The sequence below is a fragment of the Pinus tabuliformis genome, chromosome 3_1 (genome assembly GCF_031772625.1).
Source record: "Pinus tabuliformis cultivar Carrire ecotype Pingquan chromosome 3_1, CPIR1, whole genome shotgun sequence".
NCBI lineage: Eukaryota > Viridiplantae > Streptophyta > Pinopsida > Pinales > Pinaceae > Pinus > Pinus tabuliformis.
The window spans coordinates 440,076,933-441,230,365 of record NC_142301.1 but is presented as its reverse complement, the minus strand read 5'-3'; positions in this window follow the sequence as shown (position 1 = coordinate 441,230,365).

Here is a 1,153,433-nt window from a genome sequence, read left to right as displayed (position 1 = left end):
AACCACCTGCTGCAATCGTCTCTGTCTTCTTTTAATAAGAAAATTCTATTTACAGTTTTTGTACTGGTGCAGTCTTATACCAGTACGCAGGCTTCTACCTGCAGAAGGCTACAACCTTCTCTCATTCTCCAACTTCTACTGGAAGGGAGCTACAATCCCCTAGCTCTTGTATTAGCCGATGTGTTTATTAATATGTAGGTGCCGACCTACAGAAGGCTACGACCTTCTCCTTTTTCTTCCAGGAACCACATTTCATAAATGTTTAGATTGGATCCATCAATAACATCATATCAAATCAACAATCACCTTTCGAACCAACCACAACCGAATCAATCAATCACTTTGAACACCCATCAATCTGATGATTCAGAATACTGTCACCTGAATATAGTAAACAGAACCCAAGCTAGAACCCAGAATACCGCAACAACAAACAGAAGCAAATAAAACATATTTTATAAGGTATACACTACTTCCATATGTCGAACCTGCGTGTATACATGCTTTCCTCAAAGTGAACCTGCGTATAGATCTGCAAATCAAATTTATGATGTATACTCTACTTTGATATGCAGAACCAATGTGTATATGCTCCTTTTCTAAAGTGAACCTGTGTATAGATCTGTAAATGATGATTTAAGCATTACAACCATTCCAGACTTCAGTCATACCCAGATCATCATATTTACAGACTACAACATGCACCGATTATTCAGATACAAGATCAAATCACATAAAGATAATTCACTTCAAGTCTTAAGATCCTGATACATCATTAGATATTATCTTTCATCAAACGCTAAGGTTCCTCCTTGGTTCAGATCCAACAATGCACCATAACCCAATAACCTGCATACTAGATCTCACACTTCATCAAATATTCAATGCTTGTGTGTCCTGGCCTAATGATCTTATCCTCCTTTTATAGTTTTAGGCCTTTCTCAATACCATGGACCAAAACAACTTATGACCAATACCTTGGATCAAATACCTTGGGTCAATACCTCAGACCAAATACCATGGACCAATACCATGGATCAAAATACCATGGACCAAATACTTCGGACCAAAAACTTAGTTTTCCAAGGTATACGTGCTTTTCCTTTTGTGAAAGTGCGTGTGTACGTATACGCGACTTGTATATAGTGAACCCGCGTGTATACGTAGATTGGCCAATGGTGAAACTGCGTATACCTCTCTTTCTTCATTCTGTGTAGTCTGATCTGTAACTCTGTGCTGTTAACCTGGTATACTATGATCTTTCATCTGAGTGAGTTGCTTTCTGAATGGATTCCTTGAAGCTTCCCTACATTTCATCACATCTATAACCACTACTGTCATGCATTTTGTCACATCTGATATCTCTTCTGTAGATTCATCTAGTTACCATATACAAGTTAGTTTTTCTGCTATAAGTGGGTTGCCATCAAGTACAACACATACATCATACAATTCCAACACATACATCAAAATGCCAACAATTTACCCCTTTGGACTTGATGGCAACAACAACCACACCAAATCACTCTCCCCCTTTGTCATCAAGGGTAAAGGGTCATTCTCCCCTTGAGTGCATGCTGAAATCTCTGATATGATGAAGTGTGCTGATTGAGCTTCCATGATCGAGTCCATGCTCCCCCTGAGCATAAGCAGAATCTGCAAAAAGATGTTCTAAGAGAAGAACATGACTCTATTCATACATCACAAATGACCTTCCTATCACCAATGACTCACACATACATCCATCTCCCAACAAAGTGGGGATATACCAAATTTGACTCATCCACCCAACCAAGTGGGGATATACAATTGTTTATACATGTCAAAACACAAACATTACATCATCCATCCCATGAATAGTCGGGTTACAAATTAGGTCTTTTCATGACTGTTACATTAAAATATGTACATGACTTATACAACAGAGACCAAATATCTTAAACAAGACCATGATAGTCATCAACAACTATCATATGATCTGTACCATCAGCAACATCTGTCAATCAATATCCATACCATCAAACTGTATTAGTTCCCAAACTATCATCAACCACATTCTCCCCCTGAACCTATTCCACCTATTCATTGTCAGATCTGATCATTGCATATGTTAGTAAGAGATATCAAAGCATCATCATCAATCAGATATACATCAAGTTAAACAACTTTATGAGTACCAATATATTTCCATATATTATTAGCTGAGTGAAATCATCATCAAACAGAGTAGATAATTGACAGAACCATGGCAGACCCCTTTTTTTCTGAGTCTGGCCCAATGCTTTCCTTCAAACCAACATATACGCAACTGCGCCCACAAAAACTCGCGTATGTACGCGACTACGATTTATGAAACATGCGTATAACCACCTTTCTTTGAAGAAAAATAGATTTAACAACAGGATGATTCAACGACTACTCCTAGCTTTTGTCTGAGATATTCAAATGTCTCTTTGGGCACTGGTTTAGTGAATATATCAACAACCTGTTCTTTGGAGGGAACATATTCCAGTTTGAATTTTTGTTCAAGCACTTGTTCACATAAAAAATGATATTTGATGGGTATGTGCTTGGTCTTGGAGTGCATGAATGGATTCTTTTAAATACTGATGGCACTTGTATTATCACATAGAATGGAGATAGGTGGAGTACATGTGATCTGAATGTCTTGCAAGGTTTGCATCATTCAAAGTAGTTGTGTGCAGCAAGATGCAACAACCACGTATTCTGTTTCAGTTGTAGATAATGCAATTGAACTTTGTTTCTTGCTGAACCAAGAAACTAACCTAGAACCCATATAGAATGCACCACCACTAGTGCTTTTTCTGTCATCAACACTTCCTGCCCAATCTGCATCTGTATATGCATGAAGTGTAAGATCGATATCTCTAGGATACCATAAACCAAAGTTCTGTGTTCCTTGGAGATATTTGAAAATCGTTTTAACTGCTTGAATGTGTGTTTCCTTAGAATTGGCTTGGAATCTTCCAGTTATTCCCATTGCATGCATGATGTCCGGTCGGGTACCTGTTAGATAAAGCAGACTGCCAATCATGGATCTATAAGTTGGTTGATGTACTGCTGCTGATTCATCATTTGAGTTAAGATTGCATCCTGTTACCATTGGGGTACATATTGGTTTAGAATATTCCATGTTGTACTTTTTCAGGATCTGTTTGAGATATTTGGTTTGTGAGAGAAAAATACCATCTTTATTCTGCTGAACTTGTAGACCAAGAAAGTAGGTGAGCTCACCAAGCAAGGACATTTCAAATTCTTGCTGCATTACTGAGGCAAAATTTTGACTCATGGATTCTTCATTGCTACCAAAAATGATATCATCAACATACACAACAATTATTAGCAATTTATCAGTGTCCATCTTTGTATATAGATTGCTATCTGCTGACCCCTTTGAAAAACCTTGTTGGTGGAGATATTTGTCAAGACGGTAATACCATGCTCTTGGAGCCTGTTTTAGACCATAGAGAGCTTTTTTGAGTTTGCATACAAGTTTTGCATCATTTCCAAGAATGAATCCTTCTGGTTGTTCAATATAGACTTCTTCTAAGTCTCCATTAAGAAAGGCAGATTTTACATCCATTTGGTATACTTTGAATTTCTGAAAACTAGAAAGAGCAAGAAACATTCTTATGGCTTCAAGTCTAGCAACATGTGCAAAAGTTTCTTCAAAATCTATACCTTCTTGTTGAGCATATCCTTTGACAACAATTCTGGCCTTGCTTCTAATAACTTCTCCATTTTCATTGAGCTTGTTTTTGAATATCCATTTAGTTCCTATGATATTCTTATCATGAGGTCTAGGAACTAGATCCCAAGTATTATTCTTTTCAATTTGCTCAAGTTCTTCATTCATGGCCTTGACCCAACATTCATCTTTGCATGCTTCATTCACATTTTGAGGTTCAGTGGAAGATAGTAATGCTAGATAGCTTGAGGTTTCGACAATAGTTCTTCTTGTCTGCACACTTGCCCCTTCCCCCCCCAAAATTTGAGTTTCTGGATGATTTTTCTGAACATACCTGGACGAAGTCTTTTCTTCTATCGTTATCTCTTCTTCTGGTGCTTCATTGGTTTCTTCTTCAGAATCAGTGTGATTTGATGTGGGAAAATGATCCTCATCTTCTTCATTGTCATGATCTTCGGTTTTTATCTGTTTTGGATTTTTGCATGCTTCATCAACTACAACATCAATACTTTCAATAAATTTCCCTATTATTTTGTTATAACATTTATATCCTTTACTTTGGGAAGAGTAGCCAAGAAGAATACCTTCATCTGCTCTAGGTTCAAACTTACCAAGTTTTTCATCAGTCCTTTTGATGTAACATTTGCTTCCAAAAACTTTGAAGTACTTTACCGTAGGAGTTTTACCATACCAAAGTTCATGTGGAGTTTGAGTGCTGTTTACTCAAACATTTGCTTGGTTGAGAATAGTGACGGCGGCGAATGCAGCTTCACCCCAGAAGGTTGCAGGAGTTCCAGATTCATCTAGCATAGCACGAGCCATTTGTTGAATAGTTTTGTTCATCCTTTCTACCACTCCATTTTGCTGAGGAGTCCTTGTGGTGGAGAACTACCTTTTTATTCCATGTTGTTCACAGAAGTCAAAGAATTCATCCGAGGTAAATTCCCCTCCTCGATCAGATCTGAGGCATTTGATTTTGCGATCTGATTCATTTTCAACCAAAGCTTTGAAGGCTTTGAACTTTTCAAATGCTTCATGCTTATGCTTCAGAAGACCTATCCAACACATTCTGGAAAAATCATCAATGAACAATATAAAGTATTCTTCTCCACGAGGTGACTTTTTCCTTGATGGTCAACATAAATAAGTATGAACAAGTTCAAGAGGCTTACTAGCTGATCCTTCCTTTTCGATGAATTGAGATTTGTTTTGCTTACCGAATTAACATGATTTACATATAGTATTTTCAGGATGTTGATATTTGGAAGATCTCAAACAACCTGGAATTTGCATGCTTTTTTTATTTGAGAAAAGCTTAGATGTCCCAATCTTCTGTGCCATAGCCAGTTTTCATCATTTTTGCTTAGATAACACTGTTGTTGTCCTCCCTTGAGTATGTATAGGTTGTTTGGAGTTCTTGTAACTTTAATCACGGTTTCTCCTATATCAAGCTCATGAGCAACACATCCATTTGATCGAAACACTTCTTCATTTCCTTGATCACACATTTGACTTACACTCAACAGGTTATGTTTTAAGCTATAAACATACATAACATTTCCAGCTTTAACTTTTTCTTTCAAGAAAACAGATCCTTTACCTTTTATGACAATAGGAGTGTCATTTCCAAATGAGACACTCTTTTCCTTTTCTAAGGCATTATATGAGTGTAGTTTTTCTCTGTCACCTGTCATGTGTTTTGAGCATCCACTGTCGATGTACCACTGGTTTTCTTGTCCTTTTCATACAAGGCTATACCACATCTTTCTGTTTGCACTTCTTTCTTTCTCCATATTTTGGGATTTAATGGAGTTTTCTCCTTTTGAGATATTTGCCAAAATTTACTCCTACATTCAGATTCTTCATGGCAAAAGTTGTTACAGATTGAGAATTCTATTTCATTTTCAAGAAGAGAAAAGTTATTATAGGAAGAACTTTTCTTGACCCCTGTCACATTCCTTTGATTTCGTGCTTCCCTAGTCATTATGGTTTTGTAAGCAACACATTGAGCAGCTTTATGTCCAAAGTTATGACATGAGAAACATTGACCATTAAAGAAGTTCCTGCGATTATCGAATCTACTAACCTGATGATTGTAGTTTCTATTGATATTCATCTTTGAGGTAAATTGAGTACGATTTACCTGAGGTTGGTTGTGGCTTCTGTTCATCCTTGAAGTAAATTGAGCCTAATTTACCTGGTGGTCTGCTTTATGCCTTTGCTGACGATTGTCAAACTGTTCACTGCTCTTTGCTGCATCAAGATAGCTTTTCGTGGAGGTTGACAGCTTCTGTGATTGAGATGCTTCTTCAGTATACCGAAGACCTGTCTTTATCAGAGGAGAATGCTGCACTTTGATAATTTCATTTAAGGTTTCTGATCATTTAGCAAATCTAATATTGAGAGCTTTTGTTTTCTCAAGATCCTTTCTTAGACCCATAATTTCACATTCTAGTTTTTCATTATGTTTTTCTTTTTCTGCAAGTTGGTATGTCAATGTATCTATAACCATATTATTTTCTTCTAAACAGATTTTGAGTTTGGAGATTTCTTCATAAAGGTCATCTTCATCTAAAGCATCCAAAAAATCATCATCTTCATAAGCCATCAGAAGTCTATAGTCATTACTATTTTCATCTTCATCACTATTTGATAAACCATCGCTATCTTCATGAGTATAGTAGCTATTTTTACTTACACTTTGTTTTCTATTCCATTTTGCAAATTCATTCCCTTTATCATATTTATCTTTATGAGGACATTTGGCAGCATAATGACCAACTCTACGACAGGCAAAACATTTGAAAGGTAGTTTACCTCTAAATCTTTTGGAACCCCGTTGAAGGTTCTTGACAAAGTTTGCTTCTTCTTCTCCTTCTGAAATATGTCCTGATTCATTGAGTTCTTCTTTTCCTTTTGCTGAAGCTTTAAATGTGACTTCTCTCATATCTGATGGACCTCCTTTTCTCATCTCAAAAGCAGTTAAGATTCCGTGTAGCTGTGTCATAGTAATAGTCTGTAGATCTTGCTTTTCTTCTCTGGCAGATACTTTTGATTCAAACTTAGCAGATAAGGATCTTAAAACTTTTTAAACTAAAGTAACTTCCTTTATCTCTTCACCCAGATTCTTCATGCAATTAAAAATCTCATCTATACGTAAGAAGTAACTAGCTATACTTTCATAATTGTGCATCTTGAGAGTTTCATATTGAATTCTGAGAGTTTGCAGTTTAGCACGTTTTACCTGAGAGTCTCCTTTGTAGCTTAGAATGATTTTGTCCGATATTTCTTTGGCGATTTGAGCTGTATAACTTTGACAAAATCTAATTGTGATAGACTTCCCAATAATGTATTGACAACCGTATCTATAGGAATTGGTGATGGAAATGTATATCCTCCTTCCACGATTTCCCAGACATCTGTTCCAAGAGATTGAAGATAGGATGTGGTTCTTACCTTCCAATAAACAAAGTTTCTCTCGTCAAAGATTGACGGTCTGATGGATCCCTCACTTTCTTGATTACTCATGATGATGGACCTTCCTTCAAGCGATCAAGCTTCTTTTGAAGGACCTACTCTGATACCAATTGTTGGAAATAATACTGAGAGGGGGGGTGAATTAGTATTATTAGATCAATAATTTAATTTTCAAAACTGATTTGTATACGCTACTTCAGCTCAGTGAACTAGCGTGTATACGCAACTGTACTTAATGCAACCACCGTATATGTAGAGACCTTTTGATTAACCCAAATTATCATGCATTGAATTTTAATCAGTATATCAGGAGTTCATTAGACAATGCAGTAAAAACAGATTAACGCATCACACATAAGCAACACACATGAACACCAAGATATAAGGTGGAAACCCAATGTGGGTGAAAACCCAATGTGGGTGAAAACCACCTGCTGTAATCGTCTCTATCTTCTTTTAATAAGAAAATTCTGTTTACAGTTTTTGTACTGGTGCAGTCTTATACCAACACGCAGGCTTCTACCTGCAGAAGGCTACAACCTTCTCTCATTCTCCCGCTTCTACTGGAAGGGAGCTACAACCCCCTAGATATTGTACTAGCCGATGTGTTTACCAGTACGTAGGTGCCGACCTACAGAAGGCTACATCCTTCTCCTTTTTCTTCCAGGGACCACGTTTCATAAATTTTCAGACTGGATCCATTAATAACATCATATCAAATCAACAATCACATTTCGAACCAACCACAACCGAATCAATCAATCACTTTGAACACCCATCAATTTGATCATTCAGAATACTGTCACCTGAATACAGTAACCAGAACCCAAGCCAGAACCCAGAACACTGCAACAACAAACAGAAGCAACTAAAACATATTTTATAAGGTATATGCTACTTCCATATGTCGAACATGCATGTATACGCGCTTTCCTCAAAGTGAACCTACGTACAGATCTGCAAATCAAATTTATGATGTATACGCTGCTTTGATACGCAGAACCAGCATGTATACACTCCTTTTCTAAAGTGAACCTGCGTACAGATCTGTAAATGATGATTTAAACATTACAACCATTCCAGACTTCAGTCATACCCAGATCATCATATTTTCATACTACAACATGTGTCAGTTATTCAGATACAAGATCAAATCACATAAAGATAATTCACTTCAAGCCTTGAGATCGTGATACATCATTAGATCTTATCTTTCATCAAATGCTAAGGTTCCTCCTTGGTTCAGATCCAACAATGCAACATAACCTAATAACCTGCATACTAGATCTCACACTTCATTAGATATTCAATGCTTGTGTGTCCTGGCCTAATGATCTTCTCCTCCTTTTATAGTTTTAGGCCTTTCTCAATACCATGGACCAAAACCACTTATGATCAATACCTTGGATCAAATACCTCGGGTCAATACCTCAGACCAAATACCATGGACGATTACCATGGATCAAAATACCATGGACCAAATACTTCGGACCAAAAACTTAGTTTTCCAAGGTATACGTGCTTTTCCTTTTGTGAAAGTGCGTTTGTACGTATACGCGACTTGTATATAGTGAACCCGCGTGTATACGTAGCTTGGCCAATGGTGAACCTGCGTATACCTCTCTTTCTTCATTCTGTGCAGTCTAATCTGTAACTCTGTGTTGTTAACCTGGTATACTGTGATCTTTCATCTGAGTGAGTTGCCTTCTGAACTGATTCCTTGAAGCTGCCCTGCATTTCATCACATCTGTAACCACTACTGTCATGCATTTTGTCACATCTGATATCTCTTCTGTAGATTCATCTAGTTACCATATACAAGTGAGTTGTTCTGCTATAAGTGGGTTGCCATCAAGTACAACACATACATCATACAAGTACAACACATACATCAAAATGCCAACATTTCTCTCGATCTCGTAGGGATTGAAGTAGCAATGCAATGATGTGTTGCTCAGTTCTAGCTAATCGACTACCCATCTGCTCCATGTAGATTCTCATGTTCCACTGCTCTCTCTTAACATTTGCCAGGTTGGCCAAAATATTATGCTGATCTACTTGCCTCTTCATCAGGATGCTACCCATTAAAGACTTTATTTTCCAGTATAGAAAAAGGGCCTGAAGATATTGCTTCCTTCTGCCCCTAGTGTGTCTAGGGTCTAATACTAGTTGTCCAAGCTCCTCCACCAACTCCGAATCAGACATAGAATATCTATCTCTCGCTATGATCTCTTCCAAGTTATGTAGTTCATTGCAGACATCAACAAAAATAATTTCATAGAAAACTTCCACAACCTCACTAACTTGTACTTAGTCCTAATTACACCCTTGTAAGCCTTAGCGTCCTCCCTATCCCTTCACCACTACATAATAAAATATTTTTAAATAACATACTTTTATATATAAAATAATAATAAAAACACAATGTAAAATAATATTTAATATTTAATATAAAAGAAACATAATTATATAATCTACCATTATTATTATTTATTACAATTTAAAAAACCTTGACTTCACTGGATCATGGCGTAAAATAACGCATATATGGAGTGGTGTATAAGGATATGGCATTGCTCATTCGTAACATCTCCACATCTATATTCACCATCTATATTTTTGTCTTTTGAAATCATATTTATGAGTAGGTGTGTTTTTAAAATGTGATGAACACTGCCTCCCACAGCAAAATCATTTGTAAAGTTGGTAATATATACCTTATTAAACAAACAAGTTTAGTATCTAAGAGTAGGTGTGCTTTTCTTTAAATGTGATGAACAATGTGGTTCCTAGCAAAATAATATGTAAAGTTGGTAATTCTACCTTATTAAACCATTAAAGTTATTAGTATCTACCTAATTAAATAATTAAGGTACATGTTCGTTTAATTCATTAGGCTCCTATAAAGCTTTTAGGCACACGCATCATTGGATTAAAAAAAACAATAGGCTTATTTCTTAAGCAACTCGTTTTGGAATAGGTCAATGGTTTATGCTATCATCTTATTTGTTATGCTTTGATTTTTATAATGATTAAATTTATAATGGTCTCTCTGCGCTTATTTTTTTTTGGGAGGATATGGTCATAATAATGTGAAACATATGACTAACCAATTTATAATAAGCGTAAAGTGTGTAAAATAGTAATTATAATGATTACTTATTATACAATTTTTTAATTTTAATTAATTTTTAAACCGTACTTATGGGAGTTGTCTTTAAAGAGATTTTTTGGAAGCTTTTCCGGTGGGTTTTTCTGGTCAAAATCCGACATCAATTTATTGGAATTGCAAGTTTGATATCTAATTTCTGCACAATCAAAGCGTCCTAGGGGTTTTTCAGGGTGTTGAATCCAAATATGCAGATAAAAAACCATTTTAAATAATAATAATCAAGATTTAACCTCAATTTTTTCCGCCGGATTCCGTCACCGGAATCTCCAAAAAGTCGCACTAAAGACAACTCCGTACTTATGCAAAGAAAAGTACAAGAAATTATTGCATTGAAGAGTCGATGAAAGTTTATTATGAAGGTCGTCCATAAGGTAATGGAATCTTACTAGCTGAATTTCTCATATCATATATTATGGGATGGAAGTTTATTATGAAGGTTGTCCATAAGGTAATGGAATCTTACTAGTTGAATTTCTCATATCATATATTATGGATAAGTTGTTATGTGTGAAAATTTGAAATACCATAGCTTGTTAGGTTATTTTAGTTATTTGTATCTCATTAGTATTTGTGATTAAGATTAAAAGTAACATTTTGTTGTTGTTGTTGTTGTAAATTTTGTCAATAGATTTTTATTAATAAGAAAAGATATTACAATGAAAGCCTTTTATATATCAAAAGAGTAGTTTGGGAGATCTTAACTTCAACCAAGGATAACTATAGATATACCATTACTAACAGAGGTCAAAATTCACTAAGATGAGACTACCCTACGCTAATGCAAGAACAAGAAAACTACAATAGATAAGTTTACTATCCAACATTCACCTTAAGTATTTGAAATAGACCCATACAAAATACCAAAAACATGCTTCAGAAATACATATCATCTACCCACTGGCATTGCTGACAAACCATCATAAGACTTCTTACAAAAAACATATACTAACCAACAGTAAACACTAATACAATATACTTGGTGGACTTGTTAGTTCAAGATGATAACTGGCGAGAGAGGAGAAGAGTTTACGTGAGGAGAGGTCCCTGTTGGATCATTAATGACTGTGGGCACCTCCCATTGCTCATTAGAGTCAGAATCTGAATCATACACCAAAAATCGTTCTACTTGAGTCAGTCTAGCCACAATGTCATCCAAGTTGTACCAGATGTCCCTTAGGATTCTCTTTATCTCCTCCCAACCTGCAAATAACTTGTAATTGTCAACCTGCTTATCTTGAATGACCATACTTAGCAGTGTTTCCAATTGGTGGTGCAAATTGATAGAATGGAGGAAGTGAAGCCTTCGTTTTAGGAACTTCCCCGGATCAGGAACCCACTTGAGGCTACTTGATCCAATCTCTAAATCAAAGGAATATATGTGGTCACTGAACTCCTTGGCCTCTAAGTGAAGAATTTCCTTCCTCACTTTGAGAGGAGTAGACTCAAAATAGTTGGCCATAGACTCCCAACCGAACAAATGCTGACATTGCGAAGAGGATGACCCAGGTGTGGCACCCTAATGACTAGGAAATCTCTACCAAGGGACCATAGATGCATATAACCTCGAGATGGGAAGGGAAAGACAACTCTCGAACATGGAAGGACAAGGATACACAATGTCGAGGGAAGGTAACATCAGGGGAATTTTTAGGTCTAAAATGGGCCTCCTAAGGGAATTATAAAATAATAGTGGAAATAATAAAATGACATTAATTACATCATCAAATTTTAGAGGGAAAAAAGAAAAAAACTATTTTTTCAACTCGTATTTTCAACTTATCTCCTTATGGGTTAACTCAAATTTCGAGCGGAAACACTCGTTGAATGAAAAATTTGATTCCTCATCTAAGGAGTACCCATGTTGCATACTTTTGATCAACCCCGTTACACGAAAAATGATATATACATGAAAAACATGATTGTAATCACATTTTTTCATGTATTTATCATTTTTCATGTAGCGGGGTCCATCGAAAGTATGAAAAATGGGTACTCCTTGGATGAGGAATCAAATTCTACATCTTCCTCATCTAAGGAGTACCCATGTTGCATACTTTTGATGGACCCTGTTACACGAAAAATGAGAAATATATGAAAAACATGATTGTCATCACGTTTTTTCATATATTTATAATTTTTCATGTAGCAGGGTCCATTGAAAGTATATAAAATGGGTACTCCTTGGATGAGGAATTGATTTTTTCATCCAATGACTACTCCCACTCAAAATTTGAGTAAAACCTTAAGGAGATAAGTTGAAATATGTGTTGAAAAAGTAGTTTTATTATTTTACTATTTTTTAATATTTTTACTTTTTTACTCCAAAAATGGCGAATCATCCCCCATGGTTAACATCATCATCTTGAATCCTAATGGTTCTTATAAAGTTTATTTTGGTTGTACATTTTTCTTAGGAGGACCATTTTAGACCTCAAAATTCCCCTAATGGACCTCGACATGATGAAAACAATAGACCCTGTAGTGATAAGAGAGATAAAATTTTGAGGCTAAAGAAAATAGATTAGGAGCCCATGACGCTTGCAAACAGAAAGTGTCCCCAACTTCCTGAAACCCCGAAACTTGAGTGGACAGAGTAAAAGATAGTTTTGAACTTTTAGAGAAACTAAAACATCGACCAACTAAACGAAATTCCATCAGGGTTAGAGCTTTGAGGCAGCACAAAGGGTAACATGACCACCAATTCGAATGAAGGACTAGACCCAGAGTTGTGTAAAAAGAGCACGGAGAAGATTGACACTTCTAGTAACTAACTAAATGACCCAGAGGTAACCAGAGCACCTCGTGGTAAATGACGAAATGACCAAGAAATAACCAGACCACTAAGGGACTAAGATGCAACCACACGCTAATACTCAAAGTAGAGTAGCAAGAAAAATACCTCCCTGTAGTCCAAAATAGACCACCCTTGTCCACTTTGCACAACTTGACGACTGGGGTCTTTCACTAGAGGAAACCATGCCATGAACTTACCGCCACCCTTGGACCTTAACCATGCATATATAGTAGGGCGAGGACATGAGAGGCTGAAATCGTTGTGTGAAGTAAGCAACATGAATGATCGTCATGGCAAGATAGGTGTAGCACAAAGCACAATCCTTAGCCAACCCAAGAAACTTCATAATGATATGATCATGAATGAGATTTCCCCATATGTCAGGAAATTATCCAACTGCGACCAATCCACCATGAGGCAACCCATTTCAGGCATGAAGGGATGGATTATGTTGCCAAAACGAATTTTGTACCCAAATCCAAATACTCCCACTTGCATGTATTCAATTAGATAGGACTAGAGTTGGTGAAACATTGTTTGTAAATAGTGAGGATGCCACACAAGGGGCATGCAGATATAGGTGGAGAGTGTTATCCTCCACAATATCCCAAGGCTGAGAAAGGAGATCGAAGGAGGTAACCTCAAACCAAGCTTTTAGTTTGGAAGCTAGCCCTACCAAACTAGAGAGGGCTCTCTCTATGATCACAACCAAAAATGACTAGAGAAAGAATAGATTTTAGGCTAGATATTTCAACTCATGTAAGTTTTTGAAATTTAAGGTTTTGCTAGGTCAAGTGTAAAAATCAAGGAAATAGGTTAGGTATCAGGGGGCACTTGCAAGAGATAAAGAGGAGTAGGGTAGGTATTGTGATACTTTAGGGCTTTGTCGATGTAGTGTAGGGTGGAAAAGAAAAGGTTCAAAATGAGCATGGCAAGCATGAATTCATTTATCAGAAGATAGATAACACAAAGATGAAGTTCCTATCAAAACAAAGCTTAAACTTTAAGAATTATGTTCATCAAACTCATAGGAAAAATACTTGAAATCATAGATATGGAAAGAAGACACATTAAACATTCATTAAAGTGAATCACATAATAAAATCACTATCACAAACTCACACCACAAGAATTCCTAAATAATATCTGCAACTGGCCTTTGATTTCCTGTAAAAAGATAATGATTACAAGCTCCAAGCCTTTCACTCTCTAATATCCAACCTTTCACCCCTAATACTTCGAAATCTAAAGTACTTATACAATTTTACAACAAAAATACCTTGGAATATATTTCAAGATTTATTACATAAAAATAGATCAAAACTACTCAAATATCATGTGGCTGAATTCTGGTGTTATTCTAGGTGTTCTGGTGTAATTGAGGCCTGAAATAAATCTTTTTGTTAGTCATGTTGTTCGATGAATTGCCTGCTATTCCATTTTTTCTGCAATCAGTTCTAAGAATGGTTGGAACGAATGTGGAATGTTGGCGCCCTTGTTGTTGTTTTTTCTATTAAAAGTGAGCCAGAGGACCGATTCTTCCTCTACTGTTGACCCTCATCACAATCGCAATCGGATCGGGTCTCTATCGTATTGCAATTGCAATACATGACAAAGAACTGTAATACTGATTTTTTATTTTTTTCAACAAAGGCGGACTTGAAAATTTAAACATTGCGATATATTAAATATCGCATCCGGAGGGCACATTGCAATCAAAGGCCAGATGGAGTACTTTACCACATTCCAAAGCATTTACCGATGGAACGGACACAATAGCTGATTTAAGAAGAACCGTATGCTTTATCTTATTCGGGATGGGCTTTACCACAGACTCATACCCGAAATATTTCAAAATATAATTACATATCTCGAAGGGTCCGAAAAGGGGGCTTTCACCATATTGCAATTGCAATGCAGAGGACTTTCCCTGTTTTACAATGCATTCACCGATAGAGCGTACACGACACTTCATTTAAGAACATTTTATAGTATATTTTGTTTATTGAGGGACAATCACAATTGCAATCACATCAGGGGAAGGGGTACATGGGAGTGGGACCCTGAATTAGAGCGATTGTTGGGGGCCGGGATTTATAAATTGCCAGACTTAATACTACAGGATATCGGGAGTATCATCGGTGAGTGAGATACGAGACTGTTCACGGGTTTTAAACGCCGCAGGATGGGACTTGCGGGATAGGCCGATGCAGGATGGGTACCACAGTTGTAATGGAGAAGGGGTGGGGGTAGTCCTTTATGTTTCATGTTTTCCGATTGTAGGATATGAAATGGGAGGCAGGATTGTTATCACAATCTGTTGAGAATAACAACAAGAAATCCTAAAAATAGAAATGTTAAAAATAACATTCAAAATATTCCAATTTTGATTTGTCCTTGAATTAAATTTCGAATTTAGTCTCACCAGCTGCTTGAAAAATAATTAATTAATTCATCTTGAGTTAATTAGTTGGAGAAATTCAAGCTAGAAGCCTTTGTGAAGTCATGCAACAATTATCCCTTAATTAAGGAGATAAGGATGAGTTGTAATTAGTTAGCTCAGTTAACTGAGTTAAGTCCAGTTAAATTAGTTCCAAATAGTTTGAGGAACTAATTGTGAGTTCAGTCAGTTAATGCATGCATGCATGAAACTAGTATACTCCAGATAATTGAAGATTCTCTCATAAATAAATCATGCATGTCAATTTAGACAAAGACCCAATTGAGATTAAAGACAAGGACAATGTACTATCATTTGGAGGAATTTTCCTATAAAGGAAACTCATCCATGCAGAAGGAATAAGGTTCCTTGAGGATTGCGCAGTTCTGACAGTGTGTTGGAGTAGTGTGTGAGATCAGTGTTACACCGGGTAACAGCTGGATCTCCTAGGGAAAACTGCGCAAGGAAATAAGAGGCTTGGAGGGTAGAGGAGAAGGTTTGTGAGAAGCCTTGTTTGCCTGTGAGCATCCAGGAGGATTGTATTGAGAGCTGGCTAGTTGTGAGAGCTAAAGCTTTGTGTAATATTGATGTATTTACACCTTGTATGATAATACAGATAGCGGGGTTTTTAGCTGAGGCTTTCCCCAGAGTATTCTTCTGTGTTTCATGTGCATTGATTCTTCTTCTCTGTTATATGTGTTCTGTTTGAGCTTGCTCAAATCGATTAAGCTTCCGCAAGTTTGATTGTAGAAGTAGATTAAGTATTTTGATTTATTATATTGCATAATTAGGTTAATTTACAATGAGAATTTCTACATGGTATCAGAGCGAGCTGATTTATAGAGAGATTTCTACATGGTATTGGAGCAAAGGTGATCAAAGCTGTGAACAATATATAGAGAAGGAAATTCGAAGTTTGAAGTTCTTGGTTGCAGGTACAAATCAAATTCATCTCATACTTCAGGTTGGTCAATGGCGTTTTATGGCTTGAGACTCAAGTATGCCTTGGATGGAAACTCGAATTACATAGCATGGAAGGATCGCATGGAAGCGGTATTAGAAGATAATGGTTTGAAGGATTTCATTAATTAAGAAATACCCAAGCTAGTTGTAGCTAATGCACAAGAATTGGCTGAATGGAAGAAGTGTGTGGCGAGGGCGAGACGAATCATCCTTGAGGGAGTTTGAGACCATATTGTCTCAAGTCTCCATGGGAAGGATACTCCATATTCAATGTGGAAGACATTGAAGGACCTCTACCAGAATAGTAGCGACCAGAGGAAATTGGCGCTCAAGGACAAGCTTCAAAGAATCAATATGGAGAATGGTGATACTATTTCCACATATCTGAACAAGCTCACCACCTGTAGAGATGAGATTGGAAGTGTGGGAATAACTACTGCCGATGATGATATGGTGAGCCTCTCTCTCCTCGGTCTTCCAAAGAGCTGGCATAGCTACCAGGACTCTGTGAATGGAAGGGAGAAACTGCCAGATTGGGAACGACTGTGGTCAGATCTCATGTAGGAGGAGATTAGGAGGAGCACATGAGATGGTTCTTCATCCAAGGAGGATGAAGAAAATATGGCCTTAGCGAGTAAGGCAAGGAAAGGGAAGGAGAAGGATTCTCATCCCAAATTGAATTCTTCTCATGGAGGGAAGAAGGTTGAAAAGTCTAAAGTGAGATGCTTTAATTGTCACGAGATGGGTCATTATGCGACTAATTGCCCATTGAAGAAGTCCAAGAAGGGATCCTCGGATGGATCAGAAGGTGAGGCATTAGCCTCTCAGTTCGAGATGCACTTCACTCTCATCGCATGCATGGTGTCATAAATGATGGGTTGTGGTTGGTTTCTTGACAGTGGAGCCTCATTCGAATGACCGATGATAAAAGTTTATTCAGTACCTTGGAGGAGAAAGACCTCAAGATTCGCATAGAGATGGGTGACGATGAAAGGTATAGTGTTTCAGGAGTGGGCACGGTTGCTTTTGAGAGGGAGCATGGAACTTCTATCACCTTGACAGATGTGAAGTATGTGTCTGGACTGAAGAAGAACTTGGTATCAATCGCAATGTTGGAGGACAAAGGCTACGATGATGTCTTTAGTAAGGGAAAGGTTTTCCTTAGACACATCACCACGGGATAGGTGAAACTGTTATGCTCTTGACCTACAAGAAGATACCAAAATACCAAATATGTGAAGAAATATACCTAGAACACAGAACAATAAGAAATAACAACAAGTATTTTATTATTTAGAAAGGAAAGCAATGTTCACTTTCCTCTTCGAGGGGGCAACCTCCAATAGAGCTGGTCTCAATTACAAAATAAGACATGATGCTCCTCAAGGGGAGTCCCTATCCTTTATATAGGATTCATACATGCAATACCATGGGTCAATACCATGTTTCTTATTAATACCATCTATCTAATACCATGGCCCATTTGCAACTAACCGTGGTCCCTTCTTTAAATGTGGGTCAACCACTTACAATTATTAATATGGGCTTTATTGACTCTTTACTTAACTATAACTAGGACTCGATCCTATTACATAAATAAGGGGGTTAGTGTTGGACCCTAACATGCCCTCCCCCATAAGAATAGCCTTGTCCTCATGGCTGAAGCTACCAAAATTGCTGAAGGACAGTGGCTGGTTACCAGGTCGCATATTCTGTAGAGGTGTCTTTCCACTTGACGAGGACTTCCTTGATCGTGTGGCTGTGTAGGTGCCGTTCTCGTGTGTCAAGAACCTGTTTAGGTTGGAACCAGATTGACCCTTCTTCATCCAATTCAGGTAGACTGGTTTGAATTCGACAATGGTCCCCAATCACTTTCTTAAGGCGTGAGACATGGAAGACTGGATGGATTTTTGCAGTGGGTGGCAAAGCTAGCTTGTAGGCGACTTCTCCAATGCGCTAAAGTACTTGATACGGTTCGTAGAATTTTGGAGATAATTTCTGACAACCCTTGTCTTTGAGTGATGTTTGCTTATATGGTTGCAGCCTTAAAATACCTAATACCCTTCTTGAAATAGGCATTCTGAACGATGTTGATCTGCCTGTTGCTTCATGTGGTTTTGAGCTTGATGGAGGTTCTCTCTGAGGTGGGCTAGCATGGTTGTGCGGTTCTATAGGATTTGATCCACTGCTTGTACCTTTGAGAATCCCTTGATATAAGAAGCAGGTGAAGGAGGGAGTTGACCATAAACTGCTTCATATGTAGTCATTTTGGTGGTGGCATGATAGTTGGTGTTATACCACCATTCGGCTAGAGGTAACCACTGTATGCATAGATGTTGCTTTTCTGAAGTCAAACATCTAAGGTAGGTCTCCAGACATTTGTTGACTACTTCAGTTTGACCATCAGTTTGGGGATGGTAGGAAGTAATGAGTTGTAGTTGGGTACCTTGTAGCCTGAAGAGTTCCTGCCAAAAGTTACTGGTGAAGATCGGGTCATGATCAGACACACTGGAAGTGGGCATGCCATGCAATTTGAAGATCTGGTCCATGAAAGATTGAGCTACCAAAGTCGGTGTAAAAGGGTGGGGTAGGGCACAAAAATTAGCATATTTAGAAATTCTGTCCACAACCACCATTCCTGACTTTAGAAGACCCGTAATGAATTCCATAGAAACCTCCATCCAGATTGGGGCCGGGATGGGTAATGGCTGTAATGTGCCCGGGGAGTTGACTATTTCTCCTTTATGGCACTGACATACATTGCACTTAGCTACAAAAGTAAGAATGTCCTTTTTCATGCCTATCCAAAAGAATGAATGTCGAGTGCGAGCATAAGTCTTCTAAAAGCCTAAATGGCCTGCAGTGGGAGACGAGTGTAACTCTGCCAAAATGCGACTTTTGAGAGTGGATGTTGGTGATATCAAGATTCTGTCCTTGTAGTGAAGAATCTCATCCTGCCAAGAGTAGCCCGCCGTGGAATTTGGATCCGCCTGCAATTTATTAATGAGTTGGGAGAGCAAAGGATGTGAAAACCATTCCTTGTGAGCCTCTTCAATCCATTTTGGAATGGGAAGGGTGATTGTGAGCAGAGTGATTTCCTCCTCAAATTGGTGTGATAACGCATCTGCTATGACATTTTCACACAATTTCTTGTAAATTATCTCATAATCATATCCCATCATTTTGGCGAGCCATTTATTTTGTTGTGGCGAGGATAGGCATTGCTCCAAAAAATATTTAAGGCTTTGATGGTCTGTGCAGATTTGGAAACGCCGCCCCAATAAGTATGGTCGCCAAGTATCTATTGCATGTAAGATGGCCATCATCTCCTTCTCATAGGTAGATTGTCCCAGATTTGTCCCACTTAGTTGTTGGATAGTGAAGGCCAAGGGTCAACCTTCCTGCATTAAGACCGCCCCAATACTTGTACCTGAAGCATCACATTTAATCACAAAAGATTTGGTGAAGTCAGGTAGTGCTAATACGTGAGTGGAACACATGGCATGTTTGAGAGCTATAAATTCCTATTGTGATTCATCATTCCACATAAATGAATTTTTCTTGAGGAGGTGAGTGAGAGGTCTAGCAATGCGACCATAATTGCGGACAAATTTGTGATAGTGGCCCGTGAAACCCAAAAATCCTCTCAAGCTCTTCAAGGTCTTTGGTTGAGGCCAATCCTGCATTGCCTAGATCTTTTTGGGGTCCACCCTGACACCTTCATGCCCCACAATGTGGCCCAAATACTCAACTTCTTCCATGCCAAAAGAGCACTTGGACATCTTGACAAATAATTTATGCTTTAAGAGCAGTTGCAAGAGTAGATCTACATGCTGAAGATGTTTGGCCTAGGTGCGGCTGTAGATGAGGATTTCATCAAAGAAAACAAGGAAAAATTTCCTGAGATATGGTTTGAGTAGGTGGTTCACGAGGCTCTGAAAAGTGGATGGGGCATTACAAAGACCAAATGGCATGACCAGGAACTCATAATGGCCTTCATGAGTTTGGAAAGCAGTCTTTGGAATGTCTACTTCTTTCATGCGAATTTGGTGATAGCCCGAGTGAAGGTCGAGCTTAGTAAAGAATTCAGCCCCATTTAGTTCATCCAGCAAATCATTGACAACTAGGATGGGAAATTTATGTTTGACCGTCAACTTGTTGAGGGCCCTGAAGTCTGGACACATACGCCATTCCCCATCTTTCTTGAGCACCATGACCACAGGTGATGAATAAGGACTAACGCTAGGATGAATGACGCCTGCTTCCAAGAGTTCATTGATGATTTTTTCAATTTCATTCTTTTGGGCGAATGAATATCTATATGGGCACACATTTGGTGGTTGGGACCCTGGGACCAAAGTAATGCTGTGATCATGTTCCCCTCTCGAGGGTGGAAGCTCATGAGGCTGGTCAAAGACTGGCAGATGGTTGTTTAAGATCTGTTGCATCTTAGGATGAATATGAAGAGAAGTGGGTTCGAAGGCCTGGATGACATTAAATTGGGCTATAACTCCATGGTGGCCCTTTTTAAACAATTTTTCCATCCTATGTGAGCTGATGATAGAGGGATCACCCGCCTAGAGTCCGCGGAGGGTATGTGTGTGGTTGTTTTGCTTAAAGCTCATATATAACTCCTGGAAATCCATTGTGATTGGGCCGAATGTGCGGAGCCATTCAGCACCCAAGACAATGTCACACCCTCCCATGTGTATGGAAAACATGTGGGTCTTTAACTGGTAATCCCCCATTTGAAGTTTGACATTTTCATAGCGGCCTTCACATTTCATTGCCCCCCATCAAAAATTTGGACCTCGAAGTTAGAGACTGCTCTGACAAAACAATGCACTGCTTCCACGACTCTTTGATGGATAAAGTTCTGTGTACTGCCACTATCAATCAAGACTACTACAGGGTGATGCTTAATAAAACCTCTGATTTTGAGAGTTCAGGGAGAAGAAATTCCTACCAAAGCATGAAGCGAGATAACTGGTTATTCAGGTACATTTTCCAGCTAGTTGTCCTCATCTTCCTCCTCTGGTTCCTCAAGTGGTGGGGCTTCCTCTGATGAACTGTGATCAATAGCATCATTTTGAAAGAATTTGGGCTCCTTGCATTTATTCCTGGGGGAGTATTTCTCATCACAATAGTAACACAATCCTTGCTTTCTTCTTTCTGCCATTCTCGCTGGGTACACCTTTTGAGCTTGGGTGGGGCGACCCTTGGCTATGAAATTTGGGCAATTGGACTAGGCCACTAACACACGTTCTACTTCACGAGCTATCTTGCAAGCATCCAGCCATGAGGTTGGGTGTTGCAGTCAGATGTGGGCTTGTATGGCTTCTTTGAGACCACTAACGAAACATTCCAAGTAGAACTGATCCTGTAGACCTCCAGTGCGGAAGGCTAAGGCTTTAAAGGCTGTAATATATTCGTTCACTATTTCTGTTTGTCGGAGCTTAGTGAGACGACCCAAAAGGTTAGATTCATGGTCAAAGTGATCCGTAAGAGCTTTTTTGAATGTCTACCAAGTCATGGGCCTTCCATAGCAACGTTGATGCCGCTGCCACCATTACCATCTTTCATTGTCCAAGTACATGCTACCCACACTAAGCTGAGTCGCATCATCTCTGATGTGATTCAGTGTGAAATATTGCTCCATTTGTGCTAGTCATGTGGCCAGATGAGAGCCATCACATTTATACATGTCCAGCTGGGGTGGTCGCATCTGGGACTGTTGGTGGTTGCCAAAGAGGTGAAGAGAATGGCTAGACTCGCCCTCAATGTTTTCATTGAAAACATATGCCTCCGAGTGTTCCTCTGACTTCCCCTTTGCGAGTGTGTCAGCTAAGGTCTTGAGGGACGACAGTACTGTGTCCAACTTTGTCTCAAGGGTGTCGATCTTCTCATTGGCCATAGCTTGAGCTCTAGTTTGTACCATGCACGATCCGATGCACTTTAAAATTTGGGACCGCCCAAAATTTTTGATGCTAACAGGTGAATGGTACCACCTTGCTCAGCTCCTCGACCTGATTCTTATGGGATAAGTCTCCTATAAGCGCCCATGGAGGGTCTCAGACAATTTTTTTACTGTGAAAGGAGTTTTACTCCTCGCTTAGGCATACTGCAGTAGCCAAATCTTAGAAAAGTCAATTCTGCCCAATGTACTGCGAGAATCGCGCCCAAGTATAGGGGCCCACACAAATAATCTGATCTGTCGGCTCCCTCAACTGCAGAGTATGAGTAGGAATGTGGTAGTGATCGAACCCCTGCTGCTAGATCTAAATGGTGGATCTGATTGTGGCGACTGCTACTGAACCCAATGACTAGATCTCAATGGCAGATCTGATAAATTTGATTTGCGGATATAATAAATCTGAATGGCGGAACTGATTATTGCAGCTGTGATAGAACCCCACCTGCTAGATCTGATCTGGCAAAGATGATGCATGATCTAGAGAGAGACCCGGGAACTATGGTCTCAAGGAGTGTCAAGTGCTACAGAACGCAATATACATAAGGGTCTGACAGTAGTACTCGGCCCAATCTTTCAGGGCACTAACCAAGGAGGATCAACTATACCCACCCTTAGCCGTACAACCCGACTACTCTATCGTACGCGCAAGTAATCTCCCCGAGTGCTATTCTTGGTGTACTACAGCAGCGAGACGGCTGACAGTTTAACTATGGTGAGGTTTCAAGAGATCCTAGGGGGCTTCCGATATACCCAGAGGGTACTTGGAAGATAGTCCGTGCGCGATTCTGTCTAATGCACTACTACTCGAAGGGGTACCCATAAGGTTACAAGGGAGTCCAACAAGCGTGACCACCTCTTGTATTTCCTACGTGCATGCCTACCCAAATCCGCAGGTTTATGCGCTCAACGACAGATCCCGTGGTTTAAAGACGCCGAAACACGTCTCTAGCCAATTTTTTTTTTTGCTAAAACTGGAGATCCCATCGGCCTTGGAAAGTGCTCTGATACCACTTGTTATGCTCTTGACCTTCAAGAAGATACCAAAATACCAAATATGCGAAGAAATATACCCAGAACACAGAACAATAAGAAATAACAACAAGTATTTTATTATTCAAAAAGGAAAGCAATGTTCACTTGCCTCTTCGAGGGGGCAACCTCCAATAGAGTTGGGCTCAATTACAAAATAAGACATGATGCTCCTTGAGGGCAGTCTCTATCCTTTATATAGGATTCATACATGCAATACCATGGGTCAATACCATGGTTCTTATTAATACCATCTATCTAATACCATGGCCCATTTGCAACTAATTGTGGTCCCTTCTTTAAATGCGGGTCAACCACTTACCATTATTAGTATGGGCTTTATTGACTTTTTACTTAACTATAACTATGACTCGATCCTATTACATAAATAAGGGGGTTAGGGTTGGTCCCTAACAGAAACAGATCGGTTCACGGGTACAGAACCTGTATGCTCTTGAGGTTCAAGATGCATGCAAAGCCTTGAGGAGCAAGGCAACTGTTAGAGACTTGGTGGTTGAGAGGGAGAGTAAATTACCTCTCAACATGCAGCCATAGAAGAAGTCTCAGACAATTGTGGAGGAACCACAATTGGAGATGCTGAGAGGGGACTGGGTGGAGGCATCCACTCATGCAGAGACCTCCATTTGGGGGGGATTTCGAGCCAAGTGGGCAAAGGGAGCACATATAGCCATACCTCCAGGTGTGAGGTGGGGCAATGTGAAGTGATAGTCTCAAGAAGGCTAAAATTGGGCAGGGTTCTTTGAAAGGTTTTATCTCATGGATCATACCTTGCTACGGGAGCCCAAAGTACATAGTAGTGGGAGGAATCAATGGGATTGATGCAGTCAGAGATCAAAGTGACAGAGGCTAGAGCAGTCAGATACTGAAGAGCGCAGAGAAGGACTGACAACAGTGCAAAAAGGTTGAGTAAGCAAAAGCACAGAGTTTTCAGTTGACAGAGGCAATAGTATTCAGAGACTTTGATGATAGAGGTATCATTCTGATTCAGGTTGGATGTTTTTTTTGTTTCTGGAGTTGCTGGAGCAACAACACTAGAGAGAAGTGTTGCATGCAGAAAATTCCAAAGGTTCCCGATCGGGATCGAGTTGAAGTCCTTTCTTGTTGAGAGGGAGTGTTGAGAATAGCAACAAGAAATGCTAAAATAGCATTCAAAATATTCCAATTTTGAATTGTCCTTGAATTAAAATTCGAATTTAGTCTCACTAGTTGCTTGAAAAATAATTAATTAATTTATCTTGAGTTAATTAGTTGGAGAAATTCAAGCTAGAAGTCTTTGTGAAGTCATGCAACAATTATCCCTTAAATTAAGGAGATTATCCCTTAATTAAGGAGATAAGGATGAGTTGTAATTGAGTCATAATTAGTTAACACAATTAATTGTGTTAAGTTCAGTTAAATTAGTTCCAAACAGTTTGATGAACTAATTGTGAGTTCAGTCAGTTAATGCATGCATGCATGAAACTAGTGTACTCTAGATAACTAAAGATTCTCTCATAAATAACTCAAGCATGTCAGTTCAGACAAAGACTCAGTTGAGATTAAAGGCATGGATAATGTACTATCAATTGGAGGAATTTTCCTATAAAGGAAACTCATCCATGCAGAAGGAATAAGGTTCCTTGAGGATTGCACAGTTCTGATAGTGTGTTGGAGCAGTGTGTGAGATCAATGTTACACTGGGTAATAGCTGGATCACCCAGGGAAAATTGCGCAAGGAAATAGGAGGCTTGGAGGGCAGAGGAGAAGGTTTGTGAGAAGCCTTATTTGCCTGTGAGCATCCAGGAGGATTGTACCGAGAGATGGCTAGCTGTGAGAGCTAAAGCTTTGTGTAATATTGATGTATTTCCACCTTGTATGATAATACATATAACAGGGTTTTTAGCTGAGGCTTTCCCTAGAATATTCTTCTGTGTTTCATGTGCATTGATTCTTCTTCTCTGTTATATGTGTTCTGTTTGATCTTGAACAAATCGATTAAGCTTCTGCAAGTTTGATTGTAGAAATAGATTAAGTATTTTGATTTAGTATATCGCATAATCAGGTTAATCTACAGTGATAATTTCTACATGGTATCAGAGCTAGCTGATCTATAGATAAATTTCTACACAATCGACGGATAGGTAAAGAACTTTAACATATGGAAAACATGGACTTTTGTGAAATGCGATAGTAGGATAGTGCGAGCCCATTTTATATGCAATGTATTACATTGTAATACATTACAATATAAAGTATACAGACATGTTTTACGATATGGAAACAACTAGAGTTTATGTATGGAAATGCGGCTAGAGTTTATAACTTTTCAAAGGGATTTCACATAAATTTCAATGTATAACAAGAGAAATGTGACTTAATGAATATACAAAGGGTTTTTGGGTATGGCTAGAGTTTCGGGAATTAATTATGAAATAGGAGAATTTCCAAGGGAAAAAGTGTTTTGACTTAGGATTTAGGAATTTCTCAAGGAAAAAGGGATTTTAAAGGGAATGAGGGGATTTATGAGGGAAATTGAGGGAGATGGGGAGATGAATGAAATATGAAATGGGGATATTGAGAAAGGCTGAAATCTCCTTGAACATCATTATTTATCCTATTACTACTCCCATGATGATGACATCAAGTGATGACATGACTCTTTTGACCATTATGATGACTTGACCTATTGATGGCATCTAATGGAGTATGAGACTAACCATGAGATGAGACTGAGATGGTGACCAAGACATTTACTGATGACTCATCATAATGAGTAATGACACAACCATAATGGGATTGGACCATGAAATGGAGGGAGTAGTAACAAGCCTAGACAACCTAACCAGTGACCAAATTTTATTTGAAGATTTACTGAAACATAAAAATTTGACCCAAGACCCTAACAAAAACTTTTAAAGAGCACATGTGATCACTAGTGACTGGTAGGACTGACATACACTAACATTGGCTCCAGATGGGGATAGCATCTCCTTAAGGAGGTGTCAAGAACACCGTAGACCAAGTAGCCTGATCCATTGGGCATGGAGTCAAAAACAAAAAGACCAAACTCAAAAACTGAAAACTGACCAACAAACTGAACTGACTTGACACACTAAAAAAAACTAACTTAACTCTAAAACTAACTACTGAATGAACTTACTTATGTAAGAAGATCATTAAGATCTTAGGGCCTTCACTCCGGGCCTCAAATCCTGATGATAACTGCCCACCTTCTAAGTGTTGGGTTGTGTTATATTCTTTCCATGACTAGCCTACGTAGTTAACCAGGGGGTTAGAGGGGGGTGGGTAGCCCCCCTCTATGGGGTCTGGGGCAACGCCCCATATTTTTTTTTTGGACCCTATATTAGGTTGGGCGGACCTACCTATGGTTTTGGGCATGGTTTTCGCATATGGTTTTGGACGCGATGGTTTTCGATCCATAATTTTGGACGCGATGGTTTTCGGTCCATGGTTTTGGACGTGATGGTTTTCGGTCCATGGTATTGGATGCTTCAACATGTATAAATATGTATTGTAACATTGAAAGGAAAATAATGAAAAATCAATCTGGTAGTCCCGGTTTTGGGATCCAGGGGAAAATCTCTGTGTATATGTGTTTTATGTGTTATGCTCTCGCATTGTTTATTTTCTGTGTTTTAGAATTCGTATGCAAGTAATTTTTGTACGAGGTTAAAACCTACATTTGGTATCAGAGATGTTTTGGCTTCAAGGGGACACATTTGCCACTGAGGGGTTTCGATCGGGCCTGTGGTAGACCCTATTCAGTGGGAGATCTGTGGGATCGATTCTGGTGGTGAAAGAAGATGGTGAGCAGTGGAAAGATAGATATCGAGAAATTTAATGGTCAGAGTTTTGAGTTGTGGAAACTCAAGATGGAGGATCTATAGGTGGATAAAGATCAATGGATTGCGGTAGATCCGGGTACTAAACCAATGAGAGTGTCTGATGAAGAATGGAAGAAGTTGGATCAGAAGGCAAAGAGCACAATACAATTGTGTGTCTCAGATTCAGTATTGCTGAATGTATCAGGGGAAGCTACGACTAAGGCTTTGTGGGACAAGTTAGGGACTTTGTACCAATCTAAGTCTCTGGTGAATAAACTGTTCCTACAGAAAAAGATGTATAAATTGAGGATGAAAGATGGAGACTTAGTGATAGAGCATCTGAACGCATTTAATATTGTGGTAAGTCAGTTATTATCTATTGATATTAAAATTTCAGATGAAGATAAGTGCATCAGTTTGTTGTGTTCTCTACCAGATTCGTGGGATAGTCTGGTTATTGCAATAGTTAGCAATGCAACTGCCTTGCAGTTTGATGAAATAGTCTCATCCTTGCTAACAGAGGAGATGAGACGAAAAAATATGGAGAGCCAGAATGGTGATGCCTTGCCTGTACGAGAACAGTCCTAGAACAGAAACAAAAATAAGTCATCGAGTGAGAGATCAAAATCTAGAGGGAGATCTAAATCTCCAGGAAAACCTGTAAAGTTAGTTTGCTAAAAATGAGGAAAGGAAGCGCACTACAAAAAGGACTGTAAATCCAAAGCTCCTGACAAAGGAAAGGGATCTGATGATGATCCTTCTGCAGAGGCGAAAACCACCTCAGATGAAGGAGGGGATGTGTGCTTGGCTTCTTCAAGTACACATGTAGGTCATGAGGCATGGTTGATTAACTCAAGTGCATCCTTTCACTTCACTCCCCATAGAGAGTGGTTCTGCGAGTATGAGAAATAAGATGGTGGTGATGTCTTCTTAGGGGATGATAGGAAGGCTAGAATCGTTGGTCGCGAAAAAGGAAAGTTGAAGTTGCAAGGTGGAAGGGTTAGAACAATTCCAGGTGTTTTGCATATTCCTGCATTGGCCAGAAATATGTTTTCTGTAAGCAAGTTGGATAATGCAGGTGTAAAAACAGTGTTCAAGAAGGATACCTACAAGATGGTGCGAGGAGCACTGGTATTGATACAGGGAGTTTGGATTGGAACTCTATACAAGCTGCAAGGTAGCACTGTTGTTGATGGGTGCAATAGTTCTGCGGTTCCTGAAAGTGGAGCAGAAAATCTAGTGGTCTCTGGAGAGAAGACCATGCTGTGACATCAAAGTCTTGGACATATTGGAGAGAAGGAACTTCGAATACTTCATGGTAAAGGTATGGTAGAAGGTATGAGTAATAGCTCTATGGATTTTGATTTTTGTGAAAATTGTGTATATGGGAAGGAGAATCGGGTGAGTTTCCCCTCTGGTGGTAAGAGGGCCAAACAGATATTAGAGCTTGTGCACAGTGATGTGTTTGGACCTGTGAAGGTTCCATCACTGGGTAAGTCTGTGTACTATGTATCATTTATATATGACTTCTCAAGGAATACATGGATATATTTCCTTAAGAAGAAATATGAAGTCTTTGACAGGTTTAAAGAATTTAAGGCTCTGGTGGAAAACTAGATAGAGAAGAAGGTAAAGGTGTTGAGGTCAGATAACGGTGGAGAGTTTTGCAGCAAGGAATTTAAAGAATTCTGTAAGAAGTGTGGTATAGCATGGCAGAAGACTACTCCATACACACCTGAGCAAAATGGAGTTACAGAAAGAATGAACAAGAAATTGATGGAAAGGGCAAGAAGCATGCTTAGTGGTGCCGAGTTAGGACAGGAATTCTGGGCAAAGGCGATGGAGATAGCATGTTACCTGGTCATTAGATCACCTTCATCAATGTTGGAGGATAAGACTCCACAAGAGGTATGGACTGGTAAGAAACCCTGTCTTTCACATTTGAGGTTATTTGGATGTGATGCATATGTGCATATTCCAAAGGAGAAAAGAACCAAGTTGGATTATAAATATGAAAAGTGCATCTTTATTGGGTATAAGGATGGTTTAAAGGGTTATAAGCTTTGTAACCTAGTAACAAGGAAGGTTTTGTACATCCGAGATGTGGTGTTCAGAGAGGTGAAAGATGTTATTAAACATGAAGTCCAACCAAAGTAACCTAAGAAGATAGAGTTTGAGCTTAAGGAGGAAGAATTAGACTCTACAACAGAAGAGGAATCAGAAGATGAAGAGCCACAAACTCCGGGTGTGAGAAGATCAGTCGAGAAAGAAGGCAACCAGAAAGGTATAGTCCATTTGCTTTCTGTTCAAATTTTGCTTTATCTGTTACTGATGATGATCCCAGAACTGTAAAGGAAGCAGTAGATTTAGAGGATGGCAAACTCTAGAAAGAGGCCATGGTTGATGAAATGGCATATTTGCACAAAAATGAGGCTTGGGATCTGGTGGAGTTGCCGGTTGGAAGGAAACCCATTGGCAACAAATGGGTGTTCAAGAAGAAGACAAATGTAGAAGTAAAAGTGGAGAAATACAAATCTCAGTTGGTAGCAAAAGGTTATTCCCAGGTGTCGGGAATTTATTTTGGTGATATTTTTTCTCCTATTGCCAAGGTAGCTTCTATTAGATTACTTTTATCTGTTGCTGTTGCTTTTGATTTTGAGGTAGAACAGATGAATGTGAAGACAACATTTCTTCATGGGGATTTGGAAGAGGAGATCTACATGAAGCAACTTGAAGGCTTTGCAGTGAAGTGTAAGAAGGAACTGGTATGCAAGTTAAAGAAGTCCGTGTATGGGTTGAAATAGTCACCAAGGATGTGGTATCAGAAATTTGATACATTTATATGGGGATTTGGCTTCACCATAAGCAAATAAGATCACTGTGTGTATTTTAAATTAATTGGTGACCGTGTTATTTATCTGGTCTTGTATGTGGATGATATGCTGCTGGTTGGAAATGACAAAGAAATTATCTAGGATTTGAAGACCCAATTGTCCTCCAAATTCGACATGAAAGATCTTGGTGCTGCAAAATATATTTTGGGCATGCAAATTAAAAGAGATCGGGCAAAGAGGAAGATCTGGTTAAACCAGAGGAAGTATGTGGAGACAATATTGCAGAGGTTTAATATGCAGGATAGTAAACTGATGAAGGTTCCTATTCTTGTAGGTGTAAAGTTATCTGCTGAACAATGTCCCAAGACAAAAGAAGAGGAAGAGGACATGTCCTGTGTTCCATATGAAAGTGCAGTCGGTAGCCTGATGTATGTGATGGTCTGTACTAGACCAGACATTGCACATGCAGTGGGAGTATTGAGCAGGTTTATGTCAAAACCAGGGAAGGAGCACTGTACAACATTGAAGTGCGTTTTCAGGTATTTGTGTGGCACTAGTGATTATGGCTTGTGCTACCAAGGAAGGCCAAGATTGGATAGAGTGTTGGATATTCGTGGCTTTGTCGATGCAAACTGGGCTGGAGATCTTGATCAGAGAAGATCTAAAAGTGGGTATGTGTTTAACCTATTTGGAGGTGCAGTCAATTGGATGAGTAAGAAACAATTTGTAGTGGCACTATCAACTATAGAGGTAGAATACATGGTAGCCACTCATGCAAGCAAGGAAGCAGTTTGGTTGTAGAGATTGTGTTCAAGTATAGGGTTAGTACAGGGAGCTATAAGGATAGAATGTGACAACAAAGTGCAATTTTCTTGGCAAAGAACCCTACTTATCATTCAAAGACAAAGAACATTGATGTTTAGTATCACTTTGTGAGGGATATGATAGAAGACAAAAAGGTGTTGCTGGTAAAGGTGGACACTTTGAAGAATACTGTAGATGCATTGACAAAATCTGTGAGCTCTGAGAAGTTCTCTTGGTGTAGAGAAACAATGGGTATTGTAAGGTTGGATAAATGACTAAGCTCTCCTGTGACCCTCTGTGAAAGAAAACAACAAGTGGGAGAATTTTGGGTTGTGTTATATTCTTTCCACAACTATCCTATGTAGTTAACTGAGGGATTAGAGGGGGGGCTTCGCCCCCCCTTCGTTGCACCGATTGCGTAGTGGGGGGGTCACAGGGGGTTTGAGGGGGGTGAGTAGCCCCCCTCTATAGGGTCTAGGGCAGTGCCCTTGGAATTTTTTTTGGGACCCTATATTAGGTTGGGCGGACCTACCTATGGTTTTGTGCATGGTTTTCACACATGGTTTTGGATGTGATGGTTTTCGGTCCATGGTTTTGGATACGATGGTTTTCGGTCCATGGTATTGGATTCTTTGACATGTATAAATATGTATTGTAACATTAAAATGAAAATAATAAAAAATCAATCTGGTAGTCCTGGTTTTGGGATCCAGGGGAAAATCTTTGTGTATATGTGTTTTATGTGTTATGCTCTCGCATTGTTTATTTTCTGTGTTTTAGAATTCGTATGCAGGTAATTTCTATACGGGGTTAAAACCTACACTGAGGATGTATATACAATCATGTGAAATGATCCCTCTAATGTAACCAATCCAACAAATGGCTACTTACTTGAATCCTGCTCACACTTTCCTTGAGCAGGCAAAAAAAGAAGAAAGATAGGCCACTCCAAGTGTCCACTGAACATGTGTACATGATACATAAATACAAGAAAATTCATCTTCCCTACTAACTATAGCAAATCAGTGTACGAATCTTTAAAAAATTGAAATGTTACCTTGTCTTGAAATCTAGCAAAAATACAAGTACTCCCTTCATTTTGATATGAAAGAATACTTGGTTGTTGATCCATAGGAAGGCATAGGGAAGGATGACTTTTTGTTACCCGAGTGTTGGCTTTAAATTTCTCAAGCATGAGCAACTCTGATTCTATCTCTGGCATACTGTCTCTCTCAGACTCATACGCTTCCAATTCATAGTATAAATCATCCTTGAACAGAAAACATTCTTCAAGATGATTGAACATGTCAATCCTATCCTTTTCATGAAAGAAAACATCTCCTGTTAACTGATATCCTTGTAGGAAATATATATCACAAATCGGATTATTTACAACAACTTCCTCCATAGTTTCATCAGTCTCATGACTATCATCATTTAAACCCAAATTTTCATTTTCAATAATGGAAGAAATTTCACTCACACATTCTTGAATTTGTGAACACTGCGAACCTACCTTAACTTGGGTTGTAGCATAGATTTTCAAGAGTTGATCTATTTCATCTTCAGACAGAGGAGAACTTTGAGTTTGATAGAAATCAACATTGGCTTGGTGATTTTCATTTTCAAGATTAGGAATGAGCCTTTCTCTATTTTGATCCCAGTCTATTTCATCGAAGGAGGAAGCTGCTGATTCTTGTTGGGAGGAAAAACCATAAAAGGCTTCTAATATCTGTTCTTGAAAATAATAATGATTAAAAGAATATAAAATCTACCTTTTATCCATTAATTCCTCAGAAGAAACATAAAGCATTTGACTATCTATTTCTTCTTTTCCTTGCTGATTTAATAACTGTTGAACAATTTGATCATTAAGTTCTAGGAAACAAAGTTGTTGCTCATTAATTTCGAACTCAATGGATAAATGATGACTCTCAAGAATCTTAATGCAAACCAACTCATAATTAAAATCTTCATCAAGGAGTGGAGGGTAGTTGATATGGCCATTATCATATGTATCTTGTGCACTAAACAAAAGGCATGAATGCTGCAAATTATCACCTATTTTAGATAATGGAAGATCACTGTCATCGTTTGAAGAATGCTACTCAGGTTCACTATCATCCAGGGTAGAATCCATGATCTTCTCATGGTGGTGAAAAGGGTTTTCATTCAAAGCATCCAAGAGTTCATAATCCATAAACTCTTCATCGCCAAAAGAACTTTCCAGCTCTTGAATAAAATTCTCAAAGTGATCACAACAATCCTCAATAAAAAGAAAAGAAGGATAGGTTTCTTTATACCTCTCAAAAAATACTGAGTGAAAATCCTTAAGAGAATAAATACAAGCAGGAGGCAAGTTTTCATACTAAAACCGTGCTCTTTCTTCCAATGTGATCATGAACATTTTCATTAAACAATATTCATGAAAATTAATCCTTAGCTTACGCACATGCATATGAAGTCTTATTAAATGAAGTGTAGCATCATCACCTTTTCCATCTCTATATTTTGACAAGTATGTTTACCAATCTACATGAGGCATACAATTTGGAAAGCCTGGAACATGATCTCGATGCATAGGGGCATACCTTCTCAATTGAGAACTCATTTTGATTTCTGGATCCTGCTACCAGTGGAGTTTTTGGATCCATCTACCAATGTTACCAAACTCCAAAGACAAAATTTTGAGGTCAAGGTCCTGAGACGATGAGCTCCAGAGTGCTTCATTACTAACACTTCATGACAATGGTTGTGAGCATTGGCTTAAGATCTTCTTAAATCTTAGATTTCAAAGATATTTTCAACATCAAGCTCAAACCAAAAATAACGAGATTGAAGTTCTGAGATGATGAGCTCCCAAGCGCTTCATTTTTAAGCTCTTCGTGACTGATGGATGTGACCATGGTCTTGAGCTTCTTTGAGCTCAATATCTCGGGAAAGCCTTTCAAACTCCAAATTTCAAACTCTTAGATTGAATTCAAAAGATGGGGTCCACCACCACATCATCTACCATTGTGTTTGAAACACCATCTACTGATTTTAGTAAGAACTTTCCATGTGTCCACTTGCTCATGTGTAACTTTACAAGTATCCATTTAGCCTATGAAAATTGTCAGATTCGCCTGACACATGTCCTGCTCACAAAATTCCGGTTCACCACCAATCTATCATCTATGTGGAGGTTCCTCCTTTCTTACAATGTGTGTTGGGTTATTAGAGAGGTTTATTGATTATGAAATAAGGCTGATCATTGGATGGCTCGATAGGATCTTAGCCCGTGGGTTCTTACCACCAAGCTCCTTGCAACTAGGTGCTCTAACCAATGGATTGTCGGTTCACCACCCTTCAGCGGTCGATGCTCCCTTCTGAGATTATGTTTTGATTTCTTAGAATTGATTCAATGAGGGGCCTACATGTTTCATTTTAAGATCTCAAATCTCATGGTTGGGATTTTTAGTTGTGCCACCCTTTTGAGATTTGCTTCTATACTTCCCCGGACTCCTAAGCTTCCCTTTGGGGCTTTAGGTTTTCTCCTTGTTGACAACACTAAAAATATCCCCCTAAAATTGACATCAATCCCTGCACTTGAAATCAATGACAACACATTCAAAATTTTTCCAACACACTCAACAATATCTCCCTTTGGCATCGATGGAAACACCACCAAACATTATTGTTCATTGATGGAAATTCGAATGAATCCTACTATTAGTCTACTCATTCTCCATCTCAATGTTTTATTACTCTCCATCTTCAATGTGAAATGTCTCTTCTCACATTTCATCTCCAATGTTTTCTCACTCTCTCCCTTTGACATCAATGGCAAAGGGTTCTTGCTACTCAAACTACATTGTCTACCTACTCTCCTCCTTCCCACCTATTCTCTAAATACTGATACCAAAAATTTTGTTGGTGTACCAATTAAGTGATTTATACGACTATACCAATATACTACCACACCAATGGTTGGTCCAAAAACAAAATCTCTCACCTCTAATACTAATTTACTGAGTTATATTTCTCCTACTATACAACTGAACCGATGCAGACTAATAGTTGTTCCAAGAGCCAACTTTTCCCCCTAAACACATGTTGCTCCTGATAATTTTGTAGCTACTCCTAAGCTTATTCACTTCTCATCTCTTTGACATCCTAGTAGACAACTATTATTGACATAAGTGGACAACTTCCTTCATTCCTTTTTAATGAAACTATGGAAGAGATGAGGGAGACATCAATCCTAACTTCTGCCTCAAATAATTAAATGGCTCTTAGGAAAGAGGCTTGGTAAATATATCAAGTTTTTTTTCTTTTGTTGATATATACTCCAACCTTACAACCTGATCAACCACTTATTCTTTGAAAAAATGGTACTTTTTGGTATGCTTGACTTTTAAATGAAGAAAAGGATTATTGGATATGCTTATAGCACTGATATTATCATACACTATGGGAATTAGTGCATTGTACATAACCTTCATGTCTTGCAATGTTTGCTTCATCCACAAAATATGAGTGTAACACACAGCAACTATTATATACTTAGCTTCCTCTATGGAAAGTGAAATTGGTGTCCGATTTTTGCTTAACCATTCTACCAAATGATCTCCTAGAAATAAAGCACCACCACTTGCACTCTTTCGATCATCTACATTCCCAACCCAATCAACATGTGTGCATGCAGTTAAGAAAAAATCTCACCTTTTGGATACCAAAACTAAAGTCCATTGCGACCTTTAAATATCTAAAAATCCTTTTTATAGCTAATATATGACTCTTTTTGAGGTTTGATCAATACCTTGCTATTAAAACAACAAATTGCATTATACTTTTCCTTGAGGATGCTAGGTAAAGGAGGATTCCAATCATTGATCTAAACATCATTTTATTGACCTTAGGTGATTCATCATCTTTCTTCAACTTACAACTAGTGACCATGGGAATGCTAACAAGTGAACACTCTTCTATCCTAAACTATTTCAATATATCCTTGAGGTACTTGCTTTGGGAAATAAACATTCTTTTGGTTGATTTTTCTATCTGAAAACCAAGGAAGAAGGAGAGTTCTCCTATCATTGACATTTCAAACTCAACTTGCATTTCATTTGTAAATTTTTGGCTTAGGAAATCTACATCACTTATCACCTCTAATCTAGCAACAAGAGAAAGAGTTTCTTTAAAGTTTACTCCTTCAACCTGGACATACCCTTTGTAAACCAATATGTATTTATTATTCACTACTTGTACATCTTCATTCAAATTGTTTCTAAATACCCACTTAGCGCTAATGACATTTTCATTCATTGGTCTTGGAACTAATTCCCAAGTTTGATTTTTCTCAATCAAATGTAGTTCCTCATTCATTGCATTTATCCAATGCTAATAATTATTTTATTGAGAAAAATCTTTGGGTTCAATCATAGACAACATAATGGGATGTGTTTGAATAGAAGTATTTATTATCTTTCTTGTAATTTGAACTTTTTCTTCCTTATCACCAACAATTTTATTTCCAGGATGATTCTTTTGTACATACCCTAAAGGGGATTCCAGCATGCTATATCTTCTTCTTCTTCTTCTAAATATTCATGTTGTTCATCTTCATATTAATTGTTTATTTGATCAGTTGGGATGATATATCTTGGCTTCTTTATTTTGAGAGTTAAAGCTTCATCACCTTCACATCAATGCTGTCAACAATCCTGCACAATATTTTGTTATAGAATATATATCCTTTTTTCTCAGTTGAATATCCTAAAAATATGCCTTCATCAACTCTAGAATCAAGTTACCCATATTGTAATCATTAATATTGATGTAGCACATACTGCCAAAAACCTTGAAGTGCTATATTGAGGTTGGTTTTCCATACCACAACTCATAGGGAGTCTTGTCAATATTCAACTTGAAGTGTGTTTTTTTAAAATATGAACTGCTATATGAACAACTTCACCCCAAAAGGTGTTTAGAATATTTCTCTCACCAACATTGCTCTAGCCATTTGATGCATTGATTTATTTTTCCTTTCTGCTACATTTTTCTGTGGGGTGTTTGGAATTTACGATTATCTTCTTATTCCATGCATTCACAAAAATCATCAAAGTCACTTAAGGTAAACTCTACACCTATGTCAGACCTTAGAAAATTTTCTTTTAGAATAAACTTGGTTTTTAGTGAGGGATTTTAAAACTTTGAACTTATCAACAGTTTCAAATTTCTCTTTTAAAAATGCAACCCAAGTCAACCTAGTATAATCATCAATAATCAACATAAAATATCATTCTCCACTTGGGGTTTCAATTCTTGAGGGTCCACATAAGTTTGTATGAACTAGTTGTAGAGGCCTACTTGATGAGTTTTCCTTATTATTGAATGGTACTCAAATTTGTTTTCTAATTTGAAATGATTTGTAAATTGTATTGCTTGGATTTGAAATATTTGGCAAGTCCCTTATAGCTTGTTTTTCGCCGAGTTTCACCATATTATCAAAGTTTAAGTGTCCCAACCTTCCATGCCACATCTAGTTCTCGTAAATTTTCCCCGTGTAGCACTTCTTATTTTCCTCATTGAGTATTTTCACATTACTTGGATTTCTCACAACCTTTGCTACTACCTTCCCTATGTTTTTCGTCTTTATCTCACAACCTTTGGAGTGAAAAGTAACATAACACCCTTGGTCACACAATTCAAACTCAACAAATTGTGTTTGAGTCCATCCACAAAAAGAACATTCCGTGCCTTGCCTCTTCCATTGTTCAAGCAATTGTACATTTTCTCATGATTTTTCTTGGAGCATCATTACCAAATGTGACATTGCTTGTCTTATCTTCTATTAGTGACAAGAATTTACTCTTATCACCAACCATATGTTTGGAGCATTCGTTTTCCACATACCTGTTAGCACCCAGGTTGTTCCCTTTGACTCCCAAGGGAATACAGCCGGGGTAACCACTAACCAATCTTTGGATTGCAGTTTCTAGCCAAACTGTAATCAAAGAGGGCTCTCTCTTTGTAATTTGTCTCTGTTTGATAGTATTTTAGGCTAGCTATAATGTTCAGGGTTTTGTTTTATGTTTTGGTTGAGGGATGTCTTCTGCATCTGAGGTGTAAGTTTTCAGGCAGTATTAGTCCATTGGGCAATGGAGTCTGTGGCTACAGGTTGACTGAATATTGAGTTGAGTTACTGAAATTACAGGGCCGTTTAAGTACTTCATGAAACAAATTTGAAATTGTGATGGTGAAATGTGTTCGACCAGTGAAAGGCAATTAAGAATTTTCCACTAAGCTGGGTATGAGAAAGATATATGTTGCACAGGGGCAAACTTGAATTCCTGAAACAACAATCATTGTGAAAGTATATAGTTTGAAAGTGCAGCAATTAAGAATTACACCTTTATAACTGTAACTGAAGAAAACATTTATAATAGCATCGATTGAGTCTAGGGTAATATGTGATTAAATCCTATGACTATTCTTTTTCTTTGCCATTAACTGTAAAACACAGAACATGAATGAGCTATGAGAAGATGACAAAACACATAACTAAGACTTTGAAGAAAACTTATTGATTCATGAAACACGCAGGAATCCTGTAACATTCAGCAAAACACCACAATGACTCAGATAACACAGAGCTTTGGAAATTCCATCAGCTTTTGTATTAATAGTCTGGAAAATTTACAGCATAAGAAACTCTTGAAGAGAGATCAACAACAACCCCTGCAAGATTATGCGAGGGGGGAATATATACAATTGGTCATACGAAATATCTGGAGCCTTGAGTCATTCTAGAAATGAATACGTTCACCCACTTTTCAAGATAGTAGATAAGAAAGTTATTACATCATTGAATACAAATAAGTGCTCTTTATGTATGTCAGAAGATATTTTGACCTTTGGAGGCCACTGAGTCGGTCTGAACGTTCTGCTTTAACTCTGGAAAAATGTGCCTTTATGGCTGTCGTGTTGTAGTTTTTTGGCCCTGTCACCTGTAGCTGTCAATCTTGCTTTATTGGCCGATTAGCTCTGCTGAGTTGGCCCAGCCTTTTCCTTTTCATGCATGCTGATTTCATCAAATTTTCCTGTGCATGATCACTGATGTTTTTTGATGAAAAAACGTAGTGAATGGCTCCTGGTCTATAAGATCATCTGTATTGCCTTAGTCCACCATTCCTGTGTGGGCAATTGATGTCTCAAAATTGCATCCAAAGTCTCATCTGCCTCTGTATATTTATAGAAGTTTGGAGGCACTTCAAACAGATGTTTGATCTCATCCATGATAAAAAATAAGTTTTCTATCCTGTTGTAGAGACTTTGTCCTGTAGCTGGCCCTGTTTCCTCTGAGGTGCTGGGCCTTTCAGTGATCTGATTTGTGGCGAATGTGTTGACCCTCTTGGCATACTGCTCATGTGTAAGTAGCCTTCCTGCGCTGTTCAGTAAGCCAGGGAGACCTCTGTTTTGCAATGCCACATATTTGTCCATGAATCTATTGACCTCTGTCTGCATGTCCTGGGTCCTTCTTTCTAGTGTCTGCACCAGGCTTCTTAGTGTTAGGACCCTCTTTATTAACAAAATAGTCTCAGTCCTGTTGGAGATTCCCATAGTTGCTAATTGAGCACTTGTTCTATTATTAAGCACATTGATCATCCTGTTGGCAACTTCAGGCATATTGCCTAGAGAGGCCCTTGATCTCTGAATTTTCCTCTGTGCTTTTGCAATGAGCTCCAGCTGTTCATGAATTGTCTCAATATACTGCCATTGATCAGTGATGGATTGGCTAATATTGGCCCATAGCACTGTCTTGAGCTCGGCCACCACTTTATCCAGTTTGAGCTCCTTTTCTAGCTCCTTTATCCTGTCTTTGAGGGCCTTTATTTCCCTGCCCTTTTCTGCCACAGTCTGCTTGGATTTATCATATCTTTCATTTACCTTGGCTAAATTCTCCCTGGCCTCATTTAATTCTGTCATTTGAGCTTCCAGGGCCTGAATCTCACTTCTCAGCTTTTGCATGTCCAGGCTTGGGGCCTGCTCTGTTGTTGGTGGTGGTGCTGAGGTAGAAGGTGCTGCCTGTTCTGTTTGTTAAGTGAGGGGAGTAGTAGTTGGAGGAGCTTCCTCAAGGTTAATTATTTCTGGAGGAGGCTGAGATGTTTGACCTCCTTCCTTTTGCTGTAATGATGCTTGCAATGCTGCCTGTGCAGCCTCTGATTCTCCCAACTTTTCTTGAGTCTGGATCAGTTGTTTGTATAAAGACACCAGCAAAGCTGTGGCATCTTGATCATGTCTCAGCTGGGCAACTTCTTCCGTTTGATGGTGAATAGTTGCTGGGATTTTGACCTTTTTCCTCAAAGCTGCCATGTCTGCATCCCTTAATTTCAATATTTCTTGTATGCCCTTGATGTCCTTGGGGTCATGCCCAATCTCTATGATTATATATTCTAAGGCCCTGATCCTGTTGTCCTTTTCTTGAGAGGATGCTCTCTCCAACTCAAGTTGGGCAGCTGTATTATTTAGGCTATTTTCTAGCCTATAATTATCCAGTGTCTTATCTGCCAAGGAGGCATACACCATCTCGCCCGTTTGTTTATGCAATTCTATTTTGTCCATTGGGTGGATGTCCTTGGCAAGGACCTCAAGATTGGTCCTCAAGTAGTCTGAAGGGGACTGTGGTTGCAATGCAGTTGGCATGAAATGACTCATGATCATTTTTCCTTCATCAACATCATATGCAGACATCAGTCTTTGCTGGTTAGTGGGAGCCATTTTCAGCAAATGATTATATAGCTGTATTTTTATTGGCTCATTCCTCCTCTTTATGTCAATGAACTGCTGTTTGATGCTTAGTTCACCTTCTCTCTATTGACTTGAGGAGCTGACTTCTCCTCCCACTATCCTCTCTTGTTCCTGCTGGAAGGAACTTGCTGAGGCCTCCATGCTTGGTGGGCCCATGCCCAAAGATTGCCCCAAAGGCATTTCCTCTTCTGAAAGGGGATTCATTCTGTGTCTTTTCACCCCTTGAGTTGTTGTCATTGTGAGGGGAGTCTCTCTGTCCCTCTTTCTACTTATATCCTCCTTTTGTGGGGTTTGGAGGATTGAGGCTTCAACTGTTGTTTCCTGCCTAGGAGGCACAATTTGTGGTGGCTGTTGCTCAGTTAAAATTGGGGCCTCAGCTGCCTTTTCTTGCTGCAGTGGCTGCTCTTTCTCTTGCTGCCCCTCTTGTGGCTGTTGTACCTGTTGTTGTTGCTGATGTACCTCCTCATGAGGTGGGTGTTGCGGTTCCATATCCTTTTCCTTGCCTTTGGTGGAGGTTTGCTCAGTGGCTTTGGCTGCTTGCTGATTTGCTGTGGAGGAAGATGCAGCTGCTCCCACTTGAGTGCTTGGAAGGGTGAACACCTGTGCACAAAGCTCTAGGTCAGCCACCTTTTTCAGATTTCTTAGTGCTCTTTGATTTAACTCTTCTTGTGTGATAGGCTCCTCTCCTCCACTTTGTTTGATTTGCATATTTTTCTATATGAGGAAGCCTTACATGGTCATAACTAGCCAACCTATATTTGACCCTTCTTAGGCTTATGAAGTGATTGGGGTCATATGGTTTCCAAAGGAAACTGGTTTGCAAGCCAAGGGATTCTAACATTCTATCCGACTCTTGCCAACCTTCCTCCCTTTTTTTGTAGATAAAGTGGCCTAATTGGTTCTTGACCTTGAGCTGTGCTTTCTTGCCTCTGCCTGAAAAGTGTAGCACATTAGCATTCCCAAATTGCCTGAAGTATTCCAAGGCAAACAATCTCATGGGCACATATTTGGGCAATTTGTATGGGGGAAACTCACACCCATATATCCTTATAACTGTGTGGTTCTGGTAGAAGTACCAGTCCCAAATGCTGTAAGATTTAGACAACTGAAGTATCCTTTGCATCTTATCAGTTAGTCTTGGAGGAGGTGAGCTCATCATCAGAGACATGGCTGGGTGGATGAAGAGATCTATGAACTCACAGTAGGTATATGGAGAGTCAGGTCTGCAGTGGAAGACAGAGGACCAATAGACCACTGACCTTGGATTGCCTTGGGCATCCACTCTTTTCACATCAAAAGAAAACTTTTCATGTTGATAATATAGGATCAGGTGGTAGATGTAAGAGGTGTATCTGAACACCTTTTCTCTTGCCAAGTTCATGACTGCTCATGTATCTTATCAGAGATGTAGGTGGCATAATCATAGCAGACTGGAGACTTGCCAGGAGCGAACATGAGCATGATCACCAACACAGTTTCATCAACAAATTCAATTGAATTATACCCCAAAATGGGACTAATCATGTCTGCAAGATCTCTGCCCAATTGGTTGAGGTATACTTGGTTAATAGGAGGATACTTCACAGAGTCAGAGCCAATGTACAGCTGATTGAGTTTGGTGACCTGAACATCTGTCAATCTAGCTCCTTGATTTATCAAATCTATTAGTGATAAAGGAACTAGTTTCTTCTCAGTCTTGAAGTTCAACATCTCTTTGATAGCTTCAGGGGTGATAGAGAAAACAACTGAGCCTGAAGGGTCAAGCACATCCCTCTGAGTAGGGTCATAGCATTCGGCACATAGATGGATTAAATCAGGAAATTGATTGACCTGAGGGAGCTTGAAGATAGGGAGAGAAGAGTCCCATATTCCCAATACATCTGTTCCACTCTCATGTTTAGCCTTTAATTCATTTAGCAGGTGGATGTGGAACTTGGTCTTCATTAGCATTTCCTCTGATATTTGATAATCCAGGTCTGCTAAAGGTTGCCAGTCCAATTCTCTCTGAGGGGCATTTAAAGGGGCAACATTCAAGGCTACAGGTGCTACTGGAGGATCCATGGTCACCTTTAGGATTTCTGTTGTTTATAAACCGACGTTACTGTGCAGAGCAACACCAAAGAGTTTTTCTTTAAAAGAAAGGTGAATACTGATGAACAGAGAATGAATGGTTAATTACAGCAATTGAAATACTGCTCAAAGTATGGATAAGACAAATGCCTGGCTTTAGGCTCTCTTTCACAGCAAATTGGTGTGGTTTAGGCTGCCAGTCCACGATTGCACGAACTGAATGTAAATTTTATCAAACAGTGGTAATATAAAGCTCAGCTGGTGAATTTTGACCTTACAGTGCAAATGGGGACTAGGCACAGGGGATTCGCCAGTGAATTATGTGTTTTTTCACTGTTTTAAGCTAGTTTTGGCGATTCACAGACAAAACGAGGCACAAGAGGGATTTACAGGGATAAATACCTGGCAACTGTCAACAATGGTCACGAATGCAGGTGGAAATGGCGCGCCAGCGGTCTCCAGGTCGAATTCAGCAGGTTGGCGTGAGTTTGGATGTGAAAAACATGCAGAGAAAACGACAGCCGTTTTTGCAAATGTGCAAAAAACGCGAAATTTTGGCCAAAATATGGATTTCTTGGAACATTGGCGCTTTTTCTGGATGACATCAGCATGACGTCATCAGGTGGGGTCAAGGTCGGATGACGTCAGCATGACGTCATCGGGTGACGTGGCGGCATAAGAGAGGTCCACGGGGATGGTGAGGTGGCAGACAGGTGGAGCACAGGCGGACGGGGGTGGCGACGCGGTGATAACGCTAGCGGTGACGCTGGCAGGTGGGTTCACCGAAACCGGAAGTGGTTAGCGGTTTCATATCGCACCGCCTTCCATACGGAAGCAGAATTGTCAGAGGGGCCTCTAATACGATGTGGGGGTGACGCGTGGCAGAGGTCTGACGTCACCCTCTGACAAATTTCGGACGGTATCTTTCGGACGTCGGGGCCGGTCCGAAATGCACGAGGGCCGTCGGATGAAAAGGGCCCGATTCGACGGTCGACGGATCGTTGAGGTGGTCGGACGATACGGACGGTATCTTTCGGACGTTGGGGCCGGTCCGAAATGCACGAGGGCCGTCGGATGAAAAGGGCCCGATCCGACGGTCGACGGATCGTTGAGGTGGCCGAACGATACGGATGGGGCAGGATTAAAATAATAATTCTTTTGAGATTTGCGCCCGGCGGGAACCTTAGGATTTTTGGCAATTTACATGGTTTTTTCAATGTTTTTTATAAAAATGCGGATAACGGTTAAGACTTAGGGTAAATGGAAAAAATGGGTTTTTTGTATGTATTTTGCAAATGAAGCGGGTTAGGGGCAAAAAGGGGTTTATCACAAGGTTTCTTGGCAGATGAAGGGTTTAGTGGGTTAAATGACTTCTGAAGGGGAAAGAGGGGTAAGGCTTAGGGCTCTTAAATTGACCAGATGTCAATTTAATCCCTGATAGTGAACATAGGGCTATAATGCCAAGGGGAGGGATATTTATACAATGCTTGGGGTTTATACACCATAGTGTTATAATAGTAGGGAAAGGGTAACATAGGGGATTTAGATAATAGAAGTTAGGGGTTAATATGGATGGAAAATATGAATGAGGAGTGAAATCACTAAGTTTATGTGAAGATAAATTAGTTTAGGAAGTAGACCAAAATAAAAAGATTTTAAGACAAGAAATGTGGCTTTCAAAGGAATAAGAACCAGCATAAAACCTCAAATTCTTTCATAAACACAACTGATGAAGGGATGTTAGTAATGAAGGTGAAAAAAGGGGAAAAGGAAGTTAGTCATGCTTCTTTATTTTGCTGCAGCATGATGGAGAAGAAGACCTTCTCAATCCATTGATATTCCTTTGTGAATAGGTTAGCACACATTGAATTGTAAGGAATGACATTTCTGCAACCCCATCTACCTACCCATCTATTTGCCTAACATTTTTTGTTTCTTCATGGAGGGTGCACTTAGACTTGCAGACCCTTATGTGCCTTTTCTTTTCTTTGGCTTTTTCCTTTTGATTTTCTATCTAGAACTAACCTTATTGCTTCCAAGGTCCCAGATTAAGCAGTTGGGAACCTTACTTCTCTACCTAAGCTACTGGTCTGCCAAGATTAAACAGTTTGGACAGACTTCTTTCTATATTCTATGACAGCAAAATTGAAACATGGCCTGATCTAGATTAGGCTTTTGGACCATCCATCAAAACTTAGTCACCATAAAGCTATATACACACCTTGTCTCTTATTGGAAATATGGGATCTTTGTATCGCCAAAGCAGAGCATATTTGGAACTTTCTTTGCCAATCATGAAATATGAAACCTATTGATATAGGTAGCTAACAGTGGCTCCACATGGGGATGGCTTTTCCATTCGAAAAGCCAAGAACAACAGGTCAGAATGCCTGGGCCCTTGACTGCTTTTACTAAATCCTGAAGTATGCTGCTTTGACATGCCAAATTGTACTCTTCCTATCTTGGTAGATCTTTGAACTCATTTTCCTTTTGCTGATAACTAATGGAACTTGAGAAACTGCATTTTTACATTTTAACAGAAAGTAATATATACACCTGAATATGTACAAGGGAAAATTATGCTCTACTCATGGATAGTAGTCAAAATAGTGCTTCAACATCCTGCCATTCACAGGACCTTCATCCAAATCAGTTTCATTAAGACTTTTAAGGAAATAAGTATTGTTTCCTTGTACTGCTTGAACAACAAATGGTCCTCTCCAAAGGGAATCAAATTTTCCATGTTTTCCCTTATCTTCTCTTCTTGAGTCCCACTTGAGGACTTTGTCTCCAACATTAAATTCTTCTGCCTTGGTCCTTCTGTCAAAGGCTTTCTTTAACTTTTCTTGTAAAACTTGAACTTTGCTGTAAACTTGGTCTCTAGTTTGCTGCAAACATATTATTTGATTTATCCTTCTTTGCATATCATTTGGCTCAGCTTGACTCTCTTGAAGTAATTTCATGACAGGGATTGCCAGTGATGAAGGAAATTTGGCTTCTAATCCATAAACTAACTCATATGGGCTGATCCCAATTGATCTTTTGGTTGTTAGTCTATCTGCCCATAAGGCATTCACAAGCTTCTTATGCCAATTCTTCTTGTTTTCTTCCAATACCTTCTTTATGATGTTCATAAGGATTTTGTTTGATGATTCAGCAAGGCCATTTCCTTGGGGATAATATGTAGTAGAATGGCCCAAGGTAATGCAAAATTTGTGGTAGTAATTCACCATCTTCTTAGATCTGAAGGCAGCAGCATTGTCTGTTATTATTTTATCAGGACAACCAAATCTAGAAAGAATATTGGTCTCAAGGAACTGAATGATAGTGGAATCATTTGCTTGTCTGCATGGAACAACTTCAATCCATTTAGTAAAGTAGTCTGTAGCTGTTAGAATCCATCTATGTTGGCCTGAAGATGAAGGGTGAATTTCCCCAATGAAATCCAAGCCCCATTGTTGAAAAGGTCTCTTTGTTGCAATAAGCCTCAAAGGAAGTGGCAGTAACTTTCTCTTTCCCTCAAACACTTGACATTTATGACAAGAGGTGGTGAATTTCTTGATATCAGAGAAAACAGTGGGCCAATAATAACCAGCCCTCAAAATCTTATCCACAGTGGACTTCCAATACAAGTGTCCACCACAGTCACCTGCATGAAATTCTTTGGTGGTATTGTTAGCTTCATTTTCAATCAGGCAGTTTAACAGTATACCTTCATGGTTTTTCCAAAGCAAATTGCCTTCCATGACCCAAAATCTTGAAGCTTTCATTTTTAGGAACCTACACTTAGTTCTGGAAAATCCTGGTGGAGCACACAGGTTTTGTAACACATAACATATATCAGAGTACCAAGGGGATTGTTCAAAGGCTACATTGATCTTTGGAGTCTCCAGCTCCGGTTCATTGTCCAGCTGGTTTATGTCTAGGGCTTGGAAGTTTGCTTCTGTCATTAGTTTGGCCAAGCCTTGCCCTTTTATCAGTTTTGTTGGTTTTATCTCAATATCAAATTCCAAGATGTTGGCAATCCATTTTCCTCTTATACCTTCCAAGTTTTCTTGAGTGAGAATGTCTTTAACAATGGGACTTGGCACTGTTACACTAAAATTTGTCACCATGACTATTTGCAGTTAGTATGGCTCCATCCACTGTCATACTATCCTCCTTGGCAAGTCTCATGCCTCTGCATTCCATGTCAAACTCAAAGAAAGAGAGAAAAGTCATTTAAAGTCAAGTTATCTCTGGTACGCAATTTCTCTTAGCCTTACCTGCGGGTACGCAACCCAAGTTCACAAAACCTGCGTACATGTACGCTCTGTATGCAAAGGGATGGGTGCGTACTCCTGTAAAGGTCAAAAGGCGCAAGTTTCACTCCAAAAAAGTTACTTGTGGTCATTTCTAGAGTCTTCTAGAAGTATGTTTGACGTGTATGAAGCGCCTCCAGATGGTTCATGTATCCCTACCTAAGAGGAACTTATCCCATCAATAGGGGAGCTATCCCATCCAAAGAGGGGCTTATCCCATTGATGGTGGACCTGAATAACTTCCTCTAGAGCACTATAAATACATGCATTGGGCCAAAGGGAGGGGAGGTTGAAAGCTGAATATTCCTAAGGGTAGATGCTGCTGGAATTAGGACTTCCTTGTAGAAGCTTGTGAGGAGAGATTACCATCTTTACTTGTTTCCATTGGGAGGTGGGTGAGCTGATCAGAGTAAGGGAGAACTCTTGTGGACCCTGGGAGGAGCTTGCACAACACCAAGGCTCAGGTTGTAATGGTTCCTTTTGTTACCTTTTTAATACAAATTAGTCCATTCTTCTCAACAATTTGTTATTAATGAGTTGTTTCATGTACTCCTTGGTCTACATGTTAAATATGTTTTATTTCATGTGATATTCAGGTGCTATTTAATCGTTTGATTGTTGGTGAACCCAGGTTTCGAAGTGAAGGAGGAGCTCATCCGGATCAACGGAGCTGGACTACTACAACAGCGTTGGATTACAGGTAGGATCTAAACACTTGATTTCTCATATTGTAAAAGCATATTTAGGGAAGGATTGCTCTTATTTGTCTTGTTTGTCATTAGAGAGTCTTAGGCTTTCTAGGAAGGTCGGTTGTGTCCGCACTAACGACTCTTTCCGCGTGACAAAATGGCGACCATACTGGGGACTCCGTTAATGTGTTTGAGTTCTTGTTGATTTGATGTTTTGATCTGAGAAACATTGCTTGTTTTCTGATTTTTGGTTGTCTAACTGTGTATTTGGGTGGGTTAGCTTAGAGTCAATTTAGTTTTTATTTTTCTTAGCTTTGCCAGCAGTACGCAGTCTCTGGGTTTAACACAGTGCGTACTTGTACGCACTGCGTCTTTGTGCACAGTGCGTACCCGCGCCTGTGTAAACAGATGACCTGCGTACCCCTGTCAATTTTAAGAAAATTTCAATTTTTTGCTTTTTGCTCTTTAGATTTTGCTTTTCTTTTGTTTTTACTGCCCAGATCTATCAGTTTACTGTCAAAGATCTTCACCTGAACTTGTCCCGTTAGTGTCGAGGGTTTTGGTGGAATTCATAGGGATTTTGCCTTAGGGTTTGATTTTTAACTGGTCCTGTAGTGACTTTGGCGTTAGGGGTTGTCAAACTTTGGATCTCCCTGGTTTTGATCAGTCCTCTTAGAAGTCGGACCTGTCATAGAAGTCACCCAAGTGAGAGACCTACCTTTGTGTCTTCTCTTTGCGAATCTCGAAAAGTTTGTTTGTTAAAGCTTTGAATTCCATTCTTGAGAAAAAAGAACAAAAAGATTTCGATTTTGTTTTTTGGTTAGTTTATGATTCTGCATGGACTGATCCTTAGTTTCATTTTGACTAAGTAAAACATCCGGGAATCATCCTTGTAGGCTTTTGTCCTCTTTATTTTTGCTTTTAGGTAAATTGGCTTTTAATTTGCTTTTGAGTGAATTTGATTTGATTGTATTAGATTTGTTAAATTTGATTTGATAAAATAGTTTTTATATGCTTTATTAACATAGAAAAAATACAAAAATTCTTTTGGAAAAAGTTTGCTTTGGTAGCATTTGTAGATTTTGGAAGAAAAAGGAAATTTCGTAGAGTAATCAGTGGTCATGAGTTGTGTGTTTTGAAAAGATAAAGAGAATTGTTTCTTTGATTGTCTTTACTAAGAAATTTGTTTTCTATAAAAGTTGCATTTTCCAACTCTCTTAGTTAGGAGATTCATTGAAAAAAGAAAAGTAGTGTAAATCATCTTAGGTGCATCTTTGTAGTGGTTGCGAGTCGAGTCTACACATCACCAGTTTCATCTCCATCACCTTTTGTCTTTAAGAAAAACCATAAAATTAACGCTTAAAGTAAAATCAGCGTAGTAACTTTTATTTACTAGGGCTCTGAAACACCAATTTAGATCAGGCTAGTGTCTTGGAGTAGGAGAGTAATTAACTCTCCAAGACAACAAAACCAAACAAGTAGCTTATCTTGTGATAGAATAAATCCAATTGTCTCATTTGTACTATGGGAAAGCTCCTCTTAAAGGAGAAGCACGAGCTCGTGTCCGAACCAGTGAGGGGATCAATCCTCCCTCGTTGGGAACGACGCCAGACACGCACGTATTACAAACGGTAAACCTCGGATTAACCATTGTCGAGGAGCCAGGGGTCACTTGTCGGTAAACCTTGGATTATTGTCAAGGAATCGGCAAGGGGATTGAGCTTGATACTCTGCCCTTGCGTGCTGTCGGAGTGTAGACTGTTCCCCCAAGTGCATTTGTTGTGGTTGGTAACCTTAGTGACCATTATCTTTAGGATTCTACCGAGGTGACGGTGGAGGGAAGATCCCACTGTACCTGGAGCAGACGTCGGCTAGACTCACTTGGATTTTCCGGGGGGTTCACTTCACTCGAGACGGTTAAAGTGGAGGAACTTGTGCCGGTCTATTCATTAAGCAGGTTGCCGGGGTAAGTGTTCCACCCGCCACTTCTGTATTGAATCCGGCGATGTTGGGTTTCATCTCCAACTAGCGTTTTCGGTCTGGAAGGCTACTGTTTGTGTTTGGTTTGACGCCCTAGATTCTTTAGGCGTATGATTCAAATTTGTTTGGTTCTTTAGAGACTTTAGGTGGTTTGATTTGAGATTTTACTTTGTTTTCGTGTGTAGTAGTTAAAAGTTTTTAATTGTGGCGGAATTACCGAGACAGTCCCGTAGACTTCGGGGCAAGTCACCTGAGATTGTCACCAGAACCGATTTGTTGAGGAAACTCCGTAGATCACGGGGTGGACCTCCTGAAGATGTCCCGAGTCATTACGAAGGTTTAAAGGTCCTTGTAACTCCTCCTAGCAGCAGTAGAGTGGGTTCACCAGAAGAAGGAGAGTCTTCGTCGGTAGTCCATCAAGATTACCAAAGTCTAGAGACAGGTTATAATCCTGAAGCAGTTGAAGTTTCTGAGCTTGCTGGTAGTTTTTCATCTACTAGTGATATAGGCGAAGAACCTGAAATATCTGAACCTGTTACTCCAACTTCTAGTGTACCAGATTCACCTAGGGTAGAAAGAGTCATCACCGAAAATATTCCTACTGGTTTGATAGCGATTGAAGAACTTGCTCCAGAGGAAGAATTAGGCGTCTCTACCCTTGAAGATTAACTAACTCTTGATCTAAGAGAGCGTGAATCTATATTTTACAGTCCTCCTAAAAGTACTACTTGGTACCTTTCGTTAACCAATTATTTAGACAACTCAGGGGTAGGTCTTTCTCCACCTCGTACTCCTTTTCCACCTGGAGGTATTTATAATCCTGTAAATATGTCTGGTCAGTCATCCGTGTTTTCTCAATCTCCTGAATCTTTCTTACACGGCAGTCCTTCTGTTCCCACCGGGTATCAATCACTTTCTGGTACCTTTGCGGGGGCATCTCCTCAACCCATTGATCATGGGTTATTAGCTGGAAACAATGGTAACAAACCGTTGGGTATAGGGGACATTTATATGATGTCAGGTTCAGTTCCCGTTTCTCAACCTCAAGGTGGTCAATTACCGCCTGGGGGGCAACCTCAATTACCGCCTGGGGGGCAACCTCAAGGTACACAAATTGTGTCTGGGGGGAAAATTCAAGGTCAGTATGTACCTATGGTACAATACATGCCTCAAGGTCAACCCCAGCCTCAATATGTACCCCAGGGTCAACCTCAGTATCAATATTTACCTCAAGGGTAGCAACCCCAAGGGTATCAACCTCAAGGGTATCAACCTCAAGGTCAAGGTCAACCCCAGTATCAGTATTTACCCCAAGGTTATCAACCTCAAGGTCAATACTCGAGTCAAGGTTATCAACCACCTCAAGGTCAGTCATATGCTCAAGGTATGGGAACTATGCCTTTCAGTTATCAATCCTATCCTCAATCCGGTTATGGATCTCAGTATCCTGAACCTGTTACGGGTCAATACCCCGGAATGATAGTGTGGGATCCATCACAGGGTCAACAGGTGTTGTAGCCACGTATACAGTTGGTACCTCAAACTGGACAACCCGTAGTTTCTGGTCCACCCCAGCAACCGCAACCTGTCCAGTCAAATGTTCAAACTTCTGTAACTTCGGTAGTTACTCAGCCGCCAATTGAACCTAGTACTCCATCTCAAACGGCTGCTGTAACTACCGCAACATCTACCGCACTTACTTATGGAGTAACGACAGCTCTGGTTTCTACTGTCTCTGCAACCACTCCTCAGACATCTTTACCGTTGTCCGGATCTACGATTCAAACCACGGTCCAGATGCCTGTAGGGCAGCCTGGTTCAAGTACTGTTGTAACAACTCAACCTCAATTTACTCACCAACAGTACCAGGGACCGTACCAATTCGGTCCTGCTGTCCAACAACCGGTTTACCAGTATCAACCGTATCCTGGGTACACTTATCAACAACCTCAACAACCCCAGTACGGTCCGGTTAATACTGGTTTTCCAGGAGGATATAATATCCCTAATGCGACTCCTGTTCCTAGCTATCCTGGATATCCTCCTCCTGGGACTGGTCTTGTGACCCAGAGTTTTAGAGATCCTAACCAGCAGTTACCGTTTATCGCAACTTTGGATTTACCAGACTTGACGCGCCTAATGAACGATCCAATTCAATATCTTCCGTTCTGGCCGCCAATGCCAAATAAGTTGCCCAGTGATATACCCAAGTTCGAAGGTAAGTCTGGAGAGGATCCGTCCAATCACGTGATGACTTACCACCTCTGGTGTGCTTCAAATTCTATCTCGGATGATTCGATCCGCTTATGTCTTTTCCAGCGTACGCTCATTGGTCTCGCGGCCAAGTGGTACATTGAATTACCACGAGCCTCTTTTTACAATTTTAGCCAGTTAGCTACCTCGTTCCTAACTCATTTTCAGTTGCCGGTCAGATACGATAACGGCACGGAGCTATTAACTTCATTAAAACAGTCGACCTCCACTTATATTTCCGATCATATTCATGAATGGAGACGTCGAAGACGTTTAGTGAAAGTTTTTATCCCGGACCAAATCTTAGCTGAATAGTTTGTTAAATCATTATTACCGAAGATTATTGAAGATGTAGCTAAGGCCAGAGTAGTTACTGAGGAGCAAGTCATTGCTCAAGCCCAGTACCTTGAATTAGTTTACACTCAGTCGGGTACGTTGCACGAGAAGATCCCAGATCTTCCTAAGTCGAATCAAATTGCTGCTGCTCCTTCGGGGTCTCATGCTGCCGATGGCATGATTGGTACGGTGAATACAAAAAGTAAGAAGAAATCCTCAAAGAATTCTTCTCCAATAATAACCTTACCGGACTCCCCGACAGGAGAATCTTCTCCTGAAATTACTGCCGATATTCACGCTGTGGAGTCATCTACGGCTAAATAAAAAAACGGTGGTAAGAAGAAAGATAAAGCAGACAAGGCTCCAAAGGAGAAAAAAGAGAAGTCGGAATCTAACGACGAAAAGTGCAAACCTCGCTATCCTTGTTTAATTTGTGAAGAAGATCATTTCACAAGAGATTGCCTTCATCGGGCAGAGGTTGTGAAAATCGTTAAAGGTTCCCCAACTCCTGCTGTTTTGAAAGATCCATTTCCAAAGCAGGAGAGTAAGATGATAGGTTCTTCCTCGAGTGCCAATGAAGAACCCATATTGATGATGTCTCATGTACGGATTGCGACTCGATCGCAAGATTATGGTAGTAAGAATCCTGTTGATGGCAAAGAAGCAGAATCTTCTCATTCTAATCCATCAACCTCAGCTCCCGGTTCCGATCCACTACAGATCGAGAAACCTAACCCGGACTTGATAATTAAACCGCCCGCCAAGGGTATACTTCGAAAGTCTGCTTTCAATCCACATGCGAGAGCAGCTCAGAATTATAACGTTGTTGAGGATTTAGCTGTTTCACCCTCAGCAATGTCGGCTTTGGAAGTGCTGCAATCATGCCCAACACAACGAAAATTACTCTTGTCGGCTATAGGAGCTGTTGATATTCAGGACCCAAACCTGATAATCTTTGATCTAGAAAATAGTACACCGCGTCTCCCTCATCAAATGGCTTTCCAGATTCCAGTGATAGTAAAAAACAGGCCTATTCATCGGACTGTAATTGATGAAGGAGCTTCCACGTGTATTATGTCGATTCAGTGTTGGAGATCGCTTGGTTCTCCTTCACTGAACCAATCCCCGACGATTCTTAAGGCCTTTTATGGCCTTTGATGGCCTTTGATGGATGTGGAAGTGGTTGATGCCCCTCTAGACTACAACCTTCTTTTGGGTCGCAGTTGGTCTTACGCTATGACAGCAGTTGTGTCATCGGTCTTCAGAGTTATAAAGTTTCCACATAATGGTAAGATCATGACGATAGACCAGCTAGCTTACTTTTCATCCGACCCAGCCTCTTCAGAGAGTATCCAGCATGTCGGTAAAACGACTATCCCTTACAGGGATGTTGGTGTAGGATTGGTTAAAGATTCCGGTTTACTAGGAACTTTTCCCTTCCCTTCGATCAATGCAGATCCTTCATTCGCATCCATTCATATGATTACTTCAGACACTATTGTTTACGATGATCCTTGGATTGTCCCATCTGAATCTGAAATAGACTCCTTCGGTAATGCAATGCCTTTGAGTCCATATGAAATTGCTTATGAGGTCGTGCAGTCTTTTTCCGACTTTAGTTCAACCCAATTCGACCAAATGAATGTGGTCCGTGAGGAATCACTTTTCACATCAACCTCAGAACGAATAAATTTTCCTGAAGTCGTGTCATCTGATGAACAACTTCGCGAAATCCTAAGGGTAGACGATCTACCATGGGAAGATCTTCATCATAGATCTTCATTTTTACCTGAGGGTGATGACTTTGAAAATGATTTTTCATCAATTTTTACAGCTGAATATGTCAAGGACGCTCAGAATCCCATGAAACATCCTGATTCAGAGTTGAATTTGGGAAACATTTCCCAAACTATTGCCATCAACATTTCAGTCAAAACTGGAGTTATTGAAAACATTCATATAGGTGCCTCGTGTACAGATAACGAAATTCAAACATACAAGGTCCTATTTCAAGAATTCCGCGACGTGTTTGCCTGGTCCTATGAGGAAATGCCAGGAATTGATCCCTCCATTGTTGTTCATGAAATCAAGACCTACCCGGACGCTAAACCCGTTCGGCAACGTCTGCGTCAGATACACCCTAGGAAAGTGGCTGCGATTAAAGCAGAAGTCGAGAAGCTGTTGAAAGCAGGTTTCATTTATCCGATCCCGTTAACGGATTGGGTATCGAATATTGTTCCGGTTAACAAGAAACAAGGAACAATAAGAATATGTATCGACTATAGGGATATAAATCGTGCTTGTCCAAAAGACAACTATCCTACACCCTATATCGATCAAATAATTGATGATTGTGCCGGCAGTGAAATATTTTCCTTTATGGATGGTTTTTCCGGTTACAACCAAATCAATATTCTACCTGCCGATCAACCAAAAACGGCTTTCATTTGTCCTTGGGGAACATTCGCTTACTGCAAATTACCTTTCGGACTCAAGAATGCCGGAGCCACTTTCCAACGGGCAATGTCTTACGCGTTTCATGACATCAAGCACATTGTGCAACCGTATCTCGATGATTTTCCTGCTCATTCTTTACATCGAGTTGATCACCTTGTTCAGTTACGCGCTATCTTTATGAGGTGTCGGCATTATCGAATTCGGTTGAACCCACACAAATGTGTCTTCTGCATAGAAGTGGGACGATTGCTATGATTTGTCGTTTCAAAAGCCGGTATCCACGTCGATCCCTCGAAGGTCGAAGCTATCATCAAATTGCCTCCTCCTTCAAGTTTGCGCCAACTCCAAAGTTTGCAAGGGAAAGCAAACTTTTTACGTCGATTCATTCCTAACTACGCCAAGGTTACAAAGGGTTTCACCAGGTTGTTGAAACAAAACGCACAATTTTCTTGGGATGAGATAGATCAGAAATCTTTTGATGCACTTAAGCATGCGTTGACCCATGCACCGTTGCTGCATCCTCCCAACTACAACCAGGACTACTTTTTGTATCTCGCCGCCTCCCACTCCACCATTGGAATGGTCTTAGTTCAGGAAGATGAATTCGGAACAGAACATGTAATATATTATCTTAGTAGGACGTTAAATCCCACTGAGCTAAAATATTCGCATGTGGAGAAATTGGCCCTGGCAGCTGTTCAGGTTGTCCAGCGTTTTCGTCATTACATTCTTCTCCGTAAAACTACAGTGATTTCGGATTGCAACCCTATGATCTATATTTTGACAAAACAATTGCTAGGGGGCAAGTACTCCAAATGGATTGTTATCCTGCAGGAGTTCGATTTGGAGTTTGAGAAGTCCAAGTCTAAGAAATCCTTAGTTTTTGCGGAATTGATGTGTGACTTCCCGCGTGCTGACACGGAAACTGTGGCAGAGGAACCCATTGCGGACGAATCTCTGTTTCTTATCAGCACTTTAGATCCATGGTATGGGGATATAATCGTCTATCTCCAAACCCAATCCTTTCGGCCCGAAGCTTCAAAGTCGGAACGTCGGAAAATTCAATTCCAGTCCCAACAATACAGAATTATTGGAGATACTCTTTATCGTCGTGGGGCGGACTTGGTTTTTCATCGTTGCTTAACTCATGAAGAGGCAGAAAGGGTTTTGAATGACTCTCATTCTGGAGCATGTGGCGGTCATATGTCAGGGTATGCCACAGCTCAGAAGGTGTTGCGTGCTGGCTATTTCTAGCCGTCCATGTTTAAAGATTGTATCATTGCGGTCCGAAAATGCCACAACTGTCAAGTGTTTGATCGCAAGATGCGCGCACCACCTGCTCCTCTCCACCCTATAATTGCTGTTGGTCCTTTTGCTAAATGGGGTATCGATTTTATTACTTGTAACCCTCACTCGGCCGGGGGGCATGCGTATATCATCCTTGCGGTTGATTATTTTACTAAATGGGCCGAGGCGATGCCTACATTCGAGGCAAGCGGCAAAACAACAGCAATTTTCGTATTCAATCATATTATTGCTAGGTTTGGTGTCCCACAAGCGATCATCACTGACCATGGGCGCCATTTTCGAAACATTATGATGACAGAACTTACAAGCCAGCTTGGTTTACGCCATGATAGTTCTACTCCTTATTATCCTCAAGCAAACGGTTTGGTTGAATCCATCAACAAATTTCTTGTTATCATGATCCGACGAATGATTGGTATTCATCGATCGAATTGGCACAACATGTTATTTTCAGCGCTTTGGGCGTATCGAACCTCAGTAAAAACATCAACAGGGTTCACTCCTTTCCAGCTAGTTTATGGTTTGGAAGTAGTGTTACCCATTGAATGCGAAATCCCATCACTTCAAATGGCTATCGAATTACTCCCAGCTACTTCTGAAGAGGAGAAGCGTCTGTTATACTTAGCTAAATTAGATGAGACTCGACGTGACGCTGCTTTGGCAATCGAGACTCACGCAAAAAGGATGAAAGCTCAGTATGACCGTAACGTGACCCCTCGTAATTTTTCGGAAGGAGACCTAGTGCTATTATATGATCAAGCTAACGATAAATTAGGTGCTGGAAAATTCGTTCCCATGTGGCATGGGCCCTACATTGTCAAGCGAAAGCTGGCAAAAGGGGCCTATGATCTGGTAGATTTTGATGGGGACTCTTTGGGTAAGCCCAGAAATGGACTTTACCTAAAGAGTTATTATGCTTAAATGGTGGGTATGGAGATTTAGTTAGTCCTAGTTAGGTTAATTTTCTTTTAACTGGTATGTTTTCTTAGTTTAGGCTGTATGCTTAGTTTAAAAGAGTGTGTTTTTGTCGTTATTCTGGCTTATCTTGGTTTTACTCTTGATATTGCAGATGTCAACGCCTCTCCAAACGTACATTGGATTTGATGATGGTGCTTGTCGTAGTACACGAAATATCTCTTCCGCAGCTTGGGTTATCTATTCGCCCTCTGACGAGTTAGTTTCTATGCATGGGGTGAGCCTCGGTCAAACAACAAACAACATTGCAGAATACAGTGCAGTGATTGAATTATTATCAGAATCCATTTCATTTGGGATTCGGAGTTTGATAGTGAGGTTAGATTCTGAACTCGTTATATTACAGCTTAATAGAGTCTATGCCATTAGAAATCCAGTGTTATTAAGATTGTTCTTGAGGGTGCGTCTCTTGGAACGTGAATTTGATTACATTGAATATCAGCATATTCCAAGGTCTTTAAATACATTAGCAGATGCAATGGCGTCTCGAATGTTAAATAGACATTTGTAACAATCATAAATGTAAATTTATAAACATTTCATCACACATGTTTAACAAAATAAGCCGGTAATAATGATATATATAGATAGGAGTGTGTCAAAAATATACATCGTCTTCGATCATAGGTTGAAAAACACCTTATGATCGGCAAAAATGATAAGTACAAAAAACCAAAAATGTCATATGTGTCTACAAAAGTGACTAGCCAATCACTGGTGGTGCTCTCTATACGAGACCACTGCCCGCGCTACCCTACACAGGAACCTCCTGAAAGGTCCTGGGACTGCGACCACATAGCGCTGAAGTCGGATAGGAATGTCATCTATAGTGGTCTCTGGTATATCCGTCGTCAGACGCTCTAGATCCTGTTCCAACTCGGCTAAGGTCTCTGCGGCCGCATCCTGTGGGTCTGGTGCTGGTATAGCTGGTACTCTCCTCTCAAAAGCCCGGAGGTTGGCCGGACGCCGTGGACCTACATCTGCATTTTGAAAATTTGTGCTGTCAGTTTTGAGGCGATATATAAAAAACAAAAAATAGATAACTTAAAAACTTGTGAAAAATGAAATACCTCTGTCGTCCCATTATTCTCCCTGTGGAAGAACCATGTCCGGATCATTGCGAAAATCCATTCCGGCATATGGAAAATCCTGAATCGCAAAGACCTGGCCCTCTAGCCAGTGAAAGTAACCGTCAGGAAATCGAACAACTGCTGCTCCCTCGTCAGGATGTCGGGCCATTACCACGACCCATCTCATCAACTTAGGCTCCCGAGGAGCCCCAACTGGAACTGTAAGATGCTGGGGGATCAGCATTGGAACTCTCTCTAGGGCAAAGCTCACAACTAAAGGCCCATATCCAAAGGTCTTCAGTTGTCCTCTCTTTGCCCTGGTTAGTTGGCCCTTCATATTGGCCAACACAGCATCGCACCAGTTGAAAATGGTGCCTTGGAAGCAATCTATAGCCATCCGCATTTGGGACCCGGTGGCATGGTGAAAAGCGGCCGCGCCGCAAAGTCTGGTAACAGTAAAGGCTATCACCATAAGTTCAGGTCGGGATATGTATTTGATTTCTATCCCCTTCTCCTGGTTTTGATTGTTGCACCACTCTAGCCGAAGACTAGTAAGGGATTGGCCACCCGGCCTAGTCCCGAATAGAGAGAGTTGCTCGCCCCTATTAGGCAAGCCAGTGAGAAAATATATGTCGGAGGGCTCTATCTCGAGCTGGTGCTCTCCGATGTAGAAACACTGATCCTGAATGTTCCACCTTTCAACCAGCCACTCAAGGAATGGCACCTGGGCCCTCATGCCAGGTATGGCCCAGTACTTGTAGAAACCGCATGCCTTTTGTTAGTGTCAGTCTTCCCAACCTTCCTCCAGTGATCAAATATGCTCTTACAAAGTGGTCTCAGAGTGTCAAGGTCAAATTTTGTCATTTCAGTGAGTCTTCAAGCCAAAATTTGGTCACTAGGCATTAGGTCTAGGGTTAGCCCAAATGTCAGTCCATGTCATCATTCAGCTGAGCCTATCATCATTCAGAGGGTTGTCATTATCATGTCAGTGTCGAATGAGTCATTTTATACCTTATTCATGCTTCAGTTGCGCCTTGGCAAGGTCATTTCCCTTTCATAGGGTTTTGAAAGCCAATTTCTCTTGGACGGTCAAGTCATCGGCAAAACTTGTATCTAGATGTTCATACACCTTCCCCTATCCTTAAAATACCCTATCAAATGCTTCCCATCCCTTAGATCCCCCAAATTCCTCATTTTTGCACAAACCCTAGTTTCTAGCTTCAACGTGGCAATTTTCTAGGTTGGGCCTGTGTTTTGCCCTTTTGGACCCCTTCCCCTCACTCGATCTCCACGATTCCACTTTCCCTTGCTTCCTAACATCCCTCCCCACTCCCAAAAATTTCCCCAAGAATTTAGAAGCCCACTATCCCCTTCATTTCGCTTCATTTAGGCAAAATTCCTTGTTTCACACATCGGGACAAGTTTCACTCAAATGATGTTTCAGAGCAATAAAAGATGAATTTTTGGAAACTGAGAGATGTTTTTGTCCAAAACATGCCAAGGAAGAAAAAAATCCTTCACTTTTTTCACAGGTGTCATGGTTTGAGAGAAATGTCAAGAATATCGTTGCCTCAGGAGAATCAAAGACACCTCTGAAGTGACCTTGGGAAAATCAAGTTTTCTCCTAGCTTGGTTGGCCAAATGATTTGCTTGATGGGTAAAATGATAACTAGACACAAATATCTTTTCAATGAGCTATCATGAGCTCAATTTGGGGTTGAGGAAGACATTCAAAAGTTGACTGCAACAACACTCTTCCTTGAGGCAGCCTCATTTGGTACTTTTTGACCAGTCTTGGGAGATTTGATTTTTGATAGGTCAACTGAACTCCAAATTGACAAATTCTAGTTGGGTTGGAAAGTAGACTCAAAGATCTTTCCAGCGAGCTATCATGCGCCCAATTCTGACACCGGGAAGGCCTCCAAAATCCTCCTGCAAAAGCGCGACCCGTTGGGTGGTGCGCGACCCGTTGAGAGCCCTTTTGCAGTTCAAAAAATCAACGTGCGCGACCCGTTGGGGATTTCTCCACAGAAATTTGCTAGTAAGTTGCCAAATGACCCCAAATCTCTTCAAGGTTGCAGGTAGGCCTCTGATCATCAAAGTATTTTGCTTGATAGAGAAAAATGAGCATGGGAAATGTGTTTTAATGCCATCAAGTTGAAATGAGAAGTTCATGTATATTTGCTTTAAAAATGTCAAAATGCAAGTAGAGATAGGGTTTTGTTTTGCTGCTCTCAAGGTTATCCCTTTTACCCCCTGAGGTTGTTCATGAGGAGGGAAGGCCATCACAGTAGCATGATATTCTTGAGACCCGACATGTCAGCTCCACTCCTCTGGTCACTTATCAGATTGGCCCAAGGGCCTTATTTGCAGCAGCTAGGCGAGTACTATCTCCACATCAGGTGGAAGGGGTCTCGCCTTCATCTTCAGATCAGCGAGTGTTATCTCCACATCAGGTGGAAGGGACCTCACTTTCTTCACCAGCACAGGTACTGCAGAAGGGCAAAGAGCCCATGATTCATGAGGATCCGATGATTGATCTCGAGGCCAGTTCTCCTAGCCAAGAGGCAAAGGAGATCATTCAGCATCTCAGGGCCGAGAATGATGTTTTGCAGAGGAGACTTGAGGGTGCCCAATGGACCATCACCTACCTGGAGCAGCGGAACAAACAGCTAGAGGATGAGAAAGTTCTTGATGAGCTATGGAGGATTCGTAGCGACTGAGTCTTGAACCGTAGGAGGCCCGGTGATCTATTGCCTGCTGACAGAGAGTCAATGCTCATTCAGGAGAATGATCACTTGGAGAGGCTGTTGGCTAAGGCCAACCAAGAGAAAAGGCTGCTGAGAAACATGAAAAATCATTATTGGGCAAGGATGCATGTCTGCAAGGCTAAAATGAAAGTTTTTCAAAGGAGGTTGACCGAGGCACTAAAACGGAGAAGAAGGCCAAATCCACTCCGTATCTTGGCTGAGGCATCCCTCAAAGATCATGGCACTCACTAGCATCAGCTACAGCATAAATCCCAATTTTTTTTGAGAATTTTGGGTAATTTTGGTATTTTTTGGAAATTTACAGGTTTTGGCTTCTCAACGGGTCTCACCCCCGGTGAGACCCTTTGTCATCGTAGCTCCGTTTTGTGAAAACTCAACATTTCTAGATTTTTCATGCAAAGTTACACATGCCTATGGATGGAATTGATTTTTTATGGGGATTTGGGCCTCCAGAAGGTCAAAATACATGCAAAATTTGACTTTCTGCCCCTTTTTTGAGTTGCAAAAGCAGTCTTGGGAGAATTGACTTTTGACTAGGCAAATGACCTCCAAATCCAAAAATTATAGTTGGGTTGGAAAGTAGACTCAGAGACTTTCCAACGAGCTATCCTGCACCTTATTCTGACACCGGGAAGGCCTCCAAACAGAGCTCCAAAGTGCGCGACCCGTTGAGGAAATGTGCGCGACCCGTTGAGGAAACTTTGCCAGATTTGACCAGTTCAGCCCAGAAAACGCAGTTTGGCTCCAGTTTGACTTTTTGAGGTGGATGATGGTCCTCTTGGATGTAATTGTGACAATTTTTGGTTATTTTTACTCTTGTTTAACTCTTCTAGAAGATTCTTGCATGTAAAGGGTAAAAATTGAATGTATGAACTGGTTTCCAAGTTTATAGAGGCAAGTTGTTTTGACTGCCTATTTTCTAGTGCTTAGTTTAGAAGTGGTTCAAACAGCTCCTAGGATAGTGAGCTCGACCCATGGAGGCAGGGAAAGAGGTTAGATCATCTATATTATGTACTTTCTTGCTCATTTTCATGGTTGGACTCTTGAGGGAGAAGCTATCATTGTATTATTCACTTGTATCTCTGCAATTTTTGGCTAAGGAAGACCAGGGTTTTGCAGTCATCTTTGGGATTCTTGTGGACTCATGTGTTGATGGTGTGTTTCTTCATGTTATTGTAAGCTTTGTTATGTAATTCATTTCCTTTCTATACTGCTGCATATTAAACAAATGAAGCGATAAAGTTAGAATTCATGCTTGCCATGCTCTACTTTTAAATTTGTTTAATCACTATGTTTTCTACTGTCTAAAGAGAATTCAAATTCATTGTTTGCTCTCTTTAGCCTTCTTATCTTTCTTCCTAATCACCCACTTCAGCTAAAGACATCAATACAAGCTCCTACCTCGCCCGAAAGACCCCCCTGCAGAAACTGTGTCCAATCCCCGCACCCTAAATTGCAGCTCCTCAATTTGCCACCAAAACCCCAAAAACCCCCAAAATCACCTTTCTAATAAGTTTACTAGCCTAATATCAGTGTTACCGTGTTGGTCATCTCATCCCATTGAAGATCTACCGAGATTGACCGGAGAGAGCCTTCTCCTGCCCCGTAGGGCTAGCTACGAGGCTAAATGGTTTGATGTAGCCTTGAGGTTTACCTTTCTCAGCCTGAGGTGAAATTTCAAGCGCTAACACCTTTAACGCATCAATGGAAGGTTGATGACCTATTGCGGCCAAATCAACGTCCTCGTGTTCTCTTTCGCGCCAATCAAGCATGGTGTGCACCCTGCACATCATAAAACATCTGTTAGAATCCATAAAATTTTAAAATTTTGGTCCATTTTGGAGAAATGAGGGTTTCAAAATGCGTTTTGCGGGGTACGCACCCCAGATTTTAGGAACAAAGCGTCCAGACGCAACTTCCCTTAAGGCCGGGTGCATACGCCCGGTATTTTCCCCATTGAGAAAATATCGGGGTACGCAGGTCAGCAGTGCATGACCTGCGTACCCCGAAGGGCGCATCTTGAAACCCCAAGACCTCCAAAAAATCAAATAAAAACCTAAAAATGAATTTTAAACGGATGGAAAGCAAGAGAAGGATGTTGTAGAATACCTAATGAGACGGCGTTCGGTTCTGACGGTCGGATTCTCCACAATATCCACGGGAAGTTTCTTGTCAAAAGCCCTTTTCTCAACCTCAACAGTAAAATGGTAAAAATGACATGGTAAAAGATATTTTTATAGGTTTTTTGGATGAATGAATGCTAGGTTTTCTTATTTTTCACCATGAAAGGATATTTTTCAATGTATTTTTGCCCATCTTAAACAGGTATGAGTAATGTGTTGTTTTTGTGCAGGACAAAAGGACTTTAGAATAAAATCATCATTTTTCATGAACCAAAACATCAGAGTCATCTTTTAAGCTCTTTTCTGACTCATAAAATATGAAAAGATTGCCGAGCGTTTCTTTTACACTCGTTAAAACGGAACTAAAAGACGGTCCCCTTATAGCTCTTTTCTGACCGTAAAAACAGGAAAAGATCGCCGGGTTTTTGTCGTTTCAAACTCGATACGGAAATAAAACGACGTGTCCTTGATCGCTTTTTACTTTTCAGGTCAGAGACACTGATCATGAAAGTACTCCTTGGTCGCAAGATCAAGCGATTCTCTCAGGTATTATTTTATACTTTTTCGGGCTTGGGAGACACAAATTTATGAAAAAGTTCACCGTGGAGTCTTCTTTAGTTTTTTCAGACTCTCTAAAAATGAAAAAAGCTGAGTTTCTCCTATACTGGACTCGTTAAAATTTCACAGTAAAGGACCTGTTCGATTACAAACAGGAACGGACCACTCCTTCTTAGGGTCTGAATCTAAACTTAGTTGGACTCATCCGAAGGATGAGCTTATAATCAAGCATATGTTATCCTCCTCAAGCTTGTAAAAAATAAAGAGGTACTTGCCAGAAATGGTGGGGGAAAAGAGAGAAGAATGAACCGATTTGTCATCCTTTGTTACAGAAGAACCTTATCACCGCTCTTGAACACGACACTTTCCGTTCACCTGGGTTGGGAAATCCTTTGCCTTAAAAGTTGATCAAACCACTTTGAAAGTCTTAAACTGTTTCCGGGTATTAACTTTGGGTCAATCGTCACCAAACCATCTGTCGTGTCGTTATGTGTTCAAGAGGTCTCTGCAAATAAACCATTCATATGCAAAATACTTGTCATCCATTTGACCATCCCTGAGTCAGTCCTTACAGCAACATTTCTTCAACTTGAACAATGATTTCGTGTTGTGGGCTTTCCTGCAACGAGTCACTTTCTATCGACATCAGCACATTATCTAGAAAGATGACTTAGAAATCGTCAGTACCTTGAAGTCTGCATGCATCAATGGCAGGTTTCTCGCCTTTGACGACAGTTTACATCATTGACATTCGATCAGAGGATTTCGTGACGTGTTCGACATCAACTCATTCATTCAAATTTCATGGATTGTACTGGGTACTTTGAGAACCATTGACATCACTGGTGGTCTCTCTCACACTTGTTAACGGTTTACATCATTGACTGGTAATCAAGTGGTTTCTACCATGCTCGACATCAACTCATTTATTCGCATGGATAGAATCGTACCAATTCGGGAAGTAGAAATGAAGACCCTGGATCTAGTCTCCACCATCCAGGCTGCGAGGAGTTTTGTATTCATTATACAGTAGACTAATCATAAATAGATGGCTGCGTCCATACTGTGTCTACAAAATTCTATGATTGTGATGTACTGCAAAACCATTCTTGTATCAGAGCAGTAGTTAGATTGTTAGTTAAAATTTTCAATCTGAGTATGGGAATGCCTACCTCAGCGATGATATCATCTTATATATGTATTTTGTGTTGAATATTTGCAGGTTTTGACCGGGTCCTCCACAAGATACTCCTTGAAATGATAAAGTACTTCACCCTTCCTAGATCATAAAAACCCTAATCTACTACAGGCTTCGCACTTTAGGGGGCAATCTGTTACACTAAAATTTGTCACCATGACTATTTGCAGTTAATATGGCTCCATCCACTGTCATACTATCCTCCTTGGCAAGTCTCATGCCTCTGCCTTCCATGTCAAACTCAAAGAAAGAGAGAAAAGTCATTTAAAGTCAAGTTATCTTTGGTACGCAGTTTCTCTTAGCCTTACCTGCGGGTACGCAACCCAAGTTCACAAAACCTACGTACATGTACGCTCTGTATGTAAAGGGATGGGTGCGTACTCCTGTAAAGGTCAAAAGGCGCAAGTTTCACTCCAAAAAAGTCACTTGTGGTCATTTCTAGAGTCTTCTAGAAGTATGTTTGACGTGTATGGAGCGCCTCCAGATGGTTCATGTATCCCTACCTAAGAGGAACTTATCCCATCAATAGGGGAGCTATCCCATCCAAAGAGAGGCTTATCCCATTGATGGTGGACCTGAATAACTTCCTCTAGAGCACTATAAATACAGGCATTGGGCCAAAGGGAGGGGAGGTTGAAAGCTGAATATTCCTAAGGGTAGATGCTGCTGGAATTAGGACTTCCTTGTAGAAGCTTGTGAGGAGAGATTACCATCTTTACTTGTTTCCATTGGGAGGTGGGTGAGCTGATCAGAGTAAGGGAGAACTCTTGTGGACCCTGGGAGGAGCTTGCACAACACCAAGGCTCAGGTTGTAGTGGTTCCTTTTGTTACCTTTTTAATACAAATTAGTCCATTCTTCTCAAAAATTTGTTATTAATGAGTTGTTTCATGTACTCCTTGGTCTACATGTTAAATATGTTTTATTTCATGTGATATTCAGGTGCTATTTAATCGTTTGATTGTTGGTGAACGCAGGTTTCGAAGTGAAGGAGGAGCTCATCCGGATCAACGGAGCTGGACTACTACAACAGCGTTGGATTACAGGTAGGATCTAAACACTTGATTTCTCATATTGTAAAAGCATATTTAGGGAAGGATTGCTCTTATTTGTCTTGTTTGTCATTAGAGAGTCTTAGGCTTTCTAGGAAGGTCAGTTGTGTCCGCACTAACGACTCTTTCCGCGTGGCAAAATGGCGACCATACTGGGGACTCCATTAATGTGTTTGGGCACATAAGCTATAACATGGGAATAAAGGATGTAAATCCTAAAGTCTTTAATGGCCTTGACCAAAGCATAAGCTTGTTTCTCCATGATTTGATATTTCAGAGGTGCATCTCTAAGAGCTCTGCTAAAGAAAGCAATGGGTTTCTTATTTCCTTGGTCATCTTTCTGTAATAAAACAACAGCAATGGTATGCTGGGAGGCAAATGAGAAAATGATAAATTCTCTGTCAAATTGAGGATTTGTTAAGACTGGAGTTTGGGTAAGGGCTAATTTTATGCCTTCAAAGGCTTGATTTGCTTCAACCGTCCATTTCACTTTTGAGTCCTTCTTTAGCATGTTATTAAGTAATCTGATCAATTCTGCTAAGTTTGGGATAAACCTCCTCAAGAAGTTGATCTTACCCAAGAAGGCTTGTAATTCTTTGATGTTTCTTGGGTGGGGCATTTGTAAGATAGCTTGTATTCTGTCCGGGTCAATTCTTATGCCATTCTTTGAAATAATATGCCCTAATAACTTGCCTTCTTCCAGACCAAATAGAGACTTCTTGGGATTCAAGGAAATGCCATATTTCCTGCATGTTAGGAAAATCTGTCTCAAATGTTTCAAATGTTCTTGGTCTGATTTTGAGAAAGGTGTGAGGTCATCCAAATAAATGACAAGGAAGTCATGAATCTCTTTGGCAAAAGCAATATCCATTGCTCTTTGAAATGTTGCCCCTGCATTCTTCAACCCAAAAGGCATTTTTACATATTTGAAAGTTCCCCATGGGGTTGTGAATGCAGTTTTATCTTAATCATCAGGGTGCACTAGGATTTGATTAAAGCCTGAGAATCCATCAAGTAATGAGATCCTTGAGGCTCCTACCACTCTTTGGAGAATGTGGTCCATCTTAGGTAAAGGATAGTTGTCTTTGAGGGACACATGGTTTAGGTTTCTAAGATCAACACAAAGTCTTATCTCACCAGTTTTCTTTCTTGTAGGTACCAAATTAGAAATCCAATCAGAAAACCTGATTGGTGCTATGATACCAGCCTTAAACATTTTTTGTACCTCTTTCTCAATTGCAGGGAGGAGCATAGGGTTTATTCTTCTCAATTTTTGCTTGAATGGCTTTTGATTTGCTTTGAGAGGGATTGTGTGTTGGATAACAGAGGTGTCATAGGATTTTAAGTCCTCATAACTCCATGCAAAGACATCTTGAAACTCTTTGAAAAGGTCAATGTATTTGGGCTTTTGATCAGGGGGTAGGGATGCAGACAATTTTATTATCTTGGGATTTTCCATGGTTCCAATGTTGCATTCTTCAATGGCAGAGTTAAGGGGCTGCATTTTGGGTTTTCTAGGGACATCATTTGAATCAAAAATATCCTCTAGTGGAGTTAGGCCTGTTGGAAGAAAATTATCTTTCAATTGTATCACTTCAGCTTCAGCATCAGCCACTTCTTCACAATTGATTTTTTGAATTTCTTGTATGTTGTCTTTGTTGAAAATTGTTGGGTGTAGGATTTGGTGAGCTGTCTTAGGTGATAGTGGCTTATTATTCTGTTCACTCTGTATTTGTGATTGACTTGCTCCTTCAAGTATTTGTGATTGACTTGCTCCCTTAAGTATTTGTGATTGACTTGCTCCCTCAATGTCAATATTTAGTCCTGCAAATTCTTGTTGCAGGGTCAGGAAATTATTTATTTGTGCATCATCTTCAAATACTTGCCAGTCTTTGACATTGTTTGGGACAGAAGGTCTGTGTTTTACCTCAGCTGTAAAGCAATGATGGGGCTCAAAAGGTAACTTGCAGGTTCTTGCAAATGTGGCCAAGCTATGAGCATGCAGGTTATGGGTCCTGGGAATCTTGGTAATTTGAAATTCAGTGAAGGAATGTAGTAGTTCAGCAGCAGCAGATTTATAAGATCTCAGTCTTTTATCATTAGTAACAAAATTTCCCTTTACCTGTTGGATAATTAAGTCTGAATCTCCCATAATTGAAACTTTTATGGCTTGTAAGGATTTTACTAGCTTAAGGCCTAGCAAGAGAGCTTCATATTCTGCCATGTTATTAGTGCATCTGAAATTTATTCTATAGGCTCGACCTTCTGCATGATTGTTCTGCTTGTTATGTATCCAAACCCCAGCTCCTGCCCCTAATTTGTTAACTGACCCATCAAATTCTAGAAGCCATAGGTTCTCTTTTTCTAGGGGAGATTTAATAACTTCTCTGTGATCTGGGATCATAAGTTGAAGTTCTGGTTTTTCACCTGGTTTGTCTTCTAGGACAGTCTGATCACTTGATTGAATTAGCTTGATTTCTAGAGCAGCAGCTTGTTCATTAATGTCCTGGTCTTGTTCAAATGTTTTGGTTTCAACATCATTATTTGTAATACCTGTATTGTCATTGAAAAGAATATATGAGTCTATATCAGAATGAACAGCATATATGGGAAAATTTTGAGGTTTTTCTTCATTGCTGACCATGTATTTCATAAGTGTTTCTCTGTATAGTCTTTTTGGTTGCCCAAAGACAGAGATGGTTGCATATGACATGTCTAGTTGTAGGGAACCTTGGAGTTTAGCCCCCCATGATCTTGATAACAACATCCCATATTTAGGTGGGATATCAGCAACCACAACATCCATGAGAATTGTTTTATTTGGGTACTGAACAAGGGACAAACATAAGTCTTTTATTAAGCCTAGACACTTGACTTGGCTGGAGTCAAATGAGAATAGGTCCTTATATGGTCTTGTAATATCTAGATTCAATCTTTCCATGACTGATTTGGGCATTAAGTTGTGAGAGGCACCTGAATCAAACATTGCATTATGTAGTATCTTATCATGAACATGTAAACTGACATAAAAAGGTAAGATACCTGCAACAACTGTTTTTCCATCAACTTCTGGACCGAAAAGCAATTCTGGGGTGTCATCTAACACTTTTACATTATCTTTATTACGAATATAGCTGAAGGGACTTCTTGATTTGTTGTCTATAAGTGTCATGCTTGGCTAGTTCTGAAAGAGGAACAACTACCTTCAATTTTCCAATTTCAGCTTCTAAGTCAAAGGGTCTTTCAGATTGGATCTTGGTGTTGTGGGTGGCAGCCTTTTCCTTGTTCACTAGGTTTTCTTCTTGATTCTTATCTTGATCTTGAAGCTTGTCCTTGTTACTGACCTCTTGAGAAGTGTTACTTGGATTGGGCTGCAAGGGTGATGTAGCCATAGGCTGTTGTTCAGTTACTTCCTCAACTATTACCTCATCTGTGATTGGGCCAGTTTTGTCACTTGGTTCTGTGACAGTGGCTTTCTTAGGCTGCGGAGTGTCCTTTGTCTTGTCAGGTTGTGTCACATTTATAGTTCTGCTTCTTAGCTTGTATTGCTTATGAACTTCATAAACAGCTGTGTCATATCCTTGTTTAAAGTCAAATGACTCACCTGACCTGGTTTGGAATTGATGAATGTCATCATCTTTCTGATCCTCTTGACTCAAGAAAACTTGCTGCTCATCATTCAGGCCCATTAGGTTAATGTGGGTGTCATCTGTTTGCTCATTTGAAGTGGATGCCTCAGTATAGTTTTCTTGGAAAGGAGGCCTTATGTCTGGGTCAGAACCGGTCTTGCCAACGTTTGGGTTTTGATTTCTCCTAAAGTTTGGATTCCTGTTAGGGTTATTTTGTGGTGCTTTCCATGATGACTTTCTCTCAACTGATTCTACTCTATCACCCAATATCTTCATACCTGTGAGTATTGCATCCTGTTTTTGATCAAAGGCTGAGGGTTCTTCTTTGAAGGTGGTTCTCTTTTCTAATCTTGCCCTGTTTCTTTTGGCAATCAGGTTAGCCTCCACTGTGACAGCAACCTTTTGGGCTTCTTCAAGGGTTTCAGGCACCCTTTCTTTTAATTGATATGCCATATCAGGGTCAAAACCATCAAGAAATTTGTACAAGGCTAAATCAGGGGGAGGTCTCAAATTCTGTGGTATTGCGTTATATACATTATTGAATCTTGCACAATACTCCAAAACGGTCTCTTGAGGACCTCATTTGATTGTGTCATATTCACCAAGTATGTGCATGGGATCTTTCTTCTTCTCCCATCTATTAGTAAAGGCTTGATAAAGGTCATCAGGAGTTGTGATGGTATTTGCAGCTAGTGATCTAAACCAAGTTCTTACATCCCCTGTGAGGCTCTGAACAAAGACTCTCATTCTCACACTGTCATCATCTATTTCATAGTTCTCAAAGTGGTCTTGCATCCTTCTGGCATGCTGGATTGCTGTGAAAGGGCCAGTGGAGTCAAAGTATGAGATCTTGGATTGATAGTCCTGAGGTAGAGCTGGAGCATTGGCAGGTAACTGCAGGGGTGCATATCTATTAGCCATATTTGCAGGATTTATTGGGTTGACAGGGATAACTGGGATAGCATGAATGACTGGTGCAACAGGGGTGGTGGGAAAGGTGGAGACTAGAGTGTTGGTCAAGGAAATATGTGCAGTGGATGAAGGTGTAAAAGGAGGACTATGAGATGTGGATGGTAAACCGGGGGAATCAAGGCTAGACCGATATAGAACCTTGATTGGAGTTGGAACAGGGTTTGGATGAGCTATCTCAGGACTTGAGTCAGCAAGGGTCTCCTGTTCCCGCTGCTTCCTAATGATCTTGGGGATTGTATTAGGATTTTCAAAAATAGCTGGTGGATTGGGGTCAGGGTTTGACCTAGTATGTCTAGTTTCCCTTTTAGGAGCCAGATTCTGAACTTGCTTGTGATATTTTAGGATATTTTTAGAACTGTTTCAAGGGACTGCTTAAACCTTTTAGAACCACTGTCTATAGACAGACAACAGTTGAAAAATAAGACGTCCCCAGTGGAGTCACCAATTATGTTAGCACCCAGGTTGTTCCCTTTGACTCCCAAGGGAATACGGCCGGGGTAACCACTAACCAATCTTTGGATTGCAGTTTCTAGCCAAACTGTAATAAGAGAGGGCTCTCTCTTTGTAATTTGTCTCTGTTTGATAGTATTTTAGGCTAGCTATAATGTTCAGGGTTTTGTTTTATGTTTTGGTTGAGGGATGTCTTCTGCATCTGAGGTGTAAGTTTTCAGGCAGTATTAGTCCATTGGGCAATGGAGTCTGTGGCTGCAGGTTGACTGAATATTGAGTTGAGTTACTGAAATTACAGGGCCGTTTAAGTACTTCATGAAACAAATTTGAAATTGTGATGGTGAAATGTGTTCGACCAGTGAAAGGCAATTACGAATTTTCCACTAAGCTGGGTATGAGAAATAGATATGTTGCACAGGGGCAAACTTGAATTCCTGAAACAACAATCACTGTGAAAGTATATAGTCTGAAAGTGCAGCAATTAAGAATTACACCTTTATAACTGTAACTGAAGAAAACATTTATAATAGCATCGATTGAGTCTAGGGTAATCTGTGATAAAATCCTATGACTATTCTTTTTCTTTGCCATTAACTGTAAAACACAGAACATGAATGAGCTATGAGAAGATGACAAAACACATAACTAAGAGTTTGAAGAAAACTTATTGATTCATGAAACACGCAGGAATCCTGTAACATTCAGCAAAACACCACAATGACTCAGATAACGCAGAGCTTTGGAAATTCCATCAGCTTTTGTATTAATAGTCTGGAAAATTTGCAGCATAAGAAACTCTTGAAGAGAGATCAACAACAACCCCTGCAAGATTATGCGAGGGGGGAATATATACAATTGGTCATACGAAATATCTGGAGCCTTGAGTCATTCTAGAAATGAATACGTTCACCCACTTTTCAAGATAGTAGATAAGAAAGTTATTACATCATTGAATACAAATAAGTGCTCTTTATGTATGTCAGAAGATATTTTGACCTTTGGAGGCCACTGAGTCGGTCTGAACGTTCTGCTTTAACTTTGGAAAAATGTGCCTTTATGGCTGTCGTGCTGTAGTTTTTTGGCCCTGTCACCTGTAGCTGTCAATCTTGCTTTATTGGCCGATTAGCTCTGCTGAGTTGGCCTAGCCTTTTCCTTTTCATGCATGCTGATTTCATCAAATTTTCCTGTGCATGATCACTGATGTTTTTTGATGAAAAAACGTAGTGAATGGCTCCTGGTCTATAAGATCATCTGTATTGCCTTAGTCCACCATTCCTGTGTGGGCAATTGATGTCTCAAAATTGCATCCAAAGTCTCATCTGCCTCTGTATATTTATAGAAGTTTGGAGGCACTTCAAACAGATGTTTGATCTCATCCATGATAAAAAATAAGTTTTCTATCCTGTTGTAGAGACTTTGTCCTGTAGCTGGCCCTGTTTCCTCTGAGGTGCTGGGCCTTTCAGTGATATGATTTGTGGCGAATGTGTTGACCCTCTTGGCATACTGCTCATGTGTAAGTAGCCTTCCTGTGCTGTTCAGTAAGCCAGGGAGACCTCTGTTTTACAATGCCACATATTTGTCCATGAATCTATTGACCTCTGTCTGCATGTCCTGGGTCCTTCTTTCTAGTGTCTGCACCAGGCTTCTTAGTGTTAGGACCCTCTTTATTAACAAAATAGTCTCAGTCCTGTTGGAGATTCCCATAGTTGCTAACTGATCCCTTGTTCTATTATTAAGCACATTGATCATCCTGTTGGCAACTTCAGGCATATTGCCTAGAGAGGCCCTTGATCTCTGAATTTCCCTCTGTGCTTTTGCAATGAGCTCCAGCTGTTCATGAATTGTCTCAATATACTGCCATTGATCAGTGATGGATTGGCCAATATTGGCCCATAGCACTGTCTTGAGCTCGGCCACCACTTTATCCAGTTTGAGCTCCTTTTCTAGCTCCTTTATCCTGTCTTTGAGGGCCTTTATTTCCCTGCCCTTTTCTGCCACAGTTTGCTTGGATTTATCATATCTTTCATTTACCTTGGCTAAATTCTCCCTGGCCTCATTTAATTCTGTCATTTGAGCTTCCAGGGCCTGAATCTCACTTCTCAGCTTTTGCATGTCCAGGCTTGGGGCCTGCTCTGTTGTTGGTGGTGGTGCTGAGGTAGAAGGTGCTGCCTGTTCTGTTTGTTGAGTGAGGGGAGCAGTAGTTGGAGGAGCTTCCTCAAGGTTAATTATTTATGGAGGAGGCTGAGATGTTTGACCTCCTTCCTTTTGCTGTAATGATGCTTGCAATGCTGCCTGTGCAGCCTCTGATTCTCCCAACTTTTCTTGAGTCTGGATCAGCTGTTTGTATAAAGACACCAGCAAAGTTGTGGCATCTTGATCATGTCTCAGCTGGGCAATTTCTTCCGTTTGAGGGTGAATAGTTGCTGGGATTTTGACCTTTTTCCTCAAAGCTGCCATGTCTGCATCCCTTAATTTCAATATTTCTTGTATGCCCTTGATGTCCTTAGGGTCATGCCCAATTGAGAGGATGCTCTCTCCAACTCAAGTTGGGCAGCTGTATTATTTAGGCTATTTTCTAGCCTATAATTATCCAGTGTCTTATTTGCCAAGGAGGCATACACCATCTCACCCGTTTGTTTATGCAATTCTATTTTGTCCATTGGGTGGATGTCCTTGGCAAGGACCTCAAGATTGGTCCTCAAGTAGTCTGAAGGGGACTGTGGTTGCAATGCAGTTGGCATGAAATGACTCATGATCATTTTGCCTTCATTAACATCATATGCAGACATCAGTCTTTTTTGGTTAGTGGGAGCCATTTTCAGCAAATGATTATATAGCTGTATTTTTATTGGCTGATTCCTCCTCTTTATGTCAATGAACTGCTGTTTGATGCTCATTTCACCTTCTCTCTGCTGACTTGAGGAGCTGACTTATCCTCCCACTATCCTCTCTTGTTCCTGCTGGAAGGAACTTGCTGAGGCCTCCATGCTTGGTGGGCCCATGCCCAAAGATTGCCCCAAAGGCATTTCCTCTTCTGAAAGGGGATTCATTCTGTGTCTTTTCACCCCTTGAGTTGTTGTCGTTGTGAGGGGAGTCTCTTTGTCCCTCTTTCTACTTATATCCTCCTTTTGTGGGGTTTGGAGGATTGAGGCTTCAGCTGTTGTTTCCTGCCTAGGAGGTACAATTTGTGGTGGCTGTTGCTCAGTTAAAATTGGGGCCTCAGCTGCCTTTTCTTACTGCAGTGGCTGCTCTTTCTCTTGCTGCCCCTCTTGTGGCTGTTGTACCTGTTGTTGTTGCTGCTGTACCTCCTCATGAGGTGGCTGTTGCGGTTCCATATCCTTTTCCTTGCCTTTGGTGGAGGTTTGCTCAGTGGCTTTGGCTGCTTGCTGATTTGCTGTGGAGGAAGATGCAGCTGCTCCCACTTGAGTGCTTGGAAGGGTGAACACCTGTGCACAAAGCTCTAGGTCAGCCACCTTTTTCAGATTTCTTAGTGCTCTTTGATTTAACTCTTCTTGTGTGATAGGCTCCTCTAAGGTTCCTCTCCTCCACTTTGTTTGATTTGCATATTTTTCTATATGAGGAAGCCTTACGTGGTCATAACTGGCCAGCCTATATTTGACCCTTCTTAGGCTTATGAAGTGATTGGGGTCATATGGTTTCCAAAGGAAACTAGTTTGCAAGCCAAGGGATTCTAACATTCTATCCGCCTCTTGCCAACCTTCCTCCCTTTTGTTGTAGATAAAGTGGCCTAATTGGTTCCTGACCTTGAGCTGTGCTTTCTTGCCTCTGCCTGAAAAGTGTAGCACATCAGCATTCCCAAATTGCCTGAAGTATTCCAAGGCAAACAATCTCATGGGCACATATTTGGGCAATCTGTATGGGGGAAACTCACACCCATATATCCTTATAACTGTGTGGTTCTGGTAGAAGTACCAGTCCCCAATGCTGTAAGATTTAGACAACTGAAGTATCCTTTGCATCTCATCAGTTAGTCTTGGAGGAGGTGAGCTCATCATCAGAGACATGGCTGGGTGGATGAAGAGATCTATGAACTCACAGTAGGTATATGGAGAGTCAGGTCTGCAGTGGAAGACAGAGGACCAATAGACCACTGACCTTGGATTGCCTTGGGCATCCACTCTTTTCACAACAAAAGAAAACTTTTCATGTTGATAATATAGGATCAGGTGGTAGATGTAAGAGGTGTATCTGAACACCTTTTCTCTTGCCAAGTTCATGAACTGCTCATGTATCTTATTAGAGATGTAGGTGGCATAATCATAGCAGACTGGAGACTTGCCAGGAGCGAACATGAGCATGATCACCAGCACAGTTTCATCAACAAATTCAATTGAATTATACCCCAAAATGGGACTAATCATGTCTGCAAGATCTCTGCCCAATTGGTTGAGGTATACTTGGTTAATAGGAGGATACTTCACAGAGTCAGAGCCAATGTACAACTGATTGAGTTTGGTGACCTGAACATCTGTCAATCTAGCTCCTTGATTTATCAAATCTATTAGTGATAAAGGAACTAGTTTCTTCTCAGTCTTGAAGTTCAGCATCTCTTTGATAACTTCAGGGGTGATAAAGAAAACAACTGAGCCTGAAGGGTCAAGCACAACCCTCTGAGTAGGGTCATAGAATTCGGCACATAGATGGATTAAATCAGGAAATTGATTGACCTGAGGGAGCTTGAAGATAGGGAGAGAAGAGTCCCATATGCCCAATACATCTGTTCCACTCTCATGTTTAGCCTTTAATTCATTTAGCAGGTGGATGTGGAACTTGGTCTTCATCAGCATTTCCTCTGATATTTGATAATCCAGGTCTGCTAGAGGTTGCCAGTCCAATTCTCTCTGAGGGGCATTTAAAGGGGCAACATTCAAGGCTACAGGTGCTACTGGAGGATCCATGGTCACCTTTAGGATTTCTGTTGTTTATAAACCGGCGTTACTGTGCAGAGCAACACCAAAGAGTTTTTCTTTAAAAGAAAGGTGAATAATGATGAACAGAGAATGATTGGTTAATTACAGCAATTGAAATACTGCTCAAAGTATGGATAAGACAAATGCCTGGCTTTAGGCTCTCTTTCACAGCAAATTGGTGTGGTTTAGGTTACCAGTCCACGATTGCACGAACTGAATGTAAATTTTATCAAACAGTGGTAATATAAAGCTCACCTGGTGAATTTCAACCTTACAGTGCAAATGGGGACTAGGCACAGGGGATTCGCCGGTGAATTATGTGTTTTTTCTCTGTTTTAAGCTAGTTTTGGCGATTCACAGACAAAATGAGGCGCAAGAGGGATTTACAGGGATAAATACCTGGCAACTGTCAACAATGGTCACGAATGCAGGTGGAAATGGCGCGCCAGCGGTATCCAGGTCGAATTCAGCAGGTTGGCGTGAGTTTGGACGTGAAAAACATGTAGAGAAAACGACAGCAGTTTTTGCAAAAAGTGCAAAAAACGCGAAATTTTGGCCAAAATATGGATTTTTTGGAACATTGGCGCTTTTTTTGGATGACGTCAGCATGACGTCATCAGGTGGGGTCAAGGTCGGATGACGTCAGCATGACATCATCAGGTGACATGGCGGGATAAGATAGGTCCACGGGGATGGTGAGGTGGCAGACAGGTGGAGCACAGGCGGACGGGTGTGGCGACACGGTGATAACGCTGGCGGTGACGCTGGCAGGCGGGTTCACCGAAACCGGAAGTGGTTAGCGGTTTCATATCGCACCGCCTTCCATACGGAAGCAGAATTGTCAGAGGGGCCTCCGATACGATGTGGGGGTGACGCGTGGCAGAGGCCTGACGTCACCCTCTGACAAATTTCGGACGGTATCTTTCGGACGTCGGGGCCGGTCCGAAATGCACGAGGGCCGTCGGATGAAAAGGGCCCGATCCGATGGTCGACAGATCGTTGAGGTGGCCGGACGATACGGACGGTATCTTTCGGACGTTGGGGCCGGTCCAAAATGCACGAGGGCCGTCGGATGAAAAGGGCCCGATCCGACGGTCGACGGATCGTTGAGGTGGCCAGACGATACGGATGGGGGCGGGATTAAAATAATAATTCTTTTGAGATTTGCGCCCGACGGGAACCTTAGGATTTTTGGCAATTTACATGGTTTTTTCAATGTTTTTATAAAAATGCGGATAGCGCTTAAGACTTAGGGTAAATGGAAAAAATGGGTTTTTTGTATGTATTTTGCAAATGAAGCGGGTTAGGGGCAAAAAGGGGTTTATCACAAGGTTTCTTGGCAAATGAAGGGTTTAGTGGGTTAAATGACTTCTGAAGGGGAAAGAGGGGTAAGGCTTAGGGCTCTTAAACTGACCAGATGTCAATTTAATCCCTGATAGTGAACATAGGGCTATAATGCCAAGGGGAGGGATATTTATACAATGCTTGGGGTTTATACACCATAGTGTTATAATAGTAGGGAAAGGGTAACATAGGGGATTTAGATAATAGAATTTAGGGGTTAATATGGATGGAAAAGGTGAATGAGGAGTGAAATCACTAAGTTTATGTGAAGATAACTTAGTTTAGGAAGTAGACCAAAATAAAAAGATTTTTAGACAAGAAATGTGGCTTTCAAAGGAATAAGAACCAGCATAAAACCTCAAATTCTTTCATAAACACAACTGATGAAGGGATGTTAGTAATGAAGGTGAAAAAAGGGGAAAAGGAAGTTAGTCATGCTTCTTTATTTTGCTGCAGCATGATGGAGAAGAAGACCTTCTCAATCCATTGATATTCCTTTGAGAATAGGTTAGCACACATTGAATTGTAAGGAATGACATTTCTGCAACCCCATCTGCCTACCCATCTATTTGCCTAACATTTTTTGTTTCTTCATGGAGGGTGCACTTAGACTTGCAGACCCTTATGTGCCTTTTCTTTTCTTTGGCTTTTTCCTTTTGATTTTCTATCTAGAACTACCCTTATTGCTTCCAAGGTCCCAGATTAAGCAGTTGGGAACCTTACTTCTCTACCTAAGCTACTGGTCTGCCAAGATTAAACAGTTTGGACAGACTTCTTTCTCTATTCTATGACAGCAAAATTGAAACATGGCCTGATCCAGATTAGGCTTTTGGACCATCCATCAAAACTTAGTCACCATAAAGCTATATACACACCTTGTCTCTTATTGGAAATATGGGATCTTTGTATCGCCAAAGCAGAGCATATTTGGAACTTTCTTTGCCAATCATGAAATATGAAACCTATTGATATAGGTAGCTAACAATACCAATGGCTACCTTGATTTTTATCTTACAAGATAATGCCACATTCTTCTTTCCTTTCAACCTTTCTTTTTCCATGTTCTAGGTTATTGTATTTGCTTGGTCTAAGGGGCTGATATGAATTCTTTTTCTCTAATTTCAACTTCCTTATACACAAATTTATGACAATTATAACATTCAACATAATCTAGTAAAGGAGAAAAATGATTGTTGCTTCTTGGAGTATTCCTATTAGGATTTACATATTTGTTGTCTCTATTCTTCGAGGATTGATATAGTACATTTCTGACGTATTTATCTTAAAAATATGCTCTAGAATGGACGTCTTTATGACCAAAATTTGTGCAACCATAACAATATCCATAAAATACTTTATGATACCTAGAATTAAGTGGTCTTTGAGGGAAATACATTTGGATTCTTTGTTGGTTGTTTGGATGATGCCTCTGCTAATTTTTGAAGTCACTTTCATGGATATTTGAATTGTTGTAGGTTGCCTTCCTTTGTTGGTACTATTTTTCACTAATGTTGTCCTCAATTGCATTGCTTCCATCTACTGTTATTTGTTGTTGTTGTGGTTGATTGTTTTCATTTTCATGGATGTTATGTCATTTGAGCACTTCAAGATAATTGTTGGGTTCTTTGACATCAAATTTCTTAGTGCTTATCTCTCCTTCATAACTGAGACAAATTTTAATGAGGGGATATCTTTGAACACTCAAGTTTTCATCCAATTTCTCATATCCTTTAACAAATATTAGATTCTAGTTGGGATGAGCTTGGGTCTTTTCTAATAATGGGAACTTCTTCCTATAGCTTGTCACATTCCTTCCCTTTCGCTTTCAGCTTTATAAAAGAATGTATTTAATATTCTTGGCTTCCTCTAGCTCCACCTTTAGATGAAGAAAATATGAGTCTCCAATTTCATCCCTTTCTTTTTGAAATTTAATCAACAACTCTTTCTTCTTCTTTGTTTTTCTTCTTGAGCTTATGCATTTCTTATAATACACTTACTAGTTCTCCTTCCATATCTACTACAACTTCTTCTTCATCTAATTCATAATCATATTTCCCTTCATCTTGGGTTTCTATAGCCATGAGCATGAAATCATTTGTTCTCTCTTCATCAGAAGGCTGCTCAACCTCATCCTCTGAGGAGCTATTATCCTCTTGAGTATAGCAGATGTTCTTATTTATGTTCCTTTCCTTCTTGAATCTCATGTACTTATCCTTTTTTAATATTTTCATATTCATTATTTTCTTTCTTATGTGGGAGTTTAGATTCATGGTGACCAATTTTTTCACAATTGAAACATTTCAAAGGAAACTTACCTTTTTTTTCTAGACCCTCTCTTGAGTGTTCTGACAAATTTGGCTTATTATTCATCAAATACATAGCTTGAGTCTTCTTGATTTTCCTTGTTCTTCTTATAGTCTTTTAAAGCTGCTTCCTTTGATGTAGATTTTCCTTTTGCAGTTCCGATTTCATAGTAAGTTAATATTCCGTGTAGTTGATCCATTGTTAATGTGCTGAGATATTGCATCTCCTCAATAGTTGATACTTTGGCATTGAATCATGGAGGAAGAGGTCTTGACACCTTTTGAACTACTATGGAATCATTCATAGTTTCATCAAGACCTCTTATAGTGTTAACTCTTTGATTTACAGGAAGAAGGAATTTCACAATATTCTTGTCTTCATTCATCTTTAGTGATTCAAATTGCATTCTATAAAATTTGAGTTTACCATTCTTTACCTTGCTATCACCTTCATATAAATTCTTCAACTTATCCATATCTCCTAGGCTATGTCACAGTGCATTACTTTAACAAGTTTAGATTCAGATAATCCACTTAGGATTGCACTCATTGCTTTAGTATTATAAGAAACAATGAGCTTGTCATCTCTATTAATCAATGCTGATGGTTTTTCATAGACATCTAAAACTGCATCCCATAAATTTGTACCAAGTGACATTGTAAGTCCTCATCTTACCTTCTAAAATGCATAATTCGTTCCAGTGAGCATATGAGCTCTGTTAGTGAAATTTCCATCCTAGTAGGCCATGTTTCTAATCTAGATATATCTTCAAGTTGTTAGATTGCTATTGAAGGAACCTGATATGATATCAATTGTTGGAAAACATAAAAATACTGAGAGGTGGGGTGAATCTCTAATTTATAAATTTTAACAACTATCTATCCAATCAAACACATTCAACAATACAACAATGCACCAATCACACAAAGCTTGAACACATGATATCGTGGAAATCCATACGAGAGAAAACCACAAATATATATATTTTATAATGTAAATGAAAGAACCAACTTCAATTTACATTGGATTTTATAGGCACCAACCTACAAGATTCACCAACCCCTTTTTCTTTGCAGGCACCCACTTTCTAGAAGCACCAACTGTTATAAATTAGGATAATACTAGGGGGGGGGGGGTGTGAATCAATATTGTAAGAATTTTAAAATTTTCTTTAACAAAGTAAAGAATACTAAAACACCAACAATCTATTTAAAAACAATTAAGTAAGCATCAACACAAGAAGCATATATGCAACACATGAAGACTTCAATCTTTTTCTTAATTTGTTTTACACGAGTAAGCTTCAACTTGCTTTTACAATGTTCTATGGCACCCACCCGAAGGAAGCTACTGCTCCCTAACTTATCAAATACAACTAAGTGAACTACAACCCTTGGTTTATTAAATACCGCTAAAAGGAGCTACTACCTTTGATTTATCAGCTTCTATTAGAAGGAGCTCCAACCCCTGATTTTTTACCAATGGATACAGAAAAGAGCTACAACCATTGAAATGCAAGCTCTAAGTTGTTGTCCATGATGATCCCTATTTCATACAATTTTCAAACTTAGATCAACAAAATTTTTACACATAATAATACTGATTCAACTCTCTCACACCTTAATTCCTTTCTTACATAGATAAACTCTTTTCTTGCTCTCTTAACCACCTTGTTGCTTACATATCTCAACCACCTCAAATCACCAATATCACCATTAAAACAAATTCAACACTTTCTCTGATCTTAGATCCTCTGATCAATTCACCAATGACAAAAACAACTACAACCACCTTCTTGCTAATTCAATTTATGCCTATAAAGAATAGGAGTTGATATTTTTGGAATTAAAAATTTAGTTAAGTTCAACTCATAATTACACTTAATAGAGGTTTTGATCTCATTATATTCATGCTTTTCAATTTCTGTTAAGTTTTCTTGATGTAGTTTGGTAGTCTTCAACCTCTAATCTGTTGTCCCAAGAAGAAATTCAGAGTTAAAATATTTTTTTCTTCAACTCTAGAATTTGTACAGGATTTAACAAAGGTTTATTTGTAGTTCCAAATCTAGTGGATTGTTAGATTTGGCCAAAACTGCCAAATTTGTCACGAAATATCCCCATGCCACCAAATAGATACCAACCCGTTCATGTGTGTTATCCATTATTTTAGCACACTTCTAGTTTAGTTCCATGACACCAAATATGGCGCAAAGTGCCAAAGATGTGAACCCGTTCATGTTAATATGCCCATAGTGCTTTAAGTTAGGCCCTCACCCTTTGTTAAAGCCTGAAGGCCCAAGTTCTTCCATCAATTCTTAGCTTAAAATCATGACTATGGAACGTTTTATCCCTTGGTCACTTTACACTACAAAACCTTTGCATATTCAGGCTTAGGCATGCTTTCCAACATCTGGTAGGCCTGCATTTGACATAAGACTTTCTATATCCTAGTCCTGTTTCCTTGATAATTTCAAATGTGTTTCATTTCATAATCGCTGAGGTCAAACTGGTGGGTGACATCATCACCTCAATCCTTTGGGACAAAATTTTGTTTGTCATCAATTTTCATTTGTTGTGAATTTTTTTGTCTCCTTGACCATTTACAATGGAGCTCTTTTTGAAACAACTAGGGAAATACTTCTGGGATTACATGTCTATCCACCATGTCTTCCACCTGCACACAATCGCCACCTGTCACTCACTGATAGGTGCCATGTGGCACTAATTTTTAGTCCACTTTGGCACATAAAAATGCTAAATATGCATGCCACATTCCATCATCATAGAGTGCCACTTGTCCCAAGACTTTAAAATGCTAAGATCATGATGACATCATCCCAATCCTTTCATATGCATACGTCATGTTGATATCATTCAACCACTAAGGATCCATGTCAACTCTATTTTCCAATCATATTGTTCCATTTTCCTTATGTTGATTTGTCCATGCTATCAGTCGTATAAGTAATGATATGATAGAAGGGTGTCAAAGGCATTTGTTTTTCATTATTTCTATGTTATAAATTTTTAGGCTTGGATAGTAAGAGTGGTGATAATAGATGAGAATTTTCCCATTTCCCCAGTCTTGTCCCTTTGGAAATAAACTTTGAGATACAAAGGAAATAACTAGGGTTAAATCACCAGGGTTACATGTGCATGGGATCCTCCGCTCCAATGAATTGTGCCAATCACTACTTCCTCGAACCATGCCCTCCTGCCACTCCGTCAACCCAAAGGTTTTGTTCTTGGGCCTCCTTTGAAAATTTATGGGGAGAAACCCTCTAGGATTATGTGTCCCCTATGCGACCATGCGATTTCACTCTTTAGTTTTTTATTGGTCCATTCAGATTCCTTTTTCCACATGTATGTTGAATAATTTGCAGAGCCCATGGCTAAAACACCAAAATTTTGAATTTTGATCTTAAAATTTTGAGCTGCAATAAATTTTGGTCCAGGAACCCTTTTTCAGACTTCAAATTACCATTTAAAATATCATTATGATCACTATTCAGTTGCACCATTTCTAGGAGCTTCTAAGCTAATATCCTAAGATGAAAACTAATCTAAAGATGTGGCTCCAAAAAACATTGTTTCACTAATATGCCTACATACAACTGATCTTGACCAATCCATGACTTCCTTTGACATCCTTTGACATCAATGAAAACACATGTCTAACATTCTCCCCCCTTTGGAATTGATGGAAACACAAAAAAATTTGGAAACAATCATAAAATCATGGGTTATGTCAAACATGTCAAACAAGAAAAGAATATATATAGGTATACACATAATAATTATTTCAACACTTGTTCCTACACTAGTTAGCTGAATTGTCCATGCAATTGTTCGTATTTTACTTCTCCTCATAATTAGGCAATGTTTTTCTTAATTCTACCCCTTTGTTTACTTCTCCCCATTTGACATCAATAACAAAGAAAATAATATGCTCTCCCTACAACCAATCTCCCCTTGATTTATTGATCTTGTGGACTTGGCAACTCCCTTTTGATATGCTAAGTGATTTTTAACTGCGTTTCTTCCTCTTGGAGAAGATTTAGTGGAGGGAGGTAAGGGGAACTACTCCCAATATTTTCCTTAAGTACTCAAATTGATCTCTTTGGAGAGGTTTGGTGAATATATCAACTACCTGCTCTTTTGTAGATACATACTCCAACTTAATATGATTTTCAACTTGCTCTCATAGTGAATGGTACTTGATTGGAACATGCTTTGTCTTGGAATGAAAAACAATGTTCTTGGACATGTGATTGCACTTGTGTTATCACAAATGATTGGTATTGGTTGGCCATATATTACTTACACATCAAGTAAAGTCTGCTTCATCCATAATAGTTGAGTGCAACAAGAAGCCACTACAATATAGTTTGCTTCAACAATAGAGAGGGAAATTGAAGCTTGCTTCTTGGTCAACCATGAAATAAGACATTCACCATGAAGGAAAGCACCAACACTAGCACTTTTTTGGTCATCTGCATCACCTACCCAATCAACAATAGTAAAAATAGTTAGTGACAAATCTTCACCTTTCGGGTACCAAAGACCATAATCCAATGTGGCTCTTAGATATCCGAGGATCCTCTTTTCTGCAAGGAGTTAAATCTATTTGGGGGTTTCTTGAAATATTCCAACAATACTAACTTCTTGCATGATGTTTGGTCTAGAGGCTTTCAAGTATAAGAGGTTGCCAATAATAGATATATATAAAAGTCTAATCTACCTCTAGTGATTCACTAGTCTTGTTGAGTCTGCAACCTGTAAGCATTGGAGAGTTTACCAAAGAACATTCCTCCATGTCGAATTTCTTCAAAAATTCCTTGAGATACTTTCCCTATGAAATGAAAATTTCTTTTGAAGATTTTGCAGTCTACAAACCAAGGAAATAAGAAAGTACTCCAAGCATATACATCTCAAACGCGACCTTCATATTAGTTGAAAATTGGCAAGTTAGATGATCTAAATCACTATAAAAATAATATCATCAACATAGACAACCACTACAAATGATTTTCCATCATTGGATTTCACATACAAATTACTATTAGCTACACCTCTTTTAAAACCACACTTGAGCAAATAACTATCCAACTTGGAGTACCAAGCCCTTGGGGCTTGCTTAAGACCATACAAGGCCTTTTTCAGCTTGCAAACATAATTAGGTTTATCTGATAGTTGAAAATTGTTAGGATTCTCAATATAGACCTATTCTTGCAATTTTCCATTTAAAAAGGTAGATTTGACATCCCTTTGATACATATTAAATTTTTTAAGACTAGAAAAAGCCAAGAACATGCGAATTGCTTCTAATCATGCAATAAGAGAAAAAGTACCATCAAAATCCAAACCTTCACTTTTTGCATAGCACTTACAAACTATTCTTACTTTGTTTCTTACCACTTCACCATTTTCATTTAATTTATTCCTGAAGACCCACTTCATGCCAATAAAATTATTATTTGTTGCTCTTGGAACAAGCTCCCAATTTTTTTTTTCTCTATCTGATCAAGCTCTTCATTCATGACCTTTAGCCAACTATCATCTTATCTGGTCTAAACATCTGTTTTCAAGTTAGCAACAATTTGGTTAGTTGGGTGGTGTTTTTTCACATACCTTGCAGGATATTTGGATTGTGTACTAAATGAATTGTTGAGACTAGTTTTTCTTCTCCTTTTTCTGGAAAAATGATTATCGGACTAATAATTTCTTATTTGTGGAACAATTTGCCTGAACATTAGGTTAACCTTGCAATACACAATGTTATGCCCATAATTAGTGCAAGTAAAACAATATCTTGGAAATACATCCTCATACCTGGTAAAGACTAATTTATAAAGCTTGTATGTGCTGCTTCTTGAGGTAATCAAGCTTGTCTAAGGGTTGAATTTATTTGTTTATTTGTCTTCTCTGCATTGTTATTCTTTTGCTGAGCCAAATTCAACTTGATCCTTTTATCTTAGAATTTTTGAGTTTTTTTTTTTTTTTTTTTTTTTTTTTTTTTTTTCCTGAGAGTTGCCTGCACTAGTTGCTTTGTTCACATATTTAAAAAATGTAATAACCTTACCTTTCTCATTAATTGCTTAGCTTGAATCGGCCTCAAATCCAAGATATTTTATGTCATTAGAGACTCTATGTGTTTCAATAATTTCATTTAAACTTTCAGTCCCTTTTCCAATTTTTTCATTAAAGCTCAACTGGGTTTTTTCCTTTTTAATTTCTTTCCTTAGAGAAATAATTTCTCCTTCAAGCCTTTCACATGCTTGATTTTTCTCATTGAGTTGTTGATTCAGAGTTTCTTGGATCTTATTTCCTTCTTCAATTTGTAGGAGCAGGGGTTCTATTACTTCATATTTATCCTTGACCAACAATTCCTTTTGTGCTTTGTTTTTCTTAGAATTTTAATTTCCTCAAGAGCACTGATCAACTCTCCTTCGAAGTTGAATTCAAACTCTTAGATTCAATAAATTCTTTTTCCAGATTTTTTATTGCCATGCGCATAAATTCATTTGAGATTTCATGATTTATGTCCTAATCTGATGATTGGCTATGTTCACTCTCAGAGGAGATGGAGTTTTCGATGTAGAAACTTTTCTTCTTAGGCTTATTTTTGTCTGTTTGTTTTTTTCTAAACTTTATTCTAATGTCATATTCATTCTTATTCGTTTCTGGACATTTACAAGCATAATGACCTACTTTACCACATTTAAATCAATTAAAAAGTATCTTACCTTTGTGCTTTCCTGAGCATCTCTTGAGCTTTCTCACTAACTTAACCTCCTCTTCATATATTTCACAACATGACTCATTATGTTCTTCCTTGGGATTCTTGTCTGTTTTGATAGTTGACTCTTTTGCTATAGAATTTCCATTATAAATCCTCATCTCATAGATAGTAATAGTGCTAAGTAATTGATCTAATGTGAGAGACTTGAGATCTATCATCTCCTCAATGGATGAAACTTTATAATTAGATCTCTTAGGTAGATATCTCAACATATTTTGGACTACTACTGGCTCCTTTGGATCTTCATCAAGGCCTCTTATTGTATTCACAACTTCATCGAATCTAAAGAAATATTTTGCAATATCTTCATCATCATGCATATTCAAAGACTCAAATTTCATTCTAAAGCCCTGAATTTTGGCCTGATTTACCTTACTATCACCTTCATAGTAGTTGCTCATCTTGTCCCATATTTCTTTTTCAGTAGTGCAATCCATGAACTTGACTAGTTCTAATTCAGGTAGACCAACAAATATTCATAGCCTTGTAATTGAATGTAAATTCAATCTTCTTTTCTCAAGTAATCATGGTTGGAGTCTCTTGATACTCTTCTTCGATTATTTCCCATACATCTAGTTAGAAATCAATGCTAGTAGAGTTAGGGTTAGATTTCTGTTTCTTGATAATTACTTGGGAATTATGTTGGCTTATTTTACTTCTTTGTTATATTATCTTTCATCAAGCAATTACCAAATTGGGTGTGTATGAATATCACAAAAACACAATACACAAGACATGAGATGTAGGCATTCTTCCAGGGAAAAACCCCTATCTACAGGAAAACCCAGTCAAATATCTTCCTTCAATAGTTTTCTTGAGACTCTTCAACCTAGACAAAAACCTCCTCCAACTACCAAGTCAACGTCCTCTTCCAACAACTTTGACCCAAAACTTCGACCTTGAAGCAATAACACTTCGACCTAGTAAATGGTAGTAGCATCAAAAACACTTAGACCCAGTAAATGGTAGTAGCATCAACAACAAAAACTTTGACTTGATAAGAAAACTTCGATCTCCTAAAGAAACCCACACAAGAGAGAGATAAATAGCCCAAAATTTCGATCTTGTATTCTTCTTCCTTCTTCTCCAATTTCACACTTATTTTAGCCTTCTTTCCTACTTCGCATTTTTCCAGCTCTTTCTTCTGGATATCGAAATTTTTTGAGAGTGAGAGAATGCTCAAAATGAATTCAATCTGCTTGTATATATATGACTGAGGTGAGTTCCAATTTCCTTGTTTGATGCCAACTTGATCTCCTTGAGGCCGACTTGGTGTGGAGGTGTAAAATACCTAATTTTACTCAATAATAAATATTTTTACATGATTCAAAAGCCTAAGAAGGGTCTCATAAAATGTACAATGACACTAATGACTCAATATAAATCCTAGGAGTCCACAATGGGGACTTTGACTAATAAAAGATGACAAAAGCATGAAACCCATGCTTTAATAAGTGATTGTAACAATAATAAAATTTTTCTTTTTCATTCTTGTGACAATTACATTACACAATGACTCAAATACATTTATGAAGACCGAACCTAATTAGATTCTTAAAGACTCCCTCTTAACTAGGGAGGTATTCACAATAACAAGCACAAGGAAGATCCCAAAACATATGAACTATGAAGAGTTTAGGCATCACAATGCCATGGACTAGATTCCTGACCAGGGAAGCTTTCTAAGGTCCTCCAACAATTTAGTCACTCAGGATGCCATGGACTAGATTCTTGATTAGTGCAATATATTCAGGTGGGACTAAGATGGACTAAAGGTTTTAGCCTCTTTAGATACCATAAGGATTTACTTGCTAACCATAAACCCAGGGATCCATGTCTATATCTGAGGTCAGAGCTCCATGACCAATGCCACCCTCCCTACTTCGAGATCCAAACATCAACACATAGTACTGTCGACATGTCCTCCTAGACAATGTGTCTCACACACAAAGCCTCAACAAATCTCTTCGAAACTTTTATCATCAACAAGATCAACAATATCAACTAAACCAAGCATGCTTCTAGGATATTCAAACTTCTTATTAGGAAGAGACTTTGTTAGTATATCAACTACCTGATCGTCTGTTAAGACATACTGTAGCTTCACGATCCCATCCTGTACCAAGTTCTTAATGTAGTGGAGCTTATTGTTGATATGCTTCATCCTAGCATGAAACACGGGATCTTTAGACATTTTGATGCAACTTTTATTTTCACAATTGATCACAGTAGGACCCAAATACTTCTCGAACAAATATGTCAGAAGCTTCCTTAACCATACAACCTCCTTTCCTACTTCACATGCAACCACATAATTTGCTTCAGTATTACTCAAAGCAACGAGATATTTCTTTCTACTAATCCATGAGATCATGGTAGATCCCATACTAAAACATCCACTTGTAGTGCTTCTTCCACAGGTCTCACTAATGCCCGAATCAAAATCTGTGAAGCCAATCATCTTGACTTCCTTGCTATTGTACTTTAGGCAGTGATGTATAGTTCCACAAAGATATCTCAATATATTCTTGGCAGCTATCTAGTGATCATGATGAAGCTCCAACTAAAATTGACTAAGAATGTTAAGAACAAAGCACATATCCAACCTAGTATTTACCAAATACATCAGAAAACCCACCAACTTAAGATAGGAGGTAGGATATATGAAAATTGAGTTAGATCTCCTCAAATTATTGAGATTGGTGATCATAGGAGTAGTCATGGGCTTGGAATCCATCATCCCAAATTTCTGCAACAACTTGATGATATACATTCCTTGCCCCAAATAAATCTCCCTAGGCTTCTGCCATACTTCCATACCTAGGTAATAGTGCATCAGTCCCAGATCCTTCATCTCAAATTTGGCTTCCAACGTCTTCTTGCATTCTTGTATCCTTTGATCCACACCAGTAATGAATAGATCATCCACATATAGTAGAATAATGACTGGCTCATTATCCATGACCTTGATGTAGAGATTTGGATTAGTAGTGCTCTTCACAAACCCAATTCTTAGAATGTATGCATCCATTCTTGCATACCATGTCCTAGGAGCTTGATTCAAACCATATAGGGCCTTCTTGAGTCTACATACATGTGCATCTTTTCTATTTACTTCAAAGCCTTCTGGTTGTTCAATGTATACTACCTCATCGATGGTCCCATTCAGAAATGTTGTCTTCACATAAATTTGATGGATATTCCATTCCATTGTAGTAGATAATGAAACAAAATATCTAATGGTAGTAGACCTTACAGTGGGTGAAAATGCTTCTTCATAGTCTATGCCTTCATTCTGAGAGAAACCCCTTGCAACAAATCTAGCTTTGTATTTGTCTATACTTTTGTTGATGGTGCTAGACCTGCCAACATGTAAGGGGATATCCCCAGTAAGAAGTCCCAATTAGACCTCAGACCATTTGGTGTAGGAGTTCTAGCAGTGGGTCGTACAGTAATGCCTTGACCTCGATTTCACATAGAGGCAAGTAAGATGTCTCTATTGGTAGCAAGGATGTGATAGATGTAGCAAGCCAAGGAAGGTGCATGAGAGGTTCTAACACACTGAGGGTGAGGTGAGTGCACCCCTTAGAAACCTATAATAGTACGCGGTTTGGAAGGGAACACACGAGCGAAGATGCATCACAAGCTGGAAAGAAAGTTAGCGAGAAATCCAAAATGATGGTTAAACCAACAACACATTTCGGAAAGATTCATACATACTTATATAGAATAGTCCATACATGCATGTGTAAGAAAACAAATACATATATCATTTAGAGTAAACTAGATAGCATAGAATACAATACAACATATGCATGAAATGTGATGGCTCTGTTATATTAAGTGTAAGTTCCAGTCATACAATACATCCATGTCCAACCACTAGTTCCAATAGTGAAACGTTACAGCGAAAACCGCCTGCTCCTCCAAAGAGATGTACTAGCTCTGCGCAGTGGAGAAGCCAAGGCTCGTTACAATAATGTCCAAGCTCTTTCTAAGATAGTCTTATTAGAAGCTTGGCTGACCAAAAGCATTTACAATGAGTTATGAGTTTCTATTTATAGCAAAGGGTGGGGTGACCCTTGAAATTCCCCTTTGTGACAGTTCATCTACCTTCATGACTCTTCATCTACTCTATGAATGTTACATCCAAATATTGACACTTGAACTTCCACTTGACACAACATTACATTACAATGCACATGTGCTCATGTGAGATAAAATGGCTTGAGCAAGCCATGCAAGACATCAATGACACTCAGTCCATTGTGGTGAGACCAACTCTTTGACATGCTTGTGATGGTGAAGGTGGTGAGTTGATGCCAAGCTTGGTCATTCGTGATGGTGTGCATGCACTCCATTGTGACATCTTGTTGAAGCAAACTCTTGCCTTCGTTGCATCTGAGTGCATTGGTGTGGCTCCTTCATCAAACTCGTCTGCTAGCATGTGCATGGTCTTGTTGGTGCAACCAAACCGACAACACACTGATGCATAGTGTCTATGCTGATCTTCTAGTGTGTGTTGGTGGTCATGCGCATCAACTGTCAACAACATGCTCAGCTCTAGTCGGACTTGCTTCTTGTCTTCCCCTTGGTGAGTGTGTTGAATGGGTTGGATAGCATGCATGCGCACAATGACATGTATGCTAATGAATCCCTTGCATGTGATCAACAACACTGCTCACCATGTCTGCTCTGTTCCAGCTGTTGGGATGGATCTATAACTTGTACGGGTGCATTTTCATCTGTGAGTGCATGTTGTGCCTCCTGCTATTCTTGTTTCTATTGCAACTCATTTTCTTGTCTGTGCATCTCATGTTCTTCCTTGAGTTTCCGCTTCAGCACATGCAAGTCCTTCTTTGTTCCATTCTCTATCTTCGCGCGATCGCGTTGTAACCTCATACCCTTCAGCTGCTGTTCATAATGCTACTCGCTGTGATGCTACTACCCTCATATCTTGATGTCCATGTCTACGAACAACTTGATGTCTTCGTGGGTAAGCCAGTTCATAGACACTTGATTGAATGCATCCCCAAGTGTGCTTTGAACGGTGTCTTCATCTCTGCTCTCCTAGAAGCCATTGTATCTGCACTGCTGAGAGGCATATGAACACCTGTGATACCTAGAGACATGGAAACACTCATGGCAAGAAATCTGTTAGTCGAAAACCAAAATGAACTTGAGAACTGACTTACAACATACTTGTGTGACTGATCATGAAGGTTGCCTAATTTCCGTCGGGGAGGTTGGGAGATTGACTGAAAAGAATGCACAAGGCATATTATGGGCTGCTGGGAGGCTGACTGACTATTGGAACTACATAATACACAGTCCAGTTTGGCTACTGACTGTTGGAATTGCACAATGCGCAATTTCAGATGGGAGTGACTGCAAGCTCAAGGACTGCATTGCACAATTTTCTGGGCTAGTAGTCACTGTCCCTCAGAAATGCACAAAATAGTCCTAGAGGATAGTGCCTGGGTAGAAATGCACATTTTTGGAGAGGAAGACAGAGCCTTCCTTCCCCGGATTGCGCAATGCTATCTCAGTGAAGGCAGAGTCTGGGCCAAGGTTGTCTAGACTCGTCGACGAGCAACTGAAATCAAATGTGAATGCGAATGCATGGCGATACTGAGTGTAAGCATAAGTGAATGATCGTGCATGCAAGAGGTGAATGACAGATTGAGAAAATGGAACAACATGCATATGGGTGAGGCGAGTAGTCGAATGGGAGACCGTTCATGAAAAATAGTTTCATGCATGCGATGGGAGTGAGATGTTAATGAAAGTTGAAATGGTGCCAGTACAATCTAGGATGTATGAAAACGACAACAAGCACTCACTGAAATCAAGCAGACAACATTCATACAAAGCAAAACACAAAAAGTGCCAGAAATGTAACATAAGACATGGAAAGCGGGCTTACCCCAAAACAGCTGAGTTGAATGTGCCGACAACTCCTAGATACGATTTGGCATGTCAAAGATGCAAGGTTGATGTGAGGAATGAGCTCTTCAATGTCCGGCTCATGATTTTTGAAAAAATCGAGGTTGCGATGCACATGCCACAAATCTAGGGAAAGCGACACTTGGTGGGAGGTTTCTGAAATGATCCTTGCATGTAACCTTCAACTGCTAAAAATAGATCCCTAAAATAAGGGATTCCTTTGCAAGCTGCCTTGGGAGAAGCAGTCCATGCATGCAATTCTATTTTGCTCAGTCCAGGAGGGAACCGATCAACTCAGTTTCACATGCAAGAGGCAGCTCAATCGTTGGGAGAAAATGCACATTTCTGGCTGGGAGTTGGGCTGGCTGCTCAGAAGATTTACGCAATTTCTGGGCAGAGCAGCTGACTGCTGCCTAGATTTGTGCAAATTCTGGGCTGAGCAACCCAATTGGAAAGGATTGCGTAATTTTCTGGATGAAGCTTGCTCAACAGAATTGTGCAATTCTGGGGCCCAACAGGCTGCCAGCTAGGATTGCACAATTTTTGGAGGGAAGGCTGGTTGCCCTCCAGATTTGTGCAAATTCTAGAAGGAGCTACTCAGCCTGTTGCTGGACCAAGTCCGATGAATAGTCTGTGAGGGGAATGCATCAAGGTTTGATCGACATGCTGTCTCTTTGCAAGAAAATCACTGGAGCTTGTGTACTTGACGAAGCAAGACATGTTGCTGTGAAGGTTGGTAGGGAGGCTCCAAAACGAATCTAAGGCAAAATTTTGGAGGGTGGTTGTAGCCACTACAACACTTGGTGACACACTGGTAGAACTCCAGCTCTCTGAATGGACCTTTTTTGTGAAAAACAAGTCTAACACCTTTGGAAGTATTGTTCAGTTCTCAGTTCATCTTGGTTTCCACACTTGCTTGATTGTAAGATGTAGCATCTTCCACGCTCTTGGTCGATTTACACACATTCCAAGCCAAGTCAACATAGTTGTTTTGATTGGGGTTGAGGGGTATATTAGTGCACAAGCAGTATAGTCGTCAGAGTCTTAGTTTCATCTCTGGTGTTGCTTTGCTGCCAACAGGCCTGGACAGTACCTCGGCGGAGTCACATAGCAACACAAGCATGGCTCCACTACCAGTGAGCCTAGTCAGTACCTCAACGGAGCTACTTGCATCACCTCTCTACACAGGAAGCCTTTCTCTTCTTTCGCCTTGTTCATTTTTATTTTTTTCGAACGTTTTTTTTACTTTTGCATTTTTTCATTTTTCACCTTCATAAATGTGCATAACACTTAATTCATTTCAGAGGCGGAAGAGGGGTCCCGACTTGTTGAGAGTAGAAGAGGCTGTTCCTGCAGAGAAGTAGTTTATTATACCTCTGACATGCTTGTTAATGTTTTCCCCCTCACCTTACTCTACTTGATCGAGCTGACAAGGATTAACCCAAAAATGACCGACTAGAGTAAGTGATACTAGTGAGTGTGCAAGCGTTGTTTTTTCACCAAGGTTCACTTCGAACAGTATGTATTTTCCATTAATGTATCATAGAATGAAGACAAAAAGTTCATACATAAGAGAGCAGACAACAGATAACCAAATGTTGATAGTTGTACAAGTCCTCTCGTACTTTACCCAACTTGTTTCAAGAGTCATACATGGTTTCATGCAAAACTAACCTACAAACAAAGAAAGCAAACAAACAACAAAGAAAAGCAGAAGCAGAAGCAAAAGCGAAATCAAAGCGAGTAAGCAAACAAGCAAGCAAGTGAACAAACCAACAAAGCAAGTAAGCAAACAAGCATGCAAGCAAACAAACTGAAAGCAAACACTACTCCTACTCCTAAGCTAATGGTGCATGGGCCATCTCACGTGAAGTGATACTTCCAATGCAGCCACCGGCACATTGGTTGACCCATGTTGGTGAAGGCATGGTTCACGAACAAGACAGATATGCGAACTAGCAAACAAGAAAGATTTAACATTGAAGACAATCACACTCTGAGTTTACAAGCGACCACATAACAGAGATGAGTGAAAGCGCATGACATGCACTCTATGGAGCTGCCATGGTGCTGTGTTACACTACATGTAGATGTTTAGTGTGTGCATTCTCTTGACTGTGACATGCAAGAAAACGTGAGAAAGGTAGACCACTTATGTTGTGCATGTGTGCTTTCTGTGTAAGATTCCTCCAACGTATGAGTGATGGGATTGTGTAGTTCGAGTGGAGGAAGCGAAATATGGGTGTTTGGTTGATATTCAATGCAAAGCAAAGAGTGATGAGGAGCCTTGAGTTTTTAAAAAATTTCGTGACTGGAAGTGAAACCAACCTCAGGACAAAGAGGGCCTGACATAACCATAAGCTCGAGCTGAAGTGCCTCAACAGTCTGCAGGGTTTCGACTTCGTTGACAGATAGATCATTGTAGACCAGTGTCTTAGATGGATTATTAATGATTGAATCAACATCATGATCAGATGAAGAAGTAGAGAGATCACGACAGCCAAGATTAAAAAATTTAGGATGTTTGTTAGCATCGTCATCATTTGATGAATCGGGTAGAGGGGTAGATGAGAAGCAGAGATGTTCACCCTTTGTGTTTTCAGAAATGGTAGATGACAGATTGGACATATTTCTGGAGGAAGATGTGTCCTCTTCGCACTGTGATGATAAACTGACATCCGACGTGTCCTATGAATGATCGAAAGTAGAAACATTCGGAAATGGGTTTTCATAGGGGAAATCAGTAGTGGCAGAATCACAAGGGATGTCAGGATGAAGCAGATGAGGCACGACTGGAAGGGGGTCATCCTTCACCGTGGGTTCTTCTATAGAATCTCACACACACTCATCATGAATGATGGCGCAAGTTGGCTACATAACACCAACTCCATCGACAAATTGATCATCGTTCACAACAGGTGAGGAGTCTGGAATGGAAAAACACAAGAAAGTACAATCCAGAGGATCAACAGAATGCAATGACGGAGGTTGAGGGAACGAATCCACGTGACAACCAATAGGCTTGCAAGCCAACTCTGTGCAGATATCAAGAACAGGTGGGGTGGGAGGATGTGACAGTTCAACATAGGTATGTGCATGATCTCCCACATCACTCTGTGGTGGTGGCTGTTTGATGAGGTGAAGGCGGATAGTCACTTGTGACAACGACTATGCCTGCTCGTGATTGCACAGTTCCATCATTGGAGTATGAGTAGGATTCAAGTGATTTCAAGAATTGTGGATTTTCTGATATGTAAAGAAGATATTCAAATCTCCCATCAAGAAATTCCCAATAAATACCATCTTCGAGGAATCGGTATGCAAGATTACAAAAGCATTTGTGAAACTGTTCAACGGATTCATCAGGTGCTTTTCTTAATTTCAGAACTTCTTTGTTGAGTGCTTTATGGTCAAAGTGATTGAAAGCGCAGTCTATCTCTGTGACCAGATGAGCAAGAGAATGAATAGATTTCGGGCAACGTGGCACACTAGTGCATTGGGTGCCCTCAAAGCGTGTAGACAAACAACGCGCATCTCATGTATTGTTCAAATAATCTATGTCTTTTGCATGAGACTACAACACTGACCGCGTGCGTAACCAAGCTACGTGGCCTCCCACCATCATATGTTTTATGAGACAAGTTATCCTAGAGATTTTCTGAGATAATGAAGTCATTTCCAGAAGACATGCACTCCGGAAGAGCAACTCGGTAGTTAGTCATGATAGGTACGCAGAGATTCAAAACAGATGTGAGGACTCAGCTTGTCATCTGGCCCTCCTTCTAGCACCAAAATGTTGACAGTGCTGGACTTGCCAACATGTAAGGGGATATCCCCAATAAGAAGTCCCAATTAGACATCAGACCTTTGGTGTAGGAGTCCCAGTAGTGGGTCGTACGATAATGCCTTGACCACGATTTCGCATAGAGGCAAGTAAGATGTCTCTGTTGGTAGCAAGGGTGTGACAACTGCAACAAGCCAAGGAAGGTGCATGAGAGGTTCTAACACACTGAAGGTGAGGTGAGTGCGCCCCTTGGAAACCTGTAATAGTACGCGGCTTGGAAGGGAACACACGAGCGAAGATGCATCACAAGATGGAAGGCAAGTTAGCGAGCAATCCAAAGTGATGGTTAAACCAACAACACATTTCAGAAAGATTCATACATACTTATACAGAATAGTCCATACATGCATGCGTAAGCAAACAAATACATATATCATTTAGAGTAAATTAGATATCATAGAATAAAATACAACATATGCATGAAACATGCTGGCTCTGTTATATTAAGTGTAATTTCCAGTGATACAATACATCCATATCCAACCAATAGTTCCAATAGTGGAACGTTACAGCCACAACCACCTACTCCTCCAAAGAGATGTACTAGCTCTGCACAGTGGAGAAGCCAAGGCTCATTACAATACTATCCAAGCTCTTTCTAAGATAGTCTTATCAGAAGCTTGGATGAACAAAAGCCTTTACAATGAGTTATGAGGTTCTATTTATAACAAAGGGTGGGGTGACCCTTGATATTCCCCTTTGTGACAGTTCATATACCCTCATGAATCTTCATCTACTCTATGACTGTTACATCCAAATATTGACACTTGAACTTCCACTTGACACGACGTTACATTACAATGCACGTGCTCATGTGAGACAAAATGGCTTGAGCAAGCCATGCAAGAAATTGATGACACTCAGTCCATTGTGGTGAGACCAACTCTTTGATATGCTTGTGATGGTGAAGGTGGTGAGTTGATGCTAATCTTGGTCGTCCATGATGGTGTGCATGCACTCCATGGTGACATTTTGCTGAAGCGAACTCTGGCCTCCGTTGCATCTGGGTGCATTGGTGTGGCTCCTTCATCCAAATTGTCTACTAGCATATGCATGGTCTTCTTGGTGCAATCGAACCGACAATACACTGATGCATAGTGTCTATGATGATCTTCTAGTGTGCGCTGGTGGTGATGTGCATCAACTGTCAACTACATGCTCAGCTCCAATCGAACTTGCTTCTTGTCTTCACCTTGGTGAGTGTGCTAAATGGTTTGGATCACATGCATGCACACCATGACATGCATGCTCCTGAATCCCTTGCATGCGATAAAAAACACTGCTCACCATGTTGCTCTGTGCTAGCTGCTGGGATGGATCTATAACTTGTACGGGCATAATTTCATCGGTGAGTGCATGTTGCGCCCCCTTCTATTCCTGTTCTTACTGCAACTCATTCGCTTGTCTGTGCATATCATGTTCTTCCTTGAGTTTCTGCTTTAGCACATGCAACTCCTTCTTTGTTCCATTCTTTGTCTTCGCGCGATTGCGCCGTAACCTCATAGCCTGAGTCTCCAAAGTTGCTTTCATCATCAGTGGATCTGCTTGAGCTTGAAACTTTGTTTTGCATCCATGTTGTCAACAACCTTCCTCTTGCATTCATTGCATTCGGTATGCTGCCTTCAACTGTTGTTCATGATGCTGCTCGCTATGATGCTGCTACCGTCATATCTTGATGTCCTTGTCTAAGAACAACTTGATGTATTCATGGGTAGGTAATTTCATATAAATTTGATCGATTGCATCTCCAAGTGTGTTCTGAACGGTGCCTTCGTCTCTAAACAACGTAAACTTTGAAAGGGAACTAATACTGTTACCCATTTTGTAGAGATAGCAAAAAAGTGACCCGATTTTGAAAAGGGGTAATGCATAACACACATGTTTTTTTAGAGCATAGTTTTTGACACTTTAATTTTATTTATTTATTATTTATTATTTTATTTTATTTTATTTATTTATTATTATTATTATTTTTTTTATGTACATTGCGTTTTAGAATGGTAGTGATTTTCATGCTGATTTAAAAAAGTGGTTATTTTGCATCAGACCCTTTTTTTAAAAGACCTATTTTTTGACTTTAAATTTTCTAATGTATGAAATGTAAATAATTATTTTGGAAGTGGTCTTCTTCTTCATATTTTCTTGTTTTTATTTTTATTTTTATTTTTTTGGTAGTGAAGTTTTTATTGATTTGCATATTTAAAGAAGAAGGTCGATATTTTGCATTTTCGATATTCTACATATTTATACATCGTTAATTAAATTTTCAATCCACATGAAATAATTGTCTCTAAAAAACAAATATAAAAATATATATAAAAAAGACAAAAATAAAAAATAAAAAATGTTAAAAAAATTTATCTCATAAACCATAAAAGAATTTGGAAAAAAAAAAAAATATATATATATATATATATATATATATATATATATATATATATATATATATATATATATATATATAATTAAGTAAGTAAAAATTGAGAAATTGAAAAAAAAAACATTAGCAAAAACTGGAAAAAAAAATAAAAATAAAAACAAACTAGTTAAAAAAAAAGAAAAAGAAAATTAACGAAAAAAATTAAAAAACTAGTAAAATTAATATTAAAAAAAAAAAAAAAACCAAAAACCAAAAAAATGCGTATTTTTTATTAAAAAAAATGTAATTATTTTTTATTAAACATACATATATTTATTTATTTTTAAACAATTTTTATTTTTATTTAAAAATACAAATTATTAAACCTATATTTTATATTTAAAAAAAAATTAAACCTACATTTTATATTAAAAATAAAATAAAATTTACATTTTCTTTTTTTAAACAATTTTTTTTTTATTAAAAAAAATTATAATTTTTTTTAAACAATTTTATTTATTTTTTATTTAAAAATAGAAATCATAAAAAATATTTTAATTCTTTTTAAACAAATTTAATTTTTTAATTTAAAATTTAAAAAATTATTATTATTATTATTATTTACCATGGGCGGCTGCCCGTGGTGGAGTGGCGGTAGGCGGAGGGGCCTGCACGTATTCGCTCCGCCCACGGCCGCGCCACGCTGCCCGTGGTGGAGCGGCGGTGGGCGAAGGGGCCTGCATGTAGGCGCTCCGCCCACGGCTGCGCCACCACAGGCGGCCGGGGGGCCGAGGGCCACCGGTTTTTATTTTTATTTAATAAAAAAAATATTAACTTAATTTTAGTTTATTTTATTTTTAAAATAATTTTTTTAAATTTTAAATTAAAAATTAAATTCGTTAAAAAAAAAAAAAAAATTGTTTTAGAAAAAAAATTATAATTTTTTTTTAATAAAAAAAGATTGTTTAAAAAAAATATGTAAATTTTATTTTATTTTTATTTATTTATTTTTTAATATAAAAAGCAGTTTTTTTTTTTTATATAAAATGTAGGTTAATTTTTTTAATTTTTTTTAAATGTAGGTTTAATAATTTGTATTTTTAAATAAAAAAAATAAAAATAAAAATGGTTTAAAATCATATATATATTTTAATTAAAAAAAATTGTTAAAAAAAAATTATTATTTTTTTAAAAATAAAATATGTATATTTAATAAAAAATAATTACAATTTTTTTTTTGTTGTTGTTGTTCTTTTTTTTTTTAATGTTAATTTTACTAGTTTTTTAATTTTTTTTCGTTAATTATATATATATATATATATATATATATATATATATATATATATTATTTTTTAAAACTAGTTTTATTTTTGTTTTTGTTTTGTTTTGTTTTTTTTTTAATTTCTCTATTTTTACTTATATATATATATATATAATTTTGTTTTTGTTTTTGTTTGTTATTTGTTGTTTTTGTTTTTTCCAAATTCTTTTATGGTTTGTAAGATAATATATATATATGTTTGTTAAGTAATCAATATTTTAATCTTGATTTTAGTAGTTTTTAATTTTTTTTTTTTTAATTTTCTATTTTTTAAGATCTAGTTTGTTTTTAATTTTTAATTTTACTTTTAATTTTTGTTTTTTCTTAATTAATTTATTATTATTATTATTATTTTTACCTACTTTTTCTCCTTTTTTTTTCATGGTTTACAAGATAACTTCTTCTTTTTTTTTTTGCCAATTTTTTTTTTAATGGTTTACAAGATAACTTCTTATTCTTTTTTTTTTAAACTATTTATTTGTTTATATATATATATATATATTTCATTAAGTTTGTTTTTTTACATTTTTATGATTGATTTTTTAATTTTTATTTATTTATATATTTGATTTTTTTTTTAGTATATATTTTAATTTATGTTTTTTTTTTTTTTTTTTTTTTTTTTTATGTTTTTTGGGGTCATGGTAAAATATTTTACACCATTATTTCAAAATGTTGAAATTTTACTTTTGAAATAAAAAAGTGTTCTCCAGCATTAACACTTTTCGTTTTGAGAGTGTTTTTTCGATAATTTTTGCGCAAAAAATTTGTTTTCACAGCCATTTTTAAAACATGTTGAAAATTTACCCAAGAAAAAGAAAGGTGTTATTCCAGCATCAACACTTTTCATTTTTAGCACTGTTTTTTGATGTTTTTTCGGGGTTTTTTTGCTAGAGTTCTCATTTGATTTTATAGTTTCTGTTTCAAATTTTACATTGTTTCTAGTCTCCTAGAAACCATTGTACCTGTACTATTGAGAAGCAGATGAACACTTGCGATATCTGGAGACATGGCAGCACTCATGGCAAGAAATCTGTCAGTCGAAAACCAAAATGATCCTGAGAACTGACTTGCAACATACCTGTGTGATTGATCATGAAGATTGCACAAGGCATAGTCTGGGCTGCTGGGAGGCTGACTGACTGCTCATGGAATTATGCAATGCACAATCCAGTCTGGCTACTGGCCGTTGATTGCTGGAATTGCACAATGCGCAATTCCAGCTGGGAGTGACTGTAAGCTCAAGGATTGCATTGCACAATTTTCTGGGCCAGCAGGCACTGTCCCTTAGAAATGCGCAAAACAGTCATGGAGGACAATGCCTGGACTGAAATTCACATTTTTGGAGGGGAAGACAAAGCCTTTCTTCCCTAGATTTCCCAACGCTATCTCAGTGAAGGCAGAGTTTGGGCCAAGCTGGGCCAGACTCATCGACGGGAAACTGAAAGCGAATGTGAATGCGAATGCATGGCAATACTGAGTGTAAGCATAAGTGAATGAACATGCATTAAAACGGCGAATGACAGATTCAAAAAATGGAACAACATGCATATGGGTGAGGCAAGTTGTCAAATGGACGATCGTTCGTGAAAAACAATTTCATGCATGCGACAGTAGTGAGATGTTAATGAAAGATGCAACAATGTTAGTACAAGCTAGTATGTATCAAAACGACAACAAGACCTCACTAAAATCAAGCAGATAACATTCATATGAAGCAAAACATAAAAATTTCTAGATCTGCAACACAAGACATGGAAAGTAGGCTTACCCCGAAACAAATTAGCTGAATGTGCTGACAACTTCTAGATGCAATGTGGGATGTTAGAACTGCAAGGTTGATGTGAGGAATGAGCTCTTCAACGTCCAGCTCATGAGTTTTGATAAAATCAAGGTTGTGACGCGCATGCCACAAATCTAGGGAAAGCGACACTTGGTGGGAGGTTTCTGAAATGATCCTTGCATGTAACCTCCAACTGCTAAAAATAGATCCTTGAAACAAGGGATGCCTTTGCATGCTGCCTTGGGAGAAGTAGCCCATGCATGCAAGTCTGTTTTGCTCGGTCCCGAAGGGAACCGGTCAACTCAGCTGCACATGCAAGAGGCTGCTCAACTGCTGGGAGAAAATGCGCATTTCTGGCTGGGAGTTGGGCTGGCTGCTCAAAAGATTTGTGCAATTTCTGGGCAGAGCAGCTGACTGCTTCCCAGATTTTCACAAATTCTAGGCTGAGTAGCCCAATTGGAAAGGATTGCGCAATTTTTTGGGTGAATCTTGCTCAACAGAATTTCACAATTCTAGGGCCCAGTAGGCTGCCAACTAGGATTGTGCAATTTCTGGAGAGAAGGTTGGTTTCCCTCTAGATTTGCGCAAATTCTTGAAGGAGCTACTCAACCTATTGCTGGACCAAGTCCGGATGAACAGCGTGTGAGGGGAATACATCAAGGTTTGATCGACAAGCTATCTCTTTGCAAGAAAATCACTGGAGCTTGTGTACTTGACGAAGAAAGACATGCTACTCTGAAGGTTGGTAGGGAGGCTCCAAAATGAAGCTAAGGCAAAAGTTTGGATGGTGGTTGTAGTCGCTACAACACTTCCGTCAATAGCATGCTCAATCTTGTAGATCCATTTTGAGGTGAAAACCAATTTGTCACTAGGTCTAGGAATGATTTCCCAAAGCCCATTCATCATGATGGATTGATATTCTTCCTCGATTTCCTTCTTCCACACTCCTTGATGAGAAACTTATTCAAATGTAGATGGTTCATCTTCAATCAATTTTATCATATATACATCATATCCATAATATATTTTCGGCCTTTTACTTTCTCTAAAGGTTCCTTTCATAGCTCCATGTCCTTCAACGTCTTCAAGAGTAGCTTTTAACCAATTTGACCTCTTCCTTGTGTTTGGTATGATCACAGGTTGAATATTCTCACTTGGTCCTTCTACATCTTGTTCAATTGTGGATGGATTTTTGTATTGTACATCTTATTCTTTGAATATTGGCATATCTTCGTCATCAAAATCAATAGGAATGTCCTTGAATCTTTTGTAGGCATGGTTTTAATCAAATATAATGTCCCTTCTTACTTCAATATGTCTTCCTTCCTTGATGTAGATTCTATATGCTTTTGAGGAGAGACTATAGCCAACGAATATCCCTTTAATTATTATAGAATCTAACTCCTTTCATTTGTCCTTTAGAATGTGGATATAGGTAGGACTCCCAAAGATTCAGACATGGTCCACACTTGGCTTCTTCACTGTGAATTCTTCCTCAGGTGTGATATTCTAAAGAATACTATGAGGACTTCTATTTTGAATATATACCAATGTCATTTCTGCTTCTCCCCATAGAAATTTTGGTAAGTCTTGATCAACAAGCATTGTTCATATACCTTCTTCATTATCCTATTCTTTCTTTCAACCACTCCATTTTGTTCAGGATTGTAGAGAGCAATGAGCTCCCTCTTAATTCCCGCTTCTTTACAATATGTAATCAATTCTTTAGAAGTGTGTTCCCCACCATTGTCAGATCTCAAAGTATTTATTTTTCTTTCAGTTAGGGTTTCCACTTCAGATCTAAATTCCTTTTAAAATACTTCATATTTTTTCTTAAGAAGGTAGATCCATGTCTTTCTAGAGTGATAATCAATGAATGCTACATAGTAAATATGACCTCCAAGTTATTTGTCAGACATAGGCCCACACACATCAAAATGAATGAGGTCTAATATTTATCTAGACCTTGTTTCACTATTTGAAAATGTTTTTCTTGTATGTTTACCCAAATAACATACCTTGAAAAATCCTTCACGATATTTTTTGATATCAGGGATGCCATTAACTAGTTGATTAAGAGTGGGAATAACCTTATAGTGTAGATGACCATATCTTCTATTCCATAGCTCAATGGGATTGATTTCCATATGAACTAGGGCTTGAGGAGGTGGTGTAATGAATCTATATAAGCTTCCTGCAATATTGAATCCCATTATCATATAACTTATCATAGAGGGTGTAACCATTTCCTTTAAGCCAACAGAGTGACACTTAATCTTCCTTGACCTTAACTCTATTACCATGTTGAGAAATAAATGCTAGTAGAGTTAGGGTTATATTTCTCTTTCTTGATATTTACGTATTAATTATTTTGGCTTCTTCTACTTCTTTTTTATATTATCTTTCATCAAGAAATTACAAAACTATGTGTTTATGAAGATTAAAAAACCACAAGACACAGGATGTAGTCACTGTGCCAGGGAAAAAACCCTATCCAAGGGAAAACCCAGTCAAAATCGCTTCCTTCAATAGTTTTCTTAAGACTCTTCAACCTAGACACAAACCTCCTACAACTATCAAGTCAGCCTCCTCTTTCAACAACTTCAACCTATAAATTTGACCTTGAAGCATCAACACTTCGACCCAACAAATGGTAGAAACAACAGTAGCAACAACTTCAACTTGACAAGAAAGACTTTGATCTCCTTGAGGAACCCACATGAGAGAGAGATAGATAGCCCCAAATTCCGATATTCCTTCTTCCTTCTTCTCTGATTTCACACTTCTTTTAGCCTTCTTTCCTACTTCACACTTTTCCAACTTTTTCTTCTGGATACCAAACTTTTGTGAGAGTGAGAGAATGTTACAAATTATTTTTATCTACTTGTATATATAGGCTTGAGGTGAGGTCGAATTTCCCTGTTTGAGGCTGACTTGATCTCCTTGAGGCCAACTTGGTGTGGAGGTATCAAATACCTAATTTGACTCAATAATAAATCTTTTTACATGATTCAAAAGGCCAAGAAGGGTCTCATAAAATGTAGAATGACTCTAATGACTCAATATAAATTCTAGGAGTCCACAATGGGGACTTTGACTAATAAAATATGACCCAAGCATGAATCCCATGCTTTAATAAGTCATTGTAATAATAATAAAAGTTTTCTTTTTCATAATATTTTGACAAGTACATTACATAATGACTCAAATACATTTATGAATACTGGACCTAGTTACATTCTTCAACAACATCAACACCAAGAGTTCAAATGTAGGTTTTCATCCTTACCTTCCAAAAAACATAGTTTGTTCCATCGAACAGAGGCACCCTATTGGTGAATCCTTCTTCCTAGTTTTCCATAGTCCCTAATATTTCTTCCAACCATTAAATTGATTTCAAGCAACCTTGTGCTTTAATGCCAATTGTTAGAAACTAGGATAATACTGAGATGGGGGTGAATCAGTATTGTGAGAATTTTAAAACTTTCTTTCACAAAGTAAAGAATACTAAAACACCAACAATCTCTTTAACAACAATTAAGTAAGCATCATCACAAGAAGCATATTTGCAACACATAAATACTTCAATCTTTTCCTCCACTGATTTTACAAAGTAAATCTTCAACATGCTTTTACAATGTTCTCTAGCACCCATCAAAAGTAAGTATGTCCATGTTTGATGAGCTTTGTCATTTTGATCATCAAACTCTTACTTTTTCTTTTTTACTGGTTGGTTTACAAAAATCAAAACTTACAGGATGAGATTTATGGTTATTGTTTCTTACCCATGTAACCAATGACTTATATTGAACACAATAATACATTTGAGATTAATTCCTTAAACCATAGTTCTTAGGCATTGAATAACTTGGTGGGAGGATGCTATTAGTCAGGTCACTACGTTTTAAAAAAACTATGGGAGGAAACTTGTCATTTTCAAGAGAATGAAGCATAAATATATGTTAGAGGAATAAAATAACAATATAGGTAGTTATAACTTAACCCTTTTAAGGTAAAGTTGCTACAATAAGACATTTTATACAAGTATAAGAAATATACAAACCTCGGGGGCACAAATTTGATCAATATTGCACTAGATTGTGTTGGATAATACATGAATGAATGCCTATTGCAAAACACTATCATTGAATGAGACGACGAAACATACTAAAGGTCTCAAAATTCCCAAGGCACATGTGAAAAATCAATACGTTACTAAAAGAGAATTTGTAACCACTATAAAATGATTTTTTAATCGCAAGGGATAATGTGGGAGAGAAGCATGGCGTTGTAGATATGTATCAATTTAGTCCCATGTGTTGTTCCATCACCAAAGCATCAAAGAATTTGTGAGCAAGAGTTGGCTTTGGAAAATTTTACATCAACCTTGAAGGAGATGGTTGATGAAAATTAGTCCTTGTGTCTAAATGAATATGCATGTGAATTCTATAAGTCCACATGGGATTTTGATGGGATTGGATTTATACACATATATAGGGAGGTTATAAAAGGATAATGATTGGGAATTTCATTAACATAGGTCTTATTAGGTTAGTCCCAAAGGATTTAGACCCATAGTTGTTTAATAGTTAGCATTCAATAACATTTCTTAATTTCTTGTTCATTACTGAATATATAGGATACATTAAAGACCACTATATTTTAGAAAATTTCATCACCATTTATGAAAGGATGGAAAGGGATATACGCCTCTAATTAGATGCCATGTTCTTTAAGTATGATTTTTAAAATGAATATTAAGAATGGAATGGTTTTTCATCATTACTATGCTAATGGCCCTTGGCTTTGGTCCCCTCTTAATTAAGGATGTGGATACCCTAATTGTTGAGGTTGATATTTATTATCTATTAAATAGGTCATATTTGAAGAAATCAACCTCTCAAAGGTGTCTAGATCAAGATTATGATTAGCACCTACACTTCACGTGATGGTCATAGAAGTATTAAAATATTTTTTCAAGCATAATGGTTAAGAATTTTATAATATCTATAGTTTGGAAACCAAATTGTAGATGTAATTGTGCATATGATAACTAGGCTAGTGAGCTAGGTGAGGTCTGCAAAACTCTATGTGTATAAATGTGTTTTAAGGCTAGTGTGCTTGTGTACATATAATGTTTCAACTAGTTGGTTAGATTACTTATGATTATTAAGGCTCGAGTGCCAGTGTAATCGATCCAGTGAGCATGTATCGTAAAAGGCTAGTGAGCCTAATAGACAAAATATTTGTTGCAGATTTAGGGACAAAAAGAGTGTGTGGGGTTAGGACTCCACGAATGAAAAAACATATTGATAATATTGAAACATAAAGAAATGGGAATCTTTCCTATAAAATGGTGGTTCTTATTTTTAATTGGATATGGATAAGTAGGGACAAGTGTCCCTGTGTGAGGGCCTGTAGTGTGCCTATAGACCCCTAAGGGCTCTAGGAGTGTAGGAACTTTTGGAGCCATAAGACCAACCGAGTTAGTCACCCTGGAGGTAGTGGCACAACCCAAGGGATTGAGAGTACAAAGAAGGGGGTGCACTACTTGGGTACGAGGCTAATGGGGGATGTGAGCCTATTAGTTGGAGGCTACTAGGATTTGGTACTTTGACCTTGTTGTGTTTGGTACTGGATATGTACCTGGCTCGAGAAGCTAATGCCAAAGTGGAGTCACAACCCATATAAGGGGTGGCCAGTTGGTAAGAGAGCTATAACAGTGTGGTCTATAGTTGGGTGGCACATCTGAGGTATATAGCTAGTCGATGGATTTTAATAGATGATGCCTAAAATTTTATATGTCATTTATGGTTATTATGAATGTGGCTATGTTTTTTTTGGCATGTTATTTTATTATCCCGCTATGTTATATTTATTTGTATTATTATGATTACAATATTGGGGAAAGTAGTGGTGGCATCATCCTAGTTGGGATACCAGGGGATTTTATAAGTTTGATCAAATGTAGTCTTTATTGTGTCATGACATTACTATGATACGAGTTTGTAACATCAGATATTCACATTGCCACAACCAATTTTCCAATTTTCATTTTTTTTTTTAGCACACATCATGATTTTGTGACATGGAATCGTGTCAAAATTTCATTGAATTTTATGACAATGGAAGTATAAGAAAAACATGTTTTTGTTTTGTAGTATCCTTGTATCAATTAGTATCATATATATATATATATTGCATTGTGTTAGTGTCACTAATTTATTTTGCATTTTGTGGGTCATGTTTGTATTGAAATAGTGTATATAATGTCATATTAACATCCTAATATTGTATTATGTAAAAAAATACATGCTATCAAATTTCTCTTGCATTTGCATATGATTTCAATATGATACTTCTAGTTGGTTCCAATGAATCATTGACAAGAGTGCAATCTACATAACTAAAGTGAGAAATTGTAAGGTCACTAAGTAGGGATACAAAAATTAATTTAAATAATCAAAGATAAATATAAAAATAATAATATATAGGAAGAAGTTGCAACCATATATTTGTTTATTAAGGCAAGCACACATCTTGCATGTAACACATATCTTCTCTTTAAAATTTAGTTTATTACGCTACATTGAAGATGAAATGAAACCATTCAAGTCACTATTAAGAACTCAATATTGTCATATACTAGCTAGCTTAGATTCATGTTAAAACTATTCATTGGCAACTCTTTTGTGTTTGGTTGATGACAAGTGAAGATGTGGGCTACTATGCTCAACTAATTCATCCCCATTGTGTTATTTTTGTTGTGAAACGTGGTGATTGGAACCTTTGTTGTTACCTTTGAAATGCACCAAACCAACAACACAAATAATGACCTCAAAAGAAACCCATCTCTATAATACAAATAAAGCACCTTCAATTTATCTAGAGATGAGGTTGAGGAGATAGTTGAACTCAAAAACCAAAAAAAAGAAGAGAAAATGGAAAATAAGGTAGTAATAGAAGAAGATAAAACAAGGGTGATAATGGTAGAATAAAGGAAGCTAAAAGTTGAGGCCATATAATTCCTGGTACTTTTGTGTATATATAATGGCTCATAGTTGTTATTGTGATTAATTAATGGAAGGGTTGAATGTAAGGATTAGAGAGAGCTATATAAATTATGTTGTTTTGATAAACTAGGAGGAGATTTATAGCATTTGGAAGCGAAGCCTAGAAATAATTTCTCTTTATTACAGTCGAGATAGGGAGAGTTACAAAATATATACCTTATATACGGGTATGTGCTTATATGATTAATTGTTTCACTCCTGTTATACTATTTATGTTGTTGAATGTAATGATTGGAACCATTTTTGATATTTCTAACATGTGCTAAAAGACATGGATCTACATAGAGCCCCAAGGGTTAGCTCAGTTGGTCAAAATCAGTGCCTCGCCATCGAGAGGTCATAGGGTCCAATCTCCCCAAAGCCCTTAGGGTCAGGCCTTGCTAGTGGGCCGTGGGGCTCGATTCCCTTCGGGGTCGATCAGCCCAGATTTTTCTGTGGACGTAGCGCCACCTGTTGACCAAGGTGTCCGTGAACCACAACCTAAAAAAAAACATGGATCTACATAGGATCAAACTCTTGTCATTGTAGAATCTAAACTTGAAATTATCTACACACACATAGAACTGTTACATGTTGTATTCATTTAAAACAAAGCATCCAAGTTCTTGAATATCTTTCTTATGTTTTAGACATGATATATCATGGGTCCTCCCAACGTGAGTAGAAACTCCAAGATTGTGTAGAAGCATCCTCATAACAACACATAAGCCTTCAATTTTATGATATTGTTGTGTATCTCCACACCATTTTTATCAACATTATCATAGTCATTATTGTATTATCACTTGGCCATTTATAGAATCAAGAAAAACATGTTAAACTAATTTGAGCCACTAGTATGATAGATGTTAAAGATGCATGTAGGTATGTTCTTTTGAAATATTTTAATACTAATGTATGTATCATTTTGGATTATTATACCTTGTTGTGGTGAGTGGATGTTAACTATTACTTATTATGATAGAAAATTGTTTGAAACACTACTAAAATGTTTCATGAAGATAAATATTTTTGTAATTCAAGCATTATCAAGTAGTAAACAATTAATATTTTTAACATAGTATATTTAATATTGTAATAAATCAATTTCTATAGTTGAAAAATAAGGCAAACATACATCCTCTCTACAACCCATCTATTTTCTTTATAGTTTAGGTTAATACACTGCATTAAAGAAGAAAAACAACTACCATTCAAGATATTTCCAAGTATTTAGTGTTGTAATACATCACTTAACCTAAATTCACAGTAAATAATCATTCCCTTTCAGCTACCACATGTTAATTTTTCACCCCATAAAATTATTACATTATTCAGATTTACATCATTATTCATCAACATATGCAACTATGCAGAAAGAACAATATCATAATCATCAATGCAACAGAACATAAAGGAACAATAGAAGAAAACCATGCACACATAGAGACACCAGGATTGGTCAGAGACTAGGGCAAAATCCACTACAAGGAAAACCCTTGCAAATTCTTCTTCTTCTTAGATCGTCAAATGATTCAGCGAAAGAGAGTACAATGATCCATATATTCAATAATGAAAAAATAAAAATAAAGCATCCATGACATGACCCTAAACATGTTTGTACTCAAAACCCTGATTCTGAGAACTGTAATGCAATGTCACTGACTATAGTCAACAACTAAATATGGCTGTCATTGAGTAGAATCTTTAGAAAATTGATATTTCATATTCTGGTCCTAGACTCATGATGGGGCACTATGTGCATGAGTCTGAGACTAATATGGATGCTCCTTGGAGAATGGGATGCGTGTGTCTGGGGACCAAACTGGACTGTGAAAACCATAGCCTCCTAGAAGCATCCTAAGATATTGTGTGTGTTCTTATGAGACTTCCTAGACGCACCCTTGACCACTCTATATGTGCGTCTAGGGATGAAAAATTCTTAGTTATGAGTGTGCATCCAATAATAGAAACCCTTGACATGTGCGAGCTTCAACCCTGTAGTTTCAGACCCATTGCGTGAGCTTTCCTCCGTCAAACCTGTGCGAACCAAACAATAAAAGAGAGAAGAGAGTGCTTTATTATTGTGTCTGAAATGAGCTTGAGGTCCCTTATATTTATAGGTTGTCATGAGGGTCCATTTGATGTTGAGGCCAACCTATCTAGTTGTATATGTGCATAGTGTTGACCTTCAAAAACCAACTTCTATTTGTCCAAATAAGGTGATTTTTAGGTCAATTTTGGTCCTATCGAAAATATTATCTTCATCATATGAGCTTTCCAAATTGGAATTTGACCACAATTGCATAATTTTAACACTTCCTCTAAACTAGGGGAAATTCCACCTGCCAATATCTGTCCATCGGTCAATATGCCATCCTGGTATCTCAAGTGTCATCACGTATTTTCACTGATCATCTCTGTCATGTGATCGTCATGTCATGACCATCATCACAAATCATCAATGTACATATCAATCCATCCCTCACTTATCTCTTGATTTTCCCTGCTCATATCCTAAATATTCTCGAATCTAAACGAAGAAGAATTTGTTACCAGAGGGGAGATTAAGATACCACCCTCTATTCATCGGGATACTACCCAATATCTCTGCTAGAAGGCTACTACCTGGAATCTATGTCAGCGGGCCACTACCCAGAATATCAGTCAGTGGGCTATTACCCAGAATATCAGTCAACGGGCTACTACATGGAATGTATGTCGATGGGCTACTGCCTGGAACATTGGTCAATGGGATACTACCCAATATATCGGTCATCAGGCTACTATTCAGAATATTTGTCATTAGGTCACTACTTGGAATATGAGTCATTTGACTACTGCCTAGAATATCTGTCATTGTATCATCATTGGACAACATATAATCAGGGAGAACATCTCAAACTAGAATCAAATCAGGTAGCTACTACTCAACCCATAATATCATGGGGGAGCTACTACTACGACACCATATCGAGCAATAGGTAATATAGGGGAGCTATTACTCATCCTATCCTATCGCCTACTTCTCTTCCCAACAATGACCCTCAATAGTCATGTGGTAGAACACCTGCATCATAATCCTTGGTTGGGAAAGATAACCGACTTACCAAAGGTAAGGATCTCATGCCCCCAAGCCTCCTCACCTATTGGCCAAACAGAGAGGGATAATCCCAAAAAACCCAACTTGTGGGTATGATGCCAACTTGGGTATACTATACAAAGACCAAGACAGGGTGAGATACTACTCCAAACCTATGGGTAGCATATGGGGGTGATATCCTATTGTCTAGAGTTCCCTCAACCCCAGGAGCCCTCTATCTCAATTCCACACCTTGGGAGCTCAGACAGGGGAGGAAGAGTATGACTTAGTGTCCTTGATCAACGATTCTCTCTATCGTAACATATATCTGGTAATAATCATGTGTCAATAGCAGTTGTCTCCTGTTCATACATGACATCAAATCAAATATCATTTTAGAACATAAATAATCATATAAATCACAATCGGATACCATAATCATCCTCCCTCTCAAGGAGGTGTTGATTATAAGCCTAATCTTGTCTCTAATAGCAGCACTATTTCATTGAAAGCATCTAAACTATATATATGGTATTCATCCCATTCTTTATCACCACAATGTATCCAAAAAATTTCTCAAACATCTCTTCAAATGCTTCTTCATTTTGCCTCATAGCTAGTCATGCTAGCAACATCATTCTAAACCTTGGTCATGCTACGAACCTCTCATATCATGGAATATATCATACTAAGGAAGAACTCATATGTTCTCATCTCATCAACACATCCATACAGTCATATATCATAGGAATAATATCTCAAACCAAAAATAGATCATCCCATGCAAGTATCTCGAAGGGTGCTCGGTGGAAACTACATGTGAATGAATCGACCTAGGGTCTATTATTGTCTAAGGTTTGGTTTACCCAGGTTCAATATATACTGCACACCAACAAAACCCTTAATCATTGGCCCTTTTGGTAATGACCTGCAAGCACATCACAATCTCACCCGAAGTGACTATGGGAGGATACTAAACTAGGTTTCAACAGCCTAGAGGGATGAAGCGATGTGGTAATTTTATGTAATTTTATCTTTAACATACATAAATTACTTCACTATATTCATTCAATCACTCAAACATATCATATATACCCATAAACAATTACTATGCTGTAATAAAATGCAATTGTAATAAACTACTATACTACAACAGATAATAAGCAAATGAACACATGAAGACACAAGTTTTACCGTGATTCATCCTTATGTGGGATTACATCCATAAGAAATGTTGCTTAGAATGATAATTCTTTTACAACGAATAGTTCTTTGACCTGTGCATTGAGATGTAGACTCAGGCCTCTGAGCACTCAGCTACAAAGCCTCTTCCTTTGGCATAAACTACAAATCACAAAGATACAACCATAAACATAGATTTGGATCAATTCGATGATTTTCTTCTTTATTATTTGACCCTATTATATACTATTACATCAAGGGTACATCATTACAATACCATGGTCCATATACCATGGGCTCCCTAATAGAAGAAACTAAAACTTTATCCTTTACATTATCACATCCTTTTTACAAAAAGAGGAGGCTTCGCCCCATGTGAAGTCCTTATACTACATAGTATATTCCAACTGCTCTGCTGCGCGCTCCACTTCGCACTCCGCTGCGCGCTCCTCTGCGCACTCTGCTTCACAAAATGCGAAGTCTTTACAAAAAACTAGGCCAATTTGGGTTGCGCCCAACAAGCCCCCAACACTCAAATGTGACTCGTCCCTTGTCACTCAGCTGCTTTGCCTTTGATTTTTGCTATGATGCTATTGTAGGCTTGATTAAACTACTACAAAGTCTCTGTTACCTGCTTTTCCTTGTTGCGCACTCCCTCCAGCAGTGCCTTTGTCACATGTTCTTCAGCTTTCTATACGAATGTTATCTCTCTCTCTCGAATCTATTAAATCTTTTCATCTACTACCTACAATAGTTGGAGGGCCTCATCCTGCCAAGGCTGAGTCCTATCTGTTAAGACATGTTCTTACTTCTTTAGTTACTTAATTTTCTTTTGGAGGGCCTTTGACTCATTGATCTTCATGATCTTCTGCGATATTGGTAAGGTCTTCGTAGATTCCTGAATTTCTTCTAACTGCTACTGCTTATGCTACATTTCTTCGTGCAGTTTTTGTACATTTGGATCTTCCTGTAGTGAAGTCCAAATTTGCATACTTTCATCTAACAGTTTTCCACATCCTGCCACTACAGTGGATATGCTTTCCATTTGTTATCACCAAAAAATTGATCATCTAGCCTAATTTACTAGATGGATCAAAGTACACCATGTAAAGCCAATTTTACCATAGTAAAATTTCTTTGACTGTGAGAAATTACTTAATAAACCACCTTTTAAAAGTAATTTATAATCAAACCCATGAAGAATAATTAAATAAATCATTATTTATTTGATTTCTTCTAGGAATAATTAATTAAACCAATGTTTTATTATTATTCCTTGTTAAATTTGACCCAATCGTGAAAACTAAACAGATAAATCATTATTTATCTTATTTTTCTCTAAGAATAATTAATTAATCACTAATTAATTATTATTCTTTGTTAAATTTGACTAAATCCCTTAGGAATGAATAAATAAATCCTTATTTGTTTATTAATCCTTAACTAATTCCTTGAGATGATAAATAAATCATTTATTTATTTATTATTTCTAAATAAAAGTTTAATTACTTTTTCCCTCCTAAACAAATATAATAAAATATTCCAAGTGGATCAATAATATTTTATTATTGCTCATTATTCGAGAATAACTCAATATTTTATTATAAATAGGAGGTTTTTCCATTCATTATTCACTTTTGATTATTTTCATTGTTGCACTCACTATTGTAACTTTGATTATTTTCATTGTTGCACACCATATTTTTGCTGGGTTTATGCATTATAGAGGAGAGAGACTCTATAGAAGCTGAAAGCATTTGAGGATAGCCAAGAACCCATCCCATAAAGGGGGAATGGTAACATTTATCTGTTCTTTTCACATGTGTTATTATAAAATTATTCTTTACATATTTGGTTTCCATTAGATGTTTTGGGGTTATCACTCTTTCTTTCACTGTTTAACTATCATTGCAACATAGATCAAAATTTTGGCAGGTTTTGTTTCTATCAATAGCTGTGGATCTACAATGTTCAGCAGCCATTTCTATTGTTGAGATTGTTTTTCATCCACAATATTAAGTGGGTTCTTTTCGTACATCATTGAAAAGAAAACACTATAACGAATTGGTGATTCCACTAGGTTTTATACTTCAGATCCAGAAACCTGGGTGACCTTTGGTTTTCAGCTTATGGTTTCTTCTTTTTTCAATTCTATTAATGTTTCCTAGTGTTTTAACCCTAGATCTGATAAATTTATGACTTCTGCAAGCTTTCTGGTAGTTTTTGTAGGTCACAGGAACCAGCCACGATAAAGGAGACACTTTTTACTGAAATTTGTAGATCAGAAGTCTCAAATTAGAAATCACATTTTTTAGCCCAAAAGGTGCAAGATGGGCTCCAGAACGCATTTTTCTGCCGAAAGAGTGCGATTTCACGAAAAAATAGGTAAAAACCTGCGATTTCTGGGTTTTAGGGTTTTTCTCAGATCTGCTTCTGGGTTTTGCTGAGAGCCGTCTACTGGGTGTCTGACCTCTGTCTCATCCCACTTAGGTCTCGATTCATTCTATTTACCTCATTGAATTCGAATTTAGCCTTGCTTAGGGCTTCTAGTACACTTCCGCCTTTCTAGGAGATGTTTAGCTGAGTGAGAAGTTTGAGTTTCTGCAACACTTTCAGTCACATTTTCCAGATTTGTAACCTTTTGTTTTAGATCTGATAAGATAGGTTTCTACCATTCATAGTTTCACAGTCAAACTTGTTTGGTCTTTCCCTTAGGGTCCCATCGGTTGCCCTAGGTGTTTCACCCATATCCATTTCTTTTTACAGCGATATTCCCCTTTAGTCTTTTGCTGTTGCTGCAACACTTTCCAACAACTTAGAGTCACTTGATCCCAGTCACACCGACATTCAGATCTCTTGACTATTTCAATGTATTTTCCATTGGTTTAGCCACCTAGAAGTACAGTGTTTGCAAGCTCAGTTTGGGCGGGGTTTAGTTAATTGTTTTGTTGTTTATTTTCTATTATTTATTTCAGTTTATTTGCAGCAAGATTTTTTCTTTTTTACAAACACGATCTATGCTTAATCAATTAATACACTTGCACACACAAGCACACCTTAAGCGAAGGGCACTTGGTTTACACTGCCAAGAAAAGACTTAACATAATAAATTTATCTCACCGCATCAGAGACATGAAATATATTGTTGATCTCCATTCACCATTTCCATGTTCCATGTGTCCTTCCTTCATTGTGCCACCAAGGCGTGAGTTGCGGAGACTATTAGGCCTACACCCCCAGTTTCCGCTTCGGCATATTACTCCTCAATGTCGGGTTCAGGTTCATAGCCCTCCGAGTCCCCATACCAACTCTTCTCATGGTCCTTTTGATTCCTCATCTGATTCCGAACCTCCTTCACCACATATCGTCACCATGTCTGGACCCACATATGGTGTAGGAACCCAATCTGGTGGTGGCTCTGGTGCTATACCAGTGTTCACATCTGGCGGAATAGTCTTAGGAACTGTTCTGGAAGCCCCCATGCTCCCCGTTATGGTTGCGTTAAGACTATTGGATTTTAATCAGTTGATAAACGACCCCATACACCATGATGTTGGTTGGCCCTCTATGTCGACTAAGCTTCCCTCTGACATCCCAAAGTTTGAGGGTATTGCTGGGGAGGATCCTACCAACCATGTCCGATCATTCCACATGTGGTGTTGGTCTAACTCCATAACCGATGACTCCATTCATCTTTAACTCTTCCAATGCACGCTTAATAGAGATGCTACAAAATGGTATGTAGACTAGCCCTCTGCCTTGAATTCCATTTTCAAGATCCCTGCTAAAGCGTTCTTATCATATTTCTAATTACCTCTCTAGTATGACACTGGTACTGAGCATTTGACAACATTTCATTAATCCTCTGCTACTTGCCTTTCTAACCATGTTCAAGAGTGGCATCGAAGGAGGAGCACATGTCGTGCCTTGCCTTTCTAACATCATGTTTATGTAGATTGGTTTCTCAAGAGCCTTTTATCCCCCATCAGGAAAGATGTCGCGTCCCATTTTCCTCAGAACGAGGAAGAAGCTCTCTAGACTGCTTTGAGATATGATCTGATTTATGGTCAATTAGGTTATGTCTATACCATTATTCTAGACCTCCCTCGTTTTGCAAGTGCCAATGCACCTGGGGCATCTCACGTTGCTGACAGGATCGTTGGATCCATTTCCCACTCTCAACCATACACTCAACAAATTTATGGCTATCCACAGGGGGGCACTAGTTCCTCCAAAATTTATGCCCCCCTGCTAGCGACGTGTTTCCATGGCCTCAACCCATCTACCAAACTGTTGCTCCTTCTTGTGCACAGCCTGGCACTCCAGCCCCTCAAGCATTAGCACCGCAACATCCCGTGCATGCTCAGCCCCAGTAGCCACCGCCCCCTCAGGGTTAGGTGATTGCACAATAGAGTGATACCAATTCCCAGAACTCGAAGAAAAAGAATAAAAAGAAGGGTAACAAGGGTAACCATGGTAACCAAGGTAACCAACCTAGTGAACCCTAGGGGAGCCAGTCTAACACCAACAACCAACAACAAGGTGGCTCACCCAAGTAGAACAAGGCTATTCGTATGAACAAGCCTTGTGCATGTTGTGGTGTACATGACCACTATACACATGAGTGTCCCCTATTACCCTAGATGTGCCAAATGTGGGAAGCTCAAGCAGCTTCTCAAGGAAAACAATCACCTCAGAATCTTGCGCCACCTCAACCGACTGTGCTCACAAATCCTTTCCCTTAGCAAGGATTTGTTGCTGCTTAACCTCAACCAGCTCAAGCAACCCATCCCCCCCAACCTTCTGGTCCTGGTGACTACCAGATCCTCATGATGGATTATTATGAGGTCAATACCTCTGATCAACAACAAACTCCTCAACACTATGTTGTTACCATCTCAGCTGAGTCATTCGGATCCACCCACCTAGGATCTCCTCCATTTGTGGGTGCCTCTCCTGTGTTCCCACCAGGAATCGTTCCTCCAGGTCTTAACCATCCATGAGCTATTCCGCTGGGACATTACCTTGCAGGCTAGATACCTTTATTATTCCCTCCTTCGGGAGTATTTTCTGTCCCTGTCATGGATTCGTTGGTCCTTCCTAATGTGACTTTAGGGATCCCAGTATGGTACATTGATCCCCCAGCAAGCACTCTGCCTGTGATGAGACTCATCATTGGGTAACTATATAGACCTTAATTCAGCTCCTAGCTCAGTCAAATCAACTCTTCTCACAATTTATTACATGTTTTGATTATATTTTGTTTAATGAGATGAGTTAAAGTGAGATATTATGCCTAGTGGACTAATGTGCATTGAATGCAGGTTTGTGAGAGAAAATCAGGGAATTTTGGCAAGATTAAGGGTTGAAACTCGAATGGGACAAGGAAGAGAGATTGTAGGAGGTAAATCATCCTCATTTACTCCTCCCTTATTCGAATATTCATCCATCAATCACAACAGCTCAGAGTACAAGCAACCAAGTCATGAAGATCAAAAGGTAGCCGAGCAAGTGATATTCAAAGAGTTAGTTCATCTCGAGTTTGGGAGATAAGCCTCCCTAGATTTAAGGAATTATTTGGAGACTTTAGTTGTATAAATAAAGGGGCCTAGAGCCTCATTAGGATTCAAATTTTTGTTGTAAAAACACTAGTTATTTTGGAGCTCCAGACTTGTGGAAGACATTGCTATGTAATTTTCCGTTTTGATAATGAGAATGAGATTTTTCATGATCCAGTATTGAGTTAACTCAGAGGGATAAAGCTCTTGGGTTAGGGCCCAACCCTAGTAACAAAGGCTCCTCTTCTTGTATCTGTATGCTTATATTATTTTCATAGATTCATTGTTAAATTTTCCTTAGAATTTTTTTTCATTGCAAGTAGTGTAGATGTGATTAGTTTGTTTATTAGTTTGCTTCCATTTGTGCTTTACTTTAGTAGTAGGTTAGAAGGGATAAAATAACATTAAACTCTTGGCCTCACCTCTTCCTTCAGGGATCATGATTTGAGGAAAGGACCTCTATGCAGCCCCAAAAATACAGATTTCTACTTTGTCATAGAATTTAGAGTTCACTGTACTTGAACCAACATTTGATCAGTTTGCAAGTGTAGGATTTAATTACCATTCTTCCATTTTCAGTATTACAATATATCTCATCAATGAATTCATCTTATTCTGTAAATTTTCCTCATGCATGAAGTAGATAGCTAGCTCATTAAACTCTGTTTTTCTAGCTCATTGAAATTCTTCTTGTTTACATAATTTTTGGGAAAATATCATTGTTTGATGCAGTGCAGGTGTTTCAAAAGTAGAGAAATATTTCATAGCAAACAACCTCCTTCCAACTTCATCCATCCATAATCATTCCTTGCTTTCACTAATACCTTCACCAATTTCATGATTTTACATGGAAACTTCTCCAAGCATGCTGAGAAAACCCAACCATATCCCAACCTTGGTTTTGAGTTCTGAGTGATCCTAGGAATTTTCTCACTCCATTCCATCCACCAACCACCTTCCCTAAGCCTTCCATCACCTCCAACACCCATTGTTTTTCTCTCGGTTGTATCCTGTAGAAATACAGGGAATCTTGTAGGTTTTTAGGACATCTTGTAGGTTTTCCTATAGTGGCCTGTTTTGAGGCCGAATTGAGGGAAAAACTCCAAGAAGCCACACAAGGTCACCTAAGGGTCTCCCAAACCTTCCAACCTTCCACTAGAATCCCTAAGCCACCTGCCACACTACCAAAAGAGATTGGCTTTCACACTTGTTTTTCCATAAAAAGAATAAAAAGAAAAAAACAGATTTATTTCAGTCCTTTACATGCACAGTGGTGATGTTTGATGTTTTGAACTTTCATGCTTAGGACAATAGAATTCATACATGTTATCTTGGAATTCTTGTAAAGCATAGTTTCTCAATAGTTAGTTAGGAAATGGTGTGTTTTTAGCATTGGATTTCAGTCCTTTTCCTTATTGCAGTAGACAAGCTTTCTCCTAGAGTATATTTATATTTCTTTCATCAGTAATCAAGCTTCTTATGAATCCATAGAAGTCTGGTTCGAAAACCCTAGTGGTCTCTCACCAGCTGAATAGTGACAAAAGGCAGAACCATCACTTTTACTTGTGTATACAACATTGTCACCTCCAATTTTGTACCAACCCCGAGTTGATAAAGTAAACTTGGTAGCCCCAAGAGTTGCAACATTCTTGTTGCAATATTGGTGCTCATCACTTTTTGGCGCCATTGCCGGGGAGGTGTCTGAGTAATATGTGATTACCAATTTCTTTCTTCCATTTCTTGTTTCTGATATTCTGCTATTAGTTTCATTTCTGCAAAAGTAATTTAGTTTGCTTCCTTTTCCATTTTGCATTCTTTGCTTTCCTTTCCATTCTATAAGTAATATTTCAATCAAGTAGTTAATTTTTCATTCAGTCTACAATTTCAACTCTACAATTACTTTCAAAGTTTGAAAAAAACACAAAACACAACAAATTTTTTTTTTTTCATTCCTCGTAGGAATAGGGATAGCTTAGAGAAATTTTTCCAAATACCCCCACTTCTTCAAACAACTAACCTTCCTTCTTCTTTAGGGGCTGTGGACTGGAGGAACCCTTAGTTGAGAAACCAAACATATTTGAAGAACCTACAGGGGAAGAGGAAGAAGAAGAACCCATTCCTACTGAACCAATGGCTGAAAACAGAAATGACAGAGGGAATATGGAAAGAGTTGAGGGTGCCTTCCCCATCAGGGAAACCAATGGGGATACTAAGATGAAAAATATAAGCCCCTATGCCCTTCCTCATTTCCATGGCCCGACCTTAGAAGATCCAGACACTTTCTTATTCGAGTTTGCTGTCATGTGCCGAACCTTTGATTGCACCAATGATGAGTAGAAGTTGAAAGTATTTCCATCCACTCTCAAGGATGCAACTTTGCGTTGGTTAATGGGTTTACCTGTAGATAGCATCACAACTTGGGCTCATATGCAATAAACCTTCAAAAACAAGTATCGAGACTACTGTAGGTCTAAAGACACTAAAGAGGATTTTTTTAGGATGAACTTAGGCAATGTTGAATCCCTAGAAGATTATGAAGAAATATTCCAGCTTAGCTACAAAAGGGCCAGGTGCACACTTGACCCTGAGTCACTGAAGTTGGTATTGCTTAGAGGAGTAAGGGAAGATCTTCTAGATACCATGAACTTGTTAGCAGGAGGGGATATCTACTAGTTACCCTATGAGGATATCAATATTGTCTTTAGAAACCATTCTAGGGTAGCTAGGAAAAAGGGTAGGGGTAGTCAACCTATGGTCAGTCCATCCTCTTCCAATTCATCCATCAAGGGTGAAATTGGAAACATGCTGGAGGATTTCAAGAGTGAGATGTTGCAAAAACTTTCCCTACAGATGGACACTATGCACATTAAGAGAAAACAGGAGGAAGCAGAGAGAGCCTTAGCCATTTTCTGCCCTAGATGCAACCTAGGAATGAATGTCCATTGAATTCTTTTGAAATCTACTCAGTCTGTGAAGAAAATCACTCCACAAAAAAGTTCCCTTCTTTACCTAGACTAAAAGTTGTATATCAAGGAGCTGAAGGGGTAACTGAACAACTCTACTACATAAACCAAAGGAGACCTCATGGGCCTAGGCCATACCAGTAGGGCATGCAAGGGTCATCCCATGCATATTACAACCCCAACCAGACCACATTCATACCTTCTTGGCCCCCCTCTGCTCATTCTTCCTAGGCTACACCTCCTCCTTGGTCCTTTGCACCTCAGTATCATTCCCAGCCAGCAAGCCAATCATTTCAACCATATGCTCTACCACAACCTCAATGGAATACACTGCCCCAGGGGTGGAGGCCCCCATACAACAATGCTCTAGCTTTATTGCCTTCACCACCTACTCAACCACATATTTTACACTCCGCTCCACCTAAAAAACCCCCGATGCCTGCCCAACGAAATCCAAACCTGAACAACAAACAGGCACAACAAGTATACAATGGAGAGACATCCTATCTTGCTTATGTTGTGGAGATTCATGAAATCAACCTGAGATCTGGGAGAGTACTCCCAGACAACCAACCTCTAGCTCCACCTAGGGAGGTTGAGTAGGAAAGAGAGGAAAGCATTCCTAAAGTAAATCCACCACCCTTTCCTGAGAGGTTAACTCAACCATTCTAGCCTACCCCAGAAGAGATTGAACTTCTGGGAGAATTGAAAAACCTATGTGTCAAAATTACACTTCTCCAAGCTATTAAAGATGTACCTATTTACAACAAGTTGATTAAGGAGAAGTGCTTCAAGCATCCAGGGAGGTGAAGAAGAGATGCCCCTACCATTAATGTCATTGGAGAGCTGTATGACGTAATGCCAGGGCAGGTAATCTGTCCAAATTATTTGGACCCTGGAAGCCCTGTAGTAGATGTGCACATCAATGGCACCATTTTCCCACACACTTTGATCGATCTTGGGGCTGCCATTAATGTGATGACTAAGGACACCATGCTCAAGCTCAAACTCCAAGGTTCATTGAGAAAGACCACAACAGTTCCATAACTTGCAAATCGCTCCACAATGACCCTTGAGGGGATTGTGGAGGATGTGATGGTCTCCATTGACTCTTGGGAATACCCAGTAGATTTCCTAGTTCTCCAGCCTAAGGCTAAGCTCACTGGTTACCATTTCATCCTTGGGAGGCCCTGGTTAGCCACTGCCGATGCCTACATTAGCTGCAGGGCTGGAAATATGACAACAAAAAATGGGCATATGTCTAAGCAGTTAGTCCTATACCCTCCTTCTTAGCCATCTCTAGAACATGACTTACCTTTGTAGCTGGAAGATGAGGAGGAAGATGAAATTTATTCTGCCCAACTCTATACCTTAGAAACAACCATGGGAGGGAGACAATAGGATGAAGGTGATTTGATTGAACACATACTCCAAAGTCCAACTCCCAGTACATTGTCCTTAGAAGCAGTAGTAAAGGAAACCCAAAAAAACCATCAGATTGATCTATGCTGAGCCGATTCCAACCCTATATGAGTCAAAACCATTGAATTCAGCCTCAAGAGAACTTTGAAAATAAACCCATCTCTTTCTATTCAACAAGAAGAAAAGTTGTGTAAACTGCTAAAGGAACACCTGGATGCCTTTGCTTGGAGTTACAAAGAAATGAAGGGAGTGAACTCCTCAGTGTATACTCACTACATTTATATCAAATAAGGTTGCAAGCAAGTCCGACAACCCCAAAGGAGGATGAATCCAACTCTTAAAGACATAGTCAAAGAAGAACTGAAAAAGCTGCTAGATGCAAGATTCATTTACCCTATCTCAGATAGTAAGTGGGTCTCCCCTTTGGTGTTGGTTCCAAAGAAAAATGGTAAGTGGAGGATTTGTGTCAATTACAGGGAGTTAAAAAAAGCCACAAAGAAGGACCATTTCCGTCTACCTTTCATCGACCAAGTTCTAGATGGCCTCGCAGGGAAAAAGTTTTTCTCTTTCCTAGATGGATTCAGCGGGTACAATAAAATCTATATCAGCCTAGAAGAGTAGGATAAAACCATCTCCACTTGTCCTTGGGGTACTTTCACCTATAGGGTCCTTCATTTTGGCCTATGCAATGCTCCTCCCACTTTGTAGAGAGCAGTACTGAGTATCTTTGCCGAATTAGTCCATGATGCGGTAGAGATTTATATGGATGATTTTACACCTTATGGATGTGATTTCCAGGAGGCTCTAGCCAACTTGGGTAAGGTGTTGCACAAATGCATTAAGATGAACCTGACTCCCAGTCCCAAAAAATGTGAGTTCTTGATGACTACAGGGACCCTGCTAGGTGATTCAATATTTAGCAAGGATTGTAGGTGGACCCAAACAAAATTGCTATCATCCAAAGGGTCCCACCTCCACAAAAGTAGAGAGATTTCAGAAGTTTATAGGGTTAGCTAGATACTACCGAAGGTTTATAAAAGACTTCAGCAAATTGGCTTCTTCTTTATTTGGGTTTCTGGCCAAAGACTTTGAGTTTTTATGGTCAAAAAGCTATCAAAAGGCCCTAGACACCTTGAAGGACAAGTTAACCACTACACTGATTCTCAGAGGCCCAAATTGGGCCCTTCCTTTTCATATACATGTTGATGCCTCACACAAAGACATAGGAGAAGCCCTAGGCCAGATAGATAAAAATTTCCTTATGCCATTTGCTTTATCAATAAGAATCTGTCAAAGGCCGAACTAAAATACACAGTGACCGAAAAGGAGCTCCTAGCTGTTGTGCATTCATTGAACAAATTTAGGCATTATATTATAGGCTATCAAAATTTTGTACATACTGACCATGCTGCAATCAAATATTTAATGAATAAACCTGATGTGAATGCCCATATTATTAGATGGTTACTTTTATTACAAAAGTTTTCTCTAACTATTGTTGATAAGCCTAGCAAGGAAAATGTTGTTGCAGATTTTTTGTCCAGATTAACTTTGCCTATAGGTGAGGAGGGAATGGTTGATGATCAGTTACTGAATGAGCACCTATTTTCCATTTTAGTTCTCTCTCCATGGTTTGCTGACATAGCAAACTATTTGGTATCTGCACAATTCCCACCAAATTTGTCCTCCAAAGAGAAAAGCAAGATTGTGAGGAAGAGTTCCCCCTTCACTTGTATTGGGGGCAACCTCTTCAAACTAGGCCTGGATCAAATTATGAGAAGATGTTTCAGGGAGGAGGAAGTCTTTGACATCCTTCTGACCTGTCATGACGGGCCTTATGGAGGTCACTTTACAGCAAAGAGGATAACATTTAAAGTGTTACAAGCTGGTTATTATTGGCCCACTCTTCATCAAGATGTGAAATGATATACTAGTTAGTGTGATTAGTTCCAAAGGATGGGAAAGCCTACTACAAGAGATGAAATGCCTCTGCAAACTCAAGTGACTTTCGAGCCATTTGACAAGTGGGGCATGGACTTCATTGGACCTATTGACCCTCCTTCCAAGAAAAAACAATATATCATTGTATGCACTGACTATCTAAGTAAGTGGGTCGAAACCAAGGCAATCAAGGCAATAACAGAGGAGAAGGTGGCTGAGTTCTTAAGGGAGAATGTATTTTACAAGTTTGGGTACCCTAGAGAACTAGTCACTGATCAAGGCATCCAGTTTACCTCCAACATGATTGAAGACTTGCTAAGCTAGCACAAGATCAAGCATAAAACCTCCACTCCCTATGACCCACAAGCTAATGGATAAGTGGAGGTGACCAATAGAGTGCTGGAGGGCATCCTCCAAAGTGGTTAGTATCAACAGGAAAGATTGAGAAGATAGACTAGTTGAGGCCACCTGGGCCTATAATACCACCTGGAAGACCACCTCTAGATTCACACCCTATGAGCTGGTCTATGGGAAAAAGGCCCTGCTGCTCATTGAACTTGAGTATAATACATTGAGGATGGAAGCCCAACTAGATCTAGATCTCAGCAGTGCACAAAAAGAGAGATTGCTCGAGTTGAATGGTTTAGATGAGTTTAGAATGAAAGCCCTCCTACACACAGAGGTAACTCAAATTCAGAGGAAGATCTGGCATGATAAGAGCATCAAGGATAAGCAATTTCAAGAAGGTGATTAGGCTTTGTTATATGATTACATATATAAATACTTTAAGGGAAAGTTAAGGACAATATGGTTAGGGCCTTATGTTATAGAGAGATGTCATGATAATGGTTCAGTCTAGATCAGAACCATAGATGTAGAGGCCATTCCCTTACTTGTTAATGCGCAGATATTGTAAGTTTACAAAATTCCATTGTCAAAGCAAGAGTTCATTGATGGTATCAATAAAACAATGATGGTGGTGGAGCAAGCCTCAACTCCTACCTCATCAAGTCACTGAGAAAAAAAAAAGAAAAAAAAAAGAAAAAAAAGAGAAAAAATAAGGAGACTCAGGTGAAAACCTCGATGAGGCACCTGAGTCCCACTATTGGGTTGAAAATATCTTGGGGCGGCCCAATGGTGTTTAAAAAAAAAGAGAAAAAAATATCTCTGGGTGAAAACCTCTGCTGAGGTGCTCAGGGAAAGCAACTAGGATGAAAACCTCTTGGAGGTAGACTAGTTGTTTTCAGAAAAAAAATAGAAAAAAGAGAAAAGAAAAATATCATGAAAAATTGTTTGAAGGTCAGCAAGAGGATGATCAGAGATCAAAGGAGAATCAAAAGGGACCTATTAAATATATATTTTTTTCTCCATCCATTATCCTTCATCATTCCACCATTCCTGTCATTTTTTTTCACTCATTTGCCTCAGTTTGCAAGGGTACCGTGTTTTCTACAGGATTCCCTGTAAACCTACAGGATCCCCTAAAAACCTACAGGATGATCCTGTAGGAATTACAGTGGCTTGGGAATCCTAAAGGAAGTAACCCTAGGGCAAGTAAATGACCTACATATGTAAAAAAAAGTGTAATTCCTACATCGCCACTTCATTACCATAAATCTCTCCATCTTGATCACCCCTACATTCATAATTAAAAAAATCGGTTTTCAAAAAATTTACAGTCTTCAAGAAAAAACACAGAGAAAGAATGAGACAGAGAGCAAAGGGGAACAACACCTGAAGGTTATTTTTCATTATTCATGCACCCTTAGACCTCCTCTCTATCCATGTTCATTATCTTCAAGTCCCAACAGTAGAAATGATTAAAAATTCTGAGGGAGAACACTACAAGAAAAAAGGACATTGGTGAGGGGCGAAAAATGTCACCATAAGCTCATTGGTGATGATCAAAAGAGCATTTGTCACCAAAAACTGAACATCACCAAAGGTGGTGTCACCAAAAGTATAGGTGTTGTAGTGACATACAAAGTCTGTCACCAATAATGATTTATAATGACGGATAGCGACCGTCACCATTTCATATGAGCAATGGTGACAGACCATAGCCTTCGTCACCAAAAATTGAACGTCACCAAAAGTGGCATTGTCAAAAGTATAGGTGTTGTAGTGACATAAAAAGTCTGTCACCAATAATTATTTATAATGATGTATAGTGACAGTCACCATTTCATATGAGCAATGGTGACGGATCATAGCCTCCGTCACCAAAAATTGAATGTCACCAAAGGTGGCGTCGCCAAAAGTATAGGTGTTGTAGTGACATTCAAATTTCATCACCAATAATGATTTATAATGATGGATAGAGACCGTCACCATAACATATGAGAAATGGTGACAGACCATAGCCTCGGTCATCGAAAACTGAACGTCACCAAAGGTGGCGTTGCCAAAAGTATAGGTGTTATGGTGACATTCAAGGTTCGTTACGAATATTGATTATAATGACAAATAGTGACCTTCACCATTTCATATGAAAAACAATGATTTATTGTGATGAATATTTAATGGTCGTCACTATTGGTGCATATATATGGTGACATTTGTTGACCGTCACCAAAAATGCATTGCTAGAAGTACAGGTGTTGTGGTGACATTCAAGGTCTATCACAAATAATGATTATAATGATGGACAATGACCGTTACCATTTCATATCAACAACAACGATTTATGGTTACAGACCTTTGAGGGTCATCACTATTGATGTGTATATATGGTGGCGTTCATTGACTGTCACCATTTCATATTTTTGGTGAGGGTAGAAAAATTTCACCAAAGCTCATTGGTGATGGTCAAAAGATCCTCCATCACCAAAAAATGATCGTCGCCATTCCATATGGATGTCAAGGCACGATGGAATCGAACCACCAATCTCCTGCTTGTAAATTAGGTGCTCTTCCATTGAGCTAGCACCCTTTAAAGAATTATACTTTTAAAAACTAGACCTTGAAACTTCATAAATTGTAAATTCTACAACTTTCAATAAATTAAAGTCTCGGCAATATTTTACTAAACAAGCAAAACAACATCGAAGCTACAGGTCCCTACCTAATGGTTATTGAAGTTATGAAAAGTGGGTGGAGGGAAAAATATTTATGTATAAGAAAATCAATATGTTTAGTTGAATACTCAATTAGAAGTGAAACTTTGAAGACATTTATAACCTATAAATGACCTATAACTAGAAAATGCACCAAATATTGCAAAGGAAATGTCATAAGTGGATAACATATGGAAGAAGAGGAGGCAGGGACTTGGAACCCTTATACATCTTGGCATGCCTTAGCACTTGGCACATCTTAGCTTGTTTGACATGTCTTCGTACTATCTGGCACATGTTAGCATGCCCTAGCATTCCCCAACACACCTTGGCAGTCATGATCTCCCAACTAGAATTACATTTTTCCATGACTTGGGAACCTTACATTCACTAGAACACCTTGGCACTCCCTAGTTATCACTCCCTCTGTTATCCTCCACAATGTCCCAGGCTGATGAGGAGATCGATAGAGGTAACCACAAACCAAGCTTTTAGTTTGGTAGCTAGCCCTACCAAACCAGAGAGGGCTCTCTCTATGAAATCACAACCAAGAGATGACTGGAATGTAAAGGATTTTAGGCTAGATAACTAGGCTCAGGTGGGTTTTTGGAAAATTTAGGGACTTGGAACTTTGTCCACCAGTGTCTTGTCTAGCAGGGAATTTGTTAAGGAGGTAGGGACCTGGATCTCTGTCTAGGATAAAGCACCTAACATGCATGAAAAAAGCTCCCTAGAATAGAGTACCTCCTACCTAGAAGAGTGTCCCCTGCTCAAAATATATAATTCTTCTCTACTGTGCACTTTTCTTAAAGATAAATCTGTGCATAAAATAGTACTAAGAAAAACACCTAAATTAAGAAAAGTGAGCATCTAAGTCAAACTATAAAAGTATACTAAATATGGCTCTATATAAGTTTGGGAAACACTAGACAAGAATGCTTGCATACAAAAACCATAAGATGCCTAAAATTGATGTGCTTCTTTCATTGTTTCTATACCCTCATAGCAAAACTGGAATCTGTAGCATGTACTCCAAGGCTGTATGCATTTGTTGAAGGTGTATATTAAAAGGATCTACTGAGATGAAGTACTATTTAAGGAGAAAAACCTTCAAAACAACAGATAAAGTATACTGTGAATTCAACCCATTTGCACACAGACCAAGGCTGCTACTGGGTACACTTCTCTGCTGAATGGAAACTACAATGTATTGTAGTGTTGATGAAGAAAAAACACCTTTAGTGAAACATGGATAAAACTCGAACATATATTGTCACTATGGCCTCGGTTGTAGATGATCTCATCAATATATGTAACAACTTCGATAATTGAAAAACCAAAAGGTGAGCTGCATAGATAATTTGAAATGACATGTTTGGACATACTTTATTACTATTTAGGAGTGTTAGTATAGAAAATGCAAAGTAGCCTGTTGCGCCTCTATGTCACAGGCCAAGGATGTGAAGAAATACATAAAATATTGAATAACATGCTATAAGTCGATTGCAGGTTTTTTGAAACGGGAATGGAATTCTCCTTGTGCGGGTTCTAATCTAGTGCGTATAACTTTAAATAAGAAATTGATAATTATGGGGTTGGAATTGTCTCACAATTGATGAAAAGTCCCAAATTTGTTCACTATAAAGAAGAAAAGTGAGTCGTCAAGTTTATGGAAGGGAACACCCTATTCCTAGGAAGATAACTTGAAATTATTCAGGCATATTATTTCTCATCTTCTTATATGTGTGTGCTTTGAAAAGATAACCACATCCAAAGACTCAATAACAGTTCTGGTAAATTTTATAGATGTGAATCACTTCAATGCACTTTATTATATTGTTCAATGAATGAATTGCTTTTGAGGTTGTTGAATTCTGTGATAAGACATGGAAGTGTTCAGAGAATATGTCTAATGACAAGTTAATATTTTGATAGTTTATACTGACAAGGGAGCATGAACCACACCAATAAGAATAAACATACCAGTGACCCAACATGATCTCTTCCTTATTTTTGCTATTTCTTCTGATGCTTTCCTTTGATGCTCGAGATATGCCTTCAACAAAGGCATAAGTGGAAATTTTTCTACAAGTCCAAATGCAAAGACAAATTGTAAAGCATCCATTTGCCTTTGACTGCACACTTTTTCCACAACATCTGCAAGAAACAAGACCAAACATGTCATGCAGGACCACAATCAACCAATTAGAAGCCCATAAAGTCTTGAAACAACTTGTATAAGCCACAACTTTGTAAGCAATTTCAAAATAATTTAGAGCACAAGAGTCAGCAAGTTTAAGAAATCTTTTTGTTGAAGGCATATTAAGCATAATAATAATCTATGTCTGAAGAATTAAATCATCAACCAACTAGTAAACAAACCTTTCTGCATAGTTTGTTTTGCAACCCACAACTACATAGTTTGTTTTGCAACCAACAGTCACAGAAGAAGGCTAAAAAAATGGCATGTGCCCAAGAAATTTGTATTTTCTGGGTTCTTTTAAATGAGTAAATTTTAGGGCTTTGGTCCAATAATAATATAGAAAATTCTCATTTCAATCCTAAAAAATATAAAAATATAAAAGTTACAGAAAATTCGCACATATCAAATTTTTATGTGTTCAATTTGACAAGATTAATGGTGCAAGCCGAAAACAATAGTATCTGTCATAAGAAGGGACTAAAAACAAATATACTAAATGGGTCTAAAACATTTTATAGATAAGACACAAAGGAATGTCTCTTCATAACCAAATATCAATTTTGGATTTCTCAAAACAAAATAGAAAAATCGATATCTTTTATTTATTAATATTCAACCATGTTCCTTCACAATCTGAATGAACATAATCCACGTTCACGTCAACATTGACATCGACATCATTGATATGTTCTTCACTTACACATTTTGTTTCTTGAAAGTCTACAACCTGTGACAAATCTGCATACTCGGGTTCATATGATGTATTATTTCTCAATCCTTTTGGAGGACATGTTAACACTACATGCCAATCAGTCTCAACTGGATCTTGTAGATAAAATACTTGTTTAGCTTGCGATGCTAGAATAAATGGATCATCTTACCAATGATTTTGACTTAAGAATTTATTTATATTCACCATTGTAAAACCCAAATCATCAGTTTTGATCCCTCTCTTATTGTATACATCAATCCAATTACATTTGAACAATGTGTACTCCATACAAAAATAGTCCAATGTAATTATTTCTTCTACCACTCCATAAAATGTTTTGTTTTGAAGTACAAGGTTTGCATCTTTGGAACTTGACCTCATCGTTGTTTGAGCTTCCATACACACGCCACTATTTTGGGTGGTTCTCTCATTCTCTATGCTTTTTGTATGGAATCTACAACCATTGATTAGGAATCCCTTGTACTTATTCACGAATTTCCTGGGGCCACGTGCTAGCCATTTAAGTATACCAGACACCTTTCCATCTCCTTCCACCTGTATAGTTTTAGATTTTTAAATCTAGTTAGAATTCATACATCCAACCTATGAAAAATATTTATTTTCATACATGACAATATTCCCATATAATAATTTTTAAGTACACTTATAATATAAATAATATCGTTACCTGTTGTTTTAACCAACTAGTAAAATTATGGGTGTGGAGTTTCTGCAATAGAGCTTCATCTTTTTTCGTTTGGGTAATTGAGTTGGAAATCTCCATTTTGTGCATCCTAATTCAACAATTATGGACAATAGATATGGTGGTTAATGTGTTTTGATAAAATATGAATAAAATATTTTTAAAGGTCAAATATGTTAATCTATCCATGGATCTATGTTTTGTTAAACCATAAACAAACAAACAAAAAATTACAGGCCACATATGTTACTTACTCTATCCATGGATCAAATTCATTTGTGTGAAATAAAACCCACCTATGGGTTTGTTCCCAACTATTGTCATCCAATTCTGAAGGAATTGTAGCAGATAATGGCTTTCCATCAAGGATAAATTCTTCAACTTCCTCATCCCACACTTCATTTAGACCATGTGTGGATCCAATAACTTCCATAACTTTCAAGTATCCTCCACAAAACTTTATTGCTTCCTCCACAATATAGCTTTCATAAATGCATCCTTGAGGCCTATTTTGTTCTTAACATAACTCTTATATCCTTTCATGTTCCTACAAAATGAACAAAAGAGAATTAAGTAATGCCAAAAGCTTTCAAAAAAATTCATCTTGTTGTTGTGCTTGATAAAAAGTAAAGCTTCATGTACCTCTCAAAGGGGTACATCCGTCTATATGCAACTGAGCCACAATATCGAAGCTCACGTACTAAATGTACATTCAAATACAACATTATATCAAAGAATGAAGGAGTAAAGTACTTTTCAAGAAAGCACAATGTCTCCACAATATCATTTTCCAACTTGTCAAGGCACTCCACTGAAACTGATTTTGTACAGATTTGCCTATAAAGTAACAAAGCTTACAAAGCATATTTCAGGAAACAATTTGGAACACATGATGCAAAGCCACTGGGAGGAGTTATTGCATTAGAACATGGCAATCATGTGCTTTCATACCATGGAACTTAAGATCTTCCATATATATATATATATGCTTTTTTGGATTAGAACTGTAACCATCTGGAACCTTTAACATGAAAAGAACATGACATAGGGTCTATTTCTCTTTCTTTGAAAGAGTATGTGGTGCAGGTGGAAGGAATATTTTTTATCCTTTAACTTTTGGCCATAGTGATTTCCTCAAACCCGTTTTTTGCAAGTCATCACATGATTTTTTTTCCATCTATGGACTTCCCTTTTATATCCAAAAGAGTTCCAAAAATTCTTTCACACACATTCTTCTCCACATGCATTACATCTAAATTGTGGCGTATTAGGAGTTTTTGCATTCCAACACATCAATTAAATCATAACAATATTTAATATGGACAAATGGATAAACAATAAATTCAACCAAGAAATCTAATCACAATGAGGTCAACTAAGAAAGTTGCGTCCAATAATTAGGCATGGTTGATGGGTCTACATACCTCCCAATATGGTAGATTGAATAGAATTGATTGTTTCTTCCACACCACAACATCAGTCTTTTCACCTGTTTTATTGTTTCTTTTCCTTTTATTTGATTCAATCTTCCCCCAAATTGCTTCCTTTCCTTTTGTTTCCTTCAAAATATCTGATACTTTTACAATTGGAGGGGCATAACGATGCTCCTCCTTCCCATTAAACGATGCCTTTTGTGAGCGAAACTTATGATGTTGAGGAAGAAATCTCCTATGTCCCATGTACACACATTTCCTGCTACAACTGAGGTACTCTGATTCTGTGTTCCTCCCACATATGGGACATGCATTATAGCCTTTTGTTGTGCAACCAGCCATATTCCCATAAGCAGGAAAATCATGGATCACCCACATAAGAATTGCCTTCATGTTAAAGCATGTATTACTATAAGCATCATATGTCCATACCCCTTGGTCCCATAATTACTTTAGTTCATCTACCAAGGGTTCCAAATACACATCAATGTCATTGCCTAGTTACTTGGGACCAAGTATTAACAATGTTAGCATACAAAAATTCTTTTTTGTGCACAACCATGGTGGAAGGTTGTATGTAACTAACACTACAAGCCAAACACTGTATGTGCTGCTCAAGTCTCCAAAAGGATTAAATCCATCCACTGCCATTGCAAGTCGTTCATTGCGAGGTTCACTAGAAAAACTAGGCCATTTGTCATCATTAGTTTTCCATGTTGGGCTATCAACGGGGTGGCGCATTTGACCATCATTGCTTGCATTCTCATGATGCCAACTCATTTTTTATGACATGTTTATAGAGCTATAATGAATTTTTTTTTTCATTTATATAACATATTATCATATAATAGCACTACGACAAATGGTAAAGATAATACAAGAAGGGGTAAACTTGAATAAAATTATAGTGTTCAAGATCACACCTATACATTCTTTTTAGCCTTGGTGCTATGGGAAAATATCTTAACACCTTGGCTGGAACACCTTTCCGCGCATTTTGAGATTGAGCATCCAACTTCCATCGAGATTTTCCACATGTTGGGCATTGATATTTTCTTTCATAACTTCCTTGATATAAAATGCAATCATTTGGACATGCGTGTATCATATCATAGTTTAATCCCAATGATTTTATCAACTTTTTTGCAACATATGCAGAATTTAGGAAGAACATCTTTTTGAAATTTTAACATTTGGTCAAAACTTGTATCAAACCATCCACTCTTCACTTTCATATTGTAGAATTCTACAGTGTCTGATAGTTTTGTGAAGTCAACACAACCTGGGTACAATGGCCTCTTGGCATATTCAATAATCTTCTTATATTCATTAAGTTCATTTAGTACATTTGCTGATACCAAACCCTCATTATCACAACTCTCATTACTGTTTTGATTAAGACATCGATTGACATCATTCACCATTTCAAGAATTTGATCACCGACAATGGTTGCATCATCATCATCATTTAGCGGTCCACTATCGTTCTTAAACAATGTTTCATGCTCATCAACCTGATTATCATAATCATGTTCCACAACATGTTCATAGCCCTATTAATAAGAAAATTAAAATTTATCTTAATAAGTTTATGGTTTTTATGAAAATTAAAATCAATAGCATTTGGTCAACCTAGTCAAATAGGGCCCTTGACTAATATGAAATGGCTTACCAGTTGAGATGAAATATGCTCGAGAACTTCATGTGGCTCATTTTTAGAATGTTTCCTGTCCTTATCAATAAAAAGATGGAATCTAAAGGAGACAAAAAAAAAATTGGAGTTTGCACATATAAAAATAAGTGATATCTTTACTGTAAAACATATAAGGTTGAAACTAGATCAATTCAATTTTTTTTCAAGATACCTGACTAGGAATGCCCTCTCCATGAAAATACCAAATTTTATATTGTTCTATTATACCATCACAAATCAAGTGCTCTCGTACTTTATCAAATGTTTGTACTTTCACTATGCCACATTTATTACATGGACATTTTGTGGACATCTTATTCCTTGAATGCTCCTCAAAAAACTTTAAGAATTCCTCAACCCCATCTCTATATTCTTTTAGTGCCCTACACATAACTAGTTTCAAGTCATATAAATTTTATTGAGCAGAAGTTACCACTGATGCATTTTTTGCATATCACAATGAATAATCAAGTACACAAACTATACCTATTTTTCAATTTCATCCAATTTATTTTGTCCATTTGATAATATGTTCCAATCTCCTTTGAAATTTCATCTACAAAGAACTATATAAGTTAGTTGATACTAAAGATAGATCACAAGTAAGCTAAAGATAGATGTTGCTGAAAATAAGCCTAGATTTGTAACAAAAAATTAGCAGCCCTATATAATGAGACATCATATGTAATAGAACCTTCTAATGGTGTATTTATGTTGGTGCAATCCACTGTTTTGCTAGTATATGACTGCAAGGGCCATATTTATTCTAGACCTACTCAAGGTTATAATGTATTTTTGATCAGTTCTTTGGTACGATGCTGACCACTTATTAGATGAACCTGAAAATCTAGAGACAATCTAGTAAACCTTGAAGTTAAATTGTTTTTGTTTCCACACAAGTGAATGGATAGCTCCCCGAATGTGTGGTTTTGAGGGAAAAGTATATAAGAATTTGATTGAAGGTGAACATTAAAAAGGCATTGTTGAATTGTTGTAATGGACCTGAAAGAGGAATTGGCATTCACACTTAACCTTGGAAATTATGGGTTCACTTCAGGCAGCATTTTATTTCCTCAAAAGCAAGCCACATGCATCGCTATATTTGGCATCACTGTATTAGCAATGCTGTTGTGGGGAAAAATGCCTATGCAGGACGATCCTATCCACCTAAGGTGTGACAGTGCCTTAGAAACGAACGAGTACAGCTATACTGGTTTCTTCCTTTATGAAATGTGAAAGAAGAGAGATCAATAGACTTACCGGTGTCTTCCGTTAGTCCCTCGATCCGGTCTCTCTTCTCTTTGGGTGTTCACAGCTACTTGCCTTCTTGCTTATCCAGCTTCAACTTCCTGCAAGATCACAAGAGAACAGCTACTTACGACAAGAGAAGAACACTACACAAAGACAGATATCCACATTCATAACTAGTTTAGGATTAGAAATAAACCAAATACACTAATACATTCATACATCAAAATACATCAGCATATAGGAGAAACCAAGATAGCTTTATTGATGAATAACAAGGTTCAGGAAGAGATACAACCCAGAGGGCTCCAATCCAACATCTCCTTCCCAGCAAATGGAATTCCTATCTTCTCCCCCTTCAAAGCATTAAGCACCCAATGATTCCAGTCTCAAACCAACAACAATTCTTTGCAATAACAAAATTCCAGCCTCTAGATCTCATGGAGGAGAGATCCATATATAGATGTTTGGAGAGAGGATGAGTCAGCTTGAGATCTGACTAGTGTCCTCTCCCTCTGTCAGTTCTTGAGTCCACATGGAGGTTCTTGCTTCCACTTGGAGATTTGGAACCTCTTACTCATCACCAGTCGAATTCCCTGAGGCAAGTGTCATTTTGGAAGCTTCCTGGGTTTTGACACCTTGAGAAATGAGCCTGCCACTTGTCCACTCTCGTTCAGCGCAGGTAGCCTTTGTTCCAGTTGACATTCAACATAGGTAGCCAGTGTTGGCTTTGACATTCAGCGCAAACAGCTAGTGTAGCCACTGAAATGATCCTGATTTGACTTGTTTTGAGCAGTTTTTGGTGGAGAACTTCTGTGAATTGCTGTGGTTTGTTAGCCTTGTTTCTCTAGGGGTAGGAACAACATGTTTAGGGACTTTGGATCCCTTAGATTATGGACATTTCATGCTCAATGTTGTAAGGCACAAAAATGTCTATAACAGTTTCCCCCTAAAGTATGAGGCTGTTTATCGGGCGAAATGCTTTATCAGGGGGATCCGAAGTTCATCCAATGCTGAGAGGAGACCTGTAATACAATACAATACAATACATTATTTTTCATACTGCTTTCATGATCTAGCTGAGGCGGGCATTCCCATGCTCAGCTTTATAAATTCATTTTTCTGTACATAGAACAGACAATCGTCTGGTGGTAGACTGATAATTTTGATGAAATTATCATCCTTTGAGTAGGATGATTATCTGCTGCAATGATGTACATGTCAATGTCTTTATCTTTCCTGAATATATATCGCAGCCCGGATGGATGAAACTAGATCCGGGGTCTTCAAACTCGTTCGATCTTCACTCTAAGTACAAGTCGATCCATGTGAGAAATGTTCTGAAGTCGAACATGGAAAGACATCGCTTGATTACCGGTCAATGATGTAAACCGTTAACAAGCGCGAGAGGAATCACCGATAATGATAATGACCCTCAAGGTACTGCAGTACAATTCACGTGGTGTGAATAAAGGACTTGGCGTCGAACACCACGCAAAATCTTTCGGTCGAAGGTCATTGATGTATACCTGTCGCCGGAAGTGAGAAAATTGCCATTGTGGCATGCAAGCTTCAAAGTACTGAAGGGGTTGTTCCTAGATCAAATTCTTGGATAATGAGCTGATGTCGACAAGAAGTGATCCATCAAATGAGGGCCTTAATGAATCCCACATCAGTGACACAGAACGGAGCTAATGATTTTAATGGAGGTGAAAACGATCTGTGACATATGATTCAGGGTGGCGGTCATGAAAGGATGAAGGATAATGTATGGCAGTGGATGGGACACGGTTGACTTTTTGAACGACTTCTCTTGAACATATGGTGACACTGATGCGATGGATTGGTAGCATTACCCCAAATATGGATGGTATGGCGAGACCATGGATGTGACCGGTGAATGAAACAACCCAACCCGATTGTGGTACGGAGGAAAAGTGTCATGTTCAAGAGCGACTTGCTACCATCAAAGTTTTCTTTAGTTTCTCCCAATTTTTCCCCTGTCATTGCTGACCAGTACCTCTTTATTTTTGTCAAGCTTGAGGAGGATAACATATGCTTGTTCTATAACCTGCCCTTCGGGCAAGCCCATCGCTATGTTTTAACGAGCCTAGCGATAGTGAAACTCGTTCTCGTCTAAAGACAAGTTTGTCGCTATTTAATGGTTTTAACGAGTCTAACGACAAGGATAACTCGGTCCTTTTCATTTTTAGAGAGTCTGAAAAGGTACATAAAGTTAACTCCAAAAGTCCTTTTTCGTCATCTAATCCCTTAAGTCCGAAAAAGTATAAAACAATACAGAAGGGATGAGTTTTCGATAGTTTTAACGAGCCGAACAAAACAAGCGCTCGATCTTTTTGTGCAATAATCCCTCAGGTCCAAAAAGATTAAAATCTAGAGGAGGGATAGCTCTTTCGGTCGCTTTAACGAGCTGGAAGGCCAAAACTCGGCAATCTTTTCATATTTTACGAGTCAGTTGAAAAGAGCTTAAAGAAGACTCGTCTTTTTGAGGAACGAGTGATAAACAGGGATAGCAGCTGATTCCAGGTACAGGTTGGAATTTTCCAATCACGGCAGTGTCACAAGGATGGCTAGGTGAAATCACTCTTCGCAGTTGTTCCTCAAAATGGGTAAACAATCATGTGGAGGTGAACGATCGGCCAAATGAAAAGTGGAGGTGATGGTGCAAACATGACCAAGGCTTTAATGGCTGATAAGGTTACATTCACGGTGGTTATTTACCGGGTAGGTTCATTTTTTATTTTAAAATGAGCTTAAACGCTGGTGGAAACACTTGCTCATTGCTTATGTTTATTTTTTAACGAGCATGAATTCCGCATTAAAACTGCTCGGATCTTGCGTTTATTTTTTAACGAGCATGAGCTTTGTGCTAAAACTGCTCAATATTATATGGCCAATTTTTGATTTTTACCATGACTAGCTTTGCCCTTTTCAAAGATAGTACTGTATCCTCAATCGCTGCATCAAACTAGTTAGAAATGAATAACATTTGCTTGAAAATGAGATTATAACCCTAATATTTCGCTTTGAACTACGTAAAAAGCCATTAAAAGGTGTTTTTACCTCTCATTTTACCATTTCATTTGAACTTGGTTTGTTGGAGCTTTGGAGGTGCCTCTTCCCCCTTGATTTTCACCAGCTAATTCCGGGAGATTCTGCGGATGATTTTCGGCGCCGTCTGGACCAGGTAGGAGCTAAACTCTAACTCTTTCTTTTCATGGTTTCCTTTTTCCATTCTATTCCTGTTTTCCTGTTCCCATGAGCCCCTGGGGTTTTGCTAGGGCGCTCTGCCATCAGCGCAGGCAGTCCATTCGAAACCTGCGTTGAATGTCAAGTTGCATGAGGGCAGTTTGACCTTCAACGCAGGTAGGACACTAGCCATCTGCGTTGAGCATAGAAAAACAGTCCTGTTGCACAGTTTTTGATGAAATTTTGCCAGTTTATCATCAAATCCAGGATCTTACTCTTTCTCTTGTTTGTTTTGCAGGGACTTTTGAGAAAAATGACCCTCACATGGCGAGAACAAGAACATGAAGAAGATGACATGATTGCCCTCCATGACTCTGTCACGGTGAACGCGCTGCGGAACTGTGGCCTGCTGAAGTTCTTCTGTATCTCTAGTATGAGAGCACAGATCTCTTTACTGCAATATATGCTTGATGCTTGGGATCCTATTAACCAAGTATTTCAGATCAGGAGCAAATCCATCCCTTTGACCGTGATAGACATTTACTTCTTGACTGGTTTGTCGAGGCGGGGTGCCCCCATTTCTTTGTCTGGTTCGGCCCGAGGGAATGAATCCGTGAGAGATTATGTCCGCCAGTATTGCAGGGAGGGATCCCAGCCGAGCAGAGATGACAAGGTTGTTATCTGTGAGATTACTGACAGGTCTCTCAGGTCCATTCTGTATACTATTGGTAGGATGGCCGGTAGTGCATCTCTACATGTTGCCAACATATATTATGTGCAGCACGCCTTGGAGTGTCTCCAACCGAAAGTATTCAACTGGTGTGATGCAGTACTTCTTCAGATGAAAAGTCAGTTGAACAAGGTAAAGGATGGGAAGCTGAAGAACTTTGGATTTGGTTCTATTCTGACTGCCTTTGCCTTGGAGAAAATACCACTGATGCAGCCTCAGTATATCGCACTCGACTTGCCTTCTCCTACCGAGCCACGCATGCAGAGATGGGTTGATCACATGTCTAGGCATGCTGGTCAATCTCAGATTTCTTTCACTGATACCTTCTTCAGGTGGTTCGAGCGTCAGGAGATGGTCTATTCCGAGTATCCATATGTTGGTATGGATTTCCGAGGTGATCCGGACTTGGTACTGCCGGATGGCGAACAATGGGGCGCTATTGGTAAAATCTTCGACCATATTACTGTTTACTGTTCTTATTTATAATGTCCTTGTGCTTTATTCTATCAAGACTTTAATCAAACTCATGTGTGCATGCAGATGTTGGTCCTGTTCGTCCAGCAGTTCGCCCGAGAGCGCCAGTTGCTGCCCCAACAGGGGAGACTGTTGGGAGGGTTATTCTCCGCGACCTTGACGTGGCCGAGACCCTTACAACTGTGCAGGAGCAGGTTGAGAGCCTTACTCTCGGCATTCCCGATGTGAGGATTGATGAGTTACCTTTACAATTGCAGCGGCATACTACTGGTGTGCCTAGACGATGGACTCGTCTCTTGCGCATGATTTCATAGGCCGTGACGTGCTATCATGAGCATCACTAGGCTAGGGTGCCCCCTAGCATTTTTGAGTTTTTGGGTCATATGACCGATTTTGTCTTGGTTACAGAACATTATGTATGAATGATAAACAGCTTATATATATTTTGATTTTCGAGTTTTATTCTGGTTGAGTTATATGATCCATATGTACAACATTGATGATGTGTCTCCTTTTATAAATGTCGCAAATGTCTATCTAACACATAGTTTGCTAATGAGTCGGTTAATGTGTTTAAGTTTCTGGAAATATGCTGGTATTGAATTGAATCAAATTGTCTTTCCAAAATCTTAACCCTTAGGAACATGCGATAAATAGCTGGATTGCGAACGGAATATATACCATTGAGTTGTAGTATTACGAGTTGTGAGTCTAGCCTGACAGTTAGCCGGCATATACCATGGGTGATGGCATCAGAGAGTAGTTCTATCAACGCGCTATACTCAGCGATGTTATTCGTTGATTGCGCAATACACACACCTCTGAAACTTACTAACTCGCCGCTTGGATAAAAAATGGCCCAGGCTGCGGAGGACAGGTTCCGCGAACTACGACTTGCTCTGTCGGCATATCCAACACATGTCTCCAGAAGGTTTGACATCTGCAATAAATGTAAAAAGGTGGATCACTCGACCAAAACAAATACTTTAGCGAAAACAAAATACAACAAAAGCATACAGGTTACTATTTAAGCATAGTAACGCTTGAGGTACAACCCATTACGGGGTTGCGCCAGTGGAATTCCGTCATAATCCATTAACTCGTAGGCTCTTTTTGCTAACACTCGTTTAACAATATAGGGGCCCATCCATAAAGAATTAAATTTACCTGCTCCCAATTTATCAGATTCTTGGTCATAAAGCAAGACCAAGTCACCTTTTGAGAAGACACGGGGTTTGACATTTTTGTCAAACTGCGCCTTGACTCGTTTCTTATGGGCTTCGTTAGCCAAAGCGGCATCACGACGGGTTTCATCCAATTGGATTAATTCCAAGAAACGAGCCTCTTCTTCCGAAGTTCCGGGGAGGAGATCAATTGCGAGTTTAAGAGACGAAATTTCGCACTGGATTGGCAAGACTGCTTCCAGGCCATACACCAGTTGGAAAGGTGTGAACCCAGTCGCGTTCTTTACCGATGTTCGGTAAGCCCACAAGGCTGAGTACAGGATTAGGTTCCACCTTCTTTTGTGAACCCCGATCATCCTTTGCAACATACGCTTCAGGACTTTGTTGATTGCTTCAACTTGTCCGCTGGCTTGCGGATAATACGGGGTAGAGCTGTCGTGAGATAGCCCTAGCTTGGCAGCTAATTCAACCATCATGTGATTGCGAAAATGCGACCCATGATCTGTAACTATAGCCTGTGGTACGCAGAACCTGGCGACTACATGATTGAAAAAGAAAAGGGCAGCTGTTTCACCAGTGTTATCTAATGTAGGCATCGCCTCGGCCCATTTGGTAAAATAGTCAACAGCGACTATAATATACCCATGCCCCCCGGTCGAGGTGGGGTTACATTGCATGAAATCGATGCCCCATTTGGCGAAAGGCCCAACAACAACTATTGCCTGTAAAGGTGCGGGTGGTCTTCTGGTTTTGCTATCGAAAATTTGACAAGCATGGCAACTTCTGACTGCGGTTATGCAATCTTTGAACATGGTTGGCCAGAAGTATCCTGCTCGTAAGATTTTCTGTGCTGTAGCATATCGAGATTGATGCCCCCCACACGTGCCTGAATGACATTCATTCAGGGCTTTTTTGGCCTCTTCATGGGTGAGACACCTCCTCAGAATTGTATCGATACCACGACGGTAAAGCGTATCACCGACGATCATGTAGTCTTTCGCTTGGTATCGTATACGTTTTTGTTCTGAGTGAGAGGTGTCAGGCCTGAATTTTTGGGTTTGGAGATAAATTATTATATCCCCATACCACTCATTGCTTGCAGATATCAGAAACAAAATTTCGTCCACGATTGACTCTTCTGATGTTTCATCGTTGGACGACGATGGGAGATCACACAATAATTCCGCGAAAACTAAAGCTTTCTTTGATTTTGATTTTGCAAATTCCAGATCAAACTCTTGAAGGATCGCTATCCATTTTGAATACTTTCCCCCCAGCAACTGTCGCGACAATATATAATTCATGGGGTTGCAATCTGATAGAATGGTAATTTTCTGGAAGAGGACATAATGTCGAAATCTTTGTATCGCTTGAACAGCAGCGAGTGCTAGCTTTTCAACGTAAGAATATTTTCTTTCTGTATCATTCAAGTTTTTACTTAGATAATATATAGGATGTTCAATTCCATCGACTTCTTGAACTAAAACCATCGCAATGGTCGTATTTGCTGCAGCCAGATACAGGTTAAAATCTCTTTGATAGTCCGGGGCATACATTAATGATGCTTTTACTAGAGAATCTTTCAGAGCATCAAAAGAAGCTTGCGCCACCTGATCCCAGACAAAAGGTACATCCTTTTTTAAAATATGAGTATAACCTTTAGCAAGTTCTGCGTAATTTGGAATGAACCTCCTCAGAAAGTTTGCTTTCCCTTGGAGTTTCTGAATCTGAAGCAAATTTGAAGGTGGAGGCAAATTGATAATTGCCTGAACCTTGCAAGGGTCGAGACGAATCCCATCCTTGGAGACTACAAAGCCAAGTAGACGACTAGAACCGACGCAAAACACACATTTGTGCGGATTGAGTCTTATCTTGTAGTGTCGGCAACGTAGAAATATCGCCCTTAAATGCTGCAGATGATCAATCCGCTTTCGCGAATGAGCCAGAAGGTCGTCGAGATAAGGTTGAACGATGTTCTTGATGTCATGGAAGGCATAATTCATTGCCCTCTGAAACGTCGCCCCTGCGTTCTTTAAACCAAAGGGTAATTTTCGATAAGCGAATGTGCCCCACGGACAAATGAATGTAGTCTTTGACTGGTCCTGTGGGCGGATATTTATTTGATTATACCCGGAAAATCCATCCATAAATGAAAATATTTCACATCCGGCGCATTCATCAATTATCTGGTCGATGAAGGGTGTAGGGTAGTTGTCCTTCGGACAAGCTTGGTTTGCATCCCTATAATCGACGCACACTCTAATTGTCCCTTGTTTCTTCATAACAGGGACAATATTCGATACCCAATCGGTTAGAGGAACCGGGTAGATGAAACCAGCATGGAGGAGCTTTTCAACTTCTGCTTTAATGGCTGTGGCTTTCTTGGGGTGCACCTGCCGAAGCCGTTGTCTTATTGGTTTGACATCAGGATACATCTTAATTTCATGTTCAACGATACTCGAGTCAATGCCTGGCATTTCATCATATGACCAAGCAAAGACATCTCTGAACTCGCGAAAAAGAGCGTTATATATTTCCAGTTCTGAAGGGGAACAACCTTTGCCGACATAAATATTCTCTACAACATTTGTCTTAGTCGAGATATTTATGGCTATAGTCTCTTCAATATTGGATAAGTTTCACTCGGAATCCACCGTATTTATAGTATTTGATAGGAATTCAAAAACTGAAGGGTGGTAAAGGTCATGCTGAGTATCTTCTTCATATTTCGGAAGAAGGGAACGATGGTGGCATTCATTCCATGGTGCCCCCTCAATCAACATTGATTGTAGAATTCCTTCGTCAGTCCCATGCACTTTGGACCAAGGATCTAATGGGGTACCATATTCTCTAGACCTATCTACCCAAACGCTTGATGAGCGTTGATTTGGGTTCGCCTCCCATGCTCGAAATATTGATTGCTACAATATTTCAATGGGGCTTGGGGGCAAAACCATTGCATGATCCATGTCGATACTGTCTTTTGAGGTCTTCATGGAAGATATCATGTTGCAGGCTCTTACCAATGCTACTTATCCTATATATAATGGAGGTGGAAGTGCGAAAGTTCCCATTAATGTGGGGTCTTTCAGTAGGCCTACTCCGATGTCTTGAAGCAAATGGTTGCTTCCATGGATCATGGGAATGCTTCCTGTAACTTGTGAACAATTAGGGAGGAAGTTTTGTTGGTCGACGATCGTAATCCCTCCTTCAAACGGGAATGCAATCTTCCTAAAATAAGTCGACACAACAGCTGCCATGGCATAGATCCATGGTCTTCCTAGTAGGATGTTGTAGTCAAGATTCCCATCGATGACTTCAACATCTATTTCTACTGTTTTTCCTCCCAGTTCAACCTTCAAGTTATTAAGGATACCGTACGGGGTATAAGTCCTTCCGTTGAAAGCTTTTAATGTCGTCGAAGATCGCGACAAGGTTGGAGATCCTAATGTCCCCAGTGGAGTCGCCAATTTTTTGTGGGGAAAAATGCCTATGCAGGACGATCCTATCCACCTAAGGTGTGACAGTGCCTTAGCAACAAACGAGTACAGCTATACTGGTTTCTTCCTTTATGAAATGTGAAAGAAGAGAGATCAATAGACTTACCGGTGTCTTCCGTTAGTCCCTCGATCCGGTCTCTCTTCTCTTTGGGTGTTCACAGCTACTTGCCTCCTTGCTTATCCAGCTTCAACTTCCTGCAAGATCACAAGAGAAAAACTACTTGCGACAAGAGAAGAACACTACACAAAGACAGATATCCACATTCATAACTAGTTTAGGATTAGAAATAAACCAAATACACTAATACATTCATACATCAAAATACATCAGCATATAGGAGAAACCAAGATAGCTTTATTGATGAATAACAAGGTTCAGGAAGAGATACAACCCAGAGGGCTCCAATCCAGCATCTCCTTCCCAGCAAATGGAATTCCTATCTTCTCCCCCTTCAAAGCATTAAGCACCCAATGATTCCAGTCTCAAACCAACAGCAATTCTTTGCAATAACAAAATTCCAGCCTCTAGATCTCATGGAGGAGAGATCCATATATAGATGTTTGGAGAGAGGATGAGTCAGCTTGAGATCTGACTAGTGTCCTCTCCCTCTATCATTTCTTGAGTCCACTTGGAGGTTCTTGCTTCCACTTGGAGATTTGGAACCTCTTACTCATCACTAGTCGAATTCCCTGAGGCAAGTGTCATTTTGGAAGCTTCCTGGGTTTTGACACCTTGAGAAATGAGCCTGCCACTTGTCCACTCTCGTTCAGCGCAGGTAGCCTTTGTTCCAGTTGACATTCAACGTAGGTAGCCAGTGTTGGCTTTGACATTCAGCGCAAATAGCTAGTGTAGCCACTGAAATGATCCTGATTTGACTTGTTTTGAGCAGTTTTTGCTGGAGAACTTCTGTGAATTGCTGTGGTTTGTTAGCCTTGTTTCTCTAGGGGTAGGAACAACATGTTTAGGGACTTTGGATCCCTTAGATTATGGACATTTCATGCTCAATGTTGTAAGGCACAAAAATGTCTATAACAAATGCCTCGTTATACCTCTGTCCACGATATCTTCAGCATATTCATTCTTCTATGGTCTATGGCTCATCAAAATGGATCTATAATGGTGTGGCAGTAACTCACTATGACTACATATTGCCTCTATATGCACCTTCTCAAGAAGTCTGTTCAAACCCAGATGCAATTCTTTAAGGCTCATATTTTTCTAAGGTATGGCTTATCTAAGTCTTGTATGTATCCTCTAGACCTGCACTCTCGACTCTGTTAATGGAAATTCTTGGTCATCCTATATTAGCCATGACACAATGAACAAGGTATTAGCGATGTATATGTCATATAGATAGTAACACTCAACAAAACTCATAACAATGACTTAAATTCTGGACAATAATCTATTTTAACCTCATAAATTCTACTGTCAGTGGCTTTCCTAGATGAGGGCAGTAAGATATATGGATACTAATGCAGTGATAATAATGTGTGTTGATAGTATGAATCTTGCACTTCCTACAGTGACCTGATCAACACACACACACACACACACATATTCACAATTCAAATTGCTTATATCAGGTGAGTCAACCTGTGGAGATGTTGATTTACAATAGGTTCATTATGATCCCAGAAATGGACCTCAATAAATTTTTGGTCACAAGCAGTGGAAGCAATTGATTTTTGCAAAGACAATCCTTTCTCAATTTGAGGAGAATTAGTGTCCCTGAAATCTTCTATACCCAACATCAAGTAGCAGAATAAGAATTCTGCTAAAGTCATCTCTCAAGAAGAAGTGGTCCTCCTGGAAGTTTTCAAGATCTGAAGCTATCATAAAAGTAAAAAAAAAAATAGAATCCCGAGCAGTGATCTTTCTTGGTTCCCTCACAGTTATATGTACGTGGTACTGTTCTATGTATGTCACCTCAAGCTCACCACTATTTATGGTCTAGCATTATGTATGACATCGGTATTGCTTAGTAGCAATGGTGATACATTACTGTACCTATAAATTGATGACAACGTTATAGTCTTGTTCACAATCGAAGTTGTGAACAAGACATATATGAACTCTGGAAAGGTTGATTGCCATCCTTTCAAAGGTTATCTTCTTTAAATAAGTTACAGGGATCTCTCAGCTAATGAGTTAATAATTTGGCTAATGAGATATTGAAGCTTCCTTCTTCAACAAAGAACATGTGATCCTAAATTTAATATGGTATCAGAGCCAAGTTGAGGACAAGCCCAAGTAGTAGTGAACGTAATTATGACAAGTCTCTGCGGCCAAGTAATCATCCTGGAGATAGAGCTGCTGGCCCCCATGAAAGACTACACTACATGTGAAGCATCTCTATCAAGTATTCAATCTCTACAACCTTGTTGACATAGATATTCAATTGTTCTATAATTTCAATGCAATTCTGAAGTGGATAGGCCGAAGTGTTAATGACTATTTTGGGTTTATTGTTTTTCTTTGATTCGATCTGGTTTACTTGATGGACTATTTTAGACTTTTGGACATACACTTCTCTGGTCTCTGTGGTATGGCTCAGCCAGTTATCTAGGGAAGTCTACTGTGCAAAGGCAACTTAATTTTTGGAAGTTGGCCTGTATATAATGCCGCACTAATTTATAGACCGGTATGCTAATACTGCTACCTCCAATAATTGTTTGGCATACACACTAATTTGCAGACTTGAGTGCTAACATCCGTATTCAATCTTTGTTCCAAAACTCATATACTTTTGAACGATCTCGGGCACACTAGTTTCGTTCTTGTGAAGTCCTCTGTCATGACAATGTTTCGCTCAAGTGTTTTGATGCTTAAATTCTGATCTAAATTTTTGAGGCCAACACTATCTGAAGAATTTTTTGGAATTCACATACTTGACAAAGTGTTGAAAAGTGTTATGTTGAAAATAGACCTTGAGGATCTAGACACAAGCTTAGCTTTGTGGCATCAAATGCAAGAAACAGTTCGGTCCAATCTATGTATTGTGTACAAATCTGTGGTGTATTCTTGAATTAATACAACATGCCGGATCCCTTATATAGAGACCTATAACACAAGTTTGGTTGACTTGAGCGTATAACTTGCTTCCTATGAAATACATTTCAATGTAGAATTTGGAGAACATGTGTTTCCAGGAAAACTAGTGTCTTTTCGATCTGCTAGTCCCACTAGGACTGGCAGCTATCCTAGAAACAAACAACCAAAGCAATTTGTGATTTCCTTTATGTATTATAGATAAGAGAAGAGCAAAGGGACCAACTTGGATCTTTCGCTTGACTCCTTGCTTGATTTCTCTCTCCCTTGATAGAGTTTACACCTCTTCTCCTACTTATCCTTCTCAATGAATAACTGTAGAGACAAAGTAACAAAACACCATCAAAGAATCTCGATCTATTATATCATAAATAATGCAGAATCAGAAATACATTGATCATACAATGGCATTCACAAATAACAAAATTCACAAATACACGATTGTATGGAGGAAAACTCAAAGAACTTTATTAATAATAGAAGGGAGAGTTACAACCCAGCTGCCTGATCCAGCATCATCCTCCCAGCATCAAAGCCCTCTTCACCTCATGAAAATCAAGATCACCCAACAACACAATGCTCTTTCTCAAAGACAAACTATCAACACTTCCTTACAAATTACAAAATTCCAGCCTTTTGATATCTCAGATGAGGGATCCATTTATAGATGTCTGCAAGGGTGTGAGTCATCTCTGGATTTTTGATTAGTGTCATTCCCCTTGTTGTTCTTGGTTCCAATTGGAGATTTCTTGGATATTATACTCATCCCTGGGCGAATTCAGAGAGGTAAGTGTCATATGAGAAGTTTCTGGAAGATTCCATGAGCAACCACTTAGCAAACTATGTTAGGTCCCTATAATACTAGTGATGCCCCCATTAATATTGTAATTGTATCCCTTATTAATATTGTTGTGCCCCTATTTTCCCCATATTGTTATTACTGTGCACCATAGAATCCCTCTATTGTTATTTTTGTGCCCTTATATTATTATTGTTAGGTCGGCTTGGTTATATTGTGACCCCTTAGACTCCTATATATAGAAAGGAGGTTTTGTCATTTGAATCATGCAAGAATTGTTCATTTATGTAATGTAAAGGAGGTTGCCCCCTTGAAGAGGCTAAATTATAAGGCGTTGATCTATCTTTTCTATCTTTTTGTGACCTGGTTTCATAACATTTGATATCACAGCTTTGGATTCTAGGGTTTTGCTGCTCGAAATAGGTCATCGTGGCATTTTTGCTATAACTTTTTTTTCTGCAACGTTTCAGAAGCAACAGAAAAACCCATTTGATATGAAATCGTACTGAACCTCAGTTTCGAATTTCAGAGCTTTTCGCGCTATATTTGCGGAGATATGATCTAAGGAAGTTGGTATTTTTGCAGACTCCTGAATTACATTCCAAACAGGTGACCAAGGGAAAATCGTCATAAATTTCTCTCTGAGAATCGGATTGAAATTTTGTAAGAAGGTACAAAAAAAGGACGGACTATGGTTTCTTGTGTATATTTTTCAGAGCCAAGGGTCAAAACAGTGACACATGGCACTTCATACAAGTTCGCTCTTCTGGAAAGGTCTATAATCAGGTCATCTTGGGAGATTGTGCATAACTCTTCCTTGGAGAATACAATTTGGATGAGACTGGTGGATTTGGAAAGAGGACACAGAGGGCTACTACAGGTCACAATTTCAGAACTGGATGATCCAAAATTATATAGATACATCAGATTCAATATCAAGATCCTACAAAGTGAAAAAAGGTGTGTAGTTTTTTTTTAAATTTTTGCATAAGCTTGGTTTGAAAAATTAGTTTGAAGGAATTCAAAGGGAATAGTAAAGAATTATTATCGATAATTGATTCCTTGAGGAAAGAAAATGCAAACACCTAGTAAGCAACCTGAAAGCTCTAGCATGACTCATGAAGAAGAGGAAGAAATGCAACATGATATATCAAAATTACAAGACCAAGTGCAACAAGTGTCACTTGCACAAAAAGTAATAGAATATGGATGGTTTAAAGAAAGATGTAGAAGTTAAGATGAATGGTTTAAAGAAAGGTATATAAGCTAAGATGGATTGTTTAAAGAAAGGTGTAGAAGCTAAGATGGATGGCATGGAAGCTAAGATGAATGGCATGGACGCTAAAATAGATGGCATGGATGATAAGATGGAAGAATTGAAGATAAATATGAATAAGTTGCTACAAGAAATGGTCACCGATGGTGAAAGGGTAGTAAAGGAAACTCATGATGAAAACAAAAGAAATGTTAATCATGATTCCATAGACTCTAATGTTGGATCAAAGACCCACCATATTCCAAAAATCGATATGAAGAAGTTTGATGGCAAGGATCCCACAACATGGATATTACAGATGGAGCAATTTTTCGATCTTAAAAAATTGCAAAACACAAAAAAGGTATGTATTGCAACTTTAAATTTGGAACCAAATCAGTTTGTATGGTATCAATGGCTTTGCTCTCGTAGACAAATTATCACTTGGGCAATTTTACGGAAGAATTGACAGCAGATTATGAGGATTCAAAAAGCAACACTTTTTTTAGCCAATTGATAAGTCTCAAACAAAAGGGTTCAATAATGGAGCACATTGAGGAGTTCCAAAAATTGAACATAAGGGTAAAAAATATTCCAGATGAGCATAGGATTGATGTGTTCATAGGGACTTTAAAGGATAATATCCAACATGATGTTCGCCTTTGGGAACCTGATTCATTAGAGAAGGCATTCAGGTTAGCAAGAAAAATGGAAAGCAAAATTATGGCAACCAAGAAGCATACCACTCACAACTATAAAGATGGAAGTGTTGTTGCCCCTAGCCTTCCACAACCTATAAGGTTGACACTAGAAAAATTGGAAGAAAAAAGAGCAAAAGGGCTTTGTTATAGTTGTGATAGCAAATACACTAAAGGTCATAAGTGGGCTGAGAAGAAATTATTATACATAGATTGTGAAGAGGAAAAAGAAAAGGAGCAAGAAATGTCAAAATAAGAGGACATACTCTAGGAACAAAGCCTAGATAAAGAAGAAATGAATCCGACCATATCTTGTAATGCATTGGCTGGAATTACCACTCCTGTAACCATCAAGATAGAAGGACAAATCAAAAAGAAAAAGGTAATAGTGTTGATTGATTCAGGAAGTACCCACAATTTTATTCATTGTAAGATAGCAAAAGAATTGAATTGCTTCCTATATCTAGCAACAAAGTGTCAAGTGATGGTTGCAAATGGAGGAACGATAAATTGCTTTGGAAAGTGCCATAATATCAAGCTATCCATGGGAGAATATGTATTGAAAAGCCCAATGCTTTCCATTCCAATGGGAGGTGCTGATGTTGTACTAGGAGTCCAATGGCTACAATCCTTGGGTACAATAGCTTTTAACTTTCAAGAACTTTTCATGAAATTTTATGTGGAAGGAAAGGAAGTTCAATTAAGGGGTATTGAGGGAAACCAGGAAAGATAATCAGCTCTAACGGTATGACAAAGCTTCTAAAAAAGGAACAACGAGGTGTAATAGCACACCTATGTTCGCTAGATGTTTCCACATCGAATTCATCTATTGCTCCAGATCTCCAAAAAGTCTTGGAAAATCATTCCAAGGTATTTGAGACTCCCAAAGGTCTCCCACCTATTCGTGATCATGATCATGCTATTCATTTGATTCCAGGAAGTGTTCCTCCAAACATCAGGCCGTACAGATATCCCTATGCCCAAAAGAGTGAAGTGGAACGTATGGTTGCAGAAATGCTTGAGGTTGGTATAATTCAACCTAGCCAAAGTTCTTTCTCTGCTCCAGTAGTATTGGTGCACAAGAAGGATGGATCATGGCGCATGTGTCCGGATTATAGGGAGCTCAACAAGCTCACTATTAAAGATAAGTTTCCCATTCATGTCATTGATGAATTATTGGATGAATTGCATGGATCAATTTACTTCACCAAGTTAGATCTTCATTCAGGATATCATCAATTCAAAATGAAGACTCAAGACATTCTAAAAACAACGTTTAGAACTCATGAGGGTCACTATGAGTTTTTGGTAATGCCTTTTGGCCTTACCAATGCACCTTCTACATTTCAAGGTTTGATGAATTCCATTTTCAAACCCTTAGAAAATTTATGTTAGTAATTTTTGATGATATACTAATCTACAACAAGTCTTGGAAGGATCATGTTGAACACGTTGACAGGGTGCTATAACTATTGGAGGAGAAACAATTATATGAAAAAAGATCCAAATGTTTCTTTGGAGTACAAGAGGAGGAATATTTGGGTCATACTGTATCTCATGAAGGAGTTAAGGTAGACCCTAGCAAAATTAAATCCATTAAGGAATGGGAAATCCTGACATCCATAAAGCATTTGTGAGGATTTCTCAGGTTGACAGGGTATTATTGCAAGTTTCTTAAGAATTATGGGAAAATAACAGCACCTCTAACAACATTGTTGAAGAAAGATGCATTTTCATGGACTCCAGAATCGACAAAGGCTTTCGAACATCTTAAAGACGCAATGAGCCAAGCACCGGTCTTAGCTACACCAGACTTCACAAAAACCTTTATTGTGGAATGTGATGCTTCTGGAAATGGAATTGGTGTTGTTTTAATGCAAGATGAAAGACCCATTGCTTTCGAAAGTCGTCCAATCAAGGGAAAGTATTTACACAAAGCTATTTATGAGAAGGAAATTTTGGCAATACTACATGCACTTAAGAAATGGCGACCCTACCTAATGGGAAGACACTTCAAAGTAAAAACGGATCATGATAGCCTTAAATACTTTTTAGAACAAAGATTATCCTCTGAAGAACAACAAAAATGGGTCACAAAGATGTTGGGTTATGACTTTGAAATCATATACAAAAAAGGGAAGAAAAATGTTGTGGCAGATGCACTCTCAAGAAAGGATGAGGATGTGGAAGCATTGTTGTGCGCCATTTCTATTATCCAACCAGATTGGATAAACGAAGCAAGGGAGGAATGGAAGAATGATGAAGAAGTGTGGGAACTTATTCAAAAGTTACAACAAGATTCCAGTACATCTGATACATTTAGCTGGAAAAATGATTCGTTATGGTACAAAGATCGCTTATACCTCTGTAAGAATTCCCAACTCAAACAAAATATTCTTCTAGAATTGCATGCTTCTCCCTTAGGAGGGCACTCAGGATTTTTAAAAACTTACCATAGGGTTAAGAAGTAATTTTTTTGGGATGGCATTAAATCAGATATTCAAAAGTTTGTGGTGGAATGTTTGGTATGCCAACAAAATAAAGCTGAAACAATTAAGACACCAGGTCTATTACAACCTTTATCCATTCCAAGCCAATGTTGGGAGGAGGTTTCAATGGATTTTATCACAGGTTTACCCAAGTCTGAGGGAAAGAGTGTCATCATGGTGGTAGTTGACAGGCTTACCAAGTACGCACACTTTTGGCATTATCTCATCCATTTAAAGCCAGTACAGTTTCTACAGCATTTATGGAAACAATTCAAAAGCCACATGGAAACCCAAAAATTATTGTAAGTGACAGAGATCCCATTTTTACAGGAAATTTTTGGACAAAATTATTTTCTTGTCTTGGTACTAAGTTAGCTCATAGCTCATCTTATCATCCTCAATCTGATGGGCAAACGGAGATAGTAAACAAATGTTTGGAAGGATATCTTCGTTGCTTTGTATCTGATAAACAGACATAATGGGTCAAATGGTTGCCTTTGGCTAAATGGTGGTATAACACTTCCTTCCATACTGCAGCAAAAATGACCCCATTTATGGCACCTTATGGATATCAGCCACCATCCATCACATCATATTTAAGAGAAAATTCTAAGGTTCAAGCAGTGGAACATCACATCAAGCATCAACAACAAGTTCTCTCACTCTTAAAGGATAACCTCGTGTTTGTGCAGAATAGAATGAAACAATAGGCAGATCAACATCGCAGTGAAATAAGTTTTGATGTAGGTGATTAGGTATTCATACGACTACAGCCATATAAACAAATGTCCCTCAATCAAGCTAATAAGGATAACAAATTGTCACCAAAGTATTATGATTCATACAAGGTGTTGTAAAATATTGGTACTATGGTATACAGATTGGAGCTTCCTGCAGCTTCTTGAGTGCACCCAGTTTTCCATGTTTCATGTTTAAAGAAGGTTATAGGAGACAAGCTCCCAGTTCAAACAATATTGCCAGAACTTGACGAGGAAGGAAAAATTATATTGGATCCAGAAGCAGTCATAGAAACAAGAACTCGACAACTACGAAATCGATCCATTTTAGAGTATCTCATCAAGTGGAAGAACTTATCCGCTGAAGATTCCACATGGGAGGATGAGAATTTTATACAGAAGCATCCAGAACTACTCAAGCGTTGAGGACAAAACTTTTTTGAAGGAGAGGGGCATGTTATGTCCCTATAATACTAGTGATGCCCCCATTAATATTGTATTTGTATCCCTTATTAATATTGTTGTGCCCCTATTGTCCCCATATTGTTATTATTGTGCCCCATAGAATCCCTCTATTGTTATTTTTGTGCCCTTATATTATTATTGTTAGGTCGGCTTGGTTATATTGTGACCCCTTAGACTCCTATATATAGAAAGGAGGTTTTGTCATTTGAATCATCCAAGAATTGTTCATTTATGTAATGTAAATGAGGTTGCCCCCTCGAAGAGGCTGAATTCTAAGGCGTTGATCTATCTTTTCTATCTTTTTGTGAGTTGGTTTCATAACAAACTGTCTCAGACATTTGTCCATCCTCGCTCATCACACCCCACAGAAGGCCTCTTTAGTATGCATCGCACCTGGCTAGTGTAGAAGTCAGTATGCATCACACCTTGACAGTGGAGCAGTCAGTATGGTCCAGTTTTGCCCAGTTTTGAGTGGTTTTTTAGGTGGAACTTTTTGGGAATGATGTAATTAGTTGACCATGATCCTTTAGGGTATGAAACAACACTTTTAGGGGTTAAAGAGCCCTTGGTTTATCGACATATAAGATTGGGGTTGCAGTGACCAAATATGTCTATAACAGTTGCCCCCTAAAGCATGAAGTCGTAAATCTTTTGATGTCAGGTGAAATGCTTTATCATGAGGATCCGAGGTGTTTGAACTGGAAGGTGACCTGCGTAAGATACAATACAATAAATCATCATCATATTGTTTTCATGAGCTAGCTAAGGTGGGAATTCCCATGCTCAGCTTTATAAATTCTTTTTCATGTACATAGGACATATAATTCTCTGCAGTTGCAGATTGGTGATTCTTCATATGAAGAGTCATCTTCCCTGGCTTAGATGACTATCTGTGAAGCTTTTGTGTAGATTTGATGTCTTTATATTCCAGAATATATCGCAGCCCGGATGGATGAAACTAGATCCGGGGTCTTCAAAACTTGTTCAATCTTCGCTCAATGTACAAGTCAATCCATGTGAAAAGATGTTCTGAAATCGAACATGAAAGACATCGCCTCATTACCAGCCAATAATGTAAGCTGTTAACAGGCGCGAGAGGAATCATCGATAATGCTAATGACCCTCAAGGTACTATAGTACAATTCACATGGTGTGAATATATGATCTGATGTCAAACACCACGCAAAATCTTTCGGTCGAAGGCCATTGATGTAATCCTGTCGCCGAAAGTGAGAAACTGGCCATTGAGGCATGAAAGCTTCAAAGTACTGAAAGGGTTGTTTCTAAGTCAACTTCTTGGATAATGAGCTGATGTCAACAAGAAGTGACCCGTCGTAGGAGGGCCTTAATGCATCCCACATCTACGACATAAAACGAAGCAAATGATTTTCTGGAGGTGAAAACGATCTAATGATACAAGGTTCAGGAATGGCGGTCATGAAAAATGGAGGGTGAAGGTATTGCAGTGGATAACACATCAACTGGATGGTGAATCCTATGAATGACTTCTCTTGAACATATCGGCGACACTGAGATGGATTGGTAGTCTTAACCCCAAAAGATGGATGGTATGGAGGACCAATGGCAATATGATCAGTGAATGGAATGACCCAACCTGACTCAATCATGGTGATGGAGTGAAAGTGTCATGTTCAAGAGTGACCTGCTACCAATAAAATTCTTTAAGTTTTCTTCCCTTTTTCCCTAGTCATTGCTGACCAGTACCTCTTTATTTTTGTCAAGCTTGAGGAGGATAACATATGCTTGTTCTATAATTTTCCCTTCGGGCAAACCTGTCACTATGTTTTAGTGAGTCTAGTGACAGTGAAACTCGTTCTTGTCTGGGTGGACAATTTTAGAGAGTTTGAAAAGGGACGAAAAGAGAACTCTAGTAGTTTTTTTCGTAGCATAATCCCTTAAGTCCAAAAAAGATTAAAATAATACAAAAGGGATGACTTTTCAATCACTTTTAGTGAGTCGAAAAAGACAAGCGCTCGAACTTTTTCATGAGATGATCCCTAAGGTCTGAAAAGTTTAAAATACACAAGAGGGATGGTGCTTCCAATCACTTTAGCGAGCTGGAGAGACCAATTGCTCAACAATCTTTTCATATTTAGCGAGTCTGAAAAGGGTTTAAAGTGGACTTGTTTTGTGAGGAACGAGTGGTATTCGGGGTAGCAATTGGTTCGGGGTAATCTTGGAACTTCCCAAAACATGGTGATGTGAAGAGGGTGGCTAACAAGACCACTCATCGCAGCTGTTCCTAAAAATGGTAAATAATCAAGTGGAAGTGTATGATCGGTCAAACAGATGGAGGCGATGGAGGAAACACAACCAAGGTTCAAAAGGCTGATATAATTTGCGATCACAAAGGTTATTTTGTTAGGTCCCTATAATACTAGTGATTACTCCATTACTATTGTAGTTGTATCCCTTATTAATATTGTTGTGCCCCTATTGTCCCCATTTTGTTATTACTCTGCCCCATAGAATCCCTCTATTGTTATTTTTGTGGCTTTATATTATTATTGTTAGGTCAGCTGGGTTATATTGTGACTCCTTAGACTCCTATATATAGAAAGGAGGTTTTGTCATTTGAATCATCCAAGAATTGTTCATTTATGTAATGTAAAGGAGGCTTCTCCATCAAAGAGGCTGAATTCTAAGGCGTTGATCTATCTTTTCTATCTTTTGTGATCTGGTTTCATAACCTTTGGTATCAAAGCTTTGGATTCTAGGGTTTTGCTGCTCCAAATAGGTCATCGTGGCATTTTCATTATAACTTTTTTATGCGATGTTTCAGAAGCTAAAAAAAAACCCATTTTAGACGAAATCGTATTGAACCTCGGGTCCGAATTTTAGAGCTTTTCACGCTATATTTGCGGAGATATGATTTGAGGAAGTTGGTCTTTTTGCAGAATCCTGAATTTCATTCCAAACAGATGACCTGGGGAAAATCATCATAACTTTCTCCCTGAGCATCGGATTGAAATTTCGTAAGAAGGTATAGAAAGAGGATGGAATGCAGTTTCTTGTATATATATTTTTAGAGCCAAAGGTTGAAACAGTGACTCATGGCACGTCATACAAGTTCGCTCTACTGAACTAGTCTATAATCAAGTCACTGTGGAAGATTTGGCATAACTCTTCCCTGGAGAATCCAATTTAGATCAGACTGATGGCATTGGAAAGAAGACGTAGAGGTCTACTGCAGGTCGTAATTTAAAAACTAGATGATCCGAAATTACAGAGATACATCAGACTCTATATCAAGCTCCTACAAAGTGAAAATTGGTGTGTAGTTTTTTTTTAATTTTTGCATAAGCTTGGTTTGAAAAATTAGTTTGAAGGAATTAGAAGGGCATAGTAAAGCATTATTATTAGTAATTGATTCCCCGAGGAAAGAAAATGCAAACACCTAGTAAGAAACCTGAAATCTCTAGCATGACTCATGAGGAAGAGGAAGAAATACAACATGATATATCAAAATTACGAGACCAAGTGAAACAAGTGTCACTTGCACAAAAAGTAACAAAATCTAAGATGGATGGTTTAAAGAAAGATGTAGAAGCTAAGATGGATGGTTTAAATAAAGGCGTAGAAGCTAAGATGAACGCTGTGGAATCTAAGATGGACGATTTGAAGACAGGCATGGAGGATTTGAAGACAAGCATGGAATATTTGAAGACAGATTTGAAGACATATTTGACAAAGTTTCTACAAGAAATACTTACAAATGGTGAAAGGGTAGTAAAGGAAACTCATGATGAGAACAAAAGAAATTTTAATCATGATTTCATAGACTCTAATGTTGGATTGAAGACCCACCATATTCCAAAAATCGATATGAGGAAGTTTGATGGCAAGGATCCCACAACATGGATATTACAGATGGAGCAATTTTTCGATCTTAAAAAATTGCAAAACACACAAAAGGTATGTATTGCAACTTTAAATTTGGAACCAAATCAGTTTGTATGGTATCAATGGCTTTGCTCTCATAAACAAATTATCACTTGGGCAATTTTACGGAAGAATTGACAGCAGATTATGAGGATTCAAAAAGCAACAATTTTTTTAGCCAATTGATAAGTCTCAAACAAAAGGGTTCAAAAATGGAGCACATTGAGGAGTTCCAAAAAATGAACATAAGGGTAAAAAATATTCCAGAGAAGCATAGGATTGATGTGTTCATAGGGAATTTAAAGGATAATATCCAACATGATGTTCGCCTTTGGGAACTTGATTCATTAGAGAAGGCATTCAGGTTAGCAAGAAAAATGGAAAGCAAAATTATGGCAACCAGGAAGCATACCACTCACAACTATAAATATGGAAGTGTTGTTGCCCCTAGTCTTCCACAACCTATAATGTTGACACCAGAACAATTGGAAGAAAAAAGAGCAAAAGGGATTTGTTATAGTTGTGATAGAAAATACACTAAAGGTCATAAGTGTGCCGAGAAGAAATTATTCTACATAGATTGTGAAGAGGAAGAAGAAAAGGAGCAAGAAAGGTCAAAATAAGAGGATATACTCGAGGAAAAAAGCCTAGATAAAGAAGAAATGAATCCGACCATATATTGTAATGCATTGGCTGGAATTACCACTCCTCAAACCATCAAGATAGAAGGACAAATCGAGAAGAAAAAGGTAATAGTGTTGATTATTCAGGAAGTACCCATAATTTTATTCATTATAAGATAGTAAAAGAATTGAATTGCTTCCTATATCCAGGACTAGAGTGCCAAGTGATGGTTGCAAATGGAGGAATGATAAATTGCTCTGGAAAGTGCCATAATATCAAGCTATCCATGGGAGAATATGTATTGATTAGTCCAACGCTTTCCATTCCAATGTGAGGTGCTGATGTTGTACTAGGAGTCCAATGGCTACAATCCTTGGGTACAATAGCTTTTAATTTTCAAGAACGTTTCTTGAAATTTTTTGCGGAAGGAAAGGAAGTTGAATTAAGGGGTATTGCAGGGAAACTGGGAAAGATAATCAGCTCTAACGGTATGACAAAGCTTCTAAAAAAGGAACAATGAGGTGTAATTGCAAAACTATGTTCGCTAGATGTTTCCACATCAAATTCGTCTATTTATCCAGATCTCCAAAAATTCTTGGACAATCATTCCAAGGTATTTGAGACTCCCAAAGGTCTCCCACCTATTCATGATCATGATCATGCTATTCATTTGATTCCAGGAAGTGTTCCTCCAAACATCAGGTTGTACATATATCCCTATGCCCAAAAGAGTGAAATTGAATGTATGGTTGCAGAAATGCTAGAGGCTGGTATAATTAAAACTAGTCAAAGTTCTTTCTCTGCTCCAGTAGTATTGGTGCACAAGAAGGATGGATCATGGCGCATGTGTCCGGATTATAGGGAGCTCAACAAGCTCACTATTAAAGATAAGTTTCCCATTCTTGTCATTGATGAATTAATGGATGAATTGCATGGATCAATTTACTTCACCAAGTTGCATCTTCGTTCAGGATATCATCAAATCAGAATGAAGACTGAAGACATTCCGAAAACAACATTTAGAACTCTTGAGGGTCATTACAAATTATTGGTAATGCCTTTTGGCCTTACCAATGCACCTTCTACATTTCAAGATTTGATGAATTCCATTTTCAAACCCTTCCTTAGAAAATTTGTGTTAGTATTTTTTGATGACATACTAATCTACGACAAGTCTTGGAAGGATCATGTTGAACATTTTGACAAGGTGCTACAACTATTGGAGGAGAAACAATTATATGCAAAAAGATCCAAATGTTTCTTTGGAGTACAAGAGGTGGAATATCTGGGTCATATTGTATCTCATGAAGGAGTTAAGGTAGACCCTAGCAAAATTAAAGCCATTAAAGAGTGAAAAATCCCCACATCCATAAAGCTTCTGCGAGGATTTCACTGTTTGATAGGGTATTATCGCAAGTTTGTTAAGAATTATGGGAGAATAGCAACACCTCTAACAACATTATTGAAGAAAGATGCATTTTCATGGACTCTAGAAGCAATAAAGGCCTTCGAACATCTTATAGAGGCAATGTGCCAAGCATTGGTCTTAGGTACACTAGACTTCACAAAAACCTTTATTATGGAATGTGATGCTTCAGGAAATGGAATTGGTGTTGTTTTAATGCAAGATGAAAGACCCATTGCTTTTGAAAGTCGTTCCATCAAGGGAAAGTTTTTACACAAAACTATTTATGAGAAGGAATGTTGGCAATACTACATGCACTTAAGAAATGACAACCCTACCTAATGGGAAGACACTTCAAGGTAAAAACGGATCATGATAGCCTTAAATACTTTTTAGAACAAAGATTATCCTCTGATGAGAAACAAAAGTGGGTCACAAAGATGTTGGGTTATGACTTTGAAATCATATACAAAAAAGGGAAGCAAAATGTGGTGGTAGATGCACTCTCAAGAAAGGATGAGGATGTGGAAACATTGTTGTGCGCCATTTCTATTATCCAAACAGATTGGATAAACGAAGCAAGGGAGGAATGGAAGAATGATGAAGAAGTGTGGGCACTTATTATAAAGTTACAACTAGATTCCAGTACATCTGATACATTTAGCTGGCAAAATGATTCGTTATGGTAGAAAGATCGCTTATACCCCTGTAAGAATTTCCAACTCAAACAAAAGATTCTTATGGAATTGCACACTTCTCCCTTAGGAGGGCACTCAGGATTTTTAAAAACTTACCACAGGGTTAAGAAGGAATTTTTTTGGGATGGCCTTAAATCGGATATTCAAAAGTTTGTGGCGGAATGTTTGGTTTACTAACAAAATAAAGTTAAAACAATTAAGACCCTGGGTCTATTACAACCTTTATCCATTCCAAGCCAACGTTGGGAGGAGGTTTCAATGGATTTTATCACAGGTTTACCCAAGTCTGAAGGAAAGAGTGTCATCATGGTGGTAGTTGACAGACTTACCAAGTATGCACACTTTTGTGCATTATCGCATCCATTTAAAGCCAGTACAGTTTCTACTGCATTTATGGAAACAATTCAAAAGCTACATGGAAACCCAAAGATTATTGTAAGTGACAGAGATCCCATTTTCACTGGAAATTTTTGGACAAAATTATATTCTTGTCTTGGTACTTAGTTAGCTCATAGCTCATCTTATCATCCTCAATCTAATGGGAAAACTGAAATAGTAAAAAATGTTTGGAAGGATATCTTCGTTGCTTTGTATCTGATAAACAGACACAATGGGTCAAATGGTTGCCTCTAGCTGAATGGTGGTATAACACTTCCTTCCATACAACAACAAAAATGACCCCATTTATGGCACTTTATGGATATTAGCCACCATCCATCACATCATATTTAAGAGAAAATTCTAAGGTTCAAGCAGTGGAACATCACATCGAACATCAACAACAAGTCCTCCAACTCTTAAAGGATAACCTCGTGTTGGCACAGCATAGAATGAAACAACAGGTAGATCAACATCGCAGCGAAAGAAGTTTTGATGTAGGTGATTGGGTATTCCTACAGCTACAACCATATAAACAAATGTCCCTCAAGCAAGCTAAGAAGGATAATAAATTCTCACCATAGTATTATGGTCCGTACAAGGTGTTGCAAAAGATTGGTACTATGGCATACAAATTGGAGCTTCCTGCAGCTTCTCGAGTGCACCTAGTTTTCCATGTTTCATGTTTAAAGAAGGTTATAGGCGACAAGCTCCCAGTTCAAACAATATTTCCAGAACTCGATGAGGAAGGAAAAATTATATTGGAACCAGAAGCAGTCACAGAAACAAGAACTCGACAACTACAAAATCGATCAATTTCGGAGTATCTCAGCAAGTGGAAGAACTTATCCGCTGAAGATTTCACATGGGAGGATGAGAATTTTATACAGAAGCATCCAGAACTACTCAAGCATTGAGGACAACACTTTTTTGAAGGAGAGGGGCATGTTAGGTACCTATAATACTAGTGATTACCCCATTACTATTGTAGTTGTATCCCTTATTAATATTGTTGTGCCCCTATTGTCCCCATATTGTTATTACTGTGCCCCATAGAATCACTTTATTGTTATTTTTGTGGCTTTATATTATTATTGTTAGGTCGGCTGGGTTATATTGTGACTCCTTAGACTCCTATATATATAAAGGAGGTTTTGTCATTTGAATCATCCAAGAATTGTTCATTTATGTAATGTAAAGGAGGTTGCCCCCTCGAAGAGGCTGAATTCTAAGGCATTGATCTATCTTTTCTATCTTTTGTGAGTTGGTTTCATAACATATTTACTGAAGGTGGGTTCATTTTTTAACGAGCTTGAAATCTGGGGGAACATATGCTCATTAGTAGGATTATTTTTTAACGAGCTTGAACCATACGATAACATTGCTCATTGCGTTTTTACGTAGGCTAGAAACGACCAAACTAAAAAGCTAAAAAAACTCTAAAAAGCTAAGGAACTACTAAGGTTAGGTAGGATGCTTTCATCAGCTCGTTTAGACAAAACCCTTCCTTTTCTTTGTTTGTAGAATAGACAAAGGTGAATGGTGTGTTGGACCAATCACCTGACCTCAGGAGTTAAAAAACTAAAAAGCTAAAAAATGAAATTGGTCGTTTTTTGCTTGCCTAAAAAGGTTTGCATGCCCCTAGTCATCCAAAGAGAGTCTCCAGGTAACGATATGGAAAATTACTGTGGTTAAGCAGGATGATTTTCTGTCAGTGTTTAGACAAAACACTTCCTGCACTTTGTCCGTAGAATAGATGAAGGTGAAAGGTGTTAGAGACCAATCACATAACTCACAGGGAAACTTATTTTTTCGGCTGGGTTCATCTGCCAAATAGACAAGGGTGCATGCCCCCTAAGCTTTGTTTCATTCACCAGACTACTCGCGGTAATTAGGTGGATGAAATGAAGGTTGAAGAGACACTCTTGATGCAACAAGACCATTTAGAGATGATGTTTGACCTGAACCTATGTTTGAACCGAGGAATGAAAGCTGGTCAACATTGACAATTTTGCCTTCATGTGGGAAACACATCACTCGAAAGAGTGTTGAAACAATAGCTTCCATGTTGTAAACATAGTCACGTCTGAGGAGTAGATTGAAATCTAATGGTCCTTGGACTACCATGACATTCAAGTGAATGGTTTTCCTTCTCAAAATTATTGGCAACTTGGGAAGGATCCCTAGTGGTCAAGTGGTTCCTTTATTAAAGCCTAACAAATTCTGTGTAGCAGGCATAAGAGATGGAGAATCAAGTGCTTTCCAAGCAGTTGAGGAAAGGATACTCACTGAAGCTCCTTCATCTATGATAGTGCCAGACACAATCATTTTGTAAACTTGTACTATGATTCAGAATGGTACATTATAAGGAAGGTGAGATCTTGCTAGTCGATTCCAATCAAAGGAAGCGATTAGACTGCTTGGAGGGGGTACCGAATAAACGGGTGAAATAACCCCTTGAGTAGTGGGAACTGGGGGATTCTCTTCCTGTTGTGAAGGAATAGGTGGATTGCCCCCAAGTTCATCAGACTCTCAATTGAAAAAAAGAATTTGAACAATATCATTCTCACTCTCTTTAGGAATGATATCATTTGAAGGTGGATCTTCTGAAGGCAAGACTAGGTCGCCTGACATCTTGACCTATTGAATTTGGTCCGGTGTGGACTCAGAAGATTTACTTTACTTTCAACGATAGGTGTTTTGACCAACAGTTCAGTTAAGTCAGTCGGATTTTCAACTAGTAAAGGACTAGGGGAAAGTTTCTTGTATCTAGGTGGAAGTCGCTGTGGTGAAGCAGGACGGTTATGCAAGACTCTTTTGGCCTCATCCAAAAAAGGACAACGGGGAAGACGATGGTCCCCTTCACATATTCCACATGGAGTTTTGACCTTTCCTTTCTGTCCAGGAATTTCATTTTCACTAGTTGATGGTGTGTTGTCAACATGATCACCAGAGGTTGATGACACCGAACGGGGAGACCATTCTCTCAAGATCCGTGGAATGCAAGGAAAATCTCGATGAAAATGGTTCCTTCGAAAATTAGACAAGGATATTTTGGAGATTTAGTGTGCGGATTTTCACTAGATGATTCATGGTTTCCCCCTTGCTTAACTAACTTCTTCTTTTTCTCTTCCTTTCCTTTCTTCTTCTTCTCAAGCACTTGGCTACTAGCATCACTATTTTCACCAAGCGAAGATGAAGAAGGGGAGGGAGAAACAAATGAAGAGGAAGGTGAAGGGTCAACTTCAGTATCAACTGGATGCTGATTTGATTGTTGAGGAATCACGTTATTTTGAACCACAGAGGTTGAGAATAGCCACACTGGTAGGCCAATAGTCAGACCTGGTAGAGATAATGTGGCCATATGAGGTGCACCAATATTTCCCCAAGATGTAAAAGGGCTAGGAATCCCCTCAAGAGGGATTCCATGATTGGTAGACTCCATTAAATCAACCTAAGATCAACAAAGGAACAGGGATGTTATTCCGAATTTAATAAATTTTAATGACGCTTTGACACAACTTTGCTTTTTCAATTTTTAAGAGTCGAGAAAAAGCTAAAGATGACTCTAGTCCCCTTCGATTTTTAATGAGCCTGAAGTGACAAGTTCTCAGATGGACCTTTTCTTTTAAGGAGTCGAAAAGGAATGAAAGTGACTACTCTGGAAATCTAGACAGAGGGATTACCAAACCAATCGCAAAACTGCAAAATACACCTTGGTGATAAATTAAAGAGAAATTACCAAGGACTTATGTACGACATTCAATCTTCCCAAATGTTGTGTTCAATGCATTGTGATTGATAGGGCGGCAGACATGGCTCCCTATGGATAAAGGATATAAGCCTATTGTGGTCTCTCAATATATACTCGACAGTACGGGGAGCACAAGTCCATGCTAGCACTTTTTGTATCACCCAACCTTCGATGAAAATGATAGTTACTAGATTTTACGACGTCGGAATACGTCTCTAGCCTAGACCTCTAGATGTGTTGCGTTAGGTTCCAAAGGGTTGTTAAGTTCATTGAAATTGATTTTAGGGTTGATCTTGCTTAGAAGTTTTCCTTTCAAGGTTTACCGCGTGATGTATATGTAAATTCCTAAATATGAAATCTAAAATGATAAACAATCGTTGTTTATTTTTTTTAGCAATGAAAATCCTAGCTACTAAGGAAAGAAGATTACGATTCTTTCAAACAGAGAGCAAACATCACACACTAAATGAAATTTTCCTAAATCATTTTCTGCACACAGTCTAAATGCAAATGCAAATGCATGTATTTGTTTTTCGTTCCCTTAATGTGAGAATGCCAAAAGGAAAACTAAGTATAGATCTGAAATATTTTCTTCAAAGTGACACTTCGACAATTTCTTTTCAAAATGAAAGGAAGACTTAAATGACACTTTCGAATTTTGAATAGAAAATGCTTTCGACACTTCAAAATATCAACAAATCAAATCAAATACATGACAAAAATTTCAATCGACTATCCAAGGAAGGAAAACTCAATGAATTCACTTTTTGATACAAAACGACAGTTACAACACTTTTTTGCACCAAAAGGACAGTTCGATAAGGACAGTTCGATTTAAGAAACTTTTTGACAATGGATTGCAAATGATGGACAAATATATAAAAACATTTACTAATCCTAATGAATGGAGGCTGAACTATGCAAATCAAGGAGGCTTCAACAATGAGATACTGTTCATAAGCAGCAAAACAATTGAATAGAGCTGAAAACAAGGACAAAAGACCCAAATTTCAAGGAGAGAAATAAGACTACTCAGTCATCGCACCTGTGCTTCACAGAAACAGGGATGCATCTCACCTGCTACACTTGGGAAGTGTGATGCATATTGGTTTCCAATGGTAGACAGTGCAATGGGTCAGGGAGCGCAACTGAGATGGGTTTTGGCTCAAATTTGAAGCTGATTTCAGTGAGTTAAGTTGAGCTATTATGGACAGTAAAAGAAAAGTACAGGGATATGTTCTTGGGAGGTTATTGAGTTACCAACAGGGCATCTATAATGTTTGTAAGTCAAATGTTCAAATCATAAACTAAACCAGAGATTGACTGATGTGGCATTCATCTACTTCGCAATTCCAGAGCAAAAGCGGTTCGAAGGCTATTTGGCTAACTTCAGGCTCCATCTATAGTTTATAAAACAAACAATCAACAATAAACAAACAAACTATTCGATCCCCAGTGGAGTCGACATTTTGTTTCCGAGAAAACTAGTGACTTTTCGATCTGCTAGTCCCACTAGGATTGACAACTATCCTAGAAACAAACAATCAAAGCAATTTGCAATTTCCTTTATGCATGATAGATAAGAGAGGAGAAAAGGGACCAACTTGGATCTTCTGCTTGACTCCTTGCTTGATTTCTCTCTCCCTTGATAGAGCTTGCACCTCTTCTCCTTCTTATCCCGCCCAATGAATACATGTAGAGACAAAGTAACAAAACACCATCAAAGCATATCGATATATTATATCATAAACAATGCAGAATCAGAAATACATTGATCATACAATGGCATTCACAAATAACAACATTAAAAAATGCACGATTGTATGGAGGAAAACTCAAAGAAATTTATTAATAATAGAAGGGAGAATTACAACCCAGCTGTCTGATCCAACATCATCCTCCGAGCATCAAATCCCTCTTCACCTCATGAAAAGCAAGATCACCCAACAATACAATGCTCTTTCTCAAAGACAAACTATCAGCACTTCCTTACAAATTACAAAATTCCAGCCTTTTTATCTCTCAAATGAGGGATCCATTTATAGATGTCTGCAAGGGTGTGATTCATCTCTGGTTTTTTGATTAGTTTCATTCCCCTTGTTGTTCTTGGTTCCACTTGGAGATTTTTTGGATCTCTTACTCATCCTTGGGCGAATTCAGAGAGGCAAGTGTCATATGAGAAGTTTATGGAAGATTCCATGATCATCCACTTAGCAAACTGTCTCGAAAATTTTTCCATCCTCGCTCATCGCACCCCACAAAAGGCCTCTTCAGTATGCATCACACCTGGCTAGTGTAGAAGTCAGTATGCATCGCACCCTAACAGTGGAGTAGTTAGTATGGTCCAATTTTGGCCAATTTTGAGTGGTTTTTCAGGTGGAACTTTTGGGGAATGATGTAATCAGTTGACTATGATCCTTTAGGGTATGAAACAACACTCTTAGGGGTTAAACAACCCTTGGTTTATCAACATATAAGATTGGGGTTGCAGTGCCCAAATATGTCTATAACAACGTGTGGTAGAACATGTTATAAATCTGGACTGCAAAAATGCTACTTATTATGTGCTTCTATCCAACATCTACACAGAGGCTGGTAGGTGGGATGACATACAAAAGGTCAGGAAAGTGATTAAATATAGGTACAACAAAAAGATGACAAAGTGTAGCTCGATTGAGCTAAAAAGAAAGACCTATAATTTCCTCATTGGAGAAAAATCACACCCATAAACACCAAAAATATCTTCAGAGTGGGAGAAAAACATTTGATTAAGTCTCTTCTCCAACACCATTTGGAGGAATTTGCAAATAAATTCCCTAAAAAAAGGATAGTTGACAAGAGTGTTAAGAAATAGCAATGGAGCTGGCAAAGGAAGCCATGTAATAGATAAAAAGGATGGAAGCAAATGTGGTGAAAAGGCTTATCTAGACAACTCATTGGATTCTATAGCTAAGCAAATTGATAATATGATTACATATACACAAAAATAAGCTTCCTATCATATGCATGAGCATCACCAATAGGATAAAGAATTAGCAACCCTCAGTGCTAAAACAGGTGACCTGATATTTGAAAAGGAAAGCAAATACCTTGGGAACTACCCAATTGATAGACATATTGTCATAAACAATTTATTTTCATATAAGAGAACCATTTACATTTGTAATGGACAGAAGGTTGCTTTCTAAATAGATGCTTCGAATTCTATGGCAAAAATCATGTATGTAAGAGCAGGACAAAATTACAAGCTCAAAGCAGATGTTACATTGTCATAAGATCTTTGGATATTCAACGTGGCATAAACATCTTTGGTTGTAACGAGTATGGGAATGTTATTCCTAATCCCCGCATCAAGTAGTTTGCTGGTTGAGAGTATTCAGAGGAATCAAGTGACTCAAGCTATCAATATGTTGCGTAAGGATGATGTGGTTCTTTTTAGCAAGTTGTTTACATTTAAGAATGGTGACAAAGGTATATTTGGAAGTAGAGATGAAAAGGCCAAATTGCTTTATGATCTGGAGCCAAATGACAATGAGACTTTTTTGTGGCAATATTGAGATGATTTTTCCAGAATTGTATGAGAGATACCTAGTGTCATCAAGCCTTGAAGGAAGAGGATTCCAAACTTTAAAAAAGACAGGTTCATCTATTTGGCACATTTATATGGTAAATTAAAGGACTATGACTTATAAGTATTTTGTGGTCCAGCTAGAGAACCTTTGGATCATATGCTTAGAATGGGTTTGTCTCCAAATTGTGCCACATACATTATATAATATCTTGACTCATGGATATGTGAAAGGGACTAATATGCAACAAGTTTACAAGGTTCATGATGCATCGTTTGATAGGGGTGAAATTTTTAATGATGCTGGAATCACTGAAGAGATGGAGTCAAAGGATTATCAAGCAATATTAAGGTGCAAATGCATGTTGTTCCAGTACATATGCAAGATAGAAATAGAAAAATCATAATATCACTTAGCCTTTGGCTGCGGTATAAAATAACATTGGATTTTGATGGTTCTTGTCCATGGCATTCTTATCTTGAAAAATGGATTTTAGGTTAGGGTGTGCCTCGAGAAATGCATTGTTCTATATTAAAAATATATATATACCAAAACTTGGTTGGAAAATTTCCATATGGTGGGTTGAAAATATGTTACAATATTGATGGAGGTTGAGTTGAAATCACCAACCTATATTGTTTTAAAGCTGACAAATGAGACGATATACAAACAATTGGTTCGTAATTTGATTTATCTCACATCAACTAACCCAGGTATTTGTTACGCCATCAATTATGTCTAATGTTTCATGGCAAAGCCCAAAACTGATCACTGAAAGCCACAAATAGAAATATGAACTTGTTCCAACTATAGCAAAGATGGTCACCTTTAAAGTTCTTATTATTATGAAACTTGGCCTATTACAAACAAAGGATATTTACAATGGTTGCATTAGAAAGAGTTTTTCCTCTTGAAAAATTTCTAGCTACAACTTCTAAGGGAATCTTGGGAAAATAGTAGGTATTTCTGGAGTTCATGTTCGTACTACTGCAAAGATAATAGCTACACCAGAAAAACTTTGAGCTGCAATTCACGACATTATAGCAACCACTGAATGGTCGAGCTTGTCGGCTATGGGAATAGCCTTTTATTTCAACGTGGATAAAATACATGGAAATAAACAAGAGGTACTCCTTGGGTAACCTTGGGTGGCAACATTCTGGCTTATATAGGGTTTTTACTTTCTAGAGATGGAGTAGAGTGTGTTGTTGAATCTGCTCATGCAATGCCTACAATAGTAACTATATTTGATTACATATCATGTGCAAGAATTGACAATCATCTTGATATCCAAGCTAGGTATTTGGAGAGCTTTAGATTGAGACTAACTCAATACTCTGAGAAGTAGGATATTTCAGGTTGTTAGCAAGTTACTGCATGATGATATATCCCTCCTTCTCTCCTCCCTGGGTAGTGGATACGAGATCCTTGCCATATTCCTTTGAGAAAATCAGGGATTTATATCTTATATTCATGAGTCAGAGACAAAGATTTGTTGTAGTTGTTAGTGTCAGTCTTTCCAGCCTTTCTCCAGTGATCAAATATTCTCTTACAAAGTGGTCTCAGAGTGTCAAGGTCAAATTTTGTCATTTCAGTGAGTCTTCAAGCAAAATTTGGTCACTAGGCATTAGGTCTAGGGTTTGCTTTCACTCTTTTCAAAATTGCCCAAATGCCAATCTATGTCACTATTCAGCTGAGTCTATCATCATTCATAGGGTTTTCATTATCATTTCAGTGTCTAATGAGTCATTTTACACCTTGTTCATGCTTCGGTTGCGCCTAGGTAAGGTCATTTCCCTCTCCTAGGGTTTTGAAGGCAATTTCTCTTGGACGGTCAAATCATTAGCAAAAATTGTATCCAGATGTTCATACACCTTCCCCTATCTTTCATGTACCTTATCGAACACTTCCCATCACTGAGATCCCCCAAATTCCTCATTTTTGCACAAACCCTAGTTTCTTGCCACAACTTGGCAATTTTCTAGGCTAGGCCTGTGTTTTTCCCTTTTGGACCCCTTCCCCTCGCTTGATCTCTGAGATTCCACTTTCCCCTACTTCCTAACATCCCTCCCTACTTCCAAAAATTTCCCCAAGAATTTAGAAGCCCCTTATCCCCTTCATTTCGCTTCATTTCGACAAAATCCCTTGTTCCACACATCGGGATAAGTTTCACTCAAAAGATGTTTCAGAGCAATAAAAGATGAATTTTGGAAAACTGAGAGAGGTTTTTGTCCACAACATGCCAAAGAAGAAAAAACTCCTTCAATTTTTACACAGGTGTCATGGTTTTAGAGAAATGTCAAAAATACCGTTGCCTCAGGAGAATCGAATGCACCTCTTGAGTGACTTTGGGAAAATCAAGTTTTCTCCTATCTTGGTTGGCCAAATGACTTTATTGATGAGTCAAATGATAACTAGACACAAAGAGCTTTCCAATAAGCTATCATGAACTCAATTTGGAGTTGAGGAAGGCATTCAAAAGTTGACTGCAAAAGCACTCTGCCTTGAGGCAGCCTCATTTGGCACATTTTGACCAGTCTTAGGAGATTTGACTTTTGACAGGGGAAATGAACTCAAAATTGAAAACTACTAGTTGTGTTGGAAAGTAGACTCAAAGACCTTTCCAACTAGCTACCCTGCTCCTACTTTGGACACCACAAAGGCCTCCAAACATCATCTTAAAGGCGCGCTACACGTCAGGGAGGGCGCGCTACGCGTCAGCGGTGCGCTACGCGTCAGGGGCGCGCTACACGTCAGGGAACCTTTCTCAGTGTTATTTTGCACGTGCGCTATGCGTCAGAGGGGCGCTACGTGTTGGGAAAGGTGCACTATGCGTTGGGTTTTCAGCTCAATGAACTTCCAGCAAGCTATCAAATCGACTTTTCTCTCAAGCAAATTGCAGGTAGGCCTCTCCTCCATGGCTAGATTTGGTTTTGCAAGATGAATGAGAAATTAATATGTTAAAATGCCATGAAAATGAAAAGTCAAAACCCTACTTTGCTGTGGAAGATTTAAAAACTTAATGGTGCTAGGGTTTCAAAATATTTTTCTGTCCAAGGTTGCCCATTTTTGATCCCTCTTTTCCTCATCTCAATCCACATTCTCCTTCAAAGTTTCCCATAAAATTTCGTAATTTTCCTCTCTTAATCCCAAAACCTACTTCACCCCAAAACCCTACAATATCAAGATTTCCATATCCCTTCCCTTCCCTAAATTCCTTGTTTTATTTCCATTATTCCCTAATTCCCTGATATTCTCCCCTTCCTAATATTCCTTTGTTACATTTGTTTTCCCCTTGGTCACAACATTGTTTAGATCAGAAGAGCAGTTCACATTCAGTTGTATACAACAGTTTCACATATCAGCATTCATCCAAGGCAGTCGTGCAACAACAGTTATGTCATACGGTCATTCATCCGATTATGAAGTGGAAACCCAAAGTGACTCACCCTTGGAAGGACATGCACTCATGAGGCGTCATAGAGGTGGCAGAAATATCATTACTTGTCCCGGAACTTGGTGTACAAAGCGAGAATTAGAAGTTTGAAAGCAAAGGTAAAGAGAGCTTCAAGGAGGAAAAAAGTGGATGAAGGAATCTAGATATTGGCTGAGGCATCCTTGGCTCATCATTGCCCTTGATGAAGAACCTACAGTCCAAATTTCAAGAAATTTGGAGAAATTTTTGACATTTTGGAATTTTTGCACTAAAAAACAGGTTTTTGCCCTCAACGCGTAGCGCGCCGCGCGCTACCCTTAAGTTGGGGAGGTCCATTTCACAAAAAATCAGCATTTTTGGATTTTTCATGACAAATTACACTTGCTCAGCCACTGCCAAGAAGTTTCATGGAGATTTGAGCCCCCAAAAGGTCAAAAAACAAGCAAAAAATGACCTTCTGCCACTTTTTGGACACACAGGAAGTAGTCTTGGGAGATTGCAATTTTGGAGGGGAAAATGGCCACCAAATTGCAAAATTCTACTTGGGCTAGAGAGTAGACATTCAGAACTTTCCAACAAGCCCACTTGTGCCTCATTTGGATGCCAGGAAGTGCCCCAAAAGTGGGCTGAAAGGAACGCTACGTGTCAGGGAAATTTGCCATTTTTGCACCTTCAGCTCAGGAATTCGCCCAACTTTGACTAGTTTTGACTTTTGGTGGGATTTTTCACCCTCCTTGATGTAATTGATGTAATTTCATGTTGAAATAACACTTTTTTACCTATTCTAGAAGATTCATTCATAAAATAGCAAACATTTAATGAATGAATTGGTTTCCTAGCTTATAGAGGCAAGTTGTTTTGACTGCCTAGATTATAGTGCTTTGTTTAGAATTGGTTCAAACGGCTCCTAGGATGATGAGCTCGACCCCAAGAGGCTAGGGAATGGGTTGGCATGGTCTATATTATGTATTTTCTAAATCATTTCCATGGTTGGAGAGGTTGGACTCTTGAGGGATAAGCTTAGACTGTTTTACACTTTGTATCTCTGCAATTTTGGCAAAGGAAAGACCAAGGTTTTGCAGCACTATTTGGGATTCCTGTGGTTATTTGTGTTGATGGTGTGTTTCTCTCATGTACTTGTAAGTTTGTTATGTGCATCATTTCCTACTCTTCTCTTCTGCCATTTAAGTAAATGAAGTGTTAAGGTAGAATTCATGGTTTCTATGCTTTGCCTTTAAGTTTGCTTAATATCTATGTTTTTATCTGTCTAAGGAGAACTCTCGATGGTTTCTTGCTCTCCTTAGCTCCTCACTGGTCATATCCATCCATTCACTTATTTCAAAGGCATCAAGACAATCTCCTACCTTGCCCCAAAAAGACCTCTACAAAAACTGTGTCTCATCCTCGCACCCAAAATTGCCGTGCTCCGTTTTCCAACAAAACCCTAAAAATTTGAAATCAAACTTTCCCTATCAGTTTACTAGCCTAAAATCAGTGTTCTTTATTGGTCATCTCAGCCCTTTGAAGACCTTTTGCCGAGATAGACCCGGAGAGAGCCCTCTCTTGTCCTCGTAGGGCTAGATACAAGGCTAAGTGGTTTGATGTTGCCTTGAATTTTGTCTTCTTCAGCCTGAGGCCAAATTCGAGCGCTAACAGTAGTATCAGGAACATAAATGAGGCATTCCTATAGTCAGATCGTTAACCTTTCCATTATCCCCATTAATGAGGAATGCGGGCTTAATATTGCAACGGATTAATTTTCCTAGAAAAGAAAATGCAACCTCTATGAGTATTTGAGGGGGGATAAGAGTGGTTCTGCTAAGAGTCAAGAGGTACTCTATGCATATCTTTCTACTATTTGTACTAAGGAGGAGATCCAACCACTTTATGCTTAACTTCTACATGATTTAGACAACTGCATTCTTAGCTACCTTGCATTTCATTGGGAGCCTTCTAAATATATTATTGACTAGGTTCTACATGGTAATTGCAATTCACAGAAGCTCTGGTCTATCATGTTTTCTGCCACTGGGTAAAATCCTTTATGAAAATATGCATTATTTCTATTAAGCTTTTATGGTCAACGAGATTTTAGAATGTTAAGCAGCGTTCCAAATAATCAAGATTGGGGGATTATGGTTATCAAGCATTCTAAAAGCTGCTTTCTTGAACTAGTTCAATATTGTTAAAAAAACAACATTTTAAATTGGCTATAAAGACTCAAGATATATATGTGATTTTATACTTTGTTGGACATAATGAAATCCATTGTGAATCATTAAAGGATTACTTTTAAGGTGAATGTAGCAGTGTTGGTGGATGCCCATGGTGAGAAGATTTGTGATTCTTCTCACTAGGAGTGGAATGGGTTTTGGAAAAAGTATTATAGTCAAAGATATTCTTAAAGGCTATTTTGGTCAAGAAATGCAGTGGTAATAGAGGCAGATGCATTCAATAAGAAATATATTGTCTATCAAGCTTTGAATTCTTATGGGCATGATGATTTGCTGGAAACCTATAAAATAGCATGTAAGTGTCCACTGGTGCAACAACATCTCTTTTGGTCACCACCTTGAGAGAAGGTCATGGTGTAATACTTGATGGAACTATGTCCTGGGAACCAATTTTATTACAGACAATTTTCATGGCTCGAGATGTTCATGGTATTAATATCACATGAGTCAAAGGTTTCAAGTAAATAGATCTAACCTTAAATAGCAAGACGGTGCACTTTTCAGGACATATGTCAGCATTTTCAACAGCTGTTGGAAGATGCTACCATGAAATACACAACATAAAAGATACCAATAAACGGGCATTGTGAAGAGGTGGATTTTAGTAGAAAAGAGGTGCTTCATTGACGAGATGAAACCAACATCTTGAGTGCTTTTCCCAATGCTATTATGCGCATTTGTATGCTATTATGTGCATTAGTTACAACAATATGAGGACACTATATCTTATCTAATCATAGCAACATCTAAGGCACTAAGAACCACTATATTATGACCTCCTATGGTAGATATGACAACATCCTATTTTGAAACTTGCCCAACATTAAAACCCTGACATGATAGAAAGTGGATATATGGTGGATTATCTATTCCAGAAGGAATAACGACATGGCACTTATATGAAGAATGTTCCTTGCTCATTAACTAAAATTTTACCTTGAGCATTACATGGTTCTTTTTCTCTTTTGAAGTAGAATATGTTTGTGATTTAATTATTCCAGTAATTAATCCTATTTTATTTGATGTCTTATCAGGTATGTTGGCAATTGTGTTGGATTGCACACCCGTTAATGCGGGACATGATGAAGACCTCTGGATCCTGTTAATGCGCAAGGAATTGAGGATGCCCTGAAATAAAGACATCACTGTAGGATATGAACAATAGTCTTGCAATGAATGAGAGTCATCATCCTCCAGACTAACAACAGTCAGAATCCATCAATTAGATGGATCATACTGAACACTATTAGTTCAGTATTTAGGATGCTTTTCCTTTGTTGATGCAGTAGCAACAGTAGTTTGAGAAGGATGCAGTGCAGATGCAGTGTTGGTAGAGGTAGGGCCAACAGTAGCACAAATGAAAAATTTCAGAGGGAGTTGTAGTACGGATGCAGTGTTGGTAGTGGCAGGGTCAGCAACAGTACAGATGCAACATTTGCACAGTAGTTGGTGGACAGGATGTTAGACATCAGCAATGCAGAAGGAGATGTTATAGAACAAGATGATGCTCTAGTAGGGTGCATTGCTATAGCACATTCCTCGCTATATGGAGTGTTGATTTCTGGTAGCATCAATTGTGCTCTAAGTCTCAAAATTTGCAGTGAGGGGCTTAGACACATGCATTCTCCAATACACATAAATTGCTTTGGGAAATTCAACCCAGAGATAGTTTTGTTAAAATAATTAATTATTTTTAATGGGTCCCTAAGTCTAAACTTAAGAAATTAAAATAATTAATGCGTATTAATCTAAACTGTGGGTGAATCTTCTAGAAGAAGGGAGAGATAAAGTCAATATTATCTTAGCCATTGATTAGAATATAATCTAGGTCATTCATTGATCAACAAGAGGATTATAAGAGGAGGCTTGATGGGCACTTAGAGAACACATTGAGTAGAGTTCAAAAGATCGAATTTCTGAAGCAGAGCAGTTGCTGAAGAGAATTTCGAAGTGAGCTTTTTGTAGTGAGGGGTAGGGATATTAATCGAAGGGATATCTTTCCTAGTCGTAGAATACTCAGCAGAGAAGGTAGAGAAAGATACAATAGAGGCATCACAGAGCTAGTGAGGTTGATGCAGGGCCAAGCAGGACCACAGAGAGGTAACGCAGAAGCCTAGATGGAATCCATAAATTTGCTGGAGAGTTCAATTTCAGAAGCTAGAACCCAAGGTGTGCATCTGGGAGAGAAAACACTTGAATCTCAGAGGAAAACCGATTAGTCGGGAAAAGTGCTGCAGTCGATAGATAGTGTGATGCTGGGCTAACGCAGAGGCAACCAGGGTTTGTTCATTCAAGCACTGAATCAGCCGAGATTTCTAGTATAGTGTGAGGTAATCTCACAATTCTCTCTGTCAGTGATATTCTTTGTAACTGGATTGTCAAGAAAGCATCCAGATATTGTATTAAAAAATCACTATTGCTTGATAATAAAAACCTTCAGAGCTGTTGCTCCAGTTTTCCTGCATTGGGTTTTTCCAAGGACATTTATCCAAAAATAACAATGTCATTGTGTAGTATTTTCTTTCTTACTCAGTTTCTTGTTTATGCATATAATTTAATTAAGGGAAGGTTGTAGTGTATTAGTTTCGATATTTGTTGTAGGAAGCAGTGAATAATTTGTTCAGTAATTAACAAATAGGAGAAGCTTAATTATTTGTTGTAGTAGGGATTTTGAGTTTAGGAATTTTCACATTGCACCCATCGTTGTTTGGGCCAAAACCATGGAGACATTTCGACATGTGATGGATGAGGATAATAGTACTCATTGAGATGAATTTGACGCATAAAAAATCATCTCATTATGAGTTGTAGAAATGGAGTTATGAATTTTTGAAAGTTATGTGTGGGCATGGTGGCACAAGGTCAAGGTCGACTTGATGTTAATAAGCCTTATGACAACTTTTCTAGCCCTATGATGAAATTTTGTTGGATTCCTCATATTGGATATAAATATTAGGTGATTAGAGTGTCATTTATCTCATCCAAAGTGAGAAACACAACACAAGAAGAGCTCATTGAAGGAAGGAGACCTATTGTGTCTTGGCCACAGGAAAAGGAGGGAAACCAACAAGGATTTGAGGGCCTATTAGGGTTGTTTTGGTGACCAAATTGCAATCCAGGAGTGCCGAGGAGTAGGTGTCAAGGTCTGGAGTGATTTGCGGCTTGTTTATGGGTGGACTTTCCTCAAACAAGGTTGTCGCAAGCCTGTGGAGCCATTCTAAAAGGGTGTAGGGAATGTTACACCCTATCCCATAAAGGGTGTAGGGAATGTTACCCTTCAATTGAATCACGGTAACATAATTCATTTACACGAAGTTTTATATGTACCTGATCTCAAGAAGAACTTGGTGTCCATTTCGGCAATGGAAGACAAAGGTTACAAGGTGGCATTCATCGATGGAAAGGTACGTCTTTGGAAAAGGAATTTTAAAAATGCTTTTACTCTTGGGTTCAGGGTTGGAACTTTGTATCAAGTTGCAGGAAGTCCATTGGGGACCATGTCGTGTGCCACATCTGTTCAGTGTCACCGAAGGTATGCCCATCTTCATTGTAAGGCCCTACCTGATATGAGACACATGGTGACAGGGATGTCTGAATTCAAAGTAGAGCATGAAGGTACATGTTTGAGATGTATCGAAGGAAATCTTACAAGGGGACCATTCCCCTCATGTAATAGCAAGACCGTGAATGTGCAACAACCCGAGCGGTTCGAGATTCATGATTGGGAATCTCGTGTATGTAGGTTGAAGAAAGCTCTCTATAGTTTGAAGCAAGCACCTCGGGTTTGGAATGAGAGGATTGATAGATATCTGATGAATCTGAGATTCATTAGGAGTGAAGTCGATCCAAACTATTGCTTTAAGGTTGTGGATGATAGATCTCTCATTCTGGTACTTTATGTGGACTACCTCTTTTTGACAGGTACAAACCCTCTCATTTACAAAAGTAAGAGGGAGTTGGATTTCGAATTTTGAATGGTGGAATACAAGCCTGTGACTACCCCGATGGAGCCTAACTTTAAGAAGTTATGTGGTAGTGCTGCCGGAACTGATTTGGGAAATGCCTCTGAGTTTCATCAACTCATAGTAGCATTGATGTTCTTGGTGAACTCCCATACGGGTATATGTTTTGTAGTTAGCATGTTGAGGCAACATATGGCTGCGCTTCATCACTCACACTGGATTGGTGCCAAGAATCTTCTGAAATATCTTCGAGGCACAATCACTCATGGGCTGAGATACACTGCTAGTGCTATCAGGCTGCATTGTTATTCTGATGCTAATTGGGCAAGCAATGTGGAGGATCACAAAAGCACTTATGAGTGTTGTTTCTCTTTCGGTTTTGCTTAGATATCCTGGATGAGTAGGAAGCAGAAGTCAGTTGTTTTGAGAAACACTGAGGCTAGATTCCGTTAAGTTTTGGGTATGTTCTATGCTTAGAGAAATTTATTTCAATTTTCACAGTTAGCTCAGTATATTTTCCAGATTAGCAATCACATCAACATAATAGTAAATTGAAGATAGAACATAAACATAAATCGCAGAAGACAAGCCAAGACAAGAGGACACAAGATGTGGTACTAGCCAGGGACAAACCCCAATGTCGGGAAACCCTTGATCAATTCTTCTTATATGTCCTTCAATAGTTCAGTAGAGGGAGAGAGAGATAGTACATATACAACAAAAGTCAAAATTTTGACTTATATAAATAAGATCATAGATCATATCTAAGAAGATGATACATGAGGTAGCTCAACTTAGTCAAAGACATGCTGCTTCAACTGATTCTCCAAGGTGACTCCATCACCTATCATTGTGCTGCACTTCATCATCATGCTGCACCTCACTGTGTTGCACCAGGCTGCACCCATCATCATTATGCTGCATCTCATCATGCTTCATTAATCATGACTGTACCCATCATTGTACTACTGCACTATGCTGAGCTCTTCGTTGCACCCAAATGCATGCTGCAATACCTCATCATCCTGTTGTTGCAATACCTCATCATCTAGGTGCTACAATACATTCTTGCTGCTACTATATGTCCATCATTACCATGTTGTCCCATTGTTGCACCAATGTCCAGCAATACTGATCTACACCATGCTGCACTATCACTATTATTGTGTGCACTATGATACATTTTACATCATGCTATGTATTGCTGCTCCTATGTGCACTATGTTGCAATGTACAACATGTATTCATTGTTGCTTCCATTATTGTACCAATGCTGCACCAAGTACCATTGTTGCTCCTATGTACCATTGCTGCACCAATGTACCTATTCTACACCAAGTACCATTGCTATTATGACTGTGTTCTGGTTAGGGCATCACTGTGGCCCAAGTCAGCCCTAAAACATACCCACGAAGTCCCTTAAATAGCTACGGCTTCCTCCACAAGTATCCTCTGCCTCCACACTGTTGATTTGAGCACTTTAGACAGTCCTACGCGTGCCCTGATTTGGTGTTAAGGTCTACGACCTACCCAAGGAGAAGTGGTGGCTCCCTTCACTGTTGTTTTGGGCATAGACAACCCTCAATACACCCTACATTGCCCTACAAATAGCTCACAAGGCTTGCGTCCTACCCACAGTAGCCTACACTACCCTTCACCAATGAGTTTAGCACCCAAGAACACCTCTACGTAGGCTGAAACAACCTTCCCTTGTCTCGGCCCTTTAGGGAGCTACCTCAGCTTCCCTTAAAACAAACTTGGCCCTCCAAAATACCCATGAAACATACCTCTATTACCACGTTGTTTAGTTCTCCTTTGCTGTGGCTAAGAAAGATCTTCCCTTGCCTCCAACGAGTTCCTTTTCTTCTTGTGTCTTTCCTGCTAGGGCATCTTATAGGAATGCGTTTAGACTTCAAGCTTAGGCTCCTTCCCTACTGCGTTGTAGGGCTTCTTCCTCTTAGAATTCTCTTCCACTAAAACCCAAAAAAAGTGGAGAGAAATCAAGATTGAAGTGTGTTCTAATGACTATCAAGTCACCTCCTTTTATACTAAAACGTTGAGTACACGTGGGGGTTATTAGGTTGTTGGTTGACCTTGATGAATTGTCCCATAACACAAATAAATTCATATCTTCATGAATCCTTATTGGACTTAGATGATCTTTAGATCAATCCTACACCTCTCAATGAGAGGGATCTAAGAAAAATATTAGCTACCATAAATAAGATGACCCACATGGAGTTTGGCCCTAATTGCGGATTTTAATAAATTCATAGTTACGTGTATGGTCTCAAGTGAAGCTATCTGGTTAGGGAAGCTCTTCAGTAAGCTATTTGGACATGTGCTGGATACCACTGTGATCCTCTGTGACAACCAGAGTCAGATTTGATTATTAGAGAATCCTGTGTTTCATGATCGCTCCCAACACAGACATCAGGTACCACTTTATCTGGGATATGGTGCAGCGAGGAGCAATAAGGTTCCATCACATTGGGACTGATGTGCAGGTCACCGATATTTAGACGAAGCCCCTGGGAAAGGCTAAATTCTTGACTTTCCGAGAATGACTAGGAGTCGTGGAGAGAGCCTCTCTTGAGGGTCCTATATGATATGGATATTGCGCTCTGGGAGCTACGGGGGGCTTGGGCTACTTCTTGGAGTGATTAGCAACCATAGGGTGAGTGGTTCAACCTTCCCCTAGTGGTTTTCTATGTAGGCAGGATGGGTGGTTCATCCTTCTCCTGCTGAGACACAATGATAGGTTGAGTGGTTCAGCCTTCCCCTAGTGATTTGTTGTGTACAGTGTGAGTGGTTTAGCCTTCCCCTGGGATACCCCTGGCGACATGTAGGCAGAATGAGTGGTTCATCCTTCTCTTGTTGAGACATCCTACCCATGCAGTTTGGGACTCGTGGGAAGTACCTGTCATCTAGACAATGAGCAAGGAAATGAGGATATGGAACATAGTACTACCGATTGGCATATCGTGTACTATTGTACTCCCTATGCTAGGATGATATTGATCTAGGATCAATTGGAAGTGATTTTGGAACAGTAAGAGTGGTATGAGACACTTTCTTTATATGGGATTGACTTCAGGTCAGTAGAGAATGGTATGATACATTCTTAATCACTTCTTCTTCTTCATAATTCAGCAGAGCAGAGTAGAGCATAGCAGTGCAGGGCATTGCATTGATGGTAGAGAGTACATAGTGATATATGGAGTAGTGGATGGAGTTCTCCCTAGTTGAGAGGGAGTGTTAAAATTAGCAAATAGGGCCAAACTCCATGTGGGTCTTCTTATCTATGGCAGCCGATATTTTTCTTAGATTCCTCTCGTCGAGAAGTGTAGGATTGATCTAATGATCATCTCATTCTGACATGTATTCACAGAGATATGAATTTATTTATGTTATTTGACAATTTGTCAAGGTCAGCTATCAACCAAATTACCCCAACTTATCCTCAAAAATTTATTATAAATAGAAGAGGACTTCAAGTCATTTTTTACACACACTTCTCCTAATATCTCTCTCCACTTGTCTGGAGTTGGTGGCTAGAGGGATCAAGAGGGAGAATCCCTAGACACAATGAAGAGATGGTCTTCTAAGAGAGCCCTAGATGCATAACTAAAGAGCCCTAGCCACAGTCTTATGAGGAGATCTTTTTTCAGGTAAGAAGAGATTAATACATTGTTAAGAGGGAGTTATATTTGCAGCTCAAGGAGGAATTCTAGCCGCTGTAATAAGATGCCCTGGTCACAGTCCAAACAAGAAGTTCAAGCCGTTGTTCAGTTGTGCCCTAATCCTCTGTCAAGGAAGGACTAATGCTACCCTAGCGCAGTCCTAAAGGAGGTGATCTTAGCTACAGTTGAAGAGGCCCTAACCAGCAACATGTGAAGGCCTAAATATGCAGCTAGAGGAGCCCTTATCACAACATGAAAGGGACCCTTAGACGCAGCAAGAAAAGTGAACCTAGCCGCAAAAAAAGGAAATATCCCATCAGCATGAAGGGTCACATTGTTGTAAGTCACAACGTGGACTGTTTTGGGCATGATCAAGTTGTTCTTGAACTTGCTATGCTGGGCATGAGAATCCACACAAAAGAGGAGCTAGGGGCTGCTGTGTAAGAACTTTTTGAGTCACTATTTGAAGGGAACTAAGCTTCATTCCACTGTTGAAAATGGCTTTGGTGACAAACCTTATAGGACCATCACTATATACACTTACAACAATGCCTTTTTAAAGACCGTCACCATATGCGACATTGGTGACAGACCTTAAAGGTCCGTCACAGGCATGACCCTCTGCAATGACCTTTTTTCTTGTAGTGGAAGCAACTACAGGACATCCTGTAGCAACCTATCCCAAATTATAAAAATCATAAGTTGCAGCAACTTTCCAGCATGGAGATCCAAGGGTAGAAGAAGCTCCAGAGAAGTAGCAGCACCATCATCTTCAACACCAAGTACCTACACATCAAAAAATTCATCAAAGGACAATAAAAAAGTAAGAAGAAGAAGGAGAGATCACATGCAGCCAACATACAACGAAAACCTCATTCCTTCAGCAAACTATAGTAAGGTATTGTTACCACAGGTAACTATCTCGCTTCACTCTCTCATTTGCATAATGTAATCAAAAGATGTAAAGGTTGTGAATGAGTTGGTTTATAAGTGAAAGTTGGCCAGTTAACTTGGCCACCTTCATTTAGTCAGAGAGGACAGAACAGTTAGTCCTCACACATGTGGCAGCAGTCAAGTCAAAGAAAAGGAGGATGAGGTCAAAAGCAGTTAAGACTATGGATGCCCGAAGTGGGAGTTGATTACGAGGTGAAAGGAATGATGATGTGGTAGTGGGGACCAATGGTCCAAAAATAGAAATTCGTACCTCGGCTGCTAGTACACCACCTCACTCAACTCAACCATAAGAGAAAATAAATGTTGATCCCCATGCACTCATGCATTCATCTTCTCGAGGCTCACTCTAGCAAAGTCGCTCTCATCCCCAAGCAACCTACAGAAGAGAAAATGTTCATTTTTTCCTACACGGGAAATCCTACAGGGTCACACAGGAATCCTATAGGATACATTCAGTTAGTCTATAGGGTTGGTAGAGATAATTTTTAGAGGGGAAAACACAAGGGTTAGCTACATCAAGCACTATGAGGGGGTAGGCTCTACATTTCCTCCCCTTTTTCCAAGTAAAAAGAATAGAAAAATCTCCTAGTTTGATGAAATTGATAGCTGTATAAGGGAATTGTATCCACGGAAATTTCAGTCCCATTTCCTCCTTCACTAAAATTTTGTATCAAACATCTCTGCTCCTCAAATTCACCAGACAAAATGATAGGGGGTTTTAATAGAAGGGAGCCCATTAACACTGTAAGTATTCACCAACACCCTCCAATGCTAGAAATATTCACAAGGCATAATTGGATGGGGTACTTTGAGAAATTGAGGGGGTATGATGATGAAGTAGCCAGAGAGTTTGATCTCTCCCTCATTTCACTGACCAGGACCCATGCCACTGTTGTGGTGAGAGGCCTCTCCATAGAGCTCACCCCTGAACTCATAAGAATTACCACACTTCCCTTAGGAGTGCCTTGGAGAAAGGAATACAAGGGAGATAGCCAAACTGCAAAGAAGAAATTCTTTCTAGAGGGAGAGGAGCCCATTGAAGACAAAAATGGAGTGAGGAGAGCAAGCCTACCATACCCCTGGAATGAGGTAAGCTACCATCTTATAAAATACATATCATGTGAAGGTAGGTATAGTGTGGTATATGGATATCACTTTAGGCTTCTTGAAGAATTGATGTTTGGACCATAAACACCTCCTCACCATAAGCTCAACATACCATACTTCCTTCTGCAATCATTGATAGATACAAGCATGAAGGTACAGGAAGGAAACTACCAGCATCTATCCCACCATGGGTTAATTAGAATCATCATAGAAGATTCCCTCCAAAACCTTAGAATTCCAATCACTTGGGTAGTTTTCAGAGACATGTGACAGAGGTGGATATCAAGGCCCTCACATATAATAGAAGCCCTACTGTCAGTGAAAAGGAAGAAGAAGAGACTGAAACAGATGAAGAAGAAGCAGAGAGGGATGAAGAGGAAATAGATGAGGAGGAAGAGGAAGATAAAGAGAAGGGAAGTGATGGAGAAACATAGGAAGATGTCAAGGAGGAAACTGATAAACAAGATGAGAATCTAGAGGGAGAAGAAGAGGACAAGGACAAAGGTGAAAAGGGAAATGGAAAAGAGGAGGAAGAGGACAAGGAGGAGTCACGCAAGGTGTCTCCAGAACCCATTGAGAAAGAGGCAGAAACTACCCTCACTACCCTTAACACCCCTTTCAAACAAAAAGGCAAAAGATAGAGGCAAACCCCCTTATACTTCAGAATAAGAAAAAGTACAAGGATAAGGCAGGGAAAACCTCAAACTCCAACCAAGGTTCCCATTGTTATTGAGGACTCACCTAAATAGTAGGATAAGATGACTCCTCTTACAAAAAATCAAGGAGAAGAATCCTCAACACAAACCTCGCATAATTCTCTTATCACTTATGAGAGAAGGCCTGTGATTAGATCTACCTCATCTGAAGGAAAAGACATCCTACAGGATACACAACAGGATCTATAGGAAACTCTGTTAAACCTACAGGAAACTCAAAAATTGGATAAGGGAGGAAGTATGAAGCAAGAAACAAAGAGAGAGAACCCAAAGCTAAGTGAACCTAGTCCTCAACCTAACCTTGACTCCTACTACATATTTATTGAAGGGGGCAGGGTCATTCCACAAAAAATTACCATCCCATTATTCTTTGAGCTTGAGAAAGAAAGAGCCAGAACACATAGATGGATGCAGATTTTCAAATCCAAGGGAGTGGAGTACATTGGTCACATGGAGGAGAAGCTCAAAGAGATGGGCAGAGAAATAAGTAGCCTGAGGGATAGAGAGGCCATAATGAAAACTCAATTGGAGGTAGAAAATGCATGGTTGAAAGGACAAATGCAAGAAGGAGAGAATCAATTAGCATCCATGGCCAATCTATCTTTGGAAGCAATCCAATGTAGGATGCCAACTAGGTCCTATGCATTATAACTTAAGGAATAATGGTTGCAGTTCCAAATCAAGACCCTAGCACATAGAGGTACTATGCCATTCCAAGATTATAGATAGTCCATTGATATTTGTGATCAAAACACATTGGAAGATAGGGATAAGATGTCTGAGTTCTACTTGCATAACATGGCCTTGACATATATGAATGTATAGGACCCTAATGAAAAGCTAGGGAATTTATAATTGATGGCTTTGGAATCATGGATGAACCATGAGGAAGCAAGGGCTGCAGAAATGAAGACGATATTGGCAAGGGAACAAACATAGCCTCTCATGATAAGAGCTGAGGAATCAAATCCAATGGTTGTCATCAACACACATAATTTAATTGCAAATGATCCTCAACTTGCACCCAGGTATCTTGCTACCCAAGAGCAAGCAATTACACATTTTGGGGATATGATCACACTGTTAGGGGATGACAACATGTAAGATTGCCAAGGAGATGGAATACTTTTCCATATAGTTTGAAAATCAGAGAGTACCATTCTCATCAAAGGATGAGAGAAGCATTGAACATGACACCCATGTACAAATAAACCATCCAAAGGCTTAAAGTCAATTGGATTGGCTTGAGACTTAGTCCACCACTGCTCTTGGGGATGTTATAAGGAAGGAAGGAAGAGGAAGAAAGAAATCAGTGGGAGGAGGTAGAAAGGAAGGCATGATTCTATGCACAAGAAGAGGAAACCAATGGGGAAGCATGGGATGTCAGGGAGGCCACTAGAGCTATGAAAGACATGGATATTGATTGAGTTTCTCAGAGGATGAGAAACACTTTCAGTAGGGGGGTGATGATTAGCCTCATCACTGGGTAACTATATGGACCTTAATTCACCTCCTAGCTCAGTCAAATCAACTCTTCTTGCAATTTATTACATGTTTTGATTATATTTTGTTTAATGAGATGAGTTAAAGTGAGATATTATAACTAGTGGACTAATGTGCATTGAATGCAGGTTTGTGAGAGAAAATTAGGGAATTTTTGCAAGATTAAGGGCTAAAACTTGAATGGGACAAGGAAGAGATATTGTAGGAGGTAAATCTTCCTCATTTGAATATTTATCCATCAATCACACCAGCTTGGAGTACAAGCATCCAAGTCATGAAGATCAAAAGGAAACCTAGCAAGTGATAGTCAAAGAGTTAGTTCATCTCAAGTTTGGGAGCCGAGCCTCCCTAGATTTAAGGAAGTCGTTGGAGACTTCAGTTGTATAAATAAAGAGGCCTAGAGCCTCATTAGGATTCGAATTTTTGTTGTAAAAACACTAGTTATTTTGGAGCTCCAGACTTGTGGAAGACATTGCTATGTAATTTTATGTTTTGATAATGAGAATGAACTTTTCATGATCCAGTACTGAGTTAACTTAGAGGGTTGAAGCTCTTGGGTTAGGTCCCAACCCTAGCAACAAAGGCTCCCCTTCTTTTATCTGTATGCTTAGATTAGTTTCATAGATTCATGGTTAAATTGTCCTTAGAAGTATTTCATTGCAACTAGTGTAGATGTGATTAGTTTGTTTATTAGTTTGCTTCCATTTGTACTTTACTTCAGTAGCAGGTTAAAAGGGATAGAAGGAGCACCACAAAGCTATCTATGGGTAGCTTGGGCTCACCTCTTCCTTCAAGGATCATGATTTGAGGAAAGGACCCCTATGCAACCCCAAAAAGACAAATTTCTACTTTCTCATAGAATTTAGAGTTTATTGTACTTGAACCAGCATTTGATCAGTTTGCAAGCATAGGATTTAATTATCATTTCTTCCATTTTTAGTCTTATAGTAGATATCATCAATTACTTCATCTTATTTTGTAAATTTTCCTCATGCATGGGTAGACAACTAGCTCATTAAACTCGGTTTTTCTAGCACATTGAAATTCTTCTTGTTTACATGATTTTGGGGAAAATATGATTATTTGATGTAGTGCATGTGTTTCAAAAGTAGAGAAATATTTCATAGGAAGCAACCTCCTTCCAACTTCATCCATCTATAATCATTCCTTGCTTTCACTAAGACCTTTACCAATTTCATCATTTTACATGGAAACTTCTCCAAGCATGTTGAGCAAATCCAACCATATCCAAACCTTGGTTTTGATTTCTAAGTGAACCTAGGTTTTTTCTCACTCCATTCCATCCACCAACCACCCTCCCTAAGCCTTCCATAACCTCCAACACCCATCATTTTTCTCTCAGTTGTATCTTGTAGAAATATAGGGAATCCTGTAGGTTTCTAGGACATCTTGTAGGTTTTCCTGTAGCGGCCTGTTTTGAGGCTGAATTGAGGGAAAGCCTCTAGGAAGCCACACAAGGTCACCTAAGGGTCTCCCATACCTTCCAACCATCCACCAGCATCCCTAAGCCACCTGCCACACCACCAAAATATATTAGCTTTCACACTTGTTTTCCCATAAAAAGAATAAAAAGAAAAAAACAGATTTATTTCAGTGCTTTACATGCACAATAGTGTTGTTTAATGCTTTGAACTTTCATGCTTAGGACAGTAGAATTTCATACATGTTAGCTTGGATTTCTTGTAAAGCATAGTTTCTCATTAGTTAGTTAGGAAATGGTGTGTTTTAGCATTGGATTTCAGTCCTTTTCCTTATTGCAGTAGACAAGGTTTCTCCTAGAGTAGATTTCTCTTTCTTTCATCAGTAGTCAAGCTTATTTTGAATCCATAGAAGTCTGGCTTGAAAAACCTAGTGGTCTCTCACCAACTGAATAGTGACAAAAGGAAAAACCATCACTTTTACTTGTGTATACAACACTGTCACCTCCAAGTTTGTACAAACCCCAGGGTGATAAAATAAAGATGGTAGCCCCAATAGTTGCAATATTCTTGAGCTACAACCATATCATGCTTTGACCCCGGTTCAACCGGTCCCTACGACCCATGTCACTACTCCAGTTCTAATGCAACCTCAATAGGAAACCACTCTTGTTGTGACAACATCCAGACAGGGGGGAAAATCCAAGAGGAACAAACCTAAGGAAAAGGATCCTAAAGCTTCTCTAGTCACCAAATCCCCAAAGTTGTCACATTTGTGCACTTCGTGTGAAGTTGTTGGGCATGCCACAAATAATTGTCTTGAACTTCCTCATCTCAAACCTTTATTTCATGAAGCGTTCCTTGAGTCAAATATCTTGGAAGTCCATGTTAACTTGTCGGGACCAGTGAAGAAACTCAAAATGCTGCGCACAAATCACCCTTGTGCCTTATGTGGCCATCATGCTCACTATTCCCATCGTTTCCCTCATCTCAATGAACTTTGCGATTGCCTTGGGGCATTTCGTGAATATGAGGCCACTTGTAGTGGATCATCTACTCCTCTACCCATGGATTTTGGTACCATTAGTCAAACAGAATAGGGAGACTATGGCCCCACTATTGTGATCCCTCCCCCCGATGTTGAGATGACTGACACCACGGTCCATATCCTTTTCGTCATCCTTGAGTTCCTCACAGAAAAACCTTTCAAAGGTTTCTACGCGCACTTCTATCGAATCTCTTTCGATAGAATCCGAGGTCTCAACATCCGTACATCCTCCATATACTATCCCATTGTCTACCATTCAAGATGATGCGTATGTGAACCTTATTTCTCAGGTTGATGCACCAGGTAATGCCGTCGCATCATGTAGATGGCCTTCCTCCCATCTGTCCATCTCTTAGCCTGATGAGGAAACCATGGCAGCTAAGTCTACCCCTGATTACCCCTACCCTTAAGTAAGGGGGCATTTCTTCAGAGGATTTTGAAGGTCATTTCCTTCCTAATTCTCCCAATGCACTCTACCTCAAGCAATTTCACTCATATCACATCCATTTGATTCATGTGTCTTTATTTCTACCATCAAGTTAGGTATATTGCATCATCTCATCAGTTGTCTTTTGCACCTTTCAGATGGATCCATCATCCACACAGTATATCGGTCATGTTGACAATGCAAGTCATTTCTTCTGGAATGTATCCTCGGTAGCCTAGGCCATTTTTATCCCCTTGCATACGTTAGTCCTATCAAATAGTGTGTGCATTGGATATACCACCAATAATCATGACGAATATGATGTAGTGATAGGTTTGTTAGTCGATTCCCTCGCTCATTGCATCCTTCATCTTCATGTTCGTTTAGATTCCTTGCTACTTGTCATGCAATTGAATGGTGTGTGTCATGTGCATAACCAAGTCCTATTTAGAAAATATCAACGAGTGAAGCTATTGGTACGTGAATTTGAAACCATTACTTTCAGTCATGTGCCTAAAGCCCAAAATCACTATGTAGATACCATTGCAAACAACATTCTACATTGGAATTTATCATATGTATACCACAGAAGACAACCATAAACAAAACAAATGGTGAACCATCATCATCATACAATATGCATAATCAGATTATGTATCATGTAAGTGTTTGGAGTCCTCCACTCTAAATACATCCAGTACACCCATAGCATACTGGGGGGGCACATAGGCCCCTACATCTCATTATCATCCTTTGGAGGATCTTGTGCCAAGTCGGGTCAAGATGCTTGAATCCTTTTTTCGAGCACTCAGAACACAATGGCACTCAACAAACTCCTCTTGCTAGGGGGCATCATTCCCACCTTTGCATACAAGATCAACATTCCATGCTTGGAAGCATGATGGTTTTCCCCTAGACATCTTCTCAAGTCTCGGCCTAGATCCCACTGGATTTAGGTATGGTTGATTATCCTCCCATTCCTTGGATATTTTGTCTTACCAGCCTCTCCGGTGAGCCATATGCACATCGCATATCGTAGATGTTTGATACCATATCTTAAAATATTCTACTCTATATCGACATAGTCCCCATGTTTGATTTAGCAGGTGAGAATGATTCTAGACCTCATCTAGTAGTTAATTCTCATTTTCCCCTTCCCTTAATTCTTCACTAGGAACCCTTGTTCCGGGAAGCATTTAGGTCATCTTTAGACAAGTAAGGCCACTTTTCTAAAAGTCATAGATCCTAATTCCAATGATCGGTGTGTGTGTTACGATCTCCACAAGATTTAGGGCCTTTTCCTCCTCTCAAATTGGAAGGAAAACACCCTTTTATAGGAAAAACAATGGTTTTTTTGTCACACATTGCAACCTAGATTGTAGGTCAGTTTGATGAATGATTAGCACTATTGGAAAGCTCTCATGGAGCTCTAAAATGGGTCTTCTTTAGTTTTTGATCATTTGACACTTCGCCAAGAAACCATTTTTCCAAGAAGGTCGCTTCATCGTCTCTCAAAATCAAAATTTGTCATAAAGTGACACTTGTACTTTGAGGTCCACCTCCTCTTAATACTTTTCATACCATATGTCGACTTTCATCATGAGTAACCATCATTTTCTCATGTTTTCACGGTCCCCACTGGGCCTAGTCTGTGTGGTAGCGTTATCGAGTCATCCTTGTTCAGAGCATCTACGATGAGTCACCCTTGCATTCTTGGAGTCGATTTCATGTCCCATCATATCATGTCATAGTATTCCATGCATATTTGCATATTTTTCATCCTGTGTTGCCCATGTTGGCATCCAATCATACTGTCCCCATCCCCTCCGGAGTTGAGTCAGTTGCTGTCAGGTCAACCATGCAATTTATGCTCTGATAAGGGAAGTCGTTTGTTTTTCCCTCAATCCCATATTCCCATTATCCCTAGTGTCAGTCCATCAATCACATTACTATTTTCCCTCATGCTGTAGTTGAGGATCCTCATTGCCTCATCTATCGCGGGCCCTATTTTGTCGACATCAGCTCATTTATTCCAGAAGAATGACCTAGAGGGCCGTGTATCTTGGTTCCAACTTCCATTCTTGTTCGGCACCTTGGATCGAGCAGAGGGTCTCATTATTGCCCTTTTCCTTGGGCATTTCATGTTTGTGATCCATACACTTGATGGTCTAATGATGCAACAGATTGTACCAGTGATTCTTGGGTGTGTGTGAGTAATTTCAGATCTCATGAGGGGGTGGCCCTTCAAGTATCCCCCCACATTCCTGGATGTATACCTCCTATGCTATAGCCTCAGATGCAGTTCCGTAAAGGTTATGGGTTTGGTTCCTACCAATCGCATTATTCACAGCATGCATGTCTCCTTCAGATGATCCATTCATTTTTGCAGAGCCCTTCCATGTTCCGCAAGGCTTCTCCGATTGTTCTACCCTCCCTCCCACCCATTTATTGAGGGAAGGGGCTTTGTATCTCATGTACTCAGATATTATTGTATTTAGTCATGGCTCATGTTTTAACCAGGTTCATTATGTATATGGGACACATTGTATTATTTTCTAACTCTCTTATGCTAGCATGTCATGTACCATTCATCATTACTTCATTGCTCAGTTTCATATTTCTGGGCGAACCATTATTTTTTTTGTACAAAGTTATCTCAGCAGGTATGGGTATGCCTCCCCCACCTCATCGAGGTCCAGTACCACAATATAAAAGGAGACTTGCAGTAGTCTCACCCCCTACTATCCTCTCCCAAGTTTAGCTTCATTAGTCTCTCTCTCTCTTATTGACTCCCTTGTGTTGTCTAAGTGCTTGTGTCTTTACAACATACTTCAATCATACGTTTTGTTCCTAACACTCATACGTTAGGGGCAATCTGTTATCACCAAAAAATTGATCATCTAGCCTAATTTACTAGATGGATCAAAGTACACCATGTAAAGCCAATTTTACCATAGTAAAATTGCTTTCAATGTGATAAATTACTTAATAAACCAGCTTTTTGAAGTAATTTATAGTCAAACCCATGAAGAATAATTAAATAAATCATTATTTATTTGATTTTATTCTAGGAATAATTAATTAAACCACTGTTTTATTATTATTCCTTGTTAAATTTGACCCAGTCATGAAAAATAAACAGATAAATCATTATTTATCTTATTTTTCTCTAAGAATAATTAGTTAATCACTAATTAATTATTATTCTTTGTTAAATTTGAGTAAATCCCTTATGAATAATTAAATAAATCCTTATTTTTTTATTATTCCTTAACTAATTCCTTGAGATGATAAATAAATCATTTATCTATTTATTATTTCTAATAAAAGTTTAATTACTTTTTCCCTCCTAAACTATTCCAAGTGGTAATTCCAAGAACGGGATCAATAATATTTTATTATTGCTCATTATTCGAGGATAACTCAATATTTTTTTATAAATAGGAGGGTTTTTCAATCATTATTCACTTTTGATTATTTTCATTGTTGCACTTACTGTTGTAACTCTGATTATTTTCATTGTCGCACACTATATTTTTGCTAGGTTTATGCATTATAGAGGAGAGAGACTCTACAGAAGCTGAAAGCGTTTGAGGATAGCCAAGAACCCATCCCATAGAGGGGGACTGGTAACATTTATTTTTCTCTTCACATGTGTTATTATAAAATTATTCTTTGCATATCTGGTTTCCATTGGATGTTTTGGGGTTATTACTCTTTCTTTCACGGTTTAACTATGATTGCAGCATAGATAAGAATTTTGGTAGGTTTTGTTTCTACCAATTGCTGCAGATCTACAATGTTTAACAATCATTTCTATTGTTGAGATTGTTTGTCATCCACAATCTTAAGTGGGTTATTTTCATACATCATTGAGAATAAAACACTACAACACCATTGTTGCCTTTAGTTTAGTCTCCCTTTGCTCTCTTACTTCTTGCGACATAGTTGGCTACAACTTCATTTGCATCTCACTGATCTGCATTTCATACTTAAACTGAACCACAATTATCTTCTCCTTATACTCTTTAACTGCAAGGCCAAGCTTCGCGACCTTGTCCTCAGCTGGCTCTTCTTCTCGGGCATCAAGGTCTAGAATTTATTTGCGCATTGCTTCCATTGCCTCCTTGATCTTCTGGTGCTGTTGTGCTACTTGATCCCTTCCTTAGATAACCTACTCGAGCTTCTGCCAAAGCACAACTCACTCTTTTTATACTTGAATATTTAACTATGAAGTATGTTGTTCACACAACTTTGATTCCTCTATTATCTCCAAGTTCAACTTGTGTATTCTTTGCAACGACACTGCTGCAATGTTCATATTGATATTCTTCCACTCCTTAGACTATTGTTGTAGTTTGGTGGAATAAAACTGTAATACTCTGACTGGTATCTGTGCTAACCTTGATGTAAGCATACGCTCTATCTTCCTTTCTACTCCAACCCTTTCTTCTATATGTGATGGTTGTCTAACTATCTGCGCCCGTATTTTCAATTCCACAATCCACTCTTCGACTCCTGCCAGAAGTGCATCGTAGTGACATTCCAAATAGCTCCAGGACTTTGTTGTCACCTCCTGAATCCAGGTCCCCATCAATAAGGACCATTGGTGTGATACCCTTTGTTTTATCGACCATCATATTCTTCTTGATATTTGAGGCAGCTTCGCCTTCTACCTTCCTTTTTTCTGCGAAAGTGGGGTCTATCTCTATCTTTTTTGGTTCTATTTTTTGCTCTTATAGAGGATCCCAGTGACCCTCTTCATGCTCATCCTCTAGCTCCTCTTCTTGTAATTATTCGTCATCTTTATCTTTGTATTTTCCACTTGCTTCGCCCTGTTGCGTTGTGTCATCTTCTTTCATCACACTATCTTCTCCTCTTCCTCTAGCCCAGTCATCCAATCTACTGGCCACATTGTACTAGTGTGAGGAGATAACCCTCTGTTACCAAATATGGAATAGGATGCCATTATTTATTTGTATCCCTGCGCGCTTGTACATATATTTTGCGAAAGTCCGCCTTGAACTTTGAAACAATGCTATATTTCTCATAAAGGTTGGATGACAGGCGAGGGTGATGGTTTACTAACATATGAGAATACACGTGATACAACACAAAAAACATTCAATTCTCCATTGCATGCGATGGTTGAGTGGTAAACCATAGTGAGGCATACTACGCGGCTTCGTAGACATATGATGCTACTGGAGGGAACTGCGAGTCCTCCGACTCTCTCCATGCCAACATTACAATCATTAAGATTAAGCATGCATAGTCGAATTTTATACCTTTCTCCTGTACTTTGTGAAAATCCTGCATAAACTCTTTACATACGTAATCTACCTAGTTGTACTGAACCCCGTTGGCACTTTGTGTGGCTAATGAATTCACTTAGGTAGGGACTTCATTAACCTAACATTTTCTCATAATATTTTGAGCTAGTATGTGGCATGTGAAGTGAACCCCTTGGTCACTGATTGAATTTATGTCATAGCCTTGCTTTCCTTTTGTCAACCTGAACTTTTTCTTCATACTTTCGACTATGGCATGGTCCTGATCCTTCCCAATGACCTCTTTTACATGATTTTTCCCTTGGTATGGTAGCCTTGTGATCCTCCAAATCAACATTGGGTCTATGAGGATCATCTTCCCCATCCATAAGCATCTGTCATGCATCAACACGAACAAATGTCACACACACGCTGTGCTCCCCAGACTTCTACCAAAGTGTGACACATTTAACATATTTATTAGTCCTGACTGTGGCAACCCATTTTCCCATTGCTATGATTCTAACCTTGTCATTTCTCTCTTTGGGTAGTTAACTTGCTTCAAATATCAGCCTGTTGCGAACTATGGGTACTTCTTCCTATTGTTGAATTCATAATATGCAAACTTCAACTGTGGTATTTTTCCTAGTAATTCCTTGGTAAATGGTACTTTATCTGGTAGTATGGGTGTGAAGATGTCGAACTTCACATCCTTCGAGTCTTTTACAGGTTTGGCATTTGGTTTTTTGGGTGGAATGTATGGTGGTAGAGGCAATGGAAATGATTCACCGCCTATTTCCATCTGCACTTCCTCTACTTCTCCTTCATTGTCTTTGACCTTATTAGGTTATTATTGAGGTTCAAAAGGCTTCTTGTCTTACTTGTTCTTGGTTATGTGCTCTTTTGTGGGTTTCTTTCTTGGTGATCTCTACTATTTCTGCGTTGTTGTTTCCTCGGGCGATGCTACTTTGGGCATCTCAATCGATGTTGCATGCATACCAGTGGTTTCCATGATTCCAAATAAAACTTTCTCACGAAAATTTCGAACAATTTCCTCCCAGGAATGCTCCAACGACATATGACAACAAAAATTCTGTAATTTCTTCACAAGAACAACACTTGAATTCTCAATTTAGCAAAGTGTTCAATCTTGGTGGGAGGTGGATTTTTATAGTGATTTCGAGTTTCTAACCTCATCATTAGATTGGATTTTGTTTAGATTGTGCTCAGATTTTGTTCATTAACTGCATATCTATCCTTAGATCTTTCCACTATGTCTGCATAAATGTAATTTTCCGTGTGATTTTCCCTTTTAACAGTCATATTTTTGGCAAACTTCGACACATCCCATAGTGTAGCGAACATCCTTTCTTATGTTGAATCTCCTATGTACTTCACCATAATCCAAAATATATTGAAGTAACTCCTTACGTCGAAGCTCTCTTTCTATAGTGTAGTTTATAGTCCGTGAACACTTTCGACTGTAGGTGGCACTAAGACTCTTCTCCTTTCTTATTTATAGTGAGGCTGTAGGGACAAGGTTGTCCCTGTATAGCTTAAACCTACTGCCATTTACTCTTCCTTGAATTAATTCTCCATTTAACTTCGCTAATTGAACTGCACCTCCATTAGTAATATGCTTGATAATATATGGGCCCAACCATTGCATTTTGATTTTTCCTGGGAACTTTACAAACTTACTGTCATAAAGGAGAACAAGGTCTACTACCTGGAACTTCTTCTTCTTAATATGTCTGTCATGCCAAACCTTTTCTCTTTGTTTCTGTACCTACTGATGAAATCCTGTTATAAATCTATCTTCTTCCAAAGTAATCAACTATGAAATTCTTTCCTCCATCATATCAGGGTTTGCTATATCTGTAAAAGTTGCAACCTCAAGTTAGGAACAATGTCATCCATGGGAATCACATCTTCTTGCCCATAAACTAACCTTAGTGAGTGCATTCTCCAAAATATTATTAAATGATTCAACTGTTCCATTGGCCCAAGGATGGTAACGGGTGCTCTTTTGATGATCAACTTGAAATTCCTCAGTCAGTGCTTTAATAGTCTTATTTAGAAAATGTGAACCTTGGTCACTCATAAAAATCTTTGGACAACTAAATCTAGACAATATATACTCAAAAATGAATTCACAACAGTATCTACGCTGCAGTCCTTCATTGGTTGTGCTTTGACCCATCTTGTCAAATAATCAGTTGTTGTAATTATGTACCTCGAACCAATCCTCTTTCCAGGTGCATTGATGGGCCCAACAAAATCAATAGCCCACTTATCAAAACCTTTCAATGTAACTTGTGGTACTAATGACATCTCATCTCTTCTTGAAGGCTTTCCTGTTATTTGACATACATCACATGCTATACAATAATCCTTTGCATCTTTATGTTGTGTAGGCCACCACAATCCTCCTCTCAAAATATTATGCATAATAGATTTTCCTGCATAATGTCCACCAACTGCACCACCATGATATTCTTCTAGAATCATCTGTCTTTCATGTTCATGAACATATCTGCGTAGTAGCTCATCTGGTCCCATCTTATATAAGTGTCATGCTATCAATGAAAAATTAGCTGCGTTAACCACTAATTCCTTCTTTTGATGCATAATATACTGTAAAGGAGCCATCCCTGTGGTTAAAAACTGAATAATATCTGCAAAATGGTCGTCTACAACTCTGATTGTAAATAATTGTGCATCAGGGAGATTAAATTCTATGCTGGATGGTTCTTCCCCTGTTTCCAATCTTGAAAAGTGATCAATACCTGCATTCCGTATTCCTGGTTTGATAATGATTTCAAAGTAATATTCCTGAAATAACAACAAACATCTACAAATATTTCCTCCTGAAACAGGCTTATTAACCAAATAATTCAATGCAGAATGATCTGTAAACATCTTGAAGTGTGATCCCAGAAAATAGTGTCTAAATTTATACAAAGCATATTCCATGACCAGTCCTTCCCTTTCTGCAATGGTGTAGTTCTTTTCTTCTTTAGATAGTTTCCTACTTGCAAAAAACTATAGGATGATCAATTTCTCTTGCACCAAGTAGTGCTAGTACTACTCCCAAAGCTATACAAGAGGCATCCACATGGACATGGAATTCCTTATTCCAATCAAGAAATACTAATATAGGCGCAATTACCATCTTTTCTTTCAATATGTCGAGGCTCCTCTAACATTCTTCATTCCACTGTAAAGTCACATCCTTCTTCAGTAATATTTCCATAGGCGCAGTGATCTACGCATACCCCTTAATACAATTTATTTAATATTGGTATGTCCAACGTAGTGCGAAGTTGTCTTACTGTCTTTGATGGAGGAAAATTCATAATGATAGATATCTTAGCAAGGTCCACCATTAGTCCTTGCTTGCAAACAATATGTCCCAAAAATATACCAAAAGGTATACAAAATATTCACTTCTTTAAGTTTAAAGAGATCTGATATTATCTACATGTGTTGAGCATAAGCCTTAAGCTTCCAACATGTTTTCTTAACAATCCAAATAATGTCCAGTCATCAAAATATAGTTCTAAGAACTTGTGAATGTATTCCTTGAAAGATGCAACCACCACTCTAGAAAATATAGCATGGGAATTCTTCAATCCAAAAGGCATTATTGTATATTGATATGAACCCCATTCTATATAAAATGTGTTCTTATTTCGATCTTTAGGTGAAATCCTAATTTGATGATAACCTGAAAATCCATCTATAAATGAATAAGCTTCCCGACCTCCTACATTATCCAACACTTCATCTGTGAAAGGGGTAGGGAAGGGATCATGTAAACATGCATCATTCAACCAACACATATCCTAATCTCTCCTTAAGTTTTATTTTCTTGCATCACCATAGGACTTACCCATTTTGATTCTTCTACTGGTTCAATAATTCCAACTACTATCATCTTATCAAGTTCTCTATTCACTTTTTCCTTATACTTCGGATTCAACCTGTAAGGTCTTTGTTTGAATGGCTTCGTATCAGGCTTAAGGGGGATATTAATAACTCATAAATCTCCTAGTCTACCCTTTATTTTTGAAAACTTGGTGGGAAACAATTCCTAATATTCATGAAGTAACTTTGTAACTTTGTTGACTGTTTCTTCATCCAAATAATGCCATATTGTGGCAAACTTCGGTTCCTTATCCCATCCTATATTCACCTTCTTAGTATTTAGTGGCTTCACTATATCTAGTATTTCCAGTTCAGGTTCATTCATCTCGCGGTATCCTTCTGATTCTGCTATGTCGATGTTGAGAGGATCTTCTTCTTCATGTGCAATAAGGTTATAACATTCTCGTGCATTTTCTATTTGCACATCCCATTCAGGTTGTTGCAATGTTAGTGGTGTTACATTCTCAAATATCTTTTTCTTAAATATCTGAAGAGCCAAATCTATGTATGGTTAATCATCCTCAAATATGAATGTTAATATGAATCCATCTACCATGTCTGCCCAATCCATGGTACCATGTCGAAGCTCCGTTTCTAGGTATGAATTTTTAGGAATTGTCTCTAATCTATGACCGAATCCATGTACCCATTCTTGTTGTGGAATCTCCTTCCATGTTGTAGCGCATATCTGGATATGCCTCCTAGGATCAGTTTCACCATCATATTTCATCTCTATCTCTGTATTTATCTGTCCAAATCTTATCCACATTAATCTTCGACATTCCTGCCAACCTCCTATATTATTTTTGTGCACACCCCACCATCTAGTAGGAGTAGCTTTCAGGGCTATATCCAAGGTTGACAATCTTTGACTTTCTGGGAATTTATCTCCACAATCATCAAGAAAATCATTTATATCACCCAAACCATCATAATAAGGTAGGTACATACCTTAGATGTCATACAACATACACATTTGGTAATTCTTGCACATTTCTTTTTGGAAACTTCATGTAGCCTATTCTGCCAATTCTCCAACTCTTCTTCTGAATCTGAGGCACAAGAACTATCATGCTTCCAAATCAACTTGCCTTCTGCAGTAAGGTTAATCCAATCCTATTATTTTGATGTTAGTTGATAAATACATTCTATATAACCCTCATAATACTCTTCTTTAACTAGTTCTGTATATCTTTCTCCTTCTGATGGATCCAAAGGAACAATTACTCTCAGATTGCTTCCTTTAAATATAATTTGTATCTTTTTCAAATTAATTATAGCCATATTTTCAAAGGCCCAATCAATTATAGGCAATGCAGGGTAAGGGTTATTGTCATAAAAAATTTCGATTACTTCAAAATAAATAGTAGTGCGAACTCCTTCAATATTTACTGTGATAGCTGGTAGTCTTCCTAAAGGAAAGATCTTTTGCTGATTTTCAATCCTTAAATGAATAGTTGACCACTGTAGCTTTGACTTACCCATTAATTCCCATGTTTTCTTTACCAAAACATTAGCATCAGATCCTAGATCCAAGATAACTTGGTCCATTTCATATTCTCCTATCTTTGCACTACCCCTCATTTCTCTTCCAGTTCTCTTCTATCAATGTAAATTATTTACTGTGCGCACCTCACTTCGCAGTGTTTCGTTAGATGCGCAGGAGTCTATCAACTCTTGAAGCCCTTATACAACTTTTTGATCTCTTAATAGTTTCATACATGTTTGCAGAAAGGACTTTAAAATATCTTCCTGATTCGCTGAATCTCAGTCTTGCGTCGGAGCTCGATAATGTGTCAAAGCTTGATTCTGAGTCAAAGCTTGATTCTGCGTCGAAGTTGATGATACGTTGCAACTATTTTTCTGCTTTCGCTGCGCATTGGAGGTCGAAGCTCCACCATCCATAAATATTCGCTTTGCTTCCATAAACATTTCTTTTTCCTTTTGAATGTCAAAAGTAGGAACTTTTTCAACAGTCTTTCTAACCCATGTACCTTCAACTTCTTTCTTTCCATCTGCTCTATCACTTTAGGTCAAAAGTCCACTTCTAGAGATAATACTAATGCATGGTTCGTCAGTCCTTCTTTAATTAGTCATCATCTGAATATTTTGTGTGGGTTGTTGATTTCTCTTTTCTTGCATATTTTCCATAAGTACATGAAATTATTCAATTACATGATCAAATGGTTTATAGTACTTGCATGTCATAGTAGGGTTCTGACAATCTCTCGCAAAATGACCTGCTTGGGCACAATTATAGCAGATAATCTGTCCACGTCCTCGACTAGTTCTAGCACCACCACCTCTTCCTTAATAGCCTCCTCAACCACAGTGATTTCCACTTCCTTCATGTCCATGCTCTTTTGATTGCATTCTATAAGTGTCAGCACCATGCTCCATCATTAGTTCATAAGCTCGATAGCTATTCTCATCATGTCCTACTGATTTACAAAATTTGCAATATAGGTTCCTTAGAGTCTGCACATATTTATGTAACAAATACAAATCTTTCGAGTGATGTTGGCCTCTTGTCTTATAAATATTGCACCATAGGCTGGATCTTGCATTTAAAGGGTTCAGTGCTCCACTAGCTAGGTAATCCCTGGAAATAAGACAATTTTCTTTAGAATGGCCTTCTGATCTGCACTTTATACACCATACTTCTTCTTTGACTTCATTTCTTTTCTTGATATTGTTGGCATTATGGCTAAAGTGTTGTCCTTGATGGCAACCCATTCAGGTGATAGATCACAGTACTTCAAGTCAGCAGCAGAGATTGATGATCAGCTATCAAATATTGAAGAAAATAAGGGGTACGCAGGTACACCTTGCATAAGGTGCGTACACGCAGGTCAGTGTTACATAAAGTGCGTACATTCCCGCAGTTATCCCGTTCAGGAGGTGCGTACCCCCAGTGCACACATTTCAAGGCAAAGAAATTCACATGTGGGGTTTTCTTATGTTTTACTCTTGGTATTTAGCCGACGGTATTGTGTTATTATGGTGTCGGCTCGTGGTATTGATCCATGTTTTAAGGAAGAGATTTCCTATATAAATCAAAGGAGATCATTTGGCTTGTGCATGTTTTTGGTTGAATATCTTATGAGGGCTAGATCTGGTCTAGATCTAAAGAAGGCGAATCTACTGATGGACCAAGATCTCTTCGGCGCATGTTCAGATCTGTAGATCTGACTGTCTGGGTTATTTCTGAAGTCTTGAAATCATCTATGCCCGAAGGTACGTAGGTATAGTGAGAGAAAAGTGCGTACATACGAAGGAACGAAGCGTTTCAGGTGCGCCGGTACGCAGGCACAGAATGGTTGCAGGTGCGCCGGTACGCAGGCACAGAAGGGTTTCAGGTGCGCTGGTACGTAGGCACAGAAGGGTTGTAGGTGTGCCAGTACGCAGGCACAGAAGGGTTGCAGGTGTGGAGGTCCGCAGGCAGTTCAATGGACTCAGAGCGAGGTACGCAAGCTAGCAGTTGAGCAGGGTGCGTACATAAGCAGGCTAGCAGTTGAGCAGGGTGCGTACTGTAAGCATGCAAGCAGTTGAGCAGGGTGAGTACTGTAAGCAGGCCAGCAGTTGAGCAGGGTGCTTACATAAGTAGGCGAGCAGTTGAGCAGGGTGCTTACTTCTCTTAAAATCTTTGTTTATCATTGTTGTGTTCTGGGTTTGGTCCTATTATTGTTGATCTGGTTACTACAGTTGACTGGGTGATTCTCTTATACTTGATGATTATTTGATGCTTATGGATCCAGTTTGAAAATTTATGAAAAGTGGTCCTTGTAAGAAAAGAAGTAGGGGGTTGTAGCTCCCTTCCAGGAGAGACTGGAAAACGAGAGAGAGAGAGAGAGAGTTGTAGCTCTCTGCAGGTTGCAGCCTGCGTACTGGTAAAGGACTGCACCAGTACAAAACCATTGTAAAAGGAGTTTCTAATTTGAAAGAAGATAGAGACATATTGCAGCAGGTGGTTTTCACCCACATTGGGTTTCCACCTTACATCTTGTGTTCTTTGGTGTGACTATCTGTTTTCTTTTGTTCATGCTCATTATTTTATGGTACTGACATGCAAAAACAATTCAAAGAACAAATAAAGAAGATTTATTAAAAGAATTAGATAATACTGATTCACCCCCCCTCTCAGTATTATTTCCAACAATTGGTATCAGAGCAGGTCCTTCAGAGAAGCTTGATCGCTTGAAGGTAGATCGTTCATCATGAGTAACTACGAGAGAGAAGCATCAATCAGGCCACCGGTTTTTGATGGGACAAACTTCAATTATTGGAAGGTAAGAGTTACTGCCTATCTTCAATCTCTTGGTACAGAAGTTTGGGACATTGTAGAGACAGGCTACGCTTTTCCTTCAGCTACTCCTACAGATGCAGCCGAGAAAAAGAAATATGAAACAAATGCGAAAGCAGTCAGTACTCTATTAGGATGTATATCTCAATCAGAATTCATGAAGGTAATGCACTATAAATCCGCAAAAGAGATATGGGACAAAATTGTCACGAGCTATGAAGGAGATGAACAGGTAAAGCGTGCTAAACTTCAAACTCTCAGAATTCAGTATGAGACTCTCAAAATGTATAATGATGAAAGTGTGGCTAACTATTTTCTTCGGGTAGATGAGGTTGTTAACTGTATGAAAAATTTGGGTGAAGAAATAAAAGAGGCTATTGTGGTTGAAAAAGTTCTAAGATCATTGTCCCCCAAGTTTGAATCTAAAGTATCTGCAATAGAAGAAAAGGAAAATCTACGAATTCTTACTATGTCTCAGCTACATGGAATTCTAACTGCTTATGAAATGAGAAAGGGAGGTCCATCAGACAGAAGAGAAGCTGCTTTCAAGGCATCAGGCAAAGGAGATTATTATGAAGCGAGCCACGTCCTAGAAGAAGAGGAAGAAGAATCAAATTTTGTCAGAAATCTTCAAAGGGGTTCTGTAAGGTTTAGAGGTAAGTTACCTTTTAAATGCTTTGCTTGTGGAAGAGTAGGTCATTATGCTGCAAAATGTCCTTATAAGGATAAAGGAAAGGAACCTGCTAGATGGAACAAGAAACAGAATGCAAATAAGAAAAGCTACTACACTCATGAAGATAGTGATGGTCTATCAAACAGTGATGAAGATGAACAAGGTAATGAATATAAGTTGTTAATGGCATTTGAAGATGATGATTATTTGGATGTTATAGATGTGGATAACCTTTATGATGAAATTACTAGACTCAAGAGATGTATAGAAGAAAAGAACATGATCATTGATACTCTACAATTTCAAATTGATGAAAAGGAAAAACATCTTGAAAAATTAGAAGGTGAAATTGTTGTTCTTAGAAAAGAGATTGAGAAAACAAAAGCTATTAATCTCAAGTTTGTCAAAGGATCTGAAACTTTGGATGAGATTATCAATGTGCAACGGTCTCCTCTAAACAAGACAGGTCTAGGCTATAATGGAGAAACTTCTCAAGCATCCACCTCAAAAAGTTATCTTGATGCAGCAAGAAGAAATGAGCAAAAGTACAATGAAGATCATCAGGTAAAGCAGGGACGAATTACAAACAGAAACTATCAGGGGCAATCCATCTTAAGGGTGAACAAAAGCTACAACCAGCCACAGGTAAAATCTTCTCAGTGGTTCAAGAATAGATGACAATAGAAATTACAATCAATTGGCTGGTAGATTCGATAACCGCAGAAGTTTCTTCAATGGACAATGCTTTTCTTGCCATAACTTTGGTCACAAAGCAGCTCAATGTGTTGCATATAAAACGATCATGACTAGGGAAGCTCAAAAACAAAGAAGTATGACGGGGATTACAAAAAGGACCTATAACAACTTTTCGGTTCTTGAAAATGAAGTTGAATGTTCTATTTGCAATAACTTTGGTCATGAAGACTCTGAATGCAGGAGCAGGTTTCAGCAGAAAAAGGAACAAGCCTCAAGAACCAAAACATGGAGAATAAAGGAACCTCAAACAGAAAGATGTGGGATATCATTTTATGCAGAGGGACAGGAAAATCTATGGTACATTGACAGTGGATGTTCGAAGCATATGACAGGTGATAAAGAAAAACTTGAGTCTTATTCTACTCTAGAAAAGGGAAAGAAAGTCTCTTTTGGAAATGATACTCCTGCAACTATAAAAGGAAAAGGCATTGCTCAGTTAAAAGAAAAGGTCAAGGCTGGAAATGTTTTGTATGTTGATGGATTGAAGCATAATCTTCTAAGTGTCAGCCAGATGTGTGATCAAAGAACTGAGGTTATATTCAGATCAAATGGATGTCTTGTTCGTGATCTTGATACAGGTAAAACAGTGATCAAAGGCAAAAGAACTCCAAATAATCTGTACATATTTGAAGAAGGACGAAAACAATGTTATCTGAGCAAGGATGATGAGCACTGGTTATGGCATCGGAGGTTGGGACATCTAAGCTTTTCACAAATAAGGAAAGCATGCAAATATCAGGCAGTTCGCGATCTTCCAGATATCAAAATTCCTGACAACACCATATGCAAATCATGTCAGTTTGGAAAACAAACCAGAACCAACTTTCCAGAGAAAGAAGGATCAGCTAGCATGCCTCTTGATCTAGTACATACAGATACATGCGGTCCTTTCAGGAAAAGAACACCTCGAGGAGAAGAATACTTGATATTATTCATTGACGATTTCTCCAGGTTTGTCTGGTTAGGACTTATGAAGCACAAAGATGAAGCATTCGAAAAATTCAAATCCTTCAAAGCCTTGGTTGAAAATGAATCAGGTCACAAAATTAAGTGCCTCAGATCCGAAAGAGGTGGGGAATTTACTTCAAATGAATTTTTCGATTTCTGTGAAGAACATGGGATAAGAAGAGAATTCTCTACAGCAAGAACTCCTCAGCAAAATGGAGTTGTGGAAAGAATGAACAGAACAGTCCAACAAATGGCTCGTGCTATGCTTGATGAGTCAGGAACTCCTGCAACTTTCTGGGGTGAAGCTGCACATGCTACAGTTGTTATTCTCAACAAAACAAATGTCCGAGTGAACAGCACTCAAACTCCTCATGAGCTCTGGAGTGGTAGGACTCCTTCAGTAAAGCACTTCAAAATCTTTGGGAGCAAATGCTATATCAAGAATACTGATGAGTAGCTTGGCAAACTTGAACCTAGAGCAGATGAAGGCATTCTTCTTGGTTACTCTCCACATAGCAAAGCATACAAATGCTACAATAAAAGACTTGGCAGAATTGTTGACAGCATTGATGTAGTGGTTGATGAGAAGGGATACATTCCTAGGCAAGTACATCATGAAGACATCGAAGAAGATGAAGGCTACCCCCAACGGCAGAATGATGAAGAAGAAGAACCTCAAGAAGAACCAGAGGAGCAAACAAGAATAGAAGAAAAGACTCCATCCAGATATGTTCAGAAGAACCATCCAGAATCTTAGATTATGGGGCAGAAAGAAGCAGGTGTACAAACAAGAAGAACAGTTGCAGAAGCTTCAAGCTATTTGGCATTACTCTCCTCTACTGAACCACAAAATGTGAAAGAGGCATGCAAAGATGAATGTTGGGTGAAAGCAATGGATGAAGAACTTGAGCAGATCGAAAAGAACAACACTTGGGAGCTGGTTCCTAGACCAAAATATAAGAATGTTATCGGGACAAAATGGGTCTTCAAAAACAAATTGAATGAAAATGGAGAAGTAATTAGAAACAAAGCCAGACTTGTTTGTAAAGGGTATGCGCAGCAAGAAGGAATAGACTTTGAAGAAACCTTTGCTCCTGTTGCAAGACTTGAGGCCATCCGAATGTTCCTTGCTCTCTCAAGTTTTCAAAACTTCAAAGTATTTCAAATGGACGTGAAATCAACCTTTCTGAATGGAGACTTGGAAGAAGAAGTGTACATTGAACAGCCAGATGGGTTCATTCTTGGAAATGATCCAAATCTTGTATGCAGATTGAAAAAGGCTCTCTATGGTCTCAAACAAGCTCCAAGGGCTTGGTACTACCGTTTGGACAAATATCTTCATCAACAAGGCTTTTCAAAAGGATCGGCAGATAGCAATCTTTATATAAAAGTTGAAAATGAAAAATTGCTAATACTTGTTGTGTATGTAGATGACATTATTTTTGGGAGCAATGAAGAAGCTATGAGTCAAAACTTTGCCTTGGTCATGCAGAAAGAATTTGAAATGTCCTTGCTAGGAGAACTGACATATTTCCTTGGTTTGCAAATCCAACAAAAAGAAGAAGGAATATTTTTATCTCAAACCAAGTATCTCAAACAGATTTTGAAGAAATATGGTATGGAAGATGCAAAACCAGTATGTACACCCATGGTCACAGGATGTAGCCTCAGTGCAAATGATGAATCTGCAGCAGTACATCAACTAACCTACAGATCTATGATTGGAAGTTTACTTTATTTGACAGGTACCCGCCCAGACATCATGCATGCAGTTGGAATAGTTGGAAGATTTCAGGCAAATCCGAAGGAGACTCATCTTCAGGCAGTGAAGAGAATTTTCAAATATCTTCAAGGGACTCAAAATTATGGCTTATGGTATCCTAGAGATACAGATCTTACACTTCATTCTTATACAGATGCAGATTGGGCCGGAAGCGTGGATGACAGGAAAAGCACAAGTGGTGGTGCGTTCTTTATGGGTTCCAGACTGGTATCTTGGTTCAACAAGAAACAAAGTTCGATTACCTTGTCTACAGCTGAAGCGGAATATGTTGCTGCTGCATCTTGTTGCACCCAACTCCTTTGGATGATGCAGACTTTGCAGGATTTTCAAATCACTTGTACACCACCAATCCCCATCTTATGTGATAACACAAGTGCAATCAGCATCTCAAAGAATCCTGTTATGCATTCAAAAACCAAGCACATACCAATCAAGTATCATTTTCTCCGGGAACAAGTGCTTGAACAGAAGGTCAAGTTGGAGTATGTTCCTTCTAAGGAACAAGTTGCTGATATTCTCACCAAACCATTGCCCAGGGACACTTTTGAATACCTCAGGCAAAAGCTGGGGGTTGTTGATGCATCATCTTATTGCTGAACCTCTTCTGATTGATGGTACAGGTTCAGGGGGAGCATATAATGCATTGTTGGCATTATGGAGGATGTGCAGAAGGAGATCTTGGAAGTAGCTGCAATATGTCTCTATCTCTTTCATGGTGGATTATGGTTCTTCGTTGCAGATCTTGTTCATATTCAGGGGGAGCATGTTCTTAGGGGGAGCATAACCCTTTTCCCTTGATGTCAAAGGGGGAGAATGAAGCTGAAGCTTTGAGGTTGCCATCAAGCCCAAAGGGGGAGATTGTTGGCATTATGGCTAAAGTGTTGTCCTTGATGGCAACCCATTCAGGTGATAGATCACAGTACTTCAAGTCAGCAGCAGAGATTGATGATCAGCTATCAAATATTGAAGAAAATAAGGGGTACGCAGGTACACCTTGCATAAGGTGCGTACACGCAGGTCAGTGTTACATAAAGTGCGTACATTCCCGCAGTTATCCCGTTCAGGAGGTGCGTACCCCCAGTGCACACATTTCAAGGCAAAGAAATTCACATGTGGGGTTTTCTTATGTTTTACTCTTGGTATTTAGCCGACGGTATTGTGTTATTATGGTGTCGGCTCGTGGTATTGATCCATGTTTTAAGGAAGAGATTTCCTATATAAATCAAAGGAGATCATTTGGCTTGTGCATGTTTTTGGTTGAATATCTTATGAGGGCTAGATCTGGTCTAGATCTAAAGAAGGCGAATCTACTGATGGACCAAGATCTCTTCGGCGCATGTTCAGATCTGTAGATCTGACTGTTTGGGTTATTTCTGAAGTCTTGAAATCATCTATGCCCGAAGGTACGTAGGTATAGTGAGAGAAAAGTGCGTACATACGAAGGAACGAAGCGTTTCAGGTGCGCCGGTACGCAGGCACAGAACGGTTGCAGGTGCGCCGGTACGCAGGCATAGAAGGGTTTCAGGTGCGCTGGTACGTAGGCACAGAAGGGTTGTAGGTGTGCCGGTACGCAGGCACAGAAGGGTTGCAGGTGCGGAGGTCCGCAGGCAGTTCAATGGACTCAGAGCGAGGTACGCAAGCTAGCAGTTGAGCAGGGTGCGTACATAAGCAGGCTAGCAATTGAGCAGGGTGCGTACTGTAAGCAGGCAAGCAGTTGAGCAGGGTGAGTACTGTAAGCAGGCCAGCAGTTGAGCAGGGTGCTTACGTAAGCAGGCGAGCAGTTGAGCAGGGTGCTTACTTCTCTTAAAATCTTTGTTTATCATTGTTTTGTTCTGGGTTTGGTCCTATTATTGTTGATCTGGTTACTACAGTTGACTGGGTGATTCTCTTATACTTGATGATTATTTGATGCTTATGGATCCAGTTTGAAAATTTATGAAGAGTGCTCCTTGTAAGAAAAGAAGTAGGGGGTTGTAGCTCCCTTCCAGGAGACACTGGAAAACGAGAGAGAGAGAGTTGTAGCTCTCTGCAGGTTGCAGCCTGCGTACTGGTAAAGGACTGCACCAGTAAAAAACCATTGTAAAAGGAGTTTCTAATTTGAAAGAAGATAGAGACATATTGCAGCAGGTGGTTTTCACCCACATTGGGTTTCCACCTTACATCTTGTGTTCTTTGGTGTGACTATCTATTTTCTTTTGTTCATGCTCATTATTTTATGGTACTGACATGCAAAAACAATTCAAAGAACAAATAAAGAAGATTTATTAAAAGAATTAGATAATACTGATTCACCCCCCCTCTCAGTATTATTTCCAACAGATATCTTGTATATGTAAGGTTAGGTTTGCCAACTGACTCTAAATCTGCTGCATACCTGCATTGGTATCTCCTATGGGAAAAGCTTCCAACTTCATCAAGATATGTAGAGCATCAACTTGAATCACTATCTTATGTTGTGTCAATGGTAATATAATATGCGGTAACAATGCAACTATAAATCACTCTTGATGTTGTTGCGAAGCTATTTCGAAGCTCACCTGATCTAATAATACCTTAAACCTTTGATCAAATTCCCACACAGACTCAATAGGCTTCTGTTTAATTTCTTTCAACTCAGTAATGCACTATGACTTAGACTTCGATTTCTTGAATTCCCTTGTCAACGATGCCTTAATATCTACAAATTCTTTGAACTGATTATTCGAATACTTCATAAACCATGTTAATGATCTATCTCAGAATGTCATAAAGAGGAGTGCTTTCTTTATATTCTCGTCATTGACCTGCTTCAAAGTCCTTACTGCTTCACATAAAAACCAAAATTGTTCTGGATCCTCCAATCTAGTTCCTTTGAAAATATGAAACTTGATATCATCAACCATATTCCTTCTTGTGGGGGGAGGTGGAGGGGGTTGGGGGGTAGTGGGAGTAGGGGGAGAAGGGGGAGGGGGAGGGGGAGGGGTAGAGCCAAAAATATCCTGGTTATTACTATATTATGGCTTCTGCGAACATTCAGGCTTAGAAGGTGAATACTGCGAAGCTACCTGGGGATTATATGGGTGACTATATTCTCTTTCACTTTCAGATTCACTCAACAAGGGACTATATTCAGTCTCTACAAAGGTCTTTGGATCTTTTCGATGAGCTCTTTTTCTGGTATCTACTATATATCTTTTCCACTTCACGTTACTGCGATCTCTGGCTCAGATTTATTTTCTCTTCTTCCAAACATAAGTAAACTAACAATCTAGCTGCATCCGTAAAGCTCCATTTTCACATAGAAGCATCTTCATCTAAAGTTTCAAAGATTTCAAATACTTACCTCACAGTCCTTTGACTAATTGTTGTTCTACTTCACTATAGGACATTTTCTGGTCTACTACAAACTCTGTAATGAATCCTCTCAAGATGTTATCAATCCAGAAATCGACAACCCTTGAAATTTTGTTGTTAGTGCTCTTGAGTCAGTGTATCAATTTAGGATTCCACGTCACAGGTTCACCTCCTTTAAAATAAGTATTTCTTTCAGTCAACCTCGATATCCACTCGTATAGTTCAGTAGGAAATGATCTGAAGAAAATTTTGTATTGATCTATGAAAATATATCTCTGTACCCAAGTTTCGGACTTCAGACGAGGATTTCTGTTCTCTTGGTGTGCAGATTCTGGCTCCTTCGATTCTAGCCAATCTTGAATTTACTTCTTTGACAGGTGCCACATAAAGATATTCCTCAAACAAATCCTAGTCCTGACAATGGAACCATTTTTTGGCTAAGGTTGTGCTGACCCAAGTTCAATTTATACTGCGCAACAACAAAAACCTTAAACACTGACCCTTTCGGCAACGACCTGCAAGCAGATCGTAGTCTCACCTGAAGTGACTATAAGAGGATACAAAACCAAGTTTGTGCAACCTAGAGGGATGATGCGATGTGGTATTTTTATGTTCTTTTATCTTTAACATACATACATTACTTCATCGTATTCATTCAATCACTTAAACATATCATATAAACCCATAAACCATTACTGCGCTATAATAACATGCAACTGTAATAAACTACTATGCTACAACAGATAATAATAAAATGAACACATGAAGACACAATTTTTAATGTGGTTCATACCAATGTGGGACGATGTCCACAATAACTGTTTCTTATAATGATAATTCTTGTACAATAAATAGTTTTTTGACATGCGCACTCAGCTGCAGGTTGTTTGTGCACTCAGTTGCAAACTCATGCCTTTGCACACTCAGCTGCAGAGACTCTTCCTTTGCCACAAACCATAGATCACAAAGGTACAACCATAAACATAGACCTGGATCAATTCGATGACTTTTTTCTTTATTATTTGACCCTATTATATAATATTACATCGAGGGTACATCATTACAATACCATGGCCCCATACCATGGGCTCCCTAATACAAGCAACTAAAACCATTTATCCTTTACATTGCCACATGATTTTAACAAAAAGAAGGTGATTTGGCCCATCTAAAGCCCTTATAATGCATGGTATATTCCAATTTCTCCCCTACACGGTCCACTTCGCACTCCACTGCGCGCTCCATTGCGTACTCCACTCCACAAAATGCAGAGTCTTTACCAAAAACTAGGCCAAGTTGGGCTGCGCCCAACATCTATGCACATCATGTATGTATACAGACATATTTTCAAAAACAAAACATCTATGCTTCAATCAATTGTTGGTTTCCAAGTCAAGTTCAAAAATATCTCTTCAATCAGAGTGTCCAAGGATTCACATTTCCTCTTTTCAATACTTCTTCAATAGCTTCACAATATAGATTGTCTTTTCCCATTTTTTTTAGAACTTGATTCATCATGAAACGATTCATCATATCAAACTTAAGAATCCATATCCCTCTTACTTAGATCATTAGAGGCTCATTACCTGTCAGGAGTAGACCATCAGTGTATAAAAACCAAAACCAAAATGAAAGTCATACCTTGGAACACATCATCCTGACTTCACCAGATAATAGTTAATGCAAACATATCTTGATCAGGAATCTATCTTCATGCAATTCTCTCTACAAACACAATAATTTACCAAATCAACTTGCTCAACTTTTCGTAAATAAATATCAAGAAAGTTAGCTCATCAAAGTCATCAATATCACAATATTAATTCTTTAGACTAGGTGACAGGTAGAGCTCATATCAAGTCTTGAATTCATTTATTATTATAACAACAAATTGTCATGTATCATGTAATATCAAACAAATTGTTCACAAAATAACAATACAAGTCATTTATTTCACAATATAAGTCATCAGAAGTGGCCATGCTCATATATAATTCTCATCAAGGCAAATCATCAATTATTAGATCAAATCATTAGACATTAGGTCAAATCCAAATTTGCTATCGTAGAGAGATCTATAGTCCAAAAACATATCTCAATGTCAAGTTAGAGTTCTAAATCATTGTAAAGCATAATGTCAAACTTCAAACACTGGTTATTTATATCAGCGAACCAAATCTCTTGTATCGCAATTTTTTATGGTTAAATCATAATGGCATATCTATATGTTATCATGGTCACCTGCAAACACAAGTTCATATTAGAGAAAATATCTAAACTTTTCATGCTCACATATCTTTCTGTCTTCATATTTGTAGGGCTGACATGCTTCAGGAATCTTCGGATGATGGTCAAATGTAGTCAAACCCCTCGATGCTCCCTTCAGGTTATCATGCAAACATATTTAGCTCCTGGAAGATCCCTTGGCCATAGCATGCGTGCTTATGTGGACACAATTTCTCTGTGTTGTGCATGTGTCTGAAACAAAAACCCTAATTTTTTGTGCGACTGGGACTTTGAATCAGAAAAACTCTGCTTATCTCAGATTAGAATTTTTCTACAGTTCAAAAATGTCAGATGTACATAAATCATACTTCAACAATATATATATATATATATATATATATATGTATATATATATATTATGAGTAAGAATCACGTGGAGGGATTCTCCCTCTGAATAGGAATCCACTTCATTCCTTTTTATTTATCAACCTGTCTTATACTAATGTCATGCAACAATAGATTTGTTAGATCATAAAATCAAACACATATTCATCATGGTCATCAACATCATGACATCGATCTTTCATCAAAGGTTAGATTTAAGTGATTAGGGCAGCAAACAGATGTGACATCATATCTCAAAGATCATGAACACAATAACACTTTCTATCAAGTCAATCCATCAAGTTTTACCATATGATATAGTTACTTATCACATCAAGACATGACCATGGTCATGCTTATCATTATTAATAAGATCAAGTTAGGTCATTCAATAAAACTTTATTAAAACAACAAGAGTGTCAACCCTTCCATAAGCATAATAGTATCATGTATAAGAATCAAGGATCTAACCTTCTATGTGAAATCCATCATGTCTTATGCATGTCAAGTATCAAGAATATCTTATACTAGAGTCAAGGTGCTAGCTTTATTTATGGGATCAAAATATCCAACATCAAGTATATCAAAGATCAACATTAGGTAGCCTCATAGAATTCAAGAAGATAAAAAATGTTCAATACCAGGTGCACCATTTCATTATAAATCAAATCACCTTCACACCTTCTCATTAGACATAGGCAACTTGTAGCACTTTGTCATCTTTTCATGTAGTTCCTCTTTACCTTTGCTATCTCTAGCAACTTTTACTGCATTTCAAATGATCCTCAATAAGGATCCACTTACCATGGCTCATCAAGGAGGTTAGAATCATCCATATACTCAAATACACATGCATGAAGTATGAACAATAATCATAATAATTAGATCCATAATTCTAAACAAAAGTAAGGACATAAAGAAGCATCATAAGTCAAGAAATACTTATCTTCAATGAGAGGTGATCCTCTTCCCCCTGAACCAACCTTCAATAACCATCAATGTCCATTGTCCACATACCAATATTGCCTTCAATTATCCAACTAGACCTACTAGGGATTATCCCATATAGGGCTTCATCTAGTACTTCACAAGTGCTTGAGCCTCTTCACATTGACCATGCTATATCTCATGTCTTTTCCATAAACTAGGGTTTTCTCTCCAACCCTAACCTCATAGAATCCATCAAACCCTAATAATTAAGATGCCTAGGGTTTTCTTTAAACCCTAGAATATATTAAGTCTCCACCACCCTCTTCTTGCATCCATCAATGGTGTCATCATCAGGTTGATCTCCATGGCTTTTCTTTGACCCAAATAGAATACCATGTTAATTTTTCATAGGGCTACACTGTTCTTTGCTTTGATAAATGCATTTCTTCATTAACACATTAAGGTCACCCCGTAACATTATAAAATTATTAGGATTTACATCATTATTTATCAACATATGCAACTATGTAGAAATAATAATATCATCATCATCAATGTAGCGGAACATAAAGGAACAATAGAAGAAAAACATGCACACATAGAGACACCAGGATTGGTTGGAGACCAGGGCAAAAACCACTATAGTTAAAACCCTTAATTTTTTTTCTTCTTCTTAGATCATCATCAAATGATTTAGCAAAAGGGAGTACAATGATCCATATCTTCATCAATGCAACAAAACAACTAGAACATCCATGACATGACCCTAAACATGCTTGTACTCAAAATTCTAGTCTCAAGGATTGTAAGGCACTGTCACTGACTGTAGTCAACTACTGAATACGAATGTCACTAAGAGGATTCTTAAGAATACTGATATTTCATCTTTTGGTCCTGGGCGCACGTTGAGACACTATGTGCATGAGTTTGAGACTGATTTGTATGCTCCCTGGAGAACTTGATACATGGAGCTGGGGACGAAACTAGATTGTGGAAACCCTAGCCTCCCGGACACATCCTAAGATACCATGTGTGTGCCTTTGAGACTTACTAGACACACGCTTGACCATCTATGCATGAATCTAGTGCTGAAAATTCTTAGTTACAAGTGCGCATATGAGAAACAAAAACCCTAGACACGTGCAAGCTTCGACCTTGTAGTTTCAGACCCTTTGCGCGAACTTTCCTCCATCAGATTTATGCAAACCAAACAATAGAAGAGAGAAGAGAATGCTTGATGATTGTGTCTGAAATGAGCTTGAGGTCCCTTCTATTTATAGGATTTCATGAGGTTCCATTTGATGTTGAGGCCGAACTATCCAATTGTATATGTGCATAGGGCCGACCTAATCCAGTATACATGAGTAAATAAATAAATTCAAAAACCAACTTCTTCTTGTCCAAATAAGCTTATATTTAGGTCGATTTTGGTCCTCTCGAAATGAGGAACCTATTGCAATTATTATCTTCACTATATGAGCTATACAAAGTGGAATTTGACCGTAGTTGCATAATTTTAACACCACCTAGACAAGATTCATGCTAAAGAATTATTCCCTATGAGCTTATTTATTTTGGTGGTATTAATAAGACCTTCATATCCTCAAATCACAACCTTCCCCAAGGATTCATGCCTACCAAAAACAATTTTTTTCGAGGAAATAACTCATCCTTCCTCTTAACCCAAGTGCTAGAATGTGGTTTCTAGTACCATCCCAACCCATATGTATACTCACTTAAGAGTTCACAAGGTTTGAAGCCAATACACCAATATTTATCAAGGAATTATAGCCCATCATGTCACTAGCAGGGATTTGAACATGGGTGGGGAAGATAAAAACCATTCCACCCAACCACTTAAGATAACACCAATTGAAAACTTACCTAAAACACATATATACTAATAGTACTTTAATATGTTTATATTATAGAGCATGCATTCAAGTTTTCATCATTGAAGTCTTAAGGAATATGAACATTCTCAATAATATATCTAGGAAAAATAGCATATTTTTCTTACATTCACCTTTCTTATCTTCACCACAACCTTTGGATTCATCATTTCCATTCTTATCATCATCCCCGTCTCCCTTTTATTATTCACTATCCTCCTTCACTCCACCACCATCCCCACAATTTCCACCTTCCTTCTTCTCCCCACTTATTTCTTCCCCCCTTCCTAATTGTCTCATCGTTCTTTTGTGAATATGCAATTATTAGTCTTGCTATAGATATACGATGGATCATAGTTGGTATTAAAATTAATTAATGAGGATAAATTATGCTATACATATTTATTTTTAGTTGACAAGGGGAGGAGCTATGGGATTTGGAAGCCAAGAAAACAAACCTTTTCATCCAAGGCACTATTATAGTATAGGGTTGTAGTGTTGTTTCTTTGGATTAATATAACCCTTAACCATTTTGGTTGAATTTTTTACTGGTTGGATTTTTTAACATGTTTTTGTGTCGAGTTTGCACCACAATTGTCTCTTCCCTGATTTCCTGCCCCTTTTCCCACTTCCTAATTGTCTCCATACTTATTGTATGGGATTGTGGCCAAAGAACTCTTGGTCTTTTTGTGAATTTATAACATCTCCTAGTCCATCTCTTTTAAACCTTTTATTTGAAATTTGAACAAAGCATAATCAAGGTAAGCTCTAGTTTAACATTATATATGAAAATTATATAAAACACCAAGATTCCAACATTCAAAATTAAATATAACATATATGTACAACATAATGTAGTACAATATTTTTGTTCTTTTGTAGAATTTTATGACTAGCTATAATTGTATTCAAGTTTGACTGTAAAGGTATAGGGGAGACATATAATGTGTTGATGTTATCTCTTTTCACTCTCTGTTGAGGTGTAACAACCAATTTTCAAGGAGAAGTAGGAACTAATAGTACTTCTTGGTCTAGTCTCTATCACACTTCATCTAGTAAATTGAGTAGTTCCTTTGGAAAGCTTAGATAGTAATGTTTATGGGTAAACTAATAAGAAATTTTTAGAAATAAAATAATATATTTCCAACTTGACCTCATTGAAGTACTAAACGATATTTTTCCAATGTTATTTCATTTGTTAGGTGTTACTAAGAGATACTTTTCTCATAACGTTGGTCTCACTCCTCTTTTGAACTCGCCCAAGTCACAAAGGACACAACTAAACATTCTATCATGTGACTGAAACATCAAGAACCAATTAAATGAAGAGTGACAACATGGGGATCCATAAAATATACATAAGTCCCTTGCTTTTTATCCACATTTTTCATTGGACTACAACACCATGTACCAAATTACAATTCGCACAAGTGAGAAGAGGCTTTTAATAGTCAAATATCATCACTTCATAGTTGGTGGTAATTTCATCCTTGCATTACTTGTTAAGTAGTTATAACATAAATGGTTTGGCCTCTTGGCGATATATTTATTTATAATCTCTTAAAGTGAACATAAAATCTCCAGTGATTATATATCGATCCTTTGAGATTTAAGGAGTAGACGTACTTATATGTCTCTAATGCCTAATTATTATTCATTGTAGCTCAATCATAAATTAATTCTTGGTATCCCTTAGGTTTAATAATGACTCCCTAACACATGTAATCCCAAGTTATAATTCTGAAAGAAATTATTATAATAATCACTATTCTTAATTATACTGGTTAATAATTATAATAGAAATATCTTTTAAATAAAATAAAAACAATAATTTCAACATTAATTACAATCATAATTTTTTAATAGCTATTATAATTGTTAAAAATATAATAAATGGATAAATATTGATCAATTTTGTAGTGTAGTTATAAAAGTAAAATTTGATGCAACCATAATGTTATAATGACATTTGAATGATGCACAGTGATGAATGGGTGACACATAATTTGCATTAGCATCATATTATTTGACGTTGAAATAATGATACAATGATGCAAAGATGACACATACACAATATAGTGGTAAAACACAAATGACCCAGCTCGAAATTCTTTTTCTTAGTGTCATCATAGTTGAAGTGTATAAAATGCTAATGCATAGTAAAAGCCAAAAAAGATAATGAAAAATTTGATATTTTTACTGAATTGATCACACATTTCTCTTATAAGCTAAAACAAAGAGAGTATCTCGTTCCATTTTTGAATGAGGGTTTGGGGCTAAGCTTCTTGGAGCTAAAAGGGATTTCCAGGGGCATTTAGATGGAACAAGCAAGACAAATTTGCATTGCATCACTAAATATCCTATATTCAAAATGATCCAAGATCTTTTGCTTATAGATGTGTTAAAGAATCACATGTAGAAATTGCAGCTTAACCACAGCAATTTAATGTGCACATGAGAAAAGACGAAGAAACACATAAAGCATGAAAGAAGACAAGAAGCTTGATAATAGAGTTTGTCCAACTTGGACTACGTCTCCGGGCCCTGCTCGATCAATGGGGAGGCCTTCATTCATTAAATGGCATGAAAAAAGAAGAAAACGATCATCAGTTACAAAAAGGAGTCTTATACCTCCATTCTAAAAAATGGCTGAAAAATGAAAAACTCAGATGGAGAAACGAATAGTGCCATTGCATTCGTGGCATCAAGAAGGGCTGAAACCATATAAAATTTGTCAAATTTTAACAAAATGAACTTTTGCCCCTCCTGTAAGCTCTTGCCTCGAACCCCGTGCACTGTCCTCCCTCTTGTACTTTTCTTCGTTCATCGTGCTTTATAGCATTTTTGGTTACAAGGGCGCTTAAAGCAGGGAATTTGTTTGTTTATAATAGAATTTTGTTCAAACGAAAGGATCGGTAGGTGCGATGAATCCGACCGTCCGACCTTTCTTCACAACAAAACCCCGAAAATAGCATTTTTCATTAATACAAAATAATACACAAAAACATTAGAAAACCTGACCGCAATGATTTAACGCTAGAACTCAAAATTTTCAAATCTGCCCTATTCTCCTATCAGGTCCATGCTTATCGCAAGTTGCAATGGCCCTTGTAGTGGGGATCACCGATCTCTGATATCGCCGATCGTCAATCGCTGATATCGCCGATATCAGCGTATCGCTATCGGTCCCATCGCAATATCACTGTCGGCATATTGAAATCGCTATAGCCTAGGGGTTCTTTCATATGGCATATGTCAACATTGATCGCCGACGTTGATATTGACAATTGCTCCATCGCATATCGCATATCGCCTAGTCTTATGTCCCTTGGTCTTAAGTCCCGATATCACATGCAACCTGCCCCTAATTGTAATAAGTCAGAGATCGCTGATTGGGGGTTCCTTCCTCTTGCCTTAAGTCTGCCCTTTGAACCCTTCCAATTGTGATTTTCCTTTATAAGGCTTTAAACCCATTTTTTAGAAGAAATGCCTCTTTTTTCAATGGAACAAAGGCAACTTCTTTTTTGCGATAACTTCATCATCCAAAGTCCATTTTGGCCCATTCAAGTTGCAGTAGATTCAGAATGAAAAGATATATGCAATGGGACTATTTCCAGGAGCATCCTTGGACTTTCATTTTCCTTTGTTTCTTGCAAGTCAACCCAGAATTTTGACTGCTTCTATCTCCTTCATTCAGACTCGGATTGGAGCACCGTTTGCACCGTTGGAATCATGGCAACGGGCACTTCGATCTGATGTCAAGATAATTGCCTTTCTACCAATTTGAATTTTGAGCCTTTTCCCATGCCACTGTGTCTGAATATCCTCCTAGATCAATCCTCCCCATTGAGGAGCTTTTGGACCACCAAAAGCTTTATCAGTTAATTGGCAAGTGAGGGGAACTTTTCCCTCACTCTTTCCTTCTCTAGCCATTTTGCCTTGGTAGGGCGCATCCCCTTGAAACCAACTCGAAGGTATTCCACATATCCTTGTCGGGAAGTCATGGTTCTTCTGTCAAGGATGATGTCTTCAGGTAACTCATCGAGATACTCTGGTGAAAAATCATCAATTGTAGGAATTGTGCCCACCTCCTCGGTGTCCATAAGCAGTGGTGGCACATACAACTTTAAGTTCTCCACATTCACCATGGAGTACATCTACATATATATCGGCAAATTGAGATGAAAGGCATTGTTTCCAATCTTCTCCAAAATGGTGAATGCACCATATCAGATTGGTTGCAACTTCTTCCCTTCTCCCTTCATCCTGTCCTTGCTGATATGGAACCACACTTTATTGCCCACTTGAAATTGATGGTCGACTCGGTGTTTGTCATGTCGAGCCTTGTAACAGGCTTGACTTTTCTCCAACTACTCCTGTACTGCTTGGTGAATCAACTGGATTTGCTGAATGAACTGCTGCGCTTTATCCCTATCATTGCATCCACTGGAGTCATCTTCCCTTCCAAAGACTATATCAAAAGGGTCCTTTGGCAGGTAGCCAAAACATGTCTCAAATGGTGAACGTTGCGTCGATGAGTGCACTACTCGGTTGTAGGAATGCTGCACATTTGGGAGATGCTCATCCAACAACTTAGGATGTTTCCCATAATAGCCTCGTAATAAGTGTACCACAGTGTCGTTGAAAACCTCTGTCTGTCCGTCAGTTTGTGGATGAAATGTCGTGCTTCTTTTCAACTTGGTGTCCATTATCTTCCACAAGCTGGTCCAAAACTCTCCAAGAAAGTGAGAGTCCTGATTTGACACAATCGATGTGGGTAACCCAAAATGGACCCAAACATGTTGAAAGAAAAGATAAGCAGTTTCCTCTGCAGTGATCTGCTTTTTACAAGGCATTAAAATACAAATCTTACTAAAATGGTCAATGACGACATACAAAAAGTTGTGACTCTTTCTAGACAAAGGCAAACCTCCTATAAAGTCCATCAACACACTTTCCCATGGATGACTCACAATAGGGAGTGGTGTGTAGAGCCCGAGTTTTTTATTAGAGGGCTTTGAAACAAAACACATCACACAACCCTTTACATAGTCACAATGTTCTTCATATGAGGCCAAAAACAAAATCTTTGTACATGACATAAAGTCTTTTCGACACCAAAGTGACCAGACACAAGAGAGGTGTGGGCCTCTCAAATTACATGTACTCGTTCCCTTGTGGGAATGCACAATTTGCCAAGGTGATACAACAGTTTCCCCTACAAGTGATAGTTGTCCACCTGTGAACCATGGGTTAGTTTTGCATAAATCTCCTTAAAGTAATCATCGTTAGAATATTGTTCAACATAACTCTCAAAAGATAATGAAGCATTATGAAAAATAACAGAAGCAGAAATAGGAGGGTGAGATAGCATATCGACCACTTTGTTGCTAGTTCCCTTCTTATACTTTATTACCAGATGAAACTGTTGAAGAAAACCCATCCACCTGAAATGACGAGATTGTTGCAACTTGGTTTGTGACTGAAGGTACTGCAAGGGCTAATGATTTGTATGGATGATGGTCTCCTTGTCGATCAGGTAGTGTTTCCACTTTTTCACACTTTGAACCAAGGCATAAAGCTCCTTGTCATAAGTGGGATAGTTTATCACAGCCTGAGAGAACTTCTCGGAATGGTAACATATCAACTTCTTTTGCTACATCAGTACAACTCCCATGGCATATCTGCTGGCATCTGTTTTGATCTCGAATGACTGTTGGAGATCTGGTAAGGCTAAGACTAGTGTGGTGCTGATATTTTCCTTCAATGTTTCGAAGGACTTCTGTTGTTTCCCTCCCCATTGAAAGATCTGTTTCACACTTGTTGATGTGTGCAAAGGTGTTGCAATAACAGAGAAATTGGTAATAAATCTCCTCCAATACTGGACTACACCTAAAAAGCTGCGGACCTCGGTTACACTAGTAGGCTTAGGCCAATTTACAATTGCTTCAACTTTAGAAGGATCAATTTTTAACTGACCATGACCAACAATATGACCTAGGTAAACCAAAGAGGTTTTCTCGAACTCACACTTTGACAATTCTACATAGAGTTTTTCTTTTTTCAATACATCAAGCACTTTCTTCACATGACATACATGTTCATTCCAACTTTTACTAAAGATAAGGATCTCATCTAGATATACAAGAAAAAATTCATCAATGAAAGGCATAAATAGATCATTCATGACCTCATGAAAGTGTCTAGAGTGTTACAAAGTCTGAATGGAATTACCACCCATTAGAAAAACCCCTGTTTGGTCTTGAAGGTGGTTTTCCACACATCTTTCTCTACAATTCGGACCTGGTGATAACCACTACGCAAATCCAATTTGGTGAAATAAATAGCATTCTTTAATTGATCTAATAAGTCATCAATGCGTGGAAGAGGGTAACAATTTTTCACCGTGATTTTGTTTAGTGCTCGGTAATCCATGCACATCCTCCATGTGCCATCTTTCTTTGGCACTAAGACAATTGGTGAGCCACATGGAGAAGTGCTCGGCCTGATGACCCCTTGGTCCAGAAATTCCTGCACCTGCTTTTTTATTTCCTCCATCTCAATGGTTGACATCCTGTACATGCCAATATTTGGTAAAGGAGCGTCATGCTGCAAATGGATCACTTGTTGGATATCCCTCTTCGGAGGTAATCACTTCGGTTCCTGAAACATCTCATCATAGTTAGAAATTAATTCACATAATTCCTATTTATGTTCCTGATCACAACCCTGGAAAGCATAAGCTAATTCTGCCTCTTTTCCCCTTACAACCATAAGCATGCAACCCTTACTGGAATTTACCAACCTCTTCATTTGTCCTGCACTTACAAGCCTGGCACTGAATTTAGTTTGATGACCCTTACAATATACTCTACCCTATCTTTTTTGATTTGGTATTTGTTTTCATGACAGAAGAAGATTGCCTTTCTATCATATAGATATGGAATCCCTAACACCATGCCACAAATATCCAATGGTATCACATCAAGTTTTACCTCATCCACTAACTTAGAAGAAATCACAAATTTAACCTTACACTGCTTAGTTACATTCAATTTTGCTTTATCATGTATCCATCCAAGTGGGTAAGGTTTTGGATGTGGTGTGGTTTCCAAGCCTAACTTCTTTACCAAGGACTCTGAAATTAAGTTTGCTTGGGATCCGATATCAAATAGAGTTTCCATTTTTGTATGATTTATGACAACTCAAATATGAAATAGCTCAATTCTATTTCTTTCATTAGGAAGAGACTCATCTATTGAACTAGTGCCTTCATGTGATTTAGAATTAACATGAGGTGTAAGAGTACCTTTCGTTCTTGCTACTATGATTAATGCTTCATCCCCTGAATCGGATCTAAGGTCTTGCTGCATAGTTGCCACTGTCTTCTGCTTTCCTTTTCCTCCATACTTCTTTGGTCTCTTTTCTGGGTACTGTTTCCAACAATGATCGTCGTCATGACCTTCCTTTTTGCAGTGATTGCAATAAGGCCTTTCTCCTTCTTCTTTCTTGGTTGATGCCATCTTCTTCTCCTTTCCTTTCCATTTTGCTTTAGGTTTGCCATTGGGAGGTTTGAACGGTGGTTTCTTGGAATGATCATCTCTTTCATTTTTGCCCCTGTTCTCAAGATGAATTGCCTTCACACTGGTGGAGTCAATAGTAGTTGGTTCAAACAATAATAATGAATGCCTAATGTAACTATGTAATGATCCAATATACTTAGTTACTACTTCAGGTGAATCAAGTGCAATACCCAAATTAAGTGCTTGCTTTCTAAACTCCTCTGTAAAACTTTGAACATCCTGACCTTTTCCTTGCCTTAAATACTACCAATTCATTAATGTTTTTTGCTTGTAACCCAAGGGATAAAATTGTTCCTTTAATGCATAAATAAAATCAGGCCATGAGGAAAAAAGGTTAACCACATTCTTACTGCTTTGCAATTTGCTCTCCCACCAGACGAGAGCGGTGTTGCTCAGCTAAAGAGAGGCCAGATGAATCTTTGCCTCATCCTCCACGACTTGCTGAATCCTGCAGTAGATCTCAATATGCCTAATCCAATTATTAAGATTTTCTGCATTACTTTCACCATTAAACACGAGGAGATCAAATTTGACATCTAATTTAAAGAAAGGTTTCTTTGACGCATCCCTTGAATTTCCATGATTATGGTGGTGAGACGAAGAAGAAATTTCACTCATGGAAGGAGAAGGAGGGGTTCTTCTCCACCATTTCCATGCGCTGAACCTTGTTCTTCTGGTTTTCTCTCTTCTACTTTCTCCAACCTTGAAAGCAACTGACCGAAATTCTCTGCCATTGAATAGAAGGTCTTGCGGAAATTGTGCTCCTTTTCAAGATGAGCCTCATCATTTGCCATGTTTCTCCTTCGATGTGCACGCCCCACTTCAGGATCGAAAGGCTCTAGTTTCCCTTCACCTCCTCAAAGCCTGTTTCTTGTTAGCATGCAAACATGCAATTCACTTCTAAAAAGACCTACTCTGATACCACTTGATCCAAGATCTTTTGCTTACAGATGTGTTAAAGAATCACGTGTAGAAATTGTAGCTTAACCATAGAAATTTAATGTGCACATGAGAAAAGAAGAAGAAACACATAAAGCATGAAAGAAGACAAGAAGATTGATAACGGAGTTCGTCCAACTTGGACTACGTCTCCGGGCCTTGCTTGATCAATGGGGAGGCCTTCATTCATTAAGTGGCGTGAAGAAACAAGAATACAATCATCAGTTACAAAAAGGAGTCTTATACCTCCATTCTGAAAAATGGCCAAAAAGTGCAAAAATCAGATGGAGAAACAGATAGTGCCATTGCGTTCGTGGCATTGAGAAGGGCTGAAACCATATATATTTGTCAAATTTTGACAAAATGAACTTTCGTCTCTCCTGCAAGCTCCTACCTCAAACCATGTGCACTGTCCTCCCCCCTGCACTTTTCTTCACTCCTCATGATTTATAGCATTTTTTGTTACAAGGCAGCTTAAAGTGGGGAAGCTGTTTGTTTATAATAGAATGATGTTTGAACGAAAGGATCGACGGGTGAGATGAATCCGACCGTCCAACCTTTCTTCACAACAAAACCTTGAAAATAGCCTTTTTCGTTAATACACAATAATACATGGAAACATTAGAAAATCCGACCACAACGCTTTAAAGCCGTAACTCAAAATTTTCAAATCTGCCCTATTCTCCTATCAGGTCCGTGCTTATCGCATGTTGCAATGGCCCTTGTAGTGGAGATCACCGATTGTCGTTCGCCGATCACCGATATCGCTGATCGTCGATATCAGCGTATCACTATCAGCCTCATCACAATATCACTATCAGCATATCGCAATCGCTAAGGCCCAAGGGTTCTTCCATATGGCATACGTTGACGCCGATATCGACAATCACTCCATCGCATATTGCATATCGCCCAGTCACATGTCGCCTGGTCTTAAGTCCTGATATCGCATGCAACCTGACCCCGATTGCAATAAGTTGGAGATCGCTGATCGGGGGTTCCTTCTACGTGCCTTAAGTCCACCCTTTGAACCCTTTTGATTGTGATTTTCCTTTATAAGGCTTTAAACCCATTTTTTAGAAGAAATGCCTCTTTTTTCGATGGAACAAAGGCGACTTATTTTTGGCAATAACTTCATCATCTGAAGTCCATTTTGGCCCATTCAAGTTCCAGTAGTTTAAGAATGAAAATTTCTACGTAATGGGACTATTTTCAGGAGCATCCTTGGGCTTTCATTTTCCTATGTTTCCTGCAAGTCAACCCAGAACTTTGACTGCTTCTATCTCCTTCATTCGGACTCGGATTGGAGCGTTGTTTGCACCGTTAGAATCAGGGTGACAAGCACTTCGATCTGATGTCAAGATAATTTCCTTTCTTCCACTCTGAATTTTGAGCCTTTTCCCATGCCACTGTGTCTGAAGATCCTCCTGGATCACACAAGATTTATTTTTTTATGTTTTTGTTATGGAACCAGCTCAAGAAAAGATAGAAAAGATAGATCAACGCCTTAGAATTTAGCCTCCTCGAGGGGGCAATCTCCTTTACATTACATAAATGAACAATTCTTGGATGATACAAATGAAAAGACCTCCTTTCTATATATAGGAGTCTAAGGGGTTATAACATAATCAGAGCCGACATAACAATAGTAATGTAAGGGCACAATAATAACAATAGTGGGCTTCTATGGGGCACAATAGTAACAATATGGGCACTACATGGGTACAAAAATATAATAAGTGGGTTATACTAATAACAATAAGGGGTTACACTAGTAGTATAGGGGCCTAACATGCCCCTCTCCTTCAAAAAGTGTTGTCCTCAACGCTTGAGTAGTTCTTGATGCTTCTGTATAAAATTCTTGTCCTCCCATGTGGAATATTCAGCGGATAAGTTCTTCCACTTGATGAGATACTTTGAAATTGATTGATTTCGTAGCTGTCGGGTTCTTGTTTCTGTGACTGCTCCAGGTTCCAATATGATTTTTCCTTCCTCTTCAATTTCTGGCAATATTGCTTGAATTGGGATCTTTTGCAACTTTTGAATAAGTGGCCATACTTCTTCGTCCTTCTTCCATTCATCCCTTGCTTCGTTTATCCAATCTGGTTGGATAATATAAATGGCACAAAACAATGTTTCCACATCCTCATCCTTGAAGAGTATTCCCATTCGGTAAGGTCACCATTTTTTAAGTGCATGTAGTATTGCCAACATTTCCTTCTCATAAATAGCTTGCTTGAGATGTAGCAGTAAAAATACCCAATCACCTACATCAAAACATTTTTCACTATGATGTTGATCTACCTGTTGTTTCGTTTGATTTTGCACCGAAGTGGCGTTATCCTTTAAAAGTTGGAGAACTTGCTGTTGATGCTCGATGTGATCTTTCTCTGCTTGAACCTTTTTCTTCTTGATATGTCCTTCTATCTTTTGAGGAGTGGTAATTTCTTCCAGTCCTTTACAAGATATGGTCGGATTCATTTCTTGATGCTCAATGTGATCTTTCACTTCTTGAACATTTTTCTTCTTGATGTGTCCTTCTATCTTGATAGTTTGAGGAGTGGTAATTCTTGCCAATGCTTTACAAGATATGGTCTGATTCATTTCTTCTTTCTCTGGGGTGGTGTCCTGGCGTATATCCTCTTCTTTTGATGTTTCTTGATCCTTTTCTTCCTCCTCTTCATATTCTATGTAAAATAATTTCTTCTCAGCACACCTATGACCTTTAGTGCATTTTCTATCACCATTGTAACAAAGCCCTTTTTCTCTTTTTTCTTCCAATTGTTGTGGTGTAACCCTTGTAGGTTGTGGAAGGCTAGGAGAAACAACACTTTCATCTTTATAGTTGTGAGGGGTATGCTTCCGGGTTTCCATAATTTTTCTTTCCATTATGTCACAAAGCCCTTTTACTCTTTCCAATTGTTGTGGTGTTGCTCTAAAGAAGGTGTTGCTCGTTGTATCCTCATAATGTGCTATCATTTCCTCCGTGAAAATTGACCACGTAACAAGTTTTTTACGAGAACAAATCCCTTCATACCATAAAAATTGATCTGGTTCTAAATATGAAGATGCAATACATACCTTTTGTAACAATTGTACACCATGTAGATCAAAATATTGCTCCATCTAAAGTATCCAATTTACCGGATCCTTGCCATCAAACTTCCTCATCTTGCTTTTTCTTGATTTTAGGAGCTCGACCTTGAAACCACTGTAACTCTGTACTTTCAAATCTTTAAGTTCTGAAATTGCGAACTATAGTAGCCCTCTGTGTCCTCTTTCCAATGCCACCAGTCTGATCCAAATTGGATTCTCTAAGAAAGAGTTATGCACAATTTCCCAAGATTACCTGATTATAGAAATTTCCAGAAGAGTGAAATTTTATGAAGTGCCACGTGTCACTGTTTCAACCTTTGGATCTGAAAAATGCATACAAGAAACTACAGTCCGTCCTCTTTATGTACCTTCTGAAGAAATTTCAATCTGATCCCCAGAGAGAAAGTTATGACGATTTTCCCCAGGTCACCTGTTTTGAATGTAATTTAGGAGTCTGCAAAAAGACCAACTTCCTCAGATCATAGCTCCGCAAATATAGCGCAAAAAGCTCTGAAATTCGGACCCAAGGTTCAGCACGATTTCTCCTCAAATGGGTTTTTTTGTGACTTCTGAAACGTCACAGGAAAAAAGTTATAGCGAAACTTCCACGATGACCTATTTGGAGCAGCGAAACCCTAGAATCCAAAGCTCTGATACTAAATGTTATGGAACCAGCTCAAGAAAAGATAGAAAAGATAGATCAACGCCTTAGAATTCAGCCTCTTCAAGGGGGCAACCTCCTTTACATTACATAAATGAACAATTCTTGGATGATTCAAATGAAAGACCTCCTTTCTATATATAGGAGTCTAAGGGGTTATAACATAATCAGAGCCGACATAACAATAATAATGTAAGGGCACGCTAATAACAATAGTGGGCTTCTATGGGGCACAATAGTAACAATATGGGCACTACATGGGTACATCAATATAATAAGTGGGTTATACTAATAACAATAAGGGGTTACACTAGTAGTATAGGGGCCTAACAGTTTTCCTCTTCCTCCTATTATTATTATTATTTAATTTGTAGATTTAAAACAAAATAAAAATTGAGTTTTGAAAATGGAATTTAAGTTTTAGAGGGAATGGGATTTGGGTATTGGAGATATATTTGGGTTTCCTTCCACTTATTTTCTTTTTTTATTTATTTATTTTTTTGCCTTTTTTTATAATTTAAATTTTCAAATTTAAAACAAAACAACAATTGGGTTTTAGGTATGAGAGATGGGTTTTGGATTTTCCTTCTGCTTCCTCCCCTTATCTCATTGAATATCTTTCCTCTTCTTCTCTTCCTCTCTTCTTATTCTACCTCTTTTTTCTCTTTTTCTATTCCTATCCCTCCTCTTCTTTCTCTTCCTCTCTTCTTTTTATCTCCCTCCTCATCTTCCTCTTCCTCTCTTCCTCTCCCTCTTCCTCTTTTTCTTCCTCTCTCCTCTCCTTTTTATTCTTCCACTCCCCCCCCTCCTCTTCCTTTTCCTCTTTCTCTAATCCTTTAACCCCTTCTCACTCTTAAACTATAGCCCATAAATTACCTAAGTTATACTAGAGAATCACCTACTACTATAGACAAATCAAATTTAAATAGGCTTTCATCATGATTCTCTTGTTGAGTAAAATGATCATGCTAGAGATGAAATAATTTCATGTTTGTAGCATTATGTTTACATGCATTTTCTTTTCTCTTGATGTGACGACAAAGTTATGAATTTTCAAGTTAAAAAATTATGAACGAATGGAGCATCATCACATTTTTTTTCCCTCATATTTTAGGTCAAAATTGAAAGCAAATGAGTATGTATTAATTTAATGTTTCTGATCACCTAGTGTGTAGCATTTCATATTTTTGACCACCTAGTATGTAGTAATTTTATATTTATGAACCCCTCCCTAAATAATATTTACTATCAGTTGTTGATGTCTTTTCCAGTGAGGGAAAAGAGTCAACCTCCTAGGGCCTACCTTCAAGTTCTGTCTACGCTTTTATAGACACAATACTCCTCTTTTCACGTAATCAGATATTGAAATATGTCAAATATGTCAAATATAAATATTTAGCACATGCACCTATGATTGGAACACATGTTTTCAAAATAAAATAAAATAATTATAACTTGAAATAATGTTCTCTCAAGATTGATTCTACTTACTCATCCATTCACACATCATAAGGAGACACATTTGAAGTGAATTCAACAAAATAAAGAGAATATGCCCCAGATTTCCAGATATCTCTAAAATGAATTCACACATTTAAATATCATAATAGCATAGGAAAACATTCACAAGATTACTGCTACTTATCTAAAAGTTTTAATATCACAAATGACATGCTCTCTTCAAAATAGCTCTCTACCAGAGTCGAAAAATAAGTTTATAGAATTTAAGTTATGAATAAAGTTAAGTGCATACATCAGTTCACAAAATCATGATACTTAATGTAAAACTGTAAAGGCATTGATCCCTAAGGGATTGAGATTGGGTTCTCATGGACCAATACATATGAGGGTTTTTGGAAGAATGAGAGAAATTATAATTAAGGATCACCTTTACACACACACATACATAACAATTCATGAAGTTGGATGATCAAAGATTGGTAAAAAAATAGGGAATCACTTCAAAGAAAGATAAAAGACACTCACAAAATTGTAAAAGCACAATGAGTGGAATAAATACAAACACACACACACTCTCTTTGATGCTGGTTGGAAGCTGTTGCAAAAGCATATATACTAATTTTAGATGTTCATTAATCTAACTGCTCCAGCAATTACTTGGGATTAAATTTTTTGTTTCAGGACATTTTAATCCAATTTTTAATATAATACTTCATCATAATGACTATTATGTATTATTCAACTCTTAATGAAAATATATCTTCCTCCAAGTCCCTCATATTTGACTGCAACCACTTTTTTATAGCCAATTAGTCCTTTGTTTCATTAACAAATGTGACTAGGCATTTCTTGATTTGAGCTTCCAGAAAACCGACTAAGAAGTAAAAGTAAAAAATGAAAGATAATTTAATGATATTTAGTTCTTCTTTTCACACATATATAAGGACCAACATTGAATCACTAATCATTTGTAGGCCCTGCAAATCTTCAATAAATTTAATGCCATTGAAATATTTATTGCTCCTGTGGTCATTAATACTTTAGGATTTTGTAATAGCATCTTGTAGCATATTTATCCTTGTAGATCAACCTGCCTTGATTTTATTGATTCTTTCTCCTCTAGGGAGACCTTCCTGAGTCCTTTGAAAATTTATCAGAGTGTTGATCTTGTTGATGAAGGTACATAAACAATTATCAACAAATTGTTGATTATGTTCTAAATATTTCTTTAAATACTTAGTAAATGAATGAATTCTTTGAGATATATTTCTCAAATGTAGAGAAACATCCCATGCTTCTTCGATAATCTCAAGCCACTTATTTATATTCATCATGACATAATATCTTATGCTTTTTAACAATCATGTTACCTTTATCACTTTTTGAGGTGTACCAAGTGTACTTACTGTCGCAATGTTAGGTGCTTGGATAACCAAAGGGGTCAAGACTAGAGGTGAGATCTTCTTCAAACTCACTTATTCTTCATTTTAATCTCAAATTTTCTACCTCTTGCTCAATGATAGAGGGAGAAATGGCATCCCTTGTATTTTGGTGCAATTTAAGCAACCTTGTAGGTCTAATTCATGATATGTCTACCTTAGACTTCCATTGATTAGTAATTTTCCTATTTCTGACACTCACCTTTTCAAATTTTAGCTTCTTGGTGTCCTTATAATAACATGTATTATGTATGGTCAAGGCTTAGTCCTAAAAAACGAATGGATCTTTAACATCCAATTCTTTGATTAAATTTTGGGTCTCATCCATGCACAAAACCACCCAATCTTGAGTAGTGACACTGTCTACTTCCATGTCTATGTGTTCTTTTGTGTGTTGGAACCCTTTATTACTCAAATTTTTACTTTTAGATGAGGTCATAATGTGGGACCTTTCCAAGGTAACTTGATGGGGTGGTTCTTCTATATCAACTCCATTGTAATTCTACTCATTACTGTCTCCTTGAATTGTAATACTATCCTTTCTTATATGAGTTAAGGAGAAACTCTGACAAGCTTATGGAGCCAAAGAGTGTTCAACACTAGTAGGCTTCTTTTCTTTTTGCATAGTTCTTTCTTCAATATTAGTGCTTATCTATGTCACTGCATCATTAACCAGTATGGATGTCTCCTTCTCCTTGAATGGGATGATTTGATTTTGTTTGTTTCCTTATGATACTCTTGTAAATAGGTTTCAATATCTTGCCAACTCTAGGTGTCTTGAGAAAACTTCTTCATGGTCAAATCATTGAGTGGATTCAACTTCAACCAAATTAAAAGGTTTCAGTAACTCAAAAAATTTTGTAAGGTGAGCATAATTATTTACAATATTTTCTCTTATAGTGAAGGAAAATTTTATGAATTGTTTTTATTATTTCTTTAAAACAAAATCAACCAAGGGTGATATTTTCTGCAAACCTTAACAAAAAATTATCTATCCAGGGAAAACATGTGTAGTAATAAGGGTTTATCTTGGCACCCATACAATATGATAAGAGTATGTCTTTCCTTTTCTTCGTGCATCCCTTTTCTCCATACAAACTTTTGGAACTTTGAAGATATTCTTTTAGGATGATGCCCCATTAACATATGGCTCAATTCTCTGATGAATTGGTGCCGAACTTGGCAGAAATGAAATGGGGCCCTATGTTTCCATAGAATAGGATACAAAAATTGCAGTGGTTCTACATAAGAATTCATGTTACTCGTGTGGGGTAGTCCATGGAATGAATTACAAGAAAAAAATGGTCATCACTAGGTATGCTATTATAAAAAATCTTCGTGTCTTATAGAAATTGACCTATTGAAAGGAAATTTCATTTGAATCAACCTATGCCTAGTAAAAACTGACATCCTTGTTAAAAGAGAAATAGAGTATGTGTAGAACTAACCTGGGCACATTGGTAGTTGATTCATGTGCCATGTATTAGGTGAATAACCAAGAGAAATACCCTTAAGGCTAAACCAATAAAGATATATCAATGAAGGAAAGGTTGGATGGGACCTATACTCAGATAAACATGAAATCTTGGATGATATTCATCCCACCACCTTGGGAATCAAGAAAAGCATCAAATTCAGGTAATTTTAGATGCCCAGTGGTTCTATAAAGTTTAATATATTTTGAAAGACTTTAGGAGTAATTATAATTTGATTCGTTTATAGGTTGAGCTTAATGGTCTTGGTTTTAAGGTTAAAGTGACAAGCACATCAACAAACTATTTCCTTGAATTCAAATATTTACGGGACACATGAAACATTAGCCAACCTTGTATTCTAAATCTTGTTTCTCTATTTCTCCCGTGGAGCCAAATTTAAATACCATTGATATGTAGTTGACCAATGGAAGTATTTATCATGGTGAGCCAATGAGTTTGGTTGTATCCTCACAAATTGGCTCCTTCTTCCTTTTCATCACCATGTTTCTTATTTGTTTAATGTAATTAGGAATACATGATAGATCAATGAGGCTTTGATGGAAAGCTTAGATATTAAATCCTTGATTTACAATCACATTTAATAGGATGTTACTTCTTCATGTGTCACTTTCACCGGGCATGCAAGAATGATAATGGGAATTTAATAACTTATGGAAAGTCTATAAGAGATGTGAACATAATATTAAGTACCTATTTTTACCTTGAGGATCATAATTTATTAAATGAGCTTTTAATTAGCCTTGAAAGGAGCAAACAAATGATTTCCTAAGTATGGAATAAAAGTGGGGAAGTGGATTTTTATGGCATGTCATGTGTGAAGATTTGATATGTGTGAAGAGTCAATTATGTAGAGAAATGGATGTGTGGAAGTTAGAATTATGTGGAGGATTGGGTTGTGCAAAACAAATAGACATGTAGGGAAAAGGTTTTCCAAAGGTTTGGTATTTCAAGTTTGCTTCACACATAGAAAAATGGCTAAGTATGTTTTAGGGTGGGGAGTATTGTGCGAAAAGCGGTATGTGTAGAGTGCAGGGCTATATAGAACATAAGATAATGAAATGTTTTCTCACACTACACACATAGAAAAATGAATAAGTACACAAATTTTTGGGCGTGGCATATAAGACCTAGTTATTATGATAATGCATAGAAATAAGTTTACATTCAGCTCCAACTACGAGATAGTGACCCCTTCGGGTTATTAGGAACACCATAATCTAACTAGCTGCATTCTACATTAGGTAATGGAGTTAAATTTCTTTGATAAATGCATGAGCTAGCATAATCATGATACAAGCACAATACATACAATATTACATACTTCTATGATAAAGGGATATGTAAAAAATTCTTAAGCAAAGAAGTGCTTGAGATGCTTCCCATGGACAAGTAGTTTTAGTACTTTATTGTCCATTACTTTTAATATGTATAAATTGCAACTATTGATTTTTTCTATGATATATGGTCCAATCCATAGATCATAAAATTTCATATTTGAAGCTTCTCTTTAACTTTGTTCCATACTAAGACAAACTAGCCTCTGGAAAAAGATTTGTCTACAACTCCTTTGTTAAGACTTTTGGTTATCACTTCTTGCCTCCTATGCATGTTTCTCAAAGCTTCTTTTCTCTATTCTTCTAGTGAAACTAATTTTATTCTATTTGAACCAATTGATGGAGTTTCATTTGGATAGGTGTGACCCCTTCTTCATCATGTAATTGAATTGTTTTAGCCAATGCATTTATATCCATATGTATGTGCAATATTTCATCTTTTCGATATACCAAATGTAATGGATATTGGCTAGTACTTTCTTTTGAAGTGATTCTACTAGCCCACATGGAATTTAGTAATTTTTTATGTAGGTTACTTTGATTATCTACTACTATCTTCTTCAAAATATTTATTAGAGTTTTGTTCATTGATTTGGATAAATCATTTCCTTGTGGATAATAGTTGTAATTGTCCCATGAGTATCCCATATCTTCCACAAAAAATCATAAATTTAGATCCAATAAATATGGATCCATTGTTTGTAATAAATTTTTATGGAATGCCAAATATCGTATGGATTTTTTCCTCTAAAAAATGTATAAGATTCTATGTTTTTGCTTGTTTCAATTCTATTACTTCATACCACTTTATGAAATAGTCTATAGAAATGACAAAGTATGAGTGCCTACTGCTAAACTTAGGATTTATGGGACTAATAATATCTAAACCCAATTTAGACAAAGGAGCATCTATCACAATTACCTTTAAGAGCATTGAAAACTTATTTTCCCTTCTTGAAATTTTTTGTCACGATTGACATTTTCTTATGAAGTCATTTGTATCTCCAAAAAGTGTAGGTCAATAAAATCTAGCTCTGAGAATTTTGTGATGTTATAGTCAGGGTGAAATGTACTCCACATACTCTTTCATATTTTTCTCTAATAGTCTCAAGAGTATTTGAACAAGGAAGACATCTTAACAACACTCCATCATTATTCCTTTTGAATAACATCCCAAACATTAATGCATAAGAATTTGACATCATTTTGAGTGTTCTTCTTTCCTTTCCTATCATTGCATTCAGGAACTATCTTGATCTTAAATAGAATATTATTTATTTATACCATTCAAATGTCGATAATGATTCATCTAGACCCGTTTCTCTAAAAGTCTCAATATTCATTTGTTTCAACCCCTTAGATCAATTTACATAGTCCATGTCCTTTTACAACCTTTAGGGGTTTTATTTCAATTTAATATTCTTATAAATTTTCTAATCAAATAGCCCATATTCCTTCTTTGAGTCATCGTGTTAACATCATTTTAATTGGTAGATATGGTACATAATCTATCAAATCAAATGAGATATAATTGATAAAATATACAATGGATTTAATTAGGGCATAGACTTGCTTTTCTATCAGAAAATAATTCAATTCATGTTCTTCTAGTGATTTTCTCATAAAATAATTTGGATTATCTTCTTTTCATTCCCTTTTTTAGTTGAAGACTGCATCTATATTCTCTTCAGTTGTAAAGGCGTGCCAGATAAAATTTCTTGTGAAGTAAGGTCTAGCCAATACTATAGTTGAGGCAATTGATGACTTGATAACTCCAAATTCTTTATGGGTGTCATTTGTAAATTCAAATTCTACATCCTTTTAATTTTTCAACAACTTGTTGATGGGCATAACAATAGAGGCATAGTCTAGAACAAATCTCGTTAAAAAGTTGATTTCTCCAAAAAGTTATTGTACTTCCTTATGTGTTCTTGGGGCCTTCAACTCAACTATAGCTTTAACTCTTTCATGGTCTGTATATATTCCTTTTTCACTCAAAATATGGAAAATTAATTTTCCTTTAGACACTGCTAATAGGAATGTTTTAGGATTAAGAGACACTCCATATTACCCACATTTTTCAAAAGATTGTTGTAAATGCACCAAATGAGATGTTTTGAGATTATAATATATCGTCAAGTCGTCTTAATAATATTCCATAATTTTCCCTATCACCTCCTTAAATACATGATCCATGGCTCTTTGAAATGTTGCACCAATGTTATTTAGTCCCAACAACATTCAAACATAAGCGTAAGTCCCCCATGGTGTAGTGAATGACGTTATGTGTCTATCATCTTTAGATACCAATATTTGGTTGTACAATGAAATTCCATCCAACATGGACATCATTAAAAACCCTATGACTAGTTGCAAGTCTTTCCATATTTGGTAGAGGGTAATTATCTTTAAGTGAAGCCTTGTTGAGATCATAGAAATTAATACACAACCTTTCTTTATCCATTTTCATTTCTAACTAAAACTAGATTGCAAATCCAATCTAAGTGCCTTCTTAGGAAAAAAAGCCTAATTTATCCATTTTTTCGATTTCTAATTTGACCAAAGGCTTCAATTTGGGATTAATTATCCTTGGCTTTTGTATCATGCGTTGGCCCCCCTACTTCAAAGGAATACAATTCTTAAAATTTCTTTTATCATATTCATTTAAATATTGCAAGTTCCAAGCAAAAATGTCTTGAAAATCTTTGAATAGGTTCATGTATTAATAAATTTTATGCAGAATACAATTTTTCCCAATATTCAACCACTTTGGTGCTTCCGGAGTTCCAATATTTATCTTCTTGACATCTTTAATTTTCCCAACATATGGTTCTTCTATTGAAGAATGATTCAAGACATATTATAATTTTACTATTTTGTAGCACCTTTTCGTGTTCATTATATTCTTCAACAAGGAACTTGATATATGTTATTCATTATCAAAAACTTGCCAATATTCTTCATTATTTGGAATATATGGAAGGAATAATATTTCAACATGATATGTTGTTGGCTTGATGGGGCTTGACCCAGGTTCAGAGTTAATTAGCCAAACAAATCCCTACACTACTGGCCCTTTCGGCATTAGCCCGTGGTGCGCGGATTGAAGTCTCACCCAAAGCAATATGGGGGGATGATGGAACCAAGTTTCCACACCCTGGAGATGTCTGAGGGGTCAATTTAGTCCAACTATGAATACCTTCGCGTAGGTCACTTCGCGCACTATCCTATCTTGTGATACCTTCGTGATATGTTATAACCATCTTCGCGCAGCCCTCGTTAGGGGTTGAGGTGCTTTCGCACTGCTATGGCATCGATTTATGCTATTTCCCCAAATTACACTGCGTATCTTATCTTCTTACAAATGTTAGTTAACCTCGCGTAACATATACTTTATCTCACATTTACTTAATCAACACAATCATATATGTTCGTGCATCATATAAACAATAGAAAATGAAATTCCAACCCAATATAATCATAGCATAAAAAGTAAATGAATACACAGGAATGGTATACAACTTATCTTTATTAATGCTTCAACAGTTACAAACTCAACCTGCCTTGCACACTCAGCTGCAGGGGTCCGCGCACTCAGCTGCGGACTACTAGGCCTCTGTGCACTCAGCTGCAGAGCCTTCTCCTACTCTACGACCCAAAGACTCGACTCTACACTTCAGACAAGACTCAATTCTTCATCATTTATTCCTTTTTTTTTACTACTTTACAACTTAGAGCCTCACTCTATTTATACAATCCCATGGTCCGCAGACCATGGTTAGATCTCTAAAGCCAACATTACATTACAAAATTAAGGGCGGATAACCCTATGACTCATTTACAAATTCGCGCTTCGTGCCCACAAAATGCGAAGTCTTTACATTGGATTTACATCTTTTGAACAAAATCTGGGATTTTAGCCCCAAAACTTCCCTTGGGGGATCCCATGCCCAACAGGCCCCCAAAAAAAACATCGTGACTCACCCTCGATTCACTCTGTCAGTGCGGAGATCTTCGCATGCAAACCTCCCAACTCTGCTTAGATTGCTGAAAGATCGACAACGCACTTAGCAACTGCCTACTATACCTCCTGGACACGTTGTTCAGAGACTACTGTGTTTGAACTACTACCCTGCACCTGTTCCTGCGTTCCCTGCATCTGCGCGAGCTTAGCTTCAATCGAGGCTATAATGACGAATGCCTCATTGATCCATGGTTTTACGCATGCCTTCAAGACAACTTCCTTATGCCATGCAGTGTTTACCTACTTCTTGAGAACTTTTGCCTGTTGCATCCACGCGATCCTCTGTGTAAGGGCCACCATCTGCGTGGTCCCTTTTATGTCATCATATTGTTGCTACAAATCATGCGCCTTTGTTTCTAAGCGTTGTATGTTCGGGGTCCTCTTGCAGAGTGGTGAGGACCTCGAATGATTGTTCAAAAAGTTTGGTGCAGTCCTTCACTACACTGTTGATCTCTGTTATTCCTGCTGTAATGGCGCTGACACACTATTCTTTCACCTTTGGCAGAGTTGAAGACTACGCCTTCAATTTTAGCTCAACTATTTGAAGGTTCAACTCTAGCTGAACTTTAGTGATCTCTGAGAGACTGAATTCAGATATTCCACAGTGTTCATCTTTTCATTTGTCGACGTTTCGAGCCTAGACCAAGACTCATCATCAGGATTGATTTACAGAGAAGAGAAAAGTGTGTGAATTCATTTCTCTATATTTTAATCCTTGTTTTTTCGAGATTACGTATCTCTTTCCATGTATCCACTTCGTACAGGGTAACGATATTGGTTTGTAGATTTTTGTGGAGTGGTTTCTTTCACCTCACGCACCCTTGCTGCTAATCTCTGGATGCGCGCCTCAGCTGGGATGGCCAACTAAGGGACCATTTGGCAGGCCTCCTTGACCACCTGCACTAGTTGCCTGTTTTTTGTGACAACCTCATTGCGTTGCAGGCTCATTTGTTCCATATTCATCCGTTTCTTGCTCGTCACCTGGAGCACACGATTATCCCTGGCCCGCAGTTCAGAAGTCACTCCATCCTATAAAACATAGAGCATCTCTCACAGGAGCACAACCATGTTTATCCCAACTCCCTTCAGCGCACTGACAATGGGCTTGTCAACCTCATTTTCTGTAACCAGTGCCCCCTCTGGTAGCACTATAGTGTTGGTCATGTTGGCGTGCAACATTTCCTCACCCGCGGCCGTGCCTACTACGAGGCTGGTCGATAGAGTAACAGCCTGAGGAGTGCGCACCTACAACTCCTGTATCTGTGTCCGAAGGGCCCCCAACACCATCTGATTTTCCTCCGCGAACTACTGGAGAGCCTCTGTTGTGACATCGCGCATCATCTCCCCTATATCATGTAGATCCACCTCCATGAGGGTGATCAGGTCAAAAGAAGTCTTGGAGGCTTTTGACTTCTTCTACGACCCCACCTGCTCTCTCAAGCACTGCCACTTTAGCTGTGTGGATGGTATCTGTAGGTCTGCACCACTTTCCTCTGTTTCGAGCTCCTATTCAGGAGAGGGTGACTTTTGGCCCTCGCGCTCCTTCTCTGCTACTTATTTCTGTTCTTCTGCTGCCTTCACGGTGTCGTACACCTCCTGCGCCTTGGCTGCTGCCACTTCATTCCTTCTCTTCTTTGCCAACTGCACCATTCGTATTTTTGCCTCCTCCTTTTTCCTTTATGCAGTGGACTTCTTTGATTCCACCGTGGAGCTGGCTAGAGTGTGCCACTCCGGCAGCCATGAATCAATCACGGCAAATATGACATCACTCATGGCCAGGTAAGGTAGCTCATTCCATTTCTTCATGGGGTCCTTGCACACCTTGATATACACATGATGGAAGTCTGCCTTGAACTTTGCGAAGCTCTACAGACTGTTATATACAGTGGGTGATAACCGTGGCTTGTGGTTAATCCCCATTCTGATGTTCATCTCCATGAACACCCATAATATCTTACTATCTTGGATCCTCTACACATCTTTAGTTGCCCATAGCGATGCGTACTTCGCTGCCTCCGGAAAATCCTTCATAATCATGGGGAATTGGCTATCCTCGGGCAATTCCCAAGCCACCAGCACTATGGATAATAGAAGCCATGCATAGTGGAAAGTCTTCCCCTGCTCCTATGCCTCACGAAAATTCTCCAGGAACTCCTTGCACAAGTACTCCGACTAGTTAAACTGGACCCCCTCTGCACACTGCGCAGCAAGTGCAACCACCGATGCGGCACCTCATATGCACGACACTTCCGCATAAAATTTCCAGCCAGTATCTTCATCGCAGCTCTGACCACCTTATTGTTGATACTGGAGATCATCTACCCCCTCTTCTTCTTCTCCAGCTTGAATTTTTTCTTCATGGCCTCCACGATGGCTAGATAGCTACTCTTACCCTCCGAAATATATGCTGGGTCCTCCCCCTTGCAAGTGAGTCAGGCAATTCTATGGATTAGGTGGTCTGTGATGGGGATGGGTTCCTCTAGCCATAAACACCCATCATGCACCAAGTAGAGTAGCTACCTGATGACAAATATAGTCACTAGGGCGTGATGGTAATGCAGCACCCAGATTAGGTTTAACAACCTTTCTTTCTCTACTCCTTACAACCACTTGTGCAGCTCCAACTTTATGAATCCCACCGTTGTATTTTTCTTCAACCACATTAGCTACGCGGTTGCCAAATGTGGGAATTTATCGAGGTTCGCAAGATCCGAGTCTTCAAATTTTAGAACTGGCACCCATCCCAAGTGCGCTCCATCAAAAACGATATCATTGGGTAGTAGTGGAGTCTGGAGAGAGCTTTTGCTCTCATCTAGGTCCTTGGGTACCCTTACTTTCCCCTTCCGCGGAGGAGCATACACGGGCAATCTGGTTAGAGGGTCCACACCCTGGGTTTCTTCCTCCATTTCTTTGTCCTCCTCCTCTTCTACCATGATTTTGTCAAGGTCTTCCTCCTCCTCATCAACTTCCAAATTGATCACCTTCCCTTTTTCTTCCATGGTCAATTTAGTTCTCAACGGGTTTCTAGGGGACACGTGCACTGGTACCATAGGCCGCTTATCTTTGTTGGGTCTCAGCTTGCAGGACGATTTAGGGATTTCAGCGACTATCCCGGTGCATTCTGGGGCATCTCCTATCATCATGACCTGCGCAGCCTCTTTAGTGGTCATCTCTCCAATATCCATGGCTTCTTTTGGCGTGGTCATACCGTTGTTCCAAAAATCTCTCAACGGTTCAGGTAGGTGCTCAAATAATGCCTTCAACTTCAAAAGATTGAACAAATCAGGGTCCATGAATCTCTGGGCGCACAATAGCTCAATTCTCAAATGGACAAGTGTTGTTTGTTGGGTAGCCCTTTGTAATTTATAGTGCCTTTTGAATTTGAATTCGACCGTTCCCCCCAAATCTAGTGCATTAATGCTCCCTTGGCGGCAGATTTTCCTAAATCTAGCCCATAAAGTTGGCCTTAAATGTCTGCCGCCAGCTCCATTTGGTCTCAAACCAAGCATCGCATCATGAATAGTGACTATAACGATCACTTTCCAACCAACCCATGCGGTAGCTCAGCTACCCTTGCCCTGTCGCGGACCCTGTGATACCTCACTACTTCATGCATTCCCAACATCGCGCAACTCTTGGGTAGAGTAGTTTATAGTCCTGTGCCTCCTTTCAGTTGCTTGGAGCACTAAGACTATGCTTCTTGCAATTAGTCAACTGGCTGTGCCACCTGTGTATAGCTTCAAACGACTGCCATTTACTTTCCCTAGGAAGAGTTCACTATTTAACTTCTCCAACAGTACCGCGCTACCATCTGTGATTTCCTTAATAACATATGGTCTCGTCCCATGTAGTAAACTGAGAAACTCTCGGTGGTGGTCCCAAAGTCTGTCAATGTAATCGAGCTCATCCTGCTTTATCACTACGGTCTTTCTATCAAGAAAGTCCTTCTTTATTCTTTCCTCAAGCTTCTTAACTTCCGCTTCTGCCATGGCGCTTTTCTCCCTCATTGGAATTCTTTCATTCATGAGTTCTTGGAGCCTAACATCACCCTGATGGATCTCTTCATCGAGTCCCAACCGTTCTTCTTCAAGCTCTTCCAATTGTACAAGCCTTTCTTGCAGGGATCCACGGTCCATTACCTTGTGGGTGCCACTATGCGCGGACTAGACATGATAGACTCCATAGGTGTTACGACCTCTACTCTATCAACCAACTAAAAAGGCATCTGTCCGAGTACATGCAAATCCCGACCACTTTGTTGTGTGTTGCATACCTTGTCAAATGCTTCCGCGTGCATAACCTTCGGTGGGATTGTTCTTCCCTCATACTTTCTGTCCAACCTTAAGAGCTAACTGCACATCTGCCCCCCCCCCCCCCCCCCCCAACACACGCTTATTGACCATACCTCTCAACGCAGAGTCCAAGCACATCCACGTAGGATGTTTTCCATATGTCAACATCCACCTGGATAGATATGTGCACAGATTATACTGCCCATTATATTTATCTATCAATCGCAGTCTAGGCTTCCCAAAGTCTATGCGCATCATTCTCCTGCATTCGTGCCAGTCCTTAAAGCTCCCTTTGTGCGTACCCCACCATGTCGCGGGCATAGCATGCAGTACCTAATATAAGGCCTGGAAGTGTTGCTTTTCAGACACTTCTCTTTCAAATCTATCCAAGAAGGTATCTACCTCACTTAACCCATCATAAGTAGGCAGGTCCCTTACTTTTGTCGATACACAACGCAATGACCTTGTCATCATATTATAATTTAGTGTAGTCACCTTATGTAACTGATTCTTCCATCACTCCGTTTCCTTATCCAAATCTGAAGTACATGAGCTCTCGTGCTCCCATGAGATCCTTCCGTGCGCGGTGGGATTCACCTAGTCCTGGTTTTGCATTGTTATCTTGTAGATGCAGTCCAAATCATCATCACTTTCATAGTTGCGCACTGGCTTTGTATAGCATGATCCTTCAACAAGGTTCAAAGGTATAACTATGCACAAAGACTTCTTTTCAAAAATCATCTTGTGCTTCTTCATATTAATCACCCCGTTCATGTCAGTGGCCCAATCAATTCCTAAGAGCGCAGGGTAGGGATTGTTGTCATCAATAATATATATTAGTTCAAAGTCTTCTAATGCACTCGCTCCCTCAATATCCACAGTAATTCCCTGTAATCTCCCCATAGGTATTATCTTCTGATGGTTCGCCATTCACAACTGAATAGGAGACCATTGTATCGTAGGCCTCCCCATGCGCTCCCATGTCTTCTTCGGTAGAAAATTCACGTCCGATCTTAAATCTAGGATTACTTGGTCCATCTCATATTCTCCAATCTACGCGGTTAATCTCATTTCTCTTCCCATCCTTGTCTTATGCTTCCCAATCTTCCGGACTACACATGGTTCTCCTGGTGCTCTCCCAGCGCATCTGTTAATGAGTTCCTGCAATCCTTTTATAGCCACACTGTCGTGCAGTAGCTTCATGCATATTTACAGGAATGTCATAAGCATAGATGGGTCCATTTACAGCTCTAGTCTATCTTTGCTTTCTGAAGTGGAGGCATCAGCGAAGCTCTTCTTAGCTTCCATGAAGGTTTCCTTAGCACGCTCCAAATCAAACTCCGCTTCTTTCGCCAGAGCTTTGCGAACCCAAGTACTATCTTCGGGTTGTTTTCCCTTGTCATCTCCTATCACGATTCCACTTCGGAGCATAATTTTCACATTCAGATCTTCCTTGAGTGGCTCAGACCTCATCATCGGCAGGTTCTGAGTCATGGGAGGTGGTAGCGCTCCTTTGTCGCGTATCCTAGCTATCAGCGTAGGACAATCTTTTGTCTCGTGATCAAACAAGGTACAATAAAGACATGATGGACGTGTTGGGTTTCTACAAGTATGGGAATAATGTTCTGACCCTTCACAATTGTAGCATATCAGTTGTCCGTAACCTCTTCCAGGTCCTCCTCCACCTTGGCCTTGTCCGCGCCCTTGAAATCTTGTTTGTGCGACTCCTGCGTTCTGGTCTTGGGGTCGCATTTCGGCCTAAACTCTGTAGGTGGGAGTTATATCCATCATGAATGGAACCATTTGTTGGCTTTATGGGGCCTGACCTAGGTTCGGAGTTAATTATCCAAACAAATTCCTACACTACTAGTCCTTTCAGCATTAGCCTGCGGTGCGCGGACTGAAGTCTCACCCAAAGCAGTATGGGGGGGTGCTGGAACCAAGTTTCCGCACCCTAGAGATGTCCGAGGGGTTGATCTAGTCCAACTATGAATACCCTCACGCAGGTCATTTCATGCACTATCCTCTCTTGCGATACCTTCGCGATCTTTTATAACTGTCTTCGCGTAGCCCTCGCCAGGGGCTGAGGTGATTTTGCGCTACTATGGTAGTGATCTACGCTATGTCCCCAAATTACACTGCGTATCTTACTTATATTCTTACATATGTTAGTTAACCTCACGTAATCTGACATTTACTTAATCAACACACTCATATATGTTCGCGCATCATATAAACAACAGAAAATGCAATTCATACCCAATATACTCAAAGCATAAAATAGTAAATGAATACACAAGAATGATATAAAACTTCTCTTTATCAATGCTTCAACAGTTACAGACTCAACCTGCCCTGTGCACTCAGCTGCAGGGGTCCGCGCACTCAGCTGTGTTATACTAGGCCTCTGCGCACTTAGTTGCAGAGCCCTCTCCTACTCTATGACCCAAAGACTCGACTCTACACTTCAAACATGACTCAATTCTTCATCATTTCTTCCTTTTCTTGACTGCTTTACAAATTAGAGCCTCACTCTATTTATACAATCACATGGTCCATGGACCATGGGTAGATCTCTAAAGTTGACATTACATTACAAAATTAAGGGTGGACAACCCTATGACTCATTTACAACTTCCGCTCCACGCCCAAAAAATGTGGAGTCTTTACGTTGGATTTACATCTTTTGACCAAAATCTAGGCTTTTAGCCCTAAAACTTCCCTTGGTGGATCCTGTGCCCAACATATGCATTATATGCTGACTGTGGATTAATTAGGGAGGTTTCTACCACTAAAGAATCAACTTTTTGATTATTTTCTCTCAAAACAAAAGATATATTGAAGGAACCAAAACTTTGTGTTAACTCCTAGACTAAGCTTTCAACTTATTCTTGTTAGTATTATACTTTTTGTGAACTTGATTAATGATCATTTTAGAGTCTCCTATAACAGTGATATCTTTAAGTTGTTTTTTGTTGGGCAAGTAGTAGACCGTGAATTAATGCTACATATTTGGCTTCATTATTTGTGCAATTGAATTGAAAATGAAAAGTTTTTGGAAACCATTGCTCATGTGGTATTTCAAATATCACACCCACTCCTGATATTGCACTTGAAGAAGAATTGTTGAAGAACATTTTCCAATAAGCTTGAAGTGAATTTACGCTATTATTATCTACAATATTTACATCATTCAATATGGAATAATTCAAATGACTAGTGTCAATATAGCTAACCACTACATCAACCTCTTTTTTCTTGCAGAATACATGGTTATTCAATTCTTGAAGTATTATTGTCAATTGACTTTCCTTATTTGGAAGCATCATACAACTCCAATCATTAATCATATATAATCCTAAGAGAAAGCTCCACTCTCTTCCAAAAACAAGCCCATATGGAACTGATAAGTCCACAAAACTATTGTGAATAATATTGTAACATGTGGCGTGAAGCTTACCGATGAACATAAGTATTTGATTTCACCTGGAGATAAAAATTTTCTTAAATCGATTACACAAATTATTTCTCCCTTTTGATAATATTTAGTGCAATATAGGCCAATTACTTTCGCACTTTAGGGTAGCATCTCATTGCTTGTCACACCATTGTCCACTAAACAATTTTGCAATAAAAACTATGGTGTTTCCAAAGATATATAAAAGGGAGGTAATTTACCTTGAGACTTGGTAGGAGAAGCAATACATGTCTATTGATGAGTGATTACAACTACTTCCACTCTTGCATTGGATGTATCTTCACTCTTCAAGGCCTTGAGGAGATTCTTTCTTTGTTAAGGAATCTTTACTATCTTTGAGAATGGAAATGTAATATGGAGCTTATATGTCATCCATAACATTATAAGTCATGTTCATTGGTTCGATTACATAGTTACCCTTGTTCTATGATGGTCCATATTTCTCTTGTTGCAAGCTCTTTTGAGTTGAGTTACTCCTTGAGTTTGTGTGATGATGTCCTGAATTGGACCTTTCCTTTTTCTTTACTCAATTGAGGTCTAGTTTTGATGGTATTATCCCACTTCATAAATTCTTCATCTTCTTGTATTATTTCTTCTTCAAATAAAAATATTTGGTCATCCCCCATTTATGTAGATTCTAGGAAAATTAGATTTTGTTCCATAACATCTTAAGATGTTTAAAAAAATGGGCCTGTTTCTTATTCCAATCCTTCATCATTCATTATTAGAGCACTTGGATTATGAAGCCTTGGAGGCATAGGTTCCCTTGGAGTTGATTTATCATCATTCTAGTTTTTGTCTTTTGCCTTTGAAACCATATGTCGAGCCTCCAATATTTTGTTGTGGTCAAGGTATTTGATCATATTCTTTTCTTAATATACTCATTATGCATCTATTTCGTAATTCTAATTAACTATGCAATCTTTGAATCAATCATTGAAGAGGATGGTTTAGCCAACATAAGAACATTTCCTACATTAGGAGGGAACCCATGGAAAATTACTCTCCCAAATGTTGTATCTTGAGTATTTCAAATTGATGCTGGTATTTTCGTTTCCAAAATATTCAAGGAAGACATTTTCATTTGAAAATTTCCCAAAATTCATTTGGGTTCAATATTACTTTCTAATATATCTTCCTCCATCTCTTGCAACTTCCTCATAGCTTCCTCTAATGTGGTAATGTGGAAAATTTTTATTGCATACTTGACATTAGCTAGCATTCCATTCTTATAACACCCAAATATGATTGGAGAATTAGGGTGGGTGTCCTGATGCATTTTATTCAAAGTTTTCAAAAATCAGAGATTAAAATCTCTAATACTTTCATTCTTTGTGAGATGACTTTGAGTGAATTGCATGAACAAAGTATGATATGCAATGAGTTGGGCATATTTACATATAAAGGTAGCTTCTATGTCATCAAGAGAGATAATTGAAGAAAATGGTAGATAAATATACCAATCATAGGTGGCTCAAATTAGAGTTTGGAGAAATACCATAACCATGACATCTTCATCTATGATTCCATGTATGTCACAAATGGTTATGAAATGATCCATATGTTTGTCTAAATTCATAACACCATCTTCATTGAATGCGAGAAACACTCTAGCTGGTAGTGTAGACAAGGGGTGTTTCTCCCCTTCTAAGGAAAGAAGACTTACTCTAAGTATTTGTCTTTGATTTCTTGGTATCTTGTTATATCTTCCTTCTCACATTTCTTCTCTTCTTTCCTCATGGTCTTCCATTTTGTCCTTTTATGGAAAAAGGAAAATAAATGTTTCCTCGTTGTCAAAAGTACTAGATTATTCAACAATATTTATACTTTTGCTTCTCATCAAAGGCCCTTTTGGGTTCTTATATTCCTCCACCTTAAATATTTATCCTTTATGAGAGTCTCCTTTCTGTATTATGTGTTGATGTGAACTCTTGTTGATCCAAACCTTGCCATAACCTTTCAAACTCTTATCTCATCATTTTGGTTCGTAAGATCAATTCATATTATTGATTCAATATGATTCTTTTAGCTTCTAATCCAATGAGAATATGAGTTTGGAATGGGCCAGGATGAGTCACCTATTGGGCATAGAATCTTGAACAATTATATCCCTAGTGGGTTCCCAAAAATGTTGATGTCCTTTTCGGCTAGAGAAAAGAATCAACCTCATAGGGCCATTTTAAGGTTCCCTCTATATTTTTATAGAGTTTGTACTCATATTTTCACACAATCAAATATTCAAACAACTTAAATATCAAAATATAAATATTGACACATACACCTATGAGTTGACCATATGTTCTCAAAATCAAATAAAATAATGATAACATGAAATCATGTTCTCTCAAGATTCATTCCATTGTACTTATCATCCACACATTATTAGGAGACAAATTTCAAACAAATTCGATACCCAAAATAAAGAGAATATGGTCCATATATTCAAAGAGCTCTAAAATGAATTAATGCATTTAAAAATCATAAGAGCATAGGAAGACATTCTTGTGATTCCTATGGCTTATTTAAAAGTTTCATAACCACAAATAACGTGCTCACCCGAAAAACCCTCTCCACGAGAGTAAGATTTTTTTTTTTTACAAACTTTTAGTTTTGAATAAAGTTAAGTGCCTAAAGCACTTCACAAAATCCTGATAGTTAATGTAAAAACCTAAGCACTTTTCTCCCTAAGAGACATGGATTAGGTTCCCATGGGCTAGTACATATGAGGGTTCTTAGAAGAATGAGAAAGGTTGTAGCTAAGGATTGATTGAAACAAAGTGGAGAATTGCATCAAAATAAGATAGAGTACACTCACAAAATTATAGAAGGATGAGAAATGGAATGTATTATCTCTCTCTCTGATGTTGGTAAACAACTGTTGCAAATACTTATATATGGACTTTGGTACCACTCAAGCAGTTACTCAAGATTAATGATTTCATTTAAGGACCTTTTAATCCATCATTGATAGGAATGTTATATATTGTTTAAATATTAATGCAATATCCCTTCCTTCACGTCCCTTGTAGTTGACCATAGTTTCTTTGTTACAACCAATTGGTCCTCATTGTCATTAACAAATGTGACAAACGATTTCTTGATTTTAACTTTGGGAAAATTGGCTAAGTTGTCGAAGTCAACACCCAAAGGTACTTTAATGATATTTAGTTATTAGTTTAATACATCTTTAGAGACCAAAATTGAATATCTAATTATTCACAGGAACTACAAATATTCAAAAACTTTAATGGCTTCAAAAGTCATTGCTCCTGTATTCATCAATACTTGAGAATTTTGTGATAGCATATTGTAATATCTTTATCCTTGCAAACCAACCTACCTTGATTTGTTTGATTCCTTTTCTTCCATGGAGACCTTGTTGTGTCCTTTGAAAATAAATCAAGAGTATTGATCTTGTTGATGAAGGTATGTAAACAATTATCAACAAATTGTTGATCACGTTATAAATATTTATTTAAATATTCAGTAAATGAACAAATTATCTGCAATATATTTCTCAAATGTAGGGAAACCTCCCATGATTCTTCAATAACATCAAGTCGCTTATTTATATTCATTGTGACATAATATCTGATGCATGTTAACAACTATGGAACCTTTGTCACTTTCTAGGAGGTATTGAGTGTACTTACTGTTGCAAGCTATAGATAAATAGGTCATGAATAAAGGTTCAATATTGAGATATTCTTCAATAGGTCACTTATTCTTCTCTATACTCTCATTTTTTTTTCCCTTTGATCAATGATAGAGTGAGTGAGGGAATTCCCTATAATTTGGTGCAATTTAAGGACACATGTAGGTATGAATCCTAGTGATCTAGGAGGATCCAAAAGGATCAAAATTCAAATCCTCAAATCTCAGAAAAAATGCACTAAGTCCTAGAGCTTTTCGAGAGCTTTCCAATGGTGCAAATGACACCTCAAAAGGCATCCATATGAAGAAGATAGGACCATCTTAAGTTTTGAAAAATAGGGAAAATTGGGGCACTAAAGTGCAATGTGGCCATTTAGAATAGGCCATGTGGCACCATCCAGGAGGTGCCATGTGGCACCCTCCAAACTGGTCCATGTGGCGGTATGTTATCATAGTTAGTGGTATAGTGGCATCATGGTAAGAAATTATGTGCACTAATCCATAAGCGCCACGTGGTCCAATCACTAGGCACCACGTGGCACTCCGTGGTTGGCCACTTTCATTTACTAATCAAACAAAAAATTGTTGTAATGTCTGGGGGTTGAACCTCCGACCTCAAAAGAACAAACCAACAACATACCAATATGTCATGTGTAACACTTGCTAAATATAGTGGTGTGAGTTTTATTTATAAAATCAGTTGTAAAAAACCAAATCGAGAGGGGGCTCGCGGGTTTGAATCCGGGACCCCAACCAACCAAAATTTTATTATATGAATGCTAACCAACCTGCTTGACCATAAGACTTGATAAGTCCTCCATCCATATAATATATAAAGACCCATCACCATTCACATAGGGGGAGGAACCGAGGGCATGGATCAGTGTATGAGAGTGCCTGGGAGCGCCAAGCAAAGTGGCAAGAGGAAACATCAAGGTGGCACATGTCCTGGTGCAGGCATGTATTTTGTGGTGGAGGTTCCTAGTACGAGAAAAGCCCTACAAAATGAGAATATTTTGAGGAATATTATACTGTTGTGGCACACTTTTCAAGACAAAGATTCTGAAAGAGGACTAGAGATGATGGTGACAAAACCATATGATGCTTATAGTCATTCTTCATGATTTTTTGAGACGAGTCCATTGGTGTAAATAGAATCTAGATATGAGCAACAAATTTGAGGTCTCATGGAAGAATTCCACATGTGTCATTAATTTTTGGCACAAATTTCAAGTCATAGATGCACTTGTCAGTAGCTGGTTGTTTTTACAGTAAAATGTTGCAAAATGATGAGATAGAACTATTGGTGCTATGTTCATGTGTTTTGAGCATCTGATGGAGCTTTTTGGTACAAAAACCAATGTATGCTTGGGTTTGAGTAACATATTCAAGGAGGAATTTTACCACTTTATGTGAGAGTTATCAACCCCTTTGAAGGGAGAACAGTTGTGCCACATTATGTGAGGGTTTGGCTCTTTTAACTTGAAGAAAGGGAGAAAAACTTATGCCACTTTTTCGTGATAATTCTTTCCTTTTGTATTTCAAAAGGAGAATGTCTCTTTGTAGGAGAGACATTGCCACATGAGTGAGAGTTTAATCCTCGTATCAACAAAGAAGAACCTTATTGAAGAGAAACTAATGAAGTGGCTACGCATTTGAGCGGAGCTTGAATACATAACTCACACTCAGACAGGTTGTGGTTGAACTCCATTATCAAGTTATGGTGCATTGTTCCATATTATGATTTTTTCATGTGTGTTGCACTTATGTTTATTTCATGCTCTTTATGCAATTTTCTTTAAATCCATTGAAGTAAAGATCCTAGATCACCTAATATGGCTACGTCAGACATGCAATGATTAATAATATTCTTATTCCTTACACACACCTTTTCAAATTGTAGCTTACTGGTGGCCTTATCATAACCTGTATTGTGAATGGTAAAGGATTTTCCTAAAAAATGATCAACTCTTTAACAACTAATTCTTCAATTAACTTTTGTGTCTCAACCATGCATGATACCACCCAATCTGGAGTAGTGGCACTATCTACTTCCATGTCTATGGGTCCTTCTACATGTTGGGACCCTTTCTTTAACTTCTGCTTTTAGACAAGGTCACAATGTGTGATCTTTCTAGGGTAAATCAAGGAGAAATTCTTCCCCATCATCTCCATTGAAGTGTTTTTCACTACTCTATCCTTGAATTATGATATTATCCTTTCTTCTATGAATTGAGGAGGAAATATAACAAGCTAGTGGAGTTGAAGTAGGTTAAGTGCTAGTAGGATTATTTCCTCTCTTCTTATTTAGTATTAGTACTTATCTCTATCACTACATCATCAACGAGTATGGGTGTCCCATTCTCCTTGAATGGGCTGGTTAGATTCTCTCTACTTCCATTTGAGATTCATGTCAACAAGTTTTCATATCTTACCAATATTATGTGTCTTCAGAATAATCCTTTAGGGTCAAGTCCTTGAATGAATTCATCTTCAGCCAAATTAAAAGGTTTCAATAAATCAAATTATTCTACAAGGTGATCAACATTCATATACTAATCTCTCCTACAGTGAACAACAATTTTATGAACTGCTTTTTTGTTATGAATCCAACTCAAGAAAATATAGAAAAGATAGATCAACGCCTTAGAATTCAGCCTCTTCGAGGGGGCAACCTCCTTTACATTACATAAATGAACAATTCTTGGATGATACAAATGACAAAACCTCCTTTCTATATATAGGAGTCTAAGGAGTCACAATATAATCCAGCCGACCTAACAATAATAATATAAAGCCACAAAAATAACAATAGAGGGATTCTATGGGGCACAGAAATAACAATATGGGGGTAATAGGGGCACAACAATATAAATAAGGGGTATAACTACAATAGTAATGGGGTAATCACTAGTATTATAGGGACCCAACATGCCCCTCTCCTTCAAAAAAGTGTTTCCCTCAACATTTGAGTAGTTCTGGATACTTCTGCATAAAATTCTCATCCTCCCATGTGGAATCTTCAGCGGATAAGTTCTTCCACTTGATAAGATACTCTGAAATTGATCGATTTCGTAGCCGTCGAGTTCTTGTTTCTATGACTGCTTCCGGTTCCAATATAATTTTTCCTTCCTCGTCAAGTTCTGGCAATATTGTTTGAATTGGGAGCTTGTCACCTATAACCTTCTTTAAACATGAAACATGGAAAATTGGGTGCAATCGAGAAGCTGCAGGAAGCTCCAATTTGTATGCCATAGTACCAATCTTTTGCAACACCTTGTACGGACCATAATACTTTGGTGATAATTTATTATCCTTCTTAGCTTGCTTTAGGGACATTTTCTTATATGGTTGTAGCCGTAGGAATACCCAATCACCTACATCAAAACTTCTTTCACTGCGATGTTGATCTGCCTGTTGTTTCATTCTATTTTGTGCCAACACGAGGTTATCCTTTAAGAGTTGGAGGACTTGTTGTTGATGTTCGATGTGATGTTACACTGCCTGAACCTTAGAATTTTCTCTTAAATATCATGTGATGGATGGTGGTTGATACCCATAAAGTGCCATAAATGGGGTCATTTTTGTTGCTGTATGGAAAGAAGTGTTATACCACCATTCAGCTAGAGGCAACCATTTGACCCATTGTACTTGTTTATCAGATACAAAGCAACGAAGATATCCTTCCAAACATTTGTTTACTATCTCAGTTTGCCCATCAGATTGAGGATGATAAGATGAGCTATGAGCTAACTGAGTACCAAGACAAGAAAATAATTCTGTCCAAAAATTTCCAGTGAAAATGGGATCTCTGTCACTTACAATAAGCTTTGGGTTTCCATGTAGCTTTTGAACTGTTTCCATAAATGCAGTAGAAACTGTACTGGCTTTAAATGGATGTGATAATGCACAAAAGTGTGCATACTTGGTAAGTCTGTCAACTACCACCATGATGACACTCTTTCCCTCAGACTTGGGTAAACCTGTGATAAAATCCATTGAAACCTCCTCCCAACGTTGGCTTGGAATGGATAAAGGTTGTAATAGACCCGGTGTCTTAATTGTTTCAACTTTATTTTGCTGGCAAACCAAAAATTCCGCCACAAACTTTTGAATATCTGATTTGAGGCCATCCCAAAAAAATTCCTTCTTAACCATGTGGTAAGTTTTTAAAAATCCTGAGTGCCCTCCTAAGGGAGAAGTGTGCAATTCCATAAGAATATTTTTTTTTAGCTGTGAATTCTTACAGAGGTATACACGATCTTTGTACCATAACAAATCATTTTGCCAGCTAAATGTACCAGAAGTACTGGAATCTTGTTGTAGCTTTCGAATAAGTTCCCACACTTCTTCGTCATTCTTCCATTCCTCCCTTGCTTCGTTTATCCAATTTGGTTGGATAATAGAAATGGCACACAACAATGCATCCACATCCTCATCCTTTCTTGAGAGTGCATCTGCCACCACATTTTGCTTCCCTTTTTTGTAGATGATTTCAAAGTCATAACCCAACATCTTTGTGACCCACTTTTGTTGCTCTTCAGAGGATAATCTTTGTTCTAAAAAGTATTTAAGGCTATCATGATCCGTTTTTACCTTGAAGTGTCTTCCCATGAGGTAGGGTCACTATTTCTTAAGTGCATGGAGTATTGCCAACATTTCCTTCTCATAAATAGCTTTGGTTAAAAACTTTCCCTTGATTGGACGACTTTCAAAAGAAATGGGTCTTTCATCTTGCATTAGAACAACACCAATTCCATTTCCTGAAGCATCACATTCCACAATAAAGGTTTTTGTGAAGTCCGGTGTAGCTAAGACCGGTGCTTGGCACATTGCCTCTTTAAGATGTTCAAAGGCCTTTGTTGCTTCCGGAGTCCATGAAAATGAATCTTTCTTCAATAATGTTGTTAGAGGTGCTGCTATTATCCCATAATTCTTAACAAACTTGCGATAATACCCTGTCAACCCAAGAAATCCTCGTAGATGCTTTATGGATGTGGGAATTTTCCATTCCTTAATGGATTTAATTTTGCTAGGGTCTACCTTAACTCCTTCATGAGATACAATATGACCCAAATATTCCACCTCCTGGACTCCAAAGAAACATTTGGATCTTTTTGCATATAATTGTTTCTCCTCCAATAGTTGTAGCACCCTGTCAACATGTTCAACATGATCCTTCCAAGACTTGTTGTAGATTAGTATATCATCAAAAAATACTAACACAAATTTTCTAAGGAATGGTTTGAAAATTGAATTCATCAAACCTTGAAATGTTGAAGGTGCATTGGTAAGGCCAAAAGGCATGACCAAAAATTCATAATGACCCTCATGGGTTCTAAATGCCGTTTTCAGAATGTCTTCAATCTTCATTATGATTTGATGATATCCCGAACGAAGATCCAACTTGGTGAAGTAAATTGATCCATGCAATTCATCCAGTAATTCATCAATAACAGGAATGGGGAACTTATCTTTAATAGTGAGCTTGTTGAGCTCCCTATAATCTGGACACATGCGCCATGATCCATCCTTCTTGTGCACCAATACTACTGGAGCTGAGAAAGAACTTTGACTTGGTTGAATTATACCCGCCTCTAGCATTTCTGCAACCATACGTTCAATTTCACTCTTTTGGGCATAGCGATATCTGTACGGCGTGATGTTTGGAGGAACACTTCCTGGAATCAGATGAATAGCATGATCATGATCACGCATAGGTGGGAGACCTTTTGGAGTCTCAAATACCTTGGAATGATTGTCCAAGACTTTTTGGAGATCTGGAGAAATAGATGATTCCAATGTGGAAACATCTAGCAAACATAATTGTGCAATTACACCTCTTTGCTCCTTTTTTAGAAGCTTTGTCATGCCATTAGAGCTGATTATATTTCCTGGTTTCCCTGCAATACCCCTTAATTCAACTTCCTTTCCTTCTGTAGAAAATTTGATGAAAAGTTCTTGAAAATTAAAAGCTATTGTACCCAAGGATTGTAGCCATTGGACTCCTAGTACAACATCAGCACCTCCCATTGGAATGGAAAGCATTGGGCTAGTCAATACATATTCTCCCATGGATAGCTTGATATTATGGCACTTTCCAGAGCAATTTATTGTTCCTCCATTTGCAATCATCACTTGACACTCTGGTGTTGGATATAGGAAGCAATTCAATTCTTTTGCTACCCTACAATGAATAAAATTGTGGGTGCTTCCTGAATCAATCAACACTATTACCTTTTTCTTCTTGATTTGTCCTTCTATCTTGATGGTTTGAGGAGTGGTAATTCCCGCCAATGCATTACAAGATATGGTTGGATTTATTTGTTATTCATCTAGGCTTTGTTCCTGTTGTATATCTTCTTCTTTTGACCTTTCTTGCTCCTTTTCTTCTTCCTCTTCACAATCTATGTAGAATAATTTCTTCTCAGCACACTTATGACCTTTAGTGTATTCGCTATCACAACTGTAACAAAGCCCTTTTACTCTTTTTTCTTCCAATTGCTGTGGTGTCAACCTTATAGGTTGTGGAAGACTAGGGGCAACAACACTTCCGTCTTTACAGTTGTGAGTGATACGCTTCCTGGTTGCCATAATTTTTCTTTCCATTTTTCTTGCTAACTTGAATGCCTTCTCTAATGAATCAGGTTCCCAAAGGCGAATGTCATGTTGGATATTATCCTTTAAAGACCCTATGAACACATCAATCCTATGCTCCTCTGGAATATCTTTTACCCTTATGTTCAATTTTTGGAACTCCTCAATGTGCTCCATTACTGAACCCTTTTGTTTGAGACTTATCAATTGGCTAAAAAAAGTGTTGCTTTTTGTATCTTCATAATGTGCTATCAATTCTTCCGTAAAAATTGCCCAAGTGATACATTGTTTACGAGAGCAAAGCCATTGATACCATACAAACTGATTTGGTTCCAAATATACAGTTGCCATACGTACCTTTTGTGCGTTTTTCACATTATTGAGATCGAAGAATTGCTCCATCTGTAATATCCATGTGGCGGGATCCTTGCCATCAAACTTCCTCTTATCGATTTTTGGAATATGGTGATTCTTCGATCCAACATCAGTGTCTATGGAATCATGATTAACATTTCTTTTGTTCTCATCATGAGTTTCCTTTACTACCTTTTCACCATTAGTGACCCTTTCTTGTAGCAACTTCTTCAATTCTTCCATGTCTGTCTTCAAATCTATCTTCAAATCTGCTATGTCTCTCTTCAAATCTGTCTTCGAATCATCCATCTTAGCTTCCATGCCCTTTATCTTAGATTCCACGCCATTTATCTTAGATTCCATGCCACTTATCTTAGCTTCTGTTAGCTTTTGTGAGCGTGACATTTGTTTCACTTGTTCTTGTAATTTTGATATATCATGTAGCATTTCTTCCTCTTCTTCATGAGTCATGCTAGAGCTTTCAGGTTCCTTACTAGGTGTTTGCATTTTCTTTCCTCGGGGCATCAGTTACCGATAATAATGCTTTACTATGCCCTTTGAATTTCGTTAAACCAAGCTTACACAAAAATTAAAAAAAAAAACTACACACCTTTTTTCAATTTATAGAAGCCTGATATTGAATCTGATGTATCTCTGTAATTTCGGATCATCCAATTCTGAAATTTCTACCTGTAGTAGCCTTCTGTGTCCTCTTTCCAATGCCACAAGTCTGAGCCAAATTGGATTCTCCAAGAAAGAGTTATGTGAAATCTCCCACAGTGACTTGCTTTTGGACTGGTTCAATAGAGCGAACTTGTACGACGTACCACGCGTCACTGTTTCAACCTTTGAATCTGTTTTGAATGTAATTCAGGAGTCTGCAAAAAGACCAACTTCCTCAGATCATATCTCCGCAAATATCACGCGAAAAGCTCTGAAATTCGGACCCAAGGTTCAGCGCGATTTCTTCTCAAATGGGTTTTTTTTGTGACTTCTGAAACGTCACAGAAAAAAGTTATAGCGAAAATGCCACGATGACCTGGTTGGAGCAGCGAAACCCTAGAATCCAAAGCTCTGATACCAAATGTTATGAAAGCAGCTCAAGAAAAGATAGAAAAGATAGATCAACGCCTTAGAATTCAGCCTCTTCGAGGGGGCAACCTCCTTTACATTACATAAATGAACAATTCTTGGATGATACAAATGACAAAACCTCCTTTCTATATATAGGAGTCTAAGGAGTCACAATATAATCCAGCCGACCTAATAATAATAATATAAAGCCACAAAAATAACAATAGAGGGATTTTATGGGGCACAGAAATAACAATATGGGGGTAATAGGGGCACAACAATATAAATAAGGGGTATAACTACAATAGTAATGGGGTAATGACTAGTATTATAGGGACCCAACATTTTTCTTCTTTCTTTCAAGTAGAATCAACTAGGGATGATACCGTTTGAAAAACTTAGCAACATAATATATATATATATATATATATATATATATATATATATATATAGGATAGTAACAAGGGTGTATATTGATACCCATACAATCTTGTAAGAATACAATTTTCCTTTTCTTGGTGTATCCATTTTCCCATAAAAAATTTTGGGCCTTTACATATATTATTTGGGGCTCATGTCTTGTTATCATATGGATGAATTCTCTAATGAATTTGTCCTCAACTTGGAATAAATACAATGATGCCTTATGCTTCCACAGAATAGGATACTATAATTCCACTAATTCTACTTTAGGATTCATGCTACTCTTGTGAGGTAATCTGTGGAATGAATTAGAAGAAACAATGGCCATCACCAGGTAGACCTTCATAAAGAATCTTTGGGTCTTATAGAAATTTACCAATCGAAAGGTAATTTCATTTGAAATGACCTCCACCCAGTGAAAATTAACATCCTTATTGAAAGAGAAATAGAGTATATACAAAATTGACCTAGGTACAATGGAAGTTGATTCACATCTAATGACTAGGGTGAATAACCAAGATAAATTCCTATAAGGCTAAGCCAATATGGAGATATCAATAAATAAGAGGTTGGATGGAACCTCTAAGAATTTTACATGAAATCTTAGATGATATTCATCCCACCACCTTGGGAATCTAGAAAAGTGCCAGCTTTAGATAATTTGAGTTGCTTAGTGTGTTCTAGAAACTTTAATATAGTTATGAGAACTTTAGGAGTAAGTAGAACTAGAATCTGCTTTAGAGATTAATGGTCTTGGTTTTAGGGTAAAACTGATGGGCACACTAGAGAACTACTTCCTTGAAGTAGAGCACTTTTGGGACACATGAAACATTGTCCAACCTTGTATTCCAAGTCTTGGTGCTCTATTTATCCTTTGGATCCAAATTTAAATACCATTAATATGCATTTGACCAACATATTTTTTTTATCTTAATGCGCCAATGAGTTGGATGTATCCCCACATAATGTCTCAGTCTTCCTTTTCATCAACATGTTGTTTATTTGCTTAATGTACTTAGAAATATGTGATATATAAATGAGGTTTTGGTGGAACTCTTAGTTGTTAAATCCTCAATTTATGGTATCATTTAGTAAGACATTACTTCTTCACATACCACCTTCATTGGGCCATCTGAGAATGATAATGGGAAGTTAATAAATTATGACAAGTCTTTAGGAGATGTTCTGATAGATAATTCTTGTAACACAACATCAAGTACTTGTTTTTACCTCAAGGTTCAGACTTTATTAAATGGGTTTTTAATTAGCCTCAAAAAGAGGAAATGACTGATTTTCACTAATTATGGAATAAAATTAAGGAAATAGATTTTATGGCATGTCATTTGCAGATATTTGATATGTGCAAAGAGTTGATTATGTAGACAAATGGATTTGTGGAAGTAGATTTGTGTGGAGGATTGGGTTGTGTGGAACAAACAAATGTACAATTAATGTGTGCTGAAGGTTGGGTTTTGCAAGTATTTTGGCACACGACTAAGTATGTAAGAGGGTGAGGACTAGTGTGCAGAGAGGGGTATGTGTGGAGCATGGAGTTGTGTGGAACACAAGGAAATGAAATGTTTCCACACACTAGACACATAAAAAAATGACTAAGTACAAAAATTTTGGCATGCGGCATATAATATGCAATGATGATGATAACGCACATAAATAAGTCATCATTAATGAGAATATGTAATGGATCATGCTTTTGTCTCAACAGTGGAACCTTCTATTTTATATTTTTGTGCATATAATTTTTTTCCATTCTCTTAAAGTTTTATCCGAATTCCATTAATCATGGATGAATAATTCAACAAGTAAGTCAATCATTATCTTGTTATTCTTATGTTGCTCAAAACAATCCTCTAGGTCTTTAGCAAGGCAATGTATTATGTTGGTGATGCCATGCTTGTCACTTGTATTTCAAAAGAGGCATTGCAAAAGGAGGTCATTTAGGATATGTTTCTTTCATGTCACTTTTTTCTGCATAACAAATTAGTTTCATTAGAGATAAGTTATCTACATAACAAAAATCCAAAAGGTATCAAATTCCCATCCTTGAGATTAAGTAGTGCATTATTTTTGGTGGTCTATTTACATAAAAAAAATACAAATAATCCTTCAAACCCATTTTTTCACATGAACCTTAGTTACCAAGCCTAATTGATCAATTTAGCCGCTAGATATTCGTGCTTCAAAGATTTTTTTATTAATTTGAATCCTTGTATTTGATAACAATTTACTTTTTTCCACCTCTAGTTAGTAATTGAATAAATGTTTTTAAGTAATATTTGCATGTGCTATATTTACATGTTCCATTGATATATTTGGTGTTTATTGATACACCAAATAAAACATCATCCTTAAATTCATTGAATAGTCTAGGACTAGTTGCAAAATTGTCAAAAATATGATATATATACTCTATTGGGGAACAAGATCCATACATTCTTATTTCTTCAAACAAATAATCTACTATGTTTTTTCTACTTCGTATTCCTTATAATATTATGACTTTCATATTTGAAACAATGGTTAGGATTTGGGAAGAAACATTATTAAAAAGTGATGCATTAAAGAACGCAAGGTGATTTTGTGATCCAAAATTCACAATTTTTACTTGAATATTTTATAAACCTTCGATTTTTTTGTTTAAGAAAATTCTCTTCAATTAGCCCATGAATGTTATAAACATGTATATGTACACCATGATAGAAGAGCCAAAATATGATACTATTTCCTTGTTTTTGGATGATAAGTTGTAGAATTCAAATAAAGATGACTCTTCCCCAAAAGACTAGCCTTTGAAACATGTGAAAGAAGAATTATCATCTTGGTTTTCATCATTTATTTTAATGGGGTTCCACCACCATGACCCTATTTTTATCGTCAATAAACATTATTTCCCTTTTTCTTACCATTAGATCCATTCATGTTAGGAATTTAATATTACCATAAAATCTTTCGAGATTCCCACTAACCACTATCCGATCCATCTTTCAAAATGGTTCATTAATTGGTATGATATAATATTTGAGGTTCCAATGTCATATAAAGATACAAACTGAGTATCTTAATCATTCTAATGTCATATAAGGCTACAAATCTAGTTCTTAGACATGAATCATTTAAATTCCAAATGAATTTCAATAATGGTTTAAACTCAAGTAGAAACACTTTCACTAGTATTTCTATGTCAGATTCATTGATAATAACTTCAACATATTGGTGCAAGTGTGAATGATTAGATCAAAATAATTTTATCTTAACTCTTTCAAATCAATTTTCTTTGGAACCAACTTAGAAATCTTCCATAAATGCTCAATTTTACATCTTTTTTAATTGAAACCTTTGTATTGACCTTCTGATCTACATATAAATTACATCAAGTTTTGAGTTCTAAAACTTTGCAAACCTCGATGAATGGCAACAGAAAGAAGCCTCTTGTGAGTTGTAATTACATAAATTATGATTGATATTAAATATTATAAAATATGCATTTATTTTGCAAAGATATGTTGCATTTTTAAATTTTTTTGTTATTTACTATAGTATGTTTTATATTGCAAAAAAATATTGAAGAAAATTACACTGTTTATAAAGAGTATAACAAGAAAAGAGAGACTATACATAGATATGAATTACTTGATTTGTGTAGAGGGAATTGTAATTTCTAAAACTTTAACTACAATAATGCATTGGACACATAAATTCTTAATAAATATAAAATTAGATAATGGAAATCAATATTACACATAGATATACCCTAAAAACCTAAGTTGGTAAAAACAACAAACTGTTTGGTGTTGTAACTCTAATTTTTATCATCAATCAAATTCATTGTTTACAATACAATATATAGAACCCCAAGGAATCCAAAACCCCTTATAAATTGAACCAAATTAGATTATAACCTTAATTCCTTAACCAAAATTAGAAAGCCATGGGCGAAAACAACATACATGAAAATACCTCCAAAAGCAAAGACTTTGTGCCAAAAAATTCGAAAAACAGATGCAAAAAATAGCCTAATATTTTTTTCCTGGGGATCCATCCTCCTTTTGACCTCCCCCCCACCCCTTACTATGGATGACACTTATGGATCACATGTGAGGCTAGTAATACAAAGGATATAACACATACTTAGAATTATCCCCCTTGGTTTGTTTGCATACAAGGGGTCACAAGATTACATGATCAAAAAACCAAGATAGAAATGTCCCTTGTTTCTTTACACTAAGAGAACTTATCAATAATCATAGAATTTGTTAATGAACTTGAAACATTTTCCATAGTGTCCACCTTCACTAGCAACAACTTCTTGTATTCAACTATGTCTCACAAAGTGATATTGAACATCAATATGCTTCGTCTTAGAATGATAAGATATGTTATTTACTAGAAAGGCTACACTCTAACTATCATAATCTAACCTTACAAATTCTTGTACAAACCCAATACTTGAACACATTCTTTGTAGGCATATAATTTTCTTATTGGCATGTTTGATTACCATATATTCAAATTTTGTAATTTAGATTGCCCCTCCAAATACATTAAATTCCTAACTGCTTGTATATGCTCTAAATATGGGTATGCACTATATTCTTTGCATAACTAGCCCCATGTGTGATTTTTTGTGCTAGGCATGACACCCCCTAAATTTTTTTGGGGCAATTTTTTGCATCTGTTTTTAGTGGTTTTCGGCACACAATTTTTCCTTTTAGTAGTTTTGTGGCACATGGTGTTTTAATCAATGGTTTTGTAATTCCAATTAAGGAATCATGGTTGTATTCTAACCCAGGTTTAATGGATTGAGGGTTTATGGGTGTTGCGAGATATACATATTGCACTCTAACATTGTAAAGAGAGATATACTGAAAAATATTACTTGTTTTCTAAGTTTTGGGTTTCCAAGGTAGAATATATGTGCTCATATATGTGTATGCCATCACATATTTTCTATTTTATTATGAATATGTTTGCAATGCTTAACTATATAAGGTTAAATATACATTGTGATCTAGATGTCTATCCCACTTTGCATCAACAAATCCATGAATATCCAACACCTTTTCTTCTTTAAGTCTTCATTGGTAGCCAATTATCTAATATATAGTGCCACACAAATACCTAAAAACTTTCTTTACAAATATCTAATGTTCCTTCCCTTATTTTCACATATACTTGCTTAAAATCCTACCACATGTGTAATGTACAGTCTAGTAAAAACCAATGCATAGATCAAACTAACAACAACACCGAAACATATAACATGGGACATGTCCTCTTTCTCTTCCCATGTCTTGGGATAATGATCTATAGATAGATTTACACCTACAGGAATAGGGACCTTAACTAATATACATTCTTTTATATTAAACCTACAAAATATTGTCTTAACATATTTCCTTTGATTCAATCAAAGTTTCTAGTTTTCCCGATCTCTTTTAAATTCCATGCCAAAAATAAAATTTACAGCACCAATATCTTTCATATCAAATTTAGGGGACAACTAAGTTTTCACTTCTCTGATGATTTCCATTTTGTTTCCAATCAACAACACATCATCCACATACCAAAACACATAAATAAAACGATCATCTACTAATTTGAAATATAGTTAGTGATAAAATTTTCTCTTTTTTCAAAGAGAGTCCCAATATATAATTATCAAAAATTTGACACCACATCCTTGGAGATTGATTTAACCCATAGAAAGAATTTTTCATCCTACAAAAAAAATCTTTCTTACCTTTCATAGTAAAGTTTTGTAGCTATTTCATGTAGATTTATTCTTCCAAATCCTCATGTAGGAATGCCTTCTTCACATCAATTTGTTCTACGTCAAAATCAAAAGAAGCAACAATAGATAAAAGAAATATTATAGAAGTTAACTTAGGAATAGGATAAATAATTTCACCAAAGGAAATTTAATTGAGCTTTGTATTTCTCCACTTTACCTTCTTCATTTAACTTCTTTTTAAACACCCATTCATTACTAATGGGATTTCTCTCATATGATAACTCAACTACATCCCAAACGTCGTTCTTGTACAAGGCTTCCATTTTCTAGACCATGGCCATTTTCTAGAGTTTACCATCCTTTGAATTCACTACCTCCCTAACCGTTCTAGGAGCATCATCAATAATAGACAAGCAAATATCAAGTGGAGTATACCTTTTTGGTTGCCTTCTTTCCCTAACAAATATCCTTAGTATTGGAGTATGGGGTTCTTCTTTTTCTTAATCATGTTCCTTTACTAGGTAAAATTATTCATCTTATAAACTCCACTACTTATGGTTCTTTTCCCCATGGAGATACCTCTTGTTTGTAAAAATATTTGACCTCTCTAAATACAATAGCTTGACTATGAAGAAACTTCATAGTTTTAGGGTTCCAAATCTTATAATATTTTAAACTATATTTATAAAAAATAAATATGCAATTCTTAACTTTATTGTCCAACTTACTCCTATTTTCCTTTAGGACGTGTACATAAGCATCACAATTGAAAAACTTTGAAATGTTTAAGAAACGGTTTCTTGCTAGTCCATCCCTCATATGGTGTCTTCTCAACCAATGCTAATGAGGGTAATCAATTTACTAGTAAACATGTAGTATCCATTACTTATGCCTAAAATTCCTATCCTAACTTGGTACCACTAATCATACTCCTTATTTTTTCCATCAATGTCTTGTTCATCCTTTCTGTAATGCCACTTTGTTGAGGTGTGTATGGTACAATCTTTTTCCTTGCTATACTACACTTTTTACACAATTCCTTAAAATCATTCCCACATAACTCTCCACCATTGTTTTCCTTCTAGACCTTGATTTTCTTATTTATCAAATTATCCACAAGGACCTTGAATTTTTTAAATTTTCTAAAGACATCAAATTCTTCCAGAGGAAATAAATCCATTTATTCCTTGAAAAATAATCTATGAATGGGACATAGTACACATATTTTCCTAGTGATGGAATAAATACAAATCCAAACACATAACTATGTACTAAGTCTAAAATATCCTTATCTATTATAGCACCTATTCAGAATATTACTCAATTCCTTTGACCAAAATGAAATGTTAATACAAAATCAAGATCTACATTTCAATCAAATATACCTTCAACCATAACTTTATTACGTGGTGCTCAAATGCCCTTCTCTCCAACATGCCCTAAAATTTAATACCATAACATTATATTTTATCTAGAGACAAATAGAGCTTTGTATTCTTCATTTCCAACCTCATGAATAGTAGAACTATTAAAACCATCAAAAATGATGCTTCCCAATAGTTTGTACAGAGTTCCAATCCAAATAACCATCAATAAAACCACTGTTCGTTGAACCATTTTGTAGGTTCCTTTAAAAACACCATAGTTACACCTACATCACCCATCCTACTTACAAATATCAGGCTTATAACTAACTCTAATGTGTATAATACCAAGGAGTCTTCTAACCATTCCATCCTTGAGCATTGATTTGACTTTTCCTTGTCTTCTGATCTTGTTTCGCAGGTCATCCCTAGGGAAAATGTCACCTCCATCATACCTTTCATATTCACAAAAGCACTCCTTGTGGGGAATCACATGAAAGGAAGCACTTGAGTTGAGCGACCATACATCATAATCTGCATGTGTGCTTCATTAAGACAAATACACATCCCCTGCTTCCCTTGAGGAGGTATTCTCTTCTTTGGAGGGACCATCATTAAATCTCTTTCTGCTATCAACACTTTTGGATGCATAATTCATCCTAAAATCCCTTCTTTACTACATTTCCAACATTTATTTATTAATTTTCTTGGATATTTATATTGTTGTGGCCCTTAGACCCTATATTAATACCCTAATAAGCATATAATATTAGTTTAATTGTTATATTAGGAGGCCAACTAAAACCTTTCATTGTATAGTGTATTATAATTGTACCCTTTGTCTCCTATATGTATACCAAGGAAATTTAATTTGAGGATCATGAAATATTGTCTTGTACATTATATTTGTTGTAAATGGAGGTTTCCCCCTTAAATTGGACTGTATTTATTGGTTTCTTATCATTTTTAAGGCACACGATTTATAACATATATCTACCTTATATTTAGATATCCCACCTAAGGAATTATTTTTATTTCTATCTTGTGAACGTCCTCTTATAGATAAGGCACCCATGCTTTGAATTTCCATGTTTTTTCACCTCATCTCCTTCAACAATAATGATGAGATCACATCATCGAAATTTAAAGTAGCTGCACTACTACTTATGGCTACAACTAAACTATCTCACAAATCTAGTAAAGAGCATGGTAAACGTATACACTTATATTCTTAAGAAACATAAATATGAATAGGAAATAATTGACATACCACAATATTGAATGAATTTAGATGCTTTGTCACCAATTCTCTATCATTCATCCTTAGGTTGTATATCTTCTTCTGCAGGATTTTTTTTTTTACCAAGGACTTAGCTTGATATAAATCCTCTAACTTATCCCATAATGGTTTTGTTATAGATTGTCCTGAAACTCCCCGATCGAGGTATGAGCCAAAGGGTGACCCCATCAAGACATATTTAATGCCAAGCACGTTGAGATACACCACAATCACCCCCCACACGCTCGAGGCAATGGGTGTGGTGGCTCCCTGCATGCATAAGGATATCAACGTAGTGGAAGGTGGTAGAGTTATTATGTTAAGGTTTGAGTTTGGTGGCAAGTGTTCCGAGAGGTTTGTAGGTTGTTTCCGCGCCCAAATGATTGTAGTGCAGTGATTCTAGAGGAGGGAATCTGCGAACAATGAAGTGAAACTAATTCCAAAAGAGGCAGTGGATTCTTTAGCTCCATGCGAGGGTAATCTGGTATGTAAACTTATTTTCTCCCCCTCCTCCATGTATCTGAGTTTCTGGTTTTGGGATTGGGTTCTACATGGGGACAATTTGTTTGTGGGTGGGGGTAAATTGGGCTGGTGGAAGTGTTTGGCACATGTAGTCTGGGATTAGTATGTTATCCTCACTAGAATAACCTCGGTGTTGATTTGATATGGAATTATCCTCTCCCGAATGGGATTATTTGGCATCTGGGACAGGGGTGTGAACCCTGGGGAATGTTGGTGTGTGCTTGTTTTGAAGACCAAGGGGTCTAGGATTAGGTTGGTGTTAATTTTACGTTTAGGGTCTACTTTACTATTTTTTATGGGATTAAATGAAAGCCCACATCCTTTCATAACTGGTGGTATTGACATGGTAATGACTTGGTTGGTTGGCTTTCTGGGCTTTGCACACATGGCATGTGTCGAAGCATCTGTGGGGTCACTGTTGAGGTGGTGCATCACCCTGGGTTTGGGATTTGCTATAAAGTTTCTGAAGCTGGCTATGATGGGCTCGTAAATTTTGTTTCTGGTTTTTATGCAAATGGGCCTGAGGGTCAAGAGATTGAATTCCTGGGTGGGTTGGAGGACTTCGATTGGCTGTAGGGTCTACAAGTGGGGGAGAGACAAATTTTAATTTTAAGTCAATTATGGTTTCTTTCTCCCATGGTAGGTGTGTAGAGAGGTAGGCTCTCATGGGCTCAAAGGGCTTCTGGTCTCACACCCTCACCTGTACAGGGATATGCCAACACCCATTTCATTACCAAGCACTAGGATTATGTTGTGATGGAAAGGGTAGTGAAGGATAGGGGCCAAGGTAGGAGGCCTTAGGAAACTGAGTAGGAGGAATAGCCCAGTTCCTTGGGCGGGATACATGGTAGGAAATAACACACCAACCTCATTAATGAAGCGGATAATGCATATCGAGAGGGGACTAGTGAAGAGAGTATAAGTTTGATTGAGGAATGTCAAGCTGACTTGAACCAACCGGTGAGCATGATAGAGATAGAGATGGAGGATTGACGCATGATGGTGCCAGACCTTTGGCATACTCGAGGGTAGGTGACCCAGTTCAAACAAACCCTGTACCTGTATTGGAATATGAAAAGCTTCTTGGGCAAGGACTTAGAAAAAATTGCAGTGAGCATGGCGACAACAGTGCAGGACTTCCTTAATTACAAACATGATTTCTAGAAGCTACAATTCCAAATGAAAAACATGATGGACGCCTCGACTGCATCAAAAAACACTTCCCCTATCTTTTCTCACAGAAAATGCTGCCTAGTTCCAATGCTAAGGATCCGAGTCTGGTTGAATCCGCCTCTGTTGAGCAAGATAATTAGAATGTTCTTTGTTTTTTAATTTTTGATTAGTACATACATGGATAGATTTTAATTTTTAGTTTGAAGTCATATATGTTTATAGGAAAATAGAGTATAGGAAAGGACACAATATAAAAAATTATATAGCTTGGGTAGAAATACTTATCACTTTTTTCTATTGGATGGCTTATCATGCAGTTAGGTGGCCAACAGAATTGGTTTCCCACTGGGTAAGTTGAGGGCACCTAACTAGTTTTATGTGGTTGTGACTTTATTAAATATTAATGAAAATGCAAGGATCTACTAAGCTTTAAAAAAAAATAGCTTGTCTTGAAACATTTAGTAATATTAATTCTAAGAGACAAAATTGAATTATGCTTTTTTCATTGAAATTCAAATTTGTCTAGTCTTCTATTGACATTCTCGTTGGTGCATTACTTGGATCCACAATGACCTGTTGATCTTTTTCTACCATAAGATGTTCCATCTTGAGCTTTCACAACTCAAAATTTTCCCCTTTAATTTTCTCAATCTCTATTTTCGAATTTATAACCATTCTTTTTCATCACATAAATCATCACCACAAATCTCTCACTAAAACAAGGTTTATCATAGATGTTTGCTTATTGGGGCCTGACCTAGGTTCAGAGTTGATTTAGCCAAACAAATCCTGGTACTACCGGCCCTTTTTGGTAACAGTCTGCTGAGCACAGACTGAGGTCTCACCCGAAGTAGTATGAGAGAGTTCTAGAACCAGGTTTCCGCACCCTAGATATGTCTAATGGTTTCAAGAGGTTTGCGGTCCGACCTTGCATGCACGTTGTCACACACACCTTCCCATGCCTCGCAGCCTGAGATGCTGCCTCCGTGCAACCCTACTCAGGGGCCAAACGCTAATATTACCCAAGTTCTTACTAGTATTCCATTTTTAGTTGATTATTTTAGAGTACTTGCATGCTTTAAATTATACTTAACAAGATATATCATTCATACAGGTGTGCGCAGTAAATAAACAGTATATTTGCAATTTGAATAAAAAATGCATTAATCCAAAAATAGATACATAAATTGATGCCAAACTTCTTTTTGTAGGTTTTAACCCTGTACAGAAATTACCTGCATACGAATTCTTAAACAAAGAAAATAAACAATGCGAGAGCATAACCCATAAAGCACATATGCACAGAGATTTTTCACTGGATCCCAAAACCGGGACTACCAGCTTGATTTTTCATTATGTTCCTTTCAATGTTACAATACATATTTATACATGCCGAAGCATCCAATACCATGGACCGAAATCCATCGCGTCCAATACCATGGACCGAAAACCATTGCGTCCAAAAAACATGTGCGAAAATCATGCACAAAACCATAGGTGGGTCCGCCCAACCTAACATATGGTCCAAAACCAAAATTTTCCGGGGCGCTGCCCCGAACCCCATAAAGTGGGGTTACGGGTGCCCTTCAAACCCCCTATTAACTACGTGGAAAGAATATAACACAACCCAACAATATCCCACTTGTTGTTTTCTTTCCACAGGGGGCCACAGGAGAGCTTAGTCATTTTTTCAGCCCTGAGATTCCCATTGCTTCTCTACACCAAGAGAACTTCTTAGAGCTCACATATTTTGTCAATGCATCTGCAGTATTCTTCAAAGTGTCCACCTTTACCAGCAACACCTTTCTGTCTTCTATCATATCCCTCACAAAGTGATATTGAACATCAATGTGCTTTGTCTTTGAATGATAAGCAGGGTTCTTTGCCAAGAAAATTGCACTTTGGCTGTCACAATCTATTCTTATAGCTCCCTATACTAACCCCATACTTGAACACAATCTCTGCAACCAAACTGCTTCCTTGCTTGCATGAGTGGCTGCCATGTATTCTGCCTCTGTAGTTGATAGTGCCACTACAGATTGTTTCTTACTCATCCAACTGACTGCACCTCCAAATAGGTTAAACACATACCCACTTGTAAATCTTCTCTGATCCAGATCTCCAGCCCAGTCTGCATCAACAAAGCCATGAATATCCAACACTCTGTCCAATCCTGGTCTTCCATGGTAGCACAAACCATAATCACTAGTGCCACGCAAATACCTGAAAACCCGCTTCACTGCTGTCCAGTGCTCCTTCCCAGGTTTTGACATAAACCTGCTCAATACTCCCACTGTATGTGCAATGTCTGGTCTAGTACAGACCATTGCATACATCAGGCTACCCACTGCACTTGCATATGGAACACGGGACATGTCCTCTTCCTCTTCTTGTGTCTTGGGACACTGTTCAGCAGATAACCTCACACCTACAGGAATAGGAACCTTCACCGGTTTACTATCCTGCATATTAAACCTCTGGAGTATTGTCTTGACATACTTCCTCTAGTTTAACCAGAGCTTCCTCTTTGACCGATCTCTTTTAATTTCCATGCCAAAAATATAGTTTGCAGCACAAAGATCTTTCATGTCGAATTTGGAGGACAATTGGGTCTTCAAATCCTGGATAATTTCTTTGTCATTTATAACCAGCAACATATCATCCACATACAAGACCAGATAAATAATATGGTCACCAATTAATTTTAAATACACACAATGATCTGCTTTGCTTCTCGTGAAGCCAAGTCCCCGTATAAATTTATCAAATTTCTGATACCACATCCTTGGTGACTGTTTTAACCCATACAGAGACTTCTTTAACTTGCATACCAGTTCTTTCTTACCCTTCACCGCAAAGCCTTCAGGTTGCTTCATGTAGATTTCCTCTTCCAAATCCCCGTGAAGAAATGCTGTCTTCACATCCATCTGTTCTACCTCAAAATCAAAAGCAGCAACAACAGATAAAAGTAATCTAATAGAAGTTACCTTGGCAACAAGAGAAAAAATATCACCAAAATCAATTCCCGGCACCTGGGAATAACCTTTTGCTACCAACCGAGCTTTGTATTTCTCCACCTTTCCTTCTGCATTTGTCTTCTTCTTGAACACCCATTTGCTTCCAATGGGTTTCCTTCCAGCTGGAAACTCCACCAGATCCCAAGCCTCATTTTTGTGCAAAGATGCCATTTCATCGACCATGGCCTCTTTCCAGAGTTTTCCATCCTTTGAATCCATTGCTTCCTTCACAGTTCTGGGATCATTATCAGTAATAGACAAAGCAAAATTTGAACTGAAAGCAGATGGACTATACCTTTTTGGCTGCCTTCTTTCTCGAACTGATCTTCTCACAGCCGGAGTTTGTGGCTCTTCACCTTCTGATTCCTCCTCTGACGCAGAGTCTGATTCTTCCTCCTTTGGCTCAAACTCTATCTTCTCAGGTTCCTTTGGTTGGACTTCATGTTGAATAACATCTTTTACCTCTCTAAACAACACATCTCGGCTGTACACAACCTTCCGTGTGACTGGGTTCCAAAGCTTATAACCCTTTAAACCATCCTTATACCCAATAAAGATGCACTTTTCAGATTTACTATCCAACTTGGTTCGTTTCTCCTTTGGAACATGTACATATGCATCACATCCAAATACCCTTAGATGTGAAAGAGAGGGTTTCTTACCAATCCATACTTCTTGTGGAGTCTTATCCTCCAACGCTGATGAAGGTGATCTGTTGATCAGGTAACATGCAGTATCCACCGCCTCTGCCCAGAATTCTTGTCCTAACCCGGAACCACTGAGCATGCTTCTTGCCCTTTCCATCAACGTCTTGTTCATTCTTTCTGCGACTCCATTTTGTTGAGGTGTATATGGAGTAGTCTTCTGCCGTGCTATACCACACTTCTTACAAAATTCTTCAAATTCCTTGCTGCAAAATTCTCCACCATTATCTGTCCTCAACACCTTTATCTTCTTCTCTGTCTGATTTTCCACCAGAGCCTTAAATTCTTTAAACTTGTCAAAGACTTCAGATTTCTTCTTAAGAAAATATATCCATGTATTCCTTGAGAAGTCATCTATGAATGATACATAGTACACAGAATTACCCAGTGATGGAACCTTCACAGGTCCAAACACATCACTTTGCACAAGCTCTAATGTCTGTTTTGTCCTCTTACCACCAGAGGGGAAACTCACCCGATTCTGCTTCCCATACACACAATTTTCACAGAAATCAAAATCCAGAGAGCTATCATTCATACCTTTTACCATACCTTTACCATGAAGTATTCGAAGGCCCTTCTCTCCAATATGTCCAAGCCTTTGATGCCACAACATGGTCTTCTCTCCAGAGACCACTAGATTTTCTACTCCATTTTTAGGAACCATAGAACTATTGCACCCATCAACAACAGTGCTACCTTGCAGCTTGTACAGAGTTCCAATCCAAACTCCTCGCATCAATATTAGTGCTCCTCGAACCATCTTGCAGGCATCTTTCTCGAACAATGTCTTTACACCTGCATCATCCAACTTGCTTACAGAAATCAGATTTCTGGCCAATGTAGGAATATGTAGAACACCCGGAAGTGTTCTAACCCTTCCACCTTGCAACTTCAACTTTACTTTTCCCCGACCAATGATTCTAGCCTTCCTATCATCTCCTAAGAAGACATCACCACCATCGTATTTCTCATACTCACAGAACCACTCTCTATGGGGAGTGAAGTGAAAGGATGCACCTGAGTCAATCAACCATGCCTCATGATCTACATGTGTACTTGAATAAGCCAAGTACACATCCCCAACTTCATCTGAGGTGGTTTTCGCCTCTGCAGAAGGAGCATCATCAGATCCATTTCCTTTATCAGGAGCTTTAGATTTACAATCCCTTCTGAAGTGCCCTTCCTTTCCGCATTTCCAGCACACCACCTTTGTAGGTTTTCCTGGAGATTTAGATCTCCCTCTAGATTTAGATCTCCCACTCGATGACTTATTTTTGTTTCTGTTCTGGGACCGTCCTCGTACAAACAAGGCATCACCATTCTGGCTGTCCATATTTTTCCGTCTCATCTCCTCCGTCAGCAAGGCTGAGACTATTTCATCAAACTGCAAATCAGTTGCATTTCTACCTATTGCAATAACCAGACTATCCCACGAATCTGGTAGAGAACACAACAGACTGATGCACTTATCTTCATCTGAAATTTTAATATCAACAGATAATAACTGACTTACCACAGTATTAAACGCGTTCAGATGCTCTGTCACCGAGTCTCCATCTTTCATCCTCAGGTTATACAACTTTTTCCGCAGGAATAGTTTATTCACCAGAGACTTAGATTGGTACAAAGTCCCTAACTTGACCCACAAAGCCTTTGTCGTAGCTTCCCCTGATACATTCAGCAATACTGAATCTGAGACACACAATCGTATAGTGCTCTTTGCCTTCTGATCCAACTTCTTCCATTCTTCATCGGTCACTCCCGATGGTTTAGTACCTGGATCTACCGCGATCCATTGATCTTTATCCACCAATAGATCCTCCATCTTGAGTTTCCACAACTCAAAATTCTGACCATTGAACTTCTCAATCTCTATCTTTCCACTACTCGCCATCTTCTTTCACCACCAGAATCAATCTCGCAGATCTCCCACTGAATAGGGTCTACCACAGGCCCGAGCGAAACCCCTCAGCAACAAAGGCGTCCCCTTGAAGCCAAAACAGCTCTGATACCAAATGTAGATTTTAACCCTGTACATAAATTACCTGCATACGAATTCTTAAACAAAGAAAATAAACAATGCGAGAGCATAACCCATAAAACACATATGCACAGAGATTTTTCCCTGGATCCCAAAACCGGGACTACCAGCTTGATTTTTCATTATGTTCCTTTCAATGTTACAATACATATTTATACATGCAGAAGCATCCAATACCATGGACCGAAATCCATTGCATCCAATACCATGGACCGAAAACCATCGCGTCCAAAAAACATGTGCGAAAATCATACACAAAACCATAAGTGGGTTCGCCCAACCTAACATATGGTCCAAAACCAAAATTTTCCGGGGCGCTGCCCCGGACCCCATAAAGTGGGGTTACGGGTGCCCTTCAAACCCCCTATTATATACGTGGAAAGAATATAACACAACCCAACACTTTTTATTAATCTCTTCTTTGGTTACAAACTCAACCCTGCCCTGCACACTTAGTTGCAGGGGTCCGTGCACTCAGCTGCGGACTACTAGGCCTCTGTGTACTCAACTGCAGAGCCTTCTCCTACTCTACGACCCGAAGACACACTTAGCTACTCAGACTCTCTCTAGTATTCTACTCTTCTTCGCTCTTCTAAGCTATGCTTCTTAGATTTAATGCCTCGCTCTTTTTATACAGGCCGACATTACATTACAAAACTGGGGCACACAACCCTATGACTCTAACATACTTTCGGGCCCGCAATTTGCGAAGCTTTACAACATTATTTGGTCAAAAACTTGGGCTTTGAGCCCCAAAACATGCCTTTGGGGGATTCCATGCCCAACAGGCCCCCAACACAAACATCGTGACTCGCCCTCGAGTCACTCTGTCAGCGTGGTGATCTTGGCATGGATTTCCTCCAACTGTCCTCGAACTGTGCTGAGGTCAGCAGCGCACTAAGCCGCTGCTTGTTGAATCTACTGCATCCGCTGTTCTGAGACCTCTTTGTCTGGGGTGCTTCTCTGCATTAACGTGTGCATCCCCTATATGTGTGTGAAATTTCCTTAGACGTTTGTTGTGATAGTGAAAGCCTCATCAATCCACGGCTAGGCACGCGCTTTGAGAACTGCCTCCTTATGTTGCGCCGCATCCACCTGCTCCTTCAGTGCCTTAGCTTGCTACATCCTCGCAAGCCATTGGGTGAGGACTAATTTCTGTGCAGTTCCTCGGACACCATCGTATTGCTGTTGGAGTTCTCGTGCCTTTGTCTCCAAGTGCTGGATGTTGGGGTCCTCCTGCAGAGTTGTGAGGACCTAAAGTGCTTGCTCCAACAAAGTGGTGCAGTCTCACGCTGCACCTCCGATTTCTTCTAGTCCCGCTGTGATAGCGCTAGCACACTGTTCTTTGAATTCCGGGGGAGTGGATGGCTGTGCCTTTAACCGCAACTCGACAACTTGAATATTCAATGCCAACTGAACCTTGGTCGTTTCTTCTCTGGCCATGCAGACTCCTGTTGCTAACCTGTGGATCCACACTTCTACTAGTATATCTGCTAGGATGGTCAGCTTCAGGACATGTCGGCAAGCGTCGTCTACCATCTGCAGCAACTTTTGATTTTGTGACACTAATTTCTCTTGCTGCAAGCTCAGTTGTTCCATGTTTATCTTTTTCTGGCTGAGAACTTGGATTGCGCGGATCTCCCTAGCACGCAGCTCTACCATTATCCCATCCTGTAGCAGATATAGTGTTTCACATAGAAGGGTAGCCAGATTAAGGCCTAGGCCTTTCATCATGCTAACTGATAATCGATTTGCCTCATTCGATGTCACTAGAGCCCCCTCCGACAACAAAATTGTGTTTTCCATCTGTGCGCGCAACATCTGCTTTGCTGCCAAGGATCCTAATGCGAGGTAGGTTGATAGGGTACCAACCTGAGGGGGCACACTTGTAACTCCTGCAGCTGTGCTCTAAGGGCCCCCAACACAGTCTGGTGCTCCTGCATGAAATCCTGAAGGGCCTCATTTGTGACATCGTGCACCGTCTCACCGATGTCATGTAGATCACCCTTGGTTAGGGTGATTGGATCAATGGCCAATTTTGAGGTCTTGACCTTCTTCCATGACCCTGCTCATTCTACCGTGTGTGGGCTCTTCAACTGTGTGGGCGCAGTCCCTGGGTTCGTGCTCCCTTCTTCTGTTTCTGCTTCTTTTGCCTCTTGCCCCTGCGAGGACATTACTTGTCCTTCATCCGCCTTTGCGGTTGCTTCGTCTGCCCGCTATGCTAATGCTTCTGCTTCTGTAGCCTTTTCCTACTCGTCGAATTTTTGTGTTGCTTCCCACGCTACCCGTACCTCGCTGTTGTTGTTTCCTTCCACCTTTTTTCGGCCAACTATGCGATGTGCATCTTGCATCATCCTTCTTCTTCAACGTTGCTGCCCTTTCAAGTTCTTCAAGGTCTGGGGCATGCCATTTCGGAGGCCATGTCTCCAAGACAATGAAAATGGCATTATCAATGGCTACAAAAGGTAGCTTAGTCCACTACTTCGTCGGATCCTTACACGCTTTGATAAAGATGTTGTGCATGTCTACTTTGAATTCTGCAAAACTCTGAATACTGTTGTACACAGTGGGTAATATGTGTGGCTTTCAGTTGATCCAAATTTGGATGTTCATCTCCATGAGCACCCATAATATCTTGTTGTCATGTATCATTTCGCATCCTTCGTGGCCCAGAGCGAAGCGTAGTTCGCAGCCTCTAGTAATTTACTGTCAATGCTGGGGAATTGACTGTCCTCTGGTAGTTCCCCCACTATGATCACTATGGATAGCAACAAGCACACATAGTGGAAGGTTTTACCTTGCTCTTGGGCTTCGCGACAATTTTTAAAAATTCAGTGAAGAGGAATTCAGACCAGTTAAACTGGACCCCCTCCGCGTACTGCTCAGCCAGTGCGACCACTGGCACTCGTACCTCATCAGCGTGGCACTTCCGCATAACTTTGCTGGCCAGGATTTGGGTTGCTACACATACCCCTTTGTCCTTGATGCTGGAGATGGCATAGCCCCTCTTCTTCTTCTCCATTTTGTACTTCATCTTCATGGCTTTTGTTAGGGCTAAATCATTGTCCTTTCCTTCGACTATGGTCGTGGGGTCCTTCCCTTTGTAGGGGAGCTAGGAAATGCAGCGAATTAGGTCTGCCATGATGGGGATAGGCTCCGCCAGCCATAGATACCCATCATGCACCAGGTAGAGCAGCTGTCTGATGACGAAAATGGTTATTGGCACGCAGTGGAAATGCGGTACCCATAGTAAGTTCATCAGACTTACCTTTTCCACCCCATGTAGCCACTTCCGCAACTCTAACATTGTCACCACCCTCACAGTATTCTACTTCATGAGGTTCCCAGTCTCTAGGTGAGGGAACTTCTCGTGGTCAGTGAGGTCCCAATCTTTAAACTTCATGGTTGGCACGTGGCCCAGGTGCATGCCTTCAAACACAATGCCATATGGGGGGAGTGGGGTCTAGACTGAACTCTTGGTTTTGTCTAAGTCCTTTGGCACTTTGGTCTTCCCTTTTTGTGAAGGGACATATGTGGTCAGTTTTTTCACAGAGTATGTAGGTTGAATATCCTCCTCCATGCCTTTGTCTTTTTCCTCTACGATGATAAGGGTCTACAAATCTTCTTCTTCCTCATCTGTTTCTATCATGACAACTTTTCGCTTCTCTGCCATAGATAATTTGCTGTGTAGCGGGTTCCTTTGGGACATACGTACAGGGGCCATTGCTTGTTTATCCTTCTTGGGCCTTGGCATATGCGGTGATTTGGGGATCTTTCTTACAACCTTAGAACCTTTGGGAACATCCTCCACATTTAGGGCCTGTGCGGCCTTGCTGGCGGTTACCTCTTTGATTCCCAGACCATCCTTAGTTGTTGTCATTATATCTTGGCTGTAATCTATCACTCATGAATTCAGGGGCTGAATCAATGCTCAGTTCACAATGCTCAGGGCTCTGCTCAATCACTCAATTCTCAAATGACCAAGTGTTGTTTGCTGGGTAGCCCTTTGTGTTTTATAGTGCCTTTTGAATTTGAATTTGACCGTTCCCCCCCATTCCGGTCCATTAATGCTTTCTTGGCGATAGATTTTCCCAAATCTTTCCTATAAATCGCATCTTAAATTCCCATCACCTACTCCTTTTGGCCTCAAGTCAAGAATCCCATCATGAATAATGACTCCAATGCTCACTTTCTGGCCGACTCACGTGGTAGCGCAACCCTCCATGCACAGTTGCGAACCTTGTGATGCTCTACTTCGGCGCACATCTCCCATATCGAGCAGCTCCCAGGAAGAATAGTTTATAGTCTCGTGCTCCCTTCCAACTGCCTGGAGTGCTAAGACTGTCCTTCCTACGGCTAGTCAGGTGGTCGCACCACCCGTGCGAGGCTCCATCCTGTCCTTTATCATGGTTCGTGGAGACTCCCTACCTTCTATTGTCGGGATATGCATCACGCACTTCACCATTTGCAGTGTGCTACCCTGGTCACTATGTTTAGCAATATGCGGTCCAAGCCAAGGCATTAGACTAACCAATTCACTGCGATAGTTCCCAACTATGTCATTATGATCGTGTGCACCTTGCCTTACCATCGTAATTTTTTCAGCAAGAAAGTCTTCCTTTATTTTTTCCTCCAGCTTTTTGACTTCTCTATCCATCAAAGCACTTTTCTGCCATAACCGTACCCTTTCTTTTTCCAGTTCGCGGAGTCTAAGGATTCCTTTTTGGATTCCTTTCTCCAATCTCATGTATTCTGTTTCGTGCAGCTGCGTGATCCCTCCTTTTTGGGTTTTGCGAACCAGAGTATCTATGGGTGATACTGTGCACGGTCTAGGCTTTACATGCTCCAGTGGGATTACCACTTATGCTTCATCCTTTAGCTTTAAAAGTGCCCGCGCAGTCAGGGTTTTGCACATGGTCCTACAAGCCGATAGAGCCACTAGTATGCGCAAGTCCCAGTTGGTGCGTTTCACATGGTGGACAGTGTTCAGTACTTCGTACACTTTGCCAAAGGCTTCCATGTGGATCATTGTTGGCATGCTTGTCTTATCATACTGCGTTGTTCACGCCATTGTCTTGCCTCCTCCTGCTTGTTGGTCCTGTTTTCTATTGTGAGGATGCTGTGCGTTCGTGCAAGTTGCGTACCATACACTTGTACCCATTTGGAGATATGGGTGTGCAGGCTTTTTCATGCATCGTACCCTACTTTCATCCAAATCTAAGGCTTTCCAAACTGCATGAGCATCATATTTTTCATTCCTGCCAGTCCTCAAAATTCTGTTGGTGTGTACCCCACCACCTTATGGGCGTAGTGTGTAGTGCCCATTTTAGAGTGTCGAAACGCTGCTATTTCGGTACTTCTTTCTCAAATTTGTTTAGGAAATACTCTACATCATTCAACCTGTCACACCTAGGAAGATTTCTTGCTTCCATTGCTACACAGTGTAGTGACCTTATCATCATGTTGCAGTTGAGCGTGGTTACCTCATGTAACCAGTTCTGCCATCTTTCTATCTCCTTGTCTGAATCTGAGGTGTAAGAGCTTTCACGCTCCCACGAAATCCTTCCATCTGTCATTGGATTCACCCAATCCTACTCTCGTGTAGTTATCTTGTAGATATAGTCTAGATCATCATCACTGTCACAATCGCGCACCAGCTCTGTGTAGCGTGATTCTTCCTCAGGGTCTAAAGGTACCACTATGCGTAGTGACTTTTTCTACAATTTCTATCACTTTGAAATCTGCAAGCGTGCTCGCACCTTCGATATTTACTGTTATTCCCTACAATATTCCCATCGGTAGGATCTTTTGCTGGTTCACCATTTGCAATTGAATAGGAGACCATTGCAATGCGTGCCTGCCCATGGGCTCCCATGTCTATTTTGGCAGGACGTTTGTGTTTGAACCTAGATCCAAAATCACCCGATCCATCTCATATTCTCTGATTTGTGCAGTCAATCTCATCTCCCTTCTTGTTCACATTGTGTGTCTTCAAAGCTTCCGGGCAATGCGGGGTTCTCCTAGTCTAGCATATCTAGTGATGAGTTCTTGCAGTCCCTTCATAGCTTTGCTGTCGTGCAGCAGCTTCATGCATGTCTCCAGAAAGGTAGTGAGCATTTATGGGTCCATCTCTGATTCTTTACTACCTGAAGTGGAGGCCTCCGTGAAGCTCTTCTTAGCTTCCATAAATGTCTCCTTTGCGCACTCCAAATCAAATTCTGGTTCCTTCATTGGAGCCTTGTGAACCCAGGCACTCTCTTTAGGTCTCTTACCTTTGTCATCTCCTGTTGCGATACCACTTCAGAGCACGACGTTTACATTCGGGTCTTCCTCGCATGGCTCAGACCTCATCATTTGCAGGTTCTAAGTTGGGGGTGGTTGGAGTGTTCCTTTATCACACAACCTTGCTATTAATGTGGGCAGTCCTCTGTCTCATGATCAAACTGGGTATAATATAAACATGATGCTCTCGTCAGATTTGTATAATCGCAGGCATAATGTCCCAGTCCTCTGTAATTGTAGCAGATCAACTGTCTGCAACCCCTTCTTAGTCCCATTCCACCTCGACCTCATCCACGCCCCTGAATTCCAGTGCGTACCATCCCTGTATTTTGATCAAGGGCTCGTGTTTTGGTCTGGACTATGTAGGTACGAATCTGATCCATCATCAGTTCGTAACTTCTACAGGTACTCTCATCATGGCCTACTGACCTGCAGAAATTACATAACAACTGCTGGGACGTATGTGTATCCTTTTGTAATAGATGACAGTTATCTGTAGCATGCTTCCCTCCTATCTAACAAATTGCGCACCATAATGCAAGATCCATGCTCGGTCCTGCTTGTGCCTCTGGTCTCAATGGCATCGGCCCTCCTCCTGTCAAGTAGTTCACAGAGACTAGACAATGGTCCTTTTCATGTCCTTGGCTTTTTGACTTTATGCATCATACCTCCTTGTGTGCTTTGGGTGAGTTGTTTGATCTTGTTTTAAGCTTTACATCTCAAGACACAAGTTTTTAAACTGCGTGTGGATCTATTGGACTCACAGGTTAGGATCTTGTATCGGGGTCTCGTGTAGTCTCATTGCGATTTCTAAGGCCTCGACCTGAGTGGATAGCTTCTGTTGTGACAATGCGGTCCTTAGATGTGGTGTTAGCGACGCTACAAACCACGTGGTATTGCCCATCTGTCAAGGTCATATTGGCTTCATGAATCATACACTTCAATCTTTGATCCAGTTCCCAGGGGGTCTCACATGGAAGAATCGAAATTTCCTTAAATCCAATAATTGACTGTGTCTCTGATTTGGGCCTGTTAAATTCCCTGTTCAGTGCAACTTGGATATCTGCGATCCCTACATTCGGGTTTTCATTGGAATGCTTAATGTACTACATCAGCGTGCGATCTTACAAAGCGCTAACCAGCGTTTCTTTCTTGATGTTGTCATCTATGACTCCCTGCGCTTCCCATACAACCTTTACTACGAACCAAAATTGGTCTGGATCTTCATTCCCTACTCCTTTGAACACTAGAAACTTTATTGCACTCGCCATATTGAACTGTGATGGTGTGGGTGAATATGGGCGTGAAGATGGTGAAACTAGTGGTGGTGTAGGTGGGGGTGGTATGCGTGGAATTCACTGTCTTATTAAACTAATCTCGCTTCTTGGTGAAACTTTTGCGAGCTCCTCCTTGCTCTCTTGCGGAGGTGAAATCAAAGGACTAGTCTCTAATTCTTCACTACCTCTGTTTCTGTAGATCCTCCCACTTCGCGTGTCCCCAAACTTCAATTTATTCACTTAACCCTCTTTTCACATAGTAGCATTTTAATCCAAGTGTTCAAATATTTAATGTACTTACCTCGCGGACCTTTGAGGAAGCATCATTCCGCCTTTTTGTAGCTCACTGACGTATCTACCGTGAACTCGGTGATAAACCCTCCTATAATTTGGTCGAGCCAATGGTCCACAACGCGCGCGATCTTATCTTCCGATGCTTCTAGTCTGCGCAGCAACTCTGGAGTCCACACAATAGGTTTGTCGAGCCTACACCTTACTTAACTGTCTTCTAGCCTCGCAATCCACTCGTACAACTCAAAAGGGAAGGATGCAAAGAAAATTTTGTGGATTTCCATATATAATTAGTGCTCTAACCACTGTTCCTTCAATACTCGTAGATTCCTATTTTCCTACGCTGCAAACTCGTGAATCTTTCTGTCCAACCACCCTTCAATTTCTTTCTTTGTCGGATTCCAATGACACGACATTAGACATCTCTTATGCAGATCCCGGTCCCAACAACGGAACCATTTGTTGGCTTATTGGGGCCTAACCCAGGTTCGGAGTTGATTTAGCTAAACAAATCCCAGTACTACCAACCCTTTCGGCAACAATCCTTGGAGCACGGATTGAGGTCTCACCCGAAGTAGTATGGGAGGGTGCTAGAACCAGGTTTCCGCACCCTAGAGATGTCTGATGGTTTCAAGAGGTCCACAGTCTGACCTTGTGCACACGTGTCACATGCACCTTCTTGTGCCTCGCAGCCTGAGATGTTGCCTTCACGCAGCCTTACTCGGGGGTCGAACGCTAATATTACCCAAGTTCTTACTAGTATTCCACTGTTAGTTGATTATTTTAGCCTACTTGCGCGATTTAAATTATACTTAACAAGATATATAATTCATACAGGTGCACACAGTAAATAAATAGTATATTTGCAATTCAAATCAAACATGCATTAATCCAAAAATAGATACACAAATTGATGCCAAACTTCTCTTTATTATCTCTTCTTTGGTTACAGAGTCGACTTCATCTTGTGCACTCAACTGCAAGGGTCCGCGCACTCAGCTGCAGAATACTAGGCCTCTTCACACTCAACTGCAAAGCCTTCTCCTGCTCTACGACCCAAAGACACACTTAGCTACTCAGACTCTCTCTAGTCTTCTACTTTGCCTCGCTCTTCTAAGCTATGCTTCTTACATTTAGAGCCTCGCTCTTTTTATACAATCCCATGGTCCACGGATCATGGGTAGGCCAACATTACATTACAAAACTAGGGCAGACAACCCTATGAATCTAACATACTTCCACACCCACAATTCGTGGAGCTTTACAACATTATTTGGTCGAAAACTTGGGCTTTGAGCCCCAAAACATGCCTTGGGGGGATCCATGCCCAATAATGGACCTATGATAATCAAACCCTTAGTCACAAATACATATCCTTGAAGCTAATTGTTAGGTACCTATAATACTAGTGTATCCCCCTTATTATTATTGTAGTGCAGCCCCTATTTTTATTGTTGTGCCTCGTAAAATCCCACTATTGTTATTGTTGAGCCCTTACATTATTATTGTTATGTAGACCCTGATTATATTGTGACCCCTTAGACTCCTATGTCTACCAAGGAGGTCTTTTCATTTGCATCATTCAAGAATTGTTTATTTATATAATGTAAAGGAGGTTTCTCCCTCAAAGAGGATAATTTTCAATTCTTTGATCTATATTTTCTTCTGTTTTGTGAGTTGGTTACATAACATTTGGAATTAGAGCTTTGGATTCTAGGGTTTTGTTGCTTCAAACATGTCATCTTGGAATTTTTCCTATAATTTTTTTTCTACGAGGCTTTAGAAGTTGAAATTTCAACCATGTAGAGCCTAAATATTGATGAAATTTGTGTAAAAATTTTAGATATTGGTTCACTATATTTTTTGAGATATTGTCCGAAGATGTTAGGGTTTTTGCAGGCTCCAGAATTCAATTTCAAATAAGTGACTTGGGGAAAATCTTCATAAATTTCTCTCTGAGCATCATATTTGAATTTCGTAAAAAGTGACATAAATTACATAGATGGTAGTTTTTTGTGTATCATTTTTAGGGCCGAAGGTCGAAACAGTGACAGGTGGCATCTTGTAAAAATGTGCTCTACGGTACTAGCCCATAATCAGGTCATCGTGGGAGATTTGGCATAAATTTATGTTGAAGAATCCAATATTTTTTTGACTTGTTATGTTAGAAAAAAAAACTCGGTGTGTTACCATAGGGCCAAATTTTAGACTTTGAAGGGATGAAATTACAAATATACAACAATTTCAAAATAAAACTCCCAAAAATAAGTGAAAAGGTGTGTATTTTTTTAATTTGCATAACCTTTGTTTGAAAAATTAGGTTGAAGCAATTCAAAGGGTATAATGAAGAATATATATCAGTATTTCAAATATTACTCGTAACAAAAAAATGGATACACCCATTAAGAAACAAGAAATCTCTAATATAACGCATGAAGAAGAGGAAGAAATGCAACATGATATATCAAAATTACGAGATCAAGTACAACAAATTTCACTCTCACAAAGAGTAACCAAAAATGAATTGGAAGCCATGGTGAATATTAATATGGATGGTTTAAAATGGAACATGGATGGTTTAAAATAAAACATAAAAAGGGACATGGAAGTTTTCAAGGAAGGTTTGATAAAGTTGCTACAAGAAATTCTTCCTAATAGTGACAAGGTATTTCATGAAACTCATGATGAGAATAAAAGGAATGTTAATCATGAACTTAGAGACTCTAAATTTGGGTTGAATACCAACCACATTACAAAGATCGATATGAGGAATTTTGTCGACAAGGATTCAGTTACATGGATACTACAGATGGAGCAATATTTTGATGTACATGATGTGCAACACACACAAAAGGTATGCATTACATATTTATATTTAGAACCTAATTATTTTATATGGTATCAATGGATTTGTTCTCGCAAAAAACTTGTCACTTAGTCAATTTTATGGAGGAAATGATAGCATATTATGAGGACACAAAGAGAAAAACCTTCTTTAGTCAATGATGGAGCACATTAAGGACTTCCAAAAATTGAATATCAAGGTAACTGATATTCTAGAGGAGCATAATATTGATGTCTTCATAAAGACTTTAAAGGAAAATATCCAACATGAGGTTCACCTTTGGGAATATGATTCATTGGATAAGGCATTCAGGGTGGCTAGGAAAGTTGAAAGCAAAATTATGGCAACTAGGAAGTCTACAAATAATAACTATAAATATGGAAGTGTTGATGATCCTAACCTTCCGCAACAACAAGGTTGACACCAAAAAAACTGGAGGAAAAAAGAGCAAAATGGCTTTGTTACATTTGTGATAACAAATACACTAAAGGTCATAAGTGTGATGAGAATAAATTATTTTACATAGATTGTGAAGAGGAGGAAGAAAAGGAACAAGAAACATCCAAAGGGGAGGATATACACCAGGAACCAACCCCAGAGAAAGAAGAAATGAATCTTACCATATATTGTAATGCATTGGCGGGAATTACCACTCCTGAAACTCTCAAGATAGAAGGATATATCAAGAATAAAAAGGTAGTAATACTGATTGATTCAGGTAGTACTCATAATTTTATTCATTGTAAGATAGTCAAGGAATTGAATTGCTTCATATATCCAACAGTAGAGTTTCAAGTGATGGTTGCAAATGGAGGAACTATAAATTGCTCTGGAAAGTGCCATAATATCAAGCTAAAAATGGGGGAATATATATTGAATAGTCCAATTCTTTCCATTCTAATGGGTGGTGCTGATGTTGTACTAGGAGTCCAATGGTTACAATCTTTGGGGACAATAGCTTTTAATTTTCAAGAACTTTTATTGATATTTTTTGGGAAGAAAAGGAAGTTGAATTAAAGGGTATCACAGGGAAACAAGGACAAATTTTTAGCTCTAATGACATGACAAAGCTTCTGAAGAAATAACAATGAGGTGTAATTGCACAATTATTCTCATTAGAGGTTCAAACATCAAAATCATCTATTTCTCTATATCTCCAAAAAGTATTGGAAAATCATTCCAAGGTATTTGACACCCCCAAAGGCCTCCCACCTATTCGTGATCATGATCATGCTATTCATTTGATTCTAAGAAGTGTTCTTCCAAACATCAAGACTTACAGATATCCCTATGCCTAAAATAGTGAAATTGAACGTATGGTTACAGAAATTCTATAGGTCGGTATAATTCAACCTAGTCAAAGTTCTTTCTCTTCTCTAGTAGTATTTGTGCACAAGAAGGACAATTCATGGCGTATGTGTCCCGATTATAGGGAGATAAACAAGATCACTATTAAAGATAAATTTCCCATTCCTGTCATTGATGAAGTGTTGGATGAATTACATGGAGAAATTTGTCCTTCTTGTGCACAAATACTACTAGAGAAGAGAAAGAACTTTGACTAGGTTGAATTATACCGTCCTATAGAATTTCTGTAACCATACGTTCAATTTCACTATTTTAGGCATAGGGATATCTGTAAGTCTTGATGTTTGGAAGAACACTTCTTAGAATCAAATGAATAGCATGATCATGATCACGAATAGGTGGGAGGCCTTTGGGGGTGTCAAATACCTTGGAATGATTTTCCAATACTTTTTGGAGATATAGAGAAATAGATGATTTTTATGTTTGAACCTCTAATGAGAATAATTGTGCAATTACACCTCATTGTTATTTCTTCAGAAGCTTTGTCATGTCATTAGAGATAATTATTTGTCCTTGTTTCCCTGTGATACCCTTTAATTCAAATTCCTTTTCTTCCCAAAAATTATCAAATGTTAGGCCCCTATACTACTAGTGTAACCCCTTATTGTTATTAGTACAACCCACTTATTATATTGATGTACCCATGTAGTGCCCATATTGTTGTTATTGTGCCATATAGAAGCCCAATATTGTTATTATTGTGCCCTTACATTATTATTGTTATGTCGGCTCTGATTATGTTATGACCCCTTAGACTCCTATATATAGAAAGGAGGTCTTTTCATTTGCATCATCCAAGAATTGTTCATTTATGTAATGTAAAGGAGGCTGCCCCCTCGAAGAGACTGAATTCTAAGGCGTTGATCTATATTTTCTATCTTTTCTTGAGTTGGTTTCACAACATTTGTTATCAGAGCTTTTGATTCTAGGGTTTCGCTGCTCCAAACAGGTCATCGTGGCATTTTCGCTATAACTTTTTTCTGTGACATTTCAGAAGCTAAAAAAAAAACCCATTTGAGAAGACACCTCACTGAATCTCGAGTACAAATTTAAGAGATATTTGCACTATATTTACGGAGATATGATCTGAGGAAGTTGGTCTTCTTGCAGACTCCTGAATTACATTCCAAACAGGTGACCTGGGGAAAATCATCATAACTTTTTCCCTAATTATTGGATTGAAATTTTGTAAGAAGGTGAAGAAATAGGACGGACTGTAGTTTATTGTATATATTTTTCAGAGCCAAAGGACGAAACAATGACTTGTGGCACGTCGTACAAGTTCGCTCTACTGAATTAGTCTATAATCAGGTCGCTGTGGGAGATTTCGCATAACTCTTCCTTAGAGAATCCAAATTGGATCAGATTGGTGGCATTGGATAGAGGACACAGAGGGATACTATAGGTCATGATTTTAAAACTTAAAGATCTGAAAGTACAGAGTTACAGTCATTTCAAGATCGATCTCCTAAAATCAAGAAAAAGAAAGATGAGGAAGTTTGATGGCAAGGATCCGGTAAATTGGATACTTCAGATGGAGCAATATTTTGATCTAAATGCCCACGGGGCTTTGGATTGACGGTGAATGGGTGTGTTGTTAAGGCACTCCTTGCGATAAGTCACTGGTTCAAATCCCCGATGGGTTCTTAGGTTAGTCTTAACTAAAAAAAAAAAAAAAAAAAAATTGATCTACATGGTGTACCACTGTTACAAAAGGTATGTATTGCATCTTCATATTTAGAACCAGATCAATTTTTATGGTATGAAGGGCTTTGTTCTCGTAAACAACTTGTTACGTGGTCAATTTTCACGGAGGAAATGATAGCACATTATGAGGATACAAAGAGAAACACCTTCTTTAGAGCAACACCACAACAATTGGAAAGAGTAAAAGGGTTTTGTGACATACTGGAAAGAAAAATTATGGAAACCAGGAAGCATACCCCTCACAACTATAAAGATGGAAGTGTTGTTTCTCCCAGCCTTCCACAACCTGCAAGGGTTACACCACAACAATTGGAAGAAAAAAGAGATGAAGGGCTTTGTTACAATTGTGATAGCAAATGCACTAAAGATCATAAGTGTGCTGAGAAGAAATTATTTTACATAGAATATGAAGAGGAGGAAGAAAAGGATCAAGAAACATCAAAAGAAGAGGATATACGCCAGGACCCCACCCCAGAGAAAGAAGAAATGAATCAGACCATATCTTGTAACGCATTGGCAAGAATTACCACTCCTAAAACTCTCAAGATAGAAGGACATATCAAGAATAAAAAGGTGCAAGAAGTGAAAGATCACATTGAGAAAGAAGAAATGAATCCAACCATATCTTGTAATTCATTGGTTGAAATTCCACTCCTCAAACTATCAAAATAGAAAGACATATCAAGAAGAAAAATGTTCAAGAAGTGAAAGATCACATCGAGCATCAAGAAATGAATCCGACCATATATTGTAAAGGATTGGAAGAAATTACCACTCCTCAAACTCTAGAGATAGAAGGATATATCAAGAAGAAAAAGGTTCAAGCAGAGAAAGATCACATCGAGCATCAACAACAATTTCTCCAACTTTTAAAGGATAACGCCACTTCAGTGCAAAATAAAATGAAACAACAAGTAGATCAACATCATAGTGAAAAATGTTTTGATGTAGGTGATTGGGTATTTTTACTACTACATCTCAAGCAAGCTAATTATGAGAAGGAAATGTTGGCAATACTACATGCACTTAAAAATGGTGACCTTACCGAATTGGAAGAATCTTCAAGGATGAGGCTGTGAAAGCATTGTTTTGTGCTATTTCTATTATCCAACCAGATTGGATAAACGAAGCAAGGTATGAATGGAAGAAGGATGAAGAAATGTGGCCACTTATTCAAAAGTTGCAAAAGATCCCAATTCAAACAATATTGCCAGAAATTGAAGAGGAAGGAAAAATCATATTGGAACTTGAAGCAGTCACAGAAACAATAACTCGACAGCTATGAAATCGATCAATTTCAGAGTATCTCATCAAGTGGAAGAACTTACCTGCTGAAGATTCCACATGGGAGGATAATAATTTCATACAGAAGCATCAAGAACTACTCAAGCATTGAGGACAACGCTTTTTGAAGGAGAGGGGCATGTTAGGCCCCTATACTACTAGTGTAACCCCTTATTGTTATTAGTAAAACCCACTTATTCTATTGATGTACCCATGTGTTGCCCATATTGTTGTTATTGTGCCACATAGAAGCCCACTATTGTTATTATTGTGCCACATAGAAGCCCACTATTGTTATTATTGTGCCCTTACATTATTATTGTTATGTCGGCTCTGATTATGTTATGACCCCTTAGACTCCTATATATAGAAAGGAGGTCTTTTCATTTGTATCATCCAAGAATTGTTCATTTATGTAATGTAAATGAGGTTTCCCCCTCGAAGAGGCTAAATTCTAAGGCATTGATCTATATTTTCTATCTTTTCTTGAGTTGGTTTCATAACAACCTCCCACCTATTCGTGATCATGATCATGCTATTCATTTGATTCTAAGAAGTGTTCTTCCAAACATCAAGCCTTACAGATATCCCTATGCCTAAAATAGTGAAATTGAAAGTATGGTTACAGAAATGCTATAGGTCGGTATAATTCAACCTAGTCAAATTTCTTTCTCTTCTCTAGTAGTATTTGTGCACAAGAAGGAAAATTCATGGCGTATGTGTCCGGATTATAGGGAGATAAACAAGATCACTATTAAAGATAAATTTCCCATTCCTGTCATTGATGAAGTGTTGGATGAATTACATGGAGAAATTTACTTCACTAAGGTATATCTTCATTCAAGATCTCATCAGATTAGAATGAAGAATGAAGACATTTAGAAAACATCATTCAGAATCCATGAGTGTCATTATGAATTTTTGGTCATGCCTTTTGGACTTACTAATACAACTTCCAAATTTAAATGTTTGATGAATTCCATTTTCAAACCCTTCCTTGGAAAGTTTGTGTAAGTGTTTTTTGATGATATACTAATCTACAACAAGTCTTGCAAGGATCATGTTCAACATGTTGACAGGGTGCTCAAACTATTGGAGGAGAAATAATTATATGCAAAAACCTCCAAATTTTTCTTTGGAGTACAGGAGGTGGAATATTTGGGTCATATTGTATCTCATGAAGGTGTTAAGGTAGACCCTAAAAAAATTAAGGCCATTAAGGAATGGAAACTCCCCACAACCATAAGGCATCGTCGAGGATTTATCAGATTGATAGGGTAATATTGCAAGTTTGTTAAGAATTATGGGAGAATAGAAACACCTCTAACAACACTATTGAAGAAAGATGCATTTTCTTGGACTCCAAAAGAAGCTAAGGCCTTTGAAAATCTTATTAAGGAGGCGATGTGACAAGCACTAGTCTTAGCTATGCCAGACTTCACAAAAACCTTTATTATGGAATGTGATGCCTCATGAAATGGAATTGGTATTGTTTTAATGGAAGAAGGAAGACCCATTGCTTTTGAAATTTGTCCAATTAAAGGAAAGTATTTACACAAACCTATTTATGAGAAGGAAATTTTGGAAATATTACATGCACTAAAGCAATGATGAGCTTACATAATGGTATGACACTTCAAGGTCAAAACATAGAATGATAGTCTTAAATACATATTAGAAAATAAATCTAATGATGACCTTACCTAATGGGGAGAAACCTAAGCTAAAACATATCATGATAGTCTTAAATACTATCTATAACAAATATTATCTTCAGGAGAGAAACAAAAATGGGTCACAAAGATGTTGGGTTATGACTTTGAAATAATTTACAAAAAAGGGAAGAAAAATGTTGTTGAGGATGCACTCTCAAGAAAGGATTAGGTTGCGGAAGCATTTCTTTGTGCCATTTCTATTTTCCAACCTGATTGGATAATTGAAGTAAGGGATAATGTCAGGCCAGGCAGTAACTCCATAAGGAAAAAATGATTCATGTGTTCTATTCCATAAGGTAGGTCTTCATTATATACATGAGGGAGAGACTGTTCAGTTCGTCTCCCAATGACTGTTCATATTTCCTATTTATCTATTTACATAAATTCACCCAATCACAAGGATTAGGTGTCAACAGTCCCCCCTAATCTAAAGGGATGTTGGTGGGTCCAAGCATCATTCTAAATCATTCAAGCTTTTCTCTTCCAAGCGCTTTGGTGAATATGTCTACAATTTTCTCATTTGTGGAACAATGACGGACATGGATTGTTTTGGCCTCAACATGATGTTGAATCAGATGATATTTAGTATTGATGTGCTTTGTTCGATCATGGAACTTTGGGTTCTTGGCAAACTTTATTGTAGAGGTATTTTCAATCATGAGTGGAGTTGATTGTACTTGTTTTACCTGCAAATCTTCAAGAATTTTCCTGAGCCACACAATTTCTTTTGTTGCTTCAGCTGCTGCCACGTATTCTGCTTCTGTTGTGGAATCTACTGGAACTGATTGTTTGTGTGATATCCAGGAGACAGCTCCTGATCCGAGACTCATAGCATATCCTGAAGTTGATACTCCAATTTCTTTGTCTCCATCGAAGTCTGAATCAGAGTATCCAATCAAGCTGAAGTCGTCCACCTGCGTATACTTGATTCCAAAGTATTGAGTTCCCTTCCAGTACCTTAGAACTCTTTTTGTAGCAGACCAATGTCCCTCAGAAGGCTTTGGCATAAACCTGGAGAGGATTCCAACAACAAAAGAAATGTCTGGTCTGGTAGTAGTTAGGTAGTTGAGACTTCCTACAAGCTGTCTATACTTTGTTGCATCCTCAAATTCTTTTCATTCAATAGATGTGAGCTTTAAGTTTTGTTCCATTGGAGTAGTAAGAGGATTTCACTTTGTCATGCCAAACCTATTCAACAGATCTCCAATGTATTTCTTTTGAGAAAGAAATATGGACTTTGGATGTTGGGTTACTTCAATGCCAAGATAGTAATGAACATAGCCCAAATCAGTCATTTCAAAACTTTTCCCCAATTCCTTCTTTATGGATGCAATGTAGCTTTCATTGTTCCCTGTCATCAAAATATCATCTACATATACCACAAGATATACAACTGTTTTGCCAAATTTCTTGACAAATAAAGTTGCATCATCAAGATCAAAATGTTTGAAATTGAGTTTCAGAAGATGCTCAGTTAATTGTTCATACCAGGCTCGCGGTGCTTGTTTGAGGCCATACAAGGACTTCACAAGTTTGCATACTTTATGTTCATGTCATTTCACAGCAAATCCTTCAGGCTGGGACATAAAAACATTCTCTTTTAGATCTCCATTCAAGAAAGCATTTTTTACATCCATTTGATGGAATTTCCAACCGTTTTGAGTTGCTAGTGCAAAGAGTGTCCAGATGGTAGCCCATTTTGTTGTGGGGGAAAAAGTTTCCTCATAATCGACCCCTTCCTTCTGTGCAAAACCTTTTGCCACAAGCCTAGCTTTGTGCTTGTCAAGTGAGCCATCAGCTTTATACTTGTTCTTGTAGACCCACTTGCAGCTAATTGGTTGGGTTCCTAATGGAGGATCAACCAGCTTCCAAGTGTCGTTCTTTATGAGGGCATTGTTAGTGTCGGTATCTTCATCCCTCCATCAGAGATCAAATCCTCTTGTTGCATTTCATATTAGGTGTCCTGCCCAGTCATTTTCATTCCATTAGGCACATGGATCATCTGATGGCAGTGGCATTCCTACAGTTTCCCTCATGTTATCTACCTACTGGCTCATGTTTCTTCATTTCAAAGCATATACAATCTTCTTTTCATCTTAAAGATTGGAAAGGTATTTTAGGGTTTCATTGTCAATTAGGTCTGGGGTTTCATTAGGGTTTCGTCAAAAAATGTTTCAAAGTTTCTAATAACAACCAGTAGGCCATGAGGAGGTTTCAACATCAATAAATTTCATCACCAAGTGTTCGAAAATGTGTTTTTCCTCAAAACTCTGTTTTGAGGAAAAAACAGAGTATTTTGCCTTTATTATACAAAAAACATGAAATTTTGTTTTCTTCATTGTATATCACTCCATATGCAACCCTAGTTTCTTTCCTTAGCTCAAGTAGTTCCAACACCTGCAAAACAAGCAAAACTCAGGTCATTAGGTTCATCACAAAGCTCAAATGAAGTGAAAAGGTCCAAAAAATAGAGTTTGAGAATAAAGTCATTTTCAAAACATTATGAAAGTGGGTTTTGAAAAATTAAATTTAAAAGCTCCATGTATAAATCATGTCTCCAAATGTTTAAAGCTCATTTTCACTCCAAGAGAAAAGAGAAAGCAAAGCAAAGTTGTTGTGGTGAGCAAGTGAGAAATTCGGGTGAAAATCGCTCCAAGTCACTGGGCGCGACACACTAGGCAGGAGGCGTGGCGCATTGGGCCGCATTTCTCAGTGCGAAAAGACACAGGCACCGCGCATACACTAGGTGCAGTGCATTGGGTTGGATGCGCAGTGCACATAGCTAGCAAGCCCGAAAACTGCCAAAGCTTGCTCCAAATCACCCAAAACGCGTGGATTTGTCTTGGTACAAGTAGGTTGAGCCTCCATCTCTGTTTTTTATCCAAGTTTGGTGCTTGTTTCATGGTGGTTGATGAATGGTGATTGTTCAAAGAAATCAAACCCTACCTCTTCAAAAATTTCCAAAGAAAATTGTGCTAGGGTTTTGATTGACTGTTTTGCTACCAAGTCCATCCTTTAAATTCCTCCATCACTCCCTTACCCCATTTTTCCATTGATTTCCTTATTCCCTAAGTTCTCCTACCCCCTAAATTCACTAATCCCATATCCCAAATCCCATTTCCCAAAATCCCAAAAACAAACTCCCAAACCCTAGCCCCTCCTAAATCATTCCCTAATTCCCTATTTCCCTAAATTACCCCTCCACAGTCCCTCATTTCATTGTTTTCCCTTGGTGGCAGAGGTCAAACACATCATCAAAGATAGTTCAAAACAGTTTAACACATCAGCACCTACTTATCGAAGATAATTTATCTACCAACAGACATGACATCTGATCCTTCATATGATTATGAAGAGGAGACCCAAAGTGACTCACCTACAGAGGGACATGCACCCAGGAGGCCTCATAGAGGTGGCAAACATATTAGAGAAGAACCAATCACTCTTGCTGAATTACAGGCCTGCCCTCTTGCCATCTCTTGTTTCCAACATCAGTCATGTTATGAATTTCGTGAGAAGCTTGCTAGCATTCAGTTTCATCATGAGTTGGCTCGTTTGTTTACACTACATTTACATGGTGATCAAGCCTCTCTAGCTAGTGTCACTTTCACATTAACACCAAAATCCATTTCACTAGCAACCGGTATTCCCAACATTGGAGAGCAATGGAATAAGAGGCAGAAAATTGATAGGCAACATTATGAACCGTACATCAAGCCCAACTTTTTGAGACAACTCAAGAGAGTGTTTCCTTTTCGGTACCTCAAAGATGAATATGCTCCTTTAATGAAACTGATCATGAAGCATTTCAGCTGTGAGGGTTGGTTCTCCTATTTATATGCTTATCATATCAGGCTGTTGATGCATTTTACCCAGGTACAGATGATGAACATCCCTTACTTCATGTGCCAAAACATAGAGAAGATGACCACCCTTGTGCAGCGCAAGACTCCTCAGCAGCAGTTCAACAGTATTTACCATTTTGCTCTCATTAAAATTGTGGTCATTCATCAGCTTGGCTTATAGGGCATCACTTGGGAGGACTTCATCTCTCGTGAGTTTTTTAGAGCTCCACAGGGACCTTCAGAGTTTTTGCATGAGACAGGTGCACCTTCTTATTAGCATGAGGGCCATGAGACACAGACCGCTAGTATGCTGGTGTTCATCACCTATCAGAAGGGCACTAGACGGTTGTTTGCAGCAGCCAAGTGAGTTTTATCTCCACCTGGGGTGGAAGGGGCCTCGCTTCCATCATCAGCACAACAGGTTTAGGACTGAGGCAAGAGATCACTGCAGGAGGAAGGACCATCAGGTGAGCGGGAGACTAATTTCATTCTCATTGAGGGTGATGATACTGATATGGGCCCGCAAAGCACCAATCTTAGAGAAATCATTCAGGAGCAGCAAGTGGACATTGATGCCTTGTCTACCAACTTGGATAGAGACCAATGGACAATACAGTACCTGGAGCAAAGGAATAAGCAACTTGAGGACCAGCAGGTGATTATGGAGTTGCAAAACATTCGGGAGAATCGCCAAGCTACCCAAAGGAGGAGGGTGGAGTTCACTTCATTACAACAAGAGATAAATGCCCATAGGGAGTCATGGATTGAAAGAACCAATATCTACTTGGAGAGGAAGCTAGAAAATACCAACAAAGAGAAAAACTTGTTGAGACACGTGGTTGTTCATTACATGGCGAGGAACAAAGTTTGCAAGGCGAGAATCAAGAGTTTGAAAGCAAAATTGAAGAAGGCATCAAAGAGGAAAAAGGAGCATGATCGACTTCAGATATTGTTTGAGGCTTCCTTGGCCCAACATAGCTCTTGATAGAGAAGACTCAGCCAAAATTTCAAAAAATTTGGAGCAATTTTTGCATTTTGGAAAATTTTGGCACAAAAACAGGATTTTCTGCCCTATGCGATGAGCCACGTGGCGCTCACTTTTGCTAGGAGCCACCAAATCACAAAAAATCAGCATTTTTGGATTTGGCATGAAAAAGTATGCTTTCTTACCAATGGCCAAGAAATTTGGACAGGTTTTGAGCCCTCAAAAAGGTCAAAAACACTCAAAAAATGACCTCACTGCCCCTATTTTGACACACAGGAAGCAATGTTGGGAGAACTGACCTTTGGAGGGGCAAATGGAGGCCAGATTGAAAAATTCTACTTGGGTTGAAAAGTAAACAGGTAGAAATTTCCAACAAGCACACTTGGAGCTGATTTGGATATCGGGAAGGCCTCCAAAAGTGGGTCCAAACAGGCGCTACGCATAGAGAATCAGGCGCGGCGCATAGAGGAAAAATTGCTAGTTTGACCAAGTATTGCTCTGTTTTTCGCCCAGCTTTGTATAGTTTGACTTTTTCACTGTCCTAATGGAAAATTTTTGATGTAGTTTGATGAACCTTGATGATTTAAATATGTTAAATTTTCACTTGTAGAGGTAGATTCATCAGTTTAAAGGTTGTTTGAAACCGAATGAATCAGTTCCCTTGTTTCTAGAGACATGCTGTTATGTTGCCTAGTTTCTAGTTCTCAGTTTAGAATCAGTTGTGTCAGCTCCTAAACATGTGTGCTCGACCCCTAGATGCAAGGATGAGCTATGTTTGTCTATATTATGTTGTTTTTCAGTCATTAGCATGGTTGGACTCTTGAGAAAGAAAAGAACTTCGTTGTACACTAATATTTTCATTTTGGCTAAGGAATTGAGACTAGGGTTTGCAACACTATTTGGGATCCATGTGGCAATTTGTCTTTGTACAGTGCTTTCTTTTGTAATTTTGAATTTGGTTATGTGTTATGTATGCCATTCTCTAACTTGTTTCTTCTTAACTAAACAAACAAGAGTGTAAGTAGAATCTGTTAGTGTCGGTCTTGAAAGCCCTCCATCAGTGATCAAAGCTCTTTGCATTTGCATTAGTAGGTGTCTCATCAATGTCAAAATTTGCATCCCGTTAGGCATGCCATAACCCTGATGGAGGAGCTGGTCTATTCATACCCCTTTTGGCTTTGTTGGATCAGGTCATATCAGGTCATTGAGTTTGTCAAAATGCTCTTGTTTGGTCTTAATGTCAAAATTCTAGGTCTAGGGTTTTGGTCAGTTGTCTTAGCAAGGTTAGCAAGGTCATTTTTATGAGAGTCCTTGACTGACCAGCAAGCCAGAGGGAGGATGGTAAACATGTTCCTTTGAAATTTTCATCATGTATAGCTCATTTTTAACCTTGGATTTAAAAACCCTGTTTTTAAAGCCAAGGTCATGATAATTTTTGTAAAAAGAATAAGCGTCCAAGAAATCTTCAGAAAGGTAGCAACAACCCTGGTCCCTTTGCCACAGTCCTTCAGATGATCTCCCTGCAAAAAGAATCAGGTGAAAGCACTCAAAAAGTCAACTTCGGGATAAAGGAAACCAAGAAAATCAGTGTTTTTAAAAAGTGACAAAATAGACTTTATAAAGTGGGTTTTGGATGAAATTTTTTCAAAAGTGAGATTATAAAAGGTAATGCTCCCTCCTTTAACTTTCATTGTGCATTTCGAGCTTCTAAGAGTGATTGTGAGAGAGTGCAAGTCGAAGAAGGCGAAGATACAAGTGTTTCGGGCAGTTTCCAGGTGCGTGACCCGTCCACGCTCGTGCGCGACCTGTTGGGCGGTGCGCGACCCGTCCAGCAGCTTCCGGCAGTGCAAAAACACAACGGGCGCGACTCGTCGAGCTGTGCGCGACCCGTTCGTCTGCCAGCTTCCAAAACTGCAAACAAATTCCCTCATTCCTCTTCAAACTTGCTAAATCGATCGAGGTAGGCACTCAATTCATGAATGTTGATATGGATGGTGAAAATAATGATGTGTGTCATGGTTTTATCATTTAAATTTGCAAGTGAATGGATTAATATGGCTGTTGCTAATGTTTGTAAAATGCTAGGGTTTTGTGACTGTTTCAAGTGTTTATTGTCCCATTGATCCCTTCCTTTTTCCCCTCTTTCATTAATAATCATGCTTGCATCTCTGTCCTATTTCATTTGCACATAAAATGTTGCCCTACCCCCATCCCTAAGTTATAAACCCTACCCCTCTCACAAGCACTCAAACCCTAATTCCCTCTACCATACACATGCAAAAACTAAAACAAAAAGAAAAGATACATTGTAAAGACAGAAGAGAGTCATGTAAATTTAATGTGCTGTATATTTAAAAGCATGTACAAACCCCTATATATCCTTGACATCCCCTTGTACATGAAACACTTTCCCTTGATGTGAAAATGATGAGTATGTACTCCTTAATGTGCATGTAACCCTTAAAGAACAAAAAGAGCAGAATCTGCCTTATAACACACATGAACTCCTAAGTGAATTTGGTGTATGGTGTCCCTATGCCCCTATTGATATCTATATCCCCTTAAATGTTCATTATTATACATGTTTTGTCCCATATGAGATGTTCTTTGCAAATGATTTCCCATGTTCTTTTCAAATGATTTCCCATGTTCTTTGCAAATGATTTCCCATGTTCTTTGCAAATGATTTCCCGATGTTAAAACTGTTCCTATATGCATGACAATGTGTAAAGTTTCCCTTGAAAATTCCCTGTTATTATCATATATTTCCATTCCTTGTTCAGAAATTCCCTCCCCTAACATTCCCCTCATGTTTTTCCCCTTGAAACAGCATAGAGTTCAGTACTTTTGCAGGCAGAGGCAGCAGTTCAATTTGTCCTTCAGTTTTCCCACCTTGCTCCAAAACCATGTCAGATACCGAGACTTATGAGCAAGGTGATGACCATTCATCATCTACAGAGATTGAGGAACAGAGGAGGCCTCGTAGAGGGGGTAAGGGAGGTCACCATAAGAGGGAGGAGCCTACTTCATTGGCAGAGTTACAGGCTTGTCCTTTGGCACTGAGTTGTTTCCAGTACATGTCATGCTATCAGTTTTGTGAGAGGCTTTCTCAGATTCAACATCATAGAGAGTTGGCCCGCTTGTTTGTCTTACACCTCCATGATGGACATGTCACTCTTACAGGGGTGAATTTCATATTGACACCTGAGGTGATCTCAGAGGCTACAGGTATACCGAATGTGGGTGAGGTGTGGTCGAAGCGCAGACTTCTTGATTTTGTTCACTTTGAGCCCTATGTCCGGCCAGCATTTGTGAGACTGTTGACAGGTGTTTTCCCATTTAGATTTCTTCGGAGTGAGTATGCCCCCCTCATGAGACTCATCATGCATTATTTCACATGTGAGGGCAGATTTTCACACGTGTATTCATATCACATTTGCCTGTTGATGCATTTCACCCGGGTGAGGATGATGAACCTCCCGGTCTTCCTGTTTCAGAACATTCAGAGGATGGTACCCATGCTGCAGAGGAAGACCCCGGCCCAGCAGTACAGGAGTCTTTGTCACTATGGTTTGATTCAGCTCATTGTTTTGCATCAGTTGACACAGCAGGGCATCTCGTGGGAGGAGTTCATCTCCCGTGAGTTTTTCACAGTGCCACCTCAGCCACATCAGGAGGCTATTCATGAGGAGGGAGGACCATCACAGCAGCCCGATGCTCCCATCACCCGACATGTCAGCTCTACTCCTATGGTCACCTATAAAAAAGGCCCAAGGGCCTTATTTGCAGCAGCTAGGCGAGTACTATCTCCACAGCAGGTGGAAGGGGTCTCGCCTTCATCGTCAGAGCAGCGAGTGTTATCTCCACAACATGTGGAAGGGGCCTCGTTTTCTTCACCAGCAGATGTATTGCAGAGGGGCAAAGAGCCCATGGTTCATGAGGATCCAGTGATCGATCTTGAGGTCAGTTCTCCTAGCCAGGAGGCAAAGGAGATCATTTAGCAGCTCAGGGCCGAGAATGAGACTTTGCAGCGGAGACTTGATGGTGCTCAGTGGACCATCACATATCTAGAGCAGCGGAACACTCAGCTGGAGGAGGAGAAGGCTCTTGATGAGATTTGGAGGATTCGTAGTGATCGAGTCCTAAACCGTAGGAGGCCCGGTGATCCATTGCCTGTTGACCGGGAGTCTTTGCTTATTCAGGAGAATGCTCACTTGGAGAGGCTGTTGGCTAAGGCCAACCAAGAAAAAAGGCTACTAAGGAACATGAAAAACCATTATTGGGCTAGGATGCATGTTTGTAAAGCAAAGATGAAAATGTTCCAAAGAAGGTTGACCGAGGCTCTCAAGAGGAAGAAGAAGGCCAACCCACTCCGCATCTTGGCCAAGGCTTCTCTCACTCATCATGACACTCACTAGCCTCTCCACAGCACCAAGCACAAAAATTTTTGGAAGTTTTGGCTCATTTTTGGCATTTTTGGGCAATTTACAGGTTTTGGCTTCTCAACGGGTCTCACCCCCGGTGAGACCCTTTGTTATCGTAGCTCCGTTTTGCAAAAACTCAGCATCTTTGGATTTTTCATGCAAAGTTACATATGCCCATGCATTACCTTGAGTTTTCATGGAGTTTTGGGCCTCCAAAAGGTCAAAATACAGCCAAATTTTGACTTTCTGCCCCTTTTTTGAGCTGCAGAAGTAGTCTTGGGAGAATTGACCTTTTACTGGGAAAATGACCTCCAAATCTAAAACTTCTGGTTGGGTTGGAAATAAGACTCGGAGACCTTTCCAACGAGCTATCCTGCACCTGATTCTGACACCGGGAAGGCCTCCAAACAGGGATCCAAAGTGTGCGACCCGTTGAGGTGGATGTGCGTGACCCGTTGAGCAGATTTGGCCAGATTTGACCAGTTCAGCCCAGAATTTGCAGATTAGCACCAGTTTGACTTGCTGAGGTCGATGATGATCCTTTTGACTGTAATTGTGGCACTTTTTGGGTACTTTTACTCTTGTTTTACTCTTCTAGAAGTTTCTCTCATGTAAAAGAGTAAATTTGACTGTATGAACTGGTTTCCAAGTTTTTAGAGGCAAGTTGTTTTGACTGCCTATTTTGTAGTGCTTAGTTTAGAAGTGGTTCAAACAGCTCCTAGAAGGATGAGCTCGACCCCTAGAGGTGGGGGAAGAGGTTATATCATCTATATTATGTACTTTCATGCTCATTTTCATGGTTGGACTCTTGAGGGAGGAACTATCATTGTATTATTCACTTGTATCTCTGCAATTTGTGGCTAAGGAAGACCAGGGTTTTGCAGTCATATTTGGGATTCTTGTGGACTCATTGTGTTGATGGTGTGTCTCTTCATGTTATTGTAAGCTATGTTATGTGATTCATTTCCTTTCTATACTGCTGCATATTAAACAAATGAAGTGATAAAGTTAGAATTCATGCTTGCCATGCTCTCCTTTCAAATTTGTTTAATTTCTATGTTTTCTACTGTCTAAAGAGAATTCAAATCCATTGTTTGTTCTCTTTAGCCTTCTTATCTCTCTTCCTAATCATCCACTTCAGATAAAGACATCTACACAAGCTCCTACCTTGCCCCAAAGACCCCCCTGCAGAAATTGTGTCAAATCCCCGCACCCTAAATTGCAGCTCCTCAATTTGCCACCAAAAACCCCAAAAACCCCCAAATCAACATTTTAATCAGTTTACTAGCCTAATATCAGTGTTACCTTTGATTGTCATCTCATCTCATTGAATATTTGCCGAGATTGACCGGAGAGAGCCTTCTCCTGCCCCGTAGGGCTAGCTACGAGGCTGAATGGTTTGATGTAGCTTTGAGAGTTGCCTTCTCAGCCTGAGGTGAAATTTCAAACGCTAACATAATCCATTGAAATTGCAGTGCTCTACTTGAGGTTTGCTTTAGTTTCTTGATGTTTTTAGCTGTTTGGAGAGGATCCATGAATTTACTTTCCCTCTTTAGCTCCTCACCTATCTAATCCTTCCATCTCATTAAAATTTAAGTGCCAAAAACAATTGCCTACCTTGCCCCATTGAGATCTCTACAGGACTGAGCCCCAATCCTCGCACCCAAAAGCCATCTTTCCATCTGAATCAACAAAAACATTATTTTATTCAATCAAATTCTCTTGCACATATACCTAGCCTAAAAATTAGTATTTCTATCAGTCATCTCAAGCCCTCATCGATCATAATTTGCTGAGATTGACCCAGAGAGAGCCCTCTCCTGACTTGGTAGGGCTAGCTGCCAAGCTGAGCGTGGTTTGATGTTGGCCCTGGATCCTACCTTTTTAGCCTGAGGTAGATTTAGGCTCTAACAAGCATCATACTCCTTTTGCATTGCTTCTTTCCATTCATCATGAGAAGGAGCTTCTTTGAAGGAAGTTGGATCAAAATCTGTAGACAAGTTCAATTCACAATCATAAGAAACATCCATATCAACAGGTGAATTAGAGTCATCTACATCACCTCCATTTTGCCAGTTTGAATTTCTAGTTCTTATCTTTCCAACTTCATCAGGATGTACACTTTCAAGTGTCTTTGTCAGCCACTTTGGGGGACCTTTCCTAGATGGTCCAGGCTGCTCCGTTGATTGAGTTGGGACTGAATCAAGATTGGGTCTCCCAATTCTATCAATTACATCACTTAAAGCATCATCCATTATTGGAGTTTCATGTGGGGGAGAGTGTTCTTCAGAAGAGGATTCCACATGTTGATCTAGTATAGGAATCCCCCTTCAAGATGTGGAATTAGATTATCAAATTCTTGAAATTATTTTGCTTTTGCGAATCTATCCAAGCGATCAAGTTGCCGCTCAACAACATTGTCAGTTTTGGATGATTCAAGAAAAATTACATCTCTAGATAGAACAAACTTTTTATTTACTTCATCATAGAGATGGTATGCTTTGGATGTGTTTGAATATCCCAAAAAGATACACTTACGACTTCTAGCACCAAGTTTTTTTTTATGTACCTTTGGTATCAAGGCATAACAGGTGGAACCAAAGACCCTGAGATGCTTTACCAAAGGAACATGTCCATACCACATTTCATATGGAGTCTTGTTTCTTATAGCATTAGATGGCCATCTATTCTTTATATATGCAGCACATAGAACAACATCAACCCAAAACATTATCTTTACATTTTTGAAGAAGAGCATGGATCATACCATATTTAAAATTGTCCTATTCATTCTTTCAACTACACCATTCTGTTGGGGATTATAAGGCACATTTGTTTGATGTTTGATCCCATGTTGGCGAAGATAGTTTTCAAATTCATTTGATGTGTATTCTTTTCCATTATCAGTGCGAATAGACCCAATATGAGATTGTGCATCATTTTCAATCCATTTATGAAAATTCTTGAATGTTTGAAAAACATCAAATTTGTTCTTCAATAAATAAACCCAACACATTCTGGTGTAGTCATCAATAAATGTCATGATATATTTATTTCCATTTACAAAATGAATAAGCATTGGACCACATAAATATGAATGAATGAGTTCAAGTTTTCTATGTGATCTTGAACGTGAATCATGAAAAGACTGTTTGCTATGCTTTCCTAGAATGCAAGCATCACATTGCTTAAGTTTCCTAGGAATTGTAGGAAAACCAACAACACCATTTTTCTTCAATAAGCAGAGACTGTCATAGTTCAAATGTCCAAATCTAGCATGCCATAATAAACTTGATGGAAGTGTACCTTCTTCATGATGAGAATTGTATGAGAAATGTTGTGCATGAGCAGAGGTTCCTTGCAGCTTGAGAAGTCTTTCTTCTTCTATTCCCCTCAAGACAAGTGAGCGGTCAGATTCTTTTCTTACCTCAAGCTTGCCATCAAACATATGAATGGAATGACCTTGCTGGCGGATGTGGACCAGGGACTTCAAGTTTCTCTTGAGTTGTGGGAGATATAGAACATGATGTAGAAGAAAGTCTGGAAGACTAGGCAGTTTAAGCCTGATTGTGCCAAGCCCTGATGGCTTGATTTTTGATTGGTCTGCAAAGTATACTGCTCCATCAACATTGTCAGTGAAATCTTCAAAAAAATCTTTTCTATGAGTCATGTGGTAGGTTGCTCCTGAATCAAGCAACCAATCATTTTTCCAAGAAGCAAGTGAAGCATTAAACAAATCTTCATTTACTTCAGTGTTACATTGTGCCACAACATAGTGAGAGGATTCAGGTGCTTTACCTTTGTCTGTATCATCAGTTTTACCTTTCTGTTGGTTTCTTTTCTGCTCAATTTCGTCCCATGGTAGCTTGCATGTAGAGGCATCATGTGATCCATTTCTTTTGCAGCGTATGCAGTGCAAATCTACCTTTTCTCCTTGAGAATGTTTGGCCCCCCGCCTCTGAAGTACATTCCTCTTCCTCTTCGACCACCTCTTCCTCTTGTAGAATCTTGAGCAAGATGCTTTTATTTATGAGCGAGGCACACAGCCTCTTCAGAAGATTCAGGGGCTATCTTCTTTCCAAAAGCTTTCTCTCTTTCAACAAACTTTTTCACAAGAGAGTCAAAGGTTATATCTTTGAGATTTCCATTTGCTTGCAATGACTCAAGATAATTGGAGTAAGTAGGATAAAGTGCCTTGAGAAAAGCAATAAGAGGAATATCTAATTCAACTTTAGTGGATTTAATATCATGCATTATAGACTTTACTTCAGATGCAAGAGAAAGACAATCATTATTTTGCAGTTCAAGAGTGAAGAGTTTAATCATGAGTTGAACAACTTCAAGTGCAGAATGTGAGTCATAGAATTCTTTCAACTTTTGTAAGGCTTCAAAGGCAGTTGAATATGATGAAATATGGTAACTGACCTCTTCATTTACAGATGCTGCGATTAATGCATAAGCTTTGTTGTTCTCGTTTTCCCAAATGACGAGCTCTTTGTCTCCGTCTCTGACACACACTCCTTTCCACAACTCATTGAAAATTAGGGTGTGCTTTATCATCAGGGACCATTAAGGATAGTTCTCCTTTCCAGTGCGAACTATTCCCACCATGGATATGATTGAATGCATTCTGTAACAAAAAACTTTTGCTGCAAAATTTTACTCTTAATGGGAAACAATATACATCTGATATGATTGGACAACAAAGTCAACTTGTATACCATGCTTATTGTGCCACTTTGATACCATGTCAGGCCAAAAAAAAAACAAAACTTCAACATATGGCAAAAAAAATTTAGCGTTCAATACCAATGTTACCAACGTTTTATGTGAAGAAAACTTCAACATTCAGTACCAACGTTACCAACATTTTATGTCAAAAAACTTCAGCGTTCAATAAGACTATCATTAATATAACGCCATGAACTTCAACGCATACAATGACAACAACTTTAATATACCACAATACCAGCCTCTTAGAACTAAAGGCCTGCCCAAAGGATGCTATAAAGAATAACACCAATTTGCATTTGTAGTTTCGACCATGCTTAAAAAATTTAAGAAAAAAGAATGCTTCTTTCCTCAAAGAGTAGAAGTTGGGATGCAACTACTTCCTGAAATATAACAATCAAAATTAAATTGACCTTTTTCACTTCAGTTAAGGCTTGTGTTCATTTCCATTCTAGTCAATACTCTGACTCCCCATCAACGAGGAGCATTGAAGATTGCACTACTAATAATCTGAGTTGCCTCAATATATCGCTCCACACACCTAGAAATGTAATGGCTTTCACTTCCGCTCAAACTTGTACCGGGCTTTGTAACACACCTGGAAAAGCATTTAGTACGCACCGTCTCGAGAAATTCCTCGGCTCTGGAGTAGGCAGTGAGCAGTGATGTTCCCAATTTCAGAAAGGAACATTTACCTAATCTCATGGAAATTTACAATTACCTTGTCTTGAACAGCAGCAACATTGAGATGTGGGATGAATTTTTTAGTTCGGTTCTTGGCAAAGAGATAACCTTTCTTAAATACACGACGAAGTTTGCAGGAGAGGTGGCGAGAGGATTAGCGCCGACTGTGGGATAGAGATGGGCATGGGCGTAAAAGATAATTCTAGGGATCCCATCAATGACCGCACTGGAATAGTCGGACATAGATGTTTATGATCCACATTAAAAATCCCACAGATCGATTAGGACTCACAAATGTTTGAGCACCAGTGAAAATGACTAAAAATATCTCTGGCACAGAGAAGACAAAATATGAAGAAAACTCACAGAAATCGATTAGGACTCATTAACCTTTGAGCACTGGAATAGTTGGAGAGTCGATGTCCCACGTTATGGCAGAAAATGTTATGTTGAAAATCCAGAGAGTGCAGGTAATGCAGTGTTTAGACCTGGCGTCGACTGTGGAGTGGGTAGGACTGTATATATGGAATATGGCAGATAAAGGGCGCAGGCAGTGTCAGGCAGCAGCATTTAGGCGACAACGTGGAGCAGGATACCAATGTTTATGAATAGGCATCATTTTTTAATGGATAGCAGAGGAGCAGAGGAGCAGAATAGGGAGTTACAAAGGGCATAAAAGCTAAAAAAAGGAGCTGGCTCTGATACCATGTCAGGCCAGGAAGTAACTCCATAAGGAAAAAATGATTCATGTGTTTTATTCCATCAGGTAGTTCTTCATTATATACATGAGGGAAGACTATTTAGTTCATATCCCGATGACTGTTCATATTTCCTATTTATCTATTTACATAAATTCACCCAATCACAACGATTAGTTGTCAACATATAAATGGAAGAATGATGAAGAAGTGTGTGATGAGCCTCAGTATTGCAGCAAGGATGATGCAACTCCTAGGACTACCAACTTTACTTTATCAACCCAGGGTTTCGTACAAACTTGGAGGCGAGGATGCTATATACACAACAGATGCATCATTCTACTCATGTCACTTCTCAATTGGGGCACTAGACCATTAGGGTACTAGACCAATCCTTTATTGACTAGATGGAGTCTGACTACTGACAGTGAATGTAAATCTATTTCTAATGCAGGAAAGTAAATTCTTTTCCATTCAGGAAATGAAAGCTACTAAATGGGAAATGTTATGAAATTCCATAAATCATCTAGCTATGAAATAACATAAACCACTTGCATAAAATAACTATGCTAGCCTTGCAATTTATCATCTAGCTAATCAGACTATTTGAAAATGGAAATTTGTTCTATCATTTTAGGATTCATACATATATGTACTAACTATATCATTTTACAATTGCAGAAAAAGAGTCTTTCACTTGCTAAATCCAAAAATATAAATGCTATGTTATTCTGTCTATTCTTGGAGGAGGAAAAGGAATGGGAAGGCTGACCTAGGTGGCATTGATGGGAATGTAATCCAAGATGAGGGCCTAACCTACTCTTATATTAGTCTATCTTATCATTTATGGTCAAAACAAGGTCAAACAGGCTTCTACAGGAGGTCCTGTAGCTGCTATAGGAGATCCTGCAACTGCTACAAGAAACTGCTACATGAGGTCCTAATCTGCTACAAGATGTCTTGGATTGCTACAGGAAGCTAGCTAAAGGGTTTTTGGAGGGGAATAATAGTGATATGAGGCACTGGAGAGGTGTATGACAATGATAGAAGGTGTATGGAAGGTGCACATTACCCAAGGCTAAGCCCAACACTCCAAGGGGGTTGGATTCACCTAAGGTGGCTGCTCATGGTGGCTACAAAACAGAGGTTCGAACTATGGTTGGTATGTCTCGATAGAAGGTGGAGAAGACTTATGTGAATATGGTTAGATGATTCCCTTCCTACAGATCAATAATCCCTGCAACAAAACCTATTTCTCTTTTCACTTATGCATCACTACATCTCCACATGGAAAAGATGAATTGAATTTGAGGAAGCAGATCTATCTACTGTTAAGGACGAGATCTATGATATGGACTAATTTTTAAACTACAAAAAACTTAAGAAAACAAGATAAAAACTACAGGTGCTTCCAAGAAATCATAAACAATGATCCATCTAAAAATGAAACTTAATCTATGTAATGATCAAAAGACAACTCTATTTTTGGGGCGGTGAGAGTGGGGTCACCTAGTCATGATCCCATGAGGGAGATGATGTAGGGGCCATTGTCACTAGCTTTTCTAGTATAATTCATCCAGTAAAATGCAACACTAATATACCTCTTAAAACTCTTCGAAACAAGGTTGAACAATAATTTAAGTACTTGTTAAGTTAATAGGAAGAAAACATAAATAAACTTTAGCAGCTAACTATCATTCTAAGCTAGGAATATAGCTACAAAAAGAGGAAATTATGCTTCTAGGGTTGGGCCCTAACCCAAGAGATTTAGCCCTTTGATTCAAATCAATACTGGATAAAAAAAAAATTATCATTATCGTAAAAATTCCAAGTACATCAAAACAATAACAGTCAAAGTGTTTTAGCTCAAAATGGCCTCCTGGCTAAAACAAAAATCGAATCCTAATGAGTCCCTTGGTTCTCTTATTCATACAAAACTGGAGCTACCAACAAATCCATAAAAAACATGGATACTTGGATCCCTAACTCAAGAATAAATTTTCTTTGACCATCACTGGCTTGGCTGCCAATGAACTCAGTTTTCTTGGTTGCAAGTGACACCAAGCTAATGAGATATGGTGGAGGAATATTGGAATGATTTGAGGAGTTAAGGAGGGAGACCAAATCCTAAAATCTCTCTTACTTTATTACTCCGAGTTCCTGCACATAAGTCAACCCAAAACTACACCAATTCCTGTATTTAACACACATTAGGCCACATGACATAGTAACTCACCTTTACTCTTCTCACTAAGAAAAATATGATAGACTATGTAAATAAATATGAGAAAAGTCAATTTAATAAGCTGGAGAGTGGCATTATGACCCATATAGTTTACCTATTGATGAGTCTTATCATCACCTCCATACTGAAACTATTTCTCATCCTCTGAGAAACCTAGTCATCTATATCCATATATTTCATAGCCCCGGTGGCCTCTCTAACATCCTAAGCTTCTGTGGATGGTGTCTTTTCTTGAGGATAGAACTTTTCATTTTTTTTTATCTCTTCCCACTTCTTTCCTTCGTCTTTTTCCTTCCTACTTACGAGCAAACACATCAACAATGGTGGACTGAGATTTAGTCCAATCCAATTAATCTTCAGTCTTTGCATGGCCTTCTTATACATGGTTGTCCTTTCCAATGCATTACTCATCTCTTAGGAGAGTGGTACTCCCTGATCGGAGACTGTGTGGTAGGTTATTCCATCTCCTTTGGCATGCTTGTTAGCTCTTTGTCCCCAATAATCTTAAAGTGTTCTCAAAATGGGAGATGTCTTATTCTTTGGTACCCATATATGTTGGTGCAAGTTGAGCATCATTGGAAATGATTCCGTGGTTACTAATAATAGAAATGTAATTTATTTGTTCTGCTCTGACATAGAAAGGTTCTATTTCCTCTTTTTCCTACTATTTTCTTCACTTCCTCAGCCCTGGCCTCCTCATGACTCATCCATGATGCAAGGGCCATTAGCTGCAAGTCCCCCAACTTCGCATTGGGGTCCCACACATTCAAGTCTGCCAATGCAAGGTTGTGAAAGTAGAATTTAGATAATTTGGCCTTGTATTCAATGGTGCTCTTGTCACATAGCTCTATGAACTTCCTATAATCTTGGAATGGTATGGTCCCTTGTTGTGCAAATGTCTTGATTTGAAATTGCATTCATTGATCTTTGAGGTATAGTCCAAATGATTTGGATGACAACCTGCATTGAAGTGCCTCCATGGAGAGGCTTGCCATGGTGGCGAATTGGCTCTCCTTTTCCTACAACTTCCTCCCCAGCCATGTGTTTTCTACCTGCAATTGTGTTTTTATGGTGTGTTCTATGTCTCTAAATTCACTCAACCCCCTACCCATCTATAGAGTTTTTCTTCCATATGGCCCACATCTTCACTTTCTTTGACTTAGCAATTTTCATCTAGCGATGTGTTCTTTTCCTTTATTTTTCAAGCTCAAAGAAGAGAGGGATTGCAAATTTCTGTGGTATTACTCTGCCTCATTCAATGAACTTGTAGTAGGAGCTTAGATTTGGCTTTGGTCTAGGCTCCTGCAACTTTAGAACAACTCCCTCAAATGTCTTTGGAGAAGCCGCCCTCTCATGTACCTGTGGAGTTACTTCTTTGCCTTCTTCACGCCCTTGTTGTTCTTCCTGTAGCTATTTCTATCTTTCATGTATCACTGTCAATGTTTCCTATAACACTGTTTGGGAATCTTGTAGCAGGACCTTTCCTTTCTGTTGGAGGGTCACAGGTGCCTTGGTTTTCTTAGATGATGTTGACCTAGTGACAGGCTTCCTGACATAGGTGATGGTAGCCTTTGGGGTTGCTTGTAGTGATGTGCCTTCCTCAACCTTCATTCCCAAGGAACCTAGCTCCTCTTTCTTGTTTGGAGATTCTTCAATTATGATGGGAGTTTTTGTAGGTGTTTGTGGCTTCCCCTGCTTGATCTTGGTGCTTCTTATTGTTCTAAAATAGAGGGGAGTCTACCTCTAACTTACTCTTCAACTTGGGGGTGTGCTCAAGGCAGCCAAGGTAGCAACTTCTCCTTTTCAGTGGGTTCATGAGACAATCTTGGAGATAACTCCTCTTCTACAATATTTCTCTCAGTGTTGGTCTCTACCTTCTGCTCCTCCTCTTCTTCTTCTTCTGCTTCTTCTCTTTCCTTTTCTTCTTCTTCTATTTTGTCTGTCTCTGCTTCCTCTGTTTCTTCTACTTCTTCTTCATCTCCTTCCTCTTCCTCTTCTTCCTCTTTAGAACTACATGTAGGGATCCCACCATGTTCAAGGGCTCGGGCTTCAAGGAAGGCTTCTCTATCCATGTCCTTAAATGTGGACCAAAGAACAAGAATTATCAAATGGCTTAAGGCATCTTCCACTATTAGCTTGATGATACCATGGTGTGCTAACTGCTGGTGCTTCCCTTATTTCACCTTCTCACTCATGTCTATAATGGACTGTAAAAGGAAATAAGGCACACTGAGCCTCTGGTTTATGGGTAATCTGTCTCTGAATCTCAACTCATGGGGGAGTTTGAATTGGTAGCCATATACTACACTTAGTCTCCCTTCACAAGGAATGTACTTAAGGGTGTGGAAGCTCACCTCATCCTAGGGATATGGAAGGATATCCCTTCTAAGCCCATTTTTGTCTTCAATTGGCTGTTCATCATTTAGGAAGAAAATTTTCTTAGAAAAAGTGTTTCTAGCCTTGTCCTCTTTTCTCCATTGTATCCCTAGAGGAAGTTTGGTTACTCTGCTAATCACATCAAGGTTGATTGTAATGGACAACCCTCTCACCATAGTGGTAGCACTTGTTCTTGCTTGAGGGTTTAGTGCCATGGAAAATTCATAGGCTATATCATCATCGTACCCCTTGAGAAACTCAAAGAAGCCCAACCAGTGATGCCTCTTAAAGATATCTATCACATGGGGAGGAAGGTGAATCCTTGATGTATTTGTGGGTTCTCTTATATTGAATCCCCCTCCCATTTCTCTTCTCTGGTTATATCTAAATGCAGGAGGTGTTGTAGGATAGCTTCAGTATGGGTTCCAGTGTGGCTTAAAGCATAAAATGTTTTTGGTGGATGAATGAAATTCGTACCATTTCTTACATCCACACAATTTCCTTAAATTTCCCAAATTCTGTCTAATTCTCAAGCTCACTGTAATTACTAGAATATTGTAGAGTCTTTTTTTTGGTTATCAAATCATGAACAAAGGAGAGATGGGCCACTTACTTTTCATTGCGATGCTTGGGATTATAATAATTGATGACCACTCTAACCCTAGGCACCCCCTTGCAGAATTTTTGTGGAATTCCAATACTTCTTGTAGCTTCTTGTAGGTTTCTGAGTTTCCTACATCTTTTTGTAGCTCTATTTCTTGTAGGATGGCCAGAGTAGGGTTTGACTCTCCGATGGATTTTGTAGAAATTTTTCTATAGATCAGCTACCTCTGATACCATGTAGAATTTCCTGCAAATTCTTTACAAATCTACCTCTGAGATCTATGTAGAAAATTTGACTGTAGATTAACTCGATAATGCAATATACCAAAGCAAAATACTATAATCTACTTCTACTATCAAACTTGTGAAAGCTTAAAGATCGAGTTGAATTAGAGCTGAACACATATAACCATAAGAAGAAGAATCAATACACATGAAACACATAAAATACTCAGGGGAAAGCCTTAGCTAAAAACCCCACTATCTGTATTATCATACAAGGTGGAAATACATCAGAATTATACAAAGCCTTAGCTCTTACAGCTAGCCAGCTCTCAATACAATCCTCATGGATGTTCACAGGCAAACAAAGCTTCTCACAAGCCATCTCCTCTACCCTCCAAGCTCCTATTTCCTTGCGTAGTTTCTCTTGGGTGATCCTCCTATTACCAAGTGGAACACTAATCACTCACACTGATCTCACACCCTATAAAACTGTACAATCCTCAAGGAACCTTACCTTGACTGCATGCATGAGTTTCCTTTATAGGAAAACACATGCAACTGATGGTACACTGTCCTTGACATTTAGCTCAACTGGGTCTTTCTCAGAATAGACATGCATGAGCTTCTGATGAGGGAATCTTTAGTTATTTGGAGTACACTAGTTGAGTGCATGCATGCATCAACTAACTGATAACTCACAATTAGTTACTCAAATAGTTTGGAACTAATTTAACTGGACTTAACTCAGTAAACTGCTCTAACTAATTACAACTCAAATATAACTCAATATTATCTCCTTAATTAAGGGATACTCTCCTTAATTTAAGGGATAACTGTTGCATGACTTCAAAAAGACTTGTAACTTGAATTTCTCCAACTAATTAATCCATAATGAATGAATTAATTATTTCCAAGCAGCTGGTGGGACTAAGTTCTAATTTTAATTCACAATTTTAATTCAAGGACAAATTAAAATTGGAATATTTGGATTCTATTTTTATCATTTCTTGTTGCTATTTTCAACACTCCCTCTCAACAAGAAAGGAATTCAACTCGATCCCAATCCTGAACCTTTGGAATGTTATACATGCAACACTTATCTCTAGTGTTTTTGCTCCAGCAACTTCAGAAAAAAAAAAAAAAAATCACATCCAACTTGAATCAGTATGATGCATCTGTCATCAAAGTCTCTGACTGCTATTGCCTCTGTCAACTGAAAACTTTGTTCTTCTGTTGACTCAGCCTTTCTGCACTATTGTCAATCCTTCTTTGTGCTCTTCAGTATCTGATTACTCTAGCCTTAGTCACTTTGATCTCAGACTGCATCAATCCCACTGATTCCTCTTGCTACTGTGTACTTTGGGCTCCCGTAGCAAGGTACAATCCATGAGATAAAACCTCTCAATGGACCCTGTCCAATTTCAGCCTTCTTGGGACTATCACTTCACATTGCCCCACCTCACACCTGGAGGTATGGCTGCATGTGATCCCTCTGCCACTTCTCCAATTATGGCTCCTCCACAATTGTCTGAGACTTCTTATGGGGATGCATGTTGAGAGGTAATTTACTCTCCCTCTCAACCACCAAGTCTCTAACATTTTCCTTGCTCCTCAAGGCGTTGCATCCATCTTGAACCTCAAGAACATATAGGTTCTAAACTCGTGAACCGATCTGTTTCACCTGTCTTGGGGTGATGTGTCTAAGGAATGCCTTTCCTTTACTGAAGACAACATTGTAGCCTTTGTCCTCCAACATTGCGACCGATACCAAGTTCTTCTTTTGTCCAGGAACATACTTCAAATTTGTTAAGGTGATAGGAGCTCCATGCTCCCTCTGAAAAGCAACCGTGCCCACACCTGAAACATTATACCTTTCGTCATCACCCATCTCTATGCGCATCTTGAGGTCTTTCTCCTCCAAGGTACTGAATAAACTTTTATTGCCGGTCATGTGGAATGAGGCTCCACTGTCAAGATACCAAACACAACCCATCATCGATGACACCATGCATGTAATGAGGGTAAATTCCATTTCGAATTGAGAGGCTAATGGCTCACCTTCCAATCCTTTCAAGGATCCCTTCTTGGACTTCTTCGATGGGCAATTAGTCACATAATGTCCCATCTCAATTGAAGTATGAATTCGATTTGCACCTACAACCCCCAACTTCAACCTTCGAATTCTCTGCTCTATACACTGTTCATAGCTCCGATAAACTTGCCTCTGATACCATGTAGAAATTTCTCTATAGATCAGCTAGCTCCAATACCATGCAGAAATTTCTCTATAGATCAGCTAGCTCTGATTGCTGGTGAGACTAAATTTGAATTTTAATTCACAATTTTAATTCAAGGACAAATTAAAATTGGAATATCTGGATTCTATTTTTATCATTTCTTGTTGCTATTTTCAACAGATTTCCATGGTGGTCCTTGTCTCTTTGATGTCAAAATGAGAAAAAAGTGCATGCAATTTTTGGTTTTTATTCCATTTATGGTCGAGGCTTGGAGTATTGTTCTGGCTGGTAGTGGTACTGGATTTCCTAATTGGGACCGTTGGTGATCATGCACTTGCCCCTCGTAATTATCACCCACTCCCACATAACTAAATCAACTACCTTTTTTACTAATGCCCATTGATTTGACACTTCGACGTGGCATGCTGGCTGGGAGTTAACTTTTGATCATGAGATGAGGGTGGCCAAGTTAACTAGCCACCTCCAGATTAAAAATATATATATATTTTCAAGATTTATACATTTTTCATCATATCGTACTTGGGGAAGATCTAGGTGAATTTCCATACTCGTGCCTACCTTTTGTTGATCGATGCATGTTGGATGAATGGCCTTCTGTGATGCTGCTCAAGGAAGTGTTCCTTTTTTTTTATTCCTATTATATTTCTTCCTGCTTATATAGCTGACTGCTTGTTGGTCCATGTGTGTAGGTGCTTGGTCATCTTTGTTGATGTTGTTGTTGTGGATATTTGGCTAGGAGAAACAAGGTGTTTAGAGATGTGGGTGCTCCCCTTTTCTCTTATTGGGAAGAAGAATTTGGGCTTAGGCTGGTTACAGTAATGGCACATGCTGCTACAAGAGATCTTGTAGCTACTATAGGAAATCTTGTAGCTGCCCTTTTCTTCCCATTTTCAGTGATATTTCTCAGATGGAGGTTGGGTGGTGGTGTAGGGGTTGGAGAATTGTGATGGAAAGGATTTGATGGAGTAGTGAATGTCTGAGGAAAGGGAGGAAATGTCCTCTGGATTTTTTTTTGGACATTTTCCTGTGTTTTTTTAATGAAATAGAGCTAGGTATTGATATGATGGCTTGAACCAGGGATGCATGGATGATGAGGTGAAGGGTCCCCACTCAACCTAGAATAAGCCTACATAATGTTTTTCCTATTGGGACTCCTTTCCTGTAGCATTTCATGACATCCTGTAGAGCTATAGGATCTTCCTGTAGCAGCCATAGGATATCCTGTAGCAAGACATAAAATGCCAAAAAAATGATGTTTGATGCCTGAAAATGGAGATGAGATATGGGGACATGGTAGGCATGGATGAGATGGAGTTGATGGAGGGGGAAATGAGATGATACTTGGCATGATGTCCCTACAGCTCTACATATTTTATTGCCTTCAAAACCTACAAAATCATAGAATTTATTGGTGGATAGGTTTGAGGTCCCTGCCATGGTATTCTTTTTGTTTTTGTTTCTTATATTTTTCTTTTTTGAAAGACATATAGGCTGCCCCAGAAGAGGTTTTCAACCTACCTGTTTTCCCTAGGCACCTCAAAGGAGGTTTTGACCCAGGGATCTTTTCTTTTCCACTCCTGGGCTGCCTCAAGGAGGTTTTCAACCCAAGAGTTGGCCTCATATGCCTCACAAAAGTTTTTTTGTTTTTGTTTTCTTGTTTTTTGTTTTTTTTTTGTTTTTGTTTGTTTGTTTTTGTTTTTTTTTTTTTTTTTTTTTTTTTTTTTTTTTTTTGGTTTTTTTTGTTTTGTTTTTTGTTTTGTTTTGTTTTGTTTTTTTTTTTTTTTTTTTTTCCTCAGAAAAATAAAAATAGTCTTCAAGAATTGTGTGACTTGGAAGCTAAGACACTTCCAATCACATTTACCTCCTTACTAATGGTGCTGATGAACTCCTCCCTGGACAAAGGTATTTTATAAGCTTTCAATCTGTATCCATTGACAAGCAAGGGAATACCTTCCTCATCAATGGTCCTGATTTGAATAACCCCATTGTCATGGCACTTCTTTATCAGGTATGGGCCTAACCACCTTGTCATCAATTTTCCTTTGAAGTCCTTGAACTTGGAGTCATATGGCAGAGCCCAATCCCCTTCTTGAAATACCTTGTCCTTAATATTCCCTTCATGCCAAACCTTCTTTTGTACTTATATAACTTCATTGTGTAGGAGGGCCTACATCTTGAATTCATCCAAACCATTCAGTTGGAGCAGGCTCTCCTATTGTGCCTTTGTAACATCCAAATCTAACTGTGCTTCCATTCTCAAGGTGTTGTACTCAAACTCAGTGGAGAGAAGAGACTTCTTTCCATATACCAAGTCATAAGGGGTGAAACCAATGGTTTTCTTCCAAGTTGTATTATAGACCAAAGTGGCCTCCGCTAGTCTATCAACCTAATAACCTTAGTGAGGATGCCTTCCAATTCTTTGTTAGTGACCTATACTTGTCCATTGGCTTGAGGATGATAGGCATTTGACTTCCTGTGCTTTATCCTATGTTGCCCCAACAAATTCTCGATCAGATATGATGTGAATTGAGCTCCATGATCGACGACTAGTTCTCTAGGGGAGCCAAACTTGTAGAATACATTCTCCCTTAAGAACTCACTCACTTTCTCCTCTCTTTCTACTTTGATAACCTTGGTCTCAACCCACTTTGTCAAATAATCAGTGCATACAATGATGTGCTTTTTTTGTCCTGATGGTGGATTAATGGGCCTAATGAAATCCATGCCCCATTTGTCAAATGGCTCTAGAGTCACCTGAGGTTGCAAGGGAATTTCATCCTTGGGAGTAGGTTTCTCCATTCTATGGCACTGATCACATCGACTGGTGTATCTTCTTGCAGCTTGGTGGAGAGTGGGCCAATAGTATCCAACTTGCAATACCTTGAAAGTTGTCCTCTTGGCTACAAAGTGACATCCACAAGGCCCATCATGACAGGCTAGAGGAATGTAAAAGACTTCTTCCTCCTTGACACACCTCCTCAAAATTTGATTTGGGCCCAGCTGTGGAGTACTAAAAAGGTATGCTTTTGATGATCATTTCAATAGCTTTTCAGTAGAATTTGTAAACCTTTTTGTATCATGAATCTGGAAAACAATAAAGAATTATAACAAAACATGTGAATTAAAATGCAAGACTTAATCACTGATAATTGTTATTCTTCTGTGCAAGAAAGGGTGAAAACGAAGAGTTTCCGTTCCAAAGGAAAAGATAAAGATGAGATAACTGATGTCCCTTTGAAGGGAAACCAAATGCAAACAAGGCTAAGCAGATCAAAGCAAATCGGCCCGGAAAAGGAGGAGAAGACACCAGCTCAGCGGAGAAGAAAAGAAAAGATTAAGGATTGATAGTTTGGCGAATCCCTCAGGATCTTTGATCCTGAGGGATCGCTGCTTTATTTATCTTGTTACTTAGACATCTCCGCCGTCACCTTTATATAAAGGGACATCACTGTTAACCTAGGGGGATATATACTTTTGTGTAATTTTCTGTAAAAGATCAACTTTGATCATCGAGTCTCATTGAGAACTGGTTCATTGTACTTTTGTCTTATGCGTTAATATAAACTTGGTGATTACCGTATCTCTGCATCTGGATTAACTCAAAGCGGTGTACCCTTGAGGCTAAGGGCCCGGCCTCGGAGGACACTTACTTCTGTACCACTAAAATTTGATTTCTGCGTGGTTTGCTTATTGTTGTTATCTAGTAATCTGATATGCTTTATGAATTGCCATTACATGCTCTGTTAAGATTAATCCATTAAGGTTTTTACAGATAGAATTGTGCATTGACGCTGCATTATATTACTGATCCTTTCAGAGTTGATTGAATGATTATTAGTCTTGGTCGAATATTATTACTATCTCGCTACAGAGCTCTTGTACTGAACATTTACGTCATAGACTCATTCGAAGTTGTATTCAGAAATAATGCTGTTAAATTAAGATTGATCAGATTACTGTTACGCGTGTATGATCTATTAGCGTTGTTCCATAACTTATCAATAGTTAGTGCTGTTCCATTAGTGAGTTCTGCTTGATTTGCCTTAAGAGTGAGAGATTGATATTTGATTGTGAAGAGTGCATTTGGGTTAATATATTAAGTTTGGTTATGACTCGCGAGACTTAGTTGTTTGATTGCTCTTATTGCTGTTCCATTCCAGATTTGTAGTTCAATTCTTTATTTGCTGTTCCATTTTGCTATTTGCTGTTCCATTTACTTGCATTTGTTATTTTGGTGTGAGAGACGATCCAAGGCTGTAGTGAGCCTCGGCATTCACTGCTTCGCTCTCAGACTCGTGATCCATGCTCTAATTTGCTTTCCATCAGTTTCCAAAGGGATGGGCTATTGCTGTCGAACCCTTGACTGGTAAGTTGCTTGGTTTTCTGAATGTGTGATTTTCCTTGCTTTTATTTCCTTTCCGTCAGTTTCCAAAGGGATAGGTTATCGTCACCAAACCCTTGACTGATCAGTTGCCTAGTTTTAAGAGTGTGTGCTTTAGTCATTTGAAGTAATTTAGTTATAGGCAAGCATCTGTTTACTCTTGTATTTTTAAGAACACTGTACTACTAGCATTACTCTGACAAATAGCCTTGGATTGAGTCACTCTTTGTAATTACCAAATGCTCCCGGATTGACATACTAATGTGAGATAACTAGAGGTGAAAGAGACCCTTTTTATAGCTCCACATTTTGGCGTCGTTGCCGGGGAAAAGAGTGTAGCCATTTGTTTTTTTCAGAGTAGTGTACGAACCTGCTAGGGAAGAGTTGGATTTTAAAAACGGAAGGTAAGAACCTGCGTGCGGAGCATGTAAAAGCCCTGCTCCACTGTCCGCCTTCCTAACAGATTTGTTTTTGCTTTGTCTCAATAGTAGTTCATTTGAGTGCATGACTAAGCAGAAAAAAATAGAAAAGAATATCAAACCTCCATCCAAACCCGAAAAAGCTAAGGGGCCGGTGAGCCTTGGCCGAACGACCTTCATAGACGAAATCTATAAGAAAACAGAATCTCAGCCATCAGTAGGCCCTAGGAAAATCATTTCTAAACAACCTACTAGTTCCCTTCAGGCCACAGGATCACCATCTGTAGCCTTTGCTGAGGTGCATAGTCAAACTGAAGAACAGGACTTTCAAGAAATTGAAAATTCTGCTCCAGAACTATTGCAGGAAGGGAATTTCAGCAACTTTTGTGAAGGAGAAGGAGAAACAGGGGAAACCGAGGAACCAAAATCTCCTATTGAAACAAATTAGCCATTAAATAGCCCAGATAAGGGGAGTGCTGCAAAAATCATTGTTGAAGGAATCCAATCTCCTCAGACATCAGGTATTCTCATTATCCCAGATAAGGGAAGTGCTATTAAAACTACCCCAACCGTTCCCTCTCAACCTAGGAATACCCTCCTAGATATCCCAGAAGGTTATTGGCATATATTCGATCCTATGGCTCAGAACCAGCCAAATGCTCAAACCTCTACATTACAATATCTTATAGTGGATTCTGCAGCAAATGCGCCCATGAAAGCTATCCCTCTTCAGCATATCCCTACATTCCACAGTCTCACATCAGAAGATTCAGATGCATTTTTATTCGAATTCGATGTGTTATGCAGGGGATATGATTACACCACTGATCCCCAGAAATTGAAACTATTTCCCTCTACATTAAAAGGGGCTACTTTAAGATGGTTCATGGGATTAGGTGGTGGGGTTATCAACAATTGGGATCAAATGAAAGAATCCTTCCTAAAGAAATATCAGGATTATTGTAGGTCCAGAGAATTAAAAGACGAAATATTTCAAATGACAGCCAAACCGAATGAGACATTAGAGGAATATGTGGAACGCTTTCAGTACAATCTACAAAGATCCCCTTATGCATCACTACCTTTACCTGATAATGTATTAAAAACTGCATTGATAAGGGGCATGAAGGAACAATGGATAGAAACATTAAACATCACGGGAAAAGGGGATATTTATCAAGAGAATTTTTCTGACACCATTGACTTATGAGTTCGAGAGGCAACACAAGAATAAAACCGGCAGAATATGATCGGTTTGCAAGAGATAACAAAGTATCAACAGAAGGAGTAACACATGTAGAAATTGGAAATTTATTAGAAAATTTTAAAACTGATATTCTGGGGACACTAACTACACAACTTGATATTGTGCAGGCTAAACAGAAGCAGATGGAGGCAGAACAGAATTTGGCGATCTTCTGCCCCCGATGCAGAAAAAAACATAGCCACAGAGAATGTCCGTTGGATACAGTTCAAACATGCGCCATCTGTACAAAAGATCACCTTACAGAGAGCTGCCCCTCACTTCCTGGATTGAAAGCGGTATATAAGGAAGCGGAAGAAGAACCAGAATCGGTGTACTTGATCAACCAGCGTCGCCAGTGGCAGCCGAGACAATCTGGTACGTTTCCAGACCTAACCTCTTCTTTTCAGCCTCCATAGTATAATGATCAACAATATGGTATGTCGCAAAATCAATCTCAACCCCCATTTTCAAACTGGTCACCACAATCGTTTCCTTCTTCAAACCCATGGCTGAATCAGATAAGCCAATCTGGTTGGCCGAATTTTCCTTACACTCCACCATATTGGCAAAATGGCCCATATCCTCCACAATGGACTCCCCCTACTTCACAAAGTTCACCCTAGCAGACAAACTGGCAAAGACCGATGCACCAGCCAGCAGGAACTATTCCGCTCCCTCAACCTACTATGCCAGCCTTAAAACAAAGTCCCCAGTCTAATTTGAGACCGCAACTCCCAGCTCAACCCAATCCCAATCCAAATAACAGACTGGTCCAATCTCTCCAAATCATCGAATCACCAGAAATAGGACCTGATCTGAGGGAGTGCAATGATCTTCAGTTAAGATCTGGATGTATAATTGGAACTGAGGGAGATAAAACAGTTCATATTGAAGATCAGTTACCTAGAGAACAACAGTCACAATAAGAGGATGTAAACAAGCAGAAAACTTATAATCAAGCAACCACATCCTCTCCTCCATTCCCAGAATGATTGGTCATCCCTCGACCCATACAATATCCCGACTTTGACATTCTGGGAGAATTACAAAATATGTACATAAAAATCCCATTCCTCCAAGCCATTCAAGACATTCCTATATATGCAAAAACTATCAAAGAATTGTGCATCAAGAAACCGAGGAGGAATACAACAACTAATCCAAGGGTCCAAGTAGTCGGTATTTTATCTGATTTACTGTCCGGGAAAGAAACACCCATTAAATATGAAGACCCAGGAAATCCAATTATAACCGTTCAAATTTATGGTCATACTCTGTCTAATGCCTTAGTTGATCTAGGAGCTGCAATTAATATTTTAACAACCGCTACTTGCCAAAAGCTTGGCATTACATCTGTAGAACCCACTTCTACTCTGTTAGAACTAGCTGACCGATCTGTGGTGAGACCAGAAGGTACTCTACATGATTTCATGGTCTCTGTAGACTCCTGGGAATATCCAACCGATTTCCTGATAATCAATCCAAAAACCCGACTTGATGGACACCCGCTAATTCTAGGTAGACCTTGGCTTGCCACTGCCGATGCTTACATTGGCTGCCGGCAGGGAAATATGACTATAACCAAAGGACCAAATATTAAAAATTTAGTTTTATATCCTCCAGCACAGCCAAGTGTCACAATAATCAAAACTAATAAACACCCTATATCATACCTTATTGATAACATTAGATCTCCATTGACTATACAAGAGGCACTTGATTTTAAAGATCAAATAGAAGATGATGCCATTAATAATTTCATCAGTCAAATTGAATCTAGATCCCACGTACAGTGTCACATGATAGAAGCAGCATTTGATAATGAATTAGAAGAAGATCCTCTGAAAGATACACATGACCAAATGATACCTGTTACTCCTGTTACAAATAGTAAAATTGTGGAAATTGAACCGGGAAAAACTTTAAACATCAATGCCAATCTCACACCTGAACAAGAAACGAAGCTCATCCATCTGTTAACAAAATGTCAAGAAGCATTTGAATGGGATTACCTTGATATGAAAGGAATTGATCCCCAATTATGTACACATCACATTTATATAGAAAAAGATGCCAGACCTATTCGTCAACCACAAAGAAGACTTAATCCTCATCTAAAGGATGTGGTAAAAGCTGAACTTCATAAACTTTTAGATGTCAATTTTATCTATCCTATTTCTGATAGTAAATGGGTCTCTCCGCTTGTGGTGGTACCAAAAAAGAATGGAAAATGGAGAATTTGTGTGGATTACAGGGAACTAAATAAAGCAACACAAAAAGGTCATTTTCCTCTCCCATTCATAGACCAAGTATTAGATACTTTAGCAGGAAAGAAATTCTTTTCTTTCCTAGATGGCTTCAGTGGATACAATCAGATTCAGATTGCCCCTGAAGACCAGGACAAAACTACTTTTACTTGTCCTTGGGGAACATTTGCCTATCGAGTTCTACCCTTTGGCCTATGTAATGTTCCTGCCACATTCCAAAGGGCTATCCTTAGCATTTTTTCAGATTTAGTAAATGATGGACTTGAAGTATATATGGATGATTTTACAGCATATGGAGATGATTTTGATCCAGCACTAGACACCCTAGAAAAATTCCTACAGCGCTACATTGCTACCAGGCTTTGCTTAAGCCACGAAAAATTCTACATGATGATGACCGAAGGACTTATCCTAGGACACTATGTTTCAGCAGCCGACATTCAGGTAGACCCGGCCAAAATTCAAATACTTTTGCTTATTCCCACTCCTACTACTCAAACAGAGGTACGCAGCTTTCTTGGATTTTCTGGTTATTATAGACGATTTATAGAACATTATTCACACATTGCTTCACCTTTATATGCACTAACTGGTAACGTTGATTTTCTTTGGACAGAAAAATGTGACAGTGCTTTCGAGGATCTAAAGAAGCTCGTATCTACAACCCCAGTCCTTCGAGGACCAAACTGGGATTTACCATTCCAGATATCATCTGATGCCTCAGATACAACCATTGGTGCAATCCTTGGGCAGGAAGAGGATAAAAAACCATATGCCATCTATTACATCAACAAAAATTTATCCCCTGCTGAATTAAATTACACTGTTACTGAAAAGGAATTCCTAGCTGTGATACATGCTGTCAATAAGTTTAGACATTATATTACAGGCTATCCTGTTATTTTATATACAGATCATTCTGCCATTAAATATCTAGCAAATAAGCCTGTCACAAATGCCAGAGTAACTAGATGGTTGATTTTATTGCAGGAATTCGACATCACAATCAAGGATCGACCTAGCAAAGAAAACCCTGTAGCTGATTTCCTCTCAAAAATACCGAAACCAATCGATGCAGCAGTAGTTGAAGATCAATTTCTAGATGAGCACCTGTTTGTTGTTGCTGTTCAAACACCCTGGTATGTTGATGTTTCCAATTACCTTGCAGTAGGTAAGCTACCAAAACACTTAACCCCTAATGAGTGCAAGCTGATTGTTCAGAAGAGTACTCGATTTTCGTGGATTGTGGGCTATTTGTTTCACACAGGGGCAGACATGCATATCAGGAGATGTGTTCGAGAAGATGAAATCTTTGACATCCTAAAAGCCTATCATGATGGACCGTGTGGTGGACACTTCGCTGAGCATAGAACTGGACATAAAGTATTGCAGACAGGATACTACTGGCCCACGATTTTCAAATATGCAAAGAAATTTGTCCAAGCCTGTGACAGTTTCCAGCGAGCAGGATGACTTGGTTAAGCCAACGAGATGCCTCTGAAGCCACAATTAGTTATTTAACCATTCGAGTGTTGGGCTCTTGATTTTGTTGGCCCCATCAACCCATCATCAAATCAGAAAACATATATCTTGGTGGCAACATAATATGTCACCAAATGGGTTGAGGCAGAAGCATTGCCAAGAGCCACAGAGGACTCTGTAATACAGTTCCTGTTCCATCTATTTGTACGTTATGGCCTTCCGAGGGAAATAATTACAGATGGAGGACCACAATTTATTGGAAATAAATTAGCTGCAACACTCAACAATTATCATGTCCAGCATAAAATTACTACTCCATATCATCCACAAGCAAATGGGCAGGTAGAAAGTAGCAATAAGATAATAGAATCAATCCTAACGAAAACCATTGCGTCACATAGGCGTGATTAGGCTGATAGACTACCTGAAGCACTGTGGGCTTACAGAACAACATGGAGAAGCACCACTGGTTACTCACCTTATCAATTAGTGTTTGGAAAACAACCTATTTTTCCCATAGAATTTGAAATCCAAACCTTACGAACCGCACAGGAAGTTGGCCTAGATCTAAGCGAGGCACAAATCAATCGACTACAACAGATCAACGAATTGGACAAAATTAGGCTCTCTGCACTACAAAATACAACACTGATTCAACAGCAGCGGGCTAAATGGCATGATGCGCTCATCAAGAACAAAGTCTTCCATGAGGGAGACTAGGCTTTGTTATACGACTCTCGATTTCAGGACTTCCCTGGGAAACTCCAGACTTGTTGGTTGTGACCATATGAAATCCAGAAGGTGCATGACAATGGGACCATGACGTTAATCACCATTGACGGTTCTGGATACGCCTTCAAAGTGAATGGCCACCGAGTTCGTCTCTATCGCAAACCACTTACTCGGGAGTCCTTCTGTCAGCAGCTATGTGGAGACACTAATATGGAGATTTTAGGAGAGGAAGAGAAATCTTCCTCACCTGTAATTCATTAAGGAATTCACTCCTTTCTTTTTTTTACAGTATGTACATAAGTTCTCTTTTTCAAGATGTTCTTGTATATATGCTTGAACTCAATGTTGTTTTTGCTTTCTCAAAATTTCGATTTTTGTTGTTCCGTTTCTAAAAGAACGGAATTTGCGTGTTTTGCTGTTCCTTTTCAAAAGGAACAACATTCTAGATTTTTTTTGCTGTTCCTTTTCAAAAGGAACAACATTCTTGATTTTCTGATTTCTGCTGTTCCTTGACAAAAGGAACAACACTTTCTGATTTCTGTTGTTCCTTTTCAAAAGGAACAACACTTTCGATTTCTACTGTTCCTTTTTCAAAGGAACAACATCTTTGATTTTCTGTTGTTCCTTTTCAAAAGGAACAACACTTTCGATTTTTGTTGTTCCTTTTTCAAAGGGACAACATCTTTGATTTTCTGCTATTCCTTTTCAAAAGGAACAACACTTGCGATTTTTGCTGTTCCTTTTTCAACGGAACAACATCTTTGATTTTCTGCTGTTCCTTTTCCAAAGGAACAACATCTTTGATTTTCTGTTGTTCCTTTTCCAAAGGAACAACATCTTTGATTTTCTGCTGTTCCTTTTCCAAAAGGAACGGCTTTTCTTGTTCTGTTGTTCCTTTTCTAAAGGAACAACATTTTGGATTTTTGTTGTTCCTTTTTCAAAAGGAACGGTGCTGCGGTGTGTTTGCTGTCCCTTTTCCAAAGGCACAACATATTTTGGTTTATGCTGTTCCTTTTCCAAAGGAACGACATTTTTTTTGCCTCTTTTGTTGTTCCTCTTTCAAAGGAACAACATTTTTGGTTGTTGTTGTTCCTTTTTCAAAGGAACGACATTTTGAGTGTCTTTTTCATACCATTTTTTTTTTTGCTGTTCCTTTTTCAAAAGGAACGACATTTGCATTTACATTCTTCATCTTTTTCCAAGAGGAACACCACTAGCATACTTTTGCTCTCCTTGTGAAACAACTTACTCCTTTTTCTGATCTCAATAAGAGGATGCTTCTTGCCCATATTCTTTCAAGTCTTTAAAATACAGCTATGCACTTATGCAATGAATATAAAATCACAACATACCGAAATCCGCAAATCATAAATCACTATATTTATAAGGCTCTGCATTGGTAAGAGGACAAAAGGAAGGATATACTTATTTCTTATCTTTTGTTGTCATTGTTTTACTAATTTTGCTCCGATTGGTTATCTTTATCATGCTGATCCCTTTAACCCTCTTTGATTATTATTTAGGAATAAGAGCAAAGGGCTTATATCTTCCTATTGAGATGATAAGACTTCTTCCACCATTCCTACTCTTAAGGAGTGTTGAACCACCCTTTGTGTATAAATAAGGAAAAGACTTTATGAAAAAAGAAAAAATGTGTGTGAACATGATTTATGAGATGTCAAATGCAGGATAGGGGGTCTCATCAAGAGCCAACTTACCATGATCATGAGGATGAAATTGAAGTGGCATTCCCACTATGGCCACCACACCAGGGATATGGTCCAAAAGGTATATCAAAAAAATTGAACCTTGGAACAGGAGGTCTCATCACGAGTCGGCTTGCCCATCTTTCACTCCTTCCTCGTGAATGGCATTATGATTAACTGGTCATCAAGCCAGCATAATGGCCTACACTTTTACATAACAACATTCCTAAGTATACACAAAGGATCATGGTTCCAGGGGCGAAAGAAACAACTCTGCCAAGGTTATGGACACCTGTTGGCAGCAGAGAACTGTTAATGTTATTGAAGTCACATTAGTTATTCCAATGGGTAAGATACTAATACTCTTTTGTTTCTTATATCCTAAGGAACTAATCATATATTATTTCTTGATTTATACATCGCATGAACATTTATTACCACCAATCATGGCAAAGGAAGTGACAATGACCACTTGAGATTTGGTAAGTACGACAGACGTCCTATCCCCTAGCCTCATATCATATCACAGCATCCTCTTACGTAATATGCGATCAACTCTCTACCTCGATTTCGGTAATTCGTTGTCTTTCTAAAAAATGGCATAATTCCACACGTTGTTCCTTTATGACTTGGTTGCAGATCGGGTGCTGCTCCTTTATTTGACGGCTGGGACAGCCTATCACATTGCGGGGGGGAGGTTAACCTCATTATTCCCTGAACTACGTGTCAGCTCACTATTCGGAAAAGATAGCGTACGATGACATGACATGGCTTAACAGCATGACATTTCTATTTTTACGCAAGTTGTTGTTCATAATCCATTTTTGTTGCATACTCTGTGTTTTTTTTCCAAAGCTTGCGATTAGCACCCTCTCTGTGTTTCAAACAGCACAAGTAGTTGTTGTTCCATTGAGGATCCACAGTGAAACCATGGGAGGAAGGGCAATTAGAAGCGAACCTCAGAAGTTGACAGTCTCCGCTGCTACCCGAGAGATCCTGGAAAGAGCAGAGTGGCTGAATTATCTCAGTCGCCTGCAGGAGTCTAATGAAACAGTAGTGATGGAATTTTTGCAGAAATTGTAGGAGAACCACTCCACAATAAGGGGGAAGCGGATAGCGGTCACCGACGATATAATTGCAGAAGTCTCGGGACTACCAGCCACCCGACCAGTATGGACACTAAAGAAGGAAATATTACAGAAGATCATGGAAATTTTCCAGGACGAAGGCCAGAGCTTGACAATTAAGGGGAAGGGAGTTCTGCCAACAACCCTTGGAGAACCCTGGATCGAATTAGCAAGAACAGTTCAGAGTTACATTACCTGCGAGGGGAGGAAAGACGTGGTAAGGCCACGACATCTTAAGCTCTTAGCTGTTTTAAAGCAAAAATGCTCTGTAAATCTACCTGCACTTCTGAATTCATTACTGCATGATGCTGCACGAAGCCTAAAAAAGGCACAGCATGCAGAGTTAGTCGTCAGTCACCATGGATTAATTCAATTAGTAGTTAGTCATAGTCTTACCCAACAGCAAAGCAGCTGGGATGAACTGATTGCAATGATTGAGGGGGGAGTGACAGCACCATCCCCAAAACAAAAAAATTCTACAAGCACACCAGAACGTCCAGAAAAACGCAGAGAATTGGTAAAACAAAAACATGTTGCTAGTGCATCTAAACAACCAGAAATACACCAGGAATCGGCAAAGCGTAAGCATGTCACCGATACACCCGAACAGCCAGAGAGGCCCAGAAAATCAGCCCGGTTAGCTCGAATAAGAGGAAGGCTGGAAAAAATCCAGGGGAGCACCAGCCAGTCAGTGGTAATCGAGGACGAGCAACCCTCACGACTAGAAGTAGAGATAGAACAATCTGAAAAGGAGGCCGAGCAATCTGAAGAGAGGGCTGAGCAATCCGAAGAGAGGGCTGAGAAATCCGAAAAGGAAAAAGAGGAAGCAGCTGAGAATTCTGAAACAGAAACAAAAGCTGAGGATTCTGAATCTAAGCAAGAGGAGGAAATAGGACAGCAGGAAGGTAGCCCACCACAAGATCCAGTGGGAGAAGATGAATTGGCTGCAGTTTTGGCCAATATGGGTGAGTATGGCCAACCTTCCAGTCCAGCAGACCTCCACGGCGAACCCCAAGAAGAAAATGCGTCTGAAAAATCACATGCAGTAGAGGCAGAAGAAGGAAAACTGCCTGGTCATGATGAAGCGGAGATAAGAGATACTGAACGGGAACACTCTGTCCCCAAGTCACCAGAGGAAATTCTGGAGGGAGTAGGAGCAGAACAAGCAGTTGTCCAAGAAGAGACGGAACCAGCAAAGGTTCCTACCCCAGAAAAGCCAGAATAGAACAGCGAAGAAGCACCCCAGGAGAAAGATCTAGAGATTAGTCCAGACCGTAGTAGACAGCCTGCTGCCCCTTCTAACGAAACGCTGGAAATTAAGAAATTGCGAAAGGAATGGCAGAAATTATTGAATACAATAGTCTAGCTCTGACAACAAATTAGAATTCTGAAAGCAAACCAGAAGGTAAGGAAGACTGCAGGGAAGAAAAAGAGGGCCACTACAGTAAAATCCCGCAAGGCAAAAAGGCGAAGGACCAACGATCGCCCTGCTGTTCCAAACCCTGCTGAAGAACAGACTGCTGCTCCAAATAATGTTGAAGAACAGACGGCTGTTTCAAATAATGTTGAGGAACAGACTGCTGTTCCATTTGAAAAGGAACAAAAACAAGCTAATATTCGTGTTAAAAAAGAAAAGGAGAACAAGGAAATCCAAACAGAGGCACCACCCTCAGGGGTAATAAGGGTTCTGAAATCCAAACAGCATAATAAGAAAGTTCAGGTAAAACTCCCGGCCTCCACTGACCTATGGAAAAGAGATCCGAAGAAAATAACCTTGCATAAGATGATGAAGCAAGCCTAGCAAGAAGCTGAACAACTTAGAGAGCAAACGGTCCCCCGTGAGAAATATGAAGAGTTACAACAGCAACTAAGGAACGTCAATCAATCCGAAAGCCAGGCCTTTGAAGGGTAGCGAAAGGAACAAGAGAAAGCTGCAAAGGTAACCCGTAGGCTAGATACTGTTTTCAAGCAGATGGATACCTTGTGTTCTTTATACAATGACGTTTTAGCATGTAGGGCCCCTGCCAAAAACTATGCTTTGTTTCTACTAGAACGATATTTACAATTAAAAATAAAAGCTGTTAAAGCAGGCGCCCCTATACAAATCAACACTATCAATGAATTTATAGACTGTTGTAAACATTATGGGGTGAAGGTCCAGAGATTGTTGTGTGAATATTATTTGCATAACCTCGTGCTAGGTCAGGAGACTGAATTGAACCCTGGTCCTTTTGTTGGGGACATTCAGTTGCAAGCATTCATCTCATTCGGGGTTAATCAGATTAAATGGCTCAAAGCCTATAACACTTTCCAGAGGCAGGAAAATGGCCTAGACTTGTGGGTAAGGGCTGAGCCTAGGGACCCAATGCAGTTATGGAAAGCACATAGAAACCTTATGAGAACTCCGGGTGTCATTGAAACGTTAGGACCTATGCATGAGGCACTCATTCGACAAAGTTTAAAGTATTTTCTTTCTATTAAAAACCTCGCCATTGATGCAACCAAATTTTGGTACCGAATCTCTAATCCAAACATCCAGCTCAGGGAACCATTTAAGTATGAGAATTTTGAATTAGCTGCCAACTGTTTGAACCTCTATGGTGAGAGCATTTTGAAAGCAGGGCCATCCTGGTTAGGATATAGATTTTGCAGTCCAATTATTTGGCACCCTGCACCCAGATATCAAGCCCTGTATGAGATGCCTGAGGGTCAAACAGGTCAGTTCTTTGACTATCTAGTCACTCATCATGGCTGTAGGCCTCCGCATGAGATTCCTTCTCCAGCCTATTCTCTCACTGCCTTGCATGTCAACTACAATGTTTTCATGAGGGCATGAAACAGGGTAAGCAGGGGGGTGTGTGGAGTACCAAAAAGGTATGCTTTTGATGATCATTTCAATAGCTTTTCAGTAGAATTTGTAAACCTTTTTGTATCATGAATCTGGAAAACAATATAGAATTATAACAAAACATGTGAATTAAAATGCAAGACTTAATCACTGATAATTGTTATTCTTCTGTGCAGGAAAGGGTGAAAAAGAAGAGTTGCCGTTCCAAAGGAAAAGATAAAGACGAGATAACTGTTGTCCCTTTGAAGGAAAACCAAATGCAAACAAGGCTAAGCAGATCAAAGCAAATTGGCCCAGAAAAGGAGGAGAAGACACCAGCTCGGCGGAGAAGAAAAGAAAAGATTAAGGATTGATAGTTTGGCGAATCCCTCAGGATATTTGATCCTGAGGGATCGCTGCTTTATTTATCTTGTTACTTAGACATCTCCGCCGTCACCTTTATATAAAGGGACATCACTGTTAACCTAGGGGGATATATACTTTTATGTAATTTTCTGTAAAATATCAACTTTGATCATCGAGTCTCATTGAGAACTGGTTCATTGTACTTTTGTCTTATGCGTTAATATAAACTTGGTGAGTACCGTATCTCTGCATCTGGATTAACTCAAAGTGGTGTACCCTTGAGGCTAAGGGCACGGCCTCGGAGGACACTTGCTTCTGTACCACTAAAATTTGATTTCTGCGTGGTTTGCTTATTGTTGTTATCTGGTAATCTGATATGCTTTATGAATTGCCATTACATGCTCTGTTAATATTAATCCATTAAGGTTTTTACAGATAGAATTGTGCATTGATGCTGCATTATATTACTGATCCTTTCAGAGTTGATTGAATGATTATTAGTCTTGGCCGAATATTATTACTGTCTCGTTACAAAGCTCTTGTACTGAACATTTACGTCATAGACTCATTCAAAGTTGTATTCAGAAATAATGCTGTTAAATTAAGATTGATCAGATTACTGTTACACGTGTATGATCTATTAGCGTTGTTCCATAACTTATCAATAGTTAGTGTTGTTCCATTAGTGAGTTCTGCTTGATTTGCCTTAAGAGTGAGAGATTGATATTTGATTGTGAAGAGTGCATTTGGGTTAATAGATTAAGTTTGGTTATGACTCGTGAGACTTAGTTGTTTTATTGCTGTTATTGCTGTTCCATTCCAGATTTGTCGTTCAATTCTTTATTTGTTGTTCCATTTTTCTATTTGCTGTTCCATTTACTTGCATTTGCTATTTTGGTGTGAGAGATGATCCAAGGCTGTAGTGAGCCTCGACATTCACTGCTTCGCTCCCAAACCTGTGATCCATGCTCTAATTTCCTTTCCATCAGTTCCCAAAGGGATGGGCTATTGCTGCTGAACCCTTGACTGGTAAGTTGCTTGGTTTTCTGAATGTGTGATTTTCCTTGCTTTTATTTCCTTTCCGTCAGTTTCCAAAGGGATAGGTTATCGTAACCAAACCCTTGACTGATCATTTGCCTAGTTTTAAGAGTGTGTGCTTTATTCATTTGAAGTAATTTAGTTATAGGCAAGCATCTGTTTACTCTTGTATTTTTAAGAACACTGTACTACTAGCATTACTCTGACAAATAGCCTCGGATTGAGTCACTCTTTGTAATAACCAAACGCTCCCGGATTGACATACTAATGTGAGATAACTAGAGGTGAAAGAGACCCTTTTTATAGCTCCACACCAGCTTGAAGAGATTGTCTCAAATTCAAGTGAATGGGCGCTCTTCCTTACATTTCTATTGTTTTCCCTGGATGACAGATTTGGAGGGAACTTTTCAGCAACTAGGTAGTTGGTGATTTCATAAAACCATGGAGAGATGTCTAAAATAGAAAATAAATTCTCATCTAGGAGTTGATCATCAACCATTCCTTCCTCACCTGCAGGCAAAGCAACTCTAGACAAAAAATCTGCAATTACATTTTCTCTACCTAGCTTATCAATGATAGTTAAATCAAACTGTTGTAATAAAATCAACCATTTAATAATACTAGCATTCACATCAGGTTTGTTCATTAAGTATTTGATGGTAGCATGGTCAGTATGCACAAAGTTTTGATAACCAATGATGTAAGGTCTTAATTTGTTAAGGGAGTGGACAACAATTAGGAGTTCCTTTTCAGTCACAGTTTAGTTCAATTCAACCGTAGACAAATTTTTTCTAATGAAGTAAATGGCATAAAGAAATTAATCATCTATTTGGCCTAGATATGCTCCTATATATTTTTCATATGCTTCATCATGGATGTCTAAGGGAAGAGCGCAATTTGGGCCTCTAAGTATGGGTGCAGTAGTTAACTTGTCCATCAAGATTTCTAGGGCCTCTTGGCAACTTTCTGACCAACAAAATTTGAAGTCCTTGGCCAACCGTCCAAACAATGGTGATGCTAATTTGATGAAGTATTTGATAGATATCCTATAGTATCAAGCTAAGCCCAAAAAACTTCTGACATCCCTCTGCTTTTGAGGAGTATGGACCCTTTTTATGATAGAAATTTTATTTGGGTCCACTTGTAGTCCTTCCTAGGATATTGAGTGACCCAAAACAGTCCTTGCATTCAACAAGAATTCACACTTCTTGGGACTAAGTTATAGGTTCATTTTGATGCACTTATTTAATACTTTCCCCAAATTAGAGAGAGCCTCCAGGAAATCACACCCATAAGGAGTGAAATCATCCATATAGATTTCTGCGAAGTAATGGAATAGCTCTGGAAAGATGCTTAGAACTGCCCTTTGAAAAGTGGTTGGGGCATTACATAATCCAAAAGGAAGGAACCTACAAGCAAAGGTACCCCAAGGAAAAGTGAAGGTGGTTTTATCTTGGTCCTATGGGTTGATCTAGATCTAATTGTAACCACTGAATCCATCCAGGAAATAGAAGAACTTCTTCCCTAGAAGACCATCCAAGACTTGATCAATGAAAGGTAGAGAAAAATGGTCTTTCTTAGTGGCTTTGTTTAGCTCTCTATAATCCACACAGATCCTCGACTTCCCATGCTTCTTTGGGACCAAAACTAGAGGGGACACCTACTCACTATTTGAGATGGGGTAAATGAACCCTGCATCCAACAAATTCTGAAATTCTTCTTTGACTATGTCTTTGAGGGTTGGGTTCATTCTCCTATGACATTGGCGCAGTGGTTTGTATCCTTCCTTAATGTAGATGTGATGAGTACACACCGAAGGAGGCTCTCCCTTCATTTCCTTATAGTTCCAAGAAAAAGCATCCAAGTGCTCTCTCAGCATGTTGCACAAGTTCTCTTCCTCATGGGTTGAGATAGAGGGATTGATTTTCAATGTTTTAGATGGACCAAATTATACCATTTTGATATGACAAGGACTTGAGTCAACTAGGCACAAATTAGTCCAAGGGTTATCTTCAAATTTCTTCACTAGCTCATCAAGAGGCATGGTGCTGGGGGTTGGTTCTAGAGGATTTGATCAATGAGGTCATTTTCATCAGGTTGCCCCCCTCTTATAATAACATCTAGGGTACATATTGGGTAGGATGTGATATTTTATACTTCATCTTCCTCCTCCTCTTCTAACCATAAAGGTAAGTCGTGCTCTAGGGATGGTTGAGCAAGAGGGTACAAGACCAACTGTTTGGAAAAACACCCATTCTTAATGGTCATGTTCCCATCTCTACAACTTATGTAAGCATTAGCAGTGGCTAACCATGGCCTTCCAAGGATGAGAGGATAACCATTGAATTTTTTATTCGACTGGAGAATTGAGAAGTCAGCAGGGTACTCCCAGGAATCAATAAAGACCATCACAACGTCAACAACTCTCGTAGGAGCTACTGTGGATCTGTTTGCAAGTTGCAATATTGTTGTGGTATTTCTTAAGGACACTTGGAGATTTAGTTTGAGCATGGTCTCCTTAGTAATCACATTGATGGCAACCCCAATATCAATCAAGGTGTTACGTCCCTATACTACTAGTGTAACCCCTTACTGTTATTAGTACAATCCCCTTATTATATTATTGTGCCCATTTAGTCCCCATATTCTTATTATTGTGCCCCATAGAATCCCACTATTGTTATTATTGTGCCCTTACATTATTATTTTTATGTCAACTCTGATTATATTATGACCCCTTAGACTCCTATATATATAAAGGAGGTCTTGTCATTTGTATCATCCAAGAATTGTTCATTTATGTAATGAAAGGAGGTTTCCCCCTCGAGGAGGCTGAACTATAAGGCGTTTATCTCTATTTTATATCTTATTGTGAACTGGTTTCATAACAAAAGGTGTGGGGAATAATGATGCCATTAATGGGCACATCTACCACAGGACTTCTAGGGTCTAGATACTTTGGGAAAATCACTCTGTCGAGGATTAAGTCAGACAATTGTTTAATGAAATTAATGGTAGGGGTGTCTTTCTTTCTCCTCCTAGGATGTTTGAAGCATTTCTCCTTAATTATCTTGTTGTATATGGGGACATCCTTGATGGCTTGGAGGAATGGGATTTTAACACAAAATTTTTTCAATTCTCCTAGAAGCTTGGTCCCTTCCAGGGTGTGCTGACTATGATAGATCAATATTTCAGGAAAACGAGGTGGATTGGATTTAGGAACACTCTCTTCCTTTTCCTCTTCAATATCCTCAGGTGGAGATGGAGGTTGGTTATCTGGAAGCACTCTTCCAGACCTGAGGTTGATTTCTTGAATTTCCATAGCATAGGCAGGGTAGGATGTCTCTCCACTATAGACCTATTGTGCCTGTTTATTGTTCGGGTTCAGATTTGGTTGAGAAGAAATCTAAGGTTTCTTAGGTGGAGCAGGATGAAGGAGTTGTGGTTGATATTGAGGTGGAGGCAGTAAGGTTGGAGGTTGGTTGAATGGAGGCCTCCAACCTTGTGATGGGGTATTCCACTGAGGATGTGGGGGAGCATATGGCTAAAATGACTAATTGGCAGGTTGGGAAGGGTATTGAGGTGCATAAGACCAAGGAGAAGGTGTGGACCATGAAGGATGAGCAGGAGAACACCAAGGGGGAAGGGATTCATTCTGATTGGGATTGTAGTAGGAGTAGGATGCCCCTTGCATGCCCTACTAGTATGGTCGAGGTCCTTGAGGCCTCCTTTGATTGATATAATAGAGTTGTTCAGCCCCACCTTCAGCCCCTTGGTATACAACCTTAAATATAGGCAGAGAAGACTTATACGTGGAATTAATTTCCTCACAGACCAGGCATACCTCTATAAAATTCAATGGACATTCATTTCTGGGGTGCCTCCTAGTGCTTCTAGGGCAAAATATAACGAAGGCTCTCTCTGCTTCCTCCTACTTCCTCTTGATCTGCATGGTGTCCATTAATAAATCAAGGGCGTGCAACATTTCACTTTTAAAATCTTCCAACATGTTTCCAATTTCACTCTTGATAGATGTGTTGGAGGAAGAGGAACTGGCCAAAGCTTGACTAGCCCTACCCTTCTTTCTGGCATCCCTAGAATGGTTTTTGAAAACTGTCTTGATATCATCATAAGATAGTTGATAAATGCCCCCTCCATAAAACATTTTAAGGTTTCTAGGATGTCCTCCGTGATTCCTCTAAGAAGGACTAAACTTGAGTGATTCAGGACTAAGAGTGCATCTGGCCCTTTTGTAACTAAGATGGAATCCTTCCTCATAATATTCTAAGGATTCATCATGTCCCAAGGTCATTCTAAAGATTTCCTCTTTGGTGTCTTTGGACCTACAATAGCCCATGTACTTGTTGTTGATAGCTTGTTGCATTTGAGCCAAGGTAATGATGTTGTCCCCAAGTAAACCCATGAACCAGTGCAAGGCTGCATCCTTAAGGGCGGATGGGAACAACTTCAACTTCTAGTCGTCAAAGGTATAATCATAAGTTCTACAGATGACAAAAAACTCAAACAAAAATGTATGAGGGTCCTATGAGGTTATGCCATGGAAGTGAGGAAGGGCAAAGGGGCTTATGTTTTTCATCCTAGCATCTCCATTATTCTCTCTAATGGGAAAATAACCCTCATTTCTATTTTTGGTCCTATTTATGTTTTCATCCACGGTGTAAGTGTGTGGAATGGTTTCTTCTTATTCTTCCCTAATAGACTCTTCAAAGATCTCTGGTTTTTCACCTAATGGGTCCTCTAATTCAGCTACAGGCAAAGAAGGAAGCTGACAGTAACCAATGAAGATGGAAGGTTGATTGTTTGATGGTGCGGGGGTATTTGGAAATAATTTCCCTAAAGTGTCTCTACTCCTACGAGGCATGAAAGATTTTTTTTCTTTTCATTGTGTTTTTCATAATTAACTGCAAAACAGAAAGGAAAGCAGAATAACATCTACCTATTGAATGTAAATTAGAAAGAAAAGAAGAAATTACATCTACCTAGACACCTCCTCGACAACGGTGCCAAAAAGTGATGAGCCTGAGTATTGCAGCAAGGATGTTGCAACTCCTAGGGTTACCAAATTTACTTTATCAAATAGGGGTTTCATACAAACTTGGAGGTGACAGTGCTATATAAAAAACAAATGCATCATTCTACTCATGTCACTTCTCAACTGGGGCGCTAGTGTTGGACACAGATTGTCATTGATGTCAATAGGGCAATAGTTGAGGAGCAGACGGAACAGAGTCAAGAGGAGCAGATGAAGCCAAAGAGGAACAACAGAACAGAGCCATCGGAGCAAATGGAGAGCGTCTGTCACAGAGGTTTTATTATCGCAGAGGTTTTGTTATCGTGGTGAGGTTGTGTTGCACGGTTTTTACTCTCGCAGAAGCTATGGTGTGCAGAGGAGTAGGAGGAGAAACCATGGTGGTCGTTTTACCACAGCCCGAAGTGAAGCTTTTCAATCGCTGGACGTTTGAGGACGTAGAGATGGACGGCAGATACAGCACGACGGGCGGATCTGACGGCTACCGGGTGATAAAGATGTGCGGAGGTCGTGAGCCGTTAGATCTCCACGTGGCAAATCCAACGGCTATCATGCAGGAAAGTCGCGCGGAGGTTAACAGTCGGGGGACAGGCGGTTTCACGGGCGGGCGGTATTCCCCGCACCACCTTTGGGCCCAAGGCGGTTTCCGTATATGGCCGTGCGATCCAGTTAATGCGCGACACGTGGCTGAAGTGACGGGCGCGAAACCGCTGCGGTCGTGCGTTAACGCGTGAGCACTTAACAAAGGCAGGAGGTGCAATAACCGTTAGATCAAGCGATGAATGTAATCAACAGTGAGGAGCTGCATGAGGTTTAATGTGCAAGCAAAAGGTCGTAGCGACGCGGGAACCATTGGATAAGGGTGATCAACAGTTGCGATTGCGAATGCGGCAGAGGCAAATATGGGCACGATTACGTGTTTTTTTTGGAATAAAACATAAACAAAAGGAAATTGTAGCTCATTGCATTTGATTGTGAGGTAATACTTACATCTTAGAGGTAAACATTTGCGATGGGTTTTCTGGTTTCGTCAGACTTGTACAATTTAAAGGTCCGGCTTGGTTCTGTGAAAAATGGCTTGCACTTTGTTTAATATGTACATGCCTGCAACTTCTTCTACTTGTTCAACTTCAATATTTGGCAGAAATGAATCTTTTTTTCCTTGTGAAAAGCGAATGTGGTTCAAGGTGGGGTTCTGGTGATCAAAGGAGGTCACAGCGATCAAGGAGGGAAGCTGAAAGATCAAGCGAGTCAGAGGAAACGACAATGACTAAGGAGGAAGCCTAAGAGATGGTGTAAGCGGAAACGAATGGACAAAGGCATGGGAATGTATAAAACAGTAGAGACAGAGAATTGTTGGTGCTATTATGGTGGTGAAGAACTCGAGGGTGAGATAGTAGAAGCAGTAGAGGCAAAAGAGGCAGAAAAAGCAGTGGAAGCTGTAGAGGCGGCAGAAGCAGCAGAGGTAGGAGAGAAGGAGTGAGACAATCTCAGCTGAATAGAGTGCAGCAACATACTTGTTTATACCAAGGTTGGGTTGGAGCCTCAGAACTAAACAGGACTGAAGTCATTGGGGTAGGTGATCCTAAGTGCAGAACCACTGCAAAATAGAGTTGGTGCTCTGGAGGTTGGAGCCTCATTGAAGTCCAAGTTGGAGCTTGGAAACTATTCACAATCAGATTTATATTTATATTGTATTTATTTCTTTGCACTGTCTTGAGTTTTAATAAAATCATTAAATTCAGTTGTTTATTTATGTGTTCTGTGTATACATATACATATCTATGTAGGTTGTTGGCAATCACTAGAACAATTAAAAAATAAATAGTAAGAAATACTGATTCACCCCCCCCCCCAATATTTCCAACAGCTAGACCATTAGAGTACTAGAATAGTCCTATATTGACTAAAAGGGTTCTAACTACTGACAATGAATGTAAAGCTAGTTCTAATGCAAGAAAGTAAATGCTTGTCTATTTAGGAAATGAAAGCTACTAAATGGGAAATGCTATGAAATGCCATAAATCATCTAGCTATGAAATAACACAAATCACTTGCAGAAAAGAACTATGCTAACCTTGCAATTTATCATCTAGCTAATAGGACTGTTTGAAAATGGAAAGTTGTTCTATCATTTTAGGATTCATACATACATGCACTAACTATCTCATTTTACATTTGCAGAAAAAGAGTCTTTTAATTGCTAAATCCAGAAATATAAATGCTATGCTATTCTGTCTGATCTTGCAGGAGGAAAAGGAATGGGAAGGCTGGTCTAGGTGGCATTGATGGGCATGGAATCCAAGATGAGGGCCTAAAATACTCTTATACTAGGCTATCCTATCATTTTTGGTCAAAACAAGTTCAAACAGGCTGCTGCAGGAGATCTTGTCGTTGCTACAGAATGTCTTGGATTGCTACAAGAAGTTAAATGAAGAGTTTTTGGAGGGAAATAATAGTGATATGAGGTGCTAGAGAGGTGTATGACAGTTGTAGAAGGTGTAGGGAAGGTGCACATTTACCAAGGCTAAGCCCAACACTCCAATGGGATTGGATTCGCCTAAGGTGGCTGCAAAATAGAGGTTCGAACTATAGGTTGGTATGCCTCACCAGAAGGTGGATAAGACTTAGGTGATGCTGGTTGGATGAGTACCTTCTTGCAGATCAATAATCCCTACATTAAAACCTATTTCTCTTTTCATTTATGCATCACTACATGTCCACATGGAAAAGATGAATTGAATTTGAGGAAGATGATCTATGTACTATTAAGGATAAGATCTATGATGTGGACTGCTTTTTAAACTACAACCGACTTAAGAAAAAAATATAACAACTGCAAGTGCTTTCAAGAAATCATAAACAATGATTTAGGTAAAAATGAAACCTAATATATGTAATGATTAAAATACAACTCTGTTTTTGGGGCTGTGAGAGTGGGGTCACCTAGGCATGATCCCATGATGGAGATGATGTAGGGGCCACTGTCACTAACTTTTTTGGTATAATTCCTCCACTAAACTGCAACACCAATCTACCTCTTCAAACTATTGGAAACAAGGTTGAACAACAATTTAAGTACTTGTTAAGCTAATCAGAAGAAAGCATAAATAAACTTCAGCAACTAACTATCATTCTAAGCTAAGAATACAACTACAAAAAGAGGAACTTCTATTTCTAGGGTTGGGCCTTAACCCAAGAGCTTCAGCTCTCTGAGTTAACTCAGTGCTAGATCAAAACATAATTTCTCATTAACATAAAAATGTCAAGTACATCACAACAATAACAGTTAACGTGTTTTAGCTCAAAATGGCCTCTTGGCTACAACTACAAATCAAATCATAATGAGTCCCTTGTCTCTCTTATTTATACAAAACTGGAGCTACCAACAAATCCCTAGAAAATAGGGATACTTGGCTCCTTAACTCGAGAATAAATTTTCCTTGACTGTCACTAGCTTGGTTGCCAATGAACTCAGTTTACTTGGCTTCCAGTGACACCGAGCTGATGGAGATATGGTGGAGGAATCTTCAAATGATTTGAAGAGTTAAGGAGGGATACCAATCCTAAAATCTCTCTTTCTTGATTACTCTGAATTCGTGCACTTAATTCAACCTGAAACTGCTCCAATTCTTGCATTTAAGACACATTAGGCCACATGACGTAGTAACTCACCTTTAATTTTCTCACTAAGAAAAATATGACAAAATATGTAAATAAATGTGAGAAAAGTAAATTTAATAAGTTAGAGAGTGGCATTGTGACACATATAGTTTACCTATTTATGAGCCTCATCAATGTTAGTTTACCTATTGATGAATCTCATGAGTGTGGACACTCATTCAAAAGTCGCAACAAGATGCTAGTACATCTGATACATTTAGTTGGAAAAATGATTCGTTATGGTACAAAGGTCGCTTATATCTTTGTAATAATTCCCAAATCAAACAAAATATTCTTTTGGAATTGCACACCTCCCCCTTAGGAGGGCACTCAGAATTTTTAAAAACTTACCAAAGGGTCAAGAATGAATTCTTTTGGGATAGCCTTAAATTTGATATTTAGAAGTTTGTGTCAGAATGTTTGGTTTGCCAAAAAAATAAAGTTTATACAATTAAGATCCCAGGTCTATTACAACCTTTAGCCATTCGAATTTAGCGTTGGGAGGAGGTATCAATGGATGTTATCATAGGATTAGCCAAGTTTCAAAGAAAGAGTGTCATCATGGTGGTAATTCATAGACTTACCAAGTAAGCACACTCTTGTGCATTATCTCATCCTTTTAAAGCTAGTACAATTGCTACTATATTTATGGAAATAATTCAAAAGACACATAAAAGCCCAAAGATTATTGTAAGTGATAGAGATCTCGTTATCACTGGAAAGTTTTGATAGAATTATTTTCTTGTCTTGGTACTCAATTAGCTCATAGCTCATCTTATCATCCTCAATATGATGAACAAACTGAGATAGTGAACAAATGTTTGTAATGCTATCTTCGTTGGTTTGTTTTTGATAATGAAACACAATGGGTCAAGTGGTTATCTTTAGATGAATCGTGGCATAACACTTCCTTCCATACTGTGACAAAAATGACCCCATTTATGGCACTTTATCGATATCATCCACCATTCATCACATCATCTTTAAGAAAAAATTCTGAGTTTCAAGCAATGGAAAATCACATTGGGCATCAACAAAAAGTCCTCCAACTCTTAAAGAATAACCTCACTCTGGCACAAAATCGAATGAAACAACAAGAAAGTCCAACATCACAATGAAAGAAGTTTTGATGTAGGCGATTGGGTATTTTTATGGCTACAACCATACAAACAAATGTCCTTCAAGAAAGCTAAGAAGGATAATAAATTATCACCCAAGTACTATGATCTTTACAAGTTGTTGCAAAATATTGGTACTATGGCATACTAATTGGAGATGCTTGCATCTTCCCAAGTACACCAAATTTTCAAAGTTCCAAGTTCAAACAGTGTTGCCAGAGTTTGACGAAGAAGGAAAAATCATATTTATGCCTGAAGCAGTCACGAAAATAAGAAATTGATAGCTACATAATTATTTTATTTCATTAAGTGGAAGAACTTACCCACTGAAGATTCCACATGGGAGGATGAGAAGCAACAAGAACTACTCAAGCATTGAGGACGACAATTTTTTGAAGGAGAGGGGCATGTTAGGTCCCTATAATACTAATGTATCCCTCTTATTGATATTGTAGTGTAGCCCATATTTTTATTGTTGTGCCCATGTATCCCCCATATTGTTATTGTTTCACCTTATAAAAGCCCACTATTGTTATTGTTGTGCCCTTACATTATTATTGTTATGTAGATTCTGATTATATTATGACCCCTTAGACTCCTATATATACCAAGGAGGTATTTCATTTGTATCATTCAAGAATTGTTCATTTATGTAGTGTAAAGGAGTTTTCCCTCTTGAAGAGGATAATTTTCAAGTCGTTCATCTATCTTTTCTTCTGTTTTGTGAGTTGGTTTCATAACACTAATAACTTCTACGATACAAAACATGAGTTTTAAATCTTTATAGTAATGCAATTCATACATAAATTATTAATAAATAGAAAATTAAATAATAACAATCACATATTACATAGGGATTTACCCTAGAAACCCAAATTGGGAAAACTAGCAAACTGTTTAGAGTTGCAACTCTAATTTTTATAGTTAATAAACTTCAATGTTTACAATACAATATATAGGATCCCATGTCATCCAAAACCCCTAATCCATTGACCTTGATTAGAGTACAACTTTAATTCCTTAATAAAAATTAAAAAACCATGCACCACAAAATCACTAAAAGTGAAAATCATGCATTGAAGACTATGTGTGGGGATAGTTGTGCAAATAATATAACACATACCCAATATGGATAAATTTCTAGGGATCTTGGTTATAGTAGATATGAGGATGTTAGTAATGGTACGATTTATCTTATATTTTTTTTACTAAATCCAATATATTACATTTTTTCTTGGCACTTATTTGTTCTATGATGTGAATATTAATGTTCAAGCACATGCCATAGAGATGATGATGAACGAAGATGAAGATCTATGTCGGTAGAAGACAAAGAAGAGGTGGAAGTTGTTGATTTTATAGGAAGGTTGGGCTTGGAGGAATAAATAAGTTATGTTTGTAACTATTGATTTTGATATACTTGTAGTTATTTATTTTGATATGATTTTAATTTGTTATATTTCTTTGTTGTTATCTTTTAGTATCATTGATGTACTTTTGTGTTCATTTGTCAAACATTGATAAACTTAACTATTTTTATCTTAATTTATGTGCAAGCATGAAGATGAGGAAGGAACCAATAACAATTTAATCAACTTTGAATATCAAATTAATTTTATTACCTTATATTTGTACACATTTTTCCATGCAATGTTGTATATAAAGTTGATATTTCCTTGGAGTAATAGTGCATCACTCGGTTACAAGCAAAAAAAAAAATGATTGTTCATAAGCTTTTTTTGGAAGCAATTGTGTAAATTATAATTTACATCATTATTTCCAAAAGAAGGTTGTTAATAGTATGATCTCCCACTGTGAAAACTGACATATTTAGAAATACATGATTATTTTATGATTTAATTTAAAATTTCTTCATTGCATTTATATATGCATAATTTAGTTTCCATGGTGTGAAATTTATTAATATTAGTGCAATAAAATTTCCTAATTACATTTATGTCTCTATCATCTTTTGATCTCATACTGTGAAATTCATTAAATGTTAGTTGTATAATTTTCATAATTTTATTTATATATGCTGTTTTCTCATATGCTTTATATGCTTTAAAATAGACTTATACTAATCATTAATCTCATCAATAACCAATTACAAAATAATAATAAAAATTAAATAAGTAAAGAATTAAATTATTAAAAATTAATTCATTGATAGTAATTAAAGTAATAATGATAATTAAATAATTAATAGTATTAAATTAATAAATATAACTTGATAATGAATAGTCAGTTAATTAATAAAAATAATTTAAGCATAATAATGATTACATCATGATTTTCACATTAAAATAAAAATGATGTACATGAAATGTAAACACAATGCAAGATCGATGCCATGTAAATGAATATGGTGCAATCATGTGACACAATAGGACAAAGCTATGACATCAAAAAAAACGTAAAATAATAAAGACAAGATGTAGAAGCTCCAAGATACAATGCTACCAAGAGATTATATAATGACAAAAATGAGATACAAATTTCACTTTTTGATACATATAAATGTTAATGGTGATGCAACATACATGTTTTTTTTAAATACAAATTCTCTGTGAAAATATTTCTTAAAGATAATTTTATAATTTTTTTATGCTCATGCAAATTAGATGCAAAAATAAAGTATGCATTACATAATCCATTGGTAATACGAAGCTATCCAAAATGCACATCATAAAAATGATATTGTTATCCTTTTTCATTGAATGCACTTAAATCGTTTCACAAAAGACTCAATACACTTCGATGCTACAACTTTTTATTACACTAGTGTGATGATATTTAACTAGTTAATGGTCACATTGTTGATGACTCTTTACTCATCTTATTAAAGGACAAGGATACCTCTCTAAAATAATGAATTATTTATAGATCTTATATATAGCCCCATGAGCCAAGCTTCAAATAGCCAAAATGCAATATTTTCACCTTATTTGGATGCAATACTTTCACCTTATTTGGGAGGATGATCCATAATGAATTATTTATAGATCTTATGTAGAGCCCCATGAGCTAAGCTTCAAATAGCCAAAATGCAATACTTTCACCTTATTTGGATGCAATACTTTCACCTTATTTGGGAGGATGATCCTAGTTTTCTAATAGGTCAAGTATGGCCCTACATGGTTAGGGTTTAAAATTATTGTTGATTCCCTTTGACTTTCGTGCATAGCCCAAGGGATTATGGGGGTGGTGACTCCAAAAGTTCAAAGAGTTCAAGTTTCCATGAAAATTGAGAGATGGATTATCAAACTTATGATTCTGGTTATTAAATTTAAGCTTTGCACCAAATTATTGAGTGTTTCTCATATATACTACATTTTCTACTCTGTTCTTTTTGCCAAATTCTATCCAAATTTGAGAGAAGTTAATAAAAGTTTTCTTACAATGAAGATAAAGGCTTCCATAAAATTAACTTAAAACCTATGATATACTCACAAAAACCCTATTTACTAAATGAATCACCAAAATAATAAAAAGTCATGAATTTTGAAAATTTCTATTAAAAAGCTACCCCACTTTTACAATGCACATTAAAGTGCTTGGAATAACTTACAAATATTTTTAAAAACTTTCAATTTCACCTCTATTATCATTGAAGAGAATTTTAAATAAGATAATATTGAAATCTTAGGAAAGTATTAAGCATAAGTTGGTTTAAAAAAGTGATTGTTTCACATGTAACCTAATTTCTAATGACCATACCTTTTGGTGGTGAGTAATAGTTCTTTGTAAAAAAAGTCTTTTGGAAAAATCACATTAATTTTCAACTAATAAATTCTTAATAAAAAAATATTAAAATTATTAAATAAATAAAATATTAAAATTATTAAAAATGTATTTAATAATCAGACCTAGGGTTGAAAAAAATAGCTAATATAAACCTTTATTTATATTAGCTAATAATCAGACCAACTATTACAAATAATTCATCCAACTATATTTATAAGTAATAAATTTCTTAATAAAGAAATATTAAAATTATTAAATAAATAAAATATTAAAATTATTAAAAATGTATTTAATGATCAGACCAAGGGTTGAAAAAAATAGCTAATATAAACCTTTATTTATACTAGCTAATGATCAGACCAACTATTACAAATAATTCATCCAACGATATTTATAAGCAATAAATAAACTTCATAATTAAAAATTTTCCAAAGTTTAAATCTTTCACAATTATAATTATTTGAAAGTTCCTTGAACACAAAGGAGAAAATTAAATGAAGCATACACGTGCATATACGGGTTTCAATTTGATTTGAGATCTAAATTTTTCTTTCTTACTTTAAGATCTAAGCCTTTATTAAATGAAAAACACATATATAATTTTGGTTTCAATTTGTTTCAAGGATTTAAAATTGTCTCTAAGCTTTTATTTATCAAGCTTTCAACTTAGTGGTTCAATAAGATACATCACTTTTTTTTAACCCTTTAAATCACACACAATGGAAAATGCGAAAAAAAAAAACTGATATATAAGATACATCACTTTCTTTTAACCTTTTAAATCACACATAATGGAAAAGGTGAAAACATGTTATTTCAGAGCAGAAGTTTTCTTAAAAAGAGTAATAGTAAAATGAAAATGCCAAAACAAAACAAATACTAAAATATTAATTATTTTCTATTAAAATATTAATTATTCTAAATTAATATTAATTTTGTTTTCTTTCAAATAATTATACAAAATAAATTAAAATTAAAATTATAAAAAAATTACATCTAATTTTTCTTTTTAATTTTAAACTTTATTTTCATAAACTTGCAAGCACTTTTACTCATTGTGCCGAGAGTTACATTCTATAATCCAATATGTAGATGCGTATAAGCATGTCAAGTCTCCAATACAATAATAAAAAATAAAAAAATTAATGTGCGCCCAAAACAAAAATGAAAATAACCACATAAGTAAAGAACTACAATACAATTCAATACAAAGAATCGACAATCTAGCTCCAAAATCTTATAATATTTCTTTAATTAAATATTTGTAAAAGTAATCGAAAAACTATATCATATGGATATATTAAAATCTTTAATGACATAAATATTTCCACGTCAAAATTGTAATATTTGAAAATATTAATTTTGTTATCATGTCGTGTAAAAAATATCTAATATTAATATTAAAGCTCCAAGGGATAGCTTAGTTGGTTGAGTTCCCGTGGCTAAGTTCCTCGCCAATTAGGAAGTCACGGGGTCAAATCTCCTTGACGCCTTTAGGATTAGGCCCTGTTAGTTTGACCAATGGGTAGATCCTTCGTGTTGATCCTTTTTCCTCCATTTATGTTATTTTTTTTATATCAAGTCTCCCTTTTACCATGCATTATATTGGTATAAGATGCCCCGTTTACGTGATACTTTACTTTTTCTTATAATATATAGAATTCGAAGAGATGGTTTAGTTAGTTTATTATTATATTGTTTTATAATTAATTAAAATATAGATTTATACAAATAAATTTGTACTAGAAATATCTCTATATTTACAAATGAGAACTGTTTATATATAATTGTATAGTTTTAGGAAAGTAGATATTTAAAAATGGGAATTGTTTATATATATAATTGTATAGTTTTAAGAAATTTAATAATTTGGTATAGACACAATATGTATATTAGTATTATTGTTTAAATTTGTATTTATATATATATTATAGGAAATGTTTGTTGGATAAAAATGTGTAAGAGTGTGAGAATTATAATTGGATATAAGTTTTGGACTATTGAAATTTAAGGATTATTCTAAATTTGTTTATATCATGAACATGTGTCAATGCTTTAAAAAGAAAAGATTACTAAAGTTAAAAGGTGGTTTACTAAGCTTATTGGTCTAGGTCAAAGGTAGACTTATCACATTGGAAAACATTTATTGACCTATATTGGGGCCTGTGCAAGTTCAAAACTTGGTTAACTCACCTAACATGGCTTGTGGGAAGTTGCATTAAACTTGGGAAAGTAAGAATAGTCCCTCCAACTTGACCCTAGGCCTTCTTGGTGATAGGCAATAGGTATGCTAATTCTCTTGATACAAAAAAAAATGTAATTTAAGAATAAATCTATTTAGTGGAAAGACCAAATACACCACCATGTGACTATACCTTCATTTTAAAAGACATTTATATCTAAAGTTTCAATAAGTTATACAACTCCACTCACTAAGGTGGAAGGTGTAAATAATTATATCGAGTTGATTGGAGAGTAAATTTAAGAATAAATCCATCTAGCGGAAAGACCAAATACACCACCATGGGACTATGCCTTCATTTTAAAAGACATCTATACATAAAGTTTCAATAAGTGATACAATTCCACTCACTAAGGTGGAAGGTGTTGGTAATTATATCGAGTTGATTGAGGAGTAAAACCAATCATTACTAACATCTTCGCTTGATTATTCCATTGGAAGAGCAAAGCAAAAGCATGAATCTAACAATATAAATTAAGGAAATATACTAATAATTCTCGTTATAAAAAATTTAGTAATCACTTACTAGTATGTTGGGGCATTGAGATTAAAAAGAGGAAAGTGAAAACAAGAAGAAAATAGATGATCCTTGTCTGGGGAAGTTAACCAAAAATAACTTATTATTAAATTATTATATTAAAAATAATTAAATGCATTTACTATCTAAATAAATATATTATATATTACATTAATAAAATAAATTAAAAAAAAACTAAAAATTTGTAAACATGAAACATTTAAAAACAATTGATCAAAAAGATTAACAAACATAATATTCATAATTATTATAAAAATATAATTAAATACACTAACATAAATTACTTGTAATTTTTATATCTATTTTAACTATAAATAAATTTAAATGTTTATTTCTTTTTATTTTTCTCCATGCTTGATATTAAAGTAAATTATTTTATGAAAAATAAATTGATCCAAAAGAAATATTGCTCTTATATTTTTTGACAAATTGATCTGTGAACATTCTTAAAATTCACTTTAGTCAGGGTAAATTCTATTAACATAAAATAAATAAATCATTAAATAATCTTCAAGTTCAAAATCAGAGGGGATAGAGTATATATGCCTTCATAGATTTAGTAGTCAAAATCGCTACGCGGAAGTGGGCCCCTTGTCCCACAAACAAGGAGATCTTATACACCAATTTGATGTCTAACTTGATCGTGACCTTAAAATTAGATAATAATAATAATATAAGAAAAATTCATAAATTTTCTAAATATAAATAAAACATAAAATATTAAATCCAAAATCTTATCTATAGATGAATATTATATAGAATATTATAGAATAGAATATTGAACTTTGAATCCATTCTTTAGGTGTATTCTGAACTTCCAATCTAATCTAATCTTGAGGTGGTAGGGAATAACAAAGAACTTTGAATCTACTCTTTAGGTGTATTCAATCTAATCTAATCTTGAGGTGGTAGGGAATAACAAAGAACTTTGAATCTACTCTTTAGGTGTATTCAATCTAATCTTTAGGTGGTAGGGAATAACAAAGGTTCTATGTTGTCCACTCTTTTGGTAGTGGTAGTGAAATCATGATACACTACCAAATAAATTTGACTTGAGGACACGTTTCCATAAGAGGAAGTTGTTTTCCACGGTCACTATAACACTAATAATGCAAACCTATCCACACGGAATTTAGAAAAGTGGGATGCTTTATAAAGTTCCAATAAAGTTTGTGAAAGTTGGGATGATTAGGCTGTTGCTTTGCTTGAAAATATAGAACCTTCAATACACGAAATGTCACAATCTAATTATTCAAAGGTTAAAAGTGGCTTAAAGTGTTCCACTTTCTTTGAATTTCAAAAGAAAGTTCCTTACCATAATGATGGATCGAATTTATTTCTTAAAGTTGGCCTTACAAGGCGAAAATTGTCTCCAGGGCCCTTTTTTCCAATAAAATAATTGTGTCCAAGGCCTTTTTTTTCCAATAAAATAATTGTGAGCCCAATTATACATGAACATATAATTAATCATGTCGAAATAATATCATCCAATAAAAATAATTGTGAGCCCAGTTATACATGAACATATAATTAATCATGTCGAAATAATCTCATCCATTATGGAGGGTATCTCTTGAGAGAGCATTTTCATATTTTGTTTTTGTTGGAAAACAGGTGTGATGTAAATATGAGCTGTATGGATAAAGCTATATTATAAAAAGTTATAAAGGGAAATAAGTGAAGCATTTTTATATTTTGATGGAAAACATGTGTACTCTATATATATGTATGGATGGAAAACATGTGTACTATGTATATGTATATATAAAAGTATATATATACACACATGTTTTCCATCAAAATAGATAAATATATATATTTTTGGTTATTTTGAAATTGTTTATAATATTTAAGGGTATAAATTTGTGTGTTAATATTTGGGTTTATTTTGAAAGTGTTGATAATATATTTAGGGGTGTTTTAGGTGATGTGAGGTGTATGGATAATTTTTTATTGTTTTGTGATGGATAGATATAATAAATTTGATTTACTTGTTTATTAGATTTTTTTTTATGGATATTTGTATGACATTTTTCTTTTGGAATATTGGAGATTTATTGAGCTATGAATGATTTGTTGCTTGTTTTGAAGGTGTTTTGTTTCAGAGGAGGAATATTGGGTATTTTGGAGGAGGCATTGAGCACTAGATTGCATGAGCGTAGTTGGTGGCTTGCATAGATGCTTGTGCTTGACTTGAGGATGCTTGGATTGAGAAAGTGATCATGTAGGTGTGGCAGACATGACAAAGAATATGGCTTTGGAGGAGCCTTGGACCCTTATCAGATTTTGGTGGAGGATTTTTGGACACATCTCATGTAGTGCTCATACCTCGAGTCTTGCTTGTTGAACATCTCCACCTTAAGGCTTGACATGTGTTACTTATAGAGGGAGTGCTCCACTTGTGAGCCTATTCTTTTAGAGATAGGTTGTTTGTTGAAGTAAAAGCCCATGTTATATTGTTGGCCTCCCTTACTTCTCATATAAATGAAGGAGATAGCTCCTTCATTCATTCATGATACTTGTACTAGAGATGCGAGGAATGGAATGCATTGGTCTTTGCCTCATGTGTACTCTTCATTGGATTCTCTTTCTTTGTCTTGGAGTGTTAGGGTTCTTTGAGAACCTCAAAGGTTTTCTAGGGTAAAGGATTCACCCTAAAGGAGGAAAATAAGACATGGTTTGTGACAAACCCTAGATGATAAAGAAGCATTTTTCTTATAACTCTTGTAAGAGAATAAGCCTAAGATTTTGGAAGTGTTAATTCTACTTGTTAGGCTTGATTGAGGAGGACACATGAAAGATACATATTCCATGTGTTGAGGAGGACTTGCAAGTGACTATGCCATGCTTATTGGGGATCCTTAATGGAGTGACCGATTCACTATCACAAGGGGTTGTAGCATTGTTGCTTTGTGTTGCTATATCCCATTCTCCCATGGTAAATGTTCTTTTGTTAATTCTCATTAAGATTTTGTGACATATGTTTACATCACAATTACATCATTTTTTATGTTGTAGGAATAATACTCAAAATTAAAATTTTATTATTTTTCCTTGTGTTGTATCAACATCATTTATGAATTGATGTACATCATATTTTCTTTATAGCTATATCATTTGTGCACTATTAAAACCTGTCATGGGCCAAAAAAAATATCATATTTGCTTTAGGGCTATTGAAATAAAGCCTTAGTAAAAAATAAATAATTCTATGTTAGCACCATTATAAAATTTTGATATTTGTGTTCAATGAAAAACTGTATGTTATGAAATCATTGTTATATTTGCATGCAAATTTGATGCCATTCCTTAAAGTGGTTCCAACTAATCATTAACAAGATTCCATTCTATAGAATTTGATGTGAGGAATCATAAGGTCACTATGAAAGGAATGATATAACTTAATGTGAAAAACATAAGGTGATTGTGAAGGGAGGGAGGAGGAATGAAAGCAAATAAATAGGGGAGGGTAATATTCAAAGGAAAATGCAAAGGGAAGATTCAAAATCAAAATTTCTAACTCATCTTCCCATCCTTTATCGCACTCATGTAACACCCATCCCACATCATGGATTATTTTGTTCCACCTTTTCCATGTCTCTATGCTAGTGTATTTTAGAAGTTCGAGTTGACATTATTCACTATAAACCATATATGTTTTGTCTAGTTTGGTAGAAACATAAATAATGATACCACATCCTTGATGATTTGAGACATACAAAGTTGATCACACTCAATTCACCACCTATATTACAACATGGGTTAGATACCTTCATTTCTATGAAAATATAATCTTAAACCTATTTTTGGTCATTCTCATATGTTGAAAAATATAATTTTTTCAAAGATAATTATCTAAATGATCTGTTGTTGAATGTTAGTTTTGTTGTGCTAATTTCAACTTCAAAATTAAAAACAATTTCTTATCATTTGCTTCATGTGCATAGGTTTCCTTTATGGTGTTTGTGAATGAACAGGTAAATTTTGTCAAGTTTTATGTCAAATTCATGAGCAAAATAGCATGAAATTAAAGTGCTGAACAACAACAAACAAATGTACAACAAACCATCAAAATGAACACTTAACACAATGTTTTGATGAAGGAGTTCACCCCTCCTGGGCTACATCTCCTTGGTCCAGCTTCCATGGCTTGGGCCTCTGTATTAGCTCAAAATGGAAAAAATGTTGTTTACAATGCTCTATTTCTCCTAGAACCTACTTCAATGTGCTCAAAACATCAACATCATCTAGGAATGACTTTTTTTTTAGCCCAGTTTGGTCGAAAATTGCAAAAGTTATGGACAAAACAATTTCTCTTAGGAATTCCCCACTAACACTCGAGGAACTCTAGTTAACTCTGCTAATTTTGGAGAAAAATCTAAATTTATCGGACCACTAGAAGTTCCGCCAACTTAATCTTGTATTTAATTATGGATAAACTTATATTAATTACAGGTTAATTATGATTAGCTCTAATTGCGCGGTTATGGTTTGCATTGGCCACGAATGATATGGTGCGGTCACATGTGGAGAGGTTACCATTAACAGTGTGCCTCCAAACCACAATGTCATAACATTTAAATACAAATTGCAACCGTTATAGGTTAAGTGACACTGTGTGGTATAATGGTAAGGCACGAGGTTTGTGCAGTGCAGGTCATGGGTTCGACTCCCCGGCCTGCCATAAAAAATGCGCACTAATATTGCCCGGCCTTTAGGGAGGGACACGTGGTGGCCCCCGGGCTTCCCACATCTCTCCTCCTCATTGGTCCTTCCTCCAACCAATGAAATCAAGCCAACTCACCACACTGCAGACCAACCACAAACTGCCACTTGGTGAGACTCCATTAGCTGTTAACCAACTCATTGACTTGTCCAGTCACCTGCCACGTCAGTAGTACGGATTGCTGACTGTGCAGCGACTGTACTTTTTTTTGTTGTTGCAAAATTCCTCTGTTTGGCAAAACATACAGAACGCAATATATTCCTCATACGAAATCCGTTTTGAGTGAAACAAGTTGCGTTGGGATCGTATCACTGAGAGGGACGCGATCGTTTAGGTTTTGAGTGATTTTGAGCACTTTTATTTTTGAGCTAAATATTGATCACCTAATCATTCCTCCCCACTTGAAGCCTTTTGGATGCCAAAAGGTACTATCAATTGTTCAGAAGGTGATGGTAAAACTCCCTCACCTTCTCAATATTCATCCATTTTGCCTCAGAGGAGGCTCAAACAATCTCAAATTCCAAACGTTAACAACAGAGTATATTTGCATATAAGGAGGAAAATCTAGTGATGAGCCCCAATTTTTGGTACAATTTGGGCTCATTTGGCCTACTTGCTCTGCTAAAACCATTCATTTTTTATTGCTTATGCATTCATTTCTTGGTTTATTCGTGTTTTTTGTAGGAAGAAGGGTAGGCATTCCATCTACATGACTAATACATGATGATTTCAGGTTTTTGGCATTAAAAGGGAGCAAAGACCACGAAAAAGGAGACAAGGAGACAATGAGGTGGCACTGCTGGTTTTTAGGAGAGGATGTCCACGGTCTTGGGGACCTTCCTCGTAATTCCCACCATAGCTCCGAGCTCCAATCCATCTCCCCACCGAGCTTAGAGGCAGCCAACTGTTCTACAGGAACAGCAGTTATAACTGTTCTACAGGATCAGCAGTTTAACCTTCAGTTGGACAGCCGAGCTCCACAAATCAAGGACACCTGTTGGATGATCATTTTGCATAAATACTGAGGCCGTAGCCTTGGATAGAAGCTTTTTGAACTTTTGTATTGCTCTTGTAATTTGGAAGTACGAGCTACAGCTCAGTGTTTGTTCCTTTTGTAAGCCAGTTTTGGCATGACATCAGATTTTCGTTTATGAATAAAGGCAGGCAGATTTTGATCTCATTCTGAGTTTCTAAGGGAGCTATAGCTCTCAGGTTAGGGCCCAACCTGAGAGCAATAGATATCCTCGGTGTTGTAATGTTGTTTGCATTTCGTTCCAGCACTTTGAGTTTTTACTTTAACATGCAATTCGAATTTACAGTCTGTTAATTTAGTCTTTTTCATGAGATTGGATAGGATTAGTTTATGGTGAATTTGTTTCCAGTTGCTTAGGTTAGAAGAGGATAGATATAATTCATTGGAGCTCCAGAAAAAGGTTGTTAAATCTCACTGCCATCTCTGTTAGGGATTGGGGTGCAGCCCATAACCAACCACCAAAAAGAAACGCAGTTCTTCTCACTTCCATGCAAGCTGCAACATAGACATTTTCGTTGAAGATCCATCCATGCACTTTTGATATTGAAGCATACTTCTACATTCCACTTCCATGCACGAGTTTCCTTTCTTGGTTTTCCACTGCTGTTCATAGGTTTCATGGCACAGTTATCATAGGTTAATGAATTCTCGTTTTGGTGCATAATTCATTTGTTTCATTTACGCTGCTCCATATCATTCCACTTCCTTCTTCTTCTTCTTGATCTCTCCTCAAGTCACCCACTCGGCCTCTGTCCAGCTCGTTTACCCTCCAATTCATCCATTGCCACGTAGCTTCATTTACTTAACCTTTCGTTGATTCCATCCTTCCAAGCCATCAAACCACTGCATGCACTCTTCCTCCATCTGGCTTCTCTGCTCCTGAGCCATCACCAGCTCCATCTCCATCCCACCTATCCTCCCACACCACTCCAACACTTCACCATCTCCCAAAACTTCCTCGGTCAAACATCCTGTAGAATTGCACAGACTTCCTGTAGAAATCCCTGAGTTTCCTGTAGGATCCCCTACAGACTTCCTGTAGAAGCCTGCAAACTCGGTTGCTGAGCATCCGAACGTGGTAGACTTCTGTGGACTGATGCTAGAGACCCTCTGGGACCTCCCCTAGCCATCCTGACCTTGCCCATGCTTTCCTTCCATTCCAACTGCTCCTGCACAACCAAACCCTAATCAAAAGCATCATCACAATAAATCCAACCACTTAATGAAAAAAATACAAAAACATGTCTTTTCAGATGCAAGTAGCTTAGATGCATGTATTTTAGTTCACTGCAAGTAATGGCATTAGTGGTAGTAGTTTCATTCACAGTTTTGCACTGTAAGGGTCTAGCTAGTCAAATTAGGGTTTACTAGGGTTTTCATGCTTTATTGGCTTTCAGTTTCTTTCTGCAGTTAGACTAGTCTCCTTTGAGTTAGCTTTCGTCCATCATTCATAAAGCTTCTTCTGTGAGCATATAGAAGTTGGCTTGAGCCCTAGCGGACTTGTGCCAGCTGACCAAGTGACAGCTGCGACAAGAGCTAGTACTTGTGCATACAGCACCGTCGCTTCCAAGTTTGTACGAACTACCGGGTTGATAAAATTAGAGATAGGAAGCTCCAGGAGTTGTAGCATTATTGCTACAATACTGGAGCCCACCATCTTTTTGGCGCCGTTGCCGGGGAAGCGTCAGAGTATTAGTAATTGTTGCTTTTCTTCTACTTTCTTACTCTTGCATTCTGCTAAGTAGTTTACTTCATTTCCATTCTGCAAAAGTAGCATAGACATTTCCTGCTTTCATAGATTAACATATCCTTCTTTCATAGATTAGCATTTCCTGCTTTCATAGATTAGCATTTCCTGCTTTCATAGATTAGCATTTCCTGCTTTCATAGATTAGCATTTCCTTTCTGCAAGCGTAGACTAGCATTTCCATTCTTGCAATTTCATTTGAGCAAAGTAGATTAGTTCTTTCCTGCTTTCAGTTTAATTATGCCTCTTTCATAGTTAGTTGTAGATCAATCTGTCTCAGTTTTGCAGGTACCAAAAGAAAAGCAAAGCAAAAGCAATCAAAAGAAAAAGAAAGTCTTTTCCATTTCATGCCTTGTAGGAACCGAGATAGATCAGGCAAATTCCTACTGTTATAGACATTTTTGTGCCTCGCATCATGGAGCATGAAATGTCAATAATCACAGGGATCCTCAGTCCCTAAACATGTTGTTCTTACCCCTAAAAGAACAAGGTCATCAAACAACAGCACTTCCAATCAGTTCTCCACCTGAAAACACTTCAAAACAGGCTTATTTTGGATCATGTCAGCTGCTCCACTGAGCTTCTGCGCTGGAATGCAACTGTTCCTCCTTGTACCTGCGCTGGAAGTCAAATCTAATGAAGGCTACCTGCGCTGGGCGAGATTGGCCAAGTGGCACAGTCATTCTGCAAGGTGTCAACTGCCCAGGAAGCTTCCAAACTGACACTTGGTTCATGAGATTCGCCCTGTGATGAGTAAGAGGTACTTGATCACCATGTGTAAGCAAGGATCTCCAAGTGGACTCAAGAACTGAAGATTAACTGAAGAGGGAGAGGACACAAGGCAGCTTCATGTCAGTCTCAAGCTGACTCATCCTTTCTTCTTCTATCCTATATATAGAGCTCTTCTATGAGGTCTAAGGAGGCTGGAATTTTGTGTAAAGCAAGGAGGTGCTGTTGGTTTACAGTTAGAGCTATTGGGTGATTGTTTTACTAGAGGTGAAGAGGAGAGTTCTTGCTGCTGGGGAGGTGCTGCTGGATTGGAGCCATCATTGGTTGTAACCTTCTCAGAACCCTGTTACTTCTATCAATAAAGTTTTGCATGTTCTCCTATATACTTGTATTGCATTGATGTATTGTATTTACACGTATATTTGATTCATCCTAATCCATGCTTCAGTTATGAGTACATGTATCTTGTAGTTTGCTCTCTTGTTTTGTGCAGGATCTGTGTGTAGCTGGACCGGCAAAAAGAGCAAGGAGCTGGGAACAAGAGACAAAGAGAGAGGACAAGGATCGACTAAGCGAAAGACACCAGGTTGGTTAATCTTTCTTCATTCTCTCTGTACTTTCATAAAGGAAATCATCAAAACTTTACTTTCAGTTGTTGCTAAAGATTGTCACCTTTAGAGTAGGGATAGGGTCATCCGCATCGGATACTTTTCCCCACAACAAACTGGCGACTCCGCTGGGGAGCCTAGTATCTTGTTGGTGTTTGTAGTATTTTTCTATTCATTTCTTGAAGAAAAGAGTACCAAATCGAAAAGCTTTTGACTATATCAAAAGCGAAGTAGAGGGACTGCTACTCTTGCTCATTTGCTGAGCAGATTCAAGATTTGAAGAGCTTATCTACAAAAGACTCTTTACTCTTTGTGATAGCTTTTCATCCTCTTGATCATCCCTTAGCCTGTACTTGACCTATAGCTTTTTATTTCAGCAAAAACAGTGCATTTTTGAGCTTTTTATGACCCGGAAAACTTTGTAGACGTAACTCTCGTGTCCCAGAGCAGGCTGTCCACAGGCAGTCTGCATTACAGCGCAGGTACTCCCTTCGGGAACTGCGCTGAGAGTCAAACTGACAGACCAGAGCCTGCGCTGGTCCAGTTAGCCTTTGTCTTGCTCAGTTTTCCCATTGTGTCTTGGCCCTGTTTTCACTGATTTTTTGCTGATTGCTTGCTGGTCATTGTACTTGCTGTAAACCACTTCTCCTTGACATTATTCCGCCTCAGTTGTGTGATGAAACTGTGAATGTTCTTTCAGTATTTCTTGTTTCAGTTACAGTTTCCCATTGTGAAAAGCGAACCAGTATAGCTGTGACCTCTTAGATCCTGAACTGTAAAAGTGTCTTTGTGATCTTATGAGCTAGTTTTATTACTGTTCATGGCTGTTTGAGTTTGTTTGCTCTTCATTTTTATGGTTTGAATCTATACATTTCCTGTGTTTAAACAAGTCTATCATAAGGTGTCTTTTTGATTATTGGACAAGCTTGTTTATTTCTACTTGAAATTAGATTCAAAATTATACAACAGTTTCCTTTCTGTCTAACATCAACATTAAGGATAACGAAAAGAAATACATGCATTGTGCATTTTGCATTTGACTGTGTGCTTGACGATTTAGGAAAATGTGCATTTTAGTGTGTGTTCTATGATCTGTGGAAAAAGTTGTGTCTTTCTTTTCCCTCAGTAGATTAAGGTTTTCAAAGTTGAAAGATTGAAAAGATTTGCTTCTCATTCTTAGATTGCATATAGGAAGTTGTATATATACATCTCGTGGCGAACCTGAAAGGCAAACTGTTAAGTAAGATCAACATTAAAATAAACTCAATTTACATAACAACGCTTTGGAATTTAACGCAAACACCTAGAGGTCTAGGTAGAGACGTGTTCCGGCGTCGTTAAACATAGTGACTGTCGATCTCTACGAAGGTGGGTGATTCCTCCTGAGAGTCGGTGGCACTAACACGGACTTGAGCTCCCGCGTACCGTCGCGTATATTGGGAGACCCCTATAGGATTTTATCCTTTATCCTTAGGAAACCGTGTCGGCCGCCCTACTGATCGCGATGCAGTGAACACAGCATTCACGAAGATCGACCACCCGTACCGTAAAACGTATTCTGTGGTTTCGCGAAAGGTTTGGCACACCCTCTGCCTAGATCTCCAGAGCAGTTTCTTTTGGCCTTTTTCAAACTCTATAACTGAAAAAGTCCAGCCGAGCATTTGTCACTTCGGGCTCGTTAATACATCGAAGGCGACTAGAGTCATCTTTAGCTTTTTCTCGACTCTTAAAACATGAAAAAGCAAGTTTGTGTCTAAAAGCGTCGTTAATAAAATTTATTTTAAGCGGAACATAATCACCTGTTATTCCCACGTTGATCTTTCAGTTGAAAAGTATGGAGCCCACCAACCAAGGAAGTAACCTTGGCGGAAGTCCAAATCCCTTCTCCTCTTGGGGAGATGTTGGTGCGCCTCATATGGCTACATTGTCACTTCCAGGATTGACAATTGGCCTCCCTGTATGGCTCTTTTCAACTAATGTAGTCCAGATCGCCACTAATCCTGAGCAGTCGAATCAACAGTCAGAACAATCTAGAACTACCCACCAGCCTTCCACTTCTTATGACACTTCCTCTGATCCTTCATCTTCGCAAGGTAGAGCTGGCAAAAGTCAGCCTCCCAAGGAGAAGAAAGAAAAGAAGAAGAGAGAAAAGAAGCAGAAGGAGCCTCTGGCGAAGGCGACTGGGGGCAAGCAGAAGAAAGCTGACAAAAACCCACACACTGCACCGACCGGGCCTAAATCGCCATGTGTCATTTGCAAAGGGATCCACTTCCATCGTGATTGTCCTTGTATTCCCCGGATACTAAGGGACTGGTCCCCAAGGTTGCACAATCCGGTAGCATCAACCTCTGGTTGTCATGTTGATTGCATTCCATCAACTAGCGAGAGTGAAGGACGAAGAAGGGGACCAAGATCACCCTGTCTATTGTGTGAAGGCAATCATGCCCTCCACAAATGTCCATTCTTAGATGAGGCAAAGAGAGTTTTGGAAGATCGCCCGGTTTCACCGTTGCAACTTCCTCCTGGATACCGAAAACTCGCGCCTAATCCCTCGATAGTTGAAAATCCAGTTGACCCGCTCAAGTGGTCAGCTGAAGTGTCGGTCGTTGAGAATGAACCTACTGAATCCAGACCAGACGAAAGTCTAAAGGTCGATACGGCAGTTGACCCGGTTCTTCCTTCAGAGGTTCTATCGTCCAATGACTTCGTCATTGAAGACCCGTCTTCAAATGACACCGTCGCCGAAGAGTCATCTTCATGCGACACCCTCACTGAAGAGAATAAGGATGACACCATCCAGGTTCTTTTCATCAGCACCGACTCCGATGAGCATCAGGGCAATGCGCCCATTCCTTTATCGCAGGAAGGAACATCATCAGAGTCATATCCGGCCGTATATTCGGTCCCACCACCAAGCAACCTGGTTGTATCCTTTGATTGGAATCAACTAGGCAGACCCCGGTTACCAGCCAGTATACCATTCAGAATCATTGTCCAGATCTATAGAATGATTATGGCTGGTACTATCATTGATGAAGGGGCGTCTGTGAGTATCCTTTCCTCTGTTGCTTGGAAAGCACTGGGTTCCCCAGCGCTTTTACCTGAGTTGAGAAATCTCTCAGGTTTTGATAAAGGAACCAGTCGACCATTAGGGATCCTCCCCGATGTACCTGTTACATTGAAAGGGAAGACCGTCAGGATGAACGTGTTGGTAGTTCAAGGACCCTTGGATTATAACCTACTCCTTGGACGCGACTATATTTATTGCATGGGAGCGATAGTCTCCTCACTCTTTAGAGTAATGTGTTTTCCACACGAAGGAAGGGTGGTCAAGCTCGTAGACCAACTTTCGTTTCCGGGATCTCGCATCGCAAATAGTCAAATACCATTCCTAAATGGTCTGTTCACTCAAGATTCGCCTCCACCCCCGGTCCTCCTTCCCGATGAGCGCGAGTGATTCGGAAAGAAAGACTAGGACCCAGGGGGCATGCACCCTGGTCTGCTTCGGGCAGAAGAAACCCCGGGTATAAGAAAGAATTTCCGCAGAAGAATATGACTAGTCCGTACCCCGTCCGAAGGAAGTGGGGTTGTTCTAGAATAATAATCTTTTGTTAAAGTTATGTGTTTGACCAAAGAGTCATTCACCTTTGTCTAAAAAAGTGGGCAATGCCCGAGTGGGAATTTCCTTATTACAACAAATAGTAAACATCCTTGAATTCAAGCCTCGCCCATCGAAACATATGTTTTGAAGGATAAGCAGGGGCAGCCTACAAGGAAGGGAACTATTTTGTTTTGACAGAAGGTAACCATCTTTGGACAACCCAATGATAGACACCGCCGAAGAAAGAGATTGATCTGCGGCAGCAAATCGAACCGTCTTTGGAATAATAAGAAAGAGGCAAGCCTCCCTCAATAATGCCAATGTTTTATCTTTGAGCGGTGTTCTTCTATTGTCACAAATAGCTGTTTGTTAAAAGTGGGCCGACGGGAAGCCTGAGTACTGCGTAAGACCCCTTAGAATAACGAGAAGACAAGTATCGTTAGCATTAGATTGGCAAGATGACAAGTAAATGTGAACACCCAAAGAAAAGCAGAAGTAGGGGAGAGGAGGGGCAGCCTCGAAATTCTATCCTATACCTGGGGGCATGCAAACCTTCTGGAGTGCAAGCTAGGGGCGGTTATTTATCTGGTTTTAAGATTAGCCGTTTCCAAACTTGCATGAAAGAAGCCTGTGGGGCAAAAGTAAAATTTGCCAAAAGTGAGCATAGCTGTGGTAAGGCATAAGCTCTATAAAAATTGGTCCTTACGGGAGGCGTTCTTTTTATGACTGGTATATCGAGCAGTTTTAGCATATAGTTCATGCTCGTTAAAAAATAAACGCAAAATTCGAGCAGTTTTATGACTGAATTTATGCTCGTTAAAAAATAGAAAAGTGTGAGCAAAAGTTTCCCCCAGAGTTCAAGCTCATGGAAAAAATGAACCGGTAAATAACCTTTTGAGATCGTAAATTCATCAGCCATAAGAACCTTGATCGTGTTTTCATCCATCACCTCCACTGTTCATTTGGCCGATCATTCACTTCCATTTGTGTGTTTACCTCTTTTGAGAAACAGCTGCGAAGAGTGATTTCACCTAGCCATCCTTGTGACACTGCCGTGATTGGAAAATTCCAACCTGTACCTGGAATCTGTTGCTATCCCTGTTTATCACTCGTTCCTCAAAAGACGAGTCTTCTTTGAGCTCTTTTCACTGACTCGTAAAATATGAAAAGTTTGCCGAGTTTTGGCCTTCCAGCTCGTTAAAAGAACGGAACGCTATCCCTCCTCTAAATTTTAATCTTTTTGGACTTGAGGGATTATTGCACAAAAGGATCGAGCGCTTGTCTTGTTCGGCTCGTTAAAAGTACCGAACAGCCATCCCTTCTGTATTGTTTTATACTTTTTCGGACTTAAGGGATTTGCTGACGAAAAAGGAATTATGGAGTTGACTTTCTGTACCTTTTCAGACTCTCTAAAAATGAAAAGGACCGAGTTTTCCTTGTCGTTAGACTCGTTAAAATGATTAAATAGCGACAAACTTGTCTTTAGACGAGAACGAGTTTCCCTATCGCTAGGCTCGTTAAATCATAGCGATGGGCTTGCCCGAAGGGCAGGTTATAGAACAAGCATATGTTATCCTCCTCAAGCTTGACAAAAATAAAGAGGTACTGGTCAGAAATGACTGGGGAAAAATTGGGAGAACATTCAAAGTTTAATGGTAGCAAGTCACTCTTGAACATGACATTTTTCCTCCGTACCACATCGGGTTGGGTTGTTTCATTCACCGGTCTCATCACCATGGTCCTCGCCAAACCATCCACATTTGGGGTAATGCTACCAATCCATCGCATCAGTGTCGTTATATGTTCAAGAGGGGTCATTCTGAAAGTGTCAACTGTGTCCCATCCACTGCCATACATTATCCTTCATCCATTCATGATCGCCACCCTGAATCATATGTCACAGTTTTTTTTCACCTCCACTAAAGTCATTAGCTCCGTTCCGTGTCATTGATGTGGGATTCATTAAGGCCCTCCTTTGACGGATCGCTTCTTGTCGACTTCAGCTCATTATCCAAGAAGTTGATCTAGGAACACCCCCATCAGTACTTTGAAGCTTGCATGCCTCAATGGCAAGTTTCTCACTTCCGGCGACAGGTATACATCAATGACCTTCGACCAGAAGATTTTGCGTGGCGTTCGACGCCAAGTCCTTTATTCACGCCACGTGAATTGTACTGCAGTACCTTGAGGGTCATCGTCATTATTGGTGATTCCTCTCGCGCTTGTTAACGGTTTTCATTATTGGCCGGTAATCAAGCGATTTCTTTCCATGTTCGACTTCAGCGAAATTCTCACATGGATCGACTTGTACTTAGAGTGAAGATCGAACGAGTTTGAAGACCCCGGATCTAGTTTCATCCATCCGGGCTGCGATATATATTCAGGAAATATAAAAGCATTTGCCATGTACATCATTGCAGCAGATGATCATCCTATTCAAAGGATGATAATTTCAGCAGAAAATTATCAGTCTACCTTCAGACGATCGTCTACTATATGTACCAAAATGTATTTATAAAGCTGAGCATGGGAATGCCCGCCTCAGCTAGATCATGAAAATAGAATGAAAAATAATGTATTGTATTGTATTGTATTACAGGGCGCCTCCTCAGCACTGGAATGAACTTCGGACCCTCTAGATAAAGCATTTCACCCGATAAACGGCCTCATACTTTAGGGGGCAACTGTTATAGACATTTTTGTGCCTCGCATCATGGAGCATGAAATGTCAATAATCACAGGGATCCTCAGTCCCTAAACATGTTGTTCTTACCCCTAAAAGAACAAGGTCATCAAACAACAGCACTTCCAATCAGTTCTCCACCTGAAAACACTTCAAAACAGGCTTATTTTGGATCATGTCAGCTGCTCCACTGAGCTTCTGCGCCGGAATGCAACTGTTCCTCCTTGTACCTGCGCTGGAAGTCAAATCTAATGAAGGCTACCTGCGCTGGGCGAGATTGGCCAAGTGGCACAGTCATTCTGCAAGGTGTCAACTGCCCAGGAAGCTTCCAAACTGACACTTGGTTCATGAGATTCGCCCTGTGATGAGTAAGAGGTACTTGATCACCATGTGTAAGCAAGGATCTCCAAGTGGACTCAAGAACTGAAGATTAACTGAAGAGGGAGAGGACACAAGGCAACTTCATGTCAGTCTCAAGCTGACTCATCCTTTCTTCTTCTATCCTATATATAGAGCTCTTCTATGAGGTCTAAGGAGGCTGGAATTTTGTGTAAAGCAAGGAGGTGCTGTTGGTTTACAGTTAGAGCTATTGGGTGATTGTTTTACTAGAGGTGAAGAGGAGAGTTCTTGCTGCTGGGGAGGTGCTGCTGGATTGGAGCCATCATTGGTTGTAACCTTCTCAGAACCCTGTTACTTCTATCAATAAAGTTTTGCATGTTCTCCTATATACTTGTATTGCATTGATGTATTGTATTTACATGTATATTTGATTCATCCTAATCCATGCTTCAGTTATGAGTACATGTATCTTGTAGTTTGCTCTCTTGTTTTGTGCAGGATCTGTGTGTAGCTGGACTGGCAAAAAGAGCAAGGAGCTGGGAACAAGAGACAAAGAGAGAGGACAAGGATCGACTAAGCGAAAGACACCAGGTTGGTTAATCTTTCTTCATTCTCTCTGTACTTCCATAAAGGAAATCATCAAAACTTTACTTTCAGTTGTTGCTAAAGACTGTCACCTTTAGAGTAGGGATAGGGTCATCCGCATCGGATACTTTTCCCCACAACACCTACCAAACACCCCCACCACATCACTGAGTCACCCTTCTCTCTTCTTTGGTGACAGTGACCCAGAGGAACCTATAGGTGAACATCCTGAGATATCCAAAGACCCTATAGTAGAAGAAGAGTTAGAGACCACTCCATCTGAAGCTATGGCTGACAATAGAAGAGAAGATGAGAGAATAAAAGGTGCCTTTCCCATCCGAGAGACCAATGGAGAGATAAAAATGAAGAACATTAGCCCCTCCGCCTTACCTCACTTCCATGGGCTGACCACTGAAGATCCAGATACCTTCCTGTTTGAGTTTGCTGTCCTTTGTAGAACCTATGACTATACTGAAGATGAGCAAAAGTTGAAACTTTTCCCTTCCACTCTTAAGGATGCAGCACTACGCTGGTTCATGGGCTTACCTGGGAATAGTATCACCACTTGGGCTCAGATGCAGCAAGCTTTCAACACCAAGTATCGAGATTACTGTAGGTCCAAGGAAACAAAGGGGGAAATATTTCGGATGTCCATGGGGAATGATGAGTCCTTAGAGGATTATGAGGAGAGATTCCAACTAAGCTATAAGCGGGCCAGGTGCACACTTGACCCTGAATCCCTCAAGTTGGTCCTGCTCCAAGGAGTCCCTGAAGACCTCTTAGATACCCTTCACATGTTAGCTGGGGGGGATATTTACCAACTGCCTTATGAGGACATCAAGACTGTGTTTAGAAACCACTCCAGGGCAGCTCGTAAACGAGGTAGAGGAAACCACCTCTCAACTAGTGTCCCTTTCTCCAAACATGAGCTTGCAAATCAATTAGAAGATCTTAAGAGTGAGGTGAGACAGACCATTGCCATGCAGCTTGACACATTCAGGATTTAGCAAAAGAAAGAAGAAGCTGAGAGAGCCTTGGCTGTTTTCTGCCCTAGGTGCACAAGGAGACACCCTAAGAACGAATGTCCATTGCATTCGGTTGAAGTGTGTTTCGTTTGTTAGGAGGACCATCCCACAAATCAGTGTCCAACCTTACCTGGGTTTAAAGCCATGTACCAAGGGGCAGAAGCTCCCACTGAACCTCTCTATTACCTCAACCAAAGGAGGCCACAGGGATCTAGACCTTATCAGCAGGGAATGCAAGGGGCATCTCAAGCTTATTACAGCCCCAACCAATCGACTCTTATGCCTTCCTGGGGTCCCCCTGCTCATCCTTCATGGTCCATGCCTCCTCCATGGTCTTATCCACCTCAGTACCCCACTCAACCTACTTCTCATTCATATCACTCACATTCCCAGCCACAGCCTCAATGGAATGCACCTCAGTCGGGGTGGAGGCCCCAATACAACACTCCTCCTGCCATTTTGCCTCCACCACCAGTTCAACCTCAGCTATTACCTCCTGCTCCTCCAAGGCAACCTCAAATGCCTGCTCAACCGAACCCGAACCCCAACAATAGACAGGCCCAGTAGATATACACTGGGAAACCTCATGCCCTACCTATGCTGTGGAGATCCAGGAGATCAATCTTCGATCTGGAAAGACTCTACCAGATCGCCAACCTCCTCCCCCGGAGGATGAGGAAGATAAACAAGAAATTGAACCGAAGGTTATTCCACCCTTTCCTGAGAGACTAACAGCCACCACACAACCCAACCCAGAGGAGGATGAGCTTCTGGGTGAGCTCAAGTAGTTGTGTGTAAAAATTCCACTTCTCCAAGCCATCAAGGATGTGCCAATATACAACAAACTGGTTAAGGAGAAGTGTTTCAAACACCCAGGCAGACGGAAGAAAGATGCTTCAACTATCAATGTCATAGGACAACTGTCTGACCTTATGTTAGGACAAGTCATCTGCCCAAAGTACCTAGATCCTGGAAGTCCTGTAGTAGATGTTCACATCAATGGCACCATTATACCTCACACCTTGATTGATCTGGGGGCTGCCATTAATGTGATGACCAGGGATACCATGCTTAAGCTTAATCTTCAGGGTTCCTTGAGGAAGACCTCGACAGTACTGCAATTAGCAGATCGCTCCACCGTGACTCCCGAAGGGATTGTGGAGGATGTCTTGGTCTCTATTGACTCTTGGGAATACCCTGCAGACTTCCTGGTTCTGCAACCAAAGGCCAAGCTTACTGGATATCCTCTCATTTTGGGAAGGCCTTGGTTAGCTACTGTAGATGCTTACATAAGTTGTCGTGCAGGAAACATGACCATCAAAAATGGTCCCATGTCCAAGCAGCTAGTCCTATACCCTCCTGCCCAACCCTCCTTAGAGCATGACTTACCACTCTGGTTGGAAGAAGGAGAGGAAGATGAGGTGTACTCAGCACCTCTGTGCACCTTAGATACCACTAGAAGAGACCCCCCAACCGAGGATGACTTGATCGAGACCTTGATCCAGAATCCACCTTCCAGTGCACTACCCTTAGAGAAATTGGTGGAGGATGCCCAAGCCAGCACCTTAGTGGACCTTTGTACAACCAACCCTGTTACTCCCAGAGTCAAGAATGTGGAGTTCGGCCCTGAGAAAGCATTGAAGATCAGCTCCTCCCTATCTCCTTCCCAGGAAAAGGAGCTGTGTAGTCTGTTGGCCAACCACCTAGATGCTTTTGCTTGGAGCTATAAGGAAATGAAAGGAGTCCATCCTTCGGTCTGTACCCATCATATATACATCAAAGAGGATTGTAAACTGGTTAGGCAACCTCAGAGGAGAATGAGTCCAGCCCTTAAGGACATTGTCAAGGAAGAATTGCAAAAACTGTTGGATGCCAGATTCATCTACCCCATCTCAGATAGTGAATGGGTGTCCCCTCTAGTGTTGGTTCCCAAGAAAAATGGGAAATGGAGAATCTGTGTGGACTACCGAGAGTTGATCAAAGCTACCAAGAAGGACCATTTCCCTCTACCTTTCATAGATCAAGTGTTGGATGGACTGGCAGGAAAGAAGTTCTTCTCTTTCCTGGATGGGTTTAGCGGGTACAACCAAATCCAAATCAGCCCGGAAGACCAAGATAAGACCACCTTCACTTGTCCTTGGGGTACCTTTGCCTATCGAGTCCTTCCCTTTGGGCTATGCAATGCTCCTGCTACCTTTCAGAGAGCTGTCTTGAGCATCTTCTCGGAGCTGGTCCATGATGCAGTAGAAATCTATATGGATGACTTTACTCCTTATGGGGCCAACTTCCAGGAAGCATTGACCAACCTGGGAAAAGTCCTAACCAAATGCACCGAGATGAACTTGTCCCTTAGTCCTGAAAAATGTGAATTCCTAATGACTGAAGGGACCGTGCTAGGCCATACCATTTCTTGCCAAGGGTTGCAGGTGGATCCTAACAAAATTGCTCTCATCAAGAGGGTTCCACCTCCTCAAAAGGTAAGGGATGTCCGGAGTTTCTTGGGATTAGCAGGATACTACCGGAGATTCATTAAAGATTTCAGCAAGCTAGCCTCGCCATTTTTTGGCCTGTTGGCAAAAGATGTGGAGTTTAATTGGACTGACGATTGTCAGAGGGCTTTAAATGAGTTAAAGGACAAGTTGGTGTCAGCCCCAATCCTGAGAGGTCCAAACTGGGCCCTACCTTTCCACATCCACACTGATGCCTCGAACAAAGCCATAGGTGCAGCTTTAGGACAAGTTGAGCAAAAAATTCCATATGCCATTTACTTTGTTAGCAAAAACTTGTCCAAAGCTGAGCTGAATTACACTGTAACCGAGAAAGAATTCTTGGCTGTGGTCCATGCATTGAACAAGTTCCGACATTATATTACTGGTTACCAAACCTTTGTACATACTGACCATGCTGCTATTAGATATTTAATGAATAAACCAGATGTGAATGCTCGTATTATTAGATGGTTACTTTTATTGCAGCAGTTTGATTTGACCATTGTTGACAAACCAGGTAGAGAAAATGTTGTTGCTGATTTTTTATCTAGATTGGATTTGTCTGCAGATGAGGATGGAACAGTGGATGACCAGATGCCCGATGAACATCTGTTTGCTATTTCAGTACTCTCTCCATGGTTTGCTGATATAGCAAACTATCTTGTTTCAGCACAGTTCCCTCCACACCTATCTTCCAGAGAGAAGAGCAGAATCATCAGAAAAAGTGCCTCATTTACTTGGATCGGGGGCAATCTGTTCAAGCTTGGCCCCGATCAGATCTTAAGGCGTTGTGTAAGGGAGGAGGAAGTCTTTGATATCCTCCTCACTTGTCATGATGGGCCTTGTGGAGGACATTTTGCAGCAAAGAGAACTGCCTTCAAAATCCTGCAGGCAGGCTACTATTGGCCCACACTTCATCAAGATGTCAGAAGATATGTCAGTCAGTGTGACCAATGCCAAAGAATGGGGAAACCGACCCAAAGGGATGAGATGCCTCTCCAACCTCAAGTGACTCTTGAGCCATTTGAGAAGTGGGGCATGGACTTTGTGGGCCCAATCAACCCCTCTTCGAGGCAAAGGACTTACATCATTGTGTGTACTGACTATTTGACAAAGTGGGCAGAGACCAAAGCAGTCAAAGCAGCAACAGAAGAAAAGGTGGCCGAGTTCCTCAGAGAGAACATCTTCTATAAGTTTGGCTATCCAAGAGAGCTTGTCACCGATCAAGGGAGCCAGTTCACCTCCAACCTGGTTGAAGATCTCCTAGCTCATCACAAGATCAAGCATAGGACTTCCACCCCTTATCACCCTCAAGCAAATGGGTAGGTGGAAGTCACCAATAGAGCATTAGAAGGGATCTTGACTAAGGTGGTGAGCAACAGCAGAAAGGACTGGGCAGATCGCCTGGTTGAAGCCACATGGGCTTACAACACCACTTGGAAGACCACCACCGGCTTCACACCGTATGAGCTGGTCTATGGGAAGAAAGCTTTGTTGTCCATTGAGTTTGAGTACAACACTTTGAGGATGGCAGCTCAGCTGGACCTAGATCTCAGCCATGCACAACAAGAAAAGCTACTGCAACTGAATGGCCTGGATGAGCACAGAATGCAGGCCCTCCTTCACTCAGAGGTGGTTCAACTTCAGAGAAAGGTGTGGCATGACCAACATCTCCATGACAAGCAATTTCAGCCGGGAGATTGGGCTTTGTTGTATGACTCCAGATACAAAGACTTCAAGGGGAAGCTGAGAACTAGATGGATAGGACCATATGCAGTGGAGAAGTGCCATGACAATGGATCTGTCCTCATTTGAACCATTGATGAGGAAGCCATTCCCATGCTTGTCAATGGGCATCGATTGAAGATCTACAGGAGACCTCTCTCAAGACAAGAGTTCATCAAAACTGTGGAGAAATCTGTATTGGTCCTAGAGAGGGGTTCTGCCTCTGATTTTGGCATACCCTGAGGGATATAAAAAAAAAAAAAAAGAGAAAAAAAAAGAAGAAAAAAAAAGGAAAAAATAATAAATATCCTTGGGTGAAAACCTCTCTGAGGCGCCCAAGGCAGGTGGTAGGGGTGAAAACCTCATTGAGGCGCCCCTATTGTCTTTCAAAAAAAAAAAAGGAAAGATTTGAAAAAGATCCTTGAGTGAAAACCTCTCTGAGGTGCTCAGGGCAGATGGCACGGGTGAAAACCTCTTTGAGGCGCCCCTGTTATCTTTCAAAAAAGGAAAAAAGAGAAAAAAAAAGAAAAAACAATAAGCAAAATATGGTAAAATTGCATGCAGGTTGCAGATGTTCTATGGAGGAGAGGAAGCCCTTCAACTCAAAGCCAAGGGTCCTTATCATGCTGTCAAGGAACCTCACCAGCACCTCCTCCAAGGGTACCCATGTTTTTTTCAAGGTATGTGCAATTTTATCATGGTTTGAATCCTCTACAGGAAGATGCAGTCTTTCTACAGGAAGGCGCGGATTTTCTACAGGAAAGTACAGACTTTCTACAGGAAGGCCGAACTTTCTACAGGAAGCTCTGTGTTCTACAGGAAACTTCCTGTAGAAGTTTGGGACGGCCCAGAATTCATCTTAAAAGGAGATTTAGCGACTATGGATTGGTTTGGATGCATGCAAGCCTCTGTTGGCACCCTTGCACATTGCTGTCACCTTGCTCCACCATCCTTGTCGACATGCGACCAAGTTCCCTGCACCAACAAAGCAGATCGATGAGTTCTCGCGGGAAAGCCATTTTCGAAGTTAAACAAATGCTGAGATCTCATACCACAGGCATCAGAAGCTCCGGGAACGTGATTGAAAGGCCAGATCCTCCGTCGTGCAGCATGCAGCCAAGGAGGAAGAACTGTTACGAGACCCCTCGCGGGAATCCTGTAACAGTTCAACCTGCTCGAGTGGATACCATTCACAGCACCACCATCTGAAATGAAACGCGGGCGCATGCAAGCAAAACATCCACTCCATCGTTGGCAGCCTGTAACCACGAGCCTCCGGGTCTGTGTAAGTCGCATGCAGCAGGTAGATCCACTCACCATCGTCCAAGAACTGGAAAAATCGTGTGCAGCCACGCAGGTAAGTGTCTCAACCCTTCCTTCCATCAAATCGCATGAACTTTACTTTGAAATTGTTTGCATAGCGTAAAATTGAATGGTTGAGCGGCCGTATGGCCAGTCGACTGACCACGTCGGCTAGTTAAAGTGTAATTGGATGTTTGGGTGGCGGCCACGACAAAGAGAATGAACGGCACGCACGTGAGAACACTCTCGTCAGAAGCATGAGTTTAACAGGAAAAGGCGGCGACAAATCTGTGGGAATGGATGCGGCAGCAAGTGAATACGCAGGCGAATGATGGATGACGTCGCCCAACGGTCCGGCGGGGACAGCTCATCCCCCGCGCCACGGATTGCGCCGATTCAAAATCTAATCGGCTAGATCATGCACATGCATTTATCAACCACCACTTCAAACTCAAGTGGCTATTCTGATCTCCTCTGCGCTTTGATACGCCGAGTTGTTGGCTACCAGAACACCGGTGAAGCATACCTCGAGCGCGGGCCAACTACAGTCCTCCCCGAGAATTGCGCACTGCTCCTACAGGAACACAGTTCTACAGGAACGCAGTTCTACAGGAACGCAGTCTCTACAGGAACGCAATCTTCTACAGGGAAGTGGGTGCCTCACGAAAAAAAAGGTGGCCAATTAAAGAGGTAACCCTGAACTCTACATGCAACTGGTTAGTAAGAATGGCAAGACCAACGCCCACAGTCTGGTCATAAAGATATTGGTGGAATTATTGTTTGTTGTGCCTATGCTGTCGTTCTACAGGATGTCAGTATAAGTAGACTGTGTTGAATTTTGTGGATTATGTGCATGCTCTGTTTTAATAGACCAAATCTCTTTTGCATTTGCCACCTTTAATTAAAACAACCGTGTTCATCATGCCGGGTGGGTTTATAAGACGGGAACCCACTGATTCAACCAAATTAAGGATAAACCCGGCAGTGGTAGAGCTCTTCACCAGAGCACAATGGATGCCTTTTTGTGATAAGCTGCAGGGCTACGATGATGAAGTGGCCGAAGAATTCTTGCAGGCTCCGAAGCCTAAATCCCAGACACTGGCCACAGTGACCTTCAGAGGTCTAAGCCTCAAGCTCACCCCGGAACATATCAGTCGGATCACAGAACTTCCTATGGGTTTGCCGTGGGATAAGGAAGAACGAAAGCTGAGCCAACAGGCAAAGAAAGAATTCTTTCCACCTGAGGAAGAATTCTCGGAGGACAAAAATGGGGTGCGAAGAACGAGCCTGTTGCCACCATGGAATGAAGTCAGTTTGCAAATCATGAAATATATCACTTGTGAAGGCCGTTTCAGCATCGTGTATGCATATCACTTTCAGCTGCTCACTGAATTGAGGCACCGAATTGATCTTCCTGTAGAACAAAAATTGAGCATCCCTTATTACCTACTGCAGTCTCTAATGGAGTGTGCCACAAAGCTGAAAGAGGGCATCCCAGATCAAATAGCCCACCATGGGTTGATCAAGCTGCTTGTGGAGGATGCGCTGCACTCATATAAGGTTCCCCTCTCATGGGAATCCTTCCGGAATTTAACAAAAGATGGAGACATTAAAATGCTGATCGAAGAAACGGGTTCCTCCAGCAGTGAGGAACAAGAAGCAGTGGCTGAGGGACAGAGAGAAGAAGGCCAAGAGACCCCGACAACAGTACAGAAGAAAGAACAAAAGAAGAAGCATGAGGAAAAGGAGGACAAAGAAAAAGGTGGCACACCAATCTTGTCAGCAAGAGAAAAGAGGATGAAGAGCAGAATGGACAAAGCTGAGGTGGTCCACGTCAGCCCAAGTACCTCAACAGCACCTGCAACCAAAGCAAAAAGCAAAACTCAGGCAAGCAAGCAAGTAGAGGTGGAGACACCTGTGTCTACAGGAAAGCAGAAACAGGCTTCTACAGGAAGCCCGAAAACAAAAACAAAGGCTTCTACAGGAAGCCCGAAAATCATTGAGCAACAAGCTTCTACAGGAAGCCCAAGAACAAAGACAAAGGCTTCTACAGGAAGCCCAAAAACAGAGACAAAGGCTTCTACAGGAAGCCCGAAAGTGGAAAAAGGGGCTTCTATAGGAAGCCCGAAAGTCGTTGAGAAACAGGCTCCTACAGGAAGCCTGAAGACAGAGAAAGGGTCTTCTACGGGAAGCCCGAAGACTACCAGAGCAGGGGCTTCTACAGGAAGCCCGGGAGTGGCTAAAGTCGGGTCTTCTACAGGAAGCCCAAAATCGGGAAAGAAAGAATCTTCTACAGGAGGCCCGGAAGTGGGCAAAACATGGTCTTCTACAGGAAGCCCGAAATCTGAAAAGGAGGGGCCCTCTACAAGGAGCTCTGAGAGAGCAAAATGCAAGAAAGAGAAGGCTGGTATTCTAGAAAAGGAGGCAGCAGCGGCGCTGGCTGCCCTCAGTACACCTCCAAAGCCGAAGGAGAAGAGAGAGAGGGAGACCCCTCTACCATCTGAAGCCAGGAGAAGCAAGAGGATCAACACGGGCAAGCCACAACCTCCACCCAACAGCCAAACCATTTTAGGGGATGTCCCTACTTCACCCAGTGCAGGAACCCCCTCTAAAACATCAGCCCCCCCGAGAAGGGAAGTCCAAAAATAACTTCCTGGACACGAAAAATAGGCCAATCGCCTTCCGAAGCCCGACTCAAGGAAATGGGAAAATTGGAAGAAGCATCACCTTCGTCACCACCAGGGGCAGCAAAGGCAGGGCCACCAAAACCAGGAAAGGAAGAAGTACCACCTTCGTCATCACCAAGGGCAGAAAAGGCAGGGCCACCAAAAAAAGGAAAGGAAAAGCATGCTCCGGGCTCTAGTTCTCGGCCAAAGATGAAGAGCCAAGGCAAAGTTGCTCAAGGATGAGCAAATAGTTTAGCTGGGGGGTGATGATGAGCCCCAATTTTTGGTACAATTTGGGCTCATTTGGCCTACTTGCTCTGCTCAAACCATTCATTTTTTATTGCTTATGCATTCATTTCTTGGTTTATTTGTGTTGTTTGTAGGAAGAAGGGTAGGCATTCCATCTACGTGACTAATACATGATGATTTCAGGTTTTTGGCATTAAAAGGGAGCAAAGACCACGAAAAAGGAGACAAGGAGACAATGAGGTGGCACTGCTGGTTTTTAGGAGAGGATGTCCACGGTCTTGGGGACCTTCCTCATAATTCCCACCATAGCTCCGAGCTCCAATCCATCTCCCCACCGAGCTTAGAGGCAGCCAACTGTTCTAGAGGAACAGCAGTTATAACTGTTCTACAGGATCAGCAGTTTAACCTTCAGTTGGACAACCGAGCTCCACAAATCAAGGACACCTGTTGGATGATCATTTTGCATAAATACTGAGGCCGTAGCCTTGGATAGAAGCTTTTTGAACTTTTGTATTGCTCTTGTAATTTGGAAGTACGAGCTACAGCTCAGTGTTTGTTCCTTTTGTAAGCCAGTTTTGGCATGACATCAGATTTTCGTTTATGAATAAAGGCAGGCAGATTTTGATCTCATTCTGAGTTTCTAAGGGAGCTATAGCTCTCAGGTTAGGGCCCAACCTGAGAGCAATAGATCTTCTTGGTGTTGTAATGTTGTTTGCATTTCGTTCCAACACTTTGAGTTTTTACTTTAACATGTAATTCGAATTTACAGTCTGTTAATTTAGTATTTTTCATGAGATTGGATAGGATTAGTTTATGGTGAATTTGTTTCCAGTTGCTTAGGTTAGAAGAGGATAGATATAATTCATTGGAGCTCCAGAAAAAGGTTGTTAAAGCTCACTGCCATCTCTGTTAGGGATTGGGGTGCAGCCCATAACCAACCACCAAAAAGAAACGCAGTTCTTCTCACTTCCATGCAAGCTGCAACATAGACATTTTCGTTGAAGATCCATCCATGCACTTTTGATATTGAAGCATACTTCTACATTCCACTTCCATGCACGAGTTTCCTTTCTTGGTTTTCCACTGCTGTTCATAGGTTTCATGGCACAATTATCATAGGTTAATGAATTCTCGTTTTGGTGCATAAGTCATTTGTTTCATTTACGCTGCTCCATATCATTCCACTTCCTTCTTCTTCTTCTTGATCTCTCCTCAAGTCACCCACTCGGCCTCTGTCCAGCTCGTTTACCCTCCAATTCATCCATTGCCACGTAGCTTCATTTACTTAACCTTTCGTTGATTCCATCCTTCCAAGCCATCAAACCACTGCATGCACTCTTCCTCCATCTGGCTTCTCTGCTCCTGAGCCATCACCAGCTCCATTTCCATCCCACCTATCCTCCCACACCACTCCAACACTTCACCATCTCCCAAAACTTCCTCGGTCAAACATCCTATAGAATTGCACAGACTTCCTGTAGAAATCCCTGAGTTTCCTGTAGGATCCCCTGCAGACTTCCTGTAGAAGCCTGCAAACTCGGTTGCTGAGCATCCGAACGTGGTAGACTTCTGTGGACTGATGCTAGAGACTCTCTAGGACCTCCCCTAGCCATCCTGACCTTGCCCATGCTTTCCTTCCATTCCAACCGCTCCTGCACAACCAAACCCTAATCAAAAGCATCATCACAATAAATCCAACCACTTAATGAAAAAAATACAAAAACATGTCTTTTCAGATGCAAGTAGCTTAGATGCATGTATTTCAGTTCACTGCAAGTAATGGCATTAGTGGTAGTAGTTTCATTCACAGTTTTGCACTGTAAGGGTCTAGCTAGTCAAATTAGGGTTTACTAGGGTTTTCATGCTTTATTGGCTTTCAGTTTCTTTCTGCAGTTAGACTAGTCTCCTTTGAGTTAGCTTTCGTCCATCATTCATAAAGCTTCTTCTGTGAGCATATAGAAGTTGGCTTGAGCCCTAGCGGACTTGTGCCAGCTGACCAAGTGACAGCTGCGACAAGAGCTAGTACTTATGCATACAACACCGTCGCTTCCAAGTTTGTACAAACTACCGGGTTGATAAAATTAGAGATAGGAAGCTCCAGGAGTTGTAGCATTATTGCTACAATACTGGAGCCCACCATCTAGCTTAAATGCATTGTTACCAATATTTTCCAGAATTTTAAAAGGAACATAACAGATTGGTTTCAACTTTTTACCTTCCCTTGAAGTCTCTCTTTGCTAATATATAACCAAACTTCATCTCCAACTTGAAATTTATGATCAACACAATGTTTGTCATGCCTTGCCTTGTAGCTGCTTTGACTTTTTTCAAGCTGTTCTTGCATTGTGTGATGTATCAACTGAATTTTCTCAATGAAATTCCTTGCCTTATCGATGTCGCTATGACCATCGATGGCGACATATTTCTCAAAGATGAAGTCCAATGGCGATCTTGGAAAGTACCCAAAACATGCCTCAAATGGCGATGTGTTTGTGGAAGAATGCTTTGCCCTGTTGTATGCATGTTGTATGTAATGCAATTGTTCATCCCACAACTTGGGATGTTTGCTGCAATATCCTCTAAGAAGATGAATGACTATCCTATTGACCACCTCGGTTTGTCCATCTGTTTGCGGATGAAAGGTTGTACTCTTATTCAACTTAGTGTCCATCATGTTCCACAAATTTGACAAAAAATTCCCAACAAATCGAGAATCTCGATCACTTATAATGGAAGTAGGAAGACCAAACTGAACCCAAATATTTTGAAAGAAAAGATGAGTTTTTTGTTCAGTTGTAAAATGATTTTTACATGGAATTAGAATACACATCTTGTTGAACCTGTCTACAACTACATACAAGTAATCATGAACTTTCCTTGACAATGGAAGACCTCCTACAAAATCCATTGAGATACTCTCCCATGGACGTGAAGGTACCAGAAGTGGATTGTACAATCCTAGTTTCCTATTGCTAGGTTTACTTTTTGCACACAAAGAACATCTTATAATGAAAAGAGATACATTATCAAACATTTGTGGCCAATAAAAATACTTTTGGAGATTCACTACTGTCTTGCCTACACCAAAGTGTCCAGCAATCAATGAAGTGTGAGCCTCCCTTATGGTATTGTTTCTTTCTCCACGTGGAATACATAACTTGCCCAAGTGATACAACAAACTGTTATGTACATGGTAATCTAACTCTTCAATTTGGTTTCCTTGCCTGAAGCTTGCATACACATCTCGAAAGTCATTATCATATGCATATTTCTCAATGTAACTTTCATGTAAAACATAATTGTGCTTGAGTATAATATATGAATTTACAATAGGCCTAGAAAGCATATCAACTACCTTATTGTAGATTCCCTTTTTGTATTTGATAACCAAATGAAACTGTTGTAGAAAAACCATCCATCTAATGTGTCGTGATTGCTGCAACTTTGACTGTGACTGTAAGTACTGCAATGGTTGATGGTTGGTATGGATAATGGTCTCCTTCCCCATCAAGTAGTGTTTCCATTTTTAACACTTTGTACCAATGCGTAAATTTCTTTGTCATAAGTGGGATAGTTAGTCACAACACCATTAACAATTTCAGAATGAAATGAAATGAGATTACCATGTTGCATAAGAACTGCTCCCATGGCATAATCACTAGCATCCGTTTGAATCTCAAATGGCTGTCTAAGATCTGGAAGAGCCAACACTGGTACTGAACTGAGATTTTGTTTTAAAGCATCAAATGCTTTCTGCTGTACATCTTCCCAATGGAAGACTTTCTTGACACTAGTCAATGCATGTAGTGGACCTTCAATGGAAGAAAAATTAGCAATAAATTTCCTCCAATATTGTGTTGCCCCAAGAAAGTTGCTTACCTCTGTAATTGTATTGGGCTTGGTCCAATTCACAATGACCTCAACCTTAGAGGGGTCTATATTTAGCTCACCTCCTCCAACAATGTGTCCCAGATACACTAAAGAAGTCTTTCCAAATTCACACTTTGACATCTTTAAAAATAATTGTTCTTTTCTCAAGACATCAAGTACTTTTTTCACATGCATGACATGTTCATCTCTGGATTTGCTGAATATGAGAATATCATCTAAGTAAACAATGAAAAAATCATTTAGAAATGGTCTCAATACATCATTCATAACTCTCATGAAAGTAGCTGGAGCATTTGTAAGACCGAAAGGCATAACAAGCCACTCAAACAATCCTTGTTTAGTTTTAAATGCAGTTTTCCAAATGTCCTCTTCAGCTATCCTAACTTGATGAAAACCACTTCGTAAGTCTAACTTAGTGAAATACTTTGCATACCTCAATTAATCAATCAAATCATCAATTATTTGGAGTGGATAATGATTCTTTACCGTTATTTTATTCAGTGCACGAAAATCCACACACATGTGCCAAGTCCTATCCTTCTTTGGCACCAAGACAATGGGTGAACCACATGGTGAAGTAGATGGGTGTACGATACCTTTGTTCAACAACTCTTGAATTTTATTCTTGATTTCCATGCTATCCATGATTGACATGCGATACATGCCAATGTTTTGAAGTGGAACATCCTGTTGCAGCTGTATCTCATGCTGAATTCCCCTCTTGGGAGGTAACCCCTTTGGTTCCTGAAACATATCGCCATGATTTCTTACCACATCAAACAAATCAGATTTCAACTTATCATCACAACCTTCAAAAGATTCATAATCAATATCATTCTTTTTCTTGATCACGAGAAGCAAAAATTTTTTACTTGCATTTAATAGTCTCTTCATTTTCTCTGCATTAACCAAAGAAATGTTTAACTTTTTACGATGGGCTCTCACAATATACTCCACTCCATCCTTGAGAAATTGGTATTAGTTCTCATGGAAATAAAATAACCCTTTCCTATCATACAAATATGGGCTTCCCAAAATGATTCTTGAGATGTCAAGTGGAACTACATCTAACTCAACTTCATCAATGAATTTTTCAGTAATGGCAAACCTAAATAAGTATTTCCTTGTAACCTGTAAATTTACATTATTGACTATCCAACCCAAGGGATATGGCTTATGATGAGGTATAGTTTCAAGGTTAAGCTTTTTGACCAAGTCTTCTGAAATTAAGTTTGATTGTGACCCACTACCAAATAATGCATCAATATTTGTATGGTTTGAAATTATCCTTACATGGAACAACTCTATTTTTGATTCTTCATTTGGAGTGTTGTTGTGACTATGTGAGGAACTAGTACTTGCTATAGCTTCTTTTCCTTTAGTGACCATGTCTGAAATCTTGGTCTCATCACCAGAATTGGATCCAAGATCATGTTGTGTGGTAGCAGTTGTCTTTTATTTTCCCTTATTGTTTGGTTTCTTAGGCTTTAGCTCGGGATGTAATTTCCAACAGTGGGTTTCATCATCATGCCCTGCTTTGGAACAATGTTGGCATATAGTTTTCTCACCTTATTTTTTTACACTTGCATTCTTCTTTCCTTTCCATTTTCCACCCTTCTCTTTCTCCTTGCCCTTGAATGACTTCTTCTTACTACTCTCTTCTTGAATGTTCTTTCCTCTTGCTTCAAGGTGCATGGCTTGCACACATACCTCATCTAAATTACTTAGATTGAACATAAGGATAGTGTGTTTTAAGTAGGAATGTAAACCCCCAATATATTTCAAGAGGGTATCTTGGGAATTCAAGTTTACTCCTAACAAAAAATCCCTTTTCCTAAACTCATGGGTATAGTCTTGAACTATTTGGCCCTTGAGTTGCCTAGAATGTTTCCAACTCATAATCATTTTTTGCATATAGGCTAAAGGATAAAACTATCTTTTGATTGAAGAAACAAATTCAACCCAAGAAATGGACATCTTGCCATGAATTCACATTTCCTCTTGAGTCTTTTCTTCCCACCAAACTAGTGCTACTCTTGCTAGCCTCAATGAAGCCAACTGGATTTTTATGTCATCTTTTTTAAGGTTCTGAATTTTGAAATAAACCTCCAATTTTCAAATCCAATTGTTTAAATTTTCTGCATTTACCTCACCATTATACATGGGAAGTTCAAACTTAATGTCCAATTTGAGTAAGGGAGTTTTTTCTTTTGGGATTTTTGAATGAGTCTGAACAATTTTTGTGTTGGAAGTGGAAGATGATGTTGTTTGAGATGATGAGGAAGATGATGAAGATGGTGGAAATGGAGGAGGATTTTCTCCATTACCCTTTGAATCTGTTGTAGTGGCTACAACCACCCTCCAAAATTTTGGCTCGCATGAAAATTTCAGAGCCTACTTTGGATCCTGCGATTGATCATCCTTGATCATTTGTTGGTAAGATGATGATTTCAAGATCCCCTCCTTGATCCTAAAGAGTTGTCCGCATTCTCATCTTTTTGTAGCACATGTCATTTTCAGGCATAGTGGTTGTTGTTTGTCATGCAAAGGGAATGTTGTCTTGCTTCAAGGGAATTGTGTGCGTATGAGTGGTTGTCATCACATAGACATGTTTCACACTCACCTCACGCAATCACGTCACAAAGGTTGTTACGTTAAGAAAAGTATGTATTACGTTTTCTGGATGGTCTACGTGTCTGTGTGCGATCACAGTTGAGTCCTATCAATGTTTGCATATGTTTCAATGATCTCATACTTAGCTATTTTCCCAAGAAACCTAGCCTCATCCAGCTTCTCAGAACTATGCACTTTGTTTTTGCAACCCTCAAGCTTTCTCCCTTGCCGGCTGAAACCCCACAGTGCGCAGAGACACCAACCTCCCTTATCTGCTGAAACCCCGCAGTGTGTAGAGGCCCTAGCTAGCACTGCACTTCGGAAATGCACAGAGCAGTCCAACAACATTGCACTCAGAAATTGCGTAGAGGTGTCCTCCCGGTACCCCTTTCCCACAACAGTGCTTTGAGCCTCAAAATTGTGCAGTGTTGTCCAAGTCGTCTTGTCGGCCTTGCATGAAGAAATTGCATAGGCGGACCTCCCAGGGCCTCATCCTAGCAACAGCCACTATTCGCTGAAATTGCGTAGACCTTCCTCTCAGTGGCTACACAAAAAGGTGACATGTTGAAGTCGATTCCAGGGAGTTGAGGAGAAGGACCAAGGACTCATGTAATGGAAAAGATCAGAACTACATGCAAACTCCGTCAGATGCATGATCATCTTAAGAGTAAGTATGGTAAGTACATAACATATTTCAAAGTACACCTCCTAGTTGAGTTTGCAAGATTGCTTGTCATTATCATATCATCCTGTCCTTAGTAACATGCATTTGCGCAAATGTGAAAAGTCACTTTATGTGTTTCTTCTACATGTTGTGCTTCTTTTTCACTTGTTCGACCAACTATCATCTTCTGTATGTTGATTGCTATTTCATGCTTGCGACCATGTTCTGGTCATGCACAAGGTCTTCGCTTCGTTTGTACATGTTGTGTTTGCTATGAAAGAATCTATTGCGCTTACACACAAAATCGTATGCACTGTCGCGCAAGCATCGTCGCGGTCATCCAATGATCAATCACAGGCATCGCGCTTGTCGACTTGCACCATCGGTCAGTCATGTTGATCATGTATGGCTAGATGGTTTGAGTCATCTCGTTGTCAAGTCATGTAAGTTAGTGTTTGTAAGATCACGTATGCACGTTTTCACTTGTTCACACACTTAGTCGTTTTGTTGAATTTATGACGACCAGATCTCCCTATGACAACCAGACCTTCACCTCACCATTGACTAGATCGACTGTCACCTAGAATAGCACAAAAGCAACAAGCAAGCCATTTCAAGCCGCACTACCCACAAGCTGATCAATCAACCTTCCTACTGGTCAACCAGAGAATTTGACCCAACAGTCACCCCATGACTGATTCCCCTCAAAAATTGCATAGATATTGCAGACCTTGTCTGCTTTACTAACAGAGAAAATTACACAGATAGGATGGAAAGACACTTAGTGCCCGTCCTTGTCTCCCTTAGAAAATTGTGCATTTTTTCCAACCAACCCACCAGTAGGCTGGCCAACTGCTCACCCGGAAAACTATGCAGATTTCATGTGCATGCCCTCTGCTGCCTAGTAGTCCATTCAGATCAGAAACTACAAAGACATGATCACCAAGCCAACCTCCCAGCATTAGCACAGTTTTTCCCGCCAACATCTCCCAACAGCGTGATGTCAATTACCTCTTGGAATTATGCAGTTTTTGTTGCCAAGCTCCCAGCAACCAACTGCTAGTTCCCTCCAAGAATTGCGCAGTTTTTGTTGCCAAGATCCCTGCTTCCATCTCATTCTAAAAATTGCGAATATTTTGTCTGCCCACCCTTACCATAGCCTAGACTGCTCCTCCCAAAAATTCCGCAGTTTTGTTCTCCAACTGAGCTAGACCTCGCGGACAATCACTGTCGATCCAGATTACCCGTCACCATCTCCCAGTGACTTATGTGTATTTTTAACCAACAGTTCCCGGAGCCTCTATCCCAGCTCAAAGCTCACAACCTTGTCTTCTCTACAAGACACCTGCACTCGAAATGATCATGCATCATGGTAGACTAGGATATTTATGGATTTGATGTCATCTCATCACGAGTGACTGTAGATACAGGTACATAAACAAACATGGTGTGACAATGGATGGGATGAACTAAGGGAGTATGTGCAGAAGGACATATTCACCAACAGATGAACAAACAATGCATGCAAAGGGATGTTCTCGCAAATAGACGATCATGCAGGGATGTGTTTGCGTACGGATGGACGAGCGAACATGCGAGGATGTGTTCACGCATGGACGGATGGATGAACATGCACTTTCGCAAACGGACGAGCCTATCAAGCATGCCAACATACAAGAAAGGAGCAACGTGCGAATACAAGATCAAGCAAACCTAACGACCATCGAATACTCTATGCACTTTTCCATGCGAAGGTGAAGCTGTGACACACCATGAGGAAATCCATCACCCAAAAACACTGTAGCTTGACATGCACACCAACAGTACCACAAATGTACCAGCACTGTCATGTCAAGTATTGTCATGAGTCATGTCATCCACATCTCTGCGGTGGGCCATACTGTTAATCAATGTAATGTAACATGGAAGTCCAAGAGACCCACTTGTCATATGAAGAATCATGTAAAGTTTAAAAGTTATGGAAGTCAAACAATCATGAGGGAATTCGAATAGCCACATGGGTCAATTTCACCCTTGGCTATAAATACCCCCTTGTTGGGCATGGAATCCCCCCAAGGCATGTTTTGGGGCTTAAAACCCTAGTTTTGACTAAGTCCATTATAAAGACTCCACGAATTGTGGGCACAGAGCGCAAAGTCATAATAGAGTCATAGGGTTGTCCACCCTTGTTTTTGTAATGTAAGGTCGGTTTGAAAGATCTACCCATAGTCCGTGGACCATGGGATTGTATAAATAGAGAGAGGCTCTAAGTGTAGAGCATAGAGAAAAATAGAAAAGCAAGCATGAGTCTAAGGGATTGAAGAAGCATTGAGTCGAAGTGTAAGTCGTGTCTTTGGGTCATAGAGTAGGAGAGGGCTCTGCAGTTGAGTGCGTAGAGGCCTAGTAGTCTGTAGTTGAGTGCGCAAACCCCTGCAGCTGAGCGCACAGGGCAAGTCGAGTCTGTAACCGTTGGAAGAATTTAATAAAGAGAAGTTTGACCATATTTCTTTGTATCTTTTCTTGTTTTATGTATTATTCGATATGAATTTCAAGTTTACTGTTTATTTATCGCACGAACTCATATGAATGTGCTAAACAAGTAAATATAACATAAGGCATCCAATTGCGCGGAGATAACTAACTGGTATAAGAAGATAAGTAATATCTTAGGTGTGACTTAGGGAAATAGTGTAGATTGCTACTCCAGCAACGTGGAAGCTCCACCGCCCTTGATTAGGGCTCCGCGAAGACAAATATATCAGGCCGCGAATGCCAGAGAAGTGCGCGAAGTAACTTGTGCGAATGGATTAACAGTTGGATCAAATCAACCCCTCAGACATCTCAAGGGTGCAGAAACCTAGTTCTAGTACCCCCCCATACTACTTGGGGTGAGACCTCAGTCCGTGCTCCACAGACTGTTGCTGAAAGGGCCAGTAGTATAGGGATTTGTTTTGCTAATTAACTTTGAACCTGAGTCAGGCCCCAACAAGCCAACAAATCCCTGTACTACTGGCCCTTTCGGCAATAGTCCATGGAGCATGGACTGAGGTCTCACCCAAAGTAGTATGGGGGGTGATAGAACTAGGTTTTCGCACCCTTGAGATGTCTGAGGGATTGATTCGGTCCAACTGTTAGTCCCTTTGCACAGGTTACTTCACGCACTTCTCTGGCCTTCACGGCCTAATATATTCTTCTTCGCACAACCCTAACTAGGGGCGGTGGGGCTTCCGCACTGCTGGAGCAGTGATCTGCACTATTTCCCTAAGTCACACCTGAGATATTACTTATCTTCTTATACCAGTTAATTATCTCCGTGCAATCGGATGCCTTATGTTATATTTACTTGTTTAGCACATTCATATGAGTTTGCATGGTAAATAAACAGTAAACTTGCAATTCATACCCAATAATACATAAAACAGGAAAATATACACAGAAATATGGTAAAACTTCTCTTTATTAATTCTTCCAATGTTTACAAACTCAACCTGCCCTGCGCACTCAGCTACAGGGGTCCGCGAACTCAGCTACAGACTACTAGGCCTCTGTGCACTCAGTTGCAAAGTCTTCTCCTACTCTACGACCCAAAGACATGACTTACACTTCGACTTGATGCTTCTTTAATCCCTTAGACTCATGCTTACTTTTCTATTTTTCTCTATGCTCTACACTTAGAGCCTCGCTCTATTTATACAATCTGTCAGGCTAGGTAGTAACTCCTCCAAATCAATTCACATTTTATTCCTTCAGGTTGGTCTTTATTATATACATGAGGGAGAGACTATTCACTTCATCTCCCGATTACTATTCATATTTCTTGTTATTTATTTACATCAATTACATTTATTCACCCAATCTTGATGATTAGGTGTCAACATTCCCCCCTTAATCTGAAGGGATGTTGGTGAGTCCAAGCATCATTCTGAATCGTTCAAGCTTTTCTCTTGCAAGAACTTTGGTGAAGATGTCTGCAATTTGCTCATTAGTGGAACAATGGCAGAGATGGATTGTTTTGGCCTCAACATGATGTCGAATCAGATGATATTTAGTATTGATGTGCTTTGTTCGATCATGGAACTTTGGGTTCTTGGCCAACTTTATTGCCGAGGTATTGTCAATCACGAGTGGAGTCGATTGTTCTTGTTTTACCTGCAAATCTTTAAGAATTTTCCTGAGCCACACAATTTCTTTTGTTGCCTCAGTTGCTACCACATATTCTGCTTCTGTTGTGGAATCTGCTGGAACTGATTGTTTGCATGATCTCCAGGAGAAAGCTCCTGATCCAAGACTCATAGCATAACTTGAAGTAGATACCCCAGTTTCTTTGTCTCCATCGAAATCTGAATCAGAGTATCCAATCAAGCTGAAGTTGTCCACCTGTATATATTTGATTCCAAAGTCTTGAGTTCCCTTCAAGTACCTTAGAACTCTTTTTGAAATAGACCAATGTCCCTCACAAGGCATTTGCATAAACCTGGAGAGGATTCCAACAACAAACGAAATGTCTGGTCTGGTAGTAGTTAGGTAGTTGAAACTTCCTACAAGCTGTCTATACTTTGTTGCATCCTCAAATTATTTTCCTTCAATGGATGTGAGCTTTAAGTTTTGTTCCATTGGAGTAGTAATAGGATTGCATTTTTTCATGCCAAACCCATTCAACAGATCTCTAATGTACTTCTTTTGAGAAATAAATATGGACTTCGGATGTTGAGTTACTTCAATACCAAGATAGTAATGAACATAGCCCAAATTAGTCATTTCAAAACCTTTCCTCAATTCCTTTTTTATGGATGCAATATAGCTTTCATTGTTCCCTATCATCAAAATATCATCTACATATACCACAAGATATACAACTGTCTTACCAACTTTCTTGACAAATAAAGTTGCATCATCAAGATCATAATGTTCGAAATTGAGTTTCAGAAGATGCTCAGTTAGTTTTTCATACCAGGCTCGTGGTTCTTATTTGAGGCCATACAAGGATTTCACAAGTTTGCGTACTTTATGTTCATGTCCTTTCACAGTAAATCCTTCAGGTTGGGACATAAAAACATTCTCTTTTAGATCTCCATTCAAGAAAGCAGTTTTTACATCCATTTGATGAACTTTCCAACCGTTCTGAACTGCTCAGGCAAAGAGTGTCTAGATGGTAGCCCATTTTGCTGTGGGGACAAAAGTATCCTCATAATTGACCCCTTCCTTTTGTGCAAAACCTTTTGCCACATGCTTGGCTTTGTGCTTGTCAAGTGAGCCATCAGCTTTATACTTCTTCTTGTAGACCCACTTGCAGCCAATTGGTTTGGTTCCTAATGGAGGATCAACCAGCTTCCAAGTGCTATTCTTTATGAGGGCATCATACTCCTTTTGTATTGCTTCTTTCCATTCATCATGAGAAGCAACTTCTTTGAAGGAAGTTGGTTTGAAATCTGTAGACAAATTCAATTCACAATCATAAGAAACATCCATATCAATAGGTGAATTAGAGTCATATACATCACCTCCATTTTTCCAGTTTGAATTTCTAGTTCCTGTCTTTCCAACCTCATCAGGATGAACACTTTCAAGTGTCTTTGTCAGCCACTTTGGAGGACCTTTCTTAGATGGTCCAGGCTGTTCGATTGATTGAGTTGGGATTGAATCAAGATTGAGTCTCCCAATTCTATCAATCACATCACTTAAAGCATCATCCATTGTTGGAGTTTCGTGCGGGAAGAGAGTGCTTCAGAAGAAGATTCCACAGGTTGATCTAGTATAGGAATCCCCCCTTCAAGATGTGGAATTTGATTATCAAAATCTTGAAATGATTTTTCATTTGCGAATCTACCCAAGCGATCAAGTTGTCGCTCAACAACATTGTCAGTTTTGGATGATTCAAGAAAGATTACATCTCTAGATATAACAAACTTTTTATTAACTTCATCATAGAGATGGTATGCTTTGGAGGTGTTTGAATACCCCAGGAAGATACACTTATGACTTCTTGCACCAAGTTTGTTTCTATGTACCTTTGGTATCAAGACATAACAGGTGGAACCAAAGACCCTGAGATGCTTTACGGAAGGAACATGCCCATACCACATTTCATATGGAGTCTTGTTTCTAATAGAATTAGATGGAAATCTATTCTTTATATATACAGCACATAAAGTTGCATCAGCACAAAACATAAACTTTACATTTTTGAAAAACATCATAGAGCGCACCATATTTAAGTTTGTCCTATTCATTCTTTCAGCTACAATGTTTTGTCGGGGATTATAAGGCACAGTTGTTTGATGTTTGATCCCATGTTGGCAAAGCTAGATTTCAAATTCATTTGAAGTGTATTCTTTTCCATTATCAGTGCAAATAGAGCCAATATGAGATCGTGCGTCATTTTCAATCCATGTATGAAAGTTCTTGAATGTTTGAAAAGCATCAAATTTGTTCTTCAATAATAAACCCAACACATTCTAGTGTAGTCATCAATAAATGTCATCATATATTTATTTCCATTTGCAGAAGGAAAAGGCATTGGACCACATAAATATGAACGAATGAGTTCAATTTTTCTATGTGCTTTTGAATGTGAATCATGAAAAGACTGTTTGCTATGCTTTCCTAGAATGCAAGCATCACATTGCTTAAGTTTCCCAGGAATTGTAGGAAAACCAGCAACACCATTTTTCTTCAACAAGGGGAGGCTGTCATAGTTCAAATGTCCAAGTATAGCATGCCATAATAAACTTGATGGAAGTGTACCTTCTTCATAATGAGAATTGTATGAGAAATGTTGTGCATGAGCAGAGGTACCTTGCAGCTTGAGAAGCCTTTCTTCTTCTATTCCCATCATGACAAGTGAGTGGTTAGATGCTTTTCTCACCTCAAGCTTTCCATCAAACATATGAATCGAGTGACCTTGTTGGTGGTTGTGAACGAAGGACAACAAGTTTCTCTTCAGCTGTGGGAGATATATAACATGATGCAGAAGAAAGTCAGGAAGACCAAGCAATTTGAGCCTGATTGTGTCAAGCCCTAATGGCTTGAGTTTTGATTAGTCTGCAAAGTATACTACTCCATCAACATTGTCAGTAAATTCTTCAAAAAAATCTTTTCTATGAGTGATGTGGCAAGTTTCTCCTGAATCAAGCAACCAATCATTTTTCCAAGAAGCAAGTGAAGCATGAAATAAGTCTCCATTTACTCCAATATTACAGTGTGCCACAACATAATGAGCGGATTCAGGTGCTTTACCTTTATCTGTGTCATTAGTTTTACCTTTGAGTCAGTTTCTTTACTGCTCAATTTTGTCCCAAGGTATTTTGCATGTAGAGGCATCATGTGATCCATTTCTTTTGCAGCGTATGCAGGGAAAATCTGACTTTTCTCCTTGAGAGTGTTTGCCCCCCTTCCTCTAAAATATATTCGTCTTCCTCTTTGACCACCTCTTCCTCTAGAAGAATATTGGGCAAGATTATTTTCTTTATGAGCAAGGCACACAGCCTCTTCAGAAGATTCAGGGGCTCTCTTCTTTCCAAAATCATTCTCTCTTTCAGCAAATTTTTTCACAAGAGAGTCAAAGGTAATATCTTTGAGATTTCCATTTGCTTGCAATGACTCAAGATAATTGGAGTAAGTAGGATAAAGTGCCTTGAGAAAATAAATAAGAGCAATATCCAATTCAACCTTAGTTGCTTTGATATCATGCATTATAGATTTTACTTCGGATGCAAGAGCAAGAGGATCATTATTTTGTAATTCAAGAGTGAAGAGTTTAATCATGAGTTGAACAACTTCAAGTGCAGAATGTGAGTCATAGAGTTCTTTCAGCTTTTGTAAGGCTTCGAAAGCAGTTGAAAATGGTGAAATATGGCAACTCACCTCTTCACTTATAGATGCTGCAATTAATGCATAGGCTTTGATGTTCTTATTTTCCCAAATGGAAAACTCTTTGTCTGAGGTAGGCTCTTTTGGCTCTTTGTCTCCGTCTCCAACATATACTCCTTTCCATAACTCATTGAAAATGAGGGTGTGTTCTATCTTCTGGGACCAATCAAGATAGTTCTCACTCCTTTCCAGTGAGAACTACTCCCACAATAGATATGATTGAATGCATTGAAATTTTTTTCAATGATTGACCAAAATCGACAATACCGGAACAACTATAATTACAAGATAGTGAGACAATGAACAATGGTGTTATATATACCAGCATTTATGTATATGAAACACTGCGTTTTGGAGAAAACATTTAAATATATATCAACGTTATATATATCAAAATAGTGGCTTTATATATACCAAACATAGTGCGGTGCCAACATGTCAAAAATGGAGGAACACTCACCGCACCAGAATGGGAGGGTCAATGGCGAATGGAGGAACGCTCACCACACCAGAACGGGATGGTTTCTACCATGCTTCTGCTGCGCAAGACCACAAGCACCTCTGCCTTCCATTCCTGTGCTTTTGACAAGGAGTCTTCAGAGACCTTGTGTGTTAGCAATGCACCTTCAGTCACAATGCCTCCCGCTCCAAGGCAGTAAGGTCTACGCAGTAACTCCTAGACTTCGGAATTAGAATCAAGTCGATAATAATGGGACAGCATATGGTAGGTGTATGAGAAAGAGCCTGGTTGAGTTGGTTGCCAAAGGCTGAAAGAAATTCAATAAAATGTGGAATCCCAGTGGGCATGCACAGAAACCCTGCTTGTAAAACTATTAAAGATGGGCAAGCATGTCAGATGTATGGCCGCGACAACATGTGCATGGAGGGTCAATGGCGAATGGAATAGCAAGGTGGCTCTCCAGCTTCCCGTTGATGAAGCCGAGTGAGAGGATGGCGGATGCGTTGCGGTTTGGAGCGTATGACCAGCGTGGAGAGAGCAACATTGTTGTACTCTGTTATACCATACAATGCCAACAGTGGTTCAGTCACACTGTCTACACAGTCTGACACACAAGTTGGATTTTAAATCACCACTTAGTACAACGCAGCTAATACAATGCAGTTTCCCACCAAAATAGCGAAGACAACCCCAGAAAAAAAATCCAACAATAAATTTTGAAATTGCAAGAGATTATGCATGGTAGAACATATTCCTGTCAAAGGACAGACTGCAGAGAAAATAGCAGAAGGGAGTTACAAGGGCATACTAGAATGCCAAAAATAGAGTTGGCTCTAATACCATGTCAGGCCAGGCAGTAACTCCTCCAAATCAATTCACATTTTATTCCTTAAGGTTGGTCTTTATTATATACATGAGGGAGAGACTGTTCACTTCATCTCTCGATGACTATTCATATTTCTTATTATTTATTTACATCAGTTACATTTATTCACCCAATCCTGATGATTAGGTTTCAACACAATCCCATGGTTCGCGGACCATGGGTAGATCTTTCAAACCAACCTTACATTACAAAAACAAGGGTAGACAACCCTATGACTCTATTATGACTTTGCGCTCCGCGCCCACAATTTGTAGAGTCTTTACAATGGACTTAGTCAAAACTTGGGCTTTAAGCCCCAAAACATGCCTTGGGGGGATTCCATGCCCAACAGGCCCCCAACACAAACATCATGACTCGCCCTCGAGTCATTTTATCAGTGCAGAGATATTTCTGCGGAGACCCTCCAACTCTACTTGAACAACCGCAAGATTGGTAGCGCACTGAGCAGCTGCCTCCTGAATCTGTTGTACATGTTGTTCCAAGACTGCGGTGTCGAAACTGCTTCCTTGGATCTGTTCCTGCATCCCCTGCATTTGTTTATAGTCCCACGCCTTCTTTTGGCTAGTTAGATAGCCGGGCCACCCGTGTATGGATTTAATCGACTGCCATTCACTTTGCCTGGGAAAGGTTCTCCATTCAGTGTTACCAGCTGCACCGCGCCTCTGTTTGTGACCTCCTTAACAACATACAGTCCCAGCCAATGCATTCTGAACTTTCTCAGGAATTTATCAAAATTACTGTCATACAGTAACACTAAATTGTTTACCTTGAAGGTGCGCAACTTAATATGGCAATCGTGCCAGGCCTTTTCGCGCTGCTTTTGTACTTGCTGATGGAAGCCAGCCAGGAACCATTCCTCTTCAAGTTCTTCCAACTATGTGAGCCTCTCTTCTAGGGCTCCATGGTCCATCATACCTGTGAGCGTTGCTATGCGTAGACTAGGCACAATATACTCCATTGGCATGACAGCTTCCACACCATAGACCAACCGGAAAGGTGTTTGGCCCGTTAGTTTCTTGCACGTTGTCCTATAAGCCCATAGTACTGCAGGAACGTGCAGGTCCCAGTCACTTCACTACGTGTTGCATACTTTGGTCAATGCAGTCTCCAGTATTTTGTTAAATGGTTCTACCGTCCCATTGGCTTAGGGGTGATACGATGTGTTTTTTTGATGCTACAACCGAAACTCTTCTGTTAGGGCACTGATGGTTTCGTTCAGAAAAGGTGTACCGCGATCGCTCATCAAGATCTTCGGATATCCAAATCGTGTTAATACGTATTCAAACAGAAACTTCGCGAATGTGGCGGTCGTGCAATCTTTTACTGGCTACGCCTCTGCCCAATGAGTCAGGTACCCTGTTGCAGTGATAATGTATTGCGTGCTCGTCTTTCCCTGAGGTGTGATAGGTCCTACAAAGTTGATTGCCCACTTTTCGAAGGGCTGCAGTGTCATTTGTGGATTCATAGGCATCTCGTCCCTCGGTGATGGTTTACCTATTCTTTGACATACATCACAGGCCTTGCAGTGTGCTTTTGAATCCTGATGAAGGGTTGGCCACCACAACCTTGTGTGGAGGATCTTCTACGCGGTTGCTCTTTAGGCATAGTGTCCCCCTACAATGCCCCCATGCGCATCTGCGAGGATATGACTATGTTAAAATTCAGGTACATACCTTCACAGTATCTCATCATTGCCCATCTTATATAGGTGCCCTACGATGACAGAAAAATCTGCCGTGCACACCACCAGTTCCTTCTTCTGCTGGATAAAGTACTCTTTTGGCGTAGTTCCAGTTGTGAGAAAGTGGATTATGTCTTCGAAGTGTCCATCCACTACATGCACAACAAAGAGCTGTGCATCAGGTAACCCTTCCTCCAAACTAGTAGGTTCTTCTCCCGTCTCGATTTATGACAAATGTTCCGGTCCTGCATTCAGGTGTCCATGCTTCACCATGACTTCAAAATCATATTCTTGGAACAGTAAGAGCCAACTGAATATGCGCCCCCCAAAACAGGCTTATTGACCAAGTATTTAAATGTTGAGTGATCTGTATACATCTTGAAGTGTCCCCCTAGCAAATAGTGCCGATATTTTTGGAGCGTGTACACCATAGCCAATCCCTCGCGTTTAGTTGTGGAATAGTTCTTTTTTTCTTTAGAAAACCTGCGACTCGCGAACGTGATAGGGTGATCAAAGCCTTGTCCACCCTCCTGTGTTAGTACTACTCCCAACGCTATACACAATGCGTCAACATGGACATGAAACTCCTCATCCCATTTTGGGAAGACTAGGATTGGCGCAGAGGAAAATTTCTCTTTTAGTACATCCAAGCTCTTCATGTAATCATCATTCCAGTAGAACATGACATCCTTTTTCAACAGATTCTCCATTGGCGCAGTGATCTAGGCATAGCTTTTGATGAACTTCCTGTAATACCCCGTATGTCCCAAGGTAGCGCGCAGATGTTTGACACTTTGTGGCACTTACAAATTTAGAATCACTGCAATCTTCACGTGGCCTACCATCAGTCCCTGTTTACAAACCACATGTCCCAACAGGTTCCCAAAGGGAACAAGGAATGTGCACTTCTTTAGGTTTAGCATGATTTGGTGTCATCAACAGGTTTCCAGCATCAAGTGTAAGCTCGCTACATGGTGCTTAACCAATCCAAATATAGTCCAATCATCCAGATAAACCTCCAGGAACTTGTGGATATATTCTTTGAATGCTGCAACAACTATGCACGAAAAGATGGCTGGCGCGTTCTTCAATCCAAATGGCATAACGGGGTATTGAAAGCAACCCCATTCAGTCACAAAGGTTGTCTTAATCCTATCTTCTGGCGTAATTTTGATCTGGTGGTACCCTGAGAATCCATCAGTGAAAGAATATGCTTCCTGAAGCCCGACATTTTCTAGTACTTCATCTATGAACGGAGTTGGGAATGGGTCATGCACACATGCATCATTCAATTTTCTGAGGTTCACACATATTCTTATCTCACCTTTCTGCTTCTTTTCCTGTACTGCCATAGGGCTTACCCAATCAGATTCTTCCATCGCTCAATGATTCTAGATGTGAGCATCTTGTCTAGTTCTATGTGGACCTTCTCTGTAGGTTTGAACCTCGTACAGAAATTAGCTGCATATGAATTCTAAAACACAGAAAATAAACAATAGCGAGAGCGTAACACATAAAACACATATACACAGAGATTTTCCCTTGGATCCCAAAACTGGGACTACCAGCTTGATTTTTCATTATATTCCTTTCAATGTTATAATACATATTCATACATGCCAAAGCATCCAATACCATGGACCGAAAACCATCGCATCCAAAACCATGGACTAAAAACCATCATGTCCAAAAAACATGTGCAAAAATCATGCACAAAACCATAGGTGGGTTTGCCCAACCTAACATAGGTTCCAAAACCAAAATTTTCCAGGGCACTGCCCCGAACCCCATAAAGTGGGGTTACTTGCACTCCTCAAACCCCCTAGTTAACTACGTGGGCTAGTTGTGGAAAGAATATAACACAACCCATCATTCTCTCACTTTTTCTTTTCTTTCCACAGGGAGCCACATCAGAGATTAGTCATTTATCCAGCGCTGCAATGCCCATTGTTTCTCTACACCAAGAGAACTTCTCAGAGCTCATAGATTTTGTCAATGCATCTGCAGTATTCTTCAAAGTGTCCACCTTTACCAACAACACCTTTTTGTCTTCTATCATATCCCTCACAAAGTGACACTGAACATCAATGTGCTTTGTCTTTGAATGATATGCGGGGTTCTTTGCCAATAAAATTGCACTTTGGCTGTCACAGCCTATCCTTATAGCTCCCTGTACTAACCCCATACTTGAACACAATCTTTGCAACCAAAATGCTTCCTTGCTTGCATGAGTGGCCACCATGTATTCTGCCTCTGTAGTTGATAGTGCCACTACAGATTGTTTCTTACTCATCCAACCGACTACACCTCCAAATAGGTTAAACACATACCCACTTGTAGATCTTCTCTGATCCATATCTCCAGCCCAGTCTGCATCAACAAAGCTACGAATATCCAATGCTCTATCCAATCTTGGTCTTCCTCGGTAGCACAAACCATAATCACTAGTGCCACGCAAATACCTGAAAACCCGCTTCACTGTTGTCCAGTGCTCCTTCCCTATTTTTGACATAAACCTACTCAATACTCCCACTGCATGTGAAATGTTTGGTCTAGTACAAACCATTGCATACATCAAGCCACCGACTGCACTTGCATATGGAACACGGAACATGTCCTCTTCCTCTTCTTGTGCCTTGGGACACTATTCAACAGATAACCTCACTCCTACAGGAATAGGAACCTTCACCGGTTTACTATCCTGCATGTTAAACCTCTGCAATATTGTTTTGACATATTTCCTGTGGTTTAACCAGAGCTTCCACTTTTCCTGGTCTCTTTTAATTTCCATGCCCAAAATGTAGTTTGCAGCACCAAGATCTTTCATGTCGAATTTGGAGGACAATTGGGTCTTCAAATCCTAGATAATTTCTTTGTCATTTCCAACTAGAAACATATCATCCACATACAAGATCAAATAAATAACACGGTCACCAATTAATTTAAAATACACACAATGATCTGCTTTTCTTCTGGTGAAGCCAAGTCCCTGTATAAATGTATCAAAATGTTGATACCACATCCTTGGTGACTGTTTTAACCCATACAGAGACTTCCTTAACTTGCATACCAGTTCTTTCTTACCCTTCACCACAAAGCCTTTAGGTTGCTTCATGTAGATTTCTTCTTCTAGATCCCCATGAAGAAATGTTGTCTTCACATCCATCTGTTCTACCTCAAAATAAAAGGAAATAGCAACAGATAAAAGTAATCTAATAGAAGTTACCTTGGCAACAGGAGAAAAAATATCACCAAAATCAATTCCCGACACCTGGGAATAACCTTTTTCTACCAACCGAGCTTTGTATTTCTCCACCTTTCCTTCTGCATTTGTCTTCTTCTTGAACACCCATATTCTACCAATGGGTTTCCTTCTAGCCAGCAACTCCACCAGATCCCAAGCCTCATTTTTGTGCAAAGATGCCATTTCATCAAGCATGGCCTCTTTCCAGAGTTTTCCATCCTCTGAATCTACTGCCTCCTTCACAGTTCTGGGATCATCATCAGTAACAGACAAAGCAAAATTTGAATAGAAAGCAAATGGACTATACCTTTCTGTCTGCCTTCTTTCTCGAACTGATCTTCTCATACTCTGAGTTTTTGGCTCTTCATCTTCTGATTCCTCCTCTGCTGTAGAGTCTGATTCTTCCTCCTTTAGCTCAAACTCTATCTTCTCAAGTTCCTTTGGTTGGACTTCATGTTTAATAACATCTTTTACCTCTCTAAACACCACATCTCTGTTGTACACAACCTTCCTTGATACTGGGTTCCAAAGCTTATAACCCTTTAAACCATCCTTATACCTAATAAAGAAGCACTTTTCAGATTTACTATCCAAATTGGTTCATTTCTCCTTTGGAACATGTACATATGCATCACATCCAAATACCCTCAGATGTTAAAGAGAGGGTTTCTTACCAGTCCATACCTCTTGTGGAGTCTTATCCTCCAATGTTGATGAAGGTGACCTGTTGACCAGGTAACATGTAGTATCCACCGTCTGTAGGTTTTAACCCCACACAGAAATTACCTGCATACGAATTCTAAAACACATAACATAAACAATGCGAGAGCATAACACATAAAACAGATATACACAGAGATTTTCCCCTGGATCCCAAAACCGAGACTACCAGTTTGATTTTTCATTATATTCCTATCAATGTTACAATACATATTTATACATGCCGAAGCATCCAATACCATGGACCGAAAACCATCATGTCCAAAACCATGGACCAAAAACCATCGCGTCCAAAAAACATGTTCAAAAATCATGCACAAAACCATAGGTGGGTCCACCCAACCTAACATAGGGTCCAAAACCAAAATTTTTGGGGGTGCTACCCTGAACCCCATAAAGTGGGGTTACGGGTAAGCCTCAAACCCCCTAGTTAACTACGTGGGCTAGTCATGGAAAGAATATAACACAACCCAACATTCTCCCACTTGTTGTTTTCTTTCCATAGGGGGCCACATCAGAGATTAGTCATTTATCTAGCCCTGCAACTCCCATTGTTTCTCTACACCAAGAGAACTTCTCAGAGCTCATAGATTTTGTCAATGCATCTACAGTATTCTTCAAAGTGTCCACCTTTACTAGCAACACCTTTTTGTCTTCTATCATATCCCTCACAAAGTGATACTGAACATCAATGTGCTTTGTCTTTGAATGATATGCGGGGTTCTTTGCCAATAAAATTGCACTTTGGCTGTCACAGTCTATCCTTATAGCTCCCTGTACTAACCCCATACTTGAACACAATCTCTGCAACCAAACTACTTCCTTGCTTGCATGAGTGGCTGCCATGTATTTTGCCTCTGTAGTTGATAGTGCCACTATAGATTGTTTCTTACTCATCCAACTGACTGCACCTCCAAATAGGTTAAACACATACCCACTTGTAGATCTTCTCTAATCCAGATCTCCAGCCCAATCAACATCAACAAAGCCACGAATATCCAACACTCTGTCCAATCCTGGTCTTCCTTGGTAGCACAAACCATAATCACTAGTGCCACACAAATACCTGAAAACCCGCTTCACTATTGTCCAGTGCTCCTTCCCTGGTTTTGACATAAACCTGCTCAATACTCCCACTGCATGTGCAATGTCTGGTCTAGTACAGACCATTGCATACATTAGGCTACCGACTGCACTTGCATATGGAACACAAGACATGTCCTCTTCCTCTTCTTGTGTCTTGGGACACTATTCAGTAGATAACCTCACACCTACATGAATAGGAACCTTCACCGATTTACTATCCTGCATATTAAACCTCTGCAGTATTGTCTCGACATACTTCCTCTAGTTTAACCAGAGCTTCCTCTTTGCTTGATCTCTTTTAATTTCCATGCCCAAAATATAGTTTACAGCACCAAGATCTTTCATGTCGAATTTGGAGGACAAATGGGTCTTCAAATCCTGGATAATTTCTTTGTCATTTCTAACCAGCTTCATATCATCCACAAACAAGACCAGATAAATAACACGGTCACCAATTAATTTAAAATACACACAATGATCTGTGTTTCTTCTGGTGAAGCCAAGTCCCTGTATAAATGTATAAAATTTTTGGTACCACATCCTTGGTGACTGTTTTAACCCATACAAAGACTTCTTTAAGTTGCATACCAGTTCTTTCTTACCCTTCATTGAAAACCCTTCAGGTTGCTTCATGTAGATTTCCTCTTCCAGATCCTCGTGAAGAAATGTTGTCTTCACATCCATCTGTTCTACCTCAAAATCAAAAGCAGTAGCAATAGATAATAGTAATCTAATAGAAGTTACCTTGGCATTAGGAGAAAAAATATCACCAAAATCAATTCCCGACACCTAGTAATAACCTTTTGCTACCAACCGAGCTTTGTATTTCTCCGCCTTTCCTTCTACATTTGTCTTCTTCTTGAACACCCATTTGCTGCCAATGGGTTTCCTTCTAGCCAGCAACTCCACTAGACCCCAAGCCTTATTTTTTTGCAAAGATGCCATTTCATCAACCATGGCCTCTTTCCAGAGTTTTCCATCCTCTGAATCTATTGCTTCTTTCACAGTTCTGGGATCATCATCAATAATAGATAAAGTAAAATTTGAACAGAAAGCAGATGGACTATACCTTTCTGGCTGCCTTCTTTCTCGAACTGATCTTCTCACACCCAGAGTTTGTGGCTCTTCATCTTCTGATTCCTCCTCTGCTATAGAGTCTGATTCTTCCTCCTTTAGCTCAAACTCTATCTTCTCAGGTTGCTTTGATTGAACTTCATGTTTAATAACATCTTTCACCTCTCTGAACACCACTTCTTGGCTTTACACAACCTTCCTTGTTACTGGGTTCCAAATCTTATAACCCTTTAAACCATCCTTATACCCAATAAAGATGCACTTTTCATATTTACTATCCAACTTGGTTCATTTCTCCTTTGGAATATGTACATATGCATCACATCCAAATACCCTTAGATGTGAAAGAGAGGGTTTCTTACCGGTCCATACCTCTTGTGGAGTTTTATCCTCCAACGCTAATGAAGGTGATCTGCTGACTAGGTAACATGTTGTTTCCACCGCCTCTGCCCAGAATTCCTATCCTAACCCGACACCACTGAGCATGCTTCTTGCCCTTTCCATCAACGTCTTGTTCATTCTTTCTGCAACTCCGTTTCGCTGAGGTGTATATGGATTAGTCTTCTGTCGTGCTATACCACTCTTCTTACAGAATTCTTCAAATTCCTTACTGCAAAACTCTCCACCGTTATCTGTCCTCAGCACCTTTATCTTCTTCCCTATCTGGTTTTCCATCGGAGCCTTGAATTCTTTAAACCTGTCAAAGACTTCAGATTTCTTCTTAAGGAAATATATCCATGTATTCCTTGAGAAGTCATCTATAAATGATACATAGTACATAGACTTACCCAGTGATGGAACCTTCACAAGTCCAAACACATCACTATGCACAAGCTCTAATATATGTTTCACCCTCTTACCACTAGAGGGGAAACCCACCCGATTTTGCTTCCCATATACACAATTTTCACAAAAATCAAAATCAAAGAGCTATTACCTATACCTTCTACCACACCTTTACCATGAAGTATTTGAAGGCCCTTTTCTCCAATATGTCCAAGCCTTTGATGCCACAACATGGTATTTTCTCTAGATACCACTAGATTTTCTGCTCCACTTTCAGGAACCACAGAACTATTGCACCCATCAACAACCATGCCACCTTGCAGCTTGTATAGAGTTCCAATCCGAACTCCCCGCATCAATACCAGTTCTCCCTGAACCATCTTTCAGGTATCCTTCTCGAACACTATTTTTACACCTGCATCATCCAACTTGCTTACAGAAATAAGATTTCTAGCCCATGTAGGAATATGCAGAACACCCAGAAGTGTTCTAACCCTTCCACCTTGCAACTTCAACTTTACTTTTCCACGACCAACTATTCTCATGTTCCTATCATCCCCTAAGAAGACATCACCACCAACATATTTCTCATACTTGCAAAACCACTCTCTATGGGGAGTGAAGTGAAAGGATGCACCTGAATCAATCAACCATGCCTCATGATCTACATGTGTACTTGAAGAAGCCAAGTACACATCCCCACCTTCATATGAGGTGGTTTTTGACTCTCCAGAAGGAGCATCATCAGATCCCTTTCCTTTATCAGGAGCTTTAGATTTACAGTCCCTTTTTTAGCGCCCTTCCTTTCTGCATTTCCAGCACACCACCTTTACAGGTTTTCATAGAGATTGAGATCTCCCTCTAGATTTATATCTCCCACTCGATGACTTGTTTTTATTTCTGTTCTGGGACCATCCTCATATAGACAAAGCATCACCATTTTTCCTCTCCACATTTTTCCGTCTCATCTCCTCCGTCAGCAAGGATGAGACTATTTCATCAAATTGTAAGGCAGTTGCATTGCTACCTATTGCAATAACAAGACTATCCCACGAATCTGGTAGAGAACACAACAAACTGATGCACTTATCTTCATATGAAATTTTAATATCAACAGACGTTAACTGACTTACCACAGTATTAAATGTGTTTAGATGCTCTGTCACTGAGTCTCCATCTTTCATCCTCAGGTTATACAGCTTTTTCCGCAGGAACAGTTTATTCACTAGACACTTAGATTGGTACAAAGTGCCTAACTTGTCCCACAAAGCCTTCGCCGTAGCTTCCCCTGATACATCCAGCAATACTGAATCTGAGACACACAATCGTATTGTGCTCTTTGCCTTTCGATCCTACTTCTTCCATTCTTCATCAAACACTTTCGTTGGTTTAGTACCCAGATCTACTGCAATCCACTAATCTTTATACACCAACAGATCCTCCATCTTGAGTTTCCACAACTCAAAACTCTGACCATTAAATTTCTCTATCTCTATCTTTCCACTGCTCGCCATCTTCTTTCACCAACAAAATCGATCTCGCAGATCTCCCACTGAACAGGGTTTACGACAGGCCCAAGCGAAACCCCTCAGCAACAAAGGCGTCCCATTGAAGCCAAAACAGCTCTGATACCAAATGTAGGTTTTAACCTCATACAAAAATTACCTGCATATGAATTCTAATGCACATAACATAAACAATGTGAGAGCATAGCACATAAAACACATATATGCAGAGATTTTCCCTGGATCCCAAAATTGGGACTACCAGCTTGATTTTTCATTATATTCCTTTCAATGTTACAATACATATCTATACATGCCGAATCATCCAATACCATGGACTGAAAACCATCATGTCCAAAACCATGGACCAAAAAACCATTGCGTCCAAAAAACATGTGCGAAAATCATGCACAAAACCATAGGTGGGTCCGCCCAACCTAACATAGGGTCCAAAACCAAAATTTTCCGGGGCGCTACCCTAGACCCCATAAAGTGGTGTTACGAGTATGCCTCAAACCCCCTAGTTAACTACGTGGGCTAGTCGTGGAAAGAATATAACACAACCCAACACCGTCTCTGCCCAGAATTCCTGTCCTAACCTGGCACCACTGAGCATGCTTCTTGCCCTTTCCATCAACATCTTGTTCATTCTTTCTGCAACTCCATTTTGCTGAGGTGTATATTGAGAAGTCTTCTACCGTGCTATACCACACTTCTTACAGAATTATTCAAATTCCTTGCTGCAAAACTCTCCACCATTATTTGTCCTCAGCACCTTTATCTTCTTCTCTGTCTAATTTTCCACGAGAGCCTTAAATTCTTTAAACTTGTCAAAGACTTCAGATTTCTTCTTAAGGAAATATATCCATGTATTCCTTGAGAAGTCATCTATAAATGATACATAGTACATAGACTTACCTAGTGATGGAACCTTCATAGGTCCAAACACATCACTGTGCACAAGCTCTAATATCTGTTTCGCCCTCTTACTACCAAAGGGGAAACTCACCCGATTCTGCTTCCCATGTACACAATTTTCACAGAAATCAAAATCCAGAGAGATATTACTCATACCTTCTACCATACCTTTACCATGAAGTATTTGAAGGCCCTTCTCTCCAATATGTCCAAGCCTTTGATGCCACAACATGGTCTTCTCTCCAGAGACCACTAGATTTTCTGCTCCACTTTTAGGAACCACAGAACTATTGCACCCATCAACAACCGTGCTACCTTGAAGCTTGTAAAGAGTTCCAATCTGAACTCCTCGCATCAATACCAGTGCTCCTTGAACCATCTTGCAGGTATCCTTCTCGAACATTTTTTTTACACCTGCAACATTCAACTTGCTTACAGAAATCAAATTTCTGGCCAATGCAAGAATATGCAGAACACCTGGAAGTGTTCTAACCCTTCCACCTTGTAACTTCAACTTTACTTTTCCGCGACCAATGATTCTAGCCTTCCTGTCATCCCCCAAGAAGACATCACCACCATCATATTTCTCATACTCGCAGAACCACTCTCTATGGGGAGTGAAGTGAAAGGATGCACCTGAGTCAAACAACCAAAGTTCATGATCTACATGTGTACTTGAGGAAGCTGAGTACACATCCGCATCTTCATTTGAGGTGGTTTTCACCTCTGCATAAGGAGCATCATCAGATCCCTTTTCTTTATCAGGAGCTTTAGATTTGCAGTCCCTTTTGTAGTGCCCTTCCTTTCTGCATTTCCAGCACACCACCTTTACAAGTTTTCCTGGAGATTTAGATCTCCCTCTAGATTTAGATCTCCCACTCAATGACTTATTTTTGTTTTTGTTCTGGGACAATCCTAATACAGACAAGGAATCACCATTCTGGATCTCCATATTTTTCCGTCTCATCTCCTCCGTCAACAAGGATGAGACTATTTCATCAAACTTCAAGGTAGTTGCATTACTACCTATTGCAATAACTAGACTATCCTAGGAATCTGGTAGAGAACACAACAAATTGATGCACTTATCTTCATCTAAAATTTTAATATCAACAGATTCTAACTGACTTGCCATAGTATTAAATGCATTCAGATGCTCTGTCACCGAGTCTCCATCTTTCATCCTTAGGTTATACAGCTTTTTCCGCAGGAACAGTTTATTCACCAGAGACTTAGATTGGTACAAAGTCCCTAACTTTTCCCACAAAGCCTTCGCCGTAGCTTCCCATGATACATTCAGCAACACTGAATATGAGACACACAATCGTATTGTGCTCTTTGCCATCCGATCCAACTTCTTCCATTCTTCATCGGGCACTCCCGTTGGTTTAGTACTTGGATCTATCGCGATCCACTGATATTTATCCACCAATAGATCCTCCATCTTGAGTTTCCACAACTAAAAACTCTGACCATTAAATTTCTCGACCTCTATATTTCCACTATTCGCCATATTCTTTCACCACTAGAATCCATCTCGCAGGTCTCCCACTGAACAGGGTCTGTCACAGGCCCGAACGAAACCCCTTAGCAACAAAGGCATCCCCTTGAAGCAAAAATAGCTCCGATACCAAATGTAGGTTTTAACCTCGTACAAAAATTAGCTTCATACGAATTCTAAAACATAGAAAATAAACAATAGCGAGAGCATAACACATAAAACACATATACGCAGAGATTTTCCCTTGAATCCCAAAATTGGGACTACCAGCTTGATTTTTCATTATATTCCTTTCAATGTTATAATAAATATTTATACATGCCAAAGCATCCAATACCATGGACCAAAAACCATCGCGTCCAAAACCATGGACCGAAAACCATCGCGTCCCAAAAACATGTGTGAAAATCATGCCCAAAACCATAGGTGGGTCCGCCCAACCTAACATAGGTTCCAAAACCAAGCTAATGATCGAATCCACGAGTTCGTTACAACATGTCCATATTCATGTACCTCTCTTAGATCCAATTTAGGTTGGGAGTGTTCGTCCCTCATTCAATCATGGGACAAGGAAGTTGATCATCTCAAAGACTATATTTATCCGGAATCATACTTATCAGATGTCCTCTCTCATAATTAGCTCCTTAGTCTTTTTGCAAATTTCGCACATCAAATCTTCCCACTCATCACACAAGCAATCTCCCTATGTGATGACGAGCACAAAACCTATCGTGCGAATCAAGCTACTCTCAGTTCACCAGACCCCAACTAGTTTCATACATTCATAGTGATGGCATCCTTTCTACATTTCTATGATGAGCATGATGCTTGTGCAATTTTTCACCAGTTGTAGGTGGGTGTTCGACCATGTCTAGCAGAAAACGAACTTGGTTCCCTCATTCAGAGCATTCACGCGATTGTTCAAAAATTTTCTTTGTTCATGTCAAACTCAAAATTTGGCATCTCGACCGACTAGTTTAATTTTTCTTCTACCTTGGGTGGCTGTCATGCAGTTTATCATCTTCCCAACATTACATCCAATGACAGTCACTTCACATACTATGAAATTCACCCTGTAACATCTTTATTCTTAGACTTCTATCAGGAAAATGAGGCACTTCGGCCTACGCTGATGGCTATGGCAGTCCGTCACCATCTTGACATGACCGACGAGAATGACCAGATCTATCTATCCATATCAAATTCCCATCGTGATCCCCTCTCTTGAATTAGGAATCCATCTTCTCAAATATCATGGGTATTTCAAAACAACCATCACAAATTTTATGATCCAATCCTTGAATGGTTGGAACAATCTTACTTGGTGAGTCATTTTGCAGGTAACAAGATTCAGTCCTTCCTCACACTCGCTAAGAAACTTAGTGCAGAACAACACACACTCGCAAGAGGCTTCCAAGGTTTGTTGAAAAATGGTAGTCACAGAAGAGGTAAGAATGTGTGTTGGGTGGTTGTGACACATTCTTCGACCCACATGTCAGATCTTCTCTCTTGTGTGCAAGTTTTTCAAGTTTTTTCATTTTCTGTTTCACGTTGTTTTTTATCTGTTTTAATCACTTTTATCTTCATGATTGTAGGTCGTGTAAGCCTAAGGTGGCTTCACTGGAAATTTCATTTCACGTAACCCCAACTATTTAGCGTAGGAGTAGGAATGGTGTTTGCTTTCTCGCTTGTCTTTTCTTTTTGGTTTGCATGTTTGTTTGCTTGCTGACTTGGTTTAGTTTGTTTTCTTGTTTGCTTTGCTTTCTTTTATTGTGTTGGCTTTTCTTACTATTTTTGTTTCATTTTGTTTTGTTTGATTGATACCTTTCTATTTTTTTTTTCCATAAATAAGCGCTGCCATCTACTGAGTTATGGATTTTTAATGAGTATGTGGCTAAAATCTAAGAGATTTGTGACACTACAACACTTGGCTAGTCTTGCGTCCATCTTCTCTATGCTTGGTTGTAACCTTTAGCCGATGAAGTCTTGACAGAAAATATGAGTTTTCTGCAAGGGGAACTTTGGTCCAACCATGAACCTATGTCCACACTGGGAAACCCCATGCCTATACTTAGCCTTCTGCTCTGTGTGTTCAAGCTCATCCAACTAGTAGAAATGGAGAAGGGGAAAATCTAAATGAGAAAACCTATGTCAGAGGTCTTACATGCTTCTTTGAAGGAACAACCTCTTCTACTCTCAATAAGTCGGGATCCCTCTTCCGCCCCAAAAATAAATAAGTGCCTATGCACAGTCCTCTTAAAAATTACAAAGGTGAAAGAAGAGAAAGGCTTCCTGCGTAGAGAGGTGAAGCATGCAACTCCACCGGGGTACTGACCAGGCTCGCTGGTAGTGGAACAATGCATGTGTTCCTGCGTGACTCCATTGGGGTACTGTCTAGGCTTGCTGGCAGCAGAGAAACACCAGAGATGAAAACTTATACTCTGAAAATATTCAACTCATGAGCCAAACTACCCTTCTCAATTTCGAAACACTGTGATCAAGTTGAACTTTTGTTATGTTTGACTGAGTTGGAAAAAGGTGCACCATGTCTATCCATGGGGTAAGTGGGGAATCTAAAGTAACCTACACAACGATTCAATACTCCCCAAAAGACAAAGGTGGTGGGCTCCAGTATTGCAGCAATAATGCTGCAACTCTTGGGACTCCCTTCTTTACTTTTATCAACCCGGTAGTTCGTAACAAACTTGGAAGCGACAATGCTATATGCACAAGTACCAGCTCTTGCCGTAGACTGTCACTTGATCAGCTGGAAAAATTATGATAGGAGCTTAAGCCAACTTCTATGAGCTCTCAGAAGAATCTTTTAACTATGATGGACGAAAGCTAACTCTAAGGAGGCTAATCTATTTGCAGAAAGAAACTAAAAGCTGAAAGGAAATGCAAACCCTAGCAAACCCTAGTTTTAACGACTAACCCTACTGGTGCAAGAAAAGAGATGAAAGCTATTGAAATGGATGCCATTGATTCTTGGAAAGGTAAAATGCATGTTTCTAAGCTACTTCTGAAGTAAAATCTAAAAAAAAAATCTTTTTGTATTTTTGAGTAATTTTGCAGCATTATTATGCATGTGCTTTAACTGTTTTTGACTTTGCAGAGTTTGATTGACAAAAGGAGATGGGGTAGGCACTTGTAGGTGGTTGGGAAGGTGAGAAGAGAGCCTAAGGGGTCCCTAACACCCTTCTAGAGAGTTTCATAGTGATCAGATCTCGAGAAACTACTCACGTGATCTTCTACAGGAAGTCTGCAGGGGTTCTACAGGATGTTCTATAGGAAGAGCCGAGAAAGGATTTTTGAGAGTTGATGGAGGAAAATGGGTGGGAAAGTGGAAATGTAGGTTGGATGAGGTTGTGAAGAGGTCTATGACCTGGTAAATGAGGCTATGGAGTGATGAATATGGTTGGATTTGTTCAAGGATGGAGGGAGCAATGTTGCACAAAAATGTAGAAATTAGGTCAAATCGGAGAAGCGTGGAAAATAAAGGGAAGGAATATGGAAGTTGGGGTTGGAGAAGGTTGTATGATGAAGGAAGGATAGGTAGGGATGTATTTCTAGTGATTTGCATACTATTTCTCAAAACTAATCAAACAAATACTATGCAAACCAAAGATATAGCTCTCGTGACCTAATTTGACCTGGAAACCCAACAATCATGATGAACAGAACTTTATTGGTAGAAATCATGTAAGATAAATATGAAAACTAAGCAAGGACATATCTACACATGTAATCAAAACTGGTATTAACTTTTGCAACTGAGAATCTAACACTAGCAATTGCATGAAGAAGCAAGAACAATGCTTTTGTGGCAACAAGGACACCCTGGTCAGCTCATGGTCGCGAGGAGGGAGAGGTGAGATCAAGGGTTTCTTGATGGCATTTTTCGAAGATCCTTTCTGTTACCAACCTATCAAATCAACTTGAACATGAAAAGCTATTTCAAGCATAAAAAATGACCTAAGTAACAAAGCAATATGTTAATTTAAGTAGCAGAAATTATTCTAGGAATGCAACAAAAACATATAAAAGTACACAAAAGGAGGTACTGGCACTTGGGTTGGGCCCAACCCCAAGAGCTACAGTGTCCTGAGAAAAAGCTCAGAGCTGATGGAAAATGAAACTGATCTCCATTACTCAAAAAATAACCATGTCACAAAAATGTTTACAGCAAAAGCTCCAAAATGGGCTGGAAGGCAGAGCAGCACTAAAGTGCGAAAATACAACTGTTCAAAAGCTAGCCTATGAAGTCTGGAAGCCTTCCTATTTATGCACTATGAGGACCTCCAATAGCCCTCCTTAACTCAAGGGGATTGGCTGCTCAAAACTACAAGTCATTAGCCACTTCACAAAAGCTGCTTGGCTGCCCTTGGGGATCATCTTCGATGGGCTACTGAACTCCGAGCTGATGGTGGAGAACTTGAGGAAGGGGCCATTTAGTGCAGGAGACACCATTCCTACAAATCCTCAACCTTTTTCCCTCGTATTTGGCTGTCAACTGGCTCATAAATTCTCGACCTTGGTCCAAAAGATATCCAAAAATCTGCAATAAGCACACATTAGACTTCATGGTAAAGTGACTATTCTCATTCATTCAATTAACATAAATATACTCAAAAGCATGCATAAACTATGAAGAAAGGTGGATTAATGGAGAAAAATAGGTAAAGTGAGCCCAATGAGTTACCCATTTTTGGGGCTCAGCATCACCCCCCTACTAAATGGGTTTCTCATCCTCTGAGCAACTAATCCATCTCGTCATCTTTGATTACCTTGACCGCCTCTCTAACATCCCAGGCTTCCAAGGTGATGTCCTCTTCTCAGTCATGAAACCCTGCTTTTCTCTCTACTTCCTCCAATTGCCTGTGCTCTTCTTCTTCTTTGACCCCTTCCAACAGTCCTAAAAGCAATGGAGGACTAAACTTTAGGCCGATCCAGTTAGCCTGCAGATTTTGCATTGACTGTTTATAGAGTGGTACTCTTTCCAAGGCCTCGCTCATCCTTGTTGGGGAGTGGTATTCCCTGATTTTTAGAATGTGGGACAGTGTGTTCCATCTCCTTGTGCAAGCATGAATGTAGTTATCCCCCAACAGTCTTTCCATGTCCTCAAAGTGAGCAATGGCCTGAGCTTGTCTTTCAATGTAATCTGGGTGAACCTGGGGGTTGTTGGCAAGTTGCTGATGGGCATACACTAAAGCTAAGGGATCTTCTGGTTCTACTCTGATCATGAGTGGCTCCCATAGCTCCCTGTCCATAACATTCCGAATTTCTGCTGCCCTCTTTTCCTCATGGTTTAACCAAGAGGCCATGGCCATGAGTTGCACATCCCCCAATGAAGCATTGGGGTCCCACAGATTCATGTTTGGAAGGGCCAAGTTGTGTAAATAGAATTATGATAACTTGGCCTTATCTTCTGCTGAGCTACTATCACACAAAGCCATGAATTGATGGTAATTCTGAAATGGAATGGTGCCCCTTTGGGCCAAGGTGTTAATCTGGAACTGCAACCATTGATCTTTAAGATATAAGGCATATGACTTGGCAGGTTGCCTACATTGCAAGGCTTCTACTGCCCAGCTGGCCATGCAGGCCAGTTGGGCTTCTTTCTCTTGCACCTGTTGCTTTAGAAACTGTATTTCCTCTACTGCTTGTGACTCCTTTTCCTATAGTAGTTTTGTTAGCACCTCAATCTCAACCTACAGCTTGTCATTTTTCTGTCGTTCATCAGATGTTTCCTTGTTTGCTTGAGGCTCTTTTCGCTGCTGCTGTTCTCCCAAAATGGAGGGCCTATTTTCCCTATGACATCCCTGTAGCTGTATCTGTTGTTTCAGCAGCTCATTCTCTTCCTGCAGCTGTGTTATTTTGCAGCTTTCTACATGTCTGACCATGGCCAGTTCTCCCCTTAACTCCTTTACATTCTCCTCCATGTGGCCTATGTCCTCAATTCCCTTAGATTTGGCAATTTTTATCCATGTGTGTGTTCTGATCCTCCCCTATTCCAATGCAAGGAAGAGTGGCACAAAATTTTTTTGTGGGATGATTTTCCCACCCTCTAACAGGTTGTAGTATGAACCCAAGATAGGCTGAGGGCTTGGTTCCAGTATCTTCTCAGTCTCTCCCTCTCCCTGTGATGATTTGGCTATCTTTTCCTCCAATTTCTCGGTCTCTTTTAACTTAGCCAGAGTTTCTTGTAGAGATGTCTCGGCTTCCTGTAGAGCTGTCTTTGAGTCCATCATCTTAATTCTCTCTCTCCAGGTGGAGGTTTTTGGGCTTCCTCGTTCATAGGTGATAGACATCTTTGAAGGAGACTCTTCTTTTGGTTTAGTTGTTGTGTCCTGAATGACAATTGGCTCTTTTGACTGTGGCTGGGGTCTGCCCACTTTTATAACTGTGCTTCTCCTTGCCTTAAAGTACATGGAGGTTTACCTCTTTCTCTTCCCTTTTTGTTTTGGAGGCGTGCTTAAGGCAGAAAGTACAACTACTGCCTCCTTGGCCAATATCTCAGGCGATTTCTCCTCTTGCTGTTTTTTTTCCCTGCTTCCTGTAGAAATCCCCGTGTCAACTGTTTCTGTCTATGTTGCTGCTATTTTAGGATGTGTCTTTTCCTTTTGTTTCTATGAGCCTGCTTTGGCTATGACAACCTTCATTTGGCCTTTTTCAGCCCTCTCTGCTCTACTTTGCATTTTCTTCTCCCTTGGTGTTTGTGCTGTTGTTTCTTCCTCTGTTTTAGGCTCAACAATCTGGACCATTTCCCCTTTTTATTTCTGTTCTTGTTGTGCTTGAATGTCTTGTGTTCCTTCACCATCGGTTTTCTCACATTCTTCAATGTGTTCTCCCTCCTCATTGCTGGATGAGGTGATGTTTTCAGCCAAAATTCTAATATTGTCATCCCTAGACATGTTTCGGAAGATTTCCCAAGATATGGGGACAATGTAGGTGTGCAAGGCATCTTCCACCAATAGTTTGATGAGCCCATGATGGGCCAATTGATCCGGGATCCCTTCATTTAACTTTGTTCCACATTCAATTAGTGACTGAAGAAGAAAATAGGGGATGCTCAGTTTCTTGTCTGGAGGCGAGTCAATTCCATGTCTTAGTTCACACAGTAACCTGAAATGATAACCATAGATGATGCTAAATCTTCCTTCACATGTAATGTACTTCATGATTTGGAAACTGACTTCACTCTAGAGAGGAGGCAAGCTGGTTCTCCTAACCCCGTTTTTGTCTTCTACAGGATGTTCCTCGGGCAGAAAGAATGTTTTCTTGGCAGCTTGGCCCAATGACCTCTCTTCTTTACTCCAAGGGAGCCCTAGTGGTAGATCAGTAACTCGATTGATGAGCTCAGGGGTAAGTTCTAGGGCCAAACCCCTAAAACTAACTGTGGCGTGTGTCTTTGATTGAGGTCTCAGGGACATTAAAAATTCCTTAGTCATATCCTCGTCATGACCCTGAATTTTTTCAAAGAAGGACATCCAATTGGCTTGGGTGAAAAGGTCCACCACCTCAGGATGCTCGTGCAGTTTGCTGGGGTCAGAGGGTTCTTTCCTTATGAATCCCCCTGGCCTAGTGAGAGTGCTCTTTTTATGCTTTATCAGAAAAGGGAATGCTCTTTATGGTTTCCCCCTGAACTCAAGAAGGAATTTCTCTGGTGTCCAAAATCAATTAGCAACAATTCCTTGGTTTTAAGACTGTTGTTACCCAGAACTCAGCTGTCTGTTTATGAAAGGAAGAATTTTGTTTCTACAGATAGAGTACAGAGATCAAGTTTTCTTCTCAGCACACATACAGATATGTAAATTCAAAATTTTTCATACATAGGCTGGCCCCCATAGTTGCATATATCTTCCCTACAAGAGAATTAAAAAAAAGGAAACGTGGAGGAGAATCTTGATGCAGAAACAACTGGGAAACCCAGTGCAATACACAGGCAAACGTTTTACTTCCAATTCATAGGCAGATTTTTCCTCTGATTTCCCAACTTGATGCCGTTCAATTCATGACCTTTGCAAAACATACCATGCATAGAGGAGTTTTTTCGAGCCTACCTCGTTTGGAGCTCCAAATTCGATGAAGAAAAATCCCAGGCTTCCCTGCTCCAGAAAGTTGTGTAGTATTTCCTGTAGAACTCTTCTTGTAGAAGACCCCTCGGTTCCTGTAGAATGTCACTGCGCCTTTGAGCGAGCCCGATATGCAGGAGATTTTCAAAAACAGGTAGAAAACTTGGTGGAGGGCAACTGGTTAATAGTTTTTGGAAGCGGAGGACGCGTACTCCAGTCTAGGATGTTGCAAGTGCAAGATGAACAGAAGGCGGTGTGAGTTTCAGCCGAGCATCTTTTAATTGCGGCATGATTCATGGTGAGGGAATGAGGTGGACAGACCGAACTGTTGATCTGACGTCACGACCATAACTTCTCTGCATGTTTCTGACCGCCATCACCCCCCCTTTGTCGTTAACCGCCACCACCACTACCAGTCCCAATGATTTCTCCCTGAATGGACACTCCACACATGTTGGCTGCATATCTCGTCGGCAATTTTGAATGTAACTGGGCTCGTTCAGATCCCAAGAGGCTACGTAACTGGCCGAGGGTGTCCAGTTAACTGGCCACCGATTCCACTCAATCTGAACCATTTCCATAGGCATGCAGCTTTTAAAATATAGTTTATGCAATTGATGAATGAGTTTAGGCACTTACCTGTGTGGTCACGGCCGTGTTATGCAGACTTCGGGTCTTGGAACCACTCCTTCGTTTGCTGCTGCTTCATGCACGGGTTTTGGAACCCATTCCTTCATTCGTTGATGTTGCATGCACGGGTTTGGAACCTATTCCTTGTTTGTTGTCACTGCATGCCCAGGTTTTGCTTGGCTTCGGCTGCTGATGATATTCTCGCGTTCAAGATGAGCCCTTTTCATTTCTCCTTTGTCATTTTTGGCTGCCCCTGTCTCCAGAGTATGTCTTCCAGAGGGATCAGCTGCTACAGGATTCCTGTAGGATGTCTTGTAGCTGCTTCTCCTCCTAGAATGCAAGCTAAAACGAGCAGGGCTATATTGCTGACGAGGGATTCAGCTGATGAGGAGTCTAGATGGAGATTGACAGGTATGGTGAGCGAGACACTACTGCTTGATTTGTCACTAAAATTTCTTGCTGGCAGTATGAGGAAAACAGGGTTTTTTTTGTGTGACTGTGCAGGAACAAATAACAGGATGGGTGCAACAGAGGTGTAAAGAGATGAAACAGGGTGACATATGGTGATGGAAGAAAACAGGGGTGTTTGCAGGCCTAACAGGTAGATTCCAAACTTCGGATTCCCTCCCAAGATCAATTCTGGCCTGTCTGAAGGTAGAACTTCCTGTAGAAGGCCCAAAACTTCCTGTAGAAGGTGAAATCTTAACCCGAATGTGATCAAATCTTAGGAAAGGGGAGTGGTCATGGAGGAAGTGTTTGTGAGGGATGCTCGTATCCTGGTGCTGACCTCTGTCCTTGTCTTGCGCGACTCTCCTAACCTGCAATTATTCAATATAAATTTGGTCTATTTCTTGTTTTTTTTTTTTCTTTTTTTTCTTTTTTCTTTTTTTGAGAGACAGCTAGGGTGCCTCCAGGAGGTTTTCACCCTCACTGTCTTCCTTGGGCACCTCTAAGAGGTTTTCACCCAAGGATCTTTTTATTCTTTTTCTCTTTTTTTTTTTTGATGATTAAGGTGTGGGTGGAGTAGAGACAGGGCCCTGCTCCACTAACAGCGCTAATTTATCCAACGTTTCAATGAACTCCTGCTTAGAAAGGGACTTCCTGTAGATTTTCAATCGATGCCCATTGACGAGCATAGGGATGGCTTCTTCATCAATGGTCCTGATAAGGACTAAACCATTGTACTTGCATTTTTCCATTGTATATGGTCCCAGCCATCTTGTCCTCAGCTTCCCCTTGAAATCCTTGTATCTTGAATCATATAACAGTGCCCAATCTCCTGGCTAAAATTGCTTCTCTTTAAGGTGTCGGTCATGTCATACTTTTCTTTGAAGTTGGACTACCTCTGAGTGGAGGAGGGCCTGCATTCTTTTTTCATCTAGTCCATTCAGCTAAAGTAATCTTTCCCGTTGTGAATGGCTGAGATCTAGGTCTAGCTGAGCTGCCAACCTCAAGGTGTTGTATTCAAATTCTATGGACAACAAATCCTTCTTCCCGTAGACCAGCTCATAAGGTGTGAAACCTGTTTTAGTTTTCCAAGTGGTGTTGTAGGCCCAGGTGGCCTCAACCAAGCGATCCGCCCAATCTTTTCTGCTGCTGCTCACCACTTTAGTCAAAATCTCCTCCAAATCTCTGTTAGTGACTTCCACCTATCCATTTGCTTGCGGATGATAAGGGGTGGAAGTTTTGTGCTTAATCTTGTGATGAGAAAGCAAGTCTTCAATCAGGTTAGAGGTAAAATGGCTCCCTTGATCTATGACTAATTCTCTTGGGTAACCAAATTTATAGAAGATATTTTCCCTCAAAAACTCAACCACTTTTTCTTCTGTTGTTGCCTTGATTGCCTTCGTTTCTACCCACTTTGTCAGGTAGTCTGTGCACACAATGATGTAAGACTTTTGTCTTGAAGGAGGGTTGATAGGACCCACAAAGTCCATGCCCCACTTCTCAAATGGCTTGAAAGTCACCTGAGGTTGGAGGGGCATTTCATCCCTTGGAGTTGGTTTCCCCATCCTTTGACATCGGTCACATTGGCTGATGTATCTTCTGACATCTTGATGAAGAGTGGGCCAATAGTAGCCTGCCTGTAGAATTTTGAAAGCGGTTCTCTTTGCTGCAAAGTGGCCTCCACAGGGTCCATCATGACAGGTTAGGAGGATGTCAAAAACTTCCTCCTCCCTGACACAATGCCTCAGAATCTAATCTGGGCCAAGTTTGAACAGGTTGCCCCCAATCCAAGTGAATGGGGCACTTTTCCTCATGATCTTGCTCTTCTCTTTTGAGGATAGGTGTGGTGGGAATTGTGCTGAAACCAAGTAATTTGCTATATCATCAAACCATGGCAAGAGTACTAAAATAGCAAATAGGTGTTCATCTGGTAGTTGATCATCCACCACCCCTTCTTCTCTTGTAGGCAAATCTAGTCTAGACAGAAAATCAACAACAACATTTTCCTTACCTAGCTTGTCAACAATGGTTAAATCAAATTGCTGCATTAAAAGTAACCATCTAATGATACGAGCATTTACATCAGGTTTATTCATCAAATACCTAATTTCAGCATGATCAGTGTGTATGAATGTTTGATAATCAATGATGTAGTGTCTGAACTTGTTTAGGGAATGGACTATAGCTAGGAGCTCTTTCTCAGTTATAGTATAGTTTAATTCCACCTTGGATAGGTTTTTGCTGACAAAGTATATGGCATATGGTAGCTTCTCTCCAACTTGTCCTAAGGATACTCCTATGGCTTTGTTCGAGGCGTCTGTGTGAATGTGGAAAGGTAGGGCCCAGATTGGACTTCTCAAGATCGGGGCAGTTACCAGCTTATCCTTCAACACATCTAGAGCCTCTTGATAGCTGTCAGTCCATATAAACTCAACATCTTTCCCCAAAACACTAAACAATGGAGAGGCTAGCTTACTGAAATCTTTAATGAACCTTCTATAATATCCTGCTAAGACTAAAAAACTCTGAACATCCTTTACCTTTTGAGGAGGTGGAACCCTTTGGATGATAGCAATCTTATTGGGATCCACCTGTAAGCCTTGTTGAGAAATTGTATGACCTTGTATGGTCCCTTCAGTCATCAGGAACTCACATTGTTCAGCGCTGAGGGACAGGTTCATTTCAATACACTTGGTTAAAACTTTTCCCAGTTTAGTCAATGCTTTTTGGAAGTTGGACCCATAAGGGCTAAAGTCATCTATATAGATTTCCACCGAATCATGAACCAGCTCAGCGAATATGCTCAGTACTGCTCTCTGGAAAGTGGAAGGAGCATTGCATAACCCAAAGGGAAGGACCCAATAGGCAAAGGTACCCCATGGACAAGTGAAAGTGGTCTTATCTTGATCTTCCGAGCTGATTTGGATCTGATTATACCCACTGAACCCATCTAGGAAAGAGAAGAACTTCTTCCCTGCCAGCTCGTCTAACACTTGATCTATGAAAGGCAAAGGAAAATGGTCCTTCTTGGTGGCTTTGTTAAGTTCTTGATAATCTATGCAGATTCTCCACTTCCCATTTTTCTTGGGCACAAGCACCAGAGGAGAAACCCACTCGCTGTCAGAGATGGGGTAGATGAATCCTGCATCCAACAACTTTTGTAGTTCTTCTTTGACAATGTCTTTAAGGGTTGGATTCATTCTCCTCTGAGGTTGCCTGACTGGTTTACAATCCTCTTTAATGTAAATGTGATGGGTACAGATTAAAGGGTGGACTCCCTTCATCTCCTTGTAGCTCCAAGCAAAAGCATCCAAATGGTAGTTCAACAAGCTACACAGGTCCTTCTCTTGAGAGGGAGATAGGGACGAGTTGATCTTCAAGGTTCTTTCAGGGCCAAATTCCACATTCTTAACTCGGGAAGAGGTCGGATCAGCCACACAGAGGTCCACTAAAGCGCTAGCCTGGGTACCTTCCACAAACTCCTCAAATGGCAGCACACTAGGAGGTGGATTTTGAATCAAATTCTCAATCAGGTTATCCTTGGCTTGAGGACCTCCTCGGGTGGCTCCCACTGTGCACACTGGTCCAGAGTAGACTTCATCCTCATCTTCCTCTTCCAACCATAGAGGTAAGTCATGTTCGAGCAAAGGTTGGGCAGGAGGATATAGGACTAGCTATTTGGACATTGGCCCATTCTTAATGGTCATGCTCCCAGCTTGACAACTGATGTAAGCATCTGCAGTAGCTAACCAAGGCCTTCCCAAAATGAGGGGGTATCCAGTGAGTTTTTCCTTTGGCTGAAGGACAAAGAAGTCTGCAGGGTACTCCCAAGAATCAACAGAGACCAGGACATCTTCCACAATCCCTTCAGGATTCACGGTAGAGTGGTCTGCTAACTGCAGTACTGTCGAGGTCTTTCTCAGGGAACCCTGAAGGTTAAGTTTGAGCATAGTGTCCCTGGTCATCACATTAATGGCAGCCCCTAGATCAATCAGGGTGTGGGGGATTATGGTGCCATTGATATGGACATCCACTACACGACTCCCAGGGTCCAAATATTTTGGACAGATTACTTGTCCCAACATTAGGTCAGACAGTTGTCCTATGACATTGATAGTTGGGGCATCTCTCTTGTGCCTGCTTGGATGCCTGAAACACTTCTCTTTGATCAATTTGTTGTAGATTGGTACATCTTTGATGGCCTGGAGAAGTGGTATTCTTACACACAGCTGTTTCAGTTCTCCCAAAAGTTCAGTCTCTTCTAGGTTTGGTTGCATGTTTCTAGTTAATCTCTCAGGAAAGGGTGGAATGGCTTTGGGTTCACTTTCCTGTTTCTCTTCTTCATCCTCCAGAGGAGGAGGTTGACGATTTGGAAGGACCTTCCCAGATCGTAGGTTGATCTCCTAAATCTCCACAGCATAGGTAGGGCATGTTGTCTCTCCAATATACACATGTTGGGCCTGTCTGTTGTTGGGGTTCAGGTTCAGTTGAGCAGGCATCTGGGGTTGTCTTGGAGGAGCAAGAAGTAATGGTTGTGGTTGAGTAGGTGGTGGAGGTAGAATAGTAGGAGGAGAGTTGTATTGGGGCCTCCACCCTGTTGCGGTGCATTCCACTGAGGTTGTGGCTGAACATGAGAATGAAACGAATGAGCAGCAGGTTGAGTATGGTATTGAGGTGGATATGACCAAGGAGGGGGTGTGGACCAGGAAGGATGAGTGGGGGTGTTAGCACTCAAATCTGCCTCAGGCTGAGGAAGGCAAAATTCAAGGCCACATCAAACCAAGCTCAACCTCGTAGCTAGCCCTACGAGGACAGGAGAGGGCTCTCTCCGGGTCTATCTCAGCAAAAGGTCTTCAAAGGGGCTGAGATGACCGATAGTGAATGCGGATCTTAGGCTAGTAAATAGATATGAAAATTTTGATTTAGATTTTAAGTTTCTTGTTGGAGAAATGAGAAAACCAATTTTGGGTGCGGGGATTGAGGTCAGATCTTTGCAGAATTCGAGTTGGGGCGAGGTAGGCAATAGTCTTGATGCCTTCGATCAGGTGTATGGATAGATCAGAATGACAAGGAACTGAATAAGGCAAAGGGGAACATGGATCCTCTCCAAACTGACGAAAACATGTAAAACTAAACAAATTTAAAGGAAGAGCACTGTGAACAATGAATTCAACCTCATTTACTCATTCATTTAGTTTCAGAAGCATAAGAAGGAATGGCATACATATAAACATGAATAAACTTACAATAACTGAGAAAAAACACCATCAAGAACTGAAAGCCACAAGAATCCCAACAGGTGCTGCAAAATCTCTGATCTTTCCTTAGCCAAAATATGAAAAATATGTATAATAATGTGCCAAAATCTTCCCAAGAGTCCAACCCTGGCTACTGACTAAAAATTTACATAATATAGACCAAGCTAACCCATTCCCTAACCTCTAGGGGTCGAGCTCCTCCTTCTAGGAGCAGTTTCAACAAATTCTAAACATGGAGCAAGAATCTAGGTGACCAAAACAACCTGCCTCTAAAAAGAAGGAAACTGATTCATTACATTAATTGCTTGCTAATTTGTGAATGAATCATCTAGAAGAAGGTAGATAAGTGCCATGTTACCTTACATACATCAAATTAGATCATGTTGGGTCAAAAATTACATCAAGGAGTGAAACTGGTGAAAAATGGCCGAATTCCTGAGCTGGAGGATGAAAACTGGACCAAAAACCCCAATGCGTAGCGCCTTGATCCCAATGTGTAGTGCACCTTTCAGCGTATTTTTGGGGCACTTCCTGACATCCAAATTGAGCTCATGATAGCTCGTTGGAAAGCCCTAGATGTCTACTTTCCAAAACAGGTGGAATTTCCCAATTTGGAGCTCATTTCCCCCCTCAAAATTGCATTCTCCCAGAAGTACTTCTTGTTGTTGCAAAAGGTGGCACCAAGGTGGTTTTCATGGTGTTTTTAGGCCTTTTGATCATCCAGAACTTGATGAAATTCCTTGGCAATAACTGAGCATGTATAATTCACCATGAAAAACCCAAAAGTATAAGGTTTTTCTCCAGCAAGTGTCCCAATCAAAAGCGAGCGCGCTGACACGCTACCCATAGAGCGGAAAAAACTGTTTTTTGAGACCAAAAATTTCAAAATGACAAAATTTTCTCTGAATTTGCTCAAATTCGGAGCAAAGACCCTCCATCATGTGTCATGCTCAGCTAGAGAAGCCTCAGCCAAAACTCGAAGCGGATCTAGCCTCTTTCGCCATTTTAGTGCTTTGCTCAACCTCCTTTTCAAAATCTTCATTTTTGCTTTGCCGATATGCATGCGAGCCCAATAATGATTTTTCATGTGACGAAGCATGTCTTTGTCTCTATTGGCCTTCGCCAACAACTCCTCCAAGTGGATGTTGACCCTCTCAAGCCAAAACTCTCGGTTAGCCTCTACCTCCTGCTTATAAACTGAATCTGTGTCTGACATGGCTTTGAAAACAAGATGTCTGCAATATGTATGTTATCTGCAATATATAGGTTGTAGGTGTGGTGAAATCACAACTTCAATGCATACTCAAAATCTAACCAAAACACATAAGAATTCTGCCATAATGATGATACTATGTTTCAGTGTATTGGATATGAAACAGTCACTGGTTTGATTACAATGACAGTTTTGACAGATAAGCAAAATTATTTGAAATGTACCCTTTGTGATGTTGGCAAAACTCTTACAAATGAATATGAAGTTGTGTTTCATGAAGGGAGAATGGAAAAATCTTCTCCAGCCACCCACATGTCCTTTAAAACCCTAAATAATTATTTTGACATGAGCCTAGGGTTTCATTTTTTTTTTAACACCCCATACATCACATATTCTCCTCAAACACACTACAAACAATTTCAAATTGACTGAGCAGCCATGAAACACCTACTTGCAAGATTTGGAGGTGATTTGATAAGATTCGGTCGCATGAACAAAAATATTTAGGTGCTGTGACTGAGTGCGTAGCGCCCGAACCCAATGCGTAGCGCACACCTCAATGTGTAGCGCCTGTGTATTTTAACACTGGCCAGTGAGGCCCAATGCGTAGCGCCCACCTCAGTGTGTAGCGCACACCTCCAATGCATAGTGGATTTTGTAAGAAGCGTTCGGAGGCCTTCCTGGTGTCAAAATTAGGTGCAGGATAGCTCGTTGGAAAGGTCTCTGAGTCTACTTTCCACTACAACTAGAGTTTTTCAATTTGGAGTTCATTTGCCTTGTAAAAAATCAAATCTCCCAAGACTGGTCAAAATGTGCCAAATGAGCATGCCTCAAGGCAGAGTGCTATTGCAGTCAACTTTTGAATGCCTTCCTCAATTTCAAATTGAGCTCATGATAGCTCATTGGAAATATCTTTTTGTCTAGTTATTCTTTGACTTATGAAGAAAGTTATTTGGCCAACCAAGCTAGGAGAAAAATTGATTTTCCCAAGGTAACTTTAGAGGTGCATCAATTCTCCCGAGGAGATTGTATTTTTGACATTTATCCAAAACCATTATACCTGTGTAAAAAGTGAAGGACGTTTTTCTTCCTTGTCTTGTTTTGGACAAAACCCTCTCTCAGGTTTCCTAAATTCATCTTTGATTGCTCAGAAACATCATTTGAGTAAAACCTATCTCGATGTGTGAAACAAGGGATTTTGTTGAAATGAAGCGAAATGAAGGGGATAAGGGGCTTCTAAATTCTTGGGGAAATTTTTGGAAGTAGGGAGGGATGTTAGGAAGCAGGGGAAAGTGGAATCTAGGAGATCAAGTGAGGAAGGGGTCCAAAAGGGCAAAACACAGGCCCAACCTAGAAAATTGCCAGGTTGTAGCAAGAAACTAGGGTTTGTGGAAAAATGAGGAATTTGGGGAATCTCAGTGATGGGAAGTGTTTAATAAGGTACATGAAGGATAGGAGAAGGTGTATGAACATTTGGATACAGGTTTTGCTAATGATTTGACCATCCAAGAGAAATTACCTCCAAAACCCTAGGAGAGGGAAATGGACCTTACCAAGGCACAACTGAAGCATGAATAAGCTGTAAAATGACCCAATGGAACTCGACATGATGATAACAACCATATGAATGATGATAGACTCAGCTGAATAGTGACATAGACTGACATTTGGGCAACTTTGAAAAGAGTGAAAGCAAACCCTAGACCTAATGCCTAGTGACCAAATTTTGCTTGAAGACTCTTTGAAATGACAAAATTGACCTTGACACCTTAAAATCACTTTGTAAGAGCATATTTGATCACTGGAGGAAGGCTACAAAGGCTGACACTAACAGGGGGTACCCCAAGAAGGTTTGTGAGTGGATTGGTTGGGGTTGTAATATGTTTGGGATGTCCCTTGCATCCCCTGCTGGTAAGGTCTGGATCCATGTGGCCTCCTTTGGTTGAGGAAGTAGAGTGGTTCAGTGGCTCCTTCAGCCCCTTGGTACACAACTTTAAGTCCGGGTAAGGTTGGGCATTGGTTTGTAGGGTGGTCTTCCTCACAAATGAAACATACCTCTACTGAGTGCAATGGGCACTTGTTCCTAGGATGCTTCCTTGTGCATCTGGGACAAAAGATGGCCAAATCCCTCTCAGCTTCCTCTTTCTTCTATTGGATTTGGAAAGTATCCAGTTGCATGGAAATTGTATGTCTCACCTCGCTTTTTAGGCCTTCCATCTGATTTGTAAACTCATGTTTGGAGAAGGTTGCACTAGCTGAAAGTGGATTCCCCCTACCTCTTTTCTGGGCTGCCCTAGAATGGTTTCTAAACATAGTCTTTATGTCCTCATAAGGTAGTTGGTAGATGTCTCCTCTAGCTAGCAAATGGAGGGTATCTAGAAGGTTTTCACGGATTCCTCGGAGAAGAACCAGCTTCAGAGATTTGAGGTCAAGTGTGCACCTGGCCCTTTTATAACTGTGTTGGAACCTTTCTTCATAGTCTTCCAGAGACTCATCACTTCCCATGGTCATTAAAAAGATTTCTCCCTTCATTTCCTTTGACCTAAAAAAGTCCCTGTATTTGTTGTTAAAGGCTTGCTGCATTTGAGGCCAAGTTGTGATACTGTTTCCAGGCAACCCCATGAACCAGCATAGTGCTGCATTCTTGAGGGTCGAAGGAAAGAGTTTTAACTTTTGCTCGTCTTCTGCATAGTCATAAGTTCGACAAAGGACAACAAACTCAAACAAGAAGGTGTCAGGGTCTTCAGTGGTCAATCCATGGAAGTGAGGTAACGCTGAGGGACTTATGTTTTTCATTTTTGTGTCCCCATTCTTTTCTCAGATTGGAAAAGCACCTTCTATTCTTTCCTCATTCCCTATACCATTCCTATGTTCAGCCATGGTCTCAAGAGGAATGTTTTCTTGCTCTTCTTCTGTTATAGGGTCTTCGTATATCTATGGAGGTTCACCTATAGGTTCTTTTGGATCACCGCCACCGAAGAAGAGAGAAGCGTGACTCAGTGATGTGGTGGGGGTGTTGGGTAAGAATTTTCTGGTATGGTCTCTGTTCCTACGAGGCATGAAAATGAAATATTTTTGGTTGATTTTTTCTTTTTCTGCTTGTACCTACAAAACTGAAATGGATTGAACTGCAACTAACTAAAATATATCTTGCTGAAATGAAAATGCAGAATTGAAATGAAAGAAAGAAAGGACTAATCTATGCTGCTGAAATGAAATTGCAGAAAGGAAATGCTAAGCTAAGCTTGTAGAATTGAAATTGCTGAATTGAAATGCTAATTTACGCTTGCGGAATTGAAATTGAAGAATTGAAATGCTAATCTATGCTTGCAGAATTGAAATTCTAGTCTAGGAAAGCAAGAAATGTCTAGTTTACTTTTGTGGAAATGAAATTGCAGAATGGAAATGAAACAACTACTCTACGCTTGCTGAAATAAACTACTGAGCAGAAGGTTGCAGTAGAAAATAGAAGAAAAGCAGTAATCATGAATACTCTGACACTTCCCCGGCAATGGTACCAAAAAGATGGTGGGCTCCAATATTGCAGCAATAATGCTGCAACTCCTGGGACTCCCTTCTTTACTTTTCTCAACCCGGTAGTTCGTAACAAACTTGGAAGTGACGGTGCTATATGCACAAGTACTAGCTCTTGCCATAGGTTGTCACTTGATCAGCTGGCACAAATCTGCTAGGAGCTTAAGCCAACTTCTATGAGCTCTCAGAAGAATCTTTAACTATGATGGACGAAAGCTAACCCTAAGGAGGCTAATCTATTTGTAGAAAGAAACTAAAAGCTGAAAGGAAATGCAAACCCTAGCAAACCCTAGTTTTACCGACTAACACTACTGGTGCAAGAAAAGAGATGAAAGTTGCTGAAATGGATGCCATTGACTCTTGGAAAGGTAAAATGCATGTGTCTAAGCTACTTTTGAAGTAAAATATGAAAAAAAAAAAAAAAAAAAAAAAAAAAAAAAAATCTTTTTTGTATTTTTGAGTAATTTTGCAGCATTATTATACATGTGCTTTAATTGTTTTTGACTGTGCAGCGTTTTATTGATGAAAGGAGATGGGGTAGGCACTTGTAGGTGGTTTGGAAGGTGAGAAGAGGGCCTAAGGGGTCCCTAGCACCCTTCCGAAGAGTTTCACAGTGATTAGATCTTGGGAAACTGCCCACGTGAACTTCTACAGGAAGTCTGCAGGGGTTCTATAGGAAGAGCCGAGAGAGGATTTTTGAGGGTTGATGGAGGAAAACAGGTGGGAAAGTGGAAATGGAGGTTGGATGAGGCTTTGAAGAGGTATAGGACTTGGTAAATGAGGCTACAAAGTGATGAAGATGGTTGGATTTGTTCAAGGATGGAGGGATAAATATTGCACAAAAATGTAGAAATTAGGTCAAATTTTAGAAGTGTGGCAAATGAAGGGAAGGAATCTTAAAGTTGGGGTTGGATCAGGTTGTATGATGAAGGAATGATAGGTAGGGATGTATTTCCAGTGATCTACACACTATTTCTCAAAACTAATCAAATAAAGACTATGCAAACCAAAGATCTAGCTATCTTGACCTAATTTGACCTAGAAACCCAGCAATCATGATGAACAGAACTTTATTGGTAGAATATCATATAAGATAACTATGAAAAGTAAGCAAGGACAAATCTACGCATGTAATCACAACTGGTATCAACTTTTGCAACTGAGAATCTAACACTAGCAATTGCATGAAGAAGCAAAAACAATGTTTTTGTGGCAGCAAGGACACCTTGGTCTCAGCTCATGGTCTCGAGGAGGGAGAGGTGAGATCAAGGGTTGCTTGATGGCTTTTTTCAAAGATCCTTTCTATTACCAACCTATCAAATCAACTTGAACATGAAAATCTATTTCAATCATCAAAAATGACCTAAGTAACAAAGCAATATGTTAATTTAAGTAGCAGAAATTGTTCTAGGAATGCAGGAAAAACATGTAAAAGTACACAAAAGGAGGTACTGGAACTTGGGTTGGGCCCAACCCCAAGAGCTACAACCTCCTAAGAAAAAGCTCAGAGCTGATGGAAAATGAAACTGATCTCCATTACACAAAAAATAACCATGTCACAAAAATGTTTACAGCAAAAGCTCCAAAATGGGCTGGAAGGCAGAGCAGCACTAAAGTGCGAAAATACAATTGTTCAAAAGCTAACCTACGAAGGCTAGAAGCCTTCCTATTTATGCACTACGAGGACCTCAAACAACCCTCCTTAACTCAAGGAGCTTGGCTGCTCAAAACTACAAGTCATCAGCCACTTCACAAAAGCTGCTCGACTACCCTTGGGGATCATCTTCGTTGGGCTGCTGAACTCTGAGCTGATGGTGGAGAACTCGAGGAAGGGGCCATTTAGTGCAGGAGACACCCTTCCTACAAATCCTCAGCCTTGTTCCCTCATATTTGGCTGTCAACTGGCTCATAAATGCTTGACCTTGGTCCAAAAGATGTCCAAAAATCTGCAATAAGCACGTATTAGACTTCATGGTCAAGTGACTATTCTCTTTCATTCAATTAACATAAATATACTCAAAAGCATGCATAAACTATGAAGAATGGTGGATTAATGGAGAACAATAGGCAAAATGAGCCCAATGAGTTACCCATTTTTGCGGCTCAGCATCACCCCCCTACTAAATGGGTTGCTCATCCTCTGAGCAACTAATCAGGCTCGTCATCTTTGATTGCCTTTACTACCTCTCTAACATCCGAGGCTTCCGAGGTGATGTCATCTTCTCGGTCATGAAACCCTACTTTTCTCTCTACTTCCTCCCATTGCCTATGCTCTTCTTCTTCTTTGACCCCTTCCAGTAGTCCTAAAAGCAATGGAGGACTAAACTTTAGGCTGATCCAGTTGGCCTGCAGATTTTGCATTGACCTTTTATATAGTGGTACTCTTGCCAAGGCCTCGCTCATCCTTGTTGGGGAGTGGTATTCCCTGATTTTCAGACTGTGGGATAGTGTGTTCCCTGAATGCAGTTATCCCCCAACAGTCTCTCCATGTCCTCAAAGTGAGCAATGGCCTGAGCTTGTCTTTCAATGTAATCTGGGTGAACCTAGGGGTTGTTGGAAAGTTGCTGATGGGCATACACTAAAGCTAAGGGATCTTCAGGTTCTAATCTGATCATGAGTGGCTCCCGTAGCTCCCTGTCCATAACATTCTGAATTTCTTCTGCCCTCTTTTCCTCATGGTTTAACCAAGAGGCCATGGCCATGAGTTGCACATCCCCCAATGAAGCATTTGGGTCCCACAAATTCATGTTTGGAAGGGCCAAGTTGTGTAAATAGAATTCTGATAACTTGGCCTTATCTTCTACTGAGCTACTATCACACAAAGCCATGAATTGATGGGAATTCTGAAATGGAATGGTGCCCCTTTGGGCCAAGGTGTTAATCTAGAACTGCAACCATTGATCTTTAAGATATAAGGCATATGACTTGGCAGGTTGCCTACATTGCAAGGCTTCTACTGCCCAGCTGGCCATGCAGGCCAGTTGGGCTTCTTTCTCTTGCACCTGTTGCTTTAGAAACTGTATTTCCTCTGCTGCTTGTGACTCCTTTTCCTGTAGCAGTTTTGTTAGCGCCTCAATCTCAACCTGCAGCTTGTCCTTTTTCTGTTGTTCATCAGATGTTTCCTTGTCTGCTAGAGGCTCTTCTCGCTGTTGCTGTTCTCCCAAAATGGAGGGCCTATCTTCCCTATGACTTCCCTGTAGTTGTAGCTGCTGTTTCAGCAGCTCATTCTCTTCCTGCAGCTGGGCTCTTTTGCAGCTTTCTACATGTCTAACCATGGCCAGTTCTCCCCTTAACTCTTTTAACTTCTCCTCCATGTGGCCTATGTCCTCAATTCCCTTAGATTTGGCAATTTTCATCCATGTGTGTGTTCTGATCCTCTCCTGTTCCAATGCAAGGAAGAGTGGCACAAAATTTTTCATGTGGGATGATTTTCCCACCCTCTAACAGGTTGTAGTATGAGCCCAAGCTACGATGAGGGCTTGGTTCCAATATCTTCTCGGTCTCTCCCTCTCCCTATGATGATTCGACTATCTTTTCCTCCAATTTCTTGGTCTCTTTTAACTTAGCCAGAGTTTCCTGTAGAGACGTCTCGACTTCCTGTAGAGCTGTCTTTGAGTCCATCATCTTAATTATCTCTCTCCAAGTGGAGGTTTTTGGGCTTCCTCGTTCATAGGTGATAGACATCTTTGAAGGAGACTCTTCTTTTGGTTTAGCTGTTATGTCCTGAATGACAATTGGCTCTTTTGACTATGGCCGGGGTCTACCCACTTTTATTCGTGTGCTCCTCCTTGCCTTAAAGTACATGGAGGCTTACCTCTTTCTCTTCCCTTTTTGTTTTGGAGGTGTGCTTAAGGAAGCAAGCATAGCTGCTACCTCCCTGGCTAATGTCTCAGGCGATTTCTCCTCTTGCTATTTTTTTCCCTGCTTCCCGTAGAAATCCCTGTGTCAACTGTTTCTGTCTGTGTTGCTGCTATTTTAGGATGTGTCTTTTCCTTTTGTTTCTATGTGCCTACTGTGGCTGTGATAGCCTTCATTTGGCCTTTCTAAGCCCTCTCTGCTCTACTTTGCATTCTCTTCTCCCTTGGTGTTTGTGCTGTTGTTTCTTCCTCTGTTTTAGGCTCAACAATCTGGCCCATTTCCCCTTTTTCTTTCTGTTCTTGCTATGCTTGAATGTCCTGTGTTCCTTCACCATTGGTTTTCTCACCTTCTTCAATGTGTTCTCCCTCCTCACTGCTGGATGAGGTGATGTTTTCGGCAAAAATTCTAATATTTTCATCCCTAGACATGTTTCAGAAGATTTCCCAAGATATGGGGATAGTGTAGGTGTGCAAGGCATCTTCCACCAATAGTTTGATGAGCCCATGATGGGCCAATTGATCCGGGATCCCTTCATTTAAATTTGTTCCACATTCAATTAGTGACTGAAGAAGAAAATAGGGGATGCTCAGTTTCTTGTCTGGAGGCGAGTCAATTCCATGTCTTAGTTCACACAGTAACCCAAAATGATAACCATAGATGATGCTAAATCTTCCTTCACATGTAATGTACTTCATGATTTGGAAACTGACTTCACTCCAGAGAGGAGGCAATCTGGTTCTCTTAACCCCATTTTTGTCTTCTACAGGATGATCCTTGGGTAGAAAGAATGTTTTTTTGGCAGCTTGGCCCAATGACCTCTCTTCTTTGCTCCAAGGGAGCCCTAATGGTAGACCAGTAACTAGAATGATGAGCTTAGGGGTAAGTTTTAGGGTCAAACCCCTAAAACTAACTGTGGCATGTGTCTTTGATTGAGGTCTCGGGGACATTAAAAATTTCTTAGTTATCTCCTCATGATGACCCTGGATTTTGTCAAAGAAGGACATCCAATTGGCTCAGGTGAAAAGGTCCAACACCTCAGGATGCTAGTGTAGTTTGTTGGGGTCTGAGGGTTCTTTCCTTATGAATCCCCCTGGCATGGTGAGAGTGTTCTTTTTATGCTTTGATCAGAAAAGGGAATTCTCTTTATGGTTTCCCCCTGAACTCAAGAAGGAATTTCCTGGGTGTCCAATATCAATTAGCAACAATTCCCTAGTTTTAAGACTGTTGTTACCCAGAACTCGGCTGTCTATTTATGAAAGGAAGAATTTTGTTTCTATAGACAGAGTACAGAGATCAAGTTTTATTCTCAGCACACATACAGATATGCAAATTCAAAATTTGTCATACACAGGCTGGCCCCCACAGTGGCATATATCTTCCCTACAAGAGATTTTTTTTTTTTTTTTTTTAAAGGAAATGTGGAGGAGAATATTGATGCAGAAACAACTTGGAAACCCAGTGCCATACACAGGAAAACGTTTTACTTCCAATTCACAGGTAGATTTTTCCTCTGATTTCCCAACTTCATACTATTCAATTCACCACCTCTGCAAAAAATACCATGCATAGATGAGTTTTTTCGAGCCTACCTCGTTTCGAGCTCCAAACTCAATGAAGAAAAATCCTAGGCTTCCCTGCTTCGGAAAGTTGTGTAGTATTTCCTGTAGAACTCTTCCTATAGAAGACCCCCCGATTCCTGTAGAATGTCACTACGCCTCTGAGCGAGCCTGATACGTGGGAGATTTTTGAAAACAAGTAGAAAACCCTGTGGAGGGCGACTGGTTAACAGTTTTTGGAAGCGGAGGACGCGTACTCCAGTTGAGGACGTTGCACGTGCAAGATGAACATAAGGCAGTGTGAGTTTCAGCCAAGCATCTTTTAACTGCAACGTGATTCACGGTGAGGGAATGAGGTGGCTGGACCGAACCGTTGATTCGACGTCACGACCATAATTTCTCTGTGCGTTTTTGACCGCGATCACCTCCCCTCTATCATTAACCACCACCACCACTACCAATCCCGATGATTTCTCCCTGAATGGACACTCCACACATGCTGGCTGCACATCTCGTCGGAAATTTTTAATGTAACTGGGCTTGTTCAGATCCCACGAGGCTACGTAACTGGCCGAGGGTCATTTCCATAGGTATGCAGATTTTAAAATATAGTTTATGCAATTGATGAATGAGTTTAGGCACTTACTTGTGTGGTCACGGCCGTGTTATGCAGACTTCAGGTCTTGGAACCACTCCTTCATTTGTTGCTGCTTCATGCACGGGTTTTGGAACCCATTCCTTCATTCGTTGACCCTGCATGCACGAGTTTGAAACCTATTCCTTGTTTGTTGTCATTGCATGCCCAGGTTTTTCTTGGCTTCAGCTGCTGATGATATTCTCGCATTCAAGATGAGCCCTTTGCATTTCTCTTTTGTCATTTTCAGCTACCCCTGTCTCCAGAGTATGTCTTCCAGAGTATGTCTTCCAGAGGGATCAGTTGCTACAGGATTCCTGTAGGATGTCCTGTAGCTGCTTCTCCTCCTGGAATGCAAGCTAAAATGAGCAGGGATATACTACTGACAAGGGATTCAGCTAATGAGGAGTCCAGATGGAGATTAACAGGTATGGTGAGCGAGACACTATTGCTTGATTTGTCACTAAAGGTTCTTGCTGGCAGTATGAGGAAACCAGGGTTTTTTTTGTGTGACTGTGCAGGAACAAATAACAGGATGGGTGCAATGGAGGTGTAAAGAGATGAAACAGGGTGAAATATGGTTATGGACAAAAACAGGGGCGTTTGTAGGCCTAAGAGGTAGATTCCAACCTTCGGATTCCCTCCCAAGATCAATTCTGGTCTGTCTAAAGGTTCTACGGGATCTTTCTATAGAAGACATAGAACTTCCTGTAGAAGGCCTAGAACTTTTGTAGAAGGTGAAATCTTGACCCGAATGTGATCAAATCTTAGGAAAGGGGAGTGGTCATGGAGGAAGTGTTTGTGAGGGATGCTTGCAGCTTGGTGCTGACCTCTGTCCTTGTTTTGTGTGACCCTCCTAACCTGCAATGTCTTCCCTGCAACCTGCAATTATTCAACAGAAATTTGGTCTATTTCTTGTTTTTTTTTTTTTTTTTGAGAGACAGCTGGGGCACCTCCAGGAGGTTTTCACCCTCACTGTCTGCCCTGGGCGCCTCTAAGAGATTTTCACCCAAGAATCTTTTTATTCTTTTTTCTGTTTTTCTTTTTTTTTGATGATCAAGGTGTGGGTGGAGTAGAGACAGGGCCTTGCTCCACTACCAGTGCTGATTCATCCAGCGTTTCAATGAACTCCTGCTTAGAAAGGGGCTTCCTGTAGATTTTCAATTGATGCCCGTTGACGAGCATAGGGATGGCTTCTTCATCAATGGTCCTGATAAGGACTGAGCCATTTTCGTTGCATTTTTCCACTGTATATGGTCCCAGCCATCTTATCCTCAGCTTCTCTTTGAAATCCTTGTATCTTGAATCATATAACAATGCCAAATCTCATGGCTAAAATTGCTTCTCTTTAAGGTGTCGGTCATGCCATATTTTTCTTTGAAGTTGGACTACCTCTGAGTGGAGGAGGGCCTGCATTCTTTGTTCATCTAGTCCATTCAGTTGAAGTAATCTTTCTCGTTGTGCATGGCTGAGATCTAGGTCCAGTTGAGCTGCCAACCTCAAGGTGTTGTATTCAAATTCTATGGACATTAAAGCCTTCTTCCCGTAGACCAGCTCATAAGGTGTGAAACATGTTGTAGTTTTCCAAGTGGTGTTGCAGGCCCAGGTGGCCTCAACTAAGTGATCCACCCAATCTTTTCTGATTTTGCTCACAACTTTAGTCAAAATCTCCTCCAAAGCTCTGTTAGTGACTTCCACCTGTCCATTTGCTTGCGGATGATAAGGGGTGGAAGTTCTGTGCTTAATCTTGTGATGAGCAAGCAGGTCTTCAATCAGGTTAGAGGTAAACTGGCTCCCTTGATCTGTGACTAATTCTCTTGGGTAGCCAAATTTATAGAAGATATTTTCTCTCAAAAACTCAACCACTTTTTCTTTTGTTGCTGCCTTGATTGCCTTCGTTTCTTCCCACTTTGTCGAGTAGTCTGTGCACACAATGATGTAAGACTTTTGTCTTGAAGGAGGGTTGATAGGACCCACAAAGTCCATGCCCCACTTCTCAAATGGCTCGAAAGTCACCTGAGGTTGGAGGGGCATTTCATCCCTTGGAGTCGGTTTCCCCATCCTTTGACATCGGTCACATTGGCTGATGTATCTTCTGACATCTTGATGAAGAGTGGGCCAATAGTAGCCTGCCTGTAGAATTTTAAAAGCGGTTCTCTTTGCTACAAAGTGGCCTCCACAGGGTCCGTCATGACAGGTCAGGAGGATGTCAAAAACTTCCTCCTCCCTGACACAACGCCTCAGAATCTGATCCGGACCAAGTTTGAATAGGTTGCCCCCAATCCAAGTGAATGGGGTGCTTTTCCTCACGATCTTGCTCTTCTCTTTTGAGGATAGGTGTGGCGGGAATTGTGCTGAAACCAAGTAATTTGCTATATCAGCAAACCATGACGAGAATATTGAAATAGCAAACAGGTGTTCATCTGGTAGTTGATCATCCACCACCCCTTCTTCTCCTACAGGCAAATCTAGTCTAGACAAAAAATCAGCAACAACATTTTCCTTACTTGGCTTGTGAACAATGGTCAAATCAAATTGCTACAATAAAAGTAACCATCTAATGATACGAGCATTTACATCAGGTTTATTCATCAAATACCTAATTGTAGCATGATCAGTGTGTATGAATGTTTGATAACCAGTGATGTAGTGTCTGAACTTGTTTAGGGAATGGACTACAGCTAGGAGCTCTTTCTCGATTACAATATAGTTTAATTCTGCCTTGGATAGGTTTTTGATGACAAAGTATATGGCATATGGTAGCTTCTCTTCAGCTTGTCCTAAGGCTGCTCCTATGGCTTTGTTCGAGGTGTCTGTGTGAATGTGGAAAGGTAGGGCCCAGTTTGGACTTCTCAAGATCGGGGCAGTTACCAACTTATCCTTCAACACATCTAGAGCCTCTTGATAGCTGTCAGTCCATATAAACTCAACATCTTTCCCCAAAAGACTAAACAATGGAGAGGCTAGCTTACTGAAATCTTTAATGAACCTTCTATAATATCCTGCTAAGCCTAAAAAACTACGAACATCCTTGACCTTTTGAGGAGTTGAAACCCTTTGGATGATAGCAATCTTGTGGGATCCACCTGTAAGCCTTGTTGAGAAATTGTATGATCTAGCACAGTCCCTTCAGTCATCAGGAACTCACATTTTTCAGGACTGAGGGACAGGTTCATCTCAATACACTTGGTTAAAACTTTTTCAAGGTTAGTCAATGCTTCTTGGAAGTTGGACCCATAAGGGGTAAAGTCATCCATATGGATTTCCACCGAATCATGAAATAGCTCGGCGAATATGCTCAATACTGCTCTCTGGAAAGTGGCAGGAGCGTTGCATAACCCAAAGGGAAGGACCCGGTAGGCAAATGTACCCCATGGACAAGTGAAAGTGGTCTTATCTTGATCTTCCGGGCTGATTTGGATCTGATTATACCCGCTGAACCCATCTAGGAAAGAGAAGAACTTCTTCCTTGCCAGTCCATCTAACACTTGATCTATGAAATGAAAAGGGAAATGGTCCTTCTTGGTGGCTTTGTTAAGTTCTCGATAATCTACAGAGATTCTCCACTTCCCATTTTTCTTGGGCACAAGCACCAGAGGAGAAACCCACTCGCTTTCAGAGATGGGGTAGATGAATCCTGCATCAAACAACTTTTGTAGTTCTTCTTTGACAATGTCTTTAAGGGTCGGATTCATTCTCCTCTGAGGCTGCCTAACTGGTTTACAATCCTCTTTAATGTAAATGTGATGGGTATAGACTGAAGGGTGGACTCCCTTCATCTCCTTGTAGCTCCAATCAAAAGCATCCAAATGGCGGTTCAACAAGCTACACAGCTCCTTCTCTTAAGAGGGAGATAGGGACGAGTTGATCTTCAAGGTTCTTTCAGGGCCAAATTCCACATTCTTAACTCGGGAAGAGGTCAGATCAACCACACAGAGGTCCAGTAAATTGTTGGCTTGGGTACCTTCCACCAACTCCTCTAATGGCAGCATACTGGGAGGTGGATTTTGAATCAAATTCTCAATCAGGTCATCCTCGATTTGAGGACCGCCTTGGGTGGCTCCTACTGTGCACACTAGTGCAAAGTAGACTTCATCCTTGTCTTCCTCCTCCAACCAGAGAGGTGAGTCATGTTCGAGCAAAGGTTGGGCAGGAGGATATAGGACTAGCTGTTTGGACATTGGCCCATTCTTAATGGTCATGCTCCCAGCTCGACAACTAATGTAAGCATCTGTAGTAGCTAACCAAGGCTTTCCCAAACTAAGGGGGTATCCAATGGGTTTTTCCTTTGGCTGAAGGACCAAGAAGTCTACAGGGTACTCCCAAGAATCAACAGAGACCAGGACATCTTCCACAATCCCTTCAGGAGTCACGGTGGAGCAGTCTACTAATTGCAATACTATCGAGGTCTTTCTCAGGGAACCCTGAAGGTTAAGTTTGAGCATAGTGTCCCTGGTCATCACATTAATGGCAACCCCTAGATCAATCAGGGTGTGGGGGATTATGGTGCCATTGATGTGGACATCCACTACAAGACTCTCAGGGTCCAAATATTTTGGACAGATTACTTGTCCCAACATTAGGTCGGACAATTGTCTTATGACATTGATAGTTGGGTCATCTCTCTTGCGCCTGCCTGGGTGCCTGAAACACTTCTCTTTGATCAATTTGTTGTAGATTGGTACATCTTTGATGGCCTGGTCACACAGCTGTTTCAGTTCTCCCAAAAGTTCAGTCTCTTCTGGGTTTGGTTGCGTGTTTCCAATTAGTCTCTCAAGAAAGGGTGGAATGGCTTTGGGTTCACTTTCCTGTTTCTCTTCTTCATCCTCCGGAGGAGGAGGTTGACGATTTGGAAGGACCTTCCCAGATCGTAGGTTGATCTCTTGAATCTCCATAGCATAGGTAGGGCATTTTGTCTCTCCAGCATACACTTGCTAGGCTTGTTTGTTGTTGGGGTTCGGGTTCGGTTGAGCAGGCATCTGGGGTTGTCTTAGAGGATCAAGAGGTAATGGTTGTGGTTGAGTAGGTGGTGGAGGTAGAATAGCGAGAGGAGAGTTGTACTGGGGCCTCCACCCCTATTACGGTGCATTCCATTGAGGTTGTCGCTAAACATGAGAATGAAACAAATGAGCAGTAGGTTGAGTATGGTATTGAGGTGGATATGACCAAGGAGGGGGTGCGGACCAGGAAGGATGAGCGAGGTGACCCCAAGAAGATATGTGAGTGGATTGGTTGGGGTTGTAATATGTTTGGGATGTCCCTTGCATCCCCTGCTGGTAAGGTCTGGATCCATGTGGCCTCCTTTGGTTGAGGAAGTAGAGTGGTTCAGTGGCTCCTTCAGCCCCATGGTACATAGCTTTAAGTCTGGGTAAGGTTTGGCACTGGTTTGTAGGGTGGTCTTCCTCACAAACGAAACATACCTCTACTAAGTGAAATGGGCACTTGTTCTTAGGATGCTTCCTTGTGCATCTGGGACAAAAGATGGCCAAAGCCCTCTTAGCTTCCTCTTTCTTCTGTTGGATTCAGAAAGTATCCAGTTGCATGGCAATGGTATGTCTCATCTCGGTTTTAAGGTCTTCCATTTGATTTGTAAACTCATGTTTGGAGAAGGTTGTACTAGCTGAAAGTGGATTCCCCCTACCTCTTTTCCGGGTTGCCCTAGAATGGTTTCTAAACACAGTATTTATGTCCTCATAAGGTAGTTGGTAGATGTCTCCTCCAGCTAGCAAATGGAGGGTATCTAGAAGGTCTTCAAGGACTCCTAAGAGCAGAACCAGCTTCGGAGATTCGGGGTCAAGTGTGCACCTGGCCCTTTTATAACTGAGTTGGAACCTTTCTTCATAGTCTTCCAGAGACTCATCACTTCCCATGGTCATTTGAAAGATTTCTCCCTTCGTTTCCTTTGACCTACAGTAGTCCCGGTATTTATTGTTAAAGGCTTGTTGCATTTGAGCCCAGGTTGTGATACTGTTTCTAGGTAACCCAATGAACCAGCGTAGTGCTGCATCCTTGAGGGTCGAAGGAAAGAGTTTCAACTTTTTCTCGTCTTCTGCATAGTCATAAGTTTGACAAAGGACAACAAACTCAAACAAGAAGGGGTCAGGGTCTTCAGTGGTCAATCCATGGAAGTGAGGTAATGCTGAGGGACTTATGTTTTTCATTTTTGTGTCCCCATTTGTCTCTTGGATGGGAAAAGTACCTTCTATTCTTTCCTCATTCCCTATACCATTCCTGTGTTCAGCCATGGTCTCAAGAGGAACATTTTCTCGCTCTTCTTCTGTTATAGGGTCTTCGTATATCTCTGGAGGTTCACTTATAGGTTCTTCTGGATCACCGCCACTGAAGAAGAGAGAAGGGTGACTCAGTGATGTGGTGGGGGTGTTGGGTAAGAATTTTCCTGTATGGTCTATGTTCCTGCGAGGCATGAAAATGAAATATTTTTGGTTGATTTTTGCTTTTTCTGCTTGTACCTGCAAAACTGAAATGGATTGAACTGCAACTAACTAAAATCTATCTTGCTGAAATGAAAATGAAAAATTGAAATGAAAGCAGGAAAGGACTAATCTATGCTGCTGAAATGAAATTGCAAAAAGGAAATGCTAAGCTACACTTGTAGAATTGAAATTGTTGAATTGAAATGCTAATTTTCTCTTGCGGAATTGAAATTGCAAAATTGAAATGCTAATCTGCGCTAGCAGAATTGAAATGCTAGTCTAGGAAAGCAGGAAATGTCTAGTCTACTTTTGCGGAAATGAATTGTAGAATGGAAATGAAACAACTACTCTACGCTTGCTGAAATAAACTACTGAGTAGAAGGTTGTAGTAGAAAATAGAAGAAAAGCAGCAATCACGAATACTCTAACGCTTCCCTGGCAACGGCGCCAAAAAGATGGCGGGCTCCAATATTGCAGCAATAATGCTACAACTCCTGGGACTCCCTTCTTTACTTTTATCAACCCGGTAGTTTGTAACAAACTTGGAAGTGACAGTGCTATATGCACAAGTACTAGCTCTTGCTGCAGGGTGTCACTTGATCAGCTGGCACAAGTCCGCTAGGAGCTTAAGCCAACTTCTATGAAAATAGAAGAAAAGAAGCAATCACGAATACTCTAACGCTTCCTTGGCAACGGTGCCAAAAAGATGGTTGGCTCCAGTATCGCAGAAATAATGCTACAACTCCTGGGACTCCCTTATTTACTTTTATCAACCCGGTAGTTTGTAACAAACTTGGAAGCGACAGTGCTATATGCACAAGTACTAGCTCTTGCCGCAGGGTGTCACTTGATCAACTGGCACAAGTCCATTAGGAGCTTAAGCCAACTTCTATGAGCTCTCAGAAGAAGCTTCTAACTGTGATGGACAAAAGCTAACTCTAAGGAGGCTAATCTATTTGCAGAAAGAAACTAAAAGCTGAAAGGAAATGCAAATAGCAAACCCTAGTTTTACCGATTAACCCTACTGGTGCAAGAAAAGAGATGAAAGCTGCTGAAATGGATGCCATTGACTCTTGTAAAGGTAAAATGCATGTGTCTAAGCTACTTCTGAAGTAAAATCTGAAAAAAAATAAAAAATAAATAAATAAAAATAAAAATAAAAATCTTTTTGTATTTTTGAGTAATTTTGCAGCATTATTATGCATGTGCTTTAACTGTTTTTTACTGTGCAGAGTTTGATTGATGAAAGGAGATGGGATAGGCACTTGCAGGTGGTTGGGAAGGTGAGAAGAGGGCCTAAGGGGTCCCTAGCACCCTTCCAGAGAGTTTCACAGTGATCAGATCTTGAGAAACTACCCACGTGATCTTCTACAGGAAGTCTGCAGGGGTTCTACAGGAAGAGCTGAGAGAGGATTTTTGAGGGTTGATGGAGGAAAAAGGGTGGGAAAGTGGAAATGGAGGTTGGATGAGGTTGTGAAGAGGTATAGGACCTGGTAAATGAGGCTACGGAGTGATGAATATGGTTGGATTTGTTCAAGGATGGAGGGAGAAATGTTGCACAAAAATGTAGAAATTAGGTCAAATTGGAGAAGTGTGGCAAATGAAGGGAAGGAATCTGGAAGTTGGGGTTGGAGCAGGTTGTATGATGAAGGAGGAATAGGCAGGGATGTATTTCCAGTGATCTGCACACTATTTATCAAAACTAATCAAACAAAGACTATGCAAACCAAAGATCTAGCTATCTTGACCTAATTTGACCTAGAAACCCAGCAATCATGATGAACATAAATTTATTGGTAGAAAATCATGTAAGATAACTATGAAAAGTAAGTAAGGACAGATCTACGCATGTAATCACAACTGGTATCAACTTTTGCAACTGAGAATCTAACACTAGCAATTGCATGAAGAAGCAAGAACAATGTTTTTGTGGCAGCAAGGACACCTTGGTCTCAGCTCATGGTCTCGAGGAGGGAGAGGTGAGATCAAGGGTTGCTTGATGGCTTTTTTCAAAGATCCTTTCTGTTACCAACCTATCAAATCAAACTGAATATGAAAAGCTATTTCAATCATAAAAAATGACTTAAGTAACAAAGCAATATGTTAATCTAAGTAGCAAAAATTATTCTAGGAATGCAGCAAAAACATATAAAAGTACACAAAAGGAGGTACTGGCACTTGGGTTGGGCCCAACCCCAAGAGCTACAACCTCCTAAGAAAAATCTTAGAGCTGATGCAAAATGAAACTGATCTCCATTACTCAAAGAATAACCATGTCACAAAAAATGTTTACAGCAAAAGCTCCAAAATGGGCTGGAAGGTAGAGCAACACTAAAGTGCGAAAATACAATTGTTCGAAAGCTAACCTATGAAGGCTGGAAGCCTTCCTATTTATGCACTATGAGGACCTCCAACAACCCTCCTTAACTCAAGGGGCTTGGCTGCTCAAAACTGCAAGTCATCAGCCACTTCACAAAAGCTGCTCGGCTGCCCTTGGGGATCATCTTTGGTGGGCTGCTGAACTCTAAGCTGATGGTGGAGAACTTGAGGAAGGGGCCATTTTGTTGAAAAGTGTGCAACAAGAAATGCTTGTTGAGATTGCAACAAGATGATGGAGCTTAGTGAAAAGAGTCTCCTTCACTCACTAAGTGGGCCCGCAGGCTATTTTTGGCGCAAGTCTATTTTTAGACTATGTCTATTTTTAGACATATGGATCATGTCTATGGATTGCAGGTTGTTGTTTATGGATGATTGGTCAAGTTGGGAAAAATAGATGGACTTCTATTTTTGATGAAAGTGTGAGTGATCACAGTGTGAGTGATCAAAGTCTATTTTTAGACTAGCTGTCAAAATTAGAAAAGTCAAATATTATTGTCTCATAATAATATTTGGACTATCAACTTGATCTTATTCTCTTGGAGCACTTCAGTTTGAGCTACAGAGGTGGCACATGCAGCTATCAGAAGGAAATATGCTTTTCTTATGAGTCAGTTGAGTTGTTGCATGCATGACTTCAGTTAGAACTCAAGTGAGTTGAGTTTAGTGGACTGGAGGTACAGTTGATGGAGTTGTGTTCAGTTTAGCTTTGTTAAACTAGTTGTATTTAGTCTAACTGATCAATAGACTAAAGATGAGTTGGGTGAATTAGTTATTAATTAATTCACAAGTTATTAACTCATAATGCAACTATAGAATACATCAGTTAACTCAGTTGCATGTCAGTGCATGTTCAGTTCAACAGGGACAGGTGGTAGAGAATCAGATTGCTATCAGTTGTGACTATAGTTGTGCACCAGATCTTGCACAATCAAGGGATTGAGGATGCCAATGAGTTTTCTCACGTATTTGCCCAGTATTGTAGCCTTTTCTCACGTCCAACAAAGTGTGAGTGATTATTTTGAGGTGAAATACGAGTTTGGTGAGCCATTCTCATCAGTTCTTGAGCAGGTATTGAGCTGTGGAGGCAGGCAAGCAGTGGAATAGATTTGGAGATCAGATCTGAGCTGTATTGTGTGTAACAGGTGGAGCTGGTACTGGATTGCTTGTGATAAGCATTGTACTTTGTAATGTTACATGATTCAATCAATATAATATATAGATAGTATGGGGTTTTTAGCGAGATGCTTTCCCCGGGATACATACTGTGTTAATGAGTTTGATTGATGCTTCTATGTGCGCCTGTGAATGTTTCTGCTTCTGTAAATTGATGATCAACGTAGAGGAGATTATGTATTATACATGTTCCACTTATAATTGTATGATCAGGATAATCTCCATTGAATATGTGTTAAATTATTCAAAATTTCTACATGGTATCAGAGCTAGATGATTTGTAGAAAAAGTTTCTACATGGTATCAGAGCTGCTTGATTTATAGAAGAGATTTTTACAGGATATCAAGCGAGGATTGATCATCAAATCTACTATTCAGGAAATGTTTACATTCTATTTCTTTAGGCAGAGTCTGTAATTGGGCCAGGTAGCCTCTGGATTCATCCTTCCTTTGGAAGGTGAGATATTCGGTGAATGCCCAGACAGTCAATCTCTGTACAAGAAATACTTTGTTCTCACGAATTCTAGATCGGAAGCGGTTGAGTTTTGAGCTGGTGGAATTCGAATTTAATTCCAAAGCAAGAAATAAACTCAAAAACATTCAGTGTGAGAATGGAGATAGTATGCCCTAGTATCTCACGAAGTTCACCCAATGCCGGGATGAGCTGGGAAGTGTGGGGGTGACTGTCGGATGAGGATGGTGAGTCTAGTACTCCTTGACCTTCCTAAGAGTTGGCATAGCTACCAGGACTCGGTGAATGGAAGGGAGAAACTGCCAGGATGGGAGAGACTTTGGTCGGATCTTGTGCAGGAGGAGATTAGACTGAGCACCAAAGACAGTTCTTCATCCATGCAGGATGAGGAGAACTGTGCCTTAGTGAGTAAGGAAAAGAAGGGGAAGGGAAAGGTTTCTCTTTCCGAATCCAGTTCTTCCAATGATGGGAAGAAGGTTGACAAGTCGAAAGTGCGATGTTTTCGTTGTTATGAGATTGGTTCACAGGTCAGGAACCTGTATTCTCTTGAGGTTCAAGATGCATGCAAAGCCTTGAGCAGCGAGGCAACTGATGGAGACTTGGTGGTTGAGAGGGAGCGTATATTACCTCTCAACATGCAGAGCCAGAAGAAGTCTCAGACGATTGTGGAGGAGGCACGATTGGTGCAGCAGCTTTAGGAGGTTGTGGAGGAGCCACAACAGGGGAAGCTGAGAGGAGATCGAGTAGAGACATCTACTCATCCAGAGACCTCCAGTAGGGGGAAACTTCAAGCCAGGTGGGCTGAGGGATCGCATGCAGCCATACCTCCAGGTAGGAGGTTGGGTGATGTGGATTGATTGTCCCAAGGAGGAGGGGCAGGATCCTTGAGGTACCCAACCTCTTGGATGAGACCTTGCTATGGGAGCCCCGATGTGTAGTAGCAGGAACTGACTGATTGGGTAGAGACAGATGTGGATGGAGCGGCAGAGAGAGCGATAGTGCAGGGAATCCCGGGACAACGCATAGCTAGCAGGCTGTAGCAATGCAAGAGGCACAAGTGTTTTTCACAGTGCTAGGTGGCACAAAGAGGTGTGCAATGGTGCGAGATGCATGGAGATGTTGCAGTAGCGCAGATGTCAGAGAGGGAGCACTTGTCAGCAGCAGGTAGAGCTTCAGCATCAGAGGGTGTTTCTATCCCAACAGGGAGGTCAGTTGGGAGGTGCAGTGCGGATGCAATGCTGGGAGATAGAACCAGCAGCAGCACGGATGCAGTCAGAGATCAAAGTGACAGAGGCTAGAGCAGTCAGATACTGAAGAGCACAGAGATGCAGAGTTTCAGTCGACAGAGGCAATAGCAGTCAGAGACTTTGATGACAGAGCAAGTGGACCGGCCAGATGTGTTGCATGGAGAACATTCCAGAGTTACAGGATCGGGTTTGAGAGGAAGCCTTTCTTGTTGAGAGGGAGTGTTGAAAAGCGTGAAACAAGAAATTCTTGTTGAGATTGCAACAAGATGATGGAGCTTAGTGAAAAGAGTCGCCTTCACTAAGTGGGCCCGCAGGCTATTTTTGGTGCAAGTCTATTTTTAGACTATGTCTATTTTTAGACATATGGATCATGTCTATGGATTGCAGGTTGTTGTTTATGGATGATTGGTCAAGTTGGGAAAAATAGATGGACTTCTATTTTTGATGAAAGTGTGAGTGATCACAGTGTGAGTGATCAAAGTCTATTTTTAGACTAGCTGTCAAAAATAGAAAAGTCAAATATTATTGTCTCATAATAATATTTGGACTATCAACTTGATCTTATTCTCTTGGAGCACTTCAGTTTGAGCTACAGAGGTGGCACATGCAGCTGTCAGAAGGAAATATGCTTTTCTTATGAGTCAGTTGAGTTGTTGCATGCATGACTTCAGTTAGAACTCAAGTGAGTTGAGTTTAGTGGACTGGAGGTACAGTTGATGGAGTTGTGTTCAGTTTAGCTTTGTTAAACTAGTTGTATTTAGTCTAACTGATCAATATACTAGAGATGAGTTGGGTGAATTAGTTATTAATTAATTCACAAGTTATTAACTCATAATGCATCTATAGAATACATCAGTTAACTCAGTTGCATGTTAGTGCATGTTCAGTTCAACAGGGACAGGTGGTAGAGAATCAGATTGCTATCAGTTGTGACTATAGTTGTGCACCAGATCTTGCACAATCAAGGGATTGAGGATGCCAATGAGTTTGCTCACATATTTTCCCAGTATTGTAGCCTTTTCTCACGTCCAACAAAGTGTGAGTGATTATTTTGAGGTGAAATACGAGTTTGGTGAGCCATTCTCATCAGTTCTTGAGCAGGTATTGAGCTGTGGAGGCAGGCAAGCAGTGGAATAGATTTGGAGATCAGATCTGAGCTGTATTGTGTGTAACAGGTGGAGCTGGTACTGGATTGCTTGTGATAAGCATTGTACTTTGTAATGTTACATGATTCAATCAATATAATATATAGATAGTATGGGGTTTTTAGCGAGATGCTTTCCCCGGGATACATACTGTGTTAATGAGTTTGATTGATGCTTCTATGTGCGCCTGTGAATGTTTCTGCTTCTGTAAATTGATGATCAACGTAGAGGAGATTATGTATCATACATGTTCCGCTTATAATTGTATGATCAGGATAATCTCCATTGAATATGTGTTAAATTATTCAAAATTTCTACACATTTAGTGCAGGAGACACCCTTCCTACAAATCCTCAGCCTTGTTCCCTCATATTTGGTTGTCAACTGGCTCATAAATGCTTGACCTTGTTCCAAAAGATGTCTAAAAATCTGCAATAAGCACATATTAGACTTCATGGTCAAGTGATTATTCTCATTCATTCAATTAACATAAATATACTCAAAAGCATGCATAAACTATGAAGAATGGTGGATTAATGGAGAACAATAGGCAAAATGAGCCGAATGAGTTACCCATTTTTGGGGCTCATCAAAAGGCTCTGTGCTGTTAATGAACCAAAACAAAGAAGTTGGAGTTATACCAGTGTGTCGCCAAGTGTTGTAGTGGCTACAACCACCCTCCAAAATTTTGGCTCGCATGCAAATTTTGGAGCCTACTTTAGATCCTACGATCGATCATCCTTGGTCGTTTTTTGGTAAGATGATGATTTCAAGATCCACTCCTTGATCTTAAAGAGTTTTCCATGTTCTCATCTTTTTGTAGCACATGTCATTTTCGGGCATAGCAGTTATTGTCTGTCATGTGAAGGGAATGTTGTCTTGCTTCAATGGAATTATGTGCATATGAGTGGTTGTCATCACATAGACATGTTTCACACTCACCTCACACACTCACTTCACGAAGGTTGTTGCATCAAGAAAAGTATGTATTATGTTTTTTGGATGGTATACGTGTCTGTGTGTGATCACAGTTGAGTCCTATCAATGTTTGCATATGTTTCACTAATCTCACACTTAGCCATTTTCCTAAGCAACCTGGCCTCATCCAGCTTCCCGAAACTATGCACTTTGTTTTTGCAACCATCAAGATTCCTCCCTTGCCTATTGAAACCCTACAGTTCACAGAGACACCAACCTCCCTTACCTGTTGAAACCCCGCAATGAGAAAAGGCCCCAGCCAACACTTCTCTCCGGAAATGCGCAGAGCAGTCCAACAACACTGCACTCAAAAATTACGCATAGGTGTCCTCCTGGGACCCCTGTCCCGGGAGCCTCACGAAGCGAAGACCTTGTGCCGGGAGCAACAGTTCTTTGAGCCCCAAAACTGTGTAGTGTTGTCCAAGTTGTCTTATCGGACTTGCATACAGAAAATGCACAGACAGACCTCCTAGGGCCTCATCTTGGCAGCAACTATTGTCTGCTGAAATTGCGCAGACCTTCCTTTCAGTGGCTACACGAAAAGGTGACATGTTGAAATCGATTCCAAGGAGTTGAGGAGAAGTACCAAGGAAACGAGTAATGGAAAAGATCAAGACCACATGCAAACCCCGTCAGATGCACGATCATCTTGAGGGTAAGTATGGTAAGTACAAAACATATTTCGAAGTACACCTCTTAGTTGAGTTTGCAGGACTTCTTGTCATTATCATATCATCTTGTCCTTAGTAACATGCAGGTGTGCAAATGTGAAAAGTCACTTTATGTGTTGCTTCTACATTTCGTGCTTCTTTTTCACTTGTTCGACCAACTGTCGTCTTCTATATGTTGATCATTATGTCATGCTTGCAACCATGTTCTGGTTGTGCACAAGGTCTTCGCTTCATGTGTACATGTTGTGTTCGCTATGAAAGCATCAGTTGCGCTCACACACAAAGTCATTGTTGGAAATAATACTGAGAGGGGGGGTGAATCAGTATTATCTATCAATTTAACAAATCTTCCTTATTTGATCTTTTGAATTATTCTTGCATATCAGTACCATAAAATAATGAGCATGAACAAAGAAAATAGACAGTCACACCAAAGAACACAAGATGTAAGGTGGAAACCCAATGTGGGAGAAAACCACCTGCTGCAATATGTCTCTATCTTCTTTCAAGAAATTCTTTTTACAATGATTTTGTACTGGTGCAGTCCTTTACCAGTACGCAGGCTGCAACCTGCAGAGAGCTACAACTCTCTCTCGTTTTCCAGTCTCTCCTGGAAGGGAGCTACAACCCCCTACTTCTTTTCATGAAGAATCAAATGATCAACAAGTATACAACAGATACAGTCCACTACAGATATCAGATCAGTAATCACAGGAACAACCCAGAACACCTTATGAACAGAAATATACAATTAACAGATCATCTTAAGACAGGGACGCAATTTTTCTTTCTGTGGCCTGCGACTGGACGCAGTTTACCTTCTGCTGTTCTGCGTGCAAACGCACTGTTCCTTTAAGCTTCTCTGCGTACCGGCGCACCCAGTAACACTATCGCGCCGCGTCTTTCGCTTCAGAGACGCACCCAATAACACAGTCGCGCCGCGTCTTTCGCTTCAGAGACGCACCTGAGCCCGGTCTTCCCTGCGTCTCGGCGCACTTGTCCTTCACTGAACCTGCGTCCCTTCAGATATAAAAGATATGAGGACTTCAGAACTGACCCAACCACTCAGATCTACAGATCTGATCATGCGCCAAAGAGATCACAGTCCATTAGAAGATTCGCCCTCATAGATCTGGACTAGATCTCACCAAAAGATATTCAACCAAGATGATACTAAATCCAAATGAACTCCTTTGCTTTATATAGGCAAGCTCCTCCCCAAAACATGGAACAATACCACGAGCCGACACCATAGAAACACAAAAACCGTCGGCTAGATACCACACAAGAAACCCCCACGTGCTTTTCTCTGCCTTGAAATGTGTGCACTGGGTGGACGCACCTCCTGAACGGCTGGCCTGCGTCCCTGGACGCGGGTTCTGCATGGTATACCTGCGGGGACGCACTTGCTGAACAGATTTCCTGCGTCCTTCTTAAAAATAGAGAGCTGATCATCAAGAATAGTGATCTATCACCTGAATGGGTTGCCATCAAGGACAACACCTGAATCATAATGCCAACAATCTCCCCCTTTGGACTTGATGGCAACCTCATGATCTTCAGCATCATTCTCCCCCTTTGACATCAAGGGCAAAGGGTATACTCCCCCTATGCTCATGCTCTTCCAGATCTGTAACAAATAACCAGAAATCCATCATGAAGGAGATAGAGACATATTGCAGCTATTTCCAAGATCTCCTTCTCCATAATGCCAACAATGCATTATGTGCTCCCCCTGAGCCTATACCACCAATAGGAAGATGATCAACAATAAGATGATGCATCAACAACCCCCAGCTTTTGCCTGAGGTATTCAAAAGTGTCCCTGGGCAACGGTTTGGTGAAAATATCAGCAACTTGTTCCTTAGAAGGAACATACTCCAATTTGACCTTCTGTTCAAGTACTTGTTCCCGGAGAAAATGGTACTTGATTGGTATGTGCTTGGTTTTTGAATGCATAACCGGATTCTTTGAGATGCTGATTGCACTTGTGTTGTCACATAAGATAGGAATAGGAGGTGTACAAGTGATTTGATAATCCTGCAAAGTCTGCATCATCCAAAGAAGTTGGGTGCAACAAGATGCAGCAGCAACATATTCCGCTTCAGCTGTAGACAAGGCAATTGAACTCTGTTTCTTGCTGAACCAAGATACCAGTCTGGAGCCCATAAAGAATGCACCGCCACTTGTGCTTTTCCTGTCATCCACGCTTCCGGCCCAATCTGCATCTGTGTACGCATGAAGAGTGAGATCTGTATCTCTAGGATACCATAAGCCATAATTTTGAGTCCCTTGAAGATATTTGAAAATTCTCTTCACTGCTTGAAGATGAGTCTCCTTTGGATTTGCCTGAAATCTTCCAACTATTCCAACTGCATGCATGATGTCTGGTCGGGTACCTGTCAAATATAGTAAACTTCCAATCATAGATCTGTAGGTTGGTTGATGTACTGCTGCAGATTCATCATTTGCACTGAGACTACATCCTGTGACCATGGGTGTACATACTGGTTTTGCATCTTCCATGCCATATTTCTTCAAAATCTGCTTGAGATACTTGGTTTGAGATAAAAGGATTCCTCCTTCCTTTTGTTGGATTTGCAAACCAAGGAAGTATGTCAGTTCTCCTAGCAAGGACATTTCAAATTCTTTCTGCATGACTGAGGCAAAGCTTTGACTCATAGCTTCTTCATTGCTGCCAAAAATAATGTCATCTACATACACAACAAGTATTAGCAATTTGTCATTTTCAACTTTTATATATAGATTGCTATCTGCTGAACCTTTTGAAAAACCTTGTTGATGAAGATATTTGTCCAACCGGTAGTACCAAGCCCTTGGGGCTTGTTTGAGACCATAGAGAGCCTTTTTCAATCGGCATACAAGATTTGGATCATTTCCAAGAATGAACCCATCTGGCTGTTCAATGTACACTTCTTCTTCCAAGTCTCCATTCAGAAATGCTGATTTTACGTCCATTTGAAATACTTTGAAGTTCTGAAAACTTGAGAGAGCAAGGAACATTCGGATGGCCTCAAGTCTTGCAACAGGAGCAAAAGTTTCTTCAAAGTCTATTCCTTCTTGCTGTGCATACCCTTTACAAACAAGTCTGGCTTTGTTTCTAATTACTTCTCCATTTTCATTCAATTTATTTTTGAAGACCCATTTTGTTCCGATAACATTCTTATCCTTTGGTCTAGGAACCAGCTCCCAAGTGTTGTTCTTTTCGATTTGCTCAAGTTCTTCATCCATTGCTTTCACCCAACATTCATCTTTGCATGCCTCTTTCACATTTTGTGGTTCAGTAGAGGAGAGTAATGCCAAATAGCTTGAAGCTTCTGCAACTGTTCTTCTAGTTTGTATACCTGCTTCTTTCTGTCCCATGATCTGAGATTCTGGATGGTTCTTCTGAACATATCTGGATGGAGTCTTTTCTTCTATTCTTGTTCGTTCTTCTGCGTCTTCGTGAGGTTCTTCTTGAGATTCTTCTTGAGGTTCTTCTTCTTCATCATTCTGTCTTTGAGGGTAGCTTTCATCTTCTTCGATATCTTCACGATGTATTTGCCTAGGAATGTATCCCTTCTCATCAACCACTACATCAATGCTGTCAACAATTCTGCCAAGTCTTTTATTGTAGCATTTGTATGCTTTGCTATGTGGAGAATAGCCAAGAAGAATGCCTTCATCTGCTCTAGGATCAAGTTTACCAAGCTGCTCCTCAGTATTCTTGATATAGCATTTACTCCCAAAGATTTTGAAATGCTTTACTGAAGGAGTTTTACCACTCCAGAGCTCATGAGGAGTTTGAGTGCTGTTCACCCGAACATTTGTCTTGTTGAGAATAATAACCGCAGAATGTGCAGCTTCACCCCAGAAAGTTGCGGGAGTTCCTGATTCATCAAGCATAGCACGAGCCATTTGTTGGATTGTTCTGTTCATTCTTTCAACAACTCCATTTTGCTGAGGAGTTCTAGCTGTAGAGAATTCTCTCCTTATCCCATGTTCATCACAGAAATCGAAAAATTCATTTGAAGTAAATTCCCCACCTCTGTCGGATCTGAGGCACTTAATTTTGTGACCTGATTCATTTTCAACCAAGGCTTTGAAGGATTTGAATTTTTCGAATGCTTCATCTTTGTGTTTCATAAGTCCTAACCAAACAAACCTGGAGAAGTCGTCAATAAATAATATCAAGTATTCCTCTCCTCTAGGTGTTCTTTTCCTGAATGGTCCACATACATCTGTATGTACTAGCTCAAGAGGCATGCTAGCTGATCCTTCTTTCTCTGGAAAGTTAGTCCTGGTTTGTTTTCCAAACTGACATGATCTGCATATGGTGTTGTCAGGAATTTTGATATCTGGAAGATCGCGAACTGCCTGATATTTGCAAGCTTTCCTTATTTGTGAGAAGCTTAGATGTCCCAACCTTCGATGCCATAACCAGTGCTCTTCATCCTTGCTTAGATAGCATTGTTGTTGTCCTTCATCAAATATGTATAGATTATTTGGAGTTCTTTTTCCTTTGAGAACTGTTTTGCCTGTATCAAGATCACGAACAAGACATCCATTTGATCTGAATATAACCTCGGTTCTTTGATCACACATCTGGCTGACACTTAGAAGATTATGCTTCAAACCATCAACAAACAAAACATTTCCAGCCTTAACATCTTCTTTTAAAGGAGCAATACCTTTTCCTTTTATAGTTGCAGGAGTATCATTTCCAAAAGAGACTTTCTTTCCCTTTTCTAAACTAGAATAAGACTCAAGTTTTTCTTTATCACCTGTCATATGCTTCGAACATCCACTGTCAATGTACCATAGATTTTCTTGCCCTTCTGCATAAAATGCTATCCCACATCTTTCTGTTTGAGGTTCCTTTATTCTCCATGTTTTGGTGCCTGAGGCTTGTTCCTTTTTCCGCTCTTGTACTTTTCTTTCCGGAAACCTGCTTCTGCATTCAAAGTCTTCATGTCCAAAATTATTGCAAATAGAACATTCGACTTCATTTTCAAGAGCTGAAAAGTTGTTATAGGTCCTTTTTGTAATCCCTGTCATACTTCTTTGTTTTTGAGCTTCCCTAGTCATGATTGTTTTATACGCAACACATTGAGCTGCTTTGTGACCAAAGTTATGGCAAGAAAAGCATTGTCCATTGAAGAAGCTTCTGCGATTATTGAATCTACCAGCCAACTGATTGTAATTTCTATTTTCATTTATTCTTGAATCAAAATGAGAAGATTTTACCTGTGGCTGGTTGTGGCTTTTGTTCACCCTTAAGCTGGATTGCCCCTGATGGTTTCTGTTTGACATTTGTCCCTGCTTTACCTGATGATCTTCCTTGTGCTCTTGCTCATTTCTTCTTGCTGCATCAAGATAACTTTTTGAAGTGGATGCTTGAGAAGTTTCTCCATTATAGCCCAGACCTGTCTTATTTAGTGGAGACCGCTGCACACTGATAATCTCATCCAAAGTTTCTGATCCTTTGACAAACTTGAGATTAATAGTTTTTGTTTTCTCAATTTCTTTTCTAAGACCAACAATTTCACCTTCTAATTTTTCAAGATGTTTTTCCTTTTCATCAATTTGAAATTGTAGAGTATCAATAATCATGTTCTTTTCTTCTATACATCTCTTGAGTCTAGTAATTTCATCATAAAGGTTATCCACATCTACAGCATCCTCATAATCATCATCTTCAAATGCCATTAACAACCTATATTTATTACCTTGTTCATCTTCATCACTGTTTGATAAGCCATCACTATCTTCATGGGTGTAGTAGCTTTTCTTATTTGCACTTTGTTTCTTGTTCCATCTAACTGGTTCCTTTCCTTTATCCTTATAAGAGCATTTTGCAGCATAATGACCTACTCTTCCACAAGCAAAGCATTTGAAAGGTAGCTTACCTCTGAACCTTCCAGAACCCCTTTGAAGATTTCTGACAAAATTTGATTCTTCTTCCTCTTCTTCTGGAACATGGCTTGCTTCATAGTGATCTTCTTTGCCTGATGCTTTAAAAGCAGCCTCCCTTCTGTCTGATGGTCCTCCCTTTCTCATTTCATAAGCAGTTAGAATTCCATGTAGCTGAGACATAGTGAGAACACGGAGATTTTCTTTTTCTTCTATTGCAGATACTTTAGATTCAAACTTGGGGGATAATGATCTTAGAATCTTTTGAACTACTATAGACTCCTTTATTTCTTCACCCAAATTTTTCATACAATTTACAATCTCATCTACCCGAAGAAAATAATTAGCCACACTTTCATCATTATACATCTTGAGAGTCTCATATTGAATCCTGAGAGTTTGAAGTTTGGCTTGTTTTACCTGTTCATCTCCTTCATAGCTTGTGATCATTTTGTCCCATATTTCTTTTGCTGATTTGAAGTGCATTACCTTCATGAATTCTGTTTGGGATATACTTCCTAATAAAGTACTGACTGCTTTTGCATTTGTTTCATACTTCTTTTTCTCAGCTGGATCTGTAGGAGTAGCTGAAGGAAAAGCATAGCCTGTTTCTACAATGTCCCAAACTTCAGTACCAAGAGATTGAAGATATGCAGTAACTCTTACCTTCCAATAATTGAAGTTTGTCCCATCAAAAACCGGTGGCCTGATTGATGCTTCTCTCTCGTAGTTGCTCATGATGAACGATCTACCTTCAAGCGATCAAGCTTTTCTGAAGGACCTGCTCCGATACCAATTGTTGGAAATAATACTGAGAGGGGGGGTGAATCAGTATTATCTATCAATTTAACAAATCTTCCTTATTTGATCTTTTGAATTATTCTTGCATATCAGTACCATAAAATAATGAGCATGAACAAAGAAAATAGACAGTCACACCAAAGAACACAAGATGTAAGGTGGAAACCCAATGTGGGAGAAAACCACCTGCTGCAATATGTCTCTATCTTCTTTCAAGAAATTCTTTTTACAATGATTTTGTACTGGTGCAGTCCTTTACCAGTACGCAGGCTGCAACCTGCAGAGAGCTACAACTCTCTCTCGTTTTCCAGTCTCTCCTGGAAGGGAGCTACAACCCCCTACTTCTTTTCATGAAGAATCAAATGATCAACAAGTATACAACAGATACAGTCCACTACAGATATCAGATCAGTAATCACAGGAACAACCCAGAACACCTTATGAACAGAAATATACAATTAACAGATCATCTTAAGACAGGGACGCAATTTTTCTTTCTGTGGCCTGCGACTGGACGCAGTTTACCTTCTGCTGTTCTGCGTGCAAACGCACTGTTCCTTTAAGCTTCTCTGCGTACCGGCGCACCCAGTAACACTATCGCGCCGCGTCTTTCGCTTCAGAGACGCACCCAATAACACAGTCGCGCCGTGTCTTTCGCTTCAGAGACGCACCTGAGCCCGATCTTCCCTGCGTCTCGGCGCACTTGTCCTTCACTGAACCTGCGTCCCTTCAGATATAAAAGATATGAGGACTTCAGAACTGACCCAACCACTCAGATCTACAGATCTGATCATGCGCCAAAGAGATCACAGTCCATTAGAAGATTCGCCCTCATAGATCTGGACTAGATCTCACCAAAAGATATTCAACCAAGATGATACTAAATCCAAATGAACTCCTTTGCTTTATATAGGCAAGCTCCTCCCCAAAACATGGAACAATACCACGAGCCGACACCATAGAAACACAAAAACCGTCGGCTAGATACCACACAAGAAACCCCCACGTGCTTTTCTCTGCCTTGAAATGTGTGCACTGGGTGGACGCACCTCCTGAACGGCTGGCCTGCGTCCCTGGACGCGGGTTCTGCATGGTATACCTGCGGGGACGCACTTGCTGAACAGATTTCCTGCGTCCTTCTTAAAAATAGAGAGCTGATCATCAAGAATAGTGATCTATCACCTGAATGGGTTGCCATCAAGGACAACACCTGAATCATAATGCCAACAATCTCCCCCTTTGGACTTGATGGCAACCTCATGATCTTCAGCTTCATTCTCCCCCTTTGACATCAAGGGCAAAGGGTATACTCCCCCTATGCTCATGCTCTTCCAGATCTGTAACAAATAACCAGAAATCCATCATGAAGGAGATAGAGACATATTGCAGCTATTTCCAAGATCTCCTTCTCCATAATGCCAACAATGCATTATGTGCTCCCCCTGAGCCTATACCACCAATAGGAAGATGATCAACAATAAGATGATGCATCAACAACCCCCAGCTTTTGCCTGAGGTATTCAAAAGTGTCCCTGGGCAACGGTTTGGTGAAAATATCAGCAACTTGTTCCTTAGAAGGAACATACTCCAATTTGACCTTCTGTTCAAGTACTTGTTCCCGGAGAAAATGGTACTTGATTGGTATGTGCTTGGTTTTTGAATGCATAACCGGATTCTTTGAGATGCTGATTGCACTTGTGTTGTCACATAAGATAGGAATAGGAGGTGTACAAGTGATTTGATAATCCTGCAAAGTCTGCATCATCCAAAGAAGTTGGGTGCAACAAGATGCAGCAGCAACATATTCCGCTTCAGCTGTAGACAAGGCAATTGAACTCTGTTTCTTGCTGAACCAAGATACCAGTCTGGAGCCCATAAAGAATGCACCGCCACTTGTGCTTTTCCTGTCATCCACGCTTCCGGCCCAATCTGCATCTGTGTACGCATGAAGAGTGAGATCTGTATCTCTAGGATACCATAAGCCATAATTTTGAGTCCCTTGAAGATATTTGAAAATTCTCTTCACTGCTTGAAGATGAGTCTCCTTTGGATTTGCCTGAAATCTTCCAACTATTCCAACTGCATGCATGATGTCTGGTCGGGTACCTGTCAAATATAGTAAACTTCCAATCATAGATCTGTAGGTTGGTTGATGTACTGCTGCAGATTCATCATTTGCACTGAGACTACATCCTGTGACCATGGGTGTACATACTGGTTTTGCATCTTCCATGCCATATTTCTTCAAAATCTGCTTGAGATACTTGGTTTGAGATAAAAGGATTCCTCCTTCCTTTTGTTGGATTTGCAAACCAAGGAAGTATGTCAGTTCTCCTAGCAAGGACATTTCAAATTCTTTCTGCATGACTGAGGCAAAGCTTTGACTCATAGCTTCTTCATTGCTGCCAAAAATAATGTCATCTACATACACAACAAGTATTAGCAATTTGTCATTTTCAACTTTTATATATAGATTGCTATCTGCTGAACCTTTTGAAAAACCTTGTTGATGAAGATATTTGTCCAACCGGTAGTACCAAGCCCTTGGGGCTTGTTTGAGACCATAGAGAGCCTTTTTCAATCGGCATACAAGATTTGGATCATTTCCAAGAATGAACCCATCTGGCTGTTCAATGTACACTTCTTCTTCCAAGTCTCCATTCAGAAATGCTGATTTTACGTCCATTTGAAATACTTTGAAGTTCTGAAAACTTGAGAGAGCAAGGAACATTCGGATGGCCTCAAGTCTTGCAACAGGAGCAAAAGTTTCTTCAAAGTCTATTCCTTCTTGCTGTGCATACCCTTTACAAACAAGTCTGGCTTTGTTTCTAATTACTTCTCCATTTTCATTCAATTTATTTTTGAAGACCCATTTTGTTCCGATAACATTCTTATCCTTTGGTCTAGGAACCAGCTCCCAAGTGTTGTTCTTTTCGATTTGCTCAAGTTCTTCATCCATTGCTTTCACCCAACATTCATCTTTGCATGCCTCTTTCACATTTTGTGGTTCAGTAGAGGAGAGTAATGCCAAATAGCTTGAAGCTTCTGCAACTGTTCTTCTAGTTTGTATACCTGCTTCTTTCTGTCCCATGATCTGAGATTCTGGATGGTTCTTCTGAACATATCTGGATGGAGTCTTTTCTTCTATTCTTGTTCGTTCTTCTGCGTCTTCGTGAGGTTCTTCTTGAGATTCTTCTTGAGGTTCTTCTTCTTCATCATTCTGTCTTTGAGGGTAGCTTTCATCTTCTTCGATATCTTCACGATGTATTTGCCTAGGAATGTATCCCTTCTCATCAACCACTACATCAATGCTGTCAACAATTCTGCCAAGTCTTTTATTGTAGCATTTGTATGCTTTGCTATGTGGAGAATAGCCAAGAAGAATGCCTTCATCTGCTCTAGGATCAAGTTTACCAAGCTGCTCCTCAGTATTCTTGATATAGCATTTACTCCCAAAGATTTTGAAATGCTTTACTGAAGGAGTTTTACCACTCCAGAGCTCATGAGGAGTTTGAGTGCTGTTCACCCGAACATTTGTCTTGTTGAGAATAATAACCGCAGTATGTGCAGCTTCACCCCAGAAAGTTGCGGGAGTTCCTGATTCATCAAGCATAGCACGAGCCATTTGTTGGATTGTTCTGTTCATTCTTTCAACAACTCCATTTTGCTGAGGAGTTCTAGCTGTAGAGAATTCTCTCCTTATCCCATGTTCATCACAGAAATCGAAAAATTCATTTGAAGTAAATTCCCCACCTCTGTCGGATCTGAGGCACTTAATTTTGTGACCTGATTCATTTTCAACCAAGGCTTTGAAGGATTTGAATTTTTCGAATGCTTCATCTTTGTGTTTCATAAGTCCTAACCAAACAAACCTGGAGAAGTCGTCAATAAATAATATCAAGTATTCCTCTCCTCTAGGTGTTCTTTTCCTGAATGGTCCACATACATCTGTATGTACTAGCTCAAGAGGCATGCTAGCTGATCCTTCTTTCTCTGGAAAGTTAGTCCTGGTTTGTTTTCCAAACTGACATGATCTGCATATGGTGTTGTCAGGAATTTTGATATCTGGAAGATCGCGAACTGCCTGATATTTGCAAGCTTTCCTTATTTGTGAGAAGCTTAGATGTCCCAACCTTCGATGCCATAACCAGTGCTCTTCATCCTTGCTTAGATAGCATTGTTGTTGTCCTTCATCAAATATGTATAGATTATTTGGAGTTCTTTTTCCTTTGAGAACTGTTTTGCCTGTATCAAGATCACGAACAAGACATCCATTTGATCTGAATATAACCTCGGTTCTTTGATCACACATCTGGCTGACACTTAGAAGATTATGCTTCAAACCATCAACAAACAAAACATTTCCAGCCTTAACATCTTCTTTTAAAGGAGCAATACCTTTTCCTTTTATAGTTGCAGGAGTATCATTTCCAAAAGAGACTTTCTTTCCCTTTTCTAAACTAGAATAAGACTCAAGTTTTTCTTTATCACCTGTCATATGCTTCGAACATCCACTGTCAATGTACCATAGATTTTCTTGCCCTTCTGCATAAAATGCTATCCCACATCTTTCTGTTTGAGGTTCCTTTATTCTCCATGTTTTGGTGCCTGAGGCTTGTTCCTTTTTCCGCTCTTGTACTTTTCTTTCCGGAAACCTGCTTCTGCATTCAAAGTCTTCATGTCCAAAATTATTGCAAATAGAACATTCGACTTCATTTTCAAGAGCTGAAAAGTTGTTATAGGTCCTTTTTGTAATCCCTGTCATACTTCTTTGTTTTTGAGCTTCCCTAGTCATGATTGTTTTATACGCAACACATTGAGCTGCTTTGTGACCAAAGTTATGGCAAGAAAAGCATTGTCCATTGAAGAAGCTTCTGCGATTATTGAATCTACCAGCCAACTGATTGTAATTTCTATTTTCATTTATTCTTGAATCAAAATGAGAAGATTTTACCTGTGGCTGGTTGTGGCTTTTGTTCACCCTTAAGCTGGATTGCCCCTGATGGTTTCTGTTTGACATTTGTCCCTGCTTTACCTGATGATCTTCCTTGTGCTCTTGCTCATTTCTTCTTGCTGCATCAAGATAACTTTTTGAAGTGGATGCTTGAGAAGTTTCTCCATTATAGCCCAGACCTGTCTTATTTAGTGGAGACCGCTGCACACTGATAATCTCATCCAAAGTTTCTGATCCTTTGACAAACTTGAGATTAATAGTTTTTGTTTTCTCAATTTCTTTTCTAAGACCAACAATTTCACCTTCTAATTTTTCAAGATGTTTTTCCTTTTCATCAATTTGAAATTGTAGAGTATCAATAATCATGTTCTTTTCTTCTATACATCTCTTGAGTCTAGTAATTTCATCATAAAGGTTATCCACATCTACAGCATCCTCATAATCATCATCTTCAAATGCCATTAACAACCTATATTTATTACCTTGTTCATCTTCATCACTGTTTGATAAGCCATCACTATCTTCATGGGTGTAGTAGCTTTTCTTATTTGCACTTTGTTTCTTGTTCCATCTAACTGGTTCCTTTCCTTTATCCTTATAAGAGCATTTTGCAGCATAATGACCTACTCTTCCACAAGCAAAGCATTTGAAAGGTAGCTTACCTCTGAACCTTCCAGAACCCCTTTGAAGATTTCTGACAAAATTTGATTCTTCTTCCTCTTCTTCTGGAACATGGCTTGCTTCATAGTGATCTTCTTTGCCTGATGCTTTAAAAGCAGCCTCCCTTCTGTCTGATGGTCCTCCCTTTCTCATTTCATAAGCAGTTAGAATTCCATGTAGCTGAGACATAGTGAGAACACGGAGATTTTCTTTTTCTTCTATTGCAGATACTTTAGATTCAAACTTGGGGGATAATGATCTTAGAATCTTTTGAACTACTATAGACTCCTTTATTTCTTCACCCAAATTTTTCATACAATTTACAATCTCATCTACCCGAAGAAAATAATTAGCCACACTTTCATCATTATACATCTTGAGAGTCTCATATTGAATCCTGAGAGTTTGAAGTTTGGCTTGTTTTACCTGTTCATCTCCTTCATAGCTTGTGATCATTTTGTCCCATATTTCTTTTGCTGATTTGAAGTGCATTACCTTCATGAATTCTGTTTGGGATATACTTCCTAATAAAGTACTGACTGCTTTTGCATTTGTTTCATACTTCTTTTTCTCAGCTGGATCTGTAGGAGTAGCTGAAGGAAAAGCATAGCCTGTTTCTACAATGTCCCAAACTTCAGTACCAAGAGATTGAAGATATGCAGTAACTCTTACCTTCCAATAATTGAAGTTTGTCCCATCAAAAACCGGTGGCCTGATTGATGCTTCTCTCTCGTAGTTGCTCATGATGAACGATCTACCTTCAAGCGATCAAGCTTTTCTGAAGGACCTGCTCCGATACCAATTGTTGGAAATAATACTGAGAGGGGGGGTGAATCAGTATTATCTATCAATTTAACAAATCTTCCTTATTTGATCTTTTGAATTATTCTTGCATATCAGTACCATAAAATAATGAGCATGAACAAAGAAAATAGACAGTCACACCAAAGAACACAAGATGTAAGGTGGAAACCCAATGTGGGAGAAAACCACCTGCTGCAATATGTCTCTATCTTCTTTCAAGAAATTCTTTTTACAATGATTTTGTACTGGTGCAGTCCTTTACCAGTACGCAGGCTGCAACCTGCAGAGAGCTACAACTCTCTCTCGTTTTCCAGTCTCTCCTGGAAGGGAGCTACAACCCCCTACTTCTTTTCATGAAGAATCAAATGATCAACAAGTATACAACAGATACAGTCCACTACAGATATCAGATCAGTAATCACAGGAACAACCCAGAACACCTTATGAACAGAAATATACAATTAACAGATCATCTTAAGACAGGGACGCAATTTTTCTTTCTGTGGCCTGCGACTGGACGCAGTTTACCTTCTGCTGTTCTGCGTGCAAACGCACTGTTCCTTTAAGCTTCTCTGCGTACCGGCGCACCCAGTAACACTATCGCGCCGCGTCTTTCGCTTCAGAGACGCACCCAATAACACAGTCGCGCCGCGTCTTTCGCTTCAGAGACGCACATGAGCCCGGTCTTCCCTGCGTCTCGGCGCACTTGTCCTTCACTGAACCTGCGTCCCTTCAGATATAAAAGATATGAGGACTTCAGAACTGACCCAACCACTCAGATCTACAGATCTGATCATGCGCCAAAGAGATCACAGTCCATTAGAAGATTCGCCCTCATAGATCTGGACTAGATCTCACCAAAAGATATTCAACCAAGATGATACTAAATCCAAATGAACTCCTTTGCTTTATATAGGCAAGCTCCTCCCCAAAACATGGAACAATACCACGAGCCGACACCATAGAAACACAAAAACCGTCGGCTAGATACCACACAAGAAACCCCCACGTGCTTTTCTCTGCCTTGAAATGTGTGCACTGGGTGGACGCACCTCCTGAACGGCTGGCCTGCGTCCCTGGACGCGGGTTCTGCATGGTATACCTGCGGGGACGCACTTGCTGAACAGATTTCCTGCGTCCTTCTTAAAAATAGAGAGCTGATCATCAAGAATAGTGATCTATCACCTGAATGGGTTGCCATCAAGGACAACACCTGAATCATAATGCCAACAGTCATATGCATCGTAGCGCAAACGTCGTCACGGTTGTCCAATGATCAAGCACAAGCATCACGCTTGTGGAATCGTACCCTTAGTCAGTCATGTTGATCATGTATATCTGGATGGTTTGAGTCATCTCATTATCAAGTCATGTAATTGTGTGTCTGCAAGATTGTGTATTCACCTTTTCACTCGCTCACACACTTAGTTGTTTTGCTAAAGTTCTGATGACCAGATCTCCCTCTGACAGCCGGACCTTCACCCCACCATCGCCTCAATCGACTGTGACCTGGAATAATGTAGAAGAACCAAGCAAACCATTTCAAGTTGCACTCCCTGCAAGCTGATCAATCAACCTTCCTGCTGGTCAACTAGAGAATTTGACCCGATGGTCACCTCGAGAATGATTCACCTCAAAAATTGCGCAGAGGTTGCAGACCTTGCCAACTTCACTGACTAAGAAAATTGTGCAGACAAGCCAAATAGACACCCAGTGCCCGTCCCCATATCCCTAAAAAAATTGCATAGTTTTTCCATCCAGCCTACCAGTTAGCCAGCTAGCTACTCACCCGGAAAATTGCGCAGATTTCATGAGTAAGTCCTCTACTACCCAACAGTCCGCTTAGCTCAGAAATTGTGTTGGGTTGTGTTATATTCTTTCCACGACTAGCCCACGTAGTTAACCGGGGGTTAGAAGGGGGTCAGAGCCCCCGTTCGTTGCATAGTGGGGGGTCACAAGGGGTTTGAGGGGTGCAGCTAACCCCACTCTATGGGGTTCGGGGCAACGCCCGGAAATTTTTTGGTTTTGGACCCTATGTTAGGTTGGGTGGACCCACCTATGGTTTTGTGCATGATTTTCGCACATGTTTTTGGACGTGATGGTTTTCGGTCCATGGTAGTGGATGCTTCAGCATGTATAAATATGTATTGTAACATTGAAAGGAACATAATGAAAAATCAAGCTGGTAGTCCCGGTTTTGGGATCCAGGGGAAAATCTTTGTGTATATGTGTTTTATGTGTTATGCTCTCACATTGTTTATTTTCTGTGTTTTAGAATTCGTATGTAGGTAATTTCTGTACGGGATTAAAACCTACATTTGGTATCAGAGTTGTTTTGGCTTCAAGGGGACGCCTTTGTTCCTGAGGGGTTTTGCTCGGGCCTATGGTAGACCCTGTTCAGTGGGAGATTTGTGAGATCGATTTTGGTGGTGAAAGGAGATGGCGAGTGTTATCACAAAATCAAGCACTGGAAGGCTGCAACCCAGGTAGACTTCATGTAACTATTTCAAACCAATCTTTTAGCTAAGGCTTAGCCTCCTCAGCCTAAGAGGGCTCTCTCAAAGGGTTAATGATTTAGATTAAAGATATGAATAGATGGCTAACTCTATGGTTTGTGATTTTATATGTTTGTAGATTGGAAGATGGAGAGTTGCTACCATTGGGCTATGGAGTCAGTGACAGAGATAAGGATAACAAATGGCTCTTCTTATAAAACTGAGGCTTGTATATACTTCAATGAAAGAGTGACACATTCAAGAAAGTCTCAAATAACTTGAAGTTCATAGGAGTCAGAGCATGTGGGCATGAATTCTGAATAATGATACATCAAGGTATTTAAAAGGAGAGAATTTAAAGTGATATATCAGAGTTTAATACCTAAAGGAAGTTAGAGCATGAGTAACCATGAATTCTGAGTAATAAGTATTAAAACATTGAAGAAAAACATCCAAAGATAGGACTCAAAAACTCAATTCACCATAGTTTAACACTTAAAGGAAGTCAGAGCATGTTCCTCCATGAATTCTGAGTAATAAGCATTAAGACTATGGAAGTAAAGCATATCAAAGATGAAAGATGAAGCTCACTGAAGTACACTAAGAATCTCAGCTTCAGAAAAGTCCAACTGCTTCTGTATATATCAATCCCTGCATAGCATTTACAAAAGTAGTCTTTTTCTCTAACATTTTCCAACCCTTTGTACATCAGTTCTTCACCCATATATAGATTTCATGTAGATTCCTTCCTCCAGCATGAGGGGAATTCGAATTCCTCCTAATTTGACACCTAATGACACTCAAAACTAACTATTAAATGCAAAGGACAGCTAACTAGGAGTCCTAGAGACCTAATACAACTAGGAGTGAAACTCCTTATTATGATTACAACAAACTTATCTAAAAATTTAAAGCATTCTTTGACACCTAACACTCCATGAGGTCGAATTTGATGAAGCCTCCCACGTGGTCACCCAACTGCTGATGAGAAACCCTAGAAATTAGGGAACATGTTTCCCTGTTTTTAGGGTTAGATCCTTGAAAATTGCAGAGCCTTTATCTCTTCATCCATGACACATTTTACGAAACTGAAGAAGATTTTTGTAGCCCATGTTGTCCAGAACAAAAACCTCTCCTGGTTTTTGAAAATATTTCTCCAGCTGTCCAGAAACTGTCCTTGAAAAACACGTGGCAAACAGGGAAAAATCCGTTTTCTGAAATTAGGGTCTCAATGAAAGCTTCTTATCTTCCAACTGAAAACACATACGAATAAAGTGAGATAGGTTATTGTAGCTGGACATGTTATGAAGAGAAACCTCCTTCATAATTCCAAGATAGCCTTTCATGTGACCAGAAACTGATTTTTAAAAACACTACTAAAACCAGTAGACAAATCTTGACTTTCTGCAGTTTCGTAGCGCAAGTTTAACCATAAATTCCTCCCACCTCAGAACGAATTTGAAGAAACTGAAAGATTTTTTGGTAGTGCAGCATGTTAGGAAGAAAAGCCTCTTTCATTTTGCAAAATTAAGTTCTCAGCTGCTCAAGAAAGCTTTTAGAAATTGACTAGTAAAAGCAGAAAACAGAGTTTCTTCAGCTGAAACAGGCTGCTACAGGGGTTTCGCAGCGCGCTGCGAAATCACCTAAAAGATGTTGCGCTGCGAAACTGCTAAAAATAATTTATGTGTTTTACCATCAAACAAATGTAAGACATTTGCATTGAAATTTTGTCAGTGATAACAGTGGCTCCACTTGGGATAGTGTGCCCTTGTGGTACACTAAGAACCTGCAGTTCCAGTGCCTTGTAAAATTTATTTGACAAACATCTTCTTTCAGCTTCTTGAGCCTTCACCTCAGGCTTAAGCTTGATGATGACTGTGGGAAAAAGAAATCTACCACTACTGAAAAAATGCTCAGTCAACCTTGAGCTTATTTGCACTTTCCTACCTACCTACCCTATCAGCTGCATTCTCCAATTGTAGCTCAAGGAACATGAAACTTCCAATGAAGCCAATCATCAATCTGATCTGAAACTTGGATCTCCTTACTGTGCTTGAAGCATAAATAAACCAGATACTGAAATAACCAAGGAAGCATGAGGTGCAACTGTTCTTCAAGATGAACATATAATTGGAAGCCTGAACAGTAAATCTTTTCCATGTAGTCAGCTATAGGGTCAAAAAACACATGGTTAGTTTGATAATCATCATAACATTCTATCTGTTTAGACAACTGATCCTTAGCCACACAAAACCCCTTTGATGTGCTATCCAATTTTCTATTTGACAAGCTATCCAACTGCTTTTCTGAATCATTCCAACAAACAATGGAATTTTCCTCATTATTATCATCATTCTTTGGTGTAAGCTGCTGCAAGAAATTACAAAAATGAACAATCTTTTCCTCTGCCTGAGGGTCATAAAAAATTTCTTCCAACATTTCTTCTTGGTGTTTGTAATCATGTTCATTTTGATAATGATCCGAAGACTGACAAGTCTGCTGCATCTCTACATCAATATCAAAGGATTGAACATGGTTTTCATAAGTAAACCCTTGCTGATCTTCATGCTGCAATTCATGAGATGTTGTACTTTCTTCTTGGTGCTGAAATGCATTGTTATGAAGAGCCTCTAAAATTTCTTCATCCATAAACTCATCATCATCATAACAATCCTCCAAGTACTGAATGAGATTTAAAGAATGTCTACAACAATCTTTGAGCAACAATAAGGAAGGATGACACTCTTTATACATGTCATAGAACACATTATGGAAATCAGCAAGAGAAGATAATGAACCATTTTCCAAACTTTTATACCAAGACCATGCTTTTCCTTCTAAAGTGGCCATAAACATCCTCATGAGACAATCCTCAGGAAAGTGAACCTTAAGACTACGTACATGCATATGAAACCTAACCAAATGAAGAGCAGCATTGTCCTTCTTTTCATCTTTGAATATCAGAAGATCCTCTAACTAATCAACCTTTGGCATAGGATTTGGAAAACCAGGGATATGAGACCGATTCATAGGAGCATACCTGGCATTCATTCTTGCAGTGGAACTCATCTTGTAACTTCATCAAGCTACTGATCTTCTAGCAGTGGAGTCACCTTCTAATTTCTTATTTGATGTGTGGAGTCTCCAAGGTAGTTTTGCAGCCTCAAAGATGTCTGAGCTCATGCTACCTTCAGAAGTTCAACCATTGATTTTAGGAATGAATAGACTTCAGGCTCCCGGCAGATGCACCAAAATGTTATCACAAAATCAAGCACTGGAAGGCTGCAACCCAGGAAGACTTCATGTAACTATTTCAAACCAATCTTTTAGCTAAGGCTTAGCCTCCTCAGCCTGAGAGGGCTCTCTCAAAGGGTTAATGATTTAGATTAAAGATATGAATAGATGGCTAACTCTATGGTTTGTGATTTTATATGTTTGTAGATTGGAAGATGGAGAGTTGCTACCATTGGGCTATGGAGTCAGTGACAGAGATAAGGATAACAAATGGCTCTTCTTATAAAACTGAGGTTTGTATATACTTCAATGAAAGAGTGACACATTCAAGAAAGTCTCAAATAACTTGAAGTTCATAGGAGTCAGAGCATGTGGGCATGAATTATGAATAATGATACATCAAGGTATTTAAAAGGAGAGAATTTAAAGTGATATATCAGAGTTTAATACCTAAAGGAAGTCAGAGCATGAGTAACCATGAATTCTGAGTAATAAGTATTAAAACATTGAAGAAAAACATCCAAAGATAGGTCTCAAAAACTCAATTCACCATAGTTTAACACTTAAAGGAAGTCAGAGCATGTTCCTCCATGAATTCTGAGTAATAAGCATTAAGAATATGGAAGTAAAGCATATCAAAAATGAAAGATGAAGCTCACTGAAGTACACTAAGAATCTCAACTTCAGAAAAGTCCAACTGCTTCTGTATATATCAATCCCTGCATAGCATTTACAAAAGTAGTCTTTTTCTATAACATTTTCCAACCCTTTGTACATCAGTTCTTCACCCATATATAGAGTTCATGTAGATTCCTTCCTCCAGCATGAGGGGAATTCGAATTCCTCCTAATTTGACACCTAATGACACTCAAAACTAACTATTAAATGCAAAGGACAGCTAACTAGGAGTCCTAGAGACCTAATACAACTAGGAGTGAAACTCCTTATTATGATTACAACAAACTTATCTAAAAATTTAAAGCATTCTTTGACACCTAACACTCCATGAGTTCGAATTTGATGAAGCCTCCCACGTGGTCACCCAACTGCTGATGAGAAACCCTAGAAATTAGGGAACATGTTTCCCTGTTTTTAGGGTTAGATCCTTGAAAATTGCAGAGCCTTTATCTCTTCATCCATGACACATTTTACGAAACTGAAGGAGGTTTTTGTAGCCCATGTTGTCCAGAACAAAAACCTCTCCTGGTTTTTGAAAATATTTCTCCAGCTGTCCAAAAACTGTCCTTGAAAAACACGTGGCAAACAGGGAAAAATCCGTTTTCTGAAATTAGGGTCTCAATGAAAGCTTCTTATCTTCCAACTGAAAACACATAAGAATAAAGTGAGATAGGTTATTGTAGCTGGACATGTTATGAAGAGAAACCTCCTTCAGAATTCCAAGATAGCCTTTCATGTGACCAGAAACTGATTTTTAAAAACACTACTAAAACCAGTAGACAAATCTTGACTTTCTACAGTTTCGTAGCGCAAGTTTAACCATAAATTCCTCCCACCTCAGAACGAATTTGAAGAAACTGAAAGAGGTTTTGGTAGTGCAGCATGTTAGGAAGAAAAGCCTCTTTCAGTTTGAAAAATTAAGTTCTCAGCTGCTCAAGAAAGCTTTTAGAAATTGACTAGTAAAAGCAGAAAACAGAGTTTCTTCAGCTGAAACAGGCTGCTACAGGGGTTTCGCAGCGCGCTGCGAAATCACCTAAAAGATGTTGCGCTGCGAAACTGCTAAAAATAATTTATGTGTTTTACCATCAAACAAATGTAAGACATTTGGCATTGAAATTTTGTCAGTGATAACAGCGAGCAATGGAAAGATAGAGATCGAGAAATTTAATGATCAGAGTTTTGAGTTGTGGAAACTCAAGATGGAGGATCTGTTGGTGGATAAAGATCAGTGGATCATGGTAGTTCCAGGTACTAAACCAACGGGAGTGTTCGATGAAGAATGGAAGAAGTTGGATCGGAAGGCAAAGAGCACAATACGATTGTGTGTCTCAGATTCAGTATTGCTGAATGTATCAAGGGAAGCTACGACAAAGGCTTTGTGGGACAAGTTAGGGACTTTGTACGAATCTAAGTCTCTAGTGAATAAACTGTTCCTGCGGAAAAAGTTGTATAGCTTGAGGATGAATGACGGAGACTCAGTGAGAGAGCATCTGAATGAATTTAATAATGTGGTAAGTCAGCTGGCATCTGTTTATATTAAAATTTCAGATGAAGATAAGTGCATCAGTTTGTTGTGTTCTCTACCAAATTCGTGGGATAGTCTGGTTATTGCAATAGGTAGCAATGCAACTGCCTTGCAGTTTTGATGGAATAGTCTTATCCTTGCTGACGAAGGAGATGAGAAGGAAAAATATGGAGAGCCAAAATGGTGATTCCTTGTCTATACAAGGACGGTCCCAGAACAGAAACAAAAATAAGTCATCGAGTGGGAGATCTAAATCTAGAGGGATATCTAAATCTCTAGGAAAACTTGTAAAAGTGGTGTGCTGGAAATGCGGAAAGGAAGGGCACTACAAAAGGGACCGTAAATCTAAAGCTCCTAACAAAGGAAAGGGATCTGATGATGCTCCTTCTGTATAGGTGAAAACCACCTCAGATGAAGGTGGGGATGTGTACTTGGCTTCTTCAAGTACACATGTAGATCATGAGGCATGGTTGATTGACTAAGGTGCATCCTTTCACTTCATTCCCCATAGGGAGTGGTTCTGCGAGTATGAGAAATACGATGGTGGTGATGTCTTCTTAGGGGATGATAGGAACTCTAGAATTATTGGTCGTAGAAAATTAAAGTTGAAGTTGCAAGGTGGAAGGGTTAGAACACTTCTGGGTGTTCTGCATATTCATGCATTGGCCAGAAATCTAATTTCTGTAAGCAAGTTGGATGATGCAGGTGTAAAAACAGTGTTTGAGAAGGATACTTGCAAGATGGTTCGGGGAGCACTGGTATTGATGTGGGGAGTTCGGATTGGAGCTTTGTACAAGTTGCAAGGTAGCACGGTTGTTTATGGGCGCAAAAGTTCTATGGTTCCTGAAAGTGGAGCAGAAAATCTAGTGGTCTCTAGAGAGAAGACCATGTTGTGGCATCAAAGGCTTGGACATATTGGAGAGAAGGGCATTTGAATACTTCATGGTAAAGGTATGGTAGAAGGTATGAGTAATAGCTCTCTGGATTTTGATTTCTGTGAAAATTGTGTATATGGGAAGCAGAATCGGGTGAGTTTCCCCTCTGGTGGTAAGAGGACGAAACAAATATTAGAGCTTGTACACAGTGATGTGTTTGGACCTATGAAGGTTCCATCATCGGGTAAGTCTATGTACTACGTATCATTTATGGATGACTTCTCAAGGAATACATGGATATATTTCCTTACGAATAAATTTGAAGTATTTGACAGGTTTAAAGAATTTAAGGCTCTGGTGGAAAACCAGACAGAGAAGAAGATAAAGGTGCTGAGGACAGATAACGGTGGAGAATTTTGCAGTAAGGAATTTGAAGAATTCTGTAAGAGGTGTGGTATCGCACAGCAGAAGACTACTCCACATACACCTCAGCAAAATGGAGTTGCAGAAATAATGAACAAGACGTTGATGGAAAGGGAAAGAAGCATGCTCAGTGGTGCCAGGTTAGGACAAGAATTCTGGGTAGAGGCGTTAGATATTGCATGTTACTTGGTCAATAGGTCACCTTCATCAGCGTTGGAGGATAAGACTCCAAAAGAGGTATGGACTGGTAAGAAACCCTCTCTTTCACATCCGAGGGTATTTGGATGTGATGCATATGTACATGTTCCAAAGGAGAAACGAACAAGTTGGATAGTAAATCTGAAAAGTGCATCTTTATTGGGTATAAGGATGGTTTAAACGGTTATAAGCTTTGGAACCCAGTAACAAGGAAGGTTGTGTACAACCGAGATGTGGTGTTCAGAGAGGTGAAAGATGTTATTAAACATGAAGTCCAACCAAAGGAACCTGAGAAGATAGAGTTTGAGCTAAAGGAGGAAGAATCAAACTCTATAGCAGTGGAGGAATCAGAATATGAAGAGCCACAAACTCCGGGTGTGAGAAGATCAGTTCGAGAAAAAAGGCAGCCAGAAAGGTATTTTCCATCTGCTTTTTGTTCAAATTTTTCTTTATCTATTACTGATGATGATCCCAGAACTGTGAAGGAAGCAGTAGATTCAGAGGATGGCAAACTCTGGAAAGAGGCCATGGTTGATGAAATGGCATCTTTGCACAAACATGAGGCTTGGGATCTGGTGGAGTTGTCGGCTGGAAGGAAACCCATTGGAAGCAAATGGGTGTTCAAGAAGAAGACAAATGTAGAAGGAAAGGTGGAGAAATACAAAGCTCGGTTGGTAGCAAAAGGTTATTCCCAGGTGTCGGGAATTGATTCTGGTGATATTTTTTCTCTTGTTTCCAAGTTAACTTATATTAGATTACTTTTATCTGTTGCTGCTGCTTTTGATTTTGAGGTAGAATAGATGGATGTGAAGACATCATTTCTTCACGGGGCTTTGGAAGAGGAAATCTACATGAAGCAACTTGAAGGCTTTACGGTGAAGGGTAAGAAAGAATTGGTATGCAAGTTAAGGAAGTCTCTGTATGGGTTAAAACAGTCACCAAGGATGTGGTATCAAACATTTATACACGGACTCGGCTTTGCCAAAAGCAAAGCAGATCATTGTGTGTATTTTAAATTAATTGGTGATCGTGTTATTTATCTGGTCTTGTATTTGGATGATATGTTTCTGGTTGGAAATGACAAAGAAATTATCTAGGATTTAAAGACCCAATTGTCCTCCAAATTTGACATGAAAGATATTGGTGCTGCAAACTATATTTTGGGCATGGAAATTAAAAGAGATCATACAAATAGCAAGCTCTGGTTAAACCAGAGGAAGTATGTCGAGACAATATTGCAAAGGTTTAATATGCAGGATAGTAAACCAGTGAAGGTTCCTATTCCTGTAGGTGTGAAGTTATCTGCTGAACAGTGTCTCAAGACACAAGAAGAGGAAGAGGACATGTCCCGTGTTCCATATGCAAGTGCAATCGGTAGCCTAATGTATGTAATGGTCTGTACTAGACTAGAAATTGCACATGAAGTGGGAGTATTGAGCAGGTTTATGTCAAAACTAGGGAAGGAGCATTGGATAGAAGTGAAGCGGGTTTTCAAGTATTTGCGTGGCACTAGTAATTATGGTTTGTGCTACCAAGGAAGACCAGGATTGGACAGAATGTTGGATATTCATGGCTTTGTTGATGCAGACTGGGCTAGAGATCTGGATCAGAGAAGATCTACAAGTGGGTATGTGTTTAACCTATTTGGAGGTGTAGTCGGTTGGATGAGTAAGAAACAATCTGTAGTGGCACTATCAACTACAAAGGTAGAATACATGGCAGCCACTCATGCAAGCAAGGAAGCAGTTTGGTTGCAGAGATTGTGTTCAAGTATGGGGTTAGTACAGGGAGCTATAAGGATAGACTGTGACAACCAAAGTGCAATTTTCTTGACAAAGAACCCTGCATATCATTCAAAGACAAAGCACATTGATGTTCAGTATCACTTTGTGAGGGATATGATAGAAGACAAAAAGGTGTTGCTGGTAAAGGTGGATACTTTGAAGAATACTGTAGATGCATTGACAAAATCTGTGAGCTTTGAGAAGCTATCTTGGTGTAGAGAAACAATGGGTGTTGTAGGGCTGGATAAATGACTAAGCTCTCTTGTGGCCCCCTATGGAAAGAAAACAATAAGTGGGAGAATGTTGGGTTGTGTTATATTCTTTCCACAACTAGCCCACGTAGTTAACCGGGGGTTAGAAAGGGGGCGGAGCCCCCCGTTTGTTGCATAGCGGGGGGTCACAAGGGGTTTGAGGGGTGCAGCTAACCCACCTATGGTTTTGTGCATGATTTTCGCACATGTTTTTGGACGTGATGGTTTTCGGTCCATGGTATTGGATGCTTCAGCATGTATAAATATGTATTGTAACATTGAAAGGAACATAAAAAAAATCAAGCTGGTAGTCCCCGTTTTGGGATCCAGGGGAAATCTCTGTGTATATGTGTTTTATGTGTTATGCTCTCGCATTGTTTATTTTCTGTGTTTTAGAATTCGTATGCAGGTAATTTCTGTACGGGGTTAAAACCTACAAATTGCGTAGAGGTGATTAATAGGCTAACCTCCCAGCATTAGCACAGTTTTACCGCTAGCAGCTCCTAGCAACCCACTGCCAGTTCCTTCCAAGAATTGCGTAGTTTTTGTTGCCAAGCTCCCAATAGTGAATTGCCAGTTCCGTCCAGGAATTGTGCAGTTTTTTCTTCCAAGGTCCCAGTAGTTAGCTACTAGTTCCCTCCAGGAATTTCTTAGTTTTGGCTACCAGGCTCCCACTACCCACTCCTTCCAAAAATTGTGTAGATTTTGTCTACCCAAGTTTCCCATAGCCTAGACTGTTCCTCCCAAAAAATATGCAGTTTTGTCCTCCAGCTGAGCCAGACCCAACGGACAGTCACTGTCGATCTGGATTTCCCATCACCATCTCCTTGTGACTTCTACGTAGTTTTTACCAATAGTGTCCAGAGCCTCCATCCCAGCTTGAAGCTCACAACCTTGTTCTTCTCCCAGTCACCTGCACCTAGAACAATCATGCATCATGGTAGACTAGGAGATTTATGGATTTGATGTCTTCTCATCATGAGTGACTGCAGATATAGGGACACAAACAAACATGGCACAATGAAGGATGGGATGAACAAAGGAAGTACATGCAAAATGACATGTTCGCCAACGGACAAACAAATGATGCATTCAAAGAGATGTGCTCGTGAACATATGATCATGCAGAGATGTGTTTGCAGATAGACGGATGAACGAACATGCAAGGATGTGTTTGCGCATGGACGGATGGACAAACATGCACTTTTCGCGAATGGACGATCCTGTCAAGCATGCCAACATACAAGCAAGGATAAACGTGCGAATGCAACATCATGTGAACCCAACGACCATCGAAGACTCTGTGCACTTTTCCATTTGAAGGTGAAGCTATGACACACCATGAGGAAATCCATCACCCATCAACGCTATGGCTCGAAATGCACACCACCAACAACATGAATGTACCAGCACTATCAGGTTGAGTATTCTCATGAGTCATATCATCCACATCTCAACTATAGGCCATACTGTCAATCAATGTAATGTATCGTGGAAGTCCAAGAGACCCACTTTTCATATGAAGAGTCATCTAAAGTTGAAAGGTCATGGAAGTCAAACAATCATGAGGGAAGTCGAACGACCACAAGGGTTAATTTCACCCTTAGCTATAAATACCCCCTCATTTGTACATGCAAAGGACTTTTCACCTTGGCTCCTCCCACATAGCCTTGAGAGTTTGTGATCTTTTCTTTGAGGAGTAAGTAGTGGCTCCAACGCCCCGCCCACATGGTTAGTGATGTATGGTGTAATGATGTGTCTTGGAACTTTCTCTTAATTCAGAAGCCTACTAATAGGCCAACACATTTTCACACATGTTGTAATTGTTGTAAGACTAATCTTGAACACTTGTAATACATGTTGCTTTAACCTGTGTTTAACACTTGAACTCATTCATTTGTTGTAATACATATATATTAATGAAAATGTGTTGTATGAGCTGCTAACATTGTCCTACATGTGTTGGTTAGCTCCCCGGACATCAGATAGACCCTTCACGTAAACTTGCCATAACGACTGTCACACTCGTGCGGACTCCTCCACTGTGTGTTGTACGTGTTATCTTTCCTTGTGTGTTGTGACTGCCGCATCCGTGTGGATTGTTCCTCCGGAAGTTGTGCACATCTTGTTATGTTGTGTGTTCCTAACAGAGTTGGGGCTTCCTCCCATTTGACTTGGGACTCACTCCCACCGTCTCCCTCTGCAGTGAAAGAACCATTGAGACAAGTAACACTAGAAATCACCAGGAACATGAACCTCACTACTCGAAGAAAATGAATAACACTCTCCTGTGCTGACAAGAAAGAGATGAGGAAAAAACTTAAGATAATGGCAATCAGTCCATCATACCGGATGGGACTCCTACACCAAACAATGTGAGGTCTAGTTGGGACTTCATACCGGGGAGTTCCCCTGATGTTGGCGGGTCCAACACCGTAAAAAAAAATCCTTATTTTCATATTTTTTTTATCTTTTGAGCTTCTATATCCATGTGGGGACTTATAACTCTCTCCAACCATTCTAGTATTCCTCTCTTCATAGAGGAATCTAACCATGTCAATTAAGTCATAGAAAGCTTTCTTGCATGCTTCCTCTTCTGAAAGACCTTCAATCTCTCTTGCTCCAGACATGATGAGTTTGAATTCAAGCTCAGCTTCTGGTACTGCTTGTACCTCCTCAATCCCAATTGAAAGTAAAACTTGAGGTGCTTCAAGTGAAACTAGGATTGAAACTTTGGGTGGAGATTGTGGTGTTGTGGCTCTCCTTCTAGGCATTACCTCAGAATCTGCAACCAATAGTTTCCCTTCTCCTCTCTACAACTTTAACCTTGTAAGCATCACAAATTTGCAACCAATAAAACCCTACTTGCACAAAACTCAAGCAATCAAGCAAATAATCTTTTATCTGATACCAAATTGATCTATTGTTGAATGTTAGTTTTGTTGTGCTAATTTCAACTTCAGAATTAAAAACAATTTCTTATCATTTTCTTCATGGGCATAGGTTTCCTTTATGGTGTTTGTGAATGAACAGGTAAATTTTGTCAAGCTTTATGTCAAATTCATGAGAAAAATAGCATGAAAGTAAAGTGATGAACAACAACAAACAAATGTATAGCAAACCATCAAAATGAACACTTAACACAATGTTTTGATGGAGTTCACCCCTCCTAGGCTACATCTCCTTGGTTCATCTTCCATTGCTTAGGCCTATATATTATCTTAAAATGGAAAAAGTGTTATTTACAATAATCTAATGCACCTAAAACCTACTTCAATGTGCTCAGAACATCAAAATCATCTAGGAATGATTTTTTCTGAGCCCAATTTGGTTGAAAATTGCAAAAGTTATGGCCAAAATAATTTCTCTTATGAATTCTCCACTAAAACTAGAGGAAATCAAGTTAACTCTGCCAATTTTGGAGAAAAATTTGAATTTATTGGACCGCCAGAAGTTCCACCAACTTAATCCTGTATTTAATTATGGATAAACTTGTATTAATTACGGGTTAATCGTGATTAGCGCTAATTGTGTGGTTATGGTTTGCGCTGGTCGCTAGATGGTATGGTGTGGTCACATGTGGAGACGTTACTATTAATGGTTTAGCTCCAAACTGCAATGTCATAACATTTAAATACAAATCGCAACTATTATATGTTAAGTGACATTGTGTGGTATAGCGGTTAGGCACGAGGTTTGCGTGGTGCAGGTCACAGGTTCGACTCCCCGACCTACCATAAAAATTTTGCTGCGCGCTGATATTGCCCGACCTTTGGGGAGGGACATTTGGTGGCCTCCGTGCTTGTTACATGTCTCCTCCTCATTGGTCCTTCCTCCAACCAATGAAATCAAGCCAACTCACCACACTGTAGACCAACCACAATGCGCCACTTGGGGAGACTCCATTAGCTGTTGACAAACCCGTTGGCTTGTCTAGTCACCTACCATGTTAGCAGTACAGAATGTTGACTATGCAGTGATTGTACCCTTTTTTTTGCAAAATTCTTCTATTTGGAAAAGTGGACAAAAAAAAATATCTTCCTTGTATGACCTCCTTTTTTAGTGAAATGAGTTGCATAGAGATTGTATTGCCAAGACGAACACAATCATTCAGGTTTTGAGCGATTCTGAGCACATTGATTTTTGAGCTAAATACTGATCCCCTGATCACTAAACACTTATTTTTAGATAAGAAACCATTTGAAGTCAAAGTAATAATTTCACATCGTGGTGAGAATTGCATCAAATGCATTCATATCATGTATTTTGATTACATATAATAATTCATTTATTTATCAAGCATAGATGGAACACTGTCAATTTTACTAGTTGTTCTCAAAGTTAGGTACCATGATTCTGTTGAGTCATCTATCTAATATATGAATGCTGTTCATTGGAGTTCTAGGTAAAAATCAAAACTTTGAGCCCCATTTCCATATTTTCAAACAAACATATTGCTCAATTTTGTTGCAAGACTTGGCATCGGTGAACTCAAATTCGATTGCAGGCATATAAAGATGGCGAATGATTCTCTATATGAATTGTTGTTAAAGAATTTTAATAGATCAATGTGTTTTAGTATAATGAATAAACATATGTTATACCACTTTCGGTCATTTGTAGAACCAACTATTAAAGACACATGAAATAACACAATTTTGAAAAAGTTTGATGCTAATAGTGAGGGAATTAGATCTAAATTGGATGAAAAGAGAATCCATTTGACTTGTTATACATTGTTGTGGCTAATGTACGTTATTATTTTCATGATATAAAAGTGTTCAAAACAATGCTCAAAGTGTTTTGCAAAGATAAAAAATATTTATATTTCAAGAACTACTCATGTATTACAGACATCCACTATTTTGAACATAAGATACTCAATATCTTAATTAATTAATTTATGATATCCATGGGAAATGAGGATATAATTACTTCAACTTCATTGTGAGTTTATTTCTCATCAATTGGGTTAAAATTATCTTGTCAACATCATTGGTCTATGATCGTTTAAGTGAATTGGTTCATTAAAAACATTCGCATGTGCATGCTTAATTCAAAACCAACTTAATGTGTGAATGCACTTAACATAAATCAAGCTTTGAAATGAATTAAATGAAGCTGCAATTAACGAAATGTAGAATATTGAGAAGAGAAGAGAATAGGAACGACAACTAATTGATAAAAAAGTTCGAACAGTGTTGCCTACATCTACGGCTCCTTCCTCCAAGTGAGTGGCCTTGTTATTAATTAGATGATAAGATTCAATTCAATTTTTTACATCAACAATAGCCTTCAATTTTCTACAGAAACCCCACAAAATGTTTGCTTGGGTTGTGGTGTTCATGAACCACTTTCCTCCCTTCGTGTTGCTAAAAACTAGTCTAAAAAACACCCTGTCTACAAATTGAAATCCAATTACAAATGGAGCCTTTAAATACTACACAAAATATAACTCTCTGCCACCAGGAAGTGGTATTGAAAACAACTTAAAACCCTCCTTTGGTTGTTGCAAATTTGAGGTATAGAAACCTATTTTGCAAAAAGGCTTGCAGGCTTAAACTCTTCATAAGTATTCTTGGATCTGTTAAAATCCTAATGATACAAGACTCTGACATGCTGGTTAAAACTTTAATATTTAAAACACTGTATACAACTAGCCCAGGCTCAAAGCCCCACAAGGTTATTGTGATTCTCCATTCCTACAATAGTATGTAAACCATATGAAATCAGAACTATATGCCATATTAACATAATACAACAACGACCCCAGGGTGAAAATGATGCAGGAGCATCCGGATGCCTCAATGAAAATAAATTAGAGAAAGAGGACATGTGGACAACCACATGGACAACCAGGCCAACCTTGAACAAGATTCGGTTAATGAACTAATTTTAGTTAAAAATTCAGTTAAAACTGAATGTATGTATAATAAGATATTGAGAATTCATTAGGGAAAAAAAAAAGAGGAGAAAAAACCTGTGCATATGAGAGAGGGCAAAATGTAGTTGCTGGAGAAATCTTGATTAAGGCTGAGATGCCTTAAAATTGTAATTTGAATTTGTACATAATAAAAATGTGTTTTATGTGAACTTGTGTCTGTGTATTTTTTTTCCTGAATCATTTACCAGCATTTTGTCTTTTTTCTGAAACCATGGTGTTCTTATCAAATGTCCAAAGAGAATCATCTCATGCAGGTGACAGCAGCGACAACGACTCCAATCTAGCGGAGCAAAGATTCTACGCAAGAGTAAAGGTGAGCAGGCGAGATGGAATTGATTCTTGATCGAGTTATCAGGTCGACGAATACCAAGAAGGGTAATAATACTGGCCGGTTTTGTGGAAGGGACTATGTTGTCTCCAATGGAGAATTTGTTGTGAATCAGCTGATGGGTTTGGACAAGACCTCATCTGGTACTGATCATTTTTTTTCTCTAGAGTACCCACGCTTGTGACCTTGGAAACCAAGTGCAAGAAGTTGGATATAAGTATTTGTAGAGACGTGGGAAAAGATGGCAGTATAAAGATCTAGTGAAGAAAAATCCAACAATATCAAAGAATGGATCAGTTACAGCTTTAAAAAATGGTAAAACAGAATCAAGTGATAGTTCAAAAAGCGATTCTGAAGAAGAGAAGTCTCCGATAAAGAGGCCATTGCTGCAGTAGGGCCTCGTCATCATTCATTCATTCTTATGTGGCTCCTTTTTCCAAAACATTCCCTCTGTCAGCCCATTCTTGAGACAATGAGAAATTGTTGAAGAAGAAGAGACTGAGAACCACATTCCAGCTGCAGACATTAAAGTATTTGTGGGGAATCTGCACTGGAGTGTCGATAGTGCCGAGTTAGCAAAGCTTTTCAAGAATGCGACCAACAAATAGGAAATGCTCAGTCGGAGCATTTCCGATAGGCTTTGTGGGCCATAACCCACAAGCCTCAAGAGCAATTTTATTGGGGAAATGGGATTTTGGTTCGCCCCAAAATCTCGTCCTCATCAAGTGGTATCAGAGCGGGAAAAGATTTCCTGTGGAGAGGAGTTTTTGCATGCGAAGAAAGAAGAGGTACAGTTTTGTTGAATATTTGTAAGCTTGTAATTTTTTATTTTATTTTGTGAAGGTGAGAAGATTGCAGCAAACCTAGTTTCACATGGAATAAGTCGATCTTGCGGACAAGATAGACCTTCCTAGAATCTAAAGAAGACCTGATGACAAGCAAACCAACCAGACATTATCTTTCTCTAAATATGCTTTAATAAACAATAGCAAACAAGTGTTTTTAGGGCCTACCTTAGGTCCAACGCTAGCTTGTGGATGCCCTCGCTCCTTCGATCCAAATGAGCTCCTTTTCACGGATCTGCAAACACAAACAAGGCAAACAAATTAAATAGCACCTGAAAAGCCAATTGCATAAAACATATTTAACATGAAAGTCAAGGAGTCCATGAAACAAATAACATAAGATACTTGTTGAGAAAAATGATTTTGATTGTATTAATTCAAAAGAAGAAGAACCTTACAACCTTTGCCTTGACGCTGTACAAGCTCCTCCCAGGGTCCAGCAAGAAGTCTCCTCTACTTTGACAAGTTTCACTCACTCCCCAATGAAACCAAAAAGGTATGTGATCTCTCCTCTTTAGGCTTAACTAGGAAGTCTTGATTTCACCAGCATTTACCCTCAAAAATGTTCAGCTTCTAACCTCTCTAGCAACTAGCCCAATGCTTGTATTTATAGTGCAATGGAGGGAAGTTACTAGGTCCTCCTTCAAAGGGATAGCTCCTCTCATTAAGGGATTAGCTCCTTCTCTTTTGGGATGCATGAACCACCTCAGAACGAACAATCCACTTCAAAATTCCTTCTAGAAACCTATAGAATTAACCCAAAGTGAGTTTTTAAGATAAAACTTGCGCCTTTTGTCTTTCACAAAGGTCCGCACATACACTGTTAGGGACAGAGCGGTCAGGTCCGCAGTTTTTGTACACAGAAGGTGCGGGACCGCAGGTGACCATGAGAGAAAGTGCGGAACCAGAGTTACATTGATTTTTAATGTCTTTCTCTCATTTCCAAAGCTTGATTTGAAGAGCTGAGGTCTGAGACTTGCTTAGGAGGACAATACAAGTAATGATAGACCCATACTGACTGCAAATAATCATGATGACGATATTTTTGTGTAATAGATTGCCCCCTAAAGTGCGAAGTCTGTAGTAGATGAGGATTTCTTATCATTTAGGAAGAGTGAAGTACTTTATCATTTCGAGGATCATCTTGTGGAGAACCCGGTTGGAACCTGTAAAAACATTCAATGCAAAATATATATATGAGATCATATCATCGCTGAGGTAGGCATTCCCATGCTCAGATCAAAACTGACTAGAAAAACTAACTACTGCTCTGATACAGGAATGATCTTGTAAAACATCACAAGTATAGACTCATGTGGACACAGTATGGATGCAGCCATCTGTTTATGAATAGTCCATTATATAATGAATACAAAATTCCTCGCAGCCTGGATTGTGGAAACTAGATCCAGGGTCTTCATTTCTACTTCCCGAAACAGTACAATTCTATCCATGCGAATGAATGTGTTGATGTCGAACATGGTAGAAACCACTTGATTACCAGTCAATGATGTAAACTGTTAACAAGTGTGAGAGAAACCACCAGTGATGTCAATGGCTCTCAAAGTACCCAGTACAATCCATGAGATGCGAATAAATGTGTTGATGTCGAGCATGTCACGGAATCTTTTGATCAAAAGTCAATGATATAAACTGTCGTCAAAGGCGAGAAACCTGCCATTGATGCATGCAGATCTCAAGGTACTGACGATTTCTAGATCAAATTTCTAGATAATGAGTTGATGTCGATAGAAAGCGATCCGTCGTAGGCAAGCCCACAACATGAAATCATAGATCAAGTTGAAGAAATTTAGTTGCAAGAACTGACTCAGGGATGGTCAAGATGGATGACAGATATTTTATAGATGAATGGCTTATTGGCAGTGACCTCTTGAACACATAACGACACGACAGATAGTTTGGTGACAATTGACCCAAAGTTAATACCCAGAAACCGGCTGAAGACTTTCAATGTGGTTTGATCAACTGTTAGGCAAAGGATTTCCCAACCCAGGTGAATAAAAGTGTCGTGTTCAAGAGTGGTTACAAAGTATGACAAACAGGCTCATTTTTCTCTCTTTTCCCCCACCATTTCTGGCAAGTACCTCTTTATTATTGACAAGCTTGAGGAGGATAACATTTGCTTGATTATAAGATCATCCTTCAGATGAGTCCAACTTAGTTTAAATTCGAACCCTAAGAAGGAGTGGTTCGTTCCTGTTTGTAACTGAACAGGTCCTTTACTGTGAAATTTTAACGAGTCCAGTATAGGAGAAACTCGGCGTTTTTCAATTTTAGAGAGTCTGAAAAAACTTAAGAAGACTCCAGGGTTGACCTTTTTCGTAAATTTGTGTCTCTCAAGCCCGAAAAAGTATAAAACAATACTTGAGAGAACCGCTTGATCTTTTACAACCAAGGAGTAATTTTCGTCATTAGTGCCCTTGACCCGAAAAATTAAAAAAGTGATCAATGACACGTCGTTTTATAACCAGTATCGAATTTGAAACGACAAAAAGTCGGCAATCTTTTCATGTTTTTACAGTCGGAAAAGAGTTGTAAGCGGACTGTCTTTTAATTCCGTTTTAACGAGTTTAAAAGAAACACTCAGCAATCTTTTCATGTTTTAGGAGTCAGAAAAGAGCTTAAAGATGACTCTACATGTTTTTCTGTCGAAAATGGTAGATTTCGCCTGAATAATCCTTTATTCTGCACAAAAACACAAACATTACTCATACCTGTTTGAAATGGATAAAAACGTCGCAAAATACCTTTTCAAAGTGAAACATAAACAAATTTGTGATTTATTTACTCAAAAAACTTATAAAAAGGGCCTTTGTCAAATCATTTTTACCATTTGAGTTTGGGTGAGAAAATAGTGTTTTTGCTTAGAAAACTTCCCGTGAAGATTGTGGAAAATCCAACCGTAGGAATCGAGCGCCGTCTTCTCCAGGTAATCCACATCATCCTACTCTTCATTTTTAACCGTTTAATTTTTTGTTTTAGTCCTTTAATTCATTTTTGGGAGGGTTTTTAGGCGCAAAACCCGCGCGCGGGGGCCCGCAGGTTTACCATTGCGGACCCGTGGACCCTGACTTTTTCTCCATTAGGAAAAAGCTCGGGGTACACACCTTCCGTGTAGACAAAGTGCGGTCCCACGCACTGTGTTTAACCCGGAGGGTGCGTACCCCGCCGCAAGGGTTTTGAACCCAAAAATTCTAAAAAATGGACCAATCAAAATATTTTCTAGCAATTTAATTAATCTTTATACTTGATGCAGAAGTACATCATGCTAGATTGGCATTAACGAGAGCATGAGGACGTGGATGCTGCCGCATGGAATCATCAGCCTTCACTTGATGCTTTGAGGGCGTGCGAACTGTACAAATTCTGGGCCATTCCTGGCATGAGGGCTCAGGTCGATTTCTTACAGTGGCTGGTTGACAGATGGAACATACAGGACTAGTGCTTCTTCATTGGCGGCCACCAGCTTGAAATCGAGCTGGCGGACATATATTTCTTGACTGGTTTGCCTAAGAGAGGTGAAGACTTGACTCTGCATGGGACTAGGCAAGGTGGCCAGTCTGTCGATAGCCTCCGGCTAGAGTACTGCAACAGCCAGGCTAGAGACAAAGGGATAGACATAAAGACCATATCTCATCCTGAACTCATGGTGATTGCATTTACTGTCACCAAACTTTGCGGAGCTGCCGCATTACATATTTCCATCGGATCCCAGATGTGTATGGCAGTTGATTGCTTTCGAGGCACCATCTTCAACTGGTGCGATGCCGTGTTGGCCAATGTGAAAGGCCAACTGACCAGGGCCAAGAACGGACGACTAAAGACCTTTGGTTATGGGGCTTTGTTTGTGAGTTTTGGCCTGGAGAGGGTTCCTATGCTGATCCCACAGCACCTTACTGTTGGAGCTGGGCTTCCTCGAGAGCCCAAACTGATGCGATGGGTTGCAGTCATGGCCCGTCACCCGGACGAGAGGACAGAGGTTGCTCGATTCAAACCTGAGTATTTCCAATGGCTGGAAAACCATGTCTTTTCCATTCAGGACTTCCCTTACACTGGGATAGATTTTCGTGGTGACCTAGACATGGTTCTTCCACCAGGAGAGCAGTGGGACAAGTCCGGTAAAATCCTTTCCAACATTTTTCCTATTTTAATTTTTTTTATTTTTCCATCGTCTCAAAACTGATAGTGAAAATTTTAAAATGCAGATGTGGGTCCACAGCGACAAGCCACTCTCCGGCCTTTCAAGAGGAGGCAACCAGTTGCACCCGCGCCAGCCCCACAGGATGAATCAACAGAGGTTTTGGCCGAGTTGGAGGGTCATCTCGAGCGCTTGATAGGAGATATTCCTGAGACCACTATAGACGACATTCCTCGTCGACTTCAGCGCTATGTGATTGGAGTCCCGGGACCTTTTAGGAGGTTCCTTTGCAAGGTGGCCCGTGCAGTGGTTTCTTATAGAGATCATCACCAGTGATAGGATGATCGCCTATTGTGGGCACATGTGACATTTTTGTTTTTTGTACTTATCATTTTCGTTGATCATAAGGTGTTTTTCAACCTATGATTGAGGACGATGTATTTTTTGACACACTCCTATATATATATATATCACTATTACCGGCTTATCTTGTAAATCATGTTATGGAATGATTTTAAATTCACATGTATGATTATTGCAAATGTCTATTTAACATTCGAGAAGCAATTGCATCTGCTAATGTATTTAAAGACCTTGGAATATGCTGATATTCAATGTAATCAAACTCACGTTCCAAGAGACACACTCTCAAAAATAATCTTAATAACACTGGATTTCTAATGGCATACACTCTATTAAGTTGTAATACAACGAGTTCAGAATCTAACCTCACTATCAAACTCCGAATCCCAAATGAAATAGATTCAGACAATAACTCAATCACTGCACTGTACTCGGCAATGTTGTTCGTTGTTTGACCGAGGTTTACCCCATGCATAGATACTAACTCGTCAGAGGGTGAATAGATAACCCAAGCCGCGGAAGAGATGTTCTGTGTATTACGACAAGCACCATCAGCGAAACCAATGTATGTTTGGAGAGGCATCGACATCTGCAATATCAAGAGTAAAACCAAGATAAGTAGGAATAATGACAAAAAACACTCTCTAAGCTAAGCATACTGTTTAAACTAAAACACACCAGCTAGAAAGAAAAAACTATCCTAACTAAAAATCTCCATACCCATTCTTTTAAGCATAATACCTCTTCAAATAAAGGCCATTTCTGGGTTTACCCAAAGAGTCCCCATCAAAGTCTACCAATTCATAAGCCCCTTTGGCTAGCTTTCGCTTGACAACATAGGGACCATGCCACATAGGAATGAATTTTCCAGCGCCTAATTTATCATTAGCTTGATCATAAACTAAGACTAGATCTCATTCCGAAAAATTTCGAGGGGTCACATTTCGATCATACTGAGCTTTCATCCATTTTGCGTGAGTCTCGATCGTCAATGCAGCATCACGTCAATTCTTATCTAATTGAGCCAAGTATAACAAACGCTTTTCCTCTTCGGAAGTGGTTGGAAGTAACTCGATGGCCATTTGCAGTGACGGGATTTTTCATTCAATGGGTAACATGGCTTCCAAACCATAGACTAGTTGGAAAGGAGTGAACCCTGTTGATGTTTTTACTGAAGTTTGGTATGCCCAAAGCGCTGAAAATAGCATGTTGTGCCAATTCGACCGATGAATCCCAATGATTCGTCGGATCATGTGTTGGGGGGAAAAGTATCTAATGTAGAATGCCTCTATCCCACTCTGAAGGTGATAGTACTTCAGCAACAACTGAATGCAAAACTATTCAAAGTTTCTTCTTTATGAGATGAGAGAGGGAAGAAAAGGATGATCTACTAACCGTTATCTTGCGCTAATAGTCGATCCAGTCTTCACTCCTTGCTGCTTGCTCCTAGCTCCTTGCCCTTTCACCGGCCCAGCTACACACAGATCCTGTAAAAGCACAAGAAAAGGAAACTACAAGAAGCATACATCCATAATCGATTATAGGATTAGCATAAATCAAATATACAAGCATCTATTCATCATAAAGACACATGCATATAGAAGAACCTCAAATACTTTATTGATAATAGAAGTAAAGTTCTGAGAGAGTTACAACCACAGTAGGTCCAATCCAGCAACACCTCCCAGCTGAAAGAAATCTCCTCTTCACCTCCTTCAAGCAAAACACCCAATAGCTCTATACTCAAACCAACAGCACTTCCTTACTTGCACAAAATTCCAGCCTCCCTAGACCTCATGAGAGAGATCTATATATAGGGTTTTGGAGAAAGGATGAGTCATCTTGAGACTGGCATAAAGGTGACTAGTGTCCTCTCCCACTTTAGTTAATCTTCAGTTCTTGAGTCCACTTGGAGAATCTTGCTTCCACTTGGAGATCAAGACCCTCTTACTCATCACTAGGCGAATTCCTTGACCCAAGTGTCAGTTTGGAAGCTTCCTGGGTAGTTGACACCTTGCAGAATGACTGTGCCACTTGGCCAATCTCGCCCAGCGCAGGTAGCCTTCATTAGTTTTGACCTTCAGCGCAGGTACAAGGAGGAGCAGTTGACATTCAGCGCAGATGCTCAGTGGAGCAGCTGACATGATCCAGAAATAGCCTGTTTTTGAGTGTTTTTAGGTGGAGAACTGATTCTCAGTGCTGTGGTTTGCAGACCTTGTTCCTCTAAGGGTAAGAACAACATGTTTAGGGACTTTGGATCCCTCAGATTATTGACATTTCATGCTCCATGCTGTTAGGCACAAAAATGTCTATAACAGTTGCCCCCTAAAGTATGAGGTCGTTTATCAGGTGAAATGCTTTATTAGGAGGATCCGAAGTTCATTCAATCGCTGAGAGGTGCCCTGCAATAAAATACAATACAATACATTATTTTTCATTCTACTTTCATGATCTAGCTGAGGCGGGCATTCCCATGCTCAGCTTTATAAATTCATTTTGGTACACATAACAGACGACCGTCTGATGATAGACTGATAATTCTCTGCTGAAATTATCATCCTTTGAGTAGGATGATCATCTGCTGCAATAATGTACATATCAAATGTCTTTATATTTCCTGAATATATATCGCAGCCCGGATGGATGAAACTAGATCCGGGGTCTTCAATCTCGTTCGATCTTCACTCTAAGTACAAGTCGATCCATGTGAGAATTGCGCTGAAGTCGAACATGGAAAGACATCGCTCGATTACCGGTCAATAATGTAAACCGTTAACAAGCACGAGAGGAATCACCAATAATGACAATGACCCTCAAGGTACTACAGTACAATTCACGTGGTGTGAATAAAGGACTTGGCGTCGAACACCACGCAAAATCTTCTGGTCGAAGGTCATTGATGTATACCTGTCGCCGGAAGTGAGAAACTTGCCATTGAGGCATGCAAGCTTCAAAGTACTGGGGGGGTGTTCCTAGATCAACTTCTTGGATAATGAGCTGAAGTCGACAAGAAGCGATCCGTCAAAGGAGGGCCTTAATGAATCCCACATCAGTGACACGGAACGGAGCTAATGACTTTAGTGGAGGTGAAAACAATCTGTGAGATATGATTCAGGGTGGCGATCATGGGTGGATGAAGGATAATGTATGGCAGTGGATGGGACACGGTTGACTCTTTCTGAACACATCTCTTGAACATATAACGACACTAATGTGATGGATCGGTAGCATTACCCCAAATACGGATGGTTTGGCGAGGACCATGGTGATGAGACCGGTGAATGAAACAACCTAACCCGATGTGGTACGGAGGACAAAGTGTCATGTTCAAGAGCGACTTGCTACCATCAAAGCTTTGAGGTTCTCCCAATTTTTCCCCAGTCATTTCTGACCAGTACCTCTTTATTTTTGTCAAGCTTGAGGAGGATAACATATGCTTGTTCTATAACCTGCCCTTCGGGCAAGCCCATCGCTATGTTTTAACGAGCCTAGCGATAGGGAAACTCATTCTCGTCTAAAGACAAGTTTGTCGCTATTTAATCATTTTAACGAGTCTAGCGACAAAGACAACTCGGTCCTTTTCATTTTTAGAGAGTCTGAAAAGGTACAGAAAGTTAACTCCAAAATTCCTTTTTCATCATCTAATCCCTTAAGTCCAAAAAAGTATAAAACAATACAGAAGGGATGAGTTTTCGATTACTTTAACGAGCCGAATAAAACAAGCGCTCGACCTTTTTGTGCAATAATCCCTCAAGTCCAAAAAGATTAAAATCTAGAGGAGGGATAGCTCTTCCGGTCACTTTAACGAGCTGGAAGGCCAAAACTCGGCAAAATTTTCATATTTTACGAGTCAGGAGAAAAGAGCTCAAAGAAGACTCGTCTTTTGAGGAACGAGTGATAAACAGGGATAGCAGCAGATTCCAGGTACAACTTGGAATTTTCCAATCACGGCAGTGTCACAAGGATGGCTAGGTGAAATCACTTTTCGCAGCTGTTCCTCAAAATGGGTAAACAATCATATGGAAGTGAACGATAGGCCAAATGGAATGGAGGTGGCAAGTGAAAAACACGACCAAGGCTTTTATGGCTAATAAATTTACGATCACAATGGTTATTTACCGGGATAGGTTCATTTTTTAATGAGCTTGAACTCTGGTGGAACCCTTGCTCACGCTTTTCTATTTTTTAACGAGCATAAATTCCGCGGTAAAACTGCTCGAACTTGCGTTTATTTTTTAACGAGCATGAACTTTATGCTAAAACTGCTCGATCTTACCAGTCATAAGATAAGAAATGTCTTCCTGCAAGATTCCAATTTTTATAGAGCTTGCACCTCACATAAGCTATGCTCTAAATTTGGCAATTTTTGACCTTTGCCCCACATCCTTTCTTTATGTAAGTTAGGAAACGATCAATGACCGCTCTTTGCTTACACTCCAAAAGGTTTGCATGCCCCCAGGTATAAGGTAAAATTTCAAGGCTACCCCTACTTATCCTTAAAAACATTTGTTTTGATGGGTGAGGCTTGCCTCTTCCAGGTTATCCAAAAAATGGTTTTATTTGCTGCCGCAAATGAAACTCTTTTTCCAGCGATGTCTATCATTAGGTTACTCAAAGATGGTTACTACTTGTTGCAGCAAAGGGATCCCTTTCTTTGGAGGCTGCCCCTACTTATCCTCTAAAACATTAGTTTTAATGGGTGAGGCTTGCCTTTTACCCAAAGATGGTTGCCATTTGCTGCCGCAATAGAATCTCTTTCTTTGGTAGCCTACCTGTTTAGACACAGGTGAATGACTAAAAATCATCAAACACATAACTTTGACAAAAGAATCCTGTTCTAGAACAACCCCTCTTCCTTCCACGGACGGGGTACGGACTAGTCATATTCTTTCGCGGAAATTCTACTTTATACCCAAGGTTTCCTCTGCCCGAAGCAGACCAGGATGCATGCCCCCTGGGTTCCAGTTCTATCTTTCCGAATCACTCGCATTCATCGGGAAGGAGGACCGGGGGTGGAGACATTTCTTGGGTGAATAGACCATTGAGGGTTGGTATTTGACTATTTGCGATGCGTGATCCCGGAAATGAAAGTTGGTCTACGAGCTTGACCACCCTTCCTTCGTGTGGAAAACACATTACTCTAAAGAGTGAGGAGACTATAGCTCCCATGCAATATATATAATCTCGTCCAAGGAGTAGGTTATAATCCAAGGGTCCTTGAACCACCATCACGTTCATCTGAACGGTCTTCCCTTTCAACGTAACAGGTACATTGGGGAGGATCCCTAACGGTCGACTAGTTCCTTTATCAAAACCCGAGAGATTTCTTATCTCAGGCAAAAGCTCTGGGGAACCCAGTGCTTTCCAAGCAATAGAGGAAAGGATACTCACATATGCCCCTTCATCAATGATAGTTCCAGCCATTACCATCCTGTAAATTTGGACTATGATTCTGAATGGTATACTGGCTGGTAACCGGGGTCTGCCTAGTTGGTTCCAATCAAAGGACACAACCAGGTTGCTTGGTGGTGGGACCGAATACACGGCTGGATATGATCCTGACGATGTTCCTTCCTGCGATAAAGGAATGGGCGCATTGCCCTGATGCTCATCAGAATCTGTGTTGATGAAAAGAATCTGGATGGTGTCATCCTTATTCTCTTCAGTGAGGGTGTCATTTGAAGATGAATCTTCAGTGACGGTGTCATTTGAGGATGAAACCCCCGAAGGAAGAACCGGGTCAACTGCCGTATTGACCTTTAGACTTTCGTCTGGTCTGGATTCAGTAGGTTCATTTTCAATGACTGACGCTTCAGCTGACCACTTGAGCGGGCCAGCTGTGTTTTCAACCAACGAAGGACTTGGCACGAGTTTTTTGTATCCAGGAGGAAGTACTACCAGAGAAACCGGACGATCTTCCAAAACTCTCTTCGCTTCGTCTAAGAAGGGACAATGGTGGATGGCGTGACCGCCTTCGCACAGTTTGCAGGGAGATCTTGCTCCCCCTCTTTGTCTTGAACCTTCACTTTCGTTGGTTGACGGTAAGCAATCAACATGGCTATCAGAGGTTGATGCTCCCGAATTGTGCAACCGAGGGGACCAGTCCTTTAGTATCCGGGGAATACAGGGACAATCTCTATGGAAGTGGTCCCCTTTACATATGACACATGGCGATTTAGGCCCGGTCTGTGCTGTGTGTGCGTTTTTGTCAGATGTCTTTTGCTTGCCCCCAGTCGCCTTAGGCTTCTTCTTCTTCTTTTCCTTCTTCTTCTCCGTGGGAGCTTGGCTTTTGTCGGCTCCACCTTTTGAAGATGAAGGATTGGAGGAAGGGTTAGAGGAAGTAGAAGGCTGGTGGGAGGCTCTAGACTCGTCTAACTGTTGACTCGACTGCTCAGGAACCATGGTGTTCTGAACTACACTAGTTGAGAATAGCCAAACAGGCAGGCCAATCGTCAGTCCTGGAAGCGACAATGTGGCCATGTGGGGCGCACCAACTTCTCCCCAAGAGGAGAAAGGACCAGGATTTCCATCATGTGGAGTTCCTTGGTTGGGGCGTTCCATGTTCTCAACTTAAAGATCAACGCGGGAATAGGAGGTGATTATGTTCCGTTTAAAATAAATTTTATAACGACGCTTCGACACAACTTGCTTTTTCACTTTTTAAGAGTCGAGAAAAAGCTAAAGATGACTCTAGTCTCCTTCGATGTTTTAACGAGCCCGAAGTGACAAATGATCGGATGGACTTTTTCAGTTATAGAGTTTGAAAAAGGCCAAAAGAAACTGCTCTGGAGCTCTAGGCAGAGGGTGTGCCAAACCTTTCGCAAAACCACAGAATACGTTTTACGGTACGAGTGGTCGATCTTCGTGAATGCTGTGTTCATTGCATTGCGATCAGTAGGGCGGCCGACACGGTTTCCTATGGATAAAGGCTTTGATCCTATAGGGGTCTCCCAATATATACGCGACGGTACGTGGGAGCACAAGTCCGTATTGATACTTATCGCTTCACCGTGGAGGAATCACCCAACCACTCAACGCTAAGATATCACGTTTAACGACGCCGGAACACGTCTCTAGCTTAGACCTCTAGATGTTTGCGTTATGTTTCAATGCGTTGTTATGTAAATTCAATTTATTTTAAGGTTGATCTTGTTTAGCAGTTTGCCTTTATGGATCACCACGAGATGTATAGAAACACTCCTGAATGCAATCTAAGATGATAAGCAAGCTTTTCAATCTTTCAACTTTGAAAACCTTAACTACTGAGGGAGAAGGAAGATAACACCTTTTCACACAGATCATAGAGCACACACTAATGCACTTTCCTAAATCAACATGCAAACTGTCATAATGCACATGCACAATGCAAGTATTTCTTTTCTCTTTCTTAATGTTGATGAAATGCAAAAAGAAAGCTGTTGTATAACTTTGAATTCAATTTCAAGCGAAAGCAAACAAGTTTGTCCAAAATCAAAAGACACCTTACGATTCACTTGTTTCGACACTTAGAAATATATAAATTCAAACCATATAACGAAAGCGACAAACACAATCAGCTATGAACAGCAAATAAACTAACTCTTAAGATCAGAACGACACTTAATCACAGGTCTAGATCTAAGAGGTCAATGCAAGACTGGTTTACTTTCGTTATGGGAAACTGTAAATGACACAAGAAATACAAAAGAACAAATACAGTTTCTTTATACAACTGAGGCGGAATAATGACAAAGGAAGATGGTTTCAGATAGGCCCACTGACTGGCAACAAACAGCAAAAACAATAGTGAAAACAAGGCAAGACACAGCAAGAAACCCCAGTAGCTCAAGCCAAGACTGGTCCAGCGCAGGTGTAACACTGCCTGTTTGACCTTCAGCGCAGGTAGCCCCTTCGGGAACTGCGCTAAAATGCAGACTGCCTTTGTAAAGCCTGCACTGAAGAACGAGACTTTCGTCCGTCTTGGTTTCCGGGTCACAGATTGCTCAAAAATTCACAGTTTTTGCTCAAATCAGAAGCTATCAGTCAAGGACACACTAAGGGATGTAAAGGAGGATGAAAAGCTATCACTAAGAGCTTATTAGAGTCCTTGTGGATCAGCTCTTCAAATCATAAACTTGCCCAGAAACTGAGCTAGAGTAGCTGCCCTCTACTTTGTGTTTGATGGATTCAAACACAGTTCGATTCGGTACTCCCTTTGTTTATGAAATGAATAGCAAGAAACACAAACAACCAACAAGGTACGCTCCCCAGTGGAGTCACCAATTTGTTGGGGGGAAAAGTATCTAATGCAGAATGCCTCTATCCCACTCTGAAGGTGATAGTACTTCAGCAACAACTGAATGCAAAACTATTCAAAGTTTCTTCTTTATGAGATGAGAGAGGGAAGAAAAGGATGATCTACTAACCATTATCTTGCGCTAATAGTCGATCCAGTCTTCACTCCTTGCTGCTTGCTCCTAGCTCCTTGCCCTTTCACCGGCCCAGCTACACACAGATCCTGTAAAAGCACAAGAAAAGGAAACTACAAGAAGCATACATCCATAATCGATTATAGGATTAGCATAAATCAAATATACAAGCATCTATTCATCATAAAGACACATGCATATAGAAGAACCTCAAATACTTTATTGATAATAGAAGTAAAGTTCTGAGAGAGTTACAACCACAGTAGGTCCAATCCAGCAACACCTCCCAGCTGAAAGAAATCTCCTCTTCACCTCCTTCAAGCAAAACACCCAATAGCTCTATACTCAAACCAACAGCACTTCCTTACTTGCACAAAATTCCAGCCTCCCTAGACCTCATGAGAGAGATCTATATATAGGGTTTTGGAGAAAGGATGAGTCATCTTGAGACTGGCATAAAGGTGACTAGTGTCCTCTCCCACTTTAGTTAATCTTCAGTTCTTGAGTCCACTTGGAGAATCTTGCTTCCACTTGGAGATCAAGACCCTCTTACTCATCACTAGGCGAATTCCTTGACCCAAGTGTCAGTTTGGAAGCTTCCTGGGCAGTTGACACCTTGCAGAATTACTGTGCCACTTGGCCAATCTCGCCCAGCGCAGGTAGCCTTCATTAGTTTTGACCTTCAGCGCAGGTACAAGGAGGAGCAGTTGACATTCAGCGCAGATGCTCAGTGGAGCAGCTGACATGATCCAGAAATAGCCTGTTTTTGAGTGTTTTTAGGTGGAGAACTGATTCTCAGTGCTGTGGTTTGCAGACCTTGTTCCTCTAAGGGTAAGAACAACATGTTTAGGGACTTTGGATCCCTCAGATTATTGACATTTCATGCTCCATGATGTTAGGCACAAAAATGTCTATAACATCATGATAACTAAAACTTTGTTGATGGACTCAACCAGACCATTGGCCTGTGGATAATAAGGGGTTGAACTATCGTGACGTAAACCAAGCTGGCCTGTAAGTTCGGTCACCATAACATTTCGAAAATGACGCCCATGATCAGTGATTATCACTTTCGGGACACCAAACCTAGCAATTATATGATTGAACACAAAAATTGCAGCTGTCTTGCCGTCTGCCTCGAATGTAGGCATCGCCTCGGCCCACTTAGTAAAATAATCTACCGCAAGGATGATATACGCATGCCCCCCGGCCGAGTGAGGGTTACATGTTATAAAATCGATACCCCATTTGGAAAAAGGACCAACGGCAATTATAGGGCGGAGAGGAGCAGGTGGAGTGTGCATCTTACGATAAAAAATCTGGCAGTTGTGGCATTTTCGGACCGCCGTAATACAATCTTTAAAGAAGGACGGCCAGAAGTAGCCAGCGCGCAATATCTTTTGGGCTGTGGCATACCCAGACATATGACCGCCACATGCTCCAGAGTGACAGTAATTTAGAACCCTTTCAGCTTCCTCGTGAGTTAAGCAACATCGAAAAATAGAGTCCGCCCCATGGTGATAAAGAGTATCTCCAATAATTCTGAATTGTTGGGACTGGAATCGAATTTTCCGACGTTCTGACCTTGAAATTTTTGGCCGAAAGGATTGTTGGGTCTGGAGATAAATGATGATATCCCCATACCACGGATCTAAAGTGCTGATTAGAAACAAGGATTCGTCCGCAATGGGCTCCTCCGCCATAGTTTCCGTGTCAGCACGCGGGAAGTCACACATTAACTCCGCAAAAACTAAAGATTTCTTAGACTTAGATTTCTCAAATTCCAAGTTGAACTCTTGCAGGATAACGATCCATTTAGAGTACTTGCCCCCTAGCAATTGCTTGGTCAAAATGTAGATCATAGGGTTGCAATCCTAAATGATTGTAGTTTTACATAGTAGAATGTAGTGACGAAAACGTTGGACAGCTTGGACGGCTGCCAATGCCAATTTCTCCACATGTGAGTATTTTAGCTCAGTTGGATTTAACGTTCGACTAAGGTAATATATCACATGTTCCGTTCCGAATTCATCTTCCTGAACTAAGACCATTCCAATGGTGGAATGAGAAGCGGCGAGATACAAGAAGTAATCCTGGTTGTAGTTGGGAGGATGCAACAACGGTGCATGGGTCAACGCGTGTTTGAGTGCATCAAAAGATTTCTGAGCTATCTCATCCCAATAGAATTGAGTGTTTTGCTTCAACAACCGGGTAAAACCCTTTGTAACCTCGGTGTAGTTAGGAATGAATCGTCGTAAAAAGTTTGCTTTCCCTTGCAAACTTTGGAGTTGGCGAAGACTCGAAGGAGGATGCAATTTGATGATAGCTTCGACCTTCGAGGGATCAACGCGAATGCCAGCTTTCGAAACTACAAATCCCAACAATCGACCCGTTTCTATATAGAAGACACATTTGTGTGGGTTCAACCGGATACGATAATGCCTACACCTCATAAAGATTGCTCGTAAATGGACGAGGTGATCAGCTCAATGTAATGAATGAGCAGGCAAATCATCGAGATACGGTTGCACAATGTGCTTAATGTCATGAAACGCATAAGACATCGCCCTTTGAAAAGTTGCTCCGGCATTCTTAAGCCCAAAAGGTAATTTGCAATAAGCAAATGTCCCCCATGGACAAATGAAAGCCGTTTTTGGTTGATCGGCAGGTAGAATGTTGATTTGATTGTATATGGAAAAACCGTCCATAAAGGAAAATATTTTGCTGCCGGCACAATCATCAATGATTTGATCGATATAGGGGGTTGGGTAATTGTCCTTTGGACAGGCTCGATTAATGTCCCTATAGTCGATGCATATTCCTATTGTTCCCTGCTTTTTGTTAACCGGAACAATATTCGATACCCAATCTGTTAACGGGATAGGATAAATGAAACCTGCTTTCAACAGTTTTTCAACTTCTGCTTTAATTGCAGCAGCTTTTCGTGGGTGAATCTGACGCAAACGTTGCCGGACGGGTTTAGCGTCCGAGTAAGTCTTGATCTCATGAACAACAATCGTGGGATCAATTCCTGGCATTTCCTCATAAGACCAGGCAAACACGTCGCGGAATTCTTGAAATAGGGCCTTATATAATTGAATTTCGTTATCTAAACACGAGGCACCTATATGAATGTTCTCAACAATTCCGGGCTTAACCAAAATGTCAATAGGAATAGTTCGAGAGATGTTTCCCAAATTTAACTCTGAATCGGGATGTTTCATTGGATTCTGAGGTTCCTTGACATATTCTTTGTAAAAATTGATGAGAAATCATTTTCAAAACGATCATCCTCAGGTGAAAACGAAGATCTGTGATGGAGATCTTCCCATGGTAAATCATCTACACATAGGATTTCACGAACATGCTCATCAGAGTGAACAAGTTCAGAAAACGTAGTTAAATCCGAGGTTGATGTGAAAAGTGATTCCTCACGGACCACATTCATTAAGTCATTTTTGGTTGAAAACGAGTCAGCAAATGACTGCACAGCTTCATAGGCAATTTCATATGGACTCAAAGGCATGGAATTACCAATTGAGTCTATCTCAGATTCAGAAGGGACGATCCAAGGATCATCATAAATAATGGTGTCTGATGTAATCATATGAATGGTTGCAAATGAAGATGATGCGTTGATTGGAGGAAAAGGAAAAGTTCCCAGTAAACCGACATCTTTAACTAATCCTACTCCAACATCCTTATATGGGATAATCGTTTTACCAACATGCTGAATACTCTCCGAAGAGGCTGGGTTCAGATGAAAAGTAAGCCAGCTGGTCTATTGTTACGATCTTTCCATTATGTGGAAACTTTATTACTCGAAAGATCGATGAAACAACCACTGTCATAGCGTAAGACCAACTTCGACCCAAGAGAAGGTTGTAGTCTAGAGGGGCATCAACCACCTCCACATCTAAACTAACGGTCTTTCCTTCAACCCCTATAGGCAAATCCTGTAGAATGCCAAAAGGATGAAACCCACGGCCATCAAAGGCCTTTAGAATCGTCGGGGATTGATTTAGTGAAGGGGAACCAAGGGATCTCCAACACTGTATCGACATAATACACATTGAGGCTCCCTCATCAATTACAGTCCGATGAATAGGCCTGTTTTTGACTATCACTGGAATCTGGAAAGCCATTTGATGAGGCAAACGCAGTGTACTATTTTCTAGATTGAAAATTATTAGGTTCGGGTCCTGAACATCAACAAATCCTATAGCCGACAAAGTAATTTACGTTGTGCTGGGCATGATTGCAGCACTTCCAAAGCCAACATTGCTGAGGGTGAAATAGCGAAATCCTCAACAATGTTATAATTCTGAGCCACTCTCGCATGTGGATTGAAAGCTGACTTTCGAAGTATACCCTTGGCGGGCGGTTTGATTACCAAGTCTGGATTAGGTTTCTCGATCTGTAGTGGATCGGAACCGGGAGCTGAGGTTGATGGATTAGAATGAGAAGATTTTGCTTCTTTACCATCAACAGGACTCTTACTACCATAATCTTGCGATCGAGTCGCAATCCTAACATGGGACATCATCAGTATGGGTTCTTCATTGGCACTCGAGGATGAGCCTATCATCTTACTGTCTTGAGCCGGAAAAGGATCCTTCAAAACAGCAGGAGTTTGGGAACCCTTGACAATCTTCGCAACCTCTACACGATGAGGGCAGTCTCTTGTAAAATGTTCATCGTCACAAATGAGACAAGGATAATGAGGTTTGCGTTTTTCATCATTGGATTCCGCCTTTTCAGGTTTCTCCTTTGAACTTTTGTCTGTTTTATTCTTCTTCTTTCCTTTATTCTTCCCACCGGATTTTGATTTGGCTGTAGATGACTCTACAACGTGAATATCGGCAGAAATCTCTGCAGAAGAATCTCCTGTTGGGGAATCAGGCAAGGTTATGATAGGAGAAGAATTCTTGGAATACTTCTTCTTACTTTTAGTGTTAACCATACTAATCATACCGTCAGTGACATGAGATCTTGAAGGAGCTGCAGCGATTTGATTTGACTTGGGAAGATCGGGGATTTTTTCGTGTAACGTACCTGACTGAGTATAGACCAAGTCAAGGTACTGTGCTTGAGAAATGACTTGCTCCTCAGTAACCACTCCGGCTTTAGCAACATCTTCAGTGATCTTTGGCAACAAAGATTTTACAAACCACTCAGCCAAGATCTGATCCGGAATAAATACCTTCACTAAACGACGTCGACGTCTCCACTCATGAATATGATCTGAAATGTACGTGGATGTCGATTGTTTTAGCGAAGTTAACAATTCCGTGCCATTGTCATATCGGACTGGCAACTGGAAATGAGTTAAAAATGAGGTAGCTAACTGACTAAAATTATAAAAAGTGCCTCGCGGTAACTCAATGTACCACTTGGCCGCGAGACCAATTAGAGTGCTTTGGAAAAGTCTAAGACGGATCGAATAATCTGTGGAGTTAGATGCACACCAGAGGTGGTAAGTCATCACATGGTTCGACGGGTCCTCTCCTGATTTACCTTCGAACTTGGGAATGTCACTGGGCAACTTATTCGGCATTGGCGGCCAAAACGAAAGATAATTAATGGGATCGTTCATTAGGCGCGACAAGTCAGGTAAGTCCAAAGTTGCGATAAACGGTAACTGTCGATTAGGATCCCTAAAACTATGGGTCATGAGACCAGCCCCAGGAGGAGGATATCCAGGATAACTAGGAATAGGAATCGCGTTCGGGATATTGTATCCTCCCGGAAAACCAGGATTAATCGGACCATACTGGGGTTGTTGAGGTTGTTGATAAGTGTACCTAGGATACGGTTGATACTGATAAACTGGCTGCTGGACAGCAGGACCGAATTGGTATTGTCCCTGGTATGGTTGATAGGTGAATTGTGGTTGAATTGTGACAACCGTACTTAAACCAAGTTGTCCTACAAGCATCTGAACCGAAGTTTGAATCGTAGATCCAAACGGTGGTAAAGATGTTTGAGGAGTAGATACAGGAACAGTAGAAACCGGAGTTGTTGATACTCCAGAAGTAGGTGGGGTAGATTGAACAGATGTAGCGGCAGTTGTAGCAGTCGTTTGAGGCAGAGTATGAGGTGTACTAGGCCCAAGCTGAGAAACTACCGAAGGTACAGAAGTTTGAATGTTAGACTGGACCGGTTGCTGGGATGTACTAGAAACTAAGGGTTGTCCAGTTTGAGATGACAACTGTACACTTGGCTGCAACACCTGTTGGGTTTGCGATGGATCCCACACTATATTCATTCCGGGGTACTGACCCATAACTGGTTGAGAATATTGAGGACCATAACCGGGTTGAGGGTAGGATTGATAATTGAAAGGTACATTTCCCGTTCCTTGAACAAATGTTTGACCTTGGGGTGGTTGGAAACCTTGGTTCGAGTACTGACCTTGGGGTTGATACCCTTGAGGCACATACTGATACTGGGGTTGACCTTGAGGTATAAATTGATACTGGGGTTGACCTTGGGGTACATATTGAGTCTGGGGTTGACCTTGAGGAACGTACTGTCTCGTAGGTATGTACTGTCCTTGAGGTTGCCCCCCAGATGCAAATTGTGTACCTTGAGGTTGCCCCCCAGGCGTTAATTGAGGCTGCCCCCCAAGCGGTAACTGGCCACATTGAGGTTGAGGATTAGGAATAGAACCTTACATCATAAGAATGTCTTCTACGCTCAACAGTTTATTACCATTGCTTCCAGTTAATAACCCTTGCTCAATGGGTTGAGGAGATGTTCCAAAAAAAGTACCAGAAAGAGACTGATACCCAGAGGGAACAGATGGACCGTCATACAAAAAGGATTCGGGCGATTGAGTAAACATGGATGACTGTCCTGACATAGTTACGGGAGTATAAAAACCTCTAGGTGTTGAGTGATAAGGAGCACGAGGTGGTGAAAAACTTAACCCTGAGTTTTCTAAATAATTAGTCAAAGAAAGATACCAAGAACTACTCCTAGGTGGATTGTAAAAAATTGATTCACGCTCCCTTAGTTCAATGACAGGTTGATTTTCAGGGATAGGGATGCCTACTTCTTCTTCTTCCAGAGCAAGTTCTTCAATAGAAATAAGTCCAGAAGGAAGATCTTGAGTGATTACTCTTTCTACCCTAGGTGAACCAGGACCACTAAAAGTTGGAGAAACAAACCCTGATGTCGGAGTAGCACCAAATTCACTTTCAGGCTCGGATATTTCAGGTTCTTCACCTATATCACTAGTAGATGAAAAACTACCAGCGATTTCGGAGACAGACACTGACTGTGGATTATATTCTGCTACTGGTGTTTGAAAATCAGGATGTACTATCAAAGAAGATTCTCCTTCTTCCGGTGACCCAACTCTACTGTCTCTAGGAGTTACGAGGACTTTTAAGCCTTCAAGTTGGCTCGGTACTTCCTCAGGAGGTTGGCCCCGAAGTCTACGGGACTTCCTCAGTAACTCAGCCACGTTTATAATCTCAGGAGACTGGCCCCGAAGTCTACGGGACTGTCTTGGTAATTCAGCCACAGTTAAAGACTTTTAACTACTTCACATGCAAACAAAGTAAAATCTCAATGAAAAGCACCTAAGGTCTCTAAAGAACCAAACAAATTTGAATCACATGCCTAAAGAATCTAGGAGATCAAACACACACAAATAGTAACTTTCTGGACCGAAAACACTAGTTGGTGATGAAATCCAACGTCGCAGAGTTCAGTACAGAAATGGCGGTTGGAACAGTTACCCCGGCAACCTGCTTAATGAATAGACTGGCACAAGTTCCTCCACTTAACCATCTCAAGTGAAGTGAACCCCCCAGAAAATCCAAGTGAGTCTAGCCGACGTATGCTCCAGGTACAGTGGGATCTTCCCACCACTGTCACCTCAGGAAGAGTCCTAAAGAATATGGCCACTAAGGTTACCAACTGAGACAAATACACCTGGGGGAACAGTATACGATCCGATACGCACGCAAGGGCAGAGTAGCAAGCTCAATCCCCTTGAAGGCTCCTTGACATAATCCAAGGTTTACCAACAAGTGACCCCAGGCTCCTCGACAATGGTTAATCCTAGGTTTACCATTTTTAATACGTGAATATCTGGCGTCGTTCTCAATGAGGAAGGATTGATTCCCACACTGGTTCGGACACGATCTCGTGCTTCTCCTTTAAGAGGATCTTTCCCAGAGCATAAATGCAACAATTGGATTTCTTCCCTACCACAAGATACAACTACTTGTTTCTTTTTACTGTCTTGGAGAGTTAATTACTCTCCTACTCCAAGACACTAGCCTAAGCTAAGTTGGTGTATCAGAGCCCTAGAAATAAAAATGTTACTAGGTGAATTTTACTTTAAGCGTTAATTTTAGTGGTTTTTTGTTTAAGTCCAAAGGTGCAGAGATGAAACTCGTGGTATGAAGACTCGACTCAAAATCACTAAAAATGCACCTAAGATGATCAAAACAATCTTTTTCTCTTCGATGAACTTCTAAAACTAATAAAGAGTTTGAGAATGCAAATACTTTGTAACACAAATCTTTCTCAATTAAACAAATTAAAAGAAGAGCTTTTCTTTTCAAAGCACTCAAAATGAGACAACTAGTTATTTCACAAAAATTTCCCTTTTCATTTCAAAGCATTCAATCACTACAAAAAACAAACTTTTTCGAAAGAGATTTTTTATATTTTGTAAATAAAACACTCAAAACTAATGAAAATGACTAACTTTGGGAGCTACAAACTATAAAAACCTATTTGAAGTCAAAGCCTACTAAAAGTCTTTTTTAAGGATGTTTTACTCAGCTAGATGCAAGCTAAGGACTAATTTATGCAGAATCAAAAATCAGTCAAGAACAACCAATTTCGTTTTCTTTTTGAAAATGAAAATCCAAACTCTCAAACACAAGATTTTCGAAGTTTTGAAATGAGAAAATACAAAGCGGATTCCTCAACAAGGGGAGATTTTATACATGGTCAGACTCATAAGAAAGCTGGTAGACACTAAGGTGATCTGAAGTCCCTACAACCTCTAAGCTCAGAGCCACTACACAACCAAAATGAAAAACAAACCCAACAAGCAAAACTCCTAGGAAATTCACCTAAAACCCTAACACTAACGAAATCAATCCAAGGAAAATTTTTGACAGAGTACACGCAGGTCTGGGCAATGGCTAAAACGTATAAACAAATTCTAAACTGATAAAAAAGAGAAAAATTTAAAATTTCTCAAAATTTTGACAGGGTACGTAGGCAGCCTATTTACACAGGTGCGTTCACGCTCTGTGCACAAAGCAAAAGCGCATACAAGTACGCACTGTGCTTAACTCAAAGGGTGCGTACTTCTCCCAAAATTATGAAAAATAAAAACTAACTCAAAATTAACTAAAAACACCCAATCCCACAATCATCAAGTCAAAAACAGAAACAAAAAATACAGTTTCTCAGGTCAAAGTATAAACAAGGAAAACAATCAAGTCCCCAGTATGGTCGCCATTTTGTCACATGGAATAAGTCGATCTTGCGGACAAGATAGACCTTCCTAGAATCTAAAGAAGACCTAATGACAAGCAAACCAACCAGACACTATCTTTCTCTAAATATGCTTTAATAAACAATAGCAAACAAGTGTTTTTAGGGCCTACCTTAGGTCCAACGCTAGCTTGTGGATGCCCTCGCTCCTTCGATCCAAATGAGCTCCTTTTCGCGGATCTGCAAACACAAACAAGGCAAACAAATTAAATAGCACCTAAAAAGCCAATTGCATAAAACATATTTAACATGAAAGTCAAGGAGTCCATGAAACAAATAACATAAGATACTTGTTGAGAAAAATGAGTTTGATTGTATTAATTCAAAAGAAGAAGAACCTTACAACCTTTGCCTTAACGCTGTACAAGCTCCTCCCTGGGTCCAGCAAGAAGTCTCCTCTACTTTGACAAGTTTCACTCACTCCCCAATGAAACCAAAAAGGTATGTGATCTCTCCTCTTTAGGCTTAACTAGGAAGTCTTGATTTCACCAGCATTTACCCTCAAAAATGTTTAGCTTCTAACCTCTCTAGCAACCAGCGCAATGCCTGTATTTATAGTGCAATGGAGGGAAGTTACTAGGTCCTCCTTCAAAGGGATAAAGCCCTCCTTCAAAGGGATAGCTCCTCTCATCAAGGGATTAGCTCCTTCTCTTTTGGGATGCATGAACCACCTCAGAACGAACAATCCCCGTCAAAATTCCTTCTAGAAACCTCTAGAATTAACCCAAAGTGAGTTTTTTAAGATAAAACTTGCGCCTTTTGACTTTCACAAGGGTCCGCACCTACACCGTTAGGGACAGAGGGGTCAGGTCCGCAGTTTTTGTACACAGAAGGTGCGGGACCGCAGGTGACCATGAGAGAAAGTGCGGAACCAGAGTTACATTGATTTTTAATGTCTTTCTCTCATTTCCAAAGCTTGATTTGAAGAGCTGAGGTCTGAGACTTGCTTAGGAGGACAGTACAAGTAATGATAGACCCATACTGACTGCAAATAATCATGATGACGATATTTTTGTGTAACACCTAGAGCAGGAGTGCTCAATTGGTTCGAGAGGAGAGAATCAGAAAGATGCTGAAAGACTAAGCTTAGGAGAGAAGCTTCGTTAGACATTTGGTAGCAGGGGGGACTTGCTATGACAGAGGTTTGGTTGTAACTCACAAAAGAACATGAAGGAAATTCCACTAAAGAAGTGAAACAGTGGGTAAATTTTTTTGCTAATGACAAGGAAGCACATATGACCAGGAGGTCATAATTTTTGTACCTTGGGAGCATATGACCAGGAGGTCATAATTTTTGTACCTCGGGAGTCTGATGCAGGAGCATCTGGACACCTCAATGAAAAAAAATTAGAGGAAGAGGACACGTGGACAACCACATGGACAACCAGACCAACCTTGAACAAGATTCGGTTAATGAACTAATTTTAGTTAAAAATTCCGATAAAACTAAATGTATGTATAATAAGATATTGAGAATTCATTAGGGAAAAAAAAAGAGAGGAGAAAAAACCTATGCATATGAGAGAGGGAAAAATGTAGTTGCTGGAGAAATCTTGATTAAGGCTGAGATGCCTTAAAATAGTAATTTGAATTTGTATATAATAGAATTGTGTTTTATGTGAACTTGTGTTTGTGTATGTTTTTGCCTGAATCGTTTGCCATTGTTTTGTTTTTTTTGTTTTTTTTTTGTTTTTTTTTTTTTTTTTTTTTTTTTTTTTTTTCTGGAACCATGGTGTTCTTATCAAATGGCCAAAGAGAATCATCTCATGCAGGTGACAGCAGCAACAACGACTCCAATCCAGTGGAGCAAAGATTCTACGCAAGAGTAAAGGTGAGCAGCCTAGATGGAAGTGATTCTCGATCGAGTTATCAGGTCGACAAATACAAGAAGGGTAATAATACTGGCCGGTTTTGTGGAAGGGACTATGTTGTCTCCAATGGAGAATTTGTTGCGAATCAGCTAATGGGTTTGGACAAGACCTCATCTGGTACTGATCAGTTTTTTCTCTGGAGTACCCGCGCTTGTGACCTTGGAAAAAGAGTGCAGGAAGTTGGATATAAGTATTTGTAGAGACGTGGGAAACGATGGTAGTATAAAGATCCAGCGAAGAAAAATCCAGCAATAGCAAAGAATGGATCAGTTACGACTTTAAAAAATGGTAAAACAGAATCAAGTGACAGTTCAGAAAGCGATTCTGAAGAAGAGAACTCTCCAATAAAGAGGCCATTGCTGCAGCAGGGCCTCGTCATTGTTCATTCATTCTTATGCGGCTCCTTTTTCCAAAATGTTCCCTTTGTCAGCCCATTCTGGAGACGGCGAGCAATTGTTGAAGAAGAAGAGACTGAGAACCGCATTTCCTCTGCAGACATCAAAGTATTTGTGGGGAATCTGCATTGGAGTGTCGACAGTGCTATGTTAGCAAAGCTTTTCAAGAATGCTACCAACAGACAGGAAATTCCCAGCGGGAGCGTTTTCAATAGGCTTTGTGGGCCATAACCCACAGGTCTCAAGAGAAATTTTATTGGGGAAATGGGATTTTGGTTCGCCCCAGAATCTTGTCCTCATAAAAAAACATGAAGCTGGGCTACACTTTTGTGAGAAATGCCTCTGAAAATTTCACATTACCAATTTTTTGGCCGAATTTTTTAACTTTATTTGGAAAAACTATTTTACCAATGTTCAGACGAACTTTTTTCCATTTATATTAATGTCGACCATTAAACGGAATTTTTGTTAGAGTTGAAAAAATCGGCAGAAACATAGTTCTGCTGAATTAATAATTTTGTCGAATAATTGATTCAGCCAAATGATTTGTTTGGCCGAACTATTTTTTTGCCCAAATTATTTATTCAGTTAAAAAAACGTTTTATATATACGAAGGGCTAGACCCTGCCATGGAGTTTTCAACACTGTTGATTTTTCATTGTGTTGTTGAGCACTGTGAGGCTTGTTGATTTTTAATTGTGTTGTCCAACATTGTGAGGTCTGTTGATTTGAGCTGAAGCCCTGCTGAGCACTGTGAGCTTGGTTTGAGGTGAAACCCTGCCGAGCGCTGTGAGGTAAGTTAATTCAAGTTTTTTGTAATTTAAACTTTTTATTTACAAGTTTTATTGGAATATTTAATGACGTTTTTATTTTTTTGTAGCTTGGCGCTAGAGGAATTGGTTAGTTGCACTCATCACTGACATTTTACTCAGCGTCCTCGTCCAGCCTCCTCCTTGTCCATTCTCCTCGTCTGGACCAGGTAGGTCTCTCGGCTAAATAACATTTAACCAATTTAGACTGTTCTCTGTTTTTTGAAAAACATTAAACCTGCTTAGGGAATTCCAGTGAGTTTTTTTACTGTTCTTGGGCCAGTGTTTCTGGCCCAAATGATGTCATTGCCACGATTTTCATTATTTCTATTTATGTTTATATTAACTATTTTACTAAATGGATATTTATAGATTTTCCAAAGAGGAGAAAATACATTTTTACATATATTTGCTAGGCAACACATATGGTATCGTTGTTAAAATTTTGAAATCACTTATTGGACACAACCATGGATGATGCGATGATGCTAAGTCATTTATTTAAGTCAACAAGAAAGACATTTTTTTCCATCTAGTACATGAAAAGACTGTTTGGATAAGGGACTGGCTTGGCCCTTTGGCACCATGGAGTGAAAATAATTAGCGCATAGCCAACAACATAGCCAACACAATTCCAAACAGATTACTGCCAAACAGATTACTACTATTTTCTACTTTTTTCACAATGTAATAATTCTCCCCCATGTTGGGTCCCTATAATACTAGTAATTACCCCATTAGTATTGTAGTTGCATCCCTTATTAATATTTTTGTGCCCCTATTATCCCCATATTGTTATTACTGTGCCCCATAGAATCCCTCTATTGTTATTTTTGTGGTTTTATATTATTATTGTTAGGTCGGCTGGGTTATATTGTGACTCCTTAGACTCCTATATATAGAAAGGAGGTTTTGTAATTTGAATCATCAAATAATTGTTCATTTATGTAATGTAAAGGAGGTTTCCCCCTCGAAGAGGCTAAATTCTAAGTCGTTGATCTATCTTTTCTTGAGCTGGTTTCATAACATTTGGTATCAGAGCTTTGGATTCTAGGGTTTCGCTGCTCCAAACAGGTCATCGTGGCATTTTCGCTATAACTTTTTTTCTGCGACATTTCAGAAACTAAAAAAAAAACCCATTTGAGAAGAAATTTCACTGAATCTCGGGTCTAACTTTTAGAGCTTTTCGTGCTATATTTGCGGAGATATGATTTGAGAAAGTTTGTCTTTTTGCAGACTCCTGAATTACATTCCAAAAAGGTGACCTAGGGAAAATCATCATAACTTTCTCTTTGCGCATCGGATTGAAATTTTGTAAGAAGTTTCAGAAAGAGGATGGACTGTAGTTTCTTGTAGATACTTTTCAGAGCCAAAGGTTGAAACAGTAACTCGTGGCACGTCGTACAAGTTTGCTCTACTGAACTAGTCTATAGTCAAGTCACTGTGGGAGATTTCGCATAACTCTTCCTTGGAGAATCCAATTTGCATCAAACTAGTGGCATTGAAAAGAGGACATAGAGGGCTACTGCAGGTCAAAATTTTACAATTGGATGATCATAAAGTATAGAGATACATCAGAGGCAATATCAAGCTCCTACAAAGTGAAAAAAGGTGTGTAGATTTTCTTAAATTTTTGCTTAAGCTTGGTTTGAAATTTTATTTTGAAGGAATTCAAAGGGCATAGCAGAGCATTATTATCGGTAACTGATGTCCCGAGGAAAGAAAATGCAAACACCTAGTAAGCAACCTAAAAGCTCTAGCATGACTCATGAAGAAGAGGAAGAAATGCTACATGATATATCAAAATTACAAGAACAAGTGCAACAAATGTCACTCTCACAAAAGCTAACAGAAGCTAAGATAAATGGCGTGGAAGCTAAAATGAATGGCATGGAAGCTAAGATGGACAACTTTAAGATAGATTTGAACACAAATTTGAAGACAGGCATGGCAGATTTGAAGACAGATTTGACAAATTTTCTACAAGAAATACTTACTAATGGTGAAAAGGTAGTAAAGGAAAATCATGATGCGAACAAAAAAAATGTTAATCATGATTTCTTAGACTCTAATGTGGGATCGAAGACCCACCATATTCCAAAAATCGATATGAGGAAGTTTGATGGCAAGGATCCCGCAACATGGATATTATAAATGGAGCAATTTTTCGATCTCAATAATGTGCAAAACACACAAAAGGTACGTATTGCAACTTTATATTTGGAGCCAAATCAGTTTGTATGGTATCAATGGCTTTGCTCTCATAAACAAATTATCACTTGGGCAATTTTTACGGAAGAATTGATAGCACATTATGAGGATACAAAAAGCAACATTTTTTTTAGCCAATTGATAAGTCTCAAACAAAAGGGTTCAATAATGGAGCACATTGAGGAGTTCCAAAAATTGAACATAAGGGTAAAAAATATTCCAGAGGATCATATGATTGATGTGTTCATAGGGACTTTAAAGGATAATATCCAACATGATGTTTGCCTTTGGGAACATGATTCATTAGAGAAGGCATTCAAGTTAGCAAGAAAAATGGAAAGCAAAATTATGGCAACTAGGAAGCATACCACTCACAACTATAAAGATGGAAGTGTGGTTGCTCCTAGTCTTCCACAACCTATAAGGTTGACACCACAACAATTGGAAGAAAAAAGAGAAAAATGGTTTTGTTATAGTTGTAATAGAAAATACACTAAAGGTCATAAGTGTGTTGAGAAGAAATTATTCTACATAGATTACAAAGAGGAAGAAGAAAAGGAGAAATAAAGGTCAAAAGAAGAGGATATACTCCAGGAACAAAGCCTAGATAAAAAAGAAATGAATCCAACCATATCTTGTAATGCATTGGTGGGAATTACCACTCCTCAAACCATCAAGATAGAAGGACAAATCAAGAAGAAAAAGGTAATAGTGTTGAATGATTTTGGAAGTACCCACAATTTTATTCATTGTAAGGTAGCAAAAGAATTGAATTGCTTCTTATATCCAACACTAGAGTGTCAAGTGATGGTTGCAAATGGAGGAACAATAAATTGCTCTGGAAAGTGCCATAATATCAAGCTATCGATGGGAGAATATGTATTGACTAGCACAATGCTTTCCATTCCAATGGGAGGTGCTGATGTTGTACTAGGAGTCCAATGGCTACAATCCTTGGGTACAATAGCTTTTAATTTTCAAGAACTTTTCATGAAATTTTCCATGGAAGGAAAGGAAGTTGAATTAAGGGGTATTGCAGGGAAACCGAGAAAGATAATTAGCTCTAATGGTATGACAAAGTTTCTAAAAAAGGAACAAAGGGGTGTAATTGCATAATTATGTTCGCTAGATGTTTCCACATTGCAATCATCTACTTCTCCAGATCTCCAAAAAGTCTCGGACATTCATTCCAAGGTATTTGAGACTCCCAAAGGTCTCCCACCTATTCGTGATCATGATCATGCTATTCATTTGATTCCAGGAAGTGTTCCTCCAAACATCAGACCGTACAGATATCCCTATGCCCAAAAGAGTGAAATTGAACGTATGGTTGCAAAAATGCTAGAGGCTGGTATAATTCAATCGAGTCAAAGTTCTTTCTCTGCTCCAGTAGTATTAGTGCACAAGAAGGTTGAATCATGGCGCATGTGTCCGGATTATAGGGAGCTCAACAAGCTCACTATTAAAGATAAGTTTCCCATTCCCGTCATTGATGAATTACTTGATGAATTGCATGGATCAATTTACTTCACCAAGTTGGATCTTCGTTCAGGATATCATCAAATCAGATTGAAGACTGAAGACATTCCGAAAACAGCATTTAGAACTCATGAGGGTCATTATGAATTTTTGGTCATGCCTTTTCGCCTTACCAATGCACCTTCAACATTTCAAGGTTTGATGAATTCCATTTTCAAACCATTCCTTAGAAAATTTGTGTTAGTATTTTTTGATGATATACTAATCTACAGCGAGTCTTGGAAGGATCATGTTGACAAGGTGCTACAACTATTGGAGGAGAAACAATTATATGCAAAAAGATCCAAATGTTTCTTTGGAGTACAAGTGGTGGAATATCTGGGTCATATTGTATCTCATGAAGGAGTTAAGGTAGACCCTAGCAAAATTAAAGCCATTAAGGAATGGAAAATCCCCACATCCATAAAGCATCTGCGAGGATTTCTCAGGTTGACAGGGTATTATCTCAAGTTTGTTAAGAATTATGGGAGAATAGCAGCACCTCTAACAACATTATTAAAGAAAGATGCATTTTCATGGACTCCAGAAGCAACAAAGGCCTTCGAACATCTTAAAGAGGCAATGTGCCAAGCACGGGTCTTAGCTACACCGGACTTCACAAAAACCTTTATTGTGGAATGTGATGCTTCAGGAAATGGAATTGGTGTTGTTTTAATGCAAGATGAAAGACCCATTGCTTTTGAAAGTTGTCCAATCAAGGGAAAGTTTTACACAAAGATATTTATGAGAAGGAAATGTTGGCAATACTCCATGCACTTAAGAAATGGCGACCCTACCTAATGGGAAGACACTTCAAGGTAAAAACGGATCATGATAGCCTTAAATACTTTTTAGAACAAAGATTATCCTCTGAAGAGAAACAAAAGTGGGTCACAAAGATGTTGGGTTATGACTTTGAAATCATCTACAAAAAAGGGAAGCAAAATGTGGTGGCAGATGCACTCTCAAGAAAGGATGAGGATGTGGAAGCATTGTTGTGCACCATTTCTATTATCCAACCAAATTGGATAAACGAAGCAAGGGAGGAATGGAAGAATGTCGAAGAAGTGTGGGCACTTATTTGAAATTTACAACAAGATTCCAATACGTCTGATACATTTAGATGGCAAAATTATTCTTTATGGTACAAAGATCACTTATACCTCTGTAAGAATTCCCAACTAAAGAAAAATATTCTTATGGAAATGCACACTTCTCCCTTAGGAGGGTACTCAGGATTTTTAAAAACTTACCACAGGGTTAAGAAGGAGTTTTTTTGGGATGGCCTTAAATCGGATATTCAAAAATTTGTGGCGGAATGTTTGGTTTGCCAACAAAATAAAGTTGAAACAATTAAGACACCGGGTCTATGACAACCTTTATCCATTCCAAGCCAACATTGGGAGGAGGTTTCAATGGATTTTATCACAGGTTTACCCAAGTCTGAGGGAAAGAGTGTCATCATGGTGGTAGTTGACAGACTTACCAAGTATGCACACTTTTGTGCATTATCACATCCATTTAAAGCCAGTACAGTTTCTACTGCATTTATGGAAACAATTCAAAAGCTACATGGAAACCCAAAGATTATTGTAAGTGACAGAGATCCCATTTCACTGGAAATTTTTGGACAAAATTATTTTCTTGTCTTGGTACTCAGTTAGCTCATAGCTCATCTTATCATCCTCAATCTGGTGGGAAAACTGAGATAGTAAACAAATGTTTGGAAGGATATCTTCGTTGCTTTGTATCTGATAAACAGACACAATGGGTCAAATGGTTGCCTCTGGCTGAATGGTGGTATAACACTTTATTCCATACAGAAACAAAAATGACCCCATTTATGGCACTTTATGGATATCTGCCACCATCCATCACATCATATTTAAGAGAAAATTCTAAGGTTCAAGAATGGAACATCACATCGAACATCAACAACAAGTCCTCCAACTCTTAAAGGATAACCTCGTGTTGGCACAGAATAAAATGAAACAGCAGGCAGATCAACATCGCAATGAAAGAAGTTTTGATGTAGGTGATTGGGTATTCCTATGGCTACAACCATATAAGCAAATGTCCCTCAAGCAAGCTACGAAGGATAATAAATTATCACCAAATTATTATGGTCCGTACAAGGTGTTGCAAAAGATTGGTACTATGGCATACAAATTAGAGCTTCCTGCAGCTTCTTGATTGCACCCAGTTTTCCATGTTTCATGTTTAAAGAAGGTTATGGGCGACAAGCTCCCAGTTCAAACAATATTGCCAAAACTTGACGAGAAAGGAAAAATTATATTGGAACCGGAAGCAGTCACAGAAACAAGAACTCGACAGCTACGAAATCGACCAATTTTAGAGTATCTTATCAAGTGGAAGAACTTATCCGCTGAAGATTCCACATGGGAGGATGATAATTTTATACAGAAGCATCCATAACTACTCAAGCGTTGAGGAAAACACTTTTTTTGAAGGAGAGGGGCATGTTGGGTCCCTATAATACTAGTAATTACCCCATTAGTATTGTAGTTGCATCCCTTATTAATATTGTTGTGCCCCTATTATACCCATATTGTTATTACTGTGCCCCATAGAATCCCTCTATTGTTATTTTTGTGGCTTTATATTATTATTGTTAGGTTGGCTGGGTTATATTGTGACTCCTTAGACTCCTATATATAGAAAGGAGGTTTTTTCATTTGAATCATCGAAGAATTGTCATTTATGTAATGTAAAGGAGGTTTCCCCCTCGAAGAGGCTAAATTCTAAGTCGTTGATCTAACTTTTCTATCTTTTCTTGAGCTGGTTTCATAACAAAATGTTTTATATATACGAAGGGCCAGACCCTGCCATGGAGTTTTCAGCACTGTTGATTTTTCATTGTGTTGTTGAGCACTGTGAGGCTTGTTGATTTTTAATTGTGTTGTCCAACATTGTGAGGTCTGTTGATTTGAGCTGAAGCCCTGCTGAGCACTGTGAGCTTGGTTTGAGGTGAAGCCCTGCCGGGAGCTGTGAGGTAAGTTAATTCAAGTTTTTTGTAATTTAAACTTTTTATTTACAAGTTTTATTGGAATATTTAATGACGTTTTTATTTTTTTGTAGCTTGGCGCTAGAGGAATTGGTTAGTTGCACTCATCACTGACATATTACTCAGTGTCCTTGTCCAGCCTCCTCCTTGTCCATCCTCCTCGTCCGGACCAGGTAGGTCTCTCGGCTAAATAACATTTAACCAATTTAGACTGTTCTCTGTTTTTTGAAAAACATTAAACCCGCTTAGGGAATTCCAGTGAGTTTTTTTACTATTCTTGGGCCAGTTTTTCTAGCCCAAATGACGTCTTTGCTATGATTTTCGTTATTTCTAGTTATGTTTATATTAACTATTTTACTAAATGGATATTTATATATTTTACAAAGAGGATAAAATACATTTTTACATATATTCGCTAGGCAACACATATGGTATCGTTGTTAAACTTTTGAAATCACTTATTGGACACGACCATGGATGATGCGATGATGCTAAGTCATTTATTTAAGTCAACAAGAAAGACATTTTTTTCCATCTAGTACATGAAAAGACTATTTGGATAAGGGATTGGCTTGGCCCTTTGGCACCATGGAGCGAAAATAATTAGCGCATAGCCAACAACATAGCCAACACAATTCCAAATAGATTACTGCCAAACAGATTACTACTATTTTCTACTTTTTTCACAATGTAATAATTCCCCCCCATGATTTATTTCTTTCAAATTTCAAATTGAATTTGTTCTAAGATTTCTCTCCAATTTGTGTCTCCATGAGAGCCATGCAATTATAAGTTTCAGGGGAATTCCAGTGAGTTTTTTTTACTGTTCTTGGCCCAGTGTCTACGGCCCAAATGACGTCTCTTCCATGATTTTCGTTATTTCTCATTATATTTATATTAACTATTTTACTAAATGGATATTAATAGAATTTCAGTGTATTGGTTTTTTTCCCTTGCCAATTCAACATTTTTTTTTTTTTGTTTAATTTAAAAATGAATTCAGACACCTGAAAAGCTAGGACTGTGAAGTGATTTCAAGAAATATGATTCTAGAGAAAAAAGCGTTGAATTTTTTTCCAAAACTTATAATGGATAGACTATTAGTAATTGTGTTGATGTGTATTAAGAGTCTTAGTAATAAGTTTCAACTTAGTTTGAAAAACATTAAAACACCCTCGGTTGAGAAACCACCTGAATTTGGGGTGGTAACCGTAGAAGGTAAACCCAGTAAAGACTTGCATAGACGACTGTAAAGTGCCATGTTGAGCCAGAGGAAAATAGAACCTGACCAAAAGTGGTACCTGGTTATTAGTCTCAAGAATTGAACACGTAATTGATCTCACTAAATGAAATTGAAACTAATAAATGAATAAATGAAATTGAAAATGATAAATTTCTTGCATATCTAAATCAAGTATTTAAACCATGTTTAAATTAAGTTTTTACCAAATTGTGATTAAAAATTTGCTACACCTATTGTTGGGTGCTTGAAATTGAAGCTAATTAGAGTGTTGGCATTACTTTTTCATCTATTTTTGGTGTTTTAATTTTAATGTTATTGGGTTGAATTGTTCTACATTGATTTATCTCGTGGAACAACCTTGATGCTTCTTGGTAACATACTTTCCTTGATTTTGTTGTTATATGTTCATTTACATTTCCTTTTTCATTATGTGTAATTCACTTCAAGCTTCCCTATTTGCTTAGTACATGGGTCTTATTAGCTTTCTAAGATGAGACAGAATACACTTAATTGAAGGTTCTTGTACTTGGTTTTTTCAAGTAGTAGTTTTTTGTTGAGATACATCTTTTTCATTTCTATTTTGTTGGCTGCATGAGATTGAAGCTAATTAGAGTGTTGACATTGCTTTGTCATCTATTTTTAGTGTTTTAATTTTAATTTTATTGGGTTGCTAATCAGAGTGTTCGCATTGCTTTGTCATCTATTTTTGGTGTTTTAATTTTAATGTCATTAGGTTGACTTTTTCTACATCTATTTATCTCATAAAAAAGCCTTGATGCTTCTTGGTAACATACTTCCTTGTTTTTTTGTTATATGTTCATTTATGTTTCCTTTTTCATTATGTGTAATTCACTTCAAGATTCCCTATTTGCTTGGAACATGGGTCTTATTAGCTTTCTAAGATGACGCAAAATACACTTAATTGAAAGTTCTTGTACTTTCTCTTTTCAAGTAATAGTTTCTTTTTGAGATACATATTTTTCATTTTTATTTTGTTGGGTGCATGGGATTGAAGCTAATTTAGAGTGTTGACATTGCTTTTTCATCTATTTTTGGTGTTTTAATTTTAATGTTATTGGGTTGACTTGTTCTACCTTGATTTATCTCATAGAACTATGGTCCAATCCAGATGCTCCAAACCGCTTTAAAGAGAAGCCCTATGATTATTAGGAACCCCTACATGATCAAAAGGTTCTATGTTATGAATATGAGCATATGATGCAGTGCCAAAGAACTAGAAATGATGCAGTTATCATTAATGTTAGTATCATATCCCCATCTTCTTAGCACATAACATTTTAATTGACAAAATGAAAAATTTGATCAATGAAGAGGACGCCAATGAAAAAGAAGATGATATCATGGCCATTGAACAACCTTGATACTTCTTGGTAATATATTTTCCATGCTTTTGTTATTATATGTTAATTTATGTTTTCTTTTTCATTATGTGTAATTCATAGTTCTTTCCTATTTTTTGGAACCTGTGTCTTATTAGCTTCCTAAGATGATATAAAATACACTTAATTGAAGGTTCTTGTACTTACTCTTTTCAAGCAATAGTTTCTTTTTGAGATACATCTTTTAAATTTCTATTTTGTTGGGTGCATGAGATTGAAACTAATTAGAGTGTTGGCATTGCTTTGTCATCTATTTTTTGTGTTTTAATTTTAATATTATTGGGTTGCTAATTAGAGTGTTGACATTGCTTTGTAATCCATTTTTGGTGTTTTAATTTTAATGTTATTGGGTTGACTTGTTCTATCTTGATTTATCTCGTAGAGCAACCTTGATGCTTCTTGGTAACATACTTTCCTTTCTTTTATTGTTATATGTTCTTTTATGTTTCCTTTTTCATTATGTGTATTTCACTTTTCTTCCCTATTTTCTTGGAACATGGGTCTTATAATCTTCCTAAGATGAGATAAAATACACTTATTTGAAATTTCTTGTACTTTCTCTTTTCAAGTAGTAGTTTATTTTTGAGATACATTTGTTTTCAATTTTATTTTGTTGGGTGCATGAGATTGAAGCTAATTAGAGTGTTGGAATTGCTTTGTCATTTATTTGTGGTGTTTTAATTTTAATTTTATTGGGTTTCTAATTAGAGTGTTGGCATTGCTTTGTCATCTATTTTTTGTTTTCTAATTTTAATGTTATTGGGTTGACTTGTTCTACCTTGATTTATGTTGTAGAGTTCAACCTAGATTCTTCTTGGTAACATATGTTCCTTGCCTTAGTGTTCTTATATGTTCATTTATTTTTCATTTTTCGTTATGTTTAATTCACTTTGCTTCCCTATTTGCTTGGAACATGGATCTTATTAACCTCCTAAGTTGAGACATAATACATTTAATTGAATGTTTTTGTACGTGCTATTTTCAAGTAGTAGTTTCTTTTTGAGATACATCTTTTTGATTTCTATTTTGTTGGGTACATGAGATTGAAGCGAGAGTGTTGTCATTTCTTTATCATCTATTTTTTGTGTTTTAATTTTAATGTTATTGGGTTTCTAATTAGAGTGTTGGCATTGCTTTTTCATCCATTTTTGGTGTTTTAATTTTAATGTTATTGGGTTGACTTATTCTACCTTGATTTATCTCGTAGAACAACTTTGATGCTTCTTGGTAACATACTCTCCTTGTTTTTGTTGTTGTATGTTCATTTATGTTTTCTTTTTCATTATATGTAATTCACTTTGCTTCCCTATTTTCTTGGAGCATGTGTCTATTAGCTTCCTAAGATGAGGTAGAATACACTCAATTGAAGGTTATTGTACTTACTCTTTTCAAGTAGTATTTTATGAGATATACACATTTTTCATTTCTATTTTGTTGGGTGCATGAGATTGAATCTAATTAGAGTTTTGGCATTGCTTTTTCATCTATTTTTGGTGTTTTAATTTTAGTGTTATTGGGTTGACTTGTTCTACCTTGATTTATCTCATAGAACACCCTTGATGCTTCGTGGTAACATACTTCCCTTCTTTCTGTTGTTATATGTTCATTTATGTTTCTTTTTTCATTATGTGTAATTCACTTTGCTTCCTTATTTTCTTGGAACATGGGTTTATTAGCTTCCTAAGATGAGGTAGAATACACTCAATTGAAGGTTGTTGTACTTGCTCTTTTCAAGTAGTAGTTTCTTTTTGAGATGTACTTATTTTTCGTTTCTATTTTTTTGGGTGCATGAGATTGAAACTAATTAGAGCATTGCCATTTCTTTGTCATCTATTTTTGGTGTTTTAATTTTAATGTTAGTGTTTTCTAAGAAGACAACATAGATATTAAATTTACTAGAATAAATTGGGGCTATCATTTTTCATTTTATTTATTTTTCCTCTTTTTTAACTATATTTCGAAAGAAGCATATATAAATAGGCCCATTTAGGCCATATAAATAAACATGTATTATAGTTTTACAAAGAAAATTTTATAACAAGGTAATATAAGTGTTAAATTTACTAGAATAAAATCAATCTATCATTTTTCATTTTTTCTTCTTCTTTAACTATAGTTTTTAAAGAAGCATATAAATAGACCCATATATGGCATATAAATAAACATGTATTATAGCTTTAATAAACAAATTTTATAACAAGGCATGAATAAGTGTTAAATTTCCAAGAATGAAAATAAAAATAAATTAAGAAATACTTTCAAATTTGGATGATTTGAAGCTAAGTTGAATTAGAAATATTTGTATCTATGGAATGAACATAAAAATAAATTAGTAAATACTTTAAACCTTCAGTTGAGTTGAAGCTAAGTTGAATGAATTAGAGATTTGTAGTTGAGTTGAATTAGAGATCTCTAGTTGTTTTCTTCTTGCAATTATCCAACCATCCAACCAAGTAGAAACAACCTTTCTTGCTACCTAGCCTTCCGACAAATTTGTCTAAACAATAATCTTTTGCACAACCTAACAATACTTGTATAAATATATTAAATTCATTTTATTGATTTTTTTTTTACAGGGATCTAAAAACCCATTAAACATGGTTGAAAAATGGACATTATGCATAGAAGTTTCTTGTTATCCCAATCGAGAGAAAGCAATGATTACTTATGTGCTATGAAATATTGTGATGAACAAATTACTCTAAAGGAAAAGGAATGTATCAGGAAGAACGACAACCAATGAAGCATTATATATTGCTTTGGTAAAAGGCTTAGGAAAAGCTAGGGAGTATGGTTCCAATGGAATTGTAGTCTTCACCAATTCTGAACTTTTGCATAACCAGATGAAAGGCGTGTACCATGTTAAAAAGGAGAGGTTAAAAGAACTGCATGGAGAAGCAAAAGTATTTCCAGTCAATTTCAGTCATTTAGCATAAGACATTGTGCAAATGTTAATAGGATGTATAGTGATCTATTGTATGGGGTAGTGCCAATTCAATATTTTTGCATGAAAGATGAATTACCGTTAAGAATTTCTCCACCAATATTTATTGATGGGCATTATAAGATATCTTTGATATGTGTGTCTTTTTTAGTTATCAATGTGTCATTTTTAATGACCATGTGTTTTTTTCAATTCTATACCAAGTGTGCCCCCACTATGTAAGCACAACTTGATGAACTTGACATATTTTAGAAAATTTTGTATTTAATTTTCAAAATGTGCATGCTTCAACATTTTTGTTTTTAGTCTTGAGCATATTCTAAATGAAGAGATTCACATTGTTACATTAATTCTCTGAATCCTTTCAATGTTTTTAAATAACAATTTTAAGATCTTAAATTGCATGATGTAATTTCAAGGGTTAAATCAATTAAATGCATGAGGTAACTTCAAGGGTTATCTTAATTTTTTGAATTCTTAATCTTTTTAAATAGAAATTTCAAGATTTTTAAATGCATGTTGTAATTTCAAGGGTTACAACAATTTTCTAAATTCTTGATCTTTTTAAATAACATTTTTAAAAAGAATTGTAAATCCACGAGGTAAATTTTTTAATATCATGCATGTCTATATGTTTATAGATATCCATATCATGGATGAGCATTTGCCACATGATTCTTCGAGGTGAACATCAATAGAGTCTCATGCATCTACTAGAGTGGGAGGTCGAGGTCGTGGATTAAAGAGAATATCAAATGAATCAGGGGAGGTCCATCGTTTTAGATGCTTCACTTACAATGTCATCGTGTGATGGTGGTCAACATTCTTCGGGTGGTCATCAATCTCAGGGTGGTCAACATTCTCCGAGTGGTCAACATCATTTAGGTAAATTATACATGTCTATATTGCATACATGTATGAATACATCTGTTCACATTTTTTATATTTATGTAATTTTATATATTGATCCAAAGGGTGAAAATGTTGGTCCCATTAGATGTAAGAAAAGCCCGATGGTTCAAGAAGAAGGCCAGAAAACAAATACTTTTTATCCATCTGATATTCTGAATGAGCTTCCTTGGGAGACAAACCTCCAACAATGCACATTACAAAAGTGCAAAACTCATTATTCTAAATTGAGGAAAGATCTTTGGAGTTTGAAGCTCCCTACAGAGAGTAAAGAAAGCTTAGAAATAGTTACGCATTCTCTAAGCTCATTTCTTAATGTTTACGATAATCTTGGGCCAACCACATATTCATTTATAAGTATGATGAGGCATAGAAAGGAAGCAGTGATGGATCCCAATAAATGGGTTGAGGTTAATAAAAGGGTTACAAAAGAAGATGAAAAATCTACGTTTAATTTCAAAGAAGGGTTGAAAAGAAAGATGCTCAAGGTGAAATATTTCAAGCACCATGATATAACTTGCCATTTGTATGATAGGTTCCTTGATGCGTATGGAAAGTTGCCATGGAACGATGAGGTTCTAGTTTATTTTGCAAAATTATTTTATTCAGAATTCTTTTTCGTTATGAAACCTGATTATAATTACCTTCCATCCGAATATTACAGTATTGGGAAAGCTCGGTTATATAATCGTAAGAGCGCATTACGTGATACTAAATTTCCTCCCCCTCAACCACCTTTGGTATGCCAACCTCCTCGTTTGGTAACTTTGCAGTCAGAGATGGATGCCACTTATCAAATTAGTCAAGAATGAAGGGATGCCATTATAGAAAACATACAGAGTGCATTTACAGGAATTGATATAAGTCTAAATCGGCAAATAGCGCGAGATAATGCACGTGCTAATTTTGTATATAAAACAGACGAGGAGATAGATAATATGAATCCTGAGGAACTTAAAGCATATGCAAAGGCTTGCTGTAATGGTTGGCAAGACCTAATTGTTCATGAAGAAGAGGATGTGGGATCGGCATGTGTCAATAGTCAGGGTTGATATTTTAATGTGATTTCTAATGTATACATGTTAATGTCGATTCACATAGACGTTGCTATTTTTTTCAGATATAATCTAACAGAAATGTATCATATGTTCACTATTTGCAGTTAACTCATTTTTTGAATGAAAATTTTAATAATGTCACGATCCCAGGTTCAGGTTCCAATGAATATATTTTGAGAGATGTTAGTTTTTTGAAGAGTTCATGTTGATAGAGTTATTATTCTACTTTTATTATATCAGTATATTTTGACCTTACATATTTTAAAAAGAAATAATTATGTATATATAATTAAATGGTAACATATTCCGATTCTGACCGATGTTTTGGACATAATGCCACCCTCTTCCTCCCTATTAGGAGATTTTCCACAAGTATTGAATATTTCAATTATGTTTTGTTATAAATTGAAGTGAAAGTTTCATTAAAAAATGATTTATAGATTTATCTTATAATTTTAAAATTTTGGAATTTTAGGTTTGGGGAGATGATTTCCATTGTCCAGGGACTTTAGCGATGGAGTTGACAATGGGGATAGGATCATCTAAACAATTTGAAAAAGTCATGTAACGATTTTTTTAATATTGTGAGTTTATGCATTTTCATACATGCAATTTAAAATTTATAATATATACATGTACATGTATTGTACACGACATCCAGGAGGGCGCAATGAAAGACGAACGCCAAAAGGGCACAATGGGGGGCCAACACCATGAGGTATTGCATGGAATTTGAATTTTTTATACTTTTGTTTTGATGATGTTACATTCTCATTTAATTTTAAAACATTAAAATTTAATTTTAATGTACATAATCTTATGTATATATGCAATTACACATGTTGTGCATGGTACCCATGATTCAGAGGAGAGCATGAGGAGGTTGATAGATCATATATTTGAGATAGATTGTCTAAATTGATGCAACTTTTTATTTGACGGTTTTTTAATGTTATATTTACTTTTATCATGATATAAATTTTGGAGATATTTAAAGCAAAAATCTTTATTATGAATTGATGCATCTAATTATTTGACAACTTTTTATTATATATTTTAAAATTTTGGATATATTTTAAATGTTGAACTCTTTATTATGATTTAATACATGCTAATTTTGGGGTTTATGTACATTTTGCATGGAACAATATGCATGATGTATGGTTCGATGCTTAAAACTTGGTTTTACATATTTAAGTTCATGAATATGTACAACAATGAAATTAAATTTGCATTTAGTTGGTACATTTTGCATTCAATCATTCCTGTACCTATAATGTTCGTAGATGATTTTTAGGTTTTGTTTAAAGTTGTTTTGTCTTGACTTATTTAAAATGAATCTATTAAAATTGCAAATTACAAAATGTGGTCTACATTTTGTATTTGAATGAATCAAGTATAATTCGATGTAGATGTCTAAAACAATGATAACTTAAAATTTTATTATAAAATATGGTACATGTACATTTTTCATTCATGTATAGAAAGGCTACTATGGATGTCAGTTGATAGTTAACTTTTACTATCAGGTTGTTTGAGTGCACATTTACATAAGTTAGATAAATTCCATTTTAAAACATGGGCTACAATTTGCATGATGCATGCATGGCTTGATGCTTTTAAATGTTTTACATATTTGCATTAGTTGGTACATTTTGCATTTAATCATTCCTATAGTGTTAGTAGATGATTCTCAGGTTTTGTTTTCACTTATTTAAAATGAATCTATCAAAATTGAAAATTACAAAATGTGGTCTGCATTTTGCATTTGAATGAATCAAGTATAATTTGATGTAGATGTATAAAACAATGATAACTTAAAATTGCACTATAAAATATGGTACATGTAAATTTTCATTCATGTATAGAAAGGCTACTATGGATGTCCATTGATAGTTAACTTTTAATATAAAGTTGTTTGAATGCACATTTACATAAGTTAGATAAAATTGCATTATAAAACATGGCCCATAATTTGCATGATGCATGCATGGCTTGATGATTTTAAATGTTTTACATATATATATATATTTTTTATAAGTAAGAGACAAACCATCTATTAATCAAAGTAAATTACATAAAATACAGAGTGCCCCAAACAGTAGGGGCAGCAAGGAAGCTTACATGATCGAAACAACCAGGCCAAAAAAACCCCCAGAATGATTCAACAACAACAAAAAGGAGAGTCCAATGAGCAAACGGGTATAAGAGCCATGCGCAATAGACTGACAACCCGAACCAATGGTCAGCAAGCAACTAGCTCGATCAATGCCCGTCGCTGAAGACAAGGCTCTGATCCAACGAAAAGCGTGGATATCGCATGGCCAAGATGCTCGGGGATTAGCCGCGCGATGAGAGCACTTTCCTCTCTACCCTCATTGCCATGTGTCACGCCCTGACTGGAATCGCTTGCATTAACCAAAAAACCAGAAACCAACATAGTGCCACGTGAAAACCATTCAAGGAAGTGGGATCTAGTTTTGTGAAGTGTCGAGCCCATAGAGGGTCCCATCGTGGACCATCGGGTCTAGAACCTTGAGCAACCCGCACGACTAATCCCAACCGTAGAAAGAAGCGGCCCGATCCAACGCCCCACAAAGATATCGCGCGTTTGAGATGCACGGAGGTTAACCATGCGATGAGAGTGGTTTCCTCTCTCATCCCGATGCCACATGTAACCCCCTAAGTGGAATCACATGCTTCTTCCACTAAACTAGATACCATTCGAAGCTTGCGCGATATACCACTTGTGGTTTTGCGTTTGTGGTATCATCAAATGAAGACCATCCATCCGATCCTGCTGGCCATTCTAAGCCCGGCCTTTCCAAGCCATCCTCCTGGAGTCGCCAACAGAAACTCGCTGAGCCCACTGTACACCGACAATATAATTTGTGTTATTGCTCGACTCGAAACCATCATCCGTCATCCGAAAGCCATGTAAGTTATGAAGAGTAACCATGATTAGAAAACGAAGACGAATTAGGTGATGTCATCCTCACCCCTGTCCTCTGGATCAGCACTATCCATCCATGAATCCCAATCTGCATTTGCCAGCGTGAAACAATCCTCCCGTAGCTTTCCGGCAGGAAGCAACTCCCATGGATGTTAAGAGTCCCTGTCCTTATTGGCCACTCCTTCATTGGCCAACCTATCTGCAAGCATATTTTCTTTCCTTCTAACATGAACAAATCTTATTGTTTTAAGGATTTGTAAGTGTGAGTGGATATGGTGAAAAACTTGCAGCAGCTTCCAGTGCTTTGACACTTTGTCTGGTGAGGTTCCATTTTGAATCTTCTTGGCTGCTTTGATGACCAATTCCAAATCTGCTTCAATGATAACATTCTGTAAATTTTCCTCCACCAGGATCTCCAAACATTGATCTAAAGCCAAAAGTTCAGCCATGTTATTGGTACCCTTTTCCAGGTGGCCATGGAAAATGTATTTTGTGTGCCCCTCAGGATCCCTGATGGCACCCCTGAAGCCAGCTTCCCCGGGATTTCCCTTAGAAGCTCCATCAATATTTACTTTGAAGAAGCCCTGTGGAGGGGGCTGCCAACCCCTATCCCCAGAGTTTATTGCTCTCACTTCCTTCTTTATTCCTTGAGGGTTGATGGATTGAAGACCCAAATTAATAATAATGTGTTCCTCATGAGGCAGAGGAGGATTCGAGGGAGTTGTTCTCAGAATGCTCCTAACTATTTCCTTGAGTTGTTTTAAAATCTGATTGATTATAAGCAGGGGCTCTCTGGCTTTATTTTTGAAGATCTGCATATTGCGTTCTTTCCAAATATTCCAGATGACAAAGCCTGGTACAAGCATCTAGGCTTTGTTGATGATCTCATTCTCTGAGAAGTTCTTCCTCCATTTTGTTAAAGTGTTGGATATGCTAAGCCTGTCCCTGTCGGTTTGCCTGAAGCTTGAGGCCACCTAATCCCAAATTTTCGCAGAAAAGGAGCAAATATTTAGAAGGTGTTCAATCGTTTCCTCATGACAGGCACAAAGGTGACATCTAGAGGGGCCAATGAAACCTTTCTTAAGAAGGTTTTCCCAAGTTATGATTTTCCTTTGATGAACTAGCCAAATAAATAATTTTATTTTCATCCAATGAGGAGTTTTCCACAACTCTTGCCAGACTTTCTCAGCATTTACAAAGTTAAATCCTGTGATTGCCTATTTTTCCTCTTTGAGGTTATAGTTGCCTTCATTATTCCTTCCCCATCTTAATTGGTCAGGTGAGGAGGAAACCAGAATCCTTCTTTGCTCTAAGTCCATGGCAAGAACTTTTGCCATGGCCTTCAGAGGGCTCTCTTCATTGTAACTTAGGTCCTTCCATTTCCTCCATTTTTCCTTATCCATCTCCAGATCCCAAAAATATTTTACTAATAAAAGACCTTTGCTGTCGGTGTATCTCTTGAGGGCTGCCAGTTCATTCCTGTTTAGTATGGGTTCTTGTTGCCAGCTGTCCTCCCAGAAACGAGCCCGGTCCCCTGCTCGAATTTCCCAAAAACAATGTCGCTAAACAATACCATTGTTCTCCCATGCAAGGTTCCATATGTGTGAGCCCCTGATTTATCCTGTCATTCTAATGTGATCCTGTTCCTGCCAGTGCTTGGCATACTTTTGTGTCCAAAGCTTGGCCCAGGGTGCTCTTGGCTCCTTGATCCTTTGCCGCCAGAGCTTTGCTCTCGAAGCTTGACTCAGCGTTTCCGAATCATGCAACCCCAAACCACCATGGCTTTTGGGCTTGTAGAATCTGTCCCAGGCAACTAGAGCCCACTTATTTTTCTCTTCCCCTCTACCCCACAAAAATTTTCTTTGAATGCTTCTTATTTGCTGCTTAATCCCTTGAGGAGTAGGGATAGCTGCAAGCATGAAAATGGGAACGGCCTACAATACCGCTTGAGTGAGCACAATTTGCCCTACAAAGTTTAAAGCTCTGCAAGTCCAATTGTTGATTTTGTCCTGAAGTTTGTTTAAAATAGGTTCCCATATTTGCTTACATAGAGGTTTGTCTGTAAGAGGAATGCCAAGATATTTGGAAGGCAACTGGTCCCTTTGAAAACCAAGAATCCTGGTGATATTTCTCTGTATAGCAATATTAGTGTTAAAGAAGAAAACTTTAGACTTGTTTTGGCTTACCTCTATGCCTGCTACCATAGTGAAATCGTTTAAGATATCTTTGATTTCCTTTGCTTCCCTAACTGTGGGTATACCCTGTAGCATAGTATCATCCACAAATTGTTGATGAGTGTTAGCCTCTCCATCCGGGGTGAGCTTGATCCCCTGAATTCTACCTTCAACATTTGCCAATTTGATTGCCCTACCGAGCCCTTCCATCATGAGGAAAAAGAGGAAGGGGGAGATCAGGTCACCTTGTCTGAGCCCTCTGGAAGGAGTAAAAGTATTAGAGGGATTTCCATTAAGCAGAATAGAGAAACCGGTCGAGGTGACTAGTGCCATAACCCATCTTATCCAGTTTTGGTCAAAGCCATAGGCTTTTAGAATGGCTCTAATGTAAGACCAGTTGAGTTTGTCATAGGCTTTTGCAAGTTCCAATTGAATGCTCATACCTACTTGCTTGTTGCTTTTGAGAGAGTGTACCACCTCATGTGCTTGGATGATGTTGTTCATAATCTATCTTCCTTCCACATAGCCTATTTTCTCTTATGAGATGAGAGAAGGTAGAAGTGGCTTGAGTCTATTGGCTATCACTTTGGAGATGATTTTATACACCACATTACATAAGGTGATGGGCTTAAACCCATCCGGTGTCATAGCATTTTCCTTTTTGGGGATTAAAGCTATAAAGGTCACCTTTAGTGCTTTCAAAACCTTTTTGTGTTGTCTTGAGTCTTCCACAACCTCGAGAATGTCTTGTTTGACTGTATCCCAGCAAGCTTTGAAGAAATCAACATTGAAACCATTTGGGCCTGGTTCTTTTCCACTTTGCATTTCCTTGATCACCTCACTGACCTCATCTTCCGAGACTGACCTGTTTAGATTGTGGCTGTCCTCACTTGTGACTAACTTGGGAATGTGCTGGGTGAACTTATCAATGAACCTAGATCTATCTTCCAATGGCTCCTTTGCAATGTTAGAGAAGTGTTGTACTAGGATTGATTCCATGTCCTTGTGATTGACAAGCTCAATACCTTGAGAATCCTTTAGCTTTGTGATTCTGTTATGTGCCCTATGGTCCATAGTGGATTTGTGGAAGAACTTGGTGTTCCTTTCTCCCTCTTTTATCCATTGAATTCTGGATTTCTATCTCCAAAATGTTTCCTCTTGTAAGCAATGCTCCTCCCATTCTTCCTGCAAAGAGCCAGTTAGTTTTTGCCTTTCCTCATTGAAGCCCTCTGTGATGTTGATTTGATTTAGTTCCTAGAGTTTTTGCTCAGTACTCATTCTGGCCTTGATAATATCACCAAATTCCTTTTTGTTCCAATCCTTAAGTTTGGATTTAATGTGTTTCACTCTCTGCTGGAGCATGTACATCTTAGTACCCTGAATATTCAAATCCTCCTTCCACCATTTGGAAATGTTACTGGTGAATTTGGGGTGAGAAAGCTAGGCATTTTCGAATCTGAAAGGCCTATTTCTCGGAGTGCCCATAAAGGAGGCTTCTAGCTGAACTAGCCAATGATCCGATCCACCAAAGGGCAGAATGGATGCTATGATGGATGATCCTGTAAGGAGGAGATCCTCAGAAACAATGAACCTATCCAGTTTTGACACCACTTGGGAAACTCCTCCTCTTTTTCTGTTCCAAATGAAGGTTCCATTTATAGTCTCAGTGTCCACTAGTCCCATGTTCAAGAGGAAATCTTGGAAGGTTTCAGAGTCTCTGCCAAGCTGTCTAGTGCCTCCTTTTTTTTCTGAGAGCGATCTTATCATATTGAAATCACCTGCAAGTATCCATGGTATATTGGGATAACGTGCTCTGAGACCTTACAAGGAGGTAAGAAGCTTGAGTTTATCTGCTTGCTGTTGAGGGCCATATACATTAGTTATCATGTAAGTCTCCTGGTCACCTACGGGACTACAAACCATAAGAAGATAGCTCTTGGACGCTTCAGCATCCAGGATTCCTAGATTCTGAGGATTCCACAGTGTGAGAATCCCACCTGCAGAGTTATTAGCTTTAACTTCTAAATAATCATACTTGATTAACCATTTGTTATGAATTTCTCTTATTTTTTCCATTGAACATTTTGTCTCCTGAATAAAGACCATGTCTAGTTTTTCTTCTTTTATTCTATTGCTGAGATTTCTTTGTTTCCTTCTACTGACTAAACCTCTAATATTTTAGGTTGTAAGCTTCATTAAGAAAGGTTGGTAAAAGAATAGTTGGTAAGCTCTTTCATCTTACTTGAGTTAATCATTAGTTTCCCACATTCATTTAGCAGCTCATTCTATCTTTTCCTTCCTCTTTTCCTCCCTGGGTTTCTCGGAGATAGTGTTTGTGGATTCTCTATCATTTTTACTCCACTCTACTCTTGGCTTTCGTGGTTTCTTTTGACACCAGTGCCCTTCGATTTGGCCCTCCATAGATATAGTTTTTGGACTCGATCATAATCTTCTTTTGGCAATGAGTCCACTCCTTTGTTCTTTCCTTGTTCCAAAAATTGCTCAAGATCTAGATTTTCCCTATCTAGAGTCTCCTGCAATTCGTGGTACTCCATACCTGCCTCACTTGGAGTCATCTCATGGTCCTTGCTGATCTCCATGCAACTTTGTAGCTCCTCTATCTGCTAGTTGTTCGCTGGGATATCCTCCATTTCAGCTTCCATATCCTACTCATTAAGGACATTCTCCTTGACCTAGACTATCTCCACGCTCTCCTCCACTTCCTCTAGGATCTTGAAACTGTTGTGTCTTGTTTGTTTGTCTTTGCTTGTTTTCTTGTGTGATCATTTACCCCCTTTCCCTTTGCCCCCAACCTTGGTAAAACCCTCATGATCGTTGTCCACAAAGGTTTTCCCATTGCTTTCCAAGTTGTTTGTAGGGCAGTCTCTGAATAGATGGCCATGTTCATGACATTTGCGACATCTGAATGGTATGTGCTCATAGTCCACCGTTTGCACCCATTCTTCATCATATACCTCTAAGATTATGGCTTCCAGAAGGGCTCCAGATAGATCCATTTCCACACATATTCGGGCAAAGGAAGTATATTTACCTTTGAGAGTTGCCTCTGAAATTTTCAGAAAATGCCCCAGCTTGTTGCCTATGGTTTTCAAGGACTCTGGTTGCCAGTAGTCCAGAGGTAATGAGTATAGTCTGATCCAAACCGGTACGGATGTGAATGTTTCATGTTCCGAAACAAAATTCGTCGTCCATGGCCGCATGTAGAGTTCTGCCGCAGCGTAGAAGTAAGGTCCCCCTTCAAACGCTCGATCTTTGTCCTATAGGCTCGCAAACACCACTGTGAAGAAGCCCTTAGAACTAGATGTAAATGTATTTCTCCCTTCGGCTTCCAATGGCTCCTAATCCAGATGTATAAAGCCCTCTCCATTGGCCATAACCCCATGAACTTGTAGATGATCGCATGTTCTTTCATATGGTTCCTGTGCGCTTGAATCACAGGATCACTCAATACGACCCAGGGAATGATGCTTGATTTGAGTTTGCAAACTCCCGTAGTTCTTGTGGAAGTTGTTTTTCCACTGTTGCCTCTCTTCTCCTTTTCTTTACTTGTTTCCTATTGATTCCCTTCTTGATCCTGGGATTCGTTTTTTCCAACTGTCTCTTTGCCTCTTGCTTCTAAAATCTTTCCCGACGGTTTTTTGAAATGCTTCCCTACGGCTTCCATGCCTCCTTCTGTGACTACCTAACTGTAGGAGGGGGAGGCACTCCCCCATGCACGTCCCGCCATGGAACCCTAAAGCAAAACCCTAGTGTCAACTTCGATCCGCATTCAAGTTGCAGACCTCCACCATGTTCTCTTAGGATACAACTTATTTTCAAAAGGGTTCCAACAAGTGTGATTTTAATGTTTTACATATTTTCATTTAGTTGGTACATTTTGCATTTAATAATTCCTATAACGTTAGTAGATGATTCTTAGTTTTTTTTTAAAGTTGTTTTGTCTTGACTTATTTAAAATCAATCTATTAAAATTGCAAATTACAAAATGTGTTCTTCATTTTGCATTTGAATGAATAAAGTATAATTCAATGTAGATGTCTAAAACAATGACAACTTGAAATTGCATTATAAAATACGGTACATGTACATTTTGCATTCATGTATAGAAATGCTACTATGGATGTCGGTAGATAGTTAACTTTTAATATAAAGTTGTTTGAATACACATTTACATAAGTTGTTTAGTCTTGACTTATTTAAAATGAATCTATTAAAATTGCAAATTACAAAATGTATTCTTCATTTTGCATTTGAATGAATCAAGTATAATTCAATGTAGATGTCTAAAACAATGATAAATTGAAATTGCATTATAAAATACGGTACATGTACATTTTTCATTCATGTATAGAAATGATACTATGGATGTCGATTGATAGTTAACTTTTAATATAAAGTTGTTTGAATACACATTTACATAAGTTAGATAAAATTGCATTTAGTTTTGTTTTTAAAGTTGTTTTGTCTTGACTTATTTAAAATGAATCTATTAAAATTGAAAATTACAAAATGTGTTCTTCATTTTACATTTGAATGAATCAAGTATAATTGAATGTAGATGTCTAAAACAATGATAACTTGAAATTGCATTATAAAATACGGTACATGTACATTTTGCATTCATGTATAGAAATGCTACTATGGATGTTAGTTGATAGTTAACTTTTAATATAAATTTGTTTGAATACACATTTACATAAGTTAGATAAAATTGCATTATAAAACATGGCCCACCATTTGCATGATGCATGCATGGTTTGATGCTTTTAAATGTTTTACATATTTGCATTTAGTTGGTACATTTTTCATTCAATAATTCCTATAATGTTAGTAGATGATTCTTAGGTTTTTCTTAAAGTTGTTTTGTCTTTAATTATTTAAAATGAATCTATTAAAATTGCAAATTAAAAATATAAATTTGTTTGAATGCACATTTACATAAGTTGGATAAAATTGCAGTATAAAACATGGCCCACAATTTGCATGATGCATGCATGGATTGATGCTTTTAAATGTTTTATATATTTGCATTTATTTGGTAGATTTTGCATTCAATCATTCCTATAATGTTAGTAGATGATTCTTAGTTTTTGTTTAAAGTTGTTTTGTCTTAACTTATTTAAAATGAATCTACTAAAGTTGCAAATTAGAAAATGTGGTTAGCATTTTTCATTTGAATGAATCAAGTATAATTCAATGTAGATGTCTAAAACAATGATAACAATTTTCATGATGCATGTGCATGGTTTGATTCTTTTAAAGGTTTTACATATAATTTAAGTTCATGAATATGTAGAAATGAAAGTAAATTTGCATTTAGTTGGTACATTTTGCATTCAATCATTCCTATAATGTTAGTAAATTACTCAACCAACCACAATCACAAACTAACAGAAAAGTAACAATGCTCGGCTCAACCAACCACAATCACAAATTAATAGAGCAGTGACAATGCAATGTACATCACATATTAACAGAGAAATAAATCCCCAATACAGGTCTACATATCAAGCAATATACATATAACTTTGTAACTCAATACAAGACCCAATGAGTATCACTTTCACATCATCAGATTCTTAAGAATGTACAACTTAAGAGTGCACAAAAATAAATGTTGACAACGTACTTGAACTCTAAGTTCTCAAAAATGAATCCAATTAGAAGAAATTGTTGGGTAGTTCAATTAAACAAATTCTAATGGAATGCCATCTTCAATGATCCGTTCATGGTCAACTTTTGGCATTCTCCATATTTTAACTTTCAATTGTTTTTTATTGAACTTCTATCAAATTTATGCGCATTACACACACCAAGTGACTATATTGACAACTTATGACATCGGGTTAATAGTCTTGAAAGTAAACATTACTCTTAGTTTGGTGAGTTTCTTGGAAAAAATAACTTTTCAGTATAATAGATCCTCTTTCATATATAAAAAAATTATCATCATAGTCTTCCAGTAACTTCATATTTCGTTTAGTGCACCACATCAAATAATACTTGACATTTTCCATGTTGTTAGTGGGTGCAACTACATCAAAAACATCTCCTGCACAATAAAAAAAGTGTAAATTCAGATCATAATTTACATGAAATTAACTTTATCAATATGGACTTGATTTTATTATCTATTTCTAGAGATCTATATTTTAAATATTATCTAGATACTTATACACATTGATTTTAAAAACATAAAACACACACACACACACACACACATATATATTTTGAAATCAATTGAAATTTTACCTTCTCTAACAAGATCAGAAACTCGATCACCTTCAGATGATACTATAGTCTCCTCTGATTCCATCTCTTCGAATCTTGCAACTGACATTTTCCCCTTTGTATTTAGTTCTATATGTTGCCAAGGTTTTACATACATATTGTTTTCACAAACATCATTGGATTGTGTGTCCTCTATGCAAATAAGACAAAAACAAGAATAATTTCTTTTATCAAAATTTGATAATCCTTTTTTTAATTGAATGCAATTTTCAAGTCCCTTATACTATTTTAGCTTCATATGTAGTCGATCTATCTACATTTTTGACTCCAATGCCAAAAAAACCTATAGTAAATTCAAACAAGAATTTAAATATGTTATTTAATATACAATTTATATATGTTGAAGATAATCATTGTCATACTATTTAAACTATATAGTTTATTAATGTTTAAAATTAGAAAATTAATAAAAATGATCATATATTAAAACTATATACAAGTTAATTTGTACATATGTGTACATACCTTTGTACCTCCCTTGATGGGTTAGTCTGATAGCTTAGTGCAACATCACACCATTGAACAACTTGTTTAGTTGAGACAAGTCTGTCTGTAGAGTGGTCCATTTGATATATTTGAAGTGCTCATTTTATACGTGCCCTTGCACCATCATGTTCTCCTTTTCCATGGCCAGTCTCAAAGAAATTCCAATGATGTTTAATGTGGGTTTTATTATGAAGACGACACAACCAAAAAAATGATCATGAAGATTTGAATTGACTTGTGCATCCATCTGACCATATCCAATGTTCATTGAATTTTATTCCACGACCTTTCAATGAGTCATAAATATTATCAAAACAATGTTGTACAAAATGTGTATCATGTGTACTATCATCACTGATATAAAAGTGATATTCTTGAATAACATGTCGATTCTCACTAGTGCTTTCCTATATCATCAACATTTTGTTCAACATGTCTATATAGAATATGGAAAAGCATAGAGACTTGATCATAATGATAATATTCACTCTGTATTTCATTTTGTGCAATAAATGTGTAATTCTCTGCAAAATCAGCTATTGCCAAAATGGTCTCCAATGGAAACATTTCATGAGATATTTTGGATTTAAAGTCTTGCCATTGAGATCTATGTGAATGCTTGGTGTTCTTATAAATTTATGTCTCAAATTTCTTCAAAAACTCTATCATAGGAATTCTTCTTCTTGTAATTCAATCCTTTTAGCACTTGTACTATTATTTGAACTAATTGACATATGGATATATTCATATCTCTTCCATTTCACTTTTAGATTAGACAATGATTGATCATTTATATCAATAGAATATTTGTTGTGAAATAAAGTCAAATTTCCACAATGATCACATTTTTTACCACCAACACATTTCTTTTGGTAAAATAATTCATGACTTTCTCTTTCACATATAATTTCAGATATGAAACCATGAATAGTGGAAGGAGGAGGTGAATTTTTCGAAAGTGTTTTACCAAAATTAAGGAAGGTGTCATAATATAATTGGAATTCCACATGATAATGACAACAACAAGTGTCACAAATAGTGATAGGTTTAACATACTATGGTTTTGTTGCACAAAAGCACTGATTGAGACATTAATTCCATGATTCTCTTTTATGAACTTATTGAACAAATCTATCTGAGTGGTGTTCAAGATATGTTTTTCTTGTTATTCATACTAATTTCGTGCTATTCGTCGCCACATCACATCCCTTTCTTTTCGTGAAACACATGAATTTTTCATCCAATATTCATATATTATTTTTAACATCTTCTCCAAGTCTATATTTGTATGGTTTCCTACAAATAATGGTCTAACAAGCGAGCTCATCATTTACATCTATTTGTAATCGAAATTTACCTTGTTTGTGCATTGTTTTTCATGAGGTCCCTAATATTTTTGCCATAGATTTTACCAAATGATTTTCTTTAGTACTTGATGAGACCACTGGCATTTGTATTTCTCTACGTGCAACTAAGTCGTTTTTCTTTCTAGATCTTCCAATTTTTTGTAGAGCACTATTTATATTATGAATCACATTTTCTTTCACCTTTTTATCTTTCGTTGATTTTCGAATACCCAATAGAGTTGTAGCATCTTTTAATTTTTTTGATGTTAAGAGACCTCTCAAAATTTGAGCTTGAAATGTCACACTTTCATCTTTGAAGAACTTCTCAATAATGACCTTAACACGATATTGTATAATATGGTTAGCTTTTTTATCTCCATATATGTCAGTGTCAACATTTTCTAACATATCATCATTGATATTGATTTCATCTATACATATGAAAATTAAATGTAAATGGGTATAAATATTCATTAAATGAAAAAATAAAAAATAAAGTTTGAATGAAATTGAAATTGATAAATATGTATAATTTCATATATATATATATATATATATATATATATATATATATATATATATATATATATATATACTTGATGGTGATTCAACTTCTTCATTTGAATCTCTTTCAACATCTTTAGCAACATCATCAATCATTGGTTCATTATATTTTTCACTTTGTCTTTCAACATTTTCAATCTCATCTCTAATGTTATGAGGAATATCTCTCTTTGTTTACATTGCAAAATATTTTTCAAATTAGTCCATCAAATAAAAAAGAAATTTCACAATACACTAGTTAAATTTTAAATATCATTTATAATATTTACATTTACATGTCCGCTTCAACTTCTAGTTGAGATTGATTTGCCCTTTCAATATTTGTGCGCCCTTCCTTCTTTATTTTGTAATTGTTTCTCCCATATTCTCTGCAAGCCTCAATGTCTCTTGTTCAATCATATTTTCTCTTGCAATTTCTTTGATTTCCTATGATAATTCAACCTATGTAGATTTTTAAAATCTAACTTAAAAAAGTCAATTTCAAAAAAATTCCACAAAAAAAACTTACTTTCAAAATTTAAACCAAAAAACTCACTTTAAAAATTTAGCGCAAAAAAGTCACTTTAAAAATTCAGCCTAAAAGACTTACTTTAAAAACTAAGCCCAAAAAACTTACTTTAAAAATTAAGCTAAAAAATCTCAATTTAAAAATTCAGCCCAAAAGAATTACTTTAAAAATTAAGCTAAAAAATCTCACTTAAAAAATTTAGCCCAAAAGACTTACTTTAAAAATTAAGCTAAAAAATCTCACTTAAAAATTTCAGCCCAAAAGATTTACTTTAAAAATTATGTCCAAAAATTTCCTCCAAAAAATTCAACCCAAAAAGCTTACTTTCAAAATTAACTTCAAAAAATTTAGCCTAGAAGATTTACCTTAAAAGTTCACTCCAAATGAGGAAAGTGTGCGAAAATGAAGCTTCAATTCCATTTATTTATATCATTTCGGGTGAAACGTTTTTTCAGAGGGTCGCATCATTTCATTTTTGTGGCCGACAGAAAATATCGACACATTTTCACCGAGCTTTTAAAAATAATTCGACCAAACTTTTAACATAATTTGGACGAATTATTTTGTCTTTATTTTAACGGGCGTTGATGACAAACAAAAGTTTGGACAAATGTAATTTTAATTTGGTTGAACTGTTTTAATCTACAACTCTGCAACAGCGTGGCTCTGGTCATCTTTTCCAAATTCGGAATGCTTAAACTCCATCAATTTTGGTGAATTTACTGTTGGAACAAAAACCCGAATTTGTAGAATTGAATCTACTTTCAATATATATAAATTTTATGGAATTTCATAGAAATTTACTAATTTTAATTAGTTTTCTAAAAAATTATGTGCAAAAAATTTCTGAAGGTCATTATGATTCAGTGAAATAAAATATCTTTATCTTCCAAAATACACTATAAAAAAATATGAAAAATTTATGGTTCATTACATTGGTCTGTCTTATGTAATGGGTAGTTTTTAGATTTTAGTTAATAACTAATATGTTGAGAAATTTTACGCTTAGCTAAACATCTTAAAAATCTGCAGTTTTTTCGTATTGGTTCAATTCAAAAATTCTAGTAATTATGATGTGCATCAGTTGGTTTCGTAAATATAACGATATCGAAGTAGAGACTGTCTTGATTGTTGTAACATATTTTATTTTCAAAAATGCCAAGTTAACAAAGAATACACTAGTGCTAAAAAACATGACGTGTTATGAATCCCTTGATTTTTAAAGAACACACAGTCAAACAATTTCTAAGTTGACATATCAAATGTGAATAAAAAATTCCAAAAAACGAGTAATAGAAAGCTAATAAAAATTGTGACAAGTTTGATTTTATTATAAATGAAATTTTAAATAGAAAAATTTCTTTGGCTTGCCGAAAGTTGAAGAACTTCGAAAAATGATATTTTTTTTCTCAAAAAAGGGCAAAAAGTGTAACCCAACTTCACATTTTCATCCCCGCAATCAAAAGCCAAAAATGTGGCACATTGTTTAATAGTTTGGCAGGAGCTCCATTTTAATTGAATTTTTTGTTTCCCCATTACATACACTGTATGACGTTCCACCATTAGTAGTCCAATCAACATAGCACATGGCGATTACAACAGTAAGTTAAAATTGTTACACCAATTATACAAAAAAAGTGGTGGTCCATTCTCGTGTGACCACATGACATATCGACGGTTAAATGTTGATGCATTTTGGTGGAAAGTTGCAACCATATAGGGGACATAACTATTGGGAATTGGCAAACTTTCAACTTTTGTTGTGGTTACTTATGGGTAGGTCACAAGGTTAAATATCACAATAGTAATACATGGCCCATTGGTTAGGCACTTATCACCTGACCCAGAGGCCGTGGGGGAAAACCCATCTGCTCCAACCATATCCAAGTTTTGCATTTACCTTCGAACCTTCTTTCCCATTCCAATGTACCACATTGTACACTCCCATTGGTCCATTTGCATACCCAGACAATACTGAGTTTTCCACATGTCTAGTGCTTTTCTTGTCACGTGTCCTTGACCTGCCACATCAGCTCATGGCCTTGCCATGTGTCATCTCCATGTAGACCATGTAAAAAACACTTGTTCTACCAAATCATCATATGCATGCCACATGTCATGGCCACATCATCCATACAGATGCCACGTATTGTTGTAGGTCCTGTCACATGGTAGTCCTATAGACTCCCTTTTGTAGTTTGGTTCAAACTTCAGACTACCATAACTTTTGCATATAGGTTCCTTTCGATGCAATTCAAGTTATGTTGTAATAGTCTCATCGATCTCTTTGACATGGCACTCTCTACATCAAGTTTTGAGCACTTCTATTTTAGGCCTTCTTGGATCCTCCTGGATCATGCCTCTCCAACGAGAGACTTTTGGACCTCCAAAAGGTTATTAATTAAACAACACATGAGGAAAGTTCCTCCTTACTTGTTTGGTATCTTTCCACCCTATTCCATGCACATGTCTCATCACAAAAATATGCAAAAAAATTGTGACAACTAAAACCATATTGCTACCTATTTTAATTTTCCCAAATCCTTATGCATCTGTTACCCTAGCTACTACCCATGTATTACACATTAACAACATTAATAAATACAAAGATATTAATGATCATGCTATTAATTCACAACCTATAAGTGTGCTACCTAATATTAGGCCTTACAAGTATCCATATGCATATAAGAGTGAGATTGAGCATTGCGAAAATTTTAATATTATTGTAGTTAACTAGTTATTATTAGAGAGAGAGGTAGAGGGGGGGGCGCTCTCATCTGCAAACCTTAGTTATGGAAGTCCTGATGTCTCTACACTCATGTTTGATGTTCTTCCTTAGGTTTCTAGGGGGATTATTTCCACAACTTCTACACATTTTTTCCTTATCGAGGTCTTGGGGTTGTTTCTGTAGGTCGTTCGGGCATATCCTTTCGTGTCATTTTCCTAGGGTTTTTAGGTAGTGTGTATCACATGGATTGTGTGATGGTCAGTGGAACTCTGATAGTTTTTTATATTTATTAGGTTCTTAATAAATGGACGAAGAGGGACTGGTAGACTTTGAACTAGTGAACTCTCCTTGTTTCAACCTTTTCATGTCATTTCTTGGGACTTTATATTCTTCTCCTGACTTGGCGTGGTCCGCATTTTCCATTCCTACTTGTATTTTTCAAGAGATATCCACTTCTACCATGGCTTGGGATCCTCATTTATATGTAGGGAATGTCCCTGTGTCTGCTCCATTGTTGACCCAATATTCATGGGAGGAAATTCATCATCTTTCTTATGGTCAGAGTTTGGGCTCGTTGGGACCAACTTGAGGCCCAAGACCGTCTCGGTCAGTTTCATTAAAAAATTTCCTAAACAATCCTCCACTCATTGGTTAGGTTTCTCAGGCATCAATGAGTTTTGGTTTTGACTTGGATTTTTCAAGGGATTTTTTATTGGACTTCTCTAGCCAAACTACTTTTCTAGCGGCTGATTTAAACCTATCCTTGTCACAAAACCATTTTTCTTCAAAATAAGTTCATAATCACTTCTCTCATCCTCTGACATTTTAAGCTCCTATAAGAATATCTAGAGGGTATCCTACAAAACCTTGTTCAAGTCCATGACTCAGTAAGAGATCCAACTTCATCAAATCTAGTAAAAAAAAAGTGCATTGTGTTCATCGAAAGTTTCAGCCTTGTGCGACTTTGATTTTAGGTGGCGATATGCATATGGAAAGGTATACAATTTTAGCTGAAACCTGTTTGGTTGGTAGGGCAACTGACCGATGCTTCTCCATTCAAACCCTCAAGGCATGGGTTTTCTAAGACATTTCTCCTTATGTTTAGTCCCACTTGTGGTAGAACTATTATCTAATGGCTGGATTCATCTTAAATTTTTAGCAGCTAGTGATGTAGAGGCCATTGTGGGGAGGGTTTGACATATATATTTATCTCCAGTGATATTCAAATTTTGGTATCCTATGTTTAATGCTAAGAAGGAGTGGTCAAGCGTGGTGCCTATTTGGGTTCGCTTGCTGGGTTTTCCTCTGGAATATTGGGTGGATGAAATTTTTCAGGACCTAGGTAATTCTACCGGTTCTTATTTGGTCCATGATTCGTCATACTTAACAATTGGTATTTTGACTATGGATGGTATATTGGTTCTGGTGGACCTCAGGGAAGGCCTCCCTATATAAATGGAGCTTAGGGAAGGTGAAGAAAATGTTCAAGAACTTGACTATGAAGGCATTTCCTTCCATTTACGCAGATGTCACAAATATGGGCACCTTGATAGAAATTTCCCTATGGCTTAGTCTGCTCTGATGGATGAGGGTCATCTATTTTGGGAGGATGAAGACATGCCAAATGGACTCCCATCTCCTAGCGAGGAGACAAGGGCATCTATTCAACATTCATAGGAATTGGTGTCCACTGTAGCTACACCCCAGGTGGAGCCTATGAACGTGGATGGTGTCTCATCGTCCCCTTTAGATCAACCTGGGCCTGGTACCTATACATATCTCCTGTAATTTTCCTAATGTTTGTTATGATTGTACTTCTATGGATTTTTCTTTAGCTCCTCCTCCTTAATTTCAAATTGGATTATTTTAAGGCCTTATCCTTCTCCTCCTTCTTCTCCCTCACAAGCCCTTTACTCTCTCTCCATTTCTCCCTATCACCCATCATCCCCCATTACATCTCCCTCACTCTCTCACTCTTTTTTGGGATACGATTCCTCATCCTATAACCTTCATTTTCATTCAAACGAACATTTTAGAAACCCCCGAATCTCGGGTTGGGCCATTTTCAACTTTTGTGCCCATATTATTATAAGGTTTAGGGCTAAAAGTAAAATCTACCAAGGATAAAGAATGTGCTAAAGTCAACATGGATGCGGGTCATCAATCTTTTATTTATGGGGTCCTTAGACTGATTGCGACTCCTCCCCCTGTGCCCTCATGAAAATTCTTTCTTATAACTTTAGGGGCTTGGAAAGTATACCCAAAAGACTTGCTCTAAAAAATATTATCAAATCTGAATCTCCTAGTATTATCTTCTGGTTAGAGAATTTGGGTCATGGTTCTTCAAGTGTCAAATGTTGGGGAAACTGTTGCATGGATGGAATTTCTAATGCATAGATGCTGAGAGCTGCTCAAGGGGTCTAGTGGTTAGGTGGTTTTTCCGATGGTTTAAGCTTTTAAATTCTTGGAGTATTCCGATATGTATTGGTGTGGAGCTCCAATATGAAGAAACTGCTTGTAATTTTACATTACTCAATGTCTGTGCTCCCTCTAAAAACCAAATATATTTATGGGAGACTTTTTTCTACAAATCACTTATCAATCGGTCAAATCTTATCATTGGGGGTGACCTTAATGTCTCATTGGGAGCCTCTGAATCATGGGTGGATAGGGAAATTTTTTATCCTCTTTCTGAGTTCTTTCAGGATTATCTGATGGATAGATCTCTTATTGATGTGGAGCCCCAAAAAAATAATCTTACTTGGCATAATAAGAGGATTGGCCTTGATTGTATTGCAAAGCAATTGGATCGTTTTCTTGTTTCTAAGGTCATCCTAGACTAGTCCTTCTTTATTAAACAATGGATTGGTTCGAGTGGGATTTTTGACCACTCTAAAATTTTCTTAGAACTAAGAGGAGCCTCTCATAAGCATGCAAACCCTTTTAAGATGGTTTTTTCATGGTTAAAATATGAATTTTTTGTTGATATGGTCAAAGATATGTGGATTCCTTATGATCCACTTTTTGGAATCCTTGTTGGAAAATAATTTGTTGGAAATATTAAGATAATTAAAAAAAAACCAAGGAATGGGTTGTGGAAAAGAAGGAAGAAGACTTATCTGAGATCAAACTTTTGGAGGACAAGCTTAAATTCATGGCTTGTGCAAAGGCCGAGGGTTATGAATAAGAGGAATCTAGATTCCTCCTCATTCAACCAGAGAAAAAAAGGAATTACCTTCTTAACCTTCGGGGGGAGGAATGTAGATTTAAGAGTAGGTATGTTTGGCTTGAATCTGGGGATAACAACACAATTGTTTTCATGCCTATGCCAAGGGTTGTAAGAGGGACAATATGATTTGGTCATTAAATGATTGTTCTGGGAGGGAGGTTGCTTCTTTTTTAGAATTGGAATCTTTGGGTGTTTGACACTTCAAATATTTGTTTAGAGCTCAGGAAGGGGCCTCAATCACTGAAATAATCAACACTAGTCTTCCCTTTCCTCGCTTTCAAAATGAGGTAGAGAACTAAGAATTAATGGCTGAAATTTCTAAGGACAAACTCAAGGCTTCCCTCCATAGTTTTAAAAAAGATAAAATCCTAGGTCTATATGGCTGGGGCGTTAAATTCTTCTTGGGATTATATGGTATTATGGGGAATGATTTACTAGTTGTGGTCGAAGAATCTTGGACGGATCGTCATATGCTTCCAGTATTAAATTCCACCTTTATTCCTCTTATACCCAAAGTGGACTCCCCATCTTCCCTTGATTATTTTTGACTTGTCTCTATATGAAATTTTGTATATAAGGTTACGACGAAGGTCATTGGCATCCATCTCAAGCAAATTATATATAAATCAATATCTATGGAAAAATTTGGATTTCTAAAAGGGAGACTAATTCATGAAGCAATTTGGGTGGCTTAGGAAGGACTACACAACTTGAAGACCGTGAACTTAAAAGGGGAAAATTTCAAGCTAGATTTGTCGAAGGCATATGATCAGGTCAGGTGGATCTACCTCTGGTTACTTCTAACTCATGTGGGTTTCAGTCTTGATTTTATTACATAAGTTATGAGTTGCATAAAATCAGTCTCATTTGTGATGATTATCAATGGAGTTGCTTCGCCTTTCTTCCATGCTCCAACGGGTCTTCGACATGGATGCCCTACCTCCTCTATTATTTATTTTGGTTGTTGAGGGCTTCAACAGGCTCCCAATGGAGGCCAAAACCAATGGGTATTTCCACAGATGTTATGTGACTCATGCCCTTGCTATTTCGCATATTCTCTTTTTCGGTGATATTTTAATTTTTGTAGTGGAGATCCTCATGAAGTGGCAGTCTTAAAAAATATTATTTCCACTTTGGGAAAACTTCAGGTATGATGGTAAAATTTCAAAAATCTTTTCTGTTAGTTTGAAATTTGGAAGAGGACAATATCCAACACATTATTGAGCGTCTCCTGATGGCCTAATCGAATATTGATGATGGTATTAAATATCTGCTCTTTCATCTAAAACCAAATACTTATAGAATTATGGATTGGTGATGGCTGATCTCAAAATTTGAAAAGCATATTAATATTTTGTGTAACAGATGACTCTCCCAAGTAGGTCTCCTGGTCCTCATCAAATTTGTGTTCGAAACAATCCCTATTTACTGGTCCTCTCTTGCCTAGATTTCTAAAGGATTTTTTGTGCGCATTAGACAAATCTGCTTCAAATTCTTATGGTCCATATCAAACTTTGATGATACTCTCCCATGGGTGGGATGGGGCAAAATTTCCAAGCCCAAGGATATGGGGAGATGGGGATTAAAGAATATATTTCAATTTCCACATGTTCTTGCTGCTAAATGCGGATCATGCCTCTTAACTACTCAAATCTTGTGGACCACTATTGTTATAGACAAATACATCTCTCCTCTATCGGCGAAAGATTGGGTTCATCGTGTAGACAAGCCTCGTATCAACATTTCTATAATCTGACATGCTGTTTTGAATATTTTTAAACTATACAAAGTGGTCTGGCATGGAGATTTGGTTCGGGTTTCCGAGTTCGATTGGGAATGGGTGTCTAGCCAAGATTTGACCAATATCATATTCTTCCCATGCCATTAATTGATTTTCTCTAAGATAGTGGGATTTCAATTTTTTCTCATATATCTGACCCAAATTCATCATCTATATGGAATCAAGGGTGGAAATTGGTTGATGATCTATAAATCCTAGAACTTTTTTCTAACCACTGGTATAATTACATTAATGCTCTTCATTAGGACAATGTCTTTCTGTTGAATCATGATGATGAAATTATTTGGACTGGGGCAAAATGTGGGATTTACTCCCCAATTTTTTGCTATAACTACACTTTTGTTGATCATCATCCATTAACTCCTTAGTGGTCGTGGTCATTTGTTTGGAACACCAAATGCTCCCCAAAGGCTAAGTTGCTCATGTGGCACATTATGAATGGGAAGGTTCCTACCTGGGAGGTGTTAAAAATACATTTTTCCATTAGCCCCAGTTGGTGTGCCTTATTCCAAAATGAAGATGAAACTATTGAACACATATTCTTGAATTTCTCTTTTGGTCGATGTATATGGGAACAATGAAGATCTTCTCGACCACAAATTGGGAAATGGTCAGGTCATTCTATAGAATTTGCATGGAAACAATGCATTTCACTCTCATGCACTTGCACATTCAAGGCCCTTCCATTAATTATCTATTGGGGAATATGGATTTCTCATAATAGAGTTATTTTCCAGGATCACTCCTCTTCCCCTAGGATGACCGTTGCACAAGCTATGACTATTCTTAGTCATTACTCTCAGGAGAAAGAAGCTTGCAGGGCTCATGAACTTGTGTATTAACAGCCTGATTGGTCTTATCCATGGGCTTACTTTGATGGGGCAGCGATTGACATGGGTGGGACCTATGGGGGTGGATTTGTATTACATCTTCCAACTGAGATATCTTTTCATGTTTCTATTGGATTGGGTGTTGGTTCAAATAACTTTCCCAAGATTCTTACATGGCAGTACCTCTTAGCATTTTCCATTGAATAAGGTATCTCTCAGTTACAACTCTTCGGGGATTCAAAGTTATTGATCAAATGGTTAAATGGCATGCAATCATTCAAGAATGATATTTTATGTTCCATATTGGCTGAAGCCTTGAGATTAAAAAATTTGCTCACTCAATTCACATGTCAACACATTTATAGGGAATTAAACCAAACAAATGATGGTCTTTCCAAAGCGGCTTTATCTTTGTAAAAGTATTTTTGGAGAATAACAAAAATTTGTGGCAATGTTCCTACTAACTTGATGATCTGTCGAGCTAGTGTAGAGGTAGACTAGTAGCTTCCCTGATCGCTATGTCGGAAAAAATATGTTTTTACATAGTTTTTGTTTCTTATTATGTTTTAGAAGCACAATTTTTCAACTACATACTGAAATCTATTTTGATATGTATATTGTAATACTTTGGACTATATTTCACGCATATTTGATCTATTTTTGATTTTTTGTTATTTGGGGACGCAATGTTTATGAGCCCAAACAATTTACTCTGATGATATTTATACATGATGATGAACAAACATTATGCATACACACTGAGGTGCATAAAAGCGCAAAGAGCTCACTCTGTGCTTCTTATAGGGACCTACAAATGATGGATTATTTGCATTTTTGGATAGATCTTGGCAAGTACATTGCAGATGTGGACTTGGTTTGCCATGGCAACCTCTGAAACTGAAGAAAAAGTAAAAAAATGGGTTAAAAAACATGTTTTTGCCTCTTTTTTCAGCCCCTCACTATGCTTTTTGAGAAGTCTCGGGAAAATCAATTTTTGGAAGCCTTGGAGAAGTGTTTTTGCATGCTTGAAGGTTTAGGCACCTAGAAGACATCTTAAGCTATCTCCAACATCTTTCAGATCAGTGATTGGATTATGGAAATTCCCTCAAAAGGCCTCTACAAGTCACACACCACGCTTCTGATTCACACACTGCACTCCTGAGAAAATTTGTTGCATTTTTGCTTGGTTTTTTCAGTCAAACTCAGATTTCCATGATATAATTGTTGGGTTGTGTTATATTCTTTCCACGTAGTTAATAGGGGGTTTGAAGGGCACCCGTAACCCCACTTTATGGGGTCCGGGGCAGCGCCCCGGAAAATTTTGGTTTTGGACCATATGTTAGGTTGGGTGGACCCACCTATGGTTTTGTGCATGATTTTCGCACATGTTTTTTGGACGCGATGGTTTTCGGTCCATGGTATTGGACACGATGGTTTTTCGGTCCATGGTATTGGATGCTTCGACATGTATAAATATGTATTGTAACATTGAAAGGAACATAATGAAAAATCAAGCTGGTAGTCCCGGTTTTGGGATCCAGGGAAAAATATTTGTGCATATGTGTTTTATGGGTTATGCTCTCGCATTGTTTATTTTCTTTGTTTAAGAATTCGTATGCAGGTAATTTCTGTACAGGGTTAAAACCTACATTTGGTATCAGAGCTGTTTTGGCTTCAAGGGGACGCCTTTGTTGTTGAGGGGTTTCGCTTGGGCCTGTGGTAGACCCTGTTCAGTGGGAGATCTGCGAGATCAATTCTAGTGGTGAAAGAAGATGGCGAGCAGTGGAAAGATAGAGATTGAGAAGTTCAATGGTCAGAATTTTGAGTTGTGGAAACTCAAGATGGAGGATCTGTTGGTGGATAAAGATCAGTGGATCGCGGTAGATCCGGGTACTAAACCATCAGGAGTGACCGATGAAGAATGGAAGAAGTTGGATCAGAAGGCAAAGAGCACAATACGATTGTGTGTCTCGGATTCAGTATTGCTGAATGTATCAGGGGAAGCTACGGCAAAGGCTTTGTGGGTCAAGTTAGGGACTTTGTACCAATCTAAGTCTCTGGTGAATAAACTGTTCCTGCGGAAAAAGTTGTATAACCTGAGGATGAAAGATGGAGACTCGGTGACTGAGCATCTGAATGCGTTTAATATTGTGGTAAGTCAGTTATTATCTGTTGATATTAAAATTTCAGATGAAGATAAGTGCATCAGTCTGTTGTGTTCTCTACCAGATTCGTGGGATAGTCTGGTTATTGCAATAGGTAGCAATGCAACTGCTTTGCAGTTTGATGAAATAGTCTCAGCCTTGCTGACGGAGGAGATGAGACGGAAAAATATGGACAACCAGAATGGTGATGCCTTGTCTGTACGAGGACGGTCCCAGAACAGAAACAAAAATAAGTCATCGAGTGGGAGATCTAAATCTAGAGGGAGATCTAAATCTCCAGGAAAACCTACAAAGGTGGTGTGTTGGAAATGCGGAAAGGAAGGGCACTTCAGAAGGGATTGTAAATCTAAAGCTCCTGATAAAGGAAAGGGATCTGATGATGCTCCTTCTGCAGAGGCAAAAACCACCTCAGATGAAGGTGGGGACGTGTACTTGGCTTCTTCAAGTACACATGTAGATCATGAGGCATGGTTGATTGACTCAGGTGCATCCTTTCACTTCACTCCCCATAGAGAGTGGTTCTGCGAGTATGAGAAATACGATGGTGGTGATGTCTTCTTAGGAGATGATAGGAAGGCTAGAATCATTGGTCGGGGAAAAGTAAAGTTGAAGTTGCAAGGTGGAAGGGTTAGAACACTTCCGGGTGTTCTACATATTCCTGCATTGGCCAGAAATCTGATTTCTGTAAGCAAGTTGGATGATGCAGGTGTAAAGACGGTGTTCGAGAAAGATACTTGCAAGATGGTTCGAGGAGCACTGATATTAATGCGGGGAGTTCAGATTGGAACTCTGTACAAGCTGCAAGGTAGCACTGTTGTTGATGGGTGCAATAGTTCTATGGTTCCTGAAAATGGAGTAGAGAATCTAGTGGTCTTTGGAGAGAAGACCATGTTGTGGCATCAAAGGCTTAGACATATTGGAGAGAAGGGCCTTCAAATACTTCATGGTAAAGGTATGGTAGAAGGTATGACTAATAGCTCTCTGGATTTTGATTTCTGTGAAAATTGTGTATATGGGAAGCAGAATCGGGTGAGTTTCCCCTTTGGTGGTAAGAGGACGAAACATATATTAGAGCTTGTGCACAGTGATGTGTTTGGACCTGTGAAGGTTCCATCACTGGGTAAGTCTGTGTACTATGTATCATTCATAGATGACTTCTCAAGGAATACATGGATATATTTTCTTAAGAAGAAATCTGAAGTCTTTGACAGGTTTAAAGAATTTAAGGCTCTGGTGGAAAATCAGACAGAGAAGAAGATAAAGGTGCTGAGGACAGATAATGGTGGAGAATTTTGCAGCAAGGAATTTGAAGAATTTTGTAAGAAGTGTGGTATAGCATGGCAGAAGACTACTCCATATACACCTCAACAAAATGGAGTCACAGAAAGAATGAACAAGACGTTGATGGAAAGGGTAAGAAGCATGCTCAGTGGTGCCGGGTTAGGACAGGAATTCTGGGCAGAGGCGGTGGATACTGCATGTTACCTGATCAACAGATCACCTTCATCAGCGTTGGAGGATAAGACTCCACAAGAAGTATGGACTGGTAAGAAACCCTCTCTTTCACATCTAAGGGTATTTGGATGTGATGCATATGTACATGTTCCAAAGGAGAAACGAACCAAGTTGGATAGTAAATCTGAAAAGTGCATCTTAATTGGATATAAGGATGGTTTAAAGGGTTATAAGCTTTGGAACCCAGTAAAACGGAAGGTTGTGTACAGCCGAGATGTGTTGTTCAGAGAGGTAAAAGATGTTATTCAACATGAAGTCCAACCAAAGGAACCTGAGAAGATAGAGTTTGAGCCAAAGGAGGAAGAATCAGACTCTGCAGCAGAGGAGGAATCAGAAGATGAAGAGCCACAAACTCCGGCTGTGATAAGATCAGTTCGAGAAAGAAGGCAGCCAGAAAGGTATAGTCCATCTGCTTTCAGTTCAAATTTTGCTTTGTCTGTTACTGATAATGATCCCAGAACTGTGAAGGAAGCAGTGGATTCAGAGGATGGAAAACTCTGGAAAGAGGCCATGGTCGATGAAATGGCATCTTTGCACAAAAATGAGGCTTGGGATCTGGTGGAGTTGCCGGCTGGAAGGAAACCCATTGACAACAAATGGGTGTTCAAGAAGAAGGCAAATGCAGAAGGAAAGGTGGAGAAATACAAAGCTCGGTTGGTAGCAAAAGGTTATTCCCAGGTGCCGGGAATTGATTTTGGTGATATTTTTTCTCCTGTTTCCAAGGTAACTTCTATTAGATTACTTTTATCTGTTGCTGCTGCTTTTGATTTTGAGGTAGAACAGATGGATGTGAAGACAACATTTCTTCACGGGGATTTGGAAGAGGAAATCTACATGAAGCAACCTGAAGGCTTTGCGGTGAAGGGTAAGAAAGAACTGGTATGCAAGTTAAAGAAGTCTCTGTATGGGTTAAAATAGTCACCAAGGATGTGGTATCAGAAATTTGATACATTTATACGGGGACTTGGCTTCACCAGAAGCAAAGCAAATCATTGTGTGTATTTTAAATTAATTGGTGACCGTATTATTTATCTGGTCTTGTATGTGGATGATATGTTGCTGGTTGGAAATGACAAAGAAATTATCCAGGATTTGAAGACCCAATTGTCCTCCAAATTCGACATGAAAGATCTTGGTGCTGCAAACTATATTTTGGGCATGGAAATTAAAAGAGATCGGTCAAAGAGGAAGCTCTGGTTAAACCAAAGGAAGTATGTCGAGACAATACTCCAGAGGTTTAATATGCAGGATAGTAAACCGGTGAAGGTTCCTATTCCTGTAGGTGTGAGGTTATCTGCTGAACAGTGTCCCAAGACACAAGAAGAGGAAGAGGACATGTCCCGTGTTCCATATGCAAGTGCAGTGGGTAGCCTGATGTATGCAATGGTCTGTACTAGACCAGACATTGCACATGCAGTGGGAGTATTGAGCAGGTTTATGTCAAAACCTGGGAAGGAGCACTGGACAGCAGTGAAGCGGGTTTTCAGGTATTTGCGTGGCACTAGTGATTATGGTTTGTGCTACCAAGGAAGACCAGGATTGGACAGAGTTTTGGATATTCATGGCTTTGTTGATGCAGACTGGGTTGGAGATCTGGATCAGAGAAGATCTACAAGTGGGTATGTGTTTAACCTATTTGGAGGTGCAGTCAGTTGGATGAGTAAGAAACAATCTGTAGTGGCACTATCAACTACAGAGGCAGAATACATGGCAGCCACTCATGCAAGCAAGGAAGCAGTTTGGTTGCAGAGATTGTGTTCAAGTATGGGGTTAGTACAGGGAGCTATAAGAATACACTGTGACAGTCAAAGTGCAATTTTCTTGGCAAAGAATCCTGCTTATCATTCAAAGACAAAGCACATTGATGTTCAGTATCACTTTGTGAGGGATATGATAGAAGACAGAAAGGTGTTGCTGGTAAAGGTGGACACTTTGAAGAATACTGCAGATGCATTGACAAAATCTGTGAGCTCTGAGAAGTTCTCTTGGTGTAGAGAAGCAATGGGAATCTCAGGGCTGAAAAAATGACTAAGCTCTCCTGTGGCCCCCTGAAGAAAGAAAACAACAAGTGGGAGATTGTTGGGTTGTGTTATATTCTTTCCACGTAGTTAATAGGGGGTTTGAAGGGCACCCGTAACCCCACTTTATGGGGTCCGGGGCAGCGCCCCGGAAAATTTTGGTTTTGGACCATATGTTAGGTTGGGCGGACCCACCTATGGTTTTGTGCATGATTTTCGCACATGTTTTTTGGACGCGATGGTTTTCGATCCATGGTATTGGACGCGATGGTTTTTTGATCCATGGTATTGGATGCTTCGACATGTATAAATATGTATTGTAACATTGAAAGGAACATAATGAAAAATCAAGCTGGTAGTCCCGGTTTTGGGATCCAGGGAAAAATATCTGTGCATATGTGTTTTATGGGTTATGCTCTCGCATTGTTTATTTTCTTTGTTTAAGAATTCGTATGCAGGTAATTTTTGTACAGGGTTAAAACCTACAATAATTTGTCTTCTATGGTTTTGACACGATGTAATTAAATGTATTTGTGCTTTTTAAGGTGAGAATAGTGTAGATTCATTCTTATTAATGCTTGTAAATTCAAAGTGAATTAGTTTTGGGCCAAATTGGGGGTTGGTTTCTAACCTCCCCAGTCCTAGGTATGGTTGGAGATATTCTTGTAAATAGTTCCTATGATGGTGGATTTGACCCATGAGAGGGGGAAAATGGTCTTTAGTCTATATGTAGCCTAATCTAAGTGTCTAAGAGGGTTGGATGTTTGAGAATCATAGCTTGGAGCTAGTGTACACTTTTTTGCAGTAATATAATAGGCAATTGCAACTATTATCTTGGGATTATTGTGGTATGTTTTATTGACAATGATTTTTCTTAGTTTTATCATCAATTTGGATATTTATTCCTCCTTATTATCATATCTATTCTTTCTTGTGATCATCTCATATGTATTTAACAAAATTCATAAGTTATATGCTCTGTTCTGATGAGATTTTCATGCTAGTGTTCTACTTCTTCTGACGAGTGAATTCATGGTTACATGCTTATTTTGATCCTCTACTTTTTCATCCCTACACCACAATGACAACCTACTTATGTCACTTAGCATACCTACCTTGCCCCATGATATGTCATCAATTGATCATTTGAAAACCTAGCATAGTTCCTAGATTTATGAGCTACATCCAGTAAACCCTAAAATCAAACCCTAGTGAGCTTTGAATATCTAGCCTAAGATCTATCTTCCTCTCCAATCACTCATTGGCTATGAGATCATAGAGAGATCCCTCTCTGATTTGGTAGGGCTAACTACCAGATCCAAATTTTGTTTGAGGTTACCTCCATCGGTCTCCTTTCTTAGCCTTGGGACACTAAGGAGTGCTAACAACCCCACCCCATATTTAATGCATTAATTTTCCCCAATGTTAAAAGCCTCGTGATTTGTGAATAAATAAAGAGATGATTAGTATGGACTTTTGAACTCCCTTGCATTTTTGACATTTAACCATGGGGGGTCTGAAAAGTTGTTTTTCACTTTACTAGGTTTTATGTTTCTCCATTTCGAACCCCCACTTCTAAAATCTCTTACTACCTACCCCCCTCCAAAATCCATTAATTGAAATATTTCAAATTTTATAAAATGTGGTAGGAATGGAATTTAATATGATTATGAAATAAATTTTATACGGATGGGAGACTAAGTAAAAGAGATTTGAGGTGGAAAAGAGATTTTAAAGGAGTTCAGGGAAGGGAGGCTGAGTTAAACAAGACTAACGAGTGTAAAATGATTTTACAGGTACAGGTAAAAATGAAGTTACAGGAAAAATCACTTATGTTCATTTATTTTCCTATATGTTGGCACAAAGGAATACGTGAACTATTTTGAGATTGAAAATAATTTTAATTATTTTTAAAATCAAAACCATGGGAGAAAAAACAACAACAGTTTTACGAAGATAAGGAGGAAAAGGAATTATGAAGGAAAAAGTATGGGAAAATAAGATTTGGATAAATATTTATTCAAATATTTTACAGCGGTAAAAGGCAAAGTAAAAACAAAACTAAGCCATGGATTTACAAAAAAACACATGGGTTTCAAAATCCACGGGAAGGGAAAAAAACACATGAATCGGAAAACAAGATGCTTTATTAAATCATTCAAATGAATATGTTGAAATTTTAATATGAAATTCTTTTAAGGGTTTAATCAAAATATTTGGAAACATTATTTAAAATATATATATTTTCCCCAAATGTTTTGTGACAATACTGAAGTATTCAAAAGATGATGAAAGGCAAAAAACGATAGAAATAGAACTCAAAGGGGAAACTAGTTTATGCAGATGTTAGAGCAATCAAATTTAAGAGGGTTGTTAATAGATTTTGCGAAGACAGTTTCAACTCTTTCCAGATTTCAAGGGCATAAAGATATCATTAGTATAAGAAACCTAGCAGCAGAAGATCAATAGATTGAGGATCATTTTGCAGATTTCCAGTATTTAGAAAACCAATTCCAGAGTTTAATGAACAATTCAATGTTTCCAGCAAATAAATTGGAGATATTATTTTACTTTTAGTTATTATTCAGGATTTAATTCTAGAATTATTGTAATAGTTTAGGAGAGTTTTATTTTATATATTGTTTCATTTGTAATAAACAAGGGTTGAGACTTGTATGGAAAAAGAAGATTTTCTGATGTAAATTTGTTCACTGTGCTGAAGTGATCAATTCTTAGTAATACATAAAGTTGTTTCAAGATTCATGTGTCAGAATCATTGGTGAAGTTTTTCTCTCGTGTTAATTTGTTTTTTCTCTATCATCAAATATGTTTTCCTTATCTGTTTTGTTCAAAGAAAAATAAGAAATTGAATTTGCTTAATTGCACTCAATTCTGGATTATGAATAATAATTGATGTTTTCCAACTGATGTTAAATATAGAATTCTTAAATTCTCTATGTTTAATTGATCCTTATTCCTTTCCTCTGCCTCACTTCCCAAATCTCATAAGATTTGATATTCTGCCTACCTTGCTCTGTTATAGTTGTCTGTCAACTCTGTAATTGATCTACTTAAAGCTGATTGAATCCATTGACCAATGGATTCCTATTACAGTTTCAACCGAAAAATCCAAAAAAACAAATTATGAACCTTACATCTAACCTAAAATCCCACTAAAAACAAATCTAAATCTGACAGAGAGATCCGTCTCTGATTTTAGAAGGGCTAGCTTCTAAACTTAAAATTAGTTATGTGGTTACCTCTGGTATTCTTTCATAGCCTTAAGAAATTATAGAGTGCTAACATGCCCCATAGAATCGCACTATTTTTATTGTTATGCTCATACATTATTATTTTTATGTAGGTCTTAATTATATTTTGACCCTTTAGACCCCTATATATACCGAGGAGGTATTGTCATTTGAATCAATAAAGAATTGTTCATTTATGTGATCTGAAGGGAGGTTTCCTCCTCGAAGTGGCTTATTATCTAGTCATTGATATATATTTCTCATATTTTTGTGCTAACATTTGGTACTAGAGCTCTTGATCCTAGGGTTTTTTTTGCTTCAAACAGGTCATCATGGAATTTGCGCTATAACTTTTTTTGTGAATCTTTAGACTGAGAAATTATTACTAGATGGAGGAAAAATATTTATGAACATCATGTTAAAATTATAGATTTAAGTTTGCTATATTTTTGGAGATATGGTCCAAGAAAGTTAGGGTTTTTGTATGCTCCAAAACTCCATCTCAAACAGGTGTCCTAAGAAAAATCGTCATAAGTTTATCTTCGAGCATCGAGTTTGAATTCTGTAAAAAGCTACTAAAAGTGAATGGAATATAGCTTTTGGGGTAGGATATTTAGGACTGGTGGTTGGAACGGTAACATATGGAATCCCGTACAAGTTTTCTCTACTGAACTAGTTCATAATCAAGCCATTGTGGGAGATTTGGTATAACTCTATCTGGAAGAATCCAATCTTGATCTGACTTATGGTGTTGGAAATAACACATAGAGAGATACATAATGACACAATTTCATACCTTGGTAGGCCTAAATAAAATATATCCAACAATTTCAAGGTCATCTAGATCGACAAGCTCAAAATCAAGCTCTTAAATAGTGTGTATTTTTAAATTTGCATAAATTTTGTTTGAAAAATCAGTTTGAAGTGAGTCAAATGGCATAAAAAATCATATGTTTATCTGATTATGAAATGATTCACAAACAAAAAAATGAAACACCCATTAATTCAATAGGAATTTCTATTATGACACATGAAGATGAGGAAGAAATGCAACATGATATATCAAAATTATGGGAACAAGTGCAACAATTTTCACTCTCACAAAGGGTAACCAAAAATTAATTGGAAGCAATGATGAATGTTAAGATGGATGGTTTAGAAGAAAAAATAAAAGGGGACATGAAAGGTTTGAAGGATTTTTTAAAAGAAGAAATGGAAGTTTTGAAGGAAAATTTGACAAAGTTTTTACAACAAATGTTTCCTAGTGGTAATAAGGTATTCAAGTAAACTCATGATGAGAACAAAAGGAATGTGAATAATGATTTTAGAGACTCTAACTTTAGGTTGAAGACCAACCATATTCAAAATATTGATATGAGTAAGTTTGATGGGAAGGATTTGGTAACATGGATACTACAAATGGACCAATTCTTTGATCTACATGATGTTGAACACACACAAAACGTACACATTGCATATTTATATTTGGAACAAAATCAATTTGTATGGTGTCAATTATTTTTTTTCTTGTAAATCACTTGTCACTTGGACAATTTTTATGGAGGAATTGATAGTACATTATAAGGATACAATGAGAAATACCTTCTTTATTCAATTGATAAATCTCAAACAAAAGGGTTCAACAATGGTGCACATTGAGGACTTCCAAAGATTGAATATCAAGGTAATTGATATTCCAGAGGAGAATTTGCTTGATGTCTTCATAGGGAAGTTAAAGGATAACATCCAACATGAGGTTCACCTTTTGGAACCTAATTCATTAGAGAATGCATTCAAGGTGGCGACAAAAGTTGAAAGAAAATTATGGAAACAAGGAGGTCTACCACTCACAACTATAAAGATGGAAGTGTTGCTCCTAGCCTCCCACAACCTATGAGGTTGACACCACAATGACTTGAAGAAAAAGGAGAAAAAGGAATTTGTTACAATTATGATAGAAAATACACTAAAGGTCATAAATGTGCTAAGAAGAAATTATTTTACATAGATTGTGAAGAGGAGACAGAAAAGGAACAAGAGACATCAAAAGAAGAAGATATACACAAGGAACCAATTCTAAGGGTTGAAAAATAAGAAATGAATCCGACCATATCTTGTAATGCATTGGTTGGAATTACCACTCCTAAAACTCTTAAGATAGAAGGATATATCAAGAAGAAAAATGTAATAGTGCTAATTGTTTCAGGTAGTACCCATACTTTTATTCATTGAAAGATATCCATGGATTTGGATAAGTTTTTATATCTAGACCAGAGAGTCAAGTGATGGTTGTAGATGGAGGAAATATAAAATTATCAAGTGTTGGGCCTTGTATTTGTTGTATTTTCTTCTAACCTAATCTCTTGAATTCTTATGACAAATCCTTGCTCTTGTTTGCCTTTATTCACATTTTTGTTCAATATGACTTTAACTTTGGTATAATTTATTTTATTGCATAATTATGCTTTAATAGCATAAATCAAGGACATTTCTTTACAATTAATCTAATAAATCATGGATGAGCCCATATTGAAAAACATGATTTTTAATATCTCTAGAGGATGATCATGTTAGCGAAATCATGGTTAATTCGGGCGAACTTGTTTCTAATTGAAGATTTGGCTACGAGGAAAATTTCTTGGTTTCTTCGCTAAGGACAAGAGAGAGTTTACTTTAAAAAGAACATTATGAGAATTTTCTATTCTTAGGAATGTTCATTATTCAATATATTTTGTGTTACAACTCTCCTTCTTTTTGTAATATAAATAAGGGGAATTTACCTTTGTAGTTGTTGTTGAACCTTTTGAAAAAAAGACATAACTAAAGACTGTAATTATTATTTTTGAAGGATTATAATGCAAGGATTTTCTATTTGATCTCGGCGTTATCAATTATTCTTTGATTTAAGTATTTATTGAGACAGTATGACTATGGGTAGTTTGGTCTTGCATCCTAAATGAAGCATTGTCCTGTTCTTGTAAAATAAATTAGATTAGTACCTACTATTTCATTTGTCTAAGTTAGTTGTTAAAGAGCTTTGTTTACTATTTTGATAGTGGAAAAGTTCATAGTGTTATTTTATATTGATGTTTCCTAGATAAACTACAATTTTCTTTTCTATATTTCATTGTTGTTTCGTTATTTCTATTTCCTTATTTTTATTTCTTGAGGAAATATTGTTACATTAAATCATTTAGATATTATTTTGTGAATGGTTAAAATTCATACTATTAGAATTTCTATTTGGTAGTTAGAATGCACTTGAATTTCCTTTCTTGTAATTAGATTTGGTTTCCTTAAGTAATTAGGATTAGTGTGTTTGCATGAGTGATATTTAAACTTTAGATTAGCTCATATAGTACCAACTTCCCAGAATAGAAAGATGAATCCCTAGGTTGATAAGTAATATTCAATGCTTAATTGTTTTTAAAAATATATAAATAGTTTCAACATTTTGGTGTTGTTGTCGAGGAGGTTGTCAAAAGAGTGATATCATACTAATGACTAGTTGTAGATTCATACTTGATTTCCTAGGGGTTGGATATTGAAGACGAAAGGTAAGAACCTATGCACTCACCCTTGAATAAACTTGTGGTAGTGTCCGTCCTCAATCAAAAGTTTTAGGTCATTTAGAGTGCATGATTAGGAAGGTAAATAAAAATAAAAAATAAATAAATCCCAAAACCATTTTTCTGAGTAACAAAACCCAAGGTTCAACTAGCCTTGGGAGACCTAACTTCGTAAACAAGATCATATGAAAAGTAGAGTCTCAAGCTTCAGTAGGACCTTGACTAGGAGGATCCACTGAAGGATCTATTTTCGTCATTACTCTTGTGGAATAATCTTGTAATGTAGAGGAAGCTGATATTCTTGGATGAATCTCAGGATCAGAAGAAAAAGAAGAAAGGATTTTTTAATATCCATTGATTTTACATCTCGAGATTTAAAGTAGGAGTGAGGGGTACTCTTGTAACTTTAGAGAAAGAGGAGGAGAAATAAGAAACCTGAATTTCCAACCTTTTGAACAAGAGCCTTCTGTAACACCAGTGTTGAGGGAAGGAATTGTAATCTCTGACTTAGGAAGTGTTGTAAGGCCTAAACCAAGCCCATTCTTGGTCCAGTTCAAACAATACCTGCTGATTTTGAAATCCCAAATGAATATTGGCCAATACTTGACCAAATGGTAGGAAAAGTGAATACATCAGCTACATCTAATTCATTAAGTCTAGAGTAGATAAAACTAGAGCTTGGCACATTGCCTCTTTAAGATGTTCAAAGGAATTAGTTGTTTCTAGAGTCCAAAAAAATGCATTTTTCTTCATTAATGTTGTTAGAGGTGCTATTATTTTCCCATAATTCTTAACAAACTTACAATAATACCCTGTTAACCCAAGAAGTCCTCGAAGATTCTTTAGGGTTGTGGGAATTTTCCATTCCTTAATGGATTTAATTTTATTAGGATATATCATAACACACTCATGAGATACAATATGACCTAAATATTGCACCTCCTATACCCCAAAGAAACATTTGGTGATTTTTGCATACAATTATTTCTCCTCCAATAGTTTGAGCACCCTATCAAAATGTTGAACATGATCTTTCCAAGACTTTATATAGATTAGTATATCATAAAAAACAATAACACCAATTTTCAAAGGAAGGGTTTGAAAATGGAATTCATTAAACCTTGAAATGTGGAGGCTGCATTAGTAAGGCCAAAAGGCATGACCAAAAAATGATAATGACCTTCATGAGTTCTGAATGTTGTTTTTAGAATATATTCAATCTTCATTCTAATTTGATGATATCCTGAACAAAGATCCAACTTGGTGAAATAAATTGTTCCATGTAATTCATCCAACAATTCGTCAATGATAGGAATGGGAAATTATCTTTAATAGTGAGCTTGTTGAGCTCCCTATAATCCAGACACATATGCCATGATCCATCCTTCTTGTGTACCAATATTACTGGAGTAGAGAAATAACTTTGGATAGGTTGAATTATACATGCCTCTAGCATTTCTGCAACCATACGTTTGATTTGACTCTTTTGGGCAGAGGGATATCTATAAGGTCTGATGTTTGGAGGAACAATTCCTAGAATCAAGTGAATAGCATGATCATGATCATTAATAGGTGGGAGGCCTTTGGGAGTCTCAAATAATTTTGAATGATTGTCTAATATTCTTTGGAGAAATGGAGAAATATATGATTTTGACATTTGAACCTCTAGTGAGAATAATTGTGCAATTATGTCATGTTGTTCTTTCTTAAAAATATTTTTCATGCCATTAGAGCTGATTATATTTCTCGGTTTCCCTGAGATGTCCCTTAATTAATTTTCCTTTGCTTCCCATGAAAATTTCAAGAAAAGTTCTTGAAAGTTAAAAATCATCCCTAAATATTATAACCATTGGACTCCTAATATAACATCAACACCACCCATTGGAATGGATAGCATTGAACTATTTAATACATATTCCCCCATGGTTAATTTGATATTACGAAACTTCCTAGAGAAATTTATGGTTCCTCCATTTGCAACCATCACTTGACACTCTCATGTTGGATGTTGAAAGAAACTGAATTCCTTGGCTATCTTACAATGAATAAAATTGTGGGTACTACCAAAATTGATCAACAATATCACCTTTTTATTCTTGATAAATCCTTCTATCTTGAGAGTTTGAGGATGTAACACCCTCCTCCCACATTTACCCAAGTTAACCATTCCGTTGGGGTAAACTTGTGACGATATGCTACTATGATGTGATTCAACTCCCCTTGTACAATTATGGAAGTGGAACTGACAAAACAAAACCATTATGACCTTCCACACATGCTACAAAACCTTCAAGAGCCAACTAACCTTTCTAAGTGACCAACCCTTGAGACAGCTTGAAATTTCACTAATCTGGACTCTTAATTGCTCCCATGACAAGCCATGCATGCGACTAAGGCCTTCCATTCACTCCCACAACAAGGCATGCCGACAACTGTGGACTTTTTCAACAGTTTTGAGCCAAAGACCTCAAATTATGTGCCACTTTTTAGGGCTGGGACTCAGGCCACTACCCAAAACTTCATGAAACTTTTAGAAATGATAAATAACAATGTAATAAGGCTGCTAATGCATTCATAGGTAAAAGTACTTGATCTAACCCCTACTCACCATGAAGGAATTTCTTCAAACATGTCACAAATATGTAATCTACATATCATAACAATATATCTAACTATAGGGGTCTCATACTTATCTGATATTCGTAAATAAGTATTATTTCTCTATCACAATAGCTAAATTATCATCTATTAGGTCATATATTCATTGTACATTCATTTTCAAATCAAAACATGATGATATCCTTGCATCAAGTTTGTCATAAAACATACTCATAAAAAACATATAACCAACATAAATAACAAGGATATAACAACCATAAGAATCACATATGAACCAATATATTTACACATAAAATGCCAACGAGAAAGAGCTCTTATTAATGAATGCACATGCCAACCAGGTCCAAGACTTCCATGAACCACCCAACCATAGATTGGCTGAACCAAATCCTTCTTTCAACCAATCACCCCTGTGCCATATTCCACACATGAATGTGGGATGCACAACATAGCCAATCTAATTTTCCCTAGGATTTTTTGCAATCCCCATCAAATCACTAGGCCCTAAACAAGCATGGATGCCATTGGGTTTATAAACCTACACCATGAGGAATTTGTTTACATCCTAGTCTCTAGGATTTATTGTATATCCCACCATTCACTGACCGAGGATTCCTAGGCCTAATTGAGACTCCACCCTCTAGGCTTTACCATATATCTCGCCATTCACTGGTTGAGTATTCCTAGGCCTGACCAAAGGCATACACCTTTAGGATTTACCGTATATCCTTCCATTCATTAGTTGAGGATTCTTGGCCCACCAAGGTACAAAATCTGGCTTTACCGCAATCCCACCTTCTTCGGTCCAGGGATTCCTAGAACTTGTGTTATTCTTCAAAGACCACCTCACTTAGTTTTAAAACCATCGACAATACAAATTAACCAAATAAAAGAGAACCCATCAAATCATAGCTATTAAGAAATGACAAGGAAAGGCTGAAAATCACTGTCGCACATGGAAAAACCCATGCCAATGACAACAAGATAACCAAATACTCACATGCATATACCATGCATGCTAAATCTACGAGTAAATCACACATGCAAATCGATACCTACAAGTAATCTTGTTGTAGCCGCTTGATCATGCTCTTCCTTGCTTTATCTTCGCTTCCCTTTGCCTTCTTTGTCCTTCCTTTTCCTTTATTGATCCAATGCTAGAATTCTTCAAGAATTTTCTAAGTGTCCAAGAGTGTGAGAGAGAATAGAGAGAGAGCTCCTAAAATTGAATTGACAAAAAGGTACCAATTGATCCTCATAATCATTTTCATTAATGAGGCCTCTATTTTCTTCAATTTTCCATTATTTTCCTTCATTTTACTCCTCACATGCAACCTGCGACCTTTCACCTTATTTTTCTCCTAATTTCCATTATTTTCATAAATAAATTGCCAAAAATTCCAATTTTCTTTTCCAAAGCCTTTTCCATTTCCTTTGCCAATTTCCTTAGCCATAATGAGCCAAATGAATACCCACACTAGGATGCTTTTCCCAACATTCAAATTGGAATACATGTCCCAGGACCTTGGTTATTAGTTTTCATTTATTAAGTTTATTGCATATAATTTTGACTAGGGCTGTTACAGAACCCTCCCCCAGGGGGAACACCCTACATAGTGTTCAGTGACACCTACAACCAACAAAATTGTTGAAAATAAAAGCATACTGCCCACGGAGCTTTATAACTTAGCTCGATGTAATATTTACAATGAACAACCTTTTGAGAAGCAAACCAACATGGAAAAATGACAACATGACAACCATAATGATATGAATCCCATACCACTTATTGGAGACTTATAACAAAACTTTCAGCGGTATTTACATCCATATAAATATGTACACATACCAAAGCATCACACCAAAACATATACCAAAAAAATTCACTCAACTAGCGAATATAGAAGGATACATAGCTTGAATTTGATCCGCCATCTCCCATGTATCTTCATTGGTCCCAAAGTGGTTCCACTGCACTTTAACTTGATCGATTGCTCGGTTCTGGAGCATGCACATATTTTTCTACAGTATACACTTACGTTCTAGTTGTAATTCTCCATCTGGATCCACCTACAATACATACCAATCAATCACATGATCAACATGTTTAACATACCTCTTAAACAATGACACATAGAAAACATCATGGACTTTGACTATCAAAGGTAGTGCAAATCGATAGGCTACTGGTCCAATCCTTTCAATAATATTGAAAGGTCCACAAAACCAAGGTGCTAGCTTGGCACATGATCCAATCCTCAAGGAGCTCTTCTTCGGCTTGATGCGCAAGTACACCTGTTCCCCAACCTGAAACTCCTTAAACAACCTATTCCAATCTGCATAAATTTTATGTTTTTCCTGTGTTGCCTTTAGATTCTTCTTGATAACATACATTTCCTGTTCCATCTCTACCAACATGTCCAGTTCTATCAATACCCTATTCACTGGATCACTCTAACTGATGGGAGTATTACAACTCCGCCCATAGAGTGCCTCAAATGGAATCATCCTCAGTGACTCTCGATAACCATTATTATAATCGAACTCAACCAATGGAAGGTAATCCTCCCATCTCGTCTGCTGATGCATCATATACATCCTCAACATGTCCTCCAATATCCTGTTGACCCTCTCTATCTATCCATTTACCTACTGATGATAAGTTGTGCTAAAAGCCAACTCTGTCCCCAAACTTGCAAATAACTCCTTCCAAAACTTGGAAGTGAACTTATCATTCCTATCTAACACAATATTCCTTGGAACACCATGCAACCTCACTACATCTATGATGAATACATGTGCCACATCACTAAATGAATACATAGATTTTACTTGAATGAAGTGCGCTACCTTTATCAACTTGTCCACCACAACCATGATGGAATCATACTATTTAGATGTCCTCAACAAGCCTATGATGAAGTCCATGGAAATGACCTCCTACTTCCACTCTATAATCAGAATTGGATGTAGTATTCCACCCGGATTCTTACATTTTTATTTCACCTACTAACAATCCAAACATCTAGCCACAAACTATGCCAGTTCCTTCTTCAAATTCGGCCAATGATAAAACTTCTTCACTTTTGTCAATGTCTTATGGCATCCTGGGTTCCCTAAGTATGGTTGTGCATGGAATTCACGTAAGATAGTCTTCTTGAGCTCACTATCATTCAACACATAGATCTTGTCCCTAAATCTGACCAAATCATCTGCTGTTAGATGATAGTCCACATATTGATCACCTGTACCTTGTTATAACCTGTGCATAAGCTCCATGTACATGTCATCCTATTGTCCTACCTAAAATATACAATCTTGTAAGTCTGTCCCATAAAAATTCATAACTTCTATATGATTCACCTGTATCCTCCTGCTAAGAGCATCTGCAACCTTGTTCTCCTTACCTTTTATGTACCTGATCTCAAAGTCAAACTCACTAATCATGGCCAACCATTTAGCTTGTATGGCATTCATATTTGGTTGGTGAAAAAAGTATTTCAATCCACTGTGATTTCTCATCAATACAAACCTCCTGCCAAGAAGATAGTGTCTCCACATCTTCAATGCATTAATGATCGCTGCCAAGTCAAGATAATGTGTTGGATAAGTATGCTCATACTCATTCAATTTTCATGACTCATAGAATTCTACATGTCCTTCCTGCATTAGGACTCCACCAATTCCTCTCTTGTAAGAATTTGTACACACCACAAACTCTTTGTCTAGATCTACAATCTTTAACATTGTAGCATTTTTCAACAACTGATTCAATTTCTCAAAATTGGTTGCACATTCCTCTGTCCATTTAAATTTTTTACCCTGCCTTCACAGTGCATGATAGCATATGTAATGTGAGAGAAGTTCCTGATGAACCTCCTATAATAACCTGCTAGCCCAATAAATCATCTTATCTCATCAACATTTCCAGGAGTTTCCCACTCCATGATAGCCCTTATCTTCTCTGGATCCACTGCTATGCCTTCCTTGGAAACAACATGTCCCAAGTAATGTATCTCTATCTGAAAGAAATTTCATTTGCTAATCTTTGCATACAACTAATGCTATCTCTATAATATCAACATTGCTACTAAGTGCTCGACATGCTCTTCCTCATCTTTAGAATATATCAAGATGTCATCAGTGAATACAATAACAAACTTGTCCAAATAGGGATGCAACACGCCATTCATGAAGCACATAAAAGTAGCTGGAGCATTATTCAACCCAAATGGAACTACAACAAACTCATAATGCCCATACCTGGTCTGGAAAGATATCTTGTAAATTTCCTCTTCTTTAATGTGTACCTGATGATATCTGGATCTCATATTGATCTTTTAGAACATTGTTTCTCCCTTCAACTGTTCAAACAAGTCATCAATCCTCAACAACAAATACTTTTTCTTAATGGTCACCTTGTTCAAATTCTTGTAATAAATGTATATCCTAAGAGTACCATCCTTATTCTTCACAAACAACATTGGTGCACCCCATGACGATACACTTGGCCTAATGTATCCTTTGTTAAGCATTTCCTTGAACTGCAAATTTAAACCTACTAACTCTAGAGTGCTCATGTTGTATGGTGCCTTTGATGCTGGTGCTTCCCTTGGTACCAAATCAATGGAAAATTCCACTTCGGAAACTCTGGAATCTCTGTGAGAAATACATCCTGAAACTACTACAATATCAGGTACTTGCTCAACACCTATGCGTCCTCAACATCCTTACCTTTATCACTAGAAATTTGTACTTCAAATAACACACCCCTTTTTGCGACTGCGCTTTTCCTGCATAGCCATCACCATTCTAACTAATGTTTCCTTCTTCTTATCTTGCACTACTCTCTATTCTCCATTTCCATCCAATCACTCAATGGCCATTCCATAACAATCTAGTTTGGTCCTATCAAGATACAACCAATCCATACCTTAAAGAATATTATATGATCCCAACGATAATAAATTCAAATGTGCTAAGGTGGCCATACCATTCAACTTGAATGCACAAGCTCTTACCCGATGATACACTCTCTTCTTTGTACCTGTATCCAACTCCACTAACTAGGATTTTGCATGCACTTCTTTATTCAAACCACACTTATCCACCAAGTCAGGACTAACATAACTATAATTGGATCTAGGGTCAATCAAAATAGAAACAACTTGATCATAAAGCTTACTGTCCATCTTGATAATAGTTACCTAGCAATTTGCCTGCTTGTTATCCAATGATGCTTAGATACGCGGAATACTTTTCCCAATATCCCCAATAGTCCACGCTTCCTATGCATTATAAATATGAGGCCTATTAGCCTGATTTTGTAGAAAATCCCTCTTAAGATGCTCATGACCACATGTCCAATACTACAACTATCTTGTACCATCACCTCTATTCTGCTACCCTCCATGTTGTGACCCATTAAAATTCTTGTAAGGTACAACATTTTATTTCTGACTTGCATCGTGAGGCCTTGTTCTTTTTGGCTGCCATTTACCTTTACCTTTGTCTTTCCATTTCCAACCTTGCTCAGATTCTCTTTTGCACTTTAAATGCTCATAACAATGCTTCAATTTTCCAATAACTTCCTCAAGTGACCGAGGCTAATCGTACTCAATATGGTATTTAAATGCTAATGGAAATCCATTGAAAAATCTCTAAACTTTGGCCTTCTCATCTTTGAGATATGGTACATACCTCAATAACTCTATGAACTTAGTCATGTACTCCTCATTTGTCATTAATCCCATATTTAGCTCATAGAAATCCTTGTCTTTTTTTCGTAGTACCGCTTTGACAATACTTCTTCCTGAAAAGTCTTTTGAATTCATGCTAACTCAACTCTTATGTCCCGATGTCTCTAATCCACTTCACATATTCCCACCAGATGTATGTTTTCCCTCTGAGGTTGAATATAACTGTTCTAGCCTTCATATTCTTTGTGTATTAATGCAACTCAAAGAATTTCTTCATCCCAAGAAGTCATGCTTTTGCTTCCTTTGACTTCTTCAAATCTCCAAGAAAGGTAGGTGGCTTTGCTTTCTTGAACTCATCTAGAAAATATCCCCTGTCACTCCTCCTATAAGGATGACAATGATGATGACCATGGTATTTGTCAGAACTAGAACTATAATAGAACCCGTGTCCATCACCTCTCCTATTTAGAGTATCCAAGAGCCTGCCATCTTAGATTTTGTCATCCCTATCCAACCTGTGCCCACCATGAGACCTATTTCCATATTCCCCATTAATTATGTCCTCCTACCCATGGCTGATCCTAAGCAGTACCTATATTTGCAATTTTGACAAACTCTAAAGAATTACTACATTAACTTTTTCTTGTTTCTCCTTTGCCTGCATGATTCTGTCATTATCTACTTTGCAACTTCTTATTTCTACCTTCAAACTTCTTAATGTGTTTGCTAAGTCAGAAGAGTTCCCAACACCACACTACTCATCTGATCCATAGGGAGAGTCTCGTGAACTATAGTCTACCATCTTGCTAGTCATATTTGATCTTCTTCCTGCAAGTATACCATGTTAGCTTAAATGAAAACATAACATAATCAACATACCTTAGTATAGTTCAGGGGAGGATATCTCGTCTACAAGATCAACTAGATTAGCCCAATACATGTATAATCATAATAATGTCCATGCATAAACATCATTTCAACCATAAACCAATTACCATGCATGACCATTCCAACCACATACGTTGATCTCATGCATGACAACTATAACCATATAAATGTATGCATAACAACATATAAGCACTGACATGCATAACTAATGCATGACCAACATACACTCACGACAAACACATCCAACAATAACACCATCAACTTTCACATGGTGACACAAATGCAACCATGACCAACACCATGCATACACAACAAGCACATAGACCACAAGCATGAAGAACACATATGCAACCGATATGTATGCATGTCCAACACACAGTGCCCATCCAGTCCAAGGGGTGAACCATGCTCTGATACCACTCTATAACACCCTCCTCCCACATTTACCCAAGTTAACCAATCCACTAGGGTAAACATGTGACGAGAGGCTATTATGATCTGATTCAACTCACCATGTACAATTAAGGAAGTGGAACCGACAAAACAAAACCATTCTGACCTTCCACACATGTTGCAGAACCTTCAAGAGCCAACCAACATTTCCAAGTGACCAACCCACGAGACAACTTGACATTTAAATGATATGGACCCTCAATTGCTCCCATGAAAAACCATGCATGTGACTGAGGCATTCCAATCACTACCACAGCAAGGCATGCTAATGACCGTGGAATTTTTTAGTTAGTTCTGAGTCAACGACCTCGAATTTTTTGCCACTTTTTTTCAGGGCAAGGACTAAGGTCCCTGCCCAAAACTTCATGAAACGTTAAGAAATGATAAATAAAAATGGAATAAGGATAATAATGCAATCATTAATACAAGTAATTGATTTGATCCCTACTAGCCATGACATGCATTTCGTTAAACATGTCACAAATCTGTAATCTATAGGTCATAACAACAGATCTAAGAATAAGGGTCTCATACTTATTTGAGATTCCTAAATAAGCATTGTTTCTCTATCACAATAGCTGCATTATCATCTATTGGGTCATATATTCATTGTACATTCATTTGCAAATCAAGACATGGTGAGATCATTACATCAAGTCTGTCATAAAACATACTCATAACCAACATATAAACAATAGAAATAACAAGGATATAACATCCATAAGAATCACATATGAAACAATATATTTACACATGAAATACTAAGGAGAAAGAGCTCTTATTAATGAATGCACAAGCCAACCAAGTCTAGGACTTCCATGAACCACCTGACCATAGATTGGTTGAACCAAATATTTCTTTCATCCAATCACCCCCATGCCATATTCCATGCACGAATGTGGGAATCACAGTAGAACCAATCCAAGTTTCCTTAGGCTTTACCTCAATCCCCACTAGATCACTAGGCCCTAAACAAGAATGGATTCCACCAGATTTCTCCACGTACACCTTGAGGAATTTTTTTGCCTCCTAGTCTCTAGGCTTTACGTATATCCCACCATTCACTAGTTAAGGATTCCTAGGCCTAATCAAGACTCAACCCTCCAGTATTTACCATATATCCCACTATTCACCAGTTAAGGATTCCTAGGCCTAATCGAGGGCACACACATCTAGCCCCTATCGTATATCCCTCCATTCACCGATTGATGATTCCTATGCCCACCAAGGTACACAAAATATGGATTTACCGCAATCCCACCTTCTCTAGTCTAGGGATTCATAGTCCTTGTGTTCTTCTTTAGAGACCATCTCACTCAGTTTTGAAACCATCCAATAATCCAACTTAACCAAATGAAGGAGAACCCATCACACCATGGCTATTTAGAAATGGAAAGGACAGGCTGAAAATCACTGTCACACCTTGTAAAACCCATGCCAATGACAACAAGAGAACCAAATACTCACATGCATGCCAAATCTACCAAGGAAATCACACATGCAAAATGATACCTACAAGTAATCTTGTTGTAGCCGCTTGATCTTTCTCTTCCTTGATTGATCTTTGCTTCTCTTTGCCTTCTTTTCCCTTCCTATGCTTTTCTTGATCTAATGCTAGAATGCTCCAAGGATGCTCTAAGTGTCCAAGAGTGTGAGAGAGAGAATATATAGAGAGCTCCCAAAACTAAACTGACAAAAATGTACCAACTTATCCTCAAAATAATTTTTATTAATGAGACTTCTATTTTCTTTAGTTCTTCATTAGTTTCCTTCATTTTCCTCCTCACGTGCAACCTGTGACCTTTCACCTTCCTTTCCTCCCAATTTCCATTATTTTCATATATAAATTGCCAAAAGTGCCATTTTACCTTTCCAAATCCTTTGCCAATTTCCTTAGCCATAATAAACAAAATGAACACCCACACTAGGATGTTTTTCCCAACATTTAGCTTGGAATATGTCTTCCGTGACATTGGTTATTATTTTTCCTTTATTAACTTTATTACAGAGAATTTTGACTAGGGTTGTTACAGAGGAGTGTTAATTCCTACCAATGCATTACAAGATATGGTCAGATTCATTTCTTCTTTCTCTAGGTTTGGTTCTTGGTGGATGTCCTCTTCTTTTTATGTTTCTAGTTCCTTTTCTTCCTCCTCTTCACAATATATGTAAATTAGTTTTTTCTCGTGTATTTGTTATCACAATTGTAACAAAGTCCCTTTTCTCTTTTCTCCTCTAATTTTCGTGGTGTCAACCTTGCAGATTTTGCGAGGCTAGGGGCATCCACGCTTCCATATTTATAGTTGTGAGTCACATAATTCCTTGTTACCATAATTTTGCTTTCAGCTTTTCTTTCCACCTTGAATGCATTCTTTAATGAATCAGGTTCCCAAATGTGAACCTCATGTTGTATGTTATCCTTTAAAGTCCCTATGAATACATCAATCATATTCTCCTTTGGAATATCATTTACCTTGATATTCAACATTTGGAATTCATCAATGTGCTCCAACATTGAACCTTTTTGTTTGAAATTTATTGATTGGCTAAATAATGTATTGCTCTTTGTATCCTCATAATGTGATACCAATTCTTCCACAAAATTGTCCAAGTGACAATTGATTTATGAGAGCAAAGCCATATGTACCACAAAAACTGATTTTGTTATAAATATAAAAATGCAATGTGTAGCTTTTGCATGTGTGGTACATCATGTAGATCAAATAATTGCTCCATATGTAGTATCCATGTTACTAGATCCTTTCCATAAAACTTCCTCATATCAATTTTTTGAATTTGGTTGGTCTTCAATAAAAAATTATAGTCTCTAAAATCATGATTAACATTCCCTTTGTTCTCATCATGAGTTTCATGGAATACCATTTCGCCATCAAGAAGCATTTCTTGTAGTTGATGGGCCTCTAAGTTTGACATAAATTAAGGCCCATGCCTCTGAATTAAACATAAATTAAGGCCCATCTGAATATCCTTCAGCGGATTAAACCTCTCTTTTTGCATTAGATAATGTATTTTTAACTTTAATATGTTCATTAGGAAGGTTTATGAATAATTGCATATTTGTGTCTAATATTATTTATTTTTGTGGAATATTATGAGAATATTGAGCAGATTATGAAGATTTGGAGGAGATAATTTAGGGACTTGCTCCCTACTACAAGAGGATCAATATTAAATAATAAATCAACAAGATATTATGGAATTATGGAACAGATTATGGAACTCCAATGATTGAGAAAATCTAGGAATGTGTTTCGTGCCATTTAATACAGATTCCTAATCTTGAGAACCAAATCCAATAATCAAGGGATTTTGGTGGGGAAAGCTTCCTCCTTTCATGGGGAATGATTACTAATTATTTTGCATAAGTAGCAAGTCGAATTTTCCTCTAGGGATGGATTTTTATTAGTATTCTTGTGGAGAGAACTCGTATTTTTGCAGCTCCATTGTATTTTCTTGCAGGGGTGTAATTGTATTGATGAAAATAATGAAGATTGGTGTCATGTTCAAATTCTAAATATTGTTCTCTTCCATAGGTCTTTGAGTTTCCTTGGGCTTAGCTATCCTAGGAACCTTAGAGCACTTTTGTATCATTTTATTTCCTTCTTTTCCATTCTTATTCACATGCATCTCTTGTTTTTGTTTCTTTCTATTTCTGCATTTAGTATTAATGATTTCTTGTTGTAGGATTGGGTTAAATGGTTGATGTAAGTTCTTTTGTAGGATCACAAGCATCACTTCATCCTTGGAAAATATTTGGAAGGTCATAGTAATCATTGAGTTGCTTGAATTAGTTTTCTTATTCCCACATCTAGATTTCTGGAACTCCTTTGTGGAAAATAGCAACAATTTCTGCTATTTTTTAGAGCATTCTAACAAGCTTCAATAAAGTTTATTCCACTTTCATTAGATCACAAAAACATTCTATTTAACAACAAAATTTACCCCATTGCATTTTCACTTGATTAGGTTAGGCATTTGATATATTTACTGGCTCACTAGTTCTCGAATTTTAGATTTTTTTAGTAATTTAATAAATCTTTCCCATGTATAGATGAATTTGAGGATAGATGTAGACAATAATGTGTGTTGTTGCAGGAGCTTCTATATTTTAGGGATACCTCATATCATTCACCTCATCCAAGCCTCATCCACCTATGTCGACAAAATCCACTAAAGTCTCAATCCGAATTCTTGTTTTATAAGCAAAAATTGACATTTACATTGAGGAAATATACCCATCTTCAAGCCCTTGCTTGAGTTCTGGGTAGTGTCCACCACCTCCATACCTTATTCTTCAATTATCCACCTTTCCCAAGCTCCATTCCACCTTCTAGACCACTTCTTAAGCTTTCAGCCTACTTTTTGTAATAAAATAGGGGATCCTATAAACATCTTGAAGAACTAGTACTTCCTATAGACATCCTGTAGGAAAACCCGTAGTGGCCTGTTTTGAGCCCAAATTGATAAAAATCATCATTTAAGCTAGGATTAGGTCTCTACTTGAACTCCAAGCCATCAAAACCATTGTACCCCTCTTCCTCCACACCTGTCTCCCCTGCCAAAGAACAAGGAAAGATTAGCATTTGCATTTATAAAATGAAAAGATAAAGAAAAATATTTCTTTTTATTTCTTAATTAGCACATGCACATAGCAGTTAATACTCCCTAGATCAGACTCCATGCTCAGTTAGTTTAAATCATCACATGTGATAAATAGGTTTAAGCTAGGTTTTTTTTTCATTTAGTTCATGATCTTTATGCAATTAGAATATGTCTTTTTCCTTGTACTTTATTTCTTGTAATAGGTTAGGGTTTCCATTTCAGTTTATTTTCTACAATTAGTTTAGGATTTGATTTCAGTACATGCACTCCATTGCATGATGACAACAAAGGAAGAACACATTGTATGATGCATATATAGTGTTGATACCTCTTAAGTTTGTATGAACCCTGGGTTGATAATTAAAGTCGATAGCCTTGTGAGTTGCAACATTCTTGCTGCAATACTGAGGCTCATCACTTTTTGGCGTCGTTGTTTTATTCCCTAGTCGATTCAATTATTTTTACTTTAAAAACAAAAAAAATATTTTCATTAGGCATATTTCATTTCAAAAATAGAGAAGTGCATTGCATTAGTGTTTTCATTTAATCATAAAAAAAAAAAAAATCTCCAACACCAACGCACCCCCCATTTGATCACGTGGTGTAGTAAGAGCCACCTCACCATTTGCTTTTGTAGGTAGAAGAAAAAGAGATGGAAAAGAATGTAGAAGAAATGGATGGTGATGATGACAATGAGGAAGATCCTCTCGAATTTCCCATTCAAGATACTAATGGTAGTGTGCACATGAAGAACATCCCTTGATCTTTTCTTCCAAAATTTCATGGTCTAAGGTCAGAGGATTTGGAAACCTTTCTCTTTGAATTTGAAATTGTTTGTAGATCTTATGGTTACTTTTTAAAAACTCAAAAATTGAGATTGTTTCCAACAACATCAAAGGATATAGCTCTTAAAAGGTTCATGAATTTAGGGACTAATTCAATAAGATCATGGAATGATATGCAAAAGATATTTCTAGAAAAATATAATGATCATGATATTAAAGAAGAAATCTTTAGAATGAATAAAAATAAGATTAGAGTCTAGAGGATTTAATAGAGAGGTTCATGTACAATGTTAAGAGGGGAAAATTACATCATTTAGGATCTGACACACTAAAAACCCTCTTACTTAGAACAATTAGGGATGAGTGGATTGATATTATTGATCTCATGAATAGAGGTGATGTATATCAATTATCATTTGAAGAAATTTGTGAAACATGCAAACAAATATCAAGAGGAAGGGCAAGAGTAAGTCAATCAACATCAGGATCTGTAAGTCAAGCTAAACTTGGAAATTTTCTTGATAACTTTAAAAGAAAAATTCCTAGCAATCTAAGTGAACAAGTAGAAATGTTAAGAATTCAAAATGAGAAAAAAGAATATGCTGATAATTTTTTCATCCATGCATAATCACATGATGTTAAATATTGCCCCTCATTACCAAGGTTGAAGGAAGTTTACCAAGAGGAGAATGGAGCAAGTCAATTGCCAATGCAACTATGTTATGTAGCTCCAGAAGGAATATGGCAGCCTATTCAACCTAGTATGATGCAAGAACCTAATTCACAATTTCAAGCTTATGCACATCCATCTCAAAGTAATTGAAACACACTCTTTCCTTAGCAACATTGGTCATCTCAACCCCAAAACCAATCTTGGAAACAAGGTTGGCAAGGAACTTATGGGAGCCATCCACAATATCCTCAATATTTTCCTCAATATCCTCCATACCCAACTCCATGTTATCCCTACCATTCACCTCCACCACAACCACAACCCCAACCACATCCATCTCAAATATCCACTCCCACTCAACTACCTGTACCACCATTTCCAAACCCACACATTGAAGTAGCTCAGCCCACTTACAATGCTGAGGTACAACACTTCCAAATATCTCCTCTTGATCTCAATGGTATTCATCTCAGCTCAGGAAGAACATTACAAAAAAGTGATTCTCTTGATTCCATTGAAGGACAACATGCAAAAAAAGAAGATTCAAAAGAGAAGATCAAAGAACCATGGGCTACACTTGATGAAGAGAAGACATCAAAATCAGAGATTGAGAAAGCTCCCTCATGGTTACCGTCAAATCCTCCATGTATTCAAGAGAACAATTAGCAAAAGGAGGAAGATTTGAAGGTCATGGTAGAATAAGACATGAAGAATGATCCAGATTAGCAAGTGGACCAAGGACATCACAACTATATTGAAATATGATTCCAGACAATCACTAAGTTGCAACAATACTCCCTTCTTCGATTGTGCTTGATATCATCAAAGTCAAATCATTTGTTCTCTCAAATCCAGGTACATGTTAAATCATATATCACAACCCTACACATCGGTTTGCTTGTCATCTTGATGTGCACATGGCTCCATTGGAAGTATTCTTATACTTGAGAGTGATTTTATTTTTCAAGTAGGGTAGGGTACAAAAAAGAAACATGAAAAATAAGAGAAAAAAAATATTAGGTGAAAACCTCCTTTGAGGTGCCTCAGATTGGCTCATTGATTGAAAACCTCCATGAGGCAGTTAATGGGTTGGGAAAAAAGAAAAAAAGATAAAAAAGAAAAGATCCTAGGTGAAAACCTCCTTTGAGGTGCCTAGGCAAACCTACTAGCTGAAAACCTCGTTGAGGCAGATAGTAGGCCCAGAAAAATAAAATAAAATAATAAATATTTGCTCCATGTGTCTCTCTAACAAATGCATGTACTCTCCAACATATGCAAGAAACGAAAACAAGTTGGTACCAAAAGAAAAAATTGGTCAAGCCTAGTCAAAAGAAGTCAAATTTTGACTTTCTACTCCTCTGATAAAATCCTGCAACAAGACCAAAGCCATGCCAATCCATCACCCTCATCTATTTCCACCATCTACCCATCATTCTCAAGATTTTCCCATTCAGTTTGCTTGTTGTCCTAAAAAAACTACAAGAATGCTCTGTTTTACTATAGAAAACAAAAATACATAGAGAAGAAATTTATTTTTTCCATAACTTGAAAACCATGCATCCATTTGCTAAGATGATTCATGGGAAGATGCATATGGATGATGGTAACATGCTTAAGCAATTTCAGAAAATTCTAGTACACAGTTTCCAAGAAATCGACATCCATCACCTACAACCATTTTTTAAATTTTATCGATATCCGTGCATCCATTTAAAAATTTGTTTCATGGGGAGATGCATATGGATGATGGTAACATGCCCATTCAATTTCAGAAAATTCTAGTGCACAATTTCCAATATATCGACCTCCATCACCTTCAACCATTGTTAGTTTTTCTCAAGATTCATGCATTCGTTGACTAATTTTTTTTATGGGGAGGTGCATAATGATGATGGAAAACATGCTCGGAAAATTTCAAGTCAATCCATTCTACCATTTGGGAGATAGGGACAAAACAAGTCTGCTACAAGAGGCTGTCCTGAATTACTACAGGATCTCTACAGGAAGTTCTTAATTACTACAGGATCTCTATAGGAAGGCTAAGAGGAAGCTACAAGAGGCGATATGATGGATAAATGGGTCAAACGGTCAGGTATTATTTAGGGAAGGTTGATATAGGTCCCCCAAAACCTGCACATCAGCAAGAAGTCAATCCATCAGCAAAATGAGATCAAAAAAAAAAAAAAAAAGTAGTTAAGAAGATGTACCTGAGTCATGAGCAGTAACAACATCAACTCAACAGTAGCATGCATGTTTCTCCAACAACCATCAGGTAGGTACAAGTATGCAATATTCTTGACCTCTTCTCTTGAGCATATTATAGTTAAAATTTGTTTTCAATGCATGAGAGATTAGGTTTTATAATCTAAGGATGGGTCAGTAGTCTCAGCTGCCTTCAACTAGTTAATTGTAGCTCACTTCTTCACTCATGCAATGTTGAGAAGTCAAATTATAAAGGGTGATGATTTCAAGGAATGAGGACAATATTTAAAAGAAGACATTTTTGTAGAGGCCAAGTCACCACAACACTCCAAACCCTCCATCCACTTCATATTCACTATATATCCATCATTCATCCATTCCATTTCATAATTTCAAGAACAAACCCTACACTCTGTCTCATCTTGAAAATTTCTTGAAAAAAAAAAAAACAAAGCATCCTCTCCATTTTCACAAACTTGCATCATTTCGCATCACTCCCATACAGTTAGAACACTCTGAAGGAAGAAGGTAGAATGATGCTACAACAAGGACGAAAGGAACAAATGGTGCTAAAAACCAAAAAAGGCAGTGTCTAAGAGAGACGTAATCAAAACAAAAAACTCCAAGGCCATTAGGCAATCATGTAGGCCACAAAAGAAAACAAGAAGGCAAGCTAATTATCTCAAGAAAAAATGATTTTTCTTTGCAAAAAAACCAAAAAAGGCAGTGTCTAAGAGAGACGTAATCAAAAAAAAAAAATCCAAGGCCATTAGGCAATCATGTAGGCCACAAAAGAAAACAAGAAGGCAAGCTAATGATCTCAAGAAACAATGATTTTTCTTTGCAAAAATATGTTTTTGGGCTTGTCCTTACAAAACTTACAACCAACATTATTAATGCACAAGAGAGAGGCCACCAGGGCCATGAATGAGGCACAATGAGGTCACTGAGTTGCTCAGAGCATGAGCAACACTTTCAGCAAGGGGGTATGATGGGCCTCTACATTTGACATAAATTAAGGCCCATGCCTCTGAATTAAACATAAATTAAGGCCCATCTGACTATCCTTCAGCACATTAAACCTCTCTTTTTTCATTAGATAATGTATTTTTAACTTTAATATGTTCATTAGGAAGGTTTATGAATAATTTCATATTTGTGCCTAATATTATTTATTTATGTGGAATATTATGAGAATATTGGGAAAATTATGAAGATTTCAAGGAGGAGATAATTTAGGGAATTGCTCCCTACTACAGGAGGATCAATATTAAATAATAAATCAACAAGATATTATGAGATTATGGCACAAATTGTGGAACTCCAATGATTGAGAAAATATAGGAATGTGTTCTGCCATTTAATGCAGATTCCTAGTATTGGGAACCAGATCCACTAATCAAGGGATTTTGGTGGGGAAATCTTTCTCCTTTCATGGGAAATGATTCCTAATCATTTTGTATAAGTACCAAGTCAAATTTTCCTCGAGGAATGGATTTTGACTAGTTTACTTGTGGAGAGAACTCCTATTTTTGCAACTCCATAAAATTTTCTTGTAGGGATGTAATTGTATTGATGAAAATAATGAAGATTGGTGTCATGTTCAACTTCTAAATCTTGTTCTCCTCCATAGGTCTCTGAGTTTCCTTGGGCTTGGCCATCCTAGGAACCTCAGAGCTCTTTTGTATCATTTTCTTTCCTTCTTTTCACTTCTTATTCACATGCATCTCTTCTTTTTGTTTCTTTCTATTTCTCCATTTAGTATTAATGATTTCTTATTGTAGGATCGGTTAAATGGTTGATGTAAGTTCTTTTGCAGGATCACAAGCATCATTTCATCCTTGGAAAAGATAAAGAGAAATATTTCTTTTTATTTCTTAATTAGCACATGCGCATAGCAGTTAATACTCCCTAGATCAGACTCCATGCTTAGTTAGATTAAATCATCACATGTGATAAATAGGGTTAAGCTAGGTTTATTTTACATTTAGTTCATGACCTTTATGCAATTAGAATATGTTTCTTTCCTTGTACTTTATTTCTTGCAATAGGTTAGGGTTTCCATTTTGGTTCATTTTCTGCAATTAGGTTAGGATTTGATTTCAGTACGTGCAATCCATTACAACATGACATCAAATGAAGAACACATTGTATGTTGCACATATAGTGCTGATACCTCTTAATTTTGTATGAACCTTGGGTTAATAACTAAAGTCGGTAGCCTTGGGAGTTGCAACATTCTTGTTGCAATACCGAGACTCATCAAGAGCAACTTTGTCAAACCTTCCTTCAAACTTTTCATGTCTGTTATTAAAACATTCCTCAACCATGCATAATCTTCCATGTCTTCTTTTAATCCATGCTTCAAACCTTCAATCTTAGCTTCCAATTCATTTTTGGTTACTCTTTGCGAGAGAGAAATTTTTTGCACTTGGTCTCGTAATTTTGATATATCATGTTGCATTTCGTCCTCTTCTTCATGCGTCATAGAAGAGATTTCGGGTTGCTTACTAGGTGTGTCCATTTTTTCATTTTGAGGTATTTTGGAATCAAACAATTATATCTATGCTTTGCTATGCCCTTTGAATCACTTGAAACTATTTTTTCAAACAAATGCTATGAAAATGTTTTTAAAAAATACACACAATTTTCTTGCTTTTTAGGAGATCGACATTGAAACTATTGTATCTCTGTAATTTCAAATCTCCAAGGTCTAAAATTTTGTCATGTGGTATCCCTTTGAATCTTCTTTCCAACTCCGTAATTTAGACCAAAATTGGATTTTTGAAGATAATGTTATGCCCAATCTCCCACAATGACTTGATTATGGACTAGTTCAGTAGAGTGAACTTGTAGGGAATGACACATGTCATTATTTTAACATTCGGCCTTGAAAATGATATAAGAAACACTACAGTCTGTGAAGTTTTAGTTTCTTTTCAAGAAATTCAAATCCAATTCTTGTAGAGGAAGTTATGATGATTTTCACAAGGTCACCTATTTGAGACTGAATTCTCGCGCATGAAAAAACCTTAAATTCTTCGGACAATATCTCCAAAAATATAGTGAAACAAGAGCTGAAATTTTTATAGGAAGTTCATCAGTATTTTGGCTCCAAGTGGTCACAATTTCATCTTCCGAACCTTCATATAAAAAAAAATTATAGCGAAAATTTCAAGATGACCTATTTGCAACAGAGAAACCCTTGAATCCAAAGCTCTGATACCAAATGTTATTCAACTAGCTCAAAAAATAGAAGAAAAGACAGATCAACGACTTAAAAATTATCCTATTCGAGAGGTAAACATCATTTTCATTACATAAATTAACAAATTTTGGATGATACAAATGACAAGTCCTCCTTTCTATAGATAGGAGTCTAAGGGGTCACAATATAATCAAAACCCACATAACAATAATAATGTAAGGGCACAAATAATAACAATAGTGGGCTTCTATGGGGAAAAATAATAACAATATGGGGACTACATGGGAAAAAATAATAGTAAGGGGGATACACTAACAATAACAATAAGGGTATACACTAGTATTATAGGGACCTAACAGACTTCCACAATAGATTTTCCTATTGTTGATCCATAAGAAAACACCCCCATGAAAGCCATACCACTTCAAGGTCTTCCAAACTTTCATGGAATGGACCCAAAAGAACCTCATGCATTCTTGTTTGAATGTGATGTTTTTTGTTGGGGGTATGATTACACCACTGATCCACACAAATTGAAATTTTTCCCCTCGACCTTGAAGGGAGAAACATTATGATGGTTCAGAGGATTAGGAGGTGGTACCATTAATTCCTAGGATCAAATGAAGGAAGCCTTTCTTACAAAATATCAGGAGTAATGGCGATCCAAGGATTTAAAAGATTAAATATTCAAGATGACTTATAAGGAGGATGAGACTTTAAAGAAATATATAGAAATATTTCAATATAACCTCTAGAGGTCACCATACATTACTCTTCCTAACATAAGTGTTAAAAACTACCCTTATTAGAGGAATGAAAGATGAATGGTTAGAAACAGTCAATTTAATGGGGCAAAGAGATATTTCTAAGGAGGAATATTATGATATTATTAAATTGTGTATCAGGTGCTCCAAAGGAAGTGCAGGGAACAAACAAGGACTACAAGATCCTTTACGAAGAATTAGTAGGGCTTCTAGCAGAGGAGTTAGTTGAGAAGAAATTGGTAACTTGTTAGAAAATTTCAAGACCGATATTTTGAGAAATTTGACCACACAGTTGGAAATTTTGTAGGTGAAACAAAAATAACATGAGGTAGATCAAGCATTGGAAATATTCTATCCTTGTTGTTTTCGGAAGCACGTTTGCAGGGAATATCCACTAGATGTTATTGAATTTTTTGCTATCTAGGCAAAGGAACGTGCAATTGATCTCTTCCCATCCTTTCCAGGATTTAAAGTTGTTTATAAGGAAGCTGAATAAGAACCTGGACTAGAATACTTATTGTCCCAACTATGATAATGGAAATATCATCACCTAGGTATGACTCAAGACTCTCCTATGTTATTTCCTGGAAAATATAATCACTAACAATATCCTAGACCATTTTGGCAAGGTCAAAAATATCCTGGAACATCATGGAAAAGTCAACAATACCCAACATCATCTTGGCCAAATCAACCATACCCTGGGTCACCATGGAAAATCAATGATACTTTGGACCACCTTGACAAAACATGTAGTACCCTTCCAAATGGATGAATCAGGTTGCTCAAGGGCTTGTATGGCCTAAATAATGGAAACGCCCTTCTAGGCAAACTAACCAATCCCTAAGGGAATTACCCCTATCACAAACATCATAATAGCTACAACCACCCCAACCACAATTTCAATTACCTTCAAATACCCCACCAGCACTACACCCTCAATTACCCACACAACCAAACCCCAATCTGAATAATCGCCCTGTCAACTTTTAAAAATATCATAAAAATCTGATCCTTGTTTTTCCCCTTTGGAATGTAATGGAATTCAATTATGATTAGGGTGAACAATTATCTCAGAAATTTCTTCAAAATATTATGATTAGAAAATGAAAAACATAATAAAGAGCAGGATCGAATTTAGACCGAAACTTTTTCAATAGCTGCGACCTATGGTGGATCAAAATCACCTTTATCATCAACATTAGATCCATTTCCTGAACCCAGAAGGAAACAAACAGTAACTAATGTTACAACTATTTCTCCTCCATTATGGAAACATTGGCGGTAATTAAACAATGACATATCCAATATTTGATTTAATAGGAGAATGGAAAAATATCTATGTGAAAATTCCCATTTTGTAGGCTATCAGGGATGTGCATATCTATGAAAATACCATTAAGGATTTGTGTGTTAAAAATCCTACAAGGAAGACTAAGGATCCTCCTACCATCCATTTGATTGGGAAGCTATCTAATTTAATCCGGGGAAGAGAAGTTCCTATGAAGTATGAAGACCATGGAAATCATGTAGTTACTATACAAATCAAAGGTATCAATTTTCCAAACACTTTGGTATACCTAGCGGTCACTATTAATATTATGACATTAAAATCTCATGATTTTCTTGGAATACATGAGCTAAGACTGACTCCCACCATGTTGAAGCTAGTTGATAGGTCTGTGGTTAAACCTGAAGATATACTTGAGGATATAATTGTTTCAGTGGACTCTTGGGAATATCCTGCCAATTTCTTGGTCCTTAATCTCAAAGAAAAATTAGAAGGACATTCTCTTATATTGTTTAAGACTTGGCTTGCCATTACTGATTCATATATTAGGTGTCAAATTGGGAAAATGACAATTTCTCAGGGAACAAACATTAAGAGCCTTACCATTTATCCACCTGTTAAACCCAGCATGGAGTTTGGAAACCCAATGTGGTTCTCTCATAATTTTGGAGAAGGAAAGTTTTGTCCTATTCTCACTATTGAAAAGGAACTTACCTTTAAGCAACAAATTGAAGATGATACCATTATTAGCTTCATTACCCAACCATCTGTGGTAGAATACCCAGCCCATCAAATGTTAGAATCCATGTTGGATAATGAAGCCTAGGGTAATCCCATGGAGGGGTCTAATAGCGAATATATACCTACAAAAGTAGTAAATAACAAAACTATATTCAAAATTGAACCAAGAAAATCATTAAATATTAATGCTAATCTCATGAGTTCCCAACAAAAATGATTGCTATAGATCCTTCAAAGACATAAACAAGCATTAGCTTGGGATTATACAAACATGAAGGGAATTGATCATGGATTATGCGCACATCATATCTATACAAAGAATGATGCTAATCCTATTTGTCAAGCTCAACAAATATTAAACCCACACCTTAAGGATATAGTGAAACAAGAACTTCAGAAATTGCTTGATGCTAATTTTATATATCCTATATTGGATAGTCAGTGGGTTTCACCATTAGTTGTCATTCCTAAAAAGAATGGGAAGTGGCATATTTGTGTCGACTATAGGGGATTAAATAAAGATACACGAAAAGATCATTTCTCTCTTCCATTCATAGATCAAGTTCTTGACACCCTTGTTGGAAAAAATATTTTTCTTTTTTAGATGGGTTCAACGAATATAATTAGATTCTGATTGCTTTGGAAGATCAATACTAGACCACATTTACTTGTCCGTGGGGAAAATTTTCATACCGAGTTCTCCCATTCGGTATTTTCAATGCACTTGCTACCTTTCAAATAAGAGTTCTGAGTATATTTTCTGATCTAATTGGTGACAGACTTGAAGTCTACATGGACGACTTCACCCCTTATGGTGACGAATTCCAGGAGGCTTTAGATAATATCATGAAAGTTCTTATTAGATGTATAATGATTAGGCTTTACCTCAATCATGAAAAATTCCACATGCTGATGATAAAAGGTGTAGTATTGGGACACTTTATGTGTACTGCATGTATCGAGGTAGATGTTGAAAACATTGAGGTAACTCTTAGACTTCCTGCCCCTCGAATTCTGAAATAGGTACATAGTTTTCTTAGCCATGCTAGTTATTATCAATGATTTATAGCACATTTTTCAAAGAATGCAACACGTATATACATATTAATAGGGAATGTGGATTTTTTCTGGATTGATAAGTGTGATCATGATTTTGTATAAATAAAGAAATTACTATCAACAACTCCAATACTACGAGGTCCTAATTGAACACTCCCATTCCACATATCATTTGATGCATCTGATACGACGATAGGAGTAGTGCTTAGGTAGGAGGAAAACAAGAATATGTTATGAATATGATTTATATAAAAATAAAATAAATATGAGTGAAAAAATAATAATTATAATTATAGTTAATTAATGATTAGTTAGTGAAGAGGTATGTTTTAATGGACATGACTATTTGTGAAAGGGCACCTACCTAAGTATATAAGCAGGTCCTCATTGTAACATTCAACCATCCTTGTACATTCTTCTTATTAATAAAAATATGATTTACAAATACATTTGTGTATTTCACATTTAAAGTCAACAAGCTACAATTTTGTTGCTTCAGTGGTATCAGAGCCATGCGAGGCTTTGGACATTATCTGCTATACAATACGCCATTAATTTTATTCCTGAATTCATTGAGTAGTTAAGTGAAATTCGAGAATCGTTTCAAGAATTAAAAAATCATTTGTAGAATATTCAACATGTTTAAAGGAAGAATACATTGACATGAAGAAAACTAACAATGAAGAATGTTCTAACATGGAAAAATATTTTGAACATGTTGGATTAGGAACTCCTCAAGGTGACATAGATAAGAATGTTGAAGAATATGATAAAAATGAATTGACATAAATTATTCATGAAGAATCACCACATTCTGCAAAAGATCAAGAAGAGGTTATGTCAATTTCTGATAATAAAAATGATATTACCAAGGTGTCTTCAATACCGTCTCCTCTTGTTGCTTCCGCTGCAGTAGATCAAAATATAAAGGTATCTTCATCCCGATCTTGTCATGTTTCTATTGTTGTAGAATTGATAAAACAAAAGTATGTTTGGTGTCATATTCATCTCATTCTCCTCCTATTCCCCCTTTGTCTGTCGCTGTAAATGATACTAAAGGTGATAACCCCAAGAAATTTTCATCTCCAAATGTTGTTGTTGCTGCAAATGATAATAACAGTGATAATACCAAGGTATCTCCATATTTGGCTCCATTGTCCCCTCCTCCTACTTCTGATGTTGAGATGAATATTTTCCTTCTACTAACTAAAGCATCTTCTCCTTCAATGCCACTCATTGAATTTCCTCCAATGCCAGTACCCGTTAAATTTCCTCCACACCCTGTATCAACATTGCGTGATTTTCCATTTGGATGCAGATGAAATTCCCCCCCAATGATCAGAGAAGAGTGTCTCAAAGATGTTATAGTGCTTCATGCCAAATCCTCCAACACACCCAATTCTTCCTAGCAAAAGAAGCCTACCCCACCTAATGCTACCGAGAATGGAATGTATTTGATTTACAAAAACAGTATAGGAGCCATTGTTCCTTTAGCTATTGTGCTAGGCAATATTCCACATGAGGATAACATCAACACTATGGATTCATTGGTTGATCAACAATCTCCTCTGAAGCTTAAAACCTTGTGCCCATCCATGCCAAATGGCAAGATTGAGAGCGATTGGATTATGAACATAGTAGAAGGTTGTTGTTATGTCGTGAAACAAGTGTATTGTTATTGAAATGGAGATCGCCAGTGTAATCAGAAGGCTCTCATAAAATTTTATGCATTATGGAGCAGAGTCCCTAAGCACGTGAATATCAAGGAGAAAAATTTGGCTCGAAGGATGTTACCTTCATTTACAACTCCTACAGGGAGCCCTTATGGTTTTGTGAACCTACTATATGGCGCCGATGAAAATGGAAGAAAGGTCACTTCAAATTCCAAATGTGGCACTCTTAGCATAGAGTATGGTATTTTAGGTTGCTTTATTGGAGATTCCACTTTTGACAAATTTACAAAGAATGCAGTGTGGGAACTTTGGGCCCAACACTCAGAAATTGGTGAAGGTAGACCCTTACTTTTGTACATGGAAATAATGGAGAGAGTTTTTATAGATAGGTTATCAACCCTTGGCCTTGAGCCCCCTTTCCATTATCTAGTCCAATGCTATAGAAGGGCATTAGAAGAGCTGCGATGATTTCCTTCAATGAGGGATAAAGCATTAATCTCGAAAATGGAAGAAATTGTACATCATGCAAGATAGTTGTCTCTTTCATACAGTAGAATTGTTTTGGGAAACCCATATATGTTTCCTCAACCTAAAGAGCAGAATTCACCTCTCTTGGATCAGTTTCTTTCTGAAGCTTCTACTAATTTTGCTGCATATGGTTAGAGCAATTATGGTGATGTTGAAAGGTATTTCATGGCCCTTGGTTTGAATGAAATCCAATATGAAAATGGTTGTTTAGAGCATCTTATGGAGGTAGAAAATAAAAAGTATGATGGATCTCAATTCCGTGTTGTTGAAGTTCCCAGCAGCAATTACAACATAAAATATCTCATTCTTAGATGGTGTAAGTTGTATTCACCTTCTCATAATGACTGTTGTGTTGGATTTCAGATTGAACTCAATGGAATTTTGTCCCATTACTCTTGACGTCGCCACCAACAAGTGTATGAGGCACTTGGATTTTGTTTTTCCATGCCACTAGCAATTGAAGTAATGTTTCAGCCCCTTGGAAGAAACTTTAAAACTACAAGGCTAGAAGCACAAGGCTCAGTCACTAAGTGAGGCCTTCGAGAGATTATTGGCAATGCACATGAGAGACAGGGAATTTAAAGAAAGTAATTTTGTGTTTAGTACTGCATGTGATGGCTAAGACAACTTAGATGAAAAAATTAGTAGAACCAACCCAATGCATTTGTATGGTCTTTGATCCTTTTTTCCTCAAATTACTAAATATTTCTTCACTTCACGGGGAAGGAATAGGGATCCAAAATTTTTATTGGCATGCGAGGACAATATATTTGTGAGGTTTTCTCTCTTCATTGGAAGTCTTCTTGCCTCATTTATTAAGTGATATATTTTCTATGACAAAGAGTTCCCATTCACTGTCTCCAGACTTTTTAGTTGTGCCGACGAATTATTCCTTTTTCATCTTTGAAGTTTTGGGACTAAGAACTCAGTTATTGCAAGAACTAGCTCAAATTCCATTGGAATTAATTGATTTATAAATCTCCCTGGCTTGTGTTGTGTTGTCACTCACTACATTGTGGGTTTCAGTTGGTTAAGGTTGCCCAAGAGTAGTAAATTTGAAGCCATTTTCTAGGCCACAGGAGCACTTAAATCTAGACCGGAACCTATCCATTGCATAGTTCCTGGAACAAGATTTCCAATGGCATATAGAAGTCCCAAAATGGTCTTCTAGATCAAAAGACATGGCCTGTTGAAGATTAGGAGTCATGTTGCCTTGAGGTGAAGGAAAATAGCTTATTAGAGGGCCACGGGCATAGCAAGTCAAGCACGTTGGGCATCCCATAGTCCCGCAACCCTATAGTCCCGCATGACCCCCGCGATTCCTTATGGGCCATCCTTAAGGATTTGTGAGAGGGAAACATGCCGATAGTGTTAAAGCGTCAAGGAGGGCATAGGCTGATTTACACTAAAAATCACTGAAAACCAAGGGTAGGTGGACCCCCTTTCTCTCTCCTATGGGGGGCCACATGGCAGACTACCTGTAGTCCCATACCCACAGTCCCACAGCTTCATAGTAAATCCCACATATCGGCTATTGGTGGGTCTGTAGATCTGTTTATCACATATCGGAGGTCGGGGACCTCAGGCAAGTGAATCTTGCATATTGGCTTTGTCAAAGCCCTACCTCCTGTAGTCCCGCATGGCCCTTGCAATACCTAATGGGCCATCCTTAAGGAATTGCGGGGGAGAGAATCACTAATATAATGTGAAATCGGTGGGGAGGGCCAAAAAATTTTAACAAAGGAATTCCATGAGAAAAAAGGGTTAGGCTGCCCCCTTCTCACTCCTTCATGTGGCAGAATATGGTAAATCCCACATCTTGCAGTCCCACAATATCAGCGAATTAGCGGGGTTATAAACTTAAAATACTAGTGAATCACCAATTTTGCGATATAATGTTACATCACCGGGGGAGGCCGAGAATTGTTAACAAAGAAATTTCACGAAAAAACAAGGCCTGGCGACCCCATTCTCTCTCCTCCACATGGCGGTACAGCATATTGGTGATGGGCAATCCCACAATCCTGCATCCTGCAATCCTGCGTTATCGGAAATTGGTGGAATAGAGGGGCCACCACTCCTAAACCTTGCGGGGTGCGATTCTGCAATATTGTGTAAAATCATCGGGGAAGACCAAGATCATTTTACAAAGGAAAACCATGAAAAAATAGGGTCGGGCAGGCCATTTTCTCTCTCTTCTTGGGGGCCACGTGGTGCAAGGTGATTGGTCCTGATGGTTGACATGGAAGCTGACGTCATCAATGACATGGAAGTACGAAGGACACATGGCACTCAGTTTTAGTATTTTTAGGGGTCCTATGGGGCCATTTTCAGGTGACACATGTCACCACTGACAGGGTGACATGTGGCAGTGATCCGAGATCAATGATCGATGATTGCACAAAGTGAAAGTTCATTCTCCACCGATATATCTCCCAACCTGCGATTGTGATTGCGATAAGGAAAAAGGCCCCTGAATGTGATAAGTTATTAGACATAGTCTATAAACATTTCACATCCGGGATATCATTCGATGTGATATAAAGAGTTATCAAAGGTTTTTTTGGTATTATAAATGGAAAGGCCACTCGCAAAACAATGGAAAGCCTTAGAGCCCGAAGGGCTAAGCCCCTGGTTTCATCCCCTGGTCATATGGAGAGAGTTACAAAAGAGGAGCTAAAGTGAAAAAGGCTAAGGGAGGTCAAGTTTTGTTTGTTTCACAACATTTTTTATAGCCAGAGGTGAGAATGACCAAGTTCCCTTGTGTTTCCATGAAGAGAGACTCACTCGGTACATCAAGGTGCCGATAGTGCAAGACAGGGAGTTAAAGGGCGTGACGGGTCGGCAACTATGGTTTTAAGAAAAAAAGATGGTGCATTCAAAGCACAAGATGGGATGATCCAAAAGAAGCCTACTATGACACGGATCCGAAAGTCGGCACTGAATGAAATAAAGGCAGAAATGACAGAGGTTGGCAAAGTAGTGCAAGAAACCATACCACAAGTAGAACAACCCCTACAATAGAGATGATCATATGATGGGCAAGGAGAGTTTTTGTGTATTTTTTATCTGAGTATTTCTTATTTACTGTATTGTAACATGCCTCCTTTCATGAGGCATTTAATTCTATAATATTTTTTGGCCACAGAGCCATTTATGACTGAGGCAGCTAGTTGACCTGACAACTCAGTCTAGACTAGAGATATTTTGTTGTAATGAATGTTCTTGCCACCCTCTCCAAATAAATAGGGGAAAGAAATACTTAACAAAGGTTCATAAATTCTAAAGAAATATTACATGTTATTTTCAGACTGTATAGATTTACAATACAAAGTTTATAGAATATGAAGAGAAATGGTGGTGATTCCCCTTCCAAGTATTAAAGTATGTACTCCCTCTATTAAAACCAATTTTGTTCATGTTTCTTCTTTGAATTCATGCAATTACTACTGTTAGAAACATTTCAAAACTTCCACATAGATTCGTTGGTATCAATATGTTATGCATGTGCCTGTAAGTTCCTCACAAATTCATTTGTATCGACATTGTTAATGTTAGTTCCTGCATGGATTATTGAAATTATATCTTTAACAGTTTCTATTCATGAATCATAGCCTCTCTTCTTCCCATTATATCTACTTCTGACTCATATAAGTATATGAATTCTTAAAGCTGCAAGCTCTATGTGTTATGCATAGAATTCTTGATGTTGTAAGCTCCATATGATGAGTTACTCCTCCTCCTCATCCTCTATCATTTCTCTGCAAAATTCTATTAAACTATAAGTCCTTGGACTACTCGGCCTCCACTGTTTTATACATATTTATGATATTTGTATATGGGAAGAAGTACCAAGAAATCCATGTTTTACTCCTTTAGAGGAATGAACCAACCCATTATATATACATATAGAATATAAGTGAGGTATACCTTTACTCTGAATCATTTGAGACACTCCACATTTAGATGTGCCTAAGCATTGGTCTTGTAAGCAATCCAAGGCTGTCTCTGGGAGTGACAACATCTTTTGGTGTCGTTTCTGGGGAACGTATTGAAGGATTTTTCCCTTGGGATATGACAAATTGAACACTCTTTGTGTAGGTGAGCGAAGTCTGTTATGATTGCATTCACATCACCTTGGAGACTCCACAACCCCCCATTATCAATTATCACCCTAGCTTTTAAAAGGCCTCATCCTCTCTTAGATAGATCTTTGCAGAGAGCCCCATTCGTATCTAACCCATAAAAATTATTTTTTAGGAAAGTCTGGAAAGAGAAAACCCCCCTATTCATACTACCATCTCACCAGCCTTTGAAGCTTCCTCGTCTAGCTCTCAACCCGTTGTTACTCACTACTCAAGAGTTGTTCCTAAGGCCCTGACATACCCTGCATTCAATCTAGCCACTCCCACCACTGTGATTTTGGGCCAAGTTCCTCAGGAAAACCTCAATCCCCCTCCATTTATCCAGATGGATCTTCCAGGTTTTTTGCTAAATAAATATGCACCTCTAAATTTACCTCAGCCTCTGAGTGCAATGCCCCCAGACTACCTAAAGAAGTTGCCTAGGTTCAATGGAGAAGATGACAACATGGCACAGAGTCACATTGAAACCTTCAGTGCTTTTTCCAGGAACATAAACGTGGAACAATTGGATGTGGTCATGAGACTTTTTGTACAATCCCTCGATGGAGAGGCTAGAAAGTGGTTCAAATCCCTACCCAATGCCTCCATCACTACTTGGGAGGAATTGGAAACTCTTTCACACAGAAATGGGGTGAAAAGAGAAACCATGAGTACCTCCTCACAAAGTTTAACTCCATAAAGAAGAATCCAAAAGAGGATATCTCAGAATTTATAAAGAGGTTCAACAAGCAATACAATAACCTACCAGTTGAGATAAATCCTCCTCCAACTGCTGCCCGAGTAGCCTTTTTGGGAGCATTTGAGTCTGAATTCAGATTTACTTTAAGGGAAAGGATGTCTATCACTCTAGATCAACTCCAAATCGATGCACTTGAGGTGGAGGCAAATTTCACCTTAGCAGGAAAGTCAAGAGGAAAGAAAGAACCTACTAAGAACAAAAGAGGGAAAGAAGAGGCATCTTCCTCTAGTCGAGATAGAGAATCACCAGACCTAAATATGGATGAACTAGAAAAACTCATCAAGAGTTTATCACAGAAGGTTGGAAAGCTTGAGATTGAGAACTTGAGCCTCTCTAGATAGAATTCTCAAGTCAACAACTCGGGTTACAACCTGCAGTATAAAATGCCTCCATTGCAAATACTTCCAAGGGAGAGAAAGGAGCAGCTTGACCAGATCCCTCATCCTCTATACTTAGAAGATGGCCCCGAAGAGAAATTGTCAGATACATAGGAGATGCAGTGAAATTTATATTCCGCTTTCCCTTAATAAGAATAAGAGAATATGGTTCACCAGGAGGTCAGTCATGATGGAGAAGTAGCAAATGAAGAAGATATAGATTATTATTGAAAACAGTTTGTAGAGTTCATACTAGCACAACCACAACATAAATATAATCTAAGATCTTCAAAGAAGAGGTCAAGAGAACCATAAAAACAAGAGGAAACTGCCCCCCAAGTTATTCCTCTAGTACCAGACAAAGGGAAAGGAAAGCTAAATCCTGACCCTTCCAAGATGAAAGTCTCTGCAAATAAGGAAAGAAATAGTGCAGAGGGACACATTGACAAGGAGGCACCTGCTCCGCTGAAAACTTCCAGTGGTAATGAAGAAGGAACAGAGCCCAAAGGTATAGAAAAAGTCCAACCTACATTCAACCTCCAAAAGGAGCTTGAAAAGGTAAAGATTCCTATCCCTCTGATTGAGATTCTAAAGCAGCCTACTTATAAAGCTCAAGTCTCTCAATTCATGCATCCCTCTACCTCAGCACCAACCCATGATAGTTTAAACCTCCAAGAGGAGAGGCCAATGGTTTTTTTTGGGCCGCATGTAGAAGAACCTGATCCTTCTACTGCACCTTTCTATGTGACTTTGGTGATCCATGATCTTTTATTACACAACTGCATGTTGGACTTCGGAGCCTCACACAACCTCATGCCACTAGTGGTAATGGAACAACTGGGCTTGGAAATCACCATACCATACAAGGACCTATACTCTGACTCCAAGAGAGTCAAGTGCTTAGGGATGATAAAGGACCTGGTTGTGAACCTAGCTCAGATCCCAGTGAAGAGTGTGGTAATGGACATAGTGGTGGTTGATATTCCTCCTTGGTTCAGAATGCTCTTATCAAGATCTTGGGGTTCCAAGGTGGGGGAATCTATCAAGCTAGATCTGACTTATGCCATAATTCCAACTTTTGGAGGCGAGCAAAGGATGTTGTACATATAATCAATTTGTGAAAACTGTGACCCCAGCTAAAGGCTCAGAAAACTCCCCAGCTCATGGAAAAGAAAGTGACCTCTCTTGCCTATTCTTAGAAGAAGATGAGAACCTCTTAGAAGAAGCATCAGTACACCTGGAAAGGCAGTTGAAATACCAACACTTAAATGAAAACGAAGTATGGAAAGTGTACTTCAATGAAGCAAAATCAAAAGAGGGAAATGGAGCTGGAATATTGTTGGTATCTCTAGAAGGCAGCATGATACCCCTCTGATTCAAGATCGAATTTGAGGCCACCAATAATTTGGCAGAGTACGAAGAATTTCTCCTTGGGTTACAAATGACAAGAAATATGAACATTCAATTCCTATTGGTTTATGGAGACTCTGAGCTAGTCATAAGGTAGATCCGAGACCAATTCCAGGCCAAACACCCCAGACTGAGGATGTACCAGAATGAAGTATGAGACCTAATTGATAATTTCTTCCTAGATTTCAATATCCAATTTCTGCCCAGGGAAGGAAACAGAATGGCAGACTCCCTTGCCGTAGCTGCTTACACTTTTAGGGCCTCACAAAATCCGCTCCTCAGATATGAGGTAGAATTTAGGTACATACCTTCAATACCTAATAATGTCAAGCACTGGTAGGTATTCGAGGATGACGAGCAGATAAAAAGATTCATAGAAGTTGTTAGGGATTTTTCCCACTCCACCATTGATCAAGAAGAATATCAAGAAGCCACTTCATGGAAAGACACAATGGCTGGGTGAAAAAATTTTCAATTGAAAGGGAATACCATCCCTCACAGACTTGTCCCACTGGAAAGGCTTCTTAATAAGGACGACATAGTCTCCAAGCCAATAGCTCCAGAGATAGATGATCAAGTAGAAGACTGCAACATCGCATCAGAGGAAGAACCTTAGATGATCAGGTTGTTGAAAGGAATCCCCTTGAAATATAATAAAAGATATTTAGATCTATTCAAAACTTACAAAGATGTATTTTCTTGGTCTTTTGATGATGTGAAATCATTTGATACTAATAGCATTCAGCATAAGATTCCTTTGAAGAGTGGGATAAATCCATGCAAACTAAAACTTTGACAAATAAATCCACTCTTACTCCCATCCATTGAAAGGGAGGTAAGGAAGCTGCTGCAGGAAAATATCATAGTACCTTTAAGATACTCTGATTGGGTAGCTAATTTAGTCCCTGTCTAGAAAAAGAATGGAGAGATAAGGTTGTGTGTTGATTTCCAAAATCTAAACAGGGCGTCGCTGAAAGATAACTACCCGCTGCCCAAGATGGATCATATACTGTAGAAGGTGGTAGGTTCAACTAGAATGTCCATGATGGATGGATTCTCTGGCTACAACTAGGTGGCAATCCACCCTGAGGATCAAAAGAAAACTGCTTTCACCACCCCATGGGGAATGTTCATGTATGCCCGCATGCCTTTTGGGCTGATGAATGCAGGGGCCACATTTTAGAGAGCCATGGACATAGCTTTCATAGGAGAGAAAGACAAATTTGTGGTGGTATACCTGGATGACATCATGGTATTTTCTAAGACTAATGAAGAGCACATCCTCCATTTAAAACTCACTTTTGAAAAATGCAGGAGGTATGGTCTCTCTCTGAATCCTAAGAAATCCCAGTTCACCCTGAGTGAGGGGAAGCTACTTGGACACATAGTAGCACATGAAGGAGTAAAGATCAATCCTGAATGAGTCAAATCCATCAGCCTTATTCCCCTGCCCAGAAACAAGAAAGAAGTTCAAGCCTTTCTGGGGAGAATAAATTTCTTGAGGAGGTTCATACCCAATTACACAGAAATTGTCAAGGGTATTACAGACATGCTCAAGAAAGAAAATGAAGTCAGGTGGAGCTTTGCCCCCAGAGATTCTTTCATCATAATCAAATAAGCTTTGATTGCGGCCCCGGTACTAGCCAACCCTAACTATCAGTACCTTTCTGCATCTTTTCTTTCACCTCTCCACATACTGTCACTGTTGTACTGCTACAGAAAAACAAAGAAGGTTATGAGCAGCCCATTGCCTTTTTTAGTCAGGTCCTAAGGGATGTTGAGCTGAAATATAATATATTGGAGAAACAAGCCTACACATTGGTCAAGGCTCTGAAAGAATTTCGTATGTATGTGTTGCAATCGGAAATCACATTATTTGTCCCAACGACAACAGTCAAGGACATCTTGGTGTAGGGAGACAACGAAGGAAAGAGGGGTAGGTGGATAGCTAAAAGACAATAATATGAGCTAGAAATAAAGCCTACTAAGCTCATCAAAGACCAGGGGTTGGCCAAGATTTTATCTGAATCCAAATTCCAAGCTCTTGGGATAAACCTAATCACAGAGGAGGGAAAACCATAGGATCATTAGAGCGGGATCAAAACATCAGAGCAAAAATCTATGCCAAATATGAGGAACATTGTTCATTATCTCTTATTCTTGAGGTGCTCGTTGGGGGTAGATAAATCCAAATACCAAGCCCTGAGATTGCAAGCATAGAAATATATCATATCCAATGGCCTTCTCTACTGGAAGGACCCGACAAGGGTATTGCTATTATGTCTGGTGGAGGGTGAAACCCATAAGGTGATAGAATATTTTCACGGAGGAGTCTATGGAGGACACTTTAGTTGGAAGATCACAACACATAAAATTCTTAAGGCAGGGTTCTATTGGCCTTCACTATTTGGGAATGTTCATTCCTAGGTCAGGTCGTGCCAGAAGTGCCAAGTATTTGCTGAGAGGAAAACGTTTTCTCCTCTCCCCCTAAACCTAGTACATGTGGAGGAACCTTTTAGACAGTGGGGACTGGATTCCATTGGATAAATAAACCCACCGTCAAGTGGCCAACACAAATGGATACTAGCATCCACTGACTATTTCACCAAGTGGGTGATGAGCGCCAATATTGCAGCATACTAACATCCACTGACTATTTCACCAAGTGGGTGATGAGCGCCAATATTGCAGCAAGGATGTTGCAACTCCTAGGCCACTAAATTTACTTATCAACCCGGGGTTCGTACAAACTTGGAGGTGACAGTGTTGTATGCACAAGTAAAAGTGATGGTCCTACCTGTTGTCACTATTCAGCTGGTGAGAGACCACTGGGGTTCCAAGCCAGACTTGTACGGAGTCATAAGAAGCTTGATTCTTTCATGGAAGAAAGGTAAATCTACTCTAAGAGAGTTACTCTACTGAATTAATGGAGAAGGTCAACATGTGATGCTAAATCACACCTAAATCACACCATTTCCTAATTAACCATTTAAGAATCTATGCTAGGAATAAATGCTAAATCAACATTAAAAAAATGCTACTATCTAAGTTGCTGAAGTAAGAAGCATCAAACAATACTAATGTGCAAGTAAAGAGACTAAACAAAATCTATTTTTTCTTTTTTAGTCTTTTTATGAAAAATCAAGTATGCAAACTAATTGTTCTTGTGGATGTGGCAAGTGGATTAAGGGTGTTTGAGGATGGCTAGAAGTTTTATGAAGTGGTTGGATGGTGTGGAGGGTCCCTAAGAGGCTTTTTCTGACTTCCTAGAGGTTTTCCATCAATTCGGCCTCAAAACAGGCCATTTCAGGAAAACCTACAAGATGTACTAGAAACCTACAAAATGATCCTATAGGAATGATAGGAAACCTATAGGATACAACCGAGAGCTAAATGTGAGGTGTAGGAGGTGATGGGAGGCTTAGGAAAGGTGTGTGATGGGTGGAATGGAGTGGTATAAGGTCTAGGATTACTCGGGGGTCAATATCCAAGATAATAGATGGCTAGATTCGCTCAATGTGCTTGGGAGAATTTCTATGAAAAATGATGGAAAACTAGTGAAAGTGATGGTGAAAATAAGGGATGGATAAGGTGGATGAAGTGGAAGGTGGCTGCTGGCTATGAAGTCTTAGTCTCCTCTTGAAGCACCTACTCTACATAAAACATATATGTCTTCCAAAAAGCTATGCAACAAGATACATTTTCATAAACTAGAAAAGCAGAATTAATGAATCAACTGCCTATACTATGCATGAAGAAAGTTGCTGAAAGGAATGAAAGCATGAGTGAGATCTACTGCAGAAATGGATATGAAAATGGTGACAATGAAATCTACCTTGAAAATTAATCAAATACTAAATTAGAGACAACAAACTCCAAAGCTCATAACAAAACTAGAAATATGTGTTTTTGGGTCTGCTTAAGGGTCTTGTTAGCACTGCTACATGTTTGAGCATTTTTATGTGTCAAGGACAGCTTGGCCGTGGTGTTTTCTGAAAAGGAGGGGCTAGCAACAGTTCATTAAATCTTTCCCCTTCCATTTGCTTTACCCTTATAACCCTGCCACCTCCGTTTCCTCCCTCCTCTTAAATCCTCCTTATTCTTTTTAAACCCCTTTATCCTTGTTTTGGTTACAAATCCTTGCCTAAAACTTTCTTAACCAACCCTGGGGATATTTTGTTTGAACCTTATTAAACCACTTAAACCTATTTAAAGGTCTTTTGGGTGTTTTGTGTTTTAATATTATAAACCCCCGTTAACCTTAAAAACCCCATAATAACTTTATAAACCTCGATAAATGTTTAAACCTTATATAAACCCATTTTTTCATAAACCTGCGGGCCCTCACCTGTCATATCAACCCAGGAGCACATGCCTTTTATCGTGACCATCTGATCATCCCGCCTGTTGATCCAACGCCATACGCTTCCCCCCACTCTGCCAACCCATTTGTCCTTTAGCCTGTGGGGAAGTGGTTTCCCGCCGGCCATGTGTTTTAATCCGATTGTGTCGCATCGTTATATATGGAAACCACATTTCCCGTAAAGCGGTGCGGGGAAATTGTTTACCGCCCTTCCGATACGGTTCCCTGCCTGTTATTTTTCATGCACATTACGCTCCTATCAGATGTTGGATCTACCACCCGCAATCCAACGACCCTCGTTCAACTGATCCTATTTGCTCTCGATAGCTGCCCGATCTTTCTCACTGCGATCCGACGGCCCAAATTTGTCTCCACCCATCTTCCCTAACAATGCCCTCCGATCCAATCTGTACCATTCATTTTCGTGATCCGACGATAGCTATTGATCCCTGAGCCTCTGTGTCTTCCATCGCCTCCTACCATCAGATCTAGGTCGTCCATCTAAACCATCCAACGACCATCATTCATTCTCAGCTCTTCATCCATTTTCAAGGTGTTTTTCAGTGTTTTTGGCTTGGCTCATGCAAGCAAAGAAGGGAGTGATAATACAGCAGTGTGCACATTAATTCCTTAGCTACCTGCATTCAAAGACACCACAGTCAAGGACAAGAAGGACGACTTCGAGCAGATCCAGATATAAATCAGTCATGGAGCCTTGTATAGATTACATTCCATTCACTCAGAAAGGACATCAAAGTATAGAAAGAGCCATTTTGTTCATTAAAAACCATCAAACTGTTATCATAGACCCATATCTAACTGTAAATGTGGTTGGTGGTCCATTATGACCCCTCCACACTTAGCAGCATAGCAATTTTTGTAAACAGATTCTATATATACCCAAAAAAAGAAGCTAATAGGTTAATGAGTGTTGGATGAGTGTTATTCTGTTGTAAGCTTCAACTTCTGTAGACTGTAACTACTGTGTAACCTGCACCTTCTGGTCTGCATTTCCAGCTAATAAGAGCTTCTTTTGTTGTTGATTTCTCACTTTCCACTTCTCCTTCTTATTCTAGGCTGTGCCTGTTTTATTTAGCATTAGAGGGGCTGTCATCCCACCTTTGTGTTAGGATTTAGCATGTATCATTGAATTTGTTTGCAAGTTTCTATTGTCTTAATACCGGAGAGCTGTCATCCTATCTGTGTATTAGGAAATAGATTTACAGACCTTTTAACTGGTTGCAGCCGACCATCACAAGGTCTCGTGCATTTGCTGGTGTGGTCAGTCTTCTCCATCATCGCATTTTATTCAAAACTGTGAGTGATTGGTGGTTAAAACCCTTGTAGTCTGGGGGTGTTCACCCATGTCTGTGGTCAAGCATAGTAGGAGTGGTTATCTGGCTTGAATATGCAGCATTTGTTTCATTCATCCACCAATTTATCCAACTTTTTGTTGAGTTTGTAATGTTCTCGAGCATCTCTAAGATACAACCTAGGAGAGTTTCTTGGGGTGATAACATTAATTGGCGCTGTTGCCGGGGAGAGGAGAATCGAAGCTCAGCTTCCCTGGGAGAATGGCACAGTTTCAAGCTTTGATGACAGACAAGGTTTGAACACAGTTTCTGGTTGTAATCATCTATCTGGCGACTCCATTGGTGGAAGACCATCCTTTGGCGACTCCACATTGAAGTTCTGGCTTTGTTTGTGAGACACACTTGAAGAAATCCTCATAAATTTCCAGCTGAACCAGTGCTTGAACCTGAGAAGACTGCTAAATCAAAGAGAGCTTCATAGAAAGGGGCATCAGGATCAGGTAAGCCTAAGAAGTCTCATGCATCTCTGAAAGATAAAGTTGTTGCTGAAGATTTACAGTTTGAAGATTTAGAAATCAGCACTATTAATAAAGAAATTCCTTCAGAGATTAGTTCAGCCCCTTGTTCAGTTAGTTCCCCTTTGAATCTCAGTCCAAAGAAAGCTTCCCATTTAGTCCAAAACATCCCTTTATCTTTGCCATCCATCACATTACTCCCTACCATTCAATCTACTATTATTCTTCCAAATATTCCAATCATGGCAGGACAGCAAGCACCTACAAGGATAGAAAGAATTGTAGCTGCCAAATATGGACCATTGGTATTGCTTGTGCCTTTAAATTCTATGCCTGTGGGGGAATATCAAAAATATATGCCTAAATTCACTGGTACAGAGGGAGTAATAGCAGAAGAACATCTTGAAGCTTTTTACAGTTATGCTGATAATCTAGATATAAGGGAAAATTATGTGTGGATGAGAGTATTTGTCCAGAGCCTTGATGGTGAGGCTAGGAAGTGGTTCAGAGAATTACCCTAGAGATCAATAATAGATATTGAAGCATTAGATGATGCATTTTTGAAGCAATGGGGAGATAAAAAGGATTTGTTGTATTATCATACTGAGTTTGGGAATCTGAAGAGGGAAAATAGAGCATCAATACCTGATTTTAATAAAAGATTCAATCGTATGTATAGTAAGATACCAGTTGAGGTAAAACCTACCCCCACCTCTGCCAAACTCATTTATGCCAATGCTTTTGACTCTAATTTCTGCCTGTTATTGAGAGAGAGGAGATGTGCTACACTGGCAGACATGTAGGATGCAGCCTTAGAAGTAGAATCTAATATCATGGTTGTAGAGAAACTAAAAGGTCAAGCTGACAGAAAGAGGCAGAGAGGTCAGGCTTCTACTTCCTCTACATCATCTTCAGACCCCAAATTTGATAAAACGACTAAAATTATAGAGTCATTGGCTGTTAAAATTTCTAAGATGGAGGTTGAGCAAAATTCAGGAAAAACAAGGCAGCAAAACACATTTGCTCCAAGAAACCCCAACCCATTCAGAAGAGAAAATGAGCAGTTACAAATAATGTAGAGGGGTAAAGAAACAAAGGAAGAACAGAAGGTTAAAGCTCCTTTCCAAAATGTAGTCATGGAGGAAGAGAAATTTGAAGAAGATGAGGATGAAATTCGTTGCATGGAAGATAAAGGCAGTGCTACATTTTTTACATTGGCTGAGTATGACGAATCATTGCTGTAGGAGCAAGATAATCAAGAGTGGGACAGAGGAGCTTTTCTACAATCTGGTGAGCAGTAGCAAAGATATAATCTGAGATCTAGTGCAAAAAATTCCAAGGAGAATCTTGCCCAAAGAGCTACTGTCCAAGCAGAATCACAGGATGTCAAGCAGAGAAAGCCAGCAGCTGATCTAGTCATCTTCAAAGCTCTTGTTCAAGAGGTAAAAAGTTCTGATAAATCATCTTCTTCTTTCAACTTTGATTCAAAAGTTCAGAAATTGAAAATAGATGTGCCTCTGGTTGAATTGGTGAAGAGTGAAGTATCTAGGAAGCCTATTCTTGAAGCCCTTGAGCTGGAAACCAAACAAACCTTCACTGACTCTGTTAATTTGCAAGATGACAAGCCTGCCATTGTGCTCAGCCCCATGATTGAACCTGTTGATAATAATTCTCCATCTTTTTATGTCTCATTGACCATTCATGATAAAATCCTCCACAACTACCTGCTAGATACAGGGGCCAGCCATAATCTAATGCCTAAAGCTGTCATGGACGAGTTAGGCCTTGATATCACTACCCTATCATGATTTATTTTCTTTTGATTCAAGAAAGGTGAAATGTCTTGGATTGATTAAATATCTGGCCATTACTTTAACCCAGCTGCCCATGAAGAGTATGGTGATGGATATTGTGGTAGCAGATGTCCCTCCTAAGTTTGGCATGCTGTTGTCCAAAGGATGGATTAAGAGACTAAGTGGGACACTTCAGAATGATCTCTCTTATGCCGTTGTCCTCGTTTTTAGAGGAGAAAGCAGGAGATTGTACAAAGAAGCACATTTGGAACTCATCATCAGTGATGAGAAGAATCCTACAAATCATCCCATTTATGCAGTGGACACTGATTTTGGAGCATGTATTCTCCAAATAGAAGAATCTCATAAGGCCGAAATGCAGCTTAGGAAACCAATTGTTCAAGCTAAGAAAGAGCAAGGAAGTCAGATTTGGGAGTTATTCTTCGATGGAGCATGTTCTAGGGAGACTGCAGGAGCAGGGGTGGTGCTAGTGTCTCCAAAGAAAGAAAATATTCAGTTGTCTTTTAAGCTGGTCTTTCAAGTGAAAAACAACATAGCAGAATATGAAGCACTATTATTGGGCCTTAATGCAGCAAAAGACAGAGGAATCAAGAATTTGAAGGTGTTTGGAGATGCTGATTTGATTATACAGCAAGTAAATAAAACATTTCAGGCAAAGCACCCAAGGCTGAAAGCATATAGAGATGAGGTATGGAGAATCAGAGACTCTTTTGATTATTTCTGTATTTCATATATTCCTAGAGCCCAAAATAAGCTTGTTGATTCCCTTGTTGTCTCTGCTAGTCTATTTATACCTCCCATGCCTCCCAGATTAGTTTATGAAGTCCAAATGAAGTATAGACCATCCTTGCCTGACAATGTCCACCATTGGAAAGTTTTTAATGATGACGATGAGTTATATACGTTCTTGCAAGTTGTTGATGAATTTTCTGAGATTCAAATTGACCAAGAAAATGAATCCTTGTTAGAAAACCCCCAATCCCAGCTTAGAAATAAAATTGGTAAAGACAACATTTTCCAGCTTCCTAGTAATCATATTCCTAAGGGCCTAATTCCTCTTGAAAGATTGTTTGACCATAATGATGTGCCTTACAAAGTTGCCCAAAAAGAAGACCAATCTGTAGTCTGTAAGCATGATATAGTAAGCCTGGGTTAGCCTAGGTATGTGAATTTGTCCATTCATCTGTCTGCTGATCAAAGTGCTGAATACTGCAATTTAATGAGGCAATTTGCTGATGTGTTTGCCTGGGAGTATAGTGACCTGAAAACTTATGATAAGAATATAATTCAGCATAAAATCCCTCTGGAGAAAGACACCATTCCTTTCAAATAGAAGCTGAGACCGATAAATCCTATGCTTCTTCCTTTAATTGAAAAAGAAATTAAAAAGTTGTTGGCTACCAAGATCATTGTTCCTCTTAGATATTCAAAATGGGTAGCCAATCTAGTGGTGGTGAGGAACAAGAGTGGTGAAATCAAGCTGTGTGTTGATTTCAGGAATTTGAATAAATGCTCCAAGAAAGACAACTATCCTCTGCCAAAGATGGAGCATTTGCCGCAAAAGGTCTCAAGAGCTAAAGTGATGTCATTCTTGGATGGATTTTCAGGCTTTAATCAGATTGTTGTGCACCCAGATGATCAAGAAAACACTGCATTTACCACTCCTTGGGGCACTTTTATGTATGCCAAAATGCCATTCAGATTGATGAATGCTGGAGCCACCTTTCAGAGAGCTATGGATATAGCATTCATGGGAGAGAAGGACAAATTTGTGCTTATCTACCTTGATGATATAACAGTTTACTCCAGCAGCCATCAAAATCATTTGTAGCATTTGAAAAAAGTGTTTCTGAAGTGCAGGAGGTTTGGAATATTAGTCAATCCCAAAAAATCTCAATTTGCTTTAAATGAAGGCACGATGTTAGGACATATTGTGTCTACTGCAGGTATTTAGATTGACCCAGAAAGAGTCAAAGCAATTCAGAATTTCTCTGTCCCTAGATCAAAGAAGGATATCCAATCCTTTCTGGGTAAAATTAATTTTGTCAGGAGGTTTATTCCAAACTTTGCAGAACTAGTGAAGCATGTTACCTCCATGTTGAGAAAAGGGTCAGAGGTAATATGGACCAAAATAGAAAGACAATCATTTGAATATATTAAAAAGGCTATTATGGAGGCTCCCACATTAATAAGTCTAGACTACAGCAAGGAGTTCCATATTTTCTCATTTGCCTCTGAAGACACCATTGCAGCTGTTTTATTGCAGCAAGATGAAGAAGGTTCAGAACATCCGGTAGCATTTTTTAGCAAAAACTTGAGGGATGCTGAACTAAGGTATGATATTATAGAAAAACAGGCATATGCTCTTATTAAATCTTTAAAGGCTTTCAGAGTTTATATCTTGCATTCAAAAATAATTACATATGTGCCCTCTGCTGCAATAAAAGATATCCTGACACAACCTAATGCTGATGAAAGAAGGGCAAAATGGATTGCAAAACTGATTGAATTTAATATAGAGCTGAAGCCCACAAAGCTGGTTAGAGGTCAGGGTCTTGCCAAATTATTAGCTGAAGAAAATTGCAGGTCTTTAGATGTTGATTTCCTGTACACAATTGCAGAAAATGGTCAGACAGATAAAGAAGAAAAAGTGGCTGAACCAGACCGAAAGCCAAAAATCTAGCTTCATGTAACTAGTATGCTGAAATAATTAATTTCTTGCTGAAGCTAGAAATCCCTTCAGGCTTAAGTATAATTCAAGCTAGAACTTTGAAACTTAGAGCAGCAAAATATTGCATTAATCAAAGTCTGCTCTACTGGAGGGATCCATCTGGAATATTTTTAAGGTGTCTAGACAAAGAACAGTCAAAGGAAGTTATGCAACAGTTTCATAACAGCATGTGTGGAGGGCACCATTATTGGAAAACTACAGCCCATAAAATTATCAGATCTGGGTACTATTGGCCCACTTTATTTTCTGATGTGTTTTATTTTGTTAAATCTTGTGACAGGTGCCAAAGATTTGAAGGAAAACAACAGTTGAAATCCTTGCCCCTAAAACCAATTCAGGAAAAAGGACCTTTTTAGCAATGGGGTCTGGATTTCATTGGAGAAATTAATCCACATTCTAGTGGCTAGCACAGGTGGATATTAGTAGCCATTGATTATTTCACAAAGTGGATTGAGGCAGTCCCTACTAGGAAGGTTGATCATAATGTGGTCATTAAGTTTTTGTTAGAGAATATCTTCAACAGATTTGGTTGTCCACAGAAATTAGTCATAGATAATGCAGCAGCCTTCAGGGCCAAAGAGTTGGTGGAAATGTGTGATTCAATGGGCATCAAAGTGATTCATTCCACCTCATATTATCCTCAAGGAAATGGTCTGGCGGAATCCTCTAATAAAAGTATGATCAGGATAATTAAAAAGCTGTTAGAGGACAATAAAAGGAATTGGGATTCAAAGCTCAAGTATCCACCGTGGGCTGACAGAGTGACCATCAAGAAATCCACAGGGAGTTCTCCGTTCAAACTGGTGTATGGCACTGAGGCTGTATTCCCAATTCAATTAACTCTCCCTGTGGAATGTTCCTTCAAGAAGAGCAGAGTGAGGAAGAAGACATGGCGAGAAGAATCACTGATTTGACATAGTTACATCAGATTAGAGAACAACTGGTGGAAAAGGTTGCAGCACATCAGAAAAGAATCAAGGATGCTTTTGACAAAGGGACAAAAATAGATAATTTTCAGGTTGGAGACTTGGTTCTGAAATGGGATGAACTAAAGAAAAAGAAAGGAAATCATGGAAAGTTTGATGCTTTCTGGATAGGTCCTTTTATCATTTCACAGATTCATGGGAACAACACCTTCATACTGAAAAGTATGGGAGGAGAACCAGTTTTTGACGGCCCAGTTAATGGGCATTTTCTGAAAAATTATATGATTTAAGGTCTTTGGCCTTAAAAGTTGTAAATATTTCATTTTATCAGTTTTAGTGTAGGCTTAGCTAGACTCCATGCCCAATGGAACACTAGGAATTTTGCTCATTGGTTTTCATCAGGAAGGCATTGATCTGCAGGTTCTTGAGACTTCACAGGGAGGATCTCATCCCCAGAAGGAGCCAAATGTTAGCACTGCTACATGTTTGAGCATTTTTGAGGGTCAAGGATAGCTTGGCCATGGTTTTCTCTGAAAAGGAGGGGCTAGCAGCAGTTCATTAAATATTTCCCCTTCCATTTGCTTTACCCTTATAACCCCGCCACCTCCGTTTCCCCCCTCCTTTTAAATCCTCCTTATTCTTTTTAAACCCCTTTATCCTTTTCTTGGTTACAAATCCCCACCTAAACCTTTCTTAACCAACCCCGGGGATATTTTGTTTGAACATTATTAAACCACTTAAACCTATTTAAAGGGCTTTTGGGCGTTTTGTGTTTTAATATTATAAACCCCCGTTAACCTTAAAAACCCCATAATAACTTTATAAACCTCGATAATTGTTTAAACCTTATATAAACCCATTTTTTCATAAACTCGCGTGCCCTCACCTGTCATATCAACCCAGGAGCACGTGCCTTTTACCGTGACCATCCGATCATCCCGCCTATTGATCTGATGCCATATGCTTCCCCCCGCTCTTCCTTTAGCCTGCGGGGAAGTGGTTTCCCACTGGCCACGTGTTTTAATCTGATTGCATCGCATCATTATATACGGAAACCACCTTTCTTGTAAAGCAGTGCACGAAAACTGTTTACTGCCCTTTCGGTACGGCTCCCCGCCCATTATTTGTCGTGCACCTTACGCTCCCGTCAGCCGTTGGATCTGCCACCCGCGATCCAACGGCCCTCGTTCAACTGATCCTATTCGCTCCTGACAGCCGCCCGATCTTTCTCACTGTGATCCGACGACCCAAATCTGTCTCCGCCCGTCTTCCCCGATAACTCCCTCCGATCCAATCTGTACCATTCATTTTCGTGATCCGACGGCTGCTATTGATCCCTATGCCTCTGTGTCTTCCATCGCCTCTCGCCATCAGATCTAGGCCATCCATCTGAACCATCCAACGACCATCATTCATTCTCGGCTCTTCGTCCATTTTCAAGGCATTTTTCAGTGTTTTTGGCTTGGCTCATGCAAGCAAAGAAGGGAGTGATAATATAGTAGCGTGCACATTAATTCCTCAGCTACCTGCATTCAAAGACACCACAGTCAAGGATAAGAAGGATGGGTTCGAGCAGATCCATATATAAATCAGTCACGGAGCCTTGTACAGATTACATTCCATTCACTCAGAAAGGACATCAAAGTACAGAAAGAGCCATTTTGTTCATTAAAAACCATCAAATTTTTATCAGAGACCCATATCTAACTGTAAATGTGGTTGGTGGTCCATTATGACCCCTCCACGCTTAGCAGCATAGCAATTTTTGTAAACAGATTCTATATATACCCAAAAAAAAGAAGGTAATAGGTTGATGAGTGTTGGATGAGTGTTATTCTGTTGTAAGCTTCAACTTTTGGAGACTGTAACTACTGTGTAACCTGCACCTTCTGGTCTACATTTCCAGCTAATACAAGCTTCTTTTGTTGTTGATTTCTCACTTTCCACTTCTCCTTCTTGTTCCAGGTTGTGCTTGTTTTACATTTATTCATGTGTTGTTAATATTTAGCATTAGAGGGGCTGTCATCCCACCTCTGTGTTAGGATTTAGCATGTATCATTGAATTTGTTTGCAGGTTTTTGTTGTCTTAACACCAGAGAGTTTTCATCCTTTCTGTGTATTAGGAAATAGATTTATAGACCTTTTAACTGGTTGCAGCCGGCCATCACAGGGTCCCGTGCATCTACTGGTGTGGTCAGTCTTCTCCATCATCACATTTTATTCAAAACTGTGAGTGATTGGTGGTTAAAATCCTTGTAGTCTGGGGGTGTTTACCCATGTCTGGGGTCAAGCATAGTAGTAGTGGTTAGCTGGCTTGAATATGCAGCATTTGTTTCATTCATCCACCAATTTATCCAACTTTTTGTTGAGTTTGTAATGTTCCCAAGCATTTCTGAAATACAACCTAGGAGAGTTTCTTGGGGTGATAACAGGTCCCTTCCTCAAGTCATGGTCCCAGAGGGAGGAAGTGAGGATGAGACACCTTCTAACAACCTTGTGGTGATCCTTTTTCTCCTTGCTAACCTGCTACTTGAAATAAGGCACAAATGGAAGAAAACTAGTAAACAACCAATCTAATCTACACTACCTGTAATGGAAATGCATCTAAAAAGAAAATTAACAATGAAGCTATGAATCTACACTAAACATACATGTACAATAAAGAGGAACCTTGGCTTCTAGGGTTGGGCCCTAACCCAAGAGCCTCAACCATCTGAGTTAACTCAGTGCTGGCTCAAAATAAAACTCATTCGTATTACCAAAACAACAAATTACATCAATAGAACTGTCACAAGTTTTGCAGCTCCAAAATAGATTAGAGTTTTACAATAAAAAATCTGAATCTTACTAAGGTCCTAGGTATCTCTACTTATACATCTAAAGTCCCCAACGACTTCCTTAAAATTAGGGAGTCTCATCTCCCAAACTCGAGATAAACTGGTGCTTTGTCTCTCACTTGCTCGGTTGCCTTCTAGTCCTCATGATTTGGTTGTTTGCACTCCGAGCTGATGTGATGAATGGAGGAATATTTGAATGGAGGAGTAGTAAATGAGGAGGATTTACCTCCTACAATCCCTCTCCCTTGTCCCATTCAATTTTGACCTTGGTCTTTGCAAAAATTCCTTGATTTTCTCCTTTAATCCTGCATTCAATGCATATTAGACCACAAATCATAATATCCAACTCTAACTCACCTCATAAACAAAATATAATAAAAAACATGTAATAAGTTATGAGAAAAGTTGGTTTGACTAAGCTAGGAGGTGAATTAAGGCCCATATAATTACCCAATGATGAGGCTCATCATCACCCCCCTACTGAAAGTGTTGCTCATCCTCTGAGCAACTTAATCAATATCCATATCCTTCATGGCTCTAGTGGCCTCTCTGACATCCCATGCCTCTGCTGTGGTCTCCTCTTCTTATTCATAGAAGCTTGCTTTCTTTTCTACCTCTTCCCACTGCCTCTTTTCTTATTCTTATTTTCTCCTTTATAGCATCCCTAAGAGTAGTGGTGGACTAAGTTTTAGGCCTATCCAATTGACCTTCAACCTTTGCATAGATTGCTTATACATAGGTGTCATATTGAGTGCCTCTCTCAACCTTTGAGGAGAGTGATATTCTCTTATCTTTAAGTTGTATGGCAGTGTGTTCCATCTCCTTAGGCAAGCATGTATACTATCATCTCCTAGTAACCTGAACATGTCCTCAAAATGTGAAATTGCTTGCTCTTGGGCAGCAAGATATCTAGGTGCCAGATAAGGATCATTTGCAATAAAATTATGGGTACTGATGAGGGCCATGGGATTTGATTGTTCAATTCTGATCAGAAGAGGTTAAGTTTTCTCTCTTGCCAATGTCCTTTTCATCTCTGCGGCTCTTGAGTCCTCATGGTTCATCCATGATGACAAAGCCATTAATTGTAGATCTCCTAGCTTGGCATTAGGGTCCCATACATTCATGTCTGTGAGGGCCATGTTGTGCAAATAAAACTCAACCATTTTGGCCCTATCTTCTAGTGTACTTTGATCACAAAGATCAATAAACTACCTGTAGTCCTGAAATGGCATGGTGCCTCTCTATGCTAGGGTCTTAATCTAAAACTACAACCATTGTTCTTTGAGGTAGAGAGCATAGGATTTAGTTGGCATCCTACACTGGATTGCTTCCAAAGAGAGACTGGCCATACATGCCAATTGATTCTCTCTTTCCTGTAGTTGTCCCCTCAACCATGCATTTTCTGTCTCTAGTTGATTTCTCATTATAGCTTCTCTGTCCCTCAAGCCACTTAGCTCTATGCCCATATCCTTGAGTTTCTCTTCCATGTGCCAAATGTCTTCCACCCCCTTTGATTCGGTAATCTGCATCCATCAGTGAGTTTTGGCCCTCTCCTTCTGAAGCTCAAAGAACAGTGGGATGGAAAATTTTTGAGGTATGACCCTACCTTTTTGTGTAGGGGAGTCTGCAATCACAATAGGAATTTTGGTTGATTCTTGGGGCTTCCCCTGTCTTATTCTTGTGCTTTTTCTTGTCCTGAAATATGATGGGGTATGCCTTTGCCTTTTTCCTTTTTTCTTGATTGGGGTGCTAAGAGCAGTGAGGGTAGTTGTTGCCTCTCTCTCAGTGGCTTCTGGAGACACCCTAGGTGACTCCTTGTTTTTTATCCCCTCTTTTCCATTGCCTTCTTCCTCTATGTCCTTCCTGTCTTCTTCTTCTTGTAGATCTTCATCATCTCTACCAGTTTCCTCAATTTCCTCCTCTGTTTCTTCATCATCCTCTTTCTCTTCTCCCTCTTCTTCTTCATCTTCATCATGTTCCTCTATGTTAGCTCCTTCTTCATCCATCTCATCCTTATCTCCTTCTGTATCTTCCTCTTCCTATTTTACTTCCTCTTCACTGACAGTAGGACTAACATCATAAGTGAGAGCTTTGATGTCATCCTTTGTTGGCATGTCTCTGAAAACTGACCATGTTATAGGAGTTCTGAGGTTTTAGAGGGCATCTTCTATGAGGATCCTAATCAACCCATGGTGAGCTAACTGTTGGGAATTTCCCTCCTTCACTTTGATGCTTGAGTCTATGAGTGATTGAAGCAGGAAGTATGGTATGCTGAGCCTTTGGTGAGGGGGTTTTTCTACTCCAAATCTCAATTCTTCAAGGATCCTGAAATGATAGCCGTAGACCACACTATACCTACCCTCACATTAGATGTATTTGATCAGTTTCTAGCCTACCTTATTCCATGGGTATGGCAGACTTTCCCTCCTTACTCCATTTTTGTCCTCAGTGGGTTCCTCACCTTCTAAAAAGAATTTTCTTTTGGCAACCTGGCTATCTCCTTTGTCTTGTTTGCCCCATGGTATTCCTAGGGGAAGTGTGGTGACTCTACTGATGAGCTCATGGATGAGATCTATAGTGAGGCCCCTTATTACAACAATGGCATGGATTTTGGTGAGTGGAGTGAGGGAGAGATCAAATTCTTGAGCCACCTCATCATCATATGCTCTGAATTTTTTGAAAAATCCCATCCAATTATGTCTTGTGAAGATTTCAAGCACTTGGGGGTGTTGTTGGATTCTCACAGTGTTGATGGGATCTCTCCTATTAAACCCTCCTGTCATCTTGATGGTGAAGTTTGAGGAGAAAATGAGAGGGTTGAAATAATTTTTCAAATGTAGAACCAAAACAGAGATGACTGTGTATGTAATTCCCTTACACAGTTTCTAAATTCACTCAAACTTAGAGGATTTCTGGTTCATTTACTTGCAAAGAGGGATGTAATTACAGAGCTTACCTATTTAGATTTTTTGTAGTGGCCAACTCTTGTGATATACATTTTGAACTCTTCTCCACCAATCCTGTAGACGGTCTCTATGTATCCTGTAGGAATTCCTGTGCATGATCCTGTAGCAATTCCTGTGCAATCCTGTAGGAATTCCTGTGCAGTGAAATAATGGAGTTTTTCTTCCAGTGGTTTTCTTGGATATGAAAGCGACCTGAGTGAGTGCGTTTTGAGGAAGTGAAATGCATGAATGCATGGGAACAATGTTTTATTTCCTCTTATGGTGATTCAGGGTGAGGTGGTGTGCTGGCAGCAAAGGTACGTTTCCATTTTTGGATTGTTGGTCCCCACTACCACCTCATCATTTCCCACTCCTCATAATCAGCTCCCACCTTATGGATTCGTAGTTTTAACCGATTTTGTCCTACTCCTTCTCTGTCTTTGAGTTGACTGCAACCACGTGTGAGAGGACACCCGGTTGTGCATGTGTTGACTGAACGAAGGTGGCCAAGTTAACTAGCCACCTTTTCACTTATAAACCAACTATCTCATAACCCTTACATTTTTTTGACTACATGATGCATATGAGAGAGCGAGTGGGATACTTACATGTGGTTCCAATGCTATGCTGCAGTTGTCGAAGACCAGAGGTGTTGCTGTGTGTATTTGTTGCATGCTATTCTTCTTCCTCCTCTTGTTGTCTACTAATGGATTCTTTGTTTTTGCAGGTACCTATGGTTGAAGATATGATGCTGCTACTTTGGAGCTCCTGGATCATCATGCTGAAGGCTTGTTGCTAGTATGATTGGTATTCTATGGGATAGGCTACTACAGGATTTCCTATAGGATGTCCTGTAGTTGCTTCTCCCTCAGAACTCTTTAATCATTCTTCTTGCTAGAGCTGTGAGGATGGCGACATTGATGAAAAGAAGGAGTGGGAGTGTGGAGAGCAAGGAATATTTAGGTGGTGCTCTTTATTCCTCTATGTTTCCCTTCTTTCAAAGACTGGAGAAAAAAAACTCTTGAAACTGATTTTTTTCTAATGGTGAGTGCAGGGATGATGATGGCGAACAAGGTGTGGTGACAGATGATGAAGAGGGTGAATTTTAGGGGCCTAACAATTCCATCATTTTTCTTCAGACTGCTTCCTGTAAGATTTTTGGGTCACTTTAATTCCTATAGGATCATTGTAGGTTTTAACCCTGTACAGAAATTACCTACATACAAATTCTAAAACACATAAAATAAACAATGCGAGAGTATAACACATAAAACACATATACACAGAGATTTTCCCCTAGATCCCAAAACCGGGACTACCAGCTTGATTTTTCATTATATTCCTTTCAATGTTACAATACATATTTATACATGTCGAAGCATCCAATACCATGGACCGAAAAACCATCGCGTCTAAAACCATGGACTGAAAACCATCGCGTCCAAAACCATGTAAGAAAATCATGCACAAAACCATAGGTGGGTCTGCCCAACCTAACATAGGGTCCAAAACCAAAATTTTCCAGGGCATTGACCCAGAACCCATAAAGTGGGGTTACCTACACCCCTCAAACCCCCTGCAACCACCCCCAACTACACAATTGGCACAACGAAGGGGCGGCTTCACCCCCCTTCTAACCCCTCGATTAACTACGAGGGCTAGTCGTGGAAAGAATATAACACAACCCAACATTCTCCCACTTGTTGTTTTCTTTCCACAGGGGACCACATCAGAGATTAGTCATTTATCCAGCCCTGCAATGCCCATTGTTTCTTTACACCAAGAGAACTTCTCAGAGCTCACAAATTTTGTCAATGCATCTGTAGTATTCTTCAAAGTGTCCACCTTTACCAGCAACACCTTTTTGTCTTCTATCATATCCCTCACAATGTGATACTGAACATCAATGTGCTTTTTCTTTGAATGATATGCAGGGTTCTTTGCCAAGAAGATTGCACATTGGTTATCACAGTCTATCCTTATAGGTCCCTGTACTAACCCCATACTTGAACACAATCTCTGCAACCAAACTACTTCCTTGCTTGCATGAGTGACTGCCATGTATTCTACCTATGTAGTTGATAGTGCCACTACAAATTGTTTCTTACTCATCCAACTGACTACACCTCCAAATAGGTTAAACACATACCCACTTGTAGATCTTCTCTAATCCATATCTCCAGCCCAGTTTGCATAAAAAAAGACACGAATATCCAACACTCTGTCCAATCCTGGTCTTCCTTGGTAGCACAAACCATAATTACTAGTGCCACGCAAATACCTAAAAACCTGCTTCACTGTTGTCCAGTGCTCCTTCCCTGGTTTTGACACAAACCTGCTCAATACTCCCACTGCATGTGCAACGTTTGGTCTAGTACAGACCATTGCATACATCAAGTTACTGACTGCACTTGCATATGGAACACGGGACATGTCCTCTTCCTCTTCTTGTGTCTTGGGACATTGTTTAGCAGATAACTTTACACCTACAGGAATAGGAACCTTCACCGGTTTACTATCCTGCATATTAAACCTCTGCAGTATTGTCTTAACATACTTCCTCTGGTTTAACCAGATCTTCCTCTTTGTGTGATCTCTTGTAATTTCCATGCCCAAAATATAGTTTGCAGCACCAAGATCTTTTATGTCGAATTTGGAGGACAATTGGGTCTTCAAATCCTGGATAATTTCTTTGTCATTTCCAACTAGCAACATATCATCCACATACAAGAACAGATAAATAGCATGGTCAACAATTAATTTAAAATACACACAGTGATCTTCTTTGCTTCTGGTGAAGCCAAGTCCCCGTATAAATGTATCAAATTTCTGATACCACATCCTTGGTGATTGTTTTAACCCATACAGAGACTTCTTTAACTTGCATACTAGTTCTTTCTTACCCTTCACCGCAAAGCCTTCAGGTTGCTTCATGTAGTTTTCCTCTTCTAGTTCCCCATGAAGAAATGTTGTCTTCACATCCATCTGTTCTACCTCAAAATCAAAAGTAGTAGCTGTTAGTGTCAGTCTTTCCAGCCTTCCTCCAGTGATCAAACGTGCTCTTACAAAGTGATTTTGAAGTGTCAAGGTCAAATTTTGTCATTTCAGTAAGTCTTCAAGCAAAATTTGGTCACTAGGCATTAGGTCTAGGGTTTGCTTTCACACTTTTCAAATTTGTCCAAATGTCAGTCCATGTCATCATTCAGCTGAGCCTATCATCATTCAGAGGGTTGCTATCATCATATTAGGTTCCATTGGGTCATGTTACACCTTATTCATGCTTCAGTTGTGCCTAGGTAAGGTCATTTCCCTCTCCTAGGGTTTTGAAGGCAATTTCTCTTGGATGGTCAAATCACCGGCAAAACTTGTTTCCTGATGTTCATACACCTTCCCCTATCCTTAAAGTACCTTATCAAACACTTCCCAACACTCAGATCCCCCAAATTCCTCATTTTTTCACAAACCCTAGTTTCTAGCTACAACCTGGCAATTTTCTAGGTTTGGCCTGTGTTTTGCCCTTTTCGACCCCTTCCCCTCACTCAATCTCTGAGATTCCACTTTCCCCTACTTCCTAACATCCCTCCCCACTCCCAAAAATTTCCCCAAGGATTTAGAAGCCCCCTATCCCCTTCATTTCGCTCCATTTCGACAAAAATTCCTTGTTTCACACATCGGGAAAAGTTGCACTCAAATGATGTTTCAGAGCAATAAAAGATGAATTTTGGAAAACTGAGAGAGGTTTTTTTCCAAAACATGCCAAAGAAGAAAAACCTCCTTCACTTTTTGCACAGGTGTCATGGTTTTATAGAAATGCAAAAATTACAATCGTCGGATCCAAGGAGTTTGACCGAGGCACTAAAACGGAGAAAAAGGCCAAATCCACTCCGTATCTTGGCTGAGGCATCCCTCAAAGATCATGGCACTCACTAGCATCATCTACAGCACAAACCCAAGAAATTTTGAGAGTTTTGAGGCATTTTTGGCATTTTTGGGAATTTTACAGGTTTTGGCCATTTGACGGGTCTCACCCCGCGCGCGACCCTACATGGGGGCAACTCAGAACGGGGAAAACTTTGCATTTTTGGAATTTTCATGCAAAAATACACTTGCCTATGGATGGGTTTCATATTTTATGGAGATTTGGGCTTCCAAAAGCTCAAAATACATGCAAATTTTGACTTTCTGCCCCTATTTTGAGTTGCAGAAAGCTGTCTTGGGAGAAATGACTTTTGAGGGGTCAAATCAACTCCAAATTCAAAAATTCCGATGGGGTTGGAACGTAGACTCGTAGAAATTTCCAACGAGCTATCTTGCACCTGATTTGGACACCGGGAAGGCCCTAAAATAGAGCTGTGAATGTGCGCGACCTGTCAGGGAAATTTGCCTGTTTTGACCAGTTCGGCCAGCAAAACACTGTTTTCATCTTGGTTGACTTTTGAGGCATGTAAATGATGGATTTTTGTGTAATTTTCATGGAACTTAGATACTTTTACTCTCCTTAATCACTTCTAGAAGATTCTTTGATGTAAATGGTAAATATTTAATGCATGGATAGGTTTCCTAAATTTTAGAGGCAAGTTGTTTTGACTGCCTATTATCTAGTGCTCAGTTTAGAGTTAGTTGAAACAGCTCCTACGAAGCTGAGCTTGACCCCTAGAGGTGGGGAAAGGAGTTAGATCATCTATATTATGCCTTCTCTTGCTCATTTTCATGGTTGGACTCTTGAGGGAGAAGCTCCTATTGTATATTTTACTTGTATCTCTGCAATTTGAGGAAAAGGAAGACCAGGGTTTTTGCAGACATCATTGGGATTCTTGTGGACTCTTGTGTTGATGGTGTGTTCTCTTATTGTAATTGTAAGTGTGTTTATGTGTTCCATCCCTTTCTTTACTGCTGCTAATTAAACAAATGAAGTGATAAAGTTTGAATTCATGCATGTCATGCTCAGCTTTCAAATTTGTTTAATGTTTATGTTTTCCACTGTCTAAAGAGGATTCAAAGTCATTGTTTGCCCTCTTTAGCTTCTCTTCTTTCCTCCTTGATCATCCATCTCAGCTAAAGGCATCAGCACAAACTCCTATCTTGCCCCAAAGACCCACCTGCAAAAAACTGAGCTCAATCCCCGTACCCTGAATTGCACTCCCTCCAATTGCCACCAAAAACCCCAAGAAACTTTAAATCAACCCTTCTTATCAGTTTACTAGCCTAATATCAGTGTTCCTAATTGGGTCAGCTCATCCTATTGAAAGATCTACCGAGTTTGACCGGAGAGAGCCTTCTCCTGCCTCGTAGGGCTAGCTACGAGGCTGAATGGTTTGATGTAGCCTTGAGATTTGTCTATCTCAGCCTAGGTGAAATTTCAAGCGCTAACATATTGGCGACCATACTGGGGAGAACAAACTTGTTTGTGGGTTGATGTGTTTGTTTCATAAGTCTTAGACGGAGCCTGAAGATACGCCAGGTAGCCTTCGAAAACGCTCTTGTTTTACATCAGCGTTAGTAGATAAACGCTGCTTCAGTCAATCTCCGTGAGCTTGTGAATACAGCACTTCATTTGCATTTTACCCCAGTACATGTATCAAGTTCAGATCTGATTGTTGATAGTGGACAACGATCAGACACTTGAAAGGCTGAAATCATTCACTGGCGACTCCTTCACTGAAAAATCCAGAGATCAATGCTTCATGGTGACTTCACTGCAGAGAGATCAGTAGCTTTGAGATTTTCAAGATGGATCGGATTGCAAGAAGATATGCTCCCCTGAGCCGAGATCACATCCCCGGTTTTCCAAATAAATTTCCAAAGGTAGATTGGTCAAGGAATTTGTCTACATTTAATGATGATGGTAAGAAGGATGCTGCTTTACATCTAGTTAGATTTCATATGCATATTCGCAAGTTGAAGGTGGATTTTCCTGAAGATTGCTTGATGAAGATATTCTTGGCCACTCTGGAAGGTGAAGCCCAATCATGGTATGAAGGTTTGTCGCCTGCTTGTATTTATTGTTTAAAGGATTTTCATGCTATTTTCATTGAAAGATATAAGGACTCTTATCCATCATTGAATTTAGTTCAAGACTGTTGCAAGCATGCCTATAGTTTTATTGAAAGCCTTGAGAAGTTTTATGAAGATGATAATTTCATGGATGAAGAGATCATGGAAGCCCTGTATGAAAAGCCGTTTCAGCAGCACATAGAAATCTTAGAGGATACTTGTCAAGATCAGCAGGTTGAAAATGGCCATATGGCTGTAATTGATGAAAGAGAAGAGCTTGTTTCAGATCTGCCCACAGAAGACAGCAGCATCTTGTGCTGAAGCCCATCAAAGAGAGCTCTACTATTGAGATCATAGACAGAGTTTTGGATTCAGATGTTCATGAACAACAAGGTGAGATCTTTGTGCAAGTAAGTGATGAACCTCCATTCAATAACTCAGTAATAAATGATAGTTTGAATAACTTGTCATATGAAGATAATTATTGTTTAAGCAGAAGAAAACAAAAGGCATTGTCTCCTTTGTCTGAAGAGGAGATAGATCAGCTTTTGAAAGGTCTTGTTACAGCCCAAGCTACAGCAGATTTGCAATGCACACATAGTCAGGAAAGTGTTGGGGAAACTTCTTCCTCTGTTGAAGAAGATGATTGTCTTGTAGATCAGCAAACAAATAATGATAATCCGGCTGTCATATCATATGAAGATCACCCACCATATTGTCTGACTACTGGAGATCATAGCATACAGGATTACCTTTCATATTCTTCATATGTTTCATGTGCTGAAATGTTTTTCCAAGAAGAGATCTGCTCATCCATTTGTTCAGAGATTTTTGAAGCCCATGAGCATACTTTTACTGAAGCACATGATGAAGGTAGATCAAAATTTGAAGCAAAGGAAACCTTGTTCTTTCAGCAGGAGGTGGCAATGGCAAATCCTCATGTTTTTCAAGATCCTCTAGCAAGTTTGTTGCAACCAGCAGTGATAGTGTTTATTGCAGTGTTCAGTGATGAAGGAGATCATGGTCAGCTATGTTTTTGGATGCCCAGTGATAGGTTTGTATTGTTGACCAGAAGATCTAATCAGGAGAATCAATCAAGAAGGCATCTGCTTGATTGGTTGCATTGGCATTTTGATATAGTTTGATGTATATAGTCTTGTAAGAAACACCGGTGGTTGTCATCATGATTTCACATCTTGATGGACTGCTGCCCTTCTCTTGTTTTAGTTAAGTCAGTCATGAGTCATTTGTGTTTGGTCTATTGAGTGAGTTTTTTCAAGTTTTTTCAGTTTGCCATCGAGTCGGTTTGAGTCAAGCTTCAGTTAAGTTTCAGTCAGTTTTCAGTCAAGTTTTCATTCAATAAATGAGCCAAAGTCTTGTGTCGTTTGCCGAAATAATGACTCCATTGCCCAATGATTGAAAGGCACTGGTCTGCTCTCCCAGAGGTCTAAGGTTCTTGGCACCTCCAAGGAGCTACCATCCCCATTGGAGCCAATGTTAGTGTCAGTCTTTCCAGCCTTCCTCCAGTGATCAAACGTGCTCTTACAAAGTGATTTTGAAGTGTCAAGGTCAAATTTTGTCATTTCAGTAAGTCTTCAAGCAAAATTTGGTCACTAGGCATTAGGTCTAGGGTTTGCTTTCACACTTTTCAAATTTGTCCAAATGTCAGTCCATGTCATCATTCAGCTGAGCCTATCATCATTCATAGGGTTTCTATCATCATATTAGGTTCCATTGGGTCATGTTACACCTTATTCATGCTTCAGTTGTGCCTAGGTAAGGTCATTTCCCTCTCCTAGGGTTTTGAAGGCAATTTCTCTTGGATGGTCAAATCACCGGCAAAACTTGTTTCCGGATGTTCATACACCTTCCCCTATCCTTAAATAACCTTATCAAACACTTCCCAACACTCAGATCCCCCAAATTCCTCATTTTTTCACAAACCCTAGTTTCTAGCTACAACCTGGCAATTTTCTAGGTTTGGCCTGTGTTTTGCCCTTTTCGACCCCTTCCCCTCACTCAATCTCTGAGATTCCACTTTCCCCTGCTTCCTAACATCCCTCCCCACTCCAAAAAATTTCCCCAAGAATTTAGAAGCCCCCTATCCCCTTCATTTCGCTCCATTTCGACAAAAATTCCTTGTTTCAAACATCGGGACAAGTTGCACTCAAATGATGTTTCAGAGCAATAAAAGATGAATTTTGGAAAACTGAGAGAGGTTTTTGTCCATAACATGCCAAAGAAGAAAAACCTCCTTCACTTTTTGCACAGGTGTCATGGTTTTATAGAAATGCAAAAATTACAATCGTCGGATCCAAGGAGTTTGACCGAGGCACTAAAACGGGAAAAAGGCCAAATCCACTCTGTATCTTGGCTGAGGCATCCCTCAAAGATCATGGCACTCACTAGCATCATCTACAGCACAAACCCAAGAAATTTTGAGAGTTTTGAGGCATTTTTGGCATTTTTGGCATTTTTGGGAATTTTACAGGTTTTGGCCATTTGACGGGTCTCACCCCGCGCGCGACCCTACATGGGGGCAACTCAGAACGGAGAAAACTTTGCATTTTTGGAATTTTCATGCAAAAATACACTTGCCTATGGATGGGTTTCAGATTTTATGGAGATTTGGGCTTCCAAAAGCTCAAAATACATGCACATTTTGACTTTCTGCCCCTATTTTGAGTTGCAGAAAGCTGTCTTGGGAGACATGACTTTTGAGAGGTCAAATAAACTCCAAATTCAAAAATACTGGTGGGGTTGGAAAGTATACTCGTAGACCTTTCCAACGAGCTATCTTGCACCTAATTTGGACACCAGTAAGGCCCTCAAACAGAGCTATGAATGTGCGTGACCTGTCAGAGTGATGTGCGCGACCTGTCAGGGAAATTTGCCTGTTTTGACCAGTTCGGCCAGCAAAACATTGTTTTCATCTTGGTTGACTTTTGAGGCATGTAAATGATGGATTTTTGTGTAATTTTCATGGCACTTAGATACTTTTACTCTCCTTCATCACTTCTAGAAGATTCTTTGATGTAAATGGTAAATATTTAATGCATGGATAGGTTTCCTAAGTTTTAGAGGCAAGTTGTTTTGACTGCCTATTATCTAGTGCTCAGTTTAGAATTAGTTGAAACAGCTCCTACGAAGCTGAGCTCGACCCCTAGAGGTGGGGAAAGGAGTTAGATCATCTATATTATTCCTTCTCTTGCTCATTTTCATGGTTGGACTCTTGAGGGAGAAGCTCCTATTGTATATTTTACTTGTATCTCTGCAATTTGAGGAAAAGGAAGACCAGGGTTTTTGCAGACATCATTGGGATTCTTGTGGACTCTTGTGTTGATGGTGTGTTCTCTTATTGTAATTGTAAGTTTGTTTATGTGTTCCATCCCTTTCTTTACTGCTGCTAATTAAACAAATGAAGTGATAAAGTTTGAATTCATGCATGTCATGCTCAGCTTTCAAATTTGTTTAATGTTTATGTTTTCCACTGTCTAAAGAGGATTCAAAGTCATTGTTTGCCCTCTTTAGCTTCTCTTCTTTCCTCCTTGATCATCCATCTCAGCTAAAGGCATCAGCACAAACTACTATCTTGCCCCAAAGACCCACCTGCAAAAAACTGAGCTCAATCCCCGCACACTGAATTGCACTCCCGCCAATTGCCACCAAAAACCCCAAAAAACTTTAAATCAACCCTCCTTATCAGTTTACTAGCCTAATATCAGTGTTCCTAATTGGGTCAGCTCATCCTATTGAAAGATCTACCGAGTTTGACCGAAGAGAGCCTTCTCCTGCCTCGTAGGGCTAGCTACGAGGCTGAATGGTTTGATGTAGCCTTGAGATTTGTCTATCTCAGCCTAGGTGAAATTTCAAGCGCTAACATATTGGCGACCATACTGGGGAGAACAAACTTGTTTGTGGGTTGAAGTGTTTGTTTCATAAGTCTTAGACGGAGCCTGAAGATACGCCAGGTAGCCTTCGAAAACGCTCTTGTTTTACATTAGCGTTAGTAGATAAACGCTGCTTCAGTCAATCTTCGTGAGCTTGTGAATACAGCACTTCATTTGCATTTTACCCCAGTACATGTATCAAGTTCAGATCTGATTGTTGATAGTGGACAACGATCAGACACTTGAAAGGCTGAAATCATTCACTGGCGATTCCTTCACTGAAAAATCCAGAGATCAATGCTTCATGGTGACTTCACTGCAGAGAGATCAGTAGCTTTGAGATTTTCAAGATGGATCGAATTGCAAGAAGATATGCTCCCCTGAGCCGAGATCACATCCCCGGTTTTCCAAATAAAATTCCAAAGGTAGATTGGTCAAGGAATTTGTCTACATTTAATGATGATGGTAAGAAGGATGCTGCTTTACATCTAGTTAGATTTCATATGCATATTCGCAAGTTGAAGGTGGATTTTCCTGAAGATTGCTTGATGAAGATATTCTTGGCCACTCTGGAAGGTGAAGCCCAATCATGGTATGAAGGTTTGCCGCCTGCTTGTATTTATTGTTTAAAGGATTTTCATGCTATTTTCATTGAAAGATATAAGGACTCTTATCCATCATTGAATTTAGTTCAAGACTGTTGCAAGCATGCCTATAGTTTTATTGAAAGCCTTGAGAAGTTTTATGAAGATGATAATTTCATGGATGAAGAGATCATGGAAGCCCTATATGAAAAGCCGTTTCAGCAGCACATAGAAATCTTAGAGGATACTTGTCAAGATCAGCAGGTTGAAAATGGCCATATGGCTGTAATTGATGAAAGAGAAGAGCTTGTTTCAGATCTGTCCACAGAAGACAGCAGCATGCAAGTAAGTCTAGGGTTGATTGCAGAATGTGATAATGTTAGGACAACTGCTTCGGAACAACATTTAGATTATGATGACCAGGAATATCTTGTGCTGAAGCCCATCAAAGAGAGCTCTACTATTGAGATCATAGACAGAGTTTTGGATTCAGATGTTCATGAACAGCAAGATGAGATCTTTGTGCAAGTAAGTGATGAACCTTCATTCAATAACTCAGTAATAAATGATAGTTTGAATAACTTGTCATATGAAGATAATTATTGTTTAAGCAGAAGAAAACAAAAGGCATTGTCTCCTTTGTCTGAAGAGGAGATAGATCAGCTTTTGAAAGGTCTTGTTACAGCCCAAGCTACAGCAGATTTGCAATGCACACATAGTCAGGAAAGTGTTGGGGAAACTTCTTCCTCTGTTGAAGAAGATGATTGTCTTGTAGATCAGCAAACAAATAATGATAATCTGGCTGTCATATCATATGAAGATCACCCACCATATTGTCTGACTACCGGAGATCATAGCATACAGGATTACCTTTCATATTCTTCATATGTTTCATGTGCTGAAATGTTTTTCCAAGAAGAGATCTGCTCATCCATTTGTTCAGAGATTTTTGAAGCCCATGAGCATACTTTTACTGAAGCACATGATGAAGGTAGATCAAAATTTGAAGCAAAGGAAACCTTGTTCTTTCAGCAGGAGGTGGCAATGGCAAATCCTCATGTTTTTCAAGATCCTCTAGCAAGTTTGTTGCAACCAGCAGTGATAGTGTTTATTGCAGTGTTCAGTGATGAAGGAGATCATGGTCAGCTATGTTTTTGGATGCCCAGTGATAGGTTTGTATTGTTGACCAGAAGATCTAATCAGGAGAATCAATCAAGAAGGCATCTGCTTGATTGGTTGCATTGGAATTTTGATATAGTTTGATGTATATAGTCTTGTAAGAAACACCGGTGGTTGTCATCATGATTTCACATCTTGATGGACTGCTGCCCTTCTCTTGTTTTAGTTAAGTCAGTCATGAGTCATTTGTGTTTGGTCTATTGAGTGAGTTTTTTCAAGTTTTTTCAGTTTGCCATCGAGTCGGTTTGAGTCAAACATCAGTTAAGTTTCAGTCAGTTTTCAGTCAAGTTTTCGTTCAATAAATGAGCTAAAGTCTTGTGTCGTTTGCCGAAATAATGACTCCGTTGCCCAATGATTGAAAGGCACTGGTCTGCTCTCCCAGAGGTCTAAGGTTCTTGGCACCTCCAAGGAGCTACCATCCCCATTGGAGCCAATGTTAGTGTCAGTCTTTCCAGCCTTCCTCCAGTGATCAAACGTGCTCTTACAAAGTGATTTTGAAGTGTCAAGGTCAAATTTTGTCATTTCAGTAAGTCTTCAAGCAAAATTTGGTCACTAGGCATTAGGTCTAGGGTTTGCTTTCACACTTTTCAAATTTGTCCAAATGTCAGTCCATGTCATCATTCAGTTGAGCATATCATCATTCAGAGGGTTGCTATCATCATATTAGGTTCCATTGGGTCATGTTACACCTTATTCATGCTTCAGTTGTGCCTAGGTAAGGTCATTTCCCTCTCCTAGGGTTTTGAAGGCAATTTCTCTTGGATGGTCAAATCACCGGCAAAACTTGTTTCCTGATGTTCATACACATTCTCCTATCCTTAAAGTACCTTATCAAACACTTCCCAACACTTAGATCCCCCAAATTCCTCATTTTTTCACAAACCCTAGTTTCTAGCTACAGCTTGGCAATTTTCTAGGTTTGGCCTGTGTTTTTCCCTTTTCGACCCCTTCCCCTCACTCAATATATGAGATTCCACTTTCCCCTACTTCCTAACATCCCTCCCCACTCCCAAAAATTTCCCCAAGAATTTAGAAGCCCCCTATCCCCTTCATTTCGCTCCATTTCGACAAAAATTCCTTGTTTCACACATCGGGACAAGTTGCACTCAAATGATGTTTCAGAGAAATAAAAGATGAATTTTGGAAAACTGAGAGAGGTTTTTGTCCATAACATGCAAAGAAGAAAAACCTCCTTCACCTTTTGCACAGGTGTCATGGTTTTATAGAAATGCAAAAATTACAATCGTCGGATCCAAGGAGTTTGACCGAGGCACTAAAACGGAGAAAAAGGCCAAATCTACTCCGTATCTTGGCTGAGGCATCCCTCAAAGATCATGGCACTCACTAGCATCATCTACAGCACAAAACCAAGAAATTTTGAGAGCTTTGAGGCATTTTTGGCATTTTTGGGAATTTTACAGGTTTTGGCCATTTGACGGGTCTCACCCCGCGCGCGACCCTACATGGGGGCAACTCAGAAAGGGGAAAACTTTGCATTTTTGGAATTTTCATGCAAAAATACACTTGCCTATGGATGGGTTTCAGATTTTATGGAGATTTGGGCTTCCAAAAGCTCAAAATACATGCAAATTTTGACTTTCTGCCCCTATTTTGAGTTGCAGAAAGCTGTCTTGGGAGAAATGACTTTTGAGGGGTCAAATCAACTCCAAATTCAAAAATTCCAGTGGGGTTGGAAAGTAGACTCGCAGACCTTTCCAACGAGCTATCTTGCACCTAATTTGAACACCGGGAAGGCCCTCAAACAGAGCTGTGAATGTGCGCGACCTGTCAGAGTGATGTGCGCGACCTGTCAGGGAAATTTGCCTATTTTGACCAGTTCGGCCAGCAAAACACTGTTTTCATCTTGGTTGACTTTTGAGGCATGTAAATGATGGATTTTTGTGTAATTTTCATGGCACTTAGATACTTTTACTCTCCTTCATCACTTCTAGAAGATTCTTTGATGTAAATGGTAAATATTTAATGCATGGATAGGTTTCCTAAGTTTTAGAGGCAAGTTGTTTTGACTGCCTATTATCTAGTGCTCAGTTTAGAATTAGTTGAAACAGCTCCTACGAAGCTGAGCTCGACCCCTAGAGGTGGGGAAAGGAGTTAGATCATCTATATTATTCCTTCTCTTGCTCATTTTCATGGTTGGACTCTTGAGGGAGAAGCTCCTATTGTATATTTTACTTGTATCTCTGCAATTTGAGGAAAAGGAAAACCAGGGTTTTTGCAGACATCATTGGGATTCTTGTGGACTCTTGTGTTGATGGTGTGTTCTCTTATTGTAATTGTAAGTGTGGTTATGTGTTCCATCCCTTTCTTTACTGCTGCTAATTAAACAAATGAAGTGATAAAGTTTGAATTCATGCATGTCATGCTCAGCTTTCAAATTTGTTTAATGTTTATGTTTTCCACTGTCTAAAGAGGATTCAAAGTCATTGTTTGCCCTCTTTAGCTTCTCTTCTTTCCTCCTTGATCATCCATCTCAGCTAAAGGCATCAGCACAAACTCATATCTTGCCCCAAAGACCCACCTGCAAAAAACTGAGCTCAATCCCCGCACCCTGAATTGCACTCCCTCCAATTGCCACCAAAAACCCCAAAAAACTTTAAATCAACCCTCCTTATTAGTTTACTAGCCTAATATCAGTGTTCCTAATTGGGTCAGCTCATCCTATTGAAAGATCTACCGAGTTTGACCGGAGAGAGCCTTCTCCTGCCTCGTAGGGCTAGCTACGAGGCTGAATGGTTTGATGTAGCCTTGAGATTTGTCTATCTCAGCCTAGGTGAAATTTCAAGCGCTAACAGTAGCAACAAATAAAATTTATCTAATAGAATTTACCTTGGACATAGGAGAAAAAATATCACCAAAATCAATTCCCAGCACCTGGGAATAACCTTTTGCTACCAACCGAGCTTTGTATTTCTCCACTTTTCCTTCTGCATTTGTCTTCTTCTTGAACACAAATATTTTGCCAATGGGTTTCCTTCCAGCCGACAATTCCACCAAATCCCAAGCCTCATTTTTGTGCAAAGATGCCATTTCATCAACCATGGCCTCTTTCCATAGTTTTCCATCCTCTAAATCTATTGTCTCCTTCACAGTTCTGGGATCATCATCAGTAACAGACAAAGAAAAATTTGAACAGAAAGTAGATGGACAATACCTTTCTAGCTGCCTTCTTTCTCGAACTAATCTTTTCACACCCGGATTTTGTGGCTCTTCGTCTTCTAATTCCTCCTCTGCTATAGAGTCTGATTCTTCCTCCTTTAGCTCAAACTCTATCTTCTCAGGTTCCTTTGGTTGGACTTCATGTTTAATAATGTCTTTCACCTCTTTGAACACCACATCTCAGTTGTACACAACCTTCCTTGTTACTGGGTTCCAAATCTTATAACCCTTTAAACCATCCTTATACCCAATAAAGATGCACTTTTCAGATTTACTATCCAACTTGGTTCTTTTCTCCTTTGGAACATGTACATATGCATCACATCCAAATACCCTCAGATGTGAAAGAGAGGGTCCATACCTCTAGTGGAGTCTTATCCTCCAACGCTGATGAAGGTGATTTGTTGACCAGGTAACATGTTGTCTCCACCGCCTCTGCCTAGAATTCCTGTCCTAACTTGGCACTGAGCATGCTTCTTGCCCTTTCCATCAGCATCTTATTCATTCTTTCTGCAACTCCATTTTGCTGAGGTGTATATGGAGTAGTCTTCTGCCATGCTATACCACATTTCTTACAGAATTCTTCAAATTCCTTACTGCAAAACTCTCCACCATTATCTATCTTCAACACCTTTATCTTCTTCTCTGTCTAGTTTTCCACCAGTGCCTTAAATTTTTTAACCCTATCAAAGACTTTAGATTTATTCTTAAGGATATATATCCATGTTGTTAGCTACCTATACCAATAGGTTTCATATTTCATGATTGGCACTGAAAAGGTCCAAATATGCTCTGCTCTGATGATGCAAAGATCACATATTTCCATAAGAATACAATCTGTGCTTATAGCTTGGTATGGACTCAAATTTTTATGGATGGTCCAACAGTCTAATCTGGATCATGTCATGTTTTAAATTTTCAGTTGTAGAATAGAGAAAGAAGTCTGTCCAAACTGTTTAATCTTGGCAGACAAGTAGTTCAGGTAGAGAAGAAAAGGCTCCCAACAGCTTAATCTGGGACCTTGGAAGAAATAAGGGTAGAAGTAGATAGAAAAACAAAAGAAAAAGCCAAAGAAAAGAAAGGGCAAGTAAGGGTCTGCAAGCCTAAGTGCACACTCCAAGAAGAAACAAAAAATGCTAGGCAAAGTAGCTGGGTAAGTAGATGGGGTTGCAGAAGTGGTATTTATTTCAGATCTAACCTTGATGGTCAAGATGAGAAAAGAAAAACAAAGAAGCATGTCGAATCTCCCAATTATCCCTTTTCCCACTCATTACTAACATCCCCTCATCAATTGAATTGCTTAGAAAAACTTGAGGTTTGATGGTGGTTTTTATTCATTGAAAAGCCACATTTCTTGTCTAAAAATTCTTTTCATTTTGATCTACTCCCTAAACTAAGTAAGTTTCAAGTAAACTTAGTGATTTTTCCCCCTCATTCACATTTTCCCCCATATTAACTCTAACTCTATTATGTAATTCCCCTATGTCACCCTTTCCCTAGTATTATTAACACCATGGTGTATAAACCCCCAAGCATTCTATAAATATCCTCCTTTTAGCATTATAGCTAAATATGTTTGCCTAAGGGAGACTTTAGTCCACCTGGGACTATGCTCAAACCCTGTCAAGGGATTACTCTAACCCCTGGTTAGGAGTAATAACCTCTCCATAAACCCTAATCTCACCGCTGCTAAAACCCTCCATAAACCCCTTCTTCACAAATTAACCCAAAAAACCCCAAAAAACTCACGAAAACCCTCAATCCTAAAGTTTTCCGCCCAAAATATTAAAGTGAATATTTAATAGGCCAGCGGGCCCCCCCAACCTGCACGATCCGTCGGAGGACCCGCCAACCGTCCGATCCCCGCCGCCCAAGATCTAACGGTGGGCGGTCATTTGCGCTCCCCGACCTGCCGACCTTTAGCATCCGGGGAAAGTGGTTTTGGGCACCGTACCCTGGACGCGTGTCAAACGCTGGGGTTGTTCGGAGCCCCCCTCCCCAATACCACTTATCAGCAAAGGCGGTGCGGGGAACCCGCTTACCACCATCCCATTACCGCCCCCCTTGCGTCATGCTTGCGTCATCCTGACGTAGCGCCTTTCCCCGCCCCCGCGCCGTGTGGCCCTCCACGTAACCCTGCCACCTTATCCACCCGCCACCGTGTCCTGCCACCCTGGCCCACACCTCAGCAGCCACGTCACCTCCGTACCTGGGCCCCACCATGACGTCATGCTGACGTCATCGGCGGAAAAGCGCCAATTGCACGTTTTGTCCAAATTTGTCGTTATAAACGACCAAATTAGCCGTTTGCGGTCATTTTCACGCACAAACGAGGTAGCCGTTGTCAACCAGCTGCCGCGAAAATTCGTTTCCAGCCATCAAATTCAAGTTTCAGACCGCTACAAGTCAAGAATTCAGCTGCCTTAAGCCTTCACGGTCCAGCCCGCAAGCTTTCAAGCTAGTTTGTCCAGGTATTCACCGTAAAGCTTACTTTTCACCCATGCATTCCTTTTCTCTGTAAAATTGCCATTAAAACACCTGTAGAAGTCCACATAAACTCTGCACCTACTACCTAAAACAAGCTAAGCTGACCTGTTGACCCCCAGAACCACAAATTCAGCATCAAAGCAGTCAATTCGCGGGCCAGAAACTGTAAAATTCTCCTCGAGGTGCTCGGCATTGTTCCCTTTTGCCGAGTACAGGCCAGCTGCAATTTCTACCAAAGGAAACCTCATACACTCTGCGACTTACCCTTTGCAGTTCACATCCCTGTGAATTTGCAGCAAAATACAGAAACCAGCTTGCATTTCTCTCTGAGAAAAACACAAGAGACTTGGTCTACATTTGGCCTGTTACTTGAGTTCTCAAAGAACTTTGCAAACCATTACCATCACCTTATTTCAAAATCAAGTGTCACAATGGCTGCTTCTGCATCCTCATCCCTTAGTGTGGCTCCATTAAATCCACCAAATAAAGAGCTGGAGGCCTTGGCATTTGCTGACAAGGACTATCTTATTGAAGACTTTGAGGGTAGCAGAGACTTCTTGCAGACCTTCACTCAACTAAGAGAGGATTATAAGGATGGTCATGGTACACATGGGATATGGGAGTCAAACCTACCATATTACTGTCTCCCAGCTGTAAATGTCTTCCCTGAAATCATTCACCTATGTGCTGAAAACTATGATGTGCAGCACAGAGCTATTAGCACCCCATCTGGGAGGATCCTTTTCTACATTAATGCTGAGTCCATCAACAAAATGTTACATTTTGATCAGACAGAGTTGCTGATCCCGTTTTCCATGAATTATTTGCTGGAGACTGGTGAAAAGATGACCAGTGAGGAGATTCAAAAGGTCACCAGGACATTCATGAGACCTGAGTGCCAGCTTACTGGGCCACCTCCCTACCTGGATGTCCATTTCAATGATGTAGGCAGGCTTTTACTGGACATGATTGCCTATGTGTTGGGATACAAAAATAGTGAGTATGTGGATAAAACAATGCTGGTATTGCTATCTGCTTACAGCCCACGCCAACCCCCTGCCCGCAAATATAACTTTGCTAAGTTCATAGCTAACAAGATTCATGATCAGTTGAGCAGAGTGGACAAACAGGGGGTCTTCAAGTACTCGGCCTATATTTACCACCTGTTCATGTACTATCATTCTGAAGCTTTCCCATGCTACATCAGAAGGCTGGATCACAGAGGGGAAAGAAGATATGTCATCTTCTGGACCTCTGTCTATCATAAAGTCACAAATTCACCCTATACCTACTGTGAATTTGTTGACCAATTTGTATACCCAGTCTCTTTCCTGTTGATGAGGTCCCCTCCTCCCAGAATATCAAATGAGATCAAGAAAGCTCTGCAGCTTTCAAAAAAATATAAAATAGGTGACTGGTACCTATATGAGAACCATACTGTCATTAGGGTCTATGGCTGTGATCTCTGTCCATACAGGCTCCCAAAATATGTGCCTATGAGGTTATTTTCCTTGGAGTATTACAGGCAGTTGATTCAGTTCGACCTCACCCATTTCCACAGCGCCAAAAAGAAGGCCCACCTCAAGTTTAAACACTAGTTGGGCCCCTTCATCATGAACAAGAAAGAAGGGTGGGAAGATGCAGACCTAATCCTTAAGGATAAATACAAGTTGTCCTATAGTTTTCGGTGGGTCCATTATGACACTGAAGGTTTCATCACTACTAGGAGAAACAAGTATAGGCTTATAGGCATTAAGCATTGCCAGTACCCACACATTGAAAAATATGCCAACCTGCAAGAATGGCAGATGGATACTTTAGTTGAAAATCTAACTGAGGAGGAGACAATGTTAAAGAATAGGAGGGAGCTTGAAAAGACTATTGACCTAGACTATGTGCAGCAGGTACCTTTCAGACCGCCTTATTCAGTGGGAGAAGGGACCTCGGCCACAAGGACTGCACCACAGGCACCATCTACATCAGCACCGGTGACAGACAAAGGCAAAGGCATAATGGGTGTAGAGGAGGAAGCAGTAAAGGAAAAGTCTGCCCCTGTAACAGAGCAGCAGCCAGAACAGCAGCAAGGGCAAACTGTCCTACCACAAACTGGGCTGTCAGCAGCTCCACCACTGCAAATTCCACCCCCACAAACTGAGCCAGTAACTGCCCCAATTTTGCAGACCCCAGCACATGAGGAAAGGGGTACAAAAAGAGATAGAGAAGAGTCCACTCCCCTTAGTGGATCCTCCCACCAGCCAGAAGCCAAAATGCAAAGAGCAGACTCCCCAGAGGTAGAAGACATTACTGAAGATGTCTTGGACAGTGCAAGGAAAGACAGGGAGGGCAGTCAGCATACAGGTACAAGCTCCTCTCAGCAGGAGCAAACTTTACAGCTCGGGTTGGAAGTGTCCTCCTCTTCCCAGCAGACCAAGAAGCCCAAGAGCACCAAGGCTTCTTTCAAAGAAATAAAGGCTCAGAATGAGCTGCTGAGGGTTGAGGTCTACAAGCAATTTATAGATGCTACACCAGCCCAGCAAGAGAGATTAATGTCTGTCTATGACATTAAAGAAGAAAAAATGATATTTAGTCATTTCAAGCCTACAAAACCTCAGCCTACATCAGCTGCAGATTTTGTGAAAACGAGGGTGGAGGTCTTGGCCAAAGACATCCATCCCATGGACCAAATAGAACTCCACAAGCAAGCTAGAGAAATGGTTTATGCAACCTTGGTGGAGAGGGCAACTATGGCCCATGAGCTGAAAGAATCCCTAAAGAATACCAACACACAGTTGGATTTTGAGAGAATGTCCTCTCTGGCCAAAGATAACAGAATAAAATCTTTGGAGGACATCATCATTGATCTTGGACATGATCCTAGTGATCCAAAGGGTGTGAAGGCCCTCATGAAGAAGAAAGATGATGACCTGAATGCATTGAAGAAGAGGTTGAAGCTGCAGCCCACAGAGCACCCTCAAACAGCAGAACTTCAAAAGCAAAAACAGGTTGAGGACCAACTAGACCTCCTAATGCAGCAAGACCAGAGGATCAGGGAATTGGAGAAAGAGCTGGAAGGAGCACTACAAGACAAACAGGCAGAGTCCACTTCCCAAGCTCCTCCAACTACTTCAACAACAGCAGCAACTTCAGGGGCAGCAGTGGCCCCCACAACAGAAGCAGCAGGAACAACAACAGCTCCAGATGCCAGCCCAAGTGTAGAGGAATTGACCAAGGCCGTCAAAGCAATGGAGATCCAAGCAGATGAAATAAAGAAGGCCAAGGAGAAGTTGGAAGAACTGGATGCCAAGTATGACAAGTCCAAAGTGACTGTGGCAGAACAGGGCAGAGAAATAAAGGCCCAAAAGGAAAAAATAAAGGCCTTAGAGAAAGAGTTGAATTTGGAGACTGCTATGGCCGACATAAAGAGAATCCTATGGGCCAAAATTGGCCAATCCATCAGACAGCAATGGAGGTCAATAAAAATAATGCATGAGCAGATGGATTTAATGGGCCAAGCTCAAACAGAAATTCAGAAGGCCAAGACAGTGCTAGGGAACAGAGCAGAATAGGCAAACAGAATGATAGATTTCCTGAACAGGCACGAGAAGGAGGAATTGGCAGCCATAGGCATTCCCAACAGAACAGAGGCTGTCCTCTCTGCTAAGAAGGCACTAACTCTCAGGAACTATATACAAACAGTGGAGAGGAAGTACTATGAGATGCAAGCAGATGTGGAGGAATACAAAGTTAAAATGGGAGTGCTGCAAGCAAAAGGCCTGCCCGGCTTACTTAGTGGTGCAGGAAAACTGATATCTTCAGATCAAATGGCCAACAGGATGGCATCAACTATTGAGAATCAGATTATTGCATCTGGCAGTTCATCTGAACAAGCAGGGCCTCCCACAAGACAGAGCTTATATGACAAACTTGCAGGCCTGTTCTTCATTGAGAACGAAGTAAATCACCTGTTTGAAACCCATCCCAATCTTTATAGACATACAGAGGCCGAGGAAACATTGATAAAGATGCGCAGACATCAAATGCCTAAGGAGGATTGGTGGCAATTCATGCTTCAGATTTTGCCACGATAGCTTCAGTCATTCGGCCACTGCGAGCTCCAGGTCACTACAAGACAAGCAACATGACAAGTGTCAGCAGTTAAAGCAGCTAAAAAGTGACTCATCACATAGACAACGACAGCTATCCAAGTTTCAGACAGCGCATCTCCAGCCGACTCTAACAGCCATAAAGTCCAAATATCTTCTGACTATTTTGACAGCTGAGGCATTAAGGAATTACTCCAGCATTCGCTCCTTCAGCTACTGCATTCCAGAGATTAGCATATCATAAATGAGATATTAACTCATTCGCTGATATTTTTTGATGTAAATTTTGTATATATACTCCCCTGAGTAACTCATAAGGGGTTGGTAATTTTCTCTATGAGGCAAATGTATTTACGCCGTAAGGCATTCCCTTATGAAATGAACTACCCAAACTGCTTACGTGTAAAAATATGCACCATTCGATTTTGTTGTTAGACGATTAGGTAATCGTTAACCATTGATCTGAATTGAACCATGCCAGCCGTGACGCTTGTTACTGGGTCGTTCAACATTCCACGATGTTTCGTCTCTCTGGCTCACTCTGTATCGGAATATGCAAGGAAAATTATAGGAAGACATCCATTCAACTCCTGTACCAGGGGTTGCCAATGGTCTGGGTAAATTTTTCTACTACCTCGGATTTTCTTTTCAATTGTAATGTCATGCGGATGGATGTTTATTCGGAGACCTGCAGCAATAGAGATTTGGGAGACGCTAGATGCATAGAAGAGAAAACATTCTAATTCGATTTCTCAGTCTCTGCAGTTACATATTCTGAAGGCAAAACTGCATATTCTGAAGGCATGCTTGTTTTACCCTTGCGATTTTATTTTGTATTTTGTGGCTGTATGGAGGGCAGAAGAGTCGTTAGAGATAAATTCTGTGTAGCCCATTGTGAATGGAGGTGAAGATATGAATTTGTTTTTCAATTTATAATATATTCAGATATGTTAGCAGTGGCATTGTCCTGAAATCGATGCTGGGTGATTTCCTCTTTGGCCTGAACAAGTTTTCCCATTTCAAGGTTCAAACTGGAAGCTCCAGGATGGATGATTTGAACTATCTCGCCAAGGATGGCAAAATTGGCAGAGCTCTGCTCATTTTTTCCGGCCTTCTTGAAGTCATCGAGCTCTGCCAAGAGGGCAGATGCCCACGATTCAGCACGGCTCATTTCATCTTCGTTATTCTCATCCATATGTACAGTAGATGCCACGCTGCTGGCATTATCTACTGAATGGCGAGAATGGGAACGGCGGGGAGATTTCAAGGTGGGTAATTTTGATGCAGAGAGCTGGAGGAGGTCATGGTCCAACAAGTTTTTGCTTGAATCAGGTGAGGCTGGACACGGCTTGGTTAATGATGATCTGCTTGGCTGGGATATATTCTTGCCCTTCTTGCCCACTAATCCTCTCAGCCTCTGGCATTCTGATTGGAGCTGAGCAATCTTTCTGACATTCTCCAGGTATTGCATGTGGGAAACCTCTGCAGCTTTCATGGAGTGCTCCCTCTCTTCGCTCCGGATTTCAATTTCCTTGTTAAGCAAGTGAAGTTCATACTTCAAACGAGACTTTTCCTTTTCTGCAATCTCCAGTTTCATCTCCATGGTGCGTAATTCATCTTGGGATCTCCTTTTGGAGTGGAGGACGTCTTGGTATGATGTGAAGAGAAGATTCTTTTCGGATTTCACCTTATCGATCTCTTCCCTGCCCAATTGAAGTTCTATCTGGCATTCATTCAAGGATCTTTTCAGTTCAACCTTCTATGCAATTGCGACCTCCAGCTCACGGTTTGAAGTTGCCGCTTCAGCTTGAGCAGTTTCCCATCCTACCTCGAAAACAAAAAGAAAAGAATGTATTATCAAATTTGAAGGATTGTTTTTTCACTGGGTGGGGTAATCTACAATAGAACGCCACTGGATGCATGAAATTGAGTATGATCCAAACAATCTGGGGCTCATAAAATACACCACAGGATAATTGGAACTTAGTGCCATGTGAAGTAATTGAAGGTTATGTGGAAATAAGCAATTGAAACCCACAAATTCTTAATTATTATTTATTCATGTGATGCAAAGGGGTTTTAGAGAAATAGGTTCGGTTTACCTGTATATTTTTATATGCATTAGATAATGCTCGTAATGTTAGTAGTGATAAATATACTTCATCGGTTATATAAGGTTTTCTCTATAGTCTAATTTGTTTAAAATTTAATAGAGATTTATTGAAATTATATTTTAAATTGTGAAATTTTTATAATCTAAGTACTTAAAATTTTTCAAAATACTGGATTTATATATACTATCAAAAACTCATATTAAAAAATAAATATCAAAATTTAACAGTTTTTTTTTTAAACCAAATTCTAACTAAAAACTTTAAATATTTAAATAACAAAATAATAATATGGTCGACCCAACTTACCTACATACAACCCATACCAGAGTAAGGCATTTGTCAAAGGCATTTGTCCAACATATTTGGTTAGCAATATCTTATGTTGTTTCTATTATTTCTTTTGCCTGCCCTCATATATATAAAAGAAAGTAGAATCGATTCAATTGGAAAAAAAAAGCATATGAAATTATTCAAAACCAACCTATATGATTTATCTATAACAGGTGAATTTATTTAAAGATATTATATATGATTTATCTAATTGTAATATTCAATATTATTCATATATTTATTCACAGAAAAGAAAAAGTTAATTAAACTTTTAGATTTATATGGTTTATGGTTTTAACTAAGTTAAATTGTGTAAAGTAGAATAAAACCTACCATGTTTAAGATGAACACTCTACCTATTATCAAAGATAAAAAAGCGTTTTTAGAAAAATGAGAAAGTGGATTGCTGAGAAATAAAATTTTATTCCTTAATACTCTCTATTCTCATCTTAAGCACTATCTATTTTTATTTGATACTCTCTATTCTCATCTTAAGCACTCTCTTAAATTTAACATGGAGAATCAAAGAAATTTCACAACTAGGCGAAGCATTTGTGTTAGTAAGTGAGACTCTTTCTAAGAAGCAATTCTGACAGCCAGGTGACAAACTACTGGGTCAAGGAGAAGATATACAAGGTCTATAATCTATTTTTCGAGACATAAAACTTTGCCATCATATTCAAAAACACTCGCACATACTCACTGACTGACAAAAACACGTTACACATTGTGGAGAAGAAAACTCAGAAAACATATATATTCAGCTCACAAGTAAACAACTACAAATCATCACCTAGAATGAATCTCAATCGAAGAAGTTACACAACCAGGTCAACCAGTTTGATATTGACTAAACCATTTTGACACAATCTCTGGAACGTGCTTGCTTCTTCAGCTCACTGATCGCATAGTGAAATTGAAGATATAAACAATCCTGAGGTGTATCCTAACCCTGCCTGTAAATGGGTAGAAGATTGTTACCTGAAACTGCCTCTTCCAAAAGTTTTTCACGCTGCTTCACCATATCTTCTTTGCTTTCTGTTGCCAATTCTTCCTCCAAGTGCACTTCCTGCTACACCAATAATATAGAACATCAAAAATCATTTCAAAGCATTAAATCTATATAAAATGAGTTCTGATATATAACAAATTAATGCCCCACCTCATGAGTCTGACCAGACGAGCAGGTAACATTAGGCTTCTCTTCTTCCCTTTCCTCCTGCTTCTTTTTCCATGGCCAATTTTTTCGACCCATCTGGTTATACAAACATGAAATACAAAAAAAGCTGGTTCATCTACCCAATTTCTTCAAGCTTTGTCACAATGAAACTTAACATAATAAAATTAAGGAAAGCCAAATTCCTTGTGCTTCGTTGCAGCTTTGTCTATCTAAATGTAATAAAGTGCATCATCCATAGTTACCTGCACTGCACCCTGATCAAGTACTGTTGCAGAATGTCAAATGACAGGACAGTATTGTTATTTTTGTTGGAGATATGTCATTATAGTTGGATTGGATTCATCTTCTTCAAGAAATGTGTAGGCAAAAGTTCTTTATTCCCGGGCTGACGAACTTTCAAAGGATCGCTTCCTCTGGCTAAGGTTGGAAGAATATCATAAAACAAAAAAGCATGGAGGTCCAACACTAAAGTTGAAAAAAAAAATCCAAAGATACGCTACCCACAGGGAAAAAATGGCAGGGGAACCAAACAGAAAGAGTTCATCACGCATCTGCCACCTTTTTATGACTTTACTTCATCTCAAGGGACCTGGAAGACAATACACATGGATACTTAACCAAAAGGCAAATCTTTGCTTACAATTAATTAATAAGCACAAAAAGAAAAAGAAAAAAAAGTATGTTCTGTATTCTTCCTTTGCCGAAAGCAAATGGTGATGTGAGTTTTTCTCACAACAAAACCCCCACATGTTATAATTTTTTTTATTTGACATGAAATTTATGTCAACGGAAGTGGCTCACCATGCTCACAGTTTCTCCTGTGACATTTACAGACTGTCACAATAATTCTTCATACATAGCATCCATTAGAGCTTTTCACATTATATATATCTTAAGTTTTGTCTTATTTTCATAGATTAAGATTTGAATTCAAGATTTCTAATTCGGTTTCGGTTTGGTTTCATTTTTACAGACATTGCCAATTAAACTACACCAAACTGACATTTTTATATTCAAATTTTCAACTTCACTCCAGTTTCATATTCTTTATAGCGTGCGTTATAAGGTATATAGTTTTACACTTCTCTTCAGTTTCATATTCTTTATAGCGTTATAAGGTATATATTTTCACTTCTCTTCAGTTTCATATTCTTTATAGCTTTATAGGGTATATATTTTTACACTTCTCTTCATTTTCTCCGTTTTTCTTTCTTATACAATGTGACACTCCCAAGTCAGTTTTCATATTCAGATTTGCATTCCTGTGACACTTTCACTTCAGTTTCATGTTCAAATGTGCACTGTCAACTCAGTTAATCAGATTTGCATGTTTAAATAAGGTTTGAGTTGTAATATTTATTGGTAAAGCATATAGAGTATCTTTGACTCACCTATATTTAACATTTCAATGAGCGCAATTCCAATTAATAAAGAAAGCATAAAACTTAAAGCATCTATCTTATTTCTATGTGTAATATTATAAAATGGTGAATCATTTTTTAAGTCAATTTATATGTTTATTTAATTACGCCATAAGGGGTTTCCTCTGAAAAGGAACTCTCTTCCATGCCGCGGTGTCTCGTTATGAGCCCTTAGATCGATTGTTAGACGATGGAATAAACTCCAGCCATGAGATCATCGGTGAAAAATGGTGTAAACGGTTCAGTTTATTGGAATGTCGTCAATGACAATTGTCACTCAATGATAGGCCTTCCCATCAATTCTACCATCCCTTCTTCATTTCCATTCCCCCTCTTCTTCCATTAATTCCCTCGCCACTCTTTCCGCTTCCTCTCTCTTCACCAATGCATCTGCGCCCTTCTACGCTTCAATGCCCACCTTCATCTCCTTCACTAGAAGGAAGCCATTCATTTTCAGCCATTCATTCTCTGTTCAGCAAAGAGAGGCCAAGCGATCATCGGCAGTCCATGTAAGATGCTTTCGATCGTTGAATTCCAACCGCAATGAAAAAAGAAACCATCTGTGGATGGATGAGAGGGATGGATGAGAGAGGACAGCAATCTGAGGTGAGAGATCCAAGGTGAAGGCCTTGGAAGTTTTTTCATATTCCCAATAGCAGGATTACATATATAGAGATTATGCTCCGTGCAATTATGGTAACAACATAAGATTTCACTGACACAAACACAGCAAACCCCAGATTTAATAGCCATACCCAAGATATTATCACTGGAAGGAATCTCAGGCAAAAGATTAAAGTTCTTGAAACGAAATGGTTGAAACTCCATCGGAAGTTTGAACAAAACTGAATTTCTTTCCGCACACCACAGCTCTGCAGCCCTCCCACCATTGTAGCATTCACGTTTTATTAAAAAAACAGGGGCACGGAATACCTGGTTTTGGTTGGAGAGCAGATAATTCCAGCGTTTGTACGTTTGAACAAAACTGAATTTCTTTCCGCACACCACAGCTCTGCAGCCCTCCCACCATTGTAGCATTCACGTTTTATTAAAAAAACAGGGGCACGGAATACCTGGTTTTGGTTGGAGAGTAGATAATTCCAGCGTTTACAAACAATCCTTAACCTGTTTATGCTCAGAAAAGGTAAGCGTGAAAAAATTTCACTCAACAAATCCTCCGGGAATTCTTTACCTGTATCTCCAGAAACAGTTAATTTTTCCTCCGGGAATTCTTTACCTGTATCTCCAGAAACAGAAATTTTTTCTCTGTATGTCTTATTTCAGAGTTGTTGTCCTTTTTCACCTCTTTTGCAATTGCAACTGTTAAACTCTATAAAACTCTGATAGTGCAAGGGTTACAATTATTAGTGTTTGACAAAAGCAGAGAAAAAGCGTGGAGGTAATGCAATGGCAGTTTGTAGCCAATTATAGCCATTCCGAATTGCAACAGAGAGATTATCTACAGCCAAGTCGCTTCCACCTTGCGTTAATTAGGCAGTTACCACTCAATTCGGCATGTTGTTCACCTGAGTTTTCTCCATGTTCATTTGAGGCGAAATCCAACATGGGTGTACCATAAAAATCGATTATGAAAGCGCAGACAGTAAACGAAAAGGATGTGAGAGCATCTTGCACTAATATTTTAGCTTTCTCCAATAGTAAGGGCATGCGTACAAAAATGTTCATCTCGGCATGATCCCCTTCGATCTGAACATCAGGGAGCTCTATGAAGCGGATCATGTCCATTGACGAAGATGGTAGGGTGTGGTGAGGAGAGTCGTCCATCCATATGGCGGTGAAGAAGGTGACAGAAAAGCCATGGTACACAGTCAGCCGCTTTGCAAGCTCGAGCAGTGGGATGTGATGGCCCGACCCAAACCCAGGGAAGATTGCGACATGAGGCTTTTGGCTCCGCTCTTGCGACTCCATGAATGTCTCTATATTCCAACAAGCAAATGCCAATATTTGAAGGGTGGGTTCTGTAATGATGAAGCAGAATTTATAGTTATAAAACAAATGTATGACATTCACCCATTTTTAGCACAACTTATCATCTCATTTCAGGCCAAAAGTTTGGAGGTTTAATCCGAACTTGCAGGAGACCAGGAGGACGAAGAGGAGCATGAGGAGGACGAAGAGAAGCATTGAGGTCCATGGCGTCTGATTCATCTGCAACCTTCAAACCTTTTGGAGTTCTCTTTGTTTGCCTTGGTGAGTACCATCCATCCAATGATTCAACGAGTGAGTTCGATATCGGTCATTGTTCGAAATGATGATTCCATAACGTCTACCATTATTGTCAGCCATCCAATTGTAGAAGCTTATAGTATATTGTACACTAAAGATCCAAAGCCTGAAGCCAAGCATAATTCTCTGTATCATGCCTGACTTGAGCTAACTAAATTTTTGTAGTTCTATTCAATTCAACTAAAGGAGCTAGGTTCTTTGTAGCTTCTATATTATTAAAAACCCAGACCCAATTTCTCATCTATGTTTCTATTAGAACAAATCATAATAAACTGGCACTGGAGATTTTTACAGTCATACAATGCACCCAATGATTGCAGAGAGCAAATTTTAGTAATGCCTGAATACCAGCGAACGTCCGGTTAGGACATAGAAATTTTCTTCTACCCTTTTGAGCGTTTCAAGAAGAAACATGATGTGAGGGGCTGCATCCTCCGACTGAGGTGCCGGGTCTACGGGGTAACTATTCTATTAAAATCCTTTGAGATCTGCACCTAGCCTCATTCCTTGGTGCCATATGGATCGGGTAGCCAACAGTGAGAAAGCTTGGGGGACAGCTTAACACTTCGCCAACCTCACTAGTGAATCAATATCCCCTTAGGCTATTAATGCTATGGGTGTGACCTCTCAAGGCAGGGTGGGTGCCTGATAATCAAAGAGTTAAGTTTGAGCTGAAAGCCGTGCAGCTCAAACATGAAAAAAATGACTGCAATATATACCTCTAATTTAAGGATTATTAAAACTTAGGATGTTCAGTTTTCCTGAACATCCGATGAGATTTAGTACACGGTTACTACAGAAATATATGTAATCCACCAATTAGGCTAAACTGGTCTAATGCAGAGTAACAACCAACGTTGTGGAACCGCAATAAAATTAAGATAGCTCATTTGGCTACTTTTGTACAAAATGATATTACTACGATAGGCTACATATTTATCATCGTCCATAATTGGACAACCATCTCTCTAACGAGTTTCAAACTAGCTTAAGGTGCCCGTAAGGGGATTTTGTCATCCTTACCTTGCTATTGTGAAGCTTACAGAATTAGTGGATATCACTGAACAACTTTACAACCCGTTAAGCTAGTTACCGACAACCAACTGTCAAAAATACAAAAAGACATAGACACTAAAGGCTGTGCATTATTCTTATGTGCCTCGTTGTCTAAATTCTATTGAAGTTCTTCTGCAACGCAGAGACCCGCATGGCTATCCCTTGTCCTATCATTGTTAGATCCTTGATACATCATCAGAGTGTTTTAGCAGCTGCTTATATATATATATATATATATATATATATATATATATATATATATATATATATATATATATATATATATATATATATATATATAAAGGAATCAACAACTAAGCCGAGTACAGGTTTGAATTCGCATGACATGGAGTCAATTGTGACTACTACCACTATAACTTTTAGGTGAATATATGCACGCTCCCACACACTGTCCACAAAGTTAATTAAGTATTTTGGACCACAAACTTTACATAAGACTTTATAGGAAATCCACCGTCGATTGAGCTGCCCAGGGACTATTAGTGGTGTTAGCTTTATCAAACAACAATGCTTAGATTTATTTTGGAACTCATAGGTAGAATAGCTTTGATTGCCACAATAGGCACGCTGCTTATCATGCCCATTGCCATTCCATCTATGACATATTTTTGGTTTATCCAAGAGCTTTCAGTTTGCGGTTCTCTACACGTTTTCAGATTCTCAAAGTCCCATCAAGGTAAGTAATAGTCATACCGACAATAACTCTATGATAATATATTTTTAACAGCCTTAAATATTTATATCGAGCACAAAAATACTATTAAATATTTTCATTACTGTTTAAGGACCAACTGTTGACAAAATCCTCGCATTTTTTACGATAAAACCAGATCTGATCTGAGTAAAATTGATAGAGAAATTAACATGGAGTCTAGGGGCTAAATGCCAACTCTTTATTGGGTGGAAGCTGCGGGGCAGCTGAGGTTGTTAGTTAGGGTACAACTTTGCCATGATGACACAAGATAAAGAAATGGTACATTAATGAGGAACTAGGTCCTCATGAATAAGGAGGGCCTAATTACTATATACAAGAGATTATTATAGCCATTCTCACACAGTTGTGTATGATTTTTCAATATTTTGGTTATTAAGAGATATTTTCCTATTTCTAAAGAGATGTAGATGTGTCTCATCATTATTATACTTTTGAGCCACACTGCCTTTCTATATTTGATGTATTTAGTATTTTTCTAGTTATTTCTGGTAACTTGGAGCATTACATCAAGGCCCAGCCTTGGATGTGGAAGAGAGGGGAAGGGAAATCTCACCTCAGAAAGGTCTTGGCTTTGTCTCAACTATTTTCCCCATCATACAACCCTTGAAAGTAGATTCTTTGATGATCAATCTTAATGGACTAGGGCTTATCCTTTATCAAATAAGCCTTCTGCTTCTAAGGAAGAAATCAAATCAAAGGCTGTCGTGTGCGGAGGGCCATTGAAACAAGGGTCCGACTCTTGACATGATCACTTTGTTTGCTACTTCCAATTGCCTGAACTTTCTAAGTTCAATGGTCAATTTACTGCTTCCATAAGGTCTCTCCATAGTGTGTATTTTCTAGATTATTTTTGTGTGTTTCTGGTTGTCAGTTTCATGTCAAAACAGAGCTGGTCACCAAGGAGTGTGGCTCATTATGCTCTCTGCACTCAATGTTTGTGTCTCTAGTCATTAAATCTAGCTGAAACATTTTAGTGGAATCGAGGGCCAAGGATTTGGTTTCCATCTTTTTGTTTTTAGTGCTGAGTGATGCATTTCAGTTTTATTTAAATACGTGAGCCTGCTTCATGTTTACATAAGTTGTTGAGTTTATAATGATACACATTTTTTAATATTTAATCATGAGTTCAACTTACCAGTAGAAAATGGAACAAAAAGAACAATCACATGAGATAGTATCCACTATAAACTTCTTCATAAAAACTTTGTAGAATAATTACCAATTCATGGTAACTAAATATTTCATGTAGAGTTATGCATTACTTCAGTCCTTTAAAAGCAGAAATTCTAGATGCATTACTTCATTCCTTTACAAAGCAGAAATTCTAGTAACCAGTTACCATTGATATCTCAATGCTCATGATTGCTTTTTCAGGGCCGTGATGCATATCAATGTCAAGAAGGATAATGATTATTAGCTGTGGAAAAATTATTATCTGATTTGTCAAGGATAATGATTTGTTGTCAGCTCCTATTGTTGCAATTGGGGATGATAAAAGCATTGCATGTTTAGATATCTTAAGTAGTTGAAAAAATATTTGCTAATCTCTCCAGGAAAATAATCTCTTTTTATTCTTGTTCTTGGAAGGCAACATTTGTCAGAGTCTCACTGCAGAGGCTGTAATTCGTGATGCTATGCAGAAAAGGGGATTGACATCAGCATTCAAAATTGACTCTGCTGCAACTATTGACTACAATGAAGTAGGTTCCAGCTTATCATGGGTCAAGGCTAATTGAATTGGTATTTTAAATTTTTTTGTATTATACTGCAATAAATAGGTATCACGTATTAATATGTTGAAATTATTTGAAGGGCGATCCTGCAGATCCCAAGATGAAGAATGCAGCCAAGAAACGTGGAATAGAGATAACTTCTATATCACCTACAAACTTTAAAGAGTTTGATCTAATACTTGCAATGCACAAGCAGAACAAAGGTAAATAAAAAGCATAAATGGCATATAAAACTCCCAAAATTTTCAGTTTCATTTGCTAAGTTGTTCCAAACAGAATCTAATAAGCCAATACTATTGTTAAATTCAGCAAAATGTACATTAAAGTTTGTCTATGTTATTGTTAACATATGCTTCTAATTAGTTTCTAATTTGTGTGCAAATATAAATTAATAACATGGGATATATATATTTTGTAGCTGACATATTGAAAATTCTCCTTTAGTGCCCCCAACACACAAGGCCTTTATTGCTTTTCCCAGGTAATTGTTTATATTTGGTATTCTTTATCGTTTCCCTGTGATACTCATACCATGGAGGAAGCTATTTTTATAATCAGATGGAGAAAGTGGAGGAGCAAAGTAGCTGTGAGATATCAAATGGACAATTACTGTGCCAATGGCTTGCAACCTTGGAGCTCTGAAAAGCTTCCTACAACAGTGGTATGAGAACTCAACTTTGCTCAATTATGGTGAAGTTTTAGTGTGATAGCATCTGAGATTTGTTTTGAGGTTGGTTCTCTCTGTAACTGATTTTTTTATTTTGTGTGTTGTTGTTCACATTAAAGATGTGGCTGATACTGCACTGATATTGAGAAAGCACACCCTTCCAATAAAGCTATTTTCTTGCATGTTATTCAATGAATTATAAATCTTCGATCCTCGGGATCAGTTACCATTTGCATATGTAAGAGACATGATGACCCCCAAAGTGAGGATTCACATGCTCGAATAAGCCATTTTTAATACAATAACAAATGAATATCAACATTCTTACAAAGTCAATCGAAGCATTTTCAAAGAGCCTCCTTTGGACCTGCAAATTTCTTTGGTTTATGAATCCAGAACCTGCAAATCGTATTTGGACAGAATGTGGGCTACATATTCTGTTTGATTGTATTAATTCATTTCAAATTTGATTGGCTGCTAATATTACAACGTCCATAAAATATCAATTTTTTTAAACTGTGAAGGGTCATGAAATAGCAAGGATTAGCAAAATATGGGAGGATCCATACCTGCAAATTTAACCAATCCATGATTTTGATGGATGCCATGAGTGTTAATTTTGTGCTAGATTGGATTAGATGACTGTAATAGCAAAATATGGGAGGATCCATACCTGCAAATTTAACCAATCCATGATGTTGATGGATGCCATGAGTGTTAATTTTGTGCTAGATTGGATTAGATGACTGATTTACTTCTCAATAATTGAAATCATTTTTACTGCTTCTGCCAACATGAGATGATAGAGACTCTGCACCTATATCTAATATGTGTATTGCATTTAATGGCGTTCATAGAGACTGAATTGTTTTTCCATGTGAATTCCAGTGGTGATTCTGGTTATACCGGAAATGAAGGAAAATACAATGAAACGTGCTCTTCTGGACAGCTGGTATCCAAACTGGGTGTACGCCATGAAAACAGTTTTAACTCAAACAGAAACAAAGAATTTTTCTAGGTGGCTCTTTGTTGTCAACGCAATGCTGAACTGAAATTTGGTACAAGTTGTATAGGCTTGCATGTGCACCATCGTGACAGAGCTTTTATTAAAGGAGGTGCGACGTGGGGACAAATGTCCCCAGATGTTGATTGTTACATTTCTGCATCTTTTTTAGATTTGCCTATCCCTATGTCGCCATTGCTCTTCAATTTATGCACATTTCTGCATCTTATTTAGATTTGCATATTCCTATGTCACTATTGCTCCTCAATTTATGCACATTTCTGCATTTTATTTAGATTTTCCTATTCCTATGTTGCCATTGCTCCTCAATTTATGCCTTACAGCGTTTCCTTTGCAACATTTGATGCAAATGCTAGTATACACTTTCTGAATTATCTAATACAAAGGGCTGGATGAGCTCAGTGATTTCCTGAAATACTTGATGTCTGGATGATGCTCCATGTGCTGATGCAGAACCCCTGTGTTGTCCGATTAAATAACAAGTTTTTTTCTTAATCTCTGTTCTTGTCTTTCTTATGTTCACCAAATCATACTCATCTTATACTAAGCTAGCAGTAAAAAGAAAGAATAGTGCAGGACTTGTTTCACTACACCTTGTACTCAATTTTTACTACTGTAAATGTTTGTCTTCAGGATTACTATGCACATGAATTCTTAATTGCTCATGTAGCTATTAATTCTTTATGTATGAATATCACCTAGAAAATCTTAAATGCTCCTGGGTCAATATTCTCACTGTCTTACTCCAAAAGTTTATTGTAAGATTCTTAATTGCCTTGCATAAACTGGACACAACCCACGAAATCACTTTACGAAAGTTATTTCTCAGACACTAACCTTGCTCTGCAGCATCACTACAGCAAATCACTCAGCACCTCAAAATAACTAAAGGACTATTGACTCCATAGCCCAATGGACTAGAACACTTTGGAGAATGCATAAGCACCTTGACTGAAATTACCATCCAACCAAAACCTTAAAAAAACCTGAATTTATAGCTAGCCTAAAAACACTATCAAAACAGAGACAAATCATAAAGAGAGAGCCCTCTCTGATTACAGTTTGGCTAGAAACTGTGGTCCAAAGATTGGTTAGTGGTTACCCCGGCCGTATTCCCTTAGAGTCAAAGGGAACAACCTGGGTGTTAACATAAATGGCGACTCCGCTGGGGACTTCTTAGGATTTTCCAATTTCTATACATCTCTCAAAGCTACAGATCAAGCCTGAAATCAGTCAGGAGGCCTTCAAAGCTGTTTCTGTGTCACATTGACAGCTCTAGGGAAGAGTTTTTTCAGTGAATCTTCATCTCAGCTTTGAAATATATATAGTCATTCCAAAAGCATTATCCAGTCCTTGAAGATATAAAAACTTCCTATAAAATCCTAAAAAGCAGTTAGAAGCTGGCTCCAAAGAAAAATCCATGGCATACCAGGGCAAATCCTGACCCTAATCCACCCATCATTGTTGATAATCCAAATACCATCCCTAGAAACATTAGGAGGCAGCAAAGGCAGGAGCAGCTTGCTGATCTAACCTCAGATTCAGATCATCCCAGCCTTATCTCTACTCCATGCAAGGTCCTTTTCTGGTCTACCCCTAGTTCCCCTAGTTCACCATCCACATCTCAAAGTCCTCCTCTCACATCTTCATCCACTGCACATGTCCCCTTGACCAACACTCTAGGTTCACCCTTACCTATTACCCCTGTGGTACCCACTGTTCCTATTATCCCAGCTGCCCCTGTTAATCCTCTAAACCCTGTAAATATGGCTAACAGATATGCACCCTTGCAGATACCAGCTAATGCTGCAGCTCTACCCCAAGATTACGAAACCAAAATCTCATATTTTGACTCCAATGGCCCTCTGACAGCTGTCCAGCATGCCAAAAGGATGCAAGACCATTTTGAGACCTATGAAATAGATGATGACAGTGTGAGAATGAGGATGTTTGTGCAAAGCCTAACGGGGGATGTAAGAACTTGGTTTAGATCCCTGAATGCAAACTCCATCACAACTCCTGATGAACTGTATCAAGCCTTTACTAGTAGATGGGAGAAGAAGAAAGATCCTCTGCACATACTTGGGGAATATGACACTATCAAAAGAGGTCCCCAAGAGACTGTTTTGGAGTATTGTGCAAGATTTAACAATGTATATAACGCGATTCCACAAAATTTAAGACCTCCTCCTGATTTAGCCTTGTACAAATTCCCTGATGGTTTTGACCCTGACATGGCCTATCAGTTGAAGGAAAGAGATCCTGAATCCCTTGCAGAGGCCCAAAGGGTTGCTGTTACAGTAGAAGCCAACCTAATTGCCAAAAGAAACAGGGCAAGGTTGGAAAAGAGGACTGCTTTCAAAGAGGAACTCTCTGCCTTTGATCAAAAGCTAGATGCAATTCTCACTGGAATGAAAGATTGGGTGATAGAGTGGAATCGGTTGAAAGAAAATCATCATGGGAAGCACCACAAAACAACCCTCCTAGGAATCCAAATTTTAGGAGAACTCAAAACCCAGGCATTGGCAAGCCCAGTACTGACCAAGACATAAGACCCCCTTTCCAAGAAAATTATGCAGAAACTTCCACATCAACAGAGCCCAATGAAGATCCCGAGATTAATTTAATGGGTCTAGATGGTGAAAGTCAAGTTTTCTTAACACAAGAAGATCATGAGGATGATGAAATCAAACCGTTCCAAACTAAATCAGGTGAATCCTTTGACTTTAAACAAGGCTATGACACTGCTGTTTATGAAGTCCATAAACAATACAAGCTGAGGAGTAGAACTGTGAATGTAAACCAGCCTGAAAAGATAAAGGATAATTAGCAGCCTGAAAGAGTCATAGTCACAGAGCCTAATGACAAAATAAATTCACCTGCAGAAGAAGTGATTATTGAAGAGATCACTGAACCACTGTCCTTAAAACAGCAGCCTGTGGCCACTTCACCTTCTCAACCTAATTTAAAGGTTACTCCCCAAGAGATGAGTAAAAGAGCCAAGTCCCAAAGTCAAGATAAAAATGAAGAAGAAGATTTAATGAACAAGGAAAGGACTGTTATCCATAACCCCAAGACCCAATCTGAAAAACCCTTTGACCTAGAAACTGAAATTGGCAAACTAAAAGTAGCAATCCCTCTCTCAGAACTAGCCAAGCATGACATCTATAAACTACAGATCAAGAAGTCCCTTCAACTCACTAGCAACAAAGATGATGTCAATGTGCTGGATGACACCCCAAAATTACTGTTCGGCCCAGAAGTGGATGGAAAAATGGTAGTCACAGGGGTGTTACCTTTCTATGTCAGCTTACATATTCATGATAAAATATTACATAATGCAATGTTTGACTCAGGTGCCTCTCACAATCTCATGCCAAAAGCAGTCATGGAGAGATTGAATCTAGACATAACAAGACCATACAAGGACCTGTTTTCCTTTGACTCCAGCCAAGTCAAGTGTTTAGGTCTCATAAAAGACGTATGTGTGTCTCTGGTTTAATACCCAAACAAAACAATCCTAATGGATGTGGTAGTTGCTGATATCCCACCTAAGTATGGGATGCTGTTATCAAGATCATGGGGAGCTAAACTCCAAGGTTCCCTACAATTAGACATGTCATATGCCACCATCTCTGTTTTTGGGCAACCAAAAAGACTGTACAGAGAAACACTCATGAAATATATGGTCAACAGTGAAGAAAAGCCTCAAAACTTTCCCATATATGCTGTCCATTCAGACATAGACTCATACATTCTCTTCAATGACAGCACAACTCCCTCAAAAGGTGAGGTTGAAACCAAGATACTCATACAGGAGGAAGACTCAAATGAAAGAATTACCACCCATGAAACAATAGTCAATCAAACACTAGATACTGCTGCTGTTCTAAATATCAAGCATACCCAATCAAATGATGAAACTGTCCTAGAAGACAAGCTAGATGAAAAACCACAACTTCTACTCACATTGCCAGCCCATGAACAGATCATTAAATCTCCTTCCCAACAGGATATTCTGTGGTTCCTTGATCAGTCAACAAGTTAGGGGCAGGAGCTGGAGTTTGGGTACACAATAAAGAAAATAGTCATGTAGAAGGCAGAGCCTATAGATTGAACTTCAGATGTACTAATAACATGGCAGAATATGAAGCTCTTTTACTAGGCCTCAAGTTAGTAAAGTTCTTACAAGCTGCCAGGGTTTCAATTATGGGTGACTCAGATTTAGTTATTCAACAAGTGAAGGGAAACTTTGTCACCAGTGACAAAAGACTAAGGACTTATAGGTCTGCTGTTGCCGAGGTACTAAACTTTTTCTCTGAATTCCAAATCACTAAAATTCCTAGAACCCACAATCTACATGCTCATAGTTTAGCCACCTTTGCAAGTACCTGCAAGCTGCCTTTTGAGCCCCATCATTGTTTTACAGCTGAGGTAAAACACAGACCCTCCATTCCAAACAATGTTAATGATTGGCAAGTATTTGAGGATGACAAGCAAATAAACCATTTTTTAACTCTGCAGCAAGAATTTGTAGGATTAAATATTGACACTAATACAGCAAGTCAATCACAAATACTTGATACAGCAAGTCCATCACAAATACAGTTTCAACAGATTACTCACCCAATATCACCTAGAACAGCAAAACAAATGCTAAATCCAACTATTTTCAACAAAGACAACATTCAGCAAATTCAATCAATCAATTGTGAGGAAGTGGCCAATGCTGAAACTGAAATCATAGAGCTGAAAGACAATTTTCTACCAACAGGCCTAACTCCACTAGAAGACATCTTTGACTCAAATGATATCCCCAGAAAACCAAAAATGCAGCCCTTAAATGCAGCCATTGAAGAATGCAACATAGGTACAATTGACAAACCCAAAATAATTAAATTGTCTGCTTCTTTACCTCCTGACCAAAAGCCTAAATACATTGACCTCTTTAAAGAGTTCCAGGATGTCTTTGCATGGAGTTATGAGGACCTAAAGTCCTATGACACCTCTGTTATCCAGCATACAATCCCTCTCAAACCTGATCAAAAGCCCTTTAAACAAAAATTGAGGAGAATCAATCCTATGCTTCTCCCAGCAATGGAACAAGAAGTACAGAAAATGTTCAAGGCAGGCATCATAGCACCAATCAGATTCTCTGAATGGATCTCCAACTTAGTCCCTACAAGAAAGAAGACTGGTGAAATTAGGATGTGTGTGGACTTAAGGAATCTGAACCAAGTATCCCTCAAAGACAACTATCCCTTACCCAAGATGGATCACATTCTCCAAAGAGTGGTAGGGGCCTCAAGGATCTCATTACTGGATGGATTTTTAGGCTTCAATCAAATCCTGGTACACCCTGATGATCAAGACAAAACGGCATTCACTACCCCATGGGGAACTTTCAAATATGTAAAGATGCCTTTTGGATTAAAAAATGCAGGGGCAACTTTTCAAAGAGCCATGGATATTGCTTTTTCCAAGGAGATTCATGACTTTTTAGTCATTTACCTAGATGACCTTACACCTTTCTCAAAATCAGACCAAGAACATATAAAACATTTGAGACAGATCTTCCTAAAATGCAGAAAATATGGAATTTCCTTGAATCCCAAGAAATCCCTGTTTGGTTTAGAGGAAGGTAAGCTATTGGGCCACATCATTTCTAAAGATGGCATTAGAATTGACCCAGATAGGATACAGGCTATCCTACAAATGCCCCACCCAAGAAATGTCAAAGAGTTGATAGGATTCTTGGGAAAAATCAATTTCTTGAGAAGGTTTATCCCAAACTTAGCAGAACTAATCAGATTATTAAATAACATGCTAAAGAAAGATTCAAAAGTCAAATGGACTGTTGAAGCCAATCAAGCCTTTGAAGGTATAAAACTGGCCCTTACCCAAACCCCAGTGTTGACCAATCCTCAGTTTGATAGAGAATTTATCATTTTCTCTTTTGCCACCCAGCATACTATTGCTCCTGTTTTATTGCAAAAAGATGACCAAGGAAATGAGAAGCCAATTGCTTTCTTTAGCAAAGCTCTTAGAGATGCACCTTTAAAGTATCAAATCATGGAAAAGCAAGCTTATGCTTTGGTCAAAGCCATTAAATACTTTAGGATTTATATCCTTTATTCCCATGTTATAGCATATGTGCCAAGTCCTATTGTCAAAGACATTCTCACCCAAGAAAATTTAGAGGGCAGAAGAGGAAAGTGGATTGCCAACATCTTGGAATTTGATATTGAGATAAAACCTACAAAACTAATAAAAAGGCAAGGCTTGGCCAAATTAATGACAGAAGCAAATTTCCAAGCCTTAGACATCAACCAGCTGGACAGTGAACCGGAGCTGGCGACTCCAAAGATCAATGTAGCCTTTGAACAATCCCCTTGGTACTCTGATATATGTTATGTATTGCAAAACCTGTGTGCTCCCCCAGGATTGTCCAGAACTAAATGTAGGTTCCTAAAAATGAAAGCTTCTAAATTCTGTGTTATGGATGGAAATTTATTGTGGAAAAACCATGAAGGAATATTGCTAAACTGCCTAGTTGAGAATGAAACTGACAATATCATAAAGGAATTTCATGCAGGTGACTGTGGTGGACACTTGTACTGGAAGTCCACTGTGGATAAAATACTAAGGGCTGGGTACTACTGGCCCACCATGTTCTCTGATGTCAAGAAATTCACCACCTCATGTCATAAATGTCAAGTGTTTGAGGGAAAGAGACAGTTGCTGCCACTTCCCTTAAGGCCTATTGCAACGGAGAGACCTTTTCAACAATGGGGCTTGGATTTCATTGGGGAAATACATCCCTCATCTTCAGGCCAACATAGATGGATCTTAACAGCCACAGACTACTTCACCAAGTGGATTGAAGTTGTCCCATGCAGACAAGCAAATGATTCCACTATCATTCAGTTCTTGGAGAACAACATATTGGCTAGAGTTGGCTGTCCTGACAAAATAATAACAGACAATGCTGCTGCTTTCAGATCCAAGAAAATGGTGAACTTTTGCCATAAATTTCACATCACCTTGGGCCATTCTACTGCATACTATCCCCAAGGAAATGGCCTTGTTGAGTCATCAAATAAAAGTCTGGTAAACATCATAAAGAAAGTACTAGAAGAGAACAAAAAGAATTGGCATAAGAAGCTTGTGAACGCCCTATGGGCAGATAGACTAACAACCAAAAGATCAATTGGGACCAGCCCATATGAGTTGGTTTATGGATTAGAGGCCAAATTTCCTTCATCACTAGGAGTGCCTGTTATGAAACTTCTTCAAGAAAGCCAAGCTGAACCAAATGATATGCAAAGAAGAATCAATCAAATCATATGTTTACAACAAACTAGAGACCAAGTTTTCAGCAGAGTTCAAGTTCTACAAGAAAAATTAAAGAAGGCTTTTGATAGAAGAACTAAGGCAGAAGATTTCAACATTGGTGACAAAGTCCTCAAGTGGGATTCAAGAAGAGAGGATAAGGGAAAACATGGAAAATTTGATTCCCTTTGGAGAGGACCATTTGCTGTCCAAGCAGTACAAGGAAACAACACTTATTTCCTTAAGAGTCTCAATGAAACTGATTTGGATGAAGGTCCTATGAATGGCAGGATGCTTAAGCACTATTTTGAATATCACCCATAAGTGCAGCCTAAGTTTTCCATTGTACATATCCAGATGTATATATTATTTTCTGTCAACATGTAAAAATGCAATTTCTCAAAGTTTTCTTAAACTGCCAGCACAAGGTGAATAGAATCAGAGGTCTGCCAAGAAGAGAAGCACACAATTTTGGCATTTCAAAGCAGCAAACTTCAAGATTGGCAAGAGCAATCAAGGAGCAAGGCAATCTGACCTGCTGTTCTTGGTCTTTCAAATGAAACACCATCCCCATGTGGAGCCACTGTTAGCTACCTATACCAATAGGTTTCATATTTCATGATTGGCACTAAAAAGGTCCAAATATGCTCTGCTCTGATGATGCAAAGATCACATATTTCCATAAGAATACAATCTGTGCTTATAGCTTGGTATGGACTCAAATTTTGATGGATGGTCCAACAGTCTAATCTGGATCATGTCATGTTTTAAATTTTCAGTTGTAGAATAGAGAAAGAAGTCTGTCCAAACTGTTTAATCTTGGCAGACAAGTAGTTCAGGTAGAGAAGAAAAGGCTCCCAACAGCTTAATTCGGGACCTTGGAAGAAATAAGGGTAGAAGTAGATATAAAAACAAAATAAAAGGCCAAAGAAAAGAAAGGGCAAGTAAGGGTCTGCAAGCCTAAGTGCACCCTCCAAGAAGAAACAAAAAATGCTAGGCAAAGTAGCTGGGTAAGTAGATGGGGTTGCAGAAGTGGTATTTATTTCAGATCTAACCTTGATGGTCAAGATGAGAAAAGAAAAACAAAGAAGCATGTCGAATCTCCCAATTATCCCTTTTCCCACTCATTACTAACATCCCCTCATCAGTTGAATTGCTTAGAAAAACTTGAGGTTTGATGGTGGTTTTTATTCATTGAAAAGCCACATTTCTTGTCTAAAAATCCTTTTCATTTTGATCTACTCCCTAAACTAAGTAAGTTTCAAGTAAACTTAGTGATTTTTCCCCCTCATTCACATTTTCCCCCATATTAACTCTAACTCTATTATGTAATTCCCCTATGTCACCCTTTCCCTAGTATTATTAACACCATGGTGTATAAACCCCCAAGCATTCTATAAATATCCTCCTTTTAGCATTATAGCTAAATATGTTTGCCTAAGGGAGACTTTAGTCCACCTGGGACTATGCTCAAACCCTGTCAAGGGATTACTCTAACCCCTGGTTAGGAGTAATAACCTCTCCATAAACCCTAATCTCACAGCTGCTAAAACCCTCCATAAACCCCTTTTTCACAAATTAACCCAAAAAACCCAAAAAACTCACGAAAACCCTCAATCCTAAAGTTTTCCGCCCAAAAGATTAAAGTGAATATTTAATAGGCCAGCGGGCCCCCCCAACCTGCACGATCCGTTGGAGGACCCGCCAACCGTCTGATCCCCGCCACCCAAGATCTAACGGTGGGCGGTCATTTGCGCTCCCCGACCTGCCGACCTTTAGCATCCAGGGAAAGTGGTTTTGGGCACCGTACCCTGGACGCGTGTCAAACGCTGGGGTTGTTCGGAGCCCCCCTCCCCAATACCACTTATCAACAAAGGCGGTGCGGGGAACCCGCTTACCACCATCCCATTACCGCCCCCCCCACCCCCCCCCTTGCGTCATGCTTGCGTCATCCTGACGTAGCGCCTTTCCCCGCCCCCGCGCCGTGTGGCCCTCCACATAACCCTGCCACCTTATCCACCCGCCACCGTGTCCTGCCACCCTGGCCCACACCTCAGCAGCCACGTCACCTCCGTACCTGGGCCCCACCATGACGTCATGCTGACGTCATCGGCGGAAAAGCGCCAATTGCACGTTTTGTCCAAATTTGTCATTATAAACGACCAAATTAGCCGTTTGCGGTCATTTTCACGCACAAACGATGTAGCCGTTGTCAACCAGCTGCCGCGAAAATTCGTTTCCAGCCATCAAATTCAAGTTTCAGACCGCTACAAGTCAAGAATTCAGCTGCCTTAAGCCTTCACGATCCAGCCCGCAAGCTTTCAAGCTAGTTTGTCCAGGTATTCACCGTAAAGCTTACTTTTCACCCATGCATTCCTTTTCTATGTAAAATTGCCATTAAAACACCTGTAGAAGTCCACATAAACTCTGCACCTACTACCTAAAACAAGCTAAGCTGACATGTTGACCCCCAGAACCACAAATTCAGCATCAAAGAAGTCAATTCGCGGGCCAGAAACTGTAAAATTCTCCTTGAGGTGCTCGGCATTGTTCCCTTTTGCCGAGTACAGGCCAACTGCAATTTCTACCAAAGGAAACCTCATACACTCTGTGACTTACCCTTTGCAGTTCACATCCCTGTGAATTTGCAGCAAAATATAGAAACCAGCTTGCATTTCCCTCTGAGAAAAACACAAGAGACTTGGTCTACATTTGGCTTGTTACTTGAGTTCTCAAAGAACTTTGCAAACCATTACCATCACCTTATTTCAAAATCAAGTGTCACAATGGCTGCTTCTGCATCCTCATCCCTTAGTGTGGCTCCATTAAATCCACCAAATAAAGAGCTGGAGGCCTTGGCATTTGCTGACAAGGACTATCTTATTGAAGACTTTGAGGGTAGCAGAGACTTCTTGCAGACCTTCACTCAACTAAGAGAGGATTATAAGGATGGTCATGGTACACATGGGATATGGGAGTCAAACCTACCATATTACTGTCTCCCAGCTGTAAATGTCTTCCCTGAAATCATTCACCTATGTGCTGAAAACTATGATGTGCAGCACAGAGCTATTAGCACCCCATCTAGGAGGATCCTTTTCTACATTAATGCTGAGTCCATCAACAAAATGTTACATTTTGATCAGACAGAGTTGCTGATCCCGTTTTCCATGAATTATTTGCTGGAGACTGGTGAAAAGATGACCAGTGAGGAGATTCAAAAGGTCACCAGGACATTCATGAGACCTGAGTGCCAGCCTACTGGGCCACCTCCCTACCTGGATGTCCATTTCAATGATGTAGGTAGGCTTTTACTGGACATGATTGCCTATGTGTTGGGATACAAAAACAGTGAGTATGTGGATAAAACAATGTTGGTATTGCTATCTGCTTACAGCCCACGCCAACCCCCTGCCCGCAAATATAATTTTGCTAAGTTCATAGCTAACAAGATTCATGATCAGTTGAGCAGAGTGGACAGACAGGGGGTCTTCAAGTACTCAACCTATATTTACCACCTGTTCATGTACTATCATTCTGAAGCTTTCCCATGCTACATCAGAAGGCTGGATCACAGAGGGGAAAGAAGATCTGTCATCTTCTGGACCTCTGTCTATCATAAAGTCACAAATTCACCCTATACCTACTGTGAATTTGTTGACCAATTTGTATACCCAGTCTCTTGCCTGTTGATGAGGTCCCCTCCTCCCAGAATATCAAATGAGATCAAGAAAGCTCTGCAGCTTTCCAAAAAATATAAAATAGGTGACTGGTACCTATATGACAACCATACTGTCATTAGGGTCTATGGCTGTGAGCTCTGTCCATACAGGCTCCCAAAATATGTGCCTATGAGGTTATTTTCCTTGGAGTATTACAGGCAGTTGATTCAGTCCGACCTCACCCATTTCCACAACGCCAAAAAGAAGGCCCACCTCAAGTTTAAACACCAGTTGGGCCCCTTCATCATGAACAAGAAAGAAGGGTGGGAAGATGCAGACCTAATCCTTAAGGATAAATGCAAGCTGTCCTATAGTTTTCGGTGGGTCCATTATGACCCTGAAGGTTTCATCACTACTAGGAGAAACAAGTATAGGTTTATAGGCATTAAGCATTGCCAGTACCCACACATTGAAAAATATGCCAACCTGCAAGAATGGCAGATGGATACTTTAGTTGAAAATCTAACTGAGGAGGAGACAATGTTAAAGAATAGGAGGGAGCTTGAAAAGACTATTGACCTAGATTATGTGCAGCAGGTACCTTCCAGACCGCCTTATTCAGTGGGAGAAGGGACCTCGGCCACAAGGACTGCACCACAGGCACCATCTACATCAGCACCGGTGACAGACAAAGGCAAAGGCATAATGGGTGCAGAGGAGGAAGCAGTAAAGGAAAAGTCTGCCCCTGTAACAGAGCAGCAGCCAGAACAGCAGCAAGGGCAAACTGTCCTACCACAAACTGGGCTGCCAGCAGCTCCAGCACTGCAAATTCCACCCCCACAAACTGAGCCAGTAACTGCCCCAATTTTGCAGACCCCAGCACATGAGGAAATGGGTACAAAAAGAGATAGAGAAGAGTCCACTCCCCTTAGTGGATTCTCCCACCAGCCAGAAGCCAAAAGGCAAAGAGCAGACTCCCCAGAGGTAGAAGACATTACTGAAGATGTCTTGGACAGTGCAAGGAAAGACAGGGAGGGCAGTCAGCATACAGGTACAAGCTCCTTTCAGCAGGAGCAAACTTTACAGCTCAGGTTGGAAGTGTCCTCCTCTTCCCAGCAGACCAAGAAGCCCAAGAGCACCAAGGCTTCTTTCAAAGAAATAAAGGCTCAGAATGAGCTGCTGAGGGCTGAGGTCTACAAGCAATTTATAGATGCTACACCAGCCCAGCAAGAGATATTAATGTCTGTCTATGACATTAAAGAAGAAAAAATGATATTTAGTCATTTCAAGCCTACAAAACCTCAGCCTACATCAGCTGCAGATTTTGTGAAAACGAGGGTGGAGGTCTTGGCCAAGGACATCCATCCCATGGACCAAATAGAACTCCAGAAGCAAGCTGAAGAAACGGTTTATGCAACCTTGGTGGAGAGGGCAACTATGGCCCATGAGCTGAAAGAATCCCTAAAGAATACCAACACACAGTTGGATTTTGAGAGAATGTCCTCTCTGGCCAAAGATAACAGAATAAAATCTTTGGAGGACATCATCATTGATCTTGGACATGATCCTAGTGATCCAAAGGGTGTGAAGGCCCTCATGAAGAAGAAAGATGATGACCTGAATGCATTGAAGAAGAGGTTGAAGCTGCAGCCCACAGAGCACCCTCAAACAGCAGAACTTCAAAAGCAAAAACAGGCTGAGGACCAACTAGACCTCCTAATGCAGCAAGACCAGAGGATCAGGGAAACTGAGAAAGAGCTGGAAGGAGCACTACAAGACAAACAGGCAGAGTCCACTTCCCAAGCTCCTCCAACTACTTCAACAACAGCAGCAACTTCAGGGGTAGCAGTGGCCCCCACAACAGAAGCACAAGGAACAACAGAAGCTCCAGATGCCAGCCCAAGTGTAGAGGAATTGACCAAGGCCGTCAAAGCAATGGAGATCCAGGCAGATGAAATAAAGAAGGCCAAGGAGAAGTTGGCAGAACTGGATGCCAAGTATGACAAGTCCAAAGTGACTGTGGCAGAACAGGGCAGAGAAATAAAGGCCCAAAAGGAAAAAATAAAGGCCTTAGAGAAAGAGTTGAATTTGGAGACTGCTATGGCCGACATAAAGAGAATCCTATGGGCTAAAATTGGCCAATCCATCAGACAGCAATGGAGGTCAATAAAAATAATGCATGAGCAGATGGATTTAATGGGCCAAGCTCAAACAGAAATTCAGAAGGCCAAGACAGTGCTAGGGAACAGAGCAGAACAGGCAAACAGAATGATAGATTTCCTGAACATGCACGAGAAGGAGGAATTGGCAGCCATAGGCATTCCCAACAGAACAGAGGCTGTCCTCTCTGCCAAGAAGGCACTAACTCTCAGGAACTATATACAAACAGTGGAGAGGAAGTACTATGAGATGCAAGCAGATGTGGAGGAATACAAAGTTAAAATGGGAGTGTTGCAAGCAAAAGGCCTGCCCAGCTTACTTAGTGGTGTAGGAAAACTGATCTCTTCAGATCAAATGGCCAACAGGATGGCATCCACTATTGAGAATCAGATTATTGCATCTGGCAGTTCATCTGAACAAGCAGGGCCTCCCACAGGACAGAGCTTATATGACAAACTTGCAGGCCTGTTCTTCTTTGAGAACGAAGTAAATCACCTGTTTGAAACCCCTCCCAATCTTTATAGACATACAGAGGCCGAGGAAACATTGATAAAGATGTGCAGACATCAAATGCCTAAGGAGGATTGGTGGCAATTCATGCTTCAGATTTTGCCACGATAGCTTCATTCATTCGGCCACTGCCAGCTCCAGGTCACTACAAGACAAGCAACATGACAAGTGTCAGCAGTTAAAGCAGCTAAAAAGTGACTCATCACACAGACAACGACAGCTATCCAAGTTTCAGACAGCGCATCTCCAGCCAACTCTAACAGCCATAAAGTCCAAATATCTTCTGACTATTTTGACAGCTGAGGCATTAAGGAATTACTCCAGCATTCACTCCTTCAGCTACTGCATTCCAGAGATTAGCATATCATAAATGAGATATTAACTCATTCGCTGATATTTTTTGATGTAAATTTTGTATATATACTCCCCTGAGTAACTCATAAGGGGTTGGTAATTTTCTCTATGAGGCAAATGTATTATACACTTTCTGAATTATCTAATACAAAGGGCTGGATGAGCTCAGTGATTTCCTGAAATACTTGATGTCAGGATGATGCTCCATGTGCTGATGCAGAACCCCTGTGCTGTCCGATTAAATAACAAGTTTTTTTTCTTAATCTCTGTTCTTGTCTTTCTTATGTTCACCAAATCATACTCATCTTATACTAAGCTAGCAGTAAAAAGAAAGAATAGTGCAGGACTTGTTTCACTACACCTTGTACTCAATTTTTACTACTGTAAATGTTTGTCTTCAGGATTACTATGCACATGAATTCTTAATTGCTCATGTAGCTATTAATTCTTTATGTATGAATATCACCTAGAAATTCTTAAATGCTCCTGGGTCAATATTCTCACTGTCTTACTCCAAAAGTTTATTGTAAGATTCTTAATTGCCTTGCATAAACTGGACACAACCCACGAAATCACTTTACGAAAGTTATTTCTCAGACACTAACCTTGCTCTGCAGCATCACTACAGCAAATCACTCAGCACCTCAAAATAACTAAAGGACCATTGACTCCATAGCCCAATGGACTAGAACACTTTGGAGAATGCATAAGCACCTTGACTGAAATTACCATCCAACCAAAACCTTAAACAAACCTGAATTTATAGCTAGCCTAAAAACACTATCAAAACAGAGACAAATGATAAAGAGAGAGCCCTCTCTGATTACAGTTTGGCTAGAAACTGTGGTCCAAAGATTGGTTAGTGGTTACCCCGGCCGTATTCCCTTAGAGTCAAAGGGAACAACCTGGGTGTTAACACATGTATTCCTTGAGAAGTCATATATAAATGGTACATAGTACACAGGCTTACCCAGTGATGGAACCTTCACAGTTCCAAACAAATCACTATGCAAAAGCTCTAATATATGTTTTGCCCTCTTACCATCGGAGGGGAAACTCACCCGATTCTGCTTCCTGTATACACAATTTTCACAGAAATCAAAATCCAGAGAGCTATTACTCATACCTTCTACCATACCTTCACCATGAAGTATTCAAAGGCCCTTCTCTCCAATATGTCCAAGCCTTTGATGCCACAACATGGTCTTCTCTCCAGAGACCACTAGATTTTCTGCTCCACTTTCAGGAACCACAGAACTGCTGCACCCATCAACAACAATGCTACCTTGTAGCTTGTATAGAGTTCCAATCTGAACTCCCCGCATCAATACCAGTGCTCCTCGAACCATCTTACAAGTATCCTTTTCAAACACTGTTTTTACACCTGCATCAGCCAGCTTGCTTACAGAAATCAGATTTCTGGCCAATGCAAGAATATGTAGAACACCTGGAAGTGTTCTAATCAACCATGCCTCATGATCTACATGTGTACTTGAAGAAGCCAAGTACACATCCCCACCTTCATCTGAGGTGGTTTTCGCCTCTGCGGGAGGAGCATCATCAGATCCCTTTCCTTTATCAGGAGCTTTAGATTTACAGTCCCTTTTGTAGTTCCCTTCCTTTCTGCATTTCCAGCACACCACCTTTACAGGTTTTCCTAGAGATTTAGATCTCCCACTCGATGACTAATTATTTTTTTTTGTTCTGGGATCATCCTCATACAGACAAAGCATCACCATTCTGGCTCTCCATGTTTTTCCGTCTCATCTCCTCCGTCAGCAAGGATGAGACTATTTCATCAAATTTCAAGGCAGTTGCATTACTACCTATTGCAATAACCATACTATCCCATGAATCTAGTAGAGAACACAACAAATTGATGCACTTATCTTCATCTGAAATTTTAATATCAACAGATAATAACTGACTTACCACAGTATTAAATGCGTTCGGATGTTCTCTCACCGAGTCTCCATCTTTCATCCTCAAGTTATACAACTTTTTTTGTAGGAACAATTTATTCATTAGAGACTTAGATTGGTACAAAGTCCCTAACTTGTCCCATAAAGCCTTCGTCGTAGCTTCCCCTGATACATTCAGCAATACTGAATCTGAGACACACAATCGTATTGTGCTCTTTGCCTTTCGATCCAATTTCTTCCAGTCTTCATCGAACACTCCCATTGGTTTAGTACCTGGATCTACTGCGATCCACTGATCTTTATCCACCAATAGATCCTCCATCTTGAGTTTCCACAACTCAAAACTCTGACCATTAAATTTCTCGATCTCTATCTTTCCACTGTGCGCCATCTTCTTTCACCACCAGAATCGATCTCGCAGATTTCCCACTAAACAGGGTCTACCACAGGCCCGAGCAAAACCCCTCAGCAACAAAGGTGTCCCCTTGAAGCCAAAACAGCTCCGATACCAAATGTAGGTTTTAACCCCGTACATAAATTACCTACATACGAATTCTAAAACACATAAAATAAACAATGCGAGAGCATAACACATAAAACACATATACATAGAGATTTTCCCCTGGATCCCAAAACTGGGACTACCATCTTGATTTTTCATTATATTCCTTTCAATGTTACAATACATATCTATAAATGCTGAAGCATCCAATACCATGGACCAAAAAACCATCACATCGAAAACCATGGACCGAAAACCATCGCATCCAAAACCATGTGTGAAAATTATGCACAAAACCATAGGTGGTTCCACCCAACCTAACATAGGGTCCAAAACCAAAATTCAGTTTACATGCACCCCTCAAACCCCCTATGACCGCCCCCCGCTACGCAATTGGCGCAACGAAGCAGGGGCTCCGCCCCCCCTCTAACCCCCCAGTTAACTACGTGGGCTAGTCATGGAAAAAATATAACACAACCCAAAAATCATCCTGTAGGTTTTCAAGGGATCCTGTAGAAAACACAGTATTTTTATAAATTTAATCAATGGAGTGAAAGAACGATAGAAATGATGGAGGGATGCATGGTAATGTGTGAAAAAATAAATATGTGAGTGACAGGGGTCTCTTTGGGATCCTCCTTTTCTCCTTGACCGTCCTTCTTGCTGACCTGCAAATGGAAATTTCATGATTTTTTTTTTTTTTTTTGAAAAACAACTAGGCTGCCTCTGAGAGGTTTTCACCCTAGTTGTTTGCCTTGGGTGCCTCAAGAAAGGTTTTCACCCAGGGATCTTTCTTATTCTCTTTCTCTTCCTTTTTTTTTTTGTTTTGACACCACTGAGCCGCCTCAAGAGGTTTTCAACCCAATGATGGGACTCAGGCACCTCATGGAGGTTTTCACCTGAGTCCTTATTATTTTTTCTTTTTCTCAGTGATTTGATGAGGGAGGAGCTAGAACTTGCTCCACTATCATCACTGTTTTATTGATATCATCAATGAACTCTTGTTTTGATAAAGGTCTCTTGTAAATTTTCAATCGGTGTCCATTAACAAGCAAAGGAATGGCTTCTTCATCTATGGTTTTGATTTTCATTAAACCATTATCATGGCATCTTTCCACAACATAAGGTTCGAGCCATCTTGTTCTTAACTTGCCCTTGAAGTCTTTATACCTAGAATCATATAACAATGCCCAATCGCCTTCCTGAAATTGCTTCTCCTTGATATTTTTATCATGCCAGATCTTCCTTTGAAGTTGGACTACCTTTGTATGTAGGAGGGTCTGCATTCTGAATTCATCCAAGTCATTCAATTGGAACAATCTCTTTTTTTGTGCACTGCTGAGATCCAGATCTAGCTGGGATGCCATCCTTAATGTGTTATATTCAAATTCAATGGACAACAAGACCTTTTTCCCATAAACTAGCTCATAGGGTGTGAATCGAGTGGTGGTATTACATGTGGTATTATAGGCCCTGGTGACTGTTATCACCCCAAGAAACTCTCCTATGTTTTATATCAGAGATGCTCGAGAACATTACAAACCAACAAAATGTTGGATATATGGTGGATGAATGAAAGAAATGTTGCATATTCAAGCCAAATAACCACTCCTACTATGCTTGACCCCAGACATGGGTGAACACCCCTAGACTACAAGGCTTTTAACCACCAATTACTCATAGTTTAAAGAAAATGTGATGATGGAGAATACTAATCACACCAACAGATGCACAGGACCCTTTGATGGCTAGCTGCAACTAGTAAAGAGGTCTGTAAATTCTATTTTCTAATACACAGAAAAGATGACAGCTCTCTGGAATTAGAATAATAGAAACTTGCATACAAATCCAATAATACTAACTAGATTTTAACAAAGAGGTGGGATGACAACCCCTCTATTGTTAAACATCAAGAGAAAATGAAAAATGCATATAGGCACAGCCTGGAACAAAGAAGAAGAAGTGGAAAGTGAGAAATTGCTAGCAAAAGAAGCTTGCATTAGCTGAAAATGAAGACCAAAAGCTGCAGGTTACACAGTAGTTATAGTCTCCAGAAGTTGAGGCTTACAACAGAATAACACTCATCAACCTATTACATTCTTTTTTCTGAGTATATATAGAATCTGTTTACAAAAATTGCTCTGCTGCTAAGCATGGAGGGGTCATAATGGACCACCAACCACATTTATAGTTAGATATGGGTCTTTGATAACAGTTTGATTGATTTTTAATGAACAAAATGGTTGCTTCTGTAATTTGATGTCCTTTCTGAGCATATGGAATGTAATGTGTACAAGGCTCCATGACTGATTTATATCTTGATCTGCTCGAAGCCATCCTTTCTTGTCCTTGACTATGTTATCTTTGAATGCGACAGCTGAAATATTAACTGTGCAGTGTATTGAACATGGGTTCGTTTCTCCTTTGGGTGTGCAGGACTGCTCAAAACACAAAAATTGCATTGAAAACTGTCAGGCTGCAATGGAAGACACATAGGGAATAACAACTATTAGATCGCGAAAATGAATGGTGCAGATTGGATCTAGGTAGCTATCGAGAAATAGCGTGGACAGGTGAATGCGGACCGTCAGATCCTATGATGGACAATCGGATGGCTATCGCACGAGGAAGATTCTCACAAGTTAGCGGGCGGGGGACTGTACCAGAAGGGCGGTAAGCGGTTTCTCTGCACCGCTCTTCAGGAATGGCGGTTTATGTATAGGTGGGCGCGATCCGGTTAAATTGCGACATGTGGCAGGTGGAAAACCACTTCCCCGCAGGTTATCGACTGTGTAGGTTATGGGAGCGGGGGAAGCGAACATCGTTGGATCATACGTGGAGCGCAATCGGACGTCGGAGAATTAACATGCGTTTTGGTTGATATGACAGGTAAAGGGGCGCGGGTTATATGATTAAAACATTAGAGCTAGGGTTAAAGTGAAAACAAAGGTTAATGCGAGGTTTAAAGGTTTTCGAGGTTTATAGAATTAAAACAAAATATGCGCGGGAGTTTAAAAGGGGAAAATGGGAATAAGGATAGAGGGGTTTAAAGGGATATAGGGGGTTTAAAGGGGAATAAGGGGAACTTAAGAAGAAGGAGGAGATGGAGGTGTGGGAGTTATAAGGAGAAAAGGGAAAATGAAGGAGAAAGCATGAAAGACTGCTGCCAACCTTATACAACCAAACCAGCACTGCTCAATACCTATTTTTACCCATCAACTGCTGAAGAACATAGCAGAGCTAACACTGGCTCCTTCTAGTGATGAGATCCTCCCTGTGAGGTCTCAAGAACCTACAGACCATTGCCTTTCCAGTTGAAAACAAATTAGCCAAAATTCCTAGTGTTCCATTGGGCATGGAGTCTACTTTGCCTGCACAAAATTGATAAAAACAGAATATTTACAACTTTTAAGGAGAAAGACCTTAAACAACATAAACTTTCAAAAACTGCCCATTAACTCGGCCATCAAAAACTGTCTCTCCTCCCACACTTTTCAGTATGAAGGTGTTGTTTCCTTGAACCTACGAAATGATGAAAGGCCCTATCCAGAAAGCATCAAATTTCCCATGATTGCCTTTCTTTTCCTTTAGTGCATCCCATTTCAAAACCAAGTCACCAATCTGAAAATTATTTGTTTTTGCCTTTTTGTCAAAGGCTTCATTGACCTTTCTCTGGTGTGCTGCAGCCTTTTCAACCAGTTGTTCTCTAATCTGATGTAACTCTGTCAAATCAGTGATTCTTCTCGCCATGTATTCTTCCTCATTTTACTCTTCTTGAAGGAATTTTGCCACAGGGAGAGTTAACTGTATTGGGAATATAGCTTCAGTGCCATACACCAGCTTGAATGGAGAATTGCCTGTGGATTTCTTAATGGTCACCCTGTCAGCCCACAGTGCATACTTGAGCTTTGAATCCAATTCTTTTTATTGCCCTCTAACAGTTTTTTAATTATTCTGATTAGACTTTTATTAGAGGATTCTGCTAGACCATTTCCCTATGGATAATATGAGGTGGAATGAACAAGTTTAATTCCCATTGAATCACACATTTCCACCAATTCTTTTTTGCTAAAGGATGCTGCATTATCTGTAATTAATTTATGTGGGCAACCAAATCTGCTGAAGATATTCTCTATCAAAAACTTCATGACCACACTATGATCAGCCTTCCTTGCAGGGACTGCTTCAATCCACTTAGTGAAATAATCAGTGGCTACTAATATCCACCTGTGCTGGCCACTCGAATGTGGATTAATTTCCCCAATAAAATCCAAGCCCCACTGCTGAAAAGGTCCTTTTGCCTGAATTGGTTTTAGGGCCAGAGACTTCAACTGTTGTTTTCCTTCAAATCTTTGGCACCTGTCACAAGATTTAACAAAAGCAAATACATCAGAAAATAAAGTGGGCCAATAGTACCTAGCTTTAATAATTTTGTGGGCTGTAGTTTTCCAGTAATGGTGCCCTCCACACATGCTGTTATGAAACTGCTGCATGACTTCTTTTGACTGTTCTTTGTCCAGACATCTCAAAAATATTCCAGATGGATCCCTCCAGTAGAGCAGATTTTTCATAATGCAATACTTTGTTGCTCTAAGTTTTAAAGTTTTGGCCTGACTTAGAGTAAATGCTGAAGGGATCTCTAGCTTCAGCAAGAAATTAATTATTTCCACATACCAGTTACATGAAACTAGATTTTCGGCCACTAATTGCTTTCTCTCTGTTTCAGCTGTTTCTTCCTTTTCTTCCTAACCATTTTCTGCACTTGCATATAGGAAATCAATGTCTAACGATCTACAATTTTCTTCAGCTAACAGCTTGGTAAGACCCTGACCTCTGACCAGCTTGGTGGGCTTGAGCTCTATATTAAATTCTATCATTTTAGTAATCCATTTTTCCTTCTTCCATCAACATTAGGTTGTGTCAAGACATCTTTAATTGCAGCAGAAGGCACATATGCAATTATTTTTGAATGCAAGATATAAAATCTGAAATCCTTTAAGGATTTAATAAGAGCATATGCCTGTTTTTCTATAATATCATACCTTAGTTCAGCATCCCTCAAGTTCTTGCTGAAAAATGCTATTGGATGTTCTGACCCTTCTTCATCTGCCTGCAATAAAACAGATGCAATGGTGTCTTCAGAGGCAAAAGAAAATATGTGGAACTCCCTGTTGTAGTCCGGACTTATTAATGTGGGAGCCTCCATTTAACTTTTTTAATAGACTCAAATGATTGTCTTGCTATATCAGTCCGTCTTACCTCTGATCCTTTCTTCAACATTGAGGTCACATGCTTAACCAATTCTGCAAAATTTGGAATGAACCTCCTTACAATATTTATTTTACGCAAAAAGGACTGGATATCCTTCCTTGATCTAGGGACAGACAAAGTTTGAATTGCTTTGACTCTTTCTGGGTCAATCTGAACACCTGAAGCAGACACAACATGTCCTAACAGCTTGCCTTCATGTAAAGCAAATTGTGATTTTTTGGGATTGACTGATATTCCAAACCTTTTGCACTTCAAGAATACTTTTTCCAAATGCTGCAAATGATTTTGATGGCTGCTGGAGTAGACTGTTATATCATCAAGGTAGATAAGCACAAATTTTTCCTTCTCTTCCACAAATGCTATATCCATAGCTTTCTGAAAGGTGGCTCTAGCATTCATCAATACAAATGGCATTTTGGCATACATAAAAGTGCCCCAAGGAGTGGTGAATGCAGTTTTTTCTTGATTGTCTGGGTGCACAACAATCTGATTAAAGCTTGAAAATCCATCCAAGAAAGACATCACTTTAGCTCCTAAGACTTTTTGCAGCAAATGCTCCATCTTTGGTAAAGGATAATTATCTTTCTTGGAGCATTTATTTAAATTTCTGAAATCAACACAGTCTGATTTCTCCACTCTTCTTCCTCACCACCACCAAATTAGCTACCCATTTAGAATATCTAAGAGGAATAATGATCTTGGTAGCCAACAACTTTTTAATTTCCTTTTTAATCAGTGGAAGAAGCAAAGGATTTATTGGTCTCAGCTTCTGTTTGAAAGGAATAGTGTCTTTCTCCAGAGGGATTTTATGTTGAATTATGTTTTTGTCATATGTTTTCAGATCACTATATTCCCAGGCAAACACATATGCAAACTGCCTCATTAAATTGCAGTATTCAGCAATTTGATTAGCAGACAAATGAGTGGATAGATTTACATAGCTATGCTAACCTGGACTTCCTATATCATGCTTACAGACTGCAGATTGGTCTTCTTTTTGAGCGGCCTTGTAAGGCACATCATTTTGGTCAAACAGCCTTTCAAGAGGAATTAGACCCTTAGGAATATGGTTACTAGGAAGCTGGACTATGTTGTCTTTACCAATTTTATTTCTAAGCTGGGATTGGGGATTTTCTAACATGGCTTTATTCTCTTGGTCAATTTGCATTTCGGAAAACTCATCAATGACCTGAAGGAACCTATTCAATTCATCATCGTCATCAAAAACTTTCCAATGCTGGACATTATCAGGCAAGGATGGTCTATACTTCATTTATACTTCATAAACTAGTTTGGGGGGCATGGGAGGTATAAATAGACTAGAAGAAACAACAAGGGAATCAGCAAGCTGATTTTGGGCTCTAGGAATATATGAAATACAGAAAAAATCAAAAGAATATTTGATTCTCCATACCTCATCTTTGTATGCTTTCAACCTTGGGAGCTTTGCTTGAAATGTTTTATTTATTTGTTGTATAATCAAATCAACATCTCCTAACACCTTCAGATTCTTGATTCCTCTGTCTTTTGCTGCATTAAGGCCTAACAACAAAGCTTCATATTCTGCTATGTTGTTAGTCACTTGAAAAACCAGCTTAAAAGACAGCTGAATGCTTTCTTTCTTAGGAGAAACTAGCACCACCCCTGCTCTTGCAGTCTCCCTGGAACATGCTCCATCAAAGAAAATCTTCCAAACTTGACTTCCTCACTCTTCTTTGACCTGAACTGTTGGTTTCCTGAGCTGCATTGAGGCCTTATGAGATTATTCTATTTGGAGAATGCATGCTCCAAAATCATTGTCCACTCCATATATAGGATGATTTGTAGGATTCTTCTCATCACTGATAATGTATGCCAACTGTGCTTCTCTATACAATCTCCTGCTTTTCCCTCCAAAAACCGGGACAATGGCATAAGATAGGTCATTCTGTAATGTCCCACCTAGTCTCTTAATCCACCCTCTGGACAACAGCATGCCAAACTTAGGAGGGACATCTGCTACCACAATATCCATCATCATACTTTTCATGGGCAGCTGAGTTAAGGTAACGGCCAGGTATTTAATTAATCCTAGGCATTTCACCTTTCTTGAATCAAAAGAGAATAAATCATGATAGGGTTTGGTGATATCAAGGCCTAACTCTTCCATGATAGCTTTAGGCATTAAATTGTGGTTGGCCCCTGTGTCTAGCAGGCAATTGTGAAAGATTTTGTCATGAATGGTCAATGAGACATAAAAATATGGATAATTATTATCAGCGGGTTCAATCATGGGGCTGAGCACAATGGCAGGTTTGTCATCTTGCAAATTGACAGAGTCAGTGGAGGTTTGTTTGGTTTCTAGCTGAAGGGCTTCAAGGATAGGCCTCCTAAGTACTTCACTCTTCACCAACTCAACCAGAGGCACAGATATTTTGAATTTCTGAACTTCTGACTCAAAGCTGAAAGGAGAAGATGACTTATCAGAACTTTTTACCTCTTGAACTGGAGCTTTGAGGATGACTGAATCAGCTGCTAGTCTTCTCTGCTTGATATTCTGTGGTTCTATTTGGACATCAGCCCTTTGGGCAGGATTCTCCTTTAGATTTTTTGCATTGGATCTCAGATTATATCTCTGCTAGTCACCAGTTTGTAGAGTATCTCCTCTGTCCCATTCTTGGCTGTCTTGTTCATGCAGCAATGATTGTTCATACTCAGCCAATGTAAAAAATGCAGCGCTGCCTTTATCTTCCATGCAGTGAATTTCATCCTCATCTTCTTCAAATTGTTCCTCCTCCATGACTACATTTTGGAAAGGAGCTTTAACTTTCTCATCTTCTTTTGATTCTTCACCCCTCTGCATAATCTAACTGCTCATGTGCTCTTCTGAATGGATTCTGATTTCTTGAAGCAAATGTGTTTTGCTGCCTTGTTTTCCTTGAGTTCTGCTCAACCTTTAGCTTAGAAATTTCAGCAGCCAATGACTATATCATCTTGGTCATTTTATCTAATTTGGGCTCTGAAGATGATGCAGAAGAAGTACAAGCCTGACCTCTCTGCCTCCTTTTGTCAGCTTGACCTTTTAGTTTCTCTGCAGCCATAATATTAGATTCGACCTCCAGTGTTGCATCTTGCATATCAGCTAGAGTGGCACATCTCCTTTCTCTCAATAGCAGGCAGAAATCAGAGTCAAAAGCATTGGCATAAGTGAGTTTGGCAGAGGTGGGAGTAGGCTTTACCTCAGCTAGTATCTTACTATACATTCTATTGAATCTTTTATTAAAATCAGGTATTGATTCCCCATTTTCCCTATTCAAATTACCAAACTTAGTATGGTAATATAGCAAATCCTTTTTATCTCCCCATTGCTTCAAAAATGCATCATCTAATGCTTCAATATCTGTTATAGATCTCTGGGGCAATTCTCTAAACCACTTCCTAGCCTCTCCATCAAGGCTCTAGACAAAAACTCTCATCCACACATCATTATCACTTATATCTAAATTATCAACATAACTGTAAAAATCTTCAAGGTGTTCTTCTGTTGTTACTCCCTCTGTACCAGTGAATTTAGGCATATATTTTTGATATTCTCCCACAAGCATAGGATTTAAAGGCACCGACAATACCAATGGTCCATATCTGGCAGCTAAAATTCTTTCTATCCTCGTTGGTGCTTGTTGTCCTGTCATGACTAGAATATTTGGAAGAATACTAGCAGATTGAATGGTAGGGAGTAATGTGATGGATGGCAGAGATAAAGGGATGTTTTGGACTGAATAAGAACCTTTCTTTGGACTGAGATTCAAAGGGGAACTCACTGCACAAGGGGCTGAACTAATCTCTGAAGGTTTTTTCTTATTAACAGTGTTGTGCTCTAAATCTTCACACTGTAAATCTTCAGCAATAACTTTATCTTTCAGAGATGAATAAGATTTCTTAGGCTTACTTGATTCTGATGCCCCTTTCTGTGAAGCTTTCTTCGATTTAACAGTCCTCTCAGGTTCAGGCACTGGTTGAGCTGGTAATTTCTGAGGATTTCTTCTAGTATGTCTCACAAAATGAGCCAGAACTTCAATGTGGAGTCACCAAACGATGGTTTTCCTCCAATGGAGTCGCCAGATGGATGATTACAATGAAAAACTATGTTGAAACCTTGTCTATCATCAAAGCTTGAAGTTGTGTCATTCTCCCAAGGAAGCCAAACTTCGATTCTCCGTTCCCTGGCAACGGCGCCAATTAATGTTATCACCCCAAGAAACTCTCCTAGGTTGTATATCAGAAATGCTCGGGAACATTACAAACCAACAAAATGTTGGATATATGGTGGATGAATGAAAGAAATGTTTCATATTCAAGCCAGATAACCACTCCTACTATGCTTGACTCCAGACATGGGTGAACACCCCCAGACTACAAGGATTTTAACCACCAATTACTCACAGTTTAAAGAAAATGTGATGATGGATAATACTAATCACACCAGCAGATGCACATGACCCTGTGATGGCTAGCTGCAACCAGTAAAGAGGTTTGTAAATTCTATTTTCTAATACACATACAAGATGACAACTCTCTAGAATTAGAATAACAGAAACCTGCATACAAATCCAATAATACTAACTAGATTTTAACAAAGAGGTGGGATGACATCCCCTCTACTGTTAAACATCAAGAGAAAATGAAAAATGCATACAAGCACAACCTAGAACAAAGAAGAAGAAGTGGAAAGTGAGAAATTGATAGAAAAAGAAGCTTGCATTAGCTGAAAATGAAGACCAGATGTTGCAGGTTACACAATAGTTACAGTCTCCAGAAGTTGAAGCTTACAACAGAATAACACTCATCAACCAATTACATTCTTTTTTTTGAGTATATATAGAATCTGTTTACAAAATTGCTCTGCTACTAAGCGTGGAGGGGTCATAATGGACCACCAACCGCATTTATAGTTAGATATGGGTCTTTGATAGCAGTTTGATTGATTTTTAATGAACAAAATGGTTGCTTCTGTACTTTGATGTCCTTTCTGAGCATATGGAATGTAATGTGTACAAGGCTCCATGACTAATTTATATCTTGATTTGCTCGAAGCCATCCTTTCTTGTCCTTGACTGTGTTGTCTTTGAATGCGGCAGCTTAAATATTAACTGTGTAGTGTATTGAACATGGGTTCGTTTCTCCTTCGGGTGCGTAGGACTGCTCAAAACACAAAAATTGCATTGAAAACTGTCGGGTTGCAATGGAAGACACAGAGGCAATAATAGCCGTCAGATCAAAAAAATGAATGGTGCAGATTGGATCTAGGTAGCTATCGAGAAATAACACGGACAAGCGAACGTGAACTGTCAGATCCTATGATGGATGATCGGACAGCTATCGCACAAGGAAGATGCTCACAAGTTAGTGCGTGGGGGACCGTACCGGAAGGGAAGTAAGCATTTTCCTCGCACCGCTCTTCGGGAATGGCGGTTTACGTACATGCGGGTGCGATCCAGTTAAATTGCGACATGTGGCAGGCAGAAAACCACTTCCCCGCAGGTTATCGACCGTGCAGGTTATGGGAGCGGGGGAAGCGAACATCGTTGGATCATACGGGGAGTGCAATCGGACAGCAGAGAATTAACATGCATTTTGGTTGATATGAAAGGTAAAGGGGCGAGGGTTATAATAATTTTTTATATATGCACGGGTTATATGATTAAAACGCTAGAGCCAGGGTTAAAGTGAAAACAAAGGTTAATGCGAGGTTTAAAGGTTTTCGGGGTTTATAGAATTAAAAAAAAATATGCCTAGGAGTTTAAAATGGGAAAATGGGAATAAGGATAGAGGGGTTTAAAGGGATATATGGGGTTTAAAGGGGAATAAGGGGAACTTAAGAAGAAGGAGGAGACAGAGGTGTGGGAGTTATAAGGAGAAAAGGGAAAATGAAGGAGAAAGCATGAAAGACTGCTGCCAACCTTATACAACCAAACCAACACTGCTCAATACCTATTTTTACCCATCAACTGCTGAAGAACATAGCAGAGCTAACAGTGGCCTCAACTAGTCTTTCTAACCAATCCTTCTTGTTGCTGCTCACCACTTTGGTCAAGATGCCCTCCATTGCTCTGTTGGTCACCTTCACTTGCCCATTAGCTTGTGGATGATAGGGAGTGGAGGTTCTATGCTTGATTTTATGATGGCTAAGCAAGTCTTCAATCATGTTGGAGGTAAATTGGCTACCTTGGTTGTGACCAACTCCCTTAGGAACTCAGCCACCTTCTCTTCTGTTGCTACATTAATTGCCTTGGTTTCATCCCACTTAGTCAAATAATCAGTGCACACAATAATGTATTTCTTTTTGCTTTGAAGGAGGGTCAATAGGCCCAATGAAGTCCATGCCCCACTTTTCAAATGGATCGAAAGTCACGTGAGGTTGCATAGGCATTTCATCTCTTAGAGTAGGCCTTCCCATCCTCTGGCACCGATCACACTGACTTGTGTTTTTCTACATCCTGATGAAGAGTGGGCCAATAATAGCCTGCTTCTAACGCTTTGAATGTTGTCCTCTTTGCTACAAAGTGACCTCCACAAGGCCCATCAACACAAGTCAGAAGGATGTCAAAGACTTCCTCTTCCCTGACACACCTTCTCAAGATTTGATCTGGGCCAAGTTTGAAAAGATTGCCCCCAATCCAAGTGAAGGGGGCACTTTTCTTGACTATCTTTCTCTTTTCTTTGGAGGACAAGTTTGGTGGGAACTATGCTGATACCAAATAATTTGCTATATCAGCAAACCATGGAGAGAGAACTAAAATAGAAAATAAGTGCTCATCCAGTAACTGGTCATCCACCATTCCTTCTTCACTTGCAGGCAAATTTACTGTAGACAAAAAGTCTACAACAACATTTTCCTTACCAGGCTTATCAACAATGGTTAGATCAAACTATTGTAATAAAAGTAACCATATTATAATTCGAGCATTCACATCTGGTTTGTTCATTAAATATTTGATTGCAACATGGTCAATATGCACAAATGTTTGATAGCCTATAATATAATGCCTGAATTTGTTTAATGAATGCACAACAACCAGGAGTTCCTTTTCGGTCACTGTATAATTTAGTTTAGCCTTTGATAAATTCTTACTGATAAAATAGATAACATAAGGCAGTTTTTCATCTATCTGACCTAGGGCTACTCCTATGGCTTTTTGTGAGGCATCAGCATGAATATGAAAGGGGAGGGCCCAATTTGGGCCTCGGAGAATCGTTGCAGTGGTTAACTTATCCTTTAGGATGTCTAAGGCCTCTTGACAACTTTTTGACCATATAAACTCAAAGTCTTTGGCCAACAAACCAAATAAAGGAGAGGCGAACTTGTTGAAGTCCTTTATGAACCTTTTGTAGTATCCAGTTAACCCTAGGAAACTTATGACATCTCTCTGATTTTGAGGAGGTCCCTTTGGATGATAGCTATTTTGTTTGGATCCACCTACAGTCCTTGCTGAGATATTGAATGACCTAGAACGGTCCCTGCAGTCATTAAAAATTCTCATTTTTCAGGACTAAGAGATAGGTTCATTTCAATGCATTTGTGTAGTACTTTGCGTAGGTTCAACAGGGATTCTTGAAAATCATATCCATAAGGTGTAAAATCATCCATATAAATATCCATTGCATCATGGACTAATTCGTAAAAATACTCAAGACTGCTCTCTGGAAAGTGGCAGGAGCATTGCATATGCCAAAAGGAAGGACCCTGTAGGCAAAAGTAGCCCAAGGACAAGTGAATGTGGTCTTACATTGGTCTTCTGGGAAGATCTAGATTTGGTTGTACCCACTGAATCCATCTAGGAAAGAGAAAAACCTTTTCCCTACTGAGCCATCTAGCACTTGGTCAATGAAGGGTAGAGGAAAATGATCCTTCTTTGTGGCTTTGTTCAACTCCTTGTAATCGACACAAATTCTCCACTTACCATTTTTCTTGGGAACTAACACCAAAGGAGAGACCCATGCACTATCGAAGATAGGGTAAATGAATCCTACATCTAGCAGTTTTTGTAGTTCTTCTTTGACTATATCTTTAAGAGCTGGATTCATCCTCCTTTGTGGTTGTTGGACTGGCTTGCAACCTTCTTTGATGTATATGTGGTGAGTACACACTAACGGGTGTACTCCCTTCATTTCTTTGTAACTCCAAGTGAAGGCTTCTAGATTTTCCTTTAACATGTTACATAACTTCTCTTCTTGGAGAGCAAAAAGAGATGGATTGATTTTAAAGGTTCTCTCTGGGCTGAATTCTATGGTTTTGACACAGAGTGGGTTGGAATCAGCCATGCATAAGTCAATTGGATGATTGTTCTGGGTTTCCTTTAATGCTTCTTCTAAGGGTAATGAACCAAGAGTTGGACTTTGGATTAGGTGTTAAATCAAGTCATCCTCATCCTATTTTCCACCTCCCACGATTACTTCTAAAGCATAAAGTTGGGCGGAATAAACTTCATCTTCTTCCTCCTCCTCCAACCATAAAGGTAAGTCATGCTCTATAGAAGGTTGGGCAGGAGGGTATAGGACTAACTGCTTGGACATATGCCCATTCTTTATGCTCATATTCCTAGCTTTTTAGCTAACGTAAGCATCGACAGTGGCCAACCATGGCCTCCCAAGGATGAGAGGGTAACCAGTAAGTTTAGCCTTAGGCTGGAGAACTAGGAAATCTGCAGGGTACTCCCAAGAGTCAATGGAGACCATCACATCCTCCACAATTCCCTTAAGGGTTACTGTGGAATGGTCTACAAGTTGCAGAACTATTGTGGTCTTCCTCAATGAACCTTGGAGGTTGAGCTTGAGCATGGTGTCCTTGGTCATCACATTAATGGCAGCCCCAAGATTGATCAGAGTGTGTGGGACAATGGTTCCATTGATGTGCACATCTACTACAGGGCTTCCAGGGTCCAAATATTTTGGACAGATTACCTGCCCCAGCATTAAGTCGGACAGCTGCCCAATGACATTAATGGTAGGGGCATCCCTTTTTCGCCTCCCTAGATGCTTGAAGCACTTCTCCTTAATCAACTTATTGTAAATAGGAACATATTTTATTGCCTGGAGAAGTGGGATCTTTACACATAGATTTTTCAATTCTCCCAGAAGTTCAGTCTCTTCTAGGGTAGGCTGGAGTGGTTGGGATAATCTCTCAGGAAAGGGTGGATTTAATTTAAGGTTGCTTTCCTCTCTTTCTTCCCGACCTCCCTAGGTGGAGTTGGAGCTTGGTTATCTGGGAGAAGTCTCCCATATCTCAAGTTAATCTCCTAGATTTCCATAGTATAAGCTGGATATGATGTATCTCCATTGTATACTTGTTGAGCCTGCCTATTGTTTGGGTTCGAATTTGGCTAGGCAGGCATATGGGGTTGCTTGGGTGGAGGAGAGTGTAGGAGCTGTGGTTGGGCAGGTGGTGAAGGCAATAGAGCTGGAGCATTGTTGTATTGGGGCCTCCACCCCTGGAGTGGTGCATTCCACTGAGGTTGTGGCAGAGCATAAGGTTTAAATGATGAGCTAGCTGGCTAGGAGTGATACTGTGATGCATAGGACCAAGGAGGAGGTGTAGACCAAGAAGGATGAGCTGAGGGTCCCTAAGAAGGTATCGGTGTGATTTGGTTGGGGTTGTAATATGCATGGGATGACCCTTGCATGCCTTGCTGGTATGGTCTAGGCCCATGAGGTCTGCTTTGGTTAATGTAGCAAAGCTGCTTAGTGACCCCTTTAGCTCCTTGATATACAACTTTGAGTCCAGGCAAAGAAGGGCACTTGTCTGTGGAGTGGTTTTCTTCACAGACCAAGCAAAATTCAAAAGAGTTCAATGGAAATTCATTCCTAGGATGCCTCCTGCTGCATCTAGGACAAAAAATGGCCAAGGCTCTCTCTGCTTCCTCCTGCTTCCTCTTAATGTTCATGGTGTCCATTTGTAAGGCAAGGGTTTGGAGCATCTCACTTTTGAAATCTTCCAGCATGTTTCCAATTTCACCCTTGATAGATGAGTTGGAAGATGATGTACTAACCATAGTTTGACTACCCCTACCCTTTTTCCTGGCTACCCTAGAATGGTTTCTAAAGACAATCTTGATATCCTCATAGGGTAATTGGTAGTTATCTCCTCCTGCTAACAAATTTAAGGTATCCAGAAGATCTTCTCTTACTCCCCTAAGCAGGACCAGCTTTAGTGATTCAGGGTCAAGTGTGCACCTGGCCCTTTTGGAATCTTTCTTCATAATCCTCTAGGGATTCATCATTGCCTATGATCATCCTGAAAATTTTGTCTTTAGTACCCTTTGACTAACAGTAGTCCCGATATTTGTTGTTAAAGGCTTGCTACATCTGAGCCCAAGTTGTGATGCTATATCCAGGTAAACCCATGAACCAACGCAATGGTTCATCCTTGAGGGTATATGGAGATAGCTTTAACTTTTTCTCATCATCTGTATAGTCATAGGTTTGGCATATAACGACAAACTCAAATAGGAAAGTGTCGGGGTCCTCTGTGGTCAGGCCATGGAAATTAGGTAGGGTAGAGGGGCTTATATTTTTCATCTTAGTGTCCCCATTGGTTTCCCTGATGGAGAAGGCACCCTCAACTCTCTCTCTATTCCCTCTGTCATTTCTATTTTCAGCCATTGGTTTAGTAGGAATGGGTTCCTCTTCTTCTTCTTCCTCTGTATATTCTTCAAATATGTCAGGTTTCTCACCTAAGGGTTCCTCCAATTCACAGCCACCGAAGAAGAGAGAAGGTTGGATTTTGGATGTAGTGGGGTTATTTGGCAAAAATTTCCCTAAGTTGTCCCTATTCCTACGAGGCATGAAAGGAAATATTTTTGGTTTGGTTTGGTATTTTTTTGTAAACTTGGAAAGTACTTGCAGAATTGAAATTGTTGATTAAATGAAAATTATTGATAGAATGAAAAATATACTTTCTGAATTGAAATCTTACTTGCAAAATGGAAAAGAAAGTAGACAATGCAAAATGAAAGAAAGGAAACAACTAGATTACTCTTGTAAAAATAAACTAATGGCATAATATTGAAGACAAGAAATAGAAGAAAAGAAATTAGTAATCACATTCTACTCAGACACCTCCCCAGAAACGACGCCAAAAAGTGATGAGTGCCAGTGTTGTAGCAAGGATGTTGCAATTCCTGGGCTACCAACTTTACTTATCAACTCAGGGTTCATACAAACTTGGAGGTGACAATGTTGTATGCACAAGTAAAAGTGATGGTCCTACCTATTGTCACTATTCAACTGGCAACATACCACTGGGTTCCAAGCCAGAATTCTACAGAGTCAGAAGAATATTGATTCTTTGATGGAAGAAAGGCAAATCTACTCTAAGAGAGTTACTCTACTGCATTAATGGAGAAGGTCAACATGTAATGCTAAATCACACCATTCCCTATTTAACCATTTAATAAGCTATGCTAGGAAGAAATGCTAAATCAACGTAAAAAAAATGCTACTATCTAAGTTGTAGAAGTAAGAAGCATCAAACAATACTAATGTGCAAGTAAAAAGACTAAACTACATCTGTTTTTGCTTTTTGGTCTTTTTATGCAAAATCAAGTATGAAAACTAATTATTCCTGTGGATGTGGCAGGTGGATTAAGGGTGTTTGAGGATGTCTAGAAGGTTTATGAAGTGCTTGGATGGTGTGGAGGGTCCCTAGGAGGCTTTTTCTGACTTCCTAGAGGTTTTCCATCAATTTGGCCTCAAACAGGTTGTTTCAGGAAAACCTACAGGATGCACTAGAAACCTACAGGTAGATCCAGTAGGAATTATAGGAAACCTACAAGATATAGTCAAGAGCTAAATGTGAGGTGTATGAGGTGATGGGAGGCTTAGGAAAGGTGTGTGATGGGTGTAATGGAGTGGTATAAGGTCTAGGATCACTCAGGAGTCAATATCCAAGGTAATAGATGGCTAGATTCGTTCAATGTGCTTGGGAGAATTTCTATGAAAAATGATGGAAAACTAGTGAAAGTGATGGTGAAAACAAGGGATGGCTAAGGTGGATGAAGTGGAAGGTGGTTGTTGGCTATGAAGTCTTAGTCTCCTCCTGAAGCACCTACTCTGCATAAAACATATGTCTTCCAAAAAGCTATGCAACAAGATACATTTTCATAAACCAAAAAAGCAGAATTAATGAATTAATTGCCTATACTATGCATGAAGAAAGTTGTTGAAAGGAATGAAAGCATGAGTGAGATCTACTATAGAAATGGAGATGAAAATATGACAATGAAATCTACCTTGCAAAATTAACCAAATACTAAATTAAAGACAACAAACTCTAAAGCTCATAACAGAACTAGAAATCTGTGTTTTCGGAGCTGCTTAAGGGTCCCTTCCTCAATTCATGGTCCCAGAGGGAGGAAGTGAGGCCGAGACACCTGCTAACAACCTTGTGGTGATCCTTTTTCTCCTTGATAATCTTCTACTTGAAGTAAGGCACAAATGGAAGCAAACTATTAAACAACCAATCTAATATACACTACTTGTAATGGAAATGCATCTAAAAAGCAAATTAACAATGAAGTTATGAATATACACTAAACATACATGTACAATAAAGAGGAGCCTTGGATGCTAGGGTTTGGCCTTAACCCAAGAGCCTCAGCCCTCTGAGTTAACTCAGTGCTGGCTCAAAACAAAACTCATTCTTATTACCAAAACAACAAATTACATCAATAGAACTGTCACAAGTTTTGTAGCTCGAAAATAGATTAGAGTTTTACAATAAAAAATCTGAATCCTATTGAGGTCCTAGGACTCTCTACTTATACATCTGAAGTCCCCAACGAATTCCTTAAAATTAGGGAGGCTCGGCTCCCAAACTCGAGATAAACTGGTGCTTTGTCTCTCACTTGCTCGATTGCCCTCTAGTGCTCATGATTTGGTTGTTTTCACTTCGAGCTAATGTGATTAATGAAGGAATATTCAAATGGAGGAGTAGTAAATGAGGAGGATTTACCTCCTACAATCCCTCTCCCTTGTCCCATTCGAGTTTTGACCTTGGTCTTTGCCAAAATTCCTTGATTTTCTCCTTTAATCCTACATTCAATGCATATTAGACCACAAAGCATAATATCCAACTCTAACTCACCTCATAAACAAAATATAATAAAAAAAATGTAATAAGTTATGAGAAAAGTTGGTTTGACTAAGCTAGGAGGTGAATTAAGGCCCATATAATTACCCAATGATGAGGCTCATCAGTGGGTAGAGGCCATCCCAGCCAGAAATGCTACAAATGCAGTGGTAATAAAATTCATGGAGGAGAACATATTGTCTCATTTTGGGTGTCCCTCCAAAATTATCACTAATAATGCCTAGGTCTTCAAATCTGCCAAGTTCACCAGCTTCTGCCATAAGTTCAATATCATCATCGAGCACTCCACTGCCTATTATCCTCAAGGTAATGGCTTGGCTGAGTCCTCAAAAAATACTTCCATAAGGGTGTTGAAAAATATCATTGCTGAAAATCAGAGAAAATGGGACTCCCAACTGAATTTTTCCCTATGGGCCAACCGAGTAACACCTAAATGATCCACGGGGAAATCACCTTTTGAGCTAGTATACGGTAAGGCTACAGTATTTCTGATCCAATTAGCAATGTCGATGGTGAGATTACTACAAGAAGCAGAGGAAGAGCCAAATGCCTTGACTAGAAGGATAAATCAGCTAGTCGAGCTTCACGAAAACAGAGAACAGGTTGGGACCAAGCTGTCCAATTACCAATAGAAAATGAAATCTTTGTTCAAAAAGAGGGCAAAGGACCGGCCTCTTCAACCAAGAGATTTAGTTCTCAGGTGGGATGGCCGATGAGAAGACAAAGGAAAACATGGGAAATTTGACCTACTATGGTTTGACCCATTCATGATTGTAGAAGGTAGGGGAAAGAACACTTACCTACTTCAAAACTTGGATGGTGAATTCCTTGAACTGCCAATAAAATATTATCAGTTCCTAAAATTTTATTTTCAAAATTAGAGGTATATGTTTTATAGTCATTGTAAATATCGATGTGCATGTATTGTAATTGATATTTGAATTTCTCATTTTATGATTGAAAAATCCCATTTTCACAGACTTATATTTTGTTTAAGAATGACTCCATGCCCAATGGAAGGAAATTTACTGGTCTGCATGTTCTCAGCACCTCGCCAGCAAGGCATTGTCCCTAGTTGGAGCCAATGTTGTCACTCACTACATTGTGGGTTTCAGTTGGTCAAGGTTGCCTAAGAGCAGTGAATTTGAAACCATATTCTAAGCCACATGAGCACTTAAATCTAGATCATAACAAATCCATTGCATAGTGCCTCGAAAAGAGCTTTACAATGACATATAGAAGTCCCAAAATGGACTTCTGGATCAAAAGATATGGCCTTTTGAAGATTAGGAGTCCTGTTGCCTTGAAGTGAAGTAAAATATCTTATTAGATGGCCCTGTGCATAGCAAGTCAAGCATGTTAGGCATCCTACAGTTCTGTAGCCCCACAATCCCGCATGACCCCCATAGTTCCTTATGGGCCATCCTTAAGGAATTGCAGGAGGGAAACATGTCGATAGTGTTAAAGCGTCGGGGAGGGCAGAGGCCGATTTACATTGAAAATCACTGAAAAACCAAGGGAAGGTGAACCCCCTTTCTCTATCCTCTGAGGGGCCACGTTGTAGACTACCTGCAATCCCACACCCCATGGTCCCATAGTCCTGCAGCTTCACATTAAATCCTGCATATCGTCTATCGGAGGGTTCGAGCAGAGTTTTTTATCACATATCAGATGTTAGGGGCCCTGGGCACAGTGAATCCCACATATTGGCCTTCTCAAAGCCCCACATCCCACAGTCCTGCATGGCCCTTGCAATACCTAATGGGCCATCCTTAAGGAATTTCGGGGGCGAGAGTCACTAATATAATGTGAAAATGCCAGGGAGGGCCAAAAAATTTAAAAAGGAATTCCATGAAAAAAAAGGCCAGGCCACCCCCTTCTCACTCCTCCACATGGAGGAATACGGTAAATCCTGCATCCCGCAGTCTCGCAATATTAGTGGATCAACTGGGTTCTAAACTTAAAATACTGGCGAATCACTGATTTTGTGATATAGTGTTACATCGCCAGGGGAGGTGGAGAATCGTTAACATAGGAATTTCATGAAAAACCAAGGCCTGACGACCCCCTTCTCTCACCTCCATGTGGCGGTACGATATATTAGCGATGGACAATCCCGCATCCTACAATCTCGCATTATCTACAATTGGCAGAACAGAGGGGCTACCACTCCTAAACCTTGCGGGGTGCAATTTTGCAATATTGTGTAAAATTGCCAGGGAACACCGAGATCATTTTACAAAGGAAACCCATGCAAAAAACAGGGCCAGGTGGGACATTTTCTCTCTCTTTTTTGGGGCCACATGGTGAAAGGTGATTGGTCATAATGGCTGACATGGCAGCTGACATCATCAATGACATGTTAGTATGGAGGAGACATGGCACTCAGTTGCAGCGTTTTTAGGGGTCCTATGGGGTTGTTTCCAGGTGACAAGTGTCACCATTCACAGGGTGACATGCCGCAATGATAACGTCACACCGAGATTGGTGATCGAGGATCACACAAAGTGAACGTTTTTTCTCCGTTGATATCCCCCCCAACCTGTGATTGCGACAAGGAAAAAGGCCCCTTGATGCGATAAGTTATCATGACATGGTCTATAAACATTTCGCGTCCAGGATATTGGCCAATGTGGTATAAAGAGTTATCAAAGATGTTTCTGGTATTAGAAAGGGAAAGGTCCCCCTTGCAAAATAGTGGAAATCCTTAGCACCTGAAGGGCTAAGCCCCTAGTTTCAGCCCCTGGTCATATAGAGAAAATTACAAAAAAGGAGCTAAAGTGAAAAGGGCTACGGGAGGTCGGGGTTCATCTGTTTCACAAAATTTTGTACAGCCAGAGGCTAGAATGAGAAATTTCCCCTGTATTGCCATCAAGAGAGACTCACCCGGAACATCAAGGCGCTGATAGTGCAGGCCAAGGAGTTAAAGGGCATGATGGGTCGGTAGTTATGGTTTTAAGAAAAACATATGGTGCATTCAAAGCATGGAATGGGCTGATCCAAGAGAATCCTACTATGACATGGATTAGGAAGTCAACGTCGAATGAAATAAAGGCATAAATGATAGAGGTTGGTGAAGCAGTGCAGGAAGCCATACCACACGTAGAACAACCCCTGCAATAGAGATGATCATAGTATGGGCAAGGAGAGTTTTTGTGTATTTTTTATCTGATTATTTCTTATTTATTGTATTGTAACGTGCCTCCTTTCATGAGGCATTTAATTCTGTAATATGTTTTGGGTCATAGAGCCATTTATGATAGAGACAGCTAGTTAACCTAACAGCTGAGTCTAGAGTAGATATATTTTGTTGTAATGAATGTTCTTGCTCCCCTCTCCATATAGATAGGGGAAAGAAAGAATTAAAAAAGGTTCAAAAATTATAAAGAAATGCTACATGCTATTTTGGACTGTATAGCTTTACAAAACAAATTTTCCAGAATATGAAGAGAAATGGTGGTGATTCCCCCTCCAAGTATTACAATATGTTCTCCCTCTGTTAAAACCCATTTTGTTCATGTTTCTTCTCTGAATTCATGTAATTATTGTTGTTAGAAATATTTCAAGACTTCCTCATAGATTCGTTGGTATCAATATGTTATGCATGTGCCTATAAGTTCCTCACAGATTCATTTGTATTGACATTGTTAATGCTAGTTCCTGCATGGATTATTGAAATTATATATTTAACAGTTTCTCTTCATGAATCATAGCACACAACCTCTCTTCTTCCCATTATATCTACTTCTAACTCAGAAAAGTATAGGAATTCTTAAAGCTACAAGCTCTATGTGCTATGCATAGAATTATTGATGCTGTAAGCTCCATATGATGAGTTACTCCTCCTCCTCATCCTCTATCATTTCACTGCAAAATTCTATTAAACTGTAAGTCCTTGGACCACTCAACCTCCACTATTTTATACATATTTCTGATATTTGTATATGGGAAGAAGTACCAAGAAATCCATGTTTTACTCCTTTATAGGAATGAACCAACGCAATATATTTACATATAGAATATAAGTGAGGTCTCCCTTTACTCTGAATCATTTGAGACACTCCACATTTAGATGTGCCTAGGCACTGGTCTTGTAACAAATCCAAGGCTGTCTCTGGGAGCAATAACATGCTGCAACAAACAAATATTGTGATGTATTTTACCCATTGCCTCCTTTTTTATTGAACAAAAGGGAAATTTGTTAGCGTTGAGACATCTTAAATGATAACAAAAACCCTACTAGTAGAATTATGTTCAAAACAAAAACAAGAATATGCATGCTCTGAGAAGTATTGTAAAATTATTTCCTTTAGTTCGAGATATGAGATTATGTGTTGATAAAGATGATTTAAAAGAAAAGTTGGCAAAATCATGGTTGTCCACTGCCCAAGGTCAATTGGTGCAGAAATTGGGAGATAATTCTTTTGGGAAGGAAGCATGGCAACTGCTTTATAACGTTCTTAGATTCACCTTGTGCACCAACAAACTATCGTTGGTATTTTTATTTGAGAACGATGACATACTTACCAAGGTCAAGGATAGTTCATGTTCATGACAACTTTATCAATTCGCGATGGATATTGGGAGTCCTTTCTGCATCGAAGTATTGGAGCATTGTGGTGGAAGAGAAAAATGAGGTCCTCTAATTGTTGTCGTAAATATTGTAGAGCTAGAAGTAGCTAGAAAATAATAGGATGATATAATTGCAATGATAATACAACTTCAACACATTTGTCATGACCATATCATATGCTGGAACACATCTGTCACTAGGGACATAGCCTTACAAATATTTATGGTGACTATTAGTCATAAATATAAATAAAAGGAATACTTTTAATAATAAAGCTTCTTTATAAAAGTTATTAAAGTTTCTTTATAATAATTTTATAAAGTTACTTTGTTAAAAATTAATTAATATATATATATATATATATATATATATATATATATATATATATATATATATATATATATATATATATATATATATATATATATATATATATATATATATATATATATATATATATTCAAGGGGAAATGGATAAAATCTAATTCCAAAACAATAAGTATCTATGACTTACACATGTCAGCAAAGATGTGGGAAAGGAAGAAATTATTAGTGATTAAGCTTTGAGGACAAAGCTTCTTGAAGAGAGAGGCAATGTTACGAATACAATTTATATAAAAATAAAATAAATATGAGTGAAAAAATAATAATTATAATTATAGTTAATTAATTATTAGTTAGTGAAGAGGCATGTCTTAATGGACATGACCATTCATGAAAGGGCACCCGCCTAAGTATATAATCATGCCCTCATTGTAACGTTCAACCATCCTTGTATATTCATCTTATTAATAAATATATTCTTTACAAATACATTTATGTATTTTACATTTAAAGTCAATAAGGTACAATTTTGTTGCTTCAGAACCCATATGTTATCTACTACATTAGCAAGAACTTAACACCAACAGAGCTAAATTATACTGTGATGGAAAAAGAGTTTTTTCCTGTTGTCTATGTTGTTAATAAATGTTGTCATTATATTACTGGTTATCATGTTCTTTTATATATATATATCACTCTGCCATTAAGTATTTAGCTAATAAACCAATTAATAATGGTAGGGTGACTTGTTGGCTGCTTCTCTTACAAGAATTTGACATCACTATAAAGTTTATGCCAAGAATGGAGAAACTTATGGAAGACTTCTTATCGAGGATTCCACCTACAAGCAATTCATCCCTATGGAATATCGATTTCCATATAAACATTTATTTGCAATATTTATCCAAAAACCATGGTATCACGATGTTTTGAATTATCTAGCAACATGAAAATTACCTTCACAATTGTCTCCTCGAGAAAAGAAACAGATCATTTAGTTTAGTGCCTGATTTTCTTGGATTGATGACTATATTTTACATACAAGAGCCAACCTTAAGATTCACAAATGCATAAGGGAAGATTAGATTTATGATAACCTTCAGGCCTATCTCGAAGAATCCTATGGAGGTCACTTTGTTGATTAAAGAGCATGGCACAAAATATTGCAAATGGGATATTTGTGGCTAGAAATATTCAAGGATGCCAATAGGTATGTTCAAAGTTGCGATAACAACCAAAGGAAGGTGCACCCCCTTCAATCTAATGAAATGCCTCTCCAAATGCAACTGGTGTTGGAACCATTTGAAAGGTGGGCTACGGATTTTGTGGGCCCTATTAACCCTCCTTAAAATACAATATCCTATATTCTGGTTTGTACTGATTACATGATGAAGTGGGTAGAGGTGATAGTTGTTTCAAAAGATATAGAAGAGGTCGTTATAAATTTATTGTTTAAACTCTTTGTCTAATATGGTTCACCTAGAGAAATTGTCACTGATGGGGGGTTCACAATTTACAACTCATAATATCTCTGCAACCTTATAGAAATATCACATTAATCACAGAGTTACTTTGCCTTACCATCTACAAGCGAATGGCTAGGTTGAGAGAAAAAAAATGTTTTGGAAAATATTTTAACCAAGACAGTGGTTGTGAATCACCAAGATTGGCATTTTAAACTTCCCAAAGACTTATGGGCTTATCATACAACCTGGTGCAACACCATGAGCTTCTCACCTTACCAACTTGTTTATGGTAAAAGTCCAATATTTCCAATTGAGTTTGAAGTTAAGACTCTTAACATTTCCCAAGAAGTCAACCTAGATCTTACAAAATCACAAAAACAACACTTGCAACAACCTAATGCGTTAGATGAAATTATCCTTGCTTCCCTCCAACAAACATTAGTATAATTCAACAACGAAGGGCTAAATGGACTGATCGCCTTATTAAAAGAAAGACTTTCATAAAGGAAACTAGACATTGGTGTATGCCTCTAGGTTCCAAGACTTCCTAGGGAAGATTAAAACTAGATGGTTATGCCCTTATGAGGTCAGTGAAGTATACAATAATGAAACTGTGTTGCTCACTACCATTGATGACTCTGATATTTCCTTTCTTTCCAATGGTCATTGGTTATGTCTATACCAGTCACAAAGGAGTATTTTCTTCACAGAGTTACAAGTGATATAGATATGTAGATTGTAGGTGGGTAGGGGCCATGGTTATATGGTACCAAGGTAAACCTTCTAGGGTACTAAACATGCTTGCTGGTAGTGGGGCTATGTCAAATAGAATAAGATAAAAATATAGTACTATATCATTTATCTTGGGAAAGGTTTTTTGTCATATCATCTTCACTCCCATAAGTTGAGGCTAAGGATAACAAGCCCCAAACTTTGGCATTTAGGGAATGATTCAAAATTTCTCAAAAAAATTAAATGCCTTGATGTTATACTTTGAATATGGTACTACACTATGGGATGTAGGACCCCTATAAGTTGTCACAAATTTCTTATATTGTTTAAATTATTATCATCTTGCTACAAAAAGGAAATATGTATATATTACCAACATTAATGGAATGTATCATTTGAATAACTTTTTCCTGATTTTTGGCATTTATCCATGCCCTTTAATCGCTATCATGTCATTATTATTGTTAATGGGTTTCATGTCGATTAATTATTATAATGAAATCCTACAAATTTCACAAAGATATCTTGATCTAATCATTGAGTTTCTGGTGGTGATATACCTCACGGTAAGTTATATCAGGGTATGATTTTTATTCTCATAATTTGAAATGAGTGTATTTTCAATCTCTCCTTTCCATTCAAATTAATGTACTCTGGGCAAGGACATCCATTAATCTTAATTGGGGGCGTGGAGGTTTGAAGTCATATTTCTATTGGTTTTTATGGTTACACTCACATGTTGTGCCATAATTCCTGAGTTATTACTGTATTTCGGACTAGGAAAGCCAGAAAGTTCACATAACCAATTCAATAATTCACAAGAATATAACCATTTTTGAACTTTCAAAGTAAGTTGTAGGCACAAGTATTTGTGGAAAATCGATTAGATATGATTCGAGTCATTTGTGAGCTACAGATGAAGCCTGCAATATTTTGAACCAAGTTGAATGGGTGCAGTATTTCAGAAAAATTCAAAGTTTTGACAGAGAAGTTACATTAGAATTCATTCAATATTTGAATGATGGAATGGTGAAAGTAAATAATTTTCAATTTCAAGTGGATGAAGAAGCTTTAGCAGAGGTTACAGAGCTATAAAAAACATGTGAAATATGGTACGAGCCACACACTTCACTCTAAAATGTAGCTTTGTTGTTCCTAGATTATGGAGAGGAACTTGTAAGGAAAGGGAAAGGGTATAATCCCAACTTGTTTTCAAAACCTTGGAAGTAGCTGGAAAAAATAATTTAAAGGTACATCACATGTGATGGAAGATACGACATGGTTAGAGGTTTCCATCTTAAGATATTATCACATCTACAGTAGAAGGTAACTCTAAATATCCCATATTTTTTAAATCTATGTTGCATGAGAGAAAACTTAGAGCTATAAAGGCCAAAGAACCTTCTATAATTATAAGCGATCATGGATTGATTAAATTGTTAGTAATAAGGAGCTTATAGCAAGCTCAATAGACTTGGGAAAACTTCATTGGAATAAATGTGGAACTTATAAATGATCCCAATAATGATAAGTAAGTCCTTCCAGATAATGCCTTAGGAAACCATGAAGTTGCAGCAAGTAATGAAAATATTAAAATTGGAACTGCTAGCCAGAAATTTGGAACTACAGTTAGCGAGGGAAGTCTTAAAGCTATAGCTGGAAGAAGAATTTTTTAGGAGGAAGGAAACCTTGGAATTGATGAGGAACTAGAGGATAACGATAATTTGGTTGACCTACTGATGTCAGAACAACCAAATTCTCCTCTAGATAGGGAAGAAGTAGGAAAACAAAACCATGCACCATAAGAAGAACATACCTTAGTGCCCCAACATGACATTCTTCAGATTAAATTTACTCATCCAATTGTACCTCATTATGAGATTATTCAAGTTGATTTTTCACAGGAAGAATATGTTATACCTGCATGCATTCCATCTGAATTTTTTGAAAAGTCCAGTAAGGTAGAAAAACAAATTGCCTAAATCAAGGCTATCTTACCTTGAAGAAGGAGAAGGTAGGCCAAATTTTCTAAACTACACCAAGGACTCAATTTTTCCCCTCTCATATATCCAAAGAAGTCAACCTCCATTTTAGGAGACATAGATTTAACATAGAAAGATTCCAGTGAGAAAGGAGAAACTTGTCAGGATCAATTCATGCAATAATTACTAGAAACAATAGTAACTTTAAGTCAATTAGATTAGGGTGAAATGTGAATTGATTTACGATATAAGGGAGAAAAAGTGTATGAAAAGGAATAAGACCTTGCAAAAATTCAAGAATCATGCAAGGATAATTTGGACCAAATTTCTCAAGATATTGAAGATGCACAGGAACAAGAAAAAATGGATCCAGATAAGGAAATAGTTTGTGCAAAAGTGGGGCGGAGATTGGAACGGGTGGAAGATTTGTTAGAATCTTTGATTGATTCTTCAATTGATACAACTCAGGATATTCCCACTGATCCTTTAGCACCCATAGCCCCAACTTCCCTCATTGATTCTCCTATTGTTACAATTGATGAACCTTCCACTGATTCTGCAACTATTACAGTGCATGAAAATTTTATTATCTCTACAACTACAATAGCCCAAGAACCCTCTATTGACTCTCTTGTTGATGAAGTTAAAAGAACTTTATGTTAATTCCCTAGTCAATTAAGTTAAAGAGTCTCTTACTAATTCCTCGGTTGATGAAGTTTAAAAATCCCTTGTTGATTCCTCAATTAATATGGCCCAAGAGCATTCTATTGATCCCTCCACATTCATGATACATGAACCCTTGATTAAACCCTATGCTCACTCCTCAGTTGCTATGGTTTATTATCCTTCCATTGATTCCTTGGTTTTTATAACTCAAATTATTTCGATTGGTTTTGCAACCATTGAAATCCCTGAGTCTCTTGTTAATTTATCATAATATAAATCCTATACTCTTGTTGTCTCTACGACAATTACCCTCCAAAATTTAGCCAAAAAATTTTCCTAACTAAATTTTGGAGCCTACATGCACTGTCATTTCAATCCCCTTAGTGTTGTCATGTTGTTTTTTTGTTATTTGTATGTTTTATCTATATGTCACATCTTCCTAAGTTAATATTTTCTAAGTGTCATTGCCTAACCCTTCGAAGCACTTGTGTTATCTAGTCAATGGTTAGGTGAACTCATAACTTTTCTTGACTAAGAAAATATCCTTTATTTCCATGCACACACACTAAAAGCACACAAAAGAGCACAAAAACAAACAAAAGCAAGAAAAGGCACCTTTTAAGGCAAAACCGCACTTCAAGATGATGAAGACTTTCTCTTGTATTGAGCGCACTCCTTTGAGCTTAAGAATGTTGGCATTATGGCACAGGTGTGGCGCTATGGTACATGTGTTGTCCTTGACGGCAACTCACTTTGGTGACAGATCCCAGTTCAGGTTTTCAGAATGAAGGAAAAGACATATACACAGGTTCATCTAGATGAAGACGCGTATACACGTGGGTTAGATGTTTCAAAGGCGCGTATGCGTATACACGCACTTTCATGCAAAGAAAAGCGCGTATATGTTGGAGAACTCACTTTGGTCCGTGGTAGTTAGTCCTTGGTATTTGAACCTATGGTTTTGGACCATGGTATCTCGTCAGCAGTGTTGACCCCTGGTATTGGGTCCTTGGTATTGGTTTATTATGGTTTTGGACCGTGGTATTGTGGAAGGCCTAAAACTATAAAAGAGGAAGGAGATCTTGTGGCAAAGAACCATCTGAATTATTGAATATCTGATATGGTGCTAGATCTGGAATACTAGTGATTGGGTTATGGTGCAGATCTAGATCTGAATGAAGGAGGAACCTGAGCGCAAGAAGGATAAGGACTATTGATGGATCAAAATCTCTAGGCTTTAACATTGGTATCTCCGTATGATTTTGATTTGTTATATGTGGCGCACTCTTGATCTATAAATATGATAATCTGGGTTAACTAATGACTGAATGTTTTAAAAGAATGAATTATCCTTTATAGATCTGTACGCAGGTTCAGTGAAGTGCAGGTGCGTATACACGCTTTTTCTGTGAATGAAAGAAGCGTATACGCAGGTTGGTTGTGATACAGAAGCGTATACACGCAGGTTGTTGAATAGTGAAGTAGCGTACATATCTTGATTTATGTTCTAGCTGCTTCTGTTTTATTGCTGCAGTGTTCTGGGTTCAGAATTGGTGTTTGATTACAGTTACTGTGTTCTGGGTACAGCGGTCAGAGAAGTGTTTATTTGATTCAGCTTTTGATTGGTGAAAAGGAGTTTGGTTTATGCAGAAATTCTTGATGTTTGATTGATGTTACTTGTGGATCCAGTCTGAAAATTAATGAAACGAGGTCCCTGAAAGCAAAGAGAAGGTTGCAGCCTTCTGCAGGTAGGAGCCTACGTACTAGTATCTCAAGCTAGTACAAGAACTAAGGGGGTTGGAGCTCCCTTCCAGGAAAGCTGGAGAACGAGAGAGAGTTGTAGCTCTCTGCAGGTTGTAGCCTCCGTACTGGTAAAGACTGCACCAGTACAAAACATTGTAAAGAGAAGTTTCTAATTAAAAAGAAGATAGAGATGAATTGCAGCAGGGGGTTTTCACCCACATGGGGTTTCCTCCTTATATCTTTTGTTCTTGTGTGTGACTATCTTCTGCTCTGTTTCTGGTACTGTTTATTTGCTTCTGATTCACAGATTAAGAACTGACATCTGAAAGATAAATCAAATTATAAATCTGCTTTGTATATGCGGGTTTCTTTATCTGTAGTTGCGTATATACACGGTTTTTATTAACTGAAGTAGCGTATATTATCTGAAGTTGAAAAAGGAAATATTTGACTTGATAATACTGATTCACCCCCCCCCTCTCAGTATTATTTTCAACAATTGGTATCAGAGCAGGTCCTTCTAAAGAAACTTGATCGCTTGAAGGAAGATCTTTCATCATGAGCAACTACGAGAGGGAAGCATCAATCAGGCCACCAGTTTTTGATGGGACAAACTTCGTATATTGGAAGGTAAGAGTTACTGCCTATCTTCAATCTCTGGGTGCAGAAGTCTGGGATATCATAGAAACAGGGTATACTTTTCCAGCAGCAACTCCCACAGATCCGGTTGAAAAGAAGAAATATGAAACAAATGCAAAGGCGGTCAATACTCTATTGGGATGTCTATCGCAATCAGAATTTGTCAAAGTTATGCAGTATAAATCTGCAAAAGAAATATGGGACAAGATTGTTCTGAGCTATGAAGGAGATGATCAGGTAAAACGAGCAAAACTTCAAACCCTCGGAATTGAGTATGAAAATCTCAGAATGTACAATGATGAAAGTGTGGCTAACTATTTTCTTCGTGTATATGAGATTGTTAATTGTATGAAAAATTTGGGTGAAGAAGTAAAAGAGGCTATTGTGGTTGAAAAAGTTCTAAGATCTTTGTCCCCTAGGTTTGAATCTAAAGTTTCTGCAATAGAAGAAAAGGAGAATCTTCAAAACCTTAAAATGTCACAGTTGCGTGGAATTCTAACTGCTTATGAAATGAGGAAAGGAGGACCATTAGACAGGAGAGAAGTTGCCTTCAAGGCTTCTGGAAAAGGAGACTACTATGAGTCAGGACATATATCAGAAGAAGAAGAAGAATCAAATTTTGTCAAAAATCTTCAACGGGGTGCTGGATGATTCCGAGGTAAGTTACCTTTCAAGTGCTTTGCTTGTGGAAGAGTAGGTCACTATGCTGCCAAATGTCCTCATAAGGATAAGATTGACAAGGGGAAGGAACCTGTTAGATGGAACAAGAAACAAAATCCAAATAATAAAGGCTATTACACTCATGAAGATAGTGATGGACTTTCAAATAGTGACGAAGATGAACGAGGTAATGAGTATAAACTTTTAATGGCTTTTGAAGATGATGACTACATGGATGTTATAGATGTAAAAGGTTTTTATGAAGAGATGTCTAATCTCAAAATTTGCTTAGAAGAGAAAAATGCAATTATTGATTCTCTGCAATGTCAACTGGCTGAAAGGGAAAAACATCTTGAAAAATTGGAATGTGAAATTGTTGGTCTTAGAAAGGAGATTGAGAAAATGAAAGCTATTAATCTTAAATTTGTTAAAGGATCTAAAACTCTGGATGAGATTATCAATGTGCAACGGTCTCCACTAATCAAGACAGGTCTGGGATATAATGGAGAAACATCTCAAGCATCCACCTCCAAAAGTTATCTTGATGCAGCAAGGAGGAGCGAGCAAAGGCCTAATAGAAATCATCAGGTAAATCGGGGATAGTTTATCTCAAGAACGAACAAAGACTATCAAGAAAATCGGGGGCAAGCTACCTTAAGGACAAACATAAGCTACAATTAGCCACAGGTAAAATCTTCCCAATTTGCCTCAAGAATGGATGTCAGTAGAAACTACAATCGGTTGGATGATAGATTTGATACTCGCAGGAGTTTCTTCAATGGCCAATGTTTCTCTTGCCATAACTTTGGTCACAAAGCAGCTCAATGTGTTGCCTATAAGACAATCATGACTAGAGAAGCTCAAAAACAAGGAATATGACTGGGATCACGAAAAGAACTTATAACAACTTTTCGGCCCTTGAAAATGAAGTTGAATGTTCTATTTGTAATAACTTTGGTCATGAAGATTCTGAATGCAGGAGCAGGTTTTGGAAGACAACTCTGAAGGAACAAACCTCAAGTGCCAGAACATGGAGAATGAAGGAACCACAACCAGAAAGATGTGGGATAGCTTTTTATGCAGAAGGACAGGAAAATCTATGGTATATCGATAGCGGATGTTCGAAGCATATGACAGGTGATAAAGAAAAATGTGAATCATATACTGCATTAGAAAAGGGAAAGAAGGTTTCTTTTGGAAACGATACCCCTCCAGCCATAAAAGGAAAAGGCACTGCTCAGTTGAAAGAAAAGGCCAAAGCTGGAAATGTTTTGTATGTTGATGGCTTGAAGCATAATCTACTGAGTGTTAGTCAGATGTGCGATCAAGGAACTGAGGTAATATTTCGATCAAATGGATGTAGTGTTCGTGATCTTGATACATGAAAAACAGTGATCAAAGGTAGAAGAACTCCAAATAATCTATACATATTTGAAGAAGGAAAACAACAATGCTATTTGAGCAAGGATTATGAACACTGGTTATGGCACCGGAGGTTGGGGCATCTAAGCTTTTCACAAATAAGGAAAGCATGAAAATACCAGGAAATTCATGGTCTTCCAGATATCAAAATTCCAGACAACACCATATGCAAATCATGTCAGTTTGGTAAGCAAACCAGAACTAACTTTCTTGAGAAGGAAGGATCAGCTAGCAGGCCTCTTGAGCTAGTCCATACAGATGTATGTGGTCCATTTAGGACAAGGTCACCTCGAGGAGAAGAATACTTGATATTATTCATTGACGACTTCTCCAGGTTTGTTTGGTTAGGACTTATGAAGCGCAAAGACGAAGCATTTGAAAAATTCAAATCCTTCAAAGCCTTGGCTGAAAATGAATCAAATTACAAAATTAAGTGGCTCAGGTCCGACAGAGGTGGGGAGTTTACCTCAAATGAATTTTTTGATTTCTGTGAAGAACATGGAATAAGAAGGGAATTCTCTACAACTAGGACTCCTCAGCAAAATGGAGTGGTAGAAAGGATGAACAGAATAGTCCAACATATGGCTCGTGCTATGCTTGATGAGTCTGGAACTCCCGCAACCTTCTGGGGTGAAGCTGCATATGCTACGGTTGTTATTCTCAACAAAACAAATGTCCGAGTGAACAACACTCAAACTCCTCATGAGCTCTGGTATGGTGAGACTCCTTCGGTAAAGCATTTCAAAATTTTTGGAAGCAAATGCTATATTAAGAATACTGATGAACAGCTTGGCAAACTTGAACCTAGAGCAGATGAAGGCATTCTCCTTGGTTATTCTCCCCATAGCAAAGCATATAAGTGTTACAATAAAAGACTTGGACGAATTGTTGACAGCATTGATGTAGTGGTTGATGAAAAAGGATACATCCATAGGCAAGTAAATCATGAAAATATCGAAGAGGACGAAGACTACTCTCCAAATCAGACAGATGATGAAGAAGAACCTCAAGAGGCACCAGAGGAACAGATAAGGATAGGAGAGAAGACTCCATCTAGGTACGTTCAGAAGAATCATCCAGAATCTCAGATTTTGGGGCAGAAAGAAGCAGGCGTACAAACAAGAAGAACAATTGCAGAAGCTTCAAGCTATTTGGAATTACTCTCCTCCACTAAACCACAAAATGTAAGAGAGGCATGCAAATATGAATGTTGGGTCAAGGCTATGGATGAAGAACTTGAGAAAATTGAAAAGAACAACACTTGGGAGTTGGTTCCTAGACCAAAAGATAAGAATGTCATAGGGACAAAATGGATCTTCAAAAATAAGTTGAATGAAAATGGGGAAGTAATTAGAAACAAGGCCAGACTGGTTTGTAAGGGTTATGCTCAACAAGAAGTGTTACACAGTAATTTGTCACTGTCTCCCTGTCAGTGTTCCTGCTGTGTCATGAGTCCAAATCAATTAAGCTCATGCTCTCTAATGTGGCCAAATAACCCACTTTGCCAAGGTTTTTTCCATCATCACGACTGTTTCTAAAATAACCGCGCTGACTGGCGCCTCACAATACAACGAATGCGCTGCCAGCACGGAAGCACACGTGTTTTCCGCGCTGGTCGAATTTCATGTGCCAGCGCATCTCATATTCATATTTTCCCGCGTTGACATAGCCTTCCCTGTTATTCAGATGCGATGTCAGCGCTCCAGTGCAGTTATATGCCCTCGCTGATCCTGTTTGGGCGAGTTTGTTCTAACAGCCAGCCTTCCAGATGACTCCAGACCTGGTTGTTGGCTTTGTAAATGTCGCCCTCCCTTCTATGGCATGTTTGTTTCGTCATTTGAGCCACCTTCGTTGGGGCTAAGCTCATCCCTCCACCATTCATGGAGACTCCTTCTCCTATATAAGCCTCTACCATTGCCATGAGCAGCTAGTTTTTGACAGTGTGGAATTCATAGTGCTTTTAGTGCTGCTGCTAGTAGGTAGTTGGTGTGATAAGTGTGGATTGCTATAGAGCTTAAGGAAGGTTGTGAAGTCTTGTTTTCTTGTGTGAGAGAGAGTTGTTTGTCTTGGGAGATCTACCTCCAAGGGTGAATGCTTAAGAGACTTGCTGGCTGGACCCTCTTGAGAAGGACTCAACGTCAGAACTTTGGTTGTACTCTTCTCTGTTATTGATTAATAATAGATGACTACTATTATGGTTCCACTCTCATTTTTCGTTGTAATGGTTAATGCGAGTTATGTCCTTTCTGACTGATGTATAATTGATTTTATTAGATTTCACGCTTGTGTTTGTGTTTCTCTTTGTGTGTGCAGGTGTCTTTCCACGAGGATTGTGGAGGAGCGTGACCGGCCAAAGCAAAGGAGCGAGAGCGACATCTCTTCATCAAACAATAGCGTTGGAATCCAAGTAGGTGTTCATTGCCTACCTTTTATTTGCAATTAGGAACTTGCATAGTAGCATTGACTGATTGTTTCTAGACCCATTCTGGGCTAGTAGGGATCGCCTCTATCCGTAGAGGGGATTTACCTCTCCAACAATTTGGCGACTCCGCTGGGGAACCAGCCTTTGTCCTTTTTGTTCATTCTTGTTTTGAGTTTGATTGTTACTCTCTTTTCAAAGATTGGGGATTAGTTCTCTGCTTTTAAGATTTCCTGGGTCATCTGGGAGGTGCCTTAATTGTTTAAAGGGTTATTACCTTTGGTTTGGGAATTTTTGGTTTGATTCTGCTTGTTTTTTAGCCTCAGCGCGGTTTATATAAAAACAGTCACGCTGACATCGCGTGTCTGTTTCTTTGACTTCGCGGTCATCGCGCTTATACATTTAACAGTCGCGACGTTTCAGAAATCGAACCAGCGTGCTTAATGCGTGTACTTCCGCGCTGTCAACACATTGTTGCTACGCATGTTGCCTGGTCAGCGCTCTGTTGCTGAACGTCACCCGCGCTGATCCTGTAGAATTGAATTTGTTTCAATTTTGCCTCCTAAGCCTGTTGGTGTGACTTTTCCCTGCTCTTTCCACCTGGTTTATGACTTGATTTCTATTGTCTAAACTTTGAAGTACTTGCTTGCGAACTCTTGTTTCACAAGGATTTGTTTACTGCTTGCCTTTTGGTTTTGTGAAAACCTTCCTCTTTGCTTTCTCTGCTTGGTTTGTATCTTGCCATGTCTTTTACAGTTGCTGGAATGTGTTAAATCCCTGTTTGACTGGTTTTAACCCTCCGTCCTCCGGGTGTTTGCTTTTCTCTATTGATTCCGCACCTTAGCCCTAGGTCATGTAGTGGTCGTGTGTGTGTCAAGCCTTCCGAGGGAGTTGTGGATTTCTTGATTGTCCAGCCAACTTTATGATTGCTTTTTGCGCTTGTTCGGCGATTGTTGAAGTGTTTTTGGTTAATTTCCAAGCGACTTGCTTCCTTCTTGCTTGAATTCCTTTTGTCTTGTTGAGCTTAGATCACATAGCTCATACAAGCCTTTGTTTTTCCTTTGATTTGGAGAAACTGTTTTGGTGTCTTGGGAACTTTGTTGTGTTTTCATTGAGTGATCTTATTTCTCTTTACTCAGTGTTGCTGTCTCTCAAAATTCATTTTAAGTGCATTGTGCCATTGGAAAAAGAAATTGAACTAATATCTTTTGCATTCAATAGTTAATGGGAAAATGAGCATTTCATTGATTTGTGTTCTCAAAAGAAAAGTTTCATTTCCTTGCCATTAGCTGCATTAGATTGTTTGATTGCTTGTGTTCCTTTTTTTGGATTGAAAACTCTTAACCCTCTCATAGTTAGAATTCATCGAACAAAATGGTATTCTTTGGCATGTAGTTTGCATCTAAGCAATTGTGAGAGATCACACGGTAGGACATGAAACCGAAACTTAAGTCAAGATCAACCATAAAATAAACTGAATAAACCTAAAAATGCATTGGAACTTAACGCAAACAATTAGAGGTCTACACTAGAGACGTGCTCCGGCGTCGTTAAACCTAGTCACTGTTGTTTCACACTACGGTTGGGTGATTCCTCCTTTTGTGACTCGATAGTGGTCTAGCACGGACTTGAGCTCCCACGTACCATCGCGTATATAGGGGAGACTCCACTAGGTTATCATCCTTGATCCATAGGAAGCCGTGTCTGCCGCCTTGCGAGCCGTAACGCACCGAACACAGCATTCGGGAAGATTGACTGTAGTACGGAAAGTCCTTGGTTCTCATACGATTGCCAAGGTGTATAAGCAGTTTTACGGATTGCCTGGTAAACCCTTTGCCTAGAATCTCCAGAGAAGTCACTTTTGATCCTTTTCGGACTCCTTAAAAGAAAAGGTGCCAGTGAGCGTCTTGTCACTTCGTGCTCATTAAACATTCGAAGGAGACTGGAGTCATCTTTTCGTCCTTTTCTTGACTCTTGAAACATGAAAAGGTCAAGTTTAGTTCTAGTGTCTTAAAAATTTATTCGACCATGTTAACGTCACCTGGTTAGATCTTGTATGCGTTATTCTGAGTAGGGTTTTTATCGTTAGATTCCTTTAGGTCTTGTTTGGGGTTTTTGTCATCCTGGCTGACCCGTCAACTCCTGTTCCAAGTGATCAAGGCTCTCCATCTTCTGCTGCTCCTGAGGTACCGGTTGTAAGTGATACTCTTCCTGTTATCCCGAGTATCCAACCTATCAACTCTCATGCCCCAGGCGATGAAGATTACGAAGACGATTGGAACCCTATCTAGGAGCCTGACGAGGACGATATTCCTGTGACCCCCCTGGTGTTTCGTCTCCAATGTCTACTTCCCATATGGATGAGACATCTCCTAGCACAGGTGAAACACCTGTGGTGTCAAGTGTTGATATTCCTATCCCGGCTACTTCTCCACTCCCCCCGCATTACTCATCGTTAAGGGACAGAGTAGCGGCCAGGACTCCTGTTTCGACTATGTGTGATCCTCATGTCATTCCCACCACGGGACCTTTTGTTTCACAACCCCATACTACACCTCTCACCTCAGTTCCCACGAATCCGACTATTTGTGTAGCGTACTCGACTTCGGTCGTTAGTGCCGTAACAGCGTCGTCATCTTCGAACCCTGGTGCTGGTTCCCCTCACGATCACGTGAGCGATGGCCAGCCGGAACTCTCACCTAGAGTCGTCCACCCTGCACAAAGTGCTCGAACCTCTTCTGGTTCTGTTCCAGGAGGGGGGCCATATGATGCCTATGGGCAACCTGTTCTGGAACCGAACGCGCAAGGTCCACTCTTTTATTACGATTCTACTGGTCAATACCTCCAATACCATCAAACCTTGCCGATTCAACCTTACGTTGAGGTTTCAGTACCATTATCTATTGCTTGGGATGCTAGCACTCATTCTTTTCATGGGGGCCAAGCAATCCCTGTACAGCCTCTAGGACCGCCAAATCAAGGCCAGCCGCCTTACGTGCAAGCCCCCCAAGGGCAGCCACTTTACGGCCAGTCTTACCCAGGACAATCTGGGGGCCCACAAGGACAACCCTATCAGGGGCAACCTTCGGCCACTGGTGGTCCGTCATTTACCTATCAGGGTCAACCTTCTGGTTATTTGGGGCAACTTGGTACCCAGCAAGGTTACCCGTCTGGACAACCAGGACAGCCTTACATCCAACAAGGCCAACCTGGTCTCCAGCAGGGTTATCCCTCTGGACCAGCTGGACAACCATCTATTCCGCAAGCTCAACCGGCAGTCCAGCAGGGGTATCCTTCTGGGCAAGGGGGGCAACCTTACGTACAGCAAGGCCAACCCGTTGTTCAGTCTACTCATCCTTCTGGGCAAGGGGGGAAACCTTACGTATAGCAAGGCCAACCCATTGCTCAGTCTACTCATCCTTCTGGGCAAGGGGGGCAACCCTACTTACAGCAGGGCCAACCCGCTGCTCAGTCCATGCATCCTTCCGGGCAAATGGGCCAGCCTTCTACGCAGCAAAGCCAACCCACTGCCCGTCCTAATCATCCTTCTGGACAGGCTGGCCAACCTCAAGGTCAACCGGCTGTCTAGCCTGCTCGACCATCTGTTCCGCAAGGACAACCCTTGGTTGCTCAAGGACAACCTGGCACCCAGCAAGTATGTCCTTCTGGGCAAACAGGTCCATCCCAAGTCCAACCAGGCCAACCTTCCGGCCAGATAGTCCCAGCCCAACCCGTTCAAGGACATCTTTCTGGGCCCCAAACTCAAATGGGTTATCAAATGCAGGGTGGGCCACGGCCTCAACCTTCTTACCAAGTGCAGCCTTCTTATCAGGCTCAGTATGGGGCTCAGCAAACGTATGGCTACCAGCAACCCCAGGGGCAGACTCAGTTTACCCCGTACCAAAATTATCAACAGATGCAGGTCACCCCTTACCAGAATTATCAGTACGCTGCACCTGCAGGTCAAGTTGCTAATCCATGGGGTGTTGGGGGGCAGACCCAGGGTCAACTGTCTGCATATGGACAAAATCCCTATGGAAAAAATCCATATGGATAGAATACATACGGACAGAACCCCTATGGGCAAAGTCCCTATGGGCCAGGCCCCTTCGGTCCGGGCCCATCCGGACAAAGCCCATGGGGGCAACCACCACCTGGTTGGAACCCTGGTACTACCTCTCTTCCACAGCCAAAAATTTCCTTTAACCCTCAGTTTCCTTTCTTAGCGACGTTGGAACTGCCAGATGTGTCCAAGTTGACGAATGATCCCATTCTTCATAACCCATATTGGCCACCAGTTCTGACTAAAATACCCGGTGATTGCCCAAAATTTGATGGCAAAGCTGGTGAGGACCCTCAAGCCCATGTCATGACATATCACCTTTGGTGTTCATCGAACTCATGGCTTGATGACTCTATCCGGCTCTGCCTCTTTCAAAGAACTCTCACCGGCTCAGCCACTAAGTGGTATATTGAGCTGAATCGCGGCACATTTCAAGATTTCAACTCGCTGGCTATGGCGTTCCTAACTCATTTTTCAGTTACCCATTCGGTACGAGACAGGGACACATCTCCTTACGTCTCTCAAATAGGACACGGCTACGCATATATCCGATCATATACATGAGTGGAGAAGGCGTCGTCGCTTGATCAAATTTTGGATACCTGATCAACTCCTGACCGATTGGTTCACAACTTCCTTTGTCCCTGCGATCGCGCGAGACATCGCCATGGGAGCTTGTGTAACTGAAGAGCAAGCGATCGCGCGTGCTCAGTACCTTGACTTAGTGTACTCTTAGTCGGGTACTTTATATGATTATTTGTCAGACGCCCCGAGGCCAGGACAAACCAAGGCTCCACCAAAACCATCTGTTGATGGGGTTATTGGTTCTGTAAACTCGTCATCAAAGAAATCGACCGCGAACCCTGGGAAGAAAAAACAGAATGCTTCTAATGGAAATGCTCCTCAGGGCCAATCTAATTCTGGAAGTACCTCCGAGGTAAATGCCGTTCAGTCCACCACGGCGGATAAATCCTCAAAAGGGAAAAAGAAAGGGAAAGCTAAAGATAAATCCGGGTAGCCCAAGCAAGATTCCCCTAAGCCTCCTCCCGAGGAAGGAGCCAAACGAAAACCTAAGTATCCTTGTCTTATCTGTGACGAGGATCACTACACTAAGGACTGCCCAAGGTGGTCCAAAGTTAGTCGATTATTGAAAGGCACTCCTGGGACTCCTGCTGTGCTGAAAGAACCTTTCCCTTCCCAACAGACTCAAATGGTGGCAAACCCATCTCAAACCTCTTCCTCATTCAGCTCTCAAGTGTTCATGGCTGGAACGATTCCCATCCATGTTTCTACTCGAGCGAAAGAATATCCATCTCATGCTGGGAAAGAGCCAGAGGTCCCCTCCAGCGTTCCTTAGTCTAGTTCTGGTCCTCTCCACATCGAAAGGCCCAGCACTGAGACGATCCCCTGACCCCCTCCGAAAGGTGTACTCTGGAAGTCGTCTTACAACCCTAATGCTCGTGCTGCCCAACACTATAGCATTGTTGAGGACTTAGCTCAGGCTCCGTCTGCTATGTCCGCCTTAGAAGTCCTCCAGAGCTGCCCCTCCCAGAGGAAGTCCTTGCTATCAGCTATTGGTGGCATAGACCCGGCAAATTCGAATTTGATTTCTTTTGATCTCGAGGGCTTTACACCAAGACTGCCTCACCAAGTCGCTTTCCTTATACAGGTCATCATCAAAGGCAAAACAATTCATCGTACAGTCATTGATGAAGGTGCCTCAACCTGCATCATGTCTGTTGCTTGCTGGAAAGCCATTGGTTCCCCTGCGTTAAGTCAGTCTCCTACAACGTTAGAAGCTTTCGATGGAAGAGAGTCCCGTCCTTACAGTATCCTCCAGCGCTTGCCCGTCTCCTTGGAAGGAAAGACAGTAGAAGTAGAGGTCGAGGTTGTCGACGCCAATCTTACTTACAACCTCCTCCTCGGACGAAGCTGGACATACGCCATGCAGGCCGTGGCTTCCTCCCTTTTCCGTGTCATTCGTTTCCCTCACCAAGAGAAGATTGTCACGGTGGACCAGCTATCCTTCTTCGCCTCTTCTTCTGAAGGGAATGTGCCATTTGTGGAGCATACCTCTAAGTCATTAGAGAGCGTGGGTGCCGGACTTTTCAAAGATCCCGCTTTAATGGGAGTCTTTCCCCTCCCACCTCCGAATCTCACCCCTATCAACATGATTTCTGTATGTTCTGATTCGTGGGTCCTTCCTCCCGCTAATCAGATAGACTCTTGGGGTGATATGATGCCGTTGAGTCCTGCCAAGCTCAACTACATCGAAATCGTTGCTGCATCGGCTCCCCCCCCGAACCTGCTCTTCCGAGCGGTGTTCCCGATTTGTATGATCATTTCCCTTGGCTTGGAGAAGAGGCTACGTCGGATCCATTAAAGGAAATATTTCCTTCCGATGAAGCCATCATAGAGACCATGTCTCTCGAAGAGCTCCCTTGGTCAGATCATCACCACCGCTCTTCGTTTCTTCCCCCCCAACCGGAAATGATCGCATGTCTCGAGCGGTTTGCTTCGTGCATCCCATCCCCGCCCCTTCAGACACCTATTTAGCTTTATCAAGTATCTTCTGAGGGCAACATGGGAAACATAACGCAAACCCAGCCTATCGACATCTCTGTGAAACCAGGGATTGTCGAGCACATTCATATTGGAGTCACTTGCACTCCAGAGGAAGTTCAACTCTACACTGATTTATTTCGCGAATTTCGTGATGTTTTCGCATGGTCCTACGAGGAAATGCCTGGCATCGACCCTAGTATAGTGGTGCACGAAATACCTACGTATCCAGGTGCTAAGCCTGTTCGTCAGCGCTTACGCCCTGTGCACCCCCGAAAGGCCGCAACTATCAAAGCAGAAGTCGAAAAGCTTCTCAAGGCTGGTTTCATTTACCCCATTCCACTGACGGATTGGGTTTCTAATATAGTCCCTGTGAACAAAAAGCAGGGCACTATCCGAGTCTGTGTTGATTATCGCGATATCAATCGTGCCTGTCCTAAGGATAACTTCCCTACACCGTTCATCGATCAGCTTATCGATGAGTGTGCAGGAAGTGAAATTTACTCGTTTATGGACGGTTTCTCTGGATATAACCAGATCAACATCGCCCCCGCTGATCAACATAAGACGGCTTTCATCTGTCCTTGGGGCACTTTTGCCTACAAGAAGCTCCCTTTCGGTCTAAAGAATGTCGGCGCTACATTTCAACGTGCAATGTCTTATGCCTTTCATGATATTCGTCACATTGTTCAGCCGTACCTGGATGACCTTTCGGCTCATTCAGCTAAGCGTCAAGACCATCCCTCTCATCTTCGCGAAATTTTTCTCCGCTGTAGACACTACCGTATTAGACTCAATCCTCATAAGTGTGTCTTCTGCGTAGAATCAGGCCAGCTACTTGGGTTTATCGTCTCCCGAGAAGGCATCCATCTGGATCCCCTCAAAGTCGAGGCCATTTTGAATCTTCCTCCCCCTGCTTCTTTGCAACAGTTGCAGAGCTTGCAGGGCAAAGCGAATTTCCTTAGACGATTCATTCCGAATTATGCCGAGGTGGCTAAGGGTTTCACACGGCTATTAAAGCGAGACACACCCTTCCATTGGGATGCCATCGCTCAGGAGTCTTTCGAGCGACTCAAGGGTCTCCTTGTCTCGGCTCCGTTATTAAGACCTCCGAACTACCACCGTGATTACACTCTCTATCTGGCTGCCGCCGATACCACAAGCAACAATCAGTCAATGCTACTATGCAAGTTCCTAATTGCAAATAAAAGGTAGGTAATGAACACCTACTTGGATTCCAGTGCTATTGTTTGATGAAGAGATGCCGCTCTCGCTCCTTTGCTTTGGCTGGTCACGATCCTCCACAATCCTCGTGGAAAGACACCTGCACACACAAAGAGAAACACAAACACAAGCGTGAAATCTAATAAAAGAAATTATACATCAGTCAGAAAGGACATAACTCGCATTAACCATTACAACGACAAATGAGAGTGGAACCATAATAGTAGTCATCTATTATTAATCAATAACAGAGAAGAGTACAACCAAAGTTCTGACGTTGAGTCCTTCTCAAGAGGGTCCAGCCAGCAAGTCTCTTAAGCATTCACCCTTGGAGGTAGATCTCCCAAGACAAACAACTCTCTCTCACACAAGAAAACAAGACTTCACAACCTTCCTTAAGCTCTATAGCCATCCACACTTATCACACCAACTACCTACTAGCAGTAGCACTAAAAGCACTATGAATTCCACACTGTCAAAAACTAGCTACTCATGGCAATGGTAGAGGCTTATATAGGAGAAGGAGTCTCCATGAATGGTGGAGGGATGAGCTTAGCCCCAAGGAAGGTGGCTCAAATGACGAAACAAACATGCCATAGAAGGGAGGGCAACATTTACAAAGCCAACAACCAGGTCTGGAGTCATCTGGAAGGCTGGCTGTTAGAACAAACTCGCCCAAACAGGATCAGCGCGGGCGTATAACTGCACTGGAGCACTGACATCACATCTGAATAACAGGGAAGGCTATGTCAGCGCGGGAAAATACGGATATTAGATGCGCTGGCACATGAAATTCGACCAGCGCGGAAAACACGTGTGCTTCCTGCTGGCAGCGCATTCGTTGTATTGTGAGGCGCTAGTCAGCGCGGTTATTTTAGAAACAGTCGCGATGATGGAAAAAACCTTGGCAAAGTGGGTTATTTGGCCACATTAGAGAGCATGAGCTTAATTGATTTGGACTCATGACACAGCAGGAACACTGACAGGGAGACAGTGACAAATTACTGTGTAACAGATGCCCCCTAAAGCATGAAGCCCAAGAGAGTGGGAGGGGTGAAATGCTTTACAAAACTGTGTTGAACTGGAACACCACCAGGAAGAATCTGCATGTATGTACAACTGATATCTCTATCACATGTAGTCTAGGCATGGGCGCAGCCATCCAAAAGACATACGAAGAAGGTCTGTGGTATGGACGCAGCCACCCAGCTGAAGAGACCATAATAATAAGGTATGGTCGCAGCCATCCATCAATGAGTCATGTAATAATCCACAAATCGCAACCTGGATCATAATGGAAAAAATCTAGGGTCTTGCGCGCCATCTCGACCCGAACAAAGTACAAGTTCAAGCATGCGAATACATGAGTTGAAGTCGAACATGCAAGAACATCATCTGATTACCAGTCAATAATGAAAACTGTTAACAGACGCGAGAGGGGCCACCAATGATGACAATGGTCCTCAAGGTACTATAGGTACAATCCACGGCGTGCGAATCAATGAGTTGGCGTCGAACACCCGCAGAATCATTCGATAGGAGGCCAATGATGAAAACCTCGCGTCGAACACGAAGAACCTGCCATTGAGGCATGCAGGCTCTAAGGCACCTGAAGGGAGTCTCTAAGTCACCTTCCTGGATAATGAGCTGAAGTCGACAGGAGATAACCTTGATCGAAGGCGGGCCATGATGTTTCCCGCATCATCGACACGAGACAGAGAAGGATAAAATATTTTGTGTGAGACATCAGAAGGAGGTTGGAAGTTTGCAGAGGTCAACTTCTCTTGAACATATCGGCGGCACGACAGTGGATTTGGCAGTATCTGACATCAAATGAGCAGAGGTCATGGTGACAAGGCAACAGGCAGATGAGAGGCCAAATAGGATAACCCAAACCCACGGAGGCTAGTGAAAAGCAAGATGAGATGTTCCCACCCAGACACGAAAGCAGAGAAGTGCCATGTTCAAGAGCGACATACTGCTGACACGACAATTATTACAGTTCCATTTTCCCCACCATTTCTAGCAGGTACCCCGATTATTTTTGGATGACAAGCTTGACGGGGATAGCATATGCTTGAAAAAGTTTCATTTCGACGGCGCCCGATGTCATTAAGTTTTAACGAGTCTGACAAAGGAAGAACTCGGCGTCTTTTCCTGTTTAGAGAGTCTGAAAAGACAGCGGAAAAGAAAACTCCAGGGGGGTCCTTTTTCGTAAAGTTGTGTCTCCAGAGCCCGAAAAAGTATAAAACAATGCTCGAAAGAACCGCCCGACCAGTATGATCGAGGAGTACTTTTCGTGAGTAGTGAATTTGACCCGAAAAAGTAAAAAAGCGGTCAAAAGTACGTCGTTTTAGAGCCAATAATGAGTGTGAAACGACAAACACTCGGCAATCTTTTCAGTTTTAAACGGTCGAAAAAAGAGCTTTAAAGGCGACCGCCTCTCATTTTGTTTAACGAGCTGAGAGGAGGGCTCGGCCATCTTTTCTTATTTCACGTCGAAAAAGAGCTTAAACACGACTTTGCGGGACCAAGTGTGTGTAGAACCATTGCGACCTCACCGGTATAAGAACCTGCACAAACAACACAACACGCGTAAACCTATTTGAAATAATAGATACCGCATGCATAAAAACATTATAAAATGTCATTGACACTAAGCATATGGTAAAAAAAACATGTTAAAAAACCCATATTTATGAAAAATGATAATTAATTATAAAATTTTACTATAAATAGGGGGTAAAATGAGTTTTTTACCATAGTTCCCATTCTGAGTTGTGGAGGACGTTGCAGAGCTGCAAAGTTGATGGAGCAAATTCTAATCCATGTGGACATCGATCACCTCGCAACTCGTTCCAGGTAAGTCCTCTTTCTCCTGCGCTTTACTTTAAGTCATTTTAACTGCATTTCCACGGTGGGAAATGGCATTTTAGGCGGATTTTGTAAACTTCAATCCGCTCTCGGTCAGCACGGATTTCCCCATCGGGTCCGCGCTGATCGAGTAATTTTGACACATACCACCCTCGGATCAGCGCGAAAACGTGTGCTTCCGCGCTGACCCAAGGAAAAAAACACAGGCCGCCATGATCAGTGCGACTGTTTTAAAAACAGCCGCGCTGACGCCGCAAAATTTATTTTTTTAACAATTTGAACGTGTAAATTTCAACGGTCAAGGCTCTAATGATTTTTTGTGGCTATGCAGGGAAAAATGGCATTTGTTTGGCAAGAGAGAGCTCACGATATGGAGGATGTAGCGGCATTTGTCGATGCTGGGTGCCGTAATGCAATGCGGGCATGCGGGTTGCTTAAATTCTTCCTTACTCCACGCCTGCGAGCACAACCCGATCTCCTTGAGTTCCTGATCAGAGCCTGGAATCTTGTAGATGGGAAATTTACGATTCGAGGCCGTGACATCGAGTTCGACCATACAAACATCTATTTTCTGACGGGGTTGTCACGCCGAGGTGAGATGCCCATTCTGGAGGGGCAGTGACCCAGCGGTGAGACCTTAGATACACTGATGGCTCGGGTGTGCCCACGGGCATGCAAAACGCGGAGTGGGAAGGTAGGTATTCCCACGGTGGAGGACATAGTCCTTCGAACCATACTCTTCCAGGTGACCCGGGCAGCGGGTTCTCTGGCCAACCACGAGGCGTCAAAGACCAACCTTTTATTAGCTCTCGAGCGCTTGAATCCCACAGTGTTCAACTGGGCAGCAGCGGTAACAAACAATATGAAGAGACAGTTAGGCAACTGCCGACGCAGAGAGTTGAAGCAGTTCGCTTATGGGTCCATTTTACTCCCGCTCATGCTGGAGCGGGTACCGGCGTTACAGCTGCAGGACATGGTCGTGGATCCACCCAGAGGTCCCCGAGAGACGAGGGCTAGTCGATGGGGCCATGTCATGCCGCGAGGAGGTGGCGGCCGACCAGTGGCCTGGGGAGTGTATTTTCGAGAGTGGCTGGATCGACAAGTTATTTTTGTAGAGGACTGGCCATATGCTGGTATAGATTTCCGCGGAGATCCAGACATGCCACTGCCTGCAGGAGAGCATTGGGACGATGGAGGTAAGCCACTTGATCTCTTTTTAATTTTTATTTTTTGTAATGTTTTTTAATTTTTCATGTACATGTCTTTACGATGAACGCTATGGTATGCAGATGTAGGACCAGCGAGACCCCTTGGTCTGGCTCCAGAGGCATGGAGAGATGCACAAGGTGCTGGAGCCTTGGCGCTGGCTCCTCCAGGAGTCAACACGCCGGAGACTGTGATGCAGAACCTTGAGGGCTTACTAGCGGGGGTACCAGATTACCAGGGGATTGAGGAGGTCCCCATAGCTTCTCAGATCCACACAGTGGGGGTGGAACCCAGGATGCACCGCCTTTTGAGGCGGGTGGCACGGGAAGTTGTATGCTACAGAGAGCATAACCCATAGTAGACATCTAGGTTTCGTTTCCCACTGATGTTTTTTGAGAGACACATGTCTCAGATGTACTGAGGACACCGACTTTATTTGGACATATACACTTATTTTTGAGCGCCTTGGTGCACCACACGCTATATATATATACTGTTTTTGGATGGATCTTTTACATATGATGATGTTTTTTATATGCTATGCGACTGTTTAACACAAATGTAATCTAATGTATCAGTTGCATAACACACGACCCACATATTTTAATTTTTTATGCAAGCTTAAAAGCACACATGCAAACTATGCTTGGAAAAGAATTTTATATACACATGCTTATCTTATGGTCTTATTATTTTTTCTATATCTTCTCGTATAATGTTTATCTGTTACGCAAATGTCGATCTAATACATGGTTGGCCAATGCATCAGTCAATGTGTTTAATCGTCTCGGAATGTGTTGATATGTGATGTAATCAAAATTCCTTTCTAACAATCTTACACGTAAGTACAACCTTAGAATGCGTTGGTCTCTGACGGAATATCGCCCGTTGAGTTGATGGACGACAAGTTGGGAGTCCAGGTTCACCACCAATGCACGAATGCCGAGATCGACTGCTTCGGCTAATAATTCAATTACAGCGTTGTATTCGGCAACATTGTTAGTGGTACGACCCAAGCACACGCCTTGAAGGTCTAGCAACTTGCCGTGAGGTTCATAGATTGCCCACGCCGCAGAAGACAAGTTGCAAGTGCTACGGCAGGCACCATCAGCGAAACCAACATAAGGTGCACTAGACATCTGCACAAGAAGCAGAAAACACAATAAGAGGCAAACACGCCTTCACACCAAAGCAAAACACGAAAATCATACACACATGACACACTTGCTAAAGACACACGTATGTACAAACTAGGTGCACGACATCATGCATAGTATTTTTTCAAATAAAGCCCGTTGCGGGGCTTATCGAGAGAATTTCCTTCGTAGTCGATCAGCTCATATGCCCCCTTCTGCAAAACTCTCTTCACAATATAGGGGCCTAGCCACATGGATTCGAGTTTGCCTGCCCCTAGCTTATCCTTAGCCTGATCATAGAGCAGTACTAGATCTCCCTCAACAAAGGAATGAGGTTGAATGTTATTGTCAAAGTGAGCCTTAACTCTCTTCTTCTGTGCTTCTATAGCTAGAGAAGCTAAGCGACGGGTCTCGTCTAGCCGTTCTAAATAAAGAAGCCGTTCCTCCACCGGGGTGGTGTTGGGAAGCAACTCGACAGCTAACTTTAACGAAGGAATCTCACATTCAACAGGAAGGGTGGCCTCCAGTCCATAAACTAGCTGAAAAGGAGTGAAACCGGTGGTGTGCTTCACAGAGGCCCGGTAAGCCCACAAGACGGGGAACAGCATTAGATGCCAATTAGACTTGTGTGTACCAACGGTACGTTGGAGCATTGTGATCAAAACTTTGTTCACAGCTTCAACTTGGCCATTGGATTGAGGGTAGTACGGCATCGAACTATCTTGATGCAAGCCTAGTTGGGTCGTTAGTTCCGTCATCATGTGATTACGAAAATGTTTTCCGTGATTCGTGACAATAGCCTGAGGGACTCCAAACCGAGTAATGACATGATTAAACAAGAACTGCGCCGTTGTGTGACCGTCTTCGTTCAATGTAGGCATCGCTTCAGCCCATTTGGTGAAATAATCCACGGCAACGATAATGTACCCATGCCCCCCGGCCGAACGAGGGTTACAGGATGTATAATCGATGCCCCATTTGGCAAAAGGACCTACGGTCACCATAGGGTGCAGTGGTGCACGTATTTTCCGGTGGTAGATCTGGCATTCATGGCATGCACGGACGGCAAGGATGCAATCCTTGAAGATGGAAGGCCAGAAATAACCGGCACGAAGGATTTTCTAGGCGGTGGCATATCCGGACATGTGACCGCCACAAGCACCGGAGTGGCAGTCATTCATCACCCGCTCAGCTTCCTCGAGAGTCAAACACCGGCGGAGAATAGAATCAGCGCCGAGGCGGTACAGGGTATCGCCAATAATGCGATAGGGTTGAGATTGGTGACGAACCCTCCGTCGAGCATCTTTCGATACATTGGGACGGAAGGAAGACGTCTACAAGTAGACTATGATGTCCCCATACCACGGGTCGAGGGTGCTGATTAGAAACAATGTTTCGTTCGGGATATGCTCTTCTGAAAAAGATGGTGCAGAAGGATATGGCAAAGAATAGAGCAATTCAGCAAAGACCAGAGACTTCTTAGACTTGGCAGCAATGAATTCCAAGTCAAACTCTTGGAGGATTACGATCCATTTTGAGTATTTTCCCCCGAGTAACTGACGCGACAAAATGTACGTCATTGGGTTGCAGTCAGAAATCACGGTCGTGGCGCGCAACAGGATATAATGCCGGAAACGTTGGACGGCGCAGACAGCAGCCAATGCCAACTTCTCGACATAAGCGTAACGAGTTTCTGTATCCAAAAGGTTGCGACTAAGGTAATAAATAACGTGCTCATTGCCGTCATCATCATCCTACACCAGAACCATGCCGATTGACTGATTGGGCGAGTTTGTTCTAACAGCCAGCCTTCGAGATGACTCCAGACCTGGTTTTTGGCTTTGTAAATGTCGCCCTCCCTTCTATGGCATGTTTGTTTCGTCATTTGAGCCAACTTCCTTGGGGCTAAGCTCATCCCTCCACCATTCATGGAGACTCCTTCTCCTATATAAGCCTCTACCATTGCCATGAGCAGCTAGTTTTTGACAGTGTGGAATTCATAGTGCTTTTAGTGCTGCTGCTAGTAGGTAGTTGGTGTGATAAGTGTGGATTGCTATAGAGCTTAAGGAAGGTTGTGAAGTCTTGTTTTCTTGTGTGAGAGAGAGTTGTTTGTCTTGGGAGATCTACCTCCAAGGGTGAATGCTTAAGAGACTTGCTGGCTGAACCCTCTTGAGAAGGACTCAACGTCAAAACTTTGGTTGTACTCTTCTCTGTTATTGATTAATAATAGATGACTACTATTATGGTTCCACTCTCATTTGTCGTTGTAATGGTTAATGCGAGTTATGTCCTTTCTGACTGATGTATAATTTCTTTTATTAGATTTCATGCTTGTGTTTGTGTTTCTCTTTGTGTGTGCAGGTGTCTTTCCACAAGGATTGTGGAGGATCGTGACCGGCCAAAGCAAAGGAGAGAGAGCGTCATCTCTTCATCAAACAATAGCACTGGAATCCAAGTAGGTGTTCATTGCCTACCTTTTATTTGCAATTAGGAACTTGCATAGTAGCATTGACTGATTGTTGCTAGACCCATTCTGGGCTAGTAGGGATCGCCTCTATCCGTAGAGGGGATTTACCTCTCCAAAAAGAAGGAATAGACTTTGAAGAAACTTTTTCTCCCGTTGCTAGACTTGAGGGCATCCGAATGTTCCTTGCTCTCTCAAGCTTTCAGAAGTTCAAAGTATTTCAAATGGACGTGAAGTCAGCCTTTCTGAATGGAGACTTAGAAGAAGATGTATACATCGAGCAACTAGATGGTTTCATTGTTGGGAATGATCCAAATCTTGTATGCAGACTAAAAAAGGCTCTATATGGTCTTAAACAAGCTCCAAGGGCTTGGTACTACCGTTTGGACAAATATCTTCATCAACAAGGTTTTTCAAAAGGATCTGCAGATAGCAATCTTTATATAAAAATTGAAAATGACAAATTGCTAATACTTGTTGTGTATGTAGATGATATTATATTTGGCAGCAATGAAGAGGCTATGAGTCAAAGCTTTGCCTTGGTGATGCAAAAAGAATTCGAAATGTCCTTGCTTGGAGAACTGACATATTTTCTTGGATTGCAAATCCAACAAAATAAAGGCGGTATATTTTTGTCTCAAACCAAGTATCTCAAGCAGATCTTGAAGAAATATGGCATGGAAGATTCGAAACCAGTATGTACTCCTATGGTTACAGGGTGTAGCCTCAGTGCAAATGATGAATCAGCAGCAGTGAATCAACCAACCTATAGATCCATGATTGGGAGTTTGCTTTATTTGACAGGTACCCAACCAGATATTATGCATGCAGTGGGAATAGTTGGAAGGTTTCAGGCAAAACCAAAGGAAACTCATCTTAAGGTAGTAAAGAGAATCTTCAAGTATCTTCAAGGAACTCAAAACTATGGCTTATGGTATCCTAGAGATACAGATCTCACACTTCATGCTTACACAAATGCAGATTGGGTTGGAAGCGTGGATGAAAGGAAGAGCACAAGTGGTGGTGCATTCTTTATGGGTTCCAGATTAGTATCTTGGTTCAGCAAGAAACAAAGTTCGATTGCTTTATCTACAGCTGAAGCAGAATATGTGGCTGCTGCATCTTGTTGCACTCAAATTCTTTGGATGATGCAAACCTTGCAGGATTTTCAAATCACTTTTACTCCACCTGTCTCTATCTTATGTGATAATACAAGTGCAATAAGCATTTCAAAGAATCCTGTCATGCATTCAAAGACCAAGCACATACCTATCAAATATCATTTTCTTCGTGAAAAAGTGCTTGAGAAAAAATTCAAGTTGGAGTATGTTCCTTCTAAGGAACAAGTTGTTGATATACTCACCAAACCACTGCCCAGGGTGTTGAGATTGCAACAAGATGATGGAGCTTAGTGAAAAGAGTCGCCTTCACTAAGTGGGCCCGCAGGCTATTTTTGGCGCAAGTCTATTTTTAGACTATGTCTATTTTTAGACATATGGATCATCTAAGTGTTTCAAAGAAAAATTTGTGTACGCGAGTTTGATGAGGGGTATCCGCGTACATACGCCGATTTATGTAGGTGCAGTCGCGTATATGGAGTTTCTGAAGGAAATCAGCAAGGACAGACTCTGGTTGCAGAGAGCCTGATATGGGTCTGTCAGAGTTCATCTGGCACAGGTTCAGGGGGAGCAGATAATCTTCTAATAATTCATTGTTGGCATTAACTTAGAAGCTCTTGGTTCAAGTACTCAAGTTGTTTTTGGTTCAGGTGTATCAGCTGCAGAAAGGAGAACATAAGGAGAACATGGTTGTTGCTATTGTCAGATGCTGCTGATAGTAGTTTTTGGTGATTTGCATAGTCTTGATATTTTGTCTCTATGTCATGTATATCTTCTCTTTATCAAGGTCATGTAACGGCCTATTTTGATTTCCCCACTATGCCTGGGTTGATTGATGCAATGTAAATGGTTGTCATATGTAAATTTTTTATGTATCCCCACTTGGTTGGGTGATGGATGTAGGTATCGATTCCTTTGGTGATAGGAAGGTCATTTATGATATGTAAGTCATGGTTCTTTTTACAGAACATATTTTTGCAGATCTTGCCTACAGTAAGGGGGAGCATGTTCAGCACAGCAGAGCAGAGATATCAACATGTTCTCAGGGGGAGCACAGCCCTTTGCCCTTGATGACAAAGGGGGAGAATGAGGATCTTGGGTTGCCATCAAGTCCAAAGGGGGAGATTGTTGGCATTATGGCACAGGTGTGGCGCTATGGTACAGGTGTTATCCTTGATGGCAACTCACTTTGGTGACAGATCCCAGTTCAGGTTTTCAGAATGAAGGAAAAGACATATACGCAGGTTCATCTATACGAAGACGCGTATACATGCGAGTTAGACGTTTCAAAGGCGTGTATGCGTATACACGCACTTTCATGCAAAGAAAAGCGCGTATATGCTGGAGAACTTACTTTGGTCCGTGGTAGTTAGTCCTTGGTATTTGAACCTATGGTTTTGGACCATGGTATCTCGTCAGAAGCGTTGACCACTGGTATTGGGTCCTTGGTATTGGTTTATTATGGTTTTGGACCGTGGTATTGTGGAAGGCCTAAAACTATAAAAGAGGAAGGAGATCTTGTGGCAAAGAACCATATGAATTATTGAATATCTGATATGGTGCTAGATCTGGAATACTGGTTATTGGGTTATGGTGCAGATCTAGATCTGAATGAAGGAGGAACCTGAGCGCAAGAAGGATAAGGACTATTGATGGATCAAAATCTCTAGGCTTGAACATTGGTATCTCCGTATGATTTTGATCTGTTATATGTGGCGCACTCTTGATCTATAAATATGATAATCTGGGTTAACTAATGACTGAATGTTTTAAAAGAATGAATTATCCTTTATAGATCTGTACGCAGGTTCAGTGAAGTGCAGGTGCATATACACGCTTTTTTTGTGAATGAAAGAAGCGTATACGCAGGTTGGTTGTGATACAGAAGCGTATACACGCAAGTTGCTGAATAGTGAAGTAGCGTACATATCTTGATTTATGTTCTAGCTGCTTCTGTTTTATTGCTGCAGTGTTCTGGGTTCAGAATTGGTGTTTGATTACAGTTACTGTGTTCTGGGTACAGCAGTCAGAGAAGTGTTTATTCGATTCAGCTTTTGATTGGTGAAAATGAGTTTGGTTTATGCAGAAATTCTTGATGTTTGATTGATGTTACTTGTGGATCCAGTTTGAAAATTAATGAAATGAGGTCCCTGAAAGCAAAGAGAAGGTTGCAGCCTTCTGCAGGTAGGAGCCTGCGTACTAGTATCTCAAGCTAGTACAAGAACTAAGGGGGTTGGAGCTCCCTTCCAGGAAAGCTGGAGAATGAGAGAGAGTTGTAGCTCTTTGCAGGTTGCAGCTTGCGTACTGGTAAAGACTGCACCAGTACAAAACATTGTAAAGAGAAGTTTCTAATTAAAAATAAGATAGAGATGAATTGTAGCAGGGGGTTTTCACCCACATGGGGTTTCCTCCTTATATCTTGTGTTCTTGTGTGTGACTATCTTCTTCTCTATTTCTGGTACTGTTTATTTGCTTCTGATTCACAGATTAATAACTGACATCTGAAAGATAAATCAAATTATAAATCTGCTTTGTATACGTGGGTTTCTTTATCTGGAGTTGCGTATATACGCGGTTTTTATTAACTGAAGTAGCGTATATTATCTGAAGTTGAAAAGGGAAATATTTGACTTGATAATACTGATTCACCCCCCCCCCCCCCCTCTCAGTATTATTTCCAACAAAGAACTACCCCCTCCTTGAGTGAACTACTTCATGCTTAGCAATTCCACCCTCCTTGAGAACATTCATTTGGCACAAATACATGCACCCTTCTATAAACCATGCATGTTCTAGGCTTGTTGCATGTGGGCACACTCCTATAAAATAGGAGCCCACTTCTCTTCTCTTAACTAACTCATTCACGCGTTGACAATTGGTGAGCATGCATGAGATGGATTTGCATGTAATCTCCTTTATTAGGTCCCTATAATACTAGTGTATTCCTACATTTTTATTGTCACTGTAGTGCCCTTATTTTTATTGTTGTTCCTTTACATTATTATTGTTATGTCGTATCTGATTATATTGTGACCCCTTAGAATCCTATATATAGAAAGGAGGTTTTGTCATTTGAATCATCCAAGAATTGTTCATTTGTGTAACGTAAAGGAGGTTCCCCCCTTGAAGAGGCTAATTTTGAAGTCATTGATCTATCTCTTCTTTTATTTTGTGAGCTGGTTGAATAACATTTGGTATCAATGCTTGGAATTATAGGGTTTCGCTTCTTCAAACAGGGCATCTTGGAATTTTCACTATAATGTTTTTTCTACAAGGCTTTAGAAGCTAAAATATTTATCACGTGGAGCTGAAATCTTGGTGAACTTTGTGTAAAAATTTTAGATATTCATTCGCTATAGTTTAGGAGATATGATACGAGGAAGTTAGGGTTTTTGCAGGCTCCAAAACGTACGTCTCAAATAGGTGACCTAGGGAAAATAGTCATGAATTTAGTTTTGGGCATCGGATTTGAATTATTTAAAATATGGCTGAAATGGCACGAATTGTAGTTTTTCGTGTAGCAATTTTAGGGCTGAAGGTCGAAACAGTGACAGGTGGAATTCCGTAAAAGTTTGCTCTACTTCACTAGTCTATAATCAGGTTATCATGGGATATCAAGAATAAATCTTTCTAGAAGACTCCAATATTGTTTTGTCTTATGTGGTTGGAAAGAATGCTTAGAGGGCTACCAAAATGCCAAATTTCAGACCTTAGAGATCCAAAATTACAAAGATACAACATATTCAATATCCAGATCCTACAAAGTGAAAAAAAAAGGAGTGCAGTTTTAAAAATTTGCATAAGTTTTAATTGAAAAATTGGTTTGAAGTGATTCAAAGGGAATAGTGACACATAAATATAATTAATTGATGCCTCAAAGAAATAAAATGGAAACACCTAGTAATTAACCCGAAATCTCTACTATGGCACATGAAGAAGAAGAAATGCAACATGATATATCAAAATTACGAGACCAAGTGCGACAAATTTCACTCTAACAAAAAGAAACAACTGCTAAGATGGATGGTTTGAAGAATGGCATAGAAGCTAAGATCGATGGTATAGAAGAAAAACTGGAAGGTTTGACAAATTTGCTACAAGAAATGCATCCTAATGGTGAAAAGGTAGTAGAGGAAACACATGACGAGAATAAAAGAAATGTTAATCATGATTTCATAGTCTGTAATGTTGGATTGAAGCCCCACCATATTCCAAAGATCGATATGAGGAAGTTTGATGGAAAGGATCCCGTAACATGGATACTACAAATGGAGCAATATTTTGATCTCCATAATGTACAAAACACAAAAAAGGTATGCATTGAAACTTTATATTTAGAACTCAATCAGTTTGTATGGTATCGATGGCTTTTCTCTCATAAAAAAATTGTCACTTAGTCAATTTTTATGGAGGAAATGATACCACATTATGAGGATACAAAGAGAAACACCTTCTTTATCCAATTGATGAATCTCAAACAAAAGGGTTCAATTGTGGAGGACATTGAGGACTTCCAAAAACTGAATATAAGGGTAAAATATATTCCAGAGGAGCATAGGATTGTTGTCTTCATAGGGACTTTAAGGGATAACATCCAACATGAGGTTCGCATTTGGGAACTTGATTCATTGGAGAAAGCATTTAGGTTGGCAAGAAAAATTGAAAGAAAAATTATGGCAATAAGGAAGCCTACCACTCACAACTATGAACATGGAAGTGTTATTGCTCCTAGCCTTCCACAACCTACAATGTTGACACCACAACAATTGGAAGAAAAAATAGAAAAAGGGCTTTGTTATAGTTATGATAGAAAATAAACTAAAGGTCATAAGTATGCTGAGAAGAAATTATTTTACATAGATTGTGAAGAGGAGGAAGAAAAGGAACAAGAAACATCAAAAGAAGAGGAGATACACCAAGAACCAGCCCAAGAGAAAGAAGAAATGAATCTGACCATATCTTGTAATGGATTGGTAGGAATTACCACTCCTCAAACTTTCAATATAGAAGGACATATCAAGAAGAAAAAGGTAATAGTGTTGATTGATTCTGGTTACCCATAATTTTATTCATTGTAAGATAGTCTAGGAATATAATTGATTCTTATATCCAGCACCAGAGTGTCAAGTGATGGTTGCAAATGGAAGAACCATAAATTGCTTTGGAAACTGTCATAATGTCAATCTATCCATGGGAGAATATGAATTGAATAGTCCAATTATTTCCATTCCAATGGGTGGTGTTGATGTTGTACTAGGAGTCCAATGGTTACAATCTTTGGGTACGATAGCTTTTAATTTTCAAGAACTTTTCTTGAAATTTTTTTGGGAAGGAAAGGAACTTGAATTAAGGGTTATTGCAGGGAAACTAGAAGAGATAATCATATCTAATGGAATGACAAAGATTCTAAAGAAATAACAACGAGGCATAATTGCACAATTATGTTCACTAGAGGCGCATGTGTCCGGACTATAGGGAGCTCAACAAACTCACTATTAAAGACAATTTTCCCATTCCCATCATTGATGAATTATTGGATGAATTACATGGAGCAATTTACTTCACCAAGTTGGATCTTCATTCAGGATATCATCAAATAAGAATGAAGGCTTTAGACATTCTGAAAACAACATTTAGAATTCATGGGGGTCATTATGAATTTTTGGTCATGCATTTTGGCCTTACCAATGAACCTTCTACATTTCAAAGTTTGATGAATTCCATTTTTAAACTCTTCCGTAGAAAATTTGTGTTAGTATTTTTTATGGTATACTAATCTATGGAAGGATCATGTTCAACATGTTTATAAGGTGCTCAAACTATTGGAGGAGAAACAATTATATGAAAAAACCTCCAAATGTTTCTTTGTAGTACAGGAGGTGGAATATATGGGTCATATTGTATCTCATGAGGGTGTTAAGGTAGACCCTAACAAAATTAAAGCCATTAAGGAATGGAACATCCCCAAATCCATAAAGTATATGCGAGGTTTCTCGGGTTGACAAGCATATTATCACAAGTTTTTTAAGAATTATGGGAGAATAACAACACCTCTAACATCATTACTGAAGAAAGAAGCATTTTGTTGGACTCCAAAATCAACTATGGCCTTTTAACATCTTAAAGAGACAATGTGCCAAACACTGTCTTATCTATGCCAGACTTCACAAAAACCTTTATTGTGGAATGTTATGCCTCAGGAAATGGAATTGGTGTTGTTTTAATATAAGAGGGAAGACCAATTTCTTTTGAAAGTCGTGAAATCAAAGGAAAGTATTTACATAAATCTATTTATGAGAAGGAAATGTTGGAAATACTACATGCACTTAAGAAATGACAACGTTACCTAATGGGAAGACACTTCAAAGTAAAAATGGATCATCATAGTATTAAATAAATTTTAGAACAACAATTATCTTAAGAAGAGAAGAAAAAATGGGTCGAAAAGATGTTGGGTTATGACTTTGAAATCATATACAAAAAAATGAAACAAAATGTTGTTGTAGATGCACTCTCAAGAAAGGATGAGGATGTGGAAGCATTGCTTTGTCCCATTTCTATTATCCAACTAGATTGGATAACCAAAGCAAGGGATGAATGGAAGAATGATGAAGAAGTGTGGGAACTCATTCAAAAGTTGTAGCAAGATCCCAGTACATATGATACATTTAGCTGGAAAAATGATTCATTATGGTACAAAGATCACTTATGCCTTTGTAATAATTCCCAACTCAAACAAAAGATTCTTCTCGAATTGTACACCTCTCCCTTAGGAGGCACTCAGGATTTTTAAAAACTTACCACAGGGTTAAGAAGGAAGGTTTTTGGGATGGCCTTAAATCTGATATTCAAAAGTTTGTGGCAGAATGTTTGGTTTTCCAACAAAATAAAGTTTAGACAATTAAGACCCTGGGTCTGTTAAAATCTTTATCCATTCCAAGTCAATGTTGGGAGGAAGTTTCAATGGATTTTATCATAGGTTTACCCAACTCCAAAGGAAAGAGTGTCATCATGGTGGTAGTTGATAGACTTACCCATTATACACACTTTTGTGCATTATCTCATCCATTTAAAGCCAGTACAGTTGCTACTGTATTTATGGAAACAATTCAAAAGCTACATGGAAATCCAAAGATTATTGTACGTGATAGAGATCCCATTTTCACTGGAAATTTTTGAACGAAATTATTTTTTTGTGTGGGTACTCAATTAGCTCGTAGCTTATCTTATCATCCTCAATCTAATGGGAAAATTGATATAGTGAACATATTTTTGGAAGGATATCTGCGTTGCTTTGTATCTGATATACAGACACAATGGGTCAAGTGGTTACCTATGGTTGAATTGTGGTATAAAACTTCCTTCCATATTGCAAAAAAAATGATGCCATTTATGGAACTTCATGGATATCATCCACCATCCATCACATCATATTTAAGAGAAAATATAAGGTTCAAGCAGTGGAAGATCACATCGAGAATCAACAACAAGTTCTCCAACTCTTAAAGAATAACCTCATTTTGGAACATAATAGAATTAAACAACAGGCATATCAACTTGGTAGTGAAATAACTTTCTATGTAGGCGATAAGATATTTTTATGGCTACAAACATACAAACAAATGTCCCTCAAGCAATCTAAGAAGAATGATAAATTATCACCAAAGTATTATGGTCCTTACAAGGTGGTACAAAAGATTGGTACTATGGCATACAAATTGGAGCTTCTTGCATCTTCTCGAGTGCACCCAATTTTCCATGTTTCACACTTAAATAAGGTTATAGGTGACAATCTCCTAGTTCAAACAATATTTCCAGAACTTGATCAGGAAGGAAAAATCATATTGTATCCCGAAGCAGTCATAGAAGCAAGAACCCGATAGCTACGAAATCGATCAATTTCAGAGTATCTCATCAAGTGGAAGAACTTAACCACTGAAAATTCCACATGGGAGGAAGACAATTTTATACAGAAGCATCCAAAACTACTCAAGAGTTGAGGACAACACTTTTTTGAAGGAGAGGGTCATGTTAGGTCCTTATAATACTAGTGTATTCCCTCGTTGATATTGTCATTTTAGCACCCTTATTGTTATTGTTGTGCCCATGTAGTCCCCATATTGTTATTATTGTGCCCCATAAAAGCCAATTATTATTATTATTGTGCCATTACATTATTATGTTTATGTTGACTCTGATTATATTGCGACCCCTTAGAATCCTATATATAGAAAGGACATTTCATCATTTTAATCATCCAAGAATTTTTCATTTGTATAATGTAAAGGAGGTTACCCACTCAAAGAGGCTAATTTTGAAGTTGTTGATCTATCTCTTCTTCTATTTTGTGAGCTGGTTGCATAACATATTTTGAATCAACCCAATTAATCATTGTTTATCATAATCATTTAGATCTGGGTTGGGCGCACATATTTGGATCAATAAATTCTACATCGTTCTTCGCTCAAAGTAAGTTTTGCATGTCAATTCCATTGGTCGCCTTTCATGTTTTTGTTGTCGATCTTGATTTCCTTGCTAGTGTTTCTTTTGTTTTCAGTTTATTTACTGGAATTTCTATTCATTTTTTCCTCTGCAAGTGTTAATTTTCTGTCAGAGGCTGTGAATCTACATATTCCTTAACTCTTCACATTCCAATCATGATTGCAATAGCACCGTCCATAAAAGATTGTAGATATTTCCTCTCCACATTCCTATCATGAAATATTGATGCTATACTTGTCCTTGAACCATTTTATGATAGAGAGCACTTTTGGAAGCTAAAGCTCGGACTAACTCAAAAAACTGCACCCAAAAAAGACAAGTTCTCCTCAAGAGAACACTCCTTCGTCACCAAGAATCACACCCTCCTTGAGCACATGAGCGCACCCCAAATGCCTTGATATTCTCCCTTACTCCCCTAAGAAGCCGTTTGTGCCCCCTTCTTGTCCTTGAGCACATGAGCACACTTGGAAGGCTCGAAGGAACTCCCTTCATGCTTCATCAATGTGCCCTGCATCATTGATATTTTCTCTCTTTCTTGAGCATGGGAGCACACTTCAAATCCCCGAATGGCCCTGGAACTTCCTTTGTGCTTTGGAAGTGTGCCCTCCTTGTTTGCATGAATATTTCTTGCCCATGCAAGTATCTATGTGTTTTCATTGATAAGATTACATTCTTAGTTACATTTAATGTTTCTTTAAAAATTATTTTCTAAATTGTTTCTTGAAATAGATAGAATATTTATGTTGTCACAGCTACAACACCCTCCAAAACTTTCACTACATTCAAATTTTGGAGCCTACTTTACCATCATATCTAGTGTCGTCTTTGTTGTCAAGTGCCTTCTCATGTAATTTTATATGTTTCAAGTTTTCATGAGTTTCCTCAAGTGTCATTGCATTGATTAGAACATATTTCGTGCATTTTATGGTCGTAACATATTTATTGTAAAACGACACTCTGTGGTTGTAGTTGCACACACTTCATTTGTTGTACTTGGGGAATGCATGTAAAGTGTAATTTTGATGCATATTCATCGTTCTTAAGCTTGTCTAAATTTTCTCGATGAGTTGGTATGTTTCGCACATGGTTTTATGTCTAAACTCATCATGTTTTCCCTTTTTCCCTATATCCTAGACTTAGACAAATTTTAGCTGCAAAGTGAACCCACTAAGTCAAGCATCACATGACACTCTTAAGCCTCAATTGGGAATCCTTATTTTTTTAGAAGTGCACCATGCACCCTCCAAGAGTGAAAATCACACTCCTTAAGCACTTTCCCCTTCCTTGTTCCAAGCATGCCCATTGAGAAACCAAGTCTTCCTTTGAGTGAAATCCTTCAATATGAAGGGATGCACCCTCCTTAAGTGCATGAGAACAACCCAAAGGTCTTAAGATACACCCTTCAACCTTCCACAATGCACCATGCACCCTTTTGACCCTTTGTGCACATGAGCACACTCCGAAGGAATGAAGATTCATCCTTAAACCTTAATAATCTCACCATGTGCCTTCTTGGGCCTCTTGAGCACATGAGCACACCTAGAAGGCCTGAAGCTTACATCCTTCAACCTTCAATAGTGCACCCTGAGCCCTCCTTCTCTCCCTTGACTGCACAACGCACTTGGGAAGCTCAACGCATCCACTTTCATCCTTAGAACTTGCACCATGCACCCTATCTTGTATGTTTATTTCTCCATAGTACATGAGTGCATTCTAAAGCCCTAAATCCAATTCCCTCAACCCTTCATCCTTTTGAAGTGAACCATTGTGCCCAAAATATCTCCTTGTTCCTTTCAGGCACACTAATAAGGCATGAACAAAAAATTTGCATAAAACATGTTAGAATAGGAGATTTTCAGGCTGATGGTTGCTTGTCATGAGTGATTGAAGAAGTAGGTATACTAGGAATAACATGGAAAGGTGCACATAAGGAATATCATGCAAAGAAGGCAAACAAATGAAGCATTGAAGAACACAGAACACATTGAAATCTTGATGATCAAAGCACCCTAAAGACTCCATTAGATCAAAGACCCTTTGGATGGTGAATACATCAATGGTCATAAGCTACAAGAAGAACAAAGACACAAGTGGCAGCCATGTCACCATTGAAGAAAGTCCATTTCATTAGTCTCTAGTAGTCCCAGTCATCAAGGATAGTGACATGTCACGTCTTCATCGCATTATAATGTGGAAGTTATGATGTAATGATGTAATCATTGTAAAGACAAATAAATGGAATTTCAAGAGTCATGTATGGAAAAAAGAGTCATGGAAGTCCAAAATACATGTAATATCAAGAGTCATATGTAATTCCAAAAGTCATTTGGAAGCCCAAAGGTTGTAGAAGTCCAAAGGTCATTAGGAGTTGGAAATTCAAGATTCATGGGGATGTGAAAGGTGATGCCTCAGGTTATAAAATGATCCTCATTACTCATTTAAAGGAATTTTAACCTTGGCTTCGCCCTCAAGGAATTAGAGAGGAAAAGTTAGTACTTTTGGGGAGCAAGTAGTGGCTCTAACACTCCACTATTGGAGCTAGTGATGTTCATTGTATTTGTGTATCTTGAAACTTTTTCTTAATATCGAAGCCTTCAAGGCCATCACATTTTCACATAGAGATTGTGGATGTTTATAAGCCTATTCTTTGGATATTTATGATTCATGTTTTCTTTCACATGTGCTGGAGAAATTGAACTATTTCAATGAATTTGGTGCTTAACTTATTGGAAACGTATTGTAATGTTTATAACAATCGTCACATCTATGTGAACTATTTCACTTGATGTTAGACAAGAATATCTCATTCATGTGTGTCTCCATTAAGGTAGTACTATTACTTCTCTCTTATAGACTCACTATATTCCCCCCCTGCAGTAAGATAACCTTGATACATCTACAATAGAACATTCACAAGGCACACTCACTTGCTCATTCAAAAACACATGTGCACTTCTATTCATGCTAAAAACTAAATCCAAGGCATATCTTTAAGTAAATGACAACTAGGCCATATTCTGGATGTGATTCCTACACCAAATAGTGTGAAGTCTAATTGGGACCTCATATCGAGGAGATCCCCTATATATTGGTGATATCCAACACCATCAACATTTTGGCACTAGAAGGAGGGTCGCTAGTTTTTATGGATGAAAACTCCACACACCCTAGCCATTCATCCTTTGGACATGGTAGAGACATTCTGAGCACCATTCCAAATCCTATTCTCGAAGTAGGAGGGTCTTCTCAGCCTAGTCTGGAGTTGACATATGAGGTCACATATGAACAACTTCGGGAACATTGGCCTATAACTTGTTGGTTCACAAAGGGTGTTAGTTTATGTCCTATTGTACACAATATCTTGCATCACCTAAAGAATAAATAAACAACTCGTATCGGTGTATTAGTTTCTACAGTTGAAGATTTGGTTTTTGCCACTCTTGAAGAGTTAGAAAAATCCTCAGAAGACATAGTGCAACAAGATTTTCTTCCACCTATTAACGAAGGGTAAAAGGACGAAATTGTTCTTTCTGATGACATTTTTGATAGTTTAGATGGTGAAGGAGAAGGCTCCTAAGATTCTAAAAAGGAGGAGGAACCAGGTACAAAGACATGGCTAAATAGGATTTGGATTGGATGGACCAAGGGCCTCTTTATCTTCTAGATTATATTCATAATATGCCCAGACATTCAAAAAATTTGTTATCAAAGTTTGATCCAGATAAGAAGGCAAAGGAATAAGATCACATCAATGATTTCTACATGCATCTATGCATGTTGGAGGTAAGGTACAACGATGTTTCTTGGAGGCTTTTTCCTTTTACATTAGAAGGTAGAGAAGAAACGTGGTACCATAGTCTACATGTCAACTCATTCCACAGTTGGAGGTTGTTTAAGAATTTATTTATGGATAAATTTGTTTATGACAAGACTCTCGCCATGTTATTGAAAGTGTTCGGAAACAGTAAGATGGGGGAAAAGGAGAAACTGAAATATTTTAATCAAAAGTTCAATCTCACATTTAATAGGTTTCCCCTGTAGGTTTTAACCCCATACAAAAATTACCTACATATGAATTCTAAAACACAGAAAATAAACAATGCAAGAGCATAACACATAAAACACATATACACAAAAATTTTCCCACTAGATCCAAAAACTGGGACTGCTAGCTTGATTTTTCATTATATTCCTTTCAATGTTACAATACATATGTATACATGCCAAAGAATCCAATACCATGGACCGAAAACCATCACATCTAAAACCATGGACTGAAAACCATTGCGTCCAAAACCATGTGCGAAAATCATGCACAAAACCATAGGTAGGTCCACCCAACCTAACATAGGGTCCAAAACCAAAATTTTCCGGGGCGCTGCCCCAAAGCCCATAGAGTGGGGTTACCTGCACCCCACAAACCCCCTATGACTCCCCCCGCTACGTAATTGGCACAACGAAGGGGGGCTACGCTCCCCTCCTAACCCCCCGGTTAACTATGTGGGCTAGTCGTGGAAAGAATATAACACAACCCAACATTCTCCCACTTATTGTTTTCTTTCCACAGGGGGCCATAAGAGAGCTTAGTCATTTATCCAACCCTACAACACCCATTGTTTCTCTACACCAAGAGAACTTCTCAGAGCTCACAGTTTTTGTCAATGCATCTGCAGTCTTCTTCAAAGCATCCACCTTTACCGGCAACACCTTTTTTTCTTCTATCATATCCCTCACAAAGTGATACTGAACATCAATGTGCTTTGTCTTTGAATGGTAAGCAGGGTTCTTTGCCAAGAAAATTGCACTTTGGCTGTCACAGTCTACCCTTATAGCTCCCTGTACTAACCCCATACTTGAACACAATCTCTACAACCAAACTGCTTCCTTACCTGCATGAGTGGCTGCCATGTATTTTGCCTCTGTAGTTGATAGTGCCACTACAGATTGTTTCTTACTCATCCAACTGACTGCACCTCCAAATAGGTTAAACACATAAGCACTTATAGATCTTCTCTGATCTAGATCTCTAGACGAGTCTGCATCAACAAAGCCACGAATATCCAAAACTCTACCCAATCCTTGTCTTCCTCGGTAGCACAAACCATAATCACTAGTGCCATGCAAATACCTGAAAACCCGCTTCATTGCTATCAAATGCTCCTTCCCTGGTTTTGACATAAACCTGCTCAATACTCCCACTGCATGTGCAATGTTTGGTCTAGTACAGACCATCGCATACATCAGGCTACCGACTGCACTTGCATATGGAACACGAGACATATCCTCTTCCTCTTCTTGTGTCTTGGGACACTATTCAGCAGATAACTTTACACCTACAGGAATAGGAACATTCACCGGTTTACTATCTTGCATATTAAACCTCTTCAATATTGTCTCAACATACTTCCTCTGGTTTAACCAGAGCTTCCTCTTTGCCTGATCTCTTTTAATTTCGATGCCCAAAATATAGTTTACAGCACCAATATATTTCATGTCGAATTTGGAGGACAATTGGGTCTTCAAATCCTGGATAATTGCTTTGTCATTTCCAACCAGCAAAATATCATCCACATACAAGACTAGATAAATAATGCGGTCACCAATTAATTTAAAATACACACAGTGATCTACTTTTCTTCTATTGAAGCCAAGTCCCTGTATAAATGTATTAAATTTCTGATACCACATCCTTGGTGGTTGTTTTAACCCATACAGAGACTTCTTTAATTTGCATACCAATTCTTTCTTACCCCTCACCGCAAAGCCTTCAGGTTGCTTCATGTATATCTCATCTTCTAGATCCCCATGAAGAAATGTTGTCTTCACATCCATTTGTTCTACCTCAAAATCAAAAGTAGCAGCAACAGATAAAAGTAATCTAATAGAAGCTACCTTGGCAACAGGAGAAAAAATATCACCAAAATCAATTCCTGGTACCTAGGAATAACCTTTTGCTACTGACCAAGCTTTGTATTTCTCCACCTTTCCTCCTACATTTGTCTTCTTCTTGAACACCCATTTGCTGCCAATGGGTTTCCTTCCAGCCAACAACTCCACCAGATCCCAAGCCTCATTTTTGTGCAAAGATGCCATTTCATCAACCATGGCCTCTTTCCAGAGTTTTCCATCCTCTAAATCTACTGCTTCCTTCACAGTTGTGGGATCATCATCAGTAATAGATAAAGCAAAATTTGAACAGAAAGCAGATGGACTATACCTTTCTGGCTGCCTTCTTTCTCGAACTGATGTTCTCACACCTGGACTTTGTGACTCTTCATCTTCTAATTCTTCCTCTGCTGTAGAGTCCAATTCTTCCTCCTTTAGCTTAAACTCTATCTTCTCAGGTTCCTTTGGTTGGACTTCATGTTTAATAACATCTTTTACCTCTCTAAACACCACATATCAGCTGTACACAACCTTCCTTGTTACTAGGTTCCAAAGCTTATAACCCTTTAAACCATCCTTATACCCAATAAAGATGCACTTTTCAGATTTACTATCTAACTTGGTTCGTTTCTCCTTTGGAACATGTACATATGCATCACATCCAAATGCCCTTAGATGTGAAAGAGAGGGTTTCTTACCAGTCCATACCTCTTGTGGAGTCTTATCTTCCAATGCTGATGAAGGTGATCTGTTGACCAGGTAACATGTTGTCTCCACTGCCTTTGCCCAGAATTATTTTCCTAACTTGGCACCATTGAGCATGCTTCTTGCCCTTTCCATCAACGTCTTGTTCATTCTTTCTGCAACTCCATTTTGCTAAGGTGTATATGGAGTAGTCTTTTGTCGTGCTATACCACACTTCTTACAGAATTCTTCAAATTCCTTAGTACAAAATTGTCCACCATTATCTGCCCCCATCACCTTTATCTTCTTCTCTATTTGGTTTTCCACCAGAGCCTTAAATTCTTTAAACCTATCAAAGACTTCAAATTTCTTCTTAAGGAAGTATATCCATGTATTCCTTGAGAAGTCATCTATAAATGATACATAGTACAAAGACTTACCCAGTGATGGAACTTTCACAAGTCCAAACACATCACTGTGCACAACCTCTAATATTTGTTTTGCCCTCTTACCACCAAAGGGGAAACTCACCCGATTCTTCTTCCCATATACACAATTTTCACAGAAATCAAAATCCAGAGATCTATTACTCATACCTTCTACCATACCTTTACCATGAAGTATTCGAAGGCCCTTCTCTCCAATATGTCCAAGCCTTTGATGCCACAACATGGTCTTCTCTACAGAGACCACTAGATTTTCTACTCCACTTTCAAGAACAACAAAACTGTTGCATCCATCAACAACAGTGCTACTTTGCATCTTGTGCAAAGTTCTAATCCAAACTCCCTGCATCAATACCAGTGCTCCCCAAACCATCTTTTAGGTATCCTTCTCAAACACTATTTTTACACTTGCATCATCCAGCTTGCTTACAAAAATCAAATTTATGGCCAATGTAGGAATATGTAGAACACTTGGAAGTGTTCTAAACCTTCCACCTTGCAACTTCAACTTTAATTTTCTATGACCAACGATTCTAGCCATCCTATCATCCCCTAAGAAGACATCACCACCATCGTATTTCTCATATTCGCAGAACCACTCTCTATGGGGAGTGAAGTGAAAGGATGCACCTGAGTCAATCAACCATGCCTCATGATCTACATGTGTACTTGAAGAAGCCAAGTACACATCCCCACCTTCATTTGAGGTGGTTTTCACCTTTGCAGAAGGAGCATTATCAGATCCCTTTCCTTTGTCAGGAGCTTTAGATTTACAGTCCCTTTTGTAGTGCCCTTCCTTTCCGCATTTCCAGCACACCACCTTTACAGGTTTTCCTGGAGATTTAGATCTCCCTCTAGATTTAGATCTCCCAATCGATGACTTATTTTTTTTTCTGTTCTGGGACCATCCTCGTACAGACAAGGCATCACCATTTTGGCTCTCCATATTTTTCTATCTCATCTCCTCCATCAGCTAGGATGAGACTATTTCATCAAAATGCAAGGTAGTTGCATTGTTACCTATTGCAATAACCATATTATCCCATGAATCTGGTAGAGAACACAACAAACTAATGCACTTATCTTCATCTGAAATTTTGATATCAACAGATGATCACTGAATCGATCTCACAAATCAAACTAATGCACTTTTCCACATGAATAGTTTATTCACCAAAGACTTAGATTGGTACAAAGTCCCTAACTTGCCCCACAATGCCTTCGCCGTAGCTTCCCCTACTACATTCAACAATACTGAATCTGAGACACACAATCGTATTGTGCTCTTTGCCTTCTGATCCAACTTCTTACATTCTTCATCGGTCACTCACATTGATTTAGTACCTGGATCTACTGTGATCCACTGATATTTATCCACCAACAGATCCTCCATCTTGAGTTTCCACAACTCAATACTTTGACGATTAAATTTCTCGATCTCTATCTTTCCACTGCTCGCCATCTTCTTTTGCCACTAGAATTGATCTCGCAGGTCTCCCTCTGAACAGTGTCTACCACAGGCTTGAGCAAAACCCCTCAACAACAAAGGCATCCCCTTGAAGCCAAAAAAGCTCTGATACCAAATGTAGGTTTTAACCCCGTACAGAAATTACCTGCATACGAATTCTAAAAAATAGAAATTAAACAATGTGAGAGCATAACACATAAAATACATATACACAGATATTTTCCCACTGGATCCCAAAACCGAAACTACCAGCTTGATTTTTCATTATATTCCTTTCAATGGTACAATACATATTTATACATGTCGAAGCATCCAATACCATGGACCGAAAACCATCGTGTCCAAAACCATGGACCAAAAACCATTGCATCCAAAACCATGTGCGAAAATCATGCACAAAACCATAGGTAGGTCTGCCCAACCTAACATAGGGTCCTAGAACCAAAATTTTCTGCTTCCCCGGACCCCATAGAGTGGGGTTACTTGCACCCCACAAACCCCCTGTGACTCCCCCCACTACGCAATCGGTGCAACGAAGGGGGGCTACGCCCCCCTCCTAACCCGTCGGTTAACTATGTGGCTAGTTGTGGAAAGAACATAACACAACCCAAAATCCCCCGGGCATGAAACCATGCGATTCAATTACTATTCATTATTACATAACTTCCTTTTCCACTAACATTTCCTGATTCACTAAAAGAGATGTAAGGGAAACATTAGCACTAAAATTTGTAGAAGCAATCACCATTAAGAAAGAATTACATGCTATTGGGGTTATTACTGATGACAATGAATCAAAAGGCTCCATGGAAACTGGTAGGAAGTCTTAGCCTTCTTCAAGTAAGGATAAAGATAATAACTTGTTAGATATTGAAAGCTTGACTAGGAAGATCAAGTGAGAATTAAATAGAAGGTCGACCAAGATTTCTACTAGTAGCAAGCCTCCAAAGTCTTTCCCATTCTAAAGGAATAACAATAACGCAATAATCAACCCACAAAGTTCACCCATAGTTCAATTGTTGTGTTGAATATAGAAAGCATGGGTATGGAAAACTACTGCTCTTTCCACCAAGTATATCATTCATAAAATACATTCCCACAGTTGAACCACACCATGAATGCTCTGACCGCACATATTGTGGATGCCTTCCTAGAAGATGAGGAGAAAAAACAAATGGAAGAAACAAAAGAACATGTTGTTGCTAAAGTACTGGTATTGGACATGTAGTGAATGCTTTTGATTGTATCCTTAATGAATATAAGAAAAATGTTGAAGAACCACCACAAAGTGATGCCCCTCCTTAGAAGAAAAGTGGTCGATATAGTTTGAGGAGCAAAGGGCCCATTTCTGAACAAGAGGCAACGAGACAAAAATTGAATGAACACTTGTTAAGAAGGATCTCACCACTGGTTAATCCTACTCAGAATGAAGAAAGTAATTTTGGAAACACAACTATCTCCAAGAGTACTTCCTCCAACAATAAAAGTAAGTCCATCACCCCGAAAGTGTCAAATAAAGCTACTCCTCCAGACACTTCAACACTTCCTGCTAAAGGTGAGACAATTGAGTATAACACAGTTGAATATTTGAAGAGAGATTGAGCCAATGTTTCCATCCTTGAGCTCGCGAAGATAGCAGGCGAACGTGAACTGTTTGTCCAAGCCTTTTCTCAACCTTCGCCAGGTGATAAAGCCTCTACCTCTCATAAGGTGTCTGGTAAGTATAATGGTTCCCTTTAATATGTAGTTAATGCTGTAACATTAGATGCTAACACTCTTTTCCCTCCATTTTTATTAGCTTTTTAAATTATTATTTACAATGTCCATAATTGTTTAGTCGATTTTGGTGCATCTGTGAATGTAATGCCATTATCTGTTGCCAAGAAAATAAACACTAAATGGGACAAAACAAATGCATAAATTATTTAGCTAGATAGATCCCTCGCCCAAGCTATTGGTGAACTTAGAAATGTTCTAATTCGATTATCATCTGATCACCGAGTTCACCAATGTATAAATATTGTAATTGTGGACATCGATGAAGCCTATGACGTACTCCTAAGCAAAGACTGGTCTAGTAAACTACAAGGATTTTTTGTTACATACTGGTCACATTTATGGCTTTCATACAAGGGTAGGAATAATGAGATTCAAGTGGAAAGTGAGCCATACATGAAACACACCATGACACCACTTGAGGGCCATAATTATCCTATTGCATTTGACAATTTAATATTTGGAAATTGTTTCCTAGAAACCAACCATGGGTGTTATCAAGTACATCCATCACATGCCCCACCAGATACATAGTTGGAGCTTCTTCCTTGTTCTCGAGTTGGTACAAATGAATCCTTTAATATAGATTTACATAGTAATAGTAATAACAGTATAGGAAGCGACCTAGTAGCTATTAATATTTTGACTTTATATTTTGATGGTTCAAATATGCAAGATCTCTCTGGAGCTGGTTACATACTTATAGATCCATGTAATCAGAAGCATATCCTTTAATGCTATTTGGAGTTCAAGTGAACCAATAACACTGCCAAATATGAAGGACTTGTACTTGGACTAAAGAAAGCCATTGATTGGAAGGTAGAAATCCTCAAGGTAATTGGTGACTCAAAGGTGGTCACTTGTTAGGTATGAGATACCATCCATTGTGCTTCACCGAATCTTAAAAACTACTAGCATGAGGTATGTCATTTGATTAATTATTTTAAAGATTTTCATATCATTTATATTCCTAGACTTAGAAATTTTGTAGCAAAAGCATTCGTTAGGATGTCGCGATTAAGAAATGTTTTTTCTAATATTGAAATTATATATAAACCATTTGTGCCTGATAACGTCACTAATTTTCATGTTTTCAATGACAACCAACAGATACTCCATTTTATAGCTAATGCAGACATATTCAAGGATGCTGCCATATATGAGGATGAGCACAATAAGGCTTTGTAGAAGGCATATAATGCAATGAAAGGTAACACTATGTCCAAAGGCATGGTGTCCCTGGAGAAGTTATATGACGTACAAAACTGATTTAGAGGACCAATCAATATAAAGACTCAGAGTTAAAAGTTATCATTTGAGAAAGCCAATCAAGGAACTCAAGAAGATCCAAAGTATGTGAACCTCAATACCTGCTATTCCCCAAAATAATGACATGAATTTATTTTCTTATTAAAACAGTATTGTGACATATTTTGATGGCCATATGGTGATTTAAAGGCATATGACACTTGTATTATCCAACAAATAATTCCTATAAAAGAGGGGGTAAAACCGTTCCAGCAGAAACTAAGGAAAGTCCATCCAAAACTGGAACCCCTCATCTCAAAGGAATTGAGAAATCTGTTGGATACTCAGATTATTTTTAAAGTTATACACTCCACTTGGGTTTCAAATTTGGTCCTAGTCAGAAAGAAGTCTAGTGAATAAGGTTATGTGTAGATTTTAGCAATCTCAACCGGGCATTTGAAAAAGATAATTGCCCTGTTCCATCCATTGAATAAATCCTCTAGAAAATATCTGGGTTTGATATGTTCTCGCCACTAGATGGTTTCTCTGGTTACAATCAAGTGCTAGTAGTGAAACCACATTGATTGAGAACTACCTTCAGGACCAAATGGGGAACATTTGATTTCAAGAGAATGTCATTTAGGCTTATCAACGTTGATTCTACATTTAAAAGAGCCAAGGACATTACTTTCCATGGCCTTATTGGTCAGAGCATAGTTGTTTATTTGGATGATGTTACTCTGTTTTCCAAGAGAAGGTCAAATCATGTACATCACCTTAAATAGATATTTGAGCGATGTCTAAAGTATGGTATTTCTCTCAATCCCTAGAAAAGCGTCTTTGGGGTGTCGAAAGGGAATATCTTAGGGAACATCATTGCAAAGAGTGGAATTAAAATTGATCCTGAGAGGGTAAAAACTATTACAGATATTGCACCCCCAGTAAATAGGAAGGATATGTAGTTATTGGCTACGTGGGGCCTGACCCAGGTTCAGTGTTGATTAGCTAAACAAATCCCTACACTACTGGCCCTTTCGGCATCAGCCCGCAGAGCGCAGACCGAAGTCTCACCCGAAGCAGTATGGGGGGATGCTAGAACAAATTTTCTGCACCCTGAGATGGTCATGATGTTGGTTTATACCCTTTATTCCTGCTTTCACGCAGGTCATTAAGTTCTAGGGCTCTATCAGTCTAGCCCCTTATTCCACCCTCCAATACCTCTGTGAAGTAGTGCGATTGACCTTTGCTCAGCCCTAACCTGTGGTCCAGGTACTTATATTTCTAAATAATCATAGTTAGCACCCCACAATATGATATTCTTACTTGCATTCATTTACCCAATATAATCACATATATTCGCGAATTACATAAAAATTGTAATTAAACCCAAAACACAATGTAACTAGATGCATTAACAGGAAAGAAAGACACAGAATTTGTAGATTACTTCTCTTTGTTGAAATCTTTAGATCATTACAGACTCTATTTGCCCTGTGCACATAGTTGTAGGGGTCCATGCACTCAGTTGCAGACTTCTACCCTAGGCCTCTGCGCACTCAGCTGCAGAGCCTCTACCTATGCTAAGACCCGAAACTTAGACTTTGCTATCAAGACTCTTCACTCCATTCTTCGCTAAAAGACTTCTTACTTCTTAACTACTTAGAGCTTACTTACTTATCTCTTTTTATACAATCCCATGGTCTGCGGACCATGGGTGGATCTTTACAACCAAATTTACACTTTACAAAATAAGGGCGGACAACCCTTTATGACTCATGACACCTTCGCGCTCTGTGACCACAAAATGCGGAAACTTTACAACTTTATTACAAAATTTGGCCCAAACATGGGCTTTTAGCCCCAAACTGTCCTTGGGGGATCTTGTTCCCAACAGGCACCCAACACAAACACCGTGACTCACCCTCGAGTCACTCTGTAGGGATGGAGATCTTAGCATGAAGACCTCCCATCTCAACCTAGATGACCGCAACCTCGACAGTGCACTGTGCGGCCGCTTGCTTCGCTTCTTCAACCATCTTCTCGGTCACTGATCCTAAACTGTCTACCTGAATCTTTTGTTTAGTTTCTTGCAGATTCAAAAGCTTTCCTTCAATAGAATCCCTAACTGCATAAGCCTCATCCAACCAGGGCTTCAGTCGCACCTTCAGCACTACCTCCTTGTGCTACGCTGCATCTACCTGTTCTTTCAACCGCTTGGCCTCCTATAGCTTTTCCAGTCTCTGTGTGAGTGATGAGCCTCATAAATGGGTAATTATATGGGCTCATTTTACCTCCTAACCTAGTCAAATCATCCATTCTCTTAGCTTATTGTATGATTTTCTGATTATATTTATGCTTATAGAGTGAGTTGAGTTAGATATGATGCCATGTGGTCTAACATGTATTTAATACAGATTATTGATGGATTTCGATGTAAAAGTCAAGGATCCAGTGGTCAAATGGCAGAAATAACTTGAATTAGACAGAGGAGAGGAATTATAGGAGTGAATCCCCCTCATTTACTACTCCTCACTTCGAATTCCCATTCATTCAGCTCAAAGTACAAGCAGCCGAATCATGCACTAGGAGGCAGCCGAGCAAGTGGAGGTTGACTGATAGTTATCTCAAGTTTTGGGAGCCAAGACTCCTTAATTTTAAGGAAGCTATTAGTAGCTTCAGATGTATAAGTAGAGAGGCCTAGGGCCTCACTAGGGTTGGATTTTTTCTTATGTAACCTCAGCGCAAATTTCGAGCTTATTTTTGTGTGATAGTTTCATGTAATCTTGTTATTTTTTTATAATAAAGATGGAATCCTTTTTGAGCTAGCACTGAGTTACCTTAGAGGGCTAAAGCTCTTGGGTTAGGGCCCAATCCAAGTAGCCAGCCTTCTCTTCAATTGTATTTGTATGCTTTACTTCAGTTGTATATTAGTTTGTTGTTAGACATATTTCTTTTCTAGTTAAGAATAGGTTGCTTTTGATGATTTAGTAATTTGCTTCCATTTGTGCTTTTTGTAGCAAGTTAAGAAGCGATCATAAAAGATTCAAAAGGATAGCAATAGTGCTTTGGCCTCTCTTACTCCCTCTAGGACCATGATTTGAGGCAAAGACTCTCCTGCTACCCCAAAAACACAAATTTTCCTCAATCATAGGACTTCTAGTGTTTGCAGCTCTTTAGTAGGTTAATAGTCCAGTATTGTTTTGCTTCAGATATCCTTCATCATGTTAATTTCTTGATTTGCAATATTCCTCTTTCATGTTTTCCTTTCGTACAACATTTCTCAGCATTTCCTTTCATAGATCATAGTTTAGATCATTTTAATGCAAAACTCTGTTTTTCTAAATGCACTCATTTCATTGCTTGCTTGATCTTCTTGTCTGACTGTCAGTTCCTTTGCAACAGATCTCTTCTAGTATTAGGCTAGCTTATCAGCAATCACATCCTCCATCTGATCCATGCCCCACAGGTCTCCTAAACATCACCTCAATTCTGCCCTAGTTTCCTTCATTTTTTTCCATAGAACTTCTTCCTCTCTCCTTGAGAAAATCCAATCATATTTCTCTCTCCTAGTGATTCATGGTAGACCATAGGCACCCTAACACCTCATTCCAACCCCCATCCACCTTTTCCACCCATTCTTACACCCTCAAAATAGCGGTAATTGCTCTCGGCCTCCTCCTGTAAGCCTCCTATAGTTTCCCTGTTTTCCTCCTGTAGATTTCCTGTGTCCTCCTGTAGTTTTTCCTGTAGGCTTTCTTTTGAAGGCCGAGTGTGGGAAAAGCCTCTATAAGGCCATCTAAGACCTCCTAAGATGCATCCACACCATCCTACATCCTCCCAAGCTCCAAAACTACCCTCTAATGCCACCTGTTCGCTGCCACACTCACACACAATAAATTAGATGCATGATTAAATTCACATAAAAACACATAAAAATTCAAAAATATGTTTTTTTCTTATTTACTTCTAGAAATAGCATGGTTAGATGTTGTTTTCTTTCTTGAGTAGGTAATGGCATTACTTTCATGGTTTTCATAGTGTTTTTGGCAAAAGCAGAATTAGCTTGTTAATTAGGGTTTACTAGGTCTTGCTTTACATTCCAGCCTTTTTCCTTTCTGCAATTAGAATAGCCTCTGTAGAGTGATCTTTCTTTCCTTTCATCACACATAGAGCTTCTTCTGAAATCTATAGAAGTTGGCTTGAACTCCTAGTGATCTCGCGCCAGTTGACCAAGTGACAACCTGCAGTGAAAACTAGTACTTGTGCATACAACACTGAAGCTTCCAAGTTTGTTACGAACTACTGGGTTGATAAAAGTAAAGTTGGTAGCCCAGGAGTTGTAGCATTCTTGCTACAATACTGGCGCTCACCACTTTTTGGTGCCATTGTTGGGGAAGCGTCAGAGTATTCTGTGATTACTGCTTTCTTCTATTTCCTATTGCAACATTATGCTAATATCTTATTTTAGCAAAAGTAGACCAGTCATTTCTTCTCTTTCAAGTTCTGCATTTCTTTGCTTTCCTTTCGAATTCTACAAATTTCATTTCGGCAAAAGTAGACTAGTCATTCTTTTCTTTCAGTTTTGCATTTCCTTGCTTTCCTTTTCAATTCTGCAAATTTCCATTCAACAAGTTCATTTTAGCTAGTTGCAATTTGTTTTATCAATTTTAGTTTCTGCAGGTACTATCAATGTGGGAAAAAGAAACAAAAAAAACCAACCAAAAATATTTCCTTTCATGCCTCGTAGGAATAGAGATAACTCAGGAAATTTTTTGCCCAACACCCCCACTACTTCACACAGCCAACCTTCTCTCTTCTTCGATGGCTACGAACAAGAAGAACTCTTAGGTGAATAGCAAGACATATTTGAGGAACCTATAGAAGAAGAAGAAGAATAAAACATTCCTCTGAAGCCAATGGCTGAAAACAGAAATTCTAGGGGAAATGGAGAAAGAATAGAGGGTACCTTTCCCATTCGGGAGACCAATGGGGACACCAAAATGAAGAATATAAGCCCTTCAGCCCTACCTCACTTCCATGGTTTGACTACAAAAGATCCTGACACCTTCTTGTTTGAGTTTGTTGTCATCTATCGAACTTATGACTATGCAAAAGATGAGAAAAAGTTGAAATTATTCCCTTCTACTCTCAAGGATGCAGCACTATGCTGGTTCATGGGATTACCTGGCAATAGCATCACAACATGGGCTTAGATGCAGCAGGCCTTTAATAACAAGTATCGAGACTATTGTAGGTCAAAAGATACTAAAGAAGAAATCTTCTGAATGACCATGGGAAGTGATGAGTCCCTGGAAGACTATGAAAAGAGGTTCTAGCTCAACTACAAAAGGGTCAGGTGTACACTTGACCCTGAGTCTTTGAAGTTAGTCCTACTTAGGGGAATTTGGGAAGACCTTCTAGACACCCTCCATCTACTGGCTGGGGGAGACATCTACCAACTATCCTATGAGGACATAAAGACTGTTTTTAGAAACCATCCTAGAGCAGCCTGAAAGAAAGGTAGAGGGGGTCAACCCATAACCAGTACCTCTTCTTCCAATTCATCCATTAAAGGTGAAATTAGAAACATGCTGGAAGACTTCAAGAGTGAGATGCTGCAAACTCTTGCCATGCAAATGGATACCTTACATATCAAAAGAAAACAAGAGGAAGCAGAGAGGGCTTTGGCCATTTTTTGCCTAGATGCACCAGGAGGCATCCTAGGAATGAATGCCCATTGAACTCTATAGAGGTCTATTTAGTCTGTGAAGAAAATCATTCTATAGATAAGTGCCCTTCCTTTCCCAGTCTTAAAAATGTATACCAAGGGGCTGAAGGAGGCATTGAATAGATCTATTACATAAACCAAAGGAGGCCGCCTAGACCTAGACCATACCAGCAGGGGATGCAAGGGACATCTCAGGCATACTACAACCACAACCAAGCCCCCTCCATACCTTCTTGGGGTCCCCCTGCTCATCCTTCTTGGTCCACACCACCTCCTTGGTCCTTCACATCTCAATATCATGCCCAACCAGCCACTCATTCATTTCAACCTATGCTCAGTCGCAACCTCAGTGGAATGAATCTCATCAGGGGTGGAGGCCTCAATACAACTCTCTTCCTGCTCTTCTCCCTCTGCCACCTGCCCAACCAAAAACGTTACCTTCTACTCCACCAAGGCAACCCAATTTCCTGCCCAGCCAAATCCAAACCCGAACAGCAGACAGGATCAGCAAGTGTATAGTGGGGAACCATCATGCCCAACTTATGCTGTGGAGATTCAAGAAATCAACTTGTGATCTGGGAAAGTTCTGCCAGATAGCCAACCTCCACCCAGGGAGGTTGAGGAAGATAAAGTGGAAAGTGAACCTAAAGCAAATCCACCCTTTCCTGAGAGGCTATCCAAGACAATCTAGCCTACCCCAGAAGAGACTGAACTCCTGGGAGAATTGAAACATTTATGTGTGAAGATACCACTTCTACAAGCCATAAAAGATGTGCCTATCTACAATAGGTTGATCAAAGAGAAGTTCTTTAGGCATCCAGGAAGGTGCAAGAGAGATGCCCCAACCATCAATGTCATAGAACAACTGTCCGAATTGATGTTGGGGCAGATGATCTGTCCAAAATATTTGGACCCTGGAAGCCCAATAGTTGATGTCCACATCAATGGCACAATGGTCCCACATACCTTGATTGATCTGGGAGCTGCCATTAATGTGATGACAAAGGACACAATGCTCAAACTTAATCTCCAAGACTCCTTGAGGAATACCATGACAGTGCTGCAGCTAGCATGATGCTCCACCGTGACCCCTGAGGGGATTGTGGAAGATGTGATGGTCTCTATTGATTCTTGGGAGTACCTTGCGGATTTCTTAGTTATCCAGCCAAAGGCAAAGCTCACTGGGTATCCTCTCATCCTGGGAAGACCCTGGTTGGCTACAACCAATGCCTACATCAGCTGCCAATATGGGAACATGACCATAAAGAATGAGCACATGTCCAAGCAATTAATCCTATATCCTCCTGTCCAACCCTTGCTAGAACATGATATACCTCTCTAGTTGGAGGAGGAGGATGAGGATGAAGTTTATTCTGCACCACTTTGTACATTAGAAATCACCATGGGGGGAAAACCACAAGATGAGGATGATATGATTGAAAATTTGGTTCAGAATCCACCTCCTAGTGTATCACCATTAGAAGACATAGTAAGAGAAACCCAAAACAACCCCTCAGTTGATCTCTGTGTGGCTGATCCTACTTCTCCCCGTGTCAAAAATATAGAGTTCGGCCCAGAAAGAACATTGAAAATCAATCCATCCCTATCTACTTCCTAGGACAAGGAGCTAGGCAACCTGCTGAGAAAACATCTAGATGCTTTTGCCTGGAGTTATAAGGATATGAAGGGAGTGCACCCTTTAGTATGTACTCATCACATGTACATCAAGGAAGATTTCAAACCAGTCATGTAGCCTCAAAGGAGGATGAACCCAGCACTTAAAGATATTGTTAAGGAAGAACTGAGGAAATTGCTTGATGCAAGATTTATCTATCCCATCTCTGATAGTGAATGGGTCTCTCCTTTGGCGCTAGTGCCAAAGAAAAATGGTAAGTGGAGAATCTGTGTCGACTATCGGGAATTGAAAAAAGCCACTAAAAGGGACCATTTTCCTTTACCTTTCATAGATCAAGTGTTAGACAGTTTGGCAGGGAAAAAGTTTTTCTCTTTCCTAGATGGGTTTAGCAGGTACAATCATATTCAAAACAGTCTGGAAGACCAAGATAAGACCACTTTCACTTGTACTTGGGGTACCTTTGCATACCAAGTCCTTCCTTTTGGTTTGTACAACGCTCCAGCCACTTTCCAAAGAACGGTATTGAGTATATTTTCTGAATTGGTTCATGATGCAGTAGAAATATACATGGATGATTTTACTCCTTATGGGTCTAACTTTCAAGAAGCTTTATCTAACCTAGGAAAAGTTCTAGATAAGTGTATTAAGATAAACCTGTCCCTCAGTCTAGAAAAATGTGAATTCCTGATGACTAAAGGGACTGTGCTAGGTCATGCAATATCTCAACAAGGACTGTAGGTGGACCCCAACAAAATTGCCATCATCCAAAGGGTCCCACCTCCTCAAAAGGTGAGAGATGTCAGAAGTTTCCTAGGCTCAGCCGGATATTACAGGAGATTCATTGAAGACTTCAACAAGATAGCCTCTCCTTTTTTTGGCCTCCTAGGCAAAGATGTCGAGTTCATATGGTCGGAAAACTATCAAGAAGCCTTATATACCTTGAAGAGCAAGCTAGTAACTACCCCACTTCTCAAAGGCCCAAACTGGGCCCTTCCATTTCACATTCATACAGATGCCTCGAACAAAGCGATAGGAGTAGCCTTAGGAAAAGTTGATGAAAAGTTACCTTATGCCATATACTTTATAAGCAAGAACTTGTCAAAGGCAGAGTTAAACAATACAGTGACCAAGAAGGAACTCCTAGCTGTCGTGCATTCCTTAAAAAAATTTAGACATTATATCACATGCTATCAAACCTTTGTGCACACTGATCATGCTGCAATTAGATATTTAATGAACAAACTAGATGTAAATGCTCGCATTATTAGATGGTTTCTTTTACTACAACAGTTTGATCTAACCATTATTGATAAGCCTGGTAAAGAGAATGTTGTTGCTGAATTTTTGTCTAGAGTAAATTTGCCTACAGATGAAGAAGGAATGGTGGATGATCAAATGCCAGATGAACACCTATTTTCTATATCAGTAATCTCTCCATGGTTTGCTGATACAACAAACTACTTGGTTTCAGCACAGTTCCTACCACACCTTTCCTCAAAAGAGAAGATCAGGATAGTAAGAAAAAGCACCCCTTTCACCTAGATTGGAGGTAATCTCTTCAAACTGGGCCCAGATCAGATCTTGAGAAGATGTGTCAGGGAGGAGGAAGTCTTTGACATCCTCTTGACTTGTCATGATAGGCCTTGTGGAGGTCATTTTGCAACAAAAAGAACTGCCTTCAAGATATTGCAAGTAGGCTACTACTGGCCCACTCTTCATTGGGATGTGAGGAGATACATGAGCTAGTGTGATCGGTGTCAAAGGATGGGGAAACCCACTCCAAAGGATGAAATTCCCATGCAGCCTCAAGTGACCTTTGAGCCATTTGAGAAGTGGGGCATGGACTTTGTGGGGCCTATCAACCCCCCTTCAAAGTAGAAGCAGTACATCATTGTGTGCACCGACTACCTGACAAAGTGGGCAGAGACAAAAGCAATCAAAGCAGCGACAGAGGAAAAAGTAGCTGATTTTTTGAGAGAAAATATATTCTACAAGTTTGGGTATCCAAGAGAGTTGGTCACAGACCAAGGCAGTCAGTTCACTTCCAGCTTGATTGAAGACCTGCTCACACATCATAAGATCAAGCACATGACTTCCACCCCTTATCATCCACAAGGCAATGGGTAAGTGGAGGTCACTAACTATTGGGTTGTGTTATATTCTTTCCACGACTAGCCCACATAATTAACTGGGGGATTAGAGACAGGGCGGAAACCCCCCTTCATTGCACTGATTATGTAGCGAGGGGGGGTCATAAGGGGTTTGAGGTGTACTCGTAACCCCACTTTATGGGGTCTAGGGCAGCACCCCGAAAAATTTTGGTTTTGGAACCTATGTTAGGTTGGGTGGACCCGCCTACGGTTTTATGCATGATTTTCGCACATGTTTTTTGGACGTGATAGTTTTCAGTCCATGGTTTTGGACGCGATGGTTTTTCAGTCCATGGTATTGGATGCTTCGGCATGTATAAATATGTATTATAAAATTGAAAGGAATATAACGAAAAATCAAGCTGGTAGTCCCAGTTTTGGGATCCAGGGGAAAATCTCTGTGTATATGTGTTTTATGTGTTATGCTCTTGCATTGTTTATTTTCTGTGTTTTCGTATGCAGGTAATTTCTGTATGGGGTTAAAACCTACATTTGGTATTAGAGTTATTTTGGCTTCAAGGGGACGCCTTTGTTGGTGAGGGGTTTCACTCGGGCCTGTGGTAGACCCTGTTCAGTGGGAGATCTATGAGATCGATTCTGTTGGTGAAAGAAGATGGCGAGCAGTGGAAAGATAGAGATCGAGAAATTTAATGGTCAAATTATTGAGTTGTGGAAACTCAAGATGGAGGATCTGTTGGTGGATAAATATCAGTGGATTGCAGTAGATCTAGGTACTAAACCAATGGGAGTGTCCAATGAAGAATGGAAGAAGTTGGATTAGAAGGCAAAGAGCACAATATGATTGTGTGTCTCAGATTCAGTATTGCTGAATGTATCAGGGGAAGCTATGATGAAGGCTTTGTGGGACAAGTTAGGGACTTTGTACCAATCTAAGTCTCTGGAGAATAAACTACTCCTGTGGAAAAAGCTGTATAACCTAAGGATGAAAGTTGGAGACTCGGTGACAGAGCATCTGAACACATTTAATACTATGGTAAGTCAGTTAGCATCTGTTGATATTAAAATTTCAGATCAAGATAAGTGCATCAGTTTGTTGTGTTCTCTACCAGATTCGTGGGATACTTTGGTTATTGCAATAGGTAGCAATGCAACTACCTTGCAGTTTGATGAAATAGTCTCATCCTTTCTGACGGAGAAGATGAGACGAAAAAATATGGAGAGCCAGAATGGTGATGCCTTATCTGCACGAGGACTGTCCCAGAATAGAAACAAAAATAAGTCATCGAGTGGGAGATCTAAATCCCCAGGAAAACCTATAAAGGTGGTGTGTTGGAAATGCGGAAAGGAAGGGCACTACAAAAGGGACTGTAAATCTAAATCTCCTGATAAAGGACAGGGATCTGATGATGCTCCTTCTGTAGAGACAAAAACCAGCTTAGATGATGGTGGGGATGTGTACTTGGCATCTTCAAGTACACATGTAGATCACAAGGCATGGTTGATTGACTCAGGTGCATCCTTTCACTTCACTCCCCATAAAGAGTGGTTTTGCGAGTATGAGAAATATGATGGTGGTGATGTCTTCTTGGGGAATGATAGGAAGGTTAGAATCATTGGTCATGGAAAAGTAAAGTTGAAGCTGCAAGGTGGAAGGGTTAGAACACTTCCAGGTGTTCTGCATATTCCTGCATTGGCTAGAGATCTGATTTATGTAAGCAAGTTGGATGATGTAGGTCTAAAAACAGTGTTCGAGGAGGATACCTGCAAGATGGTTCGGGGAGAACTAGTATTGATGTGGAGAGTTCGGATTGGAACTCTGTACAGGCTGCAAGGTAGCATTGTTATTGATGGGTGCAACAGTTTTGTGGTTCCTGAAAGTGAAGAAGAAAATCTAGTGGTCTCTGGAGAAAAGACCATGTTGTGGCATCAAAGGCTTGGACATATTGGAGAGAAGGGCCTTCGAATACTTCATGGTAAAGGTATGATAGAAGGTGTGAGTAATAGCTCTTTGGATTTTGATTTCTGTGAAAAATTGTGTATATGGGAAGCAAAATTGGGTGAGTTTCCCCTCCAGTAGTAAGAGGGCGAAACATATATTAGAGTTTGTGCATAGTGATGTGTTTGGACCTATGAAGGTTCCATCACTAGGTAAGTCTATGTACTATGTATCATTTATAATTGACTTCTCAAGGAATACATGGATATATTTCCTTAAGAAGAAATCTGAAGTTTTTAACAGGTTTAAAGAATTTAAGGCTCTGGTGGAAAACTAGACAGAAGAAGATAAAGGTGCTGAGGACAGATAACGGTGGAGAGTTTTGCAGTAAGGAATTTGAAGAATTTTGTAAGAAGTGTGGTATAACATGGTAGAAGACTACTCCATACACACCTCAGAAAAATGGAGTTGCAGAAAGAATGAACAAGACGTTGATGGAAAGGGCAAGAAGCATGCTCAGTGGTGCCAGGTTAGGACAGGAATTCTAGGGAGAGGTGATGGAGATAACATGTTACCTAGTCAAGGGATCAAATTCATCAGCGTTGGAGGATAAGACTCCACAAGAGGTATGGACTGGTAAGAAACCCTCTCTTTCACATCTGAGGGTATTTGGATGTGATGCATATGTACATGTTCCAAAGGAGAAAAGAACCAAGTTGGATAGCAAATCTGAAAAGTGCATCTTTATTGGGTATAAGGATGGTTTAAAGGGTTATAAGCTTTGGGACCCTGTAACAAGGAAGGTTGTGTACAACGGAGGTGTGGTGTTTAGAGAGGTAAAAGATGTTATTAAACATGAAATCCAACCAAAGGAACCTGAGAAGATAGAGTCTGAGCTAAAGGAGGAAGAATCAAACTCTACAGTAGAGGAGGAATTAGAAGATGAAGAGCCACAAACTCCGGGTGTGAGAAGATTAGTTCGAGAAAGAAGGCAGCTAGAAAGGTATAGTCCATATGCTTTCTGTTCAAATTTTTCTTTGTCTGTTACTGATGTTGATCCCAGAACTGTGACTGAAGTAGTAGATTCAGAGGATGGAAAACTCTGGAAAGAGGCCACGTTTGATGAAATGACATCTTTGCACAAAATGAGGCTTGGGATCTGGTGGAGTTGCTAGCTAGAAGGAAACCCATTGGAAGCAAATAGGTGTTCAAAAAGAAGACAAATGCATAAGGAAAAGTGGAGAAATACAAAGCTTGGTTGGTAGTTGTTAACACCCAGGTTGTTCCCTTTGACTCCCAAGGGAATACGGCCGGGGTAACCACTAACCAAGCTTTGGATCACAGGTTCTAGCCTACCTGTAATCAGAGAGGGCTCTCTCTTTTAGTTTTAACTTTGTTTCTTAAAAGATTTTAGGCTAGTTATGAAGTGAGAATTTTGTTTATAGTTTTGGTTGAATGATGTCTTCCAGTAGCTGAGATGAGATTTTCAGGGGTTTTAGTCCATTGGGCAATGGAGTCTGTGATTATGGGTTGTTTGAGATATTGAGTAAGATTGCTGTAACTGCAGGGCCATATAGATATATCATGAAACAAACTTAAAATTTGTGATGGTGAAGTGTGTCTAGCCAGTGAAAGGCAACTAAGAGTTTTTCACTAAGCTGGTGATGTGAGAAAGAGATATATCTCTCAGGAGCAGATTTGAATTCCTGAATGATACTCACTGTGAAGTCTCAGTCTGAAGGTGAAGCATTTAAGAATTACACTTTCATAACTAATACTAGAGGAAAACATTCATAACAGCATAGATTGAGTCCAGGGTATCTAATGAATAAATCATGAACTATTCTTTTTCTGTGCTATTAAACAGTGAAACAAAGAGTATGAACGGATTATGATAGAACGAAATACATAACAAAAAGGTTCAAGAAACCTATTGTGCCATGAAATATACAGGAATCCTGTAGCAGTAAGCCATCACACCACAACACGTCAAAACAACTCAGAAATTTTGAAATTCCATCAGCTCCCTGTATTAAAACTCTGAAATTTACAGCATAGGTTCTCTAGAAGAGAAAATCAACAACCCCTGCAAGCTTATGCGAGGGGATATATATACAATCAGTTTTTACAAAATATCTGAACGCTGAGTCATTTACTTAATAAATGCGTTCACCAACTTTCAGAATAGCAGATAAGAGAGTTATTGCTACTCTAAATATACAATAAATAGCCTTTCAGTTCTGTTAGAGATCTTTTTGACCTTTGGAGACCATTGAGTCGGTTGAGCGCTCTACATTTATTCTGAATGATATGCCTTTAGTGTTCTGTCGAGCTGTATTTTTCTCGGCCCTGTCATCTATATCTGTCAATGTTGCTCTAGTAGCCAAATTGGTTTGCTGAGCTGGCTCTGTCCACTCCTCTCCAGTCATACTGAATGCATCAATTTTTATGAACATGATGACTTATATTTTGATGAAAAAACTTGATGAAGACCCTTTTGTTCACAGTAATGTCTGTATCATGCTGGTCCACCATTCCTGTGTAGGCAACTGATGTCTCAAAATTGTGCCTAATGTTTCATCTGCCTCTATATATTTATAGTAATTAGGAGGCACTTCAAACAGATGTCTGATCTCATTCATGATAAAAAATAAGTTCTCTACTCTGTCATAGAGACTTTGCCCAGATGCAGGCCCTGTTTCCTCTGGGGTACTTGATCCTGCAGTGATCTGATTTGTAGCAAAAGTATTTACCCTTTTGGCATAATTTTCATGGGATAGTAGCCTCCCTGCGTTGTTCAGTAAGCCGGGAAGGCCTCTGTTATGTAATGCTGCAAATTTATCCATGAATTTGTTCACCTCAGTCTGCATTTCTTGGCATCTCCTATCCAATGTTTGCACAAGACTTTTCAAGGTGAGCACCCTTTTAATCAATAGAATAGTATCAGTCCTGCCCTGGATACCTATTGCTGCCAGCTGGGGGCCTGTGCGGTTGTTTAAGACATTGATCATTCTATTGGCTATCTCAGGCATGTTGCCTAGAGATGCCCTTGCTCTTTGACTTTCCTTGTGAGCCCTGCCTATGAGATCCATGTGCTCATGAATGGTTTCTATATACTGCCATTGATTAGTTATGGATTGACCAATATTGGCCCATAGGACTTTCTTAATTTTTGCCACTACCTTGTCCAAAGAGAGCTCTTTCTCTAGCTCTTTTATCCTCTCCTTAAGAGCCTTCACTTCTCTTCCTTTTTCAGCTACACTCTGTTTGGATTTATCATATTTGTCATTAATTGTGGCTAATTTTTCTTTAGTTTGATTCAGCTCTGCCATTTGGACCTCTAGAACTTAAATCTCTTTCATCATCTTCTGCATGTCAAGGCTTGGAGCCTGCTCTGATGTAGTTGCTGGTGCTAATGTTGATGGAGCTGTTTCAGCTGTCTGTCCTGTGGGAGGAGTGACAATTTGAGGGGGCTCCTCAAGGTTGATCACTGGCTGAGGGGGCTGAGATGTCTGGCCTCCTTCTTTCTGCTGCAGGGCTGCCTGTAATGCAGCCTCTGTTTCTACCAATTTTCCCTCTGTCTGCACCAACTGTTTGTGCAGTGTTAGCAGCATGGCTGCTACCTCTTGGTCTTTCCTCTGCTGAGCAACATCTTCTGTTTGAGGGTGAAGGGTTGCTGGGATTTTTACCATCTTCCTCAAAGCTGCTATGTCTGCATCTCTTTCCTTTAGTAGTGCCTGTATAGCTTTAGGATCCTTTGGGTCATGCCCAAGCTCTATAATAATGTCTTTCAAAGACTTAATCCTATTGTCTTTGGCCTGAGAGGATGCCTTTTCCAACTCAAGTTGGGCAGTTGTATTGTGCAGACTGTTTTGCAATTTATGTGCTAGGAAGGTCTTGTCTGCAAGTGTTGAATAGACCATCTCACCCGTTTTCTTGTGAAGCTCTATCTGGTCCATTGGGTGGATGTCCTTTGCAAGTACCTCAAGGTTGGTCCTTATGTAATCTGCAGTTGACTGTGGCTGCAGCATAGTAGGCATGAAATGACTCATAGTCATTTTCCCCTCTGTTATGTCATATGCTGACATAAGCCTCTGCTAGTTTGTGGGAGCCATTTTGAGTAGATGATTGTATACCTGGAGTCTAACTGGCTCATTCCTCTTCTTGATGTCAATGAATTGCTGCTTAATGCTTGATTCAGCCCTCCTTTGCTGGCTTGAGGAGCTGACCTCTCCTCCAAGGGTTCTTTCTTGTTCCTGCTGAAAGGAACTGGCAGATGCCTCCATACTAGGGGGGCCCATACCCAAGGATTGCCCAATAGGCATCTCCTCTTCAGAAAGAGGATTTAATCTTTGCCTTTTCTCCCCTTGATTTGTGGATGTGGTGAGGGGAGTTTCCTGCTCTCTATCCCTCTTCCTGCTCTGTAGATATTGGGGCCTTCTGCTGCTGCTTCTTCTTGCTGCTTAGGCTGCTCTTTTTGTTGTTCTGCTGTAGGAGGTGGCTGCTCTGGTTCCATCTCTTTTTCTTTACCTTTGCTGCCTGCCTGTTGAGTTGTTTGAGCTGCTTGCTGTGGAGCTATGGAAGATGAGGCAGCTGCTCCAAGTTGAGCATGATAAGGATAGGAAACCTGCCCCCAATTTTCCAAGTCAGCTTCCTTCTCAAGATTTTTTGCTTCTTTTTGTAGTATGTCCTCTTTAGTAGTTGCCTCTTCTAATGTGCCTTCTTTCCATCTTAACATATTTGCATATTTTTCAATATGAGGCAACCTGATATGATCATAGCTGGCCAACTTATATTTAACCCTTCTAAGACTAATAAAATGATTGGGATCATAAGGTGTCCAGATGAAACTGGTTTTCAACCCGAGGCTTTGCAGCATGTCATTTGCCATTTTCCATGCTTCTTCCCTGTTATTGTAAATGAATGGGCCTAGCTGGTTTCTGACCTTGAGTTGTACCTTCTTATTTTTGCTGTGGAAATGGACCATGTCTGCATTTCCAAATTGTCTGAAATACTCTAAGGCAAAGAGTCTCATAGGGACATATCTTGGTAGCCTAAATGGGGCTAACTCACAGCCATATATTCTGATCACTGTATGGTGTTGGTAGAAGTACCAATCCCCAATGTTGTAGGCCTTTGAGAGCTGGAGGATCCTTTGCATCTCATCTGTTAATCTTGGAGGAGGGGCACTCAACAACAAGGACATGGCTGGATGGATAAACAGGTCTATGAACTCACAGTAGCTGTATGGTGAAAAAGATGAGTGATGAAAGATAGAAGACCAAAATACCACAGACCTTGGGTTTCCCTGAGCATCAAACTTCTTGAGAGTTATAGGGAAGCTATCAGGCTATTAAAATAGGAACAAGTGATAGATGTAAGAAGTGTATCTAAATAGCCTTTCCCTATATAGATTCATCAATTGCTCATGAATCTTATTGGCAATGTAGTCAGCATAATCACAGTGAACAGCAGGAGGCTTTCCAGGGGAAAAGATGGACAACATGACCAGAATGGTTTCATCAACATCCTCAGCTGCTCTGTATCCTAGGACATAACTGATCATATCCACAAGCATTTTTCCCAACTCATTCAGATACACATTTCCAATAGGGGGATACCTCACATTTTCAGAGCCTGATTGAATGAATAATTGATTGATCTTTACAATTTGGGCACTGGACAGCTTGCCTCCTTTGTTTATCAAATCCATAATGGAGAGAGGAGTCAATGGCCTTGAAGTATGAAAGTGTAGCATTTCATTTATGGCCTCAGGGGTGACATGGAACAAAACTGAGCCTGAGGAATTGAGGACAGCTCTCTGACAGGGGTCATAGTTGGCACTGCATATATGTATCAAGTCTGGGAGGATTTTGACTTGAGGGAGATTAAAAATAGGCAAGTTGGAGTCCCAAATCCCTAGAATATCAGCTCCACTGAGATGTTTGGCTTTTAGCTCATTAAGTACATGAATATTATACTTGTTGTACATTAGGACTGGTTCCTCCATCTGGTAGTCTCTGTCAGCCAGGGCCTTCCATTCTAGCTCTCTTTGTGGGGCATTTAGAGGTGGAATGTTCAATGCCACTGGTGTTTCCATGGTCTGTATGTGTTTTCAATCAGAATTATAACAAACTTCGGGCAAATGCAGTTTTGCGCAACAGGTTAAGGTAAACTTGCAGGTTTACAGTGTTGACAGGATAATTTAGGTGCAATTGGGCACAATTGGCCGGTGTAGGAACAATTAGATTGATTCCAAGGCAGTGCAGGTCGAATTCTTAGGCGAAAAGGGCAGTTCAGCGGTTTTTTACATATGCAGAATGGAATAGACCAGGCGGATGGAGAATTTGGTAAGTACCTGGTCGTGGAGCAATGGCGGAGGCTTGGTTGAAGTCGACTTGTAGACGGCAGCAGCTTTGGAGTAGCTTTTAGTAGGTTGGCGGCAAAACGGACGTAATTCACATGCAGGAGGCAGAACAGTCTTTCGCTAAAAAACGCGAAAAAATCGTGAATTTTGGCAAAATATGGACAATTTTGGCTTTGGCGCGCTTTTTTTGGATGACGTCAACATGATGTCATTGGGTGGGGTCGGGTACGGAAAGGGTGACGTGGCGGCCTGTGAGTGGTCCACGTGGACGGAGGACGTGGCGGACAGCTCAGAGTGATGGCGGGCGGAGCGGTGATGTGGCGCTGAGGTGGCAGTGACGTAGACGTGACGTGGCCGTGACTGGGCAGGCGGTATACGAAGGGCGGTAAGCGGTTCCATTGGACTGCTTATGGTACGGGGGCGGTATTGGCAGGCGGCCTCCCGATATAACCTGGGAGCGATGCGTGGCACTGCCCTGACGTCATGGTCTGACATTTTTCGGGTACTATCGTCCGGTCATTAGGGGCGGCCCGATATTGATATGGGCCGTCGGAGGGAAAGCCCAGATCCGACGGTCGACGGGTTGTAAAAAAGATAGGACGATACGGTAGCGGGGTGGGCAATAATTTATTATATTTCTTGAAATGTGCGCTCGAGCGGGACTTTGGAAATCAAAGAAAATATGGGTTTTTTCAATGTTTTTTGTATTCAATGCGTATTACAACAAAACTTTGGATAAAGGGCAAAGTGGGTTTATTGGTGTTTATTGCAAATAGCGCAGGTTAGAGATAATAGTGGGCTTTTACAAGGTTTTTCGCAAATAATGCGGGTAAAACATTTCAAAGGGGTTGTAAAGGGAAAAAAGGGTAGGGCTTAGGTTATTAAACCAACCAGGGGTGGGTTTAATCCCTGACTTTAAACAACGCATCTTTGAACAAGACTTTGATTTCTGCATGGTTATCCAAAATTTGAATATATGGCTATAATGCCAAAGGGGAGGCAATATACATATTTTTGGGGTTTTATACACCATAGTGCTATAGTAATAGGGAAAGGGGAACATAGGGAGTTAAGTATAGATAGAGTTAGTAGTTAGTTTTGGAGGGGAATGTGAATGGGAAGTGATAGATACTAAGTTTTTAGGAAACAAACTTAGTTAGGGAGTAGATTAAAATGAAAAGAATTTTACACAGGAAATGTGGCTCTTTATGCAACAAGAATCAACCAATGAGTTTGTTTTCTCTTATGAACAAAGGTGGTATTGGGATGTTAGCAAGGAATGTGATGGGGGATGATTGGGAAGTTAGACATGCTTCACTTTGCTGCTACAAAACTGCTGAATAAGAAGATCTGCACTGACACCATGTTTTTCCTTTGCTTAGGCCAGTGAAATGTCATAAATCATGCTTCTGCAACCCCATCTACTTACCCATTCTATTGCCTAGCATTTTTTGTTACTTCAAGGAGGGTGCACTTAGACTTGCAAACCCTCATGTGCCTTTTCTTTTCCTTTGGATTTTCCTTTTGATTTTCTATCTAAAGCTAGCCTTATTACTTCCAAGGCCCCAGATTAAACAGTTGGGAACCTTCATTCTCTACCTAACTACTTATCTGCCAAGATTGAACAGTTTGGACAGATTTCTTTCTCTAATCTACAACAAAAATTGAAATATGGCATGACCCAGCTTAGACTGTTGGATCACCCATTCTGAAGTAGGACAGCATCAACCAACTGTAAATATGTGTTTTCTACAAGAATATGAGATCTTTGCATCACCAAAGTAGATCATATTGGCACTTCCCCTGTCAATCATGAAAAATGAAACCTATTGGTATAGGTAGCTAACAGTGGCTCCACTTGGGGATGGTTTTTCTACTTCGAAAGACCAAGAACAGCAGGTCAGAATGCCTTGGCCTTTGAATTCTTACCAAAATTTAGAGAGCTTTCTCTTTGGATTTCAAAACTGGAAGCTGCCATCATTGAGGAACTTCTGAACTAAAAGCCTTTTCCTGCTTATTTACAAAACTTCTTAAACTGAACTATTTATATGCTGAAAGGAAATAGTATATACAACTGACTATGTACAGGGGGAAGCCATGCTATATTCATGGAAAGTAGTCAAAATAATGCTTTAACATCCGGCCATTCACAGGGCCCTCTTCAGCTTCAGTGCCATCAAGATTTTTGAGGAAATAAGTATTGTTTCCTTGTACTGCTTGAATAACAAAAGGCCCCCTCCATAGGGAGTCAAATTTGCCATGCTTTCCCTTGTCCTCTCTTCTTGAATCCCATTTCAGCACTTTATCATCAATAAAGAAATTTTCAGCCTTGGTTCTTCTATCAAAGGCTTTTTTCAGCTTCTCTTGCAGGATTTGAACTCTGTTATACACTTGATCTCTGGTTTGCTGCAAACATATAATCTGGTTTATTCTTCTTTGCATGCCATTTGGTTCAGCTTGACTTTCCTGAAGTAACTTCATGACAGGGACCCCTAATGATGAAGGGAATTTGGCTTCCAATCCATAAACCAACTCATATGGGCTGACCCCAATAGACCTCTTGGTTGTTAGCCTGTCTACCCACAAGGCATTTACAAGCTTCTTGTGCCAATTTTTCTTATTCTCCTCTAATATCTTCTTGATAATGTTGATAAGACTTTTGTTAGATGATTCAGCTAACCCATTGCCTTGAGGGTAATATGCAGTAGAATGGCCCAAAGTAATGTGGAATTTGTGACAAAAGTTCACCATCTTCTTGGATCTGAAGGCAGCGGCATTGTCTGTTATAATCTTGTCAGGACAACCAAATCTGGAAAGAATATTAGTCTCAAGAAACTGAGTGATAGTAGAATCATTTGCTTGTCTACATGGAACAGCCTCAATCCATTTAGTAAAGTAATCTGTGGCTGTTAAAATCCATCTATGTTGGCCTGAGGATGAAGGATGAATTTCCCCAATGAAGTCCAAGCCCCATTGCTGAAAGGGCCTTTCTGTTGCAATAGGCTTTAAGGGAAGTGGTAGTAACTTTATTTTTCCCTCAAACACTTGACACTTGTGACATGAAGTGGTAAATTTTTTAACATCAGAGAAGAGATTGGGCCAATAGTAACCTGCCCTCAGTATCTTATCCACAGTGGACTTCCAGTACAAATGTCCACCACAATCACCTGCATGGAATTCTTTCATAACATTATTAGTTTGATCCATATTCAAGCAATTCAGCAGTATACCTTCATGATTTTTCCATAATAAATTACCATCTATAACACAAAATCTTGAAGCTTTCATCTTCAGAAATCTAGATTTGGTTCTGGACAATCCTGGGGGAGCACACAGGTTTTGCAATATATAACAGATATCAGAATACCACAGGGATTGTTCAAAGGCTACATTGATCTTTGGAGTCGCCAGCTCCGGTTCATTGTCCAGTTGGTTAATGTCCAAGGCTTGGAAGTTTGTTTCAGTCATCAATTTGGCCAAACCTTGCCCTTTTATCAACTTTGTAGGTCTAATCTCAATGTCAAATTCCAATATGTTAGCAATCCATTTTCCTCTTCTTCCCTCTAAGTTTTCTTGAGTCAGTATGTCTTTCACAATCGGATTTGGTACATAAGCAATAACATGAGAGTATAGGATGTAAATCCTAAAGTCCTTGATGGCTTTGACCAAAGCATAAGCTTGCTTCTCCATGATCTGATATTTCAGAGGTGCATCTCTAAGGGCTCTACTAAAGAAAGCAATAGGTTTTTCATTCCCTTGATCATCTTTCTGCAATAAGACAGCAGCAATGGTATGCTAAGAGGCAAAAGAGAAAATGATGAATTCTCTGTCAAATTGAGGGTTTGTTAAGATTAGGGTTTGGGTAAGGGCCAATTTAATACCTTCAAAAGCTTGATTAGCTTCTACTGTCCACTTTACTTTTGAATCCTTCTTCAGCATGTTGTTTAGTAACCTGATCAATTCTGCTAAGTTTGGGATGAATCTCCTTAAAAAATTGATCTTTCCCAAGAAGGCTTGTAATTCTTTAATATTTCTTGGATGGGGCATTTGCAAGATGGCCTGTATTCTGTCTGGGTCAATTCTAATTCCATCCTTTGAAATGATATGCCCTAATAGCTTACCTTCTTCCAAACCAAATAGAGACTTCTTGGGATTTAAGGAAATTCCATATTTCCTACATGTTATGAATATTTGTCTCAAGTGCTTTAGATGTTCTTGGTCAGACTTTGAGAAAGGTGTGAGGTCATCTAGGTAAATAACAAGGAACTCATGAATCTCTTTAGCAAAAGCAATATCCATTGCTCTCTGAAATGTAGCTCCTGCATTTTTCAATCCAAAAGGCATTTTAACATATTTGAAAGTTCCCCATGGGGTTGTGAAAGCTGTTTTATCTTGATCATCAGGGTGGACTAGGATCTGATTAAAGCCTGAGAATCCATCAAGTAATGAGATTCTTGAAGCCCCTACCACTCTTTGGAGAATGTGATCCATTTTTGGTAAGGGATAATTGTCTTTAAGGGACACTTGATTCAAATTCCTTAGGTCAACACAAAGCCTAATCTCCCCAGTTTTCTTTCTTGTGGGGACCAAGTTTGAAATCCAGTCTGAAAACCTGATTGGTGCTATGATACCAGCTTTAAACATTTTTTGTACCTCTTTCTCAATTGAAGGGAGGAGCATAGGATTGATTCTTCTCAATTTTTGCTTGAATGGCTTTTGATTGGGCTTGAGAGGGATAGTGTGTTGAATAACAGAGGTGTCATAGGATTTCAAATCCTCATAACTCCATGCAAACACATCTTGGAACTCTTTAAAGAGGTCAATGTATTTAGGCTTCTGGTCAGGAGGTAAAGATGCAGACAATTTTATTATCTTGGGTTTTTCAATAGTTCCAATGTTGCATTCTTCAATGGCAGCATTAAGGGGTTGCATTTTTGGTTTTCTAGGAACATCATTTGAGTCAAAGATGTCCTCCAATGGAGTTAGGCCTGTTGGTAGAAAGTTGTCTTTTAGCTCTATGATTTCAGCCTCTGTACCAGCTACTTCATCAAAATGCAATTGTTCAAGTTCTTGTATGTTTTCCTTGTCAAAGGTTGTTGGACGGAGTATTTGATTTGCTGTTTTGAGTGATATTGTTGTTTGATCCTGTTCACTTAATGGCTGTGTGTCTTTCACAGAATCAACATCAATGTTCAAGCTTGAAAATTCATGCTGCAAGGTTAAGAAACTGTTTATTTGTGTGTCATCCTCAAACACTTGCCAATCTTTGACATTGTTTGGGACAGAAGGTCTGTGTTTTATCTCAGCTGTAAAGCAGTGGTTGGGTTCAAAAGGAAATTTGCATGTACTGGCAAATGTAGCTAAGCTATGAGCATGGAGGTTGTGAGTCCTAGGTATTTTGGTTATTTGAAATTCAGTGAAAGCTTTGAGTATTTCAATAGTAGCAGACCTGTATGATCTTAGTCTTTTGTCATTTGTGACAAAATTGCCTTTCACTTGTTGAATAATAAGGTCTGAATCTCCCATGATTGAAACTTTTGTGGCTTGAAATGATCTTACCAGTTTGAGGCCTAGCAGAAGAGCCTCATATTCTGCCATATTATTAGTACATATGAAATTAAGCCTATAGGCTCGACCTTGTGCATGATTGCTTTGTTTGTTATGAATCCACACTCCAGCTCCTGCCCCTAATTTGTTGATTGATCCATCAAACTCAAGAAACCATAGGATCTCTTGATTTAGGGGATTTTCAACATTTTCTCTATGCCTTGGGATTATAAGTTGGAGTTCTTGTCTTTCACCTGGTTTGCCTTCTAGGACAGTTTCATCACTTGATTGCACAACCTTGATTTCCTGGGAACTTGATTGCTCACTCATGTGTAGATCTTGTTCAAGTATGATAGATTTGTTACCACTCATTGGACTTATATCATCATTGAACAGAATAAAGGAATCCATATCTGAATGGACTGCATAAATAGGAAAATTTTGAGGTTTTTCTTCACTGCTCACCATGTATTTCATAAGTGACTCCCTGTATAGCCTCTTTGGCTGCCCAAAAATAGAAATAGTGGCATATGACATATCCAATTGCAGGGAACCTTGGAGTTTAGCCCCCCATGATCTTGATAACAGCATTCCATACTTGGGTGGGATATCAGCAACTACAACGTCCATTAAGATTGTTTTATTTGGGTACTGGACTAGGGACACACATAGATCTTTTATCAAGCCTAAACACTTAACTTGGCTAGAGTCAAATGAAAATAGGTCCTTATATGGTCTTGTAATATCTAGATTCAATCTTTCCATTACTGATTTAGGCATCAGGTTATGGGAGGCGCCTGAGTCAAACATTGCATTGTGTAATATCTTATCATGAACATGCAAGCTGACATAAAAAGGTAGGATTCCAGTAACTATTGTCTTTCCATCAACCTCTGGACCGAAAAGTAGTTCTGGGGTGTCATCCAAAACATTGACATCATCTCTATTATGAGTAAGTTGAAGGGACTTCTTGATTTGTTGTTTGTAAATGTCATGCTTGGCTAGCTCTGAAAGAGGAATGGCTATCTTCAATTTACCAATTTCAGCTTCTACGTCAAAAGGTTTTTCAGATTGGATCTTGGTATTGTGGTTGACAACCTTTTCTTTGTTAATTAAGTTTTCTTCTTGACTTTCACTCTGATATTGAGGCTTGTCCTTTTTTCTCATCTTTTGGAAAGTGCTGCTTGGATTGTGCTGTAAAGGAGGTGTAACCCTTGGTTCATGATTTGAGGGAAATGGTTCTGTCACCTCTTCAATTACAACCTCATTTGTAATTGAATCAGTTTTGTTAGTAGGCTCTGTGACAATAGCTTTCCTAGGCTGTAGGCTATCCTTTTTTTTCTCAGGCTGTGTGACATTTATAGTTCTGCTTCTTAATTTGTATTGTTTGTGTACTTCATAAACAGCTGTGTCATAGCCTTGTTTGAAATCAAATGATTCACCTGATTTGGTTTGGAACTGCTTGGTGTCTTCATCTTCATGATCTTCTTGACTCAGAAAGACTTGTTGATCATTGTTGAGGCCCATCAAATTGATGTGGGTATCATCTATCTGCTCATTAGAAGTGGATGTTTCAGCATAATTTTCTTGGAATGGAGGTCTAATTTCCAGTTCAGGGCTGGCCTTGCCAACATTAGGATTTTGATTTCTTCTAAAATTGGGATTCCTGATAGGATTATTCTGTGGTGCTTCCCATGATGACCTCCTCTCAACTGATTCTACTCTGTCACCTAACCTATGCATACCAGTGATTATTGCATCTAATTTCTGATCCCAGCCTGAAGGCTCTTCTTTGAAGGTAGTTTTTCTTTCAGTTCTAGTCCTATTCCTCTTAGCTATCAGGTTGGCTTCTACACTCACTGCTATGTCTTGCATTTCAGCTAAAGTCCGAGGAGCTCTTTCTCTTAATTGGGGTGCCATATCTGAATCAAACCCATCAGGAAAGGTGTATAGAGCTAGGTCAGGTGGGGGTCTGAGATTTTGGGGAATAGCATTGTAGACATTGTTAAACCGAGCACAATAATCCAAGACAGTTTCCTGGGGACCTCTTTTGATAGTGTTGTATTCAGACAAAATATGAAGCGGATCCTTTTTCTTCTCCCATCTGTTGATAAAGGTTTGATACAGGGCTTCAGGGTCAGCTATGGAGTTTGCTGTGAGTGACCTAAACCATGATCTTACATCTCCTGTCAGGATTTGCACAAAAATTTTCATTCTAACCCCATCATCGTCTATCTCATAATTTTCAAAGTAGTCCTGCATTTTCTTAGTATGTTGAAGGGCTGGATAAGAGCCAGTACCATCAAAATATGAAATCTTGCTTTGGTAATCTTGAGGCATAGGCCCTGGATTGGCAGGTAACTGCAGTGGAGCATATCTATTAGCCATGTTTGGTTGGACAATAGGGATAACAGGAACAAATGGGACAAGGGGAGGAAAGGGGATGAGAGGGGTATGTGTAGTAGATGGAGTGGTTGAAAGGGTACCTTGTGAAGTGGATGAAGAACTGGGAGATTGTGGATTGGTGGTATGAGGATGTAAAGAAACCTTAGCAGGGGTTGGAATATTGGTTTGGTTCGCTGCTTCAGAACTTGAATCTGATAGAGTCCCTTCTGATTTGTGTCTCTTAAGGATTCTTGATATCAAGTTTGGATTTTGGAACTCAGGTGATGGATCAGGATCTAGGTTTGATCTTGTATAGCGAGTTTTCTTCTTAGGAGCCAGTTTCTATGATTTTCTTTAGGAGGATTTTCCAAGAGGATAGTAATATTTTGACAAGGACTGATCAGTTATAGCACAACTGTATGGAACTTAAGACTGAATAAAGATTGACTAAGGCAGCTTTTATATACTCCTGCAAATGCAAAGCAGAGGCAGTTTCTAAGGCTATCTGGCTGTCACTCAGGCTTTATCTACAGTATTAAGAATCAGACAGGGGTTTATAAATTTCTTTCAGGTCCCCAATGGAGTCGCCATTTATGTTAACACCCAGGTTGTTCCCTTTGACTCCCAAGGGAATACGGCCGGGGTAACCACTAACCAAGCTTTGGATCACAGGTTCTAGCCTACCTGTAATCAGAGAGGGCTCTCTCTTTTAGTTTTAACTTTGTTTCTTAAAAGATTTTAGGCTAGTTATGAAGTGAGAATTTTGTTTATAGTTTTGGTTGAATGATGTCTTCCAGTAGCTGAGATGAGATTTTCAGAGGGTTTTAGTCCATTGGGCAATGGAGTCTGTGATTATGGGTTGTTTGAGATATTGAGTAAGATTGCTATAACTGCAGGGCCATATAGATATATCATGAAACAAACTTAAAATTTGTGATGATGAAGTGTGTCTAGCCAGTGAAAGGCAACTAAGAGTTTTTCACTAAGCTGGTGATGTGAGAAAGAGATATATCTCTCAGGAGCAGATTTGAATTCCTGAATGATACTCACTGTGAAGTCTCAGTCTGAAGGTGAAGCATTTAAGAATTACACTTTCATAAGTAATACTAGAGGAAAACATTCATAACAGCATAGATTGAGTCCAGGGTATCTAATGAATAAATCATGACCTATTCTTTTTCTGTGCTATTAAACAGTGAAACAAAGAGTATGAACGGATTATGATAGAACGAAATACATAACAAAAAGGTTCAAGAAACTTATTGTGCCATGAAATATACAGGAATCCTGTAGCAGTAAGCCATCACACCACAACACGTCAAAACAACTCAGAACTTTTGAAATTCCATCAGCTCCCTGTATTAAAACTCTGAAATTTACAACATAGGTTCTCTAGAAGAGAAAATCAACAACCCCTGCAAGCTTATGCGAGGGGATATATATACAATCGGTTTTTACAAAATATCTGAACGCTGAGTCATTTACTTAATAAATGTGTTCACCAACTTTCAGAATAGCAGATAAGAGAGTTATTGCTACTCTAAATATACAATAAATAGCCTTTCAGTTCTGTCAGAGATCTTTTTGACCTTTGGAGACCACTGAGTCGGTTGAGCGCTCTGCATTTATTCTGAATGATATGCCTTTAGTGTTCTGTCGAGCTGTAGCTTTCTCGGCCCTGTCATCTGTATCTGTCAATGTTGCTCTAGTGGCCAAATTGGTTTGCTGAGCTGGCTCTGTCCACTCCTCTCCAGTCATATTGAATGCATCAATTTTTCTGAACATGATGACTTATATTTTGATGAAAAAACTTGATGAAGACCCTTTTGTTCACAACAATGTCTGTATCATGCTGGTCCACCATTCCTGTGTAGGCAACTGATGTCTCAAAATTGTGCCTAATGTTTCATCTGCCTCTATATATTTATAGTAATTAGGAGGCACATCAAACAGATGTCTGATCTCATTCATGATAAAAAATAAGTTCTCTACTCTGTCATAGAGACTTTGCCCAGATGCAGGCCCTGTTTCCTCTGGGGTACTTGATCCTGCAGTGATCTGATTTGTAGCAAAAGTATTTACCCTTTTGGCATAATTTTCATGGGATAGTAGCCTCCCTGCGCTGTTCAGTAAGCCGAGAAGGCCTTTGTTATGTAATGCTGCAAATTTATTCATGAATTTGTTCACCTCAGTCTGCATTTCTTGGCATCTCCTATCCAATGTTTGCACAAACTTTTCAAGGTGAGCACCCTTTTAAATAATAGAATAGTATCAGTCCTGCCCTGGATACCTATTGCTGCCAGCTGGGGGCCTGTGCGGTTGTTTAAGACATTGATCATTCTATTGGCTATCTCAGGCATGTTGCCTAGAGATGCCCTTGCTCTTTGACTTTCCTTGTGAGCCATGCCTATGAGATCCATGTGCTCATGAATGGTTTCTATATATTGCCATTGATCAGTTATGGATTGACCAATATTGGCCCATAGGACTTTCTTAATTTCTGCCACTACCTTGTCCAAAGAGAGCTCTTTCTCTAGCTCTTTTATCCTCTCCTTAAGAGCCTTCACTTCTCTTCCTTTTTCAGCTACACTCTGTTTGGATTTATCATATTTGTCACTAATTGTGGCCAATTTTTCTTTAGTTTGATTCAGCTCTGCCATTTGGGCTTCTAGAACTTGAATCTCTTTCATCATCTTCTGCACGTCAAGGCTTGGAGCCTGCTCTGATGTAGTTGCTGGTGCTGATGTTGATGGCGCTGTTTCAGCTGTCTGTCCTATGGGAGGAGTGACAATTTGAGGGGGCTCCTCAAGGTTGATCACTGGCTGAGGGGGCTGAGATGTCTGGCCTCCTTCTTTCTGCTGCAGGGTTGCCTGTAATGCAACCTCTGTTTCTACCAATTTTCCCTCTGTTTACACCAACTGTTTGTTCAGTGTTAGCAGCATGGCTGCTACCTCTTGGTCTTTCCTCTGCTGAGCAACATCTTCTGTTTGAGGGTGAAGGGTTGCTGGGATTTTTACCATCTTCCTCAAAGCTGCTATGTCTACATCTCTTTCCTTTAGTAGTGCCTGTACAGCTTTAGGATCCTTTGGGTCATGCCCAAGCTCTATAATAATGTATTCCAAAGACTTAATCCTATTGTCTTTGGCCTGAGAGGATGCATTTTCCAACTCAAGTTGGGCAGTTGTATTGTGCAGACTGTTTTGCAATTTATTTGCTAGGAAGGTCTTGTCTGCAAGTGTTGAATAGACCATCTCACCCGTTTGCTTGTGAAGCTCTATCTGGTCCATTGGGTGGATGTCCTTTGCAAGTACCTCAAGGTTGGTCCTTATGTAATCTGCAGCTGACTGTGGCTGCAGCATAGTAGGCATGAAATGACTCATAGTCATTTTCCCCTCTGTTATGTCATATGCTGACATAAGCCTCTGCTGGTTTGTGGGAGCCATTTTGAGTAGATGATTGTATAGCTGGAGTCTAACTGGCTCATTCATCTTCTTGATGTCAATGAATTGCTGCTTAATGCTTGATTCAGTCCTCCTTTGCTGGCTTGAGGAGCTGACCTCTCCTCCAAGGGTTATTTCTTGTTCATGCTGAAAGGAACTGGCAGATGCCTCCATACTAGGGGGGCCCATACCCAAGGATTGCCCAATAGGCATCTCCTCTTCAGAAAGAGGATTTAATCTTTGCCTTTTCTCCCCTTGATTTGTGGATGTGGTGAGGGGAGTTTCCTGCTCTCTATCCCTCTTCCTGCTTCTTTCTTCGTTTAGTGGAGTTTGGAGGACCGAGGCCTCCACTGTCGTTTCCTGCCTAGGAGGCACATTTTCTTGAGCCTCCTGCTCTGTAGATATTGGGGCCTCCGCTGCTTCTTCTTGCTGCTTAGGCTGCTCTTTTTGTTGTTCTGCTGTAGGAGGTGGCTGCTCTGGTTCCATCTCTTTTTATTTACCTTTGCTGGCTGCCTGCTGAGTTGTTTGAGCTGCTTGTTGTGGAGCTGTGGAATATGAGGCATCTGCTCCAAGTTGAGCTTGATAAGGATAGGAAACCTGCCCACAAGTTTCCAAGTCAGCTTCCTTCTCAAGATTTTATGCTTCTTTTTGTAGTATGTCCTCTTTAGTAGTTGCCTCTTCTAATGTGCCTTCTTTCCATCTTAACATATTTGCATATTTTTCAATATGAGGCAACCTGATATGATCATAGCTGGCCAACTTATATTTAACCCTTCTAAGACTAATAAAATGATTGGGATCATAAGGTGTCCAGATGAAACTGGTTTTCAACCCGAGGCTTTGCAGCATGTCATCTGCCCTTTTCCATGCTTCTTCCCTGTTATTGTAAATGAATGGGCCTAGCTGGTTTCTGACCTTGAGTTGTACCTTCTTATTTTTGCTGTGGAAATGGACCATGTCTGCATTTCCAAATTGTCTGAAATACTCTAAGGCAAAGAGTCTCATAGGGACATATCTTGGTAGCCTAAATGGGGCTAACTCACAGCCATATATTCTGATCATTGTATGGTGTTGGTAGAAGTACCAATCCCCAAAGCTGTAGGCCTTTGAGAGCTGGAGGATCCTTTGCATCTCATCTATTAATCTTGGAGGAGGGGCACTCAACAACAAAGACATGGCCGGATGGATAAACAGGTCTATGAACTCACAGTAGCTGTATGGTGAAAAAGATGAGTGATGAAAGATAGAAGACCAAAATACCACAGACCTTGGGTTTCCCTGAGCATCAAACTTCTTGAGAGTTATAGGGAAGCTATCAGGCTGGTAAAATAGGAACAAGTGATAGATGTAAGAAGTGTATCTAAATAGCCTTTCCCTATCTAGATTCATCAATTGCTCATGAATCTTATTGGCAACGTAGTCAGCATAATCATAGTGAACAGCAGGAAGCTTTCCAGGGGAAAAGATGGACAGCATGGCTAGAATGGTTTCATCAACATCCTCAGTTGCTTTGTATCCTAGGACATAACTGATCATATCCACAAGCATTTTGCCCAACTCATTCAGATACACATTTCCAATAGGGGGATACCTCACATTTTCAGAGCCTGATTGAATGAATAATTGATTGATCTTTACAATTTGGGCACTGGACAGCTTGCCTCCTTTGTTTATCAAATCCATAATGGAGAGAGGAGTCAATGGCCTTGAGGTATGAAAGTGTAGCATTTCATTTATGGCCTCAGGGGTGACATGGAACAAAACTGAGCCTGAGGAATTGAGGACAGCTCTCTGACAGGGGTCATAGTTGGCACTGCATATATGTATCAAGTCTAGGAGGATTTTGACTTGAGGGAGATTAAAAATAGGCAAGTTGGAGTCCCAAATCCCTAGAATATCAACTCCACTGAGATGTTTGGCTTTTAGCTCATTAAGTACATGAATATTATACTTGCTGTACATTATGACTGGTTCCTCCATCTGGTAGTCTCTGTCAGCCAGGGCCTTCCATTCTAGCTCTCTTTGTGGGGCATTTAGAGGTGGAATGTTCAATGCCACTGGTGTTTCCATGGTCTGTATGTGTTTTCAATCAGAATTATAACAAACTTCGGGCAAATGCAGTTTTGCGCAACAGGTTAAGGTAAACTTGCAGGTTTATAGTGTTGACAGGATAATTTAGGTACAATTGGGCACAATTGGCTGGTGTAGGAACAATTAGATTGATTCCAAGGCAGTGCAGGTCGAATTCTTAGGCGAAAAGGGCAGTTCAGCGGTTTTTTACATATGCAGAATGGAATAGACCAGGCGGATGGAGAATTTGGTAAGTACCTAGTCGTGGAGCAATGGCGGAGGCTTGGTTGAAGTCGAATTGTAGACGGCAGCAGCTCTGGAGTAGCTTTCAGTAGTCTGGCGGCGAAATGGACGTAATTCGCATGCAGGAGGCAGAACAGTCTTTCGCTAAAAAATGCGAAAAAACCTTGAATTTTGGAAAAATATGGACAATTTTGGCTTTGGCACGCTTTCTTTGGATGACGTCAGCATGACGTCATCGAGTGGGGTCGGGTACGGAAAGGGTGACGTGGCAGCCTGTGAGTGGTCTGCGTGGACGGAGGACGTGGCAGACAGCTCAGAGTGATGGCGGGCAGAGCGGTGATGTGGCGCTGAGGTGGCAGTGACGTAGACGTGACGTGGCCGTGACTGGGCAGGCGGTATACGGAGGGCGGTAAGCGGTTCCATCGGACTGCTTATTGTATGGGGGCGGTATTGGCAGGTGGCCTCCCGATATAACCTGGGAGCGACGCGTGGCACTGCCCTGACATCATGGTCTGACATTTTTCGGGTACTATCGTCCGGTCATTAGGGGCGGCTCGATATTGATATGGGCCGTCGGATGGGAAAGCCCAGATCCGACGGTCGACGGGTTGTAAAAAAGATAGGACGATACGGTAGCGGGGTGGGCAATAATTTATTATATTTCTTGAAATGTGCACCCGGGAGGGACTTTGAAAATCAAAGAAAATATGGGTTTTTTCAATGTTTTTTGTATTCAATGCGTATTACAACAAAACTTTGGATAAAGGGCAAAGTGGGTTTATTGGTGTTTATTGCAAATAGCGCGGGTTACAGATAATAGTGGGCTTTTACAAGGTTTTTCGCAAATAATGCGGGTAAAACATTTCAAAGGGGTTGTAAAGGGAAAAAAGGGTAGGGCTTAGGTTATTAAACCAACCAGGGGTGGGTTTAATCCTTGACTTTAAACAACGCATCTTTGAACAAGACTTTGATTTCTGCATGGTTATCCAAAATTTGAATATATGGCTATAATGCCAAAGGGGAGGCAATATACATATTTTTGGGGTTTTATACACCATAGTGCTATAGTAATAGGGAAAGGGGAACATAGGGAGTTAAGTATAGATAGAGTTAGTAGTTAGTTTTGGAGGGGAATGTGAATGGGAAGTGATAGATACTAAGTTTTTAGGAAACAAACTTAGTTAGGGAGTAGATCAAAATGAAAAGAATTTTACACAGGAAATGTGGCTCTTTATGCAACAAGGATCAACCAATGAGTTTGTTTTCTGTTATGAACAAAGGTGGTATTGGGATGTTAGCAAGGAATGTGATGGGGGATGATTGGGAAGTTAGACATGCTTCATTTTGCTGCTACAAAACTGCTGAATAAGAAGATCTGCACTGACACCATGTTTTTCCTTTGCTTAGGCCAGTGAAATGTCATAAATCATGCTTCTGCAACCCCATCTACTTACCCATTCTATTGCCTAGCATTTTTTGTTACTTCAAGGAGGGTGCACTTAGACTTGCAAACCCTCATGTGCCTTTTCTTTTCCTTTGGCTTTTCCTTTTGATTTTCTATCTAAAGCTAGCCTTATTACTTCCAAGGCCCCAGATTAAACAGTTGGGAACCTTCATTCTCTACCTAACTACTTATCTGCCAAGATTGAACAGTTTGGACAGATTGCTTTCTCTAATCTACAACAAAAATTGAAATATGGCATGACCCAGCTTAGACTGTTGGATCACCCATTCTGAAGTAGGACAGCATCAACCAGCTGTAGATATGTGTTTTCTACAAGAATATGAGATCTTTGCATCACCAAAGTAGATCATATTGGCACTTCCCCTGTCAATCATGAAAAATAAAACCTATTGGTATAGGTAGCTAACAGTAGCAAAAGGTTATTCCCAGGTGTCGGGAATTGATTTTGGTGATATTTTTTCTCCTGTTGCCAAGGTAACTTCTATTAGATTACTTTTATTTTTTGTTGCTGCTTTTGATTTTGAGGTGGAACAGATGGATGTGAAGACAACATTTCTTCACGGGGATCTGGAAGAGGAAATCCACATGAAGCAACCTGAAGGTTTTGCGGTGAAGGGTAAGAAAGAACTATTATGCAAGTTAAAGAAGTCTCTGTATGGGTTAAAACAGTCACCAAGGATGTGGTATCAGAAATTTGATACTTATACAGGGACTTGGCTTCACTAGAAGCAAAGAAGAACACTGTGGGTATTTTAAATTAATTCGCGATCATGTTGTTTATCTGGTCTTGTATGTGGATGATATGTTGTTGGTTGGAAATGACAAAGAAATTATCCAAGATTTGAAGACCCAATTGTCCTCCAAATTCGACATGAAAGATCTTGGTGCTGCAAACTATATTTTGGGCATGGAAATTAAAATAGATCGAGCAAAGAGGAAGCTCTAGTTAAACTATAGGAAGTATGTTGATACAATACTGCAGAGGTTTAATATGCAAGATAGTAAACCGGTGAAGGTTCCTATTCTTGTAGGTGTGAGGTTATCTATTGAATAGTGTCCCAAGACACAAGAAGAGGAGGAGGACATGTCTTGTGTTCCATATGCAAGTGCAGTCGGTAGCCTGATGTATGCAATGGTCTGTACTAGACCAGACATTGCACATGCAATGGGAGTATTGAGCGGGTTTATGTCAAAACCAAGGAAGGAGCACTAGATAGCAGTGAAGGGGGTTTTAAGGTATTTGCTTGGTAATAGTGATTATGGTTTGTGCTACCAAGGAAGACTAGGATTGGAAAAAATGTTGGATATTCGTGGCTTTGTTGATGCAAACTGGGTTAGAGATCTGGATCAGAGAAGATCTACACGTGGGTATGTGTTTAACTATTTGGAGGTGTAGTCAGTTGGATGAGTAAGAAACAATCTATAGTGGCACTATCAACTATAGAGGCAGAATACATCACAGCCACTCATGCAAGTAAGGAAGTAGTTTGGTTGCAGAGATTGTGTTTAGGTATGGGGTTAGTACAGGGAGCTATAAGGATAGACTATGACAGCCAAAGTGAAATTTTCTTGGCAAAGAACCCTGCATATCATTCAAAGACAAAGCACATTGATGTTCAGTATCACTTTGTGAGGGATATGATAGAAGACAAAAAGGTGTTGCTGGTAAAGGTGGACACTTTGAAGAATACTGCAGATGCATTGAGAAAATCTATGAGCTTTGAAAGTTCTCTTGGTGTAGAGAGACAATGGGCATTTCAGGGCTGGAAAAATGACTAAGCTCTCTTGTGGCCCCCTGTGGAAAGAAAACAACAACTGGGAGAATGTTGGGTTGTGTTATATTCTTTCCACGAATAGCCCATGCAGTTAACTAGGGGGTTAGAGATGGGGCGGACCCCCACCTTTGTTGCGCTGATTGTGTAGAAGGGGGGGTCACAAGGGGTTTGAGGCATACCCCTAACCCCACTTTATGGGGTCCGGGGCAGCGCCCTAGAAATTTTTTGTTTTGGAACCTATGTTAAGTTGGGTGGACCCACCTATGGTTTTATGTGTGATTTTTGCACATGTTTTTTTGACGCGATGGTTTTCAGTCCATGGTTTTGGACGCGATGGTTTTTCAGTCCATGGTATTGGATGCTTCGACATGTATAAATATGTATTATAACATTGAAAGGAATATAATGAAAAATCAAGCTAGTATTCCCGATTTTGGGATCCAGGGGAAAATCTCTGTGTATATGTGTTTTATGTGTTATGCTCTCACATCGTTTATTTTCTGTGTTTTAGAATTCGTATGCAGGTAATTTCTATATGGGGTTAAAACCTACACTAACGGAGCATTGGAAGGGATCTTAACCAAGGTAGTGAACAACAGCAGAGAAGACTGGGCAGACAGATTAGTTGAGGCCACTTGAGGCTACAACACAACATGGAAGACCACCACCGGGTTCACACCCTATGAACTGGTCTATGGGAAGAAGGCTTTGTTGTCAATAGAGTTTGAATTCAATACCCTAAGGATGGCAGCTCAGTTGGACCTAGACCTTAGCCATGCACAGAAGGAGAGATTACTTCAGCTCAATGGATTGGATGAATACAGAGTGCAAGCCCTTCTCCATAGAAAGGTAGTGTAGCTTTAGAGAAAGATATGGCATGACATAAATATCAAGGAGAAGAAATTCCAAGAGGGAGATTGGGCACTACTCTATGACTCAAGATATAAAGATTTCAAAGGCAAGTTGAGGACAAGATGGTTGGGACCCTACATTGTGGAGAAATGCAATGACAATGGTTCAGTTTTGATCTGAACCATTGATGATGAAGCCATCCCCATGCTTGTCAATAGACATCGGTTGAAAGTCTACAAGAAACCCCTCTCCAAGCGAGAGTTTATTGAAGATCTGAATAAAATAGTGATGGTAGTGGAGCATGTCTTAGCTTCCACTTCACCCACTTACTGAAGAAAAGAAAAAAAAATAAAAAATAATAATAAGGACTCAAGTGAAAAACTCCATGAGGCGCTTGAGTCCCATCATTGGGTTGAAAACCTCTTTCGAGGCGGCCCAATGATGTCAAAAAAAGAGGAAAAAGAATAATATCCCTGGGTGAAAACCTCCCTTGGAGGCGCCTAGAGCAGGTAATTAAGGTGAAAACCTCTCTAAGGCGCCCTAGTTGTTTTAAAAAAAAAAAAAAAAAGAGAGAAGGAAAAAATGAATTTTTGTTGCATTGCAGGTTTGCAGGAGGACTACAGGGAGCAGAAGAAGGTGCCAAGGGGACCTTATCATTCATACCAGGATCTATCTCATCTTCTCCACACCTTCCTCCATCATTTTTGGCATCTCGTTCACCCCACTGTACCTTTTTCTTCCAAAAATGTGTTTTCTACAGGAGGCTCCTGTAGGAATTACAAAGAGCCAAAAGTGTCTACAGAAGGCAGTTTGAGGGACAAAAAAAAGCTTCATGAGGAACCTATAATCCCTCCTACCATCTTCAAACCTCCTTGCCATCATTTCCAAGCCTGCATCACACCCCAAGCATCATTATTTTTTTCTTCCTGTCTAAGAAAAAAACCACAGAAAAACAGTTTTTTTGGTTTTGAAAAAAAGCAAAAATAAAAAGAAGAAAAGGCACCAATAACCTTACCTGAAGCTTACCTATTATCCCTCCATCATTCATGACACCTCTAGCATTATTCTCGAGCTCCAAGCATAGGGAAAAGCTGAAATTTCCAGGGGAGAAGTAGCTACAGGAGCTCCTGTAGGAATTCTTGTAGCAACTGATCCCATAGAAGTCCAGCACCAACAGCAAAAGAGTGCACATCTGAAGGTTGGAAAGGCACATGCAGCTCAACTCTAGCAAGAGAAGAACTTGCACAAGCACACAACCACACATCAGCAAGCAGAGATAACATGCATAAAGGAAAATGAAGGCATGCAACAGAGAAAGCCCCAACACCACACAACAAATACACTCGGATCACAGGTAAGTAACTAAGTCACTCCTCTATTTTCATTTGTGTAATTAGGAGTCATACAAGGGCAAAGAGATGCTTAATATTGAACAAGAGTAAGGTTGTGTTGTGTTGTACAACAACCCCCCATTTCATAAAATTTTTACTTTCAAAACTATAATATGAAATGGGTCCCTTTTAGATTAAATTGGTATCAACTTATCATTCCTCAAAAGGTCCGAAAAGAAATAAAACATTATAAACCTTTTGAGAAAACACATAATCGGTCTTATAATAAAAAAATGAATAATCCTTTATTATTGCGATAAAGCAATCGCAAGATCGCATATCGTAATAAAAAAGGATGCATGACAAAAGACCCATTGGTTTTCCCTGATGCGACAATGCGCGAATAACTATCGGATATCAGGAAGGCAAGCGATCATAACAAAAGGCCCCTCTCTTCGCTCTGATGCGATATCGCTATCGATGATCAGGGAATGTAACATGCATGCATCTAAAAGCCCTCTTTTAAAAACTCTCGATGTGAATTGGTGATATCGCTATCAGCGATCGGGGATTCCGAAAGGACACCAATATACCAACTTAAGCATTCCTCCGATCGCCGATTGCGATAAATCTAGGCGCAACTTTCAAAAAGGATTGATAAGGTTGGGATATATTATGTTTAATTAGTATTAAAGGCCTTTCTCTTCCTGATAGTGATTCACTTATGCCCAACCGCCAAAACATCAAAGCCACACTTAAATGAATTATTCGGCCAATAAACGATATGATGAGAATTTAAATGATTGACAGGTTTAAACGTCCACTTAATGGAACAGTAAGGCAAAAATCTCTTCAGAGATTGTATCCACGGCCACCTTATGTTAATCCTCCATTATTCATTGATTAATATACCTCATTCATATTTGGTTTGCACCACCTATTCTCTGCATTACGTTCAGTTTATCTCATGTGCAGAGCTCCTCCGAAGCAGCAAATTCAAGCCAAATGGGGAAGAAGTCTAAGAAATCTGGAACAACTTCAGCTTCCACAGTAACAGGACAACACACTGCCGATCCGGGACCAAGTAAAAAGGGATTAATCTCGGACACCACATGTCTTGGTCTCGGTAAAACTACTTGGCAGAGCATCTATAATCTGGTTGAGGCTGAAGAGCCTTCGGTAACATCAGTACAAGCCACAGCAAACCCGACCCGCAAGTCTGATGCAACCCTAAAGGATTTGGTCGATTCTTACCTACACCAGATAGCGGCTCGAGAACAAATTCTTCCATACACAGATGTGGTAAGATGGGAAATTGAGGAAATCCCAATTACAAACAGAACATTTTGCACTATCGACGACAGAGTGTTCGGCTCGTTTCAACCCGATGATTTGAGACAAATGTACCATTTGCCCGCACCAGAGAAGAAGTATAACAAAGCGTTTCTAGAAAATTTCAGAGATGAAAATGACATTGAATCAGCACCTATACGAGAGTGGAGACAAAACCCAGCGAAACACAAGCATGAGTCCTCGGGTAAGTACTCTGTCGATTCCTTGTGTTCTCCTTATTGTTATGTCGGAGTAATGATGTGTAGGATTTGGGGGTTGCATGATTCCTCAAAATTCACTATAGAGATGGTACCTTTAATGGAAGCAGCATGCAATAGTGAAATAATGGATTGGGGGATATATTATCTGATAAATTAGCAACAGCTGTTCTTGAATTCAGAAACAAATCCCGCGTTACTGAAAGGTTCATTCCTCCATTTTACTTTAGTGCCTACATCTTAGATACTCTCTATTTTAACTCCGAATTTCTTGTGTTGGGGTGGAGATGGACTCCACAGGACCCCATGCCCATTCATATCTACCACCAGAAGTTGTGGAAAGCCCACTATAAACACCACCTATATCAAGTTTGCAACGGATTTATGTTACCCATTTACTATGAAATTTTTGACAAACCTGCTCCTAATATTTCCTCACAAGCACAGATTGACTTAACAGCCTTAGGAAACTGGTTTGGAGAAGAAAAATTTACATATGTAAGAGTCTTCGGCAGTCATGCCAGGCCTCATGTCCTCCCCTTGTATATACCCGACAAACTATTAGCTCGAGAGATAGCATATCAGCTTACATCCGAAGGAGTTACACAGACTCTAAGGAATAAAAAGAAGCAGGTCTGGCCTCCTTTTCCTCTAAGGTGTGGCGTTTATGCTCTGCATGACTACAAACATGCATAGAAAGAAGCAGAAAAGATAAATACACTGAACCTCGCCACTCTTCCTAACAGACGATTTGATCCAAACAAAGTCGCCTATAATGCACTCGAACAGGAAAAACTCACTAAATTTGAACATAAAGAAGATGAGTTTGATGGCATATTCTCCTCGACCGAGTCATTATTTTAGGTTCAAACGCTAGCTAGAATGAGATATCATGACGACGGGTTAGTCGAATTTAACAGACTTAGAGAGCAGAGGTTGCAAACTCTGCCTCTAGATTTGTTAGCAACGGCCCCGATGACACAGTCAAGCGAGCCTGCACAGCGACTTACCAACGAACCTCCTGCTACATCAGAAATTGCTAAAGAAGTCCAAACAAGAGAGCAGGAGGAACTCCAGAGGAAAGAACAGGAAGAAGCGCAGAGGAAAGAACAGGAGGAAGCGCAGAGGAAAGAACAAGAGAGGATATGTGAAGAAGCATGGAGGAAAGAGCAGGAGCAAAGCAGCACGGATGTGAATGTCGATGCCCAGATTGACCCAAAGTTTCTCCAGGAATGGCAGCAATTCAATTCAATCATAAGCAATCTAGAAAGCTCAAAAGAAGCCGATACATCCAAAGCGGTTGATACACAGGATACAGCATCAAAAGAGGTTCCAAGTGGAACCAGTGGCCTACCCCCAACTATAGACATAGAAATAATTCCCAAAGATCCTTCGGATCAAATCATTTTTCAAGTGGAGGATATACCTCCATTGGATGTCTTTTACAGCCCAAAGCACAGGGTCGTAGTAAAGCGACAGTGGAAAAGGAGAAGGATTGATCAACCTTCCCTGTTCCCTGAACAAACAGTGACAGCCAACGTGGTTTGGAAGGAGGAGTTTGATCCTTCTGATGACCTAACAAAATTGTCCCAATATGCTAGAGCCTATTCGGCGGCCACCATGGACAAGGCATCAGAAGTGAGTAATTTGTTAAAAGAAAAGGACCAGGCAATCGCTTCGCTACAAGCACAGCTATCGGAGGCACAATAGAAAGAAGAACAATTAGAACAACAATTGTCCACACAGCAATAGATAAATAATCAATTGAATAAGCAGTTGCATGAAGAGAAACAAAGGATCGATTCGAGTGCAATTCAAAAGCAGAAAGAGCTGTTGGAAGCATTAGAAAAATTGAAAGCAATGAATGAACAAATGGTAAAGACAAAAGATGAGCAAATTGCTCAATTATTAGGTCAAATAGAGAAGTTCAAGAATCTTCCGCAGCCTGCCGAGTTCAGAGCAGAAGCACTACAGATTAATAAGGCATTGGTAACAAAAATAAGATTATTATGTCAGAAAATTACTCAAGTGGAACCCCTGTGTAACATAACAACATCAATAATCGATAAATCAGTCGATGCTAGAATAGAGTTAGAGCAGGCCGATGAGACCTTGACAAATTTTCTTGATTGGCAGGACATTGATGAGGAACAGGTAGCTAATTTGCCAAAAATCTTAGAATCCCATAAAGAAATCCTATTTATGGAATGACAGTCCCAGTTAATGAAGGCAGAGAGAGCAGTTTCTAGATGCAAATTAACCACAAGTAATTTGGTTGAATTAATTAATGATACTCTCTATTTATCTAATATGATCTCTCATTGTACACCAGGTAAATTACTATCGGCTAAAACATTGGAGCAATCATGTTATCAAGAGCTGGAAAAGAATGGGAGATTGATCGCAAGTATTAACAGTTTAAATTGGGAAACCTATTGGTTGTTCCTAGTAAAACCATACAGCCCAAGAGCCGCCCTCAAGTGCCTAACAGATGCAATCGGGTGTATCATTCCCGATATGCAAGATGCCACCTATGTTGCTCAACTCAATTCTCGTCTCAGCCGCCCTCAAGAAGTGGAACCAATGCTAGCGATATGCCAACTCAGGTTGAAAGGCAAATAGCCAGAGTGATGAATCATGCTGCCGACTGCCAGATTGTTATGGGGAAGATATTCAACATCAAGTTGTACCAATTAAGTAGCATTTTAATTTTGTAGTTTGTTAGTTTTAATCAAGTATTTATAGACCCTTTCAATGCATTGGAAAGGGTCGTAAGTTTTTGTATATGACTTAAACCTGAAGTTTCACTATTGTACTTTAGGTATATTTTTTTATAAAGACTGGGCCAATTATTCCAATTTTGATAACGAAGCTTTTATGTGGATGTGCACTACTGCCTTTATTTAAAAGTATTTCTGAGTCGGAAGAAGTAATTCGAATTACGATTGATGTTGGGAATGATTTGCAGCTCATAAGATACTACTATCTATGTCTGAATTCATTCTTTCTATGTGAATTGTTATTTGATCACTCTTGCTATTATTGAATATATGCATGTGTTTTAACAGCATTCTTTATACTTTCCACTATTGGATGTTTACAGCATGCTTTTCTTCTAATCATACATGTATCAGTAATATAAAAAGATAAGTGTAATAATGTTTTATTAATTAAATTGTTCAACTATTTGAACAAAGCAATTATTATGTGAATGAATGTCTATGTTTATTGAATAGAATCATATATATGCCTATTGATGAACAGAGATCATCAAGCATTGCACTTAAGAATAGAAGCTTCCCGGGATAGAATAGTCTTTTGTATTTTCGCTTTTTAGATTAAGTCATCCATTCATTATCATTTATTAGAAAACCAATCACTCATCCATCCCATTTTTATTCATTACTTGGAAACTGGTCCCATTATATCCAGTCGGAGCCACCATCCCAAACAGAAAAGGAGTTGTATTAAGGTCCAGACCGGGTGGTTATCCCCGATGTTGATGCAACGATCTTCGAGGCATCAACATTTTTGGCGCTAGAAGGAGGGCATGAACTGTGAATGGCGAGAAAACCCAAATCTACAGACCATTCTGAGAGTAAATCTCCCTCCACATCACCTTGTACTTCCCAATTGCATGCTGGTTCTCCAGTATCCAAGCGAGAAGAAGAGGAATCAACTACCACTGCTCAAACCCACAATACTCTAGAATGATTAAGTCCTGATTCCCCTGAAGTTCAGTTAATCATCCATAAACTTCAAGGCTTCTCGATATCACCACAGAAATCTAAGGTATCTCAAAGCAGTGAGACTTCACAATTCAATCTACCTCATCCTCTCACTAGACTTCAGAGCGGAAAGCTCGGTATCGAACCTACTGAGCTGCCCTTACCTAAAAGGAAAAGGGCAAAGAAGAACACTGAAGGATCTGACAGTGAAGCATTTTCATCCACATCCTCCATCTCATCTTCCCCAGTGTGAAGTGAACCATCCACTCCCTCATTACATATTGTTGTTCATCAGGGATTAGGAACTTCAACATCCCAACCGGCTCAATCCTCAATATCAATTCCTTCCCAAACATCTGGAATTTCATCAGCAATCTCATCCACTACTGGTGTTTCAATGGAAAATCCATGGAATAGACCTGGTGTGGTCAATATGCCTGCACCATTACATGCATTGCCTGATGCTCCTGAAAAATGGCTACCCAAGTTTAACCCAGATGATGGAATACAAGCTGAAGAACATATTAATAACTTCATGTTATCAGTTAATTTGAAAGGAGTAACAGAGGAAGATGTTGTCGTTAGGCTTTTCCCTTATACTTTGTAAGGATCAGCGGGATCTTGGTATTTTTCCCTGCCCTCTGGATCCATTACCAGTTGGAACATTTGCCAAGAACAGTTTCTTACTAAGTATGGTGATGATAGATCTTTAGCCACATTAATTAATGATCTCTCCAATCTTAGGATAGAGCATAGGGAACCGATTAAAGAATTCAATTCACGATTCAATAAACTCTTGAATAAGATCCCAACGGCCTCCAAACCAAGTGAGAAAATCAGAAGTGAATGGTATATAACTACCCTACCTGCCAATATAGCTATCTTCGTAGACAGGGTCGGAAAACCAACTTTAGCTGAAAACATGAAAGAAGCACTTGCTGTGGAGAAACGTATTAATGCTATAGAAAATAAAGCTGCTCTTGATGATAGAAAATCCAAAAAAGGTTCTTTTAAAGATGATTCAAAGAAGAAAACCCCTAAATATCCATATGATATGGAGGGTCTACAAAAGGTCCTCAAGACTTTGTCAAATGAAATGGTTGAAATCAAAAAACAAGTAGCGGAAACCTCAACAAAAAGGCCCTTTAGAAATTTCAAGAAAACCGAATCAAAACCACCAAATGTTATATCTAATGCAGATTCAGATCCTGAAGAAGAAGAAGAAGATGAAACAATTTCACCAACTGATGAAGAAGAGGAAGTTGTTGAATGCCATGGAATGTGGGACTTCATATTACCTAACTCCGATACAGAAAATGAACAAGAAGCTTTTCCTGTGACTACTAGGAGTAAAGGTGCCCCTGAACCTGTCCAGGCAAGTTCAAAGAAAAGAAGTGCAGGTGCTACTACTACAAAGGAAAAGGTATCCACAAAGAAGCCAGCTGCAACAGTACCGCAAAACCAACCTTCATCCTCAAATATACCTTCAACATCTAAAACATTGGTAGTATCGGATTCAATGGATTACAATATTGTTGATGATATGAAGAAGACTAAGGCAAACATTACCATGTTTGAACTTAGAAAACTAAAACATCAGTAGAAATTGCTTCTCAAGGAATTGAATATTGTGCCTTCTTCACCTCTTCCTAGTTCTAAAGCTGCAAATGATTCAGGTCAACCACCTTCTGGTAGGGTTGAAGCTACTGATACGATTCTGATTGGAGACAGATCAAATTCCCATACTCCTCCTTTCCTCTTAACCTACGAGATTTATAATCGAAATCTACACAATTGTTTGATTGACTCAGGGGCATCCTCTAATATAATGCCAGCTTCAGTTTGTTCCAAACTGAACATTGAGCCCCAAAAGTCCGCAATTCACATTGGTTTTAGGGGAAATTAACTCTGTAACTATCAGGTTATCAGCTGATCCACGAGTAGTTCAAAGAATTGATATCTTAATCGCTGATATACCTAAGTTTTATGGTTTAATCTTGAGTAGGGATTGGTCTGAGAAGCTCCATGGGTATATTTCTACCGATTGGTCCCATATGTTGCTACCCTATAAGGGAAAGCCAAATCAAATAAAAATCGATCGGGAGAAACACATGACCCATACTGTTACAGAATTTGAATAGGAAAATCAAACAATAGCATTTAATAACAATATATTGGGGAATTATTCATTTGAATCATTCTTTGGTAACTTCACTGCCCAACCATCTCCTTTCTCAGTAAACAATTTCACATCTCAGATCGAAAATTATTCACAAACAGATAGATCAAGATGTTTTAACGATACTAAGGAAACTGTAAATAAAATTGTTGATAATTCTTTATTTTGGTCACTATTGTTGGCATTATGAGACAAGTGTTGTCCTTGATGGCAAATCACACTGATAACAAATCATAGTGCAGAAGGATAGCAGCAAGGAATTGATGATCAGTCTACAAGTATGAAGAAAAATATATACACGCTGGTTCACTATATACCAAGTCGCGTATACAAGCAGGTTCACTATATACCAAGTTGCGTATACGCAGGTTCGCTATATACCAAGTCGCATGTACACGCTGGTTGGCTCCAGTAAAAGCGCGTGTATGTGGAAAACTTATCTTTGGTCCACGGCGGTTATTCCTTGGAAGTTGTGCCTATGGTTTTGGACCTTGGTGTCTTGACGAACGTGTTGATCCCTAGTTTTGAAGATGATGGTATTGGATTTCTATGGTTTTGGCTCTTGGTATTGAACAAGGCCTAAGGCTATATAAGGAGAAGGAAATCATTAGGCAAGTGCATCTGAAATGTCTTGAATATCTGATGAAGTATTAGATCCAGTATGCAGGTTATTGGTTGATGATGTATTGCTTGATCTGAGCTAAGGAGAGATCTCATCGGTTGATGGAGAACAAGATCTAAGGAGAGATCGGGATCAAATGGTTTGAAATGAACTATCTTTATATAGTTGATTATGCGTATTTCTAGATCCGCATGACTGACGCAATATTATGTTCTGGGTATAACTAATGTCTGGTACAGCTGCAAGTTATGAAAAATTATTTTTAGATCTGTACGCAGGTTGTCTTCGGTAAAACCGTGTGTATACGCGGGTTGCCTTCATTGAAGTAGCGTATATCTTTTGGAGCTTGATTTTTGGGTTGCAGCTGGGTCTGACTGTTATTGCAGAGTTCTGTAGTCTGCTCTGTGTTCTGGTGACTGGGTTTGACAGGGTTTCAGTGGTTCAGTGATTCAAAGATTGTTGATGTGAGTATTGGTTGTTTTGTAATCTGCTATGAAGGTTGAATGAATTGTGGTCTTTAGATTGTAATATTGTGCTTCAGGAATATCCAGTCTGAAAATGTATGAAAAGTGGTACCTGAAGGAAAGAAGATTGTGGGCCTGCACCTACGTACTAGTATCTTAGCTAGTACAAGAGCAAAGGGGGTTGAAGCTCCCTTCCAAGGAAGTTTGGAGAACGAGAGAAGGTTGAATCCTTCTGCAGGTTGTAGCCTGCGTATTGGTATAAGGCTGCACCAGTACAAAAGATTGTAAACTGAAGTTCTTATTAAAGAAAGATAGAGACGACTTGCAGCAGGTGGTTTTCACCCACATTGGGTTTCCACCTTATATCATGGTGTTCATGTGTGTGGCTTTTGTGTGATGATCTGATATGTTATACTGTTTACTCTTAATATGGTGAATAATGACCTGATGCACTTAACTGAAGATAAACTAACTGAATTATAAGTTTTCTGGTTATACGTTGTTTTCTTTAGACACAGTAGCGTGTACACGCGGGTTCACTTAACTGAAGTAGCGTATATGTTTCTGAGCATTGAAAAAGTTTTATTGATCTGATAATACTGATTCACCCCCCCTCTCAGTATTATTTCCAACAATTGGTATCAGAGCAGGTCCTTCAGAGAAGCTTGATCGCTTGAAGGTAGATCGTTCATCATGAGCAACTACGAGAGAGAAGCATCAATCAGGCCACCAGTTTTTGATGGGACAAACTTCAATTATTGGAAGGTAAGAGTTACTGCCTATCTTCAATCTCTTGGTACAGAAGTTTGGGACATCGTAGAAACAGGCTACGCTTTTCCTTCAGCTACTCCTACGGATGCAGCTGAAAAAAAGAAGTATGAAACAAATGCGAAAGCAGTCAGTACCCTATTAGGATGTATATCCCAAACGGAATTCATGAAGGTAATGCACTACAAATCCGCAAAAGAGATATGGGACAAAATTGTCACGAGCTATGAAGGAGATGAACAGGTAAAGCGTGCTAAACTTCAAACTCTCAGGATTCAGCATGAGACTCTTAAGATGTATAATGATGAAAGTGTGGCTAACTATTTTCTTCGGGTAGATGAGATCGTTAATTGTATGAAAAATTTGGGTGAAGAAATAAAAGAGGCTATAGTGGTTGAAAAGGTTCTAAGATCATTGTCCCCCAAGTTTGAATCTAAAGTATCTGCAATAGAAGAAAAGGAAAATCTACGAATTCTTACTATGTCTCAGCTACATGGAATTCTAACTGCTTATGAAATGAGAAAGGGAGGTCCATCAGACAGAAGAGAAGCTGCTTTCAAGGCATCAGGCAAAGAAGATTATTATGAAGCAAGCCACGTCCCAGAAGAAGAGGAAGAAGAATCAAATTTTGTCAGAAATCTTCAAAGGGGTTCTGGAAGGTTCAGAGGTAAGTTACCTTTTAAATGCTTTGCTTGTGGAAGAGTAGGTCATTATGCTGCAAAATGTCCTTATAAGGATAAAGGAAAGGAACCTGCTAGATGGAACAAGAAACAGAGTGCAAATAAGAAAAGCTACTACACTCATGAAGATAGTGATGGTCTATCGAATAGTGATGAAGATGAACGAGGTAATGAATATAAGTTGTTAATGGCATTTGAAGATGATGATTATATGGATGCTATAGATGTGGATAACCTTTATGATGAAATTACTAGACTCAAGAGATGTATAGAAGAAAAGAATATGATCATTGATACTCTACAATTTCAAATTGATGAAAAGGAAAAACATCTTGAAAAACTAGAAGGTGAAATTGTTGGTCTTAGAAAAGAGATTGAGAAAACAAAAGCTATTAATCTTAAATTTGTTAAAGGATCTAAAACCTTGGATGAGATTATCAATGTGCAGCGATCTCCTCTGATCAAGACAGGTCTTGGATATAATGGAGAAACATCTCAAGCCTCTACCTCTAAAAGTTATCTTGATGCAGCAAGGAAAAGCGAGCAAAGGCCAAATAAAAGTAATCAGGTGAATCAGGGACAGTTTACCTCAAGAACAAATAAAGACCATCAATAAATTTGGGGACAAACTGCCTTAAGGACAAACAGAAGCTACAATCAGCCACAGGTAAAATCTTCCCAATTTGCTCCAAGAATAAATAGAATCTACAATCGGTTGGATGATAGATCTGATTATCGCAGAATTTTCTTTAATGGCCAATGCTTTTCTTGCCATAACTTCGGTCACAAAGCAGCTCAATGTGTTGCATACAAGACAATCATGACTAGAGAAGCTCAAAAGCAAGGGAGAATGACTGAAACCATGAAAAGGACTTATAACAACTTTTTGGTTCTTGAAAACGAAGTTGAATGCTCTATTTGTAATAACTTTGGTCATGAAGACTCTGAATGCAGGAGCAGGTTCCGAAAGACAATTCAGAAGGAGCAAAACTCAAATGTCAGAACATGGAGAATAAAGGAACCACAACCAGAAAGATGTGGGATAGCCTTTTATGCAGAAGGTCAAGAAAGTCTATGGTACATTGACAGCGGATGTTCGAAGCATATGACAGGGGACAAAGAAAAGCTTGAGTCATATACCGCATTAGAAAAGGGAAAGAAAGTTTCTTTTGGAAACGATATCTCTGCAGCCATAAAAGGAAAAGGTGTTGCTCCATTGAAAGAGAAGGTCAAAGCTGGAAATGTTTTGTATGTTGATGGATTGAAGCATAATCTTCTGAGTGTCAGTCAGATGTGCGATCAAGGAACAGAGGTAATATTTAGATCAAATGGATGTTGTGTTCGTGATCTTGATACAGGTAAAACAGTGATCAAAGGAAGAAGGACTCCAAATAATCTATACATATTTGAAGAAGGACCACAACAATGCTATTTGAGCAAGGATGATGAACACTGGCTATGGCATCGAAGGTTGGGACATCTAAGCTTTTCACAAATAAGGAAAGCATGCAAATATCAGGCAGTTCGTGGTCTTCCAGATATCAAAATTCCAGACAACACTATATGCAAATCTTGTCAGTTTGGAAAGCAAACCAGAACTAACTTTCCAGAGAAGGAAGGATCAGCTAGCATGCCTCTTGAGCTAGTACATACAGATACATGTGGTCCATTCAGAAAAAGAACACCTCGAGGAGAAGAATACTTGATATTATTCATTGACGATTTCTCCAGGTTTGTCTGGTTAGGACTTATGAAGCACAAAGATGAAGAATTCGAAAAATTCAAATCCTTCAAAGCCTTGGTTGAAAATGAATCAGGACATAAAATTAAGTGCCTCAGATCTGACAGAGGTGGGGAGTTTACCTCAAACGAATTTTTCGATTTCTGTGAAGAACATGGGATAAGAAGAGAATTCTCTACAGCTAGAACTCCTCAGCAAAATGGGGTGGTGGAAAGAATGAACAGAACAATCCAACAAATGGCTCGTGCTATGCTTGATGAATCAGGTACTCCCGCAACTTTCTGGGGTGAAGCTGCACATGCTGCGGTTATTATTCTTAATAAAACAAATGTCCGAGTAAACAACACTCAAACACCTCATGAGCTCTGGAGTGGTGAGACTCCTTCGGTGAAGCACTTCAAAATATTTGGGAGCAAATGTTATATTAAGAATACTGATGAGAAACTTGGCAAACTTGAACCAAGAGCAGATGAAGGCATTCTTCTTGGTTATTCTCCACATAGCAAAGCATACAAGTGCTACAATAAAAGACTTGGCAGAATTGTTGACAGCATTGATGTAGTGGTTGATGAGAAGGGATATATTCCTAGACAAGTTCATCATGAAGACATTGAAGAAGATGAAGGCTACACTCAAAGGCAGAATGATGAAGAAGAAGAACCAGAGGAGCAGGCAAGAATAGAAGAGAAGACTCCATCCAGATATGTTCAAAAGAATCATCCAGAATCTCAGATTGTGGGGCAGAAAGAAGCAGGAATACAAACAAGAAGAAGAATTGCAGAAGCTTCAAGCTATTTGGCATTACTCTCTTCCACTGAATCATAAAATGTGAAAGAGGCATGCAAAGATGAATGTTGGGTCAAAGCAATGGATGAAGAACTTGAGCAGATCGAAAAGAAAAACACTTGGGAACTGTTTCCTAGACCAAAAGATAAGAATGTCATAGGGACAAAATGGGTCTTCAAGAATAAATTGAATGAAAATGGAGAAGTAATTAGAAACAAGGCCAGACTTGTTTGTAAAGGGTATGTGCAGCAAGAAGGGATAGATTTTGAAGAGACCTTTGCTCCTGTAGCAAGACTTGAGGCCATCCGAATGTTCCTTTCTCTCTCAAGCTTTCAAAACTTCAAGGTATTTCAAATGGACGTGAAATCAGCCTTTCTGAATGGAGACTTAGAAGAAGAAGTATATATTGAGCAACCAGATGGTTTCATTCTTGGGAATGATCCAAACCTTGTATGCAAATTAAAAAAGGCTCTCTATGGTCTCAAACAAGCTCCAAGGGCTTGGTACTATCGATTGGAAAAATATCTTCACCAACAAGGCTTTTCAAAAGGATTAGCAGATAGCAATCTCTATATAAAAATTGAAAATAACAAATTGCTAATACTTGTTGTTTATGTAGATGATATTATCTTTGGCAGCAATGAAGAAACTATGAGTCAAAACTTTGCCTTGGTTATGCAGAAAGAATTCGAAATGTCACTACTTGGAGAATTGACATACTTTCTTGGATTGCAAATCCAACAAAATGAAGGAGGCATCTTCTTGTCTCAAACCAAGTACCTCAAGCAGATCTTGAAGAAGTATGGCATGGAAGATTCAAAGCCAGTATGTACACCCATGGTTACAGGATGCAGCCTCAGTGTAAATGATGAATCAGTAGCAGTTCATCAACCAACTTATAGATCCATGATTGGGAGTTTGCTTTATTTGACAGGTACCCGACCAGACATCATGCATGCAGTCGGAATAGTTGGGAGATTTCAAGCAAATCCAAAGGAGACTCATCTTCAGGCAGTGAAGAGAATCTTCAAATATCTTCAAGGGACACAAAATTATGGATTATGGTATCCTAGAGATACAGATCTCACACTTCATGCCTATACAGATGCAGATTGGGCCGGAAGCGTGGATGACAGGAAGAGCACAAGTGGTGGTGCATTCTTTATGGGCTCCAGATTAGTATCTTGGTTCAGCAAGAAACAGAGTTCGATTGCCTTATCTACAGCTGAAGCAGAATATGTGGCTGCGGCATCTTGTTGCACACAACTTCTTTGGATGATGCAGACCTTGCAGGATTTTCAAATCACTTCCACTTCACCAGTCTCTATCTTATGTGATAATACAAGTGCAATCAGCATTTCAAAGAATCCAGTCATGCACTCAAAGACCAAGCACATACCAATCAAGTACCATTTTCTTCGGGAACAAGTGCTTGAGCAGAAGGTCAAGTTGGAGTATGTTCCTTCTAAGGAACAAGTTGCTGATATTCTCACAAAACCACTGCCCAGGAAAACTTTTGAATATCTCAGACAAAAGCTGGGAGTAGTTGATGCTTCATCCTGCTGTTGAAGCTTGTCTGTTCTACAGAAAATTTGGTATACGCAAGTTACGTAAGGGATATCCAAGTATATACGCCAATTTATGCTGGGAAAGTCGCGTGTATGGTGTACGCGTGTTGCAGAAAGCATATCCGCGTGCATACGCCGTTTTCTGCAGGAGAAGTCGCGTATATGGAGTTCTGAACAGGAAGGGCAGACTCTGGTCGGAGAAGGTCTGAGATGGGTATGCCAGAATTCTTCAGGCACAGGTTCAGGGGGAGCAGCAGGCACAGGTGCAGGGGGAGCAGATTAAAGTCTCATAAAGCATTGTTGGCATTTAGATGCTTTTGGTTCTAGTACACAACTGTTCAGAAGGAAATCTTGGTTGCTGATCTAAAAGATGTGTATCAGATGCTGCTTGTGACTTTCATAAGTCTTGGTCTAGATTTGTTGTCTCTATGTCATATCTCTTTTATGGTGTCAAGGTCATGTAACAGCCTATGTTGGTTTCCCCACTATGCCTGGGATGAATGATGTAATATAATTGGTTGTTTCTGATGTATCCCCTCTTGGTTGGGAGTATGGATGTATGTATTGAATCTTTTGGTAATAGGAAGGTCCCTTATGGTGTATAAGTCTTGGTTCTTTTGAAGAACATCTTTTGCAGATCTTGCCTACAGTCAGAGGAAGCATGTTTCAGCACAGCCAAGCAAAGATATCAGCATGTACTCAGGGGGAGCACAGCTCTTTGCCCTTGATGACAAAGGGGGAGAGTGATTTGATTTGGTATTGTTGCCATCAAGTCCAAAGGGGGAGATTGTTGGCATTATGAGACAAGTGTTGTCCTTGATGGCAAATCACACTGATAACAAATCATAGTGCAGAAGGATAGCAGCAAGGAATTGATGATCAGTCTACAAGTATGAAGAAAAATATATACACGCTGGTTCACTATATACCAAGTCGCGTATACAAGCAGGTTCACTATATACCAAGTCGCGTATACGCAGGTTCGCTATATACCAAGTCGCGTGTACACGCTGGTTGGCTCCAGTAAAAGCGCATGTATGTGGAAAACTTATCTTTGGTCCACGGCGGTTATTCCTTGGAAGTTGTGCCTATGGTTTTGGACCTTGGTGTATCGACGAACGTGTTGATCCCTAGTTTTGAAGATGATGGTATTGGATTTCTATGGTTTTGGCTCTTGGTATTGAACAAGGCCTAAGGCTATATAAGGAGAAGGAAATCATTAGGCAAGTGCATCTGAAATGTCTTGAATACCTGATGAAGTATTAGATCCAGTATGCAGGTTATTGGTTGATGATGTATTGCTTGATCTGAGCTAAGGAGAGATCTCATCGGTTGATGGAGAACAAGATCTAAGGAGAGATCGGGATCAAATGGTTTGAAATGAACTATCTTTATATAGTTGATTATGCGTATTTCTAGATCTGCATGACTGACGCAATATTATGTTCTGGGTATAACTGATGTCTGGTACAGCTGCAAGTTATGAAAAATTATTTTTAGATCTGTACGCAGGTTGTCTTCGGTAAAACCGCGTGTATACGCGGGTTGCCTTCATTGAAGTAGCGTATATCTTTTGGAGCTTGATTTTTGGGTTGCAGCTGGGTCTGACTGTTATTGCAGAGTTCTGTAGTCTGCTCTGTGTTCTGGTGACTGGGTTTGACAGGGTTTCAGTGGTTTAGTGATTCAAAGACTGTTGATGTGAGTATTGGTTGTTTTGTAATCTGCTATGAAGGTTGAATGAATTGTGGTCTTCAGATTGTAATATTGTGCTTCAGGAATATCCAGTCTGAAAATGTATGAAAAGTGGTACCTGAAGGAAAGAAGATTGTAGGCCTGCACCTACGTACTAGTATCTTAGCTAGTACAAGAGCAAAGGGGGTTGAAGCTCCCTTCCAAGGAAGTTTGGAGAATGAGAGAAGGTTGAATCCTTCTGCAGGTTGTAGCCTGCGTACTGGTATAAGGCTGCACCAGTACAAAAGATTGTAAACTGAAGTTCTTATTAAAGAAAGATAGAGACGACTTGCAGCAGGTGGTTTTCACCCACATTGGGTTTCCACCTTATATCATGGTGTTCATGTGTGTGGCTTTTGTGTGATGATCTGTTCTGTTATACTGTTTACTCTTAATATGGTGAATAATGACCTGATGCACTTAACTGAAGATAAACTAACTGAATTATAAGTTTTCTGGTTATACGTTGTTTTCTTTAGACACAGTAGCGTGTACACGCGGGTTCACTTAACTGAAGTAGCGTATATGTTTCTGAGCATTGAAAATTTTTATTGATCTGATAATACTGATTCACCTCCCCTCTCAGTATTATTTCCAACAACTATATTTTGATGGCTCTAAGTCTAGTGAAGGCTCAGGAGCAGGTTGCATTTTGGTTAGCCCATAGGGAGAAAAAACGATGTTGTCCTGTAGGTTGGAATTTGAATGCACGAATAATACAGTTGAGTACGAAGCCTTAGTTCAAGGACTATACAAAGCGATTGGCCTCAAGGTTCAATATTTGAAAGTGTTTGGTGATTCAGAAATTGTTATTAAACAGGTGAGAAATACAATTCATTGTCTTTCTAGCCATCTCAAACATTATCAGTCGCTGGTACAAGAACTCACCTCTCAATTTTTAGCATTCAATATTTCTTCCATCCCTAGGTCTCAGAATTCAGCAGCTGACTTGCTAGCCAATGTTGCTTCCAAACTCCTACCTTCCGAAGATTATAGCCCAGATAGATTTTCAGTAGAGTTACTTTTTAGACCATCGATTCCTGACAATGTCACTAATTGGTGAGTGTTCAATCACAATGAAGACATCTTACATTTTTTTACTTTCGACAAGTCCTACGATGATCAGATCATTGAGGAAAGCGAGCATGATCTTCAGATGAAAGAAAAGCACAAGGAAAACTCAATACCAAAGCCTATGGTTAAACTTGAGGATCTTTACGATATTAAAGACAGGTTTAAACCAGTGACCAATACAAAGCTCCAAAGTTCCACCTTAAGATTTGAATTGATAAATCTTGGCACTGAGCAGAATCCTCAAAACATTAATTTGGGATTAGGACTTTCTGTGGAAGAAAGGATAGCATTCATTAGATTATTAAGAAAAAATAAACATGTCTTCGCTTGGAAATATGACGATTTAAAAACATACGATGCATCTATCATCCAATATACCATTCCAATGCTTTCCGAACAAAAACCAGTTCAACAAAAGTTGAGGAAAATACATCCGAACTTAGAGAGTCAAATAAAATCAGAACTCAATAAACTCTTGAAAGCTAAGATTATTTTTCCCATTCGGCACTCAAACTGGGTTTCCAATTTGGTGCCTGTTAGGAAGAAAAATGGCGACATCAGGATTTGTATAGATTTCAGAAATCTGAATAAGGCAAGCCAAAAAGATAATTTCCCATTACCTACTATGGAGCAGATATTCCATTCAGTAGCAGGTTCTGAATTAATGTCCTTCTTAGATGGCTTTTCAGGATATAACCAAATTTTGGTCCATCCTGATGACAGACTCAAAACTACCTTCAGAATGAAATCGGGAACTTACGCTTATCAGAAAATGCCTTTTGGACTTATTAATGCAGGAGCCATGTTCCAAAGAGCGATGGATATAGCTTTCAAAGGATTGATCAACAAAACAGTAGTTGTCTATTTAGATGATATTACTGTATTTTCCAAGAAGAGATCCAATCATTTGCATGATTTAAATCAAATATTTGAACGCTGCAGAAGGTATGGTATCTCACTCAATCCCAAAAAATCCTTCTTTGCTCTTAATCAAGGAAAACTCTTGGGCTTTATCGTTTCCAAACATGGTATTTATATTGATCCAGATAGGATTAAAGAAATCTCTGAAATTCCTTTTCCTCATAATAAAAAATCCATGCAGTCATTTTTAGGTCAAATTAATTTTGTCAACAGATTTGTTCCCGATTTTTCCCACATCATTTTACCATTACAAACTATGATTAAGAAAAATTCAGTGTTTAGATGGGGATTTTCAAAAAAGGAAGCATTTGATTCAATCAAACGATCAATAATCATTGCCCCCGCTTTAAACACTCCTAATTTTTCTAATCATTTCACATTGTATACTATCACATCTGATTCATCTTATGCAGCAGTACTCACTCAGATTAATGATCACAACTTGGAAGCACTGATTTCATTTTATAGTTCAAATCTGCAGGGTGCTGAACTAAATTATTCCGAAGTTGAAAAACAAGCCTTTGCTGTGTATAAAGCTGTCAAACATTACAGACCCTTCCTTTTAAAAGCCCATACAAAAGTTATAGTTCCTTTTCCTGCAGTAAGGCAATTACTAATCCAAAGGGAATTAGGTGAAAAAAGGGCAAACTGGGTTACAGCACTTCAAGAATATGACTTGGAAATCAAGCCAGCAAAGATTGTTAGAGGCCAAGGTTTTTGCAGGTTATTAGCAAGAGCATCCAACATTCAAGAACCAGGTGATACAGAACATATTGAAGAAATCAACCAGATAAGTATTACTGATTCTGAATCACAATATGCAGACTTGATCTTTTATTTGAAAAATGGATATGCACCTCCTAACCTGTCTTATAAAAACAAACGGGCCAATAGATTAAAAGCAAAAAACTTCACAATCATTGATGATGTACTTTTTAGGCAAAATTATGATTCGATTTTATTAAGATGCCTAGACAAACCTGAAGCACAAAAGGTTTTGCAGGAACTACATGATGGACCAGCAGGAGGACATTTTGGAGCTGACACAACAGCCCACAAAATCATTCATGCTTGATACTATTGGCCCACCTTGTTCAGAGATGCTCATGAATATGTAAGGAATTGCCGAAGTTGTCAAACTTCCAGTGGAAGACAAAGAAAGCCAGCTTTCCCTTTGCAACGAGTCAACATTGAACAACCATTTGAGCAATGGGGATTGGACATCATTGGAGAAATCACTCCACATTCATCCAAACAACATAAGTATATCCTTACTGCCACTGATTACTTTACTAAGTGGGTTGAAGTGATTCCTTTAAAGATAACAAATTCTGAGGCAATTATGGAATTCATAGATCAATTCATCATTACCAGGTTTGGTGTCCCAAATGCTCTTGTTTTCGATAATGCATCTTATTTCTCTGGAAATGCTATGTTTGAGTTCGCTATTAAAAGAGGGTTTAAACTGAAATATTCTACAAATTACTATCCCCAGGGTAATGGTTTAGCAGAATCTACCAATAAAAATCTAGTTAAAATTATTAAGCGAACTATTGAACAGAATCATAAAAACTGGCACAAATCTTTAATATTCGCACTATGGGCTGATAGAATAACGCAGAAGGCTTCCATAGGTACTTCTCCATTCAACCTTGTATATGGGAAAGAAGCAGTGCTACCAACCAATCTCGTGCTTCCTTCTCTAGCCCTAGTTCAGTTTATTGAAGAAAGCCCCTCTTCTTCTATTCAACTTAGACATGATCAAATCTTAAAATTAGAAGAAGAAAAGGAAAAGGCCAAAATTACTCATGCAAAACATCAACAAATTATCAAGTCATCTTTTGATTCAACTTCATCCAGTTTAAAACAGTTGCAGGTTGGTGATCTAGTTCTGAAATGGGACAAAGCCCATGAGGATAAAGGAAAACACACCAAGTTCCAGAAAATGTGGCTTGGACCATTTCAGATCTGCGAGAAGATAGGCCATTCGACATTCATATTACAATATTTATCAGGTAAGAGAGATTATCTTCCTGTTAATGGTCTCATCTTAAAGAAATTCTTCAATTGAGGAGGTAACCCCTTCTCCCTTTTTAAGTTTAGTAGAATTTGTAGTTTCTAGGACCATTAGGAAATAAAGTTGTAAGGTATCTTCCATTGGCCTTTGCTGTATTGAAAAGTTGCTCAAAGAAGTAGTTTTGATATTTACTTTTAAAATAGAAGCCTTAAACAAAAGGGAAATTTTCTAGGAAATTAGGTATATTCACATTCTGAAACCCCATTTCATTTTTGTGAAATCTTCTCAAGATTTAGAAGTATTGTAAATCATTTTATGCTTTTCAAATTGGCCACAAAAAGGTTATCAATATCAAAACAGAAACTAATGCTATCTTAGCATCTTCAACTCTTACCCTGTCATCCATTCTCTCTTAAGGAGAAAATTGTCCATCCCATTGATCAAAGTTTATGATTACTCAGAGTGTAATTCTAAAATATTTGATATAAAAGATAAGGGGTCTTATTACAAGCCTGCTTACCATGATCATTGGGAAATAGTTTAACCGACATTACCAACACTGCATACCAAAACAGGGTAATGGCTTATAATCATAAGACAAGGAGTCTCATCACGAGCCAACTTGTTCGGTTAGATTACTACCAGTGAATGGCATTGTCAAACAGCTGGCCACCAAACCAGGACAATGGCTTTTTATCTTACAAAATAATAGAAAACAAAAAAAGAAATACAAAATATGAAAGCATGTTTTGAATTCATTCTTTTAATCATACTTTGAAATGGGTGGGATAATGGAGAGTCAAATGGTTAAAAGGTGTCCCTGTCGAAACTATGAATGTTTTCTAGCAGCAGAGGCTCTACCTATGACAAAGGAGTCAATTAAAAAAGGATAAGTTGGAAAGGTTTTCTTTTTTATCATTATCAACCAATAGAGGCGAATTTAAAACTTAGAATGTATCTAATTTTAACGAGAGAAGAAATTAGCAAAAATAGCTCTTATTTTATTCAGAATGTATGTATACCTAGTTATATTAGAATTTTCCTCTTTGATAAGATTCCTATTCAAATAAAGTCTAAGTATTTCAATATTTCTCAGAGATAATTGTTTCTCCCAGCGAATCGCCAATTGTTGTGTTGTACAAAAACCCCCCATTTCATAAAAATTTTACTTTCAAAACTATAATATGAAATGGGTCCCTTTTAGATTAAATTGGTATCAACTTATCATTCCTCAAAAGGTCCAAAAAGAAATAAAAAATTATAAACCTTTTGAGAAAACACATAATCGGTCTTATAATAAAAAAATGAATAATCCTTTATTATTGCGATAAAGCGATCGCAAGATCGCATATCGCAATAACAAAGGATGCATGACAAAAGACCCATTGTTTTTCCCCAATGCCAATGCGCAAATAACTATCGCATATCGGGAAGGCAAGCAATCATAACAAAAGGCCCCTCTCCTTGCTCCGATCCGATATTGCTATCGGCGATCGAGGAATGTAACATGCATGCATCTAAAAGCCCTCTTTTAAAAACTCCCGATGCGAATTGGCGATATCGCTATCGGCGATCGGGGATTCCGAAAGGACACCAATATAACAACTTAAGCATTCCTCTGATCGCCGATTGCGATAAAGCTAGGCGCAACTTTCAAAAAGGATTGATAAGGCTGGGATATATTATGTTTAATTAGTATTAAAGGCCTTTCTCTTCCCGATAGTGATTCACTTACGCCCAACCGCCAAAACATCAAAGCCACGCTTAAATGAATTATTTGGCCAATAAACGATATGATGAGCATTTAAATGATTGACAAGTTTAAACGGCCATTTAATGGAACAGTAAGGCCAAAATCTCTTCAGAGATTGTATCCGCGGCCACCTTATGTTAATCCTCCATTATTCATTGATTAATATACCTCATTCATATTTGGTTTGCGCCACCTATTCTCCGCATTATGTTCAGTTTATCTCCTATGTAGAGCTCCTCCGAAGCAGCAAATTCAGGCCAAATGGGGAAGAAGCCTAAGAAATCTGGAACGACTTCAGCTTCCGCAGTAACAGGACAACACACTGCCGATCCAGGACCAAGTAAAAAGGGATTAATCTCGGACACCACATGTCTTGGTCTCAGTAAAACTACTTGGCAGAGCATCTATAATATGGTTGAGGCCAAAGAGCCTCAGGTAACATCAGTACAAGCCACAGCAGACCTGACCCAGAAGTGCGATGCAACCCTAAAGGATTTGGCCGATTCTTACCTACACCGGATAGCAGCTCGAGAACAAATTCTTCCATACATAGATGTGGTAAGATGGGCAATTGATGAAATCCCAATTACAAACAGAACATTTTGCACTATCGACGGCAGAGTGTTCGGCTCGTTTCAACCCAATGATTTGAGACAAATGTACCATTTGCCCGTACCAGAGAAGAAGTATAACAAAGCGTTTCTGGAAAAGTTCAGAGATGAAAATGACATTGAATCAGCACCTATACGGGATTGGAGACAAAACCCAGCGAAACAAAAGCATGAGTCCTCGGGTAAGTACTCTGTTGATTCTTTGTGTTCTCCTTATTGTTATGCCGGAGTAATGATGTGTAGGATTTGGGGGTTGCATGATTCCTCAAACTTCACTATAGAGATGGTACCTTTAATGGAAGCAGCATACAATAGTGAAATAATGGATTGGGGGAATATATTATCTGATAAATTAGCAACAACTTTTCTTGAATTTAGAAACAAATCCCGCGTTACTGAAAGGTTCATTCCTCCATTTTACTTTAGTGCCTACATCTTAGATACTCTCTGTTTTAACTCCGAATTTCCTGTGCTGGGGTGGAGATGGACTCCACAGGACCCCATGCCCATTCATATCTACCACCAGAAGTTGTGGAAAGCCCACTATAAACACCACCTATATCAAGTTTGCAACAGATTTATGTTACCCATTTACTATGCAATTTTTGACAAACCTGCTCCTAAGATTTCCTCACAAGCACAAATTGACTTGACAACCTTAGGAAACTGGTTCAGAGAAGAAAAATTTACATATGTAAGAGTTTTGGGCAGTCATGACAGGCCTCATGTCCTCCCCTTGTATATACCCGACAAACTATTGGCTCGAGAGATAGCATATCAGCTTACATCAAAAGGAGTTACACAGACTCTAAGGAATAAAAAGAAGCAGGTCTGGCCTCCTTTTCCTCTAAGGTGTGGCGTTTACGCTCTGCATGACTACAAACATGCAGAGAAAGAAGCAGAAAAGATAAATACATTGAACCTCGCCACTCTTCCTAACAGACGATTTGATCCAAACAAAGTCGCCTATAATGCACTCGAACAGGCAAAACTCACTAAATTTGAACATAAAGAAGATGAGTTTGATGACCTATTCTCCTCGGCCGAGTCATTATTTCAGGTTCAAATGCTAGCTAGAATGAGATATCACGACGACGGGTTAGTCAAATTTAACAGACTTAGAGAGCAGAGGTTGCAAACTCTGCCTCTAGATTTGTTAGCAACGGCCCCAATGACACAGTCAAGCGAGCCTGAACAGTGACTTACCAACGAACCTCCTGCTACATCAGAAATTGCTGAAGAAGTCAAAACAAGAGAACAGGAGGAACTCCAGAGGAAAGAACAGGAAGAAGCGCAGAGGAAAGAACAAGAGGAAGTGCAGAGGAAAGAACAAGAGAGGATATGTGAAGAAGCGCGGAGGAAAGAGCAGGAGCAGAGCAGCACGGACGTGAATGTCAATGCCTAGATTGACCCAAAGTTGCTCTAGGAATGGCAACAATTCGATTCAATCATAAGCAATCTAGAAAGCTCAAAAGAAGCCGATACATCCAAAGCGGCAGATACACAGGATACATCATTAAAAGAGGTTCCAAGTGGAACCAGTGGCCTACCCCCTACTACAGACATAGAAATAATTCCCAAAGATCCTTCGGATCAAATCATTTTGCAAGTGGAGGATATACCTCCATTGGATGTCTTTTACAGCCCAAATCACAGGGCCATAGTAAAGCGACAGCGGAAATGGAGAAGGATTGATCAACCTTCCTTGTTCCCTAAACAAACAGTGACAACCAACGTGGTTTGGAAGGAGGAGTTTGATCCTTCTGATGACCTAACAAAATTGTCCCAATATGCTGGAGCCTATTCGGCGGCCACCATGGACAAGGCATCAGAAGTGAGTAATTTGTTAAAAGAAAAGGACCAGGCAATCGCTTCGCTACAAGCACAGCTATCGGAGGCACAACAGAAAGCAGAACAATTAGAACAACAATTGTCCACGCAGCAACAGATAAATAATCAATTGAATAAGTAGTTGCATGAAGAGAAACAAAGGATCGATTCGAGTGCAATTCAAAAGCAGAAAGATCTGTCAGAAGCATTAACAAAATTGAAAGCAATGAATGAACATATGGTAAAGATAAAAGATGAGAAAATTGCTCAATTATCAGGTCAAATAGAGAAGTGCAAGAATCTTCCGCAGCCTGCTGAGCTCAGAGTAGAAGCACTACAGATTAATAAGGCATTGGTAACACAAATAAGATTATTATGTCAGAAAATTGCTCAAGTGGAACCCCTGTGTGACATAACAGCATCAATAATCGATAAATCAGTCAATGCTAGAACAGACTTAGAGCAGGCTGATGAGACCTTGACAAATTTTCTTGATTGGCAGGACACTGATGAGGGACAGGCAGCTAATTTTCCAAAAATCTTAGAATCCCATAAAGAAATCCTATTTATGGAATGGCAGTCCCAGTTAATGAAGGCAGAGAGAGCAATTTCTAGATGAAAATTAACCACAAGTAATTTGGTTGAATTAATTAATGATACTCTCTATTTATCTAATATGATCTGTCAATGTACACTAGGTAAATTACAGTCGGCTAAATCGTTGGAGCAATCATGTTATCAAGAGCTGGAAAAGAATGGGAGATTGATCGCAGATATTAACAATTTAACTTGGGACACCTATTGGTTGTTCCTAGTAAAACCATACAGCCAGAGAGCCGCCCTCAAGTTCCTAATAGATGCAATCGGGTGTATCATTCCCGATATACAAGATGCCACCTATGCTGCTCAACTCAATTCTTGTCTCAGCCGCCCTCAAGAAGTGGAACCAATGCTAGCAATATGCCAACTCAGGTCGAAAGGAAAACAGCCAGAGTGATGAATCATGCTGCCGACTACCAGATCGCTATGGGGAATATATTCAAGATCAAGTTGTACCAATTAAGTAGCATTTTAATTTTGTAGTTTGTTAGTTTTAATCAAGTATTTATAGACCCTTTCAATGCATTGGAAAGGGTCGTAAGTTTTTGTATATGACTTAAACCTGAAGTTTCACTATTGTACTTCAAGTATATTTTTTTATAAAGACTGGGCCAATTATTCCAATTTTGATAATGAAGCTTTTATGTGGATGTGCACTACTACCTTTATTTAAAAGTATTTCTGAGTCAGAAGAAGGAATTCGAATTGCGATTGATGTTGGGAATGATTTGCAGCTCATATGGTACTACTATCTATGTCTGAATTCATTCTTTCTATGTGAATTTTTATTTGATCACTCTTGCTATTATTGAATATATGCATGTGTTTTAACAGCATTCTTTATACTTTCCACTATTGGATGTTTACAGCATGCTTTTCTTCTAATCATACATGTATCAATAATATAAAAAGATAAGCGTAACAATGTTTTATTAATTACATTGTTCAACTATTTGAACAAAGCAATTATTATGTGAATGACTGTCTATGTTTATTGAATAGAGTCATCTATATGCCTATTGATGAACAGAGATCATCAAGCATTGCACTTAAGAATAGAAGCTTCCTGGGATAGAATAGTCATTTGTATTTTCGCTTTTTAGATTAAGTCATCCATTCATTATCATTTATTAGAAAACCAATCACTCATCCATCCCCTTTTTATTCATTACTGGGAAACTGGTCCCATTATATCCAGTCGGAGCCACCATCCCAAACGGAAAAGGAGTTGTATTAAGGTTCGGACTGGGTGGTTATCCCCCGATGTTGATGCAACGATTTTCGGGGCATCAACAGGTGGCCAGTTAACTTAACCACCTTCACTAGTTGATTCCACTTATCCGAGATGTCACCCACATGTGCGCACAGTCAACTCAAGCACAAGATGCCAAGGACAGGTAGTGGGAGGAAGTGTGAACTCTGATGCAATAATGAGGGATGATTATAAGGAGGGGCCATGATGACCAAGTAGGTGGGGAGCAATGGTTTGAATATGGCCAACGTACACCTTGCCAACTCAACACTCATAACCAAAAATATCCATAAATGGTAATGAGCACTCCCCGCATATTCTGACCACCTTTTCTTCATTTCCTCCTCATAACTCAGCCACTACAGTCCTCTTGTGCCCCCACAGCCTCGTAATCACCATCCTCCATCGATTTCCTCCCTATCTCTTCTCTCGGTGTTTTCTATAGGAGCAGCTACAGGAAATCCACAGGAGGGACAGCAGGCTTCTATAGGAGGGGCAGTGAGTCATTTTAACGGGAAAAAACATGATTTTTGGCACGAATTTCAGTCTGAAGAGGTAGGGTTCACGCATGACCCTTATTGAATATCAATATATGAAATAAGTTATCTCAATGTGAGGATGAAATAAGTCTTTAGGAGGGCAGAAAATACATAAAAAAAAAAATCTTTTTATTTAAAAAAAACACAATCTCCTCTATTTTTTATTTTTCTCAAAACTCTCTGTCTCCGCCTCCATAATTATTTAAAAAAAAAAGCACAGGCAGTATGACAGGAGAGTTTATGAGAAAGGAGCCCACTAACTACACTAGGCTCCATGCACATCCTCAAGTAGTGGACATATTCACAAGGGCAAACTAGATGAATTTCTTTGAGAAATTTTGAGGGTTTGATGAAGAGATTGCCCAAGAATTTTCTCTCTCTCTGGTCCCTCACACAAGAACACATGCCATTGTAACCATTAGAGGCCTCTCCATAGAAATAACCCTAGAATTCATCAATAGGGTCACTACCCTTCCTCTTGGACTGCCTTGGAGTAAAGATGAGAAACCAGTTGGCCAGGCTGCCAAGAAGAAATTTTTCCAAAATAATGAAATCCCTATTGAAGATAAAAATGGAATTAGAAGGGCTAGTATACCATATCCTTGGGATGAGGTTAGCTACCAAATAATCAAATACATTTCTTGAGAGGGGAGGCATAGCATTGTCTATGGTTATCATTTCATAATCCTCCATGAATTGAGGTATGGCATGGATACCCCAGCACCTCAAAAGCTCAGTATCCCTTAGTTTCTCCTTCAGTCCCTCATTGAATCCATCACCAAGGTACAAGCAGGAAATTCAGGGCAGTTGGCTCACCATAGCTTAATCAAAATCCTAGTAGAGGAAGCCCTCCATACCTTTACACTCCCTATAGCATGGGAAGTTTTCAGAAATATGATAGCTAAGGATGAAATAAAGGCATTAACCTATGATGTCAGTCCTACTGGCAGTGAGGAGGAAGAACAAAAAGGAGGAGAAGACGAAGCCAACAGTGACATAGCAGAGCAAGAAAGGAAGAAGGAAGGAAGAGAAACAGAGGAGAGAAAATTTTAAGAGACAGAAAAAGAGACAGAGAGGGAGTAAAGGAGGCAGACAAGGCAGAGCAAGGAGAGGAGTCCCTTGAGACTTTGGAAAGAGAAGCATCAGCTACCCTCACTGCCCTCAGTACACCAGTCAAGACAAAGTAGAGGAAAAGAAAGACCTCCATGTATTTCAGGGCAAGGAAGAGCACAACAATTAAAACAGGCAAACCACAGCCCTCTTCAAAAGTTCCCATTACCATTGAAGATTCACCATCGACCAAGGTGAAGGAATCTCCTTCCAAGACGCCTATAACATATGAGAGGGGGACTCCAAGATCTTCTACATGGAAGGGAAAGGTAGTACTATAGGACCCAAAACCAAACCTACAGGAGACCCAAAAGCTTGAGAAAAAGATAGGGAAATAGCTAGAGGTGAAGGGGGAAGCACAAGAGCTACAAGAACCTGACCCCCAGCCTAATCTTGCCTCCTATTACAATCTACTTGAGGGAGGCAGGATAATCCCACACAAATTTGCAATTCCATTGTTTTTCGAATTGGAGAAAGAAAGAGTGAGAACACATAGGTCGATGTAGATAGCCAAATCCAAAGGAGTTGAGGATGTTGGCCATATGGAAAACAAACTCAAGGAAATGGGCAAAGAATTGAGTGGTCTCAGAGACAGAGAGGCCATTACAAGAAGCCACCTTGAAAATGAGAATGAACTACTATGGATGCAGCTGCAAGAGAAAGAGACTCAGCTGACATACATGGCCAGTTTATCCATGGAAGAACTACAATGCAGAGCACCAGCCAAATCTTATGTCCTCTATCTAAAGGACCAATGGCTTCAATTCCAAATAAAGACTTTGGCACAAAGAGGCACAATGCCTTTCAAAGAATACATGCAGTTCATGGACCTGTGTGACCAAAGCACCTCGGATAAAGCAAAGATGGCAGAGTTCTACCTACACAACATGGCCCTCACAGACATGAATGTGTGGGACCCAAATGCCAAACTAGGGGACCTACAATTAATGGCCATGGCCTCATGGATGAACCATGAAGAATTGAGGGCAGCAGAAATGAAGAGATTGAGAGATTGATAATAAAAGAGTAGAATGAACCATTGATGATAAGAGCTGAGCCATCAGATCCTATGGCACTCATCAGCACATGCAACCTGCTTGCCAATGACCCTCAGATTGCTCCTAGATATCTAACCAATCAGGCACAAGCCATTTCACATTTTGAAGATATGAAAAGGCTACTTGGGGATGACTGTGTGCATGCATGCATGAGAAGATGGAACACCCTACCCCACAGCTTGCAGATCAGAGAATACCATTCCCCAATGAGGCTGAGGGAGGCATTGAAAAGAGTGCCAATGTACAAGCACTCCATGCAAAGGCTGAAGGTCAACTGGATTGGCCTCAAACTGAGTCCTGCACTCCTATTAGGCATGTTGGAAGCAGAAGAGAAGAAGAAGAGAAGAAGTAGTGGAAGGACATAGGCAGAACAACAGGGTTTTATGACCAACATGAGCAGACCACATCAGAAGCCTAGGATGCTAGGGAAGCCACCAGGGCCATAAAAGATGAGGAGATTGACTAAGTTGCTTAGAGGATGAGCAACACCTTCAGTAGGGGGGTGATGATGAGCCTCATAAATGGGTAATTATATGGGCTCATTTTACCTCCTAACCTAGTCAAATCAACCATTCTCTTAGCTTATTGTATGATTTTCTGATTATATTTATGCTTATAGAGTGAGTTGAGTTAGTTATGATGCCATGTGGTCTAACATGTATTTAATGTAGATTATTGATGGATTTCGAGGTCAAAGTCAAGGATCCAGTGGTCAAATGGTAGCAATAACTCAAAGTAGATAGAGGAGAGGACTTATAGGAGGGAATCCCCCTCATTTACTACTCCTCACTTCGAATTCCCCTTCATTCAGCTCAGAGTACAAGCAGTCGAATCATGCACTAGAAGGCAGCCGAGCAAGTGGAGGATGACTGATAGTTATCTCAAGTTTTGGGAGCCAAGCCTCCCTGATTTTAAGGAAGCTATTGGTAGCTTCAGATGTATAAGTAGAGAGGCCTAGGGCCTCACTAGGGTCGGATTTTTGCTTATGTAAACTCTGCTCAAATTTCGAGCTTATTTTTGTGTGACAGTTTCATGTAATCTTGTTATTTTTTGATAATAAAGATGGAATCCTTTTTGAGCTAGCACTGAGTTACCTCAGAGGGTTGAAGCTCTTGGGTTAGGGCCCAATCCAAGTAGCCAAGCTTCTCTTCAATTGTATTTGTATGCTTTACTTCAGTTGTAGATTAGTTTGCTGTTAGACATATTTCTTTTATGGTTAAGAATAGGTTGCTTTTGATGATTTAGTAGTTTGCTTCCATTTGTGCTTTCTGTAGCAGGTTAAGCAACGATTAGAAAAGATTCAAAAGGCTAGCAATAGTGCCTTGGCCTCTCTTCCTCCCTCTGGGACCATGATTTGAGGCAAAGACTCTCTTGCTGCCCCAAAAACACAGATTTTCCTCATTCATAGGACTTCTAGTGTTTGCAGCTCTTTAGTAGGTTAACAGTCCAATTTTTCTTAGCTTTAGATCTCTTTCATCATGTTCATTTCTTGATTTGCAATAGTCCTCTTTCATGCTTTCCTTTCCTACAAAATTTCTCAGCATTTCCATTCATAGATCATAGTTTAGATCATTTTAATGCAAAACTCTGTTTTTCTAGATGCACTCATTTCCTTGCTTTCTTGATCTTCTTGGCTGACTGTCAGTTCCTTTGTAGCAGATGTCTTCTAGCAGTAGGCTAGCTTATTAGCAATCACATCCTCCATCTGATCCATGCCCTATAGGTCTCCTAAACCTCACCTCAATTCTACCCTAGTTTCCTTCATTTTTTTCCACAGAATTTCTTCCTCTCTCCCTGAGCAAACCCAATCATCTTTCTCTCTCCTAGTGATTCATGGTAGACCTTAGGCACCCTAACACCTCATTCCAACCCTCATCCACCTTTTCCACCCACTCTTACACCCTCAAAATAGCGAAAATTTCTCTCGACCTCCTCCTGTAGGCCTCCTGCAGTTTCCCTATTTCCTCCTCCAAATTTCTTGTGTCCTCCTGTAGTTTTTCCTGTAGGCTTTCTTTTGAAGGATGAGTGTGGGAATAGCCTTCAGAAGGCCATCTAAGACCTCCTAAGACCCATCCACACCATCCTACATCCTCCCAAGCTCCAAAACTGCCCTCTAATGCCACCTGTTCGCTGCCACACTCACACAATAAATTAGATGCATGATTAAATTCACATAAAAACACATAAAAATTCAAAAATATGTTTTTTGCTTATTCACTTCTAGAAATAGCATGGTTAGATGTTGTTTTCTTTCTTGAGTAGGTAATGGCATTACTTTCATGGTTTTCATAGTGTTTTTTGCAAAAATAGAATTAGCTTGCTAATTAGGGTTTACTAGGTCTTGCTTTACATTCCAATCTTTTTCCTTTCTGCAATTAGAATAGCCTCTGTAGAGTAATCTTTCTTTCCTCTCATCACACATAGAGCTTCTTCTGAAATCTATAGAAGTTGGCTTAAGCTCCTAGTGATCTCATGCCGGTTGACCAAGTGACAACCTGTAGTGAAAACTAGTACTTGTGCATACAACATCGACGCTTCCAAGTTTGTTACAAACTACCAGGTTGATAAAAGTAAAGTTGGTAGCCCAGGAGTTACAACATTCTTGCTGCAATACTAGCACTCACCAGTGAGCGTGATGGTTTGCGCTATGACTTTTACCTCGTCATAGCGTTGTTGTAGTTCTCGCGCTTTTGTCTCCATCTACTGTACATTAGGGTCCTCATGCAAGCTTGTTAGGACCTCGAATGACTGGGACGTAGTTGCTACTATTGCTCAAACTACTATAGGACCTCTATGGTGACATCCTGCACCATGTCTCTGATGTCATGCAAATCGCCCTCTATTAGGGTGATTAGGTCCAATGACGTCTTAGTGAACTTGGATTTATTCCTTGACCCTCCTTTCTTTGGCTCCCTTGGATGCTTGATGTGGGCGGAAGTCACCTGCGAGTCAGCATCGTGCTGCTCTGTTTGCTCGTCAACCTCTTCCTTTGTCTTAGGCGAAGGTGATCTCACACCTTTGTCAGAGCCTCACTCTGTTCCTCCTATTTGCTTCTTTCTCTGTTGAGTGACATCACGCTCCGCTTGGGCCTTATCAATGGCCTCCTTCTTCCTCTTCTTGACCAGCTACACCATCTTGAGCTTGGCCTCCTCCTTCTTGTGCTATGTGGCGAACTTGCTTGCCCCCACCGCCAATTCTGATGTAGTGTGCCACTCTGCTGGTCAACGATCAAGCACTGCATCAATTGTATCATCTTTGCCAAGTAAGCCAAGTCATACCATGTCTGTGTAGGGTCCTTCCACACCCTGATTGACACATAGTGAAAATTTGCCTTGAACTCCACGTAGCCCTAGAGGTTGGCAAACACAGTAGATGATAATTGTGGTTTACGATTGATAGCCATGTAGATGTTCATCTCCATCAACATCCAGAAGATCTTGTTGTCCTTGTTGCACTACACATCCTTGGTCACCCACAGCGAAGCGTACTTTGCGACTTCTGGTAGGTCTGGTGCAACCGAAGGGAATTGACTATCCTTTGACAACTCCCATGCTACCAACACAATAGACAACAAGAGTCGTGTGTAGTGGAAGGTCTTGCTAAGCTCCTATTCCTCACGACAGTTTGCAAGGAACTCACCGCAGAGATAGTGTGCCCAATTGAACTGGACTCCTTCGGCGCATTGGGCTGCTAGCGCGACGACAGGTGTTGACACCTCATCGATGCAGCACTTCCTCATCACCTTCCTTGCCGAAATCTGCGTGGCCACCTTTATGACAGGGTCACTGATACTTGATATGGCATATCCGAATGGCTTCTTCACGAGCTTAAACTTCTCCTTCATGGCCTCGGCGAGGGCCTGCTTGCCACCTTTTTCGCCAAACATCATGGCCAGATTTTCTCCTATGTAGGGAAACCGTGTGATCCTATGGATCAATCTGTCTGTGATGGGTATTAGCTCCTCCAGGCACAGGCACCCATCATGCACCAAGCATAACAGCTACTTGATGACCAATACTATAATCGGGGTGCAGTTGTAGTGTGGCACCCATAGTAGGTTGAGCAGACCTTCCTTGTCTACTCCCTTGAGCCACTTCTGTGGCTCCAATGCAGTCATCCTGGTGGTTGTGTTAATAATGTGACACATTAGCTGCTCAGTTGCTAAGTGTGGAAAATTCTCATGGTTAGCTAAGTCTCAGTATTTGAGCTTTAACAGAGGAACCCGCCCCAAGCTTGGTCCTTTAAAGACAATCTCATCTGGTAGTAGAGGGGTTTGCAAGGGGACCTTGCTCTCATCGATATCTTTTGGCACCTTATTCTTTCCCTTGCATGGAAGGACGTACTCAGGCAACCGAGTGATAGGGCAGCACCCTGGGCTTCAACTTCCTCCACGTCTATCCCCAAGTCCTCATCATATATCGGGATGTCTTCGATTTCTTCCTCCTCCAACTCCAGATTGATGGCTTTACCCTTTTCCTGTGTGGTGGGTTTTTCTTTTGGTGGGTTTCTTCCCGGTGACGTGTGCACCAATATCACAGGCTGCTTGCCCTTCTTATCCTTCATGCTCTCCTTGGTTGGGGTTGGCTTTGGTCTAGGTGTCCACAGTGATTAGGGAACTTCAGCTAATACTTCAGAAACCTCTGGAGTAGCTTTCTCTACCTCCATAACAACTTTCAGCACAGCCTCCTCGGCTGTCACTGCTTTGGTATCCATAGCTTCTGCAGATGCTGACATGATGTTCTGTAATAACTCTTGTGTCGCCTTCGGCAATGTCTTAAATACTAAACTGGCTATCAAAGCTTCGAAGTTCTCGCAGTTCATGTGCACATGAGAGCTCAACAACTCAATTCTCAAAATACCAAGTGTTTTTTGTTGGGAAACCACCTGTAATTTATAGGGAATTTTGAATTCAAATCTGACCATTCCCCCCACGTTTACTTCATTAATGCTGAATTAACGGTAGCTTTTCAAGGATTTATCCCATAAATTTTGTCTTAAATGTCGGCCGCCCACTCCATTTGGGCACATTTCTACCGTCAAATCATGAACAATGACTTTAACGGTCACTTTTCGACTGACATGCGCGATTTCACCTTGGGTAGCGTAACTCCCTTTGCGTTGTTGTGAACCCTGTGATACTTCCTTGCTTCACACAATCCTCCAATCGCACAACTCCCCAACTCGGGCAATGTAGTTTATTGTCCTACGCCTCCTTTTAGCTACCTGGAGCGCTAAGACTATGCTACCCTTATATAGTCACAAGGTCGGACCATGGGTGTATGGCTTCAATCGGCTTCCATTCACCTTTCCTGGGAAGGGATATCCATTCAATTTAACCAACTGCATTGCTCCACCATCGGTAATCTCTTCAATGAAATAGGGCCCTAATCAGTGCATTCTGAACTTCCCTGGAAATTTATCAAACTTGTTGTCATATAACAAAACTAGGTCATTTACCTTAAAGGTGCGTAGCTTAATGTTCCTATCATGCCATGCTTTTTCACGCTGCTTTTCGACCTATTGGTGAAATCCAACTAGAAATCTCTCTTCCTCATGCTCAGCCAGCTATGCGAGCCTCTCTTCCAAGGCTCCTCAATCCATCATAATCATGAGTGCCACTATGCACAGATTAGGCACAATTTATTCCATGGGCATCACTGCTTCAATACCATATACAAGTCTAAAGGGTGTCTATCCAGTCAAGTTCTTGCATGTTGTCTGATAGGCCCATAGTACTGCAGGTGATAAGGCATGCAATTCTGGTGATATACCAAAAATTCCTCCGTCAGCGCGCTGATCATCTCATTCAGAAAGTGTGTACCGTGATCACTCATCAAAATCTTTGGACACACAAATCGCGTTAGTACATACTCAAAGAGGAACTTTGCAGAAGTCGCGCTTATGCAATCCTTCACAGGCTATGCCTCTTCCCATTGAGTCAAATACTCCATCATGGTGATAATGTATTGCACTCCCATCTTCTTCCCTTGGGGCTGAATGGGTCCCACAAAATCTATAACCCATTTCTCAAAGGGTTGTAATGTCATCTGTGGATTTAGAGGCAGCTCATCCCTTCGCAATGGCCTGCCCGTCCTTTGACACACATCACACGCCTTGCAGTAATCTTTCTAATCCTGATGGAGGGTTGGCCACCACAACCTTGTGCATAGAATCTTCTGTGTGGTCGCTCTCCCTGTATAATGACCTCCCATAGCGCCCCCATGAGCGTCTGCGATGATACTGCTCCTTTCAAACTCCGGTACATATCGTTGCAATATTTCATTAGACCCCATTTTGTACAGATTCCCAACAACGACAGAAAAACCTGTCGCACGCACCACTAACTCCTTCTTCTGCTGGATGGTGTAACCTTCTAGGGTAGTTCATGTCGTTAGGTAGTGTATGATATCTTCAAAATGACCGTTTGCGATGCGCACATCAAATAGTTGCGCGTTAGGCAATCCCTCCTCCAAATTAGTGGGCTCTTCCCCTATTTCAGCGATGCTAATCTTTTGTGGATCCTCATCTTCTTCTTTAGCAGTCACGTTATAGCATTGCAGCATGTGGCTCAGATGAGTGGTCCAATCAGGTTGAATCAAGTCCAAAGGATCCTGTGCTATCTTAAAGATTGCGGCTTTCACTTCTTGTAGAGCTTCATCAATACAATTAAACCAATATTCAAAGCTGAATGTCATTATGAATCCTTCGCGTAGAATACCCCATCCCCTTGTACCATGGCAGAGCTCTATTTCCAAGTATCAGTTCATTGGGATGAAATCCAAGGTATGACAGAACAAGTGCACTCGCTCCATAAGCCTGAGCCCATTTGGCCAAGTGTGCACGTGGATCGTCCTTCCCATCATACTTGTCTATTATTCATACCTTTGGCCTCCCAAAGCATGTTCTCATCATCATCCTACACTCACGCCAATAATCAAAGCTACCCTTGTGCATACCCCGCCATCTTGTGGGCGTAGCATGTAGTGCCTAGTCCAAAGCCTGGAAGCACTGCTTCTCTAGTACTTCTATCTCAAATGCATCCAGAAATACATCTACATCGTTCAAGCCATTGTAAGTGGGTAGATTTCTTACCTCTGACGACACACAGCGCAGCAACCAGGTCATCATGTTATAGCTCAGCATGGTTACTTCATGTAATCAATTCTGCCAGCACTCTAATTCTTCATTAGAGTCTAAGGTGCAGGAACTCTCACGATACCATGTAATTTGTCCATCTGCTGTTGGATTCACCCAATCTTGGTCTCCCACTATTATCTTATATATACAGTCCAAATTGTCATGGCTTTCATAATCACGGACTGGTTCAGTATAGTACGATCCTTCAGCAAGATCTAGGGGTACTATTACGTGGAGCGATTTCTTCTCAAATACGATCTTTCGCTTATTTAGGTTGATTACCCCGTTCATGTCAGTAGCCCAATCAATGCCAAGGAGCGCAGGGTAGGTGTTGCTGTCATCCACAATTTCTATTACTTCAAAGTCAGCCAACACGCTCGCACCTTCAATATCTACAGTCACACCCTGTAGCCACCCCATGGGTATGATCTTCTACTGATTTTCCATCCTTAGCTGAATCGGAGACCACTGCAACGCGGGTCTTCCCATCCACTCCCAAGTCTACTTTGGCAGAATGTTAGCGTCTGACCCCAGGTCCAAAATAACCTAATCCATTTCATATTCTCCTATCTACGAGGTCAGTCTCATCTCTCATCCTATCCTTGCTTTATGCTTACCAATATTTCGTACCACGCTTGGTTCACCCGGAGTGTTTCCAGCACATCTATTCATAAGCTCCTGTAAGCCATTCACAACCTTGCTATCGCGTAGCAACTTCATGCAGGTATATATAAAGGTCGTAAGCATAGAAGGATCCATTTCTTGGTTAGGCTTATCCTTGCTTCCTGAGGTGGAGGCCTTAGCGAAGCCCTCCTTAGCTTCCATGAACGTTTCACGTGCGTGCTCCAAATCAAATTTAACCTCCTTCGTCGGAGCTTTGTGAACCCATGCGCTGTCTTTGGGTTGTTTCCCCTTATCATCCCCTATTGCAATTCCAATTCAGAGCACTATATTCACATTTGAATCCTCTTCGCAAGTTTCAGTTCTCATCATCTGCAGGTTCTGAGTCAGCTAAGGTGGTAACGCCCCTTTGTCATGTATCCTTGCTATCAACGTAGGACAGTCTTTTGTCTCATGATCAAACTGAGTACAATGTTTGCACGACAGTCACGTAGGGATAGTGCATTCATGGGTATAGTGTCATGTTCCTATGCAATTGTAGAAAATTAGCTATCCCTGACCTCAGCCAGGTCCTCCTCCACCTCAGCCTTGTCTGCGCCCCTGAAACCCTGTTTGCGCCATCCCTATGCTCTGATTAGGGGGCCGTGTTTTTTCTTGAACCCTATAGGTCGATTTTCTGTCCATCATCAATTCATAAATTTTGTAGTTGCGCTCATCATGCCCTACCAACCTACAGAAGTTGCAGAATAGTTGTTGCGGTGTTTGTACAAACTTCTGCAGCAAATCACAGTTATCTATCGTATGTTTTCCTGCTACTTGACATATAGCGCACCACAACACAGGCCCCACTCTCGGTCTTACTTGACCTTCTGGCCTCAAAGGCATCGGTCCTCCTCCTAGAATATAGTTCGCAAAGATCGGGCAATGGTCTTTGTCATGCCCCTCACCTTTACATTTCAGGCACCATACCTCTTCGCGCACCTTAGGTCGAACTATTTTGTCCTGCTTCAAACTTTGAATTTCAAGGAAAAGATTTTGCAACTTTGCATGGATTTGTTGAGCCCCTAGATTCGAATCTTGCATCGGTGTTTCATGTAGTCTCATTTCAATCTCCAAGGCCTCTGCCTAAGTCATAATTTTCTATTGTGATAGTGCAACCTTTAGGTGTGGCAGGAGCGAAGCCACGAACCACTCACGGTGTTGTCCATCCGTTAAGTTCATATTAGCTTTGCAAATTTTACACTTCAACCTCTGATCCAATTCCCACGATGTCTTACTTGGTTTAATCACAATTTACTTGAACCGCACAATCGACTGTGCCTCAGATTTAGGCCTACAAAATACTTTATTCAATGCAATCTAGTTGTCCACCACCCCAGCGTTCAGGTTATCATTAGACTACGTGATATACCAAGTTAGCACGTGATCCTGCAAATCACTAACTATTGTTTCCTTGTTCACATGATCATTTGTAATGCCCTGAGCTTCCCATACAACTTTCACAATGAACCAAAATTGGTCCAGCTCCTCATTTCCCAAGCCTTTAAACAAAGGAAACTTCATTGAATTCACCATGTTGAACTACGGTGGAGGGGGTGGTAATATGGGTGAAGTTGCAGGTGATGGTGGTGAAGTTGGAGGTGGTGTGGGTGGAGGTGGTAGTCACAGGAATCCTTGTCTTCTTAACTGAATTTCACTTCGTGGAGAAGCCTGTGCTACTCCCTCTTCATCACCTAGTGGAGGTGAAATCAATGGACTATATTCAAGACCCTTTCTTCCTTCATTCCTGTAAGTATTTTCGCTTCACATAGCTCCGAACATCAAGGTAGCTGCATAACCCTTTTTTTGCACAATAACATCTTAATCCAGGTATTCAAAGACTTCAAGTGCTTACCTCGCGAACCTTTGAAAAAGTGTCGCTTCGCCTCGTTGTAGCTAACCGAGGCATCAACCCTGAATTTAGTCATAAATCCTGCTATGATGCGATCAATCCAATGATTGATAGCACGAGCGATCTTATCCTCAGAGGCTTCTAGTCTCTATACCAGCTCTGGGGTCCAGACAATAGGACCGTCAAGTCTCCACCTTCCTTGGCTATCCGCTAGCTTCGCGATCCACTTGTATAACTCAATTGGAAAGGAATAGAGAAATATCTCGTGGATTTATGTATATAGGTACCTGTCTAGCCACTATTCCTTTGTCAGTCGCGGATTTCTATTCTCCTGCGCCACAAATTCGTGGACCTTCCTATCTAACCAATCTTCTATCTCTTTCTTAGTAGCATTCCAGTGATATGACATCACACATCTCTTATGCAGATTTCAGTCCCGACAATGGAACCATTTTTTGGTTGCGTGGGGCATGACCTAGGTTCAATGTTATTTAGCCAAACAAATCCCTACACTACTGGCCCTTTTAGCATCAGCCCGTGGAGTGTGGACCGAAGTCTCAGCCGAAGAAGTATGGGGGGATGCTGGAACCAAGTTTCTGCACCCTGAGATGGTCGTGATGTCGGTTTATACCCTTGTTCCTACTTTTGCGCAGGTCGTTAAGTTCTAGGGCTCTCTTAGTTTATCCCCTTATTCCGCCCTCAAGTACCTCTGCGAAGGAGTGAAATTGACCATCACGTAGCCCTAACTTGTGATCCAGGTACTTTCATGCTGCTATGACAACGTATTGTAAAAGTTCCCAAGTTATCTTAAGTGTTTTACTTATCTTTCTAAATAATCACAGTTAGCACTGTGTAACCTGATATTCTTACTTACATTCATTTACCCAATATAATCACATATATTCACACATTACATAAACATATAAATTAAACCCAAAACACAATGTAACCAGATGCATTAATACGAAAGAAAGACACAGAATTTGTAGATTACTTCTCTTTATTGATATCTTTAAATCATTACAGGCTCTATCCACCCTGTGCACATAGCTACAGGGGTCCACGCACTCAGCTGCAGACTTCTACCCTAGGCCTATGCACACGCAGCTCAGAGCCTCTACCTACGCTAAGACCCGAAACTTAGACTTCGCTATCAAGACTCTTCACTCCATTCTTCGCTAAAAGACTTCTTACTTCTTAACTACTTAGAGCTTACTTACTTAGCTCTTTTTATACAATCCCATGGTTCGCAGACCATGGGTGGATATTTACAACTGACTTTACACTTTACAAAATAAGGGTGGACAACCCTTTATGACTAATGACACCTTCGCACTCCTTGACCACAAAATGTGGAGATTCTACAAATTTATTACAAAATTTGACCAAACATAGGCTTTTAGCCCCAAAACTGTTCTTGGGGGATCTCGTTCCCAACAACAGTATTTCTTAGGAAAGATCAATTTCCTAAGAAAATTCATCTCTGATTATGCTTAGATAGTTAATCCTATATAGGAGATGATTAACAACGATGCAACATATAAATGGGACTAATGGGTAAAGGACACTTTCGCTCAAATCAAGTAGGATATTGTTGATGCATCTGTGTTATTTAGTCCAAACTATGGCAAAGGCTTCTTGCTTTATACCTTCTATTCAGATTCTTCTATTGTAGTCATATTGACTCAAAAGGATACTGAAGGAAATGAGCGACTTATCTCTTTTATGAGTGTCGACCTACAGGGGCTAGAATTAAATTACCTTGCCATAGACAAACAAGCATATGCTGTATACAAGGTAGTTAAGTATTTCATGCCCTATCTTTTAAAATATCACACAATCATATTTGTGCCTCATCTAGTAAAAAGAACACTCTTCATGCAACAGGAGCTGGGTGAGAATAGGACCAATTGGATGACCTACTTACAAGAATATGATCTAGAGTTCAAACCAACTCATACCATAAAGGGTCATGGCCTTCGTAAGCTAGAAGCCAAAGAAAGAAATGCTACTGAGAAAAATATTTTAGGTTGGGAGCAGGAGATAGAAATTTAAAATATTGAACATGTTCCTTAGTCCACGTCCACAACACCATGGTATTCTGATATACAAAAATTTCTAGAGCATGGAACCTTCCCCATAGACTTATCGAATAAACAAAAGAGGGAAATTCATTTCATAAAGCACCACAACAATGTCCTACTAAGATGCCTTGAGCCATAACATATAGAGAAGGTACTTAGATATTTGCACGATGAACCGACAGGTGGCCACTATGTGGTTGACTCTATAATGCATAAACCCATGAGGGTTGTTCATTATTGTCCCACTCTAATCAATATGCTCATGCTTATGTATGCAGGTACCCAACTTGTCAAAGGTGTTCCGGTCAAGATCATAGGCCATTTACCCCACTATTACTAGTAGAAGTTAAGGAACCTTTCCAACAGTGGGGCCTATATATTATCGGAGAAATTTATCCTCACTCATCAAAGAAATGTTGATATATTTCGACAACGACAAAATATTTCTCTCAGTGGTTAAAAGCAGTTCCTTTGAGACAAGTAAATGACCAAGAATTCATACACATTTTGCAGTAGAACATTATAACTAGGTTTTGCGTTCCAAAGTCACTTGTCTTCGATAATGCGACTTACTTTTGATCATTGAAACTTTATGAATTCACATTAGAAAATGGGATTGTATTAAAGCATGCATCTAATTATTATCCATAGGGAAATGGTTTGGCTAAATCGACAAACAAAAATCTTATCTACATAATCAAGAAAACCATCTTCTTTAAGCAAAGGAATTGGCACAATGCTTTGACCAATGCATTATGGGCTAACTATGTAACTCATAAGCCTTCCCTTAAGACCTCACCGTACTTTTTGGTTTATGATAAATAAGTTATCTTAACCCCAAACTTGTATCTCCCAGCCTTGCAACTCTCCCAAGTGTCCCAAGGTAGACCTTTCCTTTTGGTTCATAGCAGGATAGACACTTTACTCAAACTTGAGGAAGAAAGGCTCAAAGTGAAAGAGATATTTTTTTCTCACCAAAATCATGTTAAGCTTTGGCTTGATAAGAAAACCACATGGGAAAAGAGCTTTGATGTGGGTGACCTAGTACTGAAGTGGGATAAATCCCATGAAGAGAAATGAAAACACACGAAGTTCCAACATTTTTGGATTGAAACATTAACCATTGAAGAAAAACTCGGTCATAATACCTAAATGCTAAAATCCTTAGATAAGAGGATTGACCCTCTTCCCGTAAATGGACGATATTTGAAACATTATTTTCAATAGCAACAATAAGCTTTGTTCTTGTATGGTTTATTCTATTTCTTTTTCTTTTTGTATGTGTCAGTCACACGTATGTTGTGTTATTCATGTCCTGTCATGTCATGTTTATTGGTCATTGTACATAAATAACACCTTGTGTAAAATTGCATGGCTCAAAAGGACTTTGTGGTGGAATACAAGAGAAGTGTGACAACCACAATGCATGGTTATTTGTTTTCTATCCTTCTATGTTTTGGAAAATTCCATAGGTTGAGCTAAGTCTGGATGGAAAATATGATATGTCCAAAAGGATAACCTTGAGGTAACCTATTAGACCCGTACCTATGCTAGTATCTGAACTACTCAACTTGGTGTAAATATACTTGTGTGTTAACGCTTGTCTAATTTAGTAGAGAAAGGATAAGGGGGAAATATAAAGTGAGCAAACCTATATTAGAGGTCTCAAAATACTTCTCTAAAGGGGAAACCTACTCTGCTCTCAATAAGTTAGGATCCCTCTTCCCCCTTTAAAAATAATAAGTGTCGATGCATAGTCCTATTAAATAAACAAATAAAGGGTGAAAGAAGAGAAAGGTTTCCTATGCAGGGAGGTGAATCAAGCGACTTCATCGGGGTACTATCTAGGCTTGCCTATAATGAAGCAACATTTGTACTCCTGAAGTGAATCTGTCAGGGTACTGTCCAAGATTGCTAGTAGCAGAGCAACACCAAAGATGAAAACTCATACTCTGAATATCATAAACTCGCTTGCACTTTACCCTTTCCTAGATTAAAAAAATTGTGATATGGTGTATCTTTTGTGTGTTCAACCAAGTCGAAGAAAGTGAGGTGCTACATGTATAACTGGGTCAAAAGGGGGAAATTAATGTAATATAATTGGTGAATCAATATCTTTTGAAGGTCTAAAACTTTAACTGAAAATTTATTCCTAGATAGAGAAGCTGAAGCTCGCCTAGTGTGTCACCAAGTGTTGTCGTTGCTACAACACCCTCCAAAAATTTCACTACATTCAAATTTTGGAGTCTAATTTACCGTCATATCTAATGTCACCTTAGTCATCACATGTCTTCTCATATAATTTTATATGTTTCAAGTTTTCATGAATGTTCTCATGTGTCATCACTTTGCTTACAACATCTTTAGTGCATTTCATGGTCGTAACGTCTTTATTATTGTAAAACGAAACTTTGTGGTTGAATTTGCACACACTTCATCTGTTATACTTGGGGAATGGATGTAAAGTGGAATTTGGATGTATATTTATCCTTGTTTAATCTTGTATAATTTTTCTCGATGGGTTGGCATGTGTCACACATGGTTTTATGTCTAAATTGATCATGTTTTCCCTTTTTCCTTATATCCCAGACTTAGTAAAATTTTGGTTGAAAAGCGAACCCATTGAGGCAAGAAGCACATGGGCACACTCTTAAGCCTCGATCAAGAACCCTTTATTGTACAAAAATGTGCCATGTGCCATCCAAGAGCACAAAGTGTACTCCTTAATCTCTTTCCCCTTCCTTGTTCCAAACTACACCCTTTGAGAAACCAAGTCTTCCTTTGAACACACTCCTTCGACCTGAAGGTATGCACCCTCCTTAAGTGCATAAGCACACCCTCAAGGATTTAAGATCCACCCTTCAGCCTTCCACAATGCGCCATGCACCCTATTGACCCTTTGAGTGCATGAATGCACTTTGAAGGCACGAAGCTTCATACTTCATCCTTTAAAATTGCGCCATGCACCCTCCTGGGCCTTTTGAGTGCATGCGCGCCCTCTAAAGGCCTGAATCCTTCATCCTTTAGCCTTCAAGAGTGTGCCCTATGCCCTCCTTCTCTCTCTTGAGAACACAATGGACTTGGGAAGCCCAAATCCTCCCCCTACATCCTTTGGACTTGCACCATGTGCCCTATCTTGACTATTTCTTTCTCTTGAGCACATGTCAAAGCCCTGAAGCCTATTCCCTTAAGCCCTTCAGCCATTTGAAGTGTGCCCTTGCACCCAGAATCTCTCCTTGTTCCTTTCAGGCCCATTGATAAGGCATATAAAATATGCATAAAAATGTTAGAATAAGATATTTTGTGTTGATGATTACTTGTTGTGAGTGATTGCAGATACACATATTCTAGGAACAACATGGCAAGCGCACATAAGGAATATCAAGAAAAGAAGGAAAGAAAAGGAAGCATTTAAGAATAAAGAACACATTGAAATATTGATGATCAAAGCACCCTTAATATTCCGTTAGATCAAAGACCCTTTGGAGGGTGAAGACATCAATGATCAAAATCTGCATGAAGAATGAAGACACAATTGGTAGCCATGTCACCATTGAAGAAATTCCATGTCATCAGTCACTACTAGTCCCAGTAATCAAGGATAGTGACATGTCATGTCTTCATAACATGATGACGTGGAATTTATGCTGGAATGATGTAATCATTGTAAAGACAAATAAGTGGAAGTCCAAGAGTCATGTATGGACAAAAGAGTGATGGAAGTTGAAAATACATGTAATACCAAGAGTCATATGTAATTCCAAATGTCATTTGGAAGTCCAAAGGTTGTAAAAGTCCAAAGGTCATTAGGAGTTGGAAAGTCAAGAGTCATGGGGATGTGAAAGATCACACCTCAAGTTATAAAAGGATACTCATTACTCACATAAAGGAATTTTAACCTTGGATTCTCCCACAAGGAATTAGAGAGAAAAAGTTAGTACCTTTGGGGAGAAAGTAGTGGCTCTAACACTTCACTATTGGAGCTAGTGATATTCATTGTATTTATGTATCTTGGAACTTTTGCTTAATATTAAGGCCTTCCATGCCAACACATTTTCACACATGGATTGTGGATGTTTCTAAGACTATTCTTTGGATATTTATGATTAATTTTTTCTTTCACACGTACTTGATTAATTGAACTATTTCGGTGACATTGGTGCTTAACTTATTGGAAATGTTGTGTAATGTTTATAACAATCATCACATGTATGTGAACTATTTCGCTTGATGTTAGACGAGACTTTCTCATTCATGTGTGTCTCCATTAGGGTAGTACTATTACTTCTCTCTTAGATTCTCACTTTATTTCCCCCCTAAAACAAGAGAACCTTGATACATCTACAATCGAACATTAACAAGGCACACTCGCTTGCTCATTCAAAAGCACATGAGTGCTTCTCTCTCATCCTAACAGCTAAAGCCAAGGCATATATTTAAGTAAATGACAGTCAGGCCCTATTCTAAATGGAACTCCTACACCAAATGATGTGAGGTCGAATTGGGACCTCATATCAAGGATATCCCCTGTATGTTGGTGGTATCCGACACCATCAACAATTTCATAAAGCTAATCATTATTGCCATGAGTGTGCTTCCACAAAAAGGTGTTTCAGCTGCAATTATTGTTACTCTTTCATCATCTATCAGAAACATGCCTCTCGCTACACGTAAAGTGGCCTCCAAAGAAGCTTCAGAGGTGAGCACTAAGGAAGCAATTGAAGTTACAAAGCCTACCATTCCCATTTCTGTAGATAAACATTGCTTCATATATAAGTCTATTGAGGTCACATGGAAGGACATAAAAGACACATTCATGTAGAAAAAGTTCACAAAAACCTTGGAGGATCTGGAAGTATACATCAATATCAAGCAGTCTAGGACACATAGGATTGCATGAATATTCCTTGTCATTCCTTCTCCAAAAGTGATTGAGTGGATTCTCACACACATGGACGATTCTCATCTTTTTCTTCGTAGCAAAAGTAGTGGTCAGATCGCCACCTATTATGGAAAATAAATTAAAACTTACTATAATATGCTCATGCCTTTAGAATATGCCAATTACAACTTTTACACCAGATGGGCCAATCTCAACACAAGTTACATAATCAAATCTTGGTGTCAAGAGCCTATTATGCCCCATCACCGCCTATATGTATTTTATCTGAACAAGATTCCCAAGGATGCATATCAGTGTCTCATTGATATGTGTTTTCCATTGCATGGGAAAAATAATGCTAAGGTGTTTGATGAGAACTCGATATATATGCTCAACATGGTAGTTACCCCAGGTATGATCTTCAATTGGGCAGATATATTTTCATTTGAATTGTAGTGTCATGTCGGGCAGGGAAAATTATTTCTATTAGATGGAATATGTGCATGATATGATATCCTAGGAATGTATTAGAACTGGACCCCATAAAACAAGTTGTCCATCTACTTCCATTGCAGGGTGTTGCCAGAATCATGTTTTAGAGGCACATACTATAGTTTTTTAGAGCACATATTCATAGTCATATTCCATATGATATATGAGATTGATTCTCCTTGCATGACTGATCAGGTGAATTAGTCAATGCATGATAAAACGAATTGGTTTGCAGCACTTGAGGGTACATATATCAGGTGCTTTGGGTGTCATATCTCCCCTCATCTCATGTCATGATACATTACCAATAAGGTGGTATTGCAAGAAGTATCATATTAGTTGGAAAAAAGGGTTATCAGGAGTTCTTCACAGAAGGAATAAAGCCCCTTATCCCATATTCCCTTTAATGATAGAGTTGAATGAATTGAAGAGCCATAAGACGACAAGTGCATAAATAGAAGAGTTGGACTACTTGCACTTCGTAGTTAAGGATTTTCATGGATATGACCCTAGGAGAGTGTGAAAGAAACATTGTGAATGGATTGGTTTCAATTGGGGATATTCATCAATGTATATCGTAGAATATGAGAAGGTGAAGAACTGGTACAATTTAGTTAGAAAGACACATCCAGGAATGGAGACTAGTTCACCCCAAGATCCACTAGCTCAAGATGTGCAAGTATAGGAGGGAACAAAGATAACCCCTCAAGAAAACAGTATAGCTCCCAGGAAAAGGATCAAACATTCTTTGATAGGAGAAAGCAATAAGTAATGGAGAGCTAATCATTTGAACATAGGAGCTATTCAAGCTAAACAGGAAAGGAAAGAATTAGAAGAAGAGGATAAGAGGAAGAAAGATGAGTTGTTTAGGAAGAAATAGGAAGAAGAAGAGGAAATAAGGAGACAATAAGAGGAGAAAAAAGGTTCTCCCCGGAGGAATAAGCAGCATAGAGATTGGAGGAAAAATAGTTAACTTAGAAGATAGAGGAATAGTTGGAGGAAGATGATGCCATATAGCCCATATATGATGAACTAGGTTCTCCAGAAGAACCTCCTCTTACGTATGGTCGTATCCCATTTGATGAAATGGGAATCACACCACCTAAAGAAATATTCATGGATGTTTTCAATGTGATTTTTAATCAACACAAGAAGAGGATCATGCAACAGAGGTGAAGATACTTCCCAAATGATCTGTAGAACCTAGTCTTGGTAGCTACAAAAAAGGTGAAAACTAAAACACCAAAAGGAATCCCAAGGAAATCATGGTGGAAAATGTTTCTTTTGCTACAGCAATGCATGACAACTTTGAATATCTATTGAATGAGAATTCAGAGAGAGACAGTTGTAGTAAAGAAATATGGAGAACACCTTGCTGTGGAAAATAAATGTTTATCTTTGATGGGTCCCATTAATACATATCTTTTGAAGTTCATTGTGCTATCCTCCAGCCCTTAAAACTCTCCTTTTTTCACATTAATTTGCATTTTTAGCATAATATGCTCAGTAGGAACACTAAAAGGTGTTTTTCATATTGTATTCCCTAATGTGACTAATATGTAGTTCAAAGAAGCATTTTTGCAGATATTTACCATGCAGAGGATTGATGGAGACACCTAGAGAGAATATAGGGAGTTTTTCCACCTCGTTAACTCCCTAACTCATCTTGAGATCATAGAATCCTCTCCAACAACTCAAATTCACTAGAAACCAAGGAACTCCAATTGAATGATAAGGTCAAAGGGCACCAGATCCACAAATCTCGAGATTTTGGAGGGGATCGTTCCTCCTTTCAAGGAAGTTTCCCCTAAATCATTTTTGTATAAGTAAACTTGTTGAAAGGCTCATTAAGATTCAAATTTTTGTTGTATCTAGGAGTAGCTATTGTGAGCCTAGTGCTTGAAATTGTCATTCTTATCTTTCATTATGTATGAGACTATGATTTTTAGTTAATGATAAGTTTACTATTGATCTACATCTGAGTTAGTTTTGGAGGGATGAAACCCTTGGGTTTGGGCCCAACCTGGAGGATTTAGTCCCTCTCTTGTATTTCCTTCTTATTCTTGTTCTAATGAATTACAATACTTCTCTTGTTTCAGTAGATATTATATCATAAAAACTTGTAATTGTAGGCTTTCCTATCACCTCTCTTGTGGGAAGAGTGATTGGAAAGATCTACAATAACAACTCAAAAATATTTGTTTATGATTTCTTGGAAATGGATAGATGTTAGTTTTCCTAGTTATTCTTTGCAATTTAGGAGTTAGTGTCATTATCTTGAGTGATTAGAGTAGTTTTGTGGGATAGAAAATGTATTAATCAAATTCAACTCATTTTTTCCATGATAATTTGTCTCGCTGCATTATTGGTTAGTTGATACATGTATCTAGCTAGCTACAGGGACTGTGCTGATTTGTAGGGGTGGGAACACCTTTCCACATCCACCTAGACCTTTCTATCTTCCTCTTAGGTACCTCACCTTGATTCCAAATTATGTTTCCTAATTCACTCTATTAAGGCAAATGAAGGACATCGTGAGCATCAACTTTAGTGCAAGATAGATCTTCAAGGGGTACTAAGCTTGGCTAATGGGCTCCCACACCTTTCATTCACCTCCTTATACCTTAACCCACCTTCATATACCTTCAAGACCCCATTTCTATCCTCAAACGCTCTCAAATCCTCCTCCTATAGCAAAGTATAGCCTCCTGTTGAAAAGCATTGCCTCCTATAGCAACCCTGTAGCTTTGATTTTGTCAACCATTTTTTCTCCAAACTTGGACTCTAGCCTATTTAAGTTGAATAATATCCCCCATACTATGATTTTATTATTAGGTAAGACCTTAGGACCATTTCAAACTCATCCTTCCATCACTGCAACCATCATATAGTAAAACATAGTTAGATTTAGCATTTTTACTTCATAAGCATGTTAAAAATGTGATTTCTCAATTTCAAGCAAGTGCGAGTAGATAAATTATGCATGCAAGGTAGATTATTGATTTTAATCAACTATGCAAGTAGAGTAGCATGAGTTATTCCTGCAAATAGATTAGTTTTTTCCTTATGCAATTTAAATTGGCATTTGCATTTGATGAATGGTATGGAGAGTAGTATGATTTATTTTTTCCACTAAATTAGCCTATTTTCCCCTATGTAATTTCAATTAGAATTTACATTTGATGATTGTAATTTTCACCTTGGAAGTATAATCATGTTAATTTATGCTTTCATAAGAGGTTTTTACTACAATTAGTTGGAGGAATGGTCTTTGAATACCCTAGTATGATTTCATGTATAAGAGTGACATGAGTAGAACCTAACCTACTATGCATATAACAACGTCACCTCTAAGTTTGTGCCAACCCCAGGTTGATAATTAAATATGAGAAGCCCTTGGGAGTTGAAACATCATCGGTGCAATACCAGGGCTCATCACTTTTTGGTGTCATTGCTGGGGAGGTGTCTAAGTAGGTGTTGTTTATGCTTAACAATTGATTGTTTTTTTGTTTGTTTTACATTAGTCTTATTGCTTAGGTGTTTGTGAACTTCCCTCTCTTACTACAGGGGAGTTGGAAAACCCTTTAGGAGAGCCACTTGAAATTTTTTAAGAACCTATAGGAGAAGAAGAACCTATCTCACCTACCCAAACTATGGCTGAAAAACTAGAATAATGGGCTTTTACCTATTGGAGAAACCAATGGAGAGGCTAGAATAAAAAATAAAAGCCTTGCTTCCCTTCCACATTTCCATGGCCTAACCTCTGAAGATCTTGAAACCTTCATGTTTGAGTTTGCTTTTCTCTATAGGACCTATGACTATGCCTCTGATGACAAGAAGCTGAAGTTGTTTCCTTCTACCCTCAAAGATATAGCCTTGTGCTAGTTTATGATTCTACCTAGAGGAAACATCAATACCTAGACCCAAATACAACAAGCCTTCAATGAAAAATACTAGGATTATTATAGGTCCAAATAAATAAAGGAGGAAATCTTTAGGATGACCCTTGGAACTGATGAATCTTTGGAGGAATATGAGGAAAGGTTTCTAATCAATTATAGGAGGTCCAACTATACCCTTGATCTTGAGTCACTCAAGTTGGTTCTTCTCCGAGGGATCAAGGAATATGTAATGGAAACCCTCAACATGATATCTGGAGGACATATCTACCAATTTCCTTATGATGACATCAAAACTTTATTCAAGAATCACTTTAGGGCTACTGGAAGAAGGGTAGGTCTAGCCAAAGCTTGGTCAATTCCTCTCCCTCCACAACAACCATCAAGAATGCAATAGGAAGTATGTTGGAATATTTTAAGAATTAAATGTTGCATACCTTTGCCTTGTAGATGGGTACTATGCAAATCAAAATAAAGCAAGATGAAGTATAGAGGGCACTAGCTCTATTTTTCCCTAGGTGTACTAAAATACATCCTAGGAATGTCCATTGAATGTCATAGAAGTCTGTGAAGCAAATCATGCAATAAATAAATTTCCTTCTCTACCAAGCCTAAAGGTTATATAACAAGGAGGGGTAAAAGGTGGGTCTAAAAGGTGGGTCTGAGCAGTTGTGATTCATTAACCAAAGGTGACCCCCAGGTCCTCGGCCATATCAACAAGGCATGCAAGGTGCACATTATCCTCACTAAAATCCAAATCAAAATGCACCTTTCCAACCTTGGCACCCTTCCACTCATCCATCATGGTCCACACCTACTCCTTGGTCTTATACTCCTCAATATCCTCCTCATCCTATCAACCCTCCTTTTCAGCCATATCCACCCCAACCTTCCCAATGGGGAAATCCCTCACCAAGCTGAAGGCCTCAAACCACCCAAACTCATTCTTAACTTCCTCCACCTCAACCTCAACCACAACCCCCTCACCAAAATCCACCTAAGAAACCTCAAATTCCTACTCAACCCAATCTGAACCCTAACAACAAGCAGACACAACAGATTTATAGTGGGGAGATATCCTACCCTGCTTACGTTGTGTAAATCCAAGAGATTGACCTTAGGTATGGGAAGGTGTTTTCATATTATCACCCACCTTCTCCACCTAAAGAGCTTGAAGAAGAGAAGGGGGAGAGTGTCCCTAAATTCAATTCACATCCTTATCCAAAGATGAGTTAAATTATATTGTCACTAAAAACGAGCTCTTAGCAGTGATACATTCTTTGAACAAGTTTAGGCATTCCATCACTGGTTATCCAACATTTTGTCACACTGATCATGCAACCATTAAGTATTTAACGAATAAACCTGATGTCAATGCTAGGATAATTAGATGGTTTTTATTATTACAACAATTTTATTTGACTATTATTGATCAACCAAGGAAAAAGAATGTTGTTCCAAATTTCTTGTCAAGATTAACCTTGCCTACAAGAAAGGAAGAAATGGTGATTATCAACTTCCAAATGAACATCTCTTTTCCATCTCGGTGCTTTATCCTTGGTTTGTTGATATACCCAACTACTTAATTGTTGGGAGGTTCCCTCCTAATCTATCCTCTAAGGAGAAAAGAAAGATTGTCAGGAAAAGTGCCCCATTCACTTGGATTGGGGGAAATATTTTTGAATTGGGACTAGATCAGATCTTGAGGAGATGTGTGAGGGAAGAGGAGGTCTTTGACATCCTCTTAGAATGTCATGATGGACCTCGTGGGGGCCACTTTTCTACTAATAGGACAACCTTCAAATTTCTATAATAAATTTATTACTAGCCCACTTTACATCAAGATGCAAGAAGGCACACCAATAGGTGTGATCAGTGCCAAAGGATGGGTAAACCCACACCCAAGGATGAAATTACCTTACATCCTCAAGTGAATTTAGAGTCATTCAAGAAGTAGGAATGGATTTAATTGGACCTATTGATCCCCCATCGGGATAGAAGAGATATATCATTATGTGCATGGATTACTTGACTAAATGGGCTGAAACAAAGGTAGTAAAGGCAACAACTGAGCAAAAGGTGGTTGAATTTTCGAGGGAGAACATCTTCTACAAGTTTTGCTTTCCAAGGGAGTTAGTCACTAATTAAGGAGAAAAATTTACATTAAATCTGATTGAATATATCATGAAGCAACACCACATCCACTGCCTATCACCCTCAAGAAAATGGGTATGTGGAAGTCACAAATAGATCAATGGAGAACATTCTTACCAAGGTTGTTAGCAAAAATAGAAAGGATTGGGAAGACAAACTTTTGGAAGCCACTTGGGCCTACAACACCACTTGGAAGACCACCACTGGATTTACCCCATTTGAAATAGTCTATGGGAAGAAGGCCCTGTTGTCTATTGAATTTGAATATAGCACCTTCATGATGGTAACCAGTTATACTTGGACCTCACTATAGCACAATAGGAGAGGTTCCTCCAACTCAATGGTCTAGATGAATTTAGGCTGCAATATCTTCTGCACATTGAGGTAATCCAACTACAAAGAAGATTTGGACTGACAAACACATCAAAGAGAATACTTTTTAAGAAGGATATTGGGCCTTGTTGTATGATTTTGGGTTCAGGGATTTCAAGGGAAAGCTAATGACAATATGGTTGGGTCCCTATCTAGTAGAGAAATTTCATGAGAATGGGTCTTTCCAAATCAGAACAATTTATGAGGAAGGGATCTCCTTACTTGTCAATGGTTATAGGTTAAAGTTGTATAAAATACCTTTGTCCAAGGAAGAATTTGCCAGTTCAATCAACATAGAATTGAATGTAACTGGGAGGTTCACAAATTTCAGTCCACACAACTTCTAAAAAAAAGAAAAAGGAAAAAATAAGAGGGCTTAGATGAAAACCTCCATGAGGCATCTGAGGCCAACTCCAGGGTTGAAAACCTCTTTGAGGCAACCCAAGAGCAAAAAAAAGAAAAGAAAAAAATAAAAAATAAAATAAAAGATGAAAAGATCCCCAGGTGAAAGCCTCCTCTAAGGTGCCTAGGGAAAGCATGCATGGTGAAAACCTCTGCAGAGGCAACATGAATTCCAAAAAAAAAAAGGAAAAGAGAAAAGAAAAACACAAGGAAGGAGTTCTTACACTAGTTGTGCTAACATCTCTCTTTTGCAAGACTCCATACAATCAACAAAACCATGTATACATAATAGATTCTACAAGTGCATTCCTCCATTTTTCCAGCCACCCATTGAATTTTCACCCCGTTCACTCACCTCCCTACCCCTCTCCATCATCCAACCAACCATAGAATAAAATTTTTCCTCCTTGATGTAATGCTACAGGAGCAACCGTTATTACTATAGGAGGACCCTGTAATGCTACAGGAGGAACCTAAAATTCTATAGGAGGAAGATCCGATTGGAGAAAGAGGCCAAGAGCCCATGTCTTCTTTAGGAAGTGTTGAGAGAGGTCACCAACATCAATTTCATCACCCATCCATTCCATCTAGCCAAAATTCAGTTTCAACTTCCACTCTGTCATGCATATAAAAAACCACAGAAAAACTTTTCTTTCATTTTTCCACCACCTACACCACTTCCTCATGATATTAATCATGTCCTGATGTAATATATGGTCTCAAAGAGGAATTAAATGACTACTACAGGAAGAGGATTCCTCCTATAGCAGCTTGTACAGTCACACTAAAATTCCCAGAATCAACTATTTCCACCCATAAAGAAATAGATGTAGCCACCTTGAGAATCATAGATTCATTTATGAAGCAAGAAGGGGCACATCAGTTGATAATCCATCTACTTCACCAAAAGTAGATTAGACATCGAGAAGAAACCCGCACACAACCATGTTATCAGTCAAATAACTATTAAGCTATGAGGACCTATGCAAAAGAAACAAAGGAGATCAACACCTTCAGGATCATCATATTATGACGACAAAATCCAACATGCAAGCTTATCCAGCACATTGACATCACAGATAGGCTCAGGTATGAAAATCCTCACCTCTTCACTATGCATATGATGATAAAATGTGTAATGGTCAAGAAAGGAATTTTTTATGGATGGAGTTGGCCAGTAAACTTGGACACCTTTGGTTAGTGAACTAAATTTCATTTCAGTTACACACACATCTGGAAAATTCAACTCAGGTGAGGTGGTGATTACGAGTGAGGTGATAATAATGAGGATGAGGGTGATGATTTCAAGGAGTGGGGACAACAATTAGAAAAGGGATGTTCGTGCAAGATCCATGTCATCAAATTGCTCCAAGCCTTTACTAGAGAATAAATATTAAGTACAAGGCTCGACTACATTTGTATAATCACTCATTTCAAGAAACAATTAGGGAAGGACTAGCTAGTGCTATCAGAGACAACCTCGGGTGTCACCGAGCTACTTTGAATAGTGTTTGCAGGTGCTACATGAGGAGCTACAAGAGGCTATGGGATGCTATAGAAGGCTCGAAACGAATCTACATAAGGTAATTAAGGGAAGAAAGGAATTTAAATTACCCAAAGTTTCCCTCAAACTCTCATTCACGTGAACAAGTAACATTAAAAGGAGTAAGTCATCCTTTCCCTCTCTAATTTCCATACCTCTTCTTGGAAAATTATGCTTGAAATAAGTTCCTTGTAGCAAAGAATTATACACTAGCTCCCTTTTGGAAACTTTCATGTGTAAGAACAAGATAGGGTCAAAAAAAAGTTTTCTTTGTTAAGAAATCATTGGCATCCTTCTCCCCCTCTGATACAAAGGGAAAATTAGACACTATCTCTACAAGTGAGATTGCTCTAAGGCCATAATTTGAAATAAACGTAAGTTTCCTTGAGAAGGAGCAGTAGGAGATGGGGAGGGTTTAACAAAAGAGAGTCTATAGACAGAAAGAGAATTCATCAACATCCTCATGTGGTAAATATTTTTCTAAGACATGAATGGCTGGGTTTCTTTGAACTGTTGAAGGGGTATGATGATGATATATCCCAAGAATTTTCCATGGCATTAAATTCTCAAAGAGGGGATAGTGCCACCATTATTGTTAGAGGCCTTACCATCTCTGTAAATGATGAACTCATAAGCATAGTGACTACATTACCCTTAGGAATTCAATGGAGTAAGGAGGACAAAGTAGTGAGTGTCACAACCAAGAAGAAATTCTTCATTCTGAAACAAAAACCTGTAGAAGACAAAAATGGAGTGAGAAGGGAGAGCCTACCTTACCTCTGGGATGAAGTGGTCTAAAACATTATTAAATATATCTCCTCTTAGGTGAGGTTGAGCATTGTATATGCCTACCATTTTAGGTTACTCCATGAGTTAAGATTCAAAGAAGAATTTCCTATCCCACAAAGACTCAATGTTCCCCATTTCCTACTATATTCTATCATTGAGATGATCCATAAAGTGAGGGAATGGAAGCACCAACACATTTCTCACCATGGCCTCAACAAGATGATTGTTGTGGATGCCCTAAGACACTTAAGGTACCTTGTATTGTGGAATGATTTTTTAGATATGGATAGGGAATTTACTTTCATTGAAACACAAAACACCTCCACAAAGAAATAGGGAACACCAACCTCTAGTATTGGGGGTAGAGAAGGAAAATAGGAAATGAAAACCAAGGAAGAAAATGAGGCAACAAAAATAGAGGAAAAAAAAGTAGAAATTGAGGAAGGAGAAGGAGAGAATCAAGGAACAGAGAAAGAGATCCCTGAGGTGACCTCAAAGACTCAAGGGAAAAAGAAACAAGGACATCAAACCAGTCTCTCTCTAGGAAATACTGAGCAAGAAGTGGTTGCAACATTGGCCACATTAAGCATGCTTGTCAAGCCCAAAATAAGGAAGCCAAGGCAAGGTTCCCTATACTTCAAAACAAGGAAGAGAACTAGGATATGGCAAGGGAAGCCTCAGCCTCCTACAAAGCTCCCTATCACAATAGAAGAGTCAGCAAGCAAGAAGGAAGAAGTGGGACCTAGTGAGGGAATTATTGAAGAAATTGCTTCTCCTAACATCATAACCAAGCAACATGTGCTCCCTATGGGAAGCCCTACCACCAGGGAAATCACCTTTAACAGGCTCAATACAGAAGCTACCATGTTAAAAGAAGAAGAAAAAAGAGTTATAAGAGGAAACAAAGCAGCTATAGGAGAAACAAGGGCTGCTGCAGGTGAAAGAGGGGCTACTATAAGAGCAACAAGAAGTGCTACAGGAAGGAGAAACCACCTTAAAAGAAGAATAAAAAGGCCTCAAAGAGCTTCAAGAGTCTGATCAACAACCCAACCTATAGCCTAACTACAAATTTTCTTAGGGAGGCATGATTATACCTGAGAAATTCGCCATCCCACTCTTTTTTGAGTTAGAGAAGGAAAGAGTTAGAACACATAGATGGATACAGATTGCAATATCCAAAAGTGTAGAGGATGTGGGTGTCATGGAGGATAAATTCAATGGGATGGGGAAATAATTGAATGATCTGAAATTAAGAGAGTCAGTAATGAGGGAAACACTATATGTAGAAAACACCAGGCTAAGAGAGAAACTGCAAGAAAAAGAGACACAACTTTCAACCATGGAAAGTTTATCCATGGGAACTATACAATGTAGGTAACCATCCAAATACTATGATATTTTCCTCAAGGAGAAGTGGTTGTAGTTTCAAATTAAGACATTGGCATAGTATGGCTCATTTCCTTTCCAAGACTACATGAAATCCATTGACTTTTGCAAAAAGGAAAGTATTGGGGATAGAGTCAAGCTAGCTAATTTTTACATGCATAACTTAATCCTCACATACATGAATTTTTGGGACCCCAAATCAAGATTGGGAAGCATGAAATTGATGGAATTAGCCTCTTGGTTGACCCATGAGGAGGCAAGGGCAGAATTAGTGAGCCACGAATCTGTCATCAACAACCACAATCTCATCTCCTCTAATCCTAGATTAGCACCCAGGCATATAGAAGCCCAAGAGAAATCCATCCTGCATTTTGAGGACACTTTTAGGATGTTGGGGATAGAGAGTTTGTAAGCTTGTCAAATAAGATGGTAGTCCCTACCTCATAGTTTACAAATCATAGAATATCACTCCCCAGAAAGACTAAGGAATGCCTTGGAGAAAACCCCACTATAAAAAATGATCATGTAAAGGTTGAATATCAGGTGGATATGCCTCAAAATCAGTCCTCCCTTACTATTGTGCCTACAAGAAGGCAAAAACCAAGCACAGGAACAAAAAGAATGAGCAGACATAGAGGCAAATGCAAGTTTCTATCCACAAGAAGGCACATCATCTAAAGTGCATTGGGATGTAAGAGAGGCAACCAAGGCCATGAATGAACTTCATATCAATGATTGAGTTTCTCAAAGGGTAAGCAACACTTTCAGCAAGGGGGTGATGATGGGTCCCATCAATAGGCAACTTTTGAAGTTCATTGTGCTATCTTCCAGCCCTTAAAGATCTCATTTTCTCACATTAATTCACATTTTTAGCCATAATTTCCTAGTAGGGAGACATAAATGTTTTTTCCATATTTTATGGCCTAATGTGATTAATATGCAGGTCAAAGAAGCATTTTTGGAGATATTTACCATGCAAGGCCTTTATGGAGACACCTAGAGAGAATATAGGGATCTTGTCCACCTCATTAACTCCCTAACTTAGCTTGAGATCACATAATCCTCTACAAAAACTTGAATTCACTAGTAGCTAAGGAACTCCAAGTGAATGACAAGGAAAAAGGGAACCAAATCCAAAAATATCTAGATTTTGGAGGGGAGAATTCCTCCTTTCAAGTAAGTTGCCTGTCAATCATTTTTGTATAAGTAAACCTGCTGAAAGGCTCATTATGATTCGAATTTTTGTTATAGCTAGGAGTAGTTACTGTGAGCCTAGTTCTTGACATTTTCATTCTTATATTTCATGATGTATGAGACTATGATTTTGTTAATGATAAGTTTACTATTGATCTCCATCTGAGTTAGTTTTGGAGGGTTGAAACCATTCGGTTTGGGCCCAAACCAGAGGCTCAAGTAGCTCTCTTGTATTTTTGTCTCGTTCTTGTTTCAAATCATTACAATCCTTCTCTTATTTCATTAGATATTATATAATAAAAACTTGTAATTGCAAGCTTTTCTATCACCTCTCTTGTGGGAAGAGTGATTAGAAAGATCTACAATACCAACTCAAAAATATTTGTTTATGATTTCTTGGAAATGGATAGATGTTAGTTTTCCTACTTATTCTCTACAATTTAGGAGTTAGTTTCATTAACTTGAGTGATTAGAGTAGTGTTGTGGGATAGAATAGATATTAATCAAATTCAACTCATCTTTTCCATGATAATTTGTCTGACTGCATTATTGGTCAATCGATGCATGTATCCAGCTAGCTGCAGGGATTGTGCTAATCTGCAGGGGTGGGATCACCTATCCACATCCACCTGGACCTTTCCATCTCCCTCTTAGGTACCTCACCTTGCTTCCAAACTCTGAATTTGAGTTCACTATGTTAAGGAAAATGAAAGAAATTTTGGGCATTAACTTTGGTGCAAGACAGGCCTCTGAGGGGTACTAAGCTTGGGTAAGGTGCTCCCACACCCTTCATTCACCTCCGTATACCTTCACCCACCTTCCTTTGCCTTCAAGGCCCCATTTATTTCCTCAAAATCTATCAGATCCTCCTCCTGTACAAAAACAGGGCCTCCTGTAGCAATACTAGACCTCCTGTAGTAGCCATGTAGCTTTGGTTTCTTCAACTAGGTTTGCTCCAAACTTGGACTATGGCCTAGTTAAGTTCAATAATATCACCCACACTATGATTTTATGATTAGGGAAGACCTTAGGACCACTCCAACCTAATCCTTCCATCCCTAAAACCATCAGATAACAAAACAGAGTTAGATTTAGAATTTTTTCTTCATAGGCATGTTAAAAATGTGATTTCTCAATTTCAAGTAAGAGTGAGTAGATAAATGATGCATGAAAGGTAGGTTATTTATTTGAATCAACTATGCAAGTAGAGTAGCATGAGTTATTCCTACAAATATATTACTTTTTTCCTTTATGCAATTTCAATTAGCATTTACATTTGATGAATGGTAAGTATAGTAGTATGATTTATTTCTACCACTAAATTAGCCTATTTTCCCTTATGCAATTTCAATTAGCATTTACATTTGATGATTGGAATTTTCACCTTGGTAGTAGAATCATGTTCATTTATGATTTCATAAGAGGTTTTCACTACAATTAGTTGGAGGTATCTCAATACCCTAATCTGATTTCATGAATAAGAGTGACATGAGTAGAACCTAACCTACTATGCATATAACACTATCACCTTTAAGTTTGTATGAACCCCAAGAAGATAATTAAATTTGAGAAGCTCTTGGGAGTTGCAATTTCCTTGGTGCAATACTAGGGCTCATCAATCTTCACACATCTACATTACAACATAATGACCTTCAACCATGCAGGAGGAATTGGGGCCAATGGAGGACATCATGGCACAGTTATATGATGATATGATTCTTCTACAAAAACCGGTGGCTCCCCTCGTTCACATTTAGAAGAAAACACAAGAAGTCTTGAAGCTCCTGAAAGTGGAAAGCACAACATTTGACCAACTTCGGGAATGGGCTTCCAAATATCTGAATGTTCCGCCAAAGTTGGTTAGAAAGGAGAGGATTTCTGTTGAAATGGATTGAGTACAAATGAAACTCCATCATCAAAACTATCACTATCTTGGATAACAAGTACTTAACATTATTTCTTCTTATAATCAACTGCACAATGGTTTCAAGTCTCTAACATAAAAACATGGGATGCCTTCAGTACGATCACTTGAAGAAATAAGAGGCATGGAAATCATATTCCAGGAGATCAGGAAGTACATAGAACATATCAGGAAAGCATCTTAGAAATATGTCTTGGAGATCACAAAGAAATTATTCTATAGTATGTCATTGCATCAGTCAAAGCCCACATGAAACTGTCATGGCCATGGAATAATTTAAAATCAAGCTCCAAGACCATATTGATAGAGGCACTGGAGGTGAAGATGTAGTATGCACTGGACTTTCCGGTCTAGGTCAAAGTCATCTATATGGACTTCATAGCATGGCACACATACATCACTGATGAGCCCAATGAGGAAGCAAATGATTTTTTAGTTTGATAAGACTTTGTCCTATTATTAGTGTTGTCTCATATAGCCACCATCTCATATGTAATTTGTATTTTGTAATAAGTTGTATGTAATGAAGTCCAATAGACACATAATGTGGAATGCGAAAAGCCACACATGGAGTGTAAAAGATCATGCATAGAATATGAAAAGTCATAGGAGTTGAAGAGTCATGAGGAAGCTTAAAGGTCATTGTCATTTGTTATAAATAGCTCCTCATAACTCAAGCTAAGGTTTTGGATTCTTGGACTCTTGCCTTGGCTTCTCTTGTAGTGCATAAGAGATAGATCATTATTTGGAAAAGCAAGTTGTGGCTTCATGTTCCACTACTCGATCTAGTGTTTAATCTATGTAATATTGTACTTGGGATATTTTGTTCATAATCGAAATCCCTATGAGGTGACACTTCTTCATACATGTATCATAGATATAGTAGGACTATTCTTGTTATGTTTGTGGTATATGTTGGTTTAATAACATATTAAGTTTAATGAACTATTTCATTACTTAGATATGGTTATGGTTGAATAGGTGTCGTTATGTTTTCATGATTGTTATTTATTATGTGGACTAATATGTAGGTAATCAACAATTAGGGGAATTTTGAGGTCTAAAATGGGCATCCTAAGGAAATTATAAAATAATAGTGGAAATAATAAAATAAGATTAGATTGCATCACCAAATTTTAGAGGGAAAAAAGAAAAACTATTTTTCAACTCATATTTTCAACTTATCTTCATTAGGTTTTACTCAAATTTCAAGCGGGAGTACTTGTTGGATGAAAAAATTAATTCCTCATCCAAGGAGTACCCAAGTTGCATACTTTTGATGGACCTTACTACATGAAAAATGAGAAACATAAGAAAAACATGATTGCAATCATGTTTTTTTCATGTATTTCTCATTTTTCGTATATTAAGGTCCATTAAAAGTATGCAACATGGGTACTCCTTGGATGAGGAATTAAATTTTGCATCCAAAAAGTAATCCTACTAGAAATTTGAGTAAAACATTAGGGAGATAAGTTGAAAATACGAGTTGAAAAAATAGTTTTATTATTTTTTTATATTCTTACTTTTTTACTCCAAAAATGGTGAATCATCCCCCATGGTTGACATCATAATCTTGAATCCTATTGGTTCTTATAAAGTTTATTTTGGTTGTACATTTTTCTTAGGAGGCCCATTTTAGACCTCAAAATTTCCCTAATGAAGCCTTTCTCCTTGTTCCCGGGTCCCCATTTAGGATAGTACTATTAATTCCCTAACCAGAGGCTCATTTTTCTTTACTAGCTGTGGAAGTTCACTATGCATATTACATTTGGTGTCACATAAAGCTTACATACTTGATGCCCCAAAGAGGTGTTGTGATCTCTTATGTGTGTTTTGTAACCAAGGCACATCATTGAGACCTTTCCAATGGTGGTCGGACCATATAGCCTGATGGGACTCGTACACTAAACAATGTGATGTCTAATTGGGACCTCACATCAGGGATATCCCCTTACATGTTGAAAATGTCCAACACCGTTAACATTTTGGCACGAGAAGGAGGGCCAGATGACAATCTCGGGTTCTCCTAGTGCGTCGCCAAGTGTTGTGGCTGCGACAACGACCCTCCAAAATGTTTTCCTAACTCTATTTTGGAGCCTACATGCACTTCCATTTCAAGCCCCTTAGTCTCATCACATTGTTTGATTTGTTATTTGTATGTTTCCTCTAAGTTTCACATCCTCTTAAGTTAATGTTTGCTAAGTGTCATCACCTAACCCTTAGAAACTCTTGTGTTATCTAGTCCATGGTCAGGTGAACTCATAACTTTTCTTGACTTAGAAACTAGCATTTTCCTCCATGCACACACAGTCAAAGCACTCAAAAGTTCACAAAATAAAACAAAATCAAGAAAAGGCACCTTTAAGGAAAAATAACACTTCAACATGACAAAGACTTTCTCTTGCATTGAGCGCACTCCTTTGGGCTGAAGAACTGTGCCCTCCTTAAGCACACTCCTTCATGCTTAGCAATTGTGTTATGCAACTAGATCTCAAAGTAGAAGAAAAGATATATTAGTAGCTTGAAAATCAACCTCTTTGAGGGGGAAACCTCCTTTATATCACATAAAAGAACAATTCTTGGATGATTCAAATGACAAGACCTCCTTTCTATACATAGGATTTTAAGGGGTCACAATATAATCAGATCCTAGATAAAAATACTAATGTAAGGGAACAACAATAACAATAGTGGGCTTCTATGGGGCACAACACTAACAATAAGGGGGTGACATTAACAATAACAAAAAGGGGGATACACTAACAATAACAATAAGGGGACTACACTAGTATTACAAGGACCTAACATGCCTCTCTCCTTCAAAAAAGTGTTGTCCTCAAAGCTTCAGTAGCTATAGATGCTTTTGTATAAAATTCTCATCCTTCCATGTGGAATCTTCAGTGGGTAAGTTTTCCAATTAATGAGATACTCTGCAAAATTATGGATTCCATAGTTGTCGGGTTCCTGTTTCCATGGCTACTTCAGGATCCAATATGATTTTTACTACTTCATCTAGTTCTAACAATATTGTTTTAACTGGGAGCTTCTCACTGATAACCTTCTTTAAGCATGAAACATGGAAAACTAGGTGTACTCGAGAAGATGCAGGCAACTCCAATTTGTATGCCATAGTACCAATATTTTTCAACACCTCTTAAGGACCATTGTACTTGTGTGATAATTTATTATCCTTCTTATCTTGGGAAAATTTTTTTTATGGTTGTAGCCATAAAAATAACCAGTTGCCTACATAAAACCTTCTTTCACTGCGATGCTAATCTACTTGTTGTTTCATTTGATTTTGTGCCAGAGTGCGTTGACATGAAATATTCCCTTAGGCAAGGGTTGAAAGCCTCAATAAAGAAGAAGAATATAATCAATAAAGCGAATTTAGACAATTGGTGGGCTCCAGTATTGCAGCAATAATGCTGCAACTCCTGGGACTCCCTTCTTTACTTTTATCAACCCGGTAGTTCGTAACAAACTTGGAAGCGACGGTGTTGTATGCACAAGTACTAGCTCTTGCCGCAGTTGTCACTTAGTCAGATGGCACAAGTCTGCTAGGGGCTTAAGCCAACTTCTATGAGCTCTTAGAAGAAGCTTTTTAACTGATGGATGAAAGCTAACTCAAAGCAAGCTAATCTACTCGCGGAAAGAAACTGAAAGCCAAAAAGTAAAGCAAACCCTAGCAAACCCTAATTCTACCAGCTAGTCCTACTGATGCAAAGGAGAGAATGAAAACTACTGGAAGGGATGCCATTATTTCTATGAAGGTAAAATACATGTGTCTAGACTACCTCTACCTGAAGAAAACATCTTTTTGTTTTTTGAATAAGTTATTAGAATTATCATGCATGTGCTTTTAACTGGCTTTTTACTGTGCAGGGGTGGATCAAGGAGGAGAAATGCTTCGAAAAGGTTGGGAAGGTTCAGAGAGGGTCTAAGGAGTCCCTAACACCCTTCTGGAGAGTTTCACAAAGTTTGGCTATCAAGAAACATCATTTGTGAGCTTCTACAGGAAGTCTGCAGGGGTTCTACAGGATGTTCAGAGATTTCTACAGGATGTTCAGAAATTTCTACAGGATGTTTAAAAAGTGGATATTAGAGGACGGGTGAGTGAGGGAAGATGCATGAATGGATAGGGAGGTAGGATAGGGGCCTAGAGTGACCCAGGGACTGGTGGATGGAGTGGTGAGAGGGTGTAGAAGGCTGACTTGGCTTAAAGAAGGCTAAGACAATGATGGAGCAAGAAGGTAGGGTTACGTGGGCAAAAGGACAGGTGTGAGACGAGGAACCTAGCTAGGAGATGGAACATCTGGCTCTGATGAAGCTTAGGTGGATGAGAGAGTGGTAGAGATGCCCTGCACGGTGTACATTTAACTGAATCAACAATGTCTTACAAATAATCAAAGTCCTAGCTAATCTAATCTAACTGTCAATAAAACGAATGAACAACAGCTTTATTTGGAAAGAAAACCATGTACATCAATCATGCAAAGAAACATTTCAGAGCTCTGACCCAATAACTAAATTCTACAAATGAAAACAGTACACTAAGGATTGCATGGTCAAGCAAACTAGTGTTTTTGTTGGGGCAGCATTGTTTCTTCAATTCCAGCCCCTGATCCAATAAGGATGAGGTGAAACTGAGAGTGTTGTTGACCCTTTTCTTGGATATTTTTTCCTGTTATTATCCTACCAATCTATTTTAAACATCTGAAGCAATTCTATTCATAAACAGTGACCTATTTAACCAACACAACTAAATCTGCCCAACAGAAATACGTTTCAAATGCATAAAAGGAAAACAACGATGCATAAGGAAAGGTAACAGTACAAGAAGGAAGCTCTAGGCTCTCAAGTTGGGCCCAAACCTGAGAGCTATGGCTCCTATAGAAAACTTAGAGTTGATATAAAATCGGACTGCTTCTCATTATCAAAAAATAGTCATAAGTCAAGAGTTATGCCAAAATGGCTACAAGAGAACAAAGTAAAGCTAACAGCACTGTAGTGCAAAATATGCAATGGTTTCAAAAGTCCCTTACGAAGGCTGAGGCCTTAACATTTATACACCACAAGGGCCCTAGCTGGCCTCCTAAATCTATGGGACTTGGCTGTCCAAACTGTGAGTAGACAGCCCCTTCCAAAATCTGCTTGGCTGCCTTCGAGATCTGGTTTCGGTGGCCTTTGGAGCTCGGAGTTGGGGGTGAAGATCCTGAGGAAGGGCTATTTAATGCCATAGACAACCCCCCTATGAATCCTCACCTCAAGCTTGGTTGTCTTCTAGCCCATGATTACTCGGTTTTGCTCCAACATGTGTCAAAAAACCTGAAATGAGCACGTGTTAGCCACCTAGGAAGAGTGACTACCCTTATTCGTACAAATGACATAAACATACTGAAAAATAATGCATAAGCTATGAAAAATGAAGGATTGAACAAGGACTGAACAAGGATAATTAGGCCAAATGAGCCCAACAAGTTACCAAATTTGGGGCTCATCATCACCCCCCTGCTAAAAGGGTTGCTCATCCTCTGAGCAACTAGTCCAGCTCCTCGTCTTTCATTTCTTTAATTGCCATCCTCACATCCCAGGCTTCTGAAGTAGTATCCTCCTCACTGTCATGGAATCTGGCCTTCCTTTCCACCTCTTCCCACTGCTTATGCTCTTCTTCTTCTATGCCTCCTTCTAACAATCCCAAAAGCAAAGGTGGACTTAGCTTGAGGCCTATCCAGCTGGCCTGGAGGTTCTGCATAGACTTCTTGTAGAGAGGCACTCATGCCAAGGCCTCCCTCATTCTAGTTGGAGTGTGATATTCCCTGATTTTGAGGCTGTGGGACAATGTGTTCCACCTACGTGTGCAAGCATGAACAAAATTGTCCCCTAATAATCGCTCCATATCATCGAAGTGTGCTATGGCCTGAGCCTGCCGATCCATGTACTCTAATAAAGCCTGAGAGTTGGTTTCTAGGTGCTGGTGAGCAGATATCAATGCTGTGGGGTCCTTGGTTGTTGTGTCCTCGTCTTTCCTCTGTCCCTGTAGCTGTAGCTGCTGTCTAAGCAGCTGATTCTCTTCTCTTAACTTGGCCTGTTGGGAGCTTTCCACATGCCTTACTCTTGCCAACTCCCTTTGTGTTTCCTTGAGCCTTTCATCTAGAGGCCCTATATCTGCTACCCCCTTGGATTTAGCGATCCTCATCCAAGTGGGTTCATACTCTTTCTTCCTCTAGTGCTAGAAACAGTGGCACTGTGAATTTTTGAGGAATAATTTTGCCGGCCTCCAAAAAGTTATAATAAGAGCCCAGGCTGGGCTGGGGGTTTGGTTCCATGATGACATCGGTCTTCTCCTCCTCCTGTGGTGACTTGGCTGCTCTTTCCTCCATCTGCTCAGTTTCCTTCAGCCTAGCCAAAGTTTCCTGTAGAACCACCTCATCATCCTGTAGAGAGGCTTCCGAGTTTAATTTCTCCATCCTTTCCCTCCATGAGGATGTTTTCGGGCTCCCCCGCTCATAAGTAATGGATGCCTTGGAGGGGGACCTATCCCTTGGTGTGGTAGGGGTATCCAAAATTGTGATTGGCTCTTTTGATGGAGGTTGGGGTCTGCCAGTCTTAATTCTCACACTCCTTCTTGCTTTAAAATACATAGGAGTCTCCCTCTTTTGTTTTTCCTTTGGCTTGGGAGAGGTACCTAGGGTGGCCAGCACAGCTGCTGCCTCCCTAGCTAGAATTTCGGCCAATTTCTCCTTCTGCTGTCCTTTTTTTGAACTTCTTGTAGAAAGTCCTGTAGTGGCTGGTTTCTGGCTTCCTGTAGAAGCCGTTTTTAAACTTCCTATAGAAATAGCCTTCTGGTTTCCTGTAGAAGCAGATGGCACCGTTTTAGCCTGCTTGGCTGAGGGTGATTTTTTCCTTTAGCTTGGCTGAGGCTACCTTAGGGGTACCTTCACTGGCTTGGACTTTCTTAGTCCTTTCTACCCTGCTCTGTAGTCTTTACTCCCTGGGTGTTGGTGTAATTTTACCACCCCTTGTTTTGGCAGCTTGGCCTTTTTCTTGTGTTCCTTTCTATTCTTTCTTGGTGTTTTGCTTGGGGTTTCTTGTCCTTTAGCTTTCTTCTCTGCCTGTGTGTGCTCCTTCTCCTCGCTGCTAGAGGAAGTGAGCTCCTCGGCCAAAATTCGGATGTCATCATCCTTAGACATATTCCGAAAAATTTCCCAGGAGAGAGGGACAGTGTAAGTGTGGAGTGCATCTTCCACGAGGAGCTTGATAAGCCCATGATGGGCTAGCTGGTCTGGTCTCCCCTCTCTCAGTTTGGTGGCACACTCAATCATGGATTGGAGGAGGAAGTAAGGAATGCTCAATTTTTGTTCTGAGGGTAGGTCCATTTGGTGCCTGAGTTCTGTGAGCAACCGGAAATGATAGCCATACACGATGCTAAATCGCCCCTCACACGTAATATACTTCATAATTTGGAGGTTGACTTCACTCCAGAACGGTTGTAGGCTAGTTCTTCGAACTCCATTCTTGTCCTCTGAAAATTTTTCCTCTGGCAAGAAGAACTCTTTTTTAGCTTTCTAACCCAATTTTCTCTCCTCCTTATCCCAGGGTACCCCCATCGGTAGATCAGTTACTCTGCTAATGAGCTGTGGGGTGAGTCTGAGGGTCAATCCTCTGAAGTTGACAACGGCCAATGTCTTTGACTTCGGCTTCAAGGACCTTAGGAATTCTTCTGTAATTTCGTCATCGTGACCTTGAAGCTTGTCATAGAATGACATCCAGTGTGCACAGGAAACAAGTCCACCACCTCAGGGGTTTCCCGTAATTTCTTGGAGATTGAAGGTTCTTTTCTAATGAACCCTCCCGGCATGGTAAAAAAACTTTGTTTTTGTTGTTCTGAGCTTGCCTGCTTGTGTACAAAAGGAGGACTTCGGGATTTCTCTACACAGAGCGCAGAGCTACGTCTCCGTTATGCACACAGTCATATAAAGTTCACAATTTTTCACCGGTGAGCCTTGACAGTGTCTCAATTTTTCTAAAGGAGGGAATTTAATTCAAGACCCTGGAGAAAATCTCGCATGCAGAATACGAAGACAATTTCATGCAGCGATAAGAAAACGGCTTTTGAATTCATAGACAAACTTGCATTCACATTTTCCCTACCCCCTCAACACGTCGAATTCACCACCTTTTGAGTTATTTGCATGGGAAAGTTATGTTCAGGCCTACCTCACTGAGAATTGCCACCCTCGATGTGAATAGTCCAAGCTTCTTCATAATGCTGGGCTCCCTGTAGCACAGCTTCCTGTAGAAATCGTGCACGACTTCTGGAGGACGTTACGGTGGTTCTGGACGAGTCTGAGCAGCAGCAGGACATTGGAACAGACCGAGAACTCGGGCTAACAACTTGCAGAGGAGGAGGACGTGTACTTGGCTGCAAAACGGTTGTGAGTGTAAATGACTGCAGTGTATCATAAGTTATTCAACCGGCCGATTTTGAATTGCTGCGGAATTCATGGCATGGGGGTGAGCTGTCCCAGTCGATCCGTTGGCTGACGTCACAGCCATCATTCCTCGGCATGTCCCTGACCACCGAATTCTTCCCTCTGCATTCACCGCCGCCATTCCTGTCATACTGTCGCTTCTCCCCAATTGGACACTTCCCACGTGTCAATTGCCCGTCTTTTCAGCATAACCAAGCCCATTCTGATCCTACAAGGCCGTCTGACTGGTTGTGGTGGCTAGTTGAATGGCTACCAGACTTGTTCAATATGTCCATTCTCATAGTCATGCACATTTAGAGTATAGCTTATGTAATTTGATGAAATAAGGTTAGGCACTTACCTGTGCGGCCGTGGACGTGGTTTTTTTCAGGTTTCAAGACGAGGAATGCTGGATCTGCTTGCTGCTGCTTTGTGCACAGGTGCTGGAGCTCCTTTTCATTGGCTGCTGCTGGCTACGAGACCTTGAGACCCGATTTCCTGGTGGTGAATGTTGTATGCACTGGCTTCATGAGCTGCTGGTGTCTCCATGGTATGTGCTCTAGCTGGATCAGCTGCTACAGGATTCCTGTAGGACATCCTGTAGTCGTTTCTCCTCCTGGGGTGCATGCTGAAATAAATGAGTCGCGTTCATAGGTGCAGGGTCCTGAGGTCACCTTGACAAGTAAAGTGTGCGAGCCTCTGCATGCTTTATTTCCCACTTAAAAAAAAAAAAAATATCTGAGAAAACAGGGTTCTAGTATGACTGTGCAGGTATATTCGACCAAATGGCAGCAATGGTGGTGAAAGGAGGTGAAACAAGTGGAGGATGGAAGAAAAGAGTGGTTGCATGCCTCCTCAATGGACTTCAAGCTTCAAATCCTTCTCCATAATCGATCCTAGCCCGCCCAAAGGCTCTACAGGATGTTTCCTGTAGAAATACAGAACTTCCTGTAGAAAGTCATGTAGCTTCCTGTAGAAGGCTAAACCATGACCAGATTGTGTCCAAACCTTGGAAAAAATGAGTGTTCATGGAGGGAGTGTATGTGAGGTTGCCTGGTAGCTTGGTAGGGACCCTTGTCCTTGAGTTGAGAGGCCTCCTTTTTGCATTGTGTTCCTGCAACCTGCAACAATTTCCAGAGATTAAACTTGTTTTTTTTCTATTTCTTCCTTCTTCATCTTCTTTTTTTTTCTTTCCTTTTGTTTTTTTTCTTTTTTTCAAGAGACAGCAGGGGCACCTCAATGAGGTTTTCACCCCTACTATCTGCCTTGGGCGCCTCAGAGAGCTTTTCGCCCAAGAATCTTTTTATTCCAATTCTTTTTTCAGAGAGATAGCAGGGGCGCCTCAATGAGGTTTTCACCCCTACCATCTGCTTTGGGCGCCTCAGAAAGGTTTTCACCCAAGGATATTTTTTATTGCATTTTATATATATATATATATATATATAATGATGCTCAGGGTGTGCCCAAAACAGAGGCAGAACCCTTCTCTATGACCAGCACTGATTTTTCCACAGTTTTGATGAACTCTTGCCTCGAAAGAGGTTTCCTGTAGATCTTTAGTCGATGCCCATTGACGAGCATGGGGATGGCTTCTTCATCAATGGTCCAGATAAGGACATAACCATTGTCATTACACTTCTCCACTGCATATGGTCCTAGCCATCTTGTCCTCAGCTTCCCATTGAAATCCTTATGTCTGGAATCATACAGCAATGCCCAATCTCCTGGCTGGAATTGTTTGTCATTGAGGTGCCGGTCATGCCATATCTTCCTCTGAAGTTGAACCACTTCTAAGTGGAGGAGGGCCTGCATTCGATGTTCATCTAACCCATTCAGCTGCAATAACCTTTCTTGTTGAGCATGGTTGAGATCTAGGTCCAGCTGAGCTGCCATCCTCAATGTGTTGTACTCAAACTCGATTGACAGCAAAGCTCTCTTCCCATAGACCAGCTCATAAGGTGTGAAACTGGTTGTGGTCTTCCAAGTGGTGTTGTAGGCCCAAGTGGCCTCAACCAAGCGATCTGCCCAATCCTTTCTGCTGTTGCTCACCACCTTAGTCAAAATCCCTTCTAATGCTCTACTTTTGACTTCCACCTGCCCATTTGCTTGAGGATGATATGGGGTGGAAGTCCTATGCTTGATCTTGTGATGAGCGAGCAAGTATTTAATTAAGTTGGAGGTGAACTGGCTTCCTTGATCGGTGACTAACTCTCTTGGGTAGCCAAATTTGTAGAAGATCTTTTCTTTTAAAAACTCAACCACCTTTTCTTCTGTTGTTGCTTTGATTGCCTTGGTTTCCACCCACTGTGTTAGATATTCTGTGCACACAATGATGTAAGACCCTTGCCTTGAAGGAGGGTTGATAGGACCCACAAAATCCATACCCCACTTCTCAAATGGCTCAAGAGTCACTTGAGGTTGGAGAGGCATTTCGTCCCTTGGAGTCGGTTTCCCCATCCTTTGGCATCGGTCACATTGGCTGATATATCTTCTGACATCTTGATGAAGAGTGGGCCAATAGTAGCCTACCTGTAGAATTTTGAAGGCAGTCCTCTTGGCTGCAAAATGTCCTCCACAAGGCCCATCGTGACAGGTTAGGAGGATGTCAAAGACTTCCTCCTCCCTTACACAACGCCTTAAGATCTGATCGGGGCCAAGTTTGAATAGGTTGCCCCCGATCCAAGTGAATGAGGCACTCTTCCTCACGATTCTGCTCTTCTCCTTTGAGGATAGATGCAGAGGGAACTGTGCTGAGACCAGATAGTTTGCTATATCAGCAAACCACGAAGAGAGTACTGAGATAGCAAACAGATGTTCATCTGGCATCTGGTCATCCACTGTTCCTTCTTCACCTGCAGGCAAATCCAATCTAGACAAGAAGTCAGCAACAACATTTTCTTTACCTGGTTTGTCAACGATAGTCAAATCAAACTGCTACAACAAAAGTAACCATCTAATAATACGAGCATTCACATCAGGCTTATTCATTAAATATCTAATTGCAGCATGGTCAGTATGTACAAATGTTTGATAGCCAGTGATGTAGTGTCGGAACTTGTTCAGGGAATGGACCACGGCCAGGAACTCTTTCTCAGTTACAGTATAATTCATTTCTACCTTGGATAAGTTTTTGCTGACAAAGTATATGGCATATGGAAGTTTTTCTTCAACTTGTCCTAAGGCTACCCCTATGGCTTTGTTCGAGGCATTAGTGTGGATGTGGAAAGGTAGGGCCTAGTTTGGGCCTCTCAAAATTGGGGTGGACACCAACTTATCCTTTAATTCATTCAGAGGCCTCTAACAGTCGTCCGTCCATTTAAACTCAACATCTTTTGCTAAGAGGCCAAACAATGGCGAGGCTAGCTTACTGAAGTCTTTAATGAATCTTCTATAATATCCCACTAAGCCTAAGAAACTCCGAACATCTCTTACCTTCTGAGGATGTGGAACCTTTTTGATGATAGCAATTTTATTAGGATCCACCTGCAATCCTTGGCGAGAAATGGTATGACCTAACACAGTCCCTTTAGTCATTAGGAATTCACATTTTTCAGGTCTGAGGGACAGGTTCATCTCAATGCACTTGCTTAAAAATTTTCCCAAGTTGGACAAGGCTTCTTGGAAGCTAGACCCATAAGGAGTAAATTCATCCATATAGATTTCCACCGAATCATGAACCAACTCGGCAAACATGCTCAATACATCTCTCTGGAAAGTGGCAGGGGCATTGCATAGCCCAAAGGGAAGGACTCGGTAGGCAAAGGTACCCCATGGACAAGTGAAGGTGGTCTTATCTTGGTCCTCCGGGCTGATTTGGATCTGATTATACCCGCTGAACCCATCTAGGAAAGAGAAAAACTTCTTTCCTACCAGTCCATCCAACACTTGATCTATGAAAGGCAGAGGGAAGTGGTCTTTCTTGGTGGCTTTGTTTAGTTCTCTGTAGTCCACACAGATTCTCCACTTCCCATTTTTCTTGGGTACCAACACCAAAGGGGAAACCCATTCGCTGTCCGATATGGGGTAGATGAATCTTGCATCCAACAATTTTTTCACTTCTTCTTTAACAATGTCCTTAAGGGCTGGATTCATTCTCCTCTGAGGTTTCCTGACTGGTTTGCAGTCCTCCTTAATGTAAATATGATGGGTACAGACCGAGGGATGGATTCCTTTCATTTCCTTGTAGCTCCAGGCAAAAACCTCCAAATGGTGGGTCAAGAGGCTACATAGCTCCTTTTCCTGAGAGGGAGAGAGAGAGGAGCTCATCTTTAAAGTTCTTTCAGGGCCAAACTCCACATTCTTAACTCTGGGAGTGGTCGGATCAGTCGCACATAGGTCCACTAAAGCATTGGCTTGGGTATCTTCCACCAACTCTTCCAAGGATAGTGCACCAGGGGGAGGATTTTGGATTAAGTTCTCAATCAAATCATCCTCGGTTTGAGGACCTCCCCTGGTAGCCTCTACTATGCATAATGGTGCAGAGTAGACCTCATCCTCTTCTCCTTCTTCCAACCAGAGGGGTAAGTCATGTTCTAGCAGAGGTTGGGCAGGAGGGTATAGGACCAACTATTTGGACATAGGCCCATTTTTGATGGTCATGCTTCTTGCTCGACAACTGATGTAAGCATCCGCAGTAGCCAGCCAAGGCCTTCCAAAAATGAGGGGATATCCCATGAGTTTTGCCTTTGGCTGAAGGACCAAAAAGTCCGCAGGGTACTCCCAGGAGTCAACAGAGACCAAGACATCTTCCACAATCCCTTCGGGAGTCACGGTGGAGCGATCTGCCAATTGCAGCACTGTCGAGGTCTTCCTTAAGGAACTCTGAAGGTTGAGCTTAAGCATGGTGTCCCTGGTCATCACATTAATGGCGGCCCCTAGATCAATCAAGGTGTGGGGTATGATGGTGCCATTGATGTGGACATCAACTACAGGACTCCCAGGGTCCAAATAATTTGGACAGATTACTTTCCCCAACATGAGATCGGACAGTTGTCTTATGACATTGATGGTTGAGGTATCTCTCTTTTGCCTGCCTAGGTGCCTGAAACACTTCTCCTTAATCAATTTGTTGTATATCGGTACATCTTTTATGGCCGGAGAAGTGGTATTTTCACACACAACTGCTTGAGTTCTCCCAGAAGCTTATTCTCTTCTGGGTTGGGTTGTGTGGTTACTGTGAGTCGCTCAGGAAAGGGTGGAATGGCTTGGGGTTCACCTTCCTATTTCTCTTCCTCCTCCTCTAGGGGAGGAGGTTGGCGCTCTGGAAGGACCTTTCCAGATCGCAGGTTGATCTCCTGGATCTCCACAGCATAGGTAGGGCATGTTGTCTCCCCAGTATATACCTGTTGGGCCTGTCTGTTGTTGGGGTTCGGGTTTGGTTGAGCAGGCATCTAGGGTTGTCTTGGAGGAGCAGGAGGTAATGGTTGTGGTTGAGCCGGTGGTGGAGGCAAAATGGTGGGAGGAGTGTTGTACTAGGGCCTCCACCCTGGTTGAGGTGCATTCCACTAAGGTTGTGGCTGGGCATGTGAGTGAAACGAATGAGAAGGAGGTTGAGTATGGTATGGAGATGGATAAGACCACGGAGGAGGTGTGGACCAGGAAGGATGAGCAGGGGGGCCCAAGAAGGTATATGAGTGGATTGGTTGGGGTTATAATAAGCTTGGGATGTCCCTTACATCCCCTGCTAGTAAGGCTTGGGTCCATGTGGCCTCCTCTGGTTGAGGAAGTAGAGAGGTTCAGTAGCCATCTCAGCCCCTAGATACATGGCTTTAAATCCAGGCAAGGTAGGGCATTGGTTGGTGGGGTGGTCTTCCTCACAAACGAAACATACCTCTACTGAGTGCAATGGGCACTCATTCTTGGGATGCTTCGTCGTGCATCTAGGATAAAAAATGGCCAAAGCCCTCTCAGCTTCTTCTTTCTTTCTCTAAATTCGGAAGGTATCAAGTTGCATGGAAATAGTCTGTCTCATCTCACTCTTGAGGCCTTCCATCTGGTTAGCAAACTCATGCTTGGAGAAGGTGGTACTAGCTGAAAGATGATTCCCCCTACCTCTCTTCTGGGCCGCCCTAGAATGGTTTCTAAACATGGTCTTTATGTCCTCATAAGGTAGTTGGTAGATGTCTCCTCCAGTGATCATGTTAAGGGTGTCCAGAAGGTCTTCAGGGACTCCTCGGAGCAGAACCAGCTTCAGAGATTCCGGGTCAAGTGTGCACCTGGCCCGTTTATAACTGAGTTGGAACCTTTCCTCGTAGTCTTCTAAATATTCATCGCTTCCCATGGTAATCCGGAAGATTTCTCCCATAGTTTCCTTGGATCTATAGTGGTCTCGATATTTGGCATTGAAAGCTTGCTGCATCTGAACCCAAGTGGTAATACTGTTTCCAGGTAACCCCATGAACCAACGTAATGCTGCGTCCTTGAGGGTAGAGGGAAAGAGTTTCAACTTTTGCTCATCCTCAGCATAGTCATAAGTTCGACAAAGGACAGAAAACTCAAACAGGAAGGTATTAGGGTCTTCAGTAGTCAATCCATGGAAGTGAGGTAAAGTGGAGGGGCTTATGTTTTTCATTTTCATGTCTCCATTGGTCTCCCGGATGGGAAAGGCACCTTCTATTCTCTCATCTTCTCTTCTACCATTTCGGTTTTCAGCCATGGCTTCAGATGGAGTGTTCTCTAACTCTTCTTCTGTTATAGGATCTTCGTATATCTCAGGAAGTTCACCTATAGGTTCTTCTGGCTCACTGTCACCAGAGAAGAGAGAAGGTTGACTCAGTGATGTGGTGGGGGTGTTGGGTAAGAATTTATCGGTTTTATCTCTATTCCTACGAGGCATGAAATGGAAAGAATTTTGATTGCTTTTGTTTTTTTTTCTTCTAGTACCTGCAAAACTAAAATAGATTGAACTGCAACTAACTATCTTGCTGAAATGAAAATGCGGAATTGAAATGAAAGCACGAAAGGACTAATCTATCTTGCTCAAATGAAATTGCAGGAATTAAATGCTAGTCTACGCTTGCTGAATTGAAACGCTAATCTACGCTTGCAGAATTGAAATTGCAGAATTGAAATGCTAATCTATGAAAGCAGGAAATATCTACTCTACTTTTGCAGAAATGAAATGAAATAAACTACTTAGCAGAAGGTTGTAGGAGAAAATAGAAGAAAAGAAACAATCACCAATACTCTGACGCTTCCCCGGCAACGGCGCCAAAAATATGGTGGGCTCCAGTATTGCAGCAATAATGCTGCAACTCCTGGGACTCCCTTCTTTACTTTTATCAACCCGGTAGTTCGTAACAAACTTGGAAGCGACGGTGTTGTATGCACAAGTCCGCTAGGGTCTTAAGACAACTTCTATGAGCTCTTAGAAGAAGCTTTTTAACTGATGGATGAAAGCTAACTCAAAGGAAGCTAATCTACTTGCGGAAAGAAACTGAAAGCCAAAAAGTAACACAAACCCTAGCAAACCCTAATTCTACCAGCTATTCCTATTGATGCAAAGGAGAGAATGCAAACTACTAGAAGGGATGCCATTAGTTCTATGAAGGTAAAATACATGTGTCTAGACTACCTCTACCTGAAGAAAACATCTTTTTGTATTTTTGAATAAGTTATTAGAATTATCATGCATGTGCCTTTAACTGGCTTTTTACTGTGCAGGGGTGGATCAAGGAGGAGAAATGCTTGGAAAAGGTTGGGAAGGTTCAGAGAGAGTCTAAGGAGTCCCTAACACCCTTCCGGAGAGTTTCACAAAGTTTGGCTATCAAGAAACCTCATTTGTGAGCTTCTACAGGAAGTCTACAGGGGTTCTACAGGATGTTCAGAGATTTCTACAGGATGTTCAGAAATTTCTACAGGATGTTTAAAAAGTTGATTTTAGAGGATGGGTGAGTGAGGGAAGATGCATGAATGGATAGGGAGGTAGGATAGGGGCCTGGAGTGACCTAGGGACTGGTGGATGGAGTGGTGAGAGGGTGTAGAAGGCTGACTTGGCTTAAAGAAGGCTAAGACAATGATGGAGCAAGAAGGTAGGGTTACGTGGGCAAAAGGACAGGTGTGAGACGAGGAACCTAGCTAGGAGATGGAACAGATGGCTCTGATGAAGCTTAGGTGGATGAGAGAGTGGTAGAGATGCCCTGCACGGTGTACATTTAACCGAATCAATAAAGTCTTACAAATATTCAAAGTCCTATCTAATCTAATCTAATTGTCAATAAAATGAATGAACAGTAGCTTTATTTGGAAATAAAACCATGTACATCAATCATGCAAAGAAACATTTCAGAGATCTGAACCCATAACTAACTTCTGCAAATGAAAACAGTACACTAAGGATTGCATGGTCAAGCAAACTAGTGTTTTTGTTGGGGCAGCACTGTTTCTTCAATTCCAGCCCCTGATCCAATAAGGATGAGGTGAAACTGAGAGTGTTGTTCACCCATTTCTTGGAGCTTTTTTCTTGTTATTATCCTACCAATCTATTTTAAACATCTGAAGCAATTCTATTCATAAATAGTGACCTATTTAACCAACACAACTAAATCTACCCAACAGAAATACGTTTCAAATGCATAAAAGGAAAACAATGATACATAAGGGAAAGGTGACAGTACAAGAAGGAAGCCTTAGGCTCTCAGGTTGGGCCCAACCCTGAGAGCTATGGCTCCTATAGAAAACTCAGAGTTGATATAAAATCGGACTGCTTCTCATTATCAAAAAATAGTCATAAGTCAAGAGTTATGCCAAAATGGCTACAAGAGAACAAAGTAAAGCTAACAACACTATAGTGCAAAATATGCAATGGTTTCAAAAGTCCCTTATGAAGGTTGAGGCCTTAACATTTATACACCACGAGGGCCCTAGCTGGCCTCCTAAATCTATGGGACTTGGCTGTCCAAACTGTGAGTAGACAGCCCCTTCCAAAATTTGCTTGGTTGCCTTCTAGATCCGGTTTTGGTGGCCTTTGGAGCTCGGAGTTGGGGGTGAAGATCCCGAGGAAGGGCTATTTAATGCCATAGACAACCCCCCTATGAATCCTCACCTCAAGCTTGGCTGTCTTCTAGCCCATGATTGCTCGGTTTTGCTCCAACATGTGTCAAAAAACCTGAAATGAGCACGTGTTAGCCACCTAGGAAGAGTGACTACCCTTATTCATACAAATGACATAAACATACTGAAAAATAATGCATAAGTTATGAAAAATGAAGGATTGAACAAGGACTGAACAAGGATAATTAGGCCAAATGAGCCCAACAAATTACCAAATTTGGGGCTCATCAACAATCATGCCAAACATATGAATTATCAAACACGGATTTGGAAACATACCTGGAGGTCCTTTGTTTGATGATTTTCCCATAGGGTCGAAACCCTCTGCTTCCTCCAAAACAAGAAGATCTACAAGACAATCACATAAGAATATACATAATGGATAATTAAATGTGCATAAATAAAATATATGTTAGATCATCATATATAATCATATAAACTATTATTCATGAGACAATAAGATATCAGGAACAAAACATGAGCATCTTTATTGATTAAAAACAATAGGTATGGGAAAGGTACAACCTGAACTCGGCCAAAGGTACCAACGAAGCCTTCCTTTAGATTTGTCCATCTCAAGCCACGAAGACAACCTCTCGAACAAGTGCAAGAAGACTCTATAAGGATGATGAGCATATTCGCAAAGGAAACTAGGGATTCCTAGAGACTAGGAGTGCAAGAGGCACGGGAAAAACATACTTGATCTAGGAGAAAAATGGGTATAATGGTGATAGTCCTTTTATTGTATCAATTATGACTACCCAAGGGGTGTATATATAACACTTGAAATTGGTTAATTCAGTTAGGCCACAGGCTCTTGTAGGTGGGATCTTGGTAAAACCCATAAACCCCACCCGAAAAATCACCTTTTGTTTTTCATAGTTTAAAAGGTATACATAGGCGTATTGTTATAGGACCCATGTATGTACGTGATTTAGTGTGGGAAGAGCCACGTATATATTTTTAACTATTGTTTTTTAGTATAAGATCAAGTATGTATGGGAAAAGGGACTGTCCAGGGCCATAAAAGAGCATCAAGTCCACATGAGTGCTAAATAATGCTATAACAGATGCCCCCTAATATATGAGGTCAGAAGGGGTACATGATGGCCGAAATATATTAAGTATAAAGAGAGGATTCATCCAAAAACCTAGGAGGAGATCACCAGATTCCAACCCATCGAATACCTATGGAAGGAGTCAAAAAGAAAACTCATGTCTGAGGTGGGCATACCCATGCTCAAAAGTAATAAAACATGTCCACTAATTAAGTATGAAGCAAATCTAGAATGTATACATAAGTGTACAGAAGCAGCTGAAGAATACATAATGGATCATCATATCATAGTCGTGAAGGAATGTAGTGGAGCTATGTCTCAATATCACATATAGAAGAATATCTAATCAATGATGCTAGAATACTATCTGATCAATGATGTTGCATAATTGATCCTCATAAATGTACCAAGTCATATAGGTGGAATAGTGGTACTACATAAACTTGGGTGCCAACATATAAGATGTTATTGTGAAGGAGTGCAACATATAAAAGTGGGAGGTGCCACTGGCAGAAAATCGAAGCATCTGTCAAGTGAACCAAGATTCTGATACAACTTGAGGTCTTCATCGACTGATGGAAATAAATGAGCTAAAGTCGACCATGTGAAAAATTGTTTGATAAGCGTTGTTAGCACTCTGTAAAATCCCTTCAGGTGGAAGAAAGGGCTACATAGTGATCCAGGTGGATGTTGGTGGCCACCCACCTATCCCATTTGGACCCCCACAACTATCTCTTTCATTTTTTCTGTTTCCTTAATTATAGCACAATTTACTATTTTTAGCAGTTTTTCGGGTCCTAAACTTCTGGAGCCGTTTTGAGGCCCTAAACGACGTTTTTTGGGAAATCATCCGCCAGCGATTTTCTATCTAAAAATCATCTTTTTTGTTGTAGTCCTCAGAGAGATCTTTCCAACGGGCTATCATGCGCGTCAAACGGAGATAGTACGACCAATTCGCGACCCCGGGAAGTTGATGTACCAACTTACCCAAAAACGGGGCCCACAATTTGGCGTTTCATCTTCTAGGGTTAGGTTTTGGAATGTGAAGGGTTTTCCATTGTTTCTCAACAATAAATAGGCCCTCGAGCCTCATTGTAACATAGTTCGAAATAGTTCAGAGGCATGTAGCCGACACATCTCTTCTCAGAGATAAGCTACCATCGCCCTAGCTGGGTTATTTCTATTTGTAAGCATATTTCAGTATTCTCCATTAATGAAATGAAGTATTATTTCCGCTGCATCTCTGTTTTTATGGTTATCGCATCTCTGTATTTATGGTTATCTCTGTAATCTATTGCGTTCCTGCTTAAATATGGATCAGTGGTATCAGAGCGGTCTGCTTTTTCTCTATTTTTCTTTGCATGTCCCCAACAAGGTCGGGATATAAGGAGTTAGGGCTTGAATTGGTCGAACCTTTGCAAGACCAGCCTCGCAAATCTCGACGACCTCCCATGGCGGATGAGAAGAAAGACGAGGGGGCAGGAGATCCTATCAGAATCTTGCTCGAAGAAGCCCTCGAGCGGCAAAGGAACGCGATGATGGATAGCTTTGCGCAGATCCTTCAGCGGCTACCCAGAGGCGACACATCGGCTTCCAACAGCTACTCTGGAAACGCCACACCGTTTAAGGTACAAGTTAATTTTGAAATCCCCATATTCGAGGGTCAAATAGACGCGGATGCCGTAGATAAATGGTTAAATCTGCTAGATGGGTATTTTTCTGTTCATGAATTTTCAAGTCGGGAAAAGATTGTTTTCGCTCTTCTCAAAGCAGCCCCCCACGTCAAGGATTGGTGGGAAACATACTGCGAACAGAAGGATGAAAGTACAGGCTCACTGTTTTCAGCCGCACCCACTTGGAATGACTTCCGGGATGCCATCAAGGAGCAGTACTACCCTGTCAAAAGCTATGAGGACAAATACATCAAATGGACCACACTACGGCAGGGACGAGACCAAGATGTGCCGGAGTTCACAAACATTTTTCATACCCTTTGCACACAATTGGGTATCAAAGATTCTGAGCTGCATCTGGTACTCAAATACCGTGGCTGCCTACACATATACATCCAGGAAGAGATGGAGTTCTTGAACATCTCCTCACTCGGCACAGCATACCGATACGCTGTCAAAATCGAGCAAAAGTTCAAACAGAAGAAGCGAGACTTTGGATCTGCAAATCCAAAGCCCAAAGGACAAAGCAAGGGCAGGGTGACCCAAGACAACCCGTCGAAGCCGCAAGAAAAGAACAACACCACAAAGCCGAAGAAGGACACAGGAAAGTGGTGTGAGTTCCACAAGAGTCCCACTCATAACACAAGTGAGTGTCGGACCAAGCAGTCGCTGGTGGCCGAGTTGAAGGCTTCCGAATCAGATGCATGTTCAGACTCTGAGTCAGAACCCGACAAGGGGAATGACAAAGGGAAGCAGATCATTGATGCAGATCCCAGTGCCACTGTTGCTACTGCCAAGATCCAGAAAAATGAGCCCGAAGATCCAGAGGAGGGGGAACGTCTTTTCCACTCACAGATGTGGGTGAAGGGTTCGCCGCTGCAATTCATTGTCGACAGTGGCAGCCAAAAGAACCTCATTTCAGCATAGGTCATGAAGCGGTTGGGCCTACCAACTACACCACACCCACAGCCATACAGTATCAGTTTGCTTCACAAAGGACGAGATCTCAAAGTTCACCAGCAGTGCCGCCTTCCCTACAGCATCAAGCCCTTCACAGACGAGGTATTGTGTGATGTTACACCTCTGGATGTTTGTGATGTACTATTAGGCCAGCCATACTTGTGGAGGCGACATGCTGTGTATGAGTCAAGGCCTCGCGCTGTCATCATTTCTTTGGATAATTCATTATACAGGATACCGAAGGTAGCCCCACCTACCGCCACCTCTTTGATCACTGCTAAGAAAGGCAGCAAGCTCATCTCACAGACTAGGAAATTTATTTTCTGTCTGGTTCGCTCCCAAAGTAAGGGGAAGATCATTGCTGCATCCATGGCCCCCGCGAAGGGTTCCTCCACACAGCAGCAGCAACAGAGGGATACAGTCGTGACAGAACACATGAACAACTTCTCCTTACCCGGAGGGGTACCACACAAGTTTCAAGTGGGCGACAAAGTTTGGTTACATTTGCAGAGGGAGCGCCTTACCAGAACCCATCAGAAACTCAGACCACTTCGACATGGTCCTTACACCAGTAACAAGACTATGGGAAGCAATGCTTTGAAGCACAGCATTCCTCCATTCCTTCGCTTGCACCGAGTGTTCAATGTGGACCGTCGCCAACCATGCTCCCCACCATTTCTGGACACATCAGAGATTGCAGAACAGCTCACCAGAGACCCAGCTTAGCAGAAGCTTCCTCATCTCAGGGAGGAACTCAACGCAATGGGGACCATTGCTTCCTAAGGGGGGAGGAATGATCCAGGTGGATGTTGGTGGCCACCCACCTATCCCATTTGGACCCCCACAACTATCTCTTTCAGTTTTTCTGTTTCCTTAATTATAGCACAATTTACTATTTTTAGCAGTTTTTAGGGTCCTAAACTTCTGGAGCCGTTTTGAGGCCCTAAACGACGTTTTTTGGGAAATCATACACCAGCGATTTTTCTATCTAAAAATCATCTTTTCCGTTGTATTCCTCGGAGAGATCTTTCCAACGGGCTATCATGCGCGTCAAACGGAGATAGTACGACCAATTCGCGACCCCGGGAAGTTGATGTACCAACTTACCCAAAAACGGGGCCCACAATTTGGCGTTTCATCTTCTAGGGTTAGGTTTTGGAATGTGAAGGGTTTTCCATTGTTTCTCAACAATAAATAGGCCCTCGAGCCTCATTGTAACACAGTTTGAAATAGTTCAGAGGCATGTAGCCGACACATCTCTTCTCAGAGATAAGCTACCATCGCCCTAGCTGGGTTATTTCTATTTGTAAGCATATTTCAGTATTCTCCATTAATGAAATGAAGTATTATTTCCGCTGCATCTCTGTTTTTATGGTTATCGCATCTCTGTATTTATGGTTATCTCTGTAATCTATTGCGTTCCTGCTTAAATCTGGATCACATAGGTAGCCGCAAACCACTTTGGGATAGAAACTGGTCTTTTCTAGCCATAGGGGGCTCCCTCACTCTCAAATATAAAGACTTGAAGCATAGATTTATAACAGAGACCAGTTCTGACTAAGGAATTTTGAAAATCTTTGGTCGAAGTGTGAATGGCTGGATAGGTAGTAATACATGATCAATTTAGTGTTTTACTCATTTACTTATGCAAGTAAATCTATAACTATTTCAAGGGCTTGTAAGCATGACTCTAGGATACAAAGATAGGTTGTAGTATAGATAAGATAAACTGAAACAAACAAATTCTTCCTCTGCAATAAGACAATGTTGTTTATATAGGAGAAAGAAAAACTGAACATAAAACATAACATGCACGAGTATATATCATTTCATTTGAGTTTGAAACATGAAGACATTTGAAAAAGAGAAGATACATTGAATTCTGAATCAACTAACATCAAATGCTCATAGAACACAGAGAAGAGATAAAACAATTGACAGTAAACAAAAAAAATCCCATCCACCATACTGTAAGAATCCTTGGATAGTAAAATCGATGACCCTCAATACATAATCAACATGCATCATTGATTGATCATACAAGCATGAATCTTTGAAAATTATCACTAGCACACCAGTCAACCAACAACAACCATTTATGTATTCATTATTCAAAATATATAATTGATACATATGTAAATAAAGAACACCTTTTGAAGTACACCCCTTAGTTCAGTTTGTAGGACTACTTGTCATTGTCATATCATCTTGTCTTAAGTAACATGCATGTGTGAAAATAAAAAAAGGTCATTTCATGTATTTCTTCTACATGTCTTGCTTCTGTTACACTTGTTTGATCAACTGACATCTTCAGCATGTTGATTGTTATGGCATGCTTGTGACCTTGTTCCGGTGATGTTGAAGGTTTGTATTTGGGTATTGAGTTGTGTTTGTTATGTAAACATCTATCGGACTCACACACAAAGTTGTAAATAATGTCACGGAAGGGTCATCACGATCATTCAATGATCTATCTCAAGTGTCACACTTGTCACTCTTAACCTTTAGACAGTCACACTAAGACATGTTGTCTTGTTGGTTTGAGGTGTCTTGTCATCAATTCATGTTGGGTGTGTGTTCATAAGTTCATCTATACATGAGTTCACTTGCTCACACACACAACCATTTTTCCAAATATTTGTCGACCGTACCACCTTCCATCACCAGACCTCCCCTGAGCTGCACTCTGTAGTCTCAGCCCTCAGTGGCCAAGCATTGTTGCCTAGAACTGTGCAAAGATTGAGGCTGCCCTCTAGGCAGTCTACACTGCATAATTCTGGAATCAACATGACTGACTGTCACCCAGAATAGCACAAAAGTTTCCCATGAAGCCATCTCAGCCTACTCTTCCCGCAAGCCTATATATCAAGCCTCCCGCTGGTCAATCGGAGAATTTGGCTAGAGCAGTGACCCAAGGTTGGACTCATATCCAAAATTGCGCAAAAGTTTTCCAGCCTGCTTGCCTGCATTGTTTGAAGAAATTATGCAAAAAAGAGGGATAGGCACCCACTGCCTATCACTGCACTCTCCCTAGAAATTGCGCAGTTTTTTCAAGTAGTCCCCCTGCTAGACTACTCTCCACTTCTAAAAATTGCATAGTTTTCATGGACAATCCACCTGCTACCTAGCGCCCCGCTCAACTCGGAAACTGTGCAAACATGTCCTCCTTGATAGCCTCCCAGATCTACGCAGTTCTAACCAGTAGGCTGCCGCAACCTAATCCCAACCTCCTCTAGAAATCTATGCAATTTTCACCATCAGTGCCTCTTGCCACTCGCACTACCTTCTCCGAAAAAGCTACACAATTCTGCCTCCCAGTTGAGATAGATCCCACAGATGTCACTGCTATCCTGGACTGCTCAACCCATCCTCTCAGTGACCTCAACACATCTTTTCCTGAGAGTAACTCGGAGACTCGCATCCTGGCCTAACATGTGTTATGCACTATTTCATATGCTTGTCCTCTCTCCCAGTCACCTACACCCAGAAATGAAAGACAATGCATCATGGTAGACTAGGGGATTACTATATTTGATGTCGTCTCATCATTATTGATTGTAGAAATAGGTACATGGATGAGACATGGCGCGACGATGAATGATATGAGCAAGGAACACATGCTAGAAGACTTTCTTGTGGTTGGACGAACACACAAATAATACCACGTAGCAAGCGAAGGAGACACATGCACATGCATGAACCATCAAGCGAACACCAAAACCATTGAAGGTGCCATGCACTTTTCCATGCATAGGTGCAGCTATGCTGCACCACGAGCACACTCATCACTCAACAACATAGCAGGTCGACATGAACAACACAATCAGCATGTGCATACTAGCAGTGTCATGTCGAGTTGTGTTATGAGTCACCTCGACCACATCACTACTTTGGGTCATACTTGTGTAATCAATGTAATGTAATGTGGAAGTCCAAGAGACCCACAGATGAAGTTAAAGAGTCATGTCAGTCGAAGAGTCATGTAAATCAAATAGTCATGAGGGAATTCAAAGAGTCACAAGGGCCAATTTCACCCTTGGCTATATATGCCCCTCATTTGTACATGAAAAACAATTTTCACCTTGGCTCCTCCCACATAGCCTTAAGAGTCTATAATATTTTCTTTGAGGAGTGAATAGTGGCTCCAACACTCCACTATTGGGGCTAGTGATTGGTGTACGAATGTGTCTTGGAGCTTTAGCTTAATTCAAAAACCTGTCATAGGCCAGCACATTTTCATGCAATCATTGTATTCATTTGTAAGATTATTCTTTAAACTTTTGTAATGCATGTTTTCTTAACTTATACTAGACCCAGTTGAGCTACTTCGGATATTCTAGTGCATATATTGTTGAAGATGTGTTGTAATGGTTGCTATTGTTGTCTCGTCTGTGTGGACTACTCCGTTGGACACTAGAAAGATTCATTCTTGTATATTTTTTATAACGACTATCACATCCTTGTGGACTACTCCATTGGGTGTTGTATGTTTTATTCCTTTACGTTTGTGTTTGTGACTACCACATCCGTGTGGACTACATCTTCGGAATTTGTGCAGATCCTGTTGTGTTGTGTGTCTCTATCTGAGTTGGGACTATTCCCTTTCGACTTGAGACTAAATCTCACCCTCTCCCTATGCAGTGAATGAAATTAGACACAACTTACAATAAGCACTCACCAGGCACATGAACCTCATTGTTTGAAGACTAAGTATACGTCTCATGTGCTGACAAGAAAGAGCTAAGGCATATCTTTAACATAATGGTATCACGACCATCATATCGGATGGGACTCCTACACCAAATGGTGTGAGGCTAGTTGGAACTTCATACCGGGGAGATCCCCTAAATGTTGGTGGGTCCAGCACTGTCAACATTTTTGGTGCTAGAAGGAGGGCCAGTTGACAAGCTGAGTCCTCACAATCTGTATTGAATCTTCACATACTTATCATGACTAACCACAACATTTCTCTTCCGTAAGAGCTCTGGAATGACTTGTCACCTAACACACACTATGGTGAAGGTGGAGAAACCTTGCTTAGACACACAGTTGGCATTGTAGGCTCATGTGAAAGGCATGAAATCCATGAAGATTACATGACCTACGCGCTGCTCACATTCACGCTTCGAGGGCACCCACTACTATGGTGTGCCACACTGCCTAAGAAATATATTCACTCTTTCCATCAGTTGATTGCAGAGACAACCCATGCTTTCAATCATTTTGAATGCAAAGCACTCAATAAAGAAATTCAGAAAGTACGGAAAGCACATGTTGAATCCATTGAGAAATTTTACACATGCTTTCATAATATTGTGTATGATTTCTTCAAAATGAAATTGATTGGGAATTTTTCGATGGCAGATTTAAGTACCTTCTTTACATATCCAAAAATCCAGAATTCTTAGAATTATTCAAACCCCTCTCAGCATACCTCAGTGTTAGAGCTACCAAATCTAAGATGGACAAGGTCGTTGTCACAAGTGACTGCCCATCCTCTTCTTATCAAACAACTCTAGCTTCGTAGTGTGAGGTCAGAAAAGGTGCACGCACGTTTGTTGAAATTTCATGTCATCCTACCCCACCTGCTCTTGATATCTGTGTAGATTTGGCTTGCAAGCCTGTTGATTGTCATGTGGAATTGTTACCTCAACCTCTGTCTAAGCGTTTTGCTGATCCTGCGGATTTTATTGTCTTGTGTTCTTCCGTTCCAGACTCCACACCTATTGTGAACGAAGATCAAGTTGTTGACAGAGTTGGTGTTGCACAACCAACCTGCACTATCATTCATGACGAGTGTGTGTGGGAATCTGAAGAAGGACCCGCGGTGAAGGATGACTCCCTTCCATCCACGCCTCATCCGCTCTATCCTGGCATCTCTTGTGATTCTACCACTTTCGATTTTCCATGTGAAAACTCATCTCAAAATGTTTCTACTTTTGATCATTCACAGGACACACTGGATGTCATATTTTCATTACATTACGAAGAGGAAACACCTTCCTCTAAAATTCCATCCCATCTATAATATGTCATTTTTGAAAACACAGAGGGTGAACATCCTTGTTTATCATCTACCCCTCTGTATGATTCATAAAATCATGAGGATGCTAACAAACATCACAAATTTTTTGATCATGGTTGTTGTGATCTCTGTACTTCTTCATTTCATCATGATTTTGATTCACTCGTTAATATTTTTAATCCAACAGTCTCAATGGTCTATCCATTTATGAAGTGAAAACCCCGCAAGTTTTCGAGGCACTTTAGCCTAAGTTGATGGTTATGCCAGGCCCTCGCTGTCATGAGGTTAGTTCCACTTCCAATCAGATTTTTTTTGAAACACCCAAGGCTCCTCATCACTCTCTGCTTCGCATTGAAGATCAATATAATACACAAAGCTTACTTCCTCCACTTGAATCACTTGATCCCATCACTCATGCCTTAGAGGAATCTTACACAATGAGCATGTTTACAAAGCATAAGCTACTTGTCTTTCTCATGTTTTCTTATGTTTCATAGTTCAAAGAGTGTGTATGCTTACCATTTACATGCAGTACATCACAACACCATGGTATGTCTGCAAAATGTTTGTTTTGTGCATTCGCACTTTCCTTTTTTGTAGATGCTTTAGAACTCGGAGCGTGTTGGTCTTTGCTGATCTGTATTTATTATACATTGGTTTACATGCATATCTTTCTTGTTTACCATGTCTTCTCCAACATGGGCCAGCCAATGCGCCAGTGGCTGCATGGGAAATATCACTTCACATGAGTAGGCCCATGCACTGTTTAGCGTATGAGTAGGAGTAGTGTTTTCTTTCTTGCTTTGCTTTGTTTCTTGGTTTGCATGTTTTCTTTTCTTTCTTACTTGGTTTGGTTTGCTTGCTTGATTACTTTGCTTACTTGTTTTTCTTTCACTTTACTTCTTCTTTTTGCTTTCTTTGCTTGTTCGTGTCCATAGGTTAGCCTTACATGAAACCATGTTTGGCTCTCGAGACAAGCCAGGAAAATATAAGAGAATTTTTATAGCTATCAACATATGGTTATTTTTTGTCCTCTCTCTTTATGAAGAGCTTGTTTTCTTCACTCGATGATGCCTCGATGGAAAATAAGTTCTTTTTCAGAGTTATTCTTGGTGAAAACACAACGCTTGCACTGTTAACTAGCACCACCTACTCTAATCGGTTCTTTTGGGTTAACCCTTGTCAGCTTGGTTAAGTAGAGTAAGGTGAGGAGGAAAACCTTAACAAGTATGTCAAAGGTATATATAACATACTTCTCTGAAGGAACAGCCTCTTCCGCTTTCAATAAGTTGGGATCCATCTTCTGCCTCTAAAATAAATAAGTGCATATGCACAGTTCTTTGAAAAAAATGAAAAATAAAACAAGGCGAAAGAAGATAAAGGCTTCCTACATGGAGAGGTGATACAAGTAACTTCACCGAGGCACTGACCAGGCTCGCTGGCAGCACAACGATGCTTGTGTTCCTGTGTGACTCCGTCGGGGTACTTTCCAGGCCTACTGGTAGTGGAGAAACACCAGAGATGAAACTTAAACTCTGACAATTATATTACTTGTGCATCAATATACCCCTCATCCCCAATCGAAACAACTAAGTTGACTTGGCTTGGAATGTGTGCTAACCGATCAAGAGAATGGTCAGAACTACATCTTTCACACAAGCTAGTATAGAAGCCATCATGATCAAAGAATCAAACAATACTTCCAGAAGGGTTAGACTCGCTTTTCACAAATCAAGGTCCATATAGAGAGCTGGAGTTCTACTAGTGTGTTGCCAATGTTGTAGTGGCTACAACTACCCTCCAAAATTTTAGCTTTTATGCAAATTTCAAAGCCTACCTTAGATCTTGTGATCGATCGTCCTTGGTCACTTGTTGGTAAGCTGATGATCTCAAGCTTCCCCTCCTTGATCTTAAGAGCTTTTCATGTTCTCATCTTTATGTAGCATGTGTCAACTTTTGGCATAGGGATTGTTGTTTGTCATGCAAAGGGAATGTTGTTTTTCTTCAAGGGAAAGCATGTGCACATGAGTTGTCATCATCACATAGACATGTTTCACACTCACTTCACGCACTCTTGTCACGAAGGTTGTTGCATCAAACATAGTATGTTTTATACATTCTAGATGGTCTATGTTGTATCACTATGTGTTCGTGTATGATCATAGTCAAGTCTTATCACTATTTACATTCGTTTCACTGATATCACACTTAGCCATTTCCCGAGAAACCTAGCCTCATCCAGATTCCCAAAATTGTGCACGTTACTTCTACAACCCTCAATCTTCCTCCCTTGCCTACTAGAAATGTGTAGTGTATAGAGACCATAGGCTCCCTTTGCATCCAAAACTACACAGTGGCTTCATCCAGTGTCTTTTCCCCCAGCCAAAACCCGTTGTCTCTAGAAACTGCATAGTATTCTCCCTCAATTGCTTAGTCTGCCTTGACACTTGAAACTGCGTAGATGTAGAAATTCTCTACAAATCTCGCTCCGATACCATGTAGAAAATATCACTGTAGGTTAACCCAATAATGCAATATAACCAAATAAAAATACTATCACCTACTTCTACTATCAATTTGTGGAAACTTAAAGATCGAGTTGAACACATATAATGAGAAGAAGATGAATCAATCGCACAATACACATGAAAATACTTTTGGGAAAGCCTCATCTAAAAACCTGTTGTTGGGAAAAGTATCCAATACGGAATGACCCTATCCCACTCTAAGGGTGATAGTACCTCAGCAACAACTGAATGCAAAGCTATTCAAGATTACTTCTTTATGAGATGAGAGAGAGAAGAGAAGGATGATCCACTAACCGTTATCTTGCGCTAATGGTTGATCCAATCTTCGCTCCTTGCTGCTTGCTCCTAGCTCCTTGCTCTTTCACCGGCCCAGCTACACAAAGATCCTGTAAAAGCACAAGAAAAGGAAACTACAAGAAGCACACATCCATAATCGATTCAGGGATTAGCATAAATCAAATATACAAGCATCAATTCACCATAGAGACACATGCATATAGAAGAACCTCAAATGCTTTATTAATAGAAGAAGTAAAGTTCTGAGAGTGTTACAACCATAAGAGGCCCAATCCAGCAACACCTCCCAGCAGAAAGAAATCTCCTCTTCACCTCCTTCAAAGCAATCACCCAATAGTTCTATACACAAACCAACAGCACTTCCTTACTTGCACAAAATTCCAGCCTCCTTAGACCTCATGAGAGAGCTCTATATATAGGAGATTTGGAGAAAGGATGAGTCAGCTTGAGGCTGGCATGAAGCTGACTAGTGTCCTCTCCCACTTCAGTTATTCTTCAGTTCTTGAGTCCACTTGGAGATCAAGACCCTCTGACTCATCACAAGGTGAATTCCTTGACCCAAGTGTCAGTTTGGAAGCTTCCTGGGCAATTGACACCTTGCAGAATGACTGTGCCACTTCGCCAATCTCGCCCAGCGCAGGTAGCCTTCATTAGATTTGACATTCAGCGCAGGTACAGAGTGGAGCAGTTGACATTCAGCGCAGATGCTCAGTGGAGCAGCTGACATGATCCAGAAATAGCTTGTTTTTGAGTGTTTTCAGGTGGAGAACTGATTTTCAGTGTTGTGGTTTGCTGACCTTGTTCCTCTAGGGGTAGGAACAACATGTTTAGGGACTTTGGATCCCTCAGATTATTGACATTTCATGCTTCATGCTGTTAGGCACAAAAATGTCTATAACAGTTGCCCCCTAAAGTATGAGGTCGTTTATCGGGTGAAATGCTTTATCAGGAGGATCCGAAGTTCATTCAATCGCTGGGAGGTGCCCTGTAATAAAATACAATACAATACATTATTTTCCATTCTGCTTTCATGATCAAGCTGAGGCGGGCATTCCCATGCTCAGCTTTATAAATTCATTTTGGTACATAGAACAGACGATCGTCTGATGGTAGACTGATAATTCTCTGCTGAAATTATCATCCTTTGAGTAGGATGATCATCTGTTGCAATGATGTACATAACAAATGTCTTTATATCCTGAATATATATATCGCAGCCCGGATGGATGAAACTAGATCTGGGTCTTCAAACTCGTTCGATCTTCACTCTAAGTACAAGTCGATCCATGTGAGAATTGCACTGAAGTCGAACATGGAAAGACATCGCTTAATTACCGGTCAATAATGTCAACCGTTAACAAGCGCGAGAGGAATCACCAATAATGACAATGACCCTCAAGGTACTGCAGTACAATTCACGTGGTGTGAATAAAGGACTTGGCGTCGAACACCACGCAAAATCTTCTGGTCGAAGGTCATTGATGTATACCTGTCGCCGGAAGTGAGAAACTTGCCATTGAGGCATGCAAGCTTCAAAGTACTGGGGGGGTGTTCCTAGATCAACTTCTTGGATAATGAGCTGAAGTCGACAAGAAGCGATCCGTCAAAGGAGGGCCTTAATGAAGCCCACATTAGTGACACGGAACGGAGCTAATGATTTTAGTGGAGGTGAAAACAATCTGTGAGATATGATTCAGGGTGGCGATCATGGGTGGATGAAGGATAATGTATGGCAGTGGATGGGACATGGTTGACCCTTTCTGAACACATCTCTTGAACATATAATGACACTGATGTGATGGATCGGTAGCATTACCCCAAATGTGGATGGTTTGGCGAGGACCATGGTGATGAGACCGGTGAATGAAACAACCCAACCCGATGTGATACGGAGGACAAAGTGTCATGTTCAAGAGCGACTTGCTACCATTAAAGCTTTGAGGTTCTTCCCCAGTCATTTCTGACCAGTACCTCTTTATTTTTGTCAAGCTTGAGGAGGATAACATATGCTTGTTCTATAACCTGCCCTTCGGGCAAGCCCATCGCTATGTTTTAACGAGCCTAGCGATAGGGAAACTCGTTCTCGTCTAAAGACAAGTTTGTCGCTATTTAATCATTTTAACGAGTCTAACGACAAGGAAAACTCGGTCCTTTTCCTTTTTAGAGAGTCTGAAAAGGTACAGAAAGTTAACTCCAAAATTCCTTTTTCGTCATCTAATCCCTTAAGTCCGAAAAAGTATAAAACAATACAGAAGGGATGAGTTTTCGATAACTTTAACGAGCCGAATAAAACAAGCGCTTGACCTTTTTGTGCAATAATCCCTCAGGTCCAAAAAGATTAAAATCTAGAGGAGGGATAGCTCTTCCGGTCACTTTAACGAGCTGGAAGGCAAAAGCTCGGCAAACTTTTCATATTTTACGAGTCAGATGAAAAGAGCTCAAAGAAGACTCGTCTTTTGAGGAACGAGTGATAAACAGGGATAGCAGCAAATTCCAGGTACAGGTTGGAATTTTCCAATCACGGCAGTGTCACAAGGATGGCTAAGTGAAATCACTCTTCGCAGCTGTTCCTCAAAAAGGGTAAACAATCATATGGAGGTGAACAATTGGCCAAATGAAATGGAGGTGGCGGGTGCAAACACGACCAAGGCTTTTATGGCTAATAAATTTACGATCACAATGGTTATTTACCGGTACTGGGTTCATTTTTTAAAGAGCTTGAATGCGCCAAAACACTGCTCAAAAGCTTATGTTTATTTTTTAACGAGCATGAACTATGACGCTAAAACTGCTCGGATCTCGCTTTTCTATTTTTTAACGAGCATAAATTCCGCGGTAAAACTGCTCGAATTATATGGTCAAAATTTTGATTTTTTACCATTACTAGCTTTTCTCTCTTCAAATATAGTACTGCTTTTTCAATTGCTGCAACAAACTTTGTTAGAAATGAATAATATTTGCATGAAAATGAGATTATAACCCTAATATTTCACTTTAAACTGTGTAAAAAGCCATTAAAAGGTGTTTTTACCTCTCATTTATCATTTCATTTGCATTTGGTTTGTTGGAGCTCTGGAGGTGCCTCTTCCCCCTTGATTTTCACCAGCTGATTCCGGGAGATTCTGCGGACGATTTTCGGTGCCATCTGGACCAGGTAGGAGCTAAACCCTAGCTCTTTCTTTTCATGGTTTCCTTTCCCTGTTTTTTGCCTGTTTTCCGGTCTTTCTGAGCCCCTGGGGTTTTGCTAGGGCGCCCTAGGATCAGCGCAGGTTTCCCTTTCGAAACCTGCGCTGAAGGTCAAGCTGCCTTAAGGCAGCCTGCAAGTGGGAGACTTCCTGCCTGCGCTGGGCTCAAAAAGACTGAGCTTTAAGGTTATTTTTGATGATTTTTTCGCCAGTTTTTCATCAAATCAGGAATTGACTCTTTCTCTTGTTGCTTTGCAGGGAACCTTGAACAAAATGTCCCTTACATGGCGAGAACGAGAACATGAAGAGGAGGACATGATTGCCCTCCATGACCCGGTCACGGTGAACGCGCTGCGGAACTGTGGCCCGCTGAAGTTCTTCCGTATCTCTAGCATGAGAGCAAAGATTTCTTTACTGCAGTATATGCTTGATGCTTGGGATCCTGTTAACCAAGTGTTCCAGATTAGGGGGAAGACCATCCCCTTGACTATAGAGGACATGTACTTCTTGACTGGGTTGTCAAGACGAGGTGCCCCCATTTCCTTATCAGGTATGGCCCGGGGGACTGATTCCACCAGAGATTACGTCCGCCAGTATTGCAGGGAAGGTTCTCAGCCGAGCAGAGACGGCAAGATTGTTATCCGTGAGATTACTGATCGGGCTCTCAGGTCCATTCTGTTCACTATTGGTAGGATGGCCGGCAGCGCAGCTCTACATGTTGCCAACAGGTCTTATATGCAGCACGCCTTGGAGTGTCTCCAACCGAAAGTATTCAACTGGTGTGATGCAGTACTTGTTCAGATGAAAAGTCAATTGACCAAGGTAAAGGACGGGAAGCTGAAGAACTTTGGATTTGGTTCTATTCGGACTGCCTTCGCCTTGGAGAAAATCCCACTGATGCAGCCCCAGTACATCATACTTGACTTGCCTTCTCCGACCGAGCCACGCATGCAGAGGTGGGTTGACCACATGTCTAGGCATGCAGGTCAACCTCAGATTACTTTTACTGAGGCCTTCTTTAGGTGGTTCGAGCGCCAGGAGATGGCGTTTTCTGAGTATCCATATGTGGGTATGGATTTCCGAGGTGATCCGGATTTGGTGCTACCGGACGGCGAGCAGTGGGGTGCCATTGGTAAACTCTTTGACCATATTACTGTTTATTGTTCTTATTCATAATGTTGTTGTGCTTTATTCTATCAAGACTTTTAATTGTACTCTTGGGTGCATGCAGATATTGGTCCTGTTCGTCCCGCAGTTCGTCCGAGATCGCCAGCTGCTGCCCCGGCAGGGGAGCCTGCTAGGAGAGTTGTTATTCGCGATCTTGACGACACTGAGACCCTTACAGCTGTGCAGGAGCAGGTTGAGAGCCTTACTCGTGGCCTTCCGGATGTACAGATTGACGAGTTACCTTTACAGCTGCAGCGGCATACCATTGGTGTGCCTAGACGATGGACTCGTCTCTTGCGCATGATCGCACAGGCCGTGACGTACTATCATGAGCACCACTAGGCTAGGGTGCCCCCTAGCATCTTTTTGAGTTTTTAGGTCATATGACCAATTTTGTCTTGGTTACAGAACATTATGTATGAACTTATATAAACAGCTTATATATTTTGATTTTCGGGTTTTATTCTGGTTGATTTACGTGATCCATATGTACAATTTTTGATGATGTGTCCCTTTTTATAAATGTTGCAAATGTCTATCTAACACATAGTTTGCTAATGAGTCAGTTAAGGTGTTTAGGTTTCTTGAAATATGTTGATATTGAATTGAATCAAATCGTCTTTCCAAGATCTTAACCCTTAGGAACATGCGATAAATAGCTGGATTGCGAACAGAATATATACCATTGAGTTGTAGTATTACGAGCTGTGAGTCTAGCCTGACAATTAGTCGGCGTATGCCACGTGTGATGGCATCAGAGAGTAGTTCTATCAACGCGCTATACTCAGCGATGTTATTCGTTGATTGCCCAATACATACACCTCTGAAACTTACTAACTCGCCGCTTGGATCAAAAATGGCCCAGGCTGCGGAGGACAGGTTCCGCGAACTACGACTCGCTCCGTCGGCATACCCAACACATGCCTCCAGAAGGTTCGACATCTGCAACGGAAAAAGGTGGGTCACTCGACCAGAACAAACACTTTAGCGAAAAAAAAATACAACAAAAGCATGCAGGTTACTATTTAAGCATAGTAACGCTTGAGGTACAACCCGTTGCGGGGCTGCGCCAGTGGAATTCCATCGTAATCCATTAACTCGTAGGCTCCTTTTGCTAACACCCTTTTAACAATATAGGGGCCCATCCATAAGGATTTGAATTTTCCTGCTCCCAATTTATCGGACTCTTGGTCATAAAGCAAGACCAAATCACCTTCTGAGAAGACACGGGGTTTGACATTTTTGTCGAACTGAGCCTTGACTCGTTTCTTATGAGCTTCGTTAGCCAAAGCGGCGTCACGGCGGGTTTCATCCAACTGGATTAATTCCAAGAAATGAGCCTCTTCTTCTGAGGTTCCGGGGAGAAGATCGATTGCGAGTTTAAGCGATGAAATTTCGCACTGGATTGGTAAGACTGCTTCCAGGCCATACACCAGTTGAAAAGGCGTGAACTCGGTTGCGTTCTTTACCGAGGTCCGGTAAGCCCACAAAGCTGAGTACAGGATTAGGTGCCATCTTCTTTTATGAACCTCGATCATCCTTTGCAACATACACTTCAGGACCTTGTTGATTGCCTCAACTTGTCCGTTGGCTTGCGGATAATATGGGGTAGAGCTGTCGTGAGATAGCCCTAGCTTGGCAGCTAATTCGACCATCATGTGATTGCGAAAATGCGACCCATGATCTGTGACTATAGCCTGTGGTACGCCGAACCTGGTGACTACATGATTGAAAAAGAAAAGGGCAGTTGTTTCACCAGTGTTATCCAATGTAGGCATCGCCTCGGCCCATTTGGTAAAATAGTCAACAGCGACTATAATATACCCATGCCCCCCGGTCGAGGTTGGGTTACATTGCATGAAATCGATGCCCCACTTGGCGAAGGGCCCAACAGCAATTATCGGCTGTAAAGGTGCAGGTGGTCGTCTGGTTTTGCTATCAAAGATTTGACAAGCATGGCAACTTCTGACTGCGGTTATGCAATCTTTGAACATGGTTGGCCAGAAGTATCCTGCTCGTAAGATTCTTTGTGTTGTTGCATATCCAGACTGATGCCCCCCACACGCGCCTGAATGACAATCATTCAGGGCTTTTTCGGCCTCCTCATGGGTAAGGCACCTCCTCAGAACTGTATCGACACCACGACGGTAAAGTGTATCACCGACGATCATGTAGTCTTTTGCTTGGTATCGTATACGTTTTTGTTCGGAGCGAGAGGTGTTAGGCCTGAACTTTTGGGTTTGGAGATAAACTATGATATCTCCATACCACTCATCGCTTACAGATATCAGAAACAAACTTTCGTCCACGATTGACTCTTCCGATGTTTCATCGTTGGACGATGATGGGAGGTCGCACAATAATTCTGCGAAAACTAGAGCTTTCTTTGATTTGGATTTTACAAATTCCAGATCAAACTCTTGAAGGATCGCTATCCATTTTGAATATTTGCCCCCCAGCAACTGTCGCGACAGTATGTAAGTCATGGGGTTGCAATCTGACAAGATGGTAGTTTTCCGAAAGAGGACATAATGTCGAAACCTTTGAATCGCTTGAACAGCTGCAAGCGCTAGTTTTTCAATATAAGAATATTTACTTTCTGTATCGTTTAATTTTTTACTTAAATAATAGATAGGATGTTCAATTCCATCGATTTCTTGAACTAAAACCATTGCAATGGTTGTATCCGCTGCAGCCAGATACAGGTTAAAATCTCTTTGATAGTCTGGGGCGTACATTAATGATGCTTTTACTAGACAATCTTTCAGAGCATCAAAAGAAGCTTGCGCCACCTAGTCCCAGACAAAAGGTACATCCTTTTTCAATAGACGAGTATAACCCTTAGCAAGTTCTGTGTAATTTGGAATGAACCTCCTCAGAAAGTTTGCTTTCCCTTGGAGTTTCTGAATCTGAAGCACATTTGAAGGTGGAGGAAAATTAATGATTGCCTGAACCTTGCAGGGGTCGAGACGAATCCCATCTTTAGAGACTACAAAGCCAAGTAAACGACCAGAACTGACGCAAAACACACATTTGTGCGGATTGAGTCTTATCTTGTAGTGTCGGCAACGTAGAAATATCGCTCTTAAATGCTGCGGATGATCAGTCCGCTTTCGCGAATGAGCCGGAAGATCGTCGAGATAAGGTTGAACAATGTTCTTGATGTCATGGAAGGCATAATTCATCGCCCTCTGAAACGTCGCCCCTGCGTTCTTTAAACCAAAGGGTAATTTTCGATAAGCGAATGTGCCCCACGGACAAATAAATGCAGTATTTGACTGGTCCTGTGGGCGGATATTTATTTGATTATACCCGGAAAATCCATCCATAAATGAAAAGATTTCACATCCGGCGCATTCATCAATTATCTGGTCGATGAAGGGTGTAGGGTAGTTGTCCTTCGGACAAGCTTGGTTTACATCCCTATAATCAACACACACTCTAATCGTCCCTTGTTTTTTCATAACAGGGACAATATTCGATACCCAATCGGTTAGAGGAACCGGGTAGATGAATCCAGCATGGAGGAGTTTTTCAACTTCCGCCTTAATGGCAGCGGCTTTCTTCGGGTGCACTTGCCGAAGTCGTTGCCTTACTGGTTTGACATCAGGATACATTTTAATTTCATGTTCAACGATACTCGAGTCAATGCCTGGCATTTCATCATATGACCACGCAAATACATCTCTAAATTCGCGAAAAAGAGCGTTATATATTTCCAGTTCTTAAGGGGAACAACCTTTGCCGACATAAATATTCTCTACAACATCTGTTTTAGTCGAGATATTTATGGCTATAGTCTCCTCAATATTGGATAGGTTTCGCTCGGAGTCCACCGTATTTACAGTATTCGTTAGGAATTCAAATACTGAAGGGTGATAAAGGTCACTTTGAGTATCTTCTTCATATTCCGGAAGAAGGGAACGATGGTGGTGATCATTCCATGGTGCCCCCTCAATCATCATTGATTGTAAGATTCCTTCGTCAGTCCCATGTACTTTCGACCAAGGATCTAATGGGGTTCCATATTCTCTAGATCTATCTACCCAAATGCTTGACGAGCGTTGATTTGGGCTCGCCTCCCATGCTTGAAACATTGATTGCTACAATATTTCTAAAGGGCTTGGGGGCAAAACCATTGAATGATCCATGTTGACCTTCGTGGAAGATATCATGTTGCAGGTTGCTACAAACGGTACATTTCCTATATAAATAGGAGGTGGTAGCGCGAAAGTTCCCATCAATGTGGGGTCTTTCAATAATCCTACTCCAATATCTTGAATTGAATGGTTGCTCTCATGGATCATGGGAATGCTTCCTGTAACTTGTGAACCATTAGGGAGGAAATTCTGTTGGTCGACGATCGTAATCCCTCCTTCAAACGGGAATGCGATCTTCCTAAAATAAGTCGACACGACAGCTGCCATGGCATAAATCCATGGTCTACCCAGTAGGATGTTATAGTCAAGATTTCCATCAATGACTTCTACATCAATTTCTACTGTTTTTCCTCCTAGTTCAACTTTCAAGTTATTAAGGATACCGTAAGGGGTATAATTCCTTCCGTCGAAAGCCTTTAATGTCGTCGAAGATCGCGACAAGGTTGGAGATCCTAAAGTTTTCCAGTAACTCATCGACATAATACATGTCGAGGCTCCCTCATCAATTATTGTTCTGTGAACAGTTTTGTTGAGTGCTTTCACTTGAATAAGGAAAGCTAGCTGAGCTGGTAACTAAGGATCATATCCCTTGTGATCAAAGGATACAAGATTGGAATCCTTAGGATCAACCCCACCAATTGCCGATAACAACGCCTGCCTTTGGGTTGGACAATTTTGTAGCACTTCAAGAGTCGACATAGCGGATGGCGATTGGGCCAAATCTTCCACTATGTTATAATGCTGCGCCGCTCTGGCGCGAGGATTAAATGTCAACTTGTGTACTACACCCTTCGGCGGTTTTATCGTTAATTCAGGGATGGTGGGCGTTACAACTTCTGTCGAAGTTGTTGTCGAACTACTTGGTTGATCTTTACCTTTTTCGTTCGACACCTGAGGATTCCCATAATCTTTGTTCCTTGTCGAAATCAAAGCATCATTCTGCTGTTTCGAAACCGACAACATAAGGACTTGTGACGGGGAAGCATTTCCACTATCAACCAGATTTTGACCTGGGTTGGGAAATGGATCAGTTAACACAGCTGATGTTTGGGAACTTTTAAAGAACCTCTTTAACTCAGCTTTGAATGGGCAATTCTTTGTGTTATGATCCTTATCATCACATATTAGACATGGATAATTTTGTTTCCCTTTTCCAGGAGGGTTTGAAGAATTTTTTCCAGGGGATGACTCACCCTGTTTCTTCTTCTTCCCTTTGTTTTGTTTCTTCTTGCTTCCTGGTTGATTGGTTTCTTTGCCCTTATCTTCTGATACGGAATTTACTTCCGAAGCAAGAATTTCTTCTTTTGCATTTTGATCCAAATTCTTACGGGCTTTCTTTGACGAAGCCTTTATCGATTTCGCGTTTGCTGTGCCAATCACGCCATCACCGGCATGAGAGTCACTATTTGATTTAGGAGGGGGAGGAATTGAAAACTCTGGTCTAGGGGCGTCAGGTATTTTGTCATAGAGTGTGCCGGACTGAGTATAAACTAAGTCCAAATATTGTGCACGAGCAATCACTTGCTCCTCTGTTACGACTCCCCCTTTGGCCACATCTTCCATAATAGCCGGAAGTAACGACTTTATAAACCATTCAGCTAATAGCTGATCGGGAACATATGTTTTCACCATCCTACGACGACGACGCCACTCATGTATATGATCAGATATATGGGTAGCAGTTGTCTGTTTGAAGTTGGTTAATATTTCTGTTCCCGTTTCATACCTTATCGGTAATTGAAAGTGGGTTAAGAAAGTCGTGGCTAGGGAACTAAATTTGTCGAAAGAGGCTCTCGGCAATTCAATATACCATTTAGCCGCTGGACCTGTCAATGTCCTCTGAAAAAGGCGAAGCCTTATCGAATCATCGTTAAGGGTGTTCGACGAACACCATAGATGAAAAGTCATCACGTGATTCGATGGGTCTTCACCTGGATTTCCATTGAATTTAGGAATGTCAGATGGAAGTTTATGAGGAATCGCTGGCCACCAAGGGGCATAAGCAATCGGATCATTTGTTAACCGGTGTAAATCAGGTAACTCTAAAGTTGCCACGAATGGTAACTGTTGATTCAGGTTAGGCGAAGCGTAACCAGGGTACGATGGAATCGCTTGAGCAGTGGGCCTTTGCATACCAGCATAATGTAATTGATGTTGGTATGACTGATACGGTTGGTGGACTTGACCACTGTAAAGTGGTTGGTTTTAACCGTTTTGGATATACGGTTGTCCACTATTCGCAAAGATCTGCTGCTCAGAACCTTGGTACACTTGCTGGAACTGCGGTTGTTGGTATTGTACAAGCCATGGTTGTGACGCCATGTTCTGTTGCGCCATGCTAACTATTGGACCAAGGTGTGGGGTAATTGTACCCGTTTGTACTTGTGTCGTCCCACCAGTTGGCGATTGTGGTTGTGACCCATGGTCAAGCGACTGTTGCATTACAACCTGAGAAATCTGAGGTTGACATGTAACAGGTATCGCTTGAACTTGCGACACTGTTACAATAGCCGGTGTGGTTGGGATGTTCGTCACAGGTACACACTGTTGCATAGAATATACAATCCTTGGTTGTTGAGGTAGCATAGGTACCCAACTACTTGATGCAATTCCAGTATAACCAGAATACTGTTGAGAACTGCCATATGGATATCCTCCCGGAGGAGGTAATGAAAGGGCATACTGCCCCCCATATGGTAGCAATCCGGAACTCAGAGGGATTGTTAGTCCTTGAGGACTAGATGGCCCAAACTGACCTCCATGAGGATCAATCTGTCGAGTTTCAACATAAGAATTACCGGGTATTACTCCGGATGAACAAACTGGAACAGACCATACTGTCGAAATAGTCCCTTGGTGAACTCCTTCTAGCTGTTGAGAGCTAGTTGGGATAGCTGGTATGCCAGCAAACATCGTTGGAGTGACGGCAGGGGCTTCTGATGTCGCTGTGTCATTTGACACAGTCCTAGATGATGACGGTTGTTCAGACATTTTAAGTCTATCCAATAGATTGCCTAGCGATTCTACAGGGACTTCCACTTGTGGTGGATTAACTTCTGATGAAGGAAAGAGAGTGACCCCTACTCCAAAATGAGTTGGAGTACTTGCTTGCGGATCCTCTGCAATTTCCTCTATCGCAATCAAACCCGGTGGAAGAGGAAGACCGTCAGGTCCGTAAAATATTTCTGGTGCCGAAGAAGTGGTTGTTTCGACAGCGACAGTTGTTTGAGGAACAAAACTTTCTGGACCGGTTACAGATGGAACTGGTTCAGTTACACAAGTATTTGCCCCCAGACTAGGATCAGTATTACTGTCCTTCTGTGGCTGTTGAACTTCTTCTATAGAGGCAGGGTTTCCAGAAATGTTAGGAGTAACCGGAACCTCAGTTGCAGTTGGAACACTTGTTCTAACTTTCAAAGGAGATTTTGAACCGGTTAAACGAGTTCGCTTTGCCCGTACTGTTTTCGATTCCGGGGACAAAGACGGTTGACTCGTAAGCCTCCGCGAACGACGGGGTTTCAATTGACTTTCTTCCACGATTGCGGATTACTCGATCAACTAAAATATTAAAAGGGGAAATTTGTGTTTCCGAATTGAATGAATTTTATTAGACACTTTTAGACAGAACTTGCTTTTTCACTTTTTAAGAGTCGAGAAAAAGCTAAAGATGACTCTAGTCTCCTTCGATGTATTAACGAGCCCGAAGTGACAAATGCTCGGTTGGACTTTTTCAGTTATAGAGTTTGAAAAAGGCCAAAAGAAACTGCTCTGGAGATCTAGGCAGAGGGTGTGCCAAACCTTTCGCAAAACCACAGAATACGTTTTACGGTACGAGTGGTCGATCTTCGTGAATGCTGTGTTCACTGCATTGCGATCAGTAGGGCGGCCGACACGGTTTCCTATTGGATAAAGGCTTTATTCCTATAGGGGTCTCCCAATATATACGCGATGGTACGTGGGATCACAAGTCCGTATTAGTGCCACCGACTCTCAGGAGGAATCACCCACCTTCGTCGAGATCGACAGTCACTACGTTTAACGACGCCGGAACACGTCTCTAGCTTAGACCTCTAGATGTTTGCGTTATGTTTCAAAGCGTTGTTAGGTTCATTCAATATATTTTAAGTTGATCTTTTTAAAGTTTGCCTTTGAAGGTTCACCACGAGATGTATTGATACAAATTCCTAAATGCAGTCTAAGATGAGAAGCAAGCTTTTTCAATCTTTTTGACTTATGAAAATCTTAACTACTGAGGGAAAAGAGAGACAAAATCTTTTCACACAGATCAAAGAGCACTCGCTAATGCACTTTTTCCCTAAATCAACATACAAACTTATATGCAAAATGCAAAGATGCAGGTATTTCTTTTCTCTTTCTTAATGTTGGCGTAATGCAAAAAGAAAGCTGTTGTATAACTTTGAATTTAATTTCAGGTGAAAGAAAACAAGCTTGTCCAAAATCAAAAGACGCCTTAAGATTTACTTGTTTCGACACTAGAAATATATAAACTCAAACCAAATGACAAAAGCAAAAGCTCAATCAGCTATGAACAGCAAACAAACTAACTCTTAAGATCAAAACGACACTTTATCACAGGTCTAGATCTAAGAGGCCACAGCAAGACTAGTTCACTTTCGTTATGGGAAACTGTAAATGTATAAGAAATACACAAAGAACAAACACAGTTTCTTTATACAACTGAGGCGGAATAGTGACAAGGAAGGTTGGTTTCAGATAGGCACATTGACTGGTAACAAACAGCAAAACAAGAGTGAAAACAAGGCAAGAACCAGCAGGAAACCCCAGCAGCACAAGGCAGGACTGGTCCAGCGCAGGTGGAACACTGCCTGTTTGACCTTCAGCGCAGGTAGCCCTTCGGGAACTGCGCTGAAATGCAAACAGCCTTTGTACAGCCTGCACTGAAGAACGAAACTTTCGTTTCTGGTGGTTTCCGGGTCACAGATTGCTCAAAAATTCACAGTTTTCGCTCAAATCAGAAGCTATCAGTCAAGGACACACTAAGGGATGACAAGGAGGATGAAAAGCTATCACTAAGAGCTTATTAGAGTCCTTGTGGATCAGCTCTTCAAATCATAAACTTGCCCAGAAACTGAGCTAGAGTAGCTGCCCTCTACTTTGTATTTGAAGGATTCAAACACAGTTCGATTCGGTACTCCCTTTTTTTATGAAATGAATAGCAAAAAACACAAACAACCAACAAGATACGCTCCCCAGTGGAGTCGCCAATTTGTTGTTGGGAAAAGTATCCAATACGGAATGACCCTATCCCACTCTAAGGGTGATAGTACCTCAGCAACAACTGAATGCAAAGCTATTCAAGATTACTTCTTTATGAGATGAGAGAGAGAAGAGAAGGATGATCCACTAACCGTTATCTTGCGCTAATGGTTGATCCAATCTTCTCTCCTTGCTGCTTGCTCCTAGCTCCTTGCTCTTTCACCGGCCCAGCTACACAAAGATCCTGTAAAAGCACAAGAAAAGGAAACTACAAGAAGCACACATCCATAATCGATTCAGGGATTAGCATAAATCAAATATACAAGCATCAATTCACCATAGAGACACATGCATATAGAAGAACCTCAAATGCTTTATTAATAGAAGAAGTAAAGTTCTGAGAGTGTTACAACCATAAGAGGCCCAATCCAGCAACACCTCCCAGTAGAAATAAATCTCCTCTTCACCTCCTTCAAAGCAATCACCCAATAGTTCTATACACAAACCAACAGCACTTCCTTACTTGCACAAAATTCCAGCCTCCTTAGACCTCATGAGAGAGCTCTATATATAGGAGATTTGGAGAAGGGATGAGTCAGCTTGAGGCTGGCATGAAGCTGACTAGTGTCCTCTCCCACTTCAGTTATTCTTCAGTTCTTGAGTCCACTTGGAGATTCTTGCTTCCACTTGGAGATCAATACCCTTGACTCATCACAAGGTGAATTCCTTGACCCAAGTGTCAGTTTGGAAGTTTCCTGGGCAATTGACACCTTGCAGAATGACTGTGCCACTTGGCCAATCTCGCCCAGCGTAGGTAGCCTTCATTAGATTTGACATTCAGCGCAGGTACAGAGTGGAGCAGTTGACATTCAGCGCAGATGCTCAGTGGAGCAGCTGACATGATCCAGAAATAGCTTGTTTTTGAGTGTTTTCAGGTGGAGAACTGATTTTCAGTGCTGTGGTTTGCTGACCTTGTTCCTCTAGGGGTAGGAACAACATGTTTAGGGACTTTGGATCCCTTAGATTATTGACATTTCATGCTTCATGTTGTTAGGCACAAAAATGTCTATAACAAAACCCCACTGTCTGTATTATCATACAAGGTGGAAATACATAGGAATTATACAAAGCCTTAGCTCTCACATCTAGCCAACTCTTAGTACAGTCCTCACAGATGGTCACAGGAAATCCTGGCTTCTCTCAAGCCTTCCTCTCTGCCCTCCAAGCTCCTATTTCCTTGCGATGTTCCTCTGGGATGATTCACCTTCAACCAAGTGGAACACTATCTCACAAATTGTCAGAACTACGCAATCCTCAAGGAATTATTCCTTTTGTATGCATGAGTTTTCTTTATTAGAAAACACATGCAATTGATAGTACATTGTCCTTGTCTTTAATCTCAACTGGGTATTTCTCATAATAGACATGCATGAGTTTCTGATGAGGGAATATTCAGTTAACTGGAGTACACTAGTTGAGTGCATGCATGCATCAACTGACTGTTAACTCTCTATTAGTTCCTCAAACAGTTTGGAACTAATTTAATTGGACTTAAATCAGTAAACTGAGTTAACTAATTACAACTCAAATATAACTCAATCTTATCTCCTTAATTTAAGGGATAACCCTTGCATGGCTTCAGAAAGACTTTTAACTCGAATTTCTCCAACTAATTAAGTCAAAATAACTTAATTAATTAATTCTAAGTAACTGTTAAGACTAAATTTGATCTTAATTCACAATTTAATTCAAGGACAAATTAAATTGGAATATTATTTTTGCCACATTTCAACACTCCCTCTCAACAAGAAAGGGATTATCTACCACCCCGATCCTGTCTCTATGGAACTCGAATTTACACTTTGACAATGCCTTTTTCAAAATGTCAGCATCTTGCTCCTCTATCAAAATATACTACAGCAACATGATCCTCCCATCATCAACAGCTTGCTTTACTTTGTAAAGCCAACGGGTCTCAGAACCACGTCCCAAACACTGTTACGAACTATGGAGTCATACTCCTCCACCATATCATCAAACCAAATTGGCTACTACACTGCTTCCTCAAAGGAAGATGGCTCGGTCTCAACACATTCCCCAGCAAGGTCTATGTATCAAGTGAACCTCTTTGGTGACCTCCTCTGTCTGCATTGAGAAGATGGTTCTCCCACACTCTCTCTCATCCTGCAACAATCTGTCAGCTTCTCTTGTGTGCTTACGTCCATCTTTGGATGACTCTGCTTGAGTGGATGTCTCCACTCCTTGAACCTTTTCATGTGGCTGCTCCGCATCAATCTAAAGCTCCTCCTCCTTAGGAACCAATAGTTCCTCCACAGCCTGTAGTTGGAGCTCCCTCTCAAGGGAAACTTGCATGGCCTTCTGCTCATCAAACTTGAGTTCTCTACGAACCACTATCCTCTGATTGGTAGGAAACTACACCCGATAGTTGTGAGGTGTATCAATGTACCCCACAAGTATCCCCAACTCTTCTTTCGGCTCAAACTTCTTATGTGCATCCTTTGTCACATGGAAATATACTGATGAGCCAAATATCCTGAAGTGACCCACTTCTGGTCTCTTACTGGAGAAAGCTTCCTTTGGTGTCTTCATCCCAAGTATGCGATGCGGACTTCTATTATACAAATAGACCACTATGTTGCATGCCTCAACCCACAAGTGAAGTGGTAGGCCTTGGTCATGCAACATCACCCAAGCTACCTCTACAATAGTTCTATTCTTCCTCTCATCCACCCCATTCTGTTGTGGGTTATGAGGTGTCATAAACTCTTGTTTAATTCCTTCCACTGCATAGAATTCCTTAAACTCTTGAGAGACATATTATCCACTGTTGTCGCTTCTCAAGGCCTTGATCTTCTTAACTAACTCTTTCTCGACCAAAGATTTGAACTCACAAAACTTTGTGAAAGTTTGGTCCTTCTCCTGCATGAAATAAATCCAGCATTTACGAGAATAGTCATCAATGAAAATCACATAATACCTTTGCTTCGTTGTGGATGCCCTCGAGAATGGTCCACACACATCAGTATGAACTTGCCATAAGATAGCCTTCACTCGATTGTCTCAATCATGAAAGGAAGACTTGGTGTACTTTCCAAAGGTACAACCTTTGCATGCGTCAACTTGCTCAAGTTTACCTTTGGGAAGTCCGGTAGATATATGTTGCATTATCTTCAAAGCCCCATGATGCAAATGGCCCAATCGCCTATACCAAAACTCACCAATGTCTTGGATTTGCACCAATTCTGCTTTCGTACTCAATGTTGCACAATCATATACCTCTAGTTTATAGAGATTCTTCACCTGAATCCCTATCCTCTTGGTCTGACCCATGGCTATGTGTCTTAGGAACGCCTTTCCTTTACTGAAGACAACATCGTAGCCTTTGTCCTCCAACATCACGACCGATACCAAGTTCTTCTTCAGTCCAGGCACATACTTCACATCTATCAAGTTGATAGGAGCTCCATTCTCCCTTTGAAAAGCAACCGTGCCCACTCCTGAAATACTATACCTTCCCTCGTCACCCATCTCTATGCGCATATTGAGGTCTTTCTCCTCCAAGGCACTGAATAAACTGTTATCGTCAGTCATGTGGAATGAGGCTCCACTATCAAGATACCAAACACAACCCATCATCGATGACACCATGCATGCGATAAGGGTAAAGTCCATTTCGAACTAAGAGGCTAATGCCTCACCTTCAGATCCTTCTGAGGATCCCTTCTTAGACTTCTTTGATGGAAAATTAGTCGCATAATGTCCCATCTCGTGATAATTAAAGCATCTCACTTTATACTTGTCACCCTTCTTCCCTCCATAAGAAGAATTCGATTTGGAATGGGAAGCCTTCCCCTTCCCTTTCCTTGCCTTACTTGCTAAGGCCATATTTTCTTCATCATCATCCTTGGATGAAGAACCATCTCGTGTGCTCCTCCCGATCTCCTCCTGCATAAGATCCAACCATAGTCGTTCCCAATCCAATAATTTCTCCTTTCCATTCACAGAGTCCTGGTAGCTATTCCAACTCATTGGAAGGCCAAGGAGAGTGAGGTTCACCATATCATCATTGACAGTAGTTATTCCCACACTGCTAAGCTCATCTCTATAGGTGGTGAGCTTGTTCAGATATGTGGAAATAGTATCGCCCTTCTCCATCTTGATTCTTTGAAGCTTATCTTTGAGTGCCAATTTCCTTTGGTCACTACTATTCTGGTAGAGATCCTTCAATGTCTTCCACTTTGAAAATGGAGTATCCTTCCCATGGAGACTCGAGACAATATGGTCTCAAACTCCCTCAAGGATGACCTGTCTCACCTTCACCACACACTTCTTCCACTCAGCCAACTCTTGTGCATTAGTTGAAGTTGGCTTTGGGATTTCTTGATCAATGAAATCCTTCAAGCCATTATCTTCTAATACATCCTCCATTCTATCTTTCCATGCTATGTAATTCGAGTTACCTTCCAAGGCATACTTGAGTCTCAAGCCATAGAACGCCATTGGCCAACCTTGAAGTATGATATGAATTCGATTTGCACCTACAACCTCAAAATTCAAACTTCAAATTCTCTTCACAATATATTGTTCACAGCTTCGATAAACTTGGCTCTAATACCATGTAGAAATTCTCTACAAATCTCACTCCAATACCATGTAGAAATTCTCTTTACCAATCTCGCTCTTTTGAGACCATGTAGAAAATCTGACTGTAGGTTAACTCGATAATGCAATATAACCAAAGCAAAATACTATAAGCTACTTCTACTATCAATTTGTGGAAGCTTGAAGATCGAGTTGAATGCATATAACCAGAAGATGATGAATCAATCTCACAATACACATGAAAATACTTTGGGGAAAGCCTTAGCTAAAAACCCCACTATCTGTATTATCATACAAGGTAGAAATACATAGGAATTATACAAAGCCTTAGCTCTCACAGCTTGCCAGCTCTCAGTACAATCCTCACAGATGCTCACAGGAAATCCTGGATTCTCTCAAGCCTTCCTTTCTACCCTCCAAGCTCCTATTTCCTTGCATTGTTCCTCTAGGATGATTCACCTTCAACCAAGTGGAACACTATCTCACACACTATTAGAACTGCGAAATCCTCAAGGAATGATTCCTTCTACATGCATGAGTTTTATTTATAAGAAAACAAATGCAACTGATAGTACACTATCCTTGTATTTAATCTCAACTAGGTCTTTCTCGGAATAGACATTCATGAGTTTCTGATGAGGGAATCTTCAGTTAACTTGAGTACACTAGTTGAGTGCATGCATGCATCAACTGACTGTTAACTCTCTATTAGTTCCTCAAACAGTTTGGAACTAATTTAACTGGACTTAACTCAGTAAACTAAGTTAACTAATTAAAAATCAAATATAACTCAATCTTATCTACTTAATTTACGGCTTATCTCCTTAATTTATGGGATAACTCTTGCATGACTTCAAAAAGACTTCTAACTTGAAGTTCTCCAACTAATTAAGTCAAAATAACTTAATTAATTATTTCCAAGTAGTTATTAAGACTAAATTCGATTTTAATTCACAATTTAATTCAAGGAAAAATTAAATTGGAATATTATTGTTGCCACATTTCAACAGTAGATGTGTCCTCCCGGAACCCATCCCGCAGCAGTGCCTTGCATCTAGAAACTGCGCAGTATTTCCTCTCAGCTGCCCAAGTTGTACTACATTTAGAAACTGTACAGAGGTGTCCTCCCAGGACTCCATCTCGTAGCAGTGTCCCATGCCTCAAAATTGAGCAATGTTTTTCAAGCTTCCCTATCTGTATTGCATGCAGAAACTGTGCAGATGGGCCTCCCATGGCCTCATCCCGATATCAGTCACTGCCCACTCAAACTGTGCTAATTTATCTCTCAGTGAATATAGGAAAAGGTGACATGCAGAGACCACTCCCAAGGAGTTGAGGAGAAGGACCAAGAGACCAAGTGATGGAAAAAGATCATGACCATGTGCAAACTCTATCAGATGCATGATCATCTCGAGGGTAATTACGTTAAGTAAAGACAACTTTCAAAGTACAACTCTTAGCTGAGTTTGCATGACTTCTTGTCATTGTTATATCATCTTGTCTTCAATAAAATGCACGTGTGAAAACACAAAAAATTAATTTCATGTATTTCATCTACATGTCTTGCTTCCTTTGACCTTGTTTGACCAATTGTCGTCTTCACCATGTTGCTTGCTATGTCATGCTTGCGACCTTGTTCTGGTGATGTTGAAGGTTTGTCTTTGTGTGTTGAGTTGTGTTCACTATGTAAACATCTATCATACTCACACACAAATTTGTAAACAATGTTGTGCAAGTGTCATCATGGTCATTCAATGATCTATCTCAAGTGTCGCACTTGTCACTCTTGTTATAGTGTTTTCTTCTCAAAGGTGTATGGAAAGAAATCACCTAAGACTGTGGATGACAAACAATCTCAACACTATAAATGGCTACCAAACGTTGTAGATCTACAACAAATGATAGAAACAAAACCTGCCAATGTCCTAATCTGTGCCACAATCATATTAAACAACAAAATGAAATAGTAATAAATGCGGGTAACTCCAATAATCCAATGGAAACCAGATATACACATAATAGATTTTATTAAATAACACCTGTGAAGGGAACAAATAGATGTTACCAAGTCCCCTCTATGGGATGGGTTCTTGGCTATCCTCAAACGTCTTCAGCTTGTGTAGAGTCTCTCTCTTCTTTAATGTGCAAACCCAACAAATAAAAGGTTTAAGCTCAATGGGAACTCAAATGGAAGAAAAATTGTGTGTGATAGTGATAATAATCAAAGTTACAACAATGAGTGTAACAATGAAAATAAGCAAAAGTGAATAATGAATGGAAAACCCTTCTATTTATAACAAAATATTTAGTTATCCTTGAATAATGAGCAATAACAAAAATTATTAATCCCATTCTAGGAATAACCACTTGGAATATTTTATTATATTCCGTTAGGAGGGAAAAAAATATTAAACTTTTATTTAGAAATAATAAATAAATAAATAAATGATTTATTTATCATCTCAAGAAATATGGTTAAGGAATAATAAACAAATCATGATTTATTTAATTATTCCTCGGGGATTTAGTGACAAGGAATAATAATTAATTAGTAATTAATTAATTATTCTTAGAGAAAAATAAGATAATTAATAATTTGTTTATTGATTTTTCATAACTGAGTCAAATATGACAAGGAATATTAATTAAAAAATGGTTTAATTAATTATTCCTAAAATATAATTAAATAAATAGTGATTTATTTAATTATTCTTCATGGGTTTAATTATAAATTACTTTAACAAATGTGGTTTATTAAGTAATTTCTCACAGTGAAAGCAATTTTACTATGGTAAAATTGGCATTACATGATGTACTTCGATCCATCTAGTAAATTAGGCTAGATGATCAATTTTTTGGTGATAACATCTCTTAACCTTTAGATAGTCACATTGAGACATGTTGTGTTGTTGGCTTGAAGTGTCCTGTCATCGAGTCATGTTGAGTGTGTGTTCACAAGGTCATGTATACACGAGTTCACTCGCTCACACACTTAAACATTTTCGTGAAGATCTGTCGACCAAACCACCCTCCATAAGTCAGACCTCCACTAAGCTACACTACACAATCTCAGGCCTCAGTGACCAATCATTATTGCCTAGAACTACGCAGAGCTTGAGGCTACCCTCCAGGCAGTCTGTACAGTGTAATTCTGGAATCAACCCGACTGACTGTCACCCAAAACAACGTAGAAGTTTCCCATGAAACCATCTCAGCCTACTCTTCCCGCAAGCCTGTCTATCAAGCCTCTCACTGGTCAATCAGAGAATTTGACTGGAGCAGTGACCCAGGGCTGGACTCATCTCCAAAACTAAGAAAACGTTGTCTAGCCTTCTTGCCTGCATTGTTTGAAGAAATTGCGTAGACAAGAGGGATAGTTACCCACTGCCTGTCACTACACTCTTCTTTGAAATTGCGCAGTTTTTTCAAGTAGCCCCCCTGCTGGACTGCTCTCCACTGCTCCTAAAATTTGCGCAGTTTTCATGGACAATCCACCTGCTACTTGACACCCCTCTCAACTCAGAAACTGCACAAACATGTCCTCCTTGATGGCCTCCCAGATCTGCACAGTTCTAACCAATAGGCTCTCGCAACCTAATCTCGACCTCCTCTAGAAATATGTGCAGTTTTCACTACCAGTGCCTCTTGCCGCCCACACTGCCTTCCACAGAAAAACTACACAATTTTTCCTCCCAGCTGAGACAAATCCCACAGATGTTGTTCCTATCCTAGACTGCTCAACCCATCCTCTCAGTGACCTCTACGCAGTTTTTCCCAATAGTGTCCTGGAGACTCGCATCCCGACCTGACATGTGCTATGCGCTGTTTCAGATGCTTGTCCTCTCTCACGGTCACCTGCACCTGGAAGTGAAAGAAAATGCATCATGTTAGACTAGGGGATTACTAGATTTGATGTCGTCTCGTCATGAGTGATTGTATAAATAGGTACATGGATGAGACATGGCGCGACAACGAGATGAAAAAGAAGCACATGCTAGAAGACTTTCTTGTCGTTGGATGAACACACAAAGCATACCACGTGGCAAGTGAAAGAGACACATGCACATGCATGAACCATCAATCGAACACCAAGACCATTGATGACTCCACACACTTTTCCATGCGGAGGTGAAGTTATGGTACACCACAAGCACACTCATCACTCAGCAGCACAACAGCTCGACATGAACAACACAACCAGCATGTGCATACCAACAGTGTCATGTCGAGTTGTGTCATGAGTTGCCTCGGCCACATCACTACTTTGGGTCATACTTGTGTAATCAATGTAATGTAACGTGGAAGTCCAAGAGACCCATGGATGAAGTTAAAGAGTCATGTAAGTCAAAGAGTCATGTAAGTTGAATAGTCATGAGGGAAGTCAAAGAGTCACAAGGGCCAGTTTGACGCTTGGCTATATACACCCATCATTTGTACATGCAAAACACTTTTCACCTTGGCTCCTCCCACATAGAATTGAGAGTCTATAATATTTTCTCTGAGGAGCGAGAAGTGGCTCCAACGCTCCACTACTAGGGCTAGTGATGTATGGTGTACAAATGTGTCTTGGAAATTTTGCTTAATTTAGAAGCCTGTCATAGGCCAACACGTTTTCATGCATGCATTGTATTCGTTTGTAAGATTATTCTTTAAATGCTTGTAATGCATATTTTCTTAACTTGTACTAGGATAGTTGAGCTACTTCGGTTATTAAAGTGCATATATTGTTGAAGATGTGTTGTAATGGTTGCTATTGTTGTCTAGTCGATGTGGACTACTCCATCAAACACTAGATAGTTTCATTCTTGTATATTTTTTATAACGATTGTCGCATCCGTGTGGACTACTCTGTTGGGTGTTTTATGTGATATTCATTTACCTTTGTGTTTGTGACTGTTGTATCTGTGTGGACTACTTGTTGAGTCTTGAAAATGTCATTCATTTCCATTACACTTTCACTATTATGTCCATTATATCACCTCCATTTCACCTCCATTTCATTACTATGTCACCACATTCATCCCACTTTCATTATCATTGGGCCACCTTTATGTTTTTCCAATATTTATTATTTCTAAGCCTTTTAAGTGAATTTGTGGTTAAACATTAGAAAATAATGTGCATATGCTTATACTTAACAAATGGGTTGAGATTGTTGACATGTGTAGGTTGAAAGGAGGCTTCTAGAAGACCCTTATGTGGCACTCTAAGGCCAAATTCGAATTTGGTTGGAAAGAATCATGGGATCATGAGGATATGTGTCACATCTCCTAATTGTATTGTAACTCTAAAAATACATGTGTCTTATCAGTTCCTATTTTGATTAGGACTCTAGAGGTAGAGGGAGAGATTCATGGACTATCATTAATGAGATGGCTCTCATCTTTTTGTATAAATAGGAAATCTCTCTCCTTCATTTGCTAGTCTTTCCTTTAGTCTTTTCTTAGTCCTTTTAGCTTGTTAGTCCCATGGCTTTTGGAAGCTTTTGTACTTTGCACTTTTGAAGAAATTGAATAAAGCTTTGATGTTCTCAACATGGAAGGAGATGTGAAGTAGATGTCATGGAGCATATTAGGATGTAAGTAGAGTAGATTTCATTTTGTAAATATTGCTTTGTAGAATGTAAGGTAGATTAGATTTTCATTCATGCAATTTTAATTTATGCAAGTGTGTTTAATTTTGCTTTGATTTCATAGGTGGTAGGGGGCCCCTGCCTTGTACAGATGTCTTTGTTGTATTTTCTTTATCTCTAATGGTATTTTCAGGTGTCATATTCATAAGTTGCTGGCTTTATTTTATTTTTCTAGCTTGATTTCTAAGTTTAGTTTTTCAAGTTGTATGCTAACATATTGATGGTCTCCTTATTATAAGTTGTTCATCTTTAAGAGATCAGAATACTAATAAATCACATCTTGCTTTGAGTAGTTTTTGACTTATATCACTAACTCTTTCTTCACTTGTTACACATTACAATGTATGTTGGAAGCAGAATGTTGGAGAAAGGCAAAGTGGTGTTATAATTTGTCATCTTAGAGCTTGATTACTTTTTAGACTTATATCTAACTACTTCCTAATCGTGTTTCACATAGTACTATATGTTGGAAGCAGAGAGTTAGGAAGAGATGAACATTATAATTGGTCTTTAAAGTGGTTTTTCTTACCTTTTTATTGCAGCAGCATGAGTAGTGACTAGTGCCATTAGAAAGTGGTTTTTATGCTTTGCTTTCAGTTTCATTTCAAGTTATTTCTTTCAAGCTCTTTCTTTGCAAGTTTAGAAGGTAGTTAGAAACCACCAGTTACACACACTCACTCATTTAGAAACCACCATACACACACAAATCACTCATTTGTTTATAAAACCATTACTATAAACAAAATAAACTATAAAACAACGAAGTAAGAAAATGGTTAACTAAGCACATATAGTGCACCACACTTCATCAGTTTACGATACCCGGATTGATAATTTATGTAGAGCAATTTAAGACGTTAAATTGACTAGACATTTTGGCGCCATTGCCGGGGAAGTGTAATTAGGAGACCTTATTTCTTACATCTAAAAAAAAAATTTAATAATCCTTGAGTATGCTCTCCTCTTGCACTTTGTGTGATCTGGAGGATCAGAAAAAGGATTGTTAAGTAAAAAAAAAAAGACAAAATAATAATTCTTGAGTATGCTCTCCTCCTGCACTCTATGTGATCTGGAGGATCAGAAAAAGAATTGTTAAAAAAAAAAATAGGAGACAAAATAAACTTCAAACATTTCAATTGATTCAATAAAAAAAAAAAAATGAAAAAAAAAATGAAAAAATGAAACTCAACTGCTTTGATAGGTTCAAATTGTCCAAAATTGTCTGGTTATGCTTTGTAGTGGTCTTCAAAAAACTGTGTCCTGTTCAAATAAGGTTTTGCAACTTAGCTGCAGAAACTGCCCTGATCCCGCAGCTATCTGACAATTCCGCAGCTGTTTCAAGGTTTAGCAGGTTACAGGCATCTAATGAAAAAACTGACCACATGGGCATCTCCAGAATTGTCCCGACATGGATCCTATCCTAGTCACTCAGCTCAGATCGATGAAAAACCAGCCTAGGACCTCAGTCAAAGTCTTGTTTTTAACATGTTTTTCTTAAAGTATTTGCTGCCTGAAATTGAAAATCATTAATCCTTTTTTTTTTTTTTTCAGAGAAAAAAAAAGAGAGAAAAACAATCTATGGCTATCTCCATTCTTAGTTTTCACTGTGGCTTCAATAAAAAAAAATATGCCTCCCTGTTCAAGCTTTGACCTATTGATTCCTGTAGGAGGCATTCATCATTTAGTGGCAGATTTTTGAGTTGATTTCACCTTTGGATAGCTACATTATCGATTGGAAGCAGAGGGTTAGGAAGAGTTGAACATTATAACTTTATAAAACAACGAAGTAAGACTAAGCACATATATTGCACCACACTTCATCAGTTTACGATACCCGGATTGATAATTTATGTAGAGCAATTTAAGACGTTAAATTGACTAGACACTACTCCACTGGAAGTTGCACAGATCCTATTGTGTTGTGTGTCTATAATTGAGTTGGGACTATTCCCTTTCAACTTGAGAGTCACTCTCATCCTCTCCCTCTATAGTGAAAGAACTTAGACACAAGTTACACTAAGAACTCACTAGGCACACAAACTGCGTTGTTTGAAGACTAAGTATACCAATCTCATGTGCTGACAAGCAAGAGCTAAGGCATATCTTTAAGATAATGGCAAGAATTCCATCATAACAAGTGGGACTCCTACACCAAACGGTGTGAGGCCTAGTTGGAACATCATACCAGGGAGATCCCCTGAATGTTGGTGGTTCCAGCAGCATCAACAAACCCCTATGTTTAAATACATATTCATGACCTATAGCCATATGTTTGAAAAAATGAATTTCATGGTTAGGCTAGGTTAGGTCAAGTACTTGATCAAATTTTGTATGAATAGATTTGTCTTGATGTCATTACTGATTCTGGAAAGTCTCACTAAGTTTTAGGCTGTGGTCTGGAGTCGGATCTAGAATTTATGCTCAAAATCTGAGACCACATGCTCTGAAATGGACATTTTAGGTTGCAACCACATGGATGCAGGCTTCTGCATGCAGTTGGAGGCTTCTAACAACATGGAGGGCTTGTTGTAGGAGCGGTTGGGGACCCAGGTCAGAGACAAGGGTGTCACCTTCAAGTTTTGGCCACTTGGGGTGGTTACTCACCCTCTGAGTGACTTGTAGCCCTTGTAGAATGTTATGAGTTGTTAGTTTGTCTTCCATAGTCGATCCCACTTCCTTAATGAGACCTAGGAGGTCGGGTCATGTCATAGTAGCTCCTCCTCTCATGTTTACCCTGGTAGGCTAGTGAAACTGGGTAAATGTGGGAGGGGTGGTTACATCATCCTAGTGGTCTGGTTATATCACAACCCAATAGCCTACTAGTGGTTGGGTTTGACTACCTAAACTCTTAACTAGAGTTACAATATAGAATGTTCTATATTATTCTTCATCATACTCATGTGGCTAGCCCCTTCACCATGAATTATGGGGGTTGATGTGACATCCTCTGGAATTATGGTGGTGAAAACATGAAGGTCAACTTATGAGTCGCATAAATTTTGCATACAAATGCCAATTGATGTAATTCTTACATTGTTGGAAAGGTCTATATGTGTAGAATAGGTAAAAAGGGTGTTGTGCTAAAGTGGAAAATTTTTACCCCAAAGAAAACATTGTTTGAAGCCTCAAAATGTTCCTAGAAGGTTTCACACCCCAATTTTCCAAACTGGGTTGCTCCAGTAAAAGTGGTCCTCAAAGTTAATTCCTCTGAAAGCATTGGGATGGATGAAAAAGATCCAATATAGATCACACCTACCCATTTTTGGAGACTTTTGGTCCCCAAAATCTTTTACTAAACGAGGTGATGAAATTTTTCCTCCACCTTCTCTCTAGTGTCCTTTCAGCGTAATCTTCTGAAGGTCATGTTGCCCATGTCTTGTAGTTTTGGACCTATTTGCAAAATAGTATCTTCTTTCAATTCTTCCAGAGAATCTAGTGCCAAATACTCTACGAATGGTAGGAAATGTTCCTCTTCTTTATCTAGAATGGAAGGATCACACAGTTTCATGTTCTCTACATTGACAACTAAGTAAGTGTAGATATATGGTGGTAAACTGAGTCGATAGGCATTACCACCCACCTTTTCCAGTATCTTGAAGGGACCATGTTGTAAAGTCTTGATTTTCTTACTAGGGTGTTGTTGGGAAAAGTATCCAATACGGAATGACCCTATCCCACTCTAAGGGTGATAGTACCTCAGCAACAACTGAATGCAAAGCTATTCAAGATTACTTCTTTATGAGATGAGAGAGAGAAGAGAAAGGGGATCCACTAACCGTTATCTTCCGCTAATGGTTGATCCAATCTTCCCTCTTTGATGCTTGCTCCTAGCTTCTTGCTCTTTCACCGGCCCAGCTACACAAAGATCCTGTAAAAGCACAAGAAAAGGAAACTACAAGAAGCATACATCCATAATTGATTCAAGGATTAGAATAAATCAAATATACAAGCATCAATACGCCACAGAGACACATGCATATAGAAGAACCTCAAATACTTTATTAATGGAAGAAGTAAAGTTCTGAGAGTGTTACAACCATAATAGGCCCAATCCAGCAACACCTCCCAGCAGAAAGAAATCTCCTCTTCACCTCCTTCAAACAAATCACCCAATAGGTCTATACTCAAACCAACAGCACTTCCTTACTTGCACAAAATTCCAGCCCCCCTAGACCTCATGAGAGAGCTCTATATATAGGAGTTTTGGAGAAAGGATGAGTCAGCTTGAGGCTGGCATGAAGCTGACTAGTGTCCTCTCCCACTTCAGTTATACTTTAGTTCTTGAGTCCACTTGGAGTTTCTTGCTTCCACTTGGAGATCTAGATCCTCTTACTCATCACAAGGCGAATTCCCTGATCCAAGTGTCATTTTGGAAGCTTCCTGGGCATTTGACACCTTGCAGAATGACTGTGCCACTTGGCCAATCTCGCCCAGCGCAGGTAGCCTTCATTAGATTTGACATTCAGCGCAGGTACAGAGTGGAGCAGTTGACATTCAGCGCAGATGCTCAGTGGAGCAGCTGACATGATCCAGAAATAGATTGTTTTTGAGTGTTTTCAGGTGGAGAACTGATTTTTAGTGCTGTGGTTTGCTGACCTTGTTCCTCTAGGGGTAGGAACAACATGTTTAGGGACTTTGGATCCCTTAGATTATTGACATTCCATGCTTCATGCTGTTAGGCACAAAAATGTCTATAACAGTTGCCCCCTAAAGTATGAGGTCGTTTATCGGGTGAAATGCTTTATCAGGAGGATCCGAAGTTCATTCAATCGCTAAGAGGTGCCCTGTAATAAAATACAATACAATACATTATTTTTCATTCTGCTTTCATGATCTAGCTGAGGCGGGCATTCCCATGCTCAGCTTTATAAATTCATTTTGGTACATAGAACAGACGATCGTCTGATGGTAGACTGATAATTCTCTGCTGAAATTATCATCCTTTGAGTAGGATGACCATCTGCTGCAATGATGTACATATCAAATGTCTTTATATCCTGAATATATATCGCAGCCCGGATGGATGAAACTAGATCCGGGGTCTTCAAACTCGTTCGATCTTCACTCTTAAGTACAAGTCGATCCATGTGAGAATTGCGCTGAAGTCGAACATGGAAAGACATCGCTTGATTACCGGTCAATAATGTAAACCGTTAACAAGCGCGAGAGGAATCACCAATAATGACAATGACCCTCAAGGTACTGCAGTACAATTCACGTGGTGTGAATAAAGGACTTGGCGTCGAACACCACGCAAAGTCTTCTGGTCGAAGGTCATTGATGTATACCTATCGCCGGAAGTGAGAAACTTGCCATTGAGGCATGCAAGCTTCAAAGTACTGAGGGGGTTGTTCCTAGATCAACTTCTTGGATAATGAGCTGAAGTCGACAAGAAGCGATCCGTCAAAGGAGGGCCTTAATGAATCCCACATCAGTGACACGGAACGGAGCTAATGATTTTAGTGGAGGTGAAAACAATCTGCGAGATATGATTCAGGGTGGCGATCATGGGTGGATGAAGGATAATGTATGGCAGTGGATGGGACACGGTTGACTCTTTCTGAACACATCTCTTGAACATATAACGACACTGATGTGATGGACCGGTAGCATTACCCCAAATGTGGATGGTTTGGCGAAGACCATGGTGATGAGACCGGTGAATGAAACAACCCAACCCGATGTGATACGGAGGACAAAGTGTCATGTCCAAGAGATACTTGCTACCATTAAAGCTTTGAGGTTCTCCCAATTTTTCCCCAGTCATTTCTGACCAGTACCTCTTTATTTTTGTCAAGCTTGAGGAGGATAACATATGCTTGTTCTATAACCTGCCCTTCGGGCAAGCCCATCGCTATGTTTTAATGAGCCTAGCGATAGGGAAACTCGTTCTCGTCTAAAGACAAGTTTGTCGCTATTTAATCATTTTAACGAGTCTAGCGACAAAGACAACTCGGTCCTTTTCATTTTTAGAGAGTCTGAAAAGGTACAGAAAGTTAACTCCAAAATTCCTTTTTCGTCATCTAATCCCTTAAGTCCGAAAAAGTATAAGACAATACAGAAGGGATGAATTTTCGATAACTTTAACGAGCCGAATAAAACAAGCGCTCGACCTTTTTGTGCAATAATCCCTCAGGTCCAAAAAGATTAAAATCTAGAGGAGGGATAGCTCTTCCGGTCATTTTAACGAGCTGGAAGGCAAAAACTCGGCAAACTTTTCATATTTTACGAGTCAGATGAAAAGAGCTCAAAGAAGACTCGTCTTTTGAGGAACGAGTGATAAACAGGGATAGCAGCAGATTCCAGGTACAGGTTGGAATTTTCCAATCACGGCAGTGTCACAAGGATGGCTAGGTGAAATCACTCTTCGCAGCTGTTCCTCAAAATGGGTAAACAATCATATGGGGGTGAACGATCGGCCAAATGGAATGGAGGTGGCAAGTGCAAACACGACCAAGGCTTTTCATGGCTAATAAATTTACGATCACAATGGTTATTTACCGAAATAGGTTCATTTTTTAATGAGCTTAAACTCTGGAGGAAACTCTTGCTCAATCTTATGTTTATTTTTTATCGAGCATGAACTATGTGCTAAAACTGCTCGGATCTCGCTTTTCTATTTTTTAACGAGCATAAATTCCGCGGTAAAATTGCTCGGTCTTATGTTTATTTTTTAACGAGCATGAACTATGTGCTAAAACTGCTCGATCTTATGTTTATTTTTTAACGAGCATGAACTATGTGCTAAAACTGCTCGATATACCAGTCATAAGATAAAAAATGTCTCCTGTGAGATCTCTATTTTTTATAGAGCTTCATCTTCACTAAGCTTTGCTCCCTCTCATCCTTTCTTTATGCAAGTTCGGAAACGGCTAATCCCAAAAACAGATAAATAACCGCCCCTAGCTTGCACTCCAAAAGGTTTGCATGCCCCCAGGTATAAAGTACAATTTCAAGGCTGCCCCTACTTATCCGATAAAACATTTGTTTTAAAGGGTGAGGCTTGCCTCTTTCTTGTTACCCAAAGATGGTTCTATTTGCTGCCGCAAATCAATCTCTTTCTTTGGCGATGTCTACTAATCTTTTCAGATAGGACAAAGGTGAATGACTAAAACTCGTCAAACACATAACTTTTACCAAATAATTTTATTCCAGAACAACTCCTCTTCCAAATACGGACGGGGTACGGACTAGTCATATTCTTTCGCGGAAATTCTACTTTATACCCAAGGTTTCCTCTGCCCGAAACAGACCAGGATGCATGCCTCCTGGGTTCCAGTCCCATCTTTCCGAATCACTCGCACTCATCGGGAAGGAGGACTGGGGGTGGAGACATTTCTTGAGTGAATAGACCATTGAGGGTTGGTATTTGACTATTTGCGATGCGTGATCCTGGAAATGAAAGTTGGTCTACGAGCTTGACCACCCTTCCTTCGTGGGGAAAACACATTACTCTAAAGAGTGAGGAGACTACAGCTCCCATGCAATATATATAGTCTCGTCCAAGGAGTAGGTTATAATCCAAGGGTCCTTGAACGACCATCACGTTCATTTGAATGGTCTTCCCTTTCAATGTAACAGGCACATTGGGGAGGATCCCTAATGGTCGACTGGTTCCTTTATCAAAGCCTGAGAGATTTCTTATCTCACACAAAAGCTCTGGGGAACCCAGTGCTTTCCAAGCAATAGAGGAAAGGATACTCACAGATGCCCCTTCATCAATGATAGTTCCAGCCATTACCATCCTGTAAATTTGGACTATGATTCTGAATGGTATACTGGCTGGTAACCGGGGTCTGCCTAGTTGGTTCCAATCAAAGGACACAACCAGGTTGCTTGGTGGTGGGACTGAATACACGGCCGGATATGACCCTGACGATGTTCCTTCCTGCGATAAAGGAATGGGCACATTGCCCTGATGCTCATCAGAATCTGTGTTGATGAAAAGAATTTGGATGGTGTCATCCTTATTCTCTTCAGTGAGGGTGTCATTTGAAGATGAATCTTCAGTGACGGTGTCATTTGAGGATGAAACCTCTGAAGGAAGAACCGGGTCAACTGCCGTATCGACCTTTAGACTTTCGTCTGGTCTGGATTCAGTAGGTTCATTTTCAATGACTGACGCTTCAGCTAACCACTTGAGCGGGCCAGCTATGTTTTCAACCAACGAAGGACTTGGCACGAGTTTTTTGTATCCAGGAGGAAGTCTCAACGGTGAAACCGGACGATCTTCCAAAACTCTCTTCGCTTCGTCTAAGAAGGGACAACGGTGGATGGCGTGATCGCCTTCACACAGTCTACAGGGGGATCTTGCTTCCCCTCTTTGTCTTGAACCTTCACTTTCGCTGGTTGACGGTAAGCATTCAACATGGCTATCAGAGGTTGATGCTCCCGAATTGTGCAACCTAGGGGACCAGTCCCTTAGTATCCGGGGAATACAAGGACAATCTCTATGGAAGTGGTCTCCTCTACATATGACACATGGCGATTTAGGCCCGGTCTGTGCTGTGTGTGGATTTTTGTCAGATGTCTTTTGCTTGCCCCCAGTCGCCTTAGGCTCCTTCTTCTTCTTCTCTTTCTTCTTCTTCTCCTTCTTCTCCACGGGAGCTTGGCTTTTGCCGGCTCTACCTTTCGAAGATGAAGGATTGGAGGAAGAGTTATAGGAAGTAGAAGGCTGGTGGGCAGCTCTAGACTCATCTAACTGTTGACTCGACTGTTCAGGAACCATGGTGTTCTGAACTACATTGGTTGAGAATAGCCAAATAGGCAGGCCAATTGTCAGTCCTGGAAGCGACAATGTGGCCATGTGGGGCGCACCAACTTCTCCCCAAGAGGAGAAAGGACTAGGATTTCCATCATGTGGAATTCCTTGGTTGGGGTGTTCCATGTTCTCAACCTACAGATCAACGCGGGAATAGAAGGTGATTATGTTCCGTTTAAAATAAATTTTATAACGACGCTTAGACACAACTTGCTTTTTCACTTTTTAAGAGTTGAGAAAAAGCTAAAGATGACTCTAGTCTCCTTCGATGTTTTAACGAGCCCGAAGTGACAAATGCTCGGATGGACTTTTTCAGTTATAGAGTTTGAAAAAGGCCAAAAGAAACTGCTCTGGAGTTCTAGGCAGAGGGTGTGCCAAACCTTTCGCAAAACCACAGAATACGTTTTACGGTACAAGTGGTCGATCTTCGTGAATGCTGTGTTCACTGCATTGCGATCAGTAGGGCGGCCGACACGGTTTCCTATGGATAAAGGCTTTGATCCTATAGGGGTCTCCCAATATATACGCGACGGTACGTGGGAGCACAAGTCCGTATTGATACTTATCGCTTCACCGTGGAGGAATCACCCAACCACTCAACGCTAAGATATCAAGTTTAACGACGCCGGAACACGTCTCTAGCTTAGACCTCTATGTGTTTGCGTTATGTTTCAATGCGTTGTTATGTAAATTCAATTTATTTTAAGGTTGATCTTGTTTAGCAGTTTGCCTTCATGGATCACCACGAGATGTATAGTAACACTCCTAAATGCAGTCTAAGATGATAAGCAAGCTTTTCAATCTTTCAACTTTGAAAATCTTAACTACTGAGGGAAAAGAAAGATAACACCTTTTCACACAGATCATAGAGCACACACTAATGCACTTTTTCCCTAAATCAACATGCAAACTGTCATAATGCACATGCACAATGCAAGTATTTCTTTTCTCTTTCTTAATGTTGGTGCAATACAAAAAGAAAGCTGTTGTATAACTTTGAATTCAATTTCAAGTGAAATCAAACAAGCTTGTCCAAAATCAAAAGACACCTTAAGATTTACTTGTTTCGACACTAGAAATATATAAATTCAAACCATATGACGAAAGCAAAAGCTCAATCAGCTATGAACAGCAAATAAACTAACTCTTAAGATCAAAATGACACTTTATCACAGGTCTAGATCTAAGAGGCCACAGCAAGACTAGTTCACTTTTCGTTATGGGAAACTGTAAATGCACAAGAAATACACAAAGAACAAACACAGTTTCTTTATACAACCGAGGCGGAATAGTGACAAGGAAAGTTGGTTTCAGATAGGCACATTGACTGGTAACAGGCAGCAAAACAAGAGTGAAAACAGGGCAAGAAATAGCAGGAAACCCCAGTAGCACAAGGCAAGACTGGTCCAGCGCAGGTGGGACACTGTCTGTTTGACCTTCAGCGCAGGTAGCCCCTTCGGGAACTGCGCTGAAATGCAGACGGCCTTCACAGCAGTTGCACTGAAGAACGAAACTTTCGTTTCTCTTGGTTTCCGGGTCACAGATTGCTCAAACATTCACAGTTTTTGCTCAAATCAGAAGCTATCAGTCAAGGACACACTAAGGGATGAAAAGGAGGATGAAAAGCTATCACTAAGAGCTTATTAGAGTCCTTGTGGATCAGCTCTTCAAATCATAAATTTGCCCAGAAACTGAGCTAGAGTAGCTGCCCTCTACTTTGTATTTGAAAGATCCAAATACAGTTCGATTCGGTACTCCCTTTGTTTATGAAATGAATAGCAAAAACACAAACAACCAACAAGATACGGTCCCCAGCGGAGTCGCCAATTTGTTGTTGGAAAAAGTATCCAATACGGAATGACCCTATCCCACTCTAAGGGTGATAGTACCTCAGCAACAACTGAATGCAAAGCTATTCACGATTACTTCTTTATGAGATGAGAGAGAGAAGAGAAAGGGGATCCACTAACCGTTATCTTCCGCTAATGGTTGATCCAATCTTTCCTCTTTGCTGCTTGCTCCTAGCTTCTTGCTCTTTCACCGGCCCAGCTACAAAAAGATCCTGTAAAAGGACAAGAAAAGGAAACTACAAGAAGCATACATCCATAATTGATTCAAGGATTAGAATAAATCAAATATACAAGCATCAATACGCCACAGAGACACATGCATATAGAAGAACCTCAAATACTTTATTAATGGAAGAAGTAAAGTTCTGAGAGTGTTACAACCATAATAGGCCCAATCCAGCAACACCTCCCAGCAGAAAGAAATCTCCTCTTCACCTCCTTCAAACAAATCACCCAATAGCTCTATACTCAAACCAACAGCACTTCCTTACTTGCACAAAATTCCAGCCCCCCTAGACCTCATGAGAGAGCTCTATATATAGGAGTTTTGGAGAAAGGATGAGTCAGCTTGAGGCTGGCATGAAGCTGACTAGTGTCCTCTCCCACTTCAGTTATACTTTAGTTCTTGAGTCCACTTGGATTTTCTTGCTTCCACTTGGAGATCTAGATCCTCTTACTCATCACAAGGCGAATTCCCTGATCCAAGTGTCATTTTGGAAGCTTCCTGGGCATTTGACACCTTGCAGAATGACTGTGCCACTTGGCCAATCTCGCCCAGCGCAGGTAGCCTTCATTAGATTTGACATTCAGCGCGGGTACAGAGTGGAGCAGTTGACATTCAGCGCAGATGCTCAGTGGAGCAGCTGACATGATCTAGAAATAGCTTGTTTTTGAGTGTTTTCAGGTGGAGAACTGATTTTTAGTGTTGTGGTTTGCTGACCTTGTTCCTCTAGGGGTAGGAACAACATGTTTAGGGACTTTGGATCCCTTAGATTATTGACATTCCATGCTTCATGCTGTTAGGCACAAAAATGTCTATAACATAGGGCCATATTGGGTTGTGTTATATTCTTTCCACTACTACCCGACGTGCGGGAGGGCGGTAGTCCCCCTTGTACATTGCACCGGGCGTTGTTGGGCGGTCATAAGGGGGCGGTAGCCCCCTTCATGGGGTGCAGGGCAGCACCCTGGGGAATTTTTTTTGGACACTATATTAGGTGGGTGGACCTAACTATGGTTTTGTGCATGGATTTCGCACATGGTTTTGGACATGATGGTTTTCTGTCCATGGTATTTTGTAGATCCGGTCAAGGGAACTATGATTATGTTCTAATCCAGGGTTAATGGATTGGGGGTTATGGATGCTTCGACATGTATATATATGTATTATAACATTCAAAGGAACATAATGAAAAATCAATTTGGTAGTCTTGGTTTTGGGATCCAGGGGAAAATCTCTGTGTATGTATGTTTTATGTTTTATGCTCTCACCATTGTTTATTTTCTACTTTTTAGAATTCATATGCAGGTATTTTTTGTATAGGGTTAAAAACTACATTTGGTATTAGAGTTGTTTTGGCTTCAAGGGGACACCTTTACTGCTGAGGGGTTTTTTCTCAGGCCTATGCTAGACCCTGTTCAATGGGAGATATATGGGATCAATTCTTATGGTGAAAGAAGATGGAAAGCAGTGGAAAGATAAAGATCGAGAAATTTAATGGTCAAATTTTTGAGTTGTGGAAACTCAAGATGGAGGACCTGCTGGTGGATAAAGATCAGTGGATCATGGTAGATCCAAGTACTAAACCAAAATCAATGTCATTCGATAGGGTTGGCAGCTCAGTGGATCAGAGCTCATGGTTTCGGACCGTGAAGTCAAGGGTTCAAATCCCTTCTAGCCCAAAAGATGTTGTATTTTAAATGAAAATTCCTTTCCATCGCGGTATAGGAGAGAATCTTTCTTTATAATAGAATAAAGTATTCTATCATAATCCCGGATTGATACTTCAGATTCCTAATCAATAATGAATGGAAATGATGGAACCTGAGGCCATTGAGAAAACTATATTGTCTGGTGTGGTTAATGTAATCTTCCTCAAAAAAGAGAAAAACCTAATTAGTAACTCATGCATGGAGTTGTCGGATGCCTGAATATACACATCGGGTAATAAATGATAGGAAGGCCTAAAATAGGCTCCAGAGTGACCATGCAGGGGGCTGAGCACCTAATGGTTAAAGAGATAGAATGGCATCTAGTTCTATAGTATTGCTCTAGGGTTGGATAGGGGGTTGGGTTGGACAATGGATCTTCTGAAGTTAGCCCACTTAACTGATGAGGTTCGACATCAATGCTGATAGGAGGCATCTTCAATACATTCCCTGAGCACAAGTACATAGTTGAGCCCGAAACACATTGCACAATTACTACCTAAATAAAGAAAGAAGTGAATATCACATTCAATGGAGTGCGAAGCGAGAATAAGCCCCGCTAATTACACTGAAAAGACCCTCACCATATGAATAGTGAGTGACTCTGTCCCTTGCTCTCTCTTTGGTCGAGCAAGCAGCTTCGCTTGGATGGGAAGGAAAAAATCACAATACGATTGTGTGTCTCAAATTCAGTGTTGTTGAATGTATGAGGGGATGCTTTGGTGAAGGCTTTGTGGAACAAGTTAGGGACTTTGTACCAATCTAAGTATCTGGTGAACAAACTGTTTCTACAAAAAAAGTTGTATAACCTGAGGATGAAATATGGAGACTTAGTGACAGACAATATGAACACATTTAATACTATGGTAAGCCAATTATTATCTATTGATATTAAAATTTCAGATGAAGATAAGTTCATCAGTTTGTTGTGTTCTCTACCAGATTCATGGGATAATCTAGTTGTTGCAATAGGTAGCAATGCAACTGCCTTGTAGTTTGATGAAATAGTCTCATCCTTTTTGTCGGAGGAGACGAGACGGAAAAATATGGAGGGCCAGAATGGTGATGCCTTTTCTATACAAGGACGGTCCCAGAACAGAAACAAAAATAAGTCCTCAAGTGGGAGATCTAAATCTCCTGGAAAACCTGTCAAGGTGTGCTGGAAATGTACAAAGGAAGGGCACTTCAAAAGGGACTATAAATCTAAAGCTCATGAGAAATATGATGGTGGTTATGTATTCTCAGAGGATGACAAGAAGTCTATAATTATTGGTCATGGAAAATTAAAGTTGAAGTTGCAAGGTGGAAGGATTAGAACACTTCCGGGTGTTCTACATACTCCTGCATTGGCCAGAAATATTATTTATGTAAGCAAGATGGATGATGCAGGTGTAAAAACAATGTTCCAGAAAGATACCTGCAAGATGGTTCAGGGATCACGGGTATTGATGTGGGTATTTTAGATTGGAACTTTGTACAAGCTTCAAGGTAGCAATGTTATTGATGGGTGCAACAGTTCTATGGTTCCTAAAAGTGGAGCAGAAAATCTAGTGGTCTTTGGAGAAAAGACCATGCTATGGCATCAAAGGCTTTGAGATATTGGAGAGAAGGGCCTTCAAATACTTCATGGTAATGGTATGGTAGAAGGTATGTCTAATAGCTCTTTGGATTTTGATTTCTACGAAAATTGTGCATATGGGAAGTAGAATCAGGTGAGTTTCCCCTTTGGTGGTAAGAGGGCGAAACATATATTAGAGCTTGTGCACAGTGATGTGTTTATACCTGTGTTAGTTCCATCAATAGGAAATTTTGTGTACTATGTATCATTTATAGATGAATTCTCAAGGAATACATGGATATATTTCCTCAGGAAGAAATTTGAAGTCTTTGACAAGTTTAAATAATTAGGCTTTGGTGAAAAACTAGACAAAGAAGAAGATAAAGGTGTTGAGGACAGAAAATGGTGGAGAGTTTTGCAAGAAGGAATTTGAAGAGTTCTGTAAGAAGTGTGGTATAGCATGGAAAAACACTACTCCATACACACCTAAGAAAAATGGAGTTGTAGAAAGAATGAACAAGATGTTGATGGAAAGGGCAAGAATCATGCTCATTGGTGCCAGGTTAGGACAAGAATTCTAGGCAGAGGCAGTGGAGACTGCATGTTACCTAGTCAACAAATCACCTTCATCAGTGTTGGAGGATAAGACTCCACAAGAGATATGGACTGGTAAGAAACCTTCTCTTTCACATCTGAGGGTATTTGATGTGATGCATATGTACATGTTCCAAAGGAGAAAAGAACAAAGTTGGATAGTAAATCTGGAAAGTGCATCTTTACTAGGTATAAGGATGGTTTCAAAAGTTATAAGCTTTGGAACCCAGAAATAAGGAAGGTTGTATACAGCTAAGATGTGGTGTTTAGAGAGGTGAAATATGTTATTAAACATGTAGTCCTACCAAATTAACCTAATAAGATAGAGTTTTAGCTAAAGGAGGAAGAATCAGACTCTACAGTAGAAGAGGAATCAGAAGATGAAGAGCCACAAATTCCAGTTGTGAGAAGATCAGTTCAAGAAAGAAGGCAACCATAAAGGTATAGTCCATCATCTTTCTATTCAAATTTTGTTTTGTCTATTACTGATGATCCAAGAACTGTTAGGGAAGCAGTAGATTCAGAAGATAACAAACTCTGGAAAGAGGCCATGGTTGATAAAATGGCATCTTTGCACAAAAATTAGGCTTGGGATCTGGTGGAGTTTTCGACTCGAAGAAAACCCATTGGCAACAAATGGGTGTTTAAGAAGAAGATGAATGCAGAAGGAAAGGTGGAGAAATACAAAGCTCGGTTTGTAGCAAAAGGTTATTCCTAGGTGACGAGAATTGATTTTGGTGATATTTTTTTATCCTGTTGCCATGGTAGCTTCTATTAGATTAGTTTTATCTATTGTTGCTACTTTTGATTTTGAGGTAGAACAGATGGATCTGAAGACAACATTTCTTCACGGGGATTTGGAAGAAGAGATATACATGAAGCAACCTGAAGGATTTGTGGTGAAAGGTAAGAAAGAACTCGTATGCAAGTTAAAAAAGTATTTGTATGCATTAAAATAGTCACCAAGGATGTGGTATCATAAATTTGATATATTTATATGGGGACTTGGCTTCACCAAAAGCAAAGAAGATCATTGTGTGTATTGTTGGAAATATTGAGCAGGGGGGGTGGGTGGGGCGGGGGGGCAGGTGAAACATTATTTCTTTAAATTAGTATTATTGTTATTCTTTTAGAGCATTAGTTAATCTTCAATTATTATCAGTGTTTGTACAATGATAGCAGTAAACAAAAGGAACACAAATGCACACAGTTTTTAAGGTGGAAACCCTCTCTGGGAAAAAAACCACTTGAACGTTTTTCTAATAATTCTTTAATCTTCAACTCCAGTTGAAAAGAAAGCTCCAACTTCCTAGAATCTAGAAAATCATTCTTCTCCATCTCCCACTGGATGGACGCTCCAACGCCCGAGATTCTTCAGTAGTCAACTAAACGGATGCCCCAACACCCAATGAGATACAATTCACCCTACCACCACCCTACCACCCTGAATTTTTCAAAGGCTTGAACCTGTTTGTGACTTCATGCACCAACCTAGCACCACCCTACCACACTATAGAAGAATAAAAGAAAAATGGACTCCCGTACTGGGGAAAATGGTCGAATTTACAATGATATAGAATGATGTAGAAAAATAAGACACACTTGACCATAACCCCAACTATGACACAACCACCTAATGATGATCCTAAACCTCCCGACACTTCCTCTTCAACTCTTGGTAGATAGACACTTGTACAACTTTTACAATGATTCTTTTACAATGACTCTGTCCAATGATACTTTTACAATGATTGTATGTAGTGTTGCCCACTTGAAGACTTCATGTGGTGAAGTTCTTGCTGCTGTTTTTCACCTTGATTGCTTCTCTTGTCATGCTACCCTTTCTCACTCTTCAAAACATTAGGTTATTCATTGAGTATTCTCTTGATGAATATATAATACCTGGAAAAAGTCTTCAAGGAAATACCCATGACATGATAATAGCAAAATTTACCTCATCCTGCAAAGCATATGTCAGTGCTAAACAAAAACAAAAAATTAGAATACAAAGAACCTAATGCAATTAAGAGATGAAAATGCATATAAAGAAGATACTTACTTGGAGCTTACCTCTACTACATCATTTTGTTGCACCTTGCATTTTGCTTCCCTAGAAAGTCTGGTCCTTTGCACCCCTTAACAACACTTGATCTAGTTTTTTTTCTTGCCTTCTAGGAGCACAATATTGAATCTGATGTATCTCTGTGATTTTAAATCCCCAATATGTGATCTTTTGTCTTATAGTAGACCTCTGAGTCTTCTTTCCAATGCCATAGGTCTGACCTGATCTGGATTCTTCAAGGCAAAGTTATGCCCAATCTCTCACAATGACCTAATTATGGACCAGTTCAGTAGAGAATACTTGTACGGCATGCCACGTGTCACTTTTTCCTCCTTCGGCTCTGAAATTGATACAAAGAAAACAAAATTCCATGCAATATCCACCACTTTTTACATAATTCCAATCTACTTCTCAGAGAGAGAGTGATGACGATTTTCCCAAGGTCACCTCTTTGAGATAAAATTTGGGAGCCTACCCAAATTCTAACTTCCACAGATCATATCTCTGAAAATATAGCGAAACAAGATATGAAATTTGGTCAGGACATTCATCAGGATTTCGACTCAAATGGGTTTTAATTTCAACATCTAAGACTTCGCAGAAATAAATTTATAGCGAAACTGCCACAATCACTACTTTTTGAGGATATATGAGATTTCTTTTAATAGAGTTGAGAGGCGCTTTTATAGAGAATATTGGAGGGATTTTAGGAGCTTAAAAAAATATTAATTATTGACTATTCAATGACCAAAATCAATGATAATTGCCATGCCACAACCCCATGTGGTTTTAGCCTACTAATTGGGGTTACTAACTTCAACCTTGAATAACTTACAAACAGTGAGGAATTACGAGGAGAGCTATGTACCAATAGAAAGATATTTTTGAGTAGGGTATTCCTATAATGGTTATGAGATGAGAAACCATGAATGGTGATACCCAATGTGACATGGAAGTTCAGGGTTATCCTTGGTGTTACTTGGGTTGACATCAATGAAAACCTCAGATCATCTTTAGATCAACATGTATTTTAAATTAATTGGTGAGCGTGTTATTTATCTGGTCTTGTATGTGGATGATATGTTGCTGGTTCGAAGTGAAAAAGAAATTATCCAGGATTTGAAGACCCAATTTTCCTCCAAATTCAACATGAAATATCTTGGTGCTGCAAACTATATTTTGGGCATGGAAATTAAATGATATCGGGTAAAAGGAAGCTCTAGTTAAACCATAGGAAGTATGTCAAGGAAACACTACAGAGTTTTAATATGGAGGATAGTAAACTAGTGAAGGTTCCTATTCATGTAGGTGTAAAGTTATCTGCTAAACAGTGTCCTAAGACACAAGAAGATTAAGAGGACATGTCCCGCATTCCATATGCAAGTGCAGTCAATAGCCTGATATATGTAATGGTTTGTACTAGACCAGACATTTCACATGCAGTGGGAGTATTGAACAAGTTTATGTCAAAGCCAAGGAAGGAGCATTGGACAGCAGTGAAGCAGGTTTTTAGGTATTTACATGGCACTAGTGATTATGGTTTGTGCTACCAAGGAAGACCAGGATTTGAAAAAGTTTTGGACATCCATGGCTTTTTTGATGCAGATTGGGATGGAGATCTGGATCAAAGAAGATCTACAAGTGGGTATGTGTTTAACCTATTTTGAGGTGCACTCAATTGGATGGGTAAGAGACAGTCTATTGTGGGACTTTCAACTACAGAGGAAAAATACATGGAATCCACTCATGCAAGCAAGGAAGCAGTTTGGTTGCAGAGATTGTGTTCAAGTATGGGGTTAGTACAGCAAGCTATAAGAATAGACCTTGATAGCCAAAGTGTAATTTTCTTGGAAAAGAACCCTACTTATCATTCAAAGACAAAGAAAATTGATGTTCAGTATCACTTTTTGAGGGATATGGTTGAGGACAAAAAGGTGTTGCTGGTAAAGGTGGACACTTTGAAGAATACTACAGATGTATTGACAAATTTTGTGAGCACTGAGGAGTTCTCTTAGTGTAGAGAAACAATGGGAATTGCAAGGTTGGATCAATGAATAAGCTCTCCTGTGGCCCCCTATGGAAAGAAAAAAAGAAGTGGGAGAATTTTGGGTTGTGTTATATTCTTTCCACAACTACCCTATGTGTTGGGGGGGGGGGGGGGGGGGGGGGGTTTGGTAGCCCCCCCTATACGTTGCGCCGAGGGGTCACATGGGGGGTGGTTTCCCCTCTTGTCAAGGGGTAAGCCATGGGGCGGTAGCCCCCCTGCACTAGGTCCGAGGTAGCGCCCTGAGAAAATGATTTTGGACATTATATTATGTGGGTAGACCTACCTATGGTTTTGTGCATGGATTTTGCACATGGTTTTGGGCGTGATGGTTTTTTGTCCATGGGATTTTGTAGATTCGGTCAAGGGAACTACGATTATGTTCTAATCTAGGGTTAATGGATTGAGGTTTATGGATGCTTTAGCATGTATATATATGTATTGTAACATTGGAAGGAACATAATGAAAAATCAATTTGGTAGTCTCGGTTTTGGGATCCATGGGAAAATCTATATGTATATATGTTTTATGTTTTATGCTCTTGCCATTGCTTATTTTATGTTTTTAGAATTTGTATGCAGGTAATTTCTGTATAGGGCTAAAACCTACAGCCCCTATAGCATCTCCTTGTTCAACTATAACCATACTATGTCTCCCACCTTGAATGATTTCTTTATTATATGATGATCATGCATGACCTTATATTTATCATGTGACTTATGCAGTGTCTCTTGTACCTTTATATGGATTTGTTTGATATTCTCTATAAAACTATTAGCCTTCAAGGCGTCTCATGTAAGATCTTCCCTCACTCCTCATTGCTTCCCATATGCAATGTCCAAAGGTGATGACGACAAAAATCCAAAACAAATTTCAAATGGGGAATTTTTTAGTAGTAACGTTGACTACTATATTGTGAGAATGTTGTATATATACTAGATTTTCATCCCATGTATTTGGGTAGTTTTTATTATATCCCCTAAGTAGTCACACCGAAGTCCTAATGACTACTTTTGTTTGTCCATCTGTTTATGGATGGAATGTTTTAGATCTATTTAACTTTGTTTCCATCTTCTCCTATAACGTAGTCCAGAATGAAGTGATAAATATTATGTCCCTGTCTAAAATGATGCTCCTTGGTATCCTAAAGTGAACCTAGTCCTGTCCAAAGAATGGGTTTGTTGCTTCTTTCCTATTGATGGTATTTTTTAGGGCATCAAAACAGACATATTTTTGAACCTGTCAACTACCATGAACAAGTAGTCATGTCCATTCCCAATTGTTGGCAAACCTCCCACAAATTCCATGGAAATTCTCTCCCAAGGACGAGTGGGTACATGTAAGGGATGAATAGACCTTGTTTCCTATTGCTAAGCTTGTTGGTACAAAAAATCATGCATCCTCTTATGGCCCTAGCTACATGTTCTTGCATTTTGGGACAATACACATACCTCTACAAGTTGGCCACAATATTCCCTAAACCAAAGTTCCTTGCAACCATGGAGGTGTGATCCTCTCTAATTAGTTGCAATCATTCACCTTTAGGAACAAATAGCTTATCTAGATTGTAGAGTAACCTATCCTAGAGATGATAGTCAATGGTGTTGTCACCATTATGCACATGTCTTTGACTCTACAACCATTGAAACACCTCCTTGAAGTCCTCGTCCTTTGAATATGCCTCTCTATATGCATCACAGGTGAATTTAGGATCCATGTGAATAAGAGTCCCCAAAGCTATGGTATTTGATGTGGGTGGCCTTGAAATCATGTCATCCAACTTGTTTGTGATTCCCTTCTTGTACTTAATCACTAAATGAAACTTCTATAGAAACCACATCCACTTGTAATGCTTAGTCTGTTGTCGCTTACTTTGGGCCTACAGGTACTATAGTTGCTAGCGATATGTGTGGATTATTGTCTCCTTTCTCATCAGATAGTGTTTCCACTTCTTCAAAGCTTGCACCAAGGCATAGAGCTCCTTGTTGTAGGTAGGGTACTTAAGAACTACCCCATGAAATACTTTAGAATGGTAGCACGCAGGCCTTACTCCCTACATCAAGACCACTCCCATAGCACACCCACTCACATTTGTCTCCACTTCAAAGGGATGATACAAATTTAGTAATTCCAGAACTAGTGCTTCACTAATATTCTTCTATAGCTCCTCAAGGGCCCTCTACTAACCCTTTCCCCACTAGAAACTCTTGTTGCTTGTTGTTGTGGCATAGAGTGGTACTACTATAGCTAAAAAAGAGGCTATGAATTTCCTCCAGTACTATGTTGCCTAAAAAGAAATCCTAACCTTAGAAACATTAGTAGGCACTGACCATTTCATGATGCCCTCCATCTTGGTGAGACTTATCTTAGCTCTCCTCCACCTATCACATACTCTAGATACACCAAATTCTATTGTTCAAACTCACACTTCTTAATATTTTCTAGTAGCTAGTGGTTCTTTAATGTCTCTAGCACCTATGTCAAATGTCAGATGTTCTCCTCCCAGGTAGCACTTTATACCAATATATCATCCAAATAGATAATAACAAATGAATCTATAAAATTGTGTAGTACAACATTCATTAATCTCATAAACATACTTGGTGTATTACATAGGCCAAATGACATGACTAATCGCTCATACAAAACTTACTTGGTTTTGAAGGTGATCTTACAAGTATCTTCTTCTCTAACTCAAACTTGGTGATATCCAAAATTTAATTCCAATTTGGTGAAGTATTTTTCTTGTTGTAACTGATCTAGTATATTATCTATCATGGGAAGGGGGTGCCTATTATTGAGCATGATCTTTTTCAACACCTTGTAATCTATACACATATTCCAAGTCCCATCCTTATTTGGCACAATGATGATGGGTGGCCCACATGGTGATGCACTTAGTCGAATGAAAACCTATTCCGGTATTTATTACAACTATTTCTTCACCTTGTTTCTATAAAAAATTACTTGTACAACCCAAGGCTTGGTAATTGGGGAGTTCAGCACTAGTTGGATCTTGTGCTCCACTTCCCTCTTAGGTGGTAACCATTTAGGCTCCCAGAGCACATCTATGTATTCCTATAACAACTCTTCCATTCTTTGTTTATATTTTTCAGTACACCCCTCTAAGGATTCTTTTCCTCTTACTGACTCTTTTACAGACTAATTTTGTCTTAAATATAATAAAACATACTTCTTGTTAACACTAATCAATTTCCTGGCTTGGTTGGCTCTTACCAGTGAAATTTTTTACTTGCCTTTGTGCGCATTAATGGTTTACAATTTTACATCCTTGATGAGATGATACTAGTTGGATATTCGCATGAATATTGCATCTCACATGTACATGTAGGAACTCTCAAACATGACTCTGCATACATCAAGGATAACCACATCTAGTTCTACTTCATCAATAAAATAAACACTAATAGAAAATCTAATTTTGAACTTTTTTGTTACGTTCAGCTCTGCATCCACAGAATTATTTACCCTTCCTAGTGGGTATGGGATTGGATGACAATGAAATTCCAAACCCAATTCTTGACCAACATTGCTACAACGATATTTTCCTGTGATCCTTAGGCAAACAAAGAATCAACCTCAGTCTTCTTAACCTATATCTTTATATGGAAGAGTTTGGTCATTTCTTTCTCTTCCTATTGTTGAAGGCTATTGAGATTCACCTCCTTCTAAATTGATGTACAAAATATCTACTCATCCATGTCCAAGCTACTTTCAACCTGGTTACCCAAATCAATGGCCATGAGATTCTTCTTCTCATTTTCTTTCTTTTCATTCTCCAGGTTAAGCTTTGGATGCAACTTCGAGCACTTCTATTGTGTATGGCCGCCAATGTTTTAGTGATTATTGGGATATTTGCATTTATGTTCCATGGATACTGTATTTTTATATTTCCCCCCTTTCTGCTTCTTCTTCCCCTCCTTATAAGTGTTCCATTTCTCCTTCTGCTTCGATCCACTTGGTTTCCCTTTCTTGAGGCCTATGTTTTCTAGGTATTTTGCTTATGCACAAGCCTAGTCGACTGATATGGGCTTTAACAACATCACTTGCTCCCATAAATGGCAGTGTAGACCCCCTAAATATTTTAGGAGTACATATGAGTTCTTTGGGGAAATACCCGACATTATGGCCATCTTTCTGAACTATGTGGTGTACTCCTACACACTTTGTCCCTGCTTTTTCCTAAAGTAGTGCCACTATATCCATTGGTCCTCTTCATACCCAATAGGGTAAAACTATGAATTTATGAGGTTTTGAAGTCCTCCCACTTAGTCACTAGAGGTTCTCCCTCCAACCTCAAGGTCTCTTTGTGGTTTTCCCACCATGTTAGGGCGTGGCCCTCTAATTTCAGCTGCAAAAATAAAATATTTTGTTCTTCCTCAATTTGATGGACACTAAAATATACTTCCAGTTGATGCAACTAGTGATTTAGCTTCAAAGCATCGATATCATCATGGTACAACTTAATATTGAACTTCGCTTCCATTTTGAACAGGGACTATGAATGATTCATGACACTCAAACTGGGTTGATATTTTTCGAGTCCTTTCTTCAGTTGGTTCTTTGTTTCTTTCTGATCTCCTGATACCCCTTCTGATTTTTCCTCTACGTTAGAACTCCCATCTTCTCCAAATATCACAAGCTTATTTCTCAGGGCCTTCATGAGGAGATTTACATTACATTTATATCTACAACTTGTTGTATCAGCTGCAAAAGTCTCTCCTCTATAGGATCACGAGGGTTATTCACAGAGTAATCATCTATGATTAAGGTTTTAATACTTTTGGCCCAATCAATCTAGATCCCCTACAAATATCCACAATATACCTAAAAAAACCTACTCTGACACCAATATGACCTATAGATTGCCATGGATATTCCACTAGACAGTTCCTCACAACAAATCTGATAAAATTACACTAAAAATTTCCAAAATATACATTATTATAGTTTTATATCTTTGTATCCTTATCGATATGTAGATTATTGCTAATAGTGTATGCATGCAAAGCAAAAATTATGAAAAAAATAGAGAACATCAAAACAAAAGTTGACAAACACATTTGACACATGACATGACCTAAGAAACCCTTTTGGCAGCAAAATCTAGCTGGAAGGTGAGGTTGCTTTGATCTGTTTATCTGAATGGAAATATGACCATGAAATACAAAGAAGTATGAGTAGTGGCCAATGGGCTACTACAATGCAAAAATCCTCTTTGTGTGCTCTATCTTCTATCCCTGTTATCTATTTTTTCTCAACTATGGAACAAATGCACTTGAAAGCATGTAATACCTTTTCCTCCTAGTGGTTGGGTTATAACACAACCCAATAAGCTACTAGTTGTTAGGTTTGACTACCTAAACTCTTTACCAAGTTACAATATAGAATCTTCTATAGTTTTCTTTGTCATAATCACGTGGCTAGCCCATTTTCCATGAATTATGGGGGATGATGTGGCATGCTCTCAAATTATGGTGGTGAAAACAAGAAGGTCAAATTCTACGTGGCATAAATTTCACATTCAGACTCTGATTAATGATAATATTGCATCATTAGACAGGTATTTATGTGTAGAATAGGGAAAAAATGTGTTATGCTAAAGTGACAAATTTTTATCCCCAAAAAGACATCGTTTGATGCCTTAAAATGTTCCTAGAAGGTTTCAAAACCCAATTTACCAAATTAGATCATACTATTAAAATTGGTATGGAGAGTTTATTCCTCCACTTTTTCCACTCTAAAAGAATCAAAATGGATGAAAAACAATATAGTGATCCAATCCATATAACATCTCCCCATTTTGGGAGGATTTTGGTCCCCAAAGGATTCTATTGAATGAGGTGATGGTGTTTTCCCTCCACCTTCTCTCTAATGTACCATTTATCTTTGCCTAGAAGTTGTCCTTTCAATGCAATTTTCCAAAGGTCATGCTACCCTTGTCTTGTAGTTCTAGGCCTCTTCTACAAAACTGTATCCTATGTCAACTTTGCCTGAGCATCTAGTTCCAAATCCTCCATAAAAGGTAGGATCGGTTCCTCTTTTTAATCTAGCATCGAAGGCTCATAGAGTTTCATATTCTCTACATGCAAAATTGAGTAAATGCACATATATGGTGGTAAATGGAGTTGATAGGCATTATCACCCACCTTTCCCAGTATGTTGAAGGGACCATCTTGCAGAGCCTTGAATTTCTTACTAGGCCCTTATAGCCTAACAATTTTTATGAGAAGTATGAAATCAAGAGACAACTTTTAGTTGCAAGAACTCCACAACATAATGGAGTCATAGAAAGAAAGAACATATTAGTACAAGAAACAATGAGAACAATGTTATTAGAAGGAAAATTACCAAATAATTTTTGGAAAGAAGAAGATGTTGTGGCAATTTATATCATGAATAGAGCACAACTATGAGCATATTAGCTATGGAAAGGAAAGTGAGCTCCAATTAACTATTTCAGAATTTTTGGAAGAAAATGTTACATGAATATAAATGATGATAAATTGGGAAACTTTGATTCTATAGTATACAAGGGAATCTTCCTTGGATACTCAATAAGAATTAAAGCTTACTGTAATGCTAAAATAAAAGACTACACAAAGTTGTAAAATGCATAGATGTAAGAATATATTAATCTTATCGAGAGAAATAAGTATAATAAAAAAATGAGAAATCATAATATATGATCTATGTGGAACAAGAAGAGATTACTACAAAGGAAGAGCAAGAAAAGGAAGAATAATATCCATCCAAGTCAACTTTTAAATTTGTGAAAAAAACCACTCTCAAATAGTATCTTGCTACACTCTACAAACCCTATCTTTACTTCAGTCAACAACACTTTTGATGGGTTTCCATGGCTATTGGCCCAAAGGGAGCCTATTTTCCTCCATGTGATGATGCAAAAGCCTCACAGTCATGGGTGCCCTCCCTTAGGAAGAAGTTGATAATAAAGGAGTCACATTCACGATTTGTTAAGAAGTATAAAAGAATTCCTTCCATTTCTCTTCCTATGGGGTTTTGAAGGAAATATCATACCTTCTCAGACAAAGAACTAGTGGGTAATTTCATAGGTATGTCACCGCCTCCAAAATTCATGGAGTGGTGGATAGAAAAATATTGGAAACCAATGATGAAGGGTAATATTGGACTTTCTACATGTGGTAATGGTCTTTTTACATTCCCCTTTGAGTTTAAAGAAGATAGAGATGTAATTTTCAAGATTGGATCATAATGTTTTGGGCCAGAGGAATCGTTTTGAATTCATGGTCATTAGATTTTGATCAAGATGATAATATACCAAATACAGTGTTGGTATGGGTTAAACTCCCAAGACTCCCACTTTCTTGTTGGAGTAATCATTATTTGAAAGTAATAGGGAATGGATTCAGAAGATATTTGGATCAAGCTGAGCGAAAATGTCACCAATTTTCCTATCTAAAAATGTGTATAGGTTGACCTAGAAAAAGGATTACCCTCTGAGATCAACACAACACAAGGGTAACAGAGCCATCGATAAGTCTTGGAATATGAGCAACTACCATTCAAGTGGTCACAAGTATGGAAATTTTGCTAGGGTTTGCAAGAAAACCCAATTTGGAAAAGGTGAAGGCATAACCACAAATCAATAAGAACAATGGAAAACTTAGCAAAAGGGGACTAATAGAGGAAAGGCATCACCAAGTAAAAAAACTCTAGGAAAAAATAGAAATGACACTACAACATCAACAAATCCCTATGAGGTCCTTCAATCACAAGGAGAGACTGAGAAAGAAACTCCTAAGGGAGACAAAGTACTAGAAGAGGAAGATCAAATCTTAGAGGAGGAAGAAGGGGAAATCCATGAAACCGATATTAAATGGGTCACAAAACCAAATGAATAGGAGAAACCCCTATCTTAGAACAATGGTCAAAACCCATAATATCTAGAAAATCAAGGACAAGAGGTAGAAGGATGCATTTGGCACAAAAGGAAACAAAGTAGGGAGATGGGAAAGTCACGAAGAGAAACAAAAGAAACAAAATAACTTGGGGAGATGGATTAACTAGACACAGGTTAGAAAATATTAAGCAGGAAGCAAGACATTCTAAAAAGAGGATAAAGAATTTGACGTGGAGCATACTAAAAAGTTAAGAAGTCAACCTCAAATTACAAAAGTTTTCAGAATCGTGGAAAATAAAGAACAAGGGAGCATCAAGGTAGGAGGATGTAAACCCAATTCCCCCAAAAATAAATGAAAGGGATTTCATGGAATGAAAGGGGATTAGAAACTCCAAAAAATCCCAATCTGTAAAATATATAGTTAAACAAGAAAAGTCATAGATTCTTCTTCTATGGGAAACAAAACTAGAAGAAAATGAGGTCTTGAATCTCTTAAGAAATCTTATGAGAGAATGATTTGGTTCAGTTCAAAGCTCGCAAGGGGAATCTTTTGGTTTGCGTACATTTGAATAGACCCTCACTTCACATAAATATATAGTGCTAAATATATATACTGAGTCGTAGTTCTTCTAGAAAAAAAATGACACAAAAGAAAAATCCCCCATACTGAATGTCTATGCTCCAGTAAATTATGGTGAGAAAAGTCAGTTCTGGGAATCATTAATTAGTCTAAAATAAAACCAACGAAATTCATATATTATAGCAGGTGGTGAATTCAACACAATTCTATATTCCATAGAGAAGTATGTGGATAACATAGTCATAGATCGTTATTGAGAATGAATGGAGGATTTTCTGAGTGAATGAGATCTCATAGACATCATCCCAAAAAGAGGAAAATATACTTGGATCAATCAAAGAAGTGGAGATGGTCATATAGTGGCATGATTGGATCAATTCCTTCTACACAATAAGTGGTTGATCAATGGAATTGAATGTTTTTCTATACTTTTAGCTTAGGGGGACTCATATCAATGGCCCATTGGATTAGAGATAGTTCCCTTAGAGGATTTGGGACCGATTCCATTTTGATCCAATCTGGGTTGGATATAGGAAGATGGAGTAGTAGATATAGTAAAAAAAACATGGTTGATTCCAGTTTCTAGATCTCCCACCTTTGCGTGGGAATCCAAACTAATACCCATTAAGCACGCGTTTAGATCCTGGGCAAGGAGTAACTTTAAACCCCCACTGAAAGGAAAACTAGAGATTGTTAATAAACTGGAAAATCACCACCACATGATGCACTCTAGGTCGATGGAGGAGTGACACATGGAGAAGGAAAATGAATTAAGTAAACAAATCCATAAAATCAATAGACAGGAAGAGGAATACTAAAGGCTCAAATTACACAACACATGGTTAAATGTAGGGGATTAGAATACATCATTTTTTCATAAATAGGTCAAGGCTATGATAATGTGAAATAAAGTCAAACAAATAATTATTGAGGGAAAACCCAAAATATCATCTTTCCCTAAGATAAAACAAGAATCTTTCCTTCAATTTTAGGCTCTATACTCTTAAGGCAATGAGAACAACATGAAAAAAGTAAGGATTTTCTATCTTGTCTCCCATCAATAGTCTTGAACTTAGAAAATTAGTAGCTCATTAAGATTATAGAGGAGGAAAAAGTCATTGAGACAAGTAGGCCCTTAGATTTGGGTAAATCCCCTGGTCCAGACAATTTTTCAATCAACTTCTACATATCATTTTGGAAACTAACCAATTTTTTTTAATGAGAATGCTCAATTGAACTAGGAAAAAAGAATAATTGGGAGGGAGCACAAATTCCTCTTTCCTTTCCTTGATTCCCAAAGAAAAAGAACCAGTAAAATTTTCTCACTTCAGGCCCATCTCTTTGTGCAACTCAATGTACAAAATCCCTACCAAGGTTATAACAAAGAGGCTAAGGAAAGTTATGCTAGAAATAATATCGAAAAATCGGGGAGGCTTCATGTAGCACTGCCAAATTCTAAACAATGTAATATTAGTGCAAGGGGATATTCATTTAAGAAAAGAGAGGGGAGAGATAAAAAATTTCATCAAATTAGACATGGTCAATGCCTTTGACTGGGTAATACACTCTTTCTTGTTTTCTGTTGTGGAAAAAATGGATTTAGTAACGTTTCTGTTAGATGGATAAAGTCATGTATTGGATCCCCATGGATTTCTCCTTTGATTAATAATCGATCCAAATCCTTATTCTCTACTTCAAGGGGACTTAGGAAAGTAGTCCCCCTTCCCCCTTGAGATATATTATGGTAGCTGAGGGTCTAAGTAGAAACCTAGAGTTGGAAAGGGTGGAAGGTAGATTGATGGGACTCAACATTACAAGGAGTATTAAAGAGGTAAATCATTTGCAATTTGTGGATGATACTCTTCTTTGAGGAGTAACTTCAAATATAATTTCATTTTGATTCAAACTTTTTCTAGACTCCTACATGGATTTTTCAAGGGGGGCTAGTGAAGAAAGAAAAGAGATAATTATTTGGTTGGAATTGCTTTGATTTAACCATGTAAGATATATCCAATGCACTTGAATTTCCATTCAAAATAGGATGGATATACCTTAAGTATTTAGGAATTCCCACTTCATTCAGAGCCTCAAATATGGTTGAGTGGAGCGAAGTCCTTCAAAATTTAAAAATAAAATATAGTCTTGGGGGGCTTAATGGCTCAATACAGTAGGATGACCAATCTTTCTTAAATTTATATTATCAGTGCTTCCAATATATTTGTGTTCTAGTATTCTAGATCCCAAGAGCACAATCAACCAAATAAGTTCCATGATTAGCAAATTTCTTTGGAAATGGAGTAAACATATACTAAAAAAATTTCATCTAGTGCACTCGAATATTTTTCAACCCCCAAAAGTGTATGGAAGATTGGAAATTAAATACCCTTACCTCATGAATCTAGTCTTGGGGTGAATGTCATATGGAAACTTATATCTAAATCTAAAGAGTGGTGGAAAATGTTCTTTCTAAAAAATTATTTTCATTAAAAATGATTTCTAAGAGTAGATATAGTTGATTGGATGGGTACAAGCTCCAATATTTGGAAGCTATGTAAGGAAGTTTCACCAATAACTATAGAATATATGAGTTGTAACTCAGGAAACAAAGCACATATCAATATATGGAAAGATAGTTTTTCTTTAGAAGGACCCCTCACTGATCGAGAGGAATTTAGTGACTTGGAAAATTGGATGCAAAAAGAAGGTTACATCAGGTTAAAATATATCTCTAAATGAGATGAACAGGAAGTTTGGAAAGGATGATTGCACCTAGAATTACTTATTCATCTACATCAGCAATGGTAATTGTTAATTTGTAATGTAAAGGGAATGAATTCTATCTCTATCTCATCCCGAGATCATCCATACTAGAAAACGAGCTCTCATCAAAGATACAAAATTAAAATATGATATGATCTCCTTGTTAAAAGGTTCCCTCACCCAATTCCCAACAAACTATGGAGGAAATCATGGCATAGGGATGGTATTCCTGAAGTGAATACCTTTTGTTAGATGTTAGTGCATAAAAAAAAAATTACTACAAAAATATTAGGAAAATAAATATTCAAGGTCCTTTGAGATGTGTTATATGCAGAGATTCGAAGGTGAATATCCCACACTTATTCAGGAAATGCCCCTTTTCCCTAATGGTATGGTGAGCAACATATGTTATGCAACCAACTCATAAATAGATATATCAATGATTTAAAATTATCCTCTTCGGGGGGGAACCTCCTTTACATTACATAAATGAAAAATTATTGGATGATTCAAATGACAAAACCTCCTTTCTATATATAGGAGTCTAAGGGATCACAATATAATCACAGCCTACATAACAATAATAATGTAAGGGCATGATGCAGGAGCATCCAACCCAAGAAAACTCATTGTATTCTAGTAGACATAGGGGTATTTTTTTTCAAGGAAGTTGGGTTCCTAAGAGTGAATTAAATGTAATTATTAGTATTTTGAGTGATTTTAATGAGAGAAGCTAGAGTAGGGAATTAATTGAATATTATGAGGCATATTTGTAAATGTTCTCGAATATAGGAGAACATGAGAGATTTAGGATAGTTGAGAGATTGAGGGATTGAGGATTGATTGTAAATCCTATATGAGGAGTCAGTTCATGATTTTAGGGATTAGAGAGGAGTTTTAGGAACAAAAAGGAGATTTAGGAAATTTGTTAAGGAATTCATGGATCAAAACGAGGAATTGTTTTTAGAGTCCTTATGTATAAATGTAAGCCTAAAAGGCAAAGAGAGAGGTTAGGCAAAGGGGAGAGAGGTTAGATATTTGGAGTGATTGTAAGCCTATGGGCAGAGTTGGAATAGAGGCCATTGATATTAGAAAATCAGGCCAGAGAGACAGAGATCTCATTCTGTAATTAATTTTTTGTGTTTATATATATAGAGATTGATTAAATCTGTATAAATGCGTGATTGAGTGTTGAATGTTAGATTGTATGCATCAGAGAATTGCATATGTATATTTATGCAGGCAAAGTGCAGTGAACGCAGAGAGGCAAAATTCAGCGAATGCACAGAGAAGAAGAGAGCAATACAGAGGTTTGAAATGGGCCATTGAACCATTCGAAGGACCAATTGGAGGCCAAAGAGGACAGTGATAAAATAAATCATGAGTTTAGAGCTCAAGCAGAAGTGAACTGAAGGCGAAAGGAAAACCTTTAGAAAACTCGAAAACCACAGAAACTCTAAAGAAATGCGCAAAAATCTAAGTAAAGGAGAAGGGCGGAAGAAATGGAGTATGGGTGAATCATAGCCGTTGGATCTTTAATGATCAACGGTTGGGATTAAATCACATCAGCAATTGGAGAGATCTCACCATCGAACGGTCATCGGGTGCCAAAGTGATCGAAGTTTAATTGAGAAGCTGGACCCGAAATGTATTAGGTTGGGGTTTTATAATTCCATCGGGTCCGAAAGAAGTGTTAAGTGTCGGGCTTGTTACCAACCCGAAATGATTATGGACCATTGGATCTGCTAGGCGCAGATCAATGGTAGAGAACCATCAGAGAAACTTTGGAGATCGGGAGCGTTAATGACTGTTGGATCAAGAAAAGGATCAATGGTGGAGATGTGATCGGATCGCAATGTTTTATAGACCGTGGCTTTAATACATGTGATATGCGATTGTGCGAAGGGCCGATAGGAGTGGACCCGATAGTGAAATGAAGCATGGTTAATGACATTTGAAGTCCGGAAGGTTATATGATCGCATATCGGTGGAGACAGGGGAACATGTGTTAATGTGACTACGGAGGATGCGATTGCCGATAGCAATAAAGGTAAACCTCAGGAATCATGCAGTAGCCGTACCAAAGGTAGAAAGGTATGTTTTATGGTTGATTTCCTTTGTAAATGGGTTTAGAAGGAAAATAGCGTCGATAATGCATTTCATGCAATATAACATATATAAACCAAGGTTTTGGAAAGGGAAAGGTTATATATGTGGGTTTGGTTATTAAGTGCAGGTTTAATATTTAATGAAGAGTATTAAGGGTTTCTAAAGTCCCAATAGTCCCGATAATGAATGGTTGAAGGTTTAGAAGGGTTATAATATCCAGATAGGAAGGAATTAAGAGAAAGCCTTTAATAAAGGAATAATCGAAGGTTTAAGGGGTGCTTTAAATTCTGGTAAGTGGACATTGCCTAGGAGTTAGGCATTGATGGAATTTTAATGAATTATTCAGCAGAGTTTGAGGAAGGGGCCTTAACCAATGTATTGATGATTTAACTCCTTAGTGAGTTAAAATTCCTGGGACAGATAGCTATATGCATAATCCATGCATACTATGGGTAAAGCAGGGTAACCCTGCGTCATTTGGTATCAGAGCATAATTATTATTGAAACAATTGATAGCAGAATAGAATAAGGGAATTTTGTAGTAAAGGACTTAAAACATAGATGTGTTTTAAGATGTATATGCAGGCAAGGAAGGATCAGATTCTAATCTGACAGAAGGTAGACACACAGAGATAAAGTGCAGCAGAACTTGCAGATGCAAGAAACGGAGGACAATCCACTCAAAGTACAGGTAAATGGTGGAACAAGATCATGCAGAGATCTTGGAGGTGAGATGACATGTTTTGTTTGATTTGATTTGAAGATTGGAGGATGTGTGGATTTTATATTGATGCACAGGTAACAGCATAAGGAGGTGAGAAGGTTACAACAATAGCCTAAGAGCAAGGAGTGCTCAAATGATTCCAGAGGAAAGAACCAGAGTGATGCTGAAAGACTGAGCTCAGAGGAGAGAAGCTTAGTGAAGCATATGTAGCAAGGAGGAGACTTGTTACTGCAGATATATTGTTGTAGATCACAAAGTTAATTCCACAAAGGATGTGGGTAGAATTTCTAAGGTAATGAAGGAAGTTGGTAATACTTTCTAATTGAGAGAAGAAGTGGTTAGAACCAAGTATTTCATAGTGATTGAAATACAAGAGGAAAATTGTGTTCTTGAGGAGGTGCAGATGAGTTGAAGCCTAAAGGAGTAGAGAAGAGTGCTCAAAGGAGGTTCCAGAGATAGAGAACCAATTTCTTGCCAAAAGACTGAGTGAGGAGAGCTTGGTGAGGTAAGTTGCAACGAGGACTTGTTGTTGCAGAGGCTTTAGTGCAGCTCATAGTGAATGAGTGAGGAACTCATAGAAAGAGGAAGATGGCTACTGATAGTCATAGTAGAGGTTCTGAGGAAGACCACAGTAGAATGGAGGTGAAGGAAGAGGATGCCAAGGAAAATGGCAAGAGGATGAGTCAAGAGGAGCTTGACAAAGAGATGGCAGAAATGAAAGAACAACTCAATGTATTGATGATGATACTTGAGGAAAGTCAGAGACAAGGTTGGGTATTAAAGAAGAAGCCAGTGAGGTGGCATAAATTATAGAGAATGCTACAAAAGAAGAGAAGTCAGCATGTGAATATGCAATTAGTAGAAGAGCTGATGAAGCTTGAGCAGGTACTCGGTGGTCAATTGAGGTCTAGAGAACTCACAGAAGCTGAATTGGAAATGGAAGTATCCATTTGTGAACCAGAGCAGGGTGAAGTTTTGGGTGAAGACGAAGATTTGAAGATTGAAACTTCAATTGAGGGCAAAAGGTCTGAAGATTTTAAAACTGATAATTTGTGTATGTTTACAGGTGAAACATGGAGAGAAGGACAATCTGCTAGTATTTTCATAAAGAGGGAAGAAGACAGGCAGAATCTAAATTCTATTTTAAAACAAGAAGTAGGAAAGGATATCAAGCAATCAAGCAAAGGACTTGATGAGATTGAGGAGAAGACCATAGAAATATTTCTAATTCATATAAAGGGCTTGGAATAGTAGGAGGAAATGGTGATTGAATCATCAAATGAGGTCATGATTTCTTGTGGTTTTACAACTGACAGGTTGTGTATGAATGTAGGTATTGCAGAAGATAAACCATTTTATGGAAATGACTTGAATGAAGCTGAAAATTGCCAGGTAAAGTATGATGATGACTATCTTTCAAATGAAGATCAAGTTGAGTTATTACTGCAAAAGGAGTTCATAAATTCCATGCTTAATGGAGGAAATATCTTCAGTAGGGATGAGACAGTTGTGTCCTATAATAAGAAATTTGGTATTGAAGAAAATAGCAAAGAATTGATCTTCTTAAATGGTCAAAGGGAGAGTGATGAACAGACATCTGGAACTATCAAAGGGATAGAGGATCAGAATTTTATACAGAGCTTTTGGGAGAAATTCCAAGTGATATGGCAAATTTGTGGTAGGAGTTAAGTCTTTTGGAAAAAAGGCTAGAAGACCAAAAGGTAAGTGTTCAGGTTGTAAAGTCAAAATTGAACAAGAAGGAAGGAGTTCACTATAGTGGACAAAGGCAGAAAGACATCATAGAAGCAGATGGTGTGGAGGAGAGACTAGTTGATAGTCTCATGAATTCTGCTAAGAATTCAAATCAGCATACTTATGTGCTAATAGAGGAGGAGAAAATAGAGCAGCAAACTGAATTGTTTCCAAAGGGAGATAAGGCACAGAAGCCTTATGATTTTTATTTTAACAAGTGTTTTATGAATGTAGGTTTAGTTGTAGATGCTGGAGGAATTTTGGTACAGATGGACAGCCAAATAAAAATGGAAGAGGAAGACTCTATGGAAGAATCTAATCCATGGAACAAAGGTGTTCAATTACTGGAGATAATGCTGGACAGTCATGATTCAATGAAGAAAAATATGATCATGAAATAGGGTAAGGATGTAAGGGCGGCAGTAAGGAACCAACAACTACATGATGGAAGTAACCAACAGCAGTTTGAAGAATTGGTCGACAACTACAACAACCTAAGGCAGAAGAAAACAAATAGCAGTAAGTGGCAAAGTATGAACCAGTCCAAGGATGTGTTGGACACAGAAATTGAAGAAATGTGGTAGCTAATGATGAAACAGTTCATAGGGAGGAAAATGATAGCAGCAGGAAGGATGATCAATCAGAGTATGAACCTGATTGACAAGGAGAGGAAGATAGAGTAGAAAACAGCATACATGTAGCAACAACAAAGGAACAAAGCATTTGGGTAGCTACAAACTAAATTTTGGGACCCTAGAGGGTTTATATCAACATATGAAGAACATGATCAAGAGATCATGGAAATTTTCTACTTTGGGAGTCTGATGCAGGAGCATCCAGCCCAAGAAAACTCATTGTATTCTAGTAGACATAGGGGTATTGTGTTTTTCAAGGAAGTTGGGTTCCTAACAGTGAATTAAATGTAATTATTAATGTTTTGAGTGATTTTAACGAGAGAAGCTAGAGTAGGGAATTAATTGAATATTGTGAGGTATATTTGTAAATGTTCTCAAATATAGGAGAACATGAGAGATTTAGGATAGTTGAGAGATTGAGGGATTGAGGATTGATTGTAAATCCTAGATTAGGAGTCAGTTCATGATTTAAGGGATTAGAGAGGATCTTTAGGAACATGAAGGAGATTTAGGAAATTTGTTAAGGAATTCATGGATCAAAACCAGGAATTGGTTTTAGAGTCCTTATGTATAAATGTAAGCCTAAAAGGCAAGAGAGAGGTTAGAGAGGGGAGAGAGGTTAGATATTTGGAGTGATTGTAAGCGTATGGGCAGAGTTGGAATAGAGGCCAACGATATTAGAAAATCAAGCCAGAGAGATAGAGATCTCATTCTGTAATTCATTATTTGTGTTTATATATACAGAGATTGATTAAATCTGTATAAATGTGTGATTGAGTGTTGAATGTTAGATTGTATGCATAAGAGAATTGCATATATATATTTATGCAGGAAAAGTGCAGTGAACATAAAGAGGCGGAATTCAGTGAATTCACAAAGAAGAAGAGAGCAATACAGAGGTTTGAAACGGTCCATTGAACCATTCCAAGGACTAATTGGAGGCCAAAGAGGATAGTGATAAAAGAAATCACGAGTTTAGAGCTCAAGCGGAAGTGAACTGAGGATGAAAGGAAAACCTTTAGAAAACCCAGAAACCACAGAAACTCTAAAGAAATGCACAAAAATCTAAGTAAAGGAGAAGGGCGGAAGAAATGGAGTACGGGAAAATCATAGCCATTGGATCTTTAATGATCAACGGTCAGGATTAAATTGCATCGGCGATTGGAGAGATCTCGCCATTGGACGGTCATCGAGTGCGAAAGTGATCGAAGTTTAATTGAGAAGCTGGACCCGAAATGTATTAGGTTGGGGTTTTATAATTCCATCGGGTCCGAAAGAAGTGTTAAGTATCGAGCTTGTTACCAACTTGAAATGATTATGGACCATTAGATCTGCTAGGTGCATATCAATCGTAGAGAATTGCCAGAGCATCTTTAGAGATCGAGAGCGTTAATGACCGTTGGATCAAGAAAAGGATCAACGGTGGAGATGTGATCGGATCGCAATGTTTTATAGACCGTGGCTTTAATACATGCGATATGCAATTGTGCGAAGGGCTGATAGGAGCAGACCCGATAGTGAAATGAAGCATGGTTAATGACATTTGAAGTCTGGAAGGTTATATGATCGCATATCGACAGAGACAGGGGAACATGTGTTAATGTGACTGCGGAGGATGCGATTGCCGATAGTGATAAAGGTAAACCTTAGGAATCATGCAGTAGCTGTACCAAAGGCGGAAAGGTATGTTTTATGGTTGATTTCCTTTGTAAATGGGTTTAGAAGGAAAATAGCACCGATAATGCATTTCATGCAATATAACATATATGAACCAAGGTTTTGGAAAGGGAAAGGTTATATATGTGGGTTTGGTTATTAAGTGTGGGATTAATATTTAATGAAGAGTATTAAGGGTTTATAAAGTCCCGATAGTCCCGATAATGAATGGTTGAAGGTTTAGAAGGGTTATAATATCCCAATAGGAAGGAATTAAGAGAAGGCCTTTAATAAAGTAATAATTGAAGGTTTAAGGGGTGATTTAAATTCTGATAAGTGGATATTGCCTAGGAGTTAGGCATTGATGGAATTTTAATGAATCATTCCATAGAGTTTGAGGAAGGGGCCTTAACCAATGTATTGATGATTTTAACTCCTTAGTGAGTTAAAATTTCTAGGACAGGTAACTAAATGCATAATCCATGCATACTGTGCATAAATCAGGGTAACCCTACATCAGGGCACAACAATAACAATGTTGGGATTCTATGGGGCACAATAATAACATTATGGGGACTACATGGACACAACAATAACAATAGTGGGGCTACACTAACAATAAAAATAAGGGCCTACACTAGTATTATAGGGACCTAACATGCCCCTCTCCTTCAAAAAAAAAAATACTCAACGCTTGAGTAGTTCTAACATGCCCCTATGATACCAAATGTTATGCAACCAAATCACAAATAGATAAATCAATGACTTAAAATTATCCTCTTCGAGGGGAAAACCTTCTTTACATTACATAAATAAACGATTCTTGGATTATTCAAATGACAAAACCTCCTTTCTATATATAAGAGTCTAAGTGGTGACAATATAATCAGAGCCTACACAACAATAATAATGTAAGGGCACAACAATAACAATAGTGGGCTTCTATGGGGCACAATAATAACAATATGGGGACTACATGGGCACAATGATAACAATAAGGGGGGCTACACTAATAATAACAATAACAGGTTACACTAGTATTATAGGGACCTAACAACATATGCACCCATAATAAACATTGAATCAATTCCTAGGACATGGATTGATATATTTGAAACTTGGAGAAACAATTTTCCATGGCCAAGGAAAGTTTCCTCTCTACTAGTCCATTTTTGGGAAGCTCTCCACAAATTCCTATGTTAGTCAATTTGGATTGCTAGGAAGAGAGTAATATTTAAAGAATAACATCTAGGTCCTCCATAACTAGCCCAAAAGGCTACAATTTTTCTTTTTGAGACAATAATGGTTTGTGGATTTAAAGATTCAGATCTAGAGGATCTAACTCAAGCAGAATGGGACTAGATTAAAATGGAAAAGCTACTAGAATGGGCTAGTAGCTTCAAAATTTAACCAACACAAAGAGGGAATTTCTATATCAAACATGATTCATCAAACTTCCTACAATGGCATCTGAATAAGAATCAATTCTCATTATTTTTATCGGTGCCTCGAAGGGAAATCCAAGGGTGGAAAGATTGGGAGAGGTTATCCTATGCCTCAATGAAAATAGGGACTCAATATGCCTGGGTTTTGGGTATGGCAACCAATAACAAAGTTAAATTCCTTGCGCTTTAACAGGGATTGGAAATTGCAATGGCAAATAAAATCCCTGAAATAACAGTGTTTGGAGACTCAATGATCGCTACATGCACTAGATGTGGAAATTCAATTGATCACAAAGATAAACTTTTCTCTTATATTATAGAGGATAATTTTGAAAATAGTGCAATTTGAGAAAATTGAATTCTTCCATGTGTATAGATAGTTGAATACAATTGAAGATTTGTTGGCCAATAAATAAGCTACATTGGAGCATGAGAAATTAGAATTAGATCTTGAGTTGTCTTATAACTCACCCATTCCATGAGTATTGAAATTAATCATTATGGCTTTAATAAAGAATATAATGGCCTTCTCAACCAAAACATTGAATGAATCCCCATAGTGGAGTCCACCAACACACTTCTCCCATTAACCACATGGAACTTAGCTCATAATCTAGGATAAGAATGCAAGGAACGATGGCACACATTAATTTCTTAGCCATGCAATTTAAAGGAAAAGAACCCCTATCTAAATCATATTAACAACTAGTGATATGAGGCAATGAATCATGAGAACAACTGGCATAAGGTGTTAATGCTCCAAGATTATAAAGTGTTTACACAAGCAAGGGAAGCATTGGCCTTGATAGTGCATTCAAATCACTGCGGAATGGAATTAATATGCATATCCCTCAATATCAAATGATTGGCATTCCAAGGAGCTCATTGAGATTCAAGCATGAATTTGGCAGCCCCACATTTCAATGATCCAAGGGGTGGTTCAGAGCAAGGCATGGTTATAAATGGAATTGTGTTATTCTTTGGTTCCACGCCTCATTGTTGCTAAGTGTTCACAACTTTTAATAGAGGTGGCCATCATCGTTTGAAGCCAGAAGCTTGGAGCATCATAGTTCAGTAATGGAGAAATTGGGATAGTGATTTTAGGAGGATGATTATAAAACCAACATGATGCTAGTAATATTGTTAGAATTAGTCGAAGCGTTGTTGAATATCCTTAAAAAAAATAACACTACGGTGGATGACGAATGGTGATTACTAAATATTAGTGTCCTATCTTTGAAAAAAAACCCAATAGCAAACCTCTCAGTTTACTCAAATATATTTTGATCATATTTACGGCACATGAACACAAGCGCAAACACCCTACTAAATATTACACTAGATCTAAACAAGGCATATTTGAAATAAATAAAAATGAAGAAGGCCATCAACAACAATATTCTCTAGACCCTTGGGTCTCACTATTCTTCAAAAATATGTTTTTGATATATATTTTTTTGTTTTACCATTTTTTCCATCTGCTATGGTGTTTCATGAATGTGTATGAGACTGTTTTCTGCTATGTATAGAAATAATGTAAAACTCGATCATGTAAATGGTTGTCAATACTTCTCACCTAAAGGGAAAGAGACATTATCAGATCTTTGATATGAAACATGTAACCACTAGAATTCGATGAGGCATATACAAATTGTAACTTTGTTATATATTTTTCTTTTTCGAGGAAATAAATCTACCTCCCTCTAATCTTGAGGGATAGAGTGAGGTTGTTGGTACCAAGCCAACCCATAGGTACACTCACTTAAGAGTTCTCAAGGCTCGAAGCGAATACAACAATTTTCAGCAAGGCATTATAGCTCATCATGTCACTAGTGGGGATTTGAACCTAGACGGGGAAGATAACAACCATTCAACCCAACCACTCAAGGTAATCCCAATTGGTTGTAACATTCACTTAATATTTATACTTTACAATTATTAGATTTATATATATTTTTTCCAAGGAGAAAAAGATTGAAATTTTTATATATATATATATATATATATATATATATGAAATTTCAATTTTTTTCTCCTTGGAAAAAATATATATATATATCTAATAATTGTAAAGTATAAATATTAAGTGTATACTATTATGAATCACTATAATAATAATTAATAATGAGATAAACTAAATATAAATTATTATAATAATTTTATCACTTAATAACTAAATTATTAATTAGATCTAAAAATATTAAATAATTATTATAAAGCATATATACTATAAATTTATAATCAATAAAATTTGTATATATAATATGATAAAATTATAATATAATTAATTATAATAATAAATATAAGTATAATATATATTATATTATAAGAGTGTATATATTATACTAATATATATATTAGTTGGTTTTATTTTGGGTGGTTGTGAGGAATGATTATTATTTTTCACATTAAAATTCAATTCTAATAAGTTATATGTTGACGTCATAATAAATATAATATTATAATATCTTTCATTTTTTTTTCTTGTAATTCTATTCATAATAAAGATGAAAGTAATTACATTCTACAAAGGAACTTTGAGAGTGTATTCAAGTATTTTCCTATCTTATGAAATGTGCATTGAAGAGCATGCCAACAAAAGCATTTTTGATTCGTAAAAGGGACATGTAACTTAACTATCCACAAAAAAAAATACATACAATATATTTATATAGGATTGCATCGCCAATATACTAGTTGTTTTCATAATCATGGGAAGCCCGAAAAAAATACTAGAAACATGTCGAGATAGTATGTGATAAAAACTATACGTGCATAATTTCCCAAAATGCCAAATTATTCTATCACTAAGAGCATAAAAAAAGAATAATATATACATCATAAGCTGTGATTTAGTCTGTCAAAACATTTATCATGATTTTATATTATTTATTTACAGAAAATGTACCCACTGTAAACAAAAGAAAAATAAATAGGACCATAAGCAACAAAAATTCTAAAGGATTTGTTCCTGAAGGAGGCATGAAAAGATGATGGTAGGACTTGAACGTTTGTTCTTTAACCTACTCAATTATTAACCACATATCCTTTTCCAAAAGGGGACCATCATTTGACAAGTTGTCAACAATTTGGCTCCTTTCGCAATAAAAGTGTGAGCATGCAAACATAGTGAAAGAGTAAATAATATGTTTTATCTCCTCAAGGATAGGTAGTAAGAAAATGTTCCTATATGCAGTAATGTTGTTGAACCAGTTTATGGATAGAAAAGAGTCCCCAAAAATGTGAATGTGAGTGCAACCCTTCTCTTTGGAAAATAGAAGTAGGTTTTTACATGAGAAGTTCCTCTTGGTTATTTGTCCCTAGTCCCTATCCCATTTTAAATTTGAAATTGTGGTTCGGGGAGAGGAATAATTTAAAGCCACCATCATTGCTATGTCCATTGTTAATTGAGGCATTGTCAAAGAAAGCCCAGAGCTTGGAGAAGTCAATGATTTATGTGGTGATTTTTCGAGAAGCATCCAAACCTTTTTCTTGAGGATTATGACTTAAAATAACCAGTACCTCATCTATAATGTGTGTCATGTTTGATACTGTATCCTGAAATATTTCCCAGTTCTTGGCCAACCCTACCGCAACGAAAAATGAGGTGAAGGGCCCCTAATGTGCAAAAAAATTGATTTTAACGCCAGAAAAACTAGGAAACCTCTAGGTCTACCCCTTTCCAAGGAATAGAATAATTCAGAGAAGAGCATTTAAATGGCATTTAAATTCTAAAAAATATCCTACTTTTACTTACAAAATATAAGATATAATATTTTATTGCATTAAAAACCATTAATTATATATACACACACACTATAATCCTATTATAATTAACTATACTATAATTGTGTCGAGAGGCAGTCTCTAACTCAGTATGGAAGAGATGTTGTAATGACATGTTATATTATTCTTATGTTATGTTATCTAAGAATTTTGACTCGGTCAAATTACATGAGACTAAAATTGAAATTAAAATCAAATCAAATCAAATTGTCATATATATATATATATATATATAAGAAACCAATGTAGATTCATCTAACGATGGATCTATCAAGCATCGAGAGGGATCCAATCCCTTAAGGTGCAAACCCTTCCTCAAGTGTTACACTTAAAAAAGAGGTTTGTACCTCGAGGGATTCCATCCCTCTCTGTGATTCATAGATCCAGAGTTAAACATGGATCTACACTGGTCCAATATGGAAGATATATTGTAATATCCTCATATGTTATTGTTATGTTATGTGATCTAAACATTTTGAATCGCTCAAATTAAACCAACATGGTTCCATCTTAACTCTAGATCTATCAAGTGTTGAGAAGGATCAAATCCCTTAAGGTGTAAACCCCTTTTTTGAGTGAAAAGCTTGAGGAAAAATTTGCACCTCGAGAAATTTTATCCCTTTCGACACTTGATATATCTAGATTTCAGAGGGATCTACATTGGTCCTATACTACAATCTTATTATATTTTCTAAATTTCTATCATATATTTTTTATAATGATATTTAATTTTTAAATTTAATTATGAGGTAAACAAATTATTTTAATTTATATTATTATTATTACTACTATTATTATGATTATTCTCTTTATATATATTACAAGTAGTTTTTGATTGTGTTAAAAATTTCAACCACCCTTTCCTCTCTTTGCTCCCTTAAATATCGCCCCTTGTGGTTAAACATCTCCATTCCTGATCAAGATATTTTATATCTTATGTATTTGTGCTTCTTATTAATTGTGTAAACTCGTAACCAATTTTTATTTTAAAGCATTATTATCTTTATAATTAATATTTTTTATTTGTTTGGCAAGTTGTGTGTGTTCTTCCAAACTTGACCTGCGACTTGAGAAACCACAACCCAGGGGTATCTAAGCCACCAAAGTCACCTAGAGATTACACCTGACCTGGGCCACAGAAACCCTAAGATGATTGGATTTTAGCATGTCCCCCCTCCTAGCACAAGTGTAACAACCTTTGTGAGGTTTAATCATGGGTTACCTTGCTAATGAGGCCCATCCTCAACCTATTGTGCTAGTGGGACTTAACATCTTTATAATCAATATTATTATTATTATTGAATATTTTCATATTAATTTAATTAATCCTTATATTGAATTAATGTAAGTAATCATTATATTGAATTTCATCTCTAATTATTAGTATTAGGTCTTTCACGTCCTTACCTTAATCCTCTTTCTCTATTTGATGAATTTCGAGCTAAAGGTCAAACATTTATACATTATTCTCATTTCTTAAATTATGGTCAAAATATTTCTTTATAATAAATACATTTTTATTATTATTATGATCAAAATATCCTTATAATAATATTTTCTTAGCATTCATATTAACATTCACTTAGTTATTTCTCCCTTTAACATTCATATTGATATTCACTTGGTTATTTCTTCCTTTATGATCATCCCATCACTCTTTTCTAATCTATTATGCTTTACGTGAGTCCCTCATGATGGGTGGTGAGACCACTTGATACATTGGACATCATTGAACATGCACACAACATATATCCAAAAACTGACATCAACATTCTATTTATTTAATTTTCTAAATAATTATTCTTTATATTATTATTTTTAATTAATTTTTTATTGTTTTTGGTTTTTTTCTATTTTTTCTATTTATTGATCTTTTGTTTGGGATTTTTCTTTACCATCTCTTTCATTATTGGATGTGTTGTCATTGATGTCAACCCATGGAGTTGACTGAGTTTTACTTTGACCAAAAACATTATCCATTGATGTCAAATGGTTAATGAATGCTTATTAGTAATTGTCGGATTACATCAAGATAACAACTATACTGTTGGATGGTTGAAAAACCAAGTCCTAGGGTTTGGGTTCCTTAGTGTTGGCTTATATGGGCTTGACCCAGGTTCAGAATAATTATTTAGCCAAACAAATCCCATAGCTACCGGCCCTTTCGGCAACAGATCGCGAAGCGCGGACTGAGGTCTCACCGGAGGTAGTAGGGGAGGGTGCTGGAACTAGGTTTCCACACCCTGGGAATGTCTTGGACATGGTTTGGGGCTCGCGCGTTGTTCTGCAGCCTCGCGCTATGTCAGATTCGCGCAGATCGGAATACCCTTATCACTCTTATTACAAATGGAATCACTTATTACTGGTTTGATCTAGTTAAAGCGGTCTTTAAGAAAACATTTATTACTTTTGGTTACTTCGCGCATCAAGATTAATCCAGTTCACATGAATTCAACCGTAGCAAATGCAGAAATGATAACAATACATTTATCATAAAAGAGTACAGCCGCAATCAACACAGAATTCAGAAGAAACTTATCTTTATTATCAATCTTCCACAATACATCCAGATCCACCCTACGCACTCAGCTATAGGGGTCCACGCACACAGCTGCAGACTTTCCAGGCCTCTGCGCACACAGCTGCAAAGTCTTGACCTTCTACCCTACTCCCTCGACTTGGACTTACAATTGATCTCAGACTATTCACCCATTACATCATAGAATCAAAAGTCAAAAAACTAAACTGCCTTTCCCTCGTAGAGCCTCGCTCTATTTATACTTTCCCTTGGCCCACGATCCCACTCGGGTCGACTCTATTACTATTTCTTTACAATATTTTTGGGCGAACTACCCTTTGACTCAACCTCCTATAGCTCGTGCTCCATGCTTTTCACAGAGTCTTTTACCCTAATATTACCCAAAATTCCGAGCTTCACGCCCCATACTGATTCTGCGGGGCTTTCGCTACCCAATAGTCCCCCAACACAATCATTGTGACTCGTCCCGAGTCACTGAGCCGGTGCGTCCATCTTTGCGCGGAGATCAATCAAAAACTTCCGTGCATCACTAGTACTAGCAGCAAATTCTTCCATCTTGCACTGCATCCATTTCACTTGTGGTACCAATATTTCTGCCCCTATCGCGGTTGTCTCCATCCTAGCACATTCAGCCTTCATGTGTGCTACCTTATGCTCTATGGTGGTTGAAACTGCAAATGCCTCATCCAACCATGGTTGGATACGAGCTTTCACCACGGCTTCCTTCTGTCTCGCAACTTCTGCTTGTTTTTTCATGTCTTGCACCTCCCTCATCTTAGCCAACCATTGCGCGATAGAAACAGTTTGCGTGGTTCCCCGAGTTGATCGTAAGTGTGCTGAAGTTCCTAGGCCCCTGCTTTCAACCTGCGGAGTGTGGGATCTTCCTGAAGGATAGTGAGCATATCAATCAACTAAGTTAGCAACTCAGTACATTCCTCGAGTGACTGTGAAAGCATTGTGTGCCCCATATCAATAATGTTCTTGCGCTATATTACAACCTCTGGGGGCGTTGGTAGTGGGACCTGCAATTTCAACTCGGCGATCTGCGCAGCGAGTTCGAGCTACAGCCGTGTGGCCTCCTCTTTTGTCCTTCAGAACTCCATAGCCAACGTACGAATCTATGCTTCAACAAGAAAGTCCCCTATAATATCTAATGCCTGAGCACTCAAACAGGCTTCAACAACTACCTTTTCCATCTGTTTTTTTTGTGTGACTGCTTCATCGCGTTGGAGCCATAGCTATTTAATATTAATTTTCTACTCTTAGAGTATCTGGTCGACACAGCCGGCCCTTGCATGAAGTTCGATTGTGATGTTGTTGTGGAGTTGTTGCAAACTATCACGTGGGAGTGCAGCCACGTTCAGTCCCAATCCAATGAGACGTTCTAGTATTGCTCATTCTTCCGGTTGGTTGGTGACCAACGCGCCTGCTAGGTTCGGAGTAGACTGAGAAACCTGGGCTCTGAGCAATGGTTCTGTAGTTGTCATGCCAGAGGCTTCTGTAGAAATGCTAGGGCTTACCTACACAATTCTTGATCCCAATTTGTGTAACTGTATCTGGAGCTCCCCCAACACAATGTGTTGTTCCGACATAGCCTCATCGATTGCCTCCCAAGTAGCTTTGTGAATGATGTTTTCGATGTCATTTAGATTGCCCTCCGTTAGGGTGGTAACTTCACTATTGGGCTTAGATGCTTTTGCTTTCTTTCATGCCTTCGATCGCTCTAGTGTGGCTGAGCGCTTTAGTGGGGTACCCGTTGCAGCCGGCTGAGCGGTTTCCTTTTGAGTGCTTTTGTCCTTTGCTGGTATTTGTGCGCCTGGTACTGTTTTGTCTGTTGCTACAAGTTTTTCCTCTTGCACTACCTTAACCTCTGTAGCACAATGTTCGTTCTTCTTTTGTTGTGCGGCGTGCTTGGCTGCCTTTTTTTGTTTCTGAATCGCAGCCTCATCTCGTTCCACTGCCGCGGGTCCTCGCCAAGCCACGGGCCAAGCCTCGACAATCTTGTGAACAATGTCATTAGTGACAATGAACCGGAGAGGGGTCCATGTTTGGGCTGGGTCCTTCCGCGCCCGGATGTAGACGTGATGCATATCTGCTTTGAATTCCGCAATGTGCTTCATACTCTCATAAACTTCATTTTTTAAGCATAGTAATGTATTTATCCACTGACGCACAGTCATGTCCATCAATACCCAAAAGATCTTAATTCCATTAATTCTTCCTGTGTCCTTGGTCGCCCAGAGGGACGCATACTATGCGGTTTTCCGCCATTCTGGGGTTAAAATAGGAAACTGGTTGTCATCAGGCAACTCAGTACTGGCCAGCATGAGGGATAGTAGCAGCCACACATAATAGAATGGTTTGCCTTCTTCCTGGACTTCTCGACAATTGGCTAGAAATTCTTTACAAAGAAACTATGACCAATTGAATCGTATGCCAGCGACACATTCTTCAGCCAATGTGATAACTACGTCAAAGACCTCAGAACTCTGACATTTCCTCATTACTTTTCCTGCCAGCAACTGAGTGGCCACCCAGACTGTGTTGTCGGAGATACTGTCAATTACATACCCTCACGTTCCCTTGGTGAGCTTATACATCTTCCTTAGTCGTTCTATCATTCCCACATCGTTACTTTTGGCCATAATTTCCCGAGGGTTCCGTCCGGTGCAGGGTAGATGCTTGATGACTAACAAAGTAATAGGGGGCCGGAGAAAGTGCAGAATTGCTAGGAGAAAAAGTAATCCATCTTCATCCACCTTTCGCAGCCACTCCTTTGGTTGTAGAGTGGTCACCATGGCTTCTATCGTATGGTCCATTAAGGCATCTGTCACTAGAGGGGGAAATTTTGTTCGATCTACAAGGTCTCAATCGTCGAATTTCATCGTGGCGACATGGCCAACCACTGAATTTTCTACTGGGATGTCTTTTCGGAGAGAGGGGGTAGTGATTATACTGTTGAATTCGTCCAGGTTTGTGGGTACCTTGTTCGTCCCCTTACTTGGAGGCATATACTTGGGTCGTCGCACTGACTGTACAGGGTCTTCCTCAGAGATGTCCTCTTCGATCCTCGTGGGAGACTCTTCTGTTTCTTCCTCACTATTGATGATAACAGTTTTACCTTTTTCCTTCATTGTGGACTTGCCAACCTGTAGGTGTTGTGGCGACCACCGAACTAATTCTGGGAGTGGAGGTTTCTTCTTGGTCTTCGGCGTCCGTGGGGATTTAGAGTGTTCTACTTCCTGCAGTGACTCTAGCTGTGGACTATCGGTAGTAGGCCTTTGAGCTTTCAAGATGACATCTTTGTATTGTTGTGGCAATGCCAGAAACCACGGACTGTTTTCAACTTCCTCGTTGCTCATGACGTAGGTAATACAAGCTGATTTTCTTGCCGGACAGTACGACGTGGTGGTGTGACCTTTGCATTGTTTATATATCGATTGAACCTGAAAATTGGCGGCTTGTTCTTGTGATAGCTCATAAATGCGATTTGGATGGTTATGATTTTGCCTTAATGGACTGCCACTTGCTTCAAGGTGCTTTAAATGCGCCATCATACCATGAGCAGTATCTTTAACGGTCACTTTCCATCTTTCCTTTGCAGTAGCAAATCCCCAAGGTCGCAGATGCGGTTTCTGCAAGGGGCTAGTGGTCATATCACGCCATTGTACAGTAGCCTATTTTATAGTCATGCACCCTCTTCCAACTGCTTGGGGTGCTGGGACTGAACCCTCGACGGATAGTCAGAAGGGCGAACCCTTCCCACGGGTCCCCCAGTTCCTCATTGACCCAGGTTGCAAGCACCCTAGATGTCCTCCTGCTTCTATCACGAAATTATGGTGTGCGCACCCCTGTGGCTTCTGGTGCAGCCATATCAAGGTAGGAAAGCCAGCCATGTTGGTTTCCTTGGGCCATTCCTTTTCGTCATCTAGGGCGGCCACTTCTAATTGAAGTTTCTCGATGGCCTTGTCCAACTTCATACTGTGGTCACGGATTCAGGCCTCAGTTTGTTCCAACTCATCAAGTCATCATTTTGCACGTTGAATGGCAACCCACAATTACTGAACCGTGTTGCGAATGTCATCTTTGGTGGGAGAAGCTATTCCTATAGTGTCCAATTGGGCCATATGGGGGAGGTTCCCTCTAGCCTGATGATCCTGTGGTCCACTGTGGTCTGTTTGAAGTGTCGGTCATCCGCCATACACCCATATTCTTCATGCTATCGTTTTGTGCAAACTTAAATGATGTGCATCTCTTCCAATTCGGAGTCGAAACTTTCTCGTGTATCTGAGCTTCCCCGATCCTTCTATCAGGGCGCACGCCCTATCTGCCAACGCACTGGGCGGTTCCTATACTACACATGTGAGCTAGTCTTCAGTGGTCGCGTCCTGCTCTTTCGGGTGGTGTCTTTCCTCACATCATGCCAATTGAGTCACCGTATTACAGTTGAGTGTTGTATCTCCCTACAATCGATTCCGCTAGCGCTCTGCTTCCTCCTCAGAATCGATAATGCAGATACTCTCATGTTCCCATGAGGTTCATCATCGTTGTAATGCATCTGTCTGGGGTCCTGCACCATTATCTGATAAAGGCAATCCAGTTCATCATTATTTTCCTCGTTGCGGACGGGTTATGTGTAGCGCTCCCCTTCCGCTGGGTCCAGCGAAACTACTACGCGAAGTGACTTCTTTTCGAAAGTCATCATGTGCCTTTTCAAGTTGATGATTCCTTTCATGTCGATGGCCCAATCAATCCCGAGCAAAGCAGGGTAAGGATTGCTATCATCGATAAGCTCTATGACTTCGAAGTCGGTCTAGGTCATTACACCATCGATATCCACCGTCACCCCTTGCAATCAACCCATTGGTAAGATTTTTGTTGGTTAGCCATTCATAGTTGAATCGAGGACCATTGCAGTATGGGCTTGCCTATATGCTCCCAAGTTTTCTTAGGTAGTATATTTGCATCCAAGCCTAAATCCAGGATGACTTGATCCATCTCATAATCTCCTATTTGTGTCGTCATTCTCATTTCTCATCCAGTGCGTAGAGCATGTCATCCTATCCTCTGGACCACCTAGGGTTCACTGAATTCAGTGCTCCTGGTAATCAACTCCTATAGCCCTTGGACAGCCTTCTGATTCCGCAACAATTTCATGCATGCGTCAAGAAAGGAGGTGATCATGTAGGGGTCCATTTTGGCTTCCGTTTGGTCCTTCTCACCTGAGGTAGCGACTTTCACGAAGCTCAGTGGATCTTTGTTTGGCCCCGCCCTTCCTTACTTTAGTTCAACAATACAGTTCCCCATAGGCGGGTCGCCTCGCTTCCCTCCTGTGTTCCCTCCTTCCGTTGCACCGTTCCTTCGCACCATGTTTATACTAGTGTCCTCTTCACGGGGTTCCACACGCATCATTTGGACATTCTGGGTTGGCGAAGGTTGAAGCACCCCTTTCTTGTTTAATTGGGCAAGCAAGGTTGGACAATCTACCAATTCGTGATCGAATTGTTCACAATAAGGACATGAGATCCTAGTTGGGTTAGTGCACTCACGAGCATAGTGTCCTTGTTCACCACAATTATAACAAGTTATCTGTCCACGACCTCGGCTGGGTCCCCATCCTCTTCCTTGACCTCATCCTTGAAATCCTCCCCATGTTTCAGCCTGTACCCTGTAGGCTGGGGTCCGTTCCATCATTAAGTCGTAACTTCGACATGTTTGCTCATCATGTCCTACTAATCGACAAAAATTGCAATATAACTATTGTGAGGTTTGGGTATACTTCTGTAATAGATGGTAGTTATATGTTGCATGTTTCCCTCCCACCTGGAAAATCGTGCACTAGAGCACAGAGGTGGCATTTTTTCCTGTCTGGACTTCCACTTTTAATGGCATCGGGTCTCCTCCCATGAGATAGGTCGCGAACACCGAGCAATGGTATTTGTCATGTGTGTGGCTTTTACATTTAATACACCGTGCCTCTAGCTGTACCCCTAATCGAAGCATTCTTCCTTGCTTCAAGCTTTGTACTTCCAAACTTATGTTCTGAAGTTGCGCGTGGAGTTGTTGAACTCCCAACCCTTGGTTTGGAATCGGGGTCACATATAACCTCATAGTTGTCTCTAGTGCCTCGGCCTGGGTTGAGATCTTTTGTTGTAACAAAGCTGCCCTTAGATGGGGTGTTAATGATGCCACAAACCACGCGCAATGTTGTCCGTCGGTCAACATCATATTAGCTTCGTGAATAGTACTCTTTAATCTTTGGTCCAGATCCCACAGGGTTTCACCAGGCAGCATTGCTATTTCCTTGAACCCAATGATCAATTGGTTCTCAGAATTTGGTCGGCCAAACTCCTTATTAAGCACATCATGTATAGCTTCTAGTCCTTCATTCAGATGATCGGCTGAGTGATTTATGTACCATGTCAGCGCGCAGTCCTAGAGTGCACTGACCAGCGTAGCCTTTTTGATTTTTTCATCTGTTATACCTTGCACGTCCCATATGGAGTTTATCATAAACCAGAACTGGCTTGGATCTTCATTCCCTATACCTTCAAAGGTCAGTAACTTGACTGTGGCCACCATCCCTATTCTAGGAGGTGGTGGAAGAGGTAGTGAGGGTTGAGGTGGTGTGGGCGAACGCGATGTGGGTGGCGGGGGTGATGGCGTAGATGGAGGTGGTTGAAGGCGTTCTGTAATCAACCAGACTACACTTTTGGGCGAGAACCTAGTGAGATCTTCCTCGCTTTCCCGTGAGATAGAAATCAGAGGACTGTTCCCTGCTCCTCCCATTCCTCGGTAACCTCTTCCACTCCGTGTTACCCTAGAAATTAATGTATGCGCATAATCTATTTTTCACACAACAACATCTTAATCCAAGTGTTTAATGACTTGATGTACCGACCTTGCGGTCCTTGGAGAAATTGTCTTTCCGCTTCGCTGTAGCTTACAGTGGTATCTATTGTGAATTTAGTGATAAATCCTCCAATGATTCGATCTACCCAGTGATCAACCACACACGCGAGTTTGTCTTTAGTGGCTTCTAATCTGCACACCAGTTCTGGGGTCCACACTATTGGCTAGTCTAATATGCACCTTCCCACACTATCAGCTAACTTTGCGATCCACTCATACAATTCTATCGGCAATGTTACAAAGAAGATTTTATGTTTGTCTGTGAGGATTAAATGATCCAACCATTGTTCTTCTGATATCTGCGAGTTCCTATTTTCCTGAACCGTGAACTCGTGGAGCTTCAGATCCCACCAATCTTCGAGTTCTTTCTTTGTAGGATTCCAGTGTTCCCACATTAGACACCCCTTAGGCAGATCTCGTCCCGGCAATAGAACCATTTGTTGGCTTATATGAGCTTAACCCTGTTTTGGAAGAATTATTTAGCCAAACAAATCCCGCAGCTACTAGCCCTTTCGGCAACAGCCCGCGAAGCGCGAACTGAGGTCTCACCTGAGGTAGCAGGGGAGGGTGCTGGAACTAGGTTTTTGTACCCTGGGGATGTCTTGGATGTGGTTTGGGGCTCGTGCACTGTTCTGCAGCCTCGCGCTATGCTAGATTCACGCAGATCGGAATACCCTTATCGCGCTTATTACAGATGGAATCACTTATTACTGGTTTGATCTAGTTAAAGCAGTCTTTAAGCAAACATTTATTACTTTTGGTTACTTCGTGCATCAAGATTAATCTTGTTCACATGAATTCAACCGTAGCAAATGCAGAAATTATAACTGTACATTTATCATAAAAGAGTACAATCGCAATCAACATAGAATTCAGAAGAAACTTATCTTTATTATCAATCTTCCACAATACATCCAGATCCACCCTGCGCACTCAGTTGCAGGGGTCCGCGCACACAGCTGCAAACTTTCCAGGCCTTTGCACACACAGCTGTAGAGCCTCTACCTTCTATCCTACTCCCTTGACTCGGACTTACAACTGCTCTCAGACTATTCACCCATTACATCATAGAGTCAAAAGTCCAAAAACTGAACTGCCTTTCCCTCATAGAGCCTCACTCTATTTATACTTTCCCTTGGTCCGCAATCCCACCACGAGCTGAATCTATTACTATTTCTTTACAATATTTTCGGGCAGACTACCCTTTGACTCAACCTCCTATAGCTCGCACTCCATGCTTTCCACGGAGTATTTTACCCTAATATTACCCAAAATTCCGGGCTTCGCACCCCATACTCGTTCTGCGGGGCTTTCGCTACCCAACACCTAGACTGAGGATGTACCCCAACTTTTTCGAGGATTTTTGGTAGGTCAGATCATTGGTTTGGATCAAAGGTCTATGTCATTAGATTCTCCTCGAAAATATTTTTATGTTGATATTTGGTACGCCCTGAGAGGCCTCCTAGTTTGAGAGATATTCACACTTGAAGTTGGTGGCCCCAATTGGTGGGATAAAAACCCATAAGATAGTGTCATGGCACATGTTCATTGGTCAATAATTATTAATATATAGCTTAAGTGTTAGTATAAATAAGTTAGTAAGTTTTAGTGAAATATTATCCTAAGAAAAGTATTAAATTAGTATCATTCCTATTTTGAGGGCTAATTTTTCTTCTCCACAAGGCTCACAACCTTCCTTGTTTAGCACACACGACATAAATTAACTAATTTCTAATGGTTTAATTTATTATGGAGCCCCTTCTAATTTCCAACGTTCATTTCAATAGAGCCCCTCTTAGCCCACACATATACCTATAAAAAGAGACACTTTACCTTATCTCAAAACACATCAAACTTCAACAACTCTCTCATTATTTTAGCTTTGAAATTTTCACTAACATAAGGAAGAAATGAAGAGATTGTTAGAAGGTTTGAGTCTAATATGAACTTCAGACCTAAGGTAGTTAAGTGTGTTGTGCAATTTCAACTGGTCTTTTCTTAGGAATATGCCTATGTTATCTCAAGATTTCGTTATATTTGGGGATTCATTTGCCTTATTTTTGGCTTAAAGTTCTAGGTTAGCTTGGTATTATTGTCTTGTAAATGAATAACAATATTCTTTTATTATTTAGTGATACATTTGATGCTTCGAATTCTCTTGAGAAAAATGATATTGTAGGTCCTCTTCTAGGGCGTAAAAATGACAAACTAAAACTAAAATTCATTAAGGCACAAGTCAATAAATCTATCTCTTTGAATTAGGAAACTGATAAAGACCAAAACCGAAACTCATTAAGGCACAAGTCTTGGCATTAAATTAATTGATAATTTTTCAGGAGATAAATCGAAATCCTTAAATATTTTTTCCATGAACAAATTAATGATGTATCTGTGAGAAGAGACCATTGCCTAAGTGTACGTACTTGCATAAAGGTAAATATTAGGAATTGTTTTTTTTACTCATTTTATGCTAATATAGTTGGGAAACTTCAGTGATGTAAAGGTAAGTCATATTTTTGAATTATCTAAAATAACAGTGATGATTTTAAGTTTCTGTAGTGTCAAGTTTTAGGGGCTAACGTTTAGGGTTGTTGCAGGTCTCTTCTAGGTCCCTTTTAGGACTGGTTGAGAGCCACATCTAAGTCTGCTTAGGGATCACTATAAGGTGTATATTAGGGCATAATTTTTTTTTGTTTCTTGGTCCCCCTGTCAATATATGACATGGAATTTCACCTTAAGACAACGATTGTAATCTCATTGTATATAAGTTGAATAAAATCAAGAACCAAAGGTAGTAAACCAATCATTGACTTTAAATTTTACTTTGAGCATCTTGTTGAAAAATCTCTCATTACAATTATGAACCAAAAAGAGTGACATAACTTTGGTGTGATATGATTCCTTGACTCCAACTTGAATTAATATGACAAGGCTAGTTGAACAAGGTTGAACGTATATAGGATAGATGAATAATGGCAGGACTCCTATAGTGAACTCTGTTAAGTAGTTGGTTCAACTGTAATATATATGGAAGAAAAACACTGACTTGACAAGTTGTAAACTGTTTGAGCTATGACATGTTAGAATTTGGCATGTAACATGATTGGTTAGCAAGTGACATAAACCTTGACTTGACTTGCCATAACTAGGTAGTGAGACATGGACAACAAGGTAGTAGTGAACAAGTTGTATTTTTTATCCTTTAGATGTGACTGTGATTTCTCACACAGAGAGGAGATAAGCTATGGTAAGACCTTGAAAACATTTGTTTCTTTGACTGTGATTTTAACCTATAATGGACAACAAGTGAAATTGACTAATAATTATTGACTTAGTGAGCATTCTATGATGTTTAACCTTCACTATTTGTGACATGATAGTAATACCTTGACATAACCTTAAGTTGACATCTTAATATTGACATAATTCCTTGAATAAGACTTGAATTTGACATATGGTTTGGGACAGTGAGTTTACATCTAGTTGACAATTCTTTGACTATACATAACCAAGATACTATATAAAAATGTTGCAGTACCATTTGAAATAGAGTTCACACCTTAAATTTGGTACGAAAGATTGACTTGACCTATAAACTAAAGCACATACACATATGACAATATTGATCCAAGTTTTGTATCATAGTATGACCTAGGGATTTGTGTGTAGTGACACAATTGTAATCTTGCAGGGAAGCAAGTGTTGAAGGAATTTTTCATCCATTTGTACAACATATTGAAGTAAGAATGGATAACAGGGCTTGACCACCTAAGTAGAATTGTTTACACACATGTTGGTAGCTCTCCCGAGACAAAACTTGAGAACATTAATTGCAGGGCATCAGGATGACCTAAGACACCCTGGGTTATGCCATCAGTTGATAGCAGTTCCAGATGGTTGCAACATCATTTGCAACCTAATGATAGAAGTGGTTAAGCATTGATGATTATTCATTCGTGAAGTGACATTCAATGTTAGCCAACAATTATGCAGTAATTTCCAGTGAAAGTGATTTGTAGTAACAGTAATGACAATTGTGCAGTGACAGTGATATACAGTGTGCAGTGTGAGTGATGTGCAGTTGAACAATGATATATTGATCTGTAGAATTGTGCAGTAATCAGTTTGTGGGAACAATGATCAATGGCTACCAGGTTTCGACATTTAGTCTACATCTATTCTACATTGATTCAGAGTACAAGGGATTGAGTGTGAAAATTGTGAAACATAATCTACTAACTCTTCTAGGCGATTGGAGTCACCTTCAGGTTGTGGCCTGAGAACATTCAGGGTAGTAGGATGGTAATAGGGAAAGTTGTGACTTGCATAGGGCGTTGTGGCATCCATTTAGTTGTGGTTGATAAACTAACAAGGGAGCGAAGCATCCTTTATGAAAATAGCTGGTAAACAGAGTGTTTGGGCTCTCATTAGGTTGTGGCCTGAACTACAGGGCGTTGGGGCATCCTTCTGGTTGCAACAGGATATTAGGGTCTAGTAGAGTCCTACAAGTTGTAGCATGTCAATTAGGGGTTGACGCCTTCCTTAGTTGTAGCTAAAATCTTGATCTAATCAATTTTCTTTCAATAGGGAGAAGATAATTAATAAATAAGTATTCAATGTTTTTTGACCCGAAGGGGGCTTTCCACCTAAAAATCTTTGTGTCCTCTATTTTATCTTTCTAAATCATTGTATAGTGTTGTCTATTGTTGAATATTGTTTATGATAATCTGAAGAAGAACAATAATAATAACTAAAGATTAACTAATGCTCTGAAAAAAGATTAAAAAGTGCTAATTGCTAAGAAATACAGATTCACCATCCTCTCAATATTTCCAACATTTCATAATAATGGACCTTAGTTATTGGACTGAAACATCAAGAAATAAAAATGGATGTGGTACTTTTGGAAATATCTCCACACAAATATTATTTCCCATATAAGTCTTGAATCTAAAATAGTAAACTTGTTGAAAGTTCAAAGTTAGCTTTGGGAGGTTATGATCCCAAAGGCTCGATACAACATGGTAGCCTCCATGCACTTACAAACCTCAGAGTAGCAAAAAAATTAATAGCTACCCTTCAACATGCTCTCTTAGTAGTTCATGCATTTAGGTGCAGAGATGATTAGTCACCTTGGCTAGGCAAAGATTCAAAACTTATATATCTGATTTATGGCATAGTTTTTTCATGAGAAGGTGGAGGAAGTGATATTAGGGACAGACATGCTAAAGGAGTCCTAGGATGATATATTAAAACAAACCATCACCACCATAGATGGATTTGCACATATTTGACAAACAATGAAGTCCCATGACAGAGAAATGTTAGACTAGGAGCTAGACATGCCCTTGTTTGTAGTTGTAGAAAAATCCAAACCTCCATTCATGGATGACATAAGTACAAAAAATAAATACACGTGTGGGAAAAATGAGAGGAGTGTATTTGAGTTTTGTAGTTGCAATTATCTGAAAACAATGATTAGGTGCAAGTAGAAAAATATGGGTTGGAAGAAGCCGCAGAAAAAATCTTGGATTATTCTCCAAACCCTCAACATGTAGATTGAGATCATGTAGAATGAAGAGCAACTAGTAGAAGTGCTATAATAACAAGTTACAAAGTTCCAAGATAAAATCTTTCCCACATCATATAGGGAAGAGAAAGCTCAATTGAATGCAAATTTGGAGGAGGTGGATACAAAAATAATTTGAATTGTATGACCATAATAGGTGAACTTAGGAATCAATCCAAGGACTTTGACCTTACATCATGGAGATTGAATATAACCTTTTGGATCTCCAACAATATCCAAAAAATGAATTGCAAATATAGTTGTCAAAGAGACAAGAGAAAGTGGAAGACATCTAGGATATTGCCACAATATTGATAAATTCTTGGAACATTGTAGTCACCATTGAGGAGTTCAAGGCAATCGAATTAGTCCTTAAGTGGGACCCCTACTTCAACAAAGTTTACTAGTGCAATTTGATAATAGAAGCAAAGAGGCGAAACCTATCATCTCCAACCAAAGTTGACTTAGGGCAAGTTAATATATGTAGTTAGGTCCTTTTAGTGCTCTTGGTTGAATTTGGGGGTATTACGAGTTTTTCTACTCGATAGGGGTACCACCATAGTTTTTACGCCGTAAGGAATTCCCCTTTGAAATAAACTACCCTCTCTGCCCACCTGTCATCTTTATAAGCCATAGGATTATATGTTAGATGATTGCAAAAGTTCAGCCATTAGATTAGAATGGCTACAAATTAGTTGCTAAAAGGGTTTGTGCACTGGTCTAGCGGTTACAAATTCGTTGAAACAGTTGTGCACTGGTCGACATAACTGATTACGGCATGGTATATTCAATTCATCATTTCCAACATTTAGCTTGACACTGAAATTGTTTGCGCAGCACGTTGTGGCAAGGGAAAATCAGGCATGGCAAGGCTCCTTTATTTACAATAAGTGCAAGTTGTTTGATGACAGGGAAAAAGTAGTCGAGAATGTTTTTATACAGGTTATGTGTTAAATCATGGCGATTGCGATGGCCAGGGGTAACTTGACACTAAAATTGTCTGTGCAACAAAGACCTCCTTTATGGTACGTACGTTTCTCAAAGAAATATAAGCTCGTTAAGCAACTTAACCATCACAAATTTGCTTCTAATTCTTTTCTTTTGCGGCTCCTAATGCACAATGTTACGAACTCAGGCCAGGGTATGTCTTTCTCAGAATAATACTGCACATTAGTTTTTCATGATATAAATGCTAACCATGTTTTCCTGTGTCTTTCTAAGAATAATACTGCACATTAGTATTTCATGACATAAACGCTGGCCTTGTTTTCCTGTGATCCACCTGCAGGATTGGAATACTTGCACATGGGTTCCACTCCAAAGATAATTCACAGGGATGTGAAGACTGCCAACATTCTTTTTAGACCGCAATTTGAACGGAATATTGGGCAATTTCGGTCTGTCAAGGATGACAATTGATGGGGAGGCTTCTCACATTACCATTGCAGTAAAAGGAACGGCATGATACCTCGATCCAACGTAAACCACATACATCCTACAATCTCTTTCCATTATCCACACTGAGTAACTGGATTAACTATTATAAGAGGATGGATTCTTTGTATTTTTCTACAGAGAGCAGATAAAAAAATTTGTATTGTATTTTTTCAATGATTGGCTTAAGTTTTTTTCCATAGTTATTTTCGAACTCAAATGTTGATGGAAAAGAGTGATGTGTATAGTTTTGGAGTGGTTTTGGTAGAGATTATAAGTGGTAGACAAGTTGTTGATGCAAAACTAGGAGCAGAAGAACGAAACCTAGTTGGATGGGTAAGGAATCTTATATTTTTTCCATCCATTGCAGATTTTGCGAATCTGATAGATTTTCATTCAAAACCTGTTATATTTTATATTCTAATTGTAAATTTCAAAATATTGGTGGGTAAGGAATCTGATAGTCTTTCATCCAAAACATGTTATATTTTATATTCTAATTGTAAATTTCTAAAAAAGAATGATGAAATGGTTTGACTTTCCTTCTATGAAAGATTATAATAACAAAAATCAAATTATAATATTGTAACTTTGTAGTTTGTAATCCATCTTAAATTAACAATAATCATGATTACTAGAAAATTAGATTAACAACGATTGTAATTATTGGAATCCTTATATGTTAGACCGTACCTGGAGAACGAAGAAAATCAGAACAAAATAACAAAAATCATAGACGAAAGGCTATGTGGAAATTACAAGATAAAATCCATTACTCACATTGCTAATCTAGCGATTAGATGTGTTCAGTGAGATCCTTATTTCAGGCCAACGATGATTCAGGTAGTGGCAAAGTTGAAAGAGGCTATTGCAGAAGAACAGGGTGCGCTAACAATAGGACTTGTTTATTTCATGTACTGAGAAGAGGTTAAACACAGATTTTCACGATGACTGAATTTTTGATGGAGCGATATCTTGCTCTTTATGTACTGTGCATTTTTGAAATCCAGTGAACACAAGATTTTTCCATATATTTATGATTTATGAGACTAAGTCAAGATACTTACATGTTATTCTTTTAAAGTAAATATCATAGAAATAAATATAATAATAATAGACATAGTAATAATACTCAAACCTTGTACACTCAGATTTATTTGGAAAACTTAAAAATTCAACGAATAATATATTTATTATTGTTTTTTAGCAAAAACATAGTCAAGATGGGCTTTCATCGCCCAACCATGGTTAACTACAATAGAAAATCTTTTAGCTTTTTAATAACTTCAACTACATGTAATTTCAATCATTAACATTCACTACCAAAATACAAACGATTTAAATTTGATTAACCACACATTCAAAGTGAGTGTTGAGTTCATGATTAACCACACATTCATGCAAATGTGATTAACCACACATTCATGCAAATGATTTATATTTGATTAACCACACATTCAAAGCACATTCATGTAACCACACATTCAAAGTGAGTGTTGAGTTCCTGATTAACCACACATTCATGCAAATGATCCATATCTGATTAACCATACATTCAAAGACATTCAAAGTGAGTGTTGAGTTCCTGATTAACCACACATTCATGCAAACGATTCATATCTGATTAACCACACATTCAAAGCACATTCATGCAAACAATTCATATCTAATTAACCACACATTCAAAGAACATTCATGCTAATTAACCACACATTCAAAGCACACATTCAAAGTGATTAACCACACATTCAAAGAACATTCATGCTAATTAACCACACATTCAAAGCACACACATTCAAAGTGATATGCAAACGATTCATATCTGATTAACCACACATTCAAAGACATTCAAAGTGAGTGTTGAGTTCCTGATTAACCACACATTCAAAGTGAGTGTTGAGTTCCTGATTAACCACACATTCATGCAAATGATTCATATCTAATTAACCACACATTCAAAGCACATTCATGCTAATTAACCACACATTCAAAGCACATTCATGCTAATTAACCACACATTCAAAGCACATTCATGCTAATTAACCACACATTCAAAGCACATTAATGCAAGCGATTCATATCTGATTAACCACACATTCAAAGTGATTAACCACACATACAAAGTGAGTGTTGAGTTCTTGATTAACCACACATCACATTCAAAGTGATTAACCACACCTTCAAAGTGAGTGTTGAGTTCCTTATTAACCACACATTCAAAGGTTAATCACACATTCAAAGGTTCGGTGGTAATAACTAAGTTTTCTTTAAATACTTGCCAATAACTAAGTTTTCTTTAAATACTTGTCAACGACATCTTCATGTTTACTTAGATTGAGTCTATGAAAATTGGTAATATCACTCAAACAAAGGTCATGAGATAAGATAAAGATAATATCATTTTAATGCCTAAATTATGTTTGACACTCAAATCAACATTAAAATGAAAAATTCCGTGGAAAATATAAGATCATTTTAATGTCCAAACTATCAACACCAACATGAAAAATTCCCAATGGAAAATACATCTCGGGTATATTTAGATCACAATAGCATATCATATATCTCTTTATCTATGCTCTTCTTCCATATACTACAAACTTACGACTTCCCAAAGGAAAATACATCTGGGGTATATTTAGATCGCAATACCATATCACATATATCTTTATCTATGCTCTTCTTCCATCCCAATGGAAAATACATCTAGATTATATTTAGATTCTCATTTATTTAAAAAATAAAATATTTGCATTCTTCAATTTATGCCTTACGGTGTTTCCTTTGCAACATCTGGTGCAAATGCTAGTATAGATAGTTGTAAGTAGACCTAAGGTCATACTAAGGGTTGGGTTGATTTAAGTTGCTCAAGCTAGTATATAAAGATGTAAGCATTCAAATTAATTTGGTATGGAGTAAAAAAGAAATATATAGAGAGAGATAGAGAAATATATACTTTGTTTGGAATGTGTTCATCTACTTTGTTCAATTGTGGCTATTGTGTGATTGAACATGTACGGAAGTTTGACATATAATAAGATTATGAGGTGTATTACAATTTATATGTTGCATATGGATGAATGACATGCTTATGTATTGTTTCCATTTACTTTTAATGAATTATTCTAATATGTGATATGTTGCAGTGAATATTTAAATTTAAAGGGAATAAAGGTGAGATTTGATCAAGTTATATGCACATAGGTCATATATATATATATATATATATATATATAGATATGTCATGCAAAGAGTCAATTTTGCGGACAAAACCGACCTCCCTAGAAGCTAAGGCTTTCTAGTGACAAACAAGACAATTTAGCCCTATCTTTCCCTAAACATGCATTAAAAGACAAGCAATCAGGAACATACCTTTAGTCCAACGCTTGTTTGTTGTAGTCCAGCCTCGTCGATCCAGATGAGCTCCTCCTTCTCTTCGAAGCCTGTGTTCACCAACAAGAAAATAATTAAATAATACCTGAATAACTCATAAAATAACACATATTCATCATACAGACCAAGGAGTATATGAAACAAACTATATAAAATAACTCGTTGAGAAAAATGGACTGAATTGTATTAAAGTGGAAACAAAGAAACCATTACAACCAGGCCTTGGTGTTGTGCAGGTCCCTCCTAGGGTCTAGCAAGAGTTCTCCTTTACTTCGATAAGCTCACCCACTTCCAAATGAAGCTAAGAAAGGATGGGTATCTCTCCTCTCAAGCTCTATAAGGGAGTCCTAATTCCAGCAGCATCTACCCTTAGGAATGTTCAGCTTTCAACCTCTCCTCCCTCTGGCCCAATGCCTATATTTATAGTGCTTGGGAGGAAGTTAATCAGGTCCACCATGAATGGGATAAGCCCCTCTTTCAATGGGATAGCTCCCCTCTTCATGGGATAAGTTCCTCTTTTATTGGGGTGCATGAACCATCTGGAGGCGCTCAATCCACATCAAACAAACTTCTAGAATGCTCTAGAATCAACCACAAGTAACTTTTTTGGAGTAAAACTTGCGCCTTTTGATCTTTACAGGAGTACACACCCATGGATTTACATACAGAGCGTACAAGTACGCAGGTCTTATGAATTTGGGGTGCGTACACGCAGGTAAAGATAAGAGAAACTGCGTACCCAAAGTTTTATTGATTTTAAGGACTTTTCTCTCTTTCTTGGAGTTTGACATGAGGAGCAGAGGTATAAGACTTGGCAAGGAGGATAGTATGACAGTTGATGGAGCCATACCGACTGCAAATAGTCATGGTGACAAATTTTAGTGTAACAGATTGCCCCCTAAAGTGCGAAGCCTGTAGTAGATTAGGGTTTCATATCATCTAGGAAGGGTGAAGTGCTTTATCATTTCAAGGATTATCTCGTGGAGAGCCCAGTCAGAACCTGCAAGTATTCAACACAAAATACATGTATGAGATCATATCATCGCTGAGGTAGGCATTCCCATACTCAGATCAAAAACTTTAACTAACAAACTAACTACTGCTCTGATACAGGAATGATTTCACAGTACATCATAATCATAGACTCATGTAGACACAGTATCGACACAGCCATCTGTTTATAATTAGTCTACTATATAATGAATACAAAACTCCTCGCAGCCTGGATGGTGGAAACTAGATCCAGGGTCTTCATTTCTACTTCCCGAAATAGTATGATTCTATCCATGCGAATAAATGAGTTGATGTCGAGCATGGTAGAAACCACTTGATTACCAGTCAATGATGTAAATTGTTAACAAGTGTGAGAGAGACCACCAGTGATGTCAATGGTTCTCAAAGTACCCAGTACAATCCATGAGATGTGAATGAATGTATTGACGTCGAACATGCCACGGAATCCTTCGATCGAAAGTCAATGATGTAAACTGTCGTCGAAGGCGAGAAATCTTCCATTGATGCATGCAGATTTCAAGGTATTGATGATTTCTAGGTCATCTTTCTAGATAATGTGCTGATGTCGATAGAAAGCGACCCGTTGCAGGGAAGCCCACAACACGAAATCACAGATCAAGTTGAAGAAATGTTGCTGTAAGGACTGACTCAGGGATGGTCAAGATGGATGACAGGTATTTTGCAGATGAATGTTTTGTTTGCAGTGACCTCTTGAACACATAACGACACAACAGATGGCTTGGTGACGAATGACTCAAAGTTAATACCCGGAACCCGGCTGAAGACTTTCAATGTGGTTTGATTAACTGTGAGGCAAAAGATTTCCCAACCCAGGTGAATGAAAAGTGTCGTGTTCAAGAGTGGTGATAAGGTTTCTCTGAGACAAAGGATAACAATTCGGCTCATTTTTCTCTCTTTTCCCCCACCATTTCTGGCAAGTACCTCTTTATTTTTGACAAGCTTGAGGAGGATAAAATTTGCTTGATTATAAGCTCATCCTTCGGATGAGTCCAACTTAGTTTAGATTCGAACCCTAAGAAGGAGTGGTTCGTTCCTGTTTGTAATCGAACAGGTCCTTTACTATGAAATTTTAACGAGTCCAGTATAGGAGAAACTCGGTGTTTTTCAATTTTAGAGAGTCTGAAAAACTTAAGAAGACTCCAGGGTTGACCTTTTTCGTAGATTTGTGTCTCCCAAGCCCGAAAAAGTATAAAATAATACTTGAGAGAACCACTTGATCTTTCGACCAAGGAGTACTTTCATGATTAGTGTCTCTTACCTGAAAAGTAAAAAGCGATCAAGGACACGTCGTTTTATTTCCAATATCGAATTTGAAACGACAAAAATCCGGCAATCTTTTCATGTTTTTACGGTCAGAAAAGGGCTATAAGAGGACCGTCTTTTAATTCCGTTTTAACGAGTGTAAAAGAAACGCTCGGCAATCTTTTCATGTTTTAGGAGTCAGAAAAGGGCTTAAAAGATGACTCTGATGTTTTTGTTTGTGAAAAATGACAATTTTCCCTGTAAATCCTTTATCCTGCACAAAAACCAACACATTACTCATACCTGTTGATGATAGATAAAAATACGTTGAAAAATACCTTTCCATGGTGAAAAATAAACAAATTTACCATTCATTTATCCAAAAAACCTATAAAAAGGGTTTTTACCAATTCATTTTTACCGTTTTACTGTTGAGGAGAGAAAAAGGGCTTTTGGCAAGAAACTTCCCGTGGACATTGCGGAGAATCCGACCGTCGAAACCGAACGTCGTCTCTTTCAGGTATTCCACAACATCTTGCTCTTCATTTTCATCCGTTTAGAATTCAATTTTAGGCCCTAGTTTCATTTTTTGGAGGCTTTGGGGTTTCTAGGTCCGCCTTTCGGGGTACGCAAGTGCTCCACTGGTGACCTGCGTACCCCGACATTTTCTCAGTGGGGAAAATGCCAGGCGTACGCAGCTTGCCTTAAGAGAACCTACATACATACGCTCTGTCTCTAAAGGTGGGCTGCGTACACCGCGGAAAGGATTTTCAAAACTCAAATTCTCCAAATTGGACCAAATTTTTTTAATTTCATGAACTCTAACAGATGTTTTATGGTGTGTAGATTGCCCACCATGCTTTATTGGCGCGAAAGAGAACACGAGGATGTCAATTTAGCCGCCATTAACCATCAACCTTCCATTGATGCTTTGAAGGCATGTGGCCTCTACAAATACTGGGCCATACCTGGCATGAGGGCCCAGGTGAGATTCTTAGAGTGGCTGGTCGAAAGGTGGAATGTTCAGGATCAATGCTTTTACATTGGAGGGCACCAGCTCGAGATAGAGCCCTCAAATATTTACTTTCTCACTGGTTTGCCCAAGAGGGGCGAACATTTGACTCTGTTCAGGACTAGGCCGGGTGGCCAGTCCATCGCTAGTCTCCGACTAGAGTGGTGCAACACACAGAACCAGGAGAAGGGGATAGATATCAAAACCATATCCCGACCTGAACTTATGGTAATTGCCTTTACAGTTACCAGGCTTTGCGGGGCTGCCGCTTTGCACATTGCCACCGGGTCCCAAATGCGGATGGCGATAGATTGCTATCAGGGCACCATCTTCAACTGGTGCGATGCTGTGTTGGCCAATTTAAAGGGCCAACTGACTAGGGTCAAAAACGGACAGCTGAAGACTTTTGGTTATGGGCCTTTAGTTGTGAGTTTTGCCCTAGAGAGGGTTCCGATGCTGATCCCGCAGCATCTCACTGTTGAGGTTGGGGCTCCCCGAGAGCCTAAGTTGATACGATGGGTTGCGGTGATGGCCCGTCATCCTGACGAGGGAGCGGCGGTTGTTCGGTTTACTCCGGAGTACTTTCACTGGTTAGAGAACCAGGTATTTTCTATTCAGGATTTTCCTTATGCCGGAGTGGATTTTCGTGGAGATCCGGACATGATTCTTCCACAGGGAGAACAATGGGACGACACAGGTAACTTCATTTTCCACAAGTTTTTAAATTATCTATTTTTTTTGTTGTTTTTATATCGTCTCAAAACTGAGAGTAACAATTTTCAAAATGCAGATGTAGGCCCACGCCGACCGGCCAATCTCCGGCCTTTTGAGAGAAGACTACCAGTTGCACCGGCACCGGCCCCACAGGACGCGGCTGCAGAGACCTTAGCTGAGTTGGAGCATGACCTAGAGCGCCTTACAGCAGACATACCAGAGACGACTATAGATGATATTCCTATCAGACTTCAGCGCTTTGTAGTCGGAGTCCCAGGACCTTTTAGGAGGTTCTTGTGTAGGGTGGCGCATGCAGTGGTGTCGTATAGAGATCATCACCAGTGATTGGATGGTCATTTTGTAGACACATGTGACATTTTGGTTTTTTGTAATTATCATTTTTGCCGATCATAAGGTGTTTTTCAACCTATGATCGAAGACGATGTATTTTTTGACACACTATATCTATATATATATCATTATTACCGGCTTATTTTGTTAAACATGTGTGATGAAATGTTTTTAAATTTACATGTATGATTATAGCAAATGTCTATTTAACATTCGAGAAGCAATTGCATCTGCCAATGTATTTAAAGACCTTGGAATATGTTGATATTCAATGTAATCAAACTCACGTTCCAAGAGACACACTCTCAAAAATAATCTTAATAACACTGGATTTCTAATGGCATACACTCTATTAAGCTGTAATACAACGAGTTCAGAATCTAACCTCACTATCAAACGTCGAATCCCAAATGAAATAGATTCAGACAATAACTCAATCACTGCATTGTATTCTGCAATGTTGTTTTTTGTTTGACCGAGGCTCACCCCATGCATAGAAACTAACTCGTCAGAGGGCGAATAGATAACCCAAGCTGCGGAAGAGATATTCCGTGTACTACAACAAGCACCATCAACAAATCCAATGTATGTTTGGAGAGGCATCGACATCTGCAATATCAAGAGTAAAACCAAGATAAGCCAGAATAACGACGAAAACACACTTTCTAAGCTAAGCACACTGTCTAAACTAACAAACACACCAGCTAGAAAGAAAACCTAACCTAACTAAGAATTCTCCATACCCATCATTTAAGCATAATACCTCTTTAGGTAAAGTCCATTTCTGGGCTTACCCAAAGAGTCCCCGTCAAAGTCTACCAGCTCATAGGCCCCTTTTGCTAGCTTTCGCTTGACAATGTAGGGCCCATGCCACATAGGAACGAATTTTCCAGCACCTAACTTATCATTAGCTTGATCATATAACAACACTAGGTCTCCTTCCGAAAAACGTCGAGGGGTTACATTCCGATCATACTGAGCTTTCATACATTTCGTGTGAGTCTCGATTGCCAATGCGGCATCACGTTGAGTCTCATCCAATTGAGCTAAGTATAACAAACGCTTCTCCTCTTCGGAAGTAGCTGGAAGTAATTCGATGGCCATTTGCAGTGACGGGATTTCGCATTCAATGGGTAACACGGCTTCCAAACCATAAACTAGTTGGAAAGGAGTGAACCCTGTTGATGTTTTCACTGAGGTTCGGTATGCCCATAGCGCTGAAAATAACATGTTGTGCCAATTCGACCGATGAATACCAATGATTCGTCGAATCATGATAACTAGAACTTTGTTGATAGACTCAACCAGACCATTGGCTTGTGGATAATAAGGAGTTGAGCTATCGTGCCGCAAACCAAGCTGGCCTGTAAGTTCTGTCATCATAACGTTTCGAAAATGGCGCCCATGGTCAGTGATTATCGCTTGTGGGACACCAAACCTAGCAATAATGTGATTGAATACGAAAATTGCAGTTGTCTTGCTGTCTGCCTCGAATGTAGGCATCGCCTCGGCCCACTTAGTAAAATAATCAATCGCAAGGATGATATACGCATGCCCCCCGGCCGAGTGAGGGTTACAAGTAATAAAATCGATACCCCATTTGGCAAAAGGACCAACGGCAATTATAGGGTGGAGAGGAGCAGGTGGAGCGTGCATCTTTCGATCAAACACCTGACAGTTGTGGCATTTTCGGACCGCAGTAATACAATCTTTAAACAAGGACGGCCAGAAGTAGCCAGCGCGCAATATCTTTTGGGTTGTGGCATACCGAGACATATGACCGCCACATGCTCCAGAGTGACAGTCATTCAAAACCCTCTCAGCCTCTTCGTGAGTTAAGCAACGTCGAAAAACCAAGTCTGCCCCACGACGATAAAGAGTATCTCCAATAATTTTGAACTGTTGAGACTGGAATTGAATTTTTCGACGCTCCGACTTTGAAACTTCGGGCCGAAAGGTTTGGGTCTGGAGATAGACGATTATATCCCCATACCACGGATCTAAAGTGCTGATGAGAAACAAAGATTCGTCCGCAATGGACTCCTCTGCCACAATTTCCGTGTCAGCACGCGGGAAATCACACATTAACTCCGCGAAAACTAAGGATTTCTTAGACTTGGATTTCTCAAACTCCAAGTCGAACTCTTGCAGGATAACGATCCATTTAGAGTACTTGCCCCCTAGCAGCTGTTTAGTCAAAATATAGATCATAGGGTTGCAATCCGAAATGACTGTAGTTTTACGAAGTAAAATGTAGTGACGGAAACGCTGGACAGCTTGAACGGCTGCCAAGGCCAATTTCTCCACATGTGAATATTTGAGCTCAGTTGGATTTAAGGTCCGACTAAGATAATATATCACATGTTCCGTTCCGAATTCATCTTCCTGGACTAACACCATTCCAATGGTGGAATGCGAAGCTGCGAGGTATAAGAAGTAATCCTGGTTGTAGTTGGGAGGATGCAGCAACGGTGCATGGGTCAACGCGTGCTTGAGTGCATCAAAAGATTTCTGAGCTATCTCATCCCAAGAGAATTGAGCGTTCTGTTTCAACAACCGGGTAAAACCCTTAGTGACCTCGGCGTAGTTCGAAATGAATTGGCGTAAAAAGTTTGCTTTCCCCTGCAAACTTTGGAGTTGGCGAAGACTCGAAGGAGGAGGCAATTTGATGATAGCTTCAACCTTCGAGGGATCGACGTGAATGCCGGCTTTTGAAACAAAAAATCCTAGTAATCGACCCGCTTCAATACAGAAGACACACTTGTGTGGATTCAACCGAATACGATAATGCCTACACCTCATAAAGATTGCTCGTAAATGGACAAGGTGATCAGCTCGATGTAAGGAATGAGCAGGCAAATCATCGAGGTACGGTTGCACAATGTGTTTGATGTCATGAAATGCATAAGACATCGCCCTTTGAAAAGTGGCTCCGGCATTCTTGAGCCCAAAAGGTAATTTGCAATAAGCAAATGTCCCCCATGGACAAATGAATGTCGTTTTTGGTTGATCAGCAGGTAGAATATTGATTTGATTATAACCGGAAAAACCGTCCATAAAGGAAAACATTTCACTTCCGGCACAATCATCAATGATTTGATCGATATAGGGTGTTGGGTAGTTGTCTTTTGGACAAACTCGATTAATATCCCTATAGTCGATGCATATTCTTATTGTTCCCTGTTTCTTGTTAACTGGAACAATATTCGATACCCAATCCGTTAACGGGATCGGATAAATGAAACCTGCTTTCAATAGCTTCTTGACTTCTGCTTTAATTGCAGCCTCTTTTCGAGGGTGAATCTGACGCAAACGTTGCCGGATGGGTTTAGCGTCCGGGTAAGTCTTGATCTCATGGACAACAATCGCGGGGTCAATTCCTGGCATTTCCTCATAGGACCAGGAAAACACGTCGCGGAATTCTTGGAATAGGGCCTTGTAAGTTTGAATTTCATCATCTGTACACGAGGCACCTATATGAATGTTCTCAACAATTCCAGGCTTCACTGAAATGTCAATGGGAATAGTCCGAGAAATATTCCCCAAATTCAGCTCTGAATCAGGATGTTTCATTGGATTTTGAGCTTCTTTGACATATTCAGCTGTAAAGATTGATGAGAAATCATTTTCAAAACGGTCATCCTCAGGTAAAAACGAAGATCTGTGATGAAGATCTTCCCATGGTAAATCGTCTACACACAGGACTTCACGAAGTTGCTCGTCAGATGAAACAACTTCGGGAAACGCTATTAACTCCGAGGTTGACGTGAAAAGTGATTCCTCACGGACCACATTCATTTGGTCGATTTTGGTTGAATGCGGGTCGGTAAAAGACTGCACGGCTTCACAAGCAATTTCATATGGACTCAAAGGCATAGCATCACCGAATGAGTCTATATCAGATTCAGAAGGAACGATCCAAGGATCGTCATAAATAACGGTGTCTGATGTAATCATATGAATGGATGCAAACGGAGACGATGCGTTGATTGGAGGAAAAGGAAAAGTTCCCAGTAAACCGACATCTTTAACTAATCCTACGCCAACATCCCTGTAAGGGATAGTCGTTTTACCGACATGCTGTATACTCTCTGAAGAGGATGGGTCAGATGAAAAATAAGCCAGCTGGTCTATGGTCACGATCTTGCCATTATGTGGGAACTTTATTACGCGGAAGACCAATGAAACGACCTCTGTCATAGCGTAAGACCAACTTCGACCCAAGAGAAGGTTGTAGTCCAGAGGGGCATCAACCACCTCCACATCTAGACTAACGGTTTTTCCTTCAACCCCTATAGGCAAATCCTGTAGAATGCCAAACGGATGGAACCCACGGCCATCAAAGGCCTTAAGGATGGTCGGGGATTGGTTCAGCGAAGGAGAACCAAGCGATCTCCAACACTGAATCGACATAATACACGTGGAAGCTCCCTCATCAATTACAGTCCGATGAATAGGCCTGTTTTTTACTATCACTGGGATCTGGAAAGCCATTTGATGAGGTAAACGCGGTGTACTATTTTCTAGATCAAAGATTATTAGGTTCGGGTCCTGAACATCAACAGCTCCGATAGCCGACAAAAGTAATTTTCGCTGTGCTGGGCATGATTGCAGCACTTCCAAAGCCGACATCGCTGAGGGTGAAACAGCTAAGTCCTCAACGATGTTATAATTCTGGGCCGCTCTCGCATGTGGAGTGAAAGCAGACTTTCGAAGTATACCCTTGGCGGGCGGTTTGATTACTAAGTCCGGGTTAGGCTTTTCGATCTGTAGTGGATCGGAACCGGGAGCTGAGGTTGATGGATTAGAATGAGAAGATTCTGCTTCCTTGCCATCAATAGGACTTTTACTACCATAATCTTGCGATCGAGTCGCAATCCTCACATGAGACATCATCAATATGGGTTCTTCACTGGCACTCGAGGAAGAACCTATCATTTTACTTTCCTGCTTTGGAAATGGATCTTTCAAAACAGCAGGAGTTTGGGAACCCTTGACGATCTTCGCAACCTCTGCTCGATGAGGGCAGTCTCTTGTAAAGTGATCTTCTTCACAAATAAGACACGGATAACGGGGTTTGCGTTTCTCATCATTGGATTCCGCCTTTTCGGTTTTCTCCTTTGGAGCCTTGTCTGCTTTATTCTTCTTCTTGCCTTTCTTCTTTCCACCGGATTTTGATTTGGCCGTAGATGACTCTACAGCGTGAATATCGGCGGAAATTTCAGGAGAAGACTCTCCTATCGGGGAATCAGGCAAGGTGATTATAGGAGAAGAATTCTTGGAGGATTTCTTCTTACTTTTTGTGTTCACCATACCAATCATACCATCAGCGGCATGAGATCCCGAAGGAGCAGCAGTGATTTGATTTGACTTAAAAAGATCTGGGATCTTCTCGTGTAATGTACCCGACTGAGTATAAACTAAGTCAAGGTACTGCGCTTGAGCAATGACTTGCTCCTCAGTAACTACTCCGGCCTTAGCTACGTCTTCAGTAATCTTCGGTAACAATGATTTAACAAACCATTCAGCTAAGATTTGGTCCGGGATAAAAACTTTCACTAACCTTCTTCGACGTCTCCATTCATGAATATGATCGGAAATATATGTGGACGTCGATTGTTTTAATGAAGTTAGTAACTCCGTGCCATTATCGTATCTGACCGGCAACTGAAAATGAGTTAAGAACGAGGTAGCTAACTGGCTAAAATTGTAAAAAGAGGCCCGTGGTAACTCAATGTACCACTTGGCCGCGAGACCAATGAGAGTACGCTGGAAAAGACGTAAGCGGATCGAATCATCCGAGATGGAATTAGAAGCACACCAGAGGTGGTAAGTCATCACATGATTCGACGGGTCCTCTCCAGACTTACCTTCGAACTTGGGTATGTCACTGGGCAACTTATTCGGCATTGGCAGCCAAAATGGAAGATAATTGATTGGATCGTTCGTTAGGCGCGACAAGTCTGGTAAATCCAAAGTTGCGATAAACGGTAATTGCCGATTAGGATCCCTAAAACTCTGGGTCACTATACCAGCCCCAGGAGGAGGATATCCAGGATAACTTGGAATAGGAATCGCGTTCGGGATATTGTATCCTCCCGGAAAACCAGGATTAACCGGACCGTACTGGGTTGTTGAGGTTGTTGATAAGTGTACCCAGGATACGGTTGATACTAGTAAACTGGCTGCTGGACAGCAGGCCCGAATTGGTACTATCCCTGGTACGGTTGATAAGTGAACTGTGGTTGACTCGTGACAACCGTACTTAAACCAGGTTGTCCTACAGGTATCTGAACCGTAGTTTGAATCGTAGATCTAGACAATGGTAAAGATGTCTGAGGAGTAGATACAGAGACAGTAGAAACCGGAGCTGTCGATACTCCAGAAGTAAGTGTGGTAGATTGAACAGGTGTTGCGGTAGTTGCAGCAGTCGTCTGAGATGGAGTACGAGGTGAAATTGGCCCAGACTGAGTAACTACCGAAGGTACAGAAGTTTGAATATTAGACTAGACTGGTTGCTGGGGTGAACCAGAAACTAAGGGTTGTCCAGTTTGAGATGACAACTGTACACTTGACTGCAACACTTGTTGACCTTGCGATGGATCCCACACTATGTTCATTCCGGGGTATTGACCCATAATAGGTTGAGGATATTGAGATCCATAACCGGATTGAGGGTAAGATTGATAATTGACAGGTACATTTCCCATACCTTGAACATAAGATTGACCTTGGGGTGGTTGGAAACCTTGACTCGAGTACTGACCTTGGGGTAGATACCCTTGAGGCATGTACTGATACTGGGGTTGACCTTGAGGTATAAATTGATACTGAGGTTGACCCTGAGGTACATATTGAGGCTGGGGTTGACCTTGAGGAATGTATTATACCACGGGTACATACTGTCCTTGAGGTTGCCCCCCAGACGCAATTTGTGTACCTTGAGGTTGCCCCCCAGGCATTAATTGAGGTTACCCCCCAAGCGGTAACTGGCCACCTTGAGGTTGGGAATTGGGAGAAGAACCTGACATCATGTAAATGTCTCCTACGCTCAATGATTTATTACCATTTTTTCCAGTTAGTAACCCATGTTCAATGGGTTGAGGAGATGCGCCCGCAAAAGTACCAGACAAAGACTGATACCCAGAGGGAACAGAAGGACCACCGTACAAAAATGATTCAGGTGATTGAGTAAACATCGACGACTGACCAGACATATTTACAGGAGTATAAATACCTCTAGGTGGATAAGGAGTACGAGGTGGAGAAAAACTTGAACCTAAGTTGTCTAAATAATTAGTTAACGAAAGATACCAAGTAGTACTTCTTGGTGGACTGTAAAAAATGGACTCACGCTCCCTTAGATCAATAGTAGGTTGATCTTCAGGAATAGGGATGCCTACTTCTTCTTCTGGAGCAAGTTCTTCAATAGGTATCAAACCAGAAGGAAGATTTTCAGTAATGACTCTTTCTACCCTAGGTGAATCAGGAGCACTAGAAGTCGGAGTAACAGGTTCAGATATTTCAGGTTCTTCACCTATATCACTGGCAGATGAAAAGCTACCAACAAGTTCAGAAACTGAAATAGACTCAGGATTATAGCCTGTTACTAGAGCTTGGTAATCAGTATGAAATACCAATGAAGACTCTCCTTCTTCAGGTGAACCTACTTTACTGCCACTAGGAGTTACAAGGACTTTCAAACCTTCGTAATGACTCGGACTTCTTCAGGAGGTTGACCCCGCAATCTACGGGATTTCCTCAATAAATCAGCCACGGTAACAATCTCAGGAGACTGGCCCCGAAGTCTACGGGACTGTCTCGGTAATTCAGCCACAGCTAAAAACTTTTAACTACTGCACACGAAAACAAAGTAAAATCTCAAATCAAACCACCTAAAGTCTCTAAAGAACCAAACAAATTTGAAACACATGCCTAAAGAATCTAGGGCGTCAAAACACACACAAACAGTAAGCTCTCTGGACCGAAAACACTAGTTGGTGATGAAGCCCAACCTCGCAGAATTCAGTACAGAAATGGCGGGTGGAACAGTTACCCCGGCAACCTGCTTAATGAATAGACTGGACCAAGTTCCTCCACTTTAACCGTCTCGAGTGAAGTGAACCCCCCAGAAAATCCAAGTGAGTCTAGCCGACGTCTGCTCCAGGTACAGTGGGATCTTCCCTCCACCGTCACCTTGAGTAGAATCCTAAGATAATAGTCACTAAGGTCACCAACAGCAACAAATACACCTGGGGGAACAGTCTACGCTCCGACAGCACGCAAGGGCAGAGTATCAAGCTCAATCCCCTTACTGGCTCCTTGACAATAATCCAAGGTTTACCGATAAGTGACCCCAGGCTCCTCGACAATGGTTAATCCAAGGTTTACCGTTTGTAGTACGTGCGTATCTGGCGTCGTTCCCAACGAGGGAGGATTGATCCCCTCACTGGTTCAGACACGAGCTCGTGCTTCTCCTTTAAGAGGAGCTTTCCCAGAGTATAAATGCAACAGTTGGATTTATCCTACCACAAGATAAGCTACTTGTTTGGTTTTGCTGTCTTGGAGAGTTAATTACTCTCCTACTCCAAGACACTAGCCTGATCTATATTGGTGCTTCAGAGCCCTAGTAAAATAAAAAGTTACTAAGTTGATTTTACTTTAAGCGTTAATTTTTATGGCTTTTCTTTAGGACAAAAGGTAGTGGAGATGAAACTGATGGTGTGTAGACCCGACTCAAATCCACTAAAAAGATGCACCTAAGATGATTTAAACTACTTTTCTTTTTCAATGAATTCCCTAGCTAAGAGAGTTGGAGAATGCAAAATTGATAAAAACAACTTTCTTAACAGACAATCAAAGAAACAATCTCTTTATCTTTTCCAAGCATACAGCACATGACCACTAATTACTTCACGAAAATTCCTTTCTCTTTCCAAAAGACTTCAAATGCTACTTAAAACAAACTTTTCCAAAGGAGATTTTTGTATTTTTTTTTTCTAATTTAAACAAAGCATATAAAACTATTTTAACAAAAATCAATCTTAAAATCTATAAAAATCTATGAAAAATTCACCCAAAAGCAAATCAAAAAGGAAATTTACCTAAAAGCAAATCTAACGAGGCAAAAGCCTACAAAGATGATTCCAGGTTGTTTTACTCGGTGACAATCAAACCAAGGACCAACTCATGCAGAATCATAAACCAGTCAAAAACAAAAATCAAACTCTTTTGTTCTTTTTCTCAAGAATGAAATTCACAACTTAATCCGTAAGCCTTGTCGAAATTCCGCAAAGAGACAACACAATGGTAGGTTTCTCACAAAGGTGAATTTTATGAAAGGTCCGACTCCTAAGAAGACTGAAAAGACCAGGGATATCCAAGGTTTTACAACTTCTAAAGCCAAAGTCACTACAGGACCAATGCAAAAATCAAACCCTAGGGCTAGAACTTCTATGAATTTCACTAAAACCCTTGATGCTAACGAAACAAGCTTAGATGAAGATCTCTGACAGGTAACCAGTGGATCTGGGCAGTAAAAACAAATTAAAAACAAAATCTAAGAGGCAAAAAGGAAAAAATTGGAATTTTCTCAATTTTTGACAGGGTACGCAGGCGACCTGTTCAGACAGGTGCGGCCCCGCTCTGTGCACAAAGCTGCAGTGCGTACAGGTACGCACTGTGCTTAATGCAGAGGGTGCGTACTGCTAGCAAAACCAAGAAAAACTAAAATCTAACTTAACCCTAAGCTATGCCACCCAAATTCACAGTCAAACAGCCAAAAATCAGAAAGAAATCGACTTTTCTCAAATCAAAGTATCAATCAAAAGAGAAATCAATCACATCCATGGATTCCCCAGTGGAGTCGCCATTTTGTCATGCGGAAAGAGTCAATTTTGCGGACAAAACCGACCTCCCTAGAAGCTAAGGCTTTCTAGTGACAAACAAGACAATTTAGCCCTATCTTTCCCTAAACATGCATTAAAAGACAAGCAATCAAGAACATACCTTTAGTCCAACGCTTGTTTGTTGTAGTCCAGCCTCGTCGATCCAGATGAGCTCCTCCTTCTCTTCGAAGCCTGCATTCACCAACAAGCAAACAATTAAATAATACCTGAATAACTCATAAAATAACACATATTCATCATACAGACCAAGGAGTATATGAAACAAACTATATAAAATAACTCGTTGAGAAAAATGGATTGAATTGTATTAAAGTGGAAACAAAGAAACCATTACAACCAGGCCTTGGTGTTGTGCAGGTCCTTCCTAAGGTCCAGCAAGAGTTCTCCTTTACTTTTATAAGCTCACCCACTTCCAAATGAAGCTAAGAAAGGATGGGTATCTCTCCTCTCAAGCTCTATAAGGGAGTCCTAATTCCAGCAGCATCTACCCTTAGGAATGTTCAGCTTTCAACCTCTCCTCCCTCTGGCCCAATGCCTGTATTTATAGTGCTTGGGAGGAAGTTAATCAGGTCCACCATGAATGGGATAAGCCCCTCTTTCAATGGGATAGCTCCCCTCTTCATGGGATAAGTTCCTCTTTTATTGGGGTGCATGAACCATCTGGAGGCGCTCAATCCACGTCAAACAAACTTCTAGAATGCTCTAGAATCAACCACAAGTAACTTTTTTGGAGTAAAACTTGCGCCTTTTGATCTTTACAGGAGTACGCACCCATGGCTTTACATACAGAGCGTACAAGTACGCAGGTCTTATGAATTTGGGGTGCGTACACGCAGGTAAAGATAAGAAAAACTGCGTACCCAGAGTTTTATTGATTTTAAGGACTTTTCTCTCTTTCTTGGAGTTTGACATGAGGAGCAGAGGTATAAGACTTGGCAAGGAGGATAGTATGACAGTTGATGGAGCCATACCGACTGCAAATAGTCATGGTGACAAATTTTAGTGTAACAATATATATATATATATATATATATATATATATATATATATATATATATATATATATATATATATATATATATATAATTAGCCCCTCGGGGTAGCTCAATTGTTAAGTGCTATGAAAATGAAGTGTTATGTACCAAGAGATTCAAGGTTCAAAACCCCCCAACTTACCCATTTCTGCGGAAGGGGCATATTTGGGCACCTAATGGCTATAGTGGTAGCAGTCAGAATCAACGGTCCTCACGTCATGCAAGTATGAAACCCAACCATTTTTTGATTCCTTTAGTCACAAAAAAAGCATTTTTATAATTTCTCTCAATACAACCACACATTCAACCATTACCTTAAAGCGACCCTATGATTCTCGGAATACCTCTCACAAGAATTTCACTTTACCCTCCCAGAAAATACTCACAAAAATTAAACTTAAAACCTTCAATAATAATAACCCCCTACCCCAAAATTTTGTACAAAAAATATACTAAATGTTACATCCCATACTTTTCTGCCTTTTGTGTATCTTTTAGATGATCCCATAAATATTATATCACTCTCCTAATGGCGTCATGAATGACCATATATATTAATGAGTACCTTTCCATGTGCATTGAATTTCCATCATCACTTTGTGAGCGTTAACATTACACACTAGTACTAAAATTTAATGTTAACTTTTATCTGTCAAATAAAAAATTCATGATGTTTTGATATTTTTACTACCCTTCAATTTATGTTCACATAAGTTAATAGTGTATTAATTATAGGTTGACTAGAATTTATGAATACAAAATGCTATTAAATTACATGGGTATTCTTCAAATCACCCACATTTTCAAGCGATGGAATGAGTTAAAAACAAGTGCTACAAGGTAGCTAGTCCCTGACGCTTAGTTTAAATATAGTTAAAATAGATGGAAAGAGTTGCACACATTAATAATAAATAATTAGATGTTCAAGCATGGTCGATAAGAAACATTAACACATTGTGAGAGTGTAAGGTCATCGATAATTAAATTTTAGTTGAAGACCTTCGACAAAAAAATATGCAAGTCAATATGTCCCGACAAATATATGTCTAATAAACAAATATGCAAGTTGTCAAATGTTAGACTGTTGTCCAGAAAAAAAAAAAAAAAAAAATATGCTAGTTGTGAAGGATTAATAAAATGTCTACATTAACCTAAGAACACCATATCCAAGTCAATAATTAAATCTATGGTTGCGAACATTGCCATCTATGTTAACATGGATTGGATTTCAGTTCTAATATAATTATATCAATTTCATTGGAGGAGATAGTCTACATAATTCCCTTTTCTTATAATATTCATCTAAATATTTTTAAAATACTTTTGTATGTATTTATTTTATGTCCAAAAACATATCTAATGTATCATCTTTTAAAAGGATTTGAATAAAATTAATAGGATATTTATGGCAACCATTTTAATATTATGTAGAGGTGTTCATTATGTTAACAAAATTTTATTTTAGAATATAATTATTTGTATACTAATGTGTATTAAACATGGTTCCACTACAAATTATTGATGTGGAATTTAAATAAATGTTCATATAATTTTTTATTATATTAAATTTTATAAAACTATAAACTTTCATAATAAATGTTATTAAAAAGTGTTATTATATAGATGATTAAATAATTAATGGTTAAGATTAACTTGACATTAGATCATGCAATAAAAAAATTATTTATCAAATAATGATTTTTTAATGATTCGTTATTATGCCTTCAATACAAACTTTAAAAATGAAGTCTGAGATTTTGTTTAAACAAAAATAAATACCTTAAATCCATTTATTGTGAAAATCTAAAATTAAAATTTTTAATTATTAAAATTGTTAATTTTTTTTTAAAGATTGTAACATTGTACATAGAAAATAAATTCATTAAAAGCGACAACTCTCCATTTACCTTCTGAATTGTCCTTAACTTTTTCATAGGTACATTTTTAGTTGTCATTTCAATTCAGGGTAAATCCAATCTAGTATGTAAAGTCTTTTAAACTTATTGTAAAATGTGTGGGTTCAATAAAAGTGATATATTTTATGCGAAAAGTTCTTGTATGTAAAGTCTTTTAAACTTATTGTAAAATTTGTACAATTATTTATAAAATTCTTTTGTAATGTATTGTAATATTTTTTACTAATTAATAACTATTTTAAATTAAATTATATGTCATGTGCGATTATTTAATTTATTCGAAACAACATATTGTAGACTTAATATGATTATTCATGATATTATTTCAATAATATTTAAAAAATAAAATAGTATTAAAATACCATTTCCAATGGAAAAAACTTTTTAAATACAACATAACATAAAAAATAAGATAACATAATTATACACAAACGTATTATATACAACATAAAATTATATGCTACAAGACTATTATTAATAAATCGTGCTTCAAACACTAAAGAGAAAACCTTTAAACATTTAGTAGAACTGTGAGATCAAAAGACCAAAGGCCCACATCATTAAAAAAAAATAATGTAGACGACAACATGAAAAAGTTGAAATATTTATTCAGGGTGAAAAGGCTCACATTAGCACCAATGTTGTACAACCATCATTGCACTTTGTACAAAGGCATTAAAGACGACACAATCTAGGGTTGGTGGTCAATCATGGTGAAAAGGCTCACATTGGCACCAATGTTGTACAACTATCATTGCACTTTGTACAAAGGGATTAAAGACTAAATTGTGGGGCTGGTGGTGATTCATGGAGATTTTTTTTAAGAACCAATAGTTATTATAAGATGTAATAGAATAAGACTTTACAAACTGACAACAAAGAATTTATAAACTGACAAGTAATACATCATCATAATTGCAAAAATTCATTAAATAAAATACTCAACAATAACATGTTTAATTTGATAACCAATTAAATTAAAAATAAATAAATTAAATTATTTTTGAAATAATAAATTCTAATCTGTAATGTTAGAGTATACCAATTTTACAAATTCTTTTGATCAAACTCAAACACAAACTCATATCTTTGGACCAAAAACTCTATACATTATTTTCAAAGTGACCCAACTGAATTGTATTTTAAACGAAACAATAATAACTAATCGCACTTATAGTTTCCACTGGGCAGCTTCGGAGGCAGAGCGAAAAGCAGTGAATGCGCCAATTGATGAAGCAGAAGCAATTGAATGAGCATAAAAGCAGGCAACCGAGCTGAGATCTTGTTCTATTTTCCCGAAGTTCCTAAACACGTAGGTGCGCACAATAAACAAGAATGGTAAGTATACATTGGTTTAACCAAATTCATTCGTGAAATTAAATTTGCATTACATTATCCTACTCAGTTGTATAAATGGCACAAAAATTGAATATTATGTTAGTTAATATATTTAATTTGCTAATAAATTTTAATTTTAATATTTTTAAAATTTTGCCCACGGGGGTTTGGATTGACGGTGAATGGGTGCGCTGTTAAGGCACTCCTTGCGATAGGTCACCGGTTCAAATCTCTCGTGGGTACGTAGGTTAGTCTTAATATAGAAAAAAAAAAAATATTTTTAAAATTTTTATTATTTAATATTTATAAAATATTATTTTTAATTTAAAAAAAAAAAAGAAATTAATTAAATCATTTAAAAAAATAAAAATAAAAATTTGAAAATCCTTTCCTCTATGGAAAAACTCACCACCCCTATCAAATTTTACTTTTATTTTCCTTACTTTTCACATGTATCACTTTAAACATTCCAATTTAATAATATTTTTATTCAAAACCATTTTTTATATATTTAATTTTTAATATTTGAATTATAAAATTTAAACTAAATATTTCAACCTAACAATTTTTTTATTCAAAATTATTTTTATTGAGTTGAGAAGCTTATTTTACAGTCCACTCTGATGCTGATGTGTAATTCTGTTGGTCTGTCATCAAAGTTGAAATTTTACTCATATCTACTCAAAAAATTTGCACTTGGAGAAATTGGATCCCTCTTAACTCATATTAGATTCATATTAGATTGGTATCTAAAATGAATCTATTCTGATATATTTAATTTTTAAAATTTAAATTATGAATTTTTTTTTTCCACTTACAAATCATTTTTCTCACATATATAAAGACAGACATGAATTCAAAAGAAACATTTACTTCTAAACTGAGATCCACAACATAAAATACATTCAAATTCTGTGAAATTCAAAATATATTATAGATTGGCTAGCAGGAAAGACTCATTTAGAGGTATTGAATAAAGATCTTGAATCTTGAGATCTGGAAACACAGAATTGAAGAATCTAAATCATTTTTTCAGACAATCAGATTTCAACACATTTACCTGGAATAAACATAAATTAAACCTCCCAGCAACAGCAGTTGCAACCTGTCAGCAATTCAGAAAACGTTTTTGCTTTTAGTTTCAGCAGAAATCAGGAAAAAATCCTGGACAATCATTTTTTGTTTTGTCTCTGTTCACTATTTTTTTTCAGCCTGAAAGTCTGATCTTGTATTTTAATATGTAACAACCAGTCTGATTTAGTTTTTGCTCTCATTCATTGCAGCCTACTGTTTTGTAGGAATTTCCAGACTGCAACTGGTTTATGTTTATAGCAGTCTGTCCAGTTTTTAATTTCCTACAGCTCTTCAGTTTTCTGCTGAGGAAATGCAACTTCAACTTTTATTCTCTGGCAGCTCTTTAGTTTTCTGAAGAGGAAATGCACCTTCATAACAACTCTGTATTTTTTTTATTCCTGGGGAATAACAAAAATGTATTTCAACAGCGAAAAAAAAAGCTTGTTATATTATGAATGGTGCAGGTCGCATTTGCTTGGAAACTAAGCTTGTTATATTAAATGAGCGGTGGGCATCTCAAGATTTTGAGTTCACTGGTCAACCTTCCACTTTTACAAGCCTTGCATACAATTTCGTGCAGCCAAAGCTGGGTAGGGAATTTGTTTCTCGAACATCCACCACAGCAGGCTAGTGTAATCAAATACTCAATGAGATTTAAACTACGGTCTCTCAAGCTTTGCCCAAATAAACTTATTGTCAAACCGCATGTACAGCTTTGACAAATCAATAAAAGTTCTATGCCTTAGACTTTGATCGGACAAATAAAAATGTTAAAATAAAAGTTATGTTTAATTCCATAAAAGTAATGGTTAGTCCCACCACACAACCCACTAACAAACTCACTAACATTTTTTTATGGATGTGGTGAACATTTTTAAATTCAATTCCTAAAACTAATGCACCTAGAGTGGTTTGACATTTTGAATAATTAGATGCCCACATCTTATCGTGGTTGACTTGATGAAAAAGAATTATTTAAATAGCTATGCATATTTATTTATATATTTTAATGGCCTTTATTTATATTATTGATATAATTATGATTATTGGAGATAGAATTTTTTTCTTTTCATAATTTAAAAAAAAATTAATATATTGAAATTACTTTTATAAAAATTATAATTAAAATTGATTATATTATTTATATTTGGTTTAGTTTTGAATTGTTATATATATATATATATATATATATATATATATATATATATATATAATAATTGACATTATACATCAATAATAAATAAACAATAATGAAATTAACAAAATAAAATAATATTTTTATATGGTTATTTTATTACACATTTTAATAAGAATTGTGAGTATAAAATATTTAATTTAAAAAAAAAATGTTTAAAATGCTACATGGTCATACATTTTATCATGATTACATATAATCAGTGGGATTGACTAACTAATTTGACGATTGACTAACTAATTTGACACATGTATGGATGCTTTTGAATTAAATGACCAATTATTTAACAGTCTAGATGGCATGTTTGTATTAGGGGTTACACTTATCTCCATTGTTTTTTCCAGGTTTGAGAAAGCTTTGGTCATGAAAAATACTCCAATTCATTTTCTGCTTATATTTTTCAGGGGGGAGAGAATCCCCGCTGAAGAATCAACATAGAACATATATCGCCGAAGTGAACAGATAGATTTCATCATACAACATTATATTATCGCCAAAGCGAGCAGAATTACATCATCAACGAAACACATACGTCATCAACATCAGCCATCATACAACATTATATTATCGCCGAAGCTAGCAGAATTACATCATCAATGAAACACATACGTCATCAGCATCAACCGCAACATCACGCGAAACACATACGTCATCCGCATAAGGCACATACGTCATTTGTTGCTTATATACTTATACATTCATGTCAATGCCTAGATTTTACCAAGTCAGAGCCCGCCTCACTGAGTATGGTTCCAAATTTCGAGAAACCAATTATCCCCGCGTTGTGCGTTGTGCTTAGGTCAACTCTTAGAGATTGTATTATTTAATGTATTCAATATTTTGTTTAATGAGACCAAGTATACTGTAAATAATTGTTTTACGTAGTTTTTTTTGGTACCAGAAGTAGAAGACTAATTTTGACTTTTTTTTGGTATGTCTTTTTATATCAAGAGTAGACAGGGAACCATTATGGTGTCATGGTGTTTTCTTAATGTATTAGTTTTTTTATTAATTATGGTCTATGCCATAGAAATAGCGGTGGAGAAAATTTAAATTTTTTTTTGAGTTTAGTTTATTTATTAATTATTATTTTTTATTATTTTGTTATGTATTTGATAATTTACATTTAAATATTGTTTAGGATTGAAGTGTATATATATATTTTGGTGGTTTTAGTCGCTTAATTTTTATAAATTTCATTTTTATATTTTATTGATTTAATCATTCCATTGTAATATACAGTAATATTATGTATAATGTTTATTTTATTTATTTATTTATTCAATTCAATATATCTCTAAGTTAAATAATACAATTAATCTCTTACACATCAAAAAGTGATGTGTAGCTAAAAACATTAATTTTTTTTAAAAGTTAACAAATATTTTTTAAATTATGAAAAACAATAAACCGCATACCACATGAATATGGATTACAACATTTTTCCTATCTAATTGCTGCTAATACCTTCCATAAATTTTAAACCTCAAACCTCAAATATTTTCTATTGCTTACCAAAACCCTAGCTTTATTGGTTTGGCATAGCATATGTTGCATACATTTCAACAAGGACTATTAAAATACATTTCAACATGGAATATTAAAATGAGAGTTTGGAATGAGGAAAGATTCTTAAAAAATTGATGGTTAACCATTATATTTATTTATTTAAAATATCTATTTTAAAACTATATTTATTTTAAAAAATAGATACGAAGACATGCATTTATTTTAAAAAGTATATTTATTTAAGATATTTAAAATAAATGAAAATTTTCATTTTCTATAAACATTACTTATATTATTTTATAATATTTACTAGGTATGTTATTAAAGTTATTTATTTTTATAGTATGGAAGAGTTATTTATGAAATGCCTTTGTTGTCTAGGCATAGCAAGGCATAATACTTATCAATGTTTTGCAAATAGGGTAACAAGTTAAGAGGACTTTACTCTAGGGGAAATCACTATGGTTAAACATGTTTGAATTAAAGTTGTATCAAGATAGTTGACCTTCACAAAAAGTCATGGTTATTAAGTGCAAGTGCCATAGGTGATAATTATTACTATGTTGTTCATTTTGTCAATTTCAATCTCACTTATTTACCTTCTAAACTTTATGTGACATAATAAATATTAAATAAACGCTACAAGGAAAAGACATTCTAAGAGAGGATTTTGTAAATATTTATATTGTTATAAGATAGGACAAAATGATCCGAAATAGCCCCACCATTGGTACTGTAATGTCTCCATCGACTTAGGAGATATAAGACAAGTTTCACTATCCTAAACACATTCCTGTAGGCTAAGGCAAGGGAATTTTTTAATAAGGGAACATGATTCACCTAGGAAAACATTATAAATACCTAAGGGGTAGAAAGGGGGACATATAATAGGCTAATGAAAAGTCACTTTCATTTTGTAAAGTGAAAAAGTTCATAAAGTGACTTAATAAAATTAAAAAGTTAAAGTGACGGCAAAAGTGGTCGCTCAATTATAAAAGGAGAAAAGTGAGGAGTTTCTCCTCATTCTATCACTTGTATTTTGAGAGAAAGAACTCTTTGAGAGTTTTGTAGAGAAACTTAATGTTTTGGAAACCCTAGACGTCATTGATAGCTGCAATGTTGAAAAAACACACTAGTTAGTTCAAAGAGTTAAATCACTCAATTTTCACCGCTAGGCTACAAAGGAGAAGAAGATTTGTTGAGGAAATTGGAGGTAAAAGAGCATTATTAGTTGATTTCATATTCCGATTAAAAGTTCTTCAAGTATCTTATAAACTAAGCTTACACTTTGAGTTTTGGGGTCGAGTTTCCTTGGGGAAAGAGGTCGAGTTTCTTATTTATGGATTGTTGGACGAACTCTTTCTTGTGGGATGAGTTTGTAATTATATTTGTGCCAAGCTTCCCTCTATTCAAGCTAAGAATGATTCCTTGTTGGTAGTGGGGTTAATATCTCATTACACTAGTTGAGTTCAACATTTGGGCCAAGATTGACATCCCACCTCTGTTTTGGAACGAGTTGGCTTTCATTGGTGACTGTGATTGAAGTCTCTTGTGGGTCGAGTTCTTCTCCATTGAAAAAGTGTCAAAATAATCACAAAGGGGTTGAGTTTACATACAATTGTGGGTACTCCTCTAAGGATAAGTTACCTCTGCATATTTGGGTGTTTTTACTTCATCATAAAGATACATTTATATATTCCATCAACAAGCCTATTCTCTATTGTGTATATTAGTCCCCTTGCATAATGTTTTCAACATGACTTTATTGTTGGTTGAGTGTGGAAATCTAATATTGTGGGTTGAGCCTATCTATACCCTTAGTTACATGTAGCTACTCGAGCTTATGGGATTTTCATGATGGAGATTATTGTATGCTAGAATTGTGTATACAGAGTTTTTCTCCTCGTATTATATTCTCTCTCTCTCTCTCTCTCTCTCTCTCTCTCTATATATATATATATATATATATATATATATATATATATATATATATATATATATGTCACAAAATTCTAGGTCACATGCTTCCTAAAAAGGCCAAGTTAGGAGTGGTTTCAAGGCTGGCTAGTTTGCTAACATATATTTCTCAAAACTATAGGCAGAAAGGTGTCATCATTAAAGCTTGAGAAGGCTACCGTTACATGAAACCAGGTTCTTGCTTCTATTGTATTAATTTAATTTCCTTACCAACCCATTGGCCTATGAGATGTTACTATGTATTTTATGAAGTATCTTTCATTGGTGTCATATATTGTATCACTATTGTGTAGTGTGCATGACTGTTATATTCCTTCTTGATCATAAACAATGCCATATTTCATTAACAAGAGATGTTTCAATAAAATTGCTATAACTTTGTTCACTCCTATGAAATTGAAATTAACAAAAAATTCACCTACAATAGCATGTATGCAAAATGTTTAACAAAATCTCTTACTGAAGAAAAATAATAAACTTAGATAAAACAGTGATACTAAAGGTTTTACTAATTTTCACTATAACTAAAAAATCTAGGAAAATTCTAGTAGAGGTTTTTTTCCATAGTGTGCTTAAATTGATAAAATGTATGTAGCACTTATGTTTATATTAATGCACAAGTGAGCAAGGTACTAATATGCATTAATGTCTTAAATCTCAAGTATGAGCACCAATGCATGTGAGATATTTTAATCACCTTAGTGGGAATTTTATATATTGAAAGCACTAGGGGTTTATATCAATAATACACATTGGTGCACTATATTTATGATATACTTTGATGTGTGTTGCATATGTTAAGAAGTTTGGATGTGTATTTTATATAGTAAAAACACACATGCATACGTCATACATTAAAACAATTGTTTGTATAACAACTTTAGTATTATAAGTTTTTAAAACATAAAAGACAGGTGTAAGCAACTTTGTTGTTACTTTCACTTATTTATGTATTGCAATAAAATTTACTTATATTATTAATGAAGAATGAAAATTTTGATTATATATATATATATATATATATGAATGATTATTTTAAATATTTATATTTATTGATTTGTGTATTGTTATTTATTTTATTTATATTATTGATATTGATAAAAAAAAAAGAACAAGCCTTACATTGTAGCTAGTCTTTGTAGCTTAGTTTAAATATAACTAAATTAAAGTAAAAAACAATAAAGTGACCAATGTGTTCATTCCAATTACTATTACAACAATTTCCGCGTAATCAGCTCAAGTGGTGGTAAATATTGACATGCAAGTTTCAGTTTCTTCCCATCTAAATTCTAGTATTTAGTGAGACATTTAGCTTGGTTTGGGATTTCTATGGATGTATTTTTATGTATGTTGAATACTTGTTAAGTTAAATGATCTAGTTAGTATTTGAATTAAAGTTATCGTATTTATATTGAAACGGAATTTTTATAATTTAAAAATAAAAATAAATAAAACTAATTTTTAATTAGTATGTTGAGCTGAGAGTCTCATTCTACAACCCAATGCGATTCTACAACCCAATACGAAGAAGATGTGTAAGTATGTCGAGTTGACACGTGTCTCTCTTAAAATAAAAATAAAATATTCTATCAATAGAAAAGAAATGTTGGTTATATTAAAATAAAAAGAAAAAAAAATGTGCTATGCATGTTTAATCAGTTGTCCGTATGACCTAATATAATTTCATGTAAAGTAATTAGAAGTAAACAAAACATGTGATTAGATGTGTAAACCTTATTCTTTTAAAAAATATTTGAACACATGATTGAAATAAGTTAGTGAAAAGAATAAGTTTTATAGTTAAAACATTTGAAGTGGTTTCAACATTTTATAGTTTAATCATTTTTTTAGGTATATAATTTTTTTGAGCCAAGAGGCTCATTCTACAACCCAGTATGAAGGCCATGTGTAAGTATGTACACGTTGAACTTAGAGTTGACACGTGTCTCTCTTAAAATAAAATAAAATATTCTATCAATAGAAAATAAATGTTGGTTCTATTAAAATAAAAAGAAAAAAAAATGTTATGCATGTTTAATTAGTTGTCCATATGACCTAACATAATTTAATGTAAAGTAATTAGAAGTAAAAGAAAACATGTGATTAGATGTTTAAACCTTATTCTTTTAAAAAATATTTGAACACATGATTTAAATAAGTTAGTGAAAAGAATAAATTTTATAGTTAAAACATTTGAAGTGGTTTCAATATTTTACAGTTTAATCTTTTTTTTAGGTATATAATTTTTTTTGAGCAAAGAGGCTCATTCTACAACCCAATGAGAAGGCTATGTGTGACTATGTATGCACTAAACTTAGAGTTGACACGTGACTCTCTTAAAATAAAAATAAAATATTCTATCAATAGAAAATGAATGTTGGTTATATATATATATATATATATACTATGCATGTTTAATTAGTTGTCCATATGACCTAATATAATTTCATGTAAAGTAATTAGATGTTTAAACTTTATTCTTTTAAAAAATATTTGAACACACTATTTAAATAAGTTAACGAAAAGAAATGTTTTATAGTTAAAACATTTGAAGTGGTTTCAATATTTTACAGTTTAATCCTTTTTTTAGGTATATAATTTTTTTTAGGTATGTAATTTTTTTTTAGCCCAAAGGCTCATTCTACATCCCAGTGGGAAGGCTATATATAAGTATTTAGAGTTTAATCCTTTTTTTTAGGTATATAACTTTTTGTCTAAATTCAACAAAGATTTTTGGACTTACAAATTTAAGTTATGTAATCTCTATAGCATTCAAAAATACAATTTAAACAATGAAAAATTACAAATTATTTTTTGCACTCTAAATGCACTTGAAGAAATTTGATCCCTCTAGGATCATGTGAGATCCCATCTTAAATGGATCTATGCTGGTAATTTAATAAATATCAATTGAAATTAAGCTCTTTGGGCCACGTGGCTCTTTTTAAAATGATTATTAGACATGGTTGGCGGCCTAATATGTTTTGGTGTTACTTTGATATATTTTAAAAATCAATTTTACCTAAAATTTAGTAGATATTTGCTGGAATCATAAGTTTGAGTTGTAAAATTTATATACTTATAATGCTCTGAATTTTTTTCAGAGCATAGAATATTAACTTGTAACTTCCATTTTCTTCTCATCTAAGTTCTAGTCTTTAATGAGATATTTATCTTGGTGTGGGACCTCTATGGATGTATCTATATGTATATTTGGACACTTGTTAAGTTAAACGATATTTGATTAGTACTATTTATAATGGGAGTGAATTTTTATAATTAAGAAAAAAAAACAATTTTCAATTAGCTTATATTCTAATAGAATTAAAGTGAAATCAAGTTGTTTTGGGTTTTGTGGTTAGTTTTAATTGATTATTAAACATAGAAATCAAATTCTTTGGGTTTTGTGGTCATTTTTAATTGATTATTAAATATGAATGATGTTCTAATATGTTTGGGTGTTTTTTATTTATCTATTTTAATTAATTTCTTTTAAAATATTTTAGTGTTTTTTATTTACTTATTTTAATTAACTTCTTCTGAAATTTAATAAACATGTGTTAGAATTATAAATTTGAAACTCCAAGTTTTTTAATACACGGAATCCATTTACACAAAAATATTATTAACAAATTCCAAAATAAGATGAATCCATTTACACGAAAATATTATTAACAAATTCCAAAAAAGATTGCCAAAACTTATGGTATTATTAAAATTAAATAATAAACGAAAAGAATCGTGTTAAATCCATAAAGAATAGTTGCCAAAACTTAAAGAATTATACAATAGTGTTGTTAAAATTAAATAATAAAAGAAAAGAATTGTATTGAATCCGTAGGATATAACTGGACCAAAAGGAAATCAACGATTCCCTTGGGTTCGGTGTTATTAACACTCTCGATCGACATTATTAGTTTTTAATCACAATTAAGGTAGTCAAAGCGTAGTTGTAGAGTCAAACCAAACAACTCAAAAGTCCACTTAGCCTAAAGTAATCTGCAGTTCTTTAAAAAAAATTATACAATTGAAAATCCTAGTGGTACCAAGATCTCGATAAAACTATACTTAAGCAAAAGCATCAAAAATAAAAATAAAATCAATTTTTTTAATATTAATTTTATAAAATGTAAATTTAATTTCTAATCAAAGAAGTAAATAATAGATAGTTAGTTTTGATTACGTTATATACTACTTGTGGGTATAATAATATTAGTTTTGATTATATTATATACTACTTGTGATGGGTATAATAATATTTATGTATGTACTGTAGTTGATTTTATTCATATTATAATAATATTAGTTTTGATTATATTATAAACTAATTTGTCATGGGTATAATAATATATAATAATATTTATGTCTGTATTATAGTTGACTTTATTTATATTAGTAATTTATGATGATGATGTGATTTTTTATTTATTTTAAATATTTTTATGTATTGATGCATATATTGTAATTTATTTTATTTATATTATTGATATTATTAATGAAGAAGAATAATATATATGTATTGTCGTTGATTTATATTATTGATATTGATGATGATGATATCGATATCTTATTTAAGAGGTTACTATATTTTTATTCGATTGATTTCATAATTGATTTTATTCATTTTATATACTTATAATTATTTATTTATGGATTGTGATTGTGATTGACTTATATTAATGGTCGTGGTGGTGGTGGTGAGATAAGGTGATGATGACACGATGATAATGATGTGACAGTGATGATGATGAAAACTATGATCATGATGATAACAACAATAATAATGATGACAAGGATGATGAATATGAGGTGGTGATGATGATGAGATTGATGAAAACAACAATAACAATGACAATGATGACGATGATGGTGATGATGGAAACAAGGACAACAATGATGATGATGATGATGACAATAATGATACAACGATGATGATGACAATGATGATGACGATGATGACAATGATGATGGTGATGATGATGATTATGAACATCAACTGAAATTAGATGATGATCATGAGGAACATTTATTGAAATCAAAATTGGTTAGTCATCACATGTATACATTTTTAGTAGATATAGAAATAATATTCAAAGTGGGGAACTGCACCATCAAAGAAAATTAAGTATATTAAAAAATAATTATTATATTAAAAATTAACTATAATATTTATACAAATACATAAGTTTATATATATATAAGTTTTTTGGGGGGCTTTTGTAGTTTAACATATGAGATATTATTTTTGAAATTATAAAGGAGGTCACCTATGCTAAACATGGATCCCCCCCATAGTCAAGTTTACTTAGCTTTCTATCATTGGAAAAACCTTAGAAAGTATTGCGCCTTAGGAATTAAGCATTTATAATTCCCTTGAATATTTTTATTTAATCTTTTGGGGTGACTCCATAGTACAATATATGAGATATCAGTTATGGGATTATAACTTGCTACTACATTTGCAAAACTTAACAAATATAATAGCTTAGCAAGAATGCTTAACCATGGATTTTACTCCCATAGTGAAGCTGACTTAGCTTGCTAAACCATCTACAACACCTTAGAAAATGATCCATTAATTATTTAGAGCCCCTGTGAATCTTTTTATTTAGTCTTTGTGGGTATTTTTAGATGCAATATATGACATATATTTTTTGGAATTATATGCATAAAAATAAGTCATTAATCCATGACCAATGTCTAAGACTAAGAAAATGGTTCACATAGCATCAATCAACACTTCTAGGGATTTCACTCAATAATTAGTACTTTTTGGGGAAGTCACCCATCTTTAGGCTCCTTTGGTACAAATGTGTTTAACTATGGAGTTCTCCCCCATGGTCAAGCCCACTTAGCTTGTTACCCGTTTTGTAAAATCTTAGCAATAGTTATTGTGCCTTATAGACCCTTGACTATTATTATTTACTATTTCAAGGATTTCACTATCCAACATATGAGATATTATTTTTGGGGTTATCTGCATAGAGTTACAATTATGTATATCAATTCCTTTATTTTCTCATTGCATTTTGGTTAATCAATGTATACATTAGTTTGACCCCTTAGATGCATTATATTGAATTATGTATAAACTGTAAACAAATGGTCCCATGATAGGGAAATTAATACTTAGTTTAAGCATAATACATATATGTATACCACATTATTATTAGTGCAAGATTATTATTATGGATTTGTGTGACAAATCCTTTTGGTTTCCTCGTCTCATGGGATATTTGACAACATTTCTCCAACTATCTCTATTATTGTGATTTGTTGCTATTTTTTAGGATCTAGTATGTATTTCTCTCATAAGTTTATTGAGTTAGAGATCTTCTTGTAAAGCTATATAATTTTATGATTTTTTTAATAAAAATTTAGTTGGATTTTGGATTTTGTATCTTGTTGTTGAACTCTACACATGAGTGGGATTTCCACATCTTGTTGGGAAAATCACACTTCACCCCATGTGTAAATGATGTAAATATATTTATGAATTCCTACTGTGGAGATGTTGAAATTTGCAACAAGAAATATTGAAAATGGAAACAAGAAAAGGCTTCTACTTTAATTTTCCCTTAATTGAATGAGAAGTAAATTGTAATTCCACATCACATGACAGCTTGCATGAGTTAACTAAGCTAGAAAGACTTAGTTAGCTCAGTCAATTTGAGTTGAGGGTCAAACTAGAGGCATGTAGAGTTCTCCCTAAGTTTTAGGGGTTCAATTGCAATTTATTTTTAGTTGTAATTATTTAACTTAATTATTTGAGTTAAAATCCGTCTAACTAGTTCTAACGGTTGGAGGAACTAGTGAGAGGTCAAGTGAATTAAATTAGATTTAATTCACATGCAATGATCAATCAAATAACTGATAATTCACTTGTAAATAACTCATGCATGTCAGTTCTTAGAAAGACCCAGTTGATATTGGAGTTAAAGGGAAGTGTACTATTAGTAGTATAATCATCAAATTGTACAGGTGGTGCATGTAGTCAGAAGAAGGCCTAAAATAAATCATTTCTTAATTAGAGAACTCACTAAGAGCCTTTAAAAGGAGGAATGAAGGCACACGTTTAATGACTTTTTTGGTGAGCACAAGTTGGTGAGACCAAGCAATAGGAAGCACAAGTTTGTGCGTGGACCTTGTGAGTGTAAGGAAGTAGGGGCTTGGTAGGCAACAAAATTGGCTAAGTGTTAGCTTGAGATGGTTTGTGAAGCAAAGAGATAGATTGTACTTACGCAAGAATTGTTTGGGTTGAAAAAACATTGTATTTTCTTCTCAAATCTTCTGGTTAATGTAATATAGATAGTCAGGGTTTTGAGCAGTTTCTTTCCCTAGATAAATATTGTGTATGTGCGATTGAAATTCTTCCTTTTCTACTTAGTGTTTTCATCGATCAATTTTGGTTTATGTTGATGAGTAGAGTAGATTCTTGTCTTATGTTTTAGAATATCATATAAGTTGTTGAATCTACAAGTAAAAATCTAGATGGTATTAGAGCTAGATTTGTAGAAATTTCTACATGGTAGCAGAGCTAGATTTGTAGAAATTTCTACATGGTGTTGGAGTTGGATTTATAGAAATCTATTCAAGGTATCAGAGTTGACTACATTATAGAAGAGGAGAATTTGAGTTTTTTGTGCAAGTGAAATCGAATTTGCAGGTTCATACTTCAGAGTTAGCAGTATGTCATTCTACGGTTTGAGACTTGAGTATGCCCTGGAGGGCAGCTCGAATTACATAGCTTGGAAGGATAGGATGGAGACAGTGTTGGAAGACAATGGGAAATTCATAGATCATGATATTCAGAAGCCTCTGACATTTGATGCTAAAGATCTGGATGAATGGAGAAAGTGTGTGGCAAAAGTGAGAAGGATTATCCTAGAAGGAGTTCGAGATCATATTGTCTCAAATCTCCATGGTAAGGAAATTCCATTTGCAATGTGGAAGGCATTGACGAACCTGTTTCAAAATAGCAGTGACCATAGGAAGTTGGCACTAAAGGACAAACTTAGAAAGATCGATATGGAGAAGGGCGACTCAATTTCGAAGTACTTGACTAAGTTCACCAATGTCGAGATGAGCTTGGAAGTGTCAAGATTATTGTTGCTGAAGACGATCTGGTGAGTCTAGCACTTCTAGGACTTCCCAAGGGCTGGCACAGTTACCATGACTTAGTTAATGGGAGGGAGAAGCTACTAGAGTGGGAGCAGTTGTGGTCTGACTTGGTATAAGAAGAGTTTTGGTGGAACACAAAATATGGGACCTCATCCAAAGAAGTGGAAGAGTACTTTGCATTGGTTAGAAAAGAAAAGAAATCCAGGGGAAAGAAGTCCCAAGGTTAGGAGGGTGGAAAGAAGAAAGACTTGTTCAACAGTTTTCACTATCACGAGTTTGGGCACTATGCCACGAATTTCCCATAAAAGAAAGCAAGCAAGGAGGAGCATGTAGTAGCAAAAGTAGGTGAAGCTCTAGCTTCACAATTTGAACTTAATTTCACTCTCATTGCATGCATGACCAACACTATAATGGGAAGCATGTGGTATATCGATAGCGGTGCCTCATTCCATATGACGTGGAATAGAGATCTCTTCAATGACTAGGAGGAGAAGGACCTCAAGCAGAACATAGAGTTTGGAGATGATGGGAGGTATAGCGCGACCGAAATCGGTACAATTACCTTTTAGAGGGAGTCTAGCTCAGAATCACAGATGTGATGTATGTTCCAGGACTAAATAAGAGTCTTGTTATCGTTGAGGTTTTGGAAGACTGTGGCTACGATGTGATTTTTAGCAAAGGAAAGGTTTTCCTTAGACATGACATTGTAGGAAAAGTGAAACAGATTAGTGTGCGAGTCAAGAACATGTATGCACTTAAGGTACAAATGCATGAAAATCCTTGAGGAGAAAGGCAAATGTTAGAGACTTGGTGGTTGAGAGGGAGCATGAAACACCTCTCAACATGCAGCCTTAGAAAGTTGTGGAGCAGCCACAATTAGAGAATCATAGAGGATACCGAGTTGAGGCATCCACTCAAGAAAAGGCCTCCAGTAGGGGAAATTTCGAACCAAGTGGGCAGAGGGAGCACATACAACCATACCTCCAGTTGAGAGGTGGGTGATGTGAAGTAATAGTCCCAAGAGTGAAGAAATTTGGGCAGGGTCCATTGAGATTTTTTGTCTCATGGATCATTACCTTGCTACGGGATCCCACAGTACATAGTAGCAAGATGGATCAATGGTGATTGATGCAGTTAGATGTCAGAGTGACAGAGGCAGAGACTAGCAACAGTCATATACTCGGGAGCGCAAAGCAGAGTTGGGAGAAATGGAGATGGCACAATGCAGAGTCAAAAGCAGTGCAAAGTTTTTAGTAGACTGTGAAATAGCTAGTAGCAGTTAGAGACTCTAGTGATAAATGCATCATATTGATTCAATTTAAATTATTTTTTAGTTTCAAAAGTTGCAGTAGCAATAACACTAGAGAGAAGTGTTGCATGCAGAGCATTCCAAAGGTACCGGATCAAGATAGAGTTGAGTTCCTTTCTTGTTGAGAGGGAGTGTTAAAATTTTCAACAAGAAATATTGAAGATGGCAACAATAAGAGGTTTCTAATTTGATTTTTCCTTAATTAAATGAGAAGTAAACTGTAATTCCACATCACATGACAGTTTGAATGAGTTAACTAAGTCAGGAAGACTTAGTTAGCTCAGCCAATTTGAGTTCAGGATCAAACTGGAGGCATGTAGAGTTCTCCCTAAGTTTTAGGGGGTCCAGTTGCAGTTTATTTTGAGGTTTAATTATTTGAGTTAAAATCAGTTTAACTAGTTCTAACTGTTGGATGAACTAGTGAGAGGTAAAGTGAATTAAATTGTTTTTTATTCACATGCAGTGATCAATAGTAAAATGTGCTACAATTAAAAAAAAAAAAAAAAAAAAACAAAACAAAAACAAACAAACAAACAAACAAAAACAAAAAAACAAAACAAACCCAAAAAAAAAAAAAAAAAAAAAAACAACAACAACAACAACAAAAAAACAAAAAAAACAAAACAAAAAACCAAAAAAAAAAAGAGGCAGTGGTGGGGTCCAATTGGAATAGACGAGTGGCCACCAACATCCACTTGGATCATTCCTCCCCCCTTAGGAAGCAATGGTCTCCATTGCATTGACTTCCTCCATGAGATGAGGAAACTTCTACTAAACTTGGTCCCTGGTGAGCCATTTGCCTTGGTGCGGGAGTTGGTCGGCTTTGACAACTCGATATAGCTAAATCTTCTACTAGCGAGTGTTCTTGATCTGTGTGTCCATGATTTGATCAGTTGAAGCTTGTTCCATGTAGTTTAGATTTAACTCTGTTGGTGTGACTTGTGAGCTATTCTGCAATGTCGGATGTGTCCAATAATGGTGGAAAGTATGGCCGAAGGCGATCCACATTGAACACTAGGTGTAGGCCAAGGAATGGGGGAATACTAAGCTCAAAATAATTATCTCCAACAAACTTGGTGATGGTGTATGGCCCATATCGAAGCGGGTGAATCTTGCAGTGGGGCCCAATGAGGTGCTCCTTCTACAAATGTATCCAAACTTTTTCGTCCACCTGGAACTTGTGTGGCACCTAATGCTGATCATGTCACTGGTTGTACTTAGCATTGGCTTTGTCCAATATGTCATGAACCTGTTGGAAGACGTGTTGAAAGTGCTCAATGAAGTTATTTTCCTTGTCAACTTCGGACTGGACATGAATTGAATCGACCTGATTCGTTGCAAATGGTATGACCACATCAATGGGACATAGTGGATGGAATCCCAAGCCCACCTAAAAAGGGCTATGGCCGATCGAGCTGTGGAGAGACCAGTTATAGCTTTTTTTTACATAGGGGAGGCTCTCATCCCATGTGCATGGATGCTTTGAATTGTACATGCACAGAATGTGTACGATCATCCTGTTGACGACCTCTGTCTGGCCATTAGTTTGGGGATGGAAATTTGTGGACTTAGTGAGCTTGGTGTCCAACATCGACCATAGATTGGACCAAAATGTACTGAGGAACCTACTGTCCTGATCTGAGATGATAGACTGTGGGGTCCCAAAGTGTACCCACACTCGTTCAAAGAAGAGTTTAGCAGTGGCTTCTACTATGATATTCTTCTTACACGCCACCATAATGGCCATCTTTGAGAATCTGTCGACGAACACAAAAACACAGTTGTTTCCATGCTTAGTAGAAGGAAGGTTCAATATGTAACCCATGGAGATGGGTTCCCAAGGCCGACTTGGGGTAGGCAATAGAGTATAGAGGCCTTGCTTCTTGATGGTTGATTTGGAAATGGCATAGGCAATGCAGGATCTGATGTACTTCCCGACATCCTGTCAAAGATTCGGCCACTAGAAATACTTCTGCAATAATGCCACTGTTTTGTCGACCCAGAAATACCCAACAGCCCAACTATAGTATGCTTCCCAAATCATCTTTGCATGCTTCCTTGAAGGAACACAAAAGTGTCCCAGGTGGCATAACAGAGCATCATGGAGGTGAAAATATGGAACTTTCTAAACCTCCAAGATCGTATGGTATGTGTGGCCAAATTCTAGGTCACTGTTGTAGAGAAGTGGCCAATTAGAAGTCTTGTGCCCACAAGAGTTGAGCACGATGGTTAACACCATGATTGGTGGTTGGTTGTGGTAGTCTACAACATTATTGGTGCTGGCCTTCTTATACTTGATATTCAAATGGAACTATTGTAGGTATGTGGACCACTTCTAATGGTGATGATTATGCAATTTCCCTTGCATCTATATGAACTGCAGGGGTTAGTGGTCTATGTGGATGACCATTTCCTTCCCCAAAATGAAATGCTTCCATTGTCAGCAGGCCTACAAAATGGAATACATATCTTTCTCATAAGTGGGATACTTCTAGACTGTGTATGAAAGTGTCTCACTATGATATGCCGCTGGATGCCCCTTTTGAGTGAGTACTACCCCAATATCATAGTCAGAGGCATATATCTCGATCTCAAATGGTTGTTGCAAGTTTAGTAGTGTGAGCACTAATGCAGAGCAGAGGCGATGTTTCAACTCTGCGAATTCCTTCTGTTGAGATTTAGACCAAAATAATTTTGCTTCCGCTCCTCCCTTGATGACTTGACTCAAGGACCAAGTGATATGAGAGAACCCCAACACGAAGCTGCAGTAGAAATTGGCAAGACCCACAAAGTTGTGGAGCTCCGTTAGATTGGTTGGCGCTGGCCAATCCCGAATGACTTGGATCTTGGCTAGATCCACATTCACCCCCCGTTCATCAATAATGTATCCCAGATATTGAACCTGGGTCATGCCAAAAGTGAATTTATCCAAATTGGTGCACATCTTGTGTTGCCACAGTGTTTGGAGAACCTATTGTATGTGGTGGAGGTGCTCTTCCCAACTCTAGATGAAGATCAGGATGTCATCCAAGTATACCACTACAAATGAGTCGGTGAATGGACACAAGATGTCATCCATCAACCTCATGAAGGTTGGAGGAGCATTTGTCAACCCGAAAGGCATAACCAACCATTCGAAAAGGCCCTCCTTGGCTTTGAATGCAGTCTTCCACACATCAAAGGGTTTGATTGGTACTTGGTGATATCCAAAATTAAAGTCGATCTTGCTGAAATAATTTCCCCCCTTGAGTTGTTCTAGAAGGTCATCAATCCATGGGATCGGGTACCTATTTCGAACAATGATCTTGTTCAGCATCCAACAGTCAATACAGAGTCTCCAAGTCCCATCCTTCTTCTGTACCAACATGATCGGGCTCCCATGGGGCAATGAACTCGACCGAATGTGACCTTTCTACAACAGCTCCTGGATCTGCCACTTGATTTCATTGTTCTCCAGAATGGAGCGTCGATAGATTGGTCCAATGGGCAATGGTACACTTGGGGTCATGTTGATGGAGTGCTTGACCTAACAGTGTAGTGGCACCCCTGCAAGGGAGGTGAAGATGTCCTCGTACTCCTCCACGACCTTGTCCATTTGTTGTTGTCGTGTGGAGGCGACATGTCCAGAGGTCGTTGCCACTGTCTTCTTCTTTCCCTGAGGGCGTATCATCAAGAAAACAAATTTCCCAGTTTTGGAAATGAGCTTAGTGCATTGTTTTTTAGTAACCAGAGAGATGGTGGTAGGCGGTGCTACCTCTGGTATCCTGTACAACTTATTTCCCAAGGTAACAATAACAGTGCGAGCCCTTGAATCATACACAACATGTCGCTTCCACGAGTATGGTTGGCCTAATGAAACATCGCAAACATCAAGGGGATAAACGTCAGACAATACCTCATCCATGAAGGGCTTGATGTTGTATGGAAGGCGACACTGTTGGCTCACATGAAGATCTCATCCTTGGTGAAGCCATCTGATGGTGTACGGTTGTGGGTGCGTTGTGGTCGGTAAGCCCAGCCGCTTCACGACCTCTGCTACAATGAGGTTCTTTTGGTTCTCACTGTCGAAAATGAACTGTAGTGGGGAACCATTTACCCACATCTGGGAGTGGAAGAGACGCTCCCCCTCCTATGGATCTTCCTCCTTCTGGATCTTCGTTGTGGAAATGGTAGCGTTGGGCTCCACATTAATAATTTTCTTCCCTTTGTCATCCCCTTTGTTGGGTTTTGACTTAGAGTCAAAACATGGATCTGATTCTGAAGCCTTCAGTGCGACCACCAGTGATTGCTTGGCTCAACACTCACTTGTGTTGTGTGTGGAGTTCTTATGGAACTCACACCACTTTCCCATGTCCTTTGTCAGCTTCGCAGTGTTGTACTTTTATTGTGGCTTTGGCAGGTTGTCTCATGCCATCCCGCCTTGGCTTTGTCCTTTGTTCTGCGGTTTGTGGTCACCTTTCCCTTGCTTCGGATTCGCAGATCCAAAGTCTCACTTCTTCTGTTTAAACTTTTACTCGATCTTGATGGCATATCGCTATGCTATGCCAAGCAAGGAGATTTCCAGGAATTCCATCTTGTCCTAGATGTATCTATGTAGGCAGTCACGGTACTTGAGTACCAAATGTTTCTCAGAATCCTTGATACCCAACTTTATGCGAAGGGTATGAAAAACATTGGTAAACTCTGGTACATCTTGGTCCCTTCCCTGCTGCAATGTGATCCACTTTATGTATTTGTCCTCATAGCTCTCGACAAGGTAGTACTTCTCCTTGATGGCATCCTAGAACGAATTCCAAGTGGGAGCGACTGAAAACAGTGAGGTATTACTTTCATCTTTCCACTCACAATAGGTTTCCCACTAGTCCTTGACATGAGGGGTGACTTTGAGATGAGCAAAAGTAATTTTTCCCTCGCTAGAAAAATCATGAACAAAAAAATATCCTTCTAGCAGATTTAACCATTTATCTACAGCGTCTACATCTATTTGGCCCTCAAATATGGGAATGTCAAAGTTTACTTGTACCTTAAAAGGTGTGGAGCCTTCAGAGTGGTTTCCAATGTGGATGCATTGCCTGTGGGCAATCATTGAAGGATCTAGGCAAAGTTATCCATCATCGCGTTCCTTTGTTTCTCAAGGGCCTCCTCGAGCAATATTTTTATAGGATCTCCTACTCCCCCATCTTTCTTTTCTTCCCCCATGGGCAGCTATTGGGTTTTGCGAGGATGATCTTGCAAACGTTCAACCAGATCAAGTCCTAACTCCTTATATCTTGACCTCGTTGGGGACATGCAAAGAAAAACAAAGAAAGAGTATATCACTCTGATACCACTGATCCAGATTTAAACAGGAATGCAACAAATTAAAAATATAACCATAAATACAGAGATGCAACAAAAATAACACTTCATTTCATTAATATCAAATACTGAAATATGCTTACAAATAGAATGTAAATAAGACTAGCTCGGGCGATGGTATCTTATCTCTAAGAATAGATGTGACAACTACATGCCTCTGAACTAAGTTACAATGAGGCTCAAGGGCCTTTTTTAATTGAAAAATAAGAGAAAACCCTAAACAAACAAAACCCTAACCCGAGGAGATGTAACATCGAGAGTTTATGGGCCCCGTTGGGGTTAGTTGGGCAACCAACTTCACGGGGTCATAACTTGGTCATATTATCTCTGTTTGATGCATATGATACCTCGTTGGAAAGATCTCTTCGAGAACTAAATCCGTAGTTGTGAGTTGTTTAGAAATTTCCGGAGGCATTTTGACAAAAAAAAAATGTCGTTTAGGGCCTTAAAACGGCTTCGGAAGTTTAGGACACGAAAAACTGCTAAAAGTAGTAAATTGTGCTACAATTAAGGAAACTAAAAAAAAAAATGAAAGAGGCAGTAGTGGGGGTCCAAGTGGAATGGTCACCAACATCCACCTGGATCACTAGACCCCCTACAAATATCCACAATATACCCAAAAAAACCTACTCTAGCACCAATATGACCTACAAACTGCCATGGATATTCCACTGGACAGTTCGTCACAATAGATCTGATAAAATTACACTAAAAAATTCCAAAATATACATTATTATAGTTTTATATCTCTGTATACTTATAGATATGTAGATTATTGTTAATACTGTATGCATGCAAAACTAAAAGTATGCAAAAAATAGAGAACATTGAAATAAAAGTTGACAAACACATTTGCACATGACATGACCTGAGAAACCCTTTTAGGATCAAAACCTAGCTGGAAGGTGAGGCTCCTTCGATCTATTTCTCTAAATGGAAATATGGCCATGAAATACAAAGAATTATGAGTTGTGGCCTATGGGCTACTAGAGTGCAAAAATCCTCTTTGTGTGCTCTATCTTCTATCCCTCTTAGCTATTTTTTCTCAACTATGGAACAAATGCACTTGAAAGCATGTAATACCTTTTCCTCCTAGTGGTTGGGTTATAACACAACCCAATAACTTACTAGTTGTTAGGTTTGCTACAATATAGACTCTTCTATAGTTTTCTTTGTCATAATCACGTGGCTAGCCCATTTTCCATGATTTATGGGGGATGATGTGGCATGCTCTCAAATTATGGTGGTGAAATCAATAAGGTGAACTTCTACGTGGCATAAATTTCACATTTAGACTTTGATTAACGCTAATATTGTGTCATTAGAAAGGTATTTGTGTGCAGAATAGGAAAAAAACGTGTTATGCTAAAACAACAAAGTTTTATCCCCAAAAAACATCGTTTGATGCCTTAAAATTCTCCTAGAAGGTTTCAAAACCCAATTTGCCAAATTAGATCTTACCAGTAAAAATGGTACGGAGAGCTTATTCCTCCACTTTTTCCACTCCAAAAGAATCAGAATGGATGGAAAACAATATAGTGATCCAATCCATATAACACCTCCCCATTTGGGAGGATTTTGGTCCCCAAAAGCTTCTATTGAATGAGGTGATGAAATTTTCCCTCCACCATCTCTCTAATGTACCATTTAGCTTTGCTTAGAAGTTGTGCTTTCAATGCAATTTTACAAAGGTCATGTTGCCCCTGTCTTGTAGTTCTAGGCCTCTTGTACAAAACTACATCTTATGTCAACTTTGCTTGAGAATCTAGTTCCAAATCCTCCACAAAAGGTAGGACCGGTTCCTCTTCTTAATCTAGCATGGAAGGCTCATAGAGTTTTATATTCTCTACATGCACAATTGAGTAAATGCAGATATATGGTGGTAAATTGAGTTGATAGGCATTATCACCCACCTTTTCCAGTATCTTGAAGGGACCATCCCACAGAGTGTTGACTTTCTTACTAGGCCCTTATAGCCTAACAAATTTTATGAGAGCTATGAAATAAAGAGACAACTTTTAGTTGCAAGAACTCCACAACATAATGGAGTCATAGAAAGAAAGAACATATTAGTACAAGAAACAATGAGAACAAGGTTATTATAAGGAAAATTACTAGATAAGTATTAGAAAGAAGTAGTTGTTGTAGCAATTTATATCACGAATAGAGCACAGCTATGAGTTAACAACAACAATACACCATATTAGCTATGGAAAGGAAAGTGAACTTTAATTAACTATTTCTGAATTTTTGGAAGAAAATGTTACATGAAGATAAATGATGATAAATTGGGAAACTTTGATTCTATAGTAGACGAGGGAATCTTCATTGGATACTCAATAAGAATCAAATCTTACTGTAATGCTACAATAAAAGACTACACAAAGTTGTAAAATGCATAGATGTAAGAATAAACTAATCTTATCCAGAGAAATAAGTATAATAAACAAATGAGAATTCATAAAATACCATCTACGTGAACCAAGAAGAGATTACTACACAGGAAGAGTAAGAAAAGGAAGAATACTATCCATCCAAGTCAACTTTTAAATTTGTGAAAAAAACCACTCTCAAATAGTATCCTGCTATGCTCTACAAACCCTAGCTTTACTTCAGTCGACAACACTTTTGTTGGGTTTCCATGGCTATTGGCCTGGAGGGAGCCTATCTTCCTCCATGTGATGACGCAAAAACCTCACAGCCATTGGTGACCTCCCTTGGGAAGAAACTGATAAAAAAGGAGTCACATTCATGATTGGTTAAGAAGTCTAAAAACATTCCTTCCATTTCTCTTCCTATGGGGTTTCAAAGGACATATCATACCTTCTCGGACAAAGAAATAGTGGGTAATTTCATGGGTATGTCACCATCTCCAAAATTCATGGAGCGGTGGATAGAAAAATATTGAAAACCAATGATGAAGGGTAATATTAGCCTTTCTACATGTTGTAATGGTATTTTTACATTCCTCTTTGAGTTTAAAGAGAATAGAGATGTAATTTTCAAGACCGGCTCATAATTTTTTGTGGCTAGAGGAATGTATTTGAATTCATGGTCATTAGGTTTTGATCAAGATGACAATATAACAAATGCAGTGTTGGTATGGGTTAAATTCCGAAGACTCCCACTTTCGTGTTGGAGTAATCATTGTTTGAAAGTAATAGGGAATGGATTCGGAAGATCTTTGGATCAAGCTAAGCCAAAAAGTCACCAATTTTCCTATCTAAAAATGTGTATAGGTTGACCTAGAAAAAGGATTACCCTTTGATTTCAACATAGCACAAGAGTAACAAAGCCATCGATAAGTACTGGACTATGAGCAACTACCATTTAAGTGGTCACAAGTATGGACATTTTACGAGGGTTGCAAGAAAACCTAATTTGGAAAAGGTGAAGGCACAACCACAAATCAGTAAGAGCAATGGAAAACTTAGAAAAAGGGGACTAATAGAGTAAATGCATCACCAAGTAAAAACACTCCAAGGAAAAATAGAAATGGCAATACATCATCAAAAAATCCCTATGAGGTCCTTCAATCACAAGAAGGGACTGAGCAAGAAGCTCCTAAGGGAGACAAAGTACTAGAAGAGGAAGATGAAATCTTAGAGGAGGAAGAAGAGGAAATCCATGAAACTGATCTTAAAGGGGTCACAAACAATAGAAGAGGAGAAACCCCTATCTTAGAACAATGGTCAAAACCCATCATATCTAGAAAATCAAGGACAAGAGGTAGAAAGATGCCTTTGGAACAAAAGGAAACAAAGTAGGGAGATGGGAAAGTCACGAAGAGAAACAAAAGAAATAAAATAAGTTGGGGAGATGGATTAACTAGACAAGAGTCAACAAATATTAAGAAGGGAGGAATACATTCTAAAAAGAGGAAAAAGAATTTGAGGTGGAGCATACTAAAAAGTTAAGAAGTCGGCCTCACTGTTACAAAAGTTTTTAGAACCATGACAAATAAAGAACAAGGGAGCATCAAGGTAGGAGGAGGTAACCCCAATGCCCCAAAAATAAATGAAACTTATTTCATGGAATGAAAGGGGATTAGAAACCCCAAAAAATCACAATCTGTAAAATATATAGTTAAACAAGAAAAGTCATAGATTCTTCTTCTACAAGAAACAAAACTAGAAGAAAATGAGGTCCTGAATCTCTTAAAAAATTTAATGAGAGAATGATTTGGTGTGGTTCAAATCTCGCAAGGTGAATCTTGTGGTTTGGGTACATTTGAATAGACTCCCACTTCACACAAATATATAGTGCTATATATATATATATATATATATATATATATATATATATATATTAAGTCATAGCTCTACTAGAAAAGAATGACACAAAAGAAAAATTCCCCATACTGAATGTCTATGCTCCAGTAAATTATGGTGAGAAAAGTGAGTTATGGGACTCATTAATTGTTCTAAAATAAAACCAATGAAATTCAGATATTATAGCAAGTGGTGAATTCAACACAATTCTATATTCCATAAAGAAGTATGGGGATAACATAGTCAGGTATCCTTATCGAGGATGAATGGTGGATTTGGTGAGCGAATGAGATCTCATATACATCGTCCCAAAAAGGGGAAAATATACTTGGACCAATCAAAGAAGTGGATATGGTCATATAGTGGCATGATTGGATCAATTCCTTCTACACAATAACTGGTTGATCAATGGAATTGAGTGTGTTTCTACACTTTTAGCTCCGGGGGAATCAGATAATTGCCCCATTGGATTAGACACAGATCCCTTAGAGGAATTGGGACCGATCCCATTTTGATCCATTATGGGTTGGATACAGGAAGATGGAGTAGTAGATATAGTAAAACAAACATGGTTAATTCTAGTGTCTAGATGTCCCACCTTTGTGTGGGAATCCAAACTAATATCCATTGAACAGGCATTTATATCCTAGGCAAGGTGTATCTTTAAACCCCTACTGAAAGAAAAACTAGATATTATTAATAAATTGGAAAATCACCACCACATGATGCACTCTAGGTCAATGGAGGAGTGACACATGGAGAAGGAAAATGAATTAAGTAAACAGAACCATAAAATCAATAGACAGGAAGAGGAATACTAAAGGCTCAAATTACACAACACATGGTTAAAGGTAGGGGATTAGAATACATCAATTTTTCATAAATATGCCAAGGCTAGGGAAATGTGAAATCAAGTCAAAGAAATCATTATTGAGGGAAAACCCAAAATATCATCTTTCCCTAAGATAAAACAAGAATATTTCCTTCACTTTTAGGTTCTATACTGTTAAGGCAAGGAGAACAACATGAAAAAAGTAAGGAATTTTATCTCTTGTCTCCCATAAATAGTCTTGAACTTAGAAAATTAGCAGCTCATAAAGACTATAAAGGAGGAAGAAGTCATTGAGACAATTAGGTCCTTAGATTTGGATAAAGAGCATGGTCCAAACAATTTTTCAATCAACTTCTACATATCCTTTTGGAAACTAATCAATTTTTTTTAATGAGAATGCTCAATTCAACCAGGAAAAAAGATAAAGTGGGAGAGAGCACAAATTTCTCTTTCCTTTCCTTGATTCCCAAAGAAAAATAACCAGTAAAATTTTCTCGCTTCAAGCCCACCTCTTTGTGCAACTCAAAGTACAAAATCCTTACCAAGGTTATAGCAAAGAGTCTAAGGAAAATTATGCTAGAAATAATATCAAAAAATTAGGGAGCCTTCATGTAGCACAACCAAATTCTAGAAAATGTAATATTAGTGCAAGAGGATATTCATTTAAGGAAAGAGTGGGGAGAGATAGGCATTTTCGTCAAATTAGGCATGGTCAATGCCTTCGATTGGGTAATACACTCTTTTGTGTTTTCTGTTCTGGAAAAAAATGGATTTAGTAACGTTTTTGTTAGATGGATAAACTCTTCTATTGGATCCCCATGGATTGCTCCTTTGATTAATGATCAATCCAAATCCTTCTTCTCTAATTCAAGGGGACTTAGGCAAGGATTCCCCCTTCCCCCTTGATATATATTTTGGTAGTTGAGGGTCTAAGTAGAAACCTAGAGTTAGCAAGGGTGGAAGGTAGATTGATGGGTCTCAACATTACAAGGAGTATTAAAGAGGTAGACCATTTGCAATTTGTGGATGATACTCTTATTTGAGGAGTGTCTTCAAAGATAATTGCATTTTGATTAAAACTTTTTCTATCCTCCTATATAGATTTTTCAAGGGGGCTAGTGAACAAATAAAAGAGATAATTATTTAGTTGGAATTTCTTTGATTCAACCATGTAAGATATATCCAATGCACTTGAATTTCCATTCAAAACAGGAAGGAGATACTTTACGTATTTAGGAATTCTCGTTTCATTTGGAGCCTAAAATATGGTTCAGGAGCGAATTCCTTCAAAAATTTAAAAATAAAATATAGTCCTTGGGGGATTAATGGCTCAATACAGTAGGGTGACCAATCTTTCTTAAATTGATATTATCAGTGCTTCCAATATATTTGTGTTCTAGTATTATGGATCCCAAGAGTGTGATCAACCAAATAAGTGCCATTATTAGCAATTTTTTTTGGAAAGCGAGTAAACATATTGCAAAAAGGTTTCATCTGGTGCACTGGAATATTTTTCAACTTCCAAAAGTGTATGGAAGATTAGAAATTAAATATGCTTACCACATGAATCTAGTCTTGGGGCGAAGATCATATGGAAACTTATATCTGAATCTAAAGAGTGATGGAAAATGTTCTTTCTACAAAAGTATTTTCATAAAAAATGATTGCTAAGAGAAGATATAGTTGATTGGATGGGTACAGGCTCCAATATTTGGAAGATATGTAAGGAAGTTGTGCCAATAGTTATAGAATATCTGAGTTGTAACTCAGGAAACAAAGCACATATCAATATATGGAAAGATAATATTCCTTTAGAAGGACCCCTCACTGATCGAGATGAAATTAGTGACTTGGAAAATTGGATGCAGCAAGAAGGTTACATCAAGTTAAAATATATCTCCAAATGAGATGAACATGGAGTTTGGAAAGGATGGTTGCACCTAGAATTACCTATTCATCTACATCAACAATGGTAATTGTTAATTTGTAATGTAAAGGGAATGAATTCTATCTCTATCTCATCCTGAGATCAACCATCCTAGAAAATTAACTCTCATCAAAGATACACAATTAAAATATGATATGATCTCCTTGTTAAAAGGCCCCCCCACCCAATTCCCAACAAACTATGGAGGAAATTATGGCATAGGGATGGTATTCCTAAAGTTAATACCTTTTTTTGGATGTCAGTGCATCAAAAAATAATTACTACAAAAAATATTAGGAAAATAAATATTCAAGGTCCTTTGAGATGTGTTCTATGCAAGGATTCAAAGGAGAATATCCCACACTTATTCAGGAAATTTCCCTTTTCCCTAATGGTATGGTGAGCAACATATGTTATGCAACCAACTCACAAATTGATATATCAATGACTTAAAATTATCCTCTTTGGGGGGGAAACCTCCTTTACATTACATAAATGAACAATTGTCGGACGATTCAAATGAAAAAACCTCCTTTCTATATATAGGAGTCCAAGGGATCACAATATAATCACAACCTACATAACAATAATAATGTAAGGGCACAACAATAACAATAGTGGGATTTTATGGGGCACAATAATAACAATATGGGGACTACATGGGCACAACAATAACAATAATGGGGCTACAGTAACAATAATAATAAGGGGGTCAAAGAATCATATCCTCACTGATGGCACGCATTCATGGAAGCTAGGGTTCAGGTCTAACCTGCAACGGTAGGCCTGCAGAGTTTGCAGTAAAGTCTGCCAACTCTTACAGCAACAAGACAAACTACAACGGACAAAGGAGGGGAGCGAATCATGAGAAAACCTCAGGGGGAGGGCGCAGAGCCTCCCCCAAATGACAACGAACAGGCTCCAATGCAGGAGGAAGCCTACAAACAAACAGTCCACAAGGAAACAGAAGAAGGATAGGACTCTCAAGGAGATAAGGAAATAGTTAAGGAGGTGCCCAAAGCGACTTCCACCACATGCAAGCCAGTTGCAGCCTCGAGACCAAAGATCGAGCTACCCAGCTGTAGGATTAACACACAAATCCAATATATGAAGGATCATGCTCTGATAGGGAAGTTTATTGGCTTCTGGCCCACAGAAAAAGCACTGCAGGGATGGATTGCAGCCAAATGGAAGCCGAAAGGTCATATAACCCTGCAGCTAGGCCCTAAGGGATTCTTCATAGCGGTTTTCAACTGTCTAGAGGATAGAAATATAATCATCGATGGAGGGCCATATTTCTTCAATGCTGCTGGCCTGTATCTTAGAGATTAGGTTGAGAGATTCAATCTAGATAAATAATATCTCAGTTGGGCATCGGTCTAGATCCGCCTCTATTCCCTCCCATTGGAGTACTGGGATGAGGCTTCGTTACAAGATATTGGCAATCGTCTTGGTGAGTTTTTCAAGGTTGCAGAGGAGACCAAGCTCAGAAGATACACCTCATATGCATGTATATGTGTTTATATGCACCTCAACAATGCCCTGCTGGATGTGGTAAGTCTTTTTCATGACGATTTTGAATGGATCCAATCTATCGACTATGAACATGTTCCATTCCGCTGTAGGAAATGTCACGCTCTAGGACACCTATTTCACGATTTCCCATCTAACCTGAAAACCTCAGCCCCTCCTCCTTCTAGAAAATCAGACGCTGATGGCTTTACCAAGGTCTCCCATCGCCGAAAGAATCTTAGAAAATCAGGATCTCATCCCAAGACCTTTGCTGATAATCCCCCCAGACCGAGTACCAGGAACAGCTTCGAGTCCCTCGCTCAGCCAGATCTGGACAATCTTGATTCCCCTGCTCTCTCTAAGGAGCAGCCCAAGTCAAAAGCTCACTCAGCCTCTACTAGCACAGAGATCCCTCAGAAATCAAAGCAAATTGTTGACCCTAGCTCTCCCTCTCCCAGCGATATTCCCGCCTGGCTCACTCAAAGTATGGAGGTGGATAATGAGCAGACCACTTTGAAGGATACAAAGGGAAATACAGAAGAAAGAAATGAAACCCAGAATATGGAAGAGGAACCAGAAAGCATAGATATAGGAGACCTGGATATTCTAGGCCTAGAGCAAGCCTGTAAAACAAAAAGTTATGACAAGATTCCAGAAAGACAGTTGGACAACCTGGAAATAATTTTGTCAAGAGCTCAGAGACAGCGAACCCTTGGAATACAGCCTGGAAGTCAATGGGATGGAAAGATCCTCAACAAAGATAATAAGAAGAGAGGAAGAAAAACAGATCTCCAATGAACCATTTGCATTGGGGAAATGCTAGTGGAATCGGGAAGATACTCCAAGCTCACGAAGTACTATACCACCCTCTCTAATATCTCATCATGAAGCTCATTTCATGGAACATTAGAGGGCTTAATAGCCCTGGGAAGTACAGATCGATAAAAAGCATGATACAGCAAGAAAAACCAAGCATTTTCTTCATACAAGAAACCAAATGTAACTCAGCAACTCTGGAAAAAACCATGGCCAAAGCTTGGCCAGGTTGTACTGCAATAGCAGTGGATGCATTAGGTGCATCAAGAGGCCTTGCAATCATTTGGAATGCACAGACAATCATGCTCTCCAATATGCATGCAAACAAGCACTTCATTCAGGCTTCGTTCCATATAACAGGAACTAATATCCATGGGCATTTGACAAATGTTTACTTTCCTCAGGAAGCTATTCAGAAGATAGACATCCTGAATACTCTATCAATAATCAACACTGAAAGGACCCACCCACTCTGGATCACGGGGGGAGACTTCAACATGATCACCAAATTGGAGGAAAAAAGGGGAGGAAGAAGTAGATTAGATAAGGAAAGCTGTCATCTAAAGGACTTCATCCAGAACAACTGGCTTATTGATCTACCCTTCAATAATGGAGTTTTTACATGGAACAATAAAAGAGTGGACCCTCATCAAATCGCCTCACAATTAGATCGATTCCTTCTCTCTGATAATGCAATCCATTTAGGCGGAGACCTCTCAGCTTCAATTTTGCCCCTCACAGGTTCTGATCATTGGCCAATCGCACTCCAATGGACTAGACCAGGCAACACTGCACGTTGGCCCTTTCGCTTTGAATCCTTCTGGCTGTCACATCCAGATTTCAACAACTTTGTCAACACGATATGGAAAAGCTTCAAACCCTTGGAGGGATAAAAAATGTTCCAATTTCAGCAGAAGCTAAAAAATCTCAAATTCCACATCAAACAATGGAACCAGTTTACTTTTGGGAATATTCACCAAGCACAAGCCGCTCTAAATAAAGCAATGACAGAACTGCAACAGAAGATCATCATCGAAGGGCGAACAGAGTAGCTCTCGGAGCAGGAAACACACCTGCAATCTCAAATCTTGGAAAGAGACAAGCAAGAAGAAGTTCTTTGGAAGAAAAAATCATGGGTCAGGTGGCTGAAGGAAGGTGAAAAGAATACAAAGTTTTTTCACCGCTCTACGATTCAAAGGAGAATGATCAACACCATTACCCATATACAGAACAGCCAAGGAGAAAAAGTAGAGGACCACGCAGCTATAGAACATGAACTTCTGACATATTTCAAGCAGGTTCATCATGAGACTCAACCAGATCGGATGGAGGCCATTGATAAAATAATCCAATCCATTCCTAAGATCATTACTGAGGAACATAATCAACTGCTCCTTAAGCCGATTACCTTACAGGAGGTGGAAAAGGCAGTCCAGCAGTTAAAAGAAGGAAAGGCGCCAGGTCCAGACGGGTTTACCTCTAACTTTTTTCACAATTTCTGGGATATGATCAAAGTGGAGGTCTGGCAAGTAGTGGAAGAATCCAGAGCCAACAGATGGATGCTTCCATCCATGAATGCCACTTTCATAACCCTTATTCCTAAAGAAGAGCAGTCTAGAACCCCTGATAAATTTAGGCCTATAGCGCTGTGCAACGTCATTTACAAAATAGTCTCCAAAGTCATAGCTTCAAGGCTTAAACTGTTACTCCCATTACTTATCTCCCTAGAGCAATCAGGGTATGTGGAGGGCAGGAAAATCATGGACGGCATTATCCTAATGCATGAGATCATCCACTCTTTGAAGCAGCATAAAAAAGTAGGTATGTTACTTAAGATATATCTATCTAAAGCCTTTGATAGTCTAAGTTGGAGTTACATTCAAAAAATGCTAACTGCCTTTGGTTTTTCCCCACCTTGGGTTAGATGGGTTATGAGTCTCATTTCTTCCACCTTCCTCTCCATCCTTATCAATGGAATTCCTTCCTCCCCCTTTCATCCTTCAAGAGGTATTCGTCAAGGAGATCCCTTATCTCCCTTTCTGTTTGTCATCATGGCAGAAGGTTTGGGTAGATGTATCAAAGATGCACTTCACGCACAGCAACTACGAGGCCTCTCCTTCCCCAACTCCCCTCCCTTCACCCATCAGCAATTTGTGGATGATAACATGCTTTATGGGCATCCTTCAGTCCAAGAAGCTCGTAAGTTAAAATCTCTGTTAAATAATTTTTCAGCCGCCTCTGGAGCTTCCATAAACCTAGCCAAATCCCAAATTTTCTTCTTTCATACCCCTGCAGTTACCCAAGCCTCCATTGCTCGAATCATGGGTTTCCAAATAGCTGCTCTTCCATCCAACTACCTGGGGGCTCCCCTGACTGATGTGGCCCTGAAACACTCTTCTTGGAATCTGCTCCTTGGAAAATTAGAAGCACATCTCTCTTCTTGGACCCACAGATCCCTCAACTTGCCTAGTCGCTTAGTCTTAATCAAATCAGTGCTTCAATCTATGTCGTTGCATCTCCTCTCAACCCTGGCAGTGCCCAAATAGGTTCTCAAAGATATAAAAAAGCTCCAACGATCCTTTCTATGGGGTAACTTAGGACAAAAACGCAAATGGGCTCTAGTTAAATGGGAAAAAGTATGTCTTCCAAAGCATTTAGGTGGGACTGGGCTTCATGACCCTCATCATAGCAATGCTATTATGGGAGCACACATCTGGTGGAACTGGCTCACAGCACCGTACACTCCCTGGGCCACTTTATGGACAACCAAATATGCCAATAACAGACCTGTTGAGGAACTTATCTGACTCACTGATATCGGCCCGGGTTCACTAGTCTGGAATGCAGCAAAGCAACATAAAAATCTAATTCAGCAGCATAGCTTTTGGGAGGTCAGGGACGACACTATTGCTAGATTCTGGGAAGATTCCTGGTAGCAACAACATAGACTAAAAGATTTGATTAATCCCCACCAAATTCCCAATTGGGAAGCTCACAGGTTTGATAAGATCAATCAATATTGGAAGCCTACCTTATCGCATGGCTTTAGGCAATGGGTTAATCTTGATCACATCATTCAGAATGGCCTAGAGCCCGAACAACAGATCCTGGAAACGAAACTCTCCAATAGGAAAATAAGATATTCAGAAAAGAAGGATGTACTCAGATGGGGATATAAGGACAGGGGAATGTTCACTACGCATGAAGCCTACAATATAATCATAAAAGAATCTGCTTTCAAAGATCCACTTTGGACAGCTATTTGGGCTCCCAACTTATGGCCGAAGGTGTCCACTTTCCTCTGGCTGCTTTGTCAGAACAAAATCCTCACCTGGGATAATCTGTGGAAGAGAAAATTTCATGGACCTTCCATTTGCCCCAATTTCAATCAGGAAGATGAAACCACCTTGCATCTCATGAACGCATGCCCTCTGGCTTATCAACTCTGAGACAAAGTCAATTTTCGATGCCAAAGGGAAAGTCAAATCAGGGAAGACATCCCCACCATTGTTCGCAATTGGGTAAGCAATCCTTATAAGAGCAAGGTTCTTAACTCCTTATGGAAGCTTATCCCTGGCCTTCTCATGTGGACTATATGGAAGGAGAGGAACAAACGTATCTTCAAGAATCAATCAACGCCTATGGAAATCATCTAGAATAATGTATGTCAAAACCTCAAGGAAACTCTTCTACTCCAAACTTGGCATGACGACGACCTTCCCTCACTGCCACAGGAAAAGACTATTTGGGATAATTGGAATCTCCAATGGAATCAAGAAGTGAAGATCTCTGCTAAAACTATAACAAAAAGTACAATAATAGACAAATGGATCCCTCCTCCTCAGAATATGTTCCAACTAAATTTCGACGGAGCCTCAAAAGGCAATCCAGGTAAAGCCGGGTTTGGGGGAATTTTCAGAGATCACAAAGGAGTCACCCTTCTAACATTTCTAGGCTCGAAAGGATGGGATTCTAATAACTCAGCAGAGCTTGAAGGGCTATGGCAAGGGCTCCTTTTAGCTCACTCACATGGCTTCTTCCCTCTCATCATTGAAGGTGACTCTCAAATTTTAATAAATATGATGAACAAAATGATGCAGGGGACTCCCTCAAACAAAATTGGCAACAGTTGGAGACTAGCCGAAAGACTGGAACTTGTTGAAGATTGGCTCAGAGCCCACAGAGCAGTTAATTTCAAACATATTCGTCGGGAAGGCAATAAGGTGGCTGACCTTCTTGCTAACATAGGGGTGGAGAGTAATATTGCTCTGAACACAAATGTGTTATCTTCTATTGCCACTGATGCACAGATGAAGGAATTCAATGAAATAATTGAGAAAGAGAAAACTCAGGAAGCAGGAGGCCACCCAGATGTGGGTGACACGTTACGGAATTAATGCATTTACTGAAGGATGGCGGTGAGGGGACGAGCCACTTGTCCGATGGCGCCCCTCCCCATATCTCCCTCAGGCGCCTTCAAGACTCTCTGCAGGCTGTATTCAATACAAGTCCAAATCGGCAAAAAGGTATTCATTGTTGGGTTATGGAGTTACCTCGTTTCATTCTTGTACCGTCTCCCCTAGTCTGTTGCATCTGTCCACCTAAGGCCTATGAGCCCAGCCTTCACACTGCAACTGGTCATCGCTGCTGGATTGTTTGTTGTGTAGATTTTGGTAATGGGTTTCATCACTCTCATTCGGCTCTCTGCATTCTAATCTCTGCCCAGAACTACCCTGTTTCACCTCACATTCCCTCTGCTAGTGCTCCCTCTGTCATTGTCCCTCCTGTCACTGTGCCTGTTGCGTGCTTTGCCAGTTACATCAACATGGTTAGGCACCGAATGAGAAGTCGTAGGGGAGGTACCAGGGGAGGTAGTTCTCATCCTCCGGTTGAGTACACCACCTCCTCTCCCTCCCCTGAACTGCATCACCCTCCAATTCTTGGGGAGGGTAGATATCCTAATACCAGACGTGAGTGACGTTGGGCTCGTTCTTCCAAGGTTGCTCATGGCGACTTTGTTGTCCACTCAGATAATTTTCCTCTGCCCCTTCTACCTGCTCCCCACTCTACCCAATTCAGGTTCTGTAGCTCCCTGAACAGGCCTGTCATTACTGCTACTATCTCCATCTTCTTCTCTGAAGAAAACACTCAAACAGTCTCTCAGGTTGACAATTCCAACTTGCCGCAGGAGGTTGCTCCCAGATGTAGTAATTGCAGGGATACTGGTAAGAATGGCATGGATGATAGCCTCTTCACCTTGCATGGTCTGAACTTTGGTGGCATTCAGCATGGTGAAGGGGGCAGCTCTGCAGCCATGTGCCCCTCTGGTGGTTCGAGTCATGAAGGGTATACCATGCAGGTTGCACCTGGCGACGGGGGTGAGACTCACGGCGGCAGCGGCGGAGAGCCACACGACAGCATTTCCAGGGACGTGGCGGATGAGTGGGCATGCCCAATCATCGAGGAACCCATCCCGGATGATTTCATCTAATATGACGTGGCTTCCAGGTAGCAGGATGTGGTAGACAGAGAATCGATAGAGGCTGCCTGGAGTTAGCACGTGGCCGGCTATGGCTGCCCAAGTGTTTTTTAACTGGTCATTTTGTTTTTTGATAGTTTTTCTTGGCTTCTGGTATCCTATCATGGTAACATCTTACTGTCTTTTGTGGGGTCTGGACTCAAGAATTGCTACCATTTTTGGAGTTTATGCTCTCGCTGGACTGGTTTCCCCAATGTTGGGGCAGTCCAGATTTTGTTGATATTTTACGATAAACTTGGTCGAGGCTTTGTCCTCTTTGTATTTTTCTGTACATATTAATAGACTACTTTTACTTAGAAAAAATACTAATAATAATAATAATAATAAGGGGCTATGACTTTTGAACCACCGAAGGAACGATGGCGCAAACAGGAACTAGGGCTTCTTAGGGTGATTTTTTTTTTTTTGTTAGGGGCGACTGACTGGGCTTCTCATGGTGGAAATTTCTCTCTGGGGGCAACCAACTGGCCTTGTACGCAGCAAGGTTCATTGGGGGTTCCAAGGAAGACGGTCTGCTCTTGCCTCATATGACTCTGCCCTTATGGGACCAGAGACTTGTGTTTGTTTTGGACACAGGGGTCAAAATGGGCTCCAGGGAGCTCGTTTCAATGGACAAATGAGGAAAATATCCTGTGGGAAGTGGAAGCTCGACTACTCCTGCATTGCCCTTATGATCATTGCAATGACGGGCCAAGGTCTCAGGAGGAGGCTGCAATGCAAAGTATGAAACAGGAAATGGAGTCTTTGCGTGTCTCCATAATGGACATGGTTTGTGCAGACAGCTTGGCCTTGAAGTGCGATGGGATTGCCAGTGTGCATAGGCGGAGGGACTATAGTTTAGAGGGAGCTGCAATGGATTCAATACTCCGGGGTTTCATCACAGCACTGGGAGCTTGGTTTTCCTCATCTGGAGGGTGAGTTTCATCTTATACAGCCACTGTTGGTTCTCTAGAATGGCCAAAGTCCTCACGCACTGGCTCGTGCGTAAGCCCTCCTGCACTCAGGCCAATTCAGGGTTTGGTTCTGGGTCTGGCGGTGGTGGCCCAATATCTGCTTCCTCTACCCTCAGTGTCGTCTGAACTAGCTACCCTTGAGGGGGCCGATGACCATGTTGACCAATTGGGCTCCAGGAACATGGTAAGCTCCACTTGTTTCCAATTTTTTTTAAAACCCCCTACTGGGTCTTCAGGTCTACTCTGGGTTAAAAATACAGACAAAGTGTTAGACTTGAAGCAAAGCATCACGGAAAAATACAGATACCCTGGTCATTCACAGAACTTGATTTTTGAAGGCAAAGTATTACATGACAACCAGCCTTTGAAGGAGTATCACATCCTTGCTGCTTCCACCATTACACTCAACCTGAGATTACGTGGTGGGGCTGCAACCAAGGGAAAAGCAAGTTTGGGAAGCAACACACAAATAGGCTCAGGAACATAACAGAAGCATGCAAACGGGCGACTATCATTCAAGAACATTCTTCAGGGGAAAAATATAGCCTCTAAACCATCCAAACAGGCAGGAAACGCTCTAGGCCCATATATAATGGAGTAGCTAAACTACACCCCAGAATTAAACATAGACATGCCAGAAACTGATGAGCACTGCACCTCTTATGAATCCCTTGCAATTATTTGTCATTTTAACTGTTTATGGCCTAAACCAGTAGAGCTCTTCCATTGGATTTTAACAAACTGGTCATTAGAATGCAATATACACCTCTGCTCTAAAGGTTTCTTTATTGTAAAGTTCCCAACTCCTGAAGCTAGAGACAAAATCTTTCAGGAAGGACCATGGTTCTGGGGTTCAATTGGCTTGTTCACCACTCCCTGGTTCCCTGAATTTGATGCAAACACCATGGTTGTCTCCAGAATGCCAGTCTGGGTTCGAATGCACAATCTCCCTCTTCATTTCTGGGAGGACAGGGTTCTAGCTGGCATTGGCAACAGTTTAGGGTAGTTCATAAAGACGGATTCCCAAAGAATAGAGGAAAGGGTTTTCACTTATGCACGTATATGTGTTGAAGTAGACCTCAGCAAAGGCCTTCCAGACAGCATCTGACTAATCCACAACAAGCGGATTTGGACATAGATTTTGGATTATGAGAACACAACTTTCAGATGTAGGAATTGTAGGAAAATAGGGCATTTACACAACTTGTGTCCAAAAACTAAAAAGGATACTCGAAGGAAAAAGAATCTTGGGAAAAAACCCGAAGGATGGCAATATCCCCCACCAGAACCTAAAGAGGAGGAGGATGAAGCTGGGGATGAACCATATCCACAGGGGAAAAGTCAGAATCCAATGGAACCTGAAACACAGGGGGAAACCCCACAAGACCCAATAGAAGCTCGGAATCATTGGGTGCAAGCCGACTTGATTCCTGACAATGGGGACATCAATGGGAATATGCGTATTCACTCATCCGATAATTCAGACTTAGACAAGGACTATGCCAAAGTGGATGTAGGGAATCATCTTTCTCTTGTCTCTTCGGTGCCATCCCAAGGGGAATGGTGAAGGGTTAAAAAAAGAAGGGGAGAAAAGCTTAGTTTTTTCCCATCATGTATATTATATTGAATTTTTTTGCTTGTTTATGTTTATCATTTGGTCTCTGATTTGATGATGTGGCTTTTTAGCCAGTTCAACATGTAATTTTTGTAGGTTTTAACCCCATACAAAAATTACCTGCATACGAATTTAGAAAATAAACAATGCGAGAGCATAACACATAAAACACATATACACAAAGATTTTCCCTTGGATCCCAAAACCGGGACTACCAGCTTAATTTTTCATTATATTCCTTTCAATGTTACAATACGTATTTAGACACGCTGAAGCATCCAATACCATGGACCGAAAACCATCGTGTCCAAAACCATGGACCGAAAACCATCGTGCCCAAAACCATGTGCGAAAAAACATGCACAAAACTATAGGTAAGTCCGCCCAACCTAATATAGGGTCCAAAAACAAACTTTTCCATGGCGCTGCCCTGGACCCCATAGAGTGGGGTTACTTGCACCCCTCAACCCCCCTATGACTCCCCCCGCTCCACAATCGACACAACGAAGGGGGGGCTTTTCCCCCCTTCTAACCCCCTGGTTAACTACGTGGGCTAGTCACAGAAAGAATATAACACAACTGAACATTCTCCCACTTGTTGTTTTCTTTCCATAGGGGCCATAAGAGAGCTTAGTCATTTATCCAGCCTTGTAATGCCCATTGTTTCTCTACACCAAGAGAACTTCTCAGAGCTCATAGATTTTGTCAATTCATCTGCAGTATTCTTCAAGTGTCCACCTTTACCAGCAACACCTTTTTGTCTTCTATCATATCCCTCACAAAGTGATACTGAACATCAATGTGCTTTGTCTTTGAATGATATGCAGGGTTCTTTGCCAAGAAAATTGCACTTTGGCTGTCACAGTCTATCCTTATAGCTCCCTGTACTAACCCCATACTTGAACACAATCTCTGCAACCAAACTACTTCCTTGCTTGCATGAGTGGCTACTATGTATTCTGCCTCTGTAGTTGATAGTGCCACTATAGATTGTTTCTTACTCATCCAACTGACTGCACCTCCAAATAAGTTAAACACATACCCACTTGCAGATCTTCTCTGATCCAGATCTCCAGCCCAGTCTGCATCAACAAAGCCACGAATATCCAAAACTCTGTCCAATCCTAGTCTTCCTTGGTAGCACAAACCAGAATAACTAGTGCCATATGAATACCTGAAAACCCGCTTCACTTCTATCTAGTGCTCCTTCCTTGGTTTTGAAATAAACCTGCTAAATACTCCCATTGCATGTGCAATGTCTGGTCTAGTACATACCATCACATACATTAGGCTACCGACTGCACTTGCATATGGAACACAGGACATGTCCTCTTCATCTTCTTGTGTCTTGGGACACTGTTCAGCAGATAACTTCACACCTACAAGAATAGGAACCTTCATCGGTTTACTATCCTACATATTAGACCTCTCCAGTATTGTCTCGACATACTTCCTCTGGTTTAACCAGAGCTTCGTCTTTGCCCAATCTCTCTTAATTTCCATGCCGAAAATATAGTTTGCAGCACCAAGATCTTTCATGTCGAATTTGGAGGATAATTGGGTCTTCAAATCCTAGATAATTTCTTTGTAATTTCGAACCAGCAACAGATCATCCACATATAAGACCAGATAAATAACATGGTCACCAATTAATTTAAAATACACACATTGATCTGTTTTGCTTCTGTTGAAGCCAAGTCCCCATATAAATGTATCAAATTTCTGATACCACATCCTTAGTGACTGTTTTAACCCATATAGAGACTTCTTTAACTTGCATACCAGTTCCTTCTTACCCTTCACCGCAAAGCCTTCACGTTGCTTCTTGTAGATTTCCTCTTCCAGATCACCTTGAAGAAATGTTGTCTTCACATCCATTTGTTCTACCTCAAAATCAAAAGTAGCAGCAACAGATAAAAGTAATCTAATAGAGGTTACCTTGGCAACAGGAGAAAAAATATCACCAAAATCAATTCTCGGAACCCGGGAGTAACCTTTTGCTACCAACCGAGCTTTGTATTTCTCCACCTTTCCTTCTGCATTTGTCTTCTTCTTGAACACCGATTTGCTACCAATGGGTTTCCTTCCCACTGGCAACTCCACCAAATCCCAAGCCTCATTTTTGTGCAAAGATGCCATTTCATCAACCATGGCTTCTCTCCAGAGTTTGCCATCCTCTGAATCTATTGCTTCCTTCATAGTTCCAGGATCATTGTCAGTAATAGATAAAGCAAAATTTGAACAGAAAGCAGATGGACTATACCTTTCTGGCTGCCTTCTTTCTCGAACTGATCTTCTCACACTCAGAGTTTGTGGCTCTTCATCTTCTAAGTCCTCCTCTGTTGTAGAGTCTGATTCTTCCTCCTTAAGCTCAAACTCTATCTTCTCAGGTTCCTTTGGTTGGACTTCATGTTTAATAACATCTTTCACCTCTCTGAACACCAAATCTCGACTGTACACAACCTTCCTTGTTACTGGGTTCCAAAGATTATAACCCTTTAAACCATCCATATACCCAATAAAGATGCACTTTTCAGATTTACTATCCAACTTGGTTCGTTTCTCCTTTGGAACATGTACATATGCATCACATCCAAATACCTTCAGATGTGAAAGAGAGTTTTCTTACTAGTCCATACCTCTTATGGAGTCTTACCCTCCAACGTTGATGAAGGTGATCTGTTGACCAGGTAACATACTGTCTCCACCGCCTCTGCCCAGAATTTCCATCCTAAGCATGCTTCTTGCCCTTTCCATCAACGTCTTGTTTATTCTTTCTGTAACTCCATTTTGCTGAGGTGTATATGGAGTAGTATTCTACCGTGCTATACCACACTTCTTACAGAATTCTTCAAATTCCTTACTGCAAAACTCTCCATGGTTATCTGTCCTCAGCACCCTTATCTTCTTCTCTGTCTAGTTTTCCACCAGAGCCTTAAATTCTTTAAACCTATCAAAGACTTCAGATTTCTTCTTAAGGAAATATATCCATGTATTCCTTGAGAAGTCATCTATAAATGATACATAGTACACAAACTTACCCAGTGATGGAACCTTCACAGGTCCAAACACATGACTGTGCACAAGCTCTAATATCTGTTTTGCCCTCTTACCACCAGAGGGGAAACTCACCCGATTCTGCTTTCCATATACACAATTTTCATAGAAATCAAAATCCAGAGGGCTATTACTCATACCTTCTACCATACTTTACCATGAAGTATTTGAAGGCCCTTCTCTCCAATATGTCCAAGCCTTTGATGCCACATCATGGTCTTCTCTCTAGAGACCACTAGATTTTTTGCTCCACTTTCAAGAACCACGGAACTGTTGCACCCTTCAACAACAATGCTACCTTGCAGCTTTTACAGAGTTCCAATTCGAACTCCCCGCATCAATACCAGTGCCCCCTAAACCATATTGCATGTATCCTTCTCGAACACTATTTTTACACCTGCATCATCCAACTTACTTACAGAAATCATATTTCTGGCTAATGCAGGAATATGCAGAACACATAGAAGTGTTCTAACCCTTCCACCTTGCAACTTCAACTTTACTTTTCCGTGATCAACGATTCTAGCCTTCCTATCATCCCCTAAGAAGATATCACCAACATCGTATTTCTCATACTCGTAGAACCACTCTCTATGGGGAGTGAAGTGAAAGGATGCACCTGAGTCAATCAACCATGCCTCAAGATCTACATGTGTACTTGAAGAAGCCAAAGTACACATCCCCACCTTCATTTGAGGTGGTTTTCACCTCTGCAGAAGGAGCATCATCAGATCCCTTTCCTTTATCAGGAGCTTTAGATTTACAGTCCCTTTTGTAGTGCCCTTCCTTTCCACATTTCCAGCACACCACCTTTACAAGTTTTCCTGGAGATTTAGATCTCCCTCTAGATTTAGATCTCCCACTCGATGACTTATTTTTGTTTCTGTTCTAGGACCATCCTCGTACAGACAAGGCATCACCATTCTGGATCTCCATATTTTTCCATCTCATCTCCTTTGTCAGCAAGGATGATATTATTTCATCAAACTGCAAGGCAGTTGTATTGCTACCTATTGCAATAACCAGAATATCCCACGAATCTGGTAGAGAACACAACAAACTGATGCACTTATCTTCATATGAAATTTTAATATCAACAGATAATAACTAACTTACCACAATATTAAATGCATTCAGATGCTTTGTCACCGAGTCTCCATCTTTCATCCTCAAGTTATACATCTTTTTCTACAGGAATAGTTTATTCATTGGAGACTTAGATTGGTACAAAGTCCCTAACTTGTCCCACAAAGCCTTCACCGTAGCTTCCCCTGATACATTTAGCAATACTGAATCTGAGACACACAATCGTATTGTGATCTTTGCCTTCCTATCCAACTTCTTCCATTCTTCATCAAACACTTCCTTTTAGAGATGCATAAAATTTCTTAGGCTTACCTGATCCTAATGCTCCTTTCTATGATGTTTTCCCTCACTTAGCAATCTTCTCAGGGTCAAGCACTGGGTCAGCTGGTGATTTCTGACGATTTCTCTGGGTATGCCTCACAAACTAAGCCAGAACTGTAATGTGGAGTCGCCAAAGGTTGGTTCCTCAGTAGAGTCACTAGATAGATGATTACAAACATAAATGTGTCTAGACTTTGTCTATCATCAAAGATGGATCTGTGTCGTTCTCCTAGGGAAGATGAGCTTCAATCTCCTCTCCCCGGCAATGACGCCAATTAATGTTATCACCCCAAGAAACTCTCCTAGGTTGTAGCTCAGAGATGCTCGGGAACATTACAAACTCAACTCAATGTTGGAAATGGATGAATGGAAGGAATGATGCTTGTTCAAGCCAGATAACCACTTCTACTTTTCTTGACTCCAGACATGCGTGAACACCCCCAGACTATAAGGCTTTAGACCACCAATTACTCACAGTTTAAGGATTGGGTGAATATGGAGAATATTGACCACACCAGCAGATGCACAAGACACTGTGATGGCTGGGTACAACTAGTAAAGAAGCCTGCAAATCCAATCCCCTAATGTACAGACAGGATGAAAACTCTCTGGCACTAGTGGAAAAGAAACCCGAGTAACTCATTCACTGATACATACAAGATTTTAACACAGAGGTAGGATGACAACTACTCTAATGCTAAACATCAAGAGTTCAAGAATGCAGCATATCAAGCATAATTTGGAACAGAAGAAGAATGGAAAGTGAGAAATTAATAGCAAAAGAAGCTTGTATTAGCTGAAAATGAAGATGAGACGCTGCAAGTATCAAAGCAGTTACAGTCTCTAGAAGTCAAACCTTACATCAAAACAACAACCATCAACCCTGATTACATCTTCTTTCTGGGTATTTATAGAGTTTCATTACAAAGGCACTTGGCCATTCTAAGTATGGGGAGGTCATAATTGACCACCAACTGCTTTAACTGCCTAATGGAGTCTCTGGTGCAATTTGCCTGCTTCAGTGAACAAATCTGATCTTCTTAGGTGCTCTGTTGTCCTTCTCAGGCAGGTGGAGTCTCATATGGGATAAAGTCCCATAACTGTTAAATGCGTTCACCTGCTCGGCTCTATCCTTTTTCTTCTCGGCCTTACTATCTGTTGAAAGTGGTGGTTGAGGAGCAAATGCACCAGGTACAGGTAAACATGTCATCTTCGTCCTTCGGGCACATGGGACAGTTCGAGGATGTGAATAGTCGGGTTGGATGGAGGGGAAAAATCGGTCGTTGGATTGGGCAGATCGACAGCGAGGATTGCTTTGCAAAGGGTATTGGGAGATATGGGAGTGGGATGAACGCAGGCCATTGGATCTCAGGTGGACAGATCCAACCGTCATCAAGCATCGAAGGTGAGCGGAGTTTATCGGGCAGGAAGAGCGGGCTTGAGTGGTAAGCGGTATTGCTCGCACCGCTTACGGATGATGGGCGGTAAAGGTACGAGGGCACGCAATCCCATTCAACGTGTGACGCGTGGCGGTGGGGAACGAGAAAACCACCCTCCCATCGTGCGTTAACATGCTATTGGCTTGTGGGCGCGGGGAGAGCGATTGCCGTCCAATCGTGGCGGAGGTGATTGGACGGTGGGAAATAAACGGGTAGGTTATTCATTGAATCTGGCGGGGATCATTAGATCGGGGTACGTTGATCGACGGTTATGATTATGGCGGAGGGTTTGTGAAGGTGGGTGGTCGTGTGGGCGCAGTTTCATAGGTTTAAGCGCCCGGGGCTTAAGAAAATGGGGTTTTATATGTTTTTTTTTTTAACGAAAGGGCGTAGGATATGGGGATGAAATGAGAGTGCAAGAGGTAACAGAGAAGGTGAGAATGACTGGTACAGGCCTCCTTTTAGCAAAACCAAGGACTGAGCTCACTTCTGCTCCTCGAGTATCAGCGATATGCAGCATAGCTAACACTGGCTCCTCCTGGCGATGAGATCCTCCCTGTGAGGTCTTAAGAAATTGTGGATCAATGCCTTTCCTGTGAAAACCAATTAGCAAAATTTCCTAGTGTTCCATTGGGCATGGAGTCTAACTGAGATTACACTAAAAATGATAAAACAACATATTTACAATTTTAAGGCCAAAAGACCTTAAATAACATAAATTTTTAGAAAATGCCCATTAACTCGGCCACCAAAAACTGTCTCCCCTTCCATACTTTGCAGTATGAAGGTATTGTTCCCTTGAATTTGAGAAATGATAAAAGGCCATGTCCAGAAAGCATCAAACTTCCCATGGTTTCCTTTCTTCTACTTCAGTGCATCCCACTTCAGAACCAAGTCTCCCACCTAAAAATTATATGTTTTTGTCCTCCTTTCAAAAGCATCTTTGATCTTCTTCTGATGTGCTGTAGACCTTTCAACTAGCTATTCTCTGATTTGGTGTACTTCTGCTAAATCCGTGATCCTTTTTGTCATATCTTCTTCCTCATTCTGCTCTTCTTGTAGGAACTTTGCCACGGGGAGAGTTAACTAAATTGGAAACATAGCCTCGGTGCCATATACTAGCTTGAATGGAGAATTCCTTGTGGATTTCTTGGTGGTTACTTTGTCAGCCTACAGTGCATACTTGAGTTTAGAGTCCCAATTCTTTTTGTTGTCTTCCAGTAGCTTTTTAATTATCCTTATCAGGCTTTTGTTTGAAGATTCTGCTAGACCGTTGCCTTGAGGGTAATATGAGGTGGAATGAACCAGCTTAATGCCCATTGAGTCACACATGTCCACCAATTCTTTTGCCCTAAAGGCTGCTGCATTGTCTGTAATCAATTTATGTGGACAACCAAATCTGGTGAAGATATTCTCTGTCAAGAACCTCATGACCACATGATGATCAGCCTTTCTGGTAGGGATTGCTTCAATCCATTTAGTGAAATAATCAGTGGCTACTAAGATCCATCTGTGTTGGCCACTAGAATGTGGATTGATTTCTCCAATGAAGTCTAAGCCCCACTGCTGAAAAGGGCCATTTGCATGTATTGGTTTCAAAGGCAGGGACTTCAATTGCTATTTCCCCTCAACTCTTTAGCATCTGTCACATGATTTAACAAATGAAAAGACATTAGAAAATAAAGTGGGCCAATAGTATCCAGCTCTGAGGATTTTATGGGCTGTAGTTTTCCAATAATGGTGTCCTCCACATATGCTGGAATGGAACTGCTGCATGACTTCAATGGACTGTTCTTTGTCCAGACACCTTAGCAGGATTCTAGAGGGATCCCTCTAGTAGAGTAGATTTCCATGAATGCAATATCTAGCTACCCTGAGCTTATTAGTTCTGGCTTGGATTGAACTAAGGCCTACAGGAATTTCTAGCTTCAGCAAAAATTGAGCTATTGCATGGTACCAATCACAAGAAGCTAGGTTTTCTGCCAATGACTGATTTTTCCCTGGTTCAGCTACTTCCTTTTCTTCTATTTGACCATTTTCTGAAATTGTGCCCATGAGATTTATGTCCATCATTCTGTAATTTTCTTCTGCCATCAGTCTGGCAAGGTCCTGACCTCTGACAAGCTTGGCGGGCTTCAATTCTATGTTAAATTCAATCACCTTTGCAATCCATTTAGCCCTCCTTCCATCAGCATTAGGCTGCGTTAGAACATCTTTTATTGAAACAGAGGGTACATATGCAATTATCTTGGAATGCAGAATGTAAATTCTGAAAGCTTTCAAAGACTTGATAAGAGCATAAGCCTATTTTTCAATGATATCATACTTCAGCTCAGCATCCCTTAATGTTTTGCTGAAAAAAGCCACTGGCTGCTCTGAGCCTTCTTCATCTGCTTGTAATAAAACTGCTGCAAGGGTATCATGAGAGGCAAATGAAAATATATGGAACTCCTTGATGTAATCTAGACTTCTTAAAGTGGGAGCTTCCACAATAGATTTCTTAATGGACTCAAAGGATCTTCTTGCTGTGTCAGTCCATTTGATCTCCGACCCATTTTTTAACATGGAGGTAATATGTTTTACAAGTTCTACAAAATTTGGGATAAACCTATGTACAAAATTTAGTTTTCCCAGAAAGGACTGGATGTCTTTCTTTGATCTCGGGACAGACAAACTCTGTATTGCTCTTACTCTTTCTAGGTCAATTCGGACACCTGCAGCAGAAACAACATGTCCTAACAGCCTGCCCTCTTCTAAAGCAAACTGTGACTTTTTAGGATTGACTGAAATTCCAAACCTTCTACACTTCAGGAACACTTTCTTCAAATGCTGCAAATGGTCATGATGGCTGCTGGAGTATACTGTTATATCATCTAGGTAGATAAGGACAAACTTATCCTTCTCTCCTACAAATGCTATATCCATAGCTCTCTGAAAGGTGGCTCCAGCATTCATTAGCCTAAAAGGCATCTTGGAATACATAAAAGTGCCCCAAGGAGTGGTGAATGCAGTCTTCTCTTGGTCATTTGGATGTACAGCAACCTAGTTATACCTTGAAAATCCATCCAGGAAAGACATTACTTTGGCTCCTGAGACTTTCTGCAGCAAATGCTCCATCTTGGGTAGAGGATAATTGTCTTTCTTGGAGCACTTGTTTAAGTTTTTGAAATCAACACAGAGTCTGATTTCTCCACTTTTCTTCCTCACTACCACTAAGTTGGCTACCCATTTGGAATATCTGAGAGGAACTATGATTTTGGCAGCCAATAACTTTTTTATTTCTTTTTCAATCAGAGGAAGGAGCAAAGGATTTATGGGTCTTAGCTTCTGCTTAAAAGGGATGGTGTCTTTCTCTAAAGGGATTTTATGCTGGATGATCTTTTTGTCATATGTTTTCAGGTCACTATATTCCTAGGCAAAGACATAAGCAAATTGCTTCATTAAATTGCAGTATTCAGCACTATGGGTAGCAGACAGATGAGTGGATAGATTTATGTGTTTGGGATGATCTGGACTCCCTATATTATGCTTACAGACTGCATAATGGCCTTCTTTTTGGGCAGCCTTATAAGGCACGTCATTTTGGTCAAACAACTTTTCTAGTGGAACCAGACCCTTAGGTATATGATTGCTGGGTAGTTGGACAATGCTATCTTTACTAATTCTGTTTCTAAACTGGGATTGGGGATTTTCTTCCAAGGCTTCATTATCTTGGTCAATTTTCATTTCAGAAAATTCATCAATGACTTGCAGGAATCTATTCACTTCATCATCATCTTCAAAAACTTTCCAATGCTGGACATTATCAAGCAAGGATGGTTGATATTTCATTTGGACTTCATAAACTAGTCTGGGAGGCACGGGTGGGATAAACATGCTATCAGACACAACAAGGGAATCGGCAAGCTGATTTTTTACTCTAGGGATGTATGAGATGCAAAAAGTTATCAAAGGAATCTTTGAGTCTCCATACCTCATCTCTATATGCTTTCAGCCTCGGGTGATTTTCTTGAAATGTTTTATTCACTTGCTGTATGATAAGATCAGCATCTCCAAACACCTTTATGTTTCTAATTCTTCTGTCTTTAGCGGCACTGAGACCCAATATCAGAGCCTCATACTCTGCTATATTGTTCGTGACTTGAAAAGCCAGCTTAAAAGATAGATGTGTGCTTTCTTGTTTTGGAGATATCAGCACCACCCCTTCTCCTGCAGTTTCCCTGGAGCATGCTCCATCAAAGAAAATCTCCCAAACCAGACCTCCTTGCTCTCCCTCGACCTGATTTACTGGTTTCTTGATCTGCATTGAGGCCTTCTGGGATTCTTAAATTTGGAGAATACAAGCTCCAAAGTCGGTGTCCACAACATATATGGGATGATTAGAAGGATTACTCTCATCACTGATGATGTAGGCCAGCTGTGCTTCTCTGTACAATCTCCTGCTTTCCCCTCCAAAGACTGGGACAGTGGCATAAGATAAGTCATTCTGTAATGTCCCACCTAGTCTCTTAATCCACCCTCTGGACAACAGCATGCCAAACTTGGGAGGGACATCTGCTACCACAATATCCATCATCATGCTCTTCATGGGCAACTGAGTTAGGGTAATGGCCAGGTCTTTGATTAATCCTAGGCATTTTACCTTTCTTGAATCAAATGAGAATAAGTCATGATATGGTCTAGTGATATCAAGGCCTAACTCTTCCATGACAGCTTTAGGCATCAAATTGTGGCTGGCCCCTGTGTCTAGCAGGCAATTGTGGAGGATTTTGTCATGAATGGTCAAGGAGACATAAAATGATGGAGAATTATTATTAGCAGGTTCGATCATGGGGCTAAGCACAACTGCAGGCTTATCATCTTGCAAATTGACATAGTCAGTGGGGGTTTGTGTGGCTTTCAGCTCAAGAGCCTCAAGGATAGGCTTTCTAAAAACTTCACTCTTTACAAGTTCTATCAGAGGCATAGATATTTTTAACTTCTGGACTTTTGACTCAAAACTGAAAGGGGAAGGGGACTTATCAGGACCTCTTACCTCTTGAGCTGGTGCTTTGAGGATGACTGGATTAGCTGCTGGCTTCTTCTGTCTGATATTCTGTTGCTTTGTTTGGACAACAACTCTTTGGGCAAGATTCTCCTTGACATTGTTTGCTTTTGACCTCAGATTGTATCTTTGTTGTTCACCAGTTTGCAGAACAGCCTCTCTGTCCCACTCTTGACTGGTTTGGTCCTGTAGTAATGATTCTTCGTATGTAGCCAATGTCAAAAAGGTAGCACTACCTTTATCTTCCATGCAATGAATTTCATCCTCTTCTTCAAACTGCTCTTCCTCCATGACTACATTTTGGAAAGGAGCCTTAACTCTTTGTTCTTCATTTGCTTCTTTACCCCTTTGAATGATTTGCAACTGTTCATTTTCTCTTCTGAATGGATTTGGATTTCTTGGAGCAAATGTGTTTTGAAACCTTGCTTTCCCAGAACTCTGCTCAACTTTCAGCTTAGATATCTCAGCAACCAATGACTCTATCATCTTAGTCATTTTATCTAATTTAGGTTCTGAAGATGAAGCAGAGGAAGAAGAAGCCTCAACTCTTTGCCTTATTCTGTCAGCATGATTTTTATGTTTTCCTGCAGCCATGATGTTAGATTCCACCTCTAGAGTTGCATCTTGCATTTTAGCTAGGGCGACACATCTTCTTTCTCTCAAAAGTAGGTAGAAATCAGAGTCAAAAGCATTAGCATAAGTGAGTTTGGCAGAGGTGGGGGTAGGCTTTACTTCAGCTGGTATCTTACTATACATACAGTTAAATATTTTATTAAAATCAGGCAATGATTCCCCATTCTCCCTCTTTAGGTTTCCAAACTCTGTATGGTAATAGAGCAGATCTTTCCTATCCCCCATTGCTTTAGGAATGCATCATCCAATGCTTCAATGTCCACTATGGACCTATGGGGAAGTTCTCTAAACCATTTTCTAGCCTCTCCATCAAGGCTCTGGACAAAAAGTCTCATCCACACATCATCTTCACTGATATCTAAGTTATCAGCGTAGCTATAAAAAGATTCAAGGTGTTCCTCAGCTGTTACTCCTTCTGTACAAATGAATTTGGGCATATATTTCTGGTATTCTCCTGTAGGCATGGCATTCAAAGGAATAGGAAAGACCAGAGGTCCATACCTAGCAGCTATGATTCTTTCCATATTTGTGGGAGCTTGCTGGCCTACCATGACTGGGATAGGTGGAAGGATATTGGTAGATTGAATGGTAGGAAGTAATGAAATAGATGACAGACACAAAGGAATATGATGGACTGTATGGGAGGCTTTCTTTGGACTGAGATCCAAAGGGGAACTGACTGAACAAGGAGCTTTATGAATCTCTGAAGGTATTTCTTTACTAACAATGCTAGGCTCTAAATCTTCAAACTATATATCCTCAGCTATAACTTTCTCTTTCAGAGATGCATAAGATTTCTTAGGCTTACCTGATCCTGATGCTCCTTTTTGTGATGTTTTCCCTCGCTTAGCAATCTTCTCAGGGTCAAGCACTAGGTCATCTGGTGATTTCTGAGGATTTCTCCAGTATGCCTCAAAAATTGAGCGAGAACTGTAATGTGGAGTCGCCAAAGGTTGGTTCCCCAGTAGATTCACTGGATAGATGATTACAACCAGATTCATATACCCTACTTCAGTTAAGGAAAACCGCGTGTATACCCTGCGTGTATACCCTACTTGGTATATAACTAACCTACGTATAACCTGCATATGTACGTGACTTGGTATATAGTGAACCTGCATATATACTCTTCTTTCTTCATTCTTTGTAGTCTGATCATCAACTCTTTGCTACTGACCTACTGCACTATGATCCGTCATTTGTGTGAGTTGCCATCAAGGACAACACTTGTATCATAATTCCAACAATCTCCCCCTTTGGACTTGATGGCAAAGCTAACTTGTCGTACTGAGAACTGTCATCTGATTCCTTTGAGCTGTCCTGCATCCCATGTATTTTGTCACATCTGATATCTCTTCTATAGATTCATCTAGTTATATATAAGTGAGTTGTTCTTCTATGAGTGGGTTGCCATCAAGTACAACACATGCATCATAATGCCAATAATCTCCCCCTTTGGACTTGATGGCAACAACACCAAATCACTCTCCCCCTTTGACATCAAGGGCAAAGGGGGGACCAAGATATTCTCTTTCCTTGATAAACATTCTGTTGTCCATACCCCCCTGAGTACCTGCTGAATTCTCTGAATGAGCTGCCCCTTTGTATATGCCAAGGTGTACCAATCTGTCCATGTTCCCTTTGAGTACATGCTGAAATCTCCGTTCTGCTGAAGTGTGCTGTTCATGCTCCCCTGACTGTAAACAAGGTCTGCAAAAAGATGTTCTACAAGAAGAGCATGACTCTATCATAAATGACCTTCCTATCACCAAGGACTCATACATACATCCATCTCCCAACCCAGTGGGGATATACCAATATTGACTCATCCACCCAACCAAGTGGGGATACGCCAGATACCAAATGTTTGTACATGACTGAAATATTACATCATCCTTCCCATGCATAGTGGGGGTACAAATTACATCATATGACCAAAAGGGATTCATCAAATGACTACAATAGATAGAGACAAACTATTACATCATGAGTCTTGATATGACATTTATAACAGAGACCAACAACAACAATCCTCAGCAACAACAACAATCCTCATCCACATGAGCGCCAAGAACTATAGGAATCCTGCATCATAACTATATTATATGATCTTTATGCATATGATGACAATAGAATATGAGTGACTCATCATCAAGTAATGAAGATGTGTATTCAAGCTTTGTACTTCTCCTTATCCTTATGAAGATCACCATGTAAACACCATATATGCATCATCAGAGAATCAACCACAAATCTGATCTGAACATCAACTATGTAACCCCAAGAATCATATGAGATTTTGTCATGGACACTCATATCATAGCAAGATATATCATTTAGCCATATAAGAATCATCACCAAGGACTACTAACCATAATTCCAATAATGCATTATTAAAAGCATATGCTCCCCCTGAACCTATGCCATCTTGCTTACTGTCAGATCTGATCATGCATATATCAGCAAGAAGTATCAAGGCATCATCATCATTAATTTAGGATCAAAACACTTTTAAAACATCTTACAAGTATCAAGACATTTTCACACATCATCAACAGATTGTAACCATTATCAAACAGAGCAAATAATGGACTGAATCATATTAGACCCTTTTTCCTGAGTCTGTCCCACTGCTTTTCCTCAAACTAACATATATGCGACTGTGCAGTGTCTAACTCGTGTATATACGCGACTTCCCTTTATGAAACTTGCGTATGAGATTTAGGATACTGAAGTTTTACACTTTCAGCTCCCTCTGAGTCTATTATGTCTGTACATTGTGCTGTGCCACATTTTCCTGACTGTACTTCCTTCTTCTTCCATATCTTCAAGTGTGATGATGTTTTCTCCTTTCGGTATGGTGCCCGTACTTTGTTCCTGCATTCCTTAGCTATATGTCCAAGCTTGTTACATGCATAACATCTCATATATTTCATATTCCTTCTGTAGCAATCAACAGCTCTGTGACCAAACATATTGCAAGAAAAACAATATCCCTTAAAGTACCTGGAACGTGATGATCTTTCTGTGTGATGGTCTTGAACCATTCTTCTTCTGCATCTAGCTGCAACATGTCCAAGATTATGACATACATAACATTCAACATTATTCATTGGAGGAGTAAAAGATTTTCTTTGAAGAATTTCTTTCCTTGGCTGTTGATGGGGTTGTCCTCTCATCTCCTTGTTGATTATTTTAGATTTTACATTAGAGTTCCTTGCCTCTCCTTGTGAGCTAGATTCATCTTCAACAGATTCATAAAAACCAAGGCCAGTTTTGATAGCAGGAGACCTTTGACTACTAAAAATATCATCCAATATCTTAGTACTACCTTGAAATTGTAAGAGCTTATCCTTTTCTTCTAAGTTATCTTTAAGAATATTTACCTCAACCTGATGTTGCTCCTCCTTTTCAGGATACTGCTTCTTCATGTTTTCTTCAGCTTTTCTTTCTTCTTCCAACTGATGTCTTAGTTCAAGAACTTCATTTTCTTGTTTTTCAAGAGCTTGGATTAGTTCTTTATTATGCTTATTTGATTCTTCAAGATCATAGTAACTAGATCTATCTCTGAGTTTCTTGATTGTTGTGCTCCTTTCATTGACTTCATTTCTTAATGATGTTACTTCATCCTGCAACTTTTGACATTGATCTTCCTTGTCCTTGAATAACTTCCTTACCTTGTTTCCTTCCTCTAGTTTATCTTTTAGTTTGGTAGCTTCTTCTTTGAAAGCACATTCCCTTTTGTTCAATAGATCTTGTTGATCTCTAATTTTGTCTGTAAGCCTTTTAAATTCTGCCTCTATTTGATATCTTTCTTGCTCACCCATAAGAGCAAATTTAGTTGTTTCGCTATCACTTTCATCATCTTCAAATGGATGGATAAATGTATCACCAGAGTATAACAAATTCATACCTGCTAGTTATTTTGCTTATTCATCTTCATTCTGAAGTGATTCTGAATCTAAGGTGCTTCTTCCACATATTCCCCAATCGATTCTCCCACTGTCATAGCTCCTCTGAGATGTCTTCTTCTTCTTGGGCACTTTCTTCTTAAGCTTCTTTCCCATTGATCTACGAATCTCCTTCAAGCAATCAAGCTTCTACCAAAGCACCTGGCTCTGATTCCAATTGTTGGAAATAATACTGAGAGGGGGGGGGGGGGTGAATCAGTATTATTAAATCAATATAACTTTTTCATTTCCATATTAAGATTCATATACGCTACTTCAGTTCAGGCAAACCGCGTGTATACCTGCGTGTATACCCTACTTGGTATATAGATAACTTGCGTATATACGTGACTTGGTACATAGTGAACCTGTGTATAACCTGCATATGTATGCGAATTGGTATATAGGGAACTTGCGTATATACTCTTCTTTCTTCATTATTTGTAGTCTGATCATCAACTCTTTTCTACTGACCTGTTGCACTATGATCTGTCATCTGTGTGAGTTACCATCAAGGACAACACTTGTATCATAATGCCAACAATCTCCCCCTTTGGACTTGATGGCAAAGTTAACTTGTCATACTGAGAACTGTCATCTGATTCCTTTGAGTTGTCCTGCATCCCATGTATTCCGTCACATCTGATATCTCTTCTATAGATTCATCTAGTTATATATAAGTGAGTTGTTCTTCTATGAGTGGGTTTCCATCAAGTACAACACATGCATCATAATGCCAACACAAACTTTGTCTATCATCAAAGCTGGATCTGTGTCATTCTCCCAGGGAAGCTGAGCTTCAATCTCCTCTCCCCAGCAACGGTGTCAATTAATGTTATCACCCCAAGAAACTCTCCTAGGTTGTAGCTCGGAGATGCTCGGGAACATTAAAAACTCAACTCAATGTTGGAAATGGATGAATGGAAGGAATGATGCGTGTTCAAGCCAGATAACCACTTCTACTTTGCTTGACTCCAGACATGCGTGAACACCCCCAGACTACAAGGCTTTAGACCACCAATTACTCACAGTTTAAGGCTTGGGTGAATATGGTGAATACTAACCACACCAGCAGATGCATAGGACCCTATGATTGCCGACTACAACCAGTAAAGAAGCCTACAAATCTAATCCTCTAATGCACAGATAGGATGACAACTCTCTGGCACTAGTGGAAAAGAAACCTGAGTAACTCATTCACTGATACATATAAGATTTTAACACATAGGTAGTATGATAGCTACTCTAATGCTAAACATCAAGAGTTTAAGAATGCAACATATCAAGCACAACTTGGAACAGAAGAAGAATGGAAAGTGAGCAATTAACAACAAAAGAAGCTTGTATTAGCTGAAAATGAAGACGAGACGCTGCAAGTATCAAAGCAGTTACAATCTCCAGAAGTTGAACCTTACATCAAAACAACAACCATCAACCCTGATTACATCTTGTTTCTGGGTATTTATAGAGTTTCATTACAAAGGCACTTGGCCATTCTAAGTATGGGGAGGTCATAATCGACCACCAACCGCTTTAACTGCTTGATGGAGTCTCTAGTGCAATTTTCCTGCTTTAGTGAACAAATCTGATCTTCTCAGGTGCTCTGTTGTCCTTCTTGGGCAAGTGGAGTCTCATATGGGATAAAGTCCCATAACTGTTAAATGCGTTCACCTGCCCGGCTCTGTCCTTTTTCTTCTCAGCCTTACTATCTGTTGAAAGTGGTGGTTGAGGAGCAAATGCACTGGGTACAGGTAAACAGGTCATCTTTGTCCTTCGGGCACATGGGACAGTTCGAGGATGTGAATAGTCGGGTCGGATGGAGGGGAAAAATCGGCCGTTGGATTGGGCAGATCGATGGTGGGGATTGCTTTGCAGAGGGTATCGGGAGATATGGGAGCAGGATGAACGCAGGCCATTGGATCTTGAGCGGACAGATCCAACGGTCATCAGGCGTCAAAGGTGCATGGAGTTTATCGGGCGGGAAGAGCAGGCTTGAGTGGTAAGCGATATTGCACGCACCGCTTACGGACAATGGGCGGTAAAGGTACGAAGGTGCGCGATCCCATTCAACGTGTGACGTGTGGCGGCGGGGAATGGGAAAACCACCCTCCCATCGTGAATTAACGTGCTATCAGCTTGCGGGCGTGGGGAGAGCGATCATCGTCCGATCATGGCAGAGGTGATCAGATGGTGGGAAACAAATGGGCAGGTTATTAATTGAATATGGCGGGGACCGTTAGATCGGGGTACGTTGAATGACGATTATGATTATGGCAGAGGGTTTGTGAAGGTGGGTGGTCGTGTGGGCACGGGTTCATAGGTTTAAGCGCCCGGGGCTTAAGAAAATGGGGTTTTATATGTTTGTTTTTTAACGAAAGGGCGTAGGATATGGGGATGAAAGGAGAGTGCAAGAGGTAACGGAGAAGGTGAGAATGACCGGTAGAGGCCTCCTTTTAGCAAAACCAAGGACTAAGCTCACTTCTACTCCTCGAGTATCAGCAATATGCAGCATAGCTAACACTATGATTGGCATTCCAAGGAGCTCATTGAGATTCAAGCATGAATTTGGCAGACCCACATTTCAATGATCCAAGGGGGTGGTTCAGAGCAAGACATGGTTATAGATGGAATTATGTGATTCTTTGGTCCTACACCTCATTGTTGCTAAGTGTTGACAACTGTGAATATAGGTGCCCATCATCATTTGAAGGCAGAATCTTGGAACATCATAGTTTTGTAATGTCGAAATTTGGAGAGTGATTTCAAGAGGATGAGTATAAAACCAATAGGATGCTAGTAATATTGTTAGAATTAGTCGAAGGGTTGTTGAATACCCTTAAAAAAAAGAACACTACGGTGGATGAAGAGTGGTGCTTACTGAGGATTGGTGTCCTATCTTTGAAAAAAACCCAATAGCAAACATCTCAGTTTACTCAAATATATTTTGATCATATTTACAGGCACATGAACACAAGCACAAATGCCCTACTAAATATTACACTGGATCTAAACAGAGGCATGTTTGAGATACAAAAAAAAATTGAAGAAGGCCATCAACAACAATATTCTCTAGACCCTTGGGTCTCACTGTTCTTCAAAAATATATTTTTGATATATATTGTTCTGTTTTACCATTTTTCCCTTCTGCTATGGTGTTTCATGAATGTATATGGGACTATTTTCTACTATGTATAGAAATAATGTAAAACTCGATCATGTAAATGGTTGTAAGTGCTTCTCACCTAAAGGGAAAGAGACATTATCAAATCTTTGATATGAGACATGTAACCACTAGATTCAATGAGGCATATACAAATTGTAACTTTGTTATATATTTTTCTTTTTCGAGGAAAGAAATATACCTCCCTCTAATCCTGAGGGCTAGAGTGAGGTTGTTGGTACCAAGCCAGCCCATAGATATACTCACTTAAGAGTTCTCAAGGCTCGAAGCGAATACAACAATTTTCAATAAGGTATTATATCTCATCATGTCACTAGCAGTGATTTGAACCTAGGCAGGGAAGATAACAACCATTCAACCCAACCACTCGAGATTATCCCAATTGGTTGTAACTTTGTTAGTTATATATATATGAAATTTCATTTTTTTTCCCCTTGGGAAATATATATATATATATATATATATATATATATAAATCTAATAACTATTATGAATTACTATAATAATAATTAATAATTAGATAAACTAAATATAAATTATTATAATAAATTTATTACTTGATAACTAAATTATTAATTAGACCTACAAAGATTAAATAATTATTATAAAGCATATATACTATAAATTTATAATCAATAAAAATTATATATATAATATAATAAAATTATAATATAATTAATTATAATAATAATATAATAATAATATATATTATATTATAAGATTATATAGTATACTAATATATATCTTAATTGGTTTTATTTTGGGCGGTTGGGAGGAATGATTATTCTTTTTCACATTCAAATTCAATTCTAATAAGTTATATGTTGACATCATATTAAATATAATATTATAATAACTTTCATTTTTTCGTAGAAAAAGACCCGTAATTCTAGTCATAATAAAGATGAAAGTAATTACATTCTACATAGGAACTAAGAGAGTGTATTCAAGTATTTTCTCATCCTATGAAATGTGAATTGAAGAGCATGCCAATAGAAGCATTGTTGATTAGTAAAAGAGACATGTAACTTAACTATCCACAAAAAAAATACATACAATATCTTTATATAGGATTGCATCACCAATATACTGGTTGTTTTCATAATCATGGGAAGCCCGAAAAAAATACTAGAAACATGTTGAGATAGTATGTGATAAAAACTATACATGCATACTTTCATAACAACCCCCCAAAAATGCAATATGATTCTATCAATGAGAGCATAAAAAAAGAAGAATATATACATAATAAGCTTTGATTTAGTCTATCAAAACATTTATCATGATTTTATATTATTTAGTTACAACAAATGTACCCACTGTAAACAAAAGAAAAATAAATAGGGCCATAAACAACAAAAATTCTAAATGAGTATTGTTAATACATGTGCAAATCATTTCATCCAGAAACATTTGTTTGTGAAGGAGGCATGAAAGGATGATGGAAGTACTTGAATGTTTGTTCTTTAACCTACTCAATTATTAACCACATATTATTTTCCAAAAGGGGACCATCATTTGACAAGTTGTCAACAATTTGGCTCCTTTCGCTATAATAGTGTGAGCATGCAAACATAGTGAAAGAGTAAATAATATGTTTTATCTCCTCAAGGATAGGCACTAAAAAATGTTCTCGCATGCAGTAAAGTTGTTGAACCAGTTTATGGATAACAAAGAGTTCCCAAAAATGTGAATGTGAGTGCAACCCTTCTCTTTGGAAAATAGAAGTATGCTTTTACATGAGAAGTTCCACTTGGTTATTTGTCCCTAGTACCTATCCCATTTTAACTTTGAAACTGTGGTTCGAGGAGAAGAATAAGTTAAATCCACCACCATTGATGTGTCCAATATTAATTGAGGCATTTTCAAAGAAAGCCCACAACTTGGAGAAGTCAATGATTTATGTGGTGATTGTTCTAGGAGCATCCAAACCTTTTTCTTGAGGATTATGACTTAAAATAACCAATACCTCATCTACAATGTGTGCCATGTTTGATAATCTATCCTGAAATATTTCTCGATTCTTGGCCAACCATACCCCAATGAAAAATGAGGTGAAGGGCCCTTAATGTGCAGAAAATTTGATTTTAACGCCATAAAAACTAGGCAACCTCCGGGTTTGCCCCTTTCCAAGGAATAGAATGATTCAGAGAAGAGCATTTAAATGAAATTTAAATTCTAAAAAATGTCCTACTTTTACTTACAAAATAGAAGGTATAATATTTTATTGCATTAAAAAAAACATTAATTATATATATACACGCACACACACTATAATTCTATAATTAACTATACTATAATTGTGCTGAGAGGTAGTCTATAACTCAGTATGGAAGAGATGTTGTAATGACCTGTTATATTATTCTTATGTTATGTTATCTAATAATTTTGATTCAGTCAAATTACATGAGAATAAAATTGAAATTAAAATCAAATAAAATCAAATTCTCTCTCTCTCTCTCTCTCTCTCTCTCTCTCTCTCTCTCTCTCTCTCTCTCTATATATATATATATATCTATATATATATATATATATATATATATATATATATATATATATATATATATATATATATATAAGAAACCAGTGTAGATTCATCTAACTATGGATCTATCAAGCATCAAGAGGGATCCAATCCCTTAAGGTGCAAACCCTTCCTCAAGTGTTACACATAAAAAGAGGTTTGCACCTTGAGGGATTTCATCCCTCTATGTGATTCATAGATCCATAGTTAAAGATGGATCTGCATTGGTCCAATATGGAAGAGATATTGTAATATCCTAATATGTTATTGTTATGTTATGTTATCTAAACATTTTGACTCTTTCAAATTAAACCAACATAGCTCCATCTTAACTCTAGATCTATCAAGTGTTGAGAAGGATCAAATGCCTTAAGGTGTAAACCCCTTTTTTGAGTGCAAAACTTGAGGAAAACTTTGCACCTCGAGGAATTTTATCCCTTTTGACACTTGATATATCTAGAGTTCAAATGGATCTACATTGGTCCTATACTACAATCTTATTATATTTTATTATTTTCTATCATATATTTTTTATAATGATATTTAATTTTTAAATTTAATTATGAGGTAATCAAATTATTTTAATTTATATTATTATTATTATTATTATTATTATTATTATTATTAGTATCATTATTATCATCATCATAGTTATTTAGAATTATATAATCCCCAATATATATCTATATATATATATATATATTACAAGTAGTTTTTCATTATGTTAAAAAATTCAACCACCCTTTCCTCTCTTTGCTCCCTTAAATATTCCCCCTTGTGGTTAAAAATATCCATTCCTAATCAAGATCTTTTATATCTTATGTTTTGTGCTTCTTATTAATTGTGTAAACTCATAACCAATTTTTATTTTAAAGCATTATTATCTTTATAATCAATATTTTTTGTTTGTTTGTCAAGTTGTGTATGTTCTTCCAAACTTGACCTCTAGCTTGAGAAACCGCAAACCAGGGGTATCTAAGACATCAAAGTTGCCCAAATATTGCATCTGACCTGGGCCACACCAAGCCTAAGTTGAATAGATTTTAGCGTGTCTTCTCCCCCTAGCATTGGTGCAACCTCCATGAGGTTTAATCTTGGGTCGCCTTGCTAATGAGGCTGATCCTCAACCTGTTGTACTAGTGGGAATTGACATCTTTATAATCATCATCATTATTATTAATATTTTCAAATTAATTTAATCAACCCTTATACTGAATTAATGTAAGTAATAGTTATATTGAATTCCATCTCTAATTACTATTATTAGGTCTTTCACGTCCTAACCTTAATCCTAATTCTCTATTGGATGAATTTAGAGGTAAAGGTCAAACATTTATACATTATTCTCATTTCTTAAATTATGGTCAAGATATTTCTTTATAATAAATACATTTTTATTATTATTATGGTCAAAATATCTTTATAATAAGATTTTCTTAGCATTCATATTAACATTCACTTAGTTATTTCTCCCTTTAACATTTTTTTTTTGGTAGGTAAGCACCCATGGGGGATTTGAACCAGTGACCTATCACAAGGAGTGCCTTAACAGTGCACCCATTCACCGTCAATCCAAAGCCCCGTGGGCTCTCCCTTTAACATTCATATTGATGTTCACTTGGTTATTTCTTCCTTTATAATCATTCCATCACTCTTTTCTAATCTATTATGCTTTACGTGAGTCCTTGATGATGGGTGGTGAGACCACTTGATACGTTGGACATCATTGAACATGCACACAACATATATCCAAAAACTGACATCAACATTCTATTTATTTAATTTTATAAATAATTATTCTTTATAATATTATTTTTAATTAATTTTTTTATTGTTTTTGTTTTTTTTTATCTATTTTTTCTATTTATTGGTCTTTTGTTTGGGATTTTTCTTTACCATCTCTTTCATTGTTGGATGGTGTTGTCATTGATGACAACACATGGAGTTGGATGAGTTTGACTTTGACCAAAAACACTAGTCATTGATGTCAAATGGTTAATGAACACTTATTAGTAATTGTCGGATTACATCAAGATAACAACTATACTGTTGGATGGTTGAAAACCCAAGTCCTAGGGTTTGGGTTCCCTGGACTAAGGATGTACCCCAATTTTGTCGAGGTTTTTTGGTAGGTCAGATCATCAATTTGGCTTTGAGGTCTATGTCATTATATTCTCCTCGAAAATATTTTTCTATTGATATGTGGTACGCCCTAAGAGGCCTCCTAGTTTGAGAGGTATTCACACTTGAAGTTGGTGACCCTAGTTGGTGGGCTAAAAACCCATAGGATAATGTCATGGCACACGTTCATTGGTTAGTAATCATTAATATCTAGCTTAAGTGTTAGTATGAATAAGTTAGTAAGATTTAGTGAAAGATTATTCTAAGAAAAGTATTAAATTAGTATCATTCCTATTTTGAGGGCTAATATTTCTTCTCCACAAGGCTCGTAACTTTCCTTATTTAGCACACACGACATAAATTAACTAATTTCTAATTTTTTAATTTATTATGGAGTCCCTTCTAATTTCCAACATTCATTTTAATAGAGCCCCTCTTAGCCCACACATATACCTATAAAAAGAGACACTTTACCTTATCTCAAAACACATCAAAATTAAACAACTCTCTCATTATTTTAGCTCTGAAATTTTCGCTAACATAAGGAAGAAATGAAGAGATCATTAGAAGGTTTGAGTCTCATTTGAACTTCGGATCTGAGGTAATTAAGTGTGTTGTGCAATTTCAGCTGGTCTTTTCTTAGGAATCTGCCTATGTTATCTCAAGATTTAATTATATTTGGGGATTCATTTGCCTTATTTTTGCCTTAAAGTTTTGGGTTAGCTTGGTATTGTTCTCTTGTAAATGAATAAAAGTATTCTTTTATTATTTGGTGATATGTTTGATGCTTTTAATTCTCTTGAGAAAAATGATATTGCAAGTCCTCTTCTAGGGCACAAAAATGACAGACTAGAACTAAAATTCATTAAGGCACAAGTCAATAAATCTATCTCTGTGGATTAGGAAACTGATAAAGACAAAAACTGAAACTCATTAAGGCACAAGTCTTGGCACTAAATTAATTGATAAGTTTTCAGGAGATAGACCAAAATCCTTAAAGATTTGTTCCATGAACAAATTAATGATGTATCTGTGAGAAGAGACCATTGTCTAAGTGTACGTACCTGCATAAAGTTAAGTCTTAGGAATTGTTTATTTTACTCGTCTTATGCTAAGATAGTTGGGAAAATTCAACGATATAAAGGTAATTCATATTTTTGTATTATCTAAAATAAGAGTGGAGATTTTAAGTCTGTGTAGTGCCAAGTTTTAGGGGCTAATGTTTAGGGTTGTTGCAGGTCTCTTCTAGGTCCTTTTTAGGACTGGTTGAGAACCACATCTAAGTCTGCTTAGGGATCACTATAAGGTGTATATTAAGGCATAATTGTTTTTGTTTCTGGGTCCCCGTGTCAATATATGACATGGAATTTCACCTTAAGACAATGATTGTAATCTCATTGTATACAAGTTGAATAAAATCAAGAGCCACGGGTAGTAAACCAATCATTAACTTTAAATTTTACTTTGAGCATCTTGTTGACAAATCTCTCATTACAATTATGAAACAAAACTAGTGACATAAATCTGGTGTGATATGATGCCTTGACTCCAACTTGACTTAATATGACAAGGCTAGTTGAATAAGGTTGACTATATATGGGATAGATGAATAATGGCGGGACTCTTGTAGTGAACTATGTTAAGTAGTTGGTTCAACTGTAATATATGGAAGCAACAACACTAACTTGACAAGTTGTAAATTGTTTGAGCTATGACATGTTAGCATTTGACATGTAACATGATTGGTTAGCAAGTGACATAAACCTTGACTTGACTTTCCATAACTAGGTAGTGAGACATGGACATCAAGGTAGTTGTGAACAAGTTATATTTTTTATCCTTTTGATGTGACTGTGATTTCTCATACAGAGAGGAGATAAGCTACGGTAAGGCCTTGAAAACAGTTGCTTGCGTTGACTTTGGTTTTAACCTATAATGGACAACAAGTGAAATTAACTAATAGTGATTGACTTAGTGAGCATTCTATGATGTTTAAGCTTCACTATATGTGACATGATAGTAATACCTTGACATAACCTTAAGTTGACATCATAACCTTGAAATAATTCCTTGAATAAGACTTGAATTTGACATATGGTTTGGGACAATGAGTTTACATCGAGTTGACAAGTCTTTGACTCTACCTGACCCAGATACTATATAACAATGTTGCAGTACCATTGATGACATTGAAATAGAGTTCACATCTTAACTTTGGTACGACTGATTGACTTGACCTATAAACTGAAGCACATAGACATATGACAATATTGATCTAAGATTTGTATCATGCTATGACCTAGGGGTTTGTGTGTAGTGACACAATTGTAATCGTGCAGGGAAGCAAGCGTTGAAGGCATTTTTCATCTATTTTTACAACATATTGAAGTAAGAATGGATAACAGGGCTTAACCAGCTAAGTAGTAGTGTTTACATGCAAGCTAGTAGCTCTCTGGGGACAGAACTTGAGAACATTGATTGCAGGGCATCGAGATGACCTAAGACACCTTGGGTTATGCCATTAGTTGATAGCAGTGCCAGATGATTGCAACATCATGTGCAACCTGATGATAATAGTGGTTGAGAATTGATGATTATTCATTCGTGAAGTGACATTCAGTGGTAGCCAACAGTTATGCAGTGATTTGCAGTAACAATAATGATAATTGTGCAGTGACAGTGATATGCAGTGTGCACTGACAGTGATGTTCAATTAAACAATGATAGCTTGATGTGTAGCATTTTGCAATAATCAATTTTTGGGAACAATTATCAGTGGCTACTAGGATTCGACATTTAGTCTACATATTTTTTACAACTATTCTACATTGTTTCAGAGTATAGGGGATCGAGTGTGAAAATTGTGAAACGCGATCTACTGACTATTTTGGGTGATTGAAGTCACCTTCAGGTTGTGGCTTGAGAACATTCGGGGTGGCACGATGGTGCTAGGGAAAGTTGTGACTTGCATAGGGAATTGTGGTATCCATTAAGTTGTTGTTGATAAACTAACAAGGTAGCGAAGCATCCTTTATGAAAGTAGCTTCTAAACAGAGTGTTAGGGCTCTCATTAGGTTGTGGCTTGATCTACATGGTGTTGGGGCATCGTTCTGGTTGCAACAAGATATTAGGGTCTAGTAGTGTCCTACAGGTTGTAGCCTATGAATTAGGGGTTGACGCATCCCTTAGTTGTAGCTGAAATCTAGATGTAATCAATTTTCTTTTAAGAGGGAGAAGATAATTACTAAAGAAGTGTTTGATGGTTTTTGACCTGGAGGGGGTTTCCACCTAAAAATATTTGTGTAATCTATTTTGTCTTTCTACATTATTGTATAGTGTTGTCTACTGTTGAATAATTTTTATGATCATCTGAAGAAGAACAATAATAATAGCTAAAGATTAACTAATGCTATGAAAAAGATTAAAGAGTGCTAATTGCATGAAATACAGATTCACCACCCTCTTAATATTTCCAACATTTCATAATAATGGACCTTAGTTATTGGACCGAAACATCAAGAAATAAAAATGGATGTGGTACTTTTGGAAATATCTTCGCACAAATATTATTTCCCATATAAGTCTTGAATCTAAAATAGTAAACTTGTTGAATGTTCAAAGTTAGCCTTGGCAGATTTTGATCCCAAAGGCTCGATATAGCATGGTAGCCTCCATGCAATTAAAAACCTTGGAGTAGCAAAAAAATTAATAACTACCCTTCAACATGCTCTCCTAGTAGTTCATGCACTTAGGTGTAGAGATGATTGGTCACCTTGGCTAGGCGGAGATTCAAAACTTAGATATCTAATTTATGGCATAGTTGTTGTATGAGAAGGTGGAGGAAGTGATATTAGGGAGGGACATACTAAAGGAGTCCTGGGATGAGATATTACAACAAACCACCACCACCATAGATGGATTTTCACATATGTGACAAACAATGAAGTCCCATGATAGAGAAATGTTAGACTAGGAGCTAGACATGCCCTTGATTGTAGTTGTAGAAAAAATCCAAACTTCCATGCATGGATGACACAAGTACAACAAATAAATACATGTGTGGGAAAAATGAGAGGAGTGTATTTGAGCTTTGTAGTTGCAAGTATCTGAAACCAATGAATAGGTGCAAGTAGAAAAATAGGGGTTGGAAGAAGCTACAGAAAAAATCTTAGATTATTTTCCAAACCCTCAACATATGGAATGAGATCATGTAGAATGAAGGGCAACTAGTATAAGTGATAGAACAATGAGTTACAAAGTTCCAAGATAACATCTTTCACACATCATATAGGGAAGAGAAAGCTCAATTGAATGCAAACTTGGAGGAGGTGGATAAAAAAATATTTTGAATTGTATGAACATAATAGGTGAATTTAGGAATCAATCTAAGGACTTTTACCTTGCATCATGGAGATTGAATTTAACCTTTTGGATCTCCAACAATATCCAAAAAATGAATTGCAGATATAGTTGTCGAAGAGACAAGAGCAAGTGGAAGACATCTAGGATATTGCCATAACCTTGATAAAGTCTTGGAACATTGTAGTCACCATATTTGAGAAGCCCAAGGCAACAAAATTAGTCCTTACGTGGGACCCCTACTTCAACAAAGTTTACTTGTGCAATTTGATAATAGAAGCAAAGAGGCGAAACCTATCATCTCCAACCAAAGTTGACTTAGGACAAGTCAATATAGGTAGTTATGTCATTTTAGTGCCCTTGCTTGCATTTGGGTTTATTACGAGTTTTTCACTCGATAGGGGTACCACCATAGTTTTGTAGATAGTTGTAAGTAGACCTAAGGTCATCCTAAGGGTTGGGTTGATTTAAGTTGCTCAAGTTAGTATATAGAGATGTAAGTATTCAACTTAAATTGGTATGGAGTAAAAAGGAAATATATAGAGAGAGATAGAGAAATATATACTTTGTTTGAAATGTGTTCATCCACTTTATTCAATTGTGGCTATTGTGTGATTTACCATGTACAAAAGATTGAAATATAATAATATTATGAGGTGTATTACAATTTCTATGTTGCATATGGATGAATGCCATGCTTATGTATTGTTTCCATTTACTTTTAATGAATTATTCTAATATGTGATATGTTGCATTGAATATTTAAATTTAAAGGGAATAGAGGTGAGATTTGATCAAGTTATATGGACATAGGTCAAACTATTTTTATTTTTTTTATAATTAGCCCTCGGGGGCAATTCAATTGTTAAGTGCTATGAAAATAAAGTGTTATGTACCAAGAGATTCAAGATTTAAATCCCCCCAACTTACCTGTTTCTGTGGAAGGGGCATGTGTGGGCACCTAAAGGATATAGTGGTACAAGTCATAATCAACGGTCCTCATGTCATGCGAATATGAAACCGACTCATTTTTCAATTCCTTTAGTCACAAAAAAAAACTATTTTTATAATTTCTCTCAATACAACCACACATTCAACCATTACCTTAAAGTGACCTTGTGACTCTCGGAAAACCTCTCACAAGAATTTCACTTTACCCTCTCAGAAAATACTCACAAAAATTAAACTTAAAACCTTTAATAATAATAACCCCATACCCCAAAATTTTGTATAAAAAATATACTAAATGTTACATCCCATACTTTTTTGTATTTTGTGTATCTTCTAGATGATCCCATAAACATTATATCGCTCTCCTAATGGCATCATGAATGACCATATATATTAATGAGTACCTTTCCATGTGCATTGAATTTCCATCATCACTTTGTGAGTGTTAAAATTATACACTAGTACTAAGATTTAATGTTAACTTTTATCTGTCAAATAAAAAATTCATGTTGTTTTGATATTTTTACTACCCTTCAATTTATGTTCACATAAGTTAATAGTGTATTAAGTATATGTTCACTAGAATTTATAAATACAAAATGTTATTAAATTACATGGGTATTATTCAAATCATCCACATTTTCAAGCGATGGAATGAGTTAAAAACAAGTGCTACATGGTAGCTAGTCCTTGCCACTTAGTTTAAATATAGCTAAAATAGATGGAAAGAGTTGCACACATTAATAATAAATAATTAGATGTTCAAGCATGGTCGATAAGAAACATTAGCACATTGTGAGAGTGTAGGGTCATCGATAATTAAATTTCAGTTGAAGTTCATCGAAAAAAAAATGCAAGTGAATATGTCCTGACAAATATATGTCTAATAAACAAATATGCAAGTTGTTAGATGTTATATTGTTGTCTAGAAGAAAAATATGCTAGTTGTGAAGGTTTAATAAAATGTCTACATTAACCTAAGAATGCCGTATCCAAGTCAATAATTAAATCTATGGTTGCAAACATTGCCATCTATGTTAACATGGATTGGATCCAGTTCTAATATAATTATATCCATTTCATTGGAGGGGATAATCTACATAATTCCCATTTCTTATAATATTCATCTTAATATTTTAAAAATACTTTTGTATGTATTTATTTTATGTCTAAAAACATATCTAATGTATCATCTTTTAAAAGGATTTGAATAAAATTAATAGGATATTTATGGCAACCATTTTGATATTATATAGACGCATTCATTATGTTAACAAAATTTAATTTCAGCATATAATTATTTGTATACTAATGTGTATTAAACATGGTTCCACTATAGATTATTGATGTCGAATTTAAATGAATGTTCATATAAATTTTTATAATATTAAAATCTATAAAACTATAAACTTTCATAATAAATGTTATTAAAAAGTGTTATTATATAGATGATTAAATAATTAATGGTTAAGATTAACTTCAAATTAGATCATGAAATAAAAAAATTATTTATCAAATAATGATTTTTTAATGGTTCGTTATTGTGTGTTCAATACAAACTTTAACAATGAAGTATGAGATTTTTTTAGAACAAAAATAAATACCTTAAATCCATTATTGTGAAAAGATAAAATTAATTTTTTTAACTATTAAAATTGTTATTTTTTTTGAAAGATTATGACATTGTACATGGAAAATAAATTTATTAGAAAGGACAACTCTCCATTTAACTGCGACTCGTCCTTAACTTTTTCATAGGTACATTTTTAGTTGTCATTTCAATTCACACTAGATCCAACCTGATATGTAAAGTCTTTTAAACTTATTGTAATAGTGTGGGTCCAATAAAAGTGATATATTTTATGCAAAATGTCAATTCACGCTAGATCTAACCTTGTATGTAAAGTCTTTTAAACTTATTGTAACAATTTATACAGTTAATTATATAATTATTTTGTAATGTATTTTAATAATTTTAACTAATTAATAACTATTTTAAATTAAATTATATGCCATGTGCAATTATTTAATTTATTAGAAACAACATATTGAAGACTTAATGTGATATTTTTTCAATAATATTTAAGAAATAAAATAATATTAAAATACCATTTTTAATGGAAAAAACTTTTTAAATGCGACATAACATTAAAAAAAAATAATAAGATAACATAATTATACACAAACCTATTATATACAACACAAAATTATAAGCTAGAAGACTATTATTAATAAATCATGCTTCAAATACTAAAGAGAGAACCTTTAAACATTTAGCACTATGAGATCAAAAGACCAAAGGCCCGCACCATTAAAAAAATAATGTAGACGACAATATGGGGTGAAAAGGCTCATATTAACATCAATGTTGTACAACCATCATTGTACTTAGACGACAATATGGGGTGAAAAGGCTCATATTAACATCAATGTTGTACAACCATCATTGTACTTAGACGACAATATGGGGTGAAAAGGCTCATATTAACATCAATGTTGTACAACCATCATTGTACTTTGTATAAAGGCATTAAAAACGACACACTATGACGTTGGTGGTGAACTATGGAGATTTTTTTTAAGAACCAATAGTTATCATAAGATGTAATAGAATAGAACTTTATGAATGGACTATAAGTACATCATCATCATTACAAGGTTCCATTAAGCGAAGTAATTAATAATAACATGTTTAATTTAATAGCCAATCAAATTAAAAATAAATAAATTAAATTATTTTTTAAAAACAATAAATTCCAATTTGTATATTCAAACATAAAAATTTTGCAAATCCTTTTCTTCAAATCCAAACTCATATGAATTTGACAAAAACTCAATACATTATCCCTTGCGGCAAAGATAATAAAAAAGTAAACCAATGATAAGATCAAGATTATTTTTCAAAGTGACCAAACTGAATTGTATTTTAAACAAAACAATAATGACTAATCGCAGTTATAGTTTCCCTTGGGGAGCTTCGGAGGCAGAGTGAAAAGCAGGGAATACGCCAATTGATCAAGCAGAAACTATTGAGATCTTGCCTATTTTTCCGAAGTTCCTAAACACAAATAGATAGGTGCGCACAGTAAACAAGAGTGGTAAGTATACCTTGGTCTAACCAAATTCCTTCGTGAAATTAAATTTACATTACATTATCCTATTCAGTTGTATAAATTGCACAAAATTTCAATATTATGTTAGTTAATATATTTAATTTGCTAATAAATTTTAAATTTAATATTTTAAAAAATGTAATTATTTCACATTTATAAGTTTAAAAAATATTAAAAAAAATTGAAAGTAATTAAATCATTAAAAAAAATGAAAATCCTTTCCTATATGGAAAAACTCATCATCCCCTATCAAATTTCACTTTTATTTTCCTTACTTTTGACATGTATCAATTTAAATATTTTAATATAATAATATTTTTATTCACAACCGTCTTTTATATATTTAATTTTTAACATTTAAATTATAAAATTTAAACTAAATAGTTAAATATAATAATATTTTTATTCAAAATTATTTTTTATTGAGTTGGGAAGCCTATTCTGCAGCCTACTCTGATGTGTAATTCTGTCAGTCTGTCATCAAAGTTGAAATTTTACTCATATCTATTCAAAAAAATTATACGTCAAGAAATTGGATCCTTCTCAACTATTTAAGATAAATCTATACTAATATATTTAATTTTTAACATTTAAATTATAATTTATTTATTTTTTTTCCACTTACAAATCGTTTTTCTCTTACATACAGACATAAATTCAAAAGAAACATTTACTTCTAAACTGAGATCCACAACATAAAATACATTCAAATTCTGGGAGATTCAAAATGTATCATAAATGGGCTAGCCAGAAAGACTCATTTAAAGGTATTGAATAGAGATCTTGAATCTTGAGATCTGGAAACACAGAATTGAAGAGTCTAAATCATTTTTTCACACAATCAGATTTCATATTGAAGAATCTAAATCATTTTTTCACACAATCAGATTTCAACATATTTACAGGGAATAAACATAAATTAAAACAGCAGTTGCAACCTGTCAGCAATTCAGAAAACGTTTTTGCCTTTAGTTTCAGCAGAAATCAGGAAAAAAGAAAACCATGGACATCATTTTTTGTTTTGTCTCTGTTCACTATTTTTTTCTAGCTTGAAAGTCTGATCTTGTATTTTAATATGTAACAAGCAGTCTGATTTAGTTTTTGCTCTCATTCATTGCAGCCTTCTGTTTTGTAGGAATTTCCAGACTGCAACTGGTTTATGTTTATAGCAGTCTGTCCAGTTTTTATTTTCTAACAGCTCTTCAGTTTTCTGCTGAGGAAATGCACCTTCAGCTTTTATTCTCTGGCAGCTCTTCAGTTTTCTGAAGAGGAAATGCACCTTCATAACAACTCTGTATTTTATTTATTCCTGGGGAATAACAAAAAAGTATTTCAACAGCGAAAAAAAAAAGCTTGTTATATTATGAATGGTGCAGGTCGCATTTGCTTGGAAACTAAGCTTGCTATATTAAATGAGTGTTGGGCATCTCAAGATTTTGAGTTCTGTGGTCAACCTTCCACTTTTACAAGCTTTGCATACAATTTCAGATGTGCGTAGGTATGATGTAGAATGTTAAATTTTGAATATGGCAATGTGTTGGATCTGCAATGATTAGAGTAACTCCTTTCATCGTTAGGCCACTTAGCCCACTTTACATTTTTACGTGACAAACCAATAAAAGTTATATTCCTTAGACTTTGATCGGACAAATAAAAGTTATGTTTAATTCCATCAAAGTAATGGTTAGTCCACCACACAACCAACTAACAAACTCATTAACAATTTTTTTATGGATGTGGTGAACATTTTTAAATTCAATTCCTCAAACTAAAGCAACTTTAGTGGTTTGACATTTTGAATAATTAAATGCCCATATCTTATCGCAGTTGACTTGATGAAAAATAATTATTTAAATAGCTATTCACATTTATTTATATATTTTAATGGCCTTTATTTATATTATTGATATTATTTATATATTTTAATGGCCTTTATTGATATTATTATAACTATTGGAGGTAGGAGCTTTGACTTTTTGTGTTTTGTAAATTTTTCATAATGTGGGAAAAAAATTATTATATTAAAATTATTTTTATAAAAATTAAAATCATTTATAATTTATTTCTAAAATTTTATTTTTTGATTCGTTTAAATAATTAATTAAACTATTTATGATTGAAATATATATATATATATATATATATATATATATATATACATTTTTTTGATATTATATATTAATAATAAATAATAATAAAATTGACAAAATAAATTAATCTTTTATATAATCATTTTATTAGGCATTTTAATAAGAATTATTAGTGTAAAATATTTAATTTAAAAAAAAAATTAAAATGCTACATAGGCATACATTTTATCATAATTAAATATAATCAAGTGGTAGTGGTATTGACTAACTGATTTGACACATGCATGGATGCTTCTGAGTTAAATGATCAATTATTTAAGAGTCTAGATGGTATGTTTGTCTCATAGGTTATGCTTATCTCTATGCATGGATGCTTCTGAGTTAAATGACCAATTATTTAATTGTCTAGATGACATGTTTGTGTCATACGTCATGCTTATCTCCATTGTTTTTGCATGGTTTGAGAAAACTTTTGTCATGAAATTATATAGTAAACAATGATAATCTATATTGTTTTTTAAGTTTATTTTTTGGCACTAAAAGTAGAGGACCAATTTTGACATTATTTTATTAATTGTGGTGTATGCTAGAAATAGGGATGGAGCAAGTTTAGTATTTTTTTGGGTTAAGTTTATTTATTATTATTATTTTTTATTACATCGTGTATTTGATAATTTACATTTAAATATTATTTATGATTAAGGTTATATATATAAGAGTATGTGTTTCCTCTTAAGAGGTCATAGGTTCAAAACTAAAGGAGGCAGAGTATGTATGTCTTCTTAGATTTAAGGTGGGTCTATTGTCCCACAAACAAGGGGGTGTCATACACCAATATGGTGAAAATTGGACAATATATATATATGGTGAAAATTGGACACTATATATATATATATATATATTGATAATGTTATGGTTTTAGTGACTTAATTTTTATAAATTTCACTTTTATATTTTATTGATTTAATTATTCCATTGCAATTTACAGTAATATTATATACAACATTTATTTATTTTATTTATTTATTCAATTCAATATATCTCTAAGTTAGATAATTCAATTAATCTCTTACACATCAAAAAGTGATGTTTAAGTAAAACATTTATCCTTTCTAAAAAGTTAACAAATATTTTGTAATTTATGAAAAGCAATGCACCACATGAATATGGATTACAACATTTTCTGCATCTAATTTCTATTAATACCCTCCATAAATTTTAAACCCCAAATATTTACTATTGCTTACCAAACCCTAGCATTATTGATTTGTCATAACATATGTTGCATACATTTCAACATGTAATATTAGAATGAGAGTTTGGAATGACCAAAGATTCTTAAAAAATTGATGGTTAAGAGTTTTATATATATATGAGAATTTTGTTTGCAAAGACAGACACATGCATTTATTTAAAAAATATATTTATTTAAAATATTTAAAATAAATGAAAAAAATCATTTTCTATAAACATTACTTGTACTATTCTATAATATTTATTAGTTTAGAAGCTTTCTTAATAAAGTTATTTGTTTTTATAGTATGGAAGAGTTATCTACGAAATGCCTTTGTTGTCTAGGCAAAACGAGGCACAATACTTATCAATATTTTGCTAATAAGGTAACAAGTTAAGAGGACTTTACTCTCGCGGAAATCGCTATGGTTAAACATGTTTGAATTAAAGTTGTATCATGATAGTTGACCTTCACAAAAAGTCATGGTTATTAAGTGCAAGTGCCATATGTGATGATTATTGCTATGATGTTCATTTTATCAATTTTAGTCTCACTTATTACCTTCTAGACTTTATGTGTCATAATAAATATTAAATAAACACTACAAGGAAAACACATTCTAAGAGAGGTTTTTGTAAATATTTCTACTGTTATAAGATTGGAAAAAATTATCCAAAATAGCCCCACCATTGGTACTGTAATGTCCCCAACAACTTAGGAGATATAAGACAGGTTCCACTATTCTAAACATGTTTCTGTAGGCTAAGGCAAAGAATTTTTTTAATAAAGGAATATGATTCGCCTAGGAAAAGATTATAAATGCCTAAGGGGTGGAAAGGGGGACATATCCTAGGCTAATAAAAAGTCACTTTCATTTTGTAAAGTGAAAAAGTTCCTAAAGTGACTTAACAAAATTAAAAAGGGTAAAGTGATGACAAAAATGGCCACTCAATTATAAAAGGAGAAAAGTGAGGAGTTTCTCCTCATTCTATCACTTGTATTTTGAGAAAAAGAACTCTTGGAGATTTTTTGGAGAGAAACTTAAGGTTTTGGAAATCCTAGCCATCAATGATAGCTTTGATGTTGAAAAAACACCCTAGTTAATTCAAAGAGTAGAATCACTCATATTTCACCACTATGCTACAAAGGAGAAGAAGATTTGCTGAAGAAATTGGAGGTAAAAGGGCATTATCAGTTAATTTTACATTCTGACTTCAAGTTCTTCATTTATCTTACAGATTGAGCTTACACTTTGAGTTTTGGGTTTGAGTTTCTTGTTTATGGATTGTTGGATGAGCTCTTTCTTGTGGGATGAGTTTGTAATTATATTTGTGCCAAGTTTCCCTCTATTCATGCTAAGAATGATTCATTGCCGGTCGTGGGATTAATATCTCATTACACTAGTCAAGTTCAACATTTGGGCCAAGATTGACATCCCACCTCTATTTTGGAATTAGTTGGCTTTCATTGGTGACTTTGATTGAAGTCTCTTGTGGATCGAGTTCTTCTCCACTGAAAAAGTGTCAAAATAATCACAAAGGGGTTGAGTTTACATACACTTGTGGGCACTCCTCTAAGGATAAGTTACCTCTGCATATTTGGGTGTGTTTACTTTAGCACACACACACACACACACACACATATATATTCCATCAACAAGACTATTCTCTATTGTGTATATCAGTCCTCTTGCATAATGTTTTCAACATGACTTTATTGTTGGTTGAGTCTGGAAATCTAGTATTGTGGGTTAAGCCTATATATACCCTTAGTTGCCTGTAGCTACTCGAGCTTATGGGATTTTCATGATGGAGATTATTGTATGTTGGAGTTGTGTATAAATAACTCAAATTTTTTCTCCTCGCATTATATTATTGTACACACACACACACACATAAAAGTCACAAAATTCTGGGTCACATGCTTCCTAAAGAGGCCAAGTTAGGAGTGGTTTCAAGGTTGGCTGGTTTTCTAATATATATTTCTCAAAGCTACATGCAGAAAGGTGTCATCATTAAAGCTTGAGGAGGCCATCGTTATGTGAAATCAAGTTCTTTCTTCTATTGTATTAATTTAATTTCCTTACCAACCCATTGACCTATGAGATGTTACCATGTATTTTATGAAGTATCTTTCATTGATGTCATCTACTATTTCATTATTGTGTAGTGTGCATGAATGTTATGTTCCTTCCTGATCATAAACAATGGCATATTTCGTTAACATGAGACGTTTCAATAAAATTGCTAGAACTGTGTTCACTCCTATGAAATTGAAATTAACAAAAGTTTCACCTACAAAACCTCTTACTGAAGAAAAACAATAAACTTAGATAAAACAGTGATAGTTGGAGAAACTTCTAAGTGGGAATTATACAGGTACTAAAGGTTTTACTGATTTTCACTATAACTAAAAAATCTAGGAAGATTCTAGTAGAAGTTTTTTTCCATAGTGTGCTTAAATTGATAAAATGTATGTAGCACATATGTTTATATTAATGCACAAGTGAGAAAGGTACTAATATGCATTAGTGCCTTAAAATATCAAATATGAACACCAATGCATGTGAGATATTTTAATCACCTTAGTAGGAATTTCATGTATTGAAAGCACTAGGGATTTATATCAATAATACACATTAGTGCACTACATTTATGATATACTTTGGTGTGCGTTGCATATGTTATGAAGTTTGGATGTGTATTTTATATAGTGAAAACACAGATGCATACTACATACATTAAAACAATTGCGTGTATAACAGCTTTAGTATTATAAGTTCTTAAAAAATAAAAGAGAGATGTAAGCAACTTTGTTGCTAATTTCACTTATTTGTGTATTGCAATAAAATGTACTTATAAAGAATGAAAATTTTGATTATATATATATATATATATAGAAAGGTAATTCATTTTAAATATTTATATTTATTAATTTGTGTATCATTATTTATTTATTTTATTTATATTATTGATATTGGTAATGAAGAAAAGAACAAGTGCTACATTGTAGCTAGTCTCTGTCGCTTAGTTTAAATGTAGCTAAATTAAAGTTACTATTATAGCAATTTCCACATAGCCAGCTCAAGTGGTGGTAAATATTGACATGCAAATTTCATTTTCTTCCCATCTAAGTTCTAGTCTTTAATGAGACATTTAGGTTGGTTTGGGATTTCTATGGATGTATTTTATGTATGTCGAACACTTGTTAAGCTAAATGTTATCTAGTTAGTATTTGAATTAACTTATGGTATTTATACTGAGAGTGAATTTTTATAATTTAAAAATAAAAATAAATAAATAAATAAAACCAATTTTCAATTAGCTTGCAATTTAATAAATTTCAATTGAAATTAAGTTCTTTGGGCCAGGTGGCTCTTATTTAATTGATTATTAAACATGGTTGGCGACCTAATATGTTTTGGTGTTATCTTGGTATATTTTTTAAATCAATTTTATCTAAAATTTAGTAGACATTTGCTGGAATCATAAGTTTGAGTTGTGAAATTTGTATACTTACAATACTCTGATTTTTTTTTCAAGACCTAGAATATTAACTTGTAACTTCCATTTTCTTCTCATCCAAATTCTAGTCTTCAATGAAACATGTATCTTGGTGTGAGACCTCTATAAGTGTATCTATATGTATATTTGGACACTTGTTAAGTTAATCAATGTTTGGTTAGTATTTGACTTGCAATTTATACATATAACTATTTATAATGGAGTGGATTTTTATAAATTAAGAAAAAACATTAAAAAATAATTAGCTTATGGTCTAATAAATTTCAAATGAAATCATTTCAAATGAAATCAAGTTCTTTGGCTTTTGTGGCTATTTTTTATAGATTATTTAACATGGATGATGTTCTGGTGTTTTTTAGTTAATTTTTTCTAAAATTTAATAGACAGTTAATTTTTTCTAAAATTTAATAGACATTCGTTAGAATTATAAATTTAAATGGTGAAATTAAAAAAAGTATACGATTGAAAATCCTAGTTGTATCACGATCTCCATATTCACTGCTCGTCTCATTTTGTTTAATAAAAAAGATTTAATAATACTGGTTGGTAGAGATTGATAATCATTACTTAATAAAATTACTCTTAATTAAAAGCATGAAAAATAAAATAAAATTATTTTAAAAATAAATTATTTTTTTTAATGTTATTTTTATAAAATGTAAATTTAATTTCCAATCAAACAAGTAAATAATAGATAGTTAGTTTTGATTACGTTATATACTACGTGTGACGGGTATAATAGTATTTATGTATGTAATGTAGTTGACCTTACTCATATTAGTAATTTACGATGATAATGTGATTTTTTATTTATTTTAAATATTTGTATTTATTGATGTATAGATGGTAATTTATTTTATTTATATTATTGATATTGTTAATGAAAAAAAATAATATATGTGTTGTTGTTGATTTACATTATTGATATTGATATGATGATATAGATATCTTATTTAAGAGGTTATTATACATGTATTGGATTGACTTCATAATTGATTTTTTATTCATTTAAGGTTGACTTATATTGATGGTGTGACTTATATTGGTGGTGGTGGTGGTGGTGGACTTCATAATTGATCTTTATTATGATCTTTTATTCATTTAAGGTTGACTTATATTGATGGTTGTGATGATGATGATGATGATGATGAAGAAGAATTGGATTGACTTCATAATTGATCTTTTATTCATTTAAGGTTGACTTATATTGATGGTTGTGGTGAGATGATGATGATGATGATGATGATGACGATGATGATGATGATGGTGATGATGTTGATGATGATGATGATTATGATGATGGTGATGATGGTGATGATGATGATGGTGATGGTGATGATGATGATGATGATGATGATGGTGATGATGGTGATGATGATGATGATGATGATGATGGTGATGGTGATGATGGTGATGATGATGATGGTGGTGGTGATGATGATGATGATGATGATGATGATGATGATGATGAGATGATGATGATGATGAGATTGACAAAGACAACAATAACAATGACAATGATGACGATGATGGTGATGATGAAAACAAGGACAACAATGATGATGATGATGATGACAATAATGATGTCACGATGATGATGACAATGATGATGACGATGATACAAATGATGATGGTGATGATGATGATTATGAACATCAACTGAAATTAGATGATGATCATGATCATGATGAACATTTATTGAAATCAAAATTGGTTAGTCATCACATGTATACATTTTTAGTAGATATAGAAATAATATTCAAAGTGGGGAAGTGCACCATCAAAGAAAATTGAGTATAATAAAAAGTAATTATTATATTAAAAAATTAACTATAATATTTATACAAATGCATAAGTTTATATATATAAGTTTTTTGGGGGGCTTTTGTAGTTTAACATTATTATGAGATATTATTTTTGAAATTATAAAGGAGGTCACCTATGCTAAACATGGATTTTCCCCATAGTCAAGTTTACTTAACTTTCTACCATTGGAAAAACCTTAGAAAGTATCGCACCTTAGGAATTAAGTCATTTATAATTCCCTTGAATATTTTTATTTAATATTTTGGGGGGACTCCATAATACAATATATGAGATATCATTTATGGGATTATAGCTTGCTACCACATTTACAAAACTTAGCAAATATAATAGCTTAGCAAGACTGCTTAACCATGGGCTTTACTCCCATAGTGAAGCTGACTCAGCTTACTACACCATCTACAACACCTTAGCAAGTATTATCCCCCTGTGAATCTTTTTATTTAGTCTTTGTGGGTATTTTGAGATATTATGTGCATAAAAATAAGTCATTAATCCATGACCAATGTCTAAGACAAAGAAAATGATTCACATAACATCAATCAACACCTTTAGGGATTTCACTCAATAATTAGTACTTTTTGGGAAAGTCACCCATCTTAAGGCTCCTTTGGTACAAATGCGTTTAACTATAAAGTTCTCCCCCATGGTTAAGCCCACTTAGCTTGTTACCCATTTTGCAAAATCTTAGCAATAGTTATTGTGCCTTATAGACCCTTGACTATTATTATTTACTATTTCAAGGATTTCACTACCCAACATATGAGATATTGTTTTTGGAGTTATCTACATAGAGTTACAATTATGTATATCAATTCCTTTATTTTCTCATTGCATTTTGGTTAATCAATGTATACATTAGTTTGACCCTTTGGATGCATTATATTGAATTATGTATAAATTGTAAAAAAATGTTTTACATAAACAAATGGTCCCATGATAGGGAAATTAATACTTAGTTTAAGCATAATACATATATGTATACCACATTATTATTAGTACAAGAATGTTATTATTATGGATTTGTGTGAAAAATACTTTTGGTTTCTTCGTCTCATGGGATAGTTGACAACATTTCTCCAACTATCTCTATTATTGTGATTTGTTGCTATTTTTAGGATCTAGTGAGTATTTATCTTATAAGTTTATTGAGTTAGAGATCTTCTTGTAAAGCTATATAATTTTATGATTTTCTTAATAAAAATTTAGTTGGATTTTGTATTTAGAATCTTGTTTTTGGACTCTACACATGAGTGGGATTTCCACATATTGTTGGGAAAATCACACATCACCCCATGTGTAAATGATGTAAATATATTTATGAATTCATACTGTGGAGATGTTGAAATTTGTGACAAGAAATATTGAAAATGGAAACACGAAGAGGCTTCTAATTTAATTTTCCCTTAATTAAATGAGAAGCAAATTGTAATTCCACATCACATGACAACTTGCATGAGTTAACTAAGTCCAAAAGACTTAGATAGCTCAGTCAATTTGAGTTGAAGGTCAAACTAGAGGCATGTAGAGTTCTCCCTAAGTTTTAGAGGGTCTAGTTGCAATTTATTTTGAGTTGTAATTATTTAACTTACTTATTTGAGTTAAAATTAGTTTAACTAGTTCTAACTATTGGAGGAACTAGTGAGAGGTCAAGTGAATTAAATTGGATTTAATTCACATGCAGTGATCAATCAAACAACTGATAATTCACTCATAAATAACTCATGCATGTCAGGTCTTAGGAAGACCCAGTTGAGATTGGAGTTAAAGGGAAGTGTACTATCAGTAGTATAATCATCAAATTGTATTGGTGGTGCATGCAGTCAGAAGAAGGCCTAAAATAAATCATTCCTTAATTAGAGAACTCACTAATTGCCTTTAAAAGGAGGGATGAAGGCACAAGTTTAATCATTGTTTTAGTGAGTAGAGTTGGTGAGACCAAGCAATAGGAAGCACAAGTTTGTGCATGGACCTTGTGAGCATAAGGAAGTAGGGGCTTGGCAGGCAGCAACATTGGCTAAGTGTTGGCTTGAGATAGTTTGTGAAGTAAAGAGATAGATTGTACTTATGCAGGAATTGTTCGGGTTGAACAAGCATTGTATTTTCTTCTTAGATCTTCTGGTTAATGCAATATAGATAGTTGTGGTTTTGAGCAGTTGCTTTCCCTAGATATATATTGTGTTATGTGCGATTGAAATTCTTCCTTTTCTACTTAGTGTTTTCATCAATCAATTTTGGTTTCTGCTGATGAGTGAAGTAGATTCTTGTCTTATGTTTTAGAATATCACATAAGTTGTTGAATATACAAGTAAAAATCTAGATGGTATCAGAGCTAGATTTGTAGAAATTTCTACATTGTAGCAGAGCTAGATTTGTAGAAATTTCTACATGGTAGTAGAGCTAGATTTGTAGAAATATCTTCATTGTATAAGAGTTGAAGACATTATAGAAGAGGATAATTTGAGTTTGTTGTGGAAGTGAAATCAAATTTGCAGGTTCATACTTCAGAGTCAATAGTATGCCATTCTACAGTTTGAGACTTGAGTATGCCCTGGAGGGCAACTCGAATTACATAGCTTGGAAGGACAGGATGGAGACAATGTTGGAAGACAACGGGCTAAAGGAATTCATAGATCATGATATTCTGAGGCCTCCAACATTTGATGCTAAAGATCTGGCTGAATGGAGAAAGTGTATGGAAAAAGCGAGAAGGATTATCCTAGAAGGAGTTCAAGATCATATTGTCTCAACTCTCCACGGTAAGGAAATTCCATTTGCAATGTGGAAGGCATTGACGAACTTGTTTCAAAATAGAAGTGACCACAGGAAGCTGGCACTAAAGGACAAACTCAAAAATATCAAGATGGAGAAGGGCAACTCAATTCTGAAGTACTTGACCAAGTTCACCCAATGTCAAGATGAGCTTGGAAGTGTTAGGATTACTGTTATCGAAGATGATCTGGTGAGTCTAGCAATTATAGGACTTCCCAAGAGCTGGCATAGTTACCAGGACTCAGTTAATGGGAGGGAGAAGCTACCAGAGTGGGAGCGGTTGTGGTCTGACTTGGTATAGGAAGAGTTTTGGTGGAACACTAAAGATGGGATCTCATCCAAGGAAGTGGAAGAGGAATTTGCATTAGTCAGCAAAGAAAAGAAAGAAAGGGGAAAGAAGTCCTATGGTGAGGAGGGCGAAAAGAATAAGGACTTGTTGAACATCAAGTGTTTACACTGTCACAAGTATGGGCACTATGCCACAAATTTCCCATAGAAGAAAGAAAGCAAGAAGGAGTTGTTGGCATTATGATACAGGTGTTGTCCTTGATGGAAACTTACTCAGATGAAAGATCACAGTACAACAGGTTAACAACAAAGAATTACAGATCATATTACAAAGAATGAAGAAAGAAAGGTATATGCAGGTTCACCTTGTCCAAGAAGCGTATACACACGGGTTAATAGAACAAAAGGAGTGTATACCATATACATGCACTTTCACAAGAGGAAAAGCGCATACATGTTGGAAAACTAAGTTTTTGGTCCGAGGTATTTGGTCCAAGGTATTTTGATCCAAGGTATTGGTCCAAGGTATTTGGTCCGAGGTATTGACCCTAGGTATTTGGTCCAAGGTATTGGTCCTAAGTGGTTTTGGTCCATGGTATTGAGAAAGGACTAAAACTATATAAGGAGGAGAAGATCATTAGGCCAGTGTGTGCAAGTATCGAATATCTGATGAAGTGTGAGATCTAGTATGTAGGTTATTGGCTTATGGTGCTTTGCTTGATCTGAACCAAGGATGAACCTTAGCTATTGATGAGGGATAATATATAATGATGGATCAAGATCTTAAGGCTTGAAATGAATTATCACTATATGGTTTGATCATGTATAGTCTAGATCTGAATACTGACGCATGTGTTATTCTGTAAATGTTATGATTTGGGTATAACTGAAGTTGGGAATAGCTGCAGAGTTATGAATTAATATTTGCAGATGTGTACGCTGGTTGGCTTTGATAAAAGCGCGTATACACGTAGGTTCGACACATGGAAGTAGCGTATACCTTATGAAGTATGTTTTAGTTGTTTCTATTTGCTGTTGTAGAGTTCTGGGTTTTGCTTTGGGTTATGGTGACTGTATTCTGGTGATAGTGTTCTGAATGATTAGATTGATTGTGATTTGCTACAGTGATGATGGGTTGTCAAAGTGATTGATTTATTGAGTTGTGGTTGATTCAGAAAGTGATGATTGAGTTTCAGTGATTGGTTGATGCAGATGTATTTGATGATTGTATTGCAGTTATGATGTTTCTGATGGATCCAATCTGAAAATTTATGAAACTTGGTCCTTGGAGGAAGAAAGAAGGTCGTAGCCTTCTGTAGGTCGTCGCCTACGTACTAGTAAACATATCAACTAGTACAAGAGCTAGGGAGTTGTAACTCCCTTCCAACAGAAACTGGAGAATGAGAGAAGGTTGTAGCCTTCTGTAGGTAGAAGCCTGCGTACTGCTATGAGTCTACACCAGTACAAGATTGTAAACATATTTTCTTATTATTAAAAGAAGACAGAGACGACAACAGCAGATGGTTTTCACCCACATTGGGTTTCCACCTTATATCTTGGTGTTCATGTGTGTTGCTTATGTGTGATGCTTTATTCTTCTTTTAATGCATTGTCTAATAAATCTCTGATATACTGGTTAAATTTCAATGCATGATAAATTGGCTAAATAAAAAATTCTCATATACGCTGGTTGCTTTAAGTAAAGTTGCGTGTACACACTAGTTCACTTAGTTGAAGTAGCGTATATAAATCTATTTGGGAAATAAAATTATTGATCTGATAATACTGATTCACCCCCCTCTCAGTATTATTTCCAATAATTGGTATCAGAGCAGGTCCTTCAGAAGAAGCTTGATCGCTTGAAGGGAGATCCATCATCATGAGTAATCAAGAAAGCGTGGGATCCATCAGACCGCCAATCTTTGATGGGAGCAACTTTGTTTATTAGAAAATAAGAACCACAACCTATCTACAATCACTTGGAATGGATTTCTAGGAAATTGTGGAAGGAGGATATACATTTCCAATAGCAATTCCTACAGATACGGCAGGTAAAAATCAATATGAAACTAATGCTAGGGTTGCCAATACTTTATTGGGAAGTCTGTCACAATTAGAGTTTGTCAAAGCCATGCAGCTCAAATCAGCCAAAGAAATGTGGGACAAAATCGTTCTGAGCTACGAAGGAGACTCTCAGGTAAAATGTGCTAAACTTCAAACTCTCAGAATTTAGTATGAAACCCTTAAGATGCACAGTGATGAAAGTATAGTTAGTTACTTCTTACATATAGATGAGGTTGTTAATTGTATGAAGAATCTGGGTGAAGATATAAAGGAAGTTACCTTAGTTGAGAAAGTTTTGAGATCCTTGTCTACTAAATTTGAATCAAAAGTGTTTATCATATAAGAAAAACAGGATCTGCAGACTATCACTATGACACAGCTTGACGGAATCTTAACTACCTTTGAGATGAGAAAAGGAGGTCCATCAGATATGAGAGAAGCCACATTTAAAGCTTCAACAAAAGGAAAGGAAGAACACAATGAATCAGGACATACTTCAGAAGAAGAAGATGAGGTAAAATTTGTCAAGAAGCTTCAACGGGGTTCCGGAAGATTTAGAGGTAAGCTACCCTTCAAATGCTTTGCCTGTGCCAAATGTCCTCATAAAGATAAATATGAAAAAGGGAAGGAATATGCAAATAGAAAACAAGTTGTAAATAAAAGGATTTACTATACTCATGAAGATAGCGATGATTTATCAAATAGTGATGAAGATTAAAATAGTAATGACTATAGACTTCTAATGGCTTATGACAATGATAATTTTTGGGATGCCTTAAAAGAAGATGACCTTCATGAAGAAATCTCTAAACTCAAAATCTGTTTAGAAGAAAAGAATATGATTATAGTTACCTTGAAATACCAACTTGCTGAAAAAGAAAAACACAATGAAAAACTAGAATGTGAAATTGTGGGTCTAAGAAAGGATCTTGAGAGAATGAAATCTCTCAATCTTAGATTTGCTAAAGGATCAGAAACCTTAAATGAAATTATCAAAGTGCAGTGTTCTACTCTGACAAAGAGAGGTCTTGGATATACTGAAGAAGCATCTCAATCATAGAAGCCGTCAACCACCACTAAAAGCTATCTTGATGCAGCAAAGACCAGTGAACAATATGACAATCGTCAGCAAAGGCATAAAGCAAATCACTAGGTAAATCAGACTCAATTCATTCCAAGGATGAATAGCAGCCACAACCAACCTCAGGTAAATCATACTCAATTTTCTCCAAAGATGAATATCAATAGAAACTACAATCACCAGGTCAATAGATTCGATAGTCACAGGAACTTCTTTAATGGGCAATGTTTTTCATGTCATAATTTTGGACACAAAGTTGCTCAATGTGTTTCTTATAAAATCATCATGACTAGAGAAGCATGAAATCAAAGGAATGTAACAGGGGTCAAGAAAATTTCCTATAATAATTTTTCTCTTCTTGAAAATGAAATAGAATGCTCAATTTGTAACAACTTTGGTCGTGAAGAATTTGAATGCAGGAGTAAATTTCAGCAAACATCTCAAAAGGAGCAAACTCCATTAAATCCCAAGATATGGAGAAGGAAAGAATCTCAAACATAAATATGTGGTATAGCCTTGTATGCAGAAGGACAAGAAAATCAGTGGTACATCGACAGTGGATGCTCAAAACACATGACAGGTGACAAAAGAAAACTTCACTCATATAATGCCTTAGAAAAGGAAAAGAATGTCTCATTTGGAAATGACACTCCTGCTATCATAAAAGGTAAAGGATCTGTTTTCTTGAAAGAAAAGGTTAAAGCTGGAAATGTTATGTATGTAGACGATTTAAAGCATAACCTGTTGAGTGTCAGTCAAATGTGTGATCAAGGAAATGAAGTGGTGTTTTGATCAAACGAATGTGTTGTTTGTGAGCTTGATACAGGGGAGACCATGATCAAAGGTACAAGAACTCCAAACAACTTATACATACTCAAGGGAGGACAAAAACAATGTTATCTAAGCAAAAATGATGAAAACTGGCTGTGGCATAGAAGATTGGGACATCTAAGCTTTTCTCAAATAAGAAAAGCATGCAGATTCAAGGTTGTTCGTGATCTTCTAGATATCAACATCCCTGAAAATACAATATGCAAACCATGTCAAATCGGTAAGCAAACCAGAGCTCACTTCATTGAAAAAGAAGGGTCAGCTAGTAAGCCTCTTGAACTTGTCCATACTGATTTATGTGGACCATCAAGGAAAAAGTCACCTCGTGGAGAAGAATACTTTATTTTGTTCATTGATGATTTTCCAGAATTTGTTGGATAGGTCTGCTAAAGCATAAAGATGAAGCATTTGAAAAGTTCCAAGCCTTCAAAGCTTTGGTTGAAAATGAATCAGAACGAAAAATCAAATGCCTCAAATCTGATCGAGGAGGGAATTTTACCTCAGATGAATCCTTTGACTTTTGTGAAAAACATGGAATAAAAAGGCAATTCTTCACCGCAAGGACTCCTCAGAAAAATGGAGTGGTAGAAAGAATGAACAGAACTGTTCAACAAATGGCTCGAGCTATGCTAGATGAATCTGGAACTCCTGCAACCTTCTGGGGTGAAGCTGCATTCACCGTCGTAACTATTCTCAACCAAGCAAATGTTTGGGTAAATAGCACTCAAACTCCACATGAATATTGGTATGGTAAGACTTCTACTGTAAAATACTTTAAAGTTTTTGGAAGCAAATTTTATATCAAAAGGACTGATGAAAAACTTGGTAAGTTTGAGCCTAGAGCAGATGAAGGTATTCTTCTTGGTTACTCTTCCCGAAGTAAAGAATATAAATGTTATAATAAAAGACTTGGGAAAATTGTTGAAAGTATTGATGTTGTAGTTGATGAAGCATGCAAAAATCCAAAATAGACAAAAACATAAGATTATGATAATGAAGAAGATGGGGAGTATTTTCCCACATCAAATCACAATGATATTGAAGAAGAAACCAATGAAGAACCGGAAGAAGAGATAACGGTAGAAGAAAAGACTTCGACCAGGTATGTTTAGAAAAATCATCCAGAAACTCAAATTTTAGGGGAAAAAGAGGCAGGTGTACAAAGAAGAAGAACTATTACAGAAACCTCAAGCTATCTATCATTGCTATCCTCCATCGAACCTCAAAATGTAAATGAAGCATGCAAAGATGAATGTTGGGTCAAGGCCATGAATGAAGAACTTGAGCAAATTGAAAAGAATAATACTTGGGAATTAGTTCCTAGACCTCATGATAAAAATATCATAGGAACTAAATGGATATTCAAAAACAAGCTGAATGAAAATGGTGAAGTCATTAGAAATAATACCAGACTTGTTTGTAAAGGGTATGCAAAACAAGAAAGTATAGATTTTGAAGAAATTTTTGCAACTGTTTCTAGACTTGAAGCCATAAGGATGTTTCTTGCTCTTTCTAGCTTTTAGAATTTCAAAGTATACCAAATGGATGTAAAATCTGCTTTCCTTAATGGAGATTTAGAAGAAGAAGTTTATATTGAACAACGAGAAGGATTCATTCTTGAAAATGATGAAAAACTTGTATGCAGACTCAAAAATGCTCTCTATGGTCTGAAACATGCTCCAAGGGCCTGGTATTATCGCCTTGAAAAATATCTACACAAACAAGGTTTTTCAAAAGGTTCAGCAGATAGCAATCTATATACAAAGATTGACACTGATAAATTGCTAATTATTGTTGTTTATGTTGATGATATCATTTTTGGTAGCAATGAAGAATCCATGAGTCAGAATTTTGCTTCAGTAATGCAGCAAGAATTTGAGATGTCCTTGCTTGGTGAACTTACCTATTTTCTTGTTCTACAAGTTCAACAAAATAAAGATGGTATTTTTCTTTCACAAACCAAATATCTCAAACAGATCTTGAAAAATTATGGCATGGAAGATTATAAACCTATATGTACCCCAATGGTAACAGGATGCAGTCTCAGCTCAAATGATGAATCAACAATAGTACATCAACGAACTTACAAATCCATGATTGGCAGTTTGCTTTATCTAACAAGTACCCGACCTGACATCATGAATGTAGGAATAGTTGGAAGATTCAAAGCAAATCCAAAGGAATCACACCTTCAGGTAGTCAAAAGAATTTTCAAATATCTTCAAGGAACACAGAACTTTGGATTATGGTATCCTATAGATACAGATCTCACTCTTCATGCATATACAGATGCAGATTGGGCAAGAAGTGTTGATGACAGAAAAAGCACTAGTGGTGGTGCATTCTATCTCCACTTGTTACACACAAAACTAGCTCAGATCCAAACAAGTCACGGGTTCAAATCTCCTCCACTGCTTTGCCTGCCTCCACTGCACAATCCCGCAAGAGAATCACATGAGCACAAGCTACAATTGCCTTGATATTGGCCCACACTACGCAGTCCTCATTGGCATAACTCAATCCATGCATGTGCAAAATCTCATGCACAACTGATAGTCACAACTCACTCTTTCACTTACCTCTAACACCTGTCTCTGTTGAACTGTCCATGCACTGATTAACTGATGTATTCTTTAGTTTCTTTATGAGTTAATAATTAGTGAATTAATTAACAATCAATTCACACAACTCATCACTAGTGTATTCTTTAGTTAGACTAAATACAACTAGTTCAACTAAGTCAAATTGAACACAACTCCATCAACTCCACATCCAACTCCACAGAACTCACATGCATGAGTTCTAACTGGAGTCCTCCATGCAATAGCTCAACTAACACATAAGAAACCAAGTGATTCCTTCTGTCAGCTGCATGTGCCACATCCATAGCTTGAACTGAAGTGCTACAAGAGAATAAGATAATGTTTAGAGTCCAAATATTACTAAGGGCTAATAATATTTGACTGTTTCTATTTTTAGCCTGGCAATCTAAAAATAGACTCTGATCACTCCACTGTGAACCAAAAATAGAAGTCCATCTATTTTTCCCAACATGACCAATCATCCATAAACATCATCCTGCAACTCATAGACCATGATCCATATGTCTAAAAATAGTCATAGTCTAAAAATAGACTTTGTGCCAAAAATAGCCTGCGGGCCCACTTAGTGAAGGCGACTTCTTTCCACTAAGATCCATCATCTTGTTGCATTTTCAACATACCATTTTCTACTTGAAAAAGTGCTTGAACAAAAGGTCAAATTGGAGTATGTTCCCTCCAAAGAACAGGTTGCTAATATATTCACTAAACCACTGCCCAGAGAGACATTTGAATATCTCAGACAAAAGCTGGGAGTAGTTGCTGCATCATCCTGCTGTTAAATCCAATTTTTTTCAGAGAAAGGTTATTATACACGTGTTTCATGAAGTATATTCGCGTACACACGCAGGTTTCTATGGGTAAAGGAGCATATATGTGTTTTAGACAAGAAAAACGACGGCCAGGCTCTGATATGGGTGCTCTGACTGATATTGATGATTAATGTCTATATGCTTTGTTCATTAATTTTATCTGACTGAAAAAGATGCCTTGATCATTGATCTGTTAACAATGCACAGGTAGCACAGGTTCAGGGGGAGCATTAACCTTCACGTACATTTAACATTTTTGGCATCATGGTTGCTGAGTCCAGCTATGGCTTCAGATATTTATACCATTTGTTGCTCAAGTCATGTAAAAGTCTAGGGTGTGATATGTCTTCTCATACATTTGAATGAGTCCTCTTGGACAGATGATGTAATTTGTATCCCCACTTTACATGGGATAAATGATGTGATATTCATGTTTCTCTCATATATAAACAATTGGTATATCCCTACTTGGTTGGGTGGATGAGTCAAATTTGGTATATCCCCACTTGGTTGGGAGATGGATGTATGTATGAGTCATTGGTGATAGGAAGGTCATCCTCACTTAGTTGAATTATAGAGTCATGTTATTCTTTTAGAAAATATTTCTGCAGACTCTGCTTGTGCTTAGGGGGAGCATGAACAACATAATGTATGTCAAAGGGACGAAATATCTTGGTCCACCCTTTGCCCTTGAGGTCAAGGGGGGAGAGTGACTTGGTATTGTTGTTTCCATCAAGTCCAAAAGGGGAGATTGTTGGCATTATGATATAGCTGTTGTCCTTGATGGCAACTTACTCAGATGAAAGATCACAGTACAATAGGTTAACAACAAAGAATTACAGATCAGATTACAAAGAATGAAGAAAGAAAGGTATATGCAGGTTCACCTTGTCCAAGAGGCGTATACACACGGGTTAATAGAAAAAAAGGAGCGTATACCATATACACGCACTTTCACAAGAGGAAAAGCATGTACATGTTGGAAAACTAAGTTTTTGGTCCGAGGTATTTGGTCCAACGTATTTTGATCCAAGGTATTTGGTTTGAGGTATTGACCCTAGGTATTTGGTCCAAGGTATTTGGTTTGAGGTATTGACCCTAGGTATTTGGTCCAAGGTATTGGTCCTAAGTGGTTTTGGTCCATGGTATTGAGAAAGGACTAAAACTATATAAGGAGGAGAAGATCATTAGGCCAGTGTGTGCAAGTATCGAATATCTAATGAAGTGTGAGACCTAGTATGCCGGTTATTGGCTTATGGTGCTTTGCTTGATCTGAACCAAGGATGAACCTTAGCGATTGATGAGGGATAAGATCTAATGATGGATCAGGATATTAAGACTTCAAATGAATTATCATTATGTGGTTTGATCATGTATAGTCTAGATCTGAATACTGACACATATGTTATTCTGTAAATGTTATGATCTAGGTATAACTGAAGTTTGGAATAGGTGCAGAATTATGAATTAATATTTGCAGATGTGTACGCTGGTTGGATTTGATAAAAGTGTGTATACATGCAGGTTCGACACATGGAAGTAGCATATACCTTATGAAGTAGTTGTTTCTGCTTGTTGTTGCAGAGTTCTGGGTTCTGCTTTAGGTTCTAGTGACTGTATTCTGGTGACAGTGCTTTGAATGATTAGATTGATTGTGATTTTATATAGTGATGATGGGTTGTCAAAGTGATTGATTGATTGAGTTGTGGTTGATTCATAAAGTGATGATTGAGTTTCAGTGATTGGTTGATGCAGATGTATTTGATGACTGTATTGCAGTTATGATGTTGTTGATGGATCTAGTTTGAAAATTTATGAAACGTGGTCCTTGGAGGATGAAAGAAGGTCGTAGCCTTCTGTAGGTCACCGGCTACGTACTAATAAACACATCAGCTAGTAGAAGAGCTAGGGGGTTGTAGCTCCCTTCCAGCAGAAACTGGAGAACGAGAGAAGGTTATAGCCTTCTGCAGGTAGAAGCCTGCGTACTGGTATGAGTCTGCACCAGTAAAAGATTGTAAACAGATTTTCTTATTTTTAAAAGAAGACAGAGATGATAGCAGCAGCTGGTTTTTATCCACATTGGGTTTCCACCTTATATCTTGGTGTTCATGTGTGTTGCTTATGTGTGATGCTTTATTCTGTTTTTACTACACTGTCTAATAAATCTCTGATATACTGGTTAAAGTTCAATACATGATAAAATGGCTAAATAAAAGATTATCTGCGTATATGCTGGTTGCTTTAATTACAGTCACGTGTATACGCTAGTTCACTTAGCTGAAGTAGAGTATATAAATTTATTTGGGAAATAAAATTATTGATCTGATAATACTGATTTACCCCCCTCTCAGTATTATTTCCAACAGGAGCCTGCAATAGCAGAAGTAGGTGAAGCTCTAGCTTCATAATTCAAACTTAATTTCACTCTCATTACATGCATGGTCAACATTGTAATGTGAAGCATGTGGTATTTCGACTACGATGCCTCGTTCCATATGACGGGGAAGAGAGATCTCTTCAGCCACTGGGAGGAGAAATACCTCAAGCAGAGCATAGAGTTTGGAGATGATGGGAGGTATAGTGCGACCGACATCGATATAGTTACCTTTTAGAGGGAGTCTAGCTCAGAATCACATATGTGATGTATGTTCAAATTCTAAAGAAGAATCTTGTTTTCGTCGCAGTTTTGGAAGACTGTGGCTACAATGTGATTTTTAGCGAAGGAAAGGTTTTCCTTAGACACATCACCACGGGACACGTGAAACAGATCAGTGTGTGATTCAAGAACATGTATGCACTTAAGGTACAAGATGCATGCAAATACTTGAGGAGCAAGGAAAAGGTTAGAGAGTTGGTGGTTGAGAGGGAGCATGAATTACCTCTTAACATGCAGCCTCAGAAAGTTGTGGAGACACCACAATTAGAGAATCAGAGAGGATACCGACTTGAGGCATCCACTCAAGAAAAGACCTCCAGTAGGGGGAAATTTCGAGCCAAGTGGGCAGAGGGAGCACATGCAGCCATACCTCTAGGTGAGAGGTGGGCGATGTGAAGTAATAGTCCTAAGAGTGCAGAAATTTGGGCAGGGTCCTATTGTAGCAGCTACAACCACCCTCCAAAACTTTTCCTTAGCTTCGTTTTGGAGCCTCCCTTCCAACCTTCATAGCCACTTGCCTTGCTTCATCAAGTTCACAAGCTTCAGTGTCTTTCTTGCACAAAGGCAACTTTTCGGTCATAGCTTGATCCATTCCCCTCACAGGCTATTCTTCCAGACTTGGTCAAATTTTAGGTTGAGCAGCTTCCCCTTGAAAAATTTTTCATTTCTAGAGGGAAACCAGCCTTCCCTCCAGAAATTTCGCAATCCTCTTTGGCAGCTTGCTGGGCTCCAGGATTGCGCAATCCTGCCTGCCAACACTCCCAGCAGGATTTGCATAGATTTCCCTAGCAAGGTTGCTCAGCCTATAATTTGCACAAATCTGGGTAGCAGTTAGCTACTCTGCACAGAAATTATGCAAATCTCCTAGGAAGCCAGCCCAACTCCCAACTAGAAATGCGCATTTTTCTCCAGCAGTTGAGTAGTCCCTTGCATGTGCAGCTGAGTTGATCGGTTCCCTCTGGGATTGAGAAAAAAAAACTTGCATGCATGGGCTACTTCTCCCAAGGCAACATGCAAAGATATCCCTTGTTCCAGGGATATATGTTTAGCAGTTGGAGGTTACATGCAAGGAGCAATTCCAAAACCTCCCACCAAGTGTCGCTTCCCCTAGATTCGTGGCATGCGCGTCACAACCTCGATGTTATAAAAACTCATCAACCAAATGATGTAGAGCTCATTCCTCACATCAACCTTGCATCTCTGACATCCCACATCACATCTAGGAGTAGTTGGCACATTCAGCTCAGCTATTTTTGGGTAAGCCCACTTCCCATGCATTGTGCTGCATTTCTGTTGCTTTTTGTGTTTTTGCTTGTGGGAGTAATTTTTGCTTGATTTCTTTGAACGCTTGATGTCATTTACATATATACTAGATTTTCCTAGCTTTGTTTCAGTTTTTGTTTCTATTTCACTACTGTCGCATGCGTGAAACTGTTTTGCGTGGACGTTCACCCAACCGGCAAACTGCCTCACCCACATGCATGTTGATCTGTTTGCTGAATCTTTCATTCATGTTTTGCATGCACTGTTAATCACTTCTTCTATCACTTAGTGTAACCATGCATTTACTATCTTAGTTGCTTTCAGTTGCCCATCAGCAAGTCGGGCCAACCTTGGCTCGGACTCTGCCTTCACCAAGGCTTCATTGCACAATCTGGGGAAGGAAGGCTCACCTTCCTCTCCAGAATTTCACATTCCTACCCAACACTAGCCTCTGGGGTTGTTTTTCACATTTCTAGAGGATAGTGGCTGCTTGGCCCAAGAAATTGCACAAATTTGTCCCTAGGCCAGCAATCCTTCCTAGCTGGAATTGCCCATTATGAAATCCTAGCAGTTAGCAACCAGACTGGACTGTGCATTACACAGTTCCAACAGTCAACCAATCTCCCAACAACCCAGACTGTGCCTTATGCAGACTTGGCAATTGGTCTCCTGACCTCCCAGCTGAAATTGCACAACCTTCATGATCATGCACCCAAGGTATGTTGCAAGTTAGTTCTCATCACTTTGGTTTTCGACTGACAGATTGCTTGTCATGAGTGTTGCCATGTCTCTAGGTATCCCAGGCGTTCATTTGCCTCTCAATAGTACAGGTACAATGGTTTCCAGGAGAGCAGAGATGAAGACACCGTTCAGAGCACACTTGGGGATGTAGTGAATCAAGTGTCAATGCACTTGCCTACCCATGAAGACATCAAGTTGTTTGTAGAAAAGGACATCAAGATATGACAGTAGTAGCATCAAAATGAGCAACATCATGAACAACAAGTGAAGACAACATACCAAATGCAATGAATGCAAGAGGAGGCTTGTTGATAGTATAGAGGCGGAACAAGGTTGCAAGCTCAAGCAGGTCCATTGATGATGAAAGCAACTTTGGAGACTCCGACTATGAAGTGATGGCGTGACATGAAGATCGCGCGAAGGTAGAAGATGGAACAAAGAAGGAGTTTCATGTGCTAAAGCAACAACTCAGGAAGAACATGAAGATGCATAGAAAGATGAATGAGTTGCAACAGGAACATGAACAGCAGTGGGCGCAACATGCACTCATGGATGAAACTGTGCCCGTACAAGTTAAGGATCCATCCCCGTAGCTGACATAGAGTAGAAATGGTGAGTAGCGTTGTTGATCGCATTCAAGGGATTCAAAAACATGCATGTCATTGAGCACACACATGCAATCCAACCCATTCAAAATACTAACCAAGGAGAAGACAGAAGCAAGTCCAACTGGGGATGAACATGTACTTCGACAAGTTTATGTGCATAACCACCAACACACACTTGAATATCAACATAGACACTATGCATCAGTGTGTTTCCGGTTCAACTATACCTAAGAAGACCATGTGCATCTTAATAGATGAGTTGGATGAAGGGGCTGAACCAATGCACCAGTTGCAATGGAGGCAAGAGTTTGCTTCAACAAGATGTCACCATGAGGTGCATGCACACCATCACAGATGACTAAGCTTAGCACTAGCTCACCACCTTCACCATGACAATCATGTCAAAAATTTGGTCTCGTCACATTGAACCGAGTGTCAGTGATGTCTTGCAAGGCTTGCTCAAGCCATGTTGTCTCACGTGAGTACATGTTCATTGTAATGTTAAGTCATGTCAAGTGTAAGTCAAGTGTTAATAGTTGGATGTAACAGTCATAGAGTAGGTGAAGAGTCATGAGGGTAGTTGAACCATCACAAAGGGGAATGTCAAGAGTCACCCCACCCTTTGCCATAAATAGTCCCTCATAACTCATTATAGAGGATTTGCAGTCAGCCAAGCTTCTGATAAGACTATCTTGAAAAGAGCTTGGAAAGTATTGTAATGTGCCTTGGCTTCTCCACTACATGGAGCTAGTTCATCTCTTTGGAGGAGCAGGCAGGTGTGGCTGTAATGTTCCACTGTTGGGGCTAACAGGTTTACATGGATGTATTGTATGATTGTGACTTACACTTCTTTATGTAATAAGAGCCAACACATTTTCATGCATATGTTGTTATTGTAGTTGGACTACTCTAGTTGCCTTAATGATATATGTTGTTTAACTTACGTATTTGTGTATGAACTAATTTGTATGAAATTATATGAATATTGTGGTTAATGTGTTGTAAATATTGTCAATGTTGTCACCATCTTTGTCGACTGCTCTTCCAGACATCAGACAGACCTTTCACATGAACCTTTCTGTAACAACCATCGCACTCGTCTCGGACTGATCTATGAGTGTTGTACATTTTATCTTACCTTGTATGATGCGATTGCCGCATTTGAGTGGACTGCTCCGCCGGAAGCTATGCATGTCCTTTTGTGTTGTGTGTTCCTAGCCGAGTTGGGACTAATCCCTTTCAGCTTTGAACTCACCTTCACCCTCACCTCCCCTTGATGTGTTAGAACCTCTCATACACCTTCCTTGAATCACTGCATCAGTCACACCCTTGCTACTGACAGAGTTACCCTACTTGCCTCTGTACGACATCGCGGTCAAGGCATTACCTTACAACCCACTGCTAGGACTCCTACACCAAATGGTCTGAGATCTAATTGGGAATTCTTACCGGGGAGATCCCCTTGACATGTTGGCAGGTCTAGCACCTTCAACAGGTCCATTGAGATGTTTTGTCTCACAGATCATTACCTTTCTACGAGATCCCATAGTACACAGTAGAAAGATGGATCAATGGCGGTTGATGCAGTTATATGTCAGAGTGACAAAGGCGGAGACTAACAACAATCAGATATTGGGGAGTGCGGAGCAGAGTTGGCAGCAATGCAGATGGCACAGAGTAGATTCAAAAGAAGCACAAAGTTTTCAGTAGACTATGAAATAGCTAGTAGCAATAAGAGAATCTAGTGATAAATGCATCATGCTGATTCAGTTTAGATTCTTTTTCAGTTTCAGGAGTTGCAGTAGCAACAATACTAGAGAGAAGTGTTGCATGCAGAACATTCCAAAGGTATCGGATCATGATAGAGTTGAATTCCTTTCTTGTTGAGAGGGAGTGTTAAAATTTGCAACAAGAAGAGGCTTCTAATTTAATTTTCCCTTAATTAAATGAGAAGTAAATTGTAATTCCACTTCACATGACAGTTTGAACGAGTTAACTAAGTTAGGAAGACTTAGTTAGCTCAGTCAATTTGATTTGAGGGTCAAACAAGAGGCACATAGAGTTCTCCCTAAGTTTTAAGGGGTCCAGTTGCAATTCATTTTGAGTTTTAATTATTTAACTTAATTATTTGAGTTAAAGTCAGTCTAACTAGTTCTAATTATTGGAGGAACTAGTTAGAGGTCAAGTGAATGAAATTGGATTTAATTCACATGCAGTGATCAATAAAATAACTGATAATTCACTCATAAATAAATAATGCATGTCATTTATTATGAAGACCTAGTTTAGATTGGACTTAAAGGGAAGTGTTCTATCAGTAGTATATATATCATCCCTGATCCAACACTGAAGCAGTACCCCAAGGTACTTTTTCGGTCTACTGAACTACCTGCCTAATCTGCATCTGTGAACCCATTCAATCTGACGTCCTCCCCTTTGGGAGTAAACCCATATATGATTGTTTCATGCACATACCTAAGGATGTGTCTAGATGCCTCCCAATGCACCCTTTTTGGTTCCGCCATGAACTGACTAAGAGTGTTGACAACAAAGAAAATGTTGACCTAGTGTTGAATAGATACATGAACGATCCAATGAGATGACTATACAAGGTGGGATCTACTTCCTTGTCTCTTGATGCATCTATTTTCTTCCAAATGGGGATAATGGGGGTAGCCATGGGTCGACAATCTTGCATTTTGAATTGTGAAAATTCCTAGATCTAACAATCTCAAGAATCCTACTGCACCAGTTGAATCTACTTCACCTAGATTGTAAATTATGTTACAAGCTTATTTCAGATTTCTTCTTGAAGCATTGAAGTAAATTACTGAAGCAACCTACACCAATTAAATATGATTCTGAAACATAGAAACTAATCAAGGAAAATAGAAACGCATAAGACACAATTTTTTTGGAGAAAAGTCCCTGGAAAAATCCAATGAGGGAAAACCATTGCAACAGCTCTGAGGGTTTATTATTATTAAGCAGTTGAAAATTATGAATACATCACTGAATACCCCACAGGGTGATTCAGTTACAGAGAGAAATACTAGTAGAAGCTTTGTGAGTTTACCTCACACAATCACTGAGAAATCCTGGCTAATCCAACCCCCAAACTCACTGCCGCCGCGCGCCCCCCCTCGACTTTTCTGACTGCCTTTGCATTACCTTTGTGCAATGTCTGCATCAACCCAACATTAAGCTCTTTGGGTGCCACATCACTTCTCTGGCTGGTCGATTTTTTTCCCAGGAAATTTGATTTTTGCCTCCCGGCCTCACACCTCGGCTCTCGGTTTCTGAAAATCGAATTCCTCTATAGATTTCAGACTCCTCTCTCTAATCGAATTCCTCTATAGATTTCAGACTCCTCTCTCTCCCTTTGTGCTTTGTGCTACTTCTACGTGGCCCTTCTAGCCTTGCGTTAGCCTCTGCATCAAGGCTTCTGGATCACTCACTGCCTCTCTCTACTGATGTATCTCTAATTGAGAATCTCTCTCTCTAAAAGCTGTTATCCCTGACCCTCAACTGCAAGACATCTCCTCAATCGATTTTTCCTCCTGAGAACTTCTCACTTCAGAAAATCAATTTTCTCTATCTCTCTGTGTGTTTTCCAAATGACCCTCAAGCCCCTTCTTATATATTCCTGTTGGATAACCAATGACCTAGATTACATATTAATCAAAGGCTCAGATCATTTTGGCTTGATTTGTGATTTTTTTCTAGAAGTTTCACCCCTGATTAGATTAATACCCATTAATATTTTAATTTTCCTAAGTTTAGACTTAGGAATCCCATTAAAAATGTTAATTATTTCAATAAAATCACTTATGTGTGGAATTTCCCAAAATACTTTCTGGGTTCTTTGGAATGCATGTTCCCAAGCCTCCCTACAAAATTTGAGGCCTAGAGCACATCCAATGCTACCCCAAATCAACACTCCCTCTTAGCGAGGAATGTGCTCCAACAATATACGTTGCTGCATACTTCTATGACTTTGAAGCATCAACCTTTGCGTTGCTAATGTCTGACATGTTGTCCACCATCTACTACACTACTGCTACTACAACTGTACTGTCACTGACACTGCCACTGTCAACACTGCATCTGTACTACAACTCCCTATCAATTGTTGCATCTGTGCTACTACTAGCACTGCCACTGCCAATTGCCATTTCACTGCAAAATTTTGCTAATAGAAATAGAAAAACATCCAAAATTATTGAACTAATTGTGTTCAGTATGATACCACGTGAATGTTGGATCTTGGCTACTACTAGTCTCTGCACTGTCGCTCTGAATATACTGCGTTACTGCTGACCTCTTCTTTATGCCATCTGCACTACTACCAACTTTGCTCTGCGTTGTTCAGTTTCTGGCACTACTAGCCACTGAAAATGTCTCTCCAACACTAGTCCATCCTTCTACTACAAAACTGGGCTCCCATAGCAAGGTATTGATCTGAGAGGTGGAATCCTTAAGGATCCTGCCCATCTGTAGCTCTTTCGAACTACAACTCCAAATCCACCCACCTCCCTCCTGGAGGTATCTTGGCTGTCACGGTGAACTCCTCCTCCTGTTCGATCTTTGCGGTTGCAACCTTAGGATCATGCTTCTCATCCTTTTCCTTTTTCTTCAAATGACACTAGGATGCATAGTGGCCCATCTTGCCACATCTAACGCACTTCACCTTGGAGACATTGTTCTTTTGTCTCTGTTGCCCTTTTTGTGGCTTCAATGCAAGTGTTGTATTATCCTCCTCCTCTACTTTGGGCTTCAACCCACTGTTGTTGCTTCTCCTCTCAAGTTTGACCTTGAGCAAGTCTCTCCTCATCTCTTCTTGTTTCAAAGCTGCCCACATCTTGTCCCAATTTGGCAATGCTACTTTGCCCAAGATACTCTGGACAAATATTTACCACTCATCTGAGATGGAATTTAGAGCCAGTCTCACTAACTCTTAATCCTAAGGTGTATGTCTCATAGCTAACATCTCATCACGAGTCTCCTTCAATTTCATGAGGAACAGATCCACACGTTCTCCCTTCTGCATCTGAGTAGATCTCAGCTTTTGCTCTAAGTACGTCTTCCACTGCTCGAAAGATCCCTGATACAATGTGGCCAAGGCATCCCACATCTCCTTAGTAGTCCCTTTGCTAGCAACGTGGCACACCATGTGATCCTTGACTCCATCCAGGATCATCCTCTTTGCCTTAGCCATCTTAGCTATGTACTTCTTCAATGGATCTGCATCTACTGGGACAACTACCACATTATCAACATATTCCTTGACAGAATGCTCATCTAGAAGGAAAGTCATTCTATCGTTCTAGATGGCATAGTTGGAAGCCCCGTCCAACCTATCCTGATCCCTCAAGCCACTGGTTGCCATATCCTCTGAAAAATGTCGAACAACTCCCTCTTTCTCCCTACTATGTAGCTCCTAGGATGATTTACACACTCCCTGATGGAGCTGGTAAGCTGTTTCTCCTCTTCTACTCACCAAATGAGAAATACTAATTTCCTCGGCAAGAAATCACTGAGGAAGTATTCCCTCACTACGCGATGTACTTATTCCTTCTGATGACATTTCTTCCCAACACTAAGCTTGTAGAAAACTGTATCCATCTAGCTTTGTGTGGCTCTATGTAGCTCCCTCTGCCTTAGCAAGTTTTCAATCTAGCAGTCTTACCTCTCTGTCGGCTCACTTAGAGAGAGACACCCACGAAAATATAGCCCTCCTGGCAAGAACTGCGCTATCCCTTAGGGGATTCGAACTACTGCTTGTTGCGGCAAGTTGGCTCTTGCTTCAGTGCTAGATCTTCTCTTCCCAGTTTCACATCAAAAACTCTGACACCATGTGAAAATTCATAGATCTAACAATCTCAGGAATCCTACTACAACCAGTTGAATCTACTTCACCTATATTGTAAATTATGTTACAAGCTTATTTCATATTTCTTCTTGAAACATTGAAGTACATTACAGAAGCAACCTACACCAATTAAATATGATTCTGAAACATAGAAACTAAGCAAGGAAAATAGAAACACAAAGGAAAGTTATTTTTGGACAAAAGTCTCCGGAAAAACCCAATGTGGAAAAACTGATGCAGCAGCTCTGAGGTTTTATTATTATTAAGCAGTAGAAAATTCTGAATACATCACTAAATACCTTACATGGTGCTTCAGTTACAGAGAGAAATACTAGCAGAAGCTTTGTGAGTTTACCTCACACAATCACCGAGAAATCATGGCTAATCCAACCCCCAAACTGACTACCCCCCGACTTTTTTGGTTGCCTTTGCGCTGCCTCTATGCAGTGTTTGTGTTAGCCCGTCATTAAGATCTATGGGTGCTACGTCACTTTTCTAATTGGTCGATCTATTGCCCAGAAAATTATATTCTGCCTCCCGGTCTCACATCCTGGCTGTTAGAAATTGAATTCCTCTACAGATTTCATACTCCTGTCTCTCCCTCTGTACTGCTTCTGTGTGGCCCTTCTGGCCCTGCATCAGCTTCTGTGTTAAGGCTTTTGTATCACTCACTACCTCTCTCTACTGATGTATCACCAGCTGAGAATCTCTGTCTCTGGAAGCTACTATCCTTGCCCCTCAACTGTAAGAGATCTCCTCAATTGATTTTTCCTCTGAAATTCTCACTTCAGAAAATTGATTTTCTCTATCTCTCTGTGTGTTTTCCAAATGACTCTCAAGCCCCTTATATATCTCTGTTGGAAAACCAACGACCTAGATCACATCTTAATCAAAGGCTCGGATCATTTTAGCTTGATCCGTGGTTTTTTCTAGAAGTTTCACCCGTGATTAGATTAAGACCCATTAATATTTTAAGTTTCCTAAGTTTAGACTTAGGAACCCCATTAAAAATATTAATTATTTTAACAAAATCACTTCTGGGTGGAATTTCCCAAAATGATTTTGGGTTCTTTGGAATGCATGTGCCTAAACCTCCCTTCATAATTTTAGGCTTAGTTCACATCCAATCCTAGCCCAAATCAACACTTCAGAATTTCTGTAACATATCTTCCTTGTCAAAAGAATATCTCCCCATTCTTTTTCCAAACTTCCAACCCTAGAAAATAATGCATCAAACCCATGTCCTTCATGTCGAACTCAACTTCAAGATTCTTCTTGCAATCATATATGAGCCTGGATGAACTAGTAAGGAACAAGTCATCTACATATAATACCAGAATAAGTGACTCATTCTCTACCATCAAATAGTAGAGATTTGGATCAAAGTCACTCTTGACGAATCCCAACTGTTGCAAGTAACTATCAATCTGACCATACCATGCTCTGGGTGCCTGTTTGAGCCCATATAAGGCTTTCTTTAATATGCAAACATGAGTTCTCATCTCATGAATTTCGAAGCCTTCGGGCTTTTCTATATACATCTCCTCTTCTATCACCCCATTCAAGAATGTTGTCTTGACATCCATTTGGTGAATCTCCCATCCCATTTGAGCTGCTAGGGATATAATGGATCTGATAGAGATGTTTCGAGCAACTGGGGCGAAGGTCTCTTCATAATCTATTCCTTCTTTTTGAGCATACCCCTTTGCCACAAACCTAACCTTGTACTTCTCTATACTACCATGTATAACATACTTGATCTTGTAGATCCACCGTAATCCTACCATTGATCTATCTTCTAGTCTAGGTACTACTTCCCAAACATCATTCGTCATGATAGAGTTGTATTCTTCTACCATGGCATCCACCCATACTTAGTGTTGAATAGCTTCCTGAAAGCTAGAGCATTATTCAACCTGAGCTTCCAATGCTTGGTATCTGTCAGGTTGTCTATGCTGCCTTTTCTCGATTCTAGGAGCTCCAACAAACTCCTCTATGTCCCTCAGTGTCTGTCGTAATTCTCTGCTAGTTCTACCATTGATGGTGGGAGGCTCAACCAACTCCTCCTCCTCATCCTATTGTTCCATTTGAGAAATATTTGCATTTCCTCCTTCTGAGCAAATACTGGTACTGGTTATTGTACTCGATCTAGGTGTTTGTCCTTCTTGCTGCCCTTACTACTCTTGGACTAATGGAACATCTCCTGACGGATCTTCTGCATGCATCTCACAAGATTTCATGAAATCTATGTCCTCCATGAACTTTTCATCCCGTCTCACTATAATCTTCCTATTGCTAGGAATGTAGATTCTCTATGCCTTTCAAGTCTCGTTGTATCTTACGAGATACCCTTTTCTATAGATTGATCGAGTTTATTGTGCTTCTCGTCTGGAATGTGACAATAAACCATGCTTCCGAATATCCTGAGTTGACTGACTTCTGACTTCTTCCCTGTGAAGACCCCTTTTGGGTGTTTTCTTCCCCAATACTCTATGAGGAGTTCTATTATGGATATACACTACTGTGTTGCAATCTTCTGCCCATAGATACCTAGGTAGATCCTGATCATACAACATAGCTTTAGCTACCCCAACAATAGTTCTATTTTTCTGTTCTGCTACTCCATTATGCTCCGGATTATATGGAGTTGTCCACTCTCTTTTGATGCCCTCCATTGTGCAGAAATCTGAAGTCTTTATCCATATATTCTCCACCATTATCTGAGTGCAATACCTTTATCTTTTTCCTTGTCATATTTTCAACAAGAGATTTAAACTCTCGGAAATGATCAAAGACCTCATCCTTGGTCTTTAAGAATAAGTGTTACAGATCTATTTGGGCACATCAAATCCCAACATTTAGATCAATGTTATAGGGCTCATCAAACCCTAATTTCAGTTGCTTCATGCCCTAAACAAGTCACCCCTTTGAATGCCTCCTTCCCAGACAATTTCATGACTTGAAGACATCTAGAAATTGCCTCTAGAGGGACCAGCGCAGATAAGCCCTTATGAAGGTGCACTGCAGACTAGTTAAGTCCTCTGCCAGGGTGCTCTACAGAGCACTTAGGCTTCCTTTCACTTACGCTGGGCGAGAATGAGAAAAATTCACATAGGGTTTGGGGAATATTCTTATCTTTTGGAGTCATCTAGAAGTTTCCATGTCTTATCAACTCCTATGAGCTTGAAAATGGATGAGGAATGAGTTAAGGAGCATCCTATCCTCTCATCCCTTCCTCCATGGAACTAATTCTAAGTATGGAAGGCCATTCAATGTCACCATTAATGACAAAACCTCCTTCATCTTCCTATAAATTGACCACTCATCTAAGTGATCAAGGGTTGGATTACATTGAATATAAGGAGATAATGCTGCTATGAGACTTGAATTTGGAGCAAATAATGTGATGCCACAAGCTTTTCTTGCTTTTGATGTGATGTGGATGGGATCCAAGCTGAAGGAATGACTTTGAATCAGACACTGATGGTTGTAATTCCTTCTTCTATCTAATAAAGTGTTTGAACCTTTTTCCATATGTTGTGTTCTTTCATAATGCTTATATGTATGAATTTCTTCTGATTCCTTTCATTTATATTCAATGGATCATATGCTTTGATCAGTTTTTGTCTTTTGTTGTGTTTATAGGGTACTTCTCAAGCGGGTTAAGTACAGGAAGGAGCAATGGAATCGATACAAGGGAGACGAGAGGAAGGCAGAACTATAGGTAGGCCTTTTATCTTCTCATCTTATCTATTGTTTATAGGAAAAGTCTAAAACACTTTAAACTATTGTTCTAGGCACAACTACTTGTCTAGTGAATTAATGTTTATCTGTAGATGCTAAATTCTCCAAAGCAAATTTGTGACTCCAGTGGGGAAGAATCCTCTTTCCTAGTAGCTTATCCACCTCCTAAGATATCCTTGCAGACTTTATTTGTGTTTATCGATTGTAATTCAGCTGTTTACATTGAAAAATTGGTCAAAACTGTGTCAAAAATTTCCTCTTGAAATGGCTCACGGTCACCAGCGTAGGCTTGTGAGGGACACAGTGCGCTGTAGAGCATCCTTGGCTTAGGGATAGTGCTCTGAAGCACACTATCTCCCACTCTGGGCTGCGCTGATCCTCCTAGGAGTAGCTTCCCACCTTTGGAAAGAGTTTTTTGCCAAATTTTCTCTATTTAACTATTTGTTGATTGATCAATGAATGTTATGTCTCAGAAAATGAGTACTCCTGGTCTAGCCCAACTTTGATAGGATTTATTAATGTTTCTTCATGTTTTCTTTGTCATTATCAATAAATAGTCAAAGTTAGGATATAATGGATTAATCTTCATTAGAAAGAAAGTGTCATAAAGTCTTCTCTTCCTTCGAATTTGAACTGTCATAAAAGTCTTTGTTCATATGAAATATTGATTGTTTGTATGTGCATATTTCCTTTTTGTTCATATTCACATTAAGGGAATCGAAAAGAAATACATGCATGTTGCGTTGAAAAATTTTGAGTGTGCTGATAGGAATAGTGTAGGGAAATTGCATTTAGATTGTGCTCTTTGCTCTTTGATCAAAAGAAATTTGATTGCTCTATCCCTAAGTAGCTAGGATTTTCATCATTAAATTGAATGGAAAGAATGCTTATCATGATAGTTGCATTCCTAGGAATTTCAAAATACATCACATGGTGAACTTGAAAGGCAAATTCCTAAGCAAGATCAACATAAAATTTACATTAATTTACCTAATGGAGCATTGTCATTAACGAGAACATTTAGTGGTTCTAGGCTAGAGATGTGTTGTGGCGTCGTAAAACAAAGCAGTTGTCGCTAACTTGTCTGCAATACATCCCGAGTGTGATACCTCATTCCACATCTGTGAGTATATCGTAGCTCATCCACGTACCTTCGGGTATATATGGCAGTGTTACAGTACATAAAGTATATGGAAATGCTCTTACTGTGCAGTTTTGCATTAGACAACACTTATACGGATTGGGCCTCCACGTACCTTCGGGCATATATGGGAGGACAACTCTAGGTTGCTATCCATTCTTAAGTAACCGAGTCAGCCACCTTGTAAACTGTGATACATCAAACATAACATTCAGGGAGATTGCCTGCCCGTACTTCTTGGTTCTCCAGGAGGTATTCTGCAGTTTATATTTGCTTGGTAAACCTTTTTCCTAGTATACCCCTTTTTGTTGATTTCTTTTTTGATAATAAAATTAATCAGCAATCGTGGAGGAACATCAACCCTTACCCCATTGTTCACGGAAAACAACGAGAAAATCACCTTTGCCTCCTGAAGCGACACCAATTCGAACAAAGCAGTCTTGCTTAACTGAGTCTAATACATCAAGAACTCCTAGTTCTTCATCTGAATTACCTGAATCATCTATTTCGGTAAGTACTGAGACTCCAGTTACTCCAACTATTTCTGGCCTATCTATTTCTGAAGAAGAAGTTTCACAATTACCCGAGGACATTAGCACTGATCCTAGTGAAACAATAACCAACGTTGTTCAACAACAAGTTGATCCTCAACTTGAAGTTTCTCAATAAGAAACTTCTTCTGAACTTGAATCAGTTCAACTAGAAGTTAATCCAGAATCTATCCTAGTTCAAACAGAAGTTACATCTAAACCTGAAGTTGTTCAGGAACCTCTTTCTAAAACTGTTGTTCATTTACCCGAACATCTGGAATTTGGATTTGAACATTCAGAAGTTGTTACTTTACCGGTATACGATCAACCGATTATCCCTCAGACATCAGTAATTATTGAAACTTCAACTTTATCAACACCAGAAATATTTTACAGACCTGACGGTGAAGTTCTTCCACCAGGTTTAATTGCTATAGAGGAGGAATTGGAAGAAGATTCCACACCTGGAACCTCGTTTCACTTTGGAACTAGGCTTTATCTTTACCCTCATACTCTTGATTTTTCTGCTCCATTTGATCCTACTTCTTTTCAAGTACCTATTGATTCTTTAGGACAACTTTTGGGTTAGTTAACTATGGCTGAACAACTGTCAACATCTCAGACTGTATCATCTGATGCAGCTGCAGTAGAATCTTCTGTTGCAACCTCTTCGATGTTTTCTACCACACCTGAGTTGCACCTGTATGGTGAATCATCCGTCCCGGTTGGTTACCAATCATTGTTTGGAACCCACTCAGGGGTTTCTTCTACACCATGGTCATCACCCATGTCCTTAACCGGAATTTTACCTGATTCTTCTCTAATGGGAACTCAACAGTTTGATCCCGTGTATCAGTATCAAGCTGGGAAATTTGGTCAACAAAGACTTATGTATCCATTAAATACTGGATTGTCACCATATGGGGAGCAATATGCTTATTCATCGTATCCTCCTTATTTCGGAGGACCACCATATGGTAATATCCTGCAGTATTCAGGTCAATCTAGAATTAGAGTTTGTCAATGGCAACCAACAATGCCAATTCAACTGATGCTTGTGTATCCAACACAACCAATGCAAACTGTGTCAGCTATTCCTACTACACTTGTTGTTACTACTATACCATAGTCACAATTTCAAACTGTTGTATCTCAACCAGTACAAATTGATCCTTTTACCTTGCAACCACAAGTTTCAGGTCAAGAAGTTTAAGTTCCTCTAGTTTTTGTACAACAACCACTTATTTCCAGGGTTCAACAACAACCTCAGGTTAGTATACCTTTATCTGGACTGACCCAGGTTTACACTGGTATAGTTTATTCACAACTTGGCCAACCTTTCATTGCTGGACAACAACAAACATTAAATCAACAGCAATTGTACCAACCAAAACAACAATTGATTCAACAATTGTTGCAGCCTCAATTTCAACAACCTCAATTCCAGCAATTCCAACCCCAGTTTGGACTTGTTCCACAAGCTCAACCTGGTTTTGGTCAATCTCAAGCTTACTAAGGTCTTGGTCAACAAGGCTTTGTAGGTTATGGACAACCACACATTCAACCTGGTTATCAACAACCACCTTATGCTAGTTTTGTTCAACAACAACCATACCAAGGTTACCAAATGCAGATGCCCTATGTCGGTATGCAAAGACCTATTGCTAAGGCAATTCCATCATATCCTAGGTATTCTCAACCTGACTTGAATCGATAGGGTCCATTTGTAGCAACTTTAGAATTACCAGATTTAAATCAGCTCACTAATGATCCAATCTTATATGCACCTTGGTGGTCGATAATTCCACATAAGTTACCATCTGACATTCTGAAATTTAACGAAATCTTGGAGAAGACCCATCAAATCATGTCATGACCTTTCATTTTTGGTGTTCATCAAACTCCTTAAATTAGGATTTGGTTAGACTTCATCTTTTCCCAAAAACACTTACTGGTCCAGCTGCTAAATGGTACATTGACTTACCAAGAGCTTCTTTCCATAATTTCACCACTTTAGCCACTACATTTTTGACCCACTTCTAGTTACCCATTAGATATGAGATTGGAAAGGAACTCCTAACCAACTTTAAACAAACTACTACTAACCATATATCAGATCATATTCATGAGTGGTGTCATTGCCATCGAATGGGTAATACATATGTTCTTGATCAACTTTTAGCTGAGTGGTTCATAAAATCCTTGTTGCCATCAATCACTGAGGATGTGGAAAAAGGTGGAGTTGTCACAAAAGAGCAAGTTATTGCTCATGCCAAATACTTGGATTTGATTTGCACATAATCCAACACGCTTTATGATAAAATTCCCAATACACCTCGACCAACTTTCATTGTTCCCCCTCCTCCACAATCAAGTAAGGAATCTCATGTCGGCGATGGTGTGAATAGTTCTTTGAGCACTCATACAATAGGAAGACCATCTGATCAAAATATTGCTCTTTCCAATCAAACCACCAATGCATCAGAAAATACTCTTGCTTCTAAAATTAATGCCATGTCATCTAACAAAGGAAAAAATCCAAAGCAACTGGGGAGTAAGAAAAAGGGGAAAAACAAAAAGAAACAAGATAATTCCCCTCCAAGGAAATCATCTGATTCCTCTACTTCGGCCAAGAAACATCGTTATCCATGTCTGATCTATAATGATGAGCATTTTACAAGAGATTGTCCACACCGCTCTGAGGTCTCTAAACTTTTAAAGACTTCAAACAAATCGGTAGTGTTGACTGATCCGTTTCCAAACCCGAAGACACATTTGATTGCAACAGACCATGCTTCCACATCCCAAGTACTCAAGTTATCCATCACAAAGCCAGAAAATGAAGTTTTGGTGTCAACGAGAAACAAAGATTATGGAAATCCATCATCATCCTCAAATAATCAAGCCACTGATCAACCTAATCCTCCGACTTCGACTTCATCTGAAAATGTTCCACCCATTATACTTGAATTGACAATAAAACCACCAAAGGGAGTTGTGCACAAATCGACATTTAACCCTCGGGCTTGAGCAGCTCAAAATTATAACATAGTGGAAGATCTTGCTCAATCACTTTATATTATGTGGACACTCGACGTGTTGCAAAATTGTCCCTCCCAGAAGCAGGCTTTACTATCAGCAATAGGTGGAATAGATCCTACGGATTCAAATCTTGTGGTTTTTAACCATGCAGGATATACACCACAATTATCAGCATAGTTAGCTTTCCTAATTTAATTAAAATCTCTCAATAAGAATTTTCACCGAACTAATATTGATGAGGGGGCATCTACTTGCATTATGTCCATGAGTTGTTGGAAAACACTTAGTTCACCGCAGTTGTCACGATCACCGACCACATTGAAAGCTTTTGATGGAAGAACATATACTCCATGTGGGATTTTGAGTAACCTGCAAATCAAACTAGGGGGAAAAACAATTACTATTGAAGTTGAGGTAGTTGACGGACCCCTCGATTACAACATTTTATTGGGAAGGCCTTGGGTATATGCTATGGCTACTATGGTTTCCACGTACTTTCATACTATTACATTCCATTTTAAGGGTGGAATCACAATCATTGATCAGCTAGCCTTCTTTGCCAATAGTTCACAGGTTACGGGAAGCATTCCATTGGTACAGAGACCCCCGTTGTCACTTCAAAGTGTTGGAGTAGGTCTCTTTAAAGATCCTTCCCTAATGGGTATTTTTACCCTACCATCACCATCTGATTTGGCGGAAGTGGCAAGAGTAGAGACTTGCAACATGATTTCCTCCACCTCATCTAATTTAAGGAGGATTACCAACAAAGTTGAAGTTGATAGTAGTATTGGGGTGATGCTGTTAAGCCCCACTGAGTCATCATAGCAATCAATTTTTCCGGGCTTGTGCGGTAAACCCAATTCCACACTCAATAATTGTATGGGTAGATCGGTCGTTAGAATATGGTACTTGTTCGGATCCTTTTTCATGTATACATTCTACAGATGAAGGAATCATCCAATCAATGATGAAAGGAAAGGGACCATGGGAAGATTATCATCATCGTTCCCATCTTCCAGATGATATTGAAGATTATTCAAATGAACTAAACCACCCATCAGTCGTTGATTTCCTATCGAATTTAGCTTTCATAGACACAATCGAAACTGAGCAAAACTTGTCAAATATTGAAGAAACGATTTCTATTAATATTTCGACCAAGCCTAATATTGTAGAGAACATTAATGTCAACAAATCTTGTTCTCCATTGGAACTCGATAAGTACCGTACTCTCTTTCGTGAATTTATAGATATTTTTGCATGGTCTTACGAGGAGATTCTAGGCATTGACTCTAGTATTGTTGAACATGAAATCAAAATGTATGTTGATGTCAAGCCAGTTCGACAATGGCTTCGACTTGTTCATCCAAAGAAAGCTGCAGTAATTAAAGCAGAAGTTGAAAAACTTTTGCAGGTTGGTTTCATTTACCATGTTCCTTTTATTGATTTGGTTTCCAACATTGTTCCTGTCATGAAGAAACAAGGAATAATTTGAGTGTGTGTCAATTATAGGGATGTAAATCAGGCATGTCCAAAGGACAATTATCCTACTCCTTTTATCGACCAGATTATTGATGAATGTGCCGGATGCAAAATATTCTCATTTATGGATGGATTTTCTGGCTACAATCAAATCAATATATGCCCACAGGACCAATCGAAAACAACTTTTATTTGTCCATGGGGCACATTTGCCTATAGGAAACTCCCATTTGGTTTGAAGAATGTTGGGGCCACATTTTAGAGGGCAATGAATTATGCCTTCCATGACATCAAGCACATTGTTCAACCTTACCTTGACGATTTACCTGCTCATTCACGAAAGTGGACTGATCACCCGAAACACTTAAGAGAAATATTTTTACGATGCTAACACTACAAGATCCGACTCAATCCAAAAAAATGTTTGTTTTGCATTGGTTCTGGTTACTTGCTTGGATTTTTAGTGTCTTGAGAAGGGATTCGACTAGATCCATTAAAGGTTTAGGCAATACTGGATTTGCCTCCACCTTCAAATCTTTTACAGATACAGAGACTCCAAGGGAAAGCCAACTTTTTGAGGAGGTTCATTCCTAATTACGTTGAAATGGCTAAAGGTCTTACACGTCTTTTGTGAAAGGAGATACCTTTCATTGGGATCAGGTTGCGTAAGCTTCCTTTGACGCTCTTAAAGATACCCTGATTAGAGCTTCATTAATGTATTCTCCAAATTACCAAAATGACTATTACCTGTATCTCGCTGCTGCAAATACAACCATTGGCATGGTTTTAGTCCAGGAAGAAAATGGGATTGAACATCCTATTTATTACTTGAGCTGTAATCTCAATGATACGGAAAGTAAATACTGTTATGTCAAAAAACTAGCTTTGGTGGCTGTGCAAGCTGTTCAAAGATTTCACCATTATATCCTGTTATGGAAAACAATTGTCATTTCAGATTACAACCCTATGACATACATTTTGTCACGTCAATTGCTGGGGGCCAAATGTTCAAAATGGATAGTTATTCTACAGGAATTTGATTTAGAATTCATCAAGTCTAAATCAAAGAAATCTCTAGTTTTCGTTGAGTTACTATGTGACCTTCCCTCGACCTCCATCGATTCAACATCCAAACCATCAATTTTGGATGAGTCTTTGTTTCTAATTTTTTTCATCTGACGCCTAGTATGGAGATATACTGATTTATCTCCAAACCCAAACTTTACGGAAAGATACCTCTCGCTCACAACAATGATATATTCGTTACCAAGCCAAAGATTATCTAATCATTGGCGACACACTTTACCATCGTGGTATCAATACGATTTTACGAAGGTGTCTCATGCATGAGGAGACCGAGAAAGTATTGAATGATTGCAATTCAGGTGCTTGTAATGGACAGTTATCTGGATATGCAACCGCACAAAGAATTCTTCGTGCTGGTTACTTCTGGCCAACTATATTTAAAGATTCTGTTATTGTTGTCATGCATGCCAGATATATGACTGAAAAACCATATTACCACTTGCACCATTGCATCCAGTGGTTGCTGTTGGCCCATTCACCAAATGGGGAATTGATTTTATGACATGTAACCCCACCTCGGCCGGGGGGCATGGGTATATTATAGTCACCATTCACTATTTTACCAAATGGGCAGAGGTGATGCCAAAATTGAACAACAGTGGTGAAATAGATGCTCTTTCCTTTTCTAACCATGTGGTTGCTCAGTTTGGTGTACAACAAACCATAGCTATAGATCATGGGCCACATTTTCGCAATCACATGATGGCTGAGTTGACTGATAAGTTAGGATTGTCACATGATAGTTCTACCTTGTATTACCCGCAAGCGAATGGAAAAGTTGGGGCCATCAACAAGGCCTTGAAGCAGATGTTGCTAAGAATGATAGGGGTTCATAAAAGAAACTAGCACTTAATCCTATACTCTGCCTTGTGGGCATATCGAACCTTGGTGAGAAATGCAACTGGATTTACACCCTTTCAGTTGGTGTATGATTTAGAAGCAATCTTACTGATACAATGTGAAATTTCATCTCTCAAACTTGCGATTGACTTGTTACCCGACACTTCTGAAGAAGAAGAACATTTCTTGGAATTAATCCATCTAGATGAAACCATCATGATGCCGCATTGGATAATGAAGTGCATAAGAAATGTATTAAGGCACAATATGATAGGAATGTCAAGCCTCGTATCTTCTCAGAAGGAGACCTGGTCTTGCTTTACGATCAGGAAGCTGATAAACTTGGAGCAGGGAAATTCGAACCAATGTGGATGGGTCCTTATGTTTTCAAGCATGTTCTAGAAAAAGGAGCCTACGAGTTAGTAGATTATGATGGAATTCCATTGTCGTAGCCCTGAAATGGGCTGTACCTCAAATGTTACTATGCTTGATTAAGTGTAGTAAAACTCACTGTATATATGCTTTCATTGCATGTGTGTGTGTGTGTCTTTTAGAGATTTTTATTTGGTTAGTAATATTCTTTGCATTTGTTCCAGATGTCAGAGTCTTTGGAACCTTTTGTTGGTTATGCTAATGGTGCTAGTCGTAGTACGCAGAATTTGTCTTCTGCAGCATGGGCTATTTTCACTCCAAGTGGCGAGTTAGTGAGTTTTCAAGGGATTTGTATCAGTCGATCGACAAACAATATCGTTGAGTATAGCACGTTGATTGAACTACTCTATGATGCCATTTCACTTGGAATTTTCTGAATCATTGTTAGGCTAGACTCACAACTCGTTGTACTACAACTAACAAACATTTATACTGTCCGAAATCCAACAATTTTTTGTATGTTCCTTAGAGTTCGTATTTTGGAAAGATGTTTTGAACACATTCAATATCAACATATTTCGAGAAATCTTAACACATTAACTGATTCTCTAGCGAATTATGTGTTAAATAGACATTTGCAACACATGTAAAAGTTAATATTTTTAATCACATCATCAGTTGAATAGGATTGCATATAACCATTAAAAAATTTGAAAGTAAAATAGAAAGGTGTTTTAAAAGTTTTCACAAAATTTGTGCCCAAGACACATTTGGTCATCTAACTCAAAAACTCAAAAATGCATACAAAATATCCTAAGTAGATCTAGTGGTGCTCATGGTAACAGGTCACAACTTGTGCTATCATGCGCAAAAGCCTAGCCCAATGGTTAGGAACACCAATAGTGTGGCGCTGCAGCCTCATAGGTAACTCCTCGATTTGGATATCCAGAATACTAAGGGTTAGTCCCTCTATATGGTCCTGCAACTTTTCTAAGGTTTCGGCCAAATCCAAGTTTCGGAGAATTTCTCTCCCGATGTTTCTCTGCGCTGGCCCACCTGCAACCTGTTGGTGTACCACAGGTCGAACAGTACCCACATCTGTATGCATAAGAGTAATTTTAGTTTAGTCTTGGAAACATTAAAAAACAAAAAAAACATGTAGAAACTTGAAAAATCAAAAAACACTTTGGTCAAACAACTTACCCATAGCACCCCATTGTGCTCCAACTGGTAGAATCAAATATGGATCTCCATGATAATCCATCCCTGAGTATGGATGCTTCTCCATAACAACATGTTGTTGTTCAAGCCAGCTGAAAAATACGAGGGAGAAAATGATTGTTGATTGACCAGCATGTCGAGCCATCAATTCAACCCACCTCTGCATATGTGGATCTCTAGGACTAGCGACACCCAGTGATACATGTTGTGGTTACATCAATGGGATTTTCTCTAAGGCAAAAGAAATTAAGATCGAACCATAGCAGAAATTCTTCGTCTTACCACTTTTTACCTTAGTCAATTGTTCTTTCAGCAGCGAAAGTACAACCTTGCACTAGTTGAAAACGTTTGGCTCCAGGCACTCTAGTGCATACTGCATATAAGATCTGTTCGCTAGATGTAGTGTCACACTACCAACCAATTTTGCGATCGTGAAGAGGATCATTCTTAGAGGAAAATCACTTACATCATATATTTTCTTGTCCTTGCTAGGCTATTTACTTGGCTGACAAAACTATTTGATGTAATCTCTCACCGATTCACCTCCACGGGAAAATCCAGAAAGTGAGATGGGGGCACCTCACCTCGACAGTCCAGTAAGAAAGTAAATATCCTCAATAGTAATAGGGACCATCTTGTCCCTAATGTGAAATTTCTAATCTGTCAGATCCCATGCACGAACAAGGAACTGCAATAGTTCTATTTGTTGCCTCATTCCAGACAACTTAAAGTATTTGAGTAACCGCAATTCCTGAGGGCCTCAATTGTACCCGGGTTGTTTAGGGAAACCATGTCTTGTTCTTCATGCTCTCTTTCTCACCATGTAATCGACATTCTGATCCGATGAAAGCCTAAAACACAATCATAAGCTAAATTAAGATCCTTTCCATGCAAAAAACAGGACAAATTTTGGAGCTAACAGCTAAAAAAAACTTGGGAAATTCTCCCACCGCAGCCTAGGCATAGAGACAGTGCGCTGAAAAGCATCTAGCCTTCCATCTGGGTGTTCTTTAGTGTAGTTTCGATGTGAAAGACTACACTGATCCGAGGGGAAAAAAATGCAACCTCGGGGGCCTAAAAAAACCCTAAAATTTGCATGAAATGACAAAAGGATGAATTGAAAAGAAGGTAGAGAGGTTTAGTTCCTACCTGGTCTGGATAGCTTGAGAAATAGTCCACAGAATCTTTCGCAATGAACTGGTGAAGTTTGAGGTAAAAACTGAGCTCAGAGAACAAAACTGGATGGTAAGTTCCAAATGGTAAAAATGTTATGGTAAAAACTTGTTTTATGTTTATTTCATGTTAATTAATTGACTAAACATTAGTATTTGCCTATTTTTGCCTATGAAATAGATATTTTTAATCCATTTGGTGATGTTTTGAGCAGGTTTTACAACTGATTTGTAGAATTCAACGTGCTCGATTGTAAGTTTTACTTTTGACCACAGAGCACACTTTTATCTCTTTTTCGAGCTCTATTAAAAATGAAAAAGGAACCCCCTTAGAGTCCTCTTTAAGCTCTTTTTAGACTCTCTAAATATGAAAATATTGTCGAGTGCTTGTCCTTTCTAGCTTGTTAATGGATTGGAAAAGATATCTCTCTTGTATTATTTTACGCTTTTTCGGACTTGAGAGATTAATTTACGAAAAAGAACTTGTGGAGTTTTCTTTTTGTACCTTTTCAAACTCTCTAAACATGAAAAGGATTGAGTTATCTTCGTTGTTAAACTTGTTAAAAACATCAAATAGCGACAAACTTGTCCATCTAGACAAGATCGAGTTTCACCTTCACTAGACTCGTTAAAACATCAAATAGCGATGGATTCACCCGAAGGGTGAAATTATACAACAAGCATAAGTTATCCTCCTCAATATTGATAAAAATAAAGAGGTATTGGTCAACAATGACTAGGGAAAATGGAGAAAGGGGAAAACCACTTTATGGTAGTAGGCTGCTCTTGAAAATGACACTTTCACTCCATCACCATGACTATCTAGGTTGGGTTATTAGCTTTATGGTTATCACACTGTTGGTCTATCATACCATCCATCGCTTTGTTTTGGGTCAATGCTACCAATTCACTTTAGTGTCGCCGACATGTTCAAGAGAAGTCATCCAGTCAAAATCCATCTTTTGCAATACCATAAACCTTCATTTTCATGACCGCCATTCCTGAACCTTGTGTCGTCAGTCAAATTCCATCTCTAAAATCACTACACTCATTTCGTGTCATTGATGTGGGATACATCAAGTCCCTCCTGCGACAAGTCACTTTTTTTCGACATCAACTCATTATCCAAGAAGTTGACTTAGAAACACCCATTCAGTACCTTGAGGCTTGCATGTATCAATGACAAGTTTCTCGCTTTCGGTGATAGGCATACATCAATGGCATTCAACCAAAAGACTTTGTATGGTGTTCAATATCAAATCATCCATTCACACCATGCAGAATGTACTGCAGTAACTTGAGGATCATTATCACTATCGGTGATTTCTATTGCATCCGTGAACAGCTTACATCATTGACTGGTAATCATATGGTATCTTCCCATGTTCGACTTCAAATCACATATTCACATGGTTAGACTTGTACTTGAGAAAACGGTTGAATGAGGTTGAAGACCCTGGATCTATTTTCATCCATTTGGGCTGCGATATCAGGAGTACTAAATCATATGTACAATGGCTTTACATTGATAGTCATTCCGATCATGGGTCTATATCTATAGACGATTGTTTATGTACATGTAATGAAAGTTTATAAGATGAGCATGGGTATGCCTTCCCTCAGCAATTCATGTAAAATCAAATATCAAGACATATGTATTGTAATTGATGCAGGTCACCTTCCACTTCGATACCTCCTCATCACAGCGTAAAGCATTTCATTCAACATTGGCATTTTTCCAACTTCATGCTTTAGGGGGCAGCTGTTACAGATCCATTTGGGCACACTAAATCCTAACATTCCTATCAATGTTTTAGGGCTCATCAAACCCTAATTTCAGTTGCTTCATGCCCTAAACAAGTCACCCCTTTGAATGCCTCCTTCCTAGACAGTTTCATGACTTGAAGACATCCAGAAATTGCCTCTAGAGGGACTAGCGCAGGTAAGCCCTTATGAAGGTGCGTTGTAGAGCAGTTAAGTCCACTGCGAGGGTGCTTTGTAGAGCACTTACGCTTCCTTTCATCTGCACTGGGTGAGAATGAGAGAAATTCACATAGGGTTTGGGGAATATTCTTATATTTTGGAGTCATCTAGAAGTTTCCCTATCTTATCAACTCGTATGAGCTCAAAAATGGATGAGGAATGAGTTAAGGAGCATCCTATCCTCTCATCCCTTCCTCCATGGAACTAATTCTAAGTATGGAAGGCCATTCAACGTCACCATTAATGATAAAACCTCCTTCATCTTCCTATAAATTGACCACTCATCTAAGTGATCGAGGGCTGGATTATGTTGAATTGTAAGGAGATAATGCTGCTATGAGACTTGACTTTGGAGAAAATGATGTGATGCCAGAAGCTTGTCTTGCTTTTGATGTGATGTGGATGGGATCCAAGCTGAAGGAATGACTTTGAATCATACACTGATGGTTGTAATTCCTTCTTCTATATTATAAAGTGTTTGAACCTTTTTCCATATGTTTTGTTCTTTCATAATGCTTATATGTATGAATTGCTTTTGATTCCTTTCATTTATATTCAATGGATCGTATGCTTTGATCTGTTTTTGTCTTCTATTGTGTTTACATGGGACTTCTCAAGCGGGTTAAGTTTGGGAAGGAGCGACGGAATCCATACAAGGGAGACGAGAGGAAAGCGGAACTATAGGTAGGCCTTTTATCTTCTCATTTTATCTATTGTTTATAGGAAAAGTCTAAAACACTTTAAACTATTTTTCTACGCATAACTACTTGTTTAGTGAATTAGTGTTTATCTGTAGATGCTAAATTCTCCAAAACAAATAGATTTAGGTTTTTCTGAAGTGATCATCAATAAAGGTGACAAAGTATTCACCACCACTAAGAGTTATTGTGGACATAGGACCACAGATATCTGAGTGTATCAATCCTAATACACATTCTGCTCTATTGTTACTTCTGGAAAAAGTTTTTTTTAGCGTACTTCCCTAGTACACATCCTTTACATAAGTCATCATGTTCATTACTAAGGATTGATACTCCTGTAAGAGTCTCTTTGAGCATCCTCAGTGCTTCATGGTGTAAATGCCCCATTCGTCTATGCCATAATTCATTCCTTTCCTTTTCACCATCATAGTTGCTGCCTATCAGTGCCATTGGATACTCAAGATGCAACCTATACAATTTGTTTCTTCGAGTTCCAATTTGTATTTTCTTCTTCCAGGTTGGATGCTTGACATAGACTTTCTTTCCAATGTAGTATACATCATAGCCCTTGTCCTGTAACTGAGACACTAAAATCATATTCATTCCTAATCCCGACACATGCAGAACATTGGTGGCTTGGATGTTGGTTCCTACTTATATTTGAAATGCTATGGTGCCCCTCCCTAATGGAGTACATTTTATCTGATTTCCCATTGTAATATGGAAATCCATTTTTTCTTCTTGATAGCTTGAGAAGTATTCTCGTACTCCAGTCATATGAGCTGAAGCCTCACTATCAATGTACCAAAAATTTGCTAACATTAAACTTGCTAGGACAACGAATTCTTCTTATAGTCTAGAAGCCAATTCTGAGTTACTGTGAGCATCCATGTTTGTGTTGTTTTGTGATGCGATCCTACCCCAACAACCGCTGTATAATAAATTGCATCCTTTCCTGAGAACTACGCATTTCTTTGGGGTTTCGATTTTCTACCTTTGCAGCAATATCGAACTCCCTCATTTTACTCAATAAGAGCTATTTAGTCTTGCACTCCTACTTAACCTTTCTCTGATACCTTGTGAAAATTTCAAAATAGAAATCGTACTCTAGTGATAATATTATTTCTTCTACTTATTCATTCAGAAATAAGTTATTCACTATATTCTTACGGTGAATATCAAAATAAATTCTATTGGAAACTTCACGAACAAAATTTTGAAATTGAATGCAATAACAACACAAGAATAATCACAATGAAACAATTATTTTTGGACAATCATCCTTGGAAAAACCCAATGTGGGAAAATCGGTGCAATAGATGAGGGTTTCTTTATTTTTCTTCAGCAAAAATCTCTTGTACAATATACAACCAACAAAATAGAAGTGAGGAAATTTACAAATGCTTCTTGCCAAATCTCTGATCTAGGATAAATTCTTCTCAGCCCTCTGAATTCCTCTGCGTCTTCCTGCATCACTTTTCCTCACTCTAGCCCAGCGTCAGACTGCTCATGTAGTCCCAGTGTCAACCTGCCATGCACTACCTCTTTCTGTGTCACACTTCTCCACGGCTCTCCCTACTATGCATCTTCTTTCCTTGTACTCCCGACTAATGTTGATGACATCTCTCTCTTTCTCACCTACAACTCTCCCTCTGGTTCAATTTTCTCTTACCGAACTTCGACTAGTGCGAAAATTGATCTTACTCGGGTAATTGACTATCTGCCTCTGGTGTGTTCTCCAAGTGACCATCAAGCCTCTTATAATCCTCTCGTTGATCAATCAACGACCCATATTAGATTTTGTCGGGTGTGGAGTATGATTATCTTCTGTATTCAAAGGTATCGCCGCATTGGACCCCAGTTCGTAATGGGGTGGCAACTCCGCCCGTAAAATATTCGTTGCAGGGGGGGTCCAGGGGGGTGGTTACGACCTTTGGGAGCCCCCCTGGCGAGGGGATCGGGGGCAGTGCCCCCCAAGCTAAGAATAGATGTAAAATTACCTTGTAAAATGTTGTAATTTCGTAGTCAATCTAGGTCGTTCATTAGGCGGAGATATGACGGTAGAAGTTATGTTTAATTTAGAATTTCTTGCCCTAGAAGGCAACCCCTCACTATATATGAGGGGATTGTATTGCGTCTATGTATATCTGTATTCTGAGTAAGGAAGAGAGAAGAGATTGAGAGCGAAGAGGGAATTACAGTGGATCTGCTGTAGGTTGAATCTCTTTAGTTTACTTGATAATATAAAAATAAGGACTGGCTGTTTCTCCGTGGACATAGCCCAAACTGGGCGAACCACGTATATCTGTGTCTCTCTTGTTCTATGCATTTTCTGTGTTTATATTTCTGCAATATTTTATGTATTCCATTGCTCTATAATATATAATTCTCTAACAACTAGTATCAAAGCCGAAGTTCTATTTGGCTAATAAACTCACAGGAAAGAAGGGTTCCTCGTTCGAGTGGGAGCAATGGCAGAAGATGGTAGGTTTAGGGTTGAAAAATTTAACAGCCAAAACTACTAGCTGTGGAAGATGCAGATGGAAGATTATTTGTATCAAAGAGATCTGTACCAACCATTGAGCGGAAAGACAAAGAAGCTGATGAGTATGACAGACACAGAATGGGATATTCTCGACAGAAAAGCACTTGGAACAATACAGTTGTGCCTAGTGGCGTCAGTAGAATTTATTATTTCGAAGGAAATGATAACGAAGGGTTTAATGTTGACATTGTCCAAACTATATGAAAAACCGCCGGCCTCAAATATAGTATTTATTATAAAGTGTTTATTTAATATGAAGATGTCAGAAGGAGGATCTGTTGCTAATCATTTAAACGAGTTTAATACAGTTGCCAGTCATTTAAGTTCTGTAGGGGTATCTTTTGATGATGAAGTTAGGGCTCTATTATTTATGTGCTCATTTCCAGAAAGTTGGAATGGTTTAGTTATGGCCATTAGTAACTCTATCTCTAGATCTAGTACTTCAAAATTTGATGATGTTGTCGGTGCAATCCTTAGCGAGGAAATGCGATGGAAAAGCTTCGGTGAGACATCAGGTAATGCTTTGACTACAAAGACTAGGGGAAGAAAAATGGAAAGAGGAAAGAGCCCTGGATAGCGTAGTGAGTCAAGAAAAGGCAGATCCAAGTCCAGATCAGGGATAGTGTGCTGGAAATGCGGGAAGAAAGGACACCTAAAGAAAGACTGCAAGTCTTGAAAGGGAAAAGGAGACATGCACCAAGAAAATAATCATGAAACGAATGTAATAGGTGATGCGTTGCAAGATGGTTTGATTCTTTCATTTGAAAATATTATTGATGCCTGGGTGGTAGATTCAGGGGCCTAATTCCATGCCACACCTTATAGGAAACATTTTTATGATTATGTTCAAGGAGATAAAACCTAGAAGGTCACTAAAGGATCCCCGGTAATAGCAAAAGGAGGAAAGGTTGGTACATTGTATTTATGCAATGGTATTTCTAATTCTATTAATGCTTTAACCTCTATAGGATAAGATACAACATTGTGGCATCATAGGCTCAAGCACATGAGTGAGAAGGGGATGCAGATTCTTCACTCAAGAAATTTGTTGCTAGGTTTGAATCATGTTGATTTAAAATTCTATGAGAATGGTGTTTATGGAAAACAGAAGAGAGTCCAATTCCTTAGAGTTGGGAAAGAAAAGAAGAGAAAAAAATTAGAGCTTGTGCATACAGATGTATGGGGATCTGCTCAGGTATCATCTCTTGGTGTCTCTCGTTATTATGTTACTTTTATTGATGATGCAACCAGAAAAACCTGGATTTGTTGTATTTGAAATAAATCTAATATATTTGATACTTTCAAGAAATGGAAAGCTTTGGTTGAAAATGAGAAAGGAAAAAGGTTGAAGTGTCTCAGATCAGACAATGGAGTTGAATATTGTAGCAAATAGTTTGATAGGTATTGTTCAGAGAATGGAATTTGTAGAGAGAATACAGTTCCAGGAACACCACAAGAAAATGGTGTGTCAGAAAGGATGAACAGGACAATCATGGAGCGTGCAAGGTGCATGAGATTGCATGCAGGATTGCCTTTACAATTTTGGGCAGATGTTGTAGATATTGTTGTTTATCTAATAAATAGAGGGCCTTCAGGTTCCTTGGATGGTGGTATTCCAGAGGAGGCATGGACATGTAAAAAGGTAAACTACTCTTTTTAAAAGACTTTTGGTTGTGAAGCCTTTGTCCACATTAATAAAGAAAATAGAACAAAGCTTGAGGAAAAATCGAAGAAATGCACCTTTATTGGATATAGTGTTAATGATTTTGGTTATCACTTTTATGATTATGAAAAACACAAAATCATTAGGAGCAGAGATGTCATATTCAATGAAAAGGTTTTGTATAAGGATCAGTTGCAGGAAAAGAAACAGGAAAAAGAAAGCAGAGAATACAAAGTGCTTGATGAGATCATAGAAAAAGTGAAGGTGCCTGAAAATCATAAGGATCAACAACCACAACAACAACCACAACAACAACAAGAACCTCAAACACCTGAAAGTGGTTTTAGAAGATCTACCAGGATAAGTAGACCCCTTGAATGATACTCTCCTTCATTATATTATGTATTGTTGACTGATTTTGGTGAACCAGAATGTTATGAAGAAGTAGTGTAGGTAGAAACCAGGAAGAAGTGGGAGCAAGCCATGAAAGAAGAGATGGACTCCTTAGAACATAACTAGACTTGGGACTTAGTCAAGTTGCCTGCAGGTAAAACAACATTGTAGAATAAATGGGTTTACAAGTTGAAGGAAGAAGATGGAGGTAGAAAAAGGTATAAAGCTAGACTTGTGGTGAAAGGGTTTGCACAGAAAAAGGGTATAGACTTTGATGAGATATTTTCTCCTGTTGTTAAAATGACTTCAATCATAACTATTTTAAGTCTAGTAGCAGCTGAAGATTTGCATCTTGAGCAGTTAGATGTAAAGACAACCTTTCTCCATGGGGATTTGGAGGAAGAGATATATATGCAACAACCACAAGGATATGAGGTAAAAGGGAAGGAGAAACTAGTGTGCAGGTTAAAGAAGAGCTTGTATGGCTTAAAACAGGCTCCAAGGCAGTGGTATCTAAAATTTGATAGGTTTATGTCTGAACAAGGTTATACTAGATGTCACTCTGACCATTGTGTTTATCTCAAAAGGAAAAATGATGGAAGCTATATTATATTGTTATTGTATGTAGATGACATGCTTGTTGCAGGTTCTAACATGTAGGAAATAAATGTGCTCAAAAGAAAATTGGCAAACTCATTTGCAATGAAGGATTTGGGTGCTGCAAAACAAATCCTTGGTATGAGAATAACTAGAGATAGGAAGAATCGAAAATTAACATTGTCTCAAAGTGAGTACATAGAAAAGGTGTTAAAAAGGTTTAATATGAAGAATGCAAAACTAGTTAGTATACCTTTGGTTAGCCATTTCAAATTAAGTAAGGAGGAGTGTCCCAAGACTCAGGAAGAAATGGTTCATATGTCTAAAGTTCCATATGCATCAGCAGTTGGAAACTTAATGTATGCAATGGTCTGCACAAGGCCTGATATTTCACATGCAATGGGAGTTGTAAGCAGGTACATGAACAATCCAGGAAAAGAACATTGGATGGTGGTGAAGTGGATTCTCAGGTATTTGAGAGGTACCAAAAATCAAGCATTATGCTTTGGTGGTTCAAACATTGCTCTACAGGGATATGTTGATGCAGATATGGTGGGTGATAGAGATAATAGGAGAAGCACAATAGGGTATGTGTTTAATATAGGTGGAACAACTCTCATTTGGGTCTCAAAACTGCAAAGGTTGTTTCACTCTCAACAACATAAGCAAAGTATGTTGCTACTACAGAGGCTAGTAAAGAAATGATTTAGTTACAAAGGTTTCTGGATGAATTGGGTAAGAAGCAGGAGTTGGGTAAGTTATACAGTGACAGCCAGAGTGCCATACATCTTGTAAAGAGCTCTGCATTTCATTCCAAGACTAAACATATACATCTCAAGTACCATTTCATACGGTCAGCGTTGGAAGATGGACAGTTGAAGCTGGAAAAGATACACACTAGCCAAAATCTTGCAGATATGTTAACAAAAGTTGTAACCAGGGAGAAACTGAGAATTTGCTCAGTTTCAATTGGTCTTCAAGTATGCTGAAGAAGATGAGAAACAACCATGTCCAAAGCGGAGTCATTGTCCAGCAAATGAAGCAGCGGTGGAGTTTCTATAATCAGTCTCCAAGTGGAAGATTGTTGGGTGTGGAGCCTGATTATCTTATGTATTCAAAGGTATCGTTGCATTGGACCCCAGCTCGTAATGAAGTGGCAACGTCACCCGTAAAATATTTGTTGTAGGGCGGGTCTGGGGGGGGGCAGTTGTGACCTCTGGGAGCCCCCCCCTGGCGGGGGGATCGGGGCAGCACCCTCGAAGCTAAGAATAGATGTAAAATTGCCTTGTAAAATGTTGTAATTTCATAGTCAATATAGGTCGTTCATTAGGCAGAGATCTGATGGTAGAAGTTATGTTTAATTTAGGGTTTTTTGCCCTAGAAGGCAACCCCTCGTTATATATGAGGGAATTGTCTATGTCTATGTATATCTGTATTTTGAGTGAGGAAGAGAGAGGATATTGAGAGCAAAGAGGGAATTACAGTGGATTTGTTGTAGGTTGTATCTCTTCAGTTTGCTGGATAATGTAAAAAGAAGGACTGGTTGTTTCTCTATGGATGTAGCCCAAACTAGGTAAACGACATATATATGTGTCTCTCTTGTTCTATGCATTTTCTGTGTTTATATTTCTACAATATTTTATGTATTCCATTTCTCTGTAATATATAATTCTCTAACAGATTCTAATCAATTGCTAGGATCATATTGAATTGATCTCCACCCTCTTCTAGAAGTTTCACCCACAATTTAGATTAATACCCATTAATTATTTTATTTTCCTAAGTTTAGACTTACGGTCCAATTAAAAATAATTAATTATTTTAATAAAACTGTCTTTGGGTGGAATTTCCCAAAATTGTTTATGGGTATTGCAGAATGAACGTTTCTAATCCTCCTTGCAAATTTTGAGACTTAGATCATATCCGATGCTACCATAAATCAACAATACATACATATATATAAAAGTAAAACCAATAGTTGCAATGAAGGTGACTAGTTCATGATGGAAACCTATTTCAAGCTACCAAGTTTCCATTGCCATGTAAATTTGTTTCACTAAATACACATGTAATAACTCCAACACCTGGAAAATTATTAAATTCTTGAACTACAAAGGTTTTAAACAAGAGATCTCTTTGAAAACTTAAGAAGTTGTTGAAACCCCTATTTACGAGAAAGAATTGTAGCATTACCCAATTTTGAGAAGGAAGAGATCTTGTGTTACAGATTTCCGACGAATTGCATTTGGAGGATGCCATATCTATCTCCATTTAATATATTTATATCCTCATTGAAAATTGTTGTCTACTCTAATTGGTTCTAGAAAGGATCAGAAATTCGGTAGAGAGTGAAAAGCCAGTTGGTTGAGAAAGGCATTTTCTTGTAAGTATAATGATTGATCAAGAAGAAGAAGAAGAACTTATTTTAATGTCCATGAGGCTAAATTTAGCCTATGGGATAGATTGCTTCTTCATTTGGTTGATGTATTCGACCCTTTTCCTATGAAGCTTCACAATAAATGCTCCCAGCTTCTTGACACACCTCTCGTTGAATAGATTATCCCAAGAGGTAGCTGCCAAAATATCTGCACAACTTTCCCTGTTGTCTTTGAAAGCCTCACATTCTAGAATGAAATGTTTTTTTGTTTCCACTTTTCTGGAAGAACAAAAAATACATAATCATTCCTCCCACACTTCTTTTGGCCTTTTCCAGCACCTCGTTTCACAATGGAGTTGATGAGAATTAGTCCTTCGAATTTTGGCTCTCCAAGAAATATTGACCACTATGTACGCTTTTTGTTGATGATTATGAGGGGGATTATACACTTCAATATAGTACTTTTTCTTTCTCCCTAGCTCCTTATCCCAAGTATGCTTGTGGAACTTATCCATAATAAAAGCTTTTATCTCTTTATTTTTTATGGGACACATGTTCAAGCAAATGTCCCATTTAATAAACCGTTTGTTATTTTGTTGCATCCAAGTCTTCTTTCTTTTACACAATATGTCATTAAAGACAACCTTAGGCCATCTTCCCTCTTCCATTTGATAAATTGTTTTTTAAATACCTTATGACTCGCGCCATAGAAAGTGCTTCAATAAGAGAAACCCCTCTTTCACTTAACAAGAAAGCATAAGGGATTACACTTTTAATTTTTAATTTGTTTGTAATCAAATGCTTCTGAATTTTCTCAATTTGTTTCCACTGCATGTCGGATGTACTGTTGGCCCATAGTTCACAACCATAGGGAATCACCAGAATCACTAGAATCCCAAAAATAGTTTGAGTGGTTTTGATGTTTAAGTGATAAATGCATGAACGTGTGAGGTAACGTGAATTTAATTGATTCTCAACTATTACCAATTTCATCCTCACTTATTGTGAAATTTTAGATAGAGGAAATCTAAAATTCTTAATGCACCACGGTGGGAAATAAAGTTAAAGTTATGATCATCCTAATATTAGCCTCAAAGGATCATATTTGGAAGTTTGATCATTAAATATACAATTAATAATATACTGAATATAGAATTGGAAGTAAAAATCAATAAATAATCATCTTCTTATAAAACACCTTTAAAATTAATTAATTAATTATGTAAAGACATGTAACAATTTTTAAATAGAGTTTCATGAATTAAAGAGAGTTGTATTTGATCTTTAAAGTTTAATGCTATATAGAATGTGAAAGGAATAAAATTTATATTATATTATATGATAATAAATATGAAATGAAATTATTTTAACGTCTATAAAGCTAAAGATAGCTTATGGGACAGATTACTTCTCCATTTGGTTCTTGTATTCGGCCCTTTTCAATCAAATAGAGAGGATCTTATGAGAAAAATAACTGAATTTTCAGGTCTCTTAGGTAGTTTACATAGTATAACCAACCGTTTTCCATCCTCCCATTTTCTAACTTATAAAAAAGTATTATTAGATAAACATTCCATTTTCCACAATTCTTTCAAAATGTGATTAATCTGAAAGACATTTTTCTACATTGTGGATCACAAAAGCCTCAGATCTAACTTTCCAAGTACCTAAATATCATTTCATGGATGAAAATATGAGAATTTATCATTTTGATCTGTGCAGGAACATCATTTCCAATCTATTGGGTCCAAATTGGTGCTCTTCCTCATCCGAATTCTGTGAAAAAACATTTCCAATAGATAGTATTAAACAATTGATTCCTGAAAGTGTATGGATATCTGAGGATGAACCACTCCCTGAATCTGGTCAAATTATAGCAGTTCATGAGGAATCTTTAGTCATTAGATCAGCTAAACCTTATTTGGCTAGTCAAAAAGCGATTGTTCATGGTCATTATGGAGAAATTCTTGACAAAGGAGATACATTAATAACATTGATATATGAAATGTTCAAATCTAGTGATATAATTCAAGGTCTTCCTAAAGTTGAACAATTGTTAGAAGCTCGTTTGAATAATCAATATCGATGAATTTGAAAGAAAGTTTTGAAAATTGGACTGGAGATATGACAAGATTTCTTGGAAGTCTTTGGGGGTTATTCATCAATGCTAGGATAACTATGGAACAAATTTAGATTCATTTGGTCAATTAGATTCAAAAAGTTTACTGATCCCAAGGGGTACAATTTGGTGATAAGCATATAGAGATTATTGTATGCCAAATGACATCGAAATTATTAATTTCAGAAGATGGAACGGATAATGGTTTTTCACTGGGGGAACTCATTGGATTATCATGAGAACAGAGAATGGATCATGCTTTGGAAGAGGCAATCTACTATCAAACCATGTTATTAGAATAACAAGGGCATCTCTGAATACCCAAAGTTTTATATCTGAAGCGAGTTTCCAAGAAACTGCTTAGATCTTAGCTAAAGTTACTCTACAAGGTCATATTAATTGGTTGAAAGGCTTGAAGGAAAATGTTATTCTCGGGGGGATTATACTTTCCGGTACTGGGCAACATATTCACTGTTAAGGGAAACAAAATGGAATAGATCCAAGAATAGGGAATAGGAATCTATTTAACAACAAAGTAAAGGACATTTTATTTCATCATGACAAAGTCTCTTTTTTTTACCATTCAAGAAAATTCTCACAATATATTAAAGCAACAATTAAAATAGTCTTGAGAAATAGATTTCTTGTTATATTCATGAATATCTCTTCTATAATAGGAAGAATATCAAATATTCTATGAGTGAGAATGTTTCTATCACGTACTAGACAGACATGCAATCTTTGAGATGTAATTGATTCCATTGAAATAATTAGATACTATGATACATGTTATTTCGCTATTTTAGGGAGGAAAGCAAATGAGAATGAGCAAAATATATTGGAAAATTGATTTGGAAGAGATGATGGAAGCAGGAGTTCATTTAGGGGATAAAACTAGGAAATGGAACCCTAAGATGGCACCTTACATTTTTACATAGTGTAAAGATACTCATATTATAAATCTGGCTAAAATTGCTCTTTCTTTATTAGATGCTTATGATTTGGTGTTTGATATAGCAGGTATAGGAAAACAATTCCTAATAGTCGGTATGAAATATCAAGCAACTGATTTAGTAGCATCAGCTGCTATAGAAGCTCGATGTCATTATGTAAATAGAAAATGGCTTGGTGGTATGTTAACTAATTGGTCTACTACAGAAACGAGACTTTAGAAGTTCAAGGATTTAAAAAAGGAACAAGATATGAGACGATTCAATTGACTTCCAAAAAAAGAAGTAGTTATGCTTAAGAGACAATTAGACCAATTGTAGAAATATCTAGGTGGGATTAGATACATGACAAGCTTACCCGATATTGTGATAATTACCAATCAACGGAAGAATCCATTGCTCTTGGGGAATGTAGAACTTTGGGTATTCCGACAATTTGCTTGGTTGATACAGATTGTGATCCAGATCTCATGGATATCCCAATTCCAGCCAATGATGATGGTATAGCTTCAATCCAATTGATCCTGAACAAATTAACGTCAACAATTTACGAAGGAAGGGCATTAAGGTCATTATAGCTATATGAAGGTCTAATAGAAAGTAAAAATTAAGGTAATGATTCAATCCCCCCCGGAAAGACGAAAGGACATTTTCTCCAACTTCCTCCTATTTTAGGAAATCCTCAATCATCCCTGCTAATATGAGGTATTCAGATCACCTAATCAATATTTTAAGACATATTAACTGATCCATTCCATATTATGATCATATATAGATCTGTAGTGATCATCTTATCAATTGTATAAGAACTAATTCTTTGGCAATGATCATGTGTCATGATGACTATATTTTCCCGATATTATTTTATCTATATGGATAAAGCACACAATTCTTGGGTAGGCATTTCATCCTCATTATGCAATGCTCGATCATTTAACTCTTTCTTTGTTTGAATCATAATTGAACTGGACTTCCCGAGTTTACCCAATCTAGTATTCTTTCAATATAAGCCTTTTTCCATTATTATTCATATTACTAATGAACAGTTATTCAAATTATTCCCTATCTATTCCCAGTTTAAAGAATAAATTTGAATAGATTGGAATAGATAGAATGAGAACATATTTACAATTTTAAGGAAATCCATTTTATGGTATTGTGCACCAGAATTTTTTTTCATTCATGGAATCATTTGCATAAGGGAATGAAGGAAATTATCAAATCTGTAATTGACTATGCCTAGATCTCAGAGAAATAACAATTTTATCGATAAGACCTTCACAATTGTAGTAGATATCTTATTGTGAATAATATCAATGGCTCTAGGGGAGAAAGAAGCATTTACCTATTATAGAGATGGTGTGATTTGATATTTTTTCCGTTCTTCTTTTTTGGGGAAAGAAAAGGTAAGGTATTTGGAAATAAAAATTGGGTAAAAGAAAACTTATTCTTAGTGAGGGTGAGTTCTGGAGATAGAACAATTCCTTCTGTCATGTATCCCAAGTCAATGCACCTTTAGATGCTTTCATTTCCTAAGGATTTTAGTACCGAGAGAAAGGTTACACTTATGCAATAGGCCTTGCTTGTATAGTTGAACCTATTTGATAGGCACACATGAGGGGAGAAAGCACTACATATGGAAATCGACAACACAAAATCTTCGTTATAACCCATATGCATTACCCTTTTCTGAAGGGTAGTGAGAATGGTTGGGACAACAAACATCCATCTCATTTGTACTTTACATATCCTTATAATGGAACCATCAGAGATTGTTGAAGTGATTAATCCCCAGAGAATACAAGGCGTTAAGAACAAATAAATTGTTAGAGGTTCCATTCCTAGTACTAAGATCCTTGGTATTTGGAAAAGAATCTTTTTAAGAAGGATGACTAGAGATTCATTGGAAATACACTAGCCCCTGTTAATTCATAATATTGGGTCAGATTTTTTTTTCAATTCCACGGATTACTCCCCATATTACCTACTATAAATAAAGGAGGAGCCGTATGAGGTGGGAATCTCATGTACAGTTTTGAAGCGGAGATCATTTCAATGGAATGAATGACCATAACATATGTCCGCTCAATCAGAAGGGGAATATGCAGAAGCTTTACAAAATTATTATGAAGCTATGCGACTAGAAATTGATCCTTATGATCGAAGTTATATACCATATAATATAGGTCTTTTGCGTATAGGTAATGGGGAACTTATGAAGGCTTTGGAATAATATTTCCAAGCATTAGAATGGAACCCATCCTTACCACAATCTCTTAATAATATGGCCTTGATCTATAATTACGTGCGACTATCTGTACCATAGAATAACTTAGTTAATTACTACGAGTAAGGACAAAATAAAAGGCTTTCTACATATGCACTGTCCCAAGTAACAGTTTTTATCAGCTGTAGCAAAAGAAATCATCTCTCATAGGAGCTCGAATATGAATAGATAGAACCTAAATATTCCATGGATAATAAATTCAATTGATGATGGAATCACTGTAAAGATCAATTATTGAAAGAAGGTTCGGTCTGATACGATCAAATCTGCTCATTGACAAGAATTGAGAATCAAATTATGTAATAGAGTTGATCTAATAATCTATTGAGAAGTGGTGTAGCATCAAATCCTAAAGATGTGGAGTAATCTAGCCAGAGAGTACTCCCCAAAAATTCTATACAGAACTGAGATAGTTACCTTGCAAAAAGACTTTGATTTGGACAATCAATCTGAAGTATAGAAAGAGATATACTTCATCTTTTTGAGGGTAGGAGAAAATATAGAACCTGATCATTGAATTGATTGGAAGTGAAATCAGAAACTCATGTCATTGACTTTTTTTGGTCCTTTGGTTAATGAACTCCCAATGAATCATCTCCAATTCTTTGAAAATTTTGGTAGAGGACTAAAGAAGAGTGGACTGAGCTATACGAGGTAGGAAACTTTCAAGTACGGTTCTAAGGGAAGAAAATTTTTCCAAGTTGACCTATCTCGACCGAGGAGAATAGGCCATTCGACAGGGAGATCTTGAAACTGTGGAGGCTTGGTTCGATCAAGCTGCTGAGTATTGGGAACAAGCTATAGCACTTGCTCCGGGAAATTACATCGAAGCACAAAATTGGTTAAATATTACAGGATGCTTTGGAGAATGAGAGTTTCTATTATTGGAAAATCATTTTCATTATTTAATATATGACTCAAAATAAATGGGATTTTTCCAAAATATTCCCAAACATTAGATTCTATTTCGTTGACATCTTATAGAAATATATTTACAATATAAAAAGAATACCTTTTCTGATTCTATATTGTTGATGGATCTTCTTAATAGGGGCAAAATCCATCTAGAGATGTTTTTCATTAATGATCCATGAATAACGATTTATAATGGATGGCCTTTTATATGGGACACACAGAGGCGTATCAATAGATGGATATATATATATATATATATATATATATATATATATATATATATATATATATATATATATATATATATATATATATATATATATATATATAGATATATATATCCATATATACAGATATATATATATTTATCCATCTAGAAATAGTGTACTAATCACCGTTTCTTTTTCCATTACACTGGAAAGACTTTTCTACATGGTAACAACCCATAGTCCATTGAGCACCTCAAAGATATGTCATAATAAAATTGAACACCTACCTCAAATTAACTCTCGTATCATAGTCACTCCAGTGATAAACTAGAAAAGAAGGGGAGAAACGAGTTGAGATATATCTCTTGGAAATTCACTAATCTCTATTGGCAAGTTTCTTCTTATTTATGTCCTATCCAAAAAGGGGAGAATTCAATGATCATTCATTCACCGGAACTAGAAGTAAAGATCGTAGTGGAGAGAGATCCTGTAAAAACCTCTTTTGAAAAATGGGCCAAACCTAGGAATTTCTCAAGGATGCTAGCTAAAGGCCCTGATACTACCACTTGGATCTGGAACTTACATGTTGATGCTCACAATTTTGATAGCCATGATAATGATTTGGAAGATATTTCTCGCAAAATCTTTAGTGCTCATTTTGGTCAACTAGCCATCATATTTATTTGGCTAAGTGGGATGTACTTTCACGGTGCTCATTTCTCCAATTATGAAGCATCGTGGGCTGATCCCACTCACATAAAACCCAGTGCCCAAGTAGTTTGGCCAATATTAGGCCAAGAATTCCCATTTTTTGGAATGCTCCAAATTCTGTTCAACAATCTAGATCTGGGTCAATACCAGCAAAAACATCTCTGAATAAGGTCCTGGCACCATGCCAAATGTGTTCAGAAAAGAAAAGGAGAGAAATCGTAGCATGTCCAAAAGTAAACCAACCCTTTGGACTACTATGAAAAACACCATCAGATTTTAGAGTAGCACGATCTAATTCAAAAGTTTCACCTAATTGAGCATGTCTAACATATTTTTTCACTATAGCAGGATCACCAAAACTGACCCTGTCAAGTCCACCATGTTACAGGTCTATTTGGGCACATCACTCCCATCATTTAGATCAATACTTTTAAGGCTCATCAAACCCTAATTCAGTTGCTACATGCCCTAGACAAGTCATCACATTGAACGCCATCATTCTTGAGAGTTTCCTGGCCTGAAGACATCCTGAAATGACTCCTTGAGGGACTAGCGTAGCCTTGGTCAGGGGTAAGTGCACTGTAGAGCACTTAGGCCCATTCAAGCCCACTCTACAGAGCACCTACGCCCATTTTGCCCTGCACTGGGCAAGATTGAGCAAAATCTTCATAGGGTTCTAGGAATATTCCTACATTCTAGACTATTCTAGAAGATTACCACCTCTTATCCTCTCCTATGAGCTTGAAATTGGATAGGGAATGAATCAAATAACCTCCTATCCTCTCATTTCTTCCTCCATGGAAACTAACTCCCAAATTGGAAATCCATTCAATGCCCAATTTATGGAAAAACCACCTCCATTTCCCTATAAATTGAGCACTCATCATAGTGATCAGGGTTTGGACTTTGAGAATTTGTAAGGAGATATTGCTGGTTTTAGGTTTGAGATTATAGCAAGTATTGTTATGCTACCAGAGTGTTGTGATTTTGGTGTGATGAAGGATGGAACTCAAGATAGATGAGTGACATGGGATCAGACTTCTTTGGTTGTAACTCTTCCTTCTACTTAATAAAGTTGTTTACACCTTTTCCCATATTCTTGTCTTTATGTATGATGATTATATGTGTAAATGCTTCCATTTGATTATAGTAGATAGATCTCTTGCTTTGATTAGTTTATGTCCTATGTTTATGATTGCAGGTACTTATCAAGCAGATTCAGTTCAAGAAGGAGCGACGGGAGCTATTCAAAGGAGACAAAGGGAAACAAAAGATAACAAGTAGGTCCCTTGTCTTATTTATCTTCTATAGAAAAAGGCTAAACTCTTTAAATTTATTGTTTTAGGTGTAGCTACCCACCCAGGGAAGTTGTGTTTATCTGTAGATACAAAATTCCACATAACAAATTGGTGACTCCACTAGGGATCGACCATCATTCCAGGTATTTTATCCTCATCGCAGTGCACCCTAGTAGAATTTAATTGCTTTCTTTGATCTTACTTTAGTCTTTTTGAAGTGTTTTTGGTCAAAAAATTGAGGTTAGATGTCTTTTGATTGGCCTCTCTAGCACCAGCACAGGCTTGGTTAGGGGACAGTGCTCTGCAGAGCACCCTTGGCTTAGAGACAATGCTTTGTGGCATAGTTACTCCCCCTCCGGCCTACACTGACCCTCCTTAAGCTTAAAAACCAATCTTTAGCTTAGATTTTTCCAATTTTTCTTCTAATTTTTTTTTTTTAAAGATCAATGTTTCTATGGTTCTAAAATCAACTTGTATCTCTTCTCCTAGCCCTACTTTGACCTTGATTGTTTAGTGTTTCTTAAGAGTTTTCTTTATCATTATCAATTCATTGTCAAAGTTAGTTTATATCGATTAGTCTTTTCTGAAAAGGAAGTGTCGTAAAGTATTCATTTCTTTGAAAAAGAAACTATCGTAAAGTCTTCGTTTCTTGTGAAAAGTATTGATTGATTGTTTGTGCATCTAGTTCCTTTTTGTTCATCTAAACACTAAAGGGTGTTGGGAACGGGATCCCCCAAGGGAAGTTTTGGGGATAAAAGCCCAAAGTTTGGCTAAAAAGTGTAAATCCAATGTAAAGAATCCGCGTGTCATGGGCGCGGAGTGCGAAGTTGTAAATGAGTGATAGGGTTGTCCTTCCTCAATTTTGTAATGTAATGTCAGCTTTAAAGATCTACCCATGGTGCACAAACCATGGGATTGTATAAATAGAGCGAGACTCTAAGTAGTTGAGAATCATAGGATCTAATAGAAGAAGAATGATCATGGAATAGAAGGATAGCAGAAGAGCTAAGTGTAGAGTCGAGTCTTTGGGTCGTAGAGTAGGAGAAGGCTCTGCAGCTAAGTGCACAGAGGCCAAGTAGTCCGTAGCTGACTGTGCGGACCCCTGCAGCTAACTGCACAGGGTTCGTTGAGTCTGTAACCGTTGAAGCTTTAATAAAGAGAAGTTTTATACCATTCTTGTTTATTCATTTACTATTTCTGCATTGAATGTATTGGGTATAAATTACATTTTTGTTGCTTATATGATGTGCGAACATATATGATTGTGTTGATTAAGTAAATTTGAGATAAAGTATCTGTTTACACAAAGTTAACTAACATATGTAAGAAGGTAAGTAAGATACATAGTGTAATTTGGGGAAATAGCGCAGATCACTGACCATAGTAGCGTGAAATCCTCTCAGCTACTAGTTAGGGCTGTGAGCATGCGATTATAACAGATCGTGAAAGTCTCGCAGGTCAAAATAGTGTGTGAAGTAACCTATGTGAAGGTAGGCACAGTTGGACAAAATCGACCCCTCAGATATCTCTAGGGTGCGGAAACTTGGTTCCAGCATCCCCCCATACTGCTTTGGGTGAGACTTCAGTTCGCGCACCATGGGCTGATGCTGAAAGGGCCAGTAGCGTAGGGATTTATTTGTCTAATTAAATCCAAACTGGGGTCAGGCCCCATCAAGCCAACAAATCCTATTGGGCACGAGATCCCCCAAGGGAAGTTTTGGGGCTAAATTCCCAGATTTTAGCTAAAAAGTGTAAATCTGATATAAAGACTTTGCATGTTGTGGGCGCAGAGTGTGAAGCTGTAAATGAGTCATAGGGTTGTCCACCCTCAATTTTGTAATGTAATGTCAGTTTTAGAGATCTACCCATGGTTCACGGACCATGGGATTGTATAAATAGAGCGAGGCTCTAAGTAGTTGAGAATCATAAAATAAAATAGAAGAAGAATGATCATGGAATAGAAGGATCGTAGAAGAGCTAAGTGTAGAGTCGAGTCTTTGGGTTATAGAGTAGGAGAAGGCTCTGCAGCTAAGTGCACAGAGGCCTAGTAGTCTGTAGCTGAATGCGCAGACCCCTTTAGCTGAGTGCGTAGGGCAGGTTTAGTATGTAACCATTGAAGCATTAATAAAGAGAAGTTTAATACCATTCTTGTGTATTCATTTACTGTTTTCTGCATTGAATGTATTGGGTATAAATTACATTTCTACTGTTTATATGATGTGTGAACATATATGATTGTGTTGATTAAGTAAATGTGAGATGAAGTATCTATTTACGCGAAGTTAACTAACACCTGTAAGAAGATAAGTAAGATACGCAGTGTAATTTGCGGAAATAGTGCATATCGCTGCCATATCAGCGTGAAAGCCTCTCATCTCCTAGTTATGGTTGTGAGCAGGTGATTATAATAGATTGTGAAGGTCTTGCAGGTCAGAACAACACGTGAAGTGAGCTACATGAAGGTAGGCACAGTTGGACTAAATCTAGCCCCTAGACATCTCAAGGGTGTGTAAACTTGGTTCCAGCATCCCCCCATACTGCTTCGGGTGAGACTTCAGCCTGCGCACCGTGGGTTGATGCTGAAAGGGCCATTAGTGTAGGGATTTGTTTGGCTAATTAACTTTGAACCTGGGTCAGGCCCCATCAAGCCAACAAATGGTTTCATTGTCGGGACCAGAATTTGCATAGAGATGTCTAATGTCATATCATTGGAATCCAACTAAGAAGGAAATTGAAGGTTGGTTGGACAGGAGGATTCACGAGTTCACGGTGCAGGAGAAGAGGAATCCGCGATTGATAAAAGAAGAGTGGTTAGATTGCTACTTGTACATAGAAATCCACAATATATTTTTCGCATCTTTCCCTACTGAGCTGTATGAGTGGATCGCGAAGATAGCATATAGCCAAGGAAGGTGGAAGGTCGACGGTCCTATTGTGTGGACCCTAGAGTTGGTGCCTATATCGGAAGCATTGGAGGATCAGATCGTACATGTTGTTGATCACTGGCTTGATCGAATTATAGGAGGATTCATTACTGAGTTCGCGGTAGATACTTCAGTCAGCTATAGCGAGGTAGAGCAACGCTTTCTCAAGGGACCACGAGGTAAGTATGTAAAGTCCTTGAATACTTGGATTAAAATGTTATTGTGTGAAAAGAGGGTTATGAAATTACCTTGATTTTTGGGACTATGCCAAGTGGAAAAACTTATGGGAACAAAGGAAATAAGGGACCAAAAACTAGCCCCTTGATTTCACCTCCGCGAGCGGACGAGGAAGAATTCACGAAGGTCTCACTGTGAAGTGCGATCCATCTGATAAGGAAAATAATTCCACAAATACCACCCCCACCCACACCACCACCAGCTTCACCACCTTCACCTCCATCTTCACCCATACCACCTCCACCACCACCGCGAGTCAATATGGCAAGCATGATAAAGTTGCCTATGTTCAAGGGATTAGGAAATGAGGATCCAGACCAATTTTAGTTAATGGTAAGAGCCATATGGGAAGCGTAGGAAGTTACAGATGAAAATGTAAAGAAAGCGACACTGGGTAGCAGCCTGTAGGACCGTGCGCTGACCTGATATATTAAGCACTCCAATGATAATCTAAATGCGGGAATCATGGATATCCAAGTAGCGCTAAACAGAGAATTTAGTAGGCCAAAGTCTGAAGCACAGTCGATCATTAGGTTCAAAGAAATCACGATGCTACCAGGTGAAACTCCTTGGGAGTTGGATCAGAGGTTGAAATGTATGATTCGCGAAGCTAATATGAATATGATGGATGGACAACATCGCAAATGGTTTTTAGCGTCACTAATGCTACATTTAAGGAGCACGCTATCGCAACAGAAGTTAACGACTCAGGCAAAGGGCTTAGAGACTGCGATGAGGCTGCATGAGACCTTGATGCAGGATCCTAACTTGGGATTTTAGCAGATCCATGCACAGTTGAAAAAATTATGCCTTGAAATGCAGAGTTTGAAACAGGACAGGACAGCTTGCCCGGAAGTGCGCAAAGAGGTGTGGTGCATAAAATGCAAGGGTCAAGGTCATGATAAGGACCATTTCCTGGTGTTCGCAAATTACCTCGCAGGAAGAGGACCGATGTCGTTAAGGCCGGAAGCACAAGCAAGACCTAGTGTGGCACCTGCTTTGTGGTGCATGATTTTTCAAATAGGAGGGAAACACGCTACGGACAACTGCCATTTGTTACAGAAGTGTACACAAAATTCGCAACAATTGTTTTGTAACTTTTGTAGGTCAGTGGTACACAATGAGCACACTTGTAGAAGCTATGAGTTAATGATGGATATAACTCCCACCTACAGAGTTCAGGCCAAAATGTGACCCCTAGACCAGAATGCATGAGTGGTGCGAACAGGATTTCAGTGGCGTGGACGAGGTTGAGGTGGAGGAGAACCTGGAAGAGGTCGCAAGACAGCTGATATGCTACAATTGTGGAGGGCCAGGACATTATGCCCATGATTGTATGAACCTGACGCTCCATCATGTCTGTATTGTACCTTGTTTGATCATGAGATGGAAGATTGTCCTACGGTGATAGCTAGGATATGCGACAAAGGAGCGCTATCGACTCCCCCAACTCAGAACCTATAGATGATAAGGTCTAAGCCGTGCGAGGAAGATCCAAATGTGAACATTGTGCTTCGAAGTGGAATTGTGATGGGAGATGATAAAGGCAAACAACTCGAAGATAGTACTTGGGTTCGCAAAGCTCTGGTGAAAGAAGAGGAGTTTTATTTGGAGCGTGCTCGAGAAACCTTTATGGAAGCTAAGAAGAGCTTCACTGATGCCTCCTCTTCAGGAAGAAAAGATATACTAGAGCCAAAAATGGATCATCTATGCTTACAATGTTCCTAGAAACATGTATGAAGTTACTGCACAACAGTAAAGCTATAAAAGGATTATAGTAAGTCATTAACAGATGCGCTAGGACTGTGCCAGGAGAACCAAGCGTAGTGGGGAAGATTGGAAAGCATAAGACGAGGATGAGAAGAGAAATGAGGTTAACCGCATAGATTGGAGAATATGAGATGGAACAAGTAATTTTGGATTTAGGATCAGACGTGAATGTTTGGCTGAAGCAGACATGGGAGCACATGGGGAGGCCTACGCTATAGTGGTTCCCCATTCAACTGTGAATGGCAAAACATCAGAAAATAATACCCATGGGGCGATTGTAGGGAATCACTATGGATATTGAGGGTGCAAGCGTGCTAGCAGACTTTGAAGTAATAGATATTGTTGATGACAACAATCCCTATCCAACGCTCTTAGGAATTGATTAGGCCAGTGACATGAACGGGGTGATTAATTTGAAGAAGCGCAAGATGATTTTTGAAAACAAGTCACTACACGTAGTTATAACTATGGACCCTATTGAAGGACTGCGCTATACAGAGTTGGCGTGCGACTATGAAAGTGATGATGATTTGGACTGCATCTATAAGATCATAGCGCAAAACCAAGACTGGGTGAATCCCACTATGGATGGACGGCTTGCATGGGATCGCGAGAGCTCCTGTACTTCAGATTCGGATGAGGAAACAAAGTGATGGTAGAATTAGTTACATGAGGTGACTACAATGAATTGTAATATGATGACAAGGTCACTGCGTTGCATATCAACAGAAGTAAGGGACCTTCATACTTATGATGGGTTAAATGAGGTAGATACCTTCTTGGACAAATTTGAAAGGGAGGTGTCGGAAAAGCAACGCTTCTAGGCCTTGAATTGGGTATTGTGCACTACGCCTGTGAGATGGTTGGGTACGCACAAAGGGAGCTTTAAGGACTGGTGCGAATGCAGGAGAATGATGCACCCATGGTTTGGAAAGCCTAGAGTGCGATTGGCAGATAAATACAATGGGTAGGATAATCCACGAACACATCTAGCCAAGTGGATGTCGACATATGGAAAACAACCTACGCGAATGTGCATGAACTCCACGCTGAGAGGTATGGTCAATAAGCTTGTGTTGGGGGGGTAGATGTGCAGTTGGCTCTTAAGGTTGGATAGACAGTATGTGGGAAGAACAATCCTATAGAAGGTTATCCACGCAGAAGCATTTGACAAGGTGTGAAATGTGTTGAACAAGGTAGGCAACGTGCAACGAAGTGGTTGGGACTTACGCATACTCAGACAAATGCCTTTTCGGTTGGTTGATAGAGTAGAGGCCATAATACCTATGGAGTCTATCATGTCTCATCCGCGCATAGTGGTGCTTGCAGGGGTAATAGACCGCAAAGCCCTAGAAGAAATTCTCGCGCCGTTGGAAGAGCTCGAAGACAAACAATTGGGACTCAATGAGGAGATCCAACAGGGTGACCTTAGGCTCCAAGAACTCATGAATGAAAGAGTTCGGTTGAGGGAGAAAAGCACCATGGCAGAAGTGGAAGTCAAGAAGCTTAAGGAAGGAATAAAGAAGGACTTTCTTGATAGAAAGACCGTAGTGATAAAGTAGGACGAGCTCGATTACATTGACAGACTTGGGGACCACCGCTGAGAGTTTCTTAGTTTGCTACATGGGATGGGACCATATGTTATTAAGGAAATCACAGATGGTGGCACGGTGGAGGTAGTAAAGTTAAATGGATAAATCTTCTTAGGAAAAGTAAATGGTAGTCGGTTGAAGCCTCACATAGGTAGCCCGCCCATCTGACTAGCTGCGGGAAGCACAGTCTTAGCACTCCAGGAAATTGAAAGGAGGCGCGGGACAATAAACTACTCTGCTCAAGAGCTGCGTGATGTGAGGACTGCGCGCAGTAGTGAGGTGTCATAGGGTCTACGACAGCGCAAGCGTAGCTACACTACCACGCGGGTTGGCTGGAAAGTGACCATTATAGTCACTATTAATGATGTGATGCTTGGTTTGAGACCAAATGGAGTGGGCGGCAGGCATTTAAGGCAAAATTTATGGGCTAGGGAAAATCTGCCACCAAGGGAGCATTAATGGATCGGATTTGGGGGGAAGGGTCATATTCGAATTCAAAAAGCACTATAAATTGCAAAGGGCTGCCCAGCAAACAACACTTGGCCATTTGAGAATTGAGCTATTGTGTGACCAGAGATTCATAAGCCCCTATTTGTTTGATCTTTTGAAGTCAAAGGCATTGTTTGATCACTTACCTGAGCCTTTAAGAGATTTGTGGAACATTAATATGGCAGTGTCTGAAGAAGCCATGGATATTGGAGAGATGACCATTGAAAACGCCGTGCAGGCCATGACGATAGGAGATGCCCCAGAAAGCACTGGGATAGTTTCATAAATCCCTAAATCGCTGCGCACACCCAGGCCCAAGAAAGATAAGAAACCTATGGTACCGGTGTGCATGTCCCCTAGAAACCCACTGAGAACTAAACTGACCATGGAAGAAAAGGGGAAGGCGATCAATTTGGAAGCCGATGAGGAGGAGGAAGACCTTGAGGAAATCCTAGTGGAAGAGGAGGAAGACGAAGAAATGGAGGAAGAAAACCAGGGTGCGGACCCTCTGACCAAGTTGCCCGCGTATGTTCCTCCGTGGAAGGGGAAATAAAGGGTGCCCAAGGGCGTAAATGAGAGCAAGAGCTCTCCGCAAACTTCATCACTACCTGATGATATCGTTTTTGATGGAGCGCATTTGGGAAAAGTGCCAGTTCTAAAATTAAAAGACTAGGATCTCGTGGGCCAAGAGAAATTCCCACATCTGGCAACCACGTAGCTAATGTAGCTGAAGAAAAATATAGTGGTAGGAGTCATAGAGTTGGAGCTGCATAAGTGGTTGTGAGGAGTAGAGAAAGCAGGGTTGTTAAACCTGCTCTGGGTGTCACATTACCATTGCGCCCCAGTGACTATATTTGTCATCAGGCACCTGCTCTACCTGGTACATGATGGATGTTTGTGGCTAGAGGAGCCCATCCCCATCATGGACCACCTAATTCACAAAATTACTCAGCTCCCTTGCAAAGGGGATGATCCAATGAACATATCCGAGGGTAAAAGTGATGATTTGGCTATCATGGAGGCCATGAAGAAAAGGTTCAAGATGGAGAAGAAAAAGAGAGGGTATGTGATCTCCAGTATCAATAACATTGCAGTCAAAGTCGTGATGCATATATTGGTTGGGACATTCACGTGGAAGTGTCGTGTGGATGAGGTGCCCGTGCTAGAGGTTGCACTTGCCGCGTAGTGCGCAGAGGGGGTCCAGTTTAACTAGATGGATTACTTGTGCCAAGAATTCCTGGAAAATTTTCGTGAAGCACAGGAACAAGGGAAGACTTTCCACTATGCATGGATTCTACTATCCATAGTGCTGGTGGCTTGGGAATTGCCCGAGGACAGCCAGTTCCCAATGATTGTGAAGGATCTTCTAGAGGCAGCGAAGTACGCTTCACTATGGGCAACCAAAGACACACAGAAGATCAGAGACATCAAGATATTATAGGTGTTCATGGAGATGAACATCAAAATGGGGATTAACTGCAAGCCATGGTTATCACCCACTGTCTATAACAGTTTGCAGAGCTTTGCGGAGTTCAAGGCAGACTTCCATCATGTATATATCAGAGCGCACAAGGACCCCACGAAGAAATGGAATGAGCTACCTTACCTGGGCATGGACAATGTCATATTCACCGTGCTTAAGTCATGGCTGCCAGAGTGGTGTGCTCCAGCCAGCTCCATGGTGGAATTAAAGAAGTCCGCTACACAAAGGAAAAAGGAGGAGGAAAAACTGCGGATGGTGCAGTTGGAAGAGAAGAGAAGGAACGAAGCAGTAGCAGCCAAGGCGCAGGAGGCACGCGATGCTACGAAGGCAACAGATGAGCAGCAGAGGACAACCAAGAAGGACTACAAAGGAGCAAAGTCACCTTCACCCATGCAGTAGACAGATCCAGAGGAAGGCGGTGTGGACCCGTAGATATCGTCCACACAACTCAAGTGACAACGCCCAAGAGAGCAGGTGTGGCCGTGGAAGAAGTCGAAAGCCTCCAAGACTTCTTTTGACCTGATCACCCTCACTGAAGGGGATCTCCATGACATAGGGGAGATGGTGCACGATGTCATCATGGAGGCCCTCCAACAGTTTGTGGAGGAAAACCAGATGGTGTTGGCAGCTCCCTAGACATAGATACAGGAGTTGCAGGTGCACACTCCTCAGGCTGGTACTCTATCGACCAGCCTCGCAGTAGGCATGGCCACAGCTGAGGAAATGTTGTGCACCGACTTGACCAACAATATAGTGCTACGAGAGCGGGCACTGGTTACAGAAAATGAGGTCGATAGGCCTATGGTCAGTGCGTTGAAAGGAGTTGGGATAAACATGACTACGCTCCCTTGGGAGACACTCTATGTGTTGTAGGATGGAGTGACTGTAGAATTGCGGGCTAGGGAGGGCCGCGCGCTCTAGGTGATGAGCGAGAAATGGATTAATATTGAAAAATTGAGCTTTCAGCGTGACGAGGTCGTGACACGGAACAAACAGCTAGTGTAAGTGGTTGAGGGAGCCTGCCAGATGGTCCCTAAGTTGGCCATCCCAGCAGAGGAACCAGTAGAGGCGCGCATCCAGAGACTAGCAGCAGGGGTGCACGAGGCGAAAGAAGAAATGGCTAAGGTTCAGCTGGAGATAAACCTTCAGATAGTTGAGCTGCAATTGAAGGCACAACCTTCAACTCTGCTTGAGGTGAAGGAACAGTGCGCCAGTGCCATTACAGCAGGAATAGCGGATATCAGTAGTGCAGTGAAGGAATGCACAAAACTATTTGAAGAGTCATTCGAGGTCCTAACCACTCTACAGGAGGACCTAAACATACAATTCTTAGAAACAAATGCATGCAAGATGCAACAATAGTACGCTAAAGTAAAAGGGACTATGTAGATGGTGGCCATTACATAGAGGCTTGCACAGATGCAATAGGAAAAAGCGCTCAAGGAGTAGGTAGATGTTGTGTGACATAAGGAAGTTGTCTTGAAGGTGTGCGTAGAACCTCGATTGAAGCCAAGCTCACATAGATTCATGGCAGCAGTTCAGGTGCAATAGCCTCTGAATAGCGCATCTAGGAGGTACAATAGACAACTGCTCAGTGCGTTGTCGATCTTGTAGCAGTCGAGGCAGAGTTGGGAGGTCTCCGCGAGAAGATTTCTGCACCGATAGAGTGACTTGAGGGCAAGTCACGATGTTTGTGTTGGGGGCTTGTTGGGCACGGAATCCCCCAAGGGAAGTTTTGGGGCTAAAATCCCAGATTTTGGCTAAAAAGTGTAAACCCGATGTAAAGACTCTCCATGTTGTGGGTGCGGAGCGCAAAGTTGTAAATGATTTATAGGGTTGTCCACCCTCAAATTTGTAATGTAATGTAAATAGAGCAAGGCTCTAAGTAGTTGAGAATCATAGGATCTAATAGAAGAAAAATGATCATGGAATAGAACGATAGCAGAAGAGTTAAGTGTAGAGTCAAGTCTTTGGGTCGTAGAGTAGGAGAAGGCTCTGCAGCTGAGTGCATAGAGGCCTAGTAGTCCACAACTGAGTGCACGGACCCCTGCAATTCAGTGCATAGGGTAGGTTGAGTCTGTAACCATTGAAGCATTAACAAAGAGAAGTTTTATACCATTCCTATGTATTCATTTACTATTTCTGCATTGAATGTATTGGGTATAAATTACAATTTTTGTTGTTTATATGATCCGTGAACATGTATGATTGTGTTGATTAAGTAAATGTGAGATAAAGTATCTATTTACACGAAATTAACTAACACCTGTAAGAAGATAAGTAAGATATGTAGTGTAATTTGGGGAAATAGCGCAAATTGCCGAGCATAGCAGCGCGAAAGCCTCTCAGCTCCTGGTTAGGGATGTGAGCAGGCGATTATAACAGATCGTGAAGGTCTCGCATGTCAGAACAGTGCGTGAAGTAGCCTGCATGAAGGTAGGCACAGTTGGACTAAATCATCCCCTCAGACATCTTCTCAGTGTGGAAACTTGGTTCCAACATCTCCCCATATTGCTTCGGGTGAGACTTTAGTCCACGCACCGCGGGCTGATGCTGAAAGGGCCAATAGTGTAGAAATTTGTTTGGCTAATTATCTCCGAACCTGGGTCAAGCCCAATCAAGCCAACAAAGGGACTGAAAAGAAAAACTTTCATTTTTCATATTGTAGTTTGTGAATGCTTGATAGGAATAGCTAGGGAAATTGCATTAGGTGTGCTCTTTTCTCTTTATCAAAGATCTGATTGCTCTATGCCTTACTAGCTACGGTTTTCATTATTAATTGAATGAAAGAATGTTTCTCATGTTAGTTGCATTCTAGGAATTGCAAACATACATCACGTGGTGAACCTTGAAAGGAAAATTCTTAAGAAGATTAACTTAAAAGTTATCTCAATTAACCTAATGGAGAATTGTAACTTAACGCATAACATTTATAGGTCTAGGCTAGAGACATGTTCTGACATCGTTAAACATAGCAGCTATGGCTAACTTGTCTATGATACATTTCGATTGTGATACCTCATTCCATGTACGTAAGTATATCGTATCTTGTCCACGTACTTTCGGGTATATAGGGCGGTGTTACAGTACGTAAAGTATAAACAAATGCTCTCACTGTGTGGTTTCCCATTAGATAGCGATAACACAGATTGGGCCTCCACATACTTTCGGGTATATATGGGAGGACTAAATTAGGTTGTTGTCCATCCTTAGGTAACCAAGCTAACCGCCTTGTACACTGTGATACACCGAACACAACATTAGGGGAGATTTCCTGTACGTATGTTAAGTCCTTTGTTTACTGAGGCAATATATTGCAGTTCACAATTGCTTGGTAATCCTTTTGCCTAGATTATCCCTATTTTGTTTTGTTATGTTATTTTGATTAAAATAAAATTAATTGACCGTGGATAACATCCTCCACGCTCACTCCATAGTTGATCTTAGGTTGAGACATATGGCAACAACTCCGGAGTCCACCGATCAAGGAATTTCTTTTGATGGGAATCCTAGTTTTTTTCGTCCTTTCAGAAATATTGTTGCTCCTTATATGGCTACATTGTCCCTTCTAGGATTTACCATTAGCTTGCCAGTATGGTTGCTTTCAACCTCCTTGGTTCAAAATGTCGTGATTTCTCCACAATCAAGTAATCCTCCAACTGGACAAAATCAACCTCTAGTTGATCCTAAAGTTGACCCTTTGCCTTCTTCCTTGGTTTTTTCTTCCTCCCCTTCTTCATATTCACCTGGTGAAAGTACTGACACTAGTAACTAGGTGGCTAAGAAGAAGAAGAAAGGGAAGAAGAAGAAGAAGAAGAAAATTCAGCAGGGGGAAACCAAGCAACCATTGCTTGGAATATAAGTTCTAATGAGAAACCATCCGATAAGCCTCACAAACATCGATATCCTTGCAAACTTTGTACAGGAGACCATCTTCTTCGAAACTATTTTGGGATTCCTCAGATCTTAGAAGAATGGTCTTCTCGTTCCCATCATCCTATGTCATCAACTTCTGAAGATCATGTTGGTGACACACCATCAACTAGTGGTAGTAAAGTTCATGGAAATAAGGGTAAAGTTAAATTTCCCAGTATGTTATGTGAAGGGAATCACCCCATTCACCTTTGTCCCTATCTGGATGAAGCCAAAAAGTGTTGGATAACCGTCTTGCTTCTCGGCAGCGATTTCCATCTGGTTATAGGAGACTCTCCCTTAATCCTTCACTAGTTGTAAAGTGATTGACCCAAATCAACCATCAATCAAACTCACTCTCTCTGAATGTGAATCCCATGAGTCTATACCTAACCAATCACAGGTCGAGGAAACAATTGACCCAATTTCAACTTCAGTTAATTGTACCTTTCCCGAAGAGTGAGTATGATACCACTCAGGTTATTTTCATTTCTTCATATTCCAATGAGCTTGGGGGCAATCCTCCCACTCTCTTAACTCAAGGGGTTATTTCTCCCATTCTTATGGTACCCCCTCCAAGTAGTTTGGTCACTTCCTTTGATTGGAATCGACTAGAAAGATGCCGTCTTACTTCATATGTGCCTTTCCAGATCATAGTATAGGTTTGTAATATGATTGTACCTGGCACTATTATAGATGAAGGTGCATATGTGAGTATCCTTTTCTCCACTGCTTGGAAAATGCTCAGTTCATCACCACTTGTGCCTGTTACCCAAAATCTATTGGCTTTTAACAAAGGAACCAATCAACCATTAGGGATCCTTCCTCAGTTGCCTATTACTTTGGGAGGAAAAATTGTTTATCTCAATGTGATGATAGTCCCAGGGCCTTTAGATTACAATTTACTTCTTGGGCACGACTATGTTTATGACATGGGAGCTATTGTTTCCACTCTTTTGAGTGATGTGTTTCCCACATGAAGGCAAAATTGTCACCGTTGACCATCTTTCATTTCCCGGTCCAAATATGGCTTCCAGTCAACCATCTTCCCTAAATAGTCATTTTGTCCCAATGGTATCTTCCCCGCCATCGGTAAATTATGTGGCAACCAGCTTTTTTCTTACATCAACAGACGATCAATTCCATGATGTTCTACATTATGTACTAGGGGCATTGGAACTAGATCTCTCTAATGATCCCTTCTAGAGCATTGTTCTCCCATCTGATGAGAACCTCTTGGAAGTCATGACCTATTTGTTACTGGGAATAGTGTCTATGCAGAGCTGCTAATTCCACTAAGGCTGGTAGCTAACTTAGAAACAAACCAACTTAAAACTACTTTCGTTTTCCTTTATGAAAGATAGATGATAGAAGAATGAAGGAGACCAACCTCTGTCTTGTGCTTGGTTCCTTGCTCGATTCCTCTCTCTTCTAATAGTCTTTTGCTACTTGCTTTCTTGTATACCCAGCTTCACAGAGTACCTATAGAATCAAAGCAGCATAACACTATACGATAACATAGATCTATTATCATAAACAATATAGGATCAGATGTAAATTGACCATACAAATGCATAAAACATAAATCATACAAGAGTATGGAGGAAAACTTGAATAGCTTTATTGATAATCAAGAAAGAGCCAAGAGAATTACAACCAATTGTTCTGACCCAGCATCATCCTCTCAGCAAGAAGCCCTTCTTCACCTCATGAAAAGCTTAGATCACCCAACACTATGATGTTGCACCAATAAACCAGCAGCACTTCCTTACAAGATACAAAATTCCAGCCCCCCGGATCTATGGGATGAGGGATCCATATATAGATGTCTGCAAGGGAGGTGAGTCAGCTTGAGATTTGATTAGTGTCTTCCCTCTGATAGTTCTTGATTCCACTTGGAGATTGATGATCTCTTACTCATCCCTGGTCAAATTCAGAGAGGCAAGTGTCACAGGAGAAGTTTCTGGAAGATTCCATGCTTTTCCACCTTGCGAATTGACCCTGCCATTTGTCTCTCCTCATCCATCGCACCCCATAGAAGGGTTTTTTGACATGAAACACACCTACTGTGTGTATTCAGGTGGGATGCAACACACTTTGCCTATGGAGCAGGTGAAATGATCCAGTTTTTACTAGTTCTGAGTGGTTTTTCATGGAGAACTTCTGGAAGAAGCTGTAATCAGTTGACCTTGTTCTTTTAGGGGTTGGAACAACACCTTTAGGGACTTAGGAGCCCTTGGTTTATGGACATTTATGCTTGGGGTTGCGTGCCCAAAAATGTCTATAACAGTTGCCTCCTAAAGCATGAGGTCGTTAATCTTTTTGATGTCGGGTGAAATGCTTTATCATGAGGATCCGAAGTTCTTTCAAGCTGGAAGGAGACCTATAATAAGATACAATACAATACATTATCTTCATAATATTTTCATGATCTAGCTGAGGTGGGCATTCCCATGCTCAACTTTATAAATTCATTTTTCATGTACATGAGACAGACAATCGTCTGAGTGCAGACTGATGATTCTGGTAGAACCATCATCCCTTAGATTGGATGATTATCTGTGCAGCAATGATGTACATTTGATGTCTTTATTTTCCTGAATATATATCGTAGCCCGGATGGATGAAACTAGATCCGGGGTCTTCAATCTCGTTTGATCTTTACTCAAAGTACGAGTCGATCCATGTGAGAGATGTTCTGGAGTCGAACATGGAAAGACATCGCCTGATTACCAGCCAATGATGTAAGCCGTTAACAGGCGCGAGAGGAATCACCGATAATGATGATGACCCTCAAGGTACTACAGTACAATTTACGTGGTGTGAATAAAGGACTTGGCGTCAAACACCACGCAAAATCTTTCGGTCGAAGGCCATTGATGTAAACCTGTCGCCGGAAGTGAGAAACTTGCCATTGAGGCATGCAAGCTTCAAAGTACTGAAAGGGTTGTTCCTAGATCGACTTCTTGGATAATGAGCTGATGTCGACAAGAAGCGATCCATCATAGGAGGGCCTTAATGAATCCCACATCAATGAAACGGAACGGAGCAAATGATTTTAATGGAGGTGAAAACGATCTCGTGATATAAGGTTCAGGGTGGCGGTCATGAAAGAATGGAGCGTAAATTTATTGCAGTGGATGAGACACAGGTGAATTCTCTGAGCGACTTCTCTTGAACATATTGGCGACATTGACATGATGGATTGGTAGCATTAACCCCAAATGTGGATGGTGTGATGGAACCATGGTGATGTGACCAATGAATGAAACAACCCAACCTGACTTGGATGCGGAGTGAAAGTGTCATGTTCAAGAGCGACTTGCTACCAACAAAGTTTCTTCAAGTTTTCTTCCCAATTTTCCCCAGTCATTGCTGACCAGTACCTCTTTATTTTTGTCAAGCTTGAAGAGGATAAAATATGCTTGTTCTATAATTTTCCCTTCGGGCAAAACCATCACTATGTTTTAACGAGCCTAGCGATAGTGAAACTCATTCTTGTCTGTTATGGACAAGTTTGTCGCTATTAGGTTTTAACGAGTTTAACGACAAAGATAACTCGGTCCTTTTCAATTTTAGAGAGTCTGAAAAGGGACGTAAAGAAAACTCCAAAAATCCTTTTTCGTCATCTAATCCCTTAAGTCCGAAAAAGTATAAAATAATACAGAAGGGATGAATTTTCGGTACTTTAAACGAGCCAAACAAAACAAGCGCTCGATCTTTTTGTGTAATAATCCCTCAGGTTCAAAAAGATTAAAATCTAAAGGAGGGATAACACTTCTGGTCACTTTAACGAGCTGGAGAGGCCAATGGCTCGACAATCTTTTCATATTTTACGAGTCAATTGAAAAGAGCTTAAAGGAGACTCATCTTTGAGGAACGAATGATAAATTCAGGTAGCAACTGATTCTAGGTAAGGTTTGGAATTTTCCAATCATGACAGTGTTACAAGGATGGCTAACAGGATCACTCTTCGCAGCTGTTCCTCGAAAGGGGTAAACAATCAAGTCGAGGTGAATGATCAGCCAATACAGAGTGGAGGTGATGATGAGAACATGACCAAGGCTTCAAAGGTTGAAGTACTACATTCATGATGGTTATTTACTGGAAATTGGTTCATTTTTTAATGAGCTTAAACGTTGGGGGAAACACTTGCTCATTGCTTATGTTTATTTTTTTAACGAGCTTGAATTTCCCGATAAAACTGCTCGATCTAGTCGTATAATAAGGGTGTCTCATCTAAGATGCCATTTTTGTGGAGCTTGCACCTTAGAAAGGTTTGCTCCGGATCCTTTCTTTATGCAAGTTAGGAAATGACTAATCCTACGAGTTTAAAGGGTTAGAGGACCTACAAATTTAAAAAATAAATAGTTGCTCTTCGCTTAAATGCCAAAAGGTTTGCATGCCCCCAGGTATAGAGAAAAATTTCCAGGTTACCGAGAAAGTTTCATCCGCGTAGCGGATAAAATTCTTTCACGGCGATGCCTATCGAAATAGGCAAAGGGGAGTGGTGTCACCCGACATAACCTTAACGAAGGTATCTTATTCCAGTCTGTTCCCATTTTCCTGTAAGTACAGGTTCACCAGATTAGTCATATATCCTTCGTGGAAATCAACCCTATACCCAAGGTTCTCTTGCCGAAGTAGACCAGGGTGCATGGCCTCTGGGTTTCAGTCATGTCCCCCGAATCACTCGTGCTCATCAGGTGGACGAACTGGGGATTGATGAGACATTCCTTGCGTGAAAAGATCATTCAGGGATGGTATATGACTATTTTCTATGCATGAACCGGGGAATGAAAGCTGGTCTACGAGCTTAATCACTCTTCCTTCGTGTGAAAAACACATTACTCTAAAGAGTGAGGAGACAATGGCTCCCATGCAATAAATATAGTCTCGTCCAAGGAGTAGATTATAATCCTAGGGTCCTTGGACTACCATTACATTCAAGTGAACAATTTTCCCTCTCAATGTAATGGGCACATTGGGAAGGATCCCTAACGGTCGACTAGTTCCTTTGTCAAAGCCTGTTAGATTTCTCATTTCAGGCAAAAGCGATGGCGAACCAAGCGCTTTCCAAGCAGTTGAGGAAAGGATACTCACAGAAGCCCCTTCATCTATGATGGTATCGACCATAACCATTCTATATACTTGAGCAATGATTCAGAATGGTACACTAGCCGGTAAACAGGGTCTGCCTAGTAGATTCCAGTCAAAGGAAATAACTAGGTTGCTTGGAGGTGGGACCGAATAGATGGCCGGGTATGACTCTGACGAACTTCCTTCCTGTGGCAAAGGAACGGGTACACTGCCCCATGTTCATAGGAGTTTGTGCTTACGAAAAGAATTTGGACGGTGTCGTCTTTGTTCTCTTCGGTGACTATATCATCTGAAGATGGAACCTCTGAAGGCAAGACCGGGTCAACTGCCGCCTCGACCTTTTGACTTTCGTCTAGTATGGATTCAGATGGTTTTTCTTCAGTGATAGATGCTTCAGCCGACCACAAGGGCGTGTCAGCCGGATTTTCAACTAGTGATAGACTCGGCAAGAGTTTCTTATATCCAGGAGGAAGCCGTAATGGTGAAACCAGACGGTCATCTAAAACAGTGCTTTTAGCCTCGTCTAAGAAGGGACAACGGTGGACAGCGTGATCGCCTTCACACAGTTTACAAGGAAATTTGCATTTTCCTTTTTGTCCAGGGGCTTCACTTTCACTAGTTGACGGTGTGTTTTCAACATGATCATCAGAGGTTGACGACACCGGGTTGTGCAAACGAGGAGACCAGTCCCTTAAGATCTCAGGGATGTAAGGACAATCTCGATGATAACAGTCTCCTTTGCAAATGACACATGGCAATTTAGGCCTGGTCGGTGCAGTGTGTGGATTTTCGCTAGACGATGCTTGGTTGCCCCTTTTTGCCTTTGGTTCCTTCTTCTTCTTCTCTTTCTTCTTCTTTTCCTTCTTCTTCTGAGGTACTTGATTTTTGGTTTTACCAGCTTCATCAAGCGAAGAGGAAGGAGGAGAGGAAGAATTGGATGAAGTAGAGGGTTGGGGGGTAACTCTGGAATCATTTAGTTGCTGACTCGATTGTTCAGGAATCGCGGTGTTCTAAACGACGGAGGTTGAGAAGAGCCATATGGGCAAGCCAATTGTCAATCCTGGAAGCGACAATGTGGCCATATGGGGTGCACCAACATCTCTCCAAGAGGAGAAGGGACTAGGATTTCCTCCAAGGGGAACTCCTTGGTTGGTGGACTCCATTTTCCTCAACCTAAGACCAATGTAGGAAAGGTGATAATTATTCCGTTTAAAATAAATTTTAGACTCTTTGACACAACTTGTTTTTTCAATTTTTAAGAGTCGAGAAAAAACAAAATATGACTCTAGTCGCCTTCGATTTTTAATGAGCCTGAAGTGACAAGTGCTCAGATGGACCTTTTCCATTAAGGAGTCTAAAAAGGAATGAAAGGGACTGCTCTAGAAATCTAGACAGAGGGATTACCAAACCAATTGCAAAACTGCAGAATACTTTTTACGGTACGACAGTCAATCTTCCCAAAAGTTGTGTTCAGTGCATTGTGATCGATAGGGCGGCAGACACGGCTTCCTATGGATAAAGGATTAAGCCTATTGTGGTCTCCCAAAATATACTCGACGGTACGTGGGAGCACAAGTTCGTACTGGCACTTATCGTCTCAAAGTGGAGGAATCGTCCAACCAACAGTGAAAACAACAGTTACCAAGCTTTACGACGGCGGAATACGTCTCTAGCCTAGACTTCTAGATGTTGTGCGTTAGGTTCCAAAGCGTTTTTAGATTCATTAAATTTATTTTATAGTTGATCTTGCTTAAGAAATTTTCCTTTCGGGTTCACCGCGTAATGTAGATGTACAATTCCTAAAATGCAATCTAAGATGATAAACAGTCGTTTAATCTTCTTTTTGCAAATGAAAATCCTAGCTACTAAGGAAAGAGAGATGGTGTTCTTTCAACAAAGAGAAAAGAGCACACACTATATGCACTGTCCTAAATCAAACCAACAAACAGTCTAAATGCAAATGCACATGCATGTATTTGTTTTCAGCCTTCTTAATATGTAAATGATAAAAAGAAAGCTAATGCGCAAATCTGAATTATTTTTGAAAGCGACAATTACTAACAAGTTTCTTTTCAAAACAAAATGAGGACAATGACAACACTTTGCGATTTGGAATTGAAACTTGCTTTCGACACTAGAAAAAACTACTAATTCAGATCAAATACAAGAGTAACAGGGTAATCGACTATAAAGAACAATTAGATTCTCTTCTATGATTGAAAACGACACTTGCGACACTTTCAAATCAAGAAATGACAGTACAATTACGCTACTTCTTTGTAAAGGAGAACTGAAAATGACTCAAAAAATACATAAAAACATTTACAGTTCTTTGCACAATGGAGGTGGAATAACAACAAGGAAAGGGGTTTCAAACATAGGTGTACTGACCATAGGCAGCAAAACTCTTGAATAGATCTGAAAAGAGTGAACACAGAAACCAAAATTTAGGAACAAGGCCTTGTCTGATCAGCGCACCTGTAACACAGTGAAACTAAAATGAAACGCACCTACTACACTCGGGAAGTGCGCTGCATTTGAAGTTCACAGAACAAACAGTGCGCTGGACCAGGGATGAGACTTTGATTGGGTTCCGGGTCACAGTTTGCAGTTTAGTTCAGGGATTTTGGCCGAGCAAGTGGTAATCAGTAAATCAATCATAGGGGTAGATCTAAGGAGGTTACTAGAGCCACCACAAGGGCAATTAGAGAGCTTGTAAATCAATTGTTTAATTCATAAACAAAACCTGGAGATTGACTGAAGCAGCGTTGATCTACTTTGCACTTGCATAGCAAATGCAGTTCGAAGGCTAGCTGGCTTGACTTCAGGCTCTGTCTGTAAGTTTATAAAGTAAACAAATGTAGATGAACAAACAATCTACTCGCTCCCCAGTGGAGTCGCCATTTTGTTACTGGGAATAGTGTCTATGCAGAGCTGCTAATCCCACTAAGGCTGGTAGCTACCTTAGAAACAAACAAACTTAAAACTACTTTCGTTTTCCTTTATGAAAGATATATGAGAGAAGAATGAAGGAGACCAACCTCTGTCTTGCACTTGGTTCCTTGCTCGATTCCTCTCTCTTCTGATAGTCTTTTGCTACTTGCTTTCTTGTATACCCAGCTTCACAGAGTACCTATAGAATCAAAGTAGCATAACACTATATGAGAACATAGATCTATTATCATAAACAATATAGGATCAGATGTAAATTGACCATACAAATGCATAAAACATAAATCATACAAGAGTATGGAGGAAAACTTGAATAGCTTTATTGATAATCAAGAAAGAGCCAAGAGAATTACAACCAATTGTTCTGACCCAGCATCATCCTCTCAGCAAGAAGCCCTTCTTCACCTCATGAAAAGCTTAGATCACCCAACACTATGGTGTTGAACCAATAAACCAGCAGCACTTCCTTACAAGATACAAAATTCCAGCCCCTTGGATCTATGGGATGATGGATCCATATATAGATGTCTGCAAGGGAGGTGAGTCAGCTTGAGATTTGATTAGTGTCTTCCCTTTGATAGTTCTTGATTCCACTTGGATATTGATGATCTCTTACTCATCCCTGGTCGAATTCAGAGAGGCAAGTGTCACCGGAGAAGTTTCTGGAAGATTCCATGCTTTTCCACCTTGTGGATTGACCCTGCCATTTGTCTCTTCTCGCCCATTGCACCCCATAGAAGGGATTTTTGACATGCAATGCACCTACTGTGTGTATTCAGGTGGGATGCAATGCACTTTGCTTATGGAGCAGGTGAAATGATCCAGTTTTGACCAGTTCTGAGTGGTTTTTCATGGAGAACTTCTGGGAGAAGCTGTAATCAGTTGACCTTGTTCTTTAAGGGGTTGGAACAACACCTTTAGGGACTTAGGAGCCCTTGGTTTATGGACATTTATGCTTGGGGTTGCAGTGCCAAAAAATGTCTATAACACTATTACAGGTCGTGAACACATGAATACGAGGATAGCTCTTTGTCTTCTGTCAACCTCATTAAAAAATGAAACAAGGAGTACGAGGATAGTTCTTTTACTGTGTCAATCTCATTAAAAAATGAAACAAGGAATATGAGGATATTTCTTTGTCTTGTGTCAACCTCGTTAAAAAATGAAACAAGGAGTATGAGGCTAGTTATTTTACTGTGTCAACCTTATTAAAAAATGAAACAAGGAATATGAGGATAGTTCTTTTACTGTGCCAACCTCATTAAAAAATGAAACGGGTTCGAGAGCGTGGTTCCTTGTCTTATGTCAAGATCGTTAAAAAATGAAACAAGGAATCTGAGCAGAGTTCCTTGCCTTGTGTCAAGCTCAATAAAAAATGAAACAAAGTTCCATTTCAAGACTTTGATTAGATCTCGTAAAATCCCAATCGAGTCTTTCACTTGATCTTGTAAATAAACCTTCATTCCATCCACCTAATAGCCACGAATAATCTACTTAGGTGAATGTAATGAGGCTTGGGGGGCATGCACCTAGAATCGATTCATCATGCTGGGGGCATGTAAACCAATCTCAAGCATAGTTTTTTCATGGTTCAAGCTTGTGTAAAAATGAAACTGAATCCAAGCATAGTTTTTCATTTCAAGCTTGTGTAAAAATGAAACTGAATCCTAGCATAGGTTTTCATTTCAAGCTTGTGTAAAAAAGGAAACTGAATCCAAGCATAGTTTTTTGTTTCAAGCTTGTGTAAAAATGAAACTGAATCCAAGCATAGTTCCCTATGGTTCAAGCTTGTTTAAAAATGAACCCAGCTTCATTTTAACCCTTGTGATTTCCATTCTATCAGCCTCTTCTGTCAGATGAGCCTTGGTTTTTCTCCTTCCATCGTCACTATCTGCTTGGCCAATCATACACTTTCACTTGGTTGTTTTACCCTTTTTTGAGGAACAGTTGCAATGAGTGGTCTTATTAGCCATCCTCTTCACATAAATCAACATGTTTAGAGAAGTTCCAACATCATCGGAACTAGTTGCTATCCTAGACAACACTCATTCCTCAAAGTTGGAGTCCTCTTTAAGCTCTTTTCAAACTCTTGAAATATGAAAAAATTGCTGAGCACTTGTCCTTTTTAGCTCATAAATGGATTGGAAATGACATCTACTCAGTATGAGTTTAACCCTTTTCCGGACTGAGATAGATTTATGAAAAAGGAATATGTTGATTGAACATGGTCAATAGGTTCTCTCTCGTATTATTTTATGCTTTTTCAGACTTGAGAGACAAATCTACGAAAGAGAACTTGTGGAGTTTTCTTTTTGTCCCTTTTCAAACTCTCTAAACATGAAAAGGACCGAGTTATCATTGTCGTTAAACTCGTTAAAACATCAAATAGAGACAAACTTGTCCATCATGACAAGACCAAGTTTCACCTTTGCTAGACTCGTTAAAACATTACGTAGCGATGGATTCACCTGAAGGGTGGAATTATACAAAAAGCATATGTTATCCTCCTCAAGGTTGATAAAAAATAAAAGTATTGGTTAGCAATGACCGGGGAGAATGGGAAAAGGGGTAAAACCACTTTATGGTAGCAGGTCACTCTTGAACATGACACTTTCACTTCATCTTTCTGACTACTTGGGTTGGGTTATCTACTTGATGGTTATCATACCTATGGTCTATCATACCATCCATTACTTTGGTTTTGGGTCAATGCTGCCAATTCATTTAGTGTCGCCGACATGTTCAAGAGAAGTCACTTAGTAAAATTCATCCTTTGCAATACTCATAAACCTTCATTTTCATGACCGCCATTCTTGAACCTTATGTCATCAATCACATTCTGTCTCCAAAAATCATTACACTCATTTCGTGTTGTTGATGTGGGGTACATCAAGGCCCTACTGCGACGAGTCGCTTCTTGTCGACATCAGCACATTATCCAAGAAGTTGACTTAGAAACACCCTTCTAGTACCTTGAGGCTTGCATACATCAATGGCAAGTTTCTGACTTCCGGCGATAAGTTGACATCATTTGCCTTTGACCGAAAGACTTTGTATGGTGTTCAACATCAAAACATCTATTCACGCCATGCAGAATGTACTACAGTACCTTGAGGATCATTATCATTATCAGTGATTTATCTCGTGTTTGTTAACGACTTACATCATTGGCTAGTAATTAGTCGGTTTCTTCCCATGTTTGACTTCAGATCACATATTAACATGGTTAGACTCATACTTGAGTGAACGATTGCATGAGATAGAAGACCCTAGATCTAGTTTCATCCATTCATGCTACAATTTCAGGATAGTACTAAATCATCTATACGATGGCTTTACACTGACGATCATCCCATCATAGGTCTATATTTGTAGACGACTATCTATGTACATGTAATGAAAGTTTATATGATGAGCATGGGTATGCCTTCCCTCAGCGATTCATGAAAATTCCAAAATATCATGATATTATGTATTGTAATTGATGCAGGTCACCATCCACTTCGAAACCTCCTCATTACATCGTAAAGCATATCACTCAACATTATCATTTTTGACTTCATGCTTTAGGGGGAAACTGTTACAGGTCTATTTGGGCACATCACTCCCATCATTTAGATCAATAATTTTAGGGCTCCTCAAACCCTAATTTAGTTTCTACATGCCCTAAACAAGTCATCACATTGAATTCCCATCATTCCTGAGAGTTTCTTGGCCTAAAGACATCCTAAAATGACTCCTTGAGGGACCCGCATAGCCTTGGTCAGGGGTAAGTGCGCTGCAGAGGTCTTAGGCCCATTCAAGCCCACTCTGCAGAGCACCTAGGCCCACTTTGACCTGCGCTGGGTGAGATTGAGTGAAATATTCATAGGGTTTTGGGAATATTCCTATATTCTAGACCATTCTAGAAGATTCCAACCTCTTATCTTCTCCTATGAGCTCAAAATTGGATAGGGAATGAATCAAATAACCTCCTATTCTCTTATCCCTTCCTCCATGGAAACTAACTCCCAAATTGGAAATCCATTCAATGCCCAATTTATGAAAAAACCACCTCCATTTCCCTATAAATCGAGCACTCGTCATAGTGATCAGGGGCTGGACTTTGAGAATTTGTAAGGAGATACTGTTGGTTTGAGCTTTGAGATTATAGCAAGTATTGTTATGCTACTGAAGTGTTGTGCTTTTGGTGTGATGAAGGATGGAACTCAAGCTGGATGAGTGATATGATACCAGACTTCTTTGTTTGTAACTCTTCCTTCTACTTAATAAAGTTGTTTACACCTTTTCCCATATTCTTGTCTTTATGTATGATGATTATATGTGTAAATGATTTTGATTCCATTTGCTTATAGTAGATAGATCTCTTGCTTTGATTGGTTTTTTTCCTCTGTTTATGATTACAGGTACTTATCGAGTGGATTCAGTTCGAGAAGGAGCGACAAGAGCTATGCAAAGGAGACAAAGGGAAGTGAAATATAACAAGTAGGTCCCTTGTCTTATTTATCTTCTATAGAAAAAGGTTAAACTCTTTACATCTGTTGTTCTAGGTGTATCTACCCACCTAGGGAAGTTGTTTTTATCCGTAGATACAAAAGTCCACATAACACACCACCATAGAACTCAACAGTTACACCTACTTGTTCAACATTATATTTTGATTCTGCCCTCTGAAAAGGAACATCGACTTTCACAATTCCTTCTTTCTCTACCATAACTACTGGAAATGTTTCGAAAAAGGTAGGCATACAATGTACAAAAATCTCATTTCCCTCATATTTGAAGATAGGGTGTCCTAACCAACCAATAGCTATTCCATCTCCATTTCCCATTGCACCTACTTTGAATAACCCCCCCTAGCTAGATTATTACCAATGTAATTATAAGAAGTGAGTTTCTCGGGAATTTTGGACTAAGCTTCTGATAGGCTCAAATTTTCGACCAGACGACATGAACCTGTCAATCTATTTCTTGTTGGAAGTATCCTTGATCCCATTGGTAACGAGTGGGACTGAATAATTCGACCGGAGTAGTTTCAGAGCCGTACCACATGGTCCCAGCAACAATGAAAGCTGCAAAAAAAATAGCAGCAATACTGCTGGATATGATAGTTTCAATATTCCCCATGCATAATCCTACGTATAAATGTTGGGGAGGATGAACACTGAGATGGAATAGACCTACTAATATACCCAAAATACCCATTGCTATATGATGATAATCTATTCCTCTTGGAGAAAAAGGATCAAAACCTTTAGCTCCCCATGCTGGATCCACTAATTGTATTTTTCCAGTTAGTCCATAAGGATTAGAGACCCATATCCTAGGACCATACAAACTTGTTACATGAAATGCTCCAAATCCGAAACAAGCTACTCTTGAGAGGAATAAATGAATTCCGAATACTTTTGGAAAATACAAACAATGTTTTCCCGTACATTCATCAGAGAATATGTCTAGATCTCAATATACCCAATGCCAGATAGCTGCCAAAAAGCACATGCGAGAAAAAATGATATGTGCCTCGACCATACCTTCATAACTCCAAATACTAGGATTAATTACAGTTTCTCCGGTGATGTTCCATCCACTCCATGAACCCTTTATTCCTAAACGAGTCATAAAAGGTATAACGAACATACCTTGTCTCCACATTGGATCAAGAATGGGATCAGATGGATCAAAAACTACTAATTCGTATAGAGTCATTGAACTAGCCCAACCATTAACTAGAGTTGTATGAATTATATGTACAAAAATTAACCAGGAAGGATCATTCAATACAACGGTATGAATGCAATATGAAGGCAAACCTATGCAAACACCCCTTTATCGGAAAAAGTAAACACTATGTAACTTTCTCACATTGGATTGGAAGAGATCATGTTATCGAGCTAGACCCGAATCATCTCCAAAGTGAACATCTATTCACTTGGAAATTGCTAATGATGGAACAGGTTTCAAATAATTTTTTTCATACATAATAGCAGGGAGAGGCAAATATATTTTATCATTTGTATGTACCAATACACAATGTAGGGATTGGTCCCATTTATATTGATAAAAAAAAAGAAGAGGAAACGATATCTTCTAATCCTTCCATTCATTCATGAATGATACCTTTGCAATTAATGGACCAAGTCAGATATAATTTTTTTATGAAAAATATCATTTTTCTTCTAAAGAGTGGAGCTATTACTGTTCCATAAATAGTAATACTTTACGGTAGGAAAAAATAAAACACTGAGCATAGTTCAAATTCTTAGTCAAAATGAGAACTTTATCATTTTGTGCTATGCAATGAAAAAAAAGGGTCAAAATAGGAAGTGTTGGGTTGTGTTATATTCTTTCCACAACTAGCCACCCTAGTTAACCAGGGGGTTAGAGGGGGGTAGGTAACCCATCTCTACGGGGTCTAGGGCAGCGCCCTGGGGAATTTTTTTTGGGACCCTATATTAGGTGGGATGAACCTACCTATGGTTTTGTGCATGGTTTTAGCACATGGTTTTGGGTGCGATGGTTTTTTGGTCCATGGTATTGGATGCTTCGGCATGTATATATATGTATTGTAACATTGAAAGGAACATAATGAAAAATCAATCTAGTAGTCCTGGTTTTGGGATCCCAGGGAAAATCCTATGTATATGTGTTTTATGTGTTATGATTTCACATTGTTTATTTTCTATGTTTTAGAATTCGTATTCAGGTAATTTCTGTATGGGGTTAAAACCTACAGGAAGTCTCTAGGTTAATAGGCCTTTTCCATTCCGTAGAAAGATTTAGGGTTATTCGTTTTCAAGATCAATAGTGGACAAACAGAGAGAGAGGTATTCAAACTCTCAGTACAGATGATCCGTATTACGGATTATCCATACTACGGATTAGCAATCCGCCACTTTGGTCTGCTCAGCCATCTCTCCAAGATGGAAGAGTTCATGTGTAACAAAATGAATGGTGGAGTAAAGGTGTATACCATAGTATGTACGGATTGTATCGACAATATAATGAATATTGTGATTATCTAGTTGGATAAAGAATAATCTAGTCAATTGTATTGTTCATTTCGTTCAAAATAGTTCTTTCTTTTCCTCTCTTTTTTCTTCTTTTCTTGGCCTGGCCATCGGTCAGGCCAAGAAAAGCAGAAAAATCAGTCATATAGTGCTTTACCTAATTTGAGAGCTAGAATACTTGCTATAAAAGAAAGAAAAAAAGCTATCAAAATTTTAACCTCTATTATCATCTCTTCATTCCCTCCCCAATCAGTTTGAATAAATGTGTTACATGGATTAGTCCATTTATTCCTCTCTAGTATAGAATTTTATTATCTAGATATTGAAGGGTTCTCTGTCTATTTTATGTATTATTGTAAAGATATCAGTTTCTCAGGGCCATAGGTTCCTGATCGAAACTACACCAATGGATAGGAGTCCGAAGAAGACAAAATAGAAGAAAAATGATTGATCCTAACAACATTTTATTCATACATTCAGTCGATGGAGGGTGAAAGAAAACCAAATGGATCTAGAAGTTATTGCGCAGCTCACTGTTCTGACTTTGATGGTTGTATCGGGCCCTTTAGTTATAGAGACAATTTTGGATGGATTAGATATCCATGTCAAATATCCTTTAACTATTTAAGTTGATAATGTAACAAATCAAACCCACTTGTATCACTAAACTATACATGCCACAATCCCATTGACGATATTCTGTCACTTCTTTCCTTCCACATTTGAATCCAAATTCCGAAATTCCTTAATTCTCTCTCTTCTATTTCCCAGCGAGAAGAAAGGATTCTATCCATTATAGTTTTAGAAATTCTAGGTTGCTCTTTCCCTTTATCAAGGAATTTTTTTTACTCAACACCTCTAATCTTCTAATTGATTTCTTTATAATTCATTTTCGAAAGATCTTCCTCTTCTAGGATGAAAAAGAGCCATAAACTAGAATGGATCCATATTATTAGCTCTCAATATTTGTTGATATCTTATAGTAATCACATCTTGAGGTTTCCAAGGGTAACTTGGTATATCTACCATATGGTCATTGACCCATATATGTCCATGATTCATTAATTGTCTAGATCTAGGAATGGTGGAAGCCATACCCAATCGAAAAAGAATATTATCCAAACGCATTTCAAGTAGTTGCAATAGGATTTGGCCCATTAAGCCTTTGGATCTTTTAGAAATACGAACATATTTAAACAAGTTCTCTCAGACATACCTTGTCCCCGTTCACTTCGTATCAGCTCAGCCTGGAGTTTCCAGTATAGCAATCCTTACCCTATGAGCTACTAATATATGTTCTCAACTTGATATTTATAAAGATAGATGGATCATCCATATCCAATTTTTTTTCCATCTACCATAGTAGACTCACTCATTAATATATGATGGGGGGGCCCTTTTAACTCAGTGGTAGAGTAATGCCATGGTAAGGCGTAAGTCATCGGTTCAAGTCTGATAAAGGGCTCATGTTTTCCATGAAGAAAGAAGGCCTGGGTGTCCATTTCTATTACATAGATAGAAATATTTTCACCGAAATATGAAAATGGAAAAAAATCGGATCCAGTCTGTTTTTTCTCTTCTTTTATGAGGCGAATGACAGGAATTGAACCCACACGTGGTGGATTCAAAATCCACTGCCTTGGTCCACTATTTTACATCCACCTTGGAAAAACCAATTTCTTTATCTACAGTCATTTCTTACAAGAAGAAAAAACAAGCTAACGTTTGTTCTTATTTGGGTCAGTGACCTTCCACGTTTGTTATCTTACATGCATAGTTAGGATAAAATCAAGTTCTTTGTTATATTATTATGCAGGTTATGTGACAAAGATACAAATTTCAAGGCTCATCTACCGATGGAGATAGTGAACATTTGATGAATCAAATATAAATTTGTTTGTTATCTTTCACTTAATTCGTTTGAAAGTTTAGGTCAAGCGAATAGAATTGGTAGGCGTCAATTGATCCATGGAACGTATCAAATCTTTCACATATAATTTCGTTATGAGATGAGCCCACTCATCTCACAATGATATAAAATCGTTTCGGACAGATATATTGTCTAGCTGAGTATAGTTCTATTTGTAACAAGGCAAAAAGAAGCTTCTTTTGGGTTGCTTTCCACATAATTTATGGACAAGGGGTAATAGTTTCTTTCATCCCAACCCAACAGACTTCTTTATTCTATTGCTTGTTCTAGAACGCATTCCATGAAATATGTATATTCTATAAAATAGTGGGGTAGATTCAAGAAAACGTTGGTCCATATGTCGATCTAATATGCATAGCCAGTAGATTGCATGTTTGTGATATGTTACCAGAACAGAACTAGAGGCAAGGAAGAGTGTTTGTCCCTATATGAAAACCTTGGGTCTCAAAAACCATGTAATGATCTTAGGTGAAGAAAGAGAATGAACCAAAGGTTCGCCTTCAGCTAGGATGGATCAACACCAGAGGATTTCCATTTCTAGGTATTTAAAATAGCCATCTTACTTGTCACTTCTATGGTTCAAAAATAGGTTCGATTTACTACACATAACTTATTGTAGAGAATCCTAGTTGATCAAGATCTTCGCCCCGATATTTAGCAAAAGGATAGATACATCCGGGATTTTCAATTGAACGGAAAAGTATTTTTTTCAACCCCAATGGAATGCATTGCGTTTAGATGGAGCTAAAAGCCACATGTCCGATCGATACTTTGATTTCTCTATGGATTTCTTGGAACATATGATATTCAAGAGAACTCTCGAATTTTTTGAATAACTAATGATAAAAATGAAAAATAAAATAAAAGGAGTTTAGAGGTGTGATCATATAGTATCAGATCAATCTTGATTGATGCAAAATACTAATATGCCTTCTCTGGTCCAACGTTCCCATACATCGATCTCGATAAGGACATGAGATTGATATGATCTAAAAGACTTTTCAAGGCCAAGTCATAGGGATGGACTATGCAGGGATATATATAAGTAGTTTCACTCAGTGGAATGTATAGGGCTATATAGGCTCGATCGTAGACCTTCTCGATAGAACATACCAAATTTCTTATTATCAAAATAATTTGAACTGTTCCAAGAGCCCAACATGCATTTTCTCACATTTGGCTCTTTCATTAACTGATGGAAAGATCAGTTAGTCTGCCATTCTCCTCTTTCTGGTAAGATACTAATAAGGATCCGTGTGCTCCAAATTCTTACCCTTTGGAAGTAATCCCAAATTTATTCAAAAGGTTTCTTTGACGTAGGTTTGCCTTGCTTGGGCATAGATTGACTCAAATAAAGTCTCTTCTATCGCTCCAAAACTAAAATATGACACTTCATACACCTAAAAGTTCATAGAGTGAAAAGAATCTGTTTTGAGGTCCCTATATTATACTCATTATGCATGGCATTGAATGGAGCTGGGATTGACCATATCAATTAGATCTGTAATTCAAATCAGATCGAACTTCATCTTTGTCATGCTATTGTTCCCCAGAGAAACAAATTGATAGAGTAAGACAATTTCACATAGAATATATTTCGTGGATCAAACGAATTGATAAAATCTCCCAAAAACCATTGGCGCATGTGTAAATGAGGTGATCTACCTTGCTGAGCTATAGCCCTTCCTTTCTAGTCTTGGTGATATACTACCATACTAACTAGATGGATCATTTTATGTCAAGGTATATATTTCATGATCTAATACTATGATCCAATACGTTCCAATAAGTTCGATATGTGCCAGGGACACATACATTGTCTATACATTTAATTCGATTTAGAATCGTTTATAAATCCAAATCTACATATGATAATAAATGACCCACCTAACTCAGTGGTTAGAATATCACTTTCATATGACGAGAGTCATTGGTTCAAATCCAATAGTAGGTAAACTTATTAGATGCCATCAATTTTTCAATGGTATCTAATAAGTTTTACTCCACATGTTTGGATCGAGGCAGAACATTGAATCCATTTTTCAGATCATTATAGAAAATGTTAATTAGAGATGTGGGGGGCTAGCATTGATAGCTTCTAATCTTGTTCTAGCTCTTTTCAAAGCTACATCAACCTCAGTTGCTTTTCTTTGCCTTTAGCTTGAGCTAAGTCAACTTTAGCTATTCGAAAAGTTTCCTAGGCTTCTTGGGGATCGATTTCAACATCTCTCTCTACATTATTTAACAATATAGTGATTCTATCATTGTCTATCTTGGTGAAACTACCCGTCAAAGCCATAGTGGACCACTGCCCATTGAGACATATTTTCATAACTCCTATATTTGTAGTTGCCACAAGTGAAGCATGATTGGGTAATATGCCAATTTGACCATTATTAGTAGATATAATTATTTCTTTAACTTATGAATCCCAAATGACTTGATTAGGAGACAATACACAAAGATTTAGGGTTATTTTTAGAATTAACTTTCCATGTTGGAGTTCATAGCCTTAGCGGTAGCTTCCTTAATATTACCCACCAAATAAAAACATTGTTCGGTAATACCATCTAATTCTCCAGAAAGGATCATTTGAAACCCTCTAATTATTTCCATGAGACACACATATTTACCCATGGAACCTATGAATACCTCTGCTACAAAAAAGGGTTGTGATAGGAAATGTTCAATTTTTCTTGCTCTTGACACGATTAAACAATCTTCCTCTGATAATTCTTCCAGTATAGGAATAGATATAATGTCTTGAAGTTCCTTATAACATTGTAAAGTTTGCTTAACCCCTTGTGAAATTTCATAATGTTCTTCACCTATGATCAAAGGTTGGAGCATAGTCGATGTTGAATCTAAAGGATCCATTGCTGGATAGATACCCTTCATAGCTAATCGTCTCGCTAGTATGGTAGTAGCATTTGAATGTGAAAATTTCGTAGTACGAGCAGGGTTGGTCAAGTTGTTAGTAGGTACATAAACTACTTGAATCAAGGTTATGGATCCCTTTTTTGTGGGAGTAATTCTCTCTTGCAAAGAATCCATTTCTGTGGTAAGAGTTGGCTGATAACCCATGGCAGAAGGCATTCTGCCTAATAGGGTGGATACATGTGATCCCGCTTGGACAAAACAGAAGATGTTATCAATAAATAATAGTACATCCTTCTCATTGACATCTCAAAAATATTCGGCCATGGTTAGAGCAGTTAAACCGATTCTCATGCGAGCTCCTGGTGGTTCATTCATCTAACCATAGACTAGAGCTAATTTTGATTCTGAGATGTTTTTTTCATCAATTACTTCTGATTCTTTCATTTCCATGTAAAGATCATTTCCTTCACAAGTAAGTTCTCCTACTCCTCCAAATATAGATACCCCTCCATGAGCCTTAGCAATGTTATTGATCAACTCCATAATGAGTATTGTTTTACCCACTCCATCTCCTCCAAATAAACCAATTTTTCCCCCATGGCGATAAGGAGCCAAAAGATCTACTACTTTAATGCATGTTTCAAATATGGATAATTTTGTACCCAACTTTGTAAAGGTGGGAGTAGGTCTATGAATAGGAGATGTTATGTGAGAATATATAGGACCTAAATTATTGAAAAGTTCTCCAAGAACAATGAAAATTCATCCGAGAGTAGCTCCACAACTAAAACACTTAAAGCTCCTGTGTCAATCACTCTCATTCCTCTCATCAAACCATATGTAGCATTCATAGCTACAACTCTAACCTTATGATTTCCTAATAATTGTTGTACCTCACAAGTAACCTGAATTTCCTGACCTGCTATACCTTCACCCCTAACTATCAATGAATTCTAAAAATAGGCATATTACCTAGAGGAAAAGGGACATCTAGTACTGGGCCAATTTTTTGAGCAATAAGTCCCACATTTTTTTCTACACATGCGGAAACCCCAAGAATAAGAGGATTGGTTCTCATACAAAAATGGAAATAATTTCCATGAAGAATATATAAATATTATTTTTCCAATATCATCAATAAAAAAAATGTTCCATATTGGTTCAATCAGATCAGTTAATAAGAAATGGAAGTTACCACCTTGGTAAAATCCTACTTTATTGAAAAGTTTAAATTCATCCATATTTTGAATATGAAGTAGGTAGATGGATATGAATAAGGATCATGAGGAACTCTTCAATTTATCTATAACTAGAACCAATTTCACCATAACTAAAACCAAAAATACTTCAACATTATGTCCAGATCATCTGTGAAATATGAAGCTTGAACCCTATTCATGACCTTTCTCTCATTGATCATTATCTCTTCTCTTCATTAGCACATTTGTATATGTATTTTCATATGGACAATTCACACCATTATGGTCAAAGGTCAATTCAGTTCCTTGATTTCATTCATGAACTAGTTTAACCACTAAAAGGTGCTCGAGTCAATCCATGGAGGAAGAACTTCAAGAGAAAATATTGGGTTGCATCATACATAAAGAACATTATACAATGAGAGTGTATCTAGCAGATATTATTGTCCAATAATGGACGAATTTTTGTAGGATATTTCTGTCAAAATCAATTATTTATGTTCGATCCATGTCGAGCAGACCTCGTCCTTGCGAGAAATAATTATTAATAAAGGAGGGACTTATGTCACCAAAAACAGAGACTAAATCTAGTGTTAGATTCAAAGCTGGTGTTAAAGATTACATATTAACTTATTATACTCTTGAATATCAGACCAAAGATATGGATATCTTGGCAGCATTCCGAATAACTCCTCAACCTGGGGTGCCACCTGAGGAAGCGGGAGCAGCAGTAGTTGCTGAATCTTTCACCAGTACATGGACCACTGTTTAGACCGATGGAATTACTAGTCTTGATCGTTACAAGGGGCGATGCTATGGCATTGACCCCGTTCTTAGAGAAGAGATTCAATTTATTGCCTATGTATCTTACCCCTTAGACATTTTTGAAGAGATTTTCCCCTCGATCCCAAAACCAGGACTACTAGCTTGATTTTTCATTATATTCCTTTCAATGTTACAATACATATCTATACATGTCAAAGCATCCAATACCATGGACTGAAAAGCATTGCATCTAAAACCATGGACCGAAAACCATAGGTAGGTTCGCCCAACCTAATATAGGGTCCAAATTTGTTTTTTTCCCGGGGCTCAAACCCCCCGAATAGGGGGGGCTGCCGCCCCCCCTGTGACCCCCCCGCTACACAATCGGCACAATGAAGGGGGGCCTCTGCCCCCCCTCTAACCCCCTGGTTCACTACGTGGGTTAGTTATGGAAAGAATATAACACAACCCAACATTCTCCCACTTGTTGTTTTCTTTCCACAGGGGGCCAAAAGAGAGCTTAGTCATTTTTCCAGCCTTGAAATGCCCATTGTTTCTCTACTCCAAGATAACTTCTCAGAGCTCACAGATTTTGTCAATGCATCTGCAGTATTATTCAAAGTGTCCACCTTTACCAACAAAAACTTTTTGTCTTCTATCATATTCCTCACAAAGTGATACTGAACATCAATGTGCTTTGTCTTTGAATGATAAGTAGGGTTCTTTGCCAAGGAAATTGCACTTTGGCTGTCACAGTATATCCTTATAGCTCCTTGTACTAACCCCATACTTGAACATAATCTCTGCAACCAAATTGCTTCCTTGCTTGCATGAGTGGCTGTCATGTATTCTGCCTCTGTAGTTGATAGTGCCACTACAGATTGTTTCTTACTCATCCAACTGATTACACCTCCAAATAGGTTAAACACATACCCAATTGTAGATCTTCTCTGATCCAAATCTCCAGCCCAGTCTGCATCAACAAAGCCACAGATATCCAAAACTATATCCAATCCTGGTCTTCCTTGATATGACAAACCATAATCACTAGTGCCACACAAATACCTGAAAACTTGCTTCACTATTGTCCAATGCTCCTTCCCTGGTTTTGACATAAACATGCTCAATACTCCCACTGCATGTGCAATGTCTGGTCTAGTACAGACCATTGCATACATCAAGCTACCAACTACACTTACATATGGAACACGGGACATATCCTCTTCCTCTTCTTGTGTCTTGGGACACTGTTCAGCAGATAACTTTACACCTACAGGAATAGGAACCTTCACCAATTTACTATCCTGCATATTAAACCTCTGTAGTATTGTCTCGACATACCTCCTTTGGTTTAACCAGAGCTTCCTCTTTGCCCGATCTCTTTTAATTTCCATGCCCAAAATATAGTTTGCAGCACCAAGATCTTTCATGTCGAATTTGGAGGACAATTGGGTCTTCAAATCCTGGATAATTTCTTTGTCATTTCCAACCAGCAACATATCATCCACATACAGGACCAGATAAACAACACGGTCACCAATTAATTTAAAATACACATTGATCTGCTTTGCTTCTAGTGAAGCCAAGTCCCCGTATAAATGTATCAAATTTCTGATACCACATCCTTGGTGACTGTTTTAACCCATACAGAGACTTCTTTAACTTGCATACCAGTTCTTTCTTACCCTTCACCACAAAGCCTTTAGGTTGCTTCATGTAGATCTCCTCTTCCAGATCCCCATGAAGAAATGTTGTCTCCACATCCATCTGTTCTACCTCAAAATCAAAAGCAACAGCAATAGATAAAAGTAACCTAATAGAAGTTGCCTTGGCAACAGGAGAAAAAATATCACCAAAATCAATTCCCGGCACCTGAGAATAACCTTTTGCTACCAACCGAACTTTGTATTTCTCCACCTTTCCTTCTGCATTTGTCTTCTTCTTGAACACCCATTTACTGCCAATGGGTTTCTTTCCAACCTGCAACTCCACCAGATCCAAAGCCTCATTTTTGTGCAAAGATGCCATTTCATCAACCATGGCCTCTTTCCATAGTTTTCCATCCTCTAAATCTACTGCTTCCTTCACAGTTCTGGGATCATCATCAGGAATAGATAGAGCAAAATTTGAATAGACAGTAGATGGAATATACCTTTATGGCTACCTTCTTTCTCGAACTGATCTTCTTACACTTGGAGTTTGTGGCTCTTCATCTTCTGATTCTTACTCCTTTAGCTCAAACTCTTTCTTCTCAGGTTCCTTTGGTTGAACTTCATGTTTAATAATATGTTTCACCTCTCTGAATACCACATCTCGGTTGTACATAACTTTCCTTGTTACTGGGTTCCAAAGCTTATAACCCTTTAAACCATCCTTATACCCAATAAAGATGTACTTTTCAGATTTACTATCCAACTTGGTTCGTTTCTCCTTTGGAACATGTACATATGCATCACATCCAAATACCCTTAGATGTGAAAGAGAGGGTTTCTTACCAGTACATACCTCTTGTGGAGTCTTATCTTCCAACACTGATGAAGGTGATTTGTTGACTAGGTAACATGCTGTCTCTACTACCTCTGCGCAGAATTCTTGTCCTAACCTGGCACCACTGAGCATGCTTCTCGCCCTTTCCATCAACGTCTTGTTCATTCTTTCTGCAACTCCATTTTACTAAGGTGTATATGGAGTAGTCTTCTGCCGTGCTATACCACACTTCTTACAGAATTCTTCAAATTCCTTACTGCAAAACTCTCCATCGTTATTTGTCCTCAACACCTTTATCTTCTTCTCTGTCTGGCTTTCCACTAGAGCCTTAAATTCTTTAAACCTGTCAAAGACTTCATATTTATTCTTAAGGAAATATATCCATGTATTCCTTGAGAAGTCATTTATAAATGATACATAGTACACATACTTACCCAGTGATGGAACCTTCATAGGTCCAAACACATCACTGTGCACAAGCTCTAATATATGTTTCGCCCTCTTACCACCAGAGGGGAAACTCCCCCGATTCTGCTTCCCATATACACAATTTTCACAGAAATCAAAATCCAAAGAGCTATTACTCATACCTTCTACGATACCTTTACCATAAAGTATTTGAAGGCCCTTCTCTCCAGTATGTCCAAGCCTTTGATGCCACAGCATGGTCTTCTCTCCAGAGACCACTAGATTTTCTGTTCCACTTTCAGGAACCACAAAACTATTGCACCCATTAACAACAGTGCTACCTTGTAGCTTGTACAGAGTTCCAGTCTCAACTCCCCGCATCAATACCAGTGCTCCCTGAACCATCTTGTAGGTATCCTTCTCGAACAATGTTTTTAAACCTACATCATCTAGCATGCTTACAGAAATCAGATTTCTGGCTAATGTAGGAATATGCAGAACACCTGGAAGTGTTCTAACCCTTCCACCTTGCAACTTCAACTTTAATTTTCCGTGACCAACGATACTAGCCTTCCTATCATCCCTTAAGAAGACATCACCACCATCGTATTTATCATACTTGTAGAACCACTCTCTATGGGGAGTGAAGTGAAAGGATGCACTTGAGTCAATCAACCAAGCCTCATGATCTACATGTGTACTTGAAGAAGCCAAGTACACATCCCCACCTTCATCTGAGGTGGTTTTCGCCTCTGCAGAAGAAGCATCATCAGATCCATTTCCTTTGTCAGGAGCTTTAGATTTACAGTCCCTTTTGTAGTGCCCTTCCTTTCCGCATTTCCAGCACACCACCTTTATAGGTTTTCCTGAAGATATAGATCTCCCTATAGATTTAGATCTCTCGCTCGATGACTTAGTTTTGTTTCTGTTCTGGGACCTTCCTAGTACAGAAAAGGCATCACCATTCTGGCTCTCCATATTTTTCCGTCTCATCTCCTCCATCAGAAAGGATGAGACTATTTCATCAAGTTGCAAGGCAGTTGCATTGCTACCTATTGTAATAACCAGACTATCCCATGAATCTAGTAGAGAACACAACAAATTGATGCACTTATCTTCATCTGAAATTTTAATATCAACAGATGCTAATTGACTTACCATAGTATTAAATGCGTTCAGATGCTCTGTCATCGAGTCTCCATCTTTCATCCTCAGGCTATATAGCTTTTTCCGCATGAACAGTTTATTCACTAGAGACTTAGATTGGTACAAAGTCCCTAACTTGTCCCGCAAAGCCTTCGCCGTAGCTTCTCCTGATACATTCAATAATACTGAATCTAAGGCACACAATCGTATTATGCTCTTTGCCTTCCAATCCAACTTCTTCCATTCTTCATCGGACACTCCCATTGGTTTAGTACCCGGATCTACCATGATCCACTGATATTTATCCACCAACAGATCCTCCATCTTGAGTTTCCACAACTCAAAACTCTGACCATTAAATTTCTTGATCTCTATCTTTCCACTGCTCGCCATCTTCTTTCACCACCAGAATCGATCTCACAGATCTCCCACTGAACAGGGTCTATCACAGGCCCGAGTGAAACCCCTCAGTAATAAAGGCATCCCCTTGAAGCCAAAATAGCTTTGATACCAAATGTAGGTTTTAACTCTGTATAGAAATTACCTGAATACGAATTCTAAAACACAGAAAAATAAACAATGCAAGCACATAACACATAAAACACATATACACAGAGATTTTTCCTTGGATCCCAAAACTGGGACTACCAGCTTGATTTTTCATTATATTCCTTTCAATGTTACAATACATATTTATACATGCCAAAGCATCCAATACCATGGGCCGAAAACCATCGCGTCCAAAGCCATGGACTGAAAACCATAGGTAGGTTCGCTCAACCTAATATAGGGTCCAAAAAAAAAATTTCCTAGGGCGTTGCCCCAGATCCCATAGAGGGGGGCTACCTACCCCCCTCAAACCCCCCAAACAGGGGGGGTTGCTGCCCCACCTATGAACCCCCCGCTACGCAATCGGCACAACGAAGGGGAGGCTCTACCCCCCCTCTAACCCCCCAGTTCATTACATGGGTTAGTTGTGGAAAGAATATAACACAACCCAACAAAACTAGCCCCTTGATTTCCCCTCCGCGAGAGGGCGAAGAAGAGCTCACGAAGGTCTCGCCAAGAAGTGCGATCAATCTGAGCAATCAATCTGATAAGGCAGAGAATTCCACGCATACCACCCCCACCCATACCATCGCCAGTTTCACTATCCTCACCGTCATCTTCACCCATACCACCTCCGCCACCACAGCGAAGCAGTATGGCAAGTGTGATAAAGCTATCAGTGTTCAAGGGAGTAGGGAATGAAGATTCAGAACATTTTTGGTTCGTGATGTATGGGAAGCAAAAGGAGTCAAGGATGACAATATAAAGAAGGAAACATTGGTCAACGCTCTGCAGGATTGTACGCTGACCTGGTACATTAAGCATTCCAATGTCAATCCAAATGCGGCGATAGTGGATATCCAAGCTGCAATAAACAAAGAATTTAGTAGGCCAAAGTCAAAGGCACAATCAATCATTGGATTCAAGGAAATCACAATGCTACCAAGTGAAACCCCATGGGAGTTGGATCAAAGACTGAAGTGCACAATTTGCGAAGCAAACATGACATTAACAGATGGGCAGCACTGCGAATGGTTTGTAGCATCGTTAACGCCGCATCTACGGAACGCATTGTCACAACAGAGGCTAAGCACTCAGGCCGAGGCCTTGGAGGTCGCAATGAGATTGCACGAGACCCCGATACAAGATCCCAACCTAGGAGTTCAGCAGATTCACACGCAGTTGAAAAACCTGTGCCTTGAGATGCAGAATTTGAAACAAGACACGACAACCTACCCAAAGATGCATGATGAGGTATGGTGCATGAAATGAAAGGGCCAAGGGCATGACAAGGACCATTGCCCAGTTTTTGCAAATTACCTTGTGGGAGGAGGACCAATACCATTAAGACTGGAGGCATAAGCAGGACCGAGTGTGGTGCCTGCACTATGGTGCACGATTTTTTAGATAGGAGGAAAGAATGCTACAGATAACTGCCATCTATTACATCAATATATGCAAAGTTCACAGTAGTTGTTCTGTAATTTCTGTAGGTCAGTAGGACATGATGTGTGCACCTGTAGAAGTTATGAGCTGATGATGAATTGAACTACTACTTATAGAGTTTAGGCCGAAACATGACCCCTCGATCAAAACGCAGGAATGGTGCGCACCAGATTTCAGGGGCGCGGATGAGGCCGAGGTGGAGGGGGACTAGGAAGAGGTCACGGATGAGGCTGAGGTGGAGGGGGACCAGGAAGAGGTCGCGGATAGCTGATATGTTACAATTACGAAGGGCTCGGGCATTATGCCCATGATTGTATGAATCCAACACGACCATCATGCTTGTATTGTACGTTGTTTGATCATGATATGGAGGATTGTCCCACACTGATAGCGAGGTTGTGCGATAAAGGAGCACTACAACCTCCCTTGACTCAGAACATACAAATGATGAGGCCTGAGCTGCGTGAGGAAGACCCTAATGTAAATATTGTGCTTCGGAGTGGAATTACGATAGGGGATGACAAAGGAAAGCAACATAAAGAAAGTATCTGGGTTCGTAAGGCCCCAACAAAGGAACCAAAATTTTATTTGGAGCGTGCTAAGGAGACCTTCATGGAAGCTAAGAGGAGCTTCACTGATGCCTCCACTTCAAGAAGTAAAGACGGACTGGAGCCAGAAATGGACCCATCGATGCTCACTACATTCTTGGAGACATGCATGAAGTTTCTAAGCGACAACAAGCTTGTAAAGGGGTTGCAAGAACTCATAACTAGATGCGCTGGGACCGCGCCAAGAGAACCACGTGTAGTCCAGAAACTCAGGAAGCACACAATGTGAATAGGAAAGGAGATGAGATTGAATGCGCAGATTTGGGAATATGAGATGGACCAAGTGATTTTGGATATAGGATCGGATGCGAATGTCCTGCCAAAGCAGACATGGGAGCGCATGGGCAGGCTTGCGTTACAATGGTCTCCTATCCAACTGCGAATGACGAACCAACAAAAGATCCTACCTATGGGGAGATTGTAGGGAATCACAATAGATATAGAGAGAGCAAGTGCACTAGTAGATTTCTAAGTGATAGAGATTGTTGATGACATCAATCCCTACCCCACGCTATTGGGAATAGATTGGGCCACTAACATGAATGGAGTGATCAATTCGAAGAAGCACAAGGTAATCTTTGAGAAAAAGTCTCTACGCGTAGTGATACCTTTAGACCCTGCAGAAGGATCGCGCTACATAGATCCAGTGCACGACTATGACAACAACGACGATCTGGATTGCATCTACAAGGTAACCGCATGGGAGAAAGACTGGGTAAATCCAACCGCAGATGGCCAAATCTCATGGGGGCGTGAAAGCTCCTGCACATTAGATTTTGATGAGGAAATAGAACAATGATAAAACTAGTTACACGAGGTAACCACGCTCAACTGTAACATGATGATGAGGTTGCTGCGCTGCGTAGCAACAAAGGTAAGAGATCTGCCTACGTATGACGGGTTAAGCGAGGTGGATGACTTCCTGAACAAATTTGAAAGAGAAGTGCTGGAACAACAACGTTTTGACGCTCTGAAATGGGTACTGCAAGCTACGCTCGCAAGATGGTGGGGTACGCACCAAAGAAGTTTTGAGGATTGGCACAACTATAGAAGAATGATGTGCACACGATTTGGGAAGCCTCTGATGTGATTAACAGAAAATATTGTTGGATGAAATGGACCGTGCACCCACCTATCTAGGTGGATACAGGCATATGGTGCGAAACCTGCACGAATGCACACAGTCCTTGTGGTAGGAGACATGATTAGTAAGCAGGTGCGGGTAAGGAAATGGCATGAACGACCCCTCTGGATGGGACCATGAAGTATGGAAAGACCAAGTGCACAGAAGGATATCCACGCAGAAGCCTTTAACAAAGTACACAAAGAGTTGAGCAAGGTCCACAATGCGAAGCGGACTGACTAAGACCTGTGCGCACCAGTGGTTCTATGGGCTTATAGGACCACGTGCAAGAACCTGACCACGCAGGCATTGCCAAGGCTGGAGTATAAAGCAACCGCTGTAAGCCCTATAGTACATGAAAATATTAGACAATGCATGATAGCACCGGTAGATACGATAGTTCACGGAACCTTGAATGAAGAAATCCAACAAGGAAATTCTAGGCTCCAAGAACTTGAAGAAGAAAGGGTACGATTGAGGAAGAAAAGCACTCTGGTAGACGTGGAAGTCAAGAAGCTGGAGGACGTGATAAAGGAAGATTTTCTTGGTAAAAAGACCACGGTGATAAGGCAAGATGCACATGAACATGATGACAAGTTTGAGGCCTATCATCACGAATTGAACAGTCTGATTCCTTGGCTTAAACCACACATTACTAAGCGAATCGACCAGTGTAGTGTGTTACAGATGATAAAGTGTGTGATGTCGCTCGTAACAATAAAAGGTGGGTATTTTCCAGGAAACATGATGGATGATAGGATGAAACTTTGCACAGGTGGTGTGACCACCTAACTAGCCAAGGGAAGTACATTCTAAGTGCTCTAGGCAGTTGAAAGGAAGAGTGGGACTATAAACTACTCTGTGGAACTATAAACTACTCTGCCTGGGAGCTATGCAATGTTGGAGCTGCATGCAAAAGCAAAGAGTCACAAGGTCTGCGATCGCACATGGGGGGTTGCGCTGCCGCGCGGGTTGGCCAGAAAGTGATTGTTGAAGTCACTATTCACGATGGGATGCTCGACTTGAGACCAAATGGAGCGGGCGGCAGGAATTTAAGACGCGATTTATGTGCAAGATTTGGGAAAATCTGCCACCAAGGGAGCATTAATGAACCAGATTTGGGGGGAACGGTTGAATTCAAATTCAAAAAGTGCTATAAATTACAAGGGGCTACCCAGTAAACAACACTTGGTCATTTTTGAATTGAGCTATTGAGCAGAGCCTTGTTTGTTTTGTGCCGAGCGTTGATTGAGCACATGAGTTCACAAGTGATATATTTCTAGACGGACATGATGGCAGCAACTAAGGAAGTTATGGAACTAACATAAATGACCGCTGAAGAGGCCACGCAGGCTGTGACTGTGGGGGATGCTCTGGAAGGCACCGGGATTGTGGCAGAAATCTTGAAATCATCGCGCATGCCAAGACCAAAGAAGAACAAACAAGCAATGGTTCTCCTATGTATGTCCTCGTGGAACCCACTGCACACCAAACTGTCAATGGAGGACAAGGGGAAAACCATCAACATAAAGACCGATGAAGAAGAAGAAGACCTGGAGGACCTTATCATCGAAGAGGATAAGGACGATGACATGGAGGAGGAAATTGAACCTTTGCACCCCGCAACAAAGCTGCCCGCCTATGTCCCCACGTGGAAAGGGAAGGCTAAAGTGCCCAAGGACCTTGATGAGACCAAGAGCTCGCTACAGACCCTGCTCCTCCCAGACAACATTATTTTTTAAGGCACATGTTGGGTCTTGAAAATGTCATTCATTTCCATTACATTTTCACTATTATGTTCATAACTATGTAAACTTTGAAATGGGAACTATAAACTCAAAACGGGAACTCCGACAAAAAACCCCGAAAAAACATCAAAAACAGTGCTAAAAACGAAAAGTGTTGATGCTGGAATAACACCTTTTTTTTTCTTGGGTAAATTTTCAACATGTTTTAAAAATGGCAATGAAAACCAATTTTTTGCGCAAAAATTATCCAAAAAACACCTTCAAAATGAAAAGTGTTAATTCTGGAAGAACATTTTTTTTTTTCAAAAGTAAAATTTCAACATTTTGAAATAATGGTGTAAAATATTTTATCATGACCTCGAAAAACATTAAATTTAAAAAAAATAATGAAAACATTAAAAAAAAAAAAAATTAAAACAATGAAAAAAGACAAAACAAAAAAAAGTTAAAAAAAAATAACAAAACATAAACTAAAATATATACTAAAAACAAAACATAAAATAAAAATATAAAACTAAAAAAAAAAATATAAAAAAAAATATCAATCATAAAAATGTAAAAAAAAACAAAATTAATGGTAAAAATTAAAAAACTAAAAAATATATATATATAAACAAATAAATAGTAAAAAGAAAATTAAAAAAATATATATATCTTGTAAACCAAAAAAAAAATTGGCAAAAGAAAAAAAAAAAACAAAAATATGGAAAAGAAAAAAAAAACATTTAAAAAAAACTAAAAATTAATTAGGTAAAAATAGAAAAAAAAAAAAAAAAAATTAAGAAAAAACAAAAAAATTTAAAAATAAACTAGATTTAAAAAAAAAAAAGAAATTTAACAAAAAAAAAATTTAAAAATTAAGATTAAAATGTTGAATACTTAAAATATATATATATATATATATATATATAGATATATGACAAAAATAAAAAATAAAAAATGTTAAAAAAAATTATCTCACAAATCATAAAAGAATTTAGAATATATATATATATATATATATATATATATATATATAAGTAAAAACAGAGAAATTAAAAAAAAAATAACAAAAACTGGGAAAAAAAATATTTAAAACAAACTATTAAAAAAAAAATAGAAAATTAACGAAAAAGATAAAAAACTACTAAAATTAATATTAAAAAAAACCAAAAATAAAGTCAAAAAAAAAAAACCAAAAAATGCGTATTTTTTATAAAAAAAAATGTGATTATTTTTTTTACTAAACATACAATTTTTATTTATATATATATATATATATATATATATATATATATATATATATATATAGATATATATATATCTATATCTATATATATATATATATAAACAATTTTATTTTTTTTTAATTAAAAAAAATTATAATAATAATTTTTTTTTTTTTACTTATTTTTTTTTAAATTTAAAAATACAAATAATAAAAAATAATTTATTTTTTTTTTTTAAATAAATTTAATTTTTTAAATTTAAAATATTAAAAATTATTAAAAAAAAATTAAATTTTAAATTTGTTTTTTAACGGATTTTTTTTTTTTAATTAAAAAAAAAGTTTTGTGGCCCTGTGCTCCCCAGCCGCACGCGGGGCCCTCTGCCCATGGCCGTGCCACCAAGGGCGGCCGGGGAGCGGAGGGCCACAAAATTATTATTATTATTATTTTATTAATAAAGAAAATCCGTTAAAAAACATTTTTTATTTTTTATTTTTAAATAATTTTTTAAATTTTAAATTAAAAAATCAAATTTATTTAAAAAAAACTAAAATATTTTTAATTATTTGTTTTTATAAATTAAAAAAAAAATGGTTTAAAAACTATATATATATATATATATATAAGATTTAAAAAAAAAATTAATTATAATTATAATTATAATTATAATTATAATTTTTATTTTTTTTAATTAAATTGTACGTTTAATAAAAATATATATATATATATTTTAATAAAAAATATGCATTTTTTTATAAATTGTAAATGTATTTTTTTTTTTAATTTATCTTTTTAATTTGAAAAGACATATATTTTACGCCATTTTCATATTTTTTTGGGGTACTTTTTTTTTTAATATTAATTTTACTAGTTTTTTATTTTATTTTTTCAAAACTAATTTGTTTTTATTTTTCTTTTCATAGTTTTTGCTAATTTTTTTTTAATTTCTCTATTTTTACATATATATATATATATATATATATATATATATATTATTTATTTTTTTTTTTTCAAATTCTTTTATGGTTTATGATATATTTTTTTTTAACATTTTTTATTTTTTATTTTTGTCTTTTTATATATTTTTTATATTTTTTTTAGAGACAATTATTTCATTCGGATTGAAAATTTAATTAACGATGTATAAATATGTAGAATATCAAAAATGCAAAATATTGACCTTCTTCTTTAAATATGCAAAATAATAAAAACCTCACTACAAAAAAAAAATAAATAAAAAAATTAAAACAAGATAATATGAAGAAGAAGACCACTTCCAAAATTATTAAATTTACAAAATAATTATTTACATTTCATGCAATAAAAAAATTTACAGTAAAAAAATAGGTCTTTTAAAAAAAGGGTTTGATGCAGAATAACCACTTTTTTAAATCAGCATGAAAATCACTACCATTCTAAAACGCAATGTACATAAGAAAAATTAAAGTGCCAAAAACTATGCTCTAAAAAAAACATGTGTGTTTTGCATCACCCCTTTTCAAAATCGGGTCACTTTTTTGCTATCTCTACAATATGAGTAACAATATCAGTTCTCGTTTCAAAGTTTACGTTGATCCATTATATCACCTCCATTTCACTACTATGTCACTAAATTCATCCCACTTTGATTATCATTGGGCCACATTTATGTTTTTCCAAACTTTATTAATTCTTAGTCTTTTTAAGTGAATTTGTGGTTAAAAATTAGAAAATAATGTGCATATGCTTATACCTAACAAGTGGGTTGAGATTGTTGACATGTATAGATCAAAAGGAGACTTCTAGAAGACCCTTATGTCGCACTCTAAGGCCAAATTCGAATTTGAGTGGAAAGAATCATGGGATCATGAGGATATGTGTCACATCTCCTAATTGTATTGAAACTCTAAGAAGACATGTGTCTTATCAGTTCCTATTTTGATTAGGACCCTAGAGGTAGAGGGAGAGATTCATGGACTCTCATTAATGAGATGGCTTCTCATCTTTTTGTATAAATACGAGATCTCTCTCATTCATTTGTTAGCTTGTTAGTTTGTTAGTCTTAGCTTAGCTTGGAGTTTATAGTTCTTCCTTGATGGCTTTTGAAAGCTTTGGAGAGCTTTGTTGTACTTTGTAATTTTGAAGAATTTGAATAAAGCTTTGATGTTCTCAACATGGAAGGAGATGTGAAGTAGATGTCATGGAGCACATTAGAATGTAAGGTAGAGTAGATTTTATTTTGTAATTTTGCTTTGATTTCATTATGTCATTTGATTGCTTTCAAGTTTGATAGATTAGAGTTTTCATTGATACAATTTTAATTCATGCAAGTATGTTCAACCGGTTGATTGTAGATTAGTTTTTCTTTACATGTTTTTGCATCAAATAGTAACATAAGATTTGCCTCTCTGCTAAACTTTTTCTTAAGCTTTTCAATTTCAGTTATGCTTTGATTTCAGTCTTATTTATTTGCTATTTTTAATTAGTTTAGATATCAAATTCTTCATGTCATTTGACATTATCTCTAGAGCCATGGCTTAACCCCGAAAAGCTACTTGGCGAGCTATCAGATTATGAGTGAAGTGATTTGATTTTACTTTCATCTCTGCAATTAGATATCAGGTTCTTCATGTTATTGACGTTATCTCTAGAGCCATGGCTTAACCCCAAAAAGCTACTTGGCGAGCTATCAGATTATAAGTGAAGTGACTTGATTTTACTTTCATTTGCAAGTAGGTAATTTAGATATCAATTCTTCATGTTATTGACGTTATCTCCAGAGCCATGGCTTAACTCGGAAAAGCTACTTGGCGAGCTATCGGATTATAAGTGAAGTAAATTGATCTTGTTTTCGTTAGTCTACAATTTTTGGTTTGTTTGAGTGCAATAGTTTAGATTTTATTTCTGTAATTAGATGGGCAGTAGAGACATTAATTTCATGATCAGTATTTCATATTTTGTTTGATTTAAGTAGCTGCATATTTACATTCCTGTTCAAGTATTAATAGCATGTTTTGAGGTCTTTTGAAGTGCTAAGTTTTGGAAGTTACCATAAGGTACATAAACCTTGTCTTGAAATCTACATCCATACTTGACTTTTAAAAGTATTCTTAAGACCTTAGAATAGGATTTCCATTTGCATTAGACACTTTAGGAGATCAACAAGAACAAAACCCCAAAACAAGATAAAATCTATAAAACAACGAAGTAAGAAAAAATGTTAACTAAGCACATATGGTGCACCACACTTCATCAGTTCATGATACCTGGATTGATAATTTATGTAGAGCAATTTAAGACGTTAAATTGACTAGACATTTTGGTGCCATTGCCAGGGAAGTGTAATTAGGAGACTTTATTTCTTACATCTAAAAAAAATAAAAAATTGCTTGAGTATGCTCTCCTCCTGCACTTTGTGTGATCTGGAGGATCAGAAAAAAGATTGTTATGTAAAAAAAAAAGGAGACAAAATAAACTTCATCATTTCAATTAATTCAATTAAAAAAAATAAAAAATGAAACCCAACTTCTTTGATAGATTCAACTGTCCAAAATTGACTGGTTATGGTTTGTAGTGGTCCTCAAAACACTGTGTCCTGTTTTAATAAGATTTTGCAAATTAGCTACAGAATGCAGTTTGATTCCGCAGCTAATTGTGAATTTCACAGCTAATTTCAAGGTTTAGCAGGTTACAGGCATCCAATGAAGAAACTGACCACATGGGCATCTCCAGAATTGTCCCAACATGGATCCTATCCTAGTCCCCCAGCTCAGATTGAAAAAAAAATCAGCTTAAGACCTCAATCAAAGTCTTGTTTTTAGCATGTTTTCCTTGAAGTATTTGCTGCCTGAAATTGAAAATCATTAATCCTTCTTATAAAAATTTACAATTTCAGAGAGAAAAAAAAAAAGAGAAAAATAATCAATGGCTATCCCCAATTCTAGTCTCCATTGTGGCCTCAATAGAAAATCTGCATTCTTGCTTAAGCTTTTTCCTTAAAATGAACCTGCAAAAACATTTTAAAAAAAAAAATATGTAAAAGCCTCCTCTAGTTGTTTGCCTGACTCTTGTAATTAGTAGCAGCAGACCAATGTTAGTGAAAATCCTTCATTCAGCCAGAACATCCCAACTGAGAACATACCTATATGGAGATGCCTGCTAACATTTATGAGAAAATCACGGCCTTTATGGAGTGCCATCTCTACTAGATTGTCCATACTTTTGGAAAAAGCGTGGCTTATCTGTTAGTGCTAAAATTGGGTTGGGTTTCTCTGCTGCACTGCTTGTTATAATGCTGCTCTCAGTATTGTATTGGTGCTTCATACAGAGGCATGGAAATGACTATGACTTTGGTCTTGGCCTGCCACATGATCTTATCTCAAAGATCAATAAAAAAAAAACAGGATGGTTTTTTTTACTCTGAAGATCAGAACATGAACTCTTTTCCAACCTCACACGGGTTTGCATCAAATTTGAATCCACTATAAGATTCCCATCTGTTTCTTTGGCAAGCGTTTGAAACAAACTTCTGAGCTGCTCCAACTAGAATAGATCTCATTATTTAGAGCACTTGCTTAATATGATAGGAAACATTTTTACGGTGTCCCCTCCTTGAAACTGACTGATTCATTTGCTGTTGATTGCATCTGAAAACAAATTTTTCCTGAAATCGATTTTATAATCCGAATGCAACAATTTAGGAAAAACACAAAACAGAGAAAAATGTCAAACTTTGAAGGCACGATCTGACCAAACGGAGGCGAATTTGGAAAAAATAAAACTTGGATTTTTTCGGCAATAGGATCAATTAGATAACCCAGAAACTGTTTTAAGAAATTCATGGCGGTTTAAGAGAATTTCTCGGTTCTTTGAAGCCTCTTTTTGCCTGTCGCGTGAAGAAAAATGGAATTTGAATTAATAAATTGGTTGTTTGATTTAATTTGATTGTCTGGGGAAGGGAATTCCAATTTGGAGACCTAGTATGTGCTAAAAATTTAACATGATTACACGTCTCCCACCTTTTAAATGCCACCTGTCTGTAAACAGCAATCCTAATTGGATACGGCTCTTCACAGCCAACTGATAGACGTAACACCTGTTAACAGCAATCCTAATTGGATATGGCTCTTCACAGCCAACCGATAGACGTGGCATGAATTTTTTTGGCATTCGATGCAAATACCATTCGAAAACCCACTCACATTCTGTTCATGTCTATTTCCCATGAGTTAAACCCAAAGTTGCCTCTAATTAAATTGGTTGCCTGAAACTACCAGAGAGGAAGAAGAAGTATCAAAGTGGAATGAATTCCATGTGGGTAGTTGTGTTGTTTGTTTTTAGAATCATAGCTTGGATATTCCTGGGCGTTTTCTTAAAACATGAATTATGGCTCAGTATATGCATGCCTGAACCAAAAACAGCTAAACTCTATCAAAGGAAATGTAAAATACCATGCCTATCTCATTCAGCAACTATGGAATTTTGGGAAATGGTTTCTTGAGAATTGTCAAATCCAAAACAAGTTTGAGTGTTGCAGTAGTTGGTTTGCAGAATAATCCTCTGTACATACAAAATAAAAAAAAATTCAAAATTGATGGTTGGTTGTCTTTTAGCTATAGAATACAACCTGATTCCACAGCTAACTAGCAATTCCCTAGCCATTTTCATACTTCTATAGGTTATAGGTGTCAAGAGACGAAATAAACCACATGGGTAGCTGGGAAAATGTCAATACATGGATGGTGTCTTATTCATTTGATCCAAGTCGATGAAAAAGACCTCGGTTAAAAGGAAGTCAAGTTGTGTGCTATCACTAAGTCGCCGCATGTCAATAAAAAAATAATAATTTTGAATCAATGAAATGAATAAGTTATTTGCTCACTTTTCTGAAGGTATTGATTAATTTTGGACTGATGATGAAAGATGAATGACTAACTCTTTATTCAAGATTTTTAGCTATAGAAACCGTGCACATTCCGCAACTAAAGTCCAATTCCACAGCTGTTCTCTAATTCCACAGCTGAAAAACCTCATTGTTCAAATCAACCTATCTTTCTCATACAAAATCATATTTTGATGATTCAAGTACCGTTGAAAAAATCTCAACAAGATCTACACAATGAGAAATCCATCATTAGAGTTTAAAATGGAAAATAATGAAATAAGTTGCTAAAAAGAAGCAACATTCAACTTGAGGCACTAATTCCAAAACATGTATAAATTCTTTTGATTTTTCCTTTGAGAACTTGTTTCATTAATAGAAATTCTTAGTTTTGTGTGTAAGTATCATAACTAGAGAGATTAATCACCTCTCTCCTTTGATAATCTTACATTTCATTACAGAAGAAGTATTAGTTTTTTTTCAAGTTTCAAGAGGAAGGACAAATGACTACAAGAGAATGGTGTCTCTCTAAGAGACCAATTTGTTTCATAAGAGGATGATCAACAATAAAGAGGAAATATGTTGATGCAAAAACAAATCCAAACACTTGAAAAACTTTCAGATACTATTGTCTCCATCACATCCATACCTCATAATAAACCATTCACCTCATTTCACTTCATATTTTCCATTTATATTCACATACACTTTCCATCTCTTTTTGTCCATTCATAACCCACAAATAAAAGCAAGAGGCTCATTCACATGCTTATTGTCCATTACCATTTCTTCTCTCCATTTCCATCTTCCATTTCTTGTCATTTTCATTTTGCAAATAAGCCCTGCTTCAATGCAAATTATTGAGTCCATAGTCCTTTGAGTCTAAGTTCTTTGTAAAAACACCGTGAGGCTTGCATGTCTTAATGGCAAGATCTCATGCTGACAAACAATGGGAATACATTTATGTGCCTTGTTCGTTAGATCTTCTAGGTGAATCGACATCAGCAAATTCATTCGTACCTAGCATGATGTGTTTGGGCATCTTGACTCTCATTGTCATCAATGGTGAGAGTTCTCATGTTGACTAGTGGCATCCATCAATGGCCATTAAGTCAACAATTTCCTGCTATGTTCGACATCAGAACATCTTTTCACATAGTAGGAATTGTGAAAATGAGTTTTGAAGACATGAAGACTATTATTTTCAGCATTTTGGAGCAGATTCAACAAGTTTTAGTAGAAGCAATAAAAAGTCATCTTAACTCTTTATCCATGACTCCTCTTGTTTAGCCACTTGAAGAAGAATATGATCAGAATTTTGCAACCACCACACATACAACTCATCCATTCTAAAGGGTAAGTTAAGGTACGTCATTTTCTAACTTTTGACCATAGAATTCCATAAAAAGCTAGAATGATAATTGTTGGAAAAACATTTCTCTTCCTCATTTCATAAAATTGCCAATACCATCAGTTGGGGGGGGAATACATTCATCTTCATATCTTTCCATGTCCATATCATACTCAGGAGCCCACATACTTCCAACATATATTAACTATTACATTGTTATTATGAGCATACAATGGCTTTTCAAAAAGTGCTTAAAGGATAAATTGGATACAAACAAAATCATGGTTGTTACACAAGAACCAACCATCATGCAATCCAATAAAGATATACTTTGCAAACAATAATCAAAATATCATTATGCAAAGTTTAAAGATCAAAATAGAATGCAAAAAAAAAAAAATGGTTGTAACACAAGAACCAACCATGTTGCAATTCAAGTAAAACACTTTGCAAAAATATGAAGTTATCAAATGATATCATGCAAAGTTAAGCCAAAACTCAAAGATAAAAAAAAATTAATGTAATATATATTGCATGAGAACATGCAATAACTTCAGTTGGGGGGTATGTTGGGTCTTGAAAATGTCATTCATTTCCATTACATTTTCATTATTATGTCCATTATATCACCTCCATTTCACCTCCATTTCACTACTATGTCACTACATTCATCCCACTTTGATTATCATTGGGACACATTTATGTTTTTCCAAAATTTATTAATTCTTAGTCTTTTTAAGTGAATTTGTGGTTAAAAATTAGAAAATAATGTGCATGTGCTTACACCTAACAAGTGCGTTGAGATTGTTAACATGTGTAAGTCAAAAGGAGGCTTCTAGAATACCCTTATGTGGCACTCTAAGGCCAAATTCAAATTTGAGTGGAAAGAATCATGGGATCATGAGGATATATGTCACATCTCCTAATTGTATTGAAACTCTAAGAAGACATGTGTCTTATCAGTTCCTATTTTGATTAGGACTCTAGAGGTAGAGGGAGAGATTCATGGACTCTCGTTAATGAGATGGTTTCTCATCTTTTTGTATAAATAGGAGATCTCTCTCCTTCATTTGTTAGTTTGTTAGCTTGTTAGTCTTAGCTTAGCTTTGAGTTTATAGTTCTTCCTTGATGGCTTTTGAAAGCTTTGTTACACTTTGTAACTTTGAAGAATTTGAATAAAACTTTGATGTTCTCAACATGGAAGGAGATGTGAAGTAGATGTCATGGAGCACATTAGAATGTAAGGTAGAGTAGATTTTATTTTGTAATTTTGCTTTGATTTCATTATGTCATTTGATTGCTTTCAAGTTTGATAGATTAGAGTTTCCATTGATGCAATTTTAATTCATGCAAGTGTGTTCAACTGGTTGATTGTAGATTAGTTTTTCTTTACATGTTTTTGCATCAAATAGTGACATGAGATTTGCCTCTCTACTGAACTTTTTCTTAAGCTTTTCAATTTCAGTTATGCTTTGATTTCAGTCTTATTTATTTGCTGTTGTTAGTTAGTTTAGATATCAAATTCTTCATGTCATTTGACGTTATCTCCAAAGCCATGGCTTAACCCCGAAAAGCTACTTGGCAAGCTATCAGATTATGAGTGAAGTGATTTGATTTTACTTTCATCTCTGCAATTAGATATCAGGTTCTTCATGTTATTGACGTTATCTTCAGAGCCATGGCTTAACCCCGAAAAGCTACTTGGGGAGCTATCGGATTATAAGTGAAGTGACTTGATTTTACTTTCATTTGCAAGTAGGTAATTTAGATATCAATTCTTCATGTTATTGACGTTATCTCTAGAGCCATGGATTAACCCGGAAAAGCTACTTGGCGAGCTATTGGATTATAAGTGAAGTAAATTGATCTTGCTTTTGTTAGCCTGCAATTTTTGGTTTGTTTGAATGCAATAGTTTAGATTTTATTTCTGTAATTAGATGGGCATCAGAGACAGTGATTTCATGATCAGTATTTCATCTTTTGTTTGATTTAAGTAGTTGCATATTTACAGTCCTGTTCAAGTATTAATAACATGTTTTGAGATCTTTTGAAGTGCTAAGTTTTGGAAGTTACCATAAGGGACATAAACCTTGTCTTGAAATATACATCCATACTTGACCTTTAAAAGTATTCTTAAGACCTTAGAATAGGATTTCCATTTGTATCAAACACTTTAGGAGATCAACAAGAACAAAAACCCAAAAGAATATAAAAACTATAAAATAACAAAGTAAGAAAAAAGGTTAACTAAGCACATATGGTGCACCACACTTCATCAGTTTACGATACCCGGATTGATAATTTATGTAGAGAAATTTAAGACATTAAACTGACTAGATAGCACGCACTTGGGACAAGTGCCGAGCTTAAAATTTGAACATTGGGACCTTGGTAACCAGGAGAAGTTCCTTCACCTTGAGACCTTGCACCTCATGAAGCCCAAGCAGAACACCGTGGTGGGGGTTACAGAATTAGAGCTGTGAAAGTGGTTGTGCAGAATGGAAAAGGCCAGGCTACTTAACCTGCTCTGGGTGCCACATTTCCACCGTGCCCCAATAACAATTTTTGTCATTAGGCAGCTGCTCTACCTGGTGCATGATGGGTGTTTGTGGCTGGAGGAGCCCATCCCCATCATGACATACTTGATTCACCACATTTCCCAGCTTCCATGCAAAGGAGAGGACCCCGTAGACATCTTGGAAGGGAAGAGCAGTGACTTGGCCATCACGGAGGCCATGAAGAAGAAATACAAGCTGGTGAAGAAGAAAAGGGGCTACGCCATATCCAGCATCAATGATAAAGTAGTGAGAGTGGTGACCCAAATTCTGGCGGGTAAGGTTATGCGCAAGTGCCACACGGACGAGGTACCCACGTCAGTTGTAGCACTTGCTGAACAATGCGTGGAGGGGGTCCAGTTTAACTGATTCAAGTTCCTCTATAAGGAATTTTTGGAGAATTGCAATGAAGCTCAGGAACAGGGCAAAACATTCCACTACGCATGGCTTCTACTGTCCATAGTGCTCATGGTAGGGGAATTTATTGAAGATAGTCAATTCCCCATAATTGACAGGGATTTGCCGAAGGCAGTGAAGTACGCTTCACTCTGGGCCACAAAGGATGCTAATAGGATCCGCGACAGTAAAATATTTTGGTTGTTCATGGAAATGAACCTTAGAATGGGGATCAACTGCAAGCCACGGTTGTCACCCACTATCTACAACAGCTTGCAGAGTTTTACGGAATTTAAAGCGGACATCCATAGCATATACATCAGAGTGCGCAAGGACCCAACCAAACAATGGAGAAAGCTACCCTTTGTAGCCACAGACGATGTCATCTTTAATGTACTGGAGACATGGCCGCCGGAGTGGCATGCTCCAGACATTGCAGAGATAGAGAAGTCGACGGCACAGAGGAAGAAAGAAGAGGCCAAATTGCGCATTGCACAGTTGGAAAAAAAGAGAAGGAAGGAGGCAGTGGTAGCAGAAGCGCAGGTGGCATGGGACACTGTAGAGACAACAACTGAACAGGAAAAGGCCGCAGCAGTAGTAGCAACGTAGGAGGCAGCCATGAAGGCGCGTGAGGGCCAAATTTCACCTTTGCATGGGTAGGAAGCAGAGGAAGAAGAGGGAGGTGCGGACCCACAAACCGCGTTAACACAATTGAAGCGCCAACACCCAAACGAGTGGACAGGGCCGTGTAAGAAGGTCAAGGCATCGAAGTTTTCTATTGACCCGATCACCCTAACCAAGGGTGATCTGCACGACATTGGCGAGATAGTGCGCAATGTCACCTCTAAGGCCCTCCAAAATTTCATGCAGGAGAACCAGATTGTGTTGGGGGCCCTCAAAGCGCTGCTGTAGGAGTTGCAGGTGTGCCCTCCTCCGGCTGGTACCCTTTCGACCAGCCTTTGGCTATAAGGCTTTAAGCCCCAAAACATGCCTACGATTAGTGCGCTAAAGGGTCTCGGCATCAACATGAATTCACTCCCACGGGAGACCTTATACATTCTGCGGGATGGGATAACTGCAAAATTGCGGGCTAGGGAGAGCCGCGCACTGCAAGTCCTCAGCGAGAAGAAAATCAATATGGAATAGCTGAGCTTGCAACATGATGAAGTGGTGTCGCAGAATCGATAGTTGGTATAGGTAATAGATGAAGCTTGTCAAAGCATCTCGGAGCTGGCCCTCCCAGCAAACCCACTAGTAGAGTTACACATCCACAAGTTAGCAACAGGGGTGCGTGAGGCGCAGGAGGAAATGAATCTAGTTGAACCTTCCTATCATTGAGCTGCGGTTAAAGGCGTAGTCATCCACCCCTCCGGAAGTCAGAGAACAATGTGCTAGCGCTATTACAATGAGACTGGACGAGATTGGTATTGTAGTGCGAGACTGCACTAGCATGTTGGAAGAATCATTTAAGGTCCTCACAAATATGCAGGAGGACCCCAACATCCAGCGCTTAGAAACAGAGGTGTGATAACTCCAACAATGGTATGATAGCGTCAAAGGAACTGCGCAGACAGTGGCCCTCACTTAGAGGCTCACATGGATGTAACAGGCCAAAGCACTAAAAGAACAGGTGGACACAGCATGACACAAGGAAGCAGTCCTGAAGGCGCGCGCTCAACCTTGGATTGACGTTGCCTTCACCATCATAGCAGAAATTGAAGGCAAGCTCACACACATGTAGGGGATATAGGCACAGATGCAGAGAAGCACTTCCGACATCGCAGTCTCAGAACAACACATGCAACAGATCCAACAGGAAGTAGCTCAGTGCACTGCCGACCTTGCAGAAGTTTGAGCAGAGTTGGAAGGACTCCGCGTGAAGATCTCCGCGACAACAAAGTAACTCGAGGGCGAGTCACGATGTTTGTGTTGGGGGCTTGTTGGGCATGGAATCCCCCCAAGGCTTGTTTTAGGGCTTCAAGCCCAAGTTTTGACCAAATCCTTTTGTAAAAGCTCCACGAATTGTGGGTGCGGAGTGCAAAATCATAATCGAGTCACAGGGTTGTTCGCCCTAGTTTTTGTAATGCAATGTCAGCCGGATATACCTACCCATGGTCTGTGGACCATGGGATTGTATAAATAAAGTGAGGCTCTAAGTGTATAAGAAAACCAATAGAGAGCATGAGAGAATGAGAAGTCTAAGAGATTGAGTAATAGTGTAAAGTGTGTCTTTTGGGTTGTAGGGTAGGGGAAGGCTCTGTAGCTGAGTGCACAGAGGCCTAGTAGTCTACAGCTGAGTGCGCGAACCCCTGCAGTTGAGTGTACAGGGCAGGTCGAGTCTGTAACCATTGGAAGAATTAATAAAGAGAAGTTTACCGTATTTCTGTGCATCTTTTCCTATTTTAATAAATGATTGGGTATAATTTGCAAGTATACCATTTATTTGCTGCATGAAATTATATGAATGTTTTGTATAACTAGTTATAACATCCAATTACGCGAAGCTAATTAACTAGTATAGGAAGATAAGTAATATCTCAGGTAATAGCATAGAGCGTGGCTCTAGCAGCGTGGAAGCTCCACAACCCCTGGTTAGGGTTGTGCAAAGGCAGTGTATCAGGGAGTGAGGAACAGGGAAGTGCACGAAGTGTCCAATGTGAAGAGACAAACAATTGATGAGTCGAACCTCTCAGACATATCAAGGGTGTGGAAACCTGCTTCTAGCACCCTCCCATATTGCTTTCGGTGAGACCTGAGTCCGCGCTCTGTGGACTGTTGCCGAAAGGGCCAGTAGTACAGGGATTTGTTTGGCTAATTAACTTCGAACCTGGGTCAGGCCCCAACAAGCCAACACTTGCTTATTCCAAAACTTTTCAGGGTCCACCTCATGGTATCCAAGTTGAAAGAGATAAATTGAACAAATATGGTCGTCCTTTATTGGGATGTACTATCAAACCAAAATTGGGTCTATCGGCCAAAAACTATGGTAGAGTAGTTTACGAATGTCTCTGTGGTGGACTCGATTTTACCAAGGATGACGAGAATGTAAATTCCCAACCATTCATGCACAGGAGAGATCATTTTATCTTTTGTGTGGAAGTAATTTATAAGGCTTAGGCTGAGATGAGTGAAATTAAGGGACATTATTTGAATGCTACTGTAGGTACATGTGAATAAATGATAAAAAGGGCAGTATTTGCAAGATAATTGGGAGTTCCTATCATTATGCATGACTACTTGATAGGATGTTTTACCATAAATACTTCTTTGGCTCATTATTTTCTAAGCAATGACCTACTACTTCACATTCACTATGTGATGCATGCAGTTATTGATAGACAAAGAAATCATGGTATGCATTTCCGAGTACTGGCTAAATCATTGCTTATGTTTGGTGGAGATCATATTCACGACAGTACTGTAGTAGGTAAACTTGAAGGGGAACGAGATGTAACTTTAGGGTTTGTTGATCTATTGCGTGATGATTTTATCGAAAACTATCGAAGTCGTGGTATTTACTTCACTCAAGATTGGGTATCTATGCCAGGTTTTCTGCCCGTAGTTTTAGGAGGTATTCACATTTGGCATATTATTGCTCTGACCGAGATCTTTGGGGATGATTCCGTACTATAGTTTGGTTGGGGAACTTTGGGACATCCTTGGGGAAATGCATCTGGTGCAGTAGCTAATTAGGTTGCTCTAGAAACTTGTGTAAAAGCTCATAATGAGGGATGTGATCTTGCTCATAATGAAGTGATCCGTGAAGCTTGTAAATGGAGTCTTGAACTAGCTACTTCTTGGGAAGTATGAAAGGAGATCAAATTTGAATTTGATGTGATTGATTGCTTGTAATCCAGTGACTTTCGTTCTACCAATCGGACACGGCCCTATATTTTACCACTACCACAAAGATTAGTCCAAATCGTGAGTGGAGATATGGGATTTCCATATATCAATAAATGGGATTTCCATATATCAATATCTATGTAGATATTGATATATAGATATTTCCAAGGTTAAATATCTCAAATAGAGTGATTTATGAAAAAAGTTGGGTTAAGCATTCGATAACGAATCCTACTCATCCTTTACAATCATCTTATAGATCATTCGATAGGGTTGGTAGCTCAGTGGATCAGAGCTCATGGTTCCAGACTGTGAATTCAAGGGTTCAAATCCATTCTATCCCAAAAGATTTATTTTAAATGAAAATTCCTTTCCATCGTGGTATAGGAGAGAATATTTCTTTATAATAGAATAAAGTATTCTATCATAATCTCGGATTGATACTTCAGATTCCTAATCAATAATGAATGGAGATGATTTATCAATTTTCACCTTTATATGGAAGGAAAAGTCTATGTATAGTATAATGGAGTGATTCGAAGACAGGCGTAAAATAATTACATTACTAAAAAAATTAGTCGAAAGGGATAGTAAGGATGCCAATGAGATGAAGAAAAACAAGAATAAAAGTATTTATTACGCTAAAATTAAGAATTTATGGGCTCAATGCGATAATTGCGAGAACGTGCTCTATATTAGAATCTTGAGAGAGAATCAAAGTGTTTGTAAAGAATGTGGATATTATCTGCAAATGAATAGTTCATATAGAATAGAGCTTCCAATTGATCGTGACACTTGGCATCCTATGGATGAAGACATGTACACTCTAGATGTTCTTCAATTTTATTATGAGAATGAACCTTCTCATTCTGATAATCTTAATTCTGAAGATGAAACTTATAAGGATCATATCACTTTCTATCAAATAGAGACAGGTTTAACTGATGCTATTCAAACAGGAATATGTCAATTAAATGGTCTTACTATCACACTCGGAGTTATGGATTTTCAGTTCATGGGAGGTATTATGGGCTCTGTCGTAGGTGAGAAAATAAATTATCTAATCGAGCACCCTACCGTGGAATCTCTTCCATTGATTATGGTATGTGCTTCTAGAGGAGCACACATGTAAGAAGGAAGTTTTAGTTTAATTCAAATGGCTAAAATAGCTTTTGCATTATATATTCGTCAAAAGGAGAAAATTTGTTATATATATCACTTTTGATGTCACCGACAACTGGTGGAGCGACTACTAGTTTTGGCATGTTGGGAGATATTATTATTGCCGAATCTAAAGCGTACATTGCATTTGCAGGTAAAAGAGTAATCAAACTGACATTAGGTCAGAAAGTGATTGAAAATTTTCAGGTGACTAAGCATTTATTTGGTCATGGTTTATTTGATCTGATTGTTCCATGTAATCACTTAAAAGGTGTTTCGAGTGAACTATTTTGGTTTTACGGTCTTCCTTGTAAATAAAGAAAAATAAAAAAATGAATGTTGAGTTTTTTTCCTTATCAAGGAAAAGGATCAAATCGAGTTCCCTGTGGTGATACAGTTTCTTATCATGGAGAAGGAAATAATTATTTCTTTAAGAGAATTTCTTTTCACCCCCTTCTTGTTAACAATTTATGATCCTCGAGCCTATACTAACAATCCATATAGCCAATTCTCCGCTTTCTGAAATTAGATAAATTTTGGTTGCGATTCACGTTCTTCCACTATTTTACTTATATAGTATGAATAAGTGTTCTAATGGATCTATATATTGTAATATAGAACTCATTTTTGAACTCATTGAGATCTTCTTCAAAAAAAAATTCCCCAACTCAAAATGCTTTTTCAGTCTTTTCGGGAGAGATGGGGAAAGGAACAATGAACACTTGCATAAATGTATTCTATGAAGAAGGATGAATATGGGTGTGCGACTTGTTGTAATCGATCCATATTTATAGTATAGAAGACCAATCTGTTATCTTCATCAAGATGGTCCTACCTTGTTGGATATTTCATTTCTAGAATATTGAATCTCTAGAGCACAAGGTTTATCATAGATATGTTCTGGGAAGATCTGAACAATGGTTTGTACCTATCATTTACTCATCACCAGACTTCCAATAAAGAAATTTAAAGAGGTATTTCCTATATTAAATCAAAGGATCTATCCCCTCTCATAATTATGTTGATTATGACCAAAGAATGATATAGTATCTGATTTCTCTTAGTTAGCATATTTTGTCGAATGAGTGAAAATGAAAAGGTTATTACCCAGAGAATATTTTGGGGATTTGAGAAAATCATCCGGGTCTAATTGAAATCTGAGGTTTGGATTGATTCATCTATTGAGATCTTGACAAGATAATTCCTATAAATCATCTATATTAGTTATTTTATAGGGAACTGATATCACACGAATAGGGTAAAAGATCGTTCAAAGGGCCTATAGTGATTTATCATATGGATGAGCTGACTTGAAATTTTGGCACTTTTGAAATTTTGGCACTATAAAGTCTTCTAATAGAAATGCTGGATTGTTTCAAATCATATTCATTTCTCCAGCTGGTCAGGCAACGAACCCTCAAGTATCTCGATATTTTCCCCAATTTATTTATTCGTGTCCAAAATAATTTGTGTGTTCTTGTTCAAGTCGTATGAAGGGAAATTCTCATGTACGATTTTTAGAGGGGAATTTTAGTTTACCTATCTCAATAAAGTATACGATCAGTTCAAAGAGCATCTTGAGATTCAGGCTATTGCGAATGATATCACCAGTAAATATGTTCCTCCTCATGTCAATATATTTTATTGTCTAGGGGGGATCACACTTACCTGTTTTTTAGTACAAGTAGCTACTATTTTTTCTATGACCTTTTACTATCGTCTGACCATTACAGAAGCTTTTACCTCTGTTCAATACCTAATGACTGAAGTTAACTTTGGTTTGTTAATCCGATCAATTCATCAATGGTCGGAAAGTATGATGATTTTAATGATGATCCTGCACGTATTCCGTATTTATCTCACAGGTGGATTAAAAAAACCCCATGAATTAACTTGGGTCATAGGTGTAATTTTGGTTGTGTTGACTGTATCTTTCAGTGTAACTAGTTATTCTTTGCCCTGGGATCAAATTGGTTACTAGGCAATGAAAATTGTGACTGATGTGTCTGAGGCTATTCTTGTAATAGGATCTCCTCTAGTAGAATTACTACACGGAAGTGTTACTGTAGGTCAATCTACCTTGACTTGTTTTTATAGTTTACACATTTTCATATTACCCCTTCTTACCACTGTATTTATGCCAATGCATTTTCTAATGATTTGTAAGTAGGGTATTCCAGGTCCTTGATAGGGAGGAAAGATAGATTGAAAATAACTATTCATAACTTATCATTTTGAGTAACAACATTAATATATCATCGCCAAGAATATTTAATATTCAAAAATGGAAATATCCATAGAAAATATGGTCCTCGGATTTCTCCTTTCGATTTTGTAGTATTATTCATCCAATACAAACAAATAATTGGAGTAGATTCTCAGATGGAGAAGACAGATTATGGGAGTGTGTGACAGGAAGGGCTCTGTGAGATCCGGACAATGGGGCAATATTTTCATATGTTAAATAATTGGACTATATGACTTTACTTATCCTTTTCATAGTGTGAAAATGCATCCATTTCGATGGGAAAACTATTGGGTGAAAGAAGGGATCTAAGTAAGGAGAGAGGTTGGATCAATAGCAAGTCAATACCTTGTATGCTAAAAAACTTTTGAGGTCTATTCATGGTGAGAAACACAAATTGCAAGGAATCAGATGGTATAAAAGGCATATCGATCATGATCGAATTTGTGAGCTTACCTGGGTCATGAGCATTTAACTAGAATAATAAAATGACCAATTATGGATGATCATAGACATTATTAGTTCCTATTCTTCTAATTCGTCTGCCATCACAGGAAAAAGAAGTGATATATACTTCCTCCAGTTATTGTTCGAGCTAGATGATCAAAATTGGCATGTCCGGTTCTTTCAGGGGGATCTATAAAGATCTACTTATCCCAATAACAAAGAAATCTGACCTAAATGATCCTGTATTAAGGGCTAAATTAGCTAAAGGTATGGGACATAATTATTATGGAGAGCCCACTTTGCCCAATGATCTTTCATATATTTTTCCAGTAGTAATTTTAGGCGCTATTTCATGTACAATAGGTTTAGTGGTTCTAGAACCATCAATGATTGGTGAACCAACAAATCCATTTTCAACTCCTTTGGAGATATTTCCTGAATGGTCTTTTTTCCCTGTATTCCAAATACTTCGTACAATACATAAAATATTATGAGGTTTCCTTTTAATGGCCTCGGTACCTGTGGGATCATTGACGGTGCCTTTTCTAGAGAATGTGAATCAATTTCAGAATCCATTTCATCATCTAGTAGCTACAACAATATCCTTGATCGGTATTGCAGTAGCCCTTTGGTTAGGTATTGGGGCAACATTTCCTATTGATGAATCTTTAGCTTTAGGTTTTTTCCAATTTTATCCAACTGTCAAATATCAAAATCTTTCAATTTTTTATTCATATATCTAGGGAGTAGTTCCTTTAAGACAAATTATATCTCCTTAGATAGACCCATCTTGTTAGAGATTTCTTTTGAATATTCCATGAGAGAGAGATGTCAAATATTCTCATGACTTTCCAAAAGAACATGGGCAAAGGAAATGAAGAGATGAAATGAAACCAACCATTTTATGAACCCGAAACTAATTCCTGGGTGGATCAACTGCAAAACATTTTCGTAGAACTTCCAATACCTGTTCAACGGATTCCTTCCCGAAGTGTTCAATTCTCATTAGATCTTCCCGACTGTAATTAAGAGGTCCAATAATGTATGTATATTGGCTCTTGTTAGTGAGTTATAGGTTTTGGGGGGTAACTATAATTGGTCAATGAAAATATGTTGAAATGAAATTTTTTCTTTCGTTTCCCCCGTATTAGTCAATACGTGTGAAAGGGGGAAGGGAAGCATATTAGACCCTTTTTTCTTGTTCATTCCATCGATGTTTTGTTCCTCTCCATGCAGGAAGGGAATAAATAAGTCGATCAAATTTTGAGAAGCTTCGTAAAGGCCTCCCTAGGAGTTAACCCCCACATTCGTCCATATTTCCAGGAAAAGGACTTCTTGTATTTCATTTCCTCTCCCATAGGAACAAATACTATAATTTGCATCACAAACAGGTACAAAAAAACATCTATAGGGAAAATTCTATCTTGATAATTATTTGGACTATGTATAAAATATTCGTGATTTTTTTCAATTTGTAATCCGATATCAGAAGTAATTGATTTAGTAAGTCTAGCTATATGTTGTGTAGTATCAATTATTTTCACAGAAGGTGGTAATATGATACCTTGAGCAGTTACATTTCTGGGTCCAACAATATAAATAGAAGCTTCTTGGATTCCGTACAAGTCACTTTTAAGTACAATTTCTTTTAGATTCATCAAAATGTCATGTACTGATTCTTCAATACCTATTATTGTGGAATATTCATGTTTTATTTTCTCTAATTTCACACATGTGATACATGTTCCTTCTACTTCTCCAAGTAAAGCTCTTCACATTGCGGTGCCTATTGTATCGGCTTGACCTTTAATAAGCAGGGATAGAGAAAAATGGCCATAATGAATATGCTTACTGTATGCTCTAGATTCATTGCATTTCCATCGTAGTGTCTGAATAGAGACTGAGATTTCATCTCGAATCATACCAAGAATATTTGATCAAATCATTAAATCATTTTTTCTCTTGAAATTCATTCAATTCTTACACACGTCTCTTTTTGGGAGGTCTACATCCATTATGTGGCATAGGGGTTACGTCACGTGCTAAAATTAATAGTATGCCACTTCTACGGATGGTTCGTAATGTTGTATCTCTCCCTCGACCATCGCCACTTATCATAACTTCTACTCGTTCCATACCCCGATCCATTAATGTACGAATAACATTTTATGTTGTAGTCTGGGAAGAAAATGGTGTACCTCTCCTTGTACCTTTGAATACACAGGCACCAACAGAAGACCAAGAAAGAACTTGTCCTCGTACATCTATAGTAGTCACAATGGTATTGTTAAAAATTTCTTGAACGTAAATAACTCCTTTGAGTACTCGATGTTCATTCCTAGGTGAACCAATTATTTTTATAATTTTTGACATATTAATAATTATGAGTCCAATTCAAAAAATGCATATCAAAATCTATTTTATGACTAGATCTGTTAATTGATATAGAAGAGGATTACCCCTGTTTTTGCTTATGTCTTGGATTAGAACAAATTATCATAACTCATTTTTATCTATGAATTGGTTGACATTTTCAACAAATTCTACGAATAGAAGCACAAATTTTCATATTTGTGACCCTGCAATTTGCTCATATTGCATTTTGTTTCTTAAGACTAAGAGTTTGTTTCATCTATGATTTTCAGTCCCTATTAGATGTTCAAAAGGTGATTCAATCATTTGAAGATTTTTTTCTAAATATATTTATTATATGTTCTTTGGTTAAATCATAAGCACTTAATTCAATCTTGACCCTATCTCCTGGTAGTATTCGTACGGAATTACGTCGAATCCTACTCGAAATATGAGTAAGAACCTGACATCCATTATCTGTCAGAACTAAAAACATACTGTTGGGGAGTGATTTAGTAACCAAACCTTTCACATGGATCAAATTATGTTTCTTCATCGAATCTCTTCCTATTTTGATTCAGAAACTTGACTAACGTGCTTGGATGAAGATGAATGGTGTCTCAACTTGCTCTGACTTTTCATACTATGGGGACATCTTACAAAATCAATATTTTTGGAAAACATTTGGATTAATTACCATACATAACATAAAATTTCTCCTCCAAATTTTTCTGTCGAGCTTCTCGATCCATCAAAATTCCTTGGGAAGTAGATATAATTACAATCCCCATTCCACCTAGAACTTTTGGAATTTCTCAATAATTAGAACAAATTCTCAAATCAGGTTTTCTGGTACGCTTTGATATGGTCATATATGTCCTTTTCTTCCTTCTTCGATATTTTTAAGTCGATATCAAAAAAGTTTTTTGGCCTTCCTGATGTTCCCTAACATATTTTATAAAAGCTTCTCATAAAAGGATCCTTCCAATGTTCTTGGTAATATTAGTAGCTGTTACTTGAACCGTTCCTTTGTCTACCATGTCAGTGTTCCTTATAGAAGTAATTAGATTGGTAATAGTGTCATTACCCATGATGAACGAATTCTTAGGAATTCCTGGTCTCAATATAAATTACATGTTCGATCTTCTTTGAGGAATATGCCTAAGGTGCAATGAATTGATCCATGTACCATTTGATGAACCTTAAGTCAAAGATTCCTACAAGATCTATCAGTACTTATAAGGCTTCAGGAGCTAATGAAACTGTTTTTGTGAAATTGAATTGTCTCAATTCCTGAGCAACTAGAACAAAAACTCGAGTTCCTTTCAGATTTCCTTCCTAATCAATGACAATGGCTGCATTGTCAAAGCATTTTCCTTCCATTTACTTACCTAAATAAGGTGACTGTTTAGTCAATTTAGTGTTATCTAAATTGCTAGTATTTATTGTCAACCCGGGGCTCGTAAGCTGATGAAGTGAAGGTGTACTATATGTACTTAAGCAACCTCTTAGAGTTTTTCTTATCGTTGGGGGTGTTGTTGTGGTTAATTATGTTCCTAAGATGGAGTGATAATTTATAAACAAGTGAGTGATGGTGTGTGTGTAGAGTGAATCCTAAATGAGTGAAAGTGTGTGATTAGTGATTTCTAACTACTTGCTTGAAAGGAAATGCTTGAAAGGAATAAGTAAACTGAAATGACTTGAAATAAAATTGAAAGCAAATGACCACTTCCAATGGCACTAGACACCGTTCAAGCTGCTGCTAATAAAAGAAAAGAAAGTCACTTTTAAAACCCAAAAATAAAGATTATCTCTCTCTAACTCGATGCTTCAAAGCACATGTACTGTGTAAAGCATGGATAGAAAGTAGCTTAAGTTGAATTAGAAAAGTGAGAAAAATCTGCTTGAAAGACTAATGATAATGGTTTGCTCTTTCTAATTCTCTACTTCAGCCATATGTACTATGCAAAGTATGATTAGAAAGTAGTGAAAGAATAGTCTAAGAAGCACTTTAAAATCAAAACTCTACTTTAAAGACTAGTAGTAATATTTTGCTCTTTCTAACTCTCTACTTCAGCCATATGTACTATGCAAAGTATGGTTAGAAAGTAGTGAAAGAATAGTCCAAAAAGCACTCAAAACTGACTGCAGGTTAGTGATATTCTGATCTTA